Raw genomic sequence first — 1132214 nt, 5'->3', positions numbered from 1 at the left:
TATTGCTAATGGTAGATCTATTTATTCTTATTATCTATCTTACAATAGTCGTCAAATCTGTAACAAATCAGTAATCGATAATTATAGCTTTGGACTACATTTCTTATTTATCTTAATATAATCGTCAAATCTGTAATCGATAATTATAGTTTTAAGCCTCATCCATTCTTTATCTTTCCATACTAAATGCATGTTGCGAAATAATTGTGTTACCATTTCCCTTACTTATCGCACACTTAAATATATCGATTAATATTAGCTTAAGCTGTGGCTCTGCGTTCGCCGGCATTTCCCGTGGCCCAACTAGCTATCTAGAAGCATTTACCTGGTAAATACAGAGAGCAACTGGCAAATTTAGTGGGCTGAACGAGCGAACCGGACGTACGCCCACGATTCAGAAATTCAGCCTTAAGGCAAATTCTATTTTATGTTAGGGGTTGAGGTCAGCTTGGGATAGGGGTCAGTCAGTCGGATATAGTCTGTGATAGTCTCATACTTAGCCCGAGGCTCGAGTCTAAATTGCAAACGGAAGACAAAACTTCTGGCTGAAGACAGCTTATGGCCACCAGGGGCAATTTACTCGTCGTCCTCATCCTCGTCCTCGTCGACTCTGCCATTTAGTTAAACAAATGTGCAATTTGCCCACGAAAACATTAAAATCGAAATTCCAATGAAAATGCGAAAGGAAAATCAACAAAATTTTATTCGCAATTTAATGTCAGTTTTGTTTTTAATAATTTTTCGCTTTTTTTTTGTCATTTCTGTTGTTTTTTTTTTTAATTTTTCTCGATTGCATTTCCGATGACACTTGGCATATGCCGCTTGTCGATGTTCGTAGTGGAAAGGGGCGTGTCAAGGGGCGGAATTATTAATTATAGTTTTTTTCATGACAAATTTTCCTGCTTGCTGATGCATCTTCTAACTAACAGGGAACAAAAGTTCTTTGAGAAAAGGTTAAAAGAGAAAATGGAGTGAATGAGAAGAATTATTTGTAAGCTTTTATCATTTTTATTAATTAATAAAATTACTAAAATATACCAAAGGATATACTTGGATATACTACATGCAAAATATATCATTTAGCTTTTTTACCACTTTTAGCTTTGTTTAAATACTAAGCTGACAATAAATGCATAACTAATTTTAAAATATGTATTTAAAGTCCAAAATAAAAATATTTATAGAGAATATAATATAATTCAAAATTTTGTAATTAGAATATTATTTGAAATTAAATAAAGTAAAAATAAAGTGAATGAATATATAATATATATATATATTTTTTTTTTTGTGATAGTAAGCTGACAATATATACATTGCTAATAATAAACTATGTACTTAAAGTAAATAATAATATATTTCTAAAATTTCATAAACTATTCATGAAATAATATTTAATTTTATTGCAGTAAAGTGCAATGCATTAAAACATTGTTTCACTGCACCTTTTTTTTGTTGCCATTCACATACTTTAATCAAATTGACAGTCAGCGGAAATTGCGCTTAATTGCGGCGACAAAGTGCAGATAGCAGAAGCGAAAAAAAGGTAAACAATTAATAGAGTGAGAAGAGTATGCGAGAGTCGGGGCTCTGTGTTTTCTCGGTGAGTGTGTGTGAGTTAAAGAGCGGAGCTGAAGCGCAGCAAATCGCCTAAAAGGCGGCATGCAAATTTCAATGCGATGTTCGCTTTGTTTGTTTTGCGGCCAGCGATTATATTCAATAATTGTGTGCATTTAGATAAGTTACAAGCCTCGGGGGCAACAGGGCCAAAACAGGCCACGAATCAACTTGCCACACACCAACACACACACACAGAGACAATTGTGCCTCGACTGCGACTGCGACTGATGTTGGCCACTTGAGGCGCCGCATTGAAATGGTGGCCAGTCACGCCATCGTCGCACCCTCCCCAAATGCACAACCCAAAGCCCAAAGGAGACGTGTGTAGGTGTTGAAAGTAAATGCAGGCAGGTGCATTGTCATACTTGCGCCTTCCCCTCCCCGTCCCTCCACGCTCCCCCACTTTAGACTCAGACCGCATGCCACAAATTGAGCAACGTTGCTTCAAGTGCTTTCGGTGGGTGAGTTGGCTGGCGAAATGTGTCGGAAGTCTTTAGTAAAAGTTAAATAGAAAGCATATAGAAGATTTATATGCAACTCCCCGTTATATTTATGCAAATTCCTTCGGCTCCTTCTTCTTCTTCTTCTTCTTCTTGGCCGAGTGGCAGCTCAAGCTGTTCCTCGCCTTATCGAGGCCAGAAACCACAAAGGCAATTTATTAATTTCCACTCGTCATGCAGTGTAGAGCATTGCTTAAAGTATTTCGCAAATGAAATAGATAAAAATATTTAATACTAGTAGATTGCAGATTGAAGAAACGATTTAAAGCTAAAAGAATAAACGTTTTTATTCCGAAATAATTTCATTTCAATTGAAATATATATTTTAATGTATTGTATTATTACTTTGCACTCTTTGGTATACCTTCAATTCAGTGCTATTCCAACATACCAAATATAGCCTTTGGTATATTTTCAGTATTATTGTGGTATAATAATTTTGTATATTTTTAATTTTTACTGCACTGCTTTGATCTAATTCAAAATGGGTATCAATTTAGTCTTTAGTATATTTTTAGTATTTTCGCGGTATATTAATTTGGTATATTTAAAAAAAAAAAAAATAAAGCGCACTGTCTGGCTCCCATTATAAATTGTATATTTGCAGTATTTTTCGGTATATTCATTTGGTATATTTTAAAATTAATACTGCACTGTCTCGCTCTCAATCAAAATAGGTAGCCCTATAGCTTTTGGCATATTTTTAATATTTTTGCAGTATATTATGTTTATATTATATTTTACTCTCATTAAAAAATGAATACCGGGTATCTCTCAGCCAATCACACTCGACTGTAGCTTTCTTACTTATGTTTTTCTTGATTTATTACCTTTTATTTTCATGCGCATTAAATTGAAGTTCAATCGCCACGTGCTTTGGCAATTATTAAATAGTTACCCCATTATGTTCAAAATCTCCATGGTTTAATTCGTAACTAATTTAAGTAGATTTCACAACTTTTCTTCTAGCGGCCAGTTTGAAAACTTCCCCGTCAAAAAAAAAAAAACAAAAAGTGGAAAGGGAAAGATTTCTCGTTCTTTTTTGTACTATAGTTTAGCACTTTTTGCCGTTGGCTTAGCTGCCGCTGAAAATTAAAACATTTGTTGCCATTTTCTATCGCATCGCAACGATCTGAGCAATTCGAGCAATTTGTCGACGGCCGAGAGATTAAAATGCGGCAAAATGGGAAAAAATAAAATAAAACAAGGGGGGAAAGGAAAAATGAAAATAATAAATAAAACGCACGAACAAATTATGAAAGCAATCAACGAAGGGATTGGGGAGGAGAGAAAGTAAACGAGAAAGAATGAGAGATTTAAGTCTTATCAGCGATTGTGAATTTGAGCGTCACTTGAAAAAAGGACAACTACGGAGAGAGAGAGAGAGAGAGAGAGAGGACAGACAGCTCAATGTAGACAAGTCGATGGATGAATTTGTCACATTAGAAGTATTAACACAGAAGGCAGCAGCAGCATATGTGAAGGAGCTGATAAGAATCCAATGCAGCAGAAAATCTGGACACAAGAGAGAGATAGGGAGAGAGGGAGAAGGGGGTGGCTGCTGCTGCTGTTGCTGCTGCTGTTGCTGGTGGTGGTGGTTGTCCTTGTTGTTAATGCAATTTTCAAATATTGTTGTTGTCACCGTAATTGCCAGGATATTAACAGGCAGAAAGGGACACCGAAAATCGACTGACATCGCCCGGGGGGGATTACGCTGGGCATTATGAGCAAATTAAGTGTGAAGTGGCATTTGGGATTTATGTACACACATACACACACACACACACACACACATACGCTTAGAGTTGCAGTCAGCGAAGGATGCGAAAGATCGTCGACTCTTAAGCGCCTTTGCAGCCAAGCTCTAAACAAAAGGTTCAACGTCGTTGACATTCGCTCACAAAAGGTGTCACATGTCAAGCAGCTACTGAGCTCCTTCCCTTCCCTCCCCTCATCACTCTCTAGCATTTTTTTGTACTTTTTTTGCTTTTTGAGAACAACAAACAAACAACATAAACAACAAAGTTTGTCGGCGTGGCGCGATTTAACCCCAAACACACACACACACACAACTGCAACTCATCTTAGCTTATCATTTACACTTAAAGGCTCAGCGACATTCTCAATGGCGGTGGCGGTGCGGTGGCGATGGCACGTGCCTGCATGCCGCATCCAACGGATTCATGCGCGTCTGTCCAGCAATTGACCCCTCCTCCGCCTCCTCCTCCTCCTCCTCCACCCTCTTCCATTCATGCCAAGTTCAACGTTAAAGTATTATTAACCGCAAAATGCTCATAAAGGATCAATTTGTGCGCACACGTGTCCAGGATAATGCCATACAGCATAGCACTTCTCTCTCTCTTTCTCTCTCTGTCTATGTGTGTGTGTGTGTTTAGAAGCAACATTAGTAGCTTGGGCGGATGGGCGTGGCAGCAATTGCGACAAAGCGTGAAGTGCACATAAATCAAAGCAACGGCTGCCAAATGGACACAAATTTGATGACAGCGCATTGGAGTACTGAATGAGAGAGAGAGAGAGAGAGAGAAAGAGAGAGAGAGAGAGAGAGAGAGAGGGAGAAGAAGACTATAGAGTCAAGGGGTGAGTGATGAAGGCTATAGCGAAATTGATGAACTGCTTCCTCTTCCTGAATACTTCAAACAACTTGAGTGGAATGCATATTCTATTGCACTGTTCCACATTCTCACTATGTTCCACTTTTAACTGTTTCGCAATTCCATCGTTTCACTTTCTTAATTGTTCCTTCGTCTGTTGTCTCTCACTATTCCACTCTCTCACTTTGTTCCGCTCAACTTTGTTTTACTATCTTAACGATTCACTTTTTCTTTGTTCAATTCACTGTTCCACATTCTAACTGTGTTCCGCTTAACTGTTTCACATTTCCATCGCTTCACTTTCTTATCTGATTCTTCATCTCTTTGAAAATTCCAACATTCCACTTCTCGCAGTGTTCCGCTCAACTCTGATAACTTTGACTAGGCATTTCACAATTCCATCGTTTCACTTTCTCAACACTATTCTCAGTGTTGCAATCCATTGCTTCATTTTCATACTATTCCACTATTGTTTAGCAAGCTACAATCACATATCGAGTTTATTTAACTGTTTCCAATTTCCATCGTTTCACTGTCTCATCGTTTACGCCACTGTTTCACTTTCTCAATGTTCCGCTCTACTTTGATAACACACTTTGAAAGTTATTGATCACAAAATTCGTTTAATCAACCGTGTCCAATTCCATCGTTCCGCCTTGCAACTGCTTGCCATCACAATGGATATCATTATTCAGTACTCAATCGCATAGTTTTGAAATACAAACTTCCTATCTAAAATTCCGCTGCTCCATTTTAATTTATCACTGTTGTTTCATATGTTTCAATTCCACTGTTCCACCATTTTCCCACTTATATCGCTTTCCCTGCCTGTTTTAGTTTGTAGCTAGCCTACTTTGGTGTTCCATTCCCACTGTTCCTTGGCACTTTTTACTTTAGCTGCCGTTGCACGCACATTAAACTGCACTTAATTAGGTTCAACGCTCACTTCGGCTGCCGCCAATCCGTCAACTGTCCTCAAGTCAATGAAGTAAAAAAAAAAAAAAAAAGAAAACAAGAAAAGCAAAAAGAAAATGTGTATTACACCCCCTGCTGATGGCAATTTAGTTTGTTCGAATTCGCGCCTCTTGGCCAAATGGCCTTTAAATTGGCAGTTGGCGCAACGCATCATAAATCCAAACGGCACCCAAGACAAGACAAGACGAGGCAAGTGCAACCAGCTTCAACTTCTGCTGCTTCTTCTTTGTGCAACTTGTCGATCTTTAACTTGAACTTCAACTGCATCTTCAACTTCAACTCTTTTCCTTTCATTCACATCACCTTTTGCCTGAGTCGACTTCAAGTTTCTCTGTTTTGCGTTACATCTCCAACTCCAACTTCAGTGTCTTCTTAAACTGCTTCTCTGTCTCTCCCTCTCTCTCTCTCTCTCTCTATCTCTATCTCTCTCTCTCTCTCCCTCTGATCTTCCAGCACCTTATTCTTCTTTTCTGTCTTTAAATTCAGTCTCCTTCGGCTCCAACTCTTGACTGCATTTCCATTTCCATTTATGACTTAGCGGAAGTATCGCTTGGCCTTCTCTCTCCCTCTCTCTCTCTCTCTTCCTCCTCTCCCTCTCTCTGTCTTTGTGTGTCTCTGCGCCTGTGGCCGTGGGGCATCGTTGGCGGTCAGCGGCGGCGGTCGCAAATTATCAACAAATTAGACTTTTCGTCGAAGCCAAGCTCTGAAGCTCATCATTTCGCTGCATTTGTTTGCATGTCTCGTTGTCATTTCGTTGATTTTGGCGGCGTTTCCTCTTTGGCCCCGTCATTTCTCTTCTCTCAGCGTATTCCTCTCTCTCTCCCCCTCTCTCTCTCTCTCTCTCTGGGTCTCCGTTTTATGAGCTGCTCGCCGCCGCCGCTGGTAAAGTGATTTCTTCAACGCTTTGTTAGCGCACAGGATTAATGCAGCTGTCATTAGGCGTTTTCGGCTTAAACGGATTCCCCTTTTTACCACTCTGCGATCTCCCTCACTCACTCGCTCCCTCTCTCTGTCTCTCTCTGTCTCTCTCGCAACGTTTGCTAAATGCGTTTTTAACGTGCTTTTAATTGTCAGTTCATTTCGAAATTCAGTTTGCTTTTGCTGTTGTTGCTGTTGCTGCCTTTGCACCGAAGCTGCTTGAGCGCAAATTAAATCAAATTGAAACTAATTAACATAAATAAATTTACACAAAATCCAATCCGCAATATGCCTCGTTACAGGCTTTCACACTTCCACGCTTCACTGACTTCTCCTTCCTCCTATCTCTCTCCCCCTCTCCCTTCATCCACCGCTCAGCTGTGACATTTACAAGCGACAACTGTCAAATTGGACAAGTTGCATTTGCAAATAAATAGAAGCAGCCACCGTTCGGATGGCAAATCGTTCAAACGGAAACGGAACTGACGCCACACACACACACACACAGACACACACACAGACACACACACACACACACACACATAGACGTCGTTGTCGTCATCGTCGCTTTCCATTAGCCAACTCTCTCCGACTCTTCGACTCCTCTGCCAAAGGGTGTGACCATAGCCCAGGGGGGGTTAGGGGAGGAGAGGGGTGGAGAGGGGAGGGGAAGGGTGCTCTGCTTCTGCTTCTGCTTCTGGTGTAGCATCTCCATTCGTCTTCATCCCCGTTTCTGGCTCTGCTTAAAGTTTTTAGGCGCAATGAAATTAATTGGATTTGGATGCTGTGGCAGTTAGCTGAAGCTCACACCTTCGACCCTCTTCCCCCTTCCCTCCACCCCTCTTGCCTTGGAGTGTGGCACAAATATTTACACTGCCTTCTGTGCCACGCGGCGTATGCGCAATGTACTGAGACTTTATATACACTTTCATTCGCAACAAATTCAAAAGTTTTTTTTCTACAGTCGTGATTTACTTTTATTCAAAGACAGGTGAATGCGAGCTTATAATACACAATAAGATTATAAACAAAATAATGAAATACCATATAAGAAAAAGAATAGATTTTGCCATCCAAATTCTGAAGAGATTTCTAAAATTAATATTTTTAATTTTGATAGTATTCCTTTCAAAATATATGAGGCTAACATACATCAATTTCAATTTCAGTATTTAGCAAAGCTTTTATAGATATGATTAATATTTTTTTAATTTTTTAGCAAACATTTTCAAAGACAACTCGGAAAAGTTTCAAGAATAAAAGTTTCGAAAAACTTATTTCTTAACACAAATGGACTATGATGAAATATGTTATGTAGAAAAACAATTTGTGTATAAAACTTCACTAAATTTAAACAAAATGGTTAAATGTTATAGCAACTTGTATTAACAATACCATTCTAATAGAATAATTATATGGATCGTAACATTTTAAACACGACACATTAGAGAAGCAGTTTACGTAAACAGTTTAGAAGAACTTGCTTCCCGATATGGATTGATTATCTAAGAATGTTATGAACAGATTATTATATTATAAAGATGATCACATATCTAGTATATTCTTTAGCGAAAAAGTGCAGTATTATTATGAAAATATACCGAATTAAAATATCGAAAAAATATTAAAATATATCAAAGGCCATATTTGGTATATTGACATAGTGCTGAATTCAAAATATACCATATAGTACTAAAATATACCAGATTGTCAGCTGTTGCAATTGAATTCGAATTACATGAGTTTGATAACATCGATTCAAGAAGAGAAGAACAACAACATGGAAGAACAAATTAAATTAAATTGTAAATTTAAAGACAAATTTCAGAAAAATAAAGTTGAATTTGAAATGCATTTTTTGTTTAAAGGAACATATTTGCTTCACATTGATTGAAATAAGAAGAACAACAATATGAAAAAACAAATCAAGTAGTAAACAATATTAAATTAAGAAAAAAAATGCTCAAATAACTCGAATTAAAAGTACATTTAGTAAAAGCTAAAGATAAATCGGATGATTTTATCAGATTGTTTTAAGCAACAAACTGCTTTGAAAGCTACAAAATATTAATGTTTATAAAAAGAGGAAACAATTTAAATACAGTTTAATTAAGTTGAACTTGAATTTAGTGAACGAAGAATTACTTAGTTTAGAAGAGAATTTTTGCTTGAGCTGATTAAGGATGTAATGGTAATATGAACACATTATTATTGTAGAGCCGAACAAATTAGTTAGTAAACATATGAATGTGTTTGCCAGTCAGTCAGTCAATCAGTCAATCATTCCAATATGTCCATCTGTCCCTCAGTGTGCACATACAAATATCCTTGTGGCCTTTTCCACTCGCTACTCAACTAACTGGTCTGGTGGTGGATTCCCTCATTTCCACTTCACTTTCCACAGTCACTACTCGCTGACCCCGTGTCGACAGTCTGTCGTCTGTCGACTGTCGTTGGGTTTATTTGCAGAATGATTTTTCAATAATTTATGTATGACATTGCCCGCAGCCACTTGATTTAATGTGCGGGGTGTTACTTTCAACACCCTCCAATCAGCATAATAATAACAACAACAACACGACTCAAATAGTAGTCGCAGTTGTTGCTGTGACAATGCAATTATAAATGGTGACAAAATAATTTCCGCTGCGTGATTTTTATGACAGTTGTGTGTGTGTGTGTTCGACCGAATGCATTTCGCAGGCTCCAGATTGAACATCAACATCAGTTCAAATTAAATAAGTATTAAGTAGTTTATGTGCTGCAACCCCCAAAGAGTAAAACAAACCAATGAAAGGACCTCACCACTCTCTCTCTCGCTCTTCCCCCACTCTCAGCGCCTTTTCTTTAATGTGCTTAGCTCGTTTCAAATGCCAATTTAATGAACATAATTGGATAAAAAGCCAACATCGAGCAAAAAGGGAAACCATAATAAAAAGAACCAACACAGAAACAGAAACAGAAAGAAAACATATATAACATTGCATATAAAATATGTATAATTTGTGTTCATCCTGATTTCCGGTCTGTGTTGTGGGTGCTTCGACTTCGACTTCGCTTTTGCCTTCCACATCAACTTCAACTCTAACTTCAACTCCTTGTGGCCTTGTGGCACCTTCAACGTTGGCCATCGACAGCGCCGCCAAATGAAATCATAATTTTGAAAGGCAGTCCTCTCCATGTCTCTGTTTCTTTCTCTATCTTCACTCTCTCCTCACGCCTACACCTGCCCTGGTAAAAAAAATTCATCGCGATTTCATAAAAGCTTGTCATTTCGTGCACGCAATCGCATTGCGTTCTAATTGGAAATTGGAAATGGCTGAGAAAAGGCATAAAAACGACAAGCGAAACTTGTGCGAACTTCGATAAAGGCAATTTGCTCTTGTTTCGCTGTGGATATCAGATACAATATACCCTGTAAATTCTGCATTTCATACATATAACGAGCATTACATACATACAAAAAAGAGGTGGAGAACTATCGATAGTCCGCGCCATCGATAGTGCTTGATAGTTTCCATAATCTATCGACTATCGACGATAGCGATCTGAAAGTAATAAATAATAATTATTTGAATAATATGATTTTTTATATTTTAGGTTTTCCTTAACTGCTATTTATATACAATATTTATTTCAACCAATAATTTTGTACGCCTATTTGAAATGATTTGTCCCCTTTGCTGAAGACCCTCTCTGACTCTACGGATATATGAAAAAATATCGTCCACTATCGACGATAGCGATTGATCACTATCGAGAGTGCGCGCCGCTATCGAGAGCATGCCGATAGTGGCCAACCATCGATAGTCCCAATAGTGCCATCGATAGTTCTCCACCTCTAATACAAAAACAAAGCAATTTAGATGCTAACTCAAATTTTCCATTTTTTAATAATAATACCAATAAAACCATATGCTGCAGTTCTACAAAATTTATATACTGCAAAAATACGAAAATACACTCAAAATATATACTTTTCGTTTGCAATTAATACATATTCGAAAATTATACCAAATTAATGTGCCGCAAATATACTAACGTATACCGAAAACTATATTTGGTATATTTGAGTTTGTTCGACTGTGAGATCCTCGATTCTCTCGCTTAAATTATAACAAATTAATATACCCCAAATATGTTAAAATATAGTAGAACATTTTAAATATACCATGCAGACAATACAAAATATATCAGATTGTCATTCAAAGCAGCTAAGATCTAGGTGTTGGACAGACGAACATGGCTGATTAAGAATATACATATATACATATATATTTTATGGGGTCGGAGATGCCTCGTTCTGTTATAATACCCTTCCAGCCTATGAGTAGCGGGTATATAAGCAATAGTTGCTTACAAACAATTTGTTTTTCTTAATCACAGCAAAATACGAAACATTTTTGATAATGAATTCAATTTAACAGATGTTGGGTGATTAAAATGTTTTATTATAATAACTCTTCTTTATCATTTTGGTTTATTAAATAGTTGAACTAGTACAGGAACAAAGTACCATAACAACACATTTTAGGGAAAACTCATTGAGGCCAAAACATATAATTATATCATATGTTAAGGACATAAAGTAATAACTTTGAAATAAGCATTTTATTTAGAATTAATATAGAATTTGTAAAAGACAAATATATTTAGAACAAATCTATAAAATACTCTATATATAATTCACATATGAGCATTTCAATGTAATTAGTTATTTATAGTCAATGACGAAAGTAGAACACTTTCATAATAATAATAATGTCTTCAATTAGGATTGAAATATGATAATTAAAGATTCGGTATATAAACCTAGCTTGGAAATTTTAAGACAACTTGTTAATATGAAACTAATCGATTTGCGTTTAAAACTTTGATGGGTTCAATTTAGGATTAAGCACTTAAAAAACTCTGATTAAAATTGAGAGTAATCTATGAAAAATAAAGCAACAAATTCACAATAAAACTCTAAAATTTAAAGAATATTAGTATATGTTATATTAAATAAAGCCGAAGCCGAAATATGTTAGAGTTCATTTTAATTATATTTAACCTTTTAAAATCAAATGTTGAGCAATTATTATATTATATTGAAGAAATAATCTAAAAGTATCATAAATTACTCGTTAATTTATTATTATTATTATTGTATTTAGTTGCAGCTTTGGCTGCTTGAAGTGCGTCAATTGAAATGTTATAGTCGGTGCTTTGCATAACCAACAAATAAAGGGAAAAAAGGTGTCAAATCCACGCGGCCTTCGTCAATTAGCCGCTCCTTGTGTGGCATGCCCCACGCTGAAGTGGGGGAGTGGGGGTTCAGCCTGCTCTCGACAATTGTCAACGTTGTGGCACGGGTCACAGCATTTTCATAATCAAAGTGAAACGCCCCCCGGTCAACGCCTCCTTAGTCCACCTGTAAAGAAATGCTGACAGCTGTTGGAATTTCGCCCTTTTCAATTTGAATAAAAAAGAAAAAGGTAAAGGTAAAGGTAAAAAAAAAAACAGAAAACCTGCAACACTTGCACCTGACCACAAAAGAACACTTGGACAATGGCATTGTTGATGCAGCCGCTACAACTTCATCAACCAACCCCCCAATCCCCAACTCCTCTCCACCCTCGAGCACTCACAAATCCACCCCATAAGTCAGCGAGTCGTCAGCAGAGCTGAGCCAGGTCAAGCCATCGCGTTGTGGGTCCTAAGTGAGTTGCCTTTTTATTGGCAGTCGACACAACGACACAACGAAGGAAGGACAACCCCCAAATTGTGTGACTGAGTGGGTGGATGGGTGGATTGGTGGATGGATGGGCAGGGGGAGTGGGAGTGGGGGGGGGATTGACTAGCGAGCGAGGTGGATTTTAATTTACCCTAATGCGTCTATAATTCGAGCCATTAGTGCAATCACATTAGAAACGCTCGACAACCCTTTTGCCAAGTGGCAAATGACCAACCAACCAACCAACCAACGAGACAGCGAGCAAAGCAGTCAGCGAAGCATTTTATACCCTGTAATTGCAAAAAATGCATCAAAAACTAATTGTATGATAAACTTGAATGCAGAAATAGTTATAATCATGAATGAAAATGAGGAATGATGAAAATTAATTTCATTTACCTTTAGCAACCAAACTCAATTATATTCGTAATCCTATGTTCTTAAGCTTATTCTATTTTATTAAAATCAAGGTACAAAAATAAAATATAACTTTTAAAAGTAATAAGTATTACAAAAATTTATAGAAAATAAAACACAATGGATTCCATTTAACTTATGTTTGATCTAATGAACTTAATAAAATATATAATGAAACATATATTTAAATTCTCTTATTTTTGCTTAAGTGTTAAATAAAATTGGATAGAGAAATCGCAAAAATTAAAGAATACTTACCCAAAAAGTTCCTAAGAACAATCTTCTAAATTTAGTGTTAATCCAAAAAAAGAATGAAACATTTTTTTATATCTCTTGTTTTTTTTTTTCAACTAATAAATTACATTTTTATTATCTTCAGAGCAGTTATTATACAAAACTTTTATTAGAAATGATATTCATAATCCTATGTTCTTAAACATATTATATTTTGTTGAAATCCAAATACATAAAACAATATTTCCATTTTCAAAATTTGTGTCAAATTAATATGAAAAATGTATTATTTTCTCTTTGCTTAAAACATTTAGTATTAGTATTATTATTAGTAATATAATAATTTTTTTTTAGATATGGTCAATATTTACTATACTATACTATACTACTATATACTCTTTAGTATAATATAGTAAATTGACCACATCTAAGATATTAATATACATAAAGAGTATCTTATTTATGCTAAACTATTAGCATTTAGCATAATTTTATTTCCAGTTCAACGCTAACGCTTTAATTCAAGAATTGATATTTTTCCATGTCTTATGATTTATATTCTACAACAGACTTGGCTTCAAGAAAAGTTTCAAATTATATTTTGGAACCTGATTTACTTATGCATAATTCACTTCAACAAAAAATAATTGAATAATCGGAATCTGGTTTTCTTATGCACATTTAATTTTAATCAAAAATAATTGTACTACAAATTTTCCAAATAGCTCCTCAGACGTTTTTGAATGAATGATATATAAATGAGCCACGCCTGATCAACTCTGCTATATACCCCAAGATAATGTAGGGTATTCGCTGCCGTGCAAAAGTCAGCCCTTGAGCTGCGTGCGACGAGGCGGATTGAATCAAAATATTATTTCATGTGTTGACACTCGCACGTAGCACGTAATTAGGACGCCATTCAAAGTTGACTTCAGACTTGAGGTTGGTAGTTGGGTTGCTTGGACACGCTTGATTGGCTGGGCCAATTCAAGTATCGAGTTGAGACAGACACAAAGAAAACAGGAGAGAAAAATAAAGAGCTAAACAAACCCTTCGATAAGCACAGACTAATTAAAAATCAATCGCTGAACTCCGCTTTTAATTGGACTGAACAGCAATTAATGTGCATAATAGCCAACGAATGTTTCCTTTTTGTACTTTATTTTGTTGCTGTTGTTGTTGTTGTCAATATCCTCGACACGTGTCCTGCGCAAATATTGCAGGGGAGAAAAAAGAAGAAAAAAATAGAGAGACGAACTAGATGGGAAAAGTAAATGAAAGCAAATCGTTTGATTTTTTTATGCGTTTATGTTTCATATTTATTTATGGCTTGTCCAACAAATTACGCGCTTCAGTTGCACAAAAAGGCGGCCAACACGTGCCGCACTCCCCTCTCTTTTCCCCTCCCCCTCGCTCTCTTTCCACATCGCTTAGTTGCTGCTGTGACAGCAACAGGGATTGACATTTTCAAAACTGAATGAATCTGCACTGAGCGGAAAATGGATTTCTAATATTTGCTCTTAAAAAACATATTACAGAAAATACACAAAAAAAAAAAAAATAGGATAAAAAGAGTTTTCTCTATAAAGATGAGCTTAAAATATGCTACGCTGCGTTCGTCGTCGACGTCGTCGTCCGCGAGTCTTCCAACTTTTCCCGCAGGACGTCCGGGCTTAAAAGTTGAGAAAAATGAAACTTTTATGAGGCGCTCTCTGCTTCTGCTTCTGGTTCGGCTTTTTAGCATTTTTGTAGCTGCTCTGCTTTTCGATTAAATGCTTGAATAGCTCCCTAAAATGCCGCTCTCTTCACTCCTCACTCTATATCCCTCTCTCTCTCTCTGTCTCTTTCTACTACGCCTGTTTGCGTTTTTTGGGCGCTGGCAAAGCTGGAAGTCCGCTATCAAACTCGGATATGTTGAGTGCACGCGATTTGTTCAAGCTCTTCATAAAGTTGCTTTTGCTGCCGAAACCGCCGCCGTTGCCGCCGCCCGCCGATAGATGGCGCCACTCGCCTTCTGGTTTGCTTGCTTGCTGCTGTTGCGATTGCATTTGCCGCACTTCGCCGCTCACCGTTGTCGTATAGAGTCGCTTCTTGGCCCGTTTCGCCTGCTGCAGCTTCTCCGGATCACTGTTAACCAGATATATATTTAATATATATTTATATACAAACTTATTTTATTAGCTGACTTACCGCTCCGTGTAGGTGAGACGATTGGTGGGCGGCGCCGGCTTGGGGGCGGCATGCTTGTGGGCAAACTTGCTGGGCGCCTCCTTGAGGGCAAAGCTCTTGGCAAAGTGTCCCATGTGGGCGACGCGCACATTGAATATGGACTTCAGCTCCTTGGGAAATGTCGAATAGAACTTCATCCACGAGACAAAGGCTGCAGAAACCAAAAAAAAAGATACACAACAAAAAAAAAGAGAATGAGAGAAGAGCAGAGTCGAGTTGAGTTGTAGCATGTTAATGCTTTCAGAATTAATTGATGTGTTGGCTTAAGTGCCTGCCATGTGTGTGTGTGCGTGTGAGTGTGTGTGTGTGTGTGTGGCATTCATTACAAAATAAATTTGTTAAAATGACAAATGAGCATTGTCAGCAAAGGATTTCTCGCGTTGCCATCCCCCCCTTCGAAAACAAAAAAAAATGCAGCACATCGTTGCCGTTGTCCTTTCTCCGCTGACTGCCTTTTTATGTGTGTGTGTTGTGGGCATGTCCTTGCTAATTACGCAGCACTTATGCCAGGCAATGCCAAATTATACAACAATGATATCAAATTACCGCAACGTGCGCACCGCAAAGCCGCAATTGTCCTTACAGCATGTGAGTCTGATAAACATCAGTTAGACATTATGCATACTACCAAATACACAGACAGCTCCCATATCTTTGATAGACTACTCTTCCCTTTCACTCTCTCCCTCTCTCTCACTCTTCATTCGTTCATTCCTCTAACGCATGCAAATGTGTTGTGAAATGTTAACGTTCTTTGTGCTGCTTTGAGAGAGACAGCTGTGAAGTGCTCGACGATAAAGTCTGACAAATGATTGGGCCACAAAGTGGCTTCTCAAGTGAGAACCGCTCACATGGGAGCAATTCAATCCAACGTTTGTACCGAACCCGAAATACATATAAATATATAGATCGCTATCTTAACATGCAAATTGAGGCGTATAATTGTCATTCACTCCTTTGGCAAATCATCGTTATCATCATTCGCTACTCAATTCGAAGCGTTTATTCTATTCAATTTCAGCTGCAACTGTACTGAACCACAATCGAACCGGTTCATAGCAACGCATTTAAACAGTTCTCTTACATTTTCTAATAAAATATTAACTCCATATAAACTATAAAATTTAATGAAAGAAGTTTCATCAATGTAACTGGAAGTCAAGTTACTACTATGAAGTTATGAAGCTGAACCGGTTCACAGCAAGGCGATTGAATAGTGTATTTATTATTTATTATTGTACAATCAAAATTTGAAATTTATTTAATGAGCAGAGTCAATAAAGGAGGTTCATCAATGTAGCTGCAAGAGAAGTTTCATTAACTTAGCAACAAGCACTGTCACGTTATCAGCCTAAACCATTTCTAAACCGGTTCATTACATAATTTATTTATATTGCTTAAACCATATTTGAAATCTATCTAATGTGCAAAGTCAATAAAAGAAATTTCATCAATTTAGCGACAAGCACTGTCAAGTTATCAACCTGAACCACTTTTGAACCGGTTCATATTGTTGAAAAAGCATCAGCCACAGTTTGTCAAAGCTCCGAACCGATGCATAGCACCAACTAATTAGTCAAAAGTATAAATAAATACACATAAAAGCATAAAAACATGTTGAACCATCTGTGAACCGGTTCACAGCAATAAATAATTCGCTATGTAAAGTAAAGTTGAGTGAAAAATACCGACTAACTTTGGCATCATTAGCTAAACAATAGCAGTGTGCGCATTAATCCCAAATCGAGGCTCAACTTGTGAGAAATGGATAGCGAGAGAAGAGGAGGAGAGTCACAGCAAGAGGGGGATGTAGAAGACATAAAGTCAAAGACGCAGCAGCTCTGCCCTGGCAATTAACTGGCAACAGTCGCCGTTTCATCCTTTCGTTACGTTCACAGCTTTCAGCGCAGCTCAACGCCATCCGTCTGCCCGTCCGTCCATCGTTAGTCCCTTTTTGTGGTCTCTGTGTGTGCGTGTGTGTGAGTGTGTGTGGGGTGTCTCAAAGTCAAGCCCTTGTCTTTGGGGCTGCTTAATTGCCGCAAATGCGATTACAGTCAAGTGGCAGACATTAAACAAACAAAAAGTATGACGAGCCCGGATGTTTGGAGACGTCTGCAAGCCGGAAGTTGCGAATAAAATAAATGTCATTCGAGCACTCTCGCCCCCCCTCACTCTCCTTCTCTCTCTGTCTGTCTGTCTGAGGGTAGCTAAAGCCGAGAAGCCCAAGGCAAAAATCTGAGAGCCCAAAGACCGAATGTCGTGCCAAAAGCAGCCAGAGCAAGCACCCAGTGCACAAAACCGCACAAAATGGCTTTTTATGCCACATTCGTCCCCCCACCATATTCCCTTTTCCGCACCCATTCCTCAGCGATTTCCATTGTTTAGCTGTGGGGAGGATTGAGGAGAATTTTTGGGGAGGTGGTTCAACTAATGCGCCCCTCGACGGCAAATGCAAGCGGATATTTTTATAAAGCGCGCGTGTCCATGTGGTTTTTCGCCTTTCGACTCTTTCTCTCTCTCTCTCTCTCTCTCGACCGTGTAGGCGTGGCAAATTGTTGTGATTGTTTTCTGTCTCTCCCTCTCGACCGCAAATACGCTCCCTTCTTTTGTCTTTTTTTTTTGTTTTTTGGTCGACAGGATTCGACTTTCAGCTTCAGTTCTGTGTGGTTTCACACACAAGCAGACAAAAGTATAGAGTTAAAATGTTCATTGTATCTACTTCAGTATTAAGAGCACTTAATCATGTGGTTACACTGGACAATGGCAACAGGCTTTAATGTTTAGTTAATGATTGAATGATTAACGGCGCACAGCTCGTCAACAAATTCCTAACTTAATGTCAACACAATGCTAAAAGGGGAGGAGCGCTCTTTGCAAATTAATATTATAGTTAAGCAGGAAAGAGAAAACAAGGCTTCAATTGAAATCGAAAAGATTGATTCAGGGATTGTAGATTGTAACCAGACAACACTTTTTAATACAAAATGTTTAAGAAATATCCTAATTGCAGAAAGCAGTACAAGGCTTGATTTGTAATGAAAAATATAAATCAAGGGATTCATTTATATATTTGTTAGTTATTATGTTAAAAGTCATTGATTAAGAAATTGTTATTATTATTTTATTGAAATAACGAATATAATTTCTCAGGTTTAAGATTTATTTCAATTTCATTCTCTACGCATCGATTTGAAGACTTAAAAGTTCCTAGTATAATATTTTATTAAGTTGTTTTCTACAATTATAGATATTGCATTTGATAATATGTATAGTGTTTCGAAAATGCAATAAATTTAAAAGGAAACAACGATACTATAGAATCTGTATAAAATTTAGTGTTCGTATTCCAGTAATTAATCGAATTAGAATTGAAATAGAAACTAAGATGATACCAAAAAGAACTAAGCGATGATTTCATTAAAAAATGTATACCCCAATATTGTATTAACTATAGAACTAATTGCGATATCTAAACGTAATTTCTCGACACGTCAAGAGTGCATTTTAACTGGAAGCTGTTGCCAATTAACATTTGTCCCGACTTATTCAACCAGCACTTCGTTGCTCCTTTGACCCAAGGATGTGCAATGACTGCTCTATCTCTCTCTCCCTCTCACTCTCTCTCTTTGTCTTTCTCTTTCTGTCGTGTATCGTTTTCTTGCTCTTTCGCTCGAGTAGTTGTTTTCTATTTTCGTGTAGTTTGCTTTTATCTGCTGCTTTGTAGAGTTTTGTTCAAGCGTAATACTTTTTAATGGCTTTTTGATTGGACGCAGCACAGCAGAGCACATCAACTGCAACCAGCTTCAGTTTCTATCCTTTTCCATCTTTCTCTCTCTCTCTCTCTTTCGCTTTGTTTGCTCGCCCAAGTTTTACCAAGTGGCTTCCTGTCTTGACGCTTGACTCGACGCTTAAGTGCAATTTGAGTTGCCATTTTGCCTGGTTGCCTTTAACTTGAGCTTCAGCTTCACAGTTCCTTCTCCTTGTTTTTTTTTTTTATCTCTCGCTCCAATCGTCATCATCTTTATTATCATGGTTTTCTCTTCAGTTATTTATATATGACTTCTCCTTTTTTTTTGTGTAATATTCCTGTTGTTTTGCCGTTTGCGTTTCACAGTTTCCGTTTCCTGTTGCGATTTTTGAGTGATTCATGATTCATTTGCATCCCATTTTATTCGAAGTGGGCGTGGCGCTTTACTAGTTTCAATCAAACAGATACACATCAATTTCCTTTCAACTCTTGTTTTTCCCTTCCCTTATCTCGGACTTTCCCCTGACTATAGCTTGTCAACCCTTTCCCACTCTTTCCCACTTTAGCTTTCTTCCCACTTTTTTTTTTTTTTGGGGGGGGGGGGACGCATTGCGTCGTCCTCCTGCCTTGGTAACATCTAATTAACTTTTTATTTCTCAACCGCGCTGCAATTACAATTTCAACAGGACATTAACAGGACAGAGCAAAAAACACAAGGAAAAAAGGGAATGAAAGTATATCTACATAAATTGAGTGGCAAAACCGCAGCTGCAAATACACTTTTGTTCCCTTGAATTGGGTTTTATACTTTTTTAAGCAATACCTGGTACATTTTTAAAGCACTACAAATCAGCTAATAAAACTAATGAGTGTACGCTTCACTTTCCTATCTATACAAATTACTAAAACGGAGCATTCAAATAAGTTATCATCTGATAAAACATAAAAAACTTCTTTCCTTTTTTTTGATTTGATGAATAAAACTTGAAACATTTAAACTTCTAGGCAACACTCATCATAATAACTTTAATCAATGATATAAACATAGTTAAATAACTGTTTCTTATTGCAAGATTGAATTTGTCAATTATATTGCTTGGGATTGCTTTGATCGTCAATCGGTGAATGAATGAGAACAATGAAATTTAAATATATCATATGTATATGGTCGATGTTCACTTACTTACAATATTCCCCAACGTTATAGAAGTTTCTATTAAATGATAATAAATGAATTTATCATTTAAGTGTTGCGAACAATTTGCAACAAAAGGAAAACAATATAAATTTTAAAGTTAAATCAAGAAAATGAATTATAAAGTTTATGTTGATTATAACATGTTAGAAGTGAGGTAGAAAAAATAAACAAAACTGCAAAAAAGAATTGTTTTCAAAGGCAAGAAATGTATGCCAAAAATTTAGACTTTAAGTAACACTTGCTAAACATTTTCACTTATGCAAATTCGATAAGACGAATTCAAGAAAACTGATATCAGATTTCAAACTTATAGTATAAAATATTACCTAAAAACACTTTTTATAGAAAAATTAAATAAGAAGCATTGCAAACTCATAGTACAAAATATCAAAAAAGGAATATACGAAAAAATGATATCAGAATGAAAACTTATAGTATAAAATAATAAAAATAAGGCAATTGAATGAAAAATAATAACGAAAGCATTGCAAACTAATAGCATAAAATAATACTAAAAAAGCATTGCAAGCTTATTTGTAGTATAAAATAATACCAAAAAAGTATATTTAAGTAAAAATAATATCAGATTGAAAACTTATAGTATAAAATAATACCATTAAAGCAATCGAAAGCATAAAATAATACTAAAAACCATTGCATAGTTATGGTATAAAATAATACCAAAGAAAGCAAATCAAGTGCAGTAATCAAAGCACATTATTCATGTCGTTGGAATGCAGACAGCCTCATTAACGTAAAGGGTATAACGAGAACAAGGATATGCGGTGGCGGTGGCGACGACAGGAGTGCTGGTCACTTTACACGGCGTGGAGTGGTGGGCGGAATCAGGGGGGGGTGGCAGTCAGTCTGACAGTCAGTCGATTCGACACGCAATCGAAATTAACTTCAAATATGAAATAATTTTTCCGTGTTGTTATTTTTTTTTTTTTAACGCGCGTTGCCAGCCGCTATACAAGTGGGCGTGGCCTCGAATGTCCAACTTATAATTGGAAAAACAGTGTCTATCACTTGCTTCCCCTCTTCTCCCCCTTCGCGCTGCGCCATTCGACAGAGCAGCGAAAAAAATACATATATATGTATATGTACATCGTAATTACAAAGTTAATATTCTTTTTGGTGAAAGGATTAAATTGCTAGTTGCGTTTACAAATGGGACATTGAGAATGGAGGATGGAGATGGGGAGTAAAAGTCACAACCAGTAACTGCCATGGGAACTTACCCTTGCACGACTTGTCGTTCAGCTCCCGATCATCCTCGAGCAGCGATTGAAATTTATGCTGCAAATTCGAAGCTGCCTCCTGGACATTGCGTGCCTCCGGATCCCGCGGGACCAGCGCATCCAAATAGCTGTACATATCCGCCTGCTGAATGCGAATGCGTTTGTTCTCCAAGTGCCGCACAAATTGCGCCTCGCTAGGCGCCAAAAACAACACCGCTCGACCCCGTCGACCGGCTCGCGCTGTGCGTCCAACGCGATGCACAAAGTCCGCTGTGGTCTGTGCTGCGGTGTATTGCACCACCAGCTTGATGTCGGGCACATCGATGCCACGGCCAACGACGTCGGTGGCCAGCAGGACACAGCTGCCGCAATCGCGAAAGCCACGGAAGACACCCTGTCGCTCTGTTTGCGTCATCGAGCCATGCAACCTGCATAGAAAGCAATGAAATTAATTACAAAGTTTGAGAAATTCATTATTATTATGTCCATAATTGCAAACCAGTAAAAACAGATGCAATGTTATGCAGTTAAATAGAAAATCACAACAATTCCATACACAATAATTGTTTGCTTCAAATTTCTTTAAATCAAGAAAAGAAAGCTTTCCTCAAAAGTATATCAATCAATATAAATATCAAATTTCACACAGTGAATTCAAAAAGTTGCAATAATCCTAAATTTGCAATTATGTGCAATGCATTTTAGTTAAACAGATTTCGGATAAAACAAATGTATTTTGCAATTTAGTTTTTAGTATAAACATTTTCCAGCACTAAAGAAATTAAAGCCTCAAGAATTATTCCATTATCCGAAATATGCAAATATATCCAATAAATTGAATACAGCATTTAAAAAGTAAAAACATAATTTTGCAATTCACTTTTCTTAAAAGAAACGCGATCAATATAAAAGTGTACTTGCTAAAGCAATCTTCCAACAATAATACGAAATATGCAATTATGTGCAATCAATAAAATACAGCATTTAAAAAGTTAAAAATATGTTAAGCTGCATTTTGCAATTAATTTTTCTAAAACGAAAGACTATTGTTGAAAAAAAATGTAGACTGCTAAAGCAATGATTCAACAACGATGCAATAATCCAAAATATCCTAAACATATAAGTTAAACTACATCTTGGAATTTACTAAAGGCCACAATAATCCTGCTATGCCCTTCAGTTAAAAGCTTTCGAGAAAACAACTGCATTTAAGTTAAATTGTTTAGTGCACATAAGCTAAATTTTGCAATTAACTTTGCGAACTATAAAGTTTACGATCAAAACAAAAATAAATCAATGCTTTAGAAGAGCTGCATTAATTCGAATTAAGAAATTAACTGGGATTTGCAATTAAATATAGTTGCAATTATCAACATCATAATAATATTAAATATAGTTGCAATTATCGACATTATTACTTTGTAGTCAAACACTCACTTGAAGAATCGCAGTCCTTGGAGCAGCGGCTTCTCGCCATCATTGGCCTGCTCCTGTTCGGCAGCCAGTTCTTCGTCGTCCTCGTCAAGGACGCGACGTGTGAGCGCCTCGTTTAACAGATCATGATGGAAATTCACCATTTCGGTGGTGCTCATAAATATGATGGCCTTAAACTGCTTTGGACTCGCCGCTTGCTCTTTGGCCAACAGCGCCGAAATGGTGACCAAACGCAGCTTTGGCGGCACAATCACATAGCTGAGTTGCAGATTCTCCGGTATGCTCAGCACACCCGTCAAATCCTCCATGTACTCGCCGAGTCCTTCGGCAAGTTGTGCTTCAATCGTTTCCTTCTCGTAGCCGCTGGCGTTGCCTTTAATCGCCGCCTGCGCTGCCTCATCGCTGTTGTCGATGTACAGCGGATCCTTGAGCGTCAATCCCGCCAGTTGTTGCACCTGCGACGTGAGCGTGGCACTCAGCAACATGCTCTGCATGGCAACCGGAGCAGCCTCCGGAGTTGCTTCTGGCTCTGCTTCTGTTTTGGCTGCCTCTGTGCGCTGCTTATCGATGGCCTCCACCAGCTGCTTGACATCCCGTTCATAGCCCAACTCCAGCAGACGATCAGCTTCGTCGAGCACTAGGAATCGCAGCTTCGACAGATTAAATGTGGCCGTGTGCAGCAGATGATCAACGAGACGTCCGGGTGTGCCCAGGAGCACATTGATGCCCTTGCGTAGACGCGCCTTCTCACTCTTGCGACTCTCGCCGCCCAGCAAAGTGCCCGCTACAATCCAGGTGTACGGCTTGAGCAGCTTCTGGAACAATTCATATGTTTGCAGCGTCAACTCACGCGTTGGCACAATGATTAGAGCGAGCACACCGTCGGTGCGCTTGATGTGCGGCTGTTGGGCCTGCAAACGCTCCACAATGGGCAAAGCGTAGGCCAACGTCTTCCCCGATCCGGTTTGCGAGCGCACTAACACATCACGGCCTGCCAGCACCTCTGGGATGGTCTTCTGTTGCACTGTGGTCAGTTCGGTGATGCTTAGCAAATCGGCCAGATTCTTTTCGGCATGTGGATGCAGCCCCAAGCTGGACACTTTGCTACCCGAGAAGATGGTCTCCTTCACGGGCTTGACGGCCCGTTGTCCCAGTTGCTTGAGTGCGGCCACATCGCTCTGATCGAAGAGTCCAATCTTCTTGGTGCGAAACTTGTTTGTCGTCTGCGCTGGCGTCTTTGGCTTGCCATCTGCATCTTCTTTAGCATCAGTAGCTATCGTTGTTGGCTGCTCGGCGGCACGCTTTTGTCTGTGCTCCTCATCCAGCTTCGCCTTGAACAGATCCCCGGCACGTGGCTGCTTGTTGGGATTCTCTTTTTGGCCACGCAGAGCGGCACGCAGTTGCTTTTTGTTGCGCAGATCGTTGAGCAGCGGTTTGGGTGGCTCCACCACCTTGGACTTGGGCTTGGGAGCGGGCACGCTGGGCTGTGCGGTGAATACATTGAACATGAAGCTGTTGTCGTCCTCAGTCGCATCTTTGTTGCCATTCACAGCAGGTTTAACGGGTTTCTTGGGCAACTCTTTTGACTGCTCCTTTGAGGACTCTTTTAACTGCGCTGTCGGCTTTGTGACTGCTGCCGGCTCCTTTGGCTGTGTCGCTACACGACGGCGCACCACCAGCGCCTTCACCTTGGGCTTCTCTGCATTGAACTGGAATTCAAATCCCGACGACGCAGCCGCTGCTGCACGTGTTTTTTTGTTCAGCGCCTTTGCCACAGGCGCCGCCTGCAATACAAGCACATATGTTAAGTTTGTCACTGCTGCTTGCTAGCACTTACCTTTTTCACTGTTTTAATAGCCGGCTTTGTTATTACATTGAACGTTATATTATCATCCATGGCGCATTCGATACGTTTGACTAAGAACAATTTTTGTAAATAAAAAAACGTGCGCGCGCTTCTTCTTCTTACCACGCACTGGCTGAACAGCTGACCAGCACTGGCAGCAAGCAGTGTACAGACACGCAAGCAGTGCGCGCGCACAAGCTGTGCAAATGTACAGCGCAGTGTTAGATGGCAACCCCGCGCAGTGTTGCCAGTGCGTGCTGAGAGCGCGCAATTCAAACTCCCGAAAAAACGTAAACACGAATGAGTTTCGCTATTTATTTATATATATATATATATCTTGGCAAATTTAATAACATGTTTCACTTTAAAGTAATGTGCCGCTGCGTGGCTGTTCTCTATGCTTACAACAATTTCTCGATTACAATCACAAAAAAAAAAAAAAAAATTAGTACAACAATTGATGCAAAGAATGCTTCATACATATATAGAGTGTGTGTGTGAGTGTGTTTTTTTTTTGCTTTAAATGGTGGGTTGTGTTTATTTTGTTTTCTTTCTTCATGTTTTTGTTTTTTTTTTTTTTTTTGGCTAGCCCCAGCTGCGAGCCCCACAAATGTCAACAACAGCCCAGCTCATAATGGTTACTGCCGGCAAAGGCATCAACTCCAGCTGCAGCTCGAGCTCCTCCCCTGCCGGCTCCTGCGTCGCATCCCTCTCCGCCTCCGCTGTCTTCTCGGGTACTGCTATTGACAACGCCTGCTTTTTGTCTACAACAATATCCGCATCGATGTCCTCCATGTGGAGAATGCAATGCGTTGCCGTTGACATGGCGCCTGCTCTCCCCTCAGCCTCAGCCCCGCTCTCGTCGTGTCGCTGGCAGGCTGCATACATTAACTATGCCGTCACGTAATATTCACGTTGACGTTTTTGGCATTTCTCTCGCGCAATGTAGCACAATGCAATCGTTATAAGCAACGCTATAGTCACGCCCATGCCAATGCTAACCCACATAATTTCCTCATTGATGCCCACATACGAGCGACCTATAAAGCAGACGGAAAAAAAGATAGATAGAGGGAGAGAAAAAGAGAAGAAGAGGATGAATTTTAAATGAAATTTCAAGCACTCACTGCACAACGGTTGCTAACTGCAATCGATGCGCATTATTGCAATTGAATGGGCAACAATTCGGTGCCAAATGCTTAAATGAATTATTTAAATTAGCTGAACTCACCATTGTAATAGTGATTGGAGTAGCCGGCTTTACCGGCCACACGACCTGCTGGCATTTTGCTTTTGTTTTAATCTGTTTGTCTTCGTTGGTTTGTTGGCTGCCAAAAGAAAAGTTTGCACAGCGCAGCGTAATAAATAAACTTGGCGTTTCGTTCCGTTGCCAACAGTTGCCAATAAAACCGACAACTCTTATTTTCTTTTCTACTGTCTCCTTCAGTAGCTTTACTTAATTACAATTTATTTTCGGCTGCATTGCGGCCTTGGCTTGATTTTGCCAGTGCCAAGTCAAATGTTCTGTAAGTGAAAAAGAAATTAAGCTATTACAGTTTCTATTTCAATTAGCAGCAATAAATTTCAAATATCGCGCTCTTAAATTCAAATTTAAAGTAGTAGAAAGTAGTGCGCACTGCTTGCACCTGTCGCAATTTGTGCGCCGTTAGTCAACACTATTAGGCAACACTATAATATGGCGGCCTAGCCGGCGACGCTCTCAGCTGATTGGCAAGAAAAACAAAAGCTAACAAAAGTTTCGCGCTGCGTTGTTCTATTTTGTATAAATTACGTGTTTTTTTATTTTTTTGTTCAGTGAGTGAATGAGTGTAAGTGATAGTGTGATAAGGTGTACAAATGGAGCAAGATAACGTTGCTGGTGTTGCTGCTGCTGACGAATTGCCAGCGGCGTCTCAAATTGTGGAGGCACAGCCAAATGCCGGCTACGATTATGAGGCGCAATTCGCGGGCAAACAGCTGTGTGAGTTTTGCTCCACACAAGAGTGCACCTGTGGCTGCCGTAAGTACGAAATTTAAATACGTTATGTACGTTGAAAGTAGAACACGCCAATCAATATGCACTCCGATATGCCGAAGCTTATTAGTTTTAAGTATTTTCTCTTCGACCTCAAAAGAATAATATCTTCTAATGGCATACAAATACATATACAATGCACACATATGTACACACACACACACTTGTATTGCTCGTCTGCTTGAAAAACCCATTTTCGGTTTGTTGTAAGGTCAGCAGATCAGAGCTCATTGGTATGCGTGAAGGGCGATGCTCAAAAATCCATATCATAGCAGCAGCAGCAATGATAGATTAAAGTTCCGCTCAGACGCCTCGTTGCGCACAAATTGCACAAAAATGCCTCCTGCTTGTTGCCTGCACCCCACTTTGTAACCACAACATGGCGGCAACTCCAACACAACCCCCTCCCAACCTCCTCTACAGCAGCTACATAAAAAAAAAGTATGCACACTCGACTCAAAAATACTCGATTCACTCTTTAATGTGACCAACACAATCAAGCAGTGTTTTTAACTGCTTTCCAAAATACTTTCTATTGAACTTCTTAGTAGCTATTCAAATTCTGTTAATTATTACATACGTTCAAGGTATTTCTATTTTGTCTGGACTCTGCTTTCATAATTAGTTTATAATAATTAAAACAGCTGTTTTCGTTATTTTTTATAATCACATATGGTCATTAAAACTTTTTATGATTTTGCGAATTTAATTCTATAATTAGCTGCTTTTGCAAATCGTTTATCGAAACTGAACTACATAATATAATATATGCATTGAAGCTTTTAAGACGCTATTGCTATTGCTTTGTGTCTTAAGTTAAGTACAAAATGAATTTATTTAAGAATTAAGTATTCCAATCTTATCTATTTTTCGCAATAAATAAATGAAAATGCATGCAATGTTTAACAGTAATAATCTTACAAAGAAGCAATAAACTTAAGAGCAAATGCTTGTTGTTGTTTGGGCACTTATTTTTTCTTTTCTTATTATTACTATTTTGAAGTAAATGGATTGCCTTACTATATTTGTCTATAGCCTGCTTGAGTCACTTACACTGCAAATAAAATTTGTATATATTTATTATAACATGCTCAAGCACATATAGAGTGAATCAGTTATCTGTAAAGTATCCCGACATTAAACCATTTATTTCTTTCTCCCCAATTTTCGACTGACACTAACTGAGCACACCCTTCGACAGTTTTTAGCTAGCGGGTATAGGAAGAAGAAAAAAGAGAAATGTTTAGCCACAGGAAACGGCAATAGTGATGCGGCTGCTGTTGTAACAGCTATTGCTGTTGCTGTTGCAACGCCTGCTACTGCTGTTGTTGCTGCTGTGGCAGCTACTGTTGCTGCATATTAGAAACTGCAATTGAAATGGCTTGAAGGTCACTGCGCTGCCCGGATTCGAGTCCGAATCCGAATCTACTTTCTATGCTGACCGCATGAATTATTCACAAAATCCAAATGAACATTGCTTTTTTTTTTACTGAATTTTGTATTTTTTTTGTGTGCTGTGCACCCGTAGAAAATTAAGTGAATTGAGCGATAAGACGTAATCGTTATGTGTTTGTGTTTCCAACTGCGCTTTGAGTGTGCTTCAAGATAACGCCCACGCCACACCCACATTGCCTAGTAAACATTTTCAATGTTAAAGTCAACGACTTTAATACAATATTATAAATGAACAGCACTTGTGATGCAAATTATTATCAGTTGGAAGAGCTGGCTGCAGATTTGCAATTAAGCTTTAAATATAAAATTAAGCTTATTGTGAAAAGGAGAGAAAAAAGAATATTAAATTTGTTAAATAACCAAAAAAAAAACCTTGCAAATAAAATGCATTTATGGGAACTGTAGTACAAAAAATGGGATCTTTAAAGATGGTTTTTGTTTTTCCCTCTCTACTTAATCACAACTTATGTTGTCAAATTGAGCTGGGTTTTATATGCATTGAGTGTGTGGGATATTGTGGCATAATAAACTTAAAGTGCATCGTTATAGAGGGAAATTGATTTAAGCTATTTGCTTGATGTTCGCTAAAATGCAACTTTGAAATTGAGTTATGTGAGTTTGAAGCCCCAAAAACCACTTTGGAACTGTTTCCAAATTGACTTTAAAATCCCCACAAAAGGAACAGAAAGTTTTAAGGTTTTGTCGAAACTTGTTCGAGATGCTGTCACAAGAGATACAGAGAAAGAGAAAGAGCGAGAGAGAGGGAGATTGTGCAATCAGGCAACGATTGTTGGGCAAGCTTAATACATTTAATCGAAATCATTCGACGACCTCGACACTTCCGCACACAATTTGCTGAGAAAAAACAGAATGGAGCTATGCAACCGAGATAAATGTAGAGAGCTTAGCTAAACAGTTAGTTATTTAGCTTGCAACAGTTGCAGCAACGAGTACGAATGCATCACACAATGCTAACACACCGCATTGCAGCCCAGCTCGAGGCACAGCCGCTGTTGAACAACACCCAATTGCTTAACTTCGAGGTGCGTAGCCGCAACATCGACTGGCGACGATATGTCCGTCCCCTCGACACTCAGGTGCGTGGCTCGAGTGTCTATCTGGACGCGCACATGGATCTGCTGAGCGGACATCGGCGCAAGGTGAACGCGGAGAATCAACGCGAACTTCTTGTCTGTCACGACATGATGGGCAACTATCTGGCCGATCGGTAAGCTTTATATCAGATATATACTGAATACGAAATACTGTATATATAATGTTTACTAAATATTAAATACAGAATACTATACACTATACAGCAATATACCAGATATAATAATATGAAATACTAAAAACTAAAACCCAAAGATAAAATACAAAAAACTAAATACTAAAAGCTAAATACTGCATACTATCTAACGAATACTAAATACAGAATACTATACATTATATACTAAATGATAAATACTAAAATGACAATATACTAAATACTTAACACTAAATACTAAGTACCAATTCTAAAGACTAAATACTAAACACTTAATACTAGGTATACAATATACTAAATACTAGATAAACAATATACTAAATACTAAGTATACAATATGCTAATCACTAAATACTTAATAATCAATACAAAATACTAAGTTTACAATATACTAAATACTAATCACTATATACTGTATACCACATGAAGATAATATTCATAATATACTATATATAATGTACTAACTAATATATACTAAATACATTCAATATATAGTACTATATACCATTCTAATACTTCTTTTCCCGTTACTCTATTTATACTATATATAATATATATACTTTACAATATACCATTCTAATACTTCAACCCTTCCCTTTACCCTTCCCAGTCACTATCACAGCTCGCAAAAGTACGACGATTATCGTTTTGTGCACTGGTCGGCTGTCGATTATTTCTGCTACTTCAGTCACAACTACGTCACGATTCCGCCCAGCGGTTGGCTCAATGCCGCCCATCGTCACGGTGTCCCAGTGCTGGGAACCTACATAGTGGAAGGATCCGCGGGCAACCAGCTGCTGGAGGAACTCCTGGCCAGCCATGAGAGTGTGTACCGCGCTGTTGCGGCCCTCACGCGGCTATGTCTGCACTTTTGCTTCGAGGGCTGGCTCATCAATGTGGAGCACACAGTGCGCGAGAGCTATATGCCCAAACTATAGTGAGTAATGCTTACTTTAAAGATAGCTTTCAACAAAGTGCTGATATTAATATTGAAAGCTTTAAGTTTCCAAGCTGGCGTTCTAGCTGTATACATTTAAATTGCACTCATTAGCTGAATCCGCTGATAAGTTTATGAATATTGAACTTGAACCTAACATTCTAGCAAGTTTTTATATCAGCTACTTATAGGGTAGAAGGGTATTATAAGTTTTAGACTCCCGAAAATATTTTTGGAAAAAAATGCCTACTTACTGCGGGTTGCTTTGGTTGGTAATCTGGTATATTTTAACACTCTACTGCCAATATAAACATGCCAAATATAACATTTCGTATATTTTTGTTTTGTTTTTTTTTCGGTATATTAATTTGGTATATTTTAAAATTAGTACCACGTTCTTTTGCTCTTATTCAAAATGGGTAACGGGTATTTCACTGTCGAGCACACTCGACTGTAGCTTTCTTGTTAGTTCTGTTGCCTAAAATGAAAATCAATCAAATTGAAATGCGACTTGAATATTCTTTTTAGTTCATTGTAAAGACTTTCAGCTAGTTTCAAATTTCCCTTTGGTTTGTAGATTAGAAATGCAACTCCGAAAATATTGGAATTCGTTCCCAATAAGGTTCAATTGTATTGAGTATATACAGACTAAGGGAATTGTATTCATTGCAAAAAGCAATTGTATTCGTTATTTCAATAAAATAATAATAACAATACTGACTGCACTTCATGCTTTCCTTAGTTCAAATAAAAAGTCTTATGTAGTTCAGGAGTTGTTAATAAATATCAACAAAAGTGGATTCCTGGACCATAGTGCATTAAATAGTGTCGCCCTCAAAAGTATGCTACAAAATGCATTTACTAATTTGTTTCCCCTTTTTTCGTTTTACAGCCTGTTTGTGGACGAGCTGCGTCGCGCGACCGAAGCCCAGGTGCCGCATGGTCGGGTCTTCTGGTACGACAGCATCATTGAGAGCGGCAACCTGCGTTGGCAGAACGAGCTGAATGCACGGAACGTGCAATTCTTTCGCCACAGCAAACGCATGCTGATCAACTACACGTGGAACGATACAAATCTCACCACAAGCGAGTTGACAGTCGTCGGAGAGGCGAAGCCTAAGCAACGTGTCTTCATGGGCCTCGATGTGTTTGGACGCAATCAGTTGGCCGGATTTCAGAGTGCACAGACGCTGGCACGGGTTGCCAGTCGTGGCTTCTCCGCCGGGATCTTTGCCCCCGCCTGGTGCTACGAGACGTTGCAACAATTCGGCTACGACATACGCAACGAGGCCGGCGACGCTGACTTCAATGCGGCCTTCTTGCAACGCAACGAGAAATGGTGGTCGAGCATTTGGCAATTGCTTGCAACGCATCCGTATCGCCGTCTGCCCTTCTACACCGATTTTGGCGTTGGCTCCGGATGTGGCGACTATGTGCGTGGCACGCGTCATCTGCGGAGCAAGGCCTACTTCAATTTGGCGCGTCAATCGCTGCAGCCGTCGGTGCCGTTGCATCGCAATGCGGAGCACAGTTTTGATACCGCTTTCGTAGGCGGCTCCGCTTTGCGTGTCCTCAACTTTGAGCGCGCCTTTCGACTGTTTCTCACCGACTTTGAGCTGCCGCTGGGCGTGCTACTCTTGGGCTATGCCTACAAGTTGACCTCAGAGCCGGAGCATCAGCAGCTGGACATTGTGTTGCGCTTGTGTCCGTTGCGTGGCCAAGGGCAGCAGCAAAGCTTGTATCTGTTCTGCGGCGATTATGCGGAACACATCATCACGCCGGGTCGCTGCTATTTGCAACCTATCAACGGCGTCATTCCGGGGCATCTGCTGCCCCAACAGCTGCCAGCGGAGCATGGATTGCTCGGCGAGGGTTGGCGTGTGCGCTACTATGTGGCACGCTTCGATGGACCGGTGCGAGTTCTGGACATTGGCCTCAAGTGTCGACGGGAGACGAAGATGGAAACGGAAACGGAAACGGAAACAGAAACAGAAACCCAGTCGGAGGCGTATTTGGGCGCCATCTTTATACAGAGTCTGCAGCTGAGCGATTGGACTGCGGTGCACCAAACAACTGCGGCAAACAAGGCGCTTATTTCCGCCTACCATGGAGCGCTCTTCACGGAGTCAGCCTCGGAATAATAAATGTCACTTTCAAACACAAACACGCAACTTAAATGCATGCTCTTTCTCTCTCTCTCGGTCTCTGTCTCTGCTGAGCGCTTTGTCTTCGGCGACCTGTGCAATTTGTTTTTTTTTGGAGCGCCGCTTTATACCGCACACTCTGATCAAAAGTAGTAAAGGGTATTTTAATTTGTTATTAAAAGGGAAACCTTCAACTCTGTATTTAACAATATTGTTCAATCGGCGGTGGCGCTTACCTGTTTTCACAGGACAGCCAAGTAATATATTCTACTGAGGCAAACTTAATATAAAAAATAACGTAATTTTCTTGGATTCTTAAATCATCTTTAGTTTAGTCAACTTTTTGCCAAATGTTGGTGTAGTATTTTATATAATTTCATATTTTTTCTTTATCTTTCAACAACTTTAAGGTATCGAAATTGAGTTTGTTCCCCAAACGAATTAAGAAACGGCAGCGTCTATCCCACAATGTATGCTCTTCTTATATGCTTTTGATTTCGACTTGTTCGTCGTCGAAATAAATATTTCGATTTCACAAATTGTAATAATAATATGCTTAAGGATTTTACGTTCTACGTTTATTTCATTTAGTATTTGATAGAAATCAGTTTGTCCGTTGAAATGAACTCGTTATTTGTGAGAATTATTTGAGCTTTTCTTATCCGTCTATCCGTTACAATAAACTTGTCAATCTCAAGAACTATAAAATCTAGTATCAGCAAATTTGTTAACAATATTCTTTAGAGTTCAAGGCTTTTACTTAACTTTCAGTCAGACCTACTAACGCTGATATAAGTAGCTTATTTTTAAATAATCTTGTCCGTCTGTCAGTTTAAATAAACACTTCAATCTCAGGAACTAGACGAGTTAATGTCATTAAATTTCAATATAATATTCTTCAGAGTTCAAGGCATTTAATTAACTTTTAGTCAGAGCTGAATCACGTATCACGTTTTTTCGTGTTTTTTTTTTTTTTAGTATTTAAGTAAATCTGTTTTATGTCACACATTGCCAAAGAATTAAATTTCAAATAGTTAATAAACTGTAAATATTTTGTATGAACAGTATTGGGTATCGCATAGTCGAGCACACTCGACAACTTGTGTGTTTTTTTGGGAAGAAGGTTGAAAGGCAACTCGTCATCATTTATCAAGGAGCCAACCTTTTGGGTCAGCTCCGGTTACGCACATTCACTTTTCTCTTTCTCTCTCTCTCTCCCTCGTTATAGACTGTGCAACGATTGTGTTGCATGCCACACTGCTGTGTGCAGTTCATTTGAAAAAGGCTTCAGCTTGTCAGTTTGGCCATTTGGCCATCAGTCAACTTCACTTGCAGAGTCTAAGGGGTCGTGGCAGGCGTGGCAATTGCGCCTTTGTGTATACCCGCTACATATAAGGTTGAAGGGTATTATAACAGGCAGAAAAAGGCATCTTCGACCCTATAAAGTATATACATATATATTTATGATCAGAGTCAGCAGGCGAGACCATAAAGCTAAATCCGTCTGTCTGTCCATTCGTATTCCCACTTCCGTCCCCGCAAATCGATGAAAATCGAATTACAAGCGTAATTTTTGAGCTATATTAATGATTTTTAATACAAATAATATTAACTACAGTATTTATGATTCCTAAAAATTTGTTCGCAATGAGAGACAAATTGTATTTAGTTATTTAAGAAATACGTTTGTATGGGGTAAAACTTTTACTTGCTTTAGCTGACCATATACTATATTTGAATGTAATAATATGTCAATATATCAATTATAGTCTTTGGTATATTTTTAGTATATTTGTGGTATTTAAATTCGGTATATTGTAAGAATAATACCGCACTGTTTTGCTCTTAATCAAAATGGGTAGCGAGTATCTCACAGTCGAGCACATTCTTACTTACTTTTTTTTGGCAGGTGGTTGGGGGAAGGGGAGGTGCAAGTTTGTTTGTCAACAGGCGCCGCACAATATTGCGCCACAATAACTTGCAGCAGTGGCAACGGCTGCTTGAGCTCTTGTGTCCAGTGCTGTTCAAACTGTAATCAAGTGCGCTTGTTTCTCTTTTGGGAGATTGCATCACTGTGTGTGTGTGCGAGCGTGTGTGCGTCACTTTGATACAATTTGCATATAAATTCAGCTTACTTCCCCTCTCACCCCCTTCTCCACTCTATCCCTTTGCTGCCGTGAATTGCGTGTGACAATTTTTTGTTGCCTACCATTTTGTGGAATGTCAATGTTGAGTGCGGCAACTGCACTTCCGCTGCAATTTTAATGCAGCTTGCTGCAGCCTGACATCAATGCAACGTGCCACGCCCACTCGCCACAGCATGTGTGTGTGTGTGTGTGTGTGTAAAAATATAGTTTGCAAACAATCTACGGCATGCTGTATCGTATATACCCTAGGATATACTCGTACATATGTGCATTCAGTATATAAAAATACTATATGCATGTCATGCAATATGCACAACACACACCAGATGGCGCCAAAGTGCTACTGTTGCCGCTTCACTCGAAATAAAACTATCTCGATTTATTGAATATTCCACAATATCAAATTGTTCGCTCAACTTGGGTGAAGTGAAGTGTGTGTGTGAAGAGTGAAAGATAGAGATAAAGAGAGAAAGAAAAAGTAGTATTATTATATTAAAACTTAAATGTACACATGTACATACGCACACACTCAACATAAAAACACAATTAAAATGCATCAAAAACAGTTTTCAAATTGTTTTCTTTGAAATTGGATTTAGTTTGCCCCAAGGCAGCTCGCAACTGCAGTTAAAACAATTTTATAAAATTTCCCTGCAATGCCATAAATATGAAAGAACAGTTTTATATGTTAAATTGTTTGACTGTTTTGTTTGGTGCGTTTTAAAGTAAGTTATAAACGTGCAGTTGGCAGCGAAAAATATAGGAAAAATTGTTAGAAAAATTCCTGAATCTGTCAATTTAAAATATCAAAAATGTATTTAAAGAAACTGCTCTAAAAATGTTTATTTTTAAAGGAATAATTAGGTATTAATAGATCATTTTATTTATAATTTGAATTTAAAGTCTAAATAAATCCAGTCTTTAAAAAAATTCATGAAACTGACGATTTCTAATACCAAAAATGTTTTTAAAGAAACTGCTCTAAAAAGATTATAAAGATAAAGAATTAATTCAGACATTTTAGTTGAAATTCTAATTTAAAGTCGAAATGAATAAAGTCTAGTCTTAATAAAAGAATTTTAAAACTGCCGAATTATACTATCAAAAATGTATTTCATAAAATTTAAGTCTATAAATTGAATGTTGTTAAGTAAATAATTCAGACTTCATAAACCAAATAGTAAGTTCAACTTAATCTAATAATTTTAAATTTGAATAAAAATACTTTTCGCATGTTAATCCGTTTAGTTTTCACAAAGTTAGTTGGGCAAAATGTTCTGTAATTTACATTTATGTAAATGAGTGAACTAAATGTTCGCTAGAAGTTGCTCATACGCCGCGTAGTCCGCAAGTATTGATAGTGAGGACGATTTATCATTCGACATTGCTAATTGCCAAACTGGGTCAATACAAAAAATGGAAAAGCAGAACGCAGTTTATTATTAAACGAAACGAAACGATTGTAAATCGAGATTATACGAGGGGGAGGGAAACAGCATTATGCGGATAAAAGTCGTATTATAAATGTATCTTTCATATTTATTTATAGACTCTGAGCGAGTTTTTAATGCAGCAGCAGCAGCACTTTGCGCGTTGTCGCCGTTGACATCATTTTAGCATGCATGACAGCATCTCTTCTCCTTTCTCTCTTCCCCTTTTTCTTTTCTAACCTCTTTTGGTCTCACACTCAGTTTTTTTTTTTTATTTGTTTAGTTTGGTTTTTGTTTGGACTTCTTCTTCTGCTTTTTGTACTTCTGACAACTTTTGCTTTCGTTGCGCTTTGACTTTTTTGTTCAAGCTCGACAAACTCGGCGCGCTGATGCGGAAGCGTAAACGCAACATGCTATGCACACTGCCACACACACACAGTGTGGCAATGTGCGAGTAATGTGGTGGCAGGGTGGCATGTGGCAGAGTGAGGTGTGAGGCAGGCAACTCATTCTGCCCTGGGTTAACGAAACGAGCGAAACGAGCTGGCGAACGCTTATCATCATTAGCATTATGTGCTTTAAGCTGGCAACTATATATCAGCTCGTGATTTGTGCCACGCCCCGCAACGCCCATGCTGTCAGCAGTTGGATTAATGTTGCCAGCGTAATTAGTAGAGACTGGCCCCCACACACAGTGGGCCAAGAAAAAGGTCACTTTGAATAGTTCGAAAAAAGCTAATGCTCTGATAAAATCCAAAGCTATTTATGAGAGTTTGTTAAACACTTTTAACACTAAAAAGTTTTATATTTCAAAATACATTCCTTAAATGGTTTTTCTTTAATTTAATCAGCATGTTCTTTAGAATTTCCTTTTATATTTAAAGAGATTGCTGTAGTTATCATCGTAATTGTTCGAGGGAACTTAATAATTAGCAAAAAGAAGCTAAATGTAGTATTAAAATAATACTGAAAACAACTCTTCGAAGATTTGAGCTCTACTTGAGTAGATCAAATTATACCCAATTGTACTGTATATATTTGTATAATGTCTGCGACTATGATTCAAGTCTTCATTACTTTGATAGGGAATTTGGTATATTTCCAACTCTATGGTATATTTTGAGGGTAGTAGTATATCAATATACCAAAGATAGCCTTTGGTATATTTCAGTATTATTCGCTTTGTTGACATTTCGGTATATTTTGTACTATGTGGTATACTTTAAGTGCTGCTTTGTTTGGTACTCTATGTTATACTTTGAGTGCTCTAGTATATTAATATACCAAATACTGCGTTGGTATATTTTAGTAGATTTGTGTAGGTTGGAGTGCTGTAGTATATCATAATACTAAATGTAACCTTCGGTATATTTTAGTATTTTTCGCTTTTGTTAACCATATGGTATATTTTGTACTCTATGGTATTCCACCAAAAAATCAGCAAGCATATATGTATATTCTGCTAATAATTCCTTTGCTAATTTGCCCCACTGTGCGCGCTGCAATCACATAGCACAATAACAACTCTCGCGGCGCGTGGCGTGGCACGTTGTTTGCAACAGCTCTCGATAAAAGTTCATGCGATGACCGCAATTCGACAGCTGCTCGATAACCACGCCCACTCGCACACCGGCCCCGCCTCCGCCTTTGCCTTATTATGCGAGAGTGAGTGCAAAATGAATGCAATGTATTCGTTGCATGAATAACTCAATGAAATACTGAAAACACCAGCAACAGCCAGCAGTAGTTGGTCATTTGCTTGTTGCATGCCCCATTGCACGTTGCAAACGTTGCACCTCATTTTTAACAATTTGCTGAGAACGAAAAACACAAAAAAAAAGAAAAAAACAAACGAAAAAATCAACGTACGAACAACCAACGCACTCAACTGGCAGCTGCAGTTGACCCAGTTACGAGAGATGAAAGAGAAAAGGGGTAAGGAGGCGAAAAAGGAGAAGGAAGAAGAGCACAGCAGGCTGTGCGGCGGCATTGTGACCGTGTGTCCTGCTGCTATGATTTACTTTTGCCATTTACCGAGTATTTTGCATTTTGTTTACATAAATTTATCAAAATTTAACAGCAAAATGCAAATGAAATCTTGAGCCAAACCCCAAAGGTCCAATGTGAAATTCGAATGTGAATGTGAATGCTCTCAAATGTGCCTTAAGTATGTGAGAGTGTGAGTGTGTGCGAGTGTGTGTGTGTGTGTGTGTTTGTGTGCTTCATATACCAAGATAGTTACTTGAAATGCAATTTCGGTAGCTACTCGTTGCTAGAGCAGATTTCACTTGCTGCGCACACTCTCGAAAAGTGAATGAGTTGGTGCACTCATCAGCTTGAGTGAATACTTCAGCTGCTGCTTCACGTACTTTAGAGACTTTAGGTTATGAGCTAAGCCAACCATTAAAGCGCAGTCTCTCTTTATATACTTCAGAAGAAGACGTCCAAAAAACGATTGTGTCATAAAAATTGCACCCCAGAAATTTCACGTTAACGTTAAACAAAAATTCGTAGCGTGCTTTTCAGCGCGCTTCAAATAAAAAAATGTAGCATACTTTTCACCGCTGCTTCACGTGCAAGTGCACCAAAAGAGATCGCCTTTAAAGTGATGCGGAATGAATGGAATAAGCAAAGTAAGCAGAATATAAAGGATGCTTTTTTATAAAGCAAAAAACGTTTTTTGTTATCAAAAGTTTGAAGTTCAAAGTTGCAATAAATTTTATTTTAATCCGTCGACTTATGATCTGTTTATTTGTAATGCAAAAAAGTCTTTTTTTAATTTATTAAAGCATCAAGAATTTTACAACCTTTTATAAACTAAGCAAAGCTTTGACATTAAATATTTTTTATCAAGATTAAAGCATCAGTTTATGGTCTCCGGAAAATGAAATGCAATTTGTAATTTGTAATTTTGAATGTAGAAACAAATCTCAAGTAAATTCGTCAAGCCTTGACAGCAGCATTTACTTAAAACGTGTCTTGCGATCTCTGCAAACTAACTGATGAGAATTTGCCAGTCGGTTAAGCCTGCACCGAGCAACCAGCAACCAGCAACTGAAGCTATGCATCAAGCACACTTTTGAGTGCAAGACTCATTTGAGATACAAGTGGAAGTTTTGTAATAATCTGGCAGTTAGCTTTCATTTGGCAGCCGTAGTTACTGCTGCAAAAACTTTGCGATAAACCAACATAAATAATAATAATTATAATAATGGTGATGATGATGATGATGATGCAGCCACTCATAAATGTCGGGGGCAATGTTAACAGTGTGTGTGTTGGCGACGGCGGTGGCGGCGCCGTTTGCAACTTTGGCTCAGAAAACTTGCAACATTAATTGGCAAATGCCAAAATGACAGTTTTTGTTACTACCACTTGCAGCAAACTTGCAAGCAAAAGAGAAGCAACGAGTCTTCCAAGCAAGTGTAGCATGCGAGAGATGCGCTTTAATGTCGCAATTAAAAATAATTCTGTATGCTTTCGAGCGGCTGCTGAAATTACCAAAAGAAAAAAAGGGCAGTGGACAACGTCCAGTAAAAATGTTTGCTCAGCTGCTCTTTTCATTCCATTTCTATATGGTGGAAGGGTATTATAATTTAGTGCAAAACGAAGCATTTTCTTGATCAGACGAAGCGGAATAGCTGTGTCTGTAAACTGGTATGTTATGTGCAATATGGTATATTTGGAATGTAATGGTATATTGATATGATATATTTTAATGATTTTTTGCTGTGATTGACAATGTAATTTATTTCGAATTCTATAGTATATTTTGGATGTAGCGGCATTTAAATATGCTTTTTATATACTATATATATATATATATATATATATAGCCATGCCTGTCTGTGAATCTGGTATATTTTGTACTTTATAGTATATTTCGAATGCATTGGTAAACCAGTAAAGGAAATACATACCAAAGGGTATATTTTTTTTGGTGTTTTTCAGTGTGATTGACAATCTAACATATTTCGTATTCTATAGAACTTTTCGAATGTAATGGTATCTTTATATACCATTTTTAGCCTACGGTATATTTGAGTATCATTCCTTGGCCACTGTAAATCTGATATACTTTGCTATATTTTAGTATATTTTTAAAATATGGTTTTATTGAACATGGATAGAGGGTATATCACAGTCGACCACACTTTTTCTTCAGTTTTCTTATTTGTTAAACCCTTCTGCTGGGAATTTTGCGCTTTTGCGTCACTGTGCTCATCTGCGTTTGCTTGTAATCACAATTAGATTTAAGGCATCGAAATGCTGTTGATGATCCCCATGCTGAATGCCAGCGAGATTAAATTGCATGTATATCGAGTGCAGCACAAACACACACACACACACACGCAATCGGAACTGTGTGTGTGTGTGTTTGGTATTTGGCTTTTATTCTTTGCCGCCCACAAGGCATCATTATGGACGCACTAATGAGTTTTCATGCTGCACATTCGCATTCGCATGCCGTTTCTGTCCCTGGTTCTGCAATTACGCACAGATTAAAGCATACTTTCGGGCGGCTGTCGCTTTAATTGCAAAATAAGCCCCGTCTACACCCACACAGGCAACAAACGCCAACTCATCTCGAATTTTGCAACGATTGCGTTGCGTTGCGTTGCGTTGTGGTTTGCGGTTCTTAACAACGCAACGCAACGCAACGCAATAATTTTGGTGAATTGATTCACCTGTTAAAACGTATGACGCACAGCACAAAAATACCACAAATGAACCGCAATGATTATGCATAAATACGTACATAGCTCAGTTCTGAATGCTGTGTATTTATGATTTGCCAACAATTAGTTGCACTTTGCCTGTTTGCCAACAATTTATGTGTATATCTCTAATGGTTATTAAGCATTGCCTAGCAAGCATTAATTATGAACTCTTACCGCAACTTAATTTTGTGTGTTTTATTCAACTCTCATAATTATTGTACATAAATTAATTTATGGATTTTTTCCACTAATGCAATTTGTACCTCAACTAAGTCTCTTATCTATTGCTCATACAGAAAGATTTCCACTAATAACATTTAATTCAATTACTTATTTTCCAAAAGTCCTTAACTTAATTATTTTGCATGTACTTGCCAATAAAATTATTTACTAACCAAACTAAATGCAATCGTCTTTTTGCCATCACTTTAACTTTATAATTTTTTTATATTACTTTTTTACCTTAACTTAATTTTTGTAGATTTCATTTGTATCTCTTTAAAGTCGCATAATTATTCTTCATATGTATATGTAAAGTGAATTGAATAGTCCAATAATCATTTTATTACCATTTTTATTTATTGATTCCTTAACTCGTATAATAATTGTGCATATCTTTTAATATTTTACCTTAACTCAATTGCAACTCTTTTTAACTCGCATTTTTAATGTTCATCTTTTCCATAACAACAATTTGGTTTATTTTTATTTTAACTTAAATTCAGCCAAGTTATTATTATTGCAAACTTTTTCCGTAATAACACTTAACACTCAATTCCATTTAGCTGTTTCTTTTTGAGCTCGCACAATTATTATTCATTTTTGGGAATTGCATTTAATTGTCGGTAATAAGACTTTTCGCTTTCTTGCAACGAAATAGAATGGAGTATTCCGTAAATTACTAGCACCTTCAATTCGCCATAACCAAAATAAGAAAATGGAAAAACTGCACGTTTTGTTTCTGTTTTATGTGCTTTCTTGCTGCGTAGTTCATCTGCGGCTCAGCTCGTAAATCTTTAACTAACAGCCGAAGCGTGTTCCTTACACTCATTTCGCAGTCTTCGCTTTGATTGCCATAAAAAATTAGACAAACGAATTGAAATCCCCCAAGCTTACCATAAAAATTATTTTCTTTTTTTGCTGAGACTTTATCATAAAGCCGAGTGTACAACACATTACGTATACGCAGCGTATATCCGGCTATCACTTTGCGTTGCGTTGCGTAGCGTCGCGTCGAGTCGCTGAGCATTAAATTGTTGGGGACTGTATTCGAGTCTCGCGGCGCCTCATAACTTTTCCACTTGGTCCGGCAAACCGAGCGACAACAAACAACAAACAACACACAACAGCGAACACAACAATAGCAGCAACAACTAAAAATACAACAACAATGACGATGATGGCGCTAAAATTTGCCGGCCGTCGTTTTCATCTTCCGTTTTGCCTCCATTTGCAATACCCTTTAAACTTCGGACAATTGAAAGGGTTCTGATGCTTTTGATCGATACTTTGGCAAGGCTAAGAAAATGCAATAATATTTTTTAAATATATTTTTAATACTGTAGTAAATACTTAATACTATATTATTCCTACTATTTCTTTAGTATATTCTTAAAATTATAGAAATTTATCACTTCTCAAAATAGTAAAAACAGTTGTTGTTCAAATAAATGAATTTCTAAATATCACAAAATCATTTTTCCTAATTAGAAATTTATTTTTATATATACAAAATCATTTTGTTAAACAATAGCTAAGTAAAGACAAGTTAAATATATTAATATCATGAAAAACGAGTCTTAAAATGTATTTAGCTTTACAGCATATCTATCAGTCGATCGATTTTCGCTTCAGCTGCTTTTTGTTTTGTCGCCTTGTTTGTGTTTGTCGCCGTTGCCGTTGCCGTCGCTGTGGTGAGAAAGGATTTCTAAAGGATTTCCCATGCACAAAACTAATTTTTCTTGTTTGCCAACATGGCTAAACAACATTCATTATTTTTTGTTATTTTTTTCGGTTTTGGTGTGACGGATATCCGTCATTTCTTTGTTGTTGTTGTTGTTGTTGCTCTCTTTAGGTAATACGAAAATAGAACTTGCAGCTTTTCGCTTTTCTGCTGTGTCAATCGCAAACTCAAAAGAAACATGTAAGAAAGCTACAGTCGAGTGTGCTCGACTGTGTGATACCAGCTATCCATTTTGAATGAGAGTAAGACAGTGTGGTGTTATTCTTAAGATATACCAAATCGATATACGACAAAATACTAAAATATACCAAATGATATTGGTATATTGATAAGTACTACGTTCACAATATATCATAGAGTACAAAATATACCACAAAACATACCAAATGAAAATACCCCAAAAGTACTAGAATATAGCAAAAAATATATTTGGCATATTGAATAGTACTACATTCAAAATATACCATAGAGTGCAAAATATACCACAAAATGTACCGAGATAATTTACCGCAAAATTACTAGAATATCCCAAATGCTATATTTGGTATATTTATATAGTGCTACATTCAAAATATATCAGATTGCTTTCCAAAGCAACTAAGACTCGTAGAAAGTAGGTTTTTGGCCATACAAAAGTTTTTCTTAAATAACTTCTACAATTTTTATCTGTTCGCAACCAACTTACAATACTTAATGGGATCGAAGTTGCCTTCTTCTGCTTCCTACATATAGTATAATATATTTCCTGCCATCACAATGATATTAAACCCTTCTACCCAAATGGGTAGCGTGTATGAAAACTTTATACTGATTTATTTTGGATGCGCAATTGTTGGGGAATCTTGTTGCCAATCAGCTCAGCAAATACAAGTAAACACTCACACATACACATACACCCAAAGACACACACACATGCATGCATAGAGTTGACCATGCAACAGGCGTTGAGACGTTGTGTTATCCTTGGGCCAACACTTTGTATGCGCAATAAATCAGCAAAATCACATTTTGATTGCTACTCCACAGCTCGAGCAGTGCTGCCCAAACTGTAGGCAGCAGGCAGCTATTTGAGCCATTTATCTCGCTGTGACAAACAATGAGAAGCAGCAGCTGACGTCCTCATCACTCAAGCATAAACATGGCCCGATCATATCCTTCAATATGGATGACATATCATCCAACTTTCTCTCTCTCTCTCTCTCTCTCTCTCTTTTGGGCTAAATGGCCCATCATTTATCTCAGGAAGAGAAACTCGTAAGTTGGTTAGATTCATCGATATTATGTGAGACTGGTTGGCTAGATGGCTGACTGGCTGGCAAGTGCCTAGGCATTTGACAATGCCATGAATGATGAACGATTTCAAAAATCAGTTGAAAAACTTTTGCAGCCGACAGCGTTTGCCACTCAAGGACACTCAAGGAGTGCCTTTAATCAGCCTATTAATTCATTGCATTGAATTAATATTTAATCACGTATTTGCGCAGTATTCAATTTTGCAAATTGCTTTAATCAGTTGTGAAATGTGTTGCTTACGATTTCTATAGCAATATCGATTCGAATTATGTGGAATAAACAAGCTTTTATTCAACGAGTACAATCACTCAGTTAATGCTTTCTCTGAAATTGAGTTCTTTGGAAATGCGTTGAATGCAAACTCAACTCAAGATTTATACTTGATGTGCTCTTTAAATTTAAATGCCAAGACGACGAATATTGTTTAATTTTCGATTAAATGAAAACTCTTTCACTCTGTGTTTGGAGCTCAACATATGGTATATTGGAATGTAATGGTATATTGATAATGCCAAGTATTACCATATGTACCATATATTTTAATCATGCTTTGCTTTGATTGACAATTTAATATATGTCATTTTGTATTCTATACTAGAGTTTAGTATATAGAGTGGTATATCAATATACCAAAGGGTACATTTTAGTATTTTTTCTCTTTGATTGACACTCGAATATCTCATATATTTCGTATTCTATAGTACATTTTGAATGTAATGGTATATTAATATACCACGCTATGTTTTAGTATAATTTAGCTTTGCTTGACAATCGAATATATTATATATATCTTATATATACCAAAGGGTATAACTATCTCTCATATTTCCCATTAAATTGATAGCATATTTTAGTTAGTTTAAGGATGGAGAACGTGCTTTCATCAGCATGTTTCCCATATCTTGAAACCCTTCAGTCACCTGCTTGCCTGCCTGACAACCTCCTCACAGTTTGGGCATCACTTTGACGTCACACGCAATTGTTTCTCACTGTCGTTGAAATTGTTTGAGTTGTTGCTGTTTAGCTGCTTAGCCTGTTGTCATAAAATGAAGAAGAAAAAAAAATGAAAGAAAATTCAGCCAAGTTTGGCAGCGCGAAAATTTGCGCTGTCAGCGTCGTCAGACGCCTTCCGTTTATTTTCGTGTCCTTACTCTCTCTTTCTCTTTCTCTGCCTTCCCCTGAGTTGCTCCTGACACACTTTGATGCCGAGCGACTTGAGCAAACACGAAAGTGGCAAACACACACAGACTCCAAGACTCTTCAGCTCAGACAGCGGCTGCGATTCCGACTGAGACAAAGTCTCGTTTTTGCTTTGAGTGTGGCTGTGGAATGTGGGCAGCTACAGGGTCGGATTTCGGATTTCACAGCCGGAAAGTATTTAAAATCAATCAAACAATATTATCTTTAGCCCACTTCGATTCCTGAATTATTGTATTTGCAGTCAGATATTTTCCGCTACAATATTTATGCAATGTAATTCATGTGTTTACGCAGCTTAAACAAATTTTGCATAGTAATTTGTGGGTTTGCCAATGCTAATTTCACAGAAATTATGAATGTCATTTTAAGTTTGGTTTACTTGTAATTCAATTACCATACATTTAATTGGCAATTTCAATTTGTCAGAGACTTTAATTTTGATAGTTTTATATGGCCACAATGTATATCGAATTAATTGATTATCAATTTTGTCTATAGCTAAAATATTCCTTAATTTATGTGCTACCATTTTAGTTCATGATGAATTTACTGACCTTTATCTGCTGTGTTTATCACTATGCAATGTCTATACTCTTAAATACTCCATAATGCATATATATCTTTATTTGTTTAGTATTTTATTGATTTTTTATAATATTTATATATTCTTGTCTAAACTTAATTCGTTTCCATTCATGTAATTGATTTTTAGTTTAGCCCTTCATTATTTAATATCCCACATTAATTAGTATTATTATCTATTCCTCTTTAAAGTGGTCTATATATTCCTCCCTATACGTTATTATCATAACATGATAGGCTCAGCTAGACTCTTAATGCTTAATACTTGTCTATTGAATTAACGCATTTTGTTACCACATTATTTATTGTTATGCTTTATTTTAAGTGATCATTGTATATACTCCCCTCTATAAGTTTTATATAAACAACTTCTAGACCCTTTCAAAGTTTAAGCCAAAGAACCATCGCCTTTTATTATTTATGCCTATTATGTTATCGGCTTTTTGCGCTATTTAAGCTGTTTATAGACTCACCTAATGCAAAATCTTTTTGCTTTCTATTATTACTTTGGGTAAAAGAGACTATAAGAGATTTCCCCTTTTTTTGACAGGTCATATTACATTTCGGTATATATTTTAGTATTTTTGGTATGTTAATTTAGTATATTTAAATGATAATACCACGATACTGTAGTATTTTGAGTATATTAATTTAGTATATTAAAATGATGATACCGTATTATTTCAGAATTTTTGTTATATTACTTTAGCACAGTTCAATGATGATATCACACTATTTCAGTATTTTTTGGTATATTAATTTAGCATATTTAAATGATAATACCGCAATGTTTGGCTTTTATTGAGAACGTGTGTATCTTAAAGTCGATCACACTCGACTGTAGCTGTCTTACTCGTTCTAACTTGTCTAGCTTTATATTATATGTTGTCATACTCTCTCGCTCGCACTTTTGGTGGGTGATCTATGCCATGTAAACTGTTTATAGGCTCACCTAGACCCTCCCACTATGCTCTCTATACACTCCTTGAGCATCCGCTTGAGTGTAACTCCTCTTGCCACACTCCGCTCCTGAGCACACACGCACACACAGACTCCGTAACATACACACACACACACACACATAGGCACGCACACACTCGCCTAGCCTAGAGTTTTTATTATACATAATGTGTTTGTTGTTTACGAGCTACGCACTTTTCCATAATGGAAAACTAAAGTTTTGCTTGGCATATTTTCACCAGTTGTTGAGATGATGTTGTTGTTGTTGTTGTCGTTGTCGTTGTTGCCATAAATAAGCGCTTAAAGCAGCAGCGCGTCATGGCTGCCAACCTCTCTCTCTCTCTCTCTCTTTCACTCTCTTCCTCTCCCCGTTTGTCTACGTGTCTGACTCAGTTACTTGTCTGCTTATGCTCATAAGTTAGTGACATGACATTTGTGACCCTGTGACCATATCCCATGTCCCGATGCCGCCGATTCTCATTCATTCGCCCATTGTCGACTCTGGCATATGCAAAGCGAGAGTTGAATAAATCAAATCGTTTGCCAGAGCAGCAAAAACAGCAGCAGAAAGCAAAAATTGTTCGACACTGACTAACTGTTGGCATTGTCAGCCGACCAGCCAGCCAGCCAGCCAGTCTATGTCCTGGCCCCAAAGTCCTGGCCAAGGTCAGTAGTTGGCACACACTTGAAATTATTCTCATTCCAAGGTTTGGCTTCTAGGTCTACAAGAAGCGGGAAGGAGCGAGGAGTGAGGAATGTTTGTGTGTGTGTGCTTTGTTGTGCTCTGCCAGGCGAAACGGAAGCCATGTGACATGAGCACTCCTGTCACAGGATGTTGCTCGGCATCTGCATGTGATCCATACGCATTCACGTACACAAACACACATTCGTCCCATTGCTCATCCAAGGATCATCGTCGTCGTCGCTTATCCTTGTGTCATTCAAATCTTGCTTAAATAAACTTGTCGCTGTCTTTTGTGTTGGGCGCCACTTGGCAGCTGCCTGTCAGACGCTGCAAACGCAAAACACACACACACACACTCACTTTACTCACACATAAAGCCATCGCTCTACACAATTTCAATTAGAACTTATCTGACGCCCAAGCGCAGTTGATTGTAAAAAGTTGCGCTGCTGCATTGTGCATTTTGTCGCTCGTCGCTCGCTGTCTGGCAGCGAACAAAAATAGAAAAAGAAATGCAATAAAATCAAAGCATAAAACGCCATAAATACCCTTGACAACGGAGGTCAACTTAATGCTTACACTTTGCCACAAAGCATGCTTTTGTAGCTGCATTTGGCGTTTGTTTGTTTGCTTTATGATTCAGACAGCTGCAGAATACAAGGCATGTTTAGTATGTGACCCAGGGCCACATTCATTCAGAGTTGCATTGCGATGGGTTTAATGTAAGCCAAACAGTAGTTCGTACTATATACTGCAATACCATAGGTTATTTTTGGTATTTTGATATACTAGTACATTCCAAATATACCACATAGTACAAAATATATGCGATGTTTAATCAAAACAGAATTCAGGCCGAGTTGAAATGCGATGGCGTGCGATAGAGCTCATACAATATACCAAAGTAATATACCAAAAAGCTCTTACAATATACCAAAAAATACCGAAAGTTTATTTTATTGATATACTATTACATTCACAACACTTCATTAGCTCTGCCTCTCTCTAAGACTTTAATTTGTAAATGTGCTGAAAGTGTTACGAACGTTAAGAAAAGCGTAAATCTAAAACATTAAATAAAATATTAAAACATCAATCGGATATTTAACTTTTCATTTCAGAGTTTTACAGCATTCCTGAAACCAGTTGGCTTAATTATATACATATATTTAACAAGTTCTATTTGAATGCTTTAATAAAAGTTGTTTATATTTAATTACAGATTCTATTTTAGTGAAATCTGCTGCAATACTTTTTGGGTAAGTACTTAAATTTGTCAATTCTAATTACAACAATTTCTTAGAATTTAATTTTTAAATTTGAAATTTTGGTTAATTCTTGGAAATCTACCTCGACATCTTAAAGTTATTGCTAGAGCATCTGCATGTCGACTTTGCTTTGCAAATTCATCAGAATCGCATTGCTTTTGTCGCTTGTTATAATTTCGACCCTTAAGCTGCAATTGTCAATTGCATTTGTGCCCCTCTTCACCCTCTTCTCCCTCTGCTTCTGTATCTTTTTGCACACTCTTCCCTCACTCAGTTGTTACTGCTTTATTGTTGAGTTACTTTTGCTGCTGGCAACCTTCACGTTGGCTTTTAATTAACTCTCCAAACACATTATCAATATATGTATGTATGTGTCACTCTCCCTCTCTCTCAGTCTCTCCCTCTCTCTTTCTCGCTCTGTTTGTATCTAAGTGGATTTCCCAATTTGCAGTGCATTTTCATGTCCTTGTTGTGGTTGCTCATTGCTGTCATCTGAATTAATGATAAACATCGATGTGTTCTCAACGCCAAAATTGTGTTCTTGTCTCTCTCGTGCATTGTTGTTGCTGTTGGGTCATTGTCAGTCCACCCAGGGCGTGGCACAATGGGGGGGCGTAATTACACGTGGCCAGCTAATCAATTTGTGCTGCAAAAACTATAGCATACTTTTCAGCGTCAATTGAGAACTCAACGAGTTTCGAGTGGAATTCTTTGATTGTTGCGAATTAACTATGCTAAGGCATCACAATTGGCAAGTGTTTGGAAATCAGAAACAGAAAACTTCAGCAAGGAAATTGAACGGTTGCAACCTATTTCGTTTGGCAGTCAATGCAAAATGTTGCCAAATAAAAGTGCAATAAATATTGCATTAAATTGAGTGCTGCAGCATTTGATAAATTTTATTGGACTTTAGAGACAAAAAGCGCACACGCAATAAGTTGGCAATTTACTTAGACTTGTGTGCTCACAAATGGCATGCGGCATGTGGCACGTGCCAATGCATGCAACTTATTCAGTTGCAACTTCAAATGTCAAGTGCCATTCTGAGCATGCAGTTTGACAGCCATTGGAATTGAGCTAGACGAAGCAAATGGGTATAAAAAAAAAGAAATAAAACAAGGGGAGACTCTTGAGCGAATCTTTTTCTAAGCAATTAAGAGTCAAATGAGTTGTAAAAGAAGTGAGCTAAATGAAAAGCTCTAAAGACAGGGAGCGCACGCATCTCTAGACCCAAGTGTGCTCTGACTAACAATTGCAAAAGTTTAGCTTAGCTGCCACAAAAAACACACTCAAAACACTCCGAGAAAGAGAGAGAGAGGAGAGAAGAGAGCGAGGAGAGAGGAGAGAAGAGAGCGAGGAGAGAGGAGAGAAAAGAGCGCAGTCAGCTGCAAGAATTGCACGACAGACAAGACAGCATGAAATAGCAAATGAATTTGCAAGGCAACGGAGAGGAGTGGAGTTCACATTGAATTGCCAGCTGAACAGACTAACTGTAATGCCCACTAACAAGCATGAGCTGCTGCAAGGGATACGCACATGAAGTGGCCTGCCCCCTGGTGGCAAGTTGAAGGCAAACAAGCGAATGAAGCCAAGATATGAAGAGGGAAAAGACAAGAGCAGCAGCAATTGCAACTGCAAAATATAAAGTGAGAATGACACAGTAGAGTGTGCTCGACTCGGAGATACTCGGTACCCAAAAGTAATACAGTATGTGGTATTATTCATTAAATATACCAAACTAAACAACAGAAAAAATAATTAAATATATATGTATAAGGCTACATGCGGTATATCAATATACTATTGCATTTTAAATGTTCAATGCAATATAAAATATACTAGATTGTCAACCAAAACTAAATAATAATACTAAGATATACCGTAGGCTATATATGGTATACTGATATACCATTTCATTCAAAATGAACAATAGAGTACGAAATATGTTAGATTGTTAATCAAAGCGAAAAAATACTAAAAATACGCATTGTCACAGATTTGGTATATTAATATACCATTGCATTGAAAATGTACTATAGTATATGAAGTATGTTAGATTGACAATCGAAAGGAAAAAATGTCATTTGGTATATAATATACCAAGTATTGGTATATCACTACATGCTACTATAAAATCCAAAATATATAAGATAGTTCGTTAAAGCGAAAAATTAAAAAAATCTATCTATTGTGTATCATCAATATACCATTCAATCTTAAATATATATATACCAGTTATACAGACTGTCAGTCTTCGACTAGCTCTCGTTGCGGGCAGACGTCGCTTCTCTTATCAGCAGAGTCTATTCGGTGTTTTTTCTTTTGCGACCCGCGCGGTCTATCTTCTACTGATCCTCTCACATTCTTTCGCGAGTGCAGTAAAGCTTTAGCTATCTAATCGAAAGCTTATATCGTCCGACAATGGGGCCCCCCCCTCGGCCCCCTAATCTGAAGGGCAATCAGTTTGCGTTGCTTTCTGAAAGCCCCCCTGTGAAAAAAAAGAGACAAAATCAAAAAATCGACATGACATTTCCCGAACTTCCAACAATAACACTTGAAAACCCTAAGTACATTATTATGGCATCCAAAAACGTTGAGAAAAAAATCTCTGATTTCTCCTGCATCGCCGTTTACAACGCACTGCGTTTAATTTCAAAAAACATCACTTCCATCTCCAACTTGCGCGACGGCAACCTGCTGATGTTAGTTAAAAATCAAAGCGAGGCTGACAAGTTCATCAACTCACCTACTTTACCGGGCATTTGCGACATCACATGTAAGATGCATGAAACCCTTAACCAAGTGAAAGGCACAATATACGCACCCTATCTCTCCGATGTCTCCAACGAAGAAATTATAGAAGAGCTGCGATCCCAAAAAGTCAGCGATATTTTCAAGTTCACTAAAACCATCGACAATGCTACCAAACCCTCTGGAGTAATTCTGGTCACTTTTGACCTATACCACCTTCCTAGCAAAATCGATATAGCATGGCATTCAGTAAAGGTACGGGAGTATATTCCGAACCCAATGAGGTGCAAATCTTGCCAGCTGCTTGGCCACACAGCCAAGCACTGCAAAAATGAACCTCGTTGCGGTAATTGCGCTTTACCTCCTCATTCGCCTGACAACTGCTCACAAACGAAATGCGTCAACTGCTCAGAAGAACACCCTTCCTCCTCTCGACAATGTCCCAAATATCAGCAGCAAAGAGAAATTCTGAAAATCAAGACAACAAAAAAATGCACAATGCGCGAAGCTAAATTACTGTTTAACGGAACTACAACAAAACAATCCAGCTCTTCCTCCTACGCTGCAGTAGCGAATGCTGGACACAATAACAACGGAAAAACAACGGAACAAAATAATAACAAAAACAACCACACAAGAACAACTATCAATAAGACAAGCAGAGATAAAACATTTACCGATTCCAACAAAGGAACTACAACAGCAACAACAACAACAACATCATCATTTAACTCAGCATCTACATCGCTGTCGTATCAGCAAAATCAACACGATAATAGCACTACCGAAACAGTCGATGATGACTATGACTATCTTGGCCTGACGCCTAAAACTACTGAATACCTAAAACAACTATCTAACAAAACTAAAACTACCTCTACCACCAACCTCCCATCTACTTCTACCTATTTAAAACGAAATGATCTTAACAATATATTAGATGACTCTATGGATGATTCTGATATATAATATAAATCTAATTATTATCTTAATTGCATATAATATCCACTCCATCTCTTCTAAACAATGACGCTCAAAATTCTTCAATGGAACATAAACGGATACTTCAACAATTACATTGAACTATTGTTATTAATTAATCAATCCAATCCGGATATTATATGCCTACAAGAGACTAATCTCAAATCTAATACCATTCAAGTCGCTACTCCCAAACCATTTATTGGTTATTTTTTTAATAATTCTGCCATTCTCCATGCGAAGCATGGCGTTGGTATACTTATACGACAAAACATCCCGCATAAAACTATCAATTTAAACTCTCCCACTTGCTCTATGGGCATTGAAATTTTATCCCACCCGAATATAATAATATTAAACTCTTACTTCCCCCCCAACCAAAGCCTATTAGCCTCCGATTTAATAAATATTGTAAAGGCAGCTCTAAAACCTATAGTTTATGTTGGGGACTTCAATGCTTGGAGTCCGCTATGGGGGTCCTGCTCTCGCAACTCTAAAGGTTTTCAAGTCGAAGATCTCATAGTCAGAACAAATTTAGCTATTTTAAATGATGGTTCTGCCACTCACCACTCGACTCACAACTCCTTTACCAACATCGACCTGAGTATGGCTTCCGCTACCCTGGTACCATACTGCAAATGGTCAATTGGCCAAAACTTACATGGTAGCGATCACTTTCCTATCACCATTAACCTCCTGACCCATATCCCACCGGAAAAATTCACACCTATAATTAGGTTCAAGACTGACCATGCCAACTGGATTACCTTCCAATCCATTTGTAAAAAAAACTTTCAGTTTGAGTCTACCAATGATTTGAACCTTTTTACTGCCAGAATCACGAAAGCTATAAAAACAGCAGCCAACGTAGCCATCCCTCAAACTAAACCAAAAAAACAAAGGAGGAACCCTGTTTGGTTTAGTCCATTTCTCCAAGATCTGAGAAAACAAAAGCAGGTTCTCTGGCACAGCTATAAAACCTCTCTTAACAGTACCAACTTAATAGCTTACAAAAAAGCTAGAGCCTTGTTTAAAAGAGAAGCTATTAAAGCAAAACGTGAATCTTTTGGCAATTTCACCTCCAACATCAACCCTCTTTCTACAACCAAAAAAATATGGGCCGATATCAACAAATTAGTTGGGATTTTCCCAGGGCCAATTAAATCCATAAAGGATAATAATATTGAGCTGCATAATTCGGCAGACATTGGCAATGCTTTCGGAGCTATGTGGTCCAATTATTCCAAGGACGAAAATTTCTCTAATGTATATATAGCTAGTAAAGAAAAATTTCTATCTCAGGCATATTTGCCTAACCACTTATCCGCAGATGCTAAGTTCCTCGAATCGCAGTTCATTTCGATTGAACTGGAATCAGCTCTGCAGCATGCCAAAGGGAAAACTCCTGGTCATGACCGCATCTCCTACACTATGCTTCGTAATTTACCCATAGAAGGAAAGCAAAAATTGCTAGAAATATACAACAAAATGTTAGATGCGGGTAGCTACCCACATACTTGGAGGACTGCTACTATAATTCCTATCCTTAAGCCAAATAAACCTACCCATGAATTATCATCCTTCCGTCCCATATCTCTACTCTCCTGCCTAAGCAAAACCCTGGAAAAAATTCTTGCCAGAAGGATCATGTGGTTTATGACTAAGAATAAACTTATCAGCCCCAACCAAACTGCCTTCAAGCAACAGCATAGTACCATTGACTCTCTTTTGCATATCCATCATTACGCGTCTGATGCCCTTTCAACCAGAAATCATGTCACCATTTTGGCTACGGATTTCGAAAAGGCTTTTGACCGCGTTGGAGTGCACTCTGTTCTAGAGCAACTATCCCGGTGGGGGATAGGTCCCAAGACCTTCAACCTAGTGAAGGCTTTCATGACCAAGCGATCCATCCGTGTTAGAGTTAATAACTCCCTAACTAATTTTTATAAATTACACAACGGCATTCCACAGGGGTCCCCCCTCTCTGTGGTGTTGTTCTTAATAGCGTTCCAATCCCTTAATAATATTATATTAAAACACAAAAAAATTCAGCTTTCAGTTTACGCTGATGATGCCATCATTTTCAGCAACTGCAAAGATAATAATTTACTTTCATTTACCCTTAAAAAAATTCTTGAGGATATCGTAGAATGGGGCAAACTCTCAGGAGCCACTCTGGCTTTAAACAAATGTAAATTATTTCATATTTGTAAAAAACATCGTTGTACATATCCAACTGTAACTGTAAATAACATTACAATAGAATATACATCTAGTCTTAAAATTCTCGGCCTTACACTCGACAGAAAACTTACGTTTAAGCAACATTGTATTAACCTTAGAGATAGCCTTAACAAACGCTTAAATATTATTAAGTTTCTTGGGTCTAAACGATCGCTCGTCCATCCAACCTCGCTAGTTCAAGCCACAAGAGCCTTAATGCTGGCCAAAATCGACTATGGATTGGCTATCTATGGATGGTGCGCGCCTTCCAACATCAAATTGTTCTCCCCCGCATACCATGCAGCAGTACGGCGAAGCATTGGCGCATTTCCAACAACTCCGACAAAATGCTTTTTAGCTGAAGCTGGCTTTCCTGAAATACAGACGAGAACTGCTCAACTGACTTTTAAGCTCATTCCAAAAATTCTCTGCTCGACAAACCAAATTCTTTTAAAGGATTTTAAAACAACGGTTAAGCAGCGCCGAAGATTTAAAGTCATGTCTACTATCCGCAGATGCTCCAATTTCTTCAAAAAACATCAATTGGATATGCCGCATAGTTGGAACAAAATCAGCCCATCCCCTCCTTGGCGACTACAGGACCACACCGTGAATATGTCTCTCCACGTGTTAAAGAAATCGCAAACACCCAAATGTATATTCCTGCAAATGCTAGCTGCCGAAACGGAAAAATTGCCCAATTGGAGTTGGCTATACAGTGACGGATCCAAAACCATTAACTCTACTAGCTTCGCAGTCGTGAGCCAATCAGGTACCGTTGCAACGGTTGTTGCATCAGGATTGCTCCCTGCTTACTTTTCAATTTTCTCCGCAGAAGCTGTAGCGGTTCTAAAAGCTATCCAACATGCTCTCGAGCTTAAGGGAAAATTCATAATTTGCAGCGATAGTCTTTCTACTCTTAATGCCGTTAAAAACACGTATAACTATGACAGCCTGATATGCCAAATCCGACATCTTTGCATTAAACACGCTTCAAAAATAAAACTTTTTTGGGCCCCAGGGCACATGGGCATAAAAGGCAACGAACTGGCAGATGCAGCAGCTAAACTTGCAGGACAATCTCCTTGCCTAATGGTCATCCCTGATGTCCGCGACGACCTATGGCGCAACATTAAGGCTATTCTAAAAAGGAAGGAAATGACACATTGGGACAACTACGACCACAGGTTTAAACTATATAACCCAAACATGGAACCCGTTCGTTATCCACCTTCATGGCACAGAAGACAGTGCAATGTTATCACCCGGCTCAGAACTGGTCACACTGCTTTAACCCACGAGCACCTACTAAAAGGAAAATCTAAGCCCAGATGCCCCAAGTGCGGGGGAGAATTATCAATGCAACACATATTAGATACCTGTCCGCAACTTATTAACACGAGAATCCGCCTATTTGGCCAAATGCAACCCACCTCTCTTCTTACCTTACCTACTCACAATAATGTTAAACTACTAATTAAATTCCTAGACATCAACAAATTATTAAACAACATATAAATTAACTGTCGAGTCGATGGCCTTAGTTGCTAGCACTCCCTTTCTTTTAGTTATTATATTATTCTGTATAATAATTAACATGTAAATAAATAAATAAATATACAGACTGTACATACATATCTATGTACATATATATATACTTAAAGTTGTAACATCCTTCTACCCGTTTAGTTAGCGGGTATAACTACATACAGCAAATAAATTGAATGCTAAATGCAACAAGGAGGGCAAGGGAAAAACAGCAGAAAGCGAAATGAAAAATTGTCTATATTTTTGTATGCTTTTGGGCGCATTGATGGGCGTGGCTGTGAAGAGAGAGAGAGAGTGCGTTACACTTTAAGCGTGATGTGCATGCTTTGCGGTTAGCCAGTGGCATTTTAGTCCACAGACACGTACAATATCCTCAATAACATCAGCGTCAACATATTAATACCGAACAACAAGCAGAAGCCCAGTGGGAGCATCACGTGAAAGTGCTGACTTTGGCAGCATAAGTTCATCAATCAATTAAGTTAATATTATCACACACACTCGCTTCAGCTTGAAGGCGAACGAGCGAATTCGAAATCATTTTACTAGTATTACGCTACAATGTTAGCGTAAGTATCTCGAGCACTTGATGTGCACTAGAAGCTTTTACAACACTGGCTATTGCGAATGACAGCTCCTTGAGTTAGTAAAGCAAATCGAATTTAGTTAATGTCAGCCAAATAAATGTTAAATGCATGTGAAGGTTATGCTTACAATTGGAAATAGTTTCATTATAAACTGCAAAAATAATTTGAAGCTTAAGCAATATATGAATTTACATAGTAAAGTATAAATTGATTATATACCTCGAATTATAATTTAGTTTAGTAATTTAAAATTCATTTACTGTCAACTAAACCGATGCCTAAAATACTAAATAATACACAAAAATTTTAAATTTTAATGTTCGATTAAAGATTTTATTTAACTTTGTGAATTGAAATTTTTTTTTTAAATCAGAAAATTATATTAAAAAGGGTTTCATAACCAATATGTATAATAGGAAAACTATTTTCATTTGAACTCTCACCAATATATACATTTTGAAAAATAAATATAAAATCATTAATATGAAACTGCTCAATTAAAATTTGTTTAAATTTGAAACTGAATGCTCTTTAGCTCTAACTCGATTTTTGGTACACACAATAATATATATAGTATTTGTTAATTCCTGAAAATTTAATTGCGATCAGATACAAATCTGGTATATTTTACACTCTTTGGTATAATTTGCACTCTATGATATATTTTACACTCTATGGTATATTTTCAATGTAGTATAGTATTACAATGTCGGTATAATTTTAGTATTTTTATGGTATATTAATTTGATATATTTTAAAATTAATACCACACTGTTTTGCTTTTATTCAAAATAGGTATCGGGTATTTCAAAGTCGAGCAATTTTGACTGTAACTTTCTTAATTGTTGATAATAATTCAGTTCGAAAACAAGTAAATAATTACAACAATTACCATAAACAATGAAATGAATTGTCGAAAAACCAATTAAACTAAAAGGGGACAAACTTGAATTATTGAAATGTTAAACAATTAATTAGTGTACAATGTGCTCGCATATTAGATTAGATTAGCCTGGAAATATTAACGCACAATGCCAAAAATCAGTGCCAAAAGCACTTTATTTAATTATTATTAAGCAAAAGTTTCGCTGAGTAAATTTTGTGTGTTGCTTTTGCTGCTGCTGCGAAACTTTCAGCCGAGTTTACAACATTTTCGCACCACATCATAACTTTTCCCATATGCATTGTAATACAAATAATTGCGCTCAAAAACGCTGTTGAATATTCCATACCCCTTCAAAAATGAAAAAATAAGCTATTAAAGTGACATAAGAGTAGAAAATTGAATGTGATGAAACGAAGTGCACTTTAATTTCACATTATGCATTCAAAAAGCAAAGCTAACATTTATGTCAAAAGCAAAACACTCGACCAGTAAACAAGCTGAACAGATAAAGGAAAACGAGAATGAAATCTATTAAGAGAGAGCGAGAGGGGGAGAAAGAGTCTGTCCGTGTGTGTGTGTGTGTGTAAGAACGAGACATTTATTGATACAGCATAATGGAAAAAGGCAACAGAAATTGTGCGAGAGAGTCGAGAACCGTTTTATTTGCTCAAATCATCTGCAAAAACAAATTGAAAACGCGTCGCAGCGTTATCGATACACAAACACAAACACACAAAGGCACGCACACATAAATACACACACGCACACATAACTATATAAACACACACACACACACGTAAAAGGAGCAACAACAAAACACACACACACTTATACTTTAATTGGCAATGATATTTAATCATTTGCCAGCATTGCGACATTGTCTCTAACCTGACGCCGCCCTTCCGTTTCACCTCTCCTTTCCCTTGCCTTGCCCTTCGCCCCCTCCCTCAGCATAGCTACGGCTGCTACTCAACTTCTGGCTTTTGCTCTCTGTGAAATCACGTCAGCCTCCCAAAAAAAATCTGTATGAAAATCTGTTGCCCAGGCTCAGGCAACTCGCAAACTCTCGACGACGACAGCCAGTGGCATTTTTCTTGGTTTTTTCCCTATGCCCCCTTCTATATACCCTCCCAAGAATTAGTCAATGCGGTATATACGACTGGCACGCACTTTATCTCAATGAAATTATTGAATATGTCAGCTTCAACTTGATTTTATCTCACTTTGCAGTGTAATATCCAGTTTTGCAGTCTACAGTGCTTCTTAAACCTGTCAATAGGTTTGATCAATGTATTCAGTGCTTGTAAAACATTCAATTAGAGTTGATCACAGTCTTTAGTGCGTCTCAAACCTATTGCAAGCATTGAAGTTCAGCTTTTATTCATGCTCTATTTTTGTAGCACAATTCATCAAGCCTTCAGTGCTTGTTAAACCTTGTAATGCATTTTATCTGCCGATCCTATTAAGTTTTTATTGCCGCTCTTTCTTTTTTTTACTGGCAATTTAGTGCAGTTCATCAACGCGATTTCGTGCAAGATTTGATCACAGTTTTAAGTACTTGTAAAACCCAGTTATGAAATTAAAGTTCTGCTTTTATTCATGCTCTATTCGTGTTTGTTTTGCAGGGTATTTAACAGTCCATTAATTCTATGTATTCGCTGGCATCAATGCTTGCCAATTTTCGTATCAATTAAGTTATGTATGCCGCTGTATTTTACATGCATTTTATCGCTGGCAGTCAGTGCTTGCAAAACCTTTGCAAATCTATGCCATAGATTTCACGTTTTATCCCCTTGCAGGGTATTTGTCGCAGTCGCGCATCACACGCACTGCTTTCGCCATTATTCATGCTTGTTTTTCATTCACATGGCAGCAAATACATAAAAATATTATGCCATACATTTGCCGACTGACTGCCAAAGGCAACAACAACAAAAAAATAAAACAAATAAGACAGCTATAGTCGAGTGTGCTCGACTGTGAGATACGCGCTACCCATTGTGAATAGAAGCAAGATAGTGCGGTATAATGATAACTTTAAAGTATACCAAATCAATATACCGAAAATATACAAACATATACTAAAATATACAAAAATATACCACATTTATATAGCACAAAAATACTGCAAATATATCAAAGGTAATGTTTGGTATATTGATTTAAAAATTAATCGAATTAATATACCGCAAAATGCAAGCTTTAGAATTAATATACCGCAAAATACAAAAAATATACTAATGTGTATATTTGACAAATTTAAATACATACATATGTATGTTGTATTACATTATATACTACAAAATATACCATAGAGTGCAAAATATGCCAGATTGTCAGCCAAACCAACTAAGACCCATAAGAGACAGACGGCCAAGGCTATATTGTCTCGGGTGTTGACCCTGATCAAGAATATATATATGCTTTATAGAGTCGGCGTTGAAGGCAGATTGACTGTTACATACTTTTCCTGGAGTTAAAATACCCTTCTATCCTATGAGTAGCGGGTATAAAAAGGGGAAAGGCAAAGTTCAGGGGCAGCAAAGGTTGTGGCAGTAGTCTTTCAAGAATGTCAATTCAGTTGGCACAAAATACCAAAAGCAAAAATCAAATTTCAGCAGCTTAAATGTTTTGCTGCAATTTCATAATTGAATATTAAATGAAATTTGAAATTTGTGCTTAAGTAGCTTGAACTTTATTGATTGCGCTCGTTTTTGCGGCAACAACTTGTGGCATCCATCGACTGCTTGTTATCGGCTTACAGTTGTCGCTCTCTGAACGGGCATTCACATATATACTTTGAGTACTCATAGTCGCATTCGCATTCGCACTCGTTGTTAGAGATTATCTCAAGCCATTAGTATTTGAAAGCTCAGCTCGCACTTTGCCTTCTAAGCTTCAGTTGTGCGCGTCTTCATCTTCATTTCTTCGTTTCTGTTGTCGCTTAACAGCTCCCTTGTTACTCTCACTCTCTGTCTCTCTTGCACACACCCATCTCTCTCTCTTTCTGTCGTGGTGATTCGCGTCTCTATTTGCTGCTAGTGATGACTCTCGGTTGCCACCGCGGGGAGTCCCCCAAGTCGTAACAATCTTATTCACGAACATTTTTTATGCGCTGTCAACCTTTTTTGCTTTCGCTTGCTTCATTTTATTTTATATCCTCGCCCTCTCTCTTTCTCTTTCTCTCTAATACCCTGTAAATACGCTTCTTAACGAGCGCAAATGCATGTGTTGCTAAAGCATTTAACGAGTTGTGTTTGTTCTCTACAAATATTTGGCATTGCAACATTTGGCAATCAGCACTGACAATGCAATGTTCGCTAAAGAATAAATGTGTATTTGCTCAATTATTTGATAAGATTGACTAATACAATAATAATAGGATGAATAGTTTCCAAAAAATGTAATTTAAAATACAAAAAAAAGAAAAGCTTTTATATATTCTGACTTGTTAAAGTCGAGGAGCACTCAATAAAAAATAGTATAAAAATTATATTTATTGAAATAATCGTTACAGGCACAAACTTATAATACCCTTCAACCCTATTGGTTGCGGGTATTAGTATGGAGTAGCACTAAAAGTTTGACGCGCAGAATATCTATTACTACTTAACAATGCACTTATATGGTTACCTGAACAACTGATAATTGGGTATCAACCTACAGGGTACTTACATATAGTATGTATCAACTCATACTTAAATTAGAATTGCTCAATGGTTCTTAAAGGGAAATAAAAGCTTTTCAAATGCAATGAGGCTTGGTATATTTGTCAATTTCCATGAATATGTTGTTAATGTTATTTTTATACCCGCTACACATAGGGTAGAAGGGTATTATAACTTTGTGCCGGCATGTAGAAGAAGGCATCTCCGATCCTATAAAATATATATATTCTTGATCAGTATCAATAGCCGAGACTATCTAGCCATGACCGTCTGCCCGTCTGTCTGTCTGTCCGTCCGTCCGTATGAGCACATAGATCTCAGAGACTATAAGAGATAGAGTTATAATTTTTTTAGACAGCATTTGTAATGTTTGCACGCAGATCAAGTTTGTTTCAAATTTTTGCCACGCCCACTTCCGCCCCCGCAAATCAATAAAATCGAATAACAAGCGTAATTTTCAAGCTACAGCTGGTGTATACAAAAAAAAACTATAGTATGATAGTATTTTATGGTTTATTTCATTCAATAACTATCTTTTTATTTCGCGAATCTTTCAGTGATGTGGCCATGGTTTTTTTTTTGTTCTTTACCATTTACGTGACAAATTTAGGCACATAAAGGTTACTAGAAACGGTCACTCTAAAATTTGTGTATTATTATTTCACTCATTTGGAAAAAGCGCCAAATAACATTGAACTTGAATTAAAGAGAACTAATAGAATTTCTCAGTTCGAACACATCATTATTTTGTAATTTGGAATATACAGGATATCTACTAGTCGTGTTGCTAATCATGAAGTGTTGTGTCTCGATGCTGTTGTCCAGCAAGATGCGAGTAGCAGTTGGCATATTGTTGCTTTGGCTGCGAACTATGCACATTAAGTCAAAGCCACATGCTTTTAGAGCATAGCAAATAGGTCCCCCTCCATCCCCCATGCCACAGCCCCCCTTTTTCGTCTTGCAACAGAGCGAGTCTCAAGTGCTGTCGCATCAACTGCGGGCTGCATTTCTAGAGCAGGACACTCGAGACAGAGACAGAGTCAGATAAACTGCAGCTCGTGGATCCTTAGCACATCAGCAGCCTGATTCTTGTTGCTGCTGCTGCTGTTGCTGTTGTTGTTGTTATCCTTGTTGTTGTTGTTGTTGCTGTGGTTGCTGTCATCGCTGTTTGCATTGTTTTGCTTAGATTATCTGCCGGTTTCTGCACAGCTGCCTTCGAATGGGATGGCAACAGCGCGATATCAAGCATGCTGCGTGCTTCCTCCGCACATTGTTCTTGTTGGTTGTGCTTATAGAGCTGTTAACCATACCATATACCCAGCCACGCCCTCCTCCCACAGAGAGAAAGAGGTTTTGTCTCTATCTGACATTTTCATGTAAATTAAATAATACTCAACGCAAATAAATGTAGGCAGAACAATGCTCAGCAACAGCTACAGATACAAGGATATGCATACGACCACGCCCCCCGCTACCCCGCCCACAAGGAATATACAAGAAAAAAAGGTCAGCACGTATCCTTTACAATTGGAATCAACGAAAAACTTTTTTGCCCATCATCAGAAATTAATGAGTTTCAACAAGTGGCAAAGAAATACAGAAGAAATATAGACAAAAAGGTACAAAGAATTCCGGGTATGTGGTTAGGCGGCAGTGCACGACTAGGCATATACCCTAGGCTTTTGAAACTGTCACGCAATAGTGCTCAAATTTAGCGAATATGCTATTCAAAGGTGTACATTTCAGTATATTAAATATTAAGTTTGTAATCCACAAATATCGAATAAAGTCGAGAATTGTCTTATCTATTAGATAATATCTAAGCTGTTAAAGTCTTTCTTAGCTATTAACCAATTATGCTGAAATTTTTAGAATATGCACTTAAATCATCGATATTTCAGTATATTAATTATACAATTTGTATCCTGCAATTTCCGAATGTCAAATGATTTTTTTAACAGTGCTAAAATTCGAGAACTATTTCTATTTTTTAAGTACGCTTAAAGTCAAGATCTATTTCAATTTCTAAATCAGAAAAACTGTGCTGAAATTACTAGAATACGCAGTTAAATCGTCTATATTTCAATATATTAAATATTATCCACAAATTACGAATGTATAATGAGTTTTTAGAGTGTGCTAAAAGTCAAGAACTATTTTAAATTATCTGTAATAAGATACTAAGAATGAAAGGAATTTTATATTCTACGTCAAACGATTTCTAAATGTAGCACAAAAGTCGAAAACTATTTTAATGGATCACTCAGAAGCTATAAAGCAAATGTGCTAAAATTATTGGAATGTACAGTTAATCGGTATATATTTCAGAATATTAAATTTTCAATTTGTAATCCACAAAATACGAATGTCCAATAATAATGCATGAAATTGTCTAACTAATCGTAAATTTTTATTTGTTTCTAGATTGACATAAATCCGCAACTGCAGCTGAGTTTTTGTTGTGGTAAGTACAGAATATATTATTACCATATTAAGAATATTATTATTACTGAATTATTATTTAATAATAAGAAAGAAAAAAAAAGCTTATAATATGAAGATCTCCCATGTATTTCAATTCATTTTCGAAGCTAGCAGATAGAAGAAACAGCACGAGAAAGTTAGGCTCTCTAATGTGGCCACACTCAGAGTTCCTTGAGGTTGAATTCAATTTAAAATGTTGTATGTAGAAGTGTGCAACCCTAATGCTACTCACTGCATATATTTGCACTAGTTAGCAAGGCCTTTTTGGCCAGGATAACACAAATATGTATGACGAGCGCGTCGTCGTCGTGCTTAAAAGCAAAAGTTGAACATAACTTGAACTTGACCACGCCCACATACCATTTTTTTGAGGGGGAGGGGGCAACACCAGCAGCGGCAACAAGAACACCGCGTTTAGGCCCTTTGGCATTTTGAACATTTTCCACATTCTTGCCCATTTTTTTTTTTTTGGTTTTGTTTTTGGCTGCACGAATTTTTCGTAGAGAAATTCAAGCACGTGTTTTGGTTAAGCAACATGGAATATAGTTGAATCCTTGCCACACTTTGTGTTGTTTTTCTTTTTGTTGCTTAATTAAAGCAACGGCGGCGGTAAAAATAAAAACATACAAAAGGGACAGCCAGAAGGGAAGATGGACAAAAGTGATTCAATTAGCGGGCAAACGTTGAAGGCAAGCTGCTTGGTTAGCACCGCATTGCTCATACGCCGCGTGTGACAGACCAAAAACAAAAAAAAAAAAGAAAAGTGAGATGAAGAGCAGCTGCAGCTTTGCTCGTTGGCTTTGCTCAAAAATGTTAATTACAAAACCAAATTATGTTTATGCATATTTCAGGCGCTTAATGAATTTATAAAACTCTCGCTCTTGCGTTGATGAACAGGAATCGCAGTCGAGTTGACTTAACCCAACTTTGAGAGGTATGGCAGCAGAGAGGGGTAGAGAAGGAGGTAAGACTTGAGCTTGTACTTGTGCCTGTTGCGTTGTACAACAACTTGTGCGGCAACTTGAGAGCTCTTCAGCTGTTGCCCACGTTGTCGCTATAAATGGCAAATTGTAGTCTACTTTTAGGCGCACCTGACAAAAAGACTTTTACTCTCATCTAGCAGACATCGCTCCGCTCTACACTCTCGGGAGCTGCCCTTATTAAAGTACAGCCTCTTGCAGCAACGAAATAGAAAAAGTTACTGCAAAGCTGACATAAATCAAAAGCAAATGCAACTCGGCTTCTCGCTTTATACCCGCTACCCCAACAGGGTAGAAGGGAATTCGAAATTTGTGCCCACCAGAAAATTTAGGTAACTGACAGATGGAGGCAACTCCGACACCATAAAGTATGGATATTCTTGATCAGCTATGTCCGTCTGTCTGTTTGTAGAAACACACAATACAGTATATATCATTCCCTCAAAAATTTATTTGTGGTTAGATAAAAATTGTCCCCAGATATTCAAGGAATAATTTTGTATGAAAAGAAAACTTTTAACAATCTGGTACATTTTGTAATTTATGGTATATTTTACAAGTAATAATATGTCAATATACAAAACAATACGATTATTATATTTTAGTATTTTTTTTTGCATATTAGGGTAATGTCACACAGTTTTAATACAAAATGGGAAACAGCTTAACAATCTGATCAATTTTGTACTCTATAATATATTTTGAATGGAATAGTATATCAAAATACCAAATAGGTCTTTTGGTATATTAGTTAGGTATATTTTAAGAATGTCATATTGTAATCCTTGCTATATTTTCAATTTAATAGTATGTATATCAATATACCAATAATGCTTTTCGAATATTGTTGTATATTTTAATACTGTATGGTATATTTTAAATGCAATAGTATGGCATTATACCAAATAATACTATGTGTTATATTACAGTATTTTTTGGTATATTCGAATAATGTCACACTGTTCTGCCTTTAATCAAAATACGTATCGAGTATCTCACAGTCGAGCACACATGATTGTAGCTTTCTAAGTTGTTTTTCTTTCTCGTTTAGCTTTATGTGAAGTCAAGCACCTAAAAGCAGGCAACAAACACACATTGCTCACAATTGTGCTTGGACTTTTGGCTCTGCCTCGGCCATTAAATCTCATTTGAAACGTAATTTAGGACTTTTCATTTGGAGAGCAATAATTGAAACGAGAGCACAAAACTCAGGACTCAGGCATTCCAGCAATTCAGAAACCAGAATTCGTCTGCTTACTTTCCATATACACTTTTGTCTGATTTAGCTGGCTCAGATCACATTGCATTGCACGTTGAACAACATTTATTGGCGACTATAAAATTTGATGTGTAATACCAGTTTATATTTCACGGACAAAAATGTGTCGCCTAGAATTAGTGTCAAATTACAATTAAATCATAACAATAACATTTTAACGCGCGGCAATAATATTATTGTAGGCATATAAGCATTAAAACCGAAACGCAATTTAATAATAAAAATATAATTTTAATGTGTGATGGAAATGTTTTAATATTTCCTCTTTTCTTTAAACATAGAAAAATATTTATTGAGTAGAAAATGTGTTCATTTGTTTCTCTTCAAAATTCGTTCGATTTCTAGAAATTCGATTCAACACAAATATTTATTTTTATGACAAAAACGGTGTTATATTTTTACGAAATATTAACAAAATGCCCACATTATTTTTAATTCTTTCATGTAACAAAAATTATCATTATATGTTTATTTATTAAGCCTCAAAACATATTTAATATCTATCAAATGCACTAGAAGTGTGATTGAAATTTATTAAACAAAATAATTTACGAAGTACAGTCAAGTGTGATCGACTGTGAGATACCGGCTACCCATAGTGACTAAAAGCCAAACAGCCTTAAAATACTGCAAATAATATAGTGCAAAATTACTAAAAATATACCGAAGGCCATATTTGGTATATTTAAATAAAGACAAAAACAGTACAGTATTCACTTTAAAATATACTAAATAATATGCTATAAAATACTAAAAGTATTATATTATAGAGTACTTATACCATAGAGTACTAAAATATACCAGATCCTCAGATAGGGCCCTATTGCAGTAGGCGTAATTTGCCATACAATAGTATTTCTTAAACAACCCAAAAATGTAATTATATATTTATTAAGTATTAAACCATATTTAATAAATTTTTAGATGACTCTTAAACGTCAATCACATTGCTGTTTGGTTCTCATTCTGCTAAGAGTGTGACCAAGTGTGTGAAATATATGGTCTTAGAAGCATATTTAGCATAACACTTTTCATCAGACAAGAATGGTCTTAGATATTCTCAATATTTAGTAGAATATTTCCTCAATACAAACTTCGCAAAGAGTTTTTGTATGCTCTTATTTTGACAAAGTGTGACCAAGTGTGTGAAATATATAGTCCTAAAAAACATATTTAACCTATAACTTTTCATCGCGCAAAAATTTGCCTCAATATTTCTTAAATTTAGTAGAATCCTTAATTCGAAATGCGCACAATTAATTTTTATTTGAAGACATTACTAAGAATTACAATTTTTATAAGTCCTAATATCTCTCAGTCATAATTTGTACGAGTATTTCTAGTACGAACTGGAGACAGTTTGATAATATTTTATCATCAAGTACTTTTTTAAGAGCAATTTCTGTAGCATATTTAGCGAAGAAATTGTTCGCCGTCAAGCAACAATTTGCAAATGAAAAACAATGCACGATAAAAATCTTGGATTATGAGAATTAATTTTTGCCTGATTTTGATGATGCGCCGCACTTTTGTGTGTGTGGAGCAAAAGGCCATAAATCTAAAGATAATTTAATGCGGCGCGTTTAACGACGCTTTAGCGACCTAGCAACGGAGTCGTGGCGACAACATGAGGGTAGCAGATGCCACGCCCACTTCGTAGCGGAGGCGAGGTCAATGTGCTCGAGTCGCAACGTCGCGACGTTTTGTTGCCACTTAAAGCCTTACCTTTTAAGCCGCACTAAGCCAATTAAACTGGACAAGCGAAAGAATATAATAAAATGAGACTGTTGCACACAGCAACAGCAGTGGAGAGAGGAGAAGGGTGTGTGGCCTGCCCCAGTTTGGGGCAACTACAGACACAGAGTTGATAATAAATTCACCTTATTGCGCCGGCAAACTCATTATGCAATTCCCAGCTAAGAAGCGAAGACAATCGACTCGATAGCTAAGATCAGCACGAAGAAGAGCATCCAGCAGTGCTCTTGCAACTGTACAATGCTCTTCAAACTAAACTGAAATGCAAATGGCAAGTGACACTCTTCGTGTTTATGCGGCGTATGCTTGATTTGCTGCCTTTCATTTATTTATATTTATTTTTCGCCTTATTTTTTTCGTGTTTTTTTTTTTGTTGACTTTCGTGCAGCTAAATAATAGATGAGGCATGCCACAGCGTGCGGCGCGGCACGGCACGGCGCTGGTGGCAGGCGTGAAAGATTACAGAGGCTTTTGCCCGAATGTCAAAATGTGAAAAAGGACACTCGACAAACAGAAAGACAGGATTTAAACGGCGCAAGTTAATCGCCGCCACATGTTGCAACTAAACACACACACACACAGACACACACTTAAGCTAGTCACAGTCTTCTATGAGGTGCATGTTCACATCAATACTCACAGCGTGTGTGAAGATGTCCACAACAACAACACAAAAAAAGATGAGCAATTTTTACTTTTTTTTGGCAACGCCTCGTTTCAAATTTGCAACTGTTATTTTGTACGTCGCTCGGATTTTGTTTGAATTTTTATCTGCGGCAGGCCACAGGACGCGTGAGGCAAGACAACCTGCCACTGGGCGACACAAATGCGAACTGAAGAACTCAGTCGTTTGCTGCTGTTGCTGTTGCTGATGCTGCAACGAACACGACACGAATCGAATTGGCGCCTCGTGTGTTCAGTCCCGATTAAATTGGCGACTTGCCCCGCGCCACATTTCTCGTTTTTTTTTCCTAGGTATGTGTGGAGGTCTGTGTGTGTGTGTGTGTGGCCAGGCTGGGGCATGGCACAGCTTAACTTTGCCCACATTTGTGCCACAGAAAAAAGTAAATTGCGTCGAATAACACAAAAAATAAGACAAAAAACAAACACACAACACATCAATTGCAATAACAGCGCAATAATTACAGCAATAACATTAACAGTGAAGCTAACAGCAGCAGCCACATTAACAGTAACATTAACAGTAACAATAACAGTTGCACTAACAGCCATGGGAAGCATTAGAAGCGCAGTAACCGTTGCAATCTAATAATGTAATAAACGTATAATAAAATGTAAAGCATTTAAAAACTAAATTTATATAAAATTCAACAACGATTTGCTTATTCTTTAATTTAATTAGACAAAATAAAGATCTCATCGCAGTTGACTTCATTTTATGCTCAAGTCAAAAGAAAAGTTTCTAGAAATTGCAAACTTATGAAAGTAATATACTAACTTTATGCAACTTGAAGGCTGCGATGAATAATTATTGTTTTGCATTTCTTTTTCATAATTATGACAAAGAACTAAATGGAAATTGCGTGGCATAAAATTCTAAATGAATTGGAACTCTTTATAATAATCAAATTCATTTTAATACCCGTTAACCTTACGATAGAAGGGTAGGAAATGTACGTAACAGGCAAAAGGAGGAAACTCCGACCCTATAAATTATATATATTCTTGAACAGAGTCAACAGCCGAGACGATATAGTCATGTAAGTTCGTTTCTCTGTCTGTCTGTCCGTTTGTATGAACACCTAGATCTCTGAGATAATAAATTTTTTGCGACAGCACTTCTGATGTTTGCAAGCAGATTAAGTTTGTTTCGAGTTTTACCACGCCCACTTCCGCCCCGTATAATAATAATTACTTCAGTTTTGATGATTCCTGAAAATTTGGCTGTGACCAAATAAAAATTGTGGAAGTTATTTAGAAAATTCTTTTGTATACGGATCTTAGTCTATTGGCTGATAATCTGGTATATTTTAGCTCTCTATGGTATATTTTTAATGTAGTACCATATCCACGTGCCAAACATATTATTTTTTATATTTGTAGTACTTTTTCGGCATATTAATTTGGTATATTCTTCGAAAAATACTGCACCGTTTTGATTTTATTCAAAAGGGGCAAGCACACTCGACTTGTTATTGCTATAAATGAATGAATTTAATTATCTTTAGGCTTTTCAATTCAAGAATTAATATAATATTATCATTATTTATTAGAATTATACTTTGCGTTATTGTGGCTTTCAACTGAAAGTCGGACTTCAAGTGTCGCTCTGTCAAACGCTTTAATAATTCTCAATTCAAATTCACCAGCTAACGATGCTTTCTATATAACTATTGCGAGGGTGAGCTAATAAGTAATCAGCGTAACACAATAATAATATATAAATAAACTTGAGTTTTTAAGAAAAAGTTGAAATATAATTAAAATTAACACTAACATAATTTTTATTATTATATTATATTATTATATAACATTTAAACAAAATTCCAATTGTACTATTTGATTTAGAGTATGTTATAGATAACAAGTAAGAAAGCTACAGTCGAGTGCACTCGACTGTGAGATACCCGCTACCCATTTTGAATAAAAGAAATATATTTTGCGATAATTTTCTCAAAATATACCGAATATACTGCAAAAATACTAAAAATATACCAAATAGTATATTTGGTATATTGATATAGTACCGCATTCAAAATATACCATAGACGGCACAATATACCAGATTGTCATCTAAAGCAACAACCCTAGTAAGTAGACGTGTTTGCCCATACAAAAGTATTTCTTTAATAACTTCGACAATTTTCATCTGATCGCAACCAAATTTTCAGGAATCATAACTACTATAGTTATTATTATATATACCAAAATTCGCAACTCTAACTTTAAAATTACGCTTGTTATTCGATTTTTTTGATTTTCGGGGGCGGAAGTGGGCGTGGCAAAAATTTGAAACAAACTTGATCTGCGTGCAAACATAACAAATGCTGTCGAAAAAAAATTATAGCTCTATCTCTTATAGTCTCTGAGATCTAGGTGTTCATACGGACGGACGGACAGACACACAGACACACAGACGGACAGACGGACAGACGGACATGGCTAGATCGTCTCGGCTGTTAACGCTGATCAAGAATATATATACTTTATAGGGTCGGAGATGCCTCCTTCTACCTGTTACATACATTTCCTGCCGGCACAAAGTTATAATACCCTTCTACCCTATGGGTAGCGGGTATAAAAATTGAATGTATTACTATATCTATATACCATATGTAGCTTTTGGTATAATATATACTTAGTGCTTGCGTATATTACTTTGGTATATTTTAAAATTCATACTGCATTATTTTTATTCACGGTATATCACAATCGATCACACTCGACTGCAGCTTTCAACTTGGTAATTAAATTTCTAGCTTGACAAAGTTGTGATTCGTAAAAAAAAATAGTGTGACCGCATTACATTAAACTTTTCTATGTACAAATTGGGCCAAATTCTCTTAATAATTGTGTTCTTAAAAAAAGACTAAGAAAAATCGTTATTCTTAAAAAAAAACCTCCAAGATCTCGAAATAAGAACTAAAATACTAGAGTTAAGTTACAAAAGTCTCTGATAAAAGAACTTGATTTTCAAATATGCCTGAAATCAAGATGGGTCTTATTACTTCAAGATTTTCGTGCGCATTTTTAGATTCACCCTGCTACCCATAGGGTAGAAGTGTTTTATAACTTTGTGCCGGCAGGAAATGTATGTAACAGGTAGAAGGAGGCATCTCCGACCCTATAAAGTTTATATATATTCTTGATCAGCATCAATAACTGAGACGATCTAGCCATGTCCGTCTGTCCGTATGAACACCTAGATCGCAGAGACTATTAGAGATAGAGCTATAATTTTTTTCGACAGCATTTGTTATGTTTGCACGCAGATCAAGTTTGTTTAAAATTTTTGCCACACCCCCTTCCGCCCCGCAAGTCAAAAAAATCGAATAACAAGCGTAATTTTAAAGCTAGAGCTTCGAATTTTGGGTATACAATAATAACTATAGTATTTATGAGTCCCGAAAATTTGATTGCGATCAGAAAAAAATTGTGGAAGGTATTAAAGACTTAAGTATTAAAATACTTTTGTATGGGCAAACACGCCTACTTACTAGGGGTCTTAATTGCTTTGGCCGACATTGTGCCGTCTATATCGATACTACCGTACTATATCGATATACCAAATATACCATTTGGCACATTTTTAGTATTTTTTATAGTATTTTCGGTCTTTTTTGAAAATAATACCGCAATATTTTGCTTTTACTCAAAATGGGTAGCGGTTATCTCACAGCCGAGCACACTCGACTGTAGATTTCTAACTTGTTTTAAATAGAAGCAATTTCTTAGGCCGCCCTCGCAGTGTTTCTCAGTTGGCTATTTGTTGGCAGATTAATCGCCTGCCAGTTGCAAGTGGCAAGTTGCAAGTAGCCAGTGTGAAATAGCACTTGAATTTACAGCTCGATAAAGTAGTAGAGCAATTGCAGGAATTCACGAATACCAAATACGATACCGAATATGAATTTGTGTTTGCTTTCGAGTTTGAGTTTGAGTTCGAGTTCGAGTTGCATTTGCATGCTAATTCCGGCAGCAAGGAGCGAATGCATTTGACACCCGAGATTCAAAGTGACCACCAGGCCAGGTGTCTGCTGTTGTTGCTTGTTGCCTGTATGATAAGTAAGGGGCATGTGGCATGTGGCATGAGGCATGCTGCACTCAATTTGCAGCATGTAATTGCAGTTCACTGTGCTTCTCCGCTTTGCTTTGCTTTGCCACCATTTGCTGCCTTGAGTGGCGTTGCGGCTGTTTTTGAGTGCTGCTCGTGGTAGCCTGAAGCAACAGGCAACACATGAGATGCTGATGCCACATACGTACTATAAGTGCCAACTAATTAGGCCCAAAGGTGTTCTTCACTCTCGAGAGTTTATATGCGCCTTAACACGCCACAAAGTGTAGCTCATTTCATATCATGGATTTGACTGGCATGTGATCTATTCAATGCAGTTACGAGAATAATGTTTAAAGTGGTAAAGTTGATAATCAATTAATTGTGCAAACTTTAAAGCCAATATAGTAAATATTCTAAGGGCACATAAAAAGAATAAACGTGCTAAAATGAAGAATAACATCTTGAATCAAAATTATATGATGTCAAAAATTTAACGAAGAATGTTTATTCTTAAATCAAGATTAAAATTCTACAACAATTCTAGATTGCCCAATCGCGAAATTCAAGATTATAATCTTGATTCTCGAATGGAAAAATCTCCAAGTTGAACTAAAATCTTAAATCAAGATCAAGCATTCTAAAGTTTCTACTATTTGAAATTAATAAAAAAAAAGGTGTTATAGAATTTTAACACTTTCCCCTTTTTGAATCCAAGAACAAAGACCACATGGCACAACAGAAATTTGGTTCTAATTAAATGAAGTTCCAACATTTTAACAAAAAAGAACATACTTCTTGAATTTGAGATGTTTTTTTTTCAAATTTCTTCACAATTGATATTTTCTCTGCTGGTAAATAAAATGTATTTATGAAGGTAAAGTAAGTGAGATAAGACATCGCATAAAATTACATTTGTTGCATTTGTTTTGTTTTAAATAGAAATTAAATAAAAAACTAAACAAATTAAATTAACAATTTGCATTCTGAATTGGAAAAATTAAGCAAATACAATTAAATTAAAATCTAATTAATGTCTGTCATACCTAATAAAGTAGTGATTAAAATAATTTGCGAAAAGAAGAAATTGAAGTGCATAATAAAATTGAATTTGTTTTGTGAGCAAATAGATATGAATTCAATTAATGCCAGCTCAACAGCGTGCTAAACAAATGTTTGCTAAACTTTTACTCTTATGATAAATGGGCAATTGTATTATTTTAAAGTGAATCAAATATCAAATATATATGTATGTATAAATGTGTGCTATTCACTCACTCTCTATTCACTTTTGCTGTCGTTGAACTCGTGCTCAAGTGTTCGCAATGTTTCGAGTGCCAAGTGAGTTTCCTTTTCGGCTTTGGCATCGAACAAATATCATAAGCAAGCGACTCTCCAACTGACGGTTGAGCATGCACTGTGCTGTGCTTACAGTTTGATGGTCACTCAATTGGCATGCAATGCATTGTGGCAGTCAGTCAGTCACTCAGTTGGTCAGTCAGTCAGTCAGTTCGCCACAGTTCGCTAGTTTCCTGTGTGTCGTTTCGTATTTATTTATTATTTTGGCAAATAAAAATGAAGACAGCAAACAATCAAATCAATGCAAAAGCAATAACAAAACAAAAAATACAACTATAACAATGGCAATGACAGCAACAGCAACAGCAGCAGCAACATTTAATTGGCGCTCAAGTGGCGTAGCTCGTGCAACAGTTTTTGTTTTTTTTTTTCGGTTTTTTTTTTTTTTCATTTTTACTGTCGTCGCTGTCTTCTGTTACTTTCTTTCTTTCTTTCCGCAAGCGAGACACCCACAGCCAGCCCCATGTGGCATACAAATGAAGAGTTTTGCGCCGCGCTTGCCAAGATCTCTTTTCTCTCTCTCTCCCTCTCTTTTTACCTCTCTTTCCTCCATCCAAGACTTGGCCAAAAAAGCCCGCAAAATGCCAGCGGATGGATCAGGCAGTCTGGTCAACTAAATTGAAATTCGTCGTGTTCCGCTTATGCAAAGCGCGAGCAATGAAGAAAACAAAAGAAATGCACACAATTATGTGAAGCAAAAGTAACACACAGCACGGCGAATGCACGGCTCGCAAATACCCTGTAAATACAGCAAGCAATTATTTATTCTATGAAATTTATGGAAAGCTATTGGAATGTTTCTGCAATTCTACTTTATTACTATCGATAGTTGTGATTCAAATTTCTATCGATATTTATTTGAACTTCTTGAAAATATAATAATTATATAAATAAAAAATCATATTATTTGAATAATAGGTATTTATTATTTTTACATAAAGATTGGAAAACCAATTTCAAACTCTCATACTTTAAACAAATATGGATTATTTGAAAAACTAATTATATTTATTTTCTTTTACTGCACTATCGACAATAGATTTTCCTTGCTATCGTCGATAGTCGATACTTTATGGAAACTATCAATCACTATCGATGGCGCAGACTATCTATAGTTCTCCACCTCTAGTATAAATTATTCTATAAAACCAATGAAATGTATCTGCAATTCGGCTTTATTACTATCGATAGTTTTAATTCGTTACCGATAACATTTAGTCAAACGACTATTAATATTTAATTTTCTTTCAATCGCCTCTATTTTAATGAATTTAGTTTGCTATAAATGTCTGTGTAAAGATATATGACACACAGTTTTATTTAAAGCCAATGAAATAATTCTTCTTTAATTTGATAAAATAATACATTTTTATTACTATCAGTTACTTAAATTCGGATGAAGAATTCGAGTTTTGCTTGATACAATTCAATGGTTAAATATTTCGGCTATTCTTGTTAATGCGATTCAAAAATAAATTTGTTTTGTTATCGATTATTATATTACTATGAATTATTATCGATAACATTCATTGAAATGGCTATCGTTGTTTATTCATTCAAAGTCACCTCAAAATTTCGCCTTTAATTTCAAAGCTTACTTCGATAAGTTCAAACTTCAGTTACAAAACTTGTTTCTACCAACTTAGCATACCCACTTTTAGGTTGTAGAATGCGTGTGGAGGGTATGACAACAATTAAGCAGTTTACATTTTAAGCAAATATTTGTAATAATTGTTGTAAAATTGTTGTCGTTGCCCGACAACTGGGCCAAGTCTAGCTGACCAGAAAAGAAAAAAGACAAACGACAAACGACACAAAAAAAAGCAAAAGCAGCTAGGTAAGAGATAGAAAAATAAAGTAATTAAATAATTTGGACTGACCACAGCTGAGAATTATATAATAATGCTCGTAAATATTGCCCGATTATGACGCTTGTCATTATTTGTTATTGTTATTTTTATTGTTGCCGTTGCCGTTGCTACTCTCTTTTGTTTTCCTAAAGGGGGGAATTTCAAATAGTTTTTCGCTGCGTGAACATTGGCCCCAAAGACGACGACATTCATTTGCCTGAACCGTGGCCGACAGTGTTAAGTGATCTGTGTGTGAAAAGCTCGCCCCCCTCAAGTTCCCCCCTTCAGACACTCTTTTTGCCCCTTGCGTAGGCGTGAGAAGAGATCAGTTGAACTTGCCGACTTTTTATTTTCCGTCTCGGTCTCTAGTTCATTGCGTCATTTTGTGCATTGCAAAGAGAATCCCCCCAAAAATAATAATAAAAGAAAAGATTGCGCAAATCAAATGATGAGATAAGCCACAAAATTCACTTTCCATTCAAGTTTACCTTTAGTACTTTGTAATTTCCATGCCAAAGAAACAAAGCAAAAGAAACAACACAACAAAAACTTTGCAGATTCACCATGAAGCTGCTTTCTTGGTCAGAGTTGAGCTCTCCTCTGAGCCTAAACATGGGAAGCGCACTTTTGCGATAATCAACATAAATGCGAATTCAATTGCCGGTTTTAAGCATTTTCTTTACTATTATTTTACAATGTTGTATATGATTTACTTAGATGTGGGACTGAATTGTGAAAACTTTTTGCAATTTAACAATTCCATATGCACTTTTGTTTATTTTTCATTTTGTTTTGTCACTATCTAAAGTACAGATTATTTATAATTATGCTTAGTATAAAAGCCATTGTAGCTCTTGCTCATCTCATAAATATAATATTATATAATAAATAAATAATTCGTATGTTTCCTATTTTTACTTATTTTTTTTTAAATGTTTTTTTTTTAATTAATCGGCATGAGTAACTAACTTTTATATGCGTTGCCTTTCTGCATTCTTGACGATGATCCGTGATCGGCTAAAAAGCTTTGATGTTATCAAAGAACTAATTTTAAATGGGGTCTTTATTGCTTTGGTAGGCAATTACGATTATTTTGTGCTCTATATGTAGGATTATCAACATATAAACTAGTATTTTTGAGGTATTCTTTAGGTATATTTTTATTATATAATATATCGGATTATCGATATACAAAATAAAGCATTTGGTATATTTCAGTATTTTGAATGAATATTTGTGAGGTATTTTTTCGGTATATCGGATTATCTGTATACAAAATAAAGCGTTTCGTATATCTATTTTTTCGAAATATTTGCATATATTTACATGTGTTTGGTATATGTTAGTATTTTAAAGGTATTTTTTCTGTTTATTGGTGAGGTATTTATTTAGGATATTTAAATATTATATTATGTATATTTAAATGATAACATTGCTTAAGCATTGTGCGTATCTCACGTGTTCAAAATTGAACACTTTAAAATATACATTGACAATCTGGATGTTATTATGCTGATTTTCTATCAATTTCTTATTTTACATATGTAAATACACTTTCTATTTTAAAATAAATAAATTACACAAGTTACACAGGCAATTTGCATTTGTAAAAAATGTGCAAATTCAATTAAATTGTATTTTTTTATTTCTACAATCGGTTTTTTGTTGCTCTGCTTTTTATGCTGCCTACTTTGATATATAAAATATAGCGAAATACCAAATAAAAAAATGTACATTGTCAATAAATACAGACAAAATTCGATTGTATTTATGTCTAAATTTGACGTATATAAAATTAACGTGTACTTTTGCAAATTTTGTTGTATAGCAATAATTCGATTATAAATTTGCGATGTCCCGCGACAGTTCGATAAGAAAGAGCGTCTTTGTCGGCCTGCCGCCGGATCTGAAGCCATGGCAACGCATCGATTGGCCACCGTTCATCCAGACGCGACTCTTCAAGGACTGGGGACAATACTACAGCCATCGGCTGTGCAACAAGAAGGCGTTGGCATCATTTCATCGCGCCCTCGAATTGTCCAGGGAGATGGAGACGAGGAGCACGACGGCATTGCCATCGGTTGCCTCCTTCCGTCTATCATCAACGGTGCAACAACAACAATCGCTGCACTATCAACTGGAGGCATATAAAACGTTGCATGCGCGGAGCAAGTGTCATCGTGGCATGGCACAGAATGAGGATGCTTACAGGGATGTGTTGGAGGCGCAACGGCTGATGGAGCTGAAGGGGCAATTGAACTCGGGTCTCATACTCGACAAGTGCGACATGCTGCTCGATTGCAATCGCTTCGAGGAGAATCTCTGTCAGCTCTACAACGAAGCGAGCAAGTTTCGCGGTCACTCGATCCACGATCGCTTCGTGAAGCACAGAGCTCTAGTGAGTTTGGAAGATCGCTAAAAAGATTCTTGCTTCTTAACTATTCAAAAAGTTTCACAGTAGTGTTTGCTACTTGTAGGATTTCCATCTGCATAGTCTCTTGTATATTTTTCAACATTTTGCTTTTCCTTCTATTCTTCCTTTTCTGTCTTCGGCTAATGTTAATCATTGTCTAAGTTCCCATCTGTCCCAAATGCAATGCATTTTCTATTCCGTATTTGATTGGCTTGATCTCTATATAGTTCATGACTCCTTTAACTTGATTTTGTATCTTTTCTTTCTCATTCTTCTGCTAATACTTTACATTTTCTGTTCCTTATTATATTTGTTCTTTTTATTTTTCTTGTGTTTATTTTCTCACTCTTCTTTCTCATTCTTCTGCGATCACTTCATTGTCTCTCTATCAGACATGTTGTTCTTTTCAATTATTTAAGTGGGTATCTTCATTCATTTTCCTTTTTACGCTTTTCTGCTAATACATCACATTTTTTGTTCTCTTCTTCATAAAGTAACTTTTTCTTTATTCTTTAACCTTCTCTATTTGAATTTTCCATCTCTTCTTTCTCTCTACACTCCCCTCGTGCCCTTCTTAGACCCACTCAGTGCTCGACGATTGTTTGGGGAGTCGACTGGATCCGTTTATGTTGCAGAATCTGCCATTGATTCTCCGCAATCGTGCCACAACTGCCGCCTTTGTGCCACGCCCCATGTGGCAGAGGTTGCGCGAGAAATCGGAATGCGATGTCGAGAGCGTGACCCTGAAGAATGAGATATCGCTATCCCCCTTGGAGCAAGCACGTCGTCGTGTCACTGAGAAAGTGTACAACTATCATTACCTGGGAAGCAGTGCCATCGATGTGAAAATGTTGCAAGGACTGCGCAACAACAAAGAGTTGCTCAATCCGCTCTACGTGCAAACCGCTGACAAAATCCACGAATTTAGCTGCGAACAATATGCGATAGTCCGAAAGTTTATGGTAAACATATCAAAACAAGATATATACTATATATTATATGTAATTCCGTACGAATCTTTAGAAAATGATGCATGTTCGGAGACCGATTTATCCGATTTGGGAAAAGCATCGTGAAAACTATCTGTATTATGTGGAGTATCAGACGAGACGTGATTGTTATCGCATTTTGCGTGACGTTCGCCGTCTGCGCCTTGAGCATAATATCGATCGTCTTACCGACTATGTGGAGCACATAATGTCAACGAAAATTGTGCTGAAAACCCAACGAACATTGCCCTGGAAATTCGAGTTCATCAACGAAGTATACAACATGTTGGGCTTAGCTCACATCGATCGACGTGAGGTGCCCAAAGATGTGGACTTCTTGAATCCCAAGAATCAGGACATACTCTATAGACTGCCCAAGGATCGCATGCGAAATCATTCCAGCATCTTCGGTGGCCACAACGTGTACGAGGATGTGGCCAAAGCTACCGAACGTGCGGAAAACTCCACGTAAGTGGGCGAGGGGAAGTAAATTCAAGTACAAACAAACAACAATGTAAAAGACAGATGAAATTTAGTATTAGTATTTAAAAGACAGTTCTTTAAATTAGGATTGGGATTAGAAGCAACCTCGATAATAATCCCAATCTTCATATGCGGTGAGGTTGGTTCCCCAATAATAATCCCGATCTATATATGCATAAAGTTCTTTGTTTGCATATGAAGATTGTGATTATTGAGGAAGCAACTATTTAAAAGACAGTTTTCTTGTTAGGATTTTAAATGAGTTCATCCATAAAAAGTTAAGAACTTTTATTGAATTGGGAAAAGTTTGTAGACTAAGAGCAGTTTAGGATTATCGATGACAGATAACCATTTCGACTGACAGTTCTTCCATAAGAACTTTTATTGAATTTGAAAAATTAGTGTTTTCTAGGGTTTCTATGAACTGTTCATACAGGACTAGAGGTTAAGGCTATGTTTAAAGGCAATTGACTGTGTCCGAAACAATTGATTCAAATTGGAAATGATGCAGCTGCCAAAATATACAAATTTAACTATATGACTGCAGACTTGACTTTTTTACCAAACTACTTTAAATTTCTGTACTCCAGACATTTCACAGCGCAATAAGTTAAGATTTTTCGTTTTATTCAAAAGAAATCTGTCTTAATTTCTTATTTTATAAAAATAAGATGTAAGAAGTACTAAACGTATACTTAATGTTAAGTAACAAAGATATTAAGAACAGTTTCATATCAATATTCTTCAAATCAATATGTGGTAAAAGTAAGCTTTTCTTTTGTGCTTCTTAAAGATCTACATTTCTAGAGTAATTGGGCCTTAATACCAAAAAAATACTACAAAATACCAAAGGGCATAATTATAAAGTATATCAGTATGAATATATAAGTATACAGTATAAGTATCATCAATCAATTTCAAAATACCGAATATATATATATATATAATATATACCGAAAGATATATTTAGTATATCGATCAATTTCAAAATACTAAAATATACCAAATGTCATATATAGTATATCGATCAATATATCTCAAAGTACAAAATATATTAAAAGTCATATTTAATATATCGATCAATTTAAATATACCAAAAAATTATTATTATTATTATTATTATATTAGCAGTATATACATATTTCAATTCAAAAATACCAAAATAATACTGAAATATTTAGCTATATTCGGTATATTGTTCAATTTAAAAATACTAAAATATACCAAGAGTCGTATTTAGTATATCGCTCAATTTCAAAGAACTAAAATATACCAAAAGCAATGTCTAGTACATCGATCAAATTAAAAATGCCGCATAATAAACTAAAATATACAAAAACTCATACTTAGTATTTTCCTCACCTCTCTGTCTTTCTCAATCTCTATCTTTCTCTCCCTCTCTCTCTCTCTTTTTCCTCTTTTCTCTCTCTCGCCTCTCTGTCTCACTCTCTCTTTATCTCTCTCTCGCCTCTCTCCATCTCTTGCAGCTTGATCATCGACAAACTGAAGGAGCGCTTTCGTCACTCGCGCTTTGGCATCGAGCGAGCTTATCTGATGTTTGCGATAGCGAGTCAGCATTTCAAGGAATCGCACTTTGGCAAATGCGTGAGAATGGCACGCAATGCGGCCAAAGGTGAGTTGAGCTTGGAGTGCATCCCCAATTGAAAGTTTTTCAATTTCGAATTTCGTTGCCACAGAAGCAAACGCCTGCAACAGCTTGATCTGGCGCTTCAATGCCTCGTTTCTGATCTGTCAGGTGCATGCGTCACTCAATCGACACGAGCGCTTAAGGGACTCGCTGCAAAAGACCAATACCATTGCCAGGAAATTGAACTCGCCCCAACTGTTGGCTTACTTGGAGTTGTGCAATGCGGTAAACAGCTATCAATTGGAATTCCGTCGTTATCATCGCAAGCGCAAGGAACGTGGATCGCGCGGCGCTTTAGTTTAGTATCCTTGTGGCAGAGTTGCATGTTGCAAGTAAGGAGTGATTGCAGCTGCAGCAAACTGATTGCAGCAACAAATGTAGTTGCAATCGTTTTGCTGCTACAATTTTTGATGCAATTATTGCTGCTGCTGCTGCAAATTTCGTTTTTCTGTTTCTTTGAAATTGGTTTTGTGGTTTTTCGTATTACTTTTTTTTATGATATTGTTGACCTTTTTAAGTGTTTTAACAACCATTTAATATTATAAATTTCTTAATAATTTGGTTTCTTTTATTTATGTTGTTTTTTAATTTATCGCATATACAATACATATTATTTCGTTTTATATATTTTATTCCCTTTCTATTTTGTGTTTTTTTTTTTTTTTCTTTTTTTATGTCTATCAATATATAATCATTTTTTAACCAGCAGTAAGAATTTATTAATGTGAAAATTGGATTTTGTGTTCTTCCCTTTTTTTATACCCGCTACACATAAAGTAGAAGGGTATTATAACGTTGTGCCAGGCACAAGAGGGATCTTCAACCGTATAAAGTATATATTCTTAATCTAGCCATGTCCGTCTGTCTGCCTGTCCGTCCGTATTAATACCTATATCTCAGAGACTATAAGAGATAAATATATATTTTTTAGTCGACAGTATTTGCACGCAAATCAAGTTTGTTTCAAATTGTTGCCACGCCCACTTTCACCCAACAAATCTATAAAAATCGAACAACAGTTTTGAAGATAAAGTCACGATTTTTGGTACATACAATTGAAACTATAATCTTTCTAGTTTAATTCTTCGTCGATGCTGGCAATAAATAAGTATTTTTAATAAGCATTAGTAATCTATTAATAATTAAAATAGATTTCTTTTGTGTTTATTTTTTTTGTTGTATTTTTTTTTATTAGCGTTTCAATAAATAAATATCAAGCATTTAACAGTAATAATTTATTATTTGTGTGACTTTTCTTATATTTTCAAACCATGTTTTATTTTTGTTTTTTATATAAAATTTGTTACATTTTTATTCGAGTTGGTTTTTTTGTCTATGCTAGCAATAAATAAGTATTAATTAACAAGCATTTAGCATTTAACAATTCATTAACAATTACAATAAATTAATAACAATCGGCTGCAGTTGCAATGTTGCAATTAAACAAAGCTTCGCTGACGCAAACGCAAGCGACGCCAACGTTGTTGTTGTTGTTGCTGTTGTTGTTGTTGTTGTTCCTCTTGTTGCTGTTGTTGTTGCTCCTCTTGTTGCTGTTGTTGTTGTTGCAGTTGATGTTGTATCTCATTAGCTATGTCATCAACAGCTTGACGATTTGGCTCATTGTTTAAAGCGTTGCTGCTGTTAATGTGGTTGCTGCTGCTGCTGTTGTTGTTGCTGTTGCTGTTGCTATGGCTGCTGCTGTTGTTGGGCCTCGAAGCACTTTCATTGCTATTGGCAATTGCCGCCTCCTGGTCATCGTCTTTATTATCTTCTGCTGCATCATCATCATCATCATTGTCATTATCATTATCATCGTTATCTTCTTCGGTTGTTGCTGCTGCTGCCTCCGTCTGCGTTCCCTCGCCATCCTCCTCCTCCTCCTGCTCCTCCTCTTCTTCTTGTTCAGCAGTTGCCTCCGTTTTAATGTCAATGTCTTCGGCTGCCGCTGCTGCTGCTTCCTCTGCTGCAGCTTCAACTTTGTCGTCATCATCCACATTCACCTCATTGTCAATGTCGTTTTCTATTTCAGCTGTTGTTGTTGCTGCTGCTTCCTCTTCACGCGACGCCTCTGGCTGTTCAGTCTTTGACTGCTCCTCCTCCTTTTCATTCTCCTCCTCCTCCTCTTCGTCATCTGCCACCGCCTCCGCCTGCTCTTCTGTCTCCTGCAGTTGCTGTTGCTCTGTTGCCTCCTTTTGCTCTGTGGGTTTTTTGGTTGTTGCTGTCGTTGCTGCTGTTGCTGCTGCTGTTTGTTCATTGGCAATTGTTTCACTCATTTCGTTGAACTCTGGCTCGCTCTCATCGCCATAAAGCTGACCAAGACTGAGCATTGCTGGTTGCTGTTGCTGTTGTGCTTGCTGCTGGGATTGATGTTGTTGCTCTTGCTGTTGCTGTTGCTGAGGTTGCTGCAGGGACTGTTGTTGATATTCTTGTTGTTGTTGATGTTGCTGCTGTTGCATTTGCAGCTCTTCTGCTTCGGTTGCCTCCTCTTCTTCGTAGTCTTCTGTTGCCGCTTCATCTTCTTCACCTGCCATCAACATTTCACTTTCAATGGGCAACGGCTCCGGTTCAAATTGCTGCTCCAACTCCGATTGCTGCTGTTGCTGTTGTTCCTCTGTTTTCTCCTCCTGTTGATGCTGCTCCTGCTGCTCTCCTTGCTTCTTCTTCTGTTGCTCAGCTTGCTCCATTGTCAACTCCGCATCTTGCTGTTGCTGTTGTTCTTCCTCCTGTTGCTGTTGCTCCTGTTTCTGTTGCTGCTGCTCTTGTTCCTCTTGCTGTTGTTGCTGCTCTTGCTCTTGCTCCTTCTCCTCCTCCCCCTCCTCATCCCCTGCCTGCTCCTGCTGCTTCTCTGACTCAGCCACATCCGTATAATCATAATCAGTGTGTTCATCTTGATCCAGCAGCTCCTCCTCTTCCTCCTGCACCTCTTCCTCATCCTCCGCCTGCTGCTCTCCAATGGGCAACACTGGCTTGCCATTCTTATCCACATACTGAACCCCGCTCAGTCCCATGCGCATGCACTGGAAATGCATCTCGAAAAGATCCGTTGTCGCCAGCCGGACCACAAAGTCCATGCACATGTTCAGATTGTTCTCCACCATTTGGATGTCGGTGAGCTGAACGCACATCGCCATCGGCACGCCCATCATCACGGGTATGCAGAAGGGCGTCGGGTTGCGCAGCGAGATGCCAAACTTGGACGATGGTCGCTCGTTTAAATACATCTCGAGTTGTGCCTCCTCCAGCTGTGGCACAAATGTGATGTTCGCACAAACTGCAACAGCGAAAGAAACGAAAAATTAAAATACGTACGTAGCTGAGAAATGGAAAGTTGCGGGTGGCAAAGCGACACAAAACAATTTGTGGCATTTTGATTGGCAAATGCAAGCGTGTCACGACATGCTGTGGCATGTCACACACTGGCTCTACGTCTCTCTCTTTCTTTCTGTTTTTCTCTCCCTTTCTTTCTCACTTTTTCTCTCTCTTCTCTCTCTATATACATATATCTTTCTTTCTGTCTTTCTCATTCTCTCTCTCCCTCTCTTTCCCTCCCTCTTTCTCTTTCTCTCTCTCTCTCTCCCTCTCTTCTTTCTCTTTCTCTTGCTCTCTCTCTTTCTCTATCGCTTTGTCTCTCTCTCTCTCTCTCTCGATATATCATTCTTTCTGTCTATTTCTTACTCTTTTTCCCTCTCTCTCTCTCTCTCTCTCTCTCCTCTCTCTTCTCTCTCTCTATCTCTTTCTCTCTCTTTTCTTCCCTTATCTTATCTTCCCTAATTTTTCTCTATCTCCATCTTTATCTCAATCTCTCTCTTTTCTCTATATCTCTCTCTTTCTCCCTCTCTTTTTTAATTGCTCTTTTTGTCTTTATGTCTATATATGTATATCCCTATCTCTGTCTCTTTCTCTCGCTCACTTTCTCTATAGGTATCTTTATATCTATGTCTATCTTTCTCTATCGCTATCTTTATCTGTATGTCTATCTCTCTCTTTCTATATCCACCTCTATCTCTATCTCTATTTATATCTTTATCTCTATCTCTATCTCTATGTCTATCTCTCTCTTTCTCTCTCCATTTCTTTCTCCACCTCTATCTCTATCTCTATTTAAATCTCTATCTCTATCTCCATCTCTATACATATCTCTTTATCTATATCTATATATCTATATCTATATCTATATCTATATCTATATCTATATCTATATCTATATCTATATCTATATCTATATATATATATATCTATATCTATATCTATATCTATATCTATATCTATATCTATATCTATATCTATATCTATACCTATATCTATATCTATACCTATATCTAACTACCTATATCTAACTTTTTCTTTAATTTCAACTTTATCTTTATCTCTATCTCTATCTCTGTCTCTTATATTTATATTTATCTTTGACTTTAACTCTATTTCTATTTCTATATCTTTCTCTCTCTCTCTCTTCCCCACTCAATCATTTACTCACCCTTCTGATCGAACTTGTACTGATCGACCTTGAGGCCGGCACAGCAGCCGCATGCCACGCCGCGGCAGACGCAAGGTTGTCCGAACGTGGACCAAATCGAACCCTTTTCAGAGTATTTGACGCTGGCCAAGTTGCGGCCACGGGACACGCTCACCGTTGGTGGCAAGTAAGGTGTATGTGTGGCAAGGTCATAGAAGATCAATCCATTGCTGTAGCTGCGTGCCTCAATCAAGCCGACGCCGCACAATAAAAATAATGCCACATTCAAGTGCCACATTTTAAATTGAAAATTTGAAAAACACTTTATGCAAAATATCCTTTAAAGCACCGCAAAAAAAAATCGAAGCAGCTTAAACAACACTCGAAAAAAAAAACAGTAGAAAAGAAAATCACTTGCAAAAAAAATAAAATACACTCAAAAAATCAACGCGCGTTTTGCTGTTGGCAATTGCTGTTGTGATTGCTGTTGTGATTGCTGTGGTTGCTGTTGCTGTTTGAACCGCTCGCGAGCAACGACAATTAAATATTAAAACGCTGAACGCGTCGAGCGTTTGCTTAAAAATGAAATGGAAACTGCCACAGACGCCAGTCTGCAGTCGGCGCTGGCAGTGGCAGAAGCAGCGGCAGCGACGCAGGCAGCGACAGCAGTGACAAAAACAACAACAACAATCGCAGCTACAATTGCGGGAGTTTTTTTTCTTCTTTTACATTTTATTTTATTTCTTTTGCTGCTGCGCCAAGTCCAAGTCTCCACTCTTCGCTCTCCACTCTTCAACTCTCCACTCTCCACTCTTCAAGCAAGTCGATCAATTTACATACACAGATAATCGTGATTTATTTATTTATTTTGCAAGTTATTTATGTTTTCTTTTTTTATTTTTTGCACAATTGAATTGTTTTGATTTACTTGTTAAATTGCATTTCTTTTTTTTATTTGCAGTTTCGTATGCAATTATTTGATCTTTAATCGCTGTCTTCCCAATCAAGTTACAACTATTTATTCGTTTAGTTTTAATGAGTAATTTGAATTTATTTTATTTATGAGCAATTGGAATTGGTTTGATTTTTTACACTTTTATCTAGCAATCTATTTTAATGCAATCTATTTCAATCTAATCCCACCAAACGATTTTTTTAATTCTGCTAACAATTGTAAAATCGACAAACTGCAATTTTTTTTTAATAATTTTTCATCTTATTAGATTTTATTTTTTATTTCATTATTTTTTCCTTATTATTAGACATTTTAATTTAAAAATTGTTTTTCTTATTAATAGTTTTCATTTTTATTTAATAATTTATTTCCTTATTTTTAGTTTTCATTTTTATTTTATTATTAGAGAAAAAAGTAATATTTATTTTGTTGCATTTAATTTTTGTTTGCCTTTTTCTGCTCATTTTTTGTTGACTCATTTTGTTACTAAATGGTTTTTCATTAAACGTTGATTAAATATTGCTTTATATTTTAGCATTAAGATATATTTTTTTTTTGATTACCTCATAACATTGATTAAATATTATTTTATATTTAGCGTATTTTATTTTTTTTAAATGTTTTATAAATTTTGTGTATGCTTTAGTTTTTACATTTTATTTATTTATTGTATTAAATGTAGTAATAAATACTAAATGTAATTTAATGACTCGAGTATTCATATTTTATTGCTCTAGCTTTTAGTAAAACCTTCTTACTTTTGTGTTTTGTAATTTCATTGGACTAAAATAATTATTACGCTTAACAAATTATTGTTATTAGTTAAATTATAGAACAATCGAACAATCACCTCTCTCGCTCGCTCTCTCTCTTTCTCTCCTTCTTAATCTCCTAAGCAAAAAACCGTTAACTCCCCATTTGCAATAGTTGTTATCAGCACGCTGCAATCATCGACGTCGCTGCCGCCTATCGACTGCGACGCTGGCGGTGACGTTGACGTTGAAGTCGCTGCCTGCTGCCTGCAGCCGGCTGACCGCGCAGCTGTTGTTGTAATTGCTGTTGTTGCTGCTATTTGCGCTGCTTCTTTTTTCTTTTTCTTCGTTTGGTGTTTTTGACTTTTCTTGTTGTTGTTTGCTTGGCTTCTTGACTTCTGCTGCTGTAAAGCTGGTGTTGTTGTTGTTGTTGTTGCTGTGACTGTTGTTTTTGTCATTGCGGTAGACATTTTCGTTTTTTTTTTTGTTGTTGTAATTGCTGTAAATTGTGCTGTGCCTGTTGTTGTTGTTGTTTTTGTCATTGCAGTAGATATTTTTGTTTTTGGCATGGCTGTTGTTGTTGATGTTGTTGTCGGTATTGCTACTGTTGTTGTTGTTGTATCGTTTTGTTGCGTGTGCTGCGCGTTTTTCGGGTGACTTTGACAAGAAAATTGCGATGGTCGTGACTCGCTGGGAAAGCCGAAAAAATGCTGCTGCTGCTGTTGCTGTTGGTTTTGTTGTTTTCGTTGTTATGCAAAGCATCTCTGGCTGCTTGGGCCAGGTCAGTGCGCCTCTTCTTCTTCTTCTTCTTATTTTTCCTCTTCTTCTTCTTCGCTGTTGTTGTCACACGAGTTCTGCTGAAATAACTGCGACTCCCACAATAAAACAAAAAAAAAACTCCATTCGCGCATACGAGAAAGAAAGAAAGAGAAAGAAACTGAAGAAGAAGAAGAAGAAGCAGTAGCAGCGGGAGCATTTTTTTTTTGCTGTTGAAAGCCATTCGCTGGTAAAAGCGTCTGATTTGTGGCCAAGTGTTTTGTGTTTTTTTTTTTTTGCTGATTTATCAATGGAAAGCAGCGCAATTGTTTTGGGCCATTTGCTGTTTGGCCAATTTGGCCACAAGACGCCACACACACAAAATCATCGTCGAGCCTAAACGAGAGAGTTTTACAGTGTTGGTAAAGAGCGGAACGAGGGGAGTGGAAGGGGTGGAAGAGGAGAAGGAGAGGAGGGGAGGCAATCCAAAAGGGTCTTCAACTTCAATCGCATTAAGCGCAACGTTGTCGCGATTGCATAATGAGTTTAACTTAGCAGCAACCGCTTTTTATATCTGTCTTGCTCTCTCTCTCTCTCACTCTCTTCTAATAACTCGCTCGCCATCTCACTCTCACTAAACGAGCGACGCAAGCGCAAATGCAACAGCAGCAATCTTGTTAAGCGTTAAAGGGGCGCCAAAGCACAGTGCACAGTGGGCACAAACCGCACAAGCATGACACAAATTTTTAATAAAAAATATATTATAAAGACAAATTAAACAGATCTTAAGTTTGTCCTATGATTTATAAAGTCGAAAATATATTTTACTTGTACTTATCAAATACAAAGAAATAAAATAATAAAAAATGATTAATAATGAGAAGTTAACCAAATATTAAGTTTATACTATAATTTATATGCTGAAATAATCTTTATTTCAAATGGAAAGAAATAAAATAATAAGAAATAAGTAATAATGAAAAATCAAACAAAATCTGAATTTTATACCATAATTTCATATGTTCAAATACTTTTATTTTTCAGAGGCAAATATGTATATTTTGATTCCTTGACAAAAAAAATATATACTGTATGCTTAAATACCTAAAACTTAATTGTGATCGCTAGCAAATGATCGACGGTAAGTGTTTGGCTAAAAATATATTTTAGCATATTCAAGAAACATAAAATCTGTCAAATAAAACAGAGATTAATTGCATTTATTTATTTTTTGTAGTGAAATAATAATAATAATATACTTAAATAGATCAATGAAATTAAGGCAAAATAATGAGTTGAACTATTAGTTAATTCATAAATAAACTAGACTTTTCAGATTTCAATTCAAAAATTCTTCCGCCCGAAATATTTTACTAGAAAAAAACAGCCTAACATATCAACCCAATTCAAATGTTATTAAATTAAGAAATTTATTACAAAATAAAGTGATGTTATGATAAGATAGTTTTATATTATCAAAGAAAATAGGTAGAAAAAAAGATTGTGCTATTTTTAATTTCACAGCTGTAAACTTTTTCGACAAATGTTAAACAGAATTTTATAATAATTAAACAAAGCCTTTACGTAAAGGACAATTTGTAGATTTTATAACAATTAAATAAAGCCTTTGACTAATGGACAATTTGTGTTGGAATATCTCCGCATAAACATCAGAGCAACAATTTGACAAACAATTCTCATGGCATTTTGGCCCACTGTGCAACAGCCGGGGGGAGCAATGATTGAAAACATTGTCACCGTGTGTTGAAGAGCTGCGACAATTAACGCTAATTCGACGTCGTCATCGTCATCGTCTGCGCCAATTGCTAGCAGGTGAATTGTGGAATGCAAGGCGAAGAGAGAAGAAAAGCGAAAGAGAGGGAAGGGGACAATCATTGGTGCAATGCGCCTCGTTTATGTAATGAGGATCGTGGCCATTGTAGACAAGACACGATCTCCATCTTCATCTTCAACTTCAGCTTCAGTCTGCGGCGTCGCGTTATTAGGCATTATTATTCATTATTCAGTTATTCATTCAGTTATTCATTATTCATGTACTACGAAGACTGATATCATCAGTTTTCGAATGCCACCTCTCTTTTTTCTGTCTGGGACGTCATTAGTTGTCCCCGTCGACTAAAGTTTTGATCAATTGTAGCACTGCGAACAGTGGTTAAAAAACATTGCGTTGATCTGGGTCAAGTGATGTTGAATGAATGCATAACGCCGCAGTCCAAGAGCCGATTAGCGACACTTGCAACGCACCCCGAAAATAAGAAAAAAAAAAAGCAACACAATTATGATTCACATACCACAAAAAAAAATGTGTACGAAAATAGTTTCAACTATTTAAAGTTCAGTTAAGCTTCCAATGACGTAATTCCGACACGAGTTGGGAATTGGGCACAACTGTGGATTGTCTCTCTTTGGGAAGAAGGAAAATGATCTGAAATTAAGTTCAATTATATTTTCGCAGCTGGATTATTGCCGAATTCTAATTTACATATTTGAGAAAATGTTGGAAAACAGATCAAACATAAATATACCAAATTAATATACCGCAAAATACTAAAAAAATATACCAAAGGCTGTATTTAGTATATTGATATAGTGCTGCATTCAAAATATACTATAGAGTGCAACATATACTAGATTATACTTTTCAAATATACCGAATAAATATACCACAAAAATACTAAATATATAGTATAGACTGTCGTTAGTATATTGATGTGTGTCGTACTATATTTATAATATACCATAGAGTGCAAAATATACCAGATTTTGCTTTTAAAATATACCATATTAATATATCGCAAAAATACTTAAAATATACCAAAGGTTATATTTTGTATATTGATATAGCATTACATTCAAAATATACTATAGAGTACAACATATATTAGATCACACTTTTCAAATATACCGAATAAATATACCACAAAAATACTTAATATATATATATATATATAGTAAAGACTGTCTGTAGTATATTGATATACATATGTAGTACTATAATTAAAATATACCATAGAGTGCAAAATATACCAGATTGTGCTTTTAAATTATACCAAATTAATATACAACAAAAATACTTAAAATATACCAAAGCATATATTTTGTATACTGATATAGCATTACATTCAACATATAGCATAGAGTGCAAAATATATCAGATTGTCAGACAAAGCAGATAAGATTTATCTGAGATTTGGCTGATTAAGAATATATATACTTTATAGAGTCAGATGTGCCTCCTTCTGTTAGTCAGTTAGGTAGTTAGTTAGTTATAAAATCAAAACTAATAAAAGTTGCTCATTTCAATTCTTAGACTAAAGGGTCTTTGAGAGTGAAAAAGAAGTTTTTATTGGTAAATCAATAATTTAACGAAAAAAGCGAAGAATTTTATATTGAAAGTAGTTTCGATGATTAAAATATCGTAACAAGTTCGATATTTTTTAATTTCGTTGACAACTTTTTGACACTTCTAATCGATTATAAAATAAAAAGTATTTATCAATCCAAGCTGGCTTTGACTTGTTGTAGACGAGCTGATGATGAATTTCAAGTTCTTCCAACAGCCAGCTAATCAATCTAGAATAGGCTTTCACTGAGAGCACAAAGAAAGCCATTAATTCAAGTAAGGTGCGCGATAAAATCACATAAATTCCATTAACATTTCAAATTTGCTTTGTGCACTTTACAGGAATTTGAATAATCGAGAAACCTTCTTCCTTTGTGGAACTTACAACGCTAAAGTCTTAACGATATATCTTCCTTCATATTGAGCGCAGGTAAGTCGAAAAATAATGAAAAAAAAACTAGAGTAGACAAATTTGACTAAATATCAGATTTTTATATCTCCATCTAATGCAATCTTACCGCATATGAATCATAAATTATTCGATTGCATTAAAAATCAAATGCAAATATTATATATATTAGCATATTACGTATACGTATTTATGAAGTATACGTGGCTCTCAATATCAAATATTGAATACAATATTGAATATATGTTATTCAAATAAATAAATAATAAAAAGAAATATTAATAAAATATAAGGTGAAGTTTATTATCTTTATATGAATATTACGTATACGTATATGCATTAATGAAATATTCCAAATTTGAATACTACGTATACGTATATGTATTAATATATAAATATAAATATTCCAAGTTCTAATAATAAGCGTAATATACATAAATATTATTCATATTATTACCTATTATCTACAACTTATTATCTATTATATATTAAATGTTATCTGTTGTATATTACCTATTATTTTTTATCTATTATCTGTTACCTCTTATCTTGTACCCATTATCTGTAGTACTATATTATCTATTATGTATTATCTATTACATATTATATAAGATCTATTATCTTACCTATTAACTACTATTATCTATAATCTATTATCTATTACCTTTTGCATTTCATCTATTATCTACTATTATATATTACCTATTATCTACCATCTATAATCTATTACTTTAGTATTATTATTTCTGCAGCATTTGTGCAAAGTCGTCGCATATTTTGATGTGACTATTGAAAGTCGCATCGTCTGTCTGTTTCTCGTGACCTCGTCTTGCATCATCTACCTCATCATGCCCTACTACACGGGCAGAAGCGACGAGCAGCTGGGCAACACGATGCGTTTGCAGATCAGAGCCTCTATCGCCTGGTCGTCGGAGCGTAATATGGTCGCCAAGTTGACGCCGTTGGTGTGCACTTTGATTGCCGCTGGCTTTGCCTATGGCTATACATCGAAATTCATTGAACCCTGCTCGTATCCGGCGCGCGATGTTTTCTTTTCGCGTTACATCAAGAGCGGATGCACCAAGGCGGAGATGAAGGCATTGGACACCATAAGTATTGGTGTTTTGATCATTTTGCTCACCTACATCGATTTCTAATCGAAAATCCATCTGAATTGTGGCAAAAGAATATGGGAAAGTTGAAGCAAAAAAAGGTTGCTTAACGTATAAATAAATATAGCAATTATACGGATCATTTTCACATCTATCTATGTACATTTCATATTGCCTTAAATTACTAAATTCATATGTTGTTAAGTAAAGTCGAGTACTGAGTGAGTCTACAAATGTTTTAATTTAAAAATGCAATCTAGTTACTAAACGAACCTCGCAATAACTATTCCAAGAAAATCGATTAGCTTGCGTTTTGGCATTTGTTAAATTGACTTGGTTACTCGTAACCGCGAGTAAACATGCAACTATTACAACTACATACAACTGAGAGTACTACTCATGAATTTATTGTGCGCATAAATCTGTAACATTTTGCTACAAACGCTTCCTCGACTCGTGCACCGCAAAGATATGCGACATAAATCAGTATCGAAGTCAGCGCTAGAGATGAGCTCGTGTCACGGCCAGACAGCGATGACAAGGGCAAGGACAAGTACGATATTATATAGTGTTGGAAAACAGTGGTAGGAAAATAACTGAATGTATCATTACATAAAACATTTTCAATTTTAACTAAATTTGAAATTATGCAAAATAAATAAGAGCAATGAACGATAAAAATGAAATTGTAAAAGTTAAGTATATATGTAGCTTAAAAATAAATACCAATTTATACTTTAAATAGTGTTGGGAAATAATTAAATGTTTTTCAAGTGTATGTCCAAATCACGCTAAAACAAATCTATTAAGGTTAAGTATATCGCTTAAAATGAAATAAAAGTTCAGACTTTAAAAAAAATAACTAATTTGATATATATTTCAGTATAAGCTAAATTTTAAATTAAATAAAATTAAAAAGCTGGAAATTAGAGATGGTAGTAAAAAAAAAAACTTAATGAATCATTCGACATGTTTTTCAATTTATATAAAATAAATTAGCTAGAAATTAGAAATGAATCATTCGATGTTTTTAAATTATAACTAAATTTGCAATTATGTAAAATAAAAAAAAGACTTGCAATTAGAGATAGGAGTGGAAAACATAGCGTTAGTAAATAGCTCTCTGGTCTTTAATATATTTTCAATTAAATCAAATACTATAAATTATTAATAAAAAATAAATGAATTAGATATGTTTTTAAATTGTAAACAAATTTTAGTAAGTATAACAATTATAAATAACAAGAAAGTTGTGAAATAAGAGCAAAACTCTGACTGTAGCTTTCTTTCTACTTTTACCATCTCTAGTTGCCTTCGTGTCACGCCACAAGGCGGCACATCACTAGCAAAGCCCATCGCTAATAACCGGTCAAGTCCAAAATGTGATACAACAACGCTGCTTTTGTCTGTTACAATTTGCAATGCGACTAGTTTTGTGCCGCCGGCGCCTGTTCAGGAATTGGCCCACGCTGTGTTGTCAGGTCTGGTCAGGTCTACTCGGGTCTGGTCTGCTCGGGTCTGGTCTGCACTTTGCTGGTCTGGGCAGTTGGCCATTCAAAGTAACCGCGACAGCAGCATTCATAACAAGTGTATAAACGATGTGTTCAGTACCGTTTCCTCGACTAGATGACATCCTAGCAAGTGCAATGAAAAAAATAAAATATATATTTAAATCCATTCTATTATATATTATATTAGCATATTACATATACGTATTTATGGAGTATACGTGGCTCTCAATATCAATGTTTTTATTATTATTATTTGAATATATATTATTCAAATAAATAAATAATAATAAAAAGAAATATTAATAAAATATAAGGTGAAGTTTCTTATATTTGTTTTGGTTTTGAATATATATGGCTATATTTATATATTTATATTTGAATATTACGCCTACGCATATGCATTAGTGAATAGAATGAAAATTCCAAATATTTAAATCCATTGCTTTTATGACATGTAAAATACATACTTGTTGTAGGTTTACTCGACTCTAAATCGCAGTTGTACTACATCAAATGGTCACCCTAAACATATCAATCGGTAGAAATTTCAATTCTGCTCATTGTTTTTAACACTTTGATATATACTTTACTTTTCTTTTTACAACCTGCTTGTGTCAAAATATTTAATTGATTGTAGTATGGTCACCCTCAATGCTGACATAAATATTTCATGTGTTGCCTCTTGTTTTAAGGTCTTAAGAATTCTTTTAGTATGTTTGTTTGACACTAGAACGCAGTTCACTTACATCAAATGGTCACCCTAAATACTATATAGCAAAGTGTAGAAATGTTTATATTGTTCACTGTTATTTTATACTTTGACATATATTTAGCTTTTAGCTGTAATTTTTGGCCTGGGTTATGCATTAAAAGTGCAATATGGTCACTCTAAATGTAAAATACTTTGTTTGCTCTTCTTGTTTTTCTATGCTATTTTCGAACTCATTCAGAACATTCAAGTATTCTTATCACTCTCTCTCTCTCTCTCTCTCTCTCTCTCTCTCTGTCTTTCTCTCTCTTTATTAATAATACGTACAACTTTAAATTAACCAAGTTATGGCCACTCTAATTTATTCACTTTGCTCATCTCTTAGGTAAAACTTTGGTTATGCGAGACTTAGGCACAATTTTATTTAATCATTATTATCATAGACATGGTCACTCTAATTTATATTCTTTGCAATCAAATAACGTTGCTGCAGTTGTTGCCACCCCATTTGAAGAGCCTTGACATGTGCAGGGTATAAATAAAAGTAGTTCGCTGTCAGGCTGGATGTGTGACGTGGACGTGGACTTGGACTTGCAATCAATGAATCGTTTGTTTTGTTGCTTTTGTTGTTTTCATGGCGATTAGAGTGACCATTTGTGACATGACATTAACCAGTTCACCCGCTCCACGACTTGCGACTGATTTTGTTTTTTTTTTTTTTGTTATTTGGTCTGGTTTCTTTTTTTTGTTGTTGATATTTTCCTCAACACTTCCGTTTTCCGGTCACCAAAAAACTAAACTGGATTATGGCATGTGGCGATATACATACTATATAAATGCAGTGGCAATCGCCTGGTGGATGAACAAACGTGTCGCAACAACGACGATGGTGACTACACAACGACTCCTTGGCCTCCAGTTGCTGATGCTGCTGCTGCTTTGCCTCTCCGGCAGCATTGCGTCAGCCCAGCAACTGTTAATCGCGCGTCCTCAACGCTCCATCTACGGAGCACCTCCGTTAGGTCCATCGGGACCGCCGACATCGTTGGGCTGGAACAGCGTGGGCAGCTTTAGTCCGTTGAGTTTCGGTCACATGACCAAGGATGAGCTGTTGACGCTCCTCGAAGCCTGGCAAGAAGTGGAGGAGGAGAGTGCCCCACCACCGACGCCAGCGCCTGAGCCCGTGGAGAAACCAGCTCCACCACCACCGCCAAAGCGTCCGATTCGCCCGCCTCCACGCCCGCGTCCAACGGCGCCGCCAGCAGCTGGAGGCGGAGGAGGAGGCGGAGGTGGAGGTGCTGCAGTGCCGCCGCCTGGCACGCCGGTGACAGTGCGTCTGCCCGCCTTTGTGCCCATACAACTATCCGCCATGTACACACCACCGCTGGCTGTAATTGGCGGAGGAGGAGGCGGAGGAGGAGGAGCTGCAGCTGCTGCAGCGGCGGCGGCTGCTGGAGGAGGAGGAGGAGGCGGCGGAGGTAATGGAGGAGCAGCTGCCGCTGCTGCTGCTGCAGCTGCTGGCGGTGGAGGAGGAGGCGGAGGAGGAGGAGGAGCAGGAGGTGGAGCTGGAGCCGCCTTAACTTTCGACAGCGATTTTCCCGACATCGATGATGAGGATGCAGCGCAGCCGCGTCTCTTCCGCTACATGCAACTGCCCATGACGATGGCGCGTCCGCAACCTCAACCTCAACCGCATCCACGCGCCGCAGCGCCTCCGTCGTCGTCGCATGTGATGCGCAACACGCTGGAGAGCGTGGACGCTGGCCTTGCGCCGCTCTCGAATTTCGTCAATGTCAAATCGAAGACGGCGAACTTTAGGCCGCCAATGAGTCTGCCCATTAAGCCGCCGACGCCATCGACATTTCAGGGACCAGTCATAAGACCCAGGTGAGAATAGTCAATAAATAACCGGGAGCTGCTATTTTTATGTTCAATACTTTGAGTGAAGTTGTACCCACAATGCAAACTTATGGGATACTTCGATTAGTCGGGTACTGCTATTTTAATGTTCAAGGCAATTTGTTACTTTGAATGAAGTTGTATCACAATGCAAACTTATACGACACCTTCATTAGCCGGATACTGCTATTTTATTGTTCAAGACAATTGCCTACTTTGCGTGAAGTTGTACCACAATGAGTGCTCAACATTATTTTAGAATTGTTTTTCTTGTTTATTTTTCAATTAGAACTTTAATTTAAAACAATTATTTTGCTCTTCGTTAAACAATATTTTATATTCTATATATTTGTTCATTTTGTCAGATTTCTGGTGCCGCCATCGCTGCCGTATCTGGCCAATGCCCCAGGGCCGCTGGAGCTGGTGCCATCCTCGCAGATCATTGGCGATTGGCGCGAGTAAATCCCAAAGGCCATCATCCACCTTTAATTTTTTTTATATATGATACATATACATATTTTTTTTGTTTAGTTAATAAGCACAAACATATTAATATTTATAAGCACAGCGGAAAACATTTCAAATATGTGCAATATTTTCAAATATTGTCAGTATTATTTAAGCAAACAGCGAACCGACTTTTACATTCACATTCAAATTTTCGCGGGTATTCGTGCAGCTTAACGAAGTAGTTAAGCGCCGGCAACTTAACGAATGCCAAGAAATGTACAAAAATGCATAATAATATATTCATTCGACTGTAAATAACAACATTAATTTAAATATATATATAAACATTAATTAAATGTGTAACTTTTATTGAAATTTAAATTCATTTTAAGAACTTGGCGAAGCGGTTAACCGCTGGCAACACAATTATTTAACACTGATTGCCACAGCTGACAGGACGTGAGGAGCCATTTGACGTGTGGAGCAACTGTTGCTGTTGCAGCCCAGCTGCAAAAGCGTTGCCCATACACACTCGCCATTGCAACTAGCTGGCAACGCCGCCATCGCCATTGAGTACTAAGGCCAGCCAAGTACTCGATGCTTGCGATAGCAAAACAATAAAAATTTCGAACGATTTGGACGATGACGAACGCGACGTTTAATGGAGTCAACAACAATATTTAAAAACATATCCCAATTAAAACAAACTCATTAGCGAGCGTACGAACTCCGCGCGTGTGTGTGTGTGTTTAAAGTCGAAAAAAAGAAATAAACGAAAAGTGTGTGTGTGTGTGCGCAAAGTAGTTGGAAACTGTGCAAATTACGGAACTAAGAGCGTGGCAGAGGAGCGGCAGGAAGAGTGTGGAGGAGGAGCGGAAGAAGGAGGCGGGAGGGGTGTCTAGAAGATGAGCGCCTCGGACAAATATACGTATCAGCGGACAGTGCTGTGTTTGGCCCGCGTGCTCGCTGGCATTCAGCCTACGCCATGGGACAAGGTTCGTATGTGATGGAGAGGAGGTCGTGGGTCGAATGACCAACGTTGGGGGTGGGGAGGGGGAAGCGGAAGTGCACAGCTGACCAGGGTGAAGGTGAGGGTGAGAGTGGGGCCGGTGGCGGGGGCGAACTGCGTTTAGGCAAATTGAAAATCGAATATTTCGCGCAACTAACGTTGACCTTGGGCAGCCAACAGACATGCGTGTAGTGTGGACACCCCAAAGCGGACGGCGGGGGCGGTGAGAGTGTTGTTATCGTGTTATCGCCGTGTCCCCTATTGACCTTTGCTATATCTATCTCTCTTTCTCTCCCTCTCTCGGTGCAGGTGCAAACGCTCTTTCGGTATTGCCCACAAGAGAATGCCTCTGGAGTCTTTTGCCTCGATTCACGTGCCCAGGATGCTGTGGTTGCATTGGGCATTTACTTTCTGGAAGGCGGCTGCCAGCATGAGGCACAAATTGTGCCCTATTTGCTGCGCTTGGCCAAGAGTTTGCCCAAGGCGCGCATCCACGATGAGCGCACCACCAAACTGGAGCGTAAGTCCCTGAGTTAATCCTCTCCAGCAATCCCGTGTAATCTACATCTACTACTTTCTCTTTTAGGTGTGCGCATACCCGCGGCTGAGAAGTTTAGCTTCTGCCTGAACACCCTGCTCTCGGACATAGCTGCCAAATGTCCGGATTCACGGGAGGAGATCATACTCAATCAGGTGGAAACGCTGGGCACACTGGCGAACATTGTGAAGCCGAGCAAGGATGGCAACAACTCGACCCCTTCGCCGCTGGTGCTGTGCAATGCAACGGTGCCGCTGCTCTTCGGTTTGGCCCGCTCGATGGGTCGCTATGCCAGCCACGATCCGCCGCTGTTGTGTCGCATCTTTCCACCCGAACAGTTGCCCATTATGCGGGGCAGTGCGGTGGGCAGCAGCGGCATCGGTGGCAGCAGCAATTCGAATGGTTCGTTTAGCAGCAGCGAACGCTTGGCCACGACACAATTTCGTCCCATCATCCCGAGATCGATGTCGGGCAGCTTGGCGGCCCATCAACAGACCGCTGTAGCATCGCAGGACGAGCAAGGCCGTTTGCGGAGTAGCATCAATGGCAAACAGAAGCCTTCGCTGCAAAGTTACTTCTCGGTGCCGTACGATCCACGCACACATTTCTTCACCCGCTACGGCTCCAGTTTCAATCAATTTCCCCACATGCGGGTGAACAACGTTTGCGAGTCCCCAAGCAAATCGGGCGGAAAGCCACCGATGTATCGTGTTCCTCCGTTTCCCATACAACATCTGCAGACGATATTTGCGGTGTCGAAGAAACTGCTGACAAAGGATACGCTCGAGTATCTGGATGAGCTGGGCAGCGATATATTCTCGTTGCACTTGAATACGGGCAATTGCTACAAGAGTTTCTCGGAGATGTTGAATCTGGTGTTGGTCACGTTGTTGCGTGAGTTGTTGCAACATCAGGTCGATTTGCCCGCTCCGTTCACCAAGGATGTCCAGGAGTTTGTCAAGCGTCTGTTTCTCAATGGCCAAACGGAGCTGCAGAACAAGCAGCAGGATCAGGAGCGCGAGCGACGCGAGGAGAACGGAATTGCTGTTGTCAACAAATACAAAATCAATGTGATGGCCAATGCGGCGTGCGTTGATCTCCTCGTTTGGGCCATTCGCGATGAGACGGGTGCGTATTGTGTGCCATCTCTAATTCTAACTAACTCACACATCTCTAGGTTGAGCTATCGAATGCTTAGCAGCTGAGGCTTGTGCGCAGGCAGCAAAGAGAGATCGAGAGAAAGAAAGAGAGAAAGTCCGTCTGATTGTCATTCGAGAATTAGCTATTTTGTGTTTTTGTTTAGTAAGATTTTTCCTACATTTTACTACAGCAATAATGTATTCCTTTCTTTTAATTATTTTAATCGTCTGCCTTATAATATTAGTAACAGTTTTGCCAATCCAAAACTGCCAACAAAAATATCTCCAAATGTGTTTAAGACCTTGTTTACAATACGCTTTGTAATTAGAAGTTCATTATATGGGCTTCAGCAACCATTCGTCGAAAATAGATTAGATTAGTATTAGTACTACATTTTATAGTTTCCTCAATATTACTTACTTTCAATGATAAAAAATAATAGTTTATTTGTAGTTGTAAATTTTATAGTTTTTTCAATATTATTCTCTTTCTGTGATAATAATAACAGATTATTTGTTAAAAAGCATTAACAGCTAAAACATTCAAATGAATTCATAAAAAAAGACTTCTAAAATGAGCTACAAAAGAAATTTCTACAAATACTCACTAAATTAAAAACAATATTGATTATACTATTTCCGAAATTCTCGCCGAGAAACTTAAACTAACTAAAAAGAGGTTTCGTTGGCGTGGAATTTTGCTAAAACATATTTCAAAATTATATCCAGCTGAAGCTTTAAAATGAATTCATAAAAGTCACTTCGGTAAACTAATATTGTTGAACTTCTTTTTCAATTTAGGAAAACAAAATAGGAAAAGTTATTGTATAAGATTATATTTGTGAAATTTTTGTCAAGATTCTTTGAAGTCAAACTAATTTAAACGAAAGGAAGTACAATATGCTAATATTATTGAAAAAGTCGGTAAATTTAAGGTATATAATTTAAGAAGTTTCAAATTTATATATCTGCGATGCTTTAGCGCAAAATACCTTTAATTGAGAATTACATATGTTTACATCTCAGATATTTATCTGAGCTCTACGATTCTGCTGCCTGAACACAAGGTGTAAAAGAGGAGCTTAATTTTGGTGCTGGTTTTTTCATTTTTTTTTTTGTATCAATTCTTTTGAGTTCCTTGAGTTGATACGGAATATTTTTACAGTTGACGTCGACTATAACGTGCCATCCTTGCAAAATGGCTTGCATTTTTTATTGAAGAAAGGTCAAGAGCAGTTCCCAGTTGTTGCGTTTATTTTCGTTCCTATTGTTTTCTTTTCTTTTTTCTTCTTTTTTTTTGTGTTCTCGTTGCTTTCACGGCATGTGCGAAACACACAACACACACGAAACAATAAAAAAAAAAACACGCACACCGTTCAGATCAGTTTTGATTTTGCATGAACTCGTTCGAGTCCTCAATTTGTTTTCTATCCCCAAAGAAGGAAAAACTTGAATAGAAATTTCCAAACTAACTTTGTTTTGTTTTCTCATCAACACAGAGGCGGATAAATTGTGCGGTCGCCTGTCTCAGAAACTGAATCTGGTGCTCAGCCACAAGATCGTCATGGATCACATGCCCCTGCTGATGGTCTGCCTGGAGGGATTGGGGAAGCTGGCGCAAAAGTTTCCCAACATTGCCGGCACCTCGATCTCGTATCTGCGCGACTTTCTCGTCGATCCGAGTCCCATCTTGGGCAAACTTCATGCACATGCAATGCAAACGCTGGCGCTGCAAAAGAAGGAGAAGGAACAGACGCCATTCAAGATTGTTGTCCAGCATTCGGATTCCCGTTCCGTTGTCGACATCTTTGGCGACAATCAGAAGCAGGCCGGCGCCACAGGACGCAGCGGTTATGCCGCCTTCGAGGCACTGCGCGATGCCGCCATTGAGAATCTATCGATTGCGCTGAGAGCGGCGCACACGCTGGATCAGTTCTGTGTCCCGGCATTGGTGGCCAACGTATCCAATCGTCTCTTCACCGCCGAGAAGCATGAGAGGTGAGTGCTCTTGTAGAGAACTGTATTTATTCTTCTGTCTTCTTTCAAAATACTAAGATATACCGAAGGTTATATTTGGTATATCGAAATATACTAGTCGAGTGTGCTAAACAATGCGGTATTATAAAAATATACATTTTATATATCGATTTGTCATTAAATTTCAAATACCGTTGCGCAAAAAATATACCAGACTCTTAAAATATGTTAGCTTCTGTCCCTCTTCATAATAAATACAAGTAGGAAAAATGTTGACGAGTGTGCTTGAATGTGAGACACACGGTACCAATGTTCAATGATAGCAAAACAATGCGCGTTATAATATTTTCAAATATACCGACCAAATACTAAAATATGACACACAGTATATGATCTACATATATCTAAATACAACTGCATTCAAAATATACCGAAGAGTATAAAATATACCAGATTACCTTTGTCAATATACTATTGCATTCAAAATATACCATAGTGTACAAAATATACCAGATTACCTATATCAATATGTCACTGCATACTCAAAATATACCACAAAGTACAAAATATACCATATTGTCAACCCAAAATTGAAGATGCTTACTTCATTTTATGTTCACTTAACCTTATTGCACTCTTCTAATATATTCTCCCGTTTTGCGATCTTTCAGCGAATCGACGCTGGTCAGCCTGAACATCATTGTGATGCTGGGCCATGTGGCCGTCGCTCTGAAGGACACCTCGAAGACAACGCAGAACATACTGCAGTTCTTCATACAGCGCTTCTGCAAAGTGCCATCGGAGCAGAACGCACTGATTGTCGATCAACTGGGTTGCATGATCATCTCGCAGTGTGAGACGCACATCTTCGATGAGATCATGAAGATGTTTTCACGTGTCACGGTGCAATCGGCATCGTTGGCCTACAATTCGGATCCGGAGCATCGAAAGCAATTCCATCATGTGTCCGATGCTGTGGTGAATGCTTTGGGGAATATTGCAGCGAACATTCAGGGCGATGCAGAGATGTTGGAGCTGTTGGGCAAACTCTTGGAGTTGTTTGTGCAAATTGGTCTGGATGGCGAGCGTTCGTATGACAATACGCCGGGGGCACAGAAGGCGAGTTCGCGTGCCGGAAATTTGGGCATGCTGATACCCGTGATTGCTGTGCTCATGCGTCGCCTGCCGCCGATTAAGAATCCCCGCCAGCGTCTGCACAAACTCTTCAAGGACTTTTGGGCCTATTGCGTTGTCATGGGCTTCACCAATGCCCGTCTCTGGCCAGCCGATTGGTATCAGGGTGTCCAACAGATTGCTGCCAAATCGCCGTTGCTCATCTCACAGACAGCGCACAAATCCGACATGCGTGAGCTCAACTATACGCTGGCCATTAAAAGTGATTCGGTTAATGAGCTGCGCAGTCAGATTCTTGTGCTGCTCGAGCATTCGTCCGACAATGTCGCTGGCTCTATTAATAAGCTAACCTTTGCCCAGTGCACGTATTTGTTGAGTGTCTATTGGCTCGAGATGCTGCGCGTCGAGAATGCTGATGAACCCAGTTTGGAGCCCATCATGAGTTACCTTTGTGACACCGCGCTGCAGAAGGACAAGACGGGCATCTGGCAGTGCGTCAAGTGGTGAGTGAAGAGGTGAAGACAAGCGAAAGAAGGAGCAAGAACCGCAGTCTACCTTTAAGTGTCAAATCTTTGATTCTTAATCTATAGTTAAAGGCAGCTTGCAGTTAAATTTTGAACTAGTCTCAAAACTCTGTATTAAAGTGCAACGAAAGTATTTGTAGAGGAGTCTGTTTAATCAGTTAAACTAGTCAGGGATTTGATACGACTCGTTATTTAAGATTTAGTTAAATAGAGCTTTTATTTAACTCATAGAAAGATAAGGTTGTTTAGTACGATTGTCAAGTACTTTAAGTGATCATCAATTTTAGTTGAAGTATAATATCTTTTACACTCAGTATATTCTTTTATACTTAGTATATTTATCTATCAACTCTGTATCACAGTAACTAGTTCGATTGTCCAACTAGTCTTTTAGGCGTCATCATCATTATTAGTCGAAGTCACCTTTTATCATATACTCTATTATATTATTTTATACCTAGTATATTCCCGTATACTTAGTATATTCTTTTATACTTAGTATATTTTTCTACCAACTTTGTATTGTAGTAAGAAGAAAGTAGCAAATGAAGTAAAGTATTTCAAAACTGCGTGGCAACACTTTTCACAGTAATTTGATAAATTTATAACTCAAAGATTGTTTGAAGACAGCTTTTATATTAGTCTTGGCTAATGAATTTACATAACTATCAAGCCTGCATTTAAAAAGACAGAAATCAGTATGAATAGAAGTACATAATTAGTTTAGTCAATGATTTTATAGACTTATTTCAGCATCTATAAGTATATTGCACATTGCATAGCAAATTAATTTTAGTTAAAGCATTGTGTAGAGAGTCCACAATTTTGTGTAGTATTGTTTTGGTTTTTCCATTAACCTTTAGCTTGATCTTTAAATGTTGTTTTGGTATAGCTTTATTAACAGCTGTTTTTATGTTTACGATTATTATTATGTATTTATTTAATTATTATTATTTTTGCATCAAAGCTTTATGTAATTCATTAGAAATCATTTAGGTCTTAGACTAAATGCATTCTGAAATGGAAACCTCTTTAGATGTCTAAGAATTCTTTTACTCTCTCCACGCTTGCTCGCTACTCCTTAAATGAAATTCCTATACCTCTTACAAACTTTAGCTAATCTCCCTCACTCTCCACTTTTAGCGTCGCCGACCAGGTGTTTGAGAAGTTCCGGAATGTGCTCTACGCCCACGACGAGATACGGGAGAAGGTGCTCGAGTCGCAAGCAACGCTGCTGTTGGTCTACTTCAATCACATCCACAAACAGATACAGTTGGTTGCCGATCAGTATCTCTCCCAACTCGTGGATCGCTTTCCCCATCTGCTGTGGAATCGTCGGGTGCTGTGGTGCATGCTTGACATATTGCAACTTCTGGCTTATTCCCTCTCGCTCGATCCCAACGAGGAGACGCCAACGTTACGGGTCGTCTCAACGCCGTACACGTTGCAGCTGATGGACTCGCTGCCGGCACGGGAGTTGCGACTGAAAGATTTCGCCGACCGATGTCAGGGGATTGTGAATGAGGCAATGAAATGGGCGCCACGCTCAACCCGATCGCATTTGCAGGAGTATCCCAATCAGATACCGACGCCAGTGCTTGCCCATCACAGTGGACTGGCACTTGCCTTCGATTCGGTGGTGAACAGCGGGACATTGCATCCGGGGAATACGCTGAGCAGCCTGAGCAAGCGCCCGAGTTGCGTCAACTCGGACACCCCGCGATTTGTCAGCGTTCTTTGCTTGCGGAGCAAATACGCCGGCGAGATAAGCGGACTGCTGTCGGTGCTCAGTGAGCAGGATAAAGCGGGACTCGCTGAACGCTTGGTGAAGGATGTTTGGGGCGCGTGTGCGGAGAAGAGCGATGCCAGGCATCGCGGCGCTTTGTGGCGTGCCACAGCGTATTTGATCATCTGCGCTGAGATCGATCGGAAACTTTTGCATGCGGTGGCAAGTTCACAGCTTGAATTGTTCACCGAGTCCGCCATGGAGACGGCCGTCGAGTGCTGGCAATGGGTGTTGACGGCACGACAGGATTTGGAGTTGTGTTTTATTCAGGAGATGGTTAGCGCCTGGCAGACCACCTTCGAGAAGCGGATGGGTTTGTTCGCCTGGGAAATGGAAATCACACATCCTCTTGCTGCGTACGAAGGTTGCAAGCTGGTTAGCAAACCGATATTGATTGCACCGCATTTGATTTGGCTCCAGCTGCTCTCCGAGATGGTCGACACTGCCAAGTATTGCAATCGCGACAAGGTGGAAATGTTCTGTCTGCTCCTGCATCGATGTCTCCCCATCCTGAAGAGCAGTCGACAGAATCGTCAGGTGGCCACGGTCGGTTGTCGGTTCAAGCTGTTGCAATGCGGTCTGTCGCTGCTGCAGGGCAACACGATACCCAAATCGCTGGCACGGAACATTCTACGGGAGCGCATCTATTCGAATGCCTTGGATTACTTTTGCGGTCCGCCGACGTGTCCGAATCAGAGTCGCGAACAGCTGCTCGAGGACATTTTGATATTGTTAAAGTTCTGGCAAACGATGCGCAGCGAAAAGAAGCATCTGGTCACCTCAGAGGTGGGTGACTATGACATCACCAGCGCCTCGGTTAGCTCAACCCAAATGCTGGCGGTGCGCAATAACCCAGAGACCGCATCCCTCATCAGCGGCGGTGCTGATTATGGACGATCGATGAGTGCCACGGGCAACACCGGAGGCGGAGGATGGTACAATACGATACCGCATTCGACGTCGACGCTTTCGAAGCGTTCGAATCGATCGAAGCGACTGCAGTACCAGAAGGATTCGTACGACAAGGATTACATGAAGAAGCGCAATCTGATATTGGAGCTGCTCGCCGTTGAGCTCGAGTTTCTCATCACGTGGTACAATCCCAACAGCCTCACCGACCTCATTGTGCCAGGTAAGCTAAGCTAAGAAAGTAAAGTTCTATCGTTGTCAGTTGTCAATGAATCAATCAATCAGTCGGTTTATTTTGAGCTTCTATCAAAGTGAAATTGTGTAGCTCTTAAATATTACTTGAAAGGGAAAAATTTCAATGTCAGTCAGTTAATCAATCGGTTTACTTAAGCTTTTATGAAATTAAATTTGTTCAGCGCTTCAACTATTTGGTGTGTATTTTGCTTAGTCTTTTTCTCTTTCAATGTCAGTCAATCAATCAATCAATTAGTTATCTCAGTTATATCAGCTTTTGTGAAATTGAATTTAGTTAGTGCCTTAACTATTTTTGTGTTGCTTTTTTATAAAATATGTACTAAATACCTTCAATAATTTGATCTGCATTTTGTTTAGCCTTCTTCTCTTTCAATGTCAGTCAATCAATCAGTCAGTTTATTCTAGCATTTAGTCTCCAACTTTGTCAATTAGATTCATTTAGATTCATTAATCAGCTTCGTCGGTCAATTGGTTAACTTTACCTAACTATGTATTCAATCATGATTGTAAGCCATTAGTTATTGTACATCAATCAAAAATCAATCGGCCCCAGCTTTGCATTCATTTACTCGTTCAGCAAGCCAGTCTTCAATTTGCATTTCCCATCTTTTATCGTCGGATCTTTCATTAAATTCATTCAGTTATTCATTTATCACTTTAATTAAGCAGTTAAACAATCTAAAGTTACCAATCAAACATTAATTGGTCGGAGATTCTATTCATTTACTAAAACAGTATAGAAATCTGCATATCAAATTCATAATTTTAACATCAATGGATCGGAGATTTCGTTCATTTACTGAAATTGTAAACAAATCTGTTTATCTAATCTTATCAATCAGTTTTATAAGCATTCTGCTTATGTATTGTCAATCATGACAACAAAATGATGAACAATTGTTCAAATTTAGTCCTCAATTCTTTGCTCTCAAGCTTCAATCTTTGCTCTCTTCAATCAAACATCAATCGTTTTTAGCATTCAGTTTGTCTTCAATCCACCTTATTTTATATTTTTTATTTATTTTGGCATCACTTTGCTTATGTCAAATAATTACTGCTACTTCAAATGACAACATCAATCTCGCTCATTCATTCCACTGCCAATGAATCATCGTTGTGCTCTCACTCACTCGTTTGTGACTCACATTCACCTCCAATTATTCGCTTCAATTGAGTTGAAACGAGTTGCATCATCGCTCTCGACAATGATTTATGACTATTGCCTATTTTTAGATTTCCTTGAAATTGTTTAGCGCTTAAACTATTTTTGAATTGCTTTCTTATAAAATATGAACTTTCATTAGTTTGGTTTTCATTTTACTTAGTCTTTTTCTCTTACATCGGTACACTTGAAGTTGATTTATATACTGTCACAAATTATTACCATATTTTAAACATTTCTTTTTTGTTGCTATATTCGTAAATGTTTTCATTTAACTTTTGCTTTTGCATTTTATTTTGTTGCCGCGTTCGTAGATGTTTTCGAGGCATTTAATAACTGTTAATTAGTTTTTTTTGTCTTTCCTTTTTGTCATTTCGCTTTTATTCTCGCTTTCGTAAACGTTATACAGTCACTTTTTATTTGCATTCACATATATGAACGTTTCACTGTCTTTCTTACACTTTGCAATTAAATTTCGAGTTCTTTGCAACTTTTCTTCATCGTTTTATTAACATATTTGCTTTTTAGTAAAATTTTAGAGAGTCTCTCGCACTTTGTAGTTGTATTTACTATATCTTCTATCTTCAATTCGTTAACGTTTTACAGTTAGCTTCGCACTTTGTAATTATATGAAGTTTTTTTTCTACATTTTCTGTGTGGGTCTTTATTCTCCTCTAGTAGAATTCATAATCGTTTTACTGCAGCTTCACTTCTTGACGCTTTCCTCTTTATAGTCACATTCGTAAATGTTCCACTGGCAGCAGCGTCTATTTTATCTATTCAGTTTTTCTCTCTCGCTCGCTCTTAGCAGTCAACTCGCTTTCTGCACTATCTCCAATCGTAATCGATTTACTGGCAGCTTAGGTTTTCATGCATTCCTTTTTACAGTCGCATTCGTAAACGTTCCGTTCTACTTTGTTTTCTTCTCCCACTCGCTCTTGCTTGCTGCACTATATCCGTCTTGCTCTTACTCATGTTGTGCTGTCTCTCTCTCTCTCTCTTCCGCAGGCGAGGAACAGATCACAGAGTGGCGCAATCGCCCCTATAAACCGAATGTATGGCGCGACTACGCTCGCCTCGCCTGGTGCTATAATCCGGCGCTCGCAGTCTTCCTGCCGCAGCGCATCAAGAACGCCGAGACGATCGACGAGGAGGTCTCGCGTCTCGTCTGCTCCGATCCGATTGCCGTGTGTCACATACCCGAGGCTCTCAAATATTTGTGCACCACCAAGAATCTGCTGCAAGAGAGTCCCGATCTTGTGTACATTCTCTCCTGGTCTGCCGTAACACCGATCCAAGCGTTATCGTACTTCTCACGTCAGTATCCATCGCATCCGTTGACCGCACAGTATGCGGTGAAGACGCTCAGCTCGTATCCGGCGGAGTCGGTGCTGCCGTATATCCCGCAATTGGTGCAAGCGTTGCGACACGATACGATGGGCTATGTGGTGGAGTTCATCAAGAACATATCGAAACGTTCGCAGATTGTGGCACATCAATTGATCTGGAATATGCAGACGAACATGTACATGGACGAGGATCAATTGCATCGTGATCCCAATCTGTACGAGGCTCTCGATCAGCTCACCCAGAATATAATTGCCTCGTTCTCGGGCGCTGCGAAACGTTTCTACGAACGCGAATTCGATTTCTTTGGCAAAATCACAGCAGTGTCCGGTGAAATTCGCTCCTTCCCCAAAGGCATTGAGCGGAAGAACGCTTGCTTGGCGGCCTTGAGTCGCATCAAGGTGCAGTCGGGTTGTTATCTACCCTCGAACCCCGAAGCGATGGTCTTGGATATTGAATACAGCAGCGGCACACCGATGCAGAGTGCAGCCAAGGCGCCGTATTTGGCGCGTTTCCGTGTCTATCGCTGCGGCATCACCGAGCTGGAGACACGTGCCATGGAGGTGTCCAATAATCCCGTAAGTTTTACCTTTAATATACTAGTTTGCCAACTCAATTCTTAAAATATTCTCTTTAATAGAACTCCCAGGAGGATGCGCACATGACGCTGGGCGTGGAATCGTGGCAGGCGGCCATCTTTAAGGTGGGCGACGATGTGCGTCAGGATATGCTCGCCCTTCAGGTGATCACCATCTTTAAGAATATCTTCCAACAAGTCGGTCTCGATCTGTTCCTGTTCCCCTATCGCGTGGTCGCCACAGCACCCGGTGTAAGTAGCTCAAAGTCACACAAAATTTGAGATTGATTTTAAAACTAAATTTGATATCTTTAGTGTGGCGTCATTGAGTGTGTGCCCAATGCCAAGTCACGGGATCAGCTGGGCAGACAAACAGATTCGGGACTATCCGAGTACTTCCAGCATCAGTATGGCGATGAGAGCTCCAAGGAATTTCAGGCGGCACGCGCCAACTTTGTTAAATCAATGGCCGCCTATTCCCTCATCGGTTATCTGTTGCAAATCAAGGATCGACATAATGGCAACATTATGATTGACAAGGACGGACACATAATACACATAGGTAAGGAGCAGACGCTGATGTGATTTATATTTATTGAGCTGTATAACAGTTTGTATAACAGTATTACAGTTTGTATACCACATTTCATAACAATTGACAATTGTTTATTTTGTTGTTTAACAGTTTATATAACAGTTTATACACATTGCATTAGTTTATATAACCATATAACAGTTTATACACTTTGCAACACTGACACCGATTATAACCCTTTGTTTTACAGATTTTGGCTTCATGTTTGAATCATCTCCCGGTGGCAACATCGGTTTCGAGCCCGACATGAAACTCACCGACGAAATGGTTATGATCATGGGCGGCAAAATGGAGGCGCCCGTCTTCAAATGGTTCTGCGAGCTGTGCGTTCAGGCCTTCCTCGCTGTGCGACCGTATCAGGATGCCATCGTTTCGCTGGTATCCCTGATGCTGGACACCGGTCTGCCCTGCTTCCGAGGGCAGACGATCAATTTGCTGAAGCAACGTTTTGTGGCCACCAAGAACAACAAGGAGGCAGCCGCCCATATGCTGGCTGTTATACGCAATTCGTATCAGAATTTCCGTACACGTACCTACGACATGATCCAGTACTATCAAAACCAGATTCCCTACTAAACCACATCCGAAAAAGGAATGGGCGTCATACTTACAAAGCAGGGAGAACAGGGCTGGGCTTGGTTTATTCCTCCCACTATTTCCTCGTATACTATTATTATTATTTTTTCGTTTGTTATTTGCGGGTTTCGGGAATTCACATTGCTAGCCAAATGCTGTATTATTAATCTTATATTATATTACTGTGAATGTATTGTGTGTATTTTGGGCGAAACCTCTTAAATTCTTTTCTGGGCGATTTTTTTTCCTTTTTAACTATGTAATTTATTAGTGTTATTTTTGTGTTTGTTTTCTATTTGTTTTGTCGAATTTGAGAGCAGCTGTTACGAAGTTTTCGAAGATTTTACGATGCATACTAAATCAATTATAGGCGCAATATGTTGTACAATGTATTTGTTACCTACATATATACGTATACACGAAGCATATTACTTAACATTACTTATATATATACATAAATATATATGCGATATACATATAATAACGGGGCAATTGAAAATATATAACACCCACAGAAATAATTCCATATTTAAAACGAAGCGAAGTAAACCTATATAAAAATTATTTATCTAATTGTAAAACATAACCACTGTGTAATTATCCATATATGTGTACATATATAAATAGTACATATATACGTATTATACCCATATTTTTTTCCTCGTTGCAAAACAAACCAATGTTGAAATATACAAGCTAATTTGCATTGTTTGTTGGACAAAAAAAAAACAAATTCGAATTTTATTTTACATTTTGAATGTTGGCGCGCACTGCAGATAAAACAGCACTGGAGAGTGGCCAATGAATTGGAATGCCTACAATATACCAATATCGGATAAAAAGGGCAGCTCGAAAAATACCGCTATAGGAATACTGGTCACTTTCAAGTATATTTTGAAAAGATGTATTTATTTTTTCCATCTCTCTTCCACTACAGCAAAGGGTGCATTTGCTTCACCACTCGGCTGTTAAGTAACAGTGCGGCGCAACGGAATGTTAGGCGCATGGTTGCGTTGGCAGGCCAGTGTTGGGCAGCGTGCGCTGCGATTGAGTTGAGTTGAGATTGGATAAGAAGAAGCATCAAGCAGCAGACGGGCTAGCAGCAAAGAAGCTAAAAGTACGCCTACAATATCGAATAATTATCGTGCAATGTTCTTCTATTCATTATCATTCGTTTGCTTTCGCACTTCATTCGTCGTTTAGTTGCTTCTCATACACGAAACGAACGTGAACGTGGTACGTGAAACGCGCGGCGCAAAATTTATTTTTTTCGTTTAGTGAAAGTGTAAGTAGTGTTGTTGTTGTTGTTGCAGTACTAGCAGCAGCAGCAGTAGCGACGTTTTGTGCACAATACACACACGGCCGCCATATTAAAATGGCAAAAAAAGGTAGTCGATAAAACGAAACCAACCAATACAAAAAAAAAAAAAAAACAAAAAGAAAATAGTAAGCATTTAATTCTCGACATTATCATATTCTGCTAACCCAACCGAAAGAAAAAAAGAAAAGCATAGAAAAAAAAGCAGCAACGTGTGTGTGTGGAGAACAAACGACGAACAGCGAAAGTAATTAGAACGAAAACGAAGCAAACGCAAAATGTAGCAAAAACCCCCAAATAGCAAGAAGAAGCAGCAGAGCAGCGCATAGGTACAGCGAATAAAGCGTATCATATACGAAAAACGAAACGAAAAAGAAACTCGAAACATCCAAAACCAATACAAAAAAAGTAAAAGAAAAAAAATAGTGATACAAAAACTGTGCTAAAAAGTTGAGAAGATATTTTGTGTGCGCCTCAAAAAAAAAAGGCTAAATAAAAATTCATCTTGTACCAATTTTTGTGTGTTGTATAGCGATTCAAAATTCTTTTTTTTTCTCACAACGACTAAAAAAGTATATACGGAAGCAAGGTGAAAAAAGGCAACGGCAGCGGGTCGCGCTCTGCCTATGTAAGTGTGAGTGTGTGTATGTATGCATGTATATTGACGTGCAGCTGTGTGCGTGTGCGTGAGGCGGCGGCGACAGCAGCAGCAGCTAAAAGAAAGCAGTGAAGAAATACATGCATACATATGTATGTACGTATGTGTGTGTATATGTGAACAAGAAGAAGCAGACAAAACCGAAAGAAAACTTATACATACATCTGCAAGTATGTACATAAATGTATATGCATATGTTTAAATACATATGTGCAGTGTGTGGATGTACAAATGAAAAGCACAATTCTTTTTTTTTTCCAACATTTTTTTTCTGTGTGACCAAGTGAGAGCAGCAAAAACAAAAAAAAAGCATTCAAATTAATACGCACACACACGCATAGAAAACACACCACACAGACACATACATACATACATATTTAGTGTGCTAATGCACAAGAGAAGAAATTGCGTTACACAAGCACCCCTCTTTTACCACTGCCGCGCCGCCTCTGCCGACGCCTCAGCTAGCCTCTCTGCTGCCGCTGCTGCTGTGGTAGTTTGTGTATGTGTGTGTGAGTGTGGTGAGAACAAGTGCCTTAATCAGCGTGCGTGAGTGTGAGTGAGCCGCTGCTGCTGCTGCTTGCTTGCTTGCTTGGCCCCAGCTAGTGCGGGTGTATGTGTGAGTATGCGTGCGTGTATGTGTATGTGTGTGTATGTGCTATTTAATAAACTATATATTCTTTATATTTCCCCCTTTTATTATGAGTAGTTAATATTTGTTGAGTTGGAAAGAGAATTGAATTAATGAATGCAAATGTAATAAACATTGATTCAATATTTTTTGCGTTGGCGCGCCGCGCGTTCATGTTTCATGTAGTGTCGACGTCACTATTGCTCCCTCCCCCCACCAATTCACTTGCTCTCTCTGCACAGTGGTGCCAGACCAATGAGTAAACGTGATGTCGTTGTTGTTCTTGTTGTCGTGGTTTTGCTGTTGTGCATTGTCAATTATATTAATGACAATTGAAAATTGATACGCATTTAATTCAGAAATGTGTGGAATAAAGTAAATGAATCAGCAAGACAAGGCAAGGCAGAGCGCGCCTTTGTTGTATTTATTGTTTATTGTTAAGAAGAAGTTAACACCTCGCGCTTACAATGACCTCAAACTTTGTTGTTTGCAAAATTCTCTCACTTTCCAGTTGAAAGTTGTCAAGGTTATTTTCCCATTGTTTTGATTGCAGTTGGGCACACTGTGCAGGGTTCTGCGCACACGCTTGCTTAACTAACTATTTGCTGCTACTGCTGCCGCTGCTGCTGCTGCGGAACGGTCAAAGGAATTTCAATTAAATAAAACGAAATTTGCACAAATTTGTCGCTGTCATCGTCAAGTTGCAGACTGCACTACAGCAAGAGAGAGAGAGAGAGAGAACATTGACTGACAGACACGAACAACATGCAAGCACCACAGTCAGCTAGAGTTGTCAACTAGCCGCAAGTGCTGCACGTGTATGCAATAGCGATAGAGCGAGAGGGAGCTGCCTGGCAACGGCGTCGTTCTACAAAAAGAATAAAATATTCTTTTTTGATTTCAAAAGGGTTTTTGCGCCACACAGCTGTTTCCATGCAGTGTGCGTGTGCAAGTGTATGGGTGTGTGTGTGTGTGTGGGCTGGCAACACTTTTACGCCTGCGTTGTCCTTCGCCTGCGCGTGACATTCCGATACTTCTTTGTACACAATTTGCACGCCGCAAACTTTTATCGATTATTCCAGCAGCACCAGCAACTCACATACATATAGGTGACCTGTGTGTGCGAGTGTGTGTGTGTGTGTGGTGCCTTGCAAATCGATTGGCCCCGCCGCCATCGCAGAGTCAAGTCAGTGTTGTAAAGCAGCACTAGTTGCGCCCATTGCAGCACTGACAAAACACCAGCTTGCCAGCCAGCTAGCCTGCCTGCCTGCCTGCTGCCAGGCTCTCAGTTGCAGTCACAGTCGCTGCCGACGTCGCCGTAGCAGCGCAGGCTAATGTAAAAGAAATTGAAGCGTTCGGGTTCGGTTTGGTTTGGTTTCGTTTGGTTCAGTCAACGCTGACGCCGCCTTGACGCTGGCGTCCTGTGCTCCGCGTGTTTTCGTGCTCTTGTTCTTGTGCTGTGTTGTTCTCTTTTACCCGTTAATCGCTTGCTTTGAACGTCAGTGAACAATTAATAGTAACAATAAACAACAGCAAAGTAGTTCATCCCTTTCTCTATCTTTTTTGTGTATTGTTGTAAATTTTTATTGTTTTAAGATCTAATGTGAAATGTAACACATATTTGTTGTATGTGCGTGTGTGTGTGTGATTTGCACTCTGTAATTGGCTGTGTAGCAAAAAATGTAGAGGAAAAACTGAAGGGAGAGAGGAGAGGAGCGGTTGAGTTAGTAAGTTAGTCGGTCGCTTGTTTCGTTTTACTTACTGCGGCGGCAGCTTAGTCAGCTGCTTACATAATTGCTGCACTTTATATACTTGTATGTATGTTTCGTATGTGTGCGTGTGTAGGCGTATGCGTAACTATGTATGTGTGTCTCACGTGCGTGCTTTGTGCTCAGCTGACTGTTTGAGCTCTTGAGCTTTGATCTTTACTTGAAAAGGAAAACCGGCAAGAGAGACGGAGAGAGAGAGAGAGCAAAAGCTAAAAGCTCTCGATCAGCTGTTTTAATGAAAGGAAAGGAATACCGCTACTCAATAGAATCGCCTCATTATTATTTATTTTTTTGGGTTTCTGCTGTCAAATGTGCGCCCCCGCGCTTATCAATAGGCATTACTTTTTGGTTTTTTTGTTGGTTGATATCTGCTGATAGAAGGCACTCAGCGCCTTTGTTGTTGTTGCGCCGTGAAGATTTAAATTTAAAACTCCGTCACGCAAAATATAACCTTACGAGACTCGATAAGATTATGAACCTATTCCCCAATTCTTTGTTTCACACACAAATCTACAGCAAAAAAAAAAACAAAAGAAAGATATGCATACAACCACAAGTGTATGTACATAATATTTAATAAATATGTTCACGATTTTTGTTTAACTTTGTTGTTGGTAAAATTCCAGCAAAATAACAAAAAACAAGCAAACGAAAGAAAAACAAAAAGAGCGAACGACGCGGAACCCAGTTATGAAAGCAACCGCAAACTTGTGCTATAAAACTACATTTTTCTTTAATTTCTAATTTCCATGCTTTGCTTGCTCTTGCTCTTTTTGTTTAAGTACTCTGGGCCAAGCGAGAGTTATTCACTAGACTTTCGAAAAGTTTACGCTCTTTTTAGTACACGACCCTAAGTAGAAAATTTCTATAGGGTTTTTAACGAATAAAGAATGATTCGACTGTAAAAATTACAATTCGCATTTAAGAAATCTGGAATTTTTACAATTTTAATACAAACTTTTTTAAAATAACTTTAATTTGTAGCTAGAGGAATTGAAACTCAAATAAGTTTCAAATTTGTTTTCTTAAAACAAAAATTAAGTTGAAAACAATTTTGAATTTGTAAATTATCTCTTTCAAGAACACTTCTTTCTATAATTTCTTTATAATTATATTATATAAAGTCAATAATAATTTAAATAAGTGTTCTAGGAACAAGAAATAACTTATTTCTTGTTTTGAATTTTAGAATTGTCTTTTTCCAGAACACTTTCCTTTAATTTTAATAACAGATATTAATCGAATATGTATTAAATGTTACACTTTTGATATATCCCCAAATCGTTATTGCTATTTGTACTTTTTATAGTTTGTAGCAATTACTTTAATTACAAGAAATGAATAACCAGCAAAAAAAAGCAATTTAGGCAAATTAATTGAATTGTATTTTTGGCAATTTCCAAACGCTAATTTATCGATAATTTGTAATAGGCTTCGATAGGTGACGCTGCTAATTTGCCTATGAGCAAGCAGCAAACGTTCATAATTTTGTAGCTTACTTTTTGGCGTTTTTGCGTGCTTCTGAATATTCGACGGGGGCGGGGAGGCAAATGTTGTAGCAGCAGATGTTTAAGATAATATACGTGCTCCCCTCGTCCCCGCCCCCCGTTCAATGGTCGTGTCATAGCTTCAAAGAGACATGTCCAATTGGGTGGGTGAAATGGCACGCAAAACGTTTTTCGTTTCGCGCGTGTGTCAATAAATAAAGCGACTAAAAATACGTGCGAAGCAGCTGAAGAAGAAGAAGAAGCAGCAGCAGCAGACGAAGCTGAAGCAGCAGCAGCAGCAACAAAGAACAATTTGAAAATATGACGCGCGAGCGCGGGGGCGTTATCCCAGTAGCCAGTCCTCCTCCCCCACCTCCTTCGGCTCTGTCAGGTTACCAAAAAATAGAAGAAGAGCAAACATAAAAAAAGAAGAAAAAAATGCCGCAAGTGGCGACAAAATGGGCCACACACACACACGCACACAAAGTGAGCGGGCGCAAGAGTGAGAGAGAGACAGAGAGAGCGAGGCAAAGAGCAAGAGAGTGGGTAGCAGCATAAGGAAGAAGTCGAGCAGCAACTGCTGTGTGTGTGTGTGCGTGCTCTTGTGTATTTATTTCGTTTTAAATTCAATTAAGCAACTACGGCAAATCGAACTGCCAAATTGAATGGCTATCGAATACTCACTCACTCAACCAATTTATTTCGTTCTTCGTTTCTTCGTCTCTTGCACTCTCTTCTTTGTGTGTCCCCGTTTCGCTGCTCTTCACTTCTTTCGCTGTCTCTGTCTCAGTTTGTGTGGTGTTTGCTGCCAAAATGTTTGCCATGACGCTTTTAACCTTGATGGATTTGCTCAGTGTGCGACAAAGACGGGGCGACAACTAGCAAATTGTGTGTGCGAATGTATGCATATGTGTGTGTGTGTGTGTGTATATATATACCGTAGCATACTTTTTGGAGTATGCTTATGGAGATTTAACGTTCTCTCTCCCCCACTTTTTACTTCACCTCATTGCTTATCGAAGCGTTGCTGTTGTTGTTTTTTTTCCCCTTCTTTTTTTTTGGGGCTGTCGCCTTGGTTGCGCATTGATTTTATTTTGGCGCCAGGGTTGCCACGGCTGCCCACGAAATTGATCAAATAATCGATATGACACCATACCAAAAACACAAAAAAAAAAAAAAAATACCAAGACAAAGGTTGATGATCCAGGATTTTGTTATTAGTTTATTTTTGCTGACAGCTTTCGCAATCGATTAATGGCTATCGATATGCAAATTTACTTAAAGCTCGCGCGTTGTTTGTAATAATCCCTTTTTGGAAAATGAGCTCATGAGGGCGACAGCAGCGATGACACTATTGTTGACACACACACACAGAGAAGACGGCTGCGACATTTGCGTTGTTTTGTGGGTCAAACGGCTGCCGCATTACAGCAGCAACAACAACAACGATAACGATAAAAAGGAACGTTGAGTCAACCCAGCAGCAATGTCGTCTCCTCTTCTAGCTCAAGGGGGTCGCCATCATTCTTGGCCAACTGACGGTTTTTTTTTTTTTTTTTGCACAGCCCTTGGCCATTTTTATTTGCAATTCCATTTTCTGTCTGTGTGTGTGTGTGTTTTTGTTTTATATATTTTTGATCAAATATATATATACATACTTATATAGATATATACTTAGCTCTTGCGTGGTCGCTAGTCATAAATTTTGGTGACTGCCCTCGCGCCCTTTTGGTTTTTTCTCTCAGTGTCTGTTGTCCTTTGGTGCATTCCAAAATGGTGTCATTGTCAGGCAAAGCTTTCAATCGCTTCGCCTCATTCTCTGTCTCCCTCTCTCTCTCTTGCTCTCTTGTGTCGTGTCAGCAGTTTTATTGGCATTTCAATGCATTTGTGCTGTAGTTTTGCAATTAAATATGCACTTATTCAATTACAGCATATCGGAATTGAATCGCATCGGATCGAATAACTATCGCTCAATCAACTTGTCATCTTGTCCTGCACTCAATTCAAACGTTCATTGCATACGCACAGGCGTCAGACAGGCTCTGTGTGTGTGTGTGTGTGTGTGTGTGGAGTCAGTGATGCCAATTTCGCTTTTTTTATGGCTTCTTTTTTCTGATTTTGAGAGAGAGTTGAGACGTCATTTGATTACTACAAACTAATGAGTAATATGTTTACTAAAGAAGTTGAGTTTCAGTTAGAAAAGAGATTCTCCTTCTTTTACATTTTAATCAAAACAATAAATTTTAAAAAGGGATAAATACTTATTTGAGCAAGACTCTTTTTATTAATCTAATATTTTTACTAAAGAAATTGAAGTTAAGTAAAAAAAGATATTCCTATTCTTGCATTTTAATAAAAAAAAAGGTTTATAAAAATTGATCACTACTATTTAACAAATCTGACTCTTCAAATCTTAAAAACTGTTTTTAACTTGCAATTAGTTGCATCCGAGGCGACCTTTGGATTAGTAAATTCGGATAAGTAATAGGTTTACTAAGGAAATTAAAGTTGACTTAGAAAAAGAGTGTTCACAAAAAGAATAACTACTTATTTCAAAAATGTGACACACTTCAAAGCTCCATTGAAGGAATTTGGCTATTTTTGAAATGCTTGGCAACACTGGTGTGGGGTTTGTGAAATGTATATCACATGAATTTAGCTTGATAAACGTATTTTTACAATTTCTTTAAATGAAAAATAGAGTCCCCGATGAATATTCCTGAAATGTATTTTCAATACAAAATACTGAGAAATATTCTTAAAATGTATTTTCAATAGAAGGAACTTGGTTTTTTTTTTTTAAATGCTTTGCATCACTGTTTTGGAGATTGTGTGTTGGTAACTGAAATATTGACGTCCACAAGTTGAGCCAGAAGAAGAGAGACTTGCCGGCGTCAGCTGTCGACGCAAAGTGCGGAGCGGAGCGGCGCAGCAGCGTCCACTTGAAATGGGGTCAATCATTTGGAGTCTATTCAGGACGCAGCCACGCCCAATAATGTGTCCAATGCAATGTGATGAACTGGCAGCACAGTAAAAGCTTTAGTGAGAGTATCTCTCAATATGTGTGTGTGTGTGTGTGAGTAATTGCCAGCAATTTATTTATGTGACAGCAAACAAAGCTGCAACTACAACAAAAACAACGCCTTGCTAATGGCAGTCGTAGAAATGCCCCCTCTCCTCTCTTCCCCATCACTTGCGCCTTTCAATGTTGACTTGCTTTTTCGCATTTCACATTTTTGCAAAGTAAAGTTGAAGCGCTGCCAATAACAACAACAACAAAAACAACACCAAGGGATGCGGTCTAACTGCAACGTGCATGTATGTATGTGTATGTGTGTGTGCAGTGTGTTGTGCAATTTGCAGAGAGCCAGCAACAATATGGCGACAAACGCGTGGCATTGAAACATAAGCGAGAAGTTAAAGCAAGACGTAAGCAATTCGTCTTCGTATGTGTGTGAGCAGTAGCAACAACAACAAGCTGAAGAAGAAGAATAAGAACAGAAGAGTGCATAGAACTTAGCATTAACAGCATATACTAGAGAGAGAGTGTGGGTGTGAGCGAGACAGACCGAATAAGAGAACGGAAGCTGCTGTGCAACGAAATGAAATAGAAATAAAAACACGTGACACGTTTGCCATTGTATAGTTGTAGTTTTAATTACATATACAAATATATATATATATATATATATAGTATATATGAACATCTATTATGTTTACTTATTTTTTTCGTTTTGGCAATGAAATTACAGTTTTATATACAATTGTGTGTATTTTTTTTACGAATTTTTTTTCTGTTTTTTTTATCGATTGTTTGCAGCCGTTTAACATATTGACGAGTGTTGTGTCTGTGTGTGTTACTACCAACAACAACATCAACAAGAACAACAATTAAACGTGTGTGGCCAATCGCCTCTTCCACCCCCGCTTAGCAGCCAGAGCAATATCATCATTATCACCACCTCAAGGAGCAAGCAAATCGAAGCAAGAAGAGATCAGAGAACAGAAATCAAAAGGCAAAAACAAAGCTAAACAAATCACAATCATCCAGAACAACAACAACAAATAATAATAATAATAAGTAAATAAATAATAACAGCAACAATAAAAAAAAGAGCATAGCAAAAAACATCTGTGCGAAAATTCGACGCGTGTGACTTTGTGTGTTGTTTCCTTTTTTTTTTTGAACAAAACAAAACTAAACAAAAATAAAGTTAACGTTAATAAAGAAAAGTTTAAATACAAGCAAAAGTAAAATATAAAGAATAATATACCTAATAAACAATAGCAACAATTCATAATTATAGTACTTTGCGACACGCGCAAAGTGACAAGAAATAAACAATTGATTATTGATTGATAACGCAACGTGAGAGCGAGATAGAGCGACTGCAGCGAACGACAGAGCGAGCGAGAGGGAGAGCAACAGCAGCAACGTTGTCACCATGAGCGGACGTCCGAGAACATCCTCATTCGCTGAGGGCAACAAACAGTCACCGAGTCTGGTGCTAGGCGGCGTCAAAACATGCAGTAAGTATTATTTCCCACTTTCATTAATCTCGATTAACTATTGAAACTTTGAATATTCGCGTTACAATTGTCACTTCAAAAAAAAAAAATATTCTTAAATGTAGAAAGTACTAATTTCAATAGTTAGTATATCTTTAAAAACTACTTCTCAGTTCATTAAAACGCATTTTCACATTTGCGTTAAAGTTGATGCATATAAAAATACTTAAAGATGTTTGCACTGCTCGAATAATGACAAGTAAGAAAGCTACAGTCGAGTGTACTCGACTGAGATACTCGCTACCCATTTTAAATAAAAGCAGTATATTTTACGGTATTATTCTCAAAATATACCAAAAATACTACAAAAAAAATATACCAAATGGTATATGTGGCATATCAATATAGTACCGCATTCAAAATATACCACAGACGGCTCAATATACCAGATTGTCAGCCAAAGCAACTAAGACCCCTAGTAAGTAGGCGTTTTTGCCCATACAAAACTATTTCTTTAATAACTTCCACAATTTTTATCCGATCGCAATCAAATTTTCGGGAATCATAACTACTATAGTTATTATTATATATACCAACTCTAGCTTTAAAATTTCGCTTGTTATTCGATTTTTTTGATTTGTGGGGGCGGAAGTGGGCGTGGCAAAAATTTGAAACAAACTTGATCTGCGTGCAAACATAACAAATGCTGTCGAAAAAAAATTACAGCTCTATCTCTCGTAGTCTCTGAGATCTAGGTGTTCATGCGGACAGACGGACATGGCTAGATCGTCTCGGCTGTTGACGCTGATCAAGAATATATATACTTTATAAGTTCGGAGATGCCTCCTTCTACCTGTTACATACATTTCCTGTCGGCACAAAGTTATAATACCCTTCTACCCTATGTTTAGCGGGTATAAAAATGTCCAAAAGTGCTTAAAGATGTTTACACTATCCGAATGAAGGGAAGCCCATTTCCCTCATTGGGAAGTTTCCTTAGCTAAACACAAAAATTAACTAATTTAAGAAAACGCATTTTCAGAGAACGAATGCATTTTTACATTCGCGTTAAAGTTGATACATATAAAAGTACTTAAAGATGTTTACACTGCTCGAATGATAGGAATATCCTTAAAGTGCTTAATGATGTTTACACTGCTAGAATGATGAAAATATTCTAGTTGTGAACCCCATTTCCATTATTGAGAAGGTGACTAAATATTAGCTAAGCACAAAAATTAACTAAGTTGAGAGGGAACGCATTTTCAGAGGAGGAATGCATTTTCACATTCTCGTTAAAATATGCGTGTCTAAAGATGTTTACACTGCGCGAAAGATCAGAATATCCTTAAAGTGCTTAACGATTTTTCACTGCTCGAATATACTAGTTGTGAGGTCAATTTCCATTATTGAGAAGGTGACTAAATATTAGCTAACCACAAAAATGACCTAATTTGAGAGGAGCGTGATAAATATAAATATGATATATGATACTCCAAATAGAAAGATATATATATGTATATAATAAGTATTGTGCAATTTCTTTTGGTATGAAAACCAACTAGTCGAATTAAGGGGGAAATCCCATTCTCTGTCAAAACTTGAAATTATAAAGATAGTCGTTAAAATAATTAATACTTGGCCCGCTTCTATTAAATTAATGATCTTTGAACTTGGCGTGTCATTACGCTTTGAAAACTTTGCTTAATCATTTTTATTATTTTTCAAATCATTAGAAAAATGAGTTCTGTAGTTTTTTTTTTTAATATTTGCAAACTTCAATTTAAAGTAAAACAAAGTTTTGTGCGTTTGACTTTTTAGACCTCTAGACCTCTTGGATGAATCAAACTGAGAATAAGAACAGGGAAATTACAAGGGAGGAAGATATATAGACGAAAGATAAGACTAGAAGTCATTCAATGGAAAGCGAAGTAGTCATTCGCTTAACCCCATTTCCAAGCAAGCCAGCGAGCGAGAGAGAGAAAGAGATGGAATGAACGTGATTTAGTAATTGTGTCGTCCGCCTGCCTGATTAATTGTTATCAGCAGCTTTCGGTAATCGTTATCGTCTCTCGCTTATCAGCGGCAATCGAAATGCAACAACAGCTGATTGAACTGCATTCGCAGTCGCAGCAGCAGCGTCACCTGGAAACCCAAACACCCTCACCTCACCCTCTGCTCCATCACCACCACACACGCCTGCTTCGCACACCACCCTCTCTCTCTCTCTCTCACTTTGTGACTCTCGCGGTTAACCCAATACACCACACCGGGCCAGCTGCTGGTTGCCCAGCACACAAAAAGCACGCGCTGTCAACTAACTAATACTCCCTCCTCACTTTGGCTCCCCCTTATGAATATGTCGCTCATTTGCTCTCGCTGCTGCTAATTGTGTGTGAGTGTGTTTTTGTTGTGAGCTTTCAAACGTAGCATAGCAGTAGGTGCGAGCGAGAGAGAGAGAAAGAGTGGCGAGAGAACCACGCGCTGATCCGATCTGCGTTGCGTATTTCATTTTTTCTTTCGCTTTTGTTGTTTTGCGCTTTTGCGTTATTGCATTTCACTTGTGAAACGCACACACACACACACGCATTAATCACTAATTTATAGAACTAACTGTTTTAAGCAACAATCAATTTAAAATGTGGTCGAAGGTTGTTGCTCAAGTTGTGAATTCAAAATTGCAAATTAATAATGCCAATTGTCAGCAGCAAACAACATATTTATGTGTATGTGAATGTGTATGTACACTTATGTTAGTGTGTGTGTGTGGGGTTCGCATTTTTATCATCAGTGGGTCGCGCTGTTGACTAAGCCAATCTCCACACACACACACACACACCTCTTTTTTACCCTTTGTTGATCCGCCCAAGCAGCTGTCGGGAATATTCATTTGCCTGCACCGCCAAACGAGAAGTTCAATCGATTTCACACACACAAACACACATACACATACACAAGCCCCAAACGCTTACTCACCACAGCCGTGGTGCGACTCTCTTGCTCTCTCTGTCTCTATGGCACAGTTGCAAATTTTTGTGCTTTACGTGTGGTGCACAGTGGTGCAATGCAGTCAATAGTGCCGGTCACATAACTGAGCACACTGTGCGCACACCAAAGGTGATGGCGCGCACCGACAGCGACTGCGACGCTGACGTTCAAGTGTCGCTGTTTTGTCTGTTGCTCACCAACAAAAAAAAAACATATTTCAACACTCACTCACACACACATCTATACAGGTATTGGAGCTGCTCAGAGTTCTCGCCGCTGTCACCGCATGGCGAGTGTGACGCGCATGCCAGCACAGCGAATTCGCACACAGATATACACACACACATATACAGACCCATGAACGTTTCACCTCGCACGACCTGCTGCCGGGGCTCTTTTGCTCTCCCACTCTCTCTCTATCTCAGCTCTACTGTGCTGTGCTCTCTCTCTCTGTCGGTCTCTCTGTGACGTTCTGCCCGTTGGTCGATTACTGAGCTCGCGTGTGCATGTGTGTGTGCGTTTGTGTGTCGACATCTCGACATCGATTCGTTACGTTCGCTGCCGTTTTGGTTTTGCCTTGCGTTTGCTTGCCTGTTTGCCGTTTGGTTATTCGCCGCTAGATTCGCCGCCAGTGCATACAACAGCAGTTGTATGACGAGTTGATTTTGCCGCTGCTGCCTTGCCTGCTGCTCGCTCGCGTGTGTGTTTGTCTCTCTGTGTGTGTGTGCGTGTGTGTTTCTTATATTCTTTTTTTTTTGTTTTTTGTGTTCGCTCTGGAGACTTTCAGTAACACGAAATTCGTCGAAGTCACGCTGAGAACAACGCAGAAGAAAAAAAAACGCGCGCGCGCTGCGTTCACAACTTCAACAAACTAAATATCTATACTATATAGAAAAATTAAACTATGGTATATAAATAATTTTTGTTATTGTTTAATTTGTTTTTGCCGAGTGTTTGTGCGTGTTTGCGATGTGCCTCTCAAACAAACAACATAACGTTTAACGTACAAAAAATGTAAAGAAAATTTGTTGTTTTCGGCTGTGCAAAAAAAAAAAAGAAGCAGAACAATTTCGCATAATTCTTGCTCACTCTATCTCTCTGTCACACTCATTCGTGGTGGGTAACTAATCTCTCCCCACCCACAACACCCAAAAAAAAATAAAAAGAAACAAATACAACGAACGGTGTTTTTTTTTCTACTGCTGCTGCTGTGTGCGTGACGTCGACTTTAGAGTTGACAGCAGTTAAAAGTGTAACTGTCCCCTCACCACCCCCCCGCGAAGAAAGTTCAACGATAATAACAAAATAAAAACCAAAAAAAAAAAAAAATAAACGAAAAGCAAAAATTGAAGAACACAACGGCAACGCCACTTGAATAAGAAGGTCAGCAGCGACATCGACGCGCTCTCTCTCTCGATTCGCTCTTCGTCCTCACGCTCTCGGTCTCGGTCGGTCTCTCTCTCTCAGCTGGCCACACTGCTGCGGTTGCAGTGGCTGCGCTGCATAGTGTTTTTCTCTTCTTTCGCTTCTACTGTTGGCTGGTGAAGGCTACGAGCATGTTGATCAACAGCGGTTCACTGCTTGAAGGTAAAACAACAACAATATCATAAAAACAAAAAAAAAGGAACGAAAAAACAAGACAATTAAATAAATGAAAACGTAAAAAATGCTGTAAAAATAATTACTTTTTAATTGTATCACAAACACACACACGCACATAAAGTAGAAGAGAGTCAGCTGTGTGTTACCTGTTGAAATTGCGCTCTCCCGCACTCTCTTTTTGTAAACATGTGTTTGAATGTGTGTGTGTTTGTGTGTGCAGTGTCTTCGTCTCATGTAATTTCTTCAACCTGTCCGCTATCTCGCTCTCTTTCGCTTACGTTGTGCACGATGATCGCCTGCAAGGAGTGCGGCGAGTGCAAACGCGAAGGGAAAAGGAACTAAATTCAATTAATACTCATTATGAATATTCAACGTGTAAGAATGCGAGTGTTGCATAGTGCGGCATAAGCATGTGTGCGTGCATGTGAGCAGGTGAGCGTCTTAATTCAATTTACACGCTGGCCTGCGATGACGTTCAGCCATGGGTAGAACGAGGAGGAGGGGGAGGGGTGGATGATGGCAAGTGGCACGCACAGTGGGGCAATGCTTGTGAAAATAATCGTGCAATCAGCGATAACATATCCTTAATCATTTAAAAATTTATTGACATTTGTGTCAATTGCTTAGGAGATAAAATAATTGTGCATAATAATAATAGAACTAACGTTATTCGTTGGACATTTTTGCACCCTCTTTCAAACTTCATATCTTCAGATTTTCTTATCTCATCTCAAATTCTTTTTGGGGGGAATTCCCGTCAATTAGCACACATAAAATGGAGCAATTTAATTATTGTTTATGTTGTAGATACTCTTAAGATTAAAAAAGTCTAAAAAATAATAAGAAATTGTTTTTACATATGTATTTATGAAAGTAATTTAGTTAGTTCACTTAGACAAGTTGAAATTAATATTGTTTTTGCAAAATTCAATTTATATTGGATGTACATTAAGTTTTTTGCTACTTTAACAGTTTTCAGCATGACTTTGCAATACTTGAAGATTTAAAGGAAGTTCAATTAAATTGTACTTGGCCCCCTCTTCCCTTCTCCCCCACGGCACGACTTTTGCTCGTCTGGAAAGTTCAATGCAATTTGCTGCAAGCAAATGAAATTAACTTTGAAATATGCTTTCAACTACATTAACACACACAGACACACTCACATACACGTATATACGCAACTGTCTGTTTATGTGTGTGTGTGTGTGCAATGCAATGCAATGCACATGTGCTTTATGCTCTTCGTCAGCTTTTGCACACAGTGCGCAAAAATACATCAAATACTGACGCGCACTCACTGGAGGGCAAAATACACAAACACATGCACACACACACATACACTTACTCACCTCTCCCTCTCACCGTACGTTAATTTGATCGTGCTGCTCTCGCTTGCTGCGTCATCGACGTCGACGTCAACATCGACATCGACGTTGACGTCGCCGTCAGCGTCTTTTGGCGTAAACAAGATAATGACCCACATAGAGACAGACGGGGGCGCATACCGTGCGTTAAAGCAAGCGGCGCATTGCAATGCGATGCGATGCGAGTAGAGAAAGACAGAGAGAGAGAGAGAATGCTATCTCCCCCTCCCACTCACTCTCGCTCTAGTGGGTGGTGTGCTTTTCATAAATATTTATTTTATATTCTTGTTTATGTATTTACATACATATATATTGTGTGTGGTACCAACGAACAGCGAACGGCGACCCCCAAACAAAAAAATATGCGTCCGTCTGTCCGTCCGTCCGTCTACTCCAATTGTGATTCTCATTTATTCTTATTCTTGTTTTTTTTTTTTTTTTTTTTTTTTTTTGGCTGCTTGCCAAATTGTTGCCCTAATTTATGCATTTTATTAGTGTAATTTATGAAAATTCACAAAATATTTCGAATGGTATTTTTCAATGTGAATATCCTGCAATAGCTTTGTGCAATGTCATGTTGAACTCAAGCTGTGCGAATTCCAGGGTATATATATAAATATGTTTTGGGCCAATGCACTCCAAAGGTGATGATCGCAAGGTTCAAATTAAATATCTAATTTCACTGATTAACTTTTAATTGTGTATTACAATATATAAATGTTAATTTTGCGATTTAAAGTGTTAAAATTCTAAATTACTTCAACATATATGTCAAAAATATTTCATGAAAATATACATTTCATTATTTGCCGAACCCTTTTTTTTTATTATTAACGGATGTATCTTAATTAACCGCAATAGATTTAATATAACGCCAATGTCTGCATAATTTTTATACCCGTTACCTATAGGGTAGAAGGGAATTATAACTTTGTGTCTCCATGAAATGAATGTAATAGGCTAAAGGCACCTACGACCAGTGTTGCCAGAATCTCTGGAGCAAAAATTGCTGGATTTCAGAAAAAAAATTACTATAAATTGCTAAAATTATAAAAAAAAATAGCCAACAAAATTGCTAAATATTTTAAATGACATTATTCATCAAGTTTGTACATTTTTAATTCATTTAAGAATAAAATCTTGAAATTAAAAATAAAAAAACAAGATTTCGTATTTTTATGATTTTGTTAACACTTTGGGGGCAAATATTACTCTTGAAACGCAGTTAACTTTTCAAGTCAGTGAACTCAAGTAGCTCATATAATCGAACCACTTAGTTAAATACAAGCCCCGATTTTATTGCAAACTGTTAATCGCAATTTTTGCAGTGAATGACAAAAGGAATACATAATAAAAAGGACTTAAGTAAAATAGCTAAAATTGCCAAAAGAGAAATAAAAAATTGCCAAATTTGTAGCTAATACCATTTTTTAAAAAAAGTTACAAATTAACTAAAGCAACTAAATTGCTAAACTGGCGCACTATAATTTTATGAGTAATCCTCAAAATACATCCTATCGGTAAAAGAGCTATCGGAACTTTTTAAAAAGTGCCAAAAGTAGCCGAAGCATTGAAAAAAATTGCTAGATTTCTAGCTAATAGCATTTCACAAAATCTTATAGCTTTTGCAGTTTCAAAATAGCTAGATCTAGCAATAAATTAGCTAAAATGGCAACACTGCCTACGACCCTATGAAGTGTATACATATATTCTTGATCAGCCTTTTCTGTCTGTCCGCCGGTATAAGCACCTATATCTTAGCTGCTTTGACTGACAATCTGGTATATTTTGAGCTCTATGCTATATTTTGAATAAAGTACTGTATCAATATACCAAATATAGCATACTGTATATTTTAGTATTCATCTATATACGAAATATAACCTTTGGTATAATTTAGTATATTTGTGGTAAATTTATTTGATATATTTTAAGAATAATACCGCACTGCTTTGCTTTTATGGTACCTCACAGTCGAGCACATACGACTGTAGATTTCTTACTTGGTTTTTCAATATTCTTATGTTTTTAAATTTTGTCAACATGAGGTTTATGCTCAGTAAACTCGTTTTGATTTGTCGAAATTTTCCTTTGAATCACAATCGTATTTTCTCTCGTAATTCTCATCATCCCCCTGAATTGAAGATATCCAAAAAACTTCGTTACCCACAATAAATTTCTGGGGGCGTATAGCAAAATTCGAATGAACTATTTTCGGCATTGAATTCAGAAGTCCACAAAACCACAAAAAAAAAGAAGAAAAACTCCAGAAGGAAACAACTGAGGCAAATACACATTATACACATACACACACACACACACACCCACACAGATATATGTATATATATTCTATATATTATATACAAAGTCAGTCGAACGAAGAAAAGCTTTCAAAACGGCCGCCAACCGTGCAGTGAAGGTGAAGGGAGCCTCTCGTGTGGGAGGCACCACCGCTAACACCACCAAATTTGCCACCACAAGTTCAAGCAAGCAAGTAACTCCCCTGCCCCCCGTTCCCGCCCCTCTGGTTACCAGTCAACATACCACCTCAGTTCGCAACTTTGACAAGCATTTTGTGCAGAATCTTTCGGGTTCGTAACTAATTGGAAAACCCAACTTAACATATTATAATAATAACTATCATTTATTAATCGTCATGTTATTTGCACTACAATAAGAATCATTTTTCTCTTTCTCTTTTCAGGTAAGTTGACCAACACTCTTTTAATTTATCGATAAATAACAGTTATTGCAAGTGCGGGTAAGCGAGCAAATTTTTAAACAAACACGAAAGCTTTTCATATATTGCCAACAGAGCTTAAAAGCTCAACACCTAAGCTAAGCTGCTTTTAAGTCACTTGGTAGTGAAACTTGGATAAAATATATACTAAATAGCGATGTGGTTAGAAAGACAATATATAATTTATTTTAAATACGTTTGAAATTCTTGCCAAACATTAAGATAAGATTGACAATTCTGCATATTTGATTAGATATTTTTCCTTTGTTGAATTAAGTATTTTTGTCGTGTTGCAATCTGCATTGAAAATCCATGTCGAAATTACACACCCAAAGCTCGTCAGCCAATGGATTGCAATAAATACATATATATGTATATATAAATAAAATAGTCCAACGCCTTGAGAATGAAATAGTATCAATGGCAATCAAAACCCAAAGCACCACCAACAAGCGAACGTAACATTTGCTCGAGGCAATGCAATTTTGTGTTTGTGGGTTTTGTGTCGCATACTTTTAGGCGTCACACGAAATTCGAGCGCCGGCAATTTGTTGTTGTTGTTGTTGTTGTTTTTTCTGTTACTGTCTAACTGCAGGTGTCCTTTGCATTGTTGTAGTTGTACTTTTGGTAGAATCATTCGGCAAAAGCCACGCTTCGTGTTGCGGCTGTGTTGTGCTGTTACCTAATTATAATTTCCATTGCCGCTTCGTCGGCGTCGACGTCATCTAATTGAATGCTACACAAGTTACCGCAAGTCACGCTCACTAGCTCTCACACACACACATGCACACTGCTTGCTAGCAAGAATTTCTAGCATGTGCTCTTTTTTTCGGCCAGTGAGCGCACTTCACTTTACTCCGCTCTCTCTCTATCTCTGTCTCTCACTTGGCGCTCTCTCTAGTTCGCTCCATGGCGCGCTCTCTCGCCACCGCCTGTGTGCTTTGCGTCGTGTGTGGATCAACAACGTTCAATGCTCCAGGGCAAAAGAAAAAGAAAAAAAAGCACAGACAAGAAAGTTACAGTTAAGTCTACTCGACTGCCAAATACCCAAACTACATTTTTCGAAAATACCAAAAAAAAATGAAACAAGTTTTGTCAATTTTTTTTTTAATTTAGGCGTCTGCTTGTTACGTATATTTTCGATTGCCGCCAACTTGTCATACCCACTTACAGCATATGCGGAACGAGCAATAACACACGCACACATATAAGAGCAGCGGCGTTGGCGTCGCTGCCATCGTCGTAGCTGCGTCTGGGTTGAAGCGGCAAAATGTTTAGTTCAATCGCGTTGAATCTACCGAACTGGCGTATACGTACTTTCGTCGCCTTCGCCGTCGTCTCGTCTCGTGTGTCTTCGTTTTTCGTAGTCGAGTTGAGTCTTTTATTTTTGTCGTCGTTTTCGTTTTCGTCTTTGCACATTTCGCTTCGTTACGTCTGCACACGCCGTCGCCGCCCCCCTTCTTATTCATACACCTCCTCACCGCATAGCGTTGTTGCTCTCAAACGGAGCGCGCTAAATCGTACAACAAAAAAAAGAAAAAAATACATGCATAAAAAAAGCAAAAAGTTAACGAAGCAGTGAGAAAATGAAATGAAATAATTATACTTAAAGTGAAACAACAAACGTTTATACTTTTGCATATACTTTTTTTTGGTTTTTTTTTTTTCTAAATAAAATACTCTACTTTATTGTTGTTGTGGTAATTATTTATTGTTAATTGTGTGTAGTGCAGTGTAATTGAATATATGCATATGTGTATATGTATTTGTATATTTAGCAAAAATTAAAAAAGCCAAATGCTTATTCTAATTCAATTTTAATGTTATTAGATTCAACTTTTTTTTTTTTTTGCTTTGCCATTTGCTTTGATTTCACAATATATGGAAAGTAGAAATAGAAAAAGAGAGAGAAAACAAATGTTTAAAACAACAGCAACAACAAATGCACAAATGTTGCCTTTTGGATGTCAATTGAATTGTTTGGCTGCTCGTCAAAATTCTCGATAAACGTCTGTATGATCGATTAATTGGTAATTATTCCCTGGAAAGTTCTCGAAAGCTTTTTGGCGGCGAACAAGATTTTTGGGGGCCTGGCTTTTGCATGGATGTGAAATACTTAAGTTGAGTTTACATTCGAAACAATTTTGCGGATGGAAACTTCTAGCAAGAGTTGGGAGTTTTGACAATCGTTAATCGATGAAATTACTTTGGTTTGTTGTTCGTTTGAAAATTGTGACATTCGATTTGTCTTTTAATAGAAACTTTGCAAGTTCTATTGCAAATGTGTTTTAGTATTGAGCTTTTGTCAGTCAATCAATGGACCATGTAATCTCTTCTCCACCTCCGTCTGACTCCCCTTTCGTTACTCCCACCAAAACGGCATTCAACAAAAATTCATCAATGGAAAAGTTTGCAATAATACCATCTCGCTCGCACGCCACGCAACAAGTGAGCAAAAAATAAAAGAAGAGAAGCAAAAGAAATAAAACACGCCAGCGTCGCTTTGGTAGCAGCAGCGCAGCGTCTTCAAACCAGTTTCGTTTCACATTGCTCTTGTTGTTGTTGTAGTGGTAGTTGTAATTGTTGTTGGTGTTGGTGCTGCGCCTGCGCGCTAATTGGGTGGCTTTTGCTAGCGAGTCAATCGTTAAAGTGTCTTTCCATCCCATATCATTCCATCCTTCTTTCACTCACTTATTATTACATTTTGCAGAGGCTGATCTCTGCATGCGAAGAAGTTCTTTGAGTGAGTGAGTGTGTGCGGGGGGCATGGGGAGGGGAGGGCGTGCAAGTACGTGCATGCAATTTCATATTGGCGACACACGCACCCAGACAAACACACACACACACATATGCACGCATACTTGCAGACAAGCGCATGCCTTGGGCCAAAAGTGAATTATTCATGTTGTTGCTGTTGCGTTGTGTGTTGCCAGTGGAAAATTCCCAAAAAAAATTCGCATGAACTGGGGCTCCGTCGCATGTGTGTGTGTGTGTGTGTGTTGCCGGCGTGTTGTCGTTGCGCCCCCCCCGGACCTCCCTTCACGGCTATCCTCAGGCACAAAGCAGAAGTCAAGTCAGTCAACGTCTCTTTTGTTGTTGTTGCCTTTGCGCGCTCTTTCGCTTCAGTTTTTTCTTTCTTTCTTTTTTTTTTTGTAGCTTGTTTCTTTTTTTGTACATTTTTTTTTTATAAAAATAGCACAGACGAAGAAATGTTTGCATACAGCAACAACAACAATAACAGGAGCAGCAAGAAGAAGCAGCAGCAGCATTTCGTCTGCTGCTCATTTTCATGCCGACGCTTTTGTTGCTTTTAAAACAATAAATTTGCATAAACTGTGCAATTTCTCTTGTGCGCTCTCGTGCTCTCGCGCTCTCTGGCTCTGCTCTCTTTGGACGCGCACCCACGCGCAAAATGTGTCAATGGTTCAAGGCAGCAGAGTAGAGCGTCGATCGACGACGCTTTGGCGTCGACGTCGGCGTTGTAAGCGCAAACGCAAAAAAAAGCTTGAGCCAAACACACGTAAAAGCTCTCTAGGCGAGAGCTTTAATTTTTGCACTACATCGCTCTCTCGCTCTGTCTTTCGTGCAATTTTGCGTGCCGCTCTCACATGTTTACTTTGTTTTTTTTTTGTTTCTTCTTCGATTTTGTTTATTGCGCTCTCTGTGCTCGGCGTTTCATTTCTCACGCGTTCCATGCCAAAAATGTGCAACTGCTGCCCTTTTTTTCAGCTTCTGCTGTCGTTTTATAAATATTCTCTTGTGTGTGCGTGTGAGCGAACTTGTTGTTGTATTTATGGCATAATGACGCTAATGATGACGCCCATAAGCGAATGCGAATTTCAACTTGTTTGCGATTTCTCACGCCCATTTTTGGAGCTGCAGCTGGAACAACTGCAAACCAGAAACAGAAACATTTGCAAAAAATAACAACAACAACAAAATACATTCGATAGCATAATACGACAAAGCAAGTGCACCAAACACGCCCCGATTCGCGATTTGACAACAGAAGGGAATTTCGTTTTTTTTTTTTAACGACATTTTCCGGCGTCTGAAGACGACGATCCTCGATAAGTCGATCCTCTTTATTCACCCCTCGTTTCGATTGGCAATTAAAAGGCACATATTTCTCTACACAAGGGAATGCCGAAAAAAGCACAGCGTACTACAATGTTTCATTCCGCGCGTTCCACTGCTTTATTGCATTATTGTGTGTTGGCAACTACGTGATCAACAAAATACCTTTAAATTCTAATTAATTATGCATTATTCATAATATGTGCAGCTCGAAACGTATGAATACCCTGCACTTGATGCACCAAACGGGTATGATGGGGAACTGAAAGAGCATATGAAAGTATTCCATGATATTATTAACTATTTGGCATACTTTTACTGGTTAAGTTTATAAAGTATTTATTAGTCAGTCAGTTATTAAATTCAAATTTTCTTGTTCTTTGCCTTGTTTTCTTTTTTTTTTTTTTTTTTTTTCTTCATGTTCATGGCAAAGTTCATGTCAATTTTACAAGGTAGTTCAACTGCGCAAAAACAAAAAATCAAGAAATCGATCACATTTCAAAGTGGAACATGAGAAAATGCCAACAAAAATCAAATTGTAAATTTGAAGTTGCTGTGGAAACGAAACATGCTTCGTTCCAATTGTGGCATTCAACTGGTTTTTGTTTTTCATTTATTTTTTTCTAGAGTTATGGGCATAGCCAGTTGTTGTTGTTGTGGTTGCAATTGTTTCATTCCACTTGTTGTAGGTGAAAATAATTAACTTTATCTAGAAAATGTCGCGAGAGTTAGCGGAGCAGGGGAATGCGAGGGAATGGAACACGCAATTGTTTTGTTTTTTGTTCGTAGTCGTTGTGGATGATGCATTTTGCGGAAATTTTCTACGCTTGTGTTTTTTATTTTTAATTAATGCGAGACATGTTATGAGGTATTGAACTTTCGGTTTTTCCATTTTCCTCGCCAGCCCCACAAAGCGCCATAAATCTAGAGTTGTAAAAAGACAGAGGAACAGTTGAGAGTAATTTCATTTAAATGTCATTCATTTTGCTTAACCTTTTGTGGTAACGATAGCGATAGACGATAAACGATGAACGATCAACGATATACGATACATTTAGCGCATTTCAAGTGTCTTTGGCTTTGGCTTTGATTGCTTTGCGGTTCTTTTGTTATTGCGTCAATTCGCGTTGAGGCCAGCGACTTGACTTGGCTTTGGCTTTGGCCAAAACCAGTTCAAAAAAGATATATATACATATATATCAACCCCCTGCATTCTCCGCCCTCCTCCCTATGGACAAGGCCGTCAACGATTAACACAAAGTCCGATGGCCGCCGGCGGTGCGAAACGTTTAGAAAGTTACCAGAGAGTTATTTGCAGTTTGATTGATTTGTGCGGCAAAGCAATCCCTCCCCTCTCCTCCCTTCCTTCCTCAGAGTCTCCTCCTCCTTCGTGTACACCTGTCAGCTACAGTTATGGCTACGCTAGGGTTAATGGCTTTTTGCGTGAAATTCATTTAAAATGGGAGGCAAGAGAACAAAATAAACCATATATGCTAAACTTGTGCACTGTTTTGTTGGCCTTGGACTTTAGGCTGCGGTTCGTCCGGTTTTTATGCTCCTCTAATCGATCAAACCGCCCAAAAAAAAAAGAATTCGGCGCAAACAATTGAGATAAAAATAGACGGCGTTTGTATCCATTTTTATTACACCTTCCGCTCGCAATTATCGCCTTTCTTGGCTATTTTTAAAATGCAAACTCGAAATACAAATTGTGTGATTCGGTCGTGTGCCCAGAGCGTAGTATTTATTGTCTAATGTATTTGAAGAGGGATGAGATTGTGACTTCTTTTTTTTCCATTTTTGTTAATTATTTTTAGCATTTTGCCACGCGTGTGTGAAACGCATTTGTATACATATTATATATCGTCGTGTCACATGATCGGCAATTGATTTGGGGGGGTATTTGGTGGGAAAGAAAAGGAAACTTTCCAGTCTGCTGCACATTGTGTAAAGATACCAATGTGGAACGTGCGAAATGGAACAACAAAAGACCTGCAAATATTTTTGTGTGCTGCAATTAGCGAATGGCATCGGCTGCCTATCGAAATTAGCACATCTCTAATGGGCGAGTGTCATTCATTTGCTTCTGCTCTTCCTCTTCATCATCATCATCGAGTGCAAATTAATTTAGCACGATTTGTTTGCGATGGGAAACGATAGAGAATGAAATGCGCAAGCTCACCGTCCGTCGCTGCCAAATCATTTCGTTTCCTCTTGTAAGAGGAAACACTTGAAAATGGAACAGCAAAAATAAAGATTACGACTGTGGAAACTTTTCATTAGCGCACTCAAAAGGATATTTGCTTTAATTTTCCGCTGTTTATTGTTTGTCTCACATCCCGCGCATTCCGTTTCGATTCTATTGTGTTCCCAATGCCCAATTAGCACTTTGTTATTTATATGTAAAAAAAAAAAAAAATCTTCATGCACATATTGATTTTCCGCTTCTGCTCTTCTGAACTTCGGACTTGGGGGAACACACAAAAAACTTTGGCAAAGTCAAGTTTAAATTGAATATTTTTCCATTTGCCTAAACAATTAACAGCTGCCATTTTATTTTTCTTAATTTACTTTTTTTTTTTTATTTTTGTCTCGCTCTGTTCATCTCTTTAATATATGCGAGTCACGTGCACACACGACGACGACGACGACAGTGATGATGATAACACGAAAAGTCATCAACACCCAAAAACCACCCACAAGCGCATTACGTGCTTAGCCATATAGCTAGATAGTGCAAGAGAGTCAGAGAGAGGAGAGAGAAAGAGAGAGAGGCAGTCAGTCAGTCTGTGTAGTATTGGAAAGCACTTTGTGCGAAGAGTGTTGCGCAAGTGCACTCGAGAAAGTGGGTCTAGTAATCTTATCTGCTGTTGCAGTGTGTCAAGAGCTAGCAGAAGCGGGGGGGCAATGTAATCGAAATGCTTCGCTTTTTGTGGGGTAACAGCAATTAATTAATGTGCAGCTAGTGTTGGTAAATGTCGAAATTTTGAAAACTTGCTTTTAGTTGAGATTTCAATTGTACGATTTACACTAACAGCAATTAATTGCTGTACATAGTGTTGGTAAACGTCAAAACTTTGGAAATTTGTCAGATTTCAATTGTATAATTCGGGTTAGTGTTGGTAAACTTAGAAAACTTGTAAGATTTTAATTGTACAAGTTACAATAACAGCAATTAAGTAATGTGGCCAGTGTTGGTAAACGTCGAAACTTTGATTTCAATTGCCCAATTTACACTAATAGTGTTTTGCAACTGTCAAAAATGATTATTGCCGGACTATTGCGCTGCCAGTGTTGATAAATGCCACTTGAAAGTGAAGTGAGCTAAATTCCATAGCAGCTGCCACGAGCATTTTGCAATTTACATTTCACAATTTCTGTGGAATGCATTCGAAATGTCAAACTTAACATTTCATTTTCATCGTGTGACCTTATCAACACTAACACACACACGCATACTTGCACCGCATTCACAGTTAGCCACAAAGCGGGAGAGAAGGAGAGCGAGAGAGTTCGTCACAATAATGTTTTCTTATCAGCAGCAGCAGTGTTGACTGCACTGCACTCTCCGTCAGCTTTGCTTTGCGTATGGCTTCGCCTTTAGCTTCGCTTTGCAACTTTGACTTCGAATTTACATGTTTTACACGCACACACACTCTCTCTCTCTTTCGCTGTCCGTCTGTCTAACTGTGCGTATTATTGACCTTTGTGTAGCGACACATTTATGTGAAAAGAAAACTTTCGTCGTCGAAAACTACAACTTTTAAAGTTATTGCCGATTGTTGGCAGCAGCAGCAGCAGCGCAGTCGATGTCGGCGCAGTGAACGTTGCCGGTTGACGCAAACGCAGCTACGCATTGCGTCATTTGACTGACATAAGAAGCAGAGAGCGAAAGAGAATTGAATGTGCTGTGTGTGTGTGTGCGTGAGGAGGGAGAGGAAGAGCGCGCGCCGTGAGAGAGAGCATCGGCATTTGGCGCTGCTGCTGCTGCTGCTTCTGTTTCTTTTTTTTTTTTCTTGCTTACTTTAGTTTCGGTTTTTTTTTTTGGGGCGCACACGATGATGACGCATGGCCCAGTCATTCACTTCGTCGTCAGAGCGAGCGAGAGGAAACGAGTGAGAGAGTGGGAATGGGAACATTGGAGCGTGATTGTGGACGAGTGGGAGTGGAAGTGGGAGGGAGAGGGAGAGTGAGGCTGACAAAGGCGGGTCAGGGTAGGCCCGGCAAACTATAAATATTTGTGTGTGTATATATACTACATAAGGAGGGAGAAGCGACTATGAGAATTATTATGCGCTGCGTAAAAGGAAAATCAATTTTCGCTTTTTAATTGAAGCATTTAAAGCAAATGAAATACCAAGCACCCCCTTTCTCTCTCTCTTTCGCTCTGTCATTCGATCGTGGCTCATGGAGATCGTCTCAATGCCGCACGCGACATCCACAAGTTGTTGGTATAACACCTACTCTATGCGTGTGCTCCGTTTGTGTTTGTATGTGTGCCTTCAAATTGGCTGATGCAATTAATAACTCAGCTTGCGAGCGCCGCAAATTCATCAAAACAAATTTAGCAGAAGCGAGAGGCCGCGGGAAAGGCCACAACATAAATTGTAGAGCGTGTTTTTTTTTTGGTTTTGGTTTTGGTTTGTTATTGAAAGGGTATTGCTGTCTAGAGGAGCGAGCGAGAGGGAAGCAATTGGTATTTCTGTGTGTCATACACACACAGCATTTAGTCAGCAAAGCTTACGGATCAGGTTCGGGCGAAACTCCTCCGCGTCGAAAGCCGGAGTCAGAATATACATAGCTTATGAATCAGCCAACAAAAATGGGAGACAGACAGACTGATAAATGACCAAGAGCAGACTAACCGTAATGCCGGATGGGTATTCCCCTGATTAAAATAACGAATAACAAAAAAAATACTATAAAAACGGAAATATGCGAATTTTATGCTTATCGATATTGAGAATGGGGTATTTATGATATTCAATTGGGTGTGATAATAAACAGTTCTGAATGAAAATCATAATTTGCGAAATATCTAACTAATTAATCGAGAAGTTAAGGCTTTCCATTAGCCTTAAGTTCAAAATGATTTATGAAAATGGAATGGAAATTGTCAACAGCAATTTCCCTTTCGGGGGATGAATGGCAAGTCATGCGAACACAAAGAACAAGTAAGAAAGCTACAGTCGAGTGTACTCGACTGTGAGATACCCGCTACCCAATTTGATTAAAAGCAATATATTTTGCAGTATTTTTTTCAAAATATACCGAATATATTGCAAATATACTAAAAAATACTAAGAATATACCAAATAATATGTTTGGTATATCGATATAGTACACCATTCAAAATATACCATAGACTGCACAATAACCAGATTGTCGGCCAAAGCAACTCAGACCCCTAGTAAGTAGGCGTTTTTGCCCATACAAAAGTATTTCTTTAATTCCACAATTTGTATCTAATCGCAACCAAATTTTCAGGAATCATAACTACTATAGTAATTATTGTATATATTATAATTCGCAGCTTTAGCTTTAAAATTACTCTTGGTTTTCGATTTTTTTGATTTGCGGGGGCGGAAGTGGGCGTGGCAAAAATTTGAAGCAAACTTGATCTGCGTGCAAACATAACAAATGCTGTCGAAAAAAAATTATAGCTCTATCTCTTATAGTCTCTGAGATCTAGGTGTTCATACGGACGGACGGACAGACGGACAGACACACAGACACACAGACATACAGACACACAGACGGACAGACGGACATGGCTATATCGTCTCGGCTGTTGACGCTGATCAAGAAAATATATACTTTATAGGGTCGGAGATGCCTCCTTCTACCTGTTACATACATTTCCTGTCGGCACAAAGTTATAATACCCTTCTACCCTATGGGTAGCGGGTATAAAAACAAGTAGGAAAGCTACAGTCGAGTGCGCTCGACTGTAAAATACTCGCTATTTATTTTTAAATAAAGCAGAAAAGTGCGATATTTAAAATATACCGAATTAATATATACCGCAATAATACTAAATGATATACCAAAAGCCATATTTGGTATATTAATACAGTACTAGATTCGAAATATACCATAGAGTGCAAAATATACCACAAAGCAACTAAGATCAGATTGTTTCGTCCATTGGCGCTGATTAAGAATATATGTATATTCTTTATGGGGTCGGAGATGACTCCTTCTACTTGTTAAATACAGACTTGTAATACCCTTCAACACTATGTAAGTAGAGTGTATAAAAATTAAGCGAAAAAAAAAGAGAAAAATAACTCGACTAACGAATGCACTTGGAATGACAATTGTTGAACCATTTGAACTAGTTTCTCAATTGGATGCTTGACAACTCTTCAAGAGTTGCGCCAAAAGAGGGGAACCACTTTTGTTTTGTGGGTGTGTGAGTGCTGTCTGTGTGTGTGTGTTTGTTGAGTCATGGAACAACAACAAAAAGCGCTGACATTATGTAAATTTATTGTGAAGCGAGAAATCTTTTATACTCTGTAATGCAATGCCTGATAATTATTATCTGCGTCGTCGCCTCTTTTTATTATATTTTATTATGATTATTGTGTAGTTGTTGTTTACAGTTCGTCGTCATTGTTTTCGTTTACGGATTTTGTTTTTGTCAATCATGCAAAACATCATGTGTTGCAGCTATTTGCAATCCCCCCATCTCCCATCGTTCACCTTAATTCTAATTAAACTTGCCACAGAGCCAAAGCACTCTAGATATGCGCTTTCCATGTTCTTTGTGCAACAGGGGAAAGTACTTAGGGGCAACCCAAACGAAACCCAGTTGCCATAATTAATTGCCTTTGTTCGCTATTTCATTTTCTATTTTTTGCGATATTCGCCTAATAAAAATTGAACCATTATTATATTATTTTTGCTTGATTAATTAACGTGAATTTTGCATTTAGCGTTTTTAGATAAGATTAGTCGTAACAATTCCTTCCTTCCACCTTCATCAGCAACCTCATCGCGGTGTTGCTCAATATTAATATAATAATGATATGCCAAACTGTGTGAAGCGCGGAACGTTGGCAATGGAACATCATAGGGTGGTAATCAATGCTGCATATTTTTGCCACCTGTTTTCTGCTATCTGCAGTGAAATTCATCGCAAAAGGCGCCTCATTAGTTATTGACTTTTTGCAGCGTATTTAATTTCAATTTAATTGCATTTATCGTTAATTGAGGAACTGCGTTGTGTGTGTGTTTGTGTGTGTTTCACTTTTTATCTAGCGATAATGTCGATTGCATTACATGCGTATTTACTTGTTCCATTCACAAATCAATCAAGCTGCATTCACTTTTCTCTTGTCAGCGACCTTGTTTGCAGTCGGTTTTCCCAGTTGCTTTTTGCAGTGTTCCCTTTCCATATCGTTTCAAAGGTACAGGTCATGATCTATTTACATGTCAAGTTGTTTCAGTCTTGAAGATTTGACTAACTTCTTAATTGAAGTTGATTTTGTGTTCCACTTCCATATTGTTACAAAGGTTCAGGTCATAAGCTGTTTCAATACCAAGTTGTTTCAGTCTTGTAAATTTCACTAACTTCTTAATTGAAGTTGATTTTGTGTTCCATTTCCATATTGTTTCAAAGGTTCAGGTCATGAGCTGCCTTAATGCCACGTTGTTGCAATCTTGTAAATTTCACTAACTTCTTACATGAATTAAATATCTTGTTCCAATGCATTTCGTTCCACTTTGAGAAGCTTGATGTGTGGTGGCTATGCATGTTCCATTTCCATTTCGTTTCAAAGGTACAGGTCATAATTTGTCTCCGGCTTGTAGATTTGTCTAACTTCTTAATTGTAGTTTATATTGTGTTCCATTCCATTTCGGACCTCTTCGTTCCTTTTCCAATTCGTTTCACCTCAGAATGCACAACATGTGCGCAACGTGTGTTTCCCAAGTTTACTTGTAAGTTATCACTCTGTGGAATGCACTTTGGATTTACATTGGGCATTTCCCGTTAACGTTCCATTGCCACTTTGCGTCAGTGTGTGTGTGTGTGTGTGTGTGTGTGTGTGGAAAACGATGCTCGTCGTTAATCGAAATCGCTCTGGAGTACAAAGTCGCATTGTTTCTAAGTGTATTCATATCACGTTGTCATCAAATTGGGTTAAATAATTAACATATAATTATACTGTTAAACATGTGTCGCCTCTCCTCATCCCCCACCCATTCCACAAATTCCCAATTCCCAGTGTGTTATACATAAGCATACATACTAAATAGCAAGTGTAGTATAATAATAACAGCAAGAAAAACAACAACAACTATTGCTCATCATCGTAAATAAGTATAAAGCGAGTTTCAACTAAAAAATTATCGCATTTCGTCGAATGTCTAAGACGCAGTTTCAGTTTCCCCATCGAATGTGAATGTGAATGCGAATGCGTCTTCCAAATGTCTTTTGTGTTGTGTTCGTTGTCTTTCATTCAACATATGAACGTCAGCAGGCTGGCGCAGTCAGCGCTTCTTTGTTATTGCTCTTGTTGCTATTTGGAACATGACAATGATTATATGTACTTACTTACTTAAAGTACAGTCGGTCGCCTCATTAAAAGACTCGACTCTCTGCCTGCAAATAACGAAATAAAAGTCCAGCAGCAGCGTCCACAAATCGCGTGTTTCGTATATCTTTTCCTTTTTTTTTCATTTTTGTGATTAAACACCTTAAAAAAAAAAAAAAAAACCCAACCTCTGTTGGTAATAATAAAGTGTGGATCGTATATGGATTGTACTTGGTATAACACAAAGAAGAAAAACCGAATGAAATACATTTCCACTCTTTTTTCATATATAGCAATATGGTGGAACGATGGAATGTGGCATGTTCTTTGCCTTTTCTGACGACGTCAACACAACGATTGAGCGTTATGTGCTATGTGTGGTCTCTATCTCCTTCTTCTTCTGCATTGTTGTGGTCGCTTCTGGCATCGTCTTTCGTTCACTTGTTATTCCCATTGGCTTTTGACACCCTGTGTGCTGTGTGATGATGCATGCACAGTGGGTAAACTTTATGAATATGTGCATTGTGTAATTATTTAATTATTATTTTATGCATTATTCAACTGTCAACAAAATTCCAATTACTAAGAAAAAAGATTATATACTTTTTCAATATGTCCACAAAATTAATACAAAAAAAAAATATAGGACGAGGTGTCTGTAAGTCGACTAAACTCAGTATGCTTCACTTTATGCTTTGCCTTTTTGTTATCCCTTTCCATTATGGTTTCCAAAAACTAATATTAGAAAAAAAAGAACTTTCGAATTTGAATACAAGGTATCTGCAAGTCGAGTAAACTCAGTTTGCTGTCCCATTATTGTCGTCATCTTATTGTCTATCGATTTGCGTGTCACACACACTTTTATGTGTGTGTGTGTGTGTGTGTTTGTTGTCATTTGTCAACAGTTTGCATGCTCAGACAACTAACGGGACACGTTGTAGCCACGCCCCAGTTGTTCCCTGATTATCTATGAACTGCCTGCCGTCTAGTCTGCTTTTGCTCGACCTCCTCCATATTTCCATTTTGCTTTAAAACCAATTACTTAACAAAGGAACAATCCCCATTCCTCCCCGATTCGACATATGCAGATGTGTTGAGCTCTGCACACAAAAAAAAAAGCAGCTATAGTTTCTTGATGATTCTACATAAATTGGATTCCTTTTGTATTTCTGCTGATGCGCGATTATTTTTGCTGCTATAATCAATATATTGCGAAGTTGTTGAGAAAATTCTTTAAAAGAAGTACTTTTTCACTCCATCAAGACCAAATACCATTTGGAAACGAAACGTAGATGAAAAAGTTCATTCATATGTATTTCACATAATGAAACTCTCCCACAAATATCAATTTGGAAGCTCTTTAGCTTGCTATTTTCTAAATCGAATCATTGATGAAAAAGCTCTTCCACTCTTCTTGAAGACAAATATAAGTTGGATTCTCTTTGGCTTAATATTTTCCGAAACGAATGAATATTTAATTGCAAGTTGATTATTGTTTGTACACAAGCTGTAACCAAAAATATCAAATCGTGTTTGCCTTAATCGCTTTCGTCGAGGTCAACACGAGCCACTAATCGAGACAGCTCCTTGTTGTTCCTGTTGTCCTCCCCCCGTTCCCCCATATTGGAAATCTAGTTATAACCAATAATTGACTGGTTAGCGGTGGCTTGTCAACCAGTTAGCACTGCTTCCAACTCCCTCTTGGTGTTTGGCTTTGTTGTTATCTGGGAAAAGTTCAATTAGCAGCTGTTCGCCCGCCGCTTGGTCAGCAGGTGCTCGTCGAGCTCTGCATTTCGATCGCTCTATCAATAGGTAATTGCTTTTAAATGCCAAACGAACGCCTCCTTCTCCCTCCCCATCCCCATCCCCAAATGCAATTATTGATAATTGACAGTCTGCATGTCTGGCTTTGGTCATTAGGCGACGACGACAAGCGACAACAATTGAGTAGCGATAACAGTTTACATTTCGTTCCATTCCTTGCCCAAAGCTCTTCTTTTTTGGCAAATAATCCCCACAACCCTCCGAAAAGAAACAAAAGAAAATCTTTTGTTGTTTCGCAAATGAAATGCAAATATTTTGTTTTGCCCCGTCTCTTGGCTTTTGTAATGTTACCTTTTACTTTCATTACGGTTGCGCTCCCATTTCGCCCAGCAGATGGCGCTGCTGTGCTGTGCCGTAAAACTATTTTCGTATTGCCCCCAGATCGGACAATTTGCCATTTTCATTTTCTGCCTGCTTTCCTCTCCCCAGTTGCCCATTTTTCTTCTTTTGTTTTCTTGCGTATTTGCTGCCTTCTGGCATTATTTTTAGTTGGATCCACGATCATTGGACTTTTTTTTTCTTTTTTTGGGAGCTTGCCAAGCGGCCTAGACCCAAAAACGAAAAACGATAAGAAACAAAGTGGTGGGGACTGTGATATGTACCCTGTAATCAAGTGTAGTTAAAGGTAAAGTGGTCCAGGCTTAAACAAATTCATCTAAAATTGTATTACATGAAATTACAGGGTATGATAGAGTACATCAAAGAAGGTTAGCTTTCGAAGTAAAGGAGATCCTGTAGTAAAGTGTTGGTAAAAGTAAAGTGGTGCAGCTTTAAAAATATTCTGCTTACATGAAATTAGAGGGTATGTTAGAGCTTATCATAAGGTGGCTAGCTGTCGAAATACGAATACGAAGTTCCAAGTAACACTACAGTCCCTTTTTAACCTTAACAAACCGCATTTTTAATTGCTGTGAGCATTTCTCAAGAATCGATATGAATGTGCGGGGCCTTGGGAGGAGCGAGAGAGAGAAAGAGAGGGAGGAGAAAAAAGTACAGAAGAACAACCCTTGCCTGATTTTCAGTTGCTATTTATACATATTTAACTACTGGCGCCTGCTACACGTGTCGCAACTACACTCGGAACATTCTATATAGAGGAACGAGCCTCCCTCTTTTCTCCTCTCCCTTACCACCTTTACCTTTATACCCCTGACTGCAAAAACAGAACGTGGAATTATCGACATGCAAGTTCAAGTCCGTCAACACAACAGCAAAGAACACTACCAACAACAACAGGCTGGCGACGACGACTCAACTCATTTGCCATGTAAATTGAAGTTGACTTTTTTTCTTTTTTATAATGGTGAGCCCTCACTTTGTAAGAGATAGAGGGAGAGAGAGAGAGAGAGAGCGGGGGGAACTTGGGGTCGTGGAACTGGACACGTGGAGCTCAAAAGAAAGACGAAAGTCATTGCCAACGTTGTTAGCCGCACGATTTATGTTTAATAAATAAAAAGCGCGAAAGGGTTGACTCTCCCCTCACCTGTCCTCTCCTCTCCTTTCCCCATAAACAAATCCACTTGTCAGAATGTGTGTATTATGTATACTATGCATATCTAAGTCGTCGTCACTCCCCGTCTACTCTCAATGTCAATCCGATAAAATATATATAATATCTCGAATGAAAAAAAAAAAAAAAATACAGCTACTAACACACGCCCTAAAAACTGCGCACTTGCTTTTGATACCAACCCGAAGAAGAGGAGGAGGGGAGATTACGACAGTTAAAACAATAAAACACAGGGGGAATAGGGGCAAGCCAAAGGTAAAGAGAACTCAGACAATTAAGCTAAATGTCAGGTGGTCAGTTTAGGGTCAAATGCTACGTCAAGATGATGATGATGATGGGACTCAACTGCACTTAGCGCGGAGAAAGTGCTTAAATGTCAATGGGGGCTAGCTAAATTATTTAGAACTACTTAGATGCAGGTTCCATCTAATTTGTGTGGTTGATACATATCGAAATTTATTTCATACTTTTTGTGCTACTCTCTTTATCGAGTTCTATTGACCTTTCTCGTTATTTATGTGTGTCCTTTTGGACTGATATTTCTTAATTAGCGCCTGAGAAAGTAGGTTGAGGTTGTCTACTCCCTAGAGCACAGACCTCATATAATGGAAGAAGATGAGTTTGAGCGAACTTGAACATTTCTTAATTGAGTTGGGGCTCTCAAGGTGCTACGGGAATAACCTATAATGGAAAAGGTTTACGAAGGTTGTCGAGTTCTTAGGGGAACTTGCAGAATGTTAAGTGAATTGGGACCTCAACCTGCTAGATGATAGGAAAGGTTTAGGAAGGTTGTCGAGTTCTTGGGGGAACTTGCAGAATGTTAACTGAATTGGGACTTCAACCTATATGCAGTGCTAGATGATAGGAAAGGTTTAGGAAGGTTGTCGGGTTGTTAGGGGAATTTGCAATATGTTGACAAGCTTTCGTTCTTCCAACCTATTCGGTTAAACCCTACCTGTTCAGCTTCCCTGAAACTACAAACAGCCCTTTGGCTTTTGTAATCAGAAATTTGAAACCATCTGAGTACATAGTACTCTTTTGCTTGTTGTGGCTCTATTACGGGACTGTGCATAGCGTCATTTCTTGTTTCATTCCATTTCGTTTCGCTTGCTGACACTCCTTCTAATTTGCGCTAATGCGTCGTTCGACGACGGTCAACGATATTGCGCTGTTGTCGATACAAATGAGCTTCCTTTGAGGAGCCATCTTGCTATTCCTACTACTACCTCCTACCTCCTACCCCCTCCCTACCAAGCGGTCCCGCCTACCCTTTGCGCCAATCCTTTGTCAACAGTTTCGGTCTTTTGCGTGTGTGCATTGGAAATGTTGGTAAAAGACACAAGCCAAGTGCAAAGCAAGCAAAAGAACTCGGGACAGTCGATGAACGGGGCGGTGGGGAAGAGGGAGAAGGGAGAAGGAGGGATGAGAAGGTGGAGGTAGAGAAGAGAACACAAAAAAATTTTCCACTGTTTGCACTTGAGCAACGGCGGCAACTGAATGTTGCCTTCTACTATATGTTGTTCAGCTTGTTGTTCTCGTTCCTCCTCCTCCTCCTTCTCCTCTTTTTCTTTTTCTTCTGGTTGTTGTTCTCGTTTCTGTGCTGCTAGTTGCGGCTTTTGTTGTTGTTGTTTATACACTCGAGCGCGTTTTTTACAATATGTACATATTTAATAAGTTTAACTTGGCTCCCAGCACCCTTGATATGTGCTACCCTTCATCCATTTGTTTTATAGTTGAGATTTGTGTTGTAGCGCTTTACAGCTTAAAGACGAATCCTCCCCCCTCTGTCTGCCAGTCTTCTTTGCTATCAGCAGTGTGTGTTGTGTTTTGATTTAACACCTCCTGATAAATATTCAGTGCTGCAATTGTATATTATTACAGTTAAGACACCGCTTCAAGAGAGAGAGCAGCAAGAGTTCGTCTTCTCTTCTTCGCTCCAACTCTGTTTTTTTTTCGGGTAACAAAGATAAGATAAAACATCGAAGTAGAGTAAAAGTCATTGATGAGAAGGAGGACTGCGTCACGTCCCATTTTTGGTGCTGCATTCGCATTCGACTGCAGTTTGAACAATAAACGTTTCAATTCCACGCGTTCCACACGCGCGCGCTAAACGACGCCAACTTAATGACTTTCGCTTTTGTGCTTTTATTATCGACGCCCAGCAAAAGCGCGCGTTCTCTTTCTCTGTCTCTCGCACTCTCCCTCTCTCAAACGTTCTCGCTGTTGTTGCTGTTGTGTTTCGTTTCATTGCCATTTCGTAGCGCGTTCTCTCATTGTTGTGTGCGTTTGACGTGCGTCAGCAGGCGCCAGCAGCAAGCAGCGACGTCGCAGTCGCGGTCGCCGCTGCCCCGTTTGATAATTTGGAAATTGAGTTTCTGTTTCTGTTGCTGTTGCTGTGTTTTTCAGTTCAATCGCGACCTCAAGAGCGCCCGCACACACATGTTGCCGTTGCCTTCTCTGTTGCGCTACACAAACATTTTGCAATAACAACAACGCGTAAAGAACAACGACAGCAACAGCAACAAAAAAAACAACGAATTGCGCGTAGTCTCCTCACAGCAAAAGTATTTAGCTTTTCTTTCGCTTTTTTTTTTGCGAGTGTTTGTGTGTGTGTTTGGTGTGTGTTTTGTTTTTATTGCGTGGCGCGTAGCAAAAGAAAGAAAAAAAAAAGAAAAATATATCTCATCTATTTCTATTTTTTCACTTCATTTTCGTTTTTCTCAATTTGTGTGTGGTTTTTTTTTTGTTGTTGGTGTGTTTTAAAAGATTTGTATTTTTTTGTTGCTTTTTTTATTGTTGTTGCGAGCTAAAAATAGCGAAGCAAGCGAAAAGGAAAAGTGCACGAAAATAAATAGTCTAGCAATGTTTACATAAAGCAATAAAAACAAAGCAAAGCGAAAAAAAAACGAAAGAGAAAAGTTAATTAGAATTTGCCAAAAATAAAATTTGCTAATAAATATATGTTTTGAATGTTATCGTTAATCGATTAATCGCATCGATAGGCAATGTGACTCTGAGGCAACCAAAGTTGTCAGTGAAAAAGAAGAAGAAAAAAGAAGGAAAAGTAAAGCAAAATACTAAAAATAACCAAGAAAACAGACTTGAAATAAATACTGTACATAGTATATAGTATTTGAACTATTATCATTGAGAATTGAAGTGACAAAACCTGATGGCAACAACAGCAACAACTAAAGCCGCAGCAGCAGCAACAGTCGCAGCAGCAACCACACTTGCGCCGCCAACTGTTGCCAGCAACAGCAGCAGCAACCACAACAACAATAACATCAACAACTCTGCAGTAATTAGTGCACCCATCAAAATACCGTTAAGTGAACGCTTCTCGACACAAACCTCAACGGGCTCTGCGGACAGCGGCGTCATCGTGACGAGTGCCTCACAGAAGCAACTTGCCGCACAACAGCAATCGACGCTGTTGCAACTGCAACAGTTGCCGCCGGTGCGCAGCAGCAGTGGATCGCTGAGTTTGCATGGCCCGCTGCCGAAATGGCAGCGCCAACAGCAACAGCAGCGCCAGCAGCAACAGCAACAACAACAGCTGCTGCTGCTCAGCCAGGACAGCGGCATTGAGCAGAGGGGCAATGAAGGCGCCTCCTCGGTTGGCGCTGGCGGTGGGCAATCGAACAGCAGCAGTGAATCGCTTGGGAGCAGCAGCGGCAACGAGGTTGTCGGCGGTGTTGCGACCATCGGCAGCAGCAACAGCAGCAGCCATCATCATCATCGTCGCAGTCGAACGCGAGCGGCATCCGCTTTGGAGCTGAGCAGCGTTGGGGTCTCGAATGGCGTTGTTCCTTCGGGTGGCGTTGGCGCCTTGCGTCGCATCAAATACAAGAGCACGAACAGCACGCAAGGTTTCGATGTCGAGGATCGCATCGAGGAGGTCGACATTATCGATAATCCCGACGATGATGATGATGACGACGAAGAGGATGAGGAGGAAGCCGATGATGGTGTGGCTGTCGATGAGGTGGATGAGGAGGACACACAGTCGGGCATCATCATCAATATTGGTCCCGGCGGTCATGGTGATGAGTTAGACGGCTCCCAGAGGCAGCAACAACAGTTGCTGGCATCCCTGGTAAAGGCCGAGGAAGATCTCCCCCTGGAGTTGGCGCCACTCACAGTCGCTGCGGCCGCTGCGAAGCGCAAGGATGTCCGCAATCTGGGCACCGACGGTCACATCTATTTCCCCCTACTCAAGATCAATGAGGATCCGCACATTGATGCGAAATTGATCAATCGCAAGGATGGACTGCAGGATACCATGTATTATCTAGACGAGTTTGGGAGTCCCAAGTTGCGGGAGAAGTTTGCGCGAAAGCAGAAGCAGCGACAGGCCAAACAGCAGAAGGCATTGCTGAAGCGGGAGCGTGAGGAGCAGCGCAAGAAGCGCAACACAACGGTGGCATCCAATTTGGCTGCCAGCGGCATTGATACCAAAGAGCAGCAGCAGCCTCATCCGCAGCAACAAGTGCCACAGAAGCAGCAACAAGCTTCTGCAGTTAACAACAACAACATCAACTGTGATAGAAATCATCATGATCATCATGATGACGATCCCGATGCGGACGTGGTGAAGATGCGAGTACGCAGCCATAGCCATGACAATCATTATGATGCCACCATCAATAGCAACAGCAGCAGCACCTTTAAAACCGCCCGCCGTCACTCCGATGATCGCAATAGCAATCGCAATCGAGATCATCATCCGCACGATTGTGCTGCCGCTGAAGATGTTGATGACATCGATCTCGATGCCGCGACAGCGGCGGACGATGATGTCGATGAGACGGGAGCTGAGGCCGGTCTTGATGCTGGCCTCGAGAGGGTTAAGACTGCGAAATTGGCGAGAACACAATCCTGCGTTAGTTGGACCAAAGTAGTGCAAAAGTTTAAGCACATATTAGGTAAATAATCGTTATCGGAGAGTTATCGATTTGTCGATTCCCAAACCCGCACTTGCAATTATTCTATCGATCTCCTTATATTTTGGTTCCTTTTTAAAACAACTTTTTACTAATTTCAACCTTTAACTTTCTTCTCTTTCTAGGTAAGTGACAATGTTTCAATTCCAAGTGTTTCTAGACTAGTAACAACGGGTAAAGGGTAAGCTGCACACTCAAAAAATAATGTAAAAACATATGGAATTGGTACGATTGGAATCAGAACACAATTGTGTTTATTTTGACTTTTGAAATTGGTACAATTGGAATTAGAACACACTCGAATTTTCTTTAATTTCTGATAGTGTAAACGACTAGCATAAATTATCGATTTGACATTATCGATCGCCAATTTCTTAGAGAAGCAAATCTAATCAGCGGAACAACTGGTAATAGAACACCTCAATTGGCGTTTCCTTTAATCGATGGACATTATAAATTTGCTTTATGTGACAATCACAATCTAAAGCACATTATCTGACTATAAATATCGCTTAATCACTGAAACGTTGTGGCATTGGAACATCTGCGTTTCCATTCGATTCCCCCATGATGTGTACTTCGATTCAATTAGTATTATAATGCGAGCATTACTGTTGACATCTGACTGCCTGCGGCTGGCTTTTTAATGACCTAATCACGAGTTCTTTTTTTAATCTTTAATACAAATACATTGTACATGGTCGGAGCTACTAAATGGGTGGGGGAATATCAGAAACAAATGGCATGAACACAACGACCGACCGACCGACTATATATACAATATATAGATTATAAATTCTTTGCGCTTTGTTTTTGGTGTCTCCGCGGTCTGGTTATTTTTCCTAGTGATGAAACTCCGACTGAACGAACTTTGTACTTGCTTTTTCTGATAAATTCCCGTTATTTGCCTACACTACACTAGTCCATTACCGATCGTTCCACACACAACGTTCAAATCATCAATGCATGAGAAGAGCTGTGTTAATTTTTATGATGATTATTGTGTCGAGTTTCTTCAATTGTGTCGTTGTTGGGTCGACTGATAAGTAGAAAGCAAAGCGGGCTAAGGAGGAGATGCCACGCCCCGTTTAGCGGTTGCTATCACTGGCCTTTGTTGTTGCTCAGCTCAGAGATTGATAAGACCGACGAACAACTGTTGATTTATGTTAGCCAATGATTTTCTCTTTATATATTTTTGTTGTTGGTCTTAAAAGTCATCGTATTTCAAAAGAAATTCTTCTTCTACATTATTCTAGGCGTATAAACCGTCTCCATATATACGACATGGCTTGTAAAAGTTTTTGCATTTTATGGGCGGAAATTTTGTGTATTAGCCAAAAAGGCGGAACGAATTGGCATTGAAACACGTTAGATTAGCATAACATTCTCGAAAAAAAGGTGAATTGCGGCAATACAGTTTATTACTATATGGTAGACAGCCGGCACGTTGATTGTTAAGATTAGAAAGATAGAAAAATAAAGATATAGCACAGCACACATTGTGTTCCATTCCATAATAAAGCTTAACATTTAAGGTAGATTACTGAGTCATAAAAAATAATGGCATAAAAGTGTTAAATTGCAATTTCAAAGCAAGAAACGAAATGGAATGGAACAAAACATAATGGGAATAAAATAAGAAATAAAATAATAAATCTGAATGGAATGGAACAAAAAATAATGGGAATAAAATAAAAACGCATCAAAAATCTGAGGCTTAAGTAAGGAACGAAATGAAATGAAACAAGTCAAAATAAGTAATGGGATAAAAGTGTATTCTAATTACAAATCCAAAAAATGGAATGGAATAAGACATTATTAAAAATCTGAGGCTATATGGAGGAACAAAATGAAATGGAACTAGCCAAAATAAGTAATGGAATAAAATTGTAGAGTGTAATTCCAAAGCAAGGAACGAAATGAATTAAAACAATATATTTTAAAAACGTAAAAAAAAGTAATGGAATGACTTCATAAGTTAAGGCAATGTAAGGAACGAAATGGCATCGAACAATATATTGTAAAACGCCAACAAAAAGTAATGGTTATGATTTAGAAAATCATCAAAAGTCAGGGTTTAAAGTTAGGAACATATGACAAATTAAAAAAACCCGGTTGAACCCCTATTAGACAAATCATTTAGTATAAAAGGTGGGCGATTGTTGTGTTGAGAGGTCTAAAGTAAGGATCGAAATGGAATGACATATGAAAAATAGAATCATTTAGTATAAAAGGTGGGCGATTGTTGTGTCAAGAGGTCTCACGTTGAGCAAACAATATTTATAAATAGTTAAGCTGCCCCCAACTAGTTGATCATCTGTTTTATATGTACGTTACGAGTGGTAGCATCTATATTTCAGGTAGCATTCAGCTTGTTGGGGCCTCCCTTTGCTCTCTCTCTATAAGATGCTGAGTGATAAGACAAGCGACGACACACGGCTGAGCTGCTTCATCATGTTCTTGTCAGGTTATCAGTGTGTTTGGCAGGGCGTCAAGTCGTGAAAAATGTTGATTACTATATGGTCGCCATATAATAATAATTATAATACACTTTCTGTTCATACTTTATGCGATGATGTTTCATCTTTGTGATGATGGCGTTGTCATTGTCGTTAGCAATCACGCGCTTGTCTCATAAACGAAATGAAACGAAATATTTCCAAAAATAATGCATACACCAACGATCATCAGAGACTAAGTACACATATATAGAGAGACAGAGAGAGAGAGAGAGAGAGAGAGAGAGAGAGGGAAATAGAGAGATAGAGTGTATATATAGGGAATATATATACATATATAGCTTTATATAGCAAATTGGAGGCGTGTCTCTCGTTGTTGACAGCTGGCAAAACTTTCGAAAATATTTGTCAACTTGTTTTGCAAGCTATTTTTTATTCATATTTTCCTTCTTGTTTTTTTTTTGTGTTCTTATTTATAATTTCATTTGATTTTGATTTGAATATTTGCTGGGGGCGCAAATGAAACGCACTTATCGACCAACTGTTGTTGCTGACTGAGACAGATAGGAAAAGATCGGAGCAAAGCTTTTTATTGTCAGCTTCAGATCAGCGGAAACTAAACTCGTGAACAAACTAAGTTAAACATTCGATGCGATACGAAATAAACAAAAAAAAAATAAATGTATTTAGTCAGCGGAAAAAACGGCGACTGCAAATCTCGCCCCCCTTAAAATATCATCGTCTAGATTAGCGCGAAAAGTAGTGATAGAAAGAGAGCGGAAATCGCGTAGACTTCACAATGATTTGCATAAATATTTGTTCGTAATCAAATGCCAATAACAACATGATTATGCACTCAGCACTCAAACAATTAACTAATTGACTTTAATATTTGATACAATATTTATACAAATTTGCACCTAATGAGGTAATACTGTACCAAACGAATTTACAAGTTCATCAACGAAATTGTTAATCTTCTTTGGCTGGCCTTTGCTCAGCTGTGTTATCCTCTGTGTTGATCTAAGAGTCGCTTCACAACAACACTCGATTTGTAACGCATGCACGATAAACTAACTATTGATATTTGTAATAATTTAAATTGTTTTCTTAGTTCAAGTATATTAAGTAATATCGAGCTAATTGAATTCGCATCAAGTTATGCAAAGCGTATACAAACTTCGTTATGACTTTTATACAATTTGCTTCTTTTATTTTTCTCGCTCGATACACTTGAAAACTGTTGCGCTCTGTTTGAGCAGCTGAGTTGTCGTCAGCAGCGCAGAGTACTTGCTCTCTCTCTCTCTCTTTGATTGTTCCCTTCTTGTTCTCGCTCACAATTGTTATCGATTTCTTTGGCAAAATGGCTTCCACCATATCGCGCGTCTCCTTCGTTTATGCAATTGCAATGCGGCGCGGGGGTCGCCTTCACTTTTGTGGCTTCTTGGCAGCACCTAAAAGTATGCAACGTAAAATGTGCGCAGCACAAACCAAAAGAGAGGGAGAGGAGGAAGAGAGAGAGAGAGAGAACGAATGCAGCGTGCAGTGCAATGAAATTGTCAACAGATCAAAGTCAAAGTGTTAAATGGAAAATTTTTGTTGGCGAGCTTTGCGATTTTCGCAGCATTAACGAAGTATTCGATGCGAGTGGATCATCGATAAAGACCTCTCTGTCTCGCTTGCAGTCTGCTTCTTACGTTTGCCTTTGCCTGCGGTCGAGTCATCTCGTGATCTTACCGCGTGCCATTGTTATTGCCGCCCCTCCCCCTTCCCCATCCTCTTTCCACCTCAGGAATATCACTTTAGCTACCTGCTGAAGTCTTTTTTAGTCCGATTGCTGTGATTGCCAAGAAATGTGTTTGTGATTTGGCTGATTGCTGCTGGCAACAGAGACGATTCTATAGCATAATCGGATGACGACGATTCGTGCAAAGCAGCTGCTAAAAAAAGGTTTGCCCAAATTATTTCTGTAAAAAGAACTTTAGTCGTCCTAGTCCGCCGCCTAGTCGCCTATGCTCGCTTTAAGCGCCTGCCGATTACAGGGTATCTTGAGAGATGCAATCGCATGCCAATTTGACTGAACGCCCAAGTTAAATTTGGATACGTGTCGTATTCCTATTCTATTGTTTCTGTTATGATTTTATCAGATTTCATGCCTGCAGCAAGCAATTCCCTAGGCACACTCACCTCCCTCCCTCTCCCTCTCCCTGTCTCTCGTTCTGACAGCACCTACTCATTCCCACCCCCACGCTAATAGGATGGAAGCTATAAAGTTTTTGGTTTCAGTTTACTGCGCTCTTCTTTCCACCTCACCCCCGCTTTCTTTTTTGCTGCCTGTCTTTGCGCTCTTTGCCCTCTCTCCATCTCCATCTTGTGCTCTTTCTGCCAAGTCATGCCATAAGCATTGCACATGCAGCTCTCTCGCTCTCCCCCGCCCCCGCCCTCCCCGCTCTCGTCTAGGTAGCGCGATTTCTTCTGCTTGCCAACTGTGTTTGTATATCGATTAGTCGCCGTCGTCGCGTTACAACAAATAAATAACGCGAGACCTAAAAATTGCTTTTCACCCACTGCGCTTCCCTCCTCCTCCTCTCTTTCTCTCTGAGCTCCATTTAATATACCCATGACTTGTTTTACAATGTTTACAGCTCTCGAATGAACGCAAAATTAATGTTTTTTTTTTTTTTTGCTGAGGGGAATGCATCATAAGGAAATAGCGGGGGAAAGAGGGGGATAGGTAGCTGTGGATAATTTGATTTATTTTCCACATAAGCCAAAATATGAATACGGCATAAACATGCATTTGGGATATTCTATCGACATGATGATGGACGACGGTTTCATATTAATTATGTATATATAAACTGTGGATGGGACGAGTCGATTCCGAGATATTTAACATATACAATATGGTTATGAATATCCAAAAGATTTCCATGAGTGAGTCAAGTTCATGTTTATGGCTTACTTCACAATGGAATTTGCCTTTAGAAATGCTTTTATTTGTCTGATTTGTTTCTTCACAAATACAATAAATATTTTTTGAATACTTTAGAATGTAAAAGTGGCTTTTTAAGAAATGCAATAAGGTTCCACCCATTCTTCAAGTGTGACCACATTTTATAGGCAGTTTAATGCTAGAAATGCCTATAATCTATGCTCCATGTGCTTTATTACCAAGATTAAAATAATTGTTTAATAGTCATAGAGCTTTTTGATTTTTTAACTATTATGCTGCATATAGACACTATAGAAAAGCTCTTGTTTATGGAATAAAGTAAACAAATCGAAAAGGTTCCACACATTCTTCAGGTGTGACCATATTTGGTAGACAGTTTGATGTTAAAAAATGCTGACTATTCTCTTTATGTTCTATGTTCGCAAGTTTGTTGTCGTGAATTAGTTAATTGCTTAATAGTCATCGAGCGTTTTGGGCCTTTGGGTATGCCAACATTGTTGTCGATATTGTTGTTGTTGGTGGCGCCTCGCGACACAAACAATTCCAATGCCGTGTATGCCACATTTTTGCTTGGCCTCCTTTTTTGTGGCGCATTTCTCTCGATTTTACATAAAATTGCAATTTATTTATTTTTTTAATTGATTCATTAGAATGAAATGAATTGCATTTCGCGTATCCTTTGATTGCTGACAGCTGGCCATCTCGCTCGCACCTGCGCTATCGCACGCACTCTTTCTCTTTCGTTTACATTGAGCTGTCGCAAGTCGAGGGAGATTGAGGTTAGATTCGGCTGTCACATGCTTGGCTGCGCTTGGCTGCTGCCCATCGTTGGGCTCTAAGTCTGCTGCTGCTGCTGCTGATAGACACCTGTCTCCCTTCCTCTCGTTCTTGCTCTTCCTCTTCCTTCGCCCCTCATCTTCTTTGTGGTCAACCTTTTTGCGGCTGTCGTTTCGTCTTATCGTCTTCGCATGTTCTGTTTTCTTCATGCTTGCAATTTTCCTGCAATTAAATTTGCACTTGCCCACAAATCTAAAATATCAAAAACATTAATTCAAAGCAAAGCGCACGAAAATTATGAAATTTTCATATGAGAGTGAATAAGGGGGTGGAGAAGAGGAATTGCCAAAATCAAAATCAAGAAAAGAACGAAGGCAGAAGGCGTTTTAAAGCGCGTTGCCGTCGCGTGCGTTCGTTTATTGCTTCGTTTGCTAAGCGGCTTCGTGTGCAAACAGCTGTTTCTTTTTTTTTTTGCTTGCGTTGTGTGTGGAACGTGTGTGGAACGTATGTTGTGTGGATCGATTGATAATCGTTCGTTCATTCGTTTGTTTGTTCGTGTTGTCATTGCCTCGATCGATCGTGTGTCGTCCTCGCCAAATTGTTTTTTTCGCTGCGCCTCGAGACAAACAAGAAAGCTGCTTTTGGGCCAATTGTGCAACGGAAGTTCGAGCGATCGCATCGTCGTCTTCGTCGTCGTCGTTTTGTTTTTTTTTTTTGTTGTTGCTTTTATTCCTATTTATTTATTTGTTGTGCCTTTTTTATCTAAAAGATAAAACAGATATATAGACTGATTATAGCTAGCGAAGCAGCTATATACGTGAATGTGATTTTCGTTTGTGCTTTCTATTTCGTTGTTTTTGTCGTTGTTGTTTTGGTCATTTGAAGATCGATCGAAATTGTAACAGAAATCGAAGCGATCGAAATCGTTTGATTGTTCGCGACGCGTTTCAACGTCAAACGTCGGCGAGAAAAGTTGGTCAAGTGGGCAAAAAATAAACCCACACGCGCAACACACAAAAACTAGGCCACACACAAACACACACACACACACACACAGAGACTAATACACTCGCAAAGTGGAGAAGACACAGGCGCCGAGTCGCCTCCGCAAGGTGGTGCGTGTGGTGCGCCGCAAGAAGCGCACCGCCCTCAACGATGCCAGCGAATCGGATGGCGCCGGTGAAACGGCCCCTGGAAGTGCTGCCCCCAACTCTCAACAGCAACAGCAGCAGCAACATTATTACAATGCACCCATAGCGGAGATTGAGGCAGTGCGTGCGGCACATGAGGCAGCGGCCGCTGTGGCAGCCAGCACCAGTCGACCTTGGACACCGATGCCGCCGCGCAAGCCACAAGTCGCCAGCAAATGCAAAACCAAATGCAAAGCAGCCAAAACCAAAGCCAACAAGACAACAACAACTAAGTCTGCAACTAGCGGCAATTCGAAAACTGGCAAAAAACAATCGAAGCGCGACTCGTCGAACTCGAGCGATGGAGATGGAAGCACAAGCACCGATGAGGAGACAACGGCTGATAATGCCACAGCAACGACGTCATCAACAACACCGACGAGCAGCAACAACTCCTCCTCCTCCGCCTCATCGTCGGACAGCTCCTCATCATCATCATCGTCGTCTTCATCAACAACATCGCCCAGCTCATCGACAACACGTCGTCGTCCAGTGAAGGCGACGGCGGCGGTGGCGGCGGCGGCGAATGGCAAATCGACCAGCAGCAGCTTGGTGGGCGCCTCGTCGTCGTCTGCCTCGCTGCTGGCCGCGCTCAAGAAGCCAAAGCTGCAGACGCGCAGCAGCACGGCTTCGATGGGCAAGCAGTACAAGGATCCAAGTACAAACTAGCTTACTACTTCCCACTTCCTTTCTCCCCATGCAGTTCCCAATCCCTAAACTAGACTAGCTTAGTACTTTCCTTGTCTTACTTCCATTTCATTTTATCTCACTAGCTTACTCCTTTACTTTCCTTCCACGAAGTAGACTAGCTTACTACTTTCCTTTTCCCCCAATTCCATTCCTAACTCACAAACTAGCTTTATACTTTCCTTTCTCTCTATTCCATTCCAAAACCCCCAAACTAGACTACTGCTACTTCTTTCCATTCCAAACCCCCAAACTAGACTACTGCTACTTCTTTCCATTCCTTCCCCCATTTGATTCCAATGCACAAACTAGACGAGCCTACTACTTCCCCTACTACCTTTCCTCATTTAAATCCTAACCCACAAACTATCTTACTACTTTCCTTGCCTTCCCCCTATACCATTCAAAACCCCCTAACTAGACTAACTAACAACTTCAGCCCTTACCGTTCCCCATTCCATTTCTAACCCTCAATCTAGACTAGACTTCCTTATTTCCATTCCATTCCAAACTCCCAAACTTGACTAGCTTATCATTTGCCTTCTTCTCCCCTATATCATCCCAAATCCCCAAACTAGACTAACTTACAACTTCTTCCCTTACCCTCCATTCCAAACCCACAACCTACGCTTCTCCTAATTACTTACTGCGCTTCGTCGCCCGTCTTGACAAACACTCACATACAGTGCATTCGCTTCGACGACCTCCACCTCAACCTCACATGGCAACGCCACGCCACGCCCATATCAGCATTTACCTTGCCTCCCCCCCCACACACACACACACACACATCACTTTGTGCATCTCCCGAGTGGCAGATGGGGCAAAGCAGCTGCTGCGACGTCGTCGTCGTCGTTGTCGTTGAAACTTGTGCTTATGCCAACATTAATTATAAATGAAATAAAATCAAATTAAATAGATTCCTCTCTATAGACAGCGCGATTGCCATTGGGCCGATCACGTAAAGCAGCACGGGCAGCGCAGCTCCTCTCTCTCTCTCTCTCTCTCTCTCTTTCTCTCTCTTACCTCGCTACTGAATACAATGAAGAAAGAATCCCCCACAAACATTTTCACCACAAACCATAACAAAATTCCAAATCTAATAATTCAAAACATGATAAAGATATGTCACATAAATAAATTATAGCAATTTGCTATATTAACTGAAATGCGATAACATTCCAAAAGTGCTAAAAAAAAAATTTTAAAAAATTGTAATCTAATTACAATAGTTATGTATATGAAAAGAAAAGCTTAAATCAAATACAAGATTAATATTGATAAACAATCCACTTAAATAAATTATACCATAAACTAAATGCTATAACTTTCCAAAAGATAGATAGAAATAGTAATCTAATAAATACTAAAATAATGTTTCCAATCAACAAATTAAAAAAAAAAAAAAAAAAAAAATTGGGTTTACCAATGAAATTAAATAGAACCCAACAGGGAAAAACCAACAGAATATCATGCAAATATAATAAATGAATAGTAGTAATCATCAAAAAGCAAAGTTGAATTCCACAAATCCAAGATCTCTGCATGTTCTCTCCCAAAAGGCGCACGCCTTTTCTCCACACGTATGGTTTCTCTCCACTCCACTCTCCACGTGTCTCGTTTACTTCCTTCCGCTCTTCCCACTCGTCGCTCTCTACTTACATTTTCTATCTATATCTATCGCGCAACTCTCCTCAACGTCTCATTCAACTGCTGCTCTGCTAACTGACGCGCTGATGGTATAGGCATGAAACAATTGATCGGCAAATTGAATGATTTGTGGCCCGAACATAGCGTCGCATTGTCCATTCCAAAGGAGGTCGATAGGAGCAAGGAGAAGCTAGAGGGCGCTTGGGAGACAACAGGTATTAAGTCTCCAAAAAGGGTGGAGAGTTGACTGACTGACTCTTGACTATTTGAGTGTGCAGCTGTACTTTACTGTTAACTCTACATACTATATAAGTCTCTCCACTTTCGAAACCTTACTCATCCTTTATGTTCTTGATTTTTACAGGTCGTGATGGTTCCAAAATTACAACAGTCGTTGCAACGCCCGGCCAAGGCACCGATCGGGTTCAAGAAGTTTCCTATACAGATACAAAAGTCATCGGCAATGGCAGCTTTGGTGTCGTCTTTCAGGCGAAACTCTGCGATACCGGCGAATTGGTTGCAATCAAAAAAGTTTTACAAGACAGACGATTTAAGGTAAGTACTTGATTGATTAATAATCCATTTCTCGTTATGTTACAATATATGTTTCTTTTCTACAGAATCGTGAATTGCAAATAATGCGCAGATTGGAGCATTGTAATATTGTGAAACTTTTATACTTTTTCTATTCGAGTGGAGAAAAGGTAAGTGTGTGAAATGTGATTAACTAGAGTAATATATTCACTAGATATGACGCGGGAACTATATCGAAACGATGATGTCTTAGGCGTTGTTTTTTTTTTTATGTTCGACTTTTCGATTAATATTATTGTTGTAATTATTTTTTGATTATGATTATTGTTGTATTATTTTTATTGCATAGTTGGCCGAGTTTCCCATCGATTTGGGCATTTTAGCCGCTGTGCTCAAGCCGCAGGTATCGAAAACGAGGCGCGTCGAGAAGAGAGAATCTCTCGCTCTTTCTCTCTCTCTGTCGCGTGCTCGAATTCTTTCTCTCTCTCTCTCTCTCGCTGTCTTGAACATTCGCACATTAAGCTCGCTCTCTCATGCGTTTATCGCTCTCTATCTGTCTCTCTCTTCCGTCTGTCTGCCTCTTCCACATCAAAAAAAAATGAATATATTTTCATCTCTCCCTCTCTCTCTCTCTCCTTTGAGCTGTGGCGAAATGTGTAAGAAGCAGCATGCTAGCAAGAAGAAGAACAACAAAAAGAAGAAGAATTAGCATGTGTTTAGTTCCACAAATAAATCCGATTCATAACCCCTCTCATTTTTGGCTAGCTTCTAGTTTGAATACTTTACAAAAAGTATCCCCCCAAAATCCGTCAATCGTATCGTTTATCGTCTAATTGTTATCGTTATCGTTTATCGCATTCGTCATCGTTGAACGTTGATCGCGCATGCGCTGCAAACCAACAACAACAACAACAAAAACTCTTCCCGCATTTGCAGTATGGAGCTCGCCTGATCGATCGCTCATTAAAAACAAAACACAAAGAAATATATTTAATTTCAAGCAATTCTTAAAATGTATAACTATATATCTTCTCCACTTTTGCAGCGTGATGAAGTATTTTTGAATTTAGTCCTCGAATATATACCAGAAACTGTATACAAAGTGGCACGTCAATATGCCAAAACCAAGCAAACGATACCAATCAACTTTATACGGGTGAGTTTATTAACTTATTTATATCTTCAACTTTAACTAAATATCGATTTCTCTTTAAAATCGTATAGCTCTACATGTATCAATTGTTCAGAAGCTTGGCCTACATCCATTCGCTGGGCATTTGTCATCGTGATATCAAGCCGCAGAATCTGCTGCTCGACCCCGAGACGGCGGTGCTGAAGTTGTGCGACTTTGGTAGTGCCAAGCAGTTGTTGCACGGCGAGCCGAATGTCTCGTATATCTGCTCCCGATATTATCGGGCACCCGAGCTCATATTTGGCGCCATCAACTATACAACTAAAATCGGTAATTAACTATATTGATATACATATCATTAATTTTTTTTGTTAATTTGAATTCCTTCTCTTCTTTTGTTTAGATGTATGGAGCGCCGGTTGTGTGCTTGCCGAACTGCTGCTGGGACAGCCGATCTTTCCGGGTGATTCGGGTGTCGATCAGCTGGTCGAGGTTATCAAAGTTTTGGGCACACCGACAAGAGAACAAATACGCGAAATGAATCCAAACTATACGGAATTCAAATTTCCACAGATTAAGAGTCATCCATGGCAGAAAGTAAGTCGTCCCTCTTTTCGCGGGCCCCGTTGATCGCGCCACCTCCCCTCTCAACCGCGCACCTCCCCATCATTCAATGATAACGCGAACACACCCCCCAAAGAAAAAAAGAATAAGAAATCGTTATCTCTATCCTCATCTCACTCTCAAAAAAAAAAAAACAGCGATTGAGCCTCTCCTTTTGTCACTAACTGTGTGTACGAATGTCGTATAACAACAACATTCACTGCGTCCGTTCGCTCTATCTATCTTTCTCTCTTTCTCTTGCTCTCTATCTTAATCGTGTGTTTTCTTTTCAAATCGTAATTGAAGTGTACATAACAATTCGTTGCAGTCACTACTCGAACGCACCCAATTTCCAAACGCCCTAAACCAGAAACAACAATTGAGAGTAAGCCGAAACGAAACCGAAACAAAAACCAAAACCAAACAATAAAAACCCCAAAATTTGCTTTTACAAAAGAAAACGGACGAAAATATTAAACGAAAATGCTTGGAATACTCATTGCGGCCATGCTTTTATACGAATATGCACATTTTAGAATGTATAACAGTTGTATAACAACCGTTATTCGACATTACGTACTGTATAACAGTTGTTTTTATCGACTATGCACCCCACAACAGCTGTATTTATCGACTGCATAACTGTAATACAGTTGTATAACAACCGATTTGGACCTTTAATAGACATTATCGACAACGTCACTGTATAACAGTTGTATAACAACAGATTGAACCGTTATTAGATTCTTATTCGACAACGCACCGTATAACTGTTCGTATTTTTGGACTACGCAACCGTATAACAGTTAACTGGACTGAGCTATCATCGTTCTCTTCGCAATACTTTTGCAAATTCATGGCTTTTTTCACTTTGCCAAGCTTGAGCTTCAAACTCATAAGCTGTGCGCTGTGCTACACGCTGTAAAAGTGTTATACATTGCTTAAATGTTTATTGATTACATTTGAATTTGAATTTGATTTGAAATTGAATTGAATTGATTTGCTTTGACTTGACTTGATTGTTGTTTTTTTTTTTCAACTTTTTATATAATTCTATTTGTGTCCTGTCCCCACGTCTCTGTCGCTGTCGCTGTCAACGTTTACCCCTCCGTCGCGCTGTATAAAAGAAATGCTTGCAATATATATTTTGGGATATATATTGCGATTGTTCCCGCCCATTATTATTATACCATAGAATGTTTGTTTTGAATGAGAAAACTAATTGTGAATCTCAATTTTGCCAGGTTTTCCGTATACGCACTCCGACAGAAGCTATCAACTTGGTGTCCCAGCTGCTAGAGTACACGCCCAGCGCCCGTATAACACCGCTCAAGGCCTGTGCACATCCGTTCTTCGATGAGCTGCGCATGGAGGGCAATCACACCTTGCCCAATGGCCGCGAGATGCCGCCACTCTTCAACTTCACAGAGCATGGTGAGTGAGCTGATGAGCCCAGCTTCTGTTTTCATATCTATCATATACAACAAAAACAAAATATATATATATCAGTTATGTATATGCGATAAGGCACAAACTATCTAAAGCAAATTACGAGCGCACAAATCCTATATGTAAACAAATAATTTAATTTATTTCTTTTTTTTTTCGACTAATAAAATCAGTTTTGTGAATTAATCAATCAATCAAAAACAAAACAAAAAAACATGTATCAAAGCAAACAATTGGTTAAGTAGAATATAATAAAAAGAACAATTTATATATATATACATACATATTATTTGCATTCAATTTAATTATATAGAGTTTAATGCTGTAAATTGTAAATTCAAATTAGTTGGCGAAAAATTCTCAGTTATTATGTTGAAACTTTCATCACAAATAAAACAAAAAAGCTGAACTTTAAGTGTATTTTTTTTTTTTTTGTTTGTCTGTTTGTATGTTTTTGTATTATGTCTCTGTTTTGTTAATTGAAATTTGTAATTTGTGCACATAGCATATAATATAAGCGATATTCTCACATGTCTCGATATTAATGAGCATTTCTGTGTTGTTTTCTGTGTAGAACTCTCGATACAGCCTAGCTTAGTGCCACAGTTGTTGCCAAAGCATCTGCAGAATGCCGCAGTGCGTGCCTCAGCTGGCGGCAGCGGCAGCGGCGCAGCAGCTCCAGCCTCGGCGGCCAGCGGCTCCACCAGCGTCTCCTCCACGGGCAGCGGCGCGTCAGCGGATGGCGCCCAATCACAGCAGACTCCAGCGGCAGCAGCAGCAGCAGGCGGAGCAACAGCAGCAACATCGGCAACATCAGCAGCAGCAGCAGCAGCAGCTGGTGGTGGTGGACAAGGGGGCAACAACAGCAGCAGCAGCAACAGCGGCGGCGGCGGCGGCAACGCAACCAACGCAGCGCCAAATTCAGCCACCGCAGCTGCAACGGCTGCGCCGCAATCGAATGCGGCCGCAAGCGGCGGTGGCGGCGGCGGTGGTGCTGCGGCAGCTGCCACTGCAGCCGGCGGTGCGATTGCCACAAGCAATGCTGGTGGCGCCAACATAACAGGTGAGTAAACGTCTTGACTATGCAAAAGTCAAGTCAACAGCAGCATCAGCAAACGCACTCTCTGTCTCTCTCTCTCTCTATCTCTGTCTCGATCTATCTGTCTTTCACGTTTTTATTACGTCTCTGTTCAGCTAAAGTGCCAAAGACGCAGCGCAAACAGCAACAACAAATCATTCAAGTCGCAGCTCAAGTTCAACTGCAAAGTCAAGTTCAAGTCCAAAATCAAGCCCACAATCAAGTCAAACTCAATGCGAATGTGATCCGCCAACTTGCCACACACGCACACAATTAGGCGCTGCCAACTTGCCGCCAATTGAGCCCTGCCAACTTACTGACAATTGGGCGCTGCCCATTTGTCTAACCGCTACTTTTCACGCTCACTCTTTCTGTATCTCTCTCTCTCTCTCTTTCACTCTCTTCACACTATATTTTAATGTTTAGTCAAAAAAAAGTGCTCTATATACTGAGGTTTGGCCTGAATGAAATTTCTCTATAATGTGTTATGGTACTTTATTGCTTGTACTGTTTCAATTGCTTAATAAATCTGACATCTTAAAAAAAAAAACAAATATTCAGAACAATTGTCTCGCTTAACTTTTGTGCTGTGTCTGCGTCTATTGGTCTAGGGTCCAGGTCTCACTTTCCTTACCATCCGCAAAGTTCCCAAATTTCAACTCTATATATAACATATTTATGTCTTCTACATTCTCTTTATGCTATTCAGTTTTCTACTTGTTTCTGTTGTGCTCTTTCTAGTCTTTTATTAGCCAAACCTTTGCAGAGCTGTAAATATATTTCAATTATAGCCGAAATTATGATTAAAAGATGTATTAACAATACTTTTTCTGTCGGCCCATAATGATAAATGAATTAAGATATCATATAATAATTATGAAAAGATCCATTATCAATCGGACCATAATAAGAAATAAATTAAGATATATATCGATCATTATGTGTAGATATTTCATAGGTTTATTGAAAAAATTGCATATTTTTCACATAGAAGATTCGAAGATTTTTAATATAATAACGAAACCTTTGAAATATGTACAAATAATGATCGTAAAATGATATCTTCATTTATTTATACTGATATCATATATCGATCATTATGTGTGGATACAATTGAAAGATCTACAAATAATGATCGATATATGATATCTTAGTTTATTTATTATTATGGTCCGAATGATTTTCATAATAATAATTTCGGATATAATATAAATATATCTTTTTTACTGTCTTGAACAACTTTCACATCTTCTATGCGAAATATTTTTAACTCTGCAAGGGAATTTCCATTTGATCTTCGGTATTTGGCCGAAGGAAGCTCTTCTTGTTCTGTTGCGTTTTTGCATGCGCTATTTTAGAAGCTAAATATATATATATTTATTTACGAGTACATAATCTTCTTTCTATATATATATATATTGTATGTATATAGACCTAAGCGTAATCCAGCCCAAACGCTGCTTCCCCGTGCCTCAAAATCCTATAAAGTGCATATATAGAACGACCCCAGATATTGTTTGGAATTATATATATAACATACATTATATATAGCTGCCGTTTACATATCTTTTGCTACCTCATTTGATTTGATTTAAATTATGATTTGATTTTGAATTTAATTTAATTTCTTTTCTTTTTCGTTTCTTTTTTTTTGTTTTAATTGCAGATTCATAGGGGCAATAGTAACATACCTATATCTATATATATATATTTATATATATAGTAATAAATATATATGCATATATATATACTAAAAGAAATCAACAACAACACACACATACACCACTATATGCATACCGCATACACTGAGAGAAAGGCGTATACAATAAAAATAAACTAAAGAGAAAAAAGAACACAAAATATAAGTGAAAACAACTGGCAACAAAACTAAATATAAAATTATATATACATTGATATATAAACACACACACACACACACCCTCCCCATACACACACACACACACACACACACTATATAATTAATTAATTTAAAGCAATTTGCAGCAAGTTCATAAACAAAACAAAACAAAAAAAAAAATCAAAAAGAAAAATGCATATAAAATAGCAAATAAAATATATTATGTAAAACTCAAAAAACAAATGAGAAAAGAATAACTGCAAATTCTATATTATGAGAAAAAAATAGAAAAACAAAAACTAAAACAACAAATGTAATGCAAAATTTTACATAGATAAAAATTAAATTTATTTTAAAAACTAAAATAAAAACAAACAAAAAAAAAACAAAACAAAAAACTAATAATAACTGTAATAGTAATGTCATTGCTAATGCCAATAATGGCTTGTTTTTATTATTATGATTATTATAATTATCCTTTTTTTTAAATAATAAATAAAGAAACTATAATAGATAACAAACAGCTGGCAAAAATTAAGAAACAAAAAAAAAGAAATTGGCAGCTTTTCGCTGTGGAATTGTCATCCCATAATACACACACACATACACACGCACTCACTCACACACACACACACATACATATGTAGTTAAAGAAAAGTCATTGCATAACGATTTCCCTTATTTTTATTATTTTTTTTCTGTATAATTATTATTATTTTTAGTATGTTAAAATGATGAGATATGTGTAGCAAAAAGCAAAACAATAATAATAAAATATAATAACAACAACAAAGCAAAATTAACAACAACAAAAAAGCAAAACTATACGCAAAACTTGAATTTTGTTGATCCTTAATAATAATAACTCCAAAATAATAATATGATAATAATGAGAGAATATTCGTTCGTTCGTTAACTTGACATCGATAACAAGTGTAACAGAAAATTGCAAGAGAACATAAAAATATACAAATATATTTAACATAAGAGACGATAAAGAAGAAGAACAAGAAGATGATGAAGATGGCTGCATCAAAAAATCAACAACTTAACATAATGTTAATGCTATGTTAAATTTAAAATTATGAAAATTTAATTGAAACAAAGAAAACAAAACAAACAAAAAAAAACATACAAAACAAAAAAAATACAAAGCAAAATTGCAACAACAACAACAAATTAAGCAAATATACTAATGTTTTGCGTTATATATCTAAACAAAACCCTAATTAATTAATGCATTCATTAATTAATTAAAACGATTATGATTACACATAAATAAAATATAATATAAATAATTTTTTTTTTTTGTAAAACGCATTATAAACATACATATATATACATACATACATACATATTAAATAAATAAATTATTTTTATTAAATAATTATTATTATTTTGTAATAAATGAAAGAAGAAAGCAGCGTGTGCATTGAGTGAAGGAACAACCATAAAAACAAAAAACAAAAATGAAAGTAAAAATACAACAACAACAATTTCACACACACATGATTAATAACAAAACAAATATACAATAATTAATTGTATGTATATTAAATTTAGTGAATTACTTAAACAAAAGCAACAACAAATATATAACACAACACAACATTTATAACAATTTTTGATGTAAACACTTAATTACGTTTTTTTTTTTTTTTGAGAGATAATAGTTATTAATTGTATTTAGGAGAAGTAAAGAGAGTAAAATCATGCTCTATTATACAGTTATATAGATAACATGACACACACACACGTACACGTACACACACACACAGACACAGAGAGAAACACGTGTATGAATGTATTCGTATCGCTGGTTTAGTTGCAATATGTAGATAAAAATACATAAAAATGAGAAATATACATACATTTATATATATATATATATATAAATACTTATACATATACATAGCTAACGTCGTGTATTCGTATGTGTGTGTATAATCGATAGAAAACACATCAGCACATAATGCAGACGAAGCAAAAGCAGAAAATGAGTTTGTTCAATCAGTGAACTGGTTCCGCTCCGCTGATTCCGCCAATCACAGTTATCGATATCGCTGCCGATATCGATTGCGCGATTGCGGACGAGCAGCTCTCCCTAGATAAGAGCGCGCTTGCTTGCTGATTTTGAATTCAACAATTTGCAAATTACAAATAATAACGTAATTATTAACAAATAATTGTAAAAACAAAACAAAACGTATATATTTATTTATATAGTTTATTATAAAAGCACTTTAAATTAATTAATTATGCTAATTACACACATAATATATATATATAAACAATTAAAAACAAGAATACAACAACAATACACACACAAAAATTAAATCAACTTTTTTCCTAGTAATGTAGACAAACACAACAACAGCAGCAGAAACAACAAACAATCGACATTATTTGGCGTTAATCAATTGATTTAAATTAAATTAAATACGATAACGAAACACACACATATGCATACATAAATACATATTACCAATTGTAATGCTATAATAATAACAATATAATAATTCATGATAACAAATACATAGACAAAGGAAAGAAAAGAAACAAGTTGTTGATAAAGATAAATGGAAATGAACATGAAGAACACATACACTGAGCAAAATTACAAAAACAACAAAAAAACGAAATGCTGAAAAACAAGAATAAAAAATAATAAAAATAAAAACAATAAAAAAAAACATTTAAACGAATTCATTTTTTTTTTCCGCCTTATTTCATTTGTACATTTTGTGTTTTTGTTGTTTGCCAGCAAGGGTGGTGGGGCGACGGGGGGATTCTGAAGTGAAAAAAAATCCTTTCCCCGTTATTGCATTTGAAACTCTTTTCATACATACATGTATGTACGTACTATGTAACTGTTGTTGTATGTATGTATTTGCTTCTTCTTCTCCATGCTCATGTACTTGCATGCTCTCTGTGAACTTGTTGCGCGCTAGCACGCTCTCTCTTTTGATCTGTCTCTCCTCCTCTCTCTTTCAATCACTGTCTTTGTTACTATGTGTTTTTGCGAATGCCTTTGTAGCTGCAAACAGGAACAACAACAACTCTACTCTCTGTTTCTCTTTTGACAACCAAACATTTGCAGGCTCGCAGTCGAACAGCGCCTTGAACAGCAGTGCCGGCGCCAGTGGTAATGGGGATGGTGGTGACGCCAGTGCTGCGGGTGGTGACGGTGAAGTCGGTGGTGGCGGCGGCAACGGGAACGGCGGCGGTGACAATGGCGCAGCAGCTGAGGCCGATCAGGCGGCAGCGTCGGCCAGTGCATCGGGTTAGCGCAATAATGGCGGTGTTCTGTTAATGTAAATGTTGTTTACAGCGTACTGTTATTAACATTTTTTCGCTCGCCCGGCTGCTGTTAAATTTACTTAAGCCCCGCTTTGTGTTCTTATTTTTGTTTGTTTGCATACAAATAAGAACACAAAGCGAGGCTTAAGTAAATTTAACAGCAGCCAATTTTCAACATGCACACGCAAACTCACATACATACTCTTGCAAAGTTAACAGCAGTGAAACTTCAATTGTGCAAAAATACACAAAGCAAGTGATTGCATTCGCACTTAACCGAAGTGCTTTTTTTTTCTTGCCCTTCACACGGAAGAAGAAGAAAACAACGGCGCCCTGCAGTGCAAAAGTGTGAGCAAAGTGTGTGACAACTTGTATGAATGTGTGTGCGTGTGTGTGTGCGTGTTGTACACTGGACGCAAGGCAAATATTTAGCGTATTTTCATTTGTTAAATATAACAAAACGGAAACAACAAAATGAAAATACGCTAAATATTTGCCTTGCGTCCAGTGTACAACACGCACACACACACGCACACACATTCATACAAGTTGTCACACAACAAAACAACAAAATGAAAATTCAAAAGAAAAAACACAAAGCAAAGCAAATGCCTAAATTATGCATTAAAAGGAAATATTTATTATTAATACAAATACAAAACAAATAAAAACAAAAACTACATATATGTATATACATACATACATATACATATATACGTATGCATATATAATGACAGACAACACACAATCTCTCTCACACACACATACACACAATTGAGAAAATGTTAAAAGAATATTAAACTAAATTAAATTAAATTAAATAACAGCAACTAAATACATTATAGTAAAAACAAAAACAAAATCAACAACAATTTGCGAAAAATACAAAAACAAAAGCAAAACGTAATAAATGATAAGCAAATCGAGAAAGAAAATTTAGTGAAATAAATCAAAATTTTTTGTCCCATTTAAAGTAAAGTACGTATACAACATTAATGTAGTTAATCGCGACAACAGCAGCAGCAACAACAACAACAACTCTAATGTGATGTTGTTGTGGTCAAGGAAAAACAGAATACAAAAAATTCAATCGTTTCTACAATGTATGCAAAAATGTTAAAAGTAAAACGTAAAACAAAAAAAGCAAAAAAAAATAATAACTTATACGTATAGTAAAAACGTAATCACAAAAAATACAAGTTTTCCCCCATACGCAACAACTATATACATACATACAACATACATACATATATAGGCATATACTCTCCAAACCGATTTCGTACTTGCTACAACAAGAACACAGAACAGACAGTCGGGTAGACAGAGACAGAGACAGCGACAGAGACAGACGGAATACTTCTTCTCTCCCATCACTTCCGCAATTGCCCCGCAAAGTATGCTTTGGATTGCGGCAAATGTGAAACATGCGAAAGAAGTAAATGTAAAACTGTTTCTCTACCATATTATGAACTCCCCCGCTCCCTTATCATCCTGTCATCCTAAGCACTAAATATTGAGTGCCATTCTACAGTCCAAATCTAGCATATATATATATATAAATATATATATATTATTAGTACGATTATAAAACGACAAATCCAATAAGAGAATACGGAAAATAAATTACTCAGCGCTGTTTCGAATTTCAGCAATTTCGCCGGCGAGCGAATGTGAAACTCGGAATGGGGCTGATTAGGAAACGCTTTTAGCGCGCGACGCCACCCATTAAAATAAATAATAAATTTAAATTTACAACAAATACAAAGAAATTACAAAAACAAAAAAAAACAAACAAAAAATTTAAAAAACAACAAAACCAAAAAATCTAAAAAACAACAAAAACAAAGAAATCTAAAAATAAAGAAAAAATAAAAGAAGAAATAAGAAAAGAAAATAAAATGTGCGAAGAAGAAGAAGAGGCAAGTTGAATGAGGAGAACTCTCGAAATAGTAACCATGATTATAATGCATTAATTGTAAAGTAATCGTAAACGTTTAGCTGCAATTGAAAATTTAAATTAATTTTAAAATTTATAAAAAGCGTAAAAATAATGAAAAACACAAACAAACAAACAAACACTTGGCACGAGGCATATTCCATATATACACACACACACAGAGACACGTACATATTTAAATAGATGTATTCCAGATGGTAAGCTCGCGGCTTTCGTTGCCGCCTCGGACCATTACACAACACTGTTTTTTTTTGGCCTGCCACAAGAAGAAGAGATCAAAGCAATTGCATCATCTATTTATATCTATGTAGCGTGTAATATCTCAGAGCCTGCCTATAGAAGATTCCCCCAAATCAACAAAGAGCTAATAAAAATGCTACCTTATTTCTTATACCGATCCCCGCCCCCGCCCCACTGCGATCTTTTTAGCAAATGTTTCCAATTCGCTTAAGCAAAGAAAACAGAAAAACAGACAAAAAAAAACTGTAATAAACTAACTGTATTTGTATATGTATATGTATTCCTAGATTCCATTATGTCTTATATTGTATTTCCTATACATTTTTTTTTTCTAAACTTAGAGAACCAAAAGAACGATTAAGAAGTTCAAGTTGAAGAAGTTAAGCAAAAAAAAAAGAAGATACTTATTGAAGGTTTTGTAGTAATATCCAAGCAAAGATATTTATTATAATTTCAGAATAAACAAAGTAAAGAAATGCAAAACTATAAAAACAAAAAAAATACAAATCTAAATAAAAATAACAAAAAGCTCCACAACATTTTAGAGTATAATGTATGAGACAACTACAACAACAAATTATATATAAAAATAATCTACTCACACACACACATACACACCTACACCCAAACACACACACATTCACAGTAAAAATTCACTTTAATTTGTAATTATAAATTCGAAAAAAGAATTCCGCAAATAAGCCCTTCCCCGAAGAAAAAAAATTATTAAGAAAAGAGGCAGTCGAAAAAAATTATAAAAAAAACTATGAAAATATATATATATGAAATACAAAAAAAAAAACAGAAAATAAAAAAATTAAAACAATTTTCAGCGTTTCGCTTAAAGGAAATATGAAAAACTTACATTTAAACACAAGACAAAAGAAAAAAATTAAATACTAAACTAAATGCAAAACCAAAATCCAACAATAATTACAAGCAGAACAACCAAAAACAACAACCAGACAACAACAACATGAGACACATAAAAAGGAACATTAATTTAAAAAGAAAAAACAAAAAAACAAACAATAAAAATTACAAACAAAAATATTATAAACAAGTGTTTTTGTTATATGGGGAAAACAAGGAGAAATTGTATAGAAAGTATGGAGTTTGGAGATATGGCGGAAAAACGAATAAAGAGTTGTGGAGAGTCTGTAGAAGAGTTTGCGTTGCGGAGAAATACGCGAGATTGGGAGAAAAACACACAATGGCGAAAATGCGACGGAATTTGTCATAATAAAAATGCCAGGTTTGCGAAAACAAGGAAAAATAGTCTGGAGAGTATGGAGCTTGGATATATGTGTGGAGTATTGAGTGAAAAGTTGTGGAGAGTTTGTAGAAGAGTTGGCGTTTGCGGAGAAATATTGGCGAGATTGGGAGAAAAAAAAACATTGAGGTCGATTTGGGAGAAATGGTTGAAAAGTTGGCGAAAATGCGACGGAATTATGGCGAAATTGGCGTAATAAAAATGCCAGCTTTGCGAATACAAGGAGAAATTGTGGAGTGTGTAGAGTTTGGAGATATGTTGACGAGGTTGGGAGAAAAAAGCATTTAGTAGTTTGATTTGGGAGACATGACAAAAAGTTGGCGAAATTGACGTAATAAAAAGGTTTGTTCTTTACAGTTTATGGTTAATGGTTTATGGTTCATGGTTTTACTTTAAATTTCGAATTTAAACATATAGTGTAGTGTAATGTATCTAGTCTAATCCTAAGCCGATCTGTCTAGGGCTTGCGGCGTTTACTTTGGCTGCTGGGATTCAACTCTTCTTCCTTTTTGTGGCGTCTCTTGCTGCCGCTGCGTCCACTTGCCACAGCCTTGTGCTGTGTGGCAACTGTTGTCACAGCAGAAGTTGCAGCAGCTCCTGTCCCTGTTGCTGAATGATGATTGGTGCTTGTCAGCGCTGTTGGCGTCTCCTCGTAGCTTGTCTGCTGCGTCTGCTGCTCTGTTTTGATGGGCGCAATCATGAGCAAATCATTTCCACGCTGCGCTGATCCATTCGTCTCCCTTTCTAGGCGTTCGCATTTGATGTGATGCAGTGCATCGACCGCATGTCCGTTTGCCATGCGATTGTCATTGTTGTTTGGCTCATCGAGACCAGCAGCCATCGAATGATGTTGCTGCTGTTGTTGCTGCTGCTGCCACTCGAGGATGCCGGTGAGGAGTTTAATATACTTGATGGCCGAGCGCAGTATCTCGTTCTTGGAGAGCTTCTTGTCCGGCGGATGCGTGGGCACCAGCTTCCGCAACTCAGCAAACGCACCCGACACATTCTGCTGACGCCAACGCTCCCGCGTGTTGGTGAACACCTTACGCACAGGACCAGGAGCTGCCAGTCCCGATGCATTGCTGCCCGGTGGCGCCGTCTGACCGCCAAACAGATTGTGACCGCTGCCACTGCGCGGAGAGTTCGACAGCGAGCGACTTGCTAGGGAAAGTCAAAAAAGAAAAGACGTCAGCGAATTGAGGAGATCGTCATCGTAGTTTGCTTACCATCCGCCTGATTCCCGTTGAGCACAATGTAATCCCGCAGCTCGTCCTCGTCTTCCTCGGTGTCGTTCAGCGAAAAGTCCGACAGATCGCCGTCGGATATGGACTCCGTCTTGGGTTGCACATAGGGCGTGGCATGGCGCAATAAAGCGGGCGGCTGACGCGTTGTCGTCGTGGTCGTTGTCGCTGTGGAGCTTCCATTCACGTGTGCTCCATTGGTCTCGGTGTCGGTGCGGTGTCTTGTGGTGCCGCCATTCGCTGAGCTGGAGCTGGCACTGGAGTGACTTCCGGCCGTGCTGCGTTCGTCCGCATTGTCGGCGCCATTGGAGCTGCTGGGAAGCCAAGCCATCGGTAGGTCAGGACGTCTGACTCGCTGCGCGTTCGCTGACCAAGTGAGCTGACAACGAGGATTGAAGCAGTGGCGTAGCTTTGTGAGGGAGAAAGCCAGCAAGGAAGCGGGGGAGGAATAGGAATAGAGAGCGTACCAGGGATAAAGAGAGAGGAGCAGGATGGTAACAGGAGCAGAACTGAGGAAATTCAACCCTAAAAGCTGACTGGCAGCCAAAAGAGGCGGCGCCTGAGCAACCCTTGTGTTCAACTGACAGTGCCTGCAAAAAATACTGCATCGTTTTTTACAGCTGCGACTGTTGTGACGTGAGTTCGAAGAGCGAACCGCGTCGCACATTGAAGATGGGACGCGGCACCGAGGGCAACGCCAGAGGAAGCCCCGCTGTCAGTTCCTCCTCTTCCTCCTCCGTCCCATTGGACTCCATCGGTTGTGGCTGCGGTTGTTCCTGCTTCTCCGTTCTGGGTAGAGAAACGCTCTTGACTGACGCCGTCAGGAACTTGGGCTTGGCAACGCCGGAGAGAGGCGCCAGAGTGCTGAGACTCAGTTGCATGGCGAGCGGGGGACTCATGAAGAACATTTTATCCTTGCGCTGGTGTCCCTGGAAATTCATGCGCAGCTCCACATTGTATGTGCCATCAAAGACATCGTTCGGCTTGTACACATACGTGGTCGGGGTCATCGAGCTATCGATGTAGTCCACCTGCAGTTCGAGGGGAAAATCGGTGCTCAGCACCTCGGTGATCTCGAACGGTGACGAGTCGGCGACATGAAGACGCAGAGGTAAACGCGGCGACATCCGGAACGTCACACGCTTCACATAGTGACCCATGTCGACTCGGTCCTGTGCCTTGATGTACACACACCATGTCGGCTCAAAGATGAAGGGACGAAAGTCGTCGGTGCTTTCCGGCTTGCAGCCAATGATCAGGTCTTTGCATATGATCAAACCATCTCCGGTCGCGTTGTCCCGTGCACTTCTGCACTCACCTCCCCGTTCTCGCTCCCAGAAGCGATCCAGCGAAGGATTGCGGCAATAACTCACTCGCTGACAGCCGTCAACGGTGCTGGAGTATAAGTTGGAGTAGCTCATTGCGGCAGAAGACGAGAGAACACTGTAAGGTTTATTTCTGTGTTTTAGCTAAGAATTTGGCGAATTACTTGGGCAAGAGTACAGAGAATGAATACCGCAATACGTGTCTGATTCTGATTGTGACTATGACTGTGAAACTAAAACTATAAATTGAGTAACAAAAACATCAAACCGAACCGAACTGAAGTAACAACTACAGCTGCCAAAAGGCCAACTTGATGAGGGACTTTAAGGATTGCAGTTTGGGCAAAGTAAGTGTAATTTTTTATATAATTATAAAATATAGTGATTGTCTATATTATCTACTCGACTACTTTCCATGTTATGACAGCGGTTTGGCAGTGGTTTAGCTGTAAAGTAGGAACAATTCTTAAAATCTAGACAGAAAAACCATTTTCTATAGTTTACTATTCAACTAAACCGGTTACCAAGTGCTTCAGCGTCCAAAAACTAACGAGATGAGGTAATTATTTCCACAGAAAGTTCAAAGATTGAAGTTTATCAAAACGGGTTCAGTCAAGTTAGTGTTATTTTTGATATTGTAATAGAGTGATTTTTTATATTATATATTCCATGTTATGAATGGGTTCAATAATGATTCAGTTGCATAAATTAAGCTATCTCTAGTGTATGAGAGAGTGCATTTTGTATACTACTCTTCTTTGTTGTGAACCGGTTCGCAAGTGCTTTAACAATGGTCAAGAAGATAGAGAATCACGGAAGCAATTCAAATTAGAAATTATTGTTGTGTTGTAAACGAATTTATCAACCTTAGGCGTGATTTAATAATTCCCTCGATTTCAAGAATGAATTACGACTTTCATTGCCTTAACAGCTTTACTTTATCAGAGCTTAGTATAAAAATTAAATCTTAAAACCTCTGATAGTTTTCAGATTTCGAATTTTTCAATTTTCCAGTTGCTTGTGCACAAGCTTCAATCTTTTATTTCTTGACTTGACTGGGCAATTGTCTCCACTCAACTGTGGCTAATTGGCAAAGATGCCGCTGTGATGATTGCAACGCCTTCACTTCGCGAAAGGATTAAAAAAAAAAGTTGTCGCAAGTGAAGCGTGAAAATTTCAACGCTATGGAAAAGTTTTGCGATTTGCCTACGCCAATTTTTTCACGCCCTGGCATTTGGATGTCCCAAACACCAAAAACCCCCTCAGCTTACGACACCCATTCCCCGCTGCCAGGGTTGCAACCTCTTGGAAAGAGGTAGGAAAGAAAGAGCGAGAGCGAAGTACTTCGAGACAGCTGTCCAATGAGACAGCCGAATGGCGCAGGCGCTCTCAACAAAGGGGCGTGACCAATGAGCAACCCTCTCTTCTGCCCCTCCCATTTCCCCCTATTTTGTTTAAAAATCACAGCAGTCTCTGGTTCATTTGTCTCGCGACTTATTAAACAATTTCTATCAAAAAAAATTCAGTTGTTTTCGCTGAATCAAAAAAACAAGAATTCTACCAAGTTGGCTGAATTTTCTTCAGTTCCAACATGTTTGCAAAACTTTACCGCCGGCATTTGGTAGATAAACTTAAGAGGATTGAAAGGACAGGACAGCTTCTTTTGGAGTTATATTACCCGTTGCATAATGACAAAATATACAGAATCCCTGACCCAAGATGAAAGAACACTTCAGCAATCCATCAGCTATAATATATAGTGAGGAATTTCAAATTTGCAATCGTTAATCAAGGATATTAAAACCAGATAAAACTATGTAAGTTAATTTTTTATTTATATTTTATTTTATTTATGTATTTATTTGAATTATTTTTAACAAAGATATATGGGTAATTCCTTTACTAAAAGTGTCGCGGGCGAGATTTGTCTTTATTAAAAAAGTAATGTTTTTATAACTTTATTATTATTATTAGAGAATTACCCATATAAATAATTGCAATAGTTGCAAAGTTTATAAATTAAAGAAACATTTTTAATATTGCTAATAAGATGTTAAGGAACTTACAAAATATGTATTAATAATGCAAAAACGTAAAATTCATTAGTTTATTATTTCCCTTCGATAGTCCATTTTTTGTTTTTTTTTTTTGTGAAAAGTTGTTTACTGAAGTGTAAGCTTCTAATATTTATGTTACACTTACTCAAAATACAAATATATTCCAAGTTATGAAGTACAGTAGCTGATTATATACAATCTCAGATTTTGCTATTTGTTTCTTATATCGCATGTTGAAAATAACGAAATACGCACCACCATGAATAGCTCCAGCTAAATATAATTTATTTAATATGTTTTATATTGTTTATTTAGATATTTCGTAATTCAAAAATATATACATAAATTGTAAAAACTTAATTGTACTAAATTAATTAAATAAATTATATTAAGCTGTTAAATTTTGCTTCGAAATTGCGTTTATATAGTAATGTTATTTTTGGAGTCGAAGCAGCCAACACTCTCTTTTCTGTAAATGAATTTTTTGTATTTAATACTTTTGAATTACAGATTAGGAATATTTATTTTACTTAAACAATATGTTGAAAATAGAAAAATAGTCCAAATTGTTTATTATATTTCATTTATTTCAACAAACGTTTATTCATTTTAAGGTGGGGAAAAATTGAGGAATTCAAAGAGCCGCAAGCAAGAAACATATTGAACCTTATTAATTACGATAATTTGTTCTATTTTAAAATCTGATAAAGGAAAGTTATATTCAATATTAAGCAGTTTAGAGAAAAAGAACCCATGAGAAAGTGTCAAAAAAACTGAGACATTGGCAAAAAGCGTGGAAACTTTCTCTGCCAATGTTGATGCAATATTTATCCGATTATAATTTGAACTCATTTGATATTCATAGGCAGATGATGAGCAGGCGCAGGAAAATCAATTTGAAGTGAACGCGGTCATCAGTTTGGGATTAGACCAGACACCAGTCTTCACAAGTGACTTGGCCAGCTCATTTGGGGTACGAGAACGATGAGAACTTGTGCCTAATCCAGCTCACAGACATCATGTCGCGCGCCAGCGGTGGCAACAACCCTCAAATGGACAGCAGCGAGGTGTGGCTCGTAAGCGGATTTGAGGCAATCAAATCAAAGTTGCCACACACAACAACCAACAAAAAAAAAGTGAAGAAAAAAGAAGTAGAAGGGAGTCAGAAGTCAAGTCGACACATCATCAGCATCAAAATCAAATTAGCACCACTTTTGGTAGCTAATTTTGTTATCATTCGCATGCAGCACGCAATGTATTTGTGTGTGTGTGTGTGGCACGTGTGGCACTAAAGATAAGATTGTAGAGTCAACAAACAGCAGCCACGAGTCAACCAACCAACAACACACACGTGCCCCGGTGACCATAAGCTGGAGTTTAGGCTGAAGCTAAAGCTGCAGCTGCCCAAAAGTTGGAAGCTGAAAAATCAATATTGCCTGGCCACGCCCACCAGAGTGATGCGGGTTTCACACCCACTTGAACCCATCCAGAGTGTGCGCAATTATTTAATGTGATATTTTCAATTACATTACGTGTTTGCCGGAATCCGATTCACATTAGTATAGCATATATCAGTGGGCGTGGCTGAGATGGATAAGCTGTTGAATGCCCGAAGGTCTTTAATTGAATGATTTCCTTAACTACTTCATACCATCATCAAGTAAGGCGAAAAATAAAATAATCGATTACCATATATGTGTCCAAAATCCGTTCATTCTTAAAACCGTTTTGTAGTACTATAGTACTTTTAAAACAACATTTTGGTACACAAAATAATTAACTTATTAAATTCCCTAAGACTTTTCAATCCATAATATTCGTTGCCTATCACACAACCGAAAAGTTTAAATACTTTACTCATCCCATGTAATTCATGATTTTTGCTTTAAAATAAAATTTAAAATTTGAAAACGGTCAATTGAATAGTAAGATTTGAATTCGGCTTGTAAGTTTTCATAGTTATTTTTTTATTTTTTGTCAAAGCTTTGTGCATTACACGTTACATACCTTACCATAAATCCAAGCTCCTCCCCACTTATGTGCAGCAATTAAATTTAATATTGGCACCATCTCTTTCCAAGCAGCAAGTGAAATCTCGCGGCGTTTAAGTGCTCCACGCGGATGTAGATTGTTGTTGGCCACTTGAATCTGTCGTGAAATGTCAAAATTGCCAACTCAGCAAGTGAAATACCAGGCGAACAGAGATCAACAGAAAGCAAACACTAGCTTATTTAGTAACATCATCTATTGGCATCTTTCGACAAATCTTGTAATTGAAATTTAGATTACAGCACCCTCAAAGTATGCTACAATATATGAAATATGTTTGCAAATGCGCGCTAAATTTAAAATGAATAACTTAAATTTCGAAAATCTACTGTATCTCGGTTATTTGAAGGACGATCGGGATGTCCTTTGTCATAAGGATTTCTCTTCTGAATACAAAATGATTTATGTACTTACAAGGACGAAAGTCCTTACACGACCCGAAATACAATAAAACAGCGAATATCTCGGAAATATCCTTTTTGATCCTTTCGAGTCCTATGTCAATCGAAGCCTATTCGTAAGGACTATAATCCTGCCAATTTTGATCACGGTCGTCCTTGTGGTTCTTGAGATATCCCGAAACTAACGATTTTCAAATATTTAATTTATCCAACGGAACTGAAAAATTACAAGTGTTGGATGCCAATCGGTAGAGTAGGTCCCCGAGATCCTTGCATTATATGTCCTTTGAAAATCCGGCAGGAAATAGCCGAAATATAGCAAGTTTTCGAAAAAGGACCCTGGTCGCACCCTTAAAGTATGTTACAAAAATTTAATATTTTTGCAATAGCTTTTGCGCGCCAATTTGAAATTTGAAAGTGATAGTCACAATGTTGTGGCTACTTGAATCTGCCGTGAACGGCTCAAAATTGCCAACTCAGCGAGTAAAATACCAGGCGAACATAAATCAGCAGCAAGCAAACAGTAGCTTGTTAAGTAGCGCCATCTATTAGCTGTTGCTGGAATTACAATTCCAAATTGAATTATCACACCCTTAAGATATGCTACAATAAATGAAATATTTCTGCAATGAACTACGCGCGCCAATTTCAAATTTGAACATTAATGTATAAGAATTTCAAAAATCTCAGTTATTTAAAGGACGATCAGGATGTCCTTTGGCATAAGGATTGCTCTTCTGAATACAAATTGATTTATGTACTTATAAGGACGAAAGTCCTTACAGGACCCGAAATACAATAAGACAGCGAATATCTTGGGCATATCCTTTTTGATCCTTGCGAGTCCTATGTCAATCGAAGCCTATTCGTAAGGACTATTATCCTGTTAAATTTGATCACGGTCGTCCTTGTGGTTCTCCAGATATCCTGAAACTAACGATTTTCAAATATTTCATTTATCCAACGGAACTGAAAAATTACAAGTGTTGGATGCCAATCGGTAGAGTAGGTCCCCGAGATCCTTGCATTATATGTCCTTTGAAAATCCGGCAGGAAATAGCCGAAATATAACAAGTTTTCGAAAAAGGACCCTGGTCGCACCCTTAAAGTATGCTACAAAAATGTAATTTTGTTGCAGTGGCTTTCGCGCGCCAATTTTAAATTGATTACTACGTCGATGTTGTTGGCCACTTCATGCCGACAGAAATGTCTAAAATGTGTTCACACAGCGAACATCGACGTGCTCAACGTGAATTCAGATTGTTGTTGGTGGTCGCTTGAAGCATCCGTGAACGACTTAAAATTGCCATCTCAGAAGATGAAATACCAGGCGAACAGAAATCAGCAGCAAGCAAACACTTGCTTATTTTGTAACGCCATCTATTCCCTGGTGCTGGAATTAAATTTTGGAGTAGCGTCATCTTTTGGCAAGCAACAAGCAGCCACTTGCTTTTTTAGTGACGCCATCTATTTCTTGATGCTGGAACTAAATTTTGTATTAGCGTCATCTTTCGGCAAGCAACAAGCAACCACTTGCTTATTTAGTGACGCCATCTATTTCTTGATGCTGGAACTAAATTTTGTATTAGCGTCATCTTTCGGCAAGAAATAAACAACCACTTGCTTATTTAGTGACGCCATCTATGTCTTGATGCTGGAATTAAATTTTGTAGTAGCGTCATCTTTTGGCAAGCAACAAGCAACCACTTGCTTATTTAGTGACGCCATCTATTTCTTGATGCTGAAACTAAATTTTGTATTAGCGTCATCTTTCGGAAGCAAACACTTCCTTATTCGGAGACGCCATCTTTTGCACAATGCTGGAATTTAATTTTGAAGTAGCGTCATCTTTTGGTCTATCTTGCAACTGAAATTTGAATTGACGCACCCTCAAAGTATGCTACATGAAATTAAATATTATTGCAATGAACTGCGCGCGCCAGTTTAAAATTAAAAAATGGCAATTTAACATTTTTAAGAGGGTTTCGAAAGGACAGACTTTTCAGTATTTAAAATAAAAAGCTTTATCGAAAAAACTCTACATAACATTTATATAAGTACATCAAAATGTATATATTTTATTTAGCTTACATCTAATTACACATTAAGCTGTTTTTGTTTGAAATTTACGCTTTACGTTTCACTGTATCGAAGTGAACATTGTTGTATCCGACAATCCTATTTTCAAATAATTACTATAAAAAATATATTCACAACGTCTTTCGTAATTTGTGTGCGTGTTTGTGTTGCTGGCTAAGTTTGCTGCCTTTCGTATTATGTATATATAGTATATAGATATAAATATATCATAAATATGCATACAAAGTGTGTGTACAAAAATAAATAAGTAGAAAGGATGAATAATACAGATTAGTGTGCATAAAGGACACTTGTCAAATCTTCTATATATACAAGTTGTAACATCAACATGCTGCTTGCCGGCTGCACAAGTCACAAGTCCGGATAAAAGATATTTACGTATATAATAAATTACGATTATATAAAAATATAGCACAGGAATGTGTCTACAATCGATTGCTTGTTTTGTTTTTGTTACAACTATCAAAAACTACTCTACACGTACTCGCAGTACCTAATTAATGATGGCCTAGATCAAGTGCACTTTGGACACGTAGAAAACGCAGGGGCAGGGAAAGGCAGAGGAAAAACCTGAGGCTAATGGAGAGGGATCTTAAAGTAGATTATGTTGGTGGTTGGTTTGGTCCGCTTCAGTTGTACTCAGGCTTGGGGAAATAGTCGGGCACAAAGATGTGGATGATGATGCCGGTGGTCATGAGGGCAAAGTAGAAGATGACCGCTACCCACCAGAGTATGCGCTCCCAGCGACGCACCTCCAAATTGCGCAGCACTCCGATGCCCACAAGGAGGCCAGCAACGGCGCCCGACAAATGCGCCACATAACCGATCTGATCGTGCTGATCGGTAAGATGGCGATACACCGATGTGCCCAGATCGGTGAAGCAGAAAATGAGGAAAGCCAGCAGCTGCACAATCGCATACTCCATTTCCTTGTAGTTCTACAAAATAGGAAAAGCGAGAGTTAAGAACGAAGGTACTATAAATAGAACACTCTCAATCTCTTACCATGATGATGGTGGCAATGTGGGCAGTGATCAAAGCGTAGACACCGCCAGAGGCGCCGGCGAGAAAGATGCGCGGACTGGTCAGCGAGGTGCCCATGGAACCGGCCAACACACCAGCCAAATAGACGAGAGCCACACGCCACCAATGATGCACCAGCTCGAGGGCGATGCCCAGAAAGATCTGAATGATCAGGTTCATCATCAGATGCATGATGCCGACGTGAACAAACATGTAGCTGAGGAAACGCCATGACTCGTAACGCTTGTAGGGATTGTAAATGCAAAGGGTCGCTGCTGGACCATTGGTGCTTTCGCCCAAGCGTTGATTATGATTCGGATCATCTCTGTAAACAAATAAATTGAGAGATTAACGAATTGAACTCATGCAGATAAAAGATTTACGTACTGAAAGTAAATGACATCCACGAGAAACATGATAATCTCCACAATCGAAAAGATGACCATAGTTAGAGGGGGCGGGCAGATGGACATTTGTTTCTCGTACGCACCGTCGGGCTCATCGCCCTCGAGGGGCTTCGGTGGGGGCACAATGTAGCGACAGTAGCGCGTCAAGAGGTTGCGTATCATCCATTTGTGGCGCAGCGACATCACATAGAACTCCTCAAAGTCCAGATGCCCATTATTGTCCACGTCGCTGCGTCGCAATATCTGCTCCGCGATGTGCGGCGGAATGTCGCGACAGTAGCCATCCGATATGAGACTCTTCAGCTCGTGGACACTAATCAGTCCGTCTCTGTCTGAGTCGTGCTGCAATCGAGAAGCGATAAAAGAGAAATGCTGTGTGAGTATGCAATGTTCTTTACATTTATATTACAGGGTATACATTAATTCAATTATTGTATATTACGATATTTACTAAATCATGTGTTTACATAATTATTTTCCTATTTTACTGCTTCGACTTCATCTCTTTCTATTCCAAAGTTCTCTTTCGGTGTTGCAACTTTTTGAAGATGATGCGTCTTGCATTATTGATTTTTTGTATAAAACAGATCAGACTACTATATCATATACAATAAATGTGTTTCTCTTATTTAGCTTGGGCAATTTGAAGATTTCATTTTATATTTGAATTGATCACAATTACTTAAAACAAATATCGAATTTAAATGAAACAAATTTGTAAATGCAATGTTTATCTTTCTTCATTCCTTGTTCACGTTGTTGATGACATATACTGAACTTTCTTTCAACTTTATATTTTGTAATAATTTAGTATTTGAAAAGCAGGCGACGCTTTTGTCATCGTTGCTGACTGGGAGGAGTCGATGTCATTTTGTGTTACAGTTACAGTTCAGGTGCTTCGTTTGGCTAGCAAAGGCAAAGGCAACAAACAAATCAGGTAAGCAGACATCGAGAACAATAAAAGCGACTTATAACAAGAAAGTGACTAATCAAAGTTATGTTGTAAACCTATTCCAGGTGAACAAGGATGACAGGTGTGTGGCAGATGAGCAAGCAGTTGCTGCTTTGGATGATGGGCCAGCCGGAGGAGACGCAGTGCAAATACGATTGGCTGGACGATGAGGAGAACGATATGGAGGAGGAATCATCGGGCATTGGCACAGTGATTGCCATCTGCATGGCGCTGGTGGGATTGGGATTCGGTGCCTACCTCATACCCAGTCCGCTGACCCAAGGCACTCGACCCAATCGTCGCCTGGTTGTTGTCGAGGAGCGAGAACAGCAACAGCAACAGCTACAGCAACAACAGTTGACACGGGAACGCGAACGTCGCGCAGAGGTAAAGTTAAGAGGAGCAGCGTCTGATCCTTTTGACAACTGGCAAGATGTGCTGTTGCCACATGGCGAGGAATTCTCGTGGCTACTGCAAGCACAGCAGCACAATCTGCGCTGCGTCTGCAGCGATCGCCAGCAGCTGTTGCAGTTGCAACAACAATTGCTGGTCAGCCTGCAGCTTCAGCAGCCAGCGGATATATTCTACGATTTTCCCAGCAGCGATGAAAGTCACGAGGAGGACTTCAAGGATTTGAATGACCCCAGCCAAATTGATTTGGCTGCAGCTGTGCAACATTAGATGCTTTTTTTTGTTAGCCGCCAAACAATGTTGCATTCTCCCAAAATTTACAGTCAAAGCTCTCCAATATTTCCAAGCAAATAAAACACAGAGAGAAACGCGCAACAGTTGTTCAAAATGTCGAATAAAACGAGAGCCAAGCATTAATTATTACGAAATGCCATTTGTTGGGAGGTGTTGCCACATGTTGCATGTTGGTTGTGCAACGTTGGGTACCAAATGCGGGCAAGTCAAGTATCTACTGCTGTCACTTGCCCACCTTATAAGGGGAAGTCCACAAGGCTGTCTTATTAAGTGACCAAAACCAAACTCAAATAACTCAAAACGAGGACACGAAAAAAAACCTCAAACAGCTCTGACAATCGATCAGTTGTAATAAGTTGAAATAACCTTATAGATAGAGTGACACAACAACCAGCAACTAGTTGGAATTGCGGCTTAAAGTTGCTTGATAACAATTTAACAAACAATATTGCGAATATGAATGAAGCTCTCATATTTACTTCTCAAATTTGTTATCTTATTATCTTATTATAAGCAGAAAATTCTATTAATAGAAGCAAAGTCTAAAAAAAGTAGATCTTACAATCTCAGACTAGATATTTAGTCTAGTGATTAGAGTCACAGCTATTAGATATGCCAGATAACAGTTAATTCAATAGAAGTTTGCTTTTCATTTTGAGATTTCAATAAATTTCCATAATGTTGATCTTGTTTGCTTTCTATTCTGACATTTTATTAGTCGTTCTTGCTAATGAAAATAATTATTTTCGTTTGCTTTCTATTCTTGATTTGAAATAATTTTTTGTGGAATTTTATTAGTTGTTTGTTTGATTTTTTTTTTTTGTGGTCGGTGATATGAACTGAGCAAACTTTGTTCGCCCTAATTTAGTTCTTCGACTAAAAACCATCTGTATAAACAATAGCAAAAAAGAGCTCGTATATCATTATTATTGCAAAATTTCAGCTGATGGCACTCCCATCAAATCTATTAAGAATTCAGCAATGCTGTCATTATTTGTAATCAATGCATTAATATTAATAATAATAAGGTAGACCATTGAATTTCTTTGGATATATAAATATTATACTTATACGAATATATTTCCTTGAATTTATAAAATAAACACATGCTTTACCTCAACTGTTTATGCGTAATTTTGATATAGGGGATTTCTCAACTTTCTATAACTAAAATATTTGAAGAATTGAAAATTCCTAGAAACTACAGAGCATCTGTTAGTCGAGCACGCCATTTCACAGTTCAGTTTTACGATCTAATAAAGTTGTTTCCTTATATGCAATTCTTTTGTCGATGAAATGATAATATTTAATGTTGAAGCGTTCGCAAAAAAAAAAAAAGCGAACTCGTCAGATCATTGAGCTGATTACAGAATATAAAGTATTTATATAGAGTTCCAATATGACTAATGGCTAACAATAAAAGGCTAAGAGCAAAATTCAGCTAGCAAAGCAATGTTAAGTTTTCTTCAATTGTTTGCACAATGCGAACAAAGTTATGTGTTTGTGAGTAAGTGGCCATAAACAACAGGTATTCCCATGTGAGGTGAGAGAAGGAGAGAGATCGAGATAGTGGAAGGAAAAGAGAAAGAGAGAGAGAGAAGCTAAGCACTTGTACTGAACAGTTGTAGATGTGTCTTAGATATTTGAAAACAATGCTGAAACAATAAGTTGTCGATTATGCTCGACCACAAAATACTTTAAGTTGCATTTGGTATACTGGACAAAGTTACTTTCATTCAATGATATTATTTATGTAGTTATTAAATGTTTTACGAAATTATTCATCAGATGTAGGTCACCAAAATATTGCACAATAAGAATTAAGATGAGTCGATGACCCAAGCAGCCAACACTCTCTTTTCTGTATTATATAATACTAAATTTAGTATATTATAATACTAGATTTAATATTACAACTTTCAGCAATAAAATATTTGTTAAATAGTTCAAGAATACATTTTTTTACGATTCAAGAGAAAATAAGCTTAAATTTATTATATAATGATTTATTTGAATTCATTTATTACATTTTAGAATATTTCTTTAATTTTTTAAATCCTCATCCACATAAGACTTATAAATATTCCCCAAACAAATAATAATCTTCAAAAAAAAAACTATTTCAACACTAACAGAAAACAACACAACAAGGTTTCAAGCATTGCCACGCATTGATAACACCCGCTTTCGCAGACCTTGAGTGCAGGGTATAAACGTGAGTAAAAAAAAAGTAAGAACAAAATACACAAATGCGATAAGCTGTTTTCATGTTGAGCGTTTGAAAGGCGAGTGCAGTGGAAGCGGGGCGATATTAATAAGGAAGAGCTTGAGTTACTCACACGATTTTATTAATTGCAGGTTACAAAAACAAACACAAAAGCAAACAAAACCCCGACATCTGAATCAGCATCGGAATTAAACTGCAAATGCTTTACAGCTGCATAGCTGTGTAATCATATGTATGTGTATGTGTGTGTGTGTGTGTGCTGAATTGTTAAGGCCGTTAAAAGTTTTTGGCGTTATGTTCGAGCAAAAGAACGTAGATAAGATTACACAGTGAATTCTTGAAAATTAGAGCGAAACATCGATAGGCAAGAAGGGGCGGAAACAACAGGTAGCATGAGGGAGAAAGCACGTCGATGTGAATTAATAATACCAGATATTCCAGATATGTTTAATTATTTATATATGCATGTAAAATTAACCGCAGCCGCAGTCGTAACCGCAGCAAGACGGAAACCGCACTCACATACAAACATTGAGGCAAACATGTAAATGAATCCATGGCTCCAACACGCAGAAGAATCAGAATCAGAATGAGAAACAGAAACAGAAACTGGTTGAACAAAATGATGAAATGCAATTTGTATGTTAAATTCGCCGCACGGCGATTTCTGATTCTGATTCTGTTGTCAGTTGCCAGGCAGCAAGAGAAAAAGAAAAACAAAGAGAGAGAGGGGCCAATGAACGAACAACAGCGAGCCGGCTGAAAGGCAGCTAGTTGTATTAGTACGAGTGGGAGAGCGATAGACTAGAATGAAGGAATGTTGTGAATTAGAAAGACAACGCAAGCAAAATGAGTAAAACAAACAAAGAAGCAATGAAAGGGAGCAGACTAGCAGGAAAGGGGGAAGGGGGAGTCAAGTTTCGTGATGCGATGTGACCAACATGAATGACAGGGAGCGACTCTTGATAGCGCCTGGCATACGAACATAACATGTACATTTAAAATGGCAACAGTGGCGGCAAGTGACTAAGTCATGTCAAAGAACTGACAACCGCGAACAACAACAAACCAAGTCAGAAAGTTCCCCACACACATATGCTTTATTAACATACATATGTATATGAGTGTGTCTGTACTTATAACCGGTTTTTTCTTCTGCAAACGATAACAGAGTTTGTCTTCTGCCCACCACTGTTAAGTCTGTCTGCAAACACAAACACTGTTAACATTGAAAGACATATGCAAGTGTGAAAAGACGGAAGACATGAAGACGTGCAAATTTGCCAATGCGTAAGATAAGCTCAGCTGCACTCCACTTGGCGCCTCTCTCTCTCTCATCGTCTCACTCATTCACACACGCGCACGCACAGACCGAAGGCGCGCAGTCGCATCGTATGCATTAAAAATAGAGCGTGACAATATGCAATGCAATGCGTATGTATGTTCGTTGTACTGGGGGAGTGTGAGATTGAGAGCGGTGGGGGCAAAAGGTCGAGAAACGGCAATGGTAAATGACTCACAATAAGCGTCATGACTCGACCAACTTTCACCAAGGGCAAAGCACAGCACAACGTTCCTAGGCAACAACAAGGAAATTCATTCGGAAATTCATACAAACGACAAAGAGAGCAAGAGGGAAAGAGCTCAACTACTGTAAATGCAATTGCTGCGCTTGCTTTACTCACATTATCGAATATTTCGCGCATCTTGCGACGATCCTCGGGCTCCTGCATGGAATTTGTCTGGTTCAACGGTATCTCCTCCATGTCCACGGTGTCTTGGCGCATTGGTCGCATTGGACGCGACGTTGGCGAACGCTGCTCTGGCGGTATTGTGGGGTAAAGGCCATTTTCAACGTCCCGCTGCTGCTGCTGTTGCAGCTGCTGAGCGGGTGTTTGGCTCTGTTGTCGTGTTACTGTCTTTGCTGGCATTATTGTGAATTATGTATTCCTTGTATTTATTTATTTATTAATTATTATTTGTTGGCTCACTACTTTGGTACTGTGTTTTGTTGTTATTTGCTTCGCTTCGCGGTTGCAATGCTAAGGCCACACTGCGGTCTCAATGGCTACGACACTTGGCAATAAATTGTGCTCCGACTCATGCTTGCTTGTGATAAGATTAACACATCATTTGCTGCCAGTCGCGTACACGCTAACTAATAAATGCAATTGGAATCACAAGCACCACCACAACAACAGTAAAAAAAAATAGCCACAACGGTAACACAACTTAAATGTTGCCGCACGATACGAAATTGTTCCGCACAAAAAAATCGCGTCTGCTCTCTTCGCCTAATCGCAGTAGAATGAGAGGTAGAGATGGCCAAACATCGAAGGCCTCATCGGTGCATCGATGCTATTGCAGTTTTTTGTAACATCGATATTCTTTTTCTGGTATTTTTATACTGAAAAGTATTCGCTGCGCCAGTTAAGTATGGCTGTTAATTTACAGAGCGGTATGTTTAACATTTTGCGCAATGCTGTTAAGTGGCTTAACTGCCACTGACTGGCAGCACTGCCAGAAGCGGGTAACTGAAATTTAAAAAAAACCCCTCAGTAATTTATAAACGAATGTGTTGCAATATATTTTCAGTATTGGTTTATTTGTTTGCCGCATTTATGTGGGTATTTTGTTTTGTTTATATCGTACATTTTTGTTTGTAAACCGTGCCTATTTTGCATTGAATTTGCCATTCATTTGTAATTTCTTTAGTTGCTTGGGTTTTCTGCAGGCATTATTAGTAATTATTTGTTATTCAATTTGTTACACCATACACATACATACAATATACTAGATTTTGTAGTTTTATTTATTAATTTTTCATATTTACTTGATTTTTGTTTTGTTTTTAATATGTATAAATAAAAACTTAAACAAATTTACTGCACACACATTTTATATACCTTGTTGACTACAAAAAAAAAAAAAAAATATTACCTTTAAATATATATGTTTTTTTGTTTTTTATATATTGTTTTTTTGTTGTTTTGTTTTTTGTTTGCTTGTATTTAGAATCTTTCAAGTGTTCAACATTGTGTAACATAGTTTGCTAAATTACTTGACGCCGTTTTGTAGCAATTACTTAATAAAATTGTTGCTGTCTCTCAACAAATTTTGTTGTATATATTTAATACATACATATATATTTATGCAAATATATATATACTCAATGTTCATGCCTAAAATTTGCAACTATTTCTTCGTATTCGAATTTTAGTTTTTCTGCACGAGTTTTTCCTTTTTTGTTTTTTTCATTCACTAATCGCATTTTAAATAATTAATTACAACAACACTTATTTTTTGGAATTACTTTTGTTTCATATATGTTTTTTGTTTTGCTTCCAAGTCGCTTAAACTAACGCCTAGATTCTTTCATTGTTTATATTATTATTATTATTGTTAGTATTATTTTCGTTTCTTTTTTGTTTATACAATGCTTTTTAAACTTGGCTACGCTTTGTCTTTTGTTATATTATTCATGCTATTTTGCTTTTGCTGGCGAAAAATGTATTATTATTATTATTATCTCATTTATCATTTCATTCATCATGTTACTTATTAGTTTAACTTGTTTTGTTTTGGGTTTGAGTTTAGCTTTCGTTTTATACTCGTATTTCTTACTTCTTTGTTTTATTTGGCAATGACGTACTGATTTTGTTGTTATCTCTTCTTATTTAGTTTTCTTGTTAATATTTGTCTTCTTCTTCTGTTTGTTTGTTGTTGTTGTTAAAAATTAATTATGTATTACTGCATATAATTTATGTGTATATTTATTTAGATGTATAGTTTATGTATATATTTATATAAAGTAAATAGATTACGTAATTGCAACATTCGCTTTCAATCCTGTCCATCTTCTATTCTTCTCTCTTATCCTTTACTTTCTCCCTCTATCTCTCTCTCGCTCACACGTTGTTTATGGACTCGTCAACGGTCACTCGCTCTCTTTCTATCAAACGGATTGTTTTTGTTCTGTTAACATTTTGTTTACGAGTTGCATTTTTCGATCTCGATTCGATTTCGATTACAATTACAATATCGATTTCAATTTCGATATTACCTTCGTTTCTCTCTTGTTTTTTGTTTGTTTTGTTTTGTTTTCCTTTAACAAATTAAAGTGTTTCTCTTCATATTCGGTTTTGATTTTACAATTTCAATTCGCTTTTTGAAATTAAGGAAGTGCTTAACAAATATCATCATTAATTAAAATTATATTAATTACAAAAAAAAAAAGCATTTCAGTTTTAAAATTGAATAACAATTTTTGTGAACATTGTGTTTAAAAAATATATTACAATACAAGTACAAAAAAAAAGAATTAAATGAAATAAAAACGAACGTGTGTCGTAGCAAATGTTTGTTCATGTTTCAAATGCATTTGCAACAAACAAATATACAAAACATACATTTAACTAATACGATTAGTAAAATGGGTCAGGGGAGGGGAGGGTAGGTGGAATTGGTGTTATGGAGGGGGCTTTTAAGTACACATATATAATTCAGTAAGTAAAAGTTAGTAAATAAGTGATTAGGGCCAAAGTCCGAGTATACACATATAGCGAAAAATAAGGGATTCCCATTGCCCACTTCCATTTTCCACTTCCGTTCCAGTTTCAGTTTCGGTTCCCGTTCGAATTCCAGTTCCACATCCACATCCACATCCACATCATGGCTGAGTCGTGGACACGTCGTATTTACAATGGATGACCGAACCGAAGTGAGAAAGATTTCCTAAACGGGGAGTTGCACTTGTAATTGTAGTTGTGGCTGTAATTCGTCTCTGGCTGTGCTGTGGTGTGGTTTGGTTTGCTGTGACCTGGGAGTGCACGCAGCACCCCATTATGACTCGTCGCGATTGTTGTGCACCCATTGGGCGGGCACCCATTGCGGCTCGCGTTCCAGCGAATTGATTTCGGCGAGCAGCTGATGATACGCCCGCTCCGTGTCGTTATTGATGATGATCATGTCAAACAGATGTCCCCAACGCGCCTCCATGTCGCGTGCCGTCGCAATGATGTCCTTCAGCTCCTCTTCCTGATGTGCAGAAGTGGAGAGAGAAGTGGGAGAGTTTTCATTAGTCACATATTACCAATTTCATTCCTAACATCTTCCGGTGAAAATACCGAACAACTAAACCAATCCCTAACTAGCTAGATAAACATACCTTGAAAGGCTCGCCATTGCGCACCTTCTTCTGCCGCAGCTTATCGAGGCTGGGCGGCGCCACAAGCACCACGTAGGGCTTGAGGTCGGAGGCGCGCAGCAGTTTTAAGCTTTGCGGATGCAGATTCAGTACACAGATCTTGCCACTGGCAACAACCGTGCGTATGGCCTCCAGTGATGTGCCTGTAACATTTTGGGGAGTTAGTCAAGAGAAATGACAGTTAATAAAGAGAGGGGCTACATACCGTAGTAGGCTTTCTCGTATTCGCCGTGCTCGACAAAGCGACGCGCCAAGATGTCCGCTTCGAACGCCTGCCGCGTGATGAAATGATAATCCACACCGGGCACTTCACCCTCGCGCCTTGCTCGCGACGTGTCTGCAGAGAGATCGGAAGAAACATTAGCGATTAGTCTTGGGAACGAAATAACAGGAGAAGCGGGAAGAAGGCGGTAAGAAGCCAAAGCTCAACTATGGGTAATTGCACTAGCAATGCGCCGGGAATTCAATTTGCGACCCTTTGCCTATTACCCTTGGCCTGAGCCGCCTTCAGCTTCTCCTGCAGCAGATAGAAGACTGCGAGCGAGGAGCAACGAATAAAATCAGTTCAATCGATGCAGCTCAGGGATATTATTGCACTTACGTGGCACTGCCGCCGAGAAGCGTTCGGAGTCGGCCATGAGACGTTGGCGCAGCTCGTGACGTCCGATGTTGGGCGGGCCGATGAGTACGATTGGACGTTTGTGTGTGGCACGTGGATAGTAGAGCGCCACCTCCTCGTACGTGAGAATCTCCTCGGGATCTGTTTCATCCGGTGCGGTCGTCGCATACAGAGGATAGCTAGCGAAAGTAAAAGAGACACACGTAAGTATTGGGGGAATGAGGTAATGGTATAACGTCTGATTGCACTTACCCCGCCTCGGAGCTGGCCTTCTTCTTCTTCTTGCGCCCCTTGCGCGCACAGAGCAACGTGGCCCCCTTGCTGGCAGTGCCGTCTTTGCCGCGCGAACGCGCCAGGCCCGCCTCCTCGGCAATGGCCAGCTTCATGGTCTCGCGCTGATGCTGAAATGACTGACTAGGTATGAGGCCGGCCAGCGTTTGGTCCTCTTCGCCCTCGCGATACGCCTGCCACCAGTTGGGATCCTCGCGGGAAATCACATGCAGCACATCGCCCTTCTGGAAACTGATTCCCAGCTCCCGACACGGTATATACAGATCATCCTCCGGATCGTAATCGAAATGCGCTCGCACATGCAGCACGGCCGTATCCCGATGCGCCATGCCACCGCCGCCCACATGATGCATGCCCCCTAGGCCGCCCAGACCACCGCCGAGGCCGCCTAAACCACCGCCTAGGCCGCCGCCGGGCGGTGGACCGCTGCCCGCTGGCACAATGAGAAACGTGAGAGTGCCCTGCATGGCTCCGAGCAGTGCACACACTTCGTTCACCGTTTTGCCGCGCAACTCCTGGCCGTTGACCTCGAGGATCTCGTCGCCCTCGTGCAACAGACCAGACTTCTCGGCGGCACCGCCGCGCACAATGCGACCGATGACCACAGCCTCGCCCTCGTTGCGCACCGTGGCGCCCAAGGGTTCGGTGGACTTCTCAATCTGTATGATGCGTATGTTGTCGTTCTGATCGTTCAGCGTGCCAAAGCAACCGCTCATGCCCGGTGGCGACTCACCGCGTGCCACAGCCACAGCTGCCACTGGCAGGGGCATGGCACCGCGCTGTGCCACCGACTGTGGCGGCACCACGGGCGGCAAGACCGCAACCATGCTGCGGCCGCTGTTCGCCGAGGACTTTGTGCCCGCCACCGGACTGCTGTGACCGCTTAGACCCGCCATCGTTGTCGGTGTTTGCGACGGCGTTGGCGTCACGCCCGCATGGGACGATGATATGGGCGATGGCGATGCATCCGTGTGACTGGCAATGCGATCGTGGGCCAACAGCAGACCCTCCATCTCATGGCTGGTCAGCAGATTGCCCAGTTCAATGGCGGCCGCCGTATTCGATTGCGTCAGCAGCTCCACAATCTCCTTTTGCAAACCCAACGCGCTCACATGCAACGGTCCTGCGATGCGCGGTCTGCGTCGCTGCAGCACCGCACTACGGGCGGCCAGAACGTGCGCCACACTGGCGCTGGCCAGGACGCTGTGCGCCGCAGAGACGCGACCCGCCAGCGTGCTTAGTCCGCTCTTGGCCAGCTGGCCCTGCAGTCGGGTCAGCGCCGCAATGAGCTCGCCGTAGCCTGCAAGGTAAAGGGAGAGGAAAAGGAGAGGTTAGCTCAAATGTATCACTGGGGTCTTGGCATATCAATAATGCTATAGTAATGTTCCTAACTCGTGAAGAGCATGCTAGGGATACACTTGGAACAGGACTGTGAAGAAAATACCTCAGGAAATAACCTATTTCCAGAAGCCGTCTCATCCGTTAAGAGGAATTTTTCTAGAACAGACTGCGACGAAAAGACCTCAGCGAATAATCTATTTCCTAAAACAGTCTCACTCGGCTACTGCGATCTCTGTCTTAGGATGAGCAATTTTCCTCAACTCTTAAACGCTTTAGTCTAAAATCCCTGATATTTCTTCTCAGTTAAAGTACAAAAGCTAGGACGTCTAGACAGCTTTTATTACCAAACTTGGTCAACACTGAGATCTCAGAACAATTCAACTGAACTACCTTGAGCATACAAGATCTGGAAATCTATCGTATCCTATCGTAAGTTTGCAGCTCTCGGAAGTTTCGATTAGGTTGCAAAGAAGTCTGCGATTCTCGAAAGTTCCCCTGAGGTCATTTAGACTATCAAATCTATTTCAGATCCCTTTTGGATAATAGTGTATTGTTCTACTATTGACTGCGTGATCTACAACGTCTCTTCAATCATCCAAGTCTTTGCTACTTACCATCGATGTGCTCCGCTGGCGTCAGGTCTTCGTCGGGCAGATATGCCTCGTTCTCAACTCCAATGGCGATTGTTGCGGCTGTTGCGCTGTTCGTTTGTTGCTGGGCCAATGCTTTGCCCGCAGTGGGCGTGGCCGTGGCAGTGTCCTGCAAAGCCTTGAGCTTGCGCGAGCCACGCAAACTGTTGCGCAGAAACTCATTTTGCTGAGCGATGCGTTCCTCCTCCTCGCGTCGACGACGCAGTTGCTCCTGCAAATACGCAAATACGTGACATGAAGAATTAGTTCAGCATAATAATCATAAATAAATAGTTGCGGAAGGGAAGCGAGCAAGGTGAGCAAGAGTGAATGGAACATGCGAGTCTCGTTGTTATCGCTGTTAATATTGTTGGTCGCACTTAATCCGCATTCGCGGCAATTGTGCTAATTTAATTAGCGGCTTTCTGTGGCACGCAGACCGCGCGTCAGTGGCAAGTGGATGACCCTACAACTGCACCCAACGACCAATACCCCGCAGTTCAAGCTGCCACTAGCTGTTGCAGCTGCGGCACGAATGCAAAAAACAAACCCAGAACAAAGAGCGAAACAGTTAGAGTGAGTCCGAAACAGAGAGTGAGTGAGAGAGAGAGAGGGGGGAGAGCGATAGAAAGAGAGTAAAAGGATTAGGCGTAGTGCCGCTGTGTCGCTTCTGTGGCATGCAACAAATCCCTGAAGCAGCAGCAACAATGAACAAAACGCATCAAGTGACGTGCTAATGAACATTCCACAGCGAGCTGCAGCAAGCGAGGCGAGGCGAGGTGAGGTGGAAGCAACTGTGAAGCCGCACATGTGCTTTGAGCTGTGCTTGGATTAGGTCAGTGGGTGGCAAACAGTCGTCGGCCAGCGCTTGTCAAACTGTCAACGCACTTGTAAGCAACGCGCAAAGCGCTCGTCAAACTGTTTTGCAAAGCTGTCAGCCTCAGCAAAAGCAATCGATAGGCATTATTTTGTTCTGATCAATTGTTGTTGTTCGATTTGCAAGAGAAATGACACATAAAAATACACACACAATATGTAAATGAAATGATAATAAATATGTCACTTATGTATATTATTCTATGAAGAAAATAAACTTTTGATCTTTCTAGCGTACACTTTTTATGAAGTTTGTACAATAGTTCAAATTGATCTTGTATAATCTGTTGCGTTGTTTATAATCTCATCAACTAAGATTTGATGAATTTAACTAGTTACTATCTTTATGTAAAATTTCGTTAATAACAGTATTTTTTAATTTTTAACACGTAGGTCGTAAGCACTGCTATTTCAAAGTTCACATATATAAACACATTTTATTTCTGTTGGTTCCCAATAATTATCAACATAAAAAAAAAAAATAGTAAATAAAACTGTCATTTTACTTTCAACTTATTTGAAAAAAAAAAAAAACAAAATATTCAAATTGAGTTTCTTCTAATTAAATTAGACTACTAAAATAGAATGCTAAATAATAGTGAAATCGATTATTTATGGTCTATATTCTGAGTTCGTCTTAGTGAGTCTTCACTGTCAGAGCTAAAAGAATGCCAGGTCATTTATTAGTGGTATGGCATAATTAAGTGCCCGGTATCAAGTTGATATATGTATGTTATGTATAAAGCAACTTTGGTGAATGGATTAAGCGCCAGTTGTTTTATTATTTTGCGGTATTTTTTTTTTCTTCTTGTTCTGCGCTCAACTTGCGGCGTGTCAAAGTTGCCAATTTTCGGTTCCGCTTTTGGCCACTTGACCGAGAGTGAGAACGAGTAAGAGAGAGAGAGAGAGAGAGGGAGGTAAAGCTAGAGTGCTGATGAGACCTTTTCGCCCTGCCTCAAATTTCTCACACTTTGTTTTGTTTGTTGCCATCACTTTTGTTGTTGTTGTTGTTGGTATTTTTTGGGATGCGGAAGAAGCAGCAGATAACAACAACAACAAGCGACAAAAAAGAACTTAATTGAATAACAACAACAAAGAACAAGGCAAAACGAAGGCGCTGAAAATTCCACAAAAGAAACAAAAAAATTGCTAAACTTGCATAAGAGCAGAAGACGACGAAGAAGAAGAAGCAGCAACAGCAACATCAGCAGAAATTATGCAGACAGACCCAAGGGGGGAGGGGACAGAAGTTTTCCCCTCTGTGCCGCTCTTCAGACGCGACTGCAAACTTGTGTAGAAGAAGAAAAAACGTAAATGCAATGTGAACCAAATAAAAGTCGAAGTTAAGAGAACAAAACAATACTCGTAATAAATACAAAACAAAAGATGAGACAAGTGGAGGGGCACCGAACAGAAGGGGGGAAGAGACTGTGAAATAGCCATGCGATGGCATTGAAGTGGCATTCTTTAAGAGGTAGAAATATTGTAGTAATCGTAATATTAATATTCATTTCCAAAAATAAAAAAATAAAAGCTCGCTCTCGCTCAAAAAGCGTCGAATGTCGAGCAGAGCTTTAAGTTAAAGTCATAATCATAATAAATTATAAATAAGGAATACTAAAAAATATGGAATAAATAACAAAAAAAATATTGTTAATACGTAATAAAATATAAATAATCATTAATAAGTAATCAATTATAAATATGTATAATAATATATGTACATCTAAAGAAATTAAAAATTACTCTCGGTCAAACAGCGTCGAATAGAATACGATCCCAGGTAGAAGTATCATGAGTCATAAATTATAGAAAATAAATAATAACTACTAAATGATCCATAAAAAATAATAAATTATAAATGATAACATATATATAATAAATATTTAATAATAAATTATAAATAATAATAAAATAATAAATACTAAATAACTAATCAGTACTAAGTATTAAATATTGAATGAATAACATAATTATTATAATAAAAAATATATACATATAAGAGATAATAAGAATCTCTCCCCCTCAAACAGCGTCGAATAGAATACGAGCTGCCTCAAGCCTCCAGATCGATCTCATGGCATTAACCAACACTGGCTGTCAGTGCTGCTCCGTTACAACTCCCCTCTCTCTATCTCTCTCTGTCGCTCTTTCTCTCACAACTACCCTGTCAATGTCACTCTTTTGATCCCCCGCTATAGATCAAGCGTAAAGCCCACTCGACTCGCCGAGCACATCAATCACCACAGCAACAACAACAACAATTTAAGCAACACCAATAACATTTACTGAAATTAACATTAGTTGTTGTTCGCAGGTATAAACCATGACATCATCAACAGCGCCTTCTTGTTCGTCGCACATCGTAAAATAAATATTGAAAAAGCAAAAATAACAACAACAACGACAAAAAAAATACAATTTTATTAACTTTGCCTTATTGTTGTTATTGCGTACTGTAGTATCGCTCAGTGAGGCATAGCAAAGTTTACAACAAAGTTGGCGACATTTGCAAAACTCATTTATAAAGCACCAAAAACTTTGCAAACGAATCGCAAATGAAGTCGCCATAAAAAAAATAGAGTTGAAGAATTCATTTAATTGCAAACAACTAATTAAAACTAATGAAATTTAAACTTTACATTTTCCAGTAACAAAAGCAAATTTGCTTTAGATATTTAAATACACTTTTAACTCATTTAAATGGCACGTATTATAAAATATGATAACTATTCGGAAAGACAAGGAACTGAATAAGTTGACTCCCCTAAATATCTTTTATATGTAAATAGTTAACTTGTAAATAGTTAATTTCATTAAAATTATACATTCTTTTATAGATCTGCCTTATTTCCATTTGAGTAATATTCTATTTTATATTATAATATATACTACAAAAAAAATAATAATATTTCTCGAAAAAATACTCTTAATTTTTAGAAGGAAAGCTATACAAAGATTTTATTTATAAAATAGGTAATGAAAATAGTTGCTTTATTGTTAGAAAATAAAATTGATAATTCCCCAAAATAACAACACTAAACCTTAAAAGTGAAAATCTATCAATCAAAATGTTGCAACGCTAATACTGCAGTTATCATTTATCGATAACAATATCTTTTGTAATATTATAAGAACAAATTAAGCTCAAAAGTATTCTAAGAAACTGTAAAGAAAGTTACTAAAATCTTGCAACGATAAAACTGCACTTATTGTTTATCGATAACCATATTTTATAATAAAAAGTAATAATAATCTGAAATCCACAAAAAAAGATTAAATTTTTCTCAAAAAGTATTCTAAAAAACTGTAACTTTGTCGTGGAATGTAAAAATGCAAATGTTTGCGATAACGACGATAACAACACAGACCGTAGAATATCGTCTATCGATAACAAGTGTGTGTGTGTGTGTTTGTTAATCAACAACTTTTTCTCTATCGCTGGCACATTTATTATGCCCGCCAGTTGTTGTTTCTGCTGCTGTTGCTACTTCTAAGGTTGTTGTTGCTGTTGTTGTTACTGTAAGCAGCGACAGCCAGTTAGCCTACTTTGTTGTTAACTGGTTAGCATACTGGTAGTCAACGAATAGGTAAGTAGATAAAAGCCAGTTTGCGATAGCCAAAGCCTGAAGGTTGTCAACGGGAGCAACACGTTGTGGTTGCTGCTGTTGTTATTCTTGTTGTTGTTGTTGCTGCAACACTTGCCTGTTGTTGTCGCAAACGCATCGAGGAACTTTGACTTTGAATTTGTGTGCCACGACGCAGCGAAGAGCCATTTCTCTGTGGCGTTGCTGTCGTTGAAGATGCTGCACGTTGTTGGAGTTGTTGTTGCTGTTGTTGCAATTGCTCGATGGTTGCTGCTGCTCCATTGCCGTTCATATCACAATATTTGTTGTAGCTATTGCTGTTGTTGTTGTTCAAATTGGCGCTCAGTTTATCATTCTCCTTCTCGAGCAGCAATTGCTGCACTTTGCTGTTGTTGTTGCTGTTGCTCATGTTGTTGATGTTGCTCATGTTGCTGTTGTTGTTGCAGAGCACTGGCAACCGGCTGGGCGTTGTTGTTGCTTCTGTGGCTGCGGCATCAGCTGCAACATTTGTGGTCTCCAATGTTATGTGCAGCGTCGATAGCACCATGTTATCGTTATCGTAATCGTTGCTCTCGTTATCTTTATCGTTATCGCTATCGATATTTTTCACTTTTTGTTTTACGACTCTTTTTACTACACTGTTCACTTCACATTGTTGCGACTGCTTGAAAAATATTTCAAGTTGATTTTTCGATTATGTTTCTTCGCATTGACCTCACTTTGCCACGCCCCACAACAAACCCCTTCGAAACTTTCCAAACTATGCAAATAGCCGCCCCAAATACAAGTCGTCTTCTTCTTCTTCAACCATTGACAGCTGCAACGCATAAATTTGAATATGAACAAACTTTTTTTTCGGGTTTTGTGGCTCAAAATGAAATGCAACTTAATGCGCATTTAAATGCAGCAACTGTTGCTGTTGTTGTTGTTGTTGTTGCTATTGTAATTGCAGTTGCGAGTGCCAACAACAACAACAACAACAATGCAGTTCAATTCGAAAGCGAAAGCTGCAATTGTTCTTTTCTTCAACAGCAACATCAACAGCAACAGCAATCTGAGCAGCAGCAGCAGCCGCATTTCCACTCGACAAAACACTCGCAGCTTTTTACTTTGTTTTCGTTTTTTTTTTTGTGCTTCTTTTTTATGCATTTCATTTTACATAATTGTTATTTACGTGTGTTGCATTGCAAACTGAGTCTTTTTTTATACTTTTCGTTAACGTTTACATTTTTCGTTGTTTATTTTTGTAAAGTGTTTTTGTTTTTTTTTTATATTTCTTTTTTTTTCTTTACTATATGTTTATTTACGTCGCTTTATTGTTTTTATATTTCTTATTTATTTTTATCATATTATTTATTTTCTCTGATTTATAATTATTTTGTATTATATATCTCATTCTTTTATTTTATTACATTTTTTATTTACTTCGTATTAGTTTTTCTCAAAAACTATTCTAAAAATCTGTTAAGAACGTTGCTAACTTCAGAAATCTCTAATCACGGAATGTAAAAATTGAAATATTTGCAATGATCAAACTGCAATTATCGTTTATCGATAATAATTTATTATAGTATAACAAAGCAAAGGAAGTTATGTTTTCCTCAAAAATTATTCTAAAAAAGCTAAGTTAAGATTGTTATTAACTGTAGAATTCTTTTTTCGTGGAAGGCAATGTTTTTTTTTTATATTTTTCATTAACATTTTTAGTAGTTTACTTTTGTCAATTGATTTTATTTGTCATATTCCTTATTGTTTTTTTTTATGATATTGTTTATTTAATTCGCATTACTTTTTTTTTACTATTATATTTTGTATTCTTTTTTTTATGATATTTTTTATTTAATTCGCATTACTTTTTTTTTACTATTATATTTTGTATTCTTTTTTTTTATGATATTCTTTATTTACTTCGCTTTATATTTTTCATATTTCTTATTCTTTTTTTATCATATTGTTTATTTATTTTGCATTATTTCTCCGCAGTTGTTTTGTGTGTTGTTGTGTTTATTGAATGCGAATTGCGAATTGTGAGTCAGCCACGAAATTCCTTTCGACTTTTTTTTTTGCTTTGATTGCTGTTGTGCATAATTTTGCTGCTGCTGTTGTTGCTGTTGATGTTGCTGTTGCTACTCTTCAGCAATTGTTGCTGCAGAAACAAAAGTTTGTGTTCTATGCTGCTGCTGTTGATGTTGCTGTTGCATAAGTTTTTCATAAACAATAACTTTGGTTGTTGTTAGCTGACAACAGTGGGCCACGCCCACAGCGCCCACAATGTAAATTTGTTGCAGTTGTGATTTATTTTGCGACGTGCTTTCAGCGCAAATGTGGACACGCCTTAATTTCTACCAAAACTGTATTCACTTCCCCGACAAAAAAAAAAAAAAAACAGAAAAAGAAACGAAAACAAATTGCACATAAAAAATAAAACAGTTGGCTCTCAAACCGTAGCTAGCTTATACAATGCAATGACTGTAAAACTGTATTTGGGCGGCTGCTTTGCAGTCTTATGAGGCGTGGCAAGAACGCACTTCAAAGTCGGTTTAAATAATGCAAATCACACGCACACACGCACAACAACAAAAAAGTGTAAATAAATGAATTTAATAATTTTTTAAGTATTTTCATGTATTGCACAAAGTTTGTAGAAAACATTTAAGCTTATCGCCTGCAACGCACACACACACATACAGTCACCGTGACACACGCACGTTTTGGGCCGCGACTGAAAATTGCGGCCGATCGCAGAACGCGTAGAAAAACAACTAAAAATGCCAGCTGAAAAATCATAACAAATGAGCGATAAACCGCTGTCTTGCTGTCTCTGTGTGTGTGTGTGTGTGTGTGTGTGTGTGTGTGTGTGTGTGTGTGTGTGTGTGTGTGTGTAGACACCATCCCTCTCCCTACCTTCTCCCCTTTTACGGCGCCACCCGCTCGCTCTCTCTCTCCCATTCTACAACGTTCCCCCCCCCCCCCCTCTCACCCTGCTTTGCCATTCAAGTGCTCAGCGACAGCGACAACTGAGACTGAGTGTAAACTGAGCACGAGTGCGAAAGAGTATGTGTGTGTGTACAGGTGAGTGTGTGTGTGTGTGTGTGTGCGAGTCGAGTGGGTAGTGTGTGTGTCTGTGTGTGTGTGTGAGCCAAGTTAGCGGCCGCTGTCGTTGCGAGACCAAAAAGCAACAACGACATCAACAATTGAAACAAGTAGAGAAGCGAGTACCCAAGTGTGACTGACTATGAAATACCCCTTATCAGAAACAAACTTTGTAAATATTTCTTGATAATCGCTTTACAAAGCAGAAAATAAAACTTTGTACATACTTTATGATATGATATGTACATACTGTACAACAAGAAAGTCTATAAATATTATTCTGCCACTTTTGTACACAGTGAAAAAAATTTAGATTGAAAACTAGATTGCAATTCTTTTTTTGGTTCAATTTTGTACTCATCGCATTTTAGCACGCTTTTCTAAACACTTTCTAGACATTCTAGTGCAGACTCTTTTGTTGAATATTATTATTGTAACATATATTATCAAGAGAATGAATGCTTTTTGTCTAGTCGTTTTGCAATAATATATTTAATAATGATTTTGCCAAAATTTGAAATGGGTCTTTAATACTAATATAAGAATTGGGCTCCTCAACCAATTGATCTTAGCAAAATGGTAAGAAATTTAATGTGAAAATGGAATAATATCGATTTATGATTATAATGAAGTTATTGTTTTCTTGCCATAAAACATTATTCTAATTTTTATGCAAATTTTGAATGCGTCTTGGCTTAAATGACGACTTTGAAACAGTGGAATTTGACAAAAACGCATTTTTTAGTATCTCTTTAAATGGTTAAATTACCATTTTAAACTAAAGTGAAAAGTGGCAACCACGCATTTTATCGTACCTCTTTAAATATACTAAATGCAAACATTCAATATAAATGCTATTAATACGACACATTCTCAGACAAAAAACGAAAAACTAAATATTGCTTTATATAGAAATAATCAAAAGGTATTTGAATGCAACTGTTGCTAATAATAATTGCAAATCTCGACTGTTGATGCAACTTTAAGCAGGTGAAAAAGTCGTGAATCCCCATCAACTTTTAGTTAATGGGTATTCAAATAAAATAACTCGCAAAGTGTAAAACAAAATGCGATGTGTGTGTGTGTGTGTTTGTGTGTATGTGTGTGCACATTCACGTCTCTCCAGCAGCGAACGTTGGCAACCCGTTGACGTCGTCGTCGTCGTCGCCGTCACCGTCGCGTCGTCGCGTCGTCGCGTCGCATAAACAAACAGCAACAGCAACAGCAATAGCACAAAAAAAATTGTTTAACTAATTTGCGTAGTTGAAGCAACAACAATAATGAAAAACAAAAAACAAAAAAAAAATGCCGCAAAGCGAAAGACAAAACCTAGCTGAAAAGTAACATACGACCACAATGAATGAGAAGAGCAAAGACAACAACAATTGGCAAGAAGATAAAGAAGAAGAAGCAAAGCAGAGAACAGCAAACAGCAACAACAAAGATCAACATCAGCTGCAGCAACGACAACCCTTAAAACACAGCTGAGCTGGACGAGAGCAAACAGATGCGACTAAAAAATACCTCGCAGCCAAAAGCAGTGCAAATATCTGCATCAAGTGACCAAAAACGAAAAGCGAGTACTAACGACTGTTTGCTACCCTGTAATATAGAGATATAGTGTACAGTTTACACTTTGTCAAATCGAAATCAGATTTAACTCAAGTTAACCATAAAATCAATAGAAACCATTTAAGAGTAAAGCTTATAAATTCTCGCTGTTCTCGCTGGCTTCACTCACTCTCTTTCCCCTTTCTTTGTACCCCCTTCTTCACACCTTCTTCATCGTACCTTCTTTTGTCTTCACCCGTGTTTTCACTGTGAATGCAAGGCTTCAGTTTAGCCTTCTTCTTTCGCTCTCGCTCTCGCTCTCACTCTCTCTTTTCACTGCCCACTCTCTGTGCGTGTGTTTGTTTGTTGTCTTTAAATGCTCATTAACGTCGCGCAGTTTGAGCTGCCCGCCACGCTTCAGTGACTGTGCAACTGTGTGCGCTTTTTTGTTTTGTTTTTAATTAATTAAGCATTTAGCGTTACTTTTCCCGTTGCTTTGTATACGCTTTTTTCTCTCTCTCTCCCTCTTTGTCTTTCCCTCTATCTTTGTCTCCCACACGCAGACAATTCGATTAAAAGTTTGCATAATTAATCATTGCATTTAACAATTTCCTTCGCCATGAGTAATACTTGGCTCCCCCTCTCTCTCCCTCTCCCACTCTCAGTATAAGCCACGCTCAACGCCCACGCACTTCAAATACCTGTTATTGTTATTATTACAGTTGTTCCCCCTTCTTTCATTCTTCCCCTCTTCCTGTCGCGCACATTTCAAGTGCGGCAGCAGTACAAAACAAAAAATATATAAAAAGTTGTTGAATAAGTTTTATTCACGCTGCGCCTTTCTGATAAAACCAACCCCTCCCCATCCATTTCCCCTCTTCCCTCATTTCCCTTCCCTACACTGATTGTCTTTTTTTCGTTGTTGTTCTTCGCTTTGCGTGTGGTAAACTTTGTCATAGTTTTGCCTGCTGTCCACAGTTGGAGAGCCACTGCACGCGTAAATGGTCAATGGCCCAGCGCGCCGAGAATCAGAACGAAACACAACCTGGTAAAGACGGAGGGAGGGGGAGAGAGAGAGTAGAGGGGTAACCGGAAGCGTTGCCATAGTCGCCGCCTTCATCGGTTGTCCATTGTCGCAGGGCAAACAAAAGGTGCTATCAAACTAGCAGCAGCAACAGCGAGAAGAGGGGGAGGGAGGGGAGAATCGGGTCGTGTGGCATGTGGCACGGTGTGCGGTGTGGCATGCGGAACTGCCTCGGCTACCTGCTGTGCATGCCAATGACTATTTCTACAGGGGGCATGCACTTAACTCAACTCAACTCAACTGTGACCATGTTCAATGTTCAGAAATTGCAGCTCTGTCCGCAGTTTGACAGCCACTGCAGGTGTGCTTGCGGTTTGGGAGTGATTAACTGCTTATGTGCTCCATATGCAGTAAATATTTCGTTTTGTCAACGAGCTATAAACTACGCAAACAATCTGCTTTACACCTCGATTCAATTTAAAGCATCTTTTCGAAAGTAACTTTAAAATACTTATGAAACATACATTGAAAAAAAAAACAATTTCTAAAATCAAGAAAAATCGTCTTAAGACTACTTTAAGAACAAATTCTTAACACTATGAACATACGTTTGAGAAATGCCAAATTATCAAAATTACAAAAAATTACAAAATTCTATAATCCATCGAAATTCCTATTCAGTTTTTACCTAATTTTCAGTATTTTCGTTTATAGCTCAGTTAGTCGAGCTGTCGCGATGTTTTCCTCTTATTATTAAGAACTTGGCTCTTGTAACAAATGTTCTTGAAATCAAGATGTGTTTTCTTACATTAGGATTTTGGGTACTAAGACCAAAATATTGATTTTATAAATTTTTTTTAGAGTATGTTAAAAAATACAACATTCTAAAAACTCCGTTGATAAACAATGAAAATTAATCATAGTAAATATTTGGTTTACTAATGAAGTAAATATAACATTTTCTGGGCACATCTTTCAAGGCACATCTACACAAATCAATGTTAATATTTGAATATTTGAATATATATGAAAAGTATGGATAAAATGCTGTAATTCAAAGAATTACTTAAAGTAAGTGAAAACCTGTACAATTTTATAATTACCTTAACAACACAGGGAAAGTGAATGAAAATAAAACCAAACGTTTAAGTGTCAGCTGAACAATAAAATGCTTATTAGATAAACATTTTCAGTCAGTCCGATTAAGATGCCAATATAATAAAATGAAATAGTAATAAATAAGAATTATTTGCGCTATGCTCTTCACCTCAAATTCAACTTCTAAGCGAATGCGTTACGCTTCACAGTTTGGCACGCGCTTTACAGTTGTGCAGTCATACGCATAACGCAGAAAACTTTTCGTAGCCTAACCAACAGGCGCAGTTGTGAAAGGGGTCGAAGAATGAATAATTACGCTGTTGCGTTGCACTCACCTGATATTTCTTAATGCTGTCCAACTGCTCCAATGTGGGTTCCACAATTTGCGCAATTTGTTGCTGCTGTTGCAGTGGATGTTGTGGTTGCTGTTGCTGCTGTTGCTGCAGTTGTCCGTTGCCACCCGTTGGGGCACGTCGATCGGGCAACTGAGGCGCGGGGGCGCAATTGATGAGACGTCCGTCCTTCTCAATGCGCAGATGATCACGAGGCGGTGGCACAGGCTTTGAGTTGCCATTCAGCTGAGTGAGTGAGACAGCGATAGGGAGTTAAAGAGAGAGAAAGAGATACATGGAACATAATTAGTTGAAGTCTTTTTTTTTATACTAAGCATGTTTGTTCCTTATGTGTGTGTGTGTGTGTATGTTATGCACATGTATTTGTGTGGCATGTATGCGTATGTATGTGTGTGTGTGTGTGTTGCTGATGACTGTTGCTGCTGTTATTGTTGCTGCTGCTGCTGTGGTTGTTGTGGTTGCTGTTGCTGGTTGCTGTTATCTTTCGTCGGCTGCTTTTCTTCGCTGCTCTTTTTTAATTAAGTTTCTCCCCCACACAGAGACTGAGCAACAGAAATACATTTAATACATCCACGATACAAACATATATACATATACATATATATATCCTTGTCCATAAATAACACTGGACCTTGGCTGGTTGGTTGCTGATGGTAAGGTGGAAAGGTGGGAAAGAGCGCACACACACAAATGCAATTACCCTTTGATTTGATTCATTCTTCATTCATTCATTCATTGCTCTGCATTGTCAATTTGTTGCCTGTTTGCCTGTTTGTTGTTGTTGTTGTTGTTGCGCCCTTAACTATCTATCAGCCCCATGCACAAGTTGTTCTCGTTGCTGTTGTTGTTGTTGTTGTTGTTGCAGTTGCTGTTGCTGCTTTTCAACCCCAGCAACGTTTTTTTTTTTGTGTTGCTTTTGCAAAATTTATCGACAACGAATTCTTTATAAATTACTCGAGTGTTTTTCTTACTATTTCTTTTTTTGTTTTGTTTTGTTTTGCACACACACACATATACACAAAGAAAGAGACAGAGAGAGAGGGAAGAGGAGACAACAGACAGCTTATGGGCATATGGAAGCGACATCGTGTGGGCGGGCGGGGGATTGTTGTGAGGGTGGAGGTGTTCTTGAAGGCAGCTTAGGATTATGTTGCTAACGAGGGCAACGTTGCAACGCAACAACGTCTCACGCTGGAAGGCATTCAACGGGGGGCGGTGGAGGAGGGAGAGGGTGGGCAGTGGGGCGTGGGCGTGGAATTAGGCCAGCTACAGTTGCCAGCGTGCCAACAACACACCAACCCACTCTTCTCCTCCCCTCTCCTAAACCCTGAGACAAAAATATGGCCAGAAGAGAGAAATCAAATCAACTTTGTAGGCGAGGGGAGTGCCAAAAAGCTGAAGAGAAAATGAAAGAAAAGCTCGTTGATGACAGAGACAAAGATATTTGGAAAAGTAAACTAAAGATTTGCCTAAATCAATATGTAGATTGCCAATAAATTTTGATAATTGTTGCAAAATGTTGCAAAAGGAGTCGAGAGACTGAGAAATATATTTCTCACTTTTATATTAATTTGGTATATTTCAGTATTTTTACGGAACATTAATTCTTTTGCTTTTTTTAAATCTGTTTTGCTTGTCAATTTTTGTAATATACTTCATATTTGGTATATTTTAGAAGTTTGTTGGTATATTAATTTGGTATATTTTAGTATTTTCACGTGACATCAATTGTTGCTAAATGTTGCAAAAGGAATTGGGAAAGAATTACTTATCAACTTTAAAAGATATTTCCTCATTAATAATTAAAAATGTAGACAAACAAGGAAATAATTAGAATTAATTTAAAGCTTATTCCTAAAGACATTTCTCAATCTGTTAAGATGCCAACAATTCTATAATTATTGCAATATAGAATGAAATAGTCAAAGGTTTTTTTCCCTAACTTGAAAATGTGTATCGTAATTTATTTGTAAAGATATCTTGAAATCGATAGAAATGGGAATATTTTATGTCAAAGAATATAAAAAATATACAATTTAATAAGTGAACTTTGTCTAAAAAGTTATTCTTAAATCAATAAGTTGTGAAGACTTTAAAGAAAAGATAAAGTGATATAAATATTTTTCCAAAAGATTTTCCTCAATCTATAGTTCAGGACTTTGAATATTTGGCAAATTTTCAACTATTTTTTATTAATGCTTTCAGCAAGTAATATTGGAATAATTGCCAACATTTTGCTTGAGGATATTTTAAGTGACAATTCGTTTGGGCCATCAAAAGAAAAATATGGAATACAATCTGCATTAACGAGAAATAGACACAAATCGCAGACAAATTGCGTGTGCTAGAAATCAAGGCAAAAGTTTATGAATAATGAACGTAAAAAAATGAAATGAAGAAAAAATTGAAGCAAAATAAAAAGTGGTAGGAAAAACTGAAGCAAAATGCGGAAATTGCAGCAATAAAGCTGTTGTTGTTGTTGTTGTTGTTGTTGTAGGTTCTGCTGTCGCTGCTGTTGGCGTGTGAGAAACTCAAAGAGAAAGAGAGAGCGAGGGGGGAGAGGAGAGCGAGGGGGGAGAGGAGAGCGGAAATGCCAATGAAATGCAAATTGCAGCTGATTTATGTCATAAATGGCAGCAAATGACGCGACAAAAGGAAGTCAAAACGACACAGCGTCAGGAGAGAGAAAGGTAGAGAGGTAGAGAGAGAAAGAGAGAGAGAGGGGAGACTAATCGACTGTTGCCACCGTCTGGGGCATGGCCTGTTGCAAGTGGGTCGCGGCAGTAATTTTTGCGCTGCGATTCATAAATGACGCGGTCGAAACTTAAACTAGGACAGAACAGAGAAAGAGAAAGTAGGAGAAAATACAATGGGGGAGAGAAATGAGAGAAGAACGAAAAGACAAAAAGCGAGAAAGAAAGAGAGAAGGCAGGCGATGAAGAGATGTATAGAGGAGAGAAGAAAGTACAAGCAGACATATAAAAAGAAGTGTATAAGTGACTGAGAAAGGGAATGCAAGACAGAAGGGAGGAAATAAAGAGATGCAGAAGAGTTATAAGGAGCAATAAAGAAGAAATTTACAAGGATAAATAAGGAAAAAAGAGAGAGAATGTAGAGAGCAAGAGTTAAATGAAGAGTTGCTTGGAAAGAGTGAACAGAGAAACAAGATGTAAAAGGATGAAGAAGGAAGCAAAGCAAGAGTAAAGAAGAAGCAAAGTAGAGAGAAGATAGCAGGGAGAAAAACAAAGAAAGTGATAAAGAGATGAGAAAGAGTGGGTAAGGGAGAGAGAACAAAAGAATATAGGCAGAGAAAGATTTAGAGATGGGAATCGAAGAAAGTAGAGAAGAAAGAAAAAGGAAGAGAGACAAGGGAGTAAAAAAGCAAAAAAGGCGAGAAATGTTGAGCACAAAAGGAGAGGGAAAGCTAGTAGAGAGACAAGGAAAATCAGAGAGGAAAGAGAAAAAGAGACAGAAGTCGGAGAAACGCACAAAAGAGAGGCGCAAAGAGGAGAGAAAGTTAGAGAGAGCGGAGAAACGCACAAAAGAGAGGCGCAAAGTTAGAGAGAGCGGAGATACGCACAAGAGAGTGGAGAGTGGAAAGAGAGGCGCAGAGAAGGGAGACATTCAATTAGCGTAGAAGGAGAGAGAGAGAGGCAGAAGAGAGTACAAATTGTGGTTGTTGTTATACCTCATCAGCAATGCGCTTGCCATCGCTTGCAGCAACCGTTGCCGGTGCAGCAGTAGCAGCAACTGTGGTTGCTGGCGTCGTGGAGTGCGTGGAGAGAGCCAGCGAGGAGAGCGTTGTGTGGGCCGTCGACGAGCTGGCATTGGAGAGCAGCGAGGCGCGCGAGGAGAGATGCGGGGGTGGCGGATAACGCGGCGGCGTCTTTACCATCTCAATGAAACTGTCTGGCACATCGACGGGCAACTCGCGATGCTTGCCCAGCAGCAACTGTTGCTGCTTCCCAGTTGTTGCTGTGGGCGACAGCAACAGTTGCTGCTGCTGCTGTTGTTGTTGCTGTTGTGGTTGCTGCTGCTCGTAGCCAGGTGGCGCCAGACTAAGATCATCGGGCACCGTTGAACTGTTGCTGCTGCTGCTGCTGGCGCTGGCAATGTGACTGCTGCTGTGGCTGCTGGTGTGCATTGAGCTGTTGCTGCTGTTCAAACTGTTGCTGTTGCTATTGCTGCTGCCATTATTACTGCTGGTCGTCTGCTTGCTGCCGGTTGCCGCTGTGCTGCTGTTGTTGCTGTTGTTGTTGCTCACCGATTGATGTTGCTGTTGGTGTTGCAAGTGGCGATAGGCAATCGTGCTCAGCGCATCGTCGAAACCACTCGACGCTGGCGAGCTGCTGCCTTTGCTGCTGCGTTGATAGATGCCATCGACAACACACAGCAGCTCATCGGACATGTTGCTGCCGTTGCCATTGCCATTGCCATTGCTGTTGTGGTTGTTGTTGCTGCTGTTACTGTTGGTGTTGCTGCTGTTGCTGTTGCTGTTGCCATTGCCAAAACTTGCTGTTGCTTGCAACTTGTTGCTTGGCGTTTGCTGTTGCGCCGTTTGTGCTGCTGTTGCCGACACCAGCAACTGTTGCTGCTGTTGTGTTGTTGGTTGTGGTTGTTGTTGTTCGGTTTGCAGTTGATTTTCATAGTTTTCGATTTGTTCCAATTTGAATTGTTGTTTTTGATTGTACATATTTTGTGTGGCGACATCGAGTGCAACAATGTTGTTGATTGTAGTTGTTGTTGTTGTTGTGGTGGTGGTTGTTGTTGTTTTTGATGAATGTTGTTGTTGTTGATGTTGATGTTGTTGTTGTTCATGTTGATGTGAAGAATGATATGCAACAATTAACAATTTGTTAGCATGATCATTGTTAGTTTTAGTGGTGTTCTTGGTGGTGTTGTTGGTGGTGTTGTTGGTGGTGGTGGTGATTGAGGTGGTGGTGTTGGTGGTGTGCTTGGTTTTATGGTGTTTCTGTGTGAGTGGTTTTTGGTTGAAATGATGCGGTGCAATTGTGTGATTGAGGTGAAGAAGAGAATGCAATGAGAGTGATGAGTGGTTGTTGTTGTGGTTGTTGTGAATGTTGTTGTGGTTGTTGTTAGCTTAGTTATTTGGTTGTTAGTTGTGGTTAGTGGACTATTGGTGTGTTGGCTATTGCTGGTTGGTGGTTTGGTTGCTTTGGCATTTTAAAAGGCTCATGCTTTGCTTACCTGGGGTGGACGGGGCGGCGGATATCTGGGTGGCGTCTTATTGCGAGCGATAAACGTGTCTGGACAGTCGACGGCCATCTCGCGATGTGGACCTGAAAAACACAGAGAGAGAGAGAGAGAGAGCAGCAATCATTAGTTGTTGCTGTTAGCAGTTGCTGGTTGCTGGTTGCTTGCTCACCGTTATCTTGATTCACCGACAGCATCGTCAGCATTTCCTGATCAATCTCCCTAATATCACTTGAGTGCGTGCGATAATGCTGCGACTGTTGCTGCTGCTGCTGCTGATGTTGTTGTTGCAGTGCCTGTTGCTGCTGCTGTTGCTGTGCCTGTGACAGTTGCTGCTGCTGCTGATGATGGAGGTGATGATGCTGACCGCTGATGTAATCATCCGGCAGACATGGCTTCAGATCATCACCATCAATGACCACAATGCTTGAGCCGGAGCGACGGCGTGGCCTGAAAAATACGTGCAAATAAAATAAATGCCATCAATTAACATCAATCATCAATTACAGTTGCAATTTAATAGGTATAAAATGAGAGCACAGTTGTGCTTTCGTGACCCATAAAGTGTACCCCTTGAATAGCGGGAAATTATGCTATATACTAGAATATTACTTGTATTTATAAGAAATCAATTATCCACTCTTTAAACCTATGCAAAAATAAGACAAGATTTATGCTACCGATTGAAACTAATTTTTTTTCACTTTTGACATTGTTTTGCTCATATTTGGTATATAGTTTAGTATGACTTTGGTATATTTATTCGGTATATTTTAGTATTTTCACAGGATATCAATAGTTTTGCATTTTGATTTGCGTTTGTTTGATATTTAGTTCATTTGTGGTAGATAATTTAGTATTTTGTTGGTATGTTTTAGTATTTTCCGGGATATTAATACTTTTGCATTTGAGACTCTGTTTTGCATGGCAATATTTTGAATATTTCCGTCGTTATTTTTGGTATATTTAAGTATTTTGTTGGTATACCAATTTGGTAAATTAGTATTTTATGGGATATTAATTCTTTTTCATTTTTCACTTTGTTTTGTTTGACAATAGCTTTAAGACATTTCATTATTGGTATATTTTAGTATTTTGTTTGTATCTCAATTCGGTATATGGCAAAAATTTTTACGAAATTATTTAGATGTTACTATTTGTCAATTTAGTTCTTTTTGATTTAAAGCAATTGTAAATGATAGAAATTTCAAATGTAAATAAGAGGAGTAATCAAAAAATATGTTGAATTTTATCTAGAAAGCTTAACTATAATTATATATAATATTAATCTTAAAATGTTTGATGTAAAGTATAAATTGTTTACTTTGACTAAGTTGCAATTGCTTTTCAATTGCGTTCTACTCAATGTTCAATGTTCTTTTGCTAATAAGGGAACATTTTTGTGCAATTTGGAATGCAATTGAGTTCAATTGATTGTCAGCAATTAGCGTGTGGCAATGAAAGGACTTCGAGAGAGGATAAAAGATGCCCGATTGGGAGTGAAATTCCATTGGGGAAAGCGAAGCAGTCGACAAGATTTTCGTGGCAGACATCGATTTGTGCTGTCAATTAGCTGCTGTTGCCACTGTGCCACACACACACACGCATAGACACACTGCCACAAGTTGCACGTCGTCGAGTTCGAGTGCGAAAGTCTGCTTGCAATATATAGATATAGTTTATGTTCAACTGTGTCCGGCTGCTGGAGCTGAGCTTTAATTCCCCAAAGTGAATCCGTTGCAACGCAGCCCACAGTATCCTTGAGATACTTGCCACACACACACAACACACACACAAACATGAGCTGTAGTCGTAAATTTCATTACATTTTCATGCCACATTGACAGCTGCTGTCAAGTGTGCAATGGTCCAGCCAACAAATCGGCTCAGGTGCATTTACCGCGCGCTTACCTCCCCACAGTTCCCCCCTTTTCTCTCCACTCTCTCTATCTATCTTTGTGTGTGTGTGCGAAGGATTTGCCACAAAAGTTTGTGGCATGCTGGGGCTGCGGATGCCGTTGCGAATCTCTTGCCAGCGCAAAGTCATTGATTGCTCTTCTTATTACGAAAACTTGTCTTCTCCTCTCCTATCAACTCTCTTCTCTTCGTGCCCCTCCTCTCTTGCCGCACATTGGGGCAACACACGCATGGCAGTTGCCATTCCTTCTTTATAGAGTGCGCGTAAAAATTACATTTTAATGTGAAGCGAAAATAACGCGCTTAAAAACGATAAAATATCTGAGGAGGAAAATGCCAGGAAAATGCTTTACAATTTTATCATTCTCTTTCTCGATGGGAAATTTGTTGGAAAATTGTTCGAATTTTTCAATTCAATAAACATTTTATTATATTTGCAAAGCGTATGAAAAGTTTTCTATTTAAAATAATGCAGAGATTTGCATTTAGTTAAAATTCTATTTTCTATTTCTATATTCTATATTTCGATATTTTTATATGTCCATATTTAAAAATTCCATATTCCCTATTCCCTATTCCATATTGTATATAAATATTAATGTTTCAGTTCTTTAGAAATGATTTCACATTGAATTAAAGAAATATGTATAAGACAAATACTAAAACGGCAGAGACTCAAAACAACAATTAACTTAATTAAGAAGACATAAAAAGAAATAAGAAAGGCTCAAAATTTATCAATATATATTTGCCTATATAGAACGTTGATACCGGTAGAAATTTTGAGATTCAAAGAAATTTCAAGAAACATAAAATATCTTAGGATTGAATTCAATGAAAAACTACAAAAAGTTAGGCGACCAAAATACTGAAAATTGTATAAAAATGTTCCCCAAAAAGTGAATAGAAGTTTTGCGTGGTTTTGCGACACTGTGCATCTAAGTTTTGTGAAACTTTCGGTGCTCGCTCTCGCTCTCTTCGTGTGTTCGCCAGGGGACAATTTGCGCCTTAATTTGTGCGACTTTTGGCTTAAAGGTTTTAGGCCCCTTTATGAGTGGCATTTGATGTGGCAGGTGTGTGAGGGAGTGTGGCATGGGGCACGCTAATTGCGAGATTGTGCAACAAACTCGGTGTGAATATTGTGACGGGGCCTAAAAGTATGCAACGCCAGAAGCAATTTCCAACGCACGCACAACAAATTGCCTTGGATGGCAAAACTGCAGTCAGCGGGGGCGGGGGGGTGGCAAGTGGGCAGTTGCTGCCACAGGGTGTTGCAAGCTAACCTTGTCAGCAACGTGACCGAACAGCAACGGCATCAGCATCAGCAACAGCAACTCGACTGTCAATGCTGATGTCGCTGTCAATGGCGTGTGGCACGTTTGTCTTTATTTATAGAGAGGCAACAAACAATAACGACAATAACAACAACAACGATGATGACAACAACAACAACAAGGAAAACGTTGCTGTAGATGCATTAAAAAACCGATTTGCGGCAAATGCGCCAATGGCCAAGACAATTTAATTTGCGTAACAGCCGAAGGACGCAAGCTGGTCAAAAGGGACTCTGCCAATGAATGTGAATACAAATACAAATGCAAATGCGAATAGCAAACAGATGTGAGACAGGGGAAGATAGATAGAGCGAGAGGCAAAGCTGCAGCAGCTGAATCATTTGTAAAACTTGATGCAGCGGCACGTAAGGAAATTATTGAAGGAGCTTGATTTAGAAGAGAGTGGAGAGTGAAAAAGTGGGGAATGAGAGGGGACAAACAAAAGAAACTGTTTAGCAATGCGAAATAGAGTGTTAGGAAAACTAAGATGTGGGAATCGGGAGAGCAATTATGAGCAAAGAGGATTAAAGATGAATTAGGTAATGCATGAGCTGCAAAATGTGCATTAGAAGCGAATGGATTTAATGCGGCGTCTTAAGTGAGAAGTGGAAAATAGTCAGGATGTAGGAGTGTGTTGCTAAGAGGGAGTAAGACAGAAACCAGGAGATGAGGCAAGAAGAGTGAAAACAAAAGAGGAAATAGGTCAAGAAGTAGTGGAGTATAAGGAGAGGTATTTAGAAAGGAACCAAGAGAAGAACCAAAAGAAAAACTAAAATAGGATATAAGACAGAAACCCGAAGAGGAACCAAAAAAACTGAGAAAGGACCCCGGAATGGGAATCAGGAAAGAAACCTGAAGAAGAACCAGGATAGGACTTAAGAGCTACATTAGGAAAGAAACCAGCATAGAAAAACAAAAGAGAAACCAGAAAAATTATAAGAGAGAGGTGAAAAGACACCAGAAGAGAATCAGGATAAAAAGAATCAAAAGAAATCACGATACCAATTAGGATTGGAACTTGGAGAAATCCCCGGAAAAACCTGCCAAAAAAAAAAACAGAGGAAGATAAACATGAAGAGACACCAAAAGAGGAACCAAGAACAGTAGTAAGCAAGCGGAACACCAAGAACCAAAACATACTACTCTAAATTGGAGCGAGGACAACGCAAAAGTGGGTACGAGGAGCAGCGGATAGCGACAAAAACGCTGCCATAAATGAATTAAAATGCCTTTGGCGTTGACGTGAAGTACATGTGTATGGGAATGGAGGGTGCAAATGGGAACAGTGAGCAACAGACGAACGACGCTCTCCGCTCGTCGCTCGAAAAGGGAGCCTAAGGACCAAGAACCAAGGATAATAATAACAGCGGACCTGAACAGCTGGCGAGGCTCAAATGAGCGCTTAACCCCAACAAAATGTGCTTCATTCGCGAGGTCAACTCGATGTTTTGGCACCGACGATATCACAAAGCAAACAATTTGCTGTAGCAGGTAGCTATGAGTGCCATAGCAAGCAGGCCGCCAGCAGTTGTTAAAGTTGCGTATGCTTTTAAAAGATTTCAACTTGATGTTCTTGAACTAAAAAAGAATTCGAGTAACTTTCAATATAATATAATATATTATATTAGCAAGCAGCTTCGAGTGTCATAGCAAGCAGCTGTTTGCTTTTCAATGATTTTAACTTAATGTTCTTGGTAAGGAAGTTAAACCAAACTTATTTCTCACTTGAACTAAACTTTTAATATAATATTATTGAGCGTGGCGTACTCTTCTAGCTTGTATTTTTGTCATAGCAAACAGCTACGAGTGTCATAGCAAGCAGCTATTAAAGTTGCATCTCTACTTTAACGATTTTCGTTTAAAGAGTTTACTACAAACTTATTGCAAACTTGAGATTGAGAAATGTGCGAGTAACTTTTAACATAAGATTATGGAAAGTCAAACAAGTTTGCGTGAAGGAAGTACTATCTTTTAGCTTGTCTTCTAATTTTTATAGCACGCACAAATTGAGAGATCACACCTCGCTTGTCGCTGTCTGTCTGTCTGTCTGTTTGGCAGTGTGGCTGGTCATCAATAACCCCAAAGAGCTCAGCACAATTGTGCTAAATGTGGCAATGGCAAAGTGGAAACGGAATCGATATCAAAATGGGGCAGGAGAAGCAGCCTCGTTTGTCGCTGTCGCTGTCAAGTAAGCATCGCTCTCTCTCTCTCTCTCTCTCTCTCTCCCACTCTTTCTCTTTCGTTCTGTTTAGTATCGAAAATAGGTCTTAAAAATGATGAAGGCATTTGCCAAACAAGGGACAGAAAGATTAAAAGCGGCAAATGGACAAGGCGGAAGTAGAGAGTGAAGGAGATGGAGATGGAGTGGCAATCAAAGCATGACACAAACATATGGCACAAATTGCTCAGATGAATTTTGCATTTCTCCCCCCAGAATGGGGGCGTGGCGGAAGGGGAAAAGTGCTGTTCAACTGTCCATGCGTTTGTCATATCATAAAGTGGACAGTCGACATACAAACGCATTGTTGTTGCTGTTGTTGCTGGCATTGTTTAGTTGCCGTTGCATGCCACATGCTAATTGTTAATAGCCAGGCCAACGAGCGAGCGAGTTGTGTGTTTGTATGTGTGCTGATAAGAGCAACGTTGTGGGTAGAGTGAGGCGGCAGTCATCCAGAGAGACAGACGACACACCCAGCTAGAGCAACTTGTGGCAACTTATGCTCGCTTCATGCCTCAGCGCATTGCGCACCTGTGGCCGCCACTGCTGCTGTTGTTGCTGTTACAATCCTGGCAACAAGTGGCCAAGCTGCTGCTGCTGCTGCTGCTCTCGAACAGACGCAGACCGGAAGAGGCTTATTTGCGGACAGCGGAAGTTGTTGCTGTCCATTGTCCGTCCCCTTCTTCGCTTCTTCACTCTCAGCTCTCAGCTCGCAGCTGAGTGAGTCATTGGGTTAAGCAATTGGAGCAAACCACAGAAATGTCGGGCCCCTAAACTTCACCTCGCATCTCAGGTAAAATATCTCAGACTCTCGACTCTCGGCTCGACTGCTGTGTTTTGGCCACGTTGCTGCGGCATTTGGTCAGACACCCACAACAATTTGCAAACTAAAGCAAGATGAATGCCGCCGCTTATGAATTGTGGCACCAAATAATCTATGTCTTCCCTCCCTTCCCCCACCTCAGGCATTTGCTTGCCACACACACAAAGCATGCGAGTTGATTCCTCTACATCATAATTAACAGTTGCGGCTTTGCCACAGTTGTGGAGAGCGCGCGCAACGTTGCCAAATGCACTTTAAGCCATATTTGGAGCAAGCCGAAAGCCAAGCTAATTAATAGAGCAAACAATTTTGGCAGCTGTCCTCAGTCCTCGCATTCCTGCACACACAAGTGCCGCTCAATGGCTAATCAAATGCCAGCAGTAGTAGGTCACCTCATTACTCTCTCTCTCTGTGTATCTCTGTCTCTCTCTCTCTCTATCTGCCTTTCTGTGCCAATTTAAGCCAATCCATCAGTTGATTAAAGCAGGCAGCTCAAAATGAACGGATTTTAGCACTTCTGTGACGAAAACAAGTAACAAACTTATAGTCGAATCGAGTCTAGAAAGTAACACCATATTTACAAAAGTATACCAAACAAATACTAAAAAAAGCGAGCGCTATATTTGTTATATCGATATAGGAGTACGTTCAAAATATACCATATTATAAAAATATACTAAATTCATCTACCGCAAAAACACTAGAAAATACCGAATGATATATATGTATGTATATATATCGGTAAAGTAGTACGTTCAAAATATTCAATATTGTAAAAAAAATACCACATTTATATACCGCAAAAATACTAGAAAATACCGCAGCCTATATGTGTTATATAGATATAGTAATATATTAAAAATATACCATATTCTGAAAATATACCGCAGCCTATATATGTTATATCAATATAGTAATATATTCAAAATATACCACATTCTGAAAATATACCAAATAATACCTAAAATATGATATACTAACTTAAAAAAAAAACAAAATTATGCTAAACTAACCAAAAGAAAAGCTGTGAATTTGTGCTAGTAAAATATATAATTAGAAATAATACACTCCTTGTGGAAGGAACAATTTTCTGCAGCAAACTGCTGAAATCCAAAGAAATTTTGAATTTGTTGAATAGAGCAAAAATAAGCTAAGCAAATGGGATTGAAAAAGACTGCACCAAACTAGTAAGCAAACAATTTGGAATTCAGCAAGCAGAAGCTTAATGAAAGATGCCTCAAAAAACATTTGTTAAATACTCTTCGTATATAAGATATATAATGAAAGCATTTTGCAGTAATTTGCGCATCTTCGAACACGCAGGAGCTTTGGAATTACTCAGAAAATGTTTGCGAGATTAAATGAATTAAGTACGAGGACGACGACGACGACGACGCTGAGTATTTGCTTTCAATTGAGACTCAGACTCAGACTCATCGTCGTCGTCGTAGTTTGCTTTAAACAAAGCACTTTCAATAGTCAACCGAATTCTTTGAAAATGTCCAGAGAGCTCCGAGCCTTTGTGACGCACTTCCATCATGTTTTTTTCTGGTCTGGTTGCATTTCCAAGTAATAAAAAAAAACTACTTTGATGCGAATCCAGTCGTTGGATAGTGCTTAACGCAACTCTCTTGGCTTTGTTATTGCAGCAGAAAAAGCTCTTCAGGTAAATATTGCACAGTTATTTATATACGTAAGTACAATATATATGTATATACCATTTAAAGCCACTTGCAACCGAGTTTAATTACTGGAAAAGCCATAAGCCGTTGTGAATGGCAACCGAAAAAGAGGCAACTAAATGGGCAAATGCGAAATGGGAAAATGCCAAAAGGAAATTGTGATGGGAAACTCAGGCAGCAGAGGCAGCACTGCCTCCTCAATGCCGCTCAATTGCCTGCCCAATCGAGAGACTCTGCCTCACGCCTCGCCTCGTCTCCGTCTTGAGTGTCGAATGTGTTGCAACCGATTAAGTTTTCCATAAACTCTCGAACGCCAACTCACGCAAATTTCTTGAGAATTAATTAAAAGCTAAAAACAAACAAACAAAAGCCAAGGAGGAGGGAAGGGGGAGTATTAACACCTGATACACAGACACTCAAATTTCCTCGACTCTTTTGCAATTGCAGAAATTTCATTTGATTTCTGGTGAGGAGTTTTTTGTGTGGTTTCCCCCAAAAGCTTAAGTGAGTCACTCAAAGGCGTGTCTCGGCCCACAAACGATGCAATTAAAGTACAGTTCAATTTTCCCCAGTTTCTCGATTTGAGAAATTGAAATTGAAATGCAGCTTAATTGATTGCCAACAGCCCCCAAAAGACAGCAGCAAGTCTCTATGTCCAGCACTTTCTCTCCTTCTGCTTCTCCTTCTCACTCTCTCTATCTCCATCACTCTCTCTCAAGTGTTGGTTTTGTGGTCATGCCCCAAAGGGCCGCCTTCGTCATCAAACAAGTCAATGGCAACGGCAAATGCTGCAAGCAATTGAAGCAAGCAAAAAAAGCCCGTGTTCCATTCCACACTGTTTCAATTTCTTTTGACGTTTTTTTACTGCTTTATGTGGCAGCAATTGATGCGCAAAATCTGTGTTTGCCAACTGCAAATTATTAATATTGCAATTTCGCCCTCGGCCAACACAATTTCTCTTGCTCTCTCTCTCACTCTTGATCTTGCTATCTCGCTCTCAATGCATTTTTAATGCCACACAAGTGATGCGAAAAATCATTTTCATTGCAAACATTTTAATATTGTATTTGTTGACTCACTTAAATTACTTTCATTCATTGCATATTTTGAAATACATTTTCAAGTGTAACTTACGAAAAGTTAGAATTACATTCTTCAAGAAACATGTTCCAATTCCTTTTTAAATGTTTTACCTACTCAGCATCCACATAAAATATATTTATTACTTCTTTCGCAATATACTTTATTTTTTGCCTCCACAAATGTGAAATAAGTAATGAAAAGTTCATAACTTTATCGTCAACAAATTCATTGAAAAACATGAAAAGTGTTCCAACTCATTTTTATTCTTATCTGCTCAGAACTCCCATAAATGGGTTCCATTTCCATTTCATCCCCATCTACCCAGTAATAGTATTTTTTAATACTGGAGTTTCCCTAACACAAATGAAACAAGTAACGCAAAGTCAACTACTTTGTTTAGCAAACTTTTTAATCAACATTTAAAATGTTCTAATTCCATTATATTCCTATCTACTCAGATTTCCCTCAGATTTTCTTTTTTTTGGTACTGTATTAATCTTTGCCACGATTTCCTTTATAATAAAGTGTTCCAGTTCCATTTCATTTCCATTTACTCAGAATTTCACACCAAATACATTTATAACTTTCTTACATTTTCAATGCTGTAGTTTTCCTTAAACGCAAAGTCAACGACTTTCTTCAATAAACATTCAAAAGTGTTTCAATTCCTTTACATTCCCATGCTGTAAAGCTCTTGTAACGGCCTGCGACATTCTGCTATTGAATTTACATTACAATCGAAGTTTTTTTTCATGTCCATGCGTCACCTTTCTCTTCTCATCTCGATTCACTGCATCTCAGCTCACTTTATGCAGATCTCTAATCGATATCAATCAAATGCACATAGCAAGTTGTCATCTCTCTCTCTCTCTCTCTCGCTCTCTCTCTCTCTCTCTCTCGCTATCTATGCACTTGAGGCAACTTTCGTCGCATGCGAGTGAACAAAGGAACGCATACAAAGTCAATGTTCATGTTTTGCCACACAATCGACACACAATCTAAGGTTTTCGGTCTCTCTAAATGACTCGACACATCGTCCAATTTCCTGGCTGCGGTCAGCTGCAGCAATACAACAACAACAACAACGACAACAACAACAACTTCATGACTCCATCTCGCAACGAGTCAGTCTTCCATCTCTATCCCTATCTTCGCCTCTATCCCCAGCGTTCGCCCTCGCTCATGTTTTCTCCCTTTTTCCATTTGGCTCACAGGTGAATCAATCAGGCAACTGACGTTAACACGCGTCTCCGGAGGCACGAATCACGCATTGCCCATCACGTACACACACACATACACGCACACATACCAAACTCACACATACATCCGATGCTGTGGTTTCGGTTACGGTTATGGCACTAAAATATGCTCCGTAAAATTTTGCGGCAGGTACGAAAGATAGTTTCTGAGGCCTTTTGCTATGCTAGTTATGGCATCTCTCTCTCTCTCTCTCTCTCTCTTCGAAGTATTCTTCCTGCCTCTCTGAACCCTTCTTATTACCATTCTCCATCCATCCTCTTTCATTCTCAACTATTCAAAAAGAAATAGGGTATCTTAATAACCTTATGAAAATAAGTAAGTTTCCTAAATTTCAATTATAAATGAACTTTTAAAATAAATAAACCATTTATAATTATAAAATGGTATAACTGAAATATTTCTATAGATATATTTCAAACATAAGGTGAGCATAAAGTTTATATGTCTCTGTTTATATGAATCCTCAAATCTTGAAATCTTCAAAAGCAAAGATTATTTTATAATCTTTCATAATGTGCATTATCTTATTAAAATCCTTAAGAATCGTTTAAAATCCACTTGCTTTGGTCACACTAAATCAATTTTTCCCGGTATCTCGACGTCGAGCTTACTCACTTAACCGTTTCGACTTGTTTCTTTGCCATTTGCTACACACCAAAAATTGGCTAGAAAACAGTGCGAGTTTTCATCAGCAGCAGCAGCTGGGTTGCTTTTCCACCTGAGCTGTGTACACTCTGCAGATGTGTAATGTGACCAGATCTGTTTTGTGGAATGTGCGGAATTATGGTCCAATCATTTGTCTGCGCCGTTTATGTAACTGACTGCACTTCATTTATGTGCGGCGCACACAGCCCACGAAATATTTGTATTCGTAATGACAGTTGTCGTGTTTTGCATACGAAATGCGCGACGTCTATCTTTGAGATACATTATGCATGTGTTTGTGTCTGTGTATGTGTTAGATATACTTACACACACACACAGACAACAATAGTGCTGATTATCAAGAACGAAACGAGGCGAGGCAAGGCAAGCTGAGCTACCTATCTGCAGCTATGTATCTTTGAGGCAGGGTATCTATGTATCTTTTATAAGTTTAGATTTATCTCAATATTATTAAATGTATCTTTATAGCTATGCATTCCTTATATGTATACAGAAACTCTTTGCATATTTCCTATGTTTAAATCTAACTTTTTATTGGTTTAAATATATAAGTCAATATTATTAAATGTATTTTTTCTATAGCCATGTTTTCTATATCTTTTATATGTTAAGGTTTCTGAGATCATTAAATTACTAAGTATATTTATGTGTATAACCTTTGTATTTCGAAATATGAAAAAGTATAATTTCTATCTATATATTTATATAAATGAAAATGCAACTAAAAATGAATGTCTTTGAATATTTAAATGTATCTATATATCTTCAAGTGGCTCCAAGTATCTTTCTATATACAAGTATCTATCTATCAAGCGTCTATATATCTTTGTAGAAAGAAATATGAAAAAGTACCATTTCTATCTTTATATATATGTTAATAAGTAGAAATGTATCTAAAATTGAATCTCTTTGAATGTTTAAGTGTATACATATATATATTATGTGTTCAAATGTTTTCAACTATCATTTATATGTATGTATAAATATATCTAACTATGTATTCTATGCATCTTTTGCATTTACTTAGTTGTTTGTTTGCTGCTCAAACAAAGAGACGAAAAAGCTGCACAAGTTTTGTGCATTTGCACACACACACATTCATACACCCATCACACACATATTTGCTTAAGTTTAAGAATTTATTGTTGCATGCAACACAAGCGGCAGAGTCGCTTTGCTGTTGCAGTGGCATGTTGCATGGTCTCTCACCATTGTTTCAAGATGCGCATTTTGCGGCTATTTGTTGTCTTCCTCTCCTTCCGCTCCTTCTGCTGCTGCTTCCTCTTCTTCGCTTTGTAGTTGCAGATGTTCTGTTTTGTTTTCCTTTGTTTAATTTTTTTTTTTTGTTGCTTTATTTATTTGCTTGTTTTCTTTGCCGTATCCTGGCACATTTCAGCTATTTGCTAGCACTATTAAAACACAAACACACACACACACAAGCAGAGTTGCAAATGGAAATTCACGTTAAAAAAATACATACAAACAAAAAAAAAACTCGAAAGCTGCGCATGCGCAATTCGAAACGTCGACTAAAAACAACAACAACAACAACTGATTGCATGCGCTGCTCTCGTTGTTGTTGTTGTTTATTGACCAAAGTATTAATTACGACAGCGGCAGCAGCAGCAACAACAACAAAAACAACGCTGCCGTACAGTTAAAAAGTTGCTTGACCAATTTCTCAGCACTTTCGAAAGAAATTTTTCGCTGTTGCAGTTGTTGCTTTTATCGCTGCTGCAACAATAACAACAACAATACCAACAACTGACGTTGCATGTTGACCAGACACACATACACACACACAATCACACCTGCAGCGCGCATAGTTTTTGCCACTTGCACATTTCAATTTCAACAACAAAAAACACAACAAGAGAGACGCGCGATCTGGCAACGCTGCGAATAGCAAAAAGTGCAGTTTAGTAGCAGAAAACGTAGTAGACAAAACATTGTTGTTGCTTAGACTTTTAATTGCAATTTAATTCGCACAAACAAAAAAAATTTATATTAAACACACACACACACTGTTATTTGTTTTTGCCGGTTACATGTGCTCCGTAGTTGTTGTGGTTGTTATTTGCTGCTTTAGATTCACTTTGCACGAGACGCGCGACAACAAAAGGAAAAACCGTTTTTACCTCTCTCTGCGAACAAAGTCAGCCATAGACTGAACAACTAAAACGGCGACTGCGACTGCGAGCTGAGCTGAGCACACAAAACGAAACGTTGGCTCAAGCGCAGAGAGACCACGAGAGTCGGAGAGTGAGAGAGCTAACTTTGAGAGAGCGCACGCCAAGTGCACAGCACATAGAAAGAGAGCACACATAACAAGCAGCAGCAGCAGTGAGGTGAGAGAGTGTATATGGTGGTGATTGTTGTTGTACCTGCCGTGGGCAGCGCAGCGCAAGTGCAGCGCACTCAAAACGCACTCAAAGGCAAGGATACACACACACATACACATGGACACATGCACAAGTACTCGCACTCTTGGCGACATGAGAGGCTCACAAACAACAACAACATTGGTTTTGGCTTTGGCAAATTGCAGCGCAAGCAGCATAGGCTAAAGCGAGATAGCGCACCATGCACTGCACAAGGAATGGGAATGCCAACAAAAGCAAACATAAAGTAGAAGCAGAGCAAGCAAGCAGTGACTGCGACGCCGGCAGCAAAGGCAGCCAGGTATGTACATACATACATACAAACATAGTTATGTTATGCTTGTGTGTTTGAGTATGTCTATATGTAGTTAAGCCTGTTTGTTGTTAATGCCTGGCAGCATACAAAAGAACAAAAGGTGTGTGTACCGTCTTGCTGCGCATGTGAGTGTGCGTGTGTCGGTGTATGTGTGCGTGACTCAACAGTCAGCTATGTATGCTGCGACTGCGGCCGTTGCCCAAAGGTAGCAGAACAGCAATAGCAACAACAACTGGGGCTGCTTGGCGCGCGCAGCTCCAAAGGCAGCCACAGAGATGCCCAAAACAGATATACACACACATACACACACACGCACGTTGGTGCTTGTAGTGGTGGCTGTTATTAGCCTGTGACGTGAGAGAACGAAAAAAAAGAGCGTGAGACGCAGAGAGCGAACGAATGTGCGGCACAGGTAAGAAAAATAATTAACGCATTGTGCTGCGTTTTTCTATGCTAAAGAATCACAATCACACACCGACACACACTCACACACATAAGCATAAGCATTGTAAATGCTACTAAACGAACCGATATTGTGTGTGTTTTGCATCGTTGCAGTGTTGCCGATCTGTCTGTAGTAATTAAGCTGCCAGTGTTGTCGAGCAGACAAATTAACTGTCCCATTCAAACTTTACGCTACCTTTTTGGTCTATGAACTGCGCTGCCATTTTGCCTGCTCCCATTTGTGGCGATGGCGACGGCGATTCTTGTTCCTTTTTTGGGAAAAGGGGAGAACGCTTTGTTGTGTGTGTTTCTAGAACACTAAACAATACGACACAAAACAACAACAGGTAAAGTTAGAAGTACACTCGTATAAGGCAGGGCAAGGGCAAAGCAACCACAACAACAAGAACAACAAAAACAAAGCAAAGCGCAGTGAAAACAAAACAAAAGACATGTCGTTGTTGCGCTGTCGACGTCGCTGCTGTCGTCGTAGTCACAGCAGCAGCAGCAAAGCATCCTCCAAAGATACAATCAACAGCACACAACACTTGAGGTGCGCCCCGTGTATGCATGTATGTGTGTTGCCTGTTGGGCATCATTTAGGCCGCCTTTGCCTGCTGTCCCCCCCTCGCTCCCTCTCTGCAGTCCAGTTGCCCAGAGTTATTATAACGGATTTATCTCAAGTTACAAGCTGCACACACACACACATACATACGCAAACATATATGATTTCATTTTATATTCTTGAAACTTTTTGCGCTTTACTTTTGTTTGCGCTTTTTATTTAGTTTTGTTCTTTCACAACTTAAAAAAAAAAAGAAAAGAAAGAAACAACTCGAAAAAAAAAAGTTTACTCTGCTATAGCAGCACAGCAACACTCTGTGTGTGTGTGTGTGCTTGTTCTTATTCGCCTGCTCACTTGCTCGACGCTCTCGCTGCCTTCTTGGCTGCTCTGCTCTGCGCGCGTATGTGTGTGTGTTTGTGTTTGCCTTCGCATTTAACGCTGCCTGCGTGCGCGCTTCCTCTGTCGCTGCTGCTGCTCTCCAAGCTCTGCTGCGACGTGGGCGTTTGTCGCTTTGTCGTTTGTTGTTGCTAGGCACAACGACGTAATTTGGGCAGGAAATTAATATTTGTTGTACTCTTGTTGATCTGGCAACGCTGCTCTAATTGATTTTGTCATTTGTAGGGTGGATGCATGGGAAAGTGACCCTCAGCAACAACAACAACAACAAACACAATCGCTCGCTCGGTCAGTCCTACCTCAACGAAGCGTCCACAAAAATGCTGCGCCTGCGCGTGCCTCGCATGCCGAATGCCAAAGCGCGGCCGTCTCGACTGCTTGGGACCTGGACAACACACACTCACACTCTTACACTGACAACATGGCCGCTACATGGTTGGCATGCCAAAGCCCCAAAAACACACAACAGCAACAACTACAACAACAACAAACTTGTCTCAAGACATGCGCAAAATTCCAAATTACAGTTGAAGCGGCACCGTGTTTGCAGTGTACGCTGCCCGATGTTGCAACTTGCAATCCCCAATCAATTTACACTGTGAGAAACACGCAAGCATACACATATTTTTCTTTCTGTTTTGTTTTTTGCACTTCCTGTCCGATCCAATTTGGCCATATAAAGAGTGCCAACTCAATTGGCCAACAAACAAGCGGAAACTAAATAAGCAATCATCAAGCTGCAATAAAAGCAAAAAGATCGCCTATTAAGGAACAAAAATCAAACTAGTTGCAAAACGTAATAAACCGTTGAGTGTTACATTTACTGCAACTTTGAAAATAACTGCAATAAATTGGCGCTTATCAACACTGGAACACTGCTTATTAAAGCTGGAGTAGTAGTGGAGAAGTATCGTTCTCATTATTATTGCTTAAGAAAGAATTCTTGAACATTCTTCTTGCTCGACTATGACAACTATAAATAAAGACAAAACAATGCGGTATTATTTGTAAAATATACCACAAAAATACAAAAATATACCAAGGGCTATAATTGGTATATTGACATAGTACTGCATTTAAAATATATCATAGGGAACAAAATATACCACATTGCAAGCCAAAGCAACTGATTATGATTATTATTATATCTGTACTTTTCCTCATCAATATTATTTTATATATCTTTCATTATTTTTTTGTAATTTATAGTACTTTAATATATTTATGTTTTAGTTTATATGATTTAAATTTAATCACATTTGTAAGGTATGAGAAAACTATCCGAAATTTAGTATTAATATTATTATTTTTATACCCGCTACCCATAGGGTAGAAGGGTATTATAACTTTGTGCCGGCAGGAAATGTATGTAACAGGTAGAAGGAGGCATCTCCGACCCTATAAAGTATATATATTCTTGATCAGCGTCAACAGCCGAGACGATATAGCCATGTCCGTCTGTCCGTATGAACTCCTAGATCTCAGAGACTATAAGAGATAGAACTATAATTTTTTTCGACAGCATTTGTTATGTTTGCACGCAGACCAAGTTTGTTTCAAATTTTTGCCACGCCTACTCCCGCCCCGCAAATCAAAAAAATCGAATAACAAGCGTAAATTTAAAGCTAGAGTTGCGAATTTTGGTATATACTATAATTACTACAGTAGTTATGATTCCTGAAAATTTGGTTCAGGAAATAGGTTCAGGATCAGATAAAAATTGTGGAAGTTATTAAAGAAATACTTTTGTATGGGCAAATCGCCTACTTACTAGGGCTCTTAGTTGCTTTGGCCGGCAATCTGGTACATTGTGCCGTCTATAGTATATTTTGAATGGTGTGCTGTATCGATATACCAAACATACCATTTGGTACATTTTTAGTATATATTTTTTTTAGTATTTTCGGTATATTTTGAAAGTAATACCGCAATATTTTGTCCTTACTAAAAATGGGTAGCGGGTGTCTCACAGTCGAGCACACTCGACTGTAACTTTCTTACTTGTTTTTTTTTGGGATTAAAACAAAAACCTTTTTATATAATTTATGTTTAAGTACTATAAAGATAGACCTTTCTTTACGAATAACTCTTATGTTCAATTATTATTATAAGCACAAAAATTCATTAAAAACTTTACTTTTTTATTATTTTACTCAATTTATAATCATTACGAACCCTGTTCTTAACTCTTTCGACCCACTAGCTAAGGAGATATAGTATATTAAATAAAATAAAATGGAATATCGTAATATTAAAAGAAGAGTTTGTGAGCACTTTATAATCCCATAGAATTATGAATAGTTAACAACAGTTGAGGAGCTGTCTGAAGTTGAAAGTTGTGCTGAAATCGCTTAATTTACTTGCCACAAAGTTGTATTGCTTTGGGGCAATTTGTCTGCCCTAATTGCCGACTATTGTTGTTGGCCAATTCTTAAGTCTAAATCCATTTTCATAGTGCCAAGTGCCAAGTGCCGAGTGCTGATGCCCTTGCAAATAATTGGCATGTAATCGTAGGCATTTCCGAATATGAATGTGCGTTTCGAGTCAGGTAAAATTGTAAATGATTGTTTGCTCCGTCTCTTACCTTGCCTCTCTCTCTCTCTCTCTCTCTCTCTCTATCTATCTCTCTCTCTCTCTCTCTTTCTCTCTCTTTCTGTGTCATTGTCTCGTCTAATTGATGTGCTTGACTCTGCACTTGACTCGATAGCAAAGACAAAAGTGACGGACCAAACCCAAAGACTGAAAAGCCACAGCAAAATTCGGGATTTGAATGTGTCGAAGACTAATGTCATCGACATTTGATGCTTATGCTTGTCAAGACGAATGCCAAGACGAATGTCGAGCTCTGGGATCGTAGGAAAAGTAAGTGGAAAGACACAAAAATGTATAGACAGACGCATGAGTAAACTGCAGTAAGACGGACGGACGGACAGACAGACAGATAGCTCAGTCAGACTGTCTGGCATCTCTGTCTCCGTCTCCGTCTCTGTCTCTGCGTCTCTCGTGGCCCCAATCAAAGTTTGACAGTTTTGCCAGCCTGCAAAATGTGCAACAACACAACACTTGATGCAACGCACTTTAATGTGCATTATCTATGACTCTCATTGTTGTTGCTGTTGTCATCTCTCTGTCATTGTCATTGTCATTGCCGTTGTCATTGTCGTTGTCGTTGTCGTTGTCATCTGAGCATCTGATTACTCAGCAGGTTTTCCTCTTGCGACTTGCAATTTTATCCGTTTTTGTGTGTGTGTGTGGCGAGTTCTTCAGCAGCCACAGGAGACAGCGAACGGGGCAATTAGTGAAAGCAAATGACAACCATAGATGAGATGATGAATAGAAAAAGAAGCAGCACAAAGGTAAAGATATCTGCGCGAAAGTGATGATGAATCGAAGGCTAAATTCAATTAATGCACTCATCATTCATATTTCGCATTTATCTCAAATTCTTTGCAAATTGAACAATGGGATTTTTTAAATATTTTTTGCTTTAAAAAATTCGCAATTATGTTCTTAAGTAGTCTGCAGTTTTTTTTTTTTAACTGTTTTTGCTAATTAAAAAATATTGTTGTTAATCTAATAAAATTCTAAGTATCATCGTCAAACAGAATATAAGAAACCTTTTAAAGAAACAGCACAAAATATAGTTAGGAATAAGTTAATGTCGTTCATTTTGGTACAGACAATAATAACTATAGTATTTATTATTCCTGAGAATTTGATTGGAATCGGGTAAAAATTATAGAAGTTATTTAAGAAATACGCCTACTCACTAAGGATCTCAGTTGCTTTGGCTGACAATCTGGTATATTTTGATATCTACGGTATATTTCGAATGCAGTAATATATCAATATACCAAATATGGTATTGATAAATTGTAGTATTTTTGCGTTATATTATCTTTATGTAAGAATGGGAAATTGTTTTTGTTTTGTTATCTGAAAGTTTTAAAATGGTTTTAAGAAAAATATATTTCTTTTTCAACATCTTTTTGAAAAAAGCAATTATCAGATGATGCGCAAACGTCAAGCACAATAAATAAATTTCATAATGTGAAAGATGCAACGCTTTAAGTTCCCATCTTGAATGAGAATGAAGGGAGAAAGAGAAAGAGCAACAAGTGGGAGCAGCCTTGATGATGCGATGTGAGTAGCGCATTTTCAAGGAAAATCGATTCAAAAATGTATAAATATTCAGGGCGCAGGGTGTGGAAAATAACTCGTTAATTAATAATGAGCATAAAATGAGAGCGCGCGTGGCGCTTGTCTCGAGGCGAGATGCGAGCTGAGAGATGCGAGATGCGAGATGCAGGGGGGCAACTGGGAGGCGCTGGGGAGGAAATGGCAAAAGACGATGATGATGGTCTTCTGGTCTGCTTGGCGAAATCACAACAGAGGCAAAGGCAACGCCTGGACAAGGACGCAGAGTGTATGTGTGTGTGTAAGGACAGACGCACTGGAGCATAGACACACACACACACACACACACACACTTAGTTAGAGAGTCACAGACACCTGCAGAGAGCAGCTAAAGAGAAAACTGCGAACGGCGAAAAATGTGTGAAAAATATCTGTGTTGGCCAAAGGCGAAACGCGAATGCAGAATGAACAGAGAACAGAGCGCAAAAAACAGAAAAAAAACTGAAATAATAATAAAAACGAGACTAAGAATGCCATAGAGTGCGAGTGGGAGAGGAAAAGTGCGAAGAGCGAAGAGAGAGAGATGGACCGAGAGTGAGGACGAAGACGAGGATGAGGACGAGGACAAACCAGCCAGCTGGAAAACCCAGCGAGCCAACCAAGTAAATAAATAAGCAGTCATAAAAACAACGTTCACACACACACTCACACACACACCCAGACATGGACACATGTGCTATATGTGGGGTATTTCCATGGCGCACATGATTCCCATTCAGTGTGCGGCCAGGACGAGCAACTGAATGTGAATGTGAATGTGAATATCTGAATGCCAAATGCGAAAGGCGAATGCGAAATGCAGAAGGTTCCAGCGCTGCTGTGAAACGGTAATAAATGCTTGGCAAATAGAGAAACAAACAAACAAACAAATCCACTCACTCACACACACACACACACATACATAGACACACTCTTACACCTACACTCATTCACTACACTTGTCCATTTGCACAATGAAGCTGAAGCTGAAGCTGCGGAGTCCGCGGGGGTTGCACAGTCACTGCCTCTGTCCGGGGGTTGCAGAGTCACTGGCGCCTGTCGGATAGGCAACACTTTATTGCTTAAGTTGTTGCTTTAGTGCAGTCACAATGACTTCTCAACTGTGCCCAAATTCAATTCGTTCGTTTCAAAATAGTTGTAATTGTAATTGCAGTGGAAGAAAACATTCGGAATAAAATAATAATAGTAGAATAATAAACATTCGAAATGTTGAACTAAGAAAAGGAAATTCTTTTTTTATGGTACATGAAAATTTAAGAATCGTTTTAAGCCATTCAATATTAGTTATTCCATATTATAATATATTTGTACCTTTTCTGATTTTTGTTAGTTATCCCATATTTTAATATAATACATGCTCTATTTCTAAACACGGCATTTATTTGCATACAATTATTTTCTGAATAGATTAGCATTCTTGTCGAATACTAATTATGGAAGTTCAAATACTGTGATTAAAACACAGCTTAAACACGACAGGTAAATTTCTGTCACGAATTACCATTTTATATTCCTGCTGCTTTGCTAACTGTGTGTAGTTAAATGCTTTACATTATCATTGACCAAATGTCTATGAAATTCGTAAATAAATTTTTGACAACAATAGCATGTAAGCCTGTAGAAGTTATTCAACTGAACTGAAGACAAGTAATCCCTCCCTTTTGTTCATTTACGTGAGTTGTGCTATTAGCAAAAGAGTTACACAGCTGAACCGCCTAATGAACCGGTTCGGTTGCCTATTAGCATCTATTCAAAATGGTAAAAACCTTGTGCATTCATTAATTTACATGAACTCTGTGCATTTGCCCAATTTTAGTTCTTTGGCTTTATTATCAACAGAGTAATAAAAGAGAACCATTTGACGAACCGGTTCAGTCCAGTCTTGCTCATTTACGTGAATTCTACGCAAATGAGAAACTTCAACTCTTTGGAATTAGCAAAAGAGTTTCGCAACTGAACCGCTTAGTGAACCGGTTCGGTTCGCTAAAAAAGATAAAGTTTTCGGAAGTAATCCTTCCTATCTTGCTCATTTACGTGACTACTTTGAATTTGCGAAGTTTCAACACACTGACGTTATTAGCTACAGATTTATAGGACTGAACCGCTTAGTGAACCGGTTCAATTTGATAGAAATATATAGTTTTCACAAGTAATGGTTCCCAATTTGCCAAATTTCACTTCTCTAATGTTATTAGCATCAGCGTTATTCGACTGAACCGCATAGCGAACCGGTTCAGTTGCCTGTTAGCATGTTAAAACAAATGCAAATATGCATGCACTTACCTTGATTCTTGTCGCAGCGATTGATCGCCGAGTAAAAGTTCAGTTCTGCCTTTTGATATGCTACTTGTGGGACTGTGTTGCTGTTGCAGCTGCAACTGTTGCTGCTGTTGCAGTTGCAATTGTTGTTGCTGCAGCTCAAAGATGGCGGCGCCACTCAGCAAATGTTGCTGCTGCTGTAGATTGCTATTGTTGGCTGCTGCTGCTATTGCTGCTGCTGCTGCTGATGTTGCTGTTGTATTAAATAGGGGGCCAAGGTCATCGTTGGACTGATGTATGATGATATCATCGTTATGCGTTAGTAACTGCGTGTTAGAAAAGAAAAGAGCATAGTCTCAGTAAAAGAAAGCAATGGCAGCAGATTGTGTAATCAATAATGCGAATCATCGAACACAAATAAAAACGAAATACAAAAATATTATATATAGAATAAGAAATCAAAGTTGAAAACTTGAACAGAAAGCGAACTGAAATCTTTCTCTCTCCTCTCTCTCTCTCTCCCACTCGCTCTCTCACCTCTCGTCTCGGTGGATACAAATTATTCGATATTAATAAATCACAATTTTTCAAAGCGGACGTGCCAATGTTGCTAATGTTGCTGATGTTGCCTGATGTGATGCAATTATTGCTATTATTGTTGTTGCTTAAAAGTAAATGCTGCTGCTGCTGTCCATTGTTGTTGTTCAGGTTGCTGCTGCCGTGTTGATGTTGCTGTTGCTGCAGCTGCAACTCAGCGAACGCCTGCTGCAATTGCCCGCTGGATATGGCCGTTGAATATTCGGTTTTCGGCGTCGTCGTTCCATGCACATGAGGCGGCAATGAGATGTCCGCTGCTGTCACAATGCTCACGCCACCTTTCGTTGTCCCACCAGCAGCAGCACCAGCGGCAGCAGCAACCGTTGGCGATGTCGATGTTTGTGCGTCCACAAAGTGCGCTGTTGTTGTCGCCGTTGCCGTTGCGGCTGCCGCTGTTTGCTGACGTTGCTGATGTATCGCCGCTGTGGTGGCAAGTGTTGCTGCTGCCGCTGGCAATGTTGTGGTTGCCGGCAATGTCGTTGTCGGCAACTGGGCGTGCTTGTTGTTGTAACTGATGTAGGTGATGCCACAATAGTTGGCACCATCCACATCATCGTCGTCGTCCATCTCCTCGTCGTCGACCTCCTCGGCCAGATGTTGCAAGCTGCTGGCGAGCAATGATTTCGCTTGCAGCGGCTTGCCGGCAGCAGCAGCTGCTGCCAGCTGTTGTTGCAACTGTTGCAGCTGCTGCTGCTGCGCCTGGCTCGTCTGATAGATGTGTCCCGTCGCGCTGCTCGTGCCGCTGCCACCGCCACTCCCACCGCCGCTGCCACCGCCGCTGCCACTGCCAGCAGCCGCTGCTGCTGCTGTGGCTGGTGGTTGCTTGAGTGCTGCTGCCGCTGCTGCTGCCGTCGCACTAACAATCGCCGCCGTTGTCGAGCTATTCGCATTCCGATCGCCACTCGCTGCCGCTGCTGCTGTTGCCGCTGCAACCGCTGCACTCACGAGTGCCGCTGAGGGCGCTGTGGCTGCTGCCGCTGCGGCAGCAGCTGTTGCTGTTGTTGGCGCCAATGTGGGAGCACTTATCGGGCCACCCGCTGTGGCTGTTGTCATCGTGGCACTGCTGCAGGTGATCTGGTTGCTGCTGAACGATGTCACATAGATGGGCGTCGAGTCGCTGAGGAAACTCAGATCCTGTTTCTGGCTCGTTGTGTTGCCGCTTTTCGTTTGCTGCAACTGTTGTTGCAATTGCATTTGAAGAGAGGCAAATCGAAAGATGGAAAATAAAGCAAAAGAGTATAGTATAGGTTCACAACCAAGTCAATCAACAACAACAACAAGAATGCTCTAAATGGATTTCAATTTTTGTTAATTTATCGATACATACTATCGCGACTATCGAGAAAACAATGGTCAAGTTTTTTTTGATTTACTGTTGGAAATCAATATCTCTAATGCATTTTAAAAATTCGAATAATTAGTTTTTAATTCGAACTATGATTATTGATACCATTCGACACAGCTATCGACATTTGGGTACAAAAGTGGTCAACTATTTATTGATTTATTTTTAGAAATCAATATCCCTAAAGTGTTTAAAGAATTCGAATTAGGATTATTGATAAAGCATTGAAACCATTTGACACAGCTATCGACGTATAAATCGATAAATACAATCGGAATAAGAGTGGTTCATTTTCGTCGTGTCATAAGAAATAATTTATCTTCCTTATTGTATTCTAATTACTAGTTTATTAATTGGAATTTTGATTCTTAATAATGCACTCAAGGTATTCTATACATTTATCGATATTATCGCTACTATCGTTATTTGTAAAGAGCAATTGTTATATGAAGAATAATAAAATTGCATAGTCTTAACTAAATATAATAATTAGGACACTGAAGGACACGTGTATCGAACAGGATTTTCAATTTGCCTTGTTATCGTTAAAAATATCGATGACCAGCGGGTCGACTAAATATAGCCAAGAAATCTACATAATTGCCATTAGATAACATTGTATTCCCATTTGCAAGCGACCGCATATCAATAACATTAATCGATTGTTTTCTTATTTATTTATTTTTTTTTTTGCTTTTTTGTTGTATTCAAAGCCATTAATTCGACATTTCACCCGAAGCCAAGAGGCAAACAATGTGGCTCTCCTCTCAGCCTCAGCCTCAGCCTCAGCCTCAGCACCCTCGTTCAGTGGCATAATAAAAAGTCAGGCCGCAAACATCGTCATCATTTAGCGATGCTGACAGGCTCCATTCGCATATGCAAATCAATCAAATTTCATTAAAATAAAGCTAGCCAAAATAATCCAGACGCAAGACGCGACAAAAGCGAAGCCTGCCTCAGAGCCTCAGGCTTGTTCCAGTTCCTCCCTTTCTGCTCTCTTCGAGCGAGGATTTGGCTTTTGTGCAGCCAACGCGTTTCGCCTAATGAAATATGCATTATTAATATGCATACAGTGGGGCCCCAGTAAGATGACAAAGTATCCATCTTAATTACGGAGTATGGAGCAAAGCGCATCACATTAATCATAATCATGTCACTCAAGTAGCTGCAAAACTGTTGACTGCAACAATGCTGTAGGAAAATGCTGCGTGCACTAAATTCTGAAATAGCCAAGGATGCATCGCTTTAGATTCTAGAGGAAATTAGAACTGCGAATGCAAGTGGAAAATCGAAAAAAAAAAAAACAGTTTGTAGACTGGAAATCATCGATTGGCGTATAAAGAATTCTTCAAAAACTGCTAAAGAATCGTTCTCTTATATATCTAAAGCATTAATTCATCATTGTTTCAGTTCATACCCTTACTGGAATTGTAATTGGATAGTCAAATTAATAAACGAACTTTTTAGTGGAAAATATTTCTATTATTTTTTAAATTTTCCCCTGGAAGTAATGGAATTGTAATTTCATAGTAATCTGGAAACTGAAAACTTTTATTCGATATTTATTCTTTGTTCCATTTTAAATATTCCAATTTGCCATTGGAAATGTTTGCAATTAAAGACAACAAGCCAATTTCATAGAAAATAATTATTTCATTCAAAGTTTCAAAAATTTCAACTAAAATTATATACAGTAAATTGTAATTGTTCCCAAACTGGGAACTGGAAACTTTTATTCATTATTTAATCTTTTTTCGATTGTTTACAATATAATTCTCCATTTTTGCGATTGCAAACAACAAGCCAAGTTGATGAGTATATAATAATTTGTTATAAATGTAATGGCAACCCAATTTGTGATTTCATTTTTAAATAAAAAGTTATTCTTTTATTGTTTCAAAAGACTGAAATTAAAAAAAGTTGCTTTATAACGTTTCTTTAGCATTCAGTCTTATCAACTGAAATTTTCACTGGAAGTTCTGGAAATTGGCAATAGTTTGCCATAACTTTTATAGAATTTACTTAAAAAAAAAAAAACACCTTTCTCAATATTCCACTGACAAAATATGATAGTTATTTAAAAATGGAAAGAAGTTGCTTTATCGCGTTTCCTTAGCATCAATTTTTCTCAATTTTCCAGTGGAAGTTGTTGAAACTGGAAAGAGTTTGCCATAATTTTAATAGAATTTACTTATAAAACAACATTCTTCTGACAAAATGTGTTCTTTATTATGAAATAGAAAGAAATTGCTGTATCGCATTCCTTTAGCATTCATGCTTCTCAATTTTCTATGGAAAGTTCTGGAAACTGGAAAGAGTGTGCCATAAGTTGAATCATTGCATTTTGTTATTGTCTCGTCAAGCGAATGATCACTGTACCAGTGAGACTTCTTTTGTGTGCGATGTGTGCGTGGGTGTGCCCACTGTGCGTGTATATATGTGTGTCGCTGTTGTCTGGCTGCGTGGGCTGCGCCTGTGTCCCAAACAAAACAAAAGGCGACCGCACCCCAAAAAAAACATTGCAAGCATAACATACATATAAATATGTGTGTGTGTGTGTCCCACCAATGACTGTCAAACTGTAGGCGACAAAACTCACTGGCAATTTAATGAAAGTGCAAAAGGTGTTTTTGCGGCTAATGCAATTGCCTAAAATGCTTTGCTAAAGCTAAGCTCTTTGGACAGCTACAGATAACAGTTATCCCTCCTCCCCCTCGACAACAGGTGGCGCAACAGCTGCCACAGAGAACAGACAACAGAGAGCAAAGAACACAGAGAGAGTGAGAGAGAGAAGAGCTAAAAGTTTAGCCACCCACGCGGATGCAATTACAGCGACTGCGACAACGGCTGCCACATGTATAGCCCAGATATCTAAGCACTTACTACACACATATAAATATATATAGTATATCTTTTGTATATTATATATTATACTATATGTTGTGCACACATATTATATATATACATATATATAAAAGTATAGTATATCTTGTGCTGCCGTCAACAAAATGCTTCACGCTTCGTGCACATTCCACTTGTGCGTTCAATTGCTGCAGACTCTCTGCCTCCCTTTCCACTCCCCTCCCCTCCCTTCTCCCCTCCCATCTCCACTCCACTCCTCTCTCTTAGCCCCACCTCAACGGTGTCCTCTGGCACGCCTCGTAAAGCTGCCTCATAGTAAATCCAACCCGAGCTTAGTTCATTTCAATATCCCTCCAACAGCTTTGCCTTCGTCTTCACCCCGCACTCGTTACTCCGCTGCTCCTCATTCCCATTCATGCATTCAGCTGTTCTTATACCCTAGCAGAGACGCACACCAAGCGGGCGTATTGACTAGCAAGAATTTTTCGCTTTTGTTCTAACCTTCTCTCTCTCTACCTCTTTGTCTTTCTCTCTCCCTCTCTCTCTCTTTGTCTCTTTGTATTCCTGTCTCTCGCTCACTCTTTCTCTCTGTAACACTTCTTTCTATCTCTCACATTTCTTTCACTCGCACACTTCTTTCTCTCATTCTCTCTCACACACTTTTTCTCTTTCTTTCGCACACTTCTTTCTTTCATTCTCTCTCACACTTCTTTTGCTCTTTCTCTCTCTCTCCTACATTTCATTCCCTGTTTCTCTCTCTCACACTTATTTCTCTTGTTTCTCATTAGTTTGTCTTTGTCCAATTCTCTCGTTTTCTATTTGTTTTTCTTTCCTTTCTTCTCTACAGCGTATCTGCAAGTCGATCACACCCGTTTGGCATAAATAATTTGCCATGCCAAAGCTTACGCATCTTTACAGCGCATCTTCTAGTCGAGCTGTTAAGTGCCTGCTTTGCATTTCTCACTTTTCCCACTTTGCAGGGTATCGGCTAGTCGAGCAGCATCCATTAAGTATGACGCAAGTGCTGTTTACACGCGCTTTTTTCTTGCGTTTATTTTTTTCTGCGGCCCATCCGCATTTTATCGGATTATTGACAGCCAAGACGCGCCGCGACGCGTTGAGTCGCTGCCTCCGCTGCTTCGGTTCTTTGCTGCGTGCTGATGGCAGGCTCATCATTCTGTCCTCCCTCCCCTCTTCCCCCTACTCACTTTGAACTAACCCCCCCCCACCCCTTTATACTCCATGCTCCTCGATTCGCCTGCTGCAATTGCACTCAAGCACTTATCGCACTTATAATCATTGATTCGGTTTCGGGTTGAGTTTGGGTTCAGTTCGCTTTCGGTTCAATTGAGCTTGGTTTCGCTTTGGCTGTGTTGTGGTTCGGTTCATGCTTTGGTTCAGTTCAGTTCAGTTCGGTTCGGTTTGGTTCGATTCGCCTAGCTTCGATTCGATTCGGTTCGGTTCAATTGCTGCCCGTGGGGCAATAAGCGATTGACTGGGTTCGCTTGCTTCTGATAGCTTTAGCTGCTGAATAATAACTTGACGCGAAACCAAACGAAGCACCAGCTTCCCCTCCTTCTCCCCCCTGAGGCGGGGCACCCGCAACAGCTGCGGCTGCATTGCACCACCCAATGACTCTTGAGGCGGCTTTCTCAGTGCCTCTTGACGAGAGCCATGTTTAAAGCGTTTGCACTTGGCAAACACAACGAGCTGGATGAAAATAAGCAAAGTGGCGCTAGACTTCGTGTGGAAGATGTACGAATAAATATTTCTAGTTAATACTATACATAGAAAATTGAGAATAGATTCTTAAATTATACAAATTTCTAACACTCTCTAGAATGGATTAAAATCAGCATAAAATATAACAAGTTAGAAACATGTGTTAACAAATATATATGTAAAAGCTACACTACAGAGAGAAATAGAAGGAAAAGCAAATCTGCTCTATAAAATATAATATAAGAAGACATCTATCAGGGTAAAAATGTTAAATTTTATATAATGAAATGTTTAAAATTTCAAAATCGTTTTTACTTTCTTTCCAATTTTTTAAACTAATTTTATAATTTGACGTTAAAGCAGTTTTTGGTACATACAATAATTCCATAGTATTTAAGATTTCTTAAAATTTTGGTTGCTATCAAATATAAATTTTGATAGGTTTTTAAAAAATATTTTTTTATGGGCAAAATCGCTTACTTACTACCGATCTCAATTGTTTTGACTGACAATTTGGTATATTTTGCACTCTATGGTATATTTTTAATGCAGTACTATATCAATATACTAAATATAGCAAATATATATATAACAAATATATAAAATAACCGCTTCCCATATCGAATCAAAACAAAACAATGAGGTATTATTCTTGAAATATATCACAAAAAATACTAAAGGCCATATTTGGTATATCGTTGAAGTACTACATTCAAAATATACCAGAAAGGTCATAATATACCAGATTGTCAGACAAAGCGGCTAAAACCCGATTTGCAGTAGGCGTAATTTGCCATACAAAATATTTCTAAAATACCTTCTACAATTTTTACCCGATCGCAATCCAGTTCTCAGGAATCATAAATACTCTAGTAATTATTTTATGTACCAAAATTCGTGACTCCGAATATTATTTGTTATTTTATTGTTATTGAATTCAAATCGAGTTTATTGAATTTATAACAATTTCAAATGTCAATGCAACTTTTACAATTAGTAATTTGATTTCAACAGTAATTTATGCGCTTGTATTATTCATTTCAATTTATATATACAATCGTTATGAATTTCTGCATTCCCAAAGGTGTTTTAAAAGCCAATTCGTTGGAGATTAAGCTATTTGAATTTGTTGAATTAAATCCCTCTGCGAATCATTACGAACACTATTCACGCACTACTCACTTGGCATTCATGGCTTGGACTCATTCGATTCGGCTTGCATAATACTTTAGCGGCTTTCGAATAATTGTGAGTGCACTCACTTTACTAATTTCATTAGCAAATGCTTAACTCGTACTCGAGTTGTGAGTTAACAATCATCATGCACAGCTGTCAAGCGCAATTTGAATACACTCACACTCACATTCACACTCGAACTTATTGCCCACTCACTTTCAATTGGCCCCACACACACACACACACACACACATAACTTGTACTTGATTTGCAGTTTCAGTTTTTTGTTTTCTGTATTTTGCAGCATACCCTGTAAAATAGTTTTTGGGGTAAGCTTAAATATTGCTTGGTGTAATTAATTAAGCTTTTTCAATTCGTAATCATACCCTGTAAATTGGCGTACATCAAGCTAAAATCATTTTATTTCGTAAATGACTTTTGAAATCATTTTACAGGGCATACATTTTATAAAGTGAGAATACCCTGTAAATTAGTATACTTCAAGAAGAAATAACTTCACATGGTATCTTTTTATTAAGTGAGAATATCCTGTAAATTATTAGACTACAAGTTGACATAATTTTTTAGGTTATCTCATTCTATTTAGAAAGCATACCCTGTAAATGTTTAAAATATTTTACAGGGTATCCCTTAGCCTTGCTTCTGTGCATGTCATCTGTTATTTCTTTGCATATTGTTTGCTGTTTTTTTTGCCCAAGTTAACACAACGTTTGTCTCCACATTTTTTTCACTTTTAGTTTCTATTTCGTTTTCCGTCTGTCAGACTGAAATTTGTTATTGTTTTTTTTTTTTTGTTTTATTTTTTTGTTGTGTCGTTTTGTTTGTGCACTGTTTGTTGAATTTTTAATTGAATTTGCGACTATTTCCTCATTGGTTTGTTGCTGTTTTTTTTGCTCTGCTATTGCCAAGCCGGTCAAAAAAAGGGGGCCAAGAGGCGAGGCGTCGACTATTTTAACTGGTTTCGAATACATCTCGTATTTTATATGTATTTTTTTTTTATATAAGTATGCATAGACTGCACGGCATTCATATTGACAAACTACACTACTCTCTGTGTATGTGTGTGTGTTTGTGTGCCACACAAATTTCATTTCAATTTCAATTTGCAGTCTGCAAAAATGTTTCGTTTGCCCCCAAAAACGAGTTGCTGACTTTTAGATTTCCCCATTTCGCCCATTTCAACATTTCCCCTTACCCCACACTCGACTTTCCAGCAGTTTCCCTGCTTTCCATTCTCCTTGCTGCACTCAATTATTCATATCGGAATGCGAGCAGATTCATGCCATTCGATTCACAAGTTGCGCAAAACTTTTCGCATATTTTAGCAGCAATAAAGACAAGAGCAAGTCGAGACACAAGTCAAGTCGAGTCGAGTCGAGTCAAGTCGAAGCTCGTTTCCTGCTAGACACGACACACAGATTTCTACAAGGTGTGGCAACGCTGCGGGGGCCACCAAAGTTGCCAGATTAACATACAAATTGTGATTGGAACAAATAGTTTGACTGAACTAAAACTTGCTAACCGCCTTTAACTCTGAGGCATAAAGTTGTCAGCTTAACATACATACAGTGTCTACAATTACATTTAAGTGTTGCCAGATCAGCACAAATACACTTGCGAAAGTTGCGTTCCTTTACAAAAATGTCAGATCTCAACAATCCTTAATTAAGTTTTATATTTCAATAGTTAAAAGAATCAACTTTAGTTAGTTGTTGCTAATTTGTGTGCTGACGATCTGGCAACTCTCCTTGTTAAGTTGGCCGCGCCTTTTGTCACGAGCTTACATTTCAGTGTTGTCAGATCAGCACCAAAACACTTTTGAAAGTGGCTTTCCTTTACAAAAATATCGGAATTCAACAATCCTTAATTAAGTTTTATATTTCAATAGTTATAAAAAGCATATCTTTAATTAGTTATTGCTATTTTGTATATTCAATTCTTGCCTGACGATCTGGCAACCTTCCTTGTTAAGTTGGCTGTGCCTTTGCCAGGAACTGAACACTTTTGAAAGTTGCTTTCCTTTACAATAATATCGGAATTCAACAATCCTTAATTAAGTTTTATATTTCAATAATTCTAAAAAGCATCTCTTTAATTAGTTATTGCTATTCTTCTTGCCTGACGATCTGGCAACTCTCCCTGTTAAGTTGGCTGCGCCTTTTGCCAGGAACTTACCTTTTTCGACAGCTGCGTTATATCCACGGGCGTAACGCGATTGAGGGCCGCCAATCGCTGTAAACGCTCCCTCGCGTGCTCCTCCACGGCAATAACAAACGCGTCCTGCACCGAGTTGCCAATATCCCAAGCTGCAAAAGAGGGGAAAGAGAGAGCGAGAGGAATGCGTATGAGTGAGATGGCAAAAAGAAATTAATAAATTGCCATAAGCAGGCAGAGCAAAGAGCTGAGCTGAGCTGAAGCTCTGCTGCCAAATGATTTATGGGGCAAATGCGATGTTGCTGCCACCGTCGCAGTCGCCGTCGCTGTTGCTGTTGCTGTCAGGCTGCGGGCCAACCGCGAACCACCAACCACAACAGCAGCAACATCAACAACAGCCAGCAATATCTATGCTATGCTGTGTTGTCGACAACAATGCGCATTTTGTGCGTGGCCACACAAAATAAAAGCAAATACAGTAGAGACTTCAATTAAACAATAGCAATAAATTAAACATTTCAACTAAATTAAATTGAATGTAAAAGAGGACAACAATGAGCAAGAAATGAATCCTTAAATTATCTGGCATTATTAGTATTAAAAAAAATAAAATTAAAATAAATAATTTCAGCACTTAGAACTTAAGAAATAATGGATGTTGTAAAAAAGATGTTAAAATTGATACACAAATTTTAAAATCTGACAATAAATTAAATATTCCAAATATTTAAAGAAATTTAAAAAATCACAAAAATTTCAATATTAAAAAAATTTTAAAATCTGTCAAAATTTACCAAATAAAAAATTGTAAAAACCGACAAATATTTAAAAAGAAAAAATGAAAATCTAGCAAATCTTTTAAAATAAATAAATGATATAAATTGATCATAAAAATATTCAAATTCCGCCAAAATTTTTAAAAGAAATAAATTGTAAAAATTAATCTAATTTTGAATCTTAATAAAAATTTATATAACGATTCTTAAAACGTAGTTAATTTAACTAGTAACAAAGTAGTTAAGTTATCAGAACAGACCATTATTATTATTATTATTATTTTTTGATGGAAAATAGTTCAGTACTTCTATTACCGATTTTAAAAAAACTTGGAAAGTAATCAAAAAACTTCATTATATTATATTTTCATACATAATATTAAAATAATTCTGCTTTAAATTTTCTACTACTTCTCAAAATTATATTGCATTAAAGAGCATATTTAACAACATTTGCTCTACACTTTAGCAGAGTTGCTTCTTTTGTTATCAACTAATCAAATCATGAATTAAGTACTCATAACGTACTAGACATCACTTGATCTTGGGAAGTATCGAAAGGAAGAAATTAGGAAATCGATAGAGTAAACTAATCAAAATAAAAAATAAAGGATATAACTCAAATATTATCCTACTATACTTATTAAATTTGATATTGATTTCGATGCTCGCTTAAATCTATTCTTTCTTTATGAATGCATTCAAGAATTGTAACCAACTCATTACTCAGTAATGTGTATGTTAACCTTTGGTTCGATTCACTTGAAACAACAACATTGCGAACACCGCCAACGTTTAATCGAATATTCAAATCGAAATATATTTGTTACGTTCTGCATTTGATGTGTGGCACATTTAAACGAAACTTTTGACATTTGATACGTGTGAATCAACAGCACAGCATCCCCACTGTAAGCACAGCAAGTGTCTGAGTGTGAGTATGAATGTGAGTGTGATTGGCAAGTGAGTGTGTGTGTGTGTGTGTGTGTGGTGGCCAAACATATTCATTAATAAGGCATTTCCGTTTGACGTTCGCCATAGGCAGTCGAGACGACGCCGTTTGTACAAATCGAACAATACAAATTGCTAGCTTATTGTGCACACTCACACACACACACACACACACACACACACACACACACACCCACGAATACACTCATACATACATATACATAGATATGCAGAGAGTCTCGCACAGTCAAGTCAATATTATTCATATGGCAAATTGTATTGTAATCTCAAGCGTAACCCAAAAATGGCAAGAAGAAGGAGGAGGAGAAGGTGGAATGAAGTTATGAGAAGTGAATAAGAATGAATACTCATATTATTATACAGTTACATGCGGCATTCACATTCACATTCTCATTCACATTTACGTTCGACGTTCAGTATGCATGAAGCACGAGAGGAAAATTCGGAATTTCCCTTGCCCAGAGTTTCGCATATTGAAATGTTTAACTCTTGATTTAATCATCTGGAAAATCGAATATCATTTCGCGTATGTCATACGTACGTTGCGTACACTGCGAGTACTATTAAATCATTTCATGTTTTGTTAGCAGCAAGTTGAAGCAGCTATGGAAAAATATTAAATAAAATTAGCAACCTCTGAAGAAGTTGCTCCTTTAATCAGACTTCAAGTGTGAGATTTTTAATCGAAATATAATGGAAATTGCTATGTAAAACAAGAGAATCAATCTCGCTAAATGGGGATAATAATTTAATAATAATTTTAACGTGTTTTAAACAATAAAAACAAGTAAGAAAGCTCGAGCACACTCCACTCTACTCTACTCTTTGTATAAAAGCAACATAATAATATCCTTAAAATATACCAAACTAATATACCACTACATTCAAAATATACTATATATTGTAAAATATACCAAATTGTCAGGCAAAGATCCCTATTAGGTAGGAGTTTTCTTTAATTTCTTCGCAATTTATACAAAAAGTCACAAAGAATAAAAACAAAAAGAAATGAAACTCATTCCTGCACCTGCAGAGGGAAATTCAATCAAATCGCTAAATATCAAGCAATCCGACTGCTTCTTAAAGAAAGACAGCTTAAAAGTGAAATCGGAAAGCAAAGCGCACAAAAGCTTCAATCAGAATGTGAATAAGTCTGAGTACAAGTATTGAGCAAGGGCAACAACAAAGCGAGGGGGGAAGAGAGAGGAGGGGTAGTAGTTTACTACTGCGAGAAATGCACTCAAAGTGAGTGGAGGGTTCAGTGGCTGCCACAAGTGGCACAAAGGCGCAGACGACAGATTCCCCGTCTATTTCTATTATAAATACATATTTATTTAAATTTGTAGACACACTTAAGCACACACAAACACACACACAAGGAACATGTGTGTATGTGTGTGTGTTTTGTGTGTGTGTGTTTTGTGTGTGTGTGTTTTGTGTGTGTGTGTTTTGTGTGCGTCCTTTAGGTTTTTATCGGGCGCTTCGGCAAAGGAATCGTGTGGAAAAGCAAAAGTTTTGCTCAAAATTCGCTTCATGCTGTCAGCGCGCTGACATCTTGCACCAAATCCCAGGCATCTCCCGCTTTCCCTCTCCCCTCTGCCACTATTCTCCTCCATCACTCATGTCCTTCGTCCTTCTGCTCGAAATGTTCTTCACTTTGGCAAGCCAAAAGCCTTTGCCCGCACTCAACTTTAGCTGTCACTTTTATTGCTTTTCAGCTGCAGTTTGGCACGCCCGCACATCCATGTTCCCTTCCCTTCCCCTCCCCTTTCCTTTCCCCTGTCTTCTCCCTTCTGCCACACCCATTCGCCTTCTTCGGTTGCCTGCTTCCTCCTCCGCCCCTGGGCTAGCCTTAAAGCACCCGCTTACCATCAGGCTTTAGCGCATCCTGAGCACAGCATCGACTTTAATTTCATTTTGACGCCCTTGCATTTGCTTCGATACCCTGTAATTGGCAACGACGTTAAGGCAACTATGCTGAGTGTTTCATAAATTCGTATTGACAGTATTTTTTCATAAGACGATAGTTTTGCAGCTTGTCTAAAGCAAATTTAGCTTGACTTTTACTTGTTTCTTATCTCATTATTCAAAATGGGTAGCGGGTATCTCACAGTCGAGCCTACTTGACTGTAGGTTTCTTACTCGATTTTGTTGTTATCCCTTCCTTTAAATATTTAAAGTGGAATGCATCAGTTTTTCTATTATTTTTTTAAGCATTCTTTTTTAATTTAACATTTTTTTAATTTATCAAATTTTTTCAAGTTTCTTTTTTCATTTTTAACATTTTTTTTAAATCCTTTTATTAAAATATATATGTATATATATATTTTTTTTTTTAATTTTTAAGCATTGTCAAATTTTTTGAAAATTTCCACTTTATCTAAAAAAAAATTAAACGTATTTTTCTTAATCTTGTCTTGTTATCTTTATTCTGCCACATTTCAACTTACTTCATTGTCTGTTACTTTATCAATTTAAAATTTTACAAAAATATCCTTTAGATTAAATGAAACTTTTTCTCTTTCTCTGTTCTTCGTTGCTATTCTTTAAATTACAGGGTATTTCACAGTTTATATTCTTTGCTGAGCATTCTCATTTTCTTGCTTCAACGTTTTTTTTTTTTTTGCAGTTGTTGTAAGTTTTGCTTGTTAGTATTTTTGGGTCTGTTGATTGCGCCGAAAAGTGGCCGTCAGCGGAGTCGCAAGAGATGGTGCATGCAACGTGTGGCAAGTAGGTGGCAGTAGGTGGCAGTAGCAGGCACGGCAATGACAAGGCAGTAGCTCAATCTCAAGCCTGTAACTGGGCCGCAAGCGAGCTTCGACTTCGGCAACGAGAGTGAGTGAGTGTGAGAGTGAGTGTCAGGGTTGACAGTGAGTGTGAATGCGATGGGCGATGGGTATGTGCAACGCCCACATGGGAGGCCCTTATGGCCGCCCATTCGCCGTGGCCACTCGCAGTTGCAAATCCAATTAGGCATCGTTGCGACGACGATGACGACGACGACGACAGCGTCATATGTCGTTGAACCTCCAAAGGCAATGTGCCTCTGCCTTTGCCTTTGCTTTTGCGGCCTCCTCTTCTTTACCGCTGCATTTACCCCAGCCCTTTTAGTGCACCAGCCCTGTTTATGCATTTGCCTTGACTTGTAATCTCATTTGTCTGCCTGTGTATGAGTGTGTATGAGTGGGTGTGAGTGTGAGGCTTGCGCACATGCAAATGTTTAACTTGCACAGTTAAAACTGTAAATTGTAAGCTGAGTTCTGTCTCCGATGCCAATGGTGCTATATTATTAACCTCAATTAGTAATTAATGGCGCTATGGGGCCTAGAAAAAGCAAAGCAAGCTAGCTTCCTTCCTTCCTGTCGTTCTCCTCCACGGGGACCACGGGGCGGATGAATTATGTGCATTCAAAAAGTTTATCATCGGCATTGTCATCATTATCAGCTCAGCGTCATCAGCTGCCATTCAGCAGGCGAAATCGAAGGCAAGCAGACGCCTCTTAATTGCCGCTACAAATTGTTAAACAATAAACCAAAAGTGTGCTCCAGTTGCAGACACAATGACAATGACAAAGGCAACACAGCAGCAAAGTTTTAAAAGCACAATGCTTGTCAAACTGCGCTAAGAAGGTTTTAGCAGCAGCTGCAAAACATGCAAAGCGCGTAAACTAAACTAACAGATATCTTCTCTTCATTGAATTATTTACTTTCATTTTCTAATTTTGTATAACCAATTTTGATTTTCAATTTTAAGCTATTGTCTCTTTAATTGCAGCTAAGCTTAAAGCATTCACTTTTCAGTGCATCAGGCAAAAACAAGAAACTGAAACAAGCTATCACAAAAAGAACATGTTGTAGAGTTGACAAGCTGCCAACGAAGCAGCTAAAAAAAAAAAAAACTGTGGCAGACTGCAGATAAATTATCTTGCATCTCCACAACAGTCGTCTATCTAGCTTATTTTTTTGTATTATTATTTATATTAGATAATTTTCTCAAATAAATTGCGATAAGAGAGTTGCGTGATTTGCTAGCTTCCCAAGCAAACAAAAGATTGTCTAATCATAAAACACAAATTTATACTTGTGCATACAAAAGATGTACGTATGTGTGTGTGTGTGCATACGTATACGTAATTTATTTCAATTTAATTGCCCGCAATGGGCTCTCAAGTTGCGAGTTGCGAGTTTGTAATAGAATAGCAATGAGACCCTTGCTACTTTCATTATTTATTTATGCGATTGTCTGTTTAACCGTTTGATTGTTTGCTTAACGCTTCACAACAAAGATACTCGATTACTCGATTATTTGTCGCTACTGTTTATAATACCCTGTAAAAAATGGATATCTAATTGATATATACAAGATATACCGCAAAAGCTAAAAGAAGCTGATGTTGGGTCTTAATTACTTTAGGTCTGCATATTTCTGCAATAGTATATTGATACACCAAATATAGCCTTCGGCATATTTTCGATCTAGTATTTATTGAATCGATATATAAAAATCATTCGGTATATTTAAGCATTTCTCCAGTTTAGTATATTTTGAATTTATTAGTATGTAATTAATATACCAACTACAGTATTGTATGCCAGTATTTTTCCTGTCTAGTATATTTTGAACAGTGTGGTATTTTTAGGATGTAATAACATATTGATATACCAAATATAGCCTTTGGTATATTTTAGTATTTTTTCTCGATATAGTATATTTTGAATTGATATATAAACATCATTCGGTATATTTAAGAATTTCTCCGGCTTAGTATATTTTGAACTTTACGGTAAATTATGAATGTACTAGTATGTAATTAATATACCAACTACAGCCTTTGATATGTCAGTATTTTTTCTGTCTAGTATATTTTCAACATGGTGGTATATTTCGTATGTAATGGCATATTGATATACAGTATTTTTCGGCCTAGTATAATTTGTACTGTATGGTATATATTGAATGCATTAGTATTAAGATATACCAAATATAGTCATCTGATATATAATCTGTGTTTTTCGGTCTGGTATATTTTGAATGTAATAGACTGTAATTAATATAACAAATATATAGATTTCAGTATTTGTTGATATATTTAAAAAGGGTAGAGGGTATCTCACAGTCGAGATGTTAAATTCCAAAACTTGTTTCCATCATTTTATGCTGATTTTTGTCAATTGCGCCCTTTAATCAGCTTGGGCAACGCTTTATCATAATCACAATGAAAATTTGATTGTAATTAAATAATTATGTGTCGCGTGTTAATTGTGAGCACATCGTGAATTCGTATTTGTTGAACGTATTTGTGCATTTAATTGCATATGAATAACTATTGTTGTCGAGATATCGTTTTAAGCTTCTTGTTGTTGTTCTACTATTTTCTGCTGAGCTGCCCGCACACAACGCACACACACATGGCGTATACGTGATATTTTTGGATACTGCATATTATTAGCGCCGCTTTGGCGGTTGCTAACCGGTGTATCTGTTCTTTTTTCTGCTTTCTGCTTTGCCACTCCACTCACTAATTGGCCATTAAATAATTAATATCATGATGCAAACAAAATGCTGGCAAAGAATTTAACATTGTCATTGGTTCAAATTGGTTTCGTTTGGCTCAAATCGCATTTTTTGCGTTCTAGTTTGGTTTTGCTCGTTGTGCAGCTTTGTTGCTTCCTTCCAAACTGCACTTGCTCTTTCATTATCATATTCTGCTTCCGCTTTCGTTGTTGCCGTCTGTTTTTTTTTTTATTTTTCTTTCTCCCTCTCCTCTTCCCCATTCACATTGTCTCTTTATTATAATAGTGGCTGCTGCTGCTTTCCCCTTGTTAAAATGCGACAAACATTTTTATTATTACAGCATTACGTTCAGTTTCCAGTTCTTACAGCTTGATCTCTATGTCCACACACACACACACACACACACCCAAGTTTTATATGTGTGTGTTTCGTTTTTATATGCTTAGCGTATATATTAAATTTTAACAAGTTTCGCAGCTTGATGTTACTTTGCAAAACTCTTGAACTTCTCTACTTTGTTGATTCTCTACAACACTTGGCGTGTGCACTTTAATGTCAAGCTCATATTCATTCAAGGTTTCTTTTCTTTATAACTTCAATTAACATCTAGCATTAAACTTCTCTCGCAAAAACACATCATCAAGCTGAACTTTTTAGTTTCACTGTGCTTTTCGAAATTCAATTCTTGACTAGATCTGATCTTTGTTATTTTATTTTGTTATCTTAATAATATATTACTTTAATCATATTATACGTTATATACAGTCTTGACAGCTTAATTAAATTTCCATCACTGAAATAAGCTTTTCTATTTAAACTTCTCTGGCTTCCAGAACTTTCATTATTTAAATAATGTTTTCTATTTAAACTTCTTTAGAAGGAAGTGTTTTCTTTTAATTCTCAATTTATTTTTCTCAATTGAACTTCTCTATTTAAATAGGTCTACTTTCAAATGATCTTCTTAAATTTGTGTAGTTTCCAGTACTCTTTTCTCAGCATTAAATGTTCAGTATTAAAATATAATTTTCTATTTAAACTTCTCTCTAAACTCTTCTTCGAACTTCTCTGTTATAATATTATCTTTATTTTACTCTTCAACACTTCTCTAATTCAAAGATTTTCAACTTTAATATAACTGTTTGAGCAACTTGCTTATATTTCCATATTGAACTTATGCAACTCTAGCTTTGCTTCTCTAATTCTTTTGCTTTTTGCAAACATGATGAGTTACGGAATTTTTGCGGCTGTGTTTTTTGTGTTGCTTATCTAAAGTGAATAACAAGTGTGAGTACGAATACAACGCGTATTCGCAATGCTTCAAATTGAATACACAAATCGCATAGAGTTGCGAGTGTAATTCTTATCTAAAAGAGTTAACTGTTGGCTGTTGGTTTAACCTTAAAGCGAATTGGTATATACCAGCATGGCTGTTGGTATATACTAACACGTGTCGAGCACATATTAATATTGCGATTATTATTATTATTTTGATTATTATTTGAACATCTCTGTTGCTCTTATCTTTACTCTTTGCTCTTTCTCTGTCTCAACTCTTCAATTCTTTTCTTTGTTGTATATACTAACTGTTGGTATATACTAACAATTGTGCATAATACTTATTATGATAATGATTATTATTATTATTATTTTTATAATTATTATTTGACTATTTACTTTGCTTTTCTCATCACTCACTCTCTCTCTCTCTCTCTCTCTGTCAACTTTTCTTTGTTGTATATACTAACTGTTGGTATATACTAACAATTGTGCAAAATACTATTATGATTAGTATTATTTGTACTATTATTATTATTTCAGCATTTCTTTCACACTTCACTCTCTCTCTCTCTCTCTCTCTCTCTTTCAACTCTTCTCTTCTCTGTTCTATGGTCGCTTCTTGTTCTGTTCTGCTTAGCTGTTGTTGTTGTTGCTGCTGCCATGGCTAGTTGCTGTTAGCCATGTTTAAGCATTGCGAAACTCGTTTTGGGTGCACAAGATTTCGTTTTTATACTCACATTCTGTGTGTGTGTGTGTTTGTGTGTGTCTGTATTTATCTGCGGCTCTTCTGCCAATTCTGCTTCTTCTTCTTCTTATACTATATAATATATATATAGACATGTATATGTTTCGCGTTTTACTTTTTTTTTATTTTTTTTTGTCTTGTTTCTTGCTCGCTGTTCTCTACTCTTCTCTGTATTTTTATCTACGTAGCATGTGCGCGCGGGTTATGTAACCGCAAAATGATGTATCGCATTTCCGAGGCGGCCGCAGCTCGGCGGCTGTAAAACTCTGCTGCTGAATGGTGAGGGGGGTGGTGGGAGGTGGCGGCTCTTTGTCCCTTGTCCCTCTCGTGTCTCTGACCAACAGCCTTTTGGGGCCATGAACTTTTGCCGAACCCGTAATGCGGTTCACCTGCCTGCCCCCTCCAGCGCTTGCCAAACTGTAACTGTCTGTGTGTGTGTGTGTGTGGGTTGGGGGAGGGGGGAACAATTGAGTTAGGGTTGCCGCCCTCTTTCATCTTTTTCCATTTGCGGGAGAGAGAACATAACCTATGCCAACTAGAGTTCCCCTATATCATTGTTATACTAAATACATGACGAAATATTTCATTTACATATTGATAAATATTGATAAGTCCTTCTTCTTCTTAATTTTATGCGAGAAATGGAAAGTAAGCTGTGTGTGTTTGTGGTTTTTATTTTGCATTTGACTTTCGTTTTGGGCCACAAGAAAGTCCAAAAAGAAAAAAAAACAAAAAACACAAAAAAAAAACCGAAAAGTTTGCTTCGTTTTTCGTTTTATGTCTCACGTAATCCACATTAAATGTTCGCTTTTCTTTTATTTGGCTTTTTCTTTGACAGATTTATTTGCCTCGTATATACGTTTTTTTTTCTTCTGCGTTCACAGATAAGAAATAGCAAACATATAAATCTCTGACTCTCGACTCTCTCATCATTTAGTATTTTTATACCCTGTAACCATAAAAGTGAGCCACCACAAAAAAAAAATACACAAAAAGGGTAAGCAGCATTCATTGCATTTGCCACTCTCTCTCTCTCTCTCTCTCTCGCCCTCTTTCATTTTAAACCGCAATGTTATGGCCAAAAAGCGAGCGATGCCACGCGTAATAGTTTTGACCGGATTTACAGCTCATTTCTGCATATTTGCAGCTTGGAAACGTGACGTTTTTTTATTTTTGCCAGACTCTCTCGAATACTTGGCATTTCCCTAGTTCGCCGCATTTAATTGCAGATAATCATCTCATGCATTTACAATTTACAAGCATCACATTCTTTTCATTTACTGCCACAGCGAAGATTTTGTGCATTTCGCATTCATTTTTTATTAGCAGGTTTAGTAATCAATTTTAGCTTGCTTTTATTAGCATTTGCTTTGAATCTTTGCTGACTTTTATTTAAGTTGAAATTAGTATAATCCAATACAATATCATTCTCATTAGTGTTTGCATTATTTTATTTATTTACCATTATCATTCATTACTATTATTATTATTTTTAGTTTAACTAAGTAATTGAAGTTTTCATCAATGCTATTATAATTATTATTACTATTCGCATTATTATATTCGCTTTTCATTATTTTTAAGTACAATAACTAATACTATTGCAATCTTCATCATCATCAACATTATCATTATCATTTACATTATATTATCATTAGCATTACTATTATTAGTAATTTTAATCATCTATTTTGTATTAAAGTTCAAATAAGTTAACATTGTCATTAGTATTTTCATTATTCTATTCAATTCTCATTACCATTTGCATTATTTTGTACTCATATCATTATGCTATTCATTGTCCTTAAAATGTTCTTGCTGATTACTTGCATTATCAGTGGTAACTACTAGCATTATTTTCTCCCGTCAACTGGCAAACCAATTGCAAAAGTAATTTTCATTCATTAGTTATTGTTAAGTGGCGCCCCCTTGCGGCACACACACACACACTGTGCAATTCATTCCGTTTTCAGTTATTCAGTTTGACTACAAGCAAATGATAAAGTCATTTAAATGAAGTTCCCCCCTGCTGAATGTCCAACTGTCTGTCTGTCTGTCTGTCTGCCCGCCACGTTGTCTTGTGCTGTCTGGCATGCGATAGCCTCAATTTAAAGCGTATGCATATCAATGTGTGTCAAACAGATTTGATTGCCTGGCCAACACACACACACACACACAGAACACACCCTCTTGCGCACCCTTGCAATACGTAGGAAATTACTCATACGCCACAGTGGACGCGCAGTCGAGTGTCGCTTATCACTCGCTTATCAGACAGCAGCACTACGTAAACAAGAGTGTTTCTCTTTCTCTTTTTGTTTTTTTTTTTGTTTTGTTAATTGTTGGCATTGCTAAGGCAGCATAGAGCGAGAGGGAGAGAGAGACAGAGAGAGAAAGCAGGTGAAAGAGATGACAGACGTTTTGTTGTTGGTTGTCTGATGGACGGTCGCAGTTTTAAATGCCTTTATTATGGCAGCGCAGATAGAACACTGAATGAGCGAGAGGGTGAAAAGCGAGAGAGGGAGATAGACAGAGAGAGGGGGAGAACAGGTGTGTGTGTGTGTGTGTGTGCGGTGTGTTTACCTTTTAAGCACTTTCAACTTTAAATTGAATTCATTTCGCGTTGATGATGACGACCCTGATGATTGTCACCGTTGCTTGTTGCTGGCATTTCAGTTACAATTCTCTTCCCTGCTCTCTCCCTCTACTCTACAATCCTCTCGCTCTCTCTCTCTCTCTCTCTGCTTCCTCTTGTTCAGCTGGTGCTTTCAACTGTTGTATTGCTCAGGTGCGCATTGTCTCACGTTTGTTTATTTATTTGCTCGCTTGATTGCCTCACACATGGTTTGCTTTTCTTTTCTCTCTGTTTCTGCTTCTGTTTCTGCTTCGCTTTCTGTCTCTGTTTCTCTGTGTGTGTCACTTATTAGTTACTGTGACGTCTTCCAATTGCAGTCGCAACTCCCCAAACTCTTCCCATCTGATCCGATCAATCTTTCCCCAGGCGTTTTCAGTTTCAATTTCAATTCACAGCAAAAATCAAATGGAAAATTTCTTGGAAAGCTTTCGATCGATCGCCAAGCAAAAAGCCAAGCCAAGCCAAGCCAAGAAAATTATTATTATTTTTAATTTATGTTATTTTTTATTGTTTGAATATACATATGTATTATTTTTTATTGTTTTAATATATTACATTTCATTTAAGCGGCTACAGCATTAACTTTTACCAATCCAAGACTTGCTTCATTTAACGAAAACATGTAGCACAATCGTAAATTTTCTCCTGTCTTTATCTTTATAGAAATAGCTGTAATCTCCTAACCAAGCTTATCAGCAATGTTTCTGCGTCGTAAACAAATCTGTGTAAACAATAATTCAATATATTGGCCTCATTCAATTTCGCTTTCATATCGAGTTCTAATAAATCTATAATCAGTAAAGTATTCTAAAAAGTTGAATCGATTTATTAAATATTTTTTGTGCGTGCACTTAAGCAATACTCACAACTTAAACAATCAAAGTTGTTATTATAATGTCTTGTGTTTATTTACTTATTTTTTTTTACTTTGAAAAACCTGAGGGACATTCAATACTTTAACAATTGCAACTTGATCTGCAGCTTCATTCATATGAGAGAGTTTCATGTGGCAAAAAAAAAGGGCAGCTTGTTTATTCTTGTTGCTTGTGTTGCTGGCAACAAGTGGCTGCCACAACAACAACAACAACAACAGCAGCAGCAGAAGAACAGCAGCAATATGACCAATAAATTGGCTATTAAACTTATCTGGCCATATCCAATTATAAGCGCTGCGGATTTATAGCGGTAAACTCAACAGCAACAACAACAACAACAAGACAAACAAAAGCCAGCATCTAAATAATAATGGCCATAAAGTTGAGAGCGTAGAATGGAAAATAAAATAAAACAACAACAAAAAATAAAAACAAACGACAATGGGACAGCTGAGCACTGAGAATTAAATGTCAAACAGCAACAGCAAAATAACAGACTACCGACAACATAACCAGACTGTTAAATACCCTGCAAACAATGCAAAAGATTGCAGAAAAATGTCGACGAATGTCGATTGAGTAAGCAAAATACTAATAGAACCATATAAAGTAAAAGGTTGTATATCTAGATAATCTATCAATAATTGAAAACAACAACAACAAAACATTTTAATAAAATTAATTTCATAATTCTAAATTATAATAAGTTAGTGATTGTAATTGAAAAAATTGAGAATAAAAACATCATAGGTCTTGAACATTTTTTCTATTTTATTATTACTTTTATTCTTAAACATTTCATAATTCATTTTTAATCAACGAAAAATATTAAACGATTGAAATGTTTCTTTTGGAACTACAAGCTCAAGATTATTTAGATATTATTCTTTATTTATTATAAATCAAAAGGATTATTTTTTATTTAACAACTTTCTTAGAACACAATTATTTGTATTCTTCAAAATATTCCAATTATTTAGATTTGCAATTAACTTTTAAGAAAAACATGAAAATATATATATATATTCCTTTATTTAATTTTTATTTTCATTTGAAACCACCAATTTAAAGTTATGTTAATATTAAATTATTATTAAGTATTTATTATAAATCAAAAAAGGATATTATTTTGTTTACGGCTATTTTCTAACAAAATCTTTAATTTAAAATTTGCAAATTCCAATGTATTTATTTATAATTTAAGAACGGTCTAATTATTTGAAAATTTGAATATATTTTTCTCTCAACATTAATTACTAGATTCACAAAAGTATTTCAATATATCTGAACAATTCTTACTCTCAAAAATAGTTCAACATACATGAAATTCATAGTTGCTATTTGGTATTATTAAGTAGAGCTAGCGAGTAACTCAATATATTTACAGGGTATGCAGTTGCAATAAACTGTTGGATAATGCAGTTAGCATAGTTAGTGAGAAATGCGAGACTCCAAGAGAGAGAGAAGGAGAGAAAAATATAGTCGATATATAGGAGCCATTGAATGCAGCGACAAATGCTGCGGTGCTGCTGGTGAAAGGCACCAACAACATCAACCAGAAGAAGAAGGAGTACAACAACAACAACAACAACAAAACTTGCAGGTAGAACGACGACAACAACAAGAAAAAGTAGCAGAAAAACAACAGCAGAACATGATAATAAAAAAGAACGACAAAAGACAATAGCAAAACGCTAAGCAAATAAACAAAACAAAGCAAAGAACAAAACATTGTAGCGAAAGCAATAACAGCGACAACAAGAACAACAGCGACTGCAGCTTTAAACTACAGTGTGACCAGAGCTGGTAAAGCTATAAATATCTGAAATTCGTGTTCAAATACAACTTATTTAAGTACATTGAAAAATTATTGACAAAACTATACACAAAGCAAAGGCAAACACATTTTTATGCTGCAGTGTGACCAGAGCTGAGAATAAGCAGATTTTATTCTCAAAAGTATTTCAACTTTATAGTTTTTCTTTTGTATTCTTTCCAAAACTTACAATATTTCAATATGAGCAGCATATTTTTACATAAACATGACCTAAGAATGAGTAGATTAAGTAGTAAAATATATCAAAAATATATATAGTATTCCTCTTTCTATTTCAAACCAAATAATAATGTTTTTTAAATTGTGCTACTTAAATGTTATTTAAAATTAGTCGATGCGACCCCACATCGAGCATACAGACTGCAAGGTATATTGGGGTGCATTACTCATGCGGCAATTGCAACTGCAACTGCAACTACAACTGCGACAGCGTCAACTGTAACTGTAAATGATTCACAATATCGATTCGTTACGATTCATTTGATTCGCTCGACTAATTAAGGCTGCCAATTGAATCAGCTTCAGTCGCCAAATGACTCGTGAGTCTCACGTTTGATTAAGGGCACCTTACAAAACATATCAAACGCACATGATGATGTGAATGTGAGTGTGAGTGCACTCAATCGCATTCACATCGCTTTACGTGGCAGCTGCAATTGCAATTCAACTGCAACTGCAGCTTCTGTGCCATTTTTTGTTGCTTGTTGCGGATGTTGAGGTCAAGCTATTGGCCTCCGTTCCCCATTTGCCAAAATCTCTGCTCCTTTCTTTCCCATTCCCCATTCTCTTTGTAGCGCATGGTCAACAAAACAAAGCAAAAAAAAACTTCGCTTGAGTTGAGCTCGGCTGTGAAATACCCTTTACACGAACAAATTAAGTGTGACCAAAGCAGACTAATTTTCAAGCTATAAAATGAGCTCTTTTTTTAATATCTCTTGCCAATAATTTAATTATATCTATCTAAATTATAAATTGTCATAATAATATAATAAATACGTGTGACCAAAGCAACCTGATTTTAGAACCATAAAATGCATTCTTCCTTTCTATTATATTTTGCAAATATATTATTAATATTATTGAGAAGTTCAAATAATTCAAATAATAATAGAATAATTCAATGGCAGCTTTGAAATTAGCTTTTTATTTTAATAGGAATAACAGAATACTGAGCTTTCAATAATACGTTATAGCAATCATTTTTGGTTAATCATAGAAATGACACTTATTATTGAAATAAATACTGTAAATAATAAATTGGGAAATTTCCACAAATGTGTGAAGCGTGAAATCACAAAATTAAATCAATTTTTATTATATTTGTATATCATACTTTACACATATCATCTATGAACAAAAATTGGTATCAGAAACGATTTTACTAAAATTCAATTTGTCCTTTTTCTAACTTCATTAACTCATGCTAAAAGTGATTGTTCATCCAAATAGCTTTATAAGTTTAATCCTTTTTCTTTTTCGACCTCCTTTTATTTGTTTATTTATATGTTTAATCCTAAAGTCTATCAGCGTTGTTTTGTCTAGCTTTGAATCAAGCCACTCATTTTAGTTCTCCCAACTTACAATATTTTTGAAATATTATTCTTTTGTTATAACGAATACAGGCTGACTAAGGCCTTCAGGCTATATAATTTTTTCATATTATATCAATATTAAATACCAAACTTATTTATAATATAACAAATTAATATAATATAATAAAGTCACTACCTTAATGCCCTCTGTCGCTCTTAGTTGCCGGGTATAAGAAATATATATATATAAGAAGAAGAAGAAGAAAAAAAGAAGCAGCAGCAGCAGCACTTTGGGTCTCTTTTGAGGCAATGACTTTTACACATCGCAGCACATGGCTGGCCAACCACATTCCCCAACTTCCCACCATCCCAGTTCTGCTCCTCTCTCCATCGACCACAGCACCCAGCGCATCTTAGCCACATGTGTGTGTGTCTGTGTGAGTGTGCAAATGTGTGTGTGTGTGTGTGTGCTCAATTGTAGCCGCCATCATCGGAGCGCGTGTAAAATCGTCAGGCAAACTCACACAATTGACTCGCAGCAGCAGCAGCAGCAGCGACGCCAAGAAACTTGCCTTACCGGATTTTGGATGCTGACCCAGCTAGCCCCGTTTCCCCTTCCCCTTCCCATCATCTTCTTCTCTCTATTCCCCTTCCGCTGTCTCTTCTTCTCCTTCTACTTCGGCTCTCTCTCGTCACCCGCGCTTCTCACACACCTGAATGGACCGTGGGCAATGGCAATAGACAAGCCATAGAGCGCCCCTCTCCCCCCTTCTCTCACTCTATCCGCCTTGTCTTTATCTTTGGCTCTCTTCTCTTCTCTTGCCCGCTCTCAGCGCTTCGCTGTTGTCTCGTCTCTCTATTGATTTCGTTTTATACAACAAATTCATGGCTTTGGAATGTTGCGACTGTGTGTGTGTGTGTATGCTATGTGTGTGTGTGTGTGTGTGTGTGTTAGCAAACAAGTAAAGTAATAAGTAACTTCTTTCTTTCTTTCTTTTTTTTTCTTGTTTTTTTTTTTCATAAGAAAACTGGAAATTCTTGCACCCATTTGGCTGAACGCTGTGACCCAAAAAATACAAATACAAAATTGTGAAAATCGGAAAAAGAGCGTAAGACATAACCATAACTCGTCTAATAGCTGAATCTATATTTAGAACTGCAGAAGTATAGAATTGAGAATGTGAGAATGAAACTTGATTGATTGATGCACAAAACTGTTAATTGGAAAACATAACTTTAAGCGGAATGCATAGCAAAGAATGTAGAGAATATTTTAGTGTTAAACTTGATTGTAGAACGATTGCAGAAAATATTGTAAAGCATTTCAAACATGATTTGATTAGGAATATTGCCAGGAATATTGAAATGTTCTGAAAGAACTTGATTGATGTTTGATTGTATGATTGTTTGATTGAAAAAGCAACACAGAGAGATATTTGTTGTTATGATTATTGTATTACTAGAATAGCTAATCAAATATTTAAGATATCGATAGACTAAACATAGAAATAAAGAATAAATAGAACAATTTAGCAGTTGATTTATGTTTGATTGTTAGATGACAAAATCAGTAAAAGAAAATTATTCAACAATTCGATTTCAACGATTTAACGATGAGCAACTTAAACTCAAGTGATCATCTCTAAGTGTTAACAATACGTATATTCCAATTATTTTGAATTTTTATTAACTATCTGTGATCATTGCCTATAATTTGTATGGCATGCATATTTTGATTTAGTATGTCCGTAAATTGTCGATAATATGTATTTGAGTTTTTTTTTTCAAACAATTATTATTCACGTAACGCCCCTCAGTTGAGGCAACTTTGTCTATATGGTATTATCAACTGAGGAACGCCCTTCGGCGATTCCCATGCAAATGCAATCGCAGTTTGAGAGTCGCTGATCACAACAGAGATCTGTCGGCGAACAAAACTTGTTTCGTTTTGAGGTTAGTTTCTAAGTTGCCGTTACTTGATTTACAGTTTGAGCAGCGCTCACGTGGCAAACAAAAAAATAAAAGTTGGTGTACTATATTTATATTTGCTACGTTTGTATTTTATTTTTTTTTTTTTTCTATTTCAACAATTTCCAGTTGGTTTGGCAGCTCTCAACTCAACTCAACTCAACTCGACTCCCACTTCCCACTTGCCACTTGCCTTTCCAGTTCGTTCCAATGTGATGCCAAAATAAAAAGCACCATTGAAATGAATGCTGCCCAGTTTGTAGTTGTTTTTGCTTTGATTTTCTCTTTGCCTTTGCCTAAGCGACTTTTAACTATTTGCTGTCATTTTTGTTTTTGCACTCACAATGTATGAGCTAGCTGTAAATGTGTGTGTGTGTAAAGAATAAAGAGCAAGTCACACACATACACACTCACACACATACGCATGCATTTGTGCTTGTAAGATTCTGCAGTTTTCAAGTTGCCGGCAAACAAAAGCATTATTTTTGTTGTTATTGTTGTTATTTCTGCTGCTGTTGTACTACAAATGTATTGCATAAAAGCAGCCGCGCTGCGCTGCCCTTCGCCCCAAAAGCAAAAGCAACAGCAACGACGCTGTCATTGCTGCTGATTCATGGCCCCATCATGCATAGCTCAGCTGCCAGCTGGCTGTGCTGTAAGCGACTGACAAACAGACAGACACTCAGTGTGACAGAGATAGAGATAGAGAGACGCAAACACACATACGCTCACGCATACAATTGGGGAAGCATTACATTGTGTGCACTTACTTTTTTCAGCTGCGACGAAGTTTGCCAAATGGAATTTTTATATTTTCTTGTTTTGAATTCAATTGGATTCAATAATTGAGACACAAGCACAAATAACAAATAACACACACAACAAAAATTATATATGCGCGTTAGAACAAAACGCTCTGGCGCAGTCGCAGCTGCAGTCGATGTCGAAGCTGCTGGCAAGCTGCGCGCGCGCGCAACACACAGAGCCTAGCTCTGACCGTAGATAAGCTAACACCAAAAACAAAAAAAAAAACAACAACAACAACGCCGACAGCGTGAGCGAAACACGACACGACGCGACACGATTCGAAAACTTGGCGCAGCGAACAGAAACGAAAAAGGAAAAAAAAAACAAAAGAAATAACAACAAATGAAACAACCGCGACGCTATGTACGGCACCAAAAACGTCGACAGTTGCCGCACAACTGATGCGATTAGTCGACGTTGCGAAGCGCCAACGTCAAGCACAGCCACAGCAGAGAGCGCAGCCAACAAAATGGAGAGAGCGAGCGAGAGTGGAGCGTAAAACGTTTGGAGCTGACCACAGAACAACAAAATAAATGGAAAATAAAAACAATTGCAAAAACAAAAGCGACGGCAAAACAAAAGCTGCGCGCGATGCGAGCTACAACAACGAGAGAGAAAGAGCGAGAGCTTGTGAGAGCGCGCTTAAAGTGTCCAAAAAGAGCACAGTTGTGCGGCAACTGCAGTGGCTAACTAAGCAAACAGCTGACAGCTGAACGTGCACAGATTGAAAAGCATTGCGATTAAGCGCAAGCCTTGCTCAACTGTGCGCTTAGTTTGAAATCAACTGAGCTTGCAAATTCTTGATCTCGCACGGAATTTTTTAACTTTCAATACCTTTTTGAAAAACTCATTAAAATTCCTGTTACACCTAAAAATTGATAACACTAAGCTTCTTATTTAGTTTTTAATGCATTCTTGAATTTATATAGATAAAGATCATCATCATCATTAAAAATAGATAAAGATCATCTTCTGGTAGTGTTATTAATAATACTCAAACTTACCCAATCTAGAATCGTTTTTCTTGCGCACTCGCAAGCAAATTGTGCAGGATTTGATGCACTACAAAGACAAGAAAAAGAAAATTAGTGATATCGATAACTTACTATCGATAGTTTGCATACTTACATCGTGTATGTGGCGAATGGCCTCGGTGCGCGATATATTATCGAGTGATAGGCCATTGACCTCGAGTATCTCATCGCCCACTTCCAAATTATCGCGATCGGACGGCGAGCCATATAATTTAATCTTGCCCTCCGCATTCTCAACGAGTATGATGACATATCCAGATAGTTCGACAACTTGTTGCTGCACAGAAAGAACCAACAAAAAAAAATAGAGTTGTCAGATAAAGAAAGTATGCAATAGAAAGGAGGGGAAAAAGTATAATTTTGTTTGAAAATTGCCCTCTGTGCCTACTACAACTTTTGCAGTCCTGCTCATAAAGTCATTTGCATAAATGCTACAAAATGCTAAATGTCCAAGGGTTTGCCGAAAACCAGGGAGGGGGCGAGTGCGGAGCTGGTGGGGAAGGCTGTCCAAAAACAAATTAATTATACACAAATGCGGGCAACTTTGACTAACTTCTCGGTGCTGTATTCGCTCTCCCTCGCTCCCTCTCTCCCTCTTCGCCCACATACATACATACATACATACATATGTACTACAAACATACATATATTGTTACCCTTTAGCTACAGCACATCCCCCAGAGCTACCCTCTCCTTCGCCCCCGCAATTCCTCCATCGTTAGATTTGCTGCTCGTTTCACAGCAGGAGTCGCAATTTCAGCTGCTTTTTCTTATGTAGGCGTTTCATTTCCTCTCTCACTCTCTCTCTCTGTGCGTGTGTAGGCAGCTGTATGTGTAGGTAAATGTGTGTGTGTGTGTGTGTGTGTGTGTGGGAAGTTTTGCCCATTATTGCTTGGGCTGGCTCGTTATGTTAATTACAACAAATTATGCTCGTGTGGCAATGCGTGAGACCAAAAACCCCTACCGAGCACCCCCCTCCGATCACCCCCCAATCATGGTCATCCCCCCCTCCACCCACTACCCTCACCTATCAACCACATTGTAGTGTAAGACCTAACACCGCCTCGGCTTTTGTCTCGACTCGTTCTTCTCAATGGAGATACGCCCACCTGGGAACACAAAGACAGACAGACAGACAGACAGACAGACAGACAGAGAGGCTGAGTTGATGCTTCATCAGCAGCGTATCAGAATGGGTAATAGCCTGGTCTCCAACCCCCTCCCCCTCTTTCTGTCAATCCTTCTCCTATCCCTCATTCACTGTGCGTTTAAGGTGTCTGATAGCAAGCAGTAATGAGCTTTTTGGCTTTTGTCGGTGAATGACAACTGCAGTGCACACAGTTTGAGCAGCACTGCATTCTGCCTGCAACTGTAATTCGACAATTAATTATTGATTATTGTTATTAAATTCAGGGATTTATTAACTGATAGATTGATTGATAACCAGATCGATTGATTGATTGACAAATATTAGTTAATATATATAGCGTTTGATTATTTGGTTGATTGACTGATATATTGATTGACTGACTGATATATTGATTAATTGATTCAAAAGTTGATTGATTGTTAAATATTGGCTTGATTAATTAATCGATTGAGTGAATGAAAAATATTTTTAATTAAATACGGAGATTGATTGTCTGAATATATTGATCCGATTAATATAACATAGTATGGAGCTATAAAATATTGGGATTGAATGACAAATACAGGGATTAATTAACTGATAGATTGATTGTTTAATTAACCAATTGATTCATTGACAAATATTTGTTATTTAATAAAGTGATTGATTGATTGATTGTATATCACTTGAATGAAAGGATTGATTGACAAGTATTTATTATTAAATTCAGCGAATAATTGCTTCAACGATATATTGTTATATTGAATGATAGATTGATTCATTGTTCAATATTGGTTATTAAATATAGGGATTGATTGGTATATTGAAAATTTAATTGACCGATCGACTGCTTGACAAATTATAATAACAATAATGACAGGCATTGATTGATTGGTGGATAGACTGATATATTGATTGACTGATTGATTGATTGTTTGAATATTGGTTTGATTGATATATTAATTGGTTTCTTGGCCTATTGACTGATTTACAAATTATTATTATTAAACATAGGAAGTCCTTTAATCAGATTTAACTGTTAGTAAGTAATTTTACAGAAATTAAAAGATTCGAAATTAAAAATGAAAGCTTGAAGTTATTACTTTAATAGTGCTGCATCTTGGAAAACCATAAACAGAAAATGAACAGCGCTAAATATGAAGAAATCTTATAATTTCTTAGCACAACGCCATATAAAATAAGTAAATGAATGTAATAAAGAAAAGTACAAAATAAAAACCGATTCAATCAAAGTGCCTGTGCAAACAAAAAACCCTGAAATATTTCCGTAAAGTGAGCATAATACGAAAATCAGGGACAATGCCAGTTAGAGCAGCTTTTAAGTACATAGTTTTGCAAAAATTGCCTTGATTTAAGCTTTTTTTCTGCAGCCTAAAAGGCGGCAACAGAAAAATCGTAGAAATAAAAACTGCAACGAGCTGAGGTGAAAGGTTGCGAACTGGGAATGGAAAACAATGTGAGAGTGTGGGATAACAAGAGAGAGAGAGAGAGAGAGAAGAGAGTAAACCGCAAATGATCAAGCAAAGCGGGGAGAAGGAATGCAGTGGGATAGGGAAAGGGGGAGGAGGGGAGCACAGAGATGGCACAAAGCGAATGCTGCGGCAATTGTGGCACACACAAACGCAGACACACAAAAGAATTGGGCGGCGATTGGGCGTGGCAAAAGTGCAATTGTTGCAAGGCTAGGCACGCGCCGCAACACGGAATGCGACAACTACAACAACAACAACGTTAATAACAACGACAACAACAGCGACAGCGACAACAAACAAACAAAACTCTCGACAAAGCAAAACTCAAGCGAACTGAACTCGAGTCGAGTTGAGTTCAGTTGGCAAACAGCCAGAAAAAGCTACAGAGAGAGAGAAGAAAGAGAGGGGAAAGCGAGAGGGGAAGCGTAAGGGAGCAGGACACAATGCCACAAAAGGCACAGGTGCAACAACAGCAACAAAATTCTACATCATGACGATTATACAGCTCATCACGATGTTGATAATGATGATGATTATGGCGATGATGATGATGATGATGAGAAGGTGATGATGGCAACTTGACATTTGATATGCGCCGCGCTTCAAACTCTGCTGTTTTTCTATTTCACACTTTTGCATACCCGGCACAACCTGAAGAATGCGATGTGCGGTTTGTAAGTATTCAAATCAAAAATATAAATATCTATCTAAAAGACTTTCCCATTGCTTCACTGGAGTTCATTCGTCTGTCTGTCTGTCCGTCTGTCTGTCTGTCTGTCCTTTGCTGTGAACTGCCAGAACTTGAAAACCTTAAAAGAGCTAGAGTAATAAGTTCTGGAGATTAAGGATAAAAGTAACCCAAGTCACGACCGCTCATATCATCCAAAAAAACAGTTAAGCGGGAAACGTTATTTTCAACATTTCAAAGGCTCTTTAAGTATTTATTTGGTATTGAATTCTGAAGAAACAAAATATACTAAAAATAACACAAGAAAGCTACAGTGAAGTGTGCTCGACTGTGAGATACGCGCTACCCATTCTGAATAAAAGCAAAATACATAAAATACTAACGACTACATTTGGTATATTCGGGTCTGGTTGCTTTGCCAGACAATCTGGCATTATAGTATTCTATTATATATTTTGAATGTAGTTTTATATCAATATACCAAATATTTTTGTGGTTTATTTTGAAATTAATACCGCACTATGTTGCTTTATTTCACAATTTGGTATCTTTGCGGTATAATAATGTTGTATATTTTTGAAAATGAATACCGCAATGTTTTGCTATTATTCATTTCATAGTCGAGCATACTCAATTGTAGCTTTCTTACTTGTTTTGAATTGTCTTCAAGCATTACCAACAATATTTTTATAGTATCACAAATTAATTTTATAAAAGTAATTTCTTTTTTGAGACGAACAGCAGCCTCAAGTGAATGAAACTGCATGTCGGGTATCACGATAGTCGTGCTTGAGCTTCAATATTTTTTTTTGCTGTGCTGTTTGTTGTTGATGTGATTAGGCGCGGGGCAACAAAGCGATGACAAAAGTCGCGTCAATTGCCGCTGCCGCTGGCCGCCAGGGGGCGTTGAAAAAACACACACACACAGAACGACAGTAGAAAAAATAGAAAGAAAATAAAATACAGGAAAAAGAGAAGAAGAGAAAAAAAGCAGCGACATAATTATTGGCGTTTCAGCGCCGGATGCGGGCACTCAGCAGCCACACACACACACACATATATATATAAAGAGAGAGGCAGACAGGAACAGACATGCAGAGACATGCACACACTTGAGCACAGACATGTGTGTGCATGCTCTTGGGGCGTGTGGAGGACACAACGCAACGCGATGGCGATGGCGACATGGACACTCAACTGGAGCAGTCACAGTCGCAGTTACACTTACCCCCTCCCCCTCCCCATCCCATCTTCCCACGCCCCTCCCTCATCACTGCCCCTTCTGCCTTCTCCATGCCGCACTCGAATGAAAAATGACAGCAATTACGCTTAAATTATGCGTTTGTTTTCATATGGAGCGTCCTTGTCAGCTCTTCTTCTTCTTCTTCTTCTAGTTGTTGTTGCTGTTGTTGTTGTACTTGAAGCTCATTTCACACATTGACACATAGCGCACACAACTATGTGTGTGTGTGTGTGTGTGTGAAAGAGAGACAGAGACGAAGACTGAGAGTGGCTGAAAGATGGGCGACAACTTTATAAAATGCTCTAACCTCAAGAATTAATGTCCACGACATTGTTGTTGCAGTGAGGAAAAAAGCGAAAGAGAGAGAGAGAGAGAGTGTGTGAGAGAAACAGGGTCAAAAGAATAAGAAATAGAATGTGCAGGGAAGAGAAGAAACAAAGCCAGATGGCGAGAGGTGACGGAAAAAAGAAAAGCAGTGCAAAAAAAAAGAAAAAAAAATTAGTTAAAAAAATAAAGAAGTTAACGAAATATTGAAAGAAGTTAGAAAGAAGTAAGAGAAATTAGAATTTCAGTCAAAAAGATAAACATTAAACAAATTTAAATATATTTAAGAAAGTACACAGAGAGAACAAGTCTAGTTTGAAAAAAATGATTGCAAATCTTGAATTAAGATTTTTTCGATCTTGAAATAAGATTAGGTTGAAAAAATCTTAAATCAAGATTTGTATGTTAAATTTGCATTTTAAGATTAAAAACATCTTAATTTAATATTAAAATCTTGCTTCAAGAATGTTTTATTTTAGATTGAAAAGAAGAATGCAAATCTTGAATTAAGATTTTTTCGATCTAAAAAAAAGAATTTCGTTCTTGTTTTTTAAGGTAATGGAATCCCCTTCCTTTAAAATTACAATTCGAGTTATGATCTTAATTTAAAAAAAAAAACCATCTTGATTCAATTTTGACATCATATAATCTTGATCCAAGATTTTATTCTTGATTAAGGAACGTTTTTTCTTTCTGTGTAGATATCAGAAAACTTTTAAAATGTTAAATTAATGAAACATACATTTAACTAAAAAAGTTCTCATATCCCAAAAATAATTCACGCGCTTTTGTAATGCGTTTGAATTTATCCAAACTAAAGATTTTTGTACTGCATTCTATTTTTTGTCAAAGATTCTTCATTGAAAAGAAATATAAAAAGAAAAATCCAAACTAAAGCTCTATAATAAAGAGAGTTGAAATCAAGTGTGACCATATTTAAAACTTTATACGGTCAATTTTGTTATGCTAATTGTGATATATATAACATTGCCACATTTACAACATACATAAATAATTCTCTAAGAATGCAACTGCATTTGATTTTAGCAAGCAAATGCATAGTGTGAAAATTGTGTGACATTCTCTCAACGCAAGTTTCGCAGCTGAAGCTGCAAAAATGAAGCAATTAAGCAAATAAACAATGCTTTTCTGATTTTACAAACATGTTGCAGTAACTGTAAGTGTAAATGTTGCCTCGTAACCTCAATGCGATGACAATGCTTTGTGTAACGCGGTTTAATTAAAACGTTTTCAGCTGCGGGTGCCCTAAAAAATATGCAACGTTTTATGAATTTTAAAATTATGCACTTTATAACGTTAATTCGCAATTGCTTTCAATTTCCATTATACCAAATATAGTAATAGGAATGTTCTTTTTAACTTTGAAATTTATGTGAGTGTGTTTACTGTTTTTATTGAGAGTTTAACAAGTTATACGTAATAAGAGGCGGGAATAAAAATCATGGATTCTTTACAATAATTTATAGATTAAAAAAATTAAGTCTCGAATGGAACAGACAATAATAACTATAGTTGTGATGATTCCTGAATATTTGGTTGCGATCGGATAAAAATTGTAGAAGTTATTAATGAAATACTTTTGTGTGGGAAAATTCGCCTACTTACTATAAGTTGTAGTTGCTTTGGCTGACAAATTAGTATATTTTGCCCTTTATGGTATATTTTGAATGCAGTAATATATCAGTATAAAAATTGTATAATGTAAGAATTCTGTTATATTTTTAGTATTTTTATAGTATGTATGATGTACGTGTTTCGGTATATTTTTAGTATTTTATTGTATATAAATTTGGTGTATTTTAAATTTAATACTGTAGTTTTTTTTACTTGTTTCTGTATTTTTTAACTCGTTTATTTTTATATTTTAAATACTTTTATTACTTCAACAGCTTTTGCAAATTAAACATTTTTGTAATATTATTTTGTAGTAGCTTTAACATAAAATTATATTTTATATATGTACGTACGTATGTATGTCTGCCTAAGACTTTTACATTTTTTCAACCGCCAACCAAACGTGTGTGTGTGTGTGTGTGTGTGTGTTGGCAGAGCATCTGCCCTTCTTTTACTTTGACTTAGCTGCTAATCACACACGCACACACACACCCACACACACACATGCATTGAAAGGCATAGCAAACAATAAGAACAACAATAACAACAACAACAAGAATGACAGAAAACACTTGACTTGTCATATTTGACATATAAATGGCGAAACAAATCTCCGGATATTGTTTTAAATGATGCACACACGCATGCACACACACACACACATACAAACACGCGTCGTGGCGCAAAAACAACGCGCGATGCGGGCAGCGACGTTGACAGCGACAGCGACGGCGACAGAGCAAAGCGGGCTAATCAGACAAAACGAACGAACGAACGAAAAGAGAGAACCTGCAGCAAGTGGGAGAGTGCGAGCGGGAGACTCTGCGTGTGTGTGTGTGTGTGAGTGAGAGCGCGCTGCGTGTGGAGAGCTGTGTGTGTGTGTGCTAAGCCGGCTGGCGGCTGCTGATGCTGCGTGTAGACTTTTGGGCCAGCTGCCAGCCTAATGCAGTGTAGACTTTTCTACCATCAAACGAGAACAAACAAAAACGAAGCAAAAATGAAAAAAAGGCTGCCAATTATTTGCGTCGATGTTGTTGTTGTTTCGTTCGGCTGCCAGCTGCTTGCTAAGTATTTGTTGCTGCTCTGTGCTCAGACTTTGTGTAGAGTTTTTCATGTCTTCTTTTGTGTGTGCGTGAGTGTGTGTTTTTTTTTTTTGTTCGTCGGCTCAGTCAGCTGCGCTGCTAGCGTTAGCATATGTACCGTTTACTGGACTGCGAGCTGCGGTCCAGTTGCTTGATGATGACATGCGCAATGCCCCCGCACACACACACACACACACACACACGCATACGCACACACAGTCATAGACATAGAGGCGAGCACACATGTGCGCTGCTGCTGCTGTCGACGTCACAGCCAGCGCCGCTGTCGCCAGCGTTTTGTGAATTAAAAGCAAGCAAACACACACACACACACACACACACATACGCACACACTCGCACGCATGCTACGCCTAATGAAGCAAACAACAGCAACAGCAACAAGACAGCTAAAAACTTTTCGTATTTCATGGCAATAGTTGCAAAGTTTTGACAACTTCGCGTGTGTCACGTGTGACACAAGGGGTGAGAGCGAGAGGGACAGCTCGACGTGTACTTGTGCGTGTGTGTGTGTGTGTGTGTGTGTTTGTAAGAGTGTGTGACGGTGTCATAAGACGCCGCTAGCGTAATTTACACTTTGGCACCAACACAACACACACACACACACACACACACGAACACACTACACGTGATAAGTAAGCAAATGTGTCGCGACGTTGCAATATTTACGTTGCATACTTTTCAGCGGCGTCTGTAAATAAAACCCACATCATTTATGCAGCATACTTTGCAGTGGGCGACAGTAAATAAAACGCAAATTGTTAGTTATGCACAAGTTTGCACTTAAAATCTCGTTTCGCTTTCCAAATTGATATTCATTTGTGACATTCATGAATGTGTCGAAAGTGCCGCAAAACTATTGCACAATTCCATTAAAACGTTCTACAATTACTACATTTATTAATGCCAGTTATGCCAGATTTATCAGTGCGCACATGTCAAGCATTAAATTGCATTTCAAATGCATTTAACACACAATGTTGTTTTGGAATTTATATTTTCAATGCAATGCAAAAGCGTCGTTAGTATTGAATTTCATTTGAAATGTGCCACATTAAGAGCAGAGACCATTTCATAAAGTTATTGTTGTATACCGCCGCCTGAAAGTATGCAATTAATTTTCGTTTTGGCTCGGCACGTGACACAGCAAATAGCCATGGGTTAAAGCGCAAAAACAACAACAACAGCAAACAACAAAAAGAAAACGTTGATTTTGGCCAACGACGGAATGCAATTTGCATTTAAGTAGCAAGCAGCAAGAACAATAACAGCAGCTGCCAATAAGTGGGTGGATAGAAGGAGAGGGGGGTGTGGTCTACACTGCATTTGCATAAGGCTGACAAAAAGCTCGCTAGTGCAGTTTTAAAGCAAGCAGCTGTTGTGCGTCGTCGTCGCATTGCTAAAGCAAAAAAAGTGTTGCCTACTTTTGTGTGGCCAGCGCAGCTGTTGTTTTGCTTGCTGTTGTTGTTTTTAAGCTGCCGCTGATGATGACAATATGTAATGACAAACGGAGATTTTTACTGGCTTTTTATGACTTATCACACGCTCACTCACACACACACAAACGCACACAGGCACAGCTTACATGGCAACACAAGCAGAGAAGATATCGCGCTGTCGTCGTCGTCGTCGTCGTCGTCAACTCGACTTCAAATTGTGACGGGCAAGGCCAACAGCAGCTGCTAAGGCCTGTTCCCCCCTCCCTCCTCCTCACCACTCTCACTCTCTCTCTCTCTCTCTCTGTCGCTCGCTCTCTCGCTCTGCACTCAGCTCGCACTTGGCTTTGCCCTTCACTCGTTGGCTCTCTCAGCTGACTGTCGAACAGCTGTGTGTGTGTGTGTGTGTGACACACACTTAACACCCACACACAGACACACACACACACGCACTGAGATGAAAACAGACTCTGGCAAACGGCAATGTTTAATTAAAAGCAACGCGTGAAAGTTGCTGCGATGCAAATGGCAGCGAAATGCGAACGAAACAAAGGCATCAGAAGATGCACAAGAAGAAGAACCCGAATAAGGAGGGGAAGCAGAAGGAGAAGGAGCAGGAGGAAGAAGTGACTGTTGTCTTCGCTTTGCCATGGCACAAAATTATTTCACGCGCTTGCGACAATTTCAATCAATATCTCTTGCAATTTTAAGCATATCTCCCTCTCGCTTTGCCCAAAAATTATTGTAGCATAACCGCAGGCGCAATGACAATAACGAAATTCTGCAATTAGCAAGCATTTTCGGCATTTGCCATTGATTTTGGTTGCTGCTTCATTTAAATGTTGCGATTACTGCCTTCCCACAGTTGTGCTGTGGTCACATTGCATCTGAGGCCCAAAATTGCATTGCGTGGAGTAAAATTCAGTTATTTGCTGTAGCTTGGGAAATATTTTCGACCACAATCGATCAAATCGCTTCAATCCAATTTGAATTGACTGTGATTATCGATAAGTTTGATGGATCAATCACAAATCAAATGAAATCCCGAGATGAACAAAAGAAAATAAAAGAAAGAAAGATCTAGCATTTAGTTGGAAATGCATCGAAGAAACGAATAAAAACAAAAGAGAAACAAGTAAGAAAGAAACAAGAATATGAAAAATATATCAAAGGCTTTATTCGGTATACAACATTAACAAGTAAGAAAGTTACAGTCGAGTGTGCTCGACTGTGAGATACCCGCTACCCATTTTTAATAAGGGCAAAATATTGCGGTATTATTTCCAAAGTATACCGAAATACTAAAAAATACTAAAAATATACAAAATGGTATGTTTGGTATATAGATACAGGACACCATTCAAAATATACCATAGACGGCACAATGTACCAGATTGTCGGCCAAAGCAACTAAGAGCCCAAGTAAGTAGGCGTTTTTGCCCATACAAAAGTATATCTTTAATAACTTCCACAATTTATCTGATCGCAACCAAATTTTCAGCAATCATAACTACTATAGTAATTATAGTATATACCAAAATTCGCAACTCTAGCTTTAAAATTACGCTTGTTATTCGATTTTTTTGATTTGCAAAAATGTGAAACAAACTTGATCTGCGTGCAAACATAACAAATGTTGTCGAAAAAAATTATAGCTCTATCTCTTATAGTCTCTGAGATCCAGTGTTTCATACGGACAGACGGACAGACACACAGACGGACATGGCTAGATCGTCTCGGCTGTTGACACTGATCAAGAATATATATACTTTATAGGGTCGGAGATGCCTCGTTCTATCTGTTACATACATTTCCTGCCGGCACAAAGTTATAATACCCGTCTACCCTATGGGTAGCGGGTATAAAAATATGCCATAAAGTGCAAAAATATACCAGATTGTCGCCCAAAGCAACTAAGGGCCGATTGCCCAAACAACAGTATTTCTTATATAACTTATACAAAATAAACCTGATTTTTAGTGCAGAAAAGTAAAATTGGATAATTATGAATTACGTTTAAATCCATGAGAAAGTAAAACTTTTAATTACATATGTGCAGTTCTCGGGACTCTTCACGCAACAATTCCTGGAAAAAGTGAAGTGCATTCGCGCATTTCCTTTTGCTATATGAAAGCATTTTCCGCGAAAATCGTTTGTAGTCTGGAATGAGAATTTTCTCGCATGTGGGTGACGAGTAATTGTTGGTGGAATTCGAAAATTAAATGCGTAGCATCTTTTTTTAAACAATAATAATAATAATAATAATAATAATAATAATAATAATAATAATAATAATAATAATAATAATAATAATAATAATAATAATAATAATAATAATAATAATAATAATAATAATAATAATAATAATAATAATAATAATAATATAATAATAATAATAATAATAATAATAATAATAATAATAATAATAATAATAATAATAATAATAATAATAATAATAATAATAATAATAATAATAATAATAATAATAATAATAATAATAATAATAATATTAGTTATCATAAATTTGTGATTTGATTCAACTCACCGTTAACTCGTTTTTTTTTTATTTCCCCCCCGCGCTGAGAATCGTAATCGTATTTAACTCATTAAAATGTTGAACTAATTGCCAGAGAGTGTGTGTGTGTGTGTGTTTGTTTGGCAAATGTCAATGGATTCACAGCTTGAGGCAACAATTTTAATTATTGTCATCAGCACGATGATTATCATTTTTAATTATGATATGCGAGAGCAGCATGAAAACGTTGCAAATTATTTACGAATTTATTTTTGCGTGCAACTAAGCGACAAATGAAACACACACAAACCCACACACACACACACACATATGCCAAGAGAGGAGAGAATCCAATTTCATTTTAATTAGACGAGTTTTGTGTGACTTTTATTGCAACATGGCAACAGGAACATCAGGTGAGACTCCTCTCCCAACGAACTTTCCCACTCGATTCAATGAATCAATGCCACACAAAACAACTATTTGCGGCTATCCATTCTAATACAACAAATGCAGCACAAATAAGTTACTACACTAACATTTTACTATGTTGACTACCAAAAAACGCAAAGCTCAATGCTTCATTTGGCATTTATCACTTATACATTCACTAATTGTATTCACGCATTTAATTCAATTGGTCAATAATAACATCATTATTAATGTACAAAAAAAATATTATATTAAGTATAACCTAATAGGAGCCATGCAACATTTTCTAAATACAAATCTAAATAATTGTTTTAAAGTAAAGTGAATGAAAACAAGAAAGGAAGAGTCGAGTGTGTTCAATTGTGAGATATCCGGTATTCGCTTTCAATAAAAGCAAAGCTATGCGGAATTATTCTTAAAATATACCGAATAATATACTACATTCGAAATATACCAAGGCGATCAAAACATACCAGATTGTCAAAGCAGTCAATAAAAGCAATTTTAATACTAAAAAAAAATAAAATATATCGAATGTTATATTTGGTATACTAGAGTATTAAATAACAACAAAACAATGCGGTATTTTTCTTGAAACATAAACAAATATACCAATTACAAACAACAGGTGCTTAAAATATATCCAAATAAATATATTACAGCGAATAGTGAAATATACCGAAGGCTACATTTAGTATACCATAGAGTACTATTATTCCTTAAATATACCAAAGTAATATACTTTGTATACCGTAGAGTACTCATTGAAATGAAGAAGTACAAAATTAATATACTAAAAAGAATACTGAAAAATACCGCAGACTATATTTAGTATATCATAGAGTACTAAATAATAAACTCTCACAGAATTGTCAACGCTGTGTCCCTCTTTGTGTAATGTAAAGCAATTGCAAATGGGTGTTGAAAGGAGCGAGTTGAGTTATGATAGATTGCTTAATTAAGGGGGTGAAAGAAAGGTAGTTAGACTGGGGGGTGGTAGGAGAGTGGAGTATGGATTGGCTATTTGTTAAACGAAATGCGAAATGGGAAATGGACGTACGTGGAGAGTCGAAAGTGCTTTTGGGACTATCGCTAACGCTTGCATAATTGAGAGGCGCAACATAGCTCGCATACACAAAGGACACTTGAAAAAGGATGTGCACACACACACACACAGGCATACAAACACACATACACTGATTGACGATGCAAAGGGGAAGCAGGGGGAATTGGGCCTAGGCCCAAGGCACTTAGGGCCCAGGAGCACAAAAAAACAAAAAAAAAAATGAAACCAAAACCGATGCGGCTCTCGTCCTTTTGGGAGACGGCAGAAGAAAAGGGGAATGGTTAGGGTCGCCCATGGGGGGAAGGGGTACGGGACAGAAGAAGCAGTAAGGGAGGGAAGCTCCTTGGGGAGCGTATGGGCATTGAATTGAAGTACGCTGCTTTGTTGCCGGGCTGCCAATGGGCGCACATAATGAGACAACCTCTCTCTCTCTCTGTCTCTCTATCGCTCTCTTGCTCTTGCTCTCCCTCGCCTTTTCTTTGCTTTGTGCTGTCCCTTTTACGCTCGCTCGCTCTTTTGGCGCTCGCTATTCGTTCCATTCTTCTTTTTTGCAACCCATTGTCATGGATGTCCATTGAGCAAATGGACTGCGTCCGTCGCTGACTGAATTCGTGACAACAAACTCGTTCAGCCATGCAGCTGCATCTCAGTTTTGTTACGGAACTCATGAAACTGGCCATCAATCAATCAGTGCATCAATCAGTCAAGCGTTGCATTTGTTAATGGCTTTTTGCACGCTCAACTCATTAGTATCCTTCACTAAAATAGTAATTTCTCTCTTGTCTACTATCATTTTGTGGTAGATCAATCAATCAATCCATTTTCCCATCGAAGTAACAATCAATCAAAAGATCTTTGTATGAATCAACTTTCTACCATCAATCATAACAAATTTGCAATAAAGCGATTGATCAGACAATCATTTGACCTAATTCAAAACTCAACAAACTAACAATCAATCAATCATAACATCAATCAGTCGGGCATTGTTTGTATCACAGTAGCTCCTTTTAGCTATGCGTATAGATGACAACAGTCAGAAGAAGCATTGATTGTTCAATCCATTGACTACCAATCAATCAATCTGTCAATCGAGCTTTACTCCTTTCACTAAATAGTAATTACTCTCACTCTCAATCAATCAATCAATCACTAAAATAGTTATTACTCTTAGCAATCAGTCGTATGAAAGAGCAAATAAATTGATCGATCAATCAATCAATCAAATCATCAATCAGTCGAGCGTTGCTTCCTTCACTAGAATTGTCATTACTCTTAGCAAACCATCAGTCGAATGATTTATCAGTCAATCAATCAAACAATCAATCAGTCATCAATCAATTCTTTCACTAAATAGTAACAACTCGTAGCTAACCATCAATCAAATGAAATAGCTAATGAATTATTTGATCAATCAAAGCATCAATCATGCTTTAAAAAGCCTTAGGATATTTCCTTATAAATGTGGTTACAACTCACCTTTCCCTGCGACGAGGATATCGTTGAGGCCGACGGTGTGCCCGAGGATTGTGCGCTTAACGTGGATCGGCTGCTGTTCGCTTGCATTGCGCAGCGCGGCGACTTTCCCCCCGCGTGTCTCGCTTGCCTCGATTCTCCTGTCCTGAGGCCTATTGAGGTGGCAGACACAATCAACTCGCTATCGCTTCGAATTCTTTGTCTCCCTCAATTGTTGTTAACATTTTTCCACTTTCAATTTGTTTGCATCGCTCATGTTTTTTTCATGAATTTATCTAAATTGTTTTAAATTGCTAGTTGCGCTAAGTATTACTAATTTTTTATATTTTTTGTATTTTAACTACTCCTTAAACTTTTCAATTTTGGCGTTTTGGGGTTGTGCGTATTGCTAAAAGTGTAAAAAGAAAACAATTATTATAATTAATATTCATATTCACAGCATTAAGCGAACGCAAAATAAGAATTGTCAAACATTTTGAGTAGACTTTGATTCATCTGTCAAATCATTTAGTTAAGCTTAAGCTTGAATTGCTTCAGTCTGTATTTGAGTTTCTCTAGTGAACAAGAGATTCAAGTTTTATTAAATGGTGAGTTGAATCAAATTAAAATATTTGCGATTGTTAGTCAATTGTATAGTGATTAATCTTTATACGTTAAGTTCAATCAGTTTCATAAATGAGTTTAACTTTAGTTAACTAAAAAAGACTCCACAATGTTTGGGTTAACATTATATTAATAATGATAAATAGTTCAAGAGTAAGAATAAATAAGGAATTGTAATAAGGACTTTAGGGTAGATCCCAACTTGACTAATGAAATAAAAATGCTGCACAAAGACTGTGCAACATTAACGCACAACAACAGTTGCACAAATGCTGCCGAAAGAGTTTACAATGCAAATTATTTGCAGTCGCATAAAAAGAGCTCTCAAGGTTGCAGCGCTGACTTTAAGTAAATTGGGGCGCAAAAACAAAAAAAAAACACTTTGAGAGGGTGTGTGTGTGTCTGTGTTCGGCCTTAAAATGTCAATTGCAATTGGGTAAGCAGCGACAGCAGCAACAGCAGCAGCTTCAGTATATTGCAACTTGCAGCATGCAACGACCGTCTGTCTATCAGCTGCACATAAGTGCACCCCATAATTGTCCTGCGAATGTATTTGTTCCTCGCCCCAACCGAAAAAACATTGTCTCGAAGTGCCCGTCAAACTGTCAGCCTGCAGGGTATGCAACACTTTTTATTATTATTATTATTTCGGCGCGCTGCACACAAAATATGGCAAAAGCAGAACGGAAAGCAATAAAAAACTATAAAGAAAAACACACACACAAACACATGCGAAAAGCAAGAAAAACAGAAAAACAAGCGAAATAGCATTGTAAAAGAAGGGGAGAAGTAAAATGGCAGCAACCGCAAAACTCTGGAGCACAAATCAAAAGAAAATGTCACAGTCAGCGTCAGCGTCGACTGCGACAGCGAAGTCGCGGTCGACAGCAAGCAAGTTTTTCGACTGCTCTCAACGGGGCGAAATCCAAATGCCCAAAAATAGGGCTAGGTCATTTATGGAGCACCCAAAAGCACAGTGGAGCACAGCAAGGACAAGCAGCCAACACAGACACACACACACATACATAGACAGACAGCAAAGGATGCTGCAACGCGTGCTTTGGCTGCTGGCACGCCCAATTGAAAGGAGGGCTAAGCAGCAAGCAAGCAGAAAGCAGCAAAAGCAGCCTCCGCAGCAGCAGCAGCATCAGCAACGACAATTTCATGCCAAGGGCAGCGCGGCCAGCCAAAGCACATTTTGCGGCGCAGACATAACCTCAACTTCTTGCGCGCTGCTTACCACGCTGCCAGCGTTGACGTCGACGTCGCTGCTGTTAGAGCAGCCATTTTATAGGCCAGGCAACAGCTTTGTGTGTGCGATTTATGCGCGCACACACACACACACACATACAAATTTGTTGGCTGCTTTTTCATGTTTCTTTCATTTGCAAATTTATATGCAAACAACAAAATAAAGAACCAAAAATAGTGTCAAGGCGATAGCATTGAGAGTTTGAGAGGCTGCAGCAAGATCAGATGCAGCGACTTCAAAGCTGATTGCTATGATTGCGTTGCATACGTTTCCAAATAATAATAAATTAGAATGTAATTTTAATAAATTTGAGCATTACTTGTAAGACACCTAGGATAATGCGTTGTTAAACTTAGTTTTGTGCGTTTCGTTTCGTTTCGTTTTTCTTTTTTTTTGGTTTTTTTGGTGTTTGTTTGCTTTTTCGTCGATTATTTTGAAGAGCTTTCCGTAGATATTCTTTGATGCGAGTTGTGCGTTTTGACTCTTATTAATATTGTTTTCTTGTTATTATTATGATCTGTTTATATATTAACATTATTATTTATGTCATTGTTGTTGTTGGTGTTTTGATTTCGCTGCTGCTTCTCTTCTTGTTGTTGTTGTTGTTGTTGTTGTTATGTAGCTTCACATTTTCATAGGCTCTAGCTTTTGTTTGGCATACGAGGGGATTAAGGCGAATACCGTGAACAAAAAAAATACTGTAACACACTCACGTACACACACATGCACGCACGCAAGCTCACACACACACACATATATACGCATACACGCGCGCACGCAGCAAGAAAAAAATTCGAGTGGCGGCAGCGACGGTGACAGCGACGGCGACGAAGACGGCAACGCGTTTAACACACAAAAAAAAAAAAAAAAAAAATCCGAAATAAAGCGTTGCGAAATTTGTAGCAAAAGTTTCCAACGAATTCTTTATTTTGTTGGAGTGTTGTCGGATTTTAACCAATCAAAAATTATGCGAATTCTAAAACACAAAAAACTTTAACTTAACGCCAAATAATAATAAAAACAAAGCGTAAAATGTGCGTGTGTGTGTTTGACGCGACTGAACAATTATTTAAATAGTTAAGCATAGCCCCAACAACGGAATCGCAGTAGTTTGCCGTTGGTTGCTGATTATGATTCTGATTCGGATTCGGGATTCTGTGATTGGGATTTCTTGCCGTGTGCAATTTTTTTTTTTTTTTTGCTTTTGCTTTTTGCGCTGCGCACGCCCGTTTCTTACCGCCGTCCGCAACCGTAAAGTATGCTACAACAATTTGTGTTGAAATCTTGCGCGTAACTAAACTGAGCGATGAAAGAACTAAGACACAGCAGCCCGTTTTTACCGTTTGCCGTTAGCCGATGCGCCGCTGCTGCTGCTGCTGCTGTGTTGTAGCCCCGTGCGTGCATTGGCGCTGGCTTCGTTTCTGTTTCTGTTTCCAGTTTCGGATTCTATTTACTGCGACAGCAGCAGTCAGCAGCAGCAGCCGAGGATGCTTAAAAAGCCGACGTTTGTTTGAGCTGCTGGACCAACAGCCGAACGCACAAAACTCTCAAGTCTACAACAGCGAGAGAGTAAGAGAGACAGAGCGCGCGTGCGGCATTAATGGAATACACAACGGGTGGGTAACGGGTAATGGGCAACGGCTGTTTAAGATTCCGCGTGGCCTAGCAGCGTTACCATTACTACTACCGCACGACGAACCAATTTAATTCACATTATTTTCGCTCCGCAATTATTTTCAAACAAATTTTGCGTTTTGCATAAAACCGAAGCTGCCAGACGCGCGTGCATTGACTGTTATAACAGAGAAGAAGCAGAGCTCAGCTGTTATTTTGAAGCCATAACATAAGTAGGTATATTTTTTAAATATTTGTAAATGAAAATTGTATATTATTTTAAAAATATCCATTTCAAGTTTAACGTGTGCAATAGGTTTAGTATTTCAATTAATTTAAATATGATTAAAACTTACAGTGCTGCCACATGTTTGTAAATTGATGCTGTAATGTAGACTTTTGATGTTAACGCAAAAAAGAGCAAGACAAACTGGAGTTGACACCGCGGTGCACCGCCACAATGATTGCGCTTATACTGTGTGACCGTTGTTGGGATTAAACTACTAAAATACATCGGGCAGTACCACATAAAAACGTTTGTTCTTCGCTTTGGCGAATATTATTTTAAGAGTGACGAAAAAAAAATTATTTAATTTCTCAAAATACTACTTGTTTTTGAAATGCTATGAAACAAATCGTTTTTGCAAAATATTCGTTAATTAGGTGTAACCAGCTCACAATCAGGAAATTCTTTCTATTGGTATATTTTTCTACAGTTTATGAAATATATTCGTATTGCGTAGTAGTATTCAATAAAACCGTATTTACAGGCAGCTCTTTGTATGACTTGAGTCATTCTTCTAATATGATTAAATAATTAATAATTTTTAAAATGATTTTTCGATTTTCAAAAGCAAACCAACAAATTGTTAAAAACAAAATATCGTATCATCGATAGTTGTCATCGATGTTTCGCCACCTCTAGTCCGGCAGTCTATCGCCCGTCGATTTTCTGAAGTTTTTCTCTCCTACCAAAACCAACACAAGTGTTTTTTATGTTTTAAAAAAAACATACGAAAAGCGAAATCAATCACTGCTAACATTACGAGCTTAGCAAACGAAATTGAGACAAACAAACCTCAACAGCACAGTCGCCAAACGATGTAAAAACAATGCTTAAAAACGAAACGGGCCAACAACAACGAGCAGCGAGCAGCAGAAGCTACAGCGAACAACAGACAAAAAGACTCACATACACACACTAACGCGCAAGAAACGCAAAAAGAAACGAGAAAAAATAAAATCAAAAAAGAGAAAAAAAGAAAAGCAGCAGCAGCAGCAAATTTATGCGAAAAGAAAAAGCAAGAGAGAGAGAGGGAGACAGAGGTGCGTGCTATGCTGCTGCCTGATACCAACAAGAAGAGTTCTGCAATCAGTTTAAAGTCAACACAAGAGCTGGGATTCCAATTGGAACTTGCCAGCAGCAGCAAAAACAACAACAATACAAACGTATTCAAGCTGCGTTGTCGTTGCCTATTACAATTTTAGAGTGTGAGTGTGTGGCCTCTGATTGTTTTCTATTGTGCGTGCGTGCGTGCGTTTCTTGCTTGTTGCTGCAAGGGGGCGGGGTGGGCGACAAGGTGCAGTGAAATCGCTGCTCTGCAATAACAACAACAACAACAATAAGAAGGCGGCAAACAACAAACCAACTTGGGTAAGCGTGGCACATTGCACAAGTGGGCGTTACCACGCCTCTATATAGATATTGACATTTGCTTTTCACATTTTGCAGCTTTTGATGCGGATGCGGCAAATCGTTTAGCAACAGCAGGAGCAGCAAGCACTGGCCATGCTCCCCATCAGCGAGGAGCAGCACGTTGACAATGGCAACAACAACAATCAGAAACAACTGCATCTGCAACAACAACAACAGCAACACATTCTCAATGCCGATGATGCGGCCGCCAATGGTCTGGTGGTGGATGAGGATGCCGCATTGGCAGCGGACGCCAGCCTCTGGACCGCATTGTATGACTATAATGCCCAAGGCGAGGATGAGTTGACGCTGCGTCGCGGTCAAATTGTTGTGGTGCTCTCTACGGACAGCGAAGTCTCAGGCGATGTCGGCTGGTGGACGGGCAAGATCGGTGATAAGGTGCTGTTGCATTATACACAACTAATATGAATCATGCACTCTGTATATACTAACCGCATCTATTTATATGTGCGTGCTTTTTTAGGTTGGAGTCTTTCCGCGCAACTTTGTGACGGACACAGATCCCATGCAGTTGCCCCATGAAATTGAATACAAGGAGCTGGACATCAAAGAGGTCATTGGTTCCGGTGGCTTTTGTAAAGTGCATCGCGGCTACTACGACAACGAGGAGGTGGCCATTAAGATTGCCCATCAGACCGGCGACGATGACATGCAACGTATGCGTGATAATGTGCTGCAGGAGGCGAAACTCTTTTGGCCACTGAAACATCGCAATATTGCCGCATTGCGTGGCGTCTGTTTGCGCACGAAACTGTGTCTGGTCATGGAATATGCACGTGGCGGTAGCTTAAATCGCATTCTTGCCGCTGGCAAGATACCACCAAATGTCTTAGTGGATTGGGCCATACAAATTGCACGCGGCATGAATTATTTGCATAGCGAGGCGCCGATGTCGATCATCCATCGCGACCTGAAGTCATCCAATGTGCTCATCTACGAAGCCATCGAGGGCAATCAATTGTATCACAAAACGCTGAAGATTACCGATTTTGGACTGGCACGCGAAATGTACAACACACAGTGCATGAGTGCGGCGGGCACATATGCCTGGATGCCGCCCGAAGTCATCAGCCGGAGCATGTACTCGAAGTGAGTAAAGAAATGTGAAGTACAGAATGAATTCAATTTTGATAATTTACTGTGCTACAGATCCTCGGATGTGTGGAGCTATGGCGTGCTGTTGTGGGAACTAATCACTGGCGAGACGCCGTATAAAGGTTTCGATCCGCTCTCCGTGGCCTATGGCGTTGCTGTGAACACGTTAACGTTGCCCATACCAAAAACCTGCCCCGAAACGTGGGGTGCACTCATGAAGAGTAAGCGTTTGATCTGGCGAAAAATCAATTGTATTAAATTGTATTCATCTTTTGCAGGCTGTTGGGAAAGTGATCCCCATCGAAGGCCCGATTTCAAGAAGATTATCGAGCAGCTGGAGAGCAGCGCTTGTTCGTTGTTTACGCTGACGCCGCAGGAATCGTTTCATCAGCAGCAGGAGCTGTGGAAAAAGGAGATTGCCGAGGTGCTGCACGATTTGCGCGAAAAAGAAAAGGTAATCAGCGTCTACAGAATGCGCCATATATTGTATATACATATATATAGATGTATATCGAGATCAGCTCCTATTTATATATAGTACATCTCTATGTATTCCCTTTTACGAATTATAACATCGCGATTAGTCGCAGCAGTTTCCTACTTTCTCTCTCTCTCTGTAATAATCTATTTGTTTTAACACTTTCTGTTTTTCTGTTTTCTTTCTAAAACCAAATATCGAATCGAATTTCCATCCACTTCAAATATTTGTTAACCACATATTATATACATATATATAAATATAAAAAAAGCGTTTCCAAACCATCGAAGAGGTAAGCGGCGTGTGCCCCAAAAATGGTTACGTTTTTCTTTCCTTCCTTGTCGCGTTTCCTGCTCGCATTTCGTTTTGTTTTTGCGCTGCATTTATGTTTTTGTTTTTCCAAAATTGGTTTAGTTTTGTTTTTAGTTTATTTCCTTGTTTACCTCTCACAATCCTCAACGCAAACAAAACAAAAGAAAATCAAATTGAATGTGTAATTGCATGACTTGTTTTTTTTTTCTGGTTATCTTTCTTTTTTTTTTTTATCTTACCACATTTCAAGTTACTGGCTGCACTGAACGAAAATCGTTTTGTTGTCTTGTCTTGCCTTGTTTAGTTTTGTAAACTTTGTGTACTGATGCCGATTTTCTTTTCTGTGTTTAGGAACTGCGCAACAAGGAGGAGCAACTGGTGTTGATGCAAAAGAAGCAGGTGGAGAAGGCCAACAAGTTGCATCAACTCGAGGAGCAGCTGCGACAGCGTGAGATCAACATACTTGGACGCGAGCTCATCATGCAGCAGGTGCAGCCGGTGCCATCGAAACGCAAGCCCAAAAAGATCAAGAAGGTAAAGCACATCATACAAATATTATGGCTATAATGTGAAGCAATTGTTGTCTTTTTAAAACTATCAATTGGAATACATAGACGAGAAATCTTTATCGACTGTATTTTGAACGGTTTGAAAGCTTTGTAGATCCTGCGCTTCACTCGATACGATATAGCCATATCCGTCTTTCTTTGTTATGTTTGCACGCAGATCAAGTTTGTTTGAAAATGTTGCAGAATTTATTTAAGAAATACTTTTGTATGGGCAAAAAAGGTCTACTTATTAGTTAGTTAGTTGCTTTGGCTGACAATCTGATATATGTAGTAATTTATGGTATATTTTAGTTGATAATCTAGTATATTTTGCACTCTATGGTATAGTTTCAATGCAGTACTATATACCATACATAGGATTAGCTATATTTTAGCGGTATATTAATTTGGTATACTTTAAGAATAATACCGCATTGTTTCGCTTTTATGCAAAATGTGTAGCAAGTATCTCACAGTCGATCACTATCGTCTGTAGATTTCTTACTTGTTTAAAAATATACTCATCCAAAGTATTTGTTGAGCAGAGCATCACGGCCAAAAATTATTATATTTTAAACAACAATTCGATTTGGACAAGTTTCTCGAATATTTTTTGTCACTTTTTCAACAAATTTTAAGTATTTATAACTTGGTGCACCGATATTACAATTGTATAAATTATATTAACATGAAATTCGACTTATTAATAATTTTGTGGATCGTTGATCTTTTTCGTAGAACCCAACGCTAGTATAATTAATATTTACATCAAATAATTCCACTAATTACAATTATTTATTTTTAGAAAGCACAGATCTCACTGCCCACGGGTTTTCGGCACACAATTACGGCTGTCTGCGATAAAGTGGAGCCTCCTGGTTCGCCCTCGCTCTCCGGATTGCGCATTGTAGCACGTGAGTACCAACAATTGGGATTTCCCTCTATAATCGAGCGTCATTTTCGTGTGACAAACCATGAAAAAACAGTCTATACATTGCAATTTTACCTAGTGTTCTATTGCATATATTCCTTAGGTAAAATACCTACATATAAGCCCACAAAGAAAAGAAAGGTTTAAGCATTCAATTTGGTGTTAACTGTGCAAAAATATATATGAAAAAACAATGTACAGTTTATCAAGAATGTAACAGAAAGTTGTCTGTTTCAATTCCACTTTGTTCCTTATTAATTTGTTGCTCAGAAACACTTGAATTGGATCACGGCAAAGAAAAATATAACTTGCTGACTTGTTCTTTCGATAGAGAAATTTTTAAATGTTCCGACTCAACCTGTTTCGGTGAAAAGTTAATGGAATTGAAATACTTCGATCAATTTGCATATATTTCCTTAGCAGTTATGTTGATTTTCTAGCATGCATTTATATTTTTTAAACGTTGAATTATTATTATTATTATTGCTTTAATTTTGTTGTCGTTTCCATGTTATTTTTTTCTTTGTTCTGTTTTCTGTTGTATTTTATTTGTTTGTTTCATTTACTCGTTTCGTTTGGCGGGTATTCAGTGACTGATGGGCACAAGAACAAGACGTGGGGACCGTCGACAATGCATCAGCGTGAGCGCTCATTGCTGCCGCCGCAGCTCGGTGGCCAGGCGCCCGAATGGCCACCGCAAAGCTCAACGCACTCATCATTCAGCAAAAGTGCGCCTAATCTCGACAAGAAGCAACTGACTCCGGTTGCTGCCAATGGGGGAGCGATGATGATGGTGCCACATACCTTGGTGGGCAGCTCCAATGTGGGCAGCATTGCTGTTGGCTCAGGAGGAGTAGGAGTCGGTGGAGGAGGAGGAGGCAGTGGATCGGCGCCAACAACACCAATGTATTTGGGTGGCAGTGTGGCGGCCATTGGAGCGGTGGGTGCTGGTGTGGCGACAGGTATACCATATTTAATACTGCATACCAAGAACAACAACCAAAACATCAACAACAACAGTAGCAACAACAGCAGCAGCAGCAACAACCACATCAACAACAAGAACAACAGCAGCAGCAGCAATCACAACAACAACAACAACATCAGCAATAGTAGCAATAATAGCAATAGCATTAATCATAATCATAACAAAACTAACAACAACAACAGCAGCAACCACAACTCGCCACGACTGAATCTGAATAACGTTAAACGCCCGCCTGCCAGCAGCATTTATGGACGCGCACGCAGCCAGGATTATGGACTCGATCACATGGCAACGTCATCGCCGCCGTCGTCGCACAACAATTACAATCACTACAATCACAATCATCTCAATTACAATGTGTCGCATCTGCTGTCCGATGATAGCTCCGAAACGGACACTTTAACCCCAACGACCGGTTGCTTTCACTTTCTCAAATCGAGCGCCGGGGTTGCCATCAATCCGGATGTGGCCAACGCACGCTTGGGCGGCAGTCTGGGCAACAGTCCGGCTGTGGGACGCAAAAAGCTATCTCTAGACAGTCAACAGCCTACGACTTTGGTAAGAACAATGCAACCGTCAGCAGCACCGACAACATTGATCATAACACCGCAACAGCTGGGAACGGAACGTTCCGGTGATAATAATACGTATGATCGTGCCTTCTATCGCGATGTGGTTAAAAAGATATTGGCAAGCAGCGAGCGTGTGAATTCAAAATCGAGCGGTGATCTAACCATGTATAATTCATCCACCCGCTTGACCGAACAACGTTTGGGTGTTCCCTACGATTACGATTATGATTACGAAGATGCAGAGGAAGCGCACGAAGGTCGCTTTCAACGCAATGCATCGGGTTCGCAATTCCCCCGACATTGTTTCTTTCGCGAACAGCAACAGGAGACGACGACGACGACGACGACGCCGCAGCGTAACGCAAACGATGATGAGGATGAGGAAGAAGTTGAGAGCGAGGAGCAGGATCAACGTCACATGCATTCGCATTCGTCATCGTCGACTATTGACACATCGGCGTCGGCATCGGCATCGGTCACGGCCTCCACATCGATGGCGAGTCAAATGCGTGCCACAACGCGCAAAGGTTCGGTAACCTTTCAAATGGGCGGCAGCGGAGGAGGCGTCGGTGCTGTTGTGCCCGTTGAACTGCCCAGTCCCAGCCTGAGTCAGAGCACAAGTCTGAGTCACAGTCAACGTCATCAGACGTCAATAGCTTCCATTAGTTTCGCCACCAACTACAGTTCCAGCGATAATGATGATAACGACAACGACAGCGATGATGAAGCGCCAACGATGGCGCACAATTACGATGATAATGATGATGATAATGATGGTGGTGGCATATTGAAGGATGCTGTCGACGATGGACAGAATGGCGCATTGATTCTCGATAAGAATTGCATTATGCACACACGTAATATGCTCGATGTGCAGCCGCATCCCGATGTCATTAAGATGAAGAAATCGTTGTATGCCGCCGAACAGCAGCGACAGCACAAGAAACAGAAAAACCGTAAGAAACAACCTCATCTACGTTCGCTGGCCAAATCGAAGTCCATGGATGCCGATGGCAATGACAAGTTGCAATTGCAACAGTCACAGAATGAGCAGCAACAACAACATCACTCGACAAGTGGCATCAAGTTCAAGTCGTTGATGAATTTGTTTACGCGCAACTCGAAGAAAAAGTATACGAAGTTGGGCAACGTTGGACGCGGCGTCGGCAGTGGAAGCAATGCTGAATTTTATGCCATCGATCCGTATGACGCAGAGTTGTTGCCAGCATCGGCGACGGACGTGGCAGCGATCACAACGACGGGGGCAAAGCGTAAGAGCAAAAAACCCCAAACACAATCCTGCGAGCAATTGGAGCGATTCTGATTTCGGATTCGGTGGCAAACAAAAAAAACTACTATTGTGGTTGTTGTGATTCATTTATCACTCACTAAAAAAAAAAAAAGAAAAATGAAACTGCTGCTGCGCTGCTGCTTTTAACCCTTTTCTACAACAAAAACAAGAACAACAAGAACTATATAATGCCAGCATACAACAACGCCCATTGTTTTATATTAAAACCATAGACTAAGACACATCATCACACGATCACACACTAGACTCCCTCAAAACTTGCATACCTACCTATCGTAACATATAATCATTAACGATAACAAAACTTAACTTAATACGAAGACATCTTAAAACGTAGCATTGGCTCGCCCCTCGCTCCCCTTGTGTAAGCTCCTAGATAACGACGACGACCTTAGGCTCAAAGCCTAAAGATTTAAGTCTCAATATATTATACTGACAATAGGATTTTCAAATACTCGATAAAAGAACTTAATTGCCCAGAACTATAATCTCAACAGAAACTATTCGCAAGGCAAGGAAAAACAAAAGAAATTATTTAGAAGGGAATGATAGAATGATAATTCTGAAGGAAATACTATTATATATAACATCTTTTCAGTTGGTTGGATTTATCTATCGAGGAGATCCAGAATGTGGTATCTTTTCAGACTTCTTACTGTTAAACTGTTGTCTACTAGACTTAATAACTGACGTTTATTTCTTAAAATTCTAGCTAATACAGTTAGCAATAAATTCTAAAAAGCCTTCCTAGCTTAGAATCTGACGTTGCAAAATGACTGTCGTTTATTTCTTCAAATTATAGATGTCGTTTTGAAGAGTTCTTTTCCCAATTTTGATTCAATTCAACTCTTGTGGACATTTCCGGGCTTGGGATTCCGCTTGTTGACCAGTAGAGTGTTCCTTCCTAGCTTAGAGAACCCATTTCTATTATAGACTCGACTCAAATATATACACGTTACGGTATATGCATGGCTGTAGGGGGGCGTCTTCAAATAAGTAAACACTTTCACCTTTAATTGTAGATTCAGTTCTTTTATTTCACTTTTGATTTTCAGTAGAAAAGACACTTGTCATGCGCACAAAGAATGTAGAACATATAATAGCAAGGAAAAGAGGGCAAGGTGACCAACCTGAGGAGAAACTAGATCAGTGTCACAAGGTCACACGCACTAACTTTGTCATTATCGATATCCATCGATCGCGACCACACTGTCAGCTGTGTTGAGTGGTCACCTGGCATCATCTGGCATCAACATCCTCCCCCCCTTGCAATGAGTTGCAAACGGTTTTATTGTCCACATGGACCGGGCCATTGGCAAACCGTTGGTGCTCGGCAGGATGCCAGGTTGAATGATGTGAGGATACACATCAGTGATGAGTACCAGGGACACCATCGATGCCTGAAACCAGCGTTCGTCGGCGAGCGTAATGCTGCGACAGCGGGAACGTGACCGTGCTGGAGTTGAAGAAGAAATGCATTTTGGGATCTTATCTTGTCCTGCAGAACGTAGTTCCTTGTCTTATTGCCTGCGAAAGTAGATAGAAGTCACATCGACACAGCAAGATGATTACATCATCGACTATTGTTCCAGGTTCGGGTTTGCGCTTATTAACAAAGTAGCGTGTTCTTTCTTAGCTTAGCGAAATCTATTATAGACTCGACTCTCGCTTGGAATGTCAAGTGCATTTTCGGCTATGCATAAAATGCATTTTGGGATCATATCTTGCCCTCCAGAACGTATGATAGTTCCTTGCTGTATTGCTTGCGAAAGTAGATAGAAGTCACATCGACACAGCAAGAAGATTACATCGTCGACGGCTCTGCAAATAAAGATTGAACAGAAAATTAATATTGCGAATTTAAAAAAATGTATAAACAAAGAGCATGGGGTAACCCTAAGAATGGGAGAGAAAAAAATCAGGTAGCATCACCAGTGAATAGCGAATTAAATGCTGAAAGTAGTACGCAATACATCAAAATATATGCTCGAAATGCTCAGGTTCTAAAAGATATTAATATTGAAATTGACCTAGAAGAACTGCTTACACAGGGAAGGGAGGGAGGAGAGGATAACAGGACAAACATCGGGGATAACGAAAGGAAGAAATGAGAAAAATGTTAATAACATATAAAACACATAATACGGCAATACTATAAAGATGATATGATTAATTTGGTAGAGTTCTTTTGACATTTAAGTGAAACGTTTTGTTTATTATTATTATTATGATCATTATTATTATATATATATATTTATATATCGTATTTTTTTTTTGCTAATTATACACATCACTAATATGTACAATATAAACAACAATCAACATATTTATAAAGCAAAGAAGAAAGTAAATACATCTTAGTTGTGTTAATAGCATTTGTTTTTTTTTAATATACGATTCTTTCGTCTACTTAGTTTGTCTCGCAGTCTAAATACGTAAATTTTAGCAATTCTTTTTATAATTTTTGGTATTTTGTGCACAATTTTGACATATTTTTGAATTACTTTTAGTATTTTATTTGGACAAAAAGCGAAAAACAGAAATAACACTGTGATGATAAAAAAAAAGAAAATAATAAAATTATTCAGAAAAAAATGTATTATGATAGAGTTGAGTTTTTTTTTGTTTTATGCTTGATTGTTTTTTGTTTGTCTACACCTTAATGTACTTTTGTGTAAGTAATTTCCATTAAAAAAAAAGAAAAAACCAAACAAAAAGCATGAGCAAACCATAAGAGGATAATAATAATAAAAATAATAAAACAAAAATTGACAATAAAACGAAAAAACCAAAAAAAAAGATAACTAAAATGCGAATGTGATTGATCAATCAAACGAGGTGTCGGTGGGATTTTGCCTGCGGTACTTTCCCTGCTCCTTATCCCTCTACAAAAATTCCCACTTCCGATTATTCCCCCCAAAAAGTTAGTTTAAATTGTTTAGCCAACAATGTTTACTCAACACTATTTTGTCAACACTGTTCATGCTGCTGTCCCATTGGATCTCGATGATGATGATGATGATGATGGATCAATCATCGACAGGCTATCAGGGAAACAACGACAAGGACGATTGGCGCTCGGGGGCAACCAACATGCCGATCATGTCACCATCGCCGTATCTCCTCAGTCGCTTCACCACCAACGTCCCGCTGCCCACCTTATACGCGGGCGATGCGGCTCGAAAGCCCAAGTTGTCGGTGATTGAACTGCTGCTGTACAACATGGCATCGCTGCTCGCCGGCGTCGCCGCCGGCTACGATGTGCGCATGTCCAATGTGTCACCGGTGCATCCCACGCTGCTCAGCGAGTTGCCTGCACTGAAGGCAGCACCAAAGGCGGCGTGTCTGGAGTTGCAGGAGCAGGAGCAGCAACAATCACTGTTAGAGTCGCAGTCGCAGGCGCTGACACGGCAGGAGGAACATGACGAGCAGCAAGTGGATGGAACAACTAGGCAGCTCAATCAAATATCAAATGCGCCAAGGTAAACCTAACTAATCCGTAATTCTAATATATCATTTTTCGTTGTTTGCCCTGCTTTTATTATTTCCTGCATGTTTTAACTTTTTTTTATATTCTAAACTTAAATCTCAAAGAATTATATATCTTCCTATCTATCATCAAAATAACTTATAAAATGTCTTACTAAATTCAACTTGTTCAACCTCACAATGTATTTTTCAATATTTCTTATAAATAGTATCCCTTTTTGGTTCATGTTTTTTAAGAATATATTAGTTTTCAATTCTAGTATCTCTCTTCTTTATACACCTGCTACCCATAATATATTATTTATGACACGTGTAAATTTGGTTTCGATAAGCCAAAGTTATTCGAAGATACTCAATAAATAAATTGATAATATCTTGAATGGAATAATATTTCAATATACCAAATACAACTTTCGGTATATTTTAGTATTTTTGGTATATTAATGTGGTATATATATATATTTATTATTATAAGTTATTTTGTAAGCCTTTGAATATTTTGAATGAAATACTACTTCAATATACCAAATACAACTTTCGGTATATTTTAGTATATTAATGCGGTATATTAAAAAAAATTATTTTGTAAGCCTTTGTATATTTTGAATGTAATACTACTTCAATATACCAAATATAACAATTGGTATATTTTTAGAATATGATTTCATTGCAAATGAGTATCAGATACCTCACTTTCTTTTTCGCGCTTTCTTACTTGTTTTGTATTTGTTCGGTATATTAATTTGGCATATTAATTTGGTATATTTTAAGAATATCTCCTAGTTCTCATTTTCGAAAATTAGCTTTTGCTTTTCATGCTATGCTCTTTTAACTTCCGAAGCCTTACACTCTTTTTTAATGAATGTTGTCCACGCATCTGTCAACTGAATGTGCAATCTTCTTTCTCAACTCTCCGATAGATATGCTCCGCTGTCGGATGCGCTGATGACGGCGTCGTCACAGAAGCCACAGAACTTGGCGCAACGTCGCGTTGGCGGCAGCCAACCGTATTACACGCCCGTGCAACGCACGCCGCAGCATCAGTTGCACCAACAACAGACGCAACCGCAGTCGCAACAACCACAACAACAACAACAACAGCTAGTGACTGCCACTGTGGCAGCACAAGTTGGTGCCGCCGCTGTGATGGCGCCACAGACTGTGGCTGCACTTTATGCCGGCTCCCAGCCGCCGACGCCGTCGCCACGTCGTAAGCTGAGCAGCAGCAGTTGCAACAATCCAACAACAACAACGGGTGGCGGTGGCAATGACGGCGTCTTCGAGGAGTTTCGCGTGGGCGGCGGCATTGGACCGCCGCCGCTTTATGCGCCCGCCGATTATCTGCGCAACGGACCCAGTTATTCCAATGATGGCGGCGGCGGCGGCTATCGCAATGGTTACTTTGGTACGTTCAATTCGGTTCATGCCCTCTCAGCTCTCAACTTAACCCAACTACAATTATTTCCCCTCAAGGTTCCAATTATTTTCCCTATCGGCCGGAGCTGAACTTTACGTACGAACGCGATTGCAAATCGTATCCGGATTACAGCTACGATTACAATCATCGGCTGCCGGATTACTATGACTATCATCATCATCACCATCACCAACAGCAGCAGCAGCAACAGTATGAGGCAGCGTCAGCAGCTGTTGTTGTGCCACTGCAGACGCGCACGCCGCCGCCGCGTGTGCCACAAATGGGCGTGACAGCGGGCGGACATCGACGCACACCGTCAACGGTGTCGAACAATTCGAATGTGCTGCTGGAGCATGAGGAGCTGATGTACGATTACAACAATCTCAATTTGAATGTGCAGCTAAATGTGGATTACGATGGCAGCGGAGGTGGAGGTGGTGGAGGGGACACAACCAGTTTGCCACCAACTGTGGCAACAGCCGCAACGCTTACCAAACAAGATTTGTATGCGATTGGTTCGCCTAAGCTCATCAATCGGATGTTGCACAGTCCGCTGGCCAAAAGTAAATATGCGCCCGTGACGCGACCAGCGAGTTTGCCCTTTGAGCAGCATGCAATCAGCTATCAGCAACAGCAGCAGCAACAGTTGCCACCACAACAACAACAGCAGCAACCACAACAATTGCAACTGCAACCAGGCAAACTGCGCAGCTCGATGAAAAAGTACAACAGCAATGGGGGCAGCAGCATCTCATCGCAGCAGGGCACGCCCACAAATCCGACGCCGCCGGATTCATTGACCAGCGACGATAGTTCGTATCTGAGTGCGAAGGAAGGTTCGATTGGTTCGCAGCACAGTCGCGTTCGCTTCAGTCCCGAGGCGTATCTCGATGCCAATTTGCCGCTGCTGCCACGTCGCATGACCACCTCACCCAGCAGCAGCAGCAATCCGGCAATCCAACAGCAACAACAGCAACATCAACGACATCATCGTCATCATGGCTCCAGCGCCAGCACACCATCGCCATCGGCCTCGTCGTCATCCTAGCAGGCGCGTCTGGCGCTAACTTTGCAGTTGGCGCGTAGCCCGGGCGCAGACGTCGTTGGCGTCGCTGGTGGCGGCGGCGGCGGCGGCGTTGGTGGCGCCTCCAGTTTGGCACTGGGTCTGGCGTTGCATCAGCAGCGGGTGCCCTATCGCTGGTATTCGGGTGCAAGGCGATCGCGGTCCGCACACTACGAGTATCGACTCTGAGCGGCGAGGAAGCGATAGCAACGGGAGCGACGGAGCAGAGCGGGAGAGAGAGTGGACTACAGCGATAAAGACAGAGAGAGGTAGAGATAGATAGATAGATGGAAAGAGGGAAACAAAAAGAAAGAGAGAGATAGACAGTGAGAGAGAAAGATAGAGATGAAAAGAGAGAGATGGAAAGAAAGAGAGAGATGGAAAGAAAGAGATATAGAAAGGGAGAGACGGCAATAGAATGATCGAGACAGAGATAGATAGAGAGAGAGAGAGAGGTCAATAGCGTGATTGAGAAAGAGAGTGCGACTGGCAGAGAGCGAGCAAATTTTTTGTATAGTACATTTTATACCTCATGCAAGCGTACATTAGAGCGAGAGCGACAGAGAGTGAGAGAGAGATGGAGATGTAGGTGTAGAATCAACATTGTAAATGTAGAGGGAACACCGAAGTTCTCTGGCAGCAACAACAAATTTCTATAGGTTTTTATAATTCCGTTAGTTCGTCAACGTTCTGCAAACTTTCCTAAATTTCTTGCAACTAGCAAAATTTATTCAATGTCTTTCTGTTCCACATCCCAACGTGACTTTCAGACATTTTCCATAAAAATCGTCATTTTGTTGCACCATAACCTCACTTTTGCTATATCCAGGCTGTCCAGAGACTTCACCTTCAGCCAATGTGCGTCTGTACATACATATATAATAATATTAAAGAATTACAAAAGTATGTTCAGTTGAATTCGACATATATACAACCAGTACATAAGTATATATATACTGTATAGTATAGAAGACATATGCGATTTGTATATTTTAGCCCTCAAGTTGTTCACACGCAAAATATTATGTACGAATATTAAACGTATTGTATAAGTTTATGCTACAGTTATATACTATATAGACACATACATATACATATATATATATTGCCATCCCCGACTTGTGCGATTTGCCTTAAATATAGCGTGAGAATTAACAAGATATATACTATGTGGTGTGTGTGTGCATGAATAACCCACGAATATCCCCCTCTCCTCGGGCGAAATACTCAGAAACAAAACAACAGCATCAACAAAAAAAGCCTTATGTATGCCGATACATCTCCGACTGTCTCCAATTGCGTTACGCCTTAAGCCACGCCCCTCGAACAACAATAATATAGGAGAGAACTAAAATAAAAAAAGAAGATAGCTAGATAGCGACAAAGAGAGAAAGCAAATAACAACAACAAACACACCAATAACTCCATTTTTAAGTCTGAACAAATTAACGTTTATATAAAGATCTAGAAATACATATATATACAAATATAAATATAATATAGAATGTATAACAATGATATATGTAGCTCGATATAGAAACGCGTTGCTAACAAACAAGAAAAAAAAAACAAAAGAGATACAAGAAACCCTTAGCTCTAGTTTGATTAAATTATAATACTAACCCTATACAGATATTTATATATATATACATATAGATTTCCTGCAGTATATAAATATAAAGAAATTTGCAAGTTTCCGAGAGAAAAAAACAAAAACATTCATATAATATTATCAAATTTTTGACTACTACAAAATACATCCCAAATACGCGTGTATGTATATATATAACTCTGTACAACTGTTTATCCCGATATGTAAACTATATAATGCTTATACACATTTACTTAATTGCAAATCAATTGGTTTGATCGAGGCGACATAAGCGACATCAAGTGGAGAGAGAATGTCACACCATTTTTTTTTAAATGTGATAAAAAAAAAACAAAACAAGAACTGCATTTTTCTCAATAGGTTTTTTTCCATGCTTTATAGTCAAAATGTTGTACCTTATAGTCCCAAGGAAGACTATAATAGAACTGATTGTCTGTCGGTCTTCCCAATCTCTAAACGAGATATTTTAAATAGAGCTTTCTTTTTGAACTAAATTTCATGCGAATGTGACATCTCTGAACGCTAGTTGGCGCTGCTCTAGCATCGAATAAAACTTGAGAGATATTGTATGTTTTTTGAAATGCTTGTTCTCTAGTTTTGATATGTTGTATCGAATTGAATTGTTTGCCAAAAAATAATGCAACATCAACTAACTATTTAAACTAAACCTAATAACAATTACTATTATCATTTAGACAAATTTGTTGTTCATGCTCAAAAGAAAAAGAAAAGAAAAACAAACTTAATAACTGAATATTCCCAACCTCATCGAGTGTGCTATATATCAAAAAAAGAAATATATAAGAAAACTAAAACAAAAGAAAATAATAATCCGAAGAACCAGTAAAACAAAAAAAAACTTGTAGTCGAATTGCCTTTTGTTGCCTGTGTCTAATGTATTTATTATTGCAAGTTGAGTTTGTCACAGATCAAAAACTTGAACGGAAACAGAATTAGTATCGGAATCAGAATCAAAAATCAAAATCGATCGAACAGTTTTGATTTGGTTCGCTAGCTAGATATGGTGTTTTTTTTTTATAGAGTGCGCGCGCCTATAAATATGCAATATGCAATAATAAAATGCCGCTTGCAACTCAGTTTTATGTACAAATTAGCGTTTAAACAATTAATTAATAACAAATTCATTTGAATCATTCAGAGACCAAAACGCAAAACAAAAAAAAACCGAAACTAAAAATATTATAATTGCAAAAACAAATAAAAACTACAACAAACTATTTTTATACATATCAAATGTGTTTCATTTATTTTTTCTAGGATTTGTGAGTTTACAAGAATCATGCCAACCTTTATAACCCTAAATTTAGTAGTTCCTTATCTTATTGCTTGCGAAAGTCGATAGAAGTCAAATCGACACAGTAAGATGACGACCGTTCCGGGTTCGGGTTTTCGCTTCCTAGCTTAGAGAACCCATTTCTATTATAGACTCTTCTTTCGCTTGGAATGTCAAGTGCATTTTTGGGTATTTACATGAAAGGCATTTTGGGATCTTATCTTGTCCTGCAGAACGTAGTTCCTTGTCTTATTGCCTGCGAAAGTAGATAGAAGTCACATCGACACAGCAAGATGATTACATCATCGACTATTGTTTCAGGTTCGGGTTTGCGCTTATTAACAAAGTAGCGTGTTCCTTCTTAGCTTAGCGAAATCTATTATAGACTCGACTCTCGCTTGGAATGTCAAGTGCATTTTCGGCTATGCATAAAATGCATTTTGGGATCATATCTTGCCCTCCAGAACGTATGATAGTTCCTTGCTGTATTGCTTGCGAAAGTAGATAGAAGTCACATCGACACAGCAAGAAGATTACATCGTCGACGACACTGCAAGTAAAGATTGAACAGAAAATGAATATTGCGAATTTAAAAAAATGTATAAACAAAGAACATGGGGAGAGAACAAAATCAGGTAGCATCACCAGTGAATAGCGAATTAAATGCTGAAAGTATTACGCAATACATCAAAATATATGCTCGAAATGCTCAGGTTCTAAAAGATATTAATATTGAAATTGACCTAGAAAAACTGCTTACACAGGGAAGGGAGGGAGGAGAGGATAACAGGACAAACATCGGGGATAACGAAAGGAAGAAATGAGAAAAATGTTAATAACATATAAAACACATAATACGGCAATACTATAAAGATGATATGATTAATTTGGTAGAGATCTTTTGACATTTAAGTGAAACGTTTTGTTTATTATTATTATGATCATTATTATTATATATATACATATATATATATTTATATATCGTATTATTTTTGCTCATTATACACATCACTAATATGTTCAATATAAACAACAATCAACATATTTATAAAGCAAAGAAGAAAGTAAATACATCTTAGTTGTGTTAATAGCATTTGTTTCTTTTTTTTTAATATATAATTCTTTCGTCTTACCTTTATAACCCTAAATTTAGCACGGAAATGGTAAAACAGAAAAAATTGATAAAAAAAAAAAAAAACAATAAAATCACATAATTTCCTAATTATTTTAAATTTCAAATATAATTTTGCGATTTCATAGTATTAATTTATGCTATTTCTCTTCACGAGAAAATTATGAAATCAATTTCCTAATTGTTCGCTCAACTTGTAAATTCTCTTTTAATAATTGCGCTTTTAGTTCGCCAATTCTTTATTAAATGATTTTTCTCAACACTTCTAGCTTCGCAGTTGAGTTTCAATCATAATATCAAAAGTGATATATATAAAAATTTTGGTTTTTTTAAGAAATTCCCTACTTCCCAATTCCCTATTAGTTTCGCTCAACTTGTAAATTCTCTGTTAAGAGTTTCGCTTTAAGTCCGCCCATTCTTCATTAATATCTATAGCTTGAAACACTTTAAATTCAGCTAAGAAAGTTGATAATAGTTGAAAAACGTTCAATTAGCTTACCTGACGAAATTCGCTGCAGTTTTCACTGGCATTGATCAATTCCCTTTCTCTCTCAGCTTGCCCCCAAGCGGCGGCATCTTCAGCGTTTTCGGCCAACTGGCCACAACAAGTGACCAGGTTCAAGAGCATGAGACAAGAATTATTGTTGCGGCCAGTTTGGCCCAATTGATACGAGCTTCGTTATTTTACCGTTGACTTTTAGCAAGTTGCCAAAGTGGAAAAAGTGGAATTGAAAGGCAGCTGGCAGTTGGCAGTGGTCTAGTCTAGCCTGGCATCGTGGACGACGTCGTCGTCGTCGTCGTTACCAACTGGTGGCTGGCTGGCAGCCTGTTGTTGCCTGTTCTGGCTTTCGGGACGGCCAAATGTTCTTCTGCTCTCGAGCTGACAAGTCCAGTGCCCAGCGCCGTCGTTGTTTTCGTTGTCATTGTCGCTATCGCGGTGTCGGTGTCTCCAACACGAACTTGGCTTAAATCATTATTAATTGCATCCATAAGATTTATCAAAGTTCTTTCTTTTTTTTGTTCCTTGATTGACTGTTTTTTGTTGTGGTGAATCTGTGTTTTGTATGTGCGTGTGTGTGTGCTTATCTAATTATTGCTAATAAATCATATTATTGGGGTAAGTCACGCTCTTGCTTTTACTATCAACTACTTAAGCAACTCACCTTTGGGCCAAGTTCGCCCAAGTTGCATCTCCACTTCCATTTGCATTTCAGTAGCACTCGCTACGAAATTGGCCTTCGCCTATTTTGTAGTTTGTGGCTTGCAACAAAAAAAAAAAACCTGTTGCCTTGTGCTACATTTCGCTGCGCAGAAAGTAAACCAATAAAATCAGAACACAACTGCTTCTCTCTCTCTCTCTCTCTCTCTCTCTCTCTCTCTCTCTCTCTCTTTCGCTCTCGCTCCTTGATTATCTCTCGCTGTCTCTATCAGGTCGCAAATCTAGGCTGCACTTTAATTCTTTGCAAAACGAGTGCAACTGCACCTTGGGCGATGACTGAAAATAGTAAAAGTTATATAAAGATAACATAGATAACGAATTTATGGTATATTTTGAATGCAATAATAGATGAATATACCAAATATAGTTTTCAATATTTTTGCGGTATATTACTTTGGTATATTTTAAAATTAATACCGCATTGTTTTTTGCTTTTATTAAAAATGGGTAGCGTATATATCACACTCGTATTATAACTTTGTGCATTCAGGAAATTTATTTAACAGGCAGAAGGAGGCATCTCCGGTATAAATATAAATATATTCCTTATTAGCGCCAACAGCCGAGACAATATATCCATATCCGACTGTCACGCAGATAAAGTTTGACTAAAATCGACAAATCGACAATACAAGAGTAATTCTGAACCTAGAGCTACGACTTTTGATACATACAATAATAACTATAGTTTTTAAGATTCCTGAAATTTGTGAATGTATCAATAAATATAGCCTTTGGTTAATTTTCTCGACTGTAACCATCTTACTTGTTTTCTTTTTATCTACGAGTATGTTGACACCTTCAAAGGTGTAAGCTCTTAGCTTATCTTTCGCCTACCTCTGTTACCTAAACTAACTTACTACTTTTTAAGTGGCCGCTAAATGAACGGTTGTTAAGCGCATTAAGTGGGAAGGATTTAAACGAAATTTAACGGCTTTTGACTTTATCAAGAACACAATGCTATAGCTTCTAATTTGTACTGAATGATATATCCCCCAACTCATTTGAAGTAGAGGGTATTTGACGTATAGAAAATATTCCTACATTTTAAATGTAGCTTCGAAAACTTGTAAAATTTAAAAAATTGACAAAATTAATAACCAAAAAAAATTGAACAAAACTTTTGGGCAAAATTCGGGATTGCAGCTCCAAAAGGTTGTCTTTCAAAATTGTTGCTACACAGAAGGAGTCCCTCACTGCCACCGCTCACTATCTTTATCTTTTACACTCACTGGCTTGTGTGCAACATGCTGCGATCCCGCTGGCATCAATCGGACCATGGCACTGAGGAGCGCATGTGCTGGATATGCTTGAATACGGACGAGGAGATGCGTGTGCCCAGCACTTGGCTGCAGCCCTGCCTCTGTCGGGGCACCAACAAATGGGTGCATGAGGCATGTCTCAGCCGCTGGATTGACGAGAAGCAACAGCTTAATCCCGATGTGTCCGTTAGTTGCCCGCAATGCCACACTGAATACATTATTGTGATGCCACCGATTTGCCGATTCGATGCAATACTCGAACGTGTTGAGAAGACTTACGGTTTGCTGTGTCCAAGCGTCTTGATGGGCATGCTGGCCACGGTATTCTACATAGCCACATTGTCGTATGGTGCGCTGACAATGCATCAGATTGCTGGCTATGAGCGCAGTTTGCAGCTGATGAAGGATGATCCGACACTACTGATGATTGTGTTGCCATCGGTGCCGGCGGGATTGTTGCTTCTGCGTCGCCTCGATTGGGACAGTTGGCTGGTGCGTTGGCTGCGACGGCGACAGCGTCAGCCAATGGCACGCGAGCATTTGGATGAGCATGGCGAACCATTGCCGGGTGCTCCGCTGGACGATGAGTATTTCGATGGCATGGAACCCATTGACGACGGCGATATGCTGCAAGGCGGCACACTGAACACCGAAAATATTGAACGTGCTACCTGCCGCTTTTGCACCATACTCAGCTTGCCCACATTTTCGGTGCTCATTGGACAGACGCTTTACAGTAATTTAAACAGCAGAATGCTGAGCATACTGCTGGGCGCCATTACGTTTGAGGTTGTGAAGGGTTTGATTTGGGTTTATATGCGGCAATGTAAATATTATCGGCGGCGTTATCGCAGCGTGTTGAACTACACGGCTGAGAATGTAGAGCTCACCGGCAGATCCATTTAATTTTAAATTCCAAAGTACACAAATAAAAATGTCACTTCATATACATATAAGCTTGCCAAGTAACTGGAGCCCACAAATTCAAAAATGGCCACACAGTTGCGGGATTTGATCGCTTATCGATAGCAGCTGTAACTGTTAAATGTAACTGCATGGCTATCGAAATCATTTTATTCAAAATATTATTTCACTGAAATTCAATTTTGATTATGAGGGACGCATTGCATTTGTTATACTTATTTGGAATGTACACAAATAAAATTGTTATTCAAATAACTAATAAATTTACCACACATGTGAAATGGTCACACTTGTTGCGCGACTTGATCACCTAATCGATAACAACTGCATCAACGATAAACACATTTTGCACGCGTTTGTATCGAAACTGTTTTATTCAAATTGTCATTTCAAAAGATTGCACTAAAATGTAATATTTTGTATTAAAATGAGCGCTGCTGTCGCTCTAGCAAATGTCCCATGCGCGCCAGGAGCCAAGCAAAAAGTCGAAATATCCAGCGGCTGCCGCAGCCCCCGCGATATCTTTGAGCACTGCAATGTGTCTTAAACTGGCTCTTGAAACTGGCGCCTAAGGGTGGCTGTCCAGTTGGAGGATTCAATTGGCGACTGGATGTAGCTTGCAAGTCGAGCAGCGGTTCATTGTGCTCCGTAAAGATTAGCAAATACTGTACAAGCAAGCACGACGTGTCCTCGATGATCAGCTCATTGTGGTGCTGCTGTCGCGAAGACAACCTATCCAAGAGCAGCTCACAGATCAGCACACAACGTGGTGCACGTCCAAAGCACGAACATGACCAGCAATTCTCTGGCAATGGCAACGACGTGACCGTGCACTGAGCCAACGCGGCATCCACGCGGTCATAGAGACGCAATGGACCCGCCCAATTGTTGTCCATGCGTCCCATGATTAGCAGGCGATAGAGCAGCTGCAATGGGCAACCAAGACACACGTAACGACGACGACAGTTGCTGGCTTTTTTGACTGTGTGCTGTTTATCCTTGTAGGTAACACTCAACACCTCTCGAGGACGAATCGACGGGGAATGCTGCAAGCGCAGATCCTTGCACAAGCCAGCAAAGCGACGGACTTTGTAGCGTCTCAAAATGGGATTCGACTGTGCGATGAGCACCCAATGCATCAGATGTATGTGACCAGCGCTTATGTGTGTGCTTCTCGACGTCGACCTCTGCAAATCCTTGAGCATTTGACGGCAAGTGGGCCACATGGCAACAATGCGACGCAATCGCTCAATGTCGTAGAAGGATTCGCCCATGAAGAGCGGCGGAATGGGCACCAAAGTGCTACGATATCCTTCGCTATTGGCAGCCGCTGCAAATATCAAAAGTTTCGCATCGCAGACACAGCTCTGGGAGTCGAGCATGTTGCACAACTGAGCGATATGCTGATAGGTGTCAATACCTAAATGCATTCGACTTTTTTGGGGTCGCAATGTGAGATTACTTGGTGTTACGCTGCTGTGGATCAAGATATGATATATAATACTAGGATTAATTTATGTATGGCTCTACTCTGAATCCTCTTGCGAGACATCTTCAATGTCGACAGCACTGTCCAAGAATATCCTTGGTATCTCTCTTTTTGCGACCACATCTGCAGAATGTTCCATAATTTTACGTAAAAAAAGAAACACATAAAATACAAGCGAAAATTTATTGTTGAAAATGTGCTATAAAAACAAAAACAAGTATGATGACAGACAGTTCCAGGTTTTGATAGTGCTTTCTCGCCCTTTAGACTCGACTATTAATAGGCAAGCAGCAAGCAATAACACAAAACTAACGTCACAAGTCTATCGCATTACAATAAGCTCAGGTTATCAGTGGAAGTATAGTATTGCATTACACATAGTCATATCAGGAAGTATCTGGAAAGTAGAGCAAACCACAGACACGCCCTCGTTTTACATTTGAACATGCAAATTGCGCGCGTTTCAATCTGTCAGGACTAATCGCAAGTGTTGTTGATCGACAATCGATAGGCATCGATCAACCCTGTGACGCAGGAGGATGTTATTGCCATTTTTTTGCAGGCGCGCCTGGAAAGTTCCATCATAATTATGACGCACCTTTTTTTGCACAACTTTGAAAGCAATAAACAACGCTTAAAGTAAATACAAAATATTATAAAATACCCATGTTGTTGTTAGCAACAATAAATTGGAAAAATGCGTCTTGGTTTGATGGCAAAGCCAAAGGGTCATCAGCAAATAGCTGCGTCAATGTGACGGAAAACTGAGACAAGCCACACGTCAATTAATTAAACATTGTCCGAATAAGTACACCTACATACACACACATTCATATATATGAATATGCATGTGCATGTGTGGTTCCGAGAACATGAACGATTCCTGATAACGATGTTCGAGTGAGCAAGAGAGACAGCAAAGGAGGGAGGGGCAAAGTACAAAATGCCAAAGTTTTACTTTTAATTAATGAGAGACAGCAACATTTAATATAATCACTTTCGTTTAATAGATTCCTTTTGAAAATTTTCAATTGATACGCTACACAATTAATAGACTACATATTTTGTACATATATATTGTATGTATGTGTGTATGTATTTATTGCTATAAAGCATATAATTTCGATCAAGGCAATTGCCTTAACAATACTCTTAATTCATAAATAAAAACGACCTTGAAGCGTGTCACAATTCCGGCTTCTGGTCTTGATTCTGGTTCCGGGTACGAAATCCAAATCTTCCTTGTAGCCTAACTAGGGGGTAAATTTGGTTACAATTTGTTCGTTATTTTGCATTTTTCATTTTTGCTTTCTTGTTCAAACTAACGATTAGCTAAAAACTATTTAAAACTTTGTTTTACAGGCAGTAAATATTGTGTTTAAAACTACTACAGTATGACTAAAACTACAAACTAAACTGCAATATGCATTATAATAGCACTTTTAAGTATTTGTTTAGGAATATATAAGTACACAACGACTTAATACATATTCGAGTGTGTCCGTGTGTTTTGTGAGTGTATGTGTTCTTTGTTAAGTACTCTTATTAAGTACGAGATTAAGTTTCAAACTTAAGGCAAAGGAAATCCATTTTCTTGCTACAATATAGTGTGTGTATTTCTTTTGAAAACAGTTGCCTGGTGATATTTCATAATATGCGGTGCTGCAAAAATACCAACCAACAATGTCAGTAAACGTATATAACTAGTATATTATATATACTGCTGGCATTACCTGCTCAACATGTTGTGTGTGTATTTAAAACTTGAGATTGTCCTTGAGGTAGGCTTTCTTACGCTCAAAACCCTTGATACAATCGTCAGGATCGCTGCCGCGCTGCGTGCACACATACTCCGTTTTGAGTACGAAACATTGCGTCTGCACCATGTTGAAAAACAGTTTGCCAATCGTATTGGCATCCTCGTCGTGCGCCATTTTCAAACAGGTGCGAAAACGTCGATCACACTTGCAGTGCGACAGTGTGTAAGGTCGATAATTGAAGAGTTCGTATCGAGTGGAGAGCGCAGGTATGAATTTTTGGCAGTGATCGTGTGTGCGACAGCATTTATCGGCCATCGATGCGCCGCCCAATTGATTGTAGGTACCATTGGCCAAATTACCCTTGCCGCACCAGCGTGTATTTGGCGCAATGAACCAATCGGATACCTGACGTCGTCGTCGCGCTGCAGGTGGCGCTGCCGCGGCTGCATCGCTTTCGTCATCAATGTCATCAGCAACATACGATTCATGACGTGGTTGATGCACTACACCTCCGCTGCCCCCGCCGTTGTTATTATTGTTGTTGTTACTGCTGCTGCTACTGCTGCGGCCAACATTTGTTGTTGCACCGTTGGTGGCTGCGGCAGCTGCGACATTGGCGGGCAATGGCAATTGTTTAGCAACGCATAGCTGCCAGGCGAAAATAATTAGGCACAACACATAAATGCAATTGCAGTTGAGTCCGCCGCCGCTTAAGAAAGCCATTAATATATGTGTATGTATGTAACGCTTTTTTCTCTAATCGACGATATGTGCCGTTTTTCATTCAGCTTCGTGGAAATTCGTTTGCTATTTGTAAGGTTTCGCGTTCGTCACGATTGCCACCACACAAGTGTCGTACAGACCGCGAGCCGCTGGCGCTTTTATATACGGTCAAACACTCACACACGTTGCCCGTTGCCGTTCGACTACCGATTACGATTCGCGCACCAAGCGCAAATAAACATGCGTATGGATGAATGTGTGTGCAGGTGCATTTTGGCTTATCTTGGTCTGAGCGAAAAGTGTTGAACAGCTCACGAATCAGATGTTTTTCAGTGCGTACAGCGCCATCTGTCGCCGTAAGCTGACAACCGTGCATTACTCATCAGCTGTTCAGGTAGAGTTTTGCAACACTGCACACACACACACCGCACACACAGCATCAATATTTTTGTGGATTCATCTCACACAAAAAGTTTTTTTTTGTTGCAAATTTTAGGCGAATTCTTGTTGTTTATTTTGCTGCCATGCAGCGCACAACACAAGAACAGAAGCACTTGAAGCTGCAACAGCAGCAACAACACGCAGAGCAGCAGCATCATCATCACCATCATCATCACCAACAACAGCAGCAGCACCAGCAACAACAGCAGCACAATAGCAATAATAGCAACAATAGCAATGGTATTCGCATCGCTGGCAGCAACAATACAACGACCACGCCCACAACAACAACCAGTGGCGCCCATGGAATAACACCACCGCGCACACTGGCATTGAATCAAAATTATGCTGCCTCTGACACATCAGGTGAACATGAAGGCGACACCGATTATCCGGACTCACGTTATGAGTGCGCCATTTGCATCGATTGGCTCAATGAGCCGGTGCTGACATCGTGCGGCCATCGCTTCTGCAAGAGCTGCCTTAGCGATTGGCTAGAGAATCACAATCAATGTTGTCCACTGGACAACAAACAACTCTCCACGGACCAGGACATCTTCCCCGACAATTATACGCGTCGTGAGATCGAGCAACTGAAGCACAAATGCCCCAATTCCCCGCACGGCTGTGCGGTCATCGCCTCACCCATTGAGCTGCATCGCCACTTGCCCAGTTGTCCATATCGACGCCAGCAGCAGCAGCAGCCGCTGGAGGAGAAATGCCCGTTTGCTAGCATCAAGTGCGACTTTGTAGGACGACCGGAGACAAATCAGCTGGAGGAGCATCTGAAGACCGATATGCCATTGCACATGCAACTCATGTTGCAGGCATTCCAGCAAACTGCGATTGCCAGCTGGCAGCCGCACAAACCATCGTCCAGCCTGGAGAATGGACACAAGCATGATGCGGCTGCGGCTGCTGCTGCCGGACAATTGCCGCCGCCGCCGCAATATGCGAACAACGGTGTGGACGAGCAGATTGTGCAGACAATGTATCAGCGCATTGTGGTGCTGGAGCAGCGCACACGGGAGCAGGAGACACGCATCGAGAATCTGCAGAAGCAGCTGCGACATCAGCAATCCCAAGTGGATGCACGCTACAGCAATGGCACCATTGTGTGGCAACTGGAGCAGCTGAGTGCTCTCGTCGAACGTTTGCGTGCCAATGCCAACAATCAGGTGTATTCACACGAATGCTATACGTCGCCATACGGCTACAAGTTTTGTGCCCGGCTCAACATACAGCCGAGTAAGCCGCAGGTGTTGAGTTTGCATGTGCATCTGATGCAATCGGAGAATGATTTCCATTTGGATTGGCCATTCAAGGGACGGATTAAGCTGTGCATGGTGCATCCGGCGGATGCGAATCTATCGCAACACGACACGATCATGACCAAGCCGAAGATTCGCGCATTCCATCAGCCGCACGAAGCGATTAGCACTCGAGGATTTGGATTCTTGGAGTATGCCAACATATCGAACATTATGCACTTGGGCTTCTGTGCCGACGATCGATTGCTCATCAAGATCGAGATCAACATTGTCTAACCGCAACAACAGTAATAATATTAATAGTTGTAGTAGTAGTAGGCGCATATATATTATATTTGTATATTTTATAGTACATCTAGAATTAGAAAAAATTCAAAAGATACGAGAGAGAGAGAGAATGAGGAAAAGAACGTATTTAGTCACTAAACCACATCACAGCCAAGCAATTTTTATATAGTATACAGATATACACACATAATATATACAGCGATCTATTACAACGATTACAATTCGAATCAGGCAATTTTTGAAATATATTTACAAGCGCTTCACTCTCCTCAATTCCATTACAAATTGGCTATACTCAATTTATGTCTAGAATACTATTATATTATATTAATCTACTATCATTCCGTCGTATATCCTGTGTCCTAGTCTCATAATGTACTTAACATTCCAACACACGCAAAAACTTCCATTTTGTTGTATTTTCTTTTTTTTTATTGTTTTAAGCTTATTTTTTTGTTTTTATTTTTGTAACTGTGAAGCAGTATCATATATATATACATATATAGAAATAATTATACATACGTATTTGTAGCATAGCGAGCGCCGCACAAAAATTGAATAAAGGACACTTTTGTACCGACATCTGATTCTTCTTTCGATTCCATGCTAAAAACAAGAGCTTGTCAAGCACATGAAAGCTCTGCTTCAGTTATTTGCAAAGCTTTTTCTTTTATGAATTTGATATAGAAAAAAGGGCATTTAGTAGATTTCCTGTTCAAGAACGACGAATTTATTTGACAACACAGAAAAGTATATTCACATTACAGAATATTAAAAAAACAATTCTTTCTTGGCAGATAGATTTCAATACAATTGGAAGCCTTTGAGCTTAATACATATCTACATTATCTATCAAATAAATGAACTTATACTTTAGACGAATAAGATGCATATGAATCTAGTTAAATAGTAAATTAATTTAAAAGCTGCTTAAGCTTACAAAGTATATACACAATTTGAGCATTCAAATGAAATTAAAACCTTAGCATTAAATGGATCTTAAATATCTTAGAATTATTAGAGTTTAGGTCTAAAAGGTGCTTATCACATTTAATCCTAATTGTCTTGAACTTGAAATTAGCACTAGGATTAATCTGATTTATGATTTGGCTTATTTTCTAATGGAAGCTCAGGCGACATGCCAGCTGCCTGCAGCCGAGACTGTGACGACTTCCACATGCTCCTGCTGGATTAGCTCGATGGTGACGGCCTCCTGCAGCACCTCCTCATCATTCTCTCCCTCCTCCTCTTCCTGCTGCAGCACCTCCTCCACGATGTCGTCCTCCTCCTCCACCAATTCCTCCACCACTTCAATAGGTGTTACAAGCGCTGCAGACTTGCCTTTAACACGCGCCTTGGCCGTTTCATGGGTGCGCATGTGTGCGTTGAGGCCACCGGATTGGGCAAAGGATTTGTTGCACAGCTTACAGGAATATTTGCGCTGCTCTGAGTGCAGCAACTTGTGAACACGCAACGCCTTCTTACGCTGAAACGTTGAGCCGCATACATCGCACACAAATGGCCGCAGATTCGTATGCGAAACGGCATGAACATTGAGATCATGGTAACTATAGAACGACTTGTCGCACACCTCACACTTCGCAGGCCTCTCGCCGGTGTGGCGACGCATGTGGGCGGTGAGGACGCCACGATCGCGACACGGTCGCCCGCATATCTCGCAGATGCAGGGCATGCGGCCGGTGTGGCAAATGTTATGCGACGTCAGCTCTTTTTGTGTGTAGAATGTGGCCTCACATTTCGGCTCTTGGCATTTGTATGGCTTAATTCCGCTGTGCCGTTGGCGATGACGCATCATATTACCCGATTGCGTGAATGGTTTGCCGCAGATATCACAAAAGATGCCCGTGTGCTTCCAGCGATGACCGCGCAAATCGCGTTCGGTGCGAAACGTTTGATTGCAACCGCTTTCAGCGCATTTGTAAACCTTGGCGGGACCCTTGCGTGACTTTGTGCGGCTGCTCGCACTATTGTTGCTGCTGCTAATGCAGGCAACTGGATCAGCTGTAGGTTCCGGCGTCGCCGCCTCCAAAGTCATGATGTGTTTGTTTCTGGGCCTGCGTTCGTTGTGTTTACTGCGCTTGTGACTTTGCAGACTGCGCTTCGTGTTGTAGGCGCGTTCACATAGATCGCACTGGAAGAGCATATCTCGTGTGTCATCCAGCTCTGGCTCCTGATCCTCTTGCTGCTGCTCCACCTCTTCCTTCTCGTCTTCCTCGTGCTGTTCTTTCAACTCCGATTCTTCCTCCTCATTATTGTACTGCAGTTGCGGCGCATCATCCTCATCGATTATTGTCCACGGCTCTAGCTCTGTCGTGCTCTTCAATGTTGTGGCACGTCTCCGTAATTGACGTCGAGTCGCAATTGTGTCACACTCGACCGCTGTATGTTGTTGGTCTAGCAGCGCTATTTGCGCCAAATCCACTTGCAACTGCCCTGCATTGGATGCAATTGGATCATCCTCGGATTTGAGTGTTAGTACTTCTACTTCGACTTCCACTGGTTCCACATCCAAGTGGTCTTCATCCAGCTTGCAGTCGTCGACTTCGGTTTGGGGCAAATGCTGCTGGCGAAAGTGTTCGGGGAAGACATCGTATGGCACTCGTTGAGCGCAGAGCGCACAACAGACATCGTAGTGTCTGGGACCCACGCACAGCACATCGCCACAGCGGAAATTGAAATTGCTGCTGCTGGTGATATCTGTTGGTCGCTCCAGTTTAATCATATTGTTAGCGGTAATTTAATGCCGGAATTATGTCCATTTAGATTTGGCGTCGCCTAAAACAAAACCGCCGTTGCACCAAACACTTCACAGCTGTCTAGCGATAACACGATAACGCGATAACACTTATCGCTGTTTAGCAAACTATTCAAATCATTTGTTAATTGTGTAATTCAGCTTAGTGTGTTTGCTTATATATACATATACACAAAAATGGAACACAACCGTTAACCACAAAATAAATGTGTTTATTAACTTTTTCAAATGCCGATAAAAAACTTTGAACTTATCGCACATCGTTCAGCTGGTCAGTATTGTTTGTCGGCCAGTGTTGTGCAGAAAAACACTTAATGTCGCATTGCACACACTGGCCGCAGCCGCCCGTTGTGTATTCGGTGTATACACTTTTTTCTAACTTCATTGATTTTTCGCCCCCGCTTTTAACACACACATTACGGCACTCCTGACCAAAAGCGACAACAACCAGTGTAAAACAGCTTAATTGAAGTGAGCAGAAAATGTCGGAGAGCGCGGTGCCAGCGAGCAATGCGAACGCCAGTGAGAAAATGGCCAGTTTGCTGAAGGAGGCGGAAAATTTGAAAAGCAAACTGGAAGAGGAGCGCCAAAAGCTGAACGATGTGAATCTGTCAAATGTCGCCGAACGCTTGGAGCAAATCGCCTATGTGAACATTAAGCCACGCAAGGTGCTCAAAGGCCATCAAGCGAAAGTTCTGTGCACCGACTGGAGTCCCGATAAACGTCACATAATCTCATCATCGCAGGACGGACGTTTGATCATCTGGGATGCATTCACAACCAATAAAGAGCACGCGGTGACCATGCCAACCACATGGATTATGGCCTGCGCATATGCGCCATCTGGGAATTTTGTCGCTTGCGGCGGTCTCGACAACAAAGTCACCGTTTATCCCATCACATCCGATGAGGAAATGGCAGCCAAGAAACGCACTGTGGGCACACACACCAGCTACATGTCATGCTGCATTTATCCGAACTCGGATCAGCAGATACTCACCGGCAGTGGCGATTCCACCTGCGCTTTGTGGGACGTTGAGTCCGGACAGTTGTTGCAGAGCTTTCACGGACATTCCGGGGATGTGATGGCCATTGATTTGGCACCCAATGAGACGGGCAACACCTTTGTGTCCGGCAGTTGTGATCGCATGGCCTTCATCTGGGACATGCGCTCCGGTCATGTGGTGCAATCGTTTGAGGGTCATCAGTCGGATGTGAATAGCGTCAAGTTTCATCCATGTGGCGATGCCATCGCCACCGGTTCCGATGACAGCAGCTGTCGTTTGTATGACATGCGAGCGGATCGTGAGGTTGCCGTCTTTGCCAAGGAGAGCATCATCTTTGGCGTCAATTCGGTGGACTTTTCGGTTAGTGGACGTTTGCTCTTCGCTGGCTATAACGATTATACGGTTAATTTGTGGGACACATTGAAGTCAGAGCGCGTCTGCCTGTTGTATGGCCATGAGAATAAGGTGTCGTGTGTGCAAGTCTCACCCGATGGCACAGCGCTCTCCACCGGCAGCTGGGATTATACCATACGCGTCTGGGCTTAAGCTCGCTATCCCAAATCCTGCAATATTGCATCCTGCATTCTCCAAAAGATACCAAAGATGAATACGAATTGTAATTGTAAATGTGTGAAACTGGATTGGAGGATGTATGTTAAACATTTCCACCTACCTACTGAGCTGTTTTCCGTGCCCTGGCAGAGAGATTTGAAACTCTTTTCGTCCGTCTGGTTTTGAAAGTGATTAACAGTTTATTTTTGAAGCAATCAACTGCATTGAATCTCGCACTATTTTACAGCTTTCTTCTCTACTTGAATCGATGGCTGCATTAAATCGGCTTGCCGTTGACAGTTTTTTCAGTCATTCTTGCTCTCTATTTTATTTTGTTAGTAAATATTTTTTTGTTGTTTTGTTTTACGCGTAATAATGCAATTTATTACGCCAACGATACTATGATGTACTTTAAGTATTAGAAAAAGGCAAATATGCACGCAACCCAAACCAAATAATATTACAATAATAATACAGAGCTCGTGTACTATATAAACTTATTATGCGCCTAGTTGTAAGTTCCTGTTTGAAATAAATGTTGAAACGAATCAAAAACAAACATGTTCTTTAAATCAGTGCTTAAGTCTTTTTCCAAGTTAAAATGCTAATTTGGAATTTTAATAAGATAATCGAGAAACAAATTGAAAATTTTCTAACAAAATTTCAGTTTGAAATTACGCCTTAACATTTTGAGAATCACAGAGAGGAATCTATTTTTAAATTTTCAAATTCACCGCACCCTTCTCGGCGATTCTCAAAACGTTTACTTCGCAACCATACATTTTAAATTTCTAGCTGAAGCTCCCTATTTAATATTGACGCCCAAAAGTTAGTTGTTTCTTAACAAAAATGTTTAATTACAATTCCGATTAGATCTAATGACAATGGACATAATACATAACAACGGTGAAAAGCACAAAATGAAGTGTTTTTTGATTAATATTCAGTAGTCAGATTCGAGGTCGCCTGGTAGCCTTTGCTTCCCAACCTTAATGGCTAGTTAATAGGGCGTCAACGATGTTACCGCTGCCTCGGCGGCAATGCCACTCACGGCCTGCGCCTTGTGTCCACGCATGTGAGCCGAGAGTCCCGCTGCCTGGGCATAAGCATTGCCGCAGATCTTGCACTTGAACTTCTTGATGCCCAAATGCAGATGCTTGTGATGATACAATGCCTTGGGGCGTGAGAAGGCTGCTTCGCATTTGTCGCACTTATACGGACGCTCTGTGGAGTGCATGGCCTGATGTTCGTTCAGCAGCGATTTGGAGGCAAAGCAGCGGGAACAAGTCTGACACTTGAAGGGTTTCTCGCCTGTATGCGTCCGTCGATGGACAATCAAAGCATCGCGATACCGCGATCGATAGCCACACAGTTCACACACATAGTTGCGATCGGTGTTGTGGACACGCCGATGCGACGTCAAGTTGTGTTGACTGTTAAAGGATTTGCCACAGTTATCAACCTCGCATTTGTACTGACGTAATCCCGAATGTGCCTGCAAATGACGCATTAGTGTCCTGGAGCTTTTGTATACTTTGTCGCAGAGATGGCAATTGAATTGTGTGTGGAGCTTGCGACGATGTGTCTGCAGGGCACGCTCCACATCGAAGGTGGCCTCACAGTCGTCGCACTTGAAGCCCTTAGGATGCGGATGACTCATCTTCAGGTGGATATTCAAATACTTTAGTGTGGTGTATTTACCGGCACAATGCTCGCACTTGTACTCCTTGGGCTGGCGTTGTCGCTGCAGTAAATTTACATATGTATCAGTTAGAAGCAAATCGGAATACAACAATCGCGCACTCACCTTGAATACCGTTTGGTCTTCCAAATCACTTTCAGCTGCGGCTTCCGCATCGCTGCCATCCTGATCGGCTGCTGGGTCCAATTCACTGTCGCTCTGCGAGATGTGGTCCTCCTCTATTTTAACCTCATTAAATTCACAAATGCGCGATGCAGTCTCAACTACATCATCTTTATAATCAACATCTTCCTCATCCTCTTCCTGCTCCAGTAGTTGCTCGTCCTCTGAAGGCTCTTCTGTTCCTAAGATGGCAGAAGTCTGCTGGTTGGCAATGATGGAATGTGTGCGTGGTTTGCCGTGTTCGTCGAAATGCACGTTGCGTATGTGCATCGAGAAATCGTCGAAACCAAAATGCTTCATCTCGCAGAGACAACAAACCAATTGGAAGCTGAAATAGTCTTCATTATCGCTCTCATAGAATATTTCGCCACATTTGGGAAGCAGCTGCTGTTTGGCATGCAGCCGCGAAAAGTCCACATTGATTAGACACTGCTTTAACATGGTGCGTTCAATTTTAATTCACACAACCACAACACAATTCCCGCTGCCATACAAAACACAAAATATAAACAATACAAGGGCCAATGTCAACACAACATATCGATAACGCCAGTTCGATAGACAGCACAGAAGCACTGACGATAAGTGTTGATTGAACTTTCGCTAGTATTCGCAAAAATAAAGGTTAATTGATTATACATTGCTCTTATGTGCTGTTTTGCCTTTTATTTCAAAATGTATTGCTGCTATAAAAATGTCTAAATTGAAACGAAGCAAACAACTGCAAAGTGCTGTTCGATAGACATAGCAGTCTAGTGCTGTTAAACGTGAGTGGGCGCGCTAATTCGAAACATTCGGTTTGCTTTTGGCGGTTACTCGCTCGTTTTGCTGACGATGCCAACGCTTGTGCTGCGCATATCCTGCAGCCTGTGCATAGGACTTGTCGCACATTGTGCATTTATATAGCTTAACTGCCGCATGCAGAGACCTATGATGATACAGAGAGCGTGCACTCAGAAAACCTACATTGCACACCTGACACATGTATCGACAACGCCGTTGATTCGCATCCACATGCCGCTCCTTATGTGTGGTCAATTGATATTGCGCCACAAAACTGGCGTTACAAGTGGTGCAACAAAAGGGCTTCTCTCCTGTATGGCGACGCTTATGTATTCGCAAATTTCCACGTATGCTTGTCCTGTAGCCACAATATTCGCACATATGACGCAGAAAGGAATCCTTCGAGATGTCTTCTTGTTGCTGCTTGGACTCTGAGCCACATTTCTGCTGCAAATTGTAGTGCAATTTGTGGAAAATTTTAGTATGCTAGTCATGCAATGCGCTTACGAATGCTTCGCTTTCCATTGTCACCGTGTGTATGCTAAATTTAATCATTGGCATTACATTAAATGCTTGATTTGGCATTTGGTGAGCGATTAATTGTTGTCACAATGCAACGGCTAAAATTAAACGATTATTTGCCCCACAAATGCCCCCTACTTAATTCGATTGTTCTCGATTATCGATTAGTCAAGCGATAACATACTAATGCATCAGTTTAACTCGATTAATCAAACGATAACAGAAAATATGCGGCATATTCAAATCAAAACGAAGCCTTGTTGAAAATCGATCAGATAAGAGTTTTAATTTTTTTCAAAATGTATGTATACGTAAAACGTAATTTAATTGGTGTCTAACCTATTGCCTGAGTTCTTAAACACTAGAAACATTATATATTTATGTATGTATGCACAAACTACATTGCAGATAAGCAGCAAAAGTGACAAAACGCTTAAACTTGAAAGGAAGATACGTGCTGTTAAACATGATAACAATTAAGCATTGAGCTCAACGTCGCGATGCTTGCGCATGTGCCCCGCCAGACCCGCCGCCTGAGCATACGCATTGCCACAGAGCTTGCACACAAATTGCTTCGTTGCCGTATGCAAGAACTTATGATGATACAGCCCCTTTTGTCGCGAGAATGTGGCGCCACAGACCTTGCAGACATGCGGGCGTTCCGTCGAGTGCATGGCCATATGTTCTCGCAATCCCGAATGCGAGGGGAAACGCTTATCGCACACTTTACAGCCAAACGGACGTTCTCCCGTGTGACTCCGCAAATGGACGCGCAACGTTTCCTTGTTGCGACAACTGTAGCCACAGCTTTCGCACACGAAATTCTTCTGCTCCGAGTGCACTTTGCTGTGATTGCGCATGTGCCGTGTGGTTAGGAAACGCTTCTCGCACCCTGGATGATTGCATGCCACATTCCGCTCGTTTGTGTGCTTCACCTGGTGACGTTTCAGTTCGTGCCGTGTCTTGTAGCGACGGCCGCAGATCACACACGGTGCTCCGCCATGCATCTTGACCACATGCTCGTCGAGCAGCCGAAGTCGCGGCAATTGGACATTGCACTCCAGGCAGATAAACGTTTCCGCCACGTTGATGGCATGATCTCGCTTCACATGCTGACGCAAAGTGTATTTGCCCTGATAGACTTTATCGCAATGTTCGCATTTGTGGCACGTTGTGGATGTCACCTGTGGTGGTGGCTCATAGTCCGCATCAGCATCGCCAGCATCATCATCATCATCGTTCCCTTCGCTTTTGTGTTGTCGCTCCATGTGACGTTCGAGCAGCTTATGGCTTTGATAGCTTTTGTCACAATACGCGCAGTCCAGCTGCGCTTTGTTAGGCCGCTCATCCAGCTCCTGCTCCAGTTCTGACTCCTCGTTGTAGTCGACTTTTAAGGCGCGTGTGTGACGCAAAGATTCGCGACCATTGCGTTTAGTTTTAGTATCCCACTTCATGATGCTTATGGCATTGCTGGACACATCAACGGGATCCTTCTCCTCCTCGTTGTCTTCCTTTTTAGCTGCTTGCTCACTGCCACTCTCATCGTCATCATCGTCGGCAGCCAATCCCTCATCATCGTTGGCTACCTCATACCAGGTAAAAGGATTCACTTGTGGCGCTTGCGTTGGCAAGCTATCGTCCAGCTGCTCCTGTTTGGTGGGTAACAGCAGCTTCTCCGTTTTGAGCAGCTCGTGTTCAAAGTGCTCGTTCTGTATGTGCAGCAGAAAGTCGGCAAACACAAAGCACTTCATGTCACAGAAGGCGCAGTCGATGCGATAGCTGTTTAGGCTCTGGAAATACACTTCACCGCACCTGGCATTCGCACTGGCTGCGAATGTGTCCGGTTTGAGTGCTTTCAGCATTTTGTTTTTTGATTTTGTACTCGGCTACCGCACATTTGTTTGTTTTGAATTTGTTGGTTGTGTATTGTGTGTGAGTGGGATCAACGCAAACAAATTTGTAATTTCCATAGTCGATAGTTCGATAGGCCATCCAGCAACAGCTGTTTAAGCTTTTTCACGCTGCACAGCACTACAACTTGCAATGGTGCCATATTTAAATATCGTTGACGTTTAAATGCAAAAGTCGTTAAATGCTTAAAGGTTTTCCAATTTGGAGACAACTTTTGCACAATGTTTTATGGTGTTTAAATAGCAACATCTTAGGCAAGTAAAGCAACTGCTGTTGCCAGTTGCGTTAAGTTGACTGCATGGGCGCCATTTTTAAAAAGCGTTTAAAAGCTGTTTTGCTGCTCGTGCTCTGCAACACTGTCAATGGTTGCGGTATTTTTAAAAAATCTTTAAGGTGAATATTTACTGCATTAGTTAACAAAAAATATATTATTTTATTACGATTTCAGGCTTTTTATGAATTAGTTGATGCTGCTGCAAGCGCTCAGCATCCACAAACTTCTTATCACATTGCTCACAAGCATATTTAGCCAAACGATAGTGTTTATTTAACTTATGCGTGCTCAGCATGGAAGCGCTGCGATAACTATTCCCACAAAGCTCACAAGAAAAAGGCAAGTGACCAGAGGCGTTGTCAGCAGTCTCTTCAGCTAACATAGCATGCAATTTGCGTTGATGAGTGTCCATTTGATTGCGCGTATAGAAGCTTTTATCGCAGCTGCTACATGCCCAGCGACGCACCTGAGTGTGCCGCATCTCGTGGCTAACTAAAGCACTGCGATGCGTGAATTGTTTTTCGCAATGCTTACATTGTTGATGCTCCTGGCGTTTTTCGTGCGTCCGCAAGTGACGCGTCAATGTGGTGATGGCTCGAAACTGTTTGCCACACTTGTGGCATTGATGCGGCTTGCGGCCCGTGTGTATGTTGAGGTGTGTGTCTAGCAGATGACGGCGTCTAAATATCCGTCCACAATAGCTGCACGTGTTGGGTTTATTGCGTTCCTTGTAAGCGCGTCGTTCTGGCCTCGAACTCGTCTCCTGGCTGTCTGTAAGCGTGTCGCCTTCACTGTCTGAAGAGGAGGGCAGCACAAGCAGTGGTTCCTCAAGACATACTTCAGTTTCGAGAGTCTGATCTTCGTCCTCCTCTTTATCTCCTTGATTTCCCACATCTTGTTGTTTGAGCAAATGTTCATTGTAAAAATGCTCACAAAATGATAAATACTCATCAATAGATTTGCCACATATGCAAAGAATGTTGTATGTCGGCGGAACTAATGTGTTGCAATAGATTTCTGCACATTTTTTACTATTGTTTACAACTTTCAACATTTCCCTTTATTGCTGTGCATGAAAATAAACAAATACTAAACTTGCACAATTTACCAACACTAAGTGAAAACGGAAGGCGATAAGTTTGTGTTTCAATATATTTGTATTTGCATCGATATATCGGTCGATAAGCGTATCGATTGCACCGGTGTTAGTTTTTTTTGTATCGACAACAGCAACACGCGATTTGTAATTTGTGCATTACAATTTTGCAAAATTTACAAAGTGTGCACATTATTGTCAAAGAGAACACATTGCACGAGAATTGCTAACAGCCAGACATGCATCCCGATCTCACTGAGCGCATACTGCAACAACTGGAGCAGGTGGACAAAGTCGATACACTCGATCTTGCCACGCAATTCAATGTGGACCATCAAAAGGTTGTCGGCGCCCTCAAGAGCATACAGGCGCATGGTGAGCTTGTCAAAGCGGAGACGGCCACACACAAGACCCTCGCTCTCACAGACGAGGGACAATCGGTGGTGCAGCATGGCAGCCACGAAGCAATCGTTTATGCCTCGGTGCCCGCCGAGGGAATCGCTCAGGCCGCTCTAATGGCTGCTGGCGGTGCCAATGCCAAGGTCGGTTTCAGCAAGGCCATGTCACAAGGTTGGCTGCTGCTCGACAAAACGGTGAATCCGCCACTCATTCGCCGCAAAGTCGATCAGATCGTCGACAGCGTTAAGGAGCAACTCGTATTGGTGGCCAGCGGTAAGTTGCAGCTGCCCGCCAAGGATGTAGCCGACTACAAGAAGCGTAAGCTACTACAAGAGACCACCACGAAGAGTTTTGTATTGACCAAAGGTCCCGAATTCGCCACCACGCTGACCAAACTGGAAACCGATTTGACCATGGAGATGCTAAGCAGCGGCCTCTGGGAACAGCTCAAATTCAAGTCGTACAACTTTGATGCATTGGGTGCGACACCAACGCGTGGCCACTTGCATCCACTGCTCAAGGTGCGCACGGAATTCCGACAGATCTTTCTGGAAATGGGCTTCTCGGAGATGCCCACCAACAACTATGTGGAATCATCGTTCTGGAACTTTGATGCACTCTATCAACCCCAACAGCATCCGGCTCGCGATGCTCACGACACATTCTTCATCAATCGGCCAGCGCAAAGCTTCAAGTTTCCACAGGACTATTTGCAGCGCGTGAAGAGCGTTCATTCCACCGGCGGCTACGGTTCGCTGGGCTATGGCTACGACTGGAAGCTGTCGGAGGCGCAGAAGAATCTGTTACGCACGCACACAACAGCCGTGAGTGCGCGCATGCTGTTCAAGCTGGCCAATCAGGAGGGCGGCTTCAAGCCAGCGAAATACTTTAGCATCGATAAGGTGTTCCGTAACGAGACGTTGGATGCCACCCATTTGGCCGAGTTCCATCAGGTGGAGGGTGTCATCGCGGATGTGGGCCTGACGTTGGGCGATCTGATTGGCACACTGTACGAATTCTTCCGTAAATTGGGTATCACACAGCTGGAATTTAAGCCAGCTTACAATCCGTATACAGAGCCCAGCATGGAGATCTTTTGCTATCACCCTGGCTTAGCCAAATGGATTGAGGTGGGTAATTCGGGCGTCTTCAGGCCGGAAATGTTGCTGCCCATGGGTCTGCCAGAGAATGTGAATGTGATTGCTTGGGGATTGTCTCTGGAGCGTCCGACAATGATCAAATATGGCATTAACAATATACGTGACTTGGTTGGTCCCAAGGTCGATTTGAAGATGGTGGAGGAAGGACCCATTTGCCGTCTGGACCATGTTTAGTTTTCTCAATCTTTTTCTTTTCCTACACCTTTGCATTTGCTATTTAAATCAATTGAAATGCTATTTAAAATGCCTGATTCGAAATTAGGCGCCTAGCGCGCGACTTACAATAAATGCTATAACTGTGTTGCAGTGCTAGAAAAGCGCAGGTTTTTTATTTAATTAAACTATTTTTTTGAATTAAATTTGATTCAAAAATTCGAATTTTAAAAATCGCGCTCTTTACACTTCACAACACTTAAAAGTGATAACTGTTGTGCGATAACTCTCTCGTGATGGTGCAAGCGATGTCTGTTTCAGTGTTGGAAATGTGCCAGTTTATTGTTATTGCAGTGTTGTGTTTGACTGTTGATTGCAATCAACAACACAAATGGTAAACAAAATAATCTATCGAAACACAAAGGTTACACTTTTGTTTTTGTTGTATACACAAATTTCGTTAGTTTTGTTTTTTTTTAGAAACGTATCGCATTTTTATACATAAAACACGCCACGGTTCATGATGATGATGGCCAATACAAACACAGATACAGATCCCGAGCTGGACAAGGAGAATAACAAGCGCAGTCAACAGCAAACGATGCTTGGCACAACAATTGGTCAACGATTCGTTATACCACAACTGAAGATACCACAGCTGAATCTGGGTCACCAGCCAAACACAGCCGAGGCGCTTGCCGCCCAGGAAGCACAACATCGTGCAGCCGATGCCCACAATGAGCTGCTGCTCAACGAGATCAAGCGACGACGTGAGCAACAAAAGGCGGCGTCGTCTTCAGTTGGTGACCAGCTGCCCACATTAGGTGGCTTCACCATACCCAAGCTGCGCACAGCCAGCGGTGAGGCGCTGGAGGAGCCACAACTGAATATTCCTTTACTGAATAAGCTGCGCAGTCAAAACAATTCGCTGACCGAGGTGACGCAAGTGGAGCAGGGCGTCAAGAAGCTGAAAATTGCTACAGAAACATTGCCACAAGAGCCACAACTGAATATTCCTTTGCTAAACAAGCTGCACAGTCAAAACAATTCACTGACCGAGGTGACGCAAGTGGAGCAGGGGGTCAAGAAGCTGAAGATTGCCACGGAAACAGTGCCACTGATCGATTTGACAACCGCTGTGATTGCGATGCCAAAGGATGCGCCACCTCGTGAGGCAGCCACAAAAGTGTCAAACCGAAAGGCAACGCTGGTAACGGAGCATTTTGATATACCATTCATTGGTTGCGATGGTTTGCGCAGCCGTTTGAATGCTGGACTCTTGTCAAAAACACAGTTAAAGACACAGACTGACATCGAATCGCAACCTATTGTAGAAATTGAGGAGAAATCAAGTATTATTGGCAAGTTTATGGACAGATCAGTGGGTTATCCGCAGCCTAGAAAACCGCAACTGAAATACGCCGCGTCCCAATTGGAATTGCAGCATTTGAAGATGTGTCAGCGGCAGGATTACGGTTCTAATTTGAAACGATTTCTATTCGATACACCGTCGCCAGATGAACGAATTAAGGAAGCATTGCAAAAATCGTGGCGTATATCCCGCACATAATCGGTGCTACAACTTAAATTATATATGTGCAAAGGTTGACATTATAAATTAATTAACAAATTTAAAACAACAAATAAAATCAAATTTCCAATTAGCAAAGTGTTATCGATATTTGGGTAGCGGTGACTTGTTAAAAGATAACAAAAACAGCGCCTTGATTATAATTGATTCGTTTATTAAAACAAATCCAAAAATAATTAAATCCAATTAGCTATTTGCGAATTGTCAATGTGTTATCGATAGCTCGCTAAGGGCTGTGAGTAGCCGTTAAAATATACCATCTTGTAGCTTGCACAAATATACTAGTAGTAACTGGTCACCCTGTAAGCTCGCCACTATCGATAAGCTAAAAATCATCGCTCTTGCTGAATACATAATTTCAGACAAAAGAACACACTCACACACATATACTCTAGGCACACACAGATACAATACGCGACACAGACGGAAGAAGCAGAAACAGTAGCAGCAGCAGCAGTTGTAGCAGAGAATGCGAATAAGAACTGCGTATATGTATTGTGAGGAAATACAAAACAGCAGACGACAGAGCGAACGGTGTGCTTTTTCGGCATAGATCTCGGGTCCCCTTCTTATACACGCAGTATAAATCAATCGATAATACAAAATATAAAGCACACAAAAAATACAATAGAAAAGAAAAACGTATCCAACGCACAACGCAAAACGCTGGGTAACCAGAAATTCGTGATCAAAAAACAGCTGTGGCAGTGGAAAGGGCACTAGAAAAGTAATCATAAAGTGCGAAAGGTCAGCAGCAGAGGCAGAGCAGCAGCAGCAGACGACAGAAGCAGAGCAGCGACAGCAGCAGCAGCAGGAACATTTCGCTGTATATAAAACTGTGTGTGTGTGTGCATGTGTCGTTGTATGTGTATGTGTGTCTAGCTGTCACTTTCTTGCGCGCGCACAAGACATACACAAATTGAAATCAGCGACCGACGAACAAGCAACCAACTAAAAACCCCCTATTCCCTCCTCCCCCACAAAGTCGTAGCAAAAGCTGAAAGCCCAAAGACACATACAAAAAAAAAACGAAAAGAGAAAAAACTTGACGTACGCGCCCGGTTCCGGTGCCGCCAACGCCACTGAAATCCATCAAAAGCAACAACACAGCTTAGTTGCAATTGCATAGAAAAGTGGAAGTGCGTTGTGTGTTCGTTCCCCGTTCCAGTTCGCGTCGCTGCCGCTGTTGACGTTGACGTCGCCGCTGCGTGTTGTTGTTAGTTAGTGAGTGTACGTGCGTGTGTGTGTGTGTCGTTTGTTGTTGCTGCATTTAGTACCTATTTTTTTGGTTTTTGTTTTTACTGCTGCCAAAGATCGACCAGCTTCCAATCGCAGGTGCCGGGTATACTGCATTTTTTTGCTGCTGCTGTTTACATGAGGAAATTGTTGTTCAGGTAATAAACACGTATACACATGCAATACATTAACCAATTACATTTACAATTACACATTACACTAAGCATAAACATGTGTGTGTGTGTGTATGTGGAAACTTCATTTTGTCATGTTTGCCAATTGTGTTCCAGATCTCCGACGAGAGGCTGGCCACACTTTAATTGAACAGTCGCAAATCGAATGGAAACATTTGAAGTAGCGTAGAGGGGACAGCACCTAGTAAAAATAACTTTTGTATTTATTATACCTATACAAACGTCTCTTATCATGTTTTTACAAATGCGCTAGTGTGTGTGTGTGTAATCAATGTAACTATCTGTTGCCTACTTGGAAAGTGTCGCGCTTTGTGCGTGCTTGGCTAGTTTGTCCTTGTTTACTTCCAGTCTTCTCACAGTGGCGCCCTCTGGCGTACGCTGCCTGTCATTTGTTACGCACACAGCGTTGTCGTCTGGCTTTGCAGACAGTTGACCTTGGCATAAAACGCCCCCGTCTAATGCTCACGCACACTTATTTGCACACACACCTTGATGCCTTGCACAGCAGCTGCATTTATTGTTGTTGCTGCCAAATCGCTTAGATTGATTTTATATGTGATCCACACACACATACATACATGTGTGAAACTCACACAGACTCTCGTAATTATCACAAACATCGTCATGATATGGTCTCATGCTTTTTTTTATCAGCTCTCGAACGCACAAACACACACACACACACAGAAATATATACATAGACACACAGACTCATACACACACATGCATGCAAATTATCAAGTTTTAATTATTTTAGCACAACTCAGTGTGTGTTAGACAGAGATGCAAGCGAAACAACTAACTATTATGAACATTTTTTAGAAACGCTGACAACAACAACAACAAACGGCACGTCAAAAGCGATTCTACAAAAACCAAAACAAATTAAAGCTATCATACACAACAACAACAAGCAAAGAACAGCGGAGGAGCAAGCAGCAACAACAAACAGTGTTGGGTAATACCAACTAAAAACAACAGGAGAAGGAGGAGGAAACGAAACAGCAATAGCAACAGCATCGAATTTGGAATCGGAATCAGAATCGCAATCGTGCTCACTCGCTTGCACTTGCAGGATTTCACAGTGCGCTGCTGCTGCGTTTAACTGTGTGTGTGTGCGAGTGTCTTGGAAAGTAAGGAGGGCGGTGGGGGCAGCTGGGGGAGGGGAAATTGTTGTTGTTGTGAGAGTAGTGTGTAGTTAGAAGCAGCGGGGGGCGCGTTTGAGTGTCCAGGCTACGTGAGATGTTGCCATTCACACCGCAAGTGGTTAAACGTTTGTTAGCACTCAAAAAGGGCAACGAGGACAACAGCGTCGAGGGCAAGTGGTCGGAGAAGGCCGTACGCAATCTGGTGAAGAAGATCAAGAAGAGCTCACAGATCGAGGAATTGGAACGCGCCATCTCCACACAGAATTGCAACACACGCTGCGTAACGGTGCCGCGCAGCAAACCAGCTGCCACCGGCGAAAGTTTACGCAAAGGTTTGCCCCACGTCATCTATTGCCGCTTATGGCGCTGGCCCGATCTCCAGTCACAGAATGAACTGAAACCGCTCGATCATTGCGAGTACGCGTTTCATTTGCGCAAGGACGACATCTGCATCAATCCGTATCATTACAAAAAGATTGAGCTCTCGATATTGGTGCCGAAATCGCTGCCAACGCCGCCCGATTCGATAGTCGATTATCCGCTCGATAATCATCAGCATCAGATACCAAATAATACGGAATATAATGCTGCAATAATCCGCAGTGCATCGCTTAGTCCGCCACAATATATGGAATTGGGTGGCAGTGGCAGCAACAGCAGTAGCAACAGCACCACAACAGCCAACGCTGCCAGCAGCAGCAATTATCAACAGCAGCAACAACACTTGCAACAGCAACAGCAGCAACAACAACAATCATCGTTTGCCACCGGTGGCAGCAGCAGCTGCAACATGGACTCACAATCGAGCGTACTCAGCGTTGGCAGCAGCATCCCAAACACCGGAACTCCGCCGCCCGGCTATATGAGCGAAGATGGCGATCCGATTGATCCCAACGATAACATGAACATGTCGCGTCTCACACCGCCCGCCGATGCGGCACCCGTGATGTACCATGAGCCAGCCTTCTGGTGTTCCATCTCCTATTACGAGCTGAACACCCGCGTTGGCGAAACATTTCATGCCTCGCAACCCTCGATCACTGTCGACGGTTTCACCGATCCATCCAATTCGGAACGCTTCTGCCTGGGTCTGCTCTCCAATGTCAATCGCAACGAGGTCGTCGAGCAGACGCGTCGCCACATCGGCAAGGGCGTCCGGCTCTATTACATCGGCGGCGAGGTCTTTGCCGAATGCCTCAGCGATTCATCGATCTTTGTCCAGAGCCCAAATTGCAATCAACGCTATGGCTGGCACCCGGCAACCGTTTGTAAAATCCCTCCCGGTTGCAATCTGAAGATCTTCAACAATCAGGAGTTTGCCGCTCTACTGTCGCAATCGGTGTCGCAGGGATTCGAGGCCGTCTATCAGCTGACACGCATGTGCACCATCCGGATGTCATTTGTGAAGGGTTGGGGTGCCGAGTATCGACGTCAGACGGTCACATCGACGCCCTGCTGGATTGAGCTGCATCTGAATGGACCGTTGCAGTGGCTGGATCGTGTGCTCACCCAAATGGGTTCGCCTCGTTTGCCCTGCAGTTCCATGTCGTAAGCGAATCATCTATAACAACAACAACAAACAAACAAAGAACAACAGCACACAACACCACACACAACAAACAAAACACATCTCTTCGATCTATATACTTATATGTACATGCACTATATAACCTAACCCTATTATTATTAATTAATATTATGATAAATTTTTTTTTTTTTGCGAGAAAGAGACACACAAAACATTTACAAAGAAGTATGCTCAGAGCTAACAGAATCATATATATATAAAATTATATATAAAAAGAGAGAGAGAACTTCTATATATATATGTATGTTTATCTACATAGAAAGTGAAAGGAAAGGCAGAGATCATGTATTTTGCATTAGGGATTTTTAGTGCGTAGATCTAAGCAGAGAAATTGTATGTAGCGCACATAGGAGAATGAGAGACATAGAAGCCAAAACGTTTGATAGGCATTGATTCATTGTGGGGCAGCTCCAGACATTTTTTAAAGTAAAGAAAACTCGACAATTTTCTTGGTACATAGAGCTGAAAAAATTCGATAGGGAAAGCACAGGCAACAGTGTTGCACAACGCGCGATAGAGATTCAAAATTCTTTGTGAAAGAACTAAAAACAAACAAAAAAAGAAAACTTCAGGTGATTTGGAAAATGTTTTTCTAAGATTGAGCATAGCACGGAACAAAAACAAAAAAAAAAAACAGAAACTGGGATTTATCAAGCTTGAAGCTTACACACACACACACACAAAACACATATGAGCTATCTAAAAAGAGAGAGGGAGACAAAGAGAAAATATACATATAAATATTTTAAAGTGGAAAAAAGAAACAAATATGTCATATGAATGTTGTTTATAGCGTTTACATTCTTCGCTTAGTATGTGTGTGTTAAAATCTTAAATTAACAGAAATTAAGCAGCAAAAAAAATGAAAGGAAAAAACAAAAGTAAAGCACGCATAGATCGTTTTAAGTTGCAAAAATGAATGGAACAAGAAAAACAAATAACACTTGGTGCCGCTTACGAAAACAATGAAACGAACTGCACAAAAGCCTAACCTCAAAACGCATAATCTAAGAGTTAGGTAAAACCTAACCTCAAAACTGTCCGTTAAAGTCGTGAAGAACATTTGAAAATGACACAAAGAACATACTATTTGAAATCGAGATAATGCAGTTGGAAATTGCGTTTCATCGTATTCGAAGTGTCGATAGTGTACATCCACATACAAATTTTACAAAGTTGTGCAGTTTGTTGGACAGGCGGCAAGTGAGCGTGTTCTTTTATTGTTTTTTTTTTATTGTAATTGTAATTGTCTTCTCTTTGGATTTTAGCTGTTAAGTCGTAACGAGTAAATTTCGCTAGCTTGTGTATGTTGACTATGTCATAGAAAGCTAAATTTTGTTTTTAAGCATTACACATTACAGAAAAACAAAACAAAAAAATACTGCGCTTTGGTTTTTATCATTTTCTTTCGTTACGAAACCAAAAGCAAATACACCTACACACACATATACATACAATGCATGTAAAACGGGCAATTGATAGTTGCGTGTGAGTGTGTGTGTGTGTGTCAGTGTAACGGCTGCAGACTGCATTTTGTTTACGTTAGTGTTGCACAACGCGCACAACAAACTAAGCTCCAATTTGCTGGCGTTGCCAGACAGCCAAAGGCACTTGAGCTTAAACGAACACACACATACTCTCATGCATAAAACACACACACACACAGGCATTTGTAATGCATATTTTTGCTAAAATGTAATTAAGTGTAATAGAGACAGACATACATACTAAATACATACAGACATACATATGAAGAACAGAAGAACCAAACGTAAATGCAACTGTAACTTAGAAACTGAAGAAGCAACTGAGAAAACTGAGAAACCAATAAATAAGAAAATACAAATTAAATATACATATGTATGCGCAATTACAGCAACAAAAGCAAAACATACACACACACAAAAACAATACCAATTACCAATTCATACATATATCTAATATACATACATGCGTCTAAAGATAAAGATACAACTTTAAACAAAAACAAACAAAAAAAAAGAAAAAAAAAACGAAAACATAATTCTATGTATAAAACGTATATTTAAATAAACCTTATATTTTAAAAAATGAAAATTGTTATTAACAAGTTTGAGTCACTGATGCTGATGCTGCTGCTGTTGCTTTATGATGCAGCTTCAAATGCTGCTTGTAATTCGAATTGCGCAAAAAGCACGAAGAGCACAAAGCACAGCGAAATGGACGGAGTCTTGTGTGCGCGATTTGATGATGATTCAGTTCCGAGGAACTAAAGAAACGTTTGCCGCACTGCGGCTGCGTGCATACAAAGTCCCGTTGATTGTAATGTCGCTTCAGATGCGTGTTCAAATAACACTGATCGCTCAGCACGCGTGCGCAAACGGGACAGGTATAGCTCAACGATGCTGTCGAACTATTTCCGCTGCTGCTCTCCTCTGCGATTCGACTGGCTTCGACTTGATGGTGGTGGTGCAGTTTGATGTGCATGCGTCGTGCGTGTATCGAATGAAAGGACATTTGGCACATGGCCTCAGTGCAGCCGTAGGGCTTCTCTCCGGTATGCAATCGTCGATGTACGGCCAAATAGTTGGCAAAGCGAAAACCCTTGCCACAAATATCACACTGATGCGGTCGCTCATCTGTATGGATGACGCTGTGCATGCGCAGCTTGTGCTGCTGTCGGAAACCCTTCCCGCACTCGCTGCACACATGCGGCTTCTCATCGGTGTGCGTCATTTTGTGTATGCGCAGCGTATACGGATCACTGAAGCATCGTCCGCACACCTCGCAACTGTTGATCCTTTGTCGTTTCGTGGGCGCTGCACGTTTTCCTGTCTTAGGCGTTGGTGTTGTTGCTTCATCAGCGGGTATCGCAGCTGGTGTCTATATATTCGGAATTAGTATGCAATGGGGAGGTAGCAATATGTGAGGTGTTCCCACTTACGAGCTCAAAGTCGCTGCCCATCAGCTGCAGTTCGTTCAGCTGGCCAAAGAGCTGCAGATCCTCGCTGATGCAGGCGGCATAGCTGCTGCTCTCATCTGGGGCCAACAGCTGTTCCGGCTGCCGCATGTTTGTCTAGTGCTGGCTGTCGCGGTCGCTGGTGTCCCAAGCCCAGCGTTCGATCGTTCACTAATTATTACGTTATGCGCTTTTTTTCAGCCGATAAGATTACGACGTCGTTGTTGTTGCGACCATAAAATAGGAAAACAACAAAATCAACGGTAAAAAGAAATAACCGACGTACATTAAGCGATCGTGTCGTCTCGTATTTATTTTGTTTGTTTTTTTTTTTATTATTGATATTTATTTTATCGTAGTGCCCCGCGTCTAATAAAATCGATTGATAAATGCAATCGTTATTGCTGTTGTAATTTGATTTGCAATTTTGTTTCTTTTCAATTTGTTCGCGCGCACTTTGAACCACTTGAACTTGAGGCTAAGCGATCAGATGTTTGCATATGTACTACACACACACACACACACACACACATGCATATCTACATACTGCAGTAATTACACGTGTACTAATGTACATACATATGTGTGTGTGTTTGGTCAACCTTCTAAACTAAACGAAACTTTATCGACATGTGGCCAAGCACAACCTTAGTAGATAACACTGCCCAACACAAAAACATACTATTTACATACACATGTAACATTGATATTGATAAATATGGAAGGAAGTCTTAACATATGTATCTTGTTCATGTCACAAAGCTTTAATGGCCTACAGTAAAACTTACTTAAATTGACCCATAAAAACAAATTCGACCTCTGCGGGTTTTTTTCTTTTGTTTTTGAAGTTGCTGGCGAAAAACAGAACTATTTTTGCCAGCTGTGAGTCAGCGAATTGAATTTGTATTTTTGTGCAATTTGTTAATCATGGGAAAAAGTTTTAACAAGATAGCGAGCAAGGTGCGTTAAATGGCTTGTACTTTGTTCGCAAATAAAATGTGATATGACAGAAGAAAGTACGTTAAGTACTACTCAAAAAACAAAGGCGAGCAATTTATGTATTCACATTTCTCAAATTCCGAATTGTGTACAACATGAAAATGCAAAGTCATGCATTCCTAGCGGAAGTGCTGTCAGCGGATATCAATTTCTGCGACTGCCGTGGAGGGCTCTTCACGGCGATTCTCAAATTGGCAAATTAACATATGTACATACATGTATGTATGTAGTTTAGAAAAAAGGCATAGCTTCTGGGTCGGACAACACCTTGCTTTGAAACAGATACGGATCAGAATATGACCTACAAATACCAAACCACAGCCTGCTTTCCAGTGCATACGAAAAGCATATGCATGTGTTTGTGTGAGTGTGAAAGAAAAATTGCAGAACTACAAAGAAACACTTACACAAATGGGGTTACAAATAGTGCAGGCAATAAACACGCACTAAAATACTAAAAAGTATTTTTATGCAGTACGCTCACTTTGCATAATTACTGCCAATTTGAAAATACTGCAAAACGTTTTTGCCATTCAACATGTGTTTTTATTATTTACCCTTTATGATATTCAACAAATTTGAAGAAAATCATTTATCTTATTTATGCTTACAATTTGATTGACCCAAATAAATGGATTCGCATTGGTAACTGTAATTTTTGGCTGTTTATTAGTCTTCATGTCATTTTTTATTTGTGTGTGTGAAGCTATGGTTCTTTTTATTGTGAATTCTGAAGTACGATTTACGGACTTTACTGGTAATTTTAATGTATATAACATAATGAGGGAAAAATGTTGCCAGAAACTCTCTGCATCGCAATGAACTTTCCTCTTAAATGCTGTAGACTAGTGTAATGCTTGATTTAAGCTTAAAAAGTTGGCGCTCAAGTGCAGAACGCGCGTGTGCAATTAAGCCTGAGCGCTGCACTGGTTGAAATAACTGTGCGCAGACACATTTAACACGCGCCAGAGTGAGACAACAACAGCACAACACTAATAAGAAGCAAGCAGACTTCCGCACAGTGGTACCAAACCAAATTTGCAATGCAAATGAATAATTTATTTGTTTCAATTCATTGTGTTGTGCATACAATTGAAAATTTGACAAAAACACAAAATACAGTTTAGACTTTAAACTTCTGCAGTAGATGCCGCAACTCTTCATTCTGGCGACGCAAAAACACAACTTCGGCATCGTATTGCACACGCATCTTAAGGACTTCAACATAATGATTCATGCCATGCTCCAGGGTCTTCCACAGATGCTTCTTCGAGGGCGTGAAAATGTTGGTGAATTGTCGCCAAAATGACTGAATCTCCTTGTCATTGAAACGTATCAATTCCGTTTCCAAGCTCGACTCCGATGAGCTGCCGTATTTTTGTTTATGCTTCTGATTCGTATACAAATTCATGGCATGCAACACCAGCGCCGGTTCCATAACCAAATAATGATTGGGACATGTGTCCTTGAGAGCACCAATAGTGGCGCCACCGCTGCCAAGCTTGCGTGGAAACTTTGCGTCCTTCTGATTGCCACGCAACACCGCCTGGTCCAAATTATTGACATCGCCCAATTTCAGCGAACGCGTCGTCTTCTGGTCCTTAAGAAAGACCTCGGCACATTTCATGGGACTCAGGCCAGATGGCTGACATGTCGGGCAATAGGTGTAGGGCTCAAAGACACGCGTCAGCTCCATGACATGATCCAGATTACGTATACGCAACGCCGCAAATATGTTATCAATACGCACCATTGTCTGCTCTTTTTCTGTATAGGGACGCAAGATCTTGAGCAAACGCTCCTCAATCAAGAAGCCACCACGATCGGCGAGTTTCCGCAAAATGTTACGCATCAGACGCGCCGATTCCGGTGGCAAATCCTGCATGCCACCGCGTTGCTTTTGAGTCTCTGTCGCAGCACTGTAACCGGAGCCGCCATAATGCTTGGGGAGCTTGCCAAAGCGACGCTCTATGCGATCCATGGGATTGTCGGGACGACGCACCGGCGGCTTATTGATGTTTTCAATGCGTATGTTTGGCTGTTGCCACGGCATCACCAACTGCTGTTCGTGGAGCACGCGATCGATCTCAAAGATACGTCCAAGCAGCTCGCTAATCTCCTCATAGTTGATATTCCACACCCGATTGAATTTCTCGCGATTAATGTTGCGCGTATGCAAGGCTTTCGCCTCCATCTCGCTGATGCTTCCATGCAGCTGTTGAATCTCATTCGTCAGCTTCTGGATGGTGCGACGTCCGCTGTGAAAGACATGCTTGAAGTTGCGACGAGTGCGTGCCACCGTCTCGTAGAGACGTGCCACCCGACGTTTCTGCTGATTGGTGATGATCGTGTTCTCATCGTTGCGCCGCTGCAGCACCTGATAGTTGTAGTCGAGCTTTTCGGAATTCATCAGCACATTGTCGCGAGTGCGTCGCAACTCGAGCTCCAAGCGTTCGCATTCCTTCTCCAGCCGTACACGCGTCTGTTTGGTCAGCTCGTCCTGAGAGTCCTGCAACAGTTGGGTTTGCAGCGAATAGAATTGTTCGCGCACACGCACCAACTTCGATTTCTCCTCGAAGTTTGTGTTCAGCGCATCGAAGAAGCTGCGCCATTTGGTAGCCGCTGTGTGTGAGAACGTTTGACGCTCGTCCTCGACGGTGTTGCGCAACATTTCCAGATGCTGTTTGTACGATTCTTTCAGTGTCTCCACCTGATTGTCGACACGTTCCACCAGGCAGCAGAGATCGGCCGCCTGACGCTGACGATCCAGTTCGTAGCGTGTATTCATGCGTTCAATTTCCTGTTGACACGCTGCAATCATTTTATCTTTGCGCTCCATTATCTCGGCAATGCGTTTCTTTTGCTCCTCGATTTGATCCCACAGCATCATCGGTTCGTTGATCTCATTCAGTTCGGTCCAGCGCGACTTGATGTCCGCGAAATTGGCCAATGCCTCAATGTTCTCCCATTCAAGGTTCTTTTTCATCTCCTTCTCTTGTGATGCCTCAAATTGGCGACGATTAAGTTCGCGTCGCTCATTCGCCACACGTATGTTAGTAACCAGCTCGTTACCGAAGCGTACCAGCTGTCCAAGCCGTGTGCTCGACAGCTCCAGCTGCTGATCGATCTTGCTCATCTGGGCCATCGAACGCTCGACAAATCCTTTTGGGGTTTCGCGTTGCACCTGCCGCATCCGTTGCATAATGCGCTGGCGTCTGTCGTCCATTTGGCAAACGGTTTTATCGCATTTCTCGTTCACGACCAGCGCATCGATGTGCGCCTGAAACGTCTCCCAGCTATCCACTTCACCCACCTCGGCTTCCTCCAGTTCAGATTCATCTTCGTCCTCGCCATCGACATCGGATTCGTTTTCAGTGTTCACATTCTCGGTCTCCACATCGTCGTCATCCTTGTTGTCGTTGTCCATCTTGTGTTGCAGCTGCACAATAAAATATATGTCGTTTTTATATTTGAATTCACACTAAATTTGTTGTTACTTTTTTACTTGTGCTGCGTCTTCAAAATCAAATTCAAATTCGCCTGCTTGATCGATGTGGCCGTTGTCAAGTGACGCCGCCGGCTACTGGTCGCTGTGTGGCGTTTTTGTTGCATATTTATTTATTTATTATTAGTTGCATGTAAATAAACAAAAGTTCTTGTTCAAGTGCTTGCTGTCAAGGTGATCGCAACGGCCATTGAAAAACTGACTAGTTTAAGCCGCAAATATACCAGCAAAAAATACTATATTTGAAATTGGGTGTCAAAAAATGTGAAATTTTGCGTGACTTAAATTTTTAAGTAATTAAATTATATTCCAAATATAATTATTGAAATTCAATGTGCCGTTATTATATTTCATTATGCCGTACACATTAAATTAAAATATTCTTGCTGAAATGGTCACACTACATACCTAGCTGCTGGGGGACCAGCCACATTGTGCGTTCTAGGCGTACAATGCTGTTGTCTCGCTTACACACGCACACGCCCAACACAGCACATGTTGATGTCATCTTTATGCAGATGTACAACTACATATATGTATGTATATACGAATATTTAATTATACATTGCCCGTATATGTGCACAAAGTGCCCCTACATAATTTTCAAACTTCCCCCCCTCGCAATACTCTGGGTTGCATTTGATGCTGATGGCAGCATTGGAATACAGCTCTGGGCTCCTGGGTTGCATTCGCCATGTTGTTGTTGTCGTAGCTATTGTTGTTGTCACTGTCTGTCGCATTGCAAAGCTGTTTCAAAATGTTGTCAAGGCGCTTTTATTTTTTATTCGTGTTGTTGTTTCTTTCAATTGCAAATAGTAATTGTACAATTTACATACACTTTTATTTAGGTATTTACAAAGATTAGGTGGTAGGAAAAGGGAATATTTTGCTCAGTTATCCTCAGTCTCCAAAGTGATTTCATAAATCAACTCATCATCGTTGTACTGTCGATGTTGCGAATGCTGTTGTAGATGTTGTTGTTGTTGTTGATGTTGTTGTTGGTAGGCGATTGCTTGGTGCTGCAGAATCTGCTGTTCATCATCCTCCAGCAGCTGCTCCACCTCATGGTCTTCGTCGTGCTCCTCCAGCTCGCCGTCTTCATCATCATCCTGCAGCTGCTCAACAAGGAGCCCATCATCCTCATAATTCTGCTCCTGCTGCTGCTGTTGTTGCTCCTCCTCATCGAGCAGCTCCTGTTGATATCCATTTCCATTGACAGACAGCTCATAGAGCGGCTGTTGCTGATGCTGCTCGTGCAGCTCCTCCTGTTGCTGTTCTTCCTCCACATAGTTCCCTTCCAGCAGCAGTCCCGCATCCTCGTCGTAGTCCTCCTCCAGCATGTCGGCCAACTCATCCGCCTCGCCCACAAATTGCGCATCCTCGCCACTGGCCACATCCTCACCGCTAGCCACTCCCTGCTCACCCACCAGGCGTCGTGTGTTGCTGCGACATTGAATCGAACGTTTGTGGGCATCGAAATAATTGATGTCGGTGAACTCCTCGTGGCACAGATGGCACACGTACGTGTCCTGATTGAGATGCATCTCCTTGCGATGTCGCGCCATCTTGTGGGCGTCGCGACACTGCATGCCACAGAACGGACACTTGAGCATACGTCGCTTGCCCATGTGCACATTCCGGATGTGCTCCTTCAAGGAGAAATTCTTGTAGTAGGCCTTTTGGCAGTACTTACACTGGAAGCGTCGCTTCTTCTCGTGCGTCGCCTCGCGATGTCGCTTCAGCTGTGTGTTCTGCGCAAATGTTTTGCCGCACATTTCGCAGATGTGCTCCTTCTCCAGATGCCGCCGTTGATTGTGCACACGCAGATCCTGCTTGGTGCTGAAATACAATTTGCATGGCTCACACACATATGGACGGATGCCCATGTGACGACGTGCATGGCCCGCCAGATATTTACAATCGCGATACGTTTCACTGCAATAGATACAGGCATAACGATTTGTGCCGGGAACGAGATGGGTTTTCTGATGCTTCGAGAGCTTCGATTTGTGCATAACATCGGGACAAATTCCACATTCGACGGGCAACTTTTCGTCCTGGAGGCAGCCAATCATTGAGAACTCCACAATCGGTGTGCCATCCTCATCGAAGTCCACTATGGTGGCGATCAGCTCATCGAACAGCATATACCGTCTTGGTCCCTTGAACATGTCCAGCAGCTTTTCGCTGGGTTTGGCCAACTGTTGTGGTTGTTGTTGTTGCTGCTGCTGTGGTGGTTGGTGCTGCTGTTGTTGTTGTTGCTGTGGCTCTGTTGGCAAGCTCTCTTCCAGTTCCTCGTAATTGAACTCGTCTTGCAGCTCCTCTTCGTCGGTTAAAAAGGTCAGGCCATGCTGTAGGTGCGTTTTCGATTCTAGCTGCTCGATAGCCACAGTTTCGTCGCTCTCTTGCTGCACATAGTTCCAACCATAACGTGACTGGCCCTGCTCCTCGTATTGCTCATAATCTTGCTGCTGCTGCTGCTCCTCTTCGACTTGCTGCAGCTCTTCGTAGTGTTCTTCCAACTCTTGCTCTTGCTGGTATTCCTCCTCCTCCTCTTCGACCAGATCGTCCAGCTCATCCGTTTCGCCAGCGATCATATACTGTAGACTTTCCTCCTTGGGTATGCGCAGCATTGTGTGCTGCAACAGCTCGGGACAATGCTGCAGTTGCGTCGCATTGCCCAGCAGCAATCCACTTTCGGTGCCATCGTCGTTGACCAGCAGAAATTCTTCGTGCTTGTAATCGCCGACCATGTCCACAGTCTCCAAGACCACATACTGATCAGCATCCGGATCGACTTCTGCGTCCGCATCTGTTTCATCTACCTCTTCCTCTTCGTCTTCATCGTCCACATCGTTGTAGCCGTTGTTGTTGCCGCCTCCATCGTCGTCGTGATCTAAATATTCGCTTTTTGTGGGCAACACAAACTCTATGATCTCGGACATATCAATGTTTAAACTCATCGATGTTGATTTTTGCACAAATTCGTGCTGTTTTCGCTTAAGAAATTCTTTAATTTATAACTTTTAGCTTACATTAAACCGCTTCTCCGTGCGCGACTCTCTTTCTCTCTCTCACTTATCGTGTGGCATTTGTGATTAGTGTTTATGCCAGCGTGCCCGCAGCGTGCATTCACAAAAATATACTAGTTTTTGACATAAAATATACCATGCACAAAGTAATACTAGATGAGGGCAAATTTAAATCACATAAAATAAAACAATTATTTCAGCTGTTGTATTGACAATTGTCAAAGAAATGTTTAATTACTTTGAGCAAAAAACTAGCTAAGAATTCTTTAAATGGTCAAATATGGCGATGCATTACGCTGTTAATTTACGTGCATTATTTAAATATTATTTTTAATTTATATAATTATATAAATACAAAATACAAATTAATTTATTTATTGCAAAGATTAAATTTCAAAATAATTTACATTTTAGCGTCGATTATTATTCAAATAAGTTTGTTTTACTACTTGTTCTATAGAGATCGTTATCGATGCTAATACTCACTCGCTAGAAATCGATAGGCAGCTTAAACTAAGTTGGCCGCACCGCGCTTTCAATCGAGTTTGCGCGCCAAAGAGGCAAACAAAAAAAGCGATGCGCTTGCGTAGCCACAATGTTTTCGCGTTCGTCGTCTTCTTCTGCTTCGTGTTTTTCTTTCGCTGCTTTATTACCATCTTCGGCTTGCGGTTAGCCAACTTCTTGGCCTACCACACACACATAGAGACAATGTGTGCATTGCATTTGGTTGGCGCTCGCTTGCGGCTTATTTGATTTGCACACTCGGTAGCGTGCGTTTGTGTTTTGATTTTCGCTGCCGCCTTTTGGCCACATTAGTTTCAAACAATTTCTTCTCGCGCGTTAACCGTTTTCTTTCTGCATTTTCGTGTGAAACGCGCGCCTGGCCAACGCGAAGACCGTTAGCTAAAACACTTTAAATTTGCGGTAGCAGAAAAATATTTTGTAATTGATGCGCTGCAATTGTGTAAGCAAGTTTTCCTTAAATTGAAAATTATACATTTTATTTTTTACATTTATTTTTTACTGTGAAAATGAAGTGAACAACGAATGTGCTAAAAGCTTGCTAATTGTTTTTTTCAATTATTTTATTAAGTGCAAAAAATATACATATATAATATTTATTAAAATTATGTGTGTGCATTTTTTTCTTGAAATTTAAATATAATGAATTCAATTCTTATAATTTCAAGGAATATTCCCATAAATTATTTGTGACATTTTTTACCGTAGAAATTATGTGCAAAAATTAATTTACAATTATTCTTTAAACTGAAAATACTGTGTACAAAAATTAATATTAAATATTTTCAAATATAATGTTTGTGGAGGCTGAATTGAATTTTTTTTTTTTTAATTACTTTAAAATTTCAAGAAATTAGATGTTTTTATAAATCATATTTGACATTTTTAAGTGCGGAAATTAAGTGCGAAAAGTAATTTCTCTAAACATTTTTTTTACGTGTCAAATAAATATTTTTATAAATTATATTTGCTAATCGTAAGTGCAGAAATTACATTTCAATTATTATTCGAAATTGAACATTTTCATTGGTAAATTTTTCTCACTGACGAGTGCAAATATGAATAGTATAAAAATGTTAATAAATGATGACAAAAGGATGTTACTTTGCCTTTCGCTTTTGACTTGTTAAGTGCGCGCGCGTATTTGTTTTTATTGGCCAAGGTAACAAGGCCTGGTCTCGGCCCTTTTACCAACAAACATTTCAACTTTCAAACTTCGTTTTATGGCTAATTGTGATGATTACAACAACAACAATAACAACAACAACAATAACAACAACGACAATCGAGAGACTAATATCAGCTGCCCAGCAGCCAATAAATAAATAAATAAGCCAAGCAACAACAACAAACAAATAGTTAAATAGGATTACGCAAAGTTGCAAACGCATTATGTTGATGTTGATTCAACTCGCTGCTTTTATTTGCTTTTATCGTATTTGTATTTACTTTTTTTTTGGATGCTGCTGCAAGACGCCAACTGAGCAAACTAACTGGGCTTATTTGATTTGTCAGTCAAATGCAAACTTGACCCGCTTTTGTTGGCCAATTTTGAGTGTGTCTGTGTGTGTGTGCCATTTAGACGTCCAGTTGCCAGACTTCGCTTCCCCCTTCCCCTCTCCATTCAGCTGGCCTTAATTTTCTTGTGCAATTATCTAGCTGGGAAAAATCTCACTAAGAGCCAAGCAAAGTGGTCGGAAAATCGTTTTAAAGTGCTCCGTGGTGGAGCTATTTCTCAAACGCATATTGCTGATAAGAGCGAATCGTTGAGTTCATAAAATAATAGTCTGTCTTTCCTGCCGTCCACGTCTTTTAATGCGAATAACTTTTTTAGTTTTGCAGCTATTCGAATGAAACTTGCTGCTGCTCTTGATGTTCGTTAGATATATATCATATATATATATATATATATATATATTGACAGAATCAGATTACTGCATCACATTGTTCTCAATCTTAGTCCGATTTTCCTGCCGTTCATTGCGAAGAATTTATTCAGTTTTACAGCTATATGAATACGAATTCCTGCTGCTCTTTTTCTTTGCTAGATATACTTACTATAGATCATAAATAAATATTGACTGAATTGGATTACTAGTATATTATATGGTTGCCATAGTAACAATCAGTATAAGATCGGTGTTTTTGTATGAAAAGCATAGAATAAATGATTGGTTCTAGTTATCTACAATTTGTTGTATTGAAAATATTGAAAGCTATCAGAAAATTTGTTAAATATTATTAGAAAATTATTATAAATAAAAGATTGCTCATTCTAAAATATAAACCTTGTTAATCAAAAAGATTTCTTTATGCAGATATACCATAAGAAACAACTGATTTTCAAAAGATTTCTTTATATACATATAAATAACACAGAAAATTTATAGTCTTCATTGTTAAATTTATTCCGGAAATTAAAATCTTTCGTATAGAACACTTATATTCTTTATTGTTAAAATGAACTTATTGAATTCCTTAGCATAAGTTTTGAAAATATTTTTCAAGTTAAACTAACTCGCTAGCAAAATCGCTGTGTGGAAATTCTAGTAAATTTTTCTATGGGAAATATTTAGGTAAAAACTTCAACGAGTAATGGATAAACTTTGTTTTTGCAGTTGTAGCCGCAGACGGAGACGGAGACGCCGTCGTAGACGCAGACGCAGTTGCAGACGCTCGACCAGATTCTCAAGACCTGGCCAATTAAGACCAACGTCGCCTCCGCCCTCAACAGTGCGACGAAGAGACACAAATAGAGAGAAAGAGGAAGAGAAGCAGAAGAGGCGGCTGCAACAGGTGTTTGTGGCAACAACAGCGGCAACAACGCGACCAAGTGGCATCATTTGCGGTTGCAGGCCAAGCCAAAGCCTCGCGTCTGCAACGGCAACGGGAAATTGAACAAGTAAGAACGCAAAAAGTTGCATTTAAACACGACTGCGAGATACCCTGTTAAATATATTTTAAATTACTTTGTCATTAAAATATCAGAAAAAATAAAATAGCTTTAGTTTGTGGTTTAGAGATTAGTCAACGAAGAAGTTTTGAGATTATATAAATATAAATCAACTTTTGCACTTTAGCAAAATTCTTTATAAAAGTTAATTTTACCAGGAACCCTTATATCAAATTTGAAAACCCTCATTTTCTTGACTAAATATATTTGGTACATTCATATAGAACTACATGTAAAATATACCATTGAGTACAAAATATACCAGATTGTTAGCCAAAACAACTAAGCCTCGATTAAAGTTGACTTTTTTGCCATACAAAAGTATTTCATGAATAACTTCAACAATTTTTATCTGATTGCAAGCAAATTTTCAGGAACAAAAAAAAAACACATTTTCTCAAAGCTTCTCAAAATAAGGTCATTAGAATAGACGCACTTAGGATTTTTAATTTTTTTTATAAGAAAAGTTTTTTTTTTTTAATTTAAATAATAAGTCTGTGTTAATATTTGATTTCGTAGAATGAAACAAGGAATCTATGTAGCTTAAGGAAATCTCTTTCCAATAGCTTCAGTTAATGTTTCCTTATCGCAGTATTACTTTCCCCCTTTGACAATCTTCCGTTTTAGCCCGCCCCAAACATTTTAAGTTTATATAATAAACTATTATTGTATTAATAGTAGTCAATGGTAATTTTTATAAGTAATTCCTAAGCTAGTTGAAGCTAAGTTGAATATTGAAGTACTTTTTTTTAAATTAGATATAATTAAAATTAAGACTAATTTATTTCTAAACTAAAGTTGATAAAAGTAAGTTTTTTGTCTGTTGAAACGATTTAGACAAAATATTTTGAATCTTGAACAAACAAATATTACAAATTGAGAATGGAAAGCTAGCAATAAAGAAGAATATAATACATAAATAATTTTTAATTAGTGTTATAATTGAATAAAGTTAGTAAGTCTTATATATGCTAAAATGATTTAGAAATATGTTAAAAATTGGGAATTAAAAGCTAGCGATAAAGAAGACTGCAAACTTACATAGTAACTGAGAGCTGAATTGACATTTACATCCACCCGCTTCTTAGGCTTTTGCAGGGTATGAGAGTCGGAAACATGTTCTTGCGGCAGTTGCAGCGGCAGCAACAGCGACAGCGGCGGCAGCAGCAATTTGTGTGTCATGCTGGTTGGGCAACCAGAACGGCAATCACGCTGGGCGGCGTGTGGTCGCCCCACCTCCCGCTCCCCCTCCTCCTCCTTCTCTCGCTGATTGCATCCAGCGCGGCGTTAAGTGCACCGCCACCTGCCACCACACCTTCCACCACCCCCTCCCCCTCCCCATCAACAACAACTACAACAACGAGCAGTTCCTCGAGCATGCAAATCCAGACGCTGCAGGTGAATTGCACGCGGGAGCTGCTGGACATGCAACTGACGCTGGATCGCAACTTTCGGGGTCTGCTCTATGCCAAGGACTTCCCCCTCGAGTGTCGTGCCCGTGGCCAGGATGCCAACGAGATAGCCCTGCGTGTGCCCACCTCGGGTTGCGGAGTGCGCGCCGAGCCTCTGGAGAATGGCGGCATGGAGTACACGGTTCGCATCATGCTGCAGTCGGCGCAGAAGCTGCGACAAAGCACCGACATCCTGAGAACGGTGCGTTGCCAGCTGCCCGCCAATGCGATGGGCATGCCATTGCCACTTTCCGGCCGAGATCGGTAAGTGTTCCACACTCTTTACTCTTTGTAGTCCTGCTAGAAATACCGCCTCTTAATCCTCGCTAGAAACGCACGCATGCGCGCCTTGGCTGTGGCTGCAGCTGCAGCCTCAACATCGTACTCATCATCAACGCCACAGCCGTCGACTCATCACATGGAGACGCCGCGTGTGCGCATCTGGCTGGAGCTGGGCGGCCCGAATGGTTCCGGTTCTGTGGAGGTGGGCGTGGCAACCACTTTAACTGTGCGCGCCATCGTCCCGGGCACGATTGGAGTGCGCGTAGTCGACTGTGCGGCCCTCGATGGCCTCGGTGAGTCGACGCAGCAGCTGCTCGACGCTCGCGGTTGCCCCATCGATGAGCAGGTGAGTCAACAACAACTGACCCCATGTTAAGCTATTCATTTGAGTGACAGGCCCCATAAATCGCTGCTTTGCATTCCGTCCGTCCGTCTGTCTGTCCGCTGATAAGCGTGTGGCGTTAACAGCGTCTCGCAATTTAAAACACTCTTTGTATAAACAAGTTGAACGCGTATGTCGTAGTCGAGCATTCTTGCTGTTTCTTCTTCTTCTGTTTCTTCTGTTTCTTCTTTCATAAGTTGGCCCGAGGCGAGTGATCGAACAACGATTCTGCGAGACGCGCTCGCTTACCGTTAGGGCAAAAGACAATAATATCATTAATTATGAAGCTAATCTCCGTGTGTGCGATTATCGATTGATTGGCAAACTTTCATTTTTATTATCGGACGCGTGCGAAAGTGAGGGCAGCGCTCATCTCATCTTCCTCTCGATGTTCGTGCAATTTTTTCGAAGCGCGTTGGCAGCTCGATTGCAACTGTATTATTGTGCAATGGCGCAGTCGAAGCCGAAGCCGAAGCGCATCATTAATTATAACAGTTATTACGACACCAATGAATGTTTTGCGACTGGCTGACGTCAAAAACTGAATAACGAAAAACTGTTAGACGTAATTACATCGTTAGAACAGTTTGCGTTTTGGCGTTAAGAGCACACAGCGCACTGAGCCCAACCAAGCAGCTAAAGCAGCGGTGGCAGCCATTAAAAAAAATATGTAAGCAACTGCCAAGTTGCGGGGCAAAAGCAAAACAGTTCTTCAGTTCTTCATGAGTAAATTAGGAGGTCACAACAATTAGCCAACAGTGAAATACATAGAAATATTTAGCGTTTAACATTTTGACATGGCCAAGCTAAAGTTAAAAAGCATTTGCATTTAGTCGCCCGTCGTCGTCGTCGACGTCTTCGTCGTCGCAGCTTTGTGCACATGTCATGCCACAAAATGGGTCAAACAAATCTTCTGCCTCTGTTGCTGTGGCTGCTGCTACTGCTTAGCTGGCCATTGTGAAGCGCCTAGCTAGAAAAATCTCACGGCTTAATTTTTATTTCTATTTTAACGGACACCGCGCAGCAGCAAAGACAAAACAAAAACATTTGCATTTTATGTTTGTTTTATTATTCCGTCACTGCGTCAACTCAACCCATCTCCCCATCTCTCTCTCTCACATTCTGTCTCACTCTCTGATCATTCCAGCAAAGTGTTTTTGTTGCTGCCTTCCGTTTTGCGCAGATTTTCATTTTCTTTTCGCATTTACGTTTTATTGTTTTTTTTCGGCAGGCAACAGCATACAAATAATTTATGCACAACTTGGATTATTTGTTTGGCTTAGAAAAATAGGCATAGCTTCTGGGTCAGAGAACAGCTTGCTTTGAAAAGTGAAACAGATACGGATCAGAATATGACCTACAAATACAAAAGCACAGCCTGCTTTCCAGTGCATACGAAAAGTATGTGTATGGCTGTGTTTGTGTGAGTGTGAAAGAATTGCACAACTACATATGTATGTACATATGTACAAAGGAACACTCACTCAAATGGGGTTACAAATAGTGCAGACAATAAACATGCACTAAAATACTAAAAAGTATTTTTACGCCTACTTTGCATAATTACTGCTAATTTAAAAAATACTGCAATAAGTTTTTGTCATTCAACATGTGTTTTTATTAATTACATTTTATGCAAACTATTCAACAAACTTAAAGGATATCATTTATCTTATTAATGCTTACAAGTTGCTTGACCCAAACATGTACGTATGTTCATATATTTAATTAATGTAGTCAATTTAATGATTGATTAACACGCCAATACGTATAAATTAAGCCTGCTTTTCAAGCGCAGCCAACATAAAGTAGTTGCGTAGTAATGACGCAGCCAACTTAACGCATTCCTTGTATTCCATTGCACCTCAGTGTGTGTGTTTTTGTTGTGATAAAACATAAATTGTTTTGTTTGATGGCAATAATTAACTGAATACAACAATACAAGTGTGTGTGTTGAAGTCCTGCTGTTATCCGCATTTTTAAACTCATTTGAACTTCCGCAGCAATTGGGATTGTGTGTTGTTTTAATGCTACAATTGTTTCAAGTTTCTCACACGGCAAATACACGTGCTTAGATGTGTAAATTGAAACCAGGTAGCGGCAGCTAATCAACGTGTCTTGCTGTTTAGTGGCAAGTACTACGCCACACAATGTAGCAAGTGGAAACTTCGGTATGTATGTATGTATGTATGAGTTGCGCTAGCAGCAACAACACTAGCAATACGTAAATCACATGAGTCTGTAATTTCATACATTTTCATATGGCATACAAACAAACACACACATACTATACGGCATGCAGCATTGTTTTTGTCCGTGAACTTGGCACATGACTTTTGTTACCGTTGCTCTGCTTGTCTTTCTGTTGTTGCTGCCCTGCTCGTTGTAACGGAAGTGCCCAAATAATGCAAGTGTCAGAAGAGAGCGGATATACATACACTAAGCAGAAAAAGTCTGCGTACAAACTTAACGCGCAACTTTGATGTTAAATAAAAATAGTTGTATTGAAGATATTGGCTTGGAAATTTTTCGGATTGTTTTATCATGTAAATCCTTCTTATAGTTCTCCTTTATGTCCTGACCAATTTTTGCGGCAGTTGACCCAGGATTACGCCTCACCGACATCAAAATCTCCCGCTCTTCTCGATCGGTCAGCTTTGGAGGCCTACCAGAATGTGGCTTTGATTGAACTGTGCCGGTTTGATTCCAATTTTTTTGGACTTTTTTAATCATAGAATGCGTTTTAAAAACAAATTCGACAATTTCCCGCTGAGATTTCCCTTTTTGGTCCAGTTTGACGAACGGTTTCCTCCCTCGGGAGCAATTTTGGATGAGTGGATCGAAATACCACCAGAATTCACCAAAAATTGGTTTAATCAATGCCAAAACGCTTGATTGGCACAATAAACCTTCCTATTTATCCTACCTCGTACTAATTTTTGTAATATTTTATTAATAAATGGCTTTTTTTTAAACTAATTTAAGTTTGTACGCAGACTTTTTCTGATTCGAAAACTGGTGTATTTTTTGTTTTTTGATTTTAATTAAAACAGTTGCTGATGGAAATAAATGAAGACTGGTTATATTTTTTCATAATAGATATGTTGTTAATTTAAAAAAAAAATGAAGCCAATATCTTCAATACAACTATTTTTATTTAACATCAAAGTTGCGCGTTAAGTTTGTACGCAGACTTTTTCTGCTTAGTGTATGTATGTACATTCATACAAATGTGTGCATGTGGGCTTGAGTGTGTAGTTGGGGAAGGGAAAGAGTGTCATTGTCATTGCCATTGACGTGTTGCGTCTTGTGTGGTGTCGTCAGCGGTCATAAAATAAAATTGTATAACCGACCATAAACGTCGTTGTTGACATTAAAACAGGTACACAATAACATCAAGGGCCGGTCAGCAAAATTGAACTTGTTTAGCTAATGCACAGTTAGCCAAGACTAGCTAGACATACTGCTTATGCTAGAATGATACTTTCAATTCTGGTACTGCCATTGTGCTCTTACATGTGTGCCGACGCACTTTGCAATTATGCGCATATTCCTTAGAATGCTTTGACCTACGGCCATCTCGCTCTAATAGGCTAAAGTGATATTTTAAATTTTTCACATGGTATAGGTACTTTTAATTGTCTCCATCTTACTCTAACTGTAGCTTTCACAAAATTTTCAAAGTGGCAAATATACATACATACGTAAAATGTAAATTATGCATTCAACATATCAATTTACAGGTGATGCCGGCGCTGCATACGCGATATAAGCCCGCGGAGGAGGGATGGTCCAAGCAGCATGAGGAAGATCTGGTCGAGCGCACGTTTATGGCCACATTTGCAGCCTTTAAGTTTCCCGATCGCGAGCGTTTGCACGTCAGCTGTGGCGTGCAGCTTTGCAAAGGGAAGTGCCCAAAAGTGAGTAAGCAGTATTTGCACACCAATACAAGCGTAAACTAAGTGTATATGTGTGTGGAAAATAAACAAGATTGGAAATGCATATTAATTAATTGCAATGAAAACGAAAGTGTTTGCCTGGATATTGTATGTGTCTTTGTGAGTGTGTAAGAGTGCAGCGAAGCGCATAGAATGTGCATGTGTGTGTGTGGTTAGCGCCGCTAATTAATGTGGTTATTGCACCAAAATGCACTCAAGCAAATGCACTGCAACAATTGCTCAAGTACAAGTTGTACTCACCAATACACACACACACACACACTCACTCACGCACTTTTACACCTGCATTAGACAATGTATAATTTACACATGTCCGCTGTGTGTTAACTTAACGAAACATCTTACATATGTACATATTTCTTTTCTTTTGTTCGGTTTTTGTCGCATGCAGCTCAATTGTCGCCTCGCCGAGCAACAACTCCAGCTGAACGCTGATCAGCATTTGGCACGCATCGAAGTGTTTAACTCATTGGCCGTGACAGCGCCGCAGATCGAAGTGGATCGTCTGCGCTATGATCGACGCTATAACATGAGTGGTAAGTTTCTTTTCGATTGATATAACCGACGTAATTGACTGTCAACTGCTGTAGGGCAACATGTTGGAGAATGTAGAAGCAATGTATTAAAACTATCTAATTTATAAGCAACCTATTAAACATTAAAAATATTTATGATTTTCTCTCCACCTTCGCAGTGGAAGACTACGTGCCACATGTGCGTCCGCTGTCTGGCGAGGGCACCTTGTGTCTGTCCATCTCCAAGCTGGCCATCTCCTTCTGCATACTCGGCTCCATCTTTCTGATAGCGGTAATCGTCGCCATCTTTTCGCTGATACGCACACGACGACGCCAGCAACAAGGACGTTGCAGTGGCCTGGGTTTAAGTGGCACTGGAACGGCGACGAGCACTTCGAATAGCAGCAGCCGTTTGCATCGTGCCGAGATCTGTACATCGATGTTCTCGTCGAGCAGCGAATCCGCGCAGTCGGCACCACGTTTTGGTGGCAAATTTCTGATGCCTCTGCCCTACTATCCTACTAATTTGCCCTATGGACGTGTCTATTGAGCACGAATCGCTAACACTTTAGACGTACTATGATAGTTTTATAAGTTGATTTTTTTTCTGAAACCATTTTGGGCAAATGTTTTGGTAGCAAATTCGAATCTATAGACTGATGTGGCTGCACTCGCTCAAACATGATAATTCGTTGTAACGAATGATACCAAAATATGTTGTAACTGCAAGTTATGTTTAGTTTATATTTTGGAAGGCGTCTTGAAAGCATTTTCCGCCAGTCGTTGAAAATGCGTTTTGATGCGCTTTCGTTGCATTAATTAATTAATATATATGTATTAATATATTGCTATTTTTGTTCATGCTTAGTTTATGCTAACAGTGCAATTGTAATTAAAAATTTATATTTTACATTAGAGTTGTTTTAATTTTGGAAGCGCTGAAATGAACTGAATTTTATGCAATTTTCATTCGACATGGGCTTTTCATTATCGATTGAAAGTATGCAATTTGAATTTAGCGCTATTTTTTCATCAGTAGCGCGATAAACTGCGGGTATCGATTTGAGTGCTACATCGCAAAGTATCGTTTTCAATGTGCAACGAGTTGGCAGCTACGCGCAACATATGAGGCCGCTCAACTCGATAAGCCGATAACGATAAATAGCAGCGAGCACGTTGTGTGGCGCATTTTGCAAGAGTTCGGTGTGTTTTTGTTTACAGATCCAAATTGCATTTAATAAAGTTCTGAACCACAAACACGCAACAATGACAAAAACAGCACCGCCGAAAGGCGGACGGAAAAAGCCGGCGACAGCGCGTTACTTTGATGCCGGCGCCGAGCAATCCGCCGATGCCAAACACGTGAAACTAAAACGCAAAACACAACAAAATTTCACTGGCGACTTCATCAAAATGCAAGAGCGCTACAAACTGAAGCAGTCACACAACGAAAAGCGACAACCAGCAAAAGCAGAGAACGACAACAACAAGAAGAAGAAACATCAGTTGCCCCAGGAGCTGCTTGACAAATATTCGCGCGGCGATGCCGTCGAAGCGCGCGGTGTTAAGACCCGTCACTTCAAGGCGCAACAGGAGCGCAAAGAAGTCTATCACACATATGCTAACGAGCAGGCGGCACGCACGGAGCTGTTGCTGCAGGAGACCGCTGGCCAACTGGAAGCGGACGAGGAGGAAACGACAGCCAGCTATCGCCAGTCGGAGATTGCAGCAAACGTTGATCTGCAGTCGGCGTCGAAGCATTTTGAGCTCAAACTCGAACACGGTCCGTACTCGATGCGGTACACGAAGAACGGTCGTCATTTGCTGCTGGGCGGTCGACGTGGTCATGTTGCCGCCTTTGATTGGGTGACCAAGAAACTGCACTGTGAATTCAATGTGATGGAAAGCATCGCGGATGTCCAGTGGCTGCATGTGCCCACCATGTATGCGGTGGCCCAGAAGGAATGGACGTATTTCTACGACAAGAAGGGCACCGAGCTGCACTGCGTCAAGCGCTTGGCGCAAGTCAATCGCCTCGACTTTTTGCCCTATCACTTTCTGCTGGCTGCCGCCAACAATGCCGGCTATTTGTCCTGGCTAGACGTATCGATGGGCCAGCTGGTGGGCAACTTCAATACGAACCTCGGTGATATACGTCTGATGCGTCACAATCCCGCCAACGGTGTGCTGTGTGTGGGCGGCGGCAAAGGTGTCGTGTCCATGTGGTCACCAAAGGTGCGTGAACCGTTGGTCAAGCTGCTGTCGCACACCACAGCGATGACGGCGCTCACGGTGGATCCCAAGGGACTGCATCTGGTTACAGCAGGTCTCGATCGTCAGGTCAAGGTCTGGGACATTCGTCAGTTGGGCGCCGAGCCCTTGGCCGTCTATCGTCTGCGTCTGCCGGCCAACGAGGTGGAGGTTTCGCAACGCGGCATGTTGGCCCTCTCCCAGGGCACGTATCTGGAGAGCTATACGCATGTGATTGGCAGTGGCGGAGGTGGAACGCGTTATAGCCACAATTTACCATATTTACGACAACGTTGCGATGCCTTTGTCCATGGCATGCGTTTTTGTCCCTACGAGGATGTCTTGGGCATTGCCACGGCCAAGGGTTTCCAATCACTGCTCATGCCGGGCGCTGGTGAACCCAACTACGATGCCCTGGAGGACAATCCGTATGAGACAAGCAAACAGCGACGGGAGCATGAAGTTCACGCTCTGCTGGAGAAGATTCCGCCTGAATTGATCACGTTAGATCCGCATGAAATTACGGCGGTGGATGCGCCCACGCTGCAGGAGAAGGTGGATGCCAAGAGGCAACTGTTCCAGCTGAAGCCACCGCGCATCAACATGCAGCCCAGGCACAAGATGAAGGGACGCGGCGGCAGCGCTAAGATGGCGCGCAACAAACAGATCGTCAAGGATCTGCAGCGCAAGGTAAGTGCACACATGGGGGGTATTTATTATCTCTCCGATATCCGTCCGATATCTGTCCGCTAAAGCTGTCGAGCTGTCAATATAAAAGCTCGCTTTATTTTATTTTATTTTCCTGACTAACTGACCGATTTTTAAACGCACAGTGCAAACGGTAAGAGCTAGGAGGCTGAAGAGTTAATAATCTTACTTTAAGTAGTTAACATTTGTTTAAAGAAAACACTGCTTTGTAAAAAGTAGTTCACTGAATTTGATAGTGCAATAAGGCTGGGTTTTCTATCTAAATTCTCATTTAAACTCGCTTAAGTCATGCAGTGTAAATGTTAGGAGCTAGGAAGCTTAAGTTATACACAGCAGAGTTGTCAATGTACATTATTTGATCGTGCAATAAGGCTGGATTTTTCTTTTACATTCCCCATTCAAACTCACTTTAATCATGCTGTGGTAGTAGCTCTTTTTAGTTTAAAAATTCTTTGCTTTGTTAGATTGAAGTAGAATCGTTAACACTTTTATAAAAAATCATACCTTTGTAACAAATAGTGTACCGTAATTGTGCAATAAGGCTGGATTTTTCATGCGGTGAAAACGGTAAGAGTTAGACTGCAATTTGCACTCAGCAGAGTTGTCAATCGTGCTTTAGATTCAGTAAGGATAGGATAAAAGTATAACAAAGCTTTGTATAAAGTATTTGACATTATTTGATCCTGCAATAAGGTTGGATTTTTCTTTTAAATTCCCCTTTCACACTCTAATCATGCTTTACTTTTATTTGTGCTTGTTTCTAATTCCAATTTGTCTGCTCTCTCTTGATCTTTAGGAATTCATTACGGAGCTGCGCAAGACTAAACAGAGCGTTATTGCCGCCCACAAGCAGCAGGACGAAGGCGCAGAAGGAGTCAACAAGAAGAAGCCCAAAGCTGCGCGCTCAGTGCTCGATCGCTTCAAGGCGAAGCCCGTCAAGAAGCAGCAGACGAAAAAGTAGTTTGTTCATTAAATTTATGTATAGTATAAACTCTATTCTATTCCTATATATTTTTTTTTTGTTTTAGTTAAACAATATGAAAATAAAATAAGGAAAAGTAAAAACGTGAAACTAATTTACAAAGCTGTTGAATGTCTCTAGAGGATTGGATTAAGATTGACAAGCTATATAACATAGAATTTTTTTCGTATAGATGGCTTACAACACAATTTGTAGTGTTTTAAGTTCTAGGTTCATAGCCTTAGACTATGGTTGAGCAAGTCTAAGAACTGTAAAGAATCATTTAATGAGTTTTTCCTTATTTTGTGTAAAGATCTCTTTAGTTATTTGAAAATAGTAGCTTAGCTTTTTAAGTTCCTTTATTACGATCAGTTTTTATGCTAGGATTTCAGGCCATAACTTTCAAAGACAACATTTGATTGGAATATTTTATATTAGAATCAGCTTTTTCATATTCTCAGCACTTTAATTAAATACGAGTAGTAAATTAATTCCAATGTTGCTTATCTTGATTTTTGTAGTTTTGGCTATAATTCAGTTCATAAAAAGGCAACTCAGGCGCACAACTTTATCAACTGAATTTGCTAGAAGATCGTCATATCATATACAAAATACAAAGTATTCTGGCATTTCAATTATTTTATTGTTTGTCCCCTCCCACAATTTCCATTCCCCTTGGAAGTTGCGTAGTCTACAATTTACTTAAATGTAATTCTCGATTGCAATCCTCCTCTAATCATAGCTGAGGACACACTTCAGGTAGCTGGCGACTTGTTGCGCGTTCTCCTGCTGCTCCAGCTCCTTCAACACCGCCTCCAATCGTCCAGGTTCGCTGCGCTGTCGCGCATAATAGTACAGATTAACAATGCGCTTTTGCTGCTCAAAATCCTTGTCAACGGCGCCCGTCACCTGCAGCTTGGCCACATTGTAGAGCACCTGAGGCGCCAGCTCGGCGAGTGCGGCTAAGAGAATGCCATTTTGCTGGCGGCACAGCGTGGACATCGCTGTCAACGTGGCATCCGCGACACTCGGCTTGAGCAGCAACTGTGGCAGATAGTTGAGCAGCCGCTCGAACTGAAGTTCGCCGCCGTAGCCTTCGTAGAGCTGCCGGCGTTGAACGATCTCGCCGAGCAGCTGAAGCATGCGAGTGGCGCATCCTTCGCGCGTGGTGAAATGCTGCTCCACATATGCTTCGATGCACAGCTGCATGAGGCCGCCCATTTGATGCGCCTGCAGCTGCAACAGCGCCGCACCGTTATCCAGCAGAAGTGCACGCAATGCGGCCACCAGACGCAGCTGCTCTTCGGGCGACAGCGTTCGCAGTTGCCGCACACATTGCTGCACATAGTGCAAGAGGGATCCGTAGTCATCGTGTTGTTCCGGTTGCGCCAACGGAAAGAAACGACACACAAGTTGGACGAGTCGCAGATTCTGTGGCACGCACAGTTCGCCGCCAGCGGAGGCATGCAACAGCTTGCGACGCTTGCCGGTGGCAGTTTGGGGCATCACTTGTGGCACACGTTGATAGGGAAAGCTGCACTCCTTGAGAAAGTGCCGAAGGAAACTCTGCGCATAACTGTCACGCAGCCATTGGCTGAGCTCATGCGTCGGCTCCAGCTCTAGCTGCTGCTGTTGGGCCGCTTCGTGCTGTTGCACCAGCTGCCACAGCTGCGTCATGATGTCCAGCAGCACATGGAGACTCTCGGCCGCATCCACGCTGAGCAGCAATTGCTCCTTGAGCTGCTGCTCCTTCTCCTTCGTCTGCTGCTGTTGTGGTCGCACCTCCAGCCAGTTGTCCTGCAGCAGCGGCATCAACTGCTGCACATACCCACGCAGCTGCTCATCCGATGTCTGACGTTGTCGCTCGCCCAGCAGCGCATGCAATCCACGTCCATCCACTTTCATCGGCAGCCACACATTGTAATACTGCGCACGCTCTCCATCGTAGTGCTCGACACGTGCTGCTGATGACTGCTTGGCCAGCTCCGGCTGTTGCTCTACCAGCAGCAGCGTGCCAAGGATTTGCTGCAGTCGCTGCAGCACTTTGGTGCGCCACTTCACCGTCGTCTGTTGTCCCTGGGTTAAACGCACGGTGAGCACACGATTCGCCTGCTGTGTGTCGTGACGTGAACGCGATATCATGTCAATAAAGTGTCCAATGATCGTGGCAGCACTGCGCTCGGCCAGTGTGCGTGCGGGCACACGCTGGAGCAGCACATCGAGCAGCAGCAGCGAATCCTCTTGAATCGCCGGCTGCACATGCGTCATCGCACACCGCAGATAGGCGGCAATGATGTGAAAGAACGGCACCATCGCTTGCGTGGGCAGCGCCTCGAGCACCACGTCCAACGTCTTGCAGGATTCGCGACGTACTTCGCGCTCCATGTCCAGTGCACCGGCCGCAATGCCTTGGAAGAGTTCATTCAGATGTCCGATTAGATGCTCCGCCTGTCCCTGTTTGACGGCATCGCGTACATTGCGCAATGCATCGGTGCGAAACTTGAGATTGTGATGCTTTAGTCGCGAAAGTATCTCCTTCAGATTCAATTGCCTTTCGCCGCTGCTGCTGAATTCTTTGAGTTGGCCGCGTATCTCGATTTTGCGCACCTTGAAATCGGTTTTGGTCACATTTAAGCCTTTGGGCAGCTTGGCGCCCTTCAGTTTCACTTTCGCTTTCTCGGCGCGCAAGTTCTTTTTGTGATGTCCACCCATTTTAATTGTGTGATTTGAATTTAACTAATTACTGCTGTCCGTGCTCCACAATTTGAATCAAAACAAACATGTGCTACGACAGTGTGACCAAGTGAGCATGTTACAAAAATATACCGAAATACTCCGTGGTCAGTTGAGCAGCTGGTTACACGTTCAGCTGCATGATTTTTGCTACAGATGGCGCTATTTGAATAGCTAGCTCGATTTGTTGCTACATGCTATTTCTTACAGATGGCGCCACTCATTTTGCTTATTCTAAATTAGAAACTTGGTTAATCCAGGGATATCATTGTTATTATATTTTTGTTGTATTTATGCAAGATCAGCACTACTATGACACATTACCTGATAAGTCCCAAAACTGCGCGTGACTGCTTTTCTTCAACGTTCATGATAAATTTATTGAGAGTTGGTGGAATTTTCCCAAAATTAATAATTAATTTTACTTAATGAAATTTGTATAAGAAATGGCAAAGTCGATAAATTATTTGATTTATTAAGTAGTTGAACCATTACAGCAATAAATTTAAATTGAAATCAAAAACCTTGCACAATCGATTAACCTATCGTGTTATCGCTGTCGTTCACACGATAGCGCTGCCACCTGTACTGCACTTTGCGCGCGCACTTCAAATCACTTGCGTAGCCCACGCAGTTGAATGAGACTTTGGTGCTAATCAGATTTTACGTATCATTGCTAATTGAAAGGTGTGCCCGCGTTTGATGTGACACGACCTTGAAAGACAATGCCAATTACCTAAATGCTATCCTGCTGTTTTAACCACATCCTGTGAGCGTGCTAATTGTTGGCACAAAACAATTTATGGCCGTTTTTTGTTTTGTCAATCAATTAATCAGGGCGTGTGTGTGCTTTCATTTTATAATACACATTGCTTAAATGCAATTAGTTTAAAACGCTGCCTAAATATCAGACGCTTAGAGATTATAGGAAAAGTTGTGTGACTACAAGGTCAACCAGTTGACCGGGTTCAAAGTATTTTTTGCAATGTGGATGCTACTCGTTTTAACTAACACTTAACTAATTATATCTCGCCCACAGCGTGTAAATTTCGCAGTAGCGCATTCCGGGGCATAAATTAATATCAGTTTGTAGTTATTTAGTTGTGCAATTATTGAGCACAACAAAAAAATGTTCTATGCTAATGTCTTAGTAATGTCAAGTTAAGTGCACATATGAATAGTGCAATAGGCTAGCGAGAAGACAGACAGCTGACTGCTCATTTTTGTGGATTGTCATTTATATTCGGTGATTCCGCGATGTGGTTCGATCGATGCATTTTTGATCCAAATGCCAAAACGATTTTCAATATTTGAACAGCCAAGTAATTGAGCTCTTGTGGCTTTTGAGTGTTAAATAATGAACCCCAGCGGCCAGGGCTGTCAACCAGCTGGACGATTTCACACCGCCTGCGCAACGCTCGCCAATCAGCGACAACATTAAGAGCCCCCGGGACAACAATAGAAACAATGCACATGCATCAAGGACGCATCAAAAATATGAAAACTTTTTCTAAAATTTCAATTGTTGTTTTTGTTTTTTTATTTTCTTTTGTTTTTATTTTAAGTTTTTTCGAAGGTTTCGCCGGCGCGCGTGGGTGCGGTAATTTAAGTGATAACGTTTAACGACACGTCAGACGATTGACAGAGAGTTGCACAAATTCGCGCCCCATCCGACCAAAACAAACAAAACGCTCAAGAAATTAAAACAACACACAGCAAGAACAAAAACAATCATTCACACACACTCACACACACACTTGTGTCGCATCGGATGGCAACTCTGCTTAGTTCACTTCGTTTTTGGCGCGTTCTCCACTCGTGTGGCATTCGTCTCCAATGTGCCGTCGCCGTCGTTGTCGTCGCTTTGCCTAGCCTGGGACAATTCGCCGCTTCAGTTGTAATCGAAGTTTGAACCTGCGCGGTCGTGCTTTTTTTTTTGCCGCCTGGCTGCGCTTTAGCTGCTGCCCAAAAAAAGTAAAACACAAACACAAGAAAACGACAAAAACAAAGTAAAATTATTCAATTCGTAATTAGTAAAAAACCAAACAATTTGCAAAGACGCTTTTACTTTACTGTTGCGTGTCTTTCGTTTTCTTTTGTGTGTTAGTTGAGAAACTTGAAACATTTTTGTTTGTGTGCGCTGATCAAAGTTTTTAAGAAAATGTGCCAGCAGAACTTGCGAACAACAATAATAACAATTTGCCAAATTATTTTGTAATCCACCAACAATAACAATAGCAGACAGTTTGCCGGCCAGCAGCAGCAGCAGCAGCAATAAAAACAAACGCCAGCAGCAACAATAACACATACAAGCAAACGTAACAACGCATGCAACAGCTGCAGAGAAGCAGAACAACAACAGTTATAAGAATACTACGAACGAGAAGAAGAAGAAAGCTTAAAAGCCGGCACGTCTGCGTCGGCGTTGTAAGCTCAGCTTCAAACTACAAGCTCACCAACACAAACGTATTTGCTGCTGTGTGTGACCGAATGTAAAACGCAGGTAAGCTTTGCTTTATGCTCAGAGAGTGGGAGAAGAAGTGAGACAAACAGAGAGTAATGGCATTATCATTTGCATTGTCAACAGTTGGTCGCAATGAGCTTTTCACAGTGTGTCAGTATGTGTGTGTGTGTGTGCTGCATCGCGGCATTTCCGCTGTTGTTTTTTTCTTAGCCAAAAAACTGCAGGCGATTTGTTATTGTTGTTGTCGGTGCTTGACCCACAATAATTAATTAACAACATGATGGTCTAGTCTAGTTATTTTTGTTTCAGTTGAAGTTTAGTGTCAAGTCATCCTTGTTGTGGCGCCCATAAATACAACTGTGTCATTGACTTGTGGGCCAGCCACAAAGCTCTCTGTTGCAAGTCAGATCCAATCTATAATTGCGCATTATACTTGACACATGTGTTAGCTACCTTTAGCTGACTCTATCACTTGCCACATCTTTGCTTTTTACCATTTTTAATTTTTCACTTCTCAGTTTTTTTTTGTTGTTGTGTTATAAATCATCAATGAAGCGTTTTTTTTTGTTGTTTTTGCCCTGCGATCTTTGCCATGTGCTTTGAGCTTTGAGTTCCGTTTAACACTGGAAAATTGGAAAGTTGCAGTTCAGATTTTGAGAGTTGAATACTTTGACCCTGCGAAAGTATTTAGGCGCCCATTGAGCGTGCACTGAGAGAGTTGAACTTGCCTACAAATTGAGGTTGTAGTTAGTTATTGTATTTATGGATAATCTCATATATTTTCATGTAGCAATGCAAATTATTATATCTTAAATTTTTAACATCTACACATTAAATCTTGCATAACATCTTGCAAATATGAAATTTTGCATTATTACAAATTCAAATTTTTTCAAAAAAGCTCAGAGCTAATTTTTATTTTTTAATTTTATAAATAAAGAATATAGTTTTCATTTATCTGCGATTTCTTTGTTTCAAAATCGTCAAATATTTATTGCTATTGTTATTCAAAATTGCAATCGGTAAAAATTCTAGTGAAAATCAATTCAAGCTAATTGCAAGTATTTCGAAATTTTTGTGCAGTGTCGCTGTGACATTTTGAGCCACGCGCTTGACGTCTGTTTTGCTCTTGCAACTTTCTTGAATTTGTTTTTTTTGCCTTTTTTTATTCTTTTTCTTTTTATTTTGTCGGTCGTTTATTATCGACGACGATCTTGGCAGCGACAATTCCGAAACCAGAAAAAAGAGTGCGACTTTGAGCCAAGTTCGACACCAAATGATGTCATTTTTTTGTTGTTTTGTCTTGGGGGCACTTGAAAAGAACCTAAAATTCTGATGAACGGCAAGATCACAACAATAATAGCAATAATAATAATAATAAAAATAATAGCTAAAATAATTATTGTCAGTCGCATTTTCTCCCGCTGAGCTTCGTCTTTTTATCTTTCTCTTCTTTCATTCATTTTCAGCGAGTTCTGCTTTTATTTTTTTGTTGTTTTTTTTTTTTTTTTAATTTTATCAGTTAACCTTTGACTTTATGTTTTGCTAATTTAAGTTTAGTAATTACTTGGATACACACCGAAGCGTACACATTTTCACGGTATCAACAAACAAAGGCAGATAAAGTCAGTTGCGATAGCACGAGAGTCAACCTCATTTCAGATGAAGATACAGATAATTAGATAGATACCAAAAAAAAAAAAAAAATCAAGCACTTATCTCAGCTTAACTCAGCTCTTATTTCCAGCTGGATAAATTGATGCATAGTTGATTGTTTTCAATTAGAATGCGATTTGCATATATTATTATTATTATGTATTTCTTTTAATTGTTGCGTCGTCACATATTATTATTATGTGTGTTTTTAATAGAATGTTTCGAATTTGCATTTATTCAGCATATTATTTTACGTTGCCAGTTCCAAAGAAACTAGTTGAACGAATTAAAGCTTTCAGAAGCAACGAGCATTGCAATTTGGTGCTTTTGTTTAGAAACAATCTCGCAATTCTTGAGAATTTTAGAGGCGAGCTATCAATGTTTTATGGACACTGCATAAACAGTGAAGCTTTGCTAAAGTGTATTAAATTAGATTGTGTTTTATCAAAATGGAATGTTATTTTAATTTTAATTAAAAGCATATTAAAATGGAAAATTCAAAAGTTTCTTTTCGATTATTTTAAATTAAAAACGGAAAAGTAATATTTCGCTTTCAATTTATATAAACAAATTAGTGTGGTATTAATTTTAAAATATACCAATTTAATATACCACAAAAATACTACAAGTATACCATATTCTATATTCGGTATATTGATTTAGCACTACCTTCAAAATATACCATAGAGTGCAAAATATACCAGATTGTAAGTAGGGTCGGAGATGCTTCCTTTTGCCTGTTACACACATTTCTTGGAGGTACATATTGATAATACACTTCTACCCTAAGGGCAGCGGGTATAAAAATGATGCTGGTTTGTCATAGTGCAGTTTTACTGTAGCTTTGGCGTGCAGCAGCACTGAACTGAAATTTTTAAGACTATGTACAAATATCAAATTTCCGAAATCTGCAATTCTTTCATATATACTTATTTTGAGCAAATATGTAGAATGGAATTTTCTGTAGTAGCGTTAGACGTGGGCGTAATTGGTTGCTCTTCTAGTTCGTATTTTGTTGTTGTTGTTTTCTTCAATTATGTTTGCGATCGTTGTTAGCGTTTTATTACTCAACGCAAAACACTGTTCTGTTACCTAGAACAAAGATAAGGCATTCAACAGATACAAGCTACAAATTCTTCTTAGATTGCAATAGCAAAAAGATAAAAAGAAAAAAAAAACAACAACTGAAACAAATTATAAAACTCGATTTTCACAGTTAAATTTAACTGTGTTTTCATATAAATTACCAAGAAATTCTGTTTAACTCGTAGCCAAAAGGTCAGCGCAAAAAAAAAAATGTATAGAATGTTTGACTATAATAAATATTTGCAGAGCACTCACAGTGGGGAGAAAGAGACTAAAAAAGTATTTCTACATGAGGGAGTGCATTTTTATCTAAAGACACACATTGTGGTATGCAAACGAGTTGCGATGAGTCAGAAATGTGTGACAAAGTTGCAATCACTTCTTGATTGAACTATTTTGTAGAACTAGAGACGCAATAAATCAGAAAATGCTACTAAAACGATTTCCATGGTAATGAACGGCTAAATTAGCAGCAAGCCTGGATTTAAATCGAGAATAGAATAGTTCGAGTTTGGACATTTGCTTTTAATCGAAAGTCAATCAGCTGCAGAAACTCACAACACACGTTCAACTTGTTATTAATGGGAATCGAAGTAGTTGAACAGACGCCAGACGGCGATGAGAAAGAAGTATTACGTATGAATTGCAATCAAATGGATCCATTTGATATGCTATCTAATTGTTAGCGGTTATTTGTGCACTCGAAATTGTGCATTGATTGACAGCAGCCAAGAAAGTGGCAAACAGAACATGAACTACTTGCAACTAGTGTAAATTTCCCCCTTTTTTTTTGAAGTGAAAGCATGGAAAGTGAATTGAACAATCGCAAAAACCCCGAACTCAGGAGTTTTGCGCCGCAGACAGAAGGACAATGCCTGACCATCGTGTTTCGGTCAGTGTCAACCCAAGTCGACCAATGTCGTGGCCGACGGGCAAAAAAAAAAAGTAGTACACACAATAAAAAAGAAAAAAAATCGAACAACTGTCAAAAGGTTGGAACATTTGCTGCATTAACTGCTGCCCCCAAATGGGCGGCACCTCGTTCTTGGCCAAACTAGCGAGTGCTCCCCCTTTTCACCGCTAACCCGCGGTCGCTCACACTCTCACTCTCGCTCTCTCTCTGTCTCTCTTTGCTTGTCGCGGAGCTGAGCTGAGCTGAGCTGACGAGTGGTCAGTTATTATTACAGTTATTGCGTCTACCCCTGACGTCCTGACGTCCGGCTCGCGTCTGGTGCTGTCCCAAGTCATGGCGTGTCCGCTCTGAATGTGTGTTTTTGTGCTCCTAATGGCTCATGCGCGACTAAATGCTTTGCTGTTTGACTAGTCGACCAAACTGACTGACTGCCTCACAGACTGACTGCCTCACTATCCATATATCCGACTTGTGATTGCCTCACTAACCTTCCTGCCCGAATATTCGACTGCCTTAGAGGCTGACTGACTCACTCAATGGCTGACTGACCAACTGACCGACTGCTTATTATCTGTATATTCCATTTTGACAGACAATTTTTCTGATTTTCCAGAGTCAGAGACTAACTATATATCCGACCTCTGATTGCCTCACTAAGCTACCGCCCGAATATTTGACTGCCTCAGACCGATTGCCTTACTATCCGACTGTCTCACTATCTTTTTATTCTATTTTGACTGACTGACTATATTTCTGATTGCCTAAAAGTCAGACTAACTGCCCGACTGCATCACTAGCTGTATACCCGACTTCACTGTGTTTCTGATTGCCTCACTAACGAATATTTGACTGCTGACTGACTGACCGACTGTCTTGCTGTCTGATCAATTGCCTCACTATCTGTATATCCTTTTTTGACAGACTATTTTTCTGCTTGCTTTGGAGTTAGATTTACTAGCTGACAGACTCACTGACGGTGACCGCAATATCTATATAGCCGACCTCTGATTACCTCACCAACCTACTGCTCGAATATTTGACTGACTCACTAACAAACTGACCGACTGCCTTACTGATGAACTGACTGCCTTACTAACTCTATATCCTATTTAGACTGCTCTTAAAGTCTGACTAACTTCCCGACTGCTTCAATAGCTATACATCTGACATCACTATCTTTCTGATTGTCTCACCAACCAACCAATGTTTGACTGCCTTATAGTCTGATTGACCGACTTTCTTACTCCCAGTTTTATTATATATTACTTGCTTGTCTATCTTACTAGCTCACTCACTGGTAATCTCCCTAAATCACTGACTGACTTAGAGACTCCTGACTATTTTTCGACAGACTCTATGAATTTGTGATGACTGCTTATACCTCAAAATTACTATCTCGCACCTTGACTGATTTACTGATTTCCTGACTGACTTTATTACTGATCTCATCGAGAGGAAAGAGGAAGCTCTCTGAACACCCGACTTCTTCAGCCTCTGACATTCTTATTGTTGGCCCACCCAATTGCCATAAAAACTGGCTCTTTGACTAACTAAACAACTGACTATCCGGCTAACTCACTGACATTATGACTGATTTCTTGACTGACTGACTTCATGACTGACTGACTTGCTGGCTGACTTTCAGACTGCCTGACTGACGGTCTGACTTCTTAACTGACTGCCTGACTTCCAGACTGCCTTACTTCCTTACTGCCTCACTTTCATACTGCCTGAGTTCCAGATTGCTTTATGGACTTCACTGCTTTACTGACGCACTCGTTACTTTCTGTTAGACTGACTTTTTGCCGGGGTATTCAAAAATCTTGCTAGGACATCGGAAATACCCGCCTGACCGACTGATTTTACTACCTGAATTTCTGACTTTGGGTTAGCGTAACCAAAAGTCTAATCAAGCAGCTAACTGACCAAACGCCGGCCATCTGGTCGAGCAGGTTGCAGTCGAAATGCAAATCGCCTCGACCCAGACATGCATCCTATCAAAAAAAAAAAAAGAGGGGCAGTTCGCTCTTGGCCCTGGCCCAGGCCGAGAGCTGTTGCCATTTAATGGAGGCGCCAGCATTGTGCTGTCGTGCCGCACGGAATGCTTAATTGCAATTTGCACTGCAATCCAATGGCAATATTGTCGACGAGACGCGGCTTCCCATGAAGTACACAACAGAAACTGAAACTAAGTAACAATTAACAGCTGCAGCTGATCGACTGATAGTTATACCCTGTAAATATTAGATAAAGTACACAGAACTTGTTGTGTGTCTTTGACTATAGTAATCAATAAGAGACATTTGGCAATCACTAAAATGCGAATGAGATACCCTGTAAAATGTAAGGGAATATCAGGTTGACTAATTCACATATTTTCCAAGTTCGCTTTTAATTAAAATCTTAATAATTTAAGTTTTATAATGAGTGTTTGTGACATGCTTCCTAGCAAGTTGTCATACCCACTCTGCGTTGTGTACTGTGTATAGGGTATGAACCACAACTAAACATGGGAATATTGTCGATATAAGCCACAAATGAGAATGCGGGCGCTATGCTCGAATTGATTTACCGCAATTCCAATTGCACACAAACACACAAACACACACTAACATAAACAGCTGTTATGATAGACACACGTGTGTGCACATGTGTAAGTGTGTATGTGTGTGTGCAGTCCATTAATATAACGGTCAACTAACTGGACAAGCGCTGTCCAATTTGATGTGGAGTGGAGCCTTGTGTGTGGCCCACATTCAATGTCCGCCATTCACAATAAACATTGCCCTAGTCGACATTGTCAATGTCGCAAATGGATTGCCCTGAAAACACCGGTAACCGAGAAGACTTTGAACACTGTGGAACTGGGAGCGAATAAGAAGGAAGAAAAGGTGAAGATAAGAGAATGCAAAATAGGAAAATTGAGAATTGAAAGATGAAAGATGAAAGTAGTAGGGCACTAATAAGAAATGGAAATGTTAGGAGTTAAAACAAAACTGTAGAAGATGTGCCAATGAAAGAGAAAAGTAATGAATAGTAGAAGTAAAGAAAAATATTTAAAGGAAATACAAATATAATTTAAAGCAGAGGCGAGGATGCATGAAGGGAAGTTGAAATAAAAGCAGGAATGAATTAAAACAAAACTATACAAGAGAAGGTAAAGAAATGAAAATGAATAGTAGATATAAATAAAAATATTTGAAGGTAAAGGGAGAGGAAGTTCTGACTGCAATTGAGAATCGTTAGGAATTTCCATGGAGCTGAATGCACTAACTAAATCATAAAATAGTAAAGTAAAAATAATAAAAAAAAATAATATATTATATAAGAACTTGGGTCTTATATTCAATTATCTTGATGTGTTTTCGAACATTAAGATTTTCAGGTTCTTGACGCATTTTTGAGACCAAAACCTTTATTTTAAAAGTTTTTTTCTATGTATATTCTTTAATTGTTGTTGTCCCCGGCAAAGACAAATCTTGCTATCATAAAAACACCGTTTTTAGCTTAAAGGTTTCTCACGCGCTGTTTCGCATCAAGACAATGCATTTCACACCAATGTGCGTGCCCAGATCCTTTTTAAAGGAAGTAATGTCTGAATATTTGTGTGTGTATTATTGTTGTGCTCCTGTTTTCCTTTTCGTATTTTATTTTATTGCTTTGGTAGCGGCATTTCTATTTGGTTTTTATTCTCTTTTTTACCACGCTGGTAAGGTCGTCGAGTTTGTCCCCCCACACGAAGTGGAGACATCCTTTTGTTATCTGCTGCTGTAAATCGTTTGTTAGTGAGAGGAGATTGTGGGGGTACCAAAAAAAAAAAACGAGTCAGCCTTCCATTTCCTACTATTTTGCACCCTCCTAGGAAATGGCACGCAACTGTTTGGTTGGCGCACACGCATCACGCCAGCTGTGTAACCTCATTTGGAATGATTAGACAATCACTTGACTCGGCTTGATACAATTGCAGCACTTTTCACTTTTCAAATAGTTGAAATTTGTATGCAACCTTTTAGGCGACCTCTTTTTGCTGTAGTTTTCCCTTTCGTTGGCGTGCAAAACTCAACAAGTTGTTTGGCCACCTTTTCAGTCCGTTTAACGCACCTGTGCGTGATCCACACAACTTGCAACATACTTCAAGAGAGTGAGAAAGAAAGGGAGAGAGAGAGAGTTCAGGTCACCTCACTTTGAGTCACAGAACTATTGTGCTTGATTTTTTCGATACTCATCCATTTTTAATGGCACACAAAACGCACAGCCAGAGTCCAACATTGATAATTGTCATTACCGCTTGCTCGTTCGGCTTGGCTCGGTGTGGCATGCCACATGTGTCCTGCTGTTGTTCGGTGGGTGTGGCGCAAAATTCAAGTTAATATTAATTGGTATGTAATTGCCTGAAATGGAAAGTTCTTATCGTCAGCTATAAAACATCGCTCAAGTGCACATACTTACAGCTTATCCAAGGTGTCCGCTTTGTGGACCCCATAAATATCAGATCCCTTCATTATATTTTCCGCAGCAAATTGATTGCTGTTCACGTTGACAAATTGGGTTGGAGTTACATTATTCAATTACACTTCATGCATTTGTTAATGCTGAAGACTTCATCAAATTGCAAAAGTGCAATAGTTTTATTAACTGCTGCGACAAATTATAGTTGAGTCTGTTACCTAAATTAAACGTAATCACAGCTGTAACTGCCACATTTTGCCTTAAAAATCTATAGAATTGTAATCAAACTCTCAGCAACCATTAGGCGTTCTCTATTGTCTTGAATGGTATAAAACTCTTTCACCTTAAGTCCAAGTCTTTTAATTTTATTATTGCAAAGGCCAAAGCAGCCAGCTCTTAAATTTACGCTAGGTTATAAATTAATTTATAGAGTATGCCTTAAATAAATAAATAAAATTATTGCTTATAAAGTGTGATTAGAGAAATCATTTTCAAAATTAATTTTATTCAATTAGGTAAAATTAGCAGTTAATTTAATTAAAACATTTTTTTTTGTAGCTTAATATACTTTTTAGATCAGCTTAAATCAAGATTTGCAGTCTTCCCTTTAATCTGGATTAGAACATTCTTTAAGATTTGAATCTTAAAATAATATTCTTTGAACATTTAAGATTTCCTCAACCTATAAATCTTTTTTCGAGTTAAGATCGAAAAAAATGTTGAGTCAAGATTTACAATACACTCTTCAATCTACATACATAGATTTTTCTCTCTCTGTGTTAATTTATAATAATATTAAAATGTTCTACACTAGCAGTGTATTCATATTCGACGCCACTGTAAACGATGCTGTCCACTTGCTGCAGCCAACTTAACAAGTCGCAGCTTATGCACCCTACTGACTGACCGAAGCTAATTGCTATGTAACGCACACTGACTTTCAACTAGCGTCAGCGCCTTACATCGCAATTCCCTCATTGAGTCAAGCGTTGTGAAGTGTGATAAGGGCAACGAGATGTTTAGACCGCGATACGAAGCGTTGTGTGTAAATATTGACGGCAGCGTTGCGATAGCAGATCAGTGTTATGCTTTATTTACCGCAATTTTGAGTCACGATGTCAATTAAAATGCATTCACAGCAAACTTTCCTCCTTCTGCCTTTGGTTTTCCTTCTCGTCGAAAGTCCGGACTGCTTTTTGCTGTGGGAAACATTGACCTTCGTTGCACATTTTCCATTTCTATTTTCATTTGCAATTGAAAACTCTTAGCATTGGCATTTGAAGTGCAATGTTGAGTAAATAATTTATGCGAGTTTAATGGGTTGCTGCCTGTTTTTTGCTATTGCTTTTGTTGTAGTATTTTTTCAGCGTTAAACGCTCCAATGACGACGGCAGCGAGTTTTCCAGTCTCAGTCGCAGTCTCAGTCTCTGATTAAATTGCAAACGTTTGTAGTGTTAATTGCGTCAAATGTAAATTGAAATTGATGCAACACAATTACAAATACAAGCAAACATTTGATTTCACAATTGGCGCCACTGTGCGCCAATATATGTATGTTATATTCACAATCAGAACCCTTTGAGGCACAGAATTATGGCGTAATTACAAGAAAATTTCATGAATACCTCTAGTTTGTTCTTCTGGATTTTTCCAAAGAAATTTCTGTGTATGTGGGAGTCGAAACACGCTGTCCTGTTCGATTGTGTCGCATGCTAACTGGGGATATAGTATGAAAATATTGTAGACAATATTCAAATTACGCATACGCCGCGTGTGACATGACACACAAATCCCGAAATTCGGGCGTAACTCGCGCGGCTCATTAAAACAAATGTATCACAAAAATAACCACACTTATAAATACACTTTAAAAGTGGGTAAATACATAAAAATATGTTTTCCCCTCTTCCCCCTCTTCCCCCCTCTAAGTACGCCTGATTCCGCAGTTAATTACAAGCAGCAATGTTTAACCAAGCTAATCAACTACGGTTGTGTTTTTTTTTTTCGAGGATTACGCATTTATTATAATTGCATAATGTTCGCTTAACGGGACGCGCTTAATGAGTTCCAATCTCAGTAAATGAAATCAAATCAAATCAATTCAAAACGAAGTGAAGCGACGAAGGGGGGAACGAGGTAATGTAATTGTAATCGCATCTTTAACAGCTGCAAGCTGTTCGACTTGCATCAATTAAACTGAATGAGTCTTCAACTCTATGCAAAAGCAAAAGCCAATCGAAGTTCCTAAAATAGACGACTACTTATTGCCAATTGATCGACGCCTAACTACCCTGTGTTCGTCTTGCAACATTTTTATAGCGGTGTGCATTAAAATACCACAATTATTAATCACTAGGAATTTAATCTACGAAGAAGGCTTTGTTGCCATACAAAAGTATTTTTTGAATAACTTATTCTTATTATTTAGGAATCATGAATACCGTAGTTACCACGTGTTCGATTTATTACAATTATTAGATTTGTGTATTAAAAATATTTCATATTTATTCATATTTCAGCTTTAGTATTGCGGATTCTTTTCTTAAACATTTTCAGTTTCCATATTCCAGAATTTTATTGCATATGCAACTTTATTTGCTATTGTATTCCAAAATTTAGTTCAAGGAGCAATTTCCCTAATTTTTACAGGGTATTTTATTTTGAAAATAATATATACTTCATCTGAACATTTGCTTTTGATTTATTATTTATTTTATTGCATACACAAATTTATTTATTATCTATTATATTCGAATACTTACTTCGCTACAATCGTTAGCCTAATTTTTACAGGGTATTTGATCGTGATTGTCTGACAAATTTGCTACTTAACAGCGTTGCGTGTACCGTTTATAGCTGACCCACAATGAAGCCTCGTCAGAGCACTTGCCGCATGACTCCCTGAGAGCCTGACGCCTTGCTCTGTTTTTTGTCTCACTTTCCCACGTTGCCCCTCTCTCTTTAGCGCTTTCGTTTTGCCCGTCCGCTATCTCGCTATCTGTCTGTCTGTGTCTCCAGCTGCGTGCGTGTCTTTACTTATACTTAAGTATTTGCATAGTGTCTCATTTGTCGTTTCGGGTTTTTGGATTTGGATTTTCCCCATTTCCGTTTTCGACTCTCGTTTTCATTCCCCATATTATTGGGTTTTTTTTTGTTGTCCATGGTTTTCAAGCCGCGCTTACTGACCTCATGTGTGCATATGTATGTATGTGTATTTATGTATGTGTGTATGTATGTATGTGTGTATTTACAGTACTTATCTGTCTGTAAAAATTATGCCGCTAGTGACTCAATATTTCTGTTTCTGGAAGCTTGAAATTATTGCGAAAGTTTCGAGGATATTATAAAAGAGCTTATATAATGAAATCTGTAACGTTTTTATTTCTGGATTAGCTTTCAGATATTTCTACTGATTTTTTAGATACATATAAAGCTATTCTTTAATTTGTGATATTCTGTTCTTTTTTATTACTTGAATAGAGTACGAAAGCTTAGAACCGGTTTTTTAATTCATATAGCATACTTTTATATTTTTTTTTTTTGCTGAATATAAATTGATTGCGTTCAATTCATAAACAAGAAACATTTTCATTTTATGCTAGCCTCTGATCGAGCTGCAATAAGTTGACTGTCTGATTAAACGTTTTTCCATTTAAAAAGTGTTTAAATTGTCTAAATTTATATGAAATGTTTGGCAGATTGTCTTTCTTAAACAATCAAATGTTTAAAAATTTGTACTTAATTTGATTTCCTTCGATTCAATTTTTGTTTTCATTCACTACATTTGAATACTTTAAGCAGTTACTTTGTCTAGTCTGTTTCTCAATGCTTTTCTAGGGTATTTGAGCTTATGGTTCGCTCAGATTTGCAATGCTTTGTTCACACAGCGAAACAAGCCAGCTGTCTCTGTCTCACTCATTGTCTTACTCTCCTCTGTTGTCTTCCCGTCTGTCAAGCGCACTTAGTCTCTCTCTCTTTCACTCTCTTTCTGATTGCGGTGCTCTTCGGTGCACTTGCACTCGCTGCGATCTCAGTGTATTTCGATGCCGCATTGTTTCGTTTTCATTTTCATTTCATTTGTTTTGCCATTTGTTTTGATTTACTTTGTGTCGCAGCAATTGCTTCTCTTCTCTCCCTCTCTCTCTCTCTCTCTCTCGCTCACTCTCGTTTTCTCTGGCGTATTGTGTCTATTTACCTGACATTTGTTTGTCTTTCATTTGCACACACACACACAGTGAGTCAGAAAAGTAAAGCGCTAGGTAATCGGTTAATCGGTTGCCCAAAAATACGCACAATTCTCCATTGTTTTGCTAATCATTTATTACAGTTGTTGTCGTTGTTGTTGTTGCTATTATTAATTCTCCATCAGTTTATTGTGTGCGCTTTGCAAATAAATTATGAAACATTGCGCGCACTTTTTATCGCAGCTCCCAAAATTGTTCCTTCACTTCCACATCCGGTAAACACAATTCTCTCTCTCACTCTCTCTCTCTCTCTGTCTCTGTCTCGCTCTCAGTCTGCCCTCGTTAGTCACATTTGAATGCCTTCGATTTTAGTTACAGTAATTACGCTTTGGCAACAAATTAATTGTAATTGTGCCATTAAGTCCACTTCATACATTGTAGCGAGTGCTGACTGTAGCGTGTGTGTTTGTGTGTTTTTGTGTTTCCAATGACTGCAGCTTAACCTTCTACGCCTCTTGGTCTAAGCATCGTTTTTACGCCTTATTTAACAATGGTTTTTTAGTATGTGGTTTCATTTTGTTGTTTGTTAAACTGCGTTTTTACGCGTCTCTTAACATCGCGAAGGGCGGCAAAAAATTATAAAATGAAGGGTATACTAATTATGCTTAACTAGTTGGGTAAAAGAATTAAATGAGTTTTCAAATTGAAGCTTTGAATTTAAAATGTATAGTTGTAAATTAAATACAGCATATTTTCTAGATTTGATTTTATAAAGAATATGATATATTTTAAATGTAGTATTGTATCTACATATATACCAAATATAATCCTTGGTATATTTGCGGTATATAAGTTTGGTATATTTTCAAATTAGCACCACATTATTTTGCTTGTATTTAAAAATTGTACATATGTAATAATTTTATTGAAAACAATTTGCCAAATATTTTATTTAATATGTATATCGAAGGAAATTCTGTATATGATTTGGATCTAAAAAAAAAGCAGTCGCTAAATCCAAGAAATAAACCCCTTACAAATGACAGGGTATTTCCGGTGCCATACACTTGAAATGCTTGCAAATATTGCACATACGCAGCGTGTAACCAAAATGCAAATTTGTACATCAAATAGAGCAAATGGCTTTGTTTAGTGCACAATTTGTGTGTGTTTTTCTTTTGTGGCTAATGCATTTGGTAAATTGCAAGTCTTTGGCCCAGCTGTTTCAACTCCCACATTGGGTGCGACAAATGCGTTCTGAATGTTAAGTAATTTTGTCTACAAGGCAAAGGTTACGACCCAGAATAAATGTATGTTTCATACCTATTGCAGTGATTCTCAAACGACAAAAAGTGATTCGTCGTCGTCGTCGTGTGGAAAACCCAAATTAAAATCGGATCACGCATAAAACATTTAAAACTTAACACAGTCCATGCGTTTGCCATTGGCTTTGACTCTTTCGCTTGGCAATTGGAAAGTTTTTTCCCCCCCTTGAATATTCCCAATATATGTACATATATCCATCCATGCACTATATCATTTACATGTCGTTTATGGCGTGTCCTTCCTGACGGCTCAAACAGCTGCGTCTTTTCCTTTCACTCAGCACTCGAGTGTGCCACGCAATAATTTATTAAAAAACGGCAGAGTTAAAGAAAGAAAACTCAATTGTAGAAAAAAAACTACATTAATATGTCATACAATATTTCCATACACATGTTTTTGGGTTTTTTTTTCATTCTGATTGTCTTAGCTGACGAAATCATTGACCATGATTATTCATCTGTTGTCCTTTTTACAGCTGACGGCGGCCAGGGCAAGGCAAGGCCAACACATGGCGTTTAACGTCCTCAGCCATTATCAAGCAACGACAGCAGCAGCAGCAGAAGCAGCGGCAGCGACGCTTCATTCAACAGTGCGTGTTGTAACAGCGAGTAACATAGCTGGCAGCTACGCAACGACAACGACGACGACAACGAGAGCGACAACTACAACGGACAATTGCTGGCAGCTCGCAGGTCGCGCTGCAGCAGCGTCATTAAAGTCCCAACCGCCAGCCTAAACGAAACAAAACGAAAGCGAGAGAGAGCAAGAGCAAGAGCGAGACAGCAACAGCAACAGCAGCACAGCTGATTGACAAACAGACGCGTCACATTGATCATCTCTCATAATGGGCACAAAAACTCAACCGCAATTGGCCAAAGGTAAGTTAAGATTGCATTTTTCTTTATTAAATTACAATTTTAAAAATATTACATTTTTAAAAAAGAGTGGAATAAGAGTGTAGGTAAATTTCTACCACAAATTATGAATCTTTTCGAATGCTGTGTCTCTAAAAATGGTTCTAAAGTATTTAAAAATATTAACAATGTTTGATAATACATCACTGCGCTTAATCAGCATATCTTCAGTTTAAAGATAAGCAATCTTTAAGCCATTATTTCTCTTTTAGCACGCAAGCGTCTTGAAAATTTTCAAATAAAATGCAAATTGCAATATGAAAAGCGTTTAAATGCTTTATGCAAATTTGTAAGTGGTGTGACTTAATTTTGCAAAAAAAAAAAGGATTTTAAAAATAAAATAGTGCTTCGAATATGCGCGAGTAGAAACGAAGTGAAACTGATAAAATTAAAAGACTCTTCTTGAGTTTTTTAGAATGTGAAGGGTTAAGAGATGTTTTCCAAAAGAATCTTAATTCTCGCTAGTGTAACCAAATTTTATGTTAATGGATCTGAGTTATCTGAAGTAAAGCTACAATTGAGTGTGCTCGACTGCAAGATACGCGATACCAAATTTTAATGAAAGCAAAACATTGCGGTATTATTCTTAAAATATACCAAATGTAAATACTATATTTTTAGTAGTACATTCAAAATATACCATACAGTAAAAAATATACCGATTTTCAGCCAAGGCAACTAAGCAACCTTAAAAAGTATTTCTTAAATAACTTCTACTTCTACAGTTATTATTGTGTGTACCAAAATTCTATATTCAAAACTACGCTTGTTCGATTTTTGTCGATTTGCAGAAAATACAATTTGAAACAAATTTGATCTGCGTGGAAAAGTTACAATAGCTGTACAAAAAATGATGGCTCTAACTCTTATAGTTTCTGAGATGTAGGTGTTCATTCGGGCGGATATACAGACAGATGGACGGACAGACATTTCTATATTGTCTGGGCTTTTGGTGCTGATCAAGAACATTTGTATATACTTTATAGGGTCGAAAATGCTTTCTTCTGTTTGTTATATTCATTTCATAGTGACACAAATTTACTAGCAACTAAATATAAATAATATGTAATAAATATAAAATAAATACAGAATAAACAAAATTTTAAATTAGAGAAATTAAAAATAGAATAACTTTTGTTTTTGGCCTTAGACTCAAATGTCTTTTTGAATACAATGCTATTATTAAATGATTTTCTATCGATGTCAAATTTCTCGATGATATCATTAAAATGGAAGAAGTTAGCTGAAAGAGTTTGTAGAAGAAGTTCCGAGAAAAGCTACTAGCGTGAAGAACTTAACGAAATCGGCCTTAATTTACCCAACTCTCGTATTCAATCAGTGTGCGAAGCGTGGAGGAAGCTTGGAGGGTGAGGAAAGAAGCGGCAAAGTAAACTTGACTTTCGGATTTGTCCTGATTTGAGTTGGGCGATAAGAATGGGAGCAGACTCGATGAAATGTGAACAGTTGGTGCTCCCATTGTTTTTTTGTGTGTTATTATTATATTACATGCTGCGTATTATTGGTTATGATTGTCCATTGGCATTGGCCCAGTTCTCTTGCTCGCTCTCTCTCTCTCTCTCTGTTTCGACCCGGTTGGGGAACAAACCTCAAAGCCAAAGTCGAAGCCTCAACACACGGTCATTTAGCCATGACACGATTACGTTTGGCGCTTCAAAAATCATCCCATATAATGTGCTATATATATCATACATAGATATGTGGGTGTCTCTTGAAACACGTGTGTATCACACCTTGACCTTGAGCTGGGTAATGCAAAATGTTAATGTTGAAGTTGAAGTGCGAGAGAAAAGCGAAGCACAGCAACAAAGCCAACAAAAACAACATCATCATCATCATCATCATCAACAGCAACGTCACAATTTGTCAATTTATTACGGAATGAATGAATGAGTGAGTGAGTGAATGAATGAAATGTTCGCCTCAATGGAATGCCAACAAAAACAGAAAACAGAAAACAAAAACAACGTCAACAAACGACGTAAAGTGTTTCAACTTAATGGAATCATTTCCGTTGTGTGTACTTTATTGGGTCATGATTTGTGCCTTTGCTCCGGCTTTGCCAGTAGTTTTGCCACTAGTTTCGCATACCCTGTAAATAAAACGCAGACATACAAAAGGGTATGTTGTATCACAAGCTATTCATACAAAGTTGAGTTCAAAGATACACAATTTCATCAGCATCATTCTGATAAGAAGCAAAGTAATATCTTCTATAGCAAGGCCAAAGATAATGTCAGCAAATATTCTGACATTGAAAAGCGAGTGCAATGTCTTAAGTGTAAACAATTTAATCGATGAAGCACTTGTCTGATATAAACAACTGCAAATAAAGTGCTTCAATATTGGCTTTAATTATATTTGCTAATAAATAAATTGATTATGAATGTTTTTAATAATATTTGCTTTTTACGTAATATTCTGAAAGTATCCGAGAATTGATTGCTGATTAAAGTTTGTTCAAATATAAATAAGTTAATGACAAACGATTTTAAGAAAGAATGAAATTAAGAAAAGAAAAATAGAATTCGATTGTTGATAAAGGATTAAAAGTAAGTTAGCTAAAATATAAATAAATTGATGATAAATGGTTTTAATAAAATAATAAACTATCTACGTAAAATTCAAACTTAGAAGTAGAAGTAGAAGAGGAAGTAAAAGTAAAAGTAGAAGTACAAGAGAAAGAAGAAATATAAGTAGTAAAAAAAAGTAGTTGAAGATGAAGAATGAAAAAGTTTAAGAAAATACAAAACCTCGTACTTTTTATAGGTCATCTTGTAGTCGATCATTCGCTGCAATTGTGTGTTGCAAAGCTCTTACAATAATTGATATTTTTGGCCGGCAAGCGTAGCGTAATTTGTAAGTCATTTGAGCCGGGTTCTGTTCAGTTGATTTGAGTTGAGTTGAGTTGATTGTCAGCAACGGAGGGTTTGAGGAGGGGGGAGGGGCGTACTTTAATGTTTTTAAGATTTCTGCATTATTATTGCGTGCCCCCGACTGAGAGATGACTATCTTCTGGCCATTTGCTTGTCGCAGTTGTGCAATTAACTCGACTCTACGTCAAAGGCGGCTTACGCATCGTATACGCAATATGGAAAATGCTCACCTGTTGCCTACCAGCCACCGCTTCCCCCTCGTATGCTATTGCAGTTGAGCATTGAGCGGACAATCAATTGGAATGAGCTTCAATCGAATGGAATTGAAAGGAATCAATTCGTTTCGATTCGTTGCGATTTGATTCGAATTGAATGCAACACATTCAAAACACATGAATATGAATAATTTTCTAATTTTTGTTTTCATCTTTTTGTTGATTTTTTGGCTTCAATTCACATTTTGCTTCGCTTTAATAAACGTTGATTGTTCTTTGAATTCGAATTAAAATAAAGGTCAACTGTGTGTGTGTGTTAGCTTGCAAATTACTGCAATGATTGATGGACAAACAGTGAAAGTCGTCTGCCAATTTACCTTCAATACGAACTTCTGTTGCTAAGCCTACCTCCCTCCCCCCTTTGTAGTACTTCTCCCTAGGGGGGAGGTTTGTAATTACAATAACAAAGAAAACGAGGGCGACTCCCAGTTGACACAAACACACGCACACATACAATGAAACACACACACACCTTTACATTTGGCAATTCATATGCTTCCTCCTTCTTTTACACATTTTTCTTTGGCCTTTTGGCTTTAATTGTTGTCTCTTCGCGTGAATGCTCTCTCTCTCTCTCTCTCTATTTCTGTTTCTCGCCCTTCTCTCTGCTCTCTTGCTTGTTGTCTCACTCTCTCTCTCTCTCTCTCGCTCTTTATGTTGTTCTCTGCATGACATTCGAAATTTGCTCATCATTTTGCTCATTTTTACGCTTGACAAACTTGACATTAAACTGCAGCAGCATTGACGACTTGCTCATACCCTTTCCTCTAGCAGAATTGTAATGTTAAACAAAGCGGTAATTATTCGCATATACCACTTTATGCTCTACCGCTGGCTATTAATTCTATTTTTGGTTGCAACGAAGCTTACATACTCTTTGCTCGTCATAAATATTCTGATTAAAAAGTCGTATAAATAAAGTTCAAAGACAAAATCGTTTAGATTTTAATTGTGTCATACGTAAATGGATTGTCATTGCTGTGATCCCAAATGGGCTTATGATATGTAGCATAACTTGCAGTTTATTACATATTATTATTTTTGGATTGCCGCTATTAACACTGTTGATACCTAAATTAATGTTCATCAATTCGTCATCAGCATAAACTACACAAGTGAGAATACTTTTATAGGGTTGTGCGGTCCAATCTTGTCTTGAAAAAGTGCAGAAGCAATAAAACGCTTATATAAATAAATAAATAATGTAAATACTTTAAAATAATGAAGAAACTTAAAGTTTAAAATTAGTAAATTATAATAACATATGTTATTAAACATTTTCTTTAATTTCAATTTGAATTGAATTATTTTTAAATAAATTTGGTAATAGTAATAACTTAATTATTAAAATTTTTTAAAAAATTTCAGTTAAATTTAATTGAGCTATAAAAATAATTCATTCGTATTATCAAAATAAATAATATACTAATAAATCTTTTATTTAAAATGAATAAAATATTTAAATTTCTACAGAAATTAAGTTTAATTATATAGGATAGCATTAATCGCCCAATTAACTGTTATATTGACTGCATACCCTACACTCGATTCAGAGAATTAAAGTGGCTTTTCAATGGAATGCGAACTACGCTTTGTCCAAGTCCAAGTCTGTCTGTCTCTCAGTCTCTCATTTGGCTGGCGTTGACTTTGGCTTTCATTTCGTTTCGCCTTTGCCTTTAACTTTGGCTCTTGCTCTTTTCTCATTACTCATTTTCCGTTAGCCGTCGACGCCGTTGTCCTGGCAATGGCGCTGCCGTCGTCATTGGCGTCGCTGCTTTATGTTGTTGTTGTTGTTGTTGTTGTTGCTGTCACTGTCGCTGTTGTTAGCGTTAGCGTCGTCTTCGTCGTTTTAATACCCGCACTAGCGAAGAGCTTAGAGGGCTATTGTAACAGACTGACAATCGTAAATGTAATAAACAGAACATATGAAGAAAACTTATTTGTTTGAACTTGCATAATTTACATAAGAAACAATATTCTAGTTAATGTCCACATCGAGTTGCTCAATTTGTTGACTTTAGCGACGGGTATCTTTAAGTTGAGCTCACTCACTGCGGCAGCTTTCTTTCTTGCTTGTTGTTGTTATTGCTGTGTGTTGGCTCTCGCGAGTCTTTTGCGGCGTTGCTAGGCTGCGGACAGCGACAGCGACGTCAACGGCGACGCCAGTGTAAGGTTGTTGGGCTGCCGTCATTGCGTCAGCGTCAGCTACCGCTGCCAATGCGGGCGCCGTCGTCGCTGCCAACGTCGCCGCCGCCGCCGCAGTTGTTTCATTTTTGCAGCGCGCTCGCTTTGGCAGTTGCCCGTTTGCTGTTTACCGTTTGGTCAGCGCGCCGTTCGTTTGTCGCCGTTTTTTCGCGTTCTCGCGTTTCTCCTGTTTTTCGGTTTTATTTGATTTTTTTTCGCTCCCGTTCTTTTGTTTTTCGAAACAATTCTGCCAAAAAAGAAGAAAAATGCCCAAAAAAAAAAACATAATGTTTTTTTAATTGCACAAAATGCTGTTGTACAATTTATGATATAATTGCGTGTGATAAGCACGACCCTAAAAAACAAAACAAAACAAACCAAGACCCAACAAAAAAAAGTGTAAAGAAAAGAAAACGTTTTGACAAACAAATTTGCAAGTGCAAGAAGAAGCAGAAAGTGCAATAAGAAGAAATGTGCTAAAAATGTACGCAAATAGCAAAATCGTATTGTAAATGCAATAACAACAACAAGAATGTGAAAACATATGTAATAATTGTTGTTGCTGCTGCTGTTGGTGCTGTTAACGTCGCTGCTGCTGCGGATGATGCACTGACATCTGCCATTTGGCACCTGGCAACCTTCCTTACCCCTCTCCCTCTCCCTCACAGCATCTCCCGCACAACGAATGCGCGCCACAATTTGATGCTGAGTGCAAAAGGGTTTTTTTGTAGCTGCTAGCGGGTATTTCAGAGTTGATCATCTCTACTTTTGTCTTTAGCTGCTGCCTCAGCATAATTATTATTGAGCCATCATCGATTCATTTTGCTGCTTTTGCTCTCACACATTCTCTCAGTTTTCAATTTTCTTACATTTGCTTGGTTTGAATTTGGGTAAAGCACTGTCGTCACCTTGCCCTTCCCCTTCTCCCAACGCCCCAAACAACCATGGTGACGCATGGCGGAAAACAACAAAAGCAAAATACACACACACTCTCACAAAATGCTAGCAATTGAAAAGTGTAGCAAACGCAAAACCAAAACCCAAAATTGAAAAGAAAAACCAAAGCAAGCAACGGCAAAGGAGCAAGGAGTACGACATTCACATGCGTGACTCATGGCTTGTATTAAAGGGACAGCAAAGTTAGACTAGGTACAAGCATACTCACAAGCACACACACACACAAACATTTACACTCATATGCATGCTTGAGTAGCGCAGCCTTGCCGGCTGCCATGCTCTCTCAATGAGTCTCTCTCTCTGTTTCACTTTACACTCTCTCACGCAGTCACAACTGCTTGGGGGCAATGAAGCTGAACATATGCGAGCGAGAGAGCGAAAGTGTAACAACATCTGCAGCGCAGCCTTCCTTTCAGAGTCTAGCTTGAGTGCGAGAACAGGCGAGCAACAACAGCAACAACAAGCACAATAGTAATGCTAATAATGATCATCAGTGTCAAGCTGTTATTGTTTGTGCTTATTACCTTTGTTTCTAGCGGATGGCTGTCATCGCTGACAGAAGCTGATTTTTATACATTTGCAAATGATTAAATTGAATTTGTTTGCATTTGCCATAATTAAATTGCAACAATGCTCAATGCGTTTGCCATAATATAACTGCGTCGAAGCTGCGTTAGCTGACGTTTCTTTGCAACCTGTTGCTGTTGTATTATTTATTTGACTTATGAAAACAATTCACAATGAAAATAATTGAATATTTGAATTTGCTTTAAATTCAAAATTCAGAACCGGAACTATGTTCTTTGTAACAATCCATTGAATCCAATATTAAAATGTGTTGCTACTCAGTTCGACGTTGTTTCAACATTCCCTTCGCATTCCCCCCCACTGACTTTTGCTATTCATTTTGTTTTGCGGTGTGAAATTTTCATTTGTTTCGCTTGACATGCGATTTTAGTTTTGCATATATATATTGTATATTAAATGTGTGTTCTTTTTCATATACCCTGTAATCATAAAAACTGAAACATTTCAATTTCAAGCCAAGTGGTAATATTTCAAATGAGAGAATGCAAAATATTTAGCCAGACTATCGAATACGGTGCACTCTCTCAATGAAAAGCCTCAGCGCAAGTTCATGATTTGCATGCATTTATTTATTCATTACTCATACGCCGCGTGCAACAAATTGATGAACACCGCTTGTGACAATGCACAGCTGTTGTTGGCTTGAAATTCAATGCGACTTCGCCTTTTTGTAATGAGTATTGCCAGGGTTGCCACCACACTTTTCCGCTAAACTGTGTTAGCTGTGACAAACACAACAATAGTTGTAAAATCTTAAAATTAATGACAAGTGAAAAGATAATTTGATTTTTCAAGTGCAGTTTCATGTGTCAGCTGTAGAAATTGATTGATAAAGTGAAAGACTTTATTGTAAGTTATCTGAATTTATATTATTTAATTCATAATTGGATTAACAAAATACTTTAATCAGAAAAAATACTGTTCAAAATACTAAAGAATAATTTATAATTTAAATACAGTTTTTTTTTTTGTTTTGTTCCAAGTTACTCACTCAGTTTTCTGATACGAATACGATAGTTTTTTATATTATATGTTATAATTTGAATTAGTTCATTATGCTTTCTTAATCAAATTTCTAGCATACTTTTTGAGGCTAGAAATTGTGTTTAAATGTTTGGCTTCAAATTTTTGTCACGCCCATTTCCGCTCCCGCAAATCAAATAAAAAATCGAATAGCAAGCGTAGTTTGAAAGCAAACAAATAAAACCAAGAATAGTATTTATGATTCCAGTAAATTTTGTTGCGATCAGAATTTCTTTTGTATGGAAAAAATACGTCTCCTTACTACGGATCTTAGTTGCTTTGGCTGACAATCTGGTATATTTTGCAATATATGGTATATTTTGATTTGGTATATTAGTTTGGTATATTTTAGGAATAATACCACACTGCTTTTATTCAAAATGGGTAGTAGGTATATCACAGTTGAGCACACTCGACTGTAGCTCTTGTACTTGTTTTTATTATTATTAAACACTATTACAATTCTTTCAACAACTTTTCTGCTAGCTTTAGGGCTGATTACAAATAATATGTTTATTCTAAAACATTTATTGGGTATTTAATTTGTATAGCATACTTTTTGGTGCTAGCCAAGTGGCTAATAAATACTATAAGTGTTAGTATTTTTTTTGTGTGTTTTAAGAAGTAAATGTGTTTAGCGAGTGCACACTGTAGCGGCTTCATGCAGCTGGCAAATATGCAAAATCTGTGTGCAAATGCACATTTGTTTATTGCGCATACGCCGCGTGCAACAACTTGGCGAACAAACTGATGCGAATCATTTGCGGCCAAGCACAGCTGTTGTTCTGACCTCCAGTTGCGATGGCACGCGATGGCTTTTCTTGTTGTTGTTGTTGTTATTGTCGTTGTCGTTGTTGTTGATATTTGAAGAGGGTTTCAATGCCAGAGACACTTGCCAATTGCAGCGCAGCACGTGGCAGCAAACGCATTTCATGCAGAACATTTGCAGTTGAAGATGCGACCACCAGTAGCTGAAAGGGATTAAAGCGACGTAGCAAAGAAAGAGGAAATGCAGGGCGTTCGAAGAGAGAGTGGACGCCAGCGACCGGATACGCTGGAGCTGTCGGTGCTGGGACAAAACGATGCCACAAAGCAGCAACAGCAAAAGCAAGAGCTGGAGCAACAGCAACAGCAGCTGCCACAAGCGATGCAAACGGCGGCGGCAACGCGTCGCTCACGCTGGTTTCACTTTGCACGCAAATCGCGGAGTCGTCGACGTCTTTGTGGCGAGGAGGAGCAACTGCAGCTGGCGCTGGAGGCACAAACGGATGCCGAGGATGAGGAGACGGCAGCGGCGACTGCGGCGGCAGCACAGCAAGTGCGTCTAGCGCAGCCGGAAACAATGAACATTGGCAACTCGATGCTGACAATCAATACGCCAAAGACGGCGACAACCACATCGACCAATGCCTCGGACAATGGACGTGACGATAGCTTCTATAGTCTGGTGAATGCAAGCACAAGTGCACAAGCTGCTGCCGCTGACAACTCCCACTCGAATGCCCCCACAACTGTTGTTGCTGTTGATGTGGAGCAACAGTACAAGGAGCAACCGCAATTGGTCGGAAAACCACGCTTGTCGATGCTGCAGCGTTGGGCCAGCTGGCGACGCAGTGCTCCGGACAGTTTGCCGAGCAGACGTCGCAATCCCAGTCAAGTGGATCAACTGGAGCAGCAACAGGTCTCTGCCTCCGCCTCTGCGCGCAATTTGCGACGCGTCTCCCAGCTGCGACGTCGTCGTAGCTCTTACTATTTCTCGGGTAAATCGGGGGTTGAGACACAGCTTGCAGAATATACTCTTCAATTTCGAGGCATTTTATCACTTCTCATTAGTCGAAAACTCACTTCTTTTGTTCTCTGTTTACTTGCAGACAATGAACGTAGAATACGCGCCAACGACAAAGATTTCAATTCACAGTTCAAATATCACGTAAGTTGTCATTCGTTTGCATTATCATCTAGTTATTTATTGTAGGAGACAAGTGGAATTGGAACACTAGTCTTGAACAAAAAAGAATAAGAAGATGAAGTGATATAGCAATATTATTATAATACAAAAATTAAAAAATATTTGTGGTTCTGTGTTAGAACGAGTGGAATTGAAACATTAGGCCAAAAGTACAAGATCAAGTTGAAACAAATGGAATTGGAACACTAATCTTGAACAAATAAGAATAAGAAGTTGAAGAGATATAGCCATATTATTATCATACAAAAATTAAAAATTATTAGAACGAGTGGAATTGAAACATTAACCCAAAAGTACACGATCAAGTTTAATCAAATGGAATCAGAACAGTATACATTGCAATTGGAACACTTGTTATTTAAATACGAATATTATACAAAAAATAAATATTTTTTATGACTAACAAAGTGATGTGCGTTGAAACAGATGGAATTGAAACATAAGGCAAACAATACAAGATCATTAAGTGATATGTCACTTACAATTCATAAGAATAATGCACGAATATTTAAAACTTTCAGCCATTCGAGTTAAAACAAATGGAATTGGAACTTAAGCTTGCATAACTGTCTTTTTATTGAAGTTATAGATAATATCATTTCATCCTATTAAGTACATTTCAAGCTAAAATAAGTGGAATTGAAACATTAATCTAAAAAAATAGAATATCATTTAGGAATATACCACTTTAAAGTCAAGCTGAAACAAGTGGAATTAAAAACTTTTTTATCAAAAAAGAGTGTATTATGAATTTATATACAACTATGACTCTGTATGAATCATTAGCTTTTCATTCCCATTATTCCTTGCATTCATTTCTTGCATTTGCTCTCTATCTCTCTCTTGTTCAGAACAATTATATTAAGACATCGAAGTATTCGCTGCTAACGTTCCTGCCGTTCAATCTGCTGGAGCAGTTCCAGCGTCTGGCCAACTTCTATTTCCTGTGCCTGCTGGTGCTCCAGCTGATCCCGGCGATCTCCTCGCTGACGCCCGTCACAACAGCGATACCGTTGATCGGTGTGCTAACGCTAACTGCTGTCAAGGATGCCTACGATGATATTGTAAGTGATTAAAATGCTTTTAGATATTCTCATATTGAATGCATATAAAATAATTCAAATGATCTACGCAACAGCAACGCCATCTATCGGACTCGCAGGTGAACAATCGCAAATCGAAGACGTTACGCAACGGTAAACTGATCGAGGCCAAATGGTCTGAGGTGCAAGTTGGCGATGTCATCCGTTTGGATAACAATCAATTTGTCGCCGCCGATATATTGCTGCTGACCACATCGGAACCCAATGGCCTGTGCTTCATTGAGACCGCTGAATTGGATGGCGAGACGAATCTGAAGGCGAAACAATGCCTGATGGAGACAACTGAGCTGGGCGATCAACATGATCTGCTGTGGAATTTCAACGGCGAGATCATTTGCGAGCGACCCAACAATCTACTCAACAAATTCGAGGGCACTCTGATCTGGAAGAATCAGCGTTTCGCTCTCGATAACGACAAGATTCTGCTTCGTGGTTGTGTCCTTCGCAATACGCAATGGTGCTACGGCCTCGTTGTCTTCGCCGGCGTCGACACGAAGCTAATGCAGAACTCGGGGAAGACACAGTTCAAGAGCACCGGCGTCGATCGTCTGCTCAACTTTATCATCATTGGGGTGAGTCTTCGAAGAATACTTGCTAGTTTTCTATGTTGATCGTGGCTTGATCTTAGACGATCTATCTTAGACTCTTGTGTTTTCTTTGTAATTCTTAACATTTATAAAATGTTTGCATTGAAAAAGCCTATTTTGCTTTTTCAATGTTTCAACTTGCATTTGAGATAATACTGTAATATTTAAGCGGTTATTTAAGGAACTTCTAAAAGAAGTCTTACGATTCTCATTGTTCTAAATTTATTCTAATTTGTAGATTTGTTCGATTTAAAAGTAATATCCAAACAGATATAAAAACTATGTTAACACATTTCCCCGTTCTTCTTCTCATTTAGATTGTGCTCTTTCTCGTCTCGATCTGCGCTTTGTTCGCCATCGGCTGCGCAGTGTGGGAAGGTCTGATCGGCCAGCACTTTCAGCTATATCTGCCCTGGGAGCACATAATACCCCAAGAGATGGTGGCATCGGGTGCCACAGTGATCGGGCTGCTCGTATTCTTCTCGTACGCCATAGTCTTAAACACAGTTGTGCCAATCTCCCTCTATGTTTCAGTAGAGGTAAGTGTGTGGTAACTTAAGCAGTCCATCCACGATAGAATTTGTTCGAAAACATGTTGTCGAACATGAATTTCAATTTGCCTCCAATCAGTGTAAACATTTCTTGCAAACATCAACAATTATATATCATTTCTATTCTCTATTCGAACACAACATCGAACACGAAATGTCGAACCGAACATTTCGTTCGAACACATGTTTTCGTACCACTTCTATCGTAGGCTGCGTTCAATTAATATTATGATTTTAGATTGATTTATTTGTTAATCTTTCTCTCTCCCTCTCGTTCAGGTCATACGCTTTGTTCAGTCGTTCCTCATCAATTGGGACGAGGAAATGTACTATGCACGCACCCACACATATGCCAAAGCACGCACCACAACCCTCAACGAGGAGCTCGGCCAGATTCAATACATCTTCTCGGACAAGACGGGCACCTTGACTCAGAACATCATGACCTTCAACAAGTGCAGCATTAATGGTCGCACCTACGGTGATGTCATCGACCTGCGCACCGGCGAGCTCATCGATATCAACGACGTAAGTTCACTTTTCTAATGCCCTTTTTTGCCCCTCTCTCGCGAAAAGTGTTTTGTTTTCGATTCGCCTAATATCCTGTTTCCGGTTGTCTACGGTCTCCCATCGAATCCGGTCATTAGTGTGACTTCCGGCGACTTGGATTGCTTAATCCAAGGACGCGGTTGTAATGCAGTGTCCTTAAGTTTATATAGTTGGGAAATTGTTTTCTGATTTGAGTAATTCTCGAACTTAAAACATTTTCGTTTTATAAGAGCTTTTGGAATAGGAAATTTGAAAGTCTAGAATCATTTTTTATTACAATTACATTATATAAATTTAAACTTTCAAGGCTTTATTCCTAATTAAGGTAACACCACTGTAACCGTTTTTTTGGAACGCTTATTTTAGTTTTTTTTTATGTCAGAGGGAATGAGTTAAACGTTTAAACAAAAAAGTTAAAACTACAAATTTGGCAGTTTTTCGTACTCGTACACTAACAATCGCCAATTTCAAAAACTATATTTCAAGGGTTAAACAAAGTTTTGTTCCGTCCCATTTTTTTTTTACTGTATTCTACGATAGTTAAATTATATTTTAAGGGGAATAAATGAGATTTTTTGTTAAATTATATTATACATTGATGTTATTCGTTAAATAGCTGTTTAAATTTGATATATAAATTGTATAAAAATTACTTTTGAGTTAAATTGAAATTGCTTGTCCGATTGCACATAAAATCGAAACATGCATTGAGCATTATCCGCTTGTCAAGTTTGATTTGTTTAGGGCGTGGCCAAAAGAGTTTTGTATTCATGTTCGATGCGAATTTAGATTGTAACGAACATAGTTTGTAATTGAAACTCGAATTTATCTATAGTAAATATCTTAAAATCTTTATGGTGTTGGATTTGTCTGCCTTGTGTTATTCATATTTACTATAATATTCTCATTTGCTACAAAGCTAATATGCCCAGCTACATGAGGACTACTGGGTATTTTAAATCGTAGTGCAAGCAAAAGTGTTTAAAATTAAGCTGCACTTAACTTAAGTTCAATCAGGTGTTGGTTTGTCCGTGTAAACAGTTGAACAAGTGAGCGAGTGCCGCTTTCTTCTTTTACTTCTCTCTTTCTGTCTCCGTCTCTCTATGCCTTTTTCTTTAACTCTCTCTGCTTTTCTCTTTATATCTGTGCCTTGCACCTTTTCTGTCGAAGCAGCATCAGCAAACAATGCAATATAGGGAATTTCATCACTTTCTAGACAAAACCTAGTTTCTGAAGTTGGAAGATTAAAATAATTTTAGATGCAATTTATTGACAATTAATCAATCTTCAATTTTGCATACCAGAATTATCGATAGATGGCGCCACTGAGAAAATATCAGCTGGTCTTGCAAATACAATCCAAATATTAAGTTGTTCATACAATATTGAGGTTGTGAAAAGTGAAAGTGTGGCACGCCCACATTTTATTTTTATAATGGTTGTCTTAACCTATCTTGCTCCGATCTTGAGCTTTTATTTTTGTCCAGAAACAGTGATCAAAGTTTCCATAGTGCAATGTTGCAAGCTGTGTCGTCTTTCTCTATGTGTGTTGCAACTGTGTGTGTGTATGTGTATGTGGCAGCCAGCCAACCATTCAATGTAGTTGTTAAGCACTTTGACCCCTCAACACTTTGCTGCTGCCCGTCCGTGTTTTTTAATTGTGCGCCCAGCAAAACAAAACTCACATTACTCGTTATAGCAGCAAGCAATTTTCCAAACTAGCAGCAGCAGCAACTGCGCCAGCAGCAACAGTAACAACAATAGCAGCAGCGCCGGCAGCAGCAGCAAGCCTGTTGCAGTTGTCACGCCCACGCCGCCCACCATATTGGTGCATGCCGCCGAGGTGCATGGACGAAGAAAAAGCGCCGTGCTGGTGACCACAGCCGGTGGCACGCAGCTGGCCAGCAATGCGACGCAGTTGCAGGGACGCATTGCTGCCGCCGAGCAACTGTTGCAGACAGTGGAGAATCCATTGGCCACAGCCACACAACAACAACAGCAACGCAAACAAGTGCACTATTTATCGCCCAGTCGCAGCAACAGCAACGAGGATGAGCTCGACGATCCGGGCGGGGCGACAACAACAGCGAGCAATAGCGGGGGACGTTCGTCGAGGGGCAGCGGCGGCTCGTTGGGCGCTTGCTTTACGCGTGGCAGCGGCGCACGCATGCGACGACAGCTGTCGAGCTTGTCCAACTGCAGCAGCAGCGGCGACAAAGTAATAATCTTGCATGATCAGCAACTAGAGCAACTCGAACAATTCGAACAACCAGAACAACTCGAGCAACAGCAACACGAACACGAGCACGAACAAACGCATCAAACTAATCGCAAGCTGCGCCAATTCCATGCTTCATGCTCATCCTCAGCCACAGCCACAGCAATAGATAGCGGTTGTTGTGCGCCCTTTCGATGCCACAACAACAACAGCAACAGCAGATTGCCAACAACAGCAGCAGCAACTTGCAACAGCAACCGCAACAGCAGCGCACAGCAACGTTATCTCAGCACACACCGCTTTGCCACAAATTGGAGTTCGTCACACCAAAAAGTGCACGTATGCATGTTGTTTCAACTCCACCAAACTCCTGTAGCTCGCATATGTCTATGTCGTTTACGATATTCGAATTGGTTTCTGGCTTACTTATTGTCAAACATATTTAACCTATTTGTCATATTGCTAATTGGATTTTATATTGCAATTTTGTTTATCGTAAATGTTTATTGTAGCATTAAATTGTTGTACATCGTAATTGGAAAACATTGAAATAACCATGAAAATTGATATGGATATAATTAAGAAACATTCGTTCTTTTTAGAAGCAATCAATAATTTATGCGCTTCAATATCGTAATGGCTATTTATGTGCTCCCTCCCCTGCCTTACTGTTCTCTCATATGACTGTTTGAATTAGTGTTGTGTGTGTGTGTGTGTGTTTGGGTGTCAATAAATTAACAGCTTTCCATAAAAAATTAGCTGCTCTTGAGTCATGCGTAGCTTATTTTTAACTCATTTCCCACAATATACACTTAAGATATATAATAATCTAACCTTAAGCTTAAGATTAATAAGATTAATTTAATAATATGTATTAAGTTTTCTTTTTCAATATTATCTTAATAACCTACAAACATAATCGTTAGACCTATTCAAAATGTTTTTTTTTACTGAATATCGTAGGCACAAGTAATTTATCATATTTCATATAATTTATATTTCGCTTCGCTTTAACTCTAAAATCTTTTCAACTATCGCAAGCCATTGAACGTATATCGTTACTAGGTATTGCTTGCTTTTAATTGCTTATCGTAACTAGGCATCTGAAGGATATGGTAACTAATTTGTGAATAATTAAAAGCATCGCTTTTCGAGTATCGTAAGTCATTGAGCGATTATTGATTACTATTCATTATCGTAGAGAATGTGGTAACATAATTATTCAATATTTAATATCATCTAAGCTTCACTAAGCAATTATTGTACAATTTGCTCGACTATCGTACTAAATCTGTATTGCTTTTGATTGGATATCGTAAGTTGGCAAGAATATGGTAACACAGTTTTTAAATATTGCTTGGAATCTTCGCGAGTATCGTAAGCCATTGACCGTATATCGTAACTAAAAATGTATTGCCTCTGCCTTTGCCTTCGCCTCTGCTTCTTTCCATAACTAATGCTGAAATTAACGCTAAGCTATGCCTGAATATCTAAACTACAAAACAAAACAAATCTCTCTCAAGCATTCATCATATACACAAAATGTATTCAACAACATCCGCTGCAGTCGAATTAATCGTAACTAATTTCTTGTGTTCCTATAGATTGTCGAACCCATTGACTTCTCGGCGAATCCACATCACGAGGCAGACTTTCGTTGGTACGATCGAACGCTGTTGGATGCCGTGCGTTCGGATGAGGAGCATGCCCACAATTTCTTTCGCTTGCTCGCACTTTGTCACACGGTGATGGCGGAAACTGTCGACGGCCGACTCGAGTATCAGGCGCAGAGTCCCGACGAGGCTGCCCTCGTGTCGGCAGCCCGTAACTTTGGCTTTGTGTTTCGCACACGCACACCAAACAGTATTACCATCGAAGTGATGGGTCGCTTAGAGGTAAGCGGTAGATTTTACTTATATAGTATATCGTATTTCGTCAGATAATAATGTGAATTTTCTTTTGCAATCTCTGCAGGAATACGAACTACTGCACATTCTGGATTTTAACAATGTGCGCAAACGCATGTCGGTCATTCTGCGACGCGGCAACTCTGTGGTGCTCTACTGCAAGGGGGCTGACAATGTGATATACGATCGTCTGCATGGCGGGCAAGAGGATCTTAAGGCGCGCACTCAGGATCACTTGAATGTAAGTCACGAATATCGTAAATTGTTCACTTTGTGTTGTTGATTTCATTCCAACTATTTCTCTTCAAACTATTTACTGCAAATTCAAAATATTTCGAAAATTGTTCACTTCAAACTATTTACTGCAATTTCTAATTATATCATAAATTGTTCACTTCTTGTTCTTTGCTTACAACTATTTGTAATCAAATTATTTTTTGCAATTTCTAATTATTTCGTAAATTGTTCATTTTATGTCGAAGCTTTGCTTCCAACATTTTCTCTTCAAACTATTTACTGCAATTTCTAATTTTATCATAAATTGCTCACTTTATGTAGAAGGTTTGCTTACAACTATTTGTAATCGAATTATTTTCTGCAATGTCTAATTATATCGTAAATTGAATAACGTAAATGTACATATGCTTTTTAATTTCTGATGATTTGTGAGGCATTTGAAACTTAGCAAATTAAATAACGTAAGGCATAAGAATAACTTTTAATAATAAAGTAGAAAATATGAATGAATTCTTCTATACTGAAGCTGTATTATACGATATTCATAAGTAGGCTATATTCTACTTTTGAATATCGTTAAATACAGCTTCAGTGTAGAAGCATCCACTAGTATTTTTATAATATGCTATTTTCATAAGTAAAATATAGAATATATGCAATAAACTAATAGTATCTTTAGAAATTTAATATATTGGTAATTAGTTCTACTACATCTTCTTTAAAGTTCATTTTGATTACAGTGTATTTTACGATACTTAAACTGTTTATTAGTTATTCATTTGTTTTCGCAGTTGATTTGAGTTTGTTGAATTAGAAATACTGAGTCTAGCTTTGACTTTAATCAAAATTGTTGCTATTTACATTTGCATATTTCTTAAATCGTAATATCGTAACAAGTATCGTTTTCCTTCTTTGCAGAAATTCGCTGGCGAAGGTCTGCGCACTCTGGTGCTGGCCGAGCGCCGCCTGACCGAGGAGTACTACAATGATTGGCGCGTGCGCCAGACGGAGGCGGCTCTCTCGATGGACTCGCGTGAACAGAAGCTGAACGCGATGTACGAGGAGATCGAAAGCGATATGCAGCTGGTGGGCGTGACAGCCATTGAGGATAAGCTGCAGGATGGAGTGCCCAAATCGATAGCCAATCTGCAGAATGCTGGCATTAAGATCTGGGTGCTGACTGGCGATAAGCAGGGTAAGTTAACGAGAGTTGTTCTATCGTTATTGTAAATTGGGAATTTAAATGTATTTTTTCTTACGTAGAAACTGCCATTAACATTGGCTACTCGTGTCAGCTGCTGACCGATGAACTCGTCGACGTCTTCATCGTGGACGGCAGCTCTGTGGAGGAGGTCGAGAAGCAGTTGCGGCAATTTAAGGAGTCTATCAAGATATTTGATCGCTTTCGACCTGGCGGTAGATTATCAAGCGAACAACTTGAATGATCGATCAATCAATAATGGATTTATTGCTTTCTTGTAGGCACCGAGGCGATGAATCAGCTGCACAGCGAGAGCAGCATGGACCCCATGAACGTGACGATGACACAGACATCGGCGTTCATGCAGGACACAAATGGATCGCCGATCCCACAGCCGCCACCGGCTATTTCGGTGGTTACCTTTAGGTGGGATGCCAAAATTAAGGATAATAAGGGCGGACCGGACAGGTAGAGGGCACTTCCGCAATGAAATGAAATATCAAAATCAATTTAAATAACTACGATTCTAGATGCAGTGAAGCTAAACCAGAAATGACACTTGAAAAAAAAGAAATTAGCGCAGCTAGAAAGTCACCCTGTATTTTCTGCTAACTCCCTCTCTATCTCTCTCTATCTATCTATCTCTCTATGTAATACCTTTTTTTTGTTGATTTCTATACGATTTTTTGTTTGTAATTGATCTATATAGTATCTAATTCAATGTGTTGACCATAACATCGAATCGGAAAAAAGTGAACTAGAACTTTTTATGATTTCATAGACTTTTATATTCGTAATAACTTTAGATGTGCTTAGCGAGAAAAGAACTTTGAATAATGACAATCTTTTAGTGTATAGCCAAGGATGTGTTACCCTCTATTGGTACTTGTTCCGCCCGTCAAGTAAAATATCACATTAATTATCCTACAACAAAACTCGATACAAACAATTTCAATATCGTTTATTTCGTTTCGTTTCGTTCGTATTCTCATTGAAATTAATATGCGTAACACAATTCAAATCCAATCGTCGTGCATTGTCCAAGTCAATCAATCATTTAATTTATTCTATTCTCAATGCAAAACTAAACTAAACTCAAGTGCAAAAACAGAACAACAAACCAAATTCACACAACAACCAAAAAAATGCTCGTTTATATTCTTAATGTTGTTTTTGTCGTTCGTGGCTTTCGTTTATTACGCTCGTATCATCTATCGTATCGTATCGTATCCCGTAGAACGCTTATACTAATGCTTTGCTCTCTGCAGAGCGTAACACAGACTCACTCTCTCTCTTGATTTATAACATAACCTAACAAAAGCATGCTCTGTTGTCTAACTTCCTCTTTCCTATCTCTCTCTGCTTCTCTCTTTCTGTGTCATCTATTTTAAATGTTGTTTCGTAATCCATCTAACCAATTCATTTTACATTTTATGTTCCTCTCTTTAACACTCATCACACACTTTCTACTACATTTGATATTCATATTAACGTTCTCTCGTTCTCTCTCTCTCACCATAAATTCACTTGTTTAGCGCCGAGTGCAATGATCTCTTTGGAGATGCTGAGAAAAGCGACGACGGCCGACGAACCGCGCCCTCAATTGTTGTTGACGAGACGACGGGCTTTGCACTCGTCGTGAATGGACACTCGCTCGTCCACTGCCTCTCGCCGGAGTTGGAAAGCAAGTGCGTTGCATAGCGATGAACATCGGCATATCCTAATACTAATGTCTATTTCATTTCACAGATTCTTGGACATTGCCTCGCAGTGCAAGGCGGTGATCTGTTGTCGCGTGACGCCGCTGCAGAAGGCGCTGGTCGTCGAACTTATCAAGCGTGCCAAAAATGCCGTCACCCTGGCCATAGGCGATGGCGCCAACGATGTCTCCATGATCAAAGGTGAGCACACTTGGCGAGTTGAGCTTAGAGATGAGAGAAAACCTGTGATTGATGGCATAGAGAGGGTGCTTTAGATTAGAATTATATAATGTAGGAGATTAAGGGTTTGAAGAAACGTAAAATTTGAAGCAAGAAGGAGATTGAGAGATTGGAAAAATGTAAAATATTCAGCAAGCTAAGCTTAAAGATGGGAAACAGCTGTGACTAATTGATTTAGAACGAAGCCATTCGATTTCATGATTGAAAAAATGTAAAGCAAACTAAGCATAGAGATGAAAGAAAAATGAACTTATCAAAAAGAAACTGAAGATTGAGAGATTGAAGAAGTGTGAAATGTAAAGCAAGTTAAGCTTAGCAATAAGAAAAAACTGTGATTAATTAGAGATGATAGAAAAGGGAACTTAACAAATTGTTTAAGTAAGGAGTTATTCGATAGCAAGAGCAATTAAATGTAGAGCAAGCTAAGTTCAGACATCGAATGGAAGATTCAAAAAAAAAAACCGATGTTAGAAAAGGAAAAACATCGAATTAAGAAATGCATCTGATAAAAATGATGCAATAACTTATTAATTTATTGAGTTTATGAATTTTCCTAACTAAACTAAATAAGCATACGCGTATATTTGAATTTGAAATTGTATTATTAATATTCTATTCTTTTCTCCATCCAAGCTGCTCACATTGGCGTGGGCATCTCAGGTCAGGAGGGTCTGCAGGCGGTGCTATCGAGCGACTATGCGATCGCACAGTTTTGTTATCTGGAGCGTTTGCTGCTGGTTCACGGTCGCTGGTCGTATTATCGCATGTGCAAATTTCTGCGCTACTTTTTCTACAAGAACTTTGCATTTACGCTCTGCCACTGTTGGTATTCGCTCTTCTGTGGCTTCAGTGCGCAGGTGAGTTTCGAAGTGATGAGTAAAGCATGCCAACCACGATAGAATTTATTCGAAAACGTTAGTGGTAGTGTTCGGTTCGACATTCCATGTTCGATGTTGTGTTCGAAGAGAATATAAATAATTCTATCTTCGTTGTGTTCAAGTCAAAATGTTTTCGAACCAATGAATTCAAATTCGATAACTTGTTTTCGAACAAATTCTATCGTGGATGGCCTGCTTAAGCGATGTATATTCTAATTTGAATATGTATTTTCAGACCGTTTTCGATCCGATGTTCATATCGGTGTATAATCTGTTCTACACATCGCTGCCGGTGTTGGCGCTGGGCGTCTTCGAGCAGGACGTGTCGGACAAGAACAGTGTCGAGTATCCGCGTTTGTATACGCCGGGCCTCAAGAGCGAACTGTTCAACATACGCGAGTTTATATACAGCGTACTCCATGGCGCCTTCACATCGCTCATTCTGTTTCTTATACCGTATGGCGTCTATAAGGATGGCGTCTCCCACAATGGCTACATACTCTCAGATCACATGACACTCGGGGCCGTTGTTGCCACCATTCTCATTGTCGACAACACAGCTCAGGTAAGCTTTTCGTAGCGTTTCTACTTCTTTTACATATTTGTTGATAACCTGTTTTCATTGCAGATTGCTTTATACACTTCGTACTGGACGATTGTGAATCATGTGACCATTTGGGGCAGTCTCATCTGGTACTTTGTGCTCGATTATTTCTACAACTATGTCATCGGTGGACCGTACGTTGGCTCCCTCACGCAGGCCATCAAGGATGTCTCCTTCTGGGTGACGATGCTGATCACTGTCGTCATGTTGATGGCGCCCGTGCTCGCCTACAAGTTCTATCTGTTAGACGTGCATCCCAGCTTGTCTGACAAGGTGAGCGCTTGTGCTTTTTTTGGTGTTAAGCTCAGACTTTGCTTTACTTTACGATTTTGCATTTTTATGTTTTATTTCTTATTGTAGTTTTCTTATTTAAGCTTGTTTGTCGTTGAATCATTTATTTTCCCTTTTTTAAGATTTATGCATTATTATTTTTATTTATTATTTATTTTTATTTATTATTTATTTTGTCATTTGTAAGATAAACTTTACTTGACCTTTCGACCTTATGTTAAGTTTTCTTGTTTATCCTTAAATTGTTTCTTTTCGCATATTTATATTTCAATTATAATTTCTTTCCTCATTTTAAGTATTGTTCTACTTATGGATTTTATTTTGCTCTCCATCTTTAGAGTACTGTTAGTGAGTTTTGTCATCGCTTGATTATTACTATATTCTTTTTATGATTTTTATTTTTGCATTCTTATTTTTCTTTCCGTCTTTTCTTATCTCCAAAGTATATTTCATTTTAAACGTTATCATAGTTTGATCTTTAGTGACATATATTTTTTTAGTGCTTTTATTTGACATTTTTACTTTTTCTTCCTTTCTTGTTTTATTTATTATCGTTTTATCCAACTGTTTCTGCTCTTCTCTCTCTTTTTTGCTTCGTGCACTTGAATTTCCTTTAAACTTATATTTCCAACATACATAATTTCATTCTTTTAACTTAAATTACTCTTTATATTTGATGAAAAAATTATTATTATTACCAACTACCTTAGTACCTATACTAAGTTTCTGATCAATTCTTTCTCGCTTGGCAGATCCGTCAAAAGTCGCTGAAGAAGATGCATTCGCGGGTCTCAAGCGATGTGCGTCGCACGCCTTCATCGCGTCGCGGTCGTCGTTCCGTTCGCTCTGGCTACGCCTTTGCCCATCAGGTGAGCGATCTCTCTCTCTCTCTTTCTTTTAATTATTTACTCACACCTCTCTTTCTGTCTATTTGCAGGAGGGCTTTGGCCGGCTGATCACGTCGGGCAAGATAATGCACAAGCTGCCGCAGGACTTTGCGTTTCCGCTCGGTTTGGGCACCAAGAAGACGCAGGCACTGCACAACAACATTGGCTCGGCTGATGGCAAGCAGGCGCCACCTGGCGGCGGTCCGAATCACCATCATCATCCGCATCCGCATCATCATCACAATAACAGTCACAATCACAGTCAGGGCAACAACATCAACAATAATAATAACAACAACACGAACCTGCGACACAATCAAAACAATCAGCAACAAATTCACTCGTCCATGGCGGACATTCGGGGCGATGGGCGTGGCAGCGGGGATACACGACGCAGCAGCGATGCCGGCACCGATGACATGAGTCCTCGAGCACCTTGTCAGGACTTGGATACGATTAATCTGTAGGCGAATAGATAACTACGATAACTTAACAAAGGACACACCAAAAATCATAGTAAGCAAAGTAAAAGCAAAGCAAACTTGTAACGATTTTAAGTTAGAACAACAAACAAACAATAACAACAACAAATGTATTAGCTTTACCAACTATACTAAGTGTTTAAGTGTGTGTGTGTGTGTGAATGTGAATCCGTATTCTTTATTCCGACTCTCATTTCGATGCGTTATGCAATGCGCTGAGTATTTCCAAACTCTTACCACCGCCTCCTGCCACGCCCCCACCCCCACTGCCCACCTCTATAAGATTTTTAGTCAGTTAGTTAGTTAGTCGGTTGTCTTAGGCTTCAGTTTTGTAGCATTAACTAAAAGTATTTCATGTATTTGCATGTGATTAATGTGATTTATTTTTTAAGTTTTCATAGTTTGACAATTTTTTTTTTTTTTTTTTTGTTATTGCTCGTTTAAGATTGGGTATTACATGGTTGTTTTCTCTGGTTGTAGTCTCAAATATACCAAAAAGAAAATCAAATTTAATCAAAGTAGCGTATTATAATCGTAACAATATGCAGCAATAGTCTAGAAATAATTTCTTATTGTGAAATTGCGAATTTTAGATGTACACTTAAAGATTATTGAGCGATAGTTTTAGCGATAGTATGCACGATAATTGTGTGCTTGTTGGGCTGCATTTAAGTGGCGCCCACTTGCTCTCTCTCTATCCCTCCCTACCTCCGTTCATCATACTCTCCCTCTTTCTCCCTCTCTCTTTATCTATTTCCCTCTTTGTCTTTGTGTGCATGCTTGTGCGTGATTGTGCCTAGCTTAAGTTGCAAACTAAAACAGAACCATTGAGAAACTGAAAGTGTACTTAAATCATTGTTAAATGTCGTGCTGTGTTTTCAACAAAAACAAAAACAAAAAACAAAACTAAAGAAAGGGAATTGAAAGAGCGATGAAGATTCGCGCAGAACGTGGAAGAACGTTAATCTTAAGCTTAAGCTAAACTTAACCTAAAGAAAAACAGGCCAATTGAACTTACGATATAAGCTGTAATCTCTAGTTAACTAACTGTTAGTAGATAAATGCCACACAGTCATACAACACACACACACACACCACATACACACTCAATGCACTTACACTTACACACCGCTCCCCTTAACTTGTGTGTTCTTCTCCCCAAATCAATCAACAGAAGGTCAACCAAATGAATTCTTAAAGTTCCCAATTCAAAGTTTCACAATCTCTATCCGTACACCTATACTATCTGTGTGTGTGTGCGTATGTGTGTGTGTATAACTTAATTGCTTTTGCAACACACACAACAAATATTCAAGCAAAACAAAAAAAGGAAAAGAAAACCGAAAGGTATTATATGCTGAGGTTAATCGAGATGTATTCTAGAAGAGAGCGGAAAACAATTGGGCTGTGGCTTAACGAAATGCGAAAGGAACTTACATACATCTATTTATATTTAACATATGCTAGCTATAAGGTATTTCGATCATATAGGTATTTTTGATGCGGAACGAAACTTACTTTAAACCAAAATTATCAAAACTTGGTCAATTCGCTATTTGGAGCATATTTTTTGCATGTTATTATCGATACAGTTGATTTAATATAGTACATATATTTGTTGAATCTATTTCATATTTGATCGTGTGTGAGCTACTTATGTCTGTGTGTGCGCATGTGTGTGTGTGTGTTCAAAAGTATTTTTTTTTTTTTTTATAAACTAAAAAATTAGTGCATTACGAATCTATTTTAAGCAAACATTTTAAATGATCAATAAATGCGAACTATTTTCAAAGATCTTTGTTTCTTTATGATGAATATTTTTCGTTAATCAAATGGAATTTCAATTGATAGAGCAAGCTCTCCTGATTACAAAAAGGTAGGTCCCGGCAAAATCCTCCTCGATTTGACAGAGATATAGCTAACAAACTTTCAAATTTGAAATTAGCGCGCACAGTTTACTGCAAAAATACTCACTTTCGTGTAGCATACTTTGAGGGTGCTCCGTTTCAAATTTCAGTAGCAAGATGGGAAGATAGATGGCGCTAATACAAAATTTAATTCCAGCATCGGGCAATAGATGGCGTAACAAAATAAGCAAGCGTTTGCTTGCTGTTGATTTCTGTTCGCCTGGTATTTTACTTGCTGAGCTGGCAACTTTTAGCCGTTCACAGCAGATACAAGCGACCAACAAGTTGTTGGCAACATGAAGTGACGAACAACGTCCACGTGGTGAATATGTATTAAACTTCAACGGATTTAAGTTTCTGTCGGTTAGTTCTTAATCATAAATTTCAAATTGGCGCGCTAAAGCCAATAGAAAAAAAATAATTTTTTGTAGCATACTTTGAGGGTGTAACTAGGGCCATTTTTCGAAAACAGGCTATATCTCGGCCATTTCTTGTCCGATTTTTGAAGGACATATATTGTTAAGATCGCAAGGATGATCTCCATCGATTGGCATCAAAACACTTGTAATTTTTTAGTCTGGGCGCGAAACGAAACATGCGAAACTTATAAATTGCAGGATAACTCGGGAATCAGCAGGACGATTTCAATGTCCTTTGGCACTAGGATAGCTCTAATCAATGGACTTCATTTGACACAGAACCCACAAGGATCAGACAAGATTTTACCGAGATATCCGCAAATCAAAAATATAATCTTATCTCGAGTCGTAAAAGGACTTTCGTCCTTTTCAGTATATCAATAGGTTTCTATTCGCAACAGCTATCCTTGTGCCAAAGGATATCACGATCGTCCTTTAAATGGTTAAGGTACAATTAAGGTAAATTCAGGTAAATTTTGTAAAATTCTCATGAAAATTCTTGGATAGCAATCGACAGAACTAGTTATCCTGATTACAAAAAGGTAAGTCCTTGCAAGATCCTTAAACATTTTAATAAAATATAATCTAAACAAATTAATATAATAATAAACAAATTATAAAATATTTTTAAATTTTAACAGATGTTTTTGTCGGTTGCTTGAATTTCGAATTTTGAAATTGGCGCGCTATAGAAAATATTACATTTTTGTGGCATACTTTGAGGGTGCGCTCAGTTGTACGTCTGCTTGCTGCTAATCGCTACTCGCCTGGTAAATCTTCTGCTGTCTCTGTACTTTGTAGCCTTTAGGCCGATGGCGCAAATTCAAAATTTAATTGCGTAACAAAATAAACAAGCGTTTGCATACTTTTAATTTCTGTTTGCCTGGTATTTTACTTGCTGAGTTGACAATTTTTTGACGTTCATTGACTGAGAAACGGTGGATTTTCTGATATGCTGGAATTTGTCTATGAAATCGTTGAATGCCAATCGATTGTACTAGTTACCGTGATTACAAAGTTAGCAGATTTATGGTTACAAAACGAAAACATGTTCCTTACCTACCTTTTTATGGATGTAGCACATCCCTTTAATTACTTACCTTTGCTAACATAATATACTCGTATTATGCTACTTGTGTTCTCATAAGTCTTTGCATTTGTGCTTTCGCTTTGTTAAAGCGTCGTTTTATTTTTATTAAATACATCACGTTCAATTCTTTAGTGTTATAATTATATATGTTTACTATCATTAAAATAATGTAACAATCGCAGAGTAAATGTTATTTAAAGTGAATATTAAGCTCCACAAATGTTGTCCCGCATTAACAAGACCCCAATGCAATGGCAGAGCATAGAAAACTCAGCGGAGCGTCTAATGGGCCATCGCCACGCAAACCAATTAGCTGATCATTTTGTAATCATCCCGGGGGCACACCTCGCTGTCACTCTCCCTCTCTGTCTCTGCCTCCCGCTTATGCACCTGCCGGATATTTTAAAGCTTCACGTGTCGAACTCGAACTGAAGATGATAAAAAGAAAAACAGATTAATATCAATTTGATAAGCCCGCTGCTTAAGCTGATAGTTTGCCAAATACCAGTTTTATACACTGCCAAGCGAAAAAGGTAAATGCACTAAATGGGCAAACATAAAAATATGTTATCATCCATCTATATAGACTGCATTATGAATATATTATTGGGAGCCAAGCTGAAGGCCTTTATAGCCAGTGCTTTAGTAATAGAGTTAGTATTTATTTTAATTATATCTAAACATTTTAAATTCATAAATAAATAATAAATTTGGAAACAACTGAGCTGTTGATGTGCAGCAAATTATATTTGATTTCATTATGATTTGCACAACCTTCTTGGTAAGTTTTTTTTTTGGCAAAAAGAGTTTAACTATTATTATAGTAAATTATCTTGTTGTATGTTTAAAACGGGTTCGTTCGGGTTTTGAGGGTCAGGCTCAATTGTTTAATAATTAAAACATTACATCAAAAAAGTAACTGCAATTAATTGCGTTTTTTGTGAATGTGTCAACTCTGGCACCTCCATGGCCAAAAGCAAACTCTAGGGCAGCGGCAGCCTATGATTATGTTTATGATTATGATTATAATTATAATTATAATGAGGCATCGCGGCATTCGATTTAGATGGGAGCAGTCGAAAAAAGAGGAGGGAAAAAGAGTCTCGTCTCTCACGTTGCTGAATGATTGGCCAACACAATTATGAATGAATTTGAATTTGGTAAATCAACATAAAATGTGTTGTAGATTTGAAATCTATAAAACGTATCTTTACGGTGATATAACCGAACTGCAAGTGTGTGTCTCTGTGTGTGTGTGTGAGTCGATGATATATGAGTATGTAAAGCATTTGGAAACTGTCGAAATGCGGAAATCTGTGGAGCGCGAACCAAATGACCAAAAATTGAGAAATGGGCGTTGCTCACTAAAATCGATCGCATCGAACTCTTCGGTTGCCAAATTCAGAGAGTAGATAATTCATACACCAAGAGCAGAAGTGAAGACAGGGGAAAGAGCAGTGGAGGGGGAATTTTTGGAATGCGACATGCGACATTTGATAAGCTAATTCCCATGACGAATCGCTCAAATTTATAATTAAGTTGCTGGTTGGGCAACCGAATTCCAATTCTTCAGTCGGGGGACGAGTGATGACAAGTAATTGCTGCCAAATTGTATAAGTGATATATATGTTTTATTACTTACAAAGTAAAAATGGCACAGAAAATTAATTTTTAATAATAGAACAAGAATTTAATAAAAATGTATTTCCTATTGCCAATTTTACTTTGTAAATTATAAAACATAATTAAGATAGAAAACAAATTCACAACATGATACTGAAAAAATAAAATGTATAACAGGAAATCAATTTTTAATGAAATCTGGTTCTAATTTGTTAAATAATCAATTAATTGCCATAATAAAGATGGTATAAAGACCAACAAAATAATAACAAGAAATAACTTGTATAAATAAAAACAAATCAAAATCACAACAAAGAATAAAATGAATGAATAAAAAATAAACAAAATAATAGCATAAAACAAAAATGAAATAGATATTGTGAAAGAAAAAGAAAATAAAACATGAAGAAGTCAATTGGGTTGTAATAAAAATTAGTTCTCCTTTAATTTAAAGGATTAAAAAAACACTATTGTTATGACTAGAAAAATAAAAATAAAAAGAATCGAGACAAGTTTCAAAATAATAAATCTGCACAATCTGAATATGAATATTTTGTGTGATATAAGCAATAGTTAAGATCGTAGAGAGAACAGAATAAATAACAATATTTGCAAAATATTATTAAGAAAAAACAATATATTTGCAAAGGATTTGGTATAATCATTCCCAAATATTTTTATAACCTATTTTTTGGCAATCTTCTTGTTATATTTCATAGAGTTAATTTGGAATATAATTCCCTTAATAAATAAAAACAAAGTCTACGAAATATAACGAGAAGATTGCCAAAAATATAGAAAAATTAAGATATACAAATATATTATTTTATATTGGTTTATTTACATTCTTTTCGTTTTATTTTATAAAATAATGAAAATGATGATATCAAATCATTCGCAAATATTAATTTTTCTTCTGTTCCATACAAAATGCAAGAACTTCAGAATGATTGAATCACTTAATTATTATCATGCTATAAATAAATAAATCCAAATAAATCTAATAAATTGTACACACAAAATGAGCTACGCTAAGTTGTGAGATTAACAAGTGAAACGCTTGAGATGGCGAAATGAAAGAGGCGAAGAGGGAAATCGAAAAGGTGGCAAAGCGTATAAATGTTAAATTGCTGGGATCCAAGTTCAAGTTAAGAGGCGGAAAAACGTGAAATGAAGCAATAAAACGAACGAAACGTTAGTATAATGAGCATAATAAACATAATGTAAGTAATTGTTCGGCTTGTCAATTGTTGTAATTGCATAATCACTAATCACAAAGTGATGAATCAATAAATTGAGAATGAGTCGACAACAAAGTCGAGTTGAGTGCGATCCCCACGCAAAAATAAAAAATGAAAAACAAAAATCAAAATCGAAAAGAAAAGTAAACAAATTCCAAGGAAGTGGAATGCTGGTCATTGATCAACCATAAACCCGAGTGACAAAACTATTTGCAAATGCAACGATGACGGTGGCAACAACAACAACAACAACAACAACAATAACAACAACAAGAGTTGATAACAAAAAGCAACATCGATGTTGAGGCTGAAGTTGAAGTTGCTGAATAGCTGCTTTGACACTGTCTACAAAATACCAAGTGATAAAATGCCAATCGCTTTTAATTTGGCTACAACTCTAGAGAGGGGGAAGAAGAGGGTGGAGGAGGGGGAAATAGGCTAGAGTTAAATATGCGCAACAATGCGCATTAAATAATTTATATAAAAATGCACACACACACACACTTAAAACTTAACTTAAACAAATTTCAAATCTCTTGTCATGATATAATCGAGCGTCAACTGCGACTGCGCCGTCGACGTCGACAGCGACTGCGACTGCAACAGTCTCTCATCTTAAACTGTGGAACTGAATTGAATTGAAGCAAAATGTTGTGGCAAAAGAAACAAAAAAACATACACCGAGATTGGCTCAATCGACAACTGTTCGAGTTGCTTTCTGTTGCAACAACATCGAAATAATAACATAAACATGAGGGCCACACGCATGCGTCGCAACGCCGACTATCAAATACCCTAACAAGCGGAAATTTTTAAGGAATGATTTGTATACGTTTTTGGAAATGTACAAACATTTATTTGTGTTATCAAAGCTATAATTAAATAAATAAAAGCAATATTTAAAAGATTAACAAAGAATTATCTAATGAACTTGAACTATTTATTTTGCTTAAATTTAGGTAAATTATATTTATTCTGAAATAACATAATTACTTGTACATATGTTACATATGTAAATGACGCTAACGAAATCTAAGAATAAATTCAATTATTCAATGGGTATTGTTACCTATTTTTTTAAATCATATAATTAACAAATAATGTAATAAATATATCATTGAGTTATTTTATTTTTTTGTTTTTTTTTTTTTAGATTGGATTTTTTCATTAAGTAACTGAACCATTACAGCAATAAAGGACCATAAGAACTCACTTAGGGGAAAACTTATTCGGGCCAAACCTCATACTTCTATCACAATGGAATATATATTTTTTTTGTGTAATAATAGTTGAATTTGGATGTTAAGCTGTTTTTGTTTGTTTTGCGCAATGCTCGAGATTTGAAATACAATAGTTTTACTATTACAATTATGCGTTATAAATCTTTTCTAAACTACTTGCAACAAATAATAATATACTATTTCGTACTTATTCGAGGCAAGCTCTTCAACACTCAACGTCGAGTATACCCCACGCACAGCAGTTAGGGTATGGTACAGTAAGCGTGGACAGCAGCATAACGCTAAAGTTAAAGTTAAAGCTAACGCTCAAATCGATAATCATATGCAAAAAGCCGGTCAATTTGTTGTAAGAGGAACCGAACGAACGAACGACACGGCAAAGCGAAGCAGCGGAGGAGAAGAAAGAGGTGAGAAAGGGGAAGAGGAAAGGGGGAAGAGGTAGGGGGGGCTTTACTGGGTCGGGGGATTTGGGTCGCTTGGTTCGGAGATGCGTTAATGCTTATGTTATTGTTGCATATTTTGGGATTTCAAACAAACCAGCAAGCAAAACAACAAATACAGGGTGCACTTTATCGTTGTTTTTGCTGTTTGTTACCAAGCACACAATTAATTCATTTTTAATACCCAACAAACTGTGTTTGATTTAACGATTATGCTGCGTACTCAATTAAGTCGACTTTCGAGCATTGAAATTGCTGTTTAATTAAGCTTTTAAACGTTTTTCCCAAAAGAGAAAGAACTGATGAACAAATTGTGGTTATTACTGAAGTTGTAAATGTCAAATAAATATGTTATATTTTCTTCACTTCTGTCAACGAAAGAAAATGAATTATTATATTGAACTATATTTGATAAATAAAATGAATATGCATAGCCAAGGCATTGCAATAAAAAATTGTATTCGTTGTTTCAATAAAATGTCTTAGAGTATGTAATGAAAATGAAAAAAGAGAACTCGTGCAGTTAATTTGCTCATCAATTAATGTGCTATCAAAACTGTTTATCAATTACAATCAATGGTTAATCGACTGCTCGATTTTGTTTATGTAATTTCGCATGCCGTTAAACGTTGTTATTCAATTAACACCCGACTGCAACACCCTGTACAATGAAATTAGAGAGGTGAGTGGCAAACAGCGGGGGGAGGAGGAGGAGCAGCGACAAGAGTTGTTCCAACAAAATGTTGTGACCATTTCTTACTCTTGATGTTGTTGTTGTTGTTCATTTTTCAAATATTTTAAGTGAATTACAAGAGGCAAACGCCAAAACTCTGTGGCAAAGCCCACGGATGAGAAAAGCTCAACCTGAAGAAGATGACGAAGCTAAACTTGAGGCTATTCGCCGACCAAGAGAGTGGACTTAAGGGAGGGGGAAGAGAGAGGGAAAAGGGGGAAGCTGAGCAATCGCAGCTAGCAAAGCGCGTGGTTCAGTTCGCTTCGCTTCGTTCGAATGCTACAAATTCCCACTGCCCATTGATATTCGTCATATGCGTATTCCCAACGCGTGTACTATGGGCACAAATGCACAATGCACTAGTCATATTCAAAGTATATTATTAGTTGATAACTTGTAAGCTTAGCAAGAGTTTTCCTGAGTTACTGAACTCAATTCAGTTTGATTGCGCTAACGATGATAACTTCAAACAAAACAGACACTGAACTAAGGTTTTTTACAAAAATTACTAACAGAGAGATCAACAATTATATTATATGAATTTAACGGGACATTTATTGGTAAACAACTTTCGGACGTTCCCTAAATGCCTCAAAAGAAGTGTTCGCTAGGAGGAGTATCCGGCTAATAGAGAACTCCGCTAAAAAGAAGAATAAAAAAAGTGGTTGTCTGGAGAAGTGTTCTTCTAATAGAGGATTTGGCTTAAAATGTCTTAGGAAATGTGTTCACCAAGAGGAGTATACCGCTAAAAGGGGACGGCTAAAAATGTTTTAAGAAAAGTTTCGCTAGGAGGCATATCCGGTTAATAAAGGTGTTAGGTTACTAGGTGTTAGAGTTACTACTTTACACCGAAGCTCTCATTTTCGATTAACTTAGGAATATCTATTTTGAGAGTGATTTAAGAAATTGTAAACCTTAAAATCTTTACCAAAATAGAGCCAAACTCAACACTTATAAATCTAAAATGAAACTAGTTTCACTCTTCTCTTGAAATTTGAAACTACTCGTAACTTAAAGTAAGATTAAAATCAATCTTAGCTGTGTGCTAATCCAGAGCTATAAGAACAAACTTTACTTATTTTTAAAATTGTTTTGGTTTATGTTTTTTCCACTGTAATTCCGCTAGAGAATTAACCATATTTAGTGATTGATTAATGTAATAAAAGTTAAATTGGTTGAAGGTGATGCTGATTTTTCCCCTCACTGAATCAATAAATAAATCATTTCTTTTGAGCAACTTACATTTGCCGATTAATTTCACAAATATGTGCCTTCGCTCCATAGTGCATTCAAATGCGTATCGCAGCCTCATCATATCTCTTCTCCTTCTCTCCCTTTCGTCTGCTATCTCTGTCTATCTTCTTTGCATCTCTTCATCTCAGCTCCCGCCAAGAGTCTCACGAGGCGACATCGCTGCTGTCGCTTCTGCTGCCATTGCTGCTGCTCCCTCTGCCACTGTCGGCGTCGCTGTCGCTGTTGCTGCCTCTGTCGACTGCAATGCGTTGCGTTGAAGCCGGACGCCCGGCGGCCCTTTTCTTAACGGTAATATTGGCGGAAGCCGCATCTATGACTGCGACTGCTGATGGACGTTGTATAAAAGCTGAGCTCAGTCGGGGAAGTGGCATCATTCGTTGACCAGGAACAGCGCGAAGCACAGCTCAGCGTTTCCACACACAAGAGAGCGAGAGAGAGATAGAGAGAGAGAACACAAAGAGTAAAGCACCATGAAGGTAAGTCCAGCGGGAACGAGCTCCTTTTTTGTGGATTACAATGCTAACGACGACGATGATGCACTTGCTCTTGCAGATCTTCATTTGTCTGTTGGCCACGCTGTGCGTCTGCAATGCCACATTTCTGTCGCTGCTCGGCGGCGGAGGTGGAAGTGGAGGAGGCGGAGGTGAAACCAAGACCACCTACAATGTCATAGCAACACCTCATGGCGGCGGCGGCGGTGGCGGCGGAGGAGGATCTGCTCATGGTCATGGCTACTCACATGGAGGTCACGGAGGAGGCGGCGGTGGCGGAGGCGGCTCCGCGCAGCTCATCAAGATCATTCTCGAAGATGGCAATGGACAAGGTCACGGACATGGACATGGTCATGGTCACGGACACGGAAGCGGTGGCGCCTCCGCTGGTCACAGCTACGGTCAGGGCTATGCCAGCGGTCACAGTCACGGCAGCTATGGCGAACAGGTTTACAAGGTGATCGAACAACCCGCCGCGCCCGTTGCGCCCACCGCTTACCATGGCGGCTCCTCCGGTGGCTACTCTTATGGCAGCTCATCCTATGCCGCAGGTCATGGCTACGGCAGCGGCTCCTCCCACTCCCATTCCCACGGCTCGCATTCCTCTTCAGCCTATCAGCTGAATGCCATTCTCCCGCAGATCATTCAACTTGTGCTCCAGGAAGATGCTTTGGGTCATGGCGGTTCCTCCTCTGGAGGCGGTGGCTATGGAAATGTGGATGCCCTCAATGGACAGCTGATTGATGCCTTCGGCCAGAAGGGCAAAGCAATCATCATGCGTGCGGACAAAGCTCAAGGCGCCTTCTTCAACAGCGGACATGTGGTGCAACGTGGCACCCTCAAGGTGATGCAAGTTCGCGACCAGTCGCAGCAGCAACAGCGTCAGGGAGGAGGCGGTGGCCTCTGGAGTCTCTTTGGCGGCGGCGGCAGCGGCTCGAACTCAGCTGGCGGCAGTGGATGGAGTCAGGGAGGCGCCTCTTCGGGAGGTTGGAGTCAGGGAGGAAGCTCCTCGGGTGGTTGGAGTCAGGGTGGTGCTTCAGGCGGTGGCTGGAGCCAAGGAGGCAGCTCAGGCGGCGGTGGCTGGAGTCAGGGAGGCAGCTCCGGATGGTAGAGAGACAGAGAAAGGGAGAAAGAGAGGGAGACGCTCCTTTCCCCTCCTCTCCCTACTTAGTTAGACCAAATCAATTGTTTTTTTTTACCATATTTTTTTTTACTAGGCTTAAATCATCGCGAAATCATTGTTAAATTATTTGTTAATCAATAAACATAAATATATATTATAAATATTTGAAAAAAACGACTATTATAAAACCGTTTTCCTCAGCATCGAAAACAAAAACAATGGGCAAGCTAATTTGGTAACTTGTTGTGGGGGCTGCTGCCAAAAGTTATATCATAAAACTTTCATAGATTGCCCTTGAGACAGCCAAGAAAGAGAGTGAAGAGATAGAGCGAAGAGGGGGAGCGAGGAAACGAGGGAAGAGGGGGAGCGTCAGGTAGCGACCGCCTCAAAACCACTTGAGCTCTCTGAGTAGTAGATCCAAATATGGAGATCTCGGGAGATCTCTTTGAGTCAGAGTCAGAGGTGAAACTAGCCGTGACTTCAAATTGATTCCGCATTGTTTTTCGAATTGTGTCGTAGCCAGAGAAGACGCAACAACAACAACAAATCAAAATCTACAACTGACCCAAAGTCGAATGTGAAACTCATTACGTAAAACAATAGTGGAAACCCCTCGACAACTCTTCAAGTTGAGGAAACAGCTGCGAGAATTCGTTATGAAATTGATACTAATTATAAAGAAATTAATGCGATTACCAACTGATGCAAATACATCAAGTTGTTACACAAATATAATCGACAAAGTTTTAAACTGCAGACAAATTATAAAGAGATTAAACCGAAAATTCAATTAAAGCATTCAATATTTTAGAAGCGTTCTTACCTTAGATTATAAATGCTGAAATCTCTTGCTTCTATATACATATATTAATTATTAATCTGTTTAATCTCGTGCACTCTTTGTTTTGTTTATTAGAAAGTCACACCCACTTGTGTGACATAACATAGAAATAACATGTCAAATAAAGTGGATTAAAAATAAATGTTCAACAATTCTCTATCATTGTCACACAATCGAAGTGAGATAATTTATTGAAGTGATTTGCAAATGATTGTTAGCTAGTTAAACAGAATTGACATTAAAGCGTAAAGTGTGTGCGTTTTTAATCGCTTTAGCAACACTAGCAAGTGCATAATTAATCAACACTACGTCAGAAGACAAGCGACTAACGGCAAAGCTATGCAGAGTGAATTCATGTGAATCTATATCGATCTTGACGATTCTCCCACTCAAATGCGAAACACAATTTCGATAATAAGCACTTAAAAAAAAAATACAATTTCAATAAAAATGAATGGAGACTTGTTTTAACGATTCCGATTCCGGAATGGGCGTCTTATTGAGTAAAAGTTTCATTTGGATTAACCCAAAGTATAAGTATAGATATATATATACATATGTATATATTCTCGACTGTCCGATCAAGTTTGAGTTCTTGTTAATTTACCAGATCACATTAAAAATGGAAAGAAATTAATTAAAAGTGCATTTGCATACCCTCGCAAATAAAGTGCGAAAGTTAAGCATTGATACAAACTGAATATACATATATAGAAATCGATATTATATAAAAGAGATATAGAAATCGAAATATGATTATGATTATTACGAAACAAAACTTCCGCTTTCAGCCTACACAATAGATGAGAAACACCGAAGACCGAAAAAGTATGCAACACTTCAAGTTGCCGCAACATAATTTAAACAACGCGTTGTTTGCTACGGCCCTGAACGACTAGACGATGCCCTGTAAAAACATTTTATGTGCTGAAGACAGATTTATGAATTCTAGGACAAAAATTTGAAATTGAATTTAAATACAAAACATTTTAAAACAAATGAAGCAATAAAGTGTGGAACTAATATACCCAATTTGGTGCAGGAATACTCAATACTCAACACTCTCAACAGCTTCAACAATTTAAGACATTTGCAAAAATTTATGATGCCCCATTTATACAGCTTTTATGGGTAGAGGGCATAAAAGTGTCAAACAAAAGCGAAAGAAACAAAAACACCAAACAAATAATATTTATAAAGTTATTGTATTTCTCGATTTTCGATTTTTTCGATTTTCGACTGCTATTCTTTTTTTTTTGTTGTCACCTGTTTGTAAGCAATGAAATCATATGGGGAAGCTTAGCCAAAAAAAGACTAGTTATTATTGTAGTTGGCGGGGGCCAATGGATATTTGCATTTGAGTTGAGTCTATAGATAGATCTCGACACTATTGAAATTATAAAAATAAAAAAAAAAACCCAAGTCTCGATAAATTTAACCAATGAAAAGAATCAATCAAGAGGCGCTCAATTGGTCTCAGTTTCAGTTTGATTTTTTAATTTTCTGACGTTGAAGATGAGCATTTGAGTGCGAATTGTTGTGGATTGTTTGCAGGAACAAGTTCTCATTGTTCTGTTTGAATATTGGTTGCCTCATAAAGCTGCAAATATGGAATTTCAATAATAATGCCAAACATCTAAATCCCTCCCTTTATAATCGACACAAAATACGTATGCGCAATTTACATAACGCCTTTTCAATTCTCATTTGAACAATATTGTTTTTGGTTGCTTGTTTTTTTTTTCGATTTTTGAAATGCCGTTCTATTTGTTTGGCTGTCAAGCGCTGCGAGTTTGTTGCTGCTCCAGTTATTGTCGGGGACAAGGTTCTGTTGTCTGTCTTTCTGCTCGGGGGTATAAAAACCCAGTGACTGCCAAAGCCAATCAACAAATCATTCAGTTATCCAATCAACATGAAGGTGAGTTCACAATCACAATCGGATCGCAATCAAAATTCTGATCGCATCTTCGTCCTCAATTCGCAGTTCTTCCTTGCCTGTCTGTTGCTCGCCGCCTGCTTGGCTCTTGGCCAGAGCAGCGCCATCTATGGTCCAAGCTACGCATCGGTTCCCGTTGTCCGTCACGTGCCCGTTGTCCGTCATGTGCCCGTTGTTCGTCAAGTGCCCGTCGTTGAGTCCGTTGCCGTGCCCGTTGCCGTCCCCGTCGTCCACCGTCCCGCCGCCTACGTCGCTGGCCCCTCTGTGGTCCGCGTCGGCTCTATCGGTTCCGTCTACGAGTCTCCTCTCGCCTACGGCGGCTGGTTGAAGCAGAAGAAATAAACGCTTCCTCGATCCTCAATCCAATTCAAATTCAACAAACTGGACCTAACTTCGACAAACAAAAAACTCAACGAATAATGTTCTCAAATCAACTATTTTTTTTACATTTTTTTTTTGTGTTATTACAATTCCCGAATAAATCCTAAATCTGTACATTCCTAACTACAAACTCTCGTATTATTTCACGAAAGGATTACTCCAATAACATCTCTAGCAAACATGTGGATATTAACAGCGCTTAAGATTTCTAGAGATCATTTAAGATCGTATACTTAAGTTTCTCATAAAATATTCGACAACGAATACAAACTTTCTGCTTTTATCAGTAAGGAGACCAAGTCCGTTTATCTACTCTAAACTAGTCAAGCTTCCAATGCCCAAGAATCGTTCAAATAAGAAACGGAGTGAAACAGCTCTTTTAACTATAGAGTTATTAATTGTTTGTAAAAGGCAATTTTCTTTTCTATTTTTCATGAATAGAAAACATAACCCCAAGGTCTTTGCAGCCGGAGCTTAAGAAATACGTTAGTATTCATTTTAATTATATCTAATAAAAATAAAACGCTAAAATATAAAAAGTTCGCCTAACTTTAATAAATATTTGCATAAAGTAATAATGAGAACATCTTAAATATATTTTGAACTCAAACGTTTCTTCTTTTTGTATAACTCTTAACTACACAGCTATAGAGCAGATGATTTTGTTTTCTTTTATATTTTAAATGAATAAACAGCAAATATATAAAAATAAACCCAACTTAAATGGATATTTTCATTTGGTAATTATGAAAACGACTTTTATATTTTGAGCTCTAATATTTGTTCTTTTTGTAATCTCGTTACTTTAAGTATTAAGTTTTGTTAAGCTTTAACTATTTGTTTTAAAGAGTGTAGCTTTCAATTTATATATTTTTAGTTTGACTTACTCAAACTTAAAATTGTTTTTAAAATATTTATTCTCTTTATTATACTTATACATTATTTAAATAAAATAAATACATGTGTAAAACAAAAACTTTTATTCTCTTAAGTTTTAAATCTTGTATTCCCTTTATCGAACTTATTAATTTTTAAAATGAAATAGATTTTTAATGTCACTATTTTGCGATATTTTAATTTTAATTTTGCTTAAAACAGCTATTCCAAATTATGAATTTATTAAAAGTATCAAATACTTTATTATTACTGATATTTGGCGATATACAAATGACGTAGAGAAAGCTAAGACATGGAAATTTTCAAAGGAGTTGGCAGCCCCGAGCAGTGCAGGAATTTACAGCAAGTTCCCACAAGAGCTTAATTTTCAATTTTATCATTTCACAACAAGCAGTTAAAAATTATGTGAAAATAATACTAGATGAATAGATTTGAAAGTGCAGACTTACATGTGTTCCGTACACATTTTTGATTAACGCTGTTCCACAAAAGCAGACGACGAAGAAGAAGCAGCATCAACACCAACTGCATCGTCAGCTTATCAATGAAATGCGAAGCAGGCCAAAGAGATCTTTTGTGAGCACTTTGAAGAGTTGACAAATTCGTTGAATAGTTTGCAGATTGCCAGTTGCATTCCCACACTAATTGGCACACACAATTACCACACACACACTCGCACACACACACGTGTATAGGTGTGTGCATAGCTGGAGCGATTAAATGAGTTTTATGAGCATTTGACAATGTTAGTATTAATTGTTTGGTATTTTACATAACCAGGCTGGCCAGTCAACTTAATAGCTCAGTTGACAAAACTACTACACACACACGGATAGTAGTGTGAACTGCATACACGTGCACTCACACACGTACACAGACATACGCACACATGCAGCCATTTGGAACAAAGACCATTTCGATTCACCTTGAAATGATGGCCTGAAATTGAGATTGAGTTGGGAGAGTTTTGACTAATATACAATTTATTTCTTTTTTTCCCCTCTGCTTCTTTCGTTTTGTATTTTATCTTTTTGTGGGTTTGGTCAGCAGCGCTTTGATGCTTTTGATGGTTCACGTGGGCAGCAGCAGCAGCACCAACCAGACAGAAAGATAGAAAAGACAGACAAACAATATGTGTGTTTGTGTGTGTGTGAGGCAAGTATGCAAATTGCAAAGGGTGAGGGGGAGCGCTATATGACACTCATCGATGCGCTGCTGTTGATGTCTTATCATCAGGCAGTTGGCAACGCAAAGGCAAAGCCAAAAAAGCGAAAAGCAAAGCCAAATGCAAATGCAAAAGCAAAAGCAATGGCCCACGGTCAGTTCATTTTCATGCTAATTAGCAGAAAAAGGCCGCTTTCGGAATTTCGGAAATGCAGACAGACTAAACAGATTGCAGTGAGGTTACGTTTCGTTTCGTTACGTTACGTTTACGCACTTTACATGAAAACTGGAAAGTGTCAAAGGCAATGGGCTGGAAATGGAAATGAAGAACAGCTCGATATGCATGTTATACTTATGGCTGTCGATATCGATAACGATATTTATGCAGGTACTCGCATGTGTGTGCGTGTGTAATACACGCTGCGTATGCAAAGTGGGCGCGGCCCCAATGAAAATGAAAGCGACGACAACGACGGCGGCAACTTCTATACAAAACATGTAAGAAAGCGGCATTCGCTGTTGCCCGACTGAGAGATACCCGGCAATGACTTAAAAGTTTATTATGCGATCGGAATGAATATTCTATTATTGGTACTATTTTCTTGTATTCCCAAATTAGGCACAAAATATAAATGGAGTGTGCCTTAAGTTTGTCACATAAAATATAATATAATAACATTCCGAAACTGACCATTATCTTCAATATTACATATGTAATGCATTCTTAAATTCTGTTTCTACGATTTGAGACCGGCTCAATCTTAAGTGTCATGAGTTCTAGCTTTTCAAACAGACGGACATATAAAAATTATATAGCTAATGTCTCCATCAATATCAGAAATTTCTCTAGTATTATCGTAATATATATAAAAGAAAAGAATAATAATAATAGTTACTTTGCTCTCTTTGACGGATCCAACACTGAGTTACACGCAGACTTCACTCCATTGTAATCAAAGCCGGGTATTCGAAATAAATACATTGGATGGGCAACAGACAAGTTGACTTTGCATCATCTTCGTGATGATACTATGATCGTGATAATGATGATGATGTTGTTTGGACTTGAATGATCATCATGATCATCGAATGGCCCTTTGCAAATGTTAAATGTTAATGAAATGCTTTTGTTTAACTCGGGCTGGTCTTCATCTTCATCTTCGAAAACTTGCGTCGATTGCGTTGCTAATTCGAATCGTTGAATCCAACTTCATGATGAGCTTTTACACAGCTGTTGATAATGCTGCTGTCGCTGCCTCTGCCGCTGCTTCTTCTTGTGGTTACAACTTGGGGAATATAAAAGCGAGCGCTGCTCCACGAATTGACATCAGTTGTGTTTGCACAGAATTTGACTTTAGGAGTCACCAATCGAATCCATCCATTCTCCCACCCCCCACTACAAAATCAAGCAGGAATAGTAGTCAACATGAAGGTAAGTGTCCACTTTGTCCACTTTCAGAGGCAGTGCATCCACTCTAACGCACTCTTTCCACATGCCGCAGGTCTTCGTTTGCATGTGCGCTCTCTTTGCTGTGGCCAACGCTGGCTTCTTGGGTCTCCTTGGTGGCGGCGGCGGCGGCTCCAACAACAACGGCGGCGGCCTTAAGGCTGGTCTCAACCTGGGCGGCAATGGAGGAGGTGGCGGTGGAGGAGGCTATGGCGGTGGCTCTTATGGCGGTGGCTCCTATGGCGGTGGACATGGTGGCGGCCACGGTCCCGTCCAGGTGGTCAAGGTTATCCATCAGCAGGGCGGCGGCAGTTCCGATGGCGGCTATGCCGGTGGCTACAGCTACGGTCCCGCTCCCCAGGTTTACAAAGTGAAGGTTATTTCCAGCGGCGGCGGCGGTGGCAGCATCGGCGGTCCAGCTCCCATCTATAATGGTCATGGTCATGGTCCCGCCTCCGTCAAGGTCATCAAGGTGGTGCACCAGGAATCAGCACCTCTGCTCGGCGGTGGCGGCGCCCCCCTCGTTGAGAGCGCTCCCCAGGTGATCAAGGTTCTGCACGAGAGTTCGGGACATGGCGGCCCAGGTCTGCAGTCCATTGGCGGCGGCATCTCTGCTCCCACCAAGGTGGTGCGCGTCATCCATGAGCACTCCACCTCCGGCTCCATTGGCGCCGCTGCTCCCGCTCCCATCTACAGTGGTCCCGGTGCTGCCCCCATCTACAGCGGTCCAGCTGCTGCTCCCATCTACAGTGCTCCCGCTCCCGTTTACAGCGCACCTGCTCCCGCTCCCATCTACAATGCTCCTGCTCCCGCTCCCATCTTCAGCGCCCCCGCTCCAGCGCCCATTTACAGCGCTCCAGCTCCCGCTCCCATCTTCAGCGCTCCAGCTCCCATTTACAGTGCTCCAGCTCCCGTGCTCGCTCCCGCTGCAGTTTACGGTGCTCCCATCTCCGCACCCGCTCCTGCTCCCATCTACAACGCTCCCGCCCCCGCTCCCGTCTACGCTGCTCCGGCTCCAGCGCCCATTCAATACAGCGCTCCAATTGCCGCTCCAGCACCAGCTCCTCTCCAGTACGCTGCTCCCAGTGTCTCGGTATCCGCTCCATCGCCGGTGCTCAGTGTGCCCGAGTCAGCGCCTGCTCCCAGCTTCGCTGCTCAGGGACCAGTCCTGAGTCTGCCCGCTCCCGTTGAGGAGCAGCAGCAACAGCCGCTGCCCCTGGGACATGCGCCCGCCCAGACCTATGGACCACCACAGTTCTAAGTGGAGCAACCACAACAGCAGCAGCAACAACAACAGGAAGAAGAAGAGTAGCAACTGCACTACTTCAACACACACAGCACTGGAGGCGAACTCACAACAGTTCACCATTCAAAGTTTGTCTCCGAACCTAATTTCGACTGCTACTTCAAATCAATTTTCACAACTCTTTCGATCCTTCGACCTATCCCACAACACACACACACACAACTCTTCTAAGCAACCTTAAGTTAAGTTATTTGAATTTTTTTTTATAGTATATTTTTTTTTGTTTTGGTTTTGTTACGGAAAATTAAAACCGACTGTTAAATTGAAAAGAAAAAATTGCATTTTAAATTGGGAAACTGTTAACAGTTGAATTTACAGTCTGCTGTTAACAGCGAGGATAAGAAACTGCTGTTAACAGGTGAATTTTAAATTAAATTAACAGTCTGCTGTTAACAGTGAGGATCACATAAGAAATTGCTGTTAACAGGTGTATGTTAAGTTACACTGAGGAAACTTGCTGCGAATCTATTAAACAGCAAACACAATCAGTTGTTACTTTAAATGGTTTAACATTGTGATCATTGATAAATTAAACAAATTAACACTATCAGCAGAGTGAATAGAAATTCATTAACAAATTCCAGATGCACTGCGATATGTGCAGTTATCAAAGTGTAGAGATCAACAAAATTGTTGACGAACTTGGCGATTTGTCAATTTCAAAATATTATATAAGTCAATATTATATATAATCATAAATATGGGAAATATAACATTATTATATAAACTTTGATGCATTAATAGTCATTATTACATAATATGTAAGAAATTCGACATTAATCCAAAGTATGGAATGATCCGCCAGAATAATTGTAATTTCTATTGAATTGCTTCACTTTATAAATCTTGAAATTGTTAAAAAAAAAACCACACTGCACTCTATCAATCACTCACTTCATGAGGGCGTTTTTTAAGTTGGGGGGAAAAAGATTTCCAAACACTATTAAAAAAAAAAGAAAACGAAAACAAAAAGAAGATTCAATCACTTGCTGGCCTTTTGTAAACTTGACCTTCGCGTTGGCGTTGCAGTCGACGTCGCTGTCGGTGCTGACGCAGCTGTTGCGCCTGCGCTTTAAACATTTGTCATGAATTATGCATTAAATTCAACATCATTTCTTTGATGTGTGATTGTGGTTGTTGTTGTGTGCACACACAAAAAAAAATATAAAAAAAAATGAATATCAAAAAAATATATCTACATTTATAAACAGATTGATCATCTTTAAGATATGCTGTGATGCTTGGTCGTTGGTGTTGTTTCTGTGATTGTTGTTGTTACTGATGTTGTTGTTGCTGCTGTTGCCGTTGTTATTACGATATTACACATATTCATTCGCTTTTGTTTTTATTGTTTCATAACAATGCTGTTATGTTTTAATTATATTAAACACAATTGTAAGCAGATGTTGTTGTTGTTGTTGGTGTAAGGTTGTTTGTTGTTATGTTAATTGTTTATAGGGTTGGTTGTTTTGTTTTTATTCGGCAGCTTTGACAAGCGCCTCAGCAACTTCGATGGCGATGGCAGCTTCCGCCTTGGCCTGCAAAAAATAACATGAAAAGAAATGCATTGCAAAATTAATTGCACAATTTAAAGCGTAGAGTGAAAACTCGCTTAGACGTCGAAAGCTATCCTTAATCGTTGTTCGAAAAGCAGTGTAGTTGTTTGCTAGCGAGTTTTCACTGTCATCCACTCTCTTTCTCTCTCTCTCTTTCTTACCTTATCGCTGGCAGCTGAGCTGAGCTCTGATTGGTATTTGGAAAGCAGCTGTCTGGCCTCATTCACATCGATGTCGGCCACATTGTGAGCCTCCTCGGCGAGCACCTGCACAGAGGAATCCTCGTTGACGGTCACAGAGCCGCTGGACACAAAGTACTTGGTCAGCTTGCCCTCGTTGTCGGTCACCTGGACGACGCCGGGTTTGAGCACAGCTGCAAAAAACAAAGCACAAATGCATGAGATGATGATGTAATGGATTGAAAGGATTGTGCGCCATATGTAGATGGAGAGATCGCCATCTGTTGACACACTTACCCAGGGTGGGCACATGCTTGGCCAGAATGCCAAAGGCGCCGCTAAACGATGGCACATCGATTTGACGAACGACGGCGGCATCGTAGAACGTTTTGTTAGCGGCAGCAAAAGTCAATTTCATCTCATCGGAGTACGAACGATTCTGGGCCAAACGAGCGCCGCGGGCGGCCAACAGGCGAGCATTCTTCACAAACGACATCTTGTGTGTGCTGCAATTAACAGTTAACAGTTATGCGTTGCACAATTTTAACACACAATAACATATAAAATTATGTAACTTTCTAGGTTAGAGAGACCCCACAAAAGAAAATACAACAAAAAAAAATGACAAGCATGTGAGCTTAGCTTCACGTTGAACGCACAGTAAATAGCTTGCTTGGGTTTTTTTGCACAACCACAATTAGGTTACTACCTTTAAATTATTTTGGAGTGTGGCGAAAATAAAGAATACTTATGCAGTCTCTCCGCTCAGCCGTCGTTATTAGCAGCGCCGCTGTTTGCTAGTGTTGCAAAATCCAAACACTATTTCGGGTTACAACACTAGAGGCTATGTATCGTTGTAGCGCTATCGATTTATTATCCATGGTAATATTATAGTTTTTAGAAATTGTTTATTAAGAAGTATTATATTAATTATTTAATGAATATTAAATAACACTTTGCAATAAATTCATGTTTACGCTACATCCAAACACTTGAAAATGGTCACCCAGTATATCGATAAATTTAATATTTCGTTATCATCGATATATCGCTACTGTAGATACTCGTATTTTTGGACTCAACTTCCAATTTCGAAAATCGTTTACTGTCTTTTGCTGAATCTGTCTCGAGGAAGAAGAAACTGATGTAGTTTGGCACAAACGTTAAGATGAACATACTAATATATAGGAGTAGATTCTGAGTTTTTTGATTAAATACATCGAAATTATTAAATGCAATGCAATATTTTTCAATTTCTTTATTTATAATGTTATGAGTTAATTATGTTGTACATATTGATGATTTTATGTGTTGCATCAGAACTGATGCGTTGAAGGATGCGTCAGTGGTGAAAACGATGCCGAATGCATCCCTGTGACCAAATTGAGTTTGATGCAAAGAAATTTATCGCAATCGTAGCAAGCCCGCTTATTTTGTAGGCATAAGGTTATGCTATTTCAAAATTAACGTGGATTTGTTCTGTTGTGTGTTGTAAATGCGTGTGTAGCTTTCTGCAATTTTGGACTTTTTTTTGTCAAAAAAGACAAATAATTGTGAACATTATGAAACAAGTGCATTGTCGAATATAGTGAAGTCCACAGGAAATCTTACGCGTCCTTTGTATAATTTTTTTTTTTTTGTTGTTTTGTGTGTAAAAAAAATGGAGCCTCGTGCTTGGAAGAAGTTGCTCCTGAAATGGGTAAATTTTACTTAGAGTCAAATCAATTTCTGAAAACTGAATACAAATTTGCTATGTATTTGAAAGGTGAACGAGTGCCATTTCATTGAGAATATCACATCTCTAGAAGAGTCAGATATTGAAGCCTTTTATGCCATCTATGAGCAGTACGCTAATTTTGAACCTGGTCAAAATTCATCATGTTTGGAACCTCTACAAATATTTCTAAAAGGTTTGTGGATTGTGTGCGGACCCCATTATTTTACTCTAAACTCATATTCAATTATCAATGCAATTTGCAGATATCTATGCAGATTTCACACCCATATTCGATGGCGAAGGCCGAGTAGCAACGACAGATTATGTTTATGTTTATACACTGTTAATGCATTATACTTGCGTTCAGAAGCCCAACAAATACTTTCATAATATCTGTAAAAATTTACCAGAGACTGTTCAGCAATGTATCGCGGAGTTTTTTAAGCAGACTGTAGATGGATTGCAGCTGACACGCGATTGCCTGCAGCAGACCATTGTCAATATCCAAATACAGAATGACATTGATGAGGACAGTTTTCTAGTTCCTCTAGTTCCACAGAGCTCAACACCGGATCGTTTAACTATGCATCGCAATGGTAATTGCAGTTCGTCCATCACCAGCATTACACCATTGCCAAGGGATGTCACAAACTGTTTATCTATATCGCTTGCGGACAGCAGCAACAACAAGGATTCGTCTTCAATAGTTAGTGCGACGATGGAGAACTCATCCGCGTTGCTGCTGCAGCGAGAGCGCCGCAGCACAATGAACGAAATCCAAATGTGTGCTCCGGCAACTCCGAAAACTGAGTTACTTGATCAGCGGACGCGAGAATTATTTGGATTGCGAGTAAGTTAAATTGAACCCCTTTTTGTAATATAGTACGTTGTTGAGCGGCCTTTTTCCCTTTTGCCTCCATAACGCCATTAAGTCTAGTTTTTGTCAGGTTTGCCATTAGTCGCTCATTGGTTTCTGTTTTTCCGGTTGCCAACCTTTATTGCCTGTCGTTTGTGGCCTATGTGTGGTGGATATTTCGAAGCAAGCCGAACCGAACGAATTTACAAAGATCAATACTTTTCGGCTCAAGTCATAAAGCAATAAAAATAATGCACTTTGAATATTATTTCTTGCTCAATGATTTCGCTACTGCCATTTTCAAATTTGTTTATTACTTGTCTGGGATTTAGATCTTTTCTGTCGCGATGGTTTTATTGCACAAGTTATTTTCAACATATGTTTTTATGACCATCATATATATTTGGCTGGAGTACCGATCGTAAAATACTGTTTATTATTTTTAATTCCTGTTTAAAAAAGAATGATAAGTTATTGACAGTATCAACTGTATTAAAATGAAGACATTTAAAACATTTGCGAATATGTCATTTTTATACAGTTATCCTTATATTGCAAATACAATTACGTGACCTTTGGAAATACCGAACATATTATATGGTAGTGCACATTATGTTTATACACTTGTGTCTGCATTATAATATATATAATCTCATATTAATCGTATCCCTACAATGACATTTGTCTCTCACAGGCTCAACTTGAAACAGAGAGGTACGAAAAAACTGTCTTAGAAGAGCAAGTTCTGGAAACTGAGAGTCTGATTAAAAAACTTACTAGAGGCAAGTACCACATGTGTATATCAGTGCGTAAATATTACTAATATCAAATATTTGTATATCATTATAGAGAACGCAGAGCAAAAGAAACAACTATTAATGCTGAAGGCGACACTAGCAAACGATAACGAAGATGAGCATAACTATGCGACCAATGAGTTTGACAATGTAATTCTTAATCCAGCAATACCATTTGCTGTGACCTACGGCAAAACCAGAATTAAAACTTTACTTTTACCTGCATTACAGATGAAACGACGTTTGATGAATGAGCTTAGCAAGAAAGAAAAGATACTTTCCGAGAAAAGCGAACAGTTGCAAGAGCTGAGAGCCGAACATGACAAGCTGGTCGGGAAGGTAAGCATACGATTTTTCGGATACACACTGAGTGTAATATACTCCTATATTAACACAATAGTTGCACGTCCTTTCTCGGGACATTTTATAGATCTTGTTAATCCGCCTCTGATCCTTTTGTGCCTTTAATTAAAATATGAATTATTCGATGTACACTTAGTAATGTGAAAGGGGACTTTCAATATTTTTAAATGGAAACTGAGATTAATTGTCAAGTTGATAAACAAATTCATATATTTTTTCTATGCTCAGTTTAAGGTGTCCGAGAAACAAGTGCTTGTGTGTATGGATCGCATCAACGAACTTGAACAGCGTCTAAATAGTTCGGAGCAATTGCTAAGTGAAAGGGGCGACGAAATGGAGCATCTTGCGCACGACAAACTGGAGTTAGAGCGGTGTCTTCAAGAGGCCCGCAATGAACTACAAAATGGACGTGAAGTGCTGAATGCTTCGTCGGATCTATTAGATACTTCACAATTGCAAAGCAGCATGAATACGACTCCAGAAAATTTAGCATCCTCCGTAATAGACAAACAGTTACGTGAAAAGGAATTGGAGAATGATCAGCTGCGTTCTGTGCTTGAACTGAATTCGCAGGAAAAGGAACGTATTGAAAGTCAACTTTTGCAGCTCATATTTAAATATAAATTAGAAAAGTCTAAGGAGTCGACACCTGAGAAGACTGCTGAAAAATCACAATCGCACATGCTGTTTATTATTGAGCAACGTATGGAACAATTGACTGTTAATATGGAGCAAGAGCACCAACGGGCTAATGAATTGCAATCTCAATATAACACAATGCAGCAACAGAATATCGATAATAATAATTACATACAAAATTTGAAAAGCGATGTAGAAAAATTAAATTGTGAATTGACAGCGAGTCAGGCCAATTTAAAGAGTACCACTGATAAAATGCTGCAAGATGAAAAAGAGATTCAGATGCGTCTCAACACCGAATTGGAGCGCTCGAAACAGTTCGGTATACAAATTGCTGAGCTGGAGCGTGATCTAGAGACACAATCCCAAACACACAAGCAGAAGCATGAACAGCTGGAACAAGATTTACTGGCTGTTAAGTCAAGCAAATTACAAGTGCAAGAGGAACTACAAACCAAAGTGAATGACTTTCAAAAACAATTAAAAGAGCTACAACAAGATCTGGAGAACTCCAGAAAAAATTGCCAGAAGTTTGAGCAGATAATTCTAGATCAAAAACTTTCAATAATTCGAGAGAAGGAAATACAGATGGAGCAGGAGGCTAAAGCAATTGCTGAAATAACAAATAAGTATAGGAGTGAACAAATGTTGCTTCAACAACAACTGGATCTCGCCAGGCAAGAACTTGAAAACCAGAAAATGGAGCAGACTCAAGTAGAAAAAGAACTCAGCACTGCCAAGATAAAGCAAGCACAACTAGAAAATGAAATACATGTAAATAACATAAAAATTACCGAGTACGAGATGAAACATGAACGAGAACTTAAGCAACAAAGTGACATCCAGAGACAACAATTGAAAGAATCGGAAAAGAAGATCACTGACTTACAACAGCAATTGAAAGAAGGTTTGAAAAAGTTAAAGCTACGTGATGAACAATTGCTGGATGATCACAAATTATTGGATGATCAAAGAAATAAATGTGAGCGTTTAGAAATACAACTTCAGGAACAAGAAGAAGATCTTAAGCAGAAATCTGATGAACAGAAACAACAATTGGAGGAATCAGAAAAGAAGATCACCGACTTACAACAGCAATTGACAGAAGGCTTGAAAAAGTTAAAGCTACGTGATGAACAATTGCTGCATGATCGCAAATTATTGGACGATCAAAGAAATATATGTGAGCGTTTAGAAACAAAACTTAAGAAACAAGAAGAAGATCTTATGCAGAATTCCGATGATCAGAAAAAACAATTGTTAGAATCGGAAAAGAAGATCACTGACTTACAAAATCAGTTGACGGAAGGGATGAAAAAGTTGGAGCAACGAGATGAACAATTGCTGCAGGATCGTAAATTACTGGACGTTGAACGAAAGAAATGTGAACATTTGGAATATGAACTTAAGAAACACGAGGATCTTAAGCATAAATCCGATGAACAGAAACAACAATTGGAAGAATCAGAAAAGAAGATCGCAGACTTACAACAGCAATTGGCAGAAGGCTTGAAAAAGTTAAAGTTACGTGATGAACAATTGTTGGATGATCGCAAATTACTGGACGATCAAAGAAATAAATGTGAGCGTTTAGAAATACAACTTAAGAAACAAGAAGAAGATCTTAAACAGAAATCCGATGAACAGAAACAACAATTGGAAGAATCAGAAAAGAAGATCGCAGACCTACAACAGCAATCGAAAGAAGCTAGAGATAAGTTGGCACAGCATGATGAACAATTGTTGGATGATCGCAAATTACTGGACTATGAAAGAAATAAATGTGAGCGTTTAGAAACACAACTTAAGAAACAAGAAGACGATCTTAAGCATAAATCGGAAGATCAGAGACAACAGTTGGAGGAAGCGGAAAAGAAGATCGCCGACTTACAACAGCAATTGACAGAAAGGTTGAAAAAGTTGGAGCAACGTGATGAACAATTGCTGCATGATCGTAAATTACTAGACGTTGAACAAAAGAAATGTGAACATTTGGAATGTGAACTTAAGAAACACGAAGATCTTAAGCAGAAATCCGATGAACAGAAACAACAATTGGAAGAATCAGAAGAGAAGATCTCAGACTTACAACAGCAATTGAAAGAAGCGAGAGATAAGTTGGCGCATTATGATGAACAATTGTTGGATGATCGCAAATTACTGGACGATGAAAGAAATAAATGTGAGCGTTTAGAAACACAACTTAAGAAACAAGAAGAAGATCTTAAGCAGAATTCCGATGATCAGAAAAATCAAATATTAGAATCGGAAAAGAAGATCACCGACATACAACTTCAGTTGACGGAAGGAATGAAAAAGTTGGAGCAACGTGATGAACAATTGCTGCATGATCGTAAATTACTGAACGTTGAACAAAAGAAATGTGAACATTTGGAATGTGAACTTAAGAAACACGAAGATCTTAAGCAGAAATCCGATGAACAGAAACAACAATTGGAAGAATCAGAAGAGAAGATCTCAGACTTACAACAGCAATTGAAAGAAGCGAGAGATAAGTTGGCACATCATGATGAACAATTGTTGAATGATTGCAAATTACTGGATGATGAAAGAAATAAATGTGAGCGTTTAGAAACACAACTTAAGAAACAAGAAGGAGATCTTAAGCAGAAATCCGAAGATCAGAGACGACAATTGGAGGAATCGGAAAAGAAGATCACCGACTTACAACAGCAATTGACAGAAAGGTTGAAAAAGTTGGAGCAACGTGATGAACAATTGTTGGATGATCGCAAATTACTGGACGTTGAACGAAAGAAATGTGAGCGTTTAGAAAATCAAATAAAGCATTTAGAAGCGAAGCATTTCGTTGGCGAAAAAGATATTAAGGATACACTTGCCAAAAAGGAGGAGGAACTGGAGAAAATTAAGACGCAACTTGATCTCACCACCAAGCGTTTGGAGAAAATGGCCGTAAAGCTTGGCGAACATCAAGCTGTCTTATCCAAAAAGCAAAGAGAGATTAATCAAGCGAAGGTCGGCCAGGACGAGCAATGGGATCTACTTCGAACATTACAACATGAGAAGGAAAGCCTGCAGGTTGAATTACGGCAGAATAAAGAGCGTGTAAAACGTGCTGAGGACAAATTGATTAATTTGGAGCATCAACGTTGTTCAGATGAGGCAGAGCGTGTTGCCAAACACGATCGAATGATTGAGCTCGAGAAAACTTGCGAAAACTTGGAAATGAAGCGAATCGAACTTGAGCAACAATTAAAAATTACTGAACAGGAAAAGCTTCGACTTAGTCAGGAGGCTGAGCATCGAACCAATGGTATTGAAAGCGCTTCAAAACAAAAAGACGAAGAAGTTAAACTTTGTCTCAAAGATGTTGGCGTTAACACTTCAGACACATTGTGTGCAAAACCAAAAGTAGATTGTAGTGCTCAGACTTCTTTCGAGAAGGATAACAATCCATTCTCTAGCCAAATCGATGCAAATACGCAAAATAAGTTGCGTGTTGTTGAGCTGCAATTATCTGAAGCTATGAAGGAACTTGATCACACTCGACAAGCACACAAAAATGTTCAGAACGAACTGGATGCCGGACTTGCTGAAATTCGAATCAGCCGCGAGACATTGCAAAAGACAAGGGAGCAAATGACGCAAGAAAATGCTAAGAGGCAGCAGCTGGAACTTGATTGCCAGATACTGCAGGCAAAGTATCGTGATTCCAAAGATGAGATTGGACGCTTTGAGCAGAAGTTGAAAGACCAGCGTCTGGAAATGGAAGGCAAATTAGACAAAATGAAGACAAAAATGGTAAGTAGATTTGTACTCTGCGGTGCTTATTTTATACTTCCGTTCTTTATGGTATGGTGGCGTTAAATAAACTAGGCGATTTAGATGAATTACGTTTTGTAAATTTGTTACTTACAAAAATAACTAACTAAAAACCAAATATGAATTTTAACGATATACATAAGTATTCATAATAAATGTCACGTCAAATTAATAAACATTGTAAAACACTTTTCGACTGTAGTAGATCCGTTAAGATTGCTTGCTCGCTTGCTAGTGTAACGTATATGTTTTGTGTAGTCGTAGATAACTCCTTTTAAAGTTGGATACTTAAACTCAATGTTGAAAATTTAAAGTTAAAGTCAATGTTTCAAAACTTCACTTTATTATTATACCCACTACCCATAGGGTATAAGGGTATTATAGCTTTGTGTCTCTAAGAAATGTATGTAGTAGGCAAAAGGAGGCATCTCAGACCCTATAAAGTATTTCTATTCTTGATCAGCGTCGGGGCGATATAGCCATGCCCGTCTGTCCGTATACCAAATAGAACCTTTGGTATACATTCCGTATTTTTCATTATGTTAATTTGGTATATTTTGAAGAAGAATACCGCCCCGTTTTGTTTTGCTTTTATTCGAAATGGGTAGCGAGTATCTCACAGACCAGCACACTCGACTGTAGCTTTCTTACTTGTTAATTAATAGAATTAGTAATTATTATAATATGAAGTGATGTTGCTTCAACTAACGTAAATTCATTTATCCGATCACCAACTCGGTTGCAAGATGTTTAATGCGTAGCGGGTATAACAATAAAGAACTATTAACCGTAATAAGGTTTTTTCGCACTTTAATGTCATTTCCTTAGGTGTAATAATTTATAATAAAATCTATAATTTTTAGCATAAAATTAGCTTGTCCAGTTCATCTATTTTCTTACTTTGTAGTTTGTTCATTTTCAGCCCTTTTTTTCTCTTTTGTGAGAATGGTTTATATATTTAGATTATTGGAAGGGTATTTCAATGTTGACTACTCTCGACTTATGCCATCTTCTTTATACATAAGACTGTCTGTTGTTGGAGTCGAGTTGAGCTTTAATCAATTTCAATAGAACACAGCAACTTCTCTCAAATACCTATCAAGGGGACTATACTCGGATTAGTGGCTTTGGCGTAGGTTCTTTTTCAAATCTAATTTTTTAATTGATGGAGTGTAGATTTCCGACAAGTCAGCTTATGCGATCCTTAACGTACACATTTGTTGCAATTCGATCAATTTGAATACATAAAATAGACAATGCAATACATTTATCTTATCGTATTTAAAACAATATCCTTCCCTTTTTCCCCTCTTTTCTTCCTCTATTGCGCCGCCTTAATCAGTCACTATCACCAAATTCCTCCACATGCACATCTAATAAACAAACTTTCATTGAATACTGCAAGTCTCAATGTCTTGAAGCCACAAATTGTTGGCAGAATGTCATCAAATCAGAAAAACAACACACACAACAATCTTGCACAGACTCAAAATTAAACTTCGATGAACAAGTTACAAAAACTTCACGAATCGGTGGATCGTGCCAAAATGCTTGTTTTAGTTCTTTGTTAATGTTGATGATGTTGATCGCCATGGCTTATATAATACTATTGAACAACAATGTTGATATTAAATTGATTACTCGAAAACCGATAGAATTTTAAGAGAAAGAGAGAGCAGAAGAAATCATTTAGAAGAAATTATTATTATTATTTTTTTTTGTATTGTTAATTATTGCGTTATTAATTTAATTCCCATGTAAAGAGTAGTTTCAAAATAAATCAATTGCGGGGCAATTTATTTTCCTAGTTTAATTCTTCTGAGTAACGTGCGAAGCGAGACATTGCCAAACAGATATTAGGTAAATGTTTAATGCCAGTTCCGTGTTTGTTATTGTCCTTGGTGTTATTTGTTAACATTTGTTGTTCGCTTCTCATTCACTTACATTTCACTTCCACTTCATTCACCACCCACTCACTCAACTGCTCTTAACTAACGCACTTAACGTGTGTGTTTCTCTGTCGTGTTTACAACCCAACACAATCTTGACAACTATAGCGCACACTCTACATGGCGGAGGTGACACGGATGAAGGAGAAACAGGAGAGTGATACAGCCGGTGTGAAGGCCGAACTGGAAAAAGTGACTGCTCAGGTAAGTCATATTTTTAACAGCTTTCCACAACTCTTCAAATTGTATAATTCTATGTTTGTTTCGCCTTCTAGAATGCCAAGTATGAGGAACATACGAGGAAGCTTTCCAATCAAATTGTGCGTCTTAATGAAAAGATTTTGGATCAGCAGAAACAAGAGGCTTTGCTGAGTACAAAGTTGCGTCACTTGCAAGAAGCACAGCAAGCGGCAAGCGAGGAATGGCAACCATTTAAACGTCCAAGTGCGCCTTCTGCTAATTTGGGTAGTAATCTGACTATGGAGGACGAAGAAGGGGAGGTCTTCAACAATACGTATTTGACAGATCTAAAGACGGGTCGTGTGCCAAATATCACGTAAGCAGCTATTCATTTATTCTATAATCATAGTAAATACTTATATCTTTTTCGTTTTTACTCCTACACAGCACTGAGGAACTACAATATCGTAATTCATTGCAGCCGCCGCATTTGAAGAGCACGTATGCGGCACAATACGACGTAGGCGTTCAGGAAGATGATCTCAAAGTAAGCCTTACTGATATACATCTAAATAGCTCTAAGAGTTGTTGAAAATAACGTCCATCAATAACAGATACTGCGGGTTGATTCGATTCAAAGCAATCGCTGCATTTCAAGACAGACTCACAGAGAAGCAAAGGAGAATTTTTCGGGTTAATTTTACTTTTGTCGCAAATTGGGTGAACTTGGCAAGGATCACAATTAATTTTTGTTTAGAAATCAAGAAATTATTAACTTTCTTTATTATATATGTTCTCGTTATAAAATTTGTCAAACAAACCAAATGTGATTGATTTGAAACCCTTGTTAATCTGTAGGCTTTGTTTTCCATTGCATAAGAGATTACTACTACTGCTATTAGACATTAAAATACTATTTACTTAATTAGGCTAGAATTTTCAGTAATGTGCACTACATAACATTCTAAAATGAGTATGAGTGGAGTATTTGTAATATATATAGTTAATGATGTGATGTTATAGTGAAGTAATTTAGATTAAAACGTATGTGATGTGCTTTTATTTGTTATAGGACTGTCAACTCAGCCTGGATGATAGTATGAGTGCACTGCTAACAGGCAATGGTGGCGGTGCCAATGCGCGCAAAAAGTCCATAGGCACACATTACAAACGTCCGGGTCCTCCAACGCCCAGTAAAAATGGTGGCCGCATGTCTTTTGGCAGCTCCGAACCGCCGCGCGAAGTATTACGCGAAACGTATGAAAATGGCACGGCCAAAACGCCGGCGCGCTTCAAAATGTTTGCCTCACGCTTCAGCATGGGCAGCAGCAGCACAAGTGGGACAGGCGGTGGCAGCGGTGTAGGTGGCGGTGGCGGTGGCGGTGGTGGTAATTTCTTGCCCCGCGATGAGGTAAGTTTGTAACCAGCAAATCTCAATTTGAATTTGTTTTGCTATTCTGTGTAAATAACTCTTATATACTATATGATATATTGCCTATTGTAATCTGCCTGTCGTCAGTCGTTGTCCTCGTTCTCGTTGTTGTCCTTGTGATTGTATGTGGTTAGGACCACAATCTTCGATTTAAAGCAAAGCTTATATCGTTTACAGCAGCAGCCTCAACATCGCCAGTTATGGACTGTGCAAAGCCGAAAACTGCATCTTGCATCTGGTTCCGATGGCCGTTTTTGCACATCAACGCCCAGAAACGTTAAACGACAATTGAACTATGACCGCCAGCGTTTGATCTTACATGATGATGCCAACTCAGCATCGGAACACCATCAGAATGCGAATGGCACACCACATTTGTCCAATGCCGAGCTGCTTGCATCGACCAACCGGCGACGCCGCCGTTTAGTGTCTACAAGCAGTGCAGACAGCAGCAGCGCTGCATCTATTCAAAGCAACAATGTCGCAAGCCAAGACAAATGTATGGAGAAGCCGAGAGTTACATTTTGCCTGCATGGGAACATCTTTGCCAAGGGCAGATCACGCATCAAGCCATCGCTTACAAAAGCGACTGTGGCCTATCGACGTCTGGAGCTGCAAAGGAAAATTCGAGAAAAACGCTTTGGACGTTTTGATCAGGAGCGTCAACTAGAACTTTATGATAAAGCAGATGATTCGCAGGAAGAGAACACAATGTCGACCCTAAGTGAGCATAACGATAATGATAACAACGCTAACTGCATTGCCGAGCACAATCGTAACTATTCGGTTGTGGATGTGACGTGTTTGTTTGCCAATCTTTTTCTCGACGACATGGATGAAACTGAGATGGTATCTGAGGTGGAACCTAAGATGGAATCTCAGACAGAATCTGAGACGCAATCTGAGATAGAATCTGAGACGCAATTTATGTTGTTGCCCCGAACATTGCCTAATGCAGCCATTACTTTTAATGTTGAGACGTCGACTACGAATAACTCATACTGGCGCTGGTCGCCAGAATTACGTTTGCACAAACGCTTTTGGAGCAGAATCCTTCTTGCACTTGTCGTCTTAATAGCGATAGGGTTGAGATTTCTCATTGATTTCAACTGATCTCCCCTCTCCATTAAGCATAGATAATTTCATCGATTCTAACATCACCATCGAGTCCAGTCATCTTCACATTCAGAACCATCGCTTACCGCAGTTTACTGCAACCACAAATACATACATATATACATCGCATACACAAACTCCCCAATCAAATGGATCTTCGATCACGGATATTATATAAGCTACATACAATCAAGTTCTCGTACTCTTTAATCATGTCATCATAGATGCAATTTTTCAAGTCAATTGTTAATCTCAATGAAATGCTGTTTAACAGGATAATCGAATGACTACAGGCAGTGTAACTTTTCACAATTCACATTTTTTTCTCATAACATTTGCAAATTTCTTTCGTCCACTTGCAGAATTCTCCTCCTAAGCGACGCCTTAGTAACATGTTCAAGCGCAAGTAGTCAAGCCAATCTTCAACAAACATTCGATTAGATTAGTTATTACAATTTTCGGTTTACTAACAATACACTTAATAAAATGTCATTTAAAATTTTCGTAAATGACATATTTGGTATGTTTCCAGTATTAATTAATAAGCACAATTTTTGTGTATTATGTATAATATTAAGAGTATCTATTTTTTTTCTTGTAATATAATTTTTGTAAAAATAAATGATAAATAATGAGTTATTACATAATTCGCATATTTTTACCGACTTGAATCGAAAATTTGGGGTTGGAATCGTTCCTGGACAAATCTTAGTAAGTCCAGATTGGTGGACATTATTTTGTTGCAGGTATTTACATCTTAGAATCTCGATTATATGTAAGTAGGAAATTCATTTTCCAAAGTCAACAATAAAAAGTAAAACAGCTACAGTTGAGAGTGTTCGACTGTGAGAAATCCGGTCCATGTAAGTATCTTCAATATGCAAACAAAAACTTGATATGTCGAAAATAATAAATGAAGTGTGTTCAAAATAACTGAACCGTTTCAGCTACCTGGATATTTGATTTTCATTATATTCAATGTCAAATTTATTACGATGTAGTGTATACGTCCTTTTTCAGCACTACATTTTTTGGAACTTTTTTTGGTGGATTACCTTTTATATATTCTTTCTAAGAGTGAGATAAAGTTGGTACTCGACGATATTTATTTAAGTCACAGAGACATATAAAAAGACAAAGTTATCAGTCTGCTATGGAAGTTTTAATTTGACTCTGTTGTGACTGATCACGAATATATATGTATATATACACACATATATAATAAGGTCGTTAATGAGCACAATACGTTTTTATCACAATTTTAACGGAATCTGAGTATTGCAGAATCCAAATTTGTTGCTCGCTAAATTGATTTGAATTTAAATGGACCAAAAATTTAAGATTCAACAAAAAACACGTAAGAAAGCTACCGTCGAGAGTGCGCGACTTTAAAATACCTGCTTGAGAATACAACAGAGTTTAAATTAGTAATTTTGTGATTAGCTTTAAAATTTAGTTTTTAGTGACATTCTTGATGTAGTCTCTGAAATTTAGGTGTTCAGAGAGATGTCTCGTATGTTGATGAGGGTGAATAATATGTAGATATGGTATACATATTTATACCTGACAATGAAATATATGTATGTATACTATGTTATATGATGTCAAAGATACAGATTTGTATTTGCACAAAGCCATCATACCCTTCTAGCCATTGGATATCGGGAGTACAAGAAACTATAGTCAAAACAGGCAGCAACAAAAAGTTCGACACAAAGCTTTCGCTCGCCGGCTGGTTGGGTCGGCTGTCTTATAGGTCGAGACTGATCGTGTGGGATTAGCGAAAACAGAAACAAAGTGCGTTGCTGCGCTTTCTCCGGTAACTTATGTATGTGCATCTCTGTCCAGACTGTAATACTTGTAAAGCGGCTAATTAAATGACAAACATAATCAAAAAGAACTTCTCAGGCGACTATTTTTAGCACCTCTGTCGAATTCGATATAGCTACATCAATGTTGATTGGCGACAATTGGAAATTTTGTTAGGTCGATAACTCAATTATTATACTAAAGCGGTTTTAGAAATTTTTTACTGCACATGCAGTTAAATTATAAAACAAATTTTAAATTCATTCTCAGATAATTCTATAATTCATTATTAGGCGCATAAAATTGTTGTGTAATACATCATTTAGGAGTTATTTTGTTAATATATTTGAAATAGGAATAGGGAATGCAGCACATCAGATCAAGAAAACTTGTCGAATCCTTTTTATACCTATTTCGATGATTTTTCATATTTACTGTTCTTGATGTTATACAACTCTATTATTTTCCTAGCTTGTCCGCATTATATTATAAACCGATCGGCAGTTGATCAGCATTGGTGAATATCGTTATAAGATCGAAAACAAACAAGATTACTCAATCGTAATCAGAGTATTTTCCCTAAAATGTTCTGGACAACTCGTGCTTATGAAGCATTGCGGGTTGTGCTTATCAAACCTTAAATCTGGTTCCTCGTCTAACCAGATTTTTATAAAATCTACATATTGCTTATATGCATAAGTATTATATTTGTTTCTCCAGTGCCAGTATTCAAATCAGAATGAAGCCCGACTTCGGAGCCGAAGTAGTTAGTTGTTGTTCTTTGGATCGGCCCTCCCGTGAAGCGTGTTGCGCTGTAAGACTGTGTGCGATATGCATATGAAAGCTCGGCTATCAATATCGTATATACAGTAAATATCGCTTATACGCAACGTGATTTCAGCTTACAAGCAATGACTGATTAAAGATGTAGCAAAACTTGCTATGCGAAAGTTTTTGCGCAATCAATTGAAAAATGTAACACGATGGTGATAGGGAATTTTTGAATATTAATTAAGCATTAACAATGTAGGAAACTAAAAAACTCCTTTAATCCGATTTATTTAGTAAGGGACAATTGCAGATATACGAAATCAAAATCAAATTTATTTACATACTGTTCGTGTATATAATCTGTATTGGTATTGGAATGTTTTTTGAGCTTATGAGCTGGGCGTCATATAACCGATAACTACTGTATATCGCAGACGAGTAAGTATATAATAATACGGCTAAACGGTTCAGTCAGCCAAGACCAGGCCAGGCCAATAAAAGCACTATGAGATCAGCCAAGTAAATCAGTGTTGCTTTAGCCAAGAATTCGCCGCGACCTAATTCGCCGTGATCGTCACTTCGCCAAACGTTCGTCCAAACAGCGCATTAGCCAACCGATTGAATTTCTAATGCTGGTCTGGAATGAAAAACAGGATACAAACTTTACCTTCATTTGAGTTGTGCGCATCGGAAACGTGAAACGAGCAATCTCACTTGCCGCATTGGATTTCAACTACGAATTGGCTTTATTCCTCTCTTCTTGTGTTTTTTTTTTGTTGTTTTGTCTGTTGTTGTTTTGATTTGTGATTAAAAAACATACCGCCTGCCTGGTGATAATGCCCAGCAGTGTCGCAAACGAAGGCTACAAGTATCAGAGCAGCATCGGCAGCCGTAATACTTCAAGTGGATCCCCACCGGTAGTTCCTAATGTCGATGTCGATGTCGTGGATGAATCGATCGCTCAACTTCAGTTGGATACCCACCACGCCCACAATCAAGATGCTGTTGTTGTCTCCAACAAGCTTCGAAGTGCCTGGAAGGTGAAGGGCTCGTCACTTTCCCTTAATACGCACAATCGCATCCGAAATATTGTTGAGGCACTCAAAATTAAACCGAATCCACTAAAGCCCATGATTCCCCTTTCCATAGGTGCGTAAGTAGTCAGCAGTCACCACACAAAAAACACGAACATTATTGTTTTTATGTTATAAACATGAAATTTCGAATAGAAATAGTGAAATTTGTGAAACAAGCAAGTGATTATCTCAACAAGTGTATGTGAACAAGTGAATACCGATGAGTTGCATTTGGTACTGATATGTATATTTTTTGAAGAATCATTTTTTCCGAAATGGTACATTTTCACTAGTGCTCTTACTTAGTTGATAAAGTTTTTTTGTGAAGAAAGGCGACGCACTTTAATTTAAAAAACAATTTTGTAATGAAATATGTTTTGCAAAAAAACAATTTGTAACATAATTATAGCACTCTTAGATGCTTATTGGTACAATTTCATCGCAATACATTCGAATTTTGGAAAGTTTTGCGGTTTCCTGTTTTTCCACCAAAACAACAAAAGGAATCTGCCAATATCAAACTACATATAACTGTATTTATTTATTTTTTAACGTTATAAAACTTAACGATAATATAAAGTTTAGCGATACCTGCAAATTGCGAGTTTCTAATAAATTTATGCAATACTGCCAGATGGACCGACCACTATTTGTATTAAATTAAGAGAATGCGAGATCTGGACAGTTGTTGTTACATATTAATTTTGTTATTGTTATTGTTATTCTCAATGTGCGCGCGCGTTTTTGATGCATTTGCATAAAATGTAGTCTCACCTGTTCCGAGAAAAACAACAAACAAGATCAAGAATCAAATTGATTTCGTATAATAGTCACTTGCTTATCATCGACCCAGCGATAGACGGGAACTTTTTTAACGAATGGGTTAAACGAGTTTAGAGATATTATAGCAGATCATAATGAATTTTTGAGGATAACACTAAAGTTGAAAACAGCCTTAACATATCGATATACAAAGTAGTTTTAAGCCACATTTATTTATATAGAATTTAGCTTGAGATAGATGAGAGAGTTTGCATGAAATGCTTTGGCAGTGTTGCCAAGTCGAAATTATTTGGTATTTATTTGATTGAATCTCAAAAATGCGCAATTCATTTAACAAAGATCTTAATTTATATATTATTTTTTTATTTTTCAATTTGTGTTAATCCGATCTTTGTATAAAATGGGCGTATGTTTTGATTTGCATCTGTCAACCTAATGGTAAATGGTTATTACAAATAACTTAGAATTAAAGATGCAATAAAAGCTTTAGATATTAAACTTGGTACAAATATTAATGTAGATTTGAAATGTCATCGTTTTGACAGAAAAGAAATCTATAGAATCATGAGTAAGAATTTTATAGTAGCAAGTGCAATTTGTGTTAATCCGTTCTTTGTATAAAACGGACGCGTTTTTGGATTTGCATCTCTCAACCAAATTAGAAATAACTTAGAATTAAAGATGCAATAAAAGCGATGAATATTAAATTTGGTACAAATATTAATGTAGATTTGATATGTCATCGTTTTGACAGAAAATAAATCTATAGAATCATGAGTAAGAATTTTATAGTAGCAAGTGCAATTTGTGTTAATCCGTTCTTTGTGTAAAACGGGCGTGTTTTAGGATTTGCATCTGTCAACCTAATTAGAAATAATACTTGGAATGAAAGATACAATAAAAGCTATAGGTATTAAACTTGGTACAAATCCGTTCTTTGTATAAAACGGGCGTGTTTTAGGATTTGCATCTGTCAACCTAATTAGAAATAACACTTAGAATGAAAAATACAATAAAATCTAATAGGTATTAAACTTGGTACAAATGTAGATTTGAAATGTCATCGTTTTGAAAAAATAATCTATAGTAGCAAGTGCAATTTGTGTTAATCCGTTCTTTGTATAATACAGGCGTGTTTTAGGATTTGCATCTCTCAACCTAATTACAAATAATACTTAGAATGAAAGATACAATAAAAGCTATAGATATTAAATTTGGTACAAATCCGTTCTTTGTATAAAACAGGCGTGTTTTAGGATTTGCATCTCTCAACCTAATTACAAATAATACTTAGAATGAAAGATACAATAAAAGCTATAGGTATTAAACTTGATACAAATATTAATGTAGATTTGAAATGTCCTCGTTTTGAAAGAAAAGAAATTTATAGAATCATGAGTAGCAATTTTATAGTAGCAAGTGCAATTTGTGTTAATCCGTTCTTTGTGTAAAACGGGCGTGTTTTAGGATTTGCATCTGCCAACCTAATTAGAAATAACACTTAGAATGAAATATACAATAAAAGCTGTATATATTATACTTGGTTCAAATGTAGATTTTAAATGTCATCGTTTTGAAAGAAAAATAAAAATGGAAATCCGTACACGATTAAATACTTAGACACTATGCATAAGAGTAACAATTTTATAGTTGCAAGTGCAACGAAGATGTTTTATTCTGAAGTTTGAACGCTAATGGTATATTTTCTTATAATTATATTTTATAATGTTCATATATAATATATCAATTTAACTGCCACAAATCTTTTCCTTCTGTATTCTACCAAAAAGAGTTTGTCTCAGTCGAACTCTGCGGTTTTCGAAATCCCTTTTACTGAAGCAACCTTACGCTAATTGCAGGAGATCCCACTATCTTTGGTAACCTGAAGGCCGCCGATGAAACCATGAAGGCCGTACTAAAATCTGTAGAGAGCGGCAAATTTAATGGATACGCTCATACGCAGGGTCACGAGGCTTCACGTGTTGCAGTGGCCAAGTATAGTGCACATCAGCGGATTGATGGAGATATCGATCCCAATGATGTTGTGCTTTGCAGCGGCTGTTCAGCTGCTTTGGAGTATTGCATCTTAGCTCTTGCAGATCGTGGCCAAAATGTTTTAGTACCGCGGCCAGGATTCTGTTTGTATCACACTCTCACCGAGGGATTGGGCATTGAGGTGCGCTATTATGATCTTTTGCCTGAACTGGAATGGCGTGCTGATCTCAAACAGCTGGAGAGCCTGATTGATGAGAACACTGCAGCACTGTTGATCAACAATCCAAGTAATCCGTGTGGTAGTGTTTTCGATAAAGAACATCTGATGCAACTCGTCGATATTTGTGAGCGTCACTACCTTCCAATTATTGCTGATGAGGTGAGTGAATAGTCAGGCCAACTACCATATTTGGCTATGAAGTCGGAAGACTAGTGTAAATGCGGCTGTAAATATCAAAAAGTTTGGCTTCTGTTTGAACCCAAATTTTAACCAAGTTTCGATACCATTGACCAGATAGATTATTTAAATAATTCAGTTCTTAATCAGGTTCAATTACATAAAAATTTCGGCTCACAGCCTAACAGCACTCATCCCTACAGTTCTGAGCGCTAGTTCGTTGCTGGTGAAATAAGCGCTTACCAGGAGCCACTCACTACTTACAAAGTGGCGTCTAGCCATGCGTTTCTTAATTTCCGTTTTTGTATGAAATGTCCGCAAATAGGGTCAATCGCCACCGCCTCGATTACCACGAACTAGTGAAATAGTGCAACATATTAGGGTCAGTAAAATAAGTGCTTACATTAGACCCCATGGAACGGCCGGTAAAATAAGTGCTTACATGGGACCCCATTGAAGGGTCAGTAAAATAAGTGCTTACATCGGACCCCATTGAAGAGTCGGCCATTATAAATTAAAAAACATTTACATTTACAATTACAATTACAGTTTTTGTTTAATTTTATTTTTTCTTTATTTTATTAATAATACTTTTATTACTTTAAGGCACCTTGAGTTTTAAAATATCGTTTTTTTTTTTTTTGGAGCTGCAAGGCCTTTCTCAACTGGTCCTCAGTTATTGAATCTGGAAATAAAAAGGATTCAAAAAGTTTTAATAGATTGAAGTGGATAATGATTATTAAATAATTATCTTTTAAAATACTCACCGATCATAACACCAAAGAAATTGTCTTCTTTTTTTGGGCCGCATTCCCCTGTCATTATTTCCATAACGTAGATTTTCTGTCATAATTTCCACTTCCTCTTCTTTAGGCACATTGTCGCTTTCCACTGTAGAACTATGCATTATACTAACTGCTTGATATTCTTTTATTATCTGTTTATTTAATATTTTACACATTAAACATATAATGCATACATAAATTATTTTTTAAGTAACTCACCTAATAATTGATCGCGGATGCTTGCAATAATTTCATCATCTAGGAAACACAGTTGTGTTTGAGTAAAAGAGTTGCACAAAATAAAACAAAGACGCGTAAACAAACAGCGATGTAAAGCATAATCGAAGTTTTCTCTTTAAACTTGTGTATACTTTTTCCACAAAATAACAAAAACAAAAGCGATGCTTGCCGTTATTTTGTACTTATGCTTTAATGCGCATATATTTATTAACTAGGTGGTTCGACGTTCGATTACTATAGGGTTAATCTAGTAAGTACCCATGTAGTGATCGACGAGGTAAGCGCTTATCCAGCGCCAATCGCAAACTCGAGTCGACTCGGTGGTTCGACGTTCGATTACTATAGGGTCACTTTAGTAAGTACCCATGTAGTGATCGGCGAGGTAAGCACTTACCCAGGGCAATCGACACCTCCAGAACTGCAGGGATGTAACTACTTACATTTGTAATAAATTCGTTATACGTCGACAATTATTTAATAATTAACAAATTAACAGCTTCTCGTGCAAAATTTATGTATAGTTGTCAACTCTAATTTTATATCGATCTAAATTGCCTTCGGTAAATGTTATATATTTTGGTATATTAATTCGGTGTATTTTAAAATAATTCTCTAATAATACATTTATCAATATACGAAATATTATTATTATTATTTTTTTGTATATTAATTTGGTACATTTTTGAAAACAAGATTCCCATTTGGATTGCATAGTGCTTAAATCACATATAATAATTTTCTCTTCTTCTGCAGATCTATGAGCACTTCGTCTTTCCAGGCTCACATCACGTCGCAGTTAGTAACTTGACACGTGAAGTGCCAGTGTTGTCCTGTGGTGGTCTGACCAAGCGTTTTTTGGTGCCCGGTTGGCGTATGGGCTGGATTATAGTGCACGATCAGCATAAGCGACTGGGGAACGCACTGACGGGTCTCAAGAATATGTGTGGTCGAATCCTTGGCTCCAATACGATCATTCAGGGCGCATTGCCTGATATTTTAACCAAGACACCGCAGAGCTACTTTGACGGAGTAATTGATGTGCTTCACGTGAGTTCTCTATTTGTGAATATCATGATTGTTTCTGGTTAATTTGAGTTTGGTTTTTCGCAGTCGAATGCCCAATTGGCATACAAATTGTTGAAGCAAGTGCGCGGTATTAACCCGATAATGCCAAACGGAGCGATGTACATGATGATTGGGGTCTGCATTGAACGTTTTCCGGAATTCAAGGACGACACACATTTTGTACAGGAGCTGGTTAACGAGCAGAGCGTCTTTTGTCTTCCTGGCAGCTGTTTCGAGTATCCGGGTTATGTGCGCATTGTTCTTACGGTACCATCGACTATGATCGAGGAAGCTTGCGTCCGAATCGCTGAGTTCTGTGAGGCTCACTTTAAAAAGGAGAGTCGGGCTCTCATCGAGCATAACTTACTGGATGACGCACATGTCGACTATTGACTTGAGTTGATCGTACCTTGCATTTTTATATACAAATATCAATAACTGGGCGCATTTTTTGGTTATGCGACAATTACTTTTTTATACCCCATACATAAATACATACATAGCCGAATAATTACTTATCTCTTTTTGATCTTATCCCTTTTTGAAGGTAAGTCGAACCTCATGCTTTCTCTCTCTTTCCCTGGTTTTCAAATGCATATTTCTATCTGAACCAAGATCACAACTTAATTTTGCGTTTCGAAATAATGATTTAGACATATGTAGGATGTGCTGCCAGAAACTTGATTTCTGCTATGAATTACAGGACTTTCATTTTGATATTTCAGGTATACTGTGTTAGGTGATTCCATTAACTTTTACCTTCGGCCACACTACACATTGCGATTGGTGTCTTTATGGATAACATGATATTATATGTAATTAATTAATTATGTATAGTCTACTACCGAAAACCCCTCAAACTATTTGTTGGCGAAAGAGAGAATTAATGCATCGATTTTGGACTTATATATTAAAAAAATTGAGTTACATTCTTAACGGAATTATTGTTGAGCATCAAATTGTTACACAAGCGAAGTACACTCGTAATAGCAATATAAATATACGAGTTAATATAAATTTGTTGAAACACTTGTACATATGGAGTACAATTATGTTAATATTGAGTCAGGCAGGCAGACAGACCAACCGTGAGGTCGGTGTCTACATGTGATGCGGATGCATCTTCTTTTCCATCTCAACTTCAACGCGAGCTTCATCAATGCTAGAGACAGTGGGAAGTCCACCTGGCCAATGCAGCAATTCTTCTTCATGTTCCATTATCATATTTGCTTCAGCTGAATAGAAAAAAAACAAACAAAGAAAAAAATGAAGTGATAGCAAACAAGATGATTGATATTACTCACCCTGAATGCGATGTAGCTTACTGCCATAAGCCCAGTCAGTGTAGTAGCCCATCACAAAGGTAAGCGGCAGCAGAGGCGCCAATGCTGAGGCTCGTTTCACCCGTTGGTAGTAGCTGGCACAGCCGTATAAGGCGCTTAAGTAGAAGCCACTCAGCCAGTAGAAGAGCTCCCTATGCTGGGCAATGGCCAGCGCCTGTTCCCGCTGCTTGATCTGGTAGTGCATTTGTATCCAGCGTTCCATCTGTGTTCAATATATGAGTACATGCATACATTACTGGGTTATTGTCTCGAATAGGTTACGTAAAATTCTCATATACAGGACTTGCCTTTAGCTCTTGGCATTTGCGGTAGACAGCATCGTCACCATCGGAATAGCCTGGGCCTGTGGATTTCTTACACGAGGCCGTGGCGCCCATTTTTTACTTTTTTGTTTACTGAAAACTCACGTTCTACTTGTATACAGTACAATGGACTCGTCTCTGTTGTCCCGTTTCATGTTGTCATTCATCGACCCATTGCATGCGTTCGCGAATGCGCAGACTCCGGACAGTGTTGCTAACTCTGCTTCTTCTTCATTTATGCCAGGATGAGCCTGTGCAAAATTTGCCATAAACAGCTAGATTCCTTAGCTGAACTTTTCCTAGCTAAACTTTATTTTAAGTGCTTTCTCAATACTGGAAGGTAATACTAAATAAATATACGCATGTGTATTTTCGCTGAAAAGTTCAAGTAATGCTTATGTTTTACTTTAAGTTGGATAATTTTTAGTTAAAAATGCTTAAAGTGAAAATAAAGTAAACTAAATGATCAACCTACGTAATTTTTCCTATTATTTCAAATCAAAACATTACACATAAATATGTATTTTTATATTATATGTTAATATGAATTAATTGTATAAAATACAAATCATGCAATTTATTAAAAAAGCTCAAATGGTTAACTGACTCCTATCTAAATGTCAATACAGATTTGTTTCGTTATTATTATTAATTATAATTATTTATACAATTTTTTACTTAATAAAATTTAATAAATGTTCTCCGGAGCATGTGAAATCAAAAAGTCTTAAAATATACAATGATTATTTTTTTAATTTAGAAAAAAATGATAATGGATTAAGCAAAACTTCAAATTACAATTACTTGCTAATTCCGCAGATTTCGCAGATTCTTCTATGATTAGCTTCCACATTTAAGTAGGTGCTCCAATAAACTCGCTATAATTAATGCAACTTAATAATTTAATTTAGCGAAGAAAAAGCCAAATTAGCATCACTAATCGCCAACTGGGAGGATGGCAAAATTTAAGTGTTGGACAGTTGCTTGATTAAGGTATTGCCTGCCTGTGTGAATGTGCTCGTCTCTGACTCGTTAGTCATTGTATCTTGTTCGCTGTGCTTTTGTTACAATATTTAGAAGCTCTTAAAATGTGCGATTCGAATTCGTAGTTATTGTTAATATTATCAGCGAGTAGCAGCAAATGTATTCAAATATACATATCGAAATTAAGGAATTCGTAAAGTTGGAGCTTTGGCGTACATTGTTGTTTTGGTATTGTCATCTGGAGCATTAAAAGTAAATTCAAGTGGCATATAATTGGGGCAAATTTATCAACACAAGCTCGAAAAACTGTAGTGAAATAAAACAAGGAATACTTCGTAATCCCTCAATGAAAACAAAGGACTTTTTTCCTGCATAAAGATTCATGAATAGTAATAATATTATAAAGTGAAATAAATAAAAAATAAATAATAATATTATAAAGTGAAATAACAAAACTTTTGCTGTTATTTAAGATGATATAAAAATTAATAAAATGTCCTAATCTTCATACATAGTTTTGCATATAGGTGTGTGTGTGTGCATTTTGTTTATGTGTACGTCTATACTGTATACATATACATATACATGCGTATGTATGTATTTGCCGCTCTCGTATTCGGGTCATGAGGGTTGTTCGGTGCAAACTTTTTCGCATCGGCAACTGTTCAAATATAAATATTGACAGAGAATACTTTAACTAATTGTCCCTTTGTTCAATACGTAGGTATAGTATATATAGTAATTGGCAAATGATATATATACATATGAACAAGTCTATACCACCGCTGTCACATCAAAATCTTTGGCATATTTAACATTTGCAATAAAGCAATTATAGCGCAAATGTTTACAAATTTTCGTCGACGAGCAAAAGCACAACCAATAAAAGCTAATTGCAAATCAAAACGCTATTAACATTAAAATTTAATTTAAAATGCATGGTGAAAAAGATGAACTAAATGTACCATTCGATAATATTCAAATAATTCTACTTTCATACACACACTTTAATACCTAAACGTGTTAAGTAGTGTAGTTATTCGATACATACTTTCATGAATTATATAGCACGTTTTCATGAAATAGTAATAACAAATGCCATACAACATCAAATGTACCAATTGTGGCAACCGTGCTATCCACGATCACATTACATATGTTCCGAATTCTGTTCTCTTTCGAGAACACATAAGAATAATAAATGCACAAAATAAACATTTACACAAATATTAACAAATATGTATATTAATTAAAGTACACACAAATGGAAACAAAACACGCACCAGCTTAGGTACAAATTTGCAGCAAACGTACCAGATTGGGTACATTTTGTTGCACACGTGTTTACATGATTGAAGATGAAAGTATCAATCGCGACTATCTTGCATGTGGAGTACATGCACCTACATAAATACTTGAGGGTACAAATGCAAACATGTAATTCGAATTTGTTTCTCTCGAACCCAGCGACAATTAACTACGGCCCAGCTAGGACCAGTATGCGCTGCATGAATGATTGACCGCTTACAGATTCGACGCTTGGGTGCAGCTGCAAGAAATAAACGCACGGGAGGTGGCGTTAATTTTCACTCGGCCAGTGGGATAACGACGCCAGCGACGGCAAGCACCAGCTCCTCCAGTGGCAACAGCTTGACACCGCAACAGCAGCATCAGCATTCATTATCGCTATCAAATCCTCATCAAAATCAAAATCAGCACGCTCATCTGCGAAGCTCGCAGCAGCAGCAGCAACAGCAGCAGCTAGCTAGCCATTTCAACTTCAATCCATCGCCGGGAAGCAGTCCTGGCAACGGATTGGGGACACGACAAGATGCGGCTAGCACGCTTAACAGTCCAACGGCAAACATTGTGAACTCAGGCAGCGGCAGTGGTGGCGGCAGCAGCAGCACCGCTTTCGGAATGCAGCAGACGGTTGGAGGTACAACACTAAACTACACTACATTATATGATATGTACTTAACCTACATATATCATATTTTAGCTAGATCATATTTGTTTTACTCTTTATGTTCACTTTTTAGAGCAATACATCGCATGTCAATCTGGTTTATTTAGTGTTCAATCATTTATCTACAAATTTAGTTGATGTTGGAATTTAAAAAATATTTTCTTTTCTATATTACATTCTTTATTAAATTAAATTTCTTTATGTTGACTTCTTAGAAAGAATACATAGAATTTTAATCTGGTCGATCTATTTTCCATTTTCATAAATATCTATTTAAAAATATAGTTGATTTTGGAATAAACAAAATAAATCAGCATTATATTATTTATTATATTATTATATATTATATTATTTCTAAATACTCCCCTAAGATTCACATTTAATTTGTGCTCCATACATTGTTTTTCTTCAGACAAAGATATCTCCAAATTAGCCGGTACTCTTTTTTTTGCGATTTTAACCATTGAATTTTAAAATGACGTTTTTTAGTATTATACAATAAGTATAATAAAAATGCTTTGTGCTTGCAGGTCTAGTTGGTGGGACAACATCGAACGCAGTGGGAGCAGTTGGTCCGACGATCGTCAACAATGCGGCTCACAACAATGGAGCAGGCGCCACGGTCTGCCCTGTGGGCGGCGTTGGGGGCGGAGGCCTCAATCTGCTGGGCGGCATTGGTGGCCTGGGCGGTGGGGCAGCCACAGCTGGCATGGGGATCTGTGGCGGCATCAGCAGCACTGTGGGCAGCGCTGCCATTACGGGTGTGCCGCCCATTGGACTGGGCATTGCGACGGGAATTGGCAATAAAATAATGTTGGGTCGCAAGCAGAGCCTCAAGGGTGGCGAGCCCTTTTTGGCCGACTACGGACCGGAGGAATCGCTGAACGAAAGTGCCGACATCGAGTGGGTCAACAAGCTGTGGGTGCGTCGTCTGATGCGTTTGTGTGCCTTGGTCTCGCTGGCATCCGTTTCACTCAACACACCGAAGACATTCGAGCGGTATCCGTCGCTGCAGTACATCACATTCGTGTCGGACACAGCTGTCACAGTTCTCTTCACAGCCGAGATGATTGCCAAAATGCACATTCGGGGCGTTCTGCATGTGAGTCAACGATCTCGATCGATTTGTTTGCCAATAGTATGAAACTGTGTGTATTGTATGCTTTGCAGGGTGAAGTGCCATATCTTAAGGATCATTGGTGTCAGTTCGATGCTTCCATGGTCAGCTTTCTGTGGGTCTCCATCATACTGCAAATCTTTGAAGTTCTTGAAATTGTGGCAAAGTAAGTTGAAGAGAAGCAAACACGAGATTTTTTAGTATTAAATGGAAACTTTTATTCACATTTTATGAAATGAGAAGAATTTGTAATAAAGTGTTTATCGACGAATGTATAACTGGAAGATCACGATTGTGAAGAAAATTCTTTTATATTTCGTGAATGTTTTATTTAATTTACATTTACATATTTCGATGTCACACATGTACTTTTCTTTTCCAGATTCTCGTATCTATCTATAATGCGGGCCCCTCGACCACTAATTATGATACGCTTTCTGAGAGTTTTCCTTAAATTTAGTATGCCCAAGAGTCGCATCAATCAAATTTTCAAGTAAATATCCACTATGTTTGGCAAACGAACAACCACGAATCCTTATCATTATTTTGTTCTTCCAATTTTCAGACGATCGAGTCAGCAAATTTACAATGTGACGCTATTCTTTTTATTCTTCATGTCATTGTATGGACTGCTGGGAGTGCAGTTCTTTGGCGAGCTGAAAAATCACTGTGTGATGAACAATACGGAGTACGATATACTGGGCAGACCGTAAGTAATACCACCAACATATCAGGTCTGCAATCGAAAACAAATCTGAAATCGAAAACATATGTGGATACGAATTCTGTTTATTTATGAGTTTTAGCTTAAATGTAGTAGAGAAATCACCCTTTAAATACAAATATATCCGAAGGCTTCTTAATCCTTATATACTGCACTATAAATTGTCCGATTTCGATTCTTGTATATTTGATACCGTAAATATATCAATCGCTGTGTATTGCATGACATCCCTGCAATGACAAAATCTTGTTATCTATATAATTTACATATATATATTAAAATCAATACGTCCTGTTTATTGACAGAGTACTAACGATCAACTCGCTGGCCATACCAGACACATTCTGTTCGATGGATCCTGACTCGGGTTATCAGTGTTCGCCAGGCATGCGGTGTATGAAGATGGACTTCCTGAGCAGCTACGTGATTGGCTTTAATGGGTTCGAGGACATTGCCACAAGTATTTTCACCGTTTATCAGGCCGCATCACAAGAGGGCTGGGTTTTCATAATGTACCGAGCTATCGATTCGCTACCCGCTTGGCGAGCAGCTTTCTACTTCAGCACAATGATATTCTTCCTCGCCTGGCTGGTGAAGAACGTTTTCATAGCCGTGATCACGGAGACATTCAACGAGATACGCGTGCAGTTCCAGCAGATGTGGGGAGCCCGGGGACACATACAAAAGACCGCTGCCTCGCAGATACTTAGCGGCAACGATTCCGGCTGGCGACTGGTCACCATCGATGACAATAAACACGGCGGATTGGCGCCCGAGACGTGTCATGCCATTCTTCGATCTCCGTACTTTCGGATGCTCGTCATGACCGTGATTCTGGCCAACGGCATTGTGACTGCCACGATGGCCTTCAAGCATGATGGACGACCACGTCACATATTCTACGAGAGATACTACTACATTGAGGTGGCATTCACATGCCTGCTCGATCTGGAAACGCTGTTCAAGATCTACTGTCTAGGGTGGCGCGGTTACTATAAGCATTCGATACACAAATTTGAATTGTTGCTGGCCGCTGGCACCACGCTGCATATAGTTCCCATTTTCTATTTGTCAGGATTGACGTATTTCCAAGTGTTGCGGGTGGTGCGACTGATTAAGGCATCGCCAATGCTGGAGGGCTTTGTCTACAAGATCTTTGGGCCTGGCAAAAAACTTGGTTCGCTGATTATATTCACTATGTGTTTGCTGATCATTAGCTCGAGCATTTCAATGCAATTGTTTTGCTTCCTCTGCGATTTCACCAAGTTCGAATCGTTCCCCGAAGCCTTCATGAGCATGTTCCAGATTCTCACGCAAGAGGCGTGGGTAGAGGTCATGGACGAGACAATGATACGAACGAGTAAAACCCTGACGCCATTGGTTGCCGTCTATTTCATACTTTACCATCTGTTTGTCACACTCATCGTGCTCAGTCTTTTCGTGGCGGTTATTTTGGATAACTTGGAGTTGGACGAGGATATCAAGAAGCTGAAACAGCTCAAGTTTCGTGAGCAAAGTGCTGAAATTAAAGAGACGCTGCCTTTCCGATTGCGCATCTTCGAAAAGTTTCCGGACTCGCCACAAATGACAATACTGCATCGCATCCCAAACGATTTCATGCTCCCCAAGGTACGCGAGAGTTTCATGAAGCACTTTGTCATCGAACTGGAAACCGATGATCCATCAATGGTAGAGAGTTGCAAGCGGCCCATGTCCGAATGCTGGGAGTCCAATGTTGTGTTCCGCAAGCAAAAACCTGTGCGCATTATGAACAAAACCGCCAAGGTGCGAGCTGCTGGCAGTAGCCTACGCAAGTTGGCCATCACTCACATAATTAAGTAAATATCGGATGCACAATGGAATGATTACGTTTCTAATTTGATTTCCAATTCGAAATTACAGCGATAGCAACAATCAACGTCTTATGTTGGGCGACTCAGCCATGTTGCCAGTGGTGGGCACCAAAGGAGGCCTCAAGTCACAGGGCACGATAACGCATTCGAAGCCGTGGCGGGTGGATCAGAAGAAGTAAGTACCCATGTTGCCCATGGGTGGCCCATGATTCGTTTGATGTGTTGTGCGCTACAAATTCACAGATTTGGATCACGCTCCATACGTCGCAGCGTACGTTCTGGCTCGATCAAGCTGAAGCAGACCTATGAGCATCTCATGGAGAACGGTGACATTGCGGCCGCTCCGCGCGCCAATTCTGGTCGGGCTCGGCCTCACGACTTGGACATCAAGCTGCTGCAGGCGAAACGGCAACAGGCCGAGATGCGACGCAATCAGCGGGAGGAGGACCTAAGAGAGAATCATCCGTTCTTTGACACACCGCTGTTCCTGGTGCCGCGCGAGAGTCGCTTTCGCAAGATATGCCAAAAGATCGTGCATGCCCGATACGATGCGAGGCTTAAAGATCCACTGACAGGGAAGGAGCGCAAAGTGCAGTACAAGAGTTTGCAGTAAGTTGCTAATGCCATGGGTTGACTGAATAACGAATTCGTCTACAGTAAAATGTCGATAAGTGCAGCTAAAATTCACATAGTTTTGGGATGACTTTTAGTTAATTACTAAGCATTTATCTGACAAAATACGCACTTATGTGAGCTATCTGAAAGTACAAACAAGTAACGTAAACAATCTACATACTACGACTTTAAGTAATTGTCTTCCTTGTGCACTTAAATGTCTTCAATGCGCAACAACATGAGAATATTCAAAAGGTGCACTTAAGTGCAATGCAGTTAAGGTATCAAAATGTACAATCGGTGAATTTAACGAAATTATACTGTATCATCGTTACATTTGGCTATTGATAACAAAGAATTACACTATGAATAGCTATTTTAATATTATTTTTATTTAATTTGCACTTTTTAGCAACTTTCTTGGTTTGGTCACCTATCTGGACTGGGTGATGATCTTTGCCACCACACTTTCATGCATATCCATGATGTTCGAGACACCCAGTTATCGTCTAATGGATCATCCCACACTTCAAATAGCCGAATATGGATTCGTCATATTTATGAGCCTGGAGCTCGCGCTCAAAATTCTCGCCGATGGATTGTTCTTTACGCCCAAGGCTTACATTAAGGATGTAGCTGCCGCATTGGATGTATTCATTTATGTGGTGTCCACGTCGTTTCTTTGCTGGATGCCACACAATATACCCACAAATTCGGCCGCTCAACTGTTGATGATTCTACGCTGCGTCCGACCTCTGAGAATCTTCACGCTGGTGCCGCATATGAGAAAAGTTGTCTATGAACTGTGCCGAGGCTTCAAAGAGATCTTATTGGTATCCACTCTGCTCATTCTACTGATGTTCATATTTGCCAGCTATGGGGTGCAATTGTATGGTGGACGTTTGGCGCGTTGCAATGATCCGACGATACTGCGGCGAGAGGATTGTGTTGGCGTTTTTATGCGACGTGTCTTTGTGACCAAAATGAAGCTGACTCCGGGACCAGATGAGTCGTATCCGGCGATGTTGGTGCCACGCGTCTGGGCGAATCCTCGTCGCTTCAATTTCGACAACATTGGGGATGCGATGTTAACCTTGTTCGAGGTGTTGTCTTTCAAGGGTTGGTTGGATGTTCGCGATGTTCTTATTAAAGTTGTTGGACCGGTAATTCAGAAGAAAATCATTAGCCTAATACCCCGCCTATTCAAATTGATTTGTATCGATCATTTTTTAGATTCATGCTATCTACATCCACATCTACATATTCTTGGGTTGCATGATTGGTTTAACCCTCTTTGTGGGTGTTGTTATCGCAAACTACTCGGAGAACAAAGGCACAGCGCTGTTAACTGTTGACCAGAGGCGATGGTGTGACTTGAAGAAGCGTCTCAAGATCGCTCAGCCTCTGCATTTGCCACCGCGACCAGATGGTCGAAAGATTCGTGCCTTTACCTACGACATTACGCAGCACATTATCTTCAAGCGTGTCATTGCTGTGGTCGTCTTGATCAACAGTATGTTGTTATCTATAACAGTGAGTTCACAGCAAAAAATATAGCCAGCCCTTAATTAAATCTAACCCGAACTCGCTATTTGCAGTGGATTAAAGGAGAGGTGCACACGGAGCGTTTGGTTATTGTTAGCGCCGTGCTCACCTTTGTGTTTGTTGTTGAAGTTGTGATGAAGAACATTGCCTTCACACCTCGGGGCTACTGGCAGTCCAGGCGCAATCGCTACGATCTGCTTGTAACGGTTGCTGGCGTCATCTGGATCATATTGCAGACAATTCTCAGGGTAAGTCGCTATATGTTAGTGTATTTTATTAAATCGCAAGAAAAGTACAATGCAATACAATATTTCTAATACTAATGATAATAATAATCTTATTTTCTTTCTTATTCTCTTTCATCTGATCTTTTATGATTATTATTTCCTTTTAGAATGATTTGTCATACTTTTTTGGTTTTATGGTAGTTATCCTGCGTTTCTTTACTATAACTGGTAAACATACAACGTTGAAAATGCTGATGCTAACGGTTGGTGTCTCAGTGTGCAAATCTTTCTTCATCATTTTCGGAATGTTTCTCTTGGTCTTCTTCTACGCGCTGGCTGGGACAATATTATTTGGTATGTACCCTATACTGAGTGAGGTATCTGTAGAGTATTCGCTAATGAGGATTGGTTGTTCCAGGTACTGTAAAGTATGGAGAAGGTATTGGACGGCGAGCGAACTTTGGATCCCCGGTGACTGGCGTCGCAATGTTATTTCGGATCGTTACCGGCGAGGATTGGAATAAAATCATGCACGATTGTATGGTTCAGCCACCATATTGTACGCTTGGTGGGAATTACTGGGAAACCGATTGCGGCAATTTCACAGCAAGCTTGATATATTTTTGCACATTTTACGTGATCATCACGTACATTGTACTCAATCTACTTGTGGGTCAGTAACACCAGTCAACTGTTCTACATATGTATATACGAGTCGTACATTCAATAATTTTTCATCTTATTTGCAGCTATTATCATGGAGAACTTTTCATTATTCTACTCAAATGAAGAGGATGCCCTGTTGTCCTATGCAGACATACGTAACTTTCAAAACACCTGGAACATTGTCGATATTCATCAGCGGGGTGTTATTCCTGTGCGTCGGGTGAAGTTCATTTTGCGACTCTTGAAAGGTCGCCTCGAGTGCGATCCGCAAAAGGATCGGTTGTTATTCAAATACATGTGCTATGAACTGGACAAGCTGCATAATGGCGAGGATGTAACATTCCACGATGTTATCAAGTAGGTCGCATAAATACTATTTTATTTGCATACATATCATTCAATTCATTATGGATTTTCAGCATGCTTTCGTATCGATCGGTGGACATTCGAAAAGCATTACAGCTAGAGGAGTTGCTGGCTCGTGAGGAATTCGAATACCTGGTGGAGGAGGAAGTAGCTAAAATGACTATACGTACCTGGCTGGAAGGCTGCCTCAAAAAGATACGTGCACAAAACGCCAGTGTAAGTTGCAATGCAATTTGTACCCTAAATATGCATTCATAATATTTGGCTTGTGTTTTTTTAGAAGCAACAAAACTCATTGATTGCCGGTCTGCGTGCCACGAACGAGCAGTCGGTGATGCGACCGAACGTACAAGAGGATTTGGCACCCAGCGGAGTGCTGGACAAATCAGCGATTAGTACAATAAGTGGTGCGGTTGCCGGCACCTGTCCGCCCACCAGCGATGCCTTCTCGCCCACTTTGAGCTCAACGGAGAACGATGAGAAGGATGCCAATAGCAGTGCCGCGATTGTCTTAACCCATTCCGATGTCCACGCCACCGGGGTGCGTCACGTAATGGCGGTGGGTGGAAAGCGGAGTTATGCCCTCAACCGAAGTGATTCCACCGGCAGCTCGGCGGGACGTAAGTTTTTGGCGCCCACTTCAAGTGATCCGCAGCAGCGATCGACGTTGAGCGATAAGGAGCGATTGCATATTAGCAGTCAACAGCGGAAGAAGAACTCAATGACCACATTGCCACATGTGGCACAATTGGGACAGCTGGGCAAACAGCGCGACACGAACAAGTCATCGACGATTTTCAGTGAAATTGGCCAGTTTCACTATCCGATCATCAATCAAACGGTAGCTGCTACCGCCGCTCTACATGGCTATGGAGATCACCATCAGCATCAGCATCAACACCCGCATCATCATGGCGTCCTCAGCAGTTCCTCGGCCATGATGAGCCAGCTAATTGGTGGCAGTGGCAAACTGCTACCGTTCAATAATCAGGCAAACGCGGTCTATGAGGTCCACGATTGGTGGCAGGAGCAGGTCTTGTGCCCTCAAACTAGCGACGATGAGGTGTAGGATGCAAGGGCTATTTATTATACACATCAGGCATCGAACGGTGGAATATTACTTTCAACACACATAGAAGATCACTAGTTATAGTCAATATACAAATAAAATTAGTCTATTTAGTTAACATACCACGGTAATTGAATAACGTTGCGCAAATTTATATAACAGTCGAAAGTTTCCTATGTACTGTAGTAGTAAGTTATCATGTCAGTCTGTTCTTCCGTCATCGTGTGGATGTTGTCGAACTCCGTGTCGATCTTGCCTTAAGTTGTATGTTATAGTATAGTACAAGTATAGTAAAGAATTTGTTATCTACCGTGGAGGACAAGGAAAGCACTGCCCTCTGTTGCATATACATAGTTCAATATTTATAGTGCCTATGAAGGACAGCTGCTTGTCTTGCAAGGTCGACTACTAGATCGTACATCTTTATTATACTTTGTTTCCATGCAACACGTTCTAAAATATAAAAAAAAATATTACAAATGTGCAATTTTAAATCTTAATTTCTAATTGATTCTATTATATTTCGTCTGTATTCAAACCCAATTGAAAATCACCATACCAAATATGATAATTGAGTTAGCATACTTTCTCTGTGGATTTCAGTGATTCCTTAGTTTACACTTCTTACATTCTAAAAGAACAGTTATTTGTAAGCCTTGTGGTCTGGTAGAAGACTGCAAAGTTCTGATGTTTTCGATTAGAAACAGTTTTATTAGGTAAACGATCTATAACTCTGAAATATTAGTGAATGATACTTGAAACATGTATGTTAAGAACGTTGTATTCAATAGCTCCTACTGGAGTTTCAATGCGCACATTAAAATACTCGACGTGCCAATTATATAGGCAGATGGGTCTAGAATGTTCTTGTTTTCAATATTTGTTTGGTTTTTACTAGGTGATTGTGAAATTAATATATTGTCTGTTATGTCTATTATGAATGTGAATGTATAGTATGTAAATAATATTGTTTTGTCGAGTGAGTCAAGTCACTCATTTACAAAATAAGAATAAAACAAGAATGATGGCAAGTATGTATACAGAATAAATAAACAAATTATAATATTTTATTTGAGTATCGAAATGTGTAATGGGATTCAGCTACTGGTGAATGAAGACTTAGAACTCTCCTGTTTTACCGCACGATCTTAGTCGTATTTTAGTCTCTAAGATCTAGATCCCTCGTATGATGGTGGAGATAAATACCTCTGCTTGTTATTTACATTTGCTGGTATCTAAAATTATCAAATATATATCAACACTCATATTGGTAAAAATAAATATAATAAGGATTAAAACTTACCTTTCAAGTTGCATCTTTGATAAAATTGTTATCTCTAAATATCTCTAGCACTTTGACTATATCAGAATATGATTAACATTTTCAAGACGCTTAATTTCGTTTGTCAATTGACTCGTAGTACATTCATTTCGAGAGTGACACTTCACGCAATTTATTCATGAGAGTTGTTCAGTTAACTGCAAAGTACTACAGCAGCGTAATAAAAATTGTTAAAATTACAAAACGTTTTTGAAAAATATTGTAGAAGCGTGCCAACGAGAATTTAGCCAATACAAGTATGATTCAGAAAATCTACGTGCTGTTCTGGCCCTTCATCAATGAGCTCAATCCACATACCGACCTATTTGTGAGCTCGCCAGTATGCCGCAGCTCCGATAAGTAATGTCTTATGTAAGTTTGTCTAGAACTTACTAAGAACTAGTGCGTGCCCTGCTAGAGCGTATGCATCCGTAGTATGACAATTTACTTAGGGAATATATTTATAGAAAATATATTGCAAATTTTTGTAATACCTTCCATTGGGACACCATCATGACCACGACTTAAATACTAAGTATTAGGGCCGTTGAATAGTAGTATCGAGGGCGTCGTCAGACTGCTCGTACAGTGGTTCACCTACAAAGCAATCGAATCGGTCAACAATTCGCGTGTGTGCAATTCCAAGAGCATTTATGTTTCAGTATGAAATTGCTAATATTATGCTTGTTAGTCGCATCGGGCGCTACTTTTACACTTTTCGGGCCACATATTCGAATTTCACCTGGCGATCATCACAATGAGATTATATTGCACTTCCGGAATCCTTGCAATAATAAGACAAGCTACACAACTACTATTCGCCCACCCTCCACACCTTGTAAATATCATCCAACCACACCAAATTGTGAACACCGCACAACAACTGCAACTAAACAACCATGCCAGCACAAAACAACCACACCTCACGACTGCCCAGGAGACACAACAGCAACGGCACAAACTTCGACTCCCAAGCCCACATATCAGACAACCATACAAACAACACATCAAACTACAGTTAAAACTACACCGAAGTCGAGCACAGAAAAGCCAACTTCATCGAAGCCAACTGTTCCTAGCTCCACAACATTGAAGCCAAGCACTGAAAAATCAACTACATCGAAGCCAACTGTTCCCAGCTCCACAACATTGAAGCCAAGCACAGAAAAGCCAATCACTTCGAAACCAACCCTTCCTAGCTCCACAACATTGAAGCCAAGTACAGAAAAACCAACCACATCGAAGCCAACTGTTCCTAGCTCCACAACTTTGAAGCCAAGTACAGAAAAACCAACCACAGCGAAGCCAACTGTTCCAAGCACCACAACATTGAAACCAAGCACAGAAAAGCCAACCACTCCGAAGACAACTGTTTCTAGCTCCACAACATTGAAGCCAAGTACAGAAAAACCAACCACATCCAAGCCAACTGTTCCTAGCACTACAACGTTGAAGCCAAGTACAGAAAAACCAACCACATCGAAGCCAACTGTTCCTAGCACTACAACGTTGAAGCCAAGCACCGAAAAGCCAACTGTTCCTAGCACTACAACATTGAAACCAAGCACAGAAAAGCCAACCACTTCGAAACCAACTGTGCCCAGCACCACAACATTGAAGCCAAGCACAGAAAAGCCAACCACTTCGAAACCAACTGTGCCCAGCACCACAACATTGAAGCCAAGTACAGAAAAACCAACCACAGCGAAGCCAACTGTTCCTAGCACTACAACGTTGAAGCCAAGCACCGAAAAGCCAACCACTTCGAAGCCAACTGTGCCCAGCTCCACAACATTGAAGCCAAGTACAGAAAAACCAACCACATCGAAGCCAACTGTTCCTAGCTCCACAACATTGAAGCCAAGTACAGAAAAGCCAACCACTTCGAAACCAACTGTACCCAGCACCACAACATTGAAGCCAAGTACAGAAAAACCAACCACAGCGAAACCAACTGTTCCTAGCACTACAACGTTGAAGCCAAGCACCGAAAAGCCAACTGTTCCTAGCACCACAACATTGAAACCAAGCACACAGAAGCCAACTGTGCCCAGCACCACAACATTGAAGCCAAGTACAGAAAAACCAACGACTTCGAAACCAACTGTGCCCAGCACCACAACATTGAAACCAAGCACAGAAAAGCCATCCACTTCGAAACCAACTGTGCCCAGCACCACAACATTGAAGCCAAGTACAGAAAAACCAACGACTTCGAAACCAACTGCGCCCAGCACCACAACATTGAAGCCAAGTACGGAAAAGCCAACCACTTCGAAACCAACTGTGCCCAGCACCACAACATTGAAGCCAAGTTCAGAAAAACCAACCACATCGAAGCCAACTGTTCCTAGCTCCACAACATTGAAGCCAAGCACAGAAAAAGCCAACCACATCGAAACCAACTGTGCCTAGCACCACAACATTGAAGCCAAGTTCAGAAAAACCAACCACATCGAAGCCAACTGTTCCTAGCTCCACAACATTGAAGCCAAGCACAGAAAAACCAACCACATCGAAGCCAACTGTTCCTAGCACTACAACGTTGAAGACAAGCACAGAAAAGCCAACCACTTCGAAACCATCTGTGCCTAGCACCACAACATTGAAACCAAGCACAGAAAAGCCAAACACTTCGAAGCCAACGGTGCCCAGCACCACACCATTGAAGCCAAGCACAGAAAAGCCAACCACTTCGAAACCAACTGTACCCAGCACCACAACATTGAAGCCAAGTACAGAAAAACCAACCACAGCGAAGCCAACTGTACCCAGCACTACAACGTTGAAGCCAAGCACCGAAAAGCCAACTGTTCCAAGCACACAAAATTGAAGCCAACAGGAAAGCACCACTCGAAACCAACTGTGCCCAGCACCACAACATTGAAGCCAAGTACAGAAAAACCAACCACAGCGGAGCCAACTGTTCCTAGCACTACATCATTAAAGCCAAGCACCGAAAAGCCAACTGTTCCTAGCACTACAACATTGAAACCAAGTACAGAAAAACCAATCACATCGAAGCCAACTGTTCCTAGCTCCACAACATTGAAGCCAAGCACAGAAAAACCAACCACAGCGAAGCCAAGTGTTCCTAGCACTACAACTTTGAAGCCAAGCACAGAAAAGCCAACCACTTCGAAACCATCTGTGCCCAGCACCACAACATTGAAGCCAAGTACAGAAAAACCAACCACATCGAAGCCAACTGTTCCTAGCACTACAACATTGAAGCCAAGCACAGAAAAACCAACCACATCGAAGCCAACTGTTCCTAGCACTACAACTGTGAAGCCAAGCACAGAAAAGCCAACCACTTCGAAACCATCTGTGCCCAGCACCACAACATTGAAGCCAAGTACAGAAAAACCAACCACATCGAAGCCAACTGTTCCTAGCTCCACAACATTGAAGCCAAGCACAGAAAAACCAACCACAGCGAAGCCAACTGTTCCTAGCACTACAACTTTGAAGCCAAGCACAGAAAAAGCCAACCACTTCGAAACCATCTGTGCCCAGCACCACAACATTGAAGCCAAGTACAGAAAAACCAACCACATCGAAGCCAACTGTTCCTAGCACTACAACATTGAAGCCAAGTACAGAAAAACCAACCACATCGAAGCCAACTGTTCCTAGCACTACAACTGTGAAGCCAAGCACAGAAAAGCCAACGACTTCGAAACCATCTGTGCCCAGCACCACAACATTGAAGCCAAGTACAGAAAAACCAACCACATCGAAGCCAACTGTTCCTAGCACTACAACGTTGAAGCCAAGCACCGAAAAGCCAACTGTTCCTAGCACCACAACATTGAAGCCAAGTACGGAAAAGCCAACCACTTCGAAACCAACTGTGCCCAGCACCACAACATTGAAGTCAAGTACAGAAAAACCAACCACATCGAAGCCAACTGTTCCTAGCACTACAACGTTGAAGCCAAGCACCGAAAAGCCAACTGTTCCTAGCACCACAACATTGAAACCAAGTACAGAAAAACCAACCACAGCGAAGCCAACTGTACCCAGCACTACAACGTTGAAGCCAAGCACCGAAAAGCCAACTGTTCCTAGCACCACAACATTGAAGCCAAGTACAGAAAAGCCAACCACTTCGAAACCAACTGTGCCCAGCACCACAACATTGAAGCCAAGTACAGAAAAGCCAACCACTTCGAAGCCAACTGTGCCCAGCACCACAACATTGAAGCCAAGTACAGAAAAACCAACGACTTCGAAACCAACTGTGCCCAGCACCACAACATTGAAGCCAAGTACAGAAAAACCAACCACATCGAAGCCAACAGTTCCTAGCTCCACAACATTGAAGCCAAGCACAGAAAAACCAACCACAGCGAAGCCAACTGTTCCTAGCACTACAACATTGAAGCCAAGCACCGAAAAGCCAACTGTTCCTAGCACCACAACATTGAAACCAAGCACAGAAAAGCCAACCACTTCGAAGCCAACTGTGCCCAGCACCACAACATTGAAGCCAAGTACAGAAAAACCAACGACTTCGAAACCAACTGTGCCCAGCACCACAACATTGAAGCCAAGTACAGAAAAGCCAACCACATCGAAGCCAACAGTTCCTAGCTCCACAACATTGAAGCCAAGCACAGAAAAACCAACCACAGCGAAGCCAACTGTTCCTAGCACTACAACTTTGAAGCCAAGCACAGAAAAACCAACCACTTCGAAACCAACTGTGTCCAGCACCACAACATTGAAGCCAAGTACAGAAAAACCAACGACTTCGAAACCAACTGTGCCCAGCACCACTACATTAAAGCCAAGTACAGAAAAGCCAACCACTTCGAAACCAACTGTGCCCAGCACCACAACTTTGAAGCCAAGTACAGAAAAACCAACCACTTCGAAACCAACTGTGCCCAGCACCACAACATTGAAGCCAAGTACAGAAAAACCAACCACAGCGAAGCCAACTGTTCCTAGCACTACAACATTGAAGCCAAGCACCGAAAAGCCAACTGTTCCTAGCACCACAACATTGAAGCCAGCACAGAAAAAGCCAACCACTTCGAAGCCAACTGTGCCCAAGCACCACAACATTGAAACCAAGTACAGAAAAACCAACCACTGTGCCAGCACCACAACATTGAAGCCAAGTACAGACCAACCACACTGTCCTAGCACTCCCAGCACACAACATTGAAGCCAAGCACAGAAAAACCACCACATCGAAGCCAACAGTTCCTAGCACCACAACATTGAAACCAAGCACAGAAAAGCCAACCACTTCGAAGCCAACTGTGCCCAGCACCACAACATTGAAGCCAAGTACAGAAAAACCAACGACTTCGAAACCAACTGTGCCCAGCACCACAACATTGAAGCCAAGTACAGAAAAACCAACGACATCGAAGCCCAACAGTACAGAAAAACCTCGAGCCAACAGTTCCTAGCACAACATTGAAGCCAAGCACAGAAAAACCAACCACAGCGAAGCCAACTGTTCCTAGCACTACAACATTGAAGCAAGCACCGAAACCAACTGTTCCTAGCACCACAACATTGAAGCCAAGCACAGAAAAGCCAACCACTTCGAAACCAACTGTGCCCAGCACCACAACATTGAAGCCAAGTACAGAAAAGCCAACCACTTCGAAGCCAACTGTGCCCAGCACCACAACATTGAAGCCAAGTACAGAAAAACCAACCACATCGAAGCCAACTGTTCCCAGCACACCACAACAACGTTGAAAGCACAAGTACAGAAAAACCCAACCACAGCGAAGCCAACTGTTCCTAGCACTACAACTTTGAAGCCAAGCACAGAAAACCAACCACTTCGAAGCCAACTGTGTCCAGCACCACAACATTGAAGCCAAGTACAGAAAAACCAACCACTTCGAAACCAACTGTGCCCAGCACCACACATTAAAGCCAAGTACAGAAAAACCAACGACTTCGAAACCAACTGTGCCCAGCACCACAACATTGAAGCCAAGTACAGAAAAAAAAACCAACCACTTCGAAACCAACTGTGCCAGCACCACAACATTGAAGCCAAGTACAGAAAAACCAACCACTTCGAAGCCAACTGTGCCTAGCACTACAACATTGAAGCCAAGTGACAGAAAAACCAACAGCGAAAGCCAACTGTTCTAGCACTACAACATTGAAGCCCAAGCACCGAAAAGCCAACCACTTCGAAGCCAACTGTGCCTAGCAGAAACCAAGCACAGAAAAGCCAACCACTTCGATTGAGCCAACTACAGAAAAACCAACGACTTCGAAACCAACAGTTCCTAGCTCCACAACATTGAAGCCAAGCACAGAAAAATCAACCACAGCGAAGCCAACTGTTCCTAGCACTACAACTTTAAAGCCAAGCACAGAAAAACCAACGACTTCGAAACCAACTGTGCCCAGCACCACTACATTGAAGCCAAGTACAGAAAAGCCAACCACTTCGAAACCAACTGTGCCCAGCACCACAACATTGAAGCCAAGTACAGAAAAACCAACCACTTCGAAACCAACTGTGCCCAGCACCACACATTGAAGCCAAGTACAGAAAAACCAACCACAGCGAAAGCCAACTGTTCCCAGCACTACAACATTGAAGCCAAGTACAGAAACCAACCAAAAGCCAACTGTTGCCTAGCACCACAACATTGAAGCCAAGCACAGAAAAGCCTACCACTTCGAAACCAACTGTGCCCAGCACCACAACATTGAAGCCAAGCACAGAAAAGCCAACCACTTCGAAACCAACTGTGCCCAGCACCACAACATTGAAGCCAACTACAGAAAAGCCAACCACTTCGAAACCAACTGTGCCCAGCACCACAACATTGAAGCCAAGTACAGAAAAGCCAACCACATCGAAGCCAACAGTTCCTAGCTCCACAACATTGAAGCCAAGTACAGAAAAACCAACCACAGCGAAGCCAACTGTTCCTAGCACTACAACTTTGAAGCCAAGCACAGAAAAGCCAACCACTTCGAAACCAACTGTGTCCAGCACCACAACATTGAAGCCAAGTACAGAAAAACCAACGACTTCGAAACCAACTGTGCCCCAGCACAACTACATTAAAGCCAAGTACAGAAAAGCCAACCACTTCGAAACCAACTGTGCCCAGCACCACAACTTTGAAGCCAAGTACTGAAAAACCAACCACTTCGAAACCAACTGTGCCCAGCACCACAACATTGAAGCCAAGTACAGAAAAACCAACCACAGCGAAGCCAACTGTTCCTAGCACTACAACATTGAAGCCAAGCACCGAAAAAGCCAACTGTTCCTAGCACCACAACATTGAAACCAAGCACAGAAAAAGCCAACCACTTCGAAGCCAACTGTGCCCAGCACCACAACATTGAAGCCAAGTACAGAAAAAACCAACGAGCGACTTCGAAACCAACTGTGCCCAGCACCACAACATTGAAGCCAAGTACAGAAAAGCCAACCACATCGAAGCCAACAGTTCCTAGCTCCACAACATTGAAGCCAAGCACAGAAAAACCAACCACAGCGAAGCCAACTGTTCCTAGCACTACAACTTTGAAGCCAAGCACAGAAAAACCAACCACTTCGAAACCAACTGTGTTTAGCACCACAACATTGAAGCCAAGTACAGAAAAACCAACGACTTCGAAACCAACTGTGCCCAGCACCACAACATTAAAGCCAAGTACAGAAAAGCCAACCACTTCGAAACCAACTGTGCCCAGCACCACAACTTTGAAGCCAAGTACAGAAAAGCCAACGACTTCGAAACCAACTGTGCCCAGCACCACAACATTGAAGCCAAGTACAGAAAAACCAACCACTTCGAAACCAACTGTGCCCTAGCACTACAACATTGAAGCCAAGTACAGAAAAAACCAACCACATCGAAGCCAACAGTTCCTAGCACCACAACATTGAGCCAAGCACAGAAAAACCAACCACAGCGAAGCCAACTGTTCCTAGCACTACAACTTTGAAGCCAAGCACAGAAAAGCCAACCACTTCGAAACCAACTGTGCCCAGCACCACAACATTGAAGCCAAGTACAGAAAAACCAACGACTTCGAAGCCAACAGTTCCTAGCTCCACAACATTGAAACCAAGCACAGAAAAACCAACCACAGCGAAGCCAACTGTTCCTAGCACCAACATTGAAGCCACCAGCGTAAAAAGCCAACTGTTTCCTAGCACCACAACATTGAAGCCAAGCACAGAAAAGCCAACCACTTCGAAACCAACTGTGCCCAGCACCACAACATTGAAGCCAAGCACAGAAAAGCCAACCACTTCGAAACCAACTGTGCCCAGCACCACAACATTGAAGCCAAGTACAGAAAAGCCAACCACTTCTAAAACCAAACTGTGCCCAGCACCACAACATTGAAGCCAAGTACAGAAAAACCAACCACAGCGAAGCCAACTGTTCCTAGCACTACAACATTGAAGCCAAGCACCGAAAAGCCAACTGTTCCTAGCACCACAACATTGAAACCAAGCACAGAAAAGCCAACCACTTCGAAGCCAACTGTGCCCAGCACCACAACATTGAAGCCAAGTACAGAAAAACCACACGACTTCGAAACCAACTGTGCCAAGCACCACAACATTGAAGCCAAGTACAGAAAAGCCACCACTTCGAAACCAACTGTGCCCAACATTTGAAGCCAAGTACAGAAAAACCAACCACTTCGAAACCAACTGTGCCCAGCACCACAACATTGAAGCCAAGTACAGAAAAACCAACCACAGCGAAGCCAACTGTTCCTAGCACTACAACATTGAAGCCAAGCACCCAAAAGCCAACTGTTCCTAGCACCACAACATTGAAGCCAAGCACAGAAAATCCAACCACTTCGAAACCAACTGTGCCCAGCACCACAACATTGAAGCCAAGCACAGAAAAGCCAACCACTTCGAAACCAACTGTGCCCAGCACCACAACATTGAAGCCAAGTACAGAAAAGCCAACCACTTCGAAACCAACTGTGCCAGCACCACAACATTGAAGCCAAGTACAGAAAAACCAACCACAGCGAAGCAACTGTTCCTAGCACTACAACATTGAAGCCAAGCACCGAAAAGCCAACTGTTCCCCTAGACACCACAACATTGAAACCAAGCACAGAAAAGCCAACCACTTCGAAGCCAACTGTGCCAGCACCACAACATTGAAGCCAAGTACAGAAAAACCAACGACTTCGAAACCAACTGTTCCCTAGCTCCACAACATTGAAGCCAAGTACAGAAAACCACCACAGCCCAGCACTGTTCCTAGCACTACACATTGAAGCCAAGCACAGAAAAGCAACCACTTCGAAACCAACTGTGTTCCAGCACCACACTTGAAGCCAAGTACAGAAAAACCAACGACTTCGAAACCAACTGTGCCCAGCACCACAACTTTGAAGCCAAGTACAGAAAAACCAACCACAGCGAAGCCAACTGTTCCTAGCACTACAACTTTGAAGCCAAGCACAGAAAAGCCAACCACTTCGAAACCAACTGTGCCCAGCACCACTACATTGAAGCCAAGTACAGAAAAGCCAACCACTTCGAAACCAACTGTGCCCAGCACCACAACATTGAAGCCAACTACAGAAAAGCCAACCACTTCGAAACCAACTGTGCCCAGCACCACAACATTGAAGCCAACTACAGAAAAGCCAACCACTTCGAAACCAACTGTGCCCAGCACCACAACATTGAAGCCAAGCACAGAAAAGCCAACCACTTCGAAACCAACTGTGCCTAGCACCACAACATTGAAGCCAAGCACAGAAAAGCCAACCACTTCGAAACCAACTGTGCCCAGCACCACAACATTGAAGCCAAGTACAGAAAAACCAAGCCAACCAACTGTTCCTAGCTTCGAGCCAACTGTACAGAAAAACCAACGACTTCGAGTGCAGCACCACAACATTGAAGCCAAGTACAGAAAAACCAACCACAGCGAAGCCAACTGTTCTAGCACTACAACATAAGCACAACTGTTTCTAGCACCACAACATTGAAGCCAAGCACAGAAAAACCAACCACTTCGAAACCAACTGTGCCCAGCACCACAACATTGAAGCCAAGTACAGAAAAAGCCAACCACTTCGAAACCAACTGTGCCCAGCACCACAACATTGAAGCCAAGTACAGAAAAACCAACCACTTTCGAAACCAACTGTTCCTAGCACCACAACATTGAAGCCAGTACACAGAAAAGCCAAGCCACTTCGAAGCCAACTGTGCCCAGCACCACAACATTGAAGCCAAGCACAGAAAAGCCAACCACTTGCGAGCACCACAACATTGAAGCCCAACTGCACAGAAAAGCCAACCACTTCGAAACCAACTGTGCCCAGCACCACAACATTGAAGCCAAGCACAGAAAGCCCAGCCAACTGTCCCAGCACCACAACATTGAACCAAGCACAGAAAAAGCCAACACTTCGAAACAACTGTGCCCAGCACCACAACATTGAAGCCAAGTACAGAAAAACCAACGACTTCGAAACCAACTGTTCCTAGCTCCACAACATTGAAGCCAAGCACAGAAAAACCAACAACAGCGAAGCCAACAGTTCCTAGCACTACAACTTTGAAGCCAAGCACAGAAAAGCCAACTACTTCGAAACCAACTGTGCCCAGCACCACAACATTGAAGCCAAGTACAGAAAAACCAACGACTTCGAAACCAACTGTGCCCAGCACCACAACATTGAAGCCAAGTACAGAAAAGCCAACCACTTCGAAACCAACTGTGCCCAGCACCACAACTTTGAAGCCAAGTACAGAAAAACCAACCACATCGAAGCCAAATGTGCCTAGCACTACAACATTGAAGCACAGCACGAAACCAACTGTGCCCAGCACCACAACATTGAAAAGTACAGAAAAACCAACCACAGAGAAGCCAACTGTGCCTAGCACCACAACATTGAAGCCAAGCACAGAAAAGCCAACCACTTCGAAGCCAACTGTGCCCAGCACCACAACATTGAAGCCAAGTACAGAAAAGCCCAACCACAGCGAAGCCAACTGTGCCTAGCACTACAACGTTGAAGCCAAGCACCGAAAAGCAAAAACTGTGTTCCTAGCACCACAACATTGAAACCAAGCACAGAAAAGCCAACCACTTCGAAGCCAAACTGTGCCCAGCACCACAACATTGAAGCCAAGTACAGGAAAGCCAACCACTTCGAAACCAACTGTGCCCAGCACCACAACATTGAAGCCAAGTACAGAAAAACCAACCACATCGAAGCCAACTGTTCCTAGCTCCACAACATTGAAGCCAAGCACAGAAAAACCAACCACAGCGAAGCCAACTGTTCCCAGCACCACAACTTTGAAGCCAAGCACAGAAAAGCCAACCACTTCGAAACCAACTGTGCCCAGCACCACAACATTGAAGCCAAGTACAGAAAAACCAACCACAGCGAAGCCAACTGTGACCAGCACTACAACATTGAAGCCAAGCACAGAAAATCCAACCACTTCGACTGTGCCCAGCACCACAACATTAAAGCCAAGTACAGCGAAGCCAACTGTTCTAGCACTACAACGTTGAAGCCAAGCACCGAAAAGCCAACTGTTCCTAGCACCACAACATTGAAACCCAAGCACAGAAAAGCCAACCACTTCGAAGCTGTGCCCAGCACCACAACATTGAAGCCAAGTACAGAAAAGCCAACCACTTCGAAACCAACTGTGCCCAGCACCACAACATTGAAGCCAAGTACAGAAAAACCAACCACATCGAAGCCAACTGTTCCTAGCTCACAACATTGAAGCCAAGTACAGAAAAGCCCACTTCGAAGCCAACTGCCCAGCACCACAACATTGAAAGCCAAGCACAGAAAAGCCTACCACTTCGAAACCAACTGTTCCCAGCACCACAACATTGAAGCCAAGTACAGAAAAACCAACCACATCGAAGCCAACTGTTCCTAGCTCCACAACATTGAAGCCAAGCACAGAAAAACCAACAACAAACCACTGTTCTAGCACAGAAAAACCAACCACAGCGAAGCCAACTGTGCCTACTGTGAAGCCAAGCACCACAACATTGAAGCCAACTGTGCCTAGCACAAGCCAAGTACAGAAAAACCAACGACTTCGAAACTGTACCCAGCACAACAACTTTGAAGCCTAAACTTTCGAAGTTCCTAGCACTACAACAGCACAGAAAAGCCAACCACTTCGAAACCAACTGTGCCCAGCACCACAACATTGAAGCCACAGAGAAAGCCACCACTGAAACCAACTGTGCCCAGCACCAACAACTTGAAGCCAAGTACAGAAAAACCACCACTGTGCCCAGCTGTGCCACCACAACATTGAAGCCAAGTACAGAAAAGCCAACCACAGCGAAGCCAACTGTTCCTAGCACTACAACGTTGAAGCAAAAGCCAACCACTTCGAAACCAACTGTGCCCAGCACCACAACATTGAAGCCAAGTACAGAAAAACCAACGACTTCGAAGCCAACTGTGCCCAGCACCACAACATTGAAGCCAAGTACAGAAAAACCAACCACAGCGAAGCCAACTGTTCCTAGCACTACAACAACAAGCCACCGAAAAACCAACGACTTCGAAAAGCCAACTGTGCCAGCACCACAACATTGAAAGCAAGTACAGAAAAGCCAACCACTTCGAAGCCAATGTTCCAGCACCACAACGTTGAAGCCACACAACATTGAAACCAAGCACAGAAAAGCCCAACCACTTCGAAGCCAACTGTGCCCAGCACCACACAGTTGAAAACCAAGCACAGAAAAAAGCCTCCACCACACTTCGAAACCAACTGTGCCCTAGCACCACAACATTGAAAGCCAAGCACAGAAAACCAACTCAACCGACCCAAGCCATAACAGAACACCAACCACTTCGCCTGTGCCCAGCACCACACATTGAAGCCAAGCACAGAAAAACCAACCACAGCGAAGCCAACTGTTCCCAGCACCAACACAGCCTCCACACAAGCCAAGTACAGAGAAACCAACCAAACTTCGAACCAACTGTGCCCAGCACCACAACATTGAAGCCAAGCTCAGAAAAAGCAACACTTCAAAGCCAACTGTGAAGCGACACAACAACCGACCCAAGCAAGCCACACAGCCTCACAACACTCAACCGACGCAGCCAACTCAACCGACCCACCACTTCGAAACCAACTGTGCACTCAAACATTGAAGCCAACTCACCGAGAAAACCAACAACCACAACTATTGAACGACTTACGACTCTAACTCAACCTACACCAAGCACCACAACATTGAAACCAATCACAGAAAAGGCCAACCACATCGAAACCAACTGTTCGTAGCACCACAACATTGAAGCCAAGCACAGAAAAGCCAACCACATCGAAGCCAACTGTTCCTAGCACCACAACATTGAAGCCAAGCACAAAAAGCCATCCACATCGAAACCAACTGTGCCGAGCACCAACACAACATTGAAGCCAAGCACAGAAAAACCAACCACATCGAAACCAACTGTGCCCAGCACCACAACATTGAAGCCGAGCACAGAAAAGCCAACCACATCGAAGCCAACTGTTCGTAGCACCACAACATTGAAGCCGAGCACAGAAAAGCCAACCACAATCGAAGCCAACTGTTCCCAGCACCACAACATTGAAGCCGAGCACAGAAAAGCCAACCACATCGAAGCCAACTGTTCCTAGCACACAACATTGAACCAAGCACAGAGAAGCCAACTGTGCCCAGCACCACAACATTGAAGCCAAGTACACGAGAAAAACCAACCACTTCGAAACCAACTGTGCCCAGCACCACAACATTGAAAGCCAAGTACAGAAAAACCAACCACAGCGAAGCCAACTGTGCCCAGCACTACAACGTTGAAGCCAAGCACCGAAAAGCCAACTGTTCCTAGCACCACAACATTGAAACCAAGCACAGAAAAGCCAACCACTTCGAAACCAACTGTGCCCAGCACCACAACATTGAAGCCAAGTACAGAAAAGCCAACTGTTCCTAGCACTACAACATTGAAACCAAGCACAGAAAAGCCAACCACTTCGAAACCAACTGTGCCCAGCACCACAACATTGAAGCCAAGCACAGAAAAGCCAACCACTTCGAAACCAACTGTGCCCAGCACCACACCATTGAAGCCAAGTACAGAAAAGCCAACCACTTCGAAACCAACTGTGCCCAGCACCACAACATTGAAGCCAAGTACAGAAAAGCCAACCACAGCGAAGCCAACTGTTCCTAGCACTACAACGTTGAAGCCAAGCACCGAAAAGCCAACCACTTCGAAACCAACTGTGCCCAGCACCACAACATTGAAGCCAAGTACAGAAAAACCAACGACTTCGAAACCAACTGTGCCCAGCACCACAACATTGAAGCCAAGTACAGAAAAACCAACCACAGCGAAGCCAACTGTTCCTAGCACTACAACGTTAAAGCCAAGCACCGAAAAACCAACGACTTCGAAACCAACTGTGCCCAGCACCACAACATTGAAGCCAAGTACAGAAAAACCAACCACAGCGAAGCCAACTGTTCCTAGCACTACAACGTTGAAGCCAAGCACCGAAAAGTCAACTGTTCCTAGCACCACAACATTGAAACCAAGCACAGAAAAGCCAACCACTTCGAAGCCAACTGTGCCCAGCACCACAACATTGAAACCAAGCACAGAAAAGCCTCCACACACTCAACCAACGCAGCCAACTCAACCGACCCAACCAACACAACCTCCACACACTCAACCGACGCAACCAACTCAACCGACCCAACCAACACAGCCTCCACACACTCAACCGACGCAGCCAACTCAACCGACCCAACCAACACAGCCTCCACACACTCAACCAACGCAGCCAACTCAACCGACCCAACCAACACAACCTCCACACACTCAACCGACGCAACCAACTCAACCGACCCAACCAACACAGCCTCCACACACTCAACCGACGCAGCCAACTCAACCGACCCAACCAACACAGCCTCCACACACTCAACCAACGCAGCCAACTCAACCGACCCAACCAACACAACCTCCACACACTCAACCGACGCAACCAACTCAACCGACTCAACCGACCCAACCAACACAGCCTCCACACACTCAACCGACGCAGCCAACTCAACCGACCCAACCAACACAGCCTCCACACACTCAACCAACGCAGCCAACTCAACCGACCCAACCAACACAGCCTCCACACACTCAACCTACTAAACCAAGCACCACAACATTGAAACCAATCACAGAAAGGCCAACCACATCGAAACCAACTGTTCGTAGCACCACAACATTGAAGCCGAGCACAGAAAAGCCAACCACATCGAAGCCAACTGTTCCTAGCACCACAACATTGAAGCCAAGCACCAAAAAGCCATCCACATCGAAACCAACTGAGGCGAGCACCACAACATTGAAGCCAAGCACAGAAAAACCAACCACATCGAAACCAACTGTTCGTAGCACCACAACATTAAAGCCGAGCACAGAAAAGCCAACCACATCGAAGCCAACTGTTCGTAGCACCACAACATTGAAGCCGAGCACAGAAAAGCCAACCACATCGAAGCCAACTGTTCCCAGCACCACAACATTGAAGCCGAGCACAGAAAAGCCAACCACATCGAAGCCAACTGTTCCTAGCACCACAACATTGAAACCAAGCACAGAGAAGCCAACTGTGCCCAGCACCACAACATTGAAGCCAAGTACAGAAAAACCAACCACTTCGAAACCAACTGTGCCCAGCACCACAACATTGAAGCCAAGTACAGAAAAACCAACCACAGCGAAGCCAACTGTGCCCAGCACTACAACGTTGAAGCCAAGCACCGAAAAGCCAACTGTTCCTAGCACCACAACATTGAAACCAAGCACAGAAAAGCCAACCACTTCGAAACCAACTGTGCCCAGCACCACAACATTGAAGCCAAGTACAGAAAAACCAACGACTTCGAAACCAACTGTGCCCAGCACCACAACATTGAAGCCAAGTACAGAAAAACCAACCACATCGAAGCCAACTGTTCCTAGCTCCACAACATTGAAGCCAAGCACAGAAAAACCAACCACAGCGAAGCCAACTGTTCCTAGCACTACAACTTTGAAGCCAAGCACAGAAAAGCCAACCACTTCGAAACCAACTGTGCCCAGCACCACAACATTGAAGCCAAGTACAGAAAAACCAACCACAGCGAAGCCAACTGTGACCAGCACTACAACATTGAAGCCAAGCACAGAAAATCCAACCACTTCGAAACCAACTGTGCCCAGCACCACAACATTAAAGCCAAGTACAGAAAAACCAACCACAGCGAAGCCAACTGTTCCTAGCACCACAACATTGAAGCCAAGCACCGAAAAGCCATCCACATCGAAGCCAACTGAGGCGAGCACCACAACATTGAAACCAATCACAGAAAAGCCAACCACTTCGAAACCAACTGAACCGAGCACAACATCGTGGTGGCCAAGCACTCGAAAATCGACCACTTTGAAGCCAACAGAGCCGAGTCCCACAACCAGGAAGCCAACCACTTCGAAACCAACAGAGCCGAGCACCACAACATTGAAGCCCAGCACAGAAAAGCCAACCACTTCGAAACCAACTGAGCCGAGCACCACAACATTGAAGCCAAGCACAGAAAAGCCAACCACATCGAAACCAACTGTTCGTAGCACCACAACATTGAAGCCGAGCACAGAAAAGCCAACCACATCGAAGCCAACTGTTCCTAGCACCACAACATTGAAGCCAAGCACCGAAAAGCCATCCACATCGAAGCCAACTGAGGCGAGCACCACAACATTGAAACCAATCACAGAAAAGCCAACCACTTCGAAAACAATTGAACCGAGCACAACATCGTGGTGGCCAAGCACTCGAAAATCGACCACTTTGAAGCCAACAGAGCCGAGTCCCACAACCAGGAAGCTAACCACTTCGAAACCAACAGAGACGAGCACCACAACATTGAAGCCAAGCACAGAAAAGCCATCCACATCGAAGCCAACTGTTCGTAGCACAACAACATTCAAGCCGAGCACAGAAAAGCCAACTGTTCGTAGCACAACAACATTGAAGCCCAGCACAGAAAAGCCAACCACTTCGAAACCAACTGAGCCGAGCACCACAACATTGAAGCCAAGCACAGAAAAGCCAGCCACATCGAAACCAACTGTTCGTAGCACCACAACATTCAAGCCGAGCACAGAAAAGCCAACTGTTCGTAGCACAACAACATTGAAGCCCAGCACAGAAAAGCCAACCACTTCGAAACCAACTGAGCCGAGCACAACATCGTGGTGGCCAAGCACTCGAAAATCGACCACTTTGAAGCCAACAGAGCCGAGTCCCACAACCAGGAAGCCAACCACTCTGAAGCCAACAGAGCCGAGCACCACAACGTTGAAACCCATCACACAAAAGCCAACCACTTCGAAACCAACTGAGCCAAGCACCACATCGTGGTGGCCAAGCACTCGAAAACCGACCACATTGAAGCCAACAGAGCCGAGTTCCACAACCAGGAAGTCAACCACTCTGAAGCCAACTGAGCCGAGCACCACAACCAGGAAGCCAAGTACACAAAAGCCAACCACCTTAAAACCAACTACTCCCAGCACCACAACACGTAAACCGATTACTCAAAAGCCCAGCACATCCCCGCCCACAACGGAAAAGGTAACAACGGAAGGAACTGGAAGTACTACTGAGTCACTGCCCCCTTTTAATGTCTTTCAAGTGCAATCGACTACGGAAGGTGTCGATTATAACTAAACTAACTTTGTAATATATCGTGCTAAAACGGTATATACCTCATATATAATATATTTCACAGAATTTGTCCAATGAATTTAACTGAATTTCTTCTTATAATAATAAAATAAATAATTATATTACATGTGTTATGCATTTTTACAGTATATTTTTAAGATAGAAAATTTTCTTCTTTTGAATTTGTCCTTTTTCCTCTGGAATCTACCGAATTGATCGTTTAAAATAATTGAGTCCCATATAGTTTTAAATACACATAAATATACATATATTAATCACATCATTTATAGATGCATTATTTATATTCATATTTAGTCTTCACCTTCGTAAAATGTGTGTTATCGTGTAATCCACTCTCACTGTCTTTTTTTAAACATGCATAGACTTTTAAAAGAAACCCATAATGACTCATGATAATCGTGCACTTTGACGATCACCTAAAAAGACTCATTGAGGAGGCAGCCACTCGCCAAACTCACAGCCATCGATTCTCGCCATTGAGCTTTCGTTGAATTACTTCGAAGTGATGTCACACTCAGTTACATCACTAAGCAAAAGCTCAATCAGTAGTCGGGGTATCCGCAAACATTAAAATATATAAAATAATTTATTGCCTGACTCTATTAATATTTTAGTTGTCATTGATTCCACAAAGTCCAGCGTGCTACAAATAATTCTTTGTAGCATACTTTCAGGCTATAGCAATCTAAATCGTCGTCTTCATTGCCGTAATAGCACATAATGGTATTAATTTTAGTAACAATAATAAATTTGTATTGTTTGGATTTTCTTTTTATTTTATTAAATATTAGTAGCTTTAAAAATTTGTAGATGTCTTAATGAAAAAAACAAAAAAAAAACTTAATTAGAATATAAATATTTATATCGAAGTGCAACTCGGACGATGAAGAGGGTCATGCTAGCTAGTAATAATAATAATTGAGGCAAGAGCTTAAATTAGTATTAGTTAGTGATAATTTTTAGTAAGGATTGTTGCAGCAACAGTTTTTAATAAGCGCATGTTCATAGCAGGATTTGGCATACAAGAGCGAGCAGTCATAATATGCACATTGAGGCGGACGTAGCTGCGGGGATGCTGTAAAATCAAAATAAGTAATTTAATTCAAATTGTTTATTAATTTGTGAGAAGAACAGAAAATTCAAGAAGTATGAAAAAATATGCCTGAATATAAAACAGACAGATATAGGATGCCTACTGACTGATATGAGGATGCTGCTAAGGAGTCAGCAATTTATAAATTCTACTTTATTCTCACATGTCGTTTATCATTAAATTATATTTTAGTAGATCAGTCAGTAATATTTTGAAATATCCTATTACGTATTTATCATATTTTATATATGCATTTCAGAACAGAAGATAGAAATAATTACCTGAGAAATCACAGCAGCACGCATCATGTATCATCTTGTGTGAGCAATAGCTGTAAACAGAGGAGTCACATAATGGACAGCCTAATGGTGCTGGATATCCAAAGCGCTGTCCTAGTCCTGTGTTTGGTATATCCGATCCGAAGCCATTGTTAATGTTTGATCCTCCAAATTGTCGAACTATAAACAAATCAATACTACAACAATTGAATTTCAATTCTTCTAAGCAACTTTTTTAATTAATTGCATAGGACAACTTTAAAGTATGGAGTAGACATGATAATCCATTTCACAAATCACAACAGTTACCTTTCGTAAAGATATTCGATTTGTAAACAATGTTTATTATCTTTTATGGTGCTTTATAGAAAAAGTAATTTTTAATATACCAAGCAAGATGATGCTTATTAGTATGTGTGCGAATATTCATTAGAATTGGATGCTAGTTGTCTCATATTCAAGTTGCCTCAATTCAACTTTCTTGTATGCTTTCACCTATGTATATTGAGTTAAAAACTTCAAACTATACTTAGAGCAAATCTCTTGACAAGCAACATTATGATACACTTTCACTTACTTACCCGACTTTTTGGGTACCGCTAGGATCGATTTTATAAAACAAAGTAGTAAAATAATATCCACTAAACGATTGAGTAACATTTCAAATCGTGATAAATATTGAACAATTGTGCTATACTATCCCGAGCTTGCTGCTGTTGATGCCGACTGTCGTACCTCGACTACAGTATGGTATAATAGTTCAAATTGAAAGAGAAATGATGTCTGTGAGTGTGGCGGTAACAATAACGAGCTCTCCTCAGTTTCTGTTGTCTTTGGTGTCGATCTTGTCCCGTTGACTTTCGCTATTCCGTATATAGAAGACAGAAGGGTGTCATAAATAATATGATGGCTCCAAAAACAATAACAACGCCTAAATTGACAAAGCACTTCCACACCACGAGTATTTCTTGCCACGGCTTAAACATACTTGACAGCTTTCTTCATACGATGTAAGCCAGCACTTAGACCTGATTTGGGAAATTCCCCATCAGAAAAAAACAAAACTAATCAAATCTTATACCCAGTGCAAATGAACAAATAGGGCATTCGACTTTATAACATTATAACTTATCTTGTGCTAGAACATTTACTACATTTATACTAAAAATGTTCGCTTCTACGGATATTAAGTTTCGTATACTAAATGCATAGTAAACCTCTGTACCAAATAGTATTATTTTGATGCATAATCGCCAAATAAAATTTCTCAAATTATTATTTTAACATGTTTAAGAGAATTGTACAGGGTATTTTTAATTCGCGATTGATATATTTGTTCGGAACTTTTACTTTTATTGTTTACGTCTTTTATGATCAATAGTTGTCGAGTCGGTGTCTAAACAAGTACTTTGATAGAAAGAGTAGGCGACCACCATGCATTCTAACGAAATCAGTTTGAAACGAATTTTGGATTAACAAAATAAATTGTCTGTGAGACATAAGATCTGTAAAATGTATTTTTAAAGTAAAGAAAATTTTCAATTATATACGTAGATGAGGCAGTGTATACATAGTTGTCATTAATTCGCATATTTTTATTATGCGCAGCAATCAAATTTTAATGGATTAATGCATTGAAAATATCTATGTAACTGTTGCAGTGAATGCATTTTCAAATCAATTGAAGATTTTTAAATAAAATATAAGTGAGAAAGAAACTTATGTGAATAACAAATCCTAGATAATTTTCGGATTATTTCGTGTTACGGTTTTAAACATCTAGTTATAAAACCTTTTTAATTTCTTACATATACTAGTAGGTATGAGTTAATTATTTCATTTTTTTCAAATTCTTAATTCCCTAAATTCTTTGAAGTTATTACAAGCTAACTGAAGAAACTCACTCATGCCTCAAACACCTACAAATCTGTTTGTTATAATAATGTAGGAGTATACAAAGATCGAACCTTCTCCTGAAATTTAACAAAATTGGGACTTTGGTCACTATTGAAGTATAGTGAAGTTTTAAATCTGCTGATGATTAAAGTACTATGTATTAACACAGTCAACTTTATAAGAAATAAAAACACATTTTGTTGAATTATTAGCAATGTTTCTATTATCAATATCTTTAAATTTATTTATATACATTACCGGCATACATGAAATTACTTATGGAAACATATAATGCACGATTGGAATGGTATTGTATGATTCCACAAGTTGCTAAATGTACCATACAACAATTGTTTTTTGTTTTTTTGTGTTTTTTGCTTTTTTTTGTTTTTTGTTTTAATTATTATCAAATTGTATCTTGTTACGTATGCATGCGTGTATATATAATATGTATGCCTATATGTTATATGCTATATATATGTACATTTGAGTATAATTATGTCCACGAATTATACAAATAATACAAATGCTCTATTATTTATATGCAAATCTAAATATCTAATTAAACTAATAGGTATTCGGTGTTTGTTTTTATATAAATTTAAAGTCTTATTTTATATATAATATATATATATATGCATATACATAAGAGTACTAGATACATATATGTATATATATACATATACATAAAAGTACTATACATATATGTATATATATAATACATATAATATATAGTTGTATGTATACGAGTATGTGCCTGTCGCTGCGGGTAGACGTAAGTGGGAAGCAACTTGTTGCGAAAGTTTATGGCTCGCATAAATATAATCTTAGAACAAGTGGATCTTTTTTTGATGACCGTGGATTCCTTTTATTTTTTGTTTTTTGATCAGTAGGTAAAATATGTTCTGTTTATATCATATTTCATCTTGCAACTTTAAAATTAAATTAAAATATATATTTTTATCGTTCATTCTTTTTATATTACAAAAGCGTTGCGCTTACTATCTTGGTGTTTGTTTTTTTTTTTTTTTTTGTTTGTCAGGCTCAGATGTGTTGTTGTTGTTGTTGAGTGGAGGTAGGGACAAAGAGCAGAATACAAATTCAAATATTGACAAAAATGGAAGTGCTTGAAATTTGACAAAACTTCTTTATTTTTCTATAGGTATCAGTTTCATATTTGTAATAGGTTATCATCGACTTGGCGTTGCTGGAGAAGCAGCCGATGGTATGCCTATGACGCTTGTTGGTACAGCACCATGACTAATACCTGTCCCAGGTGAACTCACTACGATACCAATGGTATGATCAGGTTCCTTTTTCAAAGGATCAACTGATATCATATGCTGTACAGCCATATTCATCGTTGGCGGACCGGGCGCGCCTCCTGGTCCCGCCTTCCCCATTCCCATTGTCGACAATTGCGGTTGCTGACATTGTTGCGAAGGCGGCTGTGGCGCAGTTGATGATGACATTAGACCAACACTTGGTGGCGGTGGCTGCATACGCAGATGCGTTGGAGGTGGACCCAATGGGCCCATCGATGGCGGAGGTATGGGACTTGGTTCTTTACCCCGCAAGTGAGCCGCAGATTGTGCTGCATAGATACTTAAGACTTTTTGCCGTTCTGCTTCGGCTTCATGACGAAACGCTGCCTCCATGATGGGGTTGTAACGCAAGATTGGACCATAGGGATCGCGGTATGCATCAATGCCCCATGGCGGTGGTACAGGTGGGGCAAAATGAGCGAGAGGTCCACCAACACCCAATGTGGGAGGCATCATGTTGCGCGACAAATGAGACGCTGATGACGGTGGTAATCCATGCGGTGGCCCATGCCGACCTGTCGAAACCATGAAATTGGCATGATGATGTGCTGTTGCTATCGCAGCATTCGCCGCCTGTGCCGCTGCCAACGATGATGGATGATAGCGCGGATCGCCTACGGCAACACCAGCAGCAGCCGCAGCCGATGCACGCATAAGCATCACATCCTGTTCCTCTTTGGTGCTACGCGGATGTTCCTCCTTAATGCGGATCTCCGTATTGTGCTCACCAACAATGCTGCCGATGCTGCGATGAGGTGAACGATCCCGTGCTGTTGCTGACGACGCTGCTGCAGCTGATGCCTGTTTGTTGCTTTCGTTGATTCGTTGTTGCTGCATTAAACGTTCACGTTCCATTTCACGGCGCTCGATGTCACGTCGCTCGCGCTCTTTGCGCTCCCGTTCACGTTCTCGCTCTCTTTCACGCTCCTGCTGCTCACGCTTCAATTTCTCTTCCTTCTCCTTCCGTTCGCGTTCCTCACGTTCTCGTCGCTGACGCTCACGTTCTCTCTGCTCGCGTTCTCTTATCTCGCGTTCCCGTTCTCGTTCTTCGGCCTCGCGACGTGCATTCTCCAAAGCAGGATCCGTTTTAATTGGCCAACCACTTGGTCCAGATGTAACTGTAGGATGATACGCTACAGAGCGTGGCACAGAACTTGTTCTGAAATAAATTACAAATGAATATTATATTACTTCCTGCTAAAATCCAATAAAGCTAACCCTCAAGTTTAAGAGTATCATATAAAGCAAGTCAGCGATAACATCTCATTTGAGCTAATTATAAAGTGTAACAAAAATCAAGTCTTCTACTGACCTACAAAACTATCTTTTATACTAAGGTATATTACCTTTTATACTTTATATATATATGCTAAAATAGTTTGTAATTGAAATGGTTGCGGCTCTATTCAACTAAAATCTCAAAACGCCTTTCTGTATCGTAACAATTATTTTAAGTGATAAGCTAACACTTAATTGCAAATATCCACAATTTCGCTAGTCCAAAAAATTTGGCACTTTGTTTTGAAATAAGATAAGTTCGGACATCTCAGTCCTTAGCACAAAATAATCATAATCCCATGACTTACCTCCATGCGTCTAAATGTCCACCGACAGAAATATCGCGTCCAAAATGTGTCAGACCTCCAAAACCAAACGATCCAACGTACCGTCCAAAAGGGGAAACTGCTGTACCTGTTGAGTTAGGTGGCGTTAAAGAGTGAGTTTCTTGCTGATTTACACCAAAGCGTGCCACTTACCAATATGACTAGGTGGTGCTCCAATAAAACTTGCAGCTAGAGGCGAAGCCTCAAATGGCGATCTAGCGTATGTTGCAGCTGCAGGCAATTCACCAGAACGATGCAGTAAATGCGGGGACGCTGTACTTAAAGCCAATGCCGGAGACGATTTCATGCCAAGTGCTGCTGGCGATGGTCCGCCTGCTGCCATCACGTTTCCATTCGCAACAGATGTGACAATGTTGCTAGCGGAGCCACTGCCACTGGCTGATCCTCCACTGCCGACCATATTACTCGCATTGCCAGGTGCACCAGATGAACCAGAGTTGACGCTGATGCTGCTACTGCAGCTACTATGACTTGGGCCAACAATGGAAGCGGAACACACTAATTTCTCCGAACTTTGCTTGTTTTGGTGATAGTAAATTTCCCACGCAATGCGGACATGCATAGCATTCCAACGTCCAGTTTTCTATGTAAATAAACGATAATAGAAAATATGCGTAGTTAGAGAAGTGAAGTGTAGCTCTACACGTAATGTTTAACATACCACTCGCTGCGGGAGGACCTTGGAGGGGTTAGAGATCGATGGTATTATAGTAGGGGACACTGAAGGTAGCGACATAGTGTTCTGTATAGATATGTAAGTGTGCAACAAATGAGTTCATTGTAATATTCAGTAGACAACGTCATAGCATAGCATGTGTATAGTAGTGATGTAAAAAGATTGAGCAACTAACAAGGTTTTTCTCTATTTTCAACCACGACCATCGATCATTTAAGATATCATTTAATTCATTCCTTAAGTCAATCATTTAATTGTGATAGTTATTACTGTAAGCGCATATTTGAATAGTCTTATGCGATAGTAAAACATATGAGCGGAAATGAGAGAGAAGATATCGCGATACTGCTCATATGTGTGTCCTTCCTCACAGGCCATAAGCATTTTACATATACACACACAAAGCATACATACATACATATATGCATATAGTACACCTATTTGTTTACAACATCACTGGCGTGTAAAATGCAAATTACATATTCAAGGACAATGTGGATGCTGAATTGGGTGCAAACGATAGTAAAACCACTTATTGACACAGAAAATGCGAAAAGAAAGAGACGGCATTAGCCGAAATCTCGTGTATTTATGAAAATACATAAAAACATAAGAAGTACAGTGATCGAATAAAGAATGGTATAAAGACAATAAACTTTAACTTAAAAGTATAATAAATTTGATAATACCTCCATAGGGGATTTGCGACATTTAAAGGATCATTTATCGATATTGACTGACTAGTTTGTTTCTACAGAACTTTAGGGAAATGTTTTATTGCCATTTCAGTGCAGAAAAAAGCAGGTGTATTATGAAAGTAATAATAAACATAATTTCTGTCGAGTTTTCCATTTCTAGCCATGTACATACATATATGATCACAACAATGTATACCGTTGCACTTTCTCAATTATTCCTTTTTCTCATAAAAAACTGCATCGTAAAGAATTGTGATAATTTATACGCTTCAACGTACATATTAACAAATGTGTGGCGTTTGTCACCATAGTATTGCATAGAGCATACGCTATCAATAGCGGTCTTGTGTCGCATCTTGGAGAAACCAGCAAAGCAGAAGTGGTGTCGCCGTGTATCGGAATTTGCATGCAACAATTAGGTAGTTATGCTTACCTTGGGAGCAAATGAGGTCAAATGGTTTGGCGGCATGAACGGAGTAGGTCCACCCAATCCAGAATGCAGCAGCCCTGCTGGACTATAACCGGTATACCCAGGAGGTAGTCCGATGCCAGCACGATAAAATTGTGGATCGACAGCGGGAATTTTCGGAATGTCTTTAAATAGTGGTGGTGGAAATATTTGCGCTGACGTTGGCGGTGTTTGAGGCAAAATAGTATTAGCAGCGGCCGACATAGATGCTGCTGTTGGCAGCATCTGTGGATGTGGTGGATGTTGATGCAGATGCGTATGCTGGTGTTGATGATGGTGCAGCTCTTGTCGTAAATATGTTGACGAAGATGTTGGTGGTGGTGGCGGTTGGGTCAAGCCAGAACGATCCAAAAAACGACTATCGAGTTCGCGACGCAATAAGTCTGCTTGATCATCTAAATAAATTGGAAAACGCATATAATTAGAATACGATCTGATACACTTAATAGTTTTGCAGTAGAGATGGAAACCATCGATAGAAGACCGACTATCCATAATTATCCATCGCTAATCTGCAGTCTAGGTTAACAATACATACTTTTGCTTGGTTGAAAGAGAGATTCGGCCGAAAAGGGATGAGCTGTGGGCGTGACTGCACTCGACACGGTCGGAACTGTGGACTGCACTGTGCCCACAGTTGTAACCGACGATGTTGTCGTTGTCGCTGTTGTTATCGTTGCGATGACTGCCGAGGTGTGAGACACCATGGGCAACATCGTCACGGAACTACTGCTAATAGCCATAGGTATAGATGTGGGTGTAATTGAAGATGAAAGCGGCGGTGCCAATGGTGTTGCGAAGAAGGTTGACTGAAAATTTCCTGGTGCTGAGGGATTTCCACTGCCGACAGTGCTGGAATGAGTTGAGGCGTGTGGTGAAAATGCATTTCCAATAACTCTCGTTGGTGTTCCAACTACAGCTCCAGAGCTCAGTGGGGAAGGTGATGGTCGAACGTTGCCACTCGACACAATTGGCACTGATGATGCACATGGAGGAGGAATTACTGAAGGATGCATAACTGGGGAGCTGTAATATAAAATACAATACAATATTAATCGAATTTGTTTTATTTGTTTCTGGTAATTCTTCAAATATCATACTTTAGCCACAGCCCTGTCTTTGGAGAAAAATTGGCTATATTGGGACCGGTAACTGCTAAAACCGAATGAGTTGTGGCAGTTGATAACGCAGTCGTCGATGATACGGAGGCGCCACCACTAATAGGTGTCGATGGCATTAGGCCACAGAACTGCGGGCCTAACGTGATGCCTTGAGGTGCGCCAGCCATCGATACGGTATTGTTTGGGCGAACGCTTGAAATGCTGGTAATAAAGATGTGTTTTCTTAGTAAAATGAATATATTCAAATTTATTTGAGTTTTGCAATAAAAAATCATAAACGAAAAGCCGCTAGCATGTAAAAAGGCTATAAAAGACGGCACTCCACTGTAAAATACCTAGTTTCCCACCAAAAAATATTGCGATTATAGCAGCTGGACATATCACCTACAAATACATTCATGAATAATAACATCCACTTCGAAACTATCAACAATTGTTAATAAAGTGTACCAAAATCCTAGCTAGGAAATTTATTTTATGTGTAATACTAAGAAGTATTGTCTTCAAAATGTATATTATATATACATTTAATTTCTCTGAGATATACAAAGGTTTTCACTCGGACGGAAACACAGACCAATTAGTATATGTGTCGATGTGTATTTTCTTTATGCCTTCAAAAATCAATTAACTGAAAAACTATGTAACACATAGTTAAAAATCATGCTTATCAAATTATATGAAATAAATTCATGATCCCCATTGGAAATTCCTATTGTAGTTATTTGTTTATAGCAATTTGATGTGTACCTGTAATTGACGTCCCGATCTCGGCTAGGACTGTCGCTTTTGGGTGAAAGAGTTTTTTGGATCACAGATGAAGATGATGACGCTGCTATTGGCGTATTTATTGACGATGTTGATGACATCGTTGTCATTACATTTTGTACAGTGACAACAGAGTTGCTATAGTTGTTGTTGCCAGTGCTCATTGCTGAAGTGGTACTACAGCGCACCGATGACGACTGATGTTGTTGTGTTGGTGGCGCTGCTGGTGGTGCAAACTGTGAATATGATGTCAGCAATTGTGGCGTCAGATGATGGGCAGAAGGATAACCGGATTGTGAGAGCATTTGCGATGCAGGTGGTGCAGATGGAAGTAATTGCGGTTGCTGTGTAACGTCAACGGACGTTACGACGGGTGCTGACAGTTGTGTTGCTGTTGTTGTGATTGCTGGCCCCGTTGTTGATGATACACCAAAGACACCTCCTGCCGCGTATACCGATAAATTGTGTGGGTGGGGATGAGGAGGATGAGTCGAGTTTACCAAAGGTACTGATGCAGTTGTGGTTGCTGCTGTTGTTGTTGTTGCCCCACTACTGCTAATCACATAGCCACCAAGTGGTGTAACAGGTCGCAATACTGAAATCCCACTGACGTTCAGCTGCTGCTGCTGCGGCTGCTGTGGCGGCTGCTGATGCTGTGATGTCGTTGTACTTGTTACTGGTGCTTTCAGTGGTGTCGCTCCCGCTCCCGCTCCTGATGGCGGCGGCGGCGGCGGAGGTTGCGGTTCTCGACTGCTGCTGTTGCGGTGGGGTGAAGATGCTGATGATGTGTTTGGAGCCACTATTGGTAGCACCGACGGCAGATATTGTCCATGGCCGTGTGCTACACTATTATACGGTGCATACAGCGAATAGTTCGCATAAGGTGTACGATATGGCGTCGATTGAATTAGCATTGGATGTCCACCAGCACCTCCTAAGTGGGGCATTGGTGGTGGTGGTCCACCATGAAAAACCAATGACGAGCCAACTGCAGATCCAACAACGGGACCCATTCCCGTATTAAATGGCGACTTAGTGATACCAGCAGAGGCGGCAACTACAGCTGCTGCTGTCGCAATCGAATTGCTACTGCTGGCTGTATTTTGTGGCAACGAGGTCATTGGTACTGAAAGCCCCTTGCTTCCTGATAGTGATAAAACCGCTGATGGTGCACTGCAACTGACCGGCGCACAATAGCCCGCGAGGAATCCATTGGCGACTGGATTCGTTGGCATCGACACTGGCATTATAGCAGATGGATTCTTCTGCAAATCGATGGGAACTGGCGTCGTATTATTCCCATCTGCGCTCAATATCATTGATTTATCATTTGATTTCATGCTAGACGACGTTCGCTCGCCAAACGTACTGCCCTGCAATTGTGCCACAGAAACTGGTGTCAAAGGATTGCTGGCAGTCAACAGTTGTGGAATTGTGGGTCGTGGCGGCACAACAGCTTCGATGCCTAACGATGTTACCATCTTGGCGCTTAGCATCATTTCTTGAGCATTTGCTGACGACGATTGACCAAGTCTACCCTGTCCAGATGAGGCCGATGTTATGTGCGAATCGCAACCAACTGATGAGACACTAGCGTTGGACACCTAGAAAAAAAAGAAATGTCAATTACAAATTGAATGCAATTCAATGTAACTAATACTATTATACTTTTGAACGCTCACACTTTGTCATTACATGACTTAATATCTTTAAAATTTTCTCCATTTCAATATACATTAAACAAGATAGTGATAAACAGCATCGTTATATCTACATCTTTTATAATTCTTGAGATCTATACCCTCCCTATCATCTACAAATTGAATGCATGTGTGAAAACTTACTTGTGAAATGGAAGCCGCCGTAGGTTGATGGACCATTTTGACATCCAATAGATTATCTGAACTTGACGGTAAGTGTAAACTATCACCGGTCTCTGACATTGAGCTCGTCGATATAACTGCAGAATTTGTTGCGCTGACGCTTTTCTGTTGTAAACTGCTATCCGAAGACGAGCTGTTTCCGCTGCTGCCACCATTCTTCTTAATAATTGTATGGGACCCAAGTGCTTCTGTGCACGTTATAGTTGAATTCGACGCCTGACTTATTTCTGACGTTGATAAAGCGGCTGCAGATGTCTTCGAGAGATCGCTGTCACCGGTCGCAGATTCAGTTGGAATCGTTTGCGCTTGTAGAAGATATTCGGATGACTTGCACGTGGTGGCTTGCCTGGGTGAAATACTCGCAACATGGGATGGTGTTGAAGGAAAAACGAAAGCAATCAAGTTTTCCGAACTCTGTAAAAGTAAATAAAAAACAAAAACGTAATTAGATTTTCATAACATTAAGATAAGACTCAACAATGCATTGCTATACATAAATATGCATTTAATTCTTAAAATCAATAGGCAATTATGTTAGTACTACTTAAAACCAACAGGTAAAAAAAAATCTACAATGGAAAACAATACGACTTCGAATAGAACAATACTTTAAAGAACATTCATAATTTTTTTTTTGCTCTTTACTAATGTGTTAAGCAGCGTGTTTAAGTTCCCAATGAAGTGGAATACTCAAAAAATCTACAAGAATTTCCATAAAGGTGAAAAAATATAGATCAATTGAGTAAAGCGTAGTTTCAACATAAATTTACCAATGAACTATTTGCCAACGACAACTGAAATTGTGCATTTAATAATAACAAATTTTAATTTAGTATATTGTTATTCGCTGAATGTCAAGTATAATTTCTTTTAACATAAAGATATTTTTGAAACATGAAAACGAGCAAGACAAAAGATTGTTTGTAGATAAAAAAAAAATGTGGGATGGGAATATCACAATAATTTATTAACCGATATTTGTAAATAATTGAAAATCTCTTAATACAATTTGTATGTGTTTATAATCGCCATGTTTTGCAAAAGATTAGATAAACACATAATGCAATTAATTTTCGGATTTGAACAGTCGTATTTTACATTTCTTTTGCCTAAGTAATTTTTGTAAATCATTAATTAAAAATGTTGCTTATAAGCAGTATTTCTGCAAAAGTGCCATAACTAATATTCGCTTTGCGTAATCTCTCAATATTTCATAACAAACAAACACGCTCAACTTGAAATATATGTAATGGATTTTACAATTTTCAATCGACTCTTTACTTATACATATATCAACAAATATTCTTTATAATGACGATCTGTTAAAAGATTAAATCTTTGCATGATTCTACATATATATATTTTTTCCTAAACCGCATTACGAATTTTTGCATTAGTTTGTTCTGTAATTTGAGATTATATTCTAATTGCCTTGGAAAGGTCGAAAGTCATACAAAAGTCCCGTATCATCAATTCAAAATCCAATTGTAATGACAATTTAAGAAATAGTTGCATTTCAAAAAGGAAAAGTGGTCGAGAATAGTCTTTAAATTTAATAACATTATGTTTCTGGGGCAAAAAATGTTATATGACGTTTCCATAATTTACTGTAAGTACAAAACGTTTTTTTCTTATTCACATTATTATTAATCGAACTCAAAACACATCCTACTACTAAACCAAAGTTTAGTTGTACATGCAAATTACGAAAATTCATTTGTAGTGCATTATATACAAAATATTCGCACATTCTCATCTTGAGCTAGACCTTTTAGTACCCCCTTTATTCGTTTCTTTCTTGTGTTCACACTTACCGTACTTTCGCCTTGAGTTGTATCACACTGCAATAGAAACAAGACATATATATAGTATTGAATTGATATAAAATATTTATAATAATACTTACGATATTAGTTTCTTTGTTGTTGCTATTGCAATGCTCTGAAACCTGTGGAAAATATAGTTTAATTATAAATATCTTGAATACATACATATGTGTATTCAGTCGTGCTCCGGTATTTACATATCAAAGTGGTCTATATTTGCGATTCATTGCGCAAGTTTTTGTGAATGTAAATTACATTTCTAAGTGCAAAATTTGTTTTCCAATTGGGTTTTAAAATTCATTTACAAAGTGGCAAAATAAACCTTGGATTTAGAAATTATTTAATAAAAAATATGAATATTAAATCAAATAGTCAAATCGACATTAAAAACTATTGGAGGGAATTTAAAATAACCATTCCAATTACAAATTCTCAAGCTTGATCGGGAATATCTGTACATATTAATAGTGAAAATGGTTCTTATTGACCAAAATCTATGTAACGAAGCCAAATAAAACGTTAAAAAATAAAGAAATCACGTGTTTTTTTAAGCCTGACAATACCGTAATTAAATTCCGGAGCACGCCTGATTATGTTTTTGTAAAACTTACATCAGTAAATGCTTCGTTCACATCGTGTTCTTTCTTAAGTAGAATGCTTGTGGTCTCAACGACTTGCGTTGAGCCATTCGCAAAGTCTTGAAGTTGCAGCGTCAGTCCGGCGGCCTCAACTGTTGCTGCTGCTGCTGATGCAACCACATCGCCTTCGTTGCTTTCAAAGTTGTTAAGCTTCTGTTGATATAGTTGAACAGTTAATACAAATGAATCTTTTGATAAGATGGTGTTTTAAAAACTCACTTTGATTTTTGGGCATGATGACGATGACGATGAGAGCATGGCACTCAGTTGACTTTTAACTGCTGTCGAAGAATCTGTTGATTTCGTGCCTTTTCTGCTAAGATATTCTGTTGTTGGATGATTAACATTGCTGTTGGAATTTTGAGAATTGATTGCGGCATTTCCACTACTCAGCTCCTTGTCTGGCACAACGAAACCAACGGACATCGACGATGGTAATGTGATATCCCGATCTGCCATCGGTTTGTCATTGCCATTCTCCAATAGGGATGCCTCGGAGATCGATGCATTACAGCAGTTGTTCACAGAGTTGACAGACGGCGACTCCGTTTGCTTGGATTGGCCCATGTGCTGGTTATTACTAATTTCATTTTGATTAGCATTGGTATTATGACTAATGCTTAGATTACTGCTTTTATTATTATTTCTGGCACTGCCAGTTAGCTGCTGGGACTGTTGCTGCTGTTGCTCTTGCTGATGACGATACGATTGATGATCTCCAGTCCAGGATACCTCAGCTTCAGACTCGGGCGCCATCGGAACCGCAGTATATGCCGTACTACTGTTGTTATTATTATTATTATTAATATTAATATTAGTTGTGGTGCTGCTGCTGTTAGTAGTAGTAACTACAATTGCACTGCCAATGTTGACGGCCCGTGGATGATGATGATGGTTAATTTCCTTCAAGTTATTGGACAGGTTATTGCTGGTGCGAAGCGGGTGAGGTTGTCCTGTATCGATGATCTTTGGCATTTTCATTTCCTCGATGCTATACGTGCACGTCAGCTCTTCCAGAGCCGACAGACGTTTCTCTTTGCGTTTTTGGCCCAATTTGATTGCGAACTGAAATGAAGAATAGAAATCCATATGAAATGTCATCGCCTCAAATATGTATTGTATTGTATAAAAGCCAAGAGACAGTCTTACTATCTTATTGTTATCAAGAATAGCACTAAAGTTCACATGATTTCAAAATTCTCGGTTTGTTTTTGCATACTTGTTGAGAAGACATTAATATTCAAGGACCAAAACTCACCTCAAGATCTTCATACGTTTTGAACTCTAATATGGCAAATCCATCGATAATCTCCTCCTCCAGCACCGGCGAACGCGGCAACTTGCGGCGCACCGGAGGTGGCGGTCTTGGCGGAGGCTTATCGCGCGGCAGCAACAGCGTGGACGACGATGACGTCGACAGCAGATCCTCATCGAGAGATTCACCTTCGCTGTCGCTGGGCGAGGCCATAAGGCCAGAGTTGCATTCGGGCGAATGCGGTGGATTCAGGAGTAGCGATGCAATGCTGTCTGTGGGCGGCAACAGATTGTTGCTACCATTGCTGCTGCTGGTGAAGTTACCATTCGAATTGTTGCTGTCTTCGCCCATGCTGCCGGCACTGTTCAAATGATATAGCATGGCATTGTTGCCGGGTCCCAAAACATTATTGTTGTGGTTGTGATTGTTGTTGTGGCTGTTGTTATTGTTGTTGGCCAAGAGCATGGCGGGCGCAAGGCCAGCATTATTATTATTGTTGCTGTTGTTATTGCCGCTAGTTGTTGTCGTTGTTGTGGTCACCATGCCCAGACTGACAACAGTTGCGCCTGCAATCAAATTGGCGGCGCTCAAAACACTTGCTGAATTGTTGTTGATGTTGTTGCTGCTACTGCGACTTGAATCGCGCTCTGCCTGCAGGCGCTGCGCACGCTCGCGACGTCGCTTCTGTTGGCGCTGTTGTTTGGTGTTTAGACTTGGATGCGTTGCTCCTCCAGCTGCAGCATTGCTGCTGTGGCCATTGATTGATGCTGTTCCAATTGCATTCGACGACGACGATGTTGTCGCCGTCAATGCTGCTGTCCCCGTTCCCGTTGCGCCTGCAACTTGATGCGGTGGCGGCGTTGTTGGGTGATCAGCAAGTGTGCCAGCTGCGGCTGCTGCTGCTGTTGCCGCTTGTGTGGCGGCTGCTGCAACAATTGATAGCTCGGTGTCCGAGTCAAAATCGCTAGCACAAAGTGTTGCAGACGCACTTGACGTGCAATTGATTGCTTCTGTTGCTGGTGCTGCTGTTATTCCAGTTGCTTGTAAGTCTGCTGATGTTGCAGTTGTTGCTGTTGTAAATGGCGGCGGACAAGTCAATAGAGCGTCATCACTTGGCATTGACATTGATGTAGGCGGTGGCAGGTTCAAGGCCGTGGCAGCCGTTGTATTCGTTGCTATCGTCGTTGCTGTCTGCGTTCCAGTTGCACTTGCACTTGCATTAAATCCTTGCGACGTTGCACGCTTGTGTGTTGTCGATTCATGTTGCTGTTGCAAGATTGATGCGGCTTCTGATGCGGCGACTGCTGCTGATGTTGCTGTAGTTGCTCCTGCTGTGGTTGTTGTCTCCGCTAGCAGGCTGCAGTTAGCAAACGACGACGACGACGATGATGACGACGACTTTAACTCGGGCGTTGTTGCTGCACTTAACTGTGTGTTGCTGGTGTCCATGTCAATGGGGGCATGTAAAAGGCTAATGCTTTGTCTGTCTGTTTGTCCTGTGTCCCCCGTCTACAGCATGCAAGCTTTCACACTGCAATCGAATTCGAATTCGAAATCGAAATCCACGTGAGCAGCCATTGGATAATGTGAAGCTGAAGCAGAAGCTGGCGAAGCTGAAGAAACTGCTGGCGATGGGCAAAAGTGTGCTCTGCCTTCTTTATAGCAAATTGAATTCGTCGTCTTTGATATTAGGCCAGACAGTTGTTGTTGTTGTTGTTGATGTTCTTGTTCTTCTTCTTGTTGTTCCTTTTGAAGAGATAGAAATGCAAAAATCGATGTAATACTTCTTCTCAAGCTGCAAATATTATTATTGCATTTTGTTCATGATTTCATTGTGGAATAATCGATGATGTTAATTAATTATATTAATTACACGATGCAGTATTTTTCAACAATTGTCAAGTCCGGCAAATTGCAATAATTAAATACACATACATCTACATATATACATACATACGTATGTATGTATGTACATACACTGCGAATGTGTAAATGAAATAGTAACTAGGATTCTCTCCTCTTTCTCCCCTTTCTGCCGCACACACACACACACACTATTTATTCCTTCCACTATTCTTCAGCCTCATTCATAATGCAAACACTTGAAATCAAACCACACACATATTCATCGAATTTACATTACACATTAAATGCTCAAACAAAACAAATATCACATAATTATATTTACATATACACACACGCACATACACATATACATATGTACATGTATTTTATTGACATTGTTTTAAATGTTTTCATTGAGCAGTATTTTTTTTCTCCTTTTTCTTTTTCGTATCGTTTCGTTTCGGTTTTTTTTTTTGCAGCACAGCAGCAGCAAATGTTTGCAGTTTTGTTATAATTTGTACATCAATAGCGGGGGTATAAACAATTTTGCGCGTTTGATGTTATATGTGCATAGATTTTGCATACATTCGATTCGCGTTCCGTAATAATGTAGACCGATTTTGTATTGTTTTTGATTTTTCTTTATACTACATACACATACACATGCATACACGCATATGTATGTACCGTACATACGTATGTATGTATGTCTGTAGTCACTAAAGCTGATGATGTCGGCTACGACGAGAGCGCCCGCGCGCTACTTGCCTTGTATGTATGTACATACATGTATATGTAAGATGTTGTATACAATGATTCTAGTAGCAATAGCCATCTCGCTTGCACTTTTTATTTAGAGTGTAGAGTGTAGTCAACATGGTAGTGTTTCCTACGTGTGTTGTGTGTACGCAGCAACAGCAACAGCTACAGCTACAGCAGCAGCACCGAAAGAGCAGCAGCAAGAGCAGTACACATCACAGACTATTTTTAATAGTTACAATATGATTTTCTTATCAAATTCTCACTTCAATCACGCAGCACTATATACACCAAATGCATTGTGCTTATTTCTTCAGTATTTTCAATATTCATGTATTGCCATAATGCTAGTTAAATACTGCAATAAATGGCATTCACGTATTCTCAAACTTTTTGACCACAAAATCGAACACGAAAACAGTGGAAGTAAATCATCGATTTTTATGTTTATTGTAAAGCCAATAGTTTCCATATGAAATGCTTATCGTTATCGGAAATGTACAATCGAGCTAACAAAAACTTAGGAACACAGGAATTGAACGATAAACTGTTTCAGGTACATGAACTCAATCAATACAGAACATGAAGGGTGGTTAAGCGGAACGAAGGAAATGAATTTTTATCTAATAAGAATTTTAATTGTTTTCCGACACATTTGTTGAATTTATTAACAAATACTATTATAACTCTTAAGCAAGAAATAACATTTGGTTTTGTTTTTGAGTAAATTTCAAAATATGAGAGTTAGTTTACTCAGTATCGATTATGTTTAGTTATCACGGTAATTTTTTTCTTAAATAAACTATCTTCAAAGAATATTATTAATGCTAATATTACTAATAATAAAAAAAAAAAACATTTATGTGTTGTTAAAAATTTAATATTTGCATCGCTAATAGACTCTACATTCAAGAAATGAAAAATATTTATTATTATAAGCCAGATATTTGTATAAGTACTGATACCGCTAATTACAAAAAAAAGCAAATGTAACTTTCGAAACTATTTTTTTTTTTTTTTTCAATAATATATATATATGTATATATAATAGAAATACCAGTAATATTTATGAATGAAATGAATATATATTTTTTGTGCTCGTACTTTTTAAAATATATTTATAATTTAATAAAAAAATGTATGGAAAAAATAGTAAATAAAATTCTTTTATATTCATTTAAGTTCAGCTTAATTTATTTTTATAAACCATTTATATAATCCAGTTACTATCGGTAACAATCAGTTAAAAAATAGTAAATATATTTAACCTCATATATTATTGTAAAATATTAATGTAAAAAAGTCATTGATTGTGTATGACAATGATTGAAAGATAAGATTATTTATTGAATAAACTAAAGTCTAGAAATAAATATTATTATAATTTCGAGTATACGTACATATGTACAAATTTAATAAGCATTTGGTAGCTATCGATTGTGAGAACAATCGATATATTTCATCTCCTTCATGAGCAACTCTGTGTTGTGCGTTTGATTTGTTATGTCAAGATCCTTACCGGTAAATTGTTACTCAAAAAATAATTATCAAGTGATACTGTTGCGTGCTAAGATATTTGCAACTTATTTAAATAAATAAATCAATGATCAGTTCGCCGTTCTCTTATTTGGTCTCAAGACTGTGCAATCATTATGCCGCCAGCAATACCCCGTTACCGTTACAATAAGGCTGCAATAATTTATTTCTGTACAAAAGGCGAGATATTCGCAAAATAAAAATTTGCGAACAACTTAAAGCAGATTTTGCTGGAATCCTTTCAGATAAACAACCAGAAGGCATGGACATTATATTCGTAAGTCAGGTATGTATGTAAATATCCTTTAGTTCTTTGTTGAGCACGATCTTTGGTGGGAATAACTCCCGTCCAGCATTAAGCATGTATTCTGGTATAAAACAAAAATTTTCTGCCGCCATAATTTAGTCTCCAACGGTCCGGCATATTTAGCTGGCCACTGTATTGTAAAATGCAGCTAGATAATATTAAAAACTAAATTTGTAAAAATTTGGTTACGATCGAATTTTTTATTTTTATTATTTAACATATTTAAAAAAAACAGTAAGCCACAGCGATGTACAGAGTTTAATACATTTATTCACGTTATGGTGTACATATACATACATAAATATTAAAATTTATTCAATTGAATATATTGTGAACTCTTTCTCTCTCGTAGTAAAAAGTATATATGAATTGAATAACCATACAATATATTATGATATAGATGATTCGTTAACTTTAATCCATTATTTATGGCAACTTGTTTCCAATTTAATATTACAACCATCTTTAAATAGCACTCTTCGTCATCACAGCAATTCTTATAAGCAAGGCAATAAACCTGACGAATAAAATCTACATCTTTATCTTTCTATACTTTTACCATCGTTGTAGACTTCACTGCTGTCGTCTTTGCATTTGTCATATCGACACTTTCCATGAATCCTCTTACCAAAATTTTAAGTATGATATCGATATAAGAGTCTCCAATTTTTTTTTTATGAGAGATACTAAAGATTTATAGAAAATATTTGTATAAAAAAAGAGTTTGCTCTGAAAACCGTTACATGAACTCAACCATAGCTGTTGATTCGCAATTGAGGTCAAAAAGCCGAATAAACTCAATCCACAATCATCGGGGCTTGCAACCCTGATCTGAAATTTACTCACTGCATTTTTTACCAGCACATTTCCTAAGTTTATCGAGCAGGATACTGTATGTGGCTTGTTCAATTGGAAGTATATCATTCACAATATTTGTCAGTTGATAAGGATCCTCTGATAGATCATAAACCTCCACAAAATGCTAGTTAAATAAATTTATTATTATTAAGATACTCATCTATTTTTGGAAATTTACATATGTTTTTACCTCGGTGTCCTGAAACTCGCAATAGATACGATCGAGATTGTACCGGAAATCACGAACACAACCGTATGTATTATTCCAAGCATCTTGACAATGACATTCAGCGACTGGAGAACATTGGGATAAATGGTCTTGTCGTTGCCATGGGCACAAAGGATTAAATGTTTCGTCATTGCCTTCACCCCAATATTCGATAAGTAAAGTGCGTTCATGCATTGTCGTTTGCAAAGTCAAATTCTTATTTGCTGCAACTAATTCTTCCTTAAATGATCTACCATCCATATAATCCGGAACTAAAATGCCTGCCCATTCCAATATAGTAGGCGCAAGATCCAATAAGCTGACCGGAATGTGTATGAATTGGTTTTTGGGCACATCTGGGCCCATTACGAGCAGAGGCACCTTGATGTCAGTCTCGTAAGGTTGTCGTTTATCGAATGGCTGTGCGAATTGACCCAAATGATATCCATTATCCGACGTATATATAATATAGGTATTTGCAAGGCTCTGCGTTTCGTTCAGCACAGCCACCAAAGTCGTCATCATCTCATCCACTGAAAGAAGTGTCTCCCATCGCTTTTGAAAATATGTATCTATAGTGGAGACTGCAGCATTTGACAGATGTTTGGATGACCCAACGAGCCAGTGCTTATCTAAATTATATAAAATGAGCATAAATCATTATTTGTATATGCCTAAAATTTAGTAAGAAATTTAAATTTTAGCGTATTCTTTGGGTAAAATCTTACAACTTCCTCATATTTGATACTTTTGTACCATGACTGATATAGTTTTTCTTCGTACATTCGACAAATTTTTAAAAAATGAAACAAAAATGAAAAATAGATAGCAACCCAAAAACTAATTATACAAATTTCTATGATAGAAAATATTGAGTACAAGGAGCAAAAGTTTTGTTTGTTGGTACACTTTTTGAAAAATTCCTACAATGGGGTGTCCTGTTAGATAACAAACCACCTGTATCCATTTATTTTAACAATAATTTAGCAATTTACTATAAAATGATAAAAAAAAACAACTGCGAAAAACGTATATTTTTTTAAAGATTTAAAAATATAATTTCTTGTAAACAATTTTTGTTTACATTTTTTATGTGTTAATGCACTCGGACATATAAGTAACGTTAGCTAAGTGAAGATACTTAGAATTTTATCAGCCGGTGAAATAATAATAGTTTTAAGTATAAATCAACTGACTTACCTTTATGTGGAACATTAAAGCTGGGTGTACGCAGAGCATAAACATCGGCAAAGGAACCGGCATGACGTGGAGCTGGTGTAAACGGTTCATGTGCAGCTGGTGGAGCAATCATTGCAAAAAATGGTTGTTGTACCGGTTTTTTTCGAATCGCATTTCGAATAAAGTTAGCTGCGCGCTCTGTTAGAAGATCGGTTAAGTATGTGTCCGTGTAGCTGACGTTTTGTGCATTTTCTCGCAGTGTATAGTTGTAATACCGTGAGTTGCCATGAAGTCCATGAAATTCTTGCCAACCAGGCGGAACTTCAGCGCCCTTGTACTGATTTAAATATTTGCCAGCATAGAACGTTTGATAGTTGTGCTGTTTCAATAGTACAGGCAATGCTCGAGGCTCGAATTTTTCACGCCAATGCTCACCATTGCAACCACCATTCAATGAATTGTTGAACGTCTTGTGGTTGTGGGCATATTGGCCCGATAAAAGGCTTGCCCTCGACGGACAACAAATGGGAGAGGTGGTAAATGCATGTGTAAACTGGCTACCAAACATCTTAAACAGTTGTAATGTCTGTTGAAGCGGATGCATGCCGTGCAACTCGATATCCTGATCATCGCTCAGAATTAGAATGATGTTCGGTGGGGATGCTAAATGCTGTGCGCTGCTCGAGATCGAGGCGATGTAGCAAATAAAGCTCAGTATTACAACAAAATTCTTCTATTACAGGGAAAAGATACACATGTAATTTAATAAAATACAATTACAGCAATTGTTTACCATTTTAAAAAACAAAGATCACATCAACATATGACCAGCATTAGCTTGTTAAAATATGTATATTTTTACTTCATACAAAATCTTGTTAAAATAAAAGCAAACTCTTTTTCGTTGAGTGCCCTTCCAATGTCTGAACAAACAAAAACATTAAAACTTTGGTGGTTTCAGAAACATATTAATTCAAGCAGTGTGGCCGTGGCTTAGCCGTTAAAATATACCATCGAGCTCAAAACTCTTCGACTCGATTTTTCAGAAATATACTATTTGACAAGATATTCCAAATAATTCATAATTCCAAAGTGTTCATATAGCTCCATATCTATTTTAGCTGTTTTCTTATCACAAATCAATTATCAATTTAACTTATTTACGATAATGTCATCAGCGTGAATCAAAGTATTTTTACAATTCCGATCTCAATTATTTCTTATTTTTTATTTCAATTTTTTATATGCATTATCAACGTAGCTCAACATACAAAATTTGATAATTTACCTAGGAAAATAATTGAAAGAAATCTAGATTAAATTTTACTAAATGCAAATACGTAATTTTATATTCAAGGGATGACCGCAGTGTGAACGGATATAATGAGACTCAAATGAACGACCATATGATTTCCATCTGACTTGTGGTTCATTCAATCATTTTGGAACCGTTCAAGAGAACTTATTCTGAATTGAACATATGCTTCACAACACGTTTATCATTTTGTTATTATTTAACTACCTGTTCCTTAAACCGACATTAGCATAGTAGACATCAGTAGCGAATCCTCTTGTTTGTTGTTTGTTTTAAAGTCTTGATCGATCGACGATAACTGCTATGATATATCATCTACAATGTCGCGGAGGATATTTAGTGCGGCAAAGCCTCCAGAAGACCGTATGGGGACGACACTGTGCGACAATTGCCAGGGATAGTAAAGATTTAGATGGTGAACAAATAACCATTGGTGATGTAGCTGTGCGTTTAAAAAAGCCCAAAAATATTCATTTGGTACCGCATAAATATGGTAAAGTTTACTTGCTGATTGCCACAAGTCCAAAGTCCAGTGACACAAACACAAATGTGTACTCACTACTCGTCACTTGAATAAGAACATGATTATCTGATCTCGTAAGATGAGAAAAATATAGATAATTATTAAGTGCCAGCATAAGAATTCAACTACAAACTCAGTTTTATTCTTGATTGAATAGGTTCAGCCTCATTTATGTTATTTGACCATTTTAGTAAGTTGTTGTCAAAGATATTCCTTCGATCTTTCACAGATCAAGCTATTAATTGCAATCAATCATTATGCAAGAAGCAATTTCCTACAAGTAACACATCTATACTATAGACCCTCAAACTAAATATCTTCATTATTTGTGTGAAGACTGTACATTCTGCCGGATAATTTGGAAATAAGCTTTCTATTAGTTCCTAGATTACTTAGTTACTGTTCAACAATTAAAAAGAGTCGGTTTGATATTTCTAAGTGCTCTCAACAAACAACGATTAGTAACTTTATATCTTATAGGCTCTGAAATTATCTAAGTGATAAGTAATACAGTCAGATGAATGCCAATTAACCCTCGGATTTTACATGCATTTTCTGTAAACTCTATGTTTGATTACAAAAGAAACAACAACAAAATTACATTGATAATTCAATTTCTTACAAATTTTAAACTTGTATATAACATTTAAATTTTGAATGAAAGATCATGATTTAATTATCCAGTTTGGTATGGATTACAAAATAACTTTTCTGTTGAATAACTCAAATTATTACAATATGGAAGTAGCTAACTTAAAGATCCCATACAGATCGATGTTGTTCTTAAATTTTTTCCACGTTTTTAAATAGAATCGTACAATATTTATTCTGAGATTAATTTCGTGAATCTTATAGAAACTTTGTTCTTATTTGAGTAAGAAGTAGAGAACACAAACGTATAAGAATAAATGTTTTAAATCAAAGTGTTGATTTTTTAGTAAATTACGCACGTGATGGATCAATTGAGATGAGTCAGTCCCGACTCCATCACTTGCGATGGATGCTACAAAAGGATGCATTAAAGCAAGATATGTTTCTTCTCGGTTCTCCTGGGCCGCTTAGACGACAACTGGTCATGCAGTACCTGGAGCTGACAAATCGGGAACTGGAATACGTGGCACTTAGTCGCGACACAACGGAGAATGATCTGAAACAGCGACGTGAGATTCAGAATAAAACAGCAACATACTATGATCAATGCGCTGTGCGAGCTGCACTTCATGGACGGGTCTTAGTTTTGGACGGTGTTGAGAATGTTGAACGCAATGTGTTGCCAGTGCTCAACAATCTGTTGGAGAATCGTGAAATGCATCTGGAGAGTGGCAAGTTTCTAATGGCGCCTGATCGTTATGATAAATTGTTAGAGGTGAGTGTGCCACGTTCTAAAATGTTCTTAAGCAATTCAAAACTTATATTTGTGGATCAATTTTACAGACTCACACAAAAGAGCAACTTGATCAATGGGGTGTCCTGCGGGTCTCTGAAGAATTTCGCGTCGTTGCACTAGGTTTGCCCGCGCAGAAATATAAAGGAACGCCCCTTGATCCGCCACTGCGTTCGAGATTCCAATCGCGAAATGTTGCGTCGTACACATTTCTGGAGCTATACGATGAATTGCAACAACTGGCATCTGATGTGCCTGCTGAGAAACTAAAACAACTACTTACGTTCGCATTGACGCTTCAAACCGCTGACAAGGACATTCAATTGCCCGATTTCCCTTTACATAATCTGCGTTTAGCTGTCCAGATGCTGGTAATTAGTATGCTGTGATATATCATTATAAGTATGTTTGTAATGTCAGCATTAATCATTTGTATTTAGCAAACAAATCCAGCGCTCACTCTACACGATGTGATTTCGAACGTTTATCCATACCAAAGTATTTTAAATGCCGAGCAACAGAAGCGTGTACATGAATTATTGACGAGTCTTCAAATTCAGCGAGTGTCCGGCTACAAGGTGAAGAGTATTACCAGCCAGGAAGAGAATGACTCAATCAAAGTGAACCTCGATGATCTACAACTGCGTTTGCCAGGTGGATCAATTTCAGTTTCAAGTGAAAAATTTGTTGATCTCTCCCATCAACGCCAAGTGCTTGCTTCGTTGCTGCAAATGTATGCCGTGGGCGATATCTGTTTGGTCGGCGAGAAGGGCGTAGGCAAACTCACGCTCACTAAGCAGTTAATGCGGCTACTTCATCAAAGCACGGAGCCAATGATGCTCTACGAAGATATGACTTCTAGGGATTTGATCCAACAACGCATTACAAACGCTGAGGGCGACACTATCTGGCAGGATTCGCCGTTAGTACGAGCAGCAAAAACAGGATCGGTTGTTATTTTGAACGGACTTCATCGATTGCATAAGAGTACATCTGCTGTTCTTCAACGGTAAGTTATGAGGTTGAGCGCGGTTCTTGGGTGACAATCTAAATTTTTAAGCAAAGGTTCGAACCGTTAAGTGAACGGGTCTTAAAGCCCAAATTTGTATTTGGTTTGATGCTTAGTTAACTTGAATAATGACCATTCAAGCAATTATTCCTACTATTAATAATCCCTTTAATGGTTTGGTCGTAAATAATCTCATATCGCCTATTAAGTATCTTAAATTATAAATATCAAAATAAGATTTATTAATTAAGCTCAATTTGTTATCCACAGAATAATTCATGAACGTGAGGTACAGCTATGTGATGGTACAACATTGCTGCGTTCAGATCGCTACAAAGCTCTTCTTAGCCAAGGTCTTAGTGAAGACGAATTGACCAAACTCGGCATTTTTCCCATACGCGAATCATTTCGCATTATAGCATTGGCGGAACCACCAAAAATTGGTGGCATAAAAGCCAGCTGGCTTACCCCAGAATTGCTAAGCATGTTTCTCTATCAGGAACTCCGACCACTGCAGCAGAGTGAAGAGAACGAACTGTTGTTGCAGTTTTGCGGTAAAGTGGAACCGAAGATGCAACAACTGCTACAGTTAGCACAAATCTTACGCAGTTCAACGGATTCGATGCTTCAGAGTTTGTCCGGAACACTGTCAACCCGACAGCTACTAAAGTTGGGCCGTCGCCTAGCTGCCTATCCCGACAGCGATGTCTACGAACTGTTGCAAAACACCTTCCTGATAAAGTTTATGCCATCATTATCCCGTGCGGCATTGGAACAAGCCATACAACAAGCCGGCATCAATCAAAGCTCAAATTTCAAATTCTTTGGCAACAAAAATAAGACTAGTCAAATTAGTGTGGTTGACAATAGACTACGAATTGGTGCAACTGAGATGCCGTTGGCTGAATTGCAATTGGAGCAGCAGTCCAAAGTCCCGAGCACTCTATTTTATGAAATGTCTCAACATGTTGTACTGCTGGAGCGTCTCTTGCAGGACTATTTAATTGGCGAGCACCTTCTATTGGTTGGCAACCAAGGCGTGGGCAAAAATAAGCTCATCGATCGGCTCTTGGAACTTATGCGACGGCCGCGCGAATATATCCAACTACACAGGGACACGACGGTGCACAGTTTAACCGTCCAGTCAACGCTACGTGATGGCCAAATCGTTTTCGAGGACAGCGCGCTGGTTAAGGCAGTCAAAGCGGGTCATGTACTGGTCATTGACGAGGCGGACAAGGCACCTGTGAATGTCACCTGCATTTTGCGGAATTTAGTCGAAAGTGGCGAGATGATACTTTCCGATGGTCGACGTATTGTGCCCCACAATGACACTCGTGCTGATGGTGCATCCGATTTCATTAAGACGCATCCAGATTTTCGTTTGATTGTGCTGGCAAATCGTCCTGGATTTCCGTTTTTGGGCAACGATTTCTTCGCGGCACTTGGTGACATCTTCAGCTGTCATGCCATCGACAATCCAATGCCAGACTCGGAGATTTTCCTATTGCAGCAGTACGGACCGAATGTGCCCGTTAAAACACTACGAAAATTGGTGAACGCTTTCGGTGAATTACGAAATCTGGCTGACGAGGGATTGCTCAACTATCCATACTCGACGCGTGAAGTTGTGAACATTGTTAAGCACTTGGAGGCATATCCGGGCGAGGACATGTCCGAGCTGGTGGGAAATGTCTTAGACTTCGATCGTTACCAACCTGAGGCATTAGATCAGGTCACGCAGGTGCTGTCCAAGCATGGTCTGCCCATTGAGGCATATGCCAAAAATGAACTACAAGCGCTGCGAGAGAAAAAGGAGCTCCAGCTAAGTGTCAAACGTTATAGTGGCTTGGGCGTTTCGGGACCCAAGTTCGGCAAAGAGGATCCCAAGAATGAGCCTCATGTGGGCGGCAATACGTGGGCGGGAGGCACCGGTGGACGAGATACGGCGGGCTTAGGCGGAAAAGGTGGACCATTTCGACTAGACAAGGGCCATAAGGTGCATCAACTGAGCGATGAGGAAAAAGCGGCCATTCCAGAGGATATAAAACGTGCAGCAAGAGAAATGAATCGCAAGGCATATGAGCAAAAATTGCAAGAGATTAAAATGTCTGCATTCGATCATCAAGTCTATGCACAATATAGTGAACCGAATCGCAAGCAAGTCCAACAGCTTAAAGCTATTTTAGAGGCAATGCAGACAAAGAGCAAGGAACGCTTATGGCAAAAGTATCAAACCGATGGTGAACTTGACGACACACGTCTTATTGAGGGCATCACTGGTGAAAAAAACATATATAAACGGCGCAGTGAGGCTAATCCTGAGGCCGATCATGCGCAGGAGCAACCAAATCGACTCAAGCTTGTTGTTGATGTCTCTGGATCCATGTACAGGTAAGAAAATGATCTCGAAACACCTTTTCATTGTCAGCAACTTCTATTGTTAAATTAACTTTTTTCTGCTACTATTTTTATGAAAGTACTTTAGAGCTTTAGTCCGTCTGTATGTCCATCAATATTTTAGAATATGTAAAATAAGAGCTTAAAATGTTATATTTCATAATAATTCTATGGCAAAACTATAAATGAGGAATGTTTAGTAAAATTAAGGCTTGTGTGAAATTCTATTAGAGATTGCGATTCGTGCTAGCAAATACGTAAACCGGGCAATGCGCTTAAGGAATTTTTTTATAATTTGCAAATGCTAATTTTTTTTAAATATAAACAAAATTGTTTTATTGATTGTTGTTATTCATTTTGAAGAAAACAAGTCATAATGTTAATTCAATTACATTAAAATTATAAATTTTTATTATGCTTAACAGATTCAATGGCTATGATGGTCGGCTTGATCGTGAATTGGAAGCCGTTGTTATGGTCATGGAAGCATTCCATGGATATGAAAAGAAAATCGTTTACGATATTATCGGACATAGTGGCGAAGGATGGGAATTGCCCTTCGTCAATGCGGCAAGTGCTCCTAAGAACGACAAGGACCGATATATGGCAATACGTCAGATGCATGCGCATTCACAATATTGTTGGTCTGGGGACAGCACAGTGAAAGCAGCTCGCGAAGCTTGTACCTCATTGAGCGCTGAGGAAAACTATGAAAATGGTACTGTTGTTGTCCTTAGCGATGCCAATCTCGCCCGCTATGGTATTGCACCCAAGGATCTGGCAAAGGCTCTTCGAAGCGGTGAGCCTAAGGTTAAAGGCTACGTCATCTTTATTGGCAGTCTTGCTGAAGAGGCCGAAGAGTACGTAACTGTTAATTTCGACTAAACCTATTTCGAATTATAATTTGAACTCCTTTTCTTCCAGAATCATAACTGAAATGCCAGCCGGTCAAAGCTTTGTATGTATGGATGTTACAAAGCTGCCACAGATTCTAAAACAGATATTTACCTCATCGCTTCTGTGAGCGATATTCTAATGTACATATATATTCTTAAGCTTATACTCGTATGTGTTATATGTTTATTCATTGATTGTTGACAATAATTATTGTTTGTGTAGTTAAACGAATTATGTAGATTTGTGAAAGGAAGAACTTTCCGTAACTATAGATAGTTAGCGATAGAATTACATGCCACAATCTATCGTTAACTGTCTATAGCGCAGGACTGTCATTGGCGGCACCTGCATTGCATCTAAGTTAGAAATATACCGAAGCGAGAACGCAATAAAACATTCTGATATACCTCTGAGCTAATCTATGTTTCACACTTGGGTTAATAATCTTTGTTTAGAACAGCTTTGTACGAGCCAAGGGACGTTGCTACTTCGCGTTATCATCTTCGCCCAGAACTGCGTGGCTTTGTTTGCGGTTAAGTTCTGCTTTATCACAATAGGTTCGTGCCACGATTGATTTAGCCAGACCCATTACGTTCACGTTCGGTCTATTGCCTAGCTGACATCCACAAAGATGCATCAATTATAAGATTTTCGTCAGCCATGTGAAAATTAAGTTCGGGAATAATGCTCATTAGAAAAATGTATTTATTGCATTAAATAATAATTTTTTCAATTTATGCTAAAACAAAATTAAAAGACTGAGACCAAGTTTTTTTGTTGTACAATGTGCAATACAGTTTAAGCTAGAAGTTTCGTTACGAACGAAATCTTCAACAAGTGAACATCGTTTTGAAACAAAAATTGTTAGAAACAGATACACTTTATAATGACAACACTGACTAATTTTGCGATATAATTTACATAATTTATTCAATATCTTAACTATGCCAGCTCTTCATTCATGTCATCACCATCTTGCGGCTTAAACATATTGTAATTACTTTCATTGACGCCTTGGTTGGAACCTTGTGACTTCGAGCTTGAGGTCATATTGTATAATTCGTCAAGATCCTGGCTACGTCGGTAGCTGCATAAAAATATAAATAAATAAATACTCAAATAGAATGACACTATAAACTTACGTGCTGATTGGCCTGCTATAAGATGGACTGCCTGGATTATTACTATTGGTACTGTTTGTGTCATTATCGCGCTCGTTAATGTTGGAGCTATTGTAAAGGTCGCAATTATTTAGGTACTCGGATCGCAAATACGTGTCCAAATCATTATCGTCATCGTTATTTTCTAAAAAGTCCTGTTCTGTTTCACGATCCTGTTGCGACTCCACCATGCAGAGCCATTGTGAGTTATGATTACGGAATTTTTCCAGCTGCATATTCAAAAATGATATTATTAATCAGTATAATTAAATAAGTAAATAAATCATAATGAAAAATCTAAATGAATATACTCACTTTAATTCGCTTAGCCCATTCACTATTGCTGATGGCTATAATATCCAGACAATAATCGCATACATTTCGGATTGCTTCGTTCTTGTCGTGCATGAGATCGATTAGATAGGCCGGTGACTCAGTCTCCTTAATCATGTACTCGCGAGTGCTTTCGTGTTGAAGTATTTGTTGAAATACGAAAATGATCTGCAACACAATCTCATCATCCTCCTGCTTGGCTTTTAGCAGCTCGATTAGAGATAGAACGACCTTAGCTCGACAGAATAATAGCGCACAAAGTTCGTCACAAGCACAAGTCCCCAGATAAACAATGGTATCGAGCACCAGATCATCCATTCTGGCACAGGGAACTAGTAATTGACGTATCCATGGAATTAATTGAAAGTTTTGTAGGATTTGCGAATAATCGAGGTCAGTAAGCGCAAGATTTCCCAGTATTCCCAAGCACTCGACAATAAAAGATTCATTGTCACATATTGTTAAAATCCGGGCTAAATCTCCCACGTAATCGATGTACAGCAGTTGCAGCGACTCGTGTTGCGAAAGAGTTCGCAACAATTTCATGAGAAGAGCATCTTGATACTTAAAGGCACGATCCATGAGGCTGTGTAGTCGTTTACCTTCGACCATAATCTGCGCATTGCGATGGTTAAGTGACAAATTAATGCACAGCGCTATAAGATCGGGATCCACCTTTACGTTGAGATTCAGTATGATGGCATCAGTGGCCATTTGTACACACTCCGTGTGGGTAAACATTGATTTCACTTTGTCATCGAGACTCATATGATAAAGTATTTTGACTGCAGTTGCGTGATGCTTCTCATCGTTGATGAACTTGATAAGCATGGGCAGATAACCAGCTGCAATCATTTGCCTGCGAATCCCACCATCAAATGATAGATTGAAGACTAGCTTGAGTGTGACCTGCACGAGATCCGTATGTGCATTTTGAAAGAGGCGAGGTAGCTTGGCGACAATGTTTAAATTGGACATCTCATCTTTGTTATCGCCCACAATACACAATTTCTTGAGAAATGTGCTGGCGAGCATAAGCAGATCAATATTCTGGCGATCCAGTGCTTTCACAAGCATTTTAACAATATTCTTTCTACGCATCTTTTCCTCCAGCTTAACATTTTCAGCCATGTTCAGCAGCAGATAGAATGCAACGCGCAGCAATTGTTCCTGTTTCTTGGCAAACATCTTCAGTTGCTTGTTGAGTCGATCGAATTCCTCCTTTTTGACTTTAGGATCGCTATGATCTAGGGATTCGTTGCTCTGCGCTTTTGAATCAACCGAATATGCTGAATCCATCGCACTCGAATTGGCATTGCAAGAAGTTCCAGTTCCCGCGGACAATGCCTCATGGTAACTGCTGTTAAGCACTTGACTTTTAATTAAAGAGGAAGACATTGTTCCGTGAAAGCTACTCCAATTGCCAGACTTCGGACGCTGTTTTAGCTCTGGTATGCGTCGTCGTGGAGGTTCCATCTACAAAAGATCAAAAGTGTGTGAGAAGATGATTCCTTACAACTAAATTTCAAAAACAAATGTGCCAGAGACAATGCCTGAATATTTCGCAATTTGTGCAGTATTGTACGTACATCTTTGGGTTTCTCTTCGTTCATAATATCCAAAAAGTTGTCAGTGCTGCGATTAAGTTTCTCTTTACTGGCCTTAGCAGATAGCGGAGTGGAATCATAAGGCTGCTTACGCACGTCCAACTCATTTCGCATGGTCTCGTATCGGCGCAGTTCATAGTCGATGACATCCATGCAAAGTGATCCAATCTGTTGGGAATTTACTTATTAATTTATTGTGTACTGTGGTAAAACGAAATTGCTAACTATTTACCTTGTAATGAACAATTAGAGGATGGAACTTGGTGTAGGTAGAAAAGCAGAAGAATATATAAATTATGTTGGTGGATAAATCCAGACATTTGCGCCAATCCTCGCGCAAAACGCGAGACAATGCACTGAGGCAAGCTTCTGTAATATAAAGAATATGATTTTGTCTGTCAGATAAGTGAATTAATTGCATATTTTTACACTATATGATCCATATATATCAGGGAATTTATTCACTTTAGGTATACTAAACTAAGGTTCAGTTCGATTAACTGCTCACAAGGTTGCTGGACCAAAGGATTTAAAATGATTATGTTTTACAGGTCGGATTGTAAGAGAAATAAATGTATGCCAAATATTATTGTTTTCATTCATTTACCGTTCTTTTCCAGTTCCTCAAGATTATCAGCATTACGCGCTATTTGCAATATCATTGCCGAGCCACGAACTCGCTCCGCCACCTCTTCATATAAGAGCTCCACATACTCATCAATGTTATTAATGGATACTGGATCTGTCGACGGCGTTGTCAATGCTGTTGTCCCTCCAGATCCCGTCCCCATGGTGCTACTGGTCATAGCCGTTACGTTATTGTGCGATCGTGCAGAAGACCGCATATGGGAGTTGTGAACAGCAGTTGCTCTTCGATTACTATTGTGACTGTTGTCAGTAATATCTGAAGGAGAAACAAAAAAAATAAGTATTCCACTTCTTTCGCAAGCATATCTTACACTCACCGTTCGTTGCGTTGTCTTTGCGGTTCTTCAGATAGAATATGATCTGTTCAACATCGTTTAACTGCGACTTGTGTATAAGGTCACATTTCTCCACTACTTCTCGAGCCAGACTCGCTGGGTCTGTTTTGGCGTTTAATGATCGCAAGCGTATGATTTTCTGGCAATTCTGGCAGACAAAAATCATATCACATAATATTATGAAATTCGATTTTCTTACTATGATAATTCAATTATCAGCTGTGCTCCAGTATTTCATTCGAAATTGCAATTTGTATATTTTTTGCAGAATTTCAATTATCCATTGTGCACAATATTTATATATTTTTTAGCATGGAAATTGTATAATCATTGCAAAAACAAAATATGTATATTCCACCGGGCCTTTAACAATTATTTGACGAAAGATCATGTTATTTTCATCAAATAAGTATCAATTGTGACTCTTACTGATGTGTGCAATATTATATATCATGTGAGTTCGGGATTAATTGCATTGCCAAGATTGCCGGAGTTAGTAATGTGACGTAAATAAACTTTAAAATATTAAAAAAAAAAAAGTTTTCGTTGTTAAATTTATTAATAAAATAAACAAACAAAATATTAAAATTAAAATTTCGATATTTAACACTACCAAAAGCAACTAAAGTAGACTTGCCTTGAAAATTGACTGACAATTGTCAGTTAACAAGGGAATTAGTTATTCGAAGGCTTTACAAAGTTAAAAATGATAAGGAGTATACACTCTAAAAATGTAATTATTGTGATTTAGCAGCTGTACTTTTCCTAATTGTATTATCATATACTCTCATTATATTTTAAACTAATTTTAACCAAAACTAACTTAACAGAAATAAAAAGTATGTGCGTGGATATACAATAGTTTTAAATACCAGAGCACCATTTCGTATTTACTATAGTAATTTCATACCTTCTTTTCTTCAATCATGGGATTGTTGGGTTCTCCAAAAACAGTCGCCTCCAATTGGTAGTTAACTATCAAGGCTTTATCGGTAGGGTGTGGTTCAATGCTGCCGCCCTTCCAGCGTCTGAAAATAAGATTATGATGAATTAATATTGAATGAAATAAATAAAAAAAAAAAAATCCACTATTTATTTACAATAATTATAGAATCGGTGCAATTCAATAAAAGTACATTACGAACACAATCTTTTTCTCAGCTACTACCATCTTGTACCCTAAAAGGATCTTTAAAGCTCTTAGGATTTTCTCTTACTACTTAAAAAAAATTGATTTCTTTGGAAGATTTACAAGTTAGATGTGTTTTATTCAATGGTTTAAACAAAACGAAAATATAATAAAAATAATTGTCGTATCGCAGCTTATTTAATGAATGAAATGACTAGCCAAAGACGTTTTAAGAAATATGAACAATTTTTAGAAAGAAAACTATTAAAGAACATGGTTTTTCCTAGTTTGCTCAAACACCGCCACTGCCCATTTCATGGACTTTTTTGTTTTCGATTTGTTCTGATAAAATAACAGTTGTTCCCAAAATAAACTACACACATTATTTAATAATTTTAAATTATAGTCATAGGTCTAATGGTTTCTAAGTTACAGCTGGTTAAACCTTAGCATAGAAGCTGTGAGCCACTGTATGTATGCGTGTGTGTGTGTGTGTGTGTGTACAATGTTTGTGTGTATGTGCTTGTATATTATCCAACGGCAACGAAAGGTTAAAGCAAATGGAAAATCAATAAAGCAAAACAGTGTCGCCGAAAAATTGTGAAAATCTTTGTTTATAGTTTTGCACGTTATTTGAATAAATTGTTTTTTATTTTTAGTTAGAAATGCACTTAAGACTTCTTTATTTACTGGCTTGAGTGCAGTTTTAATCAACATAGTTATGTACAACGTGCATATGTATGTGTGGGAGTCAATATTTATATGGACACAATAAAACTCACTTTTTAATAAACTTGGCATCATCACTTGATTGCATTGTGCTCGACTTAGAAGGTGTTTTAGTTGCTTGGACCAAAATTGGATCCTGATTTGGTTCCTTTGTTGCTCTGTGATGATTTGAAGCTTTCGTGGAATCGGGTTCGCTCGAGCAAGTTTTTATTGTCGTGGTAATAGCAAAATCACCAGCAACAGCATTTATTATATAATAAATATAGTGAATAACAATTATGAGGAACACAAATCCAGATGTTACTTGAAAGAACAAAAACACAAGTTGCATTCGACTTGAACACACAAAAGCTATGACCACACAATAGTGATGTGAAAATTCATTTGATCTTAATCGTGATTGAGCAAACTGTGTAATGTTGTTGATGCAATCGATATCACATGGGAAAATAACGATTATCGATACCGTTATGCAGTTGCTAATATCGATAATTTTTATAGCAATATTTAAAAAGTTTTCCAATTCTTATTATAAACACAAACGCAAGTATTTTGATTTGATTTTGATAACTTAATTATAATCTTTTTTGCACTTTCTGTTTGATTCAATTATTTTGTTACAAAATTCAACACTAGCTTGAAATGAGCTTAAATGCATTGCCTATAAATGCATTGAAAAGAGCTTAAATGCTTTGTCTATGAATATGAATACTTTAAATTATTGAAACATTTTGTTGTTTTGTATAAAAAGGTTAATTAAACATATAACTGCTGGCATATTTCACTTTTGATTATTGAATTCTTTATTAAAAGCAAAAACATTTGTATTTTAATCGCACACTGCTAATAATTGCCTGAATTTTTAATGTTAAGAACATTCGTAATTTAAATGCATATTACAGATAATTGTATTATTTATAATTTTTAAGCCACACATATTTGTATTTCAATTGCAATTTGCAAAAAATTGAATTAATTAGAAAATGTAAGCTTGAAATATTTTTATTTTATTTCAAAATTTCACATATTTGCATTATTTTCTTGTATAAATGATGGATGTGCAGTTAATTGCATTATTTGTGATGGTTGTACATCTATCGACGTTTTACTGTGTGCTGAAAAGTGTTCATCACTATCGCTGCAGTGTGACCGTGGGAACAAACGATTCATCGATGTTTTACCACCACTAAAAAAGCGGTCACGAAGTGCGTATGAAACAAAACAACTCACAAACAAAACATGCATTAATAAGCAAATTAAAAACGCAAAGTTGAAGTAAAGAGCAATAAGCGTCAGCATCAAGTTCAAGGGCAGCAGGAAGTAGAAGTGAAGGGCAAACAGACAGAATGGCCAGCGGCTCACGGGCAATATTGCCACAGTCAAAGGAGGCGCTGCTCAAATCGTATAATGCGCGCCTCAAAGACGACGTGCGCAGCATGTTGGAGAATTTCGAAGGTAACTAATGTGAACAATGTTGTATTTGAATATTTATTTGCAATAGCACATAGTGGTTGCCAAGTATATTAATGACGCTGACGAATCATGCGATACAGCTGCTCGATGCCCTCGTGGACACCTTTGCCATTGCTGGCACTCACACCGTGCACCTTCCAGCGCTGATGCAGCTCGTGGAGACGCAAACGCAGCGCCAAATCGTCGGGGGCAATTGCTTGTGGCAAGTCCTGTTTGTTGGCAAACACCATCAGCACACTGTTGCGCAGCTCGTTCACATGCAACACCGAGTGTAGCTCACACATGGCTTCGGGGAAACGTTGCGTATCCGCCGCATCTACCACGAATATAATGCCCGCCGCATCATTGTAATAGTAACGCCACATCGAGCGCACACTCTTTTGTCCCCCAATGTCCCAGATGGTGAAACGCAATCGGCGATGCTTGAACATCTCCACATTAAAGCCAATCGTTGGTATGCTGGTTAGACTGCTGCCCAACTTCAGTTGATACAACGTTGTCGTCTTGCCGGCTGCATCCAGGCCAATCATCAGTAGACGGGCATCCTCCATGCCCGCGAAACGATCAAAGACATTGAACAATGTCATCGAGGCGCCCATTTTTCAGAATAGTGACGGAGAAAAAACGTCTGCTCAAGTCGGTCAGCTTCTAGTTTTGAGTGGCGGTGGACGGCAAATGTGGCAAACCACAAAGAAGACAATTCTGTTTATTTATTCGCTGTCAATGTTTGTGTTATACTCTCTTCATTGCTGATGTGATTTTGTTTTACTTATTAATCGCAATTCATGCGAATGCAATTTGTTTACAGAAATACTCAAGCTGGCCAGACGAGAGAGTCATAGTCAAATATCAAAGATAACCCAATGCGAACAGGATGCTCTGGAAATGCAAGTGCGGGCAGCCAATATGGGTACGTTTTGTTGTTACACATTACGATCATCAATACACACTTATCATAATTTCTAAAAATGTGCAGTGCGAGCTGGCGAATCGTTAATGAAACTGGTCGCGGACTTAAAGCAATATCTGATACTGAATGATTTCCATTCGGTGAACGAGGCAATCACAAATAATTCGCAACTATTTCGCGCCACACAAATCGAATGCGATAAGAAACTGATGAAGCTACGGGATGAGATGGCCATGGATCTCTACGATCTGGAAGAGGAGTACTACACAAGCATATTTAAATAAGTTTATATTCTTTCTTTGTTGTGTGAAGTCGAAAAATGCGCTAGAGTTATTTATACAATAAATTTAATTAACGTAACATACACTATCGCGTTGCACTATGCTTTGGTAGCTCCCTCCGATCCCGACGATACCGATGCCGATGTATTGTCCGCGGTGGCAGCAAGTTCGTCATTCACATTGTCGACAATGTCGCCGGTATAGAAGAGTATCGCCTTGGGCACAATCTGTGTGCGTAACAAGTAGCCCACCTCAAAGTCGGCGCCCAAGACCATCTTGGTCTTCTCATCGGCCAGCGATAGATCCATGGCCTGTGGTGGTGAAAAGAAGCGAAAGAACGATTCGCGTGGCATCACCTTGGCCAAGTGTCGAGCACCCTTCCGTGCACGCTTCTGTCGCACCGTCTGCAGCGTTAAATTGAAGCCATCGCGCCAATGTATGTGACAGCCCTCGCAGCGCACAATCTCCGGTCCCTCGAACATGAACGGATACTCTTTGTCCGCCTCGTGGCGTAGAATATACTTTTTGGTGAGGACCAGCGATGAGGTGTGCAAATGCTCGTTGGGCTGAAACTGAAAGTATATCGTATAGCTGTCGGGCTCATAGCGAATGCGCACATCCAGCAAACACTCGAGCAGCGGCTCATCGTGCTCCTGCACCAGATCTGAGATGAGTGCCACATTGCGAAACACTGTCAGCCAAAAGCGAGGCACACCCACAGCATTCGCCGACAGCTGTGGCAGCTGTTCGGCCAGCTGTTTGAAATCCTCACTACTCTTGATCTCCTCGAGCAATTCGTCAGGCTCTTCGTGCCAATAGCGCTCAATGTTCGGTGGCTCCACATTGCCGGCAACAATGTCGCGACGGGCATCGAAGAGCGTGCAGCTCTGGGCGTAGAAACGCTTCTCGAGTTCGTAGACTTCGCGAAAGAACTGCTCCGATATCTTGATCTGCTGCAGTTGATTGTGCTTCAGAGCGAGCACACGATTCTGCAATGTTTTCGGCAAACTTGCCACCATATGTTGCAGCAACGCGCGACGACTGTTTGAGGGCAATTCCGATGGATTCAATTTGAATATTTCGGACATGGCACCAGGACTATGACTTCGACTTCGACTACGACTACGACTTCGACTATGAGTGTGTTGCCGCTTGTTGTTGTTGTTGTGTGACCCTTTGGTGGGTGGAGTTTTCAATGCCGTGTTATCTCCACTGACGATTGTGGCATTTGAGCTCATGTCCGAACTGTTGTTGTGCATCTTGCGAATTTATTGAATTTGGAAACTTTCGACAATTTTTGTTGTATTAAATATGTGTCTATTTAAATAATTTCTCTTGTCATTTTGAAATGTTCTTCCTGTTTTGTATGAAAGGAAGTTGCTTTCGATTAAAGTTGGCTATCTTATCTAGATATTGATATCAACTTTAAGGTATTTTCTTCTTGTCATTCTTGTTGTTGTTGTTGTGTCGTTCTTCTTCTAATCGCTGCGACTTATCATGATCGTAAATACCGCCAACTAATTGTCCCAGGTCAGTTAAAGCATAATGTGAAAATTGAGAAATTATTAACTCTATTTTTTGTTTCTTTGGCTCTGTTAGCATGAATGGAGCGAGCTGTCTTCCTGTTTTTTGCCATGATATCTCATCATCGTCATCATCAGCTGGCCACTTGAGTTGCACCTTATCACAAACCTGCTGATACACACCTGGGCTGAATCCATTATTATTATTAATCCCAGCAATACGGTTCATATGTGCGGTGTTATGCCTGCCTGCGTTTTCGATAAGGCGAAATGTTGTCTTTTAGTTCATAAATTTTAGTTTGAAATACATTCTTAACGCCCGGCCTCGTTCTTTCATATAATATTTATTGCTAGAAAATCCCAAAATATTTCTGTAATCTTATCCCCAGATTTTTTATAAGCACGCAAATCCCTTGCAGGCCCCATTATCATCTATGTATGCATGTTCTATGTTAACTAACCAAACTAACTAACTAACTAACTAAGTAGCGGTGGCAACTCGAGTGCCTCATGACAATTGTATTTTTAATTATTTCAAGTGCTTGCCAGTGGTCCACTTCATGAAAGTTGGCGGTATTTTTATTTCGGGGAATGCTATAAATCAAACAAGTTAATGAGAACTCAAAAAGATCTACTGATTCACGCTTACACATATTTGACAGCTTTATTATGAAATCTGTTTGTTGATTTCCAAAAAAAAAAAACAAAATTATCTAATTGACGCTTAAGAATGTTGCAAAGCAATTGAAAACGATGACTAATCGTTAAATAAGAGTTTGTATTATATTTTAAACTAGCTTTATTAAAAAAAAAAGGAAAATGTATCACATATGTTTAATATAAATGATTGTTTGATGTGAGAGTAAAGTACGTGTGTGTGCTTAAGCAAATTAGATGGAAATCATCTTTAGCATAAATTAGAATATAAACTCCTCAGTCTCGTTGACCAAATCCATATTGCTGAGACTGCGCTCAAAGCGCTTGATGCGCTGATACCACTTGGGATCCTGGGCAGCCACCGTCTCCGGTCGTCCCTCGTTGTGGCGATACAGGTACTCGGCATGCCCCTGGCCCGGAATGCCATTGACAGTGCAGGCGACAAACTGATTGTACACCTTGGACTCCCAATCGCCACCCACATAACGCACAGCGCTGTGCTCCACTCGAATCTGGACGAGGTACTGCTGCTCCGCGGTGTAAACGATGAAGTTCTGATGCTGTGGCGGAGTGCCACGCTCCCCATAGGAGTACAGCTCAAAGTTGCTGGCCGTGATCGGTTGATAGTTGCCGCGGGGAGTACGCACATAGCCCACCTTCAGTGAGGACAAAAAGAACGAGGGCTGACTGAGGTTGCCCACAATCATGCTGCTGCCATCGTCCAGCAACAGGGCAAAGTACACATAGCGATTGATCGTGCTGAGGCAACGTTCGGTGCCGAAGCTGTGATCCCGAAAGCCGCGCAACTCCAACGCCAGGCGACGCTCCCCGAGCACAATGTTGCCGGCGAGTTCGCCATTCTGCTCGTAATGTGTGCGCTTCTCCACGATGTGTCCCACGCTCTTCAGCATGCTGTAGAAGCTATCGTTCCACGCCTCCCGTGCTATCGAGTCCGCAATCAGGGATGAGCTCAAGTCCCGATTGTAGTTGAAGTGATCCGCTGTGCTGGTGAAACTCAGATCCAGCTGCACATCCAACAGTTGCTCCTTCTCTTGCTTGACCAACTTGCCATCGTATTTGAGTCGCCAGCTGCGCATGGATTGCTCGGGGTAGATGTGAAAGCCAGCGCCTTTGAACTCACTGCTCTCCTCCTTGCCATCGGTGGTAAAGTGCACCATGTCCGGCAGCTTGGGCGAACTGTACAAACCCTCGCCGGGCAGCCACAAATAGAGCGCTGCCTTGAGCACACCCAGGCGACGTCGTTCCAGCGTTACCATCAGCTTTTGGCCCGCTGCATTAGCCGCCACAAAGCTGACGACATCGTAGCTCTTGGGATCACTCGTCAGCGGCTGCGGGCGATCCAAGGTGGCCAGATGCGCCGGCGAACTAAGCAGCTCCTCGTTGCGCTTGTAGATGCGATAGCGCAGGTGGCGCAGCACCAGCAGCGCGATTCCGTACTTCAGCCAATAGAAGATTCCCTTGCAGGGGTATTTGCCAAAGATGAGCATCGATTTGCGGCTCAGCAGCAGCATGGCGAGGCTGAGGAGGGCGACCACAAGGCCCAGGCTCAGGCAGATTATCGTTAGAATGTACATGTTCCAATCCGTTTGATGGACTTTACGTGACTGACCGTTTCCCATTGCATTTGCACATATTGACTTCTTTGGCAAGTTGTGGCGATAAACGCGACAGTTTGTCGTTCCGCACCGTTCCGCACCTGCGTTTACCCCACTTCACTGTGCAAGCCACTTTTGGACGACGCTCTTGAGGCCGCCCCAAGACTTATCGACGGGGTCTGCGAAGTCTTATCAGTCGCAGTCTATCCTATGCCTATACGTTCGATCACGATACGTATTGCTCAATTGAATAATGCTGCAATTGCCAAAGGCCATAAATCTGTTTGGCAAAAGTTTATTTTTATATATACATATAGTTGATTTATGATAGGATTGCAAAAAAAAGTTGTTATTGGTTCGCGCTTTATTGTTTAAATTCCGTTTGACACACAGCTTTGGTCCGTGCACAAAGCGATTAGCTTTTGACTTGTATCATAGGTTTATGCGCAACGCAATTTCACGAATTGTTAACTACTCTTAAATAGCAAGCAGCTTTTGTCTGCATCTCTAGAATATTTCCAAGTTAACGCTGGCAATATCGAAATATTTCCAAATCGTTACATCGTATTCATTTATCATGTAAATATATTAAAGCAACTAGCTTTTGTCACTGCACAAAAGTTTATGCGCCACATATCACGATCTCTTATTTACATGGCTTTCAAGTCAATAGCGAATAAAATGGCATGCCATCAATACGAATTAAATCAGATATTTTTTTGTAAAGCCCGTTTAAATTAAATATATATCTAATACCCATATAACTTGGGTAAGCCTAAGTGTGGTGAAAATCAATTAGCTCTTGTCAGCACTTTTCGTTTATGCACTGCATTTCGTGATAAGTTTATTATGCTTTCGTGAGTTATTACATGAAATAAAAAGTGACCAAATCGAAGAGCTTTTGTCAGCAAAAGCTCTTATTAATATAATGAGTCATTCAATGACAGTCCTTGGCATGTTTTTCACAACTCATGTACATTGTGGTGTATAACAAGCAGCTTTTGTCCACGTGCTCATTTAAAACATTCATGCGGCTACTAAACACAAAAATAGTCTTCATGATATACAAAATAAAAAAAAATGTGTAGCTTAAAAATATTATAGCTTTTCAAGTAACAATTTTAAAAATCCAAAACACGACTAAATAAATAATCTTCATTATTTACGTTATACATAATAATATAAACTTTAAGTTTAGTATTCAATATTGAATGTTTGCTCACTGAAATATTAATGAAATTTATTAATAATATTAACAAACAACAATAAACAACTTTCAAATTCGAACCCAAAATATATATCATAACAATTATATGTGTATAGAAACTGCATTTAAATAGGAATTTCTTCATTTTGAGTTAACTGTGGTGAATTGTGAATTTTAAAATTTGAAACGTTTTCACCTCACAAAATGTATGTATGCAGCTTTGCGAGTGACGCTCGACAGCTTGCAAGCACTGTCAGCGAGTGTTGTGCAACACTGCAGACAGTGTGTAGTATTTACCGTTACGCGCTGTTTTCCAACACTGCAGCACAGAATGCGAATTGCGACTGCGCCAAAACTTGTGTAGTTTTTTCGAGCCTGCTGGCAAAACAACAAAACGCTTAATCAATAAAAACATAAAATTAGTGCGCGAGAAGCATGCAGCAGGAGCAGCAACAACAATAACAATAATTGGCAACAAGCAATTTGCAAATTAATTGGCTCCACAAAAAAAAACCCCAAAAATAAAAAACGGAAAAATCTTCAAAAATATAAAGTGTCCTGCACAGTTTGCGAAAAAAAGCAACAAAAGAAAAACTGCAGTAATAATCGCATAAACATATAGAAAGCTTATATATAAATACACACACATATATACCTACAAATATATCCATATAGTATAGAAGGGAGTCGAGAGCGGAAATCGGGTCAAAATGTACAAAACGATACGACATGGCGAGAACAGTTTGCAATACACGATATTGCCGCAGAACGATGATTTTCGCATCGAAGGCAAGCAGAATCGCCTGGCAGCGTCCTCGTCATCCTCAGCTTCATCCTCGGCAGCAGCGGGAGCAGGAGCAGCATCCGCTTCAGCGTCATCGTCGTCGTCATCGCCGTCCGCCAATTGCCACAAACGGAACGCTGGAGCGCCACGCAAACGTCGCACATTCTTTGCCTATTTGGGTTTGATCTTTGTGTGCACCGTCATCATTGGCGCCGTGCTCATACCGTTCCTTGTCTCGGCCGAGTGTTTGCCCAGTCCCACAGAATGGTTCCTCAAAACGAAGGCAGCGTTCACGCACAGCGACAGGCAACAGCAGCAGCAGCAGCAGCAACATGGCACAGCAACCACAGTTGCAGCTGTGGCCTCCCCATTGGGTGCTGCAATGCTTGGCCAGAATGTGGGTAAATCCGTGCAGATTGTGAATCGCAATGGTGTCGAGCAGTTCATTCTGAAAGTCAACAAGACCATGCCGAGCAACGTCGGCAACATCTCGGCAACAACACCACCAGCAGCCGAAGCTGCTGTGGCAACAACCTCTTCGAGCACAACAACCACTACAACATCGACAACAACAACAACAACAACAAGCACCACAGCAGCAACAACAACATTGGCAACGGAACAGGCTGCTGCAGCTGCAATGGCTGCTGTGGCAAGCACACCAGCAACGATAACAACAGTTGCCACCGCTGCCCCACCATCGCTGCGTCACTTGCCCGCCACAATTACCACGCGCATCATTCAAGTGCCGCTGCTCAAGTCGGCGGCCAAGAAGCCCATAATGCCGCCCGTGCTTGCCAAGACGCAGAGCAACTCCCAGCAACAGCAGCAGCAACAACAACAACAGCAGCAGCAGCAGTTGCAACAACAGCAACAACAACAGCCTACTAGCAACACGGATGTGGCACAGAATAAGAGCAATAATGCTTGGATGAACACGCATTGGGCATATATTGATCCATCCACCTATGTCCAGTGGTCGGTAAGTAAACGTGTTGACCTTGCCTCACTAATTTGCCTCGTATGCCACAAACTCGACAAATGTTTTTGTTTGTTTTTTTTTTTATCGTTCTTCTCTCGTTGTTGGCGTTGTGGTTTTGCAGGGCTACAAGGCTGAGGATAGCGTGCTGTTGCCCGCCCTGCTTGGATTTGCACTTATTGGCATGATTCTAATTATAACGGTCTGCCTCGTGGCACGCAACAAGCGCACCATCGTCTCCTCGGTGCGCAAGCGAAATCGTAACGTGAGTATAACTGCATTTAATTACTCTTTGCATAACCTTGTCCTCCCCTTTGTTGCTCCCTGTGCTCCATTGGTGAAACCTCCAAGCAACCAACTACTCTAAGTGCATACGTTTGTTATGGCTGCATCCAATAATGGGCGGAGATTAGCTTTGTGCTCTCGATGTCCACTTGCCATGACACACTGCACCCATTTATTCTCTTTTATAAACATTAATACTAGACTACCATATTATATAAACTTTAATCCTTATATACGTATGTACATACATTTCTACTACAACCATTTATTCTGCTTTAAAGTTAAAGGACTTCCTTGTTACTACTCAAGCTTGCTTTAATCTATTACTGAATTTAACAGAAAGATTAAATTAAAAACACTTTGGGTTATTTGGGAATTATTTTCCTAATACCATACAAGATATAATATAATACAAGATATTATATATATAAAGCAGGCGTTGTCTACTTCCGAACAGGTTCGACTATTCCGTAATTAGACAGCTATCAAAAATTATAAATTCTGAATACATTTCGTACATCATCGCTACGAATTTCTTGCTACTTTCCAAAAATTCCATTAAGCTGCAACTTTACAGAAAATAAAAGCACAAATTCAGCTAATTCATTATTCATTGAAAAATTAAAAAAGAATGGAATCCTTACAACAAATACCAAATAGTATAGAAAAGAACTGTAAGGAAAACAAAAAAAACTTGGATGAATGGTTAAAATGGATTAACATGCAGTTAGATACTAAGCAAAATGAATTTAAAAAAGGTACAGCAATGCAGAGCAGCTATATGCATAACCAAGATCAAATAAAGAAGGACTCTGAATATTGTATACTTTTTGTTGATGAAGTAATTCAGAAGCAATATTACAATAAGAAATATGGCTCTTTGTTGTATCCGTATCAGAAGCTTATCCGAGTTAACCATAATTATAGAAATTAATTCGGGTTGTGTGAATAATTTGCATAGTTCATATCATATTAGAATAAACTAATTTTTAAATATTAACGTATATTTTGTGTATACACGCGCCGTATACTTGTTAAGTGTTCGCGCTCTAATGTGAGTGGCAAATCTGCTTAGATGGCCACAACTCTGATAAGCAGAGAGTACACACATTTATTCCATTTCAACTGTGACGTCACAGTGATATGGTGTGTAAATGAAATTGTGTAAAAATTGTGTTTAGTGCATACTATTTAAAATTGCATATGCTGTTGGTAACTCAAATTTGAAATTTGTGAGTTCAATACAAAAAAAAGGAAATAAAAAGAAAAAGCTGTGACGTCACGCGAGTGCGAAACCTTCGTTTTGCTGATGGCCTATGGCAAGTAAACAGAGTTGCAAAAACTGTTGTTTACCGCACATATTGTGGCTATCGATAACCGAAACCGAAACGACAACAAATTACACGTCACAGTCGGCTGGCTGGCACACGAACTGAACGCGAACGTAAACGAATCGGCAAAACAACAACAAAAAAATAATACGAACATCGTGGCTAAACATCGTGACGTCGCGACGTCGTCGGCAACGCAAAGTGGGCGCCCCCCAACAACATAATATTGTGGCGCTCTGGGCGTGTGAAAGCGAGAGCGCTTGTGTTTAGCCGGCATAGCCATATTGGCTTAGCTGTGTGTGTGCAGAAGCGAGCAGGCAATAAACGACAACGTGAACAAGTGGTAGTGTGTGTTAGCAGCAGCAACAGCAACAACAACACGACGACGATACACTATTGCCGTTGGAGCCGAGAGTCGTTTGCGTGGCAGTTTTTTTTCTGTTTTTTTTTTTGTGTTTTCTGCTTTGGCTCTGTTGCTGCCACCGTTGCTGGCTGCTGACTTGGCTGGCCTGTGTTTTGTTGGACGTGCTGCTGCTGCTGCTGAGGCAGTTTTTGATTGTGCTCGCTCTCTGCCGCTGCCCGCGTTGTTGCTGCTGCTGCTTTGGCTAGCAGTAGGCCGCCTTGGCATTCACAGAGCGGTTGTTTTTTTGTTTGTTGTTGTTTTTTCTATAATTTGTTTTTGTGTTTTTCTTGTTGTTGCATTTTTGGTGAAACGTAGCCACACATTCATTCAGTCTGTCAGTCAGTCACTCACTCACAGGTGAGCAGCAGCTAAACGTAAAAAAAAGAAGCCAGAGGCAGGCAGGCAGCAGAGGCGGCTGGACCAGAGAGAGGCGTACTGGAAAAACGAAAAAAAAACAAAAAACCAGCGAAAAAAAGAAAAGTGTTTCTTCGCTTTTCAGCAACTGCAACAAAAAGGCAGAGTGTAAAAAAGAAATCAAAACTCTTTTTGATACACACAAACAACAACAACTAGCTGGAGGACGCCTACGTCAGCAGCAGATTGCACAAAAATTCCAATCCTGTAAGCAACAACAACGACAACAATACGAAGTCTAGTGAAAAGCAAAAAGAAATTGCGTGCGTGTGTCTCTCTTGCTCTCTCACTCCCTCACACTGTGTCGTGTGAGCGCGCGTTCTGTGTGTATTTATGTGTGTGTGCGTGTTGGTGCCAACAAGGCAAATTTCTGTGGTGTATGCGCGCGTTGTATGTGTGTGTTGTGTGTGTGTGTATGTATGCTACTATTGCACTGATTTCTCAGGGCAATTTTGGCATAGGCATGCACATGGCTCTGCCGTCAGCTGCTGCTGCTGATGACGTTGCACGCGCCACGCATACAACGCGCGCATTGAGAGAGTGAAAGAGAGAGAGAGACGGAACTGGAGAGAGCAATCGTGAGTTTGCCAAGCAAACACTAATCAAAAGCAAAACTTGCGTTTTACAGCTAAAACAACAACAACAAGGAGAACATGGCCATCAAACCCGGACTTGGTCGCAAGACGACCAACAAAAATCCACCGATACTGAGCCACGAGTTCGTCATACAAAACCATGCCGACATCATCTCCTGCATCGCCATGGTCTTTGTCGTTGGCCTGATGAACGAATCGACGGCCTCATTTGCCAGCGCCTTCATCTCGCTGCACCACAACGTCAGCGGCGAGGAGGCGTCCCGTGAGCTGCCCTACGGCAAGCCGTATACGTATGCGGCCGGAATTAAGGATTACTGTGCAATCTTCTTCTATACGCTGACCTGCATCATTATGCATGCCATCATCCAGGAGTTTGTGCTCGACAAGATTAGCAAGAAATTGCATCTATCGAAATTCAAGCTGGCTCGCTTCAACGAATCCGGCCAACTGGTGACCTTCTATCTGCTGTCCTTCGTCTGGGGCGTTCATGTGGCGTTGCGCGAAGGTTATCTGGGTCAGGTGGCCCAACTCTGGGATGGCTATCCGACGGCGCATGCGATGAGCTTCCTGCACAAATTCTACTTCATCATCCAGCTGTCGTACTATCTGCATATGCTGCCCGAACTCTACTTCCAGAAGGTGCGCGCCAAGGAGGAGCAACAGCCCAAGATCATACATTCCATTAGCGGATTCACGCTCATCGTTTTGGCCTACACGCTCAGCTTCCAACGCTTGGCCATTGTGCTGTTGACGCTGCACTATTTCAGCGAACTGCTCGCCCACATCTTCCAGCTGATCGGTGTGTTCGATCGCGAGGAGCGTTTGGCTCGCGTTCGCATCGTGAACAGCGCCGTGTTTGTGCTGGTGCGTTTTGCCACCTCGGTGATTGGTGTGCTCACGTTGCACTATGGCATCGGCGCCTCTGGCAGCAGCTACAAGTTGCGTGCTCTGCTTGCGTTGGTCGCCTTGATTGCCCTGCAGGGATACTTTGTGTTCTCGTTCATCACCGAGCAGTTGAGGGCGAAGCGTGAGGCGAAGCGAGAGGCCAAACTGTTGGCGGCACAGACGAAGAAGGCGAAGGCGCCCAACAAGGAGAAGGTGAAGCGCAAGAAGGAGAGCGATCTGCCCGAGGCGGATCAGGCCAGTCCTGTCAAGCAGAAGCTCAAGTAGACAGAGCATGACAGCGCAACAACAACAACAACAAAATCTTCCGCACACTTCCAGAAGCTCAATCAACAGATAACAAAAACAACAACAACAACAACGACATCAACAGACTATCAAGAGAACTCTCAAAACTCCAGCACTTTGCTATGAACATTATACACTAGACAACACAAAACCTTTTTTTTTTTGGCTTTCTCTATTGTGCATTTAAAAAAAAAAAAACAATCATATACAAAAACACAACACACACAACATTTTGTTGCTCTCTTTTTTGTCTCATAGAGCGAAACTTTTTATCGTAAAAATACTTATGCAAATTGAAATGTTTATTTCATTTTAAGTTTTTTTTTTTTAATTTTACTATAATTTTACATATTATTTTTTAATTTTTTTTGGAAATAAACAAATTTTTTTATTTTTATACATACATCAATAACAACAAAAGAAAACATGAAAAGAAAAATGCTTGAAAAAAAAATGAAACATAAAACAAATGAATCAAAATTATATAAAAATCAAATGTGTTTTCGTTCTTGTGTTTGTTAAAGTGTATAGCAAAAAAACAAAAAAACGAAAGTGAATGAGAGGAAAAGATGGAGGAAGAAATGTTTATCGAGTACTTTTTAATGTTAGTTACCATTTGGATCGTGTGGTTTTTTACGTCCTAACGAATGTAACAACAAATTGCTAAATATATTTTGTATAAGAAAAAATCATGAAACAAAAAATGAACAAAATGCTAAAGAAACAACAGCTGCAAGTCGTCTTTTTCAAGGAGTTGGTTTTTATGGGGTCTTTACCACAAACAAGAATCTTCCAAGCGTAAACCTATAGTGATTTTAACATATCAACAGAATATAAATATATATGTATATTATATACCCTTTTTCTCTTTTTCTATTTTTTTAACATGCGCAGGATATCGAGGAGCAGGGTGCCGAGGATAATGCCACACTCCTCACAACAACAAATCTGTCCGACGATGATTAAATAGATTAGATATATACATATATACTACTGCTAGTAATTTGCAATCTGTGCGTGTGCCCCATATAATATTTCATTTACCATTTCCACGCTTTTTGATGTTGCTTTTCTCTTATTTTTATTTTATTTACTATATGTATTTACATATTTTTATGATATATACAAGACATATACAGGCATCTATAGATATTATATTATATATATACATATATACAAAAGCTTCATCATATTTATGTGCATGTGAGTTGAATTATCTCCAGCAAATACGCAAATATAAGTCCCAAGATTTGTTCCGGAATAACATTTTTTTTTGTCCGTCGAAAATTAGTATTACAAGTAAATGTTTTGTGTATTTGTTGGTGATAAAATTGCACTCTGAAGCATATTGTATTAAATATCCGAAACTTTTTCGAAAATGTTGTCCAAGCTAAGCTACGCGTAAACTAAAAAAGATACAAAAAAAAAAAAAAAACTCAAAAAATAAGACATTTAACGACAGTCAAGCAATTTTCACACAGTTATGTTTCCAGCGTGAACAAAAAAAAAAAAAAAAAAAAAAAACAAAAAAAAAACAAAGCAAGCCTAGAAAAGACTGTTTTTCTTACTTTTGTTAATCAGTGTACATTTCTTTTTCGTCCTCTTTTTTTTTTTCCTTGTGTGCGTGCGTGTGTGCCCGAATATACATATGTATGTGTGCATATTTCCCCCCAAAGCGAAAGAGAAAAACAAAAAAACTACATATAAAACAAATTATATATACATATAGTTTTTAGCACAAATATTAACAGAATTTTAAGCTTAAAATGCATTTAAGATGACAGAAGTTGGAAGGATTTGAAACGTTTATGAGCTTCTCCCAAAAGAGTCTTTCAATGTTGTCCGTGAATTCTTGAATTCCCATTCCGCATAAACGTTTCAAAACTTGGATCGAGTGTGGATCTGTGTTTGGTGTATAATATCCTGCTTGCACAGCTTTTTGCCAAGTACACACAACAACAACAAAAAAAAAACCCCCAAAAAATGAAAGTATTAAGAAAAACCACGTATTATTGTAAACATTAAGTCCAGTTGAGCACAAATACATATATATATATATATATACTATATATGTATGCGATGTATATGCAGAAAATGGTTTTGGAATCGTAAGTATTAGGATATATAATGTTCCCACAGTAAATCGGATGGGAAATCAGAGCGGACGGTGGAATGGAAGGAAGGATATGATAAAGATGAAGATGATAAAAAGAAATACTATATACACTATATATATTTATGAATATGTATGTAACTGTATAACTATATGTCGATGTCGATCTATATACGAGTAAACTGTGTAAAACTGTGAGTCATTGAGAGTTGTAATTGTAGTTTGAGATGATCTGTATTTTTGTAAGCGTAATATATTTAACAAAAATCATGATAGCAAAGCGATATTCGGTGCCCCGACTATACAATATACCCCAGCAAAGTGATCTGATCCAATGACAGTTCAAGAATATGTAAGTAGTAATACAATTATATAAGACGAAAATTGAATTAACTGGCAATTATGAAACTGGTCGAATGACATATCGAATATGACTTTCGACCTCTATATTATACATATGTGTATTTATTTTTATTTTCACAAAATGTGTATTCTTTTAATAATAATTTTTCTGTAAACTATTTCTAGTTATTTATTACATTTATTTCTCAATAACTCAAGAAGTAGGTAGATTAAAAAAAAAATAAATAAAACTGAGTTATAGTCAAGAACTCAGCTGATTGTTCATATAGAAGTTTAGTTTGTCAGATAAACCCTCTGCTGGGGTATTTTAAGTATTTGGAGTGGAAATAGGAAGAGTTGGCGTGTAAGGCGTGGCGCACTCACAATTGATTTGCTCATTCTACACACACACACACATACACACGATATATACAGATATTTACATACTATATACAATAGGGGTGTGTATACATAGTATATGCTATAAGTATATAAGCTGCTTGCACTCACACAGACACACACACACAGATACATACATGTGTACAGACATGCATACATACGTACTTTCGTATATGTATTATTATCTAAAAGGCAAATCAAAGATTCCACTTGAGGATGCATGATACATATGTACTATAATACTATATATACATACATATATTTGTAGATACTAAATGTGTATCCTTCATAAATATATCACTGTAATTGTTATAAATAATTTGCAAAACTATTCATTAAGTCCGTATGCCACACACACACACACATATACACTGACACATACATACATATATATCTATATATATACCAAATTGAACAGAACACTATATATTGAATGTTTTTGCTTGTTAAAGTGAATATAAAATAATAAAGAACAAAACTAACTGCATATAACAAACAACAAAATAGCTGCATATTTCACAAGTTTACAGAGTACAGTGTGCACTCGCTTTAATGGCTTAGCGCTTACGAGTCTACCAATAAAAAAAAAAAACATAATAACTAATTCTGTTGCTCCTGCTGCTGTTGTTTATCCCGTTTACTTTGCTGTGCTGTCATGTGATTCTGTACGAAACTCTGAAAGTTTTGATCCTCCAGATCGCCTTTGGCATCCGTTTCCATCTCCTGCTCGGCGGCATCGAGTTGTTGCGGCACCAAACTGGGCGCCATTAGGAACACGCTGTTGTCCGTATTACTAACCGGATCCTGTGTTTGAATAGAAGATTATTAATATTAATAGAGATACAGCTGTATTTTCAACATCATTATTTACTCTCAGATCCAGGCCTAAGGGAACTGCAACGCCAGCTTCTTCGATGTGAGCAGCTGGATCGGGAACCGTTGCCTGCTCGGCCAGGCGCTGTTGACGCATCTTCTCGTAGACCGGCTTATAGTCACGCTCGTATTCGGCGACACACTCGAGCAAGTGCGTCAACAGTGTGGAAAAGCCAACTCCGCTCTTGGCCGATACGCCGCAAGTGATCAGATTTTCATAGAATGTGTCCAGCGTGAGGGACATGGTGCGTGTTAGATTATTCACATAGCTCTGCTCCTTTTCGAGGGCATCCTGAAAGGCCTCAAAGTCCGTCATCCACTCCTGCACAAAGCTGCATTCCTTCAGATCAATCTACAACAACGTTTAGTGAGCAAATGATTCTTGCCAGACTTTTGATAGACTTCGATTTACCTTGTTTAGGGCTACGAGGAAGGGCAGACGCGTCTTGTACAGTATGGAGCAGGCATAGAGCATGTTGGACATGAAGGTGGTTGGGCATGTGGAGCGCACCACATCCATCACATAGACGACAATGGTGGGAAACATGGTGGCCAGACCTTCAGTGATAATGTTGCCGGATGCCGACCAGGTGAACACCTCAATTTGACCGGGCGTATCGATGATGCACCACTTGTGACCACGTTCGCCGGCGCGACGCACCAGCTCCGCAAACTTGGGCATCTTGGTGGTGAACATGTTGAGGGCGGTGACAATACCGCCGTTCGGTCCCAGTTGATACTGTTTCATCACCTCCTTGTAGTTGACGGTGTCGCGAATATCGATGTGTGCCGCATACGGCACCTCACGGCACGCCGGATCCAAATTGACCACATACGGATTGAACTGCGATTGCGCATGCTGGATGAGGCTGCGAGTAAAGGTGGTTTTACCTGATCCCGCCATGCCCAGCACAATGATGCAAACCGGTGATTCGCGTATGCCTTCGCTGAGCGAGAGTGCCTCCAGGTTGATGTCATTAATACTGGGATTGCCATTGCCAACGACGGTAGCGGCGGCGACACTGGTTCCTGGCTTGGCGCTCATGATTTCTCTGCTGTCTGCTGTCCGTCAAAACAATGCACATTCGAGCATGTGAGAGAGCCGCTGTTTAACCAGTCACAGTGAAATATAGCAACTGAGCAGTAGACTGTCAAAAGGTGGCGGCAGCACTAGAGTCAGAGGTAGCGTTGCCTTGTGAATGGTAAGTCACATTATCGCTAATAAATGACGCGGCAAAATTCAAATGGAAAGCAACAAACGTAGATATCTAGAATTTATTGCAATTGTTTTGAGTTTTAAAATCTAAGTAATGAGTGGTTACTTTTAATGTATTTATATCACACGTCTACATTGTTCTTTGGCGTTGTAAATAATTTGAATGTAAAAATAAATTAATTTAAAATTTCAGGCTTTTGAAAAATTTTTGATAGATGGCGCTGTTAATACAGAATATTCCAGATTTATTATTTATTTGACCAAAATAATAATTAAACAAAATATTGATAATTTTCTATATTCACAATTTTGTTAATCGATAAATTAAATATTATATCAAGCATTTAATAAGTGTTTTGCAATTCGCGTTTAACGCAGACGCTTCGCCAGTCGCTGGCAGCTAGGGTTGCATGATATTTAAAAAATATCGTATCAGTGATATATCGTTTTTCAAAAATATATCAAATTGATAAAAATATTTATCACCCAAAAATATCGATATATCAAGTATTTTTGATATTTAATTTTTATATATTTATTTTTTTTCATTAACCAAAATTTAACTCCAAAATTATATATATCAGGGGAAAAAATATCATGATATAAATATTTATTTTTATAAAAAAAATATCGATATATTGATATTTTAATATATTATCAACAGCCCTACTGGCAGCGCTATTCAGTTAGTGGGCGCCAAGATGGAAACTCGTCTGGAGATTCGTCTGCACGAACCAAATCCTCTCTTCACGCGCTGGCTGCAACGCTGGCTCCACGACGCCGAGCAGAATGATCGCAAGTCGCAGCACAAGCTACGCCAAGCGCTGCAAGCGTTGCGCAGTTACCCGCTCCCGCTCTACAGCGGACGCGAGTGCGCCGTGCTGCGCGGCTTTGGGCCAACTCTCTGCCAGCAGATCGACGATGAACTGCAGCAGCTGCGCACACTGGAGAAGCAGACAACGACAAACACAAAGGCTGCTCTGGACAGTTCACAGTACGAGGAGCAGGTGCAACAGGTGGTCAAAGTAGTGCAACGCAGCAGGAAAAAACAACAACAAGAGCAGCAGCAGCAACCGAAGCCCAAAAAGCTGACAAAGAAGGCGCAACAGGAGCTGGCAGCAGCCGAAGAGCGAGAACGTGTGGTCCAAATGCCCGCGGGCAGTTATCGCATTGTGCTGCTCGTGGACATCCAGGAGACGAGTGGCAAGAACAAACGAGTGCTGGATCAAACACGCGGCTACCTGGAATCATTGGGTGTGATGCACGATGTGCGTCGGCTGACCATCGGAGACTTCCTCTGGATAGCAAGCGATGGCGTCGGTAATGAGCTGGTTTTGCCGTACATTGTAGAGCGCAAGCGCATGGATGATTTGGCCAGCAGCATACGCGATGGTCGCTTCCACGAGCAGAAGCATCGATTGCAGCAATGCGGCTTGCCACACATCATCTATCTGATCGAGGACTATGGCGACAATGAGCAGCTGGGATTGCCGCTGGAGTCACTGCAGCAGGCGCTGGCCAATGCACGCATTCAATCGAAGAACATTCAAGTGGTGCGCACCGAGAATCATTATCGTTCCATGTGCTACCTGGCTGGCGTCGGTGCTGCACTGCAGCAGCTCTATGTGGATGGCGGCAAGCGGCTGCATAGTCGCAAAAGGGAAGAGGATGCTAGCAGAACGACATCGCTGGATAGGGAAACGAATCTATTGAAGTTTAGGGAACTCTACGAGGATTCGGCCCGCAATGCCCAGCTGACGGTGCGCGAAGTCTTTGTGCAGCAACTGCTTCAGCTGCACTCGCTGTCACTCGATCGTGCGCTGGCCATTGTGGAGTCCTATGCCACACCGCGGCTGCTGCTGGATGCATATGCTGCATGTGGCAGCGAGGCGGAGGCAAGAATTCTCTTGGCGCCACTTGGCTGTGGACCTTTGCAGCGACCGCTGGGCGAGAAGTTGAGTCAGTGCATCCATGACTTTTATATGCAGGAATTCAAATGAATGTTGATGGTTTAGGTTTTAGCAATTGCATTTAGTAGGTATTTAGTTAATTGGACATATCTAAAGTTATATACACATATTTATACATAAAGATTTTCTTGATTTCTTTTTTTTTTTGTTTTTTCTTCTTTTGACTAGAGCTTGGATAAGGAATTACGGATAAAGGATTTGTTTAGGTTTTTTTTTGTTTTGTTTTAAATCATAATCATCATGCGTTTTGTTTAGATATTTCGAAAGTGGCGTATGGCCAAATCGACGGGCAGATCGAAATCGAACTTGGACAGCGCATCGATGGAGCGCAACGAATCCCGAAATCCCGTGCAGGCCACATAGCTATTGGACGTGTAATAGGTGTCGATCAGCTCATTGCAGCTGAGTATCAGATTCAGCCACTCCACCAGCAGATGTGCGCTACAAGGAGAGGAGAGAAAGAGAAAGAAAGAGAAGGAAACAGAGAAAAGCATCGATTAGAGTGTGTTACAATATGGGATTGGATTTATAAGGTAAATGTTTATATACTTTTTATTCATTTCTTTTCTGTAATTTAATTAGTATTTAGGTTTGCTCAACGATAATTCAGATGATACTATTTTATTTTTATGAAAGGAAGCGCTAATTTTGAAATCTTAGATTAGTGTAATAATAATAGAAGAGTATTATAGCTAAGTGGCTGTAAGAAATGTATGCAATAAGCAGAAGAAGGCATCTCCGACCCCATATAATATATTTATTCTTGATCAGCATCAACAGCCGAGGCGATATAGCGATGTCCATCTGTCTGTCTGTCAGTCCGTCCTTATAAACACCTAGATCTCAGAGACTATAAGAGATAGAGCTATCATTTCTTTTTGACAGTATATGATAAAAGTTGTGTGAAGTTATTGAAGAAATACTTTTGTATGGGCAAAAACGCCTATTGTAATGGGGTCTGTCTATATATTTGGAATGCAGTGCTGTCTCAATATATCAAAATATAGTCTTTAGTATATATTTAGTATTTTTGTGGTATATTAATTTAGTATATTTTAAAATTAATACCCCACTGTTTTGATTTCATTCAAAATGGGTAACGTGTATCTCACAGTCGAGCACACTCGACTGTACTTTTCATACTTGTTTTCGCTTTAGATACTGCCGCATAGTTTAGCCATATATGTAATTATCCATATAAAAATGCCTTTTTCTAATATTACGTTACTTTAATGTTGTATTTTGTATGTGTTTGTTTACTCTACTCACTTGAGACCCGCACAGATGAGCGCCTTGAAGTGGGCATTGTAGCTGCGCTTGTATGGCCGATGCATGGCCAGGATCATGCCAATGGCACTCAAGAGACTCTGCTTCGCTGTCACCGCATGCGCATCGACGATATCGAGCTGAAAGCTTTGCGACAGCTTCCTTGCTGGTGTGTTGTTGTACTCCTCGCCATTCTTCAGATTATAGTACTCAATGATCAGCTCCCACACATGCATCGAACGTCCGATGCCCAGGAATTGCATATCGGATGATGCCACACCACCTCCTAGGCCACCGCCACCGCCACCAACACCGCCGCCGCCGCCGCCAGCTGCTGTTGTTGCTGATACGCGCTGTGCACCCGGCTGCAGGCAGCGCATGAAGGGAACCATCAGACTGGAGGCCGCCGACTCGGCGGGTATGCGCAGACCATGCTGGATCAGTTGCTGCAGCGTCCGTGCGAAATTCTTGCGCACCACGCTCGTCAGCTCGCGTCCAATGGTGGCTATCGAATCGCCACGCATGTGCACAATGCGTCGCCCCAGCCCGGCCTTGTCTTTGTCCCAGTCGTAACGCTCATACGCATCCTCATCCGAATCGGATGAGGCCGCTGCACCAGCGGCTCCAGCGGCATAGGGCGTCAGCTCGTGACCAGCCACAGCCGCTGCGGCGGCGCGTCTGCAACGCGGTGGCACCGTCGTCAACGCTCCGTTCTGTGCATTCAGCGCCAGCGATCCACCGCCTGCTGAATGTTGTTGCTGCTGTTGGCGCAGCGCACGCTTAATGTTCGCCAACTTCTCGCGATCGCAACTCAATGTGGCAGCCAGTGCTGCCACCTCCTGTATGTCCACCTCCAGCTGAGCGCGCAGATCTCTGGCAAGTATAAACGAAGAACGTCAATATTACAATTCATATATTAAATGCAATCAAATTTACATGAGCAGAAGTGTGATATAATTGAAATCTTTTGTACATTATTATTTTAACAATTATGTCAAGAATTAGATTAGATCAAAATTTTAATACATTTTTTCAATTCTATATTATGTATTCATAAGACAAAGACTTAACTACAAGTTCATGTTCATAACTTGAACTCAAGAATCGGGTGAATTATTAAAGTGTTGTCTACATCACTTTAATTCGATTATAATTTTTACAACAATGTCAAGAATCAGATGAATCAAAATCTTAATAAATTATTTGAATTCTATATTATGTATTAATTATGATAATTATAATAATTAATATGATAAACAAAAAATATAAAGCATTAACTTTAACTTTATATGGATTAGCATTGGACAAAAAGAAAGGGGGTCTTAGAGTCTAATGTTCACTATGAACAATCACATAACATATTTATTTGTATATGTACTTAATGTTAATGTATTATGCATCAATAATTGGATTAAACATAAATTATATATACAAATATATAAAGCATTAACTTAGCTTCATATGGAATGGCAAAAGTAAAGGGTCTTTTAAAGTCTTATGTTCACTATGAATAATCTTATATTTATTTCTAACATATATTAAAATGCATATATGTATGTTAGAAATAAACACAACGATCAGATTATAAATAATATGTAATTCCCTAGCTAGCTTTACTTTATAATAGACAAAAGTAAAGGGTCTATTGCAGTCAAATGTATGTACAAATCTATTTGTATACACACTTAATGCATTATGAGCACTGTTGCACTTCAACTAAGTACTATGGAATTGCCTTAACTTACCCCCAGTGGTTGCCTTTGTGCGTCTTTTTCAGCGAGTTTTGCTGAAAGTCCGCTTGCCGCTTGGCAAAGTGCGTTGTGGCAAACATCTGCATCAGAAGCGACGCCTTGTCCAGCAATCCATGCGCCTTGCTGTGCAGACTCTCGCGTCGTGGCGCCCCCGCTTCCATTGCAACTGGTTGCGTCTGCAGTTGACTGTGGCCAGCAGTGACTGTGCCTGCTCCGGATCCCGCTCCCGCTTCCACTTTCGTTCCCGCTCCCGCTCCCGTTGTTGTCTTGGGCGCCTGGCGAGCTGTCTGCTTCGCTGCATAGCTGTTGTAGGCGCCACTCAGCAGCTTCAGTTTATCGCTGGCGCTGCTCACGCCGCTGCCAGCACCGGATCCAGCGGTGTCGCATTGCAGAAAGGCAATGAAACGTTCGAGATCGGTGATTTGGGTCTTTAGCTGGGCGACCAGTTGCTCCTTCATCTTCAGCGGCCCTACAAACTCACCAATGGCATTGTCCACCTGATGGCGCAGCTGCTCCGTGCTGAGTCCCGGCAACTGATGCTGTTCCACCTGCAGATTGAGCTTGGTGCGCAGCTCATCCAATATGAACTTCTGCTTCTCGAGCAGCACATGCTGCGGCAACACACCCGGTGCACCCGACTCATACGCCAGCTGCTCCAACTCCGTTAGCTGTGACTTCAGCTGCTCAATCAATTGGCCATCGGGTGGAGCAGTCACCTCACCTTCGCCCTGCGCCTCTTTGTTATCAGCACCATCATCATCATCATCACGAACGTCATCATCGTTCTTGTCATTGCCAGCCAGCGGCTGCACCGTTTCTGGTATGCCCTGAAAGGCGAAATCCTCGAGATCGCGCAGCAACTGATCGCGTTCATCTGTGGGCGCCTCGACAATCTGACGCACACGCAGCTGGACGTGGGCAAACTGCGAGGTCAGCGCCAGCAGCGAGCTGGTCAACAGCTCTTGCTCATCCTCGATGCTGCGCAGACGCGCCAATTCGCTGGCATTGTCCACGGCCACCGTGGTTGGCTGCTGCTGCTGCTGCAGCTCCTGTTGCTGTTGCTGATGCTTCTCCAGCTTGTCGAGGCCGAGCAGCGTTGGCTCCAGGTCGCCACAATCGATGCCCGAGAGCAGCTCCAAGCTGACGCTATTCGCATCATCATAGTTGGCGCCCAATGGCGACCAACGTTCGCTCAACGGTTGCGCCTCGTCCTCGGCATCCGCCTCAATATCCACCTCGACATCGGGATCGGGATCTGGCTCAGTGCCTGAAAATGCTGGACTATCAATGCTATCTCTATGCTCAATTGTTGTTGTTGTTGTTGTTGCTGTCGTTTGTTGCACTTCGTCGTCGTTGTTGTCACTGCTATTGGTATTGTTGCTGTTGTTGTGGCTGGCTGCCTGCTGACGACCTTCGACCTGTGTGGCATCCATCTCCATATGTTTAGCAATGATGACCTGGCCTGACTTGTCCACAAAATGTTCTCCCTTCACTTTATACACACACGCACACACACACACACATGCACAGTGGCAAGTAGCAAGTAGTTTGCCTCGAGTTGCTCAAGTTGCAAATGCGAAAAATCAATCAGTTGCTTGTTCCGCTTTCTAACAGCTGGCCAATCTCCTTCTCCACATGTGTTGTTGAAGTGGAGTGAGTGGCAGAATGTGTGAGTGTGTGAGTGAGCGAGTGAGTGTGTGTGTGTGCGCGTGTGTGTGTGTGTGCCACGAAAACAGTCAATTGACTGAATGACTGACTGACGCACTAACTGACTGACTGACTGAACAAATTGCAGGGACAACGACGCACAGTGACAGCTTCTAACACACTAACATGGCCATGCGTTGTGCCTTTATTGCAAGAGCTTTAAAGCTTCGCTCTCTTCTTGTTTAGGGGTTGTTTGTACACTTGCACTTCATCACGAGCTTTCAGCGTTGGAGCGCTTTTTGCTTTAGCAACTTAAGGGTTGCTTTGGTATTTCAGATTTCAAATATATGGTAAGCTTAATTACGTTTCCAAGAAAATACATTTTTGTACACTTTCAATTTGAATTTATTTTCATTTTCTTGATATTTTTGTATTATTTGTTATTATATTTTTTAAAATGAATATATATAAAAATATTCCATATTTATTAATCTATTTTTTTATGAATAAGTCATGATATTTATTTTTGTTATTAAATTTTATAATTAATATAAATAAGAGGAAAATATAATAAGCACTCTATGAACAAAGATAAAGGATAATATTTTTACAAAGGTAAGTACGGTAAGTATTTTTTAAATATTAAAGTCCACATAACTTTAGTCTGAAACCAAGATGGGCTCATGTTTAATTTATGGCAAACGTTAGAGTTGGTCCTTGTGATCCTACCAATATGTATCTTTTTGAAAACGTGGTAGGATATGACCAAGCTATGATCGATTTTCATTTAACTTAAATGTCTATTAAATGTGCCCCTAAGAGTATGCAATGTAAAATGCATAAAGCTCAACATGGAACATCGTTTTTTCGCCATAACTCAGCAAAAAACTCAAGGCTATGGCAAGGACATAGCTTTTCGTAATCAGTATCACCAGGACTATCGATTAGCATTCAACGATTTCAAGGATATTACAAAACAATTAAGCTGACATTTTTGCAAGGGGTTGGCATAGAAAAATGGCCAAAATTTGTGATAATCCACTGTATCTCTGTCATTTGAAGGACGATCGTGATGTCCTTTGGCACAAGGATTGCTTTTGTAAAAACAATCTAATTGGTATGCTTCAAAGGACGGAAATCCTTACAGGATCTGAGATAAAGTGACTTTTGTGTATACAAAAAATTGCGTATATCTTCGTCATATCCTGTCTGATCCTGTCGGGTCCTGTGTCAAACGAAAGATCTTAGTTGCACCTATCAGTCTGCCAAAGGACATTCAAATCGTCCTTGTGGTTCTCAAGATATTCTGAAATTTGGAAGTTTTACCGTTTCCTCTTGCGCCGCGTGTTGCGTGTTGGATTCTTAGATGACCTCATATTTTTATTATGCCAATCGATAAAGTTGAACCCTGCGATCCTAGCAATATAAGTCGCTTGAAAATATGTCAAGATTTGGCCGTGATATTGCTAGTTTTCGAAAACGGATCTTTGGCGCACCCTTAAAGTATGGTACAAAAATGTTTTTTTTAGGCGGGAATTTTAAAATGAAAAATACCGAATTTTAATTCTTTGCCATTTTTCTGTCAAATCGTAAAGGATCTTATCAGAATTATCGGTTTGCATTTATGCTCTTATAAAAACATATTGATCCAAGACAAGCAGTAGTTATAAAGATTAAATCATCACAAACTGTCTAGTAGCGCCATCTATGGTTCGGTGGCGCAATGAGTATTTAAATTAGTGCTGCCTGAAAGTATGCTACAAAAAATGTTATTTGCTGCGCATTGCTTGTTTTAGGGTAAATTCGAAAACTATATTATTCAGTTATATCCTTACACATTTCAACAGGACATGTTGCATTCGAATCGTTGCAACGAAATTTATCGATTAACATTGAAAAAACATGGTGAAAACATAAGAATCCAAAATTTGAAATTTTTTGCTCTCCGGACTAAGAAAAACATGCAAAAATCATGAATTGCAGGATAACTAAAGAACCACAAAAACGATTTGAATGTCGTTTGGCACGATGACAGCTCTTTCAAAATGAGTTCGTTTGACACAGGTCCTGCAAGGATCAGACAGGTTATGACCGAGATATACGCAATTTTCTGCATACAAAAAAGTCCTTCTGTCTCGAATCCTGTAAGGGTTTTCGTCCTTTAAAAAATGCCAATCAATTTGTATTTATTGGATATTATATATTTGTGCCAAAGGACAACCTGATCGTCCTTTAAATGGCCGAGATACAGCGGAACTTTGAAAATTTTACATATTTTTGTCATTTTTTTTATATCCTTTCCCTTGAAAAATTTTTCGGTGTAATTTTTGGAAGGATATTAAAAATCCTTGAATGCAAATCGATAGTACTAGTTAATCTGGCTACGAAAAGGTATGTCCTGTCGAGATTCTTAAGGATTTGCCAGAGAAATGGCAAAATAAATATTTTAAAATTTAAACTTTGAGGGTGATATGAAAGATCCTTTTTCGAAAATAAGCTATATCTCGGATATTTCCTGTTGGATTTTAAAAGGTCATATAGAGCTAGGATCGCAAGAACCTTTTCTGTCGATCGGCAAATAGATAGTACTAGTAATTGTGATATGTCCTTGTCAGATCCTTAAAGATTTTGTCAAGATAAGCCTATGAAATCATAATTTTCTTTTTTCGAAAATAAGCTATATCTAGGCTACAGATGAAAATAAAAATAATGATTATATAGTTAGAGCAAACATTTTTCAATAAAATTGCTTTAATTCTTGAAGGCACATTTTTAGGTCAGATCGTGATTTAAATTATACAAAGGTCCATAATGGACGAACCTTAAATTAAATTTAATAAACTGCACAGAGGTATCCATCCGATCTGCTTTTCCCGATCGCGATGTAGTTGGGTAAGCAAGTGCAACCGCAATTGGGTGACGCTTTCTAACATTACGTTACACAATTTGCATTGCCGCATTGGCATATCTCTTCGACTGCAAAATAATTGAACATGTTTATTATTTGTAAGGTAAATACTCAAAGCGTATAAATACTTACAAGTTGCGCCACTCGTAAAGTTCTTTGCAATTCGCCAGTAAGGCCAAAAAGTTACGCATATTGTCGATTTCGAGTTCGTAATAGCAATGTTTAGGCAATATGGATCGCTTGCCAAACGGTTCGGCGGCAGGTTCCCAAACATAATCAGAATTTGACAGGTTACGTTCAATAAAACTCCGATCTTTGTTCAGAAGCCTACAAAATAAAGAAATTAAGAAGAATCGGAACAATTGACAGTTATTTATAAAGACCGTGTAAGCAAAGATTGCAGTTGATTAAAAATAGTAGCACGACCCTCATCTGTAGCGATGCGCAGTTGATTAGGGTCGCTGTGGAAGAACAACATGTCAATAGTGTAACGCATTTGATTGATCTAAAATAAAAGTTTCAAAATTTTAAAATTAAATCAATTATATTGCAAAATAATACTTACAATACGAATATCGTCCTCAAGAACTGCGACATCCAAATTAACGACCATGTCGTGCTCTTCAAAATGAGATTGCATAGTTTTTGGATTAAAGCCAAGTCCAGCTAAAACACACACATATTTCGTTCGTTCCTTATTGCATTTGATTTGCATTGTGGGACAAAAGAGCATAGTCATCAAAGCAGTAAAGCCGTGAATATTTGGCATAAGAGTAGTGCCTCGAGCAGTCAACTTATCACCAGATGTATCACTGACAGACGCTGCCACCACCATTTGATCATGGCGATCTTGTGGATCGGAATCTAGAAAAACTGAACCATGCGAAAATGTAACATCCATCTTGGCCGGAATATTTGCCTCTAAAAATAATTCCTTAATCCGTCGAGTATATGATTCACCCATATACCTTGGTGTAAGTTTAGTAAAGTAGACAGTGCGACAAGGATCGTTGCCATTAAGAGCTTTGTATATGTTTATATCGTAATCCTCGTTTGCTTTAGCGGTGCACTTGAAATAATTGGGATAAAATGCGCCGGCAATTATTACTTTCAAAACTATGGATTTTTGACGATCATTCCAAGACTTGCAAGCATTAGATGGCATGTTTTGTAGATACATAGAAGTACAGCGCTGCTGCAGGTCTTGTACCATCAAATGCATCTCTCGAAGAGAACGCAAACAAACACAAAACTGCCGAGCCCATTGGTGTTCCGAATCCTTTTGATTTCTGTTCTGGCATATGTCCAGATACATCTAAAAAAATCCCAAAATTCATCAATTTTACAGTCAAATACTTTGCGAGTATATTAGGAGACTTTACTAACTTTGTACACGTGATATACAGCAATCATGTCCGACCCAGAACCATCGGAGAAAGCGTAGCGCTTCCAAAAAGCTTCATTTTGCCCTCGTCTTTCAGTGAGAAACAATCCACGAACAGACATTCCAGCAGCTATAGCACAAATTCAGACAAGATCTTCTGTCTCAAATCTTCAATAAAATGTCGTGACGTTTCATGACTTACCCATGATAATAGCCTCGTCGAGGCAATTAAATACGTATCCAAGTATAATAAGGCGGCTCAAACGCATGTCTAGTGGGAGACGTGTCATAATGCGACCCCAATGGGTGATATCGCCGTCGAGATCCTCGTAAACTCCATCAACCGTAGTAAAAAGGGCTCCAACCTCCTTCAGCAAGAGGACCGTGTTGTGTATGTTGAGTAGATTTGGTGGAGACATCGCTAGGGACAGAATTTCAGTTGGACTACCCATGTCAAGTTCCTTGGATTTTAGTATCGACTTCTCAAGTGGCGATTGAAGCATCTCGGGGACTCCAAACTCTTTCATTTCATTTACATAAAAGTCCTTTGTGACCATACGATAAACGCGACCACTTCGTAGACGTCCAACACGTCCAGCTCGTTGACGACAATTCACTTTGGAGGCCCACTCCAAGCGAAGGCTTCTAAAATTCGTTGCAGAATTGGTATGTAGCACTTTGGTTAGGCAAAAGTCAATGACATAGGATACATCTGGCACGGTTATAGAGCTCTCCGAAATATTTGTAGTCAGTATCACCTTGCGATGGCCAACGGGAGGTGGTTGAAAGACTTCTGCTTGAGCCTCGGGCGACAACAACGTATGGCATCGCACAATTGTAATTTCAACACTAGGACTGTGAATGTGAAATTAATCAGTTACCGAATGATTAAATACTAAAGTTAATTTGTTTACTTTTCTCCCATTTTTTGTCTAATATGCTCGGCCATAGTATCAATCTCATGGATGCCTGGCAAAAAAATGAGCACTGCTCCTGTGCGCTTCGACTCCTCATAGGTTTGTCGGGATGTCCCAACCGCCTTGCGTTCCATGTTGTCAATCGCCAAAAGTATTTCAATGGCATCGCCATAGCGATCTGGTGATATACCTGGTTCCCGCTGTTGGGGCTCATCCTCACAATGTGTAATATTCTTTAACTCATCTCTATAGAATACACCTAGCGGATATTTGCCGCGGTGACTAGCAGTAATCACGGGTGGTATCCATGAAGTGCTAGCAAAATACTTGCAGAACTCATTAGCATCAATAGTGGCAGACATCAGGATGACTTTGACATGACGTGTATTCAGTGCCAGCAGTCGGCGTACAACAATCAACAAAAAGTCCATGTCCTCATCCCGCTCATGTACCTCATCCAAGATAATGTGAGTGTAGTGTGTGAATGTCTTTTGATTAATGAGATTATTCAACAATACACCTGTGGTACAATACAATAAGCGAATGTCCTCCATATTGGCGGGACGGTGTAGGCCAACTTGATATCCACACACAGTTCCTGGTTCCCATTGCCGTTCTTGGCAAACACGATTGGCAATCGATATGGCAGCGATACGTCGTGGCTGTGTTACAACAATTCTACAGAATTCGCGCCTCTTGAAAGCTTCATTCAATATGTACTGCGGCACCTGTTGGAAAAAAAAACAAATGAAACTCCCGACACTTATTATCATGAAATTAATGTCAGCTGTTGCAACGTCTTGGACGGACTGACGATACCAATGACAAGTTGAAGCCGTTCTCGTCATGCTGTAAAGAAATACAATCAAAACACATGTAGTCCGCGCAGACCAACCACATCGAGGTGATGGAGATAACATTGGCGGTGTTGCATGTTGCAGAAGATAGTTGCCTGCTGATGGCGAGCTAATGGTGAAGGAAGCTCAACGAATTGCAAGCATATAGTATAATTTATGCCATTCATCTCAAACTTGGGACCCGCTTGTCTGTTTTGTCAAGAAAGTATATCACGCGCCCTTTGAGCAGCACAACTCCCAGAGGAGCTTTAACTTTTGAATTGCCAAAAGTTAAAGCTCCTTTGGAAGAGAGTGCATTTCTTGGTGCTTGTGAAGTTTTGGCAAACCCTAAAGACAGCAAAAGCAATGGACCCCAATTACGATTTAAAAGCAACTCTGCCGACTTGAGGAATCTTACGAAACACAGATGAGATGATACGGCACAAAAATCTTTACTGAAATTCAGAATATTTTCGTTAAAATCAGAGGTCTGTTGACAATATTTAATCAATAAGATGTAAATTAAAAAGCATACCTGTGTAGTTTTACCACAGCCCGTCTCTCCTTTTAATATAACCACCGGATTATCATTAATGGCGGCCATAATTTCTCCATAATGTGCATAGATGGACAAATTCTTGTCCCGATTTAAATCGAAGTGATATTTCTCATAGTAGGCTTCATCAGAGCGCACGCGCGGCTGCTCTTCCATTTCGCCGCCATCGTCGTTACTATCCAAATCATTAAGTGTTTTATTGCGCATTGAGAAGTTGTTCTTGTCACCATCCAACTGTAAAGTCAGCATACATATATATACATGTACATATATTCTTGAAAAATGTCTCAAATTCCCATTCATTTACTTCGCCGTACCCACACTCATTCAATTTTAACATGTGTTACAATTACGGACACATTGTGTATAACCTATTTTTCTTACTTTCATCATGAGTTCTTTTTCTTTCTCGACAATTCCATTCACATCATCCGTGCCAACCATTTCGCGTTTGATCGCATTGGAGTCTTTAGACTCCACGGCTAGAATTTTCGGATCGCCAGTTATACATCCTTGTGAAGCGGTTCCTCGCTTGAATTCCTTCGAAAAATCGAAATCTGAGTCCATGATGAAAATAAGTTGCAGCTTTCCCTTCAAATAATTTGACATTAATCACTCCAAACGGAAACTCGTATGAAACAGAGCGGGTAAACGGTAAATGAAAAAAGCACCTCTACATATCGACATATTCATTAGTTTGACTGCGTTTTCCAACACAGAATATTTATTTTATCGATATTTACTTGTATCGAATAACTTCCCTCATAAGTTTTAATATTTGATTTCTTCCGCAATGAACTGCAAGTAAGAGCTATTTGTGAAACAATAGACTATTTTTTTTTAAGTTTATTGGAAAAACAACAAATATTTATACCCACTCTCAAATAACTCTTATTTACGTTCTTTGAAATACAAAATAACAAAATTATTAAGGACATGGTATAGAGTATATACAGTCCATTGTATTCAATTTTATGTAATATAATATCTAATATAATATCTAATTAATTATTAATTAGATAACAAATCAATAATTTAATTTGTTTTCTGATTAATAATTAGAAGCATTAAGTACGAATTCCATGAATTAATTATTATTAATATCACCATGATATGTGCGTCATGATAGTTCCGCAACTTTGGCGTCACATATCGATAAAAAAATATCGGCTAAAAAAACTTTTTATTTTCGTTTTTTTACGTAATATTTAAGTTTAAATACAAATCAATTGAATTTGGCATGGCAACGCTTAACATCTGCGAAGCTAGTACAGAGTTAGCATCGAGTTTTTGTTTTGCAGATTATTCAACATTTTGACCATGTACATAATTGCTCAATACTTTAAAAAATACATCATTTACATAGGTATCATTTCCCAAAAATACTACATAGCAAATTATCATAGTTTCCGAGGAAATTAATTTTTCGATTATACGCTCTCCTAGACTTTGTCAGAGAAGGCGAATTGCTATAATATAAACATAAAAAATTCGAATGCTTTGCAATTTGTTTTATTTAAATCGTCTAAGCCGTTTTCGATAAAATTAAATTGTAGTGATTATTGCCAAACTATTATTACCATGGTGGCAACACGTGTAACGGACGAAAGTTGGGTCACGCTTTATGAACTTGGTGGCAACTCCGAACAGCTTACTTAAACAGCTGATTTCTCAAAAGTGGCGCCATCTATGCAAATTTTTGGTATGCAACATTGATGGTCAGTCTGTTTCTTGTAGAATGCGATCAAAACTTTGATGATATATTAACTTTAAAAAATGTGTTAATGCCAAGAAAAGTGGTCGGCTGGACCACGGTTGCCATACCAAAAAAATGTTTGGTACCAAAATTTTTAAAAAATGTACCAGTTTTAGCAAAAATGTACCACAAATTTTTTCACGAAAGATTTTTTGTATTTCACCAATTTTGATTCACAATATATAACTGTTTACGTAGGATAGTCCTTAGATTGGCGCATACATATTTTCTCCATTAACACAATACGTCGCAAATCGACTGTTTGTGATATTTTCCAGTGTTAGTCATGGTTCAATTTCTAACTGAACCATTTGTTAAAATAATATGTGTGAACATAAAATTTTATGAAAATTTTAAATTCTAGACCAGACATATTGAAAATGTACCAAAATGAAAGTGATCCAATGCACCAACGCATAAAAAATGTACTAGTTTTGTTACATTTGTACCAAAAATTGCAACCGTGATTGTATGGTTAGTGGTGCAAAGCTTTTTTTTTTTTTTTATTAAAATAATAACGAAATGATAACAAAGATAGGTGCACTGTTACCTAACTGGGCAACTTAAACAAATCAGAAATAATAACCAGAAAATAAATTATGTCAGCAGCACATAATAAATATAAAGTAAATAAAGATTGTATAAATTGAACCTAAGGATATACGAGAAATGTATGTATAGTATCGCTGTTAATTATTAGGTGAGGACCCGAGCCAGCAGGTCTTGAGGACGATATCGTTTTAGTCTTCTCCTGACTGTAGTGCGATGACTTGGCGTTAGGCGCTTAGCCAGGCTGTTAGGGTGACCTCCAAGCCTCTCTGTATATTTTTGTGCAATTGCCTGTATTTTATCGCCAATTTTTGGTACTTTGAGGTCGCACTCGATGTCCGCCGTTTTCATGTACCATGGAGCTCCTGAGATCCGCCTCAGCGTCTTGGTTTGAAGTACTCGTATTTTGTTGAGGTGCATTTTAGCTGTGATACCATACACCTGTATTGCATAGAACAGGCTCGGAGCTAAAATGCACTTGAAAATTCGAACTTTGTTGTCCAGTGGAAGCTTTTTTTTTAGCGGAGAGTAGCCAGGACATACGATTTAGTTTGGTTTTATAAGAGTGCAGCAGCGACTTGACATGGCTCTCGAAATTGAGCCTTCTGTCTAGAATAACTCCTAGGTATGGTGCAAAGCTTTGCAAAGGCTACTGCAAAATCATTAAATTTTTGTAGCATACTTTTAGGAGCGCAAGTTGCCGCCATCAATTTAGCAAGTGACTTTCTGTATTTCTGCCTTCTGTTCACTTCTGTTCGCCTGGTATTTCACAAGCTGCATTGAGACTTTTCGGGCATTCGTCTGCCATTCATCGGGAAGTGTTCTCGATACATTTTTCTCACTCACGGCCTTATGCTGTAATTGTAATAATGGCAATAATAAAAGAAGATAGCAATTTTTTAAATTTTAGATTTATTAATTTTTCATTTCATTTGTTTCACGTATTGGTTTTTTCTTTGTTTTTTATTTTTATCTTTTATATCTGCATATATACTCTTCTCATATCTGTGGTATGCCAATTACTTGGTTTACAATATGCCTTAAGGATTTATGTATCTCTGCGAACTACGAGTAGTTACCATATTTGTCAGCGTTTCTTCGCTTCATTTCTTGCTTGAAATTTTACTTTTCATTACGTTACTTTTTGTGTTTAGTGCTTCTCTCCTCGCTCGTCTATCTTTTCTAGAGTTTTTGCATCATGAGTTACTTTTGTATTCAGTTTTCGGTTTTTTGTTTTTTGTTTTTATGGATTTTACGAGTTCATTTCATTAATGTTAATGCTAATTTCACACACACATATGTATATATATATATATGGGTATTTTTCAATGGAGTGGGGGGGAAAGGGGAACTTTCAAGAGACAGAGACCGACAAAAAAAACCTATAAATTTCTAGAATGCAATTGGGTATTACATTTATTTATAAATATATTTTGTTCATCTTATGAGTACGCCTTAATACGCCTGATCAAATTCAGTGGTAAGTTTTTCTGTTTAATCTCATTTATGGTTTCATTTTCTTTTTAATTTTTGTTGGTTTTAGTTTTTACACTTAAACTCTTTTCGCTATTCGCTTTTTTTTGTTTTAGTTTTTGTTTTTTTACTTGGCATTATAACGGCTCAATTCGTTTAACTCATTTTCATCTTCGGTTGCCACACAGATCAATTGCATCATAGATTTTCTATTCTCATTTGTTTTGTCATCTCGTGTTTCGTGTATTGTGTGGGATCTCTAGATTTTCAAGTCTCTATGTATTGTGTGTCTCTGTGTGTGTCACTGTCTGTGTGTGTGTGTGTGTGTGTTCGTGTAAACGTCTGTCTGTCTGCTGTTTGTTTTTGTATATAATTGTATAAATTTCCAAAAAAAAAAATGTCTAACTGCATCCATGTAACGCCAGCGTTACAATTTTTTTTTTCTTTAAATATATATATTATATAATATACATATCTCATATCTCTGCTCGTTTTTTTGTAGCTCAAACTGTCTCTGAACTATTTTCCACGTATTTATTTTTTTTGTTCAAGCGTTATTTTCCTTAACAACCGTCGCCTGCGCACATTTGTGTTTTTATTTTGTTTTCTTCTCATTTTTTTTTGTATTTAATAATCTTTTTCTTGAGTTTTGTTTTCAATTTTTTGGTGTTTTACATTTCATTTAAGTACAAAACTTGCCTTGTGACCTTTACCTTTAGCTTTAGCTTTACCTTTAGTTTTCATTTTACCATCTTGTCAGTTATGCCTTCTTTCTGTGTGTCTGTGTGTGTGTGTGTCTTTCGCATTATAATCGCGTACATCTATTCGCATTTTGCATTTTGCATTTATCTAGCTTTGTATATGTATGTATATGTTAAGTTATGTATGTATTTACCATTTACAACTACCAGCACAACAATGAAACTGAATCTCTATAACACTGCCTGTCGAGTCTGATAATTTCTCCGACTCGCGTAATACTCTCAAAAATTTGGCCAACCAATGTTGCCCTATATAATATATATATATATATATGTATATATATATATCATTTTTAATGGGACGTAGTTTACTAGCAAAAAAAAAAATGTAGTTTTCTTTTTGTATATAATTCTATGCATATGTATGTATATGTAAGACCTCATATATATATATATATATATATATAGATATATACACTGATATATATACTGCCCGTCCGATGTTCAGGGAAATTGGCTAATACCTTAACTAAGTTTTACTTCTTGTTTTTGTTTTTGTTTACAGTATGAGAACTACAAAACGATGCTGCAATCTCAGTCAAAACTGGGCAATTACTGGGACACAGCCATCGAAATTGAGATAGATTGATGAACAGAGCGAGATGGACTAAGTGTTCCGAGTGTGTGTGAGTGGGAGTGGGACAGAGTGAGAGTGTGAGAGAAAGGTATAGAACGATTGAAATGCGGTAGTTCAAACATTTTCACAAAGAGTTGCTCTTTGGTTATTTCGTTATATATAGTATATATATATATATATATATATATATATATATAGTTTTCATTTTCTTTTTTTATGTTTTGTAATTGATATATTTAATTTAAAATTTATATATGTAAATTGCTTCTGGTTTACCAATGCGAGAATTGATTTTGTTTCTTTTGTTTTTAGTTTTTTGTTTCTTGATTTTCTTGGTTTGGTTTTTCGAGGGTTTAAGTACTAATATTTAAATTCATCAATTACAGTGAGACACACACAATACACGTACAACATATGGTTAGATACATACATATAAGTAAGTAACTGTAACACATACATAGTTTTATTTATAAATAGTAATATTATATCTTCCTTTCTTCGATTCGCTTCATTTCTCTTTTCTTTTCTTTACTTTTCTTGTTAATAATACATTATGTAAATGTCTTATTACTGTTGTATTTGTTCATCATATGTTGATAATAGTTAGCTCCCTGTCTATCTGTCTGTCTGTGTAACTGTGTGTCTGATTTTATGAAATGCTCTTCTTTAGTTGTTGTTGTTGTTGTTGTACGACATAAGCTTAGTGCTTTGACGCAGAGTGTTAGTAATCAATTACAATACATTACTTAAGCTTACATTGTGTATGTAGACATACATCATATTTGGGGTTTGTTGTTTTGCTTTCATTTTTGTTTTTGTTTTTGTCATGTTTGTTTGTTTTTATTGTATACATGTATAACTAGGCTGCATTTTTATTTCGAGAATTCGTAGAGAAAAAAGTCATTTGGTTTTTTGTTTTTGTTTTTTTGTTTTTTTTTTTTTGTTTCATTTATTTGTAATTTCATTTCACTCAATTGTTAAAGTAGCTTTCAGTTTTGCCATGGACTGCGCCCAGCTTTCAACTATTGTATGTACTCGCATACATAATATATAGACATATATATATCTAAATATACATACATATACATGTACATGCATACATATATATCTAAATATACCTATACATATATACGCATATATACATATAAATATATATATATTAATTTATTTTTAGATATTTCCTTATCGTGTTTTTTTTTTGTTTTTTTGTTTGCTTTCTTTTTGCTTTCCATTCAATGCATTAATTTCAAAAGTAAATCTGAAGCGCACATTTACAATGCTGCTTAAATTGCTATAATTTATCATTTATCATTTTCATTATTTCCATTTGATTCATATTTATTATTTCCTTCTTTCAGTTACAACAACTTGCTCAACTCGCTTTTGTTTTTTGTTTGTTTTGTTTTTCTCATATACAATATATAAGGAATTTTTGTTTTTTTGTATATCATCATTTGTTTTAAGTGCATAATAATTTTATTTTAATGATATTTTTAGACCATCAAGGTTCATTTTCATTTGCATTTCAATTTTATATATATATAAGTATGTATATAATTATATCGAATAAAAAATCGAAAAAAAACAAGTGTGATCTAGTCGAGGTTGCTCGACTAGCAGATACCCGGTGCACAATCGGTTCTACTCGGTTACCCTTCAGTATGGACATTTATTTATGCTTGAATCAGTTAAGAGTTAAAGATAGAGATTGACGGACAACGGAGACATCAATAGTAATACGATTAAAAGGGTTGAATGCTTATCTCTATGTACAATTGTTGATGTGCACAGGATATAAAACACAATTTCACGGATCCTGCCCGCTTAAACACAAAATAAAATATATTCATATATATAAATATACATATATATAGCATACAATGTGTGTGTGTGTGTGTTTGTGTGTTTATGTATAGTTAGAAAAAAAAGAATTAATAAATTAATAACAATAAACATAATAAATTATGCGCTTTTTATTTGGCCTGCCACTTGCATCGATCACGCACCAGCGTGAGAATATGTGACTCGTTAATATAGTTATATGTGATATATATAGTTTCTATATACACATATTTTGTAAGTATGTATCTAGGTGTATGCCTAAGTGTTTATGTGTGTGTGTGTGTATGTTTGTGTTTGTGTTATTTTTTAATGGTACAGAGCCAATGACTTTTGTTTTGTTTAATTTAGATTAGTTTAATTTTTGGTTTTCGCTTTTGAAATCAGTTAAAGTTGAATTTGCTTTTGCTTTCGCTAGTGCTTGTGCTTGAAATGTCTGAATAAGCAAATCAATCAAACAGTCAATCAATTAATCAATCAATCAATCAGAATCAATCCAAATGTAAACAACGTTTTGGCATACTTTTCTCAGTTAGTTTCTCTACTACTAAAAATTATATTTTGCGAAGACAGCGTTTTACTTGGAAGCAACAAAAATTGTAATAATCTGACGTTACGTTCATTCTCTTTCTTTTCTTTTATTTTAATATTTTTTTCTTTTCTTTTTTTTACTAATTATGCAGCAGTTTCTTTTGTTAAGTTTCAAGCAAATCAAACGTGTGTTTTTTTGTGTCATTTTTTTTCTTTTTGGCTTTGTTTTTCCTGTTTTTTTTTTCTTGTTTGTTTGTTTGTTTCGTTTATCTTTTAAGTGTTTTCATTTTTAGTTGCAAGCAATTCGCTGCTTTGCTTGTTTTAAATTCGAGTCCAACATTTAAATTATTTACAAATAATTAAAAAAAAAAACAACATATTATATTTATATGTATAAGTATGTGTGTTTTGGTTACATATGTATGTTTATGTTTTTATGCATATAGTTAGTATAGTTACAACTATCGATTTTGATGCAGACTGCTTGATTTCTTTTATGTTTTTTTTAGAATTTTACCTTCAATTTTTTTGTTTTTTGTTCAATATAGTTGAATTCACTGGATTTGTCTGCAGGGTGGTATTAGTTATTTTTTTTTTGTGTTTGGTTTTTGGGGTTCTGAAGGAAGTGGCTTACATGTATGTATATAGATCTAATTGCAGTTAGTGCTTGTTTTTTGTTTTGCTTTGTCGTTTTTTTGTTTGTTTGTTTGTTTTTCAATAAATAAAATTTCAAATTTAAACAACAAATAACGCAATCGTCAACAGTATAATAAGAGCTTTTGCTTTTTAAACTAATACGTAATTAATGAATAATTTAAATATAAATTTAAGCATGCAAAACAATTTGTTTATGGTTTTTTTTTGTTTTTGTTTTTTTTTTTTGGTTTTCTTTCGTTTGTTTAAAACTTGAAGCGTTGCGCATTTAAGAATTAGCTTAAAAAAAACTCAATAATCATAATTTTTTATGTAGTTGATAGTTGTTGTTGTTGTTGATATAGTTGCCTTCTTGGCTTTGGGTTTTGTCAATATAATAAAAAAAAAAACAAAAAACAACTAGTTGTTGCCTTAAACTTAACAAAATTATTGATTATTGTTGTTGGTTTCTATTAAAGAGTAAATTTCGTTTTGTTGCTTAACAGTTAATTAAAAAAAAAAAAACAAAGTAATAATTATTAAAATCAATTTTAACATGCAACAAAAATCGTCTATGCTTGTTGTTCTTATTGGGGTTTTTCTGTTTGTTTTTGTTTCGTTTTTTTGCTTTTTGCAGTACGTTTTTTGTTGTCTTGTCTTGGATTCGGGCTTTAAGATTAACAATGTTTGTTTTTTGTTTTTTTCTTTTCTGTTCTTTTCTTTTTTAATGTTAATGTTAATGTTTATGGTTTAAACGCCGTGCTCAGCCGTTTCATATTTCTTTTTGTGTTTTAGTTTTCTGTGTAATCCACATCAATCTCATTTTTCATCAAGTAAATTTCTAATTTCTTATGTTTTTGCTTTTGTTTCTCATCTTTTCCTTCGTTTCATTCACTATAAGTTAAACGGTACGTTTGCTATTGCTGTTTTTTGGTTTTTTTTTACTCTTTAAACATTTGTTTAATTCTTTATTTTTATATGTATATATATATGTTTTTTGTTTTCGTTTTTTTTTTGTTTTTTTTTTATATTTTTATATATTTTTTTGGGGTTTTTTTCATTCATTTTAAATAAATTTGTTTGTTTTTTTTTTTGTTGTCTCTCTTTTTACGATTAAACGGTTTTTGTTGTGGTTGTTTCTAAGTTATGTTTGCTTTCTTGTTGTTGTTGTTTTGTTTGTTTTCGGTTTTTGTGGTTGATTAAAATTGTAGTCACTAACGAATCAGGAAAAAGCTGTGCGCTTTCTCCGTTAATTTCCGATAAATTCCCACGACTCTCCGTCACATTCCACCGTGTGGCGCTTGATTTTGACTCCCTGACGGCTTGCCACCGCCGGCAACGCCAGTTGCTGTGGTGCCAGTGGTGCTGCTGGAGCCGGCATCTCCCCGGCTCTCGCTCTCGTCGCACTCCTCCTCCAGCTCGGCCAGATTCTCCTGATCGGACTCCTCCAGTGTTACCTGCAGTTTCAAATGGTTCAGTAAGTGATGAAGAATCAAAAATAAAGAGATCAAGAGAGTCAAAGGCAACCCGATTTTTGATACCTGGAATCGTATCTTTTCATCCTGCGGTATTTCATCGGCTGTCGATGGCGGTGGCGATGGCGGTATCGTGCTCTGATAGTAGTCTCTGTTCTCTTCAAGCGTATCGAGTATATCTTGGGCATCGGGATGCACCAGATCGGCCCATGTCTCCCACAACGGATGCACAATGTAATCGATGAAGCCCACTTGTGACTTCTCAATAGTCGCATTATGGCGATCGCACATCGCACTAATGTCCATGCCCGATTCGCGCTCCTTGTCGCCCTGTAAAAAGAACTCCTCCATCAGCAGTGCCACCCAGCGCCTATATAGCGGCAATGGCTTGGTGGGATTGCTCAGATCAGCGCAGTGCACCAGATTCTCAAGCACCTACAAGAGACAAAGACAGAGAGAGAGAGAGAGGTGTTAAAGAAATTATTAGAATATGCAAGAAATCTACAGTCGAGTTTGCTCGACCTAATATCCATTTTCAATACAAACAAAACATTTCGATATTGCTATTAAAATATACCAAATTAATTGACTGAAAAATGCTAATAATATACCAAAAGCTATATTTGGTATATCGATATACGATATTTGTTTTTGTTCTTTTAAGTGTCTTTTTGACTTTGAGTTTTGTCCGTCCAATAAAAACCATATATTATACACCAAAAAAAATATACCGAAAGCTATATTTGGTAGATCGTTAGAGTACAACATTCAAAATATACCAGTTATGCAATGCCATATTATTCTTAAAATATACCAAATTAATATACAGAAAAAAAACAACACAAAAAACTTAAATACACTGAAGGCTATATATTTGGTATATTAATTCAAAATATACCATCTACGCAATGCGGTATTATTCTTACAATATATCAAATTAATATATCGAAAAATACTGAAATACAGCGTACATCGATGAAAAATCAACCAGCTGAGCGATACAAAATATACTGAATTAATCCAATGAATATACACAAATATACCGTATGCTATATTTGGTATACCGACATAGAAATACATTCAAAGTAAGCAATGCGGTATTATGCTTAATCAAATTAATATACCGAAAAATATACCGAACGCTATATTTGGTATATTGATATAGTGAAATATTCTATAGCTCTGTTCGTTATGAAACTCTGCGACATTAGACATTCTGTCGGACATATTTCTATGTAAGTGCTGATAAGTAGACGATTCTCTCTGTCTGTTATATACATTTGCTGTAGGCAGAAGGCTATAATACCTTACCACACTATTGGTAGCAGGTCTAAAAATCGAAATTCACTTACCTGCATGCGATCTTGATAATTGTCTAGCAACAGCACCCCGGAGCCAGCGACCTTTTTGGTCTCCACCATGGTCTTCAGATCGGCCAGCAGGCTCATGTGCTTGGACATGTCAGTGGAGAGCACAATATCAATAACCATTTTCCTCAAAGTTTGGCGTTGTTTCCTGCAACAGCAAATATTGAAAACTAGAGTTCGAAATTGCGATGAATTTTGCGACTTACTTTTGCATATTACAGAATATATCACATCCTTGATTTTGCAATAATTTGAAGGCAACAGCTAAATGATGATTTTCCAAAACAGATTCGTCATTGTACATTAATGCTAGTTCGGAACCTAAAATAGGAATAATATGGAAATAATGATAATAAATATGTTACACATATTATATGATAATGATGATGAAGTTCATTACTCACTTGAATTAACCAAAAACTGATTGGTTAAGCCAGGATGATCAACATCGTGTATGCAAGCGGCGAACAGCGCCCCGCCCACCTCGAGGGGCGTGAATACACCCTCCAATGCCGGTGTATTTAGTAGCACATTTGTGCTCTGTGTCACGTCAGCGGCATGCAGCGAATTGTGAAACGGATTGTCTTTGACGTAGTGGTCCTCCAGAGTAGTCATAAAGTTAAGAAAAGTTTTCGGTGGTATCATAAGACTGGTCAGTAATTCTCTACTCTGTAATGTGAAAATTGCGAGAGATCGAAACAAAACAAATTGAAATACTTGAATTGAACAAATGAATGTCTTAAAATGCTATTTATATTTTTTGCTATATTTATGAATATTGTCTATTAAGAATAATTCATATTTATAAGCAGTTTATTTTTAAATCATTTGATTAGACTAATAATTAATATAATAAGTAATAAAGTTACTTTATATATCTGTAAGATTTTTGTTCGTATCTAGTTTGAATTGATTACTCAAATAACGTGTTTTTTGATAGTTCAACTCTTCTTTTTCTTTCTATTATTGTCTTTTAAAATATTAACCAAAGTAGTAGACAGTAAATAATACGAAGCAATAAAATTGTTTTAAAGATTGAAAGTTAATTTGAATTGATTTTGGAAATAATAATTTGCGATAGTTTGGATCGTTAAGTTTTCAAGTTTTTTCATAATTTTTGTTATTTTTTTGTTATTATTATATTGTATTTCAAACATGATTTACTTTATTATTTTCATTTGCCTTTTTTAATACTCTGTACATTTTATTTTTTCAAGTTATTATAATTTTTTTATATTGAATTTTTTTTAAGTTTTTCAAATAGAAAATGTCGCTTTTAACAATTTCTTGGTGGAAGACTCAAGCTTTTAATCTATAATATTTTAAGGTAATCATTTAACCACTTTGTTTTTTAAATTTTGTACATTTTATTTTTAGAACTTATTATAATATTTATTTTGAGTTGTTTTTGTAATGTCTGTCGACACTTTTAACTAGTTCTTGTTGAAATACTCAAGCTTTTATTCCACAATATTTATAGAAACTCTTTTTTCCTTTTTTAATATTTTGTATATTTTATGTTTAAAGGTTATTATACTATTTATTTTTAGTTACTTATATATTAGTTTTCCTTAATACTCAAGCTTGCACTAAGCTATATAAATTGATTTCTTTAATTTACTGAGCATATTTTTAGTTAGATTTTATTTTAATATTATTACCAAGACGATTTGCTTACCTGAAATATGGTGTATGCCACACAGGTGAGCGGACGATTGCAGCTGAGTTCGCCAATTTTGAATATCTCAATGCCCCACGTATCCAATTCGCCGAGCAGTGTGCCCAGCTCATTCTCGTGCGGCGTCTCCACGCCAAACGTGGGCAGACGCTCGCCGGTGAAGCTGTTTGTGTGCGACAGCGGCCGCTTAACTCCGCTTATTTGTGACATCGGCGGACCGCGGGGCGATCGACTGCGCGGATATTGCTGGTTGGCGGCAATTGGTTGAGCGGTTGAGTGTTCAGTGTTCTCCTCAACGCGCAGCGAGGGTAAATCGAACTCTTGTTGCTTGTCTGAAACATTCGAAATAAGCACAAAACGAGACTCGAAATTAGTTATAAGCCCTTTAAAGTTATATTACTTGTTACTTGTATACGTAATGCCTAGTTATGTGCCCTTTTAAATTAGGTATAACACTTGTTACGTATACGTAATATCTAGTTATGTACATAAGATAGAGTGGGAGAGAGACAGAAGCTCTACATGTGGCAACTGGTAAAACATGCATAAATATTCAAGAGGCTGCAAAAACACACAAAAAAAGAGAAGCTTGAAAACACTTTGCGCATTTTCGATTCAAAATTCCATTGCCTACTCTTAGGTTGCTCTGCTTTTTTTGTTGTATTATTTTTGGCTGTTGCAAGAGCGAACAAAAAAACAACGTAAATTGGCTGTGCATAAATTAATATTTATTCGAATTGCGTTGAATTTTAGTTGCCACTTTAGAGTAAGGCGGTGGCGTCGGCGGTGGTGGCGGTGGCGGCAAAGTGGAATGAGATGAGGCCACTCAAACACATAAATATTCCAAATATGCGCATTGCGAAAGGCTGCTGACTTTCGAGTGTGTGACTCTCGCTCGACTCTCTCTCTCTCCCTCTCTCTCTCTCTCTCTCTGCGAGTGTGTGTTTGAGTATCAAATATAACAAGTTCATGTATATTTCAAAATTCCAAATGTATCACTCGCTCGTATCTCCTCTCTAGTATGTATAGTATATAAAATATATGTGGCTGGCAGTGGCAAATGTATCTCTGTTTCCACTACAAGCCACTAGATATGGATGCTCCTCTCTCTCTATTTACATTGTGCTCCAAAAACCAAAATCGGTTGACGGTCTCGACCTCTTTAAAGTCGATTGGCGAATTGATAGCAGACAAGCATATTCAATTCGCGTTTTGCTAATCGCCTCACTTGCCATACGCATACAGTGCGTATGCGTAATTTTGGTTTAAATGCTCTTTTCTTTTAATAAAATACTTAAAAGTATGCTCTTCTTCTTATAATATTCGACTAGAAATTGCTGTTAATGTATACATAAATATTTTTCTTGTATAAAATGACAATTTTTCCTGTAGTTAAACCATTCCAGCCATAAAGATGTATGACAATAAGTTGTATTTAATTTTAAAGTTCAAATTGAATAAATTTCGCATGTATTCACAATTACTTTTGATATCGACTTAAAAGCGCAAACATTTTGTATGCATATTTTCTCTGTTTATTTTGATTCCACACAGTTGACATCAATTCAATGTGCTCTTTAATAAACTATTAATCTGTTTGCTTAAATGCAAAGACTTCACGAGAGGTTTCGAGACTAAGTGACATTCGATCAGCTTGCTTCAGGTGTTGCACACTCTTTAATACGTTAAATAAAACTAGAAATATGTCATGGCTATCAGAGACTTGTTTACTTTTGTTTCACAAGGGGAACTCCATATGTATTGGGATTTATAAAAGAATTTGTTCAACATCAAATTATTATATTCATTTAGAATTCAAGTTTTAAAATTCAATATTCATCTTAATATCAATTTAGTATTTACATATATGTATATGTATGTCCTTCCCTTTATTGAAATAACAACAAGAATTCGAAGTTTTCAAGATAATTGCATTTCACTTTGTTGTTATTATGAAAAAGTTTAATTAGAGTTGACTACTAATATGTTAATGCTTACATAAATAATAAATGTTGATTTAGCAAAAAGCTACAAAATTAAAAAAAAATACAACTACTTTCCAAAGTTCTCCGCTCAAATAATTTAACTAAAAAATCGGCTTAACAAAACGTTTGAATTTAACTTTTATTATATTAAGTATTAACTAAATTATAAATAGCCGAATGAGTGTAATTTTTAATTACAGCTAACCTTTCTAAATCAATAAATATATATTTCTTTTACGACAACCTATAAGATCAACAATGAATAGTTATATTTTAAAATCTTTGCTAATTTAATATGGGATCGCAGTTATTTCTTTTCTATCCGCACTTTAAAGCACTTTTCGATTGCGAGAGATCTAATAGACCGTTTTTCACGTGTCTTGTGTGCTTTCAAAAGTGAACAAGTCTTGCAAACACATGGCACATTATACACACGTACACATACACTCTAGCACCCACACATATGCACAATGTATCCATGACAGCTCGACAGCATGCCCCGAAGGCGCAACACCCGACGCTGAGCGCTCTTCTTCTTCTGCTTCTTCTACTTCTGCTGCTGTTGCTGCTACTTCACATTGTTGTTGTTGTTGTTGGTGCTTGCTGTTGTTGCTGTTGTCTTTCACTCCTTTTTACCGGTGCACACGCTCTCACATGTTTTATGTATGTATGTGTGTGTCTGTAGGCATATGTACATATTTTGCATACGATTTGGTTTTGGTTTTCAGCTTTGAATCTCAAAATCCGTGTCAGAGAGTTGTGTGTGCGTTCACTTCACTCTGTTGTTGTTCTTGTTGTTGCTTTCGCTGTGTGCTTTTGCAATGATTTTGTTCTGATTAACATATGCGACTGCCGCGAAGCTAACGTAACATTGTGGTATTATTTTTAAATACTACCAAATCAATATGCTAGTAGTTGGTATGTCGATTCAAAATATACCAGCAAAACACGGCGATATTCATAAAATATACTAAAATAATATACTGAAAAATATACCACAGGTTATATTTGGTATATCGATTCAAAATATACCCGCAAGGCGATATTCATAAAATATACTAAAAATATACCACAGGTTATATTTGGTATATCGATTCAACATATACCAGCAAACCACGGCGACATTCTTAAAATATACTAAATTAATATATTGAAAAATATACCACAAGTTATATTTGGTATATCGATTCAAAATATACCTGCAACGCAAGGCGATATTCATAAAATATACCAAATTAATATACTGAAAAATATACCGCAGGGTAAATTTGGTATATCGATTCAAAATATACAAGCAAAACACGGCGATATTCATAAAATATAGTAAAATAATATACTAAAAAATATACCACAGGTTATATTTGGTATATCGATTCAACATATACCAGCAAAGCAAGGCGATATTCTTAAAATATACTAAATTAATATACTGAAAAATATACCACAAGTTATATTTCGTATATCGATTCAAAATATACCCGCAACGCAAGGTGATACTCTTAAAATATACAAATTAATATACTGAAAAATATACCGCAGGGTATATTTGGTATATCGATTCAAAATATACAAGCAAAACACGGCGATATTCATAAAATATACTAAAATAATATACTAAAAAATATACCACAGGTTAAATTTGGTATATTGATTCAACATTTACTAGCTAAACAAGGCGATATTCTTAAAATATACCAAATTAATATACCGATGGCTATATTTGGTATATCGACATAGTACTACATTCAAAATATACCATAGCTGTGTCTATGTCTTTACTGCTGGACAGTTTTAAATCTCAAAATCCATGTCAGAGAGTTGTGTGTGCGTTCACTTCACTTTGCTCTTTTTTGCCTTTGCTTTTGCAATGATTTTGTTCTGATTAGCATATGCGGCAGTCGCGAAGCTAACGCTATGGACATCACGTATACGCACGGTGGCCGCACAACGTTTATTGTTGCTGGGCTGCTGCTGCTGTTGTTGCTGTCTAGGCTGCATTTTGCGAAGGCGACTTATCGACTAGGCGACACATTTTCGTTGTCCTAAGCCTCTCGCCCATTTTCATTTTTTTCTGTGCTTTTTTTTTGTGTGACTTTTTGGTCGTCCGAGCGTCAGGCGCTTCTGTTTCAAATGAAGTGTTACAAATGGACATTAGGCCCTCTATCGCATGTGTGTGTGTGTGTGTCTCTCTCTGTATGTGTGTGTGTGTAGGTGATGGTGCTTGGCTTGGCTTGGCTCAAATGCGATTTTATGCTTGATAAACTACAATAACAACAATGAAGGCAACTAACCAAAGGCGTAGACCCGACAACGACAACAACAACACAAAAATAAAAACAAAACGGGGAAAAAACGGGAAGAGAAAGAAGAGAAAAAATACAAAACTGTAGTGGCCGCAAGGTGTAGGCCTGCCCGAACCAGTTTTAGGCCTTGGCCAAGCCAGTGCAGCAAGTGAACCATTTCAGCCAGTTGGCAACTTGGCCATTTTGAGATGAGAATCGACTCGACTCGAGTTAAGTTTGAGTTTCGAGTTTAGTTCAGGCTTTAGCTTTGCCTCAGAGCTCAGCGAAGCAGAAATATGGACAAATGTGCAAATATGTTGCCCCCCAAATCGACCACACCCCACTTCCTCGCTCCTTCGCCTCTCTTCACTTCTCTGCTCTCGTTCATTGTCGTCCACTCTGGGGGTTCTTTATTTTATTTCATTCTGTTTTTCTATGTAACCCTTTCGCTCTACGCGCCTTTGTTTGTGCACACGTCCTCAGGCTGGTTGCAAAAACCAGACCAGACCAAACCAGGTGGCAGTTAGCAGGTGCCACTGTTTTGCTTCTTCTCTTGCCAGGTGTGTGTGTATGTGTTGGGGTTGAGAGCTGGATTCGTAGGTTAAACAATGAAATTTCCACTTCATCTGTTTTTATGCTGCTCTGCATAATTTAATTTTCAGCACTTTCAATTCGACGCCAGCGACGTTTGGCTTAAGTTTTATTTCCTTCACTTTTTGTTGTTTAGAAATTTTCTTTTAGCTTTGGCTTTAACTGTTTTTAGTTGTGTGTTGCGTTGTGTTGTGTTCTGTACTGTTGTTTATACTATAATTCAACTGTGTGCGCGGCGTCTCGCATTTCACAAAAGTTTTTCAGCATTTGTTTGCTTTGTTTTTTCTTGTGCTTCTAATTGCAGACGGCGGCGGTGGCGGTGGCGTTGAGGTAAGCGGAGGATCGGAATCCTGCGAAGACTTTGCTGTTGTTAATGCGATTTTATTGCATACTTTTGTGCGTTGCCAAACAACAACAACAATAACAACAACAATAACGACAGCAAACAGCAATGGGGGAATGTCATCAACTGCAGTCAAAAGAAAAGTTGAAGCCGCTCAAGTTCTTGAATAACTTTCAGTGCATTTTGCATTTTGCATTGCCAGCAGTCGTCAACTTATAGCTTCTTATTCCTAGCAAGTTTATTACTTCTTCCTCTATATCTGGCTTCCGCTCACACACCGCTACCCACCGCTAGGTGGCGCTTTGCGACACATTTCTCAATTGCAAATTGATTTGACATTTTAATGCTGATTGATATTGAATAGCATCTTACTTTTTCCAGCGTATTACTTGCAGTTTTATGTCAGTCTATAGTTAAGTTGCTTAAGCTCGAAGAATTTGATAGCAAATCGAGCAGCTTGAGTTTAATATGCTTGAAATGTTGCAACATGGATTTGATGTATGCATATTCTATCGATTATTTGCGACTCGCTAACTTAATAGAACTTCTGATCTAATTCATCAGGTATTTAATTTTTGTTCAGCAATTTTTTAATGTTCAAGTTATTTAATTTAAATTTGTATCTAAAGATTATTTCTCAACCAAAAATATATAACTTTATAATTGTAGTTATCGATATGTATTATATATTCGATCATTACATTTAATTTGAATTTTGCTATCCGCGAAAAAAGTAATTTTATTGGATTTTTTCCCCACTTTAAAAATAAGTTTTTAGGAATAGATATAATTTGATTTTAATATGCAAATAGCAGATCTTAAACAATCAATATCTTTTCATCTACAAATAAACAATCAATATCTTTTCATCTACAAATAAACAATCAATATCTTTATGTCTACCGAACGATTGTTTGTTAGGCAATACTAAACTATTATTATTACTTGTTTCTTAATATGTCGTTTACTTACCCAAAAATGTTGAACAAATATATTCGGAAATTTGATTTCCTGATCTGCTGGACTCACTAAAGTGTGAGAGCTCCTTGTTAAGCATGCGCTTGAACTGCAAATGGCGAGAGAAGAGAGTTATAAGTAAACTATCGATAGTTAATGATTGTTAGTAAATGATCGATGGTAAATGATTGATAGTAAATGAGCGATGGTAAATGATTGATAGTAAATGATTGATAGTAAATGATTGATAGTAAATTATCGAGAGTGAATGATAGATAGTAAATGATTGATAGTAAATTATCCATAGTGAATTATCCATAGTAAGTGATTGACAGTAAATGATTGATAGTAAATGATTGATAGTAAATGAACGATGGTAAATGATTGAGACTAAATTATCGATAGTAAATTATCCATAGTAAGTGATTGACAGTAAATGATTGATAGTGAATGATTGATAGTAAATGATCGAGAGTGAATGATCGAGATTGAATGATAGATAGTAAATGATTGATAGTAAATGATTGATGATGAATAATTGATGTTAAATGATTGATTGTAAATAATTGATAGTTGATGATCGATAGTAAATGATTGACAGCAAATGATTGATAGTAAATGATTGATAGGAAATGATTCATAGTAAATTATCGATAGTGAATTATCCATAGTAAGTGATTGACAGTAAATGAACGATGGTAAATGATTGAGACTAAATTATCGATAGTGAATTATCCATAGTAAATGATTGACAGTAAATTATTGATAGTGAATGATTGATAGTAAATGATCGAGAGTGAATGATCGAGATTGAATGATAGATAGTAAATGATTGATAGTAAATGATTGATGATGAATAATTGATGTTAAATGATTGATTGTAAATAATTGATAGTTGATGATCGATAGTAAGTGATTGACAGTAAATGATTGATAGTAAATGATTGATAGTAAAGGATTGATAGTAAACTATCGAGAATGAACGACAGATTGTAAATGATTGATAGTAAATAATCGATAGTAAGGAAACTATCGATATCGATAACGCACCTTAAGCGATGCCATGTCGGAGACACTGCGGTGCGTTTGTATAGTCTCCAGCTGATCCAAGCACCAGTCTAACTCCTCAATGGTATCGGTGGCCAGGCGTGTGTAGGCCTCATCGCCCTGTGCTAGTTGAACGCCGCCCGCATTTCCGGACCGTCCGACGGATGATGATTGAGCTGGCCGCCTGGATCTTGTTTGATTAATACATGATTTCCATACACAGAAGAGAGAGAGAGCGAGAGCGCGAGAGGAGAAAGATACCCAGACACACACACACGCACACACACACACAGACAGACAAGAGGGGGTTGGTGGGGGGAAGGAGGTGTAGGATAGAGATAGACAACATGGGAGTTTGGAGTTGAACAAGAACAAAGATAAAGACAAACAACAACAATTTAAAATGGAAAGCGAAACAATCACAATAAAAAACAAGAAAAACAAAACAAGAAAAACACAGAATATGAATAAAAATGTAAACATTCAATGAATGAGATAGAGAGAGAGAGCGCGATATAATTAATAAGAGCGGGAGGCAGGATAATGAGGAGACAATCACACATCGAGGCGAGACGAGGCGGGGGATACACATGTGTTTACAACATTGAGAATCGCAAATTTGATTATTATTATTATTAGTTGGTATTATTGCAAATGCACAACACAACAATAAACGTGTCGAACGAACGAGCGAGACACATATATATTTATATTAGTGAGACACATAGAGTGAGAGAGAGACAGCAGTTGTTACAGAGAGTAAAAGAGAGAGAGAGAGAGAAAGAGAGAGAGAGAGAGAGAGAGAGAAAAAAAATATGAACAAAACTTGAATCGAATTGAATCTGAGGTTGCTCTGTACAACAATTAAAAACAATTCGGTTAGCTTATCGATTAATTTTGCATACTTATATATGTAAATGTGTGGGTGGATTAATAATAATGATATATATTATTATATATATATGTATATTAAAGAGGCGGGGGCGTGGGTGGGGGCGCAACAGGGTTAACGACGGGGGTAATACACGCAGTTAGTTTTTTTTTTTTGGGGGGGGGCGTATTCAACTTTCAACGCAAATACTTATTAGTGTACCAACAAGTTGAACAACAACAACAATAACAGCGAGACAAACAAAAGAAGCAAGCATAAATTTGTGGAGTTCCCTCTCTGTCTCTGTTTATGGCAGTTCCCCCTCCCCTCCCACATCCCACATCCCTCGTCAACACTCGTCATTGCTCACAGTTCAAGAGAACTGACAATGTTCTAAATTTGAGTTCCGTCATATTCGATGGAAAAAATTATAAATAAATTGTGTGGCACGGTATGGTTTTTGTTTTGCGGTATTTTTGGCACGTCAACACACACACACTAGCACACTCACACACACACATTCATGCATGCGAAGAATCGTTTTACCTACATCAGCCTAAGCGTCCCCCACAGCATCGTTTGTCGTCATTTTCTGCTCCAAGTGGGTCTTTACTCTTTAGCAGCACTGTAAGTGTATTTGTGTGTGTGTAGAGGGTGGCAGAGGGGGGGATTTACAAATACACACACACACTCACATATATAGAGTAAAACATTCATATAACATACACACATAAACACATGTATGTATTTAGGTAAAATTATTGTTAGGCGTAAAAGAAGATTGAATGCTTTGAATGCTGTTGGTATTAGTAGCTGTTGTTGTAGTTGTTGTTGTTGTCGCTATTGTTGTTGTTGTTGCCGTTTGATTAATTAAAGTGTGAGATGACAAAAAGACATTGAGAGAGCGAGAGAGCACACAGAGAGATAGAGAGAGAGAGCGAGCGAGCGGGGAATACAGACAGGCAGCAAGACAAAGAGAGCAGGAGACAGCGAGAGTTTTGTATATTGAAAAAAGAGGCAGACACAGAGATAGACAGAGAGAGAGAGAGAGAGAGAGAGAGAGTTTAGGTGGAGAGTGAGAGAGCACGCAGAGCGTATATCTCGGGGAATAATTGCGGAAAACAGAGGGGAAAACGTGGGCTCAAGGCGTGGAATGGGTCAAGTACACATTCGTATATTTTATCAGTTTCACAGAGAGTGAGAGAGAGATCAGCCTAGTCAGAGGGGGCAAAAGGGTGGAGGTGGGGCGCTGGCGGGGTCATTCACTAAGTGCTTTTGACGCAAGGTCAGTGTGTGGAGTGCTAAGAAGGGGGGGACTGGCTTTGGGGGTGTGTCAAGGTCACAATAAACTTACTTGTTTGATGCTGGTACATTTGTCAGACTTAATAAATTGTTGCGCACTGAACGTAAACTGGCTAAAATTTGGGCAAACGGCGTTACAATGAGATCCTCGCCATGGCTGCAAAGAGACAGAACGAAATTTGTGAGTGGAAATGCAGTTATAATAGTTATAGTTACATGAAGTAGAAGAAGAATGGAATATAGTAAAATCTATTATGTATATAAGTGCACATATAGTTATATAAAAAAGTTAAAGTGAGAAAGCAATGACGATAAAATATAAATTTTGTGATTTGAAGAATGGAAAAAAGCATAGAAAATATACGTGAGAACTATGAGAAGAAGTTCAAGAGCAAGGTATGACAACAAATAATATTAAATATAAGTTTGATCAACTACAGAGAGTTGATATTAAAAAGGGTTCAAAGCTCAGACACTTTTATCATATCAATATATATATATATATGAATTTAATTTTCTATGCTTCAAATTGATGAATTCATGTTTACTCTTTGAAGATCCCATTGAACTTCTCGTTCAAGTTCTCTCTAATTTCCGATGAATTTCTTGCTTTGCTTCTCGCTAAACTACTCTTTACACTTATGGGTTAGCTTTTCACTGAGCTCTTTTCTCAGTTGAACTTCTCGCTTTGCTCGCTTACAGAACTTAATATGAATCTGCTGCCTCTTCTCGTTGAACCTTCTTACTTAGCTTCTCACTGAACTTCTTGCTCAGCTGTTAGATTTGTTTCGTTGCGTTAAAAATCTCATTTTGCACTTCCTATTGAACTTCTCGATGTGCTCATCTTTTCACTGACCTTCTTGCTAAGCTACTGGCTTTGATTTCCGTTGAACCTCTTGCTTTGCTTGCTTATTCAACTTATACAATATGAAACTAAGCTGCTGTCTTTTCGATACGTTTTAGATCATAACGCCCACATACATTATTTTCTGAGAAATGCCAACAAACAATTTGTTGTCCTACTTGTACTTGTAATTTTTGGCATTTCCAAATAATTTTGTTGCTAAATGTAAATGTAAATTTGAAAACAGTTTCAATGCGGCAGAGTACTCGACTCAAATTGGCTGGCAAATCAAATGGAATAGACTCGTAGTCGCTTGTTCGGTGTAGGCGACATTCTTCTTCCCATTCCCATTCCCATTCCCATTTCCCATTCCCAATCGCTGGTCACATGGTTAGGTGACATGGCAATCAGGCAGGCAACCGAAAAGGTCAACGCCAGCGCCAGCCCCGAATAGACTTGCCAAAAACAAAAAAAAAGTATAAAAAACAAATTAAAACAAAGGAAAGTCAAATAAAGGAAGGGAAAGGAAAGGAAAGGCGGTGAATTATGGGGTAAAGGACGTTCAAGTAGCTGAGTTTTTTTTTTTTCACATTTTAATTTTTTTTTTGTTTTTGCCTTTATGCAGGTTCAAAATTCCACAGAAATGCGGAACGAACAACGCCACAAAAATTGTGGAAAAACGTTTCTCAACGTTGGCGGTTTGATGGTGGCACACGAGCCACTTGGCTCGAAATACTTATTTGTGCCGAAAATAAATATTAAATGAGTAAAAAAAAGAACTCACAAAAAAAAAAAAAAAAACACTAAAAACAACAAAAACGCGGCAAGGAGACGCGCACCAAGACATTGTCGTTTTTTTCGCGTTGACAAACAAAAAATGGCATAAATTAATATTAATAAAATAAAATGGGCAAAAAAAAATACAAAAAAAGAAATAGTACAATATTATCTATATATAAAATAAAACAAATAATAAATAGCACAAAAAACAAATAGCAAAAACGTAAAAATGAAACTCGTCCGTCCAGTTGTGGCGTCACAAGACAACGCGTCGTCGCCGCGGGCGTTAAATTAGAATTGAATATTTAATTTTAAATTTTTAATACCCTCAAATTTGCCAAATGGGGTATAATTAGCTTGTGCACGTATATACTTACGTACAAATATAATTTGCACGTTGATAGCTTTAAACGTGGAAAGTAAAAGTTATAAAAGTTGCTAAATTATTTACGTTCTTAGAGAGGGAGAAACATTTAAAGTGAAAAGTGAAAAAAAATGTGATAAATACATATAATCATAAAATGTTGAAAGTGAATTGAAAATGTGGAAATAAATACATAGCAAGAAATTATGAAAGTTAATTGAAAAATGTAAAAATAAATGAATAGAGAAAATTATAAATTGAGGAAGTGAGTTAAAAAATCAAAAAATAAATATATTAATGGGGGAAGTGAATTAAAATATATAAAATAAATATATATATTATTTCGTAATTACGATATAAAGTTCAAAGAAATCTTTTAATAGTAGCTATAATGATTCGAAAATAAAAATTTGTCGTATCTTTGAGTTTGACGAAAACAATTACAAATATATGAACATATTTCTTTCTTGAAAGCATTTTTGGTCTTTAACAAATCCTATTTGCGGTATGTGCTTTAAATTTACATTAATGACATTTACACGCAATATCTTGTCTAGTCTTCATTCTTCTAGAGTCGCCTTGGCTGACAATCTGGTATATTTTATACTTTATGGTAGTAGAATATACCAAATATAGCTTTCGGCATATTTTAATATTCTTGTGGTATATTAATTTGGTATATTTTAAGAATAATATCGCATTGCGTTGCCGGTATATCTTAAATGTAGTATTATACCAATATACCAAATATAACCTTTGGTATGTTTTAGTATGATATACAGATATGGTACATCTATATATCAAATATAGCCTTCGGTATTAGTATTTATATGGTATATGAATTTGGTATATTTTAAGAATAATACTGCACTGTTTTGCGTTTATTCGAAATATATCTTACAGTCGACTGTTTAACCAGAAAAGGCTTCGGTATAAATAAATATTTTTTACATCAATATAAAACTAAATATGCTTCCATTTTCTGGAATTGAAAGTTCATTTTGTTAGTCGTTGCTCCCCCAAACATTTTCGCTCTGACCAACAAATGTGTGTGTGAACTTTTGAAGCCAATTGGTAGCTCATCATCAACAAATTGTTGTTGTTGTTGTTGTTTGCAGCAATGCAAATTTGCTGTTTGCTATTTAAGCGATTTAAGCGTTTATTGCAGAGAGTTTTGCGAATGTTGCCAACTCATTTAAAGACAGAACAGAAATATTATTATTGTTGTTGTTGATATTGTTTTTTGCGATATGTTTGCCTGATTTTTGGCACGTCTCGCGTTTGCACACACACAGCCATGCGTATGCGTGTGTGTGTGTGTATCTGTGTGTCGCAACAATTGAAGAATCCATCTGAACCATTTGTCTATCCAAAGGCATCTAAAGTGCCAGCCATAAACAACAGCATAAATAATAATAACAACATGCGGGACAGCAACTGCAACAGCAGCAGCAGCAACAGCAGCCACCACCTCTTTTTACACCGCCAGCGACAGCCGCACCCTCTTCGTTCGTCGCCAGACTTTGCGACTTTTCAACCAGACGAAAATTTGTGTTTGCTGTTGCTGCTGCTGATTTGTCATTTTATTTCATTCCATTTCATTTCTATTCTCTATGTTTTTCTCCTGTTCTATTTTATTTCTTCGATTATGAATGCTGCGACGCATTTCACAGCATAGTCAACAACAAACAAAAACAAAAACAACATGTGTATGACTCATCTCAAACTGTATTTAGTTGCTATAAAATGTGAATAAACTGCACTTGAAGTTGAAGTTGAATTTAATGCAATCGAAATCGCAATCGCAATCACAATCGAATGCAAATGCAAACACAAATAGTAAATAACATATTCAATTAGTTGTGGCCAGCAAAGAAAATGTAATAAATATTTAAAGCAATTTGGGCTTTTTCCTTTGACTAATTAAACTAAAGCAAATATTCATTTAAGCAACACACAAGCGACATATTTGCTTAGATACATTTGTATCTATCCATGTGTGTGTGTTTGTGTGTATCTTTTGAAATATATTGGTACACAAACATGGATCATAATTAATAGAAATATGCAAATAGCCATCGAGAGAAATGCGAAAGTGAAAAAAATTGTTTTTTTCCGTTCATTCTGTCATTAAATTGAAAAATATACTAGATACAAGAAACTATGAATATCTATGTATATATGTACATATATCGGCAATATAGTTAAATATAGTATACAATATAGTAGGCCTTTAATATTTTCGATATATACACAACTTTATTGGCTGTCCATAAATGGTTATGCTTGTGCAACTTTACCTGCGCTGCGATTTGATGGAGAACATATTATCGCGATCGGCCAATATGGTTACGGCCAGATCGTCCTGCATTATCGATGGTATCATATTGAAGAAGCTGTGCACACGCGGCAGCGACTGCGACGAGGCTGAATTCTTGTTCAACATTGTGCCGCAAATGCATAAACACACACACAGACACACAAACACACAAACAAATAAGAAATAAATAAATTATAAAATAAATAAAGACCCAAAATTTGGGATTTCAATTGGTTTTTTCCTTTTTCAATTCGGGTTTTCAATTGTATTTTGTAAGAATTCGATAGAACTACGAAACAACGAAAAAACTGTGGCTTGCAGATAGAATATTTTTGAGATGAGATGACAACAACACACGCAAAATCGCGACAACGACAAAACGCCTTTTTCAATTTGAATTTTCCACGAATGCGCGCTGGCCGAGAATGAGAAGCGCGTCCCGCGGCGTGGCCAGCGAAAATACACAAAACTCAAAACACAAACTCACACGCTCAGAGGAATGAGAAGAACGAACACACACACATACACACACACCGAGAAAAAAAAAAGAAAAATTATAGTAGACGGCGACGACGTCGACGTTGACAGCGCAGTCAGCAGCAGCTGGCAGCTGCGCCAAGCGAAGGCAGCCATCAGCTGAGCAACGTAACGTAAGAAACAAATTATATTCAACTTAAAAAAAAAAAAATATAAATAAATAACATTAAATTTCTCAGCGTGTGTGTGTGTGTGTGTGTGTGTGTATCTAGCTGCCTTGCTTTCTGTGTGTGTGTGTCATTTCATTTTCATCATTTGTGCTTGGGCATTTTTGTGTTCGCTTCTTTTTTTTTTTTTTTTTTTTTTGCGCGCGCGCGTAAGATTTTTGCTTGCTTTTCATCTTGAACAACAACAACAACAACATCAACGTAGACGACAAACTGACACAACATGTACAACATTTGCTCAATTATTGAATTATACAGGGTGTCGCATTGACATACATTCCATTAATCAATGTAGTTAAAAACAAACACAAACGCTATATTCGACAGCTTTATTGCTTTAGTTAAAAAATTAGCTAAAGCAACGAATTGATTGAGTATTTGTTTACAGCTTTTTTTTTGTGAACTAACTCTTCTGTTTTTTTGTAAACTCAAGTGATTTTCAGTCATCACATGTTTCAAATAATTTATAAATTTAAAGTTACGAAGCTTAAACTCATTTATAATTTAGCTTGAAATGGTGAAGTCGCTGGAAATGAAGAACGAATACTAAACTGATTTAACTCTTTTGAAAAAATAAGTTCAAAAATTTCCTTACGAATTTCTCTTCAAAAGATAACAGTTTAAAACGAAGCTAGAAATGTGGAATGAACATTAGAGGTATTTAGCTTGAAAGCATTTGAAAATATCAGCTTAAAACATTCCTTATGATTTAGATTGAAATCTTTTATATTATATAAATATGAGTATAAAAATCTTTAAAAAATAAACCATCAAAAAGTAGCTAGAAATGTGGAACAAATACTTAAGTTTGCAGTTGTAAATAATTTATATATGTAGTTAGTTATCCAATGCGAATAAATGGCATTACGATGCTTAAACTGATTTATAATTTAGCTGGAAATCTTGGCAAAATATCAGTTAAAAAATGATTTAGCTTGAAATCCATTCAAACGATATTTGCTTAAAAAGAAATTAGAAATTTAGAATGAAATGATTAAGCTTGAAATCTTTTTAAAATATTAGTTCACAAATTAACGTACGATTTAATTTAAAATCTTTTTAAAAATATCCTTATTATTTCGCTTGAAATCTGTTGAAAATATCAGTTTCCAAATTTCCTTATAATTTAGCTCGAAATATTTTGAAAATATCAGTTTCCGTATCTTTTAACTTGAAATCTTTTGAAACTATCAGTACAATTAATCTTATGATTTAGCTTAAAATCTATTTAGAAGATATATTTTTGAAAAGTAGCTAGAAATGTGAAACGAAGCGCAAAAAAAAAAAAAAAACACCCTGTATTACACAGTTAGAAGCTCCCAATGTCCGGCAAGGCAGCAAGTTGGGGGGCGTCCTTGCCAGTTATAATAACAGCCAAACGGCATTATCATTATGATGATGATGATGCACATCATTAGCAACAACAAGAAAACCATCAGCAACAACAAACATCATCATCTTTATCTGCAGTCAGAGTAGAAAATTTTTGTTTCGTTTAATTCTTGCTTTCTTTCCCCCACACCTGATGATGTTTGTCTCTCTATCTATCGTTATCGCTATTGCTATCTGTGTCTCTGTCTCTTTCTTTTTCAACTACCTTTCAATTTGGCACACGCAAAATTAATTTCATTTTGCCACTCCCTCTTTTATTCTCCCGTCCTCTCTATGTGTTGCTTGCTCTGTTGCTCGGCTGCTGCTGTAGTAGTTTTTTCTCTGTTTTATTTTAGCGCACTTACCTACGCTAATGTTTAATAAATTCTCTACTCAAATTGCCATTTGGCTGCCTTCAAGCGATCTCCAACATTTTGTTGTTGTTTTGGCTGTGATGAACGCTCATTACATAAGTAAACAACGCAGAAAGCGAAAGAGAGCAAGAGAGATGAATGTAAATATGCATATTTGTATTTTAAGTACTGCCGATTATTTTTAATAAGTTGTATCTCTCTCTCACTCTTTCGCTTGCGCTCTCGTAAATGAGCGCACACGTAATTCTAATAATAATCTTCGAGCAAATTTTTAATTTAGCTAACCCACTTGTGTGACCCCTTGTTATGGTTCTTATGCCTATGCCACTTAAGCCACACAGCGAGCACATTACTCATACGCAGCGTGTTGCCGCATGTAAGAGATTTAGATGCCGATTTCCATTTCAATTTCGATTTTGATTGCGATTGCGTTGCTGCCACTGCCGCAGCCTGATTACGATAATCATTGGACGCTGCGAGCGTCACTTAACCAAAACTTGAATGACAAGCGGCGCTGCATTTGATAAACAAAATTTAGTCAGCCAGTCAGTCGGTCGGTCGGTGGTTCAATGAGCCCCAACTACTCTACACTTACACACTCACAATCACACGCACACACACACACACATTTCAAATCTCGTGACTGACGTTCAACTGACTCGAGTGTCGAGAATAATCTGAATGTGAGTGTCGGCTGACGAAATTGTTCATAAACATTTGCAAATTGTATTCAAAACATAAATGTCGATGTCGATCCATGAATGAAATCTAGCGCTCTCGTCTCTTCCTGCTGTCGAAACATAATTAATTGCGTCATTATAATACATCATTTCAAGCATCTTTTTTATACCCTTCCTGGGTACAAGGGTATTATAACTTTGTGCCTTTAATATATATAAAGTATATATGTATATTCTTGATTAGCGACAACACCTAACACTATATAGCCGAATCTGCAGAGACTATAACAGACAGAGTTATGGTATATTTTGAATGTTGTACTATATCAATATACCAATTATATCCTTTGGTACATTTTAGTATATTTATGGTATATTTTAAGAAGAATATTGCATTGCTTAGCTAGTATATTTTGAATGTTGTACTATATCAATATACCAATTATAGCTTTTGGTACATTTTAGTATATTTGTGGTATATTTCAAGAATAATAATGCATTGCTTAGCTGGTATATTTTGAATGTTGTACTATATCAATATACCAATTATAGCTTTTGGTACATTTTAGTATATTTCAAGAATAATAATGCATTGCTTAGCTGGTATATTTTGAATGTAGTATTATACCAATATACCAAATATATCATTTTGGTACATTTTAGTATATTTGTGGTACATTACTTTCCTGGTATATTTTTTGAATGTAGTACTATGCCAATATACCATATATAGTCATTGGTATATTTTTGTATTTTTACGGTATAATAGTTTGGTATATTTTAAGAATAATACACTGTTTTGCTCTTCTTAAAAGTGAGTAGCGGGTAACTCTCACTCGAGCACACTCGACTGATGCTTTTTTACTTGCTTTCAGGCATTCGCATTATAATAAATTATGCAGTTTTTGTTGCTTTTCAATGCTAGTAAAATATTTACAATGGCATAGTCAATTTGCTGTTTTATGACTTCCTAAGCAAATAGGAATAAAATAATCACCCGCTTTTAAACTAATGCAAAGTGAAATACTTGGGAAAATAACTTTAATGCCTACAATGTGAAAAAGAATTTGCAACATTTAGAGAGAAGTTAAATTTGCCATCTTTGCAGATTTAATTGGAATTATGAATCATTATAAGAGCAGAGATACGATAGCTTGAAATGGAAATAGTTGAACGACATTTCAATTATTTTATGAGGCAACAGCTCTCGGCACACACAAATCCTCGCAAAACTTTAAGGCAATGCCATTCCATTCTTTGTTGAAAATGCTCGAAATGGAAATTAAAATATATTTTTTTTCTGAGCGAGCGAAGAAGAGGTGGAGGATGAGTTCATTTCGATTTTGCATTTTGCCTGCATGTCAAATTTCTGTGAAATGCATTTTTATTAAAAGCGCACAAGAGATGAGAACTAAAAAAAACCCACACGCACACACACACACACACACACTTAGAGAGATGCTCGTGTATAGTTGGGTGTGATTTGCATTGGGCGGATTTTGTTCGTTTGGCAACGACAACGGCAATTGAGGCGGCAAATTTAATGCGCGAAAAGAACGTATTTCATTTGGTTTGACTTTTTCGATGTCACGCTGCGTATGAATAATATGCATGCATGTGTGTGTGTGTGTGCTTCATATGCTCAACGCTACGTATGTACATACGTTACGTATACGCCAGCGTGTCGCTGCATGTGGCAAAACTGGGCAAAAACTGTGCATAAAAAGGGACAACCTACGGCGAAATGAGCAGTAGCAGGCGGCAAAAACGTATACGAGACGTTGGCCGGGGTTTGTGTGTGTGGGTGTGTGTGTGTGTGGTTGGCTTTTAGCTTGTGATTGAATTTTGCCAACGACATTGCTTCGGTCAGTGCCGAACACCCCAAAAACCCAAGCCCTCAACAACTTTTCGACTGACCGAATTTCATGTTGGGTTTTTTTTTGTGTTTTGTGTTTTTCTTGTTTTGTTTTCGTTTCTTGCTGCTGCTGCTGCGGCTACAGGAAATAGGAAATGTTTTTCATATTTAAATTAGCTGCGCTGTCGCGCCAACGTGGCCAATAATGCGCCTTCTTCTTGGTCTTGTTGTGGTTGTTATTATTGTTTATTATATGCTGTTGATTTCACATCTTTGGCAGCTTTCATTCAGCTGCCTTTCCCTTTTTACCGTTCCCCCGCTTCTCACACACACACCTCGCATTAATTGCGACGACGACGACAATGATGACTGGGGATAAATTCGGTGAATTGAGTGACACGCGGAATATATCATGTGAGTTTTTTCCCCAGTCTCTCAAAAATCAAGAATCAACAGCAGCCGCAGCCATCGCAGCCGTCGCAGCAGCAACAACAACAATAAAATAAGCCAACGTGACATGACTCACGTATTTTCTTATTTTTTGTGTTATTGTTGTTGTTGTTTTATAGTACACTCTCATGTGGTTGTCAAATTGGGTACTTTTATAGCCCCACCAGCCAGCCAGCCAGCCACAACAGACACGACAGATACGAGAAGCTAATCTTGAGGAATTACTCAATGAGTTGAGAGTTGAGATAGTAAAAATACAAAAATACGCGGAATATCCCACGCATACATAAATATTTTTGACCTTTAGAATGCACACCTACAAAATGTGTTCATAAACAACTAGCTACTTTATCATTAAAGAAACAGTAGTAAGCAAAATTATTGAATGAGTCTTAGAAATATATTTAAACGTTATGTACTTAAGCATTTGATATTTTGAGACTTGGGCAGTGCTAAATCAATTAAACAACTAACTAATCGAGTGAAATGTGAGAGAGGAGAACTAAAAAGACTAAAAAATCTGATGATGAAAATATAAAAAAAAAACGATTGATAAAATAGCGTCAAGTTATTATTAATTCTTTGCCAAAAAATACATATTTTTTTTTATGGAGAGCATGCAAAAGGGTTCAAAATTCAACTAAAGCGAGACAAAAAGACACAAAAAGCAGGCAAGCAATACACATAATAACATAACATTTGAGCAAGCAAAGAGAAGACACAGATAAAGTGCAAAAAGATAGTGAGTGAGATAGAGAGATAGATAGAGAGAGAGAGAAAGAACTTGGGCATACGTACGATCTGTCAATGAGTATAGAGGCCTCCTGTTCTTTAAACCTGCAAAAGGGTTACAATAATCAACAACGATAATAGTATACAAATAACGATCATAAAGTAGAAGTAGGCTAAAAGTAAGTTGTAAGTAAGTAAATATAGTAGTAGAGGTTGGTTCCTTATTTTTCTTTTTTTTTTTTTTTGTGGTAAAACAAGAGTACAGAGCAGAATTATTGTATTTCGTATTTGAGTTGCAACAAACAACAATAAATATATAGATATATAGAGAGAGATAGATATATAGATAGAGATGTACATAAACAAAGACAACACAAGAACAACAAAATATAAGCAAACAAAAAAAAAAAAAAACACAACAAAATTTCGATTCGTTTTTGTTCTTTTTTGCATAAATAATTGACGCTTATTTTATTGTGTAGCGAAAAAAAGGAAACAAAACAAAAAAAATGCAAATAAAAAGTCAACAGAAAAATGCCATGTAGACATGTGTATGTGTGTGCGTGAGTGTGAGTCTGTGTGTGTGTGTGTGTGTGTGTGTGACGCCCTAAGGTATGCAATGAAAGGCGAGTAAGCGAGACAAATGGGACTCGAGCAGCTTAATTGAGACATCACGTGCGAAAGTTAAGTGGCGTTGAGGTGTGTGTGACTCTGTGTGTGTGTGTGCGTGTGTGTGTGCAGTGAGCTGGGGATTAGCGGAGGTCACTTGGATATAAGTTGGCTCTCGCTCTGCTGACGCAGACAATGGCGAACCAACGGCAATGACCCCCGGGCAATTGATAGATAAGCGACTCGACTCGACTCTCGACTCAACTCTCGACTCGTTGCCTCGCTCTTGTGACGTCATTGTGTCGTGCACGTCACAGCTACAACAACAGCAACGAGAATAACAACAGCGATGTGCAGCAGCTGCACAAAAGTCGAAGTTGAAGTGTTGACATTTAAACAAACACACACACACACGCACACACTCACATCATCGCCATTGCACTATGGTCCAGGAGACCACTTTTATTGATGGAAATGAATAACTCCTAAACTACTTAAGATTTTTTGATGCAGTTTTTTTAGTTAAACTAAGGAAGGTCCCTACAATAATTTGTGAAAAGTGGGCGTGTCTACTCCTACTGGAAATATTTTTTTTTTTTAATAAATTTTTTTTTTTATATGTGGATGATTTTAAAAATTAACAATTTTATAAATTTTAACCTAAATTTGGAGTATTACATCATTAAATTTTCATTAATTTCACTTCTGATCATAAAAAATTGAGTTTTTTGCTAGCTCAACGAAACTGTTTCTTTAGGTCGGCTTCATAATATTAAGGGATTAAGACTCAAAGGAAAATAATTTTTTGCTATACGTTTACGTATAATTAAAGCAAATTCATCAATTTTAAGACTATACATATCTGTAAAATAAAAAATATTATAGTTTTCTGTATCATCACGCTCAACAAAACTAAGCATGTTCTCAGCGGTCGCCTCAAATCGTCTAAAATCTTCTTATTAACTTTTAAATTTGACTTGTCATATGTAATAACATTTATTTTAGTATATAGTGTTCTCATTTAAGATCTGTAATATCAGTAGAGCCATATATTGCTTATTGATACGGACTTAAAATATCGCACTTTTGTTGCAATTTATTGTCCGATTTTACCAATATTTTCGACTCTTGTTTTGGTAAAAATGCCCTTAAGTTACTCATATCAATTACTATTTATAGATATTCCATAAAAGTTAGCAAAAAATATAGACTTTGCAATTTTTTCTCGTCATTGATTTTCATATAACCTAAAATAGTGAATTTTTGCAATTGAGGTTATGATATAAAAATGCAAAATTCAAAGAAGAACGGCGCTTATGGCCTTGTGAACTATATACAATCGAACGGGAATTAATTTCTCTACGACACACAATAAGTCTCATGCCTGAAAAACCTTGAACACAATTTCATAAGTCTATTTGAAAATGAGATTTATTTTCAAATTGGCCCATGTTGCACGACACACTTTAACATAAAATTACGAAGAAATTACAACTGTTTAATACGCCACACATAACGAAACACGTAGAACAAACCACACTCTTTATAATTCATCGCAAAAATTTAAACAAATTATCGTTTTATTCAGTTTTATACTAAATTTAAAATTGCACTAAATTCAGCACTTTTCTACTACACGTGCTATTGCATCACATCAGCTGTGTTTAAAAGCTGATTTTACGAAAGTGGCGCCCTCTATTGAAATTCTTGGTACGCAACATTAAAGTCTATTCTTTTTTTGATCCAACGACGCCAGAATCGCGGACTTCTGCTAACTTTCAAAAATTGGTTTTCCATCAAGAAAAGTGGTCGGCTGGACCATAGTGCATTGTCTCTGAGTTGCATTTTAAACTTTTTTGCAAATGCCAACCGCACACACACACACACACACACTTACAAGTGGTTGCAAGTTATGTACTTTGGCTTTAAAATTGATGCCGATGCAAGTGGCAATTTACATGCCAGATAAATTTCATTGGCATTTCTATGCATGTTGCTGCATGTTGTCCAACAATCGACCTGACCTGCAACACACGCTTCACTGGCTCTCAACTCTTAGACCAAAAAAACATACACACACACACACACACACATAAAAACAAAGCTCTCGTTAATGGATCCTGCCTGTCAATTGCTTCTTCATCCTTGGCATCAGCTTTAAGCAGCTCCTTCAAAACTGCCTGCTAACTAACTAATTGTGTTACTTCATGTTTCCATCTTCATTCTCTCTTCTCTGTTCTTTTTTCTGGTTTTCTTTTCCTGAGTTTTAAACGAGGTTTGCAGAGTTCTTCAACTTTTATCAAAGTTAATTAACGTATTTAAGTTGACAGCGCGCTGCGCTGCTGCTTGACAAAAACCTTTTGCGACTTTTATTCCAGCTAATTCTTTGCACAATTTTTAAATAATATTATTAACTAGTTTCTGGTCGCTTTTCAACTTGATGAGTTACTTTTATCTCTTGTCGTTCGTTCATATTGTTTCGCAAGTTGCGTTTTCTTTTCCTTTTCACAATCTTCAACTCACTTTTAATCGCTCTTAATTAAATTGAAAATATTTTCTACACTTTTTAGTGTACTTTGTGGTTCTCTTCAAAAACTGTTTAACAATATTAATCTTTTAATGCACCTTAATAACATAAATTCATTATTATTTCACATTATTTTATTATTTCATTATTTTATCATTTCTTCATATATTCGAAATATAAGACTTTTCTGCACATAAAAAATTTAGCTCATTTGGGAAAAGCGCTTTATTTCAAAATGAATTTGTTTTCTTTGTGTAATTATTAGATAAATCTTAAAGAAACGTATATAATACATTTATTACAGTAGTGATAAATTTTTGTAATCAATGCTTAATGAATAATAATATGTGTTATATTTTGTACTATCTCTCTCTTCATTTAGATTTATTTATAGGTTCAATCTTAGTTAATTTTAAAAATCAATTGTTGACTATTTTTAATATTTGTTTGCTTGAGCTTTACTAAATATTGATTGCTATTATTTTATTAAATTGTTTTACTAATAACAAATCATGTGTTATATAAATTTAACGTTTCATTTTTTAAATTAATGATTGCATAGAATTTTTTAATTGTAATAAATTATTGACTGACTTTTCTTATGATGTTTTTTCTTGACCATATTCTATTTGATCTATATTTTTTGTATTATGTTGTTATTCTATTATATTGTATTCATCATAAGTTGAATTTTCGAACATATTCGAATTTTTCGGAAGTGTTTTCCCTACTTTCTGATAATCCCGCCATATTATTATGATGCTCTGCAGGAAACTTTTACATAAGCTAAAAATAAACCTTTATTTTTGTTTTTTAATTGGATTACTAACAACAAATACTTTACTATATTAATTTAACCTTGAGCTAACTTCTACGTTTATTTAAGAAATGAAATGTGCCGAACCTTAAAACTTTCTTAACCTTCGTCCTTTACTGTCTTAGCCCAGCTATTTGCATCCCTCTTCAATTGAGTCGCCTTCTGCGAAGCATCTTTCTTGGGCTATTTTCATAGATGCTTTCATAGAACTGTCGCAAAAACTATTTTGCTCAGCTATTTTGCTGTGCATAATTGTTGCGGCGAACTTGAACTGCCAAAGTGTAGTGGCATATGATAGATATATAGAAATATTTTGGCCGATTGTTTCGTGTCTCGAAATCTATTTATTTGCCGGTTCTTAAAAGACGTCACTAACGCAATCAATTGAATTGTTATTGCACTTATTTTATCTCGTTGTTGTTGTTGTTCTTTGGCCTTGACATTTGCCAGCCGCAGTCAGTCAGCTAATTATTTGTTATTAGTGTTGAAATCTTTATGAAATTTTCACTCAACTTGCTCGTTGTCATGACAGCCAAAAGCTGGCCCAGCTTCTCTCTCACTGCAGGTATGCACAGTTTGTGAGTGTGTGTGTGTGTGTGTGTGTGTGTGTGAGGGTGTGTGTGTGTGTGCAATTGACAGGCTCATCAACAACATTGTTTGAAAGTGGCCGAGTGGCAGAGAGACTCTCTCGCATGTCTCACCGACAAAATATTCGAAAGTTGATTGAAAGCAAACGCCGCAGCAAATACGGATAAGAACATTGGCTGGCTGACTGACTGGGTGACTGACTGACAGAGCGATGGACGGACGGAATGACTAGAGGCCTGCCAAACTTTAAAGCAGAGACCCAAAAAAGTTTTCGCACAACAGGCGACAGACCGAAAGGGACAGCGAAAATAAGAGCGAGAGGGAAAAAGGAATGCAAATTGCGTCACTGTCGCTGCCAAATGGCCAAAAAGGGAGCCAAAAAAATGCCTCAAAAATACCAAAAATATTTATTTCAACTATGTATAATTAAATCGTTTTTATGTTCCTAGTCCGTCGTTGTCATCGTCGTCGTCGTCGTCGCACATAGCACCGAGTTGCCCTGTTTCCCTGTTTCCTTTTCTCCCTGTTTCCCCATTTCGAATCATTTTGTTCCTTCATCTTTTTGTTTTTTTCTGCCCAGTGCTCAGTGCCATGGGCCACTAAACTTGGGCTCATCCAACTTTAGACAACAGTTTGTCACACAAGGACATTTTTGGCTTTTATTTGCATTTGCCACACAGCGATATTGAGAGAGTGAGAGACTCTATTATGAAATATTTATCACACATTAAATAAATTAAATAGCCCAACAATTTCGTTAATCTTCTCGAATAGCGCTTATTATACGAAGGTTAACTTTTTGTATAAGATTTTTAAAGATTTTGTTCATCATAAATTATTCGAATTATGTAAAAAATGCTTTAGCTTTTTATTTTTAATGTTAAATTAAATTTAAAATCCTTCCAATACAATTCGAGTTTCGATCTACAAAAATCTACTTAAATTACTCCATGTTTTTATTTATTTTAGACTTAAGGATATAGTCGCTATGGTTTATCTCAGGATAATAAGGAATTGAATTCGTTATTGCAATAAAAAATAATAATAAATGTATATTGGGTCTAATTAAACTTTTTGTTTTTATAGTTAACTTATTATAATCTTTTTTTAAATTGCTATAATGAGGGTTGTTGCAAGCTTCACAAATTTAAGTGTGACCGTTTTCGTCAACATTTGTGTACCTAAATATGACTCAAGAAATTGACAAACAATTCATGGTCACACTGAAAATCAAATCAACCAAAATCAACCATTTCTGAAGCTTAAGGCTATTAAATGAAACATGGCTATAAAAATTCTATAAATCAATGCTATTCAATTTAATATTCATTTTTACGGATAAGAATATGAATGCTAAGATTTCTGTTATTTATTATTATTATAGTTGCCCTAATCGTGAATAATCTGTATGAAATATTTTAAGAAATTTTATTGTTTCTTATTATCAAAGTCAGACATTTCAATTAGTCAAGCACTCGATGTTTAACATTGTCAGAGAATTATCATCATCTATTTAAAATCTCTATTTCTAATTAAAGCAAAGGAAACTATATTTATATGAGGTGCCAAATTGCTCAGCATAATTGCTATAAATCTACATTTCGTTTGATATTTATGTTTACTAAAGAGCCAAAAAAAAAAAAAAAACAAGCACACAAACTAATCCAATACATTTGAGCTCTAGTGTATGAAGCATTTCGGTGAATTGTTTTGTTTCTACATACAACTTTGTTTTTCTTCGCTTTTGTTGTTGTTGTTGCTGTGGTTTCGCTTGGGTTGAATATAGATAAGTATGTTTGGGTAATTGGTTCGTTGTTATTGTTGTTTTTATTTGGGGTTTTTAAGTGTTTTGCGGTCCAAATATTTTTGCAATTTTTCATCTACGATTTGCGCGATATTTTTGTGTGGTACTATATTTTTGCTATGGGCCGCCTTTGAGGCACAGTCTTTGTCGATGTGCGCGATAGATGAGATGCCTGATGCCTGATGATGCGGGGGGAGGAGGAGCGAAAAGTCGTGTAAAAATAGCTGTAAAATGCTTCTATGCCCAAGGTTGGCACTGGGCGTGACCAAAATGCCCGCCCAATTCCATATGGTGGCGAGATTTGTGCCCCTCGACAAAACTACATCTCGCTGCTACCTGATGCTTTGATATATCACATAGTATATAGTACATATATATATATACACGAATAGTATTTTTTTTATTTGATATTTTTGTAGTTTGTAGTTTGCAGTTAGTTATTGTTATTGTTTTGCGCTTTATGCATTATGATTTGAATGAGAAACAGCGGCAAAGCGAAACAACAAACGAACAAACGAAAAAGCACTTTTCGGGTTCTCCAGTTGGTGTCGCATTCGCATGTGCAACGTACTCACATATGTGGTATGCCTAAAAAACTCGGCCAACACACACACACACACATACGCAGAACTTTTGCAGCAACTAATTGAAGTCCGAATAACGCCCAGCCAGGGACTAAAAGTCAAAATGCTTTTGCTTTTGCATGGCTTTGCATATTTTTGCGAAAAGTTGCCGCATCCTTGACTGACCAACCAACTGACTGACTGACTGACTGACGGTCTGCTTTTAAGCGTTGTCATAACAATGGTCAGAGAGTTCTGCCCAGATTGCTTAAAGGCCAGAGAACATAGCAGCTGACGTTAGACCGCATACCCACACTACACACAAACACACACACATACCCGACACACACACGCACATTCGCATTCCGGAACCCTGGATGCTTGGACATTGGACACTCTCATTCGACTTTCGACTGTGGACTGCGGACTAGAGGAATTTATGGCGAAAAAAGGGGCAGCTAAATGTGGCAAAATGCTTGCAATGAATTCTACGAATGCCATCAACGGGGCGGAGTTCAGGCATCATGATGATGCGAATGATGATGTTGCCATGAGTTTTCAGATCGAAAGGCGTCACCTAGAACTCTCCTAATGCTGCAATGTGCCTTGAAATATACCACACACATACACACACACATCTCTGGCAAAGGTGTGGCAAATATCCATTTGCTTTGAGCAGCAGCACATAGCATAAAAGTGAACCACAATGGCAACAGATGCAGCAAATTACGACTACGAATTACTTGCGACTCCTTTTTCAATGTTGTTGCTTGGCTCTTGTCGAAGCAATAACAAAATTGATGCCAGTTGGCCAAAGAAATTGCTGAAAGCTAACTATGTGGTTACTATGTCGCAAAAATTTCTGTGTTACAGCTGTGCAAAACTCGACCCGAGTAGTTGGTATACAAATAATTGGATATCAAGTTGCATTTCGACCTGGTCGAGTTGTAAAATACTTCAAATACGTATAAATTGGCACAAATTGTATGCAAGTCGACTAGTTTCATAGCCTTATAATAGGCTAACGAGTAACAGTTGTAAGGCTTAAGTTACATTTGCAGTAAAAGGCTGACATAAGTTCTATGTAAAAGAGTTGGAGATTATAAAAAAAAACAAGTAAGAAAGCTACAGTCGAGTGTACTCGACTGTGAGATACCCGCTACCCATTTGAAATAAAAGAAATATATAATATTTTGCGGTATTTTTCTCAAAATATACCGAATGTACTGCAAAAATACTAAAAATATACCAAATTGTATATTTGGTATATCGATATAGTATCGCATTCAAAATATACCATAGACAACACAATATACCAGATTGTCGGCCAAAGCAAATTAGATCCCTAGTAAGTAGGCGTTTTTGCCCATACAAAAGTATTTCTTTAATAACTTCGACAATTTTTATCTGATCGCAACCAAATTTTCAGGAATCATAACTATTATAGTAGTTATTGTATATTGTATAATTCGCAACTCTAGCTTTAAAATTACGCTTGTTATTCGGTTTATTTTTATTTGCGGGGGCGGAAGTGGGCGTGGCAAAAATTTGAAACAAACTTGATCTGCGTGCAAACATAACAAATGCTGTCGAAAAAAATTATAGCTCTATCTTTTATAGTCTCTGAGATCCAGTGTTTCATACGGACGGACAGACAGACGCACAGACGGACATGGCTAGATAGTCTCGGCTATTGATGCTGATCAAGAATATATATACTTTATAGGGTCGGAGATGCCTCGTTCAACCTGTTACATACATTTCCTGCCGGCACCTTCTACCCTATGGGTAGCGGGTATAAACATACATTGAAGTGCCCTAGTTTTGTCATAAAATTGCTGAGAAATGTTACACAGTGAAGAATTTATAGAGTAAAGCTATATTCGCAAGCACACTAAACACATTTTGTTGGTTGCAAGCTATTCAAATTTTAATGTGACTCTTTTCACCAACATTTGTGTGCCTAATATTGACAACGTAAAAGTAAAGCGTTATTCCCTGAGACCCTAAATAAATTCTGCTGGTCGTAAGCTTCACATGTTACAGTGTGACCGTTTATGCCAACATTACTCTGCCTAAATTTGACAAGGTAAATTGACAAACATTTTTCATGGTCACAATGAAAATAATGTTAAACAATTTTCTTTGGTTTTAATGAGGAGTTCATATATGTATAAGGAGATTTGTTGTAGCTGTGAATACTCAATTAATGATGAAAAGTTGTAAGTAGAAGGGGGAGTAAAAAAACTGTTAATGAAGAAAAGTTGTAAGTAGAAGGGGGAGTAAAAAAACTGAAAGTAGAAGTGCGAGTTCAAATAATTAAGGGCAGTAAAAAGTGGAAACTCTAAGGGTGAACGATATACTATACAATAGTTTATCAATACTCTTATACTTGTTCACAAGCTACAGTATTCAATTACTATATACTATTCTATAATGCCCAGCAACCTAATACACCCAAACACACAGGCACACACTTTAAAGACCGAAATGATGAAGCCAGAAATGCGAAAAGTGTCTCGAATGGTTTTCATTTAGATGAATTTTAACGAGTACTAAATCTTAATGCATAGTATAAGAGTGAAATGTTTTCGTGTAGTATGAATCATAAGAAAATCATAAGAATTAAGAATGCATCGAATTGGCGATATCAATTGGGGAAATGTGTTGAATAAGAACCGATAAACGATAATAAGCATAAAATATATCGTATATGTATGGTATTTGTATGTCTATAGCTTAAGTATAATAGGTAAGTGAGATTGATTTTTGTAGTATTTACCTTTCGCTAGCGATGCTTGAGTTTCTGGACATTGACTTTGGTGACATCTCAAAGTCCGAATCGGAGCGATATAGAAAGGATTCGCGACGTTGCGGTAAATTCTGTAGTACCAAACCAGCGCTGGGTGAACCGCCTTCAAGCGGTGATCGGGCGCCCTGGCCATTTTCTACATCGAAACTGTAAGAAAGAAGAAAGAATAAGAGATGTTTGTTATTAATTAGCTGATTACAACGCTGCTTATTATCGACGGAGGGGGAGAAGGAGGACGGAAAAAGGGAAGCACAGCAAAAAAAAAAAAAAAAAAAAAGTTGCAGACGCAATGCTTTTAGGCCAAACTCTTGAGCCATGTTATAAATGGGCTGACGGCCAACTTGATTTGACAGACAAGACGCCAAAACGAAACTTTTCAGTGCCCAAAAAAATAAAGACAGGCGGGGGGGAAGTTGCTTGAGGTTTGAGTGGGTATCAAACAGGCAGCCTACAGGAAACGGAAGTGTGCCTAACAAGGCGCTTTTAAAGTTTTTCAATTCGTTAGACATTTTTCGCCTTGCGTTCGTTGTCTGCGACAGCAACAGCGACAGCGACGTTTATGAAAAGTTTTCTCGGAACGGCAACGCGCACATACTTTCTGCTTTTTCTTACCCGCAACGCGCAACCACGAACCGAATGTAGCCAAGTTTATTGAGAACTTGCTGAAAGTTGACTCCACTTCGGAGCAAAACCATTTCCACAACCAACCAAAGTTCAGTTCAACGATCAAGTTGCTGGCGGTTGTGCTCAAGGATCAACTTGTTAACATTGATGGCGCCACCTGGCGGACAGTAGAGTGTTAGTTACGTAGAAAGCAAATTATTTGCTTATTTGCTTAGTATATGTTATTTTTCGTATGACATTTGACGAATACAATTTCAAAGTTATTCCAAAATGTTTCATAATTATTTTGCTGTTGTTGTTTCATTGTTTTGATTTGCGACAATATAAAGTTAAATTGTTAAATAAATTAAATGATGCCCCATAAAAAGTCACACACAAATTATTTATACGAATGCAGCGGTGAGTTTTCAAAGCTTAAAAGTTTGATTGAGTTTTCAGCTTTCAAATGCAGTTTGTTCTGTTGTCCCCTGGCAACAGCTGCAACTACAAAGAGAGAGAGAGGGAGAGAGAGTGAGAGAGAGAGCAAGTGTGACAGGCATCAATCTAAACGCGTTGTCATAATTAAAGAAAATACTTTCATAACCAAAAGCAGATGCTGTTGTCGTCCAGTTGCTGCTCTGGCAGTTTCCTTTTGCAACTTCCTCTCTCTATTTGTTGTTTTTGTTTTTTTTTTTGGATTTGTTTTTGGGGGACCTGTGACGCAGCTGTGTCCTCGCCACGGCCTGGAATTTTTGTTGCTGCTCCTGTTTTTGCCACCGCGCTATCAGCAGCCCGACTTGAAGGCCACGCTTTTGGCAGCGAAAGTCGTAAAGAAAAATGATGTTTTAAGTAAAATTTATATCGGGGTCATTAAGTAAACTTGGCACAAAGTTGACGCTGGCTGGCTGCTTCTGTCCCGTTGTTGCCTCGACTCTCACTTCTCTAGTTGTTGTTTGCCCCCATCTCAGTGTTGTTGTTGCTGCTGTTGTTGTTGTGCGCAACAATGTCGCCATTTGCCATGGCATACTTTGTGCCACTTTCTCCAAGTTATGGGGGCAGAGAGAGCAACGAGAAGTTATTTCTTGGCTGGTTTACAGTTCGACAGCTTTTTGGGTTTTGTGTTTTTTTTCTGTTTTTTTGGGAGGACTTTGCAGCTTCTGTATTGGTTTCAGGGCTGGTGATAGCGACTGCATTTGCACTTGCCACAACATGTTGCAGAGCTGTGTTGCTTAAAGTTGACAGCAGCATTGGTTAGTCGCTTGCTTTTAGTTTGTTATTCAGTCCGAGTTGGTTCTTTAGGCAGTCACTTATTCACTTCATGCATTCATTTATACAATCATTTGTGATCCAGCTACTTCCTTCTTAACAAACTAATTAAGTTGGGGCGTTTGGGGCTTAGCTCTGCAGAGATGATGCCGCTGGCATCACTTGAATCTATGCCACACACACACACACATACACATACTCGCACACTTACATATAAAATAATCACAATACACAATCACAATCACACTCAGTCGCACACTCATCACAATCAGCTTGGGTCGTTCATTTATTTGCACATATAATTAGGCGCATGAGGAGCGAGTGCCGTGGGGCACATTTCCTGCCTTGCCACACACAGAGAACAATGCCAATCTCTTTATCATCCTCTACCTCCCTCTCTCTCTCTCTCTCTGTCTCTCTCGCTCTTCTTACTTCTCGTTGTGGCATTAAGCGTCTTTGCCTGTCACTACTGTGTCACCATAATAATGTGGAAACTCGGCAACTGATTTGCCAGCGCCTGCAAGTATGCAACACTCACGAGCTGTTAAGCCATCCAAATCAAGTTGCAACACCCCCCCTCTCCACAAACTCCCACTACATCACCTGCTGCTGCTTTGGAAGTGCTGCTGTCAACTGCACTCTTTGATATTTGCTTTACAACTCAAGCTGTAGCTTAAGTTTCGACTTGCTTCCATTAAATTTAGTATTTATGCTTTTCATAATATTTGCACTTCTTCCATATGATGCTAATTGAATTTTGCCTTTAAAAAGTTTTTAAACATTGACAAGTCAAAAATGACTTGTTTTAATTAAATTATTTATATACCTATTATTAAGATTTTACATAATTTTCAGTGGAGTGGCAACGCTTTTATTATTATACATATTCGATTCTTCCTTTTATCATATGTTTTTTTAAGGAATGCCTAAGTATTATTATAAATTCTATTATTATTATTATTTATTTTTGTATTATTCATTATGATTATTATTTTTTTTTTTTTCTTATTCATATTTTTTTTCAAATGTTACTTAAAATTAAATTCTAAAGGGAACTCGCAATTTAATATTACTTTTTTTCACTGGCAACCTTGCCAGATTATCCACTTTTCACTAAGCTCTTTTAAACTGTCATTTCTTCACTCGCTGCTCTGCTTCAGAATAATGAAATGTTGTACTATATATGCCATATACATAGTGGCAATGCTGACAGAATTAACGCTAAGCTCGTAAGCTGTTTATTCTTTTAATTTGGTGACATTTTCTGTGTGCACACTGTGTGGCAACGTGCTACGCGCAGAGTTGCCACTTGTCACAGAGTCGACACGTTGCGGTTAACGCTTGTCAGCAGTTGACTTAAGTCGTTCATTCAGCAGAAGCAAAAGCAAAAGCAAAAGACCCAATGAATGCACTCACATGATTCACAAATGCAATGCATGAGTGTTTGAGTGTTTTAGTGTGCGTGCGTTGAAAGTCCTTGGCCACAGGATTCCCATGCGAAAATGCGAATGCGAATCTGAATCTGAAGATGAAAGAGACTCTGAAACTGAACCCAAAAAAACCAATTCGAACGACACATGCAGCACACTAGCAAATGATGATGATGATAAACATGATGATGATGATGATGACGATATGAATGGTGGGAGATGCTTTTGGGGCAAGATAAACAAACAAGTAGGAGGCAAAAAAAAAAAACAAGAAGAAAAAAAAACACAGCAGCAACAACAACAAAAACTGTCACAAGGCCATTAACAAAAGCCTGAGACTGACTGCGACAACAGACAGACAGACCAAGAAAGCGAAACAGAGAGCGAGAGAGAGGGATATACTATAGAGACAGAGAGAGCACTATAGATGGGGGCAGCTGTAGGTGGCGTTGCCATTTGCCACTGCTGTGTGAAAACCAAATTAAAAGTGCGAGCGAGCAGCGTGCAATATGAAATGAGCACAGCTAGAGCAGAGGCAGGCAAGGCATCAGTCATGCCCCCCTCTTCCTCCCCCTCCCCCTACCGCTCACCACTCCCCCTCACCTTCTTGCTACCTTGACTATATTTCCAAGTATGATATGTGGTGTGTGTGTACGGCAAAAAGAAGCTGGGCAACATCCTCCAATCTGCATCTGCATCTGCATCTGCATGTTGCATAATTTGGCATCGTGTGTGTGTGTGTGTGTGTGTGGAGAGCAGCAAATGATGACAGCTTTGGCAGAGGAAGATGAGGGGGGGAACTGCATAAAAATCAGCTAGCCATCAGAATCGTTGATTTTCATTTCATTGCGTCGCACATTTGATTAACCGTTGCTGCAGCTGTCGCCTAGCGGCACCAAACAAATTGAGCATGCAACCTCTTGGCACACACACACACAACGCACATTGGCCAAAAATAAGAAAAGAAAATACAAAAAAAAAAAAAAAAAGAAAACAAAAAAATTAAAGAGCAGCCAGCAATTTCAATTGATGATGTCGATGAGTCAGCAGCGTAAATTTACGCTGCAACATTGCGCATGGTGCACATATTCAATGTTGTTGTTTTCTTGTTTTCGTTGCCCTCTGCCACAAGCCAAAGGCAATTGGCAATTGGATAGCTTAATCATGGTAATTACTGCCAGACAGTCAGACAGACAGCCAACTAACAGCTAACTATCAGCTACCAATTCCAGACGCGCCAAAAGTCGTTTACAACAGCACAAAGTCTTAGTTGACTTTACCAAACAAATATACGATAGTTAATCGAACTTTGCCAATGACGCTAGAAACCCTTTTTTCTGATTGTTGCTAAATTTAGCCAGCTAAATTTACTTTGCTAATCACTGCAATTGTCAATACAGTCAATACACTCAATGAGTAACAGAAGTTTCATTCACTACTCAATACGGTAAAATACTATAACTACATAGTAACAAAACAAGTAAATTGTAATGTCGATCAAAATAAGACAAAATTCATTTCGAACTCTTACTAATTTTGATCTTTTGCTTTGTAATTACGTCATTATTTAAAATCAATTTTGAATTATAAGAAATCGTATTTTTACTTGATTTAAAAAATTATAATTCTAATTAGAGATTTCTACCTTCTCAGATCAAGTTTGTTTAAAATTTTTGTCACATGTTTTTCCAAACATACAATTTATCTACAGTATTTGTAATTTCTGAAAATTTGGTTGCGATTGGATACAAATTGTAGAAGTTATATAAGAAATACTTTTGTATGGCAAAAAACGCCTACTTACTATAGATCTTTGACTGACAATCTGATATATTTTGTGATGTATGGTATATTTTGAAGAAAATACTATATCAATATACCAAAATAGCCTGCGGTATATTTGAAACCTAACATCGCACCGTTCTGCTGTTATTCTAAATTAAGAGTAGCACGTATCTCACATTCAAGCACACTCGATTGTAGCTTTATTATTTGTTTGGAGAACAATTTTGCTTAAAATCACAATTGTGAAACTTTATTGTACAATTTAATAGCTAAAGAGCTGCAAATAACACATAATTCCTTTGTTATTTATTGGCTTTTAGCAATATTTTATTTGCTTGCTAGTTATTGTCAATCTGTTTTACACAACAGTTAAACTAATGTCTAAAATAGTATACTATTAACTTTTCAGTTGGCTCAATCAGTTTTTGAGACCAGCTAAACTTCTGTTTCACATACAATTGCAACATATTTAATACAACAACTGTAACTAGTTCGAGGAAGAAAAGTGATTTTCCTTAACAATAATCCGAGTTTATGGCAAGTCAACTTGTCGATAATTGATTACTGTTAATTAGTCGCAATGTTGCAGTAATTGAGGCACAGATGAAACTGAGATGGAGTAACTTCAGAGCTGCATATTGGCGATGGTCAATTATCTAGCATTTACCTTCTACTCATGTTTAATTAGCTCACAAAATGGCAGACGCACAAAAAGCAATACGAACGAACCTGAACCTGAAGCTAAAACTAAACTCTACCTGCTAATTAGCCAGATTCCTCGACCATGTCGCTTTTACTCTTTTGCACTCATGTTCATTGGCTTTCCTGGCACATTGATGCTATTTAGCTTTTTAATTAATCAATAACATTAGCTGTGCTTTGTAATACATACATATATAACAATCTAGTTTTATTTGCTTTGCGTAAAGTGTAATTAAAAATAAAAATATATGTACATATTTGCAACAGGGAAATGAAAATAGGAAAAATTGCACAAATTTTCCGCTAAATTTCAATTTAACTTCTCTTACGTTAAGGGATAATTAAATCGTATACTACACACACATAATAAATAATTAAAATAAAAAAATTTATAAACTTTGTTTTTTTTTAAGAGTTTTATAACATAGTTTCAATAGAATTGTTTAATAATGTTACAGACACACAAAATCAATCATTTGGTCGCAAGTTCTACATTTTTCGGTGTGACCGTTTTAGCAACATATGTGTGCCTAAATTGTACACAGTAAGTTGACAAACATTTTTCATGGTCACACTGAAAATCATTTTAATTTTCGCTGTGTTTGCTAAATGCATATTTTTATTCTATTTATAAATTTGCGTATGCGTAAAACTCATTGAAAGAAAAATAATATATATTTTTTTATTTTTCAAAGACAAAAACCATATTTCATTCTTTAATTTCTAAGAGAACAAGAGGGAAGATAAAGAAAAGAATGAAAAGAAAGAGAGAGAAAGCAGTTGATGCCACATTACTCGGTTAATATTGTCAATGGCAACAGATAATCCCGAGCAGCATATTTCTCGCCCTTTCCCTTTGTCTCTTGCTTTGTTACACATTGTGGGTTATGTGTTGACTTTTTGCAACTGTTGCCCACACACACACACACACACACGCACACACACACAAAGTAGACTTGTATTTGTGGTTGCCTATGGGCAAATGTTGATGAATGTTTGCGGCAGCTTGGAGCATGAAGTGAAACTAATGGCAACAGTTTGAAACGTTGCAACATGGTCGTTGCCTGTGTGCGTGTTCTTCTAGTTGTTGTGTGTGTTGCAACAACGTTGCCCCGTTGTGGTTGCCGGGCTTCGCTTTTGTTATGGCAACTCTCTCGCTCTCTCACTCTGTCTGTTTAAAGCAGTCAAACAATGAGAATGTTGTCAAATGTTGCCCGCTCGACTACAATTTCGATTAGATAGTTGCAGTTTGGTTCCCCGAACAACAACAACAACATTAACGAACCTCAGCCGCAGCTTATAGCTAACACACACTGGAAGCAGAAGAAGAAGACTGACTGACTGATGAAGCCACAGACCAAATATGGCGTGGCTGCCACAGCTGCCTCAACGATACTGTGCGAAGATGTGCGCAACTTTACCACCCGACGCCGCAATCTATTGTATCTGATGCATCGCTATCTGCTCGAGAATGGTTTCTATAGCAGCGCCGAGGCGCTCAAGGGCGAGGGACGACTCTCCGAGGAATTTGAGCTGTGCGACAATGTTGACCTGGATGCCATCTACTTGGAGTATGCCAGTTTCTTTAACATGAAATTTGGCAAATATCCGCGCATACTCAAGAAGGTGGCGCCTAAGCTCAAGCTCGAGCTGAATGCCGCTCCGAAAAACGCCGCCGCCATGGCGAAGAATGCTGCTGTGGCAACAATGGGAGGTGCACAAGAGGGAAACGTTGCACAAACGTTGCAGCGACCCGGCGATGCTGTTGCCTGTTGGCATGCGGGTGTTGGAGCTGCCACAGCCGCAGCAGCAGCCAGTCTTGCCACAGATCAACAGCAGCAGTTGACACACCAACAACAGCAACAACAACAACAACAGCATCGTCCGGCATTGCACATTAGGAAAATGGAAACAGCCGAAGCGACACCAGCAGCAGCAACGTCATCAACAGAAACCAGACTTGCTGCATTCACTGAAATCGAACATGGCCATGCGGCAGATGATGCTCTGTTTGCCTCACTGGAGTGGCAGGCACTTGCCGAGCTGGTCAAGACGAGCATTCTCAGCGATGACCTCAAGCTGCGCTGGTCCGATGTCTGTGGCAATCAGCGTGCCATCGAGCTGGTCAAGGAGGCTGTGCTCACGCCCATCGAGTATCCACAGCTCTTTGCCCACGGTCTCAAGCCGTGGCGTTCGCTGCTGTTGCACGGTCCGCCGGGCAGTGGCAAAACCTTTTTGGCCAAGGCCCTCTATGCGGAGACACGCGACAAGGTGACATTCTTCAACATCACCGCGAGCATTATGATCTCCAAGTGGCGCGGCGAATCGGAGAAAATCTTACGTGTTTTATTTCACATGGCAGCGCGTCGAGCGCCATCGGTTATCTTCTTCGATGAGATCGAGAGTCTGACCTCGAAGCGAGATCGTTCCACGGATCACGAGTCATCGAAGCGTTTCAAGAACGAACTCCTGCAACTGCTCGATGGCATGGAGCACACTCTAAGCGGCGTCTTTGTGCTCGCCAGCACCAATCTGCCGTGGGACATTGATGAGGCCTTCTTGCGTCGCTTCGAGAAGAAGCTGCTGGTGCAGCTGCCCAGCGCCGTTGAGCGTTCGAGTCTCATCAATCGACTTTTGGGGTCTGTCATCAGTTTGACGCCCAAGCTGTTGGAGGAGCTGGTGAAATGTTCGGAGCATTTTACGGGCGACGAGATACGTTTGGGTTGCAAGGAGATTAGCATGCAGCGCATGCGTTGCGCCACCCGCGTTGGCGGTGGCAAGGAGGCAACCAAGGAGTCGCAGTCTGTGCAGGAGGCGAATGTGGAGCGTGCCTTTAAGCAGATTAGACCACTGGGCATGAAGCTGCTGGCCAAGCACGAGCAGTGGCAGCAGGAGAACGGCTCCTGACCAGGCACTCACAAATAACACTCGCATTACAATCGATTTAAGTTTACCTTCTACTGTACGAATTCTGAATAAATGCTAAAAAGAGCGATGATCGAGGGGAGATATCAATATTTAATAAGAAACTGAATAGAGATCAAAAATGACACATTGAACTACGTTTATATCTCATTGCATTTTGCTGCATCTAACAAAAATGTAAACTACACAAATACCACACAAATTTTGTAATCTTTGCCTTCAAGCTAATAAATGCGAATTCAACATAAATAAAGTAACAAAACCGGCATTTCTAATTAGCAGCATCTGATATATAAAAAAATGCATTTAGTGGCATATTCTCCTTATCCATTATTTCTCATTTTTAGTATAACAAAATAGCAAGTACTATATTTTTTTGTTGAATGATAATATTTGTCTTTTAAGTACCCCCAATTTATACATATCAAATTTAATTTGCGTTATTTATACATAACAACCACACGTTGCACTTAGTGGCACATTCCCCAAATTTATATAGCGGCTATTATTTAGTAATATATTGTTGTATAGAAAATATTGCTCTATAAGCGAGTTCCATTCTTCGCTAACAGCTCTTACTTAACAGCCACATTTTAATAATCTCATTAATATAGTGGCATATTGCTTACCCTTAGCGGCCACAAAAATAAAACCAAACTAGCATAGAAAACACAGAAAATTGTTATAGTTGCAGTTAAAATTACGCTCGTTTAACGGCAACAGTCGAGGCCGCTAAGCGAGATATGCTCTTAATTTAAGATAATACTTGTATTTGTTCATTATTTAGACGATTTCAGAGTGTGTTAGTGACAAGCATAAAATAAATAGAAAGGAGACAGAGAGAGAGATAGCGAGAGAATATATGTGAAACGAAGACACCGGTAGACCACAAGCATTAGCATTAGCATTAGCATTATCATTGGCATGTTACCTTCCCGTTGTGCGACGTCTCGCTCCCGCGATGGTCATTCGCGAGACATAGCGTCGAATGCGACCGCTCGACCTGCGCTGCCCATTCGACGCCGGCAGCGAACCGGCAGCGGAACGCACACTATACTCGGTGGCCGTCGAACTGCGACGATCGCTGCCGCCACCGCCACCGCCGATCATGACATCCGAGCAGAGCGATGATGACATTATGGATGCGGCCGAGCGTCGTTTGCCGCCGGTGAAAGTGCCGCCGCCACTCGACGATGTTGTTGTCGCCGAGCTGTCGGAGCGCGAGAAGAGCGACGAACGTTTGCTGCGACTGCTCGACGTGCCGGCGGCATCCTGTATATTGCTATAGAACTCCTCCGTCTCGCGATCATACGACGCATCCTCGTCGTCATCATCGAGCGGCGGTCGCTCCTCATCCTCAAATTCCTCCGCCTCGGTGGCCATCGTGTCGCTGCGCTGCGTCAATGTGCCACGCTGCTGTCCATTCGATGATGACAGCTGATAGTATTCATGTTGCGCATAGTCACGCGATCCACGCGATCCTCGCTGGCTGCTCCCGCTGCCGCTGCTGTTGTTCAGCGTGCGATATGGCGTGAGGATCATCGAGGAACCCGAGTTGCTTGTCGTACCCGAGTTGCTTGTGGTCGTGGTCACACTCAGCGAGTGTCGCTTTGCAGCAGCCGCGTTGTTGCTGCCTCCGGCAGCGTCGCCATCATCGCTGTCGCCGCCACCGACGCTGCCGCTGAAGGTGACCTCATGGAATTTCGATGATTTGCGTCGTGTGCGCGGCGGCATCTCGGCATGACCGTTGCCCATATTCGTAATCGATGGGCGTGGCCCATTGTTGTTGTCCTGCAAATGCAACTGCAGTTGTTGTTGTTGCTCTTGTTGTTGCTGCTGCTGCTCGTCAGTTGTGAACGTCAGCGCCAGCGGTGGGCGGAGACCGGGAGCGGCGTCGTAGGCGCGTCGTCGACTCCAGGGAAAGGCGCGTATAAATGCAAAGATGATGAACAGCGTGGCAATCATTCTGGACTCCTGCTTTTGATTAGCTTTCGCTCACATTGAAGTTCCTTCGTTGCGATTACGTTTTTCTTTTTTGTTTTCGATTTTCGATGTTCGATTTTTGTTTTTTAATTAGTTCAATTGTCGTTTTGTGTGTGTGTCGTTTTCATTATTGCACTTAACAGAGAGAAGAGACACAGACTATTGTGCGAGATAATGCGCATGGAAAGCAACAGTGTATAAGAGAGACAGAGTGAGGAAAGAGTTAAAGTAAGAGAGAGAGAGAGGAGAGAGCGCGCGGCAGAAACCAGAGAGAAATATCATGTATAAATTATCCATTTGTCAATTAATTTTAAGAGTTATTATTCAACAGTTTTGTGTATGCAATTTTTGCAACTGTTCTTCTTCGGCATTTGAACAAAACGCAAAACAACGCTTCACTTGTTTTGCTGGTCAAATGATTGCATGATTGACTGATTGACTGAATGGCAGCGATTGAGCGAATGGACAAGGCAAAACACACATTCTGTGTGCGCGATTATGCGCAATTCCCATTGATAATGGGAATCAAATGCACAATTGCAAGTGAACTGGAAGTTCAAGTTAACTGCAGCAGCAGCAGAAATTCAATTCTTAAATTCGATTCGAGTTAGTGGCTTTAAAATGCAATTAAATGTAATCGCATTATGACCAAAAACAATTGCAGCTGTATTTCGATAGAATAAAAGAGAAAGAAAAATAATGTCTTGTTGTGGGAATATTTCAATTAAATTGCTATATTTCATTATGTCTAAATTGGCAACGTACACGTCATATTTGCTGTCTATCTTCCGTGCCACACATGCCGCACATGCGAGCTGCCACCTGGCGGCAGTAAAATTACCACGCACTACTTTTTAATTTGTTGAAAATGCATTACAACACAAAAAGTGCCTGATGGAGCCAGGAGCCAGAAGGCAGAAGCCAACCAACCAGCCACAGCCAGTCAGCTGAGCAGGCGGCAGGAGCAACAAGGTGGCAATTTAGTGTTGCAAGTGCGCTTATGGTATCTGGACCGAGCAAATTAAAGTGAATTAAGTGCGTGTGCAACTTTGTGTGTATGTGTGTGTGTGTGTGAGTCGGTGTGAGTGATAGAATATTTAATAGAAAGGCACCGTAAATGTCCTTGAAACAACTTTAAAACATTCGCAGACGTGCAGCAAACGCAACTCTATGAATTCCAGGCACATGAAAGTCACACGCAATTGCAGCAGTGTGAAACGTTTACGAAGAAGGTGTGAAGTAGCATAAGAATTAAAATAGAAGACACACTAGCTAAAAGATAAGACCAATGTAAATTCTATGGAATTTAGTGAAGCAAAAACGTTTACAAAGAAGAGACAAGGCTGAATGAGAAAAGCAGAGAAATGGTAGACAGAAAATATCGAAGACGTAAACAATTTTAGTTGAGAAAAACTTTTGACAATGAATCGGAAACGTTTACGAAGTAAAGGCAAAGCAGAATAAGAAAAAAGGAAGATAAGGTAAGCTGAAAACAACGCAGACGCTTAAAAAAAAGCCGAACAACTTGCGACAAAAAACCAAAAAGTTTACGAAGAAGGGAGAAAATAGAATAGGAAAAACTTGAAAATACAAAACTTAAAACAAAAAAGAATTAAAAAACCAATTCTGGTTTGGCCAAACGTGTAAGTCTTATATTTTCACTTTTTTCCCTATTCTTCTTTTCCTCTTTTTCGTAAACGTTTGAGTGTTATTCTCAAACGTTCAGTACAACGAATGATGAATAAGGGAAAAATCAGAACAAACGAGAAGCGAGATTAGGATAAAAACAAAAAATCGTCAAGGTGTTTGAGAAAAACATATCAAAGTGAAGATAAAACGTTTACGAAGACAGAAATCGAAATGTGGAACTAAAGACTAAAAGTACAGCCATGAAAAATCTAAACAATTCTAGTTGAGTAAAACACTTAAGAATGATGGCAAAATTGTATAATTATAAATGAATGAAATGAAAGCTAAACAAATATTGGAGTCAAGCGACGATATATTTAAGACAGGTTTATATGCCAGCAGAAAAAGACATTTCGAGATTATGAGACAGAGTAGAAATGAGACTTAAGTGCCGACTGTGCTGTGCTGTGGCATGAAGAATCTCATCTGGAATGCACAAAAGCAGCTTAAGCAGCAGCAACAAGCAATTCCAGTTGGCCTGATTTAATTTCAAGTTCTTGGTCATATTTTTCACTCTAAACTAATAGAAATCTATGCGAGTCTGTGTGTGTGTGTGTGTGCGATTTCAAGTCTAAGAATCTTGTAAAAATAAATATAAATAAATTTAAACAAGTGTTTATCTTGGTTGTCGCCAAGACAACCTGCAACGAGTAAGTGCCACATATACGATATATACTGACTGGTGTATATAGTATATACTATATGGTATATATGGTAGCAGAAAGCGAGTCGTATATCGTAATAAGCAAAGAGTAGAAATGCCACTGGCGAGCAGCCACAGGTACAGCGAGTGGCATCAATTTTGCTAGCTCAACTCGCTCTCTCTCTCTGTCTCGCTCTCGCGTGGCTTCTGTGGCTGCTTATCGCGCCCGGCAGGCAGTCAGAGGCAGCAGCAGCAGCAGTGCACACTGTGGGGCTGCTTTAAGTGTTGGTAAACAAGCTAGAAACAGGCTGACAACCCCATCCTCCCTCCCTCCCCCTCTCTTCGCTGCCTTAGGCGCTGTTTGCTACTTTTACAGCGACTGCGCTCGACAGCCAAGCAGCCAGCCAGCCAGCCAGCCGACCAGCTAGCTACATATTTCCTTTCAATTTCATTTTTTTCTTCTTTATTTTTTTTTTTTTTTTGCTTTTCTTTAGCAACTAAATCCATTTTTTTTCTTTTGCTGCGTTTTGCGTGTGAACGAGATGGCTGCCAAGGCGCGCAAAGTAGAGCAAAAAGAAGAAAGAAAAAAAAAGAAACGAAAATAATAAAAAAAAAAAACAAGTCGAGAAATGTGAAAGAAAAGATTTCTTCAAGTTGCAGCATCAGCTAAGCGAAGCGAGGGCAGCCAAGCAAACGCAACAACAGTCCCACTAACAACGCTCTTCCTCACCCTCACCCTCACCCACCCCCACACACATACACACACAAAGCACACTAAACCAAGTTGTTGTTGTTGTTGTTGGCACACACTCTCGGGGGCTAAATTTAAGTAGCAACAAATCACTTCATTGTTTGCGTGTTTACATAATATTTATACATTGTATTTCTATGAGTGTGTGGGTGTAGATGTGTGTGTGTGTGTTTCCCACCATCACCATCATCATCATCGTCATCGTCATCATCATCATCGTCTGCAGCAGTCGCCAGTCGACACGTTGCGAGCGGCATGTTCATTAATAAAGCGCTGCAACGAAATCCCAAAAAGTATGCTATACTTTTTTCCACTTTTCTTTTTTTGGTGACTGGCCACACATAGTACCAACAAAAAACAAGTAAGAAAGCTACAGTCGAGTGCACTCGACTGTGAGATACCCGCTACCCATTTTGAATAAAAGAAATATATTTTGCGATAATTTTCTCAAAATATACCGAATATACTGCAAAAATACTAAAAATATACCAAATAGTATATTTGGTATATTGATATAGTACCGCATTCAAAATATACCATAGACGGCACAATATACCAGATTGTCATCTAAAGCAACAACCCTAGTAAGTAGACGTGTTTGCCCATACAAAAGTATTTCTTTAATAACTTCGACAATTTTCATCTGATCGCAACCAAATTTTCAGGAATCATAACTACTATAGTTATTATTATATATACCAAAATTCGCAACTCTAACTTTAAAATTACGCTTGTTATTCGATTTTTTTGATTTGCGGGGGCGGAAGTGGGCGTGGCCAAAATTTGAAACAAACTTGATCTGCGTGCAAACATAACAAATGCTGTCGAAAAAAAATTATAGCTCTATCTCTTATAGTCTCTGAGATCTAGGTGTTCATACGGACGGACGGACAGACGGACAGACACACAGACACACAGACACACAGACGGACAGACGGACATGGCTAGATCGTCTCGGCTGTTGACGCTGATCAAGAATATATATACTTTATACTGTCGGAGATGCCTCCTTTTACCTGTTACATACATTTTCTGTCGGCACAAAGTTATAATACCCTTCTACCCTATGGGTAGCGGGTATAAAAAAGACAGAAGCAAACACTGTCAGAAAAAGGACTTCAGACTGCGCGTCGCCAGACAAAAGTCGGAGGATAACAAAAAAAAAAAAAAAAAAAACTGTGTTGCAAAGAGCATTTTGCAGTATTTTTCATGACAAATGTGGCGGCGGCGACTTGGCAATTTCAATTATACAAATCAAATGAGCAGTGCAGCAGCAGCAGCAGCGTGAGGCATGTGGCATGTGGCCTGCTATGACGTCAAACAGGTCGCAGAAGCAGCAGCAGAAGCAGCTCAAGAGGCAAGCAGCTTTTCAGCTTTAAGAGGCAGTCGAGCTGTGCACCCTCAACATCGTTCGCTCACTTGCTCTATGTGTGTGTGTGTTTAAGTGCAACATCATTATTATGATTATGGCTGCAATCATTAGAAACATCATCAGGCCGTCGAGAGTTGACGTCCTTCTCTTTGCTGCTGCTGCTCATAAATAATGTAACACAAAATATGTGCAAAATACAAAATCCCCAAAACCGAAATGCGCTAAATGCAAGCCATGTTTTATACATGACAGAGAGAGAGAGAGAGACAGGATGATAGAGCAAGAAAGAGAGAGAGCGAGGTTGATTGAGGTTAAGGCTAGCTGCTAGCGACCCCAGAAACTGCATTAACAGCACAAAATGCATTGCATAATGCAAAACATACACGCACATAACATATTACATGCTCTCTCTCTCTCTTTATATATATGTACATATATATCCATTTTCCATTTGCAAACCATTCAATAAACACACACACATAAAGAGATACAGATGTATGTGTGTTAATGGAGAGCTGGCAGATAAGCAAATTCAATTATCGACACCGAATCGAATCGAAGCAAAACGGCATAATGTATGCATTAATTTATGTACAACAACGCATCTCTCTCTCTCTTTATCTCTCTGTCTCTCTCTCTTGAGTGCCCTTTAATTATCAAATTAATGCACATAATTAACTGCAATTGGAACTGAAGAAAGTGTAATAAGTAATTGCGTTTTCTTTTGCCTAAGCCGCTTAAAGCACAAAATTACAAAATATCGGATTATAATCCGCTCAAAATTGAAGAGATTCATTCAAACGCTGACAAATGATGTGCACAGTGCTTTGTGGTTGCTTTGCTTTGTCCGGGGCCCAAGCAAATACACATCCCTTAATAATCCGCAAGCGGACAACGGGTTGTATACGTTACGGCTGCCACACACAAAAGCTGACCAGCAGTAGCAACCTTGCTGCTATTCATTCTCCATTCTCCATTCTCAGTTCTCAGTTGCCCCTATCACATTGCTCTTGCACTTCTTTTCCCACGAGTTTTGTTGGCATAGCTGCAAATGTTGAAGAAGCTTTTGTGCTCGTGTTTTCAGTCGAGCCTTCAACAACAATGATAATGTTCTTCATGATGATGTTCTTCGATGCTGTTGCTGTTGTTGCTATTGTTGTTGTTGTTGATGCCAACGACAATGCCATTTTCAATGAATCTCAATGCAAACGCTGCCCAAATTAGTGTCAAACGTATTGATTCACATGCACACACTCACACACACACACACACACACACACACACACATATGTTGTTGCTGTTGTTAATGGCGTTGCAATTTGCATATGTGTGTCAACGTTGTTGTTGTTGTTGTTGTCGTCCCTTGGCGCCTGTTTGTATGCTATGAATTTGCAGCTAACACACTTAACCCACTTGGCCACGACCACGCCCCCCTTTCCCCCCCCCCCCGCCACTTCGTCACCTTTGCCCTCTTTGCATGCACTTGGGCATGCAGCAGAGTGCCACACACAAACACACACACACACATGCAACTAATACATATGTTTTGTTGCATAATGCTTTGCACTTTAAATTTTGTTGTCCGAAAATTTCAATTAAATCTGATGACAACATCATTATGAGTGGGCAACAAGGGGTTAATTGCTGAATATGTGTGTGTACCGCATGTGTATGTGTGTTTGTGTGTGTACTGCTTGCATGTATTTGTTTGTTTTATGCGAAAAAGTCAATTGATGTCAAGTAGACCAAAAGTGGACAGCTTGTTGCAAGCGACTTTATAACCGAGTGTGTCTGTGTAAGTGTGTGTGTGTGTGTACTTTTGTATCTCAGCTTGACACTTGGCTGTGCTTCAACAACAGACCAACACACACAAAAAACAATAGAAAAGCAGCCAAAAAGAGTTGCTGCCAAAATCGCCCCATTTTGTTGGCTTATCAAGAAAACCATAAAAAAGAAAGACGAAGAATTTAACAAAAATGTGCTGTATGCTTTGTGGTTGTTGTTGTTTTTGTTGTCTTAAGTACTTGGCGAAAATGTGGCAAAAAGTAAGCGAAAGAGAACGAGAGAGAGCGAGAGAGAGACGGGGAGACAGATCAAAAGGCGTCACAATGGCTGGCAAGGTAGCCAAAATAAGCAGCAGCAGCAGACTTTAGCCCACCTCTGCCACGCCCACAAATTTGTCCAGCTGCCAAAATGAAATCAAAGCACCAAAATGCAATAAAAATAATCAAAAGAAACGGAACACGAAAAACAAGCAAGCCAAGAGGATAAAGAGAGAGAGGGAGAGCGAAGCATTTATCATTTGATTTTTGGCAGTCGATTCTTTAAAATGCCACTTACAGTCTCCGTCTCAGTTCCGTCTCCCTCCCCCCCCCGCTCCCCCTTCGCTTGTAAAAAGCACTTCTTCCCCTCCAGTCTCTCTCTTGCCTCTTGGTGCCTTTCATCTCTCTTTATGAGTTGTAATTTCTTTTGTGACTGCAAATTGAGCGGCAAAATTGAACGGACGTTTAAAATGGCGCCGCGGTGACGTCAGAGAGGCCAACAAAACAAAAAAAGAAAGCAAAAAAATGAAGAAGCATATAACCAGCAAAAGTAGAAGGTGATAGGTAGTATGTAGTAGTGTAGGTAGAAGACAAAAGCAGCGAAATGTTCCGAGGGACAAACAACAACAAGAAGAACATTTTTGGACAGCGCAAGTCGCAGGGCCATAAAAATAGCTTGGCTTGCAACAAATGTCACGTCAGAGATACACAGCCAGCACTTTCCTCCTTCTCCTTACCACTCCCTTCTCCCTTCTCCTCTCTCTCCTCTCTCTGTGTCTCCACACCCAAGAAAACTGGCAGCTTCGAGTCCTTGCCAAAGCCATTTGACAATTAAATGCTGCGCTCCTCTTTGCCGGGCAAAACAATAAGTGGCGGGCAAGGCATCTTAAAAATGTGTATGTATTTGTGTGTGTGTGACTGTCTGTGTGTGTGTGCGTATGAGAGGGAGATGGAGAGACGTAGCTAAGGTAATGACGTCGCTTTTAGCGCGCCAGCCGAGGCAAACTCAATTAAATGTGACAGTGAAAATGGCTGCCTAAAAGTATGCTTTATATTTTTCGCTCCGAAATGCTGGAGGCAGGTGTGACAAATAGCGAGTAAGAGCGAGCGAGAGAGAGAGAGAGTGTGTAACTTGTCTCGTTCTTAGGCTGACGACAGCTGTTTGGCTGTTGACGTTTTTAAAGAGCGACAAATGAAAATGAATTCGCGACTGAATTGGTTTTTAAATACATGCGATATTCATGCGAATTCGCTGTGAATCTGTGAATGGGAAAGAGGAAGGGGAAAGAAGAGGCATGGAGCAAGGCAAGGCAACGCAATGCGCCATCAGCGTTTTCATCTTTATCACCATCGCAATGGCAGCAGCTGCCAATAAGCAACGATTATGCTTGTAGCAACAATCGACTTCACTCTCAGTCTGTGTGTGTGCGTGTGTGTGTGGGTGTAACTGTCTCCGTGTGCGTGTGTGTGTGTATTTTTGCTGCCTTATAATGTGTGCTATTTGCTGACGCTCCTGTTGTCAGTGTGTGTGTGTGTGTGTGCTAATGTCCTACAAAAATGCATGCGGCACTCAGGAGAGCAACGGCTGCTGTGTGTATTCATGCGTGTATATATCTATATATATATACCTAGTATATATATATATCTGCGTGTGTGTGCCAGCACATTGATAGCACTTGTGAGGCGCTATAAACTGCAAGCAGTTACTTGCAAAGAAAAAACACAGAGGGAGGAGGAGGAGAGAACTGCCTTGGCAAAAGACTCGAGACGGCAAATTGCTCATACGTCATGTGTGCCCAGCAGGCATTCACTGTGCGATGCCGCACAAGAACTTCAAAGTTGAAGCCTCAAATTGACTGACAGACTAAAGCAGAGAGAGAGGGAGAGCGAACGAATGAGATAGACAAAGTTTACAGCCATTGTACTAAGCCATTTCCAATTTGAAGCTGAGCAAGATTTAAGCTGTCAAAGTTGAACTCCATAAGCAGAGACTCGCATCCAACCAGAGAGCCAGAGCCACAGCCATGACTCATCTCTGCAATGCGATGCGATGCGATAAGATTCGATTTTGTTACAATAGCCAGCTGCAAAACTGCAATCTGCTTTGACATACCTTGCAATCAATTTGCGAGAAAATAAAGCTAATACTTGACAGTCGCTTCGGGTGGCATTCGATTCGACAAATGCTCGCAAATTGAGTGGCGAGTGGCATACCGCAATTTTTTTGTTTGTTAGCAAATTGCTTCAAACGAACAATATATATTTTTATAGCAATATATATTGATTTCATTTACAGTTGAGTGCGATGCTGAAGCGGACTTTTTTCACCAGGAAATTTAGAGAGCTAATGTGAATACTAATGTGCAAATTAATGCTAATATTTTAAAATATTTTCAAAGTTGAATTTAAGATTATTAAGATTCTCAATATCAAATTAAATGTTAATAAAATATAGAGATTCTATGCCAGCTAATGTCATTTGTATAATGAATATAACAATGTGCTAGTTGAAGTGCTAATGAGAACAATAATGCGCAAATTAATGCTGACATTAACTATATTTATATAAAGTTACATTCAATATTCATATAAATATTACAATTAAACTCAATTTCAATGTAAATGCTAATGAAATATGCCAGCCAATGCGATTGCTCATGAAAATACCTATGCGCCAATTAATGCTATGTTTTCAATGCTTAATTTTTATATTATTACTCGGTAACATTTAAAAATTTATTTGAATGAATGATATGAATTCAAAAAGAAAATGGAATTCAACAAGGAATCTGATTTATTTTTTACAGCAATGCAAATGCTAATGCAATTACAATGAGCAACATTAAGGCTGATAACAAAAAAAATATTTGAAGTGATTAATTCTAAATTAAAAACCTTATATGTTTTCTCATTTAGTTGATCACATTTTTGTGACAAGGTAATTTCACATTAATGTGAATTCTAATTGCAATGCTAATGCGAAGTAATAAACTAATGAAAATGATGATGCGCAAATTAATTTACAAAGTTATTTCTCATTTCAATCATGGTTTTTTGTACCGTCACAAACTTATACATCTATTAAAAATTGCATATTAATATGAATTCCAATCTCAAAGCTAATGCTAATGCTAATACCAAGGTTAATGCGTAGCCCGAAATATCATATAAATGAGGAAGGAGAGCAGCGTGCACCTCGTGCAACTCTCGTCACAAAAACAACTAATTAGTTTATAATCATTTAATGCACTGCAAATTGTCAGCTGCAAATTCGTGGGCGTCAAAGATATAGTTGGGAGGGGCGGAGGACGCAGGCGGGGACAGAGGCAGGACTACGTCAACTGGGGCAGCAGCAGCAGCTGTGGCAGCTGTGTGTGCATAAATTAAATTAAAATTAAACGTTTCACTGCTTAAATGATGAGCTTTAAATAGCGACAGGCGATAAACTGCGTGCCAGATAATGATGATGATGATGATGACGATAAGCATAATGAAGATGCTGAATGCTGATAACGTTAAGACTACCGATGATAATGATGATGACCACAACAAACCGAGAAAGGGAGAGAGAAGGTATTTGAAGCATCGTTTCATCGTGGCATTTCTTTTTACCTTTCGACACAATAAAACTCAACTCAATCAACCCCACACACATATTTGCGAAAATTACTTAAGCTTTTAATTGATCATTTATGGATGGAGCAGAGGGGAAAGAACGAAAAGTGTAATTCGATGATGAACCAGACTCAAAAGCGAAGCATAAACGGGGGAGAGAAGCTGAATAATGAAAACGAGTTAATTTCAATGCGAGAGAAGAAAAATGTAAATACAATAAACTAATCGATATGTTCAACATTGAAAGTTAATTTTTTTGAGCGAATTTAATCAATTTGGACGAGTCGAAAAGCTATCGACATTCAAGAGAGATACACATACATTTATGTATATAGTATATCTTTTGTAACCTTCAGCGGCAAAATCGACAATAATTTTCAAACCATTGAGGAGCATAAGGATGTTGATATTATTGTGCTTCGTGTTGCTGTTGCTGTTGTTGTGGTTGTTGTTGCTTGGCGATATAAAAATACCACATAAAAATATTTCTCTCATATGTACTTACAGGAATGTTGCCCAAAATGAAAGTAAATGCGTATAAAAATGGCATTAGAAATACACAAAAGGAGACCAAAGCAGCGCAGCATTGAAAGCAAGATGATAAGCGACTGATGTGCGGGCGGTAGGAGGAGGAGGCGAATGTAACAGAAACAGGAAATAAAAATCCACTTTAAGCGTTTTGAATACAAATGCAAATACACACAAGCAAAGCGCTTGAAAGAGACTGAACGAGAATGAGAGAGAGAGAGAGCGTCTGACAAGTGAGTGAGTGATGAGGAGCAAAGAAGGGAGAGACGAAGACGAAAACGAAGAGGAAGACGGAGACGGAGACAAATGCGGTCACATTGAGGTACATTAATATATATAAATATATATACATATATATGTATGTACGTATATATACTCGTATTTCTCTGAAAGGCAATGGCGCCTGAAAGGGTTTTTCTCAGTATTTTCCTTTTTCTTTTCTCCCATTTTCATTTTCATTTCTTTTTTTCTTCACTACAAATAACGATAAGTGTGTGTATGTGTGTGTGAGAGTATCTTTGTGACGTTGCCACAAGCTGTCATATAAACTGCAAGCAACTTGGCGGAGCACAAAGAAGATGCCACAGGCGCCCATGAGTCAGTAGAAAGTAGAGTAGAAAGAAGCAGAAGCAGCAGCAGAGGAAGCAACAGAGGGAGGCACATAGCATGCCGCAAATGAAGTGGCAGAAAAGAGTGTCTGCATACATGAAAAAATCATAGCATCGTTTTAGGCGCCACAAGGCGACAAAAGTCGCTCAGGTAACACACACACACTCATACATACAAAGAGAGAGAGAAATGCGATAAAGTGACACTCAGACAATCTTACAGACAGAGACAGAGACAGCGAGCAAGACATGCTCAGACTGCTAAAGGCAGACAACTGAAATGAAGAAGTCAAATTGATGAAAATTTCAAAAACGGAAGCGCAATAAAGTGCACGAAGCGAGGGAGAAAAATGTTGCAGACAATTCGCAGAGAGACTTTGCACAGCACCAACAAAATGAGAATGGAATAGAATGTGATATTAAAGTGCGTCGACTGCAGAGCTGTCAACGCGAAGGCAACTATCGAATCGTACTATCGATAGAAATATAAGTTAATTTAGAAACTAATTATTTGAATTTTTGTGAACTTCGACTGCAGAGCTGTCACTAAGGCAACTATCAAATATTGTGATCGATTCAATTATCGATAGAAATATATAAGTTAATTTTGTAATTTGCATCGTTTTTCTGACTTTAACTGCAACTTAAGAAACTATTTATTTTATTCACTGTTCATTAACGAAATTATCAAATTTAACTATTGACTGTTTTATCATTAGAATAATAAGTTAATATTTTAAATGTGTATCGTTTTTGTTCACTTAACATATACTGCAGCTGTAGAAACTACTTATATTATTTTTTTGTAAAGTTCGGCTATAGATGTGTCTCTAAGGTAACTATGGAATCTTACTATCGATTGTACTATCGATGGAACTATAAGATAATATCGTTGTTTTTTCCACTTTAACTGTACGTTTAGAAACGATTTTTTTTTATTTTGTAAACTTTGCTATTGAAAAGTCATCTTACTATCGATATTACTATCGATAAAAATATAATTTTCAAATTTGTATCTTTTTTTTACTGTTACTTAGTTTGTAAAATGTATACAAGAGATTTGAACGGCAAATTTGTTTTCGCAAGAATATTAGCCATAAAGCAAAGTAGGTTACATTAAAATATATAAATTTAATTTTGTTTTTTTTTTTGGAAATTGCATTGTCTTTGGGGAATATTGATCTGCTGCTTCTGTCAGTAGTTATTTTGAACTAATACCACAAAATAAATTCTAGAGTTTAGATTCAGTTTAATGTGGTAGCATTGTTCATTAATTGTGATTAAAAGTTTCCCACACTTCAGATAATACAGTGAAGAATTGAGGCTAATATGGTCGATTATTTATTTTGTCTTTTCTTTTTTGTTTGTTAATAATACTTGCATAATTCTGAAAAAGACGCTGCTGATTTTAGAATATTTTCGTTATAAACGCAAAGAGGGAAGAGAAGAGAGTAGAAAGACAGTGAGTGAGAGAGAGAGAGAGAGAGAGGGAGGGAGGGAGAAGTTAGAGAAACACATGGCGCGCAAATAGCAAGTACATACAATCAACGAAGTGCAAAAGTAGAATGAACGGAAACGTTACTGGCACAAGGACCTCAAAAGTATGCAACATTAAGTGTGTGCGACGTCATCAGTTGCCTCACGTCTCAGTCTCATTCCCTCACACTCTCTCTCTCTCTATCACTCTTGCTCTTGTCGTTTTGTTGTCTCTATTCAAGCAGCCGGGCAGCCCAACTGTCTGCGAAGCTCTTATGTGCCATTTTGGCACAAGTTTTGCTTGCACTGTCTGCTTTGTGGATACTCTAACATTTCGTAGATATCATAAATTTAATTCTAAGCTATTGCAAATGTTTCCATATTTATTTTGTATGTGAACGAGAATCTTTGCCTTACAAATATCTTACTAAAAAGAGTATTCCAAATACTATTTAAATATGTATTTAATTATTTAATCTTGCTACCTTATTATTTTAATGTTTATGTTGTTAAATATTCAACTTTAATTCTTTATCTCACCAAGTAAACGAGTTTAAATAATAATATATTAAAGTAAGGAATATTTAGTTCAATTAATGTAAAATTTTTCATATATATTTATTTATATAATTTTTCCATCTCATTATTTCTTGTTTAAGTTGATTAAAAATTGAATTTTGTTGCTTTATGTTACTAAATAAACCAGTTTGAATAATAATATACTAAAATTAAGAATTTTAGGTTCATTTAATGTTAAATTCTTCTTCTAAGTAAGTTGTTTAAACTGTTCAGAGTTGCATTTTGTTTCTTTATATTTATATTAAAATAAAGAATATGAAGTTCACTTCATGTAAAATTAATCAAAATATGTTGGAAAGAGAAAACATAAAATGACTCGGCTTTTTCAGAGAATTCACTCAACTAATTTTGCCATATGAATGAAGAAAGACATCGAGAAAATTAAGTTTAATAATATGGCAACCAACTTTTAAAATGTCAACATCAAAATAAATATGTATGTCAAATAATTCCCAACACACAAATCTTTTAAAATTGTTATTAAAGATGGAGAGAGTATTTAAAGTGCAGTTCGTTGAATTTATACTTGCTGCTTGCTGTTTTTGTGTGTTGTATTTTTCTTTTTGTATATTATTATTTTTATTGTTGCTGTTGTTGTTGTTGTTGTTGCTGCACTCGTCGTGAGGAAAAGTCTCATTAACAAAATGCACAAAAACAAAGCAACATGAGTGAAAGTGAATAAGAGAACGGGAGAGAGAGAAAGAGAGAGAGGGGAGGAAGAGAAGCAGAGCAAAGGCAAAACAACAAGAAGAACATCAACAATAATATTAAGGAGCGGCAACAACAGCAACAACAACAACTTGTCGCGCAAAGGATCCTTGAGCCTCTTCAAGTTGCTTGTCGCTGTTTGCTGTTGTTGTTGCTCTTGTTGTTGTTGCTGTTGTTGCTGTTGACAAAACGAAGCAGCGCAATGGCAACAGTAGCTGACGATGGAGGCGGGGTGGATGGAAAGTGTGGAAAATAGAACAAAATGTTTGCCACTAATCAAGTTGCCGACAGTGAAAATGAAAATGAACTGCACTCTCAGGTTTCAGTGAAATCTCGAAAGTTAAATTATGAAAATTCCAACACACAATGATATTGTGTTAAGCGAGAAAGAGATGAGAAGAATGAGAGAGAGAGAGAGGGAGACAGCACACACACCCACACACACACACTGCTGCTGCATATATAAATGAATAAATGCCAAAACAATTTACATAAAAAATATTTGTGCCAAAAAGTTTTGCGTTTCACTTTTGTTCTTGTTGTTGTTGTTGTCGATGTAGATGTTGTAGTTGTTGTCGTTGTTGTTGTTGCTGCTGTTGTTGCGAACACAATTTCCATATGAAAAGCGACGTGTGGGCGTGGCTGGCTGTCGCCTGCTTTTGGGGCCTCTGAGCGCTGAGCTGGTCTGGCTTTTGCGGTTGCCAGCGAGTTTATCAACTGAAGCGACGCCTAATCAACATCAAGCCAAACGCCATTAGGCGACCGCACAATTTACAGCTGTTTGTCAGCCCTTCTCTCGGCCCCCGTATGCCCGACTCCCCCGTCTCCCAACCTCCTGTCACTTAACCCAAACACACACAAACTTTCACTCAACGCGTATGAGCTGCGTTTTGGTTTTATTCTGACTGCTTCTGCTGCTGCTGCCTCAAGTTGAAATTGAATTTTAACATATTTTTGTTTGCATTTCATTTGCGCAACTCATTAAGCCAAAAACAGCGAACAACTCGAACTTCTCCAACCAACCTAAAACATTCCCTCTGCATTCTTCCCTCTCCTCCCATCCGTTGCTGTAACGCCCACGGGAAACGCATGAAAACACGTATACGCATAGCTGCGCATTAAAGTAGGCTACACAATTTGCAAGAGAGCGCTCGAGCGATCGTGACGCACACAATTTGCCACAGTTCGCTGATCACGCACCACAACACACAATTTACTCGAGTTAACAGCGAAAATATTGCACATACTGAATTGAAAATGACGAGCTACATTTAAGTAGAGTGCAATTATTTACATACAGTTATTTATTTTGATATCCACTATTTAAGAAATTCTTTTCTATAAAAAAACATCGCCTACTTACTACGGGTCTTACTTGCTTTGCCTAGCCATCTGGTATATTTCTACTCTTTGGTATATTTGCATGTACATGCATACCATTACATATCAATACACCAAATATTGCATTTGATATATTTCAGTATTTTAGAGGTATGTGTATTTTTTATAATGCAGTAGTAAAGCAATATACCAATTGTAGTAGTCGGTATATTTTGGTATTTTTGTGGTATATTTATTTGGTATATTCTATTAATAATACCACACTGTTTTGTTCTTATTAAATGTAGTAATATATAAATATACCAAATATTGCATTTGATATATTTCAGTATTTTAGAAGTACATATGTGTATTTTTTGTATATTATAATTATTACCGCATTGCTTAGATGGTGAATTTAAAATGTAGTACTATACAAATATATCAAATATAGCCTGTGGTATATTTTTAGTATTTTTGTGATTTACTCATTTGGTATATTTTAAGAGTAATACCGCATTGCTTGGTTGGTATACTTTTAATGCAGTACTATAGCAATATACCAATTGTAGTATTCGGTATATTTTGGTATTTTTGTGGTATATTAATTTGGTATATTTTATAAATAATACTACACTGTTTTGTTCTTATTAAATGTAGTAATATATCAAAATACTAAATACAGCCCTTGGTATATTATTAGTATTTTTGCGTTATATTCATTTGGTATATTTTAAGAGTAGTACCGCATTGCTTGGTTGGTATATTTTTAATGCAGCACCATATCAATATACCAATTATAGTATTTGGTATATTTTGGTATTTTTGTGGTATATTAATTTGGTATATTCACTTTACAACTGCTTGCGATTTTCATATTTGATCATTGGTAATATGGCTTTAATAAATTGTTTTGCATACGAATTTATGTTGTTACATAAATTTGCTATAACTGAATTTTTGGTTTATTTCTTTTATTACAACTGAAGCGTAAATTTCACTAGTGCAACTAATTGCAATGCCTCTTAAATTAATCATTTCATTCATGAATTGTGATGGAAAAAACTGAAAATTAAATGAATGAAAAATGCAAGCATATTAAATTGAATTAGTAAAGTTGCATTTGTGCTTCTATTAATGGCATTTATGTTTAATGAATGCAGCTGCATTTAATTATGATGGTCTATTAGTGAAATTTATTGTTGGCTAAATTTGCGGCATTTAATTAATAGAAAATTGTATTTTACACACAAATCAAGCGAACCAACTGAACTTCTGTATTATTAAAGCGTTGAAGCTTTAGCCGCTTTCGATTCAATCAATTCCTGATGTCCTTATTAATATGTATAAAGAAAAAAGTCGACAATCTTTTGCGCGCACTCTCTTTCTATCTGTCTGTCTCTCTGTCTGTCTGTCCGTCAGTCTGTGTGTGCGCCTGAATATATGCAATGAAAATTTTTTAAGTGCTTTAATTTTATTTCATGGCATTTGTATGCTTCCTCCCTTCAAGCTTAAGCATTTGCTTCCATCCTCCGTCCCTCTCTCTCTCTCTTGCTCTCTCTCGCTCTTCGCTAATAATTTGATTGTGTTTGTGCAATAAGCGGGCGCCCCCGTAACAAAAGAGCGATGCGATGTGGTCCTGTGAATGTTATTTATTTATTTTATTTTTTCTTTTTTTTATTTCGCTTTCTCTTACTCGTCTCTCGCTGGCATCTCAACAATTTGCATTAAAAATGCTCTTTGGCTTAAATATATCTACGTGTGTGTGTGTGTGTGTGTGTATATATAAATTTGTATACGCAGTTTTTTTCTTGCTGCTTTTTGTTTTATTTTTGTGCACACACCACAAGGCCGCCTGTTGGCTAATCCGCTTTGTAGCCATTAATGGGCACGCCGCTCCCCGCATCTCCCCGCCTTGAAGCTGCCTGCAACACCATCGAATCGATGTGGGCACAGATGGCGTTCCCCTTCCCCCTCCCACCCCCAGCTCGTCCGTCACTACTGTCTTATGGCCAGGCCATAAATAAGAAGCCCTTTGGGCAGTCAACGCACGTAGGCGGTCATTAGATCAACTTTAATGTGATGCAGCTCACGTATTTATTTACTTAGATCTGTCTCAGTCTGTCTCTCTCTCTCTCTCTCTCTTTCTCTCTCTGTCTCACTAAAACAATAGGTCGGACAATTTTTGTTGTTGGTCGCGGTGGCACGCCCCTAAAATGTTGGTATTCAATAAGTTCACACATCGTTAAACCAGGCAGAAGCAAGAAGTTCAAGTTAGCCGCTAATATTTGTGTCCTAATCCCTCAACATACTCTATAAGTAAGTGCAAGTATGTTTCGATATCGCATAAATCTATATTCTACAAACTGCGGTCTCTTCTTTCTTTCTTTTCTCTTTTGATTCGATTCTATTTTCTTTCTTCTTTTAGTCTTATCGCTATACCTATGAGATTTCATTGAGGAAGTTTGCTTCGATAATTGAACAAATCTAGTCTATTCTTTGTTTAATTATAAATTAACTTATTTTGTTTAGAATTTATATTTTAGTCAGTTTATTCATAATATGTTATGGATGCAGTAGATTTCCTTAATTGTAAAAATCTATTCAGCCAACTGACAACTGACAAATAAACTGCAGTAAACAAATAATTTACATTTATTATTATTTTATTTTATTTTAATTTTGAGTAAATTGTATTTTATTAATTCTATTTAAATTTACTCTACTATTATTTTTATATTTGATTTCTTTGCAATATTTTTGTTGTATATTGTAAAGATTATTTTATTTTCTGCTCTCTTCTTTATTTATTATTATATTATATTTTATATATTTGATTTTATTTTCTTTATAATATTTTTTATTTTATTTATTTTACTTTTATTTTCGTTTTTGATTTCTGTTGTATTTTACAACATTTTCTTCTATTTTATTTTACATATAATTAATTAATTTTCCTTATTTTTATTTTTTAATTTAATTTTTGTGAAATTTATCTATAATTTCTTATATTTTATTTACATTAATATTCATTATTTTAGTTTAGTTAATGTATTGTAAAGTCTATGTAATTTTCTGCTCTATTTTATTTTATATTTATTTCATTTCATTTACTTCATTTTATTCGATTTAATTTTATTTTGTTTCTTCATTTATTGTTTTATGTTACCAATTTTATTTAAATTTATTTTATTTTTATTATTGTATTTGTTCGTACAGTTTATTTTTTTCATTAATTTCGTTTAATTTGTTATATTTAATTTTATTGTTCGTTATTTGATAATCTTTTTTATTTGATTTTATTATGTTTGTTTATAATTTTCATATAGTGTTTTACTATAATTTTTTATAATATTTACTATATTTTATTTTTTTGTTTTTTCTTTTTGTATTTTATGATCTTTTTAATGTAATTTTATTCCGTTTTCTTAAATTTTTCTGTTCATATTTATTTCGAAAGTTTCTCAACAAGAGCTATCAGTTTTCAATGATTACAAAATTGTGACACAAGCTGCTGCTTGATGACAAATTTGTGGCATGTTGTGTGGAAATGCAGAAAATAGCTTGGATTTGACAGTTTTCTGAGTGCAATTTGTTGTCATTTATGCCCTTTTGCATATCAGCAGCTTCTATGCACTTTTCTCAACTCCTATTGCCCAACTCACACATACGTATGGACACCTATGTGTGCGTGTGTGTGTGTGTGTAGCAGTTGATATTTCTCATTGCTGAAAATGTTCAGTAGCTTTTGCTGTGTCTGCTTTTAGATATTCCATCATCGCATGTCGCTGTCATTACGATTTCTTTGCTTGGCCGAATATTTTTCTCTCCCTTTCCATTTTCTTTTTTTTTTTTTTTTTTTGCTGTTTTGTTAACGGATGCTGCATGGGGCACGAGTGGCAAGCGGCAAGTGGCATGGGCAAATGTCTGTGTAGGTATGTGTGGCAGAACTTTAATTGAAATCTTTTTGAGCACAAACAGCAAAGCGACTTTATGCAATTTCAAATACTTCCTGACCCAGCCACGCCCCTGCTCCCCTCTAGGGGGGATGGGGAGGTAGCGACAGCCTCGGCAAAAGTTTTGCCAAACAACTTTGGCTCAAAGACAAAGCTGCAGAGAGAGGTAGAGAAAGAGAGAGAGAAATGGGGAAATGGTAATGGAAATTTGTTTAGCTCTCAGCCAAAAAAGGGCGACGGGAGTGCAAATGCTGGGGCAAGTGGAAAGTGGCATGTGGCGTGTGGCATGGTGCATGGGGCAACTGCTGGCAGCTGCAAAATGGTCAACAGACAGTTGCTCCTGTTATTTGCTGACAGATTGACAACAAAACCGAGACGAGAGTGACTGACACACGACGACGCAGCCACAAAAATGTTTGGTTTAAGTTTTTCTTTCTAACTGATTTCCTATTTAGTTAGCTATTTTGTTGTTGTTGTTGTTGTTGCAATAGACACGCGATCGCAACGATCAATTATTTTGTTATTTATTTATTGTTCTAGATGCATGCAATGAGTAACAAAAAATCTGCTTAATAAAAGTGCATTTTCAATGACAATTTGATGACACGTAATTAGGGCTTGAACTACAAATTACGTCGAATCAGATTAAGAATCTAATGCTGTCTAATTATAATAATTGCCAACTGATTGTATTGAGTACAAATCACTTTAATAAATTAGTCTTAATGTTGTAAATAATTTGAGGCACTTGCTATTTTTATTTCTGCTTTAAATTATAGAAATTATGAAGCGGAAGTGTTTTATCGATAAATATATTTTATCAAATAGCACGTTCTGAAAAGATGTTGAAGCAATAGAATATGTTTTCTTTTTAGGCTTTTGCATATTTAGAAAGGTGGATCTGTTAAAGCCGCAAAAGGACATACTTATGTGTATTACTATCGATAAATATAATTTATCGAATTGTCAAGATCTTTTCAATTGTCACAAGTTCTTAAAAAAGAGTTTAAATAATTGAATAACAGAAACTAATGAGGCCGGAGAAGTAAAACTATCGACAAACATAATTTATCGAGGAGTGAATCTCTTTCAGATTATCACAAGTGCTTAATGAAGATTTTGGCTAATATATTATGTTTTCCATTTACTTTTATGCATATTTAAAAAACCGAATCTGATGAAATCGGAAACAGTAATGCTTAAGGGTATTACTATCGATAAACATTATTTATCTAAAGTAGCTAGATTATCACAAATTCTTGAAGAAGAGTTTAAATAATAAAGTATGATTTGCTTTTACTTTTCTTTTTATATTTAAATAATAGAAACTGATAAAGCCGGAAAAAGTAATCGATAAACATAATTTATCGAATAGTGCTTAACAAAAAGTTGAGATAATAGAATATCATTTACTTTCACTTTTTTTTAATAACTTAAACTGATAAAGCCGTAAAAAGTAATACTTAAGAGTATTACTATCGATAAACGTAATTTATCGAATAGTCAATCTACTTTAGATTATCACAAGTACTTAACAAAGAGTTTGAATAATAGAATATGTTTTCCTTTTTACTTATTTTTTGCATATTTAAATAGCTTGAACTGCTGCTGAAAGTGCTGTGACAACAATACACAAAAGCCGACGACGACGACGATGACGATGACGATAACGATGACAGTGGCATGTAACGGAAAACGGAAATTAAAATCCACATACCGGCCTGTCGACAACGTGCCAACACACACACACACACACCCAATATAAAAATATATGTGTATGTGTATTTCTGTAGAAGACACATCAATCCACCTCAAGAGCAAAACTCTGTCCCGTCTCTGTGCCTCGAATACCTTAACTACCCCCTAGACACTGGCGTGGTAGCATAATAAAGAAGAAACGTTTAAATAGATGGATGAATTTTCAAGTTTTCGGAGAGACACACACAAGATGTGAAGGCGGAAAAGAGAAACAAAGCTATATGCGAGATGTGAGCTGAACATTTGTCTCTCTATGTGTGGGAGATATAATTAAAATAAAAAACAAAAATGAATGTAGGAAAAAGAAAAATAAACGAAAATATAATGAGCGACAAAAGCCGGAGACAAAAGCTAGATAAAATTTTGGAGAGAACGTGAGAGAGAAATTGTGGCAATTGTGGGAGGGGGAAATGAATGCAATATTTAATGAAATATTTCAAGTGAGCTAGCTTCGAAGGACGCGGTCCATTCATAATCATTTAGTGGCACACACACACACTCGCACACATACATTTTTGTGATACAGAAGCAGCAAAACTTTCACCTGAAAGCCTAACAACAGAGGTCCAGAGCAGACCACACACAGAGAACCAAACAGAGCAGAGAAGAGGGCAGCTAACTGAAGGTTGAGTATCCTTCAGTTTAGTTGCCATGGCACCCATTTTCCCTCTCTCTCTTTTAGCTATTTTTTAATTTAATTTTCCAATTATGTACTTATTATATAATACGATACCCACACACATCAAGAAATTAGAGAGAGCGAGAGAGAAGTAAATGTGTATATACTCTCGTGAGCTCATAGGAATTTTCGCAATTATTATTACTTGAAGAATGCGAGCATTTTCCAAAAAGAATTTCATCCAACATAAATATGTAATATCAACAAGGCAACGGAACGAAGAAGAAAATTCCACAAAGTAGCAAAAAAAAACATTTCCTAGTATCAAGTTGCTAATGAAAACTATTTGCAAAAGTATCCATGAGATACATGTAAACTGTCCCCTTCCCCTCCCCCTCCCCCACCCCTCCGCAACACACACATTTTGTAGTTGAGCATCACAAATATAGTACCTCAATCAATCATTATGGAAATGTGAAACGCTCGTCGTAGTAGTTGCCATTAAAAACCCTCTCCGAACAGAGGTTAACATTTCCAACTTTTCAATAGAGCGAACGAACGAACAAAAAAAAAAAAGAAAATGAAGGAAACATGCTGGCAGGCAGAAAAAGAGCCATAAAATCGGCTTTTAGTGGGTAATACATGTAATTGCTCGGCGGTTGTGTCGACATTGGTTGCCATACAGAGAGCGGGGGGGACAGAGGCGGGGGCGGGCAGCATGCGCTCCGCTCATTTGGAAGCTGCACGAGAGAGAGAAGAGGGGAGAGGAGAGAGGAGATGATGGTGCACACACACACACACATAAAGTGTAACAGCTGTTTAGTGGGCGGGACACCGCATGGAAAGCATAAATGAAAATCAATAAATAAAAATTTTATCGCCAAAGTCCCACAACCCCAACACATAGACGACGACCCAGAGGCGATCCAGGGGGAAGTCTATAGGTGTGTGTGTGTGTATGTGTGTGTGCATGCACACTTTTAGTGCAAATGGCAAATAAGCATAAAGGAAAATAAAGCGAGAGGGAGGGAGGCAGGCAAGGGGCGAGAGAGCGAACGCAAAAAAAAATATATTACTAAAAATGGAAGCTAAAACTGTAAAACCGCCAAAACAAAATCAATAAAATTCTGTGTGTTTCTCTGGCTCTATCCTCACTTTCTTTTCCTCTCAGGCTGTGTCGACGATGGGTCATGGGCGTTGGGCATTGGGCGGTAGGCGTGGTGGTCTAAAGCGATTGACATGGTAATGCAATTGGCCAATAAATCATTGCAGAAAACTGCATAAAAACTGTAAAGCAAAACCGACAACGAGCACATTTTTGTCAATCAAAGCGAATGTCCAATACCAATGCCAAAGCGTCGCTTGTCTCAATCAATTAATCAGTTATCCAATCAATCAATCAACCAATCAATCGATCGTTCAGAACATCAACTAATCGGTTAAGCAATGCCAATTTACAATATGCAAAAGTGACAGCAAACATTTTCACAATACAAGGCGAAATTACTAACAGTTGGGCAAGCAGCAATCAAATGCAACCCGACTGGCATATACCCTATACACTATATAGAAAATATATGAGAAATATATATGCATGCATTAGTATATAAAAAGTTCATAGCAAAACATGAAAGATTTTCGAATATAGCCACATGCAAATCTGTAAGTTTTTCATCAGCAATGTCAGTGCTTGTCTCAATTGGTTAATTAATCAGTCAATCAATCAATTACAACATCAAGCAAAGACTAAAACGAGGCCATTTTTCAAAATATGATTCAAGAAATTGGTTGAAATATTCATTAATATTTGGCAATCTCTACGATTTATGTCCGACATGTCAATGATTGTATCGATACGATAATTCATTCAATCAATCAAGCAACAACTAAAACGAGGCTATTTTTGAATTCAAGAATCATCAATTGCTTGGGAACCTTGTTGAAATCTTCATAAATATTTGACCATCTCGACGATTTTTGTCAACTATGTCCATGATTGTATCGATACAATAATTCAATCAATCAATTACAATATTAACCTAAAACGATAACCTTCGGAATATATATTTCTAGAAATCATCGAATGCAAATGTTCATCTATATTTCCCAATTTTCAAAGGCAATTTCAATGCTTGTCTCGATTAGTTAATTATTCAGTCAATCACTCAATCAATTAAAACATCAATCAAAAATTTATTGAATATATGTTACAAGACATAATCAAACGAATAGGAATCTTCCTAAATATAAAACTGTGCAAATATGAAAGTATCCGACTGCAACACACCCGGTAAAGCAGATTAGCAGCGGAGCTCTCTAAGCTGCCCCCGATTGAAAGCAATTGCGGTAGGTTTACGCAGCTCTCGAGTGATTTATGAGGTTCGTTGTGCGTCAAGAGGCGCTAAGTCTGAGAGGGCGGAGATATTGATAAATCTGAATACCTGTGGCATCATAAATCAATATGGGCGGAAAAAAACGCTACTCGAAACAGAAGTATAAACAAAAGGCAGCAACAATAACGATAATGACGGCGCCTCAATAGCAACAAAAGCAGCAGCAGCACCAGCAACAGTAACAAATCAAACAATCGAATGCGTATCGATGTGTGTATGTGTGTAGATCACCTAAACTAGACGACACTACAGTCGCGTCCCGAAATATTCGATACGCCAACAAAGAGTGAGAGAGAGAGAGAGAGAGAGAGTATGATCAGACGGTCGAGTTTTGTTTTTCTCACTCGACGACGTCGCTCTTGTTTGTGAAACGCAGTTTAAAGTACGTGACAGGTGATAGGTAAGTGTTCATTTGGGGGAAACTATGACAGAAATGATAATATATTTATGTGTATGTATGTCTACATACAACAAATTATTCAAAGTGTCGATAAGCCCGAGTAGACACGTACAAATTCTTGCTGAATAACTAACTAAATGCAAAGCATCTACTCCCCGTACAGTCGTCAGACATTCATATTCATATTCCAATTCGCATTCGCAATAATTTTACATATTCGCGAACAACTTGCAAACCGAAACAACAAAATTCCATTTGCAGTTCGAACCGAACATGAAATACCCTAGCAACGTCGGTTCTTTGGCAAATCAACCAACAAATAACCAACAACTTATCTAATCTGGGCTGAGTTGCTGCCCAAACTTTCGCATTAAAGAAGACGTCAATCGCTCACTGTAGACTATGAGAGAACCCATTAATTATCAGCATAAAATCATACTAGTTAAAGAAGGTATCAATTGCTATCGCTAGACTGTGAGAGACCCTTTTACTTATCAAACTGAAACTACTGTGAGGAGGGCTTCTCACAACAATAACAATAGGAATATCAATTATGTTAAAGTAAGAGTTATATGTGGTCAACAAAATAAAATGAAGTAAATGTAAATGCATCTTAAGATAAACTTTAAGCATAACTAACGTATCTAGGTTGGGCGGCACTCAATTAGGAAATATGTCACAGCTACTGTTTGCCTGTCGACAGACAAGCTCTAAATCAAATTAAGTTTGCCTTAATTGTTGCTCAAAAATATTGGGCCAAAGTTGCACTTGCTTGGCAGTGTTGCCGCACTTCATCAGCACTCAACCCCCAAGACAATAAACAAGACTAAAGCCAAGAAGATGAAGCTGATGAACACGAAGAAGAAGAAGAAGGCGATGAAGAAGAAGACAAAGATGATAATGATGAAGAAGGAAGAAATAAGATAAAGTTGAAGCTGCAGCTTCACTCCGCACACAGCCAAAGTGTTGTCCTTTCATGTCCCTTGGCGTGGGCCCCAAAAACTTTTTGATTTGTTTAGGTAAAAAGTTGTGTTGCGTTTGGTTTATGCAAAGCACCAAAGTCGACGTCAAAATGCTGCCGTTGACGTTAACGTTAACGCTGGCGTTGACGTTGGCAGCGCAGTTGCTCTTCTTGCTGTTGTTGGCACTTTCGATAACTCTCTATCTCTATCTCTGTCTTCCCCTCTCTCTCGCTCGCTCGCTCGCTTCGTTTGTTTACTATTATTTTGGCCAGCGCTTTTAATTTACGCGTCGCGCCGCCAAGCCAAGCAGCAAATAGAATTTCGCTGGGCAAATAAATAGAATATAAATGTTGTCCGGGATCTATAGAGCAACGAAGGAAGAGCAGAGCAGCTGCTGGACGGTAAATTACATTTTTATACCCGCTACTCAAAATCCAAGAAGGGTATTTCGCAAAGCGAACAGTAGAATTCAACTGCGAGAATTTATTTTTGTGATCAACATTCACAATATCAAATTTGTAAGATCGTATAATTGCATGCAGTTCAATAAACAATGAGCAGATGCAATTGCTATCAACCGGTATCTCACAGTCCAGCAAACTTAACAGCAAATTGCTTACTTGTTGATGGAGTTAAGCCAGCCGTTTTAGCTGCAGCAGAGAGAAGTGTGGCAACAACGCGCGCACCGCATTAGATGACGCTCAATGAGCAGAAGCAAACTGATTCACTGATCCACTCAACTTTCTGTACAGTGTGTTTTGTGGCCAGTGAAAGAGTGGGGAAGTGGGGGGAGGGCAAGGCAAAGTGGGACACAGCATCTCGCTTCGTTGTGAAGTGAACTGAAGTGAAGTGGGTGGTTTTGGGTGTTTTGTTGTCGCCAACATTTTACTGTGCTGAAAATTCAATTTGATTTGATTTGATTTTCGTTCTCGTTTTCGTTTGAATGCACAGTAGAAGAAGCATCAGCAACGGCAAAGAAATGATATCAAATTAGTTGAAATAGAAGCAATACACAGAAAAAACGAAGTCTGCTTCTGTCTCCGCTTCCCTCTTTCCATTCACACACACACAACACTCTCAACTACGGTTTAAGTTCGAGTTGAAATTATGTTGTAGTGGTGTGGTGAAGGTGAACAACAGAGGCCGGTTGCAACAGAAGAAGGGGGAGACGGGAGGTTGACTCACTTCACTGCAAAAGTCCCATGGGCGAGAGATCACAAAAGAGTATGTGAGAGAAAAATGATGAATTACATACATATGCTACAGCCTATTGACTGTGCAACTCAACATGTAAAATGCAAAAATTAAGAAATACTTAACAACTATAATATTTTGTATAACATTTGTGTATTTACCAAATGAAATTGCATCGAGTGCACTTATTAATGGCCTGCAACTTTTGTGAATGTGTGGGGAAGAGTGTGCGATGTTCGGTGTGTTGTCGCAGTTTTTTGTTTTGCACGCGTATTCTGTTTCTTCTCTCTTACTGTGCTTCAAGTGCAAATACAAATTTCAAAGCAAACAGCCACGCGACAATTTGGGAAGCCCGATGTCAATTTAGCGCCGTTTTATAAGGCGGCTGTGCACACACACACGTACACACACAATCATGCATACATACGTGTGTGTGTACTGTTCGTACTTGGGTGCTAGCAAAGATTTTCATTGAGTTGCGTTTGCTGCGTTTTGCTTGCTGCTGTTGCTTTTCATTTTACGTTTTTTACGTTTTACGTCGCATTTACGCGACGCGATAAAAATCAACAGTAGACGTCTAGTTAAAAGTGTATGTGAATGTGTGTCTTTTTATCGAGACTTGCTCGCAATTAATTTAAAACATTAAAATTTTTTGCCATGAGGTCGGCCGTTGTTGTTGTTTTTCTAATTAATTTGAGCGTACGTCGCTGTCGCTGTCGCCGTCGACGTCGACGCCGCTTAGTTTATGCTTGTTCTTGTTTTATTGTGTTGTCTTACGCTAGTTTGCACTTTTAGTAGTTGTGCTCTGCTCACGTCTCTTGCTCACTCTCTCTCTCCTTGCTTTGTGGCGGCGACGGCGCTCTCAGTTGCGCTCTGCTCTCTCCCACTCTCAGTGCACAGTGTTTGTGTGTGTGTGTGTTGCGTTGGGGTCTATGTGTGTTATGTTGTTGTTGCGGCCGCTGCTGACGCCGCTGCTAGTGGGTTTTGTTTATTGTGTGTTGCATTTATTTGTCTGGCACATTGCAATTTGTATTATTATTATGTGAATTAGACGTCGCTGCTGCTGCTGCCGCCGCTACTGTCCATGCAGCAGCAGCCTTTCTTTTCACCCCCTTCGCCCCTTTTAACACGGCGCACACACAATTTTAACACGCACAAAACAATTTGAACAAAATTTTAAAGCACAACAAAAAAAAAAGAAAAGCGAAAAAGGCGCGCGCACGTTTGTCAATTGTATGGTTGCTAATGCGAGCAACAAATATAATTACGAGCATATGTTGCAATTGGATTACTACTATTTTTTTTTTTTTTTTTTTTGGTTGTCGGTTAAACAAAATACAAATTTTTCATAAGAAAAGCTACACGAACTGCCGCCGCACGAGCGAAGTTGCTTATACGTTATATGATGAAAACGAAACGGCAGCGACAACGACAACGACGAGCGACGAACAACGCGTTCACAGACAGCGCAGCGCAGCAGCAGCAGCAGATGGCAGCAGCAAGCAAGCAGGCGAAAAGCAAAGGCAACGAAATGAATCGAAGCGACACGAACACGAGCCGAAGTGAGCACACGAATCTGACGCAAGACGTTTTGTGTTCAGAGAGAGAATGAGAGAGAACGCGGCGTGAGAGCCATGCGTGAGAGTTTTGTCGCGTGTTCTTGGTGGGTGGCCAAACAACCCAACCCCCCTGCTCCACCTCATTTTAATACGTGCTTTGGCATATAATGAGTGCCAATGCCAATGCGATAGAGAGAGAGAGAGAGAGCGAGTGAGCAGAGCATTTGGCAATTGAAATTGAAAGTTGTAATACGTTGCGACGTAAGGCGACACAACGTTAGCTTTGGGGTCGGCAGCAGAGCAGTGGGTGCAAGTCTTGCATGAAATTCATCATCAAACAGCTGCCGCCGCAAAATACTTATGCTTAGTGAGTGCTCTCTCTCACATTTTTTTTTGGTTGTTTTTGGTTTTGTATTATCTATCGCCGGTGCACTCTCCCAAGCTAGCAAGCATCCTCGCTCTCTCGCGCTGCTGTCGATATCCTGCTCTCACTCTCTCTTTCGCTCGCATTTGGTAAACAGCGGAAATCCAATTACAAGGCAGAACAGCGGACAGACGTCGCAAAATGCAAAAGGCAGACACGGCGTCGTCGGCAGAGATTGCAGCTTACACAAGTACAATGACTTGACGACGTCACACACAGACACACACATTCTATTCTAGTGGTTCATGCTGTTTTGCAAATGCAAATCGAATTCCTTTGAATAAATGTCCATATTCACTGTTATTCTCGTTTTATTATGCGCCCAGCTCTAATCTTGTGCTTCTTCTTATGTATTTATCGCCAATGATAAAAGCACAAAAAACACAACAACCCAACTGAAACAACAACAATGCGCTTTTATTTGCACCTACAAAGTGTGCCGACGCCGCTTATCAGCAGCCACAGCCGCCGCCGTAGCAGCAGCAGCAGCAACGACAACAACAACTACAACTACAATGATCGCAAACAAACAAAACAGAACGCATAAGCAGCGCCACCTGCCGGACCGGCCTCCCTGCTGACAACAACAACAGAAACAACGGCACTGTGTAAACGGACAGAATGGAAGCAGCGACTGAGAGAGTAAGGCAGAGAGTAAGAGTAAAAATGAGAGCGGTAAGTGAGCGAGAGAGCACCAATGCAGATGGCGCTGCTATGAAGTGTTTTTGGGTGATTTTATTTCATCTCATTGGGTATTTGTGACGTCCTTTCCGTTGTTCTTGATGCTTCTTCTTCTAATTCCCCGCTACGCACTATAGTTGAAAGGGTATTGCAACTATTAAGTGTCAATGGAAAGCATCTCCGAACGATAGAGTGAAGCGTTAAATTTAGCATGTCAATACACAGATCAAGTTTATTTTAAATTTTACTACGATACTATACAAAGCCCCTATTGTTTCAATATTTAAAGTATTATTATCTAATTAGTAAACAAATACATATTTCTCATAGAAAAATCGTATAGTGAAATAACTACAATAATTTGTAATGCATATAAAGTACATATTTGCAAAACCATTTTACAATAATCACCATAGGGTATTCAGAAGCCACGCATTGCTCGCCTAGAGCGAATCTTTGGTTTTGATGTCGTTGTTGTTGTTTTACAAAATGTTGATTTGCCTTGCTTTTGATGTGATTGACAAGTTGCTGCGGATTTTGCATTTTATAAAATGAATCGAGCACAGCGGTAACAAAATGCGAGGAGTCTTTCATATGCGTAAGTGTATGTGTGTGTGTGTGTGTGGGTGCGACAACCTTGAACTTTGACCCCGCGTCAGCTACAAGCATTCTAATCTGCGCCTAAACATTTGATTGACCTGCCTCTGTCCGAACGCAGCACCTCCGCCCACCCTCCATAAGTTCCCTTCTCCCCCTTCCAGGTCATTCATCCACTTAAACACACACACAAGCACACACACACACACCTCCATTCGGCTGCTGTCGACGTCGCCACTTGACTTGATATGTGACGACAGTTGCTTTCCTTCTCACACTCATTCGCTCGCTTGCCTTCGGTCTCTTTCGCACGCTTACGCTCTCGCAACGTGAATGAGATGAAGGAGACTGATGAACGATAGAAATGGAGAAGGAGATGGAACTGGATGATGGCAAACTAATAATTAGTCCCAAGTGGGTTTCATAGCAACGAGCCTCTCGGCCATTAAGCTGAAATCTTGTGCCCGATTCACAAGTGCACGAGAGTTTGAGTAGAGAGACGTGATGGAGGAGGAGGAAGTAGAGGAGGTGAAGCAGGTGGAGGGGGCTAATGGTCAGCTCACTAGAGTTTTGCGCTGATTACAAATCACAAGAAAAAGAAGAATATCAACGAATGAAAACAAAGAGAAAAACGGAAACATCGAAATCAATGATTGTAAATAGAAGCTCAATGATTTACAGCAAATATAACTGAGAACACAGAAATTTAAATGGAAATCGAGCAGCAGCAATGATAAAGAATTAAGAGAAAGTTGCAGCCGAGTATGCTCAACTGCGCGATACCTGGTTATGTTTTTAAGGAATTTAATTAAAGTAAATTTTAGTCTATTGTAAAGTTTATAATGCAATTGCAATTATATTCTAAGAGTTTCATCAAAACTTGAACACGATTATTAAATTTGATCCGTATTTTATTAGCAAAATTTAGTCGTTATTATCGACACTTTTAAACACTTCAAATGTGAAGATGTTCATATCAGAGAAGTTCACTTCAGTTCTGTTTATTCAACTCTTCCTAAAAAGTTAATCATTTACATGGAAACCTACGAAAGTTTTTACTTATATGTATATGCATTTGGTCGAGTTCATCAAATCGGATTAAAGCGAAAGTTTCAATACACTATTTCAATACATTAAGTTTCATTAAAGTTGCAACTATCAATGAAATGTTTGAGAAATATTTGGAATTTGGATTTCTGTCTTCCCTCCGTCATATTTAACACTATAATCTTTATCTTTTAGGAAATCCCAGATTGTTAAAAATTGTTTCAAGTGCGTATGTTCACAAGCTTATCATGCCCTCACAATTTGCGCGATTTAAATTCACGCGATTTGAACGACTATTGATAATGAACTTATCAAAAGGGTTCATTTAAATCGCGTGAATTTGGATTTAGTAAAGACTTGAGAGTTTTTTTTTTTGCTCGTTGTCAGCTTTCACAACTCGCAGTTGAGTTGTTTATTTTTTTATTGCGGTTATTTTGTGCACAGGTGCACAGCTGTATCTGAAGTGTGTTTTTTTAAAGCGGAATATTTATTTTCTATATGTTTACTAGAAACGAAAGCAACAATACGATTTACATAAGAGTAAATATTTCAACTGTGCTGCTGCAAAAAAAAATACCCGTTATATTTAATTTTTGAAAATTCGCTTTCCTAGAACTCGACGTTTTCTCTTTATCAAGTTGTTACTTGATTCTTTTTAATATTTACTCTCCATTTCCTATTCGCTACATCGTTTTCTTGGAAACCATTTTTTACAGATATCGTACAAATAAATAACAATTTCTAAAAGTCATTTCAGCTTGTTAACGACAACATATAAAACAGGAACTGTAATAATAATTGAGTATGGGCAAGACCAAGTATTATTTGCGTTCGTTGGATGCATACGAAATCGAAAATATAAGTCATGTCACGATTGTGGATAGGACGCCATAAATAATACAATGAAATGCAATCAAGACTTATAAAAAGTATATTTCGTCGAAAAACGAGGTTGCTTAAAAAAATCTAAAGATAAATCCAACATTGTAGCTTTACTTTTCTGATCGATCTTAGATATTTGATAGTTGCAGGCAATAACAATTAAAAAGATAAAAGGCAATGTAAAGTAAATTTCTTTGGAAAGAAGCATAACAAGTGATATCAATAACAAAAATCCCAAGAACTTTATAGTTTCTATGAGGACATACTATACAAATATGTACGTATATATAAATAGTTCCCTCTCAAGTATTTACTGTAAAATAAATCACTTTGAAAATCAATTGCTTAATCGAAATATAATCGAAAATGCATATACGTGAGTTGCGAACTTTGTGGTTTATTATATTTTTGTTCTCTGATTTGTTAAGGATCTGGTGAAATATATATGTATATACATATATATGGGTTAACTATAGACCCCGCATTCAAATAAAACCAAATGTAATCGAGTACATTTCTAAGTAAAAAACGTTGTTTAACAAAGTAAAAAATATAAGAAAGTAATATAAGTAATTTAAGAAAGTAGTATAAATTGTCAAGGACAAACCATATTATATATATATATATAACTATTCTATATAACTATTATATATATAACTATTCTAGTTTATAGGTCTCTCTATTCAAAACGATTAAATGCTTGCTATAAACATTTCTTGTATAGTAAATTTCTTAGGGAAAAAGGTGAAAATTCTCTCAAGAGTAAATTCAAAATTACGACAGTTTCAGATATAGAAACATATAACGCTTTAACAGACTAAATGAAATGGCATATCAAGGAGATAATACAAGTTGTAGGCGATATACAATACATACACATTCAACAAAAGTTCACATATTTAATAGAATCAAATAAAAGAAATTTCCTAGTCAAAGAGTTTCTTAGAAAGGGGAAATTAAATGTACTATACATAAGATTCTGGGTTGTTTTTTTTTCTGTTTCTATATAGCGCGGGGTTCTATCGATAGACCCCGCATTCAATGCACATTGAAATGCAATGAAAATTTCATAGAAACAAATATTGTTATAAAAAAGAGTAAATCAATATAAATATACATATAGAAATTGTTATATTGGTTAGTTTTTTAATTTTAATCAGGGATCTATAGCTAGATAAGGGTTAATGGAGTGAGTGGAGGGTTAACTGGCTACCCACTAACCTTGTTGGCGAATTGCGAAAGTTGTAGCAGCAACAGCAGAATGAGCAAACCATATACACCAGAAAGTTGATGCTGCCGCACCACGTTGAAGTTGTCGCTGTTGCAGTTGCAGTCGCCGATGCAGTCGCCGATGTCGCTGTTGTTGCTGTTGTGGCAGCTGTGGTTGTATCCTCTGTTGCAGTGCCGCTGCTGCTGTGGCGACTTGCAATGTGTTCGCAATGATCTGTTGTTGTTGTTGTTGCTGTTACTCCTTTTCCTTCCTTCTCTTTCTCTTTGCCCCCTGCGCAACGACCGGCAGCGGCGTTAAGCGCCGTTTCAACGATGATCGAGGCGGCCGACGATTTGCGTCGCTGCGTTGTTGGCAGCGCAGTTGTGTCGCTGCTTGATTTTTGCGCAGTTTGCCTTAAGAATTTGCTCAAACGTCGTGCTGCCGACGACGAGCGCGACTGCGACTGCGACTGAGGCAGCGACTGAGGCAGCGGCAGCGAATGTGCGTGATAATTTGTGCAATTGATGTTGGTTGTTGTTGTCGTTGCTGATGCAGCTGCTGCGCCTAATGCTGGCGGTGCGCTGCAGGTGGATCGTTTGCGCTGCTGCTGCTGCTGTTGCTGCGACGCTGACGTTGGCACTAGCAGCGACGTTGATTGCAGCGTGTCATCGACAAAACTGATTTGCTTCCACTTTTTCTTCTTCTTCACTTTGCCGGTCGCTTTCAGCAAATGTCGAGTGCGAAATGTTGTCGGCGTCTGTGTGGACGCAGCTGCAGTCGGTGGTGCTGCTGCTGCCGCTGCTGGTGTTGATGTCGCTGATGCTGCCGTTAGACTTTGACTGCGACGTTGACGCGCTGCACCTGCTGCTGCTGCTGCGACGGCGGCGGCGGCGTTGCCGTTCTCGTTGTCGCCTTTGGCCGCCAGTTCAAAAACTTTGCCCTTAACTCACGCACACACATGCACACGGCACTCACACACGCACACACGGCACACACACACACAGCAACAACTCACGCACGCGGTGCGCGACGTCGACGTCGCGGCATTTGATAAGCGGCAGCTGTGGTTGTGCTTGTTGTTGTTGTTGTTGTTGCTGCTGCTGTTCTTGTTATTATACTGCTTCTTCTTCTGCAGCTTCTTCTTCTTCTTGTTGCTGCTTTTTCTTCTTCTTACTGCTGCTTCCACTGTTTCTTCTTCTTCTGCTTCTCCTTCTGGCTACTTCTTCTTCTTCTTACACTTTCAGCTGCTGTGTGATTTGCGTTGATTTACGATTTTAATTTAGATTCGCTTTTGTTTTTTTTTTGTATTTTTGGCTTTCTTTGTTGTTGTTTCTGCTGCTGCTGCTTTGCTGTTGTTTTATGTAATTTGTTTTGTTGTTTGGCGTCGCCGGCCCGCAGCGCTGCCAAAGCACTTTCTGCTTCTTCTTCTTGAATTTGCACAAAAAAAATAGTCACCGAAAAAAAAAACACAAAAAAAAGAAAAACACAAGAAATGCAGGAGCTTTTTTTTCCTTTTGCTCTCTTACAACTTTTTTTTTAGATTTTTGTATTTTGCAAAATGCTTTTGTTGTTGTTTTAAGCGCGACACGGTTTGTTGTCTGTCACACACACACACAACACAAACGCATACGCGCACGCACACAGAGACAGAGATTTTGAACGAGAAACACAGTCGAGACAGCGACGCGGCGACAGCGCTCTCGCGATGCTCACAGCTGCAGCGACCGCACAACACTGGCCCCAAAAGCCCAAAGCCAACGTTTTTTTTTTTTTTTATTATTTGCTATTTGCGAGAGCGCGACGTCGACGTCGACGCGTCGTGCGAGTAAAACGACGAAGCGACCGACGAACGACCAAACGACGACGCACGCCGCCAAAAGCCAACGACTGCGACAGCGACAGCGACAACGGAAGCTGTATGGAGACTGAGCGGCGGCGTCGCTTCAACTGTCGCTTTTCTATGCTGCTGAATGAAGTGCGCACCAAACAAATAGTAGTAGATGCTGGCAGAGAGGCTGTGCAGCTCTTTAAGCTCAATATTTACGATTCACTGCAAATGTTTTGTACTTGTTGTTGCTATTGTTGGTTTTAGCTGTGCAAATGCTAAAGCTTTACCTTCGTTGTTGTTGTTTCTTATCGGCTGCTGTTTCAGTTGTAATTGCTTTTCAACAACAACAGTTCAGTGTGTGTGAAAGAGAGAGCGACAACATGTGGGAGCGCACCCAGCATAGCAGCGTTCTTGTTCTTGTTCTCTCTCGCTCTCTTTGCGCAGCCCATAGAACACACACACACAACTGCGCTCTCTTAGGCCTCTCAGCATTGCTCTCTGTTGTTTTTGTTCTTGCTGTGCGGCTGCTGGCGCTGTAGTTGCTGTTGTTGTTGTTGCGCATTGCACTTGAAAACTTCATTTACGCATAGTTGCTCGCATTGCATCTCTCTTTCTCTCTATCTTTCTGGCTCTCTGCTTCGCTCTCTCTCTCTCTCTCTCTCGTTCTCTGCCATTCTGCTTATCACACCTTCCGTTCGCTTCACCAATGTCCAAGCAAAACTTTTTGCTGCTTAGTTGAATTTGCATTTGTTATGGATCCGCCTAAGCTGGGTCAAGTGACGGGCGCTGCCGACGTTGACGTCGCCATTGCCATTGCTACTGCTGCTGCTGCTGTTCACTCCAGGTTCTTGTCTTCGCTAACACTCCACAACAAAATAATGAACCCAATGAAACCTTCGATCGTGAATGCAAATTTGCAATAAAGATTCTTTACAGAATGAATATATCACATTACTATAATCATAATACTAACGATATAATGTAAAATATAAATATATATTTTAAATATATTTGGAGAGTATTTACGCATATTCTACAATTTAAGAATTGTGTATATTCAAGAATATGATTATTAATTGATATACTTTTAATGAATTTATTAATTCCCAACACAATTTTAACAACTCGCTGAAAACTTTTCTTTTTCATTAACTTCCTGGAAGTTGAAAATTTTTATACAGAAAATTTAAGAATTTGAGAAAATTCGAATTGCATGAATTGTTTATTCTTATATACTATGCAAAAAAGTATGCTATACAAATTTGGTCGTATTTTTCTTCACGAAAATAAAAAATAAAATAAAATCTTTTATTTCTTGTTTCTCTCTCTTACGACTCTTTGCTTTTAACAAATGTAAAAAAGTTGATTATTGAAATGTTTATATATAGGAAGCACAGAGAACTCGATAGCAACATTTGTGTTGTAGAGTGTAATTAGGCAATTTTGATTACAAGATTACTTCTGGAGCGTTTTCCACTTTCCCTACTTTCCACTTTGTTGCCACAGCCAGTTGCGAGTTGCGAGTTGTCAGCTGCCAGCTGCTGCTGCTTCTGTCATTCACAGTTAAGTGTCGGGCGTCACTTTTGGGTAACCTAACCTTATGACCTTCGCCCCCCCCCCCCCCTCGCGCTTCACCCGCGTGACTGACCCGCGAGCATGAATTTCGTTATTGGCTCTTGAGCTGTTGCTGTTGCTGCTTCTCAGGTGCGTTTACAGTAAAGTTTGGAATTTTCTTTGCCAAGCAAACGCAATAAGAAAGCGACGCCCGCTCTCACCTCCCTTTCCCTCTCTATCACTCACTCTCTCTCTCTCTCCCTCTCGCTTTCGCTTTGCAATTATGTGGCGCTTGTTTCGCCAGGTCGAGAGTTATCCATCAGCCAAAGTCATGAAATGAAAATTGCTGCAGCCAACAACAACAACAACTATGAGGCAATCGCAAGCGCTGATATTTGTTGTTTTCCCTCTCTCACTCTCTCTCTCTCTTTCTCTTTCTCTGTTGCAGCTGCGTTTCAGTTATGCTTGACACTTGGCCTTTTGCATAAACCGATCTAAGCATGCAACAAACTAAGCCCCGAAGTGTTGCCCCAAAAAGTTTCCTTAACTTTTCTTGAGTGTCTAATGTTGATCTTCAGTTAAGAAAGTCGTTTCATTCATTATCAAATTTTAATTTAAAATAAGCATTGAATATTAATATTTGAAATAATTCCAATGAAAACCATTTCAACATTAATTTATGTTATTATTCTAAATTCGTGGCTTTTTAAAGATCGAAAAGCAAATTCTATTTATTTAGTTTTTTATTTTACAATATCAAAATCAACTGCAATATAATTAAGTTGAAATTTCTATTATAAAAATTCAACTAAGTGAGGTATTATTCCTAAAATATAACAAATTTATATACCACAAAAATATTAAAATATACCGAAGACCATATTTGGTATATCGATTGAAGTACTACAATCGAAATATACCATAGAGGTCTAAAAATATACCAAAAATATATTTAAAAATATACCGAAGACCATATTTGGTATATCGATGAATCGAAATATACCATAAAGACCGAAAAATATACCAAAAATATATTAAAATATACCAAAGACCATATTTGGCATATCGATGAGGTACTACACTCTAAATATACCATAGAGACCGAAAAATATACGCAAAATATATTAAAATATACAAAAGACCATATTTGGTATATCGATGAAGTACTACAATCGAAATATACCATAAAGACCGAAAATTATACCAAAAATATATTAAAATATACCGAAGACCATATTTGGTATATCGATGAAGTACTACACTCCAAATATACTATTGAGGCCGAAAAATATACCAGCTTACTTATTTTCTAATATCAAAATTAGACGCAATAAAAGTAAACTGAATTTCTATTTTACAACTGACAAGTCCAAAAATATCACTTCACATAATTTAAGTACAAATTTGAATTTTTTATCATATAATATTATAATCAAAATTAATTGCAACATAAACAATGAAAAATTGTAGTTCAAAAGTTTTAATTTATTTTAGTATTTTTGTGACTTCAAAGACTCTTCCTTCATTGAATTGAAATTTAAATTTCTATATAAAAAAGATAATTAAAAGTCACTTCCAATTAAATAATTCATTTTAAATGATAGATTTTCATTGCAAGATATGCAAAAATTTGCATTTCAAAATTACGTTGCTGTCAATAAAATTGTTTGAGATTTTCTTGCATTTATTAAGTCGATCTATAGATTAAAAGATTAAACAATTGAAACGTTTAATTGATAAGAGGAAAACACGCTTCTTTCTTTTGCATTTCAGAATTCAGCAAGTTTTTATTAGAAATTGTTTACTCTACTTTTTTGTTTTGTTTCTGTCTCTGCTTTTGCTTCATGCTGTGTTTTGTGCTCCAACAAAATGTGAAATGCGAAATGTAAAATCAAAAAACAACAACAGCAAATCACATAATGACCACAGCAAAAGCAACAGCAACAGCAACAACAACTCAGCAAAATAATGAATGGCAAATGGCACCCAAGAGACAAGACGCTTTACAGATACACACAACCTACGAGATACGAGATACAGATGCAGACTCTACAACAACAACAACAACAACAGCAATGAACATTCGTATTCAGTTTTTATTTCGACTGCCAAATTTGGTGTGTGGAACTTTTCTTTTTTTTTTGCCTGCAGCAAAAGATACATTTCATTCGAGTTCGAGATACTTTTGTTGCTCTTTGCAAATATTTTTGCGCCGACCACAATGCAAAAATATTTGTATTGCGCATTAATGTAAATCAATTAAATTATTGCTCTGCATTATTAATTAATTGCATTTTATTGATATTCGCAAGATACTCGCTTTGTGGTCTTTAATTATTTTTTTTATCAACATTGTAATGTCAAAAGAGTGAAGTTGTTATTTTTATTTATTTTTTTTTTTGGTTTTTATCTTTTAACCAATTTGTATATTTTTTCCATATTCCTTTATTTAAATATTGTGCATATTTATTTACTCTTTGTTATTAATTGCGTAATTTTCTTTATTTAACATTTTATTGTATTTCAAGTTTTTTCGGTATGACTTTATTTTATATATATTTCTGCGCTTTTTTCGCTATTTAATCCTATGGATACCATTGTCAAAGTTCATAGCAACTGGTTGTGTAATTAAATGGCGGCGATGTTCGCGCATGCTCAACTAGCAAATACCCTGTAGGGTTTTATATTATATCAGCTATTTATTTTGATTATTTTAGCAATAATATATTTTTATGTGTTTTTGTTGTTGTTCTTTATATATATTTTTATTTTAAGCCTGCTCTTCTAGCAAAATTTTATTTTTGTGTAATTCACTTTAATCATTTAAGTAATAATCGAATATCAATTTATGCTTTTGTTTTCGCAATTTAATATTTTGGTAAATATTATAGTGTATTTATTGGTATTTTTTCAAAGTTACTTTTTCATGTTTTTATTATTTTAGTAGTAATTGAATACTTAGATTCCTTTAGACTTTTGTTTTAGATAATTTTAGTAATAATTTTATTTTATGTTGTTCATTTTTGTATTTAGAACTTTTGAATTTTCAGTATTTTCGCAAAAAGTATGGTATTTTTATTTAAAGTTATTTTTATTGTTGTAATTATTTTAGTAATAATTTAATAGTAATCATTTTTTACTACTACTATTATTATTATTATTATTATTATTATTATTATTATTATTATTATTATTATTATTATTATTATTATTATTATTATTATTAATATTATTATTATTATTATTATTATTATTATTATTATTATTATTATTATTATTATTATTATTATTATTATTATTATTATTATTATTATTATTATTATTATTATTATTATTATTATCAACTTTTCATAGTAGTTTATTTTTGTGCAGGGTATTCGCCAAGTCGTTGCTTTGCACTTACAAAAATAGTGCCAGCTCGTTTTTCACATTTTTTAATGCGTTCAATTTCCTGTGCTTTGAACTCTGTTTTCGTTTGAGATTTGCTTGCCCGCTGTGTGTTTGTCTGCCACACACATACACACACACACACACACACACACACACACACACACACACACACACACATGGCCATGGCCATGGCAAGAGAGTGAACGCCACTGCATTTTGCCGCCCCCTGGGTGGGCGTGGCCGCGAGCCAACAAATTGCATGCGTTTTTAAAGTACAATTTTCATTTCTTTTTTTTTTCTTTTCGTTCTCTCTTATTACAATATTTGTTTTTTGTTGCATCTTCAACTGTTTTGCAGTTGTTGTTGTTGTTGTTGCTGTCTTTGTGTTGCCTCACGCTCTTGGCCATGCCTACAGCAATGGGCGTTGGCGGTGGCAATAGGCGTGGCAAGTCAACAAGCAGCTGCAGCAGCAGCAGCTGCAAACAACGCCCCTAAAGTTAATCATAAAAAAAGCGAGAAAAATGCCAAGGTTCAACGTGTTGCTGATTGTTTTTCCGGTTGCCTTCAGGTGGGCAAGTTCACCCTCCCTCCCTCCCTTCCCCCGTCACCCATCAACGAGGCAACCAGTTGCGTTCCGTATACGCAACGTTTTAAACTGGCACGCACTAAGTTAGCTTATTGATTGTTATTTATGTATAATGGCTGCCCATCATCATCGTCGTTAGACACATTTTTAGCCATGCCAAAATATACTTCCATCCACAAAACCCAAAAAAAGAAATCTTTCCCTTCTGGTAAAATTGGTTTTCTCTTCAGTTTTGTTTTTAGCTCATTTGACAGCTTACCACAGGATAAAATGTCAGGACATCCCACGAGAAGAGTGCACACCAAAAAAAACATCCGCTCAAAATCAAGGACTTTCACTTACCTAAAACGAGGATGAAAAAGAAGAAGAAAAACGTTTTCAAATTAGTCAAATTCGAATTTAGTATTAAGAGCAAAGTTTAATTTATCAATTATTCAATATAAATAGATATATATATATATATATATTGATATATATATAAATTTCAAAATATTTGAAAGAATTTTTAAAGAGCAGCTTTAATTGATCAATTATTCAATAATTATATTTAATGCTGCCATAATTGAGTTCGAAAGTTTTTGACGCACATTGATTTTAATATTTAACGACAACTAATGGAGTCTGAAAGCAGTTATTAAACAACAGAATTCGCAACTGAAAAATGCACTTTGTTCTCAACTTTTAAAGCAATTAATTAGAAACTAATTCTATGCAAAAAAAAACATAAAATGACATTATTGAGAGCTGCGCAGCACAAAATAACTTAAATTAATAAATAAGTCTGAAATTTCATGCATTAAATATTTTATTTGAATTGAATGCTTAATTATGAAATTGGAATTTATTGCACTTTTAAATTTTATATTTCACAATTTTATATAAAGTCCAAATAGGAAATTAGAAAAAATTTAAATTAAAAAAAAATTAAATATTGAATAAATCAATATTTCAATCTAGAATCTTGCCATATTAAGCCTAATATAATTTCATGAAATTAGAAAAAAATTAAAATAAAAAAATTAAAAATTGAATACATCAATATTTCAATCTAGAATTCCATTGCAATATTAAGTCAAATATAATTTCATGAAATTTAAGTTTCAGTTTTCAGAATAAATTTCCATTTTACAGATTTGTATATTTAATTTGTAATAAACTTGAATCTAAAAAGAAAAATAAATAATAAGATAAAAAAATTGCATCACAAAATATACACATATGTATTTATTAAATGGAATTTCAGACTTAAATATCAATTTCTATAAATTTTATAGTATTTAAATTGAATGAAATTTCCAACTTTCGTTAATTCTTTATTAAATATATTTCAATTTAATGAAATTTTATAAATATTTCATAATATATTCATATTTCGAATGGAAGTTCTCATTTATTATTTTATAAAACATAATTCATGGCGTGTTTTATGTTGTATTCTTTTTTTTTTCGCCATCCACATTTCCCATTTTGCTTTCAACAGCAATACAATTGCATCAAGTTTAACATATTACAGCTTTAAATTCCAATTATTTTATTATTATTTTTCCATTTCTCATTTGGCACACGCTAATTATATTTGCCAAAGCTTTCCCATTAAATTCCTGACCATCAGCAACAGAAAGCTCAGTGAGTGTTTTGCCAGCTTTTCGAGCTTTTTGTTGTTGAACTTTTGTGCGAAATGTAGTCGCTTTTCACCCACACAAAAAGCTTTCCCAACAATGTCTGCGCTAAGCCAGAGCTTTTGTGTGGGGTGAAAAGCTTTGGTGAAAGTTTTGTAATGCGTTTTTCAACACGTTTCCAAAAAAAAAAAACAACAACAACAACAAATGGAAGAGCAAAAGGAAATCTGCTTAGCTTAGAGTTTTTAATTGAACGGCACCCTAATGTGCATTAAAGCAAAGCAAACAAATAAGCTGCTCAGCACGAACAGCCCACTCATCCCTCTCCCATCCCCCCTGCATTACACACCCCTCTCTTATCTCTTGACTGTTGACGCAAATCGAACGCAGCATTTTCAAGCTCGAGTCCGAGAGCCTTCAAAAATGTTGTGCACAGGTAAAAAGCGAAGAGCGTTTCACTTTTTTTCACTTTTTTTTTGCTGATTTATGCTTTTTTTTTGCGTCGAATTTTATTGAAGGTCTTCTTGGTTTTGTTTGCCTGCCTGCTGCACGTGCTGCAAGCAAAGCGTTGCATACTTTGCGGCGGCTTTGCTTTGAGCTCTCTCTCTGTCTCTCTCTCTTTCTTCTTTTCTTTCACTCACTTTTTTCTTTCACTCTGACTCTTCAGTCGCTTGAGATTATCCCCGCTGCTTATCCTTATCAAGGCACTCGTTTCTGTGACACGTGGCGTATGCTTAATATTAAGTATACGCACTCACACTCATATTTTGTGTGGCTGTTGTTCCCCATCCCCATCCAACAAGACGAGCACAGCACTTATGTTGCATTATGTGCTAATTAACAGTTTTGCGTTAAGAGCCAATTAACACGGCTTTTTTGTTACTTTTTAATGACGCAGCAAATTTAATATTTCGTTTTCGTTTTTTTAATTCGCATTTTGCTCACTTTTAAATTTGAAATTTTTGTATTGTTTGAAAGTTTTGCTGCGCACATTGAAATTATTATTTAATATTTGCTTTTGTTCCTTTGAAGTTCAAAAGGCGACTCGAAGTTATTTGCTCTTTTATCTTTTGGGAGAATAAACTAAAGAAAATGCAGTGCACAAAAACTGGAATTTTCGTGCGCGTGCAAATAGACAAATAACTTCACTTGACACTGAACTCAAGTTATTCACTATAATGAAAATGGTCAAATCATTTATTTGTTCAGCAATTACTTTGATTACAATAATTGCCCATGTTTGATTTGTTTGCTAAAGTGTGTTTACTGTAGTTTTTGTTTCGCCTGCGGCATTCCAAGGATGATGTACGAAGGATGTGACAAAAGGATGTGTCAAAAGATGTGTGTGTGTGTGTGTGTGTGTGTGTAACATGGTCAGTTTGTCAAGTGTAATTGACAGCAGGTGTTCTAAGTTTTCAACACCTGCATTTCAAACAGATTCACACAATGCAAATGCCAATGCTAACGCCTTATTGTAAAGCACTCTTTTTTGACTCTTTGGCATTCGCAAAATGTCAGCATTTCAATTTGGCAAACATTCTAGTGTTATTTATTGCAAACAATTCAATTCGAAGGCGATTTTCCTTCAACTTAATTAGTTGAAAACTTTAACAGCATTCACAGATCTGCAAAATTGTTTAATGCTGCATCACTTTTAGAAAAGTTTCATTGAGCAAATATTGCATAGTAAGTGATTTCGCTTTGAGCACAATTTGTAATATTTTATATTCAATTTTCATATTACATCTTTAGTGGAATTTCCATTAACAATGAAAAATATATAAACTGAAACCATTAAAAAAAAAGTTAAATGTCATTCTTATATCACTATATTTAAAGCTGAGAGTGATTTTCGGAACTATTTCAAATTTACGATAAAGTATATAAGTTCGTTCATTTTAGGTTTTTTGTACGAATTCGATCATTTTTATAATTAATGTTAAAACAGAAAAATAATTCCGAAATCATTGTTAGCTCTAATTTAAGTTTTAGTCAAGAGCTTTGCGACTCATTTTTACTCAAAATAAGAAAATGTTTGGTATTTTTTTTTAGTTTTTTTTTTTTGTCAATTTAGATAGCAGAGATAGATAGATAGATAGATAGATAGATAGATAGATAGATAGATAGAGAGATGGATAGTTAGATAGATAATTAGATAGATAGATAGAGAGATGGATAGATAGTTAGATAGATAGGTAGATAAATAGATAGATAGATAGATAGATAGTTAAATAGATAATTAGATAGATAGATAAATTAACTGTATATTAAAATTTGTTAAATTTATATAATTTCTTGGATTGAACTTAATAGCTTTAGCTAATTTTTTTCAATTTCAATTTTTATAAGATTTTATTACTTGGCTTTAGTTTTCTTTACCTACAAATTCCCATATACAGAAATTTGTTCATATATATAAAACATGTATATATATGTATGTGTGTATTTATCCCTAGAAAACGGTCATTGAAGCCATAAATTTATTTGTTGTGCAATTAGATTTAATCGGCGACCCACGCAAATGAAAATTTATTTCGCTTTTTCTCAGCGCAAATCTTTCATTTCCTTTCTGTTTTTGCTGTTGTTGTTGTTGTTGTGTGTTGGTGTGTGTGTGTGTGTGTGTGTGTGTGTTGTGGAATTGTTTAAGGACTTTTGCGATGTTTGCGCAAGTTATTCGAGATGCAGGCCAAAAGCCCAAGTGCTATGTTTTATATGCGAGATTTCCGCTTAACTCTGTTCGCAGCTCGCTGCTCGCTGCTCGCTTATTAAGTATACGACTCGATGTCGTCGTCGTCGTTTTGTCAGTTAATTGAGGCGACGCACGCACACACACATATTATGTTGTGGAAGACCTTTTTCACAGCTTTTGCCGGCACCTTGAGACCATTTGCCAACCGCTTTGCCACCCGCCAAAGTCATTCGCGCAAAAATGCCTTCATTATCACCCAAAAAAAAAAAAAAAAAAAATAAAACAAAAAGAAGGGAAATAAAAAAAAGTATGCAACGCGAATTTAATATGCAAACAAAGGCACGCGCACTGCGTCGGCATGTAAACAAATTTTGTTTTTGCTAAATGTCTTAAAAGGGTTTCTCCTCCCTCCCTAGCTTCCACCCTCCTCCTTCTCTCTTTTCTGCCCGCATATCTTGAGTTTGTGCCACATTTTGTGTTTATTCCTTTGTTTTTGTTGTGTTGTTGTGTTGTGTTGCTGCTGGCTGCGGGTTTCATTTTGGCCTGTTTGTCATTGGATCTTGCACAGTTTGCTGGGTTTGTAACCGAGTCGAGTGTGGCATGGGGCAAGCAGCTTCCGCTTGGCCTCTAATCGGGCTGCCGAAAAACGCCTTCAGCTGCTCAGTTTAATTTAGCATTAGAATTGCCGTCGTCGTCGTCGTTGCCTTTTGCAAAATATTTGGACACATATAAATGGAGTCCAAGTCGAAAGTGGAAGTCAAGTATTTTTTTTTGCCTCTGACTCTCCCTAGGCGCCCCTTGGCATCCCCTCGAGGTGAAGTTGCCTCATTGACTCTCAGCCCTCTAGCATAATTTTTAGCTTTTTTCTTATATTCTTTTTTTTTTTTGTTTTGTTGCCGTCTGTTATGTTTTAAATAATAAATAAACTGTAAACATAAGTCACGCATACATAAAGTAAAAAACAAAAACAAAAAAAAAACAGCACAGAGAAAAAAAGTTGAGCCCTTAGCTTTAAGAGATTTATGTGTACACTCGAAGCGTTAGCTTTGGCTGCTATCTCCTCTTCTTTTTATACCCGCTCCCCATAGTGTAGAAGGGTATTTTAACATTGCCAGAAGGAGGCATCTTTGACCTTATAAAGTATATATAGCGAGATCTCAGACTGTAAGAAATTGCGTCCAGATCAAACTTGTTTCAAATGTATATTTTTTTAATATTTTTGCGGTATATTTATTTGATATATTTTGGGAATAATACCGCATTGCTTAGCTGTAAAATTTTTTTAAATGTAGTATTATAGCAATAAATCAAATGTAATTGTTGGTATATTTAAAGTATTTTTGTGGTATATTGATTCGGTATATTTTAAAAATAATACCGCATGGCGTAGCTGTTATATTTTGAAAGTAGTGCTATATCAATATACCAAATGTTGCCTTAGGTGTATTTTAGTATCTTAGGTATATTAATTCGGTATATTTTAAGAAAAATACCGCATTTCGTAGCTGATATATTTTAATCGCAGTTCTCTAACAATATACCAAATGTATATTAATTTGGTATATTTTAATCGCGCATATCATAGATAGTATATTTGAATGTATTATATTATTCTATAGATATACCAAATGTATCCTTTGGTATATTAATTTGGTATATTTTAAAAATACTGCATTTCGTAGCTGGTATATTTTGAATGCAGCTCTCTATCAATATACCAAATGCAGCCTTCGGTATATTTATTTGGTATATTTTAAAAATAATCGCGCATATCGTAGATAGTATATTTGAATGTATTATACATTATTATACCAAATGTATCCTTTGGTATATTTTAGTATTTTGTGGTATATTAATTTGGTATATTTTAAAATTAATATCGCACTGCCTTGCTTTCATTCTTAATGGATATAGCGGGTATCTCATAGTCGAGCACACTCGACTGTAGCATTTCTTACTTCTTACTCCCCTCTCTTTCTCAACCAGCGGATGAGTTGTTGCTCTGGGGAGCAGAGCGGCAATTTAAAGGCAGCCGCATAGTTAAGCTCAACATTCCATTTAACAAATCTGCCGCAATCTCTATGTGTATGTGTGTGTGTGTGTGTGTGTGTTTGACTTAACAAAGCAGTCGAACGTCGAACGGGGTTCAGTTATGTCGTGTTGTTGTCTGTTCTCTTAGTGCTCTGTGCTCTGTTCATTATTAATTAACATGTGCACTTGTTGGCCGCTTTCTCTCTCTCTCTCTCTCTCTCTCTCTCTCTCTATAGCAACTGATGCAACTGATAACTTTGTTAATTGTTTCGCCTTCCGGCTTGCGACTGTTCGCGACCACTGACATCAATTGACAGTTCTGTTGTTGAGCCAGCCAGCCAGCCAGCCAGGCAGCTAGGCAACATGCAAAAAGTTTTGGACAGTCAATTAATATCAAAAATAATAAAAAAAAACAAAAGAAGAAAACAACCTGTCATTTATCTTGTCCAATCCAAGTGCTTAGACACAAGCCACAAAACAGCCGATGGGGAAATAAAAGCGAAAGCTAAAACGAAAACTTATTCTCTTTTCTTCTTCGTTTCTTTTTCAACATATTTTCATATTTTCCTGGCAGATTGCGAAGTGCATTTGATGCCACTTAATTTCAATAAAGCAAATTATAAAAACGTCAAGAAATGGCAAAAAATATATTTGTTCTAAGTCGAAATACACAGTAAAAAGCGCATCGATTTTATAAGGTAAAATCAATAAAGAAAAAAGAGAATATTTTTAAAATACGCGATTTGAAAAATATTGAGAAAATTTGTCAAATATAAAAATTTATAAGATCGAGAAAATTTATAAAATATCAAATTAAAAAAAATGCAGAAAATTTGTAAATTTCAAAAATAAAAAAATGATTACATTTGTAAAATACCAAATAATATAAAGTTATATATTTATGTTAGGACAATTTAATCGGTGAAAGTGATTTTTTTGCCCCTGTAGAAGGGTAGCAAGCAGAAGGAGTCAACTGCATCCTAAAAAGTATAATTATTCTTGATCAGCGTCAACAGCCGAGACATGTTGTCATATCCGTCTGTCTGTCCGTCCGTTTGTATGAACACTTAGATCTCAGAAACAATAAAAGATAGAGATATAATTTTTTCGGCAGCACTTATTATTTTTTGTACACAGATCAAGTTTGTTTTAAATTTCTACCATGCCCACTTTCGCCCCCCGGAAATCGAAGAAAATCGAATAATAAGTGAAATTTTGCTATATTGGCATATTTGATAAATACAAGAATATACAGGTATATTTTCTACTCTATTGTATATTTTGAATGCAGTTCTATATCAATATGCCAAAATTTTCATACTATATTTTCGGTATTTTAATTTGGTATGTTTTCCAACATATGGTTTTATTGAAATTAGATAGCGGGTATCTCACAGTCGAGCAAACTCGACTGCAAATTAACTGAATTTGATTTATCAAATTGAAAAGTAGGAAAACTGGAATACTTGACCAAATGACAAATCTAGAGATAGTTTTCAAAGTTTTGTGGCGTTTTGAAATCTAGCTCATTTTTTCAACTGCTGCAGCTTTACTTTGAGTACCAAATAATTACCAGTAGCTTACTTTGTCAGCTGATAATATTTATGAAGCATATTCTTTTTTGTTTAGTCAACAATTAGTTGCTTTTAATTAGATTAATGATTGACAAAGTGTTCAATGAATACAACTAAATTATTAAGATTTTGTTGTTAGTCCAAAACTCATTTGAATATACAATATAAATTATAAATTATTTCCATACATTTATCTGGGATGCAGAATTAAATTTCCACTTTAATTAGATGAGTTTGCTAATCAGTTCGATTTGAAGGTAATTATTAAAATTATGTTTGCTGCGCAGATTTTTCTTTGTTTTAAACAAAAAGTCAACTCAATAATCTAGGGTATTAGCCAGTCAGCCAAACTATACGTTGTTGACATGGTTTATTGTTCTGGGATTAAGGGTAGCGAAATGTTCATATGTTCATAATATACATATATTAAATTTCAGCGCTCATTTTCTATTTATAATGAGAATTAATTTGCACACTGCCAATAAATAACAGCAGCAGCATCAGCAGCAGCAGTAAAAAATAAACGAAACAACAACAATAACAACAAAACAAATGTAAAATGAAATGAAATTGTGCAAACATGTGAGAAATGCACAAAAAGTGTGTTTAAACTCCGTTGATCTGTGTGTGTTGAGCTCTCTCTCTCTCTCTCTCTCTCTTTCTCTCTCTCTCTCTCTCTCTTAACTGAATTCAATGCAATCCAATTGAATTAAGACGATGAACAGTTGAAAACTGACAGCTGTATAATTACGGTTATCTGGCCAGAAAATTCAAGTTGTTGATTCGATTTTCGCTTTGCTTAAAGCGATTCGTATTTAATTGAAATTGGACATAAAGAGAAATAGCTCAGCGTAACTAATAATTGATACTGTCCCAAAAATATATTTATTTATGAATTATAGAAATTTGAAAATATATATTTCTACTTTTTTAAACAGTTTAAAGAATTGCTTAAAGTCGTTTAAAGCTGTTCGCTTTTAATTGAAATTTGAAGTAAAGAGAAATATCTCTGCATTACTTATGATTATAATAAAGCAAAAATATATTTATTTTTGAGTATTTGAAAATATATATTTTTTAATTATTTGCCGTTTTAAAGTAGTTTAAGAATGCAACAAATTCGAATGCAGAGTAACTTTAAGTTGTTGTTGATTTTGCGCATTTATTTTTATGTTTGCTTTTTTTTGTTGGCTTTTCAATTATGATAAGTACGATTATTTATCAGATGGGATCCTGGAGGATAATTTCAATAATTGTTAACGTGCGCTGGCAATTTTCAGCTGTCGCTTTCATCAATGTTGTTGTTGTTGTTGTTGTTGCTTTGACTGGTTCATTAAAAATTTAACAGCTTGGCTGCTGTTATTAATATAAATGTCGCTACACATTCCGCCCCAGCTTTTGCCACTATTCTCTGATGCTTCCTCCTCCCTCTTTCTCTCCTTCTCCCTCTCTCTCTCTTTCTCTCATACTCTCGCTGTCTAACCTTATCTGTTGGTCTGACGCTGTCGTTGCCAGGCCTCGAAACGAAAACATTTAAATTTAATTATACGACTATGACAAAGAATTTTGGCATTTTGACAACGACACAGAGAGGCAGAAAGAAAGAGAGAGAGCCAAAAAGAAAGAGAGAGAGAGACAGTTTGAACTGGGGGAAAAATAAGAGCTCGATGACAACTGTGGCGACTGTCGAACTGCGAGTGACATGACATTCGCAGCGCACACGGAGCGTATACGCGATATGCACCAACAACAGCAATTAACAATAAGATGAGCATTTTGAGCAGACAAATTCCGGACACGCATATAAACGCAGATGCTAACACGAAACGTGCACAGCACAAGCAACAACAAAAACAAAAAAAAAAAGAACAAAAAAGGAGCTTGGACCGAGGATATAAACAAGCTCATTAGCTGTTGGCGTCAAGGCAGCGACAACAACTACGACAGCGACAGCTACACAATGTTCTTAATCAAAAGATTGTCGTTGCTCTTGTTGATTTTTATTATCCCCCCGCTCCCGCTCCCTCTACGGCTTTAGTTTGTTTTAGCTTTGCAACTGATGAAGTGTTAAATTTGGAAACGACAATTTGCAACTTCTTGTTGGCAAAATCTTCGACTCTATATAAAAGTTTTTTATAAGTGCCTCAATCAAAATGCAATCATTTTGATAGCTTGCGACAATCTAAAGACAGTTATGCCATAGTTTTGTTGAAAACTTTTCATTTCGGTTCTCAAATATAAATTCAACTCAAATATACATATATACATATTATATTATTTATACATCATTCTGTATTCTATATACGAAAGTTAAACTAAATGAGTGAATTTATATAGAAAAACAAAACTCAATTATTTTTCCTAACTGTTACCCCAAATTTCATATGAGATTTGCAAACTTTTGTTTTATTGGAGAACGTGAATTTTTGTGTAAATTAAAATAATTTGCAAGACCAAGAAATTGAATGTCATGTGATTACAAATTTCCTTCACTGAATGTTTAAAACTTAATCAGAATATTTTATCGATTGAAGTATCTGAAGAAAATTCCTCTTGTTCAGTAGTATCAATTTATTAAATTAACTAAAAACCAATTGGAAAAGTGCATATTTTCCTATATTACAAAAATCTTTAATGCATTTTCGTAGTACTTGCAAATAATTGAATATAATTTGTAATTAGGGCAATAAAAAGTAATAGAAATATAATACGAGTACATATGTAAATTACTGAAATATCTTTAGAATTTGATCAAACTATGTTAATGTATGTGAATTTAAATTTTCTAAAATTTGATTACTAATTTTTCTCTCTTTAAAAATGTATCTATAAATGTACATATGTGTGAAAAAGTAAATATAATTTGAATCCAAGACATTACTCCAACTTCAAAGGTCTGTATCTTCTGTTCTAATTTATGCATGCTAAAAATCTCAGTTTTGTTTTGTGTGTATATTCATTTTCTACGTTTCTAGAAAGCCATTTGATAAATCCTAGAGTAAACTGTAAACATTTGACTATGCCTACTATGTCGATATACAGCCTTTGGTGGTATGTTAATTTGGTATATTTTTAATGTATTACTATATCAATATACCAAATATAGCCTTCGGTATATATTAGTATGTTTATGGTATACTATTTTGGTATATTTTAAATAAAGTATTATATAATTATACCAAATATATCATTTGGTATATTTAAGTATTTTTGATGGTATGTTAATTCGGTATATTTTGAATGTAGTAATATATCTATATATATTAGTATGTTTATTGTATACTATTTTGGTATATTTTAAATAAAGTAGTATATAATTATACCAAATATATCATTTGGTATATTTAAGTATTTTTGATGGTATGTTTATTCGGTATATTTTCAATATACCAAATATATCATTCGGTATACTTTAGTATGTTTATGGTATTTTTTGAGTGTATTCAGTATATTTTGAATGTATTACTATACAAATATACCAAATATAACATTCAGTATATTTTTATTAATTTGGTATATTTTAAGAATAATACCACACTATTTTGCTGTTATTCAAAAAGGGATAGCGAGTATCTCACAGTCGAGCACTGTCTTATTAACTTCAATGCCTGATTTTGTGGCATCGACAAAAATGATGATGGAAATTGTCGAGTATTTGCGATTGTGTAAAGAAGAAGAACTCACCCAAAGAGATCCGTTTCGCTGCCGGGGAAACTGATGCGCGGCGAGAGCGGCGAGCGTCCGGCACGCTTGAGTATGTCGTGGAGACCAGGCGGGGCATGGATGGGACTGAGGATGGTGATTTTGCGATTGGGCGGTGCCAGGAAGCCACCGCTGAGGGTCAGCTGGGTGCGCATGCCGGCCGATGTTGAGCTGCTCTTCATCTCGATGGTTTCGGCCGATTTGGAGATGAGTATGGAGGAGGACTGCTGCAGTCCCAGCTTGGACATCGACAGTTGCATGCTGCCACTGCCGATGCCGCTGCTGCCCTCGTTCACATCACCGCTGGCAGCCGAAGCATCATCGATCTGTGTGGAGGCGCTGCGTATGCATTTCTCCGGCCTTGCACCGCTCACCGGTGTCATGCTGGCCGCCGCCTCCGAGTGCGCCGATGTGGAGCGCACAAATTGCCGCACATGCTTCTGATGGGCATTCAAGAAGCCGCCGTGTGCCTCCGGCTGTTGCAAGAAACTCTGAAACTTTGACTTGCTGCTCGTCACAGTGCTGCTCGATGTGGTTGCTCCCGTTGCTGTTGCCCCCTGCAGTTGCAATTGCTGCTGTGCTGTGCTGCTCGTTGAGCTCACATAGCGTGTGGTGCTGCTGCTGCTGCTGATGATCGATGTCGACGATTGCGCCTTCAGCTGTTGGGCCAACGCAGCCGCTGTGCTCAGCATGTGGCCACTCTGCTCGCTGACAATCGCACTCGACTGCAGACTCTGGCTGCGTGTGCTGCTCGACATGATCTTCTGCTGTTGCACCTGCTGTGTCTGTGTCTGTTGTTGTTGAATTTGTTGCTGATGCTGTTGCTGCTGCTGCTGCAAGTTGATGCCACCACCGGCGCTGCTGCTGCTGCTGCTGGTGACCGAATAGGAGCGTGTGGCAAGCTTGCTGCTGCTGCTGCTGCTTGTGCTTGTGCTCGATGTCTGGCTGTATTTCTGCGTGTGTGTTAGCTTTGTCTGCTGTTGCAGCAACTGTTGCTGCTCTGAGATCGTGCCAAAGACGCTGTCATCGCCGGGCGAACTCAACTCCAAGTCGCCCATCGAACGCACCTCGTCCGCATCGACTTCGCTTGGCGTTGTGATTATGTATTGCGGTGGCGGTTGCTGTTGCTGTTGCTGTTGTGCGGGAGTTGCCCCATTGCTATCGCTACTGGCGTTGCCAGACATCCTGCTGCGCGTTGGGAATTTCGTTGGTTTTGTTTTCTCTTTTGTTTTTGATTTGGTTTTTTAGCTGTATTTGAAGGAACACAAAATCTTGTTGATCACACACAATTTCAAATTCACATTGCGTTTGCACGAATTTTGTTTTGTTTGCTGAAACTCGAAGTGCACTCGAATTGCTTTCGCAAATCGATTTTCTTTTTTACGTTTTGCTCTACAAAGTTGCTGCACACTTTGCGGCGCTTGGGGAACAAACAATCTCGACAGCTAACTAACAACTTTTTTGCCTTTTTTGTGGAAATGGAAATGGTACTTTATTTGTATAATGTTTAATTTCTAATTAGCAAAAACTTTGTAGCTAGCAGAATTGCAATAAATGCATTCAATTTTAAAGCCAATTTGTGTATTTTCGAACACAAAAAATAGCTAATAAATGTAGAGCATTGAACTAATGTAACAGATGTATCATATTTATGAATGTTCTTTATTTCACAACTAACAAATAATGTCCACAGCGAAGAAAACATATAATCTGAGCTTAAAAAACATATCACCTGCCTTTATTAAGCACACAAATATTTAAATAATATTTCGTAAAACGTTTTCCTTATAATATGCGCATATTCGCAGAATTTGTATGATACAATAACTGTCATTTTAACTTCATAATGAACAAAAAATATGAGCAACAAAAACACAATAGATTTCGATACATATTCTAAGCAATATTTTAAGAAAAAATGAGGATAAATAGAAGAATGTAAAAGATATTTAAGAAATACTGTTGAGTATCAAAAAACACCTACTGCAATCGGGTCTGAGTTGCTTTGTATGGAAATATGGTATATTTGGTATATATGGTATATAATATCGATAAATTATATATGATATATTTTGTACTTTATGGTATATTTATAATATACTGTATCAGTATACCAAATATGTGATATTTTCTACTCTTTTGTATATTCAGAATATGCTATACCGATATACCAAATATACCATTTGGTATATTTTAGTGTTGCTGGTGTATTAATTTGGTATAATTTTAGAATATGGCTTTATTGAAAGCGAGTAGTGATTATCTCACAGACAAGCACACTTGACTGTAGTTTTCTTACTCATTTTATTAATGAGTTTGAAAAACTGAGACAGCTAAAATGGATCTATAAGTTTTCAAAGTAAATACAAAACATCGCTAATCAATATTTTTTTTTTTACTCTGTTTAATCTAATTAATAATAAGTACATTTTATTAATCAATTAATGAGGTAGTGAAATATGCAATTATTTACGGAAACTTTAGGACACTTTACACAAGTGCTAAAATCATACCAAAATAGGCTCATTTAAATATAGAATCTTCGCTTTTAATGTTTAACGATTTGCGGTCGAAAGTGTCAACGGGAAGAACAAGATGGGAGAAGCTAGCTACATAGTGCACTTAACCCGCTGACTCTGAGTTGAAGTGGAACCTGAACTGTAGCTGGCGGTAAGCTGCAAACACTGGTGTGGCATATGCTAGAGAGAGTGTCTCTTTGCCACATGCCACATGCCACACGCTCAACACATCACAAAAGTTACTTGCAACTTCGTCCTCATCGTCTCTGCCCACTCTCTCACTCTCACTCTTGAGAGCGCAACATGTAGCAGCCAGACAACAGTTGCAGTGCCCACAACTTCAACCCAACGCAACTCAACTCAACTCACAAGAGGCAAGCGGCAAGCGGCACACGCCCTCGACCTCGTCAGTTCCCTCCTCCGTTCCCCCTTCCCTTCTCCCCTCTCTGTCTCTCGCACAGTTTACAGGCAGCTTGCGGCCTTGGGCACAGTGTGTGCCAAAAAAAAAGGAATCCATTGCAAAAAAAAAAAAAAAAACTCATATGTATGTATATAATAATATTTTTCGGCTACCAGCTGTGGCTCTGTGTATTTTTTTTTTGTTGTACTCCCAGTTTTTCATATTTTGTTTTTTCTTTTTTGCCAAGGATTTTTTTTATTTGTATTTAAGTTTTTCTCTTTTTTTTTAATTTCGGTGGCAGTAACAAGCTGCATAATTAAGTGCAAACTGGAAAACTATGAAGTGTGAACTTTCACCTTGAGAGGAAGGCAAAAGGGCAACAGTGAAATCACAGCTTGGCAGTGCTAATTGATTTGGCCAAAATCCAAAACACACTTCATCATGGCTCATTAATTTATTGAATTTTGGTATGTGGTTGGCTTCTGTGCTAATGATGACCGAATGACTAGCTGACTGACTGACTGAGAACTGAGAAATGTGGAAATGTTAACTCGAAAGTTCTATAAATAATGCAGTTTAATGAATAGCCATCGAGAGTGCTAAATGTGAGACTTTATCTGAGAGTCAGATGCAAATTCAGTTTTAATAATAGTGAAGAACTTCGAAGGCTGCAATAATAATTCGACAACATTTGAATATCAAATAAAATCAATGACTGATTTGGACACCAAAAAGCCAAAGATGTGGCACTCAATGTAATTGAAGATGATAATGAATGGAAACGACGACAAAACATTTCAGTTACATAAAACGCATGCAAATCCAAATCCAAATCAATTTCCATTTCACTCTCACAGACTTTCTTCAATTACGCATTGGATTTATTTAGTTCGATAGTTGAAAAAGCACATTTTGCTTTGCTTACTTTGTGTTGGCCATTCTTCAAAATCAAAGGCAGGGCCAACAGCAAAATCAATTTGCATGCACAACAACGTTGCCAATGCCATATTGTGCAACTTGCAACTTGCAACACCAACAACAACAACGGTTGAGCTAAAGATGCGACCATGTTTACTCCCTATTTTTGCCCACTGGCGACTGCCACGCCCCCTGCTGATAGTGACTGTCGCCAATCGCGTGACTTTCTAATTACTTTAGCCACAAAGAAGAAACTATCTAATCAGTTTTGTTTTTGTGTTTTTATTTCTGTTTTTGATTGAAATTTGCATTAATGAATTTCAAATTGAAATATCGCAGCGTTTCCACTTGCATGCGTTTCATAATTTAATGCTAAACTGAAGTAATAAATTTAAAATTTTCGCATTCTAATGAATCGATTAAGCTGTTGGGATGACGCAGTGAAATTACATGATTTAGTGGCTCGTTGTTTGGGAATAGATTAAGATAGTTCTATAAAAATGTGTAATTATCGAAGGTTTTTCTTACTATCAATACTTTATTATGAGTTGATAATAGATAATATTAAATAATAATATTAAAACAGTTATTGTCAATATGTTTTAAAAGTTTTTCTACTCCCAATGCTCTGTTGCAAAATGTGACAAGATCTTACAAAACCTGAAAAACAGTATTTGCAATGAATGACTAAAAAGTGCCAAGACATTTGATAAAATACCAGCCAAACGTAAATCAGCAGCAAGCAGAAATACATCAAGTCGATTAGTTTGCAGAGTGGCGCCATCTATATATTGTTCTTGTACAGTGTTCTGATACCGAACAAACGATAGATGGCGCCACTTATTAAGCAAATGACTTGATTTACTTTAAGTCATTTCTTATTTGTTATACTAGGTATAAATTAGACATCTCTTTAAGCTTTTCAAGAATGTTTCAGTTGTTCAGCAAGTCGCTGCGTTTGATGAGTGGCGCCATCTATCGATTGTTCTTGACACCACTCATTAATCAACTGACTTGCTGCAGATTTATGCATTTGTAAATTAGTTGAAGTCATTTTTTAGTGTATAAAGTAGTTAAATTAGCTCAGAGAATAATGAAATTTAAAAATTCCTGGCATCGATAAATTAGCCAACTCTTGAAGCTTTTCAAGAATGCGGGCGTATTTAACACATTCTTCACTCGATTGGTTTATCGAGAAATCGATCGATGGCTTAACTGCTATTAACTGCAATAGCGTCGTGCAGTTGTGCATAAGTATTGTATAATCCACTTGTCGTGGGCGTTGCAACCGCAACAATTGCAATAAGCTCATGTATGAGCTTGCATCAATTGCCACGCCCATTGTTGAGCACACAGCCCACAGCGGCATCAAAAGTCAACTTGAGCGACAAGGACGCCATTGTTAGCAACAACGGTTACTTTTTTCATTTTCATTTTAAGTTCATTTCACTCTTATTTCTTTTTTTTTCTGTTGCGCTCGCATGCTGTCAACATCATTAGCCATATATATAGTTTATGTACATATATACGTTATGTGTATATCAAAAGTTGACTTTGTGCGAAATGCGTCTGAAAGCCAGGAATCCCAAAGGGTGATGCTGATGCTGAAGCATTTATTCAGCCTCATTTACAAGCCCTTGACATGAGGATTGAACATTTTTAAATTGCTTTAAAAATAAAAGTAGCGAAAGAAGTACGAAAAAAAAACAGAAAATTAAAAATAAAATAAATGATGTACGACGCATTTAACGCAGTTGAATGAATCGCGACGTGAGACGAGGAGAGGCGAAAAACAGCCGTCAACATTTATCAAACGAATCAATTCGATGAACAATTTTATTTATTGATGTGCACATGCACAGATTTATCAAATCCTAATTGGCTTTTCCCAACGACTGAATGCATTTCCTTTATTATAACATTTTTTTTTCATTTTTTTGCATTTTGATTAAAAAAAAAGAGAGAAAAAATTCTATAAAATGAAATTGAAAGCTGTTAACGGAAAGCAATGAGTGGCTAACAGCTGCCAGACACATGTCAAGAAATCTGTTTATTACAGCTTAATGGGTGGGGGGGAATTATATTCCGGCATTTGAATGCAAAATGAGAGCTTGACTGGATTTTAATGGTTTGCCATTAAGCCGCATCGCTTGAGGAAACATTAAGACATTCACAGTCATTAGTCGTTGATTAATTATCTAGACTGCGGTAATCGGTTTTAGATAAGTGAACCCTCAAAAAACAAAAAAATGTACTTGATTTTCAAACATATTTCTTACGAGTTTCCATCTTTAAGTTGCCAATTGTCGAAAGGGGTTTTGTTGGTTATTCATTTGCGTCGATCATTGTGTGATTTATGGGGGTCAACAGTGAAATTATGTCACATTTCTAACACAGCACTAACACAGTCATTAATCTAGGAATTGTCGCTTGACTTTGACTTTGGACCCACGCTTCTTTCCCCTTTTTTTTGCCAAAGTAATTTCCATTGTTTGCGCCGCTAAGTAGGCAACACGTTAATTTATCGCCAAGGTCGGCAAATGGCAGTTGGCATTTAAAATTGCGACGGAGGCGAGAGAGACCTCACATCAAACTCTCTGCAATTTTCCTTTTTATATCTTTTTCGTTTCGCACTCGTGTATATTGCATTTACTGGTAGGCATTTGCTTATGCTTTGCTCACATCAAAGTCAATTTAAATTAACTTTTAGTATTTTTCCTTTTCCTTTTACTTTTATTGTGTGCATTTTAGCCTTCAGCTGCCTTCAGTCTGGTGTCAGGGTTCACATTAATTTGGCCCCACAACAACACTTCGGTGGCTAAATGCATCTCTGTTGGCCATGACCAACGGATTAAAAATAACGAATGCGAACCGAGCAAATTGATAAGGTCGAAGCTTTTATGCGCTTGTCAAAACGCATTATTTTTAGACCCCTTTTGCAGTGCTCACTTAATTAATTACTTAAAACAGGCTTAACTTCATTGCAAATATGTGAAAGTTCAGAATTAACAACATTGATTATTTTTTTTTACTATTTCATAATTAAATTCTGAGTATATCTAATTCTTAAAATCAAATGATTTTACTTCATTTTGAAGCTTTTAGTTACTTTAATTTTACCAACCATTTCAGTTCCATTTTATTATAATTTAGTATATTCAATTATGTATCTGACAAAATAATTATATTTAATCATTTGTAATCAAAGAATTGTGAAATGATTTTTTTTTGTAAAAGAGAATAGCAAAGTAATTTGCACTTTTAGTGCTAAGAATTGTTTTTAAATATTTACAATTTCCTCGCCACTTTATGCACAAAAGCAGTTTACAAGAAATAATCCAACAAATGTACCTCCAAAATAAAGGAAAAAAGAAAAAAAAAATACATAGCAGAAAATACTATAATCCAGCAAACGGAATACGAATTGTGCTCAGAGAATTTATGCGTTTGCATTGAGCCTAATTGCAGGCGAGTTACGATTGGGTTTTCTTTTTTTTGTGTTGTTTGTGTTTTTTGCTGTATGCCAAGGAGATTCAGTTGGATGCCGGATGCGTCTGGTGGCGGCGGGCAACGTTCACTAATTTGTGTAAATTTGTCATCGTAAATTTTTTATATGCCACCAATGGGGACTTGGCTCGACGTTGGCTTGCAATTTAATCAAAGTTCCATTAATAATGAAATACCAGCGCGTACTTTCTCTTTCGTCTAAATGAAATGAGCCAACAAGCGAACTGAGCTGAAATTCTAGACGCTTTCTTCTCCTCGAGCTTTCTCCTTTCACCGCACATTACTTAAGCTTATTTAAGCCGTACGTGCCAAGGCGAGGGCGAAGCAAAGGTGAAGTGAAGAGAGGAGAAGAGGGCGTACCCAAGGCTGGCTTTAAGGTAACACGACAATCAAAGACATAAAAGGCTGGCCAAAGTCAAAGTCAACCATGGCAAAGCCATGGCGAAATTGAAGTCAAGTATTTAATATAATCACAATGCGAAACTAAACAACAAAATTTGCCAGCCAACAACTTCGACGAAAAGGGACAAGAGGGGGGCCAAGGGCCAAATTCCAATGCTAATGAAAACCTTACTATGTTAGAATGCCAGCCAGTCAGACAGTCAGGCAGGCGAGAAACAAAGCAACGAGTAGTGCTCGAGAACAACTATTAGTTGGCTGGCTGGCTGCAGCATTCTAAAGACTATCAAGTGCAATTTAGTTGTAATGATATTAAAAATACTTTAAACTATTTGCAAATCTTTTGAGAGATATGCACAATTAAATAATACTCTCATTTGTCGTTTATTTCGAATTGAAATTTATATTTAATAGTCAACATGAATTTGGGGGTAAATGAGAAAACACTATAATACAAAGAAATGCGAAATATAAAAGTGCTCAGCTGTGAGATACCGCTAAAAGAAGAAAAACCGTGCGGTATTAATTTTACAACATACCAAATTAATATGCCACCAATATAATGACAATATACCAAAGGCTACATTTGGTATACTCAAAAAATTACAATATATAGTACTTTAGGAAAATTACGAAAATAATGAAACTGACAGCAAAGATCAGCATTGAAAAGTAATTTACAAAAATCGAATTTTATGTTGGACACTTTATTTAAATGGAACAGTTTGCAGTCCCTAGAATTGTGTTCCAAAACTAGCTAATCAAAGAACATTCGTATCGAAACTATTTGCAAATGCAATCAAAAAGTGAGAAAGACAGTTAATCGTAAAGCGATTGCAAAATTGAGACCCGCAAATTTGCTGCACAGTGTGAACGGGTCGATGGCAAAGCCAATGGATTCCGTTCTGAGCCACTGGCACGCGAAAGTGGTAAGCAATGAAGTCGATAGACGACAGCAGGAGATGGTGGTGGAGGGAGGAGGAGGGGGAGGAGCTGATGGCAGAGCACAGCTAGCCATAAATTTGCTTAATTTATTGTGCGTGCTGTGTGGGCTTTTAGCTTTAAAGCCAAAAGTATCGCAATCGAAATTAAAGACGCCAACAATTGTAACAGAGACAAAGACAGAGAGAGAGTGGGAGTGAGAGAGTGGGAGAGTGTGAGTGTGATAGACTGAGATGTTGCCACAAAGCCGCAAAACCAATTTGATGATGGGGTTGAGGTTGTATTTAGTTCACTTTAAGGCTAGTCGACCTGACAGAGGTCTGACCTTTTGATGGGCAGCTCGTTAGCTGAAGCAAAATAGGGGCGAATCTTCCCTCCTCCCCGCTCCTCCCCGCTCCTCCCCGCTCCACCTCTTCCGCCTGTCGTAAACACAAGAACACTGAGGGATGTTGGCATGAGTGAGTGTGGCAACAGCTGCTGAGATAAGTCAAAAGCAGCAGCCCAACGCTCGCTTGTTCTCATCACTCGCTTATACTATATATGTATTGAAAAACTCATTAAGTTTTGTGTTTTTCGCTTGGTAAAATCTTTCACATTTTAATATCTTTTCTTCTTCTTGAGTTTTCATCAACGAATTTTCATATTTTATTCCATTTAGTCTTGTGTCGTGTTGTGTCCAAAAGCTTTATCTATTGTCTTTTATTGCACACGAACATGGAACATACATATACATATACAGCTGTGAACTTTGAAATAGCAGTGCGACACAAGAAAAAACAAAATAACGGATTTTCATATATTCCTTTTTGTTAGTTGATCCCCGGCACATTATTTTTGTAAAGTGAAACATATAGATAAGAAACTACCAAAAACCCCGTTAGATTTGTTCAGTTTTTCTAAAATTTTGATATTTTTACCCCAAATGCACCACTTTTGGGCTGAACTTTAAAATAGCAGTTTTTTCTTTTCTTCCACTAAAAAAGCCGAAATTGTTTTTAATTTTATGAAAAGTGAGTTTAATTTGGTTTATTATTATAGTTTATACAACAATACACTATAACTATGAAAAAAAATTAAATTTTAGTGTGTAAAGGACCTAACTGGTCCAATGTAGAGAGGAGGTCCTTTCTTGAGCTTAGGAAGGAGCAAAATTGTATAAAAAAGTTCTATGTCACCTAAAATGTTTTACCAAAATGGTTTTCAGTGACATAAATTATAAATAAAAGCCTGAAAACCGTGGTGCGATACAAAAAACCACAATTTTAGAGGACCGATGCATAGTGCTCTTCAGCTAAACTAATCCTTTTTCATCCTCTAGGGATATTAAAGCAGGGCTGAGTTGGGGAATCAGTGAAGTGGCTATTGGCCGAAGACTGGTGGATACAAATTTGAATACCCGAAGTCCAGAAAAGGTGCCATTACTTGGTAACAGACATCTCAAAGCGAGGTGGGAGTTTGCCACGCGCCACTTGAACTGGCCACTTCCCAAATGGCGTAATATCCTTTGGACAAATGAGTCTAAACTGGTGTTAATTGTTAGAAAAGTTCAAGACAATATGTCCGTTGACCACCAAACACCGAGAACGACCTAAACCATACCCTTAAGACCGCTAACCATGGTGGTCCTAAAATCATGATATGGGCATGTGTTTCATACAGTGGTGTGGGACCTATAAATATGATCGATGGGATCATAGACCAAAAAGTCTTTGAAAATACGTTGAGAAACATCATGCTGAAGTATTCTCAGGATGAAATGCCCCTTCAATATGGACTTTTCAGCAGAGCCACGAAACCTAAACACACCGGCCAACTGGTCACGGAGTGGTTTGGTCATGAAAAAACTGATGTAATGCCATGTCAGCACAGTTCCCGGATTTAAATCCGATTGGGAACTGATGGAGGACTTCAAGCATTATGTTGCCAAGAAATCCCCGACATCTAAGCCACACCATTGACAAGTTGTACAGGAGGTATAGGGCCAGAATCCCTGCAAGCGTTGCGAGGACGTGGTGGACTCCATGCCACGTAGCTGTGAGGCTCTAATAGCCAATAAAGGCTACACAACAAATTATAAGGTCGTATTCAACTCGAAATTTAGAAGAATTAAGTTATTTATATGATTTTTTGAAATTTATTAAATTTTTCTTTTGGCACTGCTATTTCAATGTTATTCATAAAGGACCCAATTTCATTTGTTATTATCCATATTCGCTAAAATATTGAATTAGCCAAATGGAAAAAAGTGTTTAATTATCAAAAATTAAATACTTTATGCTGTTATAACTAAATTTTATCTGGAAGTTGTGTTTATAACAGTTTTTTCCAATTTTAAACGCACTGGTCACTAGCACTGCTATTTCAAAGTTCACAGCTGTATGTAGGTTAAAGTTCGACCAAAAGAAAGAAAGAGTATTTTTGAAAAATCTTGCACATCGTATTTTAAGGGACATAAAACTACAAAAAAGTTTGACAATCTCTATGAAGATAAACACTCTCAGATTGTTGTGCTTGAAAATGAGCTGGCTAACAAGTTGGCTTAATAAAACTCTCCAAAAAGAACTCTCCTCATTATGACAAAGTTTTCCATTTCCCAATTGTTATTGTTGTTGTTGTTGTGCGACAAAAAGTTTCGCATTGAAAGTTTACAAGTTTTCCATGTGCAACCAAGGCGTAACGCAACGCAACAAAGAATGCAATATACTCGTATTTGTTGTGCAGTTTATGTCTGAAGCTTTAGCTTAATCATAAGCTTATTACATTTGGAAAAATTCTTGAGCTTTTGACATAATTGCAGCTTTAAGCAGCTTTTTGGCGACAGCTTTAACAAATGTCTTCGCACATAAATAGAAATGATGTTGGGCTATTTGTAGAATTCCCTTCACAAGGGACGCAGCCAAACAAAACGGGCATAAAATGTGTTACGTAATCGCTAATCATTCTATCAGTCAATCATTTTGCTTGCTCTCCTCTTCGACTGAGTTGGGTCATTCACGACAATTCCCCCAGCAGTAAAAAAAAAAAAAAAAAAACCGAAACAGACCCAAAACTCAATTGACAGCCCCTGGGCCAGAAAATATTGAAAGAATTACGAAGCGTTCTCTTTCTTTCTCTCTTGTCTACGTCACATTTGACTGCGGGGCCAACGAAGCAAAGGGCCAAAGAGGGGTGAGGGGTGAGTGGTAAGGGTGGTGGGTGAGCTTTGTGGCAACGTAACACGAAAATGCAAAATCGATGTGGACGAAAAACTTGAGGAATTTTTAGCATTTAGGCGGCTTCCGAGCTTTAAAGGCAATACCAATGGCATTGGCAGGAAGGAAGCTGCTGTCCGTGTGACAAGGCTAAGAATGCACGTGTGTATGTGTTTCTGGGCTGAGGCATGCCTTTGTCACACATACACACAGAGGCATGCACACATACGTATTTTGGGAGTTTTATGCGACATACAATGCAAACAGCTGAAGCGCCGCATTTCAAACGCCAGGTGAATGTGTGTGTGTGTGTGTGAGATTTTGTAGCAAATTGTTTTGTGCACACACTCACACACACACATACACAGGCACACGCATAGCTAGCTTATCAGAGTCTGTGATGAGCATACATCAACCTGGACAGATGAGCATTCGTCCAAAAATGTTGCTGACACAGCGTTCACTCCTAAAATATTTATGGCCTCGCTCTCGCTCACTCTCTCTTCCTGTCTTTGTCTCTGTCTCTGTCTCTTGAATGCCAGGCAATATTGTGGCACTTTGTGGCGATTTAACTTTTTCGTTGCATACATTTTGGGGCAGGCAATTACATAACAAAAATAATTCAATGAATAACAAACACATGAAAGTCCTCCGCTGTCCCCCGCTCTGTCCCGCTGTCCATTCATCTGCCTGTGCGCATAATTTGTCACTCATCCCCCCTTGAACTAACTACATAGGAAAGCATAAGTATAAACAACAGAATTATCGAATGAAATTATTACCGACCCCGCCTAAAAGTAGGCAATGAAAAACGACCAGAATTTGCTTTTGCTTTTGTTGCTGCTGGCTGTAGGCTGTTGGCTGCCGAGGCAGCTGCTCAGTGTCACAGCCACAAAACACCACAAAAAAAAAACAGCCCGCAAAAAAACAACCCCTCGACTCCCCTCCTTTTGCCACAAAACTATGTAGTACAAAGAAGATAGATAAAAGCGCGTCGCTGTCGCGTGAGAGAAGCATGTGCCCCAAAAAAAAAAATACCAACAGCCAGCTGGGTTCAAGCATCTTGCTGTTTTTGGGGGAAGTACACTTACGCTTCAGTTGACGCTTCAATGATTTGTTGTTGGCATTTGGCAATTATTATTTTCGTAGGGCATTTGTGGAGTCGCTGCGAAATGCTTGGCGTTAGTTCTCTGTCACTTTGGTGGCACGTGACACGTGCTACGATTACTGTCTATTTGCGGTTACCCAACAATTCTTTACTTTAACGACGCAAATAAATCAAGCACAATTTTAAACGTCACCAGTGTGTGTGTGTGTGTGTGTGGAGGTGAGTGTGGGAGCATGTAAATGACATTGTGCAAGGTTTACATTAAGTTTTTTGCGGTTGCTGTGCAAAACGAGTTGGCAGCGCCATTAACAAGAGCGACAGCTTAAGCTCAAAGTTTATCGACAAGTTGGCAGTGCTCATTTTCATTTTCATTCTCGCTCTCACTCTCTTACTCTTTCTCTTCCTCTTGCTGTCTAACAGTAAAATCAGCAATAGTTTGTTTACCACGTGCTCAAAAACTTTATTGACACGTTGACAGCTCGCTTTTCACATTAAAGTGAAACTCGTCATTTCAATTTTTTTTTAGCTCTACTCATCTACTTCCCTTAGGTATTTTAATAACTCAGTTTTGCACAAAGTTGTGCAATTTGGAATTGCAAATAGCAAGATTGCAACAAGTTGGCAACGCCACCAACTCAATCAACTATTTATTGCGTTGCCAACTTTCTGTTTTCTGTTTTTTGTTTTATTTGATTTTAATTCGCTGCGCGGTAGATCATAAAACTTGTTGCAAAGTGCAATTCGCGTGTTTTTTGTTTTTGATTTAATTTGCAGTAAATGTTTATTAGAAAGTTGTGTGGCAGCAGCAAGTCGCAACAAGTTGGCAGCTCGACAAAACTCAATAAAGAACTATTTGCCTTTTGGCAGTGCCAGCGGAATTGTTTTGCTTCTTATTTGCACGAAAAAGCGTCTCGGCTTGCAAAGCATCATAACGATGTCGCCTTCCCTCTCTCTTTCTCTATCTGTCATCTTCCATCTCTCTCTATCAGCTGTATCGCTGTCTCTGTTGTGTTTATTCTAGAGTCAGCTGCCTTGTTCCCCAGTCGCTTGTCTAAATATTTTGTTTATTTTCGTTTACTTGAAAACATTTTTTTTTTTTCGCTTCGGTTTCTCAGTTTCTCAGTTTTATGCTGTGCTGTGCGTTTATTTGCTTTGCTTTTATTCTCTCTCTCTCTCTCTCTCTCGCTCTTTCTCTCTGACATTTGTTGTCTCTGCTTGGATTTGTTGAACGCCTCAAAGCATACTACACGTTTCGTATTTCACATTTCATATTTCACATTTTCGAGCATGCATATTTCATTTGTTTTTAATTTATTTGCTGGCCTTTTAAGGTTCTGCTCCTTATTAGTAAGAAGATACAACACAACTTTCTCTCTCTCTGTCTCTTTCTGTTGATGTTTCTGTGCCACTGCGCGCCTGTTTATACCCTAACACAATATGTAAATGGGGTATGCTCAATCAATTAGTTAGAACGTGCGTGAAATTGTTTACTATAATTATTATTAAGATTCTTTTTTTTTGTTCTTTCTTTCATATTTTCTTTTGCTACCTATTCACTTACACACACACACATCAGTCGCGCGTCAAGCTGTCTAACGGGCTGCAGCACTAATTAAATTATGAAGTACTTTCTGCTACATTTAGCCCACATCCCCAAAAGTCTGCTGCTTTTCTCTTTCAAGCAAACCTCATGTAACTAGCACGCCTTGCATTAGTTCTGCTCGCCAGTTGTTGTTGTTGTTCGTGTTGTTGTTTGTGGCACTCGAGTGCTCAGCGAGGCGGCAACCCTTGCGCACACAGTCCAGACGGAGCACAGGCTCAGGACGATATCCACTTCCACTTCCACTTCCACTTCCTGCCTGTCCGTCCCCTGCCTTGCCTTGCCTTGCACCTTACTAAAATGGGGAAGCGGAAACGGAAGCTGTTTGAGCTTGGGCTGCTTGAGAGAACTCAACACGATACGACACGACACGACACGATACGACAAGTCGCGCCGCCTCTTTAGCATGTGTGTGTATGTGTGCGTGTGCGTGCAATATGTGTGTGCTTAAGCAGCTTTTGTTAGTGCGCGATGCGGCGGCTATTTTGCAAGTTTTGTATACAAATTAGTAGGCAAATAAATATAAGGGTCAACAGCAACTACAACAACGACAACGACAACTTCTGGCCATAATGCCAGCTGACATTATTGACAGGTGCCCGGGCACAAAATACAAAGCAAAGCTTCTCGTTACGTTACCCCAAGAGAAAGCCCTACCCAAGAAATTAACCGAACTCCAACCCTCAAAAATTCCCTCTCTCTTCAGCTGCTCATTACGTACCCTATGAGATTGCAAGTTTTTGGGAAAAGTTTCCCTCGCAAATGCCCAAGACGCTGATTAAATTCCACAAAAGAAAAATTACACAAAAAATGAAAATAAAATCAAACAAACTAAACTAAACGACTTAAAAAGTTGTCAAATCGTTTGTGTTATTAGAGTTGATGAAAATGTACATCTATTTTGGCTTGCAAAATGGTTAATTTCATTAATTAAGAAGTTTCTGGTTTTTCAATTGCAAAACTTTTACTTGAAAAGCAAAGGAAATTTGGTTGCTAAGTTTTCATTGAATTTCTGGAAATATGAATGATGAATTGTTGCAAAATGAAATGACTTTCGATTGATAAATTTAATAGCACAATATGTGATTTAATCTTTGACAAAAATATTTATGTGATACGTGACCGATTGTGCTCGTCAGCTGTTGATTAATTGACTGACTGACTGACTGACGGACTTTTTGATTGCTTGAGCCGCTGATTTATGTGCTTATTGTTGCGCTGATTGATGGTCGAAATGATATTCTTTGGAGTAGCTCATTTAATGTGAGTAAACGAATTTATAATTTCCACTTTTCTATACCCGCTTGCCATAGGGTAGAACGGTATTATAACTTTGTGCCTAACATATAGAAGGAGTCTCCTTAAGGTATATACATTCTTGATCAGCGTTAGACATATAGGCATGTCCGTCCGTCCGTCTGTCTGTCCGTCCGTCCGTATGAACACCTAGATCTCAGGGACTATTAGACATAAAGCAATAATTTCTTTCTACAGCTTTTATTATGTTTGTTTCAAATTGTTGCCACGCCCATTTTCGTCCCCTCAAATTGACTACAATCGAATTGCAAGCGTTAGTTGAAGCTAGAACGGAGATTTTTGATACGTACAAAAAAAACTACAGTATTTATGACACGTTGCGATATGATACAAATTTTAGAAGTTTGTTAATAAATTTAAAAAATTGCTTTGGCTGACAATCTATGTTGTATTTTGAATGTAGTACTACATCAATATACCAAATGTGGCCTTTGGTATATTTATTTTATTTTTGTGGTATATTAATTTGGTATATTTGAAATATACCAACACATATTTCGGTATATTTTAGCATTTTCGTGGTATATCAATATACCAAATATACCTTCCAGTGTATATAAGTATTTTTTGTGGTATATCGTGGTATATCAATATACCAAATATTCCCTCCATCATATTTCAGTATTTTTTCCAGTATATTGGTATATTTTTAATGTATTACTAAATCTCTATACCGAAAGAAAACCCTTTAGTATAGTTTAGTATTTTTTTTTCGATTTATTTTCGTTATTATGTAAAATATGGTTTTATTCAAAATTTGTAGCGAGTATCTCAAGTCGAGCACCCTCGACTGTAGCTTTCTTACTTTCTGTTACAGGAATTAAGAATACTTGCTGCAATGCATCATTAACTTCATTATTTTGTGGCTGTTAATGGCATTTGTTAGAGTATCTCACATATTCATAATAATGCTCAACGCCTGCAGTTATTGCCCCATTTGCTGTGTTTATAATGCCACATTTTGTTTTATTTGTTTTTGTCTCTGATTTGTGTGTGTGTGTGTGTGTGTGTGTCATTGCTTTAGTTAACTTTACATAATTTGTCGTAATTTGTGTGAGTGTGTGTGTGTTGGCTGTTGGCTGTTGGTTGTTGTTACCAGTCATGTTTGGCATAATTAGGTGAGGTTTTCATTTTCATTGTTATGCAAAAGGAAATTTGATGTGCCACCAGCAAACAACAAGCACCACCTGCCACACTTCTCTCCACTCCCCACTTCTCATTCTCCCCTTCCATTCCCTTTTCCCCCCTCTCTCTCTCTTTCTGTTTCTCTTTCGTTTGGAAATTTTATGCTTGAACATTATTCATAACGATTTGTGGCATCGTCCAAGAGAGAAAGAAGCCAGTGTTGTATGGCCTAAAGATGTTGCGACTTCTGCGGCTGCTTCATATTCCGTTTATTATGTGTGTGTGTGTTTTCTGAGTATGCCTTAACAATCAAAGTAGCTTAGCTTTATGCTTGACTATAACATTTTCAAATGCAAATTTAATTGCTTGTAAATTCCAATTTATTTATTTATGAATACGAGTATGAAAATGAAATATTGTAGACTAACCTTTAACTGTATGAATTTTGTAATTATAATAAAGCTAATTTTTCACATATATCAAAATGCATTAATTTTCTTTTTCGATGTTCCATTTTTTCTATAGTAAAATTTTCGCTCTTTTGTACAGTTTTTTCTCTTTATTAATTCGAAGAAATCACGTAAAATTTCTGCTCTTTTGTTATGTTCTTAATTCGAAGAAATGTCGTTAAATTTCTCCTTCTTTGCAGTGTATTCGCCAGTCGTTGCCTTTTGACTTTGTTTTTTTTATGCACATCGTTGACTTACTTTTTGCCTTCATTCTTGTTGTTCGTTTTCGTTTTCGTTGTTGCTTTCGTTTATTTTTATTTTATTTTTGCCAATTTGCTTGTGGCAAAAATGACTCTCGTGTGTGTGTTTGGGATACAATCCTCCCTCCACTCCCCGCTCATCGTGCCCCCCATTTATATATATGTGTTGCGTGTTGCTGCTGCCACTGCTCAGAGCTGATTTCAAACAGACTTTATCGATTTTCATTGTTCGGGCAAGAAGTAAATTGCCAGAGCAGACAAGATAAACGACAATAAAAGCGCAGGAAACAAGCTAAAACCAAAATGAAACACAACAAAAAAGACAAGAGCAAAAAAAAGAGCAGAATGATGTTGCATGCCACCGACTCGGGCAACAGGTTGCTGCCACTGCCATCCCCCACCCCTTGCCATCGAGGATTGTGGCTTGTTTTCGTCGTTGTTCAACATTTGCTCAACATTTGCGGCATTATGACATTATGCTTGCGGCCTTTTACCTCGACTGCAACAGCAAATGGCAACAGCAATGGCATCCCGGAATTATGTAAGGCTTGAAGGAGGGAGAGAGAGAGAGAGCGAATATCCTTACAAGTGAATGGCCAAAACACGTGCAAGGGAATCAACGAGGGGAGCAAAAAGAACTCTCACTGCTTCAATCGTGATTTATGCGACGGAAAATGTTGTTAAACAGCCATACAAAAAAAGAAAAAAAAAAGAACAGTCAATAAAATAGCGCAACTGAAAGTAAATATAAATACAATTGCAATTGTGTGGGAAATGCAATTGTTATATCACTGTACAGCAAATGAATTATGATTAAGTAATGCCAAGCATGTTTATAGAAATTTTCTTGCTCTGACTTCCTTTTGCTGCATAGTTTATTACCTCACAAGAATTTGCGGTAAATTAACAATTCACTTTAACATTGCAAATCGAGAATAATATGCAACTTCGACTGCAAATGACAAAACTGTTTTCTTAGTCTTCTGCAAATAGAAATGTTCAAACGTTTTTGCTGATTATTTCATACAAATTTCTCTATCAAACATAGAGCAATTATTTGTTGATAAATTTTATATATCTTAATAAATTCTACTATTTGCAAATATTATATAAAATTCATGAAATTAATTGATGTTTGATGTTTGATAGTAAACTTTGATGAAATAATTATCAAAAACTTTACACATTTTTATTATAAGAAATCAACTACAATTTAGAAAGTGAGTTTAAGCAAGTTGATAGAGAACATAGCTATTTGAACACTTCACGATGATGCTTTTATTACCAGACAAAAACCAAAATTGACAAAGTGCAATCGAGAACAATTGAGCCCAGAAAGCGGTGTAATCAAATCATCCTCTCTCCAACACACACACAAAAAAAAAAGAAAAACCAAAATAGGAGAGCTAGAGCAGCATCAGGATGCAGACAAGAACAGGCTTTGTGCACCGTTTGTTTCCCAAAAAAAAAAAAAAAAAAAAAAAATCAATGCAGTGTGATTCGATTTGGTTCGCCTGGTGCGCAATTTTCAGCAGCATCGCCTTTGGGTCTGTGTGGCCCATGTTGAAGCCTCATTTTTAATTTAGAACGTCAGACAAGCTACAGCCAGCAAACCTCACGACTGAACAATATAATTAGCGATAGTTCTATTTAGTATTTCAGCTAAATTTAATGCATTTTAATAATTCATATTTAAGCTAAATTGCAAACAAAATACGTTCAAATTATATTTTAATCATTTAACGTTACGCAATGTTTGCTTTTAATTAAAATGTATAGTCAAGTGAGCTCGACTGCAGATTTCCTACTTCTTTTCTTTTCATTTGAGCAATTTCCATTCATAATTTTCAACAATTTGCCGGACATATTCGTTTATTAAAAGATATTCAGTTCTTTTAATTTTTTGGATTTTTAAGGCTAGTTAGGAATACCATAAAATAATATCAATAACAAATTGTGGCATTCAAAACAAATTCGTTTATTGCTCTATTTCTTTTCTATATTACACGATACTATTTCAGGATTTGCGTGTTTTTTTTTGGTTAACTGGGTTATGCTTCAGTTCAATCTGCAGCTGAAAGTGACCCGGCCTGTGACCCTTCTACACTTATACGCGACAGCTAAACTCTCCCAAATGTGTGTGTGTGTGTGTGCAACATTTTATGGCCACTGGCGATACGCACGAAATTTGATTGGTGGCAGCACATCGAGCTTCATAGCTGCATAGCAGCACAACAGACATAGAGCTCTACATGCACAGAGAGCGAGAGGGCAGAGGGAGAAAGAGAGAGAGAGAGAGAAAAAGAGAGAAAGAGACAGAGAGAGAGAGAGAGAGAGTCGGCTTCTTTAATGCACTTTTGCTGCGTCTAAACTGTTGCATTTGCGGTGTGGCCTTAAAGCTGCTTGAGATGCAGCTTGACATCGCGGTCGAACAACAGGTCGTATGAACGATGCTGATTAGAAGGAAAATCCAAATAACAAAAAAGGTTTAATCGCTGTAAGGCAACTTTGTGCTGAAATGGAAAACTGACAAGCGCAAAACTTTAACTTTCTGGCCAAACACGGAAAAGCTTTCAAGTGCACACAATTTTATAGACACAATCGTCTCAAGTGTCAAGCAGAGTACAAAAAGGACAAACACAATCCCTTAGCACAAGCCTTTGCCTTTACTGTTGCCCTTGCCTTTGCCACAACATGTCAATCATTAGCATCTGTAAACCCATTTTCGCCATCGTCTTTCGTTTGTCTGCGTGTGGCTTTCGCTGCAAACAAACTTGAACAAATTGTTAAATTGTAAACACTCATTGAAATCAGCTTAAGTAATTTGTTCAACAAAAGCATTAGCAATGTTCTTTGGTTTTTGAAGAAAAGAGCAATTTGTTGTACTAGAATTTGAAGTTTATTTTATGCGCTAAATATTCGAAATAAATTTAAAAATTAGCAAAGAGCTTTTTTAGTAATTATTTCATAATAGCATTCGAGCTCTTCAAAAGTAGTTATGGCAACCAATAAGATTTGTAAAATATTTTAGTTTTGTGGTTGCTGTGGAGAGAAAATAACTCTGCTTTATTGTTGCTGAGCACATAAAAAGTGTGTTATTCAATTAAGCGGCAAATGCAAAAATAATGTTTGTTGCTTTTTCTCATTTCATTTGCAAATCACGAAAGCATAGAAAAATCTAATTTTCACTTGCTCAACTCTTTTGCAAAACTTTGTATGGTTTCTTTTTCAAGTTCTTTGACTACTATAATATATATATAGAGTATGCTTTGCAATTCCTTTTGGCTGTTGCAGTCCTTTTTGGTGTGCCTAAAGCGGCTTAAAGCCAAAGGCAGAGCAGAGTGTTTCTTTCTTTTCTCTATCCCTGTCGCTGTCTCTGTCGCTGTCTCTGTCTCATCAGCACAGTATCTGCCTTCGACTCGAATATCTGTTGCTTGGCCAAAGCCGTAAACGCTGATGCGCTTAAGACTCTTGGAACCGGAACAAATGGCACTTTTACTTGTCCAGTTATGCGGCCCAATCCTTTTGGCTGCCTATCGAGGAGGCTGAAGCTGAGGTTGCCTATCTCAATGTCGTTCTCCCTCATAGTGCAAACCATCTGTTATGTGTATGTGCATGTGTTTGTGTGTGTGTGTGTCTATTATCCTTGACGCATATTTTTGCCATATTCATCTAAAAGAAGAAGCGAGTAACCGACCAACCAACCGACTGAACAGTCAGCCAGTGCTGTCATTTACAATGCCATCGTTATCGCAAGCTCTTTCTATCTCTCTCTCTCTCGCTCTCTGTCACTTTCTCTATACTCGTACTCGTAGTTGAGCTGAAACTCACGCTTGTCAGCGTTTGGCATAAAGTTGACAGCATTGATGCTCTCCATGTTTGATGGCTGCCCTTGTTGTTAAGTCCTGCAGGCACTAGACTTCCTGCCGCTTCCTTTTGCTTCCTGCTGCCGTTGCTGTTGATGTTGATGTTGATGTTGCTGTTGCTGTTGCAGGCTGACACTTGTAGTTTATGCAAAATATTTGCATTGCCCGACATGCAACAAAAGCAGACTCAGCTGAGGCATTGTCTATGTTTCACGCTCTCTCTCTATCTCTCTCTCGCTCTCATTCGCTCTCGCTCCCGCTGTTTGACAACTTGATGCTTGAATAGCGCATCGCAAAATGGCAAAATGTCTGCTGCATTTCTTCAATACAACTTGATCGGATTATTGGTAGTATGCTATGTTGTATGCCAAGAGAACGAGAGAGAAAGCAAATTCTATCAAATTGTCTGAGAAATTGGCACGAAAAGAGACCGAAAGCAAAAGCAAAAGTTCTTACTTAGTTCTTCGCATATAAATGCTTCCCGGATGTTTCCATTTTGCGCTTTAATAGCATTTCCTCCCCCCGCTGCATATAGTTATAGACCTGTGCCTGTGTGGGCGTGGTCAAACTTGATTAGCGACATAAAACAAGCTAATGACAGGGCTCATTATGGCCAGAAGCCACAGCAGATGCGTTCCCATAACCGCAAGATTCCATAAGATGCCAAAACCAAGAGCCCAAGCAAAGGCGCCCCGAGGCGACCAACAAAACTTTTTCGGGGGGCCATCATTTATCGGTTAACAGCACTTCCTCGCTCCCTTCCTCCCTTCCTCCCTTCCACGTACGCACACACAAACACATACGAACACACACTCTCCAACACATGTAATTAATCATGTGCCGTGTGTTTGCCCATGTGTATGAGATGCACAGGGGATTTTTGTACTTTAAAGCAGCTGCGAGCCCGCGGAATTAATAAATTTTGAATACAAACACACAATGCGGGGAGCCGCCCGAGGTCGCCTGCTGTACTCTGCTCCAGTGGCAGGGGCAGCTGGTGGCTGAGGGAGAGGGAGAGGGCAGAGAGTCAGCTAAAGAAAAACCAATAAAAATGATGAAAGACTTACGAGGCGACGACGCCAGCAGCATTGGCAATCGGAAAGGCAAGAGGAGCAGCAGCAACAAAAAAAAATACCAAATACAAAACACAAAACACAACAACAACAATGAAAAAAAAAGAAAAAAATGTTCAGTCGCACGCTGCGTATACGTGATGAACGAAGGCACAACAAAATGCCAATAAAATGTCGACGCATTAAAATTGCACAAACAAATAAAGTGAGCAAAAACCACACACAGTTCACTCATTCACCCTCTCACTCACTCACTCACTCATTCATTCTGTGCTTTTGGCCGCTGTGCGGCTAATGAGACACCTTCCAAACAAACCAAAAAAACAACAACAACAACACCTCAAACACGCATGGGAAAGCAAAATGTGTCATAGACAAGCGACTGCTCAACGGCGTGTTTAATTGCTAATTTCTCTTATCTTTTTAAGGATCTATTTTTTAGGCATCGTATAATTCGAATAATATTAATGGATGGCGTTGTTGCTGCAACTAAAACTTTAAATTGTTTCGATCAATTTGATTCAATTATTCATAGTTAGTTTTTAGCATACTGGAAAATTGTGTATGCGAGAATTTAGAATACTTTTATGGTATACTTAGAATGTAGTACTACATTAATGCACTAATTCAGTAATCTTTTGGTATACTAATTCGGTATATTTTCAGAATAATACTGCACTGTATCGAACACTCGACTACAGCTTTCTTGTTTGTTTATTTCCCAAAGAGTTAGCCAAATGGACAGCAATATTTATTCGAATCAAAGTGTAGTGTTGAAATACTCTCTCACTATAGGCAACAATAATTTCAAATTAACTCAACTACAAATTGTCTTCATGAAATACGAAGTTTAAGCTTCGTACTAACTTGATATTTAGACACATCTGGTATTAAAATAGCTGGCACGCAGCTTAGCAAAAAAGTTTGAGGGAAGGAAAATGGAATGTGGCATTGGATTGAAAGTTTCGAGCATTTCGTTGCAAATGCCACTCATTATTAAATCAAATTGACACAAGGTACTACGTTCATTCGTTTTCCAATTCGTTGCGCACTTTCCGCAGCGTGCAGCAAATGCGAAATGCGAAACGTGAAAAGTACGTGGTGTGCAAGTGACTGAAATGAATTGAAGGCAGCTAAAAGAGAGAGAGAGAAGAGAGAAGAGAGAAGAAGTGAAGTGTACCAGAGGATAAACTTGAAGAGTATGTATGTGTGTGTATGTTGTATTGTTCGCTTGCACACTTGCAACTCAATGTGGCATGCACACCTTTTGTACATTTTTAATGGCTGACCAATGACTGAACCCGGGGCTAACAAAAGGCAGGCGAAGCAAATGCTGACCAGCTTTTCCAGCTTGACTAACTGAAGAGCTGCTGTGCTGTGCTGTGCTGTGCTGGGAAAACTTTTGGCACTTTCGGTCATGGCAGGACAAAGTTTTTCGGTGAGCCGTATGGATTATGCAACGAAGTACTTGTATTTGGTCAAAAGTTACGTTTGCCAAACAGATGTAAGAGCTTTAAATAATATGCGAAAATAAATGCCAAAGTTTGCCATACGATATTTCAATGTATTTTAAATAATGTGTGAAAATGTAGATGAACATAAATAAGTTGTCAAAAATAAAAACTAAAAATTGCAATTCCTTTAAATAATATGTGAGAATAAATGCCAGCAAATAATATATAGAAATATATATGTATATTCAATTATATTTGCTTTAATTTAAAAAGAAATATATATGATTACACTATGCTTTTCAATTAGATTAATGTGATTTATGTAGTTTGACTTTGGCATTAATTTTCTCTTATTATTTGTTTGCATTTACCACAAATATATGAAAATAAATGTATTAATTTATTGATTTATTTTTAATTAAACACTTTGTTTTAAATTTAAGTTTGACATTTATTGTCTCATCTAAATTTTCATTTACCACAATATACAATTTTTAGATTTTTCATTTAAAAATAATTGTTTTGAATGTAACTTTATTTGATTTATCTAGTTTAACTTTGTCATTTATTTTCTGCTGTTATAAGTTTGCATTTGTGTAACTTATTTTGTTTGTAGTGTGGCTTTGTTGTTATTAATATTTTATGATTATTACCAAGTTTGACAGCAAACTGTTCAATGATTTCAATCCAATCATAATCAGACATGCAAGCGACTCAATGCATAAGGGTTCGACGTAATGCAGCCATTGCTTAACTGTGCCAAATGAAAAGGGGCAGCGATAGAGAGAGAGGGAGAGAGGTAGAAAGAGAGAAAGAGAGAGAACGGCCTGAATGTTGGCAAATTGCTTTGGCCCCGTCAACGACAACGACACCGGCAACAGCAACGGCAACAGCGAACACTAAAGACAACCAAGCACAGGTGCTTAGTCATAATTGGCTTTGGGTGGCAGAGGCAGAGGTCGAGGCAGAGGCAGAAGCAGTGCATATTTCAAATGCCATGCAAGTCCAGTTCTGCCATTTTGCTAGTCTTCCAGGCTTGCCAAGCCAAAGAGTTGACAGAGTGCCATCGGGTGTAAAAGGGCCAAGGGGCATGCCTCATCGTCGTGTGTTTGGGCTTTAAATGAGAAGGGTTGCAGTTGGGATGATGGAGGTGCCGTTGAATTTACTCGGTCGGTTTGCCAGTGCCCTGAACTCTAATTGCATGCACAGCGTGTAATTTTGTTGCCCGGCAACTTTGTAAATGGCACCGAACTTTACCTGTGCCTACTCTTATACCTTATACCCTCCCCACACTTGGTTGATAATGTTCAACTTTGGCTTGATTCAATTAGACCTAAAAAGTTTAGTTCATACTTTGTTGTCACCCCAACATTTTGCATTTAAATATCCGCCCACTTGTGTTTAACACAAAGTGTCAATGTGTGCGGACATTCTAGGGTAAGTATAAAACAGTTGTGATAGACGTTTCTGCTTATCAATTTTGTATTTAGAGCAAGCTTAACAAAATGTCAACTAAACCCAACTTAGTAGTAAATATTATAAAGATTTTAAATCGAAAATGATAGTTGTTGTTTAAGTATTTCCACAGAGAAGAAAGTCTAGATTGAAAAAGTAGATTGCGAATCTTAATTAAATCTTTAATCTTTTCATTTTATAAAGATTTTTTTCTAAATTTGCATTTTAAGATTAAAAACATCTTATTTTAAGATTTAAATCATGTTTCTAAATTGATAAGAGAATTTTCAATCTTGCTTCAAGAACCTGAAACAAGTTTGTTAAACCGAAAAATCTTAAAGCAAGTGTTGTTTCTTCAATCATAGTTTTGAGATCATAAAATCGAAAAGATCTTAAAGTCAATAATTTTTTTTGTGTTTTAAAATGTGGGAATTCGCTTCTTATAAAATATGGATTAAATTTCAGAGGCTTGCTTAGGTTTAAGCTATAATCGGTTCGTATATAAAAAAGAGAGTTTATAATTGAAACTTATATAGATCAAAAATTAGACAACATACATAATATACATATATAAAAAAAACTACAAATAAATCTATCTTTTTGTTACATATTGTATAATCTACATCATAAACCGTTCTGGTTAAATTTTGAGTTTCATTCTTGAAATCAGAGTAAAATCTTCAATTTTAACATTGGGCTATCTAGAATTTGTACTGAATCTTGATGTTGATTTAAAAATAAACCTTTTTGGCCCAATAAACGTATAGTCTTGATGCATTATTCTTGATTTTAACATGTTTTTTATTCTGTGTTCTAGTTAATAAAATATTATTCTGTTTATTTTGATAAATGAAAAGGTTATCAATGCAACTCGATTCACTCAACACATGTAACTGAATAAACATGAATAAAATCGTTTATTACAGATATGAAAGTTATATAAAATCGTTGCTCACTTTTGTTGTTGTTTAAGTTATATCAAATCGTTGCTCACTTTCATTTGTATTCACAATAATGTGAGAAGTCAAGTCAAGTCAAAAGCTTTGGCAATTTCAATTGTCATCTGTTATCATCATCATAAGCACAAAATGGCAAATTGAAATAATATGAATAATCAGTGTATAGAATATTACACATACGACGCATGTACTCATCATCATTGAATTTCAGCAATTGAAATAGCACTCAAAAACAGCTATCGATTAGTTCGTAATATGCAGATGTTGAGCACACACAAACGCAGAAAATTGATAACGAGGGGAGCTCTCGGCACTGTAAATCAAATCATAATCAAAGCGATGTACACTACAGTTAACAACTAACTTGTTATTTGTTTTGAAGAGCTTATCTATTGGCTTTTGTTTAAAAGCCAATAACATTCACATTAACTACGACTATCGGCCGCCAAACCCACCCAAGGGCGATAATGTCTACAACACTTTTGTACTTCAGTGGATAAGCTCGGACTATCTCTTTTCCTCTCTCTGTCTCTCTCTCCCTCTGATTCTCTCTTCCCTTTCAGTTTGTCGTTACTACTCGTAGAACAACTTTTGATGTGAAATCGAAGCATAATTCTCGAGAGTTTTATGAATACGTAACTAGCAAGCAAAGTAATTTTGTTTTTCGCTTTAAGAATTTTGCAGAGCAAAGAAGAGAAATACTTATAGTTGAATTTAATTGACATTGAATGCAATTTATTTCTATATCCTTTTAGCGATGGTCACGCGGGATGTTGAACAAAGTAAAATATGTATGGCCTACTGCAGTCGGGTCTTAGCTGCGTTGGCTGACAATCTGATATAATTTAACCTCTATAGTATTTTTTAACAAAATGTTTATTACGAATATAGTACTTCATCGATATACTAAATATGGGTTCCGGTATATTTTAGAATTTTGGTATATTTTCACCTTTATAGTATATTACGAATGTAGTACTTCATTGAAATACCAAATATGGCCTTCGGTATATTTTAGAATTTTGGTATATTTTGACCTTTATAGTATATTACGAATGTAGTACTTCATTGAAATACCAAATATGGCCTTCGGTATATTTATGAATTTTGGTATATTTTTACCATTATGGTATATCAAGAATGTAGTACTTCATTGAAATACCAAATATGGCCTTCGGTATATTTTAGTATTTGGGAATATTTTTTATATTTTTGGAATATTTCGATATACCAAATTTGACCTTCGGTATATTATAGTACTTTTCATAATATATTATTTGGTATTTGTAAAGAATAATACCATAATTAGTATATTATATGGGGCACACTCGACTGCGGATTTCAACTTTTGCAGGGTATTCTCCAGCTCTAGCATTCTCGATTTTAGCTATTCAACTGAGTTGAGCTAAACAGAGTTGAGCTTAATTAATTATTATTTGCACTTTGCGCAACTTTATAAACTCAACACACAACACACACAAACACACGGAGAAATGGAAAACGGGGCGTAACAAAACTTGAAAATGGCCGCAAAAAACTTTTGCATGCTAGAGTGAAAGCGGCCATAGGAGATTATATGACTACGACTATGCATGATGCTGCTGCTTTTTGCTTATGTGTGTGCGTGTTGTCAAAAGCTAATCAAAAACTCATTGTAAATTCATACACAACAGGTAGCCGGGTGGCATTCAGCCGAGAGCCGGACGATAATAAAAGCCAGAGAGCGAAAGCAACAAAAACAACAACAACAACAAAAAGAGGAAATTTCAGAGAAAAAGCAAGAGAAAGAAATTTCGGTGGAAAAAAGGAATTTCAAATAAGTGAAAGGATTGGATTTAAATGTTTTGCCAAAAAAAAAACTTTTGCCAACAAAATAGAAAACAACAGTAAATTACAACGCTGCAAAGTGCCTCATTAAAACAATGTTGAATTGCTGGCATCCGAATTAAGTTTTCGCAGCAAGAAGAGCAAAATAAACCCTGACAATTTTCTCAATTGCAAACTTGGACTTAAAGTGCACCGTAACCAAATCTTCACATTCAGTTATTTGCACTGCGTTAATGAGCAAAACTATGTGATGAACGATTTTAACTTTGAATTAAATGTACAAAAAACAAGTAAGATAGCCACGATTGAGTGTGCTCGACTGTGAGATGCTCGCAACTCGTTTTCAATAAAACCGTATTCCACAAATATACTGAAAATATACAACAAAAATAGTCATATATACATACCATACATATAATATAATATATATATTCTTCCTATATATAGTATACCATAGACTCCAAAATATACAAGACTGTGAGTCAATGCAAAATATACCGCAAAAATACTAAAATATACCGATGGCTATATTTGATATTTGGATATTGTGCTACTTTCAAAATATACCAAAGAGTACAAAATATACCAGACTGTGAGTCAACGCAAAATATACCGCAAAAATATTAAAATATATTGTTGGCTATATTTGATATTTCGTTATTTTGCTACTTTCAAAATATACCATAATGTACAGAATATACCAAATCGTCAGTCAACGCAAACTATACCGCAAAAATACTAAAATATACCGATAGCTATATTTTATATTTCGATATTGTGCTACTTTAAAAATATACCATAGAGTACAGAATATAACAAATCGTCAGTCAACGCAAAATATACCGCAAAAATACTAAAATATACCGATGGCTATATTTGATATTTGGATATTGTGCTACTTTCAAAATATACCATAAACTACAAAATATGCAATATATAATATATAATTATAATACACTTTTACCCTATGAGTACCGGGTATAAAAACGGTTGCGAAACAGCAGCAATTCAATATGAACAATTTATGGCGACCTTTTGCCCAACAAAATCTGACATGAGAGACAACACATTATTCATAGTCAAACACTTTGTTTGTGGACGTAAATTTATCGGTGTTGTTGTTGTTGTTGTTATGTATTTTTGTTGCCGCTGCGAAATTTGTTCGGGCACTTTAATTTGATTATTTGATTAACGCGTAATTTGGTTTTAGAGCGAAAACAGATTTCCAATTCTGAATCTGAACAACACAAATTTGACGTATTAATATGCGCTATTTTCTTTCATTTTTTTTTTTTTTTTTGTTGCTTACCATTTATGAATTGAGCAAACAAAATAAAAATTCAAATATTTGCTAATAAAAACACTGGACAGCCCAAAAGTGTATGAATGAACTGTGAAGAGCTTTATGATTGTGGCAAATTGTGTTGATTTTTATGACGCATATTAATCGAATGTTAAATATGAATTGTTTGATTTCGGTGCGCTCGTTGTTTAGTGTTATTCAAAAAGGGCTAAAACGTGGAATGATCTAATGGCCATTAAAGCGATTGATTGATGTGCTTATGACAGCGTTTTTTTTTTTTGTTCTTCGTTTCAGTCGTTTGACTTTCAGTTTCAATTTCTTCGAAATATTTGTGTGTTTTATTTGTCTTTTTTGTTTTTCTTATAATTGTGCGTAATACTTGTACATAAATAATTCTAAATTGAGCGTCAACTGGCACGAAACATTTGCTGCCAGTTGCAGGAGTCTGTGGGCGGCATAAATTTCAGGTGAATGCCGAAATAAAAACGAAAAAAAAAAACAAGAAAAAGAGAAATGGAAATGGAAAGAAGGAAGTGCCAAGAACTACACAGGGAAAGTGGAGAGAAATAACAAAACGCTTTGAAGTCTACGCCCGGCAGGACATGGCGCCACAAAGGACTAAGCACGGGATGTGGCACACTCACACTCACACACACACACACACAGCAACCAACACACACAAAAGGCAAAGGCAAAGGCAGAGCACACAACACAAGCTCAACACGAGCATAAACCTCATCATGATGTTGCATACTCCACAATGACCAACGACAATGCTAATGATCATGATAATGAGAATGAGAATGAAAATGTTGATAATGATAATGTTGATATTGTACACTCGCCCAACCTCATGGATATGGCTAAGGGCAGCAAGATTACTTAGTTGCATTGCTATGAGTATGCTGCTGCTCTTGGTTGCTGTTGCTGCCGTGTCAGCCGCTGGTTGCTCGGCTGCTGCCATTGCTGCTGCCGTTGCTGCTTTGATGACCTTAATGAAAGCATTCCGCCTTTGTCCTCTGCACAATGAGCTGTAAAACGTGGCAATGGCAATGGGCAATGGCAAGTGGCAACAACAGGTCAGTTGTGGTTTCCCACCAGTATTTTCCCATCCGCTGTGAACTCAGCCAGTCAGCCAGCCAGATAGCCAACTGCCAGCTGTCTGCGAGACAGTGGAAAGCAATAAAAGTGACCGTCAACAGTTGAGATTTTACTTGATGCAATCGAACGAAAAACGTATGAAATTGATGATAGCAATTTGCTAACTAGCGTATTTCAAATCAAAAATTCATTCAGCTGCTCTTTAAAACGATTTCAAGCAATACACGTAACAACAATTAATTAATTCATCATTTTTAATCATTCAGTTGCTTTAGTATTTCCCGTTTGCAATTTTCCCGCTTCATCTTAAGTATATCACGTATACGCCGCATTATACTCATGCACTAATTGTGCTAATCGGTAAACGAGCAAGAGAACGAGAGAGAGAGAGAGACAGACAGAGAAATGATAATGATAAGCTGCAATCACAGATGGAATTACTCGGCATCTTCAAATACCAGCGAAAATTACGTATACGTCTCATTGTCGAAGTCGTCTTGAATTACTTGAAATAATTGAATTCGATTGTTTGGCTTCGACATGCTATTCATAGACTCGAAAGCCTGCGGTTCTTCCGAAAATCAATGATGCCCAAATACAAGCGAACAGCAGCACAAACACAAAAGGAGAGCGAAGGGAATAAAAATAATGTTAAGCGTTTTCTTTTGCTTTGGCTCCGCGTCCATCAAAGGCAGCAGCATCGTTTGGCAGAGCCACTTGAATTATCGATTTCCGATATGTTGTACAACATTCAGCAGCAACATCTACAGCCATAGCTTCAGGCAGCATCTCGTCGGAGTTTTCACTTCCGAAATTTATGTTAGATAACCAAACGCCGAGTGCTTATCGATATTTAATGAATGCAACGATGCTATAACAACAACAATTGGTATATCGAGCAAATTGCCGCAAGGTTCATGGAATTTTCCACATAAAATGCAAATTTATTGTATCAAAATGCGATTCATTTACAACAACAAATTCTGTGCGATAGAGATGATGATGCTGATTGTGATTGTGTTGCGTTTGCTTTGGAATTCAATTTCGAGAAACGGTGTTAAGCAAATGCATTAATGCAAAAATGTGGTTAGGCATTTATCATCATCATCATCATTGAGTTGACTGTCAACGAGGAGTAGAATCAGTGCATATTGCTCATTAGTTTTTGGGGTGTGTTCAAACATGATGTGTGTGTGTGTGTGTGCGGTTGATAGTCAAGTTAATAATAGAGCCAATAATACCATAGAATGCGACTCTCTGTCTCTCTGTGTCTGACTCTGTGTGTGTGATTGTGGCTAGCAAAATGTCATTCAATAAATGCCAGACACGGTAATTGGATGCTTCGTTCTCACAATTTGCATAGTGCACGCAAGTGCAAAACAATAGAGACGATCGATCGAAGAATATTCAATCCCCATAGAGAGATAGAGACGCAGACATTTGACCATATCTCTTCGGAGCTGAAATTCGATTTGCATTTGCAATTCTTGACAGAACTGTGATTAGCGCATGCAACTGTCCAGAGAGTAGAGTCGCCGAGTCGCAAAAAACATTCGTCTTTGGAGTGGCTTTTATCGGCCAAGAACAAGAACAACATTCACGTTCCAGTAATTGAAATGTAATTGACATAAAAGCATTGTCAACATCCATATAATTCAGAGCATTCCATGTTCGCTGTTGCTGCTATTTGTTTTCACATTACAGAATACGTGCATATATTATTTGTGCTTCTGTCTCCTTATAGGAAACAAGTCACAGCTGTTAATGCAAGGCTGGTCATGTGCTTCGCCTCGCTTCGCTTCGATTCGATTCGATTTATCGACAGACTCAGCATTTCTATTTGTACTTTTGGCACAAAATATTTACACAATTGACAGCTGTTCGCTGTGCTGCGTTGTGCTGTTCTGTTGCGTTGTTGCAAGAGAGCAACACACAACATTTGTGTTGTGCCTTTATTATGTTCATACCCGCTAGCCATAGGGTAGAAGGGTATTATAGCTTTGTGCTTGCATGAAATGTATATAACAGGTAGATGAAGGCCTATATTATATGGATATACTAATAGTAAAGATCCGATACCGATACCGATGTATGTACGCCTGTCTGTCTGTCTGTCTGATCATTTTTCGACAGCACTTTTTATGTTTTCATGCAGATATCAAAATACAAAATATTGTTTTAGGTATATTTAAGTATATTTGCGCTATATTAAATTGGTATATTTTATGTTTAATACCGCACTCTCAATTAAATCAATATACCAAATATACCCTTTTAGTATTTTTGCAGTATATTGTTTGGTATATTTTAAGAATACGACCATAATGCTATGTATAAAAATATACCAAACATATCTGTTGGTATATTTTAGTATTTTTGCAATATATTGTTTGGTAACTTTTAAGAATACGACCATAATGCTAAGTATATCAATATATCAAATATATCCGTCGGTATATTTTAGTATTTTTGTGGTATATTTTGGTACATTTGGTATATTTAAAGAAAAACACCACACTATTTTGATCCTATTTAAAATGGGTAACGGATATCCGACAGTCGAGCCCTCTCGAATGTAGCTTTCTTACTTGTTTTTTTTACCATTCCACCCCTCTACCAACTCGCATATATAGTACACACACACAATATATAAATACATATATATTATCTAAGCTTATTGTCACATAATCTCTGTCAACATAAAGCAGCCAGCTCATCCCAGCTTCTCGTGCAAAATACGCTTACGCTGGCTGCGGCTCCAGCCACTTGCTCAAAGTGCTTGGCCAACGCAGAAATTTGGAAATTTTGTTGTTGTTGGTATGTGCAATCACAATGTATTTAATTAACAATTCATTAACAATATTTAATTTAATTTGCCAGCAATTCAGTCGGATTTATTTAATTAAAATGCAGCTATCAAATTAAATGAGGCAAAACAAAAAATCAATTAGCTGCAAAAATTGTTAGTTCAATTTCGGTGTGTGTGTGCGTGTGTGTGTGTGTGGGTGTGGGTGTGTGTGTGTGTGTATATTCAAGTGAATTGGCAATTCGATGTTGTGCTGGCAACGCAACGCAACGTATCGCATCGTTAATGTAACTTTAACTTTGCGGCTAAGTTTGTTCGCCTCTTGTGTGGTGCAATTGTGCGTATGCGCAATATTTCATTTTTCACTTAGTTTCAAGCTGCAGATTTACGTATTTGTGGGTATCTGGCTGTGTGTACGGCTTTTCTTTTCACTTGCCAAGGGGGAATGTTGGCTTAGTTTGGCTTTTGCGCACATTTTGCGGTTGCAGTTTCAACTTTCGGTTAAGCAACGAAAAACAGAACAGAACAGAGTAGAACACAGGCACTTGGATATTAATCTGATATTAGCTGCAAAAGTTTTGTAATTAAATAGAGGTCGCAAATATGATGTGTGTAGAACAACAACGATGAAACTCTGACAGATAAGGCCCCACTTTGCCTATCTGGCTTGGCCCAAAAAAAAAAAGCTCAATCAATCAATATGCGAGTCTCACGTTCACATTCACGTTTTCCCTTCTATCTTTACGTTTTTATTTTTCTTTTTTTTTTGGCATATTGCATAAACTCGTCCTACATGACAGCAAAATGGCAGCTATAAATGTTACACACATACAGAGAGAGATATCAGAGACATACACGTATTGATTATTTATATGTTTGTGTGTGTGTGTGTGCTCTTAGGTTCAGTTTGGGCAACGCAATTTGCATAAAAAACAAGAAGCAAATCGAAGCTGCCAACCTGTCGACACTTATTTATTGTACTAAACATTGTTGTTGTTGTTGTTGTTCTTGTTGTTGTCACTGCTCCAGTTGTTGTTGTTGTGGCGTGCTAATGGCAAATTAACGCCTGCAATTTATGTCAAGTTGAAGTTCAAATAGCCAAAGCAATTTGCTGACCAAAAATTACAGCAACAACATTTTTGTTTGGCCAGCTCAATTTTAACTTATTTATCAGTGTTGCCCTTGTTATGACAAAGTGCCACAGACACACACACATGTGAAGCCCAGAAATGAAGAGAGAAATAGAGAAAGAGAGAGAGAGAGAGAGAGAGAGAGAGAGGGAAAAGTTTTGCAGATTCCAATTGGCATTATAAAATATGATGAATTGAATTTGCAATTAGTTTTCTCTAGAGCAGCAAAGAAACAAAGATAATTGAAAATGGCAAATAGTCAAAAGAAGCCAGAGAGAAAGAGGGAGAAAGGGAGCAAAAGAAGGGGAGAGAAATTTGTAAAGCTCAAAGCAGAGTGACAAATTGTTTTGTATTGGCAACTTGAGTGACAAATTTGATGGAAATGTTAAATAGAAATGCTTTCGACTCTGCACACAAATTCAATGCGCGAGAGCGACGAAAATTTTGTTGACGGCGGGGCATTAGGATTGAATGAATGAATGAATGAATGAATAAATGAGTGCATGAATAAGTGACTCACTGACTCACTGCGATGAAAAGTCTTAAATATTTGATAATCGAGAAGGAATTTTTCGGGAACGTTGCCGAGTCAAAAGTGACGGAATCTCAAATGCACTTTGAGTGTTGTCAAATTGCTTTGAATAACTGAATGAGCGTGTGAGTGAGTGTATTCACTGTGAATGTGCCGACAGATTTCCGTGCCAAATTTCTTAAATTGTCAAATTGTGTTTGCAACATTTTAAGTTGCATAATTAAAAGTTTAATACTTGTTATAATAGGCACAAAAGTAGTTCGATTTATATTTGCTTTAATTAAAGTGCAACAACATAAATATATATCAAATCAAGATCGATAAAATTCTATTTTTTCATCATTTCATACTCTACATTATTCATTTGTATGCAGCGTAGTGATGTGTGTACTCACTCGCAAGCAGTTCAATTACTTTGAATGTAGTCAAGTGAATGTAAGCGTATTCATAAATAAATTACATTCCCATACGAGTGTATTCACTGCGATTGCAGCTTGTAAGAAAGTCAGTGAGTTTCCTTTTGCATCCGAACGCTTATACAAATGAATACAAAGTTGGAGCTTTCTCCTCCGGCAGCATCTCTGGCTGTGTTTGTGAATGCAGCAGCAGCAGCAGCTGCAACCACAATCACACTCACTTACGCTCACTATGTGAATACCCCAACGGCATTCGACTGGGAAATTGCGTAACAAAATGCATATGAATAAGCCAATGCTTACATTTCAAATTAGCCAATAAAGTCAAGTTCTCTCTCTCTCTCTCTCTCTCTTTCTCTCTCGGTCTCAGGCGTATGCAGGCTCTGTTAAAAACCTCAGTGTCGAGTCTATTTACTTTATACATTTGAATGTAAATTGCCCCCAGGGTACAGTTTGTCCTTCTTCCTCCACTCCCTCCTCTTCATCCCCACCCACTCAATCTGCTATCTCTATTCATGCTTTCCCAGCTGAAATAAAAACTCAACTCGAAACGAGTCTCTCACAAATTTCCCTTTTTGCTCCACTTTGTATGTCATTTCATGAGCACACACAAAGTTTGCGTTTGCATGTGACAAAATTTCGAGTAAATTTGATCAAATTTGTCTTCATTTTTTGCCAATAAACTCACGGCCTTACAGCATTTAAGGCTGGAAAATTGCATTCACACCCCGCGCGCTCGCGCTCGTCTGTGTAATTGAGACTGTGTAAATGCAAATCCTTTAAGTGTCGCTGAAGTGGACAGCACTTGAAGCGAGTGCATTGGATGTCTTATGTAGTAGCGAGTTGATGGCACAGTGGCGTTGAAAAGTCAGGGCACACCTCACACACAAAAAAAAAAATGGGTTTAAAAATTGCTGCGTTACGTGTTAAACTCACTTTATCTCAATCTTATCAGAATCGACAACGCACATACCGAGAACTGGCAATATCTGGCTATTTAAATCTTTTCTAATTTTTGTTTTTTTTTTTGTGGCTTGGCTTGGCTAAAAGACGAAGAGGAAAAGCGGGCGCCAAATGCTTCTCAGCCATAATGTCGCCGTTATGCGTCAATAACGCAGATGATTGTGTATGATTGTGCATTGCAAGCACATTAACAATGTAGTACACAAGACGAACAACAACAACAACAATTGAGTTGAACATAAAATTTTGTTGTTGTTGTTGTTTTTTTTATATAATTTCGTGCAGACACGACACACCGAGAACATGATGGGGTACAACAATCGAACAATCGAACAAACAATTCTTCAAAAGCACTCGCGCCCAATACTTGAGACTTAACCCATAAGTATTACACACGTCTGTGCTATATGAGTTGTATATCAGCAATAACAGAAGCGGGGGAGAGTGGTGGAAGGCGGGCAACAAGCACTGCACTTATCTTATCTATGGCCTACCTAAGACCCACTGCTAAAGCAGTTTGAACAATGCTCAAATACACTCTCACACACACACACACAGAGCACTCAGAAAAGCGGTGATAGGATTATGAAACGTGTCGCCTTATACTGTACACTGCAAAACAATAACGATTAGTTTTTAAATTCAAGAACATTAATCCTGAAAGTTGTGTTGTTCGATTAAGACCATCGAAAAAACAGGTTAATTTTTTTATCAAGAACATTTAGCTTACAAGTTGTATTCTTAAAGAAGACCAAATTATTAAAACGTTAAAAAAAACTTATCTGAAAAATACTAAACTCTCAATATAATACTGAAAATACTACATTTAGTTTACAAAATTCTAGAAATTCCTGTTTTTTTTTGCGTTTCGAGCTATTGCAAACTATTCTTTATTGCAGTCTAAGAGAGGGTTCTGATTTTGAATGTTGTGTGAATCGATAATAAGTACTCGTATTTTGTATTTAGAGGGTAAATTATAAAATAGTTAAAACAAAACATTAAAAATGTTTGCCCTTCTTAATAAGATCAACTTAGAAATTTTCATATTATTTGAAGAAAATTCTTAGTACTCAAATCAAAATCTCCATCTTCAAATACGTTTTTTTTTTGCAGTGTAGCTGTAGTGTGCTTTTAAACTGATTAGTTTTAGGCAAATCAGTTGGCCAAATGCTTATGCTTAGGCTGCTTTAATTGCCAGCCATAAAAGCCAAAGCATTCTATAAATAAACTGCCAATGCATTCACCATTTGTGGTTCACTAAAAGTTCTCCCCCGCCCCCACCAATGTAATTCCCCATATAAATAAATTTGAGACCTGTTGCCAGCTAGAAGTTCATTCTATGCAGCACTGTTTCAGCTGGTAATTATCTGCTCCATCACCGACAATACAACATCAACATCAGCAGCAGCAACTTGGCAACTCAGCAATGCAAATTGCAGTTGTCTCTGCGCTGCGTGAGATTCTCAAGTGGCGCTTCAACTTGCCTTGGTCTCTGAGTGCAAGTGAGTGTTTGTGGGTTACACTCCGAGTGGGCTGATGGCTGATGACTGTGGGCACATCTCTCTCGCCCTCGGACAGCCAAATGCCAAATGCGACTCACTCGCCCTCTGTTGTGATTATTATTTACCTAAAAGTTGCAGTTAAATTCAAACCTCATGTCGAAGACGTGAATCACCAACATTTATTGAACTTTCCCTTCGAACAGAATTTAACCGCAAATCGAATTAAATGCGAAAAGCAAACTATGACGCTGTTGGACAATAATAGTTAGTTTGTTTTTTTTGTTTTTTTTTTTCGGTTGCCAGTTGCAACGCTATTTCAAAAATTCTCTCTGGCGCACTTGGTGTATGCATGATATTTGATAGTTTTTTTTTTTCTTTTTTCGAGTGCGTGCTTCGAGTTTCAGTTAACAAAATTCGCGCTTCGTTTTTTTTTTTTTTTTTTTTTTTGGTAGTCAAGCAATTAAAAAATATTAATTAAATTGTTTATAGTTTAGTGCGAGTTTCGCTTTAATTCTCGCAAATTACCTTTTGCTGCTGATGTTGCTTTTGCTTTTGCTTGTTGTTTACTGCTCCTGTAACTGATGCGTTGGGTTTTTGATATATATTTTCTCCTCTTCGTGTTGTTGTTATTGTTGGTATTTATATATAATTTTTTTGTTTTTTACTTGTTGTTGTTGTTGTTTTTTTGGTGGGAAGTTGGGCGAGTGCCCCCAACTTGACTTACGGCACAATTTGTTACGTTTTTAATTGCTTTTTAGCTTTTTGGTTTTTGTTTTTTCTCGGTTTATATTATTTTGTGTGTCTGTGTGTGTTTTGGTTTTGTAAATTTCTGCTGAATTTTTTGTGTTGCACGCCCACTTTAAAGGTGGGTGAATGGTAGCGGGAGCTAAAACATCCAAACTGTTGGCATTAACGCGCAAGGAGTAGAAAACAAAGCATGAATATACGGGGAAAAAAATGAATAAAAAAAGAAACACAACATTTTACACTGTTGTTGGTTTTTCCTCTTCACTGCGCTGTTCTTATATTATTATTTTTATTCGCATTCGTATTCGTATTCGTTTTATTTACTTTAATTTATATATGCCGCGTATTGTTGTTGTTGTTTTTTATTAAATATTTTTGATATATCCTTGTTTTGCACCTTTTGGGGCTTTTGGACTGGACAGCGAAAGCGACAGCGACAACGACAACGACAACGACATCGAGAGCGTTTCGCGTTTTGCTTTTGCTTTTGGGTTTATTTATATTTTGTATATTTATCGTTGAATTTTTGTCGCTTGTCTTTCGCTTGTGTTTCAGAGCACACACACACAGACACACACAAATTCATACACTCGACTGCGCGTTTTATAAATAAATAAGTTTCACATCAAATGGCCACCAAAATGAAATTTCCAAGCCTAAGCTCAGCTGCACACACACACACATACACAGAGAGTCAAAGAGACTCTCTCTCTCTCCCTCTCTCTCTGTGTGTGTGTGTTTGTGTGAGACAATTAAATGCGTGTGCTGGGAGTGATGTGGACGCGCACTTATGTAGTGCACTGTGGTATGCGTTAATTATGCGACACGAGCACACTTAGCATTTGCCGCAAAAACAAATAGAAGAACTCGGTTCAATTTGATGTATTCCCACATAGACAATATTATTTTCTGTGCACAGATACTCTACACGACAATCAAAGCGTTGAATGAGTACATGCATTTGCATGGCACTTTTCGTTACACATTTTTACATGACAGATTTTCTATTTTGTGTTGGCAACTGCCCAACACTCGATGTATTCGAATATACTATATATAGCCTCTAGCGAGACATCTGTCATGATGATGTTGCTGCATATTTGGAAGCGGAAATTGATAAACCACCTGAAATTATTTATAGCTGATTTTAGCTGTAGCTAACTCAAAAGGTTGCTCTCAATTGGAAAGACACTTGCTGCAGTCTAAGCAAAACTACTACATAAAGTACTAAATATATATACTACATATACTAAATATATACTAATATGTATATAAACCACCTGAAATTATTTATAACTGATTTTTGTAGCCAACTCAAAAGGTTGCTCTCAATTGGAAAGAGACTCTCTTCAGTATAAGTAAAAATACTACATAATGTACTAAATATATATACTAAATATACTAGAATACTAGAATATACTAGAATATACTAGAACTTGAAAGTCTATTTTGCAATTAAGCAATTTAGCTGTTTAATACTAATTTATCTGACCGTTTAATTTCGAAAACACAAGCTGCTGTATACGAAAATTGTACTATATAAAATACTAAGTAATAATACTAAATATATACTAATATACAAATTATGTTGCTGATTTTGTAGCTAACTGAAAAGGTTGCTCCCAATTGTTAAGAAACTTTCTGAAGTGTCAGTAAAATTATACTAAATAAAATACTAACAACTAATACCAAATATACAATATACTGAATACATACTACATAATATCCAAACCACTTGAAATTATTTCTATCTCATTTTGTTTACTCTCAATTGTTAAGAAACTTGCTTGAGTATCAGTTAAATTATACTAAATATAATACTAACAATTAATACTAAATATCTACTAATATACGAAACATAACTGCCAAATTGATTTATCAAGTTTAAAGTCTATTTCGCAAATTGAACAATTTATTTATTTATTTAATACTAATTTAACTGACCGCTTGATTTCTTTTGTTTCGAGTTGATATTTCAATTAAACAATTATCTAATCTTTTTCCATTCCATTTCAGTTGAATGCAACACTGCCTTTTGAAATGTTTTTCCTGCTCACACCTTCTTTATTTATGTTATTTCTTTCTTTTTTTTTTGTATCCTTCCAGCTAGATTATTTAATTTGGACCTCTATCGATCATTAGCCAAACAACTTGACTTCCTGTCTGTGACAAATTGTGCTATAAATATTGTTTGTTGGCTACATAATTGACAATCAATCAATTTGCTTAAATGTATGGCAGTATTTTTTGTTAGTATATTTTTTATTGTAGGGCATTCGTCATGCCGTTGTGATTGAGGCTGCTAAGCGTGTCGCTTAACATTTTTCGCTAGTCCGCATGATGAATATATTTAAATTGTTTTGCGTTTAGTGCCCCACAAAGCCCACAAACAAATAAAAAAAAAATGTGTTAATTTTCTTAGACATTGTCGTTGTTTTGTTTCTTTCTTGCTTTCTTTATTCTTGTTTTTTTTTTTGTTTTGTTGTATTGGTGGCCGTCCAATAATTTTGATTGCTGCCAAAAAGAAATTCTTAGACATTCGACCGCATTTCGCAAATAAACTGTCTAAAGCTGACTAAGTGTTCGGACGTTGTCTATCAGCCTGAGTTCAGTATTTGTTTTCATACTTTAAAATAAGTAGTACCCTAATAACATGTTGTCATATCGTTCCCCCCCCCTGCTAACCCCTCTCATGCTTCATGCTAACGTTCGATGACTCTGAAATGCTGACGCGCTAATTGATAGCAAAAATGATATGATAGAAGACACCAAGAAGAAGCAGACGAAGGCGACGGCGAAGAAGCAGACGAAGAAGTCATATAAATTTGTATGATTTTGATTTTGAGTCATTTTGACAGCAATATTTGGACTTGACTTGCAACTGCCACTCAAACAAAGTCTGGAGGCTGCCCCTCATATTGGATTAATCATTGTGATTTGTGTTGCTGTCTGTCTGTCCGTCTGTTTGTTCGCTCTTTGCTTATCGCTGGCTCAACACCTGCTCGTAGTTTCATCACACTAAAATTTAAACCCACCCGCGCTTTGCTATCTCTCTCTTGGCATCTTTATCTGCCTCGTTAGCTGGCCATAAATTACAATATGAAGCTGATTTTCCGTGGCGGCTTAAAATTTATGCAAAAAGCAGAAAAGCAAACGACAACAAAAACAACAACAACAATAGAAACAATCAATAAAAGCGATTAATTTAGCGCAATCATTAAATATTGGCCCCACCGAAAATGAGAATGAGAAGTCAGAACTCGGAATTTCAGCCCACGCCGAAATTTGAATCGCAGTCGCAATTTTCGAGTTTTGGGTTCCCCTAATCAACACTATCTATATGCATATATATATATATCTCGCTGTCTGCTGTGTTGTTTGTTTTGTTTTGCGGGCTATAAACTATAACAGCCATATATGGGTCACAAGAGTGTAGTGTGTGCACAGTTCGTAAAAAGGCTGACAAAAAAAAACACGATTGCAATTGCTGCGACTTTTTTGTGTTTTCTTCTATACAGTCGATGCTGATTTTTATTTTTTTTATGGTTTGTGTGTCTGCGCTCTGCAACAAGTCCATTTGGCCCCCGAAAATGGCGCTGACACTCGTCTTCTTGCCACTAATTGCTACAAGTGTGTCTCGCTTTTCTTCCTCTTTTGTTTTTTTTTTTTTTTTTGTATTTTACATTTTTTTTTTTTATTTGCGTTTTCATTTCATTTTTCACTTCACAGTTCCAGGGCTGTGCACTTTGATTTGATTTTTTTTCATTTTTAAAGCACCTTCGGCACTCAACACGCGACAAACACACAGACACACATACGCACACATCATACACACACACACACATACGTTACACTACAAAAAAAACTGAACAAAAAAAAAAGAAAACAAATTGCGAGCATAGTCAAATTGTGCACGAGTTTTACACACCGGGACGCTTTTGTGTTGTTGACGTTGATATTTGTTGCAATTGCTTGTTGCCAGTTGCCAATCGTTGTAGTTGTTGTTGTTGTTGTTGTTGCACGTGCTGCTGCTGCTGCTGGTGCTGGTGCTAGGAAATTCTGCCGGCGGTTTGTACACAATATATTCGTTTCTTTTTTTTTGTTGACGTTTTGGAATCTCGCTGGTGCTAAACCTTCACGCTAGACGTTTGCTACGCAACTGACAAGCGGCAACGGTTCGTGACTGGCGACGGCCAAGTTCGGCAGCGGTTCGTTTCACATGGCGTTCGCTTTCAACATGTTGCGAACAAAAAGAAGACGAACCAGCAAACACCCACAATTTCTGTGTGTGTGTGTGTGTGTGTGGAGACGTGAGTGAAAGTGCTGCTGCAGCATCGACTCCTTGTGGCATGCAACAAAAGCTGCTGCTGCTGCTGGCAGCGCGAGCAACGCGCGCGCTTCGCAAACAAAGTGCAAACAAAGCACAACAAAAGCAAACAGAAGTGCAAATAAATAAACTGCAGCAAAATGCTACATGACCGTAGCAAAAACCGTAGCAACATTGCCGCACAGTGGAGCAATTTACAATTTACATATTCATAGCAATTTGCAAATTACTTTGCTGAAAACTAAACACATAAACTAGTGCGCTATTTCATTTGGATTTGTTTGTCCCCTGGCACACAGCATGCAAATTTGTAATGCTATACGAACAACAACAACCACTGTGCGGGGCATTCGACTGGACAAAAGACAATGCACTTCAAATAATTGGCATATCATATTGTTCTATCGAGCGGAATAGAAATTAAGTGAGACGTGAAAAGGGTGAGAAAATGAGTTTGAAAAGGTTGCAATGAAAATAAGGGAGAGTAGAGCAAAGGCAGAGGAGGAGTAAAACACAGAGAAAATTGCAAATTTTGTGATATGAAACAATAAAATGTAGAAACTCTGAAACAGATAGAAAGAGACAAGAGCTCAAATAAAGTAGAGTTAAGTAAAGAGTGATGTCTGAAAGAGAGTAAAGATCAACTTATCGAACTATTTCCAATATCTCTACAATCAATTATTGTTATTTCAAAAAATAGCAAGTGCAAAGTTCAGTACTCGAAACAAACGGAAATGCCGCACACAAAGCAAAGGCGAAGACTCGACAGCAGCAGCAGCAAACTCACACCACTGTGCTCTCGAGCTCGATTACGTATACGACCCAGGCGAGCGCTTCCAACATGTTGCCAAGCGTGTTTCTAGCCCAACATGTTGGCTGCCCGACGGTTGCTATTAATGATGGGCCATCAGCAGAAGGTAGAGCAGCAACAGCAACAGCAACAGCAGCAGCAGCAGCAGTCGCTGCTTACGACGTTGATGATGATGGGGACGACGATGATGTTGCTGCTGGCAAATCCCAGACACGCATTAGTTATAGAGCCCGGCTGACAACAATGGAGAGCTGAGGTGATGAGGTGACGATTGCAGTGCATGCGGCTGTGTGGATTGTGGATTTGCAGATTGTTTTCACAAGCATTTTATTGCAGCTTGTGCAACACGGCGTATTATTAACAAAATTAGCACACACACACACACACACACATTTATTGTCCCCATAGAGAATGATGCTAACGATGCCATAAAACAAATTTAACTTACAAAAAAAGAAAAAATAGTAAACGCCAGCGAAATCTTTATGTGCTGGCAACAAGTTTACATTAAAGTCATTTCATCATCAAACAATAAAGTTAAAGTTGTTCTCTCTCAACGTTTGAGCAAGTGTTTTTTGTCTGGCTTTAGAGATCGACTCGCACAGCAGTTGGAAATGCAAACTGCAAAGGGAAAACAGAAGCCGATTACCTAATTAAACCAACAATGCGGCACAAACAAATGTAACACTTGTGAGCTTTCCAATGTGTGTGTGTGTCTGTTGTGTGTGTGTGTGTGTGTGTGTGTGTGTGTGTGTGTGTGTGTGTGTGTGTGTGTGTGTGTGTGTGTGTGTGTGTGTGTGTGTGTGTGTGTGTGTGTGTGTGTGTGTGTGTGTGTGTGTGTGGCAGCAAAAGTCGGTTAGCCTTGGACTCGCTACAAATTTGAAATTCACTTTGCCACACACAACTGGACAAGCTTAGAAATTCCCTTCAAAAAAGGACAAAGTATAGAAGAGTTAAACATATATTTTATAATCACAAGAAAACGCATTTACATATATGTATGTAAATAAATAATACAATAGTTAGAGACTCCGAGTTTGATAAGTCTCTGCTGATAAGTCTCTCTAATGCACAAATCAGAACAATATGAGATAAGGTAAACCAACTGAGAGTCAGAAAAGACTCTTCTGTGACTTCTTACAATAATATTAGATATTAGCACATTACAAATAATTTGTAGTTTTTAATATATATTCATTGGATTCCATTCTTATCAGTTGCTCAGGCCATTTCGTTTTCAGTTCTGAGCTCAGTTTATGACCCCATTCGAAAGTTAAATGAGTTTGTTTTTATTGCAGTCGCTGTTGCTGCTCTTTACTATTTTCCTTTTTGCCCGTCAAGCTCAACTTTGTGGTTGCCTTTCAGTATAATAGCTGTGCTGCAGACGCTTTGTTGCATGCAACACCAACAGCAACAGCAACAGCTACAGCTTTTGTTATTGATAGTTTCATAATTGCAATGGCAAAGGATGTCAGTGTGTATATGTGATTGAACATGTTGCTGAGATGCCCTTTAATCTATGCAACTCAATCATAAAGTGTTGAGCAAATCGTTGCACTCAGTTCACCTGCCACTGCAACAAGAACTCGCACTATTGACCACAAATGTGTGGCAGGTTCATTACCAAGTGTATGGGTGCCCACGATATAATCATAATGAATTTCACCTCCCCGTGACATAATATTTTCACCACGCACTGTACTTACGGTAATTAAAAGTTGTCACCTGTGCGAAATTTGCAATCTCGTCGCCACCCAATAAAGTATGTAGTTAATGAAGTTGCAAAACTTACCTGAAAGTAGAGGAAAAGAGAGAAATAAGAGAATATGTAATTAATCAATAATTTATATCAGTATTAATAAACTCTTATAAAGCTAGTCGTTGCTCAGCTGTGAAAATGCCAAAATTTTCAATTTGAATTTTGCATTTAATTCGCTACTCATCTCTGCTTCAATCTTCAATACATAAGTATCCAGTTGAACTAAATGTTAATATGCCACCGAGGGGGAAAGGCGAAGAATAACTGATTTGCATTTTGCTCATACTCATACTCGTACTCATACTCATATTAATCCTAATTTGATATTCTGCATTCCACATTGTTTAGGTGAACTCGCCTTGCATAACTCTCGCCCGAGTTTATTAAATTCTTGTGAAAACAAGTTATTATAGCAAAATTCTATTGCTCGAACGTAAAGAATCGAAACCACACTAAATACTTCCATTACTCCATGCTTTTTATACTAATTAAGCAATATGAGCGATGCAAGAATTACAAAATTGCAAAATACTTGCTCTGAATATGCATACAAGATATTTATCAGACTTTAAATCAAATTTAAATATGCATACGAGATATTTATCAGACTTTAAATCAAATTTGAAATTCAATTAGTAAATTTTGTAATACATTTTATAAAGTTGTAAATAATAAAATAAAATTCATAGTAATTTTTATCTTCTCTTTTTCGTTTGCTTCTAACAGTCTTCAACGGAACGAAACGCAATTTCCTCTACTCGTTTTTTTTGTAAAATCAGTTGACAAACTTTTTTCGAAAAAAAAAGCTCTGCTAGACAAATTACCAATAATCTGCTCATTAACTGAGAAAATTATGTTAAACATGAACGTTGACATACTATTTCCCTTTTGGCAGCAGGGAGCAAGGAAATGGAAATGGAAATGTATTTGTCATTATATTTATTGATAGGTCTTTAACATGTTTAATCGTTTGTAGTTCACAAATTAACTGTCAACCCTTATTATGTCAATTGCATAGCCAAGTGATTTGTGCATCTGCTGCCCGTAATTGATGCGGTGTAAGATAAGCTAAAGCAGTAAGTGGCCGCAATTGCCATATATGGTTGTAAAATAGCTCATTCGCCCAGTAGTCCCGGATACGTGTAGCACGTTGAGCTTTTCCACTGTGGTGAAATTGTGAAAGCTTAAAGCTTGCATAGCCGGTTCCGAAAATGATTTCCGTTGCAAAGCACAAAGCTTAAATAACTTGGGCACAGCTTTTGATAGCTTTAAGCATGCGAAAGTTCAAAGCTTTTTGTGACGACTTTCAAATGCTTTCATACAATACATGTTCTGTTATTTTTTAAAAGTTTAAAACAAAATAGGCGGTATTAAGTTTATCGATTTTAAATCTTTTTTGAAATTATTTTAAAAAGTTTGCAAATTCATTTATCACTTCCAGACATTAAGTAAATTAGTCATTCAGCTTGATAAGTTTTTGAATGCTTTTTGGATATTTTTATGAAAAGTTAGCACTTTATAAAAAAATATGTATATTTTCAATTTTCTATTTTAAACTAAAACTTTTATCAAGTTGTTTACATATTTTTATATGTAAATTTCCATAGACTAGAAGGGTAATATAAGATTGTGCCTCCTCGTAATGTATAAAAAAGGTAGAAGTCGGCAGGCATTTCCGAATATATTTTTGATTAGCTATGTCCTTCTGTCTGCATGCCTGTCAGTCTCTATGAACACCTAGATCTCAGAGACTATAAGATATAGACATATAATTGTTCTTTATAATGGTGGCATGCATATCAAGTTTGTTTCATACATACTATAATAAATATAATTTTTATAATTCCTGAACATATAACGACAATATGTTATATTTTGCACTCTTTGGTATGTTTACGTAAATCTTACATTTATTTATATAATTTTGTAACTAACTCATTTCATTTAATAACTATTTACTTTAATTGAAATAAGAAAAACTGTTTCAGTCTCGAAATTTAAGAAGTCACTTGATACCATTTTATTACAAACTATCAATTATTTCAATTTGTTTGCACCGAAGAAAGTCAATTTAATCGTCAATTAAATAGACTTGTAATTGCAAGCATCAGTTGCGACATTGAAGTTAAAATAAAGCCTTTTTCCGATATGCAAATTGATGAATAAAAACAAAAGATATTCATTCCATTGTTAAAGGCAGGCTGCGTTAATCAATCGCAGCGAGCAAACGATACACATGAAGGCGTATTTATATAGAGAATATATGTAGTATGTATTTCCGTTAAACTTTTCTCGATTGTTACTTGTGTTGATATAATAGTATTGAGTTTTTCAGTATTTTCAGTTCTCTGACAAATAAAATCGTGATGCCATTTGCCAGTTTTTATGCACACATACATACATATGTACAAACATATTGATTAAATGCAAGTTATTTTTGGGGGCTGGCAAATGCGAGCCCCGCTAAAGGTGCAGCTATAAATAAAAAGCAAATTCTCTTTTCGCTCTCATCGGATTAAGCTGTGACTTGTCCAGCAATACACACACACACGCATATGGAAAGCACGCCCACTTGTGACATACGCCCACATTTGCTGAAGTTCAATGACTAGCAATAACGAAGCGTCATTCAAGCGTAAATTATTGTCGAGGACCTTCTCCTCCATCCAAAAAATGGTCTGAGAGAATATGGAATGTAGATAAGAGAGAGAGTGAGAGAGAGAAGACAGAAGGGAGACAAGGAAACCGAACCGAAACAAACTGAACTGAAGATGGCAGGACGAAGTAAACGAACAGCAGAGTTTCAGACCGTCTGAGCAGCTTAGCGGAAATGTGACAAAAGTGTTTGTCCTGAAAGGGTTTTGCCTCGAGCTGCTGCCCAGATTCATTCGACTGCAGAGTCTGCGGTGTGTATGTGTGTGTGTGTGTGTGTGTGTGTGTGGGAAAAGACGCAACAGTTGATTGCCATCAATGGAAATTATGTAAATCAAATTGTCCACGCATTATTCAGAGTGCATATGGTTTGGGGTGACAGATCCAATTGGGCGTGAAAATTGATAGAAATCTGCATGCCACACAAACACACACACACACACACACACTCACACATATGGGTGCTTGGGCCAACAGTCGATTGCATGTTGCGTAACTGACAACCAACAAAATAAAATAAAAAAAAGAAGAAAACAACACAAAACTTTTTTGCGCAACGAAAACTTGTTTCACAGCAAATATCAAAACGAAGATTCTTTTTTCCACATAACATATCCAAATTTTTACGCGAATTTTTAAAGGGTATTCTGCGTTTATTATGAGCTATTTCGAGAAGTGAAAGTACAAGTTCATTTAACTTACTCTCTTTCGAATTCAAAGCACATCAATTGATCATAATAATCATAAAATTCAAAATTGTTTTTATACTATTTTCAATGAGACTAATATGCCCTTTGAAATATTATACAAATACATACATATGCATAAAAATACAATCTGAAAAGTGATATTGTATGTTTTTGTAACGTTGCCTTATGTTGAAATTCGTTTTTCGGAATATGCATGAATTTCACGCTAAAGCGAATAAAGCAACCCGTGATAGGAATTTATCGATTCAATTTCATAATTATTGTCTTTTATAGAGATTCTTAATTAAAGTTAATGCGTATATAGATAGATTGTGCATATTAATGCATTTCTAGCTAAATTTCTAAATCTAAAGTGATTTAAATAAAAATTCGTCAATATTATATATTGCATCTAAAAGTTAACTTCTATTAAATTATAGAGTTTATTGAGAACAACTCCACTTGCTAAGCTAAAACCGATATTGAAATTTGGTCATATTCAAATTAAATATGTAACTAAGTTGACTTAACTATGTTAAGTTAATTTCGATATTTCAATTCGTAAACACAATATATGATTATGTTCATAATCATAATAATTTAGAATTACCAATCATTTATTGATTTTGAGTCGAAATCTAGGACCCCTTTACATTTGGTTTGCTTTCCCGCCCACTTTCAATAAAAAAGAAAACATATTAAATATGCAGAAACTTTATTTACTACACAATTATAAATTCATCAACAAGTAGAACCATAATCGTGCAAAACAAAACAAAAAATATAACAACTATACACAAAGCAATAAATTCGATCAGGTAAAACGGAAATGATCCATCAGTCAGTCAGAGAGTTTAACATTTGAATTTCTTTGGGGTCTTCTCGCAGGATTTCTTTGGGGTCTTCTCGCAGGATTTCTTTGGGTTCTTCTCGCAGGATTTCTTTGGGGTCTTCTCACAGGATTTCTTTGGGGTCTTCTCGCAGGATTTCTTTGGGTTCTTCTCGCAGGATTTCTTTGGGGTCTTCTCGCAGGATTTCTTGGGTTCAGAAGATCTCTTTGTGGTGTGTCCAGAAGATCTCTTTGTGGTCTGTCCAGAAGATCTCTTTGTGGTGTGTCCAGAAGATCTCTTTGTGGTGTGTCCAGAAGATCTCTTTGTGGTGTGTCCACAAGACTTCTTGGGGTTCTTGTCACAAGACTTCTTGGGGTTCTTGTCACAAGACTTCTTGGGGTTCTTGTCACAAGATTTCTTAGAGTGCTTGCCACAGGATTTCTTAGTGTCTTTACCACAAGATTTTTTTGGGTGCTTGTCACAAGATTTCTTTGGGTGCTTGTCACAAGATTTCTTTGGGTGCTTGCCGCAGGGCTTCTTCGGGTTCTTACCGCATGGCTTGGGTTGGGTTGTGGGAGACTTTGTAACCACCGGTGGAGACTTGGTCACCACTGGAGGACGCTTGGTCACCACAGGCGGGCACTTAGTCACTGGCGGACACTTGGTGACCACTGGAGGAGACTTCGTCACCACTGGTGGACACTTGGTGACCACTGGAGGAGACTTTGTAACCACAGGGCACTTGGTAACAGGCGGGCACTTGGTGACCACTGGAGGACACTTGGTGACCACTGGCGGACACTTGGTAACAGGTGGACACTTGGTCACTGGCCTGCAGGGTGTGGGCTTGCACTTGGGAGGGGTCCAACAGTTGGCTTCGCCGCCAGTTATGACCGCAACCGCAAGGATCACAAGAATGCAGAAGACCGAGAAGAAGCGCATGGCTGGAAGATGGAACTGCTGAGGTAGCTGTTGCTGTCGTTTGTGTCTTTCGTCTAGGCTTATATAGTAAAATGCCCTCACGATTACCCTACACTGAGCATATGACAATCAACAGCAGCTTAGTGAGAGAGTTGCAGTTACAACATATTCAGAAATCGATGCAGGGCATTGAAAGTGCTTGGCAACTGCATCGCATTGATCAATGCAAGTCTATTTTCAATTGTGAATATTTATATTTTTAGCAGTTTACTTAATGGCAACTGGCGAGTTGTTATTAATATAACCATTATCGATCTTTAAATAGCAAATTGCCCAGCCCAATTATATTGTTAATCTGTTCTCGGTGTCATGCTAAATTAATAATGTGTTTATCAGAAAATAAAGTTCAAGGTTTACCGAGCCATTGGTCATTGAATCTGTGATTCGGGATTCGAAAAACATTTATGCTAACTTTTTTGATGTAATCTTTCTTAAGATATTGACAGCAACACTTTTCAAATGCATATTAATTATTAGATTCATTTTGTGGCAAGATTATTTCTTAGAAAATTTACCATTTCACTTTCTTTGAGATTAATGCTTAAGATTAATTTCTTAAAGGGGATAGATGTAAAACCAGATAGTATATATCTTTATATAAAAATGCCTTTTGTGCTAAATAAAAACAAGTTAGAAAGCTACAGTCGAGTGTGCTCAACTGTGAAATACCCGTTACCCTTTTCTTATAATAAAAAAATACTTAAATCTGGCATATGTTATGTTTGGTATATAAATACTGTACTATATATCAATACACAACTATATCCAATATATACCATATAGCACAAAATATACCGTATTGACATCCGAAGCAACTAAGATCTGACATCAGCGAACATAATTTTCTATTAAATGACTTCAACACTTTTTATCTGATCGCATCAAATTTTCAGGAATGTTAAATTCAATCTTCTAATGTTTGATTCATAATTTAAAAATGAGTTTATTCAACTGGCAATAAGCAATAAATTCGAGATCTATATATACAACAACAACAAATTCAAATAAAAAATAAAAGTATTCATTTAATCTGCCACATTTCATATGAACAAATATCTAACAAAAGAAGTTCGCATGAAATTTTTGCGCATCAATTCGCAAAAGAGTTTGGAAGTTTCCACTTCGAGTTTAGTGTTAAATATTCTTATTCCCCTTGGTAATTACTCACATTGGTGGATGATCAAAATAGAATGTTTACATTGTTTTCATCGCCATATCTATTGTTATATGCGCGACATATTTTGATACTCGACGACAAGTTGAACAAACAAACTAGCGTTGAACAAATGCTGTTTGCTTTTTGCGATTGGCCTCCCCCAACACGTATATAACTGACTGTCAACGGCAACAATGCCATCAAATTAGCGTTTGCCATTTGAAAGTGAGAAAGAATATAATGAAGTTCAGTACGCGTTTCTTGTTGCTCGCCCTCCTCGCTCTATGGGCCACCACAGTGATGGCTGCGGATGGCGATAGCGATGATGATTACACCGATGCAGGTGAGGATACCGATGATGCTAGCAATGATGATGCCAGCGATGATGCGGCGAGTAATACCAACACTGATTCAAACACAACACCAACAACAACAGACACTGACACATCAGCTACAGATGCAGCTGCAGATACAGTCTCCTCAGCACCATCATCTACAGATTCTGACTCCGATACAGATTCATCGGTATCCACCGCCGATACGGATTCCGAAACCGAGTCAAGTGACGATGAAACAACCACCGCAGCTGCAGTTGTGCGACGCACCACTCGCAAGCGCAGGACGACCAGCACCAATCGCCGGACCAGTCGCAACACGAAGAACAGGCGCAACACCAGACGCAACAACAACAGCAACAGACGCGCCGCTAGCAGACGTCGTGCCAACAACGCGCGTCGCAGGCGCGGTTAAACATTGCAACGAGACCAATGCACACCCAGCCTCAAATGGACCACAGCAATTAGCCGCCGTCTTTCCACCATTTTTTTCTTCTGCTCCCTTGCAAACATTTTTGTATAATAAATACTTTGATTAACGTCGTAAACATTCAACTAGTAGTTGTGAGCACTAATTACAATCCAGAGATTGAATTTTATTGCCGCTTAAAGCAGAGAAATTAAATGGATGAAAGCCATAACCCAAGGCGATATTTACATCTGTGAAGTTAATATGCATCTGTTTTCAACTAATATGCATGAATTAATTGCATCAGTAAAATCTTTATTTTCTAGCAATTATTCTCCAGCAAATTTGAACATTTGAACAACGAATAAATTCTCGCAACTAATTCGCACTCCCATAATTTCTGCAATTTAACACAGTGAAGCAAAAGCGTGCCAAGCAGCTGTTACAATTTAGCCACACAATTTATGCAGGTGAAAATACCATTAGGTATTCACACAAAAAAGATACAATAAACATTGCACAGAAGTCAGATTAAATGAAAAGCTTGTGAAATACAAAAAAGAGATCAACTCGGCTTTAAATTAGAATGTACGAGGGTAAGAAATCTGTAGTCGAGTGTGCTCGAACCCAAACAGTGCGGTATTAATTTTAAAATATACCGAATTAATATACCGCAAAAATACTAAAAATATATGCCAATGTATATATGTACATAGTTTCTTAGTTTGGTATAAATAGTATAAATAGCAAGTAGTGTATTTAGTATGTTGATATTGTATTACGTTTAAAATATACCACAAAGTGCAAAATATACCAGATTGCCAGCCAAAGATACATAACAAATGTTGTCGAAAAAAATTTATATCTTTATTTCTTATAGTCTCTGAGATCTATGTATGTATATAGGTGTTCATACGGACGGACGGACAGACAGACGGCTGTCGACGCTGATCAAGAACATATATACTTTATGGTGACAGAGATGGCTGCCTGTTACAAACATTTTCCGCAGGCATGTAATGGACCCATACAGTACATACATACATAAAAAAAAACAACAATAAAATTTAAAAACTTAAAATAACCCTAAAAATAAATAATACGTTAGGATTTGAATTTAAATAGTTAGGCGCGCATAGGCGTACGTAGATATGTGGGTGACAGTGGAGAGTTACAGCGTTGTAAGTGACAGATGTAAATTCACCATTTGGTGAATTTCGCTCTCACTTGGGCTGGTTAAGATCTGCACTATCAAGGTTAGATCTTTTCAATCAAGATCGCAAAGGAAGCAGACGCTTTAGAAATTCTGTATATCCACCCAGAACATCAAAAGTATTAAGGCCTCGTGGCCAAGAAGACAAAAAAAAAAAATATTTAATCTTAAATAATTTTGTCCATCCCCGCCGCTTTTGCCGCAAAACGCTGGCATTAGCAGAATACTTCAAAGTGCCGTCCAGGCAAGGTAAATATTATAAAAATAGGAAAAAAATAATTAGTTGCAAAAATTTCATAAAAAATTGTTTAAATCAGGTGTCCACTTATATATACAGAGGAAAAAATAATCTTTGCTACCAGCCAACTGGCTAAGGCGACGACCGACAGCAGCAGCAGGGAGCACACAAAAAAATAAATAATAAATTAAATAATTTATAAAATAATAAATGTAACAGAAATAGAAGTGCAAGTGTGTGCATAGCGAGTGCAAATCGCTTTAAAAAAAAACCGAACAACATTGCGGCTGAATCTCAGTAAAAATCATTAAGATACTGAAAGCCCAAAATCATATGAGCATAGGAGAAAAAGAGTAATTAAAAGCATAAATAAGTTGGTGAACAACGTGAGCAAAAGACCAAAAAAAAAAAAAAAAAAAAAACTGAAGCAGTGAAATATACATTGTGTGTGTGTAAAAATATAAAAGAAAAAAATTAAAAAAAAAAAAACTACACTCGACAGAACATTTTTTGTTGTTTTTTTTTTCTGTGCCTAATAATGTAAAAAACCAAAGTGTCGTAAAACAATCAAGTGCAAATCGTGAATTGGTAAAATAATTTAAAATAAAAAAAAATTTAAACAAAACCAACAACACCAACATCGTCGAGAAGGCCTTCATCGAGGAAAATTGGGTGAGTGAGAAAGGAAAGTCGCAAGGCGTTAGCTACCACATCGTTAACACCTTTGTGTTGGCCAGTGTAGCCGCGCTGTGATTGCCGACGGCTTGCGCACTTTTCTTTTCATTTATTATTCTATCTCTTGTTATGTATTTGCCTTGATTTGCAATGACAAGTGCATCAGGTAACTCATCTGCCTAGTCCAGCATAATAAAGACGAAAATAAAGAAAAAGCAGAAATGAGTTAACTGATTGCCTTTTCATTAATATTCGTATTTTATTGCCATGTATCGCTATTGCGATTTCTTTTTCAGGCGCGGAGAAAAAGAAATAAGAATAAATGTTTTGTCAAGTGTATTTTGCAATCGTATTTAAATGACAACAAAACAAATACAAAATATATAACAGTCAGTGAACATTAAAAAAAATAAAACCACACAATAATATTAAACTGCTCAGTGAAATAAAATAATACAAAACTGTACGAATGAAGTTGTTCTAAAACCTACTTGCTCTCATACAGACTTACTTGCGCTACCAAATGAAGTTGTTCTAAAACCTACTGCTCTCATACATATTTGCTCTACCAAATTCAATTGTTCTCAAACCTCGTTGCTGAGAGCAAAAACCTAAAACATGGAATATGAAAATGAAATGAACAATTAATTACAGCTAAAATAAAATAGTATAAAATGTATAAAATTTTAGATACTATTTCGCATGCAGTAGCCTACACACATTAAAAATTCTGAATATTTGAACGACTTTCTTATACATATGTACGGCCACTCATAATGATAATTATACTTGTACACATATTCTAATACTAAGTTATACTCTAGTTTATTTGGCAAATCTGGATAAATTTTGTTAAAATAACTATTCATTCTTATGGATATACTACATTTCCGTTTCTTTCTGCTTGAATAATTAAATTTTATAATGATGATGAAATACTAAGTTTTCTTTTCTGATGACATGGGAGCATAAGAAGGGGTAAATAAAAAGCTGCGTTTGGGGTCTTCACTTAAAAATACATTAGAAGACTATGGCTGGGTGGGTAGCGAACAAGGAGATTGACATCAACACCTTCGTCCTCTCCATTTAGGTACACTACTTTTCTTGTGAGTTTTCTTTTCAGTTTCAAATTAGTTTGTTTAATTGGCCATAGTTTACTTGGTTTTGTGTTAGGCATGTATGCCTTTTATTGTATTCGCATGAGGATCGTTCCATGCATATTGGATGAGGGACTCTATAATAATTCACCGCAAGCATAGCGATCATCAGTGACAGCAACAACCCCCCCACATCCCGGAAGAGCTAAGGGTTCAAAGGGTCCCGCTCGGCTGGTGATGATGATCAAGGAGCCGCACACGCAAGTAGGAAAAAAAGCAGTGTGGCGGCGCGGCATGCTGCAAGTAATTCTGGCACCCAACAAGGGGCTGATATTACAAGAAATTGGAATTTGGCCCAACAACGGTGGGACAGTTGTTACAGGCACAAAGTTATAATAGTACCTATGAAACGCATTAAAAATGCAACATATTGAACAAAAAAAAAAAAAAAAAAAAAAAACAAAAATGTTGTATTATCCTACATCAATATACAATTGAAAAATCAGCAAAGTTCTGTGCACACACACACGGGAGAGAGAGTATAATTATTTCATTCGATTTGCCATTGTCAGCGACATCGACAACGAAAGCGACGGCGACAGCGACATCGACAGCGACCGGCATTGAGTCTGTATTCAGTTCATTTAGCGATTTTATTGGTAGCATAGTTGGAAATATTCAATTATGCATAAGGTTTTAGCCATAAATTATGTCGCTTTTGTGCTCCCAACGGTCGACGTTGGTTGGGCATGAAATGCAGCTTAGTTCAGGTTGGTGTTAGTGTTATTGTTAGTGTGTGTGTGTGTGTGTGTGTATGAGTGTGAGTGTGTGTGTGTGTATGAGTGTGAGTGTGTGTGTGTGTGCGAGTTTGAACTCATCCTGGACAGCTGTCGTCTGCTTTGGTCTGTGACCTGGCAAAGTTTTGTCACTTAACTTTTCTGATTTGATTAAGTCGACTAACTGCAAATTGATTTCATTGTAAGTCGCTAATTGGCTGCTTGGTTTACGCCCTCGTCTCTCTCTCTCTCCCTGTCTCTCTCTCTCTTGCTCTCATCATCTAACTTTAGAGGCAAGTTTTCTTGGGCACTTGTGTGCGCGCCTATTGAAGAACTTGTTGTCAGCGAGCGATACACACTCCAAAGATTGCGCATACGCCATGGGGCCATGCGGCCATGCGGCCATACCGCCAGAACAAATTCAAACAACTGACGCACTTTACGCCGATAGCGCTCAGCGTCACTTAACGAGTTTTCGACTTTCGGCTTTCGGCTTTAAGCAGCGCCAAGGCATTTGTGCAAATATTGGTAAATATCAAAAAAATAATAATAATAATACTTTGGCATTTGTTTGGCTTGTATTTATTTTCTGGTTGTGGGTTTTCGTTATTTTTCGTTTTCGCCTTTTTTTGTTTTTGTTGAGGGGGTTTTCATCTCTTTATATTTATTATTTTTTTTTCAATTTTTTGGTCGTTTTTTTAGGCCAAAGTCAATAAAAAACAGCGACATGAAAAGTATTGCATAACTGTGGGCGTCTTTTTTATTTACTCATTCATTTTGCCAGCGAATTCTAAAATAAATAATTTATGATAACTTCATCACGCTACTTGAATATTGTTTTCAAATATTTCGGAGTATTGAAATGTTTAACTGTTTAATTATTTGCTGAATAATTTTTCCATTTACTTAATTTATATGTCAAATTAAATATTGTTTTACTATCTTGTTTTCAATTGCTGTTGGTTAGACAAATAAATAAATCGTTGTGTTGATTTATTTGTTGAGCAAACAGATATCTAGAGTCATGTTCAAATTGAGGTTCAAGAGTTTCTGTGACAAGTCAATGCCAAATTTACTCTGCATATTTCAGAGCTATGAAAAGCGATTATTCAATTTTGTAGCGGGTTCAAACACGAAGATTAAGGAAAACATTCAAAATGCATCAACAAGCCGAATAATATATTTTCTGTTAAATCTGATTTTGTGCTTTAACAGTTTTTTTTAGTATTTTTTACTTGAAATTAAATTTTCTTCTTGAAATTACGCAAATTTTATTCTTATAATTTAATTTATTTAAATTGCCATTTAAAATGAATTTCAAATGCGTCCTCAAGCAAGTGGAACTTTAACTATTAATGTTTTCTTTTAAATCTTCTTTCTTTACTTTATTTTGAATTTATTTACAATTATATTTGTTTGAAATTATAAGAATGTTAATAAAATTGGATCATTTCAATTAAATGTCAAATTAATAAAAATTGAAATATATTCAATATGAATTAATTAGAAGAGAATATAATGCAATAAAACTCAAATTTTTTCAACTCCACAAAATACGATAATGCTTGTAAATTGTTGTTGATAATAAGTATTGACCATAAATTGTTCTACTCCCAATTTTATTATAATGATATAAATGTTTATGTCTATTTTTTCTATAGTTTGTAAGCTTTGCTTTGAACTGTTTTTAATAATAAATTAAATGTAGTTTAATTGTAAATGTCGTGATCAAACTTACCGAACATTGGCCAAGGTGTGACGCCGATTCTTAAGATAGCGACTGTGGTACTTCTGCAGATCCCCAATAGAACCCTGTTCGGCCTGCATTTTGCTGGTGGGCAGCAGCTGCGAGTTGCTGGGATGCGAGGCGAGTGCCGATGCCGATGATGATGCCAAGCGATGATGTGCAGCAACACTGATGCTGCTGCTGTTGTTGGTGGTATTTGTGTTGCCGGTGCTGCCGCTGGAAGCTAAAGTTTCGTTTGAATTGCTGCCAATAACCGTTGCCGATGACGAACCGCCGCCGCCTCCAGTGCCGCTGTTGCTGCTGCCAATCGGTGCAAGAACAATGCGCGACCAGCACGATTTATGCGGTTTACGGAACTTTAATTTGATGCGTGGCGATGGCGTCGATGCACCAACGTATTCTGGTTGTGAACTGCCCCCTCCGCCGCCTCCGGCTGTTGCTGCCGACGATGAGGTGGTACCCGACGACTGATGAACACTCTCACAGCTGCCACAATAGCCAGCTCCGGCTATTGTGATGGGTGGCAGCGGTTCCTCGAGCCCCTTGATGGGACTGTTGTTTGCCGCCTGGCGATTGTTTGCCTGTTGCAATTGTTGCTGCTCGGATTCTTCCTCCTCTTTGATGTGCGGCAATGGTGATGTCTGTGGCTGACAACTACAACGTTGCTGTTGCTGCTGCTGCTGTTGTTGTTGTTGCTGCTGTGTTGTTGCTGCTGCTCCTCCACTGCTGCCGCCGCCGCCGCTGTTACTGTTACTGCTAGTTGTTGCTGTGCTGCCGCCTGTTACCTGCTGATTGGCACTATAAACGCCACTGGGCGACGGCGACGTGGGGGAGACGCTGCTACTAGTTGTGGACAACAGCGTTGCTGCTGCTGTGGCTGCTGCTGTTGCTGCTGCTGAGGGTGTTGTCGTAACGCTTGTCGTCAGAGTGCTCGCTGCTTCTGGCAGCGTTAGACTGGGCGCTATGCTCGCTGTCACTGTGCTCGACAGCTGCAAGACGACAACGGTGGGCGATACGCTGGCGTCACTGAGTGTCTCCGGTTCGGCGCGTCGGGCAACCAAGCCGCTGGCCAAACTTGCGGCTGCGATATCGGCAGCGCTCAACGGATGCTCCAAGTCCTCGTCAACGTCGTTGATGAGCGTCTTCAGGGATATGGGCGTTGTCACCGATGTGCCAATCGTATCCGCTAACGAATGCTTCTTCTCACCCGCAATGCCGCACGGTTCCTCTGTCTCAATGTCCAGCAATTGTTGCTGTTGTTGTTGCTGTTGCTCTTGTGATTGCTTTTCTGGTTGCTCGTTGTCTGTCAGCAAATCGGTTTGCGGTGTTGTTCCTTGTCTCTGTATCTGTGTCTGTTGTTGTGTCTGTGCTTTGGGCTTCAGCAGTTCGTCCGGAGTCTGCGCGGGTGTTTGGGGCGGACTTGTGGCGGGGGCTGCGGAGCCGCCCCCGCGACAAGGTAGGCAACAGCGAAACACTGTGCCACCGAAGCACTTTGTTCGCGGCTTTGATTTACGTTTGCTGCTGTTGCTGTTGCTGCTGCTGCTGTTGCTGCTGTTACTGTTGCTACTGTTGCTACTGTTGCTGTTGTTGTGGCTGCTGCCGCCGCTGGTGTTCGTGCTGCTGCTGCCGTTCCTCGTTGTTGCTGCTGCAGTCGCCGCCGTGGCCGCCAGGCCGTTAACGTTCCCGCCGCTTCCAATGCTCTGGCCTGCACCGTTGCTGCTGCTGCTGCCGTGACGCTGCATAAAATACATATGAATATATGGAGATGCAATGAGTAAACACTTGCAACTGCACTAAAACAATAGTCATAATAAAAGTATAAAATAATAAAAAGAAACGCTGAGTTGAGTTCAGTTTCAGTTTTCGATAACTAGTTTCCCCACATTTCCCTCTCTCTCTCTGTCTCTCTTTCTCATCACTCTCTTTTCAACCTTGGCGTGCGTTTGATCCGTGCACTTTTGCGACGCATTTTTAAGCGTAAAACTTTGTGTCAACTTCGCCAGTCGCATCATGAATACAGCCACGCCCACTTAAGCTACAGCTCAATTAGCAGCTCAATTCGCAGCGACATCAGTTCGATTTTGCATGCACTTATTTTGCTGCTTCTGCAAAGAGAAAGAATAAAGCAAAAAAAAATGTTACTACAATGTCAAAATCATTATCGAATTAAAGTAATTATATCTTAATGATATGTATGTGCTGTTATGGTACTTTATTTCAACTACTTAATAAGTCTTAAGTCAATTAATTATATATCTTAAAATGTATTTGGAACGCTGATACTTAAATAACTACATTCACTTAAAGCTGCCACAATAGCTTTGGTAATTTCAACAATAATAAAATCTACAAATAAAGTGAATTTAAATTTTAAACTGTACACATGTATCTGAGTAAATTTTCCCTATGTACAATCCATTTTTCAGGTTTGTTAACTAAACTAACAAACTATTTGCGCTCATTTGAATCGACAAAAAAAAAAAAAAAACACACACACACACACACAACCATTGCTTTGATAATATGTTTGCGAATGCGTCCGTCTGGTCGGAGTGAAGCACTCAATCATAGCTATATTGCAATAATAGTCACTTTGAGTGTTGAACAATTCGAGCGACGCTCAAAAGTATGCTACAAAAGAATGCGCTGGCTAACTGAATGTGGGTTACACATACACACACACACACAGGCAACGACACATTAAACCCAACAAGCGAGAGTTAAAAAGAGTATAAAATAAATCAAAGCGAATAAGTGAAATAAAATCATTATTAATGTGCAACAAAATTCATAGAAATATATATTTCAATTGACAAACAAATTAAATATTCTAAAACGATTTATTCACATTATATTTAGCAAGTTGTCAGGTAAAAAAAACAATCGCTTTTCGTATTTTGTTCGCTGGGTATTTCGCTCGTAAACATGTGTGTAACACAAGTGTGTACAATGTAGGAGTCCGAGTCGGAGTCGGAGTACGAGTGAGAGTGCGAATGCTGGTATATTGACTCAAGCCAAACGGCAGCTGCACAAACAGACCCACATGACGATCCTCCTCCTTCATTGTTCAGCATCCGTCCAACTGCCATCGCATTGCTCTCTTGCATTGCTCTACTTGGGGCATCATTGTCGAGTCGAGTTGAGCTCGCGAGTCAAGATATTGTGTGTCTATGTGTGTGTTGTGTGTGTGGGCATTGCATTGCAGTTAAGTGAAAGCTGCAGGGGATTCACCTGGCAACAACACAATGGCAACTTTAATGTGGCAAGCTGAAAGTGCGATACAATGCGGCAGATTATATACTACATAGACTGCAGAATTACTTTAAGCTAGGATTAACTGGCAATGCGCCAGTAATTAAGTCGTGTTTAAAGCAACAACGAAATATAATATATATATCACTCAGTATTTGTTTCGTATATAAAATTCATGCCGCACTATTTTGCTCTTACTCAAAATAGGTAGCGTGTAAATATGTTTTTTTTTTGCTCGAAATCAATTCAACTTAAAGATAGAGTAAAAGCCACAGTTCAAATTTCCCTCTCTGGCACATATGCATTTGTTGTAGAAGCCAAAAACTTGTTGGCAACCGAACAACAAACAGCTAAATGTCAGAGTTCCCATAGATACGGCAAACGACGTGTAAAAGTCAAAAAACATTCCCCATACTTCTCTACACACGATGACAAAACCCCAAAAACCGAAAACCCCAAAAGCAACAAACAATTGCAACGGCAACAACTAAAGTAAATGGGTTCAACAACTTGCCATAGACAACAGAGGGAGTGAGAGACAGAGGGGGTGAAATGTGAAGAACAATGGCTGCAAAAGCTAGTCAACTTCACTTGCCACTCAAAGTCAATTTGGGTAGCAAAGCCAAAAATTGTTTTACCTAATGAATTATTAAAATTATGAAGCATACTTTCGGGCGTGCAAGCCAAATGAGCTGTCTGACGACCTCAAAGTATGCACAAAACTATTTCAAGAACTTTTCAACACATTGCGAAAATCAACAAAAACTCGCATTGTTAGATGACACTTCACCCAAAAATATGTATGTGTAAAAGTGTGTGTGTGTGTGTGTGTGTGTGTGCGGTTTAGGTTTACGTTCATGTCCTTTCAATTTTGAGCACACAAGCTTAACAATTTAAGGGCAAAGACAATATTATTATGGGATTTACAAATATGAAAAGGCAAATAATCCCTGACATTGCCATCGATCTCAATTAAAAGTGTGGCAAGCACATAAACAAGCTTTCAAATTTTAAACAATTTGTTTATCGTATACTAAATTTGAATTTTCTTTGATTTCAACAATAATGTGTTAAATAGTTTATCAAAGTAGTGCTGCACATTAACATAATTATTTGTCAGCTATTAACTATAATAAATGCCAGAGTATTTTGGACACATACTCTTCATAATTTGTTCATTATAAAGAACATATTGATTTTATTTAATTTAACGAGTAATATCTAAAAACGTCTGGCAAAAACAAAAACAACAGTTTTCCATGAAATCAATTAAAATTGAAATGAAAAAAGCTCATAATAATAATAAAAAGTAGAAGAGAAAATGCCCAAGCAACTGAACTGTAATGTTTCCCAGGTTACCTCATAAAATGCCCCCGAATATTTAAATTAGCATTTACACAAAAAAAAGAAGCAAATATATATATGTATATTCCTATATTCCAATTGTGACAGCTTGGTCCAACGCTTCGCCCTTAAGGCATCTTGGCAATCGAATCGTATTTGTTTTTTCTCGTTTTATACCCGCTACGCATAGAGTAGTAGGGTATTAACATATAACTTTATGTTGGTGGGAATTATACGTAACAGGCAGGAGGAGGCGTCTACGATTCTAAAAAGTATATATAGCAGAGACGATATAGCGACTCCCAGATCTCAGAGAATAGAAGAGATGGAGCTATCTTTTTTTCCACAGTTTATGTTATGTTTGCACGTATATCAAGTGTGTATCAAATCATTGCCATGCAAATCGATAACAATCGAAAAATAAGCGTAAATTCAAAGCTAGATTTTTGGTATATAATATAATATAATAACCACAACAGTATTTATGATTCACGTAGAAGTTATTAATGCAAAACGTTGATGTTTTTTCTGACATTCTGGTACATTTTGTATTTTATGGTATATTTTAAATGTAGTACTATATTTACATACCGAATATAATCTTTGGTATATGTTGAATGTAAAACAATATCAATATAACAAATATAACAATTGGAATATTTTAGTAGTTTTGTGGTATATTAATTTAGTATATTTTAAGAATAATGCCTCACTGATTTGGTAACGGGTATCGCACAGTCGAGCACACTCGACTTCAGCTTTCTTTCTTCGTTGTTTTTTATTTGCGCATATCTTGAGTACAAAACGGTGATGCCTTTAATAAAGCCATAAAGCACAAAATATATTTGATATTGATTTTTATTGAGACATTTTGTGATATTAATGTGCCCGATGTGGGCACACCACTCAACAGCGCAGCAGCTGAATTCGATACGAGTCGAGGCGAGGCGAAGCTTGGCAACTTTATGGCAAAAACTGTCGAATGATGAGCGGCATTAATAAATCAATAGAATTTGATGGCAAATAATTTGAGAGCAGCTCTTGGTTCTCGACTGCACTTCCCATTTATACACGCACATACACACACACACACAGACGCGCAATGCGAGTTGTAGGTACAACGCTGCGTATGCGTGATAACGCAAACCCCCAAGCAACAAACGAGTTATGCTGCGACTCAAGTTGATTTCTCTTGCCATGTTCATATCTGTGTTGTTGTTGTCGTCTTATTTTATTGATTAATGTGCCGACACACACACACACACCCCCACACACACATTCATATTGCAAATGGCGGAAAAACTCTCATTAATTTTATCAACTGAGCTCAATTCGAAGCAGTCGCTTAACCCATCGCTTCACGTTCCATTTAATTATAATGCAAAGCGATACGCATTCGACGGTAGTTTATAGTATTTTTCACTGACTAGACAAATTTTGTGAATTTCCGTTCAGTTTGTGAACTGAGAACAATGCAACAGACCAAAAAAAAAAAAAAAAAGAAAAGAGAAATAGACAGAAACAAGTTGCAAATAGTTTTGGGTTTTTCTGCACATTTTGCCACAGATTGTGAAAAGTTGCGAGTTGTGAAAGCAAAAAGTTGGAGACTTGTGCGAGAGCATAATTGAATTTGACACTTTCCACACTGGACCAGCTTATTATGATGCGGATGATGATGATGCGGCTGCTCTTGCTACAGTAGATGATGATGATGAACATGAAGAGCATGAACAGAGCCAAGGCGGCAGCACTTATATGAGGCTCATATAATGGCCTCAGACCTCGCTCGCTCTGTGCCCGAGCTGCACTTTGCTCTCTTATGCGACTCACAATGGCACTTTAAATGCTTCTCCATTGAGCGGCGCCCCAGGGAGCATTAAGGTATTTAGTCAGAGTCAGTCACAGTGCTGAAGCTGAAGCTGAAGCTGAGCCAAAAGCGAGCTGAGGCAGGTAAATAAAATTGTTAAGGTGGCATGAAATGTGCACAACTTAAGGCCACATAAAGTGCCAGGGCTGGTAATTTGTTATACCCCGGATTAAAAGGTAAATTTTAATGTGTGCGCAGCTGAGTTTGTGAAGTTCGACAATTGAAGTATTTCGCTAGTCGAGCAACGTCTTAATTGTTTGTATTTATCTTGGCCGAAAATGAAAAAGGCAATTCGATTGTCAGGTCAAGAAACAAAGGCACGCAACACAAAAAGAATCTAACAAAACAATGGGGAAAAAAAATGTGGGCGAAGAGATGAAGAAACAGACAGAACACAGCAGGAATCAATCAGAAACGAAGACGACAACAGATACGCAGCAATTAATGGGAGGCAGCTGCAAATGTAAACACACACATGTGGCATGTGGCACGCGGCATGCGGCAGGGGGCATAAATCTGGCAAGCTGAAATTGGTACTCTGAATCAGCAGCAGCATGTAAACATGATTGTGGGCGCCACAGCCAAGACAATGAGAATGAATTGGGTGAAGGGGGAAAAGAAGTTGTTGTTGTTGTCGATGCTTCGACTCGCCTAATGAGCAATTTAATTATGCACACTAATTGATTGATTCTAATTGATGGCATCTCAACTCTTGCAAAAACTCTCAAAGTCAAGCACACACGACTTGCATAAAACCTTTAAATTGCCCTTTAAATTTCAGCACAAACCGGTTTTTTGGCTAAAATTTGTGGTAATTTGATATCACATACTTGCTCTCTAATTTAATTTGCCATTTTGTAATATCCATTTATTTCGTTAGTCAGTCACTTAATCAGTTTAACCAATTTGTCCACCATCACACATATTTATCTTTTATTGCTCCCCTGTGGCATTGATTTTTAGTTCGCATTCTTTGACGTATTTTGAATAGTGTTTTTGTAGTTGTTGTTGTTGTTGTTGTGAACCATTTATGTTGGCTACACAGATTTAATTGGCTACAGCTTGTTTGTCAATTTCGAAAAATTAAATTAAATGCGTAACACGGCAAAATGTGTGTGTGTCTGTGTGCAAACAATTTGTTAAATTCCTGCTGAATGAATTAGTTTCCTTCTATGAAATATCACTAATTTATCACAGAATCTCAACTCCTTGGGGAGTCTCGTCTTAGTCTTAGACAACTTGCTCTATGACTTGGCAATCAAAATTGCGACGCATTAATGAGAAATGTTGCTAATATTTTGTCTGGGTTGCGAGAGTAAACTGCGTAATAAACAAAGTTTTTGATGCTCAGAAATCAGGTACACGAAGGAATCGCTGAGACGGCTCCCCGTGGAGTTTCGCCAAAAAAAAAAAACTTAAGCATAAGTTAAAGTAAGAAGGGGAAATGTAAAAAGTTTTGTTGCCATCTTTGCTGCTGATGCTGCTGCTGTCGAATCAGTTAAATAAGAAATATGTTAGGGACATCATCACATAAAATAAATCAAAGAGAATTTACAATTTCACAAATTTCGCAATTCAAAATGTTGGCCTCCATTTTTTTTGGCTGTTGGTGTAGAAGTTGCAAATTGAATTTGGACACGCGCGCGTCGGTTCAAGGACAAGGCGAATAATATCTGTGGCAGTTACAGTTCCAGTTCCATTTCCATTTACATTTACATTTGCATTCACAGTTAGCGTCTCAGTTACACGCAGTTACAATTACAGAACGGAGAGAGAGAAAGAAGGGGGCACAAATTGTAAACGTTAACATTTAAAATGCACATAAACGCTTGCCTTGATTACTTGGCCGCGCTTCACTTTGTTGCACACAAGCACACGAGCGAGGGGAAAGGTTAAAGTTGCCCTCAAAAGACTTGAAATGAAAGAGCAACAAGTTGGAATATATAATGTACATATACATATACCACATATATAGCTACTATACATGTGTGTCTGTGTATGTGTTTGCATAATATGTCTGGGCTGGTTTAGTCGCATTTGGCATCCAAGGCGGCCCATCGGCAAATGCCAGCACATAAAAATGGTTGTAAAAATGGAAAACAATAATAAAACGAACAAACGAACAATGCGAACAACATCAGCAACAATGCCAGCAACTGTTGCTGTTGCTGTCGACGTCGCTGTTGCTGTTGCTGTGGCTGTGGCTGTTGCTGCCATTGCCAAGTAATGACAAGCGAGCGAAACGGGTAAACCAGCCTGAAAGTATGCTATCAAAATGAACGCAATGCAGGACACATTCAGACACACACACACACACACTGATACACTCTTTCAATGGCTGCTGCTGGGTGGATACTGAAAGAAGCAGACAAGGAGCCAAGTTGTTGCCAGCGGAAGTCGCGTGGAAATGACATTCGTCTTCAACACGCCCACAAACACAGAGCGTAAGAACATAGCATATGAATGCGATATACATACACTCACACACATAATACAGGGCCACTCACACATTACGTATACGCAACGTTTTTGTACATTGCTCTCACATCTCTTATAACAAATAAATACAACTCTAAATATTTATTATTGGGTAAGAAATTACAATATTAGCATATGCTAATAAAAATCACTAGTGATTTAAAAATATTCCTTGCGATTTCTATATTTTGTATATCACAATTTTACCAATTTTTTTTAGCCTGACAAGTTGTCTGGTATATTTTGAGTGTAGTTCAATATCAGTATACGAAGTATAGCCTGTGGTATATTTGTATAAAATGGTTTTACTGAAATTATTATTATTTTTAAAATATACCTAATTATTTCACAGAAAGAAATTTAGAAATATACTAAACACTATATTTAGTATATTGATATTGTATCAAATTCAGAAATGTTTTGCTTCTATTGGAAATGAGAAGCGGGTATCTCACAGTCAGGCATACTCGACTATAGCTTACTTATTTGTTATTTTTTAATTCTGTATTTGAATTCATAATTGTGTATTTTATTCACACTAACTTAAGTTGGCATAAAAGGTACAAGTTTTATACTACTAAAATACTAAAATATGTATTAATATGAAACACCCTGTATGCTGGCACCTACACAAGCATATAAACGACCCTGATGTTGATATGCTCGACGTGACGGTGCGTAGCGTATTGTAATGCCTTTCTTATAATACGTATACGCCACATGAGTACATTCACATTCACATACCATATACGTGTATATGTATATAATTACGCATATCACACACACACACAGGCACATACACATATACAGAAAAATGTATTGTGACACAAGAGCCATACAATTACGCTGCTTGCTCCTTGTTTGTCTTGTCTTGTCGTGTCTTGTCTTGTCTTGTGTCTGGTTTTGTTCCCGTTGCCCGTTGTTGCTGTTGTTGTTGTTGTTATTACTGCCTCCATTCGCTGTTGCTGCTGCTGTTGTTGTTGTGGCGGTTGTTGCTGTTGTACTTATTGTTATGCCGCCAAATTCTTTGGAAAATTTCGTACTTATTTGCAAATACTTGAACCTAAGAGTCCACGAATTTAAAAGTATCAGGCAGAACAACAACATCAATAACATTAACAACGTTGACACCACGGCAACTTCGCTCACTGATTTCAATACCCTACATCAAGTGCCAACAACACAACGGGTATCCACAGTAGTTATCAGAGTTAGTAAATTCAATTCAAGTCTCAAGCGTAGGGTAATTGCGTGTCTGGCACACTCTCATGTCTAATGTTTTATTACACGCTTTTGTTATTTGCTTTAAGCGGCTCGTTATAGGGGCTAGCACAAACAAAAAAGCGAAAGGACACAAAAACCCTAGAGAGAGAAAGAGAGAGAGAGAGGGGAGAAAGAGAGATGGCTGCAAGAGTAACAAGTGAGTGCGACATTGTGTGCATAGCCTAAGGCATAGGTCAAGCCGCTGGCAAACAAAATCATTGCACAGTTTTCGAACTATGGAAGCAAAGTATTGAAACAAAAAAAAAAACTAAATAAAAATATTGTTGATACTTAAATATTGATATAATATATACCATATTTTGTATTGCTTGTATATTTTAGCAGTTCTATGGAATATTTTTGGTATATTTGTAGAATATGGTTTTGTTGAGTACAAGTAGCGAGTTTAGTGACATGTATAGAAAGTATATAGTTTATATTCAGCTGCGAAATTAAGAATAGCACAACATTACAAAATTTCGTTAAACAATTTTGACTAAAAAAACCGCTAAACATAAAATCTCAATTTAACTTTAATTGCGTTACGTTATTAAAAGGAGTAGAAAAAAATTGACGATATTTTTAAATTTTACAGGAGATTTTAAGAAATCATAATAATAAAGTGCTATATATTATATATTGAGATTAGTTGGTATTTACTTTATAAATATATGTAAATGTATTTTGTATATGGGTAATTCTCTGACGGAATTTGTCGCGTGCAATATATTTACAGTGATCAAGACATAAAATGTTTTAAAATAAATAAAGGAATTTTTATAGCTCTGTATTAGATCTTTATTTAGAGGTAATATTGATTTTAGTAACTTTTTCTCTTACCACTTTTTACTTTTGTTTTCGTACGCATTCGTTTTTTTTTTTTTTTTTTTGAATTATACAAAAACGAAAAAATAATTAACAAATCATTCTTATCTCTATTTAAAGCAACTCTGGATTGGCATTTTAATAAGAGCTAAGAATTATTTTGGAATTATTTTTCTGCAGCTTTTGAAATACATATTAGTGAATGAATTAAATAAAGAAACTAATAAATGAAGTTATTAAAAATTTTTACAGTTCGATTCTTTCGCGTTTATATGTATAACATCGTCTTAGAGATTTAATTAAAGAAATAAGTAAAGAAATTAATTCAGAAAGTTTAAGAAAAGTGCTAAAGAAAGATTCCTTAGGGTTTTTTATAATATCGTCTAAGAGTTTGTCAAATTTGATAAGCTAAATATTTGTGTAAGCACTTTAAAAATCAATATTTTAGCAATTCAGCAAGAGCAACTGACAGTCAAGCTGAGTCTAACCGTATTTTTCTTATATGCTATGTTAATAACGTGTCCAATTACTAGTATTATGTATTTAGGCGCATGTATGCTATATATATTTTTGGTCAGGTTGCTTTGTGCCTATTCATTTTGTGTGTGTGTGTGTATGTGTATGTGTGTTGTAGTTTCATTATTTTTAGCACAACGAATTTTCCTATGAATTTGATATGCAAAGAGCGCATAAATTTAATCAGTTCTATTTTCTTTTGGAGCGCTGGCATTTTTGTGGGTGTGAACACACATACACACACATAAAGAGAATTGATATGTACATGTGTGTAAGATATATATACATATAATATATATAACACCAACGCTGCGTGTCTGGTGGCAACTATCGAAACCAGGTTACATAGACCCGCATGGTTTAGTTAAGTCTCTATGTGTGTTAAATGGCCTGCCAGCAGACAACTTAGACAGATGGATAGACAGAGGAGAGACAGCACAACTAGCAGGATCTACCACATAGAGAAAGAAATAGAGAAAGAGAGAGAGAGGTGTATTTGGTAGATGGATTCCAACGGCTTGCCATCATTGATTTTCACGTCTTCTTTTGGCTTCGCTTCTCCGTTTGTCAGTTGCCATTTCCTGTATGTGCTAAACCAATAAAGCAACTTTTGACATGTCTGTCGGCTGTTTCAATTGTCCAGTAATTGTATGTATATATAGTCCTAGACTATGTCAGTTGACCAGCTGCCTGCAGGCTCTCTATCTCTGTGTCTGACATCGTATGCGGTTACATATTTCAAGTGTCTGGCAATTGCATGAATAGCTCAAGGCTCATAACTCACAGCTATCAATGGATTTAATTTCATTTCGCTTAATCTTCAACATCAGCAAGTCAAGTAATTATTTAACCAAAATATGCAAAATATTCTTTAAAAAAAGAGCAAGTCTACTAATCATTTAACAAGAATATGCAAAAAATACTATAAACAAGTTCAGAAAAACCAAATTTACAATTACAAATAAATTCAGGCAATTATACAATGAATTATTAATAAATAATGTAAGCAAAAAATATATAATGTACATATGCAGCTGTGTCAGCAAATGAATTTAATATATTACAGAGTAAGTTGTTGGTAATCATCTGGTAATCGATTCCCTTGTGAATGTGTAAAAATGCCATGTTAAAAATCTGCATGTGTGTCATATGTCGATGTGTTTGGCTAGACGGCGGACCGAACTATTAGTGAAGGCGGTGCTACTGAGTGGGCATGGTCAAGCACAACGATTCTAAAAAGATTGTCCAACTTGTTAAAGGTGCTTCTAATCAACTGTTACTCAACAGCTGCTGGTAATTGATTTAAGTCTGTGACTAAAAAAAGCATTGCCAAAAATTTCGATTTAGGTATGAAAATTTACTGTGTGGGTGTTTGACTAGGCGGCGGACCAAGATATTCATGAAGGCGGATCTACTATGTGGGCGTGGTTAGGCAGGCGAGCTTCACAACCATTTCCTAGCTTCCTTAGGCTACTTTTGATCAACTGTTACTCAACATCTTTCTTTAACAGACGATATGTTAAGAGTAGACTGATTTATTATTAATATGTTAACACTAAAATTGTAAACGATCGTGTGTAAAAATGCATTGCCAAAAATTTTAGTCTATGCCTTTCATACACTGAGTGGGTGTTTGACTAGGCGGCGGACCGAGTTACAAGAGTGGGCGGATCTACTAAGTGGGCATGGTGAAGGAGTAGATGTTCAAAAAGATTGCCTAGCTTGCTTAGGGTATATTTGATCAACTGTTGCTAAACAGTTATGCCGAAAGGTAAGAAATAAGTCTAGTTGCTGGGTATGTGGCTGAAAAAAGTCATTGCCAAAAATTTTGAGGTATGTCTTTCGTATGTTGGGTGTGTGTTTGACTAGGCGGCGGACCAAGATATTCGTGAAGGCGGACTTGTTAAGTGGGCGTGGTTAGGGAGGCGAGCATAACAACCATTTCCTAGCTTACTTAGGGTACTTTTGATCAACTGTTACTCAACATCTTACTTTAACAGTCGATATGTTAACAGTAGACTGTTATGTTAACATTTCTGGTGTGTAACTTAACACTCTGACCTATTCTTAATATGTTAACACTAAAATTGTAAACGATCGTGCGTAAAAATGCATTGCCAAAAATTTTAGCCTATGTCTTTCATACACTGAGTGGGTGTTTGACTAGGCGGCGGACCGAGTTACAAGAGTGGGCGGATCTACTAAGTGGGCATGGTGAAGCAGTAGAGGTTCACAATGATTGTCTAGTTTCCTTGATCAACTGTTGCTAAACAGTTGTGTTGAAAGGTAAGGAATAAGTCTAGTTGCTGGGTATGTGGCTGAAAAAAGTCATTGCCAAAAATTTTGAGATATGTCTTTCATATGTTGGGTGTGTGTTTGACTAGACGGCGGACCAAGATATTCATGAAGGCGAATCTGATAAGTGGGCGTGGTCCGGCAGGGGAGCTTCACAAAGATTGCCTTGCTGGCTTGCTGCTTACAGTTGTTTGAGTGTGTGTGTGCCTATGATCAACTGCTGTAATAATCCAGCTGTTAAAAAAAAGTTCTCTTATTTAAGTTCGGACAAACAGTTTAAAATGTCATAGCTCACGGCTTCGCTTTGCTACTTAGCTTTAGCCAAAAATGATTGTCCCAGAATTTGTAATAAAAATAATAGCATACATTTTGGGGCACAACAAGAAACGAAGCAAATCAAAACAAACTTCAGGTGGTCGCGCGTCAATGCCACAACTCTGAGCAGCGTCGTCGTCGAATGCATCAATCAAACTCAAACTGATTTTCATTTAATGCCAATTTATTGGTGTAGATTATTTCATGACGTGCATTGACTGACTCGTTAATATTGGTCTAACGCAGCAGCGGCGGAGTTTGTCTCTCACAGCTGGCGCGTCTAGCACTGATAATTAACGTCACTTAAGCTCTCGCTCTCGCTGTCTTCTATTACTTCCACATATATGTATGTAAATGTGACTCTCTCACTCTCTCTCTCTTTCAGTGTCTCTTCCTCTCGTTATCATCATCATCATCATCATCATCAATCACGTCGCCTGGCTTCGCGGCAATTTGACAGCGATTGCGACATTTACAGCTGTTCATCAGTTGCTCGCCCCGGTCAGCTTAAAGTGTCCATTATCAAGGGCGAAAGTAACTAGCACTTTGTGCTCTCACTCTCTCTCTCTCTCTCTCTCTCTCTCTCTCTCTCTCTCTGTCTCTGTCTCTCCCCTCGACATCGTAGTAATAATGATGTCACATTTGCATAATGATATTTTTCATTTGCAAGCATACTAACTAAATATGTTAACTACTTCTGTTGCTTGCTCGCACATAAAAGTTGTTCATAATGTTTTCACATTATTTATTAAGCAGGTAAATTCAAGTGAAGTGAAAGTAAAGTTAACTAACGCTGTGATTTTATTTTTGTTTTGTTGCTAGATATACTACAATATTTTTGTCTAATAATAGTGATGTCACATTTTCATAATGATATTTATACCCGCTACCTGTAGAGTAGAAGGGTATTATAATTTTGTGCCGATATAAAATGTATTTAAGAGGCTGAAAGAGGCATCTTTAACTCCGTTCGTCCGTCCGTCTGTCCGTCCGTCCGTCCGTGTAATCCGTAAGATCTCAGACACATTTTGAAGCTAATTTTTGGTACACACAATAATAACTTCACTATTTAAGATTCCTGAAAAATTGGCTGCGATCAGATAAAAATTGTCGAAATTATTTACTATATGGCATATTTTTGGAGCTATATGGTATATTTGACATTGAGAAATATATCAATATAATATATTTACCCTTCGGTATATTTCAGTATTTGTGTGTTATATTCTTAGTATATTTGAATAGATTTAGTATAGTAGGATATTTAATGAACATGGGCAGCGAGTATCTCATAGTCAACCACACTCGACTGTTCCTGTCTTGCTTTTTTACATTTGCAAGCATAACTAACTAAATAAGTTAGCAGTAGTTAATTTTTATTTATTTAAAGGTTAGCTATAATTAAAATTAATATTAACGCTATTGGTAAAGCAATGGCAGCGAAGGCCTTCAGTTTAAACAGTAGTTAATTATTCTTTTGCTTTCCAATAAAATCTGTTCATAATGTTTTTCAACATTATTTTGTAAGCAGGCAAATTAAAGTAAAGTAAAGTAAAGTAAAGTAAAGTAAAGTAAAGTTGAGTAACTCTTTAACAACATTTCTCCATTTACTTCCATTGTCACCTTGAGTTATCCTCCACTCTATTATCTATCTATATATAAATCCATTGCTTAATTATTTAAATGGAAAATTGCAAATAGTATTTTTAATTGATAGCATATATCCAAATTAGTTACTGCAATCGTTTCGCTCACTGGCTGACTTCTTTTCTTTTGCGTTTCGTTTCTTTTTCAGCTTGTTACACTTTACGAGCGGCAGCAGCAGATTCTGCGTGTTTGTCTTTGACCGTGTGTGTGTGTGTGTGTGTATGGTAAGGACTAAAAAAGGACCACAGACCATGAATGATGTTGGCTGTAAGGAACGCAGGAAACGAAGCCACTTTCCGTGTGCCATTTTTGCTGCTGCTCTTTGTTGTTGTTGTTGTTGGTGTTGCGGATATCCTTGCTGTTGCCCCCGATTGCCCGCGTTGCTTTCACCGTCACACCATTTTGCGGTCGTGTCTGTGGCATTGCGTGCATTAAATTTTGACCCAAAATTCGCCAGACTATGAGCTTTGTGTCCGTGTGCTTGTGCTTGTCATTGTGCTTGTGCAATTGTGGGCGTGCCCACAAACAAGCTGTCAACGCATTTAATGCATAAAATTAATGCTCCAACATGAACTGCAGCCGAAAAATACGAGAAGAAGAAAAAACAAAGAGTGATTTCTTCGCAAATACAAATAACGTATTTTCACTTGGCGATAAGCGTGTGTAAAATATCCGTGTCACATTTTCAATCATCCACACACTCAATGAAGTCTAAAGACTGCTCAGTGTGTGTCTGCTCACATCTCTTTAGGATTTCTCCTTGCGGTCTCATTATAAGTCCTACAATATTTAAATATTTGATGACGGACTCGCAGCGCACTATAAATTTCAAGTGTGGAGGAAACTTTTCAGTTATTTGATTAAATAATTAAAAGCGTTTTGTATGTAATTAATTTTAATGGCCATTAAAAATGTAACATTATCGCACGCACACATACACGCACTCCCAAGCTGGCCCCGAAAAGTATGCAATGAAACTTTGTTGCATATTTCAACTAATTGACAAATGGACTCAAGTGGTAACGGAACTCAGCCATTTTGGTCAATATTTTAAAATTAACACACACACATACAGACACACACACATACACATTTATATACATGGACACGTGCACATCCTTTGTGGGGTACTCAGGACTATTTTTGTGTGCGCCTTCCAACATGCATTGGATGGTCTCATTTTGTATATTGTATGCTGAAAATCGATAGCTGCCTCTCTGCTTCCACCTGATCCACAGCTATTAATAGATGTGCTACTAGACTAGCAGCAAAAGCAGCAGCAACAGCAGCAGCAGAAACAACAGAGGCAGCAATAGCAGCTACAGCATTAGAGGTGATGTTGTTGTTTCTTGCTCTTGACCAGGTGAGTAAATTTTTATTGCATTTTTTCATTTGCATGTGAACAATTAAAGCAATGCATAAGCTTGCTGCATACACTCCATCAATATCAATGTTACTGAGCTGAAGACACAGTGGAACGCATAGCACAAGAACGTACACGAAATGTTGTCTAAGCTAATTACAAAACCAAGCAGAATGAAATTATATGAATTTAAAATAATACGTTCTTACTTATAGAAACAATGTAAATGAGTAAACACTTTAGAAATAAAACAAATAACAATTTTATTGGCGGTGGCAGCGATGCTGAAACTTATCGACTTTTCTGTATTATTCATCAATAACAAAATGTGGAAATTGACAATGATAAAAGTATTTTATTCACTACTAAATGCCTACATTTCTATTCTATTTATAAATAGTATATCTTTTATATTTAATATACGATTTGATGACAAAGGTAAAAGTATTTTATTTATTATTTATATTCGAATTATGTTAGGGATATTTATTTCATTGAAAACTTCTTTTATTTACAACAATTTCTATACTATTGCAGATGCAATTGATTGAATGTTCTTTAGTATCTTTTGTCTTGACTTAAAAAAAAGGCAAATTTCCGCTATAGTTTTTTTTTATAGTTTTATTCTTATTATTATATTAAGGATATCTATTTCGCATCGAACCCCACACAAAAGTATTTTTATTTACAATAACTTATATACTATTCCAAAACTAATTGATTGGTTGCCCAGTGAAACAATGCAAGAATTGCATTCAACGTAAGTTGGCAGCACGGCAAAATTATTATAAATTTGCAAACCGGCAAGCCGGTATCGCCAAGTTACGAAAAAGTATCTTTAAGAACTAAGTTGTCTAACTTTTTGGTGAGCAGACAATTCGCTGCTTTTCGTGCTTCGGCTCTTTTTGGTTGCGCCGTTTGCTTTCGATCGCTTGTCAGTCGCTTACAAGGCTGCCAACTTGCTGAAAACTTGATATGGCTTTAACACTGTCTGTCTGAGTGTGTTTGCTTCCACATTTAAAAACTTGGCAAAACTTAGAAACAATGAGCCCAGACCATACCAGACCAAAGCATAGCAGAGCTCCACTCAGCGCTGCGTTCAATTTTCACAAAACTTTTCACAGTCACTGTCTCCCTGTCTCCCTCGCTCGCTCAACCCACTCACCCTTCACGACACCCCGTGGACATGTTTTGAATACCACCAAGACAAGCCGTTGCTCCACTGTCTCTCCCTCTTTCAACTGCAACGACTGCCAGCTAAGCCAGTTGGCCAGTCAAATTGGCCATTTTCATGAGGCAAATTACTTATAAGAAAGTTACGTTTGAACTACTATGGATGAGCAACGTTGTCTCTCTCTCCCTCATTCTTGCTCTCTCGAGACTTTTCTCCAGCTGGTTTTAAGCTTATTCAGCTTTTGTCTGTCAGTCTTATTGCCTTTATGACGCTGTCAACATAACAAAATGGTCCAAAGCACATTCTCCATTCTGGGTCCATACAAATGGATTCATTTGAAGAAAGTACTTTACGCTCTCTCTCTCTCTCTCTCTGTCTCGTTCCTTCTTTGGGCCATTTGCATGCGTGGCTAACACTGTACACAGTTTTTTTGATTGCTCCTTGACAGTAGACAGACAAATGTTGGCAACTTTATTCTTCATTTTTCGGACCAACAACTCAACTCTGCTCTGTCTGCTCTGTTTTCTTTCGTTCGTCCTGCCTTGCTGTCTTTCTATCTGTTTCCATCTTACACGTATTTGGTTTGTTTGTGTCGTTAACATTTTGCTGGCTTTGGCTTCATAAAAATAGTTGTAAATTCCAGGCCAGCTGCATAAATTGCACGCCTTCGTCTTTATCTGCGTCTTGGCCTTTTGCAAATTTGCCTTCGCCATCGCCATCGCCTTTGCCATCGCTATCGAGTTGGCCACGCCCTCTTTTTGTGTGTTGAGGCACGGCATCAAGAGCTTCACACATCGTTTGCCCCGCTGAGCACTAAAAAAGTGACGCAACTTTTGTGCACATTGTCAACAGTCGTAAATTCTTGTTTCTTGGCTTAACTGAATTATCTTTTCAAGTTATTCGCATTTCCTTTTTACACATACACAACAACCTCACATCCTCCCACATCACAGCACATCACATCGCATGATTCAATTCAATTTCTCTAGCATTTCGCCAACGCTGATAAACAAAATCGACTTGCACTCGTTTCACTTCAAATTTGATTGCAAGCGATTTGCGAATCACATTCAAATGTACAAGCTCAAGTGAATTTGATTCTTTTGTTGTATTCCTTTTTTTATAGTCTACAAAATGCAAGTCAATAGCTGCAGCATTTCGCTTTGTTTTACAACTTTTTGCCATTCTTATCTTTCTGTGTGATTTAATTTAATTTCGTCAATTTCATAAGTGAAGTGAATACTTTGAGGATTTTCATTTTGAACTTGAAGAATAATTTAGTAAGTAGAATTTTTTACTTCCGAAGCAAAGTTCATTTAATTGAATTCAGCAATTAACTATTAAATCACTACAAAAGATATGCTTCCGTTTCTCAGAACTTCATCGAGCTTAACTGCTGTTCAGACTCAGCTACGAATACGACTTTTACACCCTAGTCGTATTCGTAGCTGAGTCTGAACAGCAGTTAAGCTTGAAACACGCATAAACTGTGCTTCAAGTGTTTTCTTTACTGTTTTTTCTGCTGCTGACGCGTGGCGCGTTAAATTGCGAGTAATATGCAAAAGATATTATCCATAACTGACTTACAGACGACATGTCGTATACATAATATGCATAATATTGAATAGTTTTAATTTACAAAATGCAGTCGTAAATTGTTTGTTGCTGCGTTGGATCGAACAACTGTTGCTTGCCACACACAGTGGCTGCCACACAGCGACCACCGTTGGACAGCGCAATCTCCTCGTTCTCGCTCTCTCGTTCTTTGTAATGTCATTTATGATTTGGTTAGCAGCAGTGGCAAGTGTTGCAGCGCCATCTGTTGGCAGCAGTTTGACAGCTGTCACTGACTCTCCATGTCCATGTCCATGCTTCATGTGGCCTTTTGGCCTCTGGCACACTTCTTGCCACACACTCGACACACGACAAACATAGAATAAAAACAAGAAAGACATCTACAATCGAGTGTCCACGACTATGAGATATCCGCTATCCATTTTCAATAAAAGCAAAACAGTGGAGTATTATTGTTAAAATATAACAAATATGCCACAAAAATACTAAAATATATCAAAAGCTATATTTGGTATAGCGATGATGGGCCACATTTAAAATATACATGATAGAAATAGGAAAACGGTGCGGTATTTTTGTTAAAATATACCGAAATCATATACCACATAAATACTAAAATATGCCAAAAGCTATATTTGGTATATATGTTACTATATAGTCAACCCTAACAACTAAGATCCAATTGCAGTAAAAAATATATCCAAATATCGACTTTGGGTTATTTTAGTATCTCGACATAGTACCGCATTCAAAAAAATATACCATAGAGTGCAAAATATACCAGATTGTCAGTCAAAGCAACTAAGACCCGATAGCAGTAAACATTTGTTGGTATGTAAAAGTGTTTCTTAAAACCTTTCAAGAATCATAACTACTGTAGTTGTTAGGCACAAAGTTATAATACCCTTCTACCCTCGCGAGTACCGGGTATAACCAGAACAACAACAACAAAGAGAGCAAAACGTATTCGTCGTCTCCATGGGAATCCAGTTTTTGCCTTACGCCAATTTCGTTTCACTTTGCCACATCGCATGTGCTGTGCGCAGCCAAATTAAATTACAAACGGCGCAAATGTGCGTTAAAACACACACACACTCACACACACACATAGAGACAAGTAGCATAGAGGGCAGCGGGGTTAAAGATAGCTCACACATCTACATGTTTAGCGAAAATTAAAATCATATGCATGAAATGAGCGCGAAATTGAAATGGAATGAAATAAATAAGAAACAGCCACAACAACAACAACAGCAACAGCAATGAATTTTTACTTTGCTTTCGCTTTCGGTTAGATTTCAGTTTTGTGCTCGTCATTGCCACTTTGCCACATGGCAGGCAATTTCATTTTTCCCTTGGCAGCCGATTTCATTTCTCTCTTTTTCTTTTCTTTTCTCTTCTTTTTTTTTGCCTTACAAAGAAAACAGCGCAAAGTTTAAGGACTGTAACAACTGCAACAAAAACAACATTTGATTACAACTGAAAGAGTTTTGCGCTGCTTTTCCATTATCCTTGAAGTCTGTCGTCCTTGCTCTTTGAGCTGCAGATATTTAACATTTTTCTTTCCAACGCACACACACATCATCATCGTCGTTGTCGTTGTCGTCGTCGTCGTCGTCATCTTCTTGCGACAGTCAGCTCGACTTTCGCTCATGTTTCCTATACAATTTCACAGAGCCCACTTGACGTGTCTGAAGCATTGAAATTCAATCGGAAACAAAAAAGGTATTTTAATGTCATTCCTATGAACATGAAATGCTTCCAACTTTTTTTCCACTGCATAGACGAAGAGTTTCCGACGTGTGAAAAGCAATATATAAAATTATTAAATACTTATTTGCGAATGTGATGAAAACTATTTTTCTTTTTGCGTCTTTAAATAAAATAGATAAAATACAATTAAGAAAGCTACATTCGAATGTGCGGTATTTTTTAAAGATTGCTACAGCTACACTAAAAATACTTAAATATACCGAAGGCCATATTTGGTATATCGTTAAGGTACTACCATAGAGGTCGAAATATACCAGATTGTCAGGCAAAGCAGCTAAATCATTATAAAGTATTTCTTAAATAACTTCTACGATTTTTATCCGAAAGAAATAAAATTTTCAGGAATCTTAAATGCTATATCTTTTATTGTCTATACCAAAATCTAGCTTCAAAGCATTTTTTGCATGTAATTGTAGAGCTTTAAAGCTGTCAATTATTAAGAACTTCAATAGAAATGTGATTAAAATTATTGTTGTTCTAAAACTAAAACAAAAATTGCTAAAAAAAAAAATATGAATTTTCGAATCAAACTGCAGACTTTAAAGCAACTGTTAATATAGCTATGATTTTCTATACGAATTAAATAAAATAGTAGAAAAATTATTAAATTGAGTTCCAGACTCGAAGGCAGTTGTTAACAGACGAAAGTAATATTTAATTATTAAATATCGATTGAAACTCTTCTTGTTTTTAAACTTTAAATAAATTATGTGAAAGGGAGTTGTTACAAATATGAATTTTCACATTGAATTGCAGCCCTTAAAGCAGCTGTTAATATTTCTCTTTTGCGCCAAACATTTTTTCGCACGTCGTTGAATGGGCAAGCGACAAAAAAAAAAAAAAAAAAACGAATAATTCTAGTCGGGACGAGGAGTATTTCACAACCAGTCGGACCGCACTCGACATGCTATGGAGAGCTTGCCTCTAGTGCTGGCAAAGGACGTCTTCTCCTTGTCATCGCTTCAAATGCGCAGCACGTTTTCAAAAGCATCAAGTGGACTGACGACAACGACGACGACGACGATTCAACTTGTTGTTGTTGTTGTCGTTGTTGTTTTGCTGTTTCGTCGGAAATGTGCGTTTCACATGCAGCGAAAGAAAGAAAACAACAACAATTTTCTATTGCTGGTCATTGTCATACATTGTCTCTCTCTCTCTCTCTTTCTTTCGCTTAACGAAATTTATTTAGCCAGACCATTTGCTGACGCCTATTTGTATGCAATTAATTTTGTTCGCCGCCTGCAAAGAAACTTTAAGCAAATCAAGCAAATTGCCAGCATAATAACACAGACCATCTCTGTCTCTGTATTTCTCTTCTCTCTCTCTCTTTTCGTTCGTTCTCTTTCCAGAGTACTGACCCCAAAGAATGTCCAAAGCCTGTCAACGCCCTAATGAAAATTGATGTTATATGATTTACACTCTCATTTTGCTGTTGACTTTGCCACCAGCAACAAATGAACATTTTTGTGTGTGGCCAACTGCAAAAACAAATATACGACAAAAAAAACACAAAACCAACAAAAAAATAAAGTTAATTGCATTTGTTTTCTTTTTGATTATCAGCATGAATATTAAAAATTTCCATGCAGCCGAATTAGCTTAACGAATCCGCTGCGCCACTTTGAATTCCCTTAATTGAATGCCGATTGAAATTTAATTGAGATTTTTCTAGTGCCTCTAATCTAAATATAATTAAAGCATAATAAATTGCAATTAATTGATTTCAGTTTGCGCAACTCTCTGCTATCGTTTTAATATTTCAAATATATTAGCAAAATATTATAGTTAAATTTTATAAGCTTTGTAAATTTGATAAATTTCATAAATTTCATGAATTTCATAAATTTCATCAATTTCGTAAATTTCATGGATTTTATGAATTTATGAATTTATAAATTCCGTAAATTATATAAACTTCATAAATTTTATAAATTTCATAATGAAAGTAAATTCGAGTCTTTTACTTGCTTAGCCTTTGAGCTGATGAGCCAAAATGCCGCCAGGCAGCGCTGTAGGAGATTAATATCCAAAAAGAAGCTTACCTAAAAAGACAAAGAGAGAGAGAGAGAGAGAAATAAACAAATGAGAATAGCAGAAATTAATGAATGAATGAGGATGATTTGTATTCCGCTGCCACGTTGATGGGGCACTTAAATAATTTTTTAATGACTTTTTTCCATGCGACTAATTGCCAAATTGATTTACGTCTTGTGTTTTTAATTTTCGCGTTTACATTTAACTTGCCATTAGGTTGCAAGTGCTTTCGTGTGTGTGTGTTAGTGTGTGTGTGTGTGTGTGTGTATTGTAGAGCATGTTACATAGCTGTGCGGTTTGTCAGAAGGCTATTAACTGTCAGCGGCAGTTGCAGGTGGGGCAGGTCACAAGCAACCAGCACAGACGCAGCTTGCGGTCAGACTTAGCCGCACAAATACACAGAGGAACTCACTCACACACAAACACACACGCGCACACACGCGCGCATTCGCCTGCAGGGACTTTTAATGAGTGGAGGACTTAGGGGGAGTGGGAGAGGGAGAGTGAGAGGAAGAGGAAGAAGAGTGGTTTCGGCTGCTGTGCGGTTGACCTTAGACCCTCCAGTTGCATGGCCTGGCATTTGCCATGTTGCTTTTTTGTGTATATTAATTATTTATGATATGAGTACAGTTCGCTTGCTTCCTCGCTTCCTTCCCTGCGTATACGTAATATTATTATAATGCTTTTAAAAAGCGGGCGGAAGTTCGTTCGGCCCCAAAATACTTGCTCTGATTAAGCCATGCAGCAGCAAAAAGTAGTCCAAAAATTCTGACAGACAAAAATACACATACAGATGCCCATTCAGATTGCCAGTGAAAAGTGTCAAAAAGACATCGCTCTGTTGAAATGTTTCATATGAAACACACAGAGAGAGCAGAGAGAGAGAGAGAGAGAGAGGGTGAAGGAGCGAAGTCAGCGAAACAGTTGCCTTCATTAAGCAGAGGAAAACTCTTTGCCAACTGCAAGCAAGCGGCTTTAAACATTCGTTTTCGTTTTCATTTCGCAGTCGAGTTCAGTTCACAGAAATGTGTAACGCGCAGACAGCCGAAAAGAAAAGAAAAGAAAAGAAAAGAAAAGAACAGAATATAAAAGAAAACATAATGCAACTGAATCAGAAGCGACAACGAAGACAACGCTGTTGATATGTTTGACAGACACCGACGACTTGATGCGCTGATAAATTACATGAATGAAGCGTGTTAAAAACATTATCGTGAAGTAATGTTAAAAATTATGACAGAGAGAAAGTTACAGTCGAGTGTACTCGACAGTGAAATACCCGCAAAAGCAGAAGAGTGCGGTATTAATAACAAAATATAGCAAATTAATATACCGCAAACATACTAGAATATACTGAAAGCTATATTAGGTATATTGACATTACAATACATTGAAAATACACCAAATAATATTCAACAAAATACTAAATTTGGTATATTGTCATGTAAAATATACCATAGATTGCACAATATACCACTTTTTCAGCCAAACCCATCAGCAAATTATAGCTCTATCTCTTATAGTCTCTGAGATCTTGGAATTCAAATGGACAGACAGACAGACAGACGGACAGATGCATATGGCTACATCATCTCGGCTATTCACGCTGATAATAAGTAAAGTGGTAATAGAACTAAAGAAATAATTGGACAGTAGAAATTCATAAATAATAGCTAGCTTCCTTCGTTTGATCGAGCTAAATAATAAAATAGAAAAGTGCCAAATGAAATTGAGAGCTAAGTAAATTCAAATGAATCAATATCACAACTGAAAGGTATTTATTATCATGCCTACATATGCTTATTATTATGTGTACATATGCATTGTAAGCATTTTATTCTTTTAATGCCTTAAAAGCTAAGAATATACTCGCACTTTGTAGGCACATTTCAAAATTCTTTGATACCGCGCTTTGTTCATTTTAATCTCTTAGTTACGCAAAGGAAAGCATTCATATAATTTGGCAATGCTTTTGACAAATGTGAATAGAGATGATTAGCATGTAAGTGCCATCGATTGTGCCATATGTGCCATAGCACATATAATTGTGAAGTCTCAAACATAAAAATATATACGATATACATACATATTAATAATGGCTTTATTTTGATGTCTCTTCTTTGACTTATTTGCTGACATTTTATTTTTGTGTTTTTCTTTTTCGACTCTCAGTCTCTCTCGCTCTCTTGTTCTTGTTCTTGTTCTTATTCTGCCTCTAATCCAACGATGTTTGCTTTGTCAGCTCGTTTCAATTGTTGGGTTTATCCTCGCACTCACACACACACGCACACACACACACACACTCATATATGTACAGTTTATGTGTGTGTATGCTAAAGACAGTCCCACAATGGCCCCTATGTGGAATGTCTCCTGATCTGTGTTTAGCACGTCGTCGTCTCTCGATGCCTTCATCTGCGTCACGTCTTTGGCAGCCAAAACCACGAACCCACAAGACTAGCTAGAGAGCTATACACAGTAAAAAGCAGCTAACCGCCAGTCTTAAGCACAAGCCAGAAAAAAGCAAATACAAGCTTGAGTAAGAAAATCATCTTCCCTAAAATAGCAGCACTTTCCTCCTCATCCTTCTCTTTTAGCTTGGTTTAGTAGCTTTTAGCGAAAAACCACGAGCTGTTCATTGAATTAACTAAATGAAATTTGGAACGTGTCTGGCTGGCTGCCTGACTGATTGAAGCGACTAAACTGTGGAACTTCATTGGACTTGATTACATTTAATTGTGGCCCAACTTGCAAATGCAAATGCAAATGCAAATGTCAATTTATGGCATTATTGAGAAAGCACAAATTCCCTTTGCCTCTCGACTCAATTATGCACAAACACAAAGCCAGACTTGAATTGCAATTGCAACACTCAGCAGTCAAATGACAAGCACTTCAATGTCAATGTCAGTTTGCAACCTAAAAGCAAAATTTTTCTGTTACTCGCAGTAATTCATTATAATAATAAACGACTTTTGCGCTTGTTGTGTTTTTATTGCGTTAATTGGCCTTAAGCGAACTTTAAGCGATTTTGCTGCAGTTGCGCAGATCACAAACATCTATCAAAGTGTGGGGAAAAATTGTTATGACCGCAACAATGAAATGAAGGGGAAAAATACAACAGCGTCTGCTAATTGCAGTGAGAAAGTAATTCCCCCAAGAACTAAGCGAACTCTTTCAACTTTCACTTTCAGCGCCGTTAGCCAAGGTCAAGGAACAACGTGACGTATGCGCGATATATATGAAGATACATTCCGTATATGTATATGGGAGCAAACAAAGGTATTTACTTGCAGACAAATACATAAATAAATACTTATAATAGGAGCTGTTTACAAAACAAGTCAAATTCAACTTTTATAATATGCTATGTCTTATTGTCTGCTCTCTACCCTGTCAAAAAATGTCGAGAAAAGAACGAAATATGAAAGTATTTACAGGATATACGCGCTGTAATACGTTTACGTTTTTGTATAGTGACGTCATGCCAAAGAATATTAACAATAACAATAACAACATTAACCGCAATGTAAATGAAAAAGTTTTGTTTTGTTATTTTTTTGTGTATATTAGTTTGCCGCTTCCTGTCATAAAAATTGCGGCTTGTCATGCGATTTCTTTAGCCTGATGACGTTGATGACGATGACGACGAAGGCTAGAAGAGTTCGCTTCTCACACAAAAAAAAAAAAAAAAAAAAACAGCTGCTTAAGCACTTTGCTCCTAAAGGATCTTTAACCGTATCTCAAAATTGAGACTTCAACTGAAGTTACAGTTGATGAACCTTTTTGCATAAGCTGTTAGGCATCTTATGTATGTGTGTGTGTGTGTGTATTCATTTCAATTTCAATTAAAAACTGTATTCAGCTACCCATTAAAGCCCATTTTGGGTTCACGCACACACACGCTGCGAGTTCCGGTAAAGCGGTTTATGTAGCATACTTTTCTGCGCTGCGAGCAACTGCTTCATCGCCAAGTAGTTTTCAGTTTATATTTTCGGTAATCGATACTTTTGCCAACTTTCATGAAGACTCATGCTGATTGCCAACCTAAGACTCACTACACACACACAATCTGCGGCTTACGCTAACTTCATTTCCTTGTTTCTCTTTCTCGGTCGTTGTCTCTATGTCTCTTGGCACACGCATTTTCATTTTCATTTTTCGTTTCGGGTTTCTGCTTCTTTCAATTTTATTACTATAATTTCTCATTTTTGTTATGCTTATAATTCAGTTTTATTCATTTCATTATTTCGAGCATTTTCCATTTTCATTTCAGTTGCTCGACTGCTTTGGCACAAAATGTTTTCAATGCTGTCAGTGCCACGCGCACACCAACTACGCCCTGCGTCCTGCCTCCTGCCCCCCCTCGAATGAATCCTGCGGCACATCCTTTTAATTGAAATACACTCACAGGCCTCACGCCCCTCCCCCCTCTTGCTACCAGTTTCGAGTTGCCTCAGCTGAAGCTGAAGCTGTAGCTGCGATTGAGGCTGACTTTATATAGAAATAATAACAATAACAATTTAAATTAAGTGCAACAAAGCAACAGCAAATTTGAGTAAGTAATCGTTTTTAATTTAACAAGTACGTGACAGTCGCCGCATTTCTAAAGCCAGCGAGCCTCCCACCTCGCACCTCCCTTCGACAACATTTGCCCCCCTCTCTCCTGCTCTACAAATATATGCAAAAGTCATTTTGGTTTCAAAATTGACTGTGTGTTCTTTTCTGTGTGTGTTTTGTTTAACATTAAATGTGCTTTGTTTTTTGTTGTTGTTTTGTTTCTAAATCAAAAACAAATGAAATGGAAACTTTTTTCTGCGGCCGTTCAATGTTTTGTTCAGTTACGTGCTGTCAGCCGACTTTACATTATATAAAACATAGGTAATTTTCGCGTGCTGAAACATAAACCGAAACAATTTTCAAAATAAGTAAAGGTAATTCTTAGAGCTTAGATTGATTTTAGGAACTTTTTCCGTTTTACGCTAAAAATATATAAATTCGTTAATTTTTTATTTTTCGAACGAATTTGTACATTTTTGCAATAATCCTAAAACAGAAATATAAGTAGAATAACTCTTAGCTATAATGAAAGTGTTAATTAAAAGCTAGAAGATTCAGCTTAAATCATAATAAAAAATTGTTTTGGTATATGTATTTTTTTAAGTTTGCCAGAGAAATACCGTTATGCAACTTTGTGTTGTCAAAATTTAAATTTTTGGGAACGAATTTAGGCACTTTAAGTTTTACACCCGCTATCCATAGAGTTTATCGATATACCAAATATAACCATCGGTATATTTTTGAATATTTTCTTCCAAATGTTAATTTGGTTTATTTTAAGAAAAATACCACATTGTTCTGATTTTCTTGAAATTGAATTATTTAGGAAATAAATAATTAATATTTAAAGCCTCGAATTTGTTGTAACGCAATGAAGTAGACAAATATTGTAAGCATGTCTTGGAAAAATATAAATACATATATAAAAATCATACATTGCAAGAAGTCGCTTCACTTGGATTTCTTTAAATTTATATACAAGAAAAGATAAAAAAAATAAATGAAATTCAACAGCAAGCGCGAAAACGAAGCGCAGCTTCAATTTATCGATGGGAGAGTTGTCTAAAAACCAATTCACGAAAATAAAAAAAATATGTGTGTGTGTGTGTGTGTGCGAGTGTGAGTGTGTGTGTGTGATGTTGTCATGTATCTTTATATGGTTATGGCTTATGGTTATTTCTTCTCACTTAATTTATTGTAAAATGTTAAATTTCACGAAGCGGAAATGTTTATTAGAGCGGAAATTGTTATTTTTAGTGTTGGCAGCGATTTGTTCTTCTTGTCGCTTTTGGTTCACGTTGTTGCTGTTGTGCTTCTTCTTGTGGTTGTTGTTGGGTTGCTCTCTCTCTCTATCTCTCTCCGATTCTTTTGCCCTTCTCTCTTTTGGCGCTGGTCAAAAGAGAAACGCTTTATTAAAGGATACACAGCCTGTTGGCTAAAGCTGCTCCTCGAGTTCTCGCTTTGTGTTGCAAACAATTAGTTTATTAATATTAAATTCTTTTTGCTGCCCAAATACGCTTCAGCGCAGCTTATAATACAGACTGCCAGCCAGTCAGTCAGTCAGTCAGTGAGTCAGTCTGCCTGTTAATTAACCAGTTGTGCCGCAGTCAGTAATTAAAAATTTCAAAATTGAAATACTACTTCGTCCCCGAGCTGTCTGGGAGTGAGAGGAAGAGACAAGGCTGCTTAAGGTTTCATCAGTCTGATGAAAGGATTTGCGTCAGCAAAACTCAGCTAAACACTTTTGCTTTCCCAAATGCAAAGCTGACTTCAAAATGAAGAGAGCAGTGGCAGTTGGCTTAAGGCTCAACAACAACAAACTGGTTTCATCCAACTACTTTTCCACTCCTCGCGCTTTTTGCAAACCCAAAAACAAAGTAGATTACCTAATACATTTTTAAGCATTCGCTCAAACTATTTGTGAACTTTTGTGTTTTGTAGCAGTTGAATTTCGATTTCTTTGACGATGAAACCACAGAAATGTGTTTCGTTTTTTTTTTTTTTTTTTGTAAACTGTAAACTGTGTGCGGAAAATCTACTTAAATTTTCCTTTTAAATACTTAATGTAAAATTCGCGCGCCACAAGCAGGCGTTGCCCATTTTCCACAGCAGCGCAAAAAACCGCAGCTTTCACCCCCTCCTTCACCACCGTGCCACCCCGCTATGCAGCCCCCAAAGCGCCGTATCGCACAGAGCCCAGTCAACATTTCAAATTAATTTTACAGCTGCCGCTGCGGCGAACAACAGTTAGCCAACCAACAGTTGCCAGTTTACCAGTTAGCCTCAGCGCTTTGGTCCTTTGCTCCGCTCTCTCTCTCTCTCTCTGTGTGTGTGTGTTGTGTGTTGGTCCTTGGGCACCTTGTGTGTGTGTGTGTGTGTGCAATAATGAAGTGGCAAATAAATAGCACTCCCAACTGTCTCTGGCATAACAAACGCCAAGTGGCCAAGTGCCAGAGACAAAAGACCAACACGAAGCAACCAATGAAACGTCGCGAGTTACTTTCAAGGAATTTTCTAATAAATTGGCCTCTGCTTATTCCCATCATTTATTGCGAGTGTGCTGTGGAAACTCTTTTAGCGTGCAGTGCGACCAAACAAAAGTGTATTTTTAAGTTGATATTTTTAAACTGAAGCATGGCAAAAAATGTTCTTCATTAATATGCCTTTTAAGCTGTGCTGTTACGCTATTATTATTTTCGTTTGTTTGCATGTTTAGTTCAATTAAAGCAACACAACTAGGAGAAACCTGCTACCCGTTTTTAATAAAAACAATTTTGAACTTGAAAGCATAGAAATATACCAAATATAGTCATAAGTATATTTCAGTATTTTTTAAATTTTCTAATTAGAGTAGCATATCAATAAAATAAATACTGAATTTAGAATACTTTAAGTTTTGTTCGGTATATTTTCAGAATCATTCCGCAAAAAAATATACCAACAAAGTATTAAAACATACAGAAGGCTATATTTGGTATTTTTATTTGGTATATATTACAAATTTTAGGCATTAATCTTAAAATATACCACTGAAATATACCAAGACAATATTAAAAAACTTGCGGTATTATTAAGATAATAAAGAAAAATATTATAACAAAAATAATATAGCATACAAAAATATACTATATTTGGTATATTAATATACTATTCTAAGTACTCAATTCAAAATATATCGCATCTGATACCATCATAGGTAGCGGGTATACAAATAAAATAAGTATATAACATACTAATATCAACAGTTTTTGCTCTGCACTCGATGTGCCCTTTAGTTAACCTCCAGCTGCATTGACTTGACATTAACTTTCTTAGCCGTCGACCAAGTCAAGTTGGTTTTCGCTGCTTGCATCGGCAAAAGCGCAGTCCAGCGCAATTTGCATACGAATATAATGCTATAAATTATTTCTTGACCCGCCGTTGTCTGCGCTCGTATGTTAAACTGGTTAAAAGGGTTTAAGATTCATTTTCGTTTTCGGGTTGCCCTTTAGACATTCTTCTTTCTTTCGCCCGATTTTGTTACTCTGTGGCTCTGCATGCTTATCATAGCCACAATTTGCATAAATCATTGCCACACCCAGCGACTGCTGCACTTGAAAACTCAAGCTCAAAACTAATGGATCATGTCCTTGGGCTGACTCTAATTTATTCACTTGCAACTCCCAAAAAAGCCAAGTAGCCGAGTAGCGATGTAAATAAAATAGAAAAAGTGAAATAAATGCTCAGTGGCCAAGCAATTAATAGCCAACGAATGCGCTTAATCATCAATTGCAATTCTGTAAAACGCAAACGGCAAAAAACTAACCGAAAGCCAAACAAACAAACAGCTAAAGGAGACTTTGCTCATTAGGAGGGGGAAAGAGGGGGTCGGAAGGGAAGGGAGGAGGGCCAACTGCCCGAGGACTGCACATAGACAACGCGCCAAGTGTTGAGCCATAAAAAATGGCATGCAAATACATTAAACACACAACAAACAGCAACAATGATGAGCGCAACAACAACAAAAAGGAGAGCGCACTGTGCACAGTGGTTGCATAGCTATCAAAAATGGTTGTAAATGCAAATGCCATTAAACCACACAAAAAGTGAAGCATAATTGTGGAAAATTACACAGGATTGCAATCTAATGAATACTTCTAATCGTCGTTAGTTTGAATCTCTTCATTGAACTCGCTTTGCATTTACCTCACTAATATTCCACATTTTCTTTTTTTCTGTCTTTTTATATATTTCTGTTTCACCACTTACTACATTTCTTTCTGTATTTCAATAATTTCTAAAAGCTTTGCGTTCTTTGCTTATTTTTTCGTTTTTTTCTTTACAGTTCTCTACCTAAATCACTTATTACAGTATTTCACTAATTTTGTGACTTCTTTGTTGGCTATTTTATCTTTGTCTTTCACATTTTGAATATACTTCAGTTTTTCTTTTCAATCTATCTTTTTACTTTTTAGTTATTTTGAATAATTTAATATTTCCGTATTAACTGTCTTTACCTTTGGTTTCTTGCTCACTTTGATTTTCTTTGTAGATTTATCAACTTTAATCACTTATGTCTGCATACAATTTATTCACTTTTTCTCGTTTTTCTCCTTTTTTATACACATCTATCAAACTAAATACCTTTTTTACGTATTTACCTAATTTTTAAATAATTTTCTTCCTCTTTATTATGTGGGTTTACCTTTGATTTCTTGCTCACTTTTGATATATTTCTAATTGACTTCCTTTGTATAATTTTCTGCATTATGATTTCTTAGTTTCTTTTTTTTTTTTTGCTCAACAGATAACAAAATGATTTATCTGTCTCTTTTTATTCATTTTCTTACTGTTTTTTTTTTTTTTTTTTTTGGTTTTTTTATTCTCTCATTTTTATCTTTCCTTGACAAAACCCAATTTAATGCGCTATAACTATTCCGATTTCGCATTGAATTTCGCAATTGACTTGATCGCTATAGAACGCTGCAATTACGCAGCTCATTTCTTCTATTTATTGTGACATTCTCCCCTCTCTCTAACTCTCTCTCTCTCTCTCTCTGTCGCTCTTTCCTTCTGTGAATCACTCTGGATAAATCTCACTGTGGGTAAATCCTTTACTTTAACTGCCGATTAGTCGCCCACTGTGCGAACTGATGGGGTCGTATGAATGACAACAAATGCCAATGAAATAGAGCACCCGACTACTGCCGCCTCCGTCCCACATCCGCAAAAACAACAGCAACCCTTGCTCCACTGCAGGCGTGGCGAGAGGTGAGAAGAGGGGCGCATTGGCAGCAAGCTGGAAAATCGGTATATAAACAACAAAGGAAGCAACAACCACAGGCGACGCTGGCTGTAAAAGTTAAGGAAAATATTTACAAATGAATTAACGTAATGAAAATAAACTAGCGCACAGATACATGTCGATGTCGATGACGATGACGATGATGATGATTCATCATCATCATGATGAATATAAAGATAATACATGATAATGCTCTTGTCATTTTTGTCTCCCCCTGTATTTTGTTTTGCTTGATAATGATTACGATGTTTGTTGATGACGCAGTGGCCACTGCTCCCCAGATCCATATGAAAGATAAATGCGTATTACAAAAACATTTGACTGCAACACGAAGCGCCAACCCCCCACTCTCCCAATCTCCCCTCTCGACTGCCTATGAGCTTTCTCATTCGATTGTACACATAAAGCGTATATACTACGAGCATTTGCCATGCCCGATAAGATAAATGCAACAAACTGTCCATACAACTTTTACATTTTACTGCCAGAGATCGACGGCACCAACAGCCGGTGAGAGGCGGGAGAAATATCTACTGACCTTGGCCCACAAATACGGCCGATACACAGTTCCAATTACGGATGAAAGAAAAAAAAGGAAAAAAAAAGAAAAAAACAAACACATAAAACAGAATACCAAATACCAAATGCCGAAACAGTAAACATCTAGCAATCAGTTCCTCAACAGCTTAGCAAGCAGTTTTTAACAAAAGGTAAACCATTTGAACTCAGCTAATTACAACGACAAGATGAAGCTCAACCAAGTGTCCGAATAGACAGATTCTCTTTTAAATAGAGGCGACCAAATTTTGTAGATGAATACAATCAGGATGGAAAGGTTTGATACAATATCGAATGGTTCAAAACATTTCCGAAAATACTTAATATAAATACTACTTTATTGAACCAAACTTGCACGTAAAGGAATAGCTTCAATAAGTGGTTTAGAACTGGCTACTAAAGTATTTTAATTGAACCACATTTACAGCTAAGGAATTAGTTTCGTTAAGTGGTGCCGGTATTCGAAGTAAACAATTTACAGTTTATCATATCAAACGATGTTTTAATAGTACTTCATTGAACCACATTTGCAACTCCAGGGGCAGCTTCAATAAGTGGTTCAAAAGTGGTTCAGAGTTTGCTACTAATGTAATTTAATTGAACCACATTTACAGCTAAAGAATTAGTTTCGTTAAGTGGTTCAAAAGTGATGAAGTAAACAATTCATAGTTCATATCGAACGATGTCTTAATAGTAATTAATTGAATTTTCAAATGTTTGATTGAAAAGTGTTGAGGATTTTATAACAAATATACTCAACAAATAAACAGATCATCATAGAAGGCAATGAGAAATGAATCGTTCTTAATTGAAGCATATTTGCGACTCCTGGAACAGCTTCATTAAGTGGTTCAAAAGTGGTTAGACATTTTGAATTTAAACTACTCACACAATAAACAATTCTCAGCTCATCAGCTGCAGTAATGAGTTATGAATAACACTTAATTAACCTTTGCAACTCCCGAAAGTCTGTTTCGATGAGTGTCTCGAAAAGTGCTTCAGCTATTTGGATTCAAATGGCAAGGTAAATTTGCAAACGTCACACACAAAAGTCAAAACTGATACGGCTTCAGAGCAATTTTGGGGAATCGTAGCAGAAGCAGAGGCTGCACAAAAAGGGGGGAAAAGGGAGGAGAAACGAATGAATTTGGCAAATTGATGAGCAAATGCCTTGTGAGTGTTGTCAGACATTTGACATTCGTGTTTGTCCAATGACGACATGAATTTTCTATGCGAAAATCGGATTAGGCTCAAAGTGTCGCATTTTCTTGACTTCTTTGACTGGTCGTCGCTTTCATTGGAAATTTGTTCCCCATAATGTCAGCCGCCCCAAAATGATGCTTGAACGAACGAGTGTGTGTCTGTGTGTGTGTGTGTGCGAGTGAACAAATGAATGAGTGAATGAATGAATGCTGTCAAGTGTTCCGGATGTAGAAGCATTTTCATTTTGTTCGTTCAAAAAGTTCTCCCCCCGTCTGCCACCCCCCTCCTCGTTTCATTCAATTGAAATTCATGTGCTGTGCACTTCAATTTGCATTTCACAGTGCGATGGTATCAATTCAAAGCCAACCATATAATTTACTCTTGGCACAGATTAGAGCGCATAATCTCAATTAAATCAATTGCGATGTCAACAAACTGACACATAGAGATAGCACAGAGTGGGAGAAAGAGAAAGACTAAATTTGACACACACACACTTTTAGCAAGAGAGATTTCGATAGATTTTCGGGCAGATAGAGCACATACGACACATATATTCATAAGCTCATTACAGCTGCAAATTGAAGCATTTGATAGCTGGGTCGCTTTTGTCAGTCATCAGCTGATAATTTGCTATCGTTTCATTGCTCACTTTTACCACTGAACTGAATTTCATGCTATCAATCTGCCACTGGCCCAACCTCAGTCTAATGGCACATTTGCATTCGTGCAGAGATACCCTGTGATACCCTTGCACTCAAACCGGGTATATTAGTTTGTTAAAGTTGCAAAATTTGATTTAATTTTTTATATATTTTTAGTCATTTATTAAATCAAAATAGAAACTAATTATTATTAAAAAAATATATTACAAAAAAAAATGCTGAAATCAACTCAATAATATATGTTAACATTCTTTTCATTTTTCTTTCCCAAAAGTAAGCATTGTTAATAATAGTTATATTATCAAAAAAAAAAAAAATATATATAAACAAAATATTTCTAATTATTTTAGACATTTATCAATAATTCTTAAATAGAAAAATAAAGATATAAATTTATATATAATAAATAAATATCTTCCTCGTTGATAAATATCTTCAATATCCAGTCAGCATCGTATAATGGATGGTTAACTTTTTCGATATCGCTTTAATCACTGGAATCACTTGCGTGATGCAAGGACTTAAAAAAAGGACGTATTAAATGACTTAAATCACTTGAATCACTTGAATGACTTGAATCACTTGAAATGCTTGAAATACTTGAATCAGAGTCAGAGTCAAAAAATTGTCCTAGCTTTTCTTCATTTGAATGCTAAGTATTCGAACAAATTAACGATTTATGCACTCTTCTCTTCTACCATAATCGAAATTGATTCCCTTTCGAACTTACCTCATAATAGACGAATCGTGCGCGACAAAGTGGACAGCGGCGTTTCGATTTGTTGTGGAAAAGATAGTTATTTACACACTCTTCACAAAAAGTGTGTTTACAATTAAGTTTTACCGTATTCGTCAAGCTCATTAGGCAAATGGCGCATAATTCAGTACTTTCACTCTCCATTATGCTTGAGACTTGAAATTATTATCATTATTATTTTATAACTTCTTTACAAATTTTATTTTAACTTGACTTACAACGACTACACAGCAAATCTGTATGGGAGCCTACTGTGATTGAAAAACGAATACATGACAAAAGAAATTTAACATTACAGTCTTAATGACAAAAAAAATAAAATTTTAAAAATTATTAAAGTATTAATAATTACTATTATCAAAAAAACTTGTAAACCATAAATTAAAGAAAAATGTATAAGGATTGAATGAAAATATTTCGATTTTTTTACACAGTTACCAATAATTTTTAATGACTAGAAAACTATTTTAGAAATTAGAAAAGTATTAATAATAAAAATATTTCCAAAAAATGTATAAAGTACAAATTAAAGAACAATTTTTTAAAAGTTATAATTTTTTTAACATTTCTAAATAATTATTAATGTAAAGAAAAATATTTTTGGAATTTTGTAAGCAATTACAATATACATAGTAGTTTTAAAATGTTGAATAATAATTTTTGAGCGATTTAAAAATTACATTTGATTTGCGAAAAACACTCAGTTTAGTTGGGTGCAACCAAACGAATTATCCCCAAGCTAATTACGAGACTTATCTTCGCCAATTATGTAGAAAACATCTAGTAGCAATTATTCTCAGTGTTGTCGGCAAACCCGCAACTAAATTATTCGAGGCAAGGGTAAACAGTGCAAGCGAAGGCGAACAAATTCGCTCTATTCATGAGAACGTTGAGCGTTTTTCTTGTTGTTTTCCTTGATTTAGTTGGGAGTTGCTTTTGACGATTTAACAGCTCCCAAGTTGGCAATAAACGAAATTTTAATGCAACAAAAGTAGCCCCAAAGAATCGCCAGACTGAAGAGTGAGAGTGGCCTACAACACACTTTGAATTAGACTTAGAGATACAATATGATAAGCCTTTGAAGCACACACACAGCACAGTAGCCAAAGATTATTTGTTTTGCAGGGCGACAGAGACAGAGAGAAGGAGGGAGAGGGAGAGAGTGAAAAGAGGTATTCCATTCCTTGCTTGTTTGCTTTACTCGTTGCCCATCTCCGACTCAGTCGCAGCCTCAGTCTCAGTCGCAGTCCGTGGAGCGTCATTTGAGGACGATGAATGTTGGCAGCAAGCGCCCTGGCACTCAAAGGGAATTTTCTATCAGCTTATGGCTATGTCATAGCCATAGCTATAGTATACGACTACAACTATATATAGAGTATATATATATGTATATGTTTTGTATGCTTTGGTATGGGTCTACGTAGCATGGATAATAGTGGATGCTTGTCCATATATACATATGTACATATATAAATATATATAACTGGGACGCTTCTTTGTTCTATGTTAGCTTGAAATCGATATGCCTGACAGTCTTACAGTCTCTGTGAATGTATATGTATGTCTGTGTATGTATGTGTGTGTGTGGGAGGAGCACATTAAAAATTACAATAACTGCCATAAAACTCAACTGAAAACAGAAAAAAAAGGGGCAATCGAGGGGGCGAGAACAAACAACGCAGTGCCAAATAAAACACTATCCAATTCCGAAGGGTTCTTATCTGCTTCGAACAACTTATTTATGTAGATAATAATCTCTAGAGAAATTCAAGCACACACACACACAAACACACACACGCACTCCCACTGAATTGACGTTTAAGATTTCGATTTGTTAGGTTGAATGTCAAAAGAGCCATTTAGCAATGTTTTTTGCTTCTAAAATATCTGGTTAAGTAGCTGAGCATGTTACGCCAAAGAGCAAACATCTTATATTACAAGCATGCAAATATTTTCGTATATTGAATATGGAAATTACACAAAATTTAGCCGAAACGAATAAAGCCATTGAAGATCCAAAGCTGATATTAAAAGCAAAGTAATTGAAATTCAAAATCGATTTGAAATTCAGAGATTTGAGAAAAAAAACATATTCCTGAAATCAAATTGTGTTCTTTAAATAAGAACACATTCTTAAATCTTAAATCTGAAAAATGCCAAATTCTTAAAATAAGATAAAAAAATACTGGGTTACAAAATTCTGTAATCCATTGAAATTCGTATAAAGTTCTTGAGTGTTTTCTTCATTATAATGTAATATTTTCTTTGATCTAATAAGATTTTTGGTCTTCAAACTATACGATTTTTTCCTCTTACTAATGACAAATTGGGACTTATATCAAGTATTCTTGAAATCAAGATGTGTTTTCTAAGAATTTTATTTAAGATGCTTATGTTCTTCTTCAAAATTCTTAGAACTAAAACCAAAATCTTGATTTAAAAACTTTTTTCCATGTGCAATCAATTCAAGTTAATAAGAACTTTACACATATGTATAATTAAAGTTAACTACAAAATCATAGTAAACAGTTGGCAAATTAGATTCAGTTGCACTTGCAAATGAGCTCGCTTGGTCTAAAAAGCGTTTGTCGTAGTTGCTCTTGGCCACGACGCTCCATGTGTGGCATGCAGCTTGTGGCAACATCGTGCAATCAACAAGTGTTTTCATTGCAATTAGCGATGCTTCATGCTCTGTCTCTAACTCTCTTGCTCTGCTGGCTGTTTTCCCCTCATTCCCGCTTTTACAGACTACTCTCTGTGTGTTTGTGTGTGTGTGTGTATGTGTGTGTGTGTTGGCCTTGCTGACTAATTGACTGGCTTACACAACGCCCACGTTGAGACATGATATGCTCAGATGTCAGTGTAGAAGTGTAGAAGTTGTACCTACAAAAAATGTGTACAACTATTTGCTGTCTTGTTTTTGTTGCTTCGCTCTTCTATGCAGCGCGCATTTGTAGGCAGGCGGAAATTGTCAGTGCACAATATCCGTTGATTTGTGCGCATGAAAATGAAATCCATTGACATGAAATGACATCCAAGGATGTGCCAGAAAAGGTGGCGCAAATGCCTTAGCAAATTATACAGCACAGCCCACGTCATCATCATCATCATCATCATCATCGTCATCCTCATCATCATCATCGCCGTCAGCAGCAGCAATAGAAAATGTTATGCCTCATTGTCGCCCACGAACCGGAAATGGATTGCAATGACTTTTCTTAAAGGGAACGAGACTAAAAATCTTCTATACGTAGTATCGCATGACCAATTAGCTGGCCAGGAAATGCAAAAAAAAAAAAAGCAGTAAAGGAAAAATGAGAACTTGTATTTGACGATCTGAACCCAAAGTAAATCAACCCTTTTTTCGCTTAAAGGGTTCACTTCGCTTCTTCTCTTTTTTTGTATTATTTACTTTCAATTCCCCGAACAGCGTCGCAATACACACACTCACATGTGGTAAAAAGCTTTTGAGGTTGGCTGACATTAACATAAAGAACAGAACTATGCGGCCAGCATGAAATAAATAAATAAATAAATGAATATAAATAATAAAATGTTGCCTAAATTGAAAGGAGGACGCGACAAGTAAAAGCTCCGCAAACTCAACTCGACTCAACTCGACTCGGCAGCCAAATGCTTGTTGCTATTTTGTTCTCCCTTGCCTTTTCTCCGGTTCGCTTTTCTTTTCTTTTCTTTGCTGGCTTTTGGGTTGGCAACACACAACACCATTCAGGGATCTGGGGACCGAGACAAGCTGGGCTCTGCCAGGTAAGGTAGATAAAGAGGCAACAGAAGCCGAGAGCCAAGAGTCGAGAGTCGTTCGACCCAACAATGAATCCAACGTCACCATCGCCATCGCCATCGCCTGTCAATATGTGCGTCACAACGGCAGACAGTCAGTCAGTCAGTCAGGCAGTCAACTTGTCAGTTTTTCTTAGGGGAATGTCAATTGAAATGCCCTTAACGAATAGTTGTGTAATACAGATGTGTCATAAGCTCCGCACATTGCGATATACTCAGTAACTATGTTAACTACTTTTGCTCTATCCATTTATCGAACGATTCACAAATCATTTATTCAACATTTTTGAGGCAGCTTTTTTGGATCGAAAATGTGCTTCATTCTTTAAAAAGTGAAATACTTTCTCTGTTGCGAAGCAGAGCATTGCGAGTTCGTTGTCATCACACTTCGGCTTGCTCTTTGCCCTTTTTTCTGCTTTTCTTTTTAGGCTACACTTTTGCTTTCAATGCCCTCGAGGGCAACGGATGAATGAGAGGAGGAGAGGAGATGGGTTGGGATGAAAAGGCGAGGAAAAGGCAGCAACACGTCGCGCAGACAAAACTCATAAAGTATATTAACAAAATGTTCGATTGCACTTTGGCTTGGGCATTTCCTTGGCTCCTTTTGGGCCATATCCTTATACTATTTGTTACCTCCCACTCCCACCTCTCCTCGCATCGCTTTTGCCCCGCGGCCACCTTGATGGCCTTGCATGACATGCGACTATCAATGTCTCGGGATCTAGTCTGCAATAGTCTACCTATCTCCCTGCCTCCCAACTTTCCTCCCTCTTTCTATCTCTGTCTCTCTTTCTTTGGCAAAAAGGTCGTGGCGTATTTCTCGTTAAAAATTTGAAGCGTCCACATTACGAAAGCACACTCAACTATCCTATCACATTTCAAAGTGTGGAACCTTTTTTTTTTTGCTATGCGAAAGTCGTTGAAGTGTCGTTGAGCAGTTGCAATCCCCAAATTAAAATAAAGAGCAAGTCGCAATTGTACTATTCAAAATTCAGTTTTAACCATGTAATATTATCACATTATGAGATAACTCCCCAAAGGACTTCAATATCACAGAATCAGTAAATTTAATAAGCAGACTCTTTGACTATTTTGTAACCTGACTTTTTCCAGAGAAGTCAATTAGAAAATCGTGGTTGCGATGGTGTGTTACAAAAGTGTTCTTTAATTTGGTGCAGACCTTCAATCATTTGACTATTGTGTGCAACATTGTATATAGTTACAAGCAAATTACAAACTAGTTTAGTTTAGTGAGGAAACAATAAAAAGACAATTAAAGGAAGATACAAATTAAATGGAAAATACAATGTTTTCTCTTCTTTTATTTATAATCAAAATAACAAATAAAATGAAATTAAAAGAAATTACTTAAAAGAAGAGAATCAAGAATATATTGTGACGCCAATTTTCTTTTGCAGCTGCTCTTGTTTCTGTAATTATTGATAAATAATCGCTAATAAATATCTTCAATATCCAGCTGGTAGTTTCTATTACTCATCAGCAGCCAGCATCGTATAATGGATGTTTAACTTTTTCGATATCGCTTTAATCACTGGAATCACTTGAATAATAGTCAAGAAAAACTCGTCCTGGCTTTTCTTCATTTACATGCTAAGTATTCGAACAAATTAACGATTTATGCACTCTTCTTTTCCAATCGAAATTGATTCCCTTTCGAACTTACCTCATAATAGAATAATCGTGAGCGACAAAGCGGACAGCGGGGATTGAATTGGTTGCGCAAAAGATAATCATTTACACACTCTTTACAAAAAGTGTGTTTGCAATTAAATTTTACTGTATTCGTCAAGCTCATCAGGCAAATGGCGCATTTTTCAGTACTTTCACTCTCCATTTTATATATAAACCGTTGAAACTTTATATTATTATTATATTTTAGCTTGACTACACAGCAAATCTATTTGGGAGCCTACTTTGATTGAAAGTCGAAAATATGACAGAAAAATTGAACATACTCGTAACAAATATAAAAGCTAAGGTCAAGTGTGCTCGTGTTGGAATATCGTAATTCCCAAGTAAAAATAACATTATACTATATTTAGTATTTAAGGTATTAATGAATAGAAGTCCTATGGTCACAGTATCATGGTTCCTCTCCGGTAAGAATAAGCTTTCCCTCTCTTCTTTCCTGTTTCTCAAAGTGTGCAGTATGCTCGTGGTGTATGAATTAAATAAATAAATAAACACTCAATTGAACGTGTTTTCCAAGAGCTCGACTTTGAGATACGCTGTTGAATATATGGCAACCTATATCCGGTTATAGCGACCAAAACGCGCAAAAACAAATTTTTGTTGTTTATTTTTTAGATGCCAAGTTTGTAAAAGATTTTTGAAAAAAAAAAAACAAATTAATTTTTTAATCAAAGCAAAAAATTTTATAAATTTAATTCAATTAAATGGTTTTGCCGATCACTTATAAATACACACGTCGTTTGATGCTTAAATTTGTCGGCATTATTTCGCTTTATTTTTTATTCGTCGCAATATCCGGTTCAATTGTGAAAAATTTCGTCGGTATAAGCGGTTTGGCGCTAAAAGCGGAGACGTTCTAAGCGGAGGCCCTTTCATATACGTTTGTTTAGGGGACCAGCCAAGTCATCAAGTTTTCATCGCAATGACCGGACAGACACAATAAGTGGAGTCGTTATAGACTGATTCTACTGTAATTATAGAATAGTCTCATTTGCTTGTGTTGCCTTCTTCAAAGTTTCTGGTTACAATTTACAATATGCCCGCTACCCATTTAGTTAAAAACTAACGAGTGCGGTATTATTCTTAAAATATACCAAGTAATATACCAGGTAATAAACCCAGTAATATACCAAGTAATATACCAAGTCATAAGCCGAGTAATATACTAAACTATACCGAAAGCTGTATTTGGTATATAGATACAGTACTACATTCGAAATATACCATTGAGGTGAAAATATACCAGATTGTCAGCCAAAGCATCTAAGACCCGATTACAATGTGCGTTGTTTGACCTACAGCAATCTGGTATATTTTGCACTCTATGGTATATTTTAAATATACTTCCATCAATTTACCTAATACAGCATTTGGTATATTTTAGTATTTTTATGGCATATAAATTTAGTTTATTTTAAAACGAATCCCGCTCTATTTTGCTTTTATTCAAAATGAGTAGAGGGGATTCAGCAGTCGAGCTCATTTGACAGTAGCTCTCTTACCTATTTGTTTTTTTTCGCGAAAACTCTTCAGTCTTGTCTTACATCATACACATTAAGTATACGTAAAGGTCAAATGTGTATGTATGTACATACACACATATATATATATACATATCTGCGGCATACGCGTGGCTAGATATGCCAGACATGCAACAGCTGCAACGTGAAGTAATCTAATTAAAAGTTTGTTTGGTGCAACTTGTTCCTAATGATGTCACGCCTACAGATTTGGCGCCAAAATGTAACGCTTCGTCTCATCGTTGGTTATAATCTGCCTCCCCGACACCAAACTCAATGTTTTGCATGTTCTACAGAGAAATACAAACAAACAGACACACACACACACACACACACACACATATAGATATACACTTATAATGGCTGTGCTCTATTCGCTTTAATTACAATTTATGGATGCTTCGAGTTGAAGCCGGTATACAAAACAAAATGGCGGCAGGTTCAAAAGGTAACACAACCAAAATTGGGGAGGACGAACAGCAACAAATAATGCCCCACAAAAATAAGAAAAATGAAAAAAGCTGAACCAAAAAAACATAAAAAAAAAACCAAAACAAAAAAAGGAATCGAAAGGAAGGGAGAGCAATGTAATTACATAAAAGCAACAGCAAAGCATCTCGACAAGGGCAACGCACGATGCAAAACGATGGCGTTAGAATATCAACAAGAACAACACCAACACCAAGCAACCAACCAACATCTGGCAAAGAAACTCCAGCAATGAGTGAGATCTCAATGAGTGAGTCGACTCGACATGATTTGACTCGACTCGATTTGGAGTCGAGTTTGCTGCATTGAGTGCTGAGTATTTTGCTCAAAGGCACACATAACGCCTGCGTGCTAAAAATACGCTCTCAATTGCGACCAAGATGACAACAACCGTGGTGCAGCAGCTGGCGAACACTGCTTGAAATCGCCAATGCCAAAGCGAATGTAAACAAAGTGGGAAATAAATTCATTTAAGAACAATTGAACTGCAGTTATTAAACACAAAAATAAATTGTTCCTATTTTTTGGTAATTAAAACATTTGTTTTTTTATTTTTTGACTTTTAAGCTGGATTTTTGAAATTTTTATAGAAATAATATATAGAAAAGATTGACGAATACAAATATACAAATGAATTCATTTGTTTAGATTAAGGAATAAAGCGTAATTACGTTATTTGAAATAACTCAACTCATTTTCGAAAATGCCAAACAAATTTGTAGTACATTTAAAAACATGTCAACTCAAGTCGGTTTTGGTTCACAGTGCATCTGCCACGTTGACGCTGACTAGGGCAAAGGCATTGACATTGCCGACAATTGTGTCAATTCAATGTGCACACACACACACACACATACACACCGACACACATACATACATACATATGGTGTTACACGTGCTTAACTGCTGCCGCCTCGCTCGGCTCTGGACATCTTATGTAAGCGCGCCTCTATAGAGCGCCCAGTGGAAATGCTCAAAGCATTACGCATACGACATGGTAAACGCCAAAAAGGGCATTATATAAGGCAGCAGCAGCAGTAGCAGCAGCAGCGGGTGAAGCATTTTGGTTAAAGCAACCTCGATTGATGGATCTGACGTCACTGACGACGGCAGCTTTAATTGATGTTCTTCTGGCAGCAAACATAAACTACCGAGGCGGCAACGCAACGCAACTCAACACAAACTCAACTCGTCTCACATGCGAATACAAAATGAAATAAAAATGAAGACGAACACACATGCACGGCCATATTTTTAATTACCTAAACAAACAAACAAATAAAACGAACAAGAAGCGACGACTTAAAAACTTTCTGGCAATTAATAAAGTTTTTTTTCTCTTCTCTTTCTCTTTATTTTTTTTGTAGTGTTTTTCATTTTTATTTTGGTAAATATTTAGAAACATCAGCAGAAGCAGCAACAACTAAATCAACTGGGCAGCCCTTCTACGTGTTGTTCTTGTTGTTGTTGTTGTTTGCTTTTGAAAAACTTTTACATTTGTGCTGCCTACACATGTTTGTACTTTCGAGTGTGTGCGTCTGTTTGTTTGTATGTAAATATGCTGTTCTCAATAAAGGCTTCTCTGCCAGTTCTGTCAGATCCTTTTTACAAAAAAAAAAACGGACCACGGAACGATGGCGAACGAGAAACGAAACCAGAAATGCACCCACAAATTGAATAAAAATCTTGTTGGCAAATGAACAACTATTATCGCAGTTACGAAGTTGAAATACCCTTGAACGTAATCATAACTCATATGTTGGGATGGATGCAGCCCACATCAACTTTTAGCAGCACTTTAATTTTGCACAACTAGAACTTTTATTTGAAATTAATTTACTGCAAAACTATTTTTGAATAGCACTGATATCTCCACACAGAAAGTACCTCGATTATGTAATTATTAAATATGCTACTAGCAAAATATATATAGGGAAAAAGGGTATAATAAAAGTAAATAAATAAATGAAACTAAATACAAGAAGCAACCAAGGAAACATGAAAAGGTTGGTCTCGGCTTTCTTTCTTTTTTTTTGCGGCTTGTGCTTTGATGATTTTTTTTTGGGCTGCGGCTAAAGACTAATCTCAGTCCAGCAAAAAGTGCCGAAAAGGTTGTTGACATTTAGCCAAAAATGCCTTTTCATTATTTATTCAACCTGTAACATAATTACTTCGCTTCATAAAATTGAAATAGAAATTACAATAATTAAAGAAATAACAAATTGAAAACGAAAAGGAAAAGGAAATAAAAGTCAATTCGTTTACGTGAATTCTAAAAATAGGCAAATTTCTGTTTGCATCTCCCCTTCATCCCATCTCATCGCCGTAATATAGTACGTTGACTACATCCATTTGGGTTATTGGTTTTGTGGCAAACATTGCCAGCGATCCGATCTGGTTTCATTTCTCTAACAAGCTTGACAACTTACAACATGTTCCACGGTGTCAACGTCAATGTCTGGCAAACAAATGGAGTTGCTGCCATTTCTCTATCGTCGTCGTCGTTGTTGTTGTCGCTGTCGTTGCTATTTGACAGCAGCCTTTATTTTGGCCAAGTTTCGACGTGCTTTTACTATATTCCCGTAGATTTTGATGCTTAGGTTTAATCAAACGAATTTATTTCACCGCATTTCACACGAGCTTTACTTTTCCCAATTGACTTTTTTTCATGGCTTACAACTATCTATACAACGCAAAATAAAAAACGAGCCAAAAAGCTGCACTCAAGTATGCTCGACTATGAGATACCTGCTAACCATTTTGAATAAAAGCAAATCAGTGCTAGAGTATTCTTAAAATCTACCGAATAATATAATATATTTGGTATATCGAATATTCAAAAGAATTCGGTATTTATTTTTAAAATATACCAAAATAATATACCGCAAAAATACTAAAATAGACCACTGTTTATATTTAGTATATCGAATTGTATATTCGGCATTATTTTTAAAATATGTATATCGAATAATATACCGCGAAAATACTAAAAATATACCGCAGACCATATTTGGTATATCGAATATTCCAAATTAGTTGTAATTTCGGTATTATTTTTAAAATATACCGAATTAATATACCGCAAAAATACTGAAATAGACCAGTTTATATATTTGGTATATCGAATAATATAACGAGAAAATACTAAAAATATACCGCAGACCATATTTGGTATATCTAATATTCCAAATTAATTATATATTCGGTATTATCTTTAAAATATACCAAAATGATATACCGCAAAATTACTAAAATAAACCACTGTTTATATTTGGTATATCAAATTGTATTCTGCATTATTTTTAAAATATATCGAATAATATACCGCGAAAATACTAATAATATACCGCAGACCATATTTGGTATATCGAATATTCCAAATTAATTGTATATTCAGTAATATTTTTAAAATATGCCAAATTAATATACCGCGAAAATACTAAAATATACCTATATATTTGGTATATCGAATATTCGGATGAATACAAATACTTCATGGGGTCGCAGATACCTCCTTCTGCCTGTTCATGTCGGCACAAACTTATATTAGCTTATAGGTAGCGGGTATAAAAACCAAAAAGCGTAGTCTATAAATAATTTGATTTAGTGTTGCGCTAATAAATAGCTGAGGGATTGTTTTTTATGCTCAACACAGTGGCAAGAAAAAGTCATATTCATTATTGGCAAACGAAATGGACAGCCATAAAAAGCAAAAGATACAGAAGAGCAGAGCAATCAACACACACACACACGCACACACACACCTGCAGATACCAGAACACATAAATCATAAACCATATAAGATAAATTATGGTCCGAGTGAACACAGCAGCAGTAAAAGTTTACAACGCATTGACGAAGGCCAAGTCACCAATGTCCCAAAAAAAAATCGAAGCGCATTAATTAAGTCATAACAATAAACGAAATTCACTTTGTCAACGCGAAAGAAAAATATTATTTATAATTTTTCGCGAAATTTTGCGTCTTGCAACAAAAAAAAGAAAAACGAATTTCGAAAAATGTGAATTGCAAAATGAATTTTGCCATGCAAATGGAAAAACACATAAATTTGCTTGGCTGTTAACTAAATAAATTTGTTTACATTTTGAAGAGCTCACACATACACACAGAAGAAGACAATCTGTTTATTTGTCAGAGCGTGGCTAATTAAATATCGCTCATACGCCGCATTGCCTTCAACATTGGGGACGACGCACGCTTAACAATTAAACTTTCAGTACTCGTACTTAAACTATAAATACTTTTTTTCAAAATATCATATTTTTGCTCAATTTATTATTCATTTTTTCGCTCGTCATAGCTTGTCGAAATGTGTCACTCGTATAATTGTAGGCGATTTGTTTGTGGAGCATAAAGAAGACATAAAAAGAAAAAAGAGAAGCAAGAAATATAACGCGCTATAAATATTTCGACAAATGCTTTCAACAATTTTTATATTGTTTTCATCAAATTTTATTTTTAAAGAGCAGAATAGCACACATGTGCTACGCATCTATGTCTGTGTATGTGTGTGTGTTTTGAATTGAAATATTTGCTTTGACGCTTCCACAAGCGTCAACACATAAACAAAAGCGAAGTGAAGCCTCTACTCGACTGTCGAATGCCCTGTATAAACAAATACTCAAGAGCCACTCCACGATATTAATGCAAATGAATTAATATATTGGAATTAAATTAATTTATATTCCCAAATTTCTCTGTATAAACACACATTAAGTAATTATCATCATTATCATCATCGTCAGCACACATCGAAAGCACACAGCAACAACAAGAATAAACCGCAGAATTTTCGCGCTAAATTATTTAATGCCACGACACAATGACAAAGCTTCGACTGCCCTACAAAATTAATGGGCATGCGAATGAGACACCGTTACCGCCCCCCGCCCCCGCCCTCTTTGACTCTGCTATGTATTCATGGAGGGGAGAGGCGTGTGAACAATTACCAAATCAATTAGATTGTTTGCCGACATATAAAGCACTAGTACAAGCATATCATTTATTTACGAGCAATGCAATAAAAACGAGTATGAGTGTGAATGTGTCAGTGTGAATGTGTGAGTGTGTCAGTATGAATATATATTGCATGAGCAGAGCAGAAAGTTGCCACAAGACACACACGATCAACGTTAAAGTCATAAAAATCTATACGTTACACACACAGTTTTGATTGAGTCCAAAAAATCTGGAAAAAATCAGCACATAAATTGGCAATCAATTAACGAAAACATTTGCATGAAACAAGTTTCGAAATATGAAGAAAGCAAAGTTTCACAAGTATAAAATTTCATGGGAAACTCGCAAATTGTGGGAAATTGTTTATTATTTTGCCACATTTGTTTATCTAGAATCAAATTGCATTCTATTTGAAGAGAAGGCTTTCAGTTGATGCAATTGAAAATTGAAAGTGTTGCTTAAAGTGTTTCCTGATGCAAGGTTATTAATTTAATTAATAATATTAATAATAATAGCAATAATAATATTAATAATAATAAAGCGTATACTTTCTCACAAATTTTTATAATTCGCAGCATCATATTGTTGGCCTTAAAGCAAAGGAAATTCTGCTTTGTGGAGCTAACTGCATGCAATAATATTTGTGTAGGGAAATCTCTCAGCTGTCGATTGCAGTGTTTACATATATACACTCACACCCTTCCACACACACCCTCTCACACACACATTGCAATTGCATGCATAAACTTGTGTTTACAATTTGCTTTCTGCTTTTGTGCACTTGACAGTTTGCATAGCAAAGGCAACGACAACAACAAGAACAATAAGCGGTAGCAAACAAACAAGCCGAAAAATAAATAAATACATAAATAAAATAACAACTAAAGAGTTGTCGCGTCGCGTTGCGTCGGCCATTTTATGGCAAATGCAATTGAAAATGCAATTTGGAATTTGTAATTTGGAATGTGAAATTGCGCTGCTTCAGTGCGCATAAATTATATAAATTATGCAATTCATAATCTTCATGCATATTTAATTGCTTAATTTGTGGGCTAATATGCTTCATTAAACCAAACGAGTAGCCGCAACGTTTCTCCCACTCTCCCCCTCTCCCCCTCTCTCTCTCTCTCTCTTTCAGTCTTTCTTGCCATCTCTGTCTTTTTCAGTTTTTACATTCATTCCGTTTGGTCCTGTTTGGATCCTGTTCGTTCACTCAGTGCGCAAAGTGCATTTTCTAATTGCAATAAAATCCTTTTCACTAATAGCAAAATTGTGTTTGGCACGCCACCACAGTCCCCCTCTCCCCCCTCGCCATCCTTCAGCACCCACCTCTCGTGGTCGCCTCCCTTGTGGCAATTTATGCGCTTCACTCAACATGTTTTTCATATTTTCTATGTACTAGCATTAACCGCATCACGTCCCCAGCGCCGTCCAACAACGAGGCGTGGCCAGAGTGTCTAATAAGAAGCGCAAAGCTTTGGTTGCAATCAACAGCAACTGACGCAGTTCAACATCAATTGACCACTCAGTGCAACGCCAAAGGGAATGCCATAATTTATGTCACAAATGGCAGAGTCGCATTTATATTTTGTAGCTATAATCGATATAATAATATAATGCAATAATCGTCGTCTTTACACCATTTATATATTTAAAAAAAACTAGCAAATTCATATTAATATTAATATTTAAAGTCCACAACAAAAGGTAATCATTTAGCTACATTAAAAAACAAAAGAAAAAACTTACATAAAATAAAAATAAGGCGTTATATGACGTCAAATTTGAACATTTCAAAATGAAGATATAGAAATTATATAAACATTTTTAATATAATAAAGCTGTATTTTCTTTTCATGAGCGAAAGATAGTAAAAACAAGTAAGAAAGTTACAGTCGAGTGTGCTCGACTGTGAGATACCCGCTACCCATTTTTAATAAAGGCAAAATATTGCGGTATCATTTTCAAAATATACCGAAAATACTAAAAAAAAATACTAAAAATATACCAAATGGTATGTTTGGTATATCGATATAGTACACCATTCAAAATATACCATAAACGGCACAATGTGCCAGATTGTCGGCCAAAGCAACTCAGACCCCTAGTAAGTAGGCGATTTTGCCCATAAGTATTTCTTTAATAACTTCCAAAATTTTTATCTGATCGCAACCAAATTCTCAGGAATCATAACTACTATAGTTATTATTGCATATACCGAAATTCGCAACTCTAGCTTTTAAATTATGCTTGTTACACGAGTTTTTTGATTTGCGGGGGCGGAAGTGGGCGTGGCAAAAATTTGAAACAAACTTGATCTGCGTGCAAACATAACAAATGCTGTCGTAAAAAAATTATAGCTCTATCTCTTATAGTCTCTGAGATCTAGGTGTTCATACGGACAGACGGACAGACACACAGACGGACAGACACACAGACACACAGACACACAGACGGACAGACGGACATGGCTAGATCGTCTCGGCTGTTGACGCTGATCAATAATATATATACTTTATAGGGTCGGAGATGCCTCCTTCTACCTGTTACATACATTTCCTGCCGGCACAAAGTTATAATACCCTTCTACCCTATGGGTAGCGGGTATAATTAACAGCATTTTAACAACACAACACAAAATCTAAATTTTGAATATTATTCGTTGTCCTCTGTTTTTATGCTAAATATGCTTTTGTTGGCAAATTAAATTAGACGTAACATTGTTCCGAAAAACAAATAGTTTTCATTTAAAAATGAAGCGCAGAGTTTGTAATGGAAATTTCTAAATTGTCTGCAACTTTGTTGTGTACAAATTGCAGCCTTCAAACTTTTGACAATTATCAATCACATACTTACTAATAATAGTAATAAAGTTTTAAATAAAAATATCATGTATGTATTCAATGAGCCTAAAAGAAACTGCATATGTATGTATATGTTTTAAAAACTAATAATAAATGAGTAAATTAAAAATTCAAAATGTTTATTAGAATTAATTTAATACTTATGATGCCTTAAATTGGACGTGATTGCCAGTTTAATGTTCGATAGTGCTTACCTATAAAGAGATAATAAATAAAAATTGATTAGATACAGGGCACTTATTTGTTTTTTTCTACAAATAAGTCTGTTAATGCTATTTCTAAATAATTTATTATACCCGCTACCCATAGGGTAGAAGGGTATTATAACTTTGTGCCGGCAGGAAATGTATGTAACAGGTAGAAGGAGGCATCTCCGACCCTATAAAGTATATATATTCTTGATCAGCGTCAACAGCCGAGACGATCTAGCCATGTCCGTCTGTCTGTCTGTCCGTCTGTCCGTCTGTGTGTCTGTCCGTCTGTCCGTATGAACACCTAGATCTCAGAGACTATAAGAGATAGAGCTATAATTTTTTTTCGACAGCATTTGTTATGTTTGCACGCAGATCAAGTTTGTTTCAAATTTTTGCCACGCCCACTTCCGCCCCCGCAAATCAAAAAAATCGAATAACAAGCGTAGTTTTAAAGCTGGAGTTGCGAATTTTAGCATATATAATAATAATAACTATAGTAGTTATAATTCCTGAAAATTTGGTTGCGATCAGATAAAAATTGTCGAAGTTATTAAAGAAATACTTTTGTATGGGCAAAAACGCCTACTTACTGGGGGTCTTAGTTACTTTGGCTGACAATCTGGTATATTGAGCCGTCTATGGTATATTTTGAATGCGGTACTTTATCGATATACCACATATACCATTTGATATATTTTTAGTATTTTTGCAGTATATTTGGTATATTTTGAGAATAATACCGCAAAATATATTGCTTTCATTCAAAATGGGTAGCGGGTATCTCACAGTCGAGTACACTCGACTGTAGCTTTCTTACTTGTTTTAATATTGATTTTGTTAATTCTAGGATAATTCCCTAGGATGTCTTGTAAAATACACGCGATTTGAAGAGAAGTTCCTCTTAAAGAAATTTCGAAGTTTATCAGTACAGCACAGATACAAATCATAGACTAATTAACATGTATATATAGTATATATTTCATTTTTATTCGATCTGAAATTTTCAATATTTAACAAATTACTTTTGAAGGAATCTCTCAAATTTTTTGATAATAAAAACATATAAACATTTCTGCTAAATAATGATTTTCCATTATAGTGTTAAAAATGCAAAATGATTTTATATAATTTTATATTTCAATTTCCAATTTCTACCCAAATATATTGTATATTACTGATAAAAAAAAATGATTACTTTAAATCGCAAGTTTTAGCTCAATCCAAAAATATGCTTATGTGTTCAAAATGCTTTCTAATGACACTGCTCCTCAGCTTATAATCGGCTTTAAAGCGCACATTATAGTGTGTGGAGTTGCGAGCAGCAACTTTAGCCAATGCCATGGCTGACTTTGAGGGCAAACAGATATCGCAGCATCGACAGCAACGAGGAGAAAAGAGAAGAGAGTTGGGAAACGAAGCAGAAGTAGTTTACAGGGTGACTGGCTTTGGGGAAAATCTTGTTTGCCTTCTGCTCTGGTCGTGCCCAATATTTGCACAGTTAACTAAGCAGCTGGAGCAGCATCAGAAGCATCAGCAGCATCATCCCAACACATCAACCCAGCCACGTGTGTATCATGTGTCCTGTGCGAGTCCTGTGTGAGTCCTGTGTGAGTTCTGTGTGTGTCGTGTGTCGCGTATAAACTCATTTCTGTGGTTTCAACGTTACATTTTCGAAACTCAAACAAGAACAACAACATCGCCAGACATTTGAAAACTTCGCAAAAAAAAAAAACAAAAAAAAATTCGTAGCAAATTGAACGCTAAAGCGGTGTACACCGTACAGTGTTGATTGCTTAAAATGTAAGCAGTGATATATGTATGTGTAATATATACATATAGTATTGTATAATCCGTTAAGCAAGTGAAAACACTTGCCACAAAGTGACAACATGAAACTAAGCCAATAAGTGATTGCCACCACACACACAAAGACACAAATACACAAAGAGAGAGCAAACAGGAAACGTGGCAATTAGCAAGCAATTAAAAGGACTTTGGCAATTGAATACATTTTTGTGTGTCGTCCGCATAGAATTGTCTAGAGTTTTTGTCACACACAAAACTTGAGTTGCTTTCATGATTGGCCAAGATAATTGCTCTGATCTATCGATAGAGCGAAAATAATGTGTTCTTAACGTAATTCTGCACCTCAACAATTAGCAAAACATTATTCCGTTCAAAACTAAATTTGCTAGCGAATATTTTCATTATTAAAATAAGAATTATAATATTGAAATCTGATTTTCATTGTTACATCTTTAGAACAATATTTTGAAATATATTTTTTCTATTTATATTTGCTTATTAGAAGTGGAATTTCAAATGAAAGAATTAAATTTTTATTTCAACAACTAAATTTTCTATTAAAAAAAAACAATATTTTAAAATTTTAAATACAAAAATTAGATATTTCATTCACGAAGAAAAATTTTTGTTATTAGTATTGGTTTTCGACCAAATGAATACCAAAAATACAAAATAAATTCCAAATAAAAACCAAAATATGATTTTCATTGCAAAAACGAAATTTTCAATTTTAAAACAAAATTTTTTTTACCATTCATAAATAAATTTATGTCTAGAATTGAAAATTAATAAATACTAGAATTGTTATTATTCTAGTGTTGATGTATAGATCGTAAATAGATATTATCTCGAGTGTTCACTGTACTAGACAGCGACTGCTAACGTATTCATTTGAAAAAAAAAGTATATTGTGGAGCAGACATTAAGCGTGCCACGTACTGTTGCATCAAGCAAACAAAAGAGATGGAAAGCTTGCAGCGAACACAGAGGAATAGTCAGAGTGATAGAGAAAGCGAGAGAAAGAGAGAGAGAGAGAGAGAGAGAGAGAGAGAGAGAGTTGGAGTACCACATTTGTAGCTAATGCCAGGCGAGGGATTATTATTGAATATGCGATGTGGCCAGCACATGTCTAAGTGTTGCATGCCACGCTTAATGTCTGCATTGGATGGCCTCTAAAGGGTGAAGGAAGAGGCGAATGGCGAGAGGGAACGAAGGGAGGAGATCGAGTATATATATATATATAACATACCCGAGTAACTGTAATAATGCACAATGTCACATTACATGGCTATTTATGAGAACATTTGAAGTGGTCGCGTGTTGCATTTAGTTAATTTCAGTTGCTGTTGCAGCTGGCTGCCGTTTGGCTTTTGACTAATTGCATTGGAGCTGGCAATTAAATGCAATTGCCACACCATCCCCTCCCCCTTCAACACACCCCTTTTTGTTGCGTGCAGCAACATGAATGAAGTCCACCTTACCTCAAGAGACCGACGCCGCATGTTAGATACAGTTGCAAGTATGCGGCAAGTGTGTGTGTGTGGCAGAGTGGGAAAGACACGCTTGTCTATACTCGTATACAGAGAGACAACGCGTATGTCAGTTGACTCAATTGCAAATTGAAATAATGACTAACTGCTGCGGACGACGACGCATAAGGAAATTTGCTTAAGCTAAGTGATTAAAGCGCTCTCCAGAGCCACACACACACACACACACATACACACACAAGCTAACAAGAGGCTCAAGAGGTTTTGAATTCCCCCTTTTCAAGTGCATTTCCCTGTAGTTTCAAGCACACGATTCACCCATATGCGATACCATATCATTTTCGATAATCAAATTGACCACATCGAACAACATGCAATGAAAACTGCAATTGGAAGGTACCAAACTCAATTCAAACATTTTCATTCGTAGAACCCTAACTAAAATGATCAATTAAAATCAACAAAATCAAACTTTGAATATATCTTTACTAAGAATTTCTTTAAGGTTTCAATAAAGAAATGTATAAGTATGGATAATCAAATATTGTAATTATATCAAATAGTTATCTTTTGACACAAATGAAATTTATATATTATATTTTGGTATACTCTCATACTTGTATTGTAAGTAGAATCTATAGTATTTATAATTCCTGACAAATGCGGTTGCGATCAGATAAAAATTGTAGTAATTTTCTAGCCAATACTTTTGCATAGACAAAAACTCCAACTTAATACGGAAATAAGTTATTTCGGTTGACAATCTAGTATATTATGAACTCTGCTATATTTATACCCGCTACCCATAGGGTAGAAGGGTATTATAACTTTGTGCCGACAGAAAATGTATGTAACAGGTAAAAGGAGGCATCTCCGACAGTATAAAGTATATATATTCTTGATCAGCGTCAACAGCCGAGACGATCTAGCCATGTCCGTCTGTCCGTCTGTCCGTCCGTCCGTATGAACACCTAGATCTCAGAGACTATAAGAGATAGAGCTATAATTTTTTTCGACAGCATTTGTTATGTTTGCACGCAGATCAAGTTTGTTTCAAATTTTTGCCACGCCCACTTCCGCTCCCGCAAATCAAAAAAATCGAATAACATGCGTAATTTTAAAGCTAAGGTTGTGAATTTTGGTATATATAATAATAACTATAATAGTAATGATTCCTGAGAATTTAGTTGCGATCAGATAAAAATTGAAGTTATTAAAGAAATACTTTTGTATGGGCAAAAACGCCTTCTTACTGGGGGTCTGAGTTGCTTTGGCTGACAATCTGGTATATTGTGTCGTCTATGGTATATTTTGAATGCGGTACTATATCGATATACCATATATACAATTTGGTATATTTTTAGTATATTTGTAGTATATTTGGTATATTTTTAGAATAATACCGCAAAATTTATTGCTTTTATTCAAATTGGGTAGCGGGTATCTCACAGTCGAGTACACTCGACTGTAGCTTTCTTACTTGTTTTAATGTAGTACTATAGAAAGATACCAAATATAGCCTTTGGTATATTTTTGTAATAAATACCGCAATGCTTAGCTAATGTATTTTGAATGTAGTACTATATCAATATACCAAATATAATCGTTGGTATATTTTCAGTATTTTTGTGGTATATTAATTTGTTATATTTATATTTATATATTCACCCGACTGTTGCTTTCATTATAACTTCAAAACATTATCTTCTTAGATTAAATAAAATATATTTTAAAAAATCATTAATGCACACAAAAAGTGAATTCATAATTTCAAAAATATATTTTTCAAATTCATTAATCGATTCATATAGATATATTTAATAACTCATAACATAATTAACATTGTTGCCTTGTATTGTAATTGATACTTGTAATTTTAATTGGTAAATATATTTGTTGCATGCAATGGCAACCAATTTTGATGTGAACAAACTGCATCGATTTCTATCAATCTTTTGTGATGTAACAAGGTAAAAAATTAAAGTTCAATTATAATAGCACACAATATAGTAAAGTAAGCAAGCGAACGAAAAGCATTCAATGTTATTCAAAAGCTGGGAGCAAAAGCAAAAGCAGAAGCATTTTGTTGTTGACTACACAATGTACATGTTAATAATGGCCATGCAACAAACTGCGGAAATTTGCAACTCGACAATGGAATTATATGCACTTTTGTTGTGGTAAATTCTTATTCTTGATTTCAGCCAAAGAGGGAGAGCAGAAGCGACAGCAGCAGCAGCTGTTGGCAAGCGTAGCAGCAATTTCTTGGCTGAGTCTCCTTTAAGCGCTCCTTTCAATGGTGCTGTAATCTGTGTGTGTGTGTGTGTGAGTGTGTGTGTGTGTGTGTGTGTGTGTGTGTGTGTGCGGGTGTGGGTGTCTCTAATACGCCATGTAAACCGCAGACTATTTAGCTGCTGGGTCTCGTCAGCATATTCGCCATCTTAGGCTCCATTGAAGCGCTCTTAAATGGCTTTTCAATTGCATTCGCCGCCTTTCAGTTGGCCACAGGCAACTTTAAAAAAAAAATAAAATACAGAAAACTATCTGGCATAACGGTTACGGTTACGACAAAAGTAACGGCAAACTGCTATTGCTACATGCATACATATGGGTAATGGGTAATCGGAGAATAGAGAATGGGGCAGGGAACTAAGCGCCACATGACCTCAAAACGTTATGTTACACTTGGGAACGCCTTAACGATGCAATTGAGAAAATGTTTTAAGGGCGGTCACATACACACACACACAGACTCAGGCACACACTCGCACATTAACACACTTAGATAGAACTATCTATCATAGACAAAAATGTCTGTGATTCAGTTTCTCTGTCTGTCTGCTATGTGTGTCGCCAATGTTGTATTTTGAATTTATGTTTCATTTATTGGCGGCTGGCAACGTGTTTTCAATAAATTTATTTTGCCTGACAAAACCAAAAACAAAAACAACGAAACACAAATGAAAATCGAAATATGAAGATGAAAATGAAATGAAATGAAAGGCCATCGTTGTGAATCGTATTCACATACTCAAAAATCTCAAATGCTCTGGCAGAAGAAGGCTTTCATAATTTTCAAACATTTTTTCAATGGCAATCATAAATTCTATCAATAGCTAGCTGCTCGCTGCTGTTGCTGTTGCTGCTGTTCGTGCGTCATGGCCAGCCGTCAACTTGTTGCATGTTGTCCCAAGAATTTTTTAATTAACTTGAGGCCGCTAATTTCTGTTAAATGAACAGTTTGCGAAATTGCCCCCAGCATCTGTTCTTCGATGTGTGTGTGTGTGTGTGTGTGTGTGTGTGTGTGTGTTAGCTATATATTTTTCCTACATACATTTTTGTCTGTGTGAGTGTGTCTCGAAATTTCACTGTGGGCGTGACCCACAACCAATTGACTATCGAGGACCGGAGCAGCAGCTCCAAAATAATTCACTAGCTACAAGATTTACGATCCATTTGTTTTTCACTCAACACCTAAATTCTGCCTCTTTTTCTCTCTGTCTCTCCTACCCTCCATCTCTTTCCAACTGTACACTATAGGCAATAATTTTCCATTTCAATTATTGTCTTTATTGCTTTCTTATGGCGTGCAATTGTCTAATAAACTATGTGCATAGTGCTTACAAACTATTTCACTTCACATTTATTTTATTCGAATCGATTCTTTGCTATGCTAAAAATATCCTTTGAATTATTAAGCAACGTCCACAGCGATAATTAAATGTGCCTTGTTAAGTTGGCTGCAGTTACAAGCATCATATCGATAGTACCGATAGTTACCGATTGTTAGTTTAACAGCCATATACTTTGACAGTCAAAGTGTTATCATATTTAAAGTGTTGAAATGGTTTTTCTTGATTAGTCTGTTTCAGTTCTCTTTAGTGCTCATCAATTGCAATAAATTTCTATTTTAGTTGGGCTTAAGGTTCGAGTTTTTTAATAAAAGAGACAAAATATTTAAGGTATATGGTTTTTTTTTCTTTACTGTTAGCTAATTGCAATAATTTCAATATTTATTCTGCTTGAGGTAAGAACCTTGTTAAGTTGGCTGCAGTTACAAGCATCATATCGATAGTACCGATAGTTACCGATTGTTTGTTTAATAGTCAAACTATTTGCAGTTAAAACTTCATCATATTAAAAGTGTTCAAATAGTTTTTCTTGATTCATAAGTTTCAGTTGTCATTAGTGTTCATCAATTGAAATAGATTGTCATATGAATTGGATCTTTTAAGGACACAAACAATATACAAACATACAAACACATATTGACAAATATAATAGACAAAATAACATATTTATAGTATAATCGAAAATTGGTAATTCGATTTAATTTTTCTAAATTAATCTGAAGTAAATTCCTTTACTGTTTATTGTATTAAATAGTTTCTTTATTAAAAGTAAGAACCTTGCTAAATTGGCAGTTGTTAATGTGATATATCGATAATCGTTTCAAATAATTGTAAAATTCTTGCATATATGCCATTTTTGCTGTAAATATTTATGCAAATAAATAAATTCCAACTGCTGTAATTTGCAGTTTTGTGGCTTGGCATTTCGGGCGATTTAAATGCGAATTTCACAACTGAGAATGGCCACGAATATTTGTTGCCGTTCGTGTAATGGCGTCTGTAAATTGTATTTATGGTCATTTCGTGCTGCTCAAATGCAATTAAAGTGCTTTGCCTTTGGCTCATGCATTTTGATTTGCAGTTAAGCCCCTCGCATTCCCAATGAGACAAATAAAAAGCGAGTGAAAAATATAGAATAAGGAGGGAAGAGCAAGTTGCAAAGCAGATGCTGCTGCTGTTGACACCTTTTTTTTCTGGCACATTGACTTACTAATTGGACCCGAAGGACAAGCAAGGACAGAATCAGCAGCAATGCAGTAAGTAAAATGCATTTGGTAGCTTTAGATGCGGCTTAGTTCAAGTCTTGTGTAAATTAAATTGTTGTAAATTGCAGCTTAACAGCACAAGACAGAAGGCAGGCGAAGTGACATACACACAAGGTCATATATGAACATATCTATATAGTATAGTATATATACAGATGTGGCATATTTGGAATCTGGAAAAAAGAAAGCTAAACGAATCGCCTGCGGGCGTCTTGTGTACACACCACAAAATAGACGACAGATTCAATATAACCAAATGCGAAACGTTGTTGCTGCAGAGCTGCAGGGATGGGTAAGGGGAAGGGGAAGGGACGTGGCAAATGGGAAATGGGAATGAGATTGGAGATTGGAGATTGGATTGGACTAGATTGACTTAGAGCCGAGCGCTTGGGCTTATTGTGAGGTCAGGTCCTTATGAAATTTGCCCAACTGTTGCGGAATAAATTGCCATGGCAATGCTAGGCTTACGGCGTCTTTCGTCATGCAAGGACGCACGAAGAGCGAGATAGCAACACAGCACACAAAAAAAGAAGGGAGAGAGGGAGTGAGCGAAATGAATTGATGGCAAAGCTGGCAGCAACAGCAGCATCAACAATATGTATTTGCCGTGCTCATCTATGCATTCATTCATTCATTCAGCCACTGAGGCATTCATTCACTCATTCAGTCATCGCGCTCATCCTGAGCTCCGCGCTGGGAGCAAAAGTGCGCAACATTTATAACGCGCTCGCCACACAAAGAACACAAAATACTCAAAAGCCTACACTGCACAAAATCAAATATAAATAAATAAATCTCTTGCTTGTTGGAATATTGGCACAAAATCAAAATGAAATCAATTTCGGAATCTTAAGTTTTATTAAAGAGAAATAAAACAAAGCAAGTCTTTTATAATATGAAATTAAATCGAAACGGTATTTTCCACAGTGTATTTTAGCCAGTAAAGTTAAGCGCATTAATGTGAATGTCGAGCATCTTGCTTGACAAATCAAGTTGATGCTTTGAGGCAGCTGATTTTGATAAACTCATTGAAATATTACTGCGCAACGCGACCCACACAAAAAGTAAAAAATAAACATATTTCGTCTCTTCAATCTAATCATCTATTATTTACTTAAGAACTACTTATGCATATTGCTTTTACACACACACACACACACACACACACACACACGAAGTGGAATTCATGGAACCCTTTCGGTCAACAAAGTCGCAACTCATCAGTGTAATTAGTTAATTCAATTTACGATAATTTCATTTGGAAATTTATAAGCCAACACAGAGAGAGAGCGAGTGTGGACACACAAAGCTTATTATTGGCAATTAAACTAATACCAATTTGTTTAACACACGTCCACACATTACTGCGTGTACCTACAAAACACAATTTATCTATAGTAACATATTTATTATTATAAGAGCAGCGACGACATCATCGCCTCATCGGCATCATTGTAAGAGAAAGCGGAAATTTGAAATTGTGCCACAATTGTAAAAATAAACACACACATCTAGCAGCACACTATAAACACAATAAAATGTGCAAAATGATGATCAAAACTCGCTCAATTCTCGGATACTAATTATATGCTAGATAGACAACAGGAAAGTGAATCAAAACTATTCGAATGTGTGCGAATGCTGTGAAAATATGTTCATTTCATATTGTTTAACAATGCAATTGTTTATTGATACACTGTTTATTTGACTGATTATTCACAATCAAAATAGAGATCTCAATGTTGTTGAAAATTCAACTACAATCGATAAATGATTTATCTACATTATACGATTATAAGTCGCATTCATGATTTCCTTCATTACAATCGATAATTGAGTAATCCGCATTATGCTTTTATCCGTTAAAAAAAAAATATGAATAGAATTTCTGCATACAATTTAAATGCAATTCCATAAATATACTATAAAGTGCTTTAATACATTTGATTAAACTACATTAAGCGATGATAATTCGTAATCAATGTATAAAAAAGTTTCTCCTTATTCCAATTGATGATAGACCCACATTATTCTTATCTATTTCAAAGTGACGAATAGAAAATCTACATACAAATGAAATACAATGACTATAAAGTTGCTTGAGAAAATATTCCGAAGGCTATATTTGGTATATTGCTATAGTATTACATTCAAAATATACGATAGAGCACAAAATATACCAGATTGCCAGCAAAAGTAAGTAAGACGCCATCCCCGCAGGTGCGTTTAGCCATACAAAAGTATTTCTTAAACAACTTGGACAACTTTTAATATTTGAAGTATTCCATTCTAACATATCAAGCGATCCATAAAACCAGAAAGCAATGCAAAGCAATATAGTAAGAACATAAAAGAAAAATGGCTGACAACTCAATGTGGAGAGATGATGTCAAATCGATTTGTAATGTGGATTGACAACATGTTTAATTTGCCACCAAAGATTTGTCATGTGGTTGCGCTCAGCATTTGGAGTGAATGTTGTGCATTTAAATTCGAATTTGTGTGGATCCAAGATGCGGTGGGAATCGGATACGCTTAGCACACGTAGGCTCCACTTTTTGGGGAATTGAGCTCGGTCTTTTCTTAGCGTTGATATGCGATCCATCTTCATTATCCTTCATTACGTTGCGTGCGTGTGGACAACTACGAGGGAGAGGAGATGCAAAGGCAAGGCGGAGGCGGAGGCGGAGGCCAAAAGCGGCCAAGACGCCACTTGAAGTGACGCAAAAGCAAAAAGCAACACACAAAGGACCAAAAGCCCAGAACTCTCGAGTGCGTATGTGTAACCACCATATATATATGTGTGTGTGTGTGTGTGTGTCTCTCTCGTTCCCTCCATCTGTATCTCTCTCTGTCTTTCTCACTCTGTGTATCTATCCATGTAAGCAGTTCTTTCTTACTCTTTGCTTTCTGCTTCATTTGCGTTACAAACACCTTGCCACATTTTTGGCTCGACACGCTTTTGCTTTTGCTATAAGCGTATTCCTTTCCCCTATCTCTCTCTCTCACTCGCACTCTCTTCTCTCTTTCTCTGTTGGCAACTTCTTAGCAGCGTCTCCTCGAGGAGCAACTTTTTGAGGTAGTTGGCGTCTAAATGAAATCGCCCGGCGGCTGCAGCTGTCGCCCATTTTTGGTACAATGGCAACATTGAAATTTTTGAAAGACCATTTCTCATACCAACTAAAGAGTGAGACACACACAAAGAGAGAGAGAGAGAGAGAGAGAGAGATAGAGGATGTGCCTGGATGCCATCTCCAACCTACGCAGCACTTGAGGCGCCTGCTAAACGCCTAATGATGCTTATTTGGCCGCAGCTCACCTGCTCACCTGTTTCCCCCATCTTCCATCTCACTTCCTCCCCCTCTTCCCAGCAACAGCAGAGGGAGATGCGACATCTCAACGTCAGCGGTATCCACGACGTGTATTAGTTTGTCAGAAACCAGCAAAAGAAATTGTTTTAAATTAATTTGCAAGCTGTAGCAAAAGACGACCAAAAAAGCACTCATTAAATATGCTTCACACCAAAAAAAAGTCCATCAACTAATATAAAAGATGCGCCAAGCTAAACTTAAATCAACTTAAATGTTAAACATACGAGTAAATTGAACAAGTTACAAATATACATTTTATATAGAAAACTGTACATCTGATAACTTTACTATTGTTCATAAGTATCGATAGTTTCATGAAATCCCCTTTAAAGTTCAAGTTCTGTGCTTGAAGCAACAGGCATCTGAATGTATCTACTTTATATAGTTTAAGTACATCAATAAAAACTCTGTAATAATATTATAATAATTACATATTTATAAATTCTGTGTAGATAATCGTCAAATTAGAAATATTCGCAATTTTTCTGTATTTGAATCTATTCTTATTACGACTGCATTATAAATTAAATTTGAATTGCTTTTTTAGGTGGAATTTTCAGTATTTTTAAATACTGACGGACTCAATTAAAAAACGTAATACTAAAAACACTTTACAACTTGCAAGCAGCAACAATTGAGATCGAAAGAAAACCTAAATATTACGTTAGCAAATAATTTTAATTTGCAATTCGTAACTAAAGTAAAATATGAAACAAAATATACTATCATTTAAAACTCTAACTATTCAGCTATAAAAATATCAAATTATACAAATCAATTAATTTAATTTTGAATTTATACAAGAGTCAGCGAAACCATTTAAATATAAAAGGAATCAACATTATTAATTATAAGAAAAACTTTTGTATGTCAATTATGCATATTAAATATTTTAATTTTCAATTTACTAAAAGAGCATTCTGCTCTTCGTATTTGGTGATGGTGAAAACATTTTTAATTTTCTTATTTTAATTTATATTTTTGAAGCTGCCGTGGAAGCCAAATTATGCATAGCAACTAAGGCGAACAATGGCAAAATGCTTTAATCCTATTGACGTTTAATCAAGCTCGAGCCAGGAGACGGAACACGGAAGACGGCACAAAAAGCGGATGGACAGACAGACTGACAGACAGACAGACTGACAGACAGAGGGTGGCAAAGGAGGTTGTTATTGCTCCTGTTGCGGTTGCTGTTGCTGTTGCTTTTACTGGCTTCGTGTGGGCGGCAAAAGAAAAGCCGCGCGTCGGCAATTACAAAACATTTTGCATTTCGCTGTTGAATTTTCAATTGGGGCCCCAGCTATGAATTTCCATTTCCAGTTGTGTTTACCTGTCGTCTAACCTGTTGCCCTCTACAACACGACTGGCGCGACTTCCCCATCAGCGAGAAAGTAAATCAAAGCAGCGCAGCAAAGTCGAAGCCAAAAAACGGAAGAATGGCAAAGTCAGAATTATTTAAAGCGCTTAATAAATAATCACATTTGCATTTTCACTTGTTGATTTTGTTGGGCCATCAGAGAAGAAGCGCGTAAAGTTTTTTTTGTTTTTCTTTTTTTTTTGCAGCTCAGCATTTTTGCTGACTACTTGAGAAGACCCCATGCTCCATTTGCTGTCACCCGAAAATGATATCAAGGCACAGAAAGAGAGAGAGAGAGAGAGAGCGAAAGTATCCTTGAAAAGTGCCCGCTCAGCAGAGACAGAGACAGCGACAGAAAAGGAGACAGAGACGAAGGCAGACATCGACATCAACATCGAAATTAGCCCCAAACCCTTAGACCCAAAATGCACTCAGCGTTTTGTGCGTTGTCATTGGAAGCTAAATAAATTGAAATTAGACGATGTCAGCACAAAAGCCAAAAGTGGCGAAAGCCAACAACATCAGCAGCAACAGCAGCAGCAGCAGAGAAGAAGTGAAGAGAAACGGAAATGAGACATGAGGCATGAGGCATGAGGCATGAGGCATGTGGAATACCCTCAATGCCAACGAAGCAGTCACAACATTGCCTGGGCGTTCGCTTTCAAGGGGCGTGGCCAGTGCGTGCGATATGACTACAACAACAACAAGAGCAACTGGGACAACAATTGCTCTTTGTTATTGCTGTTGTTGTTGCTGGTGCTGTAGCTGGTGCTGAGGCAGCCTTCGGTCAGCTTGGTTGAGCTGCTCCCAATAACTGTGTTATCGAGCCTGGCCAATGGGCTAGCGTCCTCTCTCCCCTCTCCCCACCTCCTATCGATTCATGGTCTAGTATTCACATTTCAAGCGTATGGAATTGAATTGAGTTCCTGTCCGTCTGTCCGTCTGTGCGTCCGTCTGTCTGTTCACGTATTTGACTGGTGTCATGAAAATGTTTGACCAAATAGTTGAATGAGGTGAACAGCATGTTACGACAGAAATAAATAATAATATATAATATATAATAATAAAATTAATAATAATAATAATAATAATAATAATAATAATAATAATAATAATAATAATAATAATAATAATAATAATAATAATAATAATAATAATAATAATAATAATAATAATAATAATAATAATAATAATAATAATAATAATAATAATAATAATAATAATAATAATAATAATAATAATAATAAAATTTATAAAAATATTTCATCTTTCTAGCATCACTCAAATGCAGCGCTATAGCACTTCACCTGACGGACAAAAGCTAAATGGCATCAAGTGTCGCGTTTGCATCAAAAACTACAGAAATTCATTGCAAAAGTATTTTTGTATTGCTATTTTGCTAAAATATTCCACTCGAATTTTAAATGTGCTGGAAGCACACTTTAAACTACGAATTTGTGAATAGAATTCTTTTTGTTGGGAATGTGTAACAAATAAAATTGCAATTGAAATGCAATCTTTATTCAAATATGAATAACCCCGGACAACAAACTCAACATAAATTCACAATTAGAATATTTTGCCATGCATGCAATGCGATTCACAACGACATGCAATGTGTTAATTTCACTTTGCTAACATTCGATAAATATTTAAATGCAAATACAATGAAAACAATGTTTAAAGTTCAATAATTGAATGGCACTTTATTAGTTGAAAGCCTAATAGTGGATCAGTTAATTTACTCAATTATTGATTGATTTGTTTATTACAAATTTGCTGAAAAAAATGCAAATAATAAAAAACAAATAAATATAAATTGCAACACTAATAATTAGTTCAACAATTCAAGTAATGAAAAAAATGCAAAATTTGTCAAAAATTACTTGTTTTCATAAAACTAGCAAATAAAGAATTCCATGAAATTAAAAAAAAAGAGAAACTTAAAATATCTAAACTATTTATTGATTTGATTATTGCAATAATTTCCAAAGGTGGCAAGTAAATGTTGAAGAGGCAATTAAATAACGGAAGAGAAATGTTTCATTTACATTTTGATAAACTCACCAAATGCTGGCAGCATATTTGAGTGGAAATCAATGCAGAGACCAAGACAAATAGAGAGAGAAAGGGAGAGAGAGAGAGAGAGTGAGAGAGAGATCTGTGCATATTTATGCAGATTCCCTCGTCAGCTGGTCAATTAGTAAATCCATGTGGAAATAGCCACAAGTTATATCATAAATCAGCTCAAGCGGATTTGGCCTACGTCTGTCTACATTTCAACCTACAAATTAGTTGGCCATAAATGTTGGTCAATAGCCCAAGCAATGGCCAATTGTGATATGGGCTTAAATATGGATATACACATACATACATACATATATTTATGTACATGCTTGGCTACAAATTTGTTACGCATACGCCACGCTGGACACAAGACAACACAGGACAAGATGCCGCCGTCGCCGCATTCTTGGAATTAAGTTATATGGCCATAAGCGCGTTAAATTGCGGGTAACAAGAGAAGGCAACACCTGTGGCATAAATTGCCAGAGCGCTGCCACTTTTATTTGTTCCCTCTTTCGCGCTAAGCTGTTGCTGCAAGTTTGTTTGCGAATAGATTTATGCTGAATATGCGCAGCTTTCGCTAGTAATTTTTTCTTTTTCGGCTGTGCTCTCTCTCTTCCACACACACACACACAGAGAAGTGCTTAACCCCCCTGTCGAAAAACAGAAGAAGAAGAAGAAGCGTTGCCATCGTCATCAATTCAGCAAGCAAAAGCCAAACATTAAATCACTTAAAATGCCAGTCCAAGCCTGGACAAACAGCTCGGAAAGTGCCTTCTGGCCTGTGCGCTGCGGTTGCCGCCTCAGCTTCAGCGCCAGCTACAGCTTCAGCAATTTCAGCAGCCCTCCCTCATATTTTTATACGCAATACCTTTATGGTAGAAGGGTATTATAACTTTGTGAGAGCATAGAGAATTTTTAAAACTTATTTAAAAAGTACTTTGGTATGGCTAAACTTCTACTTTGGCTGATAATCTGGAATATTTTTGCCTTCTATGGTATATTATGAATATATTACTACATCAATATACCAAATGCAGTCTTTGGTATATTTTTAGTAATTTTACGGTATTTTGACATATTTCAAGAATAATACTGCACTGATTTGTTCTTATTTAGCATTCGTTATATTTGTAGTATTTTTGTGATACATTAGTTTGGTATATTTAAAGAATAATACTGTACTGTTATGTTCCTACTCAGCCTTTGGCATATTTCATAATTTTTGCGGTATATGAAATTGGAATATTTCAAGAATAATACTTCACTATTTTGTTCTTACTCAGCCTTCAGTATATTTTTAGTATTTTTGCGATGCATTAATTTGGTATATTTTGAAAATAATACTGTATTGTTTTGTACTTACTCAACATTTGGTATATTTTTAGTATTTTTATAATACATTAATTTGGTATAATTCAAGAATAATACTTCACTGTTTTGTTCTTATTCAACCTTTGGTATATTTATAGTATTTTTGTGATACATTAGTTATACTGCTCTGATTTGTTCTTACTCAGTATATTTTAGTATTTCAGTAAATTTTAGTATTTTTGTAATACAGTAATTTGGTATATTTTAAAACTAATACCCTACTGTTTTGGTTTTGCACAGCATTCGGTATATTTTTTACTAATTTTGTGGTTAATTTGGCATAATTTAAAATTAAAACTGCACTATTTTACTCTTACTCAACCTTTGGTATATTTTAGTATTTTTGCGGTTCATTTTAAAAATAATACTGCACCGTTTTGCTCTTATTCAAAATCGGTAGCGGGTATCTCACAGTCAAGCACACTCGACCGTAGTTTTCTTACTTGTTTGCGTTGCCTGCAGCAGCACCTACATACATATATACATATATACTATATATATAGGAAGCTTCGACTCTGCCGCTGGCTCCGTTTTTGGCTCTACCCCGTGTGCGTTTGTCCTTCAATTGGTTTGGGACACGTATGCGCTACTTCTGGCATTCTGACACTGCGACGGCGTTCATAATATTAATAATAATAATAATAATAATGCGAAGAAGTTTGTTCTGTTTTTTCTTTGGCTCTGCCTCAATACCACACAATGAACGGCAATCTTGCTGTTGGGTATGAACAACTAAAGAAGCAAGAGAGTGAGAGAGAGAGAGGGGGTGTGAGAAGAAGAGATAATGCAATAAGTGCAGCCAGGGTATTAAACTGTCTAGCAGACTCAAACGCCCATAACTTGATACTATAAGATAAAACCAGAAAAAAACAGAGTGAGAAAAGCAGGGAGAGAAGGTAGAAAAAGTAATAAACTTAGACATGGTATTTAATAGTTTGATTGTTGGTATTATCAACCAAAAAGAAAGAAAGAGATCTCCAGGGTATTTAACAGTCTATTCCCATTAAACTTCTTGGCTCTTTAAGTTGTTTTTGTTTGTGGAGGGCGCTACATTTTCAGCATTTTCACGCGTTTTTCATACACACACACACACACACACACACACACCAACACATATTGTGCTGCTGCTGTCTCACTCTGTTGTATGCAAATAATTGCTGAGTGCTGCTCCATCCAGACAGCTTATAATTGTTGTTGCTGTAGCTGTTGTTGTTTTTGTTTTCGCTGGCTCTTGGCTGTTGATGTTTGTATAGGCAGCCCGGCATTCTATTCTAATAAGCAGCCCAACACACACACACACACACAGAGGCAGTACTCTGGGGCGTGGCAGCAGAAGGGGGTGGAGGTGTGGGGGAAAGTGTATGGCAGGGGCGGTAATTTAAACAATGAACTGCCATGCCCATTAATATTACTTCAGGTCACTCGCAAACTTTGACTTTACGTTGTCGCTGCCGCTGTTGTTTTTCTTGTTGTTGTTGTTGTTGTGTTTCTTGTTGTTTGCTTTGTCGCAGCACGAGACGTGCAGGACTTTTTAGCTTGGGGAGCAAATATGCTTCAGGTGCGTGTATGTATCGTGAAAAACGTGTAAAATCTGCGATTCTGAATAGGTAATCACGATTTGCATTTTGTGAATTATCCAAAAACTTTTGACCAACCATCGAAAACTTTGAGGCATGCAACTTAATCACGACGACGAGGATTATGGATGAGATTCCATATTTTCTTTTTGTTGGTAAATTACTTTTCATCGCATTTGCATTGCACAAAATTCAAATTTGTGTTCTAATCATTTATTTATTGCGTATACGCAATGCGCTCTATTTACAAATAATTACGTATACGTAATTCATGCAAATCAATTATGTTTGTGTGTGTGTGCACAGTTTTGCATTTTATTATTGTAATTCATTTGCAATCACTAGAATGCAAATTTTTCGATTAGTATTAACGCATATTGTGAAGTAATTTGAATTTATTAAAAATCTTTCTTTTTTAGCATGAAATCACATTTACGCTCTCTATTGATTTAATAAATGAGTTTGAATATGATTATAGAAAAAGTTCAGCTAATACAATTTACTTAATTAACTCAGCCTGTTGTTTAGATTGTCGAAAATGCATCATAATATAATTAAAATCTAACGCCATTATTTATAATTATGAAAAATGTTTTGCAGCAATAAAATTTAATTTATTTATTACCAACAACAAACTGCAATTAACGTTCTCCCAAGCATTCGCTTTCGTTTTCTACTGAATAAATAATAATACCCATCATAATAACGCTCATTAGAGCATCCACTTAAAGTTAGTGAAACCTTAATCTCAATTTTGGCAACTTTTATTTTTGGCCAACAGAAATCACAACAACAAAAAGAATGAACAGAAGGACAGAAGGACAGAAGGAAGGAGAAAACCAGGCCAACGACAACGACGACAACAACGTCAAATAGTGCAAAGCAAATGTTTTATATTAGGTGGCAGTTGCCGGCAGGGGGCGCCACTAATGAGGCCCTTGGGGAACATATTAAACTTGAGTGGCAACAACAACAACAACAACAACTCGTAAATACAACGCGGACAACAACAAAAAAAAAACAACGTAGAAATAAATAAAAAGGCAAAGAACGAAGAAGCGGGCAAAAGATTGACGAAGGAGTGAGAATCAAATATTGCACAGATTTTTCGAGAGCGCACACACATATGTTGTTGCTGTTGTTGTTGTTGCTGTTCGGGTTGTTGCGACTGTTGCTGTAGAAAGCTGTTTGTCGTCTTGGCGTCTCTAATGCAAAATGGTAACTTTCGCTCTTTTTTGCTGTTTTTTTTTTTTTGTTCCTTGTTTAACGGAACGCAGCAACTTTTTAATTTAAAGGAAAACAAAATAAAAATGTAAAAAGTAGCACAAGAAAGAAAAGTACGAAGGAAGGAAACTGTGAAGACAAATCACAGCGACCCCTAAAACAAACTTTTCCTGGTATTCAACTCAACTGACTCACGAAATTAAAGCAATAATAACTTTGTTAAAACAAAACAAAAAAGAACCAAAAAAAAACAAGAACAAAATACAGTCATTTCTTGCAAATGACGAAAATTCAAATACCCTGTAATTTATACAGCTGTGAACTTTGAAATAGCAGTGCGACATAACGGTTTTCTTTAGCATATTCCTTTTTGTTAGTTGATCGCTGACACATTATTTTTGTAGAATGGAACGAAGAGATAAAAAATAAGCAAACATCTCGTTAGATTTGTTATATTTTTCTTTTATTTTAATATGTTTACACAAGTGGACAACGTTTTGGCTGCTCACAGAAATAGCAGTATGTTATATACGCTTAAGGTGCGACAAACTTGCTGACAAATCGTATATGGACTGTCTCGAGGGTATGGCAACAAAAGTTGTAAGCAACATTTTCAAGTTTGTCGTGTTCCCTTCGCTCATTTTGCGTTTTGCCTGCCAGCTGTAATCTGAAACATCATCGCAGAGAAAGAGAGAGGTAGAGGGAGAAAGAGAGAGGGAGTTCTACATACATAAGTACTAAGCTATGTAATGTACGAAAGTATGTGAGTTATACGAATTTATGCAAACAAGTTACGGAATCTTTTGCTGTACTCCTAAGCTCCATGAATTAAAAGACAGCGTGAACATTTAATCTCACTAATAGAGCAACACAAATTGCGCCCAGGTATAGAAAAGATCTTAATTACTTGAGATTATGGCAACATCTGTTTGGCATCCATTAGTATATAGTATATATAATGCATGTAATACACTGCGTATGCTTTATTTTTAATTTTTAAGATCTTAATTTTTGTTTAGAATATGCATACTTTTTAGTATCAACATTCTCTGGGTATAGAAACTATTTGGCAATTATTAATGCATGTATCACACTGCGTATACTCTATATAAGACATCTTCATTTCTTTAAGAATGTGAATATGTAATTTGTTAAGGTATAGAACAGCATTCAGTTAAAAAGAATTATGGAAACATTTGTGTGGCATTCTTTAGAATGCAAAAACTGTTAAATACACTGCGTATACTTTATTTTTATTTTAAATTTTGTTTGGAATTTGAATAATTCTTAGTATTAACATATGGCATTCATTAGTGTATACAATGCTTGCAATACACTGCGTATACTTTATATTTCATTTTAACTTTAATTTCGAGTGTGAATAATTTGTAATTAATAATCATAATTGCTTCTGTTTGGTATTCATTCGTGTATGGAATGCATGTAGTACACTGCGTATACGCTATATTTCATTTTAAAGAAGTAAAATATATTCATTCTGTTAGAATCTGAATAATTTGTAATTTGTAAAGATATAGAACAGTTCTCATTACAATAAGAATAAAGAAACAGCTGTTTGGCATTTTTTAGAATGCAATGGAACTGTATAATATACTGCGTATACTTAATTTATTTATTAAAGAAGTAAAGATTACTTTCCTTAATATATTAATGATCTTAAATACTTAAAAATACGGATAATTTGTAATACACTATAAATGCTTCATTTATAAATACAAAATATTTTATAGAAAAGATCTTGGTGACTTCTTTAAAGAAATCGTTGTTTGTTTCTTTTGCATTTCAAGCCCATTATGTTGCTTTCAATTGATAATGTAATTTGCAATATCGTAATATATTTCCGTGTTCCAAGTGAACTTGCTTCAATCGTAGCAATCAATCCTGCTTCGCATCCAATCTCATTTCGTAGCACTTATTGCCTTTCTTTGACCCTTTTCGTTGGCTTGCGAACCTAAAGTGATTTGATAAGAACTAATGTGCATGTGTATCTGATAACATTATCGCCGAAAGGACGCACGCATAAACGTGTTAGGATTTGATTTAAGCATTCAGGTATCTCAGTTGATTACAATTAATGGCCCCAATTTGTTGCTGTTGCTGTTGCGTTTTCCATGCGACTCTTATTGGGATGGGTCGTGTGGCAGCAACAGCACTCGTAACACAAGAGAAGCTGCTGCCGCAAAATATTTTGACGGAAAGCGGCATAAAAAGGCAGGGCCAGGCCAATGACAAAGAAAGGCAAGGCAAGCCAAGCCAAGCCAAGAATGAAAGTGGAAAGCAAAACGACAATGACTGGCAAAGGCGTCGTAAAATGCGGCCATAAAAAGGCCGAAGAAGAGCAGCAAAAACCAATAGGAATGCCATAGGAGAGAGTTTGCTCGACTCAAAGATACTTCTCAAATATTTTTGGGGAAGCGAAAATATATTTAGTGAGCTAATGAACCAATCAAATCGCCTTTAAAATTATTCTTAGAATTAGTTCAAGTTTTGACAACAATTATGGTAGCTTTAACTTTTATATTTTGAGCAAAATGAATATACAAAAAAATACATTTAAAACTGGACAGTTGAATTTTTTTAATTACAATTTTTGAGAACTATGCATTGAAGTTGTTGAAGAAATTCGAGTGAATCATTTGCTTATGTTGCATGTAGTTAGCATATTTTATTTTTGTTTATTAAATAAACATAAAGTGAAATATAATAAACTAAAATAAATCAATTGTCTTTCGTATTTAAATAGAAATTGAATTTAAATAATATCAAATGAAATTAATGAAAATAATAAATAAATCGATTTTATTTTGTTCATGTAAGTTTTTTGCATTTCTTCTTTTATGCTCTAGAATAAAAAGGTATCCAGAAAGTTGTTCTAATTTGCTAGACTCTTCGATAATCATAGAGATGAAGGGAGATGAACAAACAGACATGCTTTCGATTATTATGCCCCTCTATGTTATACTATGGATAGCAGGTATAAATATACACAGAGACCTGCACAAAAAGATGCTGCGAATGTGGGCGCGTATGTGTGTGTGTGTGTGAGTGTGCTAGTGTGTAAGTATGTGGGTATATTTGAACGTAGCTGGATAAGCACAGCCTTCGGATATATTGGATAGATTTTTTTTAGCTGCAGGTTGTTAAATTTCCCAAGAAGCAGCAGCCACAGCAGCAGCAGCAGCAGCAGCTGTAAAAGTCTGCACAAAAGTCACTCAATGGCAATGAGGAAACCACTCGAATTCTACGCTCAATTCGTCACTCAAGTAAGCTGAGCTGATTGAGCGTAAAACTGCGCTCGCTATTCACTCGACAGAGACAAAAGACTCAAACATTAGCGACAACACGTGTAAATTGTGTAAACTGTGATGAGATCCTTGCTGGTAACAGTGACAGTGAAACAACACAAATAACGCAAGAAATTATAAGTAAAGATAAATTTAATATAAAAAAAGTTTAAAAAAAAAATAACATTTTTTACTTTCTTAGCTTATTTAGTTTCACCTTGAAATCATCAGAAATTTTAAATCGTGTAATAAGTTTGTAAAAATTAAATACAAATTAATTACATTAAACTTTTGCAGTTGATTTTTATATATTCCAACTTTACAATAATAAATTTGTTAAGATATAAATTTTAATTTACGTTTTTAAATTTACATTTAAGCAAAAAAGTGTGGTAACTTGTGTATTTAATAAAATTAATAATGTTAAGCTGAAGGCCTTCGCTGCCATTGCTTTACCAATAGTTAGTTAGTATTCATTTTAATTATAACTAACCTTTTAAATAAACAAATAATAATGTTAATGCACTTGTGAAATATGAAAATTCATTTCAAGTCACGTAGTTTGCCTGCAATCGATTATTTAACAGTGACTTCACCAAAAATCACAGTGACTGCGCTTCATGCGTGACTTAAATTGCGCCTCGCGTGCTGTGAGTCATCACAATGCTCAAAACGCGCTCGCACTCTCCCACTCTCGCTCTCGCTCTGTTTCTTTTTCTTTTGCTTATGCGCTCTCACTGTGATGCCGAAATTGGAGTCTGAGCTTTGAGCTTTCGGCTCAACGCATGCGCGAGACGCAGCAGCAACAGCAACAACAATAAAATTCAATAATATGTTTGCCGACAAATTTGCTGTTTCTCTTCTTGTTGTTATTGCTGTTGTTGTTCTTGCTGTAGTTTGTGGTTGTTGCTCGCTCAATGGGCGACAGGAGCGGCGCGCCTACAACAGCTGCCGGCCCCTGTGCGTATGCAATGGAATTCTGTTTGCCGCTCGAATGGCAAAGAACGGAAAGAAAAAAAAAACACAACGAAAATAAGGAACAAGGAAGAAAATAACAATGAGCGAAAAAGGCGCAACGAAAACATTAATTGCTCAGCGCTTTCGTTTGGCAATTTAAGCATTTTACCGTTACCGTTTCTTTAGCTTATGTTGGTGTTGGTGTTGGTGTTGATGTTTTGATTGTATTCGTATTGGTGTTTTGCATCAGGTCACTTACCTTTCGCTTGTTACAGCCGCTCTTAGCTCCAGTTGTTGTTATTGTTTATGCTGCTGCTTCTTCTTCTTCTGCTGCTGCTGCTGCTGCAGTGCATCATCATCATTACTCAAGCAAGCAATAACAACAAGGTTGCGCTGCTTTTTCGTTGCCGTTGCGTGTTTTGTTTTTTTGTCAGATTTTTGCACACCGCTTTTTATTTGAAATGATTTTTGGTGTCGTATATATGTATGTATTTGATATATTTTATGCGTATATAATTATTATTTGCAACTTTTTGCTTGCACACACGCGCTAAATTATTAATTTTCTTTTTTTGCTCGATTATTATTATGATTATTATCATTCAACATTTGGCCCGGCCATAATTTAGAGCAGCATTTTTTCACATATTTTTCACGCACACACACACACACACAAACAAAACTAACTACAAAAAATAACAAAAAAAAAAGTGTAGCACCAAAAACATTTAATTTTCAAATTTTCTTTTTTTTTTTGTATGTGTTTGTTGTTGCTGCCTTTGAATATTTTCGAAGAACTTGATTTTTGTGGTATATTTTTTTTCGGTTTTTTTGCGTTTGCAGCCAAGGCAACAAAACAACGTTAGCCGCACATGGCCTAGGACGACGCTGCGGCTGCCTGCACTGATTTTCAGCGTGGATGCTTTGAAACGTGCGCTGACGTCGCTGCTCCAACTGCTGCTGCTTCTGCTGCTTCGCTGCTGCTGCTGTCAGACGATTTCTTGTTGTTGCTGTTGTTTGCTATGCCCAGTTGTCATTGTAGTTGTGGTTGTAGTTGTTCTTGCTCTGGCCGTTCTCTTGTAAAAGAGGAACACACACACGCAAAGAAAAAAAATCCAATTGCGGTTCACCCGCACGCTCTCTCTTTGTGCTGTCTTCTGCCTACTCTCGTTGTCGTTCTCGTTGCTCGTTCTCGTCTCCTTCGCCTTTGCCTTTGCCTTTCTTGTTGCCTTTGCGCTTTTGCCTGCCTGCCTGTCTAAGCGGCGACGTCATCGTTGTTGTTTGAGACCGGCGCAGGCGCTGGCAAACTGAACTCAACTGCCCACTGAACTCAACTCAAAACAAATGCGACTAGCGACTCAGTGTTGAGTTCAACTCAAAGCTTTAACTCACCTCAACAAAACGTTTTGTTTATCAGCTGCGCGACGCTGCTACCGTAATTTCTACTGCTGCTGCTGCTGCTGTTGTTGGTGCTGTTGTTGTTGTTGGTGCTGTGACGATTCCCGCTTTAACCGCTTATCGCATTGATTTCTGATAACTTTTTTTTACGTTTCTCTGCTTTTATTTCGTTTTATTTTTTGTTTTACACAACACACAGTAAAAAAAAAAAACAAACAAGTAAAAAAGACAACAAGCTAAATTATATATTATATGAAACGCACGTTGCACGAAATTTTTCAATCAGCGTTTTTGCTTAACGTAATTTATGCGCGCTTATCAGCCAAACACTCACACACACACATACAGAGACACACGCACACGTAAAGTGTCGATAAATAGAGTAATCGCAAATCGTAATCGACATCAATCAACAACGATCATTGAGAAAGAAGCGCGCGCGTCATTTCGTTTTTATTTCCTTTTTTTCGTTTCGTTTCTTTCTTACTTATTTATTTGTATTTTCGTTACTTTGTATTTGCGGCTTTGCAAAGTAAACAATACCGTTGCAATTGTATTTGCATTGCAATGCGAAAGACAACGGAAAGATGCTCAAAAAGGTAATTGACACAAATTTTTGGTGGTGGGTTTTACGTGCAGATGCTTATGGGAGCCAAAAGGGGGGAGGAGAGAGAATTGCACTATTGCGTGTGTGTGAATTGATGATGATGTTCACTCGAGAAGAACGCGGCAAATGGACTGAATGAATTGACCGACTGAATTTATAGCAGACCGACCCCGCATCTGATCGATGTGCTCTCGTCTCGTCTCGTCTCGTTTCGAAATGGAAACTAAATTGGAAATAGAAAACCCATAGAGACAGACCGACCGGCCAGAATCAGAATCAGAATGAGAATCAGTAGCAAACACACACACACACACACACACAATAATGAGTTGTTGTTGTTGTATAGAACATGCGCCGTCTCACACCGACACACCATGATTTTAATCACACACGCAAAATAATAAAATTGAAACGAAAATGAAAATGAAAATGAAAAACATAACCGAATGGAACCGAACGGAACCGAAACCGAGACCAAAACCGAAACCGAAACGAAGCGAAACGAAACGAACCGTGCTTTGCTTTGCTTTTGCTTTGCCAGCACAGAAACAACACGAAGCGACGTCGTCAATCGAATTGAAACGATCAACGCGCTTCGGTTTCGGATACCAAATTGGAATAGTCGGTCAACTCGACGAACAAATACTCTACATCTATTGAAAATCAAAATTTGTTACTGTCTCATTTGTATTATAAATTGAAATTATTTTAAAGTGCAGTGTAATTCAAAATTTAAATAAGTTAATAAAAATTAAGCGATTTTGTTTAATAAAATAATTTTTCTTAATATTTTCAAATTTGTATAAATAACAAAATCAAAATTTGTTACTCTCTCATTTTTATTATGAATTGTATTGTATTTATTTTAAAGAACAGTTTAATTCAAAATTTCAATAAGTAACTAAATAACGTTCTTTGTTGACTCAACATAAAAATAAATCAATTTTTTTTTTTATAAAGTAATTTTTCTTAATATTTTCATATTTGTATAAATAAAAAAATCAAAATTTGTTACTCTCTCATTTTTATTATGAATTGTATTGTATTTATTTTAAAGAACAGTTTAATTCAAAATTTCAATAAGTAATTAAATAACGTTCTTTGTTGACTCAACATAAAAATAAATCAATTTTTTTTTTTTTTTTATAAAGTATTTTTTCTTAATATTTTCATATTTGTATAAATACAAAAATCAAAATTTGTTACTCTCTCATTTTTATAATGAATTGAATTGCAATTATTTTAAAGAACAGTTTAATTCAAAACCTAACTAAATCTTTAAATAACCTTCTTAATTGACTCAATATAAAAATAAAGCAATTTTTTTTGATAAAGTCATTTTTCTTAATTTTTCCATATTTGTATAAATAAAAAATTCAAAATTTGTTACTCTGTCATTTTTATAATAAATTGAAGTGCAATTATGTTATAGAGCAGTTTAATTCAAAACCTAACTAAATCTTTAAATAACCTTCTTAATTGACTCAATATAAAAATAAAGCAATTTTTTTTGATAAAGTCATTTTTCTTAATTTGTTCATATATGCATAAATAAAAAACGTTCCTAAAGAACAAAATGATTTTAATGTGTACTTTATTTTGAACTTTTAAATGTTCTCGTCTCAAAGCTCGCTTAAAAATGTTGCTACCCGGACACAGTTGCTGCTACTCTACTGCAGATGCCGCTCGATTGCGATCAATCTGCCGCTGTTGTTGTTGTTGTTGTTGTTGTTGTTGCTGTTGGTAGTTCGTGATGATGTTGATCACGCTCTGATATTGAGTGCATTTGTATGTTTGTGTGTTCTCTGGTTGTTGTTGTTGTTGTTGTTATTGCTGTGCTTTTTAGCGGCAGTCAACGATCGTCAACAAAATTGATCGATGTTCTTTGTAGTTGTTGTTGTTGTTGTTGTTGTTGCTGTTGCTGTTGCTGCTGTTATTGCCGTTGTTTGTTATTATAATTACAATTAAAGTGAAGCGACGACGATTGCGCCGTCTGCTGTCACCGTTGTCACAGTAATAATAACATCAACAACAACAACAGCAACAACAACAAAACTGACGTCGACAGCAACGGAACCAAGCAAACGCACCTCACCGCACCGCACCGCACCGCACCGCACTTTTACCGTAACCGTTTCAATCGCAACTGCGACGCCGTCGCAAACTCAACTGCGAACAGTGTAACTACCATTGGCGACGTCGCTGCTGGCGTCGCTGCTGACGTCGCTGCTTCTGCTGCTGACGTTGCTAACGATTTTCAAATACTCCCCGCAAACAAAATGGGGTTGAGAGGTTGAGAGGCAGCCTTGCGGCCATCGCGCTTTTGTCCATCGCATGTGTGTCGTCATGACGTCGCTGCTGCCGACGTCGCCGTTGCAGTCGCAGTCGACGTCGACGTCATTCGTTTATTTGTCTTGTAGTTGCTGTTGTTGTTGTTGCTTTTGTTGTTATTGTCGCCTTTCGGCATTTGGTTTGTTTGGTCGCTCGCTTATCAGAGAGCAAACCGACCAGCGAAAAAAAAAAAAAAAACTTTTGCAGCTGTGATAAGGCGACAGACTACGACAACGGCTGCCTCCGCCTCCGCCTCCGCCTCCCCCTCCTCCTTCCCCTCCCCTTCTCCATCAATTCGTTTCTATCTGTTGCATAGCAAAGTTTCTAACACGATACAATATCGAAAATATAAAGTTCGATGCGTTTTGTAATGCAACTAACATATTGACCAGGATATAAAACACACATTAAGCATACGCAGAGTTGGTCAACAAATTTGCTTAATTATTTGCCAGCAATCTATAAAGTCATTAATCGAATCTCTCCCTCTCTCTCTATCTGAATAACTAAGCAAACAATCTACTTAAATGGCTTCTGATAAAAAATACATTACTTAATTGCAAAGCTAAAGTTGTTAAGCACAAGGCTTAGCAGTAAATATAATAAATACAAGCGACTGCATTTATTTATCATCTTTATTTAAGAAGATAAGGTAAGAACACTTATTTTTACATTAAATGTTTTATTTTTCTTTCTTTTTTGTTTAATAAATATGGTAAATAAAAGTTAAAGTAATTTTTCTAATTAAAATTCCAATTTCGAATTGAAACTTTAAACAAAAAGTTTACATTGAAATTTGCCTTAAAAAGAAAATAACATTTGTGTTCTTTTTCGTTGCTCTCTTTTCAATATATAGGATAAATATGAATACTATATAAAACTGTGAACTGTGAAAATATGTTTGCTCAAAAAAATTGCCAAGCACAAATTATAGAAAAGTAAGTAACTCTTTGAAACAAATATTTTTTGAACTAAAAGTGAACATGTCTCAATCTCTTCCTCAATGTGTTAGCATCTCAAGCAGCTGTTCAAAATTGTTCCCTTATGTTATTGCCAATTATCGCTGCTTCTTTTCTCTCTATGCTCAAACTTCTGCTTGCGTAAAGTCAATAAAGTTGATGGCCAAGCGAAATTGTCAAATTGTGCTCGCTAATTTTGGATAAAAGTCATCTAAAATACGATTAACGTTAGATTTGAATATATATATATGTTTTTTTTTTTTGATTTGCATTCGGTTTCTGTGTGTGCCACAAACACACACACACACACACGTACAGTGGCCACATATTGATGATATATGCACTAAATATTCTATGCTCGTTGCTCGTTGTTTCTGTGGTTGTTGTTGAACTAAATGCGTCAATTAAATAATATAAAAAACAAAAAAAAAAACGGAAAATGTATATTCAAAGCTGAGATATAGATAGAGATACACACGCACACACACACGCTGCGACACCCACACCTGATGTGTGTGTGTTTATAGAAATTATTAATAAATTATGATTTCGGGATGACACTATAAATCGCAACAGTCTCTATGAGCTTGTGGAAAGCAATGCTAATCAACGGCACGTTGAGTGATTTAACGGCAAGCGGAGAATTTCAAATTATCTCCCTCTCTCTCTCTCTCTCTCTCTCTCTCTCTCTTCTTCTTGCTCTCTCTTACTAGTAAATCGAATCCAGAAAAACGATTGACAGTGATTGGCAACTAATTAGAAAGAACAACCAACTATATTCGCTTAATAAAACTAAATCCAGAAAAAAAGATAAACCATGTATAATATCACTTTTACAAGACTAAACTAAAACAATTAAGATACCCGCTACTCCGTGTGAATAACAGCTAAGCAGGGGAATACTAATTTGAAAATATACCAAATTGATATACCGAAAAAATACTAATAGTATATCATCGCCTATATTTGGTATGTTGATATAGTGCAACACTAAAATAATTTATCACAAAAAAATACTAAAATATACCATAGTTTATATACTACATACTACATTCAAAATATACCATAGAATGCAAAATATACCATGGGAAATATGCGTTTTTGCCTATACAAAAGTGGGTTTTAATTAGCTTTTTATCCGATCGCAATCAAATTTTCAGGAATCTTAAATATTATAGTCATTATTGTATATATACAAAATATACCAACTTAATATACCGAAAAAATACTAATAGTATATCATTGCCTATATTTGGTATGTTGATTTAGAGCAACATTAATATAATTTACTATAAAAAAAACTAAAATATACCGTAGTCCATATTTGGTATATTTATATAATACTATATTCAAAATATACCTTAGAAAGCAAAATATGCCATGGGAAGTATGTGTTTTTGCCTATACAAAAGTATTTTTTAAATAGCTTCCACAATTTTGATCCGATCATCACCAAATTTTCAGGAATCTTAAATACTATAGTTATTATTGTATATATACAAAAAAATTATTTCAATCTTTCAAATCCTTTTTTGTTGTAAAAATATCGCACTTATTAGGAAAAGTTTAATCATTATTGTTGCCCAATATAATACGAAAAATATAAATTTATCCAATTAATTGTCAATAGCTGTTTTCTACAAATATTTCATATGCAGCTATTTTTGTGCGTTTTGTAGGCGGAAGAGGGAGGTATGAAGGGCAAGGGGAAGGCACTGCAGGTGGGGTTGGGGGCTGTTTTAATGGGGATGTTTATAAGTGAGTCTCACAATTTGTGCGATTCTTTTATTTGCTATTCTTCATATCTTCAATATAATTTATTCTTCGTTATTTGTTTTTTGTTCAAATTTTTATTAGCTCTTTAATGACATTTCGCTGCTACTTTTGGGGGCGCTGCTGTATTATTGAGAGACCCCACAACGTCGCTGACGTTGCCCGCACGTTCCCCTCAGCCCCCTCCTCTCCTCCCCTCCCCTCACCCCTTCGTCACCACCGTCATGGCAGCTGGTTGAGCGCAATGCCTGCTCGGCCTGTTACGTGGCTCATTAAGAATTCTTAGTTTTTAATTGACAAACTACGGCGAAAGCAACAACAGCAACAGCAACAGCAACAACAACGCAAAAAAAAGATTAATAAATAAATAAATGAAATAAGCAACAACAATTATAGCTGCAAAGAACACTAAAGAAAATGGCAATCCAAATAGATTTCGCTTTATATTTTCAATATTAGAATTTTGAAATGAGCCAAAAAGATGTCAGGGGCTAAAAATTGGAATGCGAAAGCAATGTTGACAGCAAGTCCAACCATAATCACACATCACATCTGTATGTGTGTGTGTGTGTTGGTGTGTTGGTGTGTGACTGTGTGGGTGTGACTGCGTAAAAGAGGCTGCAAATTATGATCCAAAATCAAGCATCAAGGTGATTCGATTAATGATCAGCTCGCATGATCTTGAGAGAATTGCATATAGAGCTGGACTAGACTCGAAACAAGGAAATTTCGTAAGCAAATTGTAAAATTTATAAAATATACTTAAAAGAATTAACAAAATTAAGAACTGGATTTGCATTTAAGCCAAATACAAATAGTTCAAGTGTATAATATAACTAAATACTAAAATATTAATTTCAAAGATAATAAAATATAAAAAAAAACTGGTAATATATAATAATTTCTAAAAAAAAAAAATATGTATATATAAATAGGCAAATATCGCTCTGACACTTAATTAAGACATTTGTAATACCAACATCTGCAATATTTTATTAATATTAATAAAGAAATTTAAATTTTAACTTGAATTACCCAAAATGTCAATAAAATTTATACGACGATTTCATGAAAATCAAAAAATAAATACATTTATACATTATATAAAGTTCTTTCTACAATCAGAAGCTTAAAAAGAATTACTAAATATTTTTAGTTTTGGTCTTACACAAAATCCGTTACATATATTTCATATAAGAACACTGTCTTCAAATATTTAATTCACTAGTAACAACAAGAAAAAAATGTTTTAAAAAATGTACACTCTTTTAATTTATACGACAGTATTTTGGTTTTATTCACGGCGTAATTAAGAAATGGCAATTTCTTTTTATTAATCATAAAATTCGGTTATTTATTTTAACTTGCACGCACACAAATTATATTTCACGATTCAAGGTTGACGTCTTCTTCAACTGAGCGAAGCGACAAATAGTCCAATGAATACTTCAGTCTTCTCCAGTCAGCCGATCGTTAGCTTATTTGCAAAATTCATTTCATTTCATTTCATTTCATTTTTTTTTTTTTTTTTGTGTGTGTGTGAGAATTTCTGTTGCCGAGGCTTCTTTATTAGTTTTTGACAACGCGCAAATATTTATTAGCACCACGACGCCAAATGGAAGCGCGTTATTTACAAGTTTGAAAGGGGTAGTGAACAGAGAGGAGGGGAAGAGGAAGGAGAGAACAAAGAAACAGCAAGAAAGAATGGGTAAAAAACGCCAAAAGAAAAAGGGAGCTAAAGGATTTGTTGCTGGTTGCAAGCGCAACAGTTATTGCCGGTAAATCCCCTACCTCCCCCCTTCCCCCTGCTTCCCCGCCCTCTCACCCCGTGAAGCGGCAGGTGAGCGCAAATAATTTGATTCAATAACAACAACACACGCACAATCAGAATCGAAAAACAGAAACAGAGAATTCAGAGCAAACTTCTCCGTCCCTCCCTTCTCCATCCCCTCGGTCCATAAGCAAGGATTTAAGCTGTCGCTGCCGAAAACTAACCGCAGCCAACTTCACGTACATGGGTATAAGTGTGTGTGTGTGTGTGTGGGTGAGTTGGGTTACCTACATTTGATTTGGCTAATATTTAATGGCTGTTGCTTGTTTTTATGCACATTATTTGTTTGTTGAGCGGAACGCACGCACGCACACACACGCAAAAGTACGCACACGCACACACTCACACACGATGGTGAAGTGTAACAGTAACGGTAACGGTAACGGGAAAACGGGAATGGGACAAGCAACAATGCCCGCCGCAATGTAAACAGAACGTGTGCACGAGACAGACGACGACGACGACGACGGCAACGAGACGAGACGAGACGAGACAAACGAAGACGACGAAACGAAATGGAACCGAAACTGAACTGAAACTGAAACCGAGCAACGACGGGAGCAGCACTTTTTAGCTTTATATTGTTTGTATCGTTGCTGTGGCTGCTGCGGCTGCTTTTTGCTGCTGCTGCTGCTGCTGCTGACGACGCGCCATACGATTCGTCCTGCCCGACGACGTGCGTGCTAATAAAACGCCGACGTTTGCAAGGCGGCCAGGTTTGCCAACGCTGCCAACGATGCCTGCGCTGCTCTGCTGCTCCGCTGCTGTTAAACGAGCCCCCCAGAAATTGAGTGGAGTTGAAATGGCGTGCAATTGAGTCGAGTTGCGGCACATTGAGTTCAACTCAAATCGCATATTTATTTTGCTCTCTCGTTCTCTTACAATTATTCACTCACAACATACACACACACACTCAACCCCTTTTTTTTGAGCGCTCTCTCTCTCTCTCTCTCTCTGTCGCTCTCTCTCTTCATTTGCATGGAATCGTATTGTCGGTTGAGCTCGCAAGCTTTGCTTCCTCAAAGAAGAGCTCGAGGAGCGACGGCTTGCGCAGCTGATCGCCATCTAAGCGCTCGACGCCATTCCAACGTTGGATGGATGGAATTTCCGTCATATTGAATGGATGCAAACGGAACTTATTGTTGGTTGTATCCTTCCAGGCTTCCCGATTTCCCACATCCACCGTGTAAATCAACGAATTTGGATGCGCATTCTCTCTGAATGCCGTATCCACATTTTGTTCCACTGTGTGAAATAGTTATTAAATAATATATACAAGGTTTGTTTTCTTTTTCCCCTCACCTGCTACGCAGTCCGGACACCAGCTGCGTCCATTTTGATCCTTCTCGCCAAAGAAATACAAGTAAATCAGGCAATTATTCTTCGATTGCGATTTAAGTGCATCCATCAGTTGGTCGTAGCCCTTAATTGGAACATATTCCGGCATCGTTGCTGTCTTATTCGCTTCTCTTACTGCTCTCAACTGTTTTGCACTACAGCAAACGATAAGTTTAGTCGGCCAATTGTGATAAGCTTAATTGTAAGCGTTTTATGAGCATCTGTTATCGCCCACAAATTGTTTCAAGTCGCCCAAATAAATAACAAAAACAACAACCAAGAAACACCGGCTGCGGGGTGACCGTAATTTTTAGTTGCCGAATATACTAAAGCTGACAAATCCATTGAACGCTTGGCAACACTGCATAAATTATGTGTGTTGATATTTCACTTTTTAAATCTATGTTTACAAATTATGATTATGCAATAAATTTTGTAAATTATTCAAAATTAAAAGCAATAGCTCTTAGTTAGTTTTCTGACCGACAGCAAATTTAAGCTTAAAATATACCAAAAAGCTATGCTAACACAGCGTTGCCACCTGCTGCTTAGCTTAGCTAGATATTTTGTTATCTGGCTAAGCTTACACTAGAGAGCTATCCGGCAACACTGCGAGCTCTGCGCGCTAAACTTGGAGTTTAAATTAAATGTTTCACATATACAATTTTTTGGGGGGTTTCTATGACGATTATATTTAAACAATTTTGAAATTTATACCCATGCATATATAGAGCAATATAGCTTTAAATGCAAGTGTAAACAGATAAACGTAAATATTTGATTTCTAACAAAATATATTTTCCAACAAATTTGTTACATTTAATACCATACATTTTTAATATAAAAAAACAAGTTTTTAAAACTTCCAATTTTCTAATTGCTCATATAGAAGACAACACGACAAAAATTCCAAAACATCTTGCGCTTCACAATTTTGGAAATCAATAACGAAATGCATAGTGCATTAATTTTTACACACTGAAGATGTAAGTAGTGCTTTCTCATTCCAAACTCATAAAGTAGACATCCGTCTGTCCGTCCGTCCATGCATTACAGTGTTTGTAGCTCAGAGTATATAAGAGCTATTGGCTTGAAATTTGCAATCTAGCTTTCTATATTCTGTAAACTTAAATCGCTCTGAAAATAACATCAACTTTTCCTTTACTTCTTTGAGTAGCTCTGCCAAACATCTGAGCATTCGTGGATCGTTCGAAGGGCGGCGTTATCGTCAAGGTCGTCCAGGTCGTGGTGCACCCCAACTTCTAATTGCAACGGTTTGAACCGCTCACCTATTCGGGCCATTCCCCTGGCCAGCTCGCTGTCGAGGCAGCAGTGCATTAACTCCACCTTCATGTTCATTAGCAGCCTGATTTGTTTGGCCCACACCGAGGGCAACGATGACTGCAATGGCGACTCTGGTGGCTCAGCTATCTAGAATGGCCAACTCGTTGGCAACACTGGCTTTGTCATGCCACGAATCCCGAGGATTATGCCAAGGTCTTCAATCATCGGCATTGAATCGTCGCGAATGCTGCAAATTGTAAATGTTGTCGAATTAAAGCGATATTTGCCTCGTTCTCTTAAAAATTAACATTTCATTTGGATTTTGCTTATTTAATACTTTCTTCCCTTTGATTGGTTAAGTTGCATGAACCGTTACTTAAAGGAGACGTAGCTAGCATCTGTCTCGCTCACTCTTTAACTCCACAATAAGCTTATTTGGTACGTTCTTCTCCTTGATTGGTTAAGCTGCATTAACCGTTAAAGAAGATGCATTCTCTTCTGATCTCTCTTTTTCTATTTCTTATTTATGTTCATCCTTTTGATTGGTTAAGCTGCCATTAGCCGTTAGGTAAATGAGCCGCAGTCAAAAGCACCTCTCTCTTTCTCTCCCTCTCCATCTCGCTCTAAATAAAGCTGCACGCTTCACTTGTATTTTGCTTAGTCATATTTAGTTTCTTGTCCAGTTGCGATTGATTAAACTACATTACATTAGCATTTACAGTTAGCTCTTTGATTTAACAACGTTAAGCGTAATTTGTTGTTGTGTTTGTTGTGTGCTTGGAATGCTGACCACAAATATCTAAAAGTGTTTGTAAGAACAATATTAATGCGAAAGAATTTCAACTAAATTTGCTTTTTGCTCTCATCGTTTGCCGTTGTCGTCGCCTCTGTTTTTGTTGTATTCTCCACTAGTTTGTTTTGCTCTTCGCCCTTTGTTGTGGTTGTTGTTGTTGTTGTTTCCTCATCGCCACCACCTTCGCCTTCATTTAGCTCATCCTGCTGCTGCTTCTTCTTGCCGGGCACAAAGGGACAAACACCGCCCTTGCACTCGAAGGGGAATTCAGGTCCCGCCTTGATCACATTACCCTGGGCGTCCTTCTTCTCCCAGGGATTCCAATAGCGCAGCAATATTGGCTGCACGAACTTGTGCCAAATGTAGAGCAACAGCGGGATTATGAAGCACGGCACACACACCATCTTGCCACAAATTGAAAAAAATAAATGCATTCAATAATACATTTATTATTTAATTTTAGTGCAAACTCACCTTTTGTTGATTATATTGCACTTAATTGTTTTTCGCTTATGGTTAATTGCAGAGTGTGACCAGATGTGGAAACACAAGAAATCAGCTCAATTGCCGCTGTATCAGCTGATTTTCTTCAATTGACCAATTAACTCCAATTTGCAATATCCAAATAGAGCATAGTTTAAAGTAATAATCTATATTTTCGTCTGTATTTAATAAAAATAATTTACAATAATCACATGTTCAGACTTCGATAATATTTTGCATTTTACTTCAATCTCAGTTTAGAGTGCTGCCAGATCGTTAGAAACAGAATTTAACAGTTTTCAAGAGTTTTACGCCAGAGGGCGAACTAAAACTATAGGTGGCGCAGAATCGGTAAAAACGACTGAATTATTCACAGAATTTAATTATTAAATATTATACGTTACAATTTGGTGTTAAAATATTTAAAAAATAAGAAAATGATAAAGTTCGTCCTCGAGATATCTTGCTGTTGGGACTTAAACTTGCTTCCATCAATAATTACAATAACAATAGTTACAGTAGTATGCTCCTATAGACGCCAAATCAACATAAATACTAGGCGAACATAAAATAACAGGAAGCAGATATACATACGTGCTAAATAAAATATAATAAAAAAATATATATAAAAAAATATATGCTTTCCATTCGGTTTTTTGTTATATACTCAATTTTTTAAATTAGCGCCCAAAAGTCGCATCAAACGCATTGATTTTTTGTGGCATACTTTAGGGCAGCGACTTAAAAGTCACGTTTTTAGCGCCATCTATGTGTCGTAGTGACAATGCCGATTTAATTTGTTCTGCTTGAAAGTATGCTACATAAAATTGTGTGCTGCCCTTACAATCTGAATTTGTTCATCCTGAAAGTATGGCAAGAAATTTTATTTGCTGAGCATGATTTTGACATATCTGTAAATTGATCCTAGCTCGGTCATATCCTTACGCATTTTGACGTGACCTGCTGCATTCGATTACTGGGATCGAAAACTATCGATTGGCATTTAAAAAGTATGGGGTCATCTAAGAATCCAACACTTGTAAATTTTCGGCTTCAGGGCGAACGGAAAATCGTAAAAAACGAAATATTCTGAATATCTCGAAAAGTAACAGGACGATTTGAATGTCCTTTGGTCAGTCGCTTGCCTTAAAAAATAGAAGTTCTTTGACACTAAGATCGGCTTGATCCTTGCAAGGACTTCAGAGATTTTGCGAGTTTTTTATATACGAAAAAATCATTTGATCTCAGCCGTTTCAAGGACCTTCAAGGATAATACTATTGTTTCTGCATCCTTACATCAATATCTATCGATTGACAAAAGGACATCGAAATCGTCCTTAAAATGGCGAAGTTACAGTGAACATTTTGAATTAAGGACAATTTTTACGTGCTCCCCCCTTGGAAAATTTTAAAAATTTTTTCGAACATTTTTTTTGTTGAATTTTAAAAATCCTTGAATGCAAATCGATAGTGCTGCCATCTGCCAACACAAAAATGCATGTCCTTTTGAAATCCTTTCAGATCCTGCCCAGTTATAGCTATAGTCACGATAAATATTTATATTGGCGCATCCTCAAAGTATGCAACAAAATTTTTTTTTGCTTCACAGCAAATTTGAAATTTTTTTTGGTTTTTGTTATCGCTCGGTTTTCGGTTATTCTGAACAGTTATTTTGTTTTCACGCATTTACATTTTTATTAGACTTGTAATTATACAATATTTATTTTCACTTTTACATTTACTTCGTTATAACAAAAAAAAAAAAAAACATAATTTTAATGATAAAACTATTTATTTGTTATAGCTTAGAAAATTATTTTTTATTTCCTTTGTTTTTTGTTTTGTCATATTTATTATTTTGTGTAATATTTTATTTTATATATTTACGTAATATTTACTACGTATATTATGCTAAAATGACTTCTCACAGCACAAGAGCTCATACAAAGTGCAGGAGATGTTACAAAAAATTGATAATATTTTTATTTATATATTTGTTTTAAATAATTGTCATTACTTCTGATGTGCTTCCTTGCTGTTGCTGCTGCTGTTCTATTTATGTATTATTTGAGATTTAATTTAATGTTATTAATATTAATATCATTATCATGAATATATATATTTTTATATATATATTAGGCTTAGGATTATTACAAAAAAAAAAAACAACACACACACATTTCAAATGTTACAAATGAAATTATTTCGCTCGCTTTAGCATTTGTTGTATAATTGTATAAATATTTTGTTTTAACGAATTGCCTACGATATTGTTTTCCATTTTATAATTATAATATTTATATATTAATATATATTTAAGATTCGTTTCGCTGATGTAAAGTAATATGCGTTACATTTCATTAAAGTAAGCTAGGTGCTATTATAATATATAATTAGATTACTATATTTCATTTATATATATGTATATTCAAGTATATATAAATATATATACTGTTATAAATAATTATACCACATAAACAATTATAACATGATAATTATTTGATTTGATTTATAAACCTTCTCTCTCTTTCTCTCTCTCTCTCTGACAGATGCCTTCATTTTGCCGCTGGGGGAAATATTTACAAAACAAAGATTTCTCGAAATTTGTCAAACCCAGAGTGCATGTGTATGTGTGTGTGTGACACCGAATGTTGCAAGTTGTTTCCCATATATATATTATTCTCATATCAAAAAAGTTGCTAGTTAATAGATTGGAGTTCTCTCGAGATAAAGATTTGAGATTAGAGAAGAATATTACAAAAAAGTGAGATTGAAATTGTTTGTGAATATTGTGAAAAAGTGAATGAGAAACCGAACTAGAAATAGAAATGGGGAAAATGGAAATAGTTAAATCATTATTCGAACACCTGAGTTTACTTATACAAATTATCTATGCATGTGTATGTGTGTGTGTGTGTGTGGTCTATTACCATATTAATTGCTGCTTCTGCATTTCAAAATTGTCAAATGCCAAAATTGTCAAAGTATCTATAAAATGTAACCCAAAACGAAGAGTTTCTTTTGGGATTCAACTTGTGCCTAGATAACATACCAACTACTTTATGTGTACCATAATAGCTAGGGGCCAGGGGCTAGGAGCAGGTTGTGTTCTTGCGTTAAGTAAGTAAAAATGTTTCGACTACTTAAAGGGAAGAGAGTGCTAACGTTAATTAAGTTTCGCATTTTTAAATATGTTACACAGAAAGTTGTTTTCGTCGTCGTCGCTCGCGAACTTTTAAGATCAAGATTACATACTTATTGCCTTATTGCAAAATTATCGTCCATAATTAATTACAAAATATATATATATACCGTATTTAAAAAGAAGCACTAACTAAAAAAAAACACTAAAATACATACAAAAAGAAAAAAAAAACGGAAAATTAAATATTAAAATGACATTCTTGATGTTTGCTGCTGCTGCTGTTGTTGTTGCTGATGTTGCTTATGAAGCATTCGATGCAGGCAGCGGAACTGGCGCCTGTCTATAGTAAATGTTGGCACCCTTGATGGGCAGCGGATGAGCCTCAGTGTTGAACACCCATTCGTCCAGCGGCAGTACGGAATCGTCCGAGAACAGCAAGTAAAGATACTGCAAAAGTTGTAAACGTTGCCACGTTAAGATTCAATTCAAGTATTACAAACAAAACTCAAAACTCACCTTGAGTGTCTCGGCCAGGAAGAAACTCTGCTGAACATCATCCTTTTGCGGCTCCTGCTGATACACATTGCGCAGCCCGCAATAACCATGCGCTGTGCGGCAATGCTTCTCCAGAGCCTGAACCGCCTCCCAGCCCCAATCGCGATACTTTTGATCGTGCGTCAGACGCCACAGCACAAAGTAGCTCTCGAATGTCTCTGGCCGCAGTATGTAATACTTCTCCTGGGAGCGCAGAGCACGCGCCTCCGCCGCATCACTGAAACTGCAAAGGAAAAGAGTTAAATGAAATGATCAACGAGATCGAAAAGAGAGCAACGAACCGGAATGCTTCGGGTCCCAGTTGAGTCGGTGTGCGCACATAGCTCTCATGGCAGGTGTTCGTAATGCCTTTGCCCACCTCCATGTACTTATCCGTGTGCTCGTTCTGACGCGTTGCGGCGCCCAGTGCAAAAAGTCCGCCTGTCAACAAATTGAAAAGTGTTTTAAAGCATTTCATGAAATCAAATTCATAGATAACGACTTCAAGCATTGATCCACAAAGTTATAGAAGACAGTTTCTTATGGAGCTTTAACTTCAAACAACTTTTTTATACAGTGCGAATAAAGTACTATTGTCAATAATTCATTATAAATAAAAGCAGTTTTGCTTTATACCGAAAAATACTGAAATATACCTCAAGCTATACTTCGTATATCGTATATATTAAAGCCTTTTAAAGTATTTTATGTAATGAGCGGGTAAAATAAACTTGTTTTGTTGTATGTTCTAGAAACCAATTCATCTTATTTTGGATGATATAGAGCAGTAACTTCAAACAGCTTTTTCATTCCGAATTCCAAAAAAAATACTGAAATATACCTCAAGCTATATTTCGTATATCGAATATATTAAAGTCTTTTAAAGTATTTTATGCAATGATGAGGAAAAAAATGAGCGTTTTTTTCGTATGAAATTTATAGATAATGACTTGAAGCATAGTTCCATACAAGTTATTGAGACCAATTCAACTTATTTTGGAAGATAAAGAGCTGTAACTTTAAACAGCTCTTTCTTTACGATCTCAATATTATCTCAATAATTCAATCGGAATTGTATTATATCGTAAGTTTCATTTCGTATAACGATTCAATAATTCATTCGAAATTACAATTTGACAGTTGAAAATCTAAAAAAATACTGAAAACTGTATGCCGTTTAACGATTCAATAACATAATTCATTCAGAATTACAATTTGGCATTCTAATATAGCAAAAAATACTGAAATATACCGTAAACTATATTTTGATTAACGATTCAACTATACATTCGCGGAATTACAACTTTTAAAATAATCACACCCAAATATACTAAAATACGGTAAGCTATATTCCATATATCGATATACTAACACATTCAAAATATACCAAAACTTTACTCTAGTAAACGCCTTACCTGAAAAGCAGGCCAAATGATCCATTTTGTGTTCCAATCGATCGAATTTTAGATCGGATACATACGTCAGTCCATTGGGACTGGTTCGCACCATGTTGTCCATGATGGCGAGCATTGCCTCGTCGTACATGTCGCGTGCCTCCTCGTCCGTCTGCCCAGATTGCAGCCACGCCTTCAGCAGATACTCGTAGTAGCTGTCGCCTAAAGCGCCCAGCGACATGTGAACTGCATAGCAAGAGAATTGAAATTAATGTTAGTTTGAATATACTATATAGAAATCATCTATAAGTTGTTCTTTGTAGTTCAGTAGTTCAATTTTAGCTGAACGAACAATGCGTTCATACAGTTTATTTCGTTCGTTTGAGTTTCATTCTAGTTCCTTTCGTTCTTTTTCGACTCGTTCGATTTTGATTTAGTGCTGTTCGTTTATAAAATTTAAAGTGATTTTAAAGTATTCATTTTTAAATCTTACTAATTGTTTTTACAAATTGCAATTCATTCAATTTAAATTGATTTTAAAGTATTCGATTTTAAATCTTACAATTGTTTTACAAATTTCATTTAAATTGATGATGAAATTAAAGAATGTTACTCAAAAGAACTAAATAAACGAGTGAGTGAACTAGAAGAATGAAAGTTTAGATTATCAGCAAACAAGAACAAAACTCAAATGAGCTAGTTCATTCGTTAAGCTGACTGAATTGTTTCAATAAACTCGCTCATTCGTTTAGTTGACTGAATTGTTTAACTATGAACTAGTTCATTCTTTTTGTTGACTGAATTGTTTGAATAACGTAATTCATACGTTCAGTTGACTGAATTGTTTAAATAAAATAGTTCATTCTTTTAGTTTTCTGAATGAAATGAATAAGTTCATTCTTTCAGTTGACGGAATTTTTTGAATAAAGTAGTTCATTCTATTAGTTGACTGAATTGTTTGAATAAACTAGTTCCTTCCTTCAGTTGCCTGACTTATTTAAATGAAATAGTTCATTCTTTTAGTTTACTGAATTGTTTAAATGAATAAATTCATTTGTTAAGCTGACTGATTTGTTTGAATGAACTAGATCATTCTATCAATTGACTGAATTGTTTAACTATGAACTAGATCCTTCTTTCAGTTGACTGAATTGTTTGATAAACTAGGTCAGTTGACTAAATTGTTTGAATAAAATAGTTCACTCTTTTAGTTTACTGAATTGTTTAAATGAACTAGTTCATTCTATCAATTGACTGACTTATTTAAATGAAAAAGTTCATTTTTTTAGTTTATTGAATTGTTTAAATGAAGAAGTTGACTCGTTCAGTTCACTAAATTGTTTAAATGAATTAGTTCATTCTTTTAGTTTACTGAATTCGAATAAACTAGTTCCGAAAAATATGATAGTACATAATTGATCTTCTTCTCGCCCCGCACTTACGTTGACCCCATTTGCCCGTCTTGGGATTGAGGAAATTGGGATAGAGTCCCTTGGGCTTCTCAATCTCTTTGAGCACCTGACGTATGGTCTGCACACGCTCGCGATACAATGGATTGCCGGTGATGTCGCTCAAGTAGGCAAACTCCAGATGGAGTGTGCCAAACTCGGAGAGAATCGAACTGCCGCCAGAGGCCCAGCCATAGTTTTTGGCCATGCCCGTCTTGGTGTTGACCAACGCATATGGAATGCCAGTGGGCGTCTGGAAGGCGGGCAACAATTTGTCCGCAATATGCTGAGCCTTCTCCTTGTAGAGCGGATCACCGGTGAAGGCGTAGAGCGTTAGCATGCCGCCCACAAAGCGAATGTTTGTCTCGAACACGGACAACTCGGCGCTGATGTTGTCCAGCGAGAACTTCCGCTCGATCCAATCGCGTCCCTCCTTGTACTCCTTCTCCAGGCCCATTATGTACAGCGTATCGAGGCCATCCACAATAGTGGCGCCCAGATCGTACGATCCAAAGATGCTGCCCGAGTGCGGACGCTGCGACAGAGGACGCAGTTCGTTTTTGCCCCACGCATACAGTTTGTAATTGTGCCAGGCGTGCTCCATCATCTGTAACAAAGAGAAGACCAAATGATATAGAATTGATATTTGCTCCTTTATAAGTAGTGCAAAAATATTCCTATCACGAGATGGCATTCCAAGCTAAATTCAATTTCATTGACTAACAATATAGAAAGCTAAAGTCGACGAGGAAACTTTATAGAGAAAACATCATTGCTATAAGAAAACTGCTGAAGAGAAAACCTCAAATGAATACTGCAACTTTCCTTTAAAAATAAAGTTTATATATTGCAAATATTCTTCCTAAAAATACGAATTTATAACAAACATCAATGGAAATGCAACTCGTCAAATGAAGAATGTTTTGGTTCAGTAAAATTCAACATAAACTTTATTCTTAATACATATAATTTGTAATAACAAGAAAGAAAGATACATTCAAGTGTGCTCAACTGTGTGATACCCTCTACCTTCTTTTTAATAAAAAATCATAGTAAAAGTAAGATATACAGAAGAGAACACAATATACGTAATTATATTTGGTATATCAATACACCACTGCAGTAGAAATATACTACAGAGTACAAAATATACCAAAGGCTATATACTTAATGTTATATTTGGTATATCGATATACAAATACAGTAGAAATATACTACAGAGTACAAAATATACCAAAGGCTATAGTTGATATATTGATATACTCATAAGTTCATAATATACCAAAGTATACATTTGGTATATCGATATACTGCTATCTTTAAAATATATATATCAGAGAGTATCAGAATGTAAACAAACTTAAATGATTTCTCCCTTCATTGTTTAAACACAACTGTTTAAATGCAACTCGGTTCATTCGAAGATTTTTATATTGCATAAAATGAAAAGTTAGTTAATAGCTCAATTGCGATTATTGTTGAACAAATTGAAGCGCTGCTCTCGATGTGCAATGAGTCGCATCTGATTGAAGTCTTAGAAGGTAACATTTTGGCTTTATTTATCTACATAATTTGTTAGATTTACGACAATTCACATTTCAAAGGTTGCACACAAAAAAAAGGATGTTGAAAGAAAGTACTAAAGGTGAATTTTGGGATGACCTCAGTATGACCTGAGGGAGGAGACAGTAGGAGGGAAGGTGGTAAAAGAAGTAAGTAAATCATCAGCTTGACTAATTTTACGGAAATTACTTGATGACTGGTTTGACTGATTGATTGAGCATCCTTTTTGCACTGTGGCTGTTGGCTCCAAATGGGATAAGTATGCTATACAAATAATACACGCCACATCAACACAGCACATTTACACCCACGCACACACACACACACCCGCACACACACATGCATGAACAGTTACAGCTGTAGTTGCTGTTTGCACGTCTTCATTAAATTAAGTTACACATCCTTGAAATGCGCAAACGTCGCTTGAATCGTGCCCACTAAATGTGCGAGTTGTAGATTTCTATATAGAACTGAGCAGCAACAGTGCTGCCAACTCGCCAGAAAATAGCAACAGATCTGCACACACAAAAAAAAGGCTAGAAAAGATCCTCATCAGATTAAGCTTTTTTTTTATTAAAATTACGAAGTAAAGCTAAACTTTTTGATTTGGTCAAAAGATTCGCAATTCCATCAAATCTTCCTATTGCTGATAGGTAAATTTGAAATATTATTCAAGCACATTTTCAAAATTTCCACTCGGAATATATCTCGTATAAAACCAATTTGATTTTGACACATTTTATTTATTCGTTTCTTTTAAGCGTATTATATTTCGTAAGTAAAAAAAATGTCACTCTTTTTTAATCTTTACAGATTGTTTTTAAACGAATTTCAAGTTTATTCCAAATGTTAATTGCATTAAAATTAAAAAATAAATATGGAAATTTTAGCAAGAAGTCTGAATGGCAGCATAGCAAAGAAGTTCGCCTAAGAAAGTATAAATATTAACATAATTTTAAAGGTTGGTTTTGGTTACAAATAAAAGTAAGTTACAGCATGATTTATTGGTATATTTATAGTAATTCTTAAAAGTTGCTAGCCTAAAAGAAAGCTTAGCTTTTTTTTGTCGGAGGAATTATAAAAATAAAAAGAAAACGAATTCGCTTAATAAAGTTTTTCTGTAAGCACAGGAACAGCACAGGAACATCTACTAAAGGCTTGTTTTATAAATGAATTTACTGTATTTCTCAAATGTTGCTAGCATAAAAGTTATTTTCACAATTTAAGCACTGAAATGAAAGTCAAGTTGGCAGCATAGAAAAAGGTTTTACCTAAGTTTTTTATATGATCAGGAACTTTCCCTTAAAGGTTGACCAATAAAAATAATAGTTATTTTTACAATTTGTCCTCTGAAAAGAAAGCCAAGTTGGCAGCACCGTCCTATGTATGAATGTGTGTGTGTGTGTGTGAATGTGCGACCGTGGGAACGTGCTGAGCGTCAAGCGTCGAGACGCGTCTCTCTCTCGTGTGTGTGTGTCACACACACTCATACACACACACACCCAAACACATGCCTGGAATGCCACACATAGCAATTGCATTGCATTTCCCATTCTGCCCCGTCCCACCCCGTGCCCCGTGTCCCATGTCCCATGTCCCTTAACCGTAACCGTGTCCTGCATATTCATTCGTTGTTCGTTGCTAGCCAGCCTACTTAGCGGCCAACTGCCAACTGTGTCCATTGAGGGAATTGCTACTGTTTCTCTTTCTCTTTCAGTTTACCTTTTTCGTTTTTATACCCGCTACCCATAGGGTAGAAGGGTATTATAACTTTGTGACTTTGTAACAGGTAGAAGGAGGCATCTCCGACCTTATAAAATATATATATTCTTAATCAGCATCAACAGCCGAGACGATCTAGCCATGTCTGTCCGTCTGCCCATATGAACACCTAGATCTCAGAGACTATAAGAGATAGAGCTATAATTTTTTTTCGACAGCATTTGTTATGTTTGCATGCAGATCAAGTTTGCTTCAAATTTTTGTCACGCCCACTTCCGCCCCCGCAAATCGACAAAAATCGTATAACAAGCGTCGAATTGTGGTTTCTACAATAATAACTATAATCTTTGTGATCCCTTAGGTTTGCGATCAGATAAAAATGGTCGAAGTTATTGAAAAATACTTTTGTACGCCTGCTTTCTAGGGGTCTTTGCTGACAATCTGGTATATTTTGCACCCTATAGTATATTTCGAATGTAGTACCATATCGATATACCAAATATACCATTTGGCATATTATTTTGGAATATTCTGAGTATAATACCGCAATATTTTGCTTTTATTCAAAGTGGGTAGCGAGTATCTCACAGTCGAGCATAGTCGACTGTAGCTTTCACACTTGTTTTTTTTTTTGCTAGGTGGCTTTTCGACGGATTTTGCACTTGACCTGTCGGTTGGAGGTATCCATTGAAGTTTACGCGAATGTGGCATGTGTGGCAGTGTCATTCATATAGTAAGCATTTTATTGCCACTTTCAAGTGTTTCGTAAAGCGAAGCCAGCGAGCAATTTAAGCCAACTGTCTCTATGCAGGTGTACGAGTATAACTGTAAGTGTGTGTGTGTGTGTGTGTGTGTGTGTGGTTTAATTTAATGCAAATTCAAAATGCAACTTTTGGGAGAAGCAAAGGCAAGTTTTTAAGTTGCAAACTTCGCCACTTAATGCCGACGGGGCTGCTGGCTGCAAAACAATGCAAATGACAGCAAAGGAAATAAAGGGAATAGTTTAAAACGGAAATGGATAAGGGGAACCGGAAGTGCAAGTGCCACTGCCAATGCCAAATGGTTAAAGCCAGTAAGAAAATGCTTCGCGCACAGCAATGGAGCAACTTTCAAATTTGTGCACAAAATATGCATGCCCCCAAAAGCAACACACACACACACATATTTTATATGCCCCAGAGTTTGGCAAATTCTTTCGAAGCCGAGTGAAAATAATTTGCTTAAGGCCACAAAAAAAAAACAGAAAGAAAAATAATGCAAAAGTCGACGTCGTCTCTCTCTCCCTTTATCTTGCAATAAAAACCAAGAAAAACTATTTTTGGCACACAGCAATTTGAATGCCCTTTCAAAAAACAAAAAACAATGGCTTAAATTTAAATGAATTAAAGTTGAAACAAAGCAAAGCTCAATATTGTTGTGTATTAAAGGCACACTGCATTGATATATTGTTACAACTTTCGCATACTTTCGTCTCAAAGAATTTATATTAACTGTAAACCCAACTGCCAAATACCTTGATTCGAAACAAAAAACACAGAAGGAAGGTCGGAGATATTTTCTTACTGCACAAAGACCAATTTAAATTTGGGTTCTTTTTTTTTCTTTCTACATATTTGCAAAGAGTACACCAAAAAATAAGAAAAGGAAACCAACTATTTGTGTGGCTTTATGCATGGTATCTCTCTCTCTCTCTTTCGCTCACTCTCTGTCTCTGTCTCCAGCAACACCAAGAAATTAACTTACAAAAGAACAACAAGTGTGCGTGTGCTTGAGTGTGTGTTTGGTGGCTGTGTAGCAAAATGAAACTAACTATTAAGGAAAATCAGGGAATAAATGGAGACAAAGTTTTCCTAATGGAAACGGGGGAAACAAGCGCAAAAAGACAAACGCATAAGTCTGTAATTCTTGTTTGAAAACTTGTGCAATTTCTAAAAATAGTAAACCAGCTAGCTGACACAATATTTAAGATTCTCAAATGAACTTTCACTTCAAACGCAACATTTATATTACAGCAAACGAAATGTTCTATCAGAAACTAAAAATCAAATAAATAATGCATTCTAAAGGAAGGATTTTTTTTTTTAGGAATTTTTTATTATAATCTATTTAGTTCTTTCAGAAAGAAATGTGATTTGGCAGTTCTAGTGATATGTTAACGCATCAAGATCTCGCTTAACAGCCACTTTGCTTTTCATTAGTTGCACTTAACATTAATTTAGCAGTGAGACTCAATTGACAGCATTTTTAAACAGACAACAAACATAAAATAAAGTTGAAACTTGAAGAGAAAACAATGCAACTAAAAGAGATGTTGATGAAATATAGTTTGGAAATCAATCAAATTAATGCCAATTTAATTTAAATTTCATTGAACTTAACAAAAGAAATGTAATGAAACCTTTTGAATTTAGCAATATAAATGTAATTAAATTACATTGTTGTTTCTATAGTTTAATAATTTATAATTTTATAGTTAGCCTAACTAACTCCTTACTTAATTCACAACTTTAAAGGGAAATATGTAAAATTCCATATCCTTATTGCTTATGCTATTCTAAAAATCCTAGTGTTAGAAATTCTATACAATTGGATGGTAAAGAAAGAAAATTTAAATTGACAGACATAAAAATAATCATAAAATTGAACAAAACTATATTGCATTCCCAAAGTTTACTAACGATAGACATACCGAATTGCTGAAGAGGAACTGAAATGCCAAAGGACTTCAGTTGAAAGCCTGAATTAAGCGACAAACTAACTATAGTACTTATCATTGGAAGTTTGCCTGCAAAAATGGCAAAATGTTTATCTAATCTATTAGTGATGATATCAAAAGCCATTTCTTCGGTCACTTTTCGATGGGGGTGGAGAAATGTGTGCTTAAAACTATTTCAAATTTTCTATTACTTTTGCACACACACAAGCTTAAAGGGCCAGCTAAAAGTTGAGTAGTGTTGAAGGGAAGAATAAATGAAAGAGAAAACGAGAGAGAGAAAGAGAGAGAAGAGGATATTGTATGAGTATTATGAGTGTAAATAGACTAATGCGGTCAAAGTAGTAGCTTGTTTTCATTGTTGTTCTTGTTGTTGTTGTTGTGTGTGGGTGCTACGCAATATTTAATGTCAAGTTGTCGTCTAGCATTGACGCTTTTTCAATCCTGCAGCAATGCCATCAAGCCATCAATAGCCATATCGATGGTCATTTCCATTTCCATTCCCAATGCGAACTCTGGCTTCTTCTTCTTCTTCTACTACTACTACTACTACTTGCACATTGACAATGAAACAACGGGCAGTCGGCCAAACGGTCAACTTGGCTGGCCAAAAGCATAACAATAACAAAAACAGAAACAAAAACACCAACAGCTGAAGCAACACAAACAAAGCAAAAACCAAAACAAAACGCAGCCAGAACCAAAAACATCGACATCGACGTCAACGACGGCGTCGACGTCGACGTCACCGTCATCGCTATTCGAAAATGTTGTTTTCTGTCTTTCTGTCGTTTCATTTCGTTTCGTTTCATTTCGTTTGCTTTGGTATGCTGCTGTTCCATGGGATTCAATTGATGAATGCACTGCTGACTGCACAGTGGAACAACTTCGATGTTCTTTATAAGCTAACTAAGTGAACAATTCTCTCATTACGAATTCCCTAGATGAGTTGTGTTTAATTTGACAAAAATCAATATTACGATTTGTACAATTTGTAGCTAATGCACAAATTTTCGTATCGTAATCATAACTCTTTTTCCCTTAGGCATTCTATTCAATGTGATATCAAAGAAATTTGCCAACAGTGTTTTGAAAATAAGGAAACTATGTGGAACAACAAAAATTTATGATTTCTATTTCTATTGTAGAATGGCAATAGTAAGCTTTTATAATAATATATGTATATAATATGCATACAATTATTATCAAAGCAATTTCTACAATCTATAAATAAAAAAAATTCTTTATGAGGCAACAAAATCTGTATAAATTTTTCTCTTCGGGAATTTAAATTTGAATAAAATTATTCACTATTGAAATTGATGGACAACAATAAATGTTAAATCCAGTTCTAATGCAGTATTAGAATATTAATTATATTGTATTTTAATGCACACTTAACATCAAGTATCAATTTATAATAGAAGTATTAAAATAGCAAATTCAAATTTAAAACAAACTTAACATTAACTATTACGTTATCAACCTAATTTGCGTAATTTATAATATTCTGAACTTCTTTGATCTTTTTTCCTAATGTATTCTATTACCGTATAAAGTCAGCTATTTAATAAGATATAGGATCTGCAACTTCATTTTTTATTTAAAGTTTAATATATTATGACCGTCATTATAAACTCTAAAAAAAAATAAAAATTATATTAAATTGTTTGAAAGATTTTTTTAGAGTATTTAACTAGATTTTTAGTTTCATAAATCGAAGGATATATTACATATACTATAACAATTATATTTCTTACTCAATTTATTGACAAGCATTTCCTAAATTTTGTCAAATTTTCCATGGTTTTTTTTTTTTACAAAAATATTTGAATTTAATTAGATTCATTTTATAAAACTCTGTTAGCTACGTGCCTAAATATAAAGTGAACATTGTTTATAACGACTATGAGAAAATTATATTATGTATTTTGCACTTTTGCTCCACTGTGCCAGTTGTGTATTGCACTGCGTTGTAGTTTTTGGCGGTCAGTTGAAGTGGTTCACCTTGGATTGCCCCTTTTTCTTTTTTTGGGTGGGGTGGTGGCAAAGTTGACATGAGATGCCATTGCCTCACTCTGGCTGTTGTCAAATGTAAATGCGATTGCCTCAAGGGTGCAAAAAAAAGAATGCGAGAGGAATGGGGAAGCGAAGAGCGGAGGATTGAATAAATGAAATTCGATTATTAGCCTGGCAAAACGCGTGCAACGCACCTCAACTCAACTGAACTTCAATTGAAATCCATTATCAAGTGACCCCCATCTATGACTAAGGGCAACTTATCTTATCCCCTGTAAATATATAAATGTTCAAGCATTTCGATAGCCGAGTTTCGCAATTTATTGAGCTGAGCCGCCTGCAGTTGCTCATCATCATCATCATCAGGTGGGAATACCCGAATATCAACTCGATAGAATACCCAAAACCCAAAAACACATTCCATGGTGCAATTGAGTGAACAAATAAATGTTTTCAATTGCTAAACTTCCTGCGTGCGTGTGTATGCAAAATATTTATTACAACAGTCAACAAAATGGAATTCCATTTACAATGACAGCGTTCTGTGTGTGTGTTTGTTTTGTCTTGTCGAAAATTGAATTTGATTTATGCATTTTCGTTGAACTTCACCTGAGGGCAAACCCATCCATCTATCAACTGAAGCAACAGCAATTTCATTTTGTACTTTAAATGAAATTAATTACTTTTATTTCGAAATCCATCTTAGGTATTTATTGAGCAATACTTTGACACAAGCAAATTGCAATTTGATTTGATAGTAATTCGGAGCAGAGAAACAAAAATAAATCTAGTATATATAGATATCCTCACATATTTCGAGTGTTGGCAATGCATAAATAATAAAATATGTCGAAAATTGAAATTTAAAATTTTTGCCATTGTTGTTGTTGAGGTCATAAAAGGCGAAATTGTTGCAAGAATACACACAAATTAATCGTATCGTGTATCCTGGGCATGTGGTTATTTATTGTTGTTGCCGTTGCAAGTGTGTGTGGCAAGTGGCAACAGTGGCAGCGACAGTTATAGTTGCTGCAGCTCGAGGTAAGAATTTGTTTAGCGCCTCGTTTGCGCCAACCAGCCAGCCAGCAAGCCAGCCAGAGCCAAGGCCTCGACACGACACTCGAGCACCGCAAAAGCGTAAAGCAATTGACGGCCTTGCGCATTCCCAGCGAGTGCGCAAATGATGGCGACCGAAAGAGAAAGCGACAGCGGCAGAGAGAGAGAGAGAGAGAGAATGAGAGCGAGTCCTGGCCTGGGCCAAACCTTTTGCCCGTGTTTACCGGCTACCAACTGAAAACTGAAAACTGTAAACTGAAAACTGCCAACTACCGGCGCCAAGTGAGCGTAATAAACGTCAAGATTTCGAGACCACAACAGAGCGAAGAACAACGCATGATGAACGCAGTTAGCTGAGTGTTTAAGGTGTTGATTGTAGGCGTAACAGGAATTCTGCCTCCTTCTCTGAGAAACATGAAACCCCAACAACAACAACAGTTTGTTTGCAATTCCTCTTTAAAGAGACTACATCGAAATATTGTCAACATTCCCGCTAAAGTTGGGCAATCGATGCCACACACACACAAACACACACTCACACTTTATGAGTAGATTGATTGATCAAAATTCGAAGGGCAAAATCCGCAGTCTAAGAAATTAATATCTTAACATACAACGAAAACTTTGTTGACAACATAATCCATTATTGCTATTGCTTATTATTATAAATACAATCAGCAATATTATAATGTATAAAGCAGCAAATTCGATAGCTACGAATATTGAGTATAACTTAAGTGCCAGCAGGAAATCAGTGAAAGTTATTCAAAATTCATTACATTTACATGCTATACCTTAATTTAGTATACTTTTGTGGAGAGTATTTCATAGTCAAGTATTAACTACTTTTGTTTAATGCAAATATATAAATGACATTTGCCCTCAAAACAACAAAAGTTCATAATATATATTATTGCAAAAGTAATAAATAATAAAATAAATATGTGCTGTCGGGAAAACAACACAAAAAAAAAAAATAATTGTACAAATAATAATGTATAACAAGTTAAAAAAGTGTATAAAAGCAAATCATTGCGGTAATAATATACCAAATATCCTACAAATATACTAATTTAATATACTAAAAACAATAAATCAATTAAATATACTAAATATATTTAGATATAAGTAATTGAATATACCAAAAATACTAAAAATATACCAAATGATATATTTGGTATTATTCTACAAATGTACTAAATTAATATACTGAAAAATACAGATATATACCGAATGCTATATTTCGTTTTAATATAAAATTATAGCAAATTAATATAAAAATATACCGAATGTTATATTTGATGTTATACTACAAGTATACCAAATCAGTATTCTATACTTCATGCTATATTCGGTATATCGATATACCAAAATGTACCATAGAGTATATACATATACATATATGTACATGGATAGCAGGTATAAAAATCTTCTTTCTCTATTATTTGCAAATTTTTAATTACTTAATGCACTTAACGCATCCACGCTATTTATATATTTATATATAAATCCGCCATTCAATTAGAAGCTTTCTTCTTTGCAGCGATCGCGAAATTCGTTTTCATTGGTGCATCGAAAGCTCACCAACTGATGATCTATACTGATGAGCTTTTTGTTGTTGCTAATAAACAAAGTTTTGTAAACAATAAAAGCTGCTTTAGCAGCTGCAAAGATCAAAGCTTAGCTCATCTCCGTTAGCTCGATGTTTGTGTGTTTATGTATCGCTGACATGACGATTTAATTGCAAGTTGGCGAGTGTTTAATTAGTGCACAACTGTTATCATTTAATTCAGATCAAGATCAATTAGAAGTATTGATAATTCATATGCTTGTTTTTTTTTCTTCTCGACATTTGTCGTTTTTATCTTTCGCAATATTCAATTTTGTGCTTGCTTTACTTTCACTGTTTTGTGTTCATTTTTTCAGCTTATGCCATAAATTTAGCGTGTCATGAGATCAGCTCTATATGCAAATATATATGTTAAAAAGAGCTCTGCTTGAAACTACAGAACATATGCCAAAAACATTTGATATAGATAATTTCAGTGGCTTGAAGATACTTGCTGCTTGCTGCTTATAATGCAAAATGTTCCTTTGGGAATTAGCCATAAAATAGTTGCAGCTAACCTGAATATTATAACAATTTGTTCTGTCGACATTAAGCAGAAACTTTTGACCTTGCCAAGGGATTTCTGCAGAGATTTAATTACTTTTTTTGCATTTGTGTGTGTGTGTGTGTGTGTGTGTGTGTGTGTGTGTGTGGGGGGATTGTCAATAGTCAATTGGGTTCGGGGTTTGACAAAGGTAAGTTGAGGGCGGAGAAGTAAAGTGGAGGAAGGGGGGGGATGCTGTCAGTCTGTGTGGCTGTTGTAAAACAGCTGGCACATTGCCTGGGGTCGTGACAGGCCCCCAAAGGTCAGACATTTGAAATTGATACGCAATTCAGATGGAAACCCAGCAGCAGTCGGCATGCGGCATGTGGCATGCGACACCGCATCGCAGCAGCAGCACTCACCTTGACGATTTGGGCGCGCTTCTCGTAATCAATCAAGTCATTTTTGCCGTTGTCGTCGTTGGACACGTCCAGCGGCAACTGCGTGCTCAGCGTATTGTTGAGTATACGACGTGTTGGCTGCGTCTTTTCACTTGCATCGTTTGGCCCAATCACGGCCAACACTTTGGGCTCCAGCTGCAGCCGCAGCGAGGACATCTCCTTGCGTATTTGTTCCATACTTCGAGCATCGCCAGCTGAATCATCATCATGCGTTTCATTTAACTGTGATTGCTGATGTTGCTGATGTTGTTGCTGTTGTTGTTTAATGTTGATGTGCAAGTTCTTTGGATGATTGTTGACATAGTTGAGCTCCTTGATCTGATTATCATTGGCGCTGACGCTATCGCTGGCCACCTTCTCGTTCAGTCGTATGATGTTCGACAAATTGATGTTATTGATCAGAGTGATGCCAGTGATCGCCACCAGAACGATGACGAACACAATGCCGCCGATCAGCAGCACTGGCGTTGTCTTCGATGTCTTTGGGCACATCTCTCTTCTGTCTCTGTCTCTGTATCTCTCTATTTCTTTCACTCTATTTGCTTTGCTCTTCGTTACAGTTTTACAACAAACAAATGTTCAGAGCTCTTTGCTTAATCGTTTGGCGTTGTTGTTGTTGTGCGGCCATCACATGCTCTTCTATTGATTTATTTTAATGATTCCTTAATTGCTTGCACACACACACAGACACACACACGCACACACACAGCGAGAGTTTGTGCTTCGTTGCGGCAACAACAGTTCAGTTCAGTTCAGTTTAGTTCGATTGCGCATAATTTATTTTTATTTTGGAACCGAGAGGCGACACTCAACGCGTTTCAAATTATGTTTGAAGCTCAGCGAGCACTTGAAATTCCAAAGCGTAAATAAATTTGGAATAAAATCGAAAATGAACATTTTTCCAAATTCCTTAAATTCACTTTTTAATGATTGAATCAATGCTAATGACTGTCAGTTTAAACTGGCTATAGTTTTGTGTATATAATTTGCAACAGCAATTAAAGTGAATTGTTGCCAGCATCTTCTCACAACGCTGTGCGAGGTCAGTTTTGCATATTTGCGATGATCTTTTGCAGATATCTAGAACAGCAAACACACGAAATACAGACAGACAGACAGATGGACAGAGCAAAGACAAAGTATGGCCACAAATGTTTGCGTTTGTTTGTGTTGAAGTTTGTTTTTGTTTGCATTTCACACGACTGCACTTCAAAATCGAATCGAATCGAATCGAATAATCAATAGCTTGTGCGAAGACGCATCGCTTTGTGACTTTGTGTGGGCTGCATTCAATTGGCAAGCTTAATAGACATGCTGTCAAGCATTGCGTATACGCAACGTATGCCTTGCATTGCCTATTTATGGGCGCTAATATTATTATCATTTCAATTCAATAGGAAATAATTGAAAAAAAAACAAAAAAAAAAGAAGATGAAATGTTTAAAATTTTTGTCAGTTTTACGCCAGCATTCAAGTAGATAGATATATAGTGGATATATATATGAAATGTGCTCTGCTGATGCCTCATTTTCAGTTCTGTTTTTTTCGTTTTCAGTTTTCAGTTTGTGTTTGTTTTTGTTTTGGCTCTCAACTCTCGAGAGATGCGTTTAAATATAAACATTGTGCAAGAGATATGTGTGTTTTGCTTGGCGACATAAGATGAGCGAGGCTCAAGGACATGACTATGCGGTAATTAAAAAAAAATAACGCAACGCAACAAAAACAAATACCCGAGAGCAACAGCAACAGCGACTGGACTGCGACTGCCTAGCTGACTGAGTGATATAGCTAGCTTTATATATGTATGTATGTAGCAAAAGTTGCCCAGGAGGCTGCTGAGAATGTGCTCTGGGAATGCAGAAGAAACGTGTCAAGCAGCATCGTCTCCCTCTTCTTCTTCTTCTTTCACTTTACTTCGCTCTTCGTCACACGGACATCCATCACATGTGTGTATGTATGTATGTGTGTTGCTTTTACTCTCGCTACCTTAGAGGCAACACACACACACACACACACACATATGCAAGTTATGTTTTTGCTAGTGTGTTTTTGTTTGTTGCTTTTGTTGCTGCCGCCGTTGTTGATTAGTTTGAGTTGTGCATAGTAAAAATTTGTATGTAGTCAACTTTGTGCTGCCTCGTTGAACTGTTGCGCACACACACACACACGCACACACACACAGACTCTCACTTATACAAACATAGCATAGCGCACATACACTTAAAACTTGGTTTAATTAAAATTATATATACGTTTGCCGTTAGACAATATCAAATATTTAACAACAACAACAACTACAAAAAAAATATCACGAGACGCGTGTTTACTTTTTTTCTTTCTTTTTTTTTTTTTTGGTATGCTATGTTTTATTATTGTTTCACTTTTCGGGTTCTTGTGAGTTGGGGGTTCGGTTTTTTGTTGTTTTTGCTATTCTTATTGGGGGTTCTTGTTGCTTTCGTTATTGTTGTTGTTGCTGTTGTTGTTGCTGCGAGCAACGCGTGGCCGCAGTTGAGCAGACAACAGGCGAGTGCGGTAAGTGGAATCAACTGGCCCAACCGAAACGAAATGGAATCGCAATGCCGCGACCGAAGATGTTTCGCTCGTTGCCCCGACGAAGCAACGACGACGACGACGATGGGCACCCAAAGCACTAGAACTGAGCATTGAAACGCAATGGCAATGAAACGGGAGAGAGAGAGCAAACGAAGTGCAGAAAGCGCGAGCATGAAACGAAATGGCAAACAAGCGAAACATCAAAACAGAGCAGCAGCAACAAATTGGTAAACGAAACGTTTCGTTTGCTGCTGCAAAAGCTCTTCTTTCTTTCTTTTTTTTAAATGGCCTTCTCTTAGGTGATTAGCGTGGGTGGGGGAGGAGAGCGGGGGCGGGGCGATGGTGCTTAAATTTGCTGCAGCTAACATAGCCTTGAGCCTGATGCGATATATAGTAGGGATCAACAAAGCAGCGATCATCAGCAGAGAGAGAGAGAGAGAGAGAGAAAGGGAGAGCAAGTGAGTTGTAAAATATGAGCATCAAATAATTCTCAATAAATAATTAGCCCCCAAGCAAAGGTAATAATAACAAAATAATTAGCACGCTACGCACAACAACAACAACAACAACAACAAGAGCAACCAACTTTGGCAATGTGTGTGAGCTTGCTGCTCCATTTACATTTTAATTATGTTTAATTTATGGCAGCAAAAGGCGACTTAAAAGGCAACGGCGAATGTCGTGAATGTTAAGTATACGCCGTGTGCGGCAAACAGCAGCAGCAGCAAACGAATGCCATGTGGCCCCGCCAAATGAATGAAGTGTCTGCTCTGCCTTCCCCCTTGCCCTTCCCCTTCCCTCTTCACTCATTTCCTTCGCTATTCCCCCTCAAAAGCATTTAAGGGTTATGCCCCGTAGAAAGCATCGGCTTCAGCTTCAACTGCAACAACTTCAGCTCGTTAAGAGCACAACGTAAAAGAAAAAAAAAATTACGCCAACTTAATGGTTTGCATTACCATCAATTACCATTACTTAAGTAATTACAACGCTGCAAAAGCAAAACAATTTTCAATTTAAAAGTCTATTGTACTTATGCACATATTACTCGAGACTAATTCTTTCAAATGCCTTATTATGTTGCAAATTTTCCATATTTGAGTGAACTTTTCTTTTCGATTGTTTAAATCTGCTTTCAATTTATTATGAATTAAAAACAAATTCTATTATTAATAGTGCAACAGTTTTATATTAAATTATGATTTCAAATTCTATTTTGAATATCGGTAGCAGTTGAAGTAATTATTCCTTATAATAAACTGACATTATATCAATTTTGTTACATTTTCATAAATCAAAAATGAACAGCAAAATAATGCAATTAAATTTGGTAAACATTAAAATTCACTTTGAATTATTGTCAAGTCAGTTTCCATACATTTTCTTATACCCTGAGCAGAAAAGTAAACAAGGCATTATAATTTATACCTTTCGCTATTCAATCAAATTGTCAAAGTCGATTTTGATTGTGTTTGTGTGCATTATTTTCTATTTAACAACGTCTTTATGTTTGACACTTTAAATATTTTCTGCATTTTTCTTTCTTGGCAGTCTGTTGGAAATGGAGTTTTTCTCTAACTTTACTTGCAACGCGGTGCCCAACTTTATCAGCAAATTTATTCCCCTGCTGCCAATTTTCATCGTACATTCTCTGTGTAACGCTAGCTAAAGCCTTGCGCACACAAACCTTTTGCTAACATTATACCCGGTGCAGATTGGTTAAGAGGGTATTTTAATTTGGTGGCAATCAAAAATGTGTGTCAGAATTAGATGGAAATGGATGGGGACATCTAAAAAATGGAAAATAATAGTCAACATGTGCATTTTATATGATGAAAATTATATCTAAAAATGCGATCGGAATCTAGGAAATTATTTTAGGCAATATTTTTTGTTTAAATACCTTCTATAGATTAAAATTGTTTGTACAGTAACTAAATATATATTTAGAAATTCTTTTCACAAGTACTTTTTTGTATTTATAAATAAAAGAAAAAAAGTACCGTGTACCACACAGTCGAGCACACTCGAGTGAAGCTTTCTTACTTGGTTTCATTTTGATATTAATTTTTATTTTTGCTTTTTTCTGTTGTGAGCAAGTCGAGGCAGGGAGGAGGGGGGAATTGAGGCTGTGGATGTGGTGTTTCACAAAAGATGCCAACAGTTATTATTGTACGCCTTGCTTCCCAAAATAAGCTTGGATCGTTAAGTGAGTAAGTAAGTAAGTACGAAGGATTCTTGCACTTGTCACTTGCTCTGTGTGTGTGTGTGTGTTGTGCGCCTTGCCTTTAAGCCTGACAGCAGAGGACGACACGACAGCCTGGACATGGTAACACGACAACCACGCAACAACAGCAACAGCAACATGACAAAGGCAAACACGGCACAAAGTAAGACAATAAACAACCATAACAATGGCAACAACTACAACGCACAGCAAAGCCCAAAACAATCTAGCCGAGTGTGCACAACAGTCACATACCCTGGCTAATAGTAATTTTGAGTGTGACCATTTCCTTTAACTAATACTAACTTCTCTCCAATCTATAAATGCTCACAAATGAAAAAATAAAAAGTTCGAATTGATGTTTCCCTATCACTACGTTCTAATAACCCTTTTGCTTGTAGGCCAATCGTTGGTGTAGTTGTCTCTTCTTGTTAAGACTTTTCTGTAGGCGTTTTAGGCAATGTCAGACAAATTCATAGCAGCCAAAAAGAATAAACCCAACAACAACCAACAACAACAAGAACTGCGTTATGTTCTTCTGCATTTTTGCCACTCTTGTGAATCGTTCTTGTCTCAGCTTTTTAATAAAAACCCAAAAACAAAAAAAGAAAAAGGTAACGATGACAGCAGAAGCGACAGCAACAACAACATCACAGAGAGATGGCAGCATGCCCAACAACAAGTGTTTTGTGTTGTGCGAAAAAGTAGAGAACAAAAAATAACACAACCCAACGGAGAGAGAGGAGGCTGTGCAGCATTAGATATTTGAGGGCGTAACGTGGCCAACGACAATAAAAGGAGCAACAAATGAAACTTATGTGGTGTGAGAGACCGAGAACAAGAACGAGAAAAGTTACAAAAACAGCCACAACAAATATCCCTTTGCATCCTTTGTTCCTTCTGCTAAGCCCCGTCACCATAAACAATGGCGCGTGAATAAAAACAGTTAATTAGCTGACGACGCGTCGTCGACGGCGATTATGAAAAGGAAATGGCAATTTGTTGCTTGAGATATTCAGATATTCTAAGTCGTTTCCCAAAAACAGTCGGCCATATATTCCACAAACACTTCCGAACTTGCACTAAAACGTATTTGGGAATGTCATGGAAATTACCAAAGAGAAGTTCATTAATTTCAATGGCGTTGGCAGGAAATTTCAATAGTCAACTTTCTCTATAGGTCATAGAAGTAAAGAATGAAGAAATGACCACAGGAAACATTCGCAAAAGCTTCTATTATACTTCTTTATGTTCAGCTGGGAAACATCGCAGATCTCTGATATAGAAAGCAGCGTTAGAAGTACAGCCTCCTGGCACTTACCATTAATGTTGTTGTCCTACTATTATGTAGTGTAATAAGTGCATTTTACATGTAAGAATATTCGAAATGGCTAACTTAATACACAATAAAAGCTGTGTAAAAATTGCAGCCTCCTAGCTCTTACCATTAATGGTGGGCTTAGCTTAGCCTAGCGCGTACCGTCAAGAATGTCCCTCGAAAAGTATTGCAGTCAGACAGGAGACATTATAATCTACTAAAATACATTCTAAATAGATAACATTGTCCATACTTAACTATTAATATCAGTGTCAAAGCTGCAGCCTCCTAGCTGTTACCATTAATGTTGGGCTTTAATATGTATTTGAAGATATTTTATATGTAAGAAAGTTCCAAATAGCTAACTTAATACTCAATAAAACATTGATGGATGTGTAGAAACTTCAGCCTCCTAGCACGTACCGTCAAGGCTGTCCCTCGAGAAGTATTGCAGTCAGACAGGAGACATTATAATCTACTAAAATATATTCTAGAGAAATAACGTTGGACATATTTAACTGAGAGGCTACCTTAATGCACACCAAAATAAAGAAAGCGGTGTAAAAACTACAGCCTCCTAGCTATTACCATTGAGACTGATCTTTAATATAAATTGCAGTCAGTCATTACGTCATAAAAGGTTTTCTTAATGCACGATAAAATAAAGAAAGTGGTGTAAAAACTGCAGCCTCCAAGCTCTTACCGTCCATATTTAGTTCAGTTAGCCGTTTTTAATGTGCAAGTAAGTAGATTTTAAATATAGTACTTTATTAATTGAATTACTTATGCGGAAACACTACTTAGTTAATTAGTTATTTATGGATGGATATCAGATGCAAATTTATTTTATAGCTCAAGAGAGAGGCGATAAAATTTGTTTGTAATATTTGTAATATAAATCACAAAATAACAAACTCTTTATAGTAGTTACAATTTTTTTTATGAGTGAATTGAGGGAATATATTTACTCATTTAATCGTCGAGATCGTAATTGTTAATGCTTCATTGGGTCAAGCCAAGCCTTCTCGTTAGCACGTTAGATATTTCAATAACAGTAATTCACGCTGGTGTAGTTAACGGTTAACGGTTAACTGCAGCTTAGTGGGCCCCCCAAATAAATGTATATTCAAGCTAGTCGCTGTTGTAATGAAAGTGGCTAGCAAATGGTTCGCAAATGTTGCAGCAATTAAACGCATACGAAACTCGGGGTGTGTCTATTTATTATAACGGTGGTTAACCCATTGAAGACCCCCCTCTCTTCCGCCCACCCGCAGTAACTGCAGTTCAATTAAACAAAGGCTGCTGCTCGACACGCCCAGAAGCGAGTAAGTAACGCTCGACGCTCAATGCTCCATGCTCCATGCTCCTTATGCCCATGCCTAGGTTTACCAATAAGCAAATGAAATAATAAACTGGCTGCAGAGCTGCGAGCGAGCGAAGGAAAGCCGATGAGCCGGTGAGCCGGTAGAACAGATGAGGCAGGAAGGCAGCACGTGGCAGCATATTTAAGTGATTTCTTGCTGGCAAATAAATTTCTTCATTTTATGAGGTCACATTTCTTGTAGTCGCGCAACAGCCACAACAACAAGTAGAGAACGACAATGGCAACGGCAACGGCAACCACAACACAGCAATGAAAATGACAATGAAAAAAGAAAAGGAAAAAAATGTAGAAGGAAAACCCTTGGTGGCACGCATGTGTTGAAAGTATTTATGAATATTTAAATTTTGATATTATGACCTTCATTGATACATATCAGTAACACACACACACAGATAGAGAGAGTGAGAGGGAATGTGGCCATAACTGAGGAAATAGCCAGAGGCAGATCCTTAATGCCAACAGTTTGCACAGATGTGTTTCGATATTCGAGGCACTTGTTAATGTGTGTGTGTGCATGCATGTGTGTCGAGTTCAAAGTTAAATAAAAAGTAATGTTCTATAGCTCAAAAGTAAATTTGCCTCTTTTAGGTACCTTAATAGTTTTCTTGCATAGTCGAAGCCAGAGATTGCGTAATAATTTTACAACCTTATTGGCAACCAATAATTATAAATTGTGTCAACTCTATGGAAACTTAGCAGCAAAGTTTAACATTTAGTTATTATTTGCAATTTACATAACTTTAAATGATACAGAGCTGGCATAAATTGCCATAATTTGACTTAAAAGTTATTATTTTGGGAAAGTCATCAAATCATTTGTATGGTATTATCTTTTTTTAATATATAAAACTGTATTATGTTGTCCTCTTATTAATTGGAACCTTGATCTTATATCTAATGTTCTTGAAATCAAAATGTATTTTCATACTCTTGACCAAAGACTTAAGTCTTGATTTTATAACTTTGTTTTCCGTTATTAATTTATAAAGAAAAGTCTAAATATAATAAGAGTTTTACTTTGTTACTCCAAATCTTTATCCTTTTTACAATGAAATCGAACTCGTTTTTTTATAGTTAGTTATAGTTTTTGTCTCTCTGGATTATCTAGGGATGTGAACTTTATAAAAGTGAGCTGAAGCTAAATAAATTCCCATTAATAATCCACACACCAATTAGAAAAAGAAAACTTTACAACCAAAAGTAATAAATCAATTCAAGTCTTATTTTTCGATTGTTTTATGCACGATCCGAATGCATGAAAGGAAAAGGAAATTGTAAATAGCTGTTAAATCTCAGCGCATACTTAGTGTAATTGCTGTCTAAAACTTTAGAACTTGCTTTATGTGGAATTGAAATCCCTTTAGACGATGCCACTGAACCGGGTTACATACAAAAGCTGCATTCGCTACACACACACATATAAAGGATGTAAGTCTGGATGTGTGTGTGTGTGTGTTTGTCGACTGCAGCACATTACACACACATTAAATTTATGGCTCGAGCAAAAAACTCTTAACAACAAAAAGCACTAAACATTATGCCCACTCTGGGCGTAATTTTTTTTTTTTATTTCATTTTTTTTTCTTTTTGTTAACCCGCAGCTACATGAATGTGAGTGTGTGTGTGTGTGTGTTGGCATGAGAAATATTGCGAGTGCACTTTCTGCCTAACTGGGGAAGAGGAGTCAGCGATAAGTACACACAAAAAAATTTAAAAAAAAAAGAAGGTATAGAAAAAAATTTATAAATATAATGAAATAAAACAAGTAAGACAGCTATTGTCGAAGTGTGCTCGACTGTGAGATACCCGCTACCCATATGGAATGTAAGTAAAACAGTCCGGTATTATTCTTAAAATATGCCAAAAAATACTAAAAATATACCAAATGAGAAAATTGGTATATATATATCGCACTTCTTTCAAAATATATCGCATAGCCAGACAAAACAATTTAATTTATACCAAAAATACTAAAAATATATCAAAATATTGATACAGCGCCACTTACAAAATATACCAGATTGTTATTCTGCGCAACTTGAAATATACTGAAAATACTAAAATATACCAAATTATATATATATGGTATATTGATACCGTACTATTTTGAAAACAACAGTCAAAGCAAGCCGTAGTAAGTAGTCATGTTTCCTCAAACAAAAGTATTTCCTAAATAACTTTGACAATTTTTATACTAGTGTTGGTATAAAAAAAATGCGCAGTGAAATGTGAATTCGCAAAAAATCAGTTGATAAACTGTGTGCAAAAAAAAAAACACACACAAAAAGAATGCAATGTTGTCAATGGCTTTATAGTATACATACATATATTCTGTGCTTGAGTGAACGACTAATCGAGGGACTAAACCAAACGATGTGTGTATACAATAAAAATCAATTATTATGCAAGTACTATATAATATCCATTTCAATTCGTTGGTTAATTCGGAAGTTAAAGCTCGTCTTGCGAGCATATTCACTTGATTTTAGCCTCATTAAGCACACGGAAAACTTGGCGAGCAACTCTCAAATGAAATTGTGCTCATGATTGTGATTACGGTTATGACTGCTGCCGAGAATTATTGCCCATGCCTGAATACACATCGAGATGGGGGCGAAAAAAGGGATTGGGCAAAGTGTTGTGAAAGTTAAGTTTGCCCCAATAAGGTTCGTTGGATTTGCCGAGCGTAGAAAAATCTAATTAGCAGCCAAAGTGGACTGAACTATTTTATAGTTGCCATAGCATCAGCATCAGCATCAGCATCCTGAGATGCAATTAGAGCAACCATATGAAAATCAGTGCACATCTTGGAGCAAGGTCTGTGTACAGCGCAATCTACTCAATAGATAAGCTCAAGCGTGCACTGCTAATTGTCTCGTTTATTGATGCAATCCGGCCTCAGACTCTGGCTTGGTGTACTATAGAATCAACAAGAGCAATCGCTAATTGCAATCACAAACGAAAAGTGCAAAAAAGAAAAAGAAAAATATACTACTTGGAAAAATATGTTGTGTGTAGACTGTCTTGCCTTGCCTATGAATGCAAATGCAAATAACAAATTGCAAAATCTTGAAATATGTTTGCAACGCAGTCTTCAATAATCGTGGCATTCCAATTTTCATTTAAATATTGAATTTACAGCAGTGAAATTAGCAAATTTAAACTTACAATCGACTGCGTTTCACCATGAGGTAAACAATCGCAGCATTTGAATTTGAAGAACTAGTTTGTGTATTACAAAGAAATTTCTTCTTGGAATTGAAATCGATCTGAAGTTTCTAGTTATGCGTTGTGCTCACATGAACGAAATCCCATTTTTCCATGAAAAAGACAGTCAAGCACAAAATAAATAAAGTATAGTATATTGATACTTCGATACTGGAATGTCAAATCCAAACTAGACAATCTATTTTCCCTATCGGCAAAGCGATCAAATGAAAAAACAAGTTTAATTGAAAAACAATGAGATGAAAGCATGTGAGGCACTTTCTCAAGAAGAGAAATAGCATGAATTACAACTGTGGAGTCGGAGGACTGCAAATGAAATTTAAAATTTAAAAAATCGACCTATAGAAATAGGCAAAGAATATGAGATCATTTCCTTCAATAATTTCATTTAGCCACCAAATTTAGGCACACAAATGTTGCTAAAACGGTCACACTTAAATTTGTACACCTTCGCACCTCATTTATTTCATTTATCTGAGAACAGCGCTTTCACTCGTAGAATTGATGATTGTATTTACAAAGCAATGCATAAATAAATTATATCAAACATTTTTTAAATGTAGCCTGAAAACTTTTGTCGCTCTAGTTTATCTCATTTTAATAATGAATTGTATTTGTTATTACAATAAAATTATAATAATCATTTTTGAAATACATTTACTACAAATCAAATAAAAAAAAAAATCCCTCATAATTGCGGCAATTATTATTGGATTGCAGTGGCACTTGTACAGAGACACGCCCCCAGCGTTTTGACTGCGCTATAACAATTTCGAAATATCGCGTCGTATCGCTCTATCGATTGAATTGCCGCTTCCATGTGTGTTTGCGGCATTAACGCTAGGCCATAATTTATGGATGGCTGACTGGCTGGGTGGCTGGCTGCCTGACTTGCTGGTTGGCTATTTGGTTAGCCCGGCTGGGTATTGTCATGTCGTCCAGCTTCCGGCTAAACACAGCTCCTCCATGAACTGGCCTGCATCACAATCATCATCATCATTATCGTTATCGTTATTATTATCGTGTTGTGCTACTATCAGCTTTTTATCATCATTATTGTCTCAGCACGTTTTGCCGCGTGTAAAACCAATTTTTCATTTTGTGCCCGGCGAACCATAAACTTTTGCGTATTATTTTTTATGCGCTGTCATAAATAAAAATATGTTTTATTCTATCTATGTGTATGCATATAGTCGAAGTCGTAGTCGTAGTTAGAGAAACGTAACAACAAAAAAGATGAGGGACAATCCATTAAAGCGTGCTAATATGCGATTTAAAATAAATTGCCAACACAAAATAGATTTCACGACCAGCAAATTTTCCAGCTAAAGCTGATGCTAAAGCTACAAGCTACAATGTCTTCGAAACCATGTTTACTGCATACAGTGCGTATACGTAATTTGCACTGTGGTTTCTTGTTACCATATGCGGTCTGCAGCTCGTATACTTAATCTCTTTTACGCTGCCATCAAATACAATGTCTAAGTTAATTTGTGAGAGTCTCTCACGCGCTTTCCCTCTCTCTCTCTCTCTGTCTCTCTTCTTGAGTTGTGCTGGCAAATTCAATCAACTTATGAAGTTAACGCGCATTAAATGAGCGCTGAGAAGCTGCGCCAAGAAGTCAAATGAAATCGATTTATGTTTTCTTAAATTTTCAAGTTTTGTTAAATTTTTGAAATTAGTTATTTTGCTATAATCACGATTTACTATTCGTTTAAGTACGCTTTTAGTATTTAATTTTATTTAAGCCAGCTTCTCAGAGCTTAAATTTAATGCGCTCATTTCACTACAAACAAAAAACTGTTGTTGAATGTCTGCATGAGTCACAAACATGCCAAGCGCACACTTTGGCGCTCTGCTTGGCAACCTGTTGCCGCCCTCCAGCTCCAGTTCCAGCTTCTGCTTTCCCTCCCCCCCTCTTTCTCTCTCCTTCTCTCTCTGTCTCCCCAGCCAGCCAGCTTCCTCTACTCCCTGGTTCGTTGTAATTTTGGGCAAATGTGAAACATTGCCGCAGGCGAACAGTTCTTAAGAAACTGAATATTGTTGTCAACTAATTGTTGGCAGCGTCTGCTGCTTTGATCTCATTATGTGATAATGCGAGTGTGTGCTGCATACGATGCGTATACTTAACAACAGCTCTCTGCTGGCGAATATTCATTTTCTGTTGCTTAATGCGCATAAATAATAGCAATGAGCATTATAATAACTGCTTCATACTTTTGAAGCAAAGCTCTATTTATTTTGTAGAGTTGTTGGCAGTGAACTAATTTGATTTTATAATACAGATTTTTTTCTTTATCCAAATAGTATACCATAAAATGAATTTTTTACTTTAGAATTTAATTTTGTTTTTTTATTTACTGAACTCAATTTTGAATTATCAATTAATTTAATAGTTTTCAATTTCTTGTGTAATTGTATTTTTTGTTCACTTCTTTTCACGGTAATAAACAGATAACTTATGAAATGATTTCAAAAATAATTTTAGTAGTAACTTTTAGGTTCTTAAGATGATGAATTTTGAAGATTCTTTAGATTGAGTTTACTCTTGATTCAAAACAAATAACTCAACCTAAAGTGACCTAAGGTAATCAACCTAAAGTGATAATATTGTTCTATTTTTTATGTTTATCAAAAAACAGTTTCACCAATTTGCGTTTTGATTGTGAAATAATTTCTCTATGTTAAGTCAATCTGTTATATCTGCATCGATTCTGTGTCAAACTTGGAGCATAAATGAGCACACACGTTATTACAATTGAGTCATAAAAACGTACTCGATCGCAATTGCAATTATTATCGCGCACATTACAGCCTATTCATGGTGCTATTCACTGGGATTTCATGTAGAAAATTGCGTATACGCCTACGTCGATGCCATACGATATCGATGTGTGAGGCTCATATTTATGGCATATACTATTCCAAATGATGGACATTGAATATAAAAACTGATTTATTATGCCATTTTATGCACTTCAGTCTCATATTTTGTGTGTACGTGGCTTGGTCTTATGACTGCAATGAATGACGCGTAGTTGGGTGCTGGTTGAAGGTGGTTAGTCAATGCGGGTTATGCAAGTGGCCATGCTATGAAACCCATAACTAAAAATAGTACAGAAATGTTAACTATGCAGTTTTGTGCTGGCAATTGCCATGAAGGTCGCGGCCATTTTAATCTCTGTGTCCCAAAATGGCAGCCATTCAAATTTATGCTTTAGCTGTTCGAGAGCAAATAAAAAACGCTCTTCTAGCATAATAATACACCCACATCTCGCTTAATGGCCACTACGATAAACGTATTTTCGACTAAAGGGTCACTACTCTATATTTTGAGGTAAAGCTTTTCTTATCTCGTTTAGATACAAACCTTAAGCATTAAAAAAGAAAAGCCCAGATCATTCTGCTGTTCGTTTAAGCGCCAATTTTGAGGCATTTAAGTGAGATAAAGTTGTAGGAAAAGATGTTAGTAAATGTCACACAAATAAAATCAGACTTTTGATGACATTGAAAGCTGTACAAGAAACTCGATTGCATTACTTTAGGCCCCTAAGCGAAATCAAAGTGAACTTTTCATCTACTTATATTATTGAATTTTCGCATCTTTTTTGAGTCATTTAAGTGAGATATATGTGTACAAAAAATGCACTTAGAGGTCACATAGAAAATACTGAGTTTTGAAAACATTAAAAACTATAAAAGAAATGCTAAAGCTTTTGTTCGATTTGATTCATATTCATTCGATTCGAGTTGATGCCGCTAAGTGCAATCGAAGTGTACTTTTCATTTACTAAACAATTCATTACAAAATGGCATGTGTCAATGGCATTGTGCACACAACATGTTAATTATAATTATTATGTATGTTGTATGTATTGTTATTACGACAAATATTGCAAAATTTGCAAGTTCTTGCTATACCATTAAATAATATATGCATACACGTATGTATATTGGAAACCAAAAACGTTTTGTTGTTTCATATCCCGCTGGACCGTTAAATGAACCAAATCGAGAGAGCAAGAGAGAGAGGAGTGGAGTAAAGAGAACTCCAGAAATAGCCTGTCTGTCATCTGCAGGAGGAGAGCATGCAAATTGAATGTTCGCTCATCTGGCAAGCTATGAATATGATTTATTGCAGCAACACACACACACACACACACAGCATCGGCATTGGCAGCAGCTTCCCTTATGTTCCACTCGCATTTGCATATCAAATTTCTAATTGCAACGAGGTGCTGCACACACAACTCTGGACAACACCGAGTGAAAGCGATGCAACGCAACGCAACGCAACGTTGGCCATGGCCAAAATTAATGAATAAATATGGCATGTTATTTTGCTCATTAAAGCGCAGTCGAGAGAAAGAGAGAGTGAGTGTGAGAGAGAGCGAGGCATTTGCATTGAATGTGCATATCCTGCCTCAGCCAACAACAGAACAGAACAGAGCAACAGGATATGTAATTGAATTGAATTCATTGCCATTTGCCATTTGCCTGCTGCTTTCGCTGCTCTCTGTTGCTGCTGCTGCAATTACATTTAGCATTACATGGCAACCATTGAAACCAAAATCGCGATGACTATCGCAATTAGGGAGAAATGCCTGTTAGTAAATGTGTTATGCCAAAAAGATCGGACATCATAGGTTACTTATGGTTGGCGCATGAATCGCCAGAAAATGCCACAGCGATTATGTCATCAATTATGCAAGTATTCAATAAAGTACACTCTATGACCACACGAGTGCTGTACGGGTAAAAAAAGTCTATCAATTTGCGATTGGGTAAACAGAGAGAAACGCCTAAGAAATTCGCAATTCAAGTACGATTTTTGCAACTAAAATATGTATATTAAACAATAATTAATTATGTAAAGAAATATGTAAAATTCATTTACAAATACTAAATGTATGATATATATTTCAAGGTACAAGAAATGCTTTTAATACAAAATAAAATAAAACTGAAATTAAATAAACATAGCAATGTCTAGAATTGATGATCAACATTTGAAACAAAATTACGAGGTTAATTAATTTCATTAATGAATTTACGAAAAATATACCCAAAATCCAAAAATATCTTCACTCTGATTTGTTTAGTGTACTTTAATTCGAAATATGCTGATCTTTTTGACACGTAACAAATAAAATAAATATTTCAATATGTACAAACAAAAATAAAAGATGAATATTAAGAATTCATTAAAGAAAGAATTTAATAAAAATATCCATATACAAAACTTAATTAAAAATATACATAATAAAGAAATTTGTATATTACAATTATTTATTTAATTATACATATATCAAATTAAATAATTATACTTTAGCAAAAAATATACATACTTAATTTCAGAAACATGGCTAAGTAAAAAAATTGAGGCAGTGATTTTTACAATATAATTTTGCACTTTTTTTAATTAATATATAAAAATTTTACGACTTGTAATGTTGCAAAAATTGTACTTGATTAACGAATGCTTCAACGACCACACTTTTAGACCAAAATTGTTCTCTCTGTGTATTTTGGTTGTGTCTGTTTGATAGACATCGCCTAACGAACCCGATTCGTTGCATAATAAAAACCGCAATATAACCAAATGTATGTTTCTCTGTGTGCTCGTCAGGTAGTTTTCTTTTGCTGGCTGTTGTCCTGTCAATCAAGTGATTGAGTATCCATAAACCCAACAACGTCGTTGCCGTTGCCTTAGCTCTTCTTGTTGTCTCACTTTCACTGCTCCTCCTGGCTCCACTCACTTTTCGCTTTCTCTAGCAGCAGCAGCAGCAGCTGATGATACTGCGGACTGCGTTTGCCTTCCGCCCATTTGATTTGACTCCGCCGGACACAATGGCGGAGAGGAGGTTATGCTGTAGATACGCAGATAACACACATCATCGTATTTATCCCAATAGCGAGCGAACGTTCACCGAGTAAGCACTTTCAACGATGCTGTCAGCGCACAATTTCCAAAGCGCCAATCTCCAATCCTTTACGCATACTTCCCGCCCCCCAACTCTTTCCTCATCCTAATCAGCAAACTTTGCTGCTGCCTAAAATTATGCAACATAAGCTGAAAATTAAAGAAAAGCGGTTGAGAGGGAGAGACTGAGAGAGAGAGAGATGTCGATGTCAGACTCAGTCACATAAACTGAGGTCAGTCAGTGTAAAATATTTGGTGGTAATTTCACTGACATGCGGGGGCAGAGTTCAGTATTCTTGTTATTGTTGCTGTTGTGGACAACCACAAAAGCAAACCAAAAACCAGAGCGCACTTCACGACCAACACACAGCAGGCACTTGAACGCATATTTTCGACACAAAACTTCAAAGTGGTCAGAGTTTGTTTTTAGGTTCTTAGTGTCAGGCGACGATTGTCTCAAAGTTTTGTCAGACTTCGAGATAGAGACAGCAGCTGTTAAAGTGCCGGCTAGTAAACAAAATTCCAGAGACAATCTAAATAAATCGACCACTATCAAACTACCCAACACAGTTGTCCAACGTTGCGTATACTTAATATCAGTCCAAGTTGAAAGGAGTGTATCAAGAATACGTATTCATTGCGTATACTTAATATCAGTCTTATTTACAGCACAGACAAACCGAGAGTGTATCAAACATTTTCTATCTTTCTTTTGACCCGCACAACAGATTGAATTCAAGTTGTGTGTGTGCTATCCCAAATACAAAAAAAAATTGCCCATGTCAAGCATGACCTTGACAAAAAAAAAAAATGGGGCAATGACTAATATATGGGCGAAGTTGAAGTCGTAACTGCAACAGATAAAAGCGAGCAGCTGATTCCTCTTTTTTTTCGCAAAATCTTTGTAAAATATTTAATTGGAAATCTTGGGCTAGGCAAAAGCTTCACTCCAAAGTCGTTTCCCTTTTTTGAGCGAGGGGAAACCTCAGCTGGTACTCAAAAATTTGCCATCTTTTCAATTGCTTTTGGGGGGTACTTTTTTTTTTTTGGCTTTTGGCTTTGACTTTGAAGTAAAGTTTATCCAAAGCAGCGGGTGACGAAACCATTTTTGCAATTGCAAATTAAGCTCTTGGAACTTTTTGTTCAGCATATTTAGTGACAGAATTGAAATCATGGCTTCAACATTGAAAGTTTAAGCAGCTGCGAGAGCAGCTGACTAAGAACTAAAGTCTTTCCTGCTACTGCTGCTGTCCCAATTGATTGGCTTTGGCTATTTTGGGGTCTTGTGTTTTTTGGTGTCTTTGCGTTTTCTGTGTAGGCTGAGGAGGCCTTTAAGTGTTGTGCTTCAAGTGGCAGCTTCGGGTCTCTCTCTCTTTCTTTTAAGGAAATTGCCAAAGTTTCGGTACCGATTTTATGACCACTTCATAGGCATTTCTCACATGGTCTAAGTGCCCCAGAGTGTGCCGTTCGATTTAGTGCTGTGTCTCGTTGCATTCACACAGCAGAGCGTAAAACATTTCGTCTTTATCGTGGGTAATTTCCTCTTTTGGTCTTTTGCGTGCTCTCGTCTCGTTGCTCTACGAACCAATAATTTAAGTGCGAACACTTCGATTTGGCCTAAGGGTTTTTCTCTCCCCCCTTCTCCACCGTGTTTCACAAGCATAAACGAGAGATTAATATGGAGAAGGGATAGAAAATGGAAAAGGAGAAAAGCAAGCAAGCAAGCAGCAGCAGCAATTAGAAAGAGTCGTAAAACAAACGACGACCAAATGTTGCTTTTTTTTTTGCTGTTCCTTTTAAACGTAGAGCATAGATTTGCTGCATACATTCCCTGCATGATATATGACTGTAAAGAATGTGACTTTGCAATCTATTAGCTACCTAATTGATCAACATCAGACCGTGTGACATTCTCTGTCATAGATTCGCATATATTAAAGGTGCTCATTTCTCCTCTCCTTTTTTTTTGGCAAACTGCAATAAATAATTGAGAGTCAGCTCCTGATTGATGGATTGCCAAAAGCTGTTTATGCCATCGTTCGATGCAGTTGCTACAAAAAAAACTTTTGCAATATGTTATTATCTGTAGCAGAGAGTTGCAAAGGGTATTTCCTATATATATCATTGAAGTTTAAAAGGGCAAAGAGTTGGCTTTAGTTGCAGAAATGAATCAGCATAAAAATGGATGGAAAATGTTTGATGTTTAGGTTAAAGATAATGAATTGAAATAGCATTCAAGACAAAATTGTCAATACGCTAATACGCTAAAATCGAGCACACTCGACTCGAAAGCAAAACATTGCAGTATTATTCCTAAAATATACCGATTTAGTATTTTGGAGTATTAATTTGGTATATTTTAATAACAATACCATACTGATTTGCCAAAAATACCGATTTAGTATTTTTCGGTATAATTTGTGGTATATTTTTAACAACAAGGCCACACTTTTTTGCCAAAAAATATACCTATTTGGTATTTTTGTGGTATAATTTTGAGAATTTTTTAATAATAACTCGTTGATTCGGTATTTTCAGTATATTTTAAGAATAATACCGCACTGTTTTGCGTTTATTCAAAATGAGTTATATCTGGTGTATTGACAAAGTACTACACAAGAAATATACCATAGAGGTCAAAATATACCAGATTGTCAGACAAAGCAGCACCATTTCCTCCCAGCACAAAGTAATAATACCCTTTTACTCTATAGGTAGCGAGTATAAAAACGATTCTTGTTTCAAAGGCTACTATAACTATAAGAATTTCTATTCTACTCTGCTGAAGTGCTATACAAAAATGCATTTTCCTCTAGGCCTTTGCTTAGCCTTAGTCAAGGACTTTATATAAATGTGTATAGTTGTTTATAGCTTAAGCACACACACACACACAAACACAGAGACACGCACACATCAACGCATCGAGTGACTGCATTTGCGAACAACACTATAAATGATTTAGAAGCTTTTGCAATTTCCGTTCGGCTAATGCAATCAATGATAAAAGTGCGTGCCAACGAAGGAACAATAAGAAGCCGATACGGATACCGAAGCCGAAGCTGAAGCTGAAGCCGCAGCCACAACACAAGTCCAGGTGATGCGCAGCACTCAAGGAGCACCTGCTTCCTCTCGCCTCTGTCTGCCCACCCCTTCATCTACAATGTCTTTGTGCTGTCCAATGTGCCATGTCCTTGTCCGTATCATTTGTGCCATGTGCCTCTCGTGTTACGCTCTGCTATTCGCTCTTCGCTCCGTTTCGTGCACGTTTCATGCCGTGTGGAAATTGAATAGTTTCCGGTATTGAACATTGATTACTTTCGGCCCTCAAACGTCAACCCACAAAACTGGAGACACACAATTGAAGACGACGACAGACGACGACGACAACAAACCAAAACTTTTTGATATGCAATGGATTTCACATTGGCCCCTTCTAATGCTCAATACATTTCCATGTTCTCTTCTTGTATTGTGTCGCCTTCGACGTTGTCGTCGTAATCCGTGTTACATCTCGTCTTTGGCTACTTGTCATAAATTTACAAAAGTTTTTCGTTTATGACAATGACTGCTAGGGATCACAAGAATCCATTTGTATGTACATGCCTATTTTGCTGGTTGCATTTTCCATTTGCCTTCCAACTAATATGCGAGTTACACAAGGGGAAAGCATCATCGAGTGACCATAATTGAGGCACTCCCATTACTACGCATTAGTTAGCAACAGAGAAAGCTAACTTTTCTTTTGACTATGAAGCATGGACTGTGGAATGAATGAAAATTGACAACACAGACACAATTGTGAATGTGTACACTAAAGTCTCCCCTTTAGTGCACTTTTATGAACTGAATTTGAGCCCAGCTTAAAGTTTGCACAACATTTTACTTGATGCCAAAGAAGTGTCTGTATATTCCTTTTGGCTAATGAAACAACAAATTTCCTTAAATACAAATTGTCAATCAATAATTTGCACAATCTGGAAGTAAAGTTTATAAAACTAGAGATTCCTTTAGTATGAAAAAGACATCAATATACTAAACTTTGCAAAAGAGAATTTCAAAGATTTTTAGAAAGAAACGCAAAACAAATCTAGTCTCCACAGTGTGACGATGATATCTGCCTGACATAAGACCATCAATGCTTTTGCAATATCCTCTTAGCGTCAAATTGAAGCTTATTGTTCGAAATGTCAGTAGAGAGCTTCAGCCAGTCTCCGATACTCCATCACCTACATACCTGCCATGATATTGCGCCAAAGAGATACTCGAGTCGAGTCAGAGACTCAGTCAATATCAGAGACTGAGAAGTCGAAGTTGAAATTCCTTTCTTTTCTTTCCCGGGTATGACACAAAATTTTACGCTGCCGTTGCAACTCAGAACTCACCTGCAAGAAAGGGAAAAACAAAAGAGAAAATAAGGATTTAGTTTGGTTCAGTGCTTTTTCTTTGGTGTATGTTAAAGATGACTTATATACATATATATATATTTAGAGAGAGAGAGCGGCAAGCGCGTGTTTTTTATTTAAGAGGCTGCTTTGCATCACAATTGTTGATATAAATTATGCCTCGGCCTGACTGACGGATACAGATGAGTTTGACGGCGACTGATGATGGGGTAAACAACAACAGAAAGCGGCAGAGAGAACACAGCAAGCAGCAAACAGCAAACAGTAACAGGAAACAGCAAATCGTTTGACAACGTTGAGTTTGCGAGTCAACGTTTGCCAGGAAACAATCACAAACCGCAGTCACTTACAACAAAACAAAATGACAACGAAAATTGAAAATAAAAAGAATTGTTTGCAGGAAATTAGCATGAACTGTGCTGTGTTCAGCAAACAGTTTCAATTGAACTCTCATCTCGGTTATTATTACATATTAAGATCTAGCAAGTATCTAGTATCCAAAGAAGTTTGTCGATTTTTGAAAACTATTATTTAATTATTATATTTATAGAACTAGCAAAAAGTAGTTTATGCATAATCTACAAAAATATTCTTCATTACTAACTGGTATATTTTTAAAGTATTGATATACGTAATATAGACTTCGGTATATTAATTTAGTATATTTCAACAATAAATTTACCACACTTTTGAAAATGCGTAGCTAAAACTAGTTTGTTCATATTATCGAAAACTATGTTGCATTACTATTTGATATGTATTTGTACTCTCTGGTATTTCCAATGTACTAGTATATCAATATACCTAATGCAGTCTTCGGTATATTAATTAGGTATGTTTTTTAACAATAAAAATACCGCGCGGTTTTGTTTTTATTGAAAATGTGAAACTAAAACTAAATTGTGCGTAATGAATAAAACTATTCTGTTTTACTACCTGGTATATATTTTACCCTATGGTATATTTTAAATGTACCAGTATATAAATATACCAAACATAACGTACAATGTTGTATTTATTTGTTATATCAATTTGGTATATTTTAACAATAAAAATAGCGGTATCTCGCAGTTGAGCACACTCTACTTATTTGTATTCTCTTATGTTTACGATAGGCAACAATTAACAAACATACTTCACATAGTTTATTCAAGCAGTTATCTCAAGAGATTCGTCAATTGCTTGACAATTACTTTTGAGCAATTAGCATATTTTATAATAATAAACAATATTTGCTTCTTCCCGTTGATTAGTAAAATTCTTCTCGTCCATACCAAAAAAAAAGAAAGAAAGAAAATAATAATAAAATGAAAATGAAAAAGGCATGTTGATAGCCCTAGGAGTGTCCAGACCAATCCTCGACTCCCATAAGCTTATGGGAACACTCTGTGATTTTATTTACATAAAAGTTAAGCAATTTATTATTAAGAAACTTTTACAAGCCCTCGCGGCATTGAGAAAGGCAAAAAGCCGCTCCTCTCTCATAGAAAACACTTTAATGGGAGGGACCTGTGTATGATAAATGAGCATATTAAATAAAACATAACGAGCAAAACTCGGGACAAGTCTGAACCATAAAAAGACCTAGCCAAAAACGGCTCGGAAAAGCTGTCAAGGGACAATTTCAACTTGTTCGTAGCGACACAAAAGTCGCAAAATTTAAAAAGTTCCAAGTTCCATGAACTGCTTCTTCTCCCTAAGCTCCGTTTTTGTGTTTTATTTTATTTGTAATATACGCAGCAAAATTAGATATCGTAACTGATCTCGCAACGCATACGAAATTGATCTTGAAATAAGAAAAACTCGTCAAGTCACGATGAAATATCGTTGCAAACAATTAGTATAATTGAATACTGAGAGATTTGAATTATTGATTTATTACCGAGTTGCAATTGCTTTTGTAACATTTTCAAGTGTAGAGAACACAAACTAATTTTGAGGACATTAGAAGACTTTTGTTTGCAAAAGTGCAATAAAAAACGGAAGCGCTAAAATTAGCGCTGTGAATTAATAAACATCGCATCAAAAATTCATCAGCTAAATTTGTTTGTGTTATCTTTTCGCACAAAGCAAAAAACAAGAAGAAACAAAAAAATAGCAGCAACAACAAACAATAATAATAAATAACTAGAAAGCGAGCTTATGAAATGTCGAATATGTAATGCTCTTTAAGTAAATATACAAATTTATTGAAAATGATTAATGAAAGAACAGAAATATGTAAGAATTGTGTTCGATGTGTAACATCTGAAATTTATTACAAGTATGAGTAGAAGCTACACGTATCGTCAGCCAATTATAATGCTCTATTAAAAAGAGTATAGGAACAACAAACAGCCGCATTGCGATGCATTAAAAATCAAGTAATTAATTTCACACGGAATAAGTTTGCAAAGTTAATTGGCTTAGCGTTGGCTTTTCACTGACTGACTGACTGACTGACTGACTAACTAAGTGAGTGAGTGAGCGACTGACTGACGAAATGACTGCTGGTATCGCATTGGAGGTCAGAGGAGACTTAACGAGGGTATGAAAACAGGCAAAAACTGGGCCAACTCTGCTGCTCTGGCGTTGAGTTTTCAGCATTAAACATTCAACAACATTCACTCAGCTCACGGCTGCTGCTGTTGCCCTCTTCTCGCATTTTATTTCTCTCTTTTCTTCAAACTGCCGTCGCCACCTTCACCTCTCTCTCTCTCTCTCTCTCCTCTCTCCTCTCTCTCACTCTGCTGAGCCTTCAAGCCATCTCCGCACTAACAACTATTTCTATTCGCTTTGGTTTTTGCAATTGCATTCGTAAGGGACCAGAACACAACAGAACAGAACAGAACAGCAGCAAAAACTTCTCGCTGAACTCGTGTTCATGAACCCCAACAAAACAATGCGATTATAAATAATTGCAAGATACCCTGCATTAACTATTACTAAGAGTACAAACATTAACAGGGTAACTCGCAGTCGTGCAAGCTCGTTCTTTCATTTTTGGTGTCATTCAAAAACAATGTTAATTATTGTAATTTAGCACAAAAGAAGTGTCGAGGGTAATGCTTGTGTATGGAAAGCAAAATATAAAAGAGAGTTTTGTTCTTTATTCAACAAAATAAAAAGCGAAGAAAGCATTTTCGAGTCGTTTGTTGTTTTTTTTCTGTGCATTGTATTTAAGTAATTGGCACACTACGCAATGCATTTTTTGTTGACCAACTGCAACTGATTCAAACCCTAAGAATGAACTACTTTGTAACGCTTTCTTTTTGTTTTAAATGTGGTATAATATGTTTTGACTTATTACAGCTTGTCTTAAGCTTGTAAATAGAATTCTTCACACAGTAAAATAAAGAAAAAACTACTTTTCTGATTCAATTTTTATTTTAATACCATTTATGAATTTTGGTATTTTTCATAAACCGCTGTGGACTTCTTTCATTTTTATTAAAAAAAAATAAAAACTAACATTTTTCAATGTCAAAAGTTTAAAAATTGATTTCAATCAAAAAGCAATTTTCATTTAAGATACTAAAAAATCAAAAATCGAATCAATATACTCAACATACAAAAGAGTTCTATAAGTCGAATACTCTCGATAAAATAGTTATTACTTGTTTTTCACTCAGATATGAAAACAAGTACATAGTACAAAAGAAATAATCGTACATCTATATCAAGAGTATATGTATGGGGAATACTTGTATACATATTTTTAATTTTTTATAAACGCTTTTTGCTGCTCGCTTCAATTACCGTTTGCCGCACTTGATATGACAATGCGTTGATGATTAGCGAGGCGGCAAACAACAACAACAACAACAAGAACAACAACAAAAGCCGCATCGAAATAAAAAACAAAATTGGTAAATGATTTGTTTTGTTGTTGTTGATGTTTTTTTTTTTTTCGGTCGTTTAATTTGCAATTGGGTAAATTGAAATTGTGAATGGAAATTGATATTGCGTGAATGTTGCCGACGTTGTTTACTTTTGGGAGAACATTTTACCTGCTTGACATGTGCACGTCGCTCAAATTGAATTCCCGCCGGATTGTGATCTGCTATTCCAAAAACTGATCCGCTTTGATCAGCTGCAGTTGTTGTCGATTCTGCTGTCGTTGTTGTTGCATCAACTGCAACTGTTGTTTTAGATGTTGTCGTTGTTGTTGTGGTAGTTGCAATTAATGCTGCTGGCAGCGATATCGAATCAACATTGCCCTCTAAGAGCGCATCTGCCGCCTGCAACATGTGCGGCATTGGCATCAAGTTTGCACTGGTCGCGTTCTCATTGTTGTTACCACTATTTCTGAGGCCAATCTCGATGACAATCTTATTGGGTGGCGGAGGCGGTGGCGGTGGCGATGGCTGTGGCTGTGCTGTGACTAGCAGACGCTGCAAATTCTTTGGATGCGTTGCAGCCGATATGTAATTCAAATCACTTTTGGACATGTGATGTTGCTGCAGCGTCGAATACTGCTGCTCGACGAGTGCAGCTCGTGTTTGGGCCGCCTGATGGCCGCCGTTGGCTGCCGCTGAATCGCTGGCGACTTTTTCGCGCAGCTTCACAATGTTCGATATGTTGATGCTGTTGGTGAGCGTGATGCCCGTGATGCAGACCAGCACAATGGTCAGCACAACGCCGCAGATGACTAACGTGGGCATGCGGAAGCATTTTCTGCTGCACATTTTGCTGGCACTTATTGATTATCGTTTTTGTCTGTTGTCGTTGATCGGCGTTCGGGCAAATTATCGTTTATCGTATCGAGTTAGACGCACACACACACACATACGCGCACACGCACTGCACTTTAACCTCGTCGCGTGGTCGCGGCGACTGCGATTGGCGATTGTGCTCGCGATTCGTTGTTGTAAACTCTGTTTTCCACTCGGCCAACGAAGTGCGACTTCGGGTCGGGTCAGCTCGGCTCGGCTCGGCTCGTCTCGTCTCGACTTCAGTTTCGATTCACTTGCCGCCGTCGAGTCGTTTTGTTGTCCGCTGTGTTCCGCTGCCGAGACTCGAATGCAGCTGCTGCAGCGGAGCTACTGCACTCTGCACATTGCCTTCGAGCACTGTTATTTCTCGCTCTCTTTCTCTCTCTCTCTCTCGGTTTACTGCTTCTTCTCACTTTTTTGTTGTTATTTTGTTTTGTGTTTCTTGCTGTCCGATCGCTCTCTAATATGTTGGCGGCTGCTTTTTAGCTGCTTGTTCACCTTGGCGCCGGCGCCGACGCCGCTTCTGCTGCTGCTGCTGCTGACGGTGGCGTCGAAGCCGTCGCAGCTGCGCGCTGCGTCAAGCGTATTTGCATGTTTTGTGTGTATTAACGGCTGTTGTTGTTCTTGTTGTTGTTATTGATATTTTTAACTTGCTAATATCGTCGTTATCGTGTGTTGCCTTTATGATCTTTGCAATTCGTTTGATTATGCATCAATTTGCTTTGTTTGTTTGCTCCTTTGAAACTCATTTGCTGATTCGATTCAAAAACAAAAACAAAATACTTGTTCCATAAATGCACGACAATAAAATGCAGGAGCAAAAAGACTCCAAATAACGGGGTGTGTCCCCCAACCCGATGCACAGTTATTTCGATACCCTACTTATCTCAAGTGAGTTCAGCTTAGTCGCTTCGCTTAGTAGCGAAAAACTCAGGTTCGCCAAAAATCTTCAAACGACAATTGCGTCTTACATGCAAACCAATTTGTCACTAATTACTGTTAATTGAAATGCCTTCAACATGTTAAATTGAAAATGTAATCAGTTAATTCCCAAAACGCGCTTAAGTCTCCCCTCCGCACTCGTCTTCTTTTTTCCACCCATTACCATCTTATTGAAGCTCTCACGCCGAATTTACGAACTCGGACGTAACAACAAATAAAAGCATGAAATTCATTCGACTTGGCGCCTCAACGACAGCCAAATACTCTATGCGGAGAATTTCACGCTAATAAAAAGTGTGAAATTCTAAAGATTAGTTAACACTAGTTGGAAGTTTGATTAAGCGCACAAAGCTTTAGTTGCTTTCTATATTGTGTAGTCTGTTACACTTTTAAAATTTAAATTGCAAGTAGTGTATAATTGCAATTAATATTTATATCTCTTAGTTATTGACTTAGACTTGTCGTTATGACTAAAGTTTTGTCTTTATAAAGTTTAGAAACGAGTTTTCCATTTAAATGTAATACGTTTTCTAAGGTTATTTTGGTATTTCTTAAAGAAAATATATTAAAAATGTATACTTATATAATATACAACTCTAAATTGCAGTTAAAGAATTATATATCCATCAAATTGAAACACTTGAAGAACTTATTATACCCGCTTTTGTGTGTGCCTAGCGCATAGAAGCACGTCCACACATAAGCTTTGTTCGCCAACTATTGTAGTAAAGGGTTCTCTTTCTTTCGAACTAATTTGACGACAAAGACGCAGCTTTATTAATTGAAATACGCAAAAAAGAAAAGAGAAGCAACCATCATATGGTAACGTGAGAAAGATTGGTGAGCTGCGATGGATGAAATGAAAAGGAAAAGACCGAAAGAGAGTACGAAAAGGGGGTGGGGGGGGGGGGGGTCAAAGGCAAGGCAATGTCGTTATTAGTAGTCGATGTCATTCGCCCGAAAATATTTCGCTTAGGCAACAGGCGTTAATATTCAATTAAGCGAATCTTTCAGCTTACTGTGGTGACTTTGGTTCTCTGTGCATGTGTGTGTGTGTGTGCTTGTGTGTGTAAATGAATGATACATTCGTGCGTGTCAAAGCTCTCGCATGGCGCTCAATTAAATCCGCAAGTATTCCACTCCCCCAAACCAGCCAATAGCAGTACATAAAGCCGCTTGAATCCGACTTCGAATCCCGAATATTCCATATCCCGAAACCCCGAAGCGCAAAACCGAAACCGAGACTAAAACCCCAGCGCGTGTGCTGCTCCCATGAAAATGAAATAACGGCTAAGCCACTGCTGTCAAAATAGCATAACACAGAAGAAGAAAAAACGAACAAGAGAAGCGTAGAGAAAAGAGCACTAAGAATGCTCTAAAAATGATTCGAACGACTGTGAAATACCTTGTGGAAATTTCACATTATATTTCATAAAATAGAATTTATAAAAATAACTGCAAAAAGGTAATTTTGATTTTGTTTCTTAATTAGATTTCTTATAATCATCAACTACTACATAGTATTTAGTATATTATGCAGTATGTGGTATATTATGTAGTATAAATATAGTATATGTGGTATTATGTAGTATTTGATATATTATGTAGTATATATACAGTATATGTGGTATATTATGTAGTATATTATGCAGTATGTTGTATATTATGCAGTATGTGGTATATTATATAGTATATAATGCAGTATGTGGCATATTATGTAGTATATTATTTAGTATATAGTATTATTATATATAGATATTTTTTTTTAGGTACATGTAGTACTTAGTATATTATTTAGCATATTTTTGTTTAGTCGTCGTGTACACCCCTTCTAAGCATATTTCGATAGGTATATCGCAAGGTGAAGGCCATCGATTTGCTTGATTGGATAACAACGTACGATGATGATATGACTACTACAGCTTACACGTTGATAAGAAGCGTAACTAATGAATTTCAATTCTACTCTATTCGCTAACTTTGACACACATGTAACACACTCTTCATAAAATCGGATTTTTCAAAAGGGGGCAAACAAAGAAGTTGATTAATTTGTTAATCAGTGTTTACAGTGTCTAAGGGAAACTTAGTGAAGCAATGATTAATTACGCTTGTTGTTTTTGAAATTCGATCGGAATCCGAGTAGTTTAGCATGTAATATACACATCAATCATCAAAGAGTCCATTCACTTTATCGCTAGACTAATATGCATTGAATGTGTTAATATTATCAACATCATCTTTGGATTGTTTTTCCTCACACAGTTATCATTGTTATGTTCGTGATGAATTATAGTGCCACATGGCGATGGAAATTTTCACATTGATTTTGTATTAATTATATGCGAATTGTAATGGGAAACTTTTTTACTGTTGTTATTGCTGCAGTTGTTTTTTTTCTTTTGCAATTCAATGGAAAATGCATGCAAAGCATTATTACAGCTAGGTAGAAAAAAAAGAAGACGAGTGTCCGTGAAATCCCTTTTAATTAAAATTAAAATTAATGTTTACGCGTGGTTTTGGCGGATCTACATTTCTCTCTCTCTCTCTCTCTGTCCAGCTGCATTTACACAAAAGGTAAATTCCATAATTAACACAAATGACACAATGAAAATATTTTGTGATTCAATTCGATCGGAAACAATAATTGCCTTGCCAATTGTTATAATTGCTTTGTAATTGGTTTGCCAAGCGCGATTTGTACAACTGATATCAGAGAGAGAGAGAGAGAGAGAGAGAGAGTGAGAGAGAGAGCGCGAGAATTCATTACAATATATACAATATAAATAGTTGCGGATTTTACGTAATTAAAATTAAAACAAACTTGCATTAAATGAGAGATTTATCTTGAACACTTTTCATTTATTAGTTTTGAAATTTAATAACGTGCAAGCATTATAATTTAATTTAAGGCTTATTGCGCACATGTAAGTACACACTTTTTGTAGCCCGGAAATAAACGGGTAAGAGTATGCATTAAAGGGAAGAGACGCATCATTGTATGCTGCTGCTGCTGCTATCATTCAGTGCTCATACTTCGTGGAAAAGCCATTAACAATATGCCATAAGCGTCGAGGCTGAGCTTTGCACATCAAGCATGGAAAATTGCACTGACTTTCAAGTAATTATTTTCAACAGCTTTTTTGCCAGCGCAATCTTAAGGCGACGTCCGACGTCCGACGACGTCGGCTATAGAGACCAGAGCAGACCAAAGCAGAGCAGAGCAGACAGATTACATTACAAGACATACAAGACATCACTTGCTCCTTCCACGCTGATGTTGTGCATTTTAGCATGACGAAATGCAGCCTGGCATAGGAAACCGAACGCAGAACGCAACGAACGGAAGTGTGCAAAAGTGAAGGGAAGAGCGAAGGGGGAAGGAAAGGGGATTGTTGGCACATTACCCGTTGGCAACTTTATTAAATTTTACGCAAGTAAATTGCAATTTTGTTTAGCATCACAGTGTGCGTCGTGTGTCGGCCATTTAATTGCAACACTGCGCGTATACGTAATAATAAATGGGTGGACAGCAATTTCTCGAGTGAATTCCCCATTGACACACAACACATGCGATTCTCTGACCACCAGATGGTAAATTGTTATGCGCCCAACCCTCCCCCCACTTCTCTTCTCTTTTGTCCTTTCAATGTGCTGCGTGTGTGTGTGTGTTGTCCATCAAATATTCCCCAGTGAGTTTCCACTGTTCGCCTGTCAACTCGTCTTTATAATTGACGCACTTGCATATGATACAAGCGACGCGAGGGTGGAGGGAGGAGGGGGAAAGGACAATGCAGAAGAGAACACAATAATCGAATGTCAAAGGGACTTTAAACATATGCATTAGTTGCTTAACAGCACTTGCTTCCTCAAGGTATAATAATCACAGGTGTCGACACTAATCAATATCAAAAACTTTGAACCAAGTTAAAGCTAAAGATAAAGTTTTCAACTTAGGGTATTTCGTTGTTGTGAACTTTCGATATTTGCTCTCTTATATGTATTTACTTTCTTGCTGCTCTCACTCTCTACTTCTGCACATAATTAATGATATTTACTTGTGGACAAGATTAATAAATATTTATTGATAGAGTTTTGTTTGATTGTCTGCTTTGCTGTTCTTGCTGTGGGTTTTGTTAATGTTTTCGGCACATCTGTTTGTTTGCTTGCTTGCTTGCTTGTTTGTTTGCGGCGGCAGCGACCAACGCAGTGAAAAAGACATCCAAGCTAGCTAATTATAAAATAATTAATAATAATCTGGCCAACAGAACATGTGATATATGCTGTGATAAAACCACCAAGCACTGCTTTGTTGTAGTTCAATCGCCTTTTATTATTGTGTATTCATTTTACGACTAAATCTATGTATTATTATGTTTGGCCTTTTTTGATTGCCTTTCTCGATAACATTATTAGCACGGACGCTATTAGTCAGCGTAGCACAACAATTATTTTGCAAATTGCCGAAATTCAGCAAGCGGAGTTAAATTACAAACAGTTGTGTATAAAATCAAATAACAGCTATTCAATATAGACAAGCAATAAATAAATTGCACAGCAGCGGATTTCAAACACCTATTAAAAATGTGCAATTTCATAAAATCATCCGCTCACAAAACAAAAGAATAAATATGACATTTCAAATTAAACTCAAGTATAACGAAAAAAAAACGAATAAGAAAGCTACAGTCGAGTGTGCTAGACTGTGAGATACCCGCTATCCATTCTGAATTATTATTATTATATTATTATTCTCAAAATATACCTAAATAATACGCCAATTGGTATATTTGGTATATTGATATGGTACTACATTCAAGATATACTATTGAGTGCAAAATATACCAAATTATCAATATGTCAATCTGGTATATTTTAAATATAGTACTTTGTCAATATACTTTCAGTATATTTTAGTATTATTTGTGGTATAATACCGCACTATATTGATTTCATTCCAAATTGGATAGCGGATATCTTTCTCAAAATATACCTAAATAATATGCCAAATGGAATCTTTGGTATACTGATATGGTGCCACTTTCAAAATATACTATAGAGTGCAAAATATACCAAATTATTAATATGTCAATCTGGTATATTTTTAATATAGTACTTTGTCAATATACTTTCAGTATATTTTAGAATTATTTATTTCCAAATTGGTAGCGGATATCTTTCTCAAAATATACCTAAATAATATGCCAAATGGTATATTTGGTATACTGATATGGTGCTAGTACTTTCAAAATATACTATAGAGTGCAAAATATACCAAATTATCAATATGTCAATCTGGTATATTTTTAATATAGTACTTTGTCAATATACTTTCAGTATATTTTAGTATTATTTGTTGTATAATACTGCACTATATTGCTTTCATTCCAAATTGGTAGCGGATAGCTTTCTTACTTGTTGGTTTTATTGAAAATGGGTAGCAGGTATCTCATAGTCGAGCACACTCGGCAGCAGCTTTCTAACTTGTTTTTATTCATACTGCGCTGCTTGTGTGTTTTTGCTATAAATTGTAGTGAATAGCGAAATGCTTGGCAAATTTGCCTAAGATATATACACGTTGTAATTGCCTTGACATCAATTCAAATGTCCTCCGGGCATTCGCACAAAAAACGAAGCCTTTGATCTAAAATTTCAACATAAAAAAAAGTGTGTGTATTTATCTATTTTTAATGCGTATGAGCAGCAGCAGAAGCAGCAACAGTAGCAGAGGTAACTACTTAGAAGTGTTGCAAGCTCGCTGTTTATTCAAGGATGTGCGAAGCATTTCACTTTCGCCGCCTCCTTCGCTCGCCCGTATTGACAGCATCTCAAAGGCTCATTATAATTATCCTTCTGCGGCATGCGCTGGGCTCTTCAAAAACAACAACAACAAAAAAAAAGAAGAAATTACACAAAAATAACAAAACTGTGTCAGTCTAAGATTATGACTAAGAGCAAAACCCAAGGAGGGAAGAGAAAGAGAGAGAGAGGTGAAAAGCAGTTCTACTAATTAGACGTATGTACCAAGGATAAGAATTTTGCTATTTGCTGCCGCAGTTGGCTGCTGTTGGCTGTTGCAGCTTTGTTGATTTAGGCAGCTTTAGTGAAATTGAATCTGCAAATGAAGTCGAATTTTTCGGACCTAACCCCTGAGCTGCAGTTGAGCCAAGGACGAAATCGTCATAGCAACAGCAGCCTTGGATTGTAAATCAGGAGACGTGGCAAAAACAAAAAAATAAAACCTACTATGAGAGCTGAATACCCAAAACGAGCCGATGCAACACACACACACACACAGTATAGAAACGTGGCAAAAAAAAAAGAAGGAAGAAGGGAATCAGCATTTTGAATGTCAACGAATTTCAAACGGCCAATGCAAATGACAAAATAATGCGTTCTCAGGCGGCAGCCAACTGCAATTGCAAAAAGCATAACGACAACGAAACGAGCTGCAGAGCAAAGCAAAAGAGAAGAAGAAGAAGTAGAAACAGAGCAGAGCAGAACAGAACAGAAACTGAGCAGAGCTCTTCTTACCACCGATAATATTACTGAGGCCTGCTGCCTTCTGCCTTTCTGCCTACTGGCGATTTTTTGTAGTCGTCGCGCATTTTACGGCTAAAAATAAAATATAAATCTGCCACAATAAAATGGACCAAAGAAATATGTCATGTCTTATGCAAAAGCGAAAGATTAAAGCGACGCCGCATAGGCAATCAAATTCCCTGTAAAAATCGTGATCAATGCTGCTTAAAATATATTTGGAAAATAAAACGAAATAAATAAATATATTAGGGAGGCAGGAAAATATTCGCAAAGTTTATTAAAATTCTGCTTAAAATTTTGTTTGAAAATAAATCCCAATAAATAAATATCTTCGGCCTATATTCGCAGTTGCTGCTTAAAATATTTTGTAAGTAAGATTTTTTTTAGTTCATCAAACCGTTTATTAGTCATGGAAAATCGCAATTTATTCCTTAATGTTTTTTTTTTGTAAAATTTCTTATTCTGCATTCAACGACGAATCTGAAGTGCATAGACAATTTCGAAAATTCCTTTTTAATTCACATTTACAATGATGATGATTATTTTCACAGAGAGCAGCTTAGAAAAATACAAAGACCGCAAATTAGTTGACACAGCTCAGTTAACCATAATTGTTGGCAACTTTCGAGCAAATCAATATTTATTTCTACCCAATATTATAACATTAATCTCAAGGCTTCGAGAACGAGAGAATTGGCAAATAATCGACAATGAAAAGTTGTCGTTTGCTGTTCTCTTTTAAGTTGACAGCTGTTCGTGTTCAGTTAAATTTCACTTCCACTTTTTTTTTTTATTTATTATTTGTTTGTAATACTTATATTTATGTATATTGTATTTTAGTTGGTCTTTCCCTCGTGTGTGTGTGTGTGTGTGTGTGTCTGTGTGTGTGTGTGTGACGGGAGCTCTGTTGCATTGGGTTTTGTATTACATTGCGTATACGTAATGTGCGCATGCAATGCGGTTGGTCGAAATGCTAAACAAAAGGACATGGTCTAAAAGAAAATTACATGCAGCTGTTATGGCCAACACGCAGCAGTCTATTGCAGCACTTTGAATTATTAAAACAGCACCAGAGCAGCACAGCAACTGCAACAGCAACAAGAAGAAGCCAGCACGCAAGTGAGCTTTGTGCATTGCTCATTGTGCAGTTCGTTGTGTCCTTCATTCTGTCACCAGCTGGGATAAAATAAACTCGATATTTCGGTTCACTTTCGCTCTCTCTCTCTCTTCCGCTCTCTCTCTCTCTCTCTTTGTCTAATCTAATCGCGACTTGTCCAAGCCAAAAGGTCAAGTTTACCAAACGCGCGCGTCGCCATCGATACGAATAGAAAAAGAGATAGAAAAATTGAATTTCAACGCCGTAACCTTTAATTAGTCATTGCCAAGGCCAACACACACACACACACACACACACACACATGCACTGTTGACAGCTCGAATAATAAAAATATCGTGGAGCACAACAAGTAAGGATGATGGCAAGCTGCCAGACATGTCTGACACATGACTCTTAGTTCGCTCTCCTCTTTCCCATTTTCTTATTTTCCAGCCTCTTGCAAGTGTCACATTTGCATTTTCAGCTTCACTTCCCACAAACAGGTGCGCCTCCAAAATCAACAACAACAACAACAGCAGCAGCAGCAATGAGAACAGCAAAGACACATTTTTGGGCTGCACACTTTGCTATCTTGCAAATAGCTTTGCATACTTTTCAGCGTCCCAACTTTGTGTATGCTTGCGAAAGTTTTCGTGACATGTGCTGTTCAACAACAAAAAAAAAAAAAAAGAGAGCAACGAATAAAATTGGCATGTGTAATGCAAAATTTGTAGAGCACATCGCATCATGTCAAACATTATCATAGAACACACACAAGTACATGATTTATTGGTTATCTTAAAGTCACTGGCAACTTTCTAAGGGAAGCCAGAGTGTGTTTGCAATGCGTTGTTTAAACTGCCTTATTTTGATTATGAAGAAATTCTATAAAATCGAAAAGAATTTGAAACATTGACAGCAAACTTATTAATGCTTTTTGTTGCACACACGCACAAACACACATCGAGAACTAACTATTGATTTAAAGCCACATAAATCATTAGCTGAGTCATGTGATAAGCATATGGAATAAATGACGATAACCGGAGAAAATAAATATGGATTAATTATTGTGCACATATCAGTTGTCTGCACTTTGATGACACCAACTGCCAAATTACAAGTTTCAATTGGTAACAAGTAAGAAAGCTACGAGTGTGATCGACTGTGAGACACCCGCTGACCGTTTTGAATAATGGTCAAACAGTGCGGAATTGTTCTTCAAATTATTATGCCAGATTGTAGTAGAGTATTATTTTTTGTCATTTGTCTTCCTTAAATCCCTTCTACAATTTGTAATCCATCGCAATCAAATTTTCTGGAATCATCAACACTATAGTTATTGTTATCTGTACCGAAATTCGCAATTCTAGCTTGTTATTCAATTTTTGTCGATTTGTGGAGGCGGAAGTGGGCGTGGCAAAAAGTAGAAATAAACTTAATCTGCGTGCAAACATAACAAATGCTGTCCAACAAATATTATATCTCCATCTCTTATAGTTTCTGAGATCAAGCGGTTCATAGGGACGGACGGACAGACAGACAGACGGACATGGCTATATCCTCTCGGCTGTTGACGCTGATAGGGTTGGAGATGGCTCCTAATACCCTTGTTTGTTGCTAATTTAATCGTGCATCGCCTTATGTTCATAAATATTTATTCAATTTTTTGCTACTACAAGCCACACTCTATCACTGCTCTTCTTTGAAGCATTTGACATAAATTCAATTTCTGGACAGTTTCTTTTTAATTGTTTTTTGATATTTTTTTTGCCAGCAACTTTTCCATTTTCTGTTTATTGTCATTCAATAAAATGACTGCAAAAGATACGGGTAAACTGTCAAGCTCACTAGACTGTCGCGTTCTAACTTATTTCGCATTTATATGCTATATTTTCTTTTTTTCTTCCGAAAAGTTTCCATTCAATGGCCAAAAAGTCGGTAAATGTTTTTCACAATTTGTTGTCTGTTGCAGTTACAGATGCAGTAAAATTCCAAAAGGAAAACCTCTGCATTATACCAAGATACCCTTTAAAGATGAATTTTTAACTCTGAATTGTTGAAATGTTTTAGTTATTCCATTGAGTTAAAAGCAATTTGAAAAAGAAACTTTTAATGACATATTGGTATTGCATCAAGGTATTTATTACACCCTTTTCGAGCATTCACAGTGTCCACAGGGTATAAAAAATAAACAAAATGCATGCCAAGCAGAAGCAGCAGCAAAGCGGAAATACAAACAACCAAACAAACACAGAGTGAAGTTGCGCAAAAACTTTTTCATGATGTACAAAAAAAATACAATAAAAACAAGAACAGAAAAAGGAACCGCAGAACAGGTAAAATAATAATAAACGAGAAGCAACTATGCAATATTTGCCAGACTAGCAGATATCCTAGGTTTATCGAGTATTGTATTTAGCACCGCTTAGCAACCCCTTTGAAGCATTTTATGTGTACAGGGTATTACATATAACAAGAGGCGTTGTGTGCTGATAAATTGTAGAATTTGGTTTCTTTCATTCTCTTTCGTGCTTTCTTTTTTTTTTGGGTTTTCCTTTTTTGCCGGTGCTTTTCTTGTTTCTGTGCAGCGTTTTCATTGCATACTTTAAGGCGGAGCCGCAAGAATTATGACCAGGCGTAAAAAAGGCGTGGAAAGCGCAATGAATTATTAATAACTTGGCCCAAAGTCACAACCGCAGTCACAGCCGCAGTCGAAGACGGAGATGGAGACGGAGACAGAGACAGAGACTCAGGCATAGGCAATGTGTCGCCCTGTGACGCCACACAAAATTCAAAAGTCAATAAAATGCAAAAGGCTTGTAATGTAAACCGCAACACAAAAAGAAAGAAAAAAAAACCAAAACCACACAACGGTAGACAGCAGACAAGACGACAACGACGACAGAGTCGACAGCTAGAATGGCTACAAGACACAGCAATAGACGTGAATTTGTCTTGACATCAAATCAGACGTGTCAAATGGAGTCCTGAGAGCTCTTCTTTAACTTTCCCCACTCCATCGCACTCCCCGCTTCTTTGCATACACACAGACACATACACCCTGTACTTAAAGAGCACAAAGGGTTTATTACAGTTGACGAACACCAGACACCATTTAAAAAGAGTTGGCAAACAAAATACATTTTTGTATTAGTGCGCAGTACACTGAGCGAATTGTGGCTTAATAAAGTGATTTGTATTTCCTTTATAGCAATTATAAAAAATATATACCAAACACTGCGAGTTATACTGAAAAAATAAAACAAACGTCACAAACTGAAAGTCAAAAAAGTAGTCTAATAAAGTGATAACTTGATTTATGACATGATTTGTATCTCCGTCAAAACAGTTATAATTAGTATACATTTTATACTATTTATACTACAAAGAATACTAAAAAGGCACTATCTGTTATTGAACTATAAATGTATCTAAATGAAACTTAAATTTCAGTTTGCAAACAAAAGTCTTTTGCCAATCCACAAATTTCTGTTTTAAGCACAGCCAAACAGAGATTCGAAAATTAGACGACAAGAAAACTTTTTTATTGCATATACTTGCAAACGAAAGCGAAAGATAGGTAACACATAAAAATCAGCATTTTAATGCTGATTAGAAAATGTTTGTGCCAATGTTGCTAAATGCTAACAAGGATATAACTTGTTATTCAAAATATGCTGTGCAACAAAGAATTTAAACAAGTAATAAGACGAGCATGGATTGTATTGGAAATTAAATAATTAACAATGCCAATCGATAGTAATAAGTTCAGTGTTATCGATAAAAGGAAAACTGAGTGTTCTTTTGTAATAGCACGGATAAAAAGATAATCGATTAATGTTGCCACAATCGATAGTAGTAAATGCTTTATTTTTTCTTTAATAGTATTCAGTAAAACAAATTAATTAAGTCACAAAATTAGCCTGAACTGCATTGTCAAACTATAATCATCAATCAATGATGCCATAATCGATAGTAATACGTTGAGTTTTATCGATACTTTTTTTTTCAAGGAATAGGAAAATTGTCCAACAATTCTTAAATAATATGCAATGAAACAAACAACTTTAATTAAGTAACAAAATGAACCTGAATTATATGGCCAAAGCTTAATCATCAAATGATCCCACAATCGATACTAATACATTCAATGTTATCGATACCGCTGAGCAGCGAAAAAGAAAACAAACTTACTACTCTTTAGCAAAGTGAATCCAATGAACGAACTTAGAAACTAAATGCACATCAAATGCATTGGCAAAGTATTGTATTGTATTAATGATGCAACTATCGATAGTAACACGCTCAGCGCTATCGATATTGGCAATCAAAATGCATTGTCGATGGCGTTGCTCAAGTTGGTGTTTGTTTTTATGTTGCTGCTGTCGTGGTGTTAGTCTTGTTACTGATAGCACACGTAGCATCAAAAACACAGACGCTAAAGAGACAAACATTAAGTGGATGGTGTCTCGTGTCGCATGCAAAAACCCAAAGCCAAAGCCAAAACCGAAACCAAAGCCAAATCCAAAGCCTAAGCAGTAACAACAACAGCAACAACAACAGCAACAATAACAACAACCACAATAAGGACATCATTGTCCCGCCATACGCTTAGCCTGGCTTACAGCTAGCGCTTAAGTGCACTCGAGTTGCCTGTAAACACACACGCGCCTCAAAGCGCGAAGCGAGGCAGTCATATAAAATTACACATACAGTACAGTGCCGAAGAAGGGTGGGCGTGACCAAGAGGGGGCGTGGGTGGGGGAGGCTCCTGGATTGGCAGACATGTTACGCTTACGCTTTTGTCTAGGCTCAACAGGATGCGTATGTTGCCGCAAGGATATTTGTTGCAGCTTTTCAACTTTGGCTTTGGTTTATTTTATTTCGTTTTTTCCCCCTCCTTTCAGACCATTTCTTTTTTATGTAGCGTTGTGTTTTGACTTTGGAATCAGCTCGAGTTTCTCTCTGTTTCAGTTTTGACTTTAGCTGCAGCTTTTCACTTGTGCTTCAGTTGCATGCTGCAACAAACAAAAACACAAGCAAGCTAGCTAGCTAGATATGTTAGTAGCAACAACATCTCTTTTGGCCAGGAGAATCTCTGGGCTCGTTATTATGCCGCTCAAGTGAAAAATGACGCATTATGCATTACGTTCACTCGTTTTTCTTTTCGTTTTTATAGCCTTTACACGATCCCAATGTGCTTGTGTGTGGCCTACACACATGTGTTTGTATTTGTGTTTAGTCAAATGAAACCCCACACACACACGCACACACACACAAACTCACAGAGGCATACATAAGAGTTTGTCTATGGCAGAGATTTTGATGTGAAATTTTCAACAATTTTTATACGTTTTTATGTTGTTTCTGTTTCTGTTTTATTATTTTTTTTTCTAGCATTTTTTGCAATTTTTTTGTGAAATAAAATGCTGTCCCGCTGTGCTCGAATTTGAATTTAGTTGATGGCACATGAAGCGAGAGCTTGTCTAAATAAATGTGTGTGTGTACATAATACATAGAGAGAAACTCGTGTCTCTATGTGCGATTTACAATTTTTGTGGTACACGAAGAACTCGTTATGCATAATATTTATGTATTAATGACTCTTTCTCACTCTTAATAACTCGATCTCTGATGCGCTTAAAGCATTTGTAAACAAACTCGCAACTCTTTCAATTTAATGCACGCTTTTATCAATGTAAACACTGCATACACAAAAAATAAACAACACAGCAAAAAAAATGGAATGGAGACAAAAGACAGTTGCGAAGACAGCTCAAAATGGCGTCACCACAACATATTGCACTTCCGTTGCAGCCTTTCAGGCTGCAGGCAGCAAGCAGCTTGCAACTTGCAACTTTTCTAACCACAATTAATAGCGGCAAACAATGAAGACGACTGCTGGCTGGCTCAACTCCCCACTCGATGTTCAGCACATTGTTTATTGTTTATTTACACGCTGCTTTTGGCCGGTCGAGCGTTGAACGCGGTATTAGAAGCGTGTTGGGGGCGCGATAAAAAGCGGAAAGTCCGCCCGAAGGGCTTCCGCAGATACTGTATTATTTTTGTTTTTAAGGTTTTGTTTTTAGTGATTTAATGCTGTCACAGGTTTTTGGATGCAGCTACAGCAGCTGCAACACAGGATGCTGCTGTTGCAGGTAGTAGCCTTGAACACGGCAGACAACGCTACCACAACAACAACAGCAAGAACGACGACGATAATAACGATAACGAGGTGGCGCGCACACAGAGAATTTGTTGGTCCGTCCGATTGACACAGCGAGTAGACGAGTCGAGTTGCGTCGCGTTGCGTTGCGTCGCATCGAGTCGAGAGAGAGCGCGTGCTGTGTGAAGTTGATGCTACCAGAGCAGCCGAGACATTAAACAAGCCAGAGCAAAACATCAACACAAGAGGCCAGGCCAACGAGCCACAAGCCAACGAAGCAGCAGGCAGCAAGCAGCAGGCAGCAGACAGACAGACAGAACGGACGGACGGACAAAACGGCAGCCAGCCAGTCCGTCCGGCCAGGCGGCCAAAGCGGCGCCGTTGGGGCCCAAGCGTCGCATCGCATCGCTGGACGCCTAGCAGCAGCAGCAGCAGAAGCCGAATGCAAAGAACGCAATACGAACACAACACGAACTTGACACGAATGTCGAATCGTTTCAAACGAATCGAGTCGAGAGTCGAGTCGCAACGATTTCAGTTGCCGAATGGGAATCGAGCAGCAAGTGCTCAACGAACGTTGAATACACTATTTTGTCATGTTAATGTAATAATTGGTTGATAAAGCAACAAGTACAACAAATTTAATAATTCATTTTTATTTAAAACAACAAATTCTCACGTACTTGAGAGATATTTAGAAACAAGAGATTTATAAACCCTTTTTAATGTCTATTAATGTTTATTCAAACATCATGAGCTGTAAATGTGAAGTATTTAATCTCAATTTCATATTCTGAGTTTTTCAACATTTTCTATTAACAATTTAACAGACTACACATGTCATAATTCATTAAAAATCAAAGGTAAACGATTTTTTACTCTTAGAGAGTTTCAGTATTAAATTCTGTATAAAAATTTATAAAATAAATGACTATGTAAAAGAAAAAAACAAATTTAATAATACAAAATTATTTATTTTGGAGACTTTGCATAATATTTTGGCTTAGTTAATAAAGAACTTATTAAAACAATATTTCAAAGTTTACTTTGAAATAACTTGTCGCTTAATTTGCAATGCTAACGATAGGATATAAGAAAAATCGAAGCATAATACTATGCTCAACTCTTAGTTAGCAGAAATTACAGAAGAGTTTATTTATAAGCCACAAATTAAACAAATAAATTTCCTTTTTTTTCATAAAGAAAACGCGAATTTTTCAAATTTCAAATTATAGCATATCATTTGAACAGCAAATTATTAATGTTACAAAATAAAATGCACTTCTCAACAGTTAAACTCAAGTAAATTAAAAATATCATATTTAAGAGATCTACAATATACTTGTATGCGCAACTCGCCACATAGTCGATGGACTTTTGAAATTGAATTAAGCTTTTTTGGGGCCCCTCAACCCAATAAGTTGAGTTGGCAGCGCGCGAGTTTTTTGGCGCCAAAAATTTGTTATGCTTGTGAAAGCTGCCGCAAAGCAGAGCTTTCAGTCTCGCAGCTTTCACTCTACGTACGCTTTGTGTGCGATGGGGAACGAACTGGGATTGGAACACTAGAAACGTAAAACGCAAAACATTCTCAGCGCTGCGACAGCAGCCTCTCCTTCAGTTGAACTCGCACTGCACCATCGAATGGTTGTGAGTTCACTTTGTGTTGAAGAAACATAAACAACAACAAAAAATGCCAGAATCTATGTAGGTGAAAAATGCCTGCGGTAGCAGAGACTTGAATGATTGCATGTGTACAAACGAACGAAAACGCAAACTAGAGACTGCGACCGGCCAAAGGTCAAAGTTTCCAGTGGCAAGTGGTAAATGGTAAATGGCGTGGGCCAAATACCCAAGGTTCTGAGCCCGCTTGGGGTTATTTGCAACACCAATTTCGTGTGCTTTGCCCTTGTCCACAGACAATCCGCATTTAGTATCAGCCAAGCAAACCATCCGAAGAGTTAAAATCCCAATTCGGAAATTGTTCTTCGTAGCGCAAAAATATTTGGGCATTCATTCAAATAATTTCGGAATTTAGAAACATTGAATAAATATTACATGCTACAATCGAAATGTATTTTATATTATTTCCAAAAATGTGAACATCGCATGATCTATAATACTGAAAAGCTTTAATGCTTTTCCACTTCAGAGTTAATAGATCTCTATATGAAGATGGTATTATTGTATAGCAGAGACTTTGCAAATTAATATTATACATATTCCATTAATAATACTGATAAGTACTAGAGGTATTGTTATAATTGTTAATTTGAATGCGAAATAGAATAGTTGTTCGATTACTTTAAATATTTTCAAGTTTTTTTTTATATAGATCAACTATTCTAATGGCGTTCACAATATAAAAAAGTTATGAATGAAGTTAGTGAAGCCCTGTACAACTTAATAAGCATCATCACAGGAATAAACAGAGACTTCGTAAAATTAGTGTTATTTATAGGTAATTAATTATAGGTAATTAATACTGAGAGGCATTCAAAAATGAGCTCTTCAAATATTTTTTATTTGTATTTTATATAGATTTACTATGCCAATATAAATTATAAATTGTCGTCTCATTTTACACGAATTTCAAACACAAATGTTCGATAACATTCAAGAAATAGTGTATTCAGTATTTTTATAGCAGTTCAGTCTTTCAGTATATTCAGTATTATTTTAGCAGTTGGTGTTAATGCAAAAATTAAATGTTTTACAAACCATGAAAAACTTGATTTACATAGGTTGCCTTTTTCTTATTCTTATTTAGCAATAATTTAATTGATTTGATATGCAATAATTGTGAAGAAATGCATTTATAATTGTTGATTTGAGCGCATAAATTGGAGTAAAAACTAGGTTGTCTCGATTTCTACTATATGCTCTGTATATGTGTTTGAGTCTAGGCTAACAAACCCAACAATGAATCCCCCAGCCACAGCCACAGTCACAGTCACAGTCACAGTTAGAACCACAGCCACACGTCGCACATCTGAAACCAATACGACTGCGACTCTCCCCTGATACACACAGATACAGATAGATATATGTATGTATGTATTTATGTACAAACCATATGTATGTACATAGTATCTACAATGCAATTGTTTGTCATGATGTTGCTGTTGCTGTTGCTGTTGGTTATTGACACACATCGCTACACCATGCGGCACACACTTGTTGTTTTGGTTATTCTGGCTTTTTATGTCGTTATTTATACATAGGTATGCATAGCACGAACAACAAACGAAATTGTTATGTTCTATTTGTGAAAGCCAAGCCAACGCACTTGGCCAATTAAATGTCACCAACAGTCACAAAAAAAAACAAAAACAACGAACAAAAAGAGAAAGGGGATAGGTATAGGGAACAATCATTTCGTATAGTTCCCGAAAATGTAATCAATGACTAAATTAACAATTGGAATCGAGCAAGTGGGAAATTATTTCCACCACCTATCGTGAATGTTTTAATCCATCCAGCCAAAATATAATTAGAGCATCTCGTAAACAGAATTGTGTCGCTAAGTTCACAATTTTCAAACGCAATTTTCGATGGGCAGTCACGAAAATGTTATGCTCAACTTGGCCTGTAAATGTTTATCAACATTTTAATGGGCAGGGACTTAGTCATGGATGGCTGATAAAGCAGCAACTCTCTAACATGTTTGCTCAACTACATATAGTATGTACATTGTACATACATATAGTTTATCGAAATCTCTGCACGCCACAATTTAAAAATGATTTCGTGTAGTCATTATTGTATTTAAAAAGCTAGTTAGAGAGCTATCAACGCATAAGTATCGACAACTTTCCAAAACGAATGATTACATTTTAGCAGAATAGCAACAGAAAAAATTGCATTCCATACTTTGAAATTTAAATCAGGAATTGTTCTTGTTATTCGATATGTTCCACACATTTTATTTTTATCATTGTTTGATTCAATCACATATTTCACATATTTTTTTTTGCTATTTTTATGCGGGTATACATAATTATTTTGGAACGTGCATTTAAACATTTTAGTTTTGGCATTGTGTTTGATTCATATGCGCAAAAACTAAAGCATATCAAGTAAATGTATAAAATACTTCAATCTTCTCATTAGGAAACACTTAAAACTAACTAAGATTTGGTATTTTAAATAAATCTAGCTTTTCTTACTTTATTTTTAAGTATTTCAATTCAATGAAAACACTGCCACATCTTCCAGTTTTATCAAGCGTATTCAATTTAGTTGTTTCCGCCAACCCTAAACACATTTATCTGTATTACAATTCATGATCAAATAATCACTGCAAGTTTACAATTGTTTTATTGACTCATAATAGTGTGTAGTCTTTATTTGCAATAACTTTTGTCAAGAATCGACTACGGTATTTGGGTGACTTTTTGCCAAATTCAGATCCAAGTTTGCTAACCATTTTGGTTGCCACAAATTGACACATGAAGTGCAGTAACAAACTCAGCATTCAATGTCCATAAATATATGTTTGCTTCTATGCAATTATTTGTCAACTTGTTCTTTGAATTCTAGCGCTTAACTAGAAGGTTATTCAGCTTTCAATATTGGCAAAATCTGAGAAGTTTACGTTACACAAATCGATGGTCTGAAGTGGTGATGATTGCAGTATTTAACAAGTAAGAAAACGACAATCGAGTATGTGTTCCCCTTATTCAATAAAACCTTATTTTATAAAACTACCGCAAAAATACTAAAATACCGAGGGCTATATTTAGTATATCAATATTGTACTACATTCAAAATATACTAAAACATACAAAAATATACCAGATTGTCAACCAAATCAAGAGATCTAGGTGTTCATACGTACGGACGGACAGACGGACATGGCTAGATCGGTTCGGCTGTTGACGCTGATCGAGAATATATATACTTTATGTGATCAGAGATGAATCCTTCACTTCCTACACGCACAAAGTTATAATACCTTTCTGCCCTATGTGTAGCGATTTGAACAATATTACATTTTATAAACCATAACAAAAATAAAAAAATGTAAGTATTAAAAAATTGTAATTAAATATACATTAGTTACAAATCTATTGTTTTCACTAAAATGCTAAAGATAATAGTATAAACTTTTCTGTTAACTTTTGCAAATGTAACAATAATTAGTCGTCTACAATAAAAATACTACTACAACTGTCATTATAGAACTTTAGGTTAATGTATATTCATACAAGTCAGATAAGCAGAGGGCCTAAGGCCTTACATATTCATCGAGATGAGTACAACGAAATTGTTATTCAATTGTTTACAGAAAACCTTGAGACTGTTATTTCAATGTGCTGAGAGGAGAGTTCGAGTAAACTGGTTTATCGCCATCTCGCTCGCATTTGGCATTTCAAATAAAGTTAGAGCAGAGAGTTGCTTGCGATAAATTAGCCAATTTAGAGCCAGCGAAGTTATCGCTATCCACACATCTTGAAAGTTGAGAGCAGAGCCAGCAAGCAACTTGAACATGAAAGTGGGAAATAAAATGAATGTGGACTGCTATAAATTAAATCATTTACAGTGGAACGAAATTGAGGAAGTCAGATCAGATTAAAAATAAACGTCGAGCTGTTATAAAACCAATATGTTAATAGCATATCCATTTTTTTTTTTTTAATTATGCATATTTTTGCGCTTGTTTCCATTTGCAATTCAAAGATTTAACCCACTAATATCACACAGACACACACACACACACGCACACACTTGACACGCAATCAATTTATACGTTAGCCTGGAGCAAGGTCAGACTCGGTCTATAGGAAAGCGAAACCCAAAATTACGAGATGTTCTTGAATGAATTTTATACTCCAGAAGATAAGGAAGAAGAGGTGTGAAGAGGTGAGCGACCCAGCAGGTGTTTTCTAACATCCCATTGATCTGAAGGCTACAAATTCACTTAATTAATAAGATTCGAATAATCACGACAACATTCAGTTTCTATCGCTAAACAAAAACAAAGAACTACGACAGAAACGCTAGCGGCAAAGTCAGCGACAACAACAACAACAACAATGTCAGCTTCAACGTCGTCAGCTTAATCGTGTTCTTGTTTTGTTGCCATGTTCGCGATCTTTGCGGTTAGTTTTTTGTTTTCTCATTTTATACTTTGTTGTTGTTCGTGTTCTTGTTTTGATAGCTGTGCTTCTGTTTATGCTTAATTATTAAGAGTTTTTTTTTTTTGCCTCTTCTCTCTTTCTTACTTAATATCGTTTAGCGCCTAAGAACACTTTTTTTTGGGTCAGTAGAATACATAACAGAAATAAAATGCTATGAAAATTACGAGGGGGCAAATATGTTAAAAGAAAAAAAAAGCTAAGTGGATGGTGGAAAAAAGTGACTAACAAAGTGAAAGCACATCAAAATTATTGCATTTTTTGGCGACTTAGCAAATAACAGCAACAACAGTTAGGAAACTAAATAAATAGCACATAAAGAAATCAAAACAGGTAAAAATATATGTATGCATAAGTTGCTCGATCAACTAATACCCTGTAATTATTCAAATACTATACAGTTGAAGTCTTATGTGAAATGTTATGTTTCGTGTTTATTTTGGATATTGTATTTAAATTTCTAGATATTCATCGTAATACCCCGCTGGACTTGTACTCAGGGTATAGCCAGCCAGTGAAAACGGAAAGAGGAAACTGATCAAGTCGAAAGATGTTGATTCAACTGAGGAACCAGCCATGAATGATTGTTGAGGCACGGGAAATGGCTAAATGGAATAACAGTGGTTTGCAGGTAGCATAAATAGTAAGCGAACGAGTTGCTTATAGAAAAATCAACAAAACACACACATCAAAGTATGTACATGCAATTAAAACAACTTACACCTGAACGTACCGTAATGTTATCGAAACAATGAAAATCAAATGTGCAGAAATGTGTTTCCAATGAAATGTATATAAATATAATGATATCTGATATCAATCTACAAACGTTTCATTTGTGTTTTCCTGTTTCGACAGCAATGCAGAAACACATGTTTGAAAAGACTTGGCGATAAACTAACTACTCCCATTCTTAGTTTCAGGCGTGCATAATATGTGAAATGTGTGTTCGTTTCCTGAAAAATAATATTTAAACACCGCAATCCAATTAAAATTATCAAACACGCACGACTTACATGGCAGTTCAATTACAGTATCGCAAAACAAGAAAATCTGCTAAAGTTTGTATACGTAGAAACATTGTGGCGAACAGTGGAAGCTCGCAAAGAAGAATATTTAAGACATAATTGGAGTGTTTAGTTTGACTTATTTCTTTTAATTAATTAAACTATGAATCCAACAAATAAATACTATGTATTTATATATTCCAAAAATTTAAATAAAGAGAAAAGTAAAGTAAAGTTCACTCAATTTTTTTAAATTAAATTTGTAATTAGCATTTTTTGGAATCAAAACAAGGTGTTACACATTAAGAATCTTGTAGAATTTCAAATTGAAGTACATAATTGGAGTGTTTAGTTTGAGTTATTTCTTGTAATTAAATAAACTATGAATCCAACAAATAAATATTATGTATTTATATATTCCAAAAATGTAAAGAAAGAGACCTATTTTTATGTTCACTCCATTTTTTTAAATTAAATTTTTAATTGGCATTTTCTAGAAATTACAATAACCATCAAAACAAGGTGTTTCGCATTTACGAGCGTCTACTGTAGCACTAATTAGGTCGCCATTTTAAAGTTTGGAATGCATTCGCTGGCATTCATAAAGCACTAATTTACTACATGCTTTTTCACTTCGGATTTCGCATTTGCATTTGACTTTTCAAAAACTCTTGCCCTCTCACTCTCTAACTTTTTTTTTTGCTTACTCTTGCCACTCGTGTGGCTTCGTTATCAACACGAAGAGTGTGACGAAGCAGCTGATCGCGAAACTAAGCAAACGAATCAACGAGTTGCTGCTGCTTCTGCTGCTGCCAGCATCAGCACACACACAGCATGAGAGCCTTCGATAACACGTCATAAAAAGAAAAAAAATAAACACGAAGCTTAACGATTGCTGTCACGGAAGTCAATGCAGAAGCGAAGAAGAGGAAGCTTTGAAAGCTTTCATCTGTTTGACACACTGAAGCTTATCAGCTAATTACCTAAAACGTGTGCGAGCGAAATGACAAGAGACAAGAGAAGAAGTACAATTGTATGTATGATAATCGCACTCACCTCTTTGACTTTAAGACGTTTCTCCTCCATTCCCGCGTCGGCAGCATGATCAGCTGTAGAGTCCTTTGACATGCCCATGGGCAGCTTCAATTGTTGTTGTTGCTGCTGTTGTTGTTGTTGTTGATTATGTGTGGTATCATCGGCCGATGAGACACGTTGTTGTTGTTGCGCCACATCGGGCTGCGTCTCCTGTTGCACCGGCTGCTCTTGTTGCACCGCTGGCGCAGCCGCAGCGCCAGCTGCATCGGATGCAGCAGCAGCGACAGCGGCCACTTGCGGCTCATCGAGTATGTCGCCGAGCTCAGCAATGATTTTCTGTTGCAATCGCTGACGATCGCCCATAAAATGCGGATCCTCGTCGCGTGGCGCATGCGCAGCCAGCGGAGGGGCGGGTATGAAGATTTCGGGACCGGCCTTTTGGAAGTGCTTGTAGACGCGCAGTACGCGCTCGCTGCCAAAATTATCGGGCAGCAGGAAAATGCCACCGAAGCATAGGAAGCACAATGTCACCAGCACGAGTCCAATTAGACATTTCTCGCGCGAATGGAAGTTTGATTTACGTCCAATTGGACCGATTCGATACATTTTCGTGTTGTTTCTATATGTGTGTGTGCGTTATGTATGTGTGTGTTTTGGTGAGTTGGGGGTGTTGGAGGCGCACTGCTTCTTCTTCTTTCGTCTTTTTGTTCGCCGCTGCTCAGCTCAGCTGACGTTATGATGCCGGTTTCAAAACAGATGCATACGCACACACACAATCAAGCAACATTGGCATAAATGCATTCACTCACTCACACACGCACACGACGCATTCACACATACACGCTCTCGTTGGAGATTCACGCACACTATTGCACACACGATGACGCAGGCGCATATAAATTGAAGAGCTTTTTTTCTTGTTGTAGTTTCGATGCCGTTGTTGTTGCTGGTGTTGTTAGTGCGGGCGTTTCATTGTTTTTGTTGCTACTTGTATATATGTATGTATGAGTATTCTGTATAATTTTATTACTTGGCTATTTTTGGCAAAACTATTACACGTAAGCGAAGACTTTTGACGACGGCAAACTACTGGAAAACAACAAAAAAACAATACAACACAAATCAAAGTTAATAACGAGCAAATCGAGCAGCGTGTCAAATTTAAACGCAGCGACAAAGCAGCAATAATAACACTATAACGGCAAAAAGCCAACGGCGGCAGCAGCGTGGCGTATGTTGGAGCAAGCGAGCGAGAGAGTGAGATGAAGAGGAGGGAGAGTGGAAAGAAAAGGAGGAAAGAGACAGGTTGGGAGCAGCGCGACAGAGCGACTCACGCAATTTGCACAAGCCAAAAACAATAGTTTGAAATGCAGAAAGCTAAAACTTCAATAGCTTTGTTTTTTGTTTAACGGGGCGTGTGTGTGTTTGCAAAAGCAAATACAGCTGTGCGAATCACGAATTCACGGATTCTCAATGAGGGTGGCTGCTGACTGAGACGCGGACAGAGAAGCTGACTGCGGCTGCGGCAAAAAATTGAGGCGTCCCCGCCATTGCCTTTCCTTGTTGTTGTCACCGCTGACGTCTGCTTTGATTTTTTTCCGTTTTTTTTTTTGCCAATGACTTTCGTTGCCGTTTTATTGTTGTTGTTGCTATTGTTGTTGTCGCCAGGTAGCACTTTCTATTTTGGCCAGTTTGAAAATTGATTTGGTACGCCGCTCTCAATGTTATGTTATTTACAATAAATTGAACACACACACAGGAGCGGGCACACACACATACGAACAGGAGCACTAACCAATTAAATAAACACACAGCGAACGCGTCTCGGTGTCTTCGAGAATTTACAAATAGAAGAACACACACTAGCACGATTTTTCGTATATTTTAATTGATTATACGCGTAAGATCACAGTCTGAGAAGCAGCAAGCAACAGAGAGCAGACAACACACATCTCACGAACGAACGGGAGCGGTAGAGCGTTTAAAATGTTTCCATTGCTTTCATTGTGCACGAATATTTATTGTATTTTGTTTTCTACTTGCATTTCGCATATTTTTGTTGTCATAGCGTTGCCAGACATTTGTTTTTGTACCCATTCCCAGTTGCCGATTGTAATGATTACCAACACTGCATTTCTTTCATGTCAAGTAATCGAATAATATTTATTCTTTTATTTACTTCTTATATGAATTATGCCAATAAACATAAATAAAATTTATGTTTTCTTATGTTAAGCTTTGTAATTTACAGTGTAACGCAAAATTTGAGCAGCCATCAAATATGAAAAGAAATTCAAATATATGTGCGCGTTCATATTTATCGATAATCTTGAGTATTTAGGGCTACTTTAATGCATTTTGATTTATGAACTTCACCAAAAGATTAAAATTATGTTTATAAGTGTGAAAAATTAAGTAAAAAAAATTCCAATTTTAAATAATGACTTTTAATGCAAAATCACAAACAAGCAGCATTATCGATAATGTTCGTGCTCTTAACGGCAAATCGATAAGTAAGCCGAAACAGCTGTTCATGTAGAATTATTGAGTTGGCTTTTATTTCATAAATTTATACAATTCAAATTGGCAGCAGCAATATGGAAAAGTGGCTGGGCGACACTTTGTCCAAGTGCCTCGATTGTGTGGTCACCGATCAAATGATGTCGTGAGTGTCAAGTGTTAACGGAAACTTGAATGGTTAATAACTGATTTTCTCTTTTTGGAATTCACAGCACTATTTTGGCCATACGCGACGACTCTGAGTTCGACAGTTACTTTGATAATCTGCTCAACAAGGATAATGAAGAGCATCGAATGTTTCTGTTGAACTGTCGCCACATGCTGCTCAGTGGCAAGCAGCCGCGCAGCAGCCACCAAGCCAAAGGCAAGTCACCCACAGGTGGAGGCAGTGGCGGTGGAACCGGCGGCGGTGGTGGAGGAGGAGGAGCGGCTAAGAAGCAGGGAAAATATGTGAATCTGTATGCCAAGGATGGCCAAGTGCTGGGTGCCAATGTGCTGTTGAAGGGACGACGCAGCTGCGATTGCCAGGCAGCCGAACACAAGCTGATCAACAATTGTCTCGGTTGCGGACGCATTGTTTGCGAACAGGAGGGCAGCGGTCCATGTCTGTTTTGCGGACAGCTTGTCTACACACCCGAGGAAGAGCTCAAGATGGCCAAGGCGGCCACACGGCAGCCTAAACAACAAGCTGGCGGCAAGAAGTCCTCCAACAAGGCGCTGCAGGAGGCGTTGGCACAGCGTGATCGTCTGCTGGAATACGACAAGAATAGTGAGAAACGTACCACGGTGATTGACGATGAGCTGGACTATTTCCAGGAGAACTCCGTCTGGCTGACGGATGTGGAGCGCGAGAAGTACGAGCAGCTGAAGAGCGAGATGCATGATTTGAAGCACGGCAGCCGTTTGAAGCGCAAGATTAAAGTGGATTTCGCTGGCCGTGAGCTGCCAGATGAATCGTTAATCAGCAAGGAGTACGAACAGCAGGTGTTGCGCCAACTGGCTGCAGTGAGCAAGCAACAAGCAGCAGCTACTGCTGGCACCACGACAACGTGTCTAATTGGCCACTCTGCCATGGGATTGGCGCCCAATTTGGATGTGGCTAAGGCGCCCACTTATCGTCCCAACAAGGAGCAACAGCAGTGGCCAGCCGTGCCCACACACGATGGTCTGGAGCGTGTCTACAATCGGGTGCAGGATAAGGAGCTGCTAGAGCTGCAGGACATGCGACAGTGTCTGTCCATGCATCAGCCGTGGGCCTCGCTGCTCGTGGCAGGCATTAAGAGGTGAGTGCGAATCGTTGTCGATAAAAACTATTTATCGGCAGTGCTGCCAATGCACTTCGAGGCGGCAGTGCTGCCCATGTTTTCGTTATTTTTGTTTGTTGTGGACCTGTTCACTTTTGTGAGAATGTGAAAAAGTAACTGAAGTAATTAATCTACATTATGTCGTATCATCAAAAGAATATGACACTTTCCCATCGTATGCTGGTGCTTCATTCATTTATTTTTGCTTCCTTTTCTTTTATAAGCTTACAAAACTAGTTCTTTATAAAACATTCTAACCGATATTTATTCTGCAGGCATGAAGGTCGTGTTTGGTACAGCGAGCATCGAGGCCGCCTGTGGATAGCCTCGACTTCCAAGGAGCCGCATGCAGATGACATTGCCCAAATGGAGCAGTTCTATCGAGTGCTCTACAATGGTAAGTATCCGGAAGAATAGTCTCGTGTTGGGAATAATTATACTATATATTCATGCAGATGACAATCTGGAATTCCCCAAGCATTATCCAACCAGCAGTCTGCTGGGCTGTGTGCATGTTGACAACTGTCTGCCCCAGGAGGAATATCGGGATTTGTATCCTCAGGGTGAATCCGATAGTCCCTATGTGTTTGTCTGCACCAATCCCGAACAGTTGCCAATGCTGCTGCCAGTCCACGGGGAACACAAGATCTGTAAGTGCAGCAACGTCTCTTTTATTTACAATTCGATTTGATTACGAATTTGTCTTGCAGATGAGTTGCCTCTGAAGACACACAATGCCGCATGCAAGACACTTCTTCGTGCACGCGTTAACAAAGGCTGAGCATTTTCATAATTATAATTGAACATTGAACATTCGAAACAAAATATTTAAAAAACGCGTAGTTCCAAAACACTTTTTAAGTTAATGTAAAGTTAGCATTTAAAGTGCTCTAAACAAAAATGTAAAGTAATTTCTAGTTCCAATATATGTATTTTAAAGTGGATGTAAATTATGAATTTAAAGTGTTTGAAACAATAAAAATAGTCTTAAGTGATGGAATAACTTAATAAAAATAAAGAGCTTCATGAATTAATTACCAACTAAAAGATCTGTGCGAATAGCACAAAAAAGTTGTACACGAAAAAGGATGCAACATTTCGGTTACAATTTCAAATGCGCTTTGCGAAATCTGCGTGTCGATGCGATAATTATCGATATATGTGTGCAATCGATATTGAAATATATTGCAACGGTTCCAGCACTAACGTATTGTGGTTGCCTAACTTGGAAGCTTTATTTCTGGGGACAACTGAAATCAAAAAGGTCAACTTCAATTTGAAAAATCAAATAAATGAACACACAATTAAATTCAATGTGTAAACAATCGGAAAATATAATTATTATTGATTGCGATTAAAGAGCTTTAAGCTTTCGTTTGAACAATGGTAAACGTGGATGTGGAATACTGGTACGTGATCCAATTCGTATGAAAACTGATGATATTCTATGTATATTACTCGATGTCCACAGCGGCGTGTGCAATTTTGCGATGCACTGCCAGATGCTGAGACAGTTCCTCTTGGATGCAGCTCCCGATGTGGAGGTCTCATGCCATCAGGGACGTCGTGGAGCCTTCGAGGTGAAGATCGACGATCAGTTGGTCCACTCGAAGCTCAGTTGTTTAGCGTTTCCCCAGCACCAAAGCGTGCTCCTCCAGGTGGAGAGAGCGCGACGAGGCGAATCTGTGGAACGTGTGAAGGAAGCGCCCATCAAAGACTGCAGCATTATGTGAAGCAAGTAATGATTTTGACCAATAACTAATTGTTGATCTATTTGACTGAGTTACTAAATTTTTAAATGATAAGGGCTAGAAGGCTGAAATTAAAACGCAGCATAGCTGATTTGATGTTGATCATGCAATAAAAGAGATTGATCGAAATTCCAACTGCAAATTGATCAACATTAAGTAAATACGAACAATTCTCTTTTAGCTCGAGTTAAAATTCCTTTCGCTGATTTATAACTTTTAAAAAATCTTTCTAACATGATTACAAAATATAGATTTTTGTGTGATATCCTAAACTGACGCTTAATTCAAAAAATTGCTGTAGACGCTACAAAAATGTTAAATATTTATATAATAATTCGATTTTACTAGTTTTTTATTTCAAAAATATAAATTTTGGGTTGATTTTGCTGAAATTTAAAGATTTTGGTTAAGTTAAAACAAATATATATATAAATTATAATTTAATTTAAATATATAGTTTTGTAAAGTGATTTTGTTTTGTATAAGAATCGTATTTATTTTATTTCTTCCTCGAATAACTCAGGATCTTGAGACAAACTTAAGCGCTAAGATTTTGAGCGAGTGGAGCTTGTAAAATTCGAAAGCTCAAGGTTCTTAAGTGACATATGGCAGTAAATATTGTCTACTATTTATCCTTTGCTTTAATTTGGGATCATAAGTCCTCATTTTATGCTGGTTGTGTAAAACTCTTTATCCTGAACGACTGACAGAAAAATTTATGTACAGCCTTAAATTTCCACTTTTTATATATTATTAATCTTTATTACTTATTCTGATTGATCGACTGACTGCTTGAAGTATCAGTGCTCAAGTCGGAACTTCCCAATCAAACTGTGTACGATGTTTACAAGTATTATTTTATTCACTTTTAAAAACCAATATGTTTAAATAAAAAAAAATGACGAAGATAAATATATTTGATGTTTAGCGCCTGTAGCGATAGCGCTTAAAGTGAAACCACAGCTGGAATATGTTGTTGTGGAACTGACAACGAAAACCGCGCTTATAACTAAACTCCCACTCGCGATTGACGATCTTAAAGGCAATATCCTCATATGGCGGACCCGTGTGAAAGCGCAACACAGCAAAGTCCGCATTGTCCGCACATGGGGTGAGGAAGTATTGTGGCGTCTGGGACTTATCCATGAGATCCGGATAGAAGATGTTAAACTTGTAGCCCTGGACAATCTTTGGCGGCGGATTGTCCATGTCATAATGCGTCTGATTGTATTTGTTCCACTCGAAGCCGGTGTGGACGCGATTAAAGTAGCGCGGCTTTCGCGGTCGATACTTGTCCGTCGCCAGCTGGGGCACTGCATCCACTGTGGTCTCCACACTGAACTCGGCCTCATCGCCCTGCATTCCTTTGCGCGCCTCACCCCGCATACGCTGTTCCTGGGGCGTCAGCTCAACGCTATCGGCAATGCGCTCCGGATGGATGAGCTGGAGACGCTGCTGGCGCACCCGATGCTCGTCATCGCTGTCACCGTAGAGCGCACCATCCACGTTGTCCTCATCGGCAGCAGTCAAGCGGCGTCCGGTGAAATCCTCGTCACGCATGTAGCTGGGACTGTAGTTGCCCAGTTGATACAGACGCACAGCCTGCTGCAGCTCACGCAACGGACTGTCCATGTCCTGCTCCGGATCTGCTTCCAAGTCTGCTTCAGCAGGAGGCTGCTGCTCATCGTCCAGCTCATCCTCCTGCTTAACAACAGCCATAGGAGAGGTTCCTCCTGCTGCTGCTGTGGTAGTGGTTGCCTCACTGCTGCCGCCGTCGTTCTCACGCTTCAGCAGCGACAGCTTCTCGCGGAGCAGCGCCTGATGGCGATCCCGGAGACGAGCACGCGCCATGTGCGCCTTCAGCTGCGACAACAGACTCTCCCAGTAGCTGATGTCGACGCCATCGGCACGTCCGCTGATCTTGGCCTCGATGCGGCCGCGCATCTCGTCCAGCTGCTTGGCATTCTTTCCGCGAAATATGTCCGCCACATCCTTAACCACGCTCTGATGGATGCCGTCGCGCCGTTGATTCAATGCGTTCGCCTCGCTCTGCTGCTGCTTGAGCTGCTTCTGCAGCTCGTCCTGCACAATGGTGACCATGTCATTCCAGAAATCCATATGCCTGCCCTGCTCCAGCTCCTCGTACACCTTAATGTCCACGAGCAGATCCTCCAGCTCGTCCATATGCAGGCCATGGAGCAGCATGTATGGCTCATGCATCTGCATCTCGAGCGCATCCTCGAGCGTCGTTTCTGTGCTGCCGGCGGACACGTATTGGGCCAACAGATCGATGGGTTTGGCGCGTCCATCGCGTATGCGAATCTCGCTGCGCAGACGAGCCTGCTCCAAGTGAAACTGATCCTCTTGGCGTTGCCATTCGCGGAATTGCACCGCCTCCTTGGAGCGCTGCTGTTGCATGGCATCGTCTTCGCGGGCCTGACGCTCCAGTTCACGTTCCTGACGTCGCTTCTTCACCTTCTCGAGCTCGCGACGATTCTCCAGCTGCTTTTGCAGCGAGAGAACTTCGACGGTTTTGCTCGAGAGATTGGCCAGACCCTCGACCTCGAGTTTCTTGCCCCAGTGGAAGGTGGATGTTAAATTGGAGTCACCAAACGGATTGTCCTCGTTGGAGTACGTCTGGTATTCGTTGTCCCAGCCCATGCGCTGTCGGCGACGCTGCTCCTTGGCCTGTTTCTCGCGCAGACGGCGGGCACGCTTCTCCTCCGGCGTCTCGTTCGCCTTCAGTTGCTCTTTGACACGTTGGCGCTCCTGCTGTTCGCGCAGACGTCGCTCCTCCAGCGTCTGCAGCAGTTTAATGGAGCTCATTTCGGGACTGCGCTTACTTTTCGCTACTCCTCTTGGTGGCGCTGATGAACTGGAGGATGACGATGAACTGGAACTGGAGCTGGAGGGTGAGCGACGACGTTGCTCCTTCACCTTCTCCTTCTCCTTCTTGTCGCGTACACTTCGTTGGCGTTCGCGACTTCGACTGCGCTCCCGTTCCCGCTCTTTGCGCCTGCCGTGTGCATCTCTGTCTCTGTCCCGCTTTCTCTCACGCTCACGCTCGCGATCCCGGTCCGAGTCGCGATATTTGTTGTCGCTGCTGCGTTTGTGATGATCCCGTTTTCGGTCACGACTGCGACTGCGGCTGCGATGTCGTGATTTCTCCTTGGGCATTGTGCACAATAAAACTCTTTCTAAACGTTTGCGGAACAACAAAACACACAGCCAGATAAATGTGCATCAAAACTGTGTGCCGATAACAATTATGCGTGAACAGCTGAGTGGCTTGTTATCGATAGCAAACTGTTAAATGCGATAGCAAAGAAACACGAGGAAGCAACTTTACTTTTTAATATAGTTTAAAAAATTATAAGTTGTATTGTTTAATTTATTTTTAATAGTTTAAGTATATATTTTTATAATATTTACTAATTTTATATTACAGCAGTAATGATACTCCCGCAAATAAGTGACATCGATGTATCGATAGAGCTATTGATTGAATGTCCACCACTATTACTGTTGGTGAAACTATTTTATAATTGCCGGTTGTTTTTCAAGTTGTGTGTGAGTGTTGTTGTGCTGGTGCTGGGGGTATAAAAGCCAATGGAGTTAACTGCAAACACGCAATAATGAGCGGCGAGTACACGGCTGAGTTTAGCGCTGCGGAGCAGGCGCTAATCGATAAAGAATTTTCTAGACTCGCTGGTAGGTGGTATTCAAGGTGGCGAAATACATTGTTTACTGATAAGAATCCCTGTTGACATTGTCAATCGTTGTTGTCTTTTGATTCTCATAGATACTACATACCTCGATCATGCGGGCACAACACTCTACGCGGAGAGTCAAGTGGCAGCTGCCGCACAGCAGTTGCAACGCGATGTGATATGCAATCCACACACCTGTCGCTACACCGGCGACTTTGTGGATCAGGTGCGCTACAAGTAAATACGTTTTTTATGCCCGCTACCCATTGACTAAGAATGTTGAAATGGACAGCGAGTATCTCCGACTATTAAACTTTTGACACTTTATTACATTATTCCATTTGAACTCTGCAGAATACTGGAATTCTTTAACACAACTGCCGAGGATTACCATGTGGTGTTCACAGCAAATGCAACGGCTGCACTGCGTCTGGTTGCCGAGCATTTTGATTTCGGCAGCGAGGGAAATTTTCACTATTGCCGCGAGAATCACACATCGGTGCTGGGCATGCGGCAGCTGGTGCAAGCCAAAGGCATCTATATGCTCACCCAAGAGGAGCTGCTGCTGCTCAATGATGTGGCCCAGGAGGCGACTGCAAATGAAACGACGTCGGGCAATTCACTGGTCGTGTTCTCTGGCCAGTGCAACTTTAGTGGCAACAAGTTGCCATTGACCATCATTGAGCAGTTGCACAAGCACGGCCTGCAACAGCCGGGCAAATGTGTGTGGCGCAAGCAAACGGCTGAAGAGTCACCCACGAAAGCGAAACAGCAGCACTATGTGCTGTTGGATGCCGCCTCCTTGGCAGCCAGCAGTCCATTGGATCTGCAACGGCATCGTGCGGACTATGTGTGCCTCAGTTTCTACAAGCTCTTTGGCTATCCCACCGGCGTGGGAGCGCTGCTCGTTAGTCGACGTGGTGCGGAGGTGTTGCAGAAGCGTTTCTATGGCGGCGGCACCATCAACTATGCGTATCCGCACAGCATGGATCATCAGTTGCGTGACGTGTTCCACGAACGCTTCGAGGATGGCACACTGCCATTCCTATCGATTGTCGAGCTGTTGCAGGGCTTTCGTACGCTTGAGCGTCTGGTGCCCGGTGGCAACACAATGGAGCGCATCTCGCGGCATGTGCACGGCCTGGCACGCTACTGTGCCGAGCAACTGCGGCAGCTGCAACACGCAAATGGAGCGCCACTGATACGGCTGTATAACAATGATGGCTACGAGCAACGTGCCACACAGGGCGGCATTGTGACGTTCAATGTGCTGACCGAGTCGGGTGACTATGTGGGATTCGGTGAGGTGGCGTGTGTGGCATCATTGCATCGCATACTGTTGCGCACCGGTTGCTTTTGCAACATTGGCGCCTGTCAGCGCTATTTGCAGCTCAGCGACGACACAATGGATGCGATCTACAAGCGTGCCGGACGCGTTTGTGGCGACTACTATGATCTGTTAAATGGCCAGCCAACGGGTGCGGTGCGTGTCTCATTTGGTTACATGTCGCGACTGGAGGATGTCGAACGGCTGCTGGAAATGCTGCGCAACAGCTATGTGACTTCGAAGCGACAGCAGCGCGTCGAGTTCATTGTGAATCAAGTGGCACAGCTGCCGAAACCGTTGCAACAACGCGCCCAGCATTTGCGACCACGTCTCCAACAACTGGCCATCTATCCGATCAAATCGTGCGCAGCGTTTAAGATCACAAATGCTGGCGAAAGTTGGCCATTGACCGAGCAGGGATTGCAGTATGATCGTGAATGGATGATTGTCGATATGAGTGGCATGGCATTAACCCAGAAACGTTGCACGCATCTCTGTCTGTTGCAGCCACGCATCGTGCACGATCAATTGCAATTGCATTTCGACAGCTCGTCGTCCTTTGTCTCGGTGCCACTGTCGCTTAGCGCTCAGGCGGAGAACTCGGCGCGGTGTCGCAGCAAAGTTTGCCGCCAGCCCATCGAGGGTTACGACTGTGGTGACGAGGTGGCCAATTGGCTGAGCGATCAACTGGGCATCGATGGATTGCGTCTGTTGCGTCAATCGGGACAGCGCAGCAGTGCAGCAAACGGCAAGCAGCAGAAGCAACAGCTAAGTCTCGTCAATCAGGCGCAATTTCTGCTTGTGAATCGAGCTTCGGTGCGTTCGCTGGACTTCGAGGAGCCGCTGGACGAGACCGTTGATCGTTTTCGTGGCAACATCATCGTGGAGACCGATGTTCCCTTCGAGGAGTTGTCCTACACGCAGCTGCGCATCGGCGACGTCCATTTCCATGTGGATGGACCGTGTCAGCGTTGCGACATGATCTGCATTAATCAACGCACAGGCGAACGTTCGCCGGAGACGCTCACAACAATCGCTCGCATGCAGAGCGGCAAAATGCGATTTGGCATTTACATTTCACAAGTGCAAAGCGATGCCACTGACGATCCACACGACGAACAGCAGCAGCAGAAGCAGCTGCACTTGACATGTGGCGATGTCATTGTAATCGATTGATCATATAGTACATATATATAGCACGATACGTTATACATATCAATATCAATATCACATTACATTCCCCACACGATTTGTTTAGTTAAATTTCAATTAAAACGGTGTACCTGCTACAGCTTGCCACAACTATATATGCGATTTTGTTTACACTGAATTTATTTTCTTTATATTGTTATTCAATTCATAGGAATGAAAGAAAAATATTTGCTTTATTTCGTAAAATAATTTAACTAATTTTATGAAAATCTGTTAGAACTAGAAATCAAACAATGCTATAATTACAAATTATACACTGAAGCTATTAAGTCTTAGCTTCAGTGTATAATTTGTAATTATGGCATTGTAATAAATATGAAAATTTTACGTTAAAATATTTTATATTACAAAAATGAATTAAAAATTGTGTTATGAAAATCTGTTAGAACAAGAATTCAAACATTGTTATAATTAAAAATTATAAACTGAAGCTAAGAACAAAGAAATATGAACATGAATATAAAAACATTTTGTTATAATATTTTATACTATAAAAGTTAATCAAAAATGATAGTATGAAAACCGTTAAAAACGAGAATTCAATCATTGAATTAAATAAAAATTATACAATGAAGTTAAGAACAAATAGATCTGAACATGAATATTAAAATGTTCTTTCACAATAGAATTTTTAACTAAAAAATAAATAAAATTTTATACAAATAAAAATGATGAAGTTATAATTAATATGAAATGTGAGTGAGAAAATTAAATAATTTGAAATTTCAAAATATGTAGTAGGCATATAATATATGGATAATAAATTTGAAAACAAATGAAATAAAGTGAATTTACCATAAATATAGTATTTTATTTTATGATGATAAAAAGATGAAAGATATAATTAATTGATGCTTAGTTGGAAAATATCAAATATATGAATGAATATGCTAGAAATGTGGAACAAAATTCGAGTGATAATTGTTTGTAAACCAAATTCTTATAATAAGAAAAGAGAAGCAGTTATCCAAAAAAGGCAATTAGGTAAAATTTACATATTATGTAGTTGATTTTGCATTAAAAACAATGATTAAAGTTGATATTTAAGACATAAACGTCTTGCACAGTCTAATGCATTTTTAAATAGTTATTTGAAAAAGGGTAAACATCAAGAGCTTTTAATGCGCCACCATTTTGCAGTATTGACTATCGCCACTTATCGATAATTAGTAATCGCAGTTGTGTTGGCGTGTCTATCGTTTTGCCTCTGGCAGCGAGAATTGACTTTCCCGTTTGGCAGTGTGTCGTCGTTTGTAAAGTGCCGTTAGTTAACAAACGACGCTGCTGGCGAACAGACGACGAACAAGGACAGAGCTAAGCAAGCGGACAACGGACAACAAACAATTCACACGGACATACACAGACAAGCACACACACACACACACACACATAAGCTCGCACGCACTCACGCGCAGGCACAAACAGTGTGTGTGTGGAAGGTACGACGGCAACGACGACGACGATGATGATGATGATGAGGATGTTGGAAGGAGGCAGGCCCTAAAAGTATGCAAAATAAAGAGGCAGAGAATGACGAGAAATTCAGCGAAATACAATTCGTCCCTTTATTTGGCAACAACAACTACAACCACAACAACAACATCAGCAGCAGCAGCAGAAGCAGAAATAACAACAACAAGGAAAGCAACAAGAACAACAACAACAATTGAACAGCATTAACGAAATGAACAATGGAAGAGAGCAGCGAAAATGTGAAAGATTCTAATTAAATGTACATATGCATACATCATGGTACATACACGTACACAAATGTAAAATATAAATACAATGTGCGAGTAGTAGTAGGATATGTACGTATATACTTGTTGTTCGATGTATGTATGTATTTGTATTTGTATCGTATGTATGTACTACATTGTATGTGTATGCGCACACACACATTTTTATGCAAACACATATGCACAACGAAATACCCAACAAACAAAATACATACAGCTAGAAAAACACATTGGCCAAAATACGTAATTCACTTTTAACAAAGCTCTCAACAACAACAAAAATAACAACAACTACAGTAGCAATAACAACCACAACAACGGCAACAGCAGCAACAGTGACAAAGTCGCAGTGATTTGTTGCCAGCGCGCGTGTGAGTGTGTGTGTGTGTGCCTACGTGTGTACACATACATATACAGCCATAAAACCATACAACAAGCAAACCCAAAGAAAAAAAAGAAGAACAACAACAACTAAAAAACAAACTAGATTACTGTCGTCGTCAACAAATACAACGAATATAAATTTTTATACAATTTAATTTTTGCATAACACAAAACGAAAAATAAAAACTAACTAAACTCAACTAACGAAACACAATAATAATAATAAAAAACAAACAACAACAACAACAACAACGAAAAAGAGTCCACCACGAAAGAGAGCGAGCTGGCAAGTGAAAGAGAGCAAGAGAGTAACGAGCGCAAGAGAGGGATAGCAAACGAAGAACGGCGACGCATAAACAAAGCCGAAACTGAAAATATTTGCCCAAAGTATTACAATATACCCCACGAACAAGAAGAAGAAGAAGAAGAACAAAAAACGAAGCGAAAAACGAAAGAGCAGCAAGGACTAAAACAAGAAGAAGAAGAAGACGTAGACATAGAAGAAGGAATACGAAACGAAGAAGGCAACTAGAAACAACAACAATCCGAAAAGCGAAAAGCGGGAGCCTGGCACGTTCCACACACACAGCCAAACAAAATGAATATGCTACACAGTTTCAGCAGTGGAGGCGCTTCCAACGCCACAGGCGATGTCACCAGCGGTGAGTGAGAAAACTTTTGCCCCTCTCTGCTTAGATTGCAGATACCCAGTAAGCATTTTCAGAGCGGGTTTATTCAGAAATCATTTAAGTGGCAAAAAATGCTAAAGTAAAATACGACAAATTATTATTGTGAATATTTTCTTTATTAATATATTAAATTAATTGTCGTTTTATAGGCTCGTTTTATTGCGATATGTTTTTATACATCAATTATGATTATTCTTTTCATTTTTTATTTGATAAGTAATAAATATTATCAGTATTCTTACACATTATTTGTTTTCAAAATATTGTATATTTTTATTATTTTTTTTATAGATCTATTCCAATTTTATACAATATGTGTTCTGGAATAAATTACGATTTAGCAGCAACTAAAAATAATTATAATTTTCAGTATTTTTTTTATTTTTATAATTTAATTTCTATTTTATGCAATATGTTTTCAATTTATTTTTTATTTTAAGTATTCATTGTCTGTTATATTTTTGTTCTATTTCTATTTTATGCAATATGTTTTCAGAAATAAATTACGATTAAGCAGCAATTCCAAAATAATTATTATTTTCAGCACTTCTTCCTCATTATTCATATAAAACTTAAATTCTTTGCTTTCAATAATATATTTTTTACAATTTCATTTCCAATTTTATGTTTTCAGTAAATAAAAGTAAACATATTTTTGAATATTTTTTATATAAGTATTCCTTTCTAGTATTCATATTCAATAAAAATTAATACGTTTGCCATAAATGCCTGAAATATGATTTTTATTTGTTGTACAATGTTCGTGTTAGTATTTTGTTTGTTTGTTTTTTGGCAAGCCCAGCACAAGGAGTAACTTATGTTTGAAAGTACAACAGCTGTGTGTGTGTACAATAATGTATCTGTATCTGTTTCTCTGACTCTCTCTCTCTCTCTCTCCCTCTCTCTTGCTGTCTCTTACATTGTGTTTTGTGTTGTTGATGATTAGAAAGTTTCGCAGCTGAAGGTGAGAAAGCAAAATAAAAGACAAATGCGAGTGTATTCTGAACTATTGGAATGGAACTTTTTTTTTTTTTTTTTTGTTGGTTTGTTCATGTGTGTGTGTGTGTAATGTGGTGGTGTATATATATGCTATGTGTATACTACTGTGTATACTATATACCGATTTTTTTGTTGGATGTTCAATTTCGAATCGCTAATTTTTTGTAGCATACTTTTTGGGGTAAACGCAATGAACAGTTGCTTTTCTGAAGACTTTTGTTAAATTTCATGCAGAAATTCTTTGTATTTCCATATTAAAGCAGCTTACTTAAGAATGGTAATTTAAGCCCAAGTTGTATTTGTTGTTGGAAGAATCATTATTATTGTGAAACTAGCTGAAAGGAACTTTCGAAAGAGTTCATTAATCAATGGAGAGTAATTACAAGCGTCTGCATTGTAAGTTATTACCTCCATCAGGGTTTTTGTTTTCGTTGTTCTTATTGCTATCATTAATTTGCCCTTGAAATTTGCCAATGTGCCACTTAAGTAACCGCATATGCCGCTAATTGACGTCGATTACTTTGTGTGTGTATCGACTTTGTGAGTGAGTGAAGAGTGAAGGCTCTCAATACATTTACATATTCCCTCCACCGTTGCACCTGTGAAATGCATTCAATTAAATTACACATACGACCCGGCGTACAAGCTTGCAAGCTTGTTGCGCCGTCAGTGCAAATGCAAAAGTTCACGGTCAGCCAAAGAACAAAAATTTGCATTCATCATTCCCACGTTCGCGCTGTGGCTTATGGCTTATTCTAGCTGGTGTCCTGTGGCCTGTGTACCGTGTCCTGTGGCATGTGGCATGTGGCCTGTTGAGCACCAAATGCATTTGTGTTGCGGTTGTGTTACGTTGCCTTTGTTTGCCTAATTAAATGTACAATATATATTGGTTTTTAATGACGACCAAGCGGTAATTGCATTTGCCTTGTCCTTAAAGTACTTTTCAAATGTACACACATACATATGTATATATACATACATACATCAAATGTCATCAGAGACAGCTGTCAGCTGCATTTAATATTTATTAAATTGAATTGCAATTAGTGTAATCAGAGGTGCATTCTTAGTGGCCATGGCCAAGGCAAACACACACACACGCACACTCACTCTCTGTTTGTGTGTGGGTGGCAAACATATGTTCGGGCTCCAGCTTCCATTAACAATATGGCAATGTTGCAGGCAGGGGCATGGTCATGGGGCATCCATCCACTCTCATCCACTGCTGACAAAGTAGAAAGGCAAAAGCAATTTGAGCGAAACAAACGAAATACCCTTTTGCGTCTCTTTCTACCCAATGTTCTCGCTCGCTCGCTCGCTCTCTTTCTCTCTCTGTAGTCGTCCTGCTTCCCTATTACACACACACTGTGTTGCCGTCTCGCTCTCGCCACAGCGTGTGGTTTGAGCGCTCAGTGCGTCGGCCTGTCATCAGCTGTTTTATGTTGTTAAGGGTCAAGAGTGTGCGTCGCAGGTGTTGCCAACACCGCATGCTCGTATTTCACTTCGTCTTCTTCCTCTTCCCCTCTCTTCTCCTCACCCTCGGACAGCACGCAACACGAGCACACACACACACACACACACCCAAAAACTGGGTAGACACACATTATCTAGTTGAGGATTCAGGAAAGCTTTCTTCCCTCTCCCTCTCCCTTTTACCTTTTTTTTTGTTCTTCTTCCATTTTTTATTTTCGCCATCGGCGAGTCAAGGTTATCAGACCTCCCACCCGCCTGGCCTGGCCTGCTCCGCTCTGCTCTTGCTCTTGCTCTTGCTTTTGGTCTAGGTCTTGGTCTTGGTCTTGGTTCCTTCGTTCGTTCGTTTGTTCGAGACCAAGTGCTGGCGTCTTGCGTTCTTAATTGAACTGTTTAAGCGTTTTACAAATGGGTTTAAATGAGGTTTGAACTGGCAACATTATTGTGATTAATCCCTTGGGGGCTACAACGAATATTGAGCTGAGCGCTCAGCGTGTTTCATCTGCTTCGGCCGAAACTTTTTCTATTATTGATGGCATTTATTCGAATTTCGAATTAAGCCAAATTAGTAATTTGCTACCTTCGAGGATTATTAACAAAAACAATAAATAAATACACAATAATAATAATAATAATACACGCCGAAAGTACTTAAATGAAAGTGACTTTTGTATTCTTACTATTTTTGATTTATTTATGTTGTATAGCAATCTAGCATTTCCATCATCGTAGAATTCAAATTATGAATTCATTTTGCTTGCTTTAGTTATAATAATTAAGAAAAAAAAGTAAATTGTTTACGATAATTTGTTTAATTTAAACAATTGAAATTATTAATGTGTATAAATAAGTGTTTCAATATATTATTTCCATTATCAAAGTGAGAATTTATTTATTTTTATTTCGAAGATTTTAAAATAAATGATGTAAATTTAGAAAAAATTAAAAAAAAATTGTTTTTAATTTATTTATGTTTTATCACTATGAAACAACTGAAATTATTAATTTTGTTATACATTTGTACTGTGATCCATTATTCCCGCAATTGTCAATTACAAATTGGGAATTTCAAAATTAAACTTGAATTCTTGCAAAGTAACTTTTAGTTATTGCTTAAGGAAGTATTCTTATAAATTATCCCGAACATTGTAATTTTTCGAATTGAAGTTTAATTTGTATTAACTAATTATTGATTATTAATTTGGAAAGTATTCTAATTTATGTATATTTCCCACAATAAATAGTTTTCTTCATTTGTGTTTTCCAAAATCCAATTATTGATTTACGAAATATTCGAATCTATTATTCCCATAATAAGCCCAACCATGTGTAGCTAGAGAGCTGTATATTGTATACAAACAATATTTAGAAATGCGAGTGGGCAAATCTTTGGAGATTTACGTATAAATCGTTTTGGGTTAGGCCATTGAGTTGCCATGTCACGGAGTCGCTATCCGAAATCCTTTCCATCAAATTTCCATTCTAATTAGAGAAGCGCGCGCGCGTCTTTCGCTCAGCCATTTTCCTATCCTATTAGCATATTTGTGTAAGAATACATACGCATATAGTATAGTGAGTATGTGTGTGTGTGTAGCATGTAAGCCTTTTAATGCCAAGTGTATGCATAGCATTCATAACAGACATACGGACATAGTATACTAAGTAAGTAAGCGTTGATATCAAGCCGAGAGTAAACAGGAAAGCCAGCAAAATTGACAGTGAGGACAAAATGATTGAGGTCGCTCTGTCTCTCTTCCTTTCTCTCTCTCTCGCTATCTCTTTCGCAACTCCCACGGAGTGGGAAGAAAGTGGCACGTTGACTGTGCGCCATCAATCAAGTGCAACTTTAGGGAGGGGCCCAAAGGCGTAACTGAAGCTGCAGGATTTGCAGGATAGGGTTAGGGTTAAGGTCTGAGATTAGGGTCTAGGGTCTGGGATTTAATGACAATTTCTGTTTCTCTTCTCGCTGTCTTTTCGTTTTTCCGTAGTTGCTCATTAATTTGATGTTCTCATCTCTTCCTCCCTACAACAGATAGCGAACTTAAGGTACGCCTGATTGCCAATGTGAAGAAGGAGGTGAAACAGCTCATGGAGGAGGCGGTCACCAAGAAGTACATCCACGAGGAGAGCAGCTCCGTCACATCGCTGTGCGGCGCCGTCGAGGCGTGCCTCAGCCATGGACTGCGTCGTCGTGCCCTCGGCCTATTCAAGACCTCATCGACCACGGCGCTGATACAGAAGATTGCCAAAATCTGTCCCGAGGCCGACTATGTGAGTCGTCGCCTGCTCGAGCTGGAGCTGGCCCACGAGAGTCATGCGGTCAGCAATAAGCGTTCGTCGTCCAGCAGCGACAGCATCATCAAGCCGAAGCTGTTGAGCAAGGGCAGCGGCAGCAGCGGATCGGTGACGACCATCAACACGGCGTCATCGTCATCGGTTATCGGTGGCGGGAACGGGAATAACGTCGGCTCGCCTCTGGGCAAATATCTGTGGATACGTCTGGCGCTGTATGAGAAACGTTTGGCCAAGATTATCGAGCATTTGGTGAGCAACGCTCAGAGCTATTACGATCGCGAAGCGCTGGTCGCCGATCCCGATTATGGTTCCATACTCAGCTCGCTGCTTGTGGGTCCTTGTGCTCTGGAGTTCACACGCGCCAAGACTGCTGACCACTACTGGTCTGATCCTTGTGCCGACGAGCTGGTGAGTGCTTCCTCTATAACTGTAGCTACCTAAAGGCTAGAGAGTATGTGAGATGTGGCTGATTAAAAGAGACAGTAATAATAATTAAAATATCTCATCAGAATAATAGAATTTATATTAAACAAAGGAAATAGTTTTGGATAGACATAGTTGCCGTATAAATTCATTTAAGGAAATGTCATGAACATAATATACAATTTCTACATGCACGTATTCGATTGCGTATACGACCTGTAAGCTGTAAATTTCAGTCGTATGCTAATCGCGGTTAGAGTTGCTAACTTGTTCTATAATAAGAATTGTGATTAAAATCATATAACTTACGTATTTTTAAGTTATTTTTTTTTTACTTCTCTGATAACTTTTATATTACTTTATTATTATATAATTTTAGAGCTAGAAATGTGAATTTTATATATTGATGCACTTTAATAACTTTCATAGATTAAAAACTAACCAAAAGCGAGGCAGACTTTAGTGTATATTTATTGCAGTTGTATTTATTTTATTTATTTTACAGCTGTGCTCTTTGAAATAGCAGTGCTTACTATCCACACATTTAAAATTAAAAGAATACTATATGTATATTGAACTCCATTTTAAATTGATTGTCAATCCAATTGCATTTACTAACTCGTTTCTCTTTCCATTCCGTTTGCAGGTGCAACGTCATCGCATCAGCTCTGGCAACCGGACACCGCCCACTTGTCATCGGCCAATTATCAATTTCAAGCGGAGCTTGCACACCAGCTCCGAGGACACGAGCAGCGGCAGCTTCAAGGCCTGCTCGCCGGCGAGCGTGGCCAAGGATTATGTGGAGTCGCTGCATCAGAACTCACGCACCACGCTCCTCTATGGCAAGAACAATGTGCTGGTGCTGCCGAAGGACGTGTCCGAACCGATGCCCGGTTACCTCAGTTTGCATCAGAGCGTTCAATCGCTGACCATCAAATGGACGCCAAATCAACTGATGAATGGCTACAACGATACGGATGGCGTGGACAAGAGTTACTATTGGAGCTATGCGCTCAATATCAATGTGGATGAGATTGTCTATGTGCATTGCCATCAGAATCGTGGCGGCGACACCGGCGGCACCATCATCCTCGTCGGTCAGGATGGCGTTCAACGTCCTCCGATACATTTCCCCGAGGGTGGACATCTGCAGGCGTTTCTCAGCTGCCTGGAGACAGGCCTCTTGCCGCATGGCCAGCTGGATCCTCCGCTGTGGTCACAACGGGGCATTGGCAAACTGTTTCCCTGGCCGAAGAGTGTGCGTCGGCATATTCTGCCATCGGTCATGGAGTCGTCCAGCGACGAGACACCCATCGATTATGTCTTTCGTGTGGTCAGCAAGAGTCAGCACGAAGAGTTCTGTAAGTTTTCCTTTCCCTTTCACTTTTTCTTTTACCTTGTATCTTTATATTAATTCCAATATGTTTTTTCTAGTGGCCACACATCCCATACTGGAGCTGGGACGTTCGAGTCCACGTCGCAAGCATCTGGGCAGCTGCTCGACCACCGGCAGCAGCGATTGCTCCAGCAAGAGTCTGTCCATCGATCAGAGCAGCAATCCGGATCCGCCCTTGATACAGGCCAGTCAAACCGCCAGCATTGAGCTTGTCTGTTCCACAATGCGGCGTCAGATCATCTCGCGCGCTTTCTATGGATGGCTGGCCTATTGTCGCCATCTATCCACGGTTCGCACCCATCTTTCTGGCCTCGTCAATGGCCGTATTACACCAGATCGTAAGTACCACAAGAGTTGCATTAAATACTTAAAATACTAGCTACCTATTAAGACTGTTTCTGTCCAACTGTGCTAGATTTTAGACATAATTTTCTATAGACATATACACTTCGGAATATTTCAGTATATTTTCAGTATATTAATTTAGTATATTTTAAAGATACCACATAGAGCTATCTCTTGTTGACAGCATTTGTTATATCAATATACCAAATATACATTTCCGTACATTTCGGTATATTTTCGGTATATTAATTTAGTATGTTTTGAATATACCACATAGATCTATCTCTTGTTGACAGCATTTATTATATCAATATACCAAATATACATTTCGGTACATTCCAGTATATTTTCGGTATATTAATTTAGTATGTTTTAAAGATAAATAATAGAGTTATCTCTTGTTGACAGCATTTGTTATATCAATATACCAAATATACATTTCGGTACATTTCAGTATATTTTCGGTATATTAATTTAGTATATTTTAAAGATACCACTTAGATCTATCTCTCGATGACAACATTTGTTATATCGATATACCAAATACACATTTCGGTACGTTTCAGTATTTTTTTCGGTATATTAATTTAGTATAATTTAACGAAAAAGAATAGAGCTATTATTTGTCGACAGCATCTGTTATATTAATATACCAAATATACATTATATATATATATGGGCAATTCTCTAGAAAGTGCAACCGGCGCCAAAAAATTCAAACTCTATAAAAGCATGTTTTCTTCACATTTGTTTATAGGGAAAATATTACATTTAACTAATATAAACGATTTTTCCATTTACTCATAACACATTTTGAAAAATTTCAATGCAAAGTCGAAGATGAGCAAAAGTTCTGTTTTGAAGATTTCTACTACAAGTTTTGTTTTGATTCATTTCCTTAAAGGGAGTCAGTATGCATTGATACCCTTAGTTTAATATCTTGTTTAATATCCAAGGAATATACAAAATATATAAAAGAAATAATGCAATAGCTAATAACGGTAAATTTCTTTTCAGCTAATCAGCTTCTATTTTTGTCGCGTGCGACAGTGAAAAACAGCATTTGTTATGAGTGCATCTAAAGTTTTTGTCCATTGAGCATGCAAAATTGTGTCCAAACACATATTTTGCTACCAAATATAATAAAATAAAATTTGGATGAATATAAGCACAACTTCATTTTTAAGAATTTTTGAAAGTTTGTCGCGTGCGACATGGCAAAAAAATTTTTTTTTTTTTTTCGTTAAATTATTTTTTTTTTAGTGTAGATGATGCATACTCTTTTTATGTGCAAAAAATAATATAAATTTCATGTCATAAGCGCCAATTGAGACATTGTCATTAAAAACAATGATAGAATGAATGTGCACAGTATACCGGGTATAAACCAAATGAATTTGTTTGGCTGAAATGGCCAACAAACGAAATCTACTAGAACAGTATATTCATAAAAAAAAATGTTTTGACATTAATGATGTAATTTAAGATAGGTAATTATGTTTCTAATGTACATGATATGAATATATTACGTTTTGTTTACCTTTATTAAAGTTATTTTTTTAAAGTATGAAATTTCAGTTGAAAATAAAAATATATATATTGAATATATCAAAAAACTATGAAAATGCTTCATATGCTCTTCAAATGAACTTAAAAAGTACAAAAAACAGCATAAAAAGTATGATGGAAAAAATGTCGCGTGCGACATGTCGCGTGCGACAGTGATTAAAATTTAATTTAAAAAAAGACAACTTAATATTTTTAAGTCAAACCAAATACACTATTTAGATAAATATATGCATAATACATTAAAATTAATTGCATTAAAATCTTTCATCACGTTTCGCTGAAATAAGTGCTTGAACTGGTTTTTGAAAAAGTAACTTCTGTTTTTGTCGCGTGCGAATGCGCAACATTTTTCAAATTTTCTTGAAAACGAACAATTGCCCAAAATCCATCTTAGCACCAATTATAGTGCTAACCGAGAGCTATAAGTTTCAATTTTTACAAAATTAAAATAATGTCTTGGCACATGTTTTTTTTCAGTTTGAATGCGTACAAATGTCGCATTCGACATCAGAGAATTGCCCATATATATTTGTATATATACATATATATTTAGTATGTTTTAACCATACCGCATAAATCTATCATTGGTTGACATATTTGTTATACAAATATACCAAATATAGATTTTTGCAATATTTCAGTATTTTTAGGTATATAAATTCAGTATATTTTAACGATACCATATCGAATTATTATTTGTTATATAATTATACCAAATTTATATTTCGGTATATTTTAGTATTTTTCGGTATATTAATTTAGTATATTTAAGTGATAATACTGCACTGTTCTGCTGTCATTGAAAATGCATAGCTCACTCGACTGTTGGTCTCTTACTTATTTTTTATTGACTAAAGTCTTTCTTAGGAAATCGGTTTAATATGAAATGTGAAGAGCAGAAAAAATTAGTACGGACCAGTTTAGTATTTTCTACTTAACCAGATTAACTTACAATGTTGCAACACAAGCGTATTATGAATACTTCTGCAAGTAAAAAATAGGTAACTAACCAATATCTAAACTCTGTCTCTTCGCAGTCGCGGCCGATGAGGAAGGATTGTCCCGTCAAAAATGGAATGCCATGAACGTGGACGGCGTGGTGTCCAGCGAGCTGGAGCTCTATCGCCTCGTCTACTTTGGCGGCGTGGAGCATGAAGTGCGCAAAAAGGTTTGGCCCTATCTGCTGGGTCACTATGCCTTCGGCTCGACGCCCGAGGAGCGACAGAAGCAGGACGAGACGTGCAAGCATTACTACGAGACCACGATGAGCGAATGGTTGGCTGTGGAGGCGATTGTCCGGCAGCGGGAGAAGGAGAAGACCGCACTGGCGGTGGCCAAGCTCAGTGCTGAGCAAGCACGCCAAGCGGCAAAGGCCAATGCGAACAGCAATCCGCATGAGTTGCTGCTGCCGAATGGCAGTCGACCATTGAATCGAGTGGATGTCGAGGAGGGCGAGGGCGAGGGTGAAGGCGAGAATGATGTGTTCGATGACAATGATTTCTCGGACATATCCGACCCGGGCGATGAGTTCGATGAGCAGCCAGTGGAGGAGGAGCAAGCGCAGCAAAAACCAGATGAAGCTGAGGGCGAGGATGAGGCTGGAACTGAGGCTGGAGAGGAGGAAGAGGAGGAGGAGAGGCCGCAGCTTAGCGAGCAGGTGGTGTTGGAGTTCCAGAACATCGATGATATGGAACCGTTGCGGTTGCAGGAGAACTGCTTTGCCGACTCGGAGGTGGAAGGCGATCTGGGCTTGGCCCTCGATGGCTGCGGCAATATCTTGATGTTGAGCATCAAGAGTTCACCCTCCACCAGCAGCTACGAGACGGTTGGCAATGAATTTACTGATCTTGCCTTTGCCAAGGCCAGCGAGAAATCTGAAACTGAAGCTGAGGCAGAGGATGGTGAAGGGGAAGGCGAAGGAGAAGACGGTGTGGCTGAGGATGAGCCCTGTGGCCAGCTGAGCAAATTTCATAGCGCCGACGATGTGCGTCACGATGAGGAGCATCCGGCCACCGCAGTCATCATCACCGAGGCGGCATCCCTGGACGATCTTGACATACAATGCAACGACGACGAGCCCACCGAGGAGTTCACCTCACGCAAAACCAGTCTCATGTCGCCCCTCAACGAGGACATCACTGTGGTCGCCTCTCTCGATGCCCTGCAGGAGCCAAAGTCCGCCTGCGTCTCGCCGGCCAGCTCCAATGGCGGTGTCTACAGCGTCGAGTTGCTGGAACAGTTCGGTTTGAATCTGCATCGCATTGAGAAGGATGTGCAGCGTTGCGATCGCAACTATTGGTACTTTGCCAACGAGAATCTGGACAAGCTGCGCAATGTGATATCCACATACGTGTGGGAGCACCTCGACATTGGCTACATGCAGGGCATGTGCGATCTGGTTGCTCCACTTCTGGTTATCTTCGACGATGAGTCGCTCAGCTACAGCTGCTTCTGCAAGCTCATGGAGCGCATGATCGAGAACTTTCCCAGCGGTGGTGCGATGGACATGCACTTTGCCAACATGCGGTAAGTAAATGGAAAGATTACACATTAGAGGATCATTATCATACTCTTCTTTGAACGCAGTTCCCTCATTCAAATACTCGACTCGGAGATGTACGATTTGATGGACTCGAATGGCGACTACACGCACTTCTACTTCTGTTACCGCTGGTTCCTCTTGGACTTTAAACGCGAGCTCATCTATGACGATGTCTTTGCCACCTGGGAGGTCATCTGGGCGGCCAAGCACATTGCATCCGGACATTTTGTGCTCTTCCTGGCGCTGGCGCTGCTCGAAACCTATCGCGACATCATCTTGTCCAACAGCATGGACTTCACCGATGTCATCAAGTTCTTCAATGGTATGTCTTGAACTATATCACATTTGTGCATGTAACTTATGCTAAATCCTTTTCAGAAATGGCCGAACGTCATAATGCCCAGTCGATCCTTCAGCTGTCACGCAGTCTCGTCCTGCAACTGCAGACAATAATTGAGAACAAATAAGTTGGCAAATAGAACTCAAACTTGAACTCGAACTCGAACTGGAAGTGGATCTCACTTTATGTGTGTAGTGTTTTTTTTTTTATTTAGGAGCTATGTGTGTGTGTGTGAGTGTGTGTCTGAGTGTGTAGTTGTGTAGAAGAGTTGTTTAGTAGCACTTAGTAGGCTCAACTAACTAAAATGCCAGAGTTAGTGCACACGCAATACAGTAGTGTAGTGTAATGTACTTCGCAATCAGTATTTGGAACTTATGGTCGACAGAGTCAGCATGAGATAGAGGGAGATAGAACATAGCACATACATACATACATACATTCCTAATGCGACTAACACATACAAACATACTCACGCTCACGGTGAGTTAACTGAGCGAAGCAGCCAATAGATAATGCACCGTTAGAGCACGCGAAGTTCTCTCGTGAGAGCAAATTGTTATGTTACATGCATAGTTATCGTTTATCGGTTATCGATGTTTTTTGTTTTGTGTTGGAAGAAACGGCTGGGAATCGTTTTAGAAGCGCTTTAACCCTGAAAACACATTGTTAACAATAAATTAAACACACACACCCACACGTTTAAATCAATGTGAAATTGCAAATTTGAATAAGTCAAAGACAAAAACAAAAAAAACAAATGCATACGAAACTAAGCCATAAAGAAATGTAGTGACCTGAAAAGAATAAGAAAAGAATAAAAAAAAATAAACAAATATATATAACAAAAATAAACTATATAATATGAAATAATCACCAAAATCACTGTAAACCAAAAAAAGAAAAAAAAAGAAAAAGACAAAAAAAAATAATCGATATATATGGAAAAGAAAAGAATATACATGATACATACCTATTTAGAGGCAGTTACCGAAATGCAAATGCATAATATTTATACCTTTTGTATATTTAGAAGCGAGAATATTGTATTATATACATACTTATACATATACATATTCATATATATAAATATATATATATATATACACATATATACATACATATGCACTAATTGCAAAATGCTGTGCGGGTTATATTATGGGAGCGGGGGAATTTTAAATGAAACAGCAACTGTTTCCACAATTGTTAATGTTATGTTATGCCATGTCATACACACACACACACACACACACACACACTCACACACACACACATACACGCGTACACTTGTAGTTGAAATGGGATGAAATGCGGGGATTTGGGGCTGGGATAATGACCAGATCTGATAGTTCCATTGTAATGTAATGCAGCACTGTGTAGATCGAGCAAGATTAGTAGAATACTATTATATATGATGATAATGATGATGATGTACGATGTACTTACTATACGAAATGTTATGAAGATGATATAATGTTGTTTGCTAGTCACAATAACGAAACGAATGATGATGAATCGATCGATCGATTTATCGATCTATCAAATGCCTGTCGTAATATACAACATATATATATATATATATATAATTATATATATATATATACATAGACATATACTATATACCATACCATACATATATGTATATTTGTATTTGTATTGTTATAACCAAAAAGAAAAAAAGAAAAAAAAACAAACACAAAAATTGTCTATTCATTTATCAGTGTTTTAAAGAAAGAAAGAAAAAAGCATGAATGAAAAAGAAAAGATGGAAAAAGATAAAAGCAAGAAAAAGAAAAAGAGATAATTTTAATGAAATTCAAAAACATATTTGTTCATAAGATATATTTACATTAATGTGAATCTTAATTGAATGTCTACATCCACTAAGTAGATCCACTTGCTAGGATATTAGAGGGTAAGTAAAACCCAAAGTAGTATCAAATCCCGCTGCCATCCTCGAATTCATAACATTGATGAAGCAAAAGAGGAAACCAAATTAAAGTAGTTCCTAGAAAAAAGCTTAATATTTCCCCACCTCTCTCTCTCTCTCTCTCTCTGTCTCACTCAATCTTACTCTTTATCTTTTGCAGTAACTCGCTTGCTTGCTTGGATAAACTTCAGAAGAACTCAGAATACATTTGGATACCCTGGAAATTGTGTCTGCAACTGAATGTGTCACATGTTTTCCATTTTCAATAGAAATTTGTAGTTTGAAAATATCTGTTGCCTACTTTTGTGCGCTATTCAAGCCAGTTACTGATTTTGAGTCTTATAGTGAAATGTGTCTCAAATGCGACTATTAAAGGGTATTACCTAATCGATCATGAACTTGAAAACATTGTGAGTGCGTGTGTTGTTTTTTTTTTTTTTTTTTGCTCGCTGAATCAAAGCACTTGCGTTCACATGTGCGTTGGATAGAATAGCGCAAGAGCTTAAATCGAAATGATATTGATGTAGACATAGACGTGGATGCTTATGACGATGACGATGATGATGATGATGAAGGCGATGACTGCCTGTCGATGACAATTTCTGGGATACTTTATGTGGCTGGCAGATGTGAAAGCAACAGAAACAAAAAAGAAAAAAAAAAAGTAAAAGAACCTAAAGTCGATATTTGGTACACACAAATACAAAGTGTGCAGGTTAGGCATGGCCAAAGAGTGTGGGCAAGGGCGGCGTTAGCGGGTCGCAGGTGAAAGCACAGCGCGCAAACTCACGAAAATGCTTTGAAGCAACAGTAAAATAAGTGCCGTTGCTGCTGCTGCCGAATTTGGGGCAGACAGCGGCCGGAGCCGGGTAGCTTTGTCCTGTTGCTTGTGGCAAGATTTTGCCACACAAGCAACGAGGCAGCGTTCGACGTCAGCACCACCACCAACCAACACCACCAGCGATGAATATGTACATAGCTGTATATGTATAATATATACATATATACAATATAATATATATACAATACACACAAAACAGAGTTGTAGAAAAGTGTGCCAGGCGTGGGAGCGAGATAGCATTGGCCAAAGGGCAGCGCGATAGCAAAAAGCTTCTGAAAAGCGTTACAAGTAACAGCAGGCAGCAGCAGAAGGGCTGGAGCGCGAAGAGAGCAAGAGCAAGAGCGAGCGAGCGCGAGAGAAAGAGAGTGAGAGAGAGTGGAAGAGAGTGGAAGAGGTGGCATGTGGATAGCTGCAAGCAGGCAACACCAGCAACATCAGCAACAGCAGCAACAGCAACAGCAGCAACAGCTTCGTCGCTGCTGAACTTCGTTAGCTGCTTTCAGTTTTACTTTTGAGCTGCTCGCGTACGGACGTTACGCGTTTAGCTTAACGATCCAATAAAATATAATACAAGAAAGAAAAAAAAACATACACACACGTGCACAGAGACACACACACACACACACACACAGAGAGAGAGAAAGACACACGCCTATAAACATTAAGCAGAAGAAGCTTGTTCGCCACTTTCGCGTCTGGCTCGAATCTCATTACTCTCTCTGCACTAGTTCACTGGCTCTGGCTCTGGCTCTGGCTCTGGCAATGGCAACGATAACAACAACGGCAGCAACGGCAATAACAACAGCAACAACAACAGCAACGACAACAACAACAACAGCGACAGCAGCAGCAGCAGCAACAGCTTTGCTTCAAAGCGTCAGCATGCCAAATTATTTATAAAACGCAGCCAGAGCAGAAGCAACTGGTAAATAAGCAAAACTCAGACACTCAAACAGTCAGTCAGTCAGTCAGTCAGTCAGTCAGTCAGTCAGTCAGTTAGTCAGTCAGCTAGCTAGCAGCGAAGCTAGGCATGGCCAAGTGAATGTGAAAGCGAGTACTCGCACTTTTTTTTCTTGTTATTGTGGCTGCAACAGCAACGGCAACCGCAACGTTTTGCTACGATATTACTCATACGCAGCGTTGTATGCGGATATAAAAGCAAAGGAAAGAAACCGCAAAACAAATCTGATACCCAACGCAGAGCAACCACAACAACAAGCATTCAGACAGACAGATTATAAAGTACATACTTTATATACATACGCACATACGCACACATCAACACACACACACACATTCGCACACACACACAACAACACTCTTGGAGCGAAATACAAATATATATTTTACGCGCGCTTGTGTAAACGTTAAAAGCTTCACAGCTTTGGGGCCGACAAAATGGTGCAAACAACTGCAGGTACGTTATCGAAATATTCATTTATACATTTTATGCTTATCAAACCCATTACTATGTTGTACCATATATAAGTAAGATATTCAAGCAGCACAAAATGATGATCAAATCACATACATAAAAGTCTGAATTGATTGCCTTTTGATTCGATTCAAATGCAATTGAATTTGTAATTTCAAAAGCCTTTGAATTTCGATGAAATTTGCTTAAACTAAACAAACTTGACGTTTAACAACAATTCACAAGCAACCACGCTACAATGTTGTGTTTAAGTAATCACAAAGATTGATCAAATCGCATAAAACACATTACAATGTTGTTTTTAAGTTAGCACAAAGATTGATCAAATTGCATAAACCAAAGTCTGAATTGAATGCGTTGTGATTAAATTCCTTCGCAATTGCAATGACAATTTCAACATTCATGTAATTTTGATTAAATTTGCTTATGTCTTAACAACAATTGGCAAAAACAAATACATTACTCTTGAAGTAAGAACAAAGATTGATCAAATCCTATAAACCAAAATCTGAATTGAATGCCTTTTCATTAATTTCATGTTGATGAAATGTATTTCAACTTTAACAATAATTGGCGAACAAACTCATTACTATATCATTTATAAGTAATATATTTAAGCGGCAAATCACATAAGCCAAAATCTGAATAGAATATCTTCATTTCCGTATTTTGATTGAAATTCTATTGCAATTCAATTTGATGACTTTCGCCTTAAACCTTAAACAATAATTGGTAATTATTATGGCTCATTTAAATAAGCAGCTTTGTCATCATTATACGCAGCATCAATTATAATTCGCCCCCCAGAACTACAAAATGCAATAATAATGCTGAGCACTCTGAGCACTGAGCATTACTTTTCAAGCTTGTTTGCAGCTGCAACAAATACTTAGTAGCATTAGCAGCAGAAGCAGCAGCAGTAGAAGAAGAAGAAGCAGCAACAGAAAATGCAACAACAGCTGCAGCATAAGCTGCTTAAAACTTTATTGCTGCGTTTGTGTGCAGTTAAGCTAAGCTTGCTTCCTTGCTTCCTTGCTACAGTCGCGTCCTCCACATTGAGCATGGCTGCGAAACCTACACAGTTTTTGCATTTTACTGTTGCTACTGTTGCAAATTAATTGAGCTACACATAGAGTGAAAAGCTATTCGTGTGCTGTGCATTAGCATTGGATTTGATTGAAGTGTGACGGCTGCCCTTGACTTACAAGCTGCAAATCCTCCCCCCCTCTGAACTCGTAACACGTTTTTATGAATGAACAAAAGCCAATTCAGAGAGAGAGAAAGAGACGAAAGCCAAGCCAAATGCTGTCTGTCGTGGGCGTTTGTTTATGTTGCCACTAAACTTGTACATACAAAGCGTACATACGTATGTATGTAGGCGTTTGCGTTTTCGTTTTCGTTTGCGGCTGATCTCACAATCGCTGTGGCATACTGGCTGGCAGTTAAGAGAAGCTGTGAAGCTGCAGTTAGTCAGTTAGCCAACTAAGCTGGCGGACTCGAGATACAACACGCCAGCTCTCCAACACACAAATGCCTGTCAATGGCAGAGCACAATGGCACAAATGCACGATTCGCACACGCAAGCACCGCTTAATGATGGTCAATGTCGATGTGGAAATGGAAACGAGAGATGAGATGCGAGATGCGAGTCAGCAGCAGAGTCAGCACGCATTGCAAATAGTATTCTTAAGTCTTAGCTAACAACAGTCTGTTGTGTGTGTGTGTGTGTGTGTGTGGGTTGGAGTAGGGCAGCAGAGACAGGGGCAGACTTGGCTAATGCGGGTTTCATGTGATCAACATACGCATTGCATACTTTCAGGCGCACCGAGTAAATGCCTTTGGCACGTTTTCCAACTGCGTGCGTGTCTGTCTCTGTCTACCTAACAGCCCATAAAAAGCTTCGCTTTCAAAATATGCTCTCGCATTGTCAACGCGTGTCAAACTCACATGTCACACTCGCTCCTCCTCTCCTCTGTTCTTAAACATTAAAGCTCTGGCATGCATTAAAAATGAAAAAAGAAATAATACTAAAATAAAGTAGAAATCCAGCGTCTGGCTATCATTAGTTTAATACTCATTTGACAGCTGTCAACTCGAGACTGCAATGATGAGTTTTAGTAACGAATATTTATCAAAAGCGATGCTAATAGTGATTTATGTTATGTACTTTCAGCTTTAAGATTGAGATTGGGTTAGATCAAAATCAAAAAGTGAAATACACCTTTGGTAATCGATGCCATAACAACTGAGGTTAGCAGGAAATGTCATTCAATACTGCGATGATGATTTATTTTTAGCATTTACTTGAAATGCAATTACATGTTGCGATTGCCAACGACAAACATCGAACGTCGAACGTCTAACATCTAACGTTGAATGTGCAACGCCAACGCCAATCGTTGGCAATCGTGTAATTGCAATCACAAATATTGTCGTCGAAACAATCTTGTGAAATTGCACAAACTATTTCCAGTTGAATTTCCACCCTCTACACAATTTGACCTACGAACTTCAATTAACAAGAAGCAAAAACATTTTGCAATATGCCATATAAATGCACATCCATTTACATTAAGAGCTAGGATCAAGAAATGCAATCCACGCACACACACATACACACACACACACACACAGATTGCAATATGTTCTCTGATTGCAAATTACGCATACAGTTGCCAATGTGTAAATGAACATGGAATTGCAAATTAATATGGAATTTGCAATGCGGAATTTCTGCGTTGGTGTATTGTTTCTGTATGTGTGTGTGTGTGTGTGTGTGTGATTTAATGAAACGACAGCAAAAGAGGCGAAAAGAGTTGACGTTCAATCTGGGGAATGTTTGCAGCAGTTACAGCAGCAACTGTCAACAAACCACCAACAAAAACTATCAAAAGAAAATAGCTGAAATTCCAGCCCCCAAATGTAGGCAACATTTTTCTTGAAGCTAGAAGCTTATGCAGTTTGTGACTGGAGCAAACACGATTCCTATGAGCTCATGTTAACAAATACACAGTCATTTATACATATATATATATATATATATATATATATATACACATATGTACCTTCTTAATACAATATGTATCATACATTTGACTCTAATTAATGTGCGAAATGCGCACACATTTGTACATATGAGACACACAGTCAGCAATTTTTATGCGGGCTTTGTTACTGCGGCTGCTGTCGCTGCTGATAACATTTTATTCCCCTCTCTCTTTTATTTTTGGGCAGGGGGGTGGGGTAGAAGCTCATTTGGCAACGCATAAAGCTGTTGTAAGAACAATAACGATAGCAACAACATTACTAGGACACAGCAAGGGAAACGTTTGGGAAGGGAAAAGCAACAGATGTCTGATGCCACATAGAGTCGACCCGCAGAACAAAAAAAAAACAACAAAAACAACAAAAACAAAAACCTCGAACTCAAATCCCGTAGTCGCATCTAATTAAGTGTTTATCTTAATTCGCTACAAATAATTGTCAGTTCGATGAAACTCACGTCGCATACTTAAGATGCTGCTGCTGTTGTTGAGGATGAAGATGCGTTGGATAATAAACACAGTTACTCTATAGGCTAGACACACTTACTTATTAACGGCAATGGAATCCATATTTTATGCGCGTAAACATAAATGGATTTTTATGTGCCTTTTACACTGCTCAAAAACGGCACTGCGTGAAAATAAAATGCCGCCTTGCTCCTTAACTAATTAATTGTTTTTGTATCTATTCAATATGGCAACGAATTTAAAGCAACATTTTTATATTTAAGAAATACTTTTGAATTTGAGACTTCGTTGTTTTGGCTGGCAGTTTGGTATATTTTACACTCTATGGTATTTTTTGAATGTAGTACTATGCTATATAAAAAACTTGATTGAAAATGAGAATGGTTTGAGAACTTTTCGATTCTAAGATTGAAGAATCTTGCTTTCAAATTCATGAAATTTGCGCTTGATTCTTAAAATACGAATGACATAAATTTTGGAAATGCGAATGTTGTAATTCGCTTCCTCTAAAATTAGAATCTAGTTTCTGGCGTCGTTGCTGTTAACTCAGTAAACAGAGATGCCGCAAATCATTCCAGGTTCAAACTCTAGTCGGTTTGTAGATACATATATTATGAATAACATTGAAAAAAGATTTTATTTTATTATTGAGCACGTTTTTCTGTGAATTATTTTGAATTAGCGACATGCAGTCATGATTTTAGGTATTTCATATGTAAGTCTTATATGAACCTTACATGCCAGTAAATCAAGTGAGTTGTTAGTATTAAAATAGCTGAGTCTACGATCCATTTAGTTGTTATCTTATGTGAAACCAGCTGAACGAAAAAATGAAATACATTCCATCAAGATTGGTTACCTTTTATTATACTATCTCAAATAAGAAGTGAAGTAAATTCCATCAAGATTGCTTGCATATTAAATGAGCTAGTCGTATAAAATAGCGTATTTTTATTTGTCAAAGCTAAAGCAATCTCATTTGCTGAAATTAAAAATAGCATAAATATTTCTGTTTACATTCTTTTTTGTTAATAATATAGCTAAGGGTTATATTGATTGATATGCCAACAACTTAATCTTTTTATTTAATTAATTTGTTTTCATTTTTAACTTTTTTTATCGACCTAACAACAAAGAGTATATGAGAATTCTCTAAAGTTATCTAAAATGAAATAGATATATCAAAACATGTTTTTATATTGAATAAAGATGACTCTTATATCTCTTGCTAAGCACTTTAATTCGAACTAATAATGCTTTTGGAATTATTTTTCTGTTTTAAGATAATTGCTAAATTAAACAAATTCTTGCGACAAAACAACAAATAAATTAATTTTATCGTAAAATCTATTTAATCTATAGCTTTAAGAATAACCTTTACTTATTTTGAAATTCGTTTCAGTTTATGTTTTTTTACTGTGACTTTTTCGGCACAGAATATCCCATATAGAATTAAGTTATTCCTTAAGTCGTTTTTTTGAGTGAAATTTTGTAAGCGGAAGCTTGTTTCAATGTGTTGCTATTTTTAGTTACACGCTCAATTTAAAAGTGCTATTTTATATGCAATTTAATATAAAATAAACGTAGTTTAACTAGTTAGAATTTAAGCAGACTTTCAGCAGTTGGTTAAGTTAATAAATTCGACGTTTTATTTTGGTGCTGTAACGACTTAAATCTTTGATACATTAAGTTGACATTGAATTTGCTCGCAGTGCATTTGTGCGTTGCCCTTCCCAGCAGCAAGCAGCGAGCAGTGAGCCGTCAGCAAGCCAAAGCTAAAGCCAAAGCCAAGTCGAGCAGGGTCATGACATTCAAGGGTCAAATCATTTTACGACGACGACAGCCCGAAATAAAAACAAAATTCAAAGCAACAACAACAACAATGACAACAACAACAACAAGAGCAACAGGCAGTAAGCAGAGAGCGATGAGAGAAAATAGATGGAATGTGGCTTGTGTAACGTGCATTCAGATAGAAATATGCGGGTTTATTTTAAAATTGACGCGGATAACCGTAATTAAAGTCCTCTCCACGGGAACCTGACATCATGTTGAGCCATCAATTTGGCATTTGCGGTCGAGGAAGCCTAATGAATTTACGATGATTGCAAATTAAATGCCCATTAAAAGTACAGCAAATGCCAATTGCCAATTGCCAATTGCCAACTGCGAACGAAATGCGCAATTTGATGCAATGCTTGAGAGAATCGCACAAAAATCTGGCAAATCGGTAAATCTGTAGCACGCAACTTGCGGCTTTTAAAGCACTTGCCACACACATTCCAACCACATATATAATATATATACATATATATTGTATATAATATTGTGTGTTCATCTTGTGGGCATTTGCTCTTGGGATTCCATTCCATTCCATTTCTATTAACCAAATGGAAAACTGGTCAACTTTGTTGTTGCTCTTGCTGCTTTCTCTTGGCATCCATTGGGATGCCGATGCTGATGCCGATGCCGTTTGACTTGAATGAGATGTGAGACACAGAGATTTGAAATGTTTTGCGTTTGAACTTGCGACAAATTGACTTTATGGTATTTTATTGTGGCATGGCTTCAAAGTGCTGTTGCAAACAACTATTTGCCATAAATTTAATAATGCGTTTAAAGCGTTAATGCTTCAACAGATTGCAGCAACGATTATGAAAACAAGCTAAAGTTCTTGCAAATGAGTCATCTTCGATTAGATAAATGCTTCCACATAAATTCTTAAACAGCATTAAGCAAATAGTGCGTGGGATGTGCCCAATCAATCGAACAGCTTTAGCTGAAAGATTTCTCACTTAAGTTATACACACACTGTTAAGAAAAAGTTATAATATAATACGAAGAATTGTGGTTTAAAAAGTGCGTCAAGAACACGAAAATTTTAAAGCTAGAAAACACATCTTGATAAGACCCAAGTTCTTATTAGTAAAAGGAAAAAATCTTTTTAATCTCAAGATGTGCAATCTTCTTTTTAATTCTTAAAGTAAGATTTTATTCTTAAAACGAGATGTTTTTAATTTTAATGTACAAATTTATCATAAGAATCTTAATTTAAGATTTTTTACCTCAAAAAATCCTATTTCAATAATTTTGCAATCTAAAAATCTCATTTCAATATTGATTTCTTTCTCTAGTGTATTTTTAAAGCCAAAAATTTTATTATAAGCCCAAAAAAATAGTACACTATATTTTAAAGTTTTTTATTTTTAGTATAAATTTTATAATTTATTGTTTTATCATTTAATTAGCGAATTCAATTATTCAGTTCAGTTAATCACTTTAACTTGTTAAGTTCTATGAAGGAAAACACTCATGGCTATTTAAAAATATTATAGGAATTTCGATATTATTACAGAATTTTGTAACCTAAATCATATATTTTTGGTCTTATTTAGAGAATTTTGTATTCTTCAGACCAATGTTCTTAGTTTTAAGAATTTGTTCTTAAAGTAATCGAAAGTAACTTAATTCATTCACTTACTGCTTGAATGCGATATCAATCGAACAGCTTTAGATAAAAGATTTCTTAATTAAATCTTGTAATCAAATATTTATGGTTTTATTTTGAGAATTTGATATTCTTCAGACCAATGTTCTTAGTTTTAAGAATTCGTTCTTAAAGAAATCGAATGTAACTTAATGTCAATCGAACAGCTTTAGATAAAAGATATCTTACTCAAATCGTACTCAAAAAGTTGTAAATCAGCGAAACCAAGTTCTTCTCGCATGCGATATCATTTCAAATTAAAAATTTATCAAGCTACTGATTCACAAGCTAAGCGACGAGTGCCATCTATATTACATGTGTTTGCATTCATTTGATGTGCAAACAGGAGAGGAGAGGCAAATAAACAAATGAAAGAACCGCATGTCAAATAGCAGAAAATACTCGGGGAAAATGTAACAAAAGTGTGATCTATGCACTTTGTGTTTGTATTTGCAATCTATTTCATTTCCCATCTCTCGGTCTCGGTCTTGGTCTCGGTCTTGCTCTCTTTGTGTTGGTTTTTCTTCTTTTCTGCATAAATTAAGTTGTTCAAACTTTGTCCTTTGGCTGCCCTCAAGCATTTTGCTGCTGTGCATTTAAATACTAATTACTTGCCCTACTAAAAAATACATATATAGAGAGAGAGAGAGAGAGAGAGAGAGAGAGAAAGAGCTGTGTGTGTATGTGGCAAATGTGTGAATGGTGGAACAAAGAAGATGCAATTAAACAACAGTTCAGCACTTCAGACACTCTCGCTCCACGATGTTCTGTTCACGGCAAGTGACGCCACCCGGCTAGACGCTCCAGACAACAGCATGTTGCATTCGTGGCATTCGTTTACGCATTTTATTTCACCATGTGGCGACTGCCTGCCATTTGCCATCTGCCTCCTCCCGCCTCCCCTCTTTAGCCACACTCTGCTGGCCAGACGGGCAGCGAGTTGTCGCCAAAAGCGACACCCAACTGGGTGCAACAGCTGCTTCAGTCTACACACACACACACACACACACACACACACACACACACACACACACACACACACACACACACACACACACACACACACACACACACACACACACACACAGACACACACAAGGGGCATGTGTACATACATATATACTACATATTTATTATGTGCTTGCAAATGTATGCAAAATGTTGACCGTTTAGCATTAAGTAAATATCTCTCTCTCTTTCTCCAACGCTCCTGCTTTCTCGTTCGCTCAAAGTAACTTGCTTGAAAGAATGTCAAAGTGCTAAGGAAGACAAAAAAAAAAAAAGGAAAACTGCGTGACATTTCATTTAGTATTTGGCAGAGATTCTTTTCATTAAAAATGCGAGCAAGATTAAGAAGAAGGAGAGACCGAGGCAAACCCAGCTCAGACCCTACTCTTGGACGGACGCTGCCTGACAACCTGTCCGCCAATTATAACTATCTTTCATCGTCACATCCTTGGCACACACACACACACATACACATTGGTTCGCATTTCCATGTGGCTATGTGGCTGGGTGTGTGTGGCAATGGCAAAGCATTAATGAAAATGAAATTATACGTAGCCGGAAGCCATCATGAATTTTGAGTGCAAATGCCATTAGCATTCGCGAAGGATGCGACGGACAGCAAACTCGCTTCTTGCTGACCAACAGCAGCTACTAGGCGAGGAGAAGGTCGGTCGGGGTCAGGCGGGTCACACGGGGCGTATGTTTTAATTTCATGTAGCGCGTTGATGGCTACCAGGGGAGGCTGTCAACACATGTTGAACATATTGAGTTTCCAAACGCGCAACGAGCAAAAACGGGGCGCGACGCAACAATAGACGCCGCCGGACAATAAGGCGGGCCACAGTCACAGCCACAGCCAGCGACCAGCGACCAGAGTCAGAGTCAGAGCCAGAACGAAGTTTTGGAGCAAAGTCGTCGTCGTCGTGGCTGTGATTTGGTTTTACGGCCCCGCGGGGTTTTTGCCGTTGCGTTGCGTTCGCATTTTATGAGATTCGCGTGGCACACACACACCCACACACACACACACACACACACACACACACACACACACACACACACACACACACACACACACACACACACATAGAGAGAGTTAATGTTTACTCACATTCACACAGATGGCGTCGACTTAAAGGAGCGGCTCATTGCGAGCGTCAAGAAGGAGGTGAAACAACTAATGGAGGAGGCGGTCACCAAGAAGTACGTTCATGAGGAGAGCAGCTCGGTGACCTCGCTCTGTGCCGCCGTCGAGGCATGCCTCAGTCAGGGGCTGCGGCGACGTGCTCTCGGCTTGTTCAAGACATCATCGACCACCGCATTGTTGCATAAGATTGCCAAAACATGCGCGGAGGCGGAGCACATTAGCAAAATGGTGCAGGAGATCGAGTCGAATGATCCCAATAAGCGTTCGTCGTCGAGCAGCGACAGCTTCAATCGACCACCGATGCTCAAGAAGGGCAGCAGCAATTCAATGTCCACAGCCACAGCGACGTCATCATCGACAGTGACCAGTTCAGCTTCCGCTTCGGCCTCGATCTCGGTCTCCATCAGCGCCAGCAATTCCAGCATGTCGTTGGCCAACATGAAGTGAGTGATGCAGCATTTCATCTTAAATATTCTATCATATTCATCTTCATTCTATTTTATTTCTTACTTTATTTTCTATTATTTTTTGTATTTTTTATTTTTTTAATTATAACTTTGTTTTATTTTAACATTATTTGATTTGGTTTTGTTTTAACTTCATCTTATTTTATTTAATTTTATATTGATTTAATTTAACTTTATTTTATTTATTTTTGTTTAAGTTTTTTTATTTAATAATGTTTAATAATTATTTGTTGAAATGAGTAGTAGAATATTTAATCTAAAAAATCAATTCTTTTTTTTTTTTGAATGTTTTAATTTTTCAATTATTAATCGCGTATGTCGTTAGCACTGCTATTTCAATGTTCACAGCTGATTGTTAATTAATTCTCAATACCTTTGCAGATATCTGTGGATACGCTTGGCGCTTTACGAGAAACGTTTGACCAAGATCATCGAGTATTTGGTCAGCAATGCTCAGAGCTATTACGACCGTGATTCTCTTGTTGCCGATCCCGATTATGGCTCCATTCTCAGCTCCCTGCTCGTGGGTCCTTGTGCTCTGGAGTTCACACGCGCCAAGACAGCCGATCACTACTGGACAGATCCGCATGCCGATGAGCTGGTGAGTCCGAACAATATGCAAAGCTATGCATCAGATAGTCAAAATATAACATCTGCATTAAGGCTTCAATTTAGTGAATATTATGTCTGAAAAACGAAGTTAAATAAGTAAAATTACATTATACAACTTGTATAGCATTGCTTATGAGTAGTAATAATGAATGATTATTATAAGCAAAACAAAAATTTTACCTCAAAGTCAGCTAAAGAGAGGCAATTTAAAAATGTTATTTTCTTGAAGCTTTAAAGTAGAAATTTCAGACAATTTAGAATGGGATTAATGAAAAGGAATTAGGAAAGTTTTAAAGCTCTTATATGGAACTATCTTTGAGTACTTAACCATTCGTCTCATAATTAACTATAAAATATGTGTAATATATAAATAATAGTAAATGAGCACAGCAATTTTATTTAAAGGTTCATTTAAAGTTATAAATGATGCATTTACTGAAAGCTTTGGTTAATATTTGACTGTGTTGTTAAGGTGCTAGTTTTAGCTAATTCAGATTCTCCAGTTACATAAATCTATAAATTTCCTTTTATTATTTTTAATTTAAAATTAGAGGTGTATATTAGGTACTAGCAAATAATTAGGCCTTGAACTCTATTTAAGGTTACTATTTTTTGATTTAAGATTTAGTTATATTTAAGATCTATATTAAAATGTAAATTAGAGAATATAGTTGAAACGTATTGAATTGTTGCCTTTGCATTTTCCAGGTACAACGACATCGCATCAGCTGTCGTCGATCATCCTCGACTTGTTCGCGACCAGCTATCATAAATTTCAAGCGCAGTTTGAACACCAGCTCTGACGATGCCAGCAGCTGTTCATTCAAATCGATTGCGTCGGCCAGCGTGGCCAAGGACTATGTGGAGTCGCTGCATCAGAATGCAAAGGCCACACTGCTCTATGGGAAGAACAATGTGCATGTCCTGCCCAAGGATGTTGCCGAACTGATGCCCGGCTATCTCAGTCTGCATCAACACATTCAAACGTTGACCATCAAATGGACACCAAATCAACTGATGAATGGCTACAACGAATCCGAGGAGGAGGAAATCGACAAGGAAGCCTTCTGGGCATATGCACTCAACATCAACGTCGATGAAATCGTCTATGTGCATTGCCATCAGAGTCGCGGCGAGGACAGCGGCGGCACTGTCATCCTCGTCGGTCAGGATGGCGTTCAACGTCCTCCGATACACTTCCCCGAAGGCGGACACATGCAGCAGTTTCTCAGCTGCCTGGAGACGGGTCTGTTGCCACATGGCCAGCTGGATCCTCCGTTGTGGTCGCAACGTGGCATTGGCAAGATGTTTCTCTGGCCCAAAAGCATGCGTCGACGCATTCTGCCCTCGGTCATGGAGTCTGTGGATGAGACACCTATTGATTATGTGTTTCGCATTGTCAGCAAAAGTCGACACGAAGAGTTTGGTAAGTTTTCTTATTTGCTTTTCGATTTACTATAACTCACATAAAGACTATAAGTCGAATTGAAAGTTACACTCGAATGCATCCGAATTCCTAAGTGCTTCGATAGCAAACATATTGACAAATTACGTACAGCGAATTGTCCATAAAGCGAAAGAAAAGAGCATATGGTTAGAACTCTACTTATTATGAATTAATGCGAAAGCATAAAGAAAGCGATATATACTATAAATTTGTAGTCTAAAAAAAAGTATGCTTAAAATTTGCTAGAGTTTTTTTATAAAGAAATTATTTCACTTTTCTGGGTACTTCAAAAGTTGAAAATTCATTGAAAAAAATCGTAAATTGAGATTAAATTTATTTTTATCCTTTGTCTGTTACTGAACAGATTTATTGAAAAATTCATAGTATACCTAGAATTTGAAATACATTTCTTAAGAAAGAATTCTTTATATCGCTTTTTATATACTCTATTTTATTTCAAGTTATTATGCACATCTAGAGAACATCTAAATGACCTATTTTCACTCCTTATTGCTATTAATCTTAAATGTTTAGTTCTGTATAATTACTCCAAAGCAAGTTTCACTGTCCAGGAGGTCAGAACAAGAAATTTCAATTTCAATGAGAGTTAAGACGAACGACGGGGCTTAAAAGCCAGCTGCCATCGTGGCAGGAGGAACAAGGATAAGGTCGTTGTCCTACTTGAAAGCAGGAGAAAAGGAGGAAATAGCAATGCGTGATATGCTATGCCAAGGAACGTTAATTAAATTGTAAAATGCAGATGACCTAAAGAAAGCATGTAATAGGGTGCTTAAAATGTATTTGTTCCCACTAGGGACCCTCTAGCTTAGGCTTGATTTGGGCAGTGAATTTGGGTGGACTTGTATTAGAGAATCAGTTTTTGAAATAAGAAGAACATGTATTTGTTGATACCTTATTTTTAAACTCATTTCTCTTTCCTATCCATAGCTGCAACACACTCGATTCTGGACTTTGTTCGCAGCACGCCAAGACGCGCTCAACTGAGCAGCTGCTCCACCACGGGCAGCAGCGATTGCTCCAACAAGAGCTTGTCCATCGATCAGTATCCGCTAGAATCGCCATTGCTGCAACAACACAACCAGAGCACCAGCATCGAGATGGTCTGCTCCACAATGCGTCGTCAGATCATCTCGCGGGCCTTCTATGGCTGGCTCGCCTACTGTCGGCATCTTTCCACAGTGCGCACTCACTTATCGGGACTTGTGCATGGACGCATAACACCGGAGAGTAAGTTTGCCAATTCTTTAAGATCAGATCAGTTGAATAGTTGCATACGATTGCATTCTTATTTCGTTATTTGTATAATATAATAAACAAACAAGAGAGAAGCAGGAGAGAATTCTCAAAATAAGCTGAATTATCAGTTAAACATATTTAAAGAGTACAACAAATATTTCTATATTATGCTAATCAGTGATTTTATACTGTCAACGGAATATAATTATAGAATTGTACCTAATAGAACTTCTTCTAGATAGATGAAACTGTTTTGTTAACAGGAATGTTAACTATAAATAACAGATTTGTTAAATTGCATTGTTAATATCTGTTCTTCAACAAAATTATAGACTTTCAGCTCAAATCAATTCTCACCACAGATTCCTTTGAAATCAACTATAAGTCATTGTTTTGCTTTCACTATTTCCTTCGGTTAACCCCAAATCTTCGTTGCGTATTGTTCTTCAAGTGAAAACCGATGAGGAAGGTCTGACCAAAGAACGCTGGGAGCAGCTCAATGCTGATGGCATGCTAACGAACTCGACAGAGTTCTATCGCCTCATCTATTTTGGTGGCGTTCAGCCGGAGCTGCGCAAAGATGTCTGGCCATATCTGCTGGGACACTATGCGTTTGGCACCACGCAGGAGGAGCGACAGAAGCAGGACGAGACGTGCAAGCATTACTACGAGACCACAATGAGTGAATGGCTGGCGGTGGACGCCATTGTGCAGCAGCGGGAGAAGGAGAAGACGGCACGAGCGGTGGCCAAGCTCAGCTCGGGCAGCAACAGCGGCAATGAGCGCACTGTGCGTGCTGCTGATCTCGAGGCTGGCGGCGAACTGGAGAACGAAGTCTTTGAGGATATTTCGGATATTTCCGATCCGGGCGATCTAGAGTTTGACGACGAGCAGCGACAGCAGCAGCAGCAACAACAGCAAAGCCAGGAGGCATCTTCAGCGGTCAGCGCTACGCATCTGAGTGTTAAACCAATACCACGAGCAATGAAAACGAGCACAGACTCCGGACATGTGGACGAAGGACTCGATGAGCTAGATGAGGAGGAGGAGGAGGAAGACGAAGAAGAGTTTGCAAAGAAGCCAGAGGAAAAACAGCAGTCCGCAGACGAAGCTGCTGCACTCGAATCGAAAGCAGTGTCCGAGAAGGAACCACAACCACAACAACAACAACAGCCAAGCTGTTCAACTTCGACGGCATCCTCGTATGAAACCGTTGGCGGTGCACCACAACCGAGTGAATCTCGAGGCGTGCTCAGTCCGGAGTTTCTAAGCGCCGATGATCTGCAGGCTCAACTACCTCATGACGAGGACACTGTGAAGTCAACACAACAGGCAGCTGTCATCATAACGAACGCTTCAGTGGACATTGCCAGCTGGGAGCGCACTACGAAAACAGATGGCGATAATCAAATGCCGCCACTTACCGAGCAATTGGAGAGCACCGGAAGTGCTGGCAATATGGATGCACTACAGCAGCCAAAGTCTGCCTGCGCCTCGCCGGCCAGCTCAAACGGAGGTGTATATAGCGTAAGTTTTTCTCCCATATTATGCGCTTAGCATTCGCGGTAACAAGCATCACTTTATTTCCCGACAGAGTGAACTGCTGGAACAGTTCGGTTTGAATCTGCATCGCATTGAGAAGGATGTGCAGCGTTGCGATCGCAACTATTGGTACTTTGCCAACGAGAATCTGGACAAGCTGCGCAATGTGATATCCACATACGTGTGGGAGCACCTCGACATTGGCTACATGCAGGGCATGTGCGATCTGGTTGCTCCACTTCTGGTTATCTTCGACGATGAGTCGCTCAGCTACAGCTGCTTCTGCAAGCTCATGGAGCGCATGATCGAAAACTTTCCCAGCGGTGGTGCGATGGACATGCACTTTGCCAACATGCGGTAAGTAAATGGAAAGATTACACATTAGAGGATCATTATTTACTTTCTTCTTTGAACGCAGTTCCCTCATTCAAATACTCGACTCGGAGATGTACGATTTGATGGACTCGAATGGCGACTACACGCACTTCTACTTCTGTTACCGCTGGTTCCTCTTGGACTTTAAACGCGAGCTCATCTATGACGATGTCTTTGCCACCTGGGAGGTCATCTGGGCGGCCAAGCACATTGCATCCGGACATTTTGTGCTCTTCCTGGCGCTGGCGCTGCTCGAAACCTATCGCGACATCATCTTGTCCAACAGCATGGACTTTACCGATGTCATCAAGTTCTTCAATGGTATGCCTTGATCTATATCGCATTTGTGCTTGTAACTTATGCTAATATAATCCTTAAATCCTTTTTAGAAATGGCCGAGCGACACAATGCTCAGGCGGTCCTTCAGCTGGCTCGGAGTCTAGTGTTGCAGCTGCAAATGATCATTGAGAACAAGTAGATCTAGTTGAGGAAAGAATCATATATAGTGTATAGAAATGTGTAGATGCATCCAAATATTGTAGACATACTATAGACACTTTATCTATGTTTGCCAAAACTCCCTGACAGCCACAGATTCCCCCTCAAGAGGCACAAATCCGAACTGTAACTGTAACTGGTAACTGTAACTGTAACTGTAACTGTAACTGTAACTGTAACTGTAACTGTAACTGTAACTGTAACTGTAACTGTAACTGTAACTGTAACTGTAACTGTAACTGTAACTGTAACTGTAACTGTACTGTAACTGTAACTGTAACTGTAACTGTAACTGTAACTGTAACTGTAACTGTAACTGTAACTGTAACTGTAACTGTAACTGTAACTGTAACTGTAACTGTAACTGTAACTGTAACTGTAACTGTAACTGTAACTGTAACTGTAACTGTAACTGTAACTGTAACTGTAACTGTAACTGTAACTGTAACTGTAACTGTAACTGTAACTGTAACTGTAACTGTAACTGTAACTGTAACTGTAACTGTAACTGTAACTGTAACTGTAACTGTAACTGTAACTGTAACTGTAACTGTAACTGTAACTGTAACTGTAACTGTAACTGTAACTGTAACTGTAACTGTAACTGTAACTGTAACTGTAACTGTAACTGTAACTGTAACTGTAACTGTAACTGTAACTGTAACTGTAACTGTAACTGTAACTGTAACTGTAACTGTAACTGTAACTGTAACTGTAACTGTAACTGTAACTGTAACTGTAACTGTAACTGTAACTGTAACTGTAACTGTAACTGTAACTGTAACTGTAACTGTAACTGTAACTGTAACTGTAACTGTAACTGTAACTGTAACTGTAACTGTAACTGTAACTGTAACTGTAACTGTAACTGTAACTGTAACTGTAACTGTAACTGTAACTGTAACTGTAACTGTAACTGTAACTGTAACTGTAACTGTAACTGTAACTGTAACTGTAACTGTAACTGTAACTGTAACTGTAACTGTAACTGTAACTGTAACTGTAACTGTAACTGTAACTGTAACTGTAACTGTAACTGTAACTGTAACTGTAACTGTAACTGTAACTGTAACTGTAACTGTAACTGTAACTGTAACTGTAACTGTAACTGAATTATTCCTCAATGTTATGTACGTAAATGATCGTTAAATGTTATACCCATATCCCCAAACCAATTGAAAACAGGGGCTGAAAACGTAAAAGACTATAAAGTAAATCTAAATCTAATACACTGTAAAAAGAAATCAGCATTTCCAAATATTTCAGATCGTATTTATCAATCTACAAGTTAGAAAGATGTGTGTAATTTTTTTTTTGTAAATCCAAACTAAAAACAATCACAGAAATTGATGTAAGAAATTAGAGTGCAATTTAATTACAATAATATACAATGTGCAACTCAATACATACATATATATGTATATATATATCTATATTTAAATATATATACACACAAAGTTGCCGATAGTTGGAAGAAAATGAATATATTTATATAATCAAAGTCATTCTGTCAAAAGAATTCAAATGGAAATTATGTACCAAGTGGAAAACTGACTGCAAACATCAGTTAATATTAAGTACCTTATATTATACATATATGAATATTGTTATGTATTAAACAGAACGAAGGATTGAGATAGAGACCATAAATCGATTTGCCAAAAAGCGAAACAATGTTAATAAGAGCAACTGTTAATCAATATACATAGTTTTAGTGGTATCTTTTCGGCTTTTATCATATTATAATCTTATTGTTTTCATCTTATATGTCCTCTTGAATATGCACATTCACAAACCTAAGTTTGTATATTAATTATGTATTATGTATGTATATCTCAACTGTATTTGCTTATATTATAAATATGAAAATATTTGAGAGATTTTAATTAACTAGAACAAATGAAATATGATGAATTTCTAAATGTTGGATTCTTAGATAAGTTGCTTGTTTTCGAAAAAAGACTCATAACTCAATTGATGATCATGAATTTGAAAATTGAAAATACCGACAAAAAAAGAGATGTCCTTTCGAAGAAGGATTGCCCTTATAAACCCAAAACGATCCCACACAAGCAGTAGCTATAAAGTTTCAATTGCAATTTGCAACCTTGTCACTAACTGCTTAGTAGCGCCATCTATGTTTCGTTGGCGATGAGTATTTAAATTAGTGCAGCACAGCAATACAAGATTTTATGGCATACTTTTAGGATCAAAAATTGCTGCCACCAAATAAGCAAGTCACTTGCTGTTTATTTGCTTGCTGCTCATTTATGTTCGCCTGGTATTTCACCTACTCACTTGGAACTTTTTCACCGTTTGCGGCTGCTTTAAGAGGTCAAGAACAGCAACAGAAGACGGCAAAAACTGCACAGTCAGCAAATGAAATACTAGGAGAACATAAATTAGCAGCAAGTAGAGCTCCAGTACGTCACTTACTAAATTAGTGGCACCATCCATTTGGGCGCCAATTTAAAATTTAAAAGTAACCGACAAAAAGAACAAATCAGTTAAAATTCAAAAATTTTTTTTTTACATTGTGTCTCGGCCATTTGAAGGACGATCGGGATGTCCCTTGGCGCAAGGATTGTTCTTATGAAAACAAGCTAATTGGCGTACTTAAAAGGACGAAAGTTCTTACAGGACTCGAAATAAAAGGACTTTTTTGTGAACTGAAAATTAGGTATATCTCGGCCATATTCGCTCTAATCCTTGCAAGTTCTGTGTCAATCGAAGTCATTTGATGAGAGCTATCGTCGTACCAAAGGACATTCAATCGAGGGAGTTCGTCCTTGTGATCCTAGTAATGCAACTCCTTTGAAATTGTGGTTTATTTTGAAATATTTACTCCTTAAAGTATGCAATGCAATTTGAAAACTCAACATTTTAAGTTGGTGCTGCAAAACTTTATTTGTAGCATACTTTGAGGCTGAAATTTAAGTAGTCATTGCCCCACTCAGCACAAGTTAAGTGACTTCCTGTATTTCTGCTTACTGTTCACTTCTGTTCGCCTAGTATTTCACCAGCTGACTTACCGTTAATAACGTCTTGAAGTGGCCAACATCTGTCGTTTGTTTTTGCATTGAAGACTTAAATTAGCGCTTTAAAAAATTAAATATTGTTACTGCGGCCTTTGCGCGCCATTTGTTTTTTTTTTCCTTTTTTTTTTTTTGCCATATCTTAGCCCATTTCTTTTGGATCTTGCAAGAACATTCTTTTTCGTTACCAGAATTACATTCAATGGTTTTAAAAGATAATATTTAGTAATACTGTTGACAGTAAAAATGTGTAAAAAGCTTGAAACTGGAAAAAGACCTTTAAATGTCAAACTCTAAACGCCGCATTTACATAGCTTAGTTCGGAAGGTAAGTACGTAAGTAAAATACATTAGAAAATATAAAAAAAAAATAGATGTGACAGCAACAAGTGAAGGAGCTACTTTCATCTCATTTATATTGCAAAATTTGTTTTCATTCATTACTATTTATATTATTGCTATATATGCATGTATATACACAGTTTATTATCCGGCCAATAATTTCGCTTAATCGTTTACCTCACTTTTGGAATAATCTTAATAATCAGGCAATGAATGACGGACGGCGCGAGTAAAGTTCTGTTTCCATGGGTTTGTTTTTGGAATACATCAGCTGATCCGGCTAATATAAAAATCGAGCGATATACAAATTGAAACCGAGCAATGCAATGGCATAAACAAACGTCCTCATATCAGTAAGTCATACGATAACCGGTTAGAACCTGGTTTCCTGAGCTGATTTGCCATTGCTATCTTAGCTGCTATGTCCGATACTAGTCTATATATTATATACGAAAATATACATAGTCAACAGCTTGTACATTTGTTTTCTTATTTTTAGTTTTATTTGTATTTCGCGGTCATAAGAAGCCAGATTAATTTATTGTGGTATAAAAGGGTGGGGTAGCAATGGATTTGATTGACTTCTCAATTCGAACTCAAAAATGGCGTCACATTTGGCCGGTTTACTTGGTCTAAGCAATGATGAGGACAACGTTGTTCCATTTACGCCGAAGAAAGGATTGCGTGGTAAGGTTTCAATTCAAATATGCTGTTGTGAAAGGTCAAAAGTTCAAGTGGAAAGTGTTTTTACAAAGATTGTGTTATCTATAATAGACTGCAGTTTTATAAATAGTAAATTGATTCCCCATGGTAGAGTGACCGTCATGGTATGTAATGTTTATACATATGTACATACATATGTAGATGCTATAATGGATTGTGATAACCATGTTGATCATGCACTTCACTTGTAAATTCTTTTGTGTTAAGTGCAGAAATATGTAGGACTGTGAGAAAAATTTATGATTTTATGGGAAATATTTTCAAAGTTCATAAAACATATCAAGTTCCAAAGAAACACTTATTGAATAATGAGTTGTGAATAATAAACTGTAATAAAAAAAGGATTTTTCCATGGGAAATATTATTGAAGTTCATAGAACATATCAAATTATCAGCATTTTATTGTAATTAATTTAATTTACTTAAACAATCTCAATTTCAACTGAAGAATTGCCTAATAAAAAAATATTTCAAATTTCAAACCAAGTTCCAAGAAAGTATTTATTGAACAACTATTTGAATTTTATTTTACTCAAAAAAGTTTCAATTTTAACCAAAGAAAGTGTTTAAATCGCATTCAAAATCGAAATGCAGCTATACATTACGTATACTTAATATAAAATGTATATATGATTAAATTTCTTTCAGTGTGTTGTTGATTTTTCATACTTGTTTGTAAATTGTCTTTATTTGCAAATCAGTCGAAGACTGAACAAACAACAACGTTAACCCACTAAATCTGATAAACTTACCTATATTGCGTAGTCTGAATTTTCATTCATATTTTCAAAGCTTCACAGAACGGGAAAGCTTTATCAAATACGGTACGCACAGGAAATAAGTTTAATTAAATGAAATATTTGCTCGCATCGTCTTCAATTAGTTGCCGCAATTCTTTGCCATCCGCCGAGGGTTAAACATAGTAGGCACAGTAAAAGCTCTCATCCATTCGATAAGCAACTCGCTCACTCTCTGCAAAAAAATATCGCCATATTCTTCTCATCCGCTCAGTGACAAAGCTTTTGTAGCTTTGCTCTTCTTACTCGCGAACAGTTGAGTTTAGTCGCTAGCGAGCGGTGCTTGTGGGAAGTGTTTAGCTTAAGGTGAGTGTCGGCAGATCGATCAATCGATCGATCGGTAAAGTTGCGTGAACTTTGGACCATTTGTTTTGTTTACATGCTTTCGGATTCGGAGCATACTTAAACTCTGCTTGCACTTTTGTAGGTACTCGTAGGCAGGTAACAAATCTGGATGTTGAAAAGATGTCTTCGCTGCGCTTCTATTATGATCTAATGTCACAGCCCTCGCGGGCATTGTTTATCATATTTCGGCTAAGCGGCATGCAGTATGAGGATTGTGTTGTTCAACTTCGGAATGGTAGGTTGAACTTTTGGGTTAATCTAATCGATACGCATTATCTGCATAATACGACTTTGCACTTTGGCACTCTCGGTGAACAGGTGAACATCTGACAGATGAGTTCAAGCACAACATCAATCGGTTTCAGCGTGTGCCCTGCATCAATGACAATGGCTACAAGCTGGCCGAAAGTGTTGCCATCTTGCGGTATCTCAGTGCCAAGGGCAAGATCCCCGAGCATCTGTATCCCAAGTATTTTGTGGATCAGGGACGTGTCGATGAGTTCCTCGAGTGGCAGCACAACACGATCCGTGTGACTTGTGCCCTCTACTTCCGTACGATCTGGCTTGATCCATTGCTGACCGGGCGCACACCCACAGAGGCGAAGATCGAGACATTACGCATCCATATGGAACGCAATCTGGATATCATCGAAGAGGTTTGGCTGGCCAAAAGTGAATTCCTAACGGGCTCCTCGCTCACAGTAGCCGATATATTTGCTGCTTGCGAAATTGAACAGACACGTAAGTTAGATCGACAATATTCTAATAGCTATATCCATATTTAATAATACAATTTCTACTAGGCATGGCCGACTACGATGTACGTATCAAGTATCCGAAGATACGTGCGTGGCTAAAACGCGTTCGACAATCCTGCAATCCCCACTATGATACGGCTCATCATTTTGTTTATAAGATATCGGGCACTGGACCACAAGCCAAGCTTTAAATGCATTTAAATAACATTATTTTGTTTTGTAAATATCGTATTATACATATCATCGTTATGGTTAAGTTATTTCATCGTTAAAGCGTAGCAAATAAATGTACAAATGATTGGATACTTCTTTTTGGAAAATAATATTTCCTTGGTTTTGGAGATATTACTGAATTTACTTGTGTATCTAATGAATTTATTTTTGTATGTTTCATCAGTCAAATAAGAAATTCTAATACAAGAATATATATTTAAAAAATATGCAGTTAATTACGGAATACATTTTTGCCATTTGAAGTTTAGGAAATGATATTGAACTAATTTTGATTTCCTACAAAAATACATTTTTAGATTCAGTTAGGGAGTTGAACGTCTGCCGAAATAAACACAATTCAATGCAATAATGTCATTTACTAACCAGATAACAGATGTTTTAAATTTCTGTAGTATAAGAATCGGCAACCGGCTAAAAAATCGAATTTGAAGAGAAAATCAAAGACAATACACACTTTCCTGGATAAGCTCATTTAATTCCCAATATAGTATGTTCTTCAATGGGGTTTACAACTTGAACTACATATTTTCTTATGCAAATGTATAATGTAAATAAATAAATGGCGGGTCAAAAAAAAAAAGAATCAAAAGAAAAAACATGTGTTCGCTTTACAAGTATTCTTATTATCTTCTTTTATTGTGTCGTCATTGTTGCTTTTATAAATTCACATTTATTAAAAAAAAATACAATTTTAAAAAATAACTACCTAAAACTAACAAAAAATAGTAATAATATATAATATAATATATATAGCAACGTTACGCGCTTGGGTTTCTAACATTTTGCAACAAGTTTTTATCTGTTTCTGCGATAACAAAACATAATATATGTGTATATCAGTAAAGTACGGGTTTTCAAAAGAATAATATATATATATATATATATATATATGTATATAGCATGTCTATATAATTATATATAGAGGAGAAAATTATAATAATAATAATAGTTAAACAAATCGAAAGTATCAGAAGATAGCAAGATAAATGGTATATACAAAGAAAAGTTTTATACAATATGCATATTTATGTACGTGTGTCAGTGTGTGTATAAACATGCATTTATATACAAATATATATAATATGCATGTGTGTGTGTGTGCGTATGCGGGTGTTTGTATAAAACTACATATACAACTATAGGTTCTAATCACTTAATATTTAATTATGTATGCGTAACTTTCTCTTGCGTTTTTTCATATTTTCGTTTTCATCAATATTTGCGTGTTGAATATAACTTAAGATAATATCAAAAAATATACAATTGCACAATCATTAGCTTGACATTTGCCATAACTCAACACGATTCGATCCAATACATTCTGCATTGTTTCCAAAACCTTTTGACTTATGGTCGGTATTCAAGTAAATGATCGGATATATGAAACATACATATATATGTGTGTAAGTGTATATATTTAAATATATATATATATATATGTATGTGTATGTAGTATATAATTTATAATGGATACTCATAAGCGGTCGACTTGACATTAACATAATATACAATACAAAAAAAAAACCTCATCTGGGGGAAATTTTATAAGATTTGTTGCGTACCGTGTGTTTACACCATAATTTGTTTGTTGTCTGTCGCCTGCTATGTATGTAACTCCAAGAGGATTCAACACATTTATCGTTAACTTATGACAATTTCAAAATACACAAAACACAAAATACAAATTTCATGGTCGATTTTCTTAGACTAATGACACCGCGCGAGCACCAAAATACACCAAGTAGTATGTATGTATATAGTTAGTTTACTCCTCTTGTGTGTTAACGTAGTACACACATTATGCTCTGTCTGTTTTTGCAATGGGGCCAATGATGTTAAGCTGCCCAGCCACCAAGAATGGATTGACTGGTCTTCGTCGTCGTCTGCACAAACCATCTTCCTATTGTGCATTGTTCCCTAAATCATGTCACCAAACAACATTTTAAAGCAAAGTAATAAAGGCACCGAAACTGCTGCAACTGCGGCAGCTACACGCTCTGCTAGCTACCACCCAACTTATAACATCATCACCATTGCATTGCATTAGCATCGCATCGACAGGTACAGGTACAAAACTACATACAGTCCGAATTATGTCCGTCTGTCTGTCTCTGTGTGTGTGTCTCCTTTGAAGCACTCTCTGGGCAGGCGACATTGCATGGTTTATTGTATATATGTTGTAGATTGGTTTTCTTTAAATAATTATATATCAACTTTTGAGCCAAGTTCTACCTATATCTGGTATATATCTCTATAATACATATATGTATGTGTATATACCTTTGCTTTTTATGTATAAACATGATTATTTTACAAATATATATGGGCTAAGCATATTTCCCGTACTGTGTATAGGTTTTACAAAATAGCTTTATCTCTCTTTCTCCCTCTCTATCTTGATCTGTCTCCCTCTATCTATTACTACCACGCATTCTCCTTCTCCTTCGTGTTTCTTGTTCCCACGTTGAGTGTGTGTGTGTGTGTGTTGAGTGTATATGTGAGGTTTCGATTTGCCATTGTAAATAAATACTTTTTCTTGAACATATTCTTATTTTCTGTATGTACAATTCTCTCGCGCTCTCTCGCTCTTGCTGCCATACTCCTCTCTCGCTCTGATTCATTATTGTGTTGTGTTGCTCTGCAAAAGAATTGAAGTTGGTAATTTAATTTCAAAACGCATTAATTGTGACTGCTGCACTCACGTTTAGTAACGTCCTCGATTGATATTCTTAATACGTATGCCCACCTCCAATACCTGATCGCCAGCTGAGACGCCAGTGTTGCTGCTGCTGCTGCTGCTGTTATTCGAGCTGCTGCCACCAGGGTTGTTGCTACCGCCAACATTCGATGATGCGCTATTCGCATTGCTGCCATCACTAAGTGGCGAATTGTTGTTATTGTTGTTGTTGGTCGCATTGCTGCCGCTGTTGCTGCTGCTGCTGCTATTGTTGCTCGAGCTTGTGCCCGACGAGACGGGCAACGCCACATTGGCCGCATCACTGACACTGACTCCACTCACACTCGCCGCTGGCGCACCTAATCTACGCAACACTGTTGTCGTTGTGGTTGTCGTCGTGGTTGTCTCCTCTGTGCCGCCGCCGCCTCCTCCTCCGCCCCCAGCGCCACCCAATTTCAGCAGCTGCTGCTGATGATGCCGATTGTGGTGATTGTAATTGATGGCGGCCAGATCGTGACCACCACTAGCGCTGGGAATCGCAGCGCCACTATTGGCCGCATAGTCGTGTGGTCCGCCGACTGTGTGACGCCGTTTAATGGAACGATTCTGCTTGTTTTGTATCTGACGCTTCTTCGTCAGATTCATGTCAGTCTTTTCGTCCTTGGTCAGTGCGGCAGCGGCATGCGCCCACGACGCTGTCGACGACGATGTGGGGGAACAGCAGGCGGCTGCAGCAGCGGCCGCAGCAGCTGACGATGATGTTGAGTTGCTGTTGCTCATGTGTCGCGTCGAATAGTTGCGACAATTGAAGCTGGCACTGCGAAAGAGTCGATGGTCGCGTCGCTTTTTATTGTAGCGCTCGAGAAAAAACGATGGCGATGCCATCAGCAGTTTCTCCTTCGGATCACTGGTTGTCGAACCCTCCGAATCATCATCGGATCCGGCTCCAGCGCCAACGCCACATCCAATGCCCCGTTCGTAGGCCAGCGAGCTGCTAAAGCGCAGATTCTTGCTGCTGTACGAATTGCGTTGCACCGTCGACGCTGTCTGCGAGCTCGGGGTGCTGGCCAACGGCGTGGAGGCGCTGCTGGAGCCGGTGCCGGCGGTGGGCGTGGCAGCGCCACTTGCTGGCGCCGTTGAGCTGCCCTGATGTATGGGCGCCGTGGCCGAATGCTGCAGCTTATGCGCTGCTTTCAGCAAATTCGCGGGCAATGGAGCAACAACGGGTTTCATCATCAGCTGCTGCAGCTGTTGTTGCTGCTGCTGCTGTTTGTCCTCCTTGGTGTCACCGCCCAAACTGTTGGTGGCGGTGCACGAGCGGCTCAGCAGCAGCGAATGGGGCGCGTCCAGAGCGCAAAATGTGTGAAACAAACGCTCCGGCGATTCGTCCGCATAAGGAATGTTCTCAGAGTGCAAGTGCAGCGGCTGACCGAGTGTGTGCCGACGATTCTTGGGAAATTCAGGTGAGCCGTTCTCATCGTTCGACTCGGAACCGCTGCGCAAATTACGCAGCTTGCTGTCGAGAGTATCCGTAATCGTGGTCAGCGACATGGAACCTATGAAATCAACCAACGATTAGCTGACTGCATCCTCGACAATTGCTTGCAAACAACTTACCAGTATCGCTGAGGCGACTGCTCGAGTCATCGTCGGTCAGCAGTATGGAGATGTCAACGCTGCTGCGTTGCTGTTGTTGTTGTTTCTCATGCTTGCCGCCGCTGCCGCCTGTTGTGCTGCTGGCCGAACCCACGCTACCCGAATCCTTCTCGTCGAGACTGGCCTTGCGTGTCTGGGAGCTGCGTGAACCGGAGAGAAAGCCGCCAGTGCTGCGCTTCTTGGTGCTCGTTGTGGAGGACGAACCTTTTGCTGTCGACGACGCCGATTGCGATGTGGTTGACGTCGATGTCGATGACGATGAACTGATTAACTTGCTTGTGGTTGTGGTGGATGTGGTATTCGTTTTGCTGCTATGCAGCGTCGAGCTGCTGCTGGTGCTGCTCGCCGATACCTTGGCGTAGTCCAGCGACTGAAAGTGAACAGCAGGCAGGATTAGGCCAAAATCACAAATGCTTTGCACAGCCTTTCGCTGCATTCGTCGCTGATTGTTGGTGCGTATGGTGGTTGAGGTTGTGGTGGTGGTTGAGGTTGAGGTGGTGGTTGTGGTGGTGTTGTTGGTGGTGGTGGTGGTGGAGTTGGTGGTGCAGTTGGAAGAGGAGGAGTTGCCGCTTACCAGTAGACTCTCGCCGGAATACGTGTCCGAGTTGACGGCACTGCGCTTGCCATGAGTCCGCCTTCGCAGCTGTGGAATGAATCGTGAGGTGCGCGTCTCGCGCTCCGTGATCCGCTCAATCTTCGATAGATTGTGCAGCAACATGCTCGTTTGATCCTCCTGCGCCTGCTGCGGTTGTGCCGGACTCGGCGCCGCTGCACCGCCGCTTAACTCTGCCACATCCGGTAAGATGCCGTTCTCAAAGAAATATTCATACTGAAATGGAAATAGGAATTAGCGTGTTTTTAAAAGCAACAAGTAAACAAGTAAGAAAGCTACACTCGAGTGTACTCGACTGTGAGATACCCGTTAACAATTTATAATGACAGCAAAAGAGTGCGGTATTATTATTAAAATATACCGAATTAAAATACCACTAAAATACTAAAATATACTAAAAGTTATATTTTGAGTATGAGCAAAATTGGTGCGATATACCACAAACAACCTAAAATATACCAAAGGTTATATTTGGTATATATAGATTACTAAAATATACCAGATTGTTAGCCTAAGAAACTAGGATCCGTAATAAGTAAGCGTTTTATCCACATATAAAAGTATTTCTTAAAAAACTTTTTAAATTATTTTTATTATTTATTTTTATCTGATCGCTACCAAACTTTAAAGAATCATAAATTCTGCAGTTATTACTGCATTTCTCAAAAATCGTGCTTCAAAATTTCACATGTTATTCAAATTTTTAAAATTTTCGGAGGCAGAAGTGGGTGTGCAAAAAATTTGAAACAAAGTTGATCTGCCTGGAAACAAGTCTATGGGATCTAGGTGTTCATTCGGACGGACGGACGGACATGGTTATATCGTCTCAGCTGTTGACGCTGATCAAGAATATTTATACTTTATAGGGTCAGGGATGCCTGCTTCTACCTGTTACCTACATTTCTCTTCCACTCTTAAGTGAAGTATAAACAGGTCTTCTCTCCACACACTCACCTGCGTGACGAGCAGCTCGACAATGCGACACTGATGCTTCATGTCTTTGACCGCCGTCTCCAGCGTATCGTTCGGTGTGCGTATTATGGATGGGCCAAATATGATGGCCAGATTCTTTGGCTCCATGCGATTCACCTCGCAATTGTCGCTGACGCGACACAGATGCTTGATCAGATGTTTCATCGTCTCGTATGGATGTCGCGGCAGCGATTCCACAATCTCCTTCAGCAGCACAATGCGCTCCAGGCCCGTCTTCTTGTCCGCCTCAATGAAATTGATGTAGAAACTGGCCGGCATCAGCGCATCCGGCAGGCTGCGAATGAACAGCTTCAGCAGACTGCTGACCACATTCACATCCTCCCAGCGATCGTCGGTGGCGCAACTATCGAATTGAAAGTCCTTCATGTTGACCAGCTCGGACAGCTCCGAGATGGCCGCCTTGTTGCCGGGAATGCGATAAATGCCCACCACACTAAGGCCCTTGGTCTCCACAATATTGGTGCACACCTCCACCAAATGCGGCACATATGCATTCGTTTTGGACATGGGACAGGCACGCAACGGTAAACCAATGGAGCCGCCCGTTTTGTTGGCACAACCCGAGGCAGAGGATGACAAATCGCCGTGAGAGACGCCACCGCCACCGCTGCCGCCGCGTCGAAAGAGTAAATCCTTCCAGTTCTTTGATTTGGGCGAACCCAAATCCTTATCCGGCACATTCTTGTGCGATGAGGGTTTGCGCAATTTCATCACCGGCGATATGGAATCGCCAGTTGTGGCAGCCGCTGCGATCGAGGCAGCCACGGGTCCCTCCACCAAGCCGCCACCTGAGTGCGAGCTCAATGGTGAGCTATCTGCAGCGCCGGCGACATCATCCAAATAGCTGGAAGTGGCAGCTGTTTTCTGTGGCTCCGCCAACTGTTTACCCGCCAGCTGTTGCTCCTGTTTTGAAGTTTTGAAGGGGGGGCAAAGTTGTAGTAAATTGTAGTAAACAAGCATGAAATTTCAAGCTTACGTTATCATCGTAGTTGAGGCTGTCCTTCCACTGCAACAGGCCAAAGAGACGCTTCATCTCATTGCTGCTCTTGGTCTTGAACAGTATTTCGGTGTAGGGACCACAAGATGGTGCTGTCGCTGTTGTTGCCGCCGGCGTTTGCGGTTCGGCGGCGCTGCTGCTGCCCGACGATGTCAGCTTGTCGTGGGCATCGTCCAAATTCAGTTCGTTGCCCAATGTGGCCAAATGAGCGCCGCTGGCACTTGGCTTCGATTGCATGCGTATCAAGTACTTCTTCTTGTCCAATGACTCGTCATAGAATTTAAAATTTCTAATATCAAGTTCTATCACCTGTTAACGAAAAGAGTAGAGTGAGAATCTGTTTTATGTGCAATTGGTTGGGGTACTTACATTGTGCTCCGACTTGGCATGGCGTCCAGAGTAAATGCGCAGCAAATCTCCTTCGATAACCAGTTTCACCTGGCGCCACGAACGATACTCCGACATGCGCTGTAACGAAAATACATACCAAATGAAGTACATCACATATGTAGTAGGAGATATACTGCTGCAACCTACCTTGCCATTGATGCAAGACGACTTGATTTCAATTTCCGTCTCGAAGGCCTCCAGTTCGTTGGGCACATATTTGCCATTCAGCTCGGCATCAATGTGAATGCTGCGCACAAAGTAAATGCAAGAGTTAATATCATTAAAAACTTGCAAACAACATTAAATTACGTGGTTAAACTAAACGAACGCAATACAAGACTCAAAATCGAATTTTACTTGCAACGACTTAGAAGTTAGTTTAATAGAGACTATCTTTTTGCTAATTAAAGTGACCTTAATAGTGAACTTAAAGAGATTTTCGCTACAGTGAATATATTCACTTAAAAGAATTGTACACATCTTATAGTCATATGTGTGAAGTGAGTCCTAAATTATTTGAAATCAGTGAAGAAACATTATCTGGTCACTGTCGATGCCAGATGATGGCAGGTGTGACCACTCAAAACAGCTGACAGTGTGGTCGCGATCAATTGATATCGATAGTGACAAAGCTAGTATACTGTGCGTGTGACCTTGTCACACGCGCAGTCACACTGATCTAGTTTATCCTCACGTTGGTCACCCTGCCCTCTTTTAGTGCTTTTTCCTACAACATATGTTCTACTTCGCTGACCTGCACAACAAGTGTATATTTTCAAGTGCAATAAAAGTAATTGTAAAGTTACAAGTTCTAATAATTCGAAAGTCCAAGTGTTGTTTATTTATCTGAAGACGCCCCCCTACACATTTTGGTCCTTCGAGCCGGATATATGATTGGATTCGCTCGACCCCAGCAATAGCATTGGTTTTTTTTTCAAGATAAGTAATACGCTTTCATATATTCTCCATACATTTTGTGCAAGTGTCGTGTTCGCGCCATATTCTTTTTCCTTGTACATTATATATATGTGACACAGCATATATATATGTACATAAGCGTTCTACCGGCTTTCTTTCCGCAATCTTTTCTACTTTGTGTATACTTTGCACAGTATATATATATATATATCCTTATATGTATATGTATGTGTAAGTATCTATACAGTTTAAAAGAGTTCGCTTATATTTTCCTATTTGGCCGCTGTTGTATGTACTTTGTTACATTTCTGTCGTGTCGCGTTTGTCTGCTTTTGACACACTCCAGTGTATGCAACCTCTTCGTGTTATTTTACTCTAAATAACAAGGAAGTTGCACTCTATTAAAAACAAACGCGCGTAGATCCACTACACTCCATATATATATATATATATATATATATATATATATATATACATATATATATACACATATACACACGACACATATACATCCACATACGACACACATACATACACGAACACTTCCATATACGACACTTACACACATATACACTCCGTATATATTCCATATACACTCCGTATATAGTTGTGTCGGCTTTGTTCACTATCCTGTGATAGCCGAAGTTCCTTTCCATTTTTTGTGCTTGCTCTCGGCTGCCGAAGCGTAGTATGTCCAAAAGCCAAAAGAGTGAAAAGGACTCTAAACTTTCATTAAAGCTTCCGACCACAGCTCGTCGCCTGTCGTCCGCTTCGCCCGCTCCTTCGGGATCCAAATCCGCCACTCCTGCCGCTCAACTCCGAGTCAAAGTTGATCGTCCGTCGCCGTCTGCTTCTTCAGCAACTACACGATCCGTCCAGGCTAAACTTAGCAACACCCGTGCGATGGCTCTCAGCAACTTCATCGCCATCTCTGACAGACTGGTGCACTTTGAGAGTCGGGTCAGAGGGCCTGCAGCCGAAGACGACAATGTACACACGTACGAGATCCGTCGTGACCGCCTGCAAGCCCTCTGGGACAGTGTAGAGACCGCTTATGCCACGTGCGCTGGTGCACTGCATCGAGACGGCGACAACGAAGGCATACAGGCCATGGAGGCGAAATATGACCACTGCTATGCAGTGTATGAGCGGTGTCTCGCCCATGTAAAGGGGCAAATTACACAAGTTTCCGAATCAACCAGGAGTGAAGCATCCGCTCCTCCTGTGTACTCCAGTGGCTGCCGGCTCCCTCCAGTCGACATCGAAGTATTCCGTGGGGATTACTTGCGGTGGCCGACCTTCCGTGATCTCTTCACGGCCATCTACGTCAACAATCCGAGGTTGACTCCGGTTGAGAAACTATTCCATCTCAATTCAAAAACCGCAGATGAGGCCAATGAGATCGTAGCCAAATTTCCGCTGACGAACGATGGTTTCGCGTTGGCTTGGAGTGCTCTCTGCGAGCGATTCGAAAATAAGCGCTTGTTAATAACGAGCCAGTTAAAAATTCTCTTCAACCTGTCCACGGTTTCGCAAGAGTCTGGAGCAGCGATTAAGGAGCTGCATGGCACAATTCAGCGGTGCTTGACCGCTCTTGACCACTCAGACATTTCAGTCTCTAGTCCTTTCGCCGACTGTATCCTGGTCTTTCTTTGCTCATCCAAGCTCCCCAAACTTACACTCTCACTATGGGAGCAATCATTGGTGGACAAGACCAAGATTCCCGCATGGCAGGACATGAGCACATTCCTCAACGAGCGTTATCGTACGCTCGAGGCTGTTGAGGACGTGACGCAAAAAACCTCGCAGAACTCTACCGCTGGACCATCCCGTCCACAGCAGAATTCAAAGCGAATTAACTCTTTCAAGGCCCGAGTCACTCAGAGAGGCAAATCGTGTGACTTGTGCTCAAAAGAGAATCACCCTGTCCGGGTTTGTCCAAGCTTCCTTGAAATGTCGGTCAATGATCGGATGAGCTACATCAAACAGAAAAGTCTCTGTTTAAACTGTTTCGCAAGAGGTCACCAACTCCGAGAGTGTACGAGTGCGCACAATTGCTTGACATGCAAGGGGCGGCACCACACTCTTCTCCATCGGGGCGACAGTGCCCACAATGGTGCCTCTTCCTCTTCCACTCCATCCACACTTCCCAACATACAGTCCACTCCGAATCAATCGGCAACAAATGTGCAAAATTACTTTGCCATTAACGCTCAGAACATCCTTCTCGGCACGGCGGTAGTCAATGTATCCCATCTAGGTGCTACATACACCGCACGAGCACTAATCGACTCAGGGTCCGAAGCGACTTTCATTTCTGAGCGTTTATTCCAGCGCATAAAGTTGCCATTTCCAATCCGTTCAAGCCCAAGTATCTGGGCTGAATCATGCAATTGCGGCCCAACCGCAGAAGTTATGCAACTTCAGCATTGGTTGTCCAACGAAGCCGAGGCTCCATATCGAGACCTCAGCGTTCGTTATTCCACAACTGGCAGACAAGGTGCCATCATTCCGTGTGCCGAAAGGCTTCCTAAAGGATCTACCAGCGATTGAACTGGCAGATCCAAACTTCTACAAAAGTGCTCAGATTGACATCTTAATTGGCGCGGATATCCTTCCGTCAGTCATCCTGAGCGGTTCCCGGCCAAACATTTGTGGCTCACTCCTTGGCCAACAAACCGTGTTTGGTTGGATTCTCACCGGCCCCGTCTCCCAGAATGTGTCGACAACTGTCTCTGCGTTTTCGACAAGAGTCGCTATCCAAGCAGACGATCAACTCGACAGACTAAACTCCAAAGTTTGGGAGGCGGAGGATATTCCGTCGAAGCTGGTTAGCTGCGAAAACACAACTTCACGCAGCAGATGTGGCAGATCTCGGGTGACTCTTCCATTCCGGAAGCCCGTCACCACTCCTAATTTGTATCTGCCACATCATTCATTCAAACCAGATAGGCACCGACACAAAGACGAATAACCTACTTCGTTTCTCTATTCGTCGTCCTGTGCCGTCCTATACTGTATACTGTTCCATGTGACAATGTAAAGAAGCTACTGAAATAATCATTTGTTCTTATTTCGTTCCATGTTGCATGCCCTTCTCCGTGTGGATGGGCCTCAACTCGCTCGTACACATTGAGGTGTACTTCTACTACATGATTGCTGCCATGGGACCCGAGTACCAAGAATTCATTTGGTGGAAGAAGTACTTGGCCACCTTCCAAAGATTGCAATTCGTGGCCAGCTTTACGCATCAGTTCCAGTTGCTGTTCTACGAATGCGATTACCCCAAGGGATTCATGGCCTCTTCTCGATTCTCCAAACGACTTCACCTCCCTGGTGCTCGGCACTGATGTGTATCCTCACATCATTCAACCTGGCCTCCTGCCGAGCACCAACGGTTTGCCAACGGCCCAGAATTCCACATTGAGTTGGATTCTGTCCGGTCCATGTGGACAATAAATCCGTTTGCAACTCATTGCAAGGGGGGGAGGATGTCGATGCCAGATGATGGCAGGTGTGACCACTCAAAACAGCTGACAGTGTGGTCGCGATCAATTGATATCGATAGTGACAAAGCTAGTATACTGTGCGTGTGACCTTGTCACACGCGCAGTCACACTGATCTAGTTTATCCTCACGTTGGTCACCCTGCCCTCTTTTAGTGCTTTTTCCTACAACATATGTTCTACTTCGCTGACCTGCACAACAAGTGTATATTTTCAAGTGCAATAAAAGTAATTGTAAAGTTACAAGTTCTAATAATTCGAAAGTCCAAGTGTTGTTTATTTATCTGAAGACGCCCCCCTACACAGTCACAATTAAATAACTTCTAAACTATTTTCAATCAATGAAGACAGATGGACATGGGTACATCGCCTCGGCTGTTAATACTGATCAAGAATTTATATCCTTCATAGGGTTGGAGATGCCTTCTTCCGTGTGTTACATCCCAATGCTAAGAGCTCGCCACTCACCTGCTACGCATGTCGCTGTTCATGGAGGCACGTCGACTGCTATGATGCGTGGACAGACGCACATCCTCCAATCCATTGGGCGTTTCAATGAACTCATGGCCACCGCCAGTGCCGCCGATGACATCGTACGTGGGATCCGGATGCTCCTCGACCAGCGCTTTCGTCTTGTGCGGCTCAACAACGGCGGCGGCTGCAGCAGCTGCCGCTGCAACAGCAGCAACGGCGGCACTCGCTGGCGCTACGCTGTCCGCAGCTGCTGATGCTGATGTCTCCGCATGGTATTCGGTCTCGTTGTTGGTGGCACGCAGATACGAGATGCGTCGCATTGGTTTGCCCTCGTCAAAGGAACTGGACGCCAGTGGTTTGTAACGTCGCACAACGGTGCCAGCTCCGATTGTTGTGTCCACAATGGCAGCGGCTGCAACAAAATATTGTTTAGATTTATTAGTCATTTTTTATTATTATTCTTATGACTAATATGCTATGCACGGCATTTAGAATTTATTAAAAATAATAAATGGAAGTTGTAAATGGAAACTAACAATTTCGAGTTGCCACTAAAATGCAAAATTGATAATAAAATAAAACACTTCACCTGCTGGTAAAGTTCGAAGAAGTAAAGAAAATCATTCAATAGCGAACAATCGATAACTTTTGCAATTGTTACTTGAGCTCATTTCGATTTTAGAAATAAAATAAATAAATACAATAGAGCACTCGATGGGTAATGCGAACTTCAATAAACAATTTCATTTATTTTCAGATTGCCTCAAGTTCGACAACCAGCAGAGGGAAATGAAGAGACTTCTAAAAATTAAATATGCAGTTTAAGCTGATAAGAATTGAAGACTTGTCTACGATTAACATTTTCGTTCAAACTTTTAAATCACTAATAATGCAAATTTTCTAATAAAAGTACATCTCACTTAACTGTAATTCAGAGACAAAACCTAACAGCTGTTAAGTAAAATTCTAACAGAAGCAAAGACAGCATTCTTCAATGTTAGCCCATTAAATGAGGCAAATATGCCGTAAAGTGTTTTTTATATTAAATGCAGTGTGGCTGCTAAGTGCATTTGCTGCTGCTAATCGAAATGGTTGTATATTTACAGGCTTTACAATAAAGTTGAATGTTTTCTAATTTAGCGTATTTAGCTTAATTGAAGTGTGACTGCTAAGTGAAATTGCTGCCGCTAAGCGAGTTTTTGGTTGTATTCCTGATAGAATGACTTTCAAATTATATGAAATGATATCTTTGACTATTGTGAAGAAAATCCAAGTAACGTAAACTACTATTTTCAGATAAACTTCTGATCAGACAGTTAATATTCTCCTGCAGATGGAAAACACTCACCGCTGCTCTCGGCAATGTCCGCTAATGTAGCCACAGTGTGCGAGGAACTGCTGATGCTTTGTGAATGCCCCACCACTTCGCTATACTCTGTAAGCCAAAAGGAAAAGGAAGTTAGCAATGTGAAAAATGGGAAGGAGTTTGTTCCGATGTCACACTTACTGCTCGGTGTGGTGTCGATGGTGGCATTCGCAAGTGTTGCCTTGTGCAGCTCCATGCGACTGCTGGTCTGTCCATCGACAGTGCTGCTGCTGTGGCTGTGGCTGCTGGAGCTCTGCTGCTGATATTTGGCCTGCATTTGATGCAGCGGATGCTGTTGCAGTGACTCGTAGAGGACACTTTGCTTTTTGCCCGCTGGGCCAATGCTGCTGCTGCTGCTGGTCGATTCGGAGGCGACGGCGTTTGTGTTGATTGACAGCGGCTTGAACGGATCAAAGCCCTTGGACATGTGCGAGACCAGTTTGCTCTCGAATCTGAAATGCGAGAGGGAATTGCATAAATTGAGATCTCAATTGAAATCGTGCTGCACTTACACTTTATTGGTTACGCCCGTCTCCTGAAGTGTCTCGAAATAGTCCAGCTCCTTGGCGTATTTGGCCGCCGCATTGTTGTTGCTGGCCACGTTGACTGCCACCTGACGCTGCTGGGACGGCACAGCGCCCAAGGGGCGTGCCACCAGCTTGCTGCCCGCATAACTGTTATACATATCGCACCCGAGGACAACTTGTTGCTGCTGTTGGTGTTGCTGTTGCTGCTGCTTAAGCAACACTTGATGGCGCACCCGTTGTCCTCCGCCACCTGTTCCCGGTGGTGTGTGCGGGGGGAAAAAATGTTGGGTCAGCTGCTGCTGCTGGTGGTGTTGATGCTGCTGCGGCGATGACTGCGATGCGTTGCCGTTGGAGGATACAGATCCAGAGGCGGACAACACACCGGAGGGCAGCGGCGATTTAAGAAACTCCTCCTTCTGTTTGATCGACTCGCGCAGTCGTATCATCAGGTCGCTATTGTCGCCACCGCCACCGACACCGCAACCGCCGCTTGCATTCACTGCATACAGTGCTTGGCTCAGGGCCGCTGCCGATTTGGGCTGGCGTGTGGTGGGCGTGGTCGCGGTTGCGCTTGCTAATACTGTTAGATTTGGCGGCTGATTGGGACTGCAACGAACAACAACAAAATAACATACAACATTAGAACAACACGATAAACGAAATAAGGACAAAGGATATGTGGAGCAAGGCCAAAAGTTCTTTATATAATATGGGTGGGTGAAAAATTCGAAACTAGGAAACCTTGCTTTAAATAGAGCCAACAACCATTTAAGTTTCCGTCCTTTGAAATATTTATAGTTTTACAAAAGTGTAAAGTAAATTTGAGTTTAGTTTATTCATTTCATATTTTTTGCTTTATGGAAGTGTACAAAAATTTATGGAAACTTAAACAAAAGGCCTTACTCTCGTATAACACCTTTAAGTGTGATTCACAATCTTTGCACTTCATAAGTAGTAAACCAATTAAGGATAAAATATGCAAACGCCACATACGATAATATTCTATAACTTTAATGCGGATAATACCACAGATATATACCAGATTGTCAGCCAAAAAAGCAGCAGAAGTATAACTTTTCGAATATAGCTTTTTTGCTCAACTTTTTTGTGAAGGTGTAGCAAAGAGTTAACGACAAATCACTTCTAATAAAAGTAAAACAATGCTACAGCGGTATTCTTGTTGAAATATACTAAATTGGTATTCCGAAAAAATACTAAAATATACCAAAAATACTAAAATATACCAAAATCTATATTTGGTATAACGATATAATTTTACATTTCAGATATATCATAGAAGTGCCCAAAAATACCAAAACCTATATTTGGTATAACAGCATATACCATAGAAATATACCATATTGTCAACCAAAAGCTGCATAAATTCAACTTTAATGCTCAACTTGTTGTGTGGGTGAAGCACAGAGCTATCGACGAATCACTTCAGCGCATTTTTATATGAAAGCGTTGGCACCTGATCGCCATAGGGAATAAGGTCGCTGGAACTAAGCTACTTTGGCGCGTGCCACAAGCGATGACGATGATAGAGACGACATCAATGTTTTGGACGTGAATGAATCGGATTTGACGCAGTCAGCTGATTGATTACGCTGGTCACGATGACAGTTGCCCAGTTGCTGAGTTGCTGAGTTGTTGATGAGTTGCTCAGTTGTGTTGCCAAATACGCGTAAGCTGCGCAATTTTGGCCAAACAACAAAGTGCGAAGCCGCCTTGCCTTCCCTTGTCTTGCGTCCCTTCCGAGGGTCGAAAACCCATTTGCTACAATGAGTATATGAGTATATAGTATATATGTTATGTGTATTTGCATTTGAGAATTGTGTTGGTGTGTGTGTGTGTGTGTGTTCGCTGGTGTGTTGTTTGTTTATTTATGAATGTATTTGCTTAAGAATTTCGATGTGTTGCCACATCACGAATGCAGCAATAGATCGAATGTGAATGCGAGATCTTTATGTCGTCGCCTCGTGCCACGGGAGACGCAGGTGCCTTCTTTGGCCTCGTCTATAAATAACATCATATCATTTTTTTTTGGAGAGGGAAAAGGAGGCAGAAAACAAAACAGGTCAACAGTTGGCAGCCAAATGGCAATCGCGATGTGAACCGCGGTTCCCTCCCACTCCCACTCCCCCTCCTCCTAACCATGACCATGACATGCTCCATTTAGATAAGTGTGTGTGTTTGTGTGTGCTGACAACCACAAAGACCAAAGTGCACTCAGCACTTGATCGGAGTCGCAAATTAGATTGGTTGCAGCATTAAGTCAAAGCATCAAGTTGTGTCCTGGCAGCATTCAAGGAATCTGTGAGCAATAATTAGTTTACCTCGGCTTCCTATTTCACTTTGCACAGATGCACACTAAGTGCAAATGCCAGCAAAAGTTAGAATCTGCTACCACCGACTACACAATACTCTAAACACACACACACACACACACACACAAAGCGTGACTGACATTGAATATCAAATGCTTATCTAAGAAGATGCCAGCGATAGTTCTCAAGAAATGAGATTAACGCTGAGAGAGATGATTGCAAATTTGCATTTGCTTCGTTTACTTTAACACGCCAGCAATTAAAAAACAGAGTTAAGATTTATTATCAGTTATAACATGGAAATATGATTCATAATTTGAATGAAAAAACTTATCTTTCTCATTGAAGAGTAAATGCAATGATATAATCATTAATTATTTAGAAGCAAATTGCATTGCAAATTTATAGTGCGCTTACAACTGACAGGCGATTGGAAAGATAGATCTAGTATATATAGTGGCAGGCAAACAACAACAGGAAGAAGGATGCAACGGGGCAGCCATTTTAATTGGCTGCGCGATGTTAAAGGTCAGCAAATAAAACGCTGACGCTCAACCGTGAACAACCATTATTGTGAGTGGCAGCAGGTGGAAGCTGCGTGGCGTTCTTGCCCGAATGCTTTTAATAAATCAAACTTTCCGGACAGAGTTTGCTGTAGCTGTAGCTGTGGCTGTGGCACAAAACTTGTTGCGTATTCGACATGTTGACCAAGCAATTATCTAAAGTAATGCATGTAATGTGCCAAGTAATTGACATTGACCATGAAGAAGGATATTTGATAAAAACACGTAGGAAGGTTAAGCGAAAATTGAAATGACCATTAAGGTCAGGTGAAAACTGCATTGCAAGTACTTTTCTACGTATATCATGTGTATAGTGAAAGTGAGCACAAGTGATCTGGAATGAATTAATAATCAACTGAGAGTGGCAAGTAAATATGCAAATGGAGGGGGCGAAATATGAGATACAGCTGCAAATGCATAAATATATATCCCCAAGTACTGTTACTCGTTATCTTTGCATAAGCTTTGTACACAACAAAATACAAAAATACAGAAAAAATAGGGGGCAAAAAGAGGAAAAAAACAACCCCATTGACACAAGTGATCCATCTACACACGACGCGAATCGAATCGACGCTACTCTATTGTGCTGATTTGTTATTGTTGTTGTTGTTGTTCGGCATGCAAGTGTATGTGTGTGTGTGTAGCTTATCAATAAAGTCAGAGCCAAATAGATGAACTGTATCTATACAATACACACAGTCACATACTTTTGTATCTGCATCTCTCAGTATGTGTAGGTGTGGAATTTCGCGCTTTATTGTCTGCTAGTTATACCCGCTACCCAAAGAGTAGAAGGGTATTATAACTTTGTGAAGGCAGAAGGAGGCATCTCCAACACTATAAAGAATATATATTCTTGATCAGAGTCACCAGACGAGACGATATATGTTTGTTTGTATATAGATCTATGTATATGAAAAAGCATTTTAGAAGAAATGTAATATGGGTCTCAGTTTGAAATATACCGAAGGCTATATTTGGTATATTAATACAAAACATACAAAATATATAAATAAATTACTAAAATATACCAGATTTTCAACAGAATTGGTATATTTTGCACCGACTTCAATATTCGATATATTAATATAACACTACATGCTAAATATACCATTGAGTATTAAATTATAGCAGACTTTTAGCAGAGCTGGTATATTTGAGTACTATGTGGTATATTTTTAATATAGTACTATATAAATATACCAAATATAACCTTTAGTTTATTTTTAATATCATTACATTATATTTACTATATTTTAAAATAACACCGCCCCGTGTTGCTTTCATTAAGAATGGGCAGCGGGTATCCCAAAGTCGAGAAAACTCGACTGTAGCTTTCTTACTTGTTGTAGTTGTAGTATGTCTGCCTGTTGCATTGTTGTGTCTTGGTGTATTGGTAATTGGTGTTGCTTATTGTCTGATTTGCGTTCGTTTTGCCAACTCTTTCGCCTCTTTGCAACTCTAACAAGCCATAAATAATAATGTTGACACATTTGATAAGCCACAAAAAGCTACAGAAAGCGAGAGACGCCCCAACCAATGAACCAACCTGTGCTGTCAACAGTTCATATGCTGCATCCAAGAGGGGACGGAGGGGTATACCACTACAAATTTATATATATATGTATATATATATATGTGCATATTCAATTCCCGCCCTTCTTCGCACTGTCGGTTTGTCATTATGTCCACAGACACACTTCGCAACTTCATTTGTGTGTGGAATTCGCATTGCATTTATTTGCTGGCCTGTTTTGGTATCGATTTCGTAGCTGCTTATTGTTTGGGCAACCCATACGCCGCAACGGAAGCGAACCCACCAAAACGCAAATCGCATTCAAAAATAAAAAAATAAAAGAAAAAAAGAGAGAGAGAGATAACTAAATAATAAACTAAAAAAAACCGAAACAATCGCGCATTGTTTTGTTGCTGTTGTTAGTGTTGCATTCAAAAATCTTAGAACTGAGCTAATCTTTCATTGAAAACACTTTAACTTTTTGTGATCTCACTTAATCAATGATAATTTGAAGTACAAAAAAAAACCAAAATGAATATAGGAAACACACACAGAAGGCGAGAACTCACATTGATCACAAAAAGATTAGACGATTACCGATTAACGATTACCGATTACAGATTACAGTATGCGAATCTCGTATCTGGCTGCGAAATGAAATCTACGCGCTCCACTCGCCATCAGCAACTAAACTAAAGTACAAACCAAAGTCCATGCTACTAAACTGAAATATATGAAAAAAAAAAAACAGCAACAACAACAACAACAAACAACAACAGCAAATCCACTTTGTATGCATGTATGAAATTCATATTAAGCTCGCGACTGAAACGAGGCAGGGCCCCGCCGCCAATTGAAAAGAGCCTCCAGCTATTGAGTGGGCAATCGTTGAACAAGCAAAAGCAAAAGCAAAACCCACCAAGCCACCGACGACCCACCCAGCCACCGAACATCGACTGACGCGACGCAACGCGCTCTCTTCTGCTTCTTTATTCTACATTTTTTTTTCCATTTTCATTTTTTTTATAACCAATTGTGCCACGCGCACATAGCGCAAAAAATATTTCATTGTATGCAATAAGAGACGACGATGGGCTAGAATTAGGATACCACAGCCCACATTCATCCATATCGACATCGACATCGACATCCACATGTGAGAGAGACGATACCATATGTATGCTATATGCTATAGTATATCCAAGCAGCTGGAGAGAGGAGGAGCAGGAGGAGGAGGTGGTGGGCAACATGAAACTCACAAATTCAATTGGGTAAACAGGAGCACAAGGTTTACCCGATTGGCAGAAAGAGCGAGAGCAAGAGAGAGAACGAACGAGTGAGGGAGACGACAAGCACTAGTCGATATCGCTATCAGTCATCGTAGTTGACCAAACACTCACTTCCTCACCCTGTTTTGCCTTTTTCTTTTTTGGGGGGTATAATTGTCAGACAAAGTCCAACGAAAAATTTGAATTTGCACAGTGGTTGCAAATGCATCATTCCCACAAATCCAAATTGACACGTTTGTTGGCCAGAATATGGTGTGTTTGTTCCACTGTGCATGGCTGCCATCAACCATTGTCATCATCCATCAATCAAATGAGTCAAAATCGAAGGCACACACACACACACACACACAGAGAGAGAGAAAAAGGTCAATCGAGCAGCAAAGGACTCAAATATTACGCCATCTTTTGGGGTATCTATAACCAAGTTGATATCTACTTTTATATCTATAGATCTACATAAATATACATACTATATTATACTATATAAATATACTAAAATATACCCTATTATAATACTGCATCAATTTGAATTCTACATCTCTAGATCTGCATAGAAATATAAATATACTACAATATTATACTATAAAATACACTAAATGTTACTATACTATAGTATGAATCTATACTATATTATAGCTGTATATCAATTCACTTCACTTTGCACAAAAATTGTTCATAAATTAGACAATAACTGATAAATAATTGCCTAAGTGCTGCATATGAAATTTTTTAATCGCCATTAGAGAGCTCTCTGTGTGTGGTCGTCCATCGTTGATGGGTGATAAAGCTAAACGATAATGTGAATATTAGCAAATGGCTTTTTTATACCCGCTACCCATAGGGTAGAAGGGTATTATAACTTTGTGCCGGCAGGAAATGTATGTAACAGGTAGAAGGAGGCATCTCCGACCCTATAAAGTATATATATTCTTGATCAGCTTTAACAGCCGAGACGATCTAGCCATGTCCGTCTGTCCGTCTGTGTGTCTGTGTGTCTGTGTGTCTGTCCGTCCGTCCGTATGAACACCTAGATCTCAGAGACTATAAGAGATAGAGCTATAATTTTTTTTCGACAGCATTTGTTATGTTTGCACGCAGATCAAGTTTGTTTCAAATTTTTGCCACGCCCACTTCCGCCCCCGCAAATCAAAAAAATCGAATAACAAGCGTAATTTTAAAGTTAGAGTTGCGAATTTTGGTATATACAATATTTACTATAGTAGTTATGATTCCTGAAAATTTGGTTCCGATCAGATAAAAATTGTCGAAGTTATTAAAGAAATACTTTTGTATGGGCAAACACGCCTACTTACTAGGGGTCTTAGTTGCTTTAGATGACAATCTGGTATATTGTGCCGTCTATGGTATATTTTGAATGCGGTACTATATCAATATACCAAATATACTATTTGGTATATTTTTAGTATTTTTGCAGTATATTCGGTATATTTTGAGAAAATTATCGCAAAATATATTTCTTTTATTCAAAATGGGTAGCGGGTATCTCACAGTCGAGTGCACTCGACTGTAGCTTTCTTACTTGTTTTTTATAATCAATACATGCTTTGTCAATAAACAAAGATAAATCGAACTTTTCGCTGTTCAAATAAAAATAACTGTCACTACTGTATAGAGAGATACTTTTAGCAGATACTGTATCTCTCTGTAGTTATCATAAGCATCGCATTAAACGAAAGTAAATGCTAATTGGCTCAAGTGTCGCGCATGCGAGTTCAGCCTAAAACACATCTTATGCATCATTATCTCAATCTCTGGCTCGCCGATCTCAATCAGCCCGAAGGGCGATGATATGCGGTGGGCGTGGCAGTAGCAGCAACAACAGTCCCTCTCCCTCTCCCTGTCCCTATCGAGTTGAGTTGAGAGTGCAACACACAGGGCGAATTCAATTGAAATGCCATTCACTGCGGTTGATTTTTTTTTTTCTTGTCTCATTTTACTTCTGACTTACATGTGTGCGCAAGTGTGTGCGTATGTGTGTGTAGTATAAAATTCAATTAAATTTTGTCGTAATCATTTAACAATGGCGCATTAACAAATATTCGTGTGCAGTTTGTTGCTTTTGTTGTTATCCATTTACACTCAACAACACACATGAGATTTCAGTTTTTTGCTTTTTGCATTTTGTTGTTGTTGTGGTTTAGTGTTCTTCTTGCTGTTGTTGCTAAATTAGTCAGTGACGTTGACGTTGATGTTGAGGTTTATGTTGGAAGTTGCTAGCATAAACACAACAATACATACGCACATATTATAATTGATTGCACACACATCCATATGTATGAAATATGGTTTGGCTGGGCACACAAAGCGACAACACACACACACACACACACACACACACACACACACACACACACACACACACACACACACACACACACACACACACACACACACACACACACACACACACACAGTGAAATACATTCGAAATGTGATTTGAATTTTATTCATTTCGCGATACTCTTGTTGTTGTTGTTATTATTCTGCTTCTTTTGCCATCATTAATGGGTCACAAAACAATTTAAAACAATACAACAAAGCAAAAATGATTTAATAAATAAATACGCTGCATAAAGAAAGTCAATTTCAATAAGCCAACAAAATTCAAATTCACTCACAACTACGTGAGTATTTCGATGTGTGAGTGAGTGGGTGGCAACTGACTTCTTAGCCACTTATCACCACAGCACGAAAGTTTTTTCTTTTCTTTTTTTTTTTTTTTTTGCTACCATATAGCTGGCACGTAATTAGAAACGATAGCTTATGAAAAAGTACAACAAAAATATGTATAATTAACTAAAAGTACAACATGAATACAATGAATAACGTTTGACACACCACAACGCATCCGTAACACGTGCCAAACAGTTAACTATTCAAGTAAAACGTCTGCGAGATGAAGTTCAAAAAGAGCTCTTGACTCTATAATTTCTTCATTTCTCTAGACACGATAATCGTAGCGTGAAAGGGTATTATTATTTGGTGATTACCCTAAAATGTAAGTGATATAAATCTGCATAAAGTTCCTTTCACATGATAAAATGCATATTCTGAAAATTTTCGCTTTAGCTGTCTGCCTTATTTTGTCAATCTTTATAATAGCGGGTATAACAATCCATAGGGATGAAGTGTATAGTATGCTAATTTTATGACGATATAGTCATTTTTGTGTAACAGCCATATATAATATAAACGTCGGTATATTTCAGTACTTTTTTGAAATCTCAATATATTGAGCTACTTGGTATATCAATATACCAATATATGCAATATGGTATATTTCAGTATTTTTTCTCGATATAATAATATTTGTTGTCAATACTTGTTATAACAATATACCATAAAAAAATTCGGTATATTTCAGTATTTTTTGGTATACTAATAGCTACAATATTAATATTTTTGTAAGCATTTGCTATATCAATATACCATATACAAGATTCGGTATTTTCCCGTATTTTTTTTTTTGGTATATAATTAGCTATATTACAATTTTTTGACAACATATCATATATCAATATATATAATTCGATATACATATATTTCAGTATTTTTACGATGTATTAATTTGACATATTTAATTTAGAATACCGAAAAGTTTTTATTGAAAACAGGTTGCTATCGGCTTCTTTCTTAATTGCTCTCATTCAAAGTGCGTCTGCATATGCAAAGTCAGTTAAATTGTAATTGCAAAGAAAAGATTATTTTTTTTATACATGCACGTTTTTTATGCATTGCGTACTTGCAACAGTTCAATTGCAATTCTGCACATATGCCAAAAGTATCGTCTTCCATCCAGCACCCACTGGACTGGGTCATCGTTTCGCTCTCTCTGGAGGGAATTGTCTATTGGCCCCGATGTACAATGTGTGTAAGCAGAATGAGAGCGAAAGCTAGAGAGAAAGAGAGAAAAGAGGAAGTTCGCCCAAATGGCCAAAAGCATTTTTATGCATGTGTTTATTTTTGTTTTTAAAAACACGAAAAATATGAATAAATGCATTCGTCGTCATTGCCAAATCGAGACGCAGTCGTAAAGTCAACACACACACACACACACAGACAGACAAATGATCATCCCAACCAAACAAATGATGTCAAGACAATTCCCAATTCCCACAGGAGATGCCAAATTTGATGGTCAGATGGAAGAATGATCGAAATGAGTTCAAACACACGCAAAACTAAGTTGTAGACAAGAAGTTCACAGAATAATACTTTCACTTAATAGTTCAGAAAATTATAATCAAATATTGTTCAACATAGTTGAACATTAATTTAGTTTTTGGATAACAATGTTGTCAGCAAGATGGCTTTTTCATGCCAAGCATTTGGTACATAAAAATTATAATTAAGAGCCATTAAATTCGTAAATAAACAACTAAATTCAATGTATTCTTTGGTCACATTTGAAGTAGCAAAATTGAGAAAAAGTTCAATTTGTACAAATTGAATGTATTCGATGAGTATCCTGACAAAGGAATCTCAAATCTGTAGAGGTCAATATCTGAAATTCTGTATAATGCAAACGTTCAAATACTTTGCATTCAACATAATAATGAGCACAAATAAAATATTATGATGCTGATGATGACGATGAAATCACCAGAATGACAACTACTACTACTACGACTGTATGTGTCTACATTTATCTTGTGTTGCTGCTGCTGATGTTCTATAATTTTATAGGCCGGTGTCCGTCCAACTATGGACTCATCATCATTAACTTGCGCCTACATAGATATGTATGTCTGTGTGTGTGTTGTGTGCACATAAATACATAAAAATTGAAAACATATGTACTCAAGTGTTTGTTGTATGCTTTTGCAGGAGAATGTAAAAATTAATGACAGTGAAAAGTTTCTGGTGAGAAATGTGCCAAATGAGTATGACAAATGCAAAAAAACAAAAAGACAAACACAAAAAACAAACCTCATGCTGGAAATGAGCAATTCAGTGCCTACAAAATGCGTAGGGGTCGGTCGTGTGTTCGCATTCGTCTATTTGCAATATTGCTATACCCTGTGACTATTTAATTGAGTCAAGAAAATGAGGTATGCTCACTGCAAGCGAATGCAGAAAATGGATTTTTAACTCGCTAACATCTTAGTTGTGAGATTCGAAGAATTCTTCTTGTGGGATCCCAAACAAATTCTATTTCACTGACGATGATTATTTGTGTTCACTACTCACGCTGAATATTAATAGCAAATTGTTGATTTGTTGGCTTCTTGCATAAAAGTGTAATAAAGCACCAAAATATACACACCACACACCATTCATACTCATCAAGGTAGACAGTTTTTCGACGCCACCATAAATCAAACGCTGCACAGTGGGATCGAATGCATTGAAAGTGTATATAATCGAAATGAGTTTTTCGCTTAAGGGATAAATAAATCATCTAAATACATAAATATGAATATGGCTATAAAAAAATACTAAAGTATACCGAATTGTATACATGGTATATTGATATATGTATATTGAAATGAGAAAACTGAAATATATCATATTTGGCATATTTATATGAGTGCTAAAATAAAATACATATTATTAACAATTTTAAGCCTTTTACGTTAAAAAATATATTATATTTGGTACGAATATGGCTTTAAAAAACTGAAGTAAGCCGAATTATATATATAGTATATTGATATATATCGAAAAAATACTGAAATATACCTATTTGGTACATTAATATAATAAGTGCTAAAATACATATTGGTTAACAATTTTAAAGCCTTTTACATTAAATATGTTTTGATTGACAGTGTTTTAACAGCGTCTCTTGAAATATCAAATCAAGTTGATAAGAAAATAATTATTATTTTCTAATTGCCATCAAAATTGAGGAAGCTTTTTACGCAATCATTTGTTAATTAGCTTAAATAAAGAAATGTATTTATTAAAATGAGATTCTGAACTTATAAAACCTCATTCCTATAATTTCGAGAAACTTTATCCGCAATCATTTTGAAATTAGTTGAAATAAATGAAACAAATTTGTCAAAATGAGATTAGGAAATTAGCATTGCCCCACTGTGGCTAGTGGCAACATTTGCTCGCTCGCTCGCTGGCTTGTCTAATTGCAATAAACACTGTTTTGGCGAAAGAGAAACGCCATCACAACCTGCCAAACTGATAAGATAAACCAACGCGCGACGTCCCTGACGGTGACGATGGCGCCTCCTCCGTCCTTGTCCACACTTGGCTTTTGGGCCACGTAAGTTGAATAATTATAATAATAATAATAGTAAACATGCAAACTTACCGCATAAAGCTGCTGGACAGCAGTTGCTGATGCTGATGGTAAAGTTGCTGCTGGCGCAGTCCATAGGCCATGTCGCCAAAGTCGCCGCCGCCGCCGCTGCTGCCGGTGATTGCCTGATTACGCTGCAGCTGCTGCTGCTGTTGTTGATTGTGGTAGCTATTATTGCCGGGGATGCCACTGCCGCTGGCATTGCTAGTGATGCTGCCAGAGCGACTGCCGCCATGGAGAGGCGGCGCATGTTGCTGCTGCTGATGCTGCTGCTGCTGATGCTGCTGCTGCTGTGGCGTTGCTGGCGATACTGAGGACGACGCCGGTGATGACGACGAGTTGGCAACAGCGGGATATGAGATCAACTGTTGCTGTGGAAATGTGGATTTAATGGTTGCAGCGCCATTTGCCAACATTGCTGGCGAAACTGCAGCCAGCGATTGCGACTGTGAATGCGTCTGAGGCTGAGACTGAGGAGGCGGCGGCGCTTGTGCGGACATCGTTAAACGATTCGATTCCGGAGTGTGGGCAATGCTTGTATAGTGCTACAACACAGACAAATAAAAAAAAACGTAAGAAAATAATAAATAACATTTTGAAGAAACAAAACAAAAGAGTGTATGTCGATGATACGAAGTAGATTTAAATAATTTAAAACTTTAGTTGTACACAATTATTCCGAATATGTTGGTATATTTTTTTTGTTTCTTTTATCAACAATCAAGTCGCTTTTGCACTGCTTTTTCTTTTATTGAAAATATCTTTTTCGATCATTATATTATTATTTGAACGAACACTTCACGAAGTTGGTTTTAGTTTTGATAGAATTTGAAATCTACACACAAAATTTTTGATACACACAATAACAGCAGTCATCAGGATTCCAAAAGCTTTGGTTGCGATCAGAAAAAACTTTCAAGTTATCGAAGAAGTAATTGTGAGCACATCATTAATAGTATATCATATATTATTTTCGGTATTTTTCTAAATTTTATTTTAAGTACATGTCTGTGGCTTATAAAATAGTTCAACCGCTTTTGTATTTTAACACAATCACACTGCAGTTTGTTTTTGTAACGAAATGGTATATTGTTATACCAAAATCTACTCGTCGGAATATTGTAATTAATTTACTATATTTTTAACGATCAAGCCGATTTTGTACTGTTTTGTTTTTAACTGAAATGCGTAGCGGGTGTTTCACAGTCGAGCACAATGTCAAATACAGCTTGTAGTATAATTCAGTATATTCGATGGTATTTTTTAATCGACACACCGGTATCGCACTGCTTTGCTTGTTTTTAAGAATTTGGTAACGGGTATTTGACATTCAATCACACTCGACTGCAGCTTTCTCACTTTTTAATGTCATTGAATATTGTATAGACTACATATTTGTTCGTATATATGTATGTGTATATTTTTGTTTATTTGTCCAACGGTCAAGCCGCTTTTGCACTGTTTTGCTTTCATTCGAGAATTGGTAGCGGGTATCTTGAAGTCGAGAGCACACTTGACCGCAGCAGCTTTCTCACTTGTTAGACTTACCATTTGCAGCACATCGCACTCCTTGGGCACAACGTGCAGCGTGAGCACCGCTGGCGTCTGTTTGATCATTGACACAATGGTGCTGTAGGCGATGCCTGCGATCGGCGTGTTGTTCACCATTAGCACCCGGTCGCCCGTCTGCAGGTTTGCGTAGTGAGCCGGTCCGTTCGCTTGCACCTCTTTGATGAAAATGGTCTCCATCGCTTTCACTTGGTATGGCGGCAGCGAAGTTGGCTCCAAGCCGACGACACTGCCGTTGCCACCGCCACCGCCGCCGCCACCGCCAACTCCAACATTCGTCGCTTCCTACGCAGAGCGCAAAAATACAACACAAATTGTACAAAATAAACGTGAAACGACATCGACAACAACAACAACAACAATAACAGCTACAACTTTAATGGCAATAAGGAGAGCGGCTCAAGAGAGCGAGAGAGAGCTGAGACTGGCTTAAAGAGAGAGAGAGAGACTGAGAGTGACTTGGCGAGTGGGAGAAATAGAGAGACAGACGCTCAAGAGCGATAGAGAGCAAAACGAAACGTCGCGTGTAATAAAAGTAAAGTGAGCAAAACGCAATTTAGTGCAAAAAAAAAGCAGCTTAAGAGACACACAAGTTTTGTTAAAACTTTCGAAACTGCGAATTCCAAATACTCTGCGAATTGTCTACTTTGTGTAGCAAAGAATACTACATAAGTAGTCTGTAGTCTATTTTATACTTTACTTTAAATCGAACTCTATCTACTATATTATAGTTTGTAATATTTTATAGTTTAATATTCTTAGCTCCAAGTCTATTAAAATGAAAAAAAGAAAGAAATTGCGTATTTTTCTGAGAGAGAAAAAGAAAAATATATTTATTCTAAGAACGTTTTGCATTATGGTGTATTCTTTATTTTATTTATTTATTTGCATTATTAATTTCTTCTTTCTTTAAGTAATAAATATATGTATTGAAAACTTGGTATTTTAAAATAAGGCAAATACAAAAACTTGTTTTAAATGAAGTGTACAAAAATATATAAAATATTGTAATTATTAAGATTTGTCTTTTGATTATACACTTGTAAATTTTGTATTGAATTACAAAGTCTAGTTTTGTGAGACAGTAATCCGTAGCTTGCAGATTGATTATACATTTTATTAAACTTATTTGTATTAATAATGTAACGTACTTTTTGTGTGTCAATTCAGAAGGAAGGTATTTGCTTTCAGAGTTGCTTCAAGTGAAGTGTTGCAAATTGTGTGACGCATTCAATATGCCCGCATTTTGTTGCCACAAGGGCGAAAAGAAAGCAGCGACGGTCATTTGAATAAGCGGCGCGTGCGTTGAGCTCACGTAATGACTGCGACGTGATCGAGGGGCGGGGAATGGAGGGGACGAAAGAGGGATAGCAATGGGAATGGGAATCGGAATGGGGACGGGAGACAGTGACAGTGAGTGTGTGACGTTGACTGCGAATCCGAATACGAAATCCGACTGCGATTGCGACTGTGAATCTGAAACTCGTCGACGCGCGAAAAGCAAAAGTGGCAAGGCAATCGGTGACTAATTGGCAAAGCCAAGGCACATCAGGCCAGGCAAAAATGTTAGTATACAATCTACTGGAACTGCGCGCTTGCGCAGTCTCTCTCTCTCTCTGTTGCTTTTTTGCTACTTTATTTTCGCCTGTTGTCCAAGCTGTGCTTACCTGAGGCCAGCTGGCGGCATCATCTTCCGGTGGATAGGCAATAAAATGACGCAGCGTAAAACCAAAGCCCTGATTCGGACGCCTTCGGATGACAACCAGCTTTGGTTGTATGGATGACGCGGCTATCGCTGCATTGTTCGCTGCTGCCGCCGCCGCCGCCGCTGCTGCTGCTGCTGCCGCCGCGGCTGCTGCTGCCATGGCAGCTGTTGTGGTTGTTGTTGCTGCTGCTGCTGTTGTTGTGGTATTGGGCTGAGCTGTTGCTGCATTCGAGTTTTGTAACATTTTCTGTTAAGCCTGAATTTGGATTTGTTTTTTGTTGTTGTTGTTGTCGCTTTACGAAGCGAGTCCGAGAGTCGCCTGCTTCTCCGCTGCCGCTGCTGCTGCTGCTGATGATGATGATGGTCAACCTGCTGTTTGGCTGCTTACGTGTTGCAGCCTCATTTGATTTGGCGAATACCTTTCGCTCTCGACACCTTCTCGTTCGGTCTGGGTCTGGGGTTTTTTCTTCTTCTTGTTTTGGGGGTATCTATTTTCCTTGCCCGTTCAAAGTCCGCATTGTTTGTTGACCCAATATTGGGGGGGCGGCGTCAGAACGCCCATGATAGCGCTACACCAGACCATAGCACCTCCTAACGGTAACGCATTGGTCCAGACGTTTAGTTTAATGAATCTAGAAAACAAAACAAAAACAAATCAAGAAAACTGTATTATAGCATGGTGTAAACTTTTATTTTCTCGGTCAACTTCTGAGAATGTCTTTCTTTCAATTGATAGCCTTACTCCACATAGTTGTACTCTATATACAACTTTAGCTCTTTTGGCCCTCTTTGCAGTACAGTTATATAGTGTTACTTAAGTGTTTTTAACCATAAAAGCGACCCTCTTAAACAACATTTTACAGCTTTAATTACAATGCAAGTTGCCATAAAAAAAAACAACAACAAAACAAAAAACAAAAGGAAAAACAAGAAAGATGAAGAAAAATAATAAATAGCCACAACTAAAGTGTGTGTGTGTGTTGTGTTTTGTGAGCATTGACCGTCAAAAATGTTGGCAGTTGAAAAGCGTAACACGCCTAGTCGCATTTGGCATCCCCTTGCCCTCTCCCTTGCTCTTTGCTTCATCACCTGCTCCACCCGCTGCCAGTCGACTGCAAATGGTAATTAACATGGCGTAACTTTTATACCCGCTACCCAAAGAGTAGAAGGGTATTATAACATTGTGCGGGCAGGAAATGAATGTAACAAGCAGAAGGAGGCAAAGTATATATATTCTTGATCATCGTGAACAGACGAGATGGTATAGCCATGTCCGTATGAACACTTAAATCTCGCCCATTCAAATATTTTGGTATATAAAATAACAACAATAGTATTTAAGATTCCTGCATTTGTTTGCAATCAGATAAAAATTGTAGAAGTTATTTATTTTGTTAGGAAAAAAAAAAACACGCACCTTTTACGGATCTTAGTTGCTTTGGCTGACAAACTGGTATATTTTGTACTTAATGGTATATTTTCATTAAATATGCCAAAACCTATATTTGGTATATTGATATATCAAGTCGAGTAGAAAATAGCATATAATTATATAGCATAAAATACAAAAATACTGAAATAAATCAAAAGTTATATTTGGTATATTGATATATAACTGTCAAATAAAATGTACCGAATAATTACATATGTAGCACTAAACACTAAAATATACCGAGTTCTATTTGGTATATTGATATAGTACTATCTATATATAGCGAAGAAATACTAAAATATGCAAATGTTATATTTGGTATATGATTATCAATATACCAAATGTAACTTTTGGAATATTTTCATATTATTGCGCAATATATTTAATTTCAATATTTTAAGCGTAATTCCGCACTGATTTGCTTTTATTCAAAGTGGATAGCGGGTATCTCGCAGTCGAGCACACTCGGTTGCAGCTTACTTAGTTGTTGTGTTTTCTTTTAGGTAACAGTGATGACAACGCAACACCGACGCATTTAACACTCTAACCAAGTCAGAGCATTCGCTGACCCCAATAGACAATAATTGTGCCATTTCAACGGCCACTGAACTCAAGAATGCTTTCCTTCAACTGTTCTTTCTCTCTCGCTCAGCAGCTAGTAATTATTACAGCGGGTCAAAGGGCAGGTGTGATGTATATATGCACTTGTTAATATTCATTCTCTTTCCGATCAACGCCCCCCGTTTTTTGCAGCGCAAGCCTTGAATGCGATTTTATTTTGATATGTAGTAAACGAGGTAGCAGCAAAGACACACATACAACAGGGCTTAACTTTGCCTATATGGATTAGTTGTGCATGTCTAAATGGGTGTGTTTATGAATGTATGTGTGTGTGTATTTTATTGTTTTTATCGCTGCGGCGAGTGCGACGTAATTAAACAACAATAGAAGTCGACAATGACAACTCGTGAATTAATACACGTGTAATTACCACAGTAGACAACTACAATAAAACTACAACTAAAAAATCGTTTAGATACTAGGCTATATATAATTGTGTTCCATTGTCATTGCTAGCCAACTAGCCAAACACTTTAGTTTTTCGTTTTTAATTGCAGCCAGTTAACCAAACAACAACAGAGTGTCTAAAATGTGTCAGCAACCAACAGCAGCATTCAAGGAGAAACGAATGAGTTTACATGCTTATATTTAGATCTGAGCGAGCGTATCTAACTATTATTCTTATCTATACACTTTACAATCATATCATTTCATATCACTGCGATTACGTACAGAAGCCTGTCGAGTGTTGTGAGGGCCGGCAATCGATAGTAATATCGCACTCCTATCGATAGTTAGTGCGTATCGATAGCAAACTTTAGATAAGCGCTAGAGTGCAACACCATTTTGCTAATCAGTTGGTGCAGTTGAAACACAAAGATCGTATCGCACGATCACTTCGATATCTTGTTAATGTCGGGCGGACCGGGCGACGTTCTACACAAAATGGGTAAATAAAATATCGATGATATCACGATGAAAGTAGCGACAACTGACGGACAGACCAACGACCAACGACCGACAACGACAACGGCAATGACAACGACAGCAACGACGACGACGACGACGACAAACGAATCGTTTGCCAGCTTTATTGACTATACTTAATATTTTGTTTTGTTCTTTCTTTTTTTCACTGTTTTTGTTTTTTGTTCTCTCAATATACTCGTGATAACAATTAAATTGATTGTTTTGCACTAGGAATCGAAAAATCGTAACAGAGCCACAAGAAAAAAACAAAGCTCCCCCACCAGAAAAAAAAACTACATGCGTGTAATGAACGAACAAACGGTAAAAGTATCCAGCTATCCAATAAGCCAACCACTCACACACACACATACTACCTCCAATGGACACATTACATCAATCAAAGTGTTGGGGGCGGCGACCCATCAAGAAAATAAAAAAAAAAACAAGAAAAACCGAAAACCAAAACACAACATTAGCTCAAATAAAATCAAATCAAATAAAATGAGGGGAAACAACAAAAAAACTACAACGAAAAGAGAAAGAAGACGACGAAATGAAACTTGATGAACCCGTGTGAAACTGATGATCCACAGATTCTTCATCTTCATCATCATCATCATCATCCACATCGTGTACAACAAGAAGTCTTCCATTTGTCGGTTCGCAATTGTTCTAAAGGTTAATCGATATAAATCATTGCAACGCTGCACCGTTATAAACATCAATCAACGATCAAGTTTACGCTTAATTACGCCCCCTCAGCGAAGAATTGATCGCATTTTCTCTACTTATATGTATGCACATTTTTCTATTCTCAGTTTTCGCTGCTAGGCGATAAGCTCATCCTTTAGTTGGCCTAGATTAATGCATAATCTCGGCCCTCGAAAAAAGCCTAATGGTTTCTTTTTTTCTTGTTTTTTGGCCATTTGATTATCTGTGATTATACCTACTTATATTATATGATATTTTTGTGTGTTCTAGACCATAAATTGATGACGACGATGGCATATCGCATTGCCATTTCGAATATTTACAATAGCACTTAGAGTGCGTAACGCGATTACGATTGCATTTCAAATTTCAAATATATATTATGGTATACAGTATGGTATGTACAATGTACAATACATTACAATTGTATATATATATATATATATGTAGATGTATATATAGATAAACAAACAAATGAATCGATACAAGAAAAGAGAAAGCATTCAATTACGTGCAAGAAAATACTTTTGAATTTGTTTAAAACAAAAGCAATACAACAATTCAATTATCGCTTGTTTTTTTTCGTGTGTTTTGTTTTGTGTTTTGTTCTTTATTCACGCACGAATTCAGTAGATAAAGGGGTAACAAAAGCACACCTCAGAGAGATACTATGGAAAGCTTCCTCTATAAATCATAGGGATCTCTATATAGTATAGAATGTGTGTGTGTTCTTCCAGACACCTGACGATGTGAGTGAGAGGCCAGTCAGGTTATCGGTTAGGTTATCCATTTGGTTCATCTTAACACACACACATACACATCTCAAGAGAGAGAGAGAGAGAGAGAATAGCGATCGACTTCTTCTTGGCACATGGTAAATTAAACACACATTATTCGAAATAATACTTGCTGTATTCGTATTCGTATTCGAATTTGTATTCGTACGCACATCAAAGCATTTGCCGACCGACAACACAAGTGTTGAGTATTTATCGACAACTCAAACAGTCGATCGGTCAGTTCGCTGTCCGTTTGTCAGTATATACATATAGACATATAGATATATATATCGATATGTATATCTGCATTTGCAGTACGCGTGTATCTGTCTCCCAGGAGTGACTAGAAGTGCGACTGACTGTCTAACTGCCTGACTGGATATGAGGGGGGGCCTCGGATCTTCAGTGCCATTCAACTTGTTGCCAAGTGCCGCAAAAAGATACAGACACACTCTGAGATACTCAGATACAGATACTACATACAACACACGCCGACGATGCGACTCGCAATCGGAATTGGACTCGCGACTCCCATGCGTCGGGTTCAGTTCACTTTTTCACTTTTTTTTTTTTCAATTTGTTTCGTTGTTACGTTTATTTTCGAATTGTTTATTTAATTTTCTCGCGTTCGCGTCATGTTGTTTTCTTTTTCTTGCCCACTCCTCCCCCCATATCACCTTCCCCTTTGTGTATGCTACCCATTAGTTCATTCTCAACTCTTTAAGAACAGCAAGAGAGAAGAGTTCAAGAGTTTCAGGGAATCTATGAACTTGGCACCAAAAATATCTTAAGCATAGTTTTGATTTGGTTACATAAACTAACTAAATAGTTTTAACTTGCTGAAATTCGAAATATTCAGCATTGATAACAATAGCATTAAGTTTTTATGCTTAAAGTATCAAACAGGGTTGCAAATTCCTAAAAGTAGAAGAAAATAAACTATAAAATTAATAGTTCACATAATATTCTACAAAGTTGAGAGAAATGCTTGAAACATATATCAAGAAATTTGTATGTTTTACAAGTTTTACGTATTCAATAAGAATTTAAGTAACAAGCATCCGAGAGATCATTCAACTTGACTTCAACTGTGAGCAGCATTAAGTTAATGAAAACATAAGTATAAGGGAAAGCAACTGTGCCAAGTGAACCACTTGATTTCATTGATTTGGCCAAAGGAGCCAGGTAATTGAGAGAGTTCTTGAATTCTAGTCTCGAGTGGAGTGGATGGTGAGAGAGAGAAAGAGAGAGATTCAAACTTGGTCCAGCCGAGCCTTAATAATCATATTTCTGATAATTGACGGGCAAATCAATAAGTCAAGTGTTAAAATTTGCCGCCAAAGGAACCAAGAGCAAACGAGCGAGAAAAACACACACACACACACACAAAGAGTGAGCGAGAGAAAGAGAGAGTGGAGAGAAAGAGATACATACATACATACATCAATAAAACCCAGATACCTTGACCTCATTTTACGAGCATTTTCCAAAGTTTATGGCAAAATGGGCGTGCCAGGGGTGGAAGCGATTGTTGACTGTCCCTGTGTATCTGTATCTGTAAATGTATCTGTATCTGTATCTACGTTTGTGTGTGTGAAAGTGCAAGTGTTTTATTTTCTTCTTTTTTTGGTCTACTAAAATTGGCATTATATTAGCTGTGTATTTCGTTCATGTATCAATTCCAAACATACTTTTGTATGTTTGATATTTATGCATGTGAATTATATCATCAGCATCAAAAGGTTTCAACATTTACCGACAACAACAACGAGAGCAAAAAGCATGTATCAGCAAAAATAAATTCGTTAATTGAGAGAACGTTTTGCTAAAAAAAAAATACAAGATTCTAGCTTTTAACACAATCATATAGTTTTTAATTCATATTAATTGCTTTTATGGCTTTCTCTTTAACTTCATAGGTTTATTGAGCATTGAGCATACCCTTTCCTGATGCCCCACCAGAGCATAGGGTATGTGTGAAGTGAACTGAAAGAAGAATACTCATAGACATGCGCCTAGCTGGCAATTCGCTACAGTTTTATGTTTATATTCGATTTTTTTCTTCGTTTTTTTTTTCTGATGCTTTTTATGTGTATCTTGTATGAACTTGTGTGTGCGAGTGAATGTGTGTGTGTGTGTGTGTCAATTGCTTATATTCGTGAAAACGTTTTCAATAAACAAATGAGCATATCGCAGGAAATAATCAAAACTTTATACCAGAGCAAAAGCAACGAAGAAGTGAAGCAGCCAGCATCAAGGGACATTTTGTTATCAATATGGTATATAGAATAAATATACTACACATATATTGTATGCAATAATCATGATGAACAATGCAACAGCGTAAAGAAAATCTAGGAAATTCAACTCTGAATTAAAAAAATGAAAAAACACATTGAAGTTCTATGCCAAATATACCATACTAACATAATGAAAAATATACTGCAAATATATTAAGCGCAGTTAGTATTGACGATATTCTAAACATTTATTTAACATCCTCTTTTATTGATTAAATTTTGTTAACTAAATTAAAGATTTAACTCAAAATATACTCAGTCAGTATTGTCGAAATACTAAATATTTTTTAACATTTTCAAAATTTAATATACTAAAAAAATAAACTCATAATATACTAAGCACAGCCAGTATTATCGAATTTCTAAAAATTTCTTTAATATCCTCTTCAAGCAATTCGATTTGCCAACGAAATTAAAAATCTGATTCAAAATATACTAAACCATAATCAAAAATATACTAAAGAGATACTAAACACCGTCAGTAATGCCAATATTCAAACCATTTCTTTAACATCCTCTTTAAGCAATTCGATTTTACATAGTGATGTTTGCAGTATGTTTGAAAACTACATTAAACAAAATTGAACTTAAAAATGGGACTTCAAAAAAGAGATTACAAACAGTGCTTATTATTCGCTAATAAATAAATGCCATATCCGTTTTAAGGAATCATTTGACATTCACAATATTTAAGTGATTAAGAAGAGATCAATGCTTAGAAAGTATCCAACACTTCTATAGGACTCATCTGCAAAAAATGTAATTTCTGCTTCACCTAAAAGGTAAAATATGAATCGAAATTAATTAAAGAGGCGGCAACGAGCGAGAGTATAATATGCTGTCGATCATCATGGCATAATCGCATCCCACCGTTGAACGTGCCCGAGCAATACCAAGGCCCTGGCACGACCCCGGCACAAGTTCGAAGCGTGCGAGTAAATTTGGGAAACTAATGCTGAAATCAACAAAAAAAAAAGAAGCAAAAAATACAATGTATGAAATAAAAATAAAATATTAATATGTACTGCGAAAAAGACCTGCCCCAAAAGTGTACACAACAAAAAAAAGAAAAAAAAAGAATGATAACCCCAAAGAGAGAAATCTGTCTTGCTCTTGTTCAATCATCAAACAGTGATCGGATAAAGTATTTTGACAAAGTCGTGTGTTCGTGTACAATAAACAGCCAGTTGCCACAGATATCTTATAGTGTGCATGACATCATCAAGAAGAAGAACGTACAAGATTTAAACATTTTAAATATTGTGATCATGTGATCACAACAGGTAAATTGTTGATCGATTGAAAAATAAGCAAAATTCAATTTGTTATTTATGCAAGCCAAATACAAAATACGATCAAACACTGCTGTAAGAATACTTTTGTCAAGTAGTGTATGTAGTTTGCAATTATTCAGGCCTTTGACCAATTTATTATAGAGAAAACAGAAAGAAAAAGACAAAAAAAAAAAACCAACTGGAGTCGTGTCCAGACTTTAAAGGCAACAACATTGTTGTTTGTCATTATGTGTGTGCTGTTGTTGTTGTTGTTGGTGCTGTGTTCATTGACATGATTTCGAGTTCAATTGAAGTGAACTGCGAAAATGGAAAGAAACAAATGCCAGAGTCATCACACTCCAATACCAGAAAAAGAGAGCTAGCTGCACACAGCAATCAACTAAAAATTGCAGGAAAAATAATTACGAAATTTGAGTTAACATTTCAGCTAGCCAAATATCCTTGAATCGTAAATTTCAATATTTCTATGCATTATGACAACAACGCAAGACAACGCTAATAACAATTCAATACAAATTCAATTTAATCCAAAGATAATTGGAAAATTGCGGCAATTATTGTGTTACCTCTACCACTGAATGCGGATCCAATTCAAGGACAACGAACACAATACACATAATAAATATATCCTGTATATATATTTGACGCCCACGTTGTTTGGCGGCGGCGTATTTGCAACAGCTGCTGCTGCTAGTCTCTAATTAAGTGAGAGGGGGCCTAATTGCATTTGTTGTAAATCACAGAGTTGAAGGAACTAGCGGAGGGAGGTGGGAGGGGGAGAGCCACCCACTAACCCATGTTGCAGCTGCTGACGGTTCAATTACAAATTCAACTCTAATGGCACCTGCATTATTTTAATAGTTGGCTACTGCGAGTCCGCTCCCTCTCACCCCCTCACATGCCATCAATTGTTGCTCCTCATCAATAATTCACATCATGTTCATTTAGATGCTTTAGTTGTAGGTGATTTTAGCATTAAATAATTGAGATTTATTAATAATCTATTTTATCACAATTCGCAAACACAGCTAAGAGGAATTCTTTAAAAATCTATTTTTGATATTTATTTCTTGAATTTAATTTAAATTCGATGTTATTATTCTTTTGTATTTTTTATATTTTTAATTTTAATTATTATTCTCTGAATTCCCACATCTGATGTTAATTTACAGATTTGTTAACTTACAATATCACTGAATGCTATAGCCATAGCTATAATTACTAGTTATATACATACTATACATACATATTATTAATAATGACATTTAATTTATTGATGGCTTTCACTACAACATTTTGTATTCATTAATTATCAACTTTAATATTAAGAAAAAGGGAAATTCAGAAATATATTGAAAACAGGGATGAATTTTAGATATTCTTCTATTTAATTCAACAAATTCAAATATTATAATTGATAGCCTATAATGAAAATACGCTACATAATAAAATTGAAACTAATCCCTCAGTTTTATGAAATGACACGACATTTAAAATTGATGAATGTCTTCGAATTAAACAGGGATGTGCAGAAATTACTACACAGAAAAAAATATCTAGATAACAAAGAAAATTCGAAATCTTGATTTAAGTACCAACCTTGAAACAAGATTTTTAGGTTGAATAAAATCTTAAAATAAGAATATAAATAAAAATAAAAAATAATTCTAAAAATATACCAAAAATATGACGTAGAATACTAAAAATACACCATATGTATATACGAAAATATACCACACATATACTAATATATGCCGAAGGCTATATTTGATATATTGATACTGTACAGCATTTAAAATATACCACAGAGTACAAAATATACCAGATTGTCAACCAAAGCATTTATAAAAATATTTCTTAAATAACTTTTACAATTTTGATCTGATCGCAACCAGATTTTGACGAAACATAAAACTTGAAACAATAATTTGAAATCCTGAAAGTGCGAATATTGTAGAGTATTATAAATATGTAACACTGTACTAGATATTATTATATTTGAATTCACTAGAAATTCTAATAAATTATATCTACTATATTAAAGTGAAAAGATTAACGTAAAACATATCCGTTTTGAAAGTAATAAATTGCATTCCCCGTAATGAAATTGAAATGAATATCTCGCTGTCTCGTTAAGTAAATCATTACAAATTCGTTTATTGACAATGTTACGATGTGGAGACAACTCAATTCAGCGGCGATTCAATAATTTATGAACAGTCACGGTTGAGCCAAAGAGTGCATCAGCAGCAAGCAGCAGAATGCAAGAAGAAGGGTTTGTCTCAAGTGCTCGCTGTGCTCATTGCACAATGCAAATCTGTAGGCCAGACCCATGCTTGGGCATATGTGTGTATTTAATTTCATAATGAAGACCCTGAGTGCATGCGAGTACTCCACTCATGCCAATTGAATGCCTAACAGCACCCCCCGAAGGGCAGGGTCAAAGGGGGCGCAGCAGTCCACCGAAAAAGCAGAAAAAAAAGTAAAAGCTTAGCCATACGTATCAGTAACTTCAGGCCAAAGCAGCGAGCAATGCATCCACTTTAAAATCCATTTATGAATGGGCTTTCATTCAGCCCAAACTCGATGGGGTGGCTCAATATTAGCGATGGGTGGGGCGGCTCTTTAAGGGTGGTTCATTTCATGGTGGTGCGATTTATTTTCCAGTGGGTATTGTGTGTGGTGCCCAAATCCCAGAACTTGCGTTTTGGGCCTATGCAAAGCCCATTAATAATGAGTGTTAAAATGCAATTGAGACATTCAAAGAGGGGGCGAGGATATTGCCACAAGGGTTGCTCCTGGGTGTGGTGGAGTATGTGTGTGTTTGAGGGAGGGTGAGGGGGCAGTGCATATGCATAATGAAGTGGCGCCAACAACAACAACAACAGCGACAGCAGCAGCAGGTCAAAAGCAGTTAATAGACTAGACTGGCTAGAAAACTGGGTGGGCTACTGGGCAGCTCTTTCTTTCTCTCTCGCTCTCGCTCTCTGTCTCCCATCTCTCTCTTCCACTCTCTTTCTGGGTACAGTCGTCGCTGTCTGAATCACCCAGGGGCATTTTATAAATTGGATGCAACTAAACGTAAGCTTTTCAACTCTTTTTTTTTATATCATTTCGACTCTCTCAATCTTTTGACTCTTCCTCACTCGCTCTGGCTGTGTGTTGGCATCTCTTTTCGGCTCAGTCGAGGCCACTTTGCTGCTGCATTCAGTTCAATGCAATTTGCAATTTCAGCGAGAGAGAGCAGAGGCTCATGAAGATGATGACGATGATGTTGACGCATAAGCAGACGATAATGAAGTTGGAGAAGAAAATGCAGAAGTTACTGCACTTAATGCTTGGCATTGGAGCTCTTACAGTGCAGATGAGACTAAAACGACTCGAGTCGAGTCGATGCATTGGCAAAGATGAGCGAACGGTTCAAGGACCAGGCTGCCTGACTGGATGTGCCAGAGAGCACAGAGCACAGAGCTCAGAGCAAAACAGGCCGAGGCCGACCGAGTCAGTTTAGCAGCAAACCGGCTCCGAGAGACCAACACAAGAGACTCTTCTGTGAGGACGCAGTCGCATTACAACAAGAAGCAAGAAGCAAGCAGCAAGCAGACGATGCATATTTCATAAAGACGTAAAAATCGACGCAGCAGCAGCTGCTGCTCTTGCAACTTGGTAACTTCAGACTTCAGACTTCAGCTTTAGTTTCGGGCTCTAGCATAGCTGCTGCTGCTGTTGTCGTTGTTATTGTTATTAACTGGCAGAAGTCGTTACATTGTCAGACAACGGAAATTGCGCACATAAAACGCCGAGTCAGAGAGGGAGAGAGAGAGAAAAGTGTGAGCTGCTCTAGTGCAGAATATCAAATTCAAATCGTATCGAATCGCAACACTTTGCGCCAAGTCATTGATGAGAAGCTCTCTGTGGAACCTTTAAATCTATTTGGGATGCGAATGCAATTGGCAAATGCTTTTTCCCTTTTATTTATCTTTTTCCTTGCTGTTGTTGTTGTTATCAATTGATTCGTTCCAAGTAATTTCCTGTGCAGTGGTGGGATGTGAATGGCACTTGGGAGGATATGCATAAGATTGGGATAAGAGATTATACTCTCCTCCTTCTTCCCACCTCTATTTATGCTTGTTCTCTAGCTAAACAATTCTTAGCTTCCGCCTCTAATGAGAGCGTACTTTTTAAGGCCTTCTTCCATTTGCATTTGTGTTCATTCCTTTCATATCTTTCATTCTTTTCGTACTGCTTACTTTCGACATTATCGATCGATATTTTAATGCCTTGCAGCCTACTGGTTAATGTGCTTCCTCTTGTTCGCCTTGCAGGTTAATGTTAATGCTTCTGTCTGTCTGTCCGTCCGTCTGGCTGCCTGTTGTTGTCGTTGCTGCTGTTGCTGTCGTTGTCAGCGTCACCGGCAGTAACAACAGTTAACACACAACAGTAGCAACTGGCATTGTTGTGGTGTCGACACGACTCTTGTTGTCGTCCTTTAACGCATTTTGTCCTTCCCTTAACCACATCCCCCCACTTAGACGCTCACTCTCTCTCTCTTTCTCTCTCTCACTCCCTCTTTCTCTGTTTGTCTAGTTTGAGCTCTTCAGTTGCTGTTTTTATACCCGCTACCCATATGGTAGAAGGGTATTATAACTTTGTGCCGGCAGGAAATGTATGTAACAGGTAGAACGAGGCATCTCCGACCCTATAAAGTATATGTATTCTTGATCAGCATCAACAGCCGAGACGATCTAACCATGTCCGTCTGTGTGTTTGTCCGTCTGTCCGTATGAAACACTGGATCTCAGAGACTATAAGAGATAGAGCTATAATTTTTTTTCGACAGCATTTGTTATGTTTTAGGCACGCAGATAAAGTTTGTTTCAAATTTTTGCCACGCCCACTTCCGCCCCCGCAAACCAAAAAAATCGAATTACAAAGCGTGATTTTAAAGCTAAAGTTGCGAATTTTGGTATATACAATAACTACTATAGTAGTTATGATTCCTGAAAATTTGGTTGCGATCAGATAAAAATTGTCGAAGTTATTAAAGAAATACTTTTGTATGGGAAAAAACGACAACTTACTAGGGCTCTTAGTTGCTTTGGCCGACAATCTGGTATATTGCGTCTATGGTATATTTTGAATGCGGTACTATACCGATATACTAAATATACCATTTGGTATATTTTTTTTTAGTATTTTTCCAGTACATTTGGTATATTGAGAATAATACCGCAAAATATATTGCTTTTATTTAAAATGGGTAGCGGGTATTTCACAGTCGAGTACACTCGACTGTAGCTTTCTTACTTGTTTTTTTTTTCGTCTCGTCTCGTTTCGTTTTGTTTTCTTTTATTTTCTCTCTCATTCACTTTTGTTTTAGAATACATATGTTTGCATACGCGTTCTGCATCCCCTTTGGTTGGCAGCTGGTTCCGTTGCACGTGTCTCAACCCAACCACTCCACCACCCCACCAGCCAAGCAACATATTGATAGCATGACGGTGAATTCCCGTTGCTAGCGAAGACAATCATCAGATAATCACAGCCGCTTGAGTTGATAATGGCGACGTTGATGAGTTTTGAACCTAAGCGACACCGGTGCCCACAATCTCTCTACGGAGGACCCAAGAGAGCGAGCGAGAGAGAGAGAGAGAGCAAGCGAGAAAGGGGAGCAACGGAAAGTGCAAAAGTCCCATTGCATTTCCTTTTCACTCTTTGAAATGTAAGCCTCCCCTCCCCCCTCCACCCCTTCCACACCGGATACCTGAACATGTCCATTCAGCTAAGTTTAGGTGTCGGATTGTGTTGTCTCTTCCCCCTCCCTTATGCTACCCTAATCACTTATCTCACATGGCTAAAAATGTATTCTAATATACCATCATAGATATGATCAACTCTGTTAGTTATAAAACAATTCAGTTTATTATCAAACCAAGTGTCAGTGTGTCTATTTGCCATACAAAATCTGCAGCCTAGCTGCTGGAAAATAAATATTTATGTAAGCGATTAAAAAGTTGTTAAAGTATGATGATAAAGTCGCCAACAATTTATTTTTCCTTTTTTTGCAAAGTCTAATAATGTGTATCATACTTATTTAGATTTATTAATAGAATTAAGAAAGAAGAATTGTTTTCACTTTAGATGAAATATTTTAGATATTAAAAGTATTACAGGAGGATAATTAAAAGCATTTTGAACAATTACAATTCTATAGCATATAAAATTTCGAATAATAAGATTGTCAAAAGTTTTTATGCAATCTTTTAGGCAAACGATAAGGGAACTGATTTTTCATGCGTGTGAATTAAACCTTTCTGCATTTAAGCAAAAAAAAATATTAAAGAACTAATTGAATCATAATCAGCTTACAAAGCCCGGAAAAAACTAATTTTATTATATTTCTCACAAAATTATTATTTAAAACTCAAATTTTAGTGCAAGTAATTGGCTTATTTCCAGAAGTTTTACTTTCTAAACTATTTATCAAAATTTAGTTTTTATTTCATTTTTTTTTTCATATTGATAATATATAATAATTTGTCTGACAGTATTTTGATGACTTATTTTTAATAGATTTACTTATCAAAAATAAGTATTATTTTAATTTTCACATTTTGAAATTTCATAAAATTAAATTTGAATTGTGTCAGACTGTGCTTCATCTTTTATCCCTGATCATGAAAGCGTAGTAAAGTAGGAAATTGCTTTTGTTCTCTCTCAATTAAAGAATTTGCATTTATATTACTACGATCATTTCATAGTTTTCACTTTAAAGTTTTTACCTAAACGAGTCGGAAAATACTTAATGAGAAAACGAACTTTTATAGAATTGAGTCACATGTGAGAATATTCACTTTGAATCAAAAATACATTTATGACATTTGATAACATCGATATATCGCGCAGAGAGTAAAAGCCGACTATTGAGTGTACTATCACAATCAAAGTATCTCAATAGAAGAACTTCTAAACTTTGATAACGAAATTTGATTATAAGAATAGTACATCAGATAATTAGCATTTAAGAAAACAACTCAAATGAAATAATATTTTTGATGGCTTTCATCATCATCGATTATCAATAAAAGAGTATTCGAATTGTGACTACGTTGAGTGATAGAATTTCATCTCATTGCGGTTGTTTGCTTCTTTCCCATGTGTTGTGTTGTTATGCTTTTGGCGATAAGGTGAAATTCTAATGAAATGACAAACTTTTGGTTAACTAGCCGTTCTAACGGAACTGCGGCAAGTGCGAGACACGACAAGTGCTTGGAAAAGCAATCGCAGCTATTGGGAGAGCACACACACACATACATAACATTACACATACATGGAAAGTGAGAGACTCAGATACACATTTATTCAGGCAACTGACAAACGCCGGAAATGTCCCAACAACAGTAACAACAACAACAATAACAATAGCAACAACGCTTTGCTAGCTAGCACACAAAAAAATAATAAGTAAAAGAGAAAAAAAAGTAATATAAAATATTTCACATTTTTTCGCGTTGTGTATCGTAATGCTTTTTATCGGCGCCTAAGCTCAGCTGTACACAAAAGGCAGAAAAGGAAAGCATTATTATTATAATAGTTTTCTTCTCTTTTTGTATTTTTTGCCTATTTTTGTATACCCTGTAAATAGCAGTTAACAATTTGTGGCTAACTAAATTCAAATTTCTTTAACAACCAAATTAGTTATTCCTCCATTTCTTAAATTTGAAAACGGAATTATTATTAGTAATATATTTTGTTTGTTCTCTTTTTTTTGTGTACTTTTGTATACCCTGTAAATAGTAGTTAACAATTTGTGGCTAACTAAATTCAAATTCTTGTTAGACAACCAAAGTTGTTATCTGACCATTTGTTGAATTTAAAAAATTAAGCAGTATTATTTATTATAATAGATACTTTTATTTGCATACTCTGTAAAAAGTGTTTAACTATTTGCTCTAACTAAATTCAGCTTTTTTGTTAAACAACCAAATTTGTCTAGCTTCAAATTTTCAATTCAAACTGCAAGCAGTGTATTTGATAGTCTACTTATTCTTACTTATTATTTTGTTTCGTTTTTTCGTAATTTTTTTTTTTTTTTTTTTTTTTTTTTTGGTTTGTGTAATTTTTGTATGGTCTTCGTGTGGTATTGTGAACATATGAGGTTATGTCATCATACCTCTATAAAAGAAATTGAAATGGAATAAAAAATAGCGAACAATGGAAGTATAGAACAGTAACAAATTGTTAATTCTAGTATTTAAATTGTATAACGTTGTAAATTTCACGCGATTTGCGGACACTTGACAAATGGCCAACAACTAAGAATAACAATAACAATAACAATAACAACAACAACTTAGAACAATAGAATAGAAACCTCAATGTGAGTGAGTGAGTGAGTAATATCAAGTGAATTGGAGACATGTTCTGACTGCACACAACCGGTAGAAAAGTGACATGTTTCAGCTCTGTGCTGTGTTGTTGTGGTGTGATGATGATGATGACGCTTTGTCGCCCCACTCAGTCAAGTGTGGGAGATTGATAACAATTTATCATCAATTCTCGATTACTTGGCGTTGTAATAGGTTGATAATTCTGTTGAAATTAAATGCAAATGACTTGCATAGAGATGTAAAGACAACAACAGTCAAAAGATAATTACGCATAATGAGCAAAGAATTACAATTTGAATGTAGGCAAGCTAATACCTAATAATATAACGGCATCAACTGTCAGAAACTGCGGCAACAACAACAACAACAACAATATGACTAAATCACGATTGTAAGAAATCAACTCTTTGTTGCAATTGTTTTTGTTTTTCCTCTCTTGGTTTCGACCAACACGCAAGAAGCAGAAATGAAGAAAACAATGAGCATCAAAAGCATGATCGACTTTAGTAACACCCTTTTCTTTAAGCAGAAGAGAACTCTTCTCTCATTTTTCAAATTTACTATGCAAATTTGCATTATTTCTGTAGCGAATCGAATCGAACACATCCAAAAATTCACAGCACTTTATTATACCCTTGACAGCGTATTTAACGGCTACAGGGTATACAAATAATAATAAACGAAAATGAAAACCGACGGCCAACAAAATAAAATTAACAATTACATAAAACCTTGAAGCAACAGCAAAGCTACTTCGTTCATACGATTTTTGGCTTAACGGGCCTGGGAACTGTTTTCGCCTTTTGACGGCGGAATCAACGATGAACTCCAAAACGGAGCGAACGGAGCCGATTCGACGTTCAACAAAGCACGAGCCTACAAAAAAAAAAAAAAAAAAAAAAAAACCAAACACAAAAACAGGGCCAACGGATGAAAGATCGAATGGAATCAAGCAATGAACTTACTTAGTAGCTGGAATAACCTTCTTTTTTTTGTGTGTTTTAGTTGTGTTATTTTGTCTTTTTTTTATGCGCTATCCATAAAGTATGGAAGGTTAAATATAAAGTTTGTTTGTACATATTCTTTGTCAACAAAACACATACTATTCTGTTTAACAGCTAAACTTCAGTCATTATTTTGAGGAAAATTAAAAAAAAACACAAATAATCATTATTTTTGAGTATTTTTTTTTTACTCAATAATACTAAAGCTGATTTGATTTTCAAATATAATTTTTATAATGTAGCTATACTACAATTACTTTTCTAATATAAAATAAAACATAAGATCTTCACTAAAAACTTTATAGCAATAATTTCAGGGGAATCAAACTGCTGTGATAATAGATACACCCTGAACGCATTGAAAACTGGATTAAAGAAACATTTTGTCCTCGAATTAAATAAAGTTAAAACCGTTTTGTTCTGCAACTGTGTGTGTGTGTGTGGTATGATCACACCAACAAACAAGCACACAGACCGACAGAAGAGGAGAGAAAAAAAAAACTCTCAGGGTCTTTATTGTAGCCACTTAATTCGTTCGGGTTGCATTTCGACTCCTAATTATGAGGCGAGTATGTGGAAGCATGAAAAGAGAAGGGACATTGTCATCGCATTGTTATTTATGACTTTGTAAGGCGTTCGTTCGCTGAACTCGGTGAGAGATCGAGATCCGTCAAAATACAATTGTACACATTTCGTTTATTTATTTGGTCTGTTCAAAAGTATACTTTATTTGTTTATGACCCAGTATTAAATATACCCCGTAACAAAATGTATAAATAAAAGGGTATCATGTGATTCCTATTCCTGTGAGCATATTATAATATCATGATCAGTATAAATATCAAAAGCATTCAAGCATGTGATAACATGATAAGTCTGATCTTTGGAATGCGTACAGAGTATCTCGTAGTAATGTTCTCTTGACTCTCTTGGTTTTATTTTTGTTAAATATTATTATTATAAAAATCTTTAACTGTATTCTTTGGTCGCTATATTGCAGAGTCACGTTTATTTTCAATGGCAAGACAAATGTAACAGTTTCCATGTACTTTCATAAGAATAGTTATATTTATTAGCTTTCGATTTCCCTTTATAATCTAGCAAAGCTTTAATAGTTTAAATAGATTAAAGACAAGAAAGTTCATATTGCTTGTGTTTAGTGTCATCCGTGAGTAATACAATACAATTATCGAAAGTGATCAAACTATCGATAGATGACAAATTACATGTGTGTATCGAATCAAGTAGCTAAACAAGCGACTACTTTAAATGATCTCCAAACAGGAGTGAACAAATCGCAAAGAGAAAGAAAGAGAGCAAAAGAGAGCGAGCCAGCCAGCGAGCGAGGTGAGAGAAGGTCGGCTAAACGCAATTTGCATATGCCCTTGCTAACAGGAATTGTCAGCCAAAGCTGCAAGGCACAAGACCAAGACAAGTTAAGAGCGTGAGCAAAAGAAACAAAAAAAAAAAGCTTGAGCAGAGGAACGATTGGAAAATGAACGATGCTGATGCAGATGCCTGAGAGATGGCGGTAAAAAGCAGGAAGACAACTTTCGCTGTTCATGTTGTAAGTACAACGGGAAATGTGTGTGTCTGAGTGTGTGTTTGTGTGTGTGAGCACGTAAAAAGCAGCAAACAGCAGCAGCAACAAAACAAGAATAATGTAGAAATAGCTCAAGATGCACAAGAGTCCAAACATGTAAGGAGGGGGGTACTGAAGTGGGGATGATAATGATGATGATGATGGCAAGAGGAAAAGAGTATAGTACATAATTCGTTTCGCTGTTTGTTTATACTATTTACACAACTCACACACACACTCCGAGACACAAAACTACATTTAAATAGTGCACAAATAAACAAAAACAAAATGTGAGCATAATTTGAAAAACAGACTTACCAACAAATTACCAAACGGCATCGGCGGCTTTAAAACTCAATCACACACACACACACACTCACGCACATGGATATTGTGATGCACAGTGTGACCAGTTGTTGTTATTATTGTTTTGCTGTGTGTGTTTTTATTTTGTTGTCGCCGGTTGTTGTTGTTTGCTGCTCTCACTTAATGTACACGACGAATGTTGAGGATGTTGTTGTTATGCCCTTTAAAAAGCGTTTAAAATGCCGATAACTACATTAAGATTAGTGCTAAAACACAAACTCGCCCACAAACACACACACACACACAGTAGCCAGCAGGCAATGGAAATTCAGACACACACACATTCACAGAGTGAGAGGGAGAGAGCGAGCCGCAAAGTAATTTTTGGTAGCGCTTCCTCTTCCTCGTGTGGCGCGCACGCATAAAAAAAAACACACGCACACATCCTAACAAAGAAGAGAATGTGGAGGAGATGGAGATTACGATTACGTTGATAATGATGATGGCGATGACGACCACGACGGCGATGATGATGATGAAGTTGACTTTCTGTGCGCTCTTCCTCTTTTCGCTTGCTTCTTGTGTTATGTGTATATGTATATATTGCATTAACTTCTCGTTCATTTTCAATGAAAATCACAAGCGAAAGAACGAAAACAAAACCAACAAAAACAAAAAACAATAACAAAAAAAAAAAAAAAACGAAAAACAGAAAACAAAAAAAATACTATTTTTATGCGCGTCTTTTCAATATGCAAACTTTGCAAAACTTTGACATTTCATTTCTTTCACGTTGCAGCGTTTTGTTGTTGTTGTTGTTGTCATCGTTGTAGTTGTTGTTGTTATTGCTGCGGTGACACTGGCGTCGGCATCAATGGCTGCGACTGCGACGGCGGCAGCGACCGCGAGCATTAATTGGCGGCGTCGCCTCCAACAACACTTTGGCAAAAAAAAAAAAACAAAAAAAAATAGAATTGTGGGCAAATGGTTCTGCTGATGCCTTTGCTGGCTACTGCTGTTTTCCCCAAACACACCCCCCACAAACCAACACCATATTTTTCTTCTCTTCATATATTTAGACGCACTTTTTCTCTATTTCCTTTGCCTTTTTTTGTGTTACCAGCAAATTTCACACACGCACAACACACAATTCACGATTCCCGATTTCCCGATTCCAAATTCACGCGGGCGAAAAAAAAGGCTGCACACTTGTTATTATATTAATATTATTATTGGATGCATTACGATTTGGTGTTATCAGCAATCTGTTTTCATTTCAACTACTGTTTGACCACAGTTTACTTAATTGTTTGCGTTTGTAATTGTGTATATTGCGAGCGTCGAAAAAAAATAAAAGATAACAAAATTAATTCTTGCTTTTCTTTCTTTTCTTGTCCGAAATTGCATCCGCTTGGCAAGCGAGCGCTTCAACGTATGAGTGTGGCAGGGTGACCGCAAGTGTGTTTCCAAAACGCACTAAATAAGCTCGAAAATATATCCAATATACCACCTACTACATTGTGGTGGTAAATTTTACACAAATAACGAGCTAAAAGACCGTCAGCATATTGTTCAACTTAATGCCTCCCGAATTGTACCAAAGAAGTACAAAATGTTTTGCATTAAAAATGAATTATATCGAAAATCACAATCAAAATTTAGTAACGGCATTTATTAATGGAGTACAAATACAGAATGCAGTTAAACCAGATATATACCAAAAAGAACTTAGTATTTTCGGGCTACAATGGCCACACATCGGTTAGAGATGGTAAAATATATCGATGTATTTATATACAATATACAAACACTCCATTTTTGGTGAATATTCCGATTTGATCAAGATCAATAGCTACAATTATTAATCTTTAAATATATGTAATTTCAATTTCTATATAAAAATTTAAATGGATAATTCATTGCAACCCAAATGTATAAAAAAAATCTTCTCAAATAGATGAATTATTTAAGAAATAAAAAAACGAAACATTATTATAAATTAAATAACTACAGTTGCTTTGGTGCCACTTGAGAATTGCTTGCAATAACAGATTTTTTCTCAAACGATATATTAGATGCAGAAACATCGCATCATATCGATAAACACGAAAAAATATTATGATTATTTTGCAGGTCGTCTCAACCACTAGCCCAGAGAGACAGCGACAAACGAACAGGCCCAAACTAAATAGGAAAACGAAAAAGAAATGAGAAATAATTGTTGAAGCAATTGAAAAACAATCGAGTCGCAGCACGAATTCTAAAACTCAACACAACGGCGAAACTATTGGACCTGGCCGCTAATGGTAAAGTTGTGGTCAACGCCGTTTTTGGAAGATGTGCGCAGCGTTCGCATTTGCAGCGATTCACTGCTGGTCGATATAAGCATAAGCTAAGCGCACGGACAACAATAATAACAACAACAACAGCAACAACAACAATAGCACGCATATGCAGTGAGACCAGAATCGCAATCATAACCAGGATCAGGATTAGCAATAACGAAAGCAACAAGAACATAAACCGCAGGCAATGGCTGCATCAGCATCTGCATCTGCGTCCGCGTCCCAAGATTCGCTGCAAGCCTTCTATGTGAACTTCAGTGAGATAACGCTTGGCGAGGTAAGAATGCTATAATCTCCGAATTGAATTGAATTGATTAACATCTTCATCACATTTGCAGAAAGTCGGACATGGCTCGTATGGTGTGGTGTGCAAGGCCATCTGGCGTAATCAGCTGGTCGCAGTCAAGGAGTTCTTCGCCAGCGCCGAGCAGAAGGACATTGAAAAGGAGGTCAAGCAATTGTCGCGTGTCAAGCATCCCAATATCATTGCATTGCACGGCATCTCATCGTATCAGCAGGCCACATATCTTATTATGGAGTATGCCGAAGGCGGTTCCTTGCACAATTTCCTACATGGAAAAGTAAAGCCCGTATATAGCTTGGCCCATGCCATGAGTTGGGCACGCCAATGTGCAGAGGTCTGTCCAGATTCCATAATATAAGATCATTATCCTAAAATATTCATTTCATTTTTCTAGGGTGTTGCCTACCTGCATGGAATGACTCCAAAGCCGCTGATACATCGTGATCTAAAGCCACTCAATTTGCTCTTGACCAACAAGGGACGCAACCTGAAGATTTGCGATTTTGGCACTGTGGCCGACAAGTCCACAATGATGACAAATAATCGCGGCAGCGCTGCTTGGATGGCGCCTGAGGTGAGTGCCAAAATAATACAGTCCAGTCATATATAGTTTATATCTCGCTTAAGGGCACTTACACATAACTGCAACATACTTTATTTAGTATTAATATTAAGTTGACATATTTGGGAAGAAAAAATAATTAAAACAGCGGAATTTATTTACGCATAAGAGCTAGGAGGCTGCAAGTTGTACACAACAAAGTTTACAAGATTTAATCAGCAAGATTGTGTAGTAACCTTGTTTAAAAATTAAAACAAAAAACCACACCAAACGAAATATAAAATGATGAATTATAAATCTACATCAATTTATTTTATTAAATATATTAATTATTTTTCATTACTGTTTTATAGAGTAAACTTTAGATATTTAAGCAGTACTAAACCTTTTTTAAATCGATAATAATAGAGCTCACCTGAGGAAATTATTGTAGTGTTAAAACCATTAGTAGTGAAAACAATAGAATTACTGTAAATTAAGTCAACGGGAGGCTGTAATATGGACACAACAATCTCGCTAGTATTGATGGTAGTAATTATCTTTATAACAGCTGCCTATAGGGTAAAAGGGTATTATAACTTTGTGACTGCAGGGAATGTATGGGACAGACAGAAGAAGGCATCTGCGACCCTATAAAGTACATGCACATATACATACATACATATATAGCTGAGACGAAATATCCATGTCTGTCTGTTTATCTCTCCGTATGAATCCAAAAATTTTGTTGCGAGCGGATAAAAATTATTTAAGAAATATATTTTAGTTACTTTGCCTGCCAATGTGGTATATTTTGTACTGTATGGTATTTTTTAAAAATAGTACTACATCGATATACCAAATATAGCCTACAGTATGTTTTAGTAGGTTTCAGTATATTAATTCGGTATATTTTTAGAATATGGTTTTATTGAATATTGGATTGTTGTATTTTATCGGTATGGAAAAACATTCATTTCTAAAGCTTGCACGATATAAGATATAATATTTCATGTTGTACAGAATATTAATAAAAAATTATATACTTCTTATGGTATTATCAAAATACTTAATCAGCTAGTAAATAACATTGGTAAAATGGTTGATAAAGAAGAAGTTTGAGTTTGTCGCTTGAATTGAATAATGTACTCATCTATTATATTTTTAATATTATTGAAAACAGGTGTTTGAAGGATCCAAATACACAGAGAAATGCGACATATTCAGTTGGGCGATTGTGCTGTGGGAAGTTCTGTCGCGAAAGCAGCCCTTTAAGGATATTGACAATGCATACACAATACAGTGGAAGATCTACAAAGGTGAGTGAGGCTTCACCATAACAAAAACTGTTCCTATATTGACTTGTTCTGTTTGGGGTTCGCGTCAACAGGTGAGCGACCTCCGCTGCTGGACAATTGCCCCAAGCACATTGAGCAACTGATGACAGCGTGTTGGAAAACAGCGCCCGAGGATCGGCCCTCAATGCAGTATATTGTGGGCGTGATGAACGAGATTATTAAAGACTATGTGGGTGCCGATAAGGCGCTCGAATATGCGTTTGTTAACCAACAGGTGAGAATAGTTGTTACTCCAATGATTCTGCTTGACGTAAAAGTTAATGGAAAATGTTTTTTCTTTTGTAGATTGTGACCAAAGAGAGCGACGGCACAGTGGGCGCTCAATATGATAGCTTTAGTCATAGTTCCAGTGACATGAGTCTAGCATCCACACAGTTGACGCCAACAAATGTGCGAGGCACTGCGACTGAGATGGGCTCGGAGACGACGGGCTCAATACACAACGAAAATACCTCATCATCATCATCGGAAAGAACGCCCACAAATTCGGGGCAATTGGACAATAATGGCCTGTTTCACATTAGCAGCAGTAATCGCTGGGATGCCATACCCGAGGAGGATAGCTGCGAGAGTCAAAACGATAGCTTTAATTTGACATCATCGGCTGAGGCATCCAAGCGTCTGGAGACTATTCGCAATGGCATGATTCAAATGGCCCGCAGGCCAATGGAACAGCTTACCCTGGATGTTGAAGCGGTGCGTTGTATTGATTATTCACATTGATGGATCTATTATTAATTTCACTCTTGCACTCTCTCACAATTGTAGAACGGTTTCGATCTGAGTCGCAGCGAGAGCAGCAGCAGTTTTCATGGTGAGTAATGTTTATTGAATTTATCTTTGCATAGTGCATTATCGTATTGCAATCGAAAGTGTTTAGTCGCAATCCATGGAATAGAAGGGTACCGAAAGTGTTTTATACAGCATAGCTGGAGTTGAAGTCTGAGTATTTCAAACACTAAATTTGCTAATCACGTTTAGTTTAGAGTGTGATTTTATTTATCAAAATCATAATGGAAATTCAAATTTAAATGATATCTCAAAAGTGTCATATATTTTGCTTTATTAAGCACTATTTATATATAGGGTTAAAAACGAGTTTTAGAGTGCGACTTAATCACTTCAAAACATAATAGAAATTCGTATTTAAATAATGTCTCAAAAATGTAATATTTAAAATGAATTAAGCAATATTTCTATAGGGTTAAAAGCGAGTTGGAGTGTTGCTCTGGTTACCTTAAATTGTTGAGTATTTCCTTTCAAGCAAGTGCCATGTATCTTAAAGTCGAGCACACTTGTCTCTAGCTTTCTTACTTCCTTTGCTTTCCTCATTTGAATGTTCTGTTATGCGTTCTGTTGAGTTACGTGTGAGTTACCATGTGGCAGCTGCTCTTGGGGTCGGGACAGCATGACGCATCACGACAGCTACACAGCAATAGCAACAGCAACAAAAACAAGCAACACTTAATCGTATGTAAACAATGTGCTTGCTATCTTATTCGTTGTCGTTGTTTAATTGCTCGATTTTTGGTTAATTAGTCGCTGCGTTGCGTTGCTTTTAATAATGCAAATGCATTTCAGAACATTTCTTCAATTGGCAAAAGTTCTCAGTGCCAACCGCCAAGCGTTCGCTTTATAAATATGCGATGCGCTCATCATCATGCAAATAGTAAAATAGCGAAAACACCCGATGTGCAATTTGAAAACAATGCAGCAATTGCCCCAATTGAATATTATTATTTCCCCACCCAACTGAAAAGCAACAGATGACTCTTTTTGATCTGATTGTTGAGATTGCTGATTTATCTGAATAGAAATACAACAAATGGCCATCAAATTTGTCAACAACTAGGACAATTTTAATGGCAAAAGAGTTCGTTGAATAATTTATATTAATTGTTGTTACAAAGGGTAAACGTGTGTTATAAATTATGTGTATAAATATTTCTGGCACATTTCTTTGAAGTTCGATTTTAATATTTAATTTTTACGATCGAATAGTTTAATTGCAAATTATTATTGCTTCTTATATATTAATTAATTGTAATGCAAGTCATTTCCATGTTTCATATTAGTTTTGTTTTAAGTTTCTGCGATGTTGTTTCCCAAATTTTGCTACTCAAAGAAATAGCAATATAATTTGCTAGATATGAAGGAAAGTTTAGTTGTTCTTCGTTTTATATTCTGGCCTCTACATAGTTGCAAAAGTGTTTAAGTATTCGCTATACCCAATTCAATTATATTGTACATTCAGTCATTGCGCTGTGCACAATTATCGTATTAAGTAGATCGGCTGGCTGGCTGGCTAGCTGGCAATTTTTCTACAGATTTATAGGCATGACATGCACGGTCACCACCATCAGCAACAGCAACCGCAACCGCTGCCGCCTCCTGCCACCGCAACATAAACACTAAAACAGAAAGCAGAACACTACAAAACAGCAACAGAAACAACAAGAAAAACAGCGACGAGAAATCAAATGAAAATCAACTAATAGCAGAGGAAGAAAACGCAAACAGTGCTGCGCGCTTTAAATATTAAATACTTCTAATACATTTTAAATATTTGGAAAAGTTAAAATCATAGTTGAAATGATTTTTAAACTTGATATGAAAATATTTTATGTTGATTCTCAAAATTTCATAACGATTCCTTTCTAGGAAAAGAATGACAATTTATATTCAACTTTTGGTATATACTATACTTTACATATCAAAGTGTAGCTTAGTTTCTTCGGGTAATTGAAAAAGAAATTGGTTTCCTTAAATTCAATCCAAAGACTTGCTTGGATGAGTTTTTTTTAAGAAGATTATAATCGTGTGTGAAGAAAACCCTAATAATATATTAAAGATAAATGATATAAGTTTTAGCTAATACTTCTAGAACTTAAAGCCAGAAATCTTTGGATTAAATTAAAATTTTAAGTGGATTTCATAAATGAAGATGGCTAAAAAGATTTCTTACCTCAGTATGTGGATATTGAAGCATAGCAGGAAGTATAATTTCTATTATTCTATTGTAATAACGAATATATCAAGTCTGGGGCCTTCACGTATAGCTGAATTTATTGCTAGATCTAGCGGGAAAATTGCCACACTTACACACACACACACACATGGATGTGGGGACAACACTGCACACATGACGAGGCCGACAGTCTGACCGACTAGCCCCGCTCTCTCTCTTTCTCTTTCTCTCTCTCTCTCTCTGTCTTCCCTCTTCGCCCCTGGCATCATATCCCCGGCGAGCAGCCGAATTGACCGAATGAGTCATTCGGCAATAATCTCACTTTTATTTTGATTTCGTGCATATAGTACACATGTATATGAAGTAGTCTATATGCCTACACATACATATGTATATACACACACATATAGATAGAGAGAATCTCACTTAATGGGCACGGGGACGAAATAAGTCGAGTAAATATGATCAAGAATTATTATACCCTTGCTGGGGGGCCGATATTTTCATTTGGTGCTGAACTGTGGAAAGCATTAAATGAGGCGAGCTCAATACCATTTGGTATATTGTATTCTATTTAGTATGTTTGTCGTTTCGTCCGTCTGTCCATCAGTTTTGGCAATTATAAAATATGCCATATTTATATAGCTATAATTTAAATATGATTCAATTTTTTATTATTTCTTGAAAGCATTAAATTGAGTGTGCTCAATACCATTTAGTATATTGTTATAAATTTAGTATACTGTCCTTTCGTCTGTCTGTTAGTCAGTTTCGCAATTATAAAATATGCGAATGCAAAATATTTATGTAGAGTTATAAATTAAGTCTCTTAATAGCATTAAATGAATTGTGCTCAATACCATTCAGTATATTGTATTATATTTAGTATATATCTATATATTTAGTATATTTTCCTTTCGTCCATGAGTCAGTTTTGCAACTATTAAATATGCTTCAGAAGAATTTTTATATAGAGTTATAAATGAAATATAATTCGAATGTAAAGCCACTTTTATTATCTCTTATAAGCATTAAATGAGGTGTCCTCAATATTATTCAGTATATTAGTATATTGTCCTTTCGCCCATCTGTTAAGCAGTATAAAATATTTATATGGAGTTATAAATGAAATATAATTCGAATGTAAAGCCATTTTACCGTCACTTCCAGTTTTGAGTCTCTTTAAAGGGTATTCAATGTTCGGCATGACAAAAGCCAAAAGACACATTTGCTTGTCAGACAGACAGGCAGAGTGTCGCATGCGGCGGCCTGTTGTTGCATGTCGATATCTATATGCATCGACAGCAGCAGAAGCAGAAGCAGCAACGACCTAGTCACACCCGCAGTCGTTGGCCAAAAAGTAAATACATATCTCTATCTAATACATTTTCTCGTTGTTGGCAGCTCTCAGCCAAAAGGGCATTTGTCGCCGCTGTTGTTGTTGTTGGTGTTGTCGTTGTTGATGCTGTTGATGTTTGCAGGGAAGATTTCCCAACCGCATGCCAGGCGCATTATTCATCGAATGATCGGCAAATGCGCGATGAATGTGTGTGCTTTAGACTCTTTTCTATCAAAACTGAGTCTACATAGAATATATACACAAATGTTGTGCTGTGTGTGTGTGTGTGTGTATATGGGATCCATTGTGGTCACTCTCCTTCTATCTGTGTGCTGTTGCTGTTGCTGCTGTTTCCACTTGGCTCTTGCCATATTGCCGAGCACAGCACATCACATCCATAGCACGGTCATCCCCAAATACGCTCAGTCTACGTTTGAGCGCCGTGCCGTTCTGTGCGCCGCATTGAGTATCGATCGCAACGATTGCAACGACAATTCCAAATTCCAAAACAAAACAAAACGCAACGCGCCCAAAGTTCAACATCATCATCGTTTTTGTGTCGGGCTTTTAATAAACACTCCCTAATAATGCAAATTGCAGCACGATCAAAACTACTTAAATGAAATGTGATTTTTACTGTGCCAAATTAGCAGGAAAAGCAAAAAGAAAACGTCGAATACTCATATAAACATTGGCCCTCAGCGAGCAAAGAGGCCAACAATAAAACAAAAAAAAAAGAAAAGATTCGAGAGCGAAAGAGCAAAGTTTTCTCGAATACAAACGCGAATATTATTTAGTGGTGCCTTCTTTGTGTGTTTTTGTTTTTTCTGTTTTCCCCCCTGCAAATTTTTGCCCGAAAAAAGCAAATCCATATGAAAAATACGTTATCACAACGAGCACACATCGCTCGGCCAAGTGGAGGATTTCGCAACAATTCAATCTCATCTACTGTTGATGATGATCATGATGAAGATCATGCAACGAGTATATTAACGATATAGTATCGAAGTATCGAAGTGAATATCAAATATACTATATAGTATAGACAAGAATCATCCTCGATCAACATGTGCGACACACAGGCTTTGATTACCACCAAACAGACGAGCGATCTGCACAGTTGCTGGATCATCTATAGTACGTTTTTAATATCTACACATATATAGTATACATATCTCCTCCTCCCATATGTCTTCTTAGTGTATACAATATGAGTTTTTTTTTTTTGTTGCTTCTTTTTTTCTGACTCATGAACTGAAACTGATTGAGTGTAAAATTCTTTGGAAAATTAAAATCTACAAGCAAATGTTACTATGCAAAATGTTGAAAGATACTTGAAGAAAGCAAATACAATTGTCAGTTGCTTCGAAAGAAAATATTCTAATATTTGTCGATGAATAGTTTTGTATATGACTATAAAGAGTCTTCATTAATTTAATTTTCAACTATTTTAGAGTGTACATGAATGTTTATTTCAAATTACATTTGTTTCTAGTTAAACGCGATTAAGACTTTTCTCAAAATTTAGCCATTCAATTCATAAGCCATTTGATAGTGATGGTAATATGTTATTAGAATAATATGAAAGAAAATAATGTATTTAAAAAGTGGCAACAAATTTAAAGTTTTCTACCTAAACAGCATAAATAAATAAATAACACAATGCAAGGAACAAAAAATACAAATTTTAGAGTTAAAATTATGTACATGCTATTTAAAATAATCATTTATTGGTGAATTTGTATACTTTTTACACATTTAATATATATTGTAGATATCGTATTCAACTTAATCTCATGATCCATAGGTTAGTTTCATGGCAAACAAATGTGAAATGAACAAATGAGAAATAATTAAAAAAGAAAAAAATTTGGAAGGTATTTAAGAAATACTTTTGTATCGAGTCTTAGCTGTTTTGGCTACAAATATGGTATATTTTATACTCTGTGGTATATTTTTAATGTAAAACTATATATTAATATGCTATATACATAAAGCTTTCAGTATATTTTACTCTTTGCGGTATATTTGTTGAGTATATTCGCAGCAAATGGTTTTTATTAAAAATAGGTAGCTGATATTTCACAGTCGAGCACACTCACACTCGCTTGATACGTTTTTAGAATAAATCTCTAGCTGAAATTAAGATTTTCAATAGATTGGGAGAAGGATTTTCATATAAGTATGTATAAATTTATATTATAAACAACTAAGTAGAGTAAAATCTATATTAATATATATAAATTTACCATGTTTCCTAAAATTGGGAGATTTAGAGAAGGATTTTCAACATAGTGAATTGATTATTTAATTAATGACTAAATTTACTTTACTAAAGATAAAATGGTGACACTTTTTGCCTTGACGAGATCGCTTTGTCTCAAAGCTATTCTAAAGTGTTAATGCGTATAAGAAAACCAACGAATTCAATTTATAATATTTAATTTATGTTATTTAATTTCCAGCTAAAAGCGATGGTCGCGAGCGATTGACAGTGACGGACACTAAGCCGATGATAATGGCCATCAACACCGCCAACACCACAACAGACCTCACAAATAACAACAACAACAACAATGTTAACCACATCACACAGAACAATAGCAGCAATAACAACCCAGATAATAACATAACAACAAACGGACTGCAAAACAATCAACATGCCAACGATAAAAACGATTGTGTCGATGCCGAGGTGGATGTGGATCTCGTTGATGTTGATCCCGATGTCGATTCAGGTTGTGGCTATACAGAGCAATCGTTGGCGGAGATTTTGGATCTCGAATTGCAGCCAGAGCCGCCCATACCGAACAATGCCGAATCGCAAGCGATTTATCGCGATCATCGCCATATGGCCAAGGAGTATCTCAGTTTGGACACGAACCTCTACTATGCACAGGACTTTAAGGAGAAGCTCATACTGCAAATGGATCAAATCGAACGCGAGCAGAAGAAGGAATTGTTGCGCAAAATCAAAGACAAGGTAAGCCAAGCTTTTACGTTAAATGAAATCGTATTTTAATACTCGATTCACTTCACATCGATTGCAGGAGGACCTCCAGAGTCTGTACAATAATCTGCAGCAGCAATGGGAGAAGCTGCCGGCGGCGCAACAAGCACGTCTCCAGCCACCGGTGATGAACAACATTGTCAGCAGCAGCGGCAACAGTTACGGCAGCAGCCAAGAGATGTCCGGCGGCGGCATTGTTGGAGGAGGCGAAACAGTCGAGAACGATGGATGGGTGGTTATAGCACCGCATCATCAAACGTAGCCCGCCTCCTAAGTTTGGATTGATGAATCCGAAGAAAGATTGGCTCTGAATTTTCGTAAACAATAGCTGTGTACTTCCATCTATTATGTATTTTTTTTTTTTGTGTAATTCTTTGTTTAATTTGTAACGATTATGTTGTAATTGTATCTATTTAAGTTGAGTTTTATTTAGAGATATATATTTGCATAATACGTATACGTACATAAATACCATTTAGATCGCGAATTGTCGCGAGCGAACTTGTTGTGTTAGCCAGCCGTCTAGTTTTTAGCCATGTTGCTTGTTTCTTGTGTACCTTGTAAGCATTCTGACTCTTGACACTTAAGATTAAATTATTTACTTATACTCTATGCATACTTATATTTTAGTTCGACTACTGTGTGTCATTACTATACATATACTATGTTATACATACATACATACATACATACATATATATACAATACATGTGCACATGTGTATATCATCTGTGTGACAAAAAGACGATTACCAAAGTGACAAAAATATATATAAAAACGTATCCACCACCGTATCGGTTTCGAGTATTAAAACCCGTCCAACCGTGCTCACAAATTCCCATCCCATCATGCGCAATTTTTACAGGGTTATTTCTTACTATTTAAAGATATATCGTATTTGCATATTATTCATCGATTTAACAGAGACAAACTACTCCAAATTGATGATAAGCTTTCTGCAAGTTTTTCGGGATGACAACTTGGTTTATTGTCAGTTGTGTTCAAATCACTTAAAGCGGATTTTAGTTTTTAATTTAAAATGAAAAATTAAAACTTCATTCGATTACATACTTAGTTTTTAACATTCATATATTTCAACAGCCTTTTTTTATTTTATTATCAATTTAATGAGGGACCAAGCTTTTTCGGGCTTAGCTTTAATTGTTATATATTTTTATTGAGCCTGTTGACATTTGAACAGTCTTTTTCATTTTATTGTAAATTGAGTCGGGGTCGCTAACTCTTAAACATTTTAATTGGGATTCAAAGCACAAAGCTGCAATTCCCTTAACCTGAAATTTAGATGTTTAAAATGACAAACTAAACTAAATGCATGTATATATTTAATTTTAAACATGCAGTTATTTCAACAATCGTTTTTAAAATGGACATAAATTGGTCAACTTGGTTCTAATCTCAATGCTTAGGATTGAAGAAACCGGAAAACATAATTTGCTGAAATTTTCAATTTTATATTTATGCGTCGAGAATAATAAAACACAATTGTTTTTCATTAATTTAGTTCAACTACAGAATCAGATTAAAAATCTATCTGCACACCTTCTTTATTTATAAATATGTATATTTTTTTGCTAACAAAATCATTTATTTAAATCGTTATGGTTATGCTTTCTACACAATAATAGTTACACACATATTCGAACGTTCGTGCTGTGGTTGATCTGCTCTCTCTTTCTGTTTCTATACACACAAAGTTGTTGTGGCCTTGCTTGGCACATTTGTTCACTGTACACTGTAGTAATAGGTTAATCACAATCTAAGATTTTGACGGGGGGATAAGGATAGGGATAGGAGACAGGACACAGGATAGGGACAGGCAGTCGTAGTTGTAGTTGTAGTCGTAGTAAATTCGTCGTTTTACGATGAGTCAAAGCTGGGCACATAGATGGCAGCGCATGTCGATTCCCAGACATCGTTGGGCGTATCCCACGAGTCCTTGCGATGCCACCAATCGCCGGTGTCCAGATCATAGGCCATTGTCTCGGAGCTGGCGCGATCAATCGATTCGGTTGAATCAAGACCGCCCACAAAGAAGATGGTGCGACGCATCGAGGTGACGCCTGAATAGAATTTTGGTGCTGGGATTTTCGTTTCAACGCTCCACGTATTCGTCTTGATGTCGTATGCATAAATGTGCTCCACAAGCACACGCGATTCCCGTAGCGTCTCATGCCAGCCGCCGCAAGCATAGATGCGATTGTCGATTGCAACGAGTACATGGTCACAGCATGGCGTTGGCATCGGTGCCAACTCCAGCCAGCGTTCGCTCTTTGTATCAAAGCACCACATGCTCGACAATATGTTTGCCAAATGGATGCCACCTGAAGTAGTTTGTTGTAATTATTGATGTTCAATCTTTAGCACCTCCTCAATGGACTTACCAGATATGTAGAGCTTGTCGCCGACAACGACGCCCGCATGTTGACTGCGATTCTCTTGCAGGCTGGGCATATACGTCCATGTGTTGCTGACGATGTCGTAGCGCTCGACATTGGACATGCGACGCAGCGCCTCCTCCGAGTTGTCGTCGTGCTCCACAATTCCACCGACGGCATACAGATGCTGCTTGCCCACGGCATTCAGCGAGAAGCGACACCGATCCAGCTGAATGGGCGCTATGCTTACCCAGGAGTCGCGCAGCGGACAGTAACGAAAGCCAAAGGGATGGATATACTCCTTGAGACAGACATCGTAGGCACCGCCCACGATAAACAGCTCGTTGTTAAGAACGGCAGTGCCAAAGTTGCCTACACATAATACATAATTTTAATGAACAACACGCAAGAATTCTACAAACGAGTGTGCTCGATTGTGAGATACTCGCTACCCAAAACAATGCGGTACTATTTTTAAAAATATACCAAATTAATATGCTGAAATATACCGAAGGCTATTAGTATATTGATATACTATTATATTTAAATTATGAAATGAACCAAATTAAATTATACTGAAAACATACTAAAATATACCAAAGGTTATATTTGGTATATCGATATACTATTACATTTAGAATATTAAATATGCTAAATTAATATACTAAAAGACACAAAAATATAGTATATCGAGGAGTATAGTTGGTATATGAATAAAGTATTACATTTGAAATATAGAATGAAATGAAATGAAACATTTGGTGTATCGATATACTGTTATATTCAAAATATTAATATACTGGCTAAAATATATACCGAAGACTATATTTGGAATATCGACATATAATATTATTCCACCTAAAATATTTCATAGAGTTCAGAATATACCAGATTATCAACCAAAGACCCTAAGACTCGACTGCATCAGCCGTTCCTAAAATAGATTTTGGAACTTTTCAATTCTGTTCTGAGAAACTATCAAGTTATAGAAATTTTAAGAATGTTATTGGTGCTCATTTAGATAGCAAACTGTTAAGATTTTCAAACCTATACTTTGCTGTTCTTTGCATAAATAACAATTTAAGGCAAGGTAATGAAAAATATAAACCTAATTTATTGTAGATAGTCTTCATCATAGCCCCTATAAAATTGAGCCTGTCCAACTGATATTTTTTAATTTGCTGTCTCGGTTATTAAATCTGAAACTATTTCAGCAAATTCGGAAGCTCTAGCTTTTATAGTCCCAAAATCTAGCTGCATTTGCAGGCAGACGGACAGACAGACGGATTTTCAAAACTGAGGTAGCGAGTAAATCAAAAAATTAAATTGGTAGACAGCTTACATTGATCGATGTGTGGTATGGAAGTCAGTTCATACCACTTCATTTTGGTTGGCGAGAAGCACATAATCTCATTGGTTAGACCCTTCCACTCAAAGCCGCCAATCTTGAGCAGACTCAGTTCCATGCCGCGCATATTCGTCGGTCCCTGTTCCTGTCCCTGTGAATGACCCAGCTCCGTGCTGGACTCTTGCCCACTGTTCGCTGACTGACGACTAACGACGCGATTCTCCTGCAGCTTGGCCAGATATTCACCGACCAGAGCATAGTTGATGGGATGACTGGACAACGACTTGAGCTCATCGTAGCCAATATATTGCCATTTGATCAGACGCAACAGTTCATGGAGTGCGCTGTCATCCAGCTGCTGTTCGTGGCCATAGTTGCACAGCAGCTGCACCAGCTCCAGTTCACTGACATCGATGGGATAATTGCTCGAGAGTATGAAATGCAATTGCTCCATTTTAACATCCTTGAAATCACCGCTGTCCGCAAACTCCTTAAAGTGAGCGCAAATATAGCGATAGGCGCGTTCGGCTAGTGCCAATTGGCCATAGATTTCCGCCATGCTGGCAATGGCCAAGCAATTGTCCATGCTTATCTTTTGCTCCAAGAAAATGGTGCAACGTTCGATCACCTCTTTGACCTGAACGTGGGTGGCAGCGGCCAGCGTCTCCTCCACGTTGTCCACATTGAGGTCGAGCAGCGATGTATAGATATAGAGTATGATTCGTCCCATGGCGCGTGCTGTGACGCCATACAATGTGATCTCCTCCTTGCGTGACTCGATCATGGCACAGTCGGCGAACATGGCGCAAAAGTAATCGCTGCTGGCGGCCAGGACGACGCGATGAGCCTGGAAACCGGAGAGAGTATGTGTGAGAGAATGCGAGAAAGTAGAGTGTTGCCTGGGTCTCACCTTGAAGCGATGATCCTCCACAATGAGCGTCACGTCTGTCAGCTTGCCCTGCGATCGCAGTTTGTTGAGGCCAAACAAAAGGTTCTTCTCACCACCTCCTGTTGTTGTTGTTGCTCCCGCTGCTGCTGTGTTTGTTGTTGTTGTGCCTGTTGCTGCTGCTGGTGCAGCGACTGCTGCTGTCGCTGACATATCGTTGGCCCCTTATCTCCCACACAGACCTTACCCTTACTCAATGTGACGACGCTGGCGTTGACGTTGACGTTGACTACGACGACGACGACGTCGGCAGCATGCTCCAATTTGGGCAAGCCAAAATAAGCGATAACGAAACGACGCGAATTCGAGCGCATATGCATAAATACAACTACACACATGTGCACACACACACACACACACTCACTCCAGCATGTAGAGCAGAATTAATCAATGAGTTTGGACTTGTTGATATCGAAGGCAATTGTAGCTAGAGTTTTGATGTTTACAATATTACGACCAGCTGTTGCCTAATGTACACACACACACGCACACACACACACACTTAGGCAGGTGTGCGCTGTATACAAACATACATATTCTATTTCATACGCTCTATTTTCTTCCGCTTCGTTTTAGCTTTCTTGTTTTACTTCTTTCGATTTTTTTTTTTGTTTCTCGCGTGCAGCAAAATTTTGTATTTTTAATTCACAATTTTAATCAAATTTTATTTGAGCTACAAATTATTTAATATGTATGTTATCTGGGAATTTCGTTCAAGCAAAAAAAATAGAAAAAAATACGCTTGTTGCAATTTATATTGTGTGTGTTTGTGATACAATATCTTCCATGTCGAAAGAAAGAGTGTGTGCTTGTTTGTATGTATGTATGTATGTGTGTAAGTTTGTATACATATATATCTTTATATCTCAGTAGTAAACGTTGCCCAACACTGACATGCGGTGCGGCGAAATCTCAACAGCTGACTGCGATAAAATTCGCGTTTTTCAACACTGCCTTTTATTTTTGTTTATCACCAGCGCGTCGTGCTTGGTTTATCTCCTTGAACAATGCCCTTTTCACTTAAAAATAATACTTTGTACGTTTGTGCTTTTCATTGCCTGATATATCCAGAGTATATTTGCATTAATTGGTGGAGATATCAATGACGAACTTAGCTTTACAACGCGCAATATTATGTGCATTTAAATATTGCAAAATTAATCATACAGTGGTATATTTTGTATAAAATTTAGGCTTTTTATTAAGTCAATTATTTGCTTTACAACGTGCTTAAAATGTTAAATAATAGAGTTAACTTATTATTTTTTTAATACAATCACCTCTGTATAAATGTTAATATTTTTTATATAAATTGTATTTATAATATTATTACTATAAGATTGTTATATTTTCGAAATAAAGAAATTAATTATAATTTCAAATAAAGAATTTATTTTGTAATAAGTTTTATTATTAAAATTATTATAATTTTCGAAATAAAGATATATCATTCATATATCTTTTATTTTAATAATTTTTTGTATAATTTTTTTAATTTGTTGTATTAAGTTCAAATAAAAATTATTGTATTTGATTATCAACCAAAAAATAAATCAAATTAGAAAATGTTTTCATGAACTTAAAGCTTCTTCGGCCCTAAAGCTTTTTCGGTACATTTGAACCAAAAACGGGACATTTTGTCACACATTTGGTACATCAAATTTAATTCATTTATCCACCAGATGTCGCCACTGTTGCCTCTAAGCTTTTGCTCGTTTTGGAGTTATTCAGAGTTTCCACTTCTGAAAAAGCTGATTGTTAACGCACAACTGTGAATTTTGCTTTTGATATGAAGGCAATCACAATACTAAATAGTCATTGCAACATCTGCCAAATTTGTCTCGAGTTTACTTTACTACCTTCACCTTCAGTTTGACAGAGATTTTGGGGAAATCAATTGACTCGTTTTCACACAGCTCCCTCAAAACTATTAATTTCTAGGAGCAATTTAAGGGTTTGGACTGATTTTGATAAGATGTCGAAACAACGTTCGCCATCATGGGCATCCGTAGTGGCTCATGGCATTCACAAGGATGCCAAGGAGATAAAAGAAAACGCTCCAAAGATGTCAGTCAAGTCAATGACAATCAAACAAGCATTGGAGGGTTCCCCCACATTGGTGTCCACAACATCCACAACAAAGATGAATGCAACATTTTCAGATGTTGTTAAGCAATCTGTCGCCAAGGATGCCGAATCGCGTGCGAAGGAACAATTGTCAATGGCTGGCAAATTGACACAATCGGGCTCCTTTCGCACCATTTGGCCGCAGCCGCCGCCACATCACAAGACCAATGCTCAAGGGCTTTCGTATCGACCACGTCGTCATGTCTATGGCTTCACACATCTGAATAATCCGCGGATTCCGACCAGCGAAAGTAAAAACATTTCGGTGGACCTTTCGCCTAAAGAATCCGTGTCAGCCAGGCCATCAACCTATGAAGCTCAGTTGTCCCCCAAGAAGCCAACCTGGTGGCGAGTTGCCGCCGAGTCGCCAGAACGTCGATGCGTTTGTTCTAGGACTCGATGTCAAATCACGTCTTCACCACGTGCCTTTGACCTGATGCAGTGGCAGCCCATTGCCAAGTCGCAGCAGATGTGGCTGCCACTTGACTCGAGTCAACGCCATTGCGATCCTAGTAATCCAATGCGTGAGTATCCTTATCCTTGTATTTTCATACAGTCTATCTATAAGAGCTAAGTAGAGACACAACATTTTTTAAAAATAACGTAGGTACTTCAATGATGAATGAGAATGGATACCATTATCTGGCATTTATAATGTTAATATACTAAAACAATATATATGCTCTCTAAATATATATTACGTTTTCGGTATATTAGTTTGAAGATCCCCTTCCACAACATAATTTTAACGCTAGAGTCAGACAATCATAACTACAGTCCTTATGATTCCATGCAATTTAGTTGTCATCACATAAAACTTGTAAGAGATTGTGAAAAAAATGCTTGACTAAATACTATGGGTCTCACTGGCTTTGGCTGACAATCTAGTATATTTTAAACTCTACGGTAAACTTTAAATTAAGTACAACATCAATATACCAAATATTCCCTTTCGTAGATTTGGTATATTGTAAGAATAATACCGCATTGTTTTCCTTTTATTCTTTTCGATCACATTCACTTTTTCTGTTGAACTTGTTATGTTTATTGTGTCTCTCATGACCGTTTTATAATTTATTTTTGTATAACCTAGGCCAAAATTGTGGAGGTTATTAAAGAAATAGTTTTATACAGCAAAAAAAAAGCAGCTGCAGTCAGATTTTAGATGCTGTGGTTGTATATTTTATACTTTGTGGTATAATTTAAATGTAATAGTATATCGATATATCAAATATAGACTTCGGTATATTTCAGTATATTATTTTGGTATATTTTAACAATTGTGTCGCATTATTTAGTTTTTTATCGAAAATGAATGGCGACTTTCTGACGGTCGATACATTAAATATAAACTTCGGTACATTTCGGTATATTTTAGTATTTTTTTTAGTATAATTTAATAATAATATCACATTTCCGTTGCTTTTATTGAAAATGGGTAGCCTGTATTTCGAAAGTCGAGCACACCCGACTGTAGCTTTCTTATTTACTTTCATGTTACTAATTGAAACTTGTCAAATTCAGCACGACCGCCACCGGGATTCGAGCATGTTGTGCCCGGCAGACAGGCACTCTCGAGTCGTGCCCGTGAAGTGCTGGGCGAGGAGAATATTGAATTGGGGCCGAAGTGTGATTATGCCATACCGAAATCGATGCCAAAGCCAGAGCGTGAACTTCGCGAGCAACAACACTTTATAGGTGAGAAATAAATTGTGTTTATCGGTTTAAGTTTTTTAATTCGCCACTTTCAATTTCCAGCTAAACATGACACACATTTGACCTGTCGCCAGGCGCAGTTGAAGGTGATCAATGGGGCGACTGAAGATGGCTACTACGTCCATCCAGTGGCCAAGCTGTTGCCCACGTTTTCGAAGCAGGCATTGCATCCAAAGTATAAGCCAAAAATCTCATATGCTGAACTCTTGCGTCGCAATCGTGAAAAGGAGAAACTGGAGTTGAGGTCCAAGGATAAGAATGTGACAAACTCTGAAGAATCTGACAACCTAAAGCCGATGACCGAAACATCGCCGAAATCAAAAGAGGATCCCACAGACCCAAAATCCTATAATAATTTGCCAAATTGTGAGATAGCAGACCCACAAGAATCCATAGAACGAAGTGAAGACGCTAATTAATATTTGAAGAGGATAAAACTGAACAGCAATTGGTACTTTAAGTGCACAATAATACAATATTTTTTAATCATTTATAAGGAGATTGAATATTTAATGAGCAATATTTGAAATAAAAAAAATATTTGCAAGAAAAATATTTCAACTAGATATTTAATCTGTAGATATTAGTTTTAAATGTAACATATACCAGATATAGACTTCAATAAACTATATTTAAGTATTTTGGTATATTTTAACAGTAATGCCGTATTCTTTAGAATAAAGCTATAAATTAATCTTTGAAATTTACTTTTTTCCGGCAATCAGAATTTAAGTCATAAGACAAGTTGCTCAATATTGAATTTGGAATCATCGATTTTTTTTTCGGCTTAAGAATATTGTATGGAATATTCAGTTTTTTATTCCTTAATCTTTTTATTAATGCACTGTTTAAGCAAACTTGACAACAAATTGAAAATATTTGTAGACTTGAAGTCTTTTAGATTCGTCTCAGATATTTACGAGTTATTCCTTTTGCTTTGGGCATTCTTAATAATTTTGGCTTAGATTCTCATTAGTCATCACTTCAATCAAGATTCAGTTTAGCTCTCAGAGCAAATAATACGAGAGGACTTTAGCATAAAGTCAACATTTGGGACAGGTTAAAATGTATTCGTTTTCTTTTGACAACTGAAGTTCAGCATTAATTTCAATGTGCAATTAAAATAAAAGCTTGCCGGATGCGACACGAACACGTTTACAAATAAAAGATACAGATGCAGATACAGATACATCTGCAGATACGTAGACAAAGAGAGAGAGAGAGAGAGAGAGAGAGAGAGAGAGAGAGAGAGAGAGGGAGAGAGAGTATCCTTATGGGTTAAGCATGTGTGTGTGTGTGCGTGTGTAATATTTTTAAAGTTGCCCCAAGTTCGTTTTTATTTAATTACACACACTCACACACACACACACACATGCATGGGCAGGAAGAGAGACAAAGACACAAAGGACATTTGAGGCATAAATGAAAATGAAATAAATTAAAATAAGTGTCGAAGCAAAGGCAGCAAAAAGGACCAAAGGACAACGACAAGTTGGCCAGCCCGAATAGGAACAACAACAACAACAACAGGAGCTGAAAGAAGAACGCCAAAGGCATATGCAGAGTTCACATGATACGCATAAGATTACTTCACACACACAGACAACACACGCACACACACCTACACACTCCACATAAGTTGCTTGGATTGGCGCTCTAATGTGCATGCATTTGTAAAGTTCGAGTATCCTTTATTATATACTGCGCCCATTACGAATGCCCAACAAACAGGGTATTATCAATTTATGCTAATGTTTGCGACCTGCCTATAATGTGAAGTACATCTTGAGATAAGCTGTGAATCACTTCAAGGTATTCCATTGAAGATTATTCAGTAAATTGTCAATTTTTCGAATTTTCTATTAATACTTTTTTGTAGCACATTTATTCTATTAAAGTTTAAAACTTAATAGTATTAATAATGCAAAACTTTTATTGGCAAGTAGCATTTAATGTTTTCTTTTAACTAAAATGAATAAAAAATATGTTTTTTCAGTATTTTGACAGTATATTAGTATAGTATTTTATATTCATGCATTATTTTATGGTATATTATTTATATTTATACAGTGTTTTCAGTATTTCGACAGTATTTTATAGTATATTTTAGTATTTTAACTGCATTTATACATATACAAAAATTGCAGTATTTTTTTTTACTATGATGTAAATTATGAATTTTTTTTAATATATTAGCATTTTGATAATCAATTTCTTGTTAAAGTTTTGTGTTTAAGAAATTAATTTTTGTGATAATTTTTGTTTTTAAGTGAAGTGAAAACTGTAAATTTTAAATATTTATTTGTTATTTATATTATTGATAAACAGATGCCAATATTGATTTATGAAGTTACATTTCAATTAGGTAAATTTTTTTTTATTTATTTGTGAAAATATATATTTTGTATTTTCATTTTTTTTTAGTTACCTTAAAGGAAATTATCAATTGGAGATAAAAAAAACAAATTTTGTAATATTTTTGGTGCTAATTTACTTAATGAAAGATTACACTAATGTATAAAATTAACATTTTTCTCAAATTCATTTATGTATAAAAATATATGTATAAAAATAAGATTTCTATGCCATCAACTAATTTATTCAACATTATTTAAATTTAAAACTAGTGAAACATAAAATAATTTTTGCAGGGACAGTTGAAGTCGATCACGCTTGACTCGAAGCATTCTTATTTGTTTTTTATAAATGTATTTTTTGTCTGGATCTTTATTTTTTTTTGTTGTTCTGTTTTTGCCAAGGCAACTCGAAGAAGGAAGCAACAGGGAAACAAAATTGCTGAGTGCGGGCTAAGTGGAATGGGATTTTCAGAGGAGGGATCGGAGGGTTGAGTGGGCATTACGGGGCACTACTGGACTCGGTCTGGAAGTGCCCCTGGCTCCACATACACACACACACACTTAGAGAGAGAGATAGAGAGAGAGAGCGAGGAGGAAACACACGAGACCACCGGAAAGGGGTTTGGGTCGAGCAAAGACAAATTCATGTTGCATTTGTAGCTTAAGGATATTATTGTAGCATCCTTTGTGCCGAACGCTTTTTGTTTTTACTTTTTGCATACTTTATATAGTTTTTTTTTTTTTTTTGTTTTTTGTGTTTTGTACTTTTTGTATCCATTTTAGAGTCTTTGGCAGCAGAATAAAAATAAAGAACAAACGAGCGCAACTAAACATAAGTGAAAACTAAACAAGTTAAGCATTCCCACCAAACAAAACAAGACGACAATCTGATACTCTGCAATCGTAGAGAATATATTATAAGGTGCCAATTATCAATTCGACGTCATTTATTCTAATAATGTTCAATAACTTTTTTTCAACTTCAAAGTATATAAATACTTTTAAATACTATTACAGTATTTTTTTAATACCATACAATACTTAGTTTATTTTGTATATACATACATATAAAGTATAAACTCGAATTTGATAAAAAGCAGATCTGCACTTAAATAATGCAATTCGAAAATCATGTGTCATTGAAATGGTTAAAGAACAGATCCGTTAATTTATTATTATTATTATTATTATTATTTTTTGAAGATGCACATTGAAGTTGAGAGTTGTATTATTTTTATATAAATCGAATTCATTAAAATTTAATTAACTAATGGAAAAATACCATTTTTTTTTAATTTCAAAATAAAAAAAAAGAAATATGTGAAATAGTTAAAAATGTTAGCTATCGAAGCTTGATATGAAATCTTAAATTATGTAAGTTATGTTGGATAACGAAAGCTTTTTTGGAGAATGAAAACTTAAAGATAATTATATAGGTTTTATTAAATTTAATGATTTGTGGATTGAATTGTAAGCTTCAGTTATAATAAATAGATAGATAGATACTATAAAATCTCAGCTACGTTGTATTTGTTAGGGCAACAGAAGAGTGAAAGGACTCAGCACACACACACACACACACACACACACACACACACACACACAGGGGAGTATGCATAATGCATGTGGGCATGTAAATGCGAAATAAAATTGCGTTGCCCAACTGTGGCCATTTCGACCCGTATCCAACAGAATTCTACGCGCTCCAATGCGATTCTCTCTCTCTCTCTCTCTCTTTCTATGTCTATCTCCCTCTCTCTCTTTATCTGTATGTCTGTCTTTGTGCTGGCCATTTGCATCAGTCACTGTGGATGGCTGCTTTGAGGAATATGCGAGTCTTAGATTTATTTGTAGTTAGGCAAAAAAAGAAAAAAAAAAAGGCAGCCAGCAGAAAGAACTTGATTTTAATTTTAATGTGGGCGCTTGTAATGCAAAGTAGTCGCATCCCTAAAAAGGATACGCGCCCCAAACAAAAACTTTTTGTTGCCTCAATTTCAACTCGCAAATTCTCCAACTCTTCAACTTCAAGTCCCAAGTTCAGCTGCACATTGAACATTTGACCAGCTTCAGCTTCAGCCTTGCCTTCTGACGCAGGTGCTGATGTTCGATTGGTGGCAGGACATTGTCCTGTCTGTGTGTGTGTGTGTGTGTGTGTGTGTGGAGTCGCTGCTCGTTAATGGGCTTGCCGCACTTTACAAATTGGCTCAATTGCAAGTTTATGCGATGTTCTCGCAACACATAGCACAAAAAAGTAGAAAAACCCCTGTTGCCGCATGAACAGCTATTGTTGCTAAAACTAATACCGCCATATGTGACCAGGGTGACGCCGGCCTCGTTATCCTTTACTGATTGTGTCGGCATGGCGGCGTTTCATTTTATTTATTTATTTTCGTACGTTCGCTTTTTTTTCTATTCCTTTTTTTTTCTTTTTTTTTGTTGTCGCTATTGTTATGGGTATCATGGACAAAAATTTTATTACACCTCAATAACAACACCAGGACACGACAATAAGTGAGTCCTTTTCGACATGACGCCATCTCGCTCGCACCCCCCTCTCTCTTTTTCTTTCTCTCTCACGCGCGCGCGTCTGCTAAGTATGTGTGACAAGTGATGCGTGTTTTGTTGCGGGCAGCGTCCGTTGGCGTTGCTGTTGCTGGCTCCTTAAGTGCTGCTCATCCTCGCATGTGATGTCCTTTTTTTTATGAACAAAACACAAGCAGGACTATCATGGCACGTAGGCTGAACACACACACACACACACACAGTCTCCATCTCTTTCTGTCTGTCTCTTTGGGTCATTTTTTTCATGCTTAATTGAATGGGTCAGTCATGGGCAGGACATAGCAATGGCAATCCTGTCTCCTTGGTTGCCATCGGCATCGGCAAATGTTCAATTCAATTTTTGTCCCCCACCCCCCTCTCACCCCTCTTCCGCCACACCATCACACTTTCGTCCTTAGCATCGTAAGAGTTTAGTTCGGTGCGGTTATTGAATATCGAGCACGTTTTTTCCTTCCTTCCTTCCATTTTTTTTTTTGTTGGTCATTATTTACGTTATCGTTATCTGGACACCGTGTTCACTCACTTACTCACTCACTTAGTCACTTATTATTATCCTTAGCCTTACGGTTATTGTCACCATTCGACGTGGTGTTCGCATTTCGCATTTCGCATGTGGCCATTAAAAGAAATATGGCTTTTAACTATGCGTCGCACGCAGTTTCCACTTTTGCAACTTAAGCGTCGCTTCTTCATGTCTGTTTTTTATTATTTCCAGCACCGGCAGTCATTGAAATATAGATCAATCATTTTACAATCGATTCATTCTGGATCAATAGAGAAGTAGACATAGAACATGGCAAATGAATAGGTTAAAATATATATTCATTTAAATCTACAAAGTTCAGCTGCATCCAAGTTAAGAAAGAGTTCTTAGACGTGTTATATATATGCACTCAAAGAGAAAATGGTCTAAAATCAAGTATAAAATCTTGAATCATGAATGTTTGATATCAAAATTGAACCAAGAAGGTTTATTTTTAAATTATGATCGAAATTCTACAAAGAGAAGAAGATAATATCTTAAATCAAGATCAAACAATCTTAAATTTACATTATTTAATATAAATAAAAAACATACAGTGAGAAAAAAACATAAGTTTTAAAAAAGGTAAGGGTCATTCTTACCACTATAACATATTTAAAGCTTAGATTGATTTTTGAAAATTTTTTTTTTTACGATAAAATAATTCATAAATTTTATTGGTTTTCGTTTAAAACAGACAAATAATTTCAAAATCATTCTTAGCTTTAATTAAAGTTTTAATCAAAAGCTATAAGAATCATCTTCACTCAAAATGAAAACATTTTTTTGTATATGTTTTTTTTTGCTTTAGTCTCAAAAGCGACATTGAACTTTAAAATTCTTTTGTTTTAAATTTTAGACTCTTTCCCTCTAATCTACTCTAGATAATAATAATAATAAGATTTGTAATGTTTTCAGAAAATTTTATTTTAATAGAAAAAATACAATTTTTTTAATCATGTTTTAACAAGTTTATAAGTTTTAATTTCTTTAAGAAAAATTTGAGGATTAATATTCTTTATGTATTCCAAATGAATGGATAACGTATGTCTTAGCTTCTTTTTAGTTATGTATGCTCTCTTTGAATGCTTAAAGCTAGATTAGAACACTGTTACATAAATACATATATTTAATAATTTCCAAAAATATAATAGAGGGGGAAATATATATGATATCTCTAATTCTTTCTATTCCGATTTATTTACATGAAATGTATGAGTTCTGTGGTTCAAATGAGTTAAGATCTATCCATGTTAACTATTGCCTTAGAATAGAGTTTTTTAAGTTTTCTATCAGCATTGGAAAAAAAAAGAAAACTTTATTTTCATCGAAACAATTGAAAAAGTTTGCAGTCATCTTAATGTTCGCAGAACTTCAATAATCAAATCTCTTCCACAGACAATAATTTGTTTATATATATTTCAAAACCCATTTCGGATTATTCTCGAGTTTAGCGAAATCAAAACAAATGTTAAAACATTTAAGATTTTAAAAATTTCGAACATTTCTCAAATGACAAGTTCCCTTGGGTCATGTTTTCGCCGAGTATGTGGATAAGGATGTTTGTTTTTTATGCGTCTTTGTCATGACTGTTTTTTATTTTTTTTTTTTTATAACTTAAGCAACCCTCACGTGCCAAAGTCATATAAGCCTTATAAGAAGCCAGAAGAGCCTTAAACACCAGCGATTACACACATGGGAGCTCTAAACCGCGTTTTATGATTTGTTTGCATTGATCAAAGGCAATCGAGGGAACAACAACCCCCAAAAGTAGTTTTGATTCTTAAGCTAACGATTCTCATCGGACTTGTGTTACGCTAATTTAATGCATTAAACAGTTTGTATTTTTTTTTTTTCGTTTTTTTATTGTGCATCTAATATGAACAAATTGAGCAATCGAACATTGTCACGTTATGCTGCAACAACTTTATTATTCAATAAATGAATTTATTGTTGAACTTTATTAGTAAGATTAAAAAGAAATGTTCCAGGCTGAAATATTATTTATAAATATACAACATGTATAGCAAATAGTGATAAGTAAAGAGAAAGTCAAAATCTGCAAGCATCTTTTGCTCTGTAAAACAAAATACTGCAAACAATAGAATATTAAAGAGTGTGCTTAAGTACTCTTTAAGCTTAAGAGAACATGAATCGAACATGCAAGACGCAATTTGAGCGCATGCTTAAATTCCTCAAAGAGTCAGTGGCAAAGAGAAAGCTAATAAAATTGCCCAGTTTGATCCCATTGCAACACTAATTCTATATTGAATGGGGAATTTAAATATGTATGTATGTATGTACTTATGAATAAAACTTTATTTGTAATTACTCACCCCACTTGCACAACAACATGGAAATAGCCAAATCTGTGTCTTCTTTGCTGACGAATTTGCTTTCAAACTAAGACTTGCATACTTATAATCACCAAAAATAAATGACAAAAAAAAACACACACACACACACAAATTTATAATATTCACTAATAAAAAAAGAAAGTAAAATAAACACTGCTTTTATATGTATCTACTTATTTTCACGTTTTTAATCATAGCGAAAAAAATCAATGAACAGAACACTCACACATATGTTTAAAACATTGACTTTTATATTTGTTAATCACATTTATAATCACACAAAAAAACAATGAAAAAGAGCATACGCACAAATATATAAGACTCTGACTCATATTTGCATCTCACTTTTATGCATCGCATGTGAAGCAAAGTAGGAATTAGAATGCGCGGCGCACTAACACCGACACAATGATGAACTTGCGGCAGCTGCCGTGTGTGAGAGCGAGACGAAAAGAGACGCCACATCACTTTTTGCATTTTCACAGAAAAAAAAATTAATAAAATTGCACTTTAACATTAGAACACTTGTAATGTGGCGGTTTCATAAGACAACATTTATTTCACTTCACAAACCGAAATACTACTATAAGAGATAATATTTATAATTGTTTGTTATTGCAGATCGATCTTTAAGTAATTAACAAAGCTATCGACGCGAATTTAAATGCAAATGCTTCGCCGGCCACATGCACTCCGCGCTCGCCCGCTGCAAACTGATATTTGTGGGACAATAATTCCCTTCTCATGCCTCAAGTACAAGGAGTGCTTTTAAAAGAATACAATTTTGGGCAATTTAGAATGTCCCTTAAAGGTGGGGACCATTTGCTTGTGTGTGTGCAAGCGAGTGCGTACTAGTTGATTGTTGTCCGCAAATGTTCTGTGATCGTGTCTATCACACGATGCAGGGCAATGTGCTTTCACGGGCATACATATTTATGCACATATGGAAGTGTTAAATGCCCCATTTTGACGGGAACTTTTTGCCGAGCTTCAGTTATACTCGAAAATCAAGGCAATGTTTATGGGAGAGTGTAAGCGAGTAAGCGCGTGTCGCTTGTTAAAGTAAACATTCGCTGATCTTGTCTAACACACAAACTGATAATCACATACATACAGTAGTTGTTTGTCATTCAGTTTTGATGTTTTTGCCGTTTTGTTTTAAATGTGTTCTGATGACTTCTAAGAGCAAAGCTGCTAGAAATAAAGAGAGCAAAATGGATAAATGCAGCGTAGCTTTACTCTTTACTCTTACATTTTACTTTCATTATGTCTAATGACGTAACGTAATAAATAATAACGTGGACAATATAAAATGTGTCATACTAAGTTAAATATATAAATATTTGTTACTATAATTTTTATTTATTTTTTATAGATGCGGTGGTAGCTTTACTTTTGCATTTGATGACATCAATTAAAAGTTTGCACGCACTTTAGTGAAAATGAAATTCTTATCTTCATACGGCATCCTCATGGAGGGTAATAATCTATTTCAATCAGCTAACTAAAAGTGTCGGAAACCTTTTTCGCGTCATATATCGCTTTTAAGCATGCTGAAAACACTTCAAGTTAATTGAACTGAACTCGGGCAACTCTTTTGGGGACGGATTCACAGTTTACAGTTTTGGGATAATTCCGCGTTTCCTCCCCCCGCCTCTCACCAACAAGCTCCCAAGCTCATCTCATCTCATCTTCCACCTCGTCACGTACGCAACACAACACGTGCTTTCTCGAGTGTTGAGTTGCACTTGAAACGCGCTGCTGACAAGGGTATTTGACACAAATTTGCGTAGTTTTTCAGTTTTGACACATGTCACTCAAAACACTCTTTACACACACACACACACACATGCACGCAAACTTTGTTGGTTGTGTAGGTGTTGTTGCTAAAGTCTCTCTGACAAATGACTTGGCGCTGGCGTTTATTATTATCCCAACGGGCTTAAGGCCTCACCTCCTCACGCACACACCTACACACTGACACACAGACACACCTACACACACACACACATGTCAGCTAATAAATAATAAACGCTTCTCATACAAACCTGTGCAAACTGTGCCTCCAGCTTCAGCTTCAGCTTGAGCTTCAGCTTCATCCTCCTGCTCCTTATTCAGCCGCATGGCACTCGCCACGTAGGTAACCCTTTTGTGTGTGTCGTCATTTTCGCCGCTGGCTGCGCAACTGTGCGCAACTCAGTTGAAGCCGAGTCCTGGGACTGAGTTTGAGTCTGAGTCTGAGTCTGAGGTTGAGGTTGACAAATGTGTCAGAATGCAAATCCGCAACAATTAAAAGAAAAATCAACACACAAAAGCTGCCAGAGAGCCGTCAACAGCCGACAGCTTTTGTCGCTTGTCATCGCTTTGCTGACCATTAAAGTGTATGCCGCCACCCCCCAACGACAACATTCTCAACCTCATTCTCAACCTCTCTCTCTCTCTTTCTCTTTCTCATTCCCATTCTCATCTTTATGCTGAAGCGGTGTTTTTTTTCTTTTGCGTCGTTTACTTTTTAACGGCCTCTTAAATTATTTGCACAAAATCTTTCATCGCAAGGATTTCGCTTTTGTTTCAACAACAGCAACAACAACAACAACGAATTTTTCTTTTTCTTCGTTTCGTTCGACTTTTTGTTGTTTCTGGCTGCAATTTTAGTTGTTTCACTGCACATAATTGTCGCCCATTATCGGGGTGTCGCTTCGCGGTCGTCAATCTGCCCTTCTTGACCCAACTCCAACCCTCTCCTACCTCCCTCTCCTCCCTCCATCACTTCCCCTTCTCCTCACACTCTTGAGCGTCTCTCCTTTTGCTTGTCTTGCACTCGCATTTGGGTTATGTTTTTTAATTGGCCCGCTTCAAGGCGCTAATAACAAACTTGGACCCAGCTACAAACTCGTCCACTTACCGATCGCTTTGTGGGTGACTAATGATAAACACACATACAATTTGACGACCCTCAACTTATTCTTCGTGCTCTTCAGAGAAGCTTATTATACCCGCTAACCAGAAGGGTAGAAGGGTATTATAACTTGGTGACGGCAGCAAATGTATGTAACAGGTAGAGAAATACATCTACGACCCGATAAGCTACTCCGTCTGTCTGTCCGTCTGTCCGTATGAACACCTAGATTTCAGAGACTATAAGAGATAGAAGTATAATTTTTTCGACAGCATTTTTTATCTTTGCTCGCAGATCAAGTTTGTTTCAAATTTTTGCCCACTTCCACATCCGCAAATCGACAAAAATCGCATAATAAGCGTAATTTTAAAGCTTGAGTCGCGAATTTCGGTATATATAATAATAACTATAATCTTTGTGATTCCTGAAAATTTGGTTGCGATCAGATACAAATTCTATGCACAAAAGCGCCTACCTTTAAAAGATCTTAGTTACTGTGACCGACAATCTGGTATATTTTTGCACTCTATAGTAAATCTTGAATGTATTACTAATATACCAAATATACCAAAAATATACCGAATATTTTTAAGTATTTTGTAGTATTTTTGTGGTATATTATTTTGGTATTGTATATTTTGAGAATAATGCCGATCTATATTGCATTTATTCAAAATGGCTAGCGGGTATCTCACAGTCGAGCACACTCGACTGTAGCTTTCTCATTTGCGAGGGTTATTGATTCAAATTAATTTCATTACAGCTTTAAAGCTATGTTTGAAAAAGGTAAAAACATTGCATAATAATTCAATATTTGTTAGATTCGGAAAAACCAGTGTGAAATATAATTATAGTAAATTAATTGAAATGATGTTTTAATTATGCTGATTTATATGTCTTTTTTAAGATTAAAAGCATTTTATTTTAACACTTAAATCTGGATTAATTCTATATTGAAAAGTAGATTGCAAATCTTGAATTTATGTATCATATATTTATGTCCTTCAGCGATTTATTAGAGCAGGTCTCTGACACGTTATGGAATTAAATTTTGAACTACTTTTGAACATCATAAAATTTTCTGTGAGAATTAAAAATCATTAAAAAATAGTAGTTTCCATTTATATAATAATACAAAAAAAAAATGTTTAACAATTTATTTGGCAGCAAAAATAAAATATCGAATTTGTTGGGTTTTTTTTTTAGAATTAGAAATATTCTTATTCTTCCTATTTATTATTGTCAAGTATTAAAGTATTAAAGCACATTTTATAAATTTTATGTATAAATTTTGATGCACTGACATTTGAACATGTATTATTAACATTATATTTATCTTTATTTATACATTAGGGATATCTTATAATTATAAATAGTATATTAAATATACAAAAGCTTTTTTTTAACCATTCGATGTACTTATTATAATTTTTGATATGCTATTTCTATGAATTGATAATCGAAATTCCGCAAAACTTTAACTTTAATCTCTTTTTTGTGATTTAATGAAATTTGACTTTGATGAATGCATATAGATAATTATTTATGTTGGAGTCTGTTATGATGTATTTTGCTTTTATTATTTATTTTTTTTCATTGTTTTTTTTTTTGCTTCGAATATACTTAATTAGTATGCTTCAGCAATTCTCTGCGTTTTTTTCTTGTTCAAATTTCGATCATAACTTATAGAGAATTATTCATGTTAGCATTATGCAATGTATTGTATTTATAATCTTTTTTTTTATTTTGTTAAGTTTTGATTATTTTATTATTATTAATCAGCAGTTCTTTTATATTCGTTTTCAAAGTATTGGTTTTATAATCTTTCTTTTTATTTTATTCAGCTTTGATTATTTTATTATTAATCAGCAATTCTCTTTGATTCTCTTTGAAAGTATTGGTTTTATAATTGTACTTTTTTTTGTTAAGTTTTGATTATTTTATTGTAATCAGTAGTTCTTTTAGAATCTTTTTCAATCTGAATGGTTTTTTTAATTGTTCAGTTTGGATAATACAGTTTTGTTGTATATTTTTTCGAGGAAAAGCTATCGAAGTCTTTTGGCATTTGGGCCACCATTTTCACTGAGCGAAGCAGAGTTGCAGCTGAAGCGCTCATTGGCTCGACGAGGGCAGTTTTTTGGTTGGCTGTTTGTCGGCGGGATTTGGGATTTTGATATAGTAATCGACCGCAGCGTATAATAATTCTTGCGGTTTCATTACGCCAACCACACACCCTTCGACATGTTTGCTGCGCAACCGCCAACAGACACACACACACACACACACACACATTCCACCACCACCACTAGCAAGCAATCAAGCAGTCAGTCAGTCAGTCAGTCAGGGAGTCATTCATTCACTTTGGTGTTTTGCTACATACTAAAACCGCAAAATGTAGGAGGGTTGAACGTAATGCTAATATGCCGAAAGAAAGAAGAAAACTCCGCCCTGGTGACAAAAAAAACGACACACACACACCAAGAAATACATTACGCACTTGTATGTGTGTGTGTGTGTGTGTGTGAGGGGGACGTCTTACGCTCATGTGGTTAACAGTGCAATTTTTCACTCAAGACCCTCTAGACTCGCATTGGAGCAGCGCCTATCTGCTGCTGCAGAAAATATTGCCGTCGTCTTTGGCCGCAAATGGCAGCCGCAAAATTTTACCGTTTCTTCCCACAACATCATGCTTGCTCGCTCGCACTCGCACAGTCTCATTCCATCATCTCTATGCGCGCGCTCTCTCTCTCTCTCTCGCTCTCACTCTCTGCATCTGTCTGTCCCATTCCTTCGCTCCTGCGTTGCGCTGCTTCGCTCGCTCTCTCTGTCACACCAATTCGCTGTCTCGGTTACACTCTATACCGACTACAACATTCTCTGGTTAGGCAGAAGGCGGCTTGCCGCAAAGCCGCGCCGGTTTCATTTTTTGGCCACCGTCTTGGACTTGGACCTGCAATCTTGAGGTTGAGCGCCTGTGGGGAGTCCTGTAGTCATCGTCATCGTCGTCGTCGTCGTCGTCGTCATCGTCGTCATCGTCGTCGTCGTCGTCGTTGTCCATGGTGCTTATTTACCACGACGCGTTGTTGTGCGTTGTGCTGCGTTGAGATTCTTTTCCATTTGCTTTCTTTTCTTTTCGTTTCGTTTTTTTTTCTGTGTTTTTTGCTCTGCTTTTGAGTCAAAGCGAAAGACGAATTCCAAGACATTTTAGGGGTTGTTAGCAAGCAGCGAGAGAAGAAAAAAAAAAAATGTAAATAAAAGTAAACGCTGCATAGAAAAATGAGTCTGCTTCCAGCTTCCTGCTGAATTTCAACTCAAACATTTTTTTTTCTTTTGCTTTCGCCTTTGCTTTCGCTGCTCCCTTTGCTCCACTCACTTTCCAGTGCTCCCCTCTAAGCAGCCTTGGCGAAGGTGTTGCGAGTGCAAAAATTGAGCGCTTTTTTTTTCCGTTTCTTCGCTTGCTCTGTTTTGTTTTGTACTTCTTCTCACCACCTTTGCTTAGTAAGCGTTGGAAAGGGAATGGGAAAGGGGGATGGGGGAAGGGAATGGAAGAATGTGGGGAACCAACTTGAAGACATCGTTGCGGCCTTTCTGCTTGTGGTGTAGTTGACGTTTTTGGTTTCGGTTTCGGTTTCGGTTTTTGGCTTGGCTTTCGCTTCGGCTGCGACTGCGACGGCGACGGCAGCGACGTCGACTGCAGCAGCGTCGACTGCTGTCGACGTTGGCGTCGCTGCTGCCGCTGTCGTTGCGTCTTGGGGACACCACAAGTAAAAACCACTGCTACTGGTTCTCGTGGTAAATGTTAAGCCAAGAAAAAGAATTATATACCCAACGCGGTTGCTGGCAAAACGCAAAACGCAAAAAGAGGCGGCACTCGCGAGCTTCAAATGGCGATAGAGATGCTGTTGCTGTTGCTGCTGCGTCGTCGCCATTGACTTCGAATGTTATTGCTGCTGCTGCTGCTATTTTTTCGTTTTTGTAGTTGGGTTCTTTTTGGACTCAGACTCCAGCACACAGCATCAGCAGCAGCAGCAGCCACACTAACACCAAGACATAAGCAAGACCCCATCGACATCGACAACGACAACGACGTCGCTGCTGCTTCGTCTCGTCCTCGTTCTCGTCCTTGTCCGCGTCGTGATTATGATGACGCGCCGTTGACTTCGCTGTCGGCGTCGCCAACCGCTCGTAGTGGTCGCGTTCATGGTTACCGCAAAAAAATAGTTTAATATCTCCGTGTCGTTTGATTCGATCGCCAGCCTCAGAGCCGCAAAACCCCAACACGCAACGCAAAAAAAAAACACAACAACAAAAAAAAAGAAAGAAAGCTTAAAATAAAACCATAGAAGAAGCTCCGCAGCTCAATCGTCATTTCAATCGCCGCCGCATCTCAATCGTGTTATCGCAATCTCATTCTCGGGTTTTTTGTTATCAATCTAAGTTCTAATACGTCGCGGTTTTCCCTCTCATTCTCTCCCTCTCGCTCGCTCTCTCTCTTGCCTTAACGGTCGTCTGTGCGTGTGTGTGTGTGTGTGAGTGTGAGAGTGTGTGTTAATTGTTATATAGATATTAGCATATTTATCAAAATTATCACAAAATATTATTGCAATTTTTTTACTGTGCACATTTGTGATATACAATAATCGAAGTGGTTTTTTTTTTTTGCACGTGAGCATAATCAAAAAAAAAATAGATTTCGTATAAAATAACAATTTGGCGAACTTAAAAAATTTACTAACAAATGTAAGTACAATCAAATTGCAAATTTGGATAGCCCCTTAACTTATAATATCGCCATTGATCGCAGCTCTAAAAAATGTTTTGTAAAACTGATAAAATAAACAAAATAAAATTTTAGATCTTAAAATATTTAACACTGATCAACGAAATCAAATTAATATTATACAAAGTTCTAAAATGCTTAAATCGTATTAATTAAAAGGGATTAAACTTTTTGCATATTAAAATAAACTTTTTGGATAATTAAAATATAAATTAATATAAAATTTAAAGTAACTAAATAGTTAAAAACGAATCTCTAATGAGAGCATTAATTTCATTTAGATTGTTGACTCTTAAGGCAATAAAAAAGGAACCACTTAATAATTTATAAATTATTATTTTGGTTGCTTTACTTCTATTGCACTTAACTGCCTCACTATTTCATACAATTTTTGTACAAGTATGCAGTTAGTGGCAGTCTAATGCGTTTAACAATCACATCAAAAACTTAATATCAAATATAAACACGCACACGCAATAAAAAAGTAACAACTTAATAGCTTAAACATTAATATTTTGGTTGCTTTACCTAATTTGCACTTAATGGCTACACTATTTCATACAATTTTACTACCCAAATTTAGTTAGTGTCGGTTTGCTGTGTTTAACGATCACACCAAAAAATGCATTGTATTGAAGAATATTATTAACAATCTCACAATTACATTATCTCACTTAAGCGCCTATGTTTGCTGTTGAGGTCGTTATGCGAGATAAAATTTGAAGTTAATAAGAATCAAAGAGTGTTTAACGATCACACAAAAAATAAAAAGAAAAAGAAAAACATAAGCACTCACATAATTACATAGTCTCACTTAAGCGCCTATGTTTGCTGTACCAGTTGAGGTCGCTATGCGAGATAAAGTTTGAATGTTAATAATTAGGATAAATGATTGTTCAATGACGACACCAAAAAAATGTAAATGAAAGAAAAACTTTATAAACACTCACATAATTACATAGTCTCACTTAAGCGCCTATGTTTGTTGAAACAATTGAGGTCGTTATGCGAGATAAATTAATAAGTTAATAATAAACAAAAAAAGTCTGAAATATAAACGATGAAAAGCATGTCTAACTGTCATTTCAATGTAAAGGAATAAATAAATTTTTATATATTTAATGTATTCAGTCAAAAATTAATAAGCCAGTAAAGTTATTATATAATGAGGTTTAATTTGATGACATTATTTTAAAAATACAATAATATAACTGAGAGTTTGGATACTGAGCGTATTTCCAAAAGGAAATCTGTCTATTTTCTATCATCCTTGCCTTATAAATTACTTTAAATGGCAAATACAATTTGTGCACATAATTGCAAATTTCATTAGAGTGTCTATTTAGTTTACGGGCAGTTCGAGCCTACCTCAATATGTGTTGTATGCATTCATCACGGTTCCCCATTCACAAACAAATTGTTTTTTTCTCCTGTTTTTGCATTTTTTCTCTCTTGTGTGTGTGTGGCATGCACCGAATATCGTGTCCTGGGCCCGTTGTGTGTCCTGTGTGTGTGTGTTCTCCGTGTCTGTGGCCACATATGTCGCCGCATAGTCGCTGGGCGAGCTCATTTGGCGGCCAGCTGTGACCGTCGTGTATGCAAAAATTTCCAAACGGAAGCTGTAAAAAAGCAAGTACATATACTATCAACAGATTATGCACGTTGCGTACGTTGCACCACACAATTCAACGAGTGCGAGAACGAGACAAAACATCAGCAAAGGACTCACACACAAAATGATAATAAAAAAAAAAACAAAAAAAAAAAAAACAATAGTTGTCGAAAGGAATAAAAAGCGATTCGCAAACAAAATGCACCGCGTGGCTGGCGAGTCATTTTTATTTATACACGCAGCCATTTCAAAAGGTGTGCAAGTGTGTGTGTGCGTATGTGTGTGAGAGTTGTGTGTTCCACATTGTTGATTTTTTGGTGGCCAAACACAAACAGGCAACAGCTGGCGCTTCATTATTATTATTGTTCTCTTTTCGCTTTTTTCTTTTTTTTATCCAACCCAACTTTTGTTTTTAACTTTTTTTTTTGTTGTTTCGCAGATTTTTTGCATTTTCTGTTGTTGTTGTTGTTGGTATTGTAGCATATGCAGCGGGGAGTGGAACATATTGCAGCTGTAGCTCATCCGTTCATCTTAGTTGCGAACTTCACTCAATCAAAATTGATATGATTTTTTAATATTTAATTGAGCTGCGTTTGTTGCCCGCTGCTTAAATGCAAATTGTGCGCAAAGGCGTGTGGTTGTCCCAGCCAAAGAACCTCGGCAAGAACAAGTAACAGAAAGTGAAACTAGAAAGGAATTCTTCAGCTTAACTCATTAAAAAGTGCTGGCTAAAATGTGTTGCCTACTTATTGGGGCAGGTGTTAAAAGGTGTCAAGTTGTGTATATTGCTTTGAAGTAATTACAAATTATTTTTAAACATGCCCAGTTTTTAATTAACACAAACAGTCACTGCTATTGAAATTCGATTCAATTAAAAATGTTATTCTTATGACAGCTAATACATAAATTACACTTAACTGCCTCAACTTAAAACGAAAGAAAAGTGCACAGAAAACCAGCAGAATTTGTAATTACTTAGTTTTTTAATGAACTTTTATAATTAACACTAACAAACGCTGCTATTGAAATTCAATTCAATAGAACTATTTGTTCTAAAGGCAGTTAAATATAAATTATACTTAACTGCCTCAACTGCAAAAGAAATTAAGTGAACAGCAAAGCAAACAAATTTGCCTGTCTTTTTATGGTTTATTATTTATTTTGTTGTGTGTTGTTGTTAAGCGTGCAAAAGTGGCCGCTAAGTGAAACTACATTTAATGTGGCAGTTAAGTGAAATTGACGTGAAGTAAAGCTGTATTTAAGTGAGTTTTGTCTTCGCTGCAATATAGTGTATAAAATAATACATTTTTTAAACAATTTGTCAACTACAGCTTAAATAATACTTTTGCATTTAAACGGTCCGACTTAAGGCTCTGCAAAACAATTATTTTCTAGAAAAGAAGAAGAAAAATAATGAGTATTGAATTACATTTTTGTTATATATTCTCTCTTTGCACTTTTTGCAGATGACCAATTATTGAGGCAAGTGTTAACGCAGCCCAAAATAAACATCATTAAATTGCCCAAAGTCAAAGACATCAGCCGAGCGTAGAAAACTGCAATAATGCACATTTCAGCTGAGGTTAGTTCGACCACCTCAAATCAAACACAGCCGCCGCACCACCAACAACAACAACAACAACAGCAGCAGCAGCAACAACAACAGCAACATACTGCGACTGCAACAACAACAATAACAACAACGAAGCGACGCAATGCAGAGACTAACAACAACAACAACAGCAGCAGCAATAACAACAACAACAACAACACCACTAGCAACAACAATAATAATAACAACAACAACAATGGCAGCAGCAAAAGCAAACCCGTGGACACGAGTCCATATCTGACGCCAGAGAATCTGATCGAGCGAACTGTCGATGTTCTGCTCGCCGAACATCCAGGCGAACTGGTTAAAACCGGTTCACCACATGTGGTAAGTTCGCATGATAGATTTCTATCGCATGCGATATATTGTTTCTCTCTCTCTCTCTCTCCTCTCTTAAGGTTTGCACCACGCTGCCCACGCATTGGCGCTCGAATAAAACGCTGCCAATTGCATTCAAAGTGCTGGCACTGGGCGAGGTCATGGATGGCACCATTGTCACCATTCGGGCGGGCAACGATGAGAACTTTTGCGGTGAACTGCGCAACTGCACCGCCGTCATGAAGAATCAGGTGGCCAAGTTCAATGATCTACGTTTTGTCGGACGCAGCGGCCGAGGTGAGTGTCAAAAAGTATTTTGTCAATTTGCATCACATTTATTTTAAAGTAAGAAAAGGGATGTTTCCTAATACAATAAATAGAAAAATAGAAACTTAACTTGGTAATTAAAAACCATAAATGTAAGCAACATACTAAGAATTTAGCGAGTACAATAATATTTGTTAACAAAAGGTCAAAATTATGAGCTATAAAGTGTGCTCAACTTTGGAATACTAGCTGCAAAAACAACTTATATGGTTATGTCTGAGATTACCATTAGCTTAGAGGCGATATTCTCTATTCCCAGTTTACACTTTTCGAACAGTTAAATCGAGCGATCAAGTAAAAAATACCGTTTTTCATATTAAATCTAAATCATTAAGAATATATTCTCATTAAGAATATATCAATTGACAATGAACAGACAGCTTTAATACACATCTTTGAAGCCGAACCATAATCTAATAACGTGCAATTGCGAATTAAAATTATACGATTTTACATCTTGTTATAAATATTTAAAAAAATTAATGTTTTAGATCATTTAGACATTTTTTAATATTATAAAAGTTATATTTTGTGTTAAACCTTTTTTAGCCAAAGTATTTAAATTTCGTACTGTATTTTATTGAAATAAAATTATTCTTAGGAGTTACTTCTTTACCAATTTCAAATTACTTTTATTAAATGCGGTAATTTTATTGGCTTCAGGACTGCAACTGTAATAGAAAATAATCATTCTCAAACTACTTAGGCATTATTTTTTATTGTGCATTTAGGAATTTATTTTACTATCTTACAATCTAACCAAAAAAAGGCTTTACCCCACACATAATTGAAGTTTCAGTTTTTGGTTAAACATTGCTGAAGTTACTGAATTTTGTCCTTCTTCTTTAAATCTATTTAGTTTTAAAACAATTAAAAATAGGTTTACCATTAGATTTTTCAGAACTAAAAGATCAAAAGATTTCCTAAAGCAATATATTATATAATTTGAATGAAGATCGGAAAGTTTACACTAAGTTATGACTGCAAGAGACCCGTTCAAAATCTCATATGGTACCTAATATATGCCAGAATATGTGAGTTAAGTGTTTGACTTTATTCTGCGTTATAAATTTATTTGTATGCCGTAATAATACTAATAATAAGATAATTTCAAGTGATTTTAAACGGGTCTATGACAGTCTCAACTTTGTTGCAGTCGTTCGTACAGGTTATAAGATTATTTCAGTTCGATTCAATTTAGAGGTAATGTTAAGCTACAATCTACATATATAACTAGAACTTTTAATTGTTAGGTATAAATTTAATATAATTTATTTAATAATATCAATCTGTAATAATTAATAGTCAATAAATTAAACACTACTGCGTATACCAATTAAAAGTGTACACAGAAAACAGAATGACATTCACTTTTGAGTGTAGTGAGATAACCTGGCATTCATTAGCACAAAGAATTTGTTGAGGTGAAATGTAAAAATGTGCTTGAGCTAAAAATCAAGAAAGCAAAGCAAAGCAAAGCGAAGCATACCGTTCATACGATTTCATACAGCCTATCATTTGGCTTGATTGTCTGCTTCCTGTCTACGCCCCAGGATACTTGTAGCATATTGCCACAAGAAAACACATTCACAGATACAAAGACTCACACACACATACATACATACACAGACACCGCATACATCAAAAGTTTTTTCAGCCGCTTGGCTTCCGCTCATCGTTCATATCGCAATGAATGGCTTTTGCCTTGGCTTCATTTTCTTGGGCATCGACTTTTTTGCGGGGGAGGGGGGGCAACTGCAAGTGCCTGACTGCGTCAAACAAATAAGATAAGTAGTCTGTAGTTAATTTTTATATGTCTATTCGGGGTGCCTGCCTGCTTGCCTGCCAGCCTGACAGTTGTCAATTTTCGTTTCTATTTCGCCTGCTAGGTTATTGCTGTTCATTTCGTCAATTTATCACGAACGCAATTTAAAAATCAAATCGAGGGTGACAGACGACATACTGTGATAGAATTTTTTCCTCGCCAATGATTTTCGTTTTTTTTTTTTTTTGGGCTAAATTAAATCAGCGTAACTGTTTATTCAAATCCCCAAACATGGCTAACAACAGCGGCGGCAACTTTTACTTTTTTTTTTTTTTCTTTTTCGTCGTCATTTTCTTTGGCTCTCTTCTTTAGAGCTTTTTCCCTTCAACGCTGCTACTTTTCGTCAAGTTATTTTTCAGTTTTCTCGATGTTGTTGTTGTTGTTTTTTTTGTATTTTTTTTTTTTTTTTTGGGTGATCCGAGGGCGTCATTTTCCAGATCCCGGCATGTTTAAGTGCGCGCTTTGCCGCGGCATTTGACAATTTGCTCATTAAGTTTGTCTGACCCCAGACCTTGGTGTTGCCCCTCTCCAGCTCCATCTCCAACTCCAACTCCCTTTGAATTTCGTTCGCTTTTGCTTTTGGGTTTCCTTTGCGTGTGTCTGTATTCTTGTTTTTTTTTTTTTTTTTTTTTTTTGTCAGAGAGACAGCGGCACACCCTCATCAGCATCGACAGATTCTTGTTGGCATTTTTAAACGTTTCAAGTGGCAAATAATTCCTTGGGATTTACTTGCAAATCTTTTTTTAAACATTTGATTATGGTACGAGACGCGACCCTAGCTATGCTTCGCTACGCTCTTTTTGTCCCATTTCCTTACTAATTACCAGAAAAATACGCAAAAAAAAAAAACAGAAAAGAGAGATGGAAAGTAACAGCAATTGTAGCAATTGAAAGGCAGCGGCCAAAAAGTTTTACAAATGGATTTAAATTATCTGGACTCGCTTCTTGTGTTTTTTTTTTCTATTTTTTTTTTTGTGTTGGGTTGGGTTGCCCACTCTAGATAGATTTTAATGCGCTACAAAAGGATTACGTGGGTCAAGTTGCCCACTCTATGGCTGTGCGTAAGCTGTCTCTTCAGCTCGTGCTTGTAAATATTTGCTTAATTTCAATTAGCAAACAAATGCAAATCCCTTGTACTAGAAAAAGTAAATGTTGCAATCGTTGTTGCTGATGCTGATGCTGTTGCTGTTGCTGTTACAACTAATGCCACTTGCAGTTGTCAAGGCTGCAGACGATGCCCGAACACCATTTGGCATGCTACGATTTATGTTTTGCATGCACACAGCGTTGCGCTTCAATGGAGTTACGAGTGCTTACATCGAGGGCAGCTTCAATCAATTGGAGTTTGCCTATTTTTATACCCGCTGCTCAGAAGGGTAAAAGGGTATTCTGATTTTGTGTAGGTAGGAAATGTATGTAACATGGGGAAGGCGGCATGAAGTATATATATTCTTCATTATCGTCAACAGCCGAGATTATAAAGCCACTATTATCTGTTCGTCTGTCTGTCTGTCCGTCAATATGAACACCTAGATCTCAGAGACTATAAGAGATAGAGACTTCGACAGCACTTGGTATTTTTTTCACGCAGATCAAGTATGTTTAAAATTTTTGCCACGCCCACTACCGCCCCCGCAAATTGACATAAATCGATTCGCAAACGTTGTTTTGAAACTAGTGTCTCTAGTTTCGGTACATTCAATAACAACTAGAGTTTTTATGATGCTTGTAAATTTTGGTTGCGAACAGATTAAAATTGTGTAAGAAATACTTTGGTGAGGGAAAAACGTTTCTTTATTACGGGTCTTGATTGTTTTGTCAATATTTCTAATGTAGTACTATATGAATATACCAAATATATCTTTTGGTATAATTTAATATTTTTTGCGATATATTAATTCGGTATATTTTGTACTCTATGGTATATTTTGAGTGTAGTACTATAGCACTATACCAGACTTGCCGCTTTGTATATTTTTGTACTTTTTTAGTATATTTTATTTCGGTATATTTTATTTCGGTATATTTTATGAATAATACCGCACTGTTTTTTTTATATATATATTGTATGTTTTAGTATTTTTTAGTATGAGTATAATTTGGTATATTTTCAGAATAAATCGTCACTGTTTAAATTTTTTTCAAGATCGTTTGGGGGTATCCCACAGTCGAGCACCCTCAAGCGTATCTTTCTTACTTGTTTAAATATATCCTTTGGTATATTTGTAGTATTTTGTAGTATATTTTAGTATTTGTGTAATTCTAATAAACTTCTTAAAATTAATACCGCACTATTTTGGATTTTTCCAAAATCGGTGACGGGTATCACACAGTCGAGTACACTCAAGTGTAGCTTTCTTGCTTATTTAAATGCGGTACTAAATCACTATACCAAATATATTCTTTGATATATTTTTAGTATTTTGTAGTATGTTTTAGTATTGGTATAATTCTAATAATCATCTTAAAATTAATACCGAACTATTTTGGATTTTTCCAAAATCGGTGACGGGTATCTCACAGTCGAGTACACTCGACAGTCGCTTTCTTACTTGTTATTTTCGGTACAAAATGTATTTTGTTGAGCGACCCTCGCTGGTGGGGCATTTGGCATTTTTGTGTACTCGTAATTTTAATGATGTGGACTATGCTGCGTATGCGTAATGTGGGCGCAATTAGATAAAATGGCGGCAGCGGCAGCGGCAACGGCAGCTGCTGTGCAGCAGTTGCATTCAAGCGGAAACTGCATAATCCACACACATGGGAAATGCATTTGCCCGTTGTCTACTAATGAATTAAAATCTTCTCTGGACGGGGAGAGCAACAGACAGAGAGCGAGAGAGAGATAGAGAGAGAGAGAGAGAGCAAGCACATGTAATTATCATTGGTATATGCATATAAATGAGATATGTATACGCTACTTGGGTTGCATGTTGCATGTTGCACACGCTGCACATTGATGTGTAAGCACTTTGAAGGGCATTACCAAAGTGCATTAGCAACAAACAATGCAGCAACAGCAGCAGCAGCTTAGTTTCTTGCTATTGCTGTTGCTGCTGCTGTTGTTGCTGTTGCATTTACAATATGTTAATTAACTGTAAGTTGGCGTCCGCTGTGATTACGCCGCTCTGCTTATCGCTCAGTTGCATCTAACGCCTTGCCACTTGAGGTTTGTGCTTTGAAAATTTCAATGGCAGCGGCAGCGGATACCAAATGATTTGGCTGGACCCAAACACAACCCAACATAACCCCTCAACAACAACAACGAGAATAGCATCATCTCTCTCTCTCATTCTCATAAATGGACTGCAGCAATTCATTAGTTAATTGCACTCGATGTGCAATCTGTAATGTGCACAATTGCAATTGCAATTGCAATTTTTGGGGCTTTTCTCTATTTCCATTAAGTGGGTTATATTAAGTGAGTCGCAATGCATAAATCATTCAACTTATTATTAATCTCTCTCAAGTTTATTTGCCATCGTCAGCAACTTGAAATATTTGGAATTCAATGAACTTTCGATGAATCAACTGGCGAATTCTTTTTATCTTTATATTCATTAATTTATTTATATGAAATAGAAATTTCAGTAATAAGTAAACTTAGAATTGTTTAATCCTTAATCTATTATTAAGAAGTCAATATAAAGAACTTAAAATAGCGTAAAAACACATATGCAGATAGGGTAAGCTATTGGTAATGGTAAAGCAATTGCTAAAGATATGGCATACTATAGTAGACATTAGACTCACCAACTCGCATATTTGTTGTATGTAATTCATCCTAAGTAAATTTGCAAAAATAATGTTAATTAATGCACTTGCAAGCGGAGCTGTGAAAAAGTGATGACTCAATTTTTTCGTGAGGAAAGAAAAAATAAAAAAAGAAGAAAGAAAGAAAGAAAGAATGAAGGAAATAAATTAAGAAATAAAGAAAGAATAAAAGAAGGAAAGATTTTTGGACAATAATATTTCTTGAAATTTCAATCTGTATCTGAGTTTCCTATCATATATTTTTACATATTAGTTTTTTTTTTAATTCTCAAATCAAATTCTCAAATCAACTGTTCCACGGGTTGTGGTTTAAACTGGCTACCCAAAATGGTATTATAATATTGATTTATTATTTGATTTGCATTATATATCTACTATTTATTTGATTTGGTTCTATTCTATTATATCTACTATATAAATTGGTAATTTTAATTATATTATATGCGTATCACAATTTTTATTTTATTTACAACATCAGCAAACACTTAAATAATCTTATTGCGATAATAAACTGAATCTTATTTTTTTTATTTTAAATAAATAATAGTTATTAATAAGTATATAAATTAGCTCATATGATGTGAGTTTCTTTTTCTTCTATGTTCAATCAATTGCTTTATCTTAATACTGAAGTCAATTTTGTGCTCTTGCATTGTTAAATTATAAATCGCACTAGCTTTAAGTTGACTTCAAAACATTCAAAGTAAACGTATTTCCGGCGTGGCCAAGAAGAGTTCTTGTTGTTGTTATTGTTGTTGTTGTTGTTGCGCCTGTCGGCTTAACTTGGTTTTTGAAGGACAAAACACAGCTGGCAACTGGCAACTAAATAATATGTTAGCATACTTATTTGGGCGCGCTTGGCGTTACCTTGGCACTTAGGGGAGTGAGGAGAGGGGGAAGAGGGAGCTCTGGGCTTCATCTTAAAGCTTCCGGCATCCATTAAACTTCATTAAAAATTAAATATGCGCCAGAGCGTTGGCAACTTGCAATTGTGCTCTGCTTTTTTCTCGCTTCGATTTAGTGTTTGCCTCTCGAATGGGCGTGGCAGTTTGATTTGTTGTTGTCGCTGCTGCTGTGTACACTTTGGTGTTCAAAGAACCCTTTACTTTACTTTACTTTATTTTACTTTTATTTTCATTTTCGTTTTTTTTTGGCACGCATCAATTTGCAGGCAGCAAAATGCTTAAGACTTTTAATGAGATGAGGGCGAAATTTCATTATGAAGTTGCCTGGGGATTTAGCTTAAAAGGCCAACAGAACGAAAGAGCGAGAAAGCTGCAAAACTTGCCGCCCCCGGTTGAACGTAGAACGTAGAACGTAGAACGCCTTCACCATCATCTCAGTGGCAGCGACTTGACTGGGTGTGGTTGCGAACGGTAACCTCGTTAAGCTTAATTAATAGCAGCAATGTGATAAACACCCGGCCATAATGGTTGCACAGAGGCCCGACGTCGCTGCCGACGTCGCCGCCATTTTGTGCGCCCAGCAAAGTTTCCCAGGTGTCAACTACAGCCGACGAGCCGAAGCAGCTCACAGCTCACAGCTCAGCTCTCAGCTCGAGTTCATTCTAATACATATACATTTGGTGTGTGTTTTTTGTTTTTTTTTTTTAATGAGCCCAACGTTGACGTCGCTGCTGGCGCTGACATTTGACAGATTTGCAATGCAGCCGCTTAGAAACTTTTCATCTTCTTTTGGGTCTTAGTCCAACGACTAACGTTCACCTCGTTCAGCCACCGAACAGAGCAGCTAAGAATATTTTAGTTGCTATACTAGAATCGTTTTATATATTAAGTTGCAGCTTGGATGAATCGGGAATTTAATAATAACACTAGTAATTCCATTGACTATTGACGGACTTTAAACGATGCTTTATAAAGCCAAACAAGAAACTGAGAATGGAGACAGCAGTCAAGATCTCTTATGTTTTTCTTTAATAGTTTCATTCGTTTATTTTTAGTATTTATTTTTTTATAATAAGAACTTACTAACTTCACACTTTAAAATTTAGTAGAAAACTACAAATTTTTTTTATTGATTCAATTTTATAGAAAATCATTTCACTTTTTGTAGCTAATTATTTATTACAACATTAAAAATTGTAAAGTTAAATAAAACGATAAATTGAATTATATTTAATGAATGCCTTTTATTTAAAATTATTGCTTCTTGTTATTGTTTATTTATTTATTATAAATGTTTAACATTTACAAATGAATTAAAAACTAAAAATGCTTTTGATAGTTGCCTTTTATACAAAAAAAATTTGTCGTATTTATTTATTATACGATTTCAATATTTAAAAATAAGTTACAAATTGAGATTTATTTTATAGAATATTTTTAATTTATAGAAATTCATAATTATAGTTAGTTATTTATAACAGCACTAAACGTTTTAAAATGAGTTGAGCTAAAAATCCATTTGATAGATTTTAAAATCCTTAATTATTTAGTATATATTTATTTATTACAATAGCGCATTACTAATAAAAATAAAATTTCAATTTGGATTAATAAATAGAATATATATATGATTTTAAATCATTATTTTTTCTTGTTTATTTATTTATTAAAACAGTTAAATATTCAAATTTTTTTTTATTATGTTATAGAAAATCATTGATTTTTTGTAGTTTATTTATTTTTACAACCGTAAACATTTTAAAATTAATTAAAAGTTTTATTAATTTTTTTTTTGTTTTACTTTTTAATTTCACAAGTACAACATTTACATAATGATTTTAATGATTTTCATTTAAATTTGTTGTATGATATTTTTTTTTTTTATTTAATCAAAATTTACGAAGTTATACTTGAATCTTTAAAGCATAAGTTGAAAATTTCTAAGCAATATATTTATATTTTATTTTTAAATTAAATATATAAATTAAATTATTAAAAAAATGTTATACTTTTGGGATACAGCAAATATATAAATAAAACTTAAAAAAAAATAAATAAAAATATACAAACAGTTTTTCTTTTATTACCAAGTAATAATTATTTATTTTTTATTGTTTTATTCGTGCTGAAATTATAGTTGAATTCTTGAAGCTGAGTTGTTATTATTATTAATATTATTTTCTTATATCACAATTGAAAAGTACTGAAATTTAGCTATGGAATTTTCTAGTAGATGGACAGAGTATTAAAGCGTCGATGGGCCAAGCATTAAAATGTTGTTTTTTGTTTGTTCGTTTTGTTTGTTTGTTTGCTCATAATGTTTGTTTGCAGAGCATTGGTTGACTATGCATGTGTGTGTGTGTGTGTGTGTGTGTGTGTTTGGTTTGTTGGTTGGTTGGTTGGTTGGATGGTTGGTTGGTGCCTTAAATTCCTTGTCGCTAAAGCATTTTGAGAGCAGAGCGCAGACGAGTCAAAGGCGACGAGCTCGCTGCAAATATTTGCTGAGGGACAAGTATGCGCAATTAAAATTTGATTTAATACAAAAGTACACACACATTTATATGCAAATGTGCGTGTGCGTGTGTGTGGGTGTGTGTGTGTATGTTGTTTGCTTGTTTGCAATTGGCATACAATATCCAATTTCCGAAATTACTTGCGCATCATCAGTTGAAAATTCCTTGAGTATCGAATGGAATTTAATTGAAGTCACGATTTCCACAAATTCAAGCAATTTGCAAGCCTACACACTCACATTACCACACACACACACATACACACACACACACACATATGCACATACTCATGAGCTTAACATAAATAAATCAGATAACACATTAACACTTCTTTCTAGAGTAAAATCCCATCTCCAACCCCTCCGCCCCCCCTCCGAAAATTGTGTATATTATGTTATATGTGCTTTAGCTTCTGCTTCTGCTTCTTCTTTGGCAGATTCGTCAGCTCGTTTGATGTCGACGACGTCGACGACGAATCCAATGCTCTGTGCTTTGCTTTTCCTCTCGTGTTCTTAGAGTCCTTCGTCCTTCATCCTTCGTCCTTTCGTCGCTCAGTTTGATGTTGAATTTTTAATTTTCATTAACATTTGCAGCCTTGAGCCAGCCCTTATGCCATCCACATGCCACTCAGAGCACTTAGAGAAGTAGCTGGGCGGGGTGGGGGTTAGAGGAAGGAAAGGAAAGGTCCATGTGTGTGCGTGTCTTGTTGCTATTTTCGATGGTGCTGGTGGTGATGGCGGTGGCGATGGCGGTGGTAGCAAATGTCCTTCGCACACACTTACAATTAGTATTTGCAATGGGCTTAATTGATATTTGTATAATGAAATGTGTCATAGGCTTTTCTTACCCGCATCCGGGCTACAGGTGATGAACTGTACAACACAGAACCCGTACAGAAAGAGCGCGAGAGAGAGAGAGATAGAAAGAGAGAGAGATAGGGAGAGAGTGCTCCAATTAATTTCGTGTAAATATCAAGTTTATATTATAAACCATTAACTGGAATAAAATATGCATAATAAGTGGCAAAAAACTGCAAATAATTTCACACCTTTCTACACAGAAATTTTCAAAATAAAACTAAGAAACTGAATAAATAAATTAAAACAAAATTGGTGTTTTTTTAATAAAAACTATGAATCAAATAAGATTCATTAAGAAGAAGATATTGGAGGAGGTTTCTTTGCGCATTAAAACTACTTCTTCAATTTTTAAATGAGAATTAAAATATAAGTTGCTTTTAAATTAAGAAATTAAATATATGATATATAATTTTATGTTGTTCACATGGCTTTTCACAAATTCAGTAATCTGTTCATGTAGAAACTTGAATCGCTAACTGACGCAACAACGAATTAAAAGAAACTCAAATTAACAACTACAAAAATTATAAAGAATATATATACTTAAAATTTAAGAAGGCAATATCAATGGCAATTTAAATCATTTAAATATTCTGCAGGAAATGTATGTAACAGAATAAAGCATGTCTGTTATTTAAGATATACTTTTGTATGGAGAAAAACCGCTTACATCAATGGGATCTTAGTTGCTTTTACTGACAATCCGGTATATATTTTATTTGATGGTATATTTTAAATGATAGTACTATAACGATTTATCAAAAATATCTTTCGGTATATTTTTAGTGCTAATGTGATATTACAATTTGGTATATTTTACAATATACATATATACTATATTTTAGAAAATATACCGCTCTGTTTTGCTTCTATTCAAAATGCGAAGCGAATATCTTACAGTTGAGCACACTCGCTTGCTTACTTGTTTATTTTATTTTAGTATATCTAGTATTAAATACTAAATTTATACAGTAAAGGTAAGGCCTTTGACTCTATAAATATTTGATACACAAATAGTATTTGGAAAATCCCAAAATGCTTATTTTAATATAAATACTATTGCCAATATTGGATAAATATTTGTGTTAATATGAATTACTTAAATTATTATGGGGGAAAATACTTTAAAATTCAGCATACAAATGTTTCGAATGAGGACTCGAAAGTGGTTGAAAATACTTTACTAAAATACTTAAAAATGCGTTAAATATTTTATTTTTATTTTATTATATTAAATCAAGTATTTAACACTATATTTAATAGAGACGAGAGTACTGGCTGCTACTAAATAAATATAATAGAAATATAAATACACTACATAAATATACATAAATACGATAATTAAAATAACTTATTTTAAAACTATCTATAAAGCAGCACTTACCTAAATCACAAATAATTGGCACTGACCAAAAATTGATCCATTGATTAAAAAAAGCTGCAATTCATTTATAAGACGGCATCATTCATTTTGAAGAACCCAAATTGCTCTAAAGCCAATTGGCGACAATTTTTTTTTTTTTGTTGTTGTTGAGAAAGCCAAAACTAATAATTCAATCGAGCTGCTTTTGCTTATCAATTGAAGCGTCTACAAATTGTGATGCAGCCCAGAGATAGATTTATGGCAAGTTTCGAACTGAATCTGAAGCTGAAACTCGAACTCCCGCTGGCTGTTAGAGGCCAAACATAAAAGACAAAGCCGCAATCAATGTGTCAAGCCTACAGAACAAAAAAAAAAAAAAAAAAAACAGAAAAAAGGAAAGGAAAACAACAAATAAATTTGTTGTATTGTATTCTTGCTTTGGCTTTCACTTTATTGTTTGTCGCCTGTTTAAAATGCGATAAATTAAATTAAATAGCACAACGAACGTCGTCGGTCTTTCGCTGCCTGCCTTTAAGTCAGTTTGCCTGCGGGCGCTTTTATTTAGCTACTTACAGATTATGAGACATTTATTGTTCACGCTTAAATCTTAAAATTGCAATTTAGCGGCCTTTTGCCAGCCAACCATCCAGCCAGCCAGCCGTTGGTCAAAAACGAGGGAGTAAATTGTATTTTCACAACGACGGCGCCAGAGAGAGCAGCTTATCAGTTAGGTAGCATCGCAAGCAGACGCCCCAAGGACATTGTTTGCCTTTGCCTTTGCCTTTGGCTTTGGCGAAAAAGTCGGAATTATGTCCTTGTTATCACCAACGTCGTTTTCATCGTCTTCATCTTCATCGCCATCTTCGCTTTTGTCGCGTTGTTTTTTTTTTCGACGTAGCAGCAGCAGCAGCAGCCGCACAGTTGTCTCGAGTTTCCGTTTTAATAAACGTCGATTCCGGCTTCCTGTTTGGCGTCGCATCCTTGGCACATGAGAGCGGAGCGGATAAATTCAGTTCCACCACCGCCACGCAACGTAATTGCTGCGAGCGAGTCGAGTCAAGTCGAGTCATGTCTGGTCGCGTCTGCTGCGTCTTCATTTATTGCCAATATAATTTTTGCCATTGCTGGAAATTTAATTTCCTTTTTTTTTTCGTCTCTGCTGGCATTTTTCGGTAAACTTTCGCATTGATCAATGGCAGAGCTCAACAGCAACAGCAACTACAACAACAACTGGCCCTTGGGCCATGTATTACAAATCGGGTTAAACGGCTGCCAAAGAACAAAACGGATGTCAACAGAGCAACCAAACAACAAGGGGGCAAAAGTCGCGCTAAAAGGGGTTACAATTTATGATTATTAAACCGTGCTTCTGCTTTTGCTTCTGTTTCTGCTCCAGTCAAAAAGGGCAAAAGCCAGGCGACAAATGCGAAAAGCTGAAAACAACAACAAATGTATCATGAGCGAGGACAAAAACAAAAACAAAAACAAAAAAAGGGATACTGGAAACTTCTCCCTCATTTCATTTTGGCGACAGCGAAAAGAAAGTGCAACGTTTTGTGTTGGCAAAACGTATAAAATAAACATATGAATATTTATGGCAGACTACAGACTGAGGAAGAAGTAGAAGAAGTTAAAACAGCAGACTTAAACTGAGATTCTATAATATATACCCAAGAGTCTGAATGATGTTAAAGCCAGAGCGTTGCTTCCATATTATGACTGTATCTTTAACTTTGTCAGTCGCTTCTTATATGCGGAATTTTTAATTTCTACTCTAAACGTGTTATTTTCTCCGTCTATGGAATTTGTACTTTTTTTTGTCTATAGCAGTCGTAAAGAAGCTTTAAATATAAATTAAAATTTGTACTTTTTTTTGTCTATAGCAGTTGTAAAGAAGGTTTAAATATAAATTAAAATAAATGCTTTTAAATAAATTTATTTAAAAAATGTAAAAAAAGCTACAGTTGAGTCTGTTCGACTGTGAGATACTCGCCAACAATTTTGAATAAGAGTGCAGTATTAACATATTCTTAAAATAATCCAAATCCATGCACTGCAAAAATACAAAAATATACCCAAGGCTATATTTGGTATATTGATATACATAGTACTAAATTTAATATATTCCAAAGAGTACGCAACATTATCACTCAAAGCATCTAAGATTCTATTGCTGAAAGCGTTTATTTTAAGCAATAAAAATGTTTTCAATTTACATTCTTCTTCAAATTTATTCATTAATGTATACTCTCTTAAATAAAATATATGTTTATAAATAAATAATAGTATAACAAATAAAATAAGTACATATTGGATTTATATTTATTTAAATTTCGACATTATTGCTTGATTTGTTAATTGGCTATTTTATATATACATATGTTCATGTTTAGATTTGTCTTTAAATTTTAGCATAATTTTTTGTTTAGTCACTTTGTATTTATTCATTTTTGTTCTTTTATATTATTACAAAAGTAATTTAAAGAGCTCTTTCTGCATACACTTGAAATTTATAAAAATAGCAATATTTTTAATAGCTTCATAAGCGAAAACTCTTCGAAAGTTAAAGCATTAAAACAAACTACAAAATTCCCGTTTACTATCCAGCAAATTGAATAATGTATTTAAGTATAAACATTATTTAAAATTCATGATTAAATATTATTTGAAAGTCTATTGGAACTTTCGAATAATTTGGCTGCTGCTCAATTCAATTAAGTCGAAGTGAAAAGCCAGCTTTGAAGCGATATTAAACGATTTGAAATGCAAAACTCTCGAGCAATTAAATGTGGCACATTTCAAGCGCTCAGCAGGGCATTAGATAAAGTGTTAAAATTATGATCTGTTAAGTGTCTAAATACAAGCATTCTGGCTAAGAGATGAGCGACAGCCTAATGGCTGCTGCTGCTGTTGGGGACGGGGGTGGGCAGGTAAAGGAAAGGGGGGCGAGTGGTGACTGGTGACTGGTGTGGTGAGTGGTGAGTGGTGAATTGGGGGGTTGCTGTCTCTGAGCATGTCCATTCAGAATGTGTCGGGGCTGCCAACAAGGCTTGCCAAGTGTGTATTTAAAATGTCATTTTGTTGTCAACCTCAGACTTCTTGTCTTATGTCAAATTATAATTATGGCGCCATGCGACTACTAACGACATTAGCAGCAACAGCAACAGCAACAGCAACAGCAACTGAAGAGAACTTCAGTGGTTAGGTGGTGCTGACATTGCCATTAAATTGCCTAAGCATTCGAGGGCGAATGAATGAAAGGAACAGAAAACAGGAACCCTTGTGTAAGAGCTGAGTTGTGAGTTGAGAGTTGAGTGTTGAGACCAGGCGACTGCGTTTGTTCCTTGTTGTTTTGTTGTCTTGTTGCCTTGTTGTTTTGCGCTTCATTATCAGCATCGAAAGTTAAAATGCAGGCGACCTAAGCGAAGCATTTTCCAAGTGTAACGTTAAACGTTTCGAAACTTTGTTTTAAAATCACTTAGCGACTGTACAGCCACACACACACACACACACACACACATACAGCTTAGTGTGTTGGTCCTTTAAAGGGTGCACAACAGCATCCTCGTCTTTGTCCTTGCTGTCGTTGCTGTTGCCGCCGCCTTTTGCAAAGTGGTGATAATTTTTGCTTTGTTGCGAAAATGACAAAATTTTAACCCGCCAGTCCACTAGCCTTCTCCTCTCTCCTCTCTCCTCTCTCCCCCTTTACCCCTACCCCTCTTACCACCACGTTTTCGACCATCAAGCGAGAGCTTTTGGCTTGCAACGGACGCGACTTGTGTCGACTTTTAATGGTTTTCATCTTATTAGCAGCCAAAAGTTCTTTGTCACCGTCAGCGTCATTGCCACGCCTCCTCTTCCTCTTCCTCTTGCTGTTGTTGTTTTTGGCTAACAGCAACAGATTTATTTGCAATTTTTGCTCATTTTGGCGCCGAGCAACGAGTCGCAGACCGTCGCGGCCTTTTGTCTTAGCCACTTTGCTGGCTTTGCTTCTCTCTATGCGTTGTTGCTAGTTTGCTAACGTTTGACACCGCCTCCTTCTTGCTTCCTCCTCCCTTCCACTGCCCTCAATTACGCCTCCATCTGCTGTGCTTGTTGCTTGTCGTCTGGCATGGGGGTGTGTATGTGTGTGTGTGTGTGTGTGTTAAGGGCGCATAATTAAAAAAGTTTCATTTCATTTTGTTGGTTTTCTTGGTTCGTTTCGCCTGTTTATGTTCATTTGTTTTCTTGTGTAGCTTTCTTGGGGTTTTCTTCTGCTTCTGCTTCTGCTGCTTGCCACCAGCCGTCACTTGCCACTCTGCCACACACACACACACACCTACACATACATACAGCTTCAAGCTGGTAATATTTTTGTTTTGGCTTCTGAATGCCTTCGACTCGGTGTATAAGACTGTTAAAGGCCCAACTCTGTCTCTCTCCTCTCCTCCACTCTCCTCACGCCTTATGCTCTAATGATTGCCGCCTTCGTGCGTTTTTTGCATGCTTCGTTTAATTTAATATTAATCTAAGAACTTTCTTTACTTTTCATGTGATGTTGTTGTTGTTGTTTGTTAACTCGAATGTGCCAACAAAATGGCGTTGATGTTGGCTAAAAACTTGCAAATGAGTTACGCATTTGACAACCAATGAGACAACAACATGTGTCTGTATGTGTGTGTGTGTGTGCGTGTGTGTGTGTGGCCCAATATATGAGTGTGCGAAAAGTTAGCAGCATATTCTTTGGATTAAGTTAAGTACTTTGCGTTCAAGTTGCCTATGTATATTATCGATAAGCTTGGTCAATGTTTTACTACAAATTTGTGAAAATTATTAAATTTCTATACCCGCCTCCCATAGGGTAGAAGGGTATTATAACTTTGTGCCTGCAGGCAATAGAAATAAGCAGAACTAGTCTTTTGTATGAACACCTATATTTTGGTATATTTTTTCATGTATGGCATATTTTGAATGTGGTACTACATTGATATACTAAATAGTGCCTTCGATATGTTTTAGTAATTTTGCAGTATATCATCCATTTGGTATCTTTTAGGAATAATACCGCACTGTTTTACTTCTATGTAAAATGGGAAGCGGGTATCTCACAGTCAAGCACACTCAAATGTAGCTTTCTTAATTGTTTACTGCAAATTTGTGATAAATATGCAATTTATATTAAACTATTTGTGAAGTCAGCAATATTTTGGAATACAACTTTAATGTCCTAGTGATTTATATATGTTTATAGACACTATTATACCATAATACTATAGAAAAAACAATGTAAATATACTGTTGAATATTGATAACTCATATATATATGAGTTCATATATGAAGACGTTCATAAATCAAGTATAAAATCTTAAATCAATATTATATGATTTCCTATAGGAAATATTATTGAAATGCTTCCTTAAACTTTTTTGGAATCAGGAATCATTGATTAGCTTGTTTATTCTCAAATTAATGATGGGAATGAAAGACTTTAAATTGTTATACTATTGTTATTCGAAAATTATGATTTAAATATTACTATCCAGTGTATATAGCTTTATATTTCATTCGCAAAACTATCCATAAATACGCTGTTAAAGTATTGTACTTTCATTTTCCTAATAGACAGTCGAAAGTAATAGAATATAACGGAATATATATGCTCTAAGATTCTTTAAAAAGATTATAAATATTTAGACGGAATTATTAAAGACATTCTTGAGTAGCCGAATTCAAGTGCAAAGCATTTCATTTCCAATATTTTCGCAACACGCGTCAAGTGTTTGCCAAATGAATTCTGAATTCACGCCCCTTTAAGGACTTTGCTGCTGCTGCTGTCATTTTGATTTTGATTTTCATTCGCATTTGCAGTAGCTTTCGCATTCCGTTGGCATTAGAAAGTTGATGAATATTGACGAGATGGCCGACAATGGAGTCCATTGAAGTTATGGCTGTTATGGCAACGCTAATCTCTCAGTGTTAGAAGGACCAACGGCATCCACAATACTCATCGTCATCGTCGTCATCATCGTCGTCGTCGTCGACGTCGTCGACATTGTCATTGTAGTAGTTGCCATGTCAAAGTCACCGCATTCGACTTATTATTGCGTTCGACTCGTTCATTGGCATTCATTCACTGCATTTTGGCCAGCATTGACAGAATTTCCCCAGACGAGAGTCAAAGACAATGGGACCAAGGACCGGCAACCGATGATTATGAGTTTGTCTATGACTTCATGAGTGTATTTTGGGCAGGCTAAAAGCTTGACTGGACACTCATTTATTCAGTCGATGAATCGTGTGCGTGAGTGCAACTCAACAAAAATCTCTGGGGTATCCATGTTGTGGATTTTGCGCAAATTTCGTGTAATTTTTGTGGCTGGCTCAGCTGGGTTTCATTTTCAATTCGCGAATAACTTCGTTTATTTACTGCGAGTACTCAAACAGAAACTCTTTGAATCAAACAAATTCATTATGAATGAAAATCTTTATTTGTAAATTTATCACACTTTTATTATTAAAGTCAATGTAAAGTAAACTAAATACCTTAAGGAACATTTTGAAGACGGAAATAATGTAAAATATTCTTCTAAAAATAAAAAAAGGAATATTTTCTTAAATTAATTATAAATTAATTCAATTTTTGAATTTTGTTGATTATTATTTCCTGAAACGAATTTAATTTGTGTTGTTTTCATAGAAATTTAATAATTCAATTAAATGATTATTTTGTTTTCATTTTAAATAATTCTAAATCGTTTTCTTTTTTTGGAATCTGAATTTTAATCATGTATATGGAAATCATAAATATATTTAATATAATTAAAATATACATATTTTAAATATTAAACGGTTATTTTAGAGTAATATAGTATATTTTTGGAACAGACAATAATAACTTCAGTATCGAATACAGAATAATTATTTTTTAGAAATTGCAATCGACAATATTTGAATATAGTACTATATCGATATACCAAAAATATCTTTCGGTATATTTTTACTATTTTGTGGTATATTAATTTGTATTTCATTCAAATAAAGTAGTGCTTTCGGTATATTGTTATACTCTCTTTGCGGTATATTAATTTTATACTAAATATTTTATGAAATATACCGCACTGCATTACTTTTATCTCACATACAATCCACTGTATCTTTCTTACTTGTTTTTATACCCGCTACCCATAGGGTAGAAGGGTATTATAACATTGTGCCGGCAGGAAATGTATGTAACAGGTAGAAGGAGGCATCTCCGACCCTATAAAGTATATATATTCTTGATCAGCGTCAACAGCCGAGACGATATAGCCATGTCCGTCTGTCCGTCCGTCCGTCTGTCCGTCTGTCCTCAGAGACTATAAGAGATAGAGCTACTACTGTGGGCAAAAAGTAAGGTGAATTTTCAATTTAAACTTCGCGGGCCTAACAATTCGGCCTAATTCTTTTTTTCTTAAGTTGGCAAGACTGTTAATGACATCTGGGCCAAATTTCATTTGAATGTCATTATCAGAAATATATTTACGCTTGTGTTTTCCAAACGACCAAGAGTGCATTTTTCGATTTTTTACAATGTCTGAATGAGAAGTGCCATCAAATTTTGTTTTGCTGAATGAAATTTCGGCTGCGGAAACGCCGAGTATGTTGCGGAAGACCTTTGGTGATTCTACCATGTCACAAAAAAAAATGTTTTTAAGTGGTACAAAGACATCAAAGAGGGTCGAGAACGTGTTGATGACTTGGAGCGCTCCGGACGACAATCGACGTCAACACATGACCAACACGTCAACAAAGTGGAGGCAAAAATCGTCGGTTGACTATTAGAGACCTTACTGATATGATCGGAATATCAGAAAGATCTGTGAAAAACCATTTTGAAAGACCATTTGGGCCTACGAAAAGTCAAATCTCGTTTGGTACCAAAAACGACCAATTTCTGTACACGTTTTTCTTGACCATTTCGCAAAAAATTCGACGCATATCGTTCCAAGACCACTGTATTCGCCTGATTTGGCTCCGTGTGACTTCTGACTATTCCCAAAACTGAAGAGACCACTTCGGGGAATGCGTTTCGAGTCGATTGAGGAGATAAAAGCTAAATCGAAGAAGGCACTGATGGCTATACCGAAAAGGGACTATTTGGCATATTTCGAGGATAGGAAAAAAAGTGTGCATAATTGTATTTTATCGGGAGGGGATCACTTTGAAGGGAATGATATTGATTTAGAAGAATAAATAAAGATTTTTCATTTTACAAACAAATTCACCTTACTTTTTGCCCACAGTAGTATAATTTTGCATTTGTTATGTTTGCACGCAGATCAAGTTTGTTTCAAATTTTTGCCACGCCCACTTCCGCCCCCGCAAATTAAAAATCGAATAACAAGCGTAATTTTAAAGGTAGAGTTACAAATTTTGGTATATACAATAATTACTATAGTTATGATTCCTGAAAATTTGGTTGCGATCAGATAAAAGTAGTGGAAGTTATTAAAGAAATACTTTTGTATGGGCAAAATCGCCTATTTACTAAGGGTCTTAGTTGCTTTGGCTGATAATCTGGTATATTGTGCCGTCTATGGTATATTTTGAGTGCGGTGTTATATCGATATACCAAACATACCATTTGGTATATTTTTAGTATTTCCAGTATATTTAGTATTTTTGAGAAAAATACCGCAAAATATATTTCTTTTATTCAAATTGGGTAGCCGGTATCTCACAGTCGAGTACACTCGACTGTAGCTTTCTTACTTGTTTTAATTTTAAATAATTCTAAAACGTTTTCGTTTTTTTGATTGTGAATTTTAATCATGTATGTATATAGAAAATATAATCATATTTAATATAATTTAAATATACAATGGTTCTTTTAGAGTAATATAGTATATTTTTGGTTTAGATAATAATTACTTCATTATGGGATGAAGAATAATTATTTTTTAGAAATCGCAATCGCTTTTTTAGCTGCTTTGATTGACAATATTTGAATATAGTACTATATTGATATACCAAAAATAGCATTCGGTATATTTTTTAGTATTTTGCGGTATATTAATTTGTATTTTATTAAAATAAATATTGCTTTCGGTATATTTTTATACTCTATTTGCTGTATATTAATTTTATACTATATATTTTATGAAATATACCGCACTGCATTACTTTTATCTAACATACACTCCACTGTACCTTTCTTACTTGTTTTTGTTGTATTTTAATATTATGTTTCCCTCTGTGCTGTACTAAACATAGCCATGTGCAATGTTAGATGCAATAAAAGACAATTCGAATAGAGTTATCTTTTTACATCGTGTGTGAACTTATTAATAAATGGCCTCCTCTATATTTGTTGTGTTGCAGGTAAAAGCTTTACGCTGACAATTGTCATCTCAACGAATCCCATACAGATTGCCACCTACACGAAGGCCATCAAGGTTACCGTCGATGGACCCCGCGAGCCGCGTTCCAAGGTGCGTCATCAGGGCTTTCATCCGTTCGCATTTGGACCACAACGCTTCGGCCCAGATCCTTTGATGGCTGGATTGCCCTTTAAGTTGCCAGGTAAGTAACCCTCTCAATCAGTTGGGAGTGAGGGGTGAGAAGGGGAAACAACGCCGGCGGCGTTTCATGCTCGTTAGGCCGAAAGAATGAAAGAAGACAGCAAGAAAGGGTTAGCGGATAAAAGTGATTGGGTTTTATAAAGTCATTTGTAAATTAATATGACTATTATTTAGCTGGCTTAGATGGCCGTCAAACCGTAGGCTATGAGAGCGATTCCTGGAACTCATGCAAATCAAATGGATTAGCTTAAATTACCTCTGCCTTCCAATACGGATAATGCTATATAAATAATGTAATTACAATCACAATGCGGCAGCTGTTCGTGTTACAATCATTAAGACATGAAGTTGTGTTTGTGTAAAGCAAACTTTACTAAAATTATAAATGTTGTATCTCATTTTATTTTATTTTCTTTTTTTTTCAGCATTTCAAATGAATTTTTTAATTTTTCTCAGTTGTTGCATACACTTAATAAAAACAAGAATCATATTAGGTAACATTGTAAATAAAATTCATACAAAAAGCAATTTATTTATAGGTTAATTCTTATCTTACTTTAACTATTTTACAATTAATTAGCAAGGAATTTTATTGTTAGTTTTTATTGGATTTCATTTGCCAACATTATTTTATTTTGTCTAGTACCATGATCATTCAATTTAGTTCTTTGTTTTATATAGAAATCCAATCTTCTGTTGGCGGCATTCAATTATTAACTTAAGTAAAGAATACTTCCATTTAACCAAATACAAATTATATATATTATATATATATATATATTATACATATATTAATAATAAAATAATAACATACATACTTTTTCTTAAGAGAAATGTGAATATTGCATTTGCTGAGACTATAAGTTTTTATCTTACTTCATTTATTTTAAGAATTTCTTTAAATTTTATTGTTTGTTTTAAATTGAAAATTTTACATTTAAGATTAAGTAAATTTTGTGAATTTGTTCTCTTTAAAATTATAAATATTATTTGTATATGTAATATACATTATTCAAAAAAAGTATCAATATACATATATTATATAGTAACTTTTATCTAAGTTTATCTGTTTTACAATTATTATGAAATTGTATTGTTTGTTGTTGTTGTCGTTATTTAAAACTCTAAGTACAATTTATAAATATAATATACACTTCTTAAATATACATATATTTTTTTTTACTTTATTACATAATATATTGTAATTGCTTACCTATACCTATTTTTCATTTAATATGACATTTTATTGCTTGTTTTAATTAAAAAAATTTTGTATCGATTTAGATGAAAATTGAAGAAATTGTGCCGCCTAAATTTATAAATACAATTTATGCATTTAATTTACAGTTTTTATTATCATTAGAAATTCAATTTATACATATAATTTATATTTTTTATTAAAGTTTTGTCTGTTTCACTATTCTCATGGAATCGCATTGGTTCTTTTAAATTTTGTGTAAATTAATGGATTTTTATCTTTTAAAATAATAAACACTGTGTTTATTAAGAATAGTCTCATTAAACATTGTGAATACAATTTTTATAATAAATAATTGGTTTAAATTTAAAGTTGTCAGCAACTTATTATTTGAATTTAATTAAATATATTTTTGTTGTTAATAGACGATCGATATTAGTTTCGACACACACGAATAGATGCACATATATCATTTATTTTATAAGAAAGCAAACCGAAGAGAACAGGTTTCGAGGCTATCATTTCTACCCCGAAGACATTATCACAATGATGATGACAAATGAGCAGGCAACCAGGCGCAAAGTCCTTTTGATAGGCGTGCAAACGATTCGCGCTGCCTTTTTTGTGCTGTTAACTGACACACGGCACAGAGTGCAAAGTATGTCCTACTTCTCACATATATACATACATACATATATATGTAGAGAAAGAGAGAAGAAGAAACAGTGACACAATAGATGCGACAATTATAAAACAAAACAACAGCTTGAAAAATCCATTAAAATGATTTTAATCCTTTAACGAGTCACAAAACAACAGCGACGTCGTCGTTGTCGTTGTCGTCGACTTTGACTCGAGCCTTCGATGGGAAGGGTCGATGCAACCCCTCGATATGTAGAACGCCGCATGTTGAACCACGAGCAGAAACCCTCTGAACCCCCCTCGCAAACACAGATAGAGAGAGAGAGAGAAAGAGAGAGAGAGAACAGCGGGCGTTTGACTTAAATTATTTTAAAGCGTTCGAGGCGCGCGACTGTTGCAACAATAAACACGCGATATAACCAGACTGCGAACAAGGATAACGACGTCGCAAGGACGATGGAACAGATGACTACAAGAAGCGATTCTCCTTCTCCTTCTGCTTCTGATTCTGCTGTTGCCATTGCCGTCGGCGTCGACGTCGGCGTCGACTTCGAGTTCGACGTCGTCGCCTGGTGAACAAATCTCGTTTGATACGCTTTGATTTTATTAAAATTTAACAATTTCACTATGAAATTTATGAGGTAGCAAGTGGGTGAATGCCACGCCTCGCCTTGCCTCCCCCTGCTTCCCTTCGCCTTGCCTTGCTTTGTTTGGTGGTGGTGCAAAGGCTCAGTGTATCTATGACTTTATTATTTTATTTTTTTTCTGCTGCTGCCTTTCTTTAAATTTTTATGCTTGCAGCCAACAAAGGGTGTGAGACTTTTAAAAATAGCAACACACAGAGACGGAGACTTCGACAAGCTCATAAACCCATTCATTTATTTCCAGACAGTCAATACGTTTAGGCAAGTGCTCGCTCATAATATTTTTATTTCATTATTTTATTTGCCAATTAAACATTTTTAGGAAATACAAAAACTTTTGGCTGCATTTTTGCAAGCAATATAATTTTTTTGTAATTTTTTTGATTATATAGAAATCGATATATATACTATATGGTGTCTGTCTGTCTGTCCGTCTGTCTGTCTGCCCGTCTTTTCGTTCGTCCGTCCGTATGAACACCTAGACCTCAGAGACTATAGGAAGTAGAGCTATAATTTTTCGACTGAACTTGTAATGATTGCAGGCAGAACAAGTTTGTCTCATATTTTTGCCACGCCGGGAATCGAATTACAAGCGTAGCGGTTTTTGCTACGGATAATAATAACTGCAGTATTTATAATTTTTGAAAATTTGCTGTTGTTGAAGTTATTTAAGATAATATCAGGTTTTAGTGGCTTTAGCTTAAAATCTGGTATATTTGAGCACTTTGTGGTATATTTTGCATGTAGTACTGTGTCAATATACCAAATATTACTGAAGGCCACATTTGGTATATTGATATAGTACTACATTTTAGTATTTTGCAGTACATTACAAGTATAATACCGCACTACTTTGCTTTTATTCAAGGTAACTTAAAAATAAATAATTGTGTAACACTTTTTTATTTTATTTGTTGTTCTCACCCTTCAAATATATATATTTTTATTTAAATAAAAATTAATGAATTAAAGTTGAAAATATATAATATAAATGGTATAATTACTTTAATTATTATTAAAATTTGTTGTATAATTTTCTAAACACCTTTTTTAGATGTTTCTAAAGCTGTGAAATGCTTTATTTAATGGGATAATCAGTGATGTATCTTAAGGCAGACGAAATGAATTTTAATACACACTCAAATTTTATTTTGTTTTTGTGTTTTTTATATGTATTTTTTTTGTTTTTTTTTTGTTTTTTGTCAAGTTGCTCAATGAGTTTTATTCAGCAAAAGAATGTTTCGAAAACCCCGTTGGGGAAATAATTTTTGAAAAACTTTGACGCCAACTTTTCGCACTTGCGACCCGAAACTGCAAAGTGACACAACAGCAAAAATACAAAAAACGACAACAAAAAGAACAACAACGACAAAAAAAAAGAAGTCTCAAAATTACATTAAAAACTAAAAGGCAGTCAAAGCACTATCCATGAGTACGTGAGTGTGAATGCCGCGAGTGTGTGTGTGTGTGTGTGTGTGTCGAGTAGTTTTTGGCATACACAAAATGTAGTTGACTCTGGAGTGCTGCGTGTCACAGAAAGTTTGCCAAATGATTAAAAGGACTCGCACTCTTTCTCTCTTCCTCTCTACCTCTCTCTCTCTCTCTCCCGCTCTCCCTCTCTCCCGCTCGCTCGTTCCTTCTTCTTCTCCATTTTCGCCGGGGCTAAAATAGTTGAACTGTCAGAAAAAGGCAGGCAAGTGCTTTTCTTGATGGAACAGAATAAATATAAAATGGCGTCGTCGTAAGCAGGGCACATTAGTGCCACGCCTTGACCGCCCTTCGCCCGCTCCACCCCCCCCTCCCCAACACCATCCTCCCTCCCTCTGTAGACATCTCTTTGGGAGTGCAAGGTGCCTGGGGCCATGTCACGAGTGTGGAAAGTGGAAAATTTGTAACTTCCGCAACGGATATCCTGTTTCACACACGCGCGACCCTCTCTATGCCACGTGTGTGTGTGTGTGCGAGTGTGTGCGAGTGTGTGTGTGTATGTGAGTCTCTTTACTCCTAGCCTTTTGAAGTTGCCTTCATCATCATCACGAACAGCAGCAGCAGCAACGACGACGACGACGACGACGACGGTAACTAAAAAAGTTTCTCGCGCGTTTTTAGTGAAAATTATATTAAAATTTTGTGCTTGATGTAATTTATGTCATAAAACCCATCGGCAAGTAAACGCATGTGTGCATAATTACATAGCAGCGACTGGTGTGCGGGTGTGCCTCTCCCTCTCCCTCTCTCCCTCTCCCCCTTTCTTTCTCTCACTGTGTGTTAATGTTTTAAATGAATTTTCAGCTTGAACTCATTTTCCAACACATTGTCTTGAGGGTCGCCTCCCCTCTCTTGCCCCGCGCATCTGCAATTACATTGTATACATTTTATTTAAGATTTCGAATGTTGCTCTCTCGTATTTATTTAAAACCCTTTCGCCGTCTGCCTTTTATGTGCGTTTTTGTTTGCAGCATGTCAAAGCAGTAGGCAAAGATCAAAGTGCTCACCATCATCTACTATACGATGTGTGTACACTCGCTTTTTTTTTTGGCTGTTGTATGTATGTGTATCTACTTATGTGCTCACTTGGCGTATTAGTCCTTTTTGGTAGCTGTATTAGTGCAGTGCTTAAAAGTACTTACGACTTCTGCGAAGTCAACTGTTGGCATTCGGCAACCAATTTCAATTCTATATTTATGCTTTTCGGGCAAGACAGAATACCCGCTACCCATATAGCAAAAGGGTATTATAACTTATAACTAAAATTGAAGAAGTCATTTAAGAAATACTTTTGTTTGGTAAAATATGTCAATTGCAATTGGCTCTAAGCTGCTTCGGCTGACAATCTGGTATTTTAAGTATCTGCCTAGCATCGCAAAGGCAACTTTGGTCAGCTCATCAGCTCTATAATATTTATAAACTACATATAGTCATTTTTGTTAATCGTATTGAACATGTTTAAAGACCTTTACATTTTTCAAGTGGCAGTTACATCTTAATATTATACCATGTTGTAAACATATGCTTAAATAATATCTTTTTATATTTATTATTGTCTCACTTTTCAACAGAAAAGCTTATAAAAAATATATGGGAAATATTTGAAAGAGGCAATAACACAACCACTTTTTATATAATTGCGATAAAGTGGTTAAATACAAAGAAAAAAACCGCGTTGAAAATAATTCTATAGCTTAGGATTTATTATTATTCTAAGTTGTCAATATTATGAAATCATAAACCATTCAAAACCAGACGCCATATAAAGGCGAAGTGTTGATAAATATTATATTATTCTAAGTAGTTTAGAAACACATACACACACACCATCTTTTGTAAGACTCTCCTTCTTCACCACGCCCACTTATCGTATCCGCCTTTACTAATAAGCAATGACACTGAATAGGAATCACATAGGGACAAATTTTTGGCAATGACATTTTCAGTCGCAGACTCAAATCTGCAACTTGCCCAAGTCAATTTTACATTTTTGCTCAACTGTTGATCAACAGTTGATCTAAAGTACGCAAAGTAAACTAAGCTATCTTTGTGTAGCTCTCTTGCTTGACCACGCCCACTTAACCCGTCCGCCTTCACTAATATCTAGTCAAACATACACACATGCATTCCGCACCCAAAAACTAAAATTTTTGGCAAGTCATTTTCCCACACGATCAATGCAATATAATGCTCTAAGGTTCTGCTCAACTGTTAAGCAACAGTTGATCAAAAGCAGCGTAATCTGGCTGAGCAATCTTTGTAAAGCTCCTGCCTGCCCGACCACGCCCACTTAGCTAATCCGCATATTCTATTTTCTTGGACCGCCGCCTAGTCGAACACTCACACTGCAAATGACAGATATACTTGAAAATTTTTGGCATCGACTTTTTCACACATTGCGAGATTGCCATATGATTATCAGCAGCTAATTTCTCAACTGTTGCTCAACAGTTCTGTAGAAGCACCAAAGCAAGTTCGGAAATCTTTGTGTAGCTCTCCTGCTTGACCACGCCCACTTAGTTAATCCGCCTTCGCTACGCCACCTAAGTAAACTCGCTCACGGCATATGACTCAGATATTGGCAAATTTTTGGCAAGCCATTTTTCAATCCATTGCTAGCAATGACTTTAAGTTCTGCTCAACTGTTTAGCAATAGTCTCAGCTGTTAAGCAACAGTTGATCAAAAGCAGCGTGATCTGGCCGAGCAATCTTTGTGACCATGCCCACTTTACGCGTCCGCCTTCACTAATATCTCGGTTCGCCGCCTAGCTAAACACATAAACATGCATTTGACACAAAAAATTTGAAATTTTTGGCAAGTCATTTTCTCATACGATTGCTTAAAAAACAATGACCTGCAATTCTCTGAGGTTCTGCGCAACTGTTTAGAAAGAGTTTGAACCGTTTAGCAACAGTTTATTAAAAACATACTACCTGTCTGACCACGCCCACTTAGCACATCCGCCTACATTAATTAACCCATGCATTTGACAAACTTACAATCAAATTTTTGGCAATGATTTTTTCACACTTTTAAACAAATCACTTGCCAGCTGCTTACTCTGCTCAACTGTTGAGCAACAGTTGCTTAAACGCGCACTTAAACAAGTTTGGCAATCTTTGAGAAGCCCTACTGCTGGACCACGCCCACATGAATTTCTTGGTCTGCCGCTTAGTCAAGCATACACTCAGCATATAAAACGCAAGCATGCAAAATTTTGGCAAGCACTTTTGACACCCAACCGATTACTAAATGATTACTTACAGCTTACTTTGTTGATGACTTACATTGCTTCATGTCTTATGCATACATAGTATATTATATATATTTAAGTATATTAGTATCAGCGTTTTTTTGACATTCACAATGAAAAGTTCTACATAACTTAATGGCTATATTAAACAAGTAAGTCGAGTGTACTCGACTGTGAGATAAATAAAAACAAAATATTTTGCGGTATTATTCTCAAAATATACCAAATATACTGCGAAAATACTAAAAATATACCAACTGGTATATGTGGTATATCGGTGCAGTACCGCATATACCTTAGACGGCACAATATACCAGATTGTCAGCCAAAGCAACTAAGTAGGCGTTTTTGCCCATACAAAAGTATTTCTTTAATAACTTCCAAAACTTTTATCTGATCGCAACCAAATTCTCAGAAATCATAACTACTATAGTTATTATTGTATATACCAACATTCGCAACTCTAGCTTTTAAATTACGCTTGTTATTCGATTTTTTTGATTTGCGGGAGCGAAAGGGGGCGTGGCAAAAATTTGAAACAAACTTGATCTGCGTGCAAACATAACAAATGCAAAATTATAGCTCTATCTCTTATAGTCTCTGAGATCTAGGTGTTCATACGGACAGACGAACAGACACACAGACGGACAGACGGACATGGCTAGATCGTCTCGCCTGTTGACGCTGATCAAGAATATATATACTTTATATGGTTGGAGATGCCTCCTTCTACCTGTTACATACATTTCCTGTTGGCACAAAGTTATAATACCCTTCTACCCTATGGGTAGCGGGTATAAAAATTTAATTTTCGTTGTTGAGAACCTTATTGACCAAATAGTTTTATGCTAGAGAATTTTATTGAAAAATCGACCCTTTATTAAAAATTAGAACTACATATATTTGGGTTATCTCGAGAGAAAGTTGGAATCAGAAAACAACCTGTTCAAATTAGCAATGTAAATTAATATATAAAAATGTGTTTATTATTCGTTTCCATTTTTTGTATGTACACTTTTTGGTCCTTCAAACATATTTGTTTAAATTGCAAAAAAAGATAAATTCTATTTTGTCTAGCCGAAGTAGGCTAAGATTTTATTTAAAAATTTTTGTCTGCTTTTATAAGTAAAAAAAATTAATAAATTATATTTTCTAAACCTTGATTTCTGCTGCCTTGTCAATTTTTAGTTGGTTAGCATAATGGAATATAATATTAAGTTGAATACTTACTCGCATAGTTCAATTGATTAGCTAATTAACTGACCTAGTTAGGTCAGTTTAATCTTTGAACTTCAGTTATCGCAATTCGGGATCATTCGTTAAGCATTAAATTTAAGCGCTGCGCTCTAATAAGCGTAACTACATTTCAGACGTGGAGTGGTGGGAGGGGGGGGGGAGGGTAGTGGGAAAGGCCATTTAATAAATAACTTTGGCACGCGTATGAGTTGCATTTGAAGTTCATTTTTGCCCATGCTATTTTCATAAACTCGCCGGGGGTTGGCTTTTTTTTGCTTTACTGTGCTTTGCTTTGAATGTGGGATGCTGTTGCTTTAAGCAATGTGTAAACGCCCTGAAGGGTTAAGCATTGTGTCTTTAAATAACTTGATAAACTCATCGGGTGTTTCTCCTCTCCTGCCGCTGCCGCTGTTGCTGCTGCTGCTGTTCATGCAAAAACGAAATGATTTAGTACATATAATCAAACATGCAGACAGACAGACAAATTTGCACAGTCACAGTGAACCGTTGAACCCAACTCGTGGGGGGAGGCCTACAGCTCAATTTGGCTGGCAGAAAAGGAAAATTTTAAAGTCATCGTCCTTGGTTGTCCGTGGCCCTGACAGTGTGTCGATTCGAAGGGGATTGAGTTGGGCTGTGCTTTGCGAGTTGTGAACTGAACACGGTTTGAGAGGGGGGGTGGGTCGATATGTCGCTGCCCCCCAAGGACATATTACAGCATTGATTCAATTTCATGTCAATTTACGTGTCAATGCGACACTAATACGCCAAGGGTCGTGAAGAAGGCTGTCGATGCTGATGCTGCTGCTGCTGCTGCTGTTGGGGTGACCCCTGACCTCGGGCTGACATGTGGCACGACTCGATTTCCGAGGGTGGGGGAAAGGTGTAGGTTTAAAATTATTTATAACATTTGCGAAAATATGTTTGCCAAATGCCAACAACAACAACATCGCATCGTCTCGCTTGTCGTTTTGCAATTTCTTTTTGGCGCGCCCGAGAATGTATGCTACATTTTTTTTTACTCCCTTTCCTTTTTCTTGCTCACGCACTTTTTTTTTGTAATAACTTGCGGCCTGTTACGTATCGGCCATATGCTTATGCTTATGCGCCTGTGTGTCTGTGTGTGTGTGTGTGAGTGGGCGTGTGTGGAATGTGTTACGGCCGCCCTTCTTCGTCCTTCGTCCTTTGTGCGTCCTCCTCCTCCACCTTCGGAGGCAATTCCCCAACCAACGCACATTCGCATGTGTTGACAACACTTGTGTAACGGTAAATTTGTGCGTATTGTGCGTGTAGAGAAGGCGGGGAATAAAGCTGAAACGGGAACTGAGACAGCGACTCAAAAATGGGGTGTTGTCAACCTCTTGGCGTGCCTTACAAAATAGCAGCAAATTTGCCAAAACAATTTGCAAATCTACAACAAATATGTGTAAATACTGATATGACAGACACTTGACAACAACTCTGCCTTAGAAATTGATAAAGACACAGAAAATAAGAGAGTGTGGCGAGGGGAAGCAGAAGAAGAAGGGGAGACAGCTACTTATTTATGTAAATTTGAAAATGGGAAAGTGAACGACAAAAAAAAAAGGGAGCTCACCTGTGGCAGAGTTTGGAGCAAATAAATTGACTAACTGCTGACAGGTTTTATTGTCATTGATATGAGTACAAATAAATTAATTGACATACAAACAAATTACTTCTTTATATATGTATATAAACGAAAAACTTGAATGAAATTTTACATTTTATATTGGATAATGCTCAACTTAAAGAATTGCCTGGTTTAGTATAGACTGCTTAAAAAATTGCGAATCATTTAGAAGCTTCTTTATTGTTTAAATGTAGTATTTTAGTTATTGAGACAACAGAAAATATATAAAAAAATTTTAATCAATTTTGTAAGTATAACACTTACTTTTGATTTGCATTTCAATTGCAAAAGGAAAATATGTAAAAAATGTAAATAATATATAAAATATATACATTATTTATATTTTTACTTTAAATTGTGAACGTTAAATATATAGAAAATAAAATATGTGTTATATATATATATATATTATATATTGGCATACTTACTATGAATGCCTTAAGAAAGTCATTTGCAGTCAGTTGCTTATTTAGCTAGTAAGAAATTTGCAACTCTTCAAATGAAAATTACAATTTGAATTTAAAATTTTTTTATTTGGTATTTTAATAATAAATTATATATAGTTGTGAATTAATTTTCTCCAAATTATTAAATTGTTGTAATATTAAATTGTGCATAAGTTTAACGCAACAATTATATAATTCTAATCGGCTAGAGATTCTATTAATTGCTCTTCGATTCGACTTCTTTAATATTAAAGTGCGCTAATATTAAAGTAAGCTTATCTGAAGATGTATAATGATTTCGAACAGATTAGGCAACCTTAAGTTGGTCTAAAGTGCACAATTAATTTAATTGAGTAGACAGCGTGTAGTTCATTGGTTTCGTTGGTGAGCTTAAATGGCTAATTAGCTGCGAGTTTCAAGTTACAAGCGCACAACTTAAAGTTGTTGACAACGGGGCACAAAATCAATGAAGCTTAGCATCGCATAGATGTTATTGTTTTTATGCTTCAAATTTTGAAACTTCGCTTTCGGGTTTCTGCAGCCGCAATCCAAGCACTTTTCCTGATATTTCAATAACAACTTAAAACGCAAAAAAAAAAAAAAAACAAAAACAAAAAAGACGAAATTCAAAAAAACAAATTTACCGCAAAAGTGCGCAACAAAAGTAACCAGCAAGCAGCTTTTGGCAGCCACACACACATCGTATTCTATTCTATTCTATTCTGTTGTGTTGTGTTGTGTTCTTTTCCGCGCTGAAAAGTAGGCAACATAAATGTGCCGTTGCTTCTGCTGCTGCTTTCGCTATTGCCGTCGCTGTCAGCGTCGCAAACTCTGCGTCGTTAGCATTCGGCGCAGGCGTCAACTGTGAGCACTCGCTCGCTCTCTCTCTCACTCTCTCTCGCGCTCTCTCTTTGAGTGAGTTTCATTGAGCATTGAGTGGAGTGCTTTTGGATAACCGAAATATATACTTTAAAGATTTCCCCTGATTCGCTGGTCGCACTCTCTCTCTCTCAAAGCGAGCAGGCATGTGCTACTCAGTGTGTGTGTGTGTGTGTGTGTGTGTGTGTGTGTGAGTGTGTGGGAGGGGGAGGAGTGGAATTTCTGCCCAGCCACCCATCAAACACATTGTGGTGAGTTAGATGATGCCGGCTTGCTACGACTTTCTACTCTTTATATCATTTTTGTTGTTGCTGTTGTTCTTGTTCTTGTTGTTGTTCTTCCAAGACAGCGTCTTGTGGTGAGAAATTGTTGCGCGCTGTTGAGTTCTTTTTTGTATTTTTGTGTTTCACTTGACTTCGCTTCGCTTTCCTTTCACGTTGCTTGAGCGCCTTTCGTTTTCATTGCGGCCACTTTTCGGTTTTTTTTTTGTTTTTATGTTTTTTGTGTTTTGGGGGTGGGGCATCATTTGGGGCTGCACGGCGGCGACTGCAAAATGCCGTCGGAAAAACAGACCAGAAGTGGCACAACATTTACCGACGGCAAACTGTGTGTTCGCGTGTGATTTCTTACAACGATAGTTGTAGCAATAAATAGCAGAATATATGTACTATTTAATTTTAGTGCTCGTTACATTGTTAAATCAAACAGTTGCAGGGCAATCGGTTGGCTCATCTCCACCTCACCTCAAACTGTCGCCTTATGCCGCAATGCGGTGCCCAAAAAACAAAAAAAAAAGAAAGGAAGCCAAAGAAAGCAAAACAAAACAAAACAAAACAACACAAAAAAAAAGAACGCGTGGGAAGTTGGACTCATGAAAGCTTTTTGTGGCGCACCAATGGCACCGCGTTATGCTCCGCCACACATTCACACACACACACACACACACACATATATGTACATATATATAGATATATAGAGAATACGCTCACTCATGCATGGGGGCAGGGCCATGGACGCCACCACACACACACACAGCTCACCACACCTGCCCCCGCTCTCGCTCCCGCTTCTACTCCTCCTCGCTCCTCCCTCCCTCAACTAGCCCAGACGAGAACATCCGACTCGACGAATACCGTTACGTGGCGTCGCATGCCGAAGAAAGCCCGACCCTAAACTGACACCAAGCGCGGCTAACCCTTTATCGCACATAGGGTTTCCTTACAGGACCGCATATTTAGGTTTTTGTTATGGGGTTTCACTGTCGCCATCCTTGGTACGCCTTTGTGCGGTCTCTCTTTCTCTCTCTCTCTCTCTCTCTCACTCTCTCACTCTCACTCTCAATAGCTGTGGCTCGCTCTGGCCATATGTGTATAGTTTGGGTTACCAAAATCGACGTGATGTTATATTATATGGAAACACAATTTGCTCAATGTCTGCCAACGTCGTCGCTGCCTCTGACGCTGCCGCTTCCGCCGCATCGTCGAAGTCGTCATCATCATCATCGTTGGTGTTGCTGTTGTTGTACGGTCGGGTGCTTCAAGTAGCACTCGATGGCGTGGGCGTGTCTGTGATAGTTTGCTGAGCTTCTGAGCTTCTGATCTTCGCAGTTTTGTGGGCTGTTACTGCTGCCATTTTGTGTGACACAACTCTAAAGCCCAACTATAAAATTTACCCATGTACCCATGCAACACCAAAGTACATAGCACACACACACACACACATCCTTACCCACACATATACACATATAATATATCAGTTTCTGTGCAATAGCCAGAAGCATTCTCTCATTACCTAAAATGCACATAAAAAACAAACCCCAAGCACTATAATGAGCTAAAATGTGCAAGGCTTGGACCAAAAAGAAATTGCACACTAAGTGCTTAAAGTCCGTAAATTGTTTGCAAATTTAACATTCATTTTGTAAATGATGCACAAACAGAAAACTAAATTAATTTAAAAAGTCATACAAATTTAAAAATCAAATATGTATATTAGGTCTATAAAAATTCATTATAAAATAAATCTAATTATGAATTTGTATATGACATAAATAAAATTTATATATGAAAAAGTTACTGCTTAAAGCATTAAGCTCAATATTATTTTAAAGTTCTTATTATATATATTTTATATCAACAGAAAAAAAGCTAATCTTTACCTTCTTAACCTTCTTTTAAAGTATCTAAACCTCATTAAAATAAAAAGCATGCAAATAAAAAAAATAATAATATATAAAGATTTATGAAACGATTTACTAATAAAATTAAAAATAATTGTCACTACGTTATTAACAATCATCGCTATGAATTCATTTAATATATAAATTACCAACATTTATTAATAGATTTCGTTAATGTTTTAAGCTTCTTATTTTTTAATTTGTAAATCTTCTTCAAAATTTTAAATAAAATATTTGTAACTCATGAAAATAAATAACCATAAAAATAGAAAAATGTTAGGAGAAATATATTAGTTTTATTTAAATTCAACAATGAGGCACTTTTAATCTATGCTAAAAAGTTTCAAAAACCTTTTAAATTCAATAAGTTGCAACCCTTAATATACAATACTTTAAATATTAATTTAACGCTTTTATTATATTAACAAAAGTAGTTAATTTTTGTATTCTATTTTATTGCTTATGTAATGTATTTTGTAATACGATGTTTTTATTCAACATTTAATTCTTTTATTTAGTGTGTGTACTTCTAAGACTTGGATTACATTTAATACCAAAAACTTATTGTTAAATTCAGTCTTTATAAGAGAATGCGACATAGATTTCAATTCGTTGTCGCATGCTGCGTATACTTAATGCGAGCCAACATGTGTCTAGTTTTGATTTAACGACACTCTGCTAAAGAAATCGCGTGTCTTTTGTTCGCTTACGCGTTTGCAATTTGAAAGCACACACTGAAGACATTCATAACTGAAAATCCTTTCGCTGTTGTTGTTTTTGTGTGCCTTTGTTGCTGCAAGTGTTGCGAGTGTTCTTCATCAAGATGCCAGACTTGCAAAGTGATGATCCACACACACACACACGCATTGTTGTTTGACCTAAATAGTAGTTGCTGTACTTTTGAATAAGACTAAGACAAAGAAGAAGAAGAAGTGTCATATCTCTGTTGCAAATTGTAGTTGTAGTTGTAGTTGTACTTATGTAACTATGTCAGGCGATGAAAATAATGCAGCATGCCAATCAAGTAATGCAGCCAAGATACAAGTTACAAGCACTTCCAATGTCTTGTGTCTATAAATGTGCCTCAGTCTGAAGTCGAAAGTCTGGAGCCGAAACTAGGAGTCTGAGTCTGAGTCTGAGACTCGCTCTCACACTCACACTAACACACACACACACACACACATATATACGTTGAAGAGTCTATATCTATCCCCTTGGCCTATCTGACTGGTTGGTCTGGTTGGTTCGTTGGTTGGTTGTTGGTGTCACATTTTCGGTGAAATTTTGGTTGCAAACTTTGGCAAAACTTGGCCAAGTATTTGGCCTCAAGTGCGACAGAGCGAGCCAGCAGCACACCGTGAGTGTGTGTGCGAATGAGAGAGAGACAGCGAGAGTGAGAGAGATAGAGACGGAGTGATTGCAGTTGAGAGCGCGCATGTGGGTGGCGTTAGTGTGTGTGTGACTGTGTGTGTGTGTGTGTGTTGTGGTCGGTCTTCGTCTTCGAATGTGCGAGCAGCGAGAGGAGCTAAGCGAGACTCGAGATTCTCTCAAATGTTTTGTTGCCTTGGCGTTTTCTTAAGTGCGACTCACACACACACACACACACACACACACACACACACAGTGACAACAATGAGTCAACTGCTGCGCTGCTTTTGCAACGTCGTCGTCGTCGTCGTCGACCGCGTAGTATGTGCGACTGCGGCCTGGCATTTGAGGCTGTTTGTTGCCTGCAAGAAGCAGTCAGCATTCCTTCTCTCCTCTGCTCTCCTCTCTGTCGCAGTCTGAATGCTTCCTTCGCCTTTGCCCACAAAATGTGGGCTGCCACTTGATAGCGGCAACGCTCTAGCTGTAGCTGCAGCTCCATCAAAAGAGATGGCGTCCAGACGACGACGGAGCAACGACATCGGCGACTGGGATAATTTTAATGAATTTATTTAGGAGTTTGCCTTGAGCTCGCCTTCTGCCTTCTGCCTCGCTGCCTCGCTGCCAGATTTGCCAGCCACTGACTGTCTGGCTCTCCTCTGTCCGTCTCACTGTCCGACCGTCTCTCCGTCTCTCCGTCTGTCTGTCTGTCCGCTTCAGAAGGTGGAGCTCGCTTTGGGCGTGCACATACACAGACCCAAGAAAGACAACAGAGGGGAGAAGGGGAGGCGCAGTGAAAGATGCATTTACATAAGCAGCAATATGGCGGCTTGTTGATCATATGATGGCTGCGCAACAAACCAGACAGAGACAGCTAGAGAGAGAGAGAGCGAGCTAGAAAGCTGCTGGTTAGTGGGCTGAAATTTTGCCCCAATGTTGTTTTGCAGCGACCAAAATGTGCGGCAACGTTTTTGGTCTTGCACAGTGGGCTATATGTGGTCTGGTCGGGGCTACTGCTTCTTCGGCTTTTTCGACGTCTGAGTTCTGTGTTCTGTATTCTGTGTTCTGTATTCTGTGTGTGCCTTGGCATTGGACTTGGTCTCAAAGTTGCCAGCAGCTTATGTGCAGCGTTTTTTTTTTTCATTGCGTTTTTTATTCCAGACTTCTTTGAGCACAACATTTCTCTCAAGCCCAAAACGAGCTAATAATCGATATTTAGTTGAGCTTATTTAATTGCTTTTATTTAAATTCTACACAAAAAAAATGAATCGTTAACTAACTTGAGGAATTTCATGCAGATTTCGATAGATTTAAATTAACAACTTTGCTTTACAAATTTCTTAATCAAGAGAAATACATATTTCAATAGGTTTTATTTTTAATAACATAATTTTATATTTTTAAATGTACATCACTATAACAAACATGACCTTCGGTATATTTGATTAATTTTGGTATATTATTTGGTATATTTGAAGAATAATACCATACGGCTTTTCTTTTATTTCATAGTCAAGCACACTTGACTGTAGCTTTTTTGCTTTACTAACAAATTGCAACGACATAAGGAAATCTCTTTTTATTTGCATTGCATGTGCAAAATTCTTTTGCATTATCTTCATTGCATACATAATCTTTGTACACAGCGCACATAATTGTAACAATTAACCTAATTAGCTCTGCTTTTAAAAGCAAATCTGGCAGCAAAGGGCAACTACAATGAACAAAATTTGTAATAGACATTAATAGAGCTGAATATCACAAAAGAATTACACGTTTAATGACTCCTTTGCTTTGTAGTTTTTGCAGTTAAAAACAATATTTTATTTAAAGTTAAAGTTGCGCAGTTGCAAGAAAATGCATAGACAATGTTTTCATCGTTTTTCGCTATGACTTCGTGGATGTTCATTTTCGTTTTCATTTACATTTCGATCACTTTTAGATTGTTTACTGAAACTTCATGAAACTTTATATGGTCATGTTAATAATATTACTTTTAAAGCATTGTATTGAAGTGTGGAATGGTTGATAAGTTATTCGACTTATTAAGTGAAGGAATTAATTCCTTGCTTCGTTTAGCGATTTCTTTGCTGATCTTAATTGAGAATACTAAGCTAGAGATGGATTTATTGTCTGAATATTTAATATATGAAATTCCTTTCAACCTTGTATAAAACTATAACTTATTCGCTGTTTATCGAAGAATAGTTTGAGGCAAAATCTAAATTAGTTATACGATTTATTGAGTAAAAATAACTCTCGTTTTTCACTTGCAGGCTTCGCACATCATTTGGTGGGGATGCACAGTCACCTGCATGCGCCAGATTGGCGAGCTCACATGGCTTTGGGTGGACGCCCCGGATTTCCAGCCGCGCCCTTTTTCGCCCATCACCATGGGGCGAGCTTTCCAACAGCTGGCGGACTGCGTGGCTTGAGCGGTAAGTGTGCGATCTTCGTTGCTGCAACTTGCAAGGTTAAAATCAAACTAACGAACACTTCCCTCCAATAATCAGCAGACAATCAGCAGCAACTGGCGACTGTGGGCGCGGCGCATAGCACAACGAGTCCCGAGGGATCGCCGACGACGACAACGACGACGAGTGCGACGCTGAGTGCGTTTGTGCAGCCGGCCGCAGCATGTAGTATGAGTGCGGGCAGCTCGCCGCCGCTGACGTTGACGAGCATGCAGCATCACGACAATAACAACAACAGCAGCCACAACAACAACAGCAACAGCAACATCGATGCGGGCTTCGAGAGCGACAGCATCTCGGTGACCGGATCACCACGAAAAAGCATCAGCTCGCTGACGCACGACGATGAGGAGGAAGCCGATCCCGATCCCGATCCAGATCCCGAGACGGAGACGGAAACCCGTCGCACTCGCAGTCGGAGTCGCAGTCCGACGCTGCTCAGTGCCGATGCCAGCAGCGTGGCAACGCTAACGGAGCCAACTCCAGGCAGCGGTGGCGCTTTTACGGCGCTGATACAGCGCAGCAAGAATCCCACGGAACTGTTTGGCGGCTTTGCGGCCGCCAGCGCTGGGCATTTTGCCCCAGCTGGCCACAGTTTCAATCCCGCTCTGGCGGCTCAGCTCTTTCTTCAGAGTCCGCTGCTGCCTCAGTCCAGTCAATGGCTCTACACTCAGCTCTATGGCAGCTACAGCGAGCTGCCTTGGCTGCGCACAGCTGCCGTTGCCGCTGCCGCCAGTTCAGCTCCCCAGCAACAGCAGCAGCAGCAACAACAACAGCAGCAGCAGGAGGCAGCTGCTCATGCAGTGGCATCCACCGATGCCGATGGCGTTAATCTGATCAAGCGTTGCGTCACGCTGATCACACACAATCCACCGGATGCCGAGAATGCCAATCCGAATGCCTCGCCGCCGGTTAGCTCCACACGGCGGTCGCCTTCACCTGTGGAGACGATCGATTTGGATGATGTGAGCACCACATCACGTTCGGCCAGCGGATCGAGCGGTGCTGGCGGTCCAATACGCAATCGTACGCCCAAGCCGACGGCTGATGTCTGGCGTCCCTACTAGCGGCTGGCCGCCGCCTTGCTGGGCAGTTGTCTGGCGGCGCAGGGGGCAGGGGGAGAAGTGCCCATGGAGGGGACACTCAAGTAGGCCACTTGTGAAGGGTTGCTCAAGCAGTTCGCTATCTCGCTTAAGGGCAACAGCAAACAAAATGATTGGCAATTAAGCAGATAAACGTAAACATGTTCACTGATTTGTTTTCAATATGCATTTCCGTTAGGCAAGTGCAATTTGCAACTAAGTGCAACACAGTGTGGCCATTAAATGAATTTGTTGAATCAATGTGCTTAACGGCAACAACAATCAAAAAGATTGGCAATTAAGCAGATAAACGTAAACATTTTCACTGATTTGCTTTCAATATGCATTTCTGTTAGCCTAAAGAAATATGCAACTAAGTGCAACACAGTGTGGACACTAAATGAATTTGTTGCATCAACTGCAAAAAATAAAGATTGCAAATTAAGCGTTTCACATTGATTTGTTTTTAAAATGCATTTTTGCTACGCGAATGAAATATGCAATAAAGTGCAACACAATGTGGCCACTAAATGAATTTGTTGCATCAACTGCAAATTAAGCGTTTCACATTGATTTGTTTTTAAAATGCATTTTAGTGAAGCGAGTCAAATATGCAACTAAGTGCAACATAGTGAGGTCATTAAAACACTTTGTTGCGAGGCATTTATGTAATTCATTATTTATTAAAAAACAATTCGAATTTATAAAGCATAACCAAATGAAATGCAATTGCAGAAAAGTCATTTATTTAAACAATTTGTGGCCCTAGAATCAAATGAATGTGGCCGTTAAGCGGGGCATTGAAGTCACTCAATATTCATTAAAAAAAAAAAAAAAAATAATTCAAATTTATGATGAATAACAATGAAATGCAATGGCAGAAAAGTTCTTCTTTTACACTATTTATACTGTTCTTTTTTTTTATTAATTTTGCAAAAACTACAAACTCAAATTCATAACAATTTTAATTGAGATTTTACAAACCACAAAACTTCGTTGAGCAACCCTAAGCATGCGATGACTTGAACAAATTTTTTTTCTAAGTTTAGCGGATCACATATCGAATTTAAATCAATTAGCATTGCCCAATAAGTAAATAATAATAGTTCTTGATTCGGCATTCGTTGTTTGGATGGGGGGGGGGGGAAGGGGAAAGAACTTTGGGGGAATGGGCAATAATTTTATAAATTATCTAGATACTATCTGTGTAAATTGAGAAATTGAACATATATTGCTCCATAAATATTTCAAAACTACGTTAAGTCTATAAGGAAATCAATTTTTTTTGCAAACCATAAAACTATAATGAGAAAACCGTAAAGTAAAGTGGAAAACCCAAAAGTATTGAAAACCAAATTAAATTTAAATAAAAGAAAAAAAAATTTAAAAATTTATTAAAAATAAATTTAAGCACACTGACAATTTGTATATAGTTTCTTAAGTAGCGTGCCAAGTTTCGTTAATAAAATTTCAACTAAAAGTAAAAAGAAAACGCATACACTTGCCTAGAAAGAGATGGCGAATGTCAATTGCAAAAGAATAGGCGAGGGAGCGTGAGAGAGGAAAGAGGGAGAGATGGTCAGATAATCAGCGCCGCCAAGAAAAGCTTTTAAGAAAATTAATTCGCATTTCTTTTGCTCACTTCTCTTTCTCTATCTCCGCCTCCGCCATTCGCATCTCTACCTCTTTTTTTTTGGTATACTTTTGCTTGGTCCTTGCATTTATGGGGTTAAAAAGGCCGCTCGAATTTATAGCCAGGACTTGGGGAAGTTGAAAGCGTAAATACGAGTAGAAAACTGGCAAATAAAAAGTTTAAATAAATGGGCAAACTTGAAAGCGAAAAATGCTAACCTGCAGTCATAAGACAGCCAGTTTTGCGGGCATAGAAATAGGATATGGACACCTCTGTTGGCAGTCGGTTTAAGGTTCGGCTTGGGATTCGGATTCGGATACGAATGAGGATACGGATACGGATTCGAGAACGAAGGAAGGGTGGCTATGGGATCCAAGCTTTGGTTCCGCTTTTTGCATTTGCATCTTTTTTGTTTTTGCTTATTTGCATGCACTTTAGCAGCTTATTTAAGGCGGCGAATAATGAATGAGAGCTCTGTGCATTTTAAATAAGTTCCTCTGATACAATAAGAATACGAATCCGAATAGCAATACTGCTTGAAAATATCAAATATTAAAAAGATGAAATAGTTGCCTTTTGTTAAATTCAAATTCAATAGGAACTACATTTTGATTATGAATATATGTATTTCTCTTTTAGTATATTTTGCATTTTTTTTCATATCATAGATGTAGTCAAGTTAATAGAGCGTACGCTACAATAAATGGCGTGTATTACAAACTCGACAAATAACAGTTTTTTCTAATAGAGCCCTACTTCTTAAAGAAAAGGTCGGAGGCATTTCGAATCAGTTCATTATGTTAATAAATTGTCTTGACATTTTTGCGAACATTTTATTAATGTTATTGAAAAATATTTCCCGTCTTGATATAAAAAGAAAATATATACATATGTATATGGCTAGCAATTTCTTTAATATACTTATATTTTGTATTAATTTTGATTTAAATAATTATTTGTGTAAATAATTCCATTATTGTTGCAGTGCTCTTTAGTAAAATATTTACTGTTAATAATCAATTTCATAAATCATGTGAAGAAGCAAGCTTTAGATTATCTTGTAGAACAGAAGAAATTGTAAGTAAGTTCAGCTGAAGAAAATTTAAGAACATAATCCACAAATAAAACAGAAGACGGTGCAATTATCTCAGCGCTAAGCACGAAACACAGCTAGTTTCTAGTGTGTGAAATAAAAGACGTTGCTATGAGTTAAACGGAAGAAGTTGCTAATTCAACGATCAAAAAAAGCAGAAGACGTTTCTCGTTAAACAGAATGGAATGCTAATTGCGATTAAGTATAAAGGATAAAGTTGATATTAGTTAAACGGAAGAAGTTGCTACATAGTTCGTTCAAAAAGTGAAACCGAAGGAGAAGCAAGCGTGAAACAGAATAAAATTCTAGTTGTGCTTAGAAAGTCTAACAGAAGCAGTTGCTACAAGTTAAACGGAAGACGTTGCTACTTCGCTAAACATATAACAGAAGCAGAAAACGAAGTGGCTGTTAAGCTGAGACAGTTGCGAGCTAGTAGGCAAGTGTGAGCAAGTGCGCGATAGTTGCTTGGCAAAACATTCGCCGATCGTGTCTAGCACACAAGCATTAGATTTAGACTAGATGCTCGGCTGCGTGCATGCGTCTGAGCGAGATGGAGAAAGAAAGCAAAGAATTTGCAAAAATTAAAGCAACAACAACGTGCATGCATAGTAAGTGGAAGCAAAACAGAAGTAATTGCTTCTTAGTCTAACGGAAGCCGTTGCTAGTTGATCGAGTATAAAGAGGAGCGAACGATAAGCAGAAGAGTATAACACTTAGTTCAGAATATTTGTGACACAATGTACGGAATAGTCGTTTGCCAAAAACGTTCGCTGTTTTAGACTAGATGTTCGGCTGCGTGCGTGCGTCTGAGCGAGATGACGAAAGAAAACAAATCATTTGCAAAAATTAAAGCAACAACAACATGTATGCATTATAGAGGAAGCAAAACTGTTTAGTCTAGTGGAAGCCGTTGCTAGTTGATCGAGTATAAAGAGGAGCAAACGTTAAGCAGATGAGCATGCTGCATAGTTTATGTCTAGTAGAAGTTGCTACTGTGTTGAAATAAGTGAAACGTTTCCCGAAGAAAGGGTGATGGAAATTTTATATAGAAAAGGATGTCATGTAGCAAAAAACAAAAACGAGGGATTTTCATAGTAAAATAGATTATAAGCTATTTATTATAAATAGAACAGAAATTATGTGTACTATTTGGATTCGATGCTATTGTAATTTTTTTTTTAGAAAATTATTTATTATTTTAAAGCCTGTGTCAAGTTAGGAAATTGCTAGTTCAGTGATAAAAATAAAGCTCAAGACGTTCCTTGTTAAACGGAAGAGAATTCTAGTTGTGCTTAGAAAGTCTAACTGAAGAAGATGCTACAAGTTAAACGGAAGCCGTTGGTACGTCGCTAAACATATAACAGAAGATGTTGCTGCAATATAAGAGAACGAAAATGTTAAGCAGAAAACGAATTGGCTATTAATCTGAGACAGTTTCGAGCTTGTAGGCAAGTGTGAGTAAGTGCGCGATAGTCGCTTGCCAAAATGTTCGCTGATCGTGTCTAGCACACAAGCATTAGATTTAGACTATGTTAGATGCTCGGCTACGTGCATGCGACTGAGCGAGATGGAGAAAGAAAGCAAAGCATTTGCAAAAATTAAAGCAACAACAACGTGCATGCATAGTAAGTGGAAGCAAAACAGAAGTAATTGCTTCTTAGTCTAACGGAAGCCGTTGCTAGTTGATCGAGTATAAAGAGGAGCGAACGATAAGCAGAAGAGTATAACACTTAGTTCAGAATATTTGTGACACAATGTACGGAATAGTCGTTTGCCAAAACGTTCGCTGTTTTAGACTAGATGTTCGGCTGCGTGCGTGCGTCTGAGCGAGATGACGAAAGAAAACAAATCATTTGCAAAAATTAAAGCAACAACAACATGTATGCATTATAGAGGAAGCAAAACTGTTTAGTCTAGTGGAAGCCGTTGCTAGTTGATCGAGTATAAAGAGGAGCAAACGTTAAGCAGATGAGCATGCTGCATAGTTTATGTCTATTAGAAGTTGCTACTGTGTTGAAATAAGTGAAACGTTTCCCGAAGAAAGGGTGATGGAAATTTGATATAGAAAAGGATGTCATGTAGCAAGACTGACTTTATATTATTAAAAAAAAAAACAACGAGGGATTCTCATAGTAACTATTATAAGCTATTTATTATAAATAGAACAGAAATTATGTGTACTATTTGGTTCGATGCTATTGTAAATTTTTTTTTAGAAAATTATTATTTTAAAGCCTGTGTCAAGTTAGGAAATTGCTAGTTCAGTGATAAAAAATAAAGCTCAAGACGTTCCTTGTTAAACGGAAGAGAATTCTAGTTGTGCTTAGAATGTCTAACTGAAGAAGTTGCTACAAGTTAAACGGAAGCCGTTGGTACGTCGCTAAACATATAACAGAAGCAGAAAACGAATTAGCTGTTAAGCTGAGACAGTTGCGAGCTTGTAGGCAAGTGTGAGCAAGTGCGCGATAGTTGCTTGGCAAAATGTTCGCTGATCGTGTCTAACACACAAGCATAAGGCTTAGACTAGATGTTCGGCTGCGTGCATGCGACTGAGAGAGATGGAGAAAGAGAGCAACGTGCATGCATTTTAAGAGAAGGCAAGGCAAGCAACTGCTGTTTAGTCTAACGGAAGCAGTTGCTAGTTGATCGAGTATAAAGAGGAGTGAACGATAAGCAGAAGAGAATGCTACTTAGTTGAGGTTGTGTGTAAAACAATATACGCGATAGTTGCTGGCCTAAACGATTGCTGATCGTGTCTAACACACAAGCATAAGTTTTAGACTAGATTTCGGCTGCGTATGCGCCTGAGGGAGATGGAGAAATGCATTATAAGAGGAAGCAATGCTGTTTAGTCTAACGGAAGCCGTTGCTAGTTGATCTAGTATAAAGAGAAGCAAACGTTTAACAGAAGAAAATACTACATACATAGTTTTGATTATGTCTAACATTAGAGGTCGCTGCTAAGCTGAAGCAGGTGCAAGTAAGACAAAAGACTATGCTTCAATTAAAGGGGATGGATGTTATGTAACCAGGCAAGGTTTATTTTATTAAAAAAAAGAGTAAGAATAAAAATTGTGTGTTCAAATTTCAGAGTCGTAGCTTTTATTATTTGGACTATGTCTGGTAATTCAGTTATAGTTTTATAGGTTTTAACTTTTAATTTGTTTTAAATTTGTATTTTAAAGCATGTCTTAAGGTAGAGCTTATTGACGGGATTTCAGGCTCTTCACTAATAGGCTTCCATATTTAGTTCAAGGATATTCAAAAGTGTTCATGATGTTCGGCAACTATAAAACATAAATTCTCTAAAAGCATTTTCATTCAAAAGTAGCACACTTAATAAATGTATATCAAAATATTCATAATAGAAAGCTTCAACATTGTTCCATCTAATGCTATGCAAATAGTTTAAATTCTAGACAATTGTGCGAACATACATTTAAAATGATTTTGTCAAGGCGACAAATAATTATAATAATTCGCAGTAATTAACATTGAAATTGTTTTGATAGACGTGAGAAGAACACACACACTCACTCACACACTCACTCACACACTCACATCTTGCGATTGTGTTTGGGATTGTGTTTGTGTGTGACATGCGAGTCATAATAAAGAGCAAACAATTTGCAATAAACATGAGTGAGGGAAACCCGCACTGCGTCCCCCCGTTTTAATGCCGCGTATCGGAGACAATGACATTTGAATTTATTGCATGTCGACGTGTGCGTGTGTGTGTGTGAGTGTGTGTGTGTGTGCGTAAACGTATCTCTAATGATGGCATAATTAGCAGACGTCAACGGTCGCAAGATATTCGCTTGTGTGTGTTGGCCAAAAACAATAGAAGCTGGAGGCCAAACGCATTTTGCAGGCGTCATTCGAAGGCGTTGATAATGACATTAAGTCAAATTGCTAACGTGCCATGCTAGGCGCCAAACGCAGCGGGAAAGGAAGTTGAGTTGGGGAAGTTGTTGAACGGGGGAATAGACAAGACAGCATGTTAATTGAAAGCCCACTTATTGCAATAAGTACAGCGTACATATGCGCTAGCAACTGCGAGTGAGAGTGTGGTTAAAAGATGTATGTGTGTGTGTGTGTGTGTGTGTGTGTGTGTGTGTGTGTGTGTGTGTGTGTGTGTGTTTGATTATGGGTGTGGCCAAAGGTGCGTCGAGCGTTGGCGAGGCAAGGTGTTGCTAGGTTACGGAAAATCTTCTATTTAACGCTTGAGCGACAGTCAGATTCACGTCCTTTATGTGTGTGTGTGTGTTAGTTCGAAGCTGTTTAAACCTCAAACTCGATACGGAAAGTTTTGTGGCCTTAGCAGGCAGCAGGCAGGCAGCCCGGATGGCAAGTGGCAACTTCTGATGTTGCGCTGTCGTCCCGGGCAACAGTTTATTAGGTTGTGTCATTATCGTTTCTTAAGATGGCCTTGCCTTTGCCTTCAGTCGAGTTGAGTTGAGTTGTCCTTGCTTTGCTTTGCTTTGCTTTACTTTGAATTGGCGTGCCAGGCAAGCAGCCAAGCAGCCATTTAGACAGCTAGCAGCTGGCTGTCATCATTTGGTTGCTTTGCTCGCCATGACGACGCTTGTCTCGTCATTGTCCTTGTACTCAGCCACAAACACACACACACACACAGACATAGACATCGACACACACACACACAACGTTGCAATCCAATTTGGATGGTGATGCAAAAGTTAAGAGAGAACTGAATGACAGTTAGCTAGCTAGCTTTTGCTTCGTCATGCCATTGACCAGCCGGTGTCAAAGGTGACATTAAGACGGCGACCAATTTAAAGGTCGAAACAACCCCACGAAGGAAACACACACACACACTCGACATACACACACGCACACTTTGTTGAAGCGAGACGTGTTGATTTGCTTCCGACAGCCGGTTTTAACATCCAACTCAAACTTCGCCTTGAATCCAATTTCATTTTCATCCCAAAGTTTCGCCTTATTTGATGTTATTCATTTTTAATTTCAACTTCTACCACGTTTTCTACACACACACACTTTCTGACCAAAAATTTCCAACTCCATGTGTGTGGATGGGGCACATCATTTACTTTAGTATGTTAATTTCGTATTTTAACGGAGTCCTCGGGCATAACTACTGGCGATATCTGTTGTGTGTGTGTGTGTGTGTGTGTGTGCTTGCGATTTGTCAGTTCCAACTCATAAGCCAAATTTAATTTTGCGCCATTTGTTAGTGATTTTTACACGCTAGATAAAATTCTCATCGTATCCTTCGTCCCTTCCCTTGCCCACTCTCTTTCGCTTTTCGGGGCGGGGGGTGGTTGCGAGCCACATGTGGCCAAGATTGCCCCAGACGCTTTTGTTGTCGCTGCTGCTGTCATGGGAAATGAATGACAATGGACGCATGCCATTGAAGAAATATCATTTTGAGACTATACAATTTCTTTTCTAAAGCACTTCGACCTTTCCAGCCATTGATTGACCTCACATTAAGCACTTTGAATGCCCACAAAAGGTTTGCGTATAAGCCAACATTTGTATCACGCACCTGCACATCTGCAAAACTATCTGCATTCACTCTGCGTACTGCTTTTAATATGATGGTAACATTTTTAATTGGTTTGCTTTAATGTGAAGTAAAGTTAAGGAAGATGTTGTTAAAAAATACGGTTTTTAATCGACTATCTTTCTATCGAACTAACTATCTAGATATCTAAATATTTAAATATCACTATATCTATCTATATATACATATATTTTCATATGCATATTTACCTATAAATCTATCTATATACTATTTGGAATTTATTATCATTCAATCTATCTGCCTATTTATCTTCATCTGTCTATATATCTATCTATCTATCTATGCGAATTGTTTTTAATATTTGCAATTTATTATCTTTATTATTCTAACTAACTATCTCTCCTTCTATAATCTGTCTGTTGGTCAATATCTGTATCTGTCTATCTATCATCTACAGTGTAAAAATGTGCTACTTAAAAGTAATTATATATTTATCTATGTATATTTTTCTCTATTTACTTTTCTATCCAACAACATACAATAACATAATGTGGTAGAAAAACATACTAATAACAATTCTAAGTCTAACAAAGTTTTAGTAAATAATTTTTAATGATTTCTAAACTTTTGCAGTATTTTTATTTTCGAAATTTTAAATTAAATATTAAATTTTAATACTTACATTATGTTTTTTATTTATTTTTAATCCTACTAAATTTGCAACAAAGTGGTAGATAAAAGTACCAATCTCTTAGCATGCATGAAAATGTTCTCTCTTTTTTTTAAATATTACAATACATAATACAAGTTAACAAAAATATATATTTTATTGCAAATTATAATTTCTATTAAATATTCCTGAATCACGTTCGTCTGCTATTTTAGAGTATTTTGGTAATGCAAATAAGTGAGTCAAAAAAATGCATTTATTATTATTCTAAATTGCTTAAAAACATGAGTTCCAATTTACTGTATTGTTACATTTTTTAAGCTCTGTTGTTCAAGGTACAATTTTGTATATATATATGCGTATATTAGGTAATTATATTTATAGTGTAAAATATATGATTGAGTTGATCTACAAATATATAAAAATAATTATAAAACATTAAGCATATATTAAGAGTTGGTTACAAACAGAGCAGAAGCTATTTAGATATAACATATATTACGGATAGAAATCAAATAAACTTTGCTTCCGGCTATAATTCACTCAAGTTAGAATTGAGAATTATGTTAATATGTATATTATTATATTATTATAGTATGTATAATAAAGTTTTGCCCAAGTATAAAGAAGCGAAAGAAAAGATTGAGCAGCATATAGAGAGAGCTGAGTTCGACCATTTAAACTGCGCTTAACTACGGATTAATGCGGCTTCTTGTTAAATTCTCATTTTGTAGGGGGGGAGGTGGAAATGCGTGGCAATGGATTTTCTCGATTTCAGCTAAATGGAACTAAATGAGAGTAGGACTCTTGTGTAGTCTTTGCATGAATCGCGCTCGCGTATACTTGTTACGAAGCTAAAATAAACAAACCAGCTAGCGGCACAAACTTTAGCAACGGGGCAAACGGGAACCACAAAACATTTTGTTGGACAGCAAACGGCCGGCAAAAGACAGCAACAGCAACAACAACAAGAGCAACAGCAACAGCAACAACGACAACGACGACAACGCCAATGACATGGACAGCGATGAGAACGGCAATGGCAATGGCAACGCTGCGCTTTGCTGGCAGTCGTCCGTAATATGACAGGTGGCGCAGAGCAGAGAAGAGGCAGAGCAGAGCATGCTGAACCATCCACATCCTACCTACACAGCAACATCCTAGCTACACATCCAGCTGCACTTGCCACACATCCCCCCCATTCACGCTCATTCACATGCAATCTCCACATCCGACACCCGCTGGCTGCTCGCTGCTCGCTGCTTGGTGCTTGGTGCAACCAACACTCTCCATTCTCCACTCTCTCCACTCTCCCCACTCTCCGAAATCCCGCACCCAAGCGTGCGCTCTCTCCATGCTCCGTGGCAGTTCTAGTTCTAGTCCGTGGCCGCGCTTTGTCACAGGAACTGTTAATATTATGTAGCCCGGTGTTGCCTGCCTCCATCTGTGTGTGTGCGTGTGTGTGTCTCTGTGTGTGTGTGTGTGACCGTGCGCAGGAACAAAATCAGCGTCATTGGCGCACCTACAACATGCGATGTTGCGGTCAGGGACAACTTCGTGCCATATCAGCGCGTCGCAAATAAAATGACCGAAAAACAAAAAAAAAAAAAAAAGAAGAAAAAAAAAGGAAAAATCAGAAGGGAAATTGCACCAGCAGCCGGACCGGGCAATAGTCCAAAAATCGAGTGAAGGCTTTGCTGTGTCAACGAAATGTAATTTCACTGCTTTGTTCCGGTCTGCGCTCAAAATACGGCAAATCGAAAAAGAAAAATATGTAAATGAAATGTGGACGCTCAATCTTGGCATGTGGAGGAAATAAGTTTTAATTAGAATGCTTAGCGATCGGCTTTATTGAATAAGTTGCAAACGATAAATAAATGTTATAGGTTACTATCTCGCTTAAGTGCAGCAAAGTGGCCACTAAGCGAAATATGTGTCAGAGGGAGAGACAGAGAGAAAGAAGTATGCAGTAAGGAATATTATTTTGCAGCTAAATACTTTTGTAACATTTTTAGAATGTTAGATTATAATTTAAACTGCATTTATGTGCCACAATTTTATAAAATAATAAAAGGAAATTTTCACCTTCACTTTATAAATTCTTTATAGTATTCTAAAATATTAGAAAATACATGAAATATGTAACAAATTCTTTATAGTATTCTAAAGAATTAACAAATGAAGCAACACCAATTTGTCATGTTCCAGGGGGAGAAGTATATTCTTATTCTTAAACAAGTAAGAAAGCTACAGTCGAGTGTACTCGACTGTGAGATACCCGCTACCCATTTTGAATAAAAGAAATATATTTTGCAATATTTTTCTCAAAATATACCGAATATACTGCAAAAATACTAAAAATATACCAAATATAGTACCGCATTCAAAATATACCATAGGCGGCATATACCAGATTGTCAGCCAAAGCAACTAAGACCCCTAGTAAGTAGTAAAAGTATTTCTTTAATAACTTCGACAATTTTTATCTGATCGCAACCAAATTTTCAGGAATCATAACTACTATAGTTATTCTTATATATACCAAAATTCGCAACTCTAGCTTTAAAATTACGCTTGTTATTCGATTTTTTTGATTTGCGGGGGCGGAAGTGGGCGTGGCAAAAATTTGAAACAAAACTTGATCTGCGTGCAAACATAACAAATGCTGTCGAAAAAAAATTATAGCTCTATCTCTTATAGTCTCTGAGATCCAGTGTTTCATACGGACAGACGGACAGACACACAGACACACAGACGGACAGACGGACATGGCTATATCGTCTCGGCTGTTGACGCTGATCAAGAATATATATACTTTATAGGGTCGGAGATGCCTCCTTCTACCTGTTACATACATTTCCTGCCGGCACAAAGTTATAACACCCTTCTACCCTATGGGTAGCGGGTATAAAAATAACGAAATAATGTACCATAAAAATATTGATATATACCAAAAGCTGTATTTAGTGTATTGATCAAATATAGTACTACATTTAACATATGCCATAAAGCACAAAATATACCAGATTGTCAAGGAAATGCATATGCATATGTATATAAGCTTTATGTGGTTAGAGATTATTCTCTTTGCCTGTGAAACCCATTTGATAGAAAACTAGAATACGCAACTTCCTTGTGAGTATAAAAATAATAATAAAACAATAAGATAAACATAATAAATGGAGCAACAGTTAATTGATTTTCTTCAGAGTGAAAGTTTGGCCGCTAAGTAAACTATTTTGCAGTGAAACACTTTGAACTGTACATTTTACATTTCTAAAAGAATTAATCTAAAATTTTCACACTAAATGTTCAATTCAACATTTCTAGGACAATATAAATTTAAAATTTGCTAAGTTTCTAATAAGCTGTGAAATGTTTTTTGCATTTCCTAAAAAATATACAAATGTAATATATTAGAGTAAAGTAAATAAATTATTATAGAGCGACATTTGCATTACGAAATTTACGTTTCAAAAACAAATGATTAGAAAATTTAACTACCATTAAATGCATCATGTCAATAAATTTTCGCAGTTCTGAAATAGATTCAAGTAAGTAAATAAGTAATAAATGACATTCCAAAAACAAATGAATCATTTTTATATAATTTCAAAAATTCAAATTAGCTAATTCTTTTAGCATATAAGCATAGTACTTATTTTTAATTAAATAATAATTATTAAATAATGAATTAAGTAAAACCAAAGGTTAAACAACTTTTCTGTAGCAAAACTATTTTAAATGTAAACTATTTATGATATTGTACAGAGTACCAAAGAAAAATGCAATTAAAATTTAGTTGTAACAATTATTGAAGCCACAATTTTGTTGAATGAAAGTGCATAATTGTTTTGCATTATATTATTAAAGTAATGTTGAGTTGCTGTTGAGGAATATGTTGTGAATTTACGTTGTCTGTGTGCGCAGAAGTATTTGTTAGGGATAAGCCGGAGAGTTTAGAGAGAGCTCCTCATGACAAACCAATTTGCTCTACTCGCAAGCAGCGTAACAAGAGGCGAGTCGAATAGAGAGGGAAGGGAGTGGGGAGTGGGGAGGGGGGAGTGTGCTGCTGCTGCAAGTGTGGTGATGTTGGTGGTGTTGCGTAAAACAAAAGCCACCTTCGCGCTCTGCGTATGACAAGCAATAGAAATAGCTAAAGGGGAGTGATGGTGAGGGGAGTGGGGAGTGGGGAGTGTTGGTTGCCTTCCCTCTCTGGCGTGGCTTTTCGGCGCCTACGTTGGTGCAACTAAAATTATGCAATGCCACGCCCCCTGCCACGTCACACCCACACACACACACAGAGGGAAACATATCCTGTGTGTATGCATTATAGCGTGCAATTTCTGGCCGCCTTGCTGTGAGTGTCATTTAATGAGCGCGACGTTGCAAGTGGATTCGAGCGCTGCTGCGGTGTTGTGGCAGAGCTGAGGCGGGTTCACGAGACCAGGAGGTGGAGGGGGGAGCACAGCATTGCCGTGCTCAGCAGTGGAACAACGCTTTACAATTTTCATAGACATTCCATGCATTTTGGTCAGTTTGATGTGGGCTTCGTTTTGGGTGTCGCTACGTTTCGCTGCGTTGCGTTCCGTTGCGTTGCGTTACCTTCCCCACTCCCCTCCCCACCCCCACTAACATGCGATTTACACGCGCTTCGCCAACAACAATAACAACAACAACAACAGCAAAACAAGAAAGGCTACACAGAAAAATAAAAACGAAGCGAAACAACAACAAGAAAGCAAAAAAATTCAGTCGCCCCAAAAAGCTCGCTATCAACGTCAACAAATACCCTAAAAACGCACTTTCACACACACACACGCACACACTCGCACACACACGCACAGAGAGAAAGAGCCGCAGTGAACTCTACGCATTTTTGGCAAAATTCACGCCAACGCAAACACCAAAAGCGTCGTCCCTGGAGTTTTGTTGGATGTTGTTGGCCTCCCAGAATGCTGGACTCTGGGACCCATTGTGTCGTCGCTAACAATAATGAGTTCGTAATTTGATGTCGCTGCAGAAAATTGTTGAATTTGGACACACACACACACACAACAACACACACAACACAGAGAGCTGAGCGTAGCGCAGCACATGACAGGTCTGTGATGCGGCGGCAAGTGGTGGCAAATGAGGGATGTGGGTCGCAGAGTGAAAGAGAGAGAGTCGCAGAGGGGGGAGGAAGGGAGGTAAAGCGTCTCTCTGAAAGTACGGTTTGTTTGCAACGTCGCGTTTTCAAATAGCCCGCGATAGTCACAGCCATATTGCACAACAATAGCACAAATACGAGTGCGATTTCGTCGAGTTCAAATACGTCGAGAAATACTAGTCGAAGCTGTGGAAGCGAACGGAGGGAGCGAACGGGGTGGCAAGCACACATGTACTACATATGTATATAAGTGATTTATCAATGTCCATTCGCCATCATCATCCATCCATCCCGAAAAACTAAACAACCAGCTTTTGCCTCGAAACTTCTGCTGCTGGCCTTCATCTTTAGCGGCATATGTTTCACTCATTTAAACTATTAAGTAAGTTATTAAAGATTGCACTCAATGTTCTTTATATGGGTAAATGTCTGTACATTAACTGAAACATTTAGAAAATAGGGAATAGTTGTTCTCTTAGCTGTGGAATAGAACTTTGCCTGACAATCTGGTATTTTTTGACCTCTATAGTATATTTAGAAGGTAGTACTTCATCGATATACCAAGTATGACCTTCGGTTTTGTTGTGCTTTTATTATGGGTAGCAGGTATCTCGCTGTCGAGCAAACTCGACTGTAGATTTCTTACTTGTTTTTTTTTTTACAAAATTGATTGACTGTAAATTAGATTAATTTTGAAACATGTAAAAAATACTTGGTTTGTAAATATTTTGCGACAGTATAAAATACTATGTGACGACTAAACCATATTCGACAAATATACCAAAAATATACCACAAAAATATCAAAATGTACCAAAATATATATTCTACTACGTTGTTCTTATAGCTGTGGAATAGAACTTTGTCTGATAATCTGGTATATTTTGACATCCATAGTATATTTAGAACGTAGTACTTCATCGATATACCAAGTATGACCTTCGGTTTTGTGTTGCTTTTATTATGGGTAGCAGGTATCTCGCTGTCGAGCAAACTCGACTGTAGATTTCTTACTTGTTTTATTTTTACAAAATTGATTGACTGTAAGTTAGATTAATTTTTTAACATGTGAAAACTGCTTGGCTTGAAAATACTTTGCGACAATGTAAAATACTACTATACCAAAAATATACCACAAAAATATCAAAGTGTACCAAAATGTATATTATACTACCATATAGTACAAAATATACCAGATTGTCAGCCTAAGTATTGGGTTTTTTTCTTCACAAAAAAGTATTTCTTATATTACTTCTAAAATTTTTATTCAATCGCAACCAATGTATGCTCCAAAATAATATATATATATAATAGAATTATAACAAACTAACAAAATAATTTTAAAATGTATATATTTATTCTTTTGTAATAATGAAAACGAATTGTGAACTTAATAACGACATATGAAACGTAACAAATGATAAAGCTGAAATATACTAAAATAATATTGTACTTAGCTATAATACCATATTTCTATTAACAACTTCTCTTGTCAGATGCTAAAGAAATCGAACTCCTGCATGACTTGCTGTTTTTTTTTTTGCAATATCCTCACCGTAAATAATGAGTGTTAAGCTGTAATTTCTTAGTTAAATTAGAAATCACTCTAAAATTCAGCTTCACTTTCGTGCAGCACATCAACAACAAACATTTGCTTGACAGTTTTCGACGAACCTAACGAGAATCCCAACTCGAGATTTACTGCTTCAAAGCAGAAAAAAAAAATAGAATCTTGGACAGTGGTTCGTCGCATTATCTATTTAAATGATGAACAATCTTTGTGCATTTCAAATCTTGTTACCGTAATTCATTCGAGCGGCGTCCGTTCGCCATCTGCAAACGTTGTGGTCATATTTGTCCCCTCAGTCTTAGTCATCACATCAAGTTTACGTTTATTTTTTTTCCTGCTGTTGCTGTTGCTGTTGTTTGTCTGTAGCTGGCACAGCAGGCAAATGTCAGAAAGGTAGCCAGCCAGCCAGACGAAGGAATGACAAAGCCCCAGAAAGAATGGTCACAATCTTGGGATGCTGAAGGAAAATTAATGACTGCTGTCGTTCAGCAGCTTTGATTAAAAATTTAAACATGAACGTGCGCCCAGCAGCACGCTGTCACGCCGTCTTCAGCTTGACTTGACATCCTCCAGTGTCGTGTCAACTCTGTGTGTGTGTGTCTGTGTGTGTCCTTCAGGATTTTTACACATTTTGTGTAAAGGCCAAGTGACCAAATGTCCAAATGTCGTGGAAAGGGGTATTACAGCATAGAACAAAATAACTTAGTAACAGCAAGAAAAGCATATATGATTTTCAGCTTGTAATTGATTACCAAATTGTTAAGAATTTTATTAACAATTTGAAATATTAAATTGGAAATAAATTAATTACAGTAGAATCCGGTTATAACGACTCCGCTTATAGGGTCCGTCCGGTTATTGCGACGAAAAGTTGATGGCTTGGTTGGTCCCCATACAAACTTATATGAAAGGGCCTCCGCTTAGAGCGTCTCCGTCTTTTAGCGACTAACCGCTTATACCGACGAAATTTTTCAGAATTCAACCGGATATTGCGACGAAAAAAAAAATCAGCGAAATAATGCCAACAAATTTAAGTATCAAACGACGCTGTCATAAATGTATGCATTTAACAGTGATCGGCAGTCTTGCTTGTGTTCGTAGGAGCGTCAGGAAGGTTCTTATATTCTCAATACTCTCTGTTAGTTTTAGCTGACGCCTTAGCTCAAGGATCATGCAGGTATACGATTTATTATGGAAAAACGATGTTATTAAATTAAGTTTATAAATTTTTTTTTGCTTTGTTTAAGAATTAATTTGTTTTATCTTAAAACCCTATTTCGAACATGGCAACCATAAAAAAAAACCAAAACAAAAATTGGTTTTGCTCCTTTCGGTTAGTGCGTCTTCCGGGTATAACGACGTAAAATCGTTGGTCCCTTGAAAGTGGCTATAACTGGAATCTACTGTATTTTATTAACAATTCTAAATACTGAATTGGGAATTAATTAATTTAAACTTTTCTTGTAAACGTAAGACTGAATAGAGAAGCTGATACAATATAGAAAATCTCTCTACTTTATTTTAAATGTAGTACTTATTATTATACCAAATATTATATTAGCTTTCGGTATATATTTTGGTGTAATAATTTGGTATGTTATAAGAAGAATACCGAACGGTTTGGCTGTTATTCAAAATGGGTAGCGGGTATCGCGCAGTCCAGCAGTTGTTTATATGGAAAATTATTATTGAAAAATACCAATTCCATTTTTCCAGGAGCAAAAAATAATAAACCAAACGCAAGCTGGTAACACTGAAAGAGCTTTGCTTTTTTCTTTTGACTTTCTCCTCTCATTCATTCATTATTAATTTTATTCATTAAATTCCATATTTTGCATATTTGTTTTGCATCTTATTATAATAAAAGATATTTATACAAATATCTAATAATGGAAGATACGATGCTAAGTTCTTCATTGTGTTTATTCGAAATAAATCCAATGACAAGTTTGAAATAAAATTGGCACGACAAAGGGTACGCTTCATTCTTGGATTTGTTCCAATTCAAAATATACTTTAAATTAAATATCTATTTAAATGCATTATTTAATTTATTATTTCATTTAAAATACTATAATAATTTGATAAATATGTATTAAAGTAATTACTTTGTATTGTTCTTTTTCTAAAGCGTATGTTGCATATTTCTTCATTGCAGAAAAATACACCGAGTTTATCAAGCAATCGGACAAGTTTTTTGACAGTTCTCAGGTAGAACGTTAAGTAGTAAATATATTATAAACGGATGTCTTTAGTAACGATTCTACCTTTTGGATGGAATCGCTGTAAGCATCAGCTTATAATCAGCATTCCCTTTATTCCCCACTCAACGAGATAGAGAGAGAGAGAGAGAGAGCATAAGTAGATGCCGGGGGAAAATCACCCAAATCAAACTCAACTTAACTGAACACGCCTTAAATGGGTATTATCTGCTGGCCAGCACATTTAATTTCAATAAGCCAAGTGGCCGGCGAGCTGGGGACCAAGTCGAAGAAGAAGATGGAGATGGAGATGGAAATGGAGATGGGGATGGAGATGAAGATGGAGGTTACATTGGTCAACTGCTGGGGGTCACCTGTGACCATTTTCGATTATGAGAGTCGGCAACGTTTTTTGTCGTCGTCATCGTCGTCGTCGTGCCGCCTTCAAGACAACCCCAAAGGCGTTGTTAATTTTTGTGCCTCATAAAACTCAACCCTCCTCTTGTCGGCCAGGTTGCCACGAAGTTCATTTCGCCAGCCAAGGGTGGCAGGTTTGGTGTTTGGGTGTTTGGGAGTTAGGGGGGACAGACGGTAGACAGCCGGATACCAAGCGGGAGGAGGATGGGAGGAGGGGAACGGAGTGGGGGTTGCTAATCAGCTTCCGCATTTTTATAGCGAGCCCGGCGGGCGTGTAACGGAAATCGCAAGTAGCTTATCCTAATATGCTTTGTGTTTTGCTGTTTATTTATTTACGCCACTTTCGCTTTGTTGTTCTCCACTTCCTTTGCGTTGTTTTCCCTCCGTTTTCCCCCATTTTTTTTGTTTTTGTTCTTTTCTGGTCCTCTTTGACCTTTTTTAATGCGAACTCTCAGAAGGCGCGACGCTGCGTCGATTGTTGGGTCATTTGTTTTACTTGGCCTCAAATAAATCAAAATATATAATTCATGATGCTAAGTTTACTTTTGGATTTTACTTGTGGACACATTCCAAAACTGTGAGCTGATTGACCAGTTGAGTGCGAAGGACTTATCCCAGCTTCCTTTAAGATTTACGTACTACACTAATGTCATAAATATGTTTTTCGTTTTCAATGGATTGTAAGGATATTTTTATAAAGTCAAATACGTTTGTAAGTAGCGCAAATTTCGTATTAAGAAAATCCTTTATTTTGTGTATGAATTTATTTATTTATAAGTATTAAGATCGGATATGAACAGTCGACAAAAGAAAAAGAAAATTTCGAGATTCATTTAGAACAATCATTCTTATGAATAACTAAAAGTAAGAAATTAGTAAGAATATCAATTAATCATATATTATTAAGAAGAAAACAAACATTTTAGATTTTATTACCATAATAATAACAATAATGATTCTCCGAAATATTTTCTGCTTTGTTTTTTGATTATACATAGAACGAAACAATTCTAGATTGAAAAGTAGATTGCAAATCTTGATTTATTAACTTTTGGATCTTAAAAAAACCTTGAATAAATCAATTAAAAAATCTCAAATTAAAGAATTTTGTTTCTTAAAACAAGAATTGTAAATCTTAAATGTGCGAATTTTGTTATTCACTTCCTCCTAAATTTGGCTTTTCTTTTATTGCTTAGACATTAAAACGAATAAGTACAAATAAATAAACTATGGTACAAATTAAAAATCGATCTTTTTAATGAAGCGAAGTTAAATCAATTGCACTTTAATGAGTTTACGATTTAAAAAAGAGACACACAATTTATAATTATTGAATCACAAATTTAGATTTTTCCAAATAAATAATAATTAAGAAATAGAAGCTAAACCAATTCGCAATATTCTTTATATAAAGTTATAGCAACTTTTATTTCAAGTTTATTTCTCCTAAACACAATACAAATTATTGTTAAATTCAACATATAATTCATTTTAAAGTTTTCCTCTAGAATTATTATACGTAATGCGAATTTATTTGCAATCAATAAATATTGATTTGGATTTCGTTATGCAGCTTGGACTTAATAATTCATTTCTATGCGCTTTGCTTGTCCAATTTGTGTGAGGTTTGTTAACCACTTGTGAGTTATGTATTGACTTAAGAAGTTGCCAACCAAGTTGCGAGGAGGAGTTATGTGTGAGGGGGTTGGCAATTGGCAATCGCAGGCGCCAATCGCGACACCAATTGAAGAAATTAATCAAGGCGCCAAGGTGAAGCAGCAAAATGATTTATATGCGAGCAAATAATTTGGACATAAAGGTAACAAACACTTTGATAATCATAAATCACAACACGCTTCGTGCTTGTCCGCACATATGCAGTGTAGAGTGAAGAGGCGGGGTTGAGGTTGAGGCTGAGGTGTCAGGCTGTCAGATTGTTCGGGGTGTTGGGGATGCAATGGCTACTACTGCTGCTACTACTACAGAAAAGGGGCCTTCAAACCGCACAATGGACCGTAAGAAAGATAAATGATATTAAATATGGTAGCTGGAGAGTGTCGGAACCCAAAACCGGAACCCAAATCGTTTTTGGCCCAAAAGTCCAAGTTGTAGTTGCTTCTCTTGGCTGGCTGTGTGTAATGTGTGTGGAAACATTTCATTTCGTTTCGATGCGTTTGCCAGCCGGAGAAACAAATTGCCTATTGAATGATTAAACGGCCAGACAGGGACTCTTGAGCATGGATACCGGAGATCAAGCTCAAGCCCAAGGACAAGGACAAGCCAACTACCACGACGACGATGACGCCCCTCTCTCTCCATCTCTCTCTTACTCTGTGGCTAGCTTTGGCTTTCATTTCGTATTCGCGTGCGTCCACCATAAATCATCGGCAGCAGCCAGTACGAAACATTTCTGCTTGCCTTCAACACATATATGAATTAGAAATTGTTACAACATTCGTAAGGAATACGAAGAACTGTGGATTCAGATTCAGATTCCGACTCCGATTGCGATTGCGAGTGCTGTTTTTTTGAGTGCTGTCAACACTGCTGTCGTCGCAGTCAGCACGTGTTGACGTGCATAAAATTCTTAGGGTAAAGGATTTCATTCATTTCATTACATTTTCGTATCATTTCGTTTCGTTTCATTTGTCCTTTTGTCGCACGGCCGATTCGTGTCCTCAAGACCCAACCACCAAGCGAAGACCCACACAGAGCGAACGCATTGCCGCACGTAGAATTTTTGGCCTAAACGCTGTTGGCATTTTCTATAATTCTCATCGCGCTGCTTTTCCGCTGACTCTTGGCGTTTTGCTTCATGTTTATTAGTCTGACGCTGACGCAGACGCTGACGTTTGGCGGCTTCGCCTCCTTTTTGGCCATAAATCCTTACAACGTGTCCTGCATTCAATTTCTCGCTTCCCCCCTTTTCACTTCCATTGTTGTTGCGGGTTTTCCGTGTCAAGTATGGCAAGATAACAGGCGGCGGGCAAATCAAGCGAATTATGTTTTTCACACTTTTCAAGGCGTTATTAAACTTGTTTTTGTTTTGTTATTTTTTCTGGGAAGTCTCTTTAACTCATGTGGCTGCCAACACAATAAGCTGCAATGAGACCATAAAATTTCATTTAGTTTTCGCTTTTTGGCGGCATTGTTATTTATGTCGCTGTGATCACTAGCAGCAGGACCTGCAAAAGGACAACTGGCCAAACTGGCGAAACCAGCCAACGAAACGGAAATGAGCTTGAAAATAGAAAAGAAAATATCAAAAGGACAACCGCGACGACATTTAAAACGTGACGAGTCGACGCCTCTCTCTCTCTCTTTGTCACTCTCTCTCTCTCTCTCTCTCTCTCTCTCGCTTCCTTTCACATTCTTTGGCTAGGTTAAGGACTTTGCGAGTGCCTGTAGCTATGCACAATATTTGGTTCCTATTTGGCTGAATGTTACTCCTACTTATTTGGTTTTGACTTGGGCCAGAACAAGTCAACATACCGGAGGCGCATTGCCTCTTTATGCCCTGTACTCAAAATCATGGTAAGGTATATCATTTCATACATTAAATTCTTTAAAATATTAAAAAACTAGCTACCACACAATGTATGAGCATAGTTAGAATGTTAGCAAATTTCCATGATTAGTAAGAGAATAAATATACATCTCAAAAATATAAAAACTCATCTTAATATAAATTAATTGCCTTGATGGAGTAAATCATGCAATTTCCTTATTAATTTTCGAAAGGATTTATTATATATTTAAATGAATTAAAATATTTCGAAAAGTATATACTTTTGTGCATCATATACCAATCACAAAAATCCCTGTACAATAAAAAAATTAAGTAAATAAACTCTATCTTTTTTAAAAGTGAACCAAAAATATCATTATCAATAACACGTACAAAATGTATAATACCAAAATCGAAGAAGGAAGGTTTCGTATTCTTATTCATCATAAAACAAAGAAATGTGTCTTTTTTTATTTGCATATTTTTTATTTCACATTTATTTTATATCATATTTTTTTATTAATTTAATTCTTTCTTATCTCATCTATTATTTTTAAATTTTAAAATTGATTTACTGATTTAAATATTACTATTATATATATATATAAACATTATTATTATATATATTATAAAATATTTGTTAAATTTCTTATTTTTAGACTTTTTATTTTACATATATACATATATATTTATTGATTTATTATTTTATATTTTACATATCGTCGAGGGCATCTCTTGGCTCAAACACATTCTTGTGACAGATATTCGAACGTTGTTGTTTTTGTGTGTGTTTTCTTTCTTTCAGCGTTTTTACCGCCAACACAAGATTTAATTAAACCAAAGACTTGATTTATGAACGAAAGGATTTGATGTCCGCACTGGCTCCGGCTGCAGATCGGGTGGTTGACTTCGGTTTGGAAAAATGTCGAGCAAATGGGGCGAACGGCTTACGGCACAGTAACAGAAACAGAAACAGCAGCTGAAACTGAACCAGAACCAGAAGTAAAAACAGAGAAACAGAAGAGAACAGAAGCAGAAGCAGAAATTGAAGCAGAAATAGAAGCGGAGCAAAGTACGCTTTGCGTTCATTGTTGTTGTAATAATGATTTGGCTTACACAAGAACTGAGAACAAGCGAAAGGACAGAGGCAGCTTCGGTTTGGGTCCTTTCAAAGGCAGCATAGTATATGTATGTGTGTGTGTGTGTGTGTGTTGTACAACAGCTGAAAGGTCCGTTAAAAGCGTACTACACATAAAGAATTGTTTTGCTGCGACTCCAACTCCTCAACATCCTTCTCGAGTTTCACGTTGGCAATATTTTCTATTGTTTTAACCCTTTTTTTCCATACAGCGGTATGTATGTATTTGTATATATGTATGTTTACGTTGTTGCTGTCTCCGATTGTGCAAAAGGCAAGCAGCATTTGCGGCATTGCACAGCATCGATTTAAAAAAGAAAAAAATCAATTGAATTTTCTGCTGAAATATTGTGAAAATAAGTTTGCTAACTTTAAGTTCCATAATTTCCACTTAAACAACACTCGAAGTCGGCAGGAAGAATGCAACAGTTCAGAATACCCTTGAAAACTTGCACAAATTATTATTATTGATTATTGTTAATTATTGACCTGAAACAATTTAGCTGATGTCCATTTAAATCTTCTTGTTGCCAGCTCCCTTGCTAGAACAAAATGGCAGTTGAGATAAAATTATATACAAAAAGTTCGAAATGAAACAAAGTTATCGAAAGGTAGAACTTATTAAGTTGTACAGGTTTTTTACTTAATACTTATTTAAAGGAAAAATAAAAAATCAAAAGGTTGCAAACAACTTTCGCATGAAAGAACATTGAAATCGTGTTTTATCTTTCTTAGTTAGCCAAGCCTTATCAATCGAATGAGTGAGCTTCAAGACACAGTAAACTTAAAAGTGCCAAGCCAAATACCAGGCGAACATAAATGAACAGCAAGCAAATGAAGATTTCAATTATTGCAGCCTCAAAGTATGCAACAAAAAATTTAAGTGTATGCAGCGGACTTTAAGCGCTAAATTTAAATTTTTAAATATTTTGTAGCATACTTTGAGGATGCGTTAAAGTAAATTTTAGTCCTGATAATAGCTGTAACTCGGCAGTATATCGAAGGATTTCGAAAGGACCTGCCTTTTTGTGATCACATATATCGGAACTATCGATTTACATTCAAGGATTTCCAAAATTCAACCAAAAAAATTATCGAAAATATTTGAAAAATTCTAAAAGGGGGTGGCATGCAAAATTGTCCTTAATTCAAATTTTTCGCTGTAACTTGGCCATTTTAAGTACGATTTGGATATCCTTTGGCAAATCGATAGATACTGATACAAGGATACAGAATGTGCAACAATATCCTTTAAAGTCCTTCAAGCGTCGAAAATAAAAAGAATTTTTCCTATGCACAAAATTACTTATATATCTAAAGTCCTTGCAAGGATCAAGATGATATTGGCGGTAAACAACTTCTATTTATTATGACTATCGACTGGTGAAAGGACATTCAAATCGTCCTGGTACTTTTCGAGATATTCAGTATTTTTAACTTTTAGCGATTTTTTGTTGGGCTTGTAGTCAAAAATTTACAAGTGTCGGATTCTTAGATGACATCATACTATTTAATCTCAATCGATAGTTTTCGATCCAAATAGTCGAATGTAACAAGTCCCGTTAAAATGCACAAGGATATAGAAGCTCTACATCAATTTGAAATTAACTAAATGATATGCAGTAAATGAAAATTTGTGCTGCATACTTTGAGGCTGCGTGTATTCAAATATTTGTTTAAGTTGTAGCCATAACTTGGCAGGATTACGAAGTAACATTCAGTTTAGTTTACTTCTGCCAAGATTTGAAGATTTCTGATATTCAACCAAAATGATAATCTACTTTGTCGGACGATTTATTTGTTTTTTTTTTAAACAACTGTTAAAAATCAATTAGCAACAAAGAAAAATAAAAAATAAAGAGTTAATGCTTTTTATTTTCAGTTAACGAATTGTTTTTATTATTGGATTTAATCTTGTTCTAGAATTATGCACAAAATTGAATAATATGTAAAGTATAACATAAATATTTTGTGCAAACTAAATTGATTGGTCAATTTCGCTCAGTGTATCGGTGATTGATACATGTATTGTATTGATAGCCACCAATAAGGAGAATTATTTGGGGTCTGCATGTCATGCGAATTATTTTAATAATCTACGCTGAGATGTTCTGGACAATGCATCATTCAGTGTCACATGTCTTCGATGTTCAGTTCTCTCAGTTTGTGGATTCGATTGTTAAGTTTGTGAGCCTTGTTGAGTTTATGTTGTGCTCTGGCGACAGTCGACATTCAAGTGGAGTCGAGTCGAGTTGAGTTGAGTTGAGTTGAGTTGTCATGGCAGCGCACACAGTTTATTAATTTAATTTCTATGAATCTCTCGATATTTCATTTGGCTGAGCATTATTTTTGTTTAGCCAGAGAGCCGCAAATTGGAATTTGCGATTACTAATTGGGTTCGAGTGAGTCAACGAGAGACAGATGCAAACAAAGAGCGAGATAAAGATAAAGACTGTGTGCCGAGTGCGCTCTGTTGAATGCCTAAAGCAGACCGCAAAAATGAATGCAGCCCTGGTCAGTTGGCCAGCTCCCTGCCTGGCAAAATTTTGCAAAAACAAAAAATGAGAAATCAGGAAAAAAAAGCAAGCAACAAGCTCTGCAAAATGTGCTCCAAAAACTTTGTTATTTCAACCACCGGCGGCAACGACGGCGACTGTAAAAAGTTTATAGGTATCCCCAGTCCCCAGCCCCCCCTTTACCCCTCCCTGGCGGCTATCCATTTGCCAAGTGGCTGTCCAGTAGAATGAGCCCAAGCCCAAGCGCCTATTGCTTACCACAACCTCAGTTTTTGCTAATTTTGAGTATTGCCATCGTAAATCTTTTCATTAAGAAAACTTTGCATAAGTTTTCGCAGCTTGTTTGTTGTTGCCCACCCAAAACAACGATTACGTCTTGTGCCAGAGGACGCTATATACACAAATATACATATATATCTACATAAGTATATACGAACTTTCTCCCCCCTTTTCTGACCATTTCTTTTTTGCCCAGCCGCCTTTTCGTCGGCGTGTTTTCGTTATTAGTCTGATTAATTTGGCTCTTTTCATAAATTGCCAACAGCATTCTAGCCGCAGTTTCCTTTTCCCTACCCCCTACCCCCTTCCCGTAACCCTCGCATCGCCCTCTATCAACTGGCAACAAGATAAGCCCACAGACCCGGCTCCATTACAAAACAAAGTGAAGAAGTCGCCACTTTGCCAGGGCCACAACGAAATTTGAACACACTTATTGTGCTCGCAGCGAATCTGGAAAATCTGGACTCGATTCACTCTTGATGCTTGATGAAACTTTGTTGCCCCGTTTTTGTTTGGCGGCAGAGTAAACATGCTCAGCGCGCTGAAACCTTTTTCAACAACTTTTGCGTTGCGTGAAGAGGCAAAACTCTGAACCACATCATACATTATCCTAATAAAGGATAATTCATTAGTATTTGAACTTTCTGGCATTTTTTGAAGTCTTTTGGCTGACGAGGCAAGCGCCATTTTAATTGCTGCCGCATTTCGCATCTTTTGCCCTCAGTCCATCTAGCTTTTTTTTTTTAATTCAGCATCAGCATCAACAACAACATCATCACGCTTCTCGTCATTATTTCGCTCTTCATCTTCATTATGATTGCGTTCCGTCTGCTGCTATTACAACTAGGGCATTTGATTGCGCTGATTTGTTCCACGCTTTTCTCCAAATTTGTTCTTTCCGCTCCATTTTTTTTGTTTTGTTCTTTTCTTTTTTGGTTTTTCTTCTTTTTTTATGTAGCCCGGCTTTTGGTTCTATTAAAAATTCCGCAGTGTTTCAATTTTCTGGACCCGCATATTTCACGAATGTTTATTAATAAAAATTTCATAAAATCAATAAAAACGGCGGATGTTACTTGGCGGAGGGGAGCACGGGGGTGTTGTGGCGAGGGAATGTTGAGAAAAAGCCACTTGATGGCAGAGCAAGATAGACAATAAAAGCGAGAGGGAGAGAGAGAGAGAAGGAGGAAGAGATTGTCAGTGTGGCATTCTGTCAGAACTTTAAGCTGCTTTCAGCTTTATGGTCTCGCAATCTCGTAGTTTCATTAGTGTTGCAGCCACCAGCAACGTGCCATCAGATCACCCGCCACCCGCCATCCGCCCGCGGCCACCCACTTTTGTGGGTACTCTGAAAAATGGCGTCGTCGTCGTCGTCGCACTTAAGCCAAAAGGTAAAGTGGAAAAGTGTAAAGACAGCTCACAAAGTGTATGCGGTATCTTATTTTAAGCTGTCAGCCAGCAAAATATCCACCCAATTCCAAACAGCTACGATATGTAAAACCTTCACAACGTCTCTCCCATGCCACGCCCATGCTTGCGCCCTCACACGTCACTCATTATGCGTTGTGGCATGCGCTGCCTTAGCTGCCCCGACACACATTAGTATGGATTTTTAATGGATTTGGCGTTAAACTAATATCGCAGCGTCGCCTCTGAAGTAAAGCAGAGTCATGTGGTTGCGATGCTCTTCCAAGCCGAGCAGCTAAATCCTTTTCCCTTACATGTATGTTTGTATATATATTCATTTATATAGTGTAGTGTACGTTCTTTGCCAACATATTGTCGGCGGTTAGCGACTTGAAAGGCGATTCGTTTTAGCTTGGCAAACTATTAATTTTACAGCTGGCGAGGACGAGTCAAGCAAGAGCAGCTCTTGAGCTCAGTTAAGGAACAGTCAAGGGTCAGGGACAAGGCGTTAGATTCATTAGACAATACACAAGGATTACGCTGCATTACGTGCATTCAAATAAATTAATGATGTAAAAAAATGTTAATTTATTTAAGCAAAAGAATCATCATGAATAGTATGAAAATAATAATTAAAAGTGTATATAAGAAAAATAAAGAGATTGCAAGTAAATACTTTCACTGAAATATGTTAATGATAAACACAAATATTCTTAATATGCTTAATATATACAACAAATATTTTAATTAGCTTAAGTTGAACATTTTTCTTATGATGAAAATTCTATAATCTTATGAATAAGTAAAATATACATGTTGCAACGTGCAATCAAAATTGAAAATGTACAAAAATTGTAAATTAAGAAAGGTGAAAACGATTATAAATAATGTGCAAGAATTTGAAAAAATATTGAAAAAGAAAAGAAAGATGTTATTAACCTTTAAAATACATAAAAAGTAATAATTAATAAAAATTAAAAATATATATAATATAAATATTTATATTTTTATTGCAACTTACAATTTACATGAAGGGAATAAGTAAGAAAGATATTATTGATAGTTCTCGACTGTGAAATACCTGCTACACATCTCCAATAAAACCATATTCTGGAAATATACTAAAAATATACAGAAAAATTAAAATATATATCGAAGGACTTATATCATAAAGTATTTAACATTTCAGATTGTTATCCAAAGTATCTGAGATCCGATTGCAATAGGATTTTTTTTAATGTTTAAAGAAAATAGAAATAAGTTTATATACCTAGAAACGTTTTCCTATAATCCTTAATAGAAAATATACATGTTAAATAATTTACACTTAACTGTCGAATAATATTTAAGAGCAACCATCGCTTAATCGCATATTTTTCTGGCTTAAGTGTCGCACATAAAAGTAAACAGAAAAAAATAATTATAGATATATATACATATATATATTAAATATATTATATTAAATAATTAGAAAAGTGAAATATAAATATTGCAATGAAGATAATTAATGTTGGTTCATTTAATATATTTTAGTTAAGGAAATCTATTCTAACACTCAAAGTTAAGGTTGTAAAGAGAGATATACAAAATATACTCAAGTATAGTTTGCATTATATTTTTGTTCTTCTGTTAAATGTGTTTATAACTATGTACATAGTTACCTACAAATAAAAATGGGATAAATTATGTTAAAAAATATACTTAAAAAAAAAATATATATGGTATAAATAAAGTTACCCAAAAATATATATATCATAAGGATAGTTCAAAAGTTTTAGCTTAAAAATAAACGAAATTATATCAGAAATTAATTATGAAAATCTTTGAGTAAAACCAAAAATCTCAAACCCTAAGAAAAAAAAAACGATTTGCAATGGAGTTTCGATTTGAAGTCTTCCAATCGCATTTCCTTGTTTCAGTTTCAGTTTCAGTTCCAGTTTCACACCCATCATCCAACCATTTCCTATATCCAGCACACTCAAACGCACTTACACACAGACACACCGCCTACGAGTATAGGACTATTGCGTGTTCGCTCGCACACACAAGGCATAAGCCGAACATTTTCTTGAATAAATGTTGCGGTTAACCACAACTTATAATTGGTCGAAATGCCTTACGCTCGAATAGAGAGCGACGACGACGACTTACCCTTAAAATCTGCCTATACGAATGTGTGTGTGTGTGTGTGTGCATGTGTGTGCGCCTGTGTCAGTGTCAGGCTATTGACGAGCAATTGCCAAATCATATTTATATGCATTCGAACAAAAATCTAAAGTAAATGCAAAAGAAACGATTATAATACGTTAATAATAAGGTGCATTAGAAAAGCTTTTGCGCTGGCGCCATCTATGGACTTTCGGCGGCAACAGATTCAGAAAAAAGCAATGACGAAGGAAAAAAAATTTCCGCCAAACTCGTAAAAGTTTATGCCTTGGCCCAAGAAAACGTCTTGGACCCGGTCTTGGTCTTGGTCTTGGTCTTGAGCTTCAAGTCGAAGACGAAGACGTCGTCGGCCCTTGGGCACCATCCACAAAGGGGGTGAATGTCTAAGTTAAGTGGATTTTGGTGTGCGCAGACGCCGGGCAATAAGACGAGACCATGAGACCATGAGACCATAGAACAGCACCAATGGGGGGCACAACCCCAAGTTTCTTCAATGCAATTCTTTTTCGGGGGAAAGGCAAAAGTTAAGAAAACTTTGTTGTGAGCTTTTTTTTGGCGTCGGCAGCGGCTGCTTATGAAAAATGTAAATAGGTTTTGTTCGCTTTTGGGTTTCCTCTTTCTTTCTTTTTTTTCTCTATATATATATTTTTTTTTTTTTTTTTGGTTCGGTTTGCATTAGTGGTTTGTGTAGCGGCCGCCGCTAGATGGCGCCAGGCATGCTGTTTGCTATTTTTGCGCGCATCGCGCATCGAAAAGTGCAACGAGCCACAAATGTTTGCTAATAAATAAACATGCGTAATGAAAACTAATGAATAATGTAATCATTTTCCATTTTCTAATTTTGATATTTTAATTAAAATGATTTGCAACTCGTAAAAACCGCAAAACGATTTCAAATCATTCTGCCCGGGTCCCCAAAATGTATTCAAATCATATCATATATACAATTTTTCTCTTTCACACACAAGCACACACACTTGTACACACACACAGACGTACACTCAAACACATTGTTGTTGCCATTTTGTTTTAAAATGATCGCATTTATTTCGCAATTGCCAAAAATCAAAATCATTTTTGCTGCCAGCTGCCAAAAACATGGCCAAAACAATATTTGTTTTGCCCCCCCCTCTCCTAAATGTTCATGCATACGGCGAGTGTGTACGAGTGTGTGTGTGTGTGTGGTGTGTAGATGTGTAGGTTAACCTTTTGTGTGGTAAATGAAACGAGCTTCGCTTTATGTGCGCTTGGCTGGAGTGGTCAGCGCTTTGAATGTGTAAATGCCTGAATGTTTTCGACCCAAAATAATAGAAATATGCTTAGTATAAATATTTATAAATATAATGAATATAATAATAATAATGTCGAATGCAAACGCGTTTTATTAAATATGAAATGTGTTTTTAGCAGCCAATTGAAAATAATGCACGCACAAATCATACCACATGTTTACATACATACATACGAGTATGTACATACATACAAACAATCACACACTAACACACACACACACTCATCAATATTCACTTTTGCATTTGGCATATTTGCTTAAATATTCAAATGAACAGATACTTTAAAAGAGTTGCATTATTTCAATTGTACTATTTATATTTATTTATTATATTTGTATTAGCTATGTCAAAAATATAATAAATAAATTCAAAAAATTTCTAAGTTAAAAATATAATAAATAAAAAAGAAAATGCATTTCAAATTGTGCCGCTCTTTTAAAGTAACAAGACAATATCTTGAAATTAAAATTGCTTGTAAATTCACAATAAATAAAATAAAACTTTCAATTTTGAGACAGCTTAAAAACAACAAAATTTGAATAATAATTTAGTTGTTTCATATATTTACTTTTCCTTATTCTTTACTATATCAAATTCAAAAGGATTGATAGGAAAAGAAAGAAATGATGGAAATTTTAATTTCATTAAATTTTTTCCATATTTGCTTTTAATACTTAATTTATAGTGAATATATGAATGTAAATGATTTACAAGGAATACAAAAATTGTTGAAAATATAATTTAAAGTTTAATAATTAATAATTAATTTATTTTGAATGTCTTGAAATAAAAAGGATCAAAAACTATAAAACATTTACATATATTTAAAGTTGCCTAAACAATAAAATTATTAATTGAAATTTACACATTATCTCCTATATTTTAAATAATTTAGTTGCTATTGAAATTGTCACTATTTAGTACTTATAATAATTATTATTAAGACATATTTTGTTTGCATTAAGTCGAAAGTTGCTTAACAAAGAAAATGTGCTAATTGCAGAAACATTCTCTGCAATAAATGTGAGCTACAAATTGAAATATTTTGTCTTTAGACTGAAGGCTTTTGTCGACTGAAGGAATTGTATTCGTTATTGCAAACAATAATACAAATAATATATTTGTATATTTTATGCTCATTCAGTTTGAGTATTTCAGAGCTTGAGCAATTCTTCGAAAATGTCGAAGAAATATCACTACGAATAAAGAAATGAATTGCACGAAAAAGTTAAGTTAAGTATAAGCTCAAGAATGCAATGAAAGACAGTTTTGAATTAATTTAGCAAAACAACTCACTTCAAGTATACAACAATTATTTAGAAATTCAAAAGAAGTCAATATTAGATGCATCAAAGTTCTTGCCTGAAATTGAGACTGAAATTTGAAGCTGTTAATGCGTAATTAAAATATATTGAAAATTCACCGGTTTATTAATAATGAAGTAACTATTTTGACATAGAAAAAGTGGGAAATGAAATAAGTAATTGCAATAATAATTGATGCTGATTTGAAGATTGTTAAACCATGCCAGAAAGTGTGGTTGCAACTGCAACTGCAACAGCAACAGCAATAGAAACGGTGGCAGCAACAAGCAGCACACTTCCCGCTCTCTAAAAACAATTATGGAAGCCAGAATTCTACATAATGAGCATGCATTGAAAGATAATTCAATCAGGCTCACATAGTTAGTGCCGGACTCTCTCTCTCTCACACTATGTATAGAGCTATCTTTCCGTCTCTTTTTGTGGCTGTCAGGCGTGCTTGCGTCTCTTTCTTTCTTCGAGAGAAGAGACAGAGAAGCTATCTTTGTCAAACAAACATGCAGCTGTGCAAATGCAATCAATTTAGTAGCAAATTGCATAATTCGACTTCAATATAAATTTTCGTGCGTTGCAAACTAACGCAAAATGTTGCCAAAATGTCGACACTGTCCATGTGTGCATGTGCATGTGCATGAGCGTGTATGTGTGGGTGTATTCATGTGTGTGATTTGTGCATGTAGTCGTGCATTAAAATTAATTAGATTCGAGGGAGTAATTCCAGCGACAACCGCACGAATTAATTGATTCAAATCAATATTCGGCATTTCGGGCCATGCTCGAAAAACCAACCAAAAACCGAACCAAGAGAGCCCTTCAAAAAAGGTGACACCCGATATCCCCCACAAACAAAAACTGTCCACTCCACAGTGTCCCTCCCCCCTGGCAACTAACTCAACGATTCTCACCCATAATCCTTGCTCGATATTCGGCTGCTGGCAGTCATCAGCCTCAGTGGTGGCCACACTAACAAACCATATTGAAAACGTGCTCCAATCGTTGAGAGTTCAGTTTGATTTGTCTGACAGTTTTACGCAGACACACACGCGGTCTGTCCCTCGTCCTCTCCCCTCTCTCTCTTTCTTCTTTACCCTTTCCCATTGAGCTGCCGTCATGCTGATGCTGCAGTGCCAACATGGGACACAAAAGTGGCTTCAATAAATTGCCAGTTATGTAGTTTGGGGCGTTGGCTCAAATAAACAATGGCAGCGTCCAGTTGATGAAGTTGCTTATGATATTCAAATGCATTTAACACTATCCACATTCATATCTCACTTAACGGCCTCAACTGAAAAAGATCAAAATTCGACATTCGTCGGAAACATGTTCTATGTTATTGTTTTCTTTTTTAAGTTTGCAATATGTGAAAAAAAAACTGTGCTGTTTTTAAAATGCATTAAAATTTTCCACTTCTATATCTCGTTTAACGGCCTCAACTGTAAAAGTACAAAGTTTTGGAATTAAGCAGAAATATCTTGACAAAATTTTTCTGTGCTCTTATTTTTGAATATTGCAGTGTGTGATAAAAAAGTGTGCTGCTAAAAATGCAGTTCAGACCATCCACATTCATATCTCACTTAACGGCCTCAACTGAAAAAGACCAACAATCGACATTAGTCGGAAACATGTTCTATGTTATTGTTTTTTTTTTAAGTTTGCAGTATGTGAAAAAAATGTGCTGCTTTTAAAATGCATTAAAATTTTCCACTTCTATATCTTGTTTAACGGCCTCAACTGGAAATGTACAAAGTTTTGGAATTAAGCAGATATATCTTGACAACATTTTTCTGTGCTCTTTTTCTGAAGTTTGCAGTATGTGATAAAAAACTGTGCTGATTTAAAAATGCATTTCAGACCATCCACATCTATATATATCTCGTTTAACAGCCTCAACAGGTAAAACCAATATTTGCCACTAAGCAAATATATTTGGACATAAGTTCTTTTTGTTATGCTTGTTGTATGCGATGCAACAATGTAAAATGCAAATGCAATTATGACTCTCCTCATTAATATATCGTTTAACGGCCTAAACAGCTTAAGCAAATATTTACCACTTAACAAAGTTTTAGTGACAGCATTTATCTCTGTTTATCTTTTAATTTTTAATTAGTTTTAGTAACGAAAAAGATGTGCAGTTAAATGAATTTTGTTGCAAAGCATATTGTGGCCGTTAAGTGCAATGCAAGCTTTTTATATAGTCTCTTAAAGCAAGTGTGCATTACAGTTCGGCATTTCAGTTTAACCAAAAAAAAAGAGGAAAAAATGTAAAAATGCCGACTGCAGTAGGTAAAAAGGCAAACGGTCAAAAGCCCAAACAAAAAAAAAATGAGGCTACAAATAATGCACACAGTTCGAACTTTGTGAACAATTTGCACGTACTGCATTTTCTCTCGTACTCTTTCTCTCTCTCTCTCTCTCTGTCTCTCTCTTGGCTTGCACCTGAAGTCTGTGAACTGTGAACTGCGATTGCTGTCAAAGGACGAATGCCAAAAATGCAACGGCAGCCAAACGAAAACGGGGAAATGTAGAATAAACAATGAAAACCGCTGCGAAGAATGTTTTCATACCTTTTAGCCAACGCATTGGGCATTTGAGTGTCTATGAGTGTGTGTGTGTGTGTGTGTGTGTGTGTGTGGTGAGGTGCAAAAATGGAGCAGCCGTTAAATATTTGCGCGTTGCGAGTAACGCCAACAGATTTCCAAATGCAGAAACTTCGCGACGCCAGGAAAAGAGAAGGAGGAGGAGGAGAGCCGCATAATTTGTGCCGCCGACCAAAATCACTGCAATATTTTGTTGGCCATTCACCTGCATCAACGCCAATTGGGGAGCACTTCTTTCTTTGCCATTGTTATTTGTCTCGTTGTTGTTTTTGCTTTCGTTGTTTGTTGTTTTTGTGGTTTGCGGCTGTTGTGTTCTTGTTGTTGTTATTGCTGTGTAATTTTTTCCTTTTTTTTTTTAAATTTTTCTGACCTTGTTGTAGTTGTTTTCATTTTGCATTTTTGTGACGATTGTTGTTGTTTGCCAGTCAGTTAGTCAGCTTGAAAGCGAGCCAGCTGAAGGCGGAGATGGTTATGGATATGGATATTTATATGGCTTTTGTTGGTTTGCTGCATAAACAAGTTAAATATATTAGCACATAATTAAAAAGTTTGTTTTTCACCCCTTTTACTCGAAAAGGGAAGAAGCTGCTTGCTAATTAAGAGCGTCAAGCTCTTTTTTCCCCGTCAAAAGATACATGTGAGTGGCTTTAATTGGTATGATAATAAAATTTATAAACACACTCAGACACCACACCCATCACCTGCATAATTGAGACACACACACACACAAAGTTTCACTTGGCATAATGGCAAAAGCAACAAATGAAGCAAGTCAAAAAGATGATTGTCGGTTGTCGGTTGTCGAGGGTTGATCCCAAAAATGATTCCCAAGCCTCTTTAATCATAAATACATATTCTACACAGTCGTATGTTTGCCCGCCTTGCATTTCATTTCTATCCACCTGCTACTAATTATAATTTTCATTTCAATCTGTAGACTGAGTGCACCTCGCATTCATTTTACGACTGCTCAGTTGGCATTTATGCTGCCACCTTAGCACCTTAATTAACGTGCCTCAAAGAACAGTTCAAAATAATCTGTGCATATTCTTCTCTTGTCAATTGCGTTCAGCTTCGGATATGTACTAGAAAATACTCTACAATTGCTTTGTATTTCAAGGCGAATATGACACATAAATGAATGCGAAATTTTGGGGAAAAAAGATTAATGATTGACAATCGACAGGGCAAAATAACTTAGATATCATTTTTATATTTTTTCTCTCACTCAACTAAACTTTCAGAATTTCAATTTACTTTTCAATGTTGTTGCAATAAGCATTGTAAATATTTCGTAAATAATTTAACAACTGTTTCTGATTTAACACAATACATTTATTTTAACAGATAGCTATAATACATTTAAGTATTTAGCCAGACAAGCCAAATAAATTATTGAATACTCACTATCATATCACAACACTAACTAACTTCAGATGGTCTGGAACCGACTCTCTTAACTTTAAAGTCAATATTAGATCCGATATATCATTAATCATATATAATATACATACATATTATTGTGGCTTTTGGTATGCAATTTCCAACAAAACTATTATCATCTTTTATTAGATTTCATAAACTGAAATTACAACAAATATGGTATTAATACTATTCATAATAGATATTCATATTCATATATTTAATAGTTAAAAAATCACATTAACTTTTCTTTGTTTATTTACATCTAGATTAAACTTTCATATAGATAAAAGTAGTAAAGTTGTTTAATAAATATACATTAAAAAATATGATTAATAAAATGAGTTCTTAAAAATATCATTACTTTTTTTTTATCATTTTGTGTATTGGAACATAATCATATAGAGACTATATATACCTGTCCATGGAGCAACTAAAGGGTATTGCAAATGAATCTTATTGTATGACAATGAAGAACAAGCATACAAACATTCGGCTTGCCAAGCCATTCACTTCAGTTCAGTTCAGTTGAGTTGAGTTGAGTTGAGTTGAGTTGCGATGTAGATGAGAGATGAAAGATGTGAGTTCAGAGTTAGTCACTCAATCAGACAGTGTGGTTGCCAAGGGATTCATTCGCCTCTCATATGAAACGTGTTAATATGCGAAGCACGGCAGCAAAAGAGTGCGAGAGAGAGAGAGAGAGTGAGTGCAAGAGAGAAAGGGGTAAATGAGAAAAATGCTTCACTCGTGGATTCGCAGACAGCATCTCAAGTGGTTTCGTAGTCTCCATGCAGCTAAGCTACACACACACACACACACACACGCATATACATATATTTCCTTAGAGTGTCTTCTTCTTAAAATGCGCAGCTCATGTGAATGTGTGTGTTAGTGTTTGTTTGAAATTTTATCAAGCAACGCAAGTAATGGTTGAAATTTTTAATTATTCACCCTCACACACAAACACACTCGCACACACACACACACACACACATATTTATGCCTCACACTTGGGAATTCGAATGTTTCCGTTGCATACTTTGGGGCGCAAGCTTCCTGCTAATTTGCCATGCAAAGCATCTTTAGAATTCTTCTAAGTAGGCACGAGTGAAATAATTAAAAGTTGCACCAGACTGAAATAAAGTAATGCCCGCACCATTCTCTCTCCCTCTCTCTTCAGTGTCTGTCTCCCTCTTTTCCTCATTCGGGCTCTCTCTACGGAAACATTTACCCCAAACCTTTTGCGGTTATTTGCCCAGCTAACTGCACACGAGTTGCCACTACGTGTTACCATTTAGCTTTATCTCGACTCATTTGTTACGCTTCGACTTATTCCCAGTTCCACCCAGGCAACCATCTCCATCTCAGCCTCCAACAACTTACCTTACCGTTAGGGAGCACATTTTTATGGACTTAATAAGAGCACAAAACGTAGAGAGAGAGAAAGAGAGATAGACGACCCATTCTCATTCTCATTCCCATTTCCAATCGTAGTTGTATCCCATATGCCATTGTCTGGCCCGCGCAGGTGGCTAACTGGCTGGCTGGCTCTTGCAACTTAATTGGATGCCACAATGTGAAATAAATTGAGCGGAAAATTACGTAGCCCGCCAATCTAAACCACAGCTAGACGTTCTCGATATAATTTTACCTTTACCAATTGTTGTCCCGATTGTCTCGTAAAAAATACGGCCAAGCAAAAGCCATTTGTATTAGCAGCTTCTCCTCTAACTCTTTGTCGGATTAAAACACTCGCATTTTGTAATTTCCATAATAATTTTTATTAATATATTGTTTAATTCAATTGTCGTAAGTTTTGTTGATCTGTTTTCTTGTTTTGCTTTTTTGTTTTTTCGTATTTGTTTTGAAATTAAATTTTGCATTACACACATCATTTTTTATTACATTGAAATGTTACTGAACGATAATCGTTGAGTTGCTGCGACGACTATTTATGATATAAATACATATATATTTTAGGATATATATATATATAGATATATATAAATATTATGCATATATGCAAAATTCAAATTCATCAAGCAGATTTTACATATTTTCTATTTATACACATAGTTTTTGGTTTTTTGTTTTTGTTTTCGTTTTTGTTTTTATTTCTGGTATACATCAATTATATTTTACGATCAGCTTTTGCTTTTACTTTTCATATATTTTTATGTTGTATTATTTTATGCTTTACGTTAAACTTTTATTTAAAAAAAAGTGTGCTACTGGACATTTGAAAATGATGTAAGCGGATCGATCTCTTTTTGCAAGATTATTCTCTACCATCTTATGAGATCAATGCTAAACAGATGATCTTTCGCTAGAACTCCGAACATCATTATCATCGTTATCATTGTTATCGTTATCATGTTGAATCTTTTAAGCCAATAAATGGAATTCGCTTAATTGCTAAAATTTGTATGTACTAGACAAAAAAAAAGACGTTATTACAATTATTTATGTGTGTGTGTTTGTTGTTTGTGCGTGTATTGCAAGTATATATATATATATATATATATATATATATATATATGTATATATATTAAAGTGTGCTTAGTATAGATACATTGAAATGGTAATCAGTTTACATTGCACAGACTTATACACAATTGAAGTACATACATACATGCATATCGAAGCACATGAAATGAACAGTAAACAAATTCACGAACATTGATTACAGCTTAGGAACTCATATACAACGGCTCTTTCCAATCCCCCCTCCCCCCTTCCCTCTTTTCCTACTCATTTAAAACTTTGTATTATACACTGTCAAACAAAAAACAAAAAAAAAAGAGTCTTATAGAATACAGAAAACAATATTATTATAATAATTGTCGTAATAAATGAAAACATAGCCCCTATATCAGATATTGATAAACATTAAGAACAACTTCAAAAATTGTCATCGTTTCTATTATAGATATATATAGTATTTTTTCGCTTTTTGGTATTTTTCCGTTACAACTCTATGCGCATATTACGTAGGTTTCTTTTTCTTTTCTTTATTTTTTTTTTTTAGTGTTTATGACTAGTTTCTGTAGTTTTATGGCTCGGGCATACCGCGGGCCTGGGACTGCCATTCCTCCCTCTCTCCCTCTCTCCCTCTCTCCCTCTCTCCCTCTCTCTCACTCCCTCTCACTCTCTTTTGGAAGGCAGTTCCCAATGCTGTCTACGTATGGTTAAAAATATCTATGAGTGTTGTGTCGCAGCAAATAGTTTTGTTGCGTGCCACAAAATTTGCTAAATCTGTCAATTTTTAGCTGTCTTGGTAATTTTCGTAATTTTTTTGCTTAACATTTGACTATACGCGTACGTTTAATAAAATACTATATAGTTTTGAGTTATTTGAGAACTCCCAACAAATTCTACTAAAAAGTTTTATGCTCATCATACGTCGAGACAAAAAAAAAAAAAAACACGTTGTTGACCAAAAAAATTGCATCTCTTAAGTCGCTAAAATCGTATTTGTGTATATACAGTAATGTACAGTTAGTAAGCCCCACCTCCACCTCCAACTCCACCAAACTCTGCCTCGTTGGCAATCAGATTTCCATGTTGTTGTTGTTGTTGTGTCTGCCCGTGCTGCTTCTCCGTTGTCACGCCCTCGTCGTGCTCATGGCACTAAAGAACTGCGGAGCCGCACCACAGAACCTGACCTCAATATGGCCGCCACACGCTGCCCCCATTGTCAGTTGGATTGTGGTGGCCGCGATGGGCAGCGAGCGCGGCCACCTGACGATTTGTGTTCCCATCCTCGATATTCCGCACCGACGCCCCGCAGTTGCCAATCAGCGTCAGATCACCCGGATGCGCCACCCCCCCACCAGTCATGATGTTGTGCTGCTGCCGCACACCCACATTGCTAATGTGATCCATCACGCTCTGCAGTTCCCCATGCACCGATGAATTGGGCGAGGCATGCGACGGCAGCGTGTGCGAATGAAATCCGTGCGCCGATTGATTGGCCGCCGTATATAGCTGCGAGTAGAGCAGACTCGCTGGCAGCACCGGATAGAGTGAGCCATTGCAGCCGGCGGCTGTGGCGCCAGCGCCGCTGCCATGGCCACCGCCTACACCGACGCCCACGCCCACACCGACGCCGACGCCTACACCGCCGCCATAGGCCGAGGCGGAGGCGTGTTGCGCTTGGTTCACAATGCCGGGAAAGTTTTGATTGGCGCCCAACATCGCTGCATTGCCAGCGCCCGCCGAGGCGCCCGCTGACCCGCCGCCGCCACTTGAAGAGGCGCCCGTTGCACCGCTGCCGCCATTTGTGGCACCTCCATTGGTGGCACCACCGCCACCGCCACCGCCAGCACCACCGCCACCACTGCCACTGCCCAAGTTCGGTGTGTTGGTCGACAGCAGATCCTCCTGCACAGGCGACTCGGCCTGCGAGCTATCGCTGAGACTACGCGGTCCATTCTGGCTGGAGTGCACATTGTACTCGTTGCTTGCATTGGTGTGATATCGCGGCACCAGTATCGAATTCGCACCCGCACCGCTGCCCGCTCCGCTTGCACTGCCAGCTCCGGTTGCGCCGCTGCCTGTCGAGGCTCCGTTCACCGTCGAGGTGATCGATGTCTGGCCGCTGGTGCCGAGCAGACTGTGGTGCGACATCTGGCCACTGGTCGAGCCGACGAGGCTGCTCAGATGCTGGTCCAGATCGCTGGCCGTTGAGTCGGGCAGCACTGCAGCGATAGCAAGAGAGGAAGGCAAAAAGGATAATGGATTAGTAAGTTACACTTCAAAATTGTGAATGAACGTAAAAGTTAAGTAGTTAACAAATGAATAAAATACTATTTTTCAATTATTTATTTTTTTGGGCAATTAATGTGACAGAAACAGCATTTATTTAACAGACTTATTTATCATTATGAATTCATTATATTATTTCGTATTTTTCAAATTTGTATGTTTTACTTGTATTTGACTGGGTATCACGAATAGTGAAATGTAACGAGTCGGGAGTTAAGGAAACACTGGAACATCTTCTTTGTATATGTCCAGTGTTATCCCGACTCCGCCTGAAATATCCTACATCGCTGTGTCTGAACGAACTTCGCCACGTTTCACAGTTTATTTTTTTTTTGTGACAATTTTGAGTGTGGAACATAATACATTTTGTAAATTATTAAATTATTACATTTATTTCGTTCAATTTGTTCAATTTATTGTATGTATATTTTCGAAACATGTCACAGTTAATAACCCATTGTAATGGCAAACTAAATGTTTAAATACTTATTTCTTTATATGTATTCTTCCTAATGATATCAACTGAAGCTTAATAACAACTTATAGGGATTCATTTTATGTTCAACTGAGCGAACTATTTTATTTTACTGCAGTAAAAATGAAAGAAATCTTTGTTATGTTTATTTTTGCGAATGTTCTGGCAGAATTTAATAGACAAAGCAGCTGATATTTGTCAGTGCCAAAGATGTTTATTTATAGGTACGCCTGATGATAAATATTGATAGCAAAAACATAAAATAAAACACCATTATAATTTGGGTTCATATTTTTTCTATTGAGTATTAAGAAACAATAAAAAAATATATATAAAAAAAATGTGAAATATATAAGTTATTAATAAAAATAAAGCATATTCAAAATTTACGTTCATATTTTTTCTATTGAGTATTAAGAAACAAACAAAAATTTTAAAAATGTGAAATATATAAAATTAGAACCTATTTGCTTGTTTAGTCTATTGAATATTTTAATTAAAAGTTCAGCAAAAACTACAATACCATAATTCGAAATAAGAAAACGATGAATGATACAAGTTGGGACTTTGATATCAATCAAGTATGAACTTAATTGACAGTCCCTAAAATTAAAGGAAATCCAGCCAAACGTTTAGAGAATATTTCTAAATCAACAGAAGATCCAAAATGAGTAATTTCTGATGATAGGAAAGGGCAAACAGTTGACCCTATTTCAGCTCCATTTTCAAGTAATAATGTGACCTATTGTTTTTTTGTTTATTTAATATTAATTTTAAGGGGTCTACAAAAATAAGAAAACAATGAAATAAAGAGAAAATGTGAACTTACTTGGCACACAGTCGCGATTGGTGGCGCCTCCAAAGTCCTGGTTATTGCTCTGATCGTTCGATGAGCAGGTGAAACCCAACGCCGGATTGTTAAACTGTGCCGATGTCGGAGTGGTGCACGATGAGAGTCCGCTGCTGGCCAAGTAGGGTGAATAGGCCGAGGCCGCTGAACCGTAGCCCCAATGCGTGTTGCTGGCACCTAAACCAAATTGGGACATATCTTTGTTGTTGGTATTCGATTGTTTTGTTTCGTTTGGTTTTTTACAGAGATTGTAGCAGTAAGTGGTGTTAGTGAGGTGAGGAGATGAGAAAAAAATGCAAACAAATAATCAAAGAGAAGAATGTGACAAAAAGCAGCGAGTATTAAGTATACGACATGTGTGTGTGTGTGTGTGACTGTGTAGAACTTAACAGCAAAACAAATCGATCAAAGTCAAAGCAACAAAACAAAAAGATTTACAAGTTGCAAACTATTTGGTTAGTCGACTTCAATTTAGAGGAGTTTCACGCGCACGTTCGTATAATTATCATCGGAATAATTGCAAATGTGTCCCTCACAAATTCGAGTTGCTGCTGCTGCTGGTTGCTGACCGACTGACAAATTTATGGCACATGTGTGTATGTGTGTGGGCCGCTAATTGGAGCCCCATCATGGCCATTATGCGGGACTTTGCCGTAGCACAAAAATTACAAACAAATCTGATGCGATGGACAGACGGATGCGAACCAAAAATGGTTCAATGTAAACGTAAAATGGATAGCCCCAAAAATGGCCAAATGTTAGGCTTCCAAGCGGGGGTGAGGCGGAGATTTAAAAACAGTTTCGGATGAAGTACAGACCACGTTGCGGGTCCTGGCTCATGCACAGATAATTAGGCTTAATTAATAGCCCATTCGGAAATTATTAATTAGTTTTTATAGGCGACGGGCGCATTTTCGTATCCGGATATTGATTTTGTGGTGGCTTTATTAATGCTATTGGCTTAAATGCTTCTACCTCCATTAATTACGTTGCTTTTTTGTGTGTGTTGCTGTTGTCCCTTGCTCTCTGCTGCTGCTTTTGTTGTTGTTGCTGTTGCTGTTGTTGCTGCTGATGGCGGCAGGTCTGCTTTTTGATGTTTGTTGTCACACCGATTGACTTTATCTGCGCATATTATGTTACTGAATTATTCACAAGAAATTGAAAGCTCAAAATGTTTATACATTTCGCAAAAGCCAATCCAATTGCGGCTTCTTTTCTCCCAGCCTCCGACCCTAAATACAATCCTATACAATATTATTTCAAAATAAGACTTTCTGTTTTTAATATCTCGAATGTCTTTGGCTGTCAAAAAGCGTGAGAAGTCTAACAATTTGTGTTGCGCTATTCAGAATAAAACTGTTTTACATTTTTGAAATATTTGCAGACGCTATTTCAGAAGTTTATTCAAATACTTTTTTCATAAGAAAGTCTTTTATAACGGTCCTTACATAGTTCTTTAATTGAATGTTAAAGTATAAATAATGTTAATGATAATGCTTTGTTCTCAACAAAATCTTACTTTATTTTTTAAATGTATGTTGAAATAGAAATAATGTACATGTAAATAATTGTTCCACTACATAAGCATGTCTTTGTTTTTAAATTAATATTAAATTAGAATACATCAAATAATTTACACTTATTTCGTATTTTTAAATTGAATATTCATACATTAATAACGTGTTCATTCAATGAAAAATGTATTATTTCGTAGAGGAAAAAGTATTTATATTTACATTATTTTCACCTAAACATCCATTCAAAATAGAATGTAAGGAACATAATATACATGTAAATGAAAATGTAAAATACAAAATAATTGTATCTCTACAAAACCTTACATTCTTCGTATAATGAATATTTTGGTAGAAAATAACAAATAACCCTAAACTTTTGTTTTCTTTGTATTATAAAACAAGTCTTCTTATAATGAGAAAAGTATATTTTAACCTTAAACTCTTTAAATTATATATTTGTTATGTTCGTATAAAATTTCCCTAAATAAATTACTTATTCTCTGATAAATGTAGCCAAGAAAAATATCTGTATGAGATTGAGGCCACAGAAAATTTTTGTGTTTGCCCTAAATACTCTAATAATCTAAAAAAGGAAAATCTGAAGAAAGTTGTATTACAAATTCCTTCAAAACTTAATATTTTATTTCATTTGTATGTATTTTTTTTTCAATGTATCTGGCTCTAATTGATAATTTTTGTGATTAATATTTAAATCAGAATATTAGTATTATAACAGGCTGGCATTGTTACACAAAAGAGTTTGGGAAGGCTAGCGATATTGTTGAATTAAGAACTTTTATGTTTTTCATTAAAATATTTTGTACAATTTGTCAAGTTTCATTCATGAATGCCAGTCGAATGTCATGACATTCATTTCCAGCACTTTTGTAACTTATGATGAACTATTTCCATAACATATTTTAGCCAAGAGAGTTTAAATCCTTCACCTAATTTTGTGTACCCATTAGTATCAATTATTAGAACTGCATAAATCAAACATTCTTTACTCTAGCTGTTTATGAGGTATCTTGCTATGAAGCACTCCCCACTGTGTGTGTGTGTGTGCGTGGAGTCTCAATTTGTTTATTTATGTGTGTGTATTTTATTTTGCTCGAAATTAATAAAATATATGCCAGTAATTAAGTCAAGCAGCGACTGTCAATAAAATTTGTTAATAAATAATTCAGGTTATTTTGCTTTTTGCATATTTACAATTAAATTATGGGTAATCAGTGACAACAGACGCTTCCAGTAATCATTATATATCATGTACACATATTGTATATATCTTTGTATATATGTACATATATTTTTATAAATGGGCATCAGCAATAGATTGAAATACAGCGAGGCAAATGTCAGGCTGTAAATCGCTCAATTTGCATTTTGATTTGTGCGCTTCATGCTAGACATTCGTGGCATGAGAAGAGGATGATTTTATAGCTGGGATTGGAGAATGAACTACAACGGATTGAGAGTCGAAATTGGCAGGCAATTTATGTGCTGATTGAATTGCATTTGATATTTGTTTAATGCAATGCAAGTTTTCTGTTTTCAGTCTATTTTTTTTTTTGTTGTTGCCCATTATAAAACTTGGTTCGCTGCCTGCACAATTTCATTATAATAAATAAATTTATATTCAAATAATCACTTTTTTTTATGTGTGTCCAGTACATCTTAACATTGTTAAATTATTAATAAATAATGTATTTAAAAAAGAAAAAAAGGACAAAAAAAAAACTTCATTGCTGTCATGTTTGACCAACGATTTGTCGCTGTTATTGGCGTTGTTGTAATGCAATTAATTGTCAATTTAAATTGAAACATCAAATTTAATATAGCACACATTTTTAAATGTATAATTTAATTTAATTCAACTACAAAGCAAACGAGCAAAAAACTTGCACACAATTTCAATTTTATTGATTTATCTTTTTCCCCAGCATAAAAATAACAACAACAACAACAACAAAAAGCAGTTGATGCATTTTAGCTAAAGGCTAAAAGGAAAATTAGCAAAAAAAAAAGTGATACTATACTTTAATGAATATTTATTTTCAAATGTCATTAAGTGACACGTTTTGGAAAACATTTAGCTTTAAGCCAAGCATTCTATTAATATTCGATGCAAGAGCTACGAACTATTTTATTTTATAGATAGATAACAACAATCTATGTTGTCATTATTCAAGTTGATTTATAGCTATTTATTGCATAATTCATATTTGATAAATAATATGAAATTATTTTATTGTTAATTTGTATTTATATTACTTCTTAAAAAAGTTGCATAATTTTTTATTTTTTGTCAAATCCGAGATGCATTAATAAACTTTCTTTTCGTTTTTAAATCTTTTTCTACCTCTATTTTGATTTTAAAAAAATTCAATTTTTTAAAACCTACTATTTATGTTTTATTCATTAGAAAACATCAGCATTTTTTGTTCTAATGGAAATCCTAGATATATTGCTAGTCTTTATTATTGTTCGTATATTAATGCTTCTGTACTTCTTGTTTTAATTAAAATTGTGAAATTTATTTATCTTTGTAATCTTTTTTTATATAGTAAATTATTTTTTTATGTGTGTTTTATTTTTTAATAGAACAGTTGCAATATTCTTTTTATTTTATTGAAAATCGAAGCTGGACTAACAGACTTCATTAATAGCAGGCATTATATTTAATATTTCGATTTTGTTTGCTTATTTTTAAATTTTTAAATAAAATATTTGGTTTTCTGAGTAATCTACTTTTTAGGGTTAAATATTATTGAATACTTGTTTTAATTTTTATTAGAAAAGTTGCAATATTTTCTATTCTAAGCTAGATAAATAGACTTTATAATAGGTAGCGTTATTGTTTATATTTATTTCTGTTTTATTTTGTGTATTTTTTATATTATTTAAAATGCAATGATATTTTAATTTCCGTTTAATCTTTTTGTATTTTATTGTATTTTTATTTTATATGTTATTTAAATAATTGCTGGCATAACTTTAAGTATTTTAATATTTTTTTCTATAAAATTTTTATATATATTATATGAAATTTTGTTTTCCGTGTAAATTATTATTCAATGTTGGAATGGAACACAGCTCGAACACAGCAACGACAACAATACAAAATGGCGACAAACTTACACACACACACACACCTACATGTGTGGTGTACACTCACAAATAACATAAATAACACAATCGATACATTTTGTAGACGACAGTTGCATTTTTTTCACATGATGTTTGCCGACTGTTTTTTTTTTTCTGTTATGTAGTAAATTTGTTTTCATAGTAAACTTTGGTTAAATAAAGCGTCCAACAACAATAGCAAAAGCATTTTTGGAAAGAATTTAACTGTCTGTACATTTTGAAATAAAAATTATTATAATTCAGGGTCTAATTAATACAGTCGCTTTACTGCAGGATTAAGTTGATTGTTCTTTGATTTTTTTTCGTCGTTGTTGTTGTGTTTCGATTTCATTCAATTTATTGATACGTATTTTTATTGTTGCTGTTTTCGTTTTGATTTTCTTTTTTTTTTCTGTTGTTTTGCTGCATATTTTTTGTCTGACCGCAGTTTAATACATGACGTTGTTGTTGCTGCTGCTGCTGCTGCTGGCGAACAAAGCCTGCCACCTAATCGTTTTGTGTGAATTTGTGTGGTTGCATTGGGGTGCACCACACAAACCACCAGGTCCCCAATAAACAACAGCAAACCCAAACCCATATCGAAAGCCCAAAAAAAGAAAAGCTCAAACTCAAACCTAGAAAGCCGGAATACTTTTGTGGCATGCCGTTACTCAAGTGTTAAATGAAAAGCTGCAGAATGCACTAAAATTTGCAACAAATACAAAAACGAATGCACAAATATATTTTCACAAAAACTCGATTTAATGAATCAATGATGATGATGATGATGATGATCAAGATGTAGATGATGTGTTGAGTGCGTAAATGTTTTCTACTTACTCTGACAGTTGCCAATGGGCGGCATCCGGAAGCCGGAGAGGGGATCCGTGGAGAAGTGGAACGGTCGTTGGCCAAAGGCGAAGTGGAATTGTTGTTGCTGCCCTAAAAGGGATAACACTAAGTTTTTTTCAGTTTTAATTATCTGTCCTTAACTAAATGTTTTTGCAGTTTGGTATCTTTTGTTCTGTGTGCAAGGTGTGTGTGTGTGTGTGCCTAATGTTTTTATATTATGAATATACTTTATTCAAATATAACCTGAATATATTTCCTATAATCTATTCTTGTAAGGAAGTAAGGAAGCTACAGTTGAATGTACTTGACTATGGGATACCCGATAACCATGTTGAATAAAAGCGAAATTAGGCGGCATTATTCTTACAATATAGTAAATTTACATGCCGCAAATATACTGAAGTCTTTAATTGGTATATTGATCATTATATGTCTATCAATATACCAATTAAAAACTTCAGTATATTTGGGGTATACAAGTTTACTATATTGTAAGAATAATGCCGCCTAATTTCGCTTTTATTCGAAATATACCATAGAGTACAGAATGTACCAAATTGTTATATATTCTTGACAATATGGTATTTTTGTATTTTACCATATATTTTGAATGTAGTACCATATTATATAAGGGGTTGGAGATGAGTCCTTCTGCCTATTAAATGCATTTGCTCGAGGCTTAACGCTTCGCCATTATTCTTACAATTTAATATAACAATAATACCAAATAATATCAGATACTATATTTGGTATATTGATGTAGTACTACATAAAAAATTTATTTGAAACGGTCGACTTTATCATAGTCTAAAGATAGTATAAGATTGATTATTGTGCTTATCGCATGCCAACGTTGCTTTGCTCTAAAACTGATAATTAAGAATATAATTGCTATTATTTAATTAGCATTAATAAAGAGAAACAACTTAATAATTTAATTTCTATGCCTATAAAATGATTAAGTTGCATTTCTTTTTTAAATGCTGATTAAACAGAAACATGAGAATACCTTCTCTATTCTATGTTTGTATATATTTTAGTAAACAGCATTCAGAACTATATTCTGTATAGTGGAATACTTAAACTTCATAAATTGTAAATGGCAGCAGCATTTGCCAAAGACACTGTCGTAAGCTTAAAGAATTTACTATAGCTAATAGCTCAGTTTTTCTTGTTATCTCTCTTTAGTTCTCTATCTCTCTCTCTCTCTCTCTCTCTCTCTGCTTCTGCTCTGCCTACAACTAATCGTTGTCTCCCTTTTGGCAGCTGCAGTTTTACGGCACATTGTATTCATTATAAAATAATAACCTTTTGTCTGACAATGGCGGCGGCAGCTTAAACCCAACACAGCCATTTGCATGTAAACGCAGCTACATATGTGTGTGTGTGTGAAAGTGTGTAGATGTGTGTGTGTGTGTGTGTGTGTGTGTGTGTGTCTACCGCAGAAAACTGTGCTCTCTATTGTAAACGGGCAAAGTTGCAGGCTGGCATCGGAGGATATAAATCATGCCATGGATTGAATTGTTGTTCTCGGACCCAGTCGATTACACTGCCAACAGCAGCAGCAACAACAACAGCAGCAACAACAACAGCAGCAGCAACAACAACAGCAGCAACATTGGCAACTGTTGTCAGTTGGCTGTTGTCTCGAGACCAAGTCTCAGACTTAACATATGCAAAGTAAAATATTTGCATGCTTATAAATATGTATTTCGAGAGTCGACTGCATATTGAATATTTCTCAAAGTGACAGAGAAGACAGACAGAGACAGAGAGAGAGAGAGAGAGAGAGAGAGAGAGAGAGAGAGAGAGGGAGAGAATGAGTGAAAGAGAGAGTAAATGTAAATGTGTGACTGGAGCTTTAATAAAATCGCAGTCATTGTTGTAATTGCTGCTTCTTCTTCAGCTGCTGCTACTGATGCTGCAACTAATAGATTAGAGCTAAATCAAAAGCTTTGCGTAGGTTTTGTGTTTGTGTTCAGGAGCTGTGAGTTTTGTGCTTATTGGCCATTCAGATATTATGCTAGTATGTATACTTACTGGTCTTGGAGCGTGGCTCACGTGGCCCATCGACAGTCACTTTGATCGCCTTGTTATACGTGGCTATGTGCGGTGGATTCGTTGACACGGTGATGGTTAATGTGAAGCTCTTCCCTGAAACCAAAAACAAAAAAAAAAACATTCCAAAATGTATTCACAAAATGCGATAACATAATTGTATCAATTTATGGCCCATTCTACAAAACAACCCACAACAAAAAAAAATAAAAAGAAAGACAGTTAAACATTGAATGTTTAGTAAACACGCGCGTTGCCACATTTACGACCCCCAAAACATCGGTCGATTGTCACATCGTAAAAACCTTAGCCAGAATTTGTTGACTATAAAAAAGAATAAACCCTGGTTAGACAACAAAACTGGGCTAATGAGCATCGCGAAAAAAATTACAATTACAATCGATTGAATATCAAATAGAGAACAGAATTGTAGAAATGCTGATTGGGGCATAAATTGTGGTATAAATAGTTTAAATGATTATTATTCAATTAATTAAATCTTCAATTTATTAATGTATTTTGAATATATCACAGTTTTAGTCATGTATTAAATATAAAGTAGTTGGATTTAGATGTCTATTGCGTCGAGTGTAGATATTAAAAAAGTCTCATAACTTAAAAATGGATTTCATCAAACTATATTAATAAGTATCGAATTGAGAGATGCATATTTGAATTCATTAAATTTAAAAGGAAGAAGCTTTATTTGTATTTTAAGTTAAAACTTCAACTGTTTCAAAAGTGAAAGACTGCAAAAAAATGTGGAAATCGCTTACATCAAGAGTAAATTTCTTAACACATTCTATAATTGCTATTTTAAAATAAAATAAAATAAGTAAATAAATAATTTTCAATAAAATTTAATTTATTCCTAAACTTTATTTATTTTATTTAAACAATGTTTCACTACAGATTTTATTGACTATTCGTAGTTGACTTTCAGTTAAATTTACAAATAAAAATACTCAAGATTCGAAATATACATATATTTCCTTAGTCAAGAGCACAAACTTGCTTTTAGACACATTCTAAATTGCTCATTAATTTTATCACATAAAAATATCAATTGTATTGAATTTGTACAAGAAAGCCTGACAGAATTTAGCAGTACACAACATTCATCTCGCAAAAAGTATTTCTTAAACAATTGCATTATTAAAATGTGTCATTTACATTAAAATTTTGCTTAAAATCTTTGCAGTATTAAGCATTGCACAATATAAAGCAAAGATATTCAGTTATTTATTATTTTCAAGAAAAATAATCGAATCACAAGAATCATTTCTTAGCTCCAATCACAACAAATAATTACGCAATAATTGCATACAAAAATCTCGACAACATTTCTCACATTTTTACTGAACGTTAACTTTTCTATAATTGATAACCGTGTGACTGTCTCCTTACCGTAATTTAAAGAATTAATTACAATTCAAACTCATTGTCTTTAACATATGTCTCACACACACACACACACACACATACATAGGTGAATCCCGCCTTTCTTTGTTTGCCTGCCAAGATTTATTTCATTTGTGCCACACAGTTTTCTTTTAATTAACTTGTTATGCCTACGCCCCAGTCAAAGAAAGAGAAAGAGAGTGACGTCTTCGTTTTTTGTATTCTACTTTCTTTCTTTTTTTGGTGTTGTTGCCAGGCAGACAGGCAGGCAGGCAGCAAAGCAGACAAGCCCACGATGAGTTTGTTAAGATTCAATTAAAAGCATTTCGGCCAACTCGTGTCGACTGCAAAAACTGTCATCTTGCCAACTCACTCTCTCTTTCTCTCCTCATCCACCCCCCAAGTAACTTGATCCGTAGTCTGTCTATGACAACGCGGCGTATGCGCAACGTCTTTAAGTGTTTTTTGCCCGCGTTGCCGCCGTTTGCTTTTTAAGTTGACAAACAAAGCGTAAATCATTTCGGCACACACAACAATAAACCGCCGACACACACACACACACGCACACAAATATATAGACACTGAGGCTTACACATGTTGCTGCCACACTCCACTGAGTTTCCTTCGCTAGCAACGCCGCAATCTTCAACGTTGTCTTCGTTGTCTAATCCCCAATACTCAGTCCCCTCAGTCAACTTGCTTGCGATAAAAAATGAACTTCGTCTTGTGTCTGTTAGCAGTTGTTTTCAAGTGGCATTTAGTCTTTGCCCTTTTTCAGTTCAGTTCCTTTTTCCTGTTGCGTTGGCAAAAAGCTTTACTTCACTTTTATCCACTGACACTTTGCTCTTGTTGCCATCAAGTGTAGTTCATTGTTACGCTATTTCTCATTCAATTCCCTCGAATTTTGCGATTGGGAGTTTCATCGAAGTGCTTACTAGATGATATTTTGTAGATGCCGCAATCATTTTTGTTGCCGATTTACAAGCAATTCGCAATGGCAAACATTTGTCATTGTTGCCCCAATAGATTATGTGTTGATTCAATAATTTCTATCTATAATTTTGATTTGAATTTATAAATATATAAGATATGGTAGAAGAGTGTTGTTTTTTGTGCCGGCAGGAAATGTATGTAGCAGACAGAAGGCATCTCCAACTTAATAATCTATATAGATTCTTGATCAGCGCATATTCGTCTGTCCGTCTGTCTGTCTGTCCGTCCGTATGAACACCTAGATCTCAGACACTATAAGAGATAGACATATAATTTCTTTTCGACAGCACTTATCTTGTTTGCACGCAGATGAAGTTTGCTTTAATTTTTGCCACGCCCACTTTCGCCTTTGCAAATCGATAAAAATCGAATAAAAAGAGTAATTTTAATTTTAGAGTGAGCAATCAGATAAAAATTGTAGAAATACGTTCGGAATGAAAAAAAACCGCCTTCAGCAAAAGGATCTTAGAGGTTTGAAATTAGTATTTTCAAAAGAATTCCGCAGTGTTTTGCCTTTATTCAAAATATAGCCTTTGGTATATTTAAGTATTTTTGTGGTACGTGAATTTGGTATTTAAAAAAGAATTAGCGCAACCTTTTGATTTTATTCAAAATATGTAGAGCGTATATCACAGTCGAGCACACTCGAAATATTGTTGATTGCGTCGATTTATATTTGTTAATATTTTCCTTATATTTAGACAAAATATTCGTAAAGAAAAGGATGCATTTAAAATTAATTAAATAATGTAACACCCTACTCAAAAAATTAAAAATGTGAAGTAGAATGCAAATGTATAAAAAAAAATCAAAATGTATTGCAAACATTTTGTTAAACGTTTCGTCATCTCGAATAAATTGCCAAAAATGTGTTGTTGAGCCTCAACGTTGACTTATCGACGACCAAAATAATGTCTGTTGCCAATGTGTTTTGTTGGATCCCCATAAATCAAACAAAAATTCCAAGCAAACACAATGCAAAGATGGAAGGGCAACAAAAAAAAAAAAAGGCTGAACACATGAACTGAAAAACTGAAAAGAAAATGCAAATGGCGGGTGGAAAGGTGGAAAGTGGAAAGTGGAAAGCGGAAAGTGGGTTGGTAAACCAAATAAGCCGCAAAATGCGTTTTGGTGTTTAGGCCGACTTACTGGCCGGATTTAGATGGCTCAGAAAGCTTTCAAGGGCTTACATACAGCGCACAGGTGAGGTTGAAAATGAAGAGAAAATGTTTGAGAATTTTTGGCAGCCATCATGTTTGCCAAATGGCTTAAGACAGTTTTGGGAAATAAAATAAATATGTGTGCAAGGCAAAATAAATAAATGACAGACGAACCGAAGTGAAATATGACACAAAAGCGGTGCAAATATTTGAACGAAAAATATGTGTATCGAAGCAACAAACAAGGCTCGGGCTTCAAAAATTTAATTGCAAATAATCCGCAAATTGTACATTTGAAGCCACGAAAACGATTATGTGACTAAGTTGAATTTTGCTGCCTCTGGGATTTGTGACTCTACCACAAGTATTGACAGACACACAGATGTGTGTGTGTGTGCGTGTGTGTGTGTGTGTGTGTGCGAGTGTGGCCTACTCCACTTTGTCTTGCTTTGAGTTTCTCATGTCTCCTTGTTGCCTTGCTGCCTCTGTCTCTGTTTCTGTCTCTGCCTCTGCCTCACGCACGACACGTGTGTGTTTGTGCCTTTGTATGCCTTTCATTACCCAATTGATTTATGACGCTTGTTCTGCAAATTGCCAAGGATTTGCTACAAGGATTTCAGTTATTTGTCAACAGCTTTGATTTTAATGTCCTACACAACAACATGCCATCAGCCTCACTCTCACTCTCTCTCTCTCTCTCTCAAATGTTTCAAGAATTTTGCTAGATTTCACTTAAGTCGCTCATCATAACTGCAAATGACACACAATTGAATGCCTGCCGTTGCCTGTTGCATGCCCCAAAATCCAACCCCCCAAAAAAAAGCCCCATTTTGGCTGCCTTCGAGGTGTATCCTTTTCACACACACCGAAAGAGAATGAGAGGCAGTCAGTCAAGGTGTCAGTTCGTAGAACTTTTCTTTTTTTATTTGGTCTGTGTCTTGCCTTTTTAACGCCTCCTTTTTTGAACGCTAGAACGCGTCTCGACTTTTGCCAGGCATTTGTCTTGCCTTGACGCCCAAAAAACTCAACTCGACTCAAACACCGGCAAAATGCGCCCCTTTTTTTTTGTTGTTGTTGTCGTTTATTTCTTTACTTTTCACTTTGGGGCAACGACAGCAACGCCTTTCGCCTTCGCTTTCGTTTTGCTTGGCTAGGGGAGTTCACCATTTTTTTTTGATTTCGTTGGGGGTTTCAGATTCGGGTTCGGCGTGCGGTTCACTTCATTTTGCGGCAGACTTAAATGGCTGGAGTGAGTTGTGTAAATAAGAAAAGTGAGACCATTATGAGCTGCTCAAGCTTGACTTTGCAGCTCTAGATAATGTCGATAATATTACTGCTGAAACTGCTTCACTCTCTCTTTCTCTCTCTTTCTCTTTCGCTCTCTATTTTGCTCTTTCGCTCGCTATGGATGCGCTGGCGGAATTATCGACGTGGGTCGCTGTAAAAACTCTCGTAACAATCGCCAACTGGCACCAAATAGTCACTCCCTCTTCACATGCCACATGCATTTATATGCGTGCAAGCTCCTCTCTCTATGCGGGTGTGCGTGTGTGCGTATTTGTGTGTGTGTGTATGCGTGCATGTGCATGGCACTTTGCTAATTAAAAGTGTAGCCCAGTGCAAGGCGCAGGGGCCAAATAAATCGATGACTGGGTAATTAAATTGCATGACGCGCGCACACGATATCAAAAGCGGGGTTAGCGCTGAAGGGGGAGGAAGGGAAGAGGGGCGTTGCGTTGCCTATGCATTTTGCTATTTTGCTATTGTAATTAGCTGGCGACAGAAACAGCGAAACAGAAGCTAAAACAAAATGGCGGCCACGGCGACAGCAACAACGAGAGCGACAGCCAAGCCATGCATAACGATTAACGAACGCAGAGGGCATAAATCACGCATGCGACGCGTTGGCCCGGACGACACAGTACAAACAAATCATGCAACACAGGCATCGAAACAGCAGCCATCGTCGTAGTAGTAACCATTCAACTATCTCTCTCGCTCTCTCTCTTTCTCTTTCTGTCGTTTGTCTTGTAACGATAATCGTTCACTTGAATTCAAATGCGGTTTTCCAGCACACAAAAGTAAGAAGAAGTAAGCACACAAAAAAAAGCATGTGAAATAAAGCAATTTTTTCTTTGCTTGGATCACGTTACTCCACGTGGCGAAATGGAGCTCAATGGGGAGTCATTTTGTTTGCTCTCCCGTTCACTGTTCGCTTCTCTTGACTGTTGCCAGACAGCCTAAATGAATGGGAAATTTACAATTAAACGCCTCAATGCGAATGCGAATGTGAATTCAAACGAAAGCGCGTCTATTGACATGACCAATGAATGACAATGCATGAATCCTGCGGCAAATCAGACAGACAACTGGACAGACAGACAGAGTCTCGTTTTTCGGTTCCTGCTGACGTCGCTGTCGCAGTTAAAGCTTTTGGTTTTTGCGGTTTGCAGCAGTTGGCAACCTTCTCCTTCCGCCACTCATTAAGTCTAGCTACCGAAAACCAAAAAAAAAAAAAAAGGAAATTTGTAACATTTTACACACACGGTATTTGATACACCAATTAAAGTGCCTGAAGTCCATTTGACTTGACAGTTTATTAAAACACTTTAAGATAAAAGACCCAAAGCTCTGGATTGGGAACTCGTCTCCGTATCCGTCTCCGTCTCCGTAATGAACTGCTGACAATTTTGTGCAACGCTTTACAAGCGGTTACTACAAAAGGCTACAAAAGCCTGCTCTGTGTCAAAAAGCAAAAGCAACAAAAGTCAGTACAGCACACAAAAAAAAAGACAATGCAAAAAGTGCCCGAATAATACGCGTTCTCAAAAAAAAAGAAGCGAAAACACAACAAAAAATTGTGTGAGAAGTAGACACAAATGGCAACGGGCAGGACGCACTCAAAACTTTTGCCACTCAGCGCGAATGGCGAATGGCTGACGAGACGGGGGAAGTGAGGGAGGAGAAAGGACAGAGGACAGAGGACGCAGTACGAAGGATGGCGATAATTGAACAAATTGTTTCGAGTGCATTTCGGCCACAAAAGAAAGGACCGACAACAGCAGCAACAACAATGCCAATAGCCACAGACAATATGAGAAGCACTTGAGAAACTTTTTCGGCTACGAAACGTTCATGATGATGATGAATTTCCACCCAAACCCAAGAGCGAGACAGCGATAGCTTTAAACAAGCACAGAGCAACACAGAAATACATATTTGCAGTGCCGAAATGAAGAGTGTTGTGTTTATAAATGGCTTTGTTAATGGCAATGCAGATGAATAGAAAAATGTTCTACTAATTAAGATACGAGTATAATTGATTGCATAATGTTCTCGCAATGTTTCGATAACTCATAGTATATTTTATTATGAATTCCAAGTCTTTAAGTGACGTTCGATTTTCAATTTTTAAAAGTTAATTCAAGTCTTAAAAGAATTCAACAAAAAATATTAGCATTTATTTTGATCATTTAATTGGCTAATACTAAATATTTAAAACTAAATTGAGACATGAATGTCAAGTCCGACATTCGCAAGCATTTAATTTCAAGCAAATCGTAAAACATTCATTCTGGGGTCTATAACAAATGTCAAACAAAAATCTGCCTAATTGTTAACCTTTTATGTCCTTGGAACTAAAACTATTATTATAAGTCAGGAAATCTTTACTAAGATCAATCAAGAGTAAGTAAGGATAGACTTCTCTAAGAACTAAACCTATGACTTTTTCAGTTTATCTAAGGATACTCCTGTTCTCTATTTTTTAATTAACTAGCATAAGTAAGGTAAGCTCAACTAAGGGAGCGTATGAGTAAGAGTAAGTTAGAATAGTCTCCTCTAGAAACTAAACCTATTACTTTATAAATTCATGTAAGGACACTCGTGTTCACTACTTTTAGGTAAGCAAGAAATTGTAGTGTAAGAAGTTCTTGGAGTAATGTAAATCTTCTCTAATAAAGAGTAAGAGTAGGGAAGGATAGTCTCCTCCGTAAACTACACCTATTAATTTGACAGTTTATGTAAGGATAATCCTGTTCACTTCTTTTCAATAAGCAAGGAATTGTAGTGTAAGAAGTAATAAAGAGTAAGGTAGGAAAGGATGGTCTCCTCCGTGAACTACACCTACTACTTTGACATTTGATGTAAGGATAATCCTGTTCACTTCTTTTTAATAAGCAAGGAATTGTAGTGTAAAAGTTCTTAGATTTGGATGAGAACCTCACCTAAGGGTGAGTAAGTTAGTCTTCTCAAGAAACCAAACCTATTGTTTTGTCAGTTTCTGTAAGCATACATATAGTATATGCCATAGTAATAGCTTCAGTTCTTAGCGCAAGTGAGGAAATCTTCATTAAGATCAAGTAAGTAAGAATAAGAAGAATTGAACCTATTAGTTTGGCAGCTTATGTAAGAATACCCCTTTTCAATTAGCAAGAAATTGTAGTGTAAAAGTTCTTAGAGTAAGTATGAAAACCTCACCAAAGGAAGAGTAAAAGTTAGTTAGCATAGTCTCCTCAAGAAACTAAACCTATTACTTGGTCAGTTTCTGTAAGCATACATATAGTATATACCATAGTAAAAGCTTTAGTTCTTAGGAGAAGTAAGGATCATTAAGATGAAGTAAATATTACACAGAATAGGAAGAATTGAACCTATTACTTTGTCAGCTTATGTAAGAAAACCCCTTTTTATTACCTTTCAATTAGCAAGAAATTGTAGTGTAAGCAATGGTTAGAATAAGTAAGGCAATCTAAGGAGAATCTTTTTCATTACTTTTCATAGCAGTTTATAGCGTAAGTAAGGCAATCTCCTCTAAGATAGAATTGGAGTAAGTAAAGATAGTCTTCGCTAAGAACTTAATCTATTACTTTGTCAGCTTTTGTAAGAAATTGTAGTGTAAGCAGTTCTTAGAATAAGTAAGACAATCTCACCTAAGGAAGAGTAAGAGCAAGAGTAAGTAAGCATAGTCTTCTCATTAAACTAAACCTATTACTATGTTAGTTTATGTAAGGAGAATCCTTTTCATTACTTTTCATAGCAGTTTATAGCGTAAGTAAGGCAAACTCCTCTAAGATAGAATTGGAGTAAGTAAAGATAGTCTTCGCTAAGAACTTAATCTATTACTTTGTCAGCTTTTGTAAGAAATTGTAGTGTAAGCAGTTCTTAGAATAAGTAAGGCAATCTCACCTAAGGGAGAGCAAGAGCAAGAGAAAGTAAGCATTGTCTTCTCATTAAACTAAACCTATTACTATGTTAGTTTATGTAAGGAGAATCCTTTTCATTACTTTTCATAACAGTTTATGGAGTAAGTCAGGCAATCTCCTTTAAGATAGAGTAAGAGTAAGAACTTAATCTATTACTTTGCCAGCTTATGTAAGGTAAGTTGTAGTACAAATTGTGTTGACTCACCTCGGCCACTGCGTCCGACGAATCGAAGGTCATTGAACTTGGCCACCTGGTTCTTCATGACGGCGGTGCAGTTGCGCAGCTCGGCACAATAGTTCTCATCGTTGCCCGCCCGCACCGTGACCATGGTGCCGTCCATGATGTCACCCAGCGAGACGACCTTGAAGGCCACCGGCAGCGTTTTGTTCGATCGCCAATGCGGTGGCAGGACGGTGCACACGAAGAGCGGACTGCTCGTTCGGATGAGTTCGCCCGGATGCTCGGTGAGGAAGTCGCCGAGGGTTCGTTCGGCCAAGATGTCCGAGGTCATCTTGGTGTAGGCTTCGTTTAGCAGCTGGGCGGGTGTTGGGGGCGTGTTCTGTTCGGTGCTGTTGTTGTTGCTATTGCTGCTCGAGTTGTTGTTGTTGTTGTTGGTGCCATTTGAGTTGGTTGTGTTGTTGTTGTTGCTGCTGCTCGAATTGTTGTTGTTATTATTATTGTTATTGGTTGTGTTGTTGTTGTTGTTATTGTTGTTGTTGTTGGCATTCGATGCCGTTGAATTGCTGCTGGTTGTTGTCAAATGCATTTTGTGGCTGTTGCTGTTGTTGTTGTTGTTGTTGCTGTTGCTGCTGCTGTGATGCTGTTGGTGCTGTTGTGAATTGTAGTGCTCGTTGTAGAGATGCTGTTGATGAACCTGTTGCTGTTGCTGTTGTTGCAGCAACTGCTGTGAATGCTGCAGCTGTTGATGATGATGCTGATGATGATGATGATGATGATGATTATGATTATGATGCAGATGCGATGAATAGTGCTCCTGCTCGTGCTGCTCCGACTCCGGCTCCTGCTCAAACTGCTCCAGATGTCCTTGAGCGTGAGCCTGCACTTTTTTTAGACGCACAATTTTGTCTTCTTTTTATAGCCAAAACGACAATGAATTAACACAACTCTTTCCAACAATGGAACAGCTATAAATATAAAGAAAGTATGCAAACATTATTGTAGATCATAGAAAATATAACACAATTTAAATGAATATTTCTTTACTAAGGCGTTAAGGCTAATCAAAACTTGTTTCTAGTACTTCGCATAAGATAAAAGAATTCAATTCATTCACCTTGATCTAAAAATAACCAAGCTTTAAGATTCTATTCTTAATAATTTTGTATCAATTTAAGAATCGCAATTATTAACTGAAACTTCAGTATATTGCAAATCTTAAATCAAGATATACATATATACTAAATTCGCATTTTAAGATTAACAAATGTTATTTTAAGATGAAAATTTTGTATAATATTGTATTCTTGATTGAAAAGAATATTGCAAATCTTGATTTAAAAACAATATTTTTAGGTTGCAAAAGTCTTACAACAAGATTTTGTTTTTTTAACCATCGTTTTGAGAAAACAAAATTCTTATTTTAAGGTCGAAAAATGTTGTTAAAATGTTCCATATATGTTATGTATGTAACAATTGCTTTTGTCTCTCTCTTTCTCTCTTCAGTAACTTTTAACTCGTTTAAAGCAAGTGTTGCTTGGGTCTAATAGAGCAACATTTCCTAAAACGCCATTGACTTGAATTTGAAGTTGTCTGTGTGTGTGTGTGTGTGTGTGTGTGAGTGTGAGGCCAATGCAATTTGGAGGGCCATCATGTTAATGTCTTTAAATCACAGTCAAACGGCATTTTACATACACCGTGGTTCGTGGTTGGCCGTTGTCCGTGGTTCGGTGTCTACGTGCAAGTAAGCAGAGACCGGACGACACACATAAGCACAAATCAATTGTCAACCACTCGACGCGCCCATGAGAGGACGTTGTTGGCCATTGAACGAGCGTTGGAAATTTTGGAGCCTTCAGCGGAACGCAATTTGCGTTGCACTTTTCAATTTCCTGCAACTGGATGTGCCAAAAGGATAGCTGTGACTGTGACAGGAACTGGCACAACTACGCACAGGACATGCGAGGACACACACATGCGGCTAGCTGTGGCATGCAACTATCCAAACGCAAATCTAGTCACCTCTCTCTCTCTCTCTCTTCACCATCTCATCGCATCCACGTGGAACATGCGCCGCCTTCACGCTGTAACCAGTGTCAAAATGATTGTGGACTCACGGGTGAGAATTTGTGGTTTGATCCTTGCATATTTTGTCGCTTTTCGACGCGCATCCTACGACATCACAGGACATCAGCGGGCCTCCCTCACCCACTCTACCCACTCAACTCACTCTAACCATCACCATCATCATCGCCATCGCCATCGCCATTGCCATTGCCATCAGTCAGTGCCCAGTTTTTGAGGCACATCCCCTTTTCGGTCTCGGTGCCACGTCTCCAGAGCACCCCCCCCCCCCCCGCACGTTTGGGGCCAGGATGTTCGGGGCTGGAGGCATGACTGACCACATCCGCTGACCTTGTCGGCGGAGTTGTCATTGTTGTTGGTCATGTAACAACTTTAAAATTCCTAGCTGCAGATTTCTTCTTCAATTTCATGTGATTCACGCCCTCAATATGCTGTCCAGTTGCTCTCTCTCTCTTGTCTCTTTGCCCCCCTCCCGACTTCATTTAAGCTATAAAAATTACTTAAAAATGCCACAGCTCATGGGTTGACTTTTGGCCAACACACAAGCACAACGCAAAAAAAAAAACCAAAAACCAAAAAAAAAAGCCAACAAAATCAACCAAAAAAAATGTATATTGTGGCAAGGGGGGAAGGGGGATTAAAAAGAGAGCAGAAACGCGAAAGGAAATCGCGGCAAAAATCCAAACGGAAGCCAAACAACGGACTACAGAAAAATTGGCACATCGGCTGGCAGGGGGCGGGGGTTGGGGAAGGGGAAGGGGGCGTGGTATAGCCATTTGGCCATCCACCATGCAACATGCAACATGCGGCATGTGGCATGCGGCATTCACCATTTGCCTTTTATTGTAAATTTGCTTTATAAAGGTTATTACTGCGCCATACAACGACAGAGACGGAGACAGAGATAGAGAAAGAGAGAGAGAGAGACAGAACAAACGTTGGCGAGACAGAGAGCGCACAGCAACAGTTGAGTCCTGTGATCCGGCTGTCTAATGACCTGACAATCACTCTGCCAATCTGGGTATATGTGTTTGTGCATATCATTTGCAGCATTTCAAATACCATTACAATTTCTTGTAGATTGAAGACTTTCAATTGCTCACTGATTTGCTTTCATTTAAAATATGTAAATTTAAAATAACGACTGACGAACAAAACTGTAACACTCAAAGTCTGTATCTTCTTTTGATGGAAGGTTCATACATTATGTTTCGAAAATTCTAGGTTTTTTGATAATAGAAGAAAGAAATGCTTGACCAAACTTTAAAAAAATCAAACAGTTTTAAAGAGTTTTTTAATCTTTTATAGTTTGATAGATCTACAAAAATTCTATTGTTCGTGTAGAAAAATTATTCAATTGCATGACGTATGATAACAATTGGTTTTAAATCAAATATCAGAAATATTGCCTTATTAAAAGTTGAATTGTAAAATCTAATTCAGAAATATTGTATGCTCATCGAATTACATCGTATTTTGAATGAAAATAGAATTCTTCAGATGGAAGTTGCAAGTTTTCTAAATGTCGAAAAATAGTCAGATTAAAAAATTAAATTGCGTTTCTGGTGAAGGTGAAACAATTTTTCAATTTCATGATGAATGCTTAAACTTTTATAATTTTCGAAATTACAATAATGAAATTTAATAAGAATTTTATAAAAAAAAGTAAGATGTTCACTTAGAAGGTGCAAATTCGTTGAACTTATACAGAATATTAAACTTTACTGATATTAGGTCAAACAATTTGAATAGTTTTTCTACTCGCGTTACAAAATTTGAACCAATGCCAATTTGGAGATGGAATCTTTGGTATATTTTAATAATTTTAATGGTCAAAAGTTGTCGGTATGCATATTTTAATTGTTTTAATGGTCAAAAGTTGTCGTATATATACATATTTATTGATACATATTTTGAACGATAAATCTATTTAAATTCTTGAATCTAGTTTCAGAAATATTAAATTTTCTGTGCCAATTGTCAGTTTAACAAATTTGTGCCATTTATATAAAAATATATAAATATTTAAAATTTTGTTTTTATAATTTAATATCATTTGGAGTTAGTTTTAATTTTAATATATGTAATAATTTCAAACTACTAAGAATTTAAATTAATTGAATTTAAAATTTCAAGCCTATTCAGTTGTAGTTCTTTTTTTTTGAGATTTACCGGAAAGCGTATCAGGGAAAAAGTGTGGCAAGGCTTGATTGAATTTGTGGACAAGGCCGTCGTGGTTGTGTATTGCAAAAAAGGAAAAGAAAGTAAGCAAAAGAGAAAACGTGGCCAGCTGAAAGCCGAAAGTCGTGAACAAACGCGCCATAATCCGCGCTTGCCGTCACCGACAAACGACGCGTTGCTTTGTCTCGCTTCTCACTTCTCATCTTCTCTATCCTATTATTTCGATGCGACGCGTCGCGACTTTCCCGGAAGCTGGGCAACGGGTCACGCGCGGTTTGTCACCTCGTTGTTGTTGTTCTTGTTCTTTTTGTTGTCGTTGTTGTTGTTGTTCTTTCTATTGTGGTGATTTTTGCCGTTTTCCTTAAGCATTTCATTACTTCTCTACCGTTTTTAACCCGTCTTACCTTTGCTCACACTGACACTCAAGCTACAATACATTGTTTAAATTTCTTCCCATCAAATAGTTTTAAAAAATTCAAATCTTAAAGAAATAAAATTGAAAATCCATTAAAAATTTCAATTTTATATGTCTAGAAACGAAATTTATGTTATTTAGAAATATAATATTTAAACGTATTCTATATAATAATAATTTTAAGAATTAAAATCGTATCTCAATAATGAAAATACATTTTGAAAATTCTGTCAAATTCTGTCAATCCTTTCAAAATTTCAATTTTATATGTCTAGAAATGAAATTTATGTTATTTAGAAATATAATATTTAAACGTATTCTATATAATAATAATTTTAAGAATTAAAATATTAACTCAATAATAAAAATACATTTTTAAAATTCTGTCAAATTCTGTCAATCCTTTCAAAATTTCAATTTTAAATGTCTAGAAATGAAATGTATGTTATTTAGGAATATAATATTTAAACGTATTCTATATAATAATAATTTTAAGAATTAAAATTGTATGTCAATAATGAAAATACATTTTGAAAATTCTGTCAAATGTTTATATTCATTTTATTGAGAAATATAATATTTAAACGTATAAAATTGAAATAAAGATTTGAACTTTTAAAATATTTTTCAAATTATTATAAAAATTCAAATTTAAGCTTTAATTAAAGTGTTAATCAAGAGCTATAAGATTCATCTTTATTTAAAATACAAAACATTTTTGGGTATACGTTTTTTTCAGTTTCAGTATAAAATTACCCATATATAATTTTAATGAGTGTGTGCTTTAGAATAATCCACTTGAAGGCTGGATAAAAATACGCTTCAACAAACTAATTATAAAATAAAAATACTATGCAAATTTTGAATATTCCAATATATCCCAATTTTTTTTTTGTATTGTTGGCTTCGGCTTTGGGGCTAAATCAAAATTCATGGGACGATGGGCGACACTGCTCAATCGCGCGAAGGCATCAATAGCAAACACACACACACACACATACATATGTACACTCACTCTTACACACAGATAGAGAGAGACAGACAGACGGACAGCGAGTGGACGGACGGTTTACATGCAAGTTTAACCCTTTGATGGCCCCACACACATGTACAACATGTAAATTGTTTCAATTTGCGGCATTTGCCGTAAAGCTGCGCAATTTCAACATGCCATGGATACCCTCAGTATGTGTGTATGTGTGTGTGTGTGTGTGTGTGTGTGTGTGTGTGTGTTAGTGTGAGTTTGTTTGGTCATTGTGTTCTCTCGTTTTTTTTTAGCCATAGTTGGCATGTCCATGTTACATGTCCAGCTGTTGTGCTCCCACAGAGCACTCTCGAGCCCAATCTGAACCCAAACTCGAACCCAAAATACTAAACTTGCTAAATGTTATACGCACACACATGTAGATATAAAAAGGTATGTGTGTGTGTGGGTGTCGTCGATGTCTCATCTAAAACAGCTTCTGGCTGCTGCTGCTACTTTGATGTAGTTAAATTTTAATTGGACTTTGGGTTTTTATTCCCCGTCTGTGGTATGCCATTCATGCGAGCAAGAGAGAGGGTTCAAATGTTTTAACAAAGAATGGCATTTAAAGTTTCACATATTATGTTAACACGTGAGTAACAAAAAAAATCCGAGGAAAATGCATTAATTCATTGCGTGTTGTGCTCTCTTTTCGATATCAGTGAACAACATCAATTGGAGCTGCGGTCATTGAAATAGCAGTGCGACAGAAGCAGAACTATATAAAGGTTTTTTAGTTATTCCTTTTTGTTTTATAAACTAAAATATAGATTGAAGAAACCATCAGAAACCCTTTTAGATTTAGTTTGCTTGCATACGTTCCCAAGGTTTTGGCTCTTCACTAAAATAGCAGTTTTTGATTTTCTTCATCATATTGTGTCGAACATTTTTGTCATCTTGAGAAAAGTTTATTTAATTACGATCATTATTTTAATTTATACAACAATACACTATAACTATTGAAAATCTATAACTATTGCTGCAAGGAAGTAAGGTAAAGAATCCTTGAACTTAGAAAGGAGAGCAAAACGTTTAAAGAAATTCAGTGTCGCTTAAAATGTATTTCCAAGAAAACTGCGATATGGAAAAACACAAATGTAGAGAATTGACGCATGGTGATCTTTTAGCGTCTGCTAGGGGTACAAAAGCGGAGCTGAATTTGGGAATCAGTGATGTTACTATTTGCCGAAGACTGTTGGATGAAATTTTGAATAAACTAAGTCCACGAAAGGTGCATTACTTGGTGAAAGAAATCTCAGAGCGAGCCACTTGAACTGGCCACTAACTAAATGGCGTAATATTGTAGATAGATCCACAAAAATTGTATAATGCTCAGTCTACAATTGTTCACATGTTGTTGTCTGTTGGTTTTGGCCTGTAAATTAACAACAATTGCCACTAACTAACAGCAAATTAAGCCATACATTGTTTATAAATGCTCAAAGTGTCTGTGTGTTGTGTTGTGCCTCGTCGCTTCCTTATCTGGCTTCGCTTTAATGCCTAAATCAACTAACTTTACGGACAGCAAACTTATTTCCGGTATGCCAAGAACATTTCCAACAGACTTTCAACACACACACACTCACACACACACACACACACACAGTAGAGCAATGATGAGACTAAAGGACTCAACGGACTGCAGGACGCAACGCAAAATCAACAGTCAGAGAGAAGACACCAAATTCAACCATAAATTGATACAGTAACACGCCTCAGAGTCCACGCCACGCCCCCGTCCCCGTCCATGCACACCCTCAGCCATTTTACCATTGCAAAAAGGACTTGCTGCATTTTGGAGAACGATGTGCAGTGCAATGCAATGCAATCCTTCCGGACTGAAAGTCCCTTTATCTGGATAGCTGGCTGGCTGGCTGGCTGGCCAGTAAAACCAAAAACGAGCAACCAACAATCCCAAGTTTTCGGTCAACTTTGGGGCCAAAACAATGCTTTCTGGCAGCAGGCGCCAACCACCAAGCACCAAGCACCAGGCAGCATGGAGCATGCAGCATACAGCATGCAGCATTTGGAGTGAAGCAAGGAAAGGAATGGAAAGGAAAGGATGAACAAGGAGGTAAACTGCTGCAACGAGGCACGCATCTTTTGTGATTCGTGCTCGTCGAGCAATAGCGCACTGCTTGCCATTCCTTGTGTGTGTGCGTCTGTGTGTTGTCTGCATTAATAACGTGCAGCGGCACACGTCCTGACAGCCTTCTGCCCTACTCCTTCACCTCCTTTCCGTCTCCTGCCTCCTGCCTCCTGCAAGTGCATAAGTGTACAACTGTGTGTGCACACGCGTTGAAGGCCTACCAAAAAAGCAACTGCTACGGCTGGAGAGTTGGACTTTCTCTGGTCAATTCGCGGTTTTGCTTGTCACTTAGCCGACGCGTTGGCCAACGGCAACGATGGAGGCGGTGGCGATGGCGATGGCATTGGGGGCGGGGGATCGCCCCGTTGGCCATTTGATAAACGACGAAGAAACAAAACGATGCCAAACGAGATGCCATCACACGAAGTGCAGCCACTGTCCACAGTAACAGCCACAACTTGAGAGTGTGAGTTGCTGTTGCTGATGTTCCTCTTCCAGTTGCAGTTGCTGTTGCTGTTACTGTTGCAGTTGGCCTCGAAGCGACAATGTGACGACATTTCAGTGTCCATTGAATTATCTCGCCGAGGTGTCTGAGGCTTGTCTCGACTGTCCCCCAACTGACTGACTGAGTGACTGACCTGACTACTCATTCCCTCACATAAATTGGGCCTAAACAGCTTGTGATGAAGCTTATGTACAAACACTTGTCACACTCATTCGCATAGCGCTGCTTTAGTTTCGTTTAGGGAAACCTATTTGCAACAGAGCAAAGCTTAGTTGCTATGACTTAGACTAAATGCATTTCTTTCTGTTCTTTTAAGTAATGTCAATCTTTTATTAATTGATATATTATTATATTATTGTGTATCAAAATAAAACGTTATACTTAAAAAGGAAAGAAATAAAATAAATATTTAAAATATAGTAAGAAAATAATATAAACAAGTCAAGAGTGATACTACATTTAAAATATACCATTGAGTAGGTAACCTGTGATCAAATATGCACCACAATTAAGTCAAAAGGATGTAAAGTAATTTGTGCAATTTCAATATTAATATAAATATGTAAGTAGAGTAACGAAGTAAGAAAACTACAATCGAATGTGCTCGACTTTCAATAAAAGCAAAGCAGTATTATTCTTGAAATATACCAGAAGAATATATATATATAAAATACTTAAATATACCAAAAACTATATTTGGCAACCGAGTGCAGTATTATTCTTAAAAGATACCAGATAACTATACATAGCAAGAATACTATAATATACCGAAAGCTATATTTAGTATATCGATATTCTATTCCATTAAAAATATAATATATTGTACTTAATATATTACATTGTCATAATCAGTTATAATCAGTTAAATATGGTAGAATTTTTTTTAATTAATTAGGCGATACACTTTCTACTAAAAGCAAAGTTATGTGCATCAATTAATTGTTTGTGCACATATCAAATTCAGTTTTTGTTTTTAGTTATTCTTAAATTTTAAAATAATTATGCGATGCACATTTAACATTTTTTAGTCGACTAAAAGTAATAGTTATTGGCATCAAGTAATTTTTAATGAACATTTCAAATTTTGTTTTATAGTTAAAGTTATGCGATAGAATACTTTAATATATAAATAGGTTAATCATAAGGCCTTTCTTGGAGTGTATTAAATTTGTAGAATTTTAAGTTTTGCCAACACTTGCATACATTTTATACTATATATTTTAATTTAATAACTAGTTTTACAAATTACATAAAAGAAATCAATGTAATAATAAAAACAGAAGTGTCATTTTCAGTGAGCATTTAAACAATAGATTATTTTATTTATTTTTCAAATTTAAAAGTATGTGAACTATCTTTCAGCTGCATTTGATAATTGAGTGAGATACTTAAGCTGGCTTAGTAAATTAACGTGTAGAAACTAGTCAATTACGTATCGACTACAGAAGTGGTCATTGTGATAGTGATTGCATAGCTTCACTTTAAATATAAACAATATATGTGCGATATACTATAATTAAGACAGAATTGAGAGAATTGCTTTATACTCGATAAAGAGTTCAAGATTCAATTCTTCGTTGGGGAAAGTAAGGCAAACTAGTAAATTTTCCCAACGAAATACTTGACTTGTTTAGATAACTGATTGCCCTGAAAGATATGTATGATGAAGTGAAGACACCAATACTTTCTAATTAAGAGTGCAACACATAATTAGAAGACAGTGGAAGAGTATCAAATTGTCGTTGTGCTATTTGCCGAAGACACGGCACTGCAGAGATGCAGTCTGAGTTATTTTTAAGCTTTAAGTGGCGTAATAAGTCCAGATTGCTGACATTGAGTGCAACAGGGAAAGAAGCCGCCTGAGAGGGGGAAAGGAAGAGGGGGAGAAGGAGAAGGGTCGTGATGTTTGTTGTGCTTGTGCCTATGTGGCTCAATGTGCATAGACTCTGGTGCGAGTTCTTGTTTGTTTGCGCCTGCCCGCAGCTTGCTTTGGCTTTTGCTTTTAAGCCGCCTCCTTGCCCAGAACAAAGCATCCACATCCATTCGTTTGCCGTTGCAACTCTCAGCAGTAGTTGCAATGGTTGCTGAAGCAACAGCAGCAACAGCAACAGCATCAGAAGCTGGAACTAAAACCCGAGCAGGCGTTTTACATTTTTGAGGCTTGATTGGATTTTACACAGGCCTCTGCATCAAGTGAAAAATTGCATTTTGAGCATCTGCCTCTTGTTGTTGTTGTTGTTGCTGTTGCAATTGCAGTTTAGTTGATTGTTGTTGTTGGTGTTGCTGTTGCTGCTGCTGTTGCTGTTGCTGTTGATGAAGTCGGCTTTGGTTTGGTTTCATTTGGTTTTGCTGGTCAGCCAGCCTGCGGCTGTCTGTTATTTTGAAATACTCGTTGAGTGGCTCGTTTGCGGTAAGCATGCATGTGGTTAGAGGCCACAGACGCACCCACATTTCTTTTTTTTTTTTTGTTGTGTATTGTTTTGTTTTTGTTTTTTGTGTTCTTCTCCAACCCAGAGTCAGCACTTGTGCGTGTGTGTTTGGTTTTTTTTTTCTAACACATTTTAAGCGGTTTACGCAATGCCAAAATACAACTCAAAAGCCTTGACCAATGTCAATGGCAGAGGCCGAAGGAAAACGTGAAGGAAAGGCATGGGAAAAGGCAGCGACAAAGGAAAAGGAAATGGCTGTAACACCCATTAACAGTTTATTAGCACCTCGAGCAGTCAAGTGTGCAATGCCACGCCCATTTGCCAAAGGCTCTCTCGGTCTGTTGTGTGTGTGTGTGTGTGTGTAAATGCAATATTGCATTTCTACGGCAATTAAAATGAATTTTCCGGTTACTTGACACATAACATAATTTGCATATCCGGCGCCTGGCACGCCCCCAAACCCTCTCCCAATAGCCGCCCGCCCACTCCAAGGACTTTACACACTTGACGTGTCGTTTCTGGGGGCCTTAGATTGTTTAAATGCATAAATGATGCAATGAATGCAGCTTGAATGCAGCTACAACAACAACAGCTACAGCAACAACAGCATTGCAATGACAACAACTGCATCAACGTGCAACCGCAGACGCATGCAACCCTCGAAGGTGCCCCGCCTGACCGCCTTTCTCCAACCCTTTGCCTCTGTGATTAAACGAGTTTGTGTTTCTGTGTGTGTGTGTGTGTGTGTGTGTGTGTGTGTGTGTGTGTGTGTGTGCTGTTTGTCTGTCTCCGTGTCATCTTCAGACAACACTAGACAACAGCATACGATTTTGATTATGAACTGCAGATGACTTCTCCACTTTAACTGAATTCAATTTAATATCAAATAACCTCATTTAACTTATAATAATATCAGAGTTACTTGATATGAAATGAACTCTAGATATACTAGTTAATAATTTAAGTATTTCGATATTTAATGGAGTTGACAACTGATTTGGGAATTATTGCTTGGATGCATTATAATTTCATGAATTTCAGCTGAATTTTAGCCAAAAAATATATTTCCAAGAGTAGCACAATTAAAAAAACGTTAATATATATGCTATTATCTAATATATTCAACATATTCAACATAAATATGAATATTAAAAGGGGTAGCGGCTATAAAAGTAATTCACTATTATTCTTTAAATATACCAAATTAATATAACTAAAAGATACTGAAATATACAAAGCACAAAGTTATGGTATAAAAATAATGCAGTATTATTTTCAAAATATACCGAAAAAATACTAAAATATATAAAATACAAAGCACAAATCTATAATACTCTTCTAAATAAATACAGTACTATGCTGAAAATATACCAAATTAATATACCGAAAAAATACCGTAAAACATAAACCACAGAGCACAAAGTTATAGTAGCTTTTAGGTAACGGGTTTCAAAATAATACAGTATTATTCCTGAAAATCTACCAAATTTATATACCGAAAAAATACTAAAATATACAAAATACAAAGCACAAATCTATAATATTTTTCTAAATTATGGGTAGCGGGTATACAAATAATACAGTATTATTCTGAAAATATACCGAATTAATATACCGAAAAATACTGTAAAACATAAACCACAGAACACAAAGTTATAGTAGCTTTTGGGTTGCGGTTAAAGTAGTACGCATAATACTGAAATATTCAAAGTACAAAGCACAAATCTAAAATACCCTAATACAGTATTATGCTGAAAATATACCAAATTAATATATCTAAAATATACTGAAATATACACACCACAGAGCAAAAAGTTATAGTAGCTTTTGGGTAACGGATATCAAAATAATACAGTAATATTCCTAAAATATACCAAATTAATTACCAAAAAATACTGAAATATACAAAATACAAAGCAGAAATCTAAAATATCCTTCTTACCTATGGGTAGCGGGTATCAAAATAATACAGTATTATTCTTAAAATATACCAAATTAATATACCGACAAAATACTGTAAAACATAAACCTCAGATCACAGAGTTATCGTAGCTTTTGTGAAGCGGGTATCAAAAAATTAAAGTAGTATTCTTAAAATATACCAAATTAATATACCGCAAAAATACTTAATTGTGCAAAAATATTCAATTGAACTAAGTAAAACATTTTGCGGTTCGTTCTTGAACCTGTTGCCCAGTGTTGACATAATATGCATGTTGTCACCATTGTCAAATGCATGTCTCCTGCTGCTTGATGCTGCAGTTGCAGTTGCTGTTGCTGTTGCAGAAGCTGTGGCTGTTGCTGTTGCTGCTGCTCATGCATTTTCCTCAGCAATTGATGGTCGAGTAGGCAACATGAAGCAGAAGCAACACACACACACACACCCACTTGGTGAGTTTGTTCAAATCACCGAGTTTAACAAATTAAATGACTTCTAGTGCGTACATTGTTTTGACATGGATGTCCCCAACAATCCGTAGCATATTCCCCAACAGCAGTTGCAACACTTGGGTTTGAGGGCCAGCGTCTGGGCAGTGCCAAATTGCTGTTGATTGCTTGGCACTCGCACTTCTCGCCCACCTGCAAATGTGAAGCATTTGACAGGCACACACACAAACACACACACACACATAAAGAGACCACCATCATTGAGTTTGGCATTGCTGTTGCCGTTGCTGTTGCTGTTAAGGTTGAGGTTGTTATTATGGTCGGAGAATTGCGCCCTGCACTTTGCATGACGCGTTGTCAAACGCAGCCAGCGGCGACTGCTGGAATTTCATGACTTTAATCATAATAACAAAAAGACTTTATGTTGCCATCTGGTTGGTCGTTGGTTGGTTGGTTGCTGATCGAATGGCACTGTGTGTCTAGTGGACCACCCAGCGATCTCCAACTTGGATCATCAAGCACAGCATCAGCAGCATCAGCATCATCCGAACAACCAGCGGCTGCCTTTGATACGCATAATATTTTGTGTTTTTATGGCGTTTGTCTTGCGCCTTTCATTTTTTATGTCTTTATAAATACACAACGCAGCAAACGAGCAGAAAATATGAGAGCTGCGAGATGATTCATGTAATCACCGCGACGAGTCGCCTCTGTTTTGTTTATGGCAATTAAATTTCATTTAACAAACAAAAATGCCAGCAAAAACAAAAACAGAAAACAGAAAACAAAAAATGAAAAGCAGCGCACAAAAATAAAACACACACAGCATAAATGCACTTTTCGAGTTGAGTTGCGATCTCAAAATGAAGGGGAACAAATTAATTTAATTGCATTTGAGTCTTAATGTTAAATTTATATTTATATTATATATATTAAATTTATATTTATATTTAAAAATTCTTTTATATTTTTCGTAAATAACTCCAATATTTCAGAAATTTTTACTTTTATGGTTGTAAAATAAATACAACTTAATTTCATTCAGTGCCAAAGAAAAGTTGTTGGAATAATGTTAATTTGATGATTATTATTGCAATATTAATTAATTAACAGTGCTCTGTAAGCACTCTTATCTATGTTAACATCTTCATTCCGTTTTGTAATCTTGAATAAAGAACAACTAATTTTGATTTAACTCTGCGTTTTAAAGTCTTACCCGCCTCTGTAAATAACCACTAACTACAAAAACTATTAAGATAATTATATGAAATATTAAATTTTTGTCTCCATCATAAAATTAATTAGACAGCTGATCAAAATATTAATATAGGCAATATCAATATTAAATATGGAAACTTACTTCAAAAGATTCGCCTCCAATCTGAATCACAAATTCGACATTTGAATTCAGCATAGTTTGACTTAATTAAAAGATATTTTGAACCCACAAAGTTGACTTTTCATTACGACATTTTATGTGCTATCTTTTTTTGAAAATCTTATAAAGCTTTAAGGAAAATTCTTTAGACTTTCATTGCTTATCATTGAAAAACCTCAGCTTAATGCGTTGAATATTTTTTTGAGTGCATCTATGAAAAATTTGGTATGAATTTTGAAAGCTAAGTAGCGTAAGAATGTCTTTCGTATAAGTGGATTTCTTTTAAGTAGCTAAACGAGTATTATTCGTATGTATTATTATACTTTGAAATATTGAACGTGTGTATTGAATACATTAATTGAACAAAGAATTACTTGAACAATTTGAAGTGTCATTTGATTTAAGATTAAGTGTGAAATCACTGAAATCAAGCTGCGCTTCTTAATGTTTTCTTCACTATTTGAAAATTGTTTTAAAGCATTTTTTCTATAAATTTTATACCACTTGTTTATTATATTCTTTTGCTGATGATTATATTGAATATTGGTGTAAATTTTGGCGTTCAAAGCTTTGCGTTTTGGAGCTTAATTTGAATTAAAAAACTTGAATTAGAACACAAAACCGAGGCACGTTTTATTTTTGGGTTTCGACTGATCTTCAAATCACATTGCGACACTTTTGTTTGCGTTGATTATTAATCACAGATTGGTTGCACATCTTGTTGTTATGTTGTTCGACATCTCTGTGTTTATATATTTGCTGTTGGTAGCTTTATGATTTGTTTTCTTTTTCTTAGGTGCACCGCAGCTGCAAACGCGTCGCGCGTGTCTAAAACTGAATTATGGCTTATGCTGTGTTGTGTTGTGCTGAGCGGCAGCATTAAATGATGCCACAGTGTGTGTGTGTGTGTGTGTCCAGTCACATGTGTGTGTATGTGTGTGTGTGTGTGTGTGTGTGTGTGTGTGTGTGTGTGTGTGTGTGTGTGTGTGTGTGAATGGGAATGTTTGTTGTATGCTCTGACATTTGAGTTGAAGTTGCCGCGCTTCTCCTGCTGAATGCTTGGCAAACAAACACTCCCGAAACGCGAAGTCTCCTGTCGCTTTGAGATAACCCAAAATTTCATTGGATCTCCGTCTAAATTACACACACATGTCATCGTATGTGTGTGTGTGTGTGTGTGTGTGTTGCCTGCTAGCATCGTTTTCATTTATGTTTGCGGCAGCCTTTTTTGCCTTTGAGTGTTGAATATTTTTAACGGCGTATTCTAATTTTTTTTATAGCTCTTCTTAATGTGTGTGTGTGTGTGTGTGAGCTGGCTGTTTTTTAATTTGTCGAAAACTCACTCAACTTGCTTAGGCACTCACTCACACACACACATAGACACACACACATGCGCTCACTCACTCACGCTAGCTGCAACTCAACTCGTCTCTCAATTAGCAAATTACGCAGACCCCCAACTCCTCCTCCTGCTCCCTCTCCCTCTCGCTCTCACTCACTCCTGCTCTCGCTCACTCGCTCGCTCACACGCTTAGTGTTGGCTGCCAAGTCAAGGGTTGCAAAAAAGCACCGTTGGAGCCCGTTTCTCGCACAATTCTCACTCGTGTTTCTCACTCGACTCCGTTGGCGCTCGTTCTTCGTACGTGTGTGTGTGTGTTCGTCTGTTTGTTCGTGTGTGTGTGTGTTTCGACTCCGCCCCCGTCGCATGCGACCACCAAAATGCATTACATGCATCTCTCTATGTGTGTGTGTGTGTGGTCAGTTTTATGCTGGACTCTCGTTTTACTTTCTGTATTTTTATTTCTATTTCTGTTTTTGTTGTTTTCTATTTCGGTTTTACTTTTTGGGGATGGTTTTCTGTTGTTGTTGCTGTTGTTGCTGCCTCGTTATATATTTTTGCGGCAGTGATTTTATTATTTTGCGTATGTTTTGTGCTGCATTTCGTTTCGTATTTGCAAATCACGCAGTTGCCTCCGCCTCCACCTCCCCGCTTTTCATTTTTTTTTTTTTTTTGTTGTTGCCCTTGCATCACCAACTGTGCCACAAATGCCGCCCACAGCATTTTGCGGTGTGTGTGGGCCCCAGAATGGAAGCCCAACAGGCTGGCAACAACACAGCACAACACACAAAAATCACTAAATAAACAACAAGGGAAGAGAAGCGAGGGGGGGAGTGCGGTGTGTGGTGCGGTGCGGTGCACTGTTCGAGCACGAAAACCGGTGCCAACATTTTTGTGTGCAATTTTTAGTTAAATTATTTTTACACCCTCACACACACACACACATGCAAAAGGCATCGAATTTGTGTGCATGTGTGTGTGTGTGCTTACACTTTTTGCTGTTGCTGTTGCTTTTATTGTTGCAGCAAAGTGGCAAGTGCAGATTTGAAGTTATTACCAAAAACTAACCAACGTTTTGTGGGTTTGAAGTTGTGTGGAATAATATTGGTAGACCTAAAAAGCCTTTGGCTTTGCCAATGCCAATGCCATTGTTGCTGTTGCTGTTGTTGTTGCTGTTGTTGTTGTTGCTGATGTTGCAGTTGCAGTTGCTGCTGTTGTTGTAAATATTTTGTTGATTTTTAGGCACAGCAGCAGCTACAAAACCGATGCATCGAAAGGTGCAAACGAAATATTTTTCTTTACGCCTGCCACAAATTGCAAATGCAACAGTTTTACTCTCAGATACTCGGACATGCAGCTTGCGTGCACATTTTGCATTCCTTTATTTTTGAGAGAGCTAGAGCAAATAAAGGCATATCGTATTTTGTATTTTTGGATTAACTCTTGCTCTGTTGCCATTTTAAATTGACCAATGTCCAAATATTGCACTCAAAGTTTTAAATGCAATGGAATTTGGAACTTCAACTAGACGCTCAGATTTCTCACAAGTACAGAAAATTGCTTTTTAAAAATATATGTATAAAATTAAAAAAAATCATTTTTGAAAATTAAAATTTTATTAAAATAAAATCAAAGCAAGGCACATCACATTTGTCAGATTGCAATTGCTAATCAAGGAATATTGCTAGTATTAACAAATAATATTTTTAATTTAAATTGTATTAAAATAAAAAATTAAATGTAAAAATGTCTAATTAAAGAATTATATTCTACAAATCTAATTATATGATAGAATTCATGAACAAACTGCTTCATAAAAAATAGTTTACAAAATTTGTAGAAATTAAAATCAAATCAAAGTAAAATCACACTTTACGCATGGAAATTATACAACAAATTTCTTCTTAAACAATATTTTTATATTCATAAATTATTTTCAAATTGTATTGAAAATCACAATGTTTCTAGAATAATAATTTATAATTGGCAAATCAATGAAATCACCACTATTCTTTAATAGGAAATATAATAATAATGAACATAATAAAAATGATTAATTGGCATAATTATAAATTTTGGATGAAATATTATTTGAAACATTTAGTTGAAATTTAAAATGTGTTGATTGCTCCAGAGAAATACTGTAATATGAAAATTTGAATTTGAATAGATGATTTTTGATAATTTTTGCATTCGTTTAAAAGTATACTGAAAACAAAGCCGAGTATATTTAAAAATGATTCTTTTAATAACCAATAATTAACAAGCTTGTCGAAGTTTGAATACTTTATCTAACAAATTTTAAATTGTTATATCAAACGTAGAGAGAACCAAAAAATTTCATTAATTTTAAGGAAGAACAAATTGTATATGCTGAAGTACTTGCAAAAAATGATAGAAAACAATTCAAAAAAATATTGAAAAACTTGATAGTCAGTTAAGAAAGTTCAATTATAATTGTATTTTAAGTTTAAATTTAGAACAAGAGGATAAGTAACGTAAAGTGAATATTATATCATAAAAAATGAAGATTCACATGCTTCATGTTTAAAATATTTTATCAACTTGAAAAAACAGCAATTTTAATACTTTGTTTTGAAATTTGGCCATTTAATTGTCATCAAGTATAAAAGCTACAGTCGATTGAGCTCAATAGTGCGGTATTTTGCTTAAAATATACCAAACAAATATACCACAAAATACTGTAATATACCAAAGGTTGTATTTGGTATACTTATATAGTACATTCAAAATATACCGAAACGATATGCAGTAAAATACTAAAATCAGTAGTAGTATTATTACATATGCAAAATACATATACCAGATTAATATACCTCAAAATACTAAAATATACCGACAGCTATATTTGATACATTGATACTATGCCGTAAAATACTAAAACAGTAGTAATAATATTACATTTGAAAAATATACCAGATTAATATACCCCAAAATAATAAAATATACCAACAGGTATATTTGATATATTGATACAATGCCGAAAAATACTAAAAGCAGCAGTAGTAGTAGTAGTATTATATGTGAAAAATATACCAGATTAATGAACCCCAAAATACTAAAATATACCAACAGGTATATTTGATATGTTGATACTAAATATTGCTATTGATTTCGAATATAGTACAAAATATACCAGATTGTCAACCAAAATAACTAAGATCCATAATAAGTAGGCTATTTCAGAAATAGCTTCTACAATTGTCAGGAATCCGAAAAACTGTATTTATTATTGTACATGAAATGCGTGTACTTCATAGAAAGTATCCATTGAACATTAGCAACTGACTTGCCTAATCAATTAAAAGCATTTAGTGGCGAATTAAGTGCATACAAATTGCATGTGCAATAAAATGTGCCTACTATAAGATGAAACCAAAAAAAAAAAACAGATATAAAAAAAAAGTTGGCGCCAACAGCGAGCCAAGCTCAGCATGCTGAACACGTTTATAATTTGTAGACACAGCAGCGCAACAAAAAAAAAGAAATATAATAATGGGAAAACCGCCAAACACACACACACACACACAGACACAGACACTGACACAGCGAGAACAAGAACAACAGCAAACAAGTGCAATAACAACAACAACAACAACAACAAGATGGGGCGACACTCTGTTGTTGGGCTGTGGGTACAAAAAATTACGAAACCAAAAATCAGCAACCAAATATGTGGTTGCCACCAACAAAAGAGCTAACAAAAGGCAAGTGCGAAAGAGTGCAGCAGCAACAGTCGAGTGTACACGACTGCGAGATATGCTGTAGTTGCACTTGAAAATATTCTAACTGAATGTGAACTCAATTCGGTTTATCGAAACTATGGTCAACAACTTAAGCAACGATATTGATATTCAATTAATGCTTTCACAATTCGAGTGTACATGACTGCGTGATATGCTGTAGTTGCACTTGAAAATATTCTGACTAAATGTGAACTCAATTCGGCTTATCGAAACTATGGCCAACAACTTAAGCAACGATATTGATATTCAATTAATGCTTTCACAATTCGAGTGTACACGACTGCGAGATATGCTGTAGTTGCACTTGAAAATATTCTAACTGAATGTGAACTCAATTCGGTTTATCGAACTCTCTGTTTTATGGCCAACAACTTAAGCAACGATATTGATATTCAATTAATGCTTTCACAATTCGAGTGTACACGACTGCGAGATATGCTGTAGTTGCACTTGAAAATATTCCAACTGAATGTGTTCGGTTTATCGAACTCTCTGTTTTATGGCCAACAACTTAAGCAGCTAAATACAAATTCAATTAATGCTTTCACAATTCGATTAGGCCACGTTCTGGCTTGTCACAGGGTATCTATGGAAATGCCAGCAAAACATTCACACACGCATCCCGCATGAACTGCCTTAATGAATGGAGCGGAGGCGAGTGAGCAATGTGTGGCAGGTGAGTTGTTTGGCGGACATTGTAAAAAGTCAAAAACAAGACACAAAAACCAGCGACAAAAAAACGAAAAACGAAAAAAAATGAAGTAGAGCGAATGCAACTCAAAACGCGAGTGAGAGACAAATGCACAGTATGCAGAATGCAGGAGTAAGAGTAAGCGTGTGGCTGAGGCCATGGCCATAATAAACACTCTGGAAAACACGCGTGCCCATCATTTGGTGGCTATAACAATAAACGAAGCGGGCGGGCAATTGCTTCTCTCTTTCTCTCCTGCTCAGCCTCAGCCTCAGCCTCAGCCTCAGTGTGTGTGAGTGCAAACGAGGGGCTGACAGCTGTACAAACGCAGAGCTGCACAAACAAGCCAGCAAGCAGGCAGCAAGCAGCAGGCAGACACAGGACGCGTTTGGTCAGTTGCCTGGTTTCCGTTGCACACACGTCGCGTATGCGTAATGTGCGAAAAGCGCAGCACAAAAAAGCGAACACGAAAAATCAATAAAAACACGGCAGCAAAAAGAAGAAGAAACAAAAATACGCGAAATGAAAAGAAAAACGCAATGCAATGCAAAAGCGAACCAGCAAACCAACAACACAACACAACACAAAAAGCAAAAAAAAAACAGCCAAGGAAAAATGCAAGCTCATGCAGGATATACGCAACAGGATAAAGTCTGCCTCATGTCCTGGCACCTTTTTGCTTTTTGTGTGCAACACAACACAGTTAACGTGTTCATTGCAGTCAAACTTGTTGACAATGCTCGCATGCAAAAAGGCTCACGGTCTGCCTCTGGTCTCTCTCTCTCTCCTCGCCTCCTCTTCCCAAGGGGGTTGGCTTGAGCGCCTTCTTGTTCCTTTTTAAGGTTTTGCATTTTGAGGCCAACATTGAGGCCACGAACGGCGCTGGCTTCCAGCGCTGTCGACAACACCAGCAACAGCAACAGCAACAACAGCAACAACAACAGCAACAACATCGACCATCAGCCATCAGCAATCGCGGCCCACAGAAGCTGTTCCTGGTTCCTGTTTCTGGTTGTTGATTCATGTTGTTGTTTGTTGCCTTTTTGTTGCCTCTCTGCTGTTGTTGTTGTCGTTTTTCGTTTCGTCGTTTCGCTTTTTTATTTGTCGGCCTGTTTGTTTGGCCAGCATGTAAATTTATGACGCTGGTCAAGTAGTTGCTTCAGTTGACTGTTTATACGCTGCCATCAATCGGTTCTCTGCCTCAACATAAACCGAATGGACACGTCAATTTGTCTTGATTCAAATGAGTTCTGAACGAAAACGAATTCGCAGTCGAAACTTAAGACGCTACTGGCACTTTTAATCAAGGTATTCACTTATTTGTGTGATGTCTTTTGCACTCAAGCAACGTGTAGCTAAACAATTTAGTTATATTTTAATGTTAGCCCAAAATACTTAGCAAACAAATTCAAGATTTTATACAACAAATCAAATTCAAACTAAGGAGAAAACTAACTCATTATTCTTAATCTCCTTAATATAAAAATATACTTTAATATACTAAAGAATATAATACACTAAATAATAGTAATATACCAACTATTAGAAAAGAAAACTGATTGAAATTTTATTCAAGAAGAAAGTATTAAAGTCTGTTTCAATCAACAAATTAAAAATTAAATTTAGATTAAGCCCTTATAAAGAAACCTGAAAATTAATATTTAATATTAACTGTATTACTACCATACTTTATATTACTATTAAACAAATATTAGAAAACTTTCTTAATAGTAAATGTTAATAATTATAAAGTAATCACATATGTTTTTATTATTAGCAAAAACAAAATAACAGACTTAATTTTAAGTTTAGACTCAACAAATTACAAATAAAATACAAGTTCTGCTATCATGGTCTATATTTTTAATATTGTGAAAAGTTGCACCAAGATTAACAGCAAAAAATGAAAAACCTTTCGCAATTTCAATTACTTAATCAACAAATCAAAAAATTCAATTAAATTAATCATCTATTGTAGAAGTAAATATTTCAAATTAAATATTTTGTGTTTGATTTTATCACTTCACAAATTTATAGATCTTTTGCATAACCATAATTCACTACATATAAAAATAATATATTTTTTTTAAATATATTTATAAAATCGATGCATTTCGACGGTTATAAGAAAGAGCAGAACACTTAAGTTGATACTCAAAGAAGACGATTTTTATGCTCTATATTTTAAGTATGTCCTAAGAAACATTTGCAAATTAAAAGAAGTTTAAAAACAAACTTTATCTATGTTAGTGTATGTCAACAAGATTTTAATTATCGAATATCGAAACAGTCACAAAATTGCAAACATCAAAGATTTATTTCAAATGGTATCTTCGTTTAATAATTTAATATATTTACATTGTTTAAATTGTTTCTTAGTTGATCTTTGATATCATCTCAAAAGTTGCATTCATTTTCCGTTGTCAACTGTTTAGAGTATTTGTCGGTCTCATAGTTCTTGCCAATGAGAGTCTCTTATCTTTTATGTGTGATTTTTGTTATTGCCGCTTTACTGACCAGTTTGGGAATTTGTTGTTGTTCTCTGCGCGTGTGTTTTATTTTATTATTTTTTTTTAACAGCTTGTTAACATTTTGTCGCCTATCAATGGGCCATGATGCGGACGACTGCGCTGAAAATCGTGGCAGTTATCGGTTAAGGTTTAAGGGGGGGGGACAGAGAGCTGATCTGTTTGCGGTTGCGCTGGGTGTGTTTTCTTTTTTTTCTTTTTTGTTCGGTTTTTGGTATGGCAGAAAATTGTTGACAGAGAAAGGAGGAGAACAATCTGATTGCCTGATTCGCTGATCCCCCCCCCCCCTCGTATTTAGTTTGGGGCAAAGAAAATGCGTTAATGAAGTGTTGCTCGAGAGCTCATTATGCTTTTTGCTCACGTTTTCACATTTTTAATTGCATTTCTGGGCGCTCTGTCTGCTGTCGACTGTCTCCAAACAGACTACATACTAGAGTAGTTATCCGATGGCGATGCGTTGGCGGGCAACGTTTCATTAAATGCGCCGCACGGCGAGCGATTAAAATGACCGCCGAGGCAGCAAATCGAATTAATTTTTGTAACGTGCAAATGGGCTGCAGTTGGGCAAAGTTGCAACACACACAACACAGAGCACAGAGCACAGAGCGCAGAGCGTTAGTGGCAGGCATTAAAAGCAGTTTGCCGCGATATATGCAACGAGACACGAATGCGCATTAAATCCTTTCCGCACAACACATTTAAGTTGATGATTAAGCCTTTCCTCTGTGTGTGTGTGTGTGTGTTGTATATATTTTGCAATATATATAAGCTTTATACATTATGTGCTTAAGCACATAAAGATGTAATGACCTGTATACATGACCAACAGCGGCGACGGCAGAATTCTTTGAAGCGCTTAATAAACTACACGATGGCCAAAAGAGGCTAGTGTGTGTGTATGGGGGCGTGGCATGAGCTGCTTTTTTTTTGTATTTTTAAATGCTTTTAATTGAAGCCTGCACAAAAAGCGCAGCAGCAGCGGAAGCGCCGAGTACGAATCACAGCGCTTGCTGGCGCTGCCAGTAGGCATATTTTAATGAATATTGAGGATTAAAGGAATTTGCGGATTTTCATTGAATTATGCATTTTGGCCGCTCGTCCTGGCTGCGGTCACCAGCAACAGCAACAGCAGCAGCAGCAGCAGCAGCGGCAGCCGTGGCCAGGACACCCAAACGTATATATTTCTTTGTCGCAGGCGATGATTTATTAAGTCATTAGCACTTGTGCGGCTGCTGCTGTTGCTGGCTGCTGGCTGTTGGCTGCTGCTGGTGGCTGCCCACGCCGTGCAACGGCAACAGCAACGGCAACGACAGCGGCAACATGCAACCATGCAACAGAATGCCAGACCAGAGCCCATGTCCATGTGTGTGCCATACAACTTGTAATTCTTATTAATTGTGTGTTGCTGTTGCTTTCACACACACACGCACACACACACATACGTATATATTTATGCCACTTTGTGTCCGTCTGTGTGCGCTGCGGTATTCAATATTCTTCACAGACCGAGAGGGCGGCTCATTAAGACCCAACGCACATTAACTGCACATAACCAAAGTTCATAAAAGTCTCTCTCTATCTCTCTCTCTCTCTCTCTCTCTATCTCTCTCCCCTCTCTCTATAGATATTTGCAATTATCACAAAAATACCTAAAACACATTTTTAACATTTATTAAATGAAACTATAATAATTTAACATGATTGCCTCAAGTTCTACATTAATAATTATCCCAAGCTTCTGAAAACACACTAAACACACTTTTTATTAAATGAACTATAATCTATAATATTTTATATGAATGTCGAAAGTTTCTATTTCAATCATGTAATAATTGAAATGGTTTTTTCCATCGATTTTTCTACCAAATATTTGTCTAAAGCACATTTTTAAACATTTATTTAAGGAACTATAAAATAATCTATAATATTTCATATGATTGTTGAAAGTTTCTGTTTAAATTACTTTATATCAATAATTGTTTTAATTGTAATGAATTTTTCAAGTTTCTGTTGCGACAATAATAACTATAGTTTTTATGATCAAACAAAAATTGTCGAAGTTATTAAAGAAATACATTTTAAAATTGCGCACTAGCTATTAATCTTAATTCTTTTGGCTAACAATCTGGTATATTTTGCAGTTGACCAAATATAGCCTTCGGTATATTTTTAGTATTTTGTTGTATATTAATTTAGTATACGTATTTTAAAATTAATACCGCACTATTTTACTTTTATTGGATAGCGGGTATCTCACAGTCGTGCACACTCGACTGCAGCATTTTAACATGTGAACATTATTTCGAAAAATCTATAATATTTGTAACAGTTACACCACATTTTGCCTTAAATCAGCCAATGCCGAAAACACTTTTTAACATTAATTAATTGAACTACGAAATGATCTACAATAATTGAAAGTATTAACTAAAGTTTCTATTTCAATCACTTCATATTTAAATTTGATTTTAAAATGATAATTATCCCCAAATGCTGGAAGCACTCTTTAACTCTCTTTCTTTTATTCTTGCCTTTATATTATTCGAAATTATTATCCGAAGCTTATGTTTCAATCACTTAAAAGCTAATATATTCTTTTAGGTTACAGAATCTTCCAATTCCTTTTAGCATTGCATTAATCAATCTCTTGTATCTGAAATTATTATATCAAATATTTGTTTAAATCTGGAATACTTTAAATTATTATCTCAGCACTTGAACACTTTTTAAAACTGTCTTAGTAAATCATATTTATAATATTTGGAAATCAATCGCAAAACATTTATATTTATTATATTTATTTCAAATAATTATCCGAAGTGTACATTTCTATCACTTAATACCAAAAACGGTTTTTCTATTGATTGTCTCAAATGCTTTGAAACTTAAAAAAATAAATTTATATTATGTAAATTTATAATATTAAGTTTCTGTTTTAACTACATCATATCAAAAGAGTTTTTGTATTAATAAAGCTATAATATAAAAAACGATTATATCAAATTGTTGTTTAGACCACATATAAGTTAATATATTATTTTACATTGATAAATATTTAAAGATGCTGTCGCCTTATATATAAAATACATTACAGTATGTATTATATTATTATTACTCTAAACGACAATAAAATGTGAAAATTATATCACAAAGTTTCGTTTCGTTAATTGTTGAGAGAATAAATCATTTATTGTATATTTAAGTGAACTATTTTCAATATTTCAATTGATCAAATTGACAATATTGAATATCAAAATAATTAAATTTTCTAGCAAATTGAAATTCTAATGTAGCTTTGCAGTCAATATATAAAACATGTTTATTACTTTAGTACTTTGTGCCAATTAAAATTTTGTAAAATATGTAAATACTTTTCTAAACATTAAACAAATTTACTTAGCTATTTTTAAAACGAAATTTATATTGCAGATTCCATGAAATTATTGCAAAATTATGGAAAGTGAATATTTTAAATACATTATTCTTCCTTTGCTCAACAGCCAACAAAATGATGTCAACATTTCATTTAAGAAATTGCGTTTCCTGTGTTCAATTAAATTTGGATATTTTCACGTTTCTCACGTTCAAAAATATATTATTTAAGAAATGATTTGAGCAATTTCACGTGTATTTAATAAAAAAAGCTTTAAGCCAATTTTGCCTTGGCTATTTAAGAATTCTCTGGTCAGATTCAGATTCGATTTGAGTTTGGGTCGCCGTCTCGGGAATTGGGCTCATTGCGTGCGAAGTGCGTTTGGGAGAAAATATATGTGAGAGCGAGTGTGTGTGTGTGTGTGTGTGTGTGTGTGCAAAAGGATGCGTCTACTTTCCGCTGTCCACTGTCTGATGTCCTGTTGTCCAATTGTCCAGTGTCTACTGTGTCTGTTTCTGTTGCGGAGAATGTCAGAAATGCGTGTGAAAAATAAACGAGATTTTCGCAACGCGCTTTTGATATTTTTGCATGACAGAAGCCAAATGAGAAAATGCGATTTTCCGCATTGCTCCGGCCAATGACATGGGCATGGACATGCCGGCAATAGCCACCGACAGTCGACAGGCAACCAGCCAGCCATCCCGATGTCCAATGGCCTACCAACTTAATGTGTTGGCGTTTCCTGACACACACACCCACACACACACACACACAGTCGTATATATGGACAGACAAATGCAAATGCACACATGATGAGCAGACTCCTCTCACAAAGACACACGGCTCACAGATAATTTTTACAATTTGCAGCAATGCGTTTTTAATTTAAATCGATAAAAGATGCATTCGCACAAAAACAAACCAGACGAAGAGGACAGCAACAACAACAGCAACAACAACAGCAACAGCAATAATAATACAATGCAAAATAATTGCAAGCAACCCCCAATAAAACATCCTCTGCATCATCCTTCAACCATCAAAACCTGCCATACACAATGCACTATCTATCGTGGTCTCCATTCAACTTTTGCGACTTTTAATTATGACAGGCAACAAAAAACAAAAAAAAACATCATTAAACACCGAAAAAATGTTGTTTTATTTATTTAATAAAATCGTAATTCAATAATGGAAATGTTTGAAAATTTGTTTTAATAATAGTAGAAAAAAAAATAAAATAGTTTCAATTTCAATTTAAGAGAGAAGCAATTCCAAAGTTGCAAGTTTTCCTCAATTTAATAAAATCATAATTTAATAATACAATTATTTTTTAAATGTTTTTTATATATGTATAGAAAACTGAAAAATATTTAATTTTAATGTTTATAAAACAGACAAAAAAATCTTTTTTTTTTATTTAACTGTAATTCGTTTATTGAAAATAATTTTAATAATAATAGAGAAAAACCTTTGATATATTTCAGTTTAATTTAAGAAAGTTGCAACCAATTTAAAGCGAAAAAAAATAGTATTTAATAATTTAAATGAAATGAATTCAGTTTAGAGAGAAAAATAAATTTGTTATCTTTAATCGCGTTCACACTTTGCAAAACGCTCACCAGAGACTAGTAAGAGATAAAGATAAAGATATAATTTTTTTTTCGACAGCACTTTTTATGTTTGCACTCAGATCAATTTTGTTGTAAATTTTTTCCACGTAAAAATTCATAAAAGAAGCAAAATTTTGAAGCTAGAGCTAAAGAGTAACAACTTCAGTATTTAATACCTATAAATTCGGTTGCGATCATTTAAAAAGTTATTTAAGAAATACTTTTGTATGGGGAAAAACGGCAACTTACTACGAATCTTAGTAGCTTTGGATGAAAACGGTATTTTTGAATGTAGAACTAAATCAATTTACCAAAAAATAGCATTTGACACAGTATATTTTGCGGTATATTAATTTTAGTTGGTACATTTTGAATGTATTACTATATCTGTATACCAAATGTAATCTTTAATATAGTTTAGTATTTTTGTGGTATATTAGTTTGGTATATTTTAAGAATAATACCGCACAGCTTTGCTATTATTTAAACTCGGTATAGCTTTCCTACTTGGTTTCTTTCAATTTCAATTCAATAAAATCGTTATTCAATAACATACATTTTTATGTTAAAACTGATTGTCACAAAAATAGAAAAATCTATTATATCATTTCAATTTGTAAGCATTTTATATGTTTTTATGAAGCGCAAAAACAAAATTATGTAATTGTATCTAAATAAATAAAATGAATTCAGTCAAACTTCAAAAATTTGTGATATTCAGAATGTTTATTAAATACCCAAGAAATGCGTTTTTCTCTTTTCAATCTACTTAAATCGTAATTCGATAATAGAAAACATTGAAAATGAATTTTTATAATAATAGAAAAATGTACTATATTTTTTTTCACTTTAATTCCCAAACAATATGTGTGAGTAAATATTGTAGAATGAATTCAGTTAAGCTCGGACAAAAAACAGAAATGTGTTATTTATTTGTTATAATGTATTTTAGGCTGGCATTTTGTGTTATTTGACAATAATTGGCCAATATTAGGCGGCCATAAATATAAATTTAAATTAAATATAATTTAATTAAATATTATCTGTTAAGCCGTTCAACTAACGTTGCAAAAAGTGTTGCCTACATTTGAGCGTCGGCATCGTCGTCGGCAACGGGAATTCAATGCAAAATCGTTTCGCTTCGCATTGTTATTGTTGTTGCAATTTGTTTTGTTTTTGATTTGACTGCCTTACCACACACACACACACATACACACCGGCACGCACACACACGTGTTTTCGCATACGTACATTTGTGTTTATTTTATTTTATTATTTTTGCTCTTTTGCGGTCAACGAGTTGGTTGACCACTTTCAAATACAACTAAAGCCAGAAGAGCTACGCCCAATGCGCCTCAAAACAACACAAAATACAAAATTAAAAAACAGTCAGCAAAAAAAAACAACAAAATAAAATAAAATGAAATAAAAACAAAAAAACAAACAACTTGAGTGGTGAGCTCTGCTCTGATATATTTTCCCCTTTTTCGCTTCGAGTTCAATTCGATTCGATTCGATTCGTTTCGATGCTGCACTCTTCCCTTCTCTTGATTACGAGTGTATGTGCAATATTTATTTGTATTTGTATGTGTTTTTTTTTTATTATTTATTTTTGTTTGTTGCAGTCGCTTTTTTAAATATCGCATGTCGTCTGCCTACACAGTTGATTTAAACGTTTTACACCCGATTTTTTTTTTTTTTTTTGCTTTTGTATTTTATTTTTTATTTTTGCTTTCTCACGCGGTTTGTTTGTTGTGGTTGTTGCTGGTGTTGTTGTTGTCGTTTCTTTTTTTTTTGTATTTTTTAGTTGGTTGCCCGTTGGGTTAACCGTTGAATTATCAATTTCGCGGTAGAACTTGCGGTGCATAAGTGCGGTTCACCAATGAGTTTTCGAAGGTATCATATTATACTGTTGTTGTTGTTGTTGTTGTCGTATTTCCATTCATTCATTTTTTTTCTGCCTTCTGTTTATTTTTATTGCTCGTCGGTGTTGTTGTTGTTGTTGACCATTTGTCAGACCGAAATGAATACGTTAAATTTTAATTAATTACATTAAGTAAAAATTGTTCATCGCGTTCATTTTGTGTTTGCATTTTGACATGTGAAGTGGGTCATTAAATGTTCTTATTCGGCCTGAAAACATGTAGTTTGTTTTTGTTTTTTTTTTTATTATTAATTTCCCCTATTTTTTCGATTGGTATTCTCATGTTGTTAATCGCTTTGTTATTTTTTCTCTTGGCCATGACATTGAGTATTTTACAAAATGTATTCACAATTTTTTTACAGTTTTACAGTTTTGCCATCAACAACAGCCATTTGATAGCTAAAGTGTTCAAATTATAAGGTTTCCCCAGTTATATTGGCATTATTTTGAGTAATATATAATAATGCATTCTTCGTATTGTAAATTAATCTTAGATTGACCCATAAATCAAGCATTTAAAATGCAGTTTATTAATCATAAAATGTTGATAATGAAACAGCTTTGTAAAGCTTTATTTGTATATCATTTAAAACGCAACTCATTCTGCAATTGTTTAAAATTTCGCTACTAAAATGCTGTTGTCAATATTCCATATAAATGTTGAAAATGTTGAAATTTACTAAAATTATTTTGTGAATCTTGCAGAGTTATTAAATGTTGAAATTATTTCAAACATATGTCAATCTCTGCGCACAAAAATAAACAAAGAATGTGGAATATAAATACATACAATAAAAACAAATAATAAATGATGTCAAGCAAGAAATTAAAATGCTGCAAAATTGATGTGAGCAAGAAATGATTTTAAAATAAATGAATATATAAAATGATAAATTTAGCCACCATAAAATATTATTTGTTAACACAAATCTTTATACAATATTTATTACTTCAATTCATCAATTAAAAATCAATGTTTTGTCAACAGTTTTTTGGTGTTTAACTATTTTCATTGCTGTAAAAAGTTTCTTAAATCAATCTGCACTTATTTTTAAAACTCTTTCACTACAAAAATTTTTGAACGCGAGAAATTCGATCAGAGAATTACACATTTCACACAACATTTCAAATTGATGGATTGCTAATTATCTTGATTTCAGTTAGTTAAAAAATAGTTTTGCAATTTTATTTATAATTAATATGAAATATTTACCTATTTACTATTCAATTTTTGTTTAAATTGTATCTGATATTTCTAAATTACATTGTCGGGAGCAGCAGACAGCGCATGTTAATGCAATGCTGTGACAGCGTCTGCCAGCAGCGCTGCATCTGCCGGCAGCGCTGTATGCTCTCTGTTAGCGATCGCTTGCAGTTCGATCGGCTAATTGTTTGTCACTCTTGTTTGACTCTTCAATTGTAAATTGCTTGTATATCGTGTCGGTGGCGAAGCTTGAAAGTGTTCAAGTCACAGCCAAATAATCCAAAGTGGTGGTTACATATACGAACATATGTGCCATTTAATAAACATTTAATTTGAATTCGCGTGTTTTATTTTTATAAACAATAGACGTGCGAATAAAAGCTACTAAAAAAGCTTAGTAGCTCAACATTTGGAGGCCCGGCGAGATACATACTCTCGCTAAGTGTTGTGAATGCAATTGATTTGCATAGATAATTAGTGAAGTGATTAATAAACCATAACAATCAGTGAAACATTAAACATTAAAGTGCAAAGTGCTCGAGAGTGCAAAGAGAGATATATATATGTACATATGCATATATATTTAACAAGCGGTGCATTTCTATTCTTGCATTCTCCGTTGTTTGCGCATGTTCGCCGCTGCTTCGTTGCTTACACACCTTCTCCGCTCTCCGTCGCTTGTCTATGCTCTCCGCTACTCCGCTGTCGCAGCTACGTGCATTGCCCTTCAATCTTGCTGCTCTCTCTTATGCTCTCGGGTTGTGTGATTTAAATCAGCTAATCAACTGATTAACTTTGAACTGCTGCTGTGCGTAAGCAACTCGCGAGCGTTTGTGATCGCGGTTTTGACGCGGTTTCCGTGGTGCGCTTCACTTTAAGCTGCTGCTGTGCTTAAGCAACTAGCGCGCGTCTGTGATCGCGAGTTTGACGCGTTTTGTCTTGCTTTGAACTGCTGCTGTGCTTAAGCAAACCGCGCGCGTTTGTAGTCGCGATTTGATGCGTTTTTCTTGCTGCGCTGCACAGTAAATTTGATACACAAAGTGAGCAATTGCCAGTTAGCACAAGTGCGGTTAACGGCTAAAAATGGAAAACTCGATAAACGAGCAAGCGACTACTGTCGAAAATCGCGCGCGGTTTTTCAAGCGGAAGGTTTTATCGCTTTATGATAGCCTTGTGAGACTCGATGCGTCACTTTCTGAAGTTAAGCTAGCTGCGTTTAATTCATCTGAATTAGCAGTACGGTTGGAGCTATTAGAACGTGCTCAAGCTTCATTTGACTTAGCTCAGAATGCTCTAGAGGAGATCGACTATAATGAGATCGGTAGTGAAACGCGGGACAATTTCGATGAGCGTTTTCTTGAAGTGAAATCGCGTGTTCGGACGCATTTTGACAGTCGTGAGCGTCAATTGATTGGGTCGCCCACATCGCGGCGTGATGAGACCATCGATCCTTCGGCTAATGGCCTCGGTGCCCGCGCTAATAGACGTCGTCTACCCGAGCTCAAACTTCCCACGTTCGGTGGAGATTATAAGGAGGTGCGTCCAAACACAATACCCGACTTGAAGGTGGATGCCACATTCCGCCAGGTGCCGAAGCATGCGTTAACCTTTGAGCTGTGGAAGATCGACGAGGTTCGCCTAGAAGCCGTTGCTCGAGCACAATATGGAACATTCTACGACAACTGTGCGTACATCATTTATGCATCGAGTTTAGTGGGACACTATGCGAATCACGAGACCATCACACGCGAGCAAAAGCCGAATGTGCCGTTGGAGCGTTACATACATTATTGGCTGGGCAGCAATATCAGCGAACAGAATCGCTCGAATGTTGTGCACAAGATTCAGGAGCTGGACTCGTATCTAGGCAATGTGGCGTCCATTTATCGCGAGACGCAGAATCACGAAAGCGCACGCTTTCTCTCCTACTTCAAGAAGGGCTACGATGTACTCTCTGGCGCCTTGATCAACTCGGTTCAAAAGGTGCGCCTCTTTCAGCTGTACGGTCGCAAGTGGCTGCATGCTATTGAGCTGGCTGAGATTGAGTGGTCACACTTCAATTCGGATTACATCATGGTGCTGCAGATGGAGGCCATCACCTTTGTGTGGATTGGACGCTCGAGTGCCTCGATTGAGCGTCGAAGTGCGGTCGCCTGGGTGCAGCGACAGCGTGGCAAGGATTCTGGCACTATTTGTATCGTTGGCGATGGCTACGAGCAGTCGATGAGTGCGGAGCACAAGCAGGCATGGAATATGGTGTTGCCACTGCAGCAACGTCGTGTCTTTCAATCCAATCAGCAGCTGGACAGCAACAGCTATGACTCCAAGATTAATGACGATATCAATGGCAGCAGCAACAAGTTTCGCATTTACAAGTGCAATCAACGTGGGCGATTGCATCTCGATCAACTGCACGTGGGCATGCCCAGCAAGGATGATCTAAGCGATGCGCATGGCGTCTATCTGCTCGACAACTATGGTCAAAGCATTTGGCTGTGGGTTGGCGCCCAAGCCACTCAAGCGGATGCTCTCACGGCCATGGGCAATGGGCGTGCATTTGTGAAGAAAAAGAAGTATGCAAACAGCACGCTCGTGGTGCGTGTGCTCGAGGGACAGGAACCCGTGGAGTTTAAGCGTTTGTTTGGCAACTGGCTGACGGTGTGGCAGGATAGCACACGAGGCCACAAGCCTGTTTCCATCAAGTTTGGCAAATTTGGATGCGGTTTCTGCTGTGCGAACTCCCCAAGATGGCAGCGGACACACAGTTGGTGGACGATGGACGTGGCGAGCGTGTTTTGTATCGCATCTTTGGCGATCAACTGGTCGAGCTGCCGGCCACCAAAGTGACGTTCTTCACCACCAACTCCTCCTATGTGGTCAAGTACACCGTTCAGTGTGCCACCGTTGTGGCCGCTGATCTGGCCAGTGTGGGCGTCAAGAGTATCATCTACCAGCGTAACGGTTCGGAGGCATCTGCGGAGACAATTGCCAAGGCAGATAACTTTGCCATGGCTATTTTCGAGTCGATGCAAGGTGCGGAGGCGATGTTTGTGCAGCTCTACGAGTTCAATGAGACGCCACATTTCTTGCAGCTCTTCGAGGGCAAACTGATCATAATGCGAGGTCAACGCAGCGAGCTGCTGCGCTCCAATAACAATCACAATTGGGACTTCAAGACCAATATTATGCTGGAGACCTTTTTGCTGAAGATCTATGGCGATGCCAGCTACAACTCCAAGGCTGTCGAAGAGCATCCATTGTCAGCGATCAGCTCCAAGGATTGCTATAATATTAATAGTCGTCCATTCCTATCCATTTCAGAGAGTCCTGACGATTTGGATGTGCTGACTCCCGCTCATCTATTGTTTGGTGGTCCTCCAACCGTGATTCTAGAGCCCGACCTAACTATGCTGGACTACAATCGGTTGGATGGTTGGCAGCGTGTCACTCAGTTGCAGCAGGTCTTCTGGAAACGATGGCGGGAGGAGTATCTGACTCTTCTCCAGCAAAGATCGAAGTGGCGCACTTCTGATCGTCGTCTCCAAGTCAACGACTTGGTCTTGGTGAAGGACGAAAACTTGCCTCCTCTTCGGTGGCCGCTAGCCCGTGTCATGGCGCTCATCCCTGGCAAGGACGGCGAGTGTCGAGTTGCCGACTTAAAGACGACGTGTGGCAGCACCGGAGAGCCATAAACAAACTCTGTCTACTGCCCCTGAAGGATGATGTTGAAAGATAGGCTTTCAACGGCGGGAGTATGTCGGGAGCAGCAGACAGCGCATGTTAATGCAATGCTGTGACAGCGTCTGCCAGCAGCGCTGCATCTGCCGGCAGCGCTGTATGCTCTCTGTTAGCGATCGCTTGCAGTTCGATCGGCTAATTGTTTGTCACTCTTGTTTGACTCTTCAATTGTAAATTGCTTGTATATCGTGTCGGTGGCGAAGCTTGAAAGTGTTCAAGTCACAGCCAAATAATCCAAAGTGGTGGTTACATATACGAACATATGTGCCATTTAATAAACATTTAATTTGAATTCGCGTGTTTTATTTATAAACAATAGACGTGCGAATAAAAGCTACTAAAAAAGCTTAGTAGCTCAACATACATCTTGTTTTACATCACCAATTAGTAGAGAAAAATTATATACGTAAATGCTTTTAAAAAAGTTTAGAAAATAAATAATAGATAATTACTATTAATAGTAAAATTAATTTTTATTTTTCAAGACTACTTTACTAAAATTTCAATAATAATAAATTATCTACAATTAACAAAAAGCTTTACCAAAATAATAATAATCAAGTATAGATAGTTTAATTTTTATAGTATTAATATTATAAATTATATATACATACATATGTTAATGTAAATATAAAGTATATAATTGATTATTATTATAAATTTAAAGTAATACTCATAAAACCACACACAAAATTAATGCTAATATTTAAAGAAAATCATAAAATTATGATAGATGGAATTTTCAAAAAAGCTTGACTTCTCATAAAGCGCAATCTATGTTTTTTTTTAATAATAATCTATAGCAAATAAACTTGGATTGTGTTTCACTTTTGATAACGGAAACTGCAAATAATATTTAAGAAACGTTCTTCATAAAGAACAATCTAAGTTTTCATCACTATAACTTTTTTATAATAAGTTTCATTACATTGTGTTTTATGAAGAGTTAGTATACTATATAATAGTATTTAAAAAATCTTCTTTATGAAGCACAATCTAAGTTTTCTTCCCTTATTATTATTATTATTTCTAAATACAGTTAAAGTAAATTTCTTAAGAAATATTTCACATTATTTTGCACTAGAATTGAGTCGAGTTATTTAGCTGCTAACAAACGACATTTTCACCTCAATTTGATCAATTAGTTGTTAATTTTTAAAGGAAATCTTGTACTTACCCTAGGTGAAAGAATTCAGCTGTAGCTGTGGCCAATGATGGGCTTCAAGATTGTTGCACAGTTATATCAAGATGTTTGTTTATATTGCGAACAAGTTGTGATTGCCACTTTGGAGTAGTTGCCTTTGGGAATTTCTTTTCTTTGCGGCTGATCAGAAGCCGCACTTGATGCAAGCCATAGGCGACATTTAAGCCAACTTTTTGTTGTTGTGACACGAACAGAAAAAATCACACACAATTTTTTGCCTTGTTTTCAGATACAGATAGAACTTTGTTGTATATTCAGGAAAAAAAAAAGAAAGATGATTATTTTTGTATTTTTGTATTTTTGTATTTTTGTGGCAATTCAATTGATAATAAACCGCGTTTGCTTGCTGCGTTGCAAAGACGACGACGACGATGACGACGATGACGACGACGACGCAAAACGAGAACGAGAACGATTGATACGAAAAGCCCGGAGCGGAACGGAAACGCGGCCGGCGAGTTAGTGGTCAGAATGCAAAGTGACACATGGAGCTTCAGCAGCTGCAGATGCTGCTTGATGTTGCCGATGTTGACGATGACGATGACGATGCCGATGTTCACGATGTTGACGATGGCAATGCGGCCAATGCTGCCCCCAAGTGTTGACTCCAAGTGCATTCGGCAAATGGAAACGAAGCCGCCTTTTTTTTTTGAGTGCACCGAGAGCCGAATGCCAAATACGAACGCAAAAGACGAAGCACACGAAAAACACGATGTGTTGCCCCTCAAAACAAAAAGTACGTATATTAAATGTTGCTCTACTCTTGTTGTTGTTCTTGT

At 37.8% G+C, this 1132214-nt stretch overlaps 78 protein-coding genes and 2 long non-coding RNA genes across 159 annotated transcripts; 43 read left to right on the top strand and 37 right to left on the bottom strand.

Annotated features, from left to right (window-relative positions):
* Positions 1-13433: 13433 nt before the first annotated feature.
* Positions 13434-25160, bottom strand: LOC117578295 (probable ATP-dependent RNA helicase CG8611). Its single transcript, XM_034263736.2, has 5 exons — positions 24680-25160; positions 22846-24626; positions 21409-21836; positions 15183-15372; positions 13434-15119 (listed from the first exon to the last, which is right to left on the bottom strand). Exons 1-5 carry the CDS (start codon positions 24737-24739, stop codon positions 14843-14845), a joined length of 2736 nt encoding a protein of 911 aa, XP_034119627.1. The 5' UTR covers positions 24740-25160; the 3' UTR covers positions 13434-14842.
* Positions 25161-25248: 88 nt separating this feature from the next.
* LOC117578299 (uncharacterized) lies at positions 25249-68740 on the bottom strand. The gene is made up of 3 exons (XM_052008800.1): positions 68561-68740; positions 25920-26212; positions 25249-25728 (listed from the first exon to the last, which is right to left on the bottom strand). Exons 2-3 carry the CDS (start codon positions 25972-25974, stop codon positions 25580-25582), a joined length of 204 nt encoding a protein of 67 aa, XP_051864760.1. The 5' UTR covers positions 25975-26212; positions 68561-68740; the 3' UTR covers positions 25249-25579.
* On the top strand, positions 26420-33383 carry LOC117578296 (cytosolic endo-beta-N-acetylglucosaminidase). 2 transcript variants are annotated; one of them, XM_034263738.2, is made up of 4 exons: positions 26420-26708; positions 29169-29406; positions 30056-30382; positions 31275-33380. In XM_034263738.2, the coding sequence occupies exons 1-4, from the start codon at positions 26546-26548 to the stop codon at positions 32521-32523; spliced, it is 1977 nt and encodes a 658-aa protein (XP_034119629.1). In that variant the 5' UTR covers positions 26420-26545; the 3' UTR covers positions 32524-33380. The 2 variants fall into 2 exon arrangements, with proteins under 2 accessions (XP_034119629.1, XP_034119630.2); XM_034263739.2 differs by having other exon boundaries at positions 26589-26708; positions 29117-29406; positions 31275-33383.
* Positions 68741-77594: 8854 nt separating the features above from the next.
* Positions 77595-81924, top strand: LOC117578297 (uncharacterized). Its single transcript, XM_034263740.2, has 5 exons — positions 77595-78259; positions 78853-79236; positions 79298-79731; positions 81234-81379; positions 81444-81924. Exons 1-5 carry the CDS (start codon positions 77714-77716, stop codon positions 81695-81697), a joined length of 1764 nt encoding a protein of 587 aa, XP_034119631.1. The 5' UTR covers positions 77595-77713; the 3' UTR covers positions 81698-81924.
* A 1161-nt stretch (positions 81925-83085) lies between these two features.
* Positions 83086-86148, bottom strand: LOC117566619 (putative uncharacterized protein DDB_G0271606; the record flags this gene model as incomplete). The annotated part of the gene is made up of 3 exons (XM_052004402.1): positions 85872-86148; positions 84253-84665; positions 83086-84102 (listed from the first exon to the last, which is right to left on the bottom strand). Coding segments are annotated over exons 1-3 (1707 nt in total), but the record flags the coding sequence as incomplete, so codon positions are not given.
* Positions 86149-91835: 5687 nt separating this feature from the next.
* LOC117578298 (uncharacterized) lies at positions 91836-93449 on the top strand. Of its 4 annotated transcripts, none has more exons than XM_052008799.1 (3): positions 91836-91953; positions 92020-92107; positions 92822-93449. In XM_052008799.1, exon 3 carries the CDS (start codon positions 92935-92937, stop codon positions 93241-93243), a length of 309 nt encoding a protein of 102 aa, XP_051864759.1. In that variant the 5' UTR covers positions 91836-91953; positions 92020-92107; positions 92822-92934; the 3' UTR covers positions 93244-93449. The 4 variants fall into 4 exon arrangements, with proteins under 4 accessions (XP_051864759.1, XP_034119632.1, XP_051864758.1 ...); XM_034263741.2 differs by having other exon boundaries at positions 92839-93447; XM_052008798.1 differs by having other exon boundaries at positions 91840-91958.
* A 2815-nt stretch (positions 93450-96264) lies between these two features.
* LOC117566722 (zinc finger X-linked protein ZXDB) lies at positions 96265-98115 on the top strand. The gene is made up of 2 exons (XM_052002571.1): positions 96265-97305; positions 97683-98115. Exons 1-2 carry the CDS (start codon positions 96278-96280, stop codon positions 97777-97779), a joined length of 1125 nt encoding a protein of 374 aa, XP_051858531.1. The 5' UTR covers positions 96265-96277; the 3' UTR covers positions 97780-98115.
* Positions 98116-98362: 247 nt separating this feature from the next.
* LOC117573657 (phosphatidylinositol 4-kinase alpha) lies at positions 98363-111334 on the top strand. Its single transcript, XM_034257025.2, has 10 exons — positions 98363-98762; positions 99086-99296; positions 99363-100442; positions 101953-102451; positions 103102-104067; positions 105232-107006; positions 109209-110125; positions 110188-110376; positions 110440-110686; positions 110910-111334. Exons 1-10 carry the CDS (start codon positions 98673-98675, stop codon positions 111293-111295), a joined length of 6360 nt encoding a protein of 2119 aa, XP_034112916.1. The 5' UTR covers positions 98363-98672; the 3' UTR covers positions 111296-111334.
* A 1070-nt stretch (positions 111335-112404) lies between these two features.
* On the top strand, positions 112405-173260 carry LOC117577622 (protein kinase shaggy). 11 transcript variants are annotated; one of them, XM_052007332.1, is made up of 11 exons: positions 148715-148876; positions 149315-151240; positions 161073-161192; positions 161342-161532; positions 161598-161681; positions 162557-162667; positions 162736-162973; positions 163047-163240; positions 164491-164680; positions 165270-165758; positions 170732-172091. In XM_052007332.1, the coding sequence occupies exons 2-11, from the start codon at positions 149485-149487 to the stop codon at positions 170917-170919; spliced, it is 3561 nt and encodes a 1186-aa protein (XP_051863292.1). In that variant the 5' UTR covers positions 148715-148876; positions 149315-149484; the 3' UTR covers positions 170920-172091. The 11 variants fall into 11 exon arrangements, with proteins under 11 accessions (XP_034118377.1, XP_051863232.1, XP_051863264.1 ...); XM_034262486.2 differs by lacking the exons at positions 148715-148876; positions 149315-151240; positions 161073-161192 and adding exons at positions 112405-112580; positions 120979-121688; XM_052007272.1 differs by lacking the exons at positions 148715-148876; positions 149315-151240; positions 161073-161192 and adding exons at positions 112405-112683; positions 120979-121688.
* On the top strand, positions 158154-160744 carry LOC127565011 (uncharacterized protein DDB_G0271670-like). The gene has a single exon (XM_052007434.1). It carries the CDS (start codon positions 158785-158787, stop codon positions 159307-159309), a length of 525 nt encoding a protein of 174 aa, XP_051863394.1. The 5' UTR covers positions 158154-158784; the 3' UTR covers positions 159310-160744.
* On the bottom strand, positions 170319-171226 carry LOC127566047 (uncharacterized). The gene is made up of 3 exons (XR_007955378.1): positions 171134-171226; positions 170495-170937; positions 170319-170422 (listed from the first exon to the last, which is right to left on the bottom strand). It is a non-coding gene; the product is annotated as an uncharacterized LOC127566047 (long non-coding RNA).
* Positions 173261-174746: 1486 nt separating the features above from the next.
* LOC117577623 (uncharacterized) lies at positions 174747-175973 on the bottom strand. The gene is made up of 2 exons (XM_034262489.2): positions 175628-175973; positions 174747-175562 (listed from the first exon to the last, which is right to left on the bottom strand). The coding sequence occupies exons 1-2, from the start codon at positions 175971-175973 to the stop codon at positions 174859-174861; spliced, it is 1050 nt and encodes a 349-aa protein (XP_034118380.1). The 3' UTR covers positions 174747-174858.
* Positions 175974-176254: 281 nt separating this feature from the next.
* Positions 176255-177257, bottom strand: LOC117577624 (uncharacterized). Its single transcript, XM_034262490.2, has one exon. The coding sequence runs from the start codon at positions 177061-177063 to the stop codon at positions 176257-176259; it is 807 nt and encodes a 268-aa protein (XP_034118381.1). The 5' UTR covers positions 177064-177257; the 3' UTR covers positions 176255-176256.
* Positions 177258-183616: 6359 nt separating this feature from the next.
* LOC117574480 (protein rhomboid) lies at positions 183617-191203 on the bottom strand. Its single transcript, XM_034258321.2, has 4 exons — positions 190574-191203; positions 184985-185346; positions 184580-184922; positions 183617-184512 (listed from the first exon to the last, which is right to left on the bottom strand). Exons 1-4 carry the CDS (start codon positions 190817-190819, stop codon positions 184204-184206), a joined length of 1260 nt encoding a protein of 419 aa, XP_034114212.1. The 5' UTR covers positions 190820-191203; the 3' UTR covers positions 183617-184203.
* LOC117574491 (uncharacterized) lies at positions 185832-186794 on the top strand. The gene is made up of 2 exons (XM_052007410.1): positions 185832-185941; positions 186022-186794. The coding sequence occupies exon 2, from the start codon at positions 186032-186034 to the stop codon at positions 186635-186637; it is 606 nt and encodes a 201-aa protein (XP_051863370.1). The 5' UTR covers positions 185832-185941; positions 186022-186031; the 3' UTR covers positions 186638-186794.
* Positions 191204-192872: 1669 nt separating the features above from the next.
* Positions 192873-282124, bottom strand: LOC117570434 (MAGUK p55 subfamily member 7). 9 transcript variants are annotated; one of them, XM_052006712.1, is made up of 17 exons: positions 281873-282124; positions 279702-280086; positions 265256-265438; positions 265132-265189; positions 245210-245340; positions 235849-237084; positions 235336-235637; positions 213943-214220; positions 213765-213856; positions 212245-213528; positions 208539-208781; positions 196960-197206; positions 194966-196304; positions 194696-194892; positions 194300-194431; positions 194056-194237; positions 192873-193925 (listed from the first exon to the last, which is right to left on the bottom strand). In XM_052006712.1, exons 2-17 carry the CDS (start codon positions 279786-279788, stop codon positions 193731-193733), a joined length of 6186 nt encoding a protein of 2061 aa, XP_051862672.1. In that variant the 5' UTR covers positions 279789-280086; positions 281873-282124; the 3' UTR covers positions 192873-193730. The 9 variants fall into 9 exon arrangements, with proteins under 9 accessions (XP_051862672.1, XP_034107993.1, XP_034108001.1 ...); XM_034252102.2 differs by having other exon boundaries at positions 212245-213150; positions 281873-282121; XM_034252110.2 differs by lacking the exon at positions 212245-213528 and having other exon boundaries at positions 281873-282111.
* Positions 282125-284049: 1925 nt separating this feature from the next.
* On the top strand, positions 284050-299929 carry LOC117570482 (mitogen-activated protein kinase kinase kinase-like). Of its 2 annotated transcripts, XM_052006971.1 has the most exons (11): positions 284050-284821; positions 284900-285262; positions 285348-285973; positions 286034-286200; positions 286258-286433; positions 287121-287303; positions 288123-288231; positions 288839-289210; positions 294164-294602; positions 295530-296014; positions 296083-299929. In XM_052006971.1, the coding sequence occupies exons 2-11, from the start codon at positions 284957-284959 to the stop codon at positions 297072-297074; spliced, it is 3855 nt and encodes a 1284-aa protein (XP_051862931.1). In that variant the 5' UTR covers positions 284050-284821; positions 284900-284956; the 3' UTR covers positions 297075-299929. The 2 variants fall into 2 exon arrangements, with proteins under 2 accessions (XP_051862931.1, XP_034108077.1); XM_034252186.2 differs by lacking the exons at positions 294164-294602; positions 295530-296014; positions 296083-299929 and having other exon boundaries at positions 284058-284821; positions 288839-293460.
* A 3445-nt stretch (positions 299930-303374) lies between these two features.
* LOC117568038 (E3 ubiquitin-protein ligase MARCHF5) lies at positions 303375-304817 on the top strand. Its single transcript, XM_034248387.2, has one exon. The coding sequence runs from the start codon at positions 303594-303596 to the stop codon at positions 304512-304514; it is 921 nt and encodes a 306-aa protein (XP_034104278.1). The 5' UTR covers positions 303375-303593; the 3' UTR covers positions 304515-304817.
* Positions 304818-304874: 57 nt separating this feature from the next.
* LOC117570010 (uncharacterized) lies at positions 304875-306248 on the bottom strand. 2 transcript variants are annotated; one of them, XM_034251436.2, is made up of 2 exons: positions 306063-306248; positions 304875-306005 (listed from the first exon to the last, which is right to left on the bottom strand). In XM_034251436.2, the coding sequence occupies exons 1-2, from the start codon at positions 306158-306160 to the stop codon at positions 304955-304957; spliced, it is 1149 nt and encodes a 382-aa protein (XP_034107327.1). In that variant the 5' UTR covers positions 306161-306248; the 3' UTR covers positions 304875-304954. The 2 variants fall into 2 exon arrangements, with proteins under 2 accessions (XP_034107327.1, XP_034107321.1); XM_034251430.2 differs by having other exon boundaries at positions 304876-306008; positions 306063-306247.
* A 756-nt stretch (positions 306249-307004) lies between these two features.
* On the bottom strand, positions 307005-308768 carry LOC117572984 (uncharacterized). Its single transcript, XM_034255930.2, has 2 exons — positions 307755-308768; positions 307005-307683 (listed from the first exon to the last, which is right to left on the bottom strand). Exon 1 carries the CDS (start codon positions 308502-308504, stop codon positions 307779-307781), a length of 726 nt encoding a protein of 241 aa, XP_034111821.1. The 5' UTR covers positions 308505-308768; the 3' UTR covers positions 307005-307683; positions 307755-307778.
* Positions 308769-308903: 135 nt separating this feature from the next.
* On the top strand, positions 308904-311086 carry LOC117572968 (TNF receptor-associated factor 6). The gene has a single exon (XM_034255929.2). It carries the CDS (start codon positions 309029-309031, stop codon positions 310490-310492), a length of 1464 nt encoding a protein of 487 aa, XP_034111820.1. The 5' UTR covers positions 308904-309028; the 3' UTR covers positions 310493-311086.
* Positions 311087-311218: 132 nt separating this feature from the next.
* On the bottom strand, positions 311219-313344 carry LOC117577762 (zinc finger protein interacting with ribonucleoprotein K). Its single transcript, XM_034262673.2, has one exon. It carries the CDS (start codon positions 313245-313247, stop codon positions 311634-311636), a length of 1614 nt encoding a protein of 537 aa, XP_034118564.1. The 5' UTR covers positions 313248-313344; the 3' UTR covers positions 311219-311633.
* Positions 313345-313521: 177 nt separating this feature from the next.
* On the top strand, positions 313522-315403 carry LOC117577659 (guanine nucleotide-binding protein subunit beta-5). The gene has a single exon (XM_034262547.2). The coding sequence runs from the start codon at positions 313763-313765 to the stop codon at positions 314831-314833; it is 1071 nt and encodes a 356-aa protein (XP_034118438.1). The 5' UTR covers positions 313522-313762; the 3' UTR covers positions 314834-315403.
* Positions 315404-315669: 266 nt separating this feature from the next.
* Positions 315670-317247, bottom strand: LOC117577793 (zinc finger protein 664). The gene is made up of 2 exons (XM_034262719.2): positions 316647-317247; positions 315670-316583 (listed from the first exon to the last, which is right to left on the bottom strand). The coding sequence occupies exons 1-2, from the start codon at positions 317142-317144 to the stop codon at positions 315840-315842; spliced, it is 1242 nt and encodes a 413-aa protein (XP_034118610.1). The 5' UTR covers positions 317145-317247; the 3' UTR covers positions 315670-315839.
* A 79-nt stretch (positions 317248-317326) lies between these two features.
* Positions 317327-318109, bottom strand: LOC117577794 (zinc finger protein 544). Of its 2 annotated transcripts, none has more exons than XM_034262720.2 (2): positions 317994-318109; positions 317327-317933 (listed from the first exon to the last, which is right to left on the bottom strand). In XM_034262720.2, the coding sequence occupies exons 1-2, from the start codon at positions 318069-318071 to the stop codon at positions 317484-317486; spliced, it is 528 nt and encodes a 175-aa protein (XP_034118611.1). In that variant the 5' UTR covers positions 318072-318109; the 3' UTR covers positions 317327-317483. The 2 variants fall into 2 exon arrangements, with proteins under 2 accessions (XP_034118611.1, XP_034118612.1); XM_034262721.2 differs by having other exon boundaries at positions 317327-317930; positions 317994-318079.
* Positions 318110-318282: 173 nt separating this feature from the next.
* On the bottom strand, positions 318283-319964 carry LOC117567770 (gastrula zinc finger protein XlCGF26.1). The gene has a single exon (XM_034247969.2). The coding sequence runs from the start codon at positions 319868-319870 to the stop codon at positions 318485-318487; it is 1386 nt and encodes a 461-aa protein (XP_034103860.1). The 5' UTR covers positions 319871-319964; the 3' UTR covers positions 318283-318484.
* A 1433-nt stretch (positions 319965-321397) lies between these two features.
* LOC117567760 (phenylalanine--tRNA ligase alpha subunit) lies at positions 321398-323167 on the top strand. Its single transcript, XM_034247956.2, has one exon. The coding sequence runs from the start codon at positions 321529-321531 to the stop codon at positions 323020-323022; it is 1494 nt and encodes a 497-aa protein (XP_034103847.1). The 5' UTR covers positions 321398-321528; the 3' UTR covers positions 323023-323167.
* Positions 323168-323228: 61 nt separating this feature from the next.
* Positions 323229-324662, top strand: LOC117567778 (uncharacterized). 4 transcript variants are annotated; one of them, XM_052002045.1, is made up of 2 exons: positions 323229-323395; positions 323466-324662. In XM_052002045.1, exon 2 carries the CDS (start codon positions 323522-323524, stop codon positions 324569-324571), a length of 1050 nt encoding a protein of 349 aa, XP_051858005.1. In that variant the 5' UTR covers positions 323229-323395; positions 323466-323521; the 3' UTR covers positions 324572-324662. The 4 variants fall into 4 exon arrangements, with proteins under 4 accessions (XP_051858005.1, XP_034103872.1, XP_051858009.1 ...); XM_034247981.2 differs by having other exon boundaries at positions 323229-323425; positions 323482-324662; XM_052002049.1 differs by having other exon boundaries at positions 323377-323395; positions 323482-324662.
* Positions 324663-324989: 327 nt separating this feature from the next.
* LOC117566348 (mothers against decapentaplegic homolog 3) lies at positions 324990-329420 on the top strand. Its single transcript, XM_052008670.1, has 2 exons — positions 324990-325986; positions 326845-329420. The coding sequence occupies exon 2, from the start codon at positions 327265-327267 to the stop codon at positions 328720-328722; it is 1458 nt and encodes a 485-aa protein (XP_051864630.1). The 5' UTR covers positions 324990-325986; positions 326845-327264; the 3' UTR covers positions 328723-329420.
* Positions 329421-330830: 1410 nt separating this feature from the next.
* Positions 330831-332202, bottom strand: LOC117566446 (gastrula zinc finger protein xLCGF3.1). The gene is made up of 2 exons (XM_034245980.2): positions 331682-332202; positions 330831-331620 (listed from the first exon to the last, which is right to left on the bottom strand). The coding sequence occupies exons 1-2, from the start codon at positions 331805-331807 to the stop codon at positions 330841-330843; spliced, it is 906 nt and encodes a 301-aa protein (XP_034101871.1). The 5' UTR covers positions 331808-332202; the 3' UTR covers positions 330831-330840.
* Positions 332203-333732: 1530 nt separating this feature from the next.
* On the bottom strand, positions 333733-336364 carry LOC117566419 (dynein regulatory complex protein 1 homolog). Of its 2 annotated transcripts, none has more exons than XM_034245959.2 (2): positions 336193-336364; positions 333733-336134 (listed from the first exon to the last, which is right to left on the bottom strand). In XM_034245959.2, the coding sequence occupies exon 2, from the start codon at positions 336120-336122 to the stop codon at positions 333819-333821; it is 2304 nt and encodes a 767-aa protein (XP_034101850.1). In that variant the 5' UTR covers positions 336123-336134; positions 336193-336364; the 3' UTR covers positions 333733-333818. The 2 variants fall into 2 exon arrangements, with proteins under 2 accessions (XP_034101850.1, XP_034101842.1); XM_034245951.2 differs by having other exon boundaries at positions 336201-336364.
* Positions 336365-336959: 595 nt separating this feature from the next.
* LOC117566435 (zinc finger protein squeeze) lies at positions 336960-339294 on the bottom strand. Its single transcript, XM_034245969.2, has one exon. It carries the CDS (start codon positions 339161-339163, stop codon positions 337091-337093), a length of 2073 nt encoding a protein of 690 aa, XP_034101860.1. The 5' UTR covers positions 339164-339294; the 3' UTR covers positions 336960-337090.
* A 726-nt stretch (positions 339295-340020) lies between these two features.
* LOC117577933 (uncharacterized) lies at positions 340021-350172 on the top strand. The gene is made up of 7 exons (XM_034262936.2): positions 340021-340196; positions 342373-342656; positions 343796-344422; positions 344489-344786; positions 348566-348742; positions 349173-349317; positions 349476-350172. The coding sequence occupies exons 3-7, from the start codon at positions 343809-343811 to the stop codon at positions 349844-349846; spliced, it is 1605 nt and encodes a 534-aa protein (XP_034118827.1). The 5' UTR covers positions 340021-340196; positions 342373-342656; positions 343796-343808; the 3' UTR covers positions 349847-350172.
* Positions 350173-350449: 277 nt separating this feature from the next.
* LOC117572181 (uncharacterized) lies at positions 350450-353316 on the top strand. Its single transcript, XM_034254837.2, has 2 exons — positions 350450-352236; positions 353051-353316. Exons 1-2 carry the CDS (start codon positions 350563-350565, stop codon positions 353213-353215), a joined length of 1839 nt encoding a protein of 612 aa, XP_034110728.1. The 5' UTR covers positions 350450-350562; the 3' UTR covers positions 353216-353316.
* Positions 353317-353823: 507 nt separating this feature from the next.
* On the bottom strand, positions 353824-356018 carry LOC117572171 (testis-expressed protein 10). Its single transcript, XM_034254824.2, has one exon. The coding sequence runs from the start codon at positions 355925-355927 to the stop codon at positions 353948-353950; it is 1980 nt and encodes a 659-aa protein (XP_034110715.2). The 5' UTR covers positions 355928-356018; the 3' UTR covers positions 353824-353947.
* Positions 356019-357840: 1822 nt separating this feature from the next.
* LOC117566743 (phospholipid-transporting ATPase ID) lies at positions 357841-398048 on the top strand. Of its 9 annotated transcripts, none has more exons than XM_052001869.1 (20): positions 357841-358451; positions 372502-372904; positions 382733-382791; positions 383682-383894; positions 383969-384505; positions 384838-385059; positions 385351-385599; positions 387320-388177; positions 389443-389733; positions 389813-389986; positions 390901-391177; positions 391246-391398; positions 391465-391609; positions 392719-392871; positions 392933-393084; positions 393757-393980; positions 394237-394566; positions 394630-394878; positions 395649-395765; positions 395834-398048. In XM_052001869.1, exons 2-20 carry the CDS (start codon positions 372871-372873, stop codon positions 396248-396250), a joined length of 4854 nt encoding a protein of 1617 aa, XP_051857829.1. In that variant the 5' UTR covers positions 357841-358451; positions 372502-372870; the 3' UTR covers positions 396251-398048. The 9 variants fall into 9 exon arrangements, with proteins under 9 accessions (XP_051857829.1, XP_051857822.1, XP_051857826.1 ...); XM_052001862.1 differs by having other exon boundaries at positions 391465-391651; XM_052001851.1 differs by lacking the exons at positions 357841-358451; positions 372502-372904 and adding exons at positions 378414-378777; positions 381811-382621 and having other exon boundaries at positions 391465-391651.
* Positions 398049-406603: 8555 nt separating this feature from the next.
* Positions 406604-407815, top strand: LOC117566754 (uncharacterized). Its single transcript, XM_034246300.2, has 2 exons — positions 406604-406689; positions 406766-407815. The coding sequence occupies exons 1-2, from the start codon at positions 406684-406686 to the stop codon at positions 407813-407815; spliced, it is 1056 nt and encodes a 351-aa protein (XP_034102191.1). The 5' UTR covers positions 406604-406683.
* A 2674-nt stretch (positions 407816-410489) lies between these two features.
* Positions 410490-411077, top strand: LOC117566764 (uncharacterized). Its single transcript, XM_034246310.2, has 2 exons — positions 410490-410586; positions 410653-411077. Exons 1-2 carry the CDS (start codon positions 410581-410583, stop codon positions 410944-410946), a joined length of 300 nt encoding a protein of 99 aa, XP_034102201.1. The 5' UTR covers positions 410490-410580; the 3' UTR covers positions 410947-411077.
* Positions 411078-414296: 3219 nt separating this feature from the next.
* On the top strand, positions 414297-416048 carry LOC117566775 (skin secretory protein xP2). The gene is made up of 2 exons (XM_034246321.2): positions 414297-414478; positions 414549-416048. Exons 1-2 carry the CDS (start codon positions 414473-414475, stop codon positions 415752-415754), a joined length of 1212 nt encoding a protein of 403 aa, XP_034102212.1. The 5' UTR covers positions 414297-414472; the 3' UTR covers positions 415755-416048.
* Positions 416049-417118: 1070 nt separating this feature from the next.
* Positions 417119-418378, bottom strand: LOC117567591 (ATP synthase subunit delta, mitochondrial). The gene is made up of 4 exons (XM_034248092.2): positions 418244-418378; positions 417832-418040; positions 417517-417728; positions 417119-417337 (listed from the first exon to the last, which is right to left on the bottom strand). Exons 2-4 carry the CDS (start codon positions 418028-418030, stop codon positions 417275-417277), a joined length of 474 nt encoding a protein of 157 aa, XP_034103983.1. The 5' UTR covers positions 418031-418040; positions 418244-418378; the 3' UTR covers positions 417119-417274.
* A 578-nt stretch (positions 418379-418956) lies between these two features.
* LOC117564280 (trichohyalin) lies at positions 418957-430977 on the top strand. 6 transcript variants are annotated; one of them, XR_004571832.2, is made up of 13 exons: positions 418960-419233; positions 419300-419444; positions 419515-420101; positions 420802-420889; positions 420957-421054; positions 421136-421243; positions 421496-425689; positions 427768-427863; positions 427935-428215; positions 428287-428386; positions 428912-429250; positions 429449-430685; positions 430750-430766. XR_004571832.2 is itself a non-coding variant. In XM_034244508.2 (12 exons), exons 1-12 carry the CDS (start codon positions 419195-419197, stop codon positions 430382-430384), a joined length of 7008 nt encoding a protein of 2335 aa, XP_034100399.1. In that variant the 5' UTR covers positions 418959-419194; the 3' UTR covers positions 430385-430977. The 6 variants fall into 6 exon arrangements, 5 of the variants coding, with proteins under 5 accessions (XP_034102728.1, XP_034100399.1, XP_034101937.1 ...); XM_034244508.2 differs by having other exon boundaries at positions 418959-419233; positions 429452-430977; XM_034243386.2 differs by having other exon boundaries at positions 429449-430976.
* Positions 430978-433478: 2501 nt separating this feature from the next.
* Positions 433479-439813, top strand: LOC117574339 (tyrosine aminotransferase). Its single transcript, XM_034258163.2, has 4 exons — positions 433479-434116; positions 436686-437200; positions 438997-439290; positions 439354-439813. The coding sequence occupies exons 1-4, from the start codon at positions 433804-433806 to the stop codon at positions 439699-439701; spliced, it is 1470 nt and encodes a 489-aa protein (XP_034114054.1). The 5' UTR covers positions 433479-433803; the 3' UTR covers positions 439702-439813.
* Positions 439814-440199: 386 nt separating this feature from the next.
* Positions 440200-441141, bottom strand: LOC117574349 (plasminogen receptor (KT)). The gene is made up of 3 exons (XM_034258174.2): positions 440939-441141; positions 440613-440853; positions 440200-440543 (listed from the first exon to the last, which is right to left on the bottom strand). Exons 1-3 carry the CDS (start codon positions 441026-441028, stop codon positions 440410-440412), a joined length of 465 nt encoding a protein of 154 aa, XP_034114065.1. The 5' UTR covers positions 441029-441141; the 3' UTR covers positions 440200-440409.
* Positions 441142-441980: 839 nt separating this feature from the next.
* On the top strand, positions 441981-452088 carry LOC117573784 (sodium leak channel NALCN). Of its 3 annotated transcripts, none has more exons than XM_052004344.1 (17): positions 441981-442165; positions 443405-443876; positions 444437-445008; positions 445077-445189; positions 445406-445516; positions 445589-445732; positions 446053-447585; positions 447650-447775; positions 447844-448209; positions 448628-449378; positions 449449-449748; positions 449814-450008; positions 450155-450341; positions 450406-450660; positions 450737-451010; positions 451073-451235; positions 451300-452088. In XM_052004344.1, the coding sequence occupies exons 2-17, from the start codon at positions 443450-443452 to the stop codon at positions 452086-452088; spliced, it is 6306 nt and encodes a 2101-aa protein (XP_051860304.1). In that variant the 5' UTR covers positions 441981-442165; positions 443405-443449. The 3 variants fall into 3 exon arrangements, with proteins under 3 accessions (XP_051860304.1, XP_034113100.1, XP_034113085.1); XM_034257209.2 differs by having other exon boundaries at positions 441981-442189; positions 447871-448209; XM_034257194.2 differs by having other exon boundaries at positions 441981-442189.
* Positions 452089-454024: 1936 nt separating this feature from the next.
* Positions 454025-471241, top strand: LOC127565532 (mucin-2). Its single transcript, XM_052004392.1, has 6 exons — positions 454025-455816; positions 455906-455953; positions 456031-456221; positions 456894-458463; positions 459655-459923; positions 467202-471241. Exons 1-6 carry the CDS (start codon positions 454073-454075, stop codon positions 471171-471173), a joined length of 7794 nt encoding a protein of 2597 aa, XP_051860352.1. The 5' UTR covers positions 454025-454072; the 3' UTR covers positions 471174-471241.
* An 816-nt stretch (positions 471242-472057) lies between these two features.
* LOC117577614 (uncharacterized) lies at positions 472058-473443 on the bottom strand. The gene is made up of 3 exons (XM_034262464.2): positions 473144-473443; positions 472566-472742; positions 472058-472266 (listed from the first exon to the last, which is right to left on the bottom strand). The coding sequence occupies exons 1-3, from the start codon at positions 473220-473222 to the stop codon at positions 472151-472153; spliced, it is 372 nt and encodes a 123-aa protein (XP_034118355.1). The 5' UTR covers positions 473223-473443; the 3' UTR covers positions 472058-472150.
* Positions 473444-474653: 1210 nt separating this feature from the next.
* Positions 474654-489782, bottom strand: LOC117578149 (mucin-5AC). 5 transcript variants are annotated; one of them, XM_034263370.2, is made up of 15 exons: positions 489613-489781; positions 486746-488488; positions 485707-486552; positions 485461-485640; positions 484930-484971; positions 484838-484864; positions 482985-483437; positions 481123-482744; positions 480352-480573; positions 479790-480277; positions 479216-479646; positions 478070-478150; positions 477541-477991; positions 477370-477475; positions 474654-476942 (listed from the first exon to the last, which is right to left on the bottom strand). In XM_034263370.2, exons 2-15 carry the CDS (start codon positions 488189-488191, stop codon positions 475649-475651), a joined length of 7689 nt encoding a protein of 2562 aa, XP_034119261.1. In that variant the 5' UTR covers positions 488192-488488; positions 489613-489781; the 3' UTR covers positions 474654-475648. The 5 variants fall into 5 exon arrangements, with proteins under 5 accessions (XP_034119261.1, XP_034119280.1, XP_051859330.1 ...); XM_034263389.2 differs by lacking the exon at positions 489613-489781 and adding an exon at positions 489375-489579; XM_052003370.1 differs by lacking the exon at positions 489613-489781 and adding an exon at positions 488720-488903.
* Positions 489783-491426: 1644 nt separating this feature from the next.
* On the bottom strand, positions 491427-494410 carry LOC117577626 (N-acetylglucosamine-6-sulfatase-like). 2 transcript variants are annotated; one of them, XM_034262493.2, is made up of 4 exons: positions 494228-494410; positions 493456-494164; positions 492238-492887; positions 491427-492171 (listed from the first exon to the last, which is right to left on the bottom strand). In XM_034262493.2, exons 1-4 carry the CDS (start codon positions 494228-494230, stop codon positions 492028-492030), a joined length of 1506 nt encoding a protein of 501 aa, XP_034118384.1. In that variant the 5' UTR covers positions 494231-494410; the 3' UTR covers positions 491427-492027. The 2 variants fall into 2 exon arrangements, with proteins under 2 accessions (XP_034118384.1, XP_034118383.1); XM_034262492.2 differs by having other exon boundaries at positions 493456-494167; positions 494228-494409.
* Positions 494411-494900: 490 nt separating this feature from the next.
* Positions 494901-501405, top strand: LOC117563794 (von Willebrand factor A domain-containing protein 8). Of its 2 annotated transcripts, none has more exons than XM_034242328.2 (7): positions 494901-495242; positions 496211-496638; positions 496707-497027; positions 497097-497665; positions 497936-500059; positions 500491-500925; positions 500990-501405. In XM_034242328.2, the coding sequence occupies exons 1-7, from the start codon at positions 495053-495055 to the stop codon at positions 501087-501089; spliced, it is 4167 nt and encodes a 1388-aa protein (XP_034098219.1). In that variant the 5' UTR covers positions 494901-495052; the 3' UTR covers positions 501090-501405. The 2 variants fall into 2 exon arrangements, with proteins under 2 accessions (XP_034098219.1, XP_034098227.1); XM_034242336.2 differs by having other exon boundaries at positions 495105-495242; positions 496335-496638; positions 500990-501404.
* A 237-nt stretch (positions 501406-501642) lies between these two features.
* On the bottom strand, positions 501643-507270 carry LOC117563811 (kinesin-associated protein 3). The gene is made up of 9 exons (XM_034242346.2): positions 506957-507270; positions 505956-506073; positions 505028-505193; positions 504670-504966; positions 504295-504431; positions 504045-504230; positions 502438-503931; positions 502105-502352; positions 501643-502049 (listed from the first exon to the last, which is right to left on the bottom strand). Exons 1-9 carry the CDS (start codon positions 507232-507234, stop codon positions 501905-501907), a joined length of 3069 nt encoding a protein of 1022 aa, XP_034098237.1. The 5' UTR covers positions 507235-507270; the 3' UTR covers positions 501643-501904.
* Positions 507271-508083: 813 nt separating this feature from the next.
* On the top strand, positions 508084-509650 carry LOC117576400 (mediator of RNA polymerase II transcription subunit 22). The gene is made up of 3 exons (XM_034261118.2): positions 508084-508358; positions 509185-509286; positions 509353-509650. Exons 1-3 carry the CDS (start codon positions 508250-508252, stop codon positions 509568-509570), a joined length of 429 nt encoding a protein of 142 aa, XP_034117009.1. The 5' UTR covers positions 508084-508249; the 3' UTR covers positions 509571-509650.
* LOC117576390 (nucleosome assembly protein 1-like 4) lies at positions 509560-510938 on the bottom strand. Its single transcript, XM_034261107.2, has one exon. It carries the CDS (start codon positions 510824-510826, stop codon positions 509666-509668), a length of 1161 nt encoding a protein of 386 aa, XP_034116998.1. The 5' UTR covers positions 510827-510938; the 3' UTR covers positions 509560-509665.
* Positions 510939-511940: 1002 nt separating this feature from the next.
* Positions 511941-513396, bottom strand: LOC117576383 (uncharacterized). Its single transcript, XM_034261095.2, has one exon. The coding sequence runs from the start codon at positions 513385-513387 to the stop codon at positions 512008-512010; it is 1380 nt and encodes a 459-aa protein (XP_034116986.2). The 5' UTR covers positions 513388-513396; the 3' UTR covers positions 511941-512007.
* A 1533-nt stretch (positions 513397-514929) lies between these two features.
* LOC117578259 (putative uncharacterized protein DDB_G0282129) lies at positions 514930-523127 on the top strand. The gene is made up of 3 exons (XM_034263680.2): positions 514930-516336; positions 516458-516598; positions 521448-523127. Exons 1-3 carry the CDS (start codon positions 515281-515283, stop codon positions 521517-521519), a joined length of 1269 nt encoding a protein of 422 aa, XP_034119571.1. The 5' UTR covers positions 514930-515280; the 3' UTR covers positions 521520-523127.
* LOC117578261 (translocating chain-associated membrane protein 1) lies at positions 518046-521134 on the top strand. Its single transcript, XM_034263682.2, has 3 exons — positions 518046-518292; positions 518668-518973; positions 519395-521134. Exon 3 carries the CDS (start codon positions 519420-519422, stop codon positions 520530-520532), a length of 1113 nt encoding a protein of 370 aa, XP_034119573.1. The 5' UTR covers positions 518046-518292; positions 518668-518973; positions 519395-519419; the 3' UTR covers positions 520533-521134.
* Positions 523128-523942: 815 nt separating the features above from the next.
* Positions 523943-525431, bottom strand: LOC117578260 (GPN-loop GTPase 1). Its single transcript, XM_034263681.2, has 3 exons — positions 524693-525431; positions 524279-524632; positions 523943-524211 (listed from the first exon to the last, which is right to left on the bottom strand). Exons 1-3 carry the CDS (start codon positions 525323-525325, stop codon positions 524008-524010), a joined length of 1191 nt encoding a protein of 396 aa, XP_034119572.1. The 5' UTR covers positions 525326-525431; the 3' UTR covers positions 523943-524007.
* A 696-nt stretch (positions 525432-526127) lies between these two features.
* Positions 526128-527496, top strand: LOC117578258 (crossover junction endonuclease MUS81). Its single transcript, XM_034263678.2, has one exon. The coding sequence runs from the start codon at positions 526198-526200 to the stop codon at positions 527494-527496; it is 1299 nt and encodes a 432-aa protein (XP_034119569.1). The 5' UTR covers positions 526128-526197.
* Positions 527497-527499: 3 nt separating this feature from the next.
* On the bottom strand, positions 527500-532329 carry LOC117578257 (RUN domain-containing protein 1). Its single transcript, XM_034263677.2, has 3 exons — positions 530478-532329; positions 528736-529605; positions 527500-527907 (listed from the first exon to the last, which is right to left on the bottom strand). Exons 1-3 carry the CDS (start codon positions 531920-531922, stop codon positions 527718-527720), a joined length of 2505 nt encoding a protein of 834 aa, XP_034119568.1. The 5' UTR covers positions 531923-532329; the 3' UTR covers positions 527500-527717.
* A 2623-nt stretch (positions 532330-534952) lies between these two features.
* LOC117577764 (probable ATP-dependent RNA helicase spindle-E) lies at positions 534953-539621 on the bottom strand. Its single transcript, XM_034262675.2, has 9 exons — positions 539116-539621; positions 538711-538965; positions 537337-538067; positions 536625-537277; positions 536425-536552; positions 535604-536353; positions 535422-535543; positions 535171-535365; positions 534953-535106 (listed from the first exon to the last, which is right to left on the bottom strand). Exons 1-9 carry the CDS (start codon positions 539338-539340, stop codon positions 534953-534955), a joined length of 3213 nt encoding a protein of 1070 aa, XP_034118566.1. The 5' UTR covers positions 539341-539621.
* Positions 539622-544750: 5129 nt separating this feature from the next.
* LOC117573400 (cAMP-specific 3',5'-cyclic phosphodiesterase) lies at positions 544751-794221 on the bottom strand. Of its 15 annotated transcripts, none has more exons than XM_034256629.2 (14): positions 686420-686644; positions 682270-682644; positions 643605-644870; positions 580913-581089; positions 571289-571327; positions 560801-560905; positions 558579-558765; positions 557544-557637; positions 551371-551702; positions 550097-550361; positions 549899-550013; positions 549678-549840; positions 548392-548760; positions 544751-548307 (listed from the first exon to the last, which is right to left on the bottom strand). In XM_034256629.2, the coding sequence occupies exons 3-14, from the start codon at positions 644804-644806 to the stop codon at positions 548131-548133; spliced, it is 3225 nt and encodes a 1074-aa protein (XP_034112520.1). In that variant the 5' UTR covers positions 644807-644870; positions 682270-682644; positions 686420-686644; the 3' UTR covers positions 544751-548130. The 15 variants fall into 15 exon arrangements, with proteins under 15 accessions (XP_034112520.1, XP_034112529.1, XP_051859425.1 ...); XM_034256638.2 differs by having other exon boundaries at positions 558579-558759; positions 686420-686643; XM_052003465.1 differs by lacking the exons at positions 643605-644870; positions 682270-682644; positions 686420-686644 and adding exons at positions 702178-702878; positions 794141-794221.
* LOC117573563 (katanin p60 ATPase-containing subunit A-like 2) lies at positions 587941-589848 on the top strand. The gene has a single exon (XM_052003502.1). It carries the CDS (start codon positions 588073-588075, stop codon positions 589633-589635), a length of 1563 nt encoding a protein of 520 aa, XP_051859462.1. The 5' UTR covers positions 587941-588072; the 3' UTR covers positions 589636-589848.
* On the top strand, positions 695891-696579 carry LOC127565379 (pre-intermoult gene 1 protein). 2 transcript variants are annotated; one of them, XM_052003517.1, is made up of 2 exons: positions 695891-696039; positions 696214-696579. In XM_052003517.1, exons 1-2 carry the CDS (start codon positions 695937-695939, stop codon positions 696444-696446), a joined length of 336 nt encoding a protein of 111 aa, XP_051859477.1. In that variant the 5' UTR covers positions 695891-695936; the 3' UTR covers positions 696447-696579. The 2 variants fall into 2 exon arrangements, with proteins under 2 accessions (XP_051859477.1, XP_051859474.1); XM_052003514.1 differs by having other exon boundaries at positions 696133-696579.
* LOC117573537 (thioredoxin domain-containing protein 17) lies at positions 787617-788573 on the bottom strand. The gene is made up of 2 exons (XM_034256817.2): positions 788122-788573; positions 787617-788064 (listed from the first exon to the last, which is right to left on the bottom strand). The coding sequence occupies exons 1-2, from the start codon at positions 788264-788266 to the stop codon at positions 787790-787792; spliced, it is 420 nt and encodes a 139-aa protein (XP_034112708.1). The 5' UTR covers positions 788267-788573; the 3' UTR covers positions 787617-787789.
* On the bottom strand, positions 790088-790913 carry LOC117573546 (UPF0729 protein GD16342). The gene is made up of 2 exons (XM_034256829.2): positions 790709-790913; positions 790088-790638 (listed from the first exon to the last, which is right to left on the bottom strand). Exon 2 carries the CDS (start codon positions 790636-790638, stop codon positions 790285-790287), a length of 354 nt encoding a protein of 117 aa, XP_034112720.1. The 5' UTR covers positions 790709-790913; the 3' UTR covers positions 790088-790284.
* Positions 793239-859536, bottom strand: LOC117573517 (mannosyl-oligosaccharide alpha-1,2-mannosidase IA). 6 transcript variants are annotated; one of them, XM_052003491.1, is made up of 7 exons: positions 859317-859536; positions 857543-858610; positions 797233-797845; positions 795812-796036; positions 794699-794837; positions 794379-794640; positions 793239-794309 (listed from the first exon to the last, which is right to left on the bottom strand). In XM_052003491.1, exons 2-7 carry the CDS (start codon positions 858125-858127, stop codon positions 794163-794165), a joined length of 1971 nt encoding a protein of 656 aa, XP_051859451.1. In that variant the 5' UTR covers positions 858128-858610; positions 859317-859536; the 3' UTR covers positions 793239-794162. The 6 variants fall into 6 exon arrangements, with proteins under 6 accessions (XP_051859451.1, XP_051859453.1, XP_051859456.1 ...); XM_052003493.1 differs by having other exon boundaries at positions 857543-858607; XM_052003496.1 differs by having other exon boundaries at positions 857543-858505.
* On the top strand, positions 855644-856577 carry LOC127565383 (uncharacterized). Its single transcript, XR_007954715.1, has 3 exons — positions 855644-855812; positions 855944-856172; positions 856397-856577. It is a non-coding gene; the product is annotated as an uncharacterized LOC127565383 (long non-coding RNA).
* A 502-nt stretch (positions 859537-860038) lies between the features above and the next one.
* On the top strand, positions 860039-862340 carry LOC117573528 (activating signal cointegrator 1). Its single transcript, XM_034256778.2, has 5 exons — positions 860039-860186; positions 860254-861324; positions 861621-861742; positions 861801-861995; positions 862056-862340. Exons 1-5 carry the CDS (start codon positions 860119-860121, stop codon positions 862124-862126), a joined length of 1527 nt encoding a protein of 508 aa, XP_034112669.1. The 5' UTR covers positions 860039-860118; the 3' UTR covers positions 862127-862340.
* Positions 862341-862553: 213 nt separating this feature from the next.
* LOC117573556 (migration and invasion enhancer 1) lies at positions 862554-863421 on the top strand. Of its 2 annotated transcripts, XM_052003530.1 has the most exons (3): positions 862554-862754; positions 862817-863083; positions 863152-863421. In XM_052003530.1, exons 1-2 carry the CDS (start codon positions 862729-862731, stop codon positions 863076-863078), a joined length of 288 nt encoding a protein of 95 aa, XP_051859490.1. In that variant the 5' UTR covers positions 862554-862728; the 3' UTR covers positions 863079-863083; positions 863152-863421. The 2 variants fall into 2 exon arrangements, with proteins under 2 accessions (XP_051859490.1, XP_034112733.1); XM_034256842.2 differs by having other exon boundaries at positions 862555-862754; positions 862817-863420.
* Positions 863422-863993: 572 nt separating this feature from the next.
* On the bottom strand, positions 863994-866375 carry LOC117573510 (cactin). The gene has a single exon (XM_034256742.2). The coding sequence runs from the start codon at positions 866271-866273 to the stop codon at positions 864021-864023; it is 2253 nt and encodes a 750-aa protein (XP_034112633.1). The 5' UTR covers positions 866274-866375; the 3' UTR covers positions 863994-864020.
* Positions 866376-866623: 248 nt separating this feature from the next.
* On the top strand, positions 866624-869438 carry LOC117573494 (molybdenum cofactor sulfurase). 2 transcript variants are annotated; one of them, XM_034256725.2, is made up of 3 exons: positions 866624-866807; positions 866899-867043; positions 867161-869438. In XM_034256725.2, the coding sequence occupies exons 1-3, from the start codon at positions 866732-866734 to the stop codon at positions 869307-869309; spliced, it is 2370 nt and encodes a 789-aa protein (XP_034112616.1). In that variant the 5' UTR covers positions 866624-866731; the 3' UTR covers positions 869310-869438. The 2 variants fall into 2 exon arrangements, with proteins under 2 accessions (XP_034112616.1, XP_034112623.1); XM_034256732.2 differs by lacking the exon at positions 866624-866807 and having other exon boundaries at positions 866898-867032.
* A 1152-nt stretch (positions 869439-870590) lies between these two features.
* On the top strand, positions 870591-885855 carry LOC117573481 (small G protein signaling modulator 2). 2 transcript variants are annotated; one of them, XR_004572700.2, is made up of 8 exons: positions 870591-872130; positions 876659-877329; positions 877991-878705; positions 878779-879078; positions 881692-883180; positions 883241-883518; positions 883575-883723; positions 885624-885855. XR_004572700.2 is itself a non-coding variant. In XM_034256713.2 (7 exons), exons 1-7 carry the CDS (start codon positions 872067-872069, stop codon positions 883661-883663), a joined length of 3606 nt encoding a protein of 1201 aa, XP_034112604.1. In that variant the 5' UTR covers positions 870591-872066; the 3' UTR covers positions 883664-884294. The 2 variants fall into 2 exon arrangements, 1 of the variants encoding a protein (XP_034112604.1); XM_034256713.2 differs by lacking the exon at positions 885624-885855 and having other exon boundaries at positions 883575-884294.
* Positions 885856-886585: 730 nt separating this feature from the next.
* Positions 886586-903221, top strand: LOC117575324 (small G protein signaling modulator 1). The gene is made up of 9 exons (XM_034259483.2): positions 886586-887721; positions 896865-897333; positions 897739-897958; positions 898678-899395; positions 900365-900664; positions 901125-902200; positions 902268-902572; positions 902634-902911; positions 902980-903221. Exons 1-9 carry the CDS (start codon positions 887703-887705, stop codon positions 903066-903068), a joined length of 3474 nt encoding a protein of 1157 aa, XP_034115374.1. The 5' UTR covers positions 886586-887702; the 3' UTR covers positions 903069-903221.
* Positions 903222-907050: 3829 nt separating this feature from the next.
* Positions 907051-909392, top strand: LOC117567376 (glutathione S-transferase theta-1). Of its 2 annotated transcripts, none has more exons than XM_052008499.1 (4): positions 907051-907151; positions 908412-908564; positions 908648-909070; positions 909133-909392. In XM_052008499.1, exons 1-4 carry the CDS (start codon positions 907067-907069, stop codon positions 909276-909278), a joined length of 807 nt encoding a protein of 268 aa, XP_051864459.1. In that variant the 5' UTR covers positions 907051-907066; the 3' UTR covers positions 909279-909392. The 2 variants fall into 2 exon arrangements, with proteins under 2 accessions (XP_051864459.1, XP_034103215.1); XM_034247324.2 differs by lacking the exon at positions 907051-907151 and adding an exon at positions 908190-908290.
* An 808-nt stretch (positions 909393-910200) lies between these two features.
* LOC117578294 (serine-rich adhesin for platelets) lies at positions 910201-959459 on the bottom strand. Of its 3 annotated transcripts, XM_034263735.2 has the most exons (17): positions 959108-959459; positions 958035-958243; positions 938656-939325; positions 936968-937273; positions 935432-935964; positions 923424-924044; positions 923053-923363; positions 922894-922980; positions 921540-921957; positions 916795-916894; positions 916627-916725; positions 916237-916566; positions 915222-916163; positions 914229-914483; positions 913616-914024; positions 912024-913554; positions 910201-911959 (listed from the first exon to the last, which is right to left on the bottom strand). In XM_034263735.2, the coding sequence occupies exons 3-16, from the start codon at positions 938935-938937 to the stop codon at positions 912026-912028; spliced, it is 6222 nt and encodes a 2073-aa protein (XP_034119626.1). In that variant the 5' UTR covers positions 938938-939325; positions 958035-958243; positions 959108-959459; the 3' UTR covers positions 910201-911959; positions 912024-912025. The 3 variants fall into 3 exon arrangements, with proteins under 3 accessions (XP_034119626.1, XP_034119625.1, XP_034119624.1); XM_034263734.2 differs by having other exon boundaries at positions 913616-914483; positions 958035-958271; XM_034263733.2 differs by having other exon boundaries at positions 913616-914483.
* A 705-nt stretch (positions 959460-960164) lies between these two features.
* LOC117565040 (mitogen-activated protein kinase kinase kinase 7) lies at positions 960165-970695 on the top strand. Its single transcript, XM_034243991.2, has 9 exons — positions 960165-960644; positions 960706-961005; positions 961066-961245; positions 962396-962531; positions 962603-962784; positions 962856-963266; positions 963339-963384; positions 969343-969860; positions 969928-970695. Exons 1-9 carry the CDS (start codon positions 960555-960557, stop codon positions 970147-970149), a joined length of 2085 nt encoding a protein of 694 aa, XP_034099882.1. The 5' UTR covers positions 960165-960554; the 3' UTR covers positions 970150-970695.
* A 744-nt stretch (positions 970696-971439) lies between these two features.
* Positions 971440-975383, bottom strand: LOC117565051 (kelch-like protein 26). The gene is made up of 4 exons (XM_034243997.2): positions 974542-975383; positions 973626-974478; positions 972290-972655; positions 971440-972229 (listed from the first exon to the last, which is right to left on the bottom strand). Exons 1-4 carry the CDS (start codon positions 974728-974730, stop codon positions 971766-971768), a joined length of 1872 nt encoding a protein of 623 aa, XP_034099888.1. The 5' UTR covers positions 974731-975383; the 3' UTR covers positions 971440-971765.
* A 1059-nt stretch (positions 975384-976442) lies between these two features.
* On the top strand, positions 976443-978892 carry LOC117570174 (uncharacterized). The gene is made up of 3 exons (XM_034251655.2): positions 976443-977228; positions 978229-978402; positions 978463-978892. The coding sequence occupies exons 1-3, from the start codon at positions 976553-976555 to the stop codon at positions 978837-978839; spliced, it is 1227 nt and encodes a 408-aa protein (XP_034107546.1). The 5' UTR covers positions 976443-976552; the 3' UTR covers positions 978840-978892.
* An 18176-nt stretch (positions 978893-997068) lies between these two features.
* LOC117578048 (M-phase inducer phosphatase) lies at positions 997069-1037841 on the top strand. The gene is made up of 5 exons (XM_034263167.2): positions 997069-997449; positions 997521-997737; positions 1018348-1018548; positions 1035806-1035967; positions 1036043-1037841. The coding sequence occupies exons 1-5, from the start codon at positions 997075-997077 to the stop codon at positions 1037068-1037070; spliced, it is 1983 nt and encodes a 660-aa protein (XP_034119058.1). The 5' UTR covers positions 997069-997074; the 3' UTR covers positions 1037071-1037841.
* Positions 1037842-1075946: 38105 nt separating this feature from the next.
* On the bottom strand, positions 1075947-1131683 carry LOC117577093 (runt-related transcription factor 1). Of its 4 annotated transcripts, none has more exons than XM_052004279.1 (6): positions 1131409-1131683; positions 1095588-1096528; positions 1086607-1086720; positions 1084555-1084671; positions 1079048-1079266; positions 1075947-1077676 (listed from the first exon to the last, which is right to left on the bottom strand). In XM_052004279.1, exons 2-6 carry the CDS (start codon positions 1096147-1096149, stop codon positions 1076643-1076645), a joined length of 2046 nt encoding a protein of 681 aa, XP_051860239.1. In that variant the 5' UTR covers positions 1096150-1096528; positions 1131409-1131683; the 3' UTR covers positions 1075947-1076642. The 4 variants fall into 4 exon arrangements, with proteins under 4 accessions (XP_051860239.1, XP_034118089.1, XP_051860240.1 ...); XM_034262198.2 differs by having other exon boundaries at positions 1079048-1079245; XM_052004280.1 differs by having other exon boundaries at positions 1084555-1084656.
* LOC117577081 (villin-like protein quail) lies at positions 1127082-1130185 on the top strand. Its single transcript, XM_034262186.2, is given in 2 exon segments — positions 1127082-1129214; positions 1129217-1130185. Coding segments are annotated over 2 exon segments (2607 nt in total). The 5' UTR covers positions 1127082-1127576.
* Positions 1131684-1132214: the final 531 nt, after the last annotated feature.

This window comes from Drosophila albomicans, chromosome X (genome assembly GCF_009650485.2).
Source record: "Drosophila albomicans strain 15112-1751.03 chromosome X, ASM965048v2, whole genome shotgun sequence".
Taxonomy (NCBI): domain Eukaryota; kingdom Metazoa; phylum Arthropoda; class Insecta; order Diptera; family Drosophilidae; genus Drosophila; species Drosophila albomicans.
Note: the sequence above shows the minus strand (reverse complement) of the source record. Positions and strands in the feature narration are given on the sequence as shown.

What these genes read in the sequence shown, in the direction of transcription:
- LOC117578261 (XM_034263682.2), top strand. Translation starts at nt 519,420, where the DNA reads ATGGCCATCAAACCCGGACTTGGTCGCAAGACGACCAACAAAAATCCA.
- LOC117577626 (XM_034262492.2), bottom strand. An exon ending in CTTTAATGTTCCACATAAAG is followed by an intron (nt 492,888 to 493,455) that starts GTAAGTCAGTTG and finishes TATATAATTTAG; the next exon opens with ATAAGCACTGGCTCGTTGGG. An exon ending in GCGAGTTTCAGGACACCGAG is followed by an intron (nt 492,172 to 492,237) that starts GTAAAAACATAT and finishes TTATTTAACTAG; the next exon opens with CATTTTGTGGAGGTTTATGA.
- LOC117577762 (XM_034262673.2), bottom strand. Translation starts at nt 313,247, where the DNA reads ATGATTAAACTGGAGCGACCAACAGATATCACCAGCAGCAGCAATTTC.
- LOC117578260 (XM_034263681.2), bottom strand. Translation starts at nt 525,325, where the DNA reads ATGAGCGCCAAGCCAGGAACCAGTGTCGCCGCCGCTACCGTCGTTGGC. An exon ending in TCCTCGTAGCCCTAAACAAG is followed by an intron (nt 524,633 to 524,692) that starts GTAAATCGAAGT and finishes ACGTTGTTGTAG; the next exon opens with ATTGATCTGAAGGAATGCAG. An exon ending in CCTTAGGCCTGGATCTGAGA is followed by an intron (nt 524,212 to 524,278) that starts GTAAATAATGAT and finishes ATTCAAACACAG; the next exon opens with GATCCGGTTAGTAATACGGA.
- LOC117568038 (XM_034248387.2), top strand. Translation starts at nt 303,594, where the DNA reads ATGCTGCGATCCCGCTGGCATCAATCGGACCATGGCACTGAGGAGCGC.
- LOC117565051 (XM_034243997.2), bottom strand. Translation starts at nt 974,730, where the DNA reads ATGTCAGCGACAGCAGCAGTCGCTGCACCAGCAGCAGCAACAGGCACA. An exon ending in CATACCACACATCGATCAAT is followed by an intron (nt 972,656 to 973,625) that starts GTAAGCTGTCTA and finishes TATTATGTGTAG; the next exon opens with GCAACTTTGGCACTGCCGTT. An exon ending in CGACAAGCTCTACATATCTG is followed by an intron (nt 972,230 to 972,289) that starts GTAAGTCCATTG and finishes AAACTACTTCAG; the next exon opens with GTGGCATCCATTTGGCAAAC.
- LOC117576390 (XM_034261107.2), bottom strand. Translation starts at nt 510,826, where the DNA reads ATGCACAACAACAGTTCGGACATGAGCTCAAATGCCACAATCGTCAGT.
- LOC117577614 (XM_034262464.2), bottom strand. Translation starts at nt 473,222, where the DNA reads ATGTTACTCAATCGTTTAGTGGATATTATTTTACTACTTTGTTTTATA. An exon ending in AGCGGTACCCAAAAAGTCGG is followed by an intron (nt 472,743 to 473,143) that starts GTAAGTAAGTGA and finishes ATTTGTTTATAG; the next exon opens with TTCGACAATTTGGAGGATCA. An exon ending in GTGCTGCTGTGATTTCTCAG is followed by an intron (nt 472,267 to 472,565) that starts GTAATTATTTCT and finishes TTGATTTTACAG; the next exon opens with CATCCCCGCAGCTACGTCCG.
- LOC117573517 (XM_034256754.2), bottom strand. Translation starts at nt 834,565, where the DNA reads ATGTGCAGCAGAAAATGCTTCCGCATGCCCACGTTAGTCATCTGCGGC. An exon ending in GACGTGCACATGTCAAGCAG is followed by an intron (nt 797,846 to 833,887) that starts GTAAAATGTTCT and finishes TCTTTGTTACAG; the next exon opens with ATGATGGAGCACGCCTGGCA. An exon ending in TCCTGGCCGAGACACTCAAG is followed by an intron (nt 794,310 to 794,378) that starts GTGAGTTTTGAG and finishes CAACTTTTGCAG; the next exon opens with TATCTTTACTTGCTGTTCTC.
- LOC117578295 (XM_034263736.2), bottom strand. Translation starts at nt 24,739, where the DNA reads ATGGATGATAATATAACGTTCAATGTAATAACAAAGCCGGCTATTAAA. An exon ending in CTATTAAAACAGTGAAAAAG is followed by an intron (nt 24,627 to 24,679) that starts GTAAGTGCTAGC and finishes CTTGTATTGCAG; the next exon opens with GCGGCGCCTGTGGCAAAGGC. An exon ending in GAACGACAAGTCGTGCAAGG is followed by an intron (nt 15,373 to 21,408) that starts GTAAGTTCCCAT and finishes TGGTTTCTGCAG; the next exon opens with CCTTTGTCTCGTGGATGAAG.
- LOC117577093 (XM_052004279.1), bottom strand. Translation starts at nt 1,096,149, where the DNA reads ATGCATTTGACAACAACCAGCAGCAATTCAACGGCATCGAATGCCAAC. An exon ending in CGTCGGACGCAGTGGCCGAG is followed by an intron (nt 1,086,721 to 1,095,587) that starts GTGAGTCAACAC and finishes TTTTGGTTTCAG; the next exon opens with GGAAGAGCTTCACATTAACC. An exon ending in GCCCATTGGCAACTGTCAGA is followed by an intron (nt 1,079,267 to 1,084,554) that starts GTAAGTAGAAAA and finishes CCAACAACAAAG; the next exon opens with ATATGTCCCAATTTGGTTTA.
- LOC117578258 (XM_034263678.2), top strand. Translation starts at nt 526,198, where the DNA reads ATGGAAACTCGTCTGGAGATTCGTCTGCACGAACCAAATCCTCTCTTC.
- LOC117564280 (XM_034243386.2), top strand. Translation starts at nt 419,195, where the DNA reads ATGGAGCCTCGTGCTTGGAAGAAGTTGCTCCTGAAATGG. An exon ending in AGAAGTTGCTCCTGAAATGG is followed by an intron (nt 419,234 to 419,299) that starts GTAAATTTTACT and finishes TGTATTTGAAAG; the next exon opens with GTGAACGAGTGCCATTTCAT. An exon ending in TGGAAAAAGTGACTGCTCAG is followed by an intron (nt 427,864 to 427,934) that starts GTAAGTCATATT and finishes TTCGCCTTCTAG; the next exon opens with AATGCCAAGTATGAGGAACA.
- LOC117566419 (XM_034245959.2), bottom strand. Translation starts at nt 336,122, where the DNA reads ATGGACAACGACAACAAGGATGACGACGATGTGGAGACCGAGAATGTG.
- LOC117566435 (XM_034245969.2), bottom strand. Translation starts at nt 339,163, where the DNA reads ATGAGTTTAAACATTGATATGTCCGAGATCATAGAGTTTGTGTTGCCC.
- LOC117573657 (XM_034257025.2), top strand. Translation starts at nt 98,673, where the DNA reads ATGAGCGCCTCGGACAAATATACGTATCAGCGGACAGTGCTGTGTTTG. An exon ending in GCGCACCACCAAACTGGAGC is followed by an intron (nt 99,297 to 99,362) that starts GTAAGTCCCTGA and finishes TTTCTCTTTTAG; the next exon opens with GTGTGCGCATACCCGCGGCT. An exon ending in TGGTCGCCACAGCACCCGGT is followed by an intron (nt 110,377 to 110,439) that starts GTAAGTAGCTCA and finishes TGATATCTTTAG; the next exon opens with TGTGGCGTCATTGAGTGTGT.
- LOC117566446 (XM_034245980.2), bottom strand. Translation starts at nt 331,807, where the DNA reads ATGCGGCAGCCGGAACAGCTGTTGGCCCCAGATGAGAGCAGCAGCTAT. An exon ending in TGGGCAGCGACTTTGAGCTC is followed by an intron (nt 331,621 to 331,681) that starts GTAAGTGGGAAC and finishes CCGAATATATAG; the next exon opens with ACACCAGCTGCGATACCCGC.
- LOC117578299 (XM_052008800.1), bottom strand. Translation starts at nt 25,974, where the DNA reads ATGCCAGCAGGTCGTGTGGCCGGTAAAGCCGGCTACTCCAATCACTAT. An exon ending in CTCCAATCACTATTACAATG is followed by an intron (nt 25,729 to 25,919) that starts GTGAGTTCAGCT and finishes TCTGCTTTATAG; the next exon opens with GTCGCTCGTATGTGGGCATC.
- LOC117566722 (XM_052002571.1), top strand. Translation starts at nt 96,278, where the DNA reads ATGAACAAACGTGTCGCAACAACGACGATGGTGACTACACAACGACTC. An exon ending in GGACCAGTCATAAGACCCAG is followed by an intron (nt 97,306 to 97,682) that starts GTGAGAATAGTC and finishes TCATTTTGTCAG; the next exon opens with ATTTCTGGTGCCGCCATCGC.
- LOC117567760 (XM_034247956.2), top strand. Translation starts at nt 321,529, where the DNA reads ATGCATCCCGATCTCACTGAGCGCATACTGCAACAACTGGAGCAGGTG.
- LOC117572171 (XM_034254824.2), bottom strand. Translation starts at nt 355,927, where the DNA reads ATGGGTGGACATCACAAAAAGAACTTGCGCGCCGAGAAAGCGAAAGTG.
- LOC117570482 (XM_034252186.2), top strand. Translation starts at nt 284,957, where the DNA reads ATGCTCCCCATCAGCGAGGAGCAGCACGTTGACAATGGCAACAACAAC. An exon ending in AGCCGGAGCATGTACTCGAA is followed by an intron (nt 285,974 to 286,033) that starts GTGAGTAAAGAA and finishes ACTGTGCTACAG; the next exon opens with ATCCTCGGATGTGTGGAGCT. An exon ending in CGGATTGCGCATTGTAGCAC is followed by an intron (nt 288,232 to 288,838) that starts GTGAGTACCAAC and finishes GCGGGTATTCAG; the next exon opens with TGACTGATGGGCACAAGAAC.
- LOC117566348 (XM_052008670.1), top strand. Translation starts at nt 327,265, where the DNA reads ATGTTGCCATTCACACCGCAAGTGGTTAAACGTTTGTTAGCACTCAAA.
- LOC117578297 (XM_034263740.2), top strand. Translation starts at nt 77,714, where the DNA reads ATGTCCCGCGACAGTTCGATAAGAAAGAGCGTCTTTGTCGGCCTGCCG. An exon ending in CGATAGTCCGAAAGTTTATG is followed by an intron (nt 79,237 to 79,297) that starts GTAAACATATCA and finishes ACGAATCTTTAG; the next exon opens with AAAATGATGCATGTTCGGAG. An exon ending in GAACGTGCGGAAAACTCCAC is followed by an intron (nt 79,732 to 81,233) that starts GTAAGTGGGCGA and finishes CATCTCTTGCAG; the next exon opens with CTTGATCATCGACAAACTGA.
- LOC117573784 (XM_052004344.1), top strand. Translation starts at nt 443,450, where the DNA reads ATGATTGACCGCTTACAGATTCGACGCTTGGGTGCAGCTGCAAGAAAT. An exon ending in GTTCTTGAAATTGTGGCAAA is followed by an intron (nt 445,190 to 445,405) that starts GTAAGTTGAAGA and finishes TTTCTTTTCCAG; the next exon opens with ATTCTCGTATCTATCTATAA. An exon ending in TGGCGGGTGGATCAGAAGAA is followed by an intron (nt 447,776 to 447,843) that starts GTAAGTACCCAT and finishes ACAAATTCACAG; the next exon opens with ATTTGGATCACGCTCCATAC.
- LOC117578298 (XM_052008799.1), top strand. Translation starts at nt 92,935, where the DNA reads ATGCCCTACTACACGGGCAGAAGCGACGAGCAGCTGGGCAACACGATG.
- LOC117577793 (XM_034262719.2), bottom strand. Translation starts at nt 317,144, where the DNA reads ATGTTAAAGCAGTGTCTAATCAATGTGGACTTTTCGCGGCTGCATGCC. An exon ending in AAGACCAAACGGTATTCAAG is followed by an intron (nt 316,584 to 316,646) that starts GTGAGTGCGCGA and finishes AATTTACTGCAG; the next exon opens with CGACAACGCCAGCCCAAGGA.
- LOC117567591 (XM_034248092.2), bottom strand. Translation starts at nt 418,030, where the DNA reads ATGTCGTTTGTGAAGAATGCTCGCCTGTTGGCCGCCCGCGGCGCTCGT. An exon ending in CAAGCATGTGCCCACCCTGG is followed by an intron (nt 417,729 to 417,831) that starts GTAAGTGTGTCA and finishes TGTTTTTTGCAG; the next exon opens with CTGTGCTCAAACCCGGCGTC. An exon ending in GCTCAGCTGCCAGCGATAAG is followed by an intron (nt 417,338 to 417,516) that starts GTAAGAAAGAGA and finishes TATTTTTTGCAG; the next exon opens with GCCAAGGCGGAAGCTGCCAT.
- LOC117576400 (XM_034261118.2), top strand. Translation starts at nt 508,250, where the DNA reads ATGGCCAGCGGCTCACGGGCAATATTGCCACAGTCAAAGGAGGCGCTG. An exon ending in CATGTTGGAGAATTTCGAAG is followed by an intron (nt 508,359 to 509,184) that starts GTAACTAATGTG and finishes ATTTGTTTACAG; the next exon opens with AAATACTCAAGCTGGCCAGA. An exon ending in AGTGCGGGCAGCCAATATGG is followed by an intron (nt 509,287 to 509,352) that starts GTACGTTTTGTT and finishes AAAAATGTGCAG; the next exon opens with TGCGAGCTGGCGAATCGTTA.
- LOC117577659 (XM_034262547.2), top strand. Translation starts at nt 313,763, where the DNA reads ATGTCGGAGAGCGCGGTGCCAGCGAGCAATGCGAACGCCAGTGAGAAA.
- LOC117563811 (XM_034242346.2), bottom strand. Translation starts at nt 507,234, where the DNA reads ATGCAACTTGTGTTTTTGTTCTTTCAAGTAACATCTGGATTTGTGTTC. An exon ending in ACGAAGAGAAACCCAAAGAT is followed by an intron (nt 503,932 to 504,044) that starts GTACGTACAATA and finishes GATCTTTTGTAG; the next exon opens with ATGGAACCTCCACGACGACG. An exon ending in TATAGCAGGCCAATCAGCAC is followed by an intron (nt 502,050 to 502,104) that starts GTAAGTTTATAG and finishes ATTTTTATGCAG; the next exon opens with CTACCGACGTAGCCAGGATC.
- LOC117572984 (XM_034255930.2), bottom strand. Translation starts at nt 308,504, where the DNA reads ATGGCTTTCTTAAGCGGCGGCGGACTCAACTGCAATTGCATTTATGTG.
- LOC117572968 (XM_034255929.2), top strand. Translation starts at nt 309,029, where the DNA reads ATGCAGCGCACAACACAAGAACAGAAGCACTTGAAGCTGCAACAGCAG.
- LOC117573546 (XM_034256829.2), bottom strand. Translation starts at nt 790,638, where the DNA reads ATGGTGTGTGTGCCGTGCTTCATAATCCCGCTGTTGCTCTACATTTGG.
- LOC117577764 (XM_034262675.2), bottom strand. Translation starts at nt 539,340, where the DNA reads ATGTCAAATTATTTGAAGGGAAAGCTGCAACTTATTTTCATCATGGAC. An exon ending in CGACGAGGCTATTATCATGG is followed by an intron (nt 536,553 to 536,624) that starts GTAAGTCATGAA and finishes TTTGTGCTATAG; the next exon opens with CTGCTGGAATGTCTGTTCGT. An exon ending in CTTTACGAGTGGCGCAACTT is followed by an intron (nt 535,107 to 535,170) that starts GTAAGTATTTAT and finishes ATTATTTTGCAG; the next exon opens with TCGAAGAGATATGCCAATGC.
- LOC127565011 (XM_052007434.1), top strand. Translation starts at nt 158,785, where the DNA reads ATGCCGCCGCGCAAGCCACAAGTCGCCAGCAAATGCAAAACCAAATGC.
- LOC117573556 (XM_052003530.1), top strand. Translation starts at nt 862,729, where the DNA reads ATGGTAAACGTGGATGTGGAATACTG. An exon ending in AACGTGGATGTGGAATACTG is followed by an intron (nt 862,755 to 862,816) that starts GTACGTGATCCA and finishes CGATGTCCACAG; the next exon opens with CGGCGTGTGCAATTTTGCGA.
- LOC117573400 (XM_034256605.2), bottom strand. Translation starts at nt 704,198, where the DNA reads ATGATGCGACTGGCGAAGTTGACACAAAGTTTTACGCTTAAAAATGCG. An exon ending in TCTATACTCATTGACAGATC is followed by an intron (nt 560,906 to 571,288) that starts GTACGTATGCCC and finishes GTCTCTTTGCAG; the next exon opens with CCATGGCGAGGATCTCATTG. An exon ending in TGGCATACACCATATTTCAG is followed by an intron (nt 550,362 to 551,370) that starts GTAAGCAAATCG and finishes TTCACATTACAG; the next exon opens with AGTAGAGAATTACTGACCAG.
- LOC117573563 (XM_052003502.1), top strand. Translation starts at nt 588,073, where the DNA reads ATGAAGCCACAGACCAAATATGGCGTGGCTGCCACAGCTGCCTCAACG.
- LOC117573494 (XM_034256725.2), top strand. Translation starts at nt 866,732, where the DNA reads ATGAGCGGCGAGTACACGGCTGAGTTTAGCGCTGCGGAGCAGGCGCTA. An exon ending in AGAATTTTCTAGACTCGCTG is followed by an intron (nt 866,808 to 866,898) that starts GTAGGTGGTATT and finishes TGATTCTCATAG; the next exon opens with ATACTACATACCTCGATCAT. An exon ending in GTGGATCAGGTGCGCTACAA is followed by an intron (nt 867,044 to 867,160) that starts GTAAATACGTTT and finishes TGAACTCTGCAG; the next exon opens with AATACTGGAATTCTTTAACA.
- LOC117578149 (XM_034263370.2), bottom strand. Translation starts at nt 488,191, where the DNA reads ATGGACACCAGCAACACACAGTTAAGTGCAGCAACAACGCCCGAGTTA. An exon ending in TGACCTCATTTGCTCCCAAG is followed by an intron (nt 478,151 to 479,215) that starts GTAAGCATAACT and finishes ATATCTATACAG; the next exon opens with AACACTATGTCGCTACCTTC. An exon ending in GGACATTTAGACGCATGGAG is followed by an intron (nt 476,943 to 477,369) that starts GTAAGTCATGGG and finishes AATTTATTTCAG; the next exon opens with AACAAGTTCTGTGCCACGCT.
- LOC117574349 (XM_034258174.2), bottom strand. Translation starts at nt 441,028, where the DNA reads ATGGGCGCCACGGCCTCGTGTAAGAAATCCACAGGCCCAGGCTATTCC. An exon ending in GCAAATGCCAAGAGCTAAAG is followed by an intron (nt 440,854 to 440,938) that starts GCAAGTCCTGTA and finishes TATTGAACACAG; the next exon opens with ATGGAACGCTGGATACAAAT. An exon ending in TAAGCTACATCGCATTCAGG is followed by an intron (nt 440,544 to 440,612) that starts GTGAGTAATATC and finishes TTTTCTATTCAG; the next exon opens with CTGAAGCAAATATGATAATG.
- LOC117577624 (XM_034262490.2), bottom strand. Translation starts at nt 177,063, where the DNA reads ATGAGCTACTCCAACTTATACTCCAGCACCGTTGACGGCTGTCAGCGA.
- LOC117567376 (XM_052008499.1), top strand. Translation starts at nt 907,067, where the DNA reads ATGGCGTCACATTTGGCCGGTTTACTTGGTCTAAGCAATGATGAGGAC. An exon ending in GCCGAAGAAAGGATTGCGTG is followed by an intron (nt 907,152 to 908,411) that starts GTAAGGTTTCAA and finishes GCACTTTTGTAG; the next exon opens with GTACTCGTAGGCAGGTAACA. An exon ending in TGTTGTTCAACTTCGGAATG is followed by an intron (nt 908,565 to 908,647) that starts GTAGGTTGAACT and finishes CTCGGTGAACAG; the next exon opens with GTGAACATCTGACAGATGAG.
- LOC117577794 (XM_034262720.2), bottom strand. Translation starts at nt 318,071, where the DNA reads ATGCCAAATCAAGCATTTAATGTAATGCCAATGATTAAATTTAGCATA. An exon ending in CAATGGAAAGCGAAGCATTC is followed by an intron (nt 317,934 to 317,993) that starts GTAAGCGCATTG and finishes TACAATTTGCAG; the next exon opens with CAGAAATGTGGCTCAGAGTC.
- LOC117573528 (XM_034256778.2), top strand. Translation starts at nt 860,119, where the DNA reads ATGGAAAAGTGGCTGGGCGACACTTTGTCCAAGTGCCTCGATTGTGTG. An exon ending in GTCACCGATCAAATGATGTC is followed by an intron (nt 860,187 to 860,253) that starts GTGAGTGTCAAG and finishes TGGAATTCACAG; the next exon opens with CACTATTTTGGCCATACGCG. An exon ending in CCACGGGGAACACAAGATCT is followed by an intron (nt 861,996 to 862,055) that starts GTAAGTGCAGCA and finishes TTTGTCTTGCAG; the next exon opens with ATGAGTTGCCTCTGAAGACA.
- LOC117574480 (XM_034258321.2), bottom strand. Translation starts at nt 190,819, where the DNA reads ATGCCAGCAAAGACAGTAACACGACAACAGAGCCAAACACCCGCTCAG. An exon ending in GTGGATGTCATTTACTTTCA is followed by an intron (nt 184,923 to 184,984) that starts GTACGTAAATCT and finishes ATTTGTTTACAG; the next exon opens with AGATGATCCGAATCATAATC. An exon ending in ACATTGCCACCATCATCATG is followed by an intron (nt 184,513 to 184,579) that starts GTAAGAGATTGA and finishes CCTATTTTGTAG; the next exon opens with AACTACAAGGAAATGGAGTA.
- LOC117573510 (XM_034256742.2), bottom strand. Translation starts at nt 866,273, where the DNA reads ATGCCCAAGGAGAAATCACGACATCGCAGCCGCAGTCGCAGTCGTGAC.
- LOC117574339 (XM_034258163.2), top strand. Translation starts at nt 433,804, where the DNA reads ATGCCCAGCAGTGTCGCAAACGAAGGCTACAAGTATCAGAGCAGCATC. An exon ending in CATGATTCCCCTTTCCATAG is followed by an intron (nt 434,117 to 436,685) that starts GTGCGTAAGTAG and finishes CGCTAATTGCAG; the next exon opens with GAGATCCCACTATCTTTGGT. An exon ending in GAGTAATTGATGTGCTTCAC is followed by an intron (nt 439,291 to 439,353) that starts GTGAGTTCTCTA and finishes GGTTTTTCGCAG; the next exon opens with TCGAATGCCCAATTGGCATA.
- LOC117578048 (XM_034263167.2), top strand. Translation starts at nt 997,075, where the DNA reads ATGCACATTTCAGCTGAGGTTAGTTCGACCACCTCAAATCAAACACAG. An exon ending in TGTCGGACGCAGCGGCCGAG is followed by an intron (nt 997,738 to 1,018,347) that starts GTGAGTGTCAAA and finishes GTTGTGTTGCAG; the next exon opens with GTAAAAGCTTTACGCTGACA. An exon ending in CGGACTGCGTGGCTTGAGCG is followed by an intron (nt 1,035,968 to 1,036,042) that starts GTAAGTGTGCGA and finishes TCCAATAATCAG; the next exon opens with CAGACAATCAGCAGCAACTG.
- LOC117578296 (XM_034263738.2), top strand. Translation starts at nt 26,546, where the DNA reads ATGGAGCAAGATAACGTTGCTGGTGTTGCTGCTGCTGACGAATTGCCA. An exon ending in GGCAACTATCTGGCCGATCG is followed by an intron (nt 29,407 to 30,055) that starts GTAAGCTTTATA and finishes TACCCTTCCCAG; the next exon opens with TCACTATCACAGCTCGCAAA. An exon ending in AGCTATATGCCCAAACTATA is followed by an intron (nt 30,383 to 31,274) that starts GTGAGTAATGCT and finishes TTCGTTTTACAG; the next exon opens with CCTGTTTGTGGACGAGCTGC.
- LOC117578259 (XM_034263680.2), top strand. Translation starts at nt 515,281, where the DNA reads ATGTACAAAACGATACGACATGGCGAGAACAGTTTGCAATACACGATA. An exon ending in CCACCTATGTCCAGTGGTCG is followed by an intron (nt 516,337 to 516,457) that starts GTAAGTAAACGT and finishes GTGGTTTTGCAG; the next exon opens with GGCTACAAGGCTGAGGATAG. An exon ending in TGCGCAAGCGAAATCGTAAC is followed by an intron (nt 516,599 to 521,447) that starts GTGAGTATAACT and finishes TAACATGCGCAG; the next exon opens with GATATCGAGGAGCAGGGTGC.
- LOC127565379 (XM_052003514.1), top strand. Translation starts at nt 695,937, where the DNA reads ATGAAGTTCAGTACGCGTTTCTTGTTGCTCGCCCTCCTCGCTCTATGG. An exon ending in TGATGATTACACCGATGCAG is followed by an intron (nt 696,040 to 696,132) that starts GTGAGGATACCG and finishes CAACAACAACAG; the next exon opens with ACACTGACACATCAGCTACA.
- LOC117573481 (XM_034256713.2), top strand. Translation starts at nt 872,067, where the DNA reads ATGAATATGCTACACAGTTTCAGCAGTGGAGGCGCTTCCAACGCCACA. An exon ending in CACAGGCGATGTCACCAGCG is followed by an intron (nt 872,131 to 876,658) that starts GTGAGTGAGAAA and finishes TCCCTACAACAG; the next exon opens with ATAGCGAACTTAAGGTACGC. An exon ending in TGTCATCAAGTTCTTCAATG is followed by an intron (nt 883,519 to 883,574) that starts GTATGTCTTGAA and finishes AATCCTTTTCAG; the next exon opens with AAATGGCCGAACGTCATAAT.
- LOC117566743 (XM_052001851.1), top strand. Translation starts at nt 381,871, where the DNA reads ATGCAGGGCGTTCGAAGAGAGAGTGGACGCCAGCGACCGGATACGCTG. An exon ending in GCTGACTGGCGATAAGCAGG is followed by an intron (nt 391,178 to 391,245) that starts GTAAGTTAACGA and finishes TTTCTTACGTAG; the next exon opens with AAACTGCCATTAACATTGGC. An exon ending in TGATCGCTTTCGACCTGGCG is followed by an intron (nt 391,399 to 391,464) that starts GTAGATTATCAA and finishes GCTTTCTTGTAG; the next exon opens with GCACCGAGGCGATGAATCAG.
- LOC117578257 (XM_034263677.2), bottom strand. Translation starts at nt 531,922, where the DNA reads ATGGAGATGGATGCCACACAGGTCGAAGGTCGTCAGCAGGCAGCCAGC. An exon ending in CACAAAGGCAACCACTGGGG is followed by an intron (nt 529,606 to 530,477) that starts GTAAGTTAAGGC and finishes TATACTTGCCAG; the next exon opens with AGATCTGCGCGCTCAGCTGG. An exon ending in CTCATCTGTGCGGGTCTCAA is followed by an intron (nt 527,908 to 528,735) that starts GTGAGTAGAGTA and finishes CTCTCCTTGTAG; the next exon opens with CGCACATCTGCTGGTGGAGT.
- LOC117565040 (XM_034243991.2), top strand. Translation starts at nt 960,555, where the DNA reads ATGGCTGCATCAGCATCTGCATCTGCGTCCGCGTCCCAAGATTCGCTG. An exon ending in ACAGTGGAAGATCTACAAAG is followed by an intron (nt 962,532 to 962,602) that starts GTGAGTGAGGCT and finishes TCGCGTCAACAG; the next exon opens with GTGAGCGACCTCCGCTGCTG. An exon ending in GAGCAGCAGCAGTTTTCATG is followed by an intron (nt 963,385 to 969,342) that starts GTGAGTAATGTT and finishes TTTAATTTCCAG; the next exon opens with CTAAAAGCGATGGTCGCGAG.
- LOC117563794 (XM_034242328.2), top strand. Translation starts at nt 495,053, where the DNA reads ATGATATATCATCTACAATGTCGCGGAGGATATTTAGTGCGGCAAAGC. An exon ending in TTTGGTACCGCATAAATATG is followed by an intron (nt 495,243 to 496,210) that starts GTAAAGTTTACT and finishes TTGATTTTTTAG; the next exon opens with TAAATTACGCACGTGATGGA. An exon ending in GTCTCTGGATCCATGTACAG is followed by an intron (nt 500,060 to 500,490) that starts GTAAGAAAATGA and finishes TATGCTTAACAG; the next exon opens with ATTCAATGGCTATGATGGTC.
- LOC117567770 (XM_034247969.2), bottom strand. Translation starts at nt 319,870, where the DNA reads ATGCTGAAAGCACTCAAACCGGACACATTCGCAGCCAGTGCGAATGCC.
- LOC117578294 (XM_034263734.2), bottom strand. Translation starts at nt 938,937, where the DNA reads ATGTTACAAAACTCGAATGCAGCAACAGCTCAGCCCAATACCACAACA. An exon ending in ATGCCGCCAGCTGGCCTCAG is followed by an intron (nt 937,274 to 938,655) that starts GTAAGCACAGCT and finishes CGCTCTGCGTAG; the next exon opens with GAAGCGACGAATGTTGGAGT. An exon ending in CGTCTTGCATCAATGGCAAG is followed by an intron (nt 916,726 to 916,794) that starts GTAGGTTGCAGC and finishes TTTTCGTTACAG; the next exon opens with CGCATGTCGGAGTATCGTTC.
- LOC117576383 (XM_034261095.2), bottom strand. Translation starts at nt 513,387, where the DNA reads ATGGGAAACGGTCAGTCACGTAAAGTCCATCAAACGGATTGGAACATG.
- LOC117572181 (XM_034254837.2), top strand. Translation starts at nt 350,563, where the DNA reads ATGACAAAAACAGCACCGCCGAAAGGCGGACGGAAAAAGCCGGCGACA. An exon ending in TCAAGGATCTGCAGCGCAAG is followed by an intron (nt 352,237 to 353,050) that starts GTAAGTGCACAC and finishes CTTGATCTTTAG; the next exon opens with GAATTCATTACGGAGCTGCG.
- LOC117575324 (XM_034259483.2), top strand. An exon ending in AAGTCGACACGAAGAGTTTG is followed by an intron (nt 899,396 to 900,364) that starts GTAAGTTTTCTT and finishes TCCTATCCATAG; the next exon opens with CTGCAACACACTCGATTCTG. An exon ending in ATGCACTTTGCCAACATGCG is followed by an intron (nt 902,573 to 902,633) that starts GTAAGTAAATGG and finishes CTTTGAACGCAG; the next exon opens with TTCCCTCATTCAAATACTCG.
- LOC127565532 (XM_052004392.1), top strand. Translation starts at nt 454,073, where the DNA reads ATGAAATTGCTAATATTATGCTTGTTAGTCGCATCGGGCGCTACTTTT. An exon ending in CAAGCACCGAAAAGCCAACT is followed by an intron (nt 456,222 to 456,893) that starts GTTCCAAGCACA and finishes AGCCAAGCACAG; the next exon opens with AAAAAGCCAACCACTTCGAA. An exon ending in GCCAACCACTTCGAAGCCAA is followed by an intron (nt 458,464 to 459,654) that starts CTGTGCCCAAGC and finishes AGCCAACTACAG; the next exon opens with AAAAACCAACGACTTCGAAA.
- LOC117577622 (XM_052007332.1), top strand. Translation starts at nt 149,485, where the DNA reads ATGGCAACAACAGCAACAACTAAAGCCGCAGCAGCAGCAACAGTCGCA. An exon ending in TCTATTCGAGTGGAGAAAAG is followed by an intron (nt 161,682 to 162,556) that starts GTAAGTGTGTGA and finishes CCACTTTTGCAG; the next exon opens with CGTGATGAAGTATTTTTGAA. An exon ending in CAACTATACAACTAAAATCG is followed by an intron (nt 162,974 to 163,046) that starts GTAATTAACTAT and finishes TCTTTTGTTTAG; the next exon opens with ATGTATGGAGCGCCGGTTGT.
- LOC117570434 (XM_052006712.1), bottom strand. Translation starts at nt 279,788, where the DNA reads ATGCAAGCGAACAGCAGCCGATCCACGTTAAGCGCACAATCCTCGGGC. An exon ending in TAACGCAGCTGTCGAAAAAG is followed by an intron (nt 237,085 to 245,209) that starts GTAAGTTCCTGG and finishes TTGCAACAACAG; the next exon opens with TTGCAGCAAACGAAAAGCGG. An exon ending in GTCGGTGAATCAAGATAACG is followed by an intron (nt 213,857 to 213,942) that starts GTGAGCAAGCAA and finishes TGTGTTTTTCAG; the next exon opens with GTCCACATCGCGAGATGGCC.
- LOC117573537 (XM_034256817.2), bottom strand. Translation starts at nt 788,266, where the DNA reads ATGCCGGAATATGTTCCAATTAAGGGCTACGACCAACTGATGGATGCA. An exon ending in GTGTCCGGACTGCGTAGCAG is followed by an intron (nt 788,065 to 788,121) that starts GTGAGGGGAAAA and finishes TATTTCACACAG; the next exon opens with TGGAACAAAATGTGGATACG.
- LOC117577933 (XM_034262936.2), top strand. Translation starts at nt 343,809, where the DNA reads ATGAGAGTCGGAAACATGTTCTTGCGGCAGTTGCAGCGGCAGCAACAG. An exon ending in CCACTTTCCGGCCGAGATCG is followed by an intron (nt 344,423 to 344,488) that starts GTAAGTGTTCCA and finishes AATCCTCGCTAG; the next exon opens with AAACGCACGCATGCGCGCCT. An exon ending in TCGACGCTATAACATGAGTG is followed by an intron (nt 349,318 to 349,475) that starts GTAAGTTTCTTT and finishes CCACCTTCGCAG; the next exon opens with TGGAAGACTACGTGCCACAT.
- LOC117570174 (XM_034251655.2), top strand. Translation starts at nt 976,553, where the DNA reads ATGTCGAAACAACGTTCGCCATCATGGGCATCCGTAGTGGCTCATGGC. An exon ending in CGATCCTAGTAATCCAATGC is followed by an intron (nt 977,229 to 978,228) that starts GTGAGTATCCTT and finishes TGTCAAATTCAG; the next exon opens with CACGACCGCCACCGGGATTC. An exon ending in CGAGCAACAACACTTTATAG is followed by an intron (nt 978,403 to 978,462) that starts GTGAGAAATAAA and finishes TTCAATTTCCAG; the next exon opens with CTAAACATGACACACATTTG.
- LOC117567778 (XM_052002045.1), top strand. Translation starts at nt 323,522, where the DNA reads ATGATGATGATGGCCAATACAAACACAGATACAGATCCCGAGCTGGAC.
- LOC117574491 (XM_052007410.1), top strand. Translation starts at nt 186,032, where the DNA reads ATGACAGGTGTGTGGCAGATGAGCAAGCAGTTGCTGCTTTGGATGATG.
- LOC117577623 (XM_034262489.2), bottom strand. Translation starts at nt 175,973, where the DNA reads ATGGCTTGGCTTCCCAGCAGCTCCAATGGCGCCGACAATGCGGACGAA. An exon ending in CAACGGGAATCAGGCGGATG is followed by an intron (nt 175,563 to 175,627) that starts GTAAGCAAACTA and finishes GACTTTCCCTAG; the next exon opens with CAAGTCGCTCGCTGTCGAAC.
- LOC117570010 (XM_034251430.2), bottom strand. Translation starts at nt 306,160, where the DNA reads ATGGAACATTCTGCAGATGTGGTCGCAAAAAGAGAGATACCAAGGATA. An exon ending in GTCTCGCAAGAGGATTCAGA is followed by an intron (nt 306,009 to 306,062) that starts GTAGAGCCATAC and finishes CTTGATCCACAG; the next exon opens with CAGCGTAACACCAAGTAATC.